The sequence below is a fragment of the Camelus bactrianus genome, chromosome 27 (assembly GCF_048773025.1).
Source record: "Camelus bactrianus isolate YW-2024 breed Bactrian camel chromosome 27, ASM4877302v1, whole genome shotgun sequence".
Taxonomy (NCBI): Eukaryota; Metazoa; Chordata; class Mammalia; order Artiodactyla; family Camelidae; genus Camelus; species Camelus bactrianus.
In genome coordinates this window covers 22,974,766-24,128,198 of record NC_133565.1, presented here as the reverse complement: position 1 = coordinate 24,128,198, position 1,153,433 = coordinate 22,974,766, and the positions used below count along the sequence as shown (strand labels likewise).

Genomic DNA, 1,153,433 nt, shown 5'->3' with positions numbered 1-1,153,433 from the left:
TTATCTAGTCAGTGACTTAGGGGAACGACTGAACTGAAAAAAAAAATTGTACATGTACAATAATAGAATTATATATATAATTATATATATATTACCTTCTTCCTATAATATATATTATATATGGTTATATATAATATATAATTATATAAAATATATTTCTAATATATTTATAAGATACATAGATATCTTTATAATATCTATATATAGCCCCTATATATAACTATAGATATAGATAGATAGATCTTTAGGTTTATCTTGTCTATTACCCCTCACTGAATTGTAAACTGTCCAGCTCACAAATAATGGTTTCTGCTTAAGGGCCTCACCAAGATACTTTGAGACTGAAAATGGATATTATGAATAATTTTTCTGAGATGATGAGTGTCAGTGGGGACTGTCCCAGACAACCAGGAAATAACGGTCATCCTATTTTTAGTTGTTTTTCCTCTGCTTCCCCTGACACCTAGTTTTCCCATCAGGCACCATGGGAACTTGGAAAATGTTAACTAAATTTGCAAAGTCTGCTCTCCCCGCCATTTTTAGGCAATTACAAAGAAGCACATTATGGGGAGAGATGTGTAGATTTTAGGTTCTATGTGCAAATCCTAACTACCAATCGCTCATGTGATGTTGGACAAGTTGTTCAGCCATCCTAGGATGTGGATGTCGCTTTTGGTCTTTGTAAAATAAAGGCTCATGGTGAGGGTAAAGATGATACTAGCATAGCTTGCACTTTCAAGAATGGGAACCCCTCCTTCTATTAAAAGCACTCAATCAAAGAGGGCCATCAGGGTCCTGGAAAGCATTATCTTTCCTGCCTTCCTCCCTTCCTGCCTTCCATCATTCATTTGTTGGCCATCCATCCATCCCTGTGGAAACCCATTGTCAAGGAACAGGCCATGCAGGTGACTAAACTATACCAATGTGGGCCCCAGTACTACCTTTTCCCCCAAAACATTTTTCTGTAGGTAAAATCTGATTACTGTAAATATCAAAGGTAATAGCAGACTTTGGATTCGCCTGACATTGCTTAACAGGATGATTACACTGTAGTTATATTGTATCGTATTTATTAGACACAAATATAATGACATCTAAATAATTAAATCCATCACTGGCACCAGTAAATGTATTCCACCTGACTTCTGCAGTTTATCTTCCTCTGGCGTCTTGGGAGAAAACTGACCATATCACTCACTCTCAGGTGAAGGCCAGTCCCTCCTTACTGTCCCTTTCTTCCTTCTTTTTCCTTCCTTTTCTTCATATTGTTTAATATATTTATGTCATTTTATAGTTTGCAGAGGATTTTCCATATTCGAACTTATTTCATAACAAATGCATAGGTGTATTTGTTTATAGTACTTAGTAGATATTGAATCAGAGATCAGAGAGGTTAATTAACTTGCTCAAACATGCTCAGCTAGTAAGTGACATTTTAGCCCAGGAATTCAGTCTGTATTATTTTGAGGATATATTTATCCTTAGGTTGTTTTTCATCATGTACAATCCAGGGGAAAAAATCTACTTCTTTCAATAGTCGCCTCTTTTGAAAAATTTCCTGCCTCTCTCTGGGTTCTCCAGATTGAGCCTGATTTTGTTGGAATACGATAACAGTTTCCACAACCCAGGAAGGATGCTCAGACACCCAAAGTGCCAAAAGATTATGTCCAGGACCCCCCCACCCCCACCATGTGCAATTTGAAGTATCTAAACACAAAACCAGCATGGTTGCTGAAGTTAAAGTAGCCTGAAGTTTCTCTTACAGCAGGATTCTGGGTAAGCTCACTGAAGCTGAATTTGTCTCATTTATTTTGCTGTTATCATTTATTTATCTGTGTGATGCCCTCTTTGCTGATCCTCTCAGCACACACTTGCTCGGTTCCTGGAAACCAGCTCTGACGTTCTCTCTGGGCCTCATCAGATCAGAGTTGGACCAGATTTCTTCCAGTTGCCTCTGAGCTCTCACCTGCTACGACTTCGCCATGACCCCATGCAGCCTCTGCGGGGAGCGGCTGCGGAGAAGCTGACTTTGGTCTGAAGCTGTGGGAGGGTAGGTTCCTGGCCACGTCAAGGGCTCTCAATTCTGGAGTTTCCCAGCATAAGAGGCACAAAACCCCTTTTCCGCTCAGAGACCTTTATAACCCACTCACCCCTGGAGGAGCTGGCGTCAGGTCACCCATTCTGTCAGTGGTGTGGACTGTCGGATAAGGCAATCCAGCACTCTCAGTGCGTCCCCCTTGCCAAGGAGCCCCTGGCGACCACAGAGTGAGTATTTGCAGCTTTGGGATTCCTGGCTCTATGACCAACACCACCTGAGCTCCTTGAGGTCTGCCCCGCTCACCACGTTAGCTTTTCTTTTGTTTACTTACATTGAGTTGTATTTTGAGGAAAAGTGAGAGACAGAGACAACTCAAGCCTAAGGGGGAACTGTAAATAAACGTCCCTTTCAGCATCAGCGAGGCTTCACTGTGTGACGTTTAACAGCTAGAGAATTGCCCCAGTGGCAGCCCCTTCTTCTCTCCACATCCACCTTATCTGGACAAGAGACGACAGGTCCACACTGTCCTGCTCCACCTGCCCCACGTGGCTTCCTCCCTGAGGGCTCAGACAGTCTCTACCCACCCAGGGTCCCACGGCTGCCACCTCCTATACCTGGTTCCCAAACCTGGTTCTCATACCTGGAGGATTAAAGAGATGTTTCAAGGTACCTCTGTCTCTCCTCCACTCCTGGTTAGAGAAGGCCTCTGTCGCACTGTGTAAGGTGGCTCACCCCTCTGCTGGGTGATGGTCTCTCCTCTGCTCTCTGCCACCTAGGCCCTCTCCTCCCAGGCAGTCTGGGTCTTTAAGATGGAAATTGTGAGATCTTATTTCTCCTCTGACCCAATCCCAGCCCTAGGAGTACAGGGTCTCCCAGCCCACCTCACCGCCTTTGGGGCTGCAGGTGGAGGTACGTAATGGGCTGGAGCTGGGTGTCAGCCTGCAGCCAGCAGCCCCACCCTCTCCCTGGCACAGACGCTCTGACTCACCTTTTGGAACCACTGGATGAAAGAAATTTCTACATCCTCATCTTAATCGGCTGAAAAGGGAGAACCCAGGTCTCTACCTCCAAGGAGCCTCTGGGCTGTGTGGTTTTGCCTCACCCTTGACTTAATCACTTTTTCTTCCTTTTTCCAAACATTTATAGAGTCACTGGGGTGGTCCAGGTAATTTTCTAGGTAATGATGTGTCAGACGGTGGTTCCTGTGCTTCTGTGTAGCACACTTTCCAGTAGAGAAGAAAATATTTAAAATAGCCCATCAGCTAATTGCTCCAAGAGATACACGATACATGCTCTAGGAGGGAATTATCCAAGAGCTCTGAACAGTGGCGGGGGGTGTGTGTGAAGGAAAATGGTCCCTGAGACAGATAACTTTTGAGCTGCCTCTAGAACAGGGGTTAAGAAGACAAGCTTCAGAGGGCTATGTCCTTCCTCTGCCGCTCCTAACCTATATGGCCTTGTGCCAGTAATTGAACCTCCCCCAGCCCCAGACTCTGCCTCTGAAAAGGGGGAAAAGAATGCCTACTTCATGGGGATCGTAGCGAACGTGAATGAGATAAAGCATTTAACAAGATGCTTGATATAAAGTAAGTTTAGCTATTTTTGATATTCATGTTGTTTTCATTGTCAGCAAAGGACAGATGAGTGGTCAGGAAGGGGAAGGGAGCGAATTCAGAAGACGGCACCAGCACAACATATACCGGGGCATGGGGATGCCCTTTGCCCTCGTGCTAACTTCTCAGACTCGCAGAGCTGCCAAATGTAAGACCTGGCCCTGGTCTGGGGAAGGTGGAACTTGACAGGGAGGGCATTTGGGGGTTTAGAGAGCAGCAGACTTATCATATATGTCCTCCAGGCCCTATTTCCAGAGGCCTGACATCAGCCAGCTTGCAGTCCCCCCCCACCCCATCCCAGGAGACTGCCCTGTTCTCTTCCAAGGACTAAGCCTCGCTCCGATCCAACACTTTCATCAGACGACAAACAAACGGATCATCTGATTGATATCTCAGTATTAGGAAATCATTATCAGAACCCAGAGAATGATTTTCTGTTACAGAGCTGGGCTTATTTATTTATTTGTGTGCCAAGGAATCTATTTTTCACTCAATGGAGATTTTCAATTTTTGGCCCACAGCAATATCCGGAGAGAGAGAGGGAGAGAGAGATTCCTGTAGAATGAGGGACAAGGCTGCCATAACATGCAGTAATAAAAAGATAAAATCAAACACAACTTAACGCTGCCGAGCATGGAGCACCGTTGGCGAGGCTGATACCAGCGTAGCCGTGGGCACTTTGGAAGGATCCAGGGATGTTTAACACACGGGGGAAGTATTGCTGTGAGCTCCAAGTGTTATGCTGCGGTAGATGGCTGGGGTAACAGGGGCAATGGAGAGAGGAGAATGTGTTCCTCTGTCCACAGTTAAGCACGAGAGGAGCTCCTGGCTAAGAGGGATGGGGCGGAATAGAGCCATCCATCTGGGTACCATCTCTCCTCCCATTCCTTGCCTCCACCAGGGCTGAGTGTGTGAAGGCTGCTGAGGACAGGCAGTGGATTAAAATCAAGTGGGTGAGATGCCTTCCACAGAGCATTCAAGAGAGGTTTGCAACAGCTAAAAGGCCAACATGGACTTGGACCTGAAAATGTTAATGTGTTCAGCTGGAAGTCAGGCAAACTCAAGTTTTTGCAATTTAACAGAGCTCCTGAGGCCATTCCAGCACCTGGGGGAAGATTTGGGTTAATCCACTTCAATTTTATTTAATTCTGGGTTTTTTTGTTTGTTTGTTTTTTGTTTTTTTTTTGGTTTTGTTTTTACATGAGTTCCATTCCTCCTTGGTAGAGAAACTCTTGCTGTATTGAATGTCCTCTTTGGGCTTTAGAACTTCATTAATTAGCATCTTTTAAATGGTTGGGTAATATTCTTTTCTCCCTTTTCCGAGCCATTTCCCCAAGCCCTAATTTTAATAAAGCTGGTGTTCATGAACATTTGAATTTTAAAGCCCTTGGTTATAAGAAAGACAGAGGATGCATTTTAAAAGAGAACCAATCAAGGGTGACTCAGATGGTGAGGACTTCTCTGCTTTTAAGAATCTACTTTTAAAGATCCAATATTATCTTAAGGCAATTTTTTTTTCCCTCAGATACAGCAGAGAGCAAGATAAAAAAAAATCTAAAGGCTTGATTAGGGGGAGCAGAGACCCCAGAGAGAATTAGAAGAGTAACTCTGACATACTTTAGTGTGAGTGGCAATTTCATTTAAAATAGAGCAATAATAAACCTGTTTTTATTTTTATTTTTTTCATAGATAAGCCCTGTATTTCAGGTGGTAAAGGTGAACCATTTAAGAGCTTTTTAAAAAGGGAACACGTGACTAACACTCTTTAAGATCCCTAATTATTCACAGAATTTATGCAGAGATGAATGCATTTGCCAGTATAGACCGTTAAAGGCGAAATGGTTGGAAATCGACTCCACAGTTATCCACCGGCCTGGTGCAAGGTTGTGCGTTTCCCCAGCAACGGGGATAACATCATAACCACTTACAGCGCCACTGAGCTGGCAGCCCCCTGGCTGGCTTCAGGTGGTAGTGATGCTGTCAGCTGTTGCCAGGGCAACACACAGCCTTGACCTTCTGAGACTTGCCAGGCAAGGAGTGGAGAAATACAGCTTCTGAGTCCTGCTTGGAGGTCTGTTTGTGAAGAAAGGGGTATGATTCTGTATCTGTCTGCCACTGGATACTTATTAAATCTACATACCTGTGTGCATAAATAGATGCTACGTATGCATGCATGCTTGCTTGCAAGTGGTCTCTCATCTGGTTGGTAGAGGGTGCATTTGCAAGTGGGAAATGCCTTTATCTCCTCTGTGGAATCTGCTACTTGACTGGTGGCGGTGGGGTTCTTCCCCTGGGCTTCCCAACCTCACCAGCTCCCCAAGTTTCAGTCTCTCCTGCACCCAGAACCTGGAGAGTGGCTTGAAGAGATCACTGCAGTTCTTCTTAGAACATTTTACATGTAGGAGAGCTGAGCTCCAGGGGCAGGGAGGGGATTTGCCCAAGGTCACACAGATTTGGGGGATGGAGAATGGAGCAGCCCTTCTCTTACTTGTGTCTTATTTCATCTTAATCCATACTGGCTGCCTTGCCCTTTGTGAGTTTAATACACATCACCCTTCAGTTTTCCCTTCCAGCAAATATTTCCTCGGCTTGTAAGACACCATCTTTTCTGAAATCTTCCTACACTCTTTTGGACCAAAGCATCATTGTCTTCTCTCCTAAGTGTTTTGGGAAGGGAAGCCTTGGGACATCTGACTGTGCCCTGACTGGCTTCTGACAATCTTGACCACCTCTACTCTGGGACTGAGGGGAAGAGATCCTATTCACTCTTCAAAGCGTATTGAGTCCCTTGTCATTAAAGGGCTTCAGGACATGTCACCCCAAAATATACCACTTTGGCTTATTGATTATTTTGAGCTGAAGACACTTGAGAAACAGCCGACACTGGAACAGCTTTCTGATCTCCACCTTTCTACCTAAAATCAGGTCATAAAATTCCCCAGGAGGAAGGTCACCTCCCTGTACCAGGAAGAGAACATTCTTATCACTGGAATGTTGGAGTCAATGCTGAAATGTGTCTGTACAAACCAACCTACTAAAATAACCCTTGTCTTCTGTTCCTTTCCCCCGCATATTTCCTCGTCATTGTCCCACAATTTACTGCCCCTAGCCCAAGCCCCTTTGTCTTGTCACAATTTATTGTTCTTTGTATAAAAAGCTTTGGGTCTAATGGCTTCTTTGGGTCTTGTTCCTATGAAGACTCCCGTGCACATAAAAATATGAAATACAACTTACATGCTTTTCTCCTATTAATCTGCCTTATGTTAGTTTAATTTTCAGACGCAGTCACGGAACCTAAAAGGGTAGAAGGAAGTTTTTCCTCCCCTACATCATCATGGACAGTTTCCCAGGAAGAGCAGCCTCAGGTCCCTTTGGTATCCTGCATAGTGGGGAACCAATGGGGGACACTCCGCCATTTAAACCATGCCAGTGCTATAGGGAGAAGTCAACTGGCTGATGAACAGTTTAAAGGACATACAATGCAGACATTATAAATCTACTTTTTAGGCAGGTACAGTTAGTCTTCCTTTCCTTGTCAGTAAAACGGGAGCAGTATTTTCTACCTATCTGTAAATGTGTGAAGTATATTGAACAAAATGCTTGGAGTTTTATTGATCACTGCATACTCCTCCCCCTCCAAGTTTAAGGTATTTTGGTGGTTCTCAATGACTAATTCTGATTCACTTGGGTTATTTTTACAATGGCAACAACGCCCTTAGTAATGTGTGGGGAGGAGAAAAGGATTCTGAAAAGCTCACTCTTCTGAAAAAAATGAATATTGGTCCTGTTTATTTACAGTCACTCTACCTTGGTGCTGGCACAACAGGTTGTGTGATCGCCCAGGAGAGAGGAATAAGATGCTATTGTAGACGCAAATGATAAAGCCATCTTGCACGCAGCGAGTGTATCATGGGGAGGAGCCAACCATTACTGGGCAGCAAGACAAGATACACCACGCTCTGAGCATCGGTCCATGATGAAGGGTCCTTTTCATGATTCCCTTCCTCACAAAAGAGAGTAAATCGTTTTTCTTCCCTTCCGGTAATTGTATTTCTGGACACAATTGCCTGTTATCTCTCGGCATCCCACAGGTGGGGAGATTGGATTCCCTTGGAAATTTGATGTAGCAGCTCAGCTCTTGGCTTCTTTGTGGCGCTAAATGCCATTTTGCTGAGTAGTCAGCGTGTCTTCTGAACGGATGTGGTATGCCATCTGCAATTTGTTTCCTTAGCTTCATGAGCTCCGTCCCTTCAAAGGTGAAGAGCAGAGCTTTTAAGCAGAGATTTGAAATGAGTTCTTTACAGAACCTTGCTTGTTACTTACAGAGGCAGAGACTATTAAAATCCAAAGAACTTGGGGAAAAAAAGAACTCAGTTACTTTGGATCAGTGATGATCATTCTTGAATCAATGTAATTTACTTAAATTGCTAAGAAGAACTTAAGAGTTCTGGATTTCACATTTAGCTTGTAACTACTTTTATTTTTGTGGCACTGTGACTCTCTCCAGAGCTACTGTTTGGCTTTCTAAGGTGGGTTCAAGAAAGCCTGATAGATGAAAATCCATATTTTCAAAACAGATCAATTAGTGGGCCAGTAGTCCAAGCACAGAGAAAATTCACCGCGTGGCTCCCTAAATAAAATAATGCTTCCCGGTGAGTCTGAAATAGGATTTGATTTTCTCCATTGCACAAGTGAAGAAACTGAGATTAGAACTGTCTTCCCAGCATAAAAATTTGATTCAAACACAACCTTTTAGGAACACATGTATTATGTAAAAGACAATGTGCTTGCATTGCAGAGAATGATGCCAGTGACACCAATTCTCAGTGTGAAAACTGTCCTGAGATTTGAGATCCAGTTAAGAAATCCTGGAGTCTCCCAAAATTATTGTAGCTCCACTAATAGACCTTTCACTTATAACCACAGACTGTGTCTCCAGTTTCTCCAGGTACCACCAAACTCAGAAGAGCCAAGCTGGCATCTTCTGGAAATATCCAAGCGTTTATCCACAAGCAGAAACCCAGCCAGGACAAAAGAGTCAGGAAAGAGCAAGTATATGAGTAACTATACTTCTTGTCACGGCCCAGAGTAGCCTTGTTGGTGTGTTCATTCTCTTGGCCACAGTGAATTGGCTTAGGGGTGGGTCTAGCCAAGTCTATGTTCACTTTATCAAATTTGAATTAAATGACAGAGACATCAAGTCAGTGTGTTGGTGTGGGTGTGGGAGCCAGAAGGTTATGGGAACTTGGGCATTGTAATTGTTCTCAATGATGTGAATAGTGATAAGGAAACAGAGAAAGTTGATGTGCAGAAAGTTAGGAGAGGTGCCCAGAGAGAAGCAGCATCGAGAATCCACGTGGCTAAGAGAGTTTCTGCTTGAAAACTTTATTGTCTTGTGAAATCCTGACCCTTTCCTTCATCCTAATAAGCATGTCTGTATTGTGAACTTTTTATCGGAGCCAGTTCTGAATGAGTTTGACCTCCCTTGCACCTTAAGGAGCCCTGAGCATCTGGTGGTGCCTTGTTCTTTGAGAACTAGCCTTTAGGAGGAGAGTTTAGTTTCATCGTTGACATTTTCTGGATGCGGTCACTACATTTAAAAATCATACCATTAATGATTTTCAGCGAGGTCCTTGTGGACCCTAAAAATTTGTCTATTTGGCGAATCCTTCAAACCATCATTTGGGAACCACCCCGTCTCTCTCTCTGTATTTTCTGTTGGTGTGTAGGGTTTACATTCCCCAAGGCCCTTTATACCCTGACCTTCCCTGTCTGTATATACTACTTTTTCTACCCATAGATGCAAACCTCAGCCTTTTACACTTTTCAAAGATAATGCAGTCATATGAAGTTCTTATCAAGTGAATTTACACAAGAACTGAGGGCCATGGAGGGGTCTCTTCCTATGCACTGCATAACAAAACAGAAACAGAAAACTCAAAATCTTTCAAAACAACATAAAATCTTGGGTATTATTATTCTCCAGGCTCCCTTTCAGACACTCTGTCACCAGGATTTTATTTAAACAAAAAAATTTTTTTTTTTTTTGCATATTGCATCACCTTTCATAACCTCCATCATTCTCTTTTCTCACTGCCCTTTCCCTCCTGAAAGAAACAGCAATCCCTCCTCATTTTACAGGCAGATCAGGTTAATCCTCTTCTCTGAAAACTTGGCAACAATCAGAGCTTAAGCCTTGGAGATCACACCCTCTCACGAAGGACTTAAGTATTTTCTCAAAACCCCTGTCCTCCCGAAACAGAATTCAAGTGCCAGCCGGTAATAACAGTGGCAGTGATGGTGCTGGTTATGGTCATTCTGCCTAACACCCTGGTGTGTCAGTGATGGCATTTGGGCTTGATTGCATCAGTGCGTTTTCAACCAGTCTTTCTGAGTGTGGAGGTTACAGAAATGCCTCAGGGACCACCTAGCAGGAGAAAGGGCAGTGAGCAGGGGAGGGGCCTGGACCCTCTGGGTTCATCTAAACCAGAGCAGCCAAGTGTACCTGCTCCACACAGTGGGGTTCTGTGTAAGAAATGCTTTTTAAAAGAAAGGTCACACTGCTAAAAAATAGCTTATAACATCCTGAAGAAGGAAGTGAGGAACTGCAGAGGAATTTTAAGCAGAGGAGTGACTCCACTGTGACTGGCGTGAGGAGAAAGGCTTTGGGGTCAGGAAGCCCAGTTAGGAGGTTAACACAGGAGTCCAGCAAGATGATGAGAGCCTGCCCCTGAGATGGCAGCCGTCAGAAAAGAGCTGTTTCTGAGGAAGAGTCGCTGGACGTTTGGCTTGGGGAATCTAAGGCAGAGAAAGGAGTTGTGTCTGTAAAGTTTCTAACCTGGCGACTAGGTGAACGTTGACACCATCATTGAAAGGAGGGAATACGGCAGAGGAACTTGGTTTTGGAGGATAGGTGGGAATCTAGGTTCAACTTTTAATATTTTGAAATCATTATGCTTTCTGGATGTGCATCTGGGGATGTCTAGTAGCTGGGTCGACATGTGTACCTATCGCTCATGAGAGAGGTTGAGTTGGGAGTCGTCCGTGATAAAGAGTCACTGCAAGACATGCAGTAGGGATGATATGGAATGAGAAGCAAAGACTTTTGAGCATGAGATTCTGGAAACATGCATATTGAGTGTCAGCTGAAAGGAAGCTGAGGGGCCTGGGAAGGAAGATTCAGAGAGGCAAGAACCATCTGGAAGATTCTGGAAGCTAAGAGAAGAGAAGGTTGGAGTGGACACCTGGGTCAAATACCAGCATGCAGTTATGTAGGCTGCAGCCCGGATCTGATGCTTAGAATGATGTTGATGAGATCTCAGAGGGTGATGGCTGCAGACAACAGGTGAGCAGAGGTGTGACAAGGAGGTGACAAAAGGAAGAAGGGAAGAGGGGAGGAGAGTGGTGAGAACGGTCATTCTGAGATCAGTTGTAGGCAAAGGGGAGGGAGTGAGGGGAAGAGATGTAGCGGTCAGAGAGAAAGACAGCTTGTTTGATGGACAGAGGATTCGAAGGACGTTAGAATAAAAGGGATTATGAGCATCAGGGGAGAAGCTCACCAGGGATGGGAGTACATGTCTCCCAGAAAATTAAGACAGAGACAAGTTGGAAGGTTGTTTGGAATATTAACCTTTTTTTTTTTTTCATTTTTAACTTAAAAAGTGCATTGCATCAATCTATTTCTGAAAGTCTGTTACCTCCCTGAGGTTCACATCACAATGGTGCAAAAGGAGAAACTGAGGGAGAGAGAGAGAGAATCTCCAATCTGCCTCATCATTTCCTTGCAATCGGGGTGCTTCAGAACCGCGGTGGGATTTCACTCACACAGTGGACACAGTTTCAACGGCATCAGCCAGGTGACTGAAGGGAGCCTGAGGTTATCAGGCAGTTTGGCACATGGTTGCCCTCCTGGCAGAAATAAGTGAATTGACTTTAAACGGAAAAAAAAAAATTGGTCAAATTTTTGGAATCCTTCAGAGAGTCTCAGGCACTGTAACTCAGTTGGAACAAATGAGGAATAATCGTTTGCCTCTTTCCTCAACACAGAAGCAGCCATCTGAAAAGTAAGAAATACAAATAAAATGAGATGTTAAAAAAATAAGCTATTTACGTGATACACACAGTGCTACGGAGGGACATCTGACATTTGTTTTTCTGCAAAGTCAAAGTGTAAGCCCGATACGTACTGTGCAGACGTGGCCAAAACCAAATATGCACAAGGGCAGTTTGTTTTCATGACTCTCAATCTGGAATGCAGACACCCAGAAGTGGGTGTTCTTTCTGTTGGGAGGGTGGGGGGAGGTGGATGGGGCTGTAGACGGGGCGGGTGCGGGGCTTACTGGGTGGAACAGGATGCTGTGATGGTGCAGCTTCAGTGGAGGTTTGGTTTCCTGATGACAGTAGCACAGTCAAGAGTCCCCTACGTAATTTAATTCAAGCAGCAACGCGGTGACTCATGGGGATTTGGTGATGACTTCATAATCTTACACGGCTAGGCTTCCCCCCGCCCCAGGCAGGCTAGCCAGCAAACATTGGCAGGCTTTCTCACTTGATCGTCTCCTTTTATAACCAGAACAGACCATCTTATTAAAAAAGCTAAGCACAGCAACAGTCACAAGCCATAAGTGTTTAAAGAATATAACTATAAATAGAGAATAAGATTTTAAAGAATTAAATAGTTAGGTGTAATTGGCTTTTTTTTTTTAAGTTTACATTAGTTTTTATTAAAAAAAAAAAAACAAACCCACAACTGGAATGATCAGCTACAAAGTGTAATAATGCCCTCGTGGGAAATACTGGTCAGAAATGATCATTTGTGTACACTTTACATCTACCTGGACCTTTTAGTTGCAGCCCAACCCCAGTTACTGTCAGTGAACGATCCAAATGCCTCATCCAGCCTTGTCACCAATGGATCTTATACCAGCATATGCTATCTCCTGAGAATAAAGGTTCCTACCCTCTTAGGAAAAGTCTGATAGTTCCGGGAGCAAAGCAAAAGTAACTATCTAAATGAGTTTTAATTACCTAATGGAAAACAACGTAAGTTTCTTATCTCACAGCTTTTGTGGGTCACGGGTCCAGGCACAGCTCAGGTGGGGTCTCTGCTCAGGCTTCATGAGGCTGTAGTCAATACGCTGGCCACACTACGGTTCTCAGGTGGAGCTTGGGGTTCTCTTCCAACCTCCTCTTGGCTGTTGGCAGAATTCAGTTACTTGTGTTTGTAGGACTGAGACCCTCAGCTCCCAGATGCTTCTCTAGACACAGCTTTGTTTGCTTCCTTCCTTGACACCAGGAGAATAATCTCTCTGAGTTTCAATTTTTTTTTTCCCCTTTACCTTTAGAATAGATTCGGATCAATGAAAAAGTCACAAGATGACACAGAGAATTTCCATATATTCCACACCTGTTTTCTCCTATCGTTAACATACATTAGTATGGTACGTTTATCATAATCAAAACTGGTTTAAACATGCTTAATCCATGCAGCTTAAACAATCAAACTTCTGAAAACTAGCCCATCAGAGACAGCCTCCTGTGTCTGAAATCAGCCAGCTGGCAACACCCTCACTCCAGTGCCACCTTTTTGAAAGTCAGCCAATCACAACTAGCCTCACTTGAGTGACCAAGCTTCCCCCTCTTAACGCCAACCAGTCTCCAAATGCTGCTGCTTCTGAATGGCTTCCAGCCTAGGAACCCCATCTTTTCCCAATCTTACAGAAACTCAGCTCTCTGCCTTGCCCCCTGTGTTAGTCCAGGGGGGCTGCTCTAATGAATTCTGTAGCCTGGGTTGCTGATAAACAACAGAAACTTACCTCCCACAGTTTTGGGAGGCTGGAAGTCCCAGGTCAGGAAGCCAGCAGGGTCAGGTGAGGGCACTTTTCCAGGCTGTAGACTTCTCCTTGTATCCCCACATGGTGGAAGGGGTAGGAAGCTCTCTGAAGCCTCTTTTGTAGGGCACTAATTCCATTCACAGGGATTCCACCCTCATGACCTGTGCACCTCCCTAAGGTCCCATTTGTAAATAATTTCACTTTTAGGAGTTGGGGTTTTGACATACGCATTTGTAGGGGACACAAACACTTAGACCATAGCATTCCCTGACTCTGCACCTTGTATACACAATTCTGTCTTGCACACAGAAGCAATAATTTGGCATTTGTTTTAAATGTTTATAGGCAGCTGCCCTCTTCAGGGCTCTTAATCTCACCAATAAAAGAGAACCAGGCGTAGCCATCATTGACAGCTCTGGGCTGAGGTGCCAGATACCTGGGCATTTCAGTTACTTTTCAGTGGTACCTTTCTCAGCTGACTCCTGCAGCACCCTGGTCTTTCCCTCCGGTCTGCCTCAGTTTCTCCAGTCTTCTGACCCTGCAGTGTACCACCAACTTACCCTCTAATGTAGGACATTTTGATAAGGATAAGAAGGCATTTGGCAGCTGGCATGGGCAGGAGATTATATTCCCCATTAATAAAATGCTGATACTGAAATTACTGTCTTGTCCCAGGTGAAATTAAGTAAGATACGCAAAGCATCTCACTTAGTGCCTGGGATATAAGCTCAGTTCAGTAATGATGGTCTTACTTCTCCTAGGGATCTTTGAACTCCTGGTGGTTCGACATTCCCTCTGCAGTACCTTAAACTTTCAGAGGTATTTTTGAGTCTCTGGAACAGTGAATCTCAGGTGTGGCTAAGACTCGCAATACCTGTTCATCTAAAAACAAGAAGTGATGCAGGTTTAGTAGGTTTGGAGTGGGACTTAAGCATTTGTATTTTTCAGATGCCTTGTGGGTGATTCTGATGTTTATCAAGGCTCAAGAAAAGATGAGTACCGGCTTGAGGCTCAGAGGAAAGACGAGGACAATTGTGTGTTTTCTCAGTGGTCCGATGCCGTTCACTGGGGCAGGAGCGCTGAGCTGTGGTGAGGAACGCATGGCTAGGGAGACAGGGATAAGAGTAAATGCTCTTTCTGGTGCCTGTAGTATAATACTTTCCACCTACTAGGGTTAAATAAAAGTTGGTTGGAGTCCAGAAATAAAAATCTGCTCTCTTTGGATGAATCTCTTGGGGCTGTAAATAGTGAGACCTGCATACCTAGCCTAGACCTCTCTCCTGAGATCCAGATCTGAGGGGCCCTCCCACAAGGACATGCTGCAGACTCAACTCCCATCTGTGATGCAGAATCAGACCCCCTGGTTTTGATTCTGGCTCTATACAACTGTGTGTCTTTAGTTTTTTTGCTCTATGTCATAGGATCAGTGTGATGATCCCATGAGATTAATATTCGGATATATATAATCACCAGCAAAGAGATAAGCATCAATAAATGTGATTATTATTAAATTATTATGTAATTTATTAATCTTTTGCCCATACCCGCTATCCTCAGTACCACTCATCTTGGTGACAAAAATGGAACACCTGGGAGTCATCTTGACTTCCTCCTCCAAGTCATCCTCCAGGTCTAATGTGTCTTTTACTACTTACAATTGACCACGTTTTTTTTTCTTACTGTCACCCTGCTTAGGCCACATTTGACGTTTCCCTGGATTCCTACAATGGTCTCCTGTTCGATGTCTTGTCTTCAGGCTAATGACTGCCTGCCCAGAGTGCAGCTTTCCTCCAGACTCATCTTTCCCAACTGCAGAGAGGGTTAGGTCATTGTCCTGCATAAAATCCTTCAGTGAATTCCATTTGTTCTTGGGCTACTAGTCTGAATTGCTTCACATATTGAATGTATTCCTCTGGCCTCTGTTTACCTCTCCAAGTCTCAGCTCGTTGACACCCTCCACTGATCTGGATCTCTTTTCAGTTCTTCAGTTGTGTCCTGCTCCTCTGAGCGCTGTCTAATGACACGCTGTCCATTTTGGAACCCTCGCACTAGGAGTACAGAATCAAATGTATGAGATGCAGGAGCGTTGGAACCCAAAGGAGTTGTTGATTATCTTAAGATGCCCTCTTGTTCTAAATTCTCACATTCTGTGATGAAAGTATTTGCCTCCTGGGTTGGTGAAGATGACGCTGATGATTCATGGTCTTGATCCTTTCATCTCATCAGCAAGCTCCAGCTGCTGATAAGATAGAAAATCCCCCACCCCATTTATGCTCTGTTCTGGTGCTCATGGAAATTCTCCCCCAAATCTCCACTCCATAACTTCCTAACCTCTTATTTGGATCTCATGGCCACACCACTTTGCCTCTGTAAAGCCTTCTTTGATTTTTTGTCTCTGATTCCTGGATTTAACACGGATTTTTTTCAACCCTTCATTTAGACCTCAGCAATTCACAGTGAACTTTGGATTGTTCTTGGCAACTAGAGTAGTATTCAGTAGGAATCCTCTACTCCTACTGTAGCCCCATAAAACCCAACCCAGAGGAAGACCCTGGCAAACAGGTCAGGGCCTGCTTTGACTCCCCTTGGAGTTGGAAAAGTAAGACATTCATCATTGATTTCCAAGTGGTAATTCCAGAATATGACCAGCAGGCTCAAAGTTGAACTTAATTTCCTTAACAGCAAATACAAAATATGTCCAAGTTGTAAGAAGTATGTGTGTGTGTGTGTGCTTGTAAACATCTTTACAAGAAGAACAAGCAATATGAACCTCATTGTAGCACTAATAATGAAGGGAATCTTGCCAGACAAATTTCAACTTCATTATTGGCTTTAATTAGTAAATGAGAGGACAAATAGAATACAGTGAATGTCCCTGGTCTTGACTTTATTAAAACATTGCACAGAGCATTTCACACAATGATAGCCCATCAGGGCATTTAAATGAGCATGGAGGTGAGCAATTGCAGCAGCCCAGAGCTGGCTAGCTGCATAAAAATGACAGCCTTTTGGAAAGACAGCGACATGGACCCTGTCTGATTCAGCATCTTTCCTAATGATGTGGAAGGAAAAGCACACAGTGTGTTAATCACACTTGACAAGGATGCTGATTGGGTTAGCAGAGTGAACTCGGAAGGTTTAGAAACATAGTGAGGAAATATGAAGAAAAGAAAATACACTATGGAAAAATGCAAATGGTACATTTTGAGAGAAATAAGCCATTAGAAAAATATTCAGGCATCCCCAAACAAGAACTAGGACGCGTTTAGGAAAGTAGAGATGGGAAGGTCACACTGGTTTTCTTTCCCCAAGGAGGCCAGGGAGCATCACTCCTTAGGTGCCCCCTAAGGCTAAACACTGTACCACTTAATAAGACATCAGCAAAAGAATTTTCTTACTGAGATTCATACCTTGTAATTGGTGGTTTCTGTATATCTCACTCCCATTCTAGTGCTTGACGAATCATGTGTCAACTTTCTATATCATTGATGGCTTCCTTTTATCTTAGGGACAAAAGACATCTCTTTAGGGGCAAAATCTTCCTTCATCAGCCTTCTTCATCTCTATTCAGCCAAGAGTTTCCCATCAGAGTTTGGAGCTGCCTTTGGATAGGGATTAATTTCTACCTTCTGAAGGACCTTAAAGAAGTTTCTAAAATAATCAAAACCTTACTTGCATTTTACCTAATAGTATTCCTTCTCCTGGCTTTTTATAATGACCCTTCAAAGGCTACCCAGACTGGGAATGTCATAATAAACTTCGGCTTGTTTCTTTCTTATGCATATCATCTGGCAAACATGAAATGATTCTCTTAGTCTGTCCTCTTCTGTGACCCCGTAGATCCATTTTTGTCCAGGCATTATCCACCTTTGCTTGGCCTGATGGCTGTCTCACATGTACAACAATGTTAAAAGTGTTTGGTTCTAGTATTAGTTTTGTGTTATGCCAGTTCCCTAACCATGACCTTAAGGAATGAGGAATTCTCTAACCAGGGACCAATTTCTCCTCGAGGTGAGTGTTAGAGTGTGGCCCATGGGGTAGAGTAACTTCTGCAAAATAGGCAGTGCATTCTGCTCCTGCGTCCCGGCTGTGAAGGTGATGGCTTGCAATGAACAGCTCAGTGTTACGAGGGCTCTTCTATAGGGCTTTCAGCTGACAGCTGGTAAAGCTGTTCTTCCCTCCCTGTAACTCTGGGTGTATTTTCATCTCCTGCCCCACAGAAAAGCTTTGGGAACAGATCCTGAAGACCTCAAGCCCTGGCACTGTATGCCTTTAAGCGCTGTCAGATGCCACTTTTCCTTCTTGTGATTTCAGCCCAGCAACTGCCCTCAGCCCTCCAGATGGGCACCTAAGCGGTGCTCAACAGTGTGTCAGGTATGGCCCCAAATGCCATTTGCATTCGAGGTCTCCCTGAAATTCTGCATGTGTGGAAGGCAAAAATAAGTATCTCAGGTCTCTTGATTTCAGAACAAAACAAGCTGTAAGATCAGTGCTTGGCTTGTTGATTTAGTACACGTGTTAATTTTGTAGTTGTTCAGTTTTCAGCAGCACTCAGTTTAATCTATCAATTTCTTCATTTGCATAATGGGCATGAACACACTTGCCATAGAAAGTTGTTATGAGGATTAAATGAAACAATGAGTTAAAACCCCTTGGTGCAAAAAGTCCCCCCCCCCCCATTAAATGCTGTCAGCGTGCCATCAACTGCCACTGACCTTTCCTGAGCTTCGGAGATCTCATTTTCAAAAGGCAACTGAAAATAATAATAATATCTTCTTGTCTATTTCCTATCTATCTGATGGAGTTTTAGTGAGAATTTAATGACCATTAATGAACTTGGCAAGGACAGAATTGCACTGCAGAAATCTCAGGCGGTCAGTTACTTTTGCCAAGCTCAAGGTAACTGAGTTATACATCTGGAGTTCACTCTCTCCATTGGATTCAAAACAAGCAAAACAAACAAACAAACAAAACAAAATGTGTCCTGGGCTAAGTAGGAGTAGACACAGCTGTATTTTTCCAACCCCTTTAACCTTTAGGGTTTGTATTAAGGCTGACCGCTAGAATGAGTCCCCCATCCTCTGGCACTGGGTTTGGCAAACTTGTCCTGCAAAGAAGCAGTTAGTAAATATTGTAGGCTTTGCAGTTCATCCAGTCTCAGCTGCGACTACTCACCAGGACCAGAGCTGCTACAGACAATCTGCAAACAAATGAGTGTGTTCTGATAAAACTTCACTTACAAAACCAGGCAGGGGGCTGGATTTGCCCTCTAGCCGAGGACACCAGCTCTGAGATAGTACTGATATGATGATATTCTACAAGTGTCAGAATGCTGTGTAGTTGATCCAGGAAGTTATGAATTTCACCCTCTAACCCACAACCCCTGATCCCAGGGGTGAACTCTGAAAAGGGAACTAGTCGGCAAACATCTGAATTATTTCAGTAGTAGATAAATGGGCACATTGAAGAACTTAAGACTACCAAACCTGGTTTGAATTCTTAGTTGTTCTAAATCACATTAACTAAAGGGTTATCCCAACCCACCGGCTTAAGAGTTCTGCAGACGAACTCATGGGTCTTAGCTTAGGATGAGCAAATCATCATCGTCGGCTTGTTCTTTAAGCTGGCTCCTTCCCCTTTCACCGAAAGAGCACACTTCAGGAAATTTGAGAAGGCTTAGAACAAAGCAAGGGAATGATTAAGTATCTGGAGAATGAGACATGTGAAGAGTGCTCACAGTAATTGAGACTGTTCAGCATGAACAAGACAAAATGACATCTTGAAACGTGATGGGTTTTCTATGGGCCTAATGTCTTCTGAGATGCTTTCTCTTGAATGTTCTGTACCCTTCCCGCCTTACTCTTCCTTTTTCTTTCCAACCCACTTCCAGAAAGGAATCTAGTCAACCTAATGGGATGGGGGCAGTTCAGATGTCCATAAGAAAATAATTTGTATCTTTAGAAAAATCACTAGATATGAGTGGGCACTCAGGGGAAACCCATTTTATTCCATAGAGGAGGAAACTGAAACCCACAGAGGCCAAATAACTCATTTAAAACACACAGCTATGTAGCAACAGAGCTGGAATCAGAAGCTGAGGTCCAGCTCCAAGGCCAGTTGTCACTGTGATATGTCTCAGGGACTCCCTAAATCTTTCCATTAAATAGTGATTTGCAACTTACAGAGTATTCCCTGTATTTGATATCTTTCTTGATTCTCACATCAGTTCTGTAAGGTTGGTGGCCTTGTGTGCTGGACTTTAGTCAATATTTCACCACTATCTAGCTTAAGGCTTATTTTTATTTTATTTTATTTTTTATAGAATTATAGTTGATTTACAATGTTGTGTTAATTTCTAGTGTACAGCAAAGTAATTCAGTTATGTGTGTGTGTGTATATATATATTCTTTTTCATTATAGGTTATTACATGATATTGAATGTAGTTTCCTGTGCTATATAGGAGAACCTTGTTGTTTGTTTATTTTATATATAGTAGTTTGTATCTGCTAATCCCAAACTCCTAATTTATCTTTACCACCTCTTTCCCCTTTGGTAACCATAAATTTCTTTTCTATGTCTGTGAGTCTGTTTCTGTTTTATAAATAATTTCATTTGTATTATATTTTAGATTTCACATATAAATGATATCATATGATATTTATCTTTTTCCACCTGTCTTGCTTCACTTAGTATGACAATCTCCAGGTCCATCCATGTTGCTACAGATGGCTTCACTTCATTCCTTTTTATGGCTGAGTAGTATTCCATTGTATATCTATATCACATCTTCTTTATCCAGTCATCTGTTGATGGATATTTACATTACTTCCATGTTTTGGCTACTGTAAATAGTGCCATTATGGACATTGGGGCATATATATATATCTTTTCAGATTACAGTTTTCTCTGGACTTATGCCCAAAAGTGGGATTGCTGGATCATATGGTAACTCTGTTTTCACACCACTAACTAGCTTTAAAAGGCAACAATGAACTGCTCTGAGCTTCCATTTCCATTAGTGAGCACAGTGATACTTACTTTGTTACAAGAAGCAGAAGCAACAGGCAGGCAAGCATACTGTAAGGAACTAGAAAGTGTCGTCCAAAGCAGGGTTATTATTGCTGTTTTACAGAACATTCTGAATCTCACAGAAATGTGGAGACATATCCTGGGTCAGGAGGATAATGATTGATGGGACAGGAACCTGCCTCCACCTGCCCTCCTTCACCTGCCCTCCTTCACTGCCATCACCAGTTACCTCCTTCCTGCATGCAAATCTGGGACAGATAACCCTAGAGTTAAGGTTAGGGTTCTGTAGACTGTTACATGTGAAATGTCCCTAATCTGGACTCCATATTCCATAGTTATTGCAAATCTTCACACTAATTCTATTTACTTGAGTGCTCACTTATCCTTAAAAAATGAAAGAACATGAAAAAAGAAGGAAAAGAAAGAAAGAAGGAAAAGAAAGAAAGAAAGAAAAAGAAAGAAAGAAAGAAAGAAAGAAAGAAAGAAAGAAAGAAAGAAAGAAAGAAAGAAAGAAAGAAAGAAAGAAAGAAAGGAAGGAAGGAAGGAAGGAAGGAAGGGAGGAAGAAAGAGATGGAAGGAAGAAAGAGATGGAAGGAAGAAAGAAAGAGAGAGAGAGAAAGAGTCTGAAGACATGAAACTCTTACACGTGGTACCAAGCTATGAGGGGCATCCATTGATAAACCTGCAGAGAGGTTAGGCTGGAGGTACCCAGAGGCCAGGAAGTCTTCTGGCTAATTCAACCCAGAAATTCATAGCTCCCACAAAGAGGAACAGTGCACAAGAGCCCTCAGCAATTCACTTTTACTTCTTCACTTTGCTAAAGATCTGCTGAAGATACAGAGAGTGCATTAAAATGATTGTTCTGAGCCTTGGGCTGGACTTGTTGCTTCTTGAGAGGCAGCATGAGGGATTCAGAGTTAGACAGGCCAGATTAGTTCATTACTGCTTTGTCATTATCTGTGTGACATGGGACATCAGTTTCTGCCTCTAGATGTGATGAACATGAGCACTTCACCAGATTATGGGGAGGAGGGGATGAGATGATGTCTATAAATTGCCAAACGCTGTGCCAAAACGTAATAAACATGATGTTAACACATTAGTGAGTACTTATTAGGTGCTAGACATTGCTTCAAGTGCTTCACATGTTCAACAAATTTAATGCCCATAATAACCCTATTAGATAGGCTAATATTTTTTCCCCTTTCATGATCAAGGAAACAGAAATACAGAAGAAGGGTAAATTGCCAGCATCACACATCTCAGGAGTGTTGAAGACAAGCTATCAACCCAAAAAGTCTGACTCCAGATCTCTGCTTATTATTTTTGTTTTGTTTTGTTTTGTTTTAATTGAGACTTAATGACTATTCAGGAAAATGTCTTTAAAGTATGCAGTTTGCTAAGTTTTGACATACGTACAAATGAACGAAAACGTCGCCACAATTAAATTAATGAATTTATATCCATTAGCCCCCAGATTTCCTTGTGCCCCTGTGCAGTCCTTCCCACCTGCCCTTCTCCATCTGTTCCTCATCCCTTTGTTACATCCCCAGGCAACCACCAATCTGCTTTCTGACTCTATAGATGTGTTTGCATTTTCTAGAATTTCATATAAATGGAATCATAATAAATACTCTTTTTGGGGGAGGGGTCTGGCTTCTTTCACTTAGCATAATTATTTTGAGATTCGTTTATGTAGTTGTGTGTCTCAACAGTTAATTCATTTTCGTTCCTGAGTGGTAGCTCATTATATAAATATAGCTACAACTTGTTTATCCATCCACCTGTTGATGGACATTTGGATGTTTCCAGATTTTGGCTAGTATACATTAAGTTGCTGTGAATATTAGTAACAAATATTTATGGCTATTTGTTTTCCCTGCTTTTAAGCACAAGACCTCCATGAGGAGAACTAAAAAATTGTGGGGCCTAGCATGAAATTCCTTTCTTGAAATTGCATATTATCCAGGAAAGAACTCTGTAGCTGCATGGTCTTGCCTCTTTCCTAGAGTAACAGCAGAAGAAAAAGAGCCCCTTGCATACCGCATGTTCACATGTGGAATTCTTTCTGGGGTAGAGGGAAAAAATTAAAAAAAAAAAAAGCCAAATGTACTGGATTACAGAAATCTGCTTTACTGGAAAGCAGAACCCAATCCACTTGTCAAAATTTTCAACCTGATGTGTTTTCAGTGCAGTTATTGGTGATGAATGACTGGGCTCAACCTCGTTACCTGCCAAAACTTAACGTGAAGGCTCCAGCGACTTAGGCAGGAAATGAGATCCCCGGATGTTCCCAGAGTCAGTAAGACAATTTATCTGATTTACATGCATTGCATTTCAGAGAACTAAAATTTCATCTGCTGCTTCTAAGCATTCATTTGGGTGAAACCACATTACTAACTGAAACCCATCAGTCAAGCTGTCTATAAAATACACAGTGGCTAACAAGGATGGAAAGCCAACAGAAGAACTCAGAGATCGCAGATGATGCCCAGGCAGGAGAATGCACTAGACAGGACTGCAGACATGTGGAATACAGAAACGCATCACTGGGGTTAAAACTGCCCAACAGAGAACACAGGGACTTGATAGGTTTCTAAGAACCAAGTGATAAACTAAAAAGTCCAGATGGCAGGAAGAGACAAGAGGTTGCTCTCAGAGCAGGAAATGAAATATTGTTGGAGACTGAAAGGAAAAAAGCAGGGATCTTATGGCAGGTTTTTTTTTTTTTTTTTTTTTTTTTTTTTTTTTGAGCTGTCCTCTCTTGTAGGATTTGCAGATACTAAGATGACACAAATAAGATGGAAGCGATGTCTAGCAGGAAAACAGAAAATTAACTGTGGCTACAAAACTCACATCTCATAGAAGGGCTGAGAGAGCAGCCTGCAAAGAATTTGCCTGTGAAGAGCCTGTCATGTTGATTCCAGGATGCAGCTGAGCAGGTGTATGGTGGCCATTCTCATTGCTTAGGGGGCCAATGGTTCTAGGTGATCTTGAGACAGTATTTCCAATATTTCTGGTCTGGAGACTTTTCAAAATCCATAGGCAATCATTTCTTAATGCAGAGTTATCTTGAAGTCTGCTTCTTAAGGCACTGTTAACTGTTATCTATGGTTGTAACCACAGATTTCAAGTCAATTTGGGGAAGAAAATTTGGATATTTCTCAGCAGTAGATGAGCCATTTTTACGACACTTGATTTTTCTTAATATAAGTTTCACTGGTGACACTGAAAGATGAAAAAGGCCAAGATTCCAGTAGTCATCTACAAGTATTTATAGCAAGTTGGAGTCATGGTCACTCTGAATAATGTCCATGCTCTGGCTGATCTTTTTCTATATAAAATCCTAAGTAACCTTCATTCCAAACTCTTCCATATTAACAGACCTTTATGGAGAACCTACTACGTGTTGGCAATACAATGAAAGGCACTGACAAATGAACAGGGTCCAGAGGTAGGTTCTATGTGGGATATCACATGAGTTACGGTTCTGGTAGGAAGCAGAATTCTGTTTGAATGAAAAGATTTTAATAATAATTAAAAAAAAAAACTACTTACAGAGGAATTGTCAGAGTTAAGAATGCAAATAGGGACAATGAGGCACACAGAGACATAGCACAGTGGGGAGCTGTTAACACTCTGGAGGAGAAGAGGAAACAGGGAGGAAATCCTGATACAGGAGCCGGACTGAGGAAGAGGAGTGGCCTGGCAAAAAGCCTGTAGTGATGGGAGGACACAGAATCTGCCACAGATACTGAACTAGAGCAGGGGCAGGGACAGATAGCCCAGGCTCTCTGCCGTCCATCTATTTCTTCTCCTAGCCTTCAGTCACTTGCTGATGTCTCACGTTGGATAAACCCAACCTGAAGCCAGCAGCAAGGCGTTTGCAGGCGTCAGCTTCCTGTGGGGAGCACAGTGCAGGGCGGAAAAAGAAGAATAGTCTTGAGGAGTCTGGTGAGGTGGGGTGAAAGGGGAATAACCGGCCCAGTCTACCCTTCTGACCACTCAGCATCCCTTCTTACTTTTCATTCCATAAAGAAGCACTCACTCCCTATAGAGAAGAGAGAAAAATCCCCATTAGCACCACATTATCAGAAGATGGTGTGAGTTCAGTACCATATCTACCTGGAATTTAAATTACAATGTTAGCCACTTCTCGGACTCTTTACAGTAGAAGGGAAGGTGGGAAAAATCAGATAACATAAAATGTGCCTCGTTGTTATAATTATCACCACTGTAACTAGTCACAGACCTAATTATCATAGCTTCCCTCTTCTATTACCCATTTTTCCCCCTTATATTCTGTCATCAGCTCAAAGTTCTTTACTTCATAGAATAACCCATAACCTCATGACTGAAGGATTCAAGTCCTCAGTTGTTCAGTATTTATTGAGTTGCCATAGTTTTCTATTTATTATTGGATGTGGGAGTACCAAGACTGAATCCAGTGATAAGCCTGGGTTCCACGTCTAGTCTTCCTTGCCGTGTGTGTGTAGCTGTCATTGTGGTCTTTTTATTGACCTAATAGACCTGGAAGCTTCCTGAAAGCAAGCCTTAGTGATGCAATCTGCAAGTGTCAACCTCCTGAAAAACAGAGCATAAAATGAGGAAGAGAATGTTAAACATCCAAACCAAATGACTTCAATGTTGAGATAACATTGGCCTGGATCATAATTTTGCACAAGGGAAGTGTGGGTTCAGATTTGGACAGGAAAGTCTAAGGGTCTATCTGGTGCTGAACGAAGTGTCAGTCTGGATAAGGGCACAAGTGTTTACTAGCTCCTGCTATGTTGTGTTCATGCTGCTGACTCTCAGTTCCTCAGGAAGCATTGCTGGGCCATGATAGCAAGTTAACATTGTCTCACAAAATAACCAATCATTATAATAATAGCTTTACTTATCAAACATCTTATTACTATAATTAATAATAGTAATGGTCATATATTAAGTGAGCAATATTTTCCATATTTTTATATATATCCTGTAAATTAATGTTAAAAACAAACCTACCAAGTAGATGATTGTTTGCTCAACTTTTCAGATAATAAATTGAGACTTAAAGAAATTAAGTAACTTGTCCTAAAGCAGAAAGCCTTTTGCTCTAAAATCAGGAACAAGACAAGGATGTCCACTCTTGTCACTTCTATTTAGCATAGTATTGGAAGTCCTAGCCCCATCAATCAGTCAAGAAAAAAGAAATAAAAGGCACCCAAATTGGAAAAGAAGAAGTAAAACTGTCATTACTTGCATGACATATTATATATAGAAAACCCTCAAGCCACCATCATAAAACTATTAGAATTATTAAACAAATTCAGTAAAGCTGCAGGATAGAAGAGTAATATACAGAAATCTGTTGCCTTTCCACACACTAATGATGAACTATTAGAAAGAGAAAGCAAGAAACCTATCCTATTTAAAACCACATCAAAATGAGTAAGATATTAAGGAATAAACGTAACCAAGGAAGTGAAAGACTTATATGCTAAAAACTATAAAACATTGATGAAGGAATTGAAGAATGATACAAAGAAATCCTGTGTCATTGGATTGTAAGAATTAATATTGCTAAAATACTCATACCACCCAAAGCAATCTACAGATTTAATGCAATTTCAATCAAAATACCTATGACATTTTTCACAGAATTAGAACAAATAATCCCTAAATTTATATGAAACCATAAAAGACTCTAAATTGCCAAGACAATCTTGAGAAAAAAGAACAAAGCTTGAAGTTTCACACTTCATGACTTCATATGACAATACAAAACTACAGTCATCAAAACATCATGCTACTGGTACAAAAACAGACACATAAATCAATGGAAGAGAACAGAGAGCCCAGAAATAAACCTATTAACTTATGGTCAATTAATCTACAACACAGGAGGTAGAAATATGCAATGAAGAAAAAGACAGCCTCTTCAGTAAGTGGTGCTCAGGAAACTGGACAGCTACATTTAAAAGAATGAAATTAGAACATTTCCTCATACCATATACAAAAAATAAAGCCAAAATGGATTAAAGACCTGAATGTAAGACCTGAAATTGTACAGCTCCTGGAAGAAAACATAGAACACACTTTGATAGAAATTGGAGTAGTATTTTTTGATTCTGTCTCCTAAGACAAAAGAAATAAAAGCAAAAATAAACAAATGGGGCCTAGTTAAATGTAAAAGCTTTTGTACAGCAAAGGAAACCATCAACAACAACAAAAGACTACAGAATGGGAGAAAATGTTTGCAAATGATATGACCATAATATCCAAAATATATAAACAGCTCATACAAATCAATATCATAAAACCAAAAACCTGATTAAAAATGGGCAGAAGACCTGAATAGACATTTTTCCAAAGAAGATATATGGATGGCCAACAGGCACATGAAAAGATTCTCAACCTTGCTGACTTTCAGAGAAATGCAAATCAAAACCACGATGAAATATCACCTCACACTCATCAGAATGGTGATCATCAAAAAGACAACAAATAACAAATGTTAGAGAGGATGTGGAGAAAAGGGAACCCTCTTACACTCTTGGTGGGGATGTAAATTGGTGCAGCCACTATGGAAAATAATATGAAGGCTCTGCAAAAAAACAAAAAAATAGATCTACCGTATGATCTAGCAATTATAGTCTTGGGTACATAGCTGAAGAAAATTAAAAAACTAATTTGAAAAGATACATGCACCCCAATGTTCACAGCGGTATTGTTTGCCACAGCTAAAATATGGAAGCAACCTAAGTGCCCATTAACAGATGAATGGATAAAGAAGATGTGATCTATATAAATATATATACATATATATAATGGAATATTACTCAACCATAAAAATAAATGAAAGTCTGCTATTTACAACCAAGTGAATGGACCTAGAAAGTACAATGCATAGTGAAATAAGTCAGACAGAAAGACAAATACTCTGTTTCACTTATATGTGGAATCTAAAAAGTAAAACAAATATATATATATAGAAATGTAAATATCTATATATATAAATATATAAATATATATAGATATATATAGAGAATTTATATCTATATATAAATATATATAGATATCTATATATAGAATTTATATATATATATATAAAAGAACACAGAAACAGACTCACAGGTATAGAACTATTGTTTACAAGTGGGGAGAGGGAAGGGGGGCAAATTGGCATATGAGATTAAGGGGTACGCGATACTGTGTTTAAAACAGATAAGCAACAAGGATATATTGTATAGCATAGAAAAAGATAGTTATTATTTTGTAGTAACTTTCAATAGAGTATAATCTATAAAAATATTGGATCACTATGTTGTACATCTGAAACTAATGTAATATTAAGCAACTTATCCTAAAAGTGAGTAAAAAGAAAAAAAGATTCAGAGCCAAACAATGCGATGCAAAACTATGCTCTTAACTCCAACTTAATGCTACATTCTTTAAGCTTCACTAAAAAATTTTTTTTTTCCTGCAAGGGAATTTTTTTTTCCCTTTTTATGGGCAAAGAAACAGATTGTGAGAAGTCTAGTAACTTTTAAAACACACACAGCTAGTGAAAAGAAGAAACTAGAGATGGAACCCAGAACTGCTTCACTTCAAAACTCATTTTCTTTCTATTCTATAGAATGTAAGATTATGTCACAGAGCAAGCTAAGAAGGGAGGGATTGAAAAGTAAGTGAACTTTTAGGCAGGAGCCACTGGCAGTGGACCTTCAGTACCAATTTCATGTCAAAGATAGTATACACAGTACAGATGGGCTGGGATGAGCCAGAGGCAGGTGCTGGAGAGGACAGATGAGCTGGGGATGGCGAACAGAAGTAGTGGGAGGTTTTGCACCCAGATGTGGCTCATATTTCATTTGCCGTAAACATAGTCTTTCTTGAATTCTGAATTCAGTTGCAGATTTTTTTGAAAAGAGAACTAAAAAGAAAAAATAAATCTAATCTCTTTTTATCCAAGCCTTTGCCCCCACTCTCCCCATACTTAGGAAAAGAGAAATAGAACAGTTCAGTTCCTGTTGGTACATTACCATGGAGACGGCTTCCATGTGATCTTCAGTCATGACTCACCCCTGCAGGAGTCTCCAAACTTAATTATTTATTAATAGGCTTTTACCAGGGCAGTCTCCAGGGGTGGAACATCTTGTTTTCAAAGCTGAGACAGTGGAGAGAAACAGAGGCAGACAATACTATGCAGTTACAAAGAATTAATTAGAGCCTCTGTAAATGCACTGACAAACATGCCTTAGGGCAACCTGCAGTGGGATTTGAGGGTACTCGGGTGTCTGGGAAAAAAAGGAAAATTTAACAGTAAGTCTCCAATAACCCTTTCTCCGTGACACTGAGAGAGTCTTCCACGTTGTTCCTTCCATGAACTAGTTGTTCAAGATGGATTAGTAGGCTACAAATTCCAGAAAAACAACTCTGGAATTCACCCTAAAAAAATTATAAACTCATACATATGAATATATATGTACATAGTGTTTCAATCTTTGGACACCCTTCTAAGCATATTATAATTAGACTGACGAAGCTAAACTAATTGATTAATTAATGGGGAATGCTTAGACATGATAGCAGTGATAGATCCTGCAAGGAAACGTAACCAATTCCTGGGGTACCTATTTACATGACTGCACATGAATTATTTCTTTTTACATGTATAAGCCTAATGGATGGAAATGGAATGGGGAAATCTCAAAGGTAGTTAATGACTTATTAATTAACTTACTAGTTCATCCATTCATTTATCTATTCATTCACTCAACTGTACTTGCTAAGAATTAGTTACTGGTTTGGATAGCATATGGTACTTGGCCCAAGAGACATGAAACATGTACATAGTCACTAAATTCATGGTAAAAGATTGTTAGTCACCTTAAAAGATACACTGATGAGAGGTTGTGATAAATGGCACAATGAACTAGGTCACAATGAAGTCACAGAATGAAGAGTGATGCTTTGCGTCTGAGATTCAGTTAGTTACTTGCTGATATTCCTTCCAACTCTAAGATCTGTCAGAATCTCCATGGATCAGTAAACTACTATTTTTTTATTGTAGTATAGTCAGTTTACAATGTTGTATCAGTTTCTGGTGTACAGCATAGTAGTCTGGTCGTACATATACATACGTATATTCATTTTCATATACTTTTTCTTTATAGGTTACTAGAAGATATTGAATATAGTTCCCTGAGCTATACAGTATAAACTTGTTTTTTATCTATTTTTACATAGTAGTTAGTATCTGCAAATCTCGAACTCCCAATTTATCCCTTCCTATCCCCTTCCCCACCTGGTAACCATTAGTTTGTTTTCTATGTCTGTGAGTTTGTTTCTGAATCAAAACAGCATGGTATTGTACAAAAACAGACATATGGATCAATGGAACAGAATAGAGAGCCCAGAAATAAACCCACAGACTTTTGGTTAATTAATCTTTGACAAAGGAGGCAAGAATATACAATGGAACAAAGATAGTCTCTTCAGCAAATCGTGTTGGGAAAACTGGACAGTTGCATGTAAATCAATGAAGTTAGGATACTCCTTCATACCATACACAAAAATAAACTCAAAATGGCTTAAAGACTTAAACATGAGACGAGACGCTATAAACCTCTTAGAAGAAAACATAGGTAAAACATTATCTGACATAAATCTTAACAGTGTTCTCCTAGGGCCGTCTATCCACCCCAGGCAATAGAAATAAAAGCAAAAAGAAACAAATGGGATCTAATTAAACTTACAAGCTTTTGGACAGCAAAGAAACCATAAGCAAAATAAAAAGACAACCTATGAAATGGGAGAAAATATTTGCAAAAGATGAGACTGACAAGGGCTTAATTTCCAGAATATATAAACAGCTCTTACTACTTAATAAGAAAAAAAACAAACAGCGCAGTCCAAAAATGGGCAGCAGACCTAAACAAGCAATTCTCCAGTGATAACATACAAGCTCTAATCCTTAAAACCTACAAGGTAAATATAATTAGTCAGCGTTTTTTTATCCATGAGGAATTTAGGCTTGGAAATAATGATTAACAGTTCCAATATCCTTGAGCTGGTTAGGAAAGTTGAAAAAAAGCCCGTTTATGTCTAACCCCAAAGACAGAAAAGATTTGACTGGACTTTGTGATCCAGTCTAGCTTCAATTCCCTTGTTCTTTAGATAGAAAGGATAAGACTTAGAAATTTGAGAAAATTCATATTCATTCTTGATCAAAAGGTCTTATTGAAACAGGATGAATTTGATCAAGAACATTATCTAAAATTTATAGCAAGCATCATAATGAACAGTAAGACTTTAAAATAATTTTCATTGAAGTCAGGAATGCTACAAGGATTCATGCAAACACTACTATTATTTAACATTGATCTGAAATTTTAGTGATGAAAATAAGGTGGGGAAACTAGAGAGAGTTACAAGAAACAGAAGAGAGAAGGAAAAGTTTATAATTGATCTCTTGATAAAACCAAATGAGACAACTAAAAATTCTAAGAAAGCAAATGATAGAATTTGGAATATTGGCTGGTTTCAAACTCCATATTCAAAAGCAGAAGCTAGGGAAATTCAAGGGACCCAGACTAGTTAAAACTATTTTTAACAGAAGAACAATTAAGAGCTCTCAAACTTCCTAACTTCAAAATTTGTTACACAACTTCAGCAAATAAGACAAAGCAATACTGACCCAAAGGTAGACATATAGATCAAAATAATAGAATTGATAGTCTGAAAATAAACTCTTATATTTATAGACAAATGACTTTGACAAAGGTGCCGAAACAATTCCTTGGGGGGAAAGACTAGTCTTTCCAATTAATGATGCTAGGATAACTGAATATGCATATGCAAAAGTATAAAAATGGAGCCCTTCCTTGTACCACACACAATAATTAACTCAAAAATGAATCATAGACATAAAATTTAGAGCCTATAAGACTATAAAACTATAAAACTCTTAGAGGAATGATAGCAATAAAACTCCTTGGTCTTGAATTGGGCAAACCCTTCTTAAATATGACACCAAAACATATGGGACACAAAAACAGATACACTGGACTTCATAAAAATTAAAAATGTGTGTGTTGCAAATAATACCTTCAAGAAAGTGAAAAGACAACCCACAGGATGAGAGAAAACATTTATAAATTAATGTCTAATAAGGAACTGGCATCTAGAATATATAAAGGACTCTTACAAATCAATAATTAAAAAGGTAAATAAAAGCACAAAGGAATTTGAAATGACATTTCTCCAGAGAAGATAAACAAGTAGCCACAAAGCACATGAAAAGATGCTTAATATAATTTACCATTAGGGAAATTCATACCCAAACCGTAATGTGATACCATTTCAATTCCACGAAGATGGTTATAATCAAAAGGCAGCTATTAACAAGAGTTAGCAAGGATGTGGCAATATCATGACCCTTACACATTGCTGATAGAAATTAAAACAGTGTAGACACTTTGGAAAATAGTTTAGCAGTTCTTTGAAATGTCAAATACAGAGTTACTTTACATGACTCAGCAATTCCACTCATAGGTATATACCCAAGAGAATTGAAAACATATCTAAAAAACTTAGACATGAATGTTTCTGGAAACATTCATAATAATCAAAGACTGAAAACTCTCCAAATGTCCATTAACTGTTGGATGGATAAGTCAGTATGGTGCATCTATACAACAGAAGATTTATTTGGCAATGAATACTGATATATACTACAACATGGGTGGACCCTGAAAACCTTATGTGAAGTGAAAGAAGCCAGTCATAAAGGACCACATAGTGTATGATTCCATTTATAAGGAATGTCTAGAATAGGCAAATCTATAGAACAGAAAGTAGATTATTGGTTTTGGGGGGGACTAACAGGGAGTGGCTGCCAGTAGGAATGAGTTTTCTCTTTTGGGTGATGAAAGTGTTCCAAGTAGGTCATGGTGATGGTTGCACAATTCTGTAAATGCACTAAAGTCATTGAACTGTATAGTTTACATAGATGACTTATTGAATATGAAGTATGCCTCAGATAAAGATGTCTTTAAAAAAGCAACAGGTTATATGTGTATTTATATACATATGCAATGATGTGAGAGCATAATAAAAATCTCTTATTAAAAGCAGAACACAATGTAAACGCTCATATTTATACAAAAAGAAATGCATGTGTCTATTTATTCATTCTTTCTTTTATCAAATATTTATTGAGCACCTGTTCTGTGCCAGGCATGGATCAATGGCCTTGATGTGCACTAGTGAACAAAGAACCCTATCTTACATGAAGAAAACCACAAAACTTCACTAAAGAATATGGAAAGACAGAAACATGCCTCTTCCCCTCCCTAAAATTTATATATATTGGCAGTTTCAATACAATTTTTTTGGAACATGACAAAATGTTAAAAAAAAATTTTAATGAGTCAAAACTATTCACCTTAAAAAAAACCCCACAAAATATTAACTTATGCACAATCCTTAACAGGATGAAATATATATATCCCAGCCCCAAATCCCACAGTATTTTTAACGGGGAAATAGAAAGACATTCTCTGTAACATTGGCTAAAAGATAAAGGTGCACGCTGTGCTCAGAACTATTCATTGTTGTGTGAGAGGTATCAGCAATATGCATTAGACAGGAGTGTGACTAGAACCTTAAAAATTGAAAAGGAAGAAGCAAAATTATATTTATTTGATAATAAAATCATTAATTATCTGGAAAGCCTAAATTAATCCACAGACGTCCTACTATCAAAAATAAGCAAAATTTAAAAAAAAAAGCAAAATTAAATAAATTTGCAGCTTGGATATCTATACATAAAAGCTAAAAACTTCAAACATACCAACAAAGCTATCTGGAAGATGTATTAAAGAAGAAGACTCCATTTATAATGGTAAAAGAAAAATGTGTAAAAATTACATGAGAAAAATTATAAAACGCTCCTGAGAGAGAGAAAAGTAGACCTGAACAAATGGAAAGATATACCATGTTCTTGGAAGGAATGTTCAACACCATTAAAAAGTGGTATTCATAAATTAATATATGAGTAAAATAGGACCTCAATGATTTAAAAAAATTTTTTTTTCTGGAGCCAGACAAGGTAATTATAAAGTTAATTTGCAAGAACAAAAAGCAAAACTAGCCAAAGACTCTATAATTAAACCATTGTGAACAGAACCAGAAATAGACCCACTGTCATCTGAAAATGTAATACACAAATACCATAGCATCTCATAACAGTGAGGAAGAGCTTCCTGCTGAATGGAAATAGAATATATGGATACCAGATTGAAAATAAAAAACTGGCCTATTCCTCGTACTGAATACAGAAAGAAAATTCAAAATGAATGAGAGATTTAAATGTGAAAAATACAAGTTTACATAAACTGGAAGAAAATAAGAATTAGTTATGTGATAAACTGGAAATGGAGACAATTTACGTAACAATAATTCAAAAATCCAGAGTTATAGGGGAAAGCTAGCTATCCATCTATCTTTATATGTTATGTATTTTATTAGGGTCCGTTTGTTTAAAAAACTGAGAAAAAGTGACTGCACTCTTGGATAATAAAAAACATTACAGAACCAAAACATTTAAACCACGCAGTAGTGCTATAATAATAATAAATAATAAATAAGTAGTAAATGACAGTAACATAAGTAATGACAGTAACAGACAGAACCACGAAATAAAATACATATCCAAGTATGACTATTTCCCACATGATAAAGGTGACATTATAAATTGTTGGCAAAATGCTGGATTATTTGATAAATAGTACATGGGTGATTTTTTAACAATTTGAGGACCTAACTTGCATTTTACCTTACATCATAACTCAGCATTAATTCCAAATAGACCAAAGAGAATAGAGGACATAGAGAAGGAGAAAAGCCAGGCAAAGAGGGACAAGAGAAAGGAAAAAAAGGAAGTGGAGACTCAGGCAAAGAGAGGGAGTGTCAGGAAAGGGAAATTGTCTGATATTAAAGTGGGTCAGGCCTTTCGAGGCAAAAACCTCAAAGAAAATTTAGAAAACGTAAGACTTGACCGAGTGGGCTCTGGAGTCAGACCGTCTGGCTTTGAAGACCAGCTCTGCTGCTTGTTAGTTGGTGTGTGATCTTGGCCCTGAGGCTGAGCCTCCCTGTCCCTCAGTTTCCTCAATCTGAACATAATACTTACCGTATGCACTTTTGAGGTGATTTATAGATTAAATAAAATGGCATGCGTTAATAATTTAGTACAATCTGGAACACACAGTGAAACTAAGTAAATGTGGGCTATCATTGAACATAATTTAAAATTTTGTGTATAATGACAACTTTGTAAACACAATTCAAATGTAAATGACGAATGGAGAAAGTATTTGCTACATAAAAACATATATTAGACAAAGAGCCAATAGAATTATAATCTAGAAATAAATATGTTAATGAGAAACATGAGACAAATAACTTATAAAATAAGAAGTGTCAATGACAAATTAAAAAATAAACTAATTGCAAATCAAAGCAAAGAAATTAAAATTAAATATTTATTGTCTATCTTTTTGAAAAAAAATTAAAGGCAATATTCAGTATTGGTGAGATCATACCAAAATTGCCCATGTCTTGCACTGCTGCAGCAAATATGTGGTTAACTCTCGAGAGGATAATTCAGGGTATGTTTCAAGATTTAAAAAAAACTGTATCTTTTTTACTTTAAATTAAACTTTCCATAATTTAAACTAAGAAAACACAATTAATATATACAAAACAGCCCTCATACTATTACTTATAATAGTAAAAACTTAGACCCAAGCGATGTGTCCACAGTTATGTGATTGATCAAGTATGTTTTGATAGGACCAATAATAAGACTTGCCAATGTCATGTGTATGTTCTGTTACACAGTTTTAAAAAGCAGGTCACAAAGCGTTCTTGCAACCTGATCCCAATTTTATACACAACTGGGTCTCTCTCTGCATGGTGATTTTATCGCTTTATTTATTTTTTTACATTTGTGTATTTTCCAAGTTTTTCCACTGACTATACATTTATTTTGCAATTTTAAAAAAATAAAGAGAAACCCTTCTCCAGGCTTGAAAAATTAGCTACTCAGACTATACTAACTTGCCATGAGGCAGTCATGATATTTTTCTTGCAAGTAAAGAAAACAGTGCTCACAGCAGTGATCCCTGGAGTCACTCAGGGAATATAATGAGGACAAAGAACAGCCTGGCTGGCAGATTCCAAGGAGTTTTTCTTGACCATGCGGTGCCTCGCATATGACATCTTAAGCTGAGCTAAAAAGGAATAAACTTTGAGAAAGGGTTACATGGATTAAGCTTTTTTAAACATTGTAATACCTTTCCCAGTCCCCATTTCAGATTAGCAAACACCCATCACCGTCAAAACTAACATCCCGTAATAAGCACAGTGATGACTTTTTTCAGGGAAATGAAGGTAATGGACCTGTTAATGCTAAAATGATCCCCAATTCAGACTTATTCAAGCTCAGTTTCTATCTACTAATCTCTTCTGTTTATGGGGTCTTGGTATTTAAATATATACACTTTCTACTCATGAGTAATACAAAAATGCACCAGATTTTACATGCTCTCCCAACACCTTGTTGTTGGGGATATTGCTTGTATCCATAGGCCTTCCAATATTCAACATCCAAATATCATGTGATAAAATATCATAAATGCATAAATCTTGTACGTCAAGTAGAGGGTAAACAAAAGAACTTGAATCCATTTAACTATATGCACTAACACCAAAAGGAAATTGTAACATATTCCAAAACAAGAAAGGATGAAGTCTATCATATTTAGACTCTCCATTAGTAAGGGAAAAAAAAAAGGATTTTGGAGAGGAATACAAGCCAAGGGAAATTTGAAATATCTTCCCCATGAAGCTAACTGACCAATATCACCTACTATTAGTCACTCTGCAGTAAGTTTTGTTATGGGCTGGAAGCTGGCTTAGTGACACCAAGTCAAGAGTACAAACCAATTATTTTTTGTCTTCTGATTAGACAAGTTGAAATATCATGGCTCTCTACATTGCTTTTTCTTTCAACAAATATTTACCGAGTACCTACTGTATGGCGGTCGCTGTGATCAGTCTATGGGACACACCACAGAACTTGGAGATTAGCACCTCACTCATGATCTTTGGGGATGAGTGAAAGAGAAATTTCTAAATTTCAGAAAACTACAGCTTGCAAGTCAAATCTAGCCCACTGCCTGTACTTAGAAAAAGCATTTTATCGGACTACAGCCATGCTCATTAATTTATGTATTACCTATGGGTGTTTACATGCTCAATGGTAGTTTAATTATGACAGAGACGAGGTGGACTGCAAACTCTAAAATATTTACTATCTGGTCCTTTGTAGAAGTTTTCTGACACCTGGTTTAGATGGCACTAACAGTTTCTGTTTCTGTACGGATACCTGTGACCCAAACACCCCCCAATCTATTCTTCAAACAGCACCCGGAATCATCCTTTGTACTTGAAAGTTGGGTCATTTTACTCTCATCTTAGTCCATGACAATGGCTTTTCATTGCTTTTACAATGAAGACTGTCTTCTTACACAACCTCCAAAGCCCAGCTTGCTTCAGCTGTGGTGGCCTTCTTCAGCTGTGGTGGCCTTCTTCCAATGCCTTGAATAGATCACTCTCATTATAAACTTTCCTTCTGTCTGAAACGATGTTCCACTTATATCTTGCACTGGTCAACTCATCTTTCATCCTTAGTTTAAATTTCACTTCCCAAGGATGTTATTGGGAGCCATGCTATTTACGGTAATCACTACACTGCTACTTTGACCTGTTACTTTCTCTCATGATAATCTTTTATATTCTTTTATGGTATGCCTTAAATTTTGTTTTCATATATTTGTTTCCAGGTTTCTATGTTGCCTGTCTATACCATTAGACTATAAGCTTAGTGAAGGTAATAATTAGGTCATCTTTTTAAGACTCAGTGCTCTGTGCCAATCTCCAGATTTCCTGGACCATAGTAGATATGTCAGAAATTTATTCATCCATTTTTCTTTCATTTTTGAATGAAAATTGTAGGAGTATTTTGATGCCAATTGGGTTGACTTGAACTCTTTAACAGAGGCAGGAAATTGGCAGATAAGTTTGAATTTCTTGAATAAAACAAAAGATAAATCAGGTTCTAAAACCATCTACATATTCTATATCATGATTTCTGAAGTTAAAAAAAAAAAGTAAATGAATTGATTGAGAGGATAGTCAGATAGTCACTGCTGAGACCCAAATCCATTACCTGGAATACCAGGTAAAAAGACATATCCCAAATGACTCAGAGTTGGGAAAATATGAGATAACAGATAAGAGAATTGGATAATAAATCTCAGAGACCAAGAGTGCAAATAAAGAGATTTCAGGAGGAGATAAAGGAACAATAGAGGACATAATCATTGGCCAATAAGAAGGTAAAATTTCCCTGAAGAGTGTGGGTGAAGGATGCAGCTGCAAATTAAAATAACACAAATTCTAGTTAGGGTTGATGAGAAAAGTCACATTGAGATCCATCCTCATGAAATTCTAGAGCTCTGATGCTAACAAGAAACCTAACAAACATTCAGGTAAAAAGAAGAAGGTCCTTGCATTAGTGTGCTTGGGCTGCCATAGAGGAACACCACTGCTTGGGTGCCTTAAACAACAGAAAGTTATTTCCTTACAGTTCTAGGGGCTGGAAATCCAAGGTCAAAGTGCCAGCAGAGTTGGTTTCTGATGAGGCTTCTCCTTCTGGCTTGCAGACACCTGCTTCTCATATGTCTTCATATGGCCTTTCCTCTGTGTGTATGTGGAGAGAAAGAGATCCCTGGTGCATCTTCTTTGTCTTATAAGAACACTAGTTTTATCAGATTACGGACTACCCTTATGACCTCTTTAACCTGAACAACCCCCTAAACCCCCAATCTCCAAACATAATCACATAGGTGTTAGAGATTCAACTTATGAATGTGAGGAGGGTTACAATTTAGTCCATGATACTACCTGAAAAGGAAAAAGAACCAGACAGCCACTGCTCTTGTGGTCTACAAGGCTGGAGGCTGAATCATAGTGACATAACATTACAGACAGTTGAGACGGAGGACTGCAACTTAATTATCCAATGCTTAGTCTAGTCATGATCCATCTGTCAGGACTCAAAGGAATATAGTTGCAAAGACATTAGGGTATGGAGAGTAGGTCACTCACTTACTCTATCAGAGAAAAATGCTCAAAGACCAACTCCAACAAACAGTTCCATCAGAATAGAGATTTCAAAGTAAGAGAAATGGAGAAAGAGAGGAACACGTCGGGAGCAATAAACCTTAGTTTACACGTACGTATCTAAATGGATGATGACAGACTATCTGGTGAAATGTAATAGAGCATTGATGTGGGTTATTAAAATAGAAGGAGCACCTGTAAGGAAATTTATAATAGCTTACCTGTGCACATAATTAGCTCTGTGAAAGCAGATTTGGGTGGAAGTTGGGAGAGAGAGGGAAAATGAAGCATTCTAAAGACGTCACCTAGGTGGGGGTTAGACAGTGGTAAGGAAGAAGGGAGAAATTTGGAGGGTGAACGGTTTCTAAGATCTCGTCTCATAGAAGGGCAAGGAAATAGGGTTAAAACATTTGGTATGAAAGAAGTTGGTACCATTTTAGGAAATAAATAGTCTGATTGCATCTTTGGAAAGGGGAAGTGACCAGTCAGAATACAGAAAAGTGTACGAGAACTTCCAAATAAAAGATCCAAGACATGAAACCAAACTGGGGGAAAATGAAAGGGGAAAAAAAAAATCACCAAAGACACTAAATAAAACATAGAGATGAAAAGAATAAAATTACTATATATATTTGAGAATGAATTAAATTCTTCCATTAGAAACAAGAGATTGACAGAGTTAAAACTGGGTTAAATCATGCTATTTATTTTTCTGAGTAAATTTTAAAGTATTTTTAAAAGTTAGGAAATAAGTAAAAGAGATTCTAGGCAATTAAGAACAAAACTAATAATAGAGGTGGCACTATTAATTTAATCAAAATGACTTTAAGATTAAAAATTACAAGCAACAAAGGGACATAGTATAATGTTAATAAATACAAGTGATATAGAAGTTATACCATCATAAGCCTGTATGTACTAAATAACATGAGAGCTCAATACAGAAATCTATTAGCAAATCAAGAAAAAATTTGGTAAGCATCCAATATAGTAGATTTCAGTACACTTATTTTAAAATTAGATGGATTTTGTACAAAAAAATAAGTAAGGAATGAACTTAAAAACACAATTAAATAATTTTACTTAATAATATAGATTCATATACTCCTAAGAGAAATGAAATACATTTTTTAAGTCCACAGAGCATTGATTTTGATTTTGATCGAGCATTCACATAAATTGGTTTTGATGAGATTACAAAGACAATTTGATAATCCACATGATCTGATTAAACTTCAGTAAAATTAAATGTAATATTAAAGATGACCAGAATTAGTGCACCCACTTTGATACTGAGAAATAAGCTGATGGGTATCCCTGGAGTGAAAGAATAAACCAAACTTGACAATGCAGACTATCCAGGAAACAATGAAAATGGTACTTAATAACAACAACAACAACAACAGAACTCCCACAAAACTTAGCATAATGTATAATCCATACATGGATGAATTGTAAATAAAGATAATAGAAACTAAAATAGAAGATACTATTCACCTCTGATTTTAGAAAAACAGTATCAGCAAAACAACAACCAAAAAAAAAAAAAAAAAAAAAAAAAGGCTAGGAAGAAAATTGAAAAAATGAAAACCTGAAATTAATGAAAATTAATACTAAAAGTAGCAAAAAGGTTACAGAAATTTAAAAAGTTATTGCTTGAAAATATCATTAACTATCTCATAAACCTGGTAAAAAATCTAAAAGAAGAAGGAGCAGAAGGCACAGGAGGAGGAGGAGGAAAATACAGAAGAAATAAAACATAGAGCTAAGGATTAGAAAGGACATATTTTCTTACTAGTGTACTGGTAAATGACAGATATAAAAGGATACATGCTAAATACTTGAAATCCTAGAAAAAAAAATGGATTATTTCCTAGCAAAATCTAAATTACTAAAATTGATCCAAGAAGTAGAAACTTAAATTGATCAATATAAAAAAATGTAAAAACAATTATATAGCTGACCCTGAAAAAGGCATTGATTCTATCTAATCTCTAAGAAAAAGGTTTCCAATATTACAAAACTATTACACACCACTGAAAAGATATAATTATTCCGAATGATTCAAAAATTTCTTAATTTTCATTCCAGAGCTCAAATGTATACATTTTAAAAAGGAGACAGATTCAGAAATAGGAAGGAATGAAATAGTGGTACAGGCTACAAAATGTATGAATCTCAAAAACAAAATGTCAAATGAAAAAAATTAGCCACAGACACTACATATTGTATGATTCCTTTATATAAAATGTTTATTTAAAAAGTCTATAGACACAGGAAAACAGAAGAGTAGTTGCCTGAGTTTGGGGCTGGGAACTGGCATTGACTGCACAGAGGCATAAAGGATCCTCTTGAGGTGATTCAAGTCGTCCAAACTGGATTGTGGTGATGGTTGCACAGCTCTGTTCATTCAAGTCATTGAATTGTATCCTTGAAATGGGTGAATGTTATAGTTTATAAATTATAACTCAAGAACGCTCTTTTTTTTAAAAAAAGTAAATAAATAGTAGCTAAGGCAAATCAAGACTATCATTTAAACATTAAATAATTGATTTCTTGAAGTAATATACATATGCCAAGACTGAATAGCACTTCGTCCAGAAAAGCAAGAGTGGCTCTGTATTAGATTCTCAATGGACAGAATTCAGTCCTTTGAGGTATTAAAGGGGAAGAAACATTCGAGCATATTAACAGGTAATGAAAAGTCACATAATCAATGTCCTTAGCCATTACTAATAAAGCCAAAGTAGGAATAAAAACTTATTATGTAAACTTACCAACAGTCAACAGCAAATATTATTTTCTGTCACAGATCACTAAAACCATTTCAATTTAAATCAAGGACTGGATAAGGATGTGTTTTGTCAGTCAATATAGTCTTGAAGGTTCTACAAATACAATAAGAAAACAAGTATAAATAAGGATATAAATAAAAGAAGAAAACTGATAAACCTGTCTCTTTTAGGTAACAAAATTATTTTATACCTAGAAAACACAAAAGCCCATAGTTAAAAATGAAAACAACAAAGTTCTCCAACTGATAAGAGAAATTGGTAAGGAGATTTGATGCATGGCAAAATTGTAAAAAGAAAAGTTGTTTCTCTGATGTAGCTATAAGCACTTAGAAATTGACGTGGAACTAAGCATATTCATAATGGTATGAAGAAGAACAATATAATCTTAGGAATAAATGTAACAGGAAAATAACAGAAACTTTTATAAATAAAATGTCTACAAAATGGTATCAAAGGATATAAACCAAGATCTGAACAAACAGTAAGACATCAATGGTTGCCAGAGAAAGTGCCAGTTCTTCTGAAACTGATATATAGTTTCATATTATTCTAATTATAATCTTAAAATATCTTTCTTTTGAAATTGGATAGAATTATCCTAAGAGTTTATATGAATGAAGAAATGCCACTGAATAATCAAGACAAGCATTCAAAAGAAAACCAGAAAAGCTAATTACCTCCCACACCAAAATAAATAAATAAATAAATAACAGAAAAGAAGCTGATGTACATAAAATATCATTTGAAATATCCATGCAAGTCAGTTCATCATAGTATTGGCATATAAACAGATATAGACTAGTAAAACAGATGGACTAACCTAGAACTATATCTGAGGGTAAATGAGAATTGAATACTCAATGACAGTAATAATTGTGTAAGAAACCTGGATTAATTATAAGTGGTACTGACTGCCCATTAATTATAACTAGCCATCTCTCCAGAAGAAACTGAAATTAATCCCTATTTTACCCAAGACACAAAATAATTCTAGAAGGGTTAAAGATTAAATGAGGAAAGAATAAGGTAACAAAATACCAGAAAATGAATACTTAGTCCACTTCATGTATGATATAGGAATAGAATAAAACAAAACTAGATGAACATAGACCATACAAAATTTTAAAACCTTTATATGGGAAAAGATTCCATAAATAAAGTGCACAGAGAACAATAATGGATGTTGGGGGGAAATGTTAATGCAAATAATACGAGTTAACATCCATTTTATATAAATAGCTCTTTCAAACATCCCAACAGAAAAATTAGCAAAGACCAGGACGAAGCAATGCACAAAAGGCCATTCCAAATGGCCAACGGACATTAAGATGCTCAACCTTACCAATCGTCAGTGAATGCAAATTAAAGTAATGAGATATCCCTTTATGCCCATCAGACTGGCAAGCGCTAAGCAGAGCAGTAACTCCTATTGCTGGTGGGGATACAGAGAAAAGGGCACTTTAATACGTTGCTGGTGGAAATGTGCTTTATTATAGCTTTTTTGGAAAGCAATCTGGCAATATCTATTAAATTAAAAATATACTTTGATCCAGACATCCCACTGTGGGAAACTATCCCAGAAAAACAAATGCATTGGTAGGTAAGGATACATGCACACGGATTTTTTATGTCATCATTGTTTGTTGTGCCAAAAAAGTGAAAATTTAATGAATTCCTATTAGTAGCGGGATGGTTGAGTATTGTGAATATTACAGAACATAGCAGAACATGACTTAGAACTATGTCCTAGAACTAGACTTGAAGAAATTTCCAGCACGTATTGCTACATAGGAAAAGCACACTATAAAAAGGTGGGTGTAATGTGATCACATTTTTAAATTAAAAAAATAAACACACACACATGCATATAGGTATGTGCATATATGTGTGTGTCTATATATCTATGTGCATCTAAGTCTGTTTATATGTCTGTCTATGTATCTGTCTGCATCTTTATCTGACTGAAGAAAAATAGGAGATTATACAAATCAGGTTGTTGCAATGGATTACTTGAAAGTAGGGATGGGGAAATAATGTAGGTGGAAAGCCAGGGGAAAGTGATGGGTTCAGGGGGAAGCATAGCAAAAAAAAAAAAAAAAAAAAAAAAAAAAAGAGGGGAAATAGAATTAAAACCCAGCATGTGTGATTTGACCCCATTTGTGACAGACACCACTGAGATGTCCTCAAATTATCCCCTTCCTCCAGTATTCATGTCTGCGTAGTCTCTTCTCTTTAGTGTAGGACCCATGACTTGCTTCTAACCAACAGAATATGGCAAAGGGTGTCACCTTCTATGATCATGTTACTTCCACCTTGTTACTTCTAGCCCTGCAGAAGACCCTTTCTATTGACTCTTGCCTTGCTGGCCTGAAGGAAGTAATCTTTTCTGAAAGGCCCAGATGACAAGGAACCGAGAGAAGCTTCCAGATGGCAGACAGCAAAGAGCTGAAACCCCCCCACCAACCGCAGGAGCTTGGCAGTGAGTTTTTCCCCAGTTGGGCCTTCAGATAAGACCCATGCCTGGCCAACCCCTTGAGGGCAGATAACCTAGCTAAGCTGTGCCTGGACCCTTGACCCCCAGACACTGTGGGATCATAGATGAATATTGCTTTAAGTTGCTGGGTTTCTGACATTTTTGTATGCAGCAGTAGATAACTTATTTAAGCATGTATATAAAATCATATATGTGTGTGCATTTTTAATTAGAAAAAAATGAATCATGGCTATTTGATTTACTGAAAATTAATTATCCTCCAGAAACTCTACTTCCATGATCTCAAGGCCTCATTAAAAGCTCTGAAGTATGTATCGTCCTCATCTCCCAGGAGAGGAGTTCAACTATTGGAAGTTAACTTGCCAGCTCATGTAGCTGTGTTTTACCAAGTGACTTAGACCTCTGAATGCCCAACTCCAAAGCCCCTTTCCTTTGTGGATGTGCTTAAGTACTTTTCACCCAACCCATTGGGAGTCCAGGCAGGCTAAATACTGGGATTGTCCCTGGTCCACTTCTCAGAGAATCTGCTATAAGCCTATAAACCTCTGGGCACTTAAAGACCAAACGATACACACTGTATGTGACAGGTGACCTCCCATCTGTGCCCGAGCAACCTTCTGGCCTATATTTGCTTCTAAAACCAGCAGGACAGCTCAGAGGGTGGGACTTCTGGGCTGTGCACTTCTGGTCGCTAAGAAAACTCCGCATGCCCAGAAGCCAAAGAGCAGAAGCAGAAAATGTGGAAATCAGACTTAGGGAGGTGTGCAGAAAGGGTGTCAGTACTTGCAGGAAGAAACTTTAAGTAAGAGTTTTCTAAAAGGGGAGTGAAGTTGTTAAATGAGTGTTTTGTGGAAAAAAAGACCATACGATCAATGGTTAACTAATTCACGTAATGCTGAATTAGAATTAAACAAATGTCTTTAGTGCAAGGCTTTTCAGAGACTTTAATAAGTTAATGCACAGTGAACATTAAGTTAATGTTCATTTTAAGTTCAATGTGTTTGAATGCAGCAAACTGACTTGGTTGCAAATTTGGTACATTCATGTTAATTTTCAAAAAATAAAAAGTGGGAAATGCTCCTTTACTCTTTCCACCCACTTCGACACATTCCTCTGTCTCTACAAAGTCAGTCTGATATTACACTGCCTCCCTCTCTGCATAAACTTGTGAGTGTCATTCAAATGTGATGCATTACTCTGGGAATAGAAATCCTGATAACCATTTTATTATATTCTCTAAATATTCACTAAGTGGGTCAAAACTTACACTGGAATTAAACAAATACATAATCTTTCTAAATATAAAACCTAGAATATCTGGCATTCTTCAAAAACTGTTAAAAAGAGATTAGTTCTATAGGAAATCTGGAGATGAGTAAGTAAATGAATTAAGAATATTTTGAAACTACTTATTAATCATAATAATAATATTTACATATACGTGCCTTTTGAATAGAATGGTCACAACCATCATGTCAGTTAATATGCACAATGACTCAATGAGATTTAAGTTACCTATTAGTAACTCTAATCTTAGAGTTAAAAAGAGACCACTAGAGGTTATTTATATGCCCAAGGTCATAATTCTATTAAGCAAGAGAATTGGGATTGGAAGTAGATTTATATTTTGATAAAATTTTTGAGGAGAATGTTCTACATTCTAGGTGATCTTCTCAGATCAAACAATTCATTAAATATCTCTTCAGCTGTATCTAATCTGCCATTCAAACTGACCGCAGAAATTTTGCTTTATTTTGTTTTTAATGTCTGTGTTTTTCTTATGTAGAAATTCTATTTGATTCTTACAGTAATTTTCTTGTTTTTGCTTTCTGATTTTGTTTCCCTCCTCCCCCATTATAATGTCAATTTGAATGTTCTGATTATGCTTATAAAAAGCCCTTTCATACTGATCCTCCATCTCAGATTTGGAGTGCACCTTCTCTTTTTTCTCTGCTGACACTTCCTCATGTTAGTTGCTTTACTTATAAGCTCTGAAAACTCTTAATGTAAACTCAATTGTAGCTTTTTTCTATGGCAGTCTCCTACATCCTTGGGGGATGAAGGAAGAGCAGAAAGAAGCTAATGGATATCCAAGTCCTGAGATAATTTTTATGCTCATTTACCTGCCTATGATTTATTATGGATAGCATAGGTTTAAAACTCAAAGCCATGTATGATGTAATCCTCAACTCCTTATTTCTTGCAGTTAATTCTTTTTATACTCACAGTTCCTGCAAGATGATACAGTCCCTTACCTCTTAAGTCACTAACTAACTAGTTTTTTTCTTAATCCTGTTTCTGGTACGGTCCTTTGTAAAGACCAGTAATTTCTGCTCCCTATAGGCATGGGTTCTACTGTTTAATCCCCCAAACCTAATAAGAAATTCATTGCAAACAGAGGACTCAATTTTAACTGCTGCTTATTGCCCAAACTCTAATTTCCTCTAGGTTTGTTTCACTAGGCACTTGAGGATTTCCATTTCTTGATTTCTGGCTCAGCTGTCTGTGTTTCTAACTTTTTTATTTATTTGTTTATTCATTTATTTATTTATTCATTCATTCAGTCAGTCATTCAATTAATAAGTCTGTTACCCAGTTGTTTATGGTTTAAACTAGGAAGGGGAATTCATTCTTAGTCAGCCATATTAAATGGTTATCTATCCCCTAGGTCCTAAATCACATCACTACTCAATATTAACCTCCACTTGGAAATCCATAAGATAATTGATATTATGGAAACAGTAATTATGGCTTGTTCATAAAATCTCAGAAGAATAGAATTAAGAAGTAGATGATGAAATCAAAAGAGCAATTTAAGAATGAATGAAAGCGAGGAGGTGTGGCTAAGATGACAGCGTTGGAAGTCCCTGAGCCCACCTCCTCCCACAGCACACCAAAATTACATTCACAGAGCACCTGATTATGAGAACGACTTGAAGACTAGCAGAAGTGACTTTCCACAGCTAAATATATTAAAAAAGGAACCACAACAAGACAAGTAGGCGGGTAGAGATGCAGTGTAGTCAAGACCCACACCCCTGGGCAGGCAACACACAAACAGGGGGATAATAACAATTGCAAAGGTCTCCATGAGGAGTGAGGGGTTGAAGTCCAATACTGGACAGGCAGTATTTTAAAAAAGTAAATCCCAAATGCATCTCTCCACTAATTAAGTCTTAAGTGGCTTCTTATGTGGTACTTAGGAAAAAAATCCAAAGTTGTCCTGCGAGCTTTTTACCCCAGTTTATAAGGCCGTTCGTGTCTGCTGCCGCTCTTCCATCCTCTTTGCATCCTGTGTTCCTCTTTTGTTTGCTCCCTCTGATCTAGCCAAATTAACATTTTTCCTGTGCCCTCACTATATCAAGCTCCTCTTGCCTTGTATGTTTTTCAACCCATATAATCTTCTTGGCAAGCCGTTCTTCCCAGCTTTTATGTGATCACCTTCTTCAGATTTTAATTGAAATGAACACTCAATGTAAAGTAGCCACCAGGTCACATTCTACATAATGCCACATGATTTTTGTCTGCATATCTTTCTGAAGACTTAGCATGATTCCCCAGGGTGGCGGCCCTGGGAATGCACATCTCAGATCTCAGACTGCGGGGAGCTGAGGGCTTCAGCTGGTGTTCTCTGAAATCTGTGGCTCCTGGGGCTGCTCTCAGCTAATGACTGATGGTGGCAGGGATCCTAACACAGAGGCATCCCTGGGATGTGTGGGACTCTTCTGGGGGAGGGGGTGGCGTGCAGTGGTTTTAGGACTCCCCAGTAACCTTGCCAAACTTTCCATAGAGCTGAAGAAATGTAGGCTGTAAGCATCAATGATGATTTTAAGAATATTTATACAAAGGAAAGGAGGGAAAGTAGCAACACAAGGAGGAGATGGATATTGAGGGAAGGTTTTTGGGCTTTGTTTTGTTGGTTTGTTGGTGGGTTTGTTTACAGGATGGGAGAGATTAGAGCATGTTTCATGGTTTATGGGAAGGATCCAGTAATGGTAGAAACTGAAGATAGCAGAGAGAGGATAACCAAAGGAGTAAAATCCTCCAGGTTAATGGAATGGGCAGGATCCAGAACACAGCTGGGCTTCGGACATTAGATCTTCTCTGTCGCAGAAATAAAGGAGGAACAGTAGGTGTGGGTACAGGTAGCTGTTGAGTTGGGAAGTTAAACATCTTGTCCGATGGATTCTTTCTCTCTCTCACGCTCAGTCTCTCTCCCCCTGAAACAAAAGCCAAAGCCATGTGTAGAATGAAAGGGAGGAGAGAACGGGAGTCTTCAGGAAAGCGGGCAGCTTTCAAATAATTTTGTCAGGAATGGAAGAGCAAGTTGACATATGCCAGCTGTTACTGATGACATTTATAAATGCCTATCTGTTTAATTATGCATTTTCTCCAGCAGTACACAGCTGCTTATGTATCAGGGTGGATGGATATTCAGGGCACCTGTGTTCATCCACATAAAGGCTTTTGCCAGACTTCTGCTATGGAAAGACCCGAGGAACAAGAGAGCTTAAGAAATTGGTAAGAGTGGTGAAGTGTTGAACTTTAGAATTTTAGCAAAATAGGAAGCAGAAGGAAGAAACAAAAGGTATTCCCAAGGAGGAGAGGTCAAAGAAGTGGAAATCTTAGTGAATTAAAACATAATAATTTGGAAAGTAATTGGAAGCACCTGAATGAAAGAAGACAGGATAAATTTGGGTGTCTAAATTTAATTTTCAAAACATGGAGGTATTTCAAAGGATGGGTAACAGCTAAAATGAATACATGAGAATTGGTGACCAGCATGGAATGGAAAAGAAAAATATGGGAGATGAAGAGATCAAAGATTGGAGACATCAAGGAAACTGGAAGGGCCATCCAAATGGATGTTGAAATCACCCAATATAATGGCATGGTAATGGCACGAAGGAGGAAGGTGAGAGAGGACTCAGTGCCTTAAAAAATAAGGTGGATTGCAGTGATAAGAAGGTACCATAGTTGACCGAGACAAATAATGTAAACTTCAGAACAAAATAGACACATAGGGATTTTACAGAAGAGAAAAGGATGCCTTTCTGGAAGTGAAATGTATAAAATACACCTATGTTTGGGGCCCATGATTCAGTGGTTTCAGGCAGAATGTGTGTTCTGCTACAGGATTTAGAGAATATCCAGGTGATCTGGGCTCTGTTCTTTACCATACGGCTATCATGACCGTGTTTTCCCGGATGGGGCAAGTGTGTGATTGTGTGTAAGACCTTGTGAAAGAACATCTGTAGCTGGGCCTGACGAAGGAAATAGGAGGCATATGGTCACCATCATTAGGGTAGAGCTCACCGTCCAGTTTGACAGTAACTGTGGTGTAAGAATAGGGTCCCTCTCCCAAACATTTACGTCCCTGCTTCCGTGTTCTCTTCTGTGGCACGACTCTTATATTGCCTAGTCGAAGGCTAGGATAGGTGCAAAAAAGGAACAGGAAATTAAGTAAAGGCTCCTTGGACAACCGAACTATGACTTTGAATTAAAGTGTGCGATCAGATGAGGACTAGGCACGTGAATATCAGTGTTTTTACATTCTGTTGTTGTGGCTGCTGCTGTTTTCATCTTCGTTCAGCTGATACCCTTTTCTGTCGAAGCTCCGTTAGGCGCTAAGTTACATACTGGGAATCAGTGATGGGCAAGACGTGGTCCCTGTGTCCGTGGGGCTCACAGTAAAAGAAAGATAAATACTAAAAATAACCCTACAACCCCCCCCACAAAACCTATAATACAGTGCACTAATTCCACAGGGACATAATAAGCAGCGCTTTAAAAGTACAAAAAAGGAGAATGATTTACTATACCTTAAATTTTGCTTCAGTATAATAAGAGCTACCATTTACGGAACCTCCCACCCTCTGCCAGGCTCTGTGCTGAACACTTCGTTTATATCCATGACCTCAATGAATCTGAACATCAATGAAACATTGGTATTTTCCGAATTATTAGTTAGCATGTGAGTGCACTGAGTGGCACAGAGGCTGAAGAAGTTATCTAAAATCTCACAGCAGAGAAGTCATCGAAATGGGAAATGAACTCAAGGCCATCTGCTGAAAAAGACCCTTGAGTTATTCTCATGCCTCAAATACGAGATGTTTAAGCTTAACCTTATTTTGGACCCTTAACCAGATTTGAGATTCAAAATGACCACGATCACTGAAATGTTTCTGAGCACTTGAAAAACTACCCAAATGTCTGCATTTTTTGTTAGTTTGTTTTTGTTGTTGTTCCTCAAATACTCTTCTAAATCACAGCACTGGTTCTAAAGCTTTTATCTCCTGAGTCCAAGGCAGACATTGCTAATCAATCACGGCGCCAGTTTGCAATGAGCTGAATGATCACCATGCTCTTCCACTTGATACTCCAAGTAGACATGATTAATTGATCAAAGTCCACAGGAAAATTGAACATAGTATTTGCTGTCTCTGTTCTAAAAAGTAAATGGTTGTGGTTAATACAAATTTAAGAGGGAGATGGACTTTTAAAGGAAGATAAGGTAGAGGAGTCCCATGGAAAATATCACAATGAAGATTTAGTGCATAGTAGGTGCTTCTGAGTTTAGTAGACTTTTGATATAGTATTATCGGTTGAATACATTTTAGAGAGACGATTGCTTCCTTTCTTTCCTTTTCTCTGTATTATTCAATCTCTTCAGTTTTTGTGATATGTCAGGAGGGCTTGTAAGCTGACTCTCCATCCCACTGTTGAGAATATAGAGACTTCAACAGAACCTGCTCTAGGATGAGCAAGAGAAGGGAATCTGAAACTGCTGTCTTACAGGCTCCACGGTGCCTGTTTCTGAACACTGACAGATGGCTGCGTGAGGGCGGAGGGTAATTATGTTGGTCAGCTGGCGGGCTTTCTCAAGTCCTGTAATCTGTCACCCCTTGGTGCCTGCGTTCCCCTAGAAGGTGACAGATGATGCATTGAGCCACAGTGGTAATGTAAACCTCTGTGTGTTCCAGAATCCCATGTCTGCTCTTCTTATGACAAGCACTTCTTTTATGTGCAATTTATTTCTCTCTGGAAAGCTCTGTCTAGACACAGCCTTAATTTCCAGAGTATTTCTTATCGTAATGCATTCTTCCCAAATTGAGAAATGAGATGCAGGATAGGCAATGAGTCTTTCCAGAGGTCTGAGTTAGAATCTGTTCAGAATTGGAACTATTGTCCACTCTAATTATAAGCTTCTTATGCTTTATACTAGGATCCGTGAATCTTAAAAAACCCCATATTCCTACCTTGCAAGTTTGTTTTACTATACTGGTGACATCCTAAGATAACACTTTTATATCCTTTCCTTAACTTACATTAAATGGGTTGTATTCCATCAACATATGAAATATATTCTATTTCCAAATCTATAAAATTTCTCCTTCTCCCATCTCTCTGGGTTTGTTATCCCCTTACCTAGCCTTTTCTTTTCTTTTTTAACTCAATGAGCATGAAAAATATCCTTCTGTTTCCCTTTGTAGAATCCATCCATTTCTAGTCAAAACCTGAGTTTGAAGCAACTGCAGGGAAAGAAGTAACTTTAGGTAGAATCAGAGTCTGTCTTACGCACCAGACGTGGCGAGTGAGCAGATTCCTGACTGGACTCAGAGTTTCTCTCTGCCTACGACACCATTTCATGGATGTCTCTCCATTGCTGGCAGGATAAAGGATTAAGGTTCTTCTTAATCCATGTAGATAAAGGCTAGACATAGACACTGTGTAACTGGGGAAGGAATAAGAGCTTTGGAGTCACACAGAGTTAGTTTTGAGCTCTAGTTCTGGCACCTGTTAGTTACTGGTTCTCAAGCAAATAAGTCTCTAAGAAAATAATGGTGCCTACCCAGTAGGAAAGTGAGACTCACTTATTTGCTAAACCAAATGTAAAGTGGACATGAATTGCATGCCTAAAGCAATGATCAGATTCAGGCTACTATGGAGGACAAAATAAATATAAGGTCCTGCCTTCAGAAGGTCACCACCTCACTCCACGAGGTGACTCTAGCTTTCCCCTTTTCTTCTTCTTCTTTTTTTCCTCCCCTTTTCTAGATATCTGCCACTGCTGACATGACAGCCCCATACCCAACCTCACCACAACCAATGTCCTTCCCAACATATTTCAAATTTACAGGGTCATGTCATTGTTACTTCCAAGAATCCAGTTAATATAGATGGGAAATTAACTCTTCTGTTTTACTAAGCTACTGTCATGGCAGGAGGATGGAGACTAACACCAGAGTTCTCTCTCCAGGAACTTTCAGGTGACCAGTACTTCCTAAAGTGCAGGTGACCTAAGCTAGGATATGAAAATTGATTTTACATTGTATGTGAACAATCCTTTTAGTTTTACTTGTTGTATGTTTTACTTTATTTACTATAAAAAACAACTTAAGCCCATCAAAATCATGATTGATTTTATTTATGTTTGTTTTCACTTATGTAGGAAAAGTGGATTGAATTAAAAATGTTAAGTAATTATACAGGTGTTGTGCAGAGATGGTAAAAACCAGTGAGGGTAGAGTTTAACTAGTTGAGATTTGGAAATTCCACTTGAAGAATTCCCTCTGTCATTTTCTTATGTATCAAAGGAGTAGTTCTTGAGACAAGAATTTCCAATTCACCAAAAATTAAAAGTCGATAAGATTATATAAATGTAAATATATATACATTGATAATTTTCAAAGCCATTTCATATATATGATCTTAATTGATTTTATAATAGTTCTGTGAAGTAACAAGAGGGAGATAGAAACAGACAGGGTAAGAGACAGTGCTTGACTAGAATGTTAGAATATTTGGGCTAAGAATTACTATAAACCCCTGCAAATCATAATATAAAATAAGAATATCACAGAAGGATGGCTGAAATTTGTGGTTGTTCTGAAAGTTTTATTGTATGAAAATTTATTGACAGACCATTGATTTAGAGAAAAGATAATTAAAGGAAACATGGAAATTTTTCTTTTTTTAATATTAAAGGCTATTTTGTGGAAGAAGAAACAGATTTATTCTGCATTGATCGAGAGAGAAGAACTAGGATTAATGGTTGAAAGTCTCAAGAAAGCAGCTTTTTAATCAATGTAAGCCTGACCTTTCTAATAATTAGAATTGTCTACACTCAGCTCCTGATCAGACTCCCTAGGCTGCTTCTATTCCTTCTTGCTGAATTCATGGTTTTTCTAAAAATTTCAGGTTCCCTTTCAACTGTCCCCCATGCCAAAGTCACTAATGCAAGATTCCTTTTCCTTCCTACTTCCTCTGCATAAACTTTAACTGAAATACTCTATTTAGAACACAATCAAATGTAAATATTTAGCCTCTGTTAATTGTGGGCCTATACTTGAAATGTACCAATGATTTTCTTTGAAGGTAGCTTTTCCCTATGTTGGAAAAAGTCTATAATGTTTTCCCAAAAGACTTCTTTTTCATCCACATAATTTTGAACTTCTCTTATCTAGAGCTGCATAGCTAGCTCAGAAAGAAAAAAAAAAGTCTGAAAATATAGCCCAGCTTTGCCCACGTGACCTTGAAGAGAACATTTCCCCTTTCTGGGTTTCAGTGCCCTTATTTTCTAAAATTAATCATTCTGATTGGATGATCTCTAGGGTTTCTTCCAGCTCTAATTTTCCATGATTCCATTAATCAACTTTCCTCACAGTGGAGTAGGCAAACTCTTAATTATCCAATGCAACTTTGATAGATTCTCTGTAAATAGTTGTAATTCGTTCTTTGTGTTGTATTCACTTAGGCTCCCCCTTAAATAAATAATCAGCTGCCTAATTTGGAATTACATCTTTAGTCTGCTTAGCAAATGCATGCAGACCTGAGTGACACACAAAAAAATGGAATGCTTTATGCACACTGAGCTCACAAATGTGAGCTTTATTCATAGTGTTGGACTTGAAAACCAACAGGAAAATGTCTTCAAAGTTCTACATCTGGTGAGAAGTACAATCCTTTCCATGTCTAAGTGAAAATAGGACTGTTGTTCTTTCCTAAGAAATTGATAATCTCATGTCTCTCCTAGATATTCAAGTACAGATCAGAGAGAAAATTTGTGTAGGGTTAATTTATATAATTTTAAGTGACATTTTTGTTGGGCCAGGATGTGCATACCATACAACGTCCTGATTTTAAATATACAGTTCTGAGGTTTTTAGTATATTCACAGAGTTCAGCAACCATCACCGCGGTGAGTTTTAGAACATTTCGCTACCTGGAAAGAAACTCCATACGCATTAGTAGTTCCTGCCCGTCCTCTCTCTGCCTCTCCCAGCTGCTAGGCAACCAGTAATTTATGTTTTCTTGGGAGATCTGCCTATCCCGAACATTTTGTATAAATGGAATCAAACACTATATGCTTTTTTTGTGACTGGTTTCTTACACTTGGCATCAGGTTTCAAGGTCCATCTACGTGGTACCATGTATCAGTACCTCATTCCTTTTTTATGGCTGAATAACATTCAAATGCATGGATTTTTACCGCATTTTATGTATCTATTCATCAATTGATGGACAATGTAGGCTGTTTTTACCCTTTGGCTATTATGAATAATGCTGCTAGGAGCATTTATGTGTATGTTTGGTGTGCACATATGTTTTAATTTCTCTTTGAGTGTTCACCTAGGAGTGGCATTGCTAGGTCAAATGAAAATTTTATGTTTAAGTTTTTGAGGAACTGCCAGACTCGTTTCCAAAATATCTACACTGTTTTACATTTACGCCAGCAATGTATGAGGGTTCCAATTTCTCCATATCCTAGCCAACATTTGCTATTATGGTCTTTTGAACTATAGCCATCCTAATGAGTATGAAGTAGTATCTCATTCTCGTTTTGTTTGCATTTCCATGATGACTAATGACATTGAGCAGCTTTTAACGTGTCGATTGGTCATTTGTATACTGTCTTTGGACAAATGTTTATCAAGTTCCTTTGCCCATTTTTTAAATTGGATTCTTTGTCTTTTTACCATTGAGTTGTGAGTGTTCCTTATACATTCTTTATACCAGTTCCTTATCAGATATGATTTTATTTGCAAATCGTTTCTTCCATTCTCTGGGTTATTTTTTACTTTCTTGATGGTGTCCTTCGAAGCAAAAAAAAAAAAAATTTAATTTGAAGACATTCAATTTATCTATTTTTTCTTTTTAATTTTTTTGGATGCTCTTTTGGCTTCATAACTAAGAACCTAGTGCCAAATAAAAAGTCATGAAAATTTACCCTTATGTTTTCTTCCAAGAATTTTATAGCTTTAGCTTTTACATTTAGGCTTTTGACTCATTTTGAGATAATATTTATATACAAGATAAAGGAGCGGGTAAAATGTCATTCTTCTCCATGTGCACATCCAGTTGTCCCAGCACCGTTTTTTGAACAGACCATCTTCCTCTGTTGAATAGCCTCGGCACCATTATTGAAAATCCATTGACCATAGGTACTATGGCTTTATTTCTGAATTCTCAGTTCTACCCCATTGATCTGTATGTCTAGCCTTGTGGTACACCCTTAGAGGGCGTGGAAGCTCTGCACAGGATATTGCCCTGTCCCCCAGAATTTTCCCCGTGCACCTCTTTCATCTGGTTGTTTCTGAGTTGTGTGCTTTGTAATAAATTGGTGGGCATGAGTAAAGTGTTTCCCTGAGTCTGTGATCCACTCTAGCAAATTAGTGAACCTTAGGAGGGGGTTGTGGGAACCTATGGTTTTTATTGCCAGTTGGTTCAAAGTCCCAGGGGCTCCAGGATTTGCAACTGGCATCTGAAATAAGAGCAGTGTTGTAGGACTGAGCCTTTAACCTGTAGGATCTGTGCTGACCCCAAGTAGTTCGTGTCAGAATTGAATTGGCATGTAGGTTACTCACTTGATATGCACAGAGAATCAGTTTTCTATATTGGAAAAAAAAAACTCAGAGCAGTGTATAGAACACAAGCACAAAACCTAGTTTGGGTGTATTGATCCTGTAATCTTGCTGAGATTAGTTTGCTCTTCTTTTCCTAGTATTGTAAGCTGGAAAGTTAGGTTATTGTTTCAAGAGCTTCCTTTTTTCATTGGTGGTTAACAAATACAGCGTTTTCTTCTGAACACTATCTTTAGTACATCCTGTAAGTTTTGGTATATTGTATTTATGTTTCATTCATCTCAACGTACGTTCTGATTTTCATCATGATTTATTCTTATTTCCACTGGTTATTTAGGAGTACACCGTTTAATTTCCACATATTTGTGAGTTTCCCAAATTTATGTTATTTCAGCTTGAAGAACCTCCTTTACTGTTTCTTGCGAGGCTGACTTACCAGCAACAAATTTTCTCAGGTTCTGTTTATCTGGGAATGTCTTTATTTTATTTTCTTTTATGAAGGATACACTGCCAGGAAGTGCGTGATGCAGTGCGGAGCGGAGTCCTGCATGTCTCCGAGGGTCTGCTCACTTTTCTTCCTTCCTTTTCCTTTCCGTTCTTCAGACTGCATAACCTCTATCAATCTAGCTTCAAGTTAATGAATTCTTTTTTTCTGCCAAGTCAAACTTGCTGTTGATCCTCTCTAGCGAATTTTTGATCTCAGTTATTGTGTTTTTAAACTCCAGGATTTCCAATTTAAAAAAAAATCCCCTTATCAATGTACTTTGTTTGATAAGACATTGTCATTGCGTCACTGTTTAATTCTTTAATCATGGCTTCCATTAGTTCTTTGAACATATTTATAATGAATACTTCGAAGTATTTATCTGTTAAATGGTATATCTACTCACTGCACTTTTCTTATTTGTTCTTTTTTCTTATGTATGGGTCAGACTTTTGTGTTTCTTAACTTTTTGTTGGAAACTGGATATTTTAGATAATGCATTGTACCAGCCCCAACTCCTGGCTCCCCATTCCCTCTGGGCCTTATTATTGTTACTTCCATCTTTATTTTTTAGTGACTGACTGAATTATTTTAGTGAAGTCTGTTTCCCCTGCAGTGAGTTAAATTATGAATGTTCATATCTAATTATGTCCAAGATAGATTTTTAGTGAAATTGTGAAAACAGAGTAGACAGAGCATGCTCCCAATTATATAGGTGGAAACCAGTGGTCCATCTGTGCTTGCATGTGCATGGTTGATTTCTAGAAAGAGGCATGAGAAACTGGTAGCTGCCTCTGGGAAAGAGGACTGAGATAGGGTGAGCTATTATGAAGAATAAGTCACTTTTCCTTAGTTACTATTTATATATATATGTGTGTGTATGTGTGTGTGGGTGTGTATTTTTTTTTTTTTTTTTGCCATTTGTATGCAATTCTTCATAAACTTACCAGGGTATAACAACTGAGTGTCTTTTTATTAGAAAAAGAATCTTAGCTATCTCCTCATACTAATTTTATGAAGCTTATTTTAAATAGAAATCAAATTACTTTATTTAGAAATTCTGTTTTGAGTGGAGATTGATGAATTATAATGAATTATATACACAACATATTATACATTTTTAGTAATGTATAATGTTATGTACATACATATATAATATCAAAGTGGATTATCCCAAATTTACTTTATATTTTTCAAAAACAAACTGATCATCGACTAGTGTTTCATATGGTAAAATCATTAATAAAATCGGAAGGTTTCACAACAAATATCCAACTTTTATAACTGAAATGTTAATTTGGAGGAAATGTACATATTTGTTCAGTGTTTTCCTTTCTTGCTCTGTTATAAGCCTTCGGTGCTGGTTGTCAGCACAGCCCTTGTGTTCACTTCCATTCCGCTGGGGTCTCCCCTTACACGGCTGCTTCTCCTTGCTTAATGAGAGTTCCAAGACCTTTCATGGGGTTTCTTTATTTCTCCATAACTGCAGGCAACTCCTTCTCCAACCTCGTTGTCTGAGTTCCGCTCCCCAAGAGGAGTTCATGCCTTCTCCCTTTAGAGCATGGCTCCTCTCTGATCAGGTTCACCGCAGCAAGATTAACCTGTCATTAAAAAGATATAATTGTACTTCAGTTTTCTCCTGTTTCTTAAATGAATGCCAAACATAGCTCCCAAGCCCCTTGCCAGAAAGCGGCTGAAAAGCCGTTGGCAACAGAAAGCTGATTATTTGCAAAACTGGGACTCCTAATTGGAAAATGTGATGGAATGAAAATAGTGAGTCCCCAGTAATCTCCTTCTAAGATGATAATGTGTTCCACTTAATGAATATTAATGTGTCGTATTCATGAGCCTGGAAAATTTGAACCTGTGAGATAAGAATTTGTTCTACCTCAGAACCGACATGCTCACTCATTCAGACGTGCCCCATTCACATAGACAAACTGCCAATCTGGACAGGACCCCGCTCACAGACAGCAATTAGCAGGTATGCAGACCTCTAATCGGTTGTGAATTAAAAAAAAATTTTTTTCTCTTCCTAGGAATAATTGTGCATGCTTCCATACTCTTTACTCTGTTCCGTTATAAATTCCTAACAGCAAATGGCCACGCGTTTTACCTCTGCCACCGGAAGGGTGCAACATATGAGATTAAGAAATAAAACGGAAACGGCACATCCAAATATGCATTCTGTGTCTGTCAAGACTTAGTTGAGTCTCTATTTATCCCAATAATATAGTTTGTACTTAAAATATATTTGGAAATCCACTTTGGGACCTGGTCAATTTTCCCAGTAAAAAATGAATTGAAGGTATGGACTATAGTTAGCTGAGTAGAGTCAAAAGTAATTCATTACTTCTAAGACACAATATTTATATAATAATCAAGGCTAGACACAGCTAGGGACCCAGCATTATTAAAGCCCATCCTTGAGATAATTTCACTTTTCAAAACTTTGGACTTAAAAAAAAAATTTTATTGAGATATAATTCATATACCTGACAGTCACCCATTTAAAGTATGCATTTTTTCATACACTTTAACATACTAAAGTGTAGCTTTTAGTATATTCAAAAGTTGTGCAACTACCACCACAATCGATTTTTATCACTTTTATCATTTTTATCATTTTTATCACTCCAGAAAAAAATTCTGGAAATGCTAGCAGTCATTTTCCCCCTCTACTAACCACGAATCTTCTCTCTTACCTATTCTGGACATTACCTTTAATAGGAAATAATACAATCTGTGGTCCTTTGTGACTAGCCCAGTGTTTCACATCAGCATAATGTTTACAAGGTTCATCCATGTTGTGGCATGTATCAGTGCTTCATTCCTTTTTTTCTTAAATTTTAAAACTTGGGACTTTTAAAGAGAAATATCAGGTACTGTGGAAGACCTGTGCACACAGAATTTATTTTTCAGTCGGTCGAACATATGTAAGTGAATACTTGTTAGATATATAAATACTGACCAGACCAAATGCATTTTGTAGCAAGGAAAAATTAGATTCTGCCTGACCGTTTTCTAAGGAGAATGGAATCAGATAGTGTAGGGGGATCTTCTCTTTCATTTTGAGCTCAAAGCCAACCTGTGTGTAATGGCTTTTTCTTAGAGCTGAAACATTGGCTCTGCATAAGAAATGAGAAGACATGGTGGAGAGGAGACATTTCTGAAGGACAGGAAAAGGTAGGAGCTGCCTAGTGGAAGTGGGTTTCCAGGCAGATGAGAGACCTAAAAAGAGTGAGAGAGAAGAAATTGGGAAGGAAGAGACAGGTTTGAGGGACGATTTATTTAAAAGTAAAATGCTGTGTCTTAGGTTACTGTGGATTGAATTGTGTCTGTCCAACATTTGTATTTTGAAGCCCTTACCTCTAATGTGATGGGGTTTAGAGATGGTGCCTTTGGCACATAATTAGGTTTTGCTGAAGTCATAAAGGTTGAGCCCCCGTGATGAGATTAGCACCCTTATAAGAAGAGGAAGAGACTCCAGAGCTCTCCTCTCTGTAGTTTGGCCATGTGAGGACACAGCAAGAAGGCAGTCATCTGTGAGTCAGGAAGATCACTCTCACCAGGAGCTGGATCAGCCAGCACCTTGGTATTGGACTTCTCAGCCTGGTCCAGAACAGGGAGAAATAAATGTCTTTTGTTTAAGCGGCCCAGGATATGGAATTTTGTTACAGCAGCCTGAGCGGACTAATACATCAGTATTATCAAAAAATCTAAACGGATACAAAACCCTCAGTGAAAGCTCAGTTTCATTTTGTGCCGATGGGGATAAATGCTCAGGGCTCTTCTGAGGGTTGTGCGTGAGGATCGCAGGAGACTCCATCCCCACAGAGTTATGTCCTACTTCGGTGCAAGCCCATGGTAATACATGACCAGATGGGGTCATGGGCTTCCTGTGCTTCCTCCAGCTCCCAGCATCCGCCCCTGGGGCCCCTCGCAGCCGGTTGCCAGCCAAGTGAATCACTTCCTTTCCTATCAGTGCTGACACGTTAACTTTGGGGAAATCTCAGTGCAGCGATCCCTAGCCAAATCTTAAGAAACACCACAGTTGGCAAAAATGCAGCTGATAAAATCAGTTTCATAACAAATGTGGGATTAGGGGCAAATCAATAAATGTGGCATTGGATGTATGTGTTCCTGTAAAAAATAAATAAATAAAAGTTGTACAGCATCCATTCCCCAAAACAAAACAAATTTCTCATCACTCAGAATCGGCTCGGGTAGGTAAATGTTTACCTGCTTAAGTCTTCTGCGATTCAGGGTCCACTTTGTTGGACATTGAGGGGCGAGAAAGACCACCGCATTGCAAACCAATCCTCACATGCCTGAAATCAAGCATCTTTTCAACTTGCATTCTGTCTGGTTTCATTTCTTTGCATTGGGCTGAGAAGCTGTTGGGTAGCAGTTAAGTGCCCAGACCCTGACGTTTGAAGACTGAGTCTGAGATTGACCTAACCTCTATGTTTCTCATTTGTAGGCACAGATGAGAGTTATCATGAGGATTCAATGACTCGATGTAAGTAAAAGGCACATAGAAAGCATATGGGTGCCTTTATTGTATTTTATTTCCTTTTTCAGAAGATAGATAGGATTTGGTGCAATCATCAGCTCTTTGCAAGTTACCTCATAGGTTTACAGTTATCTGGGGGCATCTGAGGTCCTGGGTAACTGGCTGGAAGGACTGAGTGTAAAGAGATTGCTCTTGGTGCTACTCAAGGCCTGGACCAGTGGCTCCCCACAAACTACTCTTTAAATAGACAGGGTTCAGAGGAAGCCCAGCCTCTGAGAATCAGGCTTGGCAAATTCTGAGCTGTGATTCCCATCTTTAACTTTCATAATTACTTATCCACCGACAGTGCCCTCTCTGGAAGCTGAGAGCAGGACCTGTGGCTTTATAGTAGGAGAGACTTTCAGCACCCAGAGTAGTAATAATCCAGAATTAACATGGCACGATGATGAATGATTTCCTAATGTAAATGGTGGCAATCTGTACATTTAGAAGTAGTTTTCTATTTTCTTCTACTTTTACTGTAATAAATAACAGTGTAGTTGATGGAGAAGAATGAAGAAGATACACACCAGGGCTGTCAATGTTTTTAAACTTTTTGGAGGAGACATCTAAAAGGAGAAAGGAAATGAGATAAAACATGCACAGACAACTCAGAAATGATAATTTCCTAATTAATTTAGGAAAACATGAATGATATTCTTTCATATTTCAATACTTTCTTTAAATATTTTCTTTGTACGTATATTCACAGGGATGGGTTTTTACCAAACATGCAAAAAATAAACTTAAGATACATATTATTTTATGCAATCTTCTGTTGTCTTTTTTACTTACTCTCTTTCTGAACTTCAACCAATAAAACTCCCTTAATCCTGTTGTTTCTTTCTTTTTGTTTTTTTTCCATTAATTTTTCCTTTTTTTTTTTTCTGTTGTCTCTTTTGCTAAATCCATACTGATTTGATTACAGTATTTTTAGAATAGTCTGCATCCTCGCATGGCCAGTACATCCTCGCCATTCTTCCTTCCCATTTAAAAAAATTAGCTAATATCGGAAAGTTATTTTTCATGTAAACTTTAAGAGCATTTTATATAATAATAAAAAGGACTTTCAGCCTCTAACTGAAATGTTATTATATTTATTAATGTAGAAAGATTTTACATTTTGTAATCTTGAGTCTTCTATCTGAGGGGATAGCCTGTCTTTCTATTTGTTTTAATACTGTTTTGTATCTTCCAAGAGATTGTATAGCTGCATCATCTATGTCTAACGCCACTTCTGTTACATTTATTTCTAAGTCTTTTATCATTTATTTTTGCTTTTATAATTGGATTTTTTTTTTTGCCACTTCTATGTATAGGTGTCTATTGCTAACTTATAAATCTTGTTTTAAATTCTAATTTTTTCATTCTTTTGGAATTTCTGAGTAAGAAACGTGATCATTAGAAAACAGTGTTAATTCTTCTTTTCTGATGTTTATGTGTATTTAAGTCAAGTTAATGTTAAATTATGATGGTGATGGAAGGTGTCCCTGTCTGACTTCTTATTTTAATTTAAATATCACCCATTTAAGATAATAGTTTCTGCTATGTTTGGTAGTTTATATTTTGTTTCCCTCCTTCATGTTTTACTTAACATTTTATTTTAAAGATTGTTAAATTTCATTAAACATTACTACAGCATTGATATGTGTGCACATGTTTTGGCCTTTATTTTTCTGACATAATGTGTTATGTAGACAGATTTCTTGATATCAACCATCTTAGTTTCCTGGAATAAACCTTCCTTGGTCATAATGGAGTATTCTTTTAATAATTTTGCAGGCTCAATTTTCTCATATTCTATTTAAATTGAGATTATACAGTATTTTTTCTCTTCTGTAGCATGTTTATTATGTTTTGGAATTATAGTTAAATGAGATACACGAATGAATTGGATGAATGTCTATATTTTTGTCTACAGCTGGTTTAAATGATATTGGAATTATCTATTATTTAAAGATTAGATAAAATCAGCTGAAAATTCACCTAATCCTGTTGACTTTTGTTATTCCTTTTCTGCTAATTAGTATTCACATTTTTCACTTCTTAATGGGTCAGTTTTGGTAAGTGATAGGTTGCTTGGAAATCATTTATTTTGTTCAGATTTCCAAGTTTATTGCTAGAGAGTTGCATGCTCGACAAAATGTTAATGGACAATGTAGAAAAACAGAATTCCATCCATAATGTTACTCAATGTAAATAGGTAAATTTAAATGTAAAATAGGATATGAACATGGTCACATATTGGATGGTATGAGTGAAAAACTGATTGGATTTGAGGATAGCTGGCTGGGTAATTATTTTCCCCCTGGGTTCCTGCTCTTTTAATAAGATATCAGCAATATTATTTTAAAAAGACAAAACATTGTACTATAGTGGAAAAATGTAGGTACTGAATTTGGGTAGACGTGTACTTAAATCCTGGGTCTATCAGATGGTCCCTTTATGAGGTGAGCCAGTTACTAGGAGCCTCCTGACTTCAGTTTCCTCATTTGTAAAATAGAGACAATAATAGTGCCCCTTTCCCAGAGCTGATAGAGGACCAAACGTTTTAATGCAAAAGAGCTCAGCACAGTGTCTGATACATTCTTAAGCCCTAGCTAATTGTTGGCTATTGTCATCAAAAACCCAGACTGTAAAAGAGTCTAATGGCTGCAGTTTGACTTTCATCTGAATTGATACCACTTATGATTTCATTTAGTCTTCCCAGCCTTAAGGGATGGGATGGCCAAAACGAATGATCTTCTGGTCTGGCTGCTTTGTTATTATTTAACTTACAGACCCTGGTGAGTCAAGGGTTCAGTGAAATTCAAGTTGATATGCAGATGGCAGAAAGGCCTCCAGGCAGAGGTATCAGAGTGACATAGCGCAACACAAAAGAGAATAAATAGGCCAAGTGAGGAAAAGCTGGATGAATTTAGGAAGAGGAAGCAGAGTGTTATTGACGGGGATGCAAACAGTTTCAGCTGTCAGGGTTTAAATCTTGTTTCCCCTACTTACTGTCTGTGTCTTTGAGACTTAGGGTTTTCACCTTTAAAAGTACTTGGCACATAGTAGGCACTCAATAAATGTTTCATAGTAAGAGGTGGTCAGAGCAGAGCAAATAGATGTGATAAATTACAGAGTGGAGGATGTAACTTCCAGGATGGTCTCATAAAGTGCACCTGCAGTCAGCAGGAGAGATGATGGAGCAGGAATTTTTAAGGAACCTGATTTCTAAATGAAAAAGATAATGGGGAAAACGATATACCATCATTTTCTCTACCCCTTCCTTAAACTTATAGCTAAGTTGGGAAGAAGTTCGTGTTGGTCAGAGACATGGTATTCAAAACCCAATTGGATTTTCCAGATGTTAATTAATAGTTACGGCAATATAGGTAACAAGAAGTGGTGGTAAGTGTGCAGATGTGCATTTAGAAATGACCCTTTGTGGGGAAGTAGAGAATCTTTTCTGGGGGGATAGTAATGTTGTGGAGGAAAGCAGCATTGACAAAAACAGATGTTGGCAGAATTGATAAGAACAGATGTTGGGGAAAGGCTAGGTTGGGGGAAAAAAGGTGACAAGATGCTTGACATAACATCATGAAAATCTTAGAGGTTGAGAGTTCTAATGTAATTTTAAAAAATTATTATTTATTCTCAAAGTTTTTGTTGTTTTGTCATTGTCTTTTAAGCTGGTTGTTGTCAAGGGAGCTGATTCTGATGAGAAAAGAAAGGGTTTTACTGCAGAGAAAGACTGAGGGAAACAGCTAGAGTGACTAGAGGATGGGGTTTCTTCTCCTGGATGCAAGGAGAACAATTCTGATTGAAAACTGAAGGATGTACTTAGACCAGTTAGAAAAGAACCTGCTTCCCCAAAGACCAAGAGTATGTAAAAAAGTAGGTCTTAGAGAATACATAGAAAAAGAGGACCAGCCAGATAAGTGTGCAAAAAAGTAGAGGGGGAAGGAGAAATAAATGTGGGCGTGAATGCTGAAATTCCCTCTCTACTCTTAGTTGCTTGAAGTTTGTACCCTTATGTTCTATTTGCAACAGTGAAGTAGCCTGAGCACTTTGGAAGGATGGCTGAGCATGCGGTGCTGGAACAGAGCAGGTAGACAAAGAAAGAAAATCCTAAGTTAGTGATAAGGAAAGAGCCCCCAGGTGTGCTGTCTTTGGATGTGAAGCCCTGCTGGAATGGAAGGCAGAAATATATTAAAAGAAGAGCAAAGAACTGGTCCATCACCAGGGCTATGTTTTTTTTTTTGTTTGTTTGTTTGTTTTTGTTTTTTTTTAACATAGATGATGTCTCTGAATTCCTAGTCAAAGAGAGGATTATGTCAAGGGGCCTGAGAAAGGAATGGGGAAAATACTCAGAAGAATGAGCTGGGAATGCAAATTAAAACAAAGAGATGTCGTGTATCAACCACCAAGTTGGCAAAGACTTAAAAAGAATGATAATACCTCGTCTTACGCAGGATGAGTGGAGAATGGGACCCTGATCTACACATTAGTGGTGGGAATATTCATCAGCACGGCTTTTCTTGGCTCAAATTTGGCACTGTGTACAGAGAGCCTTAAAGATGTGCAAACTTTCAAAGCCATTGTTTTAGCTAGGATTAGTTCAGCTATATATGATAGAAAACCAACTTGCAAAGTGGCTCAAACAGGATAAAAGTGTATTTCTCCATCATCCTGGAGGTGGGTTGTCCGGGGCCAGTATGGCACTGTAGATGGTGCCCGTGGACCTGGAAGAAACTTGTCTTGCTGTTTGACCAGCCTCAGCAAAGGCTTCTTCTCATGTCCTTGGAGCTCCTTCAGCTTCAGCCATCCCATTAGCACTCTGGCAGAAGGAAGACGGAAAGAAGACTTTACCTTTAAACAATACTTTGCAGAAGCCACACACTGCCCTTCCTCTTAGATCGCAGTGCCTAGAGCTTCTGGGTGAAAATGTGGCTGACAGATGTAACTTTTATTGTAGACGTCTATGTGTACACCAAAAATTCAGGGTTCAACTACTTAAAAAAAAAAAAAAACAGGGAATGACTACTGGGGATAGCTTAGCAACTATCTCTGGCCCATTTCATTTTTATTAATTTATCTCAAGAAATAATCAGAAAAAAATATTCAAAATACACACACACACACGCAGACTTTTATCTTAACACTACCATAATCTGGGAAAATTAGAAATTATCTAAGACTTCCCATAGGGGACTGATTCAATCAATATAATACATTGGACACTCTCCAGTCATTAACATGGTACATAGAAATAAATTTCCATACATAGAAAAATAATTGTGAAGCATTACCAATTGAGAAGAACAGTACATAAAGTGGTATGGTTGGTATTGTCAACTGAAATAAATGTACAGCCTAAAAGTTGAGAAGTTATGTTCTATTTAGCGGACATTTCTGAGGACTGGAGCCTGGGATGACAGCCTCTCAGATGCTCTGAGGGACTGCGCCAAAGGGGTAGGGGAAGAGCCAGGATATATACTTTTTACAACAAAGACCAGGTAGTCGGAACATTAAAAGATTACTTGTTAACTGAAGAGAACCAGACATCTCAAGTTAAAGAATTTGGCGCTTTTCTACGTATGGGAGAGAGCAAACATTTGGGCTCATTGAATTCATTCCTTTGACAAGCACTTAGCTTCTAGGGCCAGCATCCTGTCCTTTCTTATTCTGCGTCCCCTCAGGCCTGCCTGCTTGTCTTCACTGTGGGGGGTGGAGACTTGGCTGTTGATGACTTGATGGCTTCAGCATTCTTTGCTTACAGGTATGGTTTGCAGTATTTTTCGTTCAGAGTTATCATCTAAATTTATAAGAGAAAGTTTAAGTAAGTATATAAAAGAGTGGATATGCCAAAAAATGTCAGTCTTCACTGTTGATTGGTGGACTTATTGCCTGTTTTAATTTTTTTCTTTGCACTTTGTATTTTCTGAATTTCTCTCCAATGAGTACATATGCATAAATTTAAAAAAAAGAAAAATCTCCCACCAGGATTCCATACCTCATTTGCACCATCGCTGTTACTCACCTCTTTGAAATCTTGCTATTGCTCAGATCATCACAGTGATCTGCTGACTCTCCCACTTTTGACTTTTTCTATGTCAATCCTTCATAAATAAAACCAGTACATTAGTTTCCTTGTAAGAACAACTCTTACACTATTTCTCTGTTACTCTTAAATGTTCTGCAGTTGCTTCTTGAATTGTAATAAATAAAAATCCTTTCCTTGAACTTCAGTGTCCTCTGCTCGATGTTCCAAGCCCACTTTGCTCACCTTGTCACACCAAGGACATCCGCCCTGCCAAATATGCTGTTTGCTGGTCTCAAACATCTAGCCTTTTTCTGCTGCTCTGCCTATAGTCAAGCTGTTAACTGTTTCAGAAATTCTTTATCTTTGGCTGTTGAAATCCATCTTCCATAATCCTTAAAGTTCTTTTGAGATGCTATCTCTTCCCTGAAGCAATTCCAGGAGGTGTGATCTCCACTAACTTTTTAAATAGCAACGGTTATCTTGTACAATAGCTATTTGGGGGCTTCTCTTTTCCCTTTTGTTAGAATCTTGCAAATTCCCTAAAGCCCAGTCCTCCATGCTATTCATCTTTGCCCCCACTCTGCCCTCTGCATTATACCTGCAGAAGTTAAGTGTAATGGGAACTCAGCCAATGTTCATTAAACTAAATTTAATTGAATAAAAATTTACATGACAAGAAGATCACCCCTGCCCACAGAGAAAGGGAAGAGGAAGAGCAGGAATGGTAAAGTGATGCTGAGAGGATGACTCAGAACTGTGAAAGGAAAGCGGCATAGTGAGATGAAGTAAGAAGAGTTTCCAAAGAATAAAATGTCACTGAAATTTAATCTGATAAAATACATAAGATTTAGTGAAATTGAAAGGAAAAAAAAGCCGTAACCAAAGTCTTTGTCATTATGCATAGGGTACCTCCATAAAATTGACACTTAGTCTTATCTTGAACGTCTCTATTGACAAGGAACTTATTACTCCACATGGTAGCTTATTTCTTTAGATGACAATTCTAACTGATGGACATCTCTCTCTCTTTTTTTTTTTTTTTTTGTATTGAGACAAAATAAGCCTTTATCTTGTTTCATGCCTCCCATCTCACCTCAAATCTTCCTTGACTATGAGATCCCTTCGTATGTTTGCCCAAAGGCATCATGTCCTCTCCAAGTGTTTTCTCTCTTAAGCTAAGGGCTTTATTCCTCATCCCTCATTTGAGGGCACTCACAAAGGAGCCTGTTTTTCCAACAGGTTAACGTCATATCACTGCTGTTATCAGATGTGATGCACACTCTGTCCTTTTTCAACATGCAGTGTAGGGGGTGTGCTCGCCCAGAAGCCTATCGCCACTTCTCCCACTCTCCCCAATGATCTCTAAGCAATTTTTTCATTTTATGAAATGTGAAGTAAAGCAGCTTTAATACATAGCTATTCGTGTTGACAATTTTATCTGATTCTCAACACAAATTCCTAACGCTTCTGTTCCGAACAGATCATCATTTTGAAGCTATTTTCCTTAGAAATCGTTGAAGCACCACTGTATATGTGTAAGAAAGAGAAAGCCCAGAACAGGTGTGTAAAGCTGAAGGTTATCCCATGCCTGCCTCAGAGGCACCAATGTATGAAGTCAACAATGGGCACACAAGACATTGCTCACAAAATGAAGCAAGCTTTAGATGGGCAATTTCAAATCCTGCCTTCTTCTTATTATTTTTCTGTTAATCTCATCTCAGCCAGGAAGTTATATTGCCATAAGTCTGGAAATTAGAAATGGAACATGGTTTAATTCACAACTCCCTAGAGGGGAAGGACATCTTGGATTTGTAATCTACTTTCAGGTCACAGATAAATGCTAAGCTCTTGTCTATGAAATGCAGTGCCAGATACACAGGAAACAGGAAGTGAGTGAGTGAGTGAATGAATGAATGAATTGTATGCAGCACAGAGTTTATGAGACCATGTGAAGAATCCCTTTAGAGACAAGGAGTTGTCTTTGTCAAGGAAGGATGGTGGGTGTCACCTAGAAACAAATAAAAATACCAAAGAAAGTTGCTTTGAACCAAAGAGGCACCAAGCACATCTTTATATGGATAAGGAAAAACCTGGAAGTCAAGCATGTTGTGCAAGATTATATCTCTAGTGAGTTGAATAATTGGGATGAAAACCTAGGTGCCTTTGTCTTCCAATTCAGCATTCTTTCTGTCACAAAAAGTAAGGGGAAATTCTCTCTTTCTTTCATCCTTTCTTCTTTCTTTCTTTCTTTTTTTTTTCGGGGGGCTTACAATTTCAAGCAAAATGTGGTGACTAGGATAAAGTGAAAAGGATAAAGAGACAGAAGTGGGGAGCCAGGGAAGAGCAACGTTACACACTGTTAGACAGAAGGCAGGAGGCAGAGGCAAGAAAAGATGACTCGGACATTTGTGCCACCAGCCTGCTGCCTGCAAGAGGGGGAATCCAACAACTTTAGCAAATAGAATGAGAGACAAAAAAAAAAAAAACAAATTAGATTTTTTTTAGGCCTTTATTAGACTGATGTGGGAGAAAGAAGAGTTGGAAATATATGATTTTCATCTCAATAGTGGATTCCTAATTTGAATGGTGTTAATTTCATTGATTGATTTAACACTGATTGAGTAATTAAGGGAAATGAAGGGATAATCCCGAATCCTCAACGGATACAGAGCAGCTGCTCCTGACAGTATCAAGCCGGGCTCATTAACTGCTGTTTGTAACCCTTGAAAAAGGCCCCACTGGGCCAAACTCTGTGGATTAGTTGTGTTAAATAACTAAATTTCAACTGAGTAAATTCAAAGACTAAATTGGCTTTATTAAACAACTCATGAATCGAGTAGCATCCGAACTAGCTAATAGAAAGGAGCTTTGTCAAGCTATAGAATAGGGAAAGTTTTTAAAGGTGGAAAGGGGGCAAAAAGAGGAAACTATTAGCAAAGAATGTGGTGTTCCAAGGAAGGTCACCCTCCTAAGGGGAACAGAAGGATTTCATAGGGTGAATTGCCTCACTAATGCTGACAGCATAATTCCAGACTGACTGGTTAAAGGTGACAGTCCTGAGAAAAGCTGAAACTGCAATTAGGTTTGGTATTAAGTCTCAATCTGGTGATGTGGGCTTAGCACAGGTGACTCCATTTTGGGCCTGTTGGCTCTTTTAAGCGATTTCCCCCTTTTGATCAAACTCTTAGCTTAACAAAGAGATACGATCGAAAGTTAAAGCGTTAGTACCGCCCTCAGCTATTGCTCTGTAGTTTTTGTACCTCTTGTTAATCCTTTGTGTGGCATTTACAGTTCATGACTTTTTTTTTTTTTTTTTTTTTGCCTAATGTCTGTGACACTAACAGGCCATGATTTCAGCTTCACAATTTTTAAGTTGGCCATTCTCTTCATTTCTTTTCTAATGTTCCAGTCCTAGGGAGATTATTTGCTTGGTGGTTAGCAGCTGTGAACACAGATTTAAAGCTTTTGAGAGAATACAGCTCACCAGGGAGATTACTCTGATTATTCTAAGCAGGATAATTCCCAATGTTTGGAGTGCACTTTATCGCCATGGTCCCCAAAACCCAAACTAATCAAAATCAAATAAGTCAAAGAAAGACCCCATGGAAGGACCTGCCTTTTTAAGCCAAGTTATCCGCCTTCCCAGAAGTGTTAATCCAGGTACAGTGGGTTGTGCTGCCCACAGCACAGACACTTCCTTGCCCACCTAAAAGATAATTAAGGGCTATCCTATTATCAAGAACATGTTTATCCAGAGAGTCAAAGGATTTTTGTTCCCAGCAAAAGTCTTAGCAGATTCCACAACATTCTCAATAGTTAAGGAGACATTTCTGATCACATTGTCTTATACATTTACTCTTAACCAGGGAAGCATAGCCCTGCCAAAAGAAGTGATTCCTGAGTCAAGAATTCCTTTCTAATTAAACTGTGAAGTAAAGGGAGTTGATCAATGAGGTGCCTCTGTCTGTGAACGGTCTGCAGTACAGTCCCGTAAGCTAATAACATTGCCAGGTTATGCAGCAGGCATCAAGGCATGCATAAGGTGGAGGAGAATGATAACACCACAGTCAAAAATTAATCCTCTTGAGCACAAACCTCTTCCACTAAGATGGCACTGTTCATGAATTCATTTGCAGGAATTTTTACATTTGCCCATTTGAGCCAGGGGTCAATTAGATTTTCTCCTCGCCTGTAATAAAAAATTGTTCTAAATTTTAGAGGTTACCAGCCTTAGCAATGCCTTGGGAAATGTGGGTAATGGTGTTCGCTTTCCAAGCCAGTGTCAGAGTAAAGGGGAAAAAAAGGTGAGGGGAAGGAAAAAAACAATTTTATGTTAAAGTATGAAGTCTTATTCTGGCACCTTGGGAGGAAGCAAAGCCACTTCTCTTCTTAGTGCATTTTATTTGGAGGTCTCCATCAGTTGCATAGGGCCAAATGTCAGGTAGAGCCTCCTTCAGCTGTGAGATGCATACCAAGGTTCAAGTCGCTGTAGTTTGGCTGTCATCCGGGTAGTGAAGAGGATCTGGCTCGTCCCTTTCAAAGAAATTTAAGGGCAAACTTTGCTTTGATTTCAAATCTGTGGGTGGGAGAAAATTGGAAACATTAGTTTCAGGAGTCAAGTTAGACATTTGAGGAAACTTGAAGAATTCAGGATTCAGTCCAATTACAGGTATATAACGAAGCCCCAAAGGTAATTAACAGGACTAGAATTGAATATAGACAAAAATGCAACATAATTTTTCTCTCTATAATTGTTCCTCCTTCCTTTTTCCAAGGATGATCACAGTAAAACTAATTTGTCTGCATTAAATTTGGCTTGATTATTAACATGAGTGCAGGAAGAATAGTGAATAACAACATAAGCTCTTTCTAAGAGGGCTTTGCTGGAACCTTGCAAGTAAGGTACCAGGTTGATTTTTTCCAAGGGTTTTTACTTGCTCTGTAAAGTCAGCCTTAGTTCCTTAAAACTGTCTGGTCATATCTGCATCTAAGAACATGTCTCTCAAATATACATTCCAGACAAAGCTTTGGTAAGATAGTCAATGTTTCTAATTGTGTCCTATTACAAGGAGAACAGATTCTTTTTTTATTGACTGATTTTTTAAAATCAAAGTATAGTAGATGCATAATAGTATATAAGTTACAGATGTACAATATAGTGATTCACAGTTTTAAAGGTCATACTATTTTTGTAATTATCATGAAATATTGGCTATATTCCCCGTGTTGTACAATATACTCTTGTAGCTCAGTTTATACCTAATGGTTTGTACCTCTTATTCCTCTACCCCTATATTGCCCCTCCCTCCTTCCCTCTCCCCACTAAAAACCACTAGTTTGCTCTCTATATCTGTGAGTCTGCTTTTTTTTTGAAGGAGAATAGATTTTCATTGAAATTACCTAGATAAATAACAACTTTTCCATGAAAAGAATACTCAAGGGTTTTCAGATTCTTGAGGAATCATGTAGGGAGAAAAAAGAAAAAAACTGTTTCATCTTTCTTTGCAAAGGTATACTTTACCAAATTGTTGTATGTCATAGATAGCTTAAGATAAAAGGTTTTCTTATTAAGGAAACACTCATGTTTCAAACAAAAAGTTATTAAAATTATAATCATTCTTCTGAGTTCATTCAGACCCATGTAAATAATACTTGGTCTGCATGAGTTCAGTTTTTTCATTAGTTCCATACATTCTTATCCAGTTCAGTTTTATGATCTTAAAATTATCAGGAACCTATGTTTGTCCAAGTCCTTTCCATGAATCTCCTCAAAGATAAAACATTTTTGCAGAAATATTTGTGTAAAAGCATGAGAGTAAAACAATAACCATGAAAAGATTTAGAGGTGCTTACTGTTAGAGAGCTGATGAGAGTTTATTGTAATAGAATTGACGAGGAAATTTGGTTATTTCTGTAACATGTAACATTTTAAGACAACGAGAATTAGATATGATAATGTATACCAGGACATACTAGATTTCCTGGAATTACACAGAATTTCTAGAACACTTATAACCTACACCTATACAAATGTAACACAAAGGATGTTTAATATTACTTCTTATTTGACAGTGCTTCCCATGTAATTCAATGTATCAAGTAAGTCTAATGAGTGTAACACGTCTCTTTTTAAAAGAGAGAGAATACATTTTTTTTTCAGATGTTCCAGGACCCCTCTGGAAAATCCCAAAGTTAAGTTCTAGGTCAAAAAGACTTCATCTAGAATTTGATTTGGGGGAAGTTTGTCAAAAGTATCCAAAGGTTTTAAAACACTTGGTATGTGTATGTAGTCACACATAAGCATACAGACAGATGCACACAGAGACATTATAGCTCCTGTTTTTAAAGTTACTGACCCGAATCAGGTACACAAAACTCACTAGTTATAAAAGAATTGGTATCTCAGTTCTTTCTTCAAAAGTTTCAAAGTACTTTTCCAATTTTGATTTGTTTGGTTTGGTTTTCTTTTCTTTTTGATGTGAGTTACCTCCCTGAAGTCTGTACTTTTAGATCTCAGAGGCACACGGAGGGACTGCAGTCACAAGCCTTTCTTAAGATAAATATGTGAGGTTTGGGGGTAGATTTCAAAAAATAGCTGAACTTTGAACAGCCTCTAAAGCTGCATTTCTAGTTTTGTAGAGGTTTGTAAGGACAGTTGCTCTCTATTTCTCAAAGGACTGGGTTGCAGCCTAAATGACATCATAGTTTGATCCAACCTCCCAATGACATTACCCTTAATTATTTGCTATATATATATGAGCTATATTTGCTATATCTTATATAATATGATATAATATTAATATTATAATATAATATATAATATAACATAACATAATATAATATAATATAATATAATATAATATAATATAATATATATATTAGGGAGAAGATTTCTAACTAAGATGGAAATCAAAAGATTTCTTTGTTCTGGATTTAGAGCTGTTTGCCTTTGGAATGATTTTTTAGTAAATCCTTTCACAAAGGCTTCAGAAGATTTTTCTTTCCCTCTGGGGATGTAGTTTTATTTTAGCTTAAGGGAGGAGACCTAAAAAAAAAAAAATTCTTTTAGGCTCTGAATATCAGCTTCCAATCTGGCCAATTTCCCATCACAGAGCTACTTAAACATTCTTTTAAATATCTTGTCAGTTTTCAGCAGAGACATCCAGAAAATATTCCTGGCAGTATTGTATCAGGACGTGTAAGGGAGGGTCTTTCAAAAGGGTGTAAAATATATTTTATTTTCCTCTCTCTATTGTGTATTATAGACAGAAATCCAAGAGGTCTGATCCTAGTAAGCATTTTTAACCTTAGCCAGCTTCTGCCAGTGTTTCCAAGATCCATCTACAGTCTCCAACTGAGGTTTAAAGTAGAGGATGTAACTCTAATATCCAAAATTTGGCATTTTTTTCATTAATTTTAATTTTAGTTTTCCTTAGCTGTTTAAGGGAACAATCTAGCAATTTACCAGAAAACCCTTCAGAGTCTCCTCAACTCTAGGAGGGGCCCATTTGAAGGGGGAGATATGAGGGCATTTGAGTTGATGTTAAAATTTTTGCATAGGCCCTTTGAGGACACTCTCTTTTCGAGTGTTCCAGCCAATTACAACTGAGACATTGATTCCTGGGCCAGCATTTTAATGACGAACCCCTAGGAAAGTGCAGTGTGGAGAGCCCAGGTGTCATTTTTGGTGCCTGATCTTGGAGTTGTTGTAGCTGCAATGTTAATGGGTTGGCAGACTGTTGTTTACACCTTTGTTTCTTTAAATTTTCATTATCCTTTTGCAACACATTTTTTAATGAAGCCATTTTAGAATCTTGAAGCTTTGGGGAAGCATCCACATACCAATTAAACTAGGTTTCCCATTCTGCTTGTTTGATATGGGAACTCTTACCTTCAAGAGCACTTCTTAAGTAAACAATCTTGGCTAATTGGAACGTTCCCCATAACAGCCATTGTGATTCTAAGTCATCTTTAGCAAGATTTTACTGGGGTTTTTTTTTTCTTTTTTATTAGATATTTACAGCTTTGGGGACTACAGTTCTTAGACATAAAAGAAGCAGATGTGCCAGAAGGTGGCATGTTTAATTCTTTGGATTTTGAGGATTCCATTTTATGGGTTTATTTATTTGTTTGCCTAAGACTTTGGGTCTCTTGGAGCCAAACTTCTACCTAAAGAGGATGTGCTATGGAGTTGTATGGAGTTGGGAATTATGTGATGTTTCTATTACACAAACGTGTGTGCCTTTTTGCATGGAAATTTTCTTGATATGAGTGGGTGATCCAGTGTCAGTCTCTCCCATTCCCTGACAAACATCGTAACACAGGTGTCCTAGGGTTAGGTGGCAATGGCTCTAACAACTCTTAAATGCTTGATCCATGCTCACTGGTTTTTGTGGCTTTTTTCCCACTTCTGAGTTCCCCATTAGCAATAGCCTTTATCTGCACAAAACATGACAAGTAGACATGTGAGTCGTAACACACCAGTGGTAACCAAGAGAAGTTGCTACAGACTGACTGAGATGATCATTTACTCCATCAACAACACCGGGCAGAGACTGAATCAGCAGACCCCAGTAAATGGGGACTGTGGCCTAGACCTGGGGCAAGGGATTCCAAGCAACTGGCGAATTGCAGAAGGAACCAAAGTTCTAGGATCTTCGGTACTGGATCGAACTGTCTGCCAGCTCAAGCTGACTTGCTAAGCCCTCGTCTGAAATGTCAGTGAGACTGGGAACTCAATGCAAAGCATATGGAGGTCAAAACTGAGAAAAAATACCCATGGCCCTAGGAAGTGGTGAGAAAGACAGTGAACTCAAAGGGTTTGTGCGATCCGTGCCTGTGTTTCTCATCATCCCTGACGCTGGTGAAAGGTTGCCTTCAGTCCCATTGCTGCCACCAAATCTATTAATAAGAATTCAACTGAGTGAGTTTAAAGGCTAAATTAGCTTTATTAACAATTCATGAATTGGGCAGCATCCCATCTAGCAAATGGAAAAGATCTCAGCTGAGCTACACAAATGGAAAGATTTTTAAAGGTAGAAAAGGGGCAGAGAAAGGAAACTATTAGCAAGGACTGCATTGTTTCAGGGAAGGTCATCCTCATAAAGGGAGCACAAGGGTTCTATCAAGCGAGTTAGCTCATTAGTGCTGTCCAGCTAGTTCCAGACTGGCTGGTTAAAGCTTACCTTCCTGGGAGAAGCTGATCTTGCAATTAAGTTAGGTGCTGTCTCACTTTCATGATACGGGCTTAGCACAGGTGGCTCCATTTTGGGCCTGTTGTGTCTTTTTTAATGGTTAGTATTTTTCTGTTTTCTATAGAGTATTAATTTCTTAAAAAATACTATCAGCCTATCTCAGAAACAATATACAGCCGAAGGCCCTTGCCCCCTTTCAAGTTGTTTGTCTTCTTTTGGATCGCAACATTGTTCAGGGTGGGGCCTGGGGTGTCCTCTTTTCCTCAACTCACTACACACTCTGCAAAGCCGTGGCCAGGGCCAGGGCCAGGGCCAGGGTCAAGGCCTGGGAAGTGGGGGGATGTTGTTAACATCTGTTGATAGTGATGGTCTGCACTGATGTTTTGTATTCTTCTTTGTCCTCTTTAGGAACTGGCCATGCTAAACATAACAGCAACAAAAAGAATCTTCTTTCTTTCCTTCTTTCTCTGTAACACTGTTCCAGAATGGAATTAATTAGACCATTTGCGAAAGTGGCATGTAGTTCAGGGAAACACACATCTTGGATTTTCTAGGATAGTGCCAATTTCAAATATATACTCTTAATGTTTCTGTAAGTCCATGGTATGTGCTGGAAATGTAATGTTCGGGGGTCCGTCCTATATTTTCCATGTTGCCTTTCGTACAAAACATGTTTCTCATGCTTTTTGGTTTGAGAATTATGAGCATTCTATGCACAGGGCTGTAAGACAGTGCTACTCAAAGTGTGGCCCCCAAACCAGGAGCGGTATCACTGGGGAGCTTGTTAGAAATGCCAGTTCCTCATCCCCACGTCTAGAACTGGTATTTTAACATGCTCTCCCGGTAATTCTTTGCATGTTTGCAGATTGAGAAGCACTCGTGTAGGATAGAGTTCCCATAATGACTGATTTTTGCTACAGTACTTATGCAAACTAAACCTTTTGACATAGCATGGGAATCCCAGGCACCTATATGACTCCAAAAATGCAAGATAAGATTTATGAGGTCATCTGAGATTGTAATTGCACTTCCTCAACAGTCCTGCTTCTCCAGCAAAGAGGTATTTATAAAGTCCTGTGATGGCCTTTATGCCCCATAAACCACTGTAACTATACTGTCTTCTGTGAAAGTGTGGGCATTGGCAGGAGATGCCAACTTGGTAAAGATTAGTTCCCAGCCTTTCTGGAAGGGAATGCCTCCTACAGCTCTGACTACCTAAGAAATATGTCCAAGAAAATGGAGTGCTGGGAAGGAGAAATCCCTGGCCTGCCACGTTATTTTTTGTTTTTTCTTCCCAAATGCAATAATTCTACTCAGGTGTTCTGTTCATTGACAGTAGATGGACATCCATTTACATTACAAGTAATTAAAGATATTCAAGATGAGACCTGTACTGAATGTTTTCTATAGAGTATGAAGGCTTTGTACCATGCTACCGGCACATAGGAAGAATTACAATATATCAGATATGCTAAGTGGGATATGTCAAGGCTAATAAGATACTCTATTGAATTCCAAGTGGATTACTGATATATATATTTTCAATTCCTCCAAGTCTTCCCTGGCCAGTGTCTCTAAAGTAAAAACCTCTTCATCGTTCACTGTCACCTTCCCTTGCTTTGTTTCTCAAGCTCTTATCACAACCTGACATATGTTTGTTAGTCTATTTTTCACTATTTATTTCTCCCATTGAAGCAGAAGCTCCAAGAGAGCAAAAACTTGGCTCTGGTTACAGCTTTACAACCAGTATCCAGAACAATATTTGGCTCAGAGTAGGTACTTAATGAGAGACTGAAAATACGAATAGACGATGGCTACACTCTATATAAAAATAGAACTCGGACACACGACCTACTCAGGAAACCAACACCTTATCTGTGATAAACAACCCAGGAAGCCAACCTGCTATAAGTCAGAGAAACAGAGAATGTGATCTCTAGGGACAACCCAGGAAGCTAAAGAATAAACTCTACAGTGACCAGCCCCAAAGACCAGGGATTAATTAGGAGCTGACAGCTGCCCCAGGTTTTGTTCCCACTTCCAATTTGGGACCAATGAGAGACAGCCAGATATGCACTCCTAATCTGTCATATGCATGTCCTGCTTCCATTTAGACTACCTGCAGCTTCCCCACGTCAACAGCTTCCAATCAGGGCATATCTGAAGCCTTCTCTTTTCTCACTCTGAAGCTTTTCACTCCTCGGCCTGTCTTTGAGTTTCTGCCAAAATGTCAAGTGATGGGAAGTGATGGGCAAGTGATGGTGGCTGACTCTCTTGGTACAGGAAGCTCAGAATAAATAGCGTTTGCTTTTCCCATGTGCTTTAGTTACTGTTTATTTCCACATCCATAAAGAAATAGGAATAACACGGGTTGGAGACATAATATCCTGTCTATGTAATAAACATAGTGTATGTCTGTGTGTCTCTGTGTGTGTAGAGAAAGTGGGAGGGAAAAAAGGCAAAAAAAAAAAAAAATAGATAGTTTAAGTGAGACTCACAAAATGGCCCTGAGGGACATGAAGAAACACTCACAGTTTTTGTGGCTCTGTCGAAATCCTAATATTGGATCCTAGGAGAGAAGGTAATTACCAAATTTTCCCAAGAGAAATTTCAATAGTGAGCCAGAATGAGAACTTAAAAAATCAGTAAATGGAAAGTAGGATCTGCCTTCCAGGTGTAGCATTAGGGGTCAACCCCCCCACCCCAATATTCCATTGGCTAAAGATAAAGGTCAATACAGAGAGCAGGGCTCAGGAAGAATTAGTCCCTGAATATTACCAACTCCTATACAAATGGAAGCAGCATTTATGACTAGGTCAAAGTCCGGCGATGGGAGAGGTGAACATGTGTGTCCTCGTTCAACAAGACTGGCCAGAAGTTGGTCCAAGTGTCCCAGTAGATTCCAGGGAGCATCTCATTGTGTGGCTCAAGAGTTTTACCTAAAATGTGTGTACTGCTGCTTTTTTCGCATCTTAGACTGGAAATTAGAGACTCATGTCTCGTCCAGCTACACTTTTCTGGTTGGTCCAGTTCACAGAAGCCTGTGTGTGGGCAATTTTGTATGCACGCCTGCTGATGTCCAGGACACATCTCAGTGTTGGGTCAGGCCGTACACAAGGGTATTCTTGACCTTTATTATGCGTAATATGTGTGCCTCAGTCTCGACAGAACAGAATGTGATTAAGATGGATAAATTAAAGGGAAAAAGTGAAATCCAGTTATTTTCAAAGCAACTGTAATAGAGCAGATCAATAACTTGCAACTTGTTTTTACACCAGTCTTTATTGTTTTTGACAGATCCCTCACTGCATTATGTGTTGTCTGTTATCTGGGCACCCTCCGACGGGTCAGCTGGTTTCTCTGGGATTATTTCATCCTGGGTTGAAGCGTAATGGTTCATTCTGGGCAAGCTGAAAGGCAGGATTTGTAGCAATGTGTGAGGCCTGTGATTCACTGGTGAGATTGTGATGATGAATTGCTTGCCTGAGGGGCAGACACAAAATGCTTTGAGATAAACCAAGGCCATTATCCAGGCATTCTTTGGTGTGTCTGGGTCGTTTTCAGCTGTGGATGATGCTTTTTTTGTCAAAGATGGGATGGAGAGGAGTCTCTTGCTGGTAAAATGCTGGAGGGACAAAGATGAACATGTTTTTATTCTAGAATTATGAGGCAGAAACAAATCTCATGACATAATTTTAATCAAATTTCAGGCCTCTGGCAGAACTTCATTTAAACTATCGTTAAGAAGATGCTTTGAATACATTTGGTACAATAGAGTATAATGTTATTATTGATAACTGACCTCTCAAATTTTTTTTTAAAATTGTTCTTAAAGGGAAAAATTCAGAGTTGCCCATTGAGAGAATAATTTCCAGGTCTCAGATTAATTAAAATCAGTTTGTCTTTTCTAATATCTTAATTGCTCTATATTTTGTCCAGTTCTTTTGTTTATTTAAATTTGGGGGGGTAATTAGTCTTATATATTTATTTATTTAACGGAGGTACTGGGGATTGAACCCAGGACCTCATGCATGCTAAGTACGCACTTTACCACTGAGCTATACCCTCTCCCCTTGTCTTGATCTTCTTTAATGGTAGCAGAAAAGCAGTACTGTTTATGCTGAATCTTACACTCAGAGCCAACTTCAGAGTATCCAAAATCATGAATAATTCTGTAACAGTTAAGATAAACTAATCCTCTTTGTTGCCACAGAGAAATTCCAAAACCTCCGTGCCTTCATACAGATAAAGTTAATTTCTTGCCACAAGCAAAGATTACCCTACATTAGGTGACCTTTCTCCATCGTGGGGTGATGCTACTTTGAAACTGTGGTTTCCAAGATTGTCATGGCAGCTAAATGAGGGCTAAAGATACGAGTCATTTGGAAGGTGCTTGGCATCGCTTTCTCTCATATCCCATTAGCCAGTCATGTGGTCTCAATGGGAAACAGAGAGTAGTGATTTGATGTTCCTTGGATATTGGATGAACACTAAGTTTCCACCACGTCGGTTCATTGCAATCCTGTCTTCTCTAGGCAGATCCCCTGGGATTTGTTTGTTTGTTTGTTTTTAATTCTTTATTGCCTGAAATGGATTCCCCACCATTGAACATTTTATTCCTCTCATTTACTCAATTGCCTAAGACAACAGAGGAGGATTGTTATCAGCCTAAAAGACTGGTTTGTATTATCTGGGATTCTTGAATCCAAATCAAGACCCAAAGTAAATACTCAGTCTCAGTTATCTAAGCTGACTGCTGACACTGTTCATTTCAAACTTGAACTTCACTGGAAACTGTAGGCTTTTTCCCAACTAGGAGTTTTTATCTATCTGTCTGTCTGTCTATCTATCTACCTATCTCTCCATTCATTTATTCATTTATTTATTTATTCATTTATCTATGTATCTGTTTATTTATTTATTTATTTTTAATCTCATGAAATCACCTCAAATGCTTACACACAATCCACATTTCTGTCTCTCCCACCCCACCCCCACCGTGTGGATGCACATTAACGCCTTAGGTACCAATGTGCCTGATGAAAAGGTGATTCCACTGTGAGCCAGTTCCTACCAAGTCGTCTAGAACAAGAACAGTGCAACTTCTCACTCAGACTTTTTTTTTTTTTTCCCTCTTGAGTAAAGTATGTGCCCTCTGAGATTGATTCACATTAGGAGGCAGGTATCAAGTTAAGTGCCCCCTTTAAAATGCATATGAAATGAAACAGCAGAAGATTCAAAGAATCTCTATTTTAAAATACAAAATACGTGGCCATTTTGCAAGGAGAAGCAAACAGGTAATAAAGCATGGCAGCTTGGCAAGAGACAGGAGTTGGCCTTCGTCCATCCCCCCATCACCTCCTGAGATCCCCTTTGTACGAAGGCCCACCATGCTTCCTCAGCTCTTCACTTAGGAAACTGAAACCTGTGTTCGACATTCTTTTAAAATTAGTTGGCGCTCTTGTGAATAGAACACTGCGCGCCCAGCTGTCCTTCTGAAAAGTGCACGAGTGAGACCATTTGCATTTCTCTCCATCCTGGAAAAAGCCCATCTTAACCAGCAGAATATCTCCTCTTGGGGCTGATAGACCCATGGCTCCCTTGAACCACCAACTTGGGCACTTCAGCTTCACTTAACCATCCAGTCTGTTGGCTAGAACATTGCTGTCCTTGGAGGGTGGAACTTTTTCAGGGATGAAGTCTCAAGTGGAGGATCACAGAACTTCTTTTAAAGTTGCATCATCTATGGTGAACTCTGGACACTGGCAACTCATTGCAGTGTCCCCTGTAGGAAAGGGGGCCACTTTCCTTATCAGAAAAATGGGTGCTGATTAATTACCTCAACTGTAGGATATTTCTGGGTATTAACTAGAACTACATGGGAATTAACCTGGTACACAGCAGGGGCACAATCACTGATAACTCACATTCCCTTTTATTTCAGATTCTTTTGGTGGGTTACTTGTTTTGGGTTTACTGGTCCAGCTACCTCTCATTTGGCACGGCCTGGCACTGCTTATGTTAATTTCACTTCAAAACACAGATAAGAAACAGAAAGCCACTTTGTCAAAATGCCTTGCCTATGGGCATAAAGTTATTGAATCACCCAGAGCCGAGGCATTAAATCCTGGTTTATTAAAAAGCATGCAAATCTAGAGGCATGTTCTTTTTTTCTTTTTGAGTTGGAAGGAGCCTTGGATATCACCTAATCCCCACAGGTGGCCTAAAGGGGCTTTTTGACAGGGATGGATATTTGGGAATATTATTCCTTTTAAGCTGCCAGGGATCTTTGCCTATTACTTCGTTTCCATTAGTCCTGCAGGGTGAAGGGCACTTCCTATCAGCAAATTTGAAAATCAGTCTAAGGTAGCACCTGTTAGAGTTTCTAGTTCATGTATCACGAGGTTTTGCTTTTTCCTCATCTTAGGGATATCCTTTAAGGGAAAACATGATGAAACCAGGAAAATACCATGAGCTAAGTTAAAAAAGAAAAAAGAGAGAGAAATTTAAGTGGAAAGTTACTCTTGTTATGATTTTATGTTAGAAGCGACAGTCCACACAGATTGGGAATCAGGATCATTGGATCAATTGTAAAATCTTGTTTTTAATTCACAAAATGTATTGCCTGCCTCCTCTGTACTTAGCACTGTTACTTTAACTGGTGAGCGGGAGCAAGATGGGCTGGTATCCCCGCCCTCATGTTCCGTAAAATACTGCAGAGACAAAAATTTACAAACATGGGTGACTTATAGTACTGGCATCACAAAATTAATTAATTGCCACTGTTTCTGTTCCAAGTAAGACGTATAGAAGATAAAGCAGGATGAGGTGCCAAACCCTGATGAAATAGCTGGGGAGTTTGTTTTAGGGGAAAGATAAAGCATTTTTATCTATATTATATGAAGTGTTCAGATAGCAAGTGGAGAAGTTCAGCAGAATCAAAGGACAGATGACATCATACACAGACATGGAAGTATGTTTGGTCATGATGATGGACGTGAGAGAAATACATTTGCAGGGTGGTTTTCAAACAATTTGTAAACAGATGCAGGAGTTGTACAAATATTTCTTATTTTTAAATATTTGTATATTTTTAAAAAACATACACTCTGATATTTTATTAACTATTTTAGAGATATTAAAATCAAATAAAAATTAAAAACAAACCATCAAATATGTTCTATACCAAATGTCAACATACAAAAGCATGCTTATGCTCTAAGTATTTTGCTAGTATAATTCATTTTGTGAAGATATTAGATTAAGTATGTTTTGTTTCTGTGTGTACATTCAATCCTTTTGTACAGGAGGCATGGATTTATATTTTTTCCTTCTAAATGCAGGCATTTACTGTCCAATCAGGGGAACTAGTACAAGCGAATTCAATCACACAGCCCATAGTGCTAGGATTATGTTGTAACTAGTTCAAATGCTTCTTGGTTGCTTTGTGTGATATTGTAAGAGTTTCATCTGTGAAACAAAATGTCCAAGTACACTTAATACTCAGAAGAAAAAAAACACTTTAAAAGTACAAAAACTAAAGCAATTACTGTGTTACTGTTTGCAACAATTTATCTGTGAGAATCAGGATTGTCTAGATATGGTGAAACCAATAAAACAAAACGCAGAAATAAATTATGCTATGTCTAATGTAACAGCTCCTCCCCGAATCCAGCCCCAGATCTCATCTGGTAAACATTTTAAATTCTTGAAGCTTTTCTTATTGTTCCATTAGTTTATTTCTAAGCAGTGATTGTTATAATGTACAGTTTAAAAGTATACCTATACTGAACATATAATCTTTTTCAAATATATATTGAAAATCTGCATTCTATTTTTTTTTTTATAAAAAGGTTTATGATTAAAATATGTTTGTTAACTACTGACCTAGAGGCAGAAAAGCTGAGGTTTGGGTTCTGAATCTTGTGATGTGCCTTGAAAAAAATGTAAGGAGAAGTAGAGGCGCAGAGGACACAAAGAACAGAATTAGCAAATAACAGAATTCATTGGCCTTACATTTCAACAGCTTTGATTTTCTATGGTTATCCTTTGGATGAAGCATTAAGAGAACTAGAGTGCCCCAAAATTGGATAATTAATCCCTTTATAATTGCTAGATGACTAACGCTTTAGTGTAAAACAAAAGCTTTTCTCAAAGTTAGTATGTGTGTCTGGGAGTAGCCCCAGTCTGGCTGTGGTCAGAGGCACTGCAGTACGTCTAAACGTGGATGTTCTGGTTGACAGCTACTTCCGTCTGAGAAGAGTCCATGTCTCAGAGATGTGGAAGGGTCTGAGCCACAAGCCTATAAGAGACAGGGTAGAGGTGACTCAGTAGAGGCTTCTGAGTGATGCTGAAGAGCTAGCTGCAGTGAGAACAAACAATTCTAAAAAAAAAAAAAACCCAAAAAACAGTTTCTCATTTCCAGTTACTCAGAGGAGGGAAATCCACATGAAAGGCTGTTCATAGAGTGAGGTCAAGTAGACTCCACTAAGAAGACTGTCCAGATGGACAAAATTCATTGCATCCTAGTGGCTCATCTATAACCAAGCAGATGTGCTGAAATAACTGTGTCTTGTGTGAAAGGGCTAGGAAGAAGGGACTCTCCACCAGCTCGCTGAGAATCAGAGCTGGAGGGGGAGCCAGATCACTGGAGGGATTTGCAACTCCATGGACCACCTCTGTTGGTAGGCACTCACCAAGCCTTATCGGTCCAGGCTTGAGACTAGTTCCTGCAGCTACAAAAATGAAAACACAGCCTTCGTCCTCTAGAAGCTTGCAAATGCGAGGGGACGTGATGGAGAAGCAATGGGAAAACAGTGTGGTGGGAGCTCAGCTAAAGTTTAGCACAAGACGGGAGAAAAGCCAAAAGAATATCCAGGGTAGGTTGGTCAGGTCTTTAAAGATTACATACAAAGAGGGATGTAATAGAAGAACAATTTTAGACAAGAGACAGTGCATGAGAAGGCAGGAAGGGAGGGAGGAAGGTGTACGTGGAGAACAGCAAAAGGGGAAACTTGTTGGAGAACTGGGGAGATGAAACTGGAGAGACAGAACAGGCAGTACATGAATGAACAAGGTCCCGGACCTTAAGCAACATGTATTCTACTAGTGGAAACACAAAGTCAAAACACACACACACACACACACACACACACACACACACACACACACACACGTGTATATATACATTTACATATGCAATGTAGTTGGCTTTTCTATTGCGGGAACCCATAGGCAAATTCAGGAGGGTTAAGTGGGGATTTGAGAGGTAATTTCATCTGTATGCCTGCGTGTGAGCAGATTTGAATAAACAACATCACAGAACTCCTTAATGAATTGCATACATTGGGAATGAGCAAGGCTTTCTTTGATCATAAGGAAAACATGTAGTGTTGTAAGTACAATAATAAATACTGAGAAACTGACATGATAGGGGAAGAGAGAGTAACTTTGGAGGAGAGGAGGAAAAACAATCTTCCTGGAGGAGGTGAGATCCCCTTGTGTTTTTAAGGATGAAGGGATGTTTATTAAGAAATCAAGGAGGGTTAAGGGTCTTCTAGCAACAGAAAGCACCAGCCCGGGTGAAGTCAGAGAAATGAGAAGCAGCAATGGAAAGCAGAAGAATGAAAGTCAAGCTGGGAACCTTTGGTTAGGAGACTAGAAAATGCATGTGCTTGCAGAAAGGGTGCACGATAAAGAGGATAGATCTTGCTTTGTCAGTGTTGGGGAGCCCCTGAAGGATTTTCAACTGGGAAAGGATAAGAAATAGAGTTTCAGGAAGAGCTTAATCAGTTCTTGAAGCTAAAAAAAGTTAATTAGGAAATGTAAGAAAATTGCCTCTATAATTTCCTTAGCCTGTACGTAGTTGATGTTTGAAATTTTGTTGAAATGTAGTTTTATATATTCTCTCTCTTTGAAAGGATAAATGGCATCTTCAAAGCCCAGTGCATCTGGTTGGGTGAGTTGCCTGATTAGTTACAGGAACTGTCCTGATCCAAGAAACACGTCATAGCGGTTGCCTCCAAGGAAAGGAAGGGAGCGTAGAGGAGACAGAGGTGGCAGGGAGATTTCCATCCTGAAGATGTACCCCTTTGCCACTTTCTGATATTGCAATGTGTGCATATATTATCTGCCACCATGTTACTTACTTAATTACATTCTTACAGAAAAAAATTTCCTTGTGTCTATCTTCATATAGTTTTATGACACACAGACTTCATTTTCTAATAAGCATAGACTGTTACAAGAACAAATTTAGCAAGAAGTCTACAATAACCAAGGAAATGCAATGCATAGAACCCTAGTCCTTATGTCATTAAGACTGAAGTTGAGAATGAGTTGAAACATGCAGAGATACTCAACACCACATAAAAGGCCTTTGAAGATTTGTTTATAGCACAAGGCTTCAAGCCCATTCCTTGGCTGGTGATGTAATTTTAACAGGTGTTAGGGGGAAGAGAGAAGTATTCCTAATTTATTTTGCTGTGAGATTCTTAGCAAGTGAACTAGGCTTTAAAGTGGTAAGGGCAGAAGGGAAAAAGAAAATGTGAAAATGCAATGACAACTCAGGATGGATAAGGAGGAAGCAAGTGCTTACCTGCTTAAAGAAGTTTAGATCCTCAGCCCAGATGGCTTCTATTGCAGGGTGAAAAATGAACATGCCAATGTAATCTTAGAACCACTAACCAGAATCTTTGAGGATTCCTGGCAATCAGAAGATTAAAGATAGAAAAAGGGAAATTCAGAGTTATGAAATTGGATAGGGAAGTTGAATCCTAGGCTTTGTAGATATTGACATAGAATTGTCTCTCAGCTGAAAATTGACAGCCATGTGGTTCCAGATCAGCAATTCTCCCCAGAGGCTATGTGAAGCCTAGGTTATCTTAAGTTTATACAATCTTTGTGGAGAAAGACCATAGACTTAAAATGTAAAATAAGGACCTGTTATTTCTAAGCACTGTTATCTCCAGGAAGGGAGCAAGGGACTGCCAGGCAGCCCTGAGCTGGGTGTGCCTCCCCTTGGTTCCTTTGCACATTAGAATCACATGCTCTTGTTTGTGTTTAAAACAACCTAATGCCCCCTCTGGAAACTACACTGCGATCAGCAGGGGAGGAGAGTCCTTATAAGTGATTGAAGGGAAGATATTTATCACGAGGTTTGACACGGAGAGGAAACAAGTATCTTGGTGGCATGAGTCTGCTAACTTCAAAAAGGCTAATTGAAAGGAAGAGTAATGGAAAGGCATGGGGGTTTGCAGCGTGTCACCGGCTTTGTCCAGTACAGCATGGAGATTTGTATCTAAAATGGACATATGTTTGTCTAAGAGACTACAGTGCTAAGGGTCTCTTCCTTAAATGGAATTCCAACTTTTGGAAACAATTTGAAGTTCTGTGGATTATGGAAGGCTGATTTAATTATTGCAACATACAGAAAGGATGATATGGTGTTGCTTTATAGAAAGAAAAGTCCTCTTTTCTTCCCTTCCTCCTCCTCCATCTCCCTCATGTCCTACCTTCAGTATTTCTGCACTGTCTCCTCTGTGTCAGGCTCCGTGCTTGATGCAAACACAAGCTCTCTTAACCCCTGGCACTCACAGGCCTGTGGGGAGCCCCTGAGAGGTAAACTAACATCATATAGTGTCATAGAGCTAGACAAGAGACGGCTCCAAGGATGTGTAGAGAGAGCAGGGAGGAGGCTCAGAGAGGACTCATTAACCTTGTGATATCTCTAAGTGTTTGCAGGCTGAGAAGGGAAGGTGGGATGTTTCAAACATCAAGTGTAGCACGTGCAAAGGCACTGCGTCGAGACAGACGTCAGGACATTCCAGATGTCTACAAAGTTGATGTCACAGGAGGCCAGCCTGAAGAGACAGGAAAAGTGTCTTGACTTACAGGATAAGACAGCCGTTAGAACTGGTGCCCATCGGGAAGAGTGAAGAAAGGCCTTCTTGTGTGTGGGGGGGCCCAGGTAGACCGGCTTGCCCTCTGGTCACTAAAACTTTGACTTGTTTTTCAGTTTATTGACACTCAGCCCAAATAGTAATAATGATATGTGACAGTATCTGCAGTGTCTCTTCTTTCTTTCTTCTTCTTCTTCTTTTTTTTGGGTATACTTACTTGTTTATTTATTTTTAATTGGAATACAGTCAGTTACAATGTGTCAGCTTCAGGTGCACAGCACAGAGCCCCAGTCATGCTTGTATTGACATACATATATTCATTTTCATATTCTTTTTCATTAAAGGTTATTATATCTTCTTTCCTTCTTTCCTTTCTTCCTTTTTATTTTCCTTTTATTTCTTTATCTCTTCTTCTTCCTTTCTATTAGGAGTTTGTAGAGAATGACAGGTAAAAATAGTTAAACCAGGATAGGAGAACAAATGATTGTAAGGCACAGTTCACTTAAATGAGAAATCTCTTTATTTAATAGGCTACAAATATCCATGACTGTTTTTTTCATCCATTTACTGAACATGTACTGAGCACCAGCTTCCTCAGCCCTCTCCAGGCCCCAGAGAAAACAGGAGTGAATGAGACAAAAGTCTTCTATCTCCTGCTCTTTTACCCTATGGGAGGGAGGCAGGCATTAGGTAAGTCTGCAAATACATGAATAATTTCAGAGAGTGCTAAGTTGCAAGGCAACCTGATCATGTTGGGATCATTTGCTTGTTTGCTGTGGGGACCCTTTAAAGCCTCTCTCTGCTCTGTTATATGTTGAAAGTGCCTTGGGGAGGGGCACTGGGATCAGGTAAACTGTGTTTCCTGACTCCTGCCAGAAGGCTTCCTGTGAGGGTCCCCCTAAGGGAAGCACTGATGGAAATTTGGAGGCAGAAAGAAGGTCCTGATTGCTCCCTCTTTCAGTCCCACCCACAGACTCCAGGTCCTGTAATCTGTTCTGTTTTCTTTTGTGTGATGATAAATCAGGTGCTGTCTTGAGCGAAAACACAGGAGAGAGGCTCAGGAAAATAAAACTTTATTATACTCGCAGGGCCCAGAGACAGAAGGCGCGGTGCACCACGCAGGGCTCCATGAGTAAGCTTCAGGGCGGTCAGGAGGTAGAATTCAGGAGTGAGGGAGAGTCTGGGCCCAGGAAGGCCCTCATTAGGGTTTCTTTGGGAAGGGCAAGACAGGGCATGGTAAACAGTTTAGGACTGGTTAACTGGAGTGATTTCTGTAGTCTCTAACCTATAGGGTCAGTCTCTAGTTGCCTGGTGCCTGGCCCCGGGATGATTGCCTCCTGGGATGTGCAAGCTGATAGAGGAGGTGTGTCTTTGGACTGTTTAGTTTGAGTATCAAAGACATGCTCCAGGCTGTTCTGTTTGCTGTGTCTCAAAACTGGCCAGCCTTGAGAGGGCCACCTCTCCCCAGACAGAAAGGGTTCCGAGACGTCAAACGTCAGACTATACCGAAAATCAGAAAGACGAACTATACACAACCTCACTGCTGAGCCATGGCCCACCCCGAGCCACACCCACTAACTTGTTTGACCCCTGCTTCAAGTTTCAGCCCAGGCTGTTGTGTGTGCGAGAAGGGGTTCTTGGCCATCTGGTGACACCTCCTCTGGTGACATTTGCTCTTCTCTGTTGGAATTCATTCACTGCCAATGTCATCAATGTGGTGACTAAGACCCACTGTGAACCTTGGTGTCCTTTCTCATGGATAGACTGAGCTCTGTCTTTCAATTTACTCTTTTTCAGAAAGTGTTGTCCAAGTTCATTATGCAAGTTAATTACACAGTTGGGGAGCGCTAGCCTCAACCACTTTGCCAGGAGAAGGTGGTGCGTTAGGACCTGTGGGTCACCTTTTATCAGAAGATGGTCATGTGAGTGTCTATTGTTTGCAGACAGGTACCTGTAATCTAGAAAGCTTTTTTTCTATTTGATTTGGGGGATTTAAAAAAAATGATACCTCAGGTAAGCTATGTCAGTTAGATCAGCTTAGTGATACTGCAACCCAAAATATTTTTACACAAAAAGAGATGCATGGTGAACATAACTTTGATCTTTGTCTAGCGTGGTTGATGGACCAAAAGTTTGTCCTGGACAGAGTTTAGCAAAAAGTAGATCTTGGCACGGAAAGTATGGTCTGCTAACATAGAGCCAGTCGTTCATTCTGCATGCTCTTTGTGGACTTTACAAACCAGAAGATCAAAGGCAGTGTTGAATTCTTACCTCTGGCCATAAAGAGGTTTCCGAGAGGGCAGAAGCCTGGATGGGACCACATTCATTTTTGTACTTTTAACGACAGAGTCTGTGGCTGGAAAACCCTACAGGGCAGTTGCTTTGGGGCTCTTGACTGATTTCACCAAGTTTATTTTGGTTAGTCCTAACCCCAGTGCTGTTTCTCTAAGAAAATGATGAATTTTCCTCTTGAGACCATAAGAAGAACCGCATTTGGTTGTAGATTATGGCTGGAATGCCCTTTCTGTTATTCTGCATTACAATCAAATCCTCCTTTCACCAAAAGAATGTCCCGGGGAACTCCAGCACACCCGGATCGCCTGTCTCCTGAAGTCAGATCTCTGTTGGCCCCACTTTATTACAATCGGCACACATAGCCATAGGGCATTTTCAAGCGCATGCTCAATGTCTTATTATTTTTTTTTTATCAGTTTTACTTTTTTATTTCCATGTCACTACTTAAGAATTTCTAACTTATCCCTCTAACTTAAACTTCCTTCTTTCTTTCTGTTAGGAATTTGTAAATAAAATAATTGGTAAGACTAGCTAAACCAACAGAGGGGGAAGAAACAGTTTAATGTAGAGTCAGTCTAAGGGGAAAGCAGTTAGTTTTCCTTAATAAGCATGATATTTGCTGTAGGCTTCTTCGTAGATAACCTTTATTACCCTGAGGAAGTTCCCTTCCACTCCTCGTTTGCTGAGAGTATTTATCATGAACGAATGTCAAATTTTGTTAAAGGCTTTTTCTGCATCTGTTAGACGATTGTGTGATTTTACGTCTGTCTATTAATATGGTGAATTACACTAATTGATTTTCTAGTTTTGAAACAGATTTGCCTTTCTTGTTGGTCATGTTGTGTTATCTTCTTAAGATCTTGCTGGACTCAATTTCCTAATGGTTTTTGAGGATTTTTGTCCCTGTGTTTGTAATAGATATTGCTCTGCAGATTTCTGTTTGTGTAATGTTTTTGTTTCGATCTCAGGGTTAATTCGGGCTTTATAACATGTGCTGGGAAATGCTTCTTCTGCTCTTGCTTTCTGGAAAAACTTGGGTAGAAATGGTGTTCTTTCTTTCTTAACTCTTCAGTAGAATTCCCCAGTGAAGACATATGGGTCTGATGTTTCCTTGGTGGGAAAGATTTTAGCCACAATCTATTTCTTTAATAGATAAATAACTAATCAGGTTATCCATTTCTTCTTCAGGGAGCTTGGTAGTTGGTGTCTTCCAAGAGATTTGTTTATTTCACTTAATTTGTCAAATTTGTGACATAAAGTTTTTTTTTTTTGCTTTGTCTGTTATCCTTTTAGCATCTATATGATCTGTAATTAAATCCCCTATTTCAAAATTTCTGATGTTAAAAATGTACTTATTATTTTTTTCTTCATCAGCTGGGTGAGAACAGGATAGACGTTGGTAAACTTTTTGTATAATGGGCTACATAGTAAATATTTTTGTCTGTGCAGGTCACTTCGTCTCTGTTGCCTCCATCGTCTTTCCTGTCTCCCAGATATGTTACTCTTTTTGCTTGTTGCCTTAGCTTGCCAGAATAATATTATTGACTGAAGAGGGTCTACTTCGACCTCATCAAAGTAGGCTCTTCGCTTAGGTAGGTTCTATGTACCTGGACTTAAAGGTGGAGGGTCTTAGTATGTCCCCCATCTTCTGCGGGTCAGGTGGCAAACGCTGTCTTGGATCTGTGATGGGTCTTGTGTGGAAGAGTTTCCTGCTGCACCCCTCGTGGTAGGAAACCTCCATTAGTACTGATCAGGATTCTAGGCTCAGAAGAGCTTGTGCCTGTCCTGAAGGGATACACGCCCTTTTCTTTCCTATCACCCCCAATAACAATGGCCTTTACCTGTGCGCTGGGGATGACAGCGTGGCTGCTCTTTCCTCTCTGGCTTAAGGCTTTTAGCTCACATGACAGTAGACAGAAATTCTGAGCAGCAGCACAGGCTCTTCGCCTTTCCAGCCGTGGCAGCCTGTTCTCTCCTCATGTCAGCACTGTTTTGATAAGTTCTCTCCAGTTTCCTACCATGCCCCCAAACTTCCTTACTGTATACAGTGGCGGCCCACAGGAGAAGAGCTTGGGAGTGGATGCACACCTCTGCCCGCAGCTCCCAGGAATGCGGGACTCATGGGCTCGCCTGCACTTGGCCTTTGGAAATTCATTCACAGCTCAACTCATTCCTTCTTCCCGCTTGCATTGCAGACCCATCCTTCTCCCATGAGTGTACATTCCGTCCCTCCTTAGGTGGTGAGCGGAGAGATCCCCTTCCAGGGATTTGAGTTCCCATGGTTGCCCTGAGACCTCAGCAATCCGATGAGTTTAGACAGTGTTGTAGTCTTATACTTTAGCTGACTTTTTCTTGTTGTTTTAGTGGGGTGATGCTCTCTGCAGTTATCCACATCCTAGATTTCTTCCTGTAGCGTCTCATTCTTTATAATATAATATCACATCAAAAAATGAACTATGTATGTAATAACAGAAAAGAAAAAGAAAAGATTCTGCTACATGTTTTCTACACATCACTCAGTCTGCCTAATGGAGTTTAGAAAATAAAAGAGCAAGTGCGGAAGGAGGGAGACCGTTCTGACACATTCCAGCAGTGTGATGTTGCTGACATGGACTAGGGTGGAAGCGGTGGTGATGATGAGACATGGTTGGTTTTAGGTTGCATTTTAAGGGCGTGCTGGTGGTGCCTGTTGATGGTCAACACGTGAGTGAGAGAAATAAAAGAATCAGGATCCTTGTCAGATCTTGAACCTGAACTACTGGGTAATTAAGCTGATAACCAGAGTTATTTTACAAGAGTATGGATACAGATTTGTCTTACCCAGAAAATTAATTTTCTGTGCATGCGCACACACACACACACACACACACACACACACTTGCGCACACGTGTTGTCCAGATTGGCTGAGACAATATAAAATCAGAAAAAAATGAAAAATCAGAAGAGGGGACACATGTAATGCACAAGGGAGTCATTGTCAACTCTTTAGTAAGTCATTGCATTAGCTTAACTAAGAAGCTGTTACATTGTAAAGAAGAAGAATGCTAAGTAAACTCAAAAGTGATTTATGAGGAACATTTGTGTAGGCTTTGTTTTTTTATTAAACACCAGTTGATTTAGAACTTAACGTATTATAACGTATTTATAACGTATTATAAATTGTTTTCATTAACTCTTGTGCATCCCTTAGCATTTGCATAAAATGCTCTCTTCTGTTGCATCTCATTTTTTATAATAAAATGTCTGGCCTTAAAAAAAAAGAATCATGTACATAAGAATAGAAAGAAAAAAAAATCAGAGGAATATAAACGACTTTAACAGACACACTATTAATACTTACCATAATTGCTGCTTATGCTGGAAGCATTCACAAATCTCACGCCCTTTCCAAATATTGCTCTTAATTTTCCCCGCAATGATACGAGGGCATAAGGGGAGGGAGGAGGGGCAGATGTGGTAGGGTTAGTGGTTCTTCGCTTGAAAATCACCACTTTGAGGCTGGAGAAAGGAAGTCACTTTGAGGCATCTATTCCGGTCTTACTCCTGCAGGATCTAATCCTCTCACATCCTCCATCCTGACACGGGGGAGGGGAAGGAGGAGGTGTTACTGGGCTTGATGGAAGAGGGTGCAGATTGTTAAATGGGCGGGATATGGAGTGGGACATGTACTGAGGACTCTGTCTTAGGAAAGCCACCCTTAGCGAGGGCCTGATGTATTCCAAGGTGGCCAAGCGTGACCACACCAGCACCCTCCTCCTTGGATTGATTAGATAAATAACACTTACATACGTGGAGGCTATGAACATTGACAAAGTGTGTTCTGACTTAGACTTCCCAGGAACTTAGCAGCGTAATTGTACAAAAACGAATCCTCATTTACTTATTAAATTGATATTTACTATGGAGAAGGCATTAGGAACTCAGCATTTTAAGAGAGATGAAATTTCATCTCAAATCAATCGAGTACAAAATGATGCAAGAATTCTCCGAAATAAGACTGGATCTGGCTTTCAGCCTTTTTCTTCTTGCTTACGCAGGAATTCCCAGGGGGCGCCCTCTCCTCACACTTAGGTTGCCCCTTACTCGCAGCAGGACTTTCTAAAATGGCCTGGTGGTCTTCGGGCCAGACTGGTGAGGTCTGATGTGCTTGGTGCCCAGGCCAGTAGGGGAGGCTCCGAGTTTCTGAGGACACTTGGCAGAAGGTCCGAGTCCCCACCTAGCCTCCTCGGGGGGAGGGCACAGGCTCCGTGCTCTTTCCAGGCCCCTGGGGAAGCAGGCGCGTTTCCTCTGTAAGTTCTCATCTGCCCCCAACGTCTCTAGACCAGTCATTGGACAGCACTTTTCCCTCTCTGCTCTCTGTGCCTGGTCCTCACCCTCCTCCAAATCTCTCTCCTCCTTTTCCTCTTTCTACAATCATCCTCTCCAAATCTATCTTTTGGTTTGATAACAACAGGCTGGGAGGGTATTTTTTTTTCTTGCAAGTTTGAATTTCGTTTTTGGATCATAAACAGTGCAAGGAGGAGAATGCCTGGTTTGAGTTGTTCTGGCTAATGTGGAGACGAAGGGCATTTCAAGAAGAGGAAACGGCTTCTGTAAATTCTTAGACGCGTGAGAGAGCATGCTGCTATAAGGGGACAAGTGATAGAATTAAACAGAGTGGACAGTACATTTGGGACTGGACTTTAGATGAGGCTGATCACCCACGATGCCACATCCCAAGTTATTTTTGGTCTGGAGTATTTCTTTTCTTTTAATTAGAAGATGCCATTTCTGATGAAGAGAGCAAACTAATGAGGAAAAGTAAGGTGTAAATTTGAAGAATTTCCCTTGAAAACTTGAATTGTGGTTATGATGAACCTCTCATTTATTGCTTTAGCTCCACGGTAAAATCTATCCCTTTTTCTAAACTGCCGGTAGGATTCAAGTATTCCTCATTTTTTTCCCTAAAATTGCATTTTTTTCCCCATAACAGTATGAGCTATATTGACTGAAAGTCACCGATTACTAATCATTTTGATGACCTAGTAAAACATGAATTTCACTTTAAGAATAAGTAAGCCATGACCCAGAAAGGCTCAGAAACATGCCCAGATGCTGTGCAAAGGTCACATGACATCCCAGCCCACCCTTCTGTCTCTCCAACTTACTGGTATCTCCCCTGTCATGGGTGATGGGGCAGCCAGTGGGACAGGTGTTGTGTTGACCAGGACACTCATTATCATCCTGGAGTCAGCGCTGTGGGTCCATCAGATGACTTGCTATAAGTGTGCACTGGGAGCATTGCACGGCTGTGATATAATGCAAGACTGGGATCTGGTTTTTATTCCCCAAGTGCCAGCAGCATTGTATGACCATAGCATTTCATCCCCAGAATCTCTGCTTCTGAAACAAGATTAATTTTAGGTAGCCCCGGATTGGGGCTGTGTGAGAATGAACACCAATAATGGACCTGTGCATGAAACATGACTTTGAACATAATATATTAATAGAATTCACAATAAGCTATGGCTGCACCATGAGCTTGGCAGGAGCAAGGCACTAGGTAAATAGAAGGCGATGCTATTTTTACAATAATCTGATGTTGCTGGTGTTCCAGCCCTCATATAACACTTAACCTTACTCTGTTTTCCAAATTGTGCGGGTGATGACTGGCCTAGGTGATGTGTGTCATATCACGTGTGTTCATAGACAATGTCGTTTGCTTGCTAAAATTCTCAATTGCTGAGCAGTGAGATGGGGAAAATTTAGTACAATGTCTCTGCTTACCTTTGCAAGATCTGGCCCTGGACCATTTTCTCTGGTCACTTCTCAAGGATCCTGAAAGAGTGGTTAAAATAATAAGCCCTTTGCAATTACACATCCAACTATTGATTTGTGTATTTTTGCTTAGACTAGATTGTGAATATTACTTGGATAGCGGCACACAGACATTTATGGCAAATTATGTTAGAGGAAAACAAGCTGTAATTTGAATTGGATTTTTCATGGATACAATAAGAGCTTGGAATTATATTCCTGGTCATTGGGCAGAATGCCCAAATCTACTGCATTATTTCACAAGAAAAGCGAGGACGAACATGTTACTTACTAACCTGAAAGTGAATTTTTATTTCCATAAAGCCAAATAAAAAGCTGTAAATTATACTGGGTCTCCGTTGTCTTTGTATTTTACTCTGATGACAAACAAGAAGGTGAAGGGACACTTCCACCAGGTTCTGAGGGTTTTCTCCAAGAGGAGCCTTTTTAGGAGGCATTAGCCTCATTTGATGGCTTTGCAAAAAAAAAAAAAAAAAAAAAAGACCTGAGATGCGTCTTTCACTGCTATTTGTTTTAGCTCATTCCATGTGTTCTGGCTCCTTCTAATGGTCCTTTCTGGTTTCTTGGGTCCTTTCTCCTCGGTTATCCCCTGCAGTGTCTTCTGCCACAGAAATCATCTGTGCCTTTAGAGTTTGACACCAGCCCTGATTTGCTCCAAGTTCATCAGCCTTCCATCTTTCACTCTGTGGTTATGTCAAAATATCAAATCCATCATCACCTTGACTTGAACGGTGGCCCAACTTCAAAGCAGCCGTCCATGAGTCTTCTTCCACAGCCATGCAGTCCCAAATCCCTTGCACCCCAGCCACAACATGCTCCTTGACTAACGATCATGAACCAAAATTTCAGCTGCTTAACTTCTTTGTCTCCTTTTATCAGACACATAGCATGATTGAACATACTGTGTCACTAAAGACAGAAAGATTCATTGTTACTATTAGAGTTTGTTGAACAAATCCTTCAACAGTTTTGCATCAAAATGACTCGCAAGCAAGTTCATCTCTTTCGTGGGCTATGGTCCTATCCCAGCAACACTCGATATTCCCACAGATGTCTCAGCGCCTCTCTTTTTATGTTGCTTTCTAAATTGATTCACTAAACCCAGGAGGAAATGACTAATTTTCAGGTAGAGATGCTCTCACGCACGATCTTCTGTGCCTTTTCTCCCCTGCTCCTATGCCTTGCTTCACTCAGGGCATCCTTCCCAATAGTCAGCCATGGACCAAGTTCTCTGGGGGCGAGTGGGAGAGCTTTTGGAGCCATCGGTCTTCACTGTGAGAAGTCAAAGCAAAGGCCTGCATCCCATGAAACAGGAATCGTTGCTCTTCTTCTGTGACTTGGCCTCCAACTCCTCAAGGGCTTGCGAGTGATAGAGATACATACAGACTGGTTTATCTCTGTGCCCATTCAGTGAGGCTCTTTGTAGTGTCAGGACATTCATAGTGGACTTTGGGGACAGAAACATGGCCATTAGCTTAGCGCTTGGGGGATGTCTTCTAACTTCTAGGTAACTCAGTTTCCTCATCTGTAAAATGGGGATAAAAACAGGACCTAGCTTACAATATTCTTGAGATTCTTGTACCAACTCAGTGTGTGCATTTTGGAAGTGCTTCATACTTGGCAATTTCTGTTATAGTTAAGCCCTTTTGAGGCACTGTCACGTATTTTCAGGAAGGTTCCTAGGTGTTTGCAGAGTGTGTTCTGTATTCACGAATTGCTTTATCATTGGTGCCTGGTATAGTCTGAAGTACGTAATAATTGCCCAGAATATGATATATTTTTTTAAAGTATCTGTCTATCTTTTTTAATTTATTTGGGGGTGGGGGAGAATTAAGTTTATTTTTTTATTTTTTAATTTTTTTAAAGGAGGTGCCAGAGATTGAACCCAGGACCTCATGCATGCTAGCGTGCACTCTACCAGTGACCTATAGCTTTCCTCCAGAAAATGATTATTTTAATATAAAGAAAAATATCATAGGGATCTAGACCACAAACTTGAGATCTGAATTATCTAAGGTATCAATTTAACTACAGTAATAGAGGGAAACTCAAACTCACAGTGACGGGAAGGAGGAAGAATTTATTTCCCCGCCACATGAAGTTCTGGGGAGATTAGTGGGCCAGCGTCGAGCACTCAGGCTGCCTCTATCTTGTTGCCCTAGCACTCCTGTCCTGGAGCTGCCGCTCACAGTCGGTCGATCCTAGAGTTGCTTTAGCTGCATTTCAGCCCGCAGGATGAGGGAGAGAAGGGGGAGGGTCATTCTACTTCCCTGTAAGGTACAGACTCAAAGTTGTTTAGTTTGGTTTTTGTAACCCACTCATCTTGCCAGCCTCATTGGTAAAGCAGGTTGGAAAGTGTGCTTTTTTAGCTGGGTGGCTGCTATTCTATGAGAAAGGCAGAATCTATTTTATATGTAGGTGGCTGGCTAAATGCCACGGCATCTTCCCGAGGGTCCTGAAATGCCACATCGAGCTGCACAGAGCTGCTGTGTCCAGAAAATAGATCTGGTGTATGGTTACAAAAAACCACCCATGCTCAGCCATTGCCCTGGAGGAAGAGATCCTAATTCATCTCTTTCAGTTAACGGCATGATTTATCTTCCAATCGCCCAGACTGGCCTCCTTGGACTCTTGTCTCTCCCTCGACAAAAAAATCCAGTAAGTTGCTTTGTCTCCTCTAATGCCTCTTACACACAGCTCCTCTCCTCAGCTCACACTTACACCCCAATTTAGACCTAATTATGTGCCACCCAGACAATTGCAATTACATCCAAATTGGTCTCCCTTCCCCCAGTTTCTTTGCTTTCCAATTCATTCTACAGTTCAACTGCCAAATGTATCTTCCCTGAACACAGCGCTGATCACCTCTGCCCTGCCTGCAGCCTCGCAATGGCTCCCCACTGCCTATTTCACAAAAGCCAAATGCCTCCATCCAGGCACCCCACATCCTGACTCGGGTCTACCATTTAGCTTTATTTATCCTTCTTCCACAGATCTCATGCTCCGTGGATTTCTCCATTTTTTCCCAGGTCTACTCATCCTGCAAAGGAATATTTTGCTCACCATGCAATGCATCCTCCCCTTTCTGTGGGTTGAAACCGTTCCCATCGTTAGAGTTCAGTGCAAACATCATCCCGGGAGACTGCTTCCTGCAGATAAGAGAGGGCACCCTCCCATGACTGGCTTCAGAGTTTATTTTAACTCTGTATTGTGAAATGTCTTCTATGCAGTTTTAATGAAACAATTCATATGTATTCCACGCAATAGGTTTTCATAAGATAAATGCCCCTCAAGTAACCAGTGAACAAAGAAAGAAAGAAAGCGTTAGCAATGCCTAAGTGTCCTCTGATACGTCCCTCTGCTTATAACCTTTTTATACCCACTCAGAGGGGTATACCCAGCCCAACTTGCAGCATCACAAATTAGGGTTTTTTGTGTGTGTGTCTTAAATACGTAGACTCACACAGTCACTAATCTTTTCTTCCTGTGTCTTCCTGATTCAACATTATGATTTTGAAATGCAACCATAAGGTTGCGGGCTGTGGATCACTTACTCTCTTGGCTATATAATATTCCATTGCATGAAAATCCCACCATCTATTTTCCCCAGTGTATTCCTGAAAGGTATTTGGGCATAGTTTCCAATTTGGAACCATTACAAGCAGTGCATCTTGGAACATTCTAGTTCCTGTCTTTTGGTAAATACAGGTGTGCATAGGAAATGTTAAGTCACGAGGCGTCTTCTTTTTCAGCTGATACTGCCTGACAGTCTTCCAAGATGGTTTTAGCAATCAACACCCTTACTCGCAGTGAATTAAAGTTTCGGTGGTTCCACGTTCTTGCCAACACTTAGTAATTTCTGGCTTTTTGATTTTAGCCATTCTAAAATGGATGTCTAATGGTATCAGATTGTAGTTTTAACTTGAGGTTTTCAGATGATTGATGGAGTTGAAGATCTGTTTCTAGATTTATTACTTGTTTGAATATACTCTCTTACAAAGTGTCTTTTTACATAGTTTGCCCATTTTTCTACTGGATTTTTTTATCTTTTCCTTATAGTTCTTATAGTTCTTATAACCTAGGTGTGATTCCCTTATTAGTTATATGTGTTGTATATTCTTACATATATTTAGAAACATGTAAGCTTAATTAAGTGGGGAAGTACCTTTCTCCCCAGACCTTTCCATTCTGTCTGCAGTGTCTGGCAGAGTGCTTGGCATGTAGCAGGCTCTCTGCAAAGCAGTGGCAAAATGAATGAATGATTCACTAACTACCTTATCATGCCTGGTTATCATTAAAGCAAGGATCCCCTTTCATGAATTCCTTGTCCTCATCCAGTGGGGCACTCACAGTGGTTCATCTTTGTCCAGTGAATGACTGGACAGCTTCCAGCAACTAGAAACCAACCGTTGTGTGAAAAGATCATCAGTGTGGCTCTCACGGTTGTGACCCAATGGGGACTCAGCAGGCTGTTTCCCTTGCGTTGTTGGTGTGAAGTCTTCCAAAATACCTGGCTTACACTTGAAAAGAAAGGCTCAGGTTTTTCAGCCCATGGATAACTCCAGAAGTAGGATTTGAAACGTGCAAAAATGCCCGTATGTTCATTTTGCGCTGAGAAGTGGTCTCGTGAGTAATTAAAAACAGTTACAAAAGCAATGGAGTTGTAGCAATTGAAATACCACACACATGTGTGTGCACCGAATTGGAAAACCCTGTGATACTCGGTCAACTGACTGTTTCTGTGACTGTGGGGTTTGTGACACCAGGCGAGCATCCTTAGTCAATGCTTACAACCGAAAATTCAATCACACCCCAGAGATTTCACCATTTTTTCTAGAGCTTGCTTCTGTTTGTAAGCTGTGTACTCTGCTTCAGTTAAAGGGCTTCAGGCCAGTGATTGTGGCTTTATGTGTTTCATTGTCGCTGGTACTAAACCACCTAATAACAGCAATGCAATCAGCATTTCATCATGTAGCCTCTCTCTTTCCTCATGCAGGTGTGTAAGTTATTAAAGATTTCTTTCTTTTCCCCCTTTTTTTGATTTTTTTCCACCACTGCATTTAAAATGGACATATATAATGTACAGGCTGATTTCTGAATCACATGAATTTAATTCTTCCATTTCATTCTGCTAGTGATTTTCCCAACCCAATGAGGACTTGGGAGGTAGGTGACCACAAAAGAGAGGTAAAGGTCTGGTTACATACATTGCCTGAGGTGTCTTCCAGAGTTAGGAGCTAGATATTATGGTGGAAAAGCACAAGCTGTTGCTCTAAAATAGGGATGAACACGCCTTTTCTGTAAAGGCCAAGCGGGCCGTGCAACTCTGTTGCAACAACTCAATTCTGCTGTTGTAGTGTGTGCAAAGGCAGGCACAGACATATACACAGATGTGAAAAAAAATGAGCGTGGGTTTGTTCCAATCAAAATTTATTTATTTCCGAAAACAGGCAGCAAGGCAGATTTGGCCTGTAGGCTGTGGTTTACTGATTCCTTACCCAGAAGATTTGGGTTTCAGTTCTGCTACTTATTAGGCTGTGGTCCTCCCTTCCCCACAGCCTCATCTGTGAGATGAGCTGATGATCCCAGTGGTCCCTGCTCACAGGGAGTGAGGATGGCCTGAGATATTGTGAAAAGCCTTTACAATATCTTAAACTCTATAGTGCTGGGTACATGGTAGGTATTGAAACCACACAATTTTAGAATCAGAAAGAACCTCAGTATTTGTATTTCCCAACATCTTTATTTTTAAAATAATAACATCAAGATTCAGAGAGCTTAAGACAGATGCTAAAGGTCACCTAGTTCGTTTGACAGCGGATTCAGAACAAAAATGCCATTGTAATGGGTGAGATCCATAGGGAAGAGACAGTGGCTCACGTGACTCCCGTTGTAAATCGTGCATCTTCACGTCCTGTCGTTTGCAACATGACAATAAATGTCAGCTCTTTCCTCCCCTACTTCGAAGGTATCCCTGAAAGCAGCGAGCCCAGTTTTCTCCCCAGGGAGGCACCTGGCGTCTGGGCCTGAAGATGCAGTGTGGACCTGAGACTGGCTCTGCCTGCTCTGGGAACAGGCAGAGGTAGGGGAGAACGCCCGCCTAGGAGACTGGCCATTTGCTCTTGGTTTTTCCCGGCCCGCCCTTTGCACTTCACACAGCAATCTGAGTGCAAGGAGAGACAGAGCAGTGGTGTCTATGGGAAATTGTGCCCGGAATTTACACACCCTCTGAATTCATCCAAACTGTTTATTGGAAGTTGTCTAGCCTTGGAGGTATCCCAGGGGACCCGAGCGCCAGCTACCATAGAGCTGGTTTCCTTTGGAGGCAGGCACGGTGTTCGCTTCTCCTGAGCCTCTTTTCTGGACTTGAATACAAGAGAGGGATGGTTTGCCCTTCTTTCGTCACTGCATGCCCTCCTGTGAACAAACCGAGGGAACGCAGTCATTTCTAAGATGATTCTGTATTAAAAGAACCTGTGACATGTAAGCCTCATATTCTAGTGGGGAAAAAAAAAAAACAGTAGAAATAAGAAAACCTGAGTCTAGTCCTGGCTCTCCCATCGGACAAATGTTACATCTTATGCCTGTCTCTTCCCATCCCTGGACTTCAGTTTCCCCAATTATACAACAAAATGATACATAAGGTCTTCTCTCAACAATTTTTTTTAATTCTTCTACAAACCTATGATTCAATTCTGTTGATAACATTTCTCTTTATTGATGAACTGTTTTTTTATTGAGCACATACTCTGTCTATAGAGCATTTTCCAAAAAGTTTAAGTCACTGACACTATGGAAATGCCTAAAACTCACTTGGGAAGATAAGCAGGATATGATGATACTGGATGAATGGCAAAGCAGTAGACGTTAAGGGTGAGTCAGAAAACACGGTAGCCTGGAATGGTCAGGGGATGTTTCTTAAGAAAGGTCAGACTTCATCCAGTGTAGGATTTGATCTCAGGATTAAGCGACAAAGTAAGAAGATGCTGCACATTTAAAAGTCGGTAGAACTTGAATATACCGGGAGTGAGGCAGGGTGGAAAACTAAACGCCAGCAGACCTTCCATTTGGGGGAAGTCCAGTTGGAAAAGGGTGCTTGAGGAGAATCAAGGAACGTTAACTAGTTTGGCACATGAAGAAGAACATTCTTGAGTGCCAAAATAAGAAACTCGGACTTTTTTTTCTAGAAGGAGTAACAGGTAGTTGAATTAAATGATCACAGCCGTATGTGTTGATTACTTGACAGCAGCACATTGAGTAGATTGGAAACAAGTAAATTACATAGAACAAAGGGTATGTGGGAAGCTATGGGAACAATCCAGGTAGGAGGCAGTAAGATGCTGTTAGTTGTAAGAACAGACGATTGCAAGAAACATCACTGATGAAGAATTGACAGAACTTGACTATCTTACTAGGTCTGGAACTTAGCCCAAGAAAGACAATTATTCTAGGGTTTTGTGATCACAATAACTCAATTGTCCGGCTTTTGTTTTTTTCTTAATTTTTTGATATGGGTAGACTGTTAGTGTATAATCCTAGGTGTTAATGTTGTGTGACAAGACATTTATTTTATCCGTAGGGTTCACCACATAATACCACCCAGAAGAGAGGGGTTCTGGCAGGATTTATTTCTCTATAAAGATTTAAGGGCTATATTGATTTCTAATTTGAAACGTGTGCTGAACCGCACCTATTTCTCAGGTTATTAATTTTGAGATCATTCTTTCTCCATCTTTACCAATATCCCACTAATGTCTCATGACTCTCCCTCATGATGAGGTGACTTGATCTGTGTCATTTGTTCTGTTAATTCTTTTAAAGCCACAATCTCCAATTTTTTTCTGTACAACTCCGTGACTACATTCAGTTTTAGTATATTCATGCAGTTGAATAACCATCACCACAATTAATTTTGGAACATTTTCATCGCCTTTATAAAAACCGCATACCTATTCTTAGTCACTTGCCCCAACCCCCATAGCCCTAGGCAAACCCTTACCCAATAACTCTTGTCTCCACGGGTTTGCCTATTCTAAGTATTTCATACAAATACAGAATTATACACTACGTGATCCTTTATGACTTGCTTTTTTCACCTAGCATCACTTTTTCAAGGTTCACCCATGTTGTAGCATGTATCAGTGCTTCATTTATGTTTTCCCTGGCTGAATAATATGCATTGTATTACTACGCAACATTCCTTTAGTCACCCATCAGTTGATTGTCACTTTGGCTGTTATCTCTCTCCTCTGTTTTTTTTTTTTTTTTTAACTATTATGAATAGATCGTCTCTAAAAATTTGTGTGCAAAGTTTGTTGTGTACGTCTGTTTCGTATTTTTCATGGGTATATACTTAGAAATATTGGGGCTTAAGGCAACTCTCTGTTTAACCTCCGAGGAATTGCCAGACTGTTTTCCAAAGGAGATGTACCATTTTACAGTCTCACCAACACCATATAAGGGTCCCAATTTCTCCATTTTCTCCCCAACATTTGTTGTTATCTGTCTTTTTGATTATAGCCATTCTCATGGGTGTGAAAGGGTGTCTCAGTGCGGTTTTTGTTTGCGTTTCCCTAATGGCTAATGATGTTAAGAATGTTTCCATTAGTTTAGTGTCCCTTTGAATATCTTCTTTGGAAAATTATCTATTCATATCCTTTATCCATTTTTAATTGTGTTATTTTTTCATTATTGAATTGTAAAATTTCTTTATATATTTTAGATACAGCTACATTTGCAATTTTTTTTCCCTTTTGGTGAGTTGGTTTTTTTTCACTGTTTTGATGGTATTCTTGGAAACACAAAATACTTTATTTCTGATTAAAATTAAAATTAAATTCTGATCAAGTTATAATTCCAGATCATCCATTTTTTTTCTTCTTTCATTGCTTATCTTTTTGGTGTCATATCGAATAAGGCTTTGACTAAACCTAGGTCCTAAAGTCTACTCTTAGATTTCTTTTTAAGAGTTTTATCATTTTAGTTCTTATGCATATATCTAGATCCATTTTGAATTGATTTTTAGTATATGGTGTGAAGTATGAGTCCAACTTTACTCTTCTACACGTGGATGTGTAGTTGTCCCAACACCATTTGTTGAAAAGATCCTCATTGTGTCATCTTGGTACCCTTATCAAATGTCAATTAACTGCAAATGTGATTTATTCTGCTTTTAGTTTTTAACATATGGCGTCTTAGGAATCTAGGAAATTGCTGGTGACAAAACTCAGTCAAACAGAGACAGAGTGTCAGACGAAGGCTTCCTGGAGCTGCCTGTGTCTCAGAGCCATGTCCTGCACAGCTGGCCTCTAGTTAACCAGCCTCCTTTCATGTCCCAGGCACCTAATGAAGTGGAGAGTTAGCGTCAAGAGAAGCAATGATGCTAATGATAAAGACAATAGTAATAATAACTGTCAGTATTGACTGCCTACTATGCACCACGGACTGTTGTAAGCATTGTCCCATATAATGCATGCAGCCACCTTTCCCAAGCAGGTAATGTTGAAGAAAGAGAAAAATGAAAAAAATATGGTGCAGAGAAATTAAGGAAGTTGCTCAAGACCTACAGAGGTCGTCTTCCCAATCACTATTCTAGACTTCTCCCAAGTAGTAAAAAAGATCACCAGTTTCCCAAAGTAGTTGATTTGGGTTTATTTTTCCTTCGTGTATACAAACGTTTTCTCTGTTTTCACACCACTATGTGACTCAGATGAAGAGGAGACTAAGTGTTTACCTAAATCATTTCATATTAACCAAGGAAAAACCATTCAATCTGATGAAAGTATTTGGAGTTTGACTACTGGGTGTCAAAGTGAAAACTGTGATTTCATCTTCACAGGGTTCATGAAATCAGTGAATGGGAGTGCCCGCAGCAGTGCTGTGTATGGGACAGCTGGGTCTGGAGATGTACTCTGGAAAGATCATGGCTTTTGGAGTCAAATAGTCATGACTCTGGTATACCGCATGTGCTAGGACCTTAACCTTGATCAACTCCCATCAGTGAAATGGAAATAATAAAACACTCAGGATTGTTATGAGAATTCACAGATAATATAACTGCCTGGCACAATGCCTACCACACAGAACAAATTCAATAAGAGCTATTTTTGCTTTTATTATGATGGTGGTTATTTTTTTCCCTATGGGAAATGGGTTCTAAAACATGGCTAAGAACATGTTTAAAAGTCACACATGGATTGGCAAACAGGAGCACTATTGTTTACCTTTCAGTAAAGTTAGGGAAAATACACTACTTTCTGGAAACTCAACCCTACTTTCCATCTACATTATCTCCTGACTTGAATGGTTGGGTGCCCACAGCCTTTTTGCATTAAATTTTACATTGATTTTATGACCCTGTTATTATATGTAATATCTGAGTATTCCAACTTTCTCGTCTCTTTCTGTCTCCTTCCCTGGTGTGGTATGAAGTCAAGTTGACAACAGCATTATAATAAACAGTCGGCCAGAATTCAGAAGTGGGGGTTACCATGTAATTATCTGGAGGAGATTCCAAAAATGTGTATTTTTTACATCCTTATATAAAAATTGCATTAAATTTAGGGTAAGCCAAAACATGTCCCAGCTTGAGTTTCCAGAGCCCATGGCTTCATAATACTGTCTCTGTTTCCCCCCTCTTCACTTGAAAAACAAATGATAAACAGAGCCAGAGGAACTGGGGTCTTGGTCCTAAAGAAAGATGGAGCTCTTTCCTTTCTATTTTCTTTTGCTTTGTTTTGACTTTCCCCCCAGAGAACAAGGGATGCTCTTCTCTGAAATGGGTGCTTGTCTTAACAGACTGCCTCCAGGACCCACGTTTGTGTCCCATTATGATCCAATCTTTAATTCATCTGTTTTAATTATAAACCCTTGGGAGCTTTTTAATGCTGACCTTTAATATGAGCTCAGCTTAACATTAGGAAAGCCGATTCAACTAGCTTTTGCTTCTAGAAATTTCTACGACTATCTGCTAATCTGTTTTTCATCTTCAGGGACCTCCCTCCCATGTACATGACCATGTGGGCTGAGCACGTGTAATTGAGAGGTTCTTGGGGATACTGGATTCCCTGGATGTAGGGAGCTAGTCATTCTTCAGTTGAAGGAAACCTGGGTACCAACTTCATCTGTATTTCTCAGCCAGAGATGCTTCCACACTCAGTGAAACCCAGGGACAGTCTATGGATACAGAAACTTTTCAAATTTCCTAAGAATTACATTTTCCATAATTCTTATGCCCACCAGCAAATATGATAGCTAATTCCTGCCACTCTTGTCTGTCAACAGTTAACAGAGTGGTGACCTCATATATGACCTCTTTTTAACTTGCTTCCTTTGTATACCTCCAGAGTCCTTGGTGTTTGCTATTCTACTCCTGCTGGTGTCTCCTTCCCAGCTGATTCTTTTGCCAGTTTCTCTATCTTTAAGCAGAATTAATTGGTCCAAGTGTTGCTGCGAAGAGGTACGGGCCGGCAAGTACACCAGCCCTGGGGAGTCAGGGGCCCTGCGTGATGGGTGTCTGGGAAGGCTGGAAGGATACAGTGATTAAACAAATGCCTGGCATTAGATTGTATCCTTGCCTTTTATTGTGCTATAAAATGGTTCATTTGGGGGGGAAATGTGAATTTAAACTTTTCTGCTGCGATCAGAACAGTTGTCCTCGTGGTTTTCAACATAATTCAGTTGCTCCTTCTCCTTCCTACCCTCTTGCCCTCCATCCCTAGATTGACTGGTCTGACTTCTTTCTCCCTTCCTTTCTTCCTTTCTGGCTTGACTTTAAACCTACTAGTTCTGCCATTACTAATTACGTGACTTTTTGACGAACTTATTAAATCTGAGGCTCATTTTTTTGGATCTCTGAAACAGGGCTAATAATATCCATCTCATAGGCTGTTGAGAGTTTCAAGTGAAACACAGCATGTAAAAGACATAGTCTTGCGTTTTCCCTAGGCTTCACAGGCACTCAGTTTCCGTGAATTATTTTTCCCTTCTCCCTTCCAAAGAGTTAACACTGCAGATTGCAGATGGGGGTGTCTATGGCCTGATGTTTCAACTCTTGTGGGGCAGGAATCAGCGTGACCAAATGACAATTGTCCATATGCTCAGATGCTCCCATTGTCCCCCGAAAGACTTCCCTGGACAGGGGCTGGGGTGCTGAGGATGACAGTGACAGAAAAAAATTAGCTTCAGCACATTGATAGCTACCACAGGTAGGGCCGAATTGCATCCCCTGCAAATGCACACACGTTGGAGCCCCAAGCCCCAGTATCCCAGCCTGTGGCTGTATTTGGAGATGGGCCTTTAAAGAGGTAATTAACTTAAAATGACGTCACTAGGTTGGGTTCTAATCCAATGTAACTTGGCGTCCTTATAAGAAGAGGAGATTAGGACACAGAAGCACAGAGGAAGACCACGTGAAGATGCAGGGAGAGGACAGCCGGCTACCAGTCAAGGAGAGAGGCCTCAAAAGAAATGACATTTGTGAGGAATTGTGAGAGGCTTCTAGAACTGGGAGAAAATAATTTTTTTGTTGTTGTTTAAGCCTCTCGGTCTCTGGTAGTTTGTTCAACAGTCCTAGCCGACTAACCAAACCCAGGACCCTACGTGTGTTATTTCTGTAGCTGTAAACTTAAGGTCAGCTGTAAGAGGAGAAAGCAGAAATATTTAGGTTATGAAGTGTCTAGAGTTTAGAAACACACAGGAGTTTCTTGGACAAAATAACGCGTTCACTGACCAATGAACGGTCTAACTGGCTGTAGAATGTAGGCTAAACAATGGAAGAAAAGGCAATGCTTTGACTCAAAGCCGACAGGCTGGTATCAGTCACGCCTCTGCATAATGCCTTTTCAGCAGCTGCTAAGAATTATCTCTGCCTTTTAATCCTCTCATTTCAGATGTTGTTTCAGGCAGATTATTCCTAAAAACCTCATGTAATTAATATCAATTATTTAGATTGGCTGCTTTAGTAAGTGTCAGATTTTCCAGCACAGGACAAGATGTTATTACTATTATTACAATTAATTACTGTGTTGAAGAGCACGTATGGCAATTGGTCTTAAAACTGGGCGGGGGGGGCAGGGATGGAGGTTTAATTATGGCAAAAGTTTATGAGCAGGGAAACTTGGGAATGGAATCGCCATTCTTTATCAGAAGGTTGCCTTCTGGTAGTTTCTTGGGCTAAAGTATGTGCAGTTTGGAGATAAACTACCTGGTACCACTCACAGCTTTGCCCCCTATTAGCGATGTGCCCTTGGCCCTGCCATGCTCTCTGTGTGTCTCTTTTGGCTGCTAAGGTGAGGGTCTACTCCATGAGGTTGCTGTGAAGTTTAAACAATACATGGAAAGCCCCCAGAACCAGCCCGGCACATAGTCATTTCCAAACACGTGAGAGAGTTCGTGATTAATATTGTTATTATTACATTCAGGAAAGTATCCCAAGGAGCAACAGTGTAGTGTGGTAGACAAGGATTCAGGCCAACGGAGACCTGAATCCCAGCTCCGTCACTCCCAAGTGACCAGACAAAGAATTTGAGTTCTTTGAGCAGACGTTCCTTCGTTCTCCACCCCGCTGGGGGACCAGGAGTGTGATGAATGCTAATTGCTGACATTTACTGAGTGCTTATGGCTTCCCAGCTACCATGCTGATAACTTTATTGCAGCTACTAAGTTAACACTCTCTTCAGATTTATGTCATCGATACTCTCATTGATTTCATTTCCTAGACAAAGGAAATAAGAATTGGAGAAGGTGGGCAGTTGGCTTGGGGGTCACTCAACTTCTCCCTGGCAGGGTCACATGGTCTGACTCCAAACCTAAACATTGTGCCCCATAGCACCTGGCATGGCATGAGCCTTGTAGGAGGTGGTTAATAACTGTATTTTATTTTGGTTTTAAACAAAAGGCAAGTCACCCACATCCTTGAGACGGCATCCTGCAGGAGCAAGGTGCTTTATTTTACAGCGGAAGCATTGATACAAATGAAAATTGGCATAGCCTATTGATATCAATAATGGCTCTTGATCTGATCAATAATTATCCAGCCCTCTCCGACTCTCATCAGCCTCTTATCTGGTTTCTAGCTCTTGAACCCTGCTCCTTTGGAACTGAAACTTACTTATACTTTCCTAAAACCTCTTGCAAACGTTCGCTTGAATGAATGACATTTCACCCACTTCTTTATATACGTGCTGATCACAGCTGGGAAAAATAGGCTTTCGTAATAACATCCATTTTAAATCACCAATGGAAGCCCATGTCTTTAGCACGCCTTGTGCTACGTGGACCTCCTGAGTGAATGATCTGTTCGCTTTGGAAGTACACTGCTCTCTGCTAATGCGGTCACCCACTCTTTCACGGAAGAAGTATTTATTGAATGGGTGCTGCGTATCAGAGGCTGTTGTGGGTTCTGAGAGCACAGCAGTGACAAAAACATTAAAACATCCCTGCTCTAATAAAGCTAACCTTCTAGACGAGGGAGACGGACAGTAAGTAAGTGAATGATTAAAATGTATACAGCAGGCCAGAAAGTTATAAATACTTTGGAAAGGCAGCACATTGGAATGGCTGGGTGCAGACTCTGGAGCCAGACTCCTAGATTTCAGTCTCAGCTCTGTCTCTTGCCAGTTGTATGACCTTGGGCAAGTTATTAACTTCTCAGGGCCGCCATGTTTCCATCTGTAGAATGGGGGTGATGATATTAGCATCGATCTCACAGAGGCACAGGAAACTGAAATGAGTTCATCTCTAACGGTGCTTTAAAGAATATATGCATGTAGTCCATATGAATGTTTGATAAATACGGGGAACCATGAACCAGGGAAGGACATAGACGTAGTTGACACAGGAAAAAAAATGTGGGGTGGGAGAGGATGGCTGTGTCCCAGGTCTCAGGCGAGTCCCTGGGGCGTGCTCCATCAAATGAGTGTCCTTGTCTTCGTGGAGGAAAGAATTCAACAGTGAGACACAGCTGAGTGAAAGCAGATTTATTCAGTGAGATGCACACTCCATAGACAGAGCGCGGACCATCTCAAAAGGCAAGAGAGGCCTAGGAGGTAAACATTCCACAGGCAGAGTGCAGGCCATCTTAACCAGAAGGGAGGGCTGTGGCCTCACAGCATGGGGTCGGCTAGCAAAAATGAGATCAGCCCGCGGGCTGGGGGCTGTTGGTTTTTATGGGCTCGGTCATTTCATATGCTAACAGTGGGAAGATTATTCCAACTACTTTGCGGAAGGGGCTGTGATTCTCAGCAACTGAGCCATCACCCACCCTTTGAGCTTTTATGATCAGCCTTGAAACTGTCCTGGCACCTGTGGGAGAACCATTCAGCAGCTGTTGTATTAAAACGAGCGTATATTGAAGGTCCAGGTCTACTGGGAGTTGAATCTTGCACCACCTTGGTGCTAATGGCTGGTCATTGTTTAATGGCTGTGCCCTGCCCCCTTCCCTCCTGGCTCATAGTGAGTTTTAGAGGAGGTGTCATCCATACAGTTTGTAACAGGGAAGTCAAGAGGAAGGTACTGAGCAGTGAAGGCACCTTGGGGGAAAAAACTTTCTAAGCAGAGGGAACTAGACAAGCCAAGACTCTAACATGGAAATCTGCTGGATTTGTTTGAATCATAGCACGGGCATGGGATGTGAGAGAAAAGGAAGCATTAAAGACGGCTGCGAGGATTTTGGCATCAAGAGGAAGGAATGAGTTGAGGAAACTGGGGTGTCGCAGGTATAAGATGGGGGACAAGAGGAACACACATTAAGCATGAGGTGGGTTGGAAATCTTCAGTGGAGACATTGAAAGTTGGCTGCAGGGGTTTGGAGTTCAGGAGAGAAGCTCAGGTTGGAAATAGAAATTTTGGAGTCATTGGCCATAGATGGTGTTTAAAGCTGTGAGACGGAGAGAACCAAGAAAGATAAAGAGGAGGAACAAGAGTGGAGTCCTGAGTCACTCAAACGAAGAGAGTGAGGAAGAGAGGAGACCTGAGCCAAGGCCACTGGGAAATGGCCAGCATCACGGCAAGAAAACCAGGAAAGCAGTGTCTTGGATGTAAAGTGAAAGGGGAAAAAGTGTAAGAATTGAGAGAATGATCAACTTCCCTATGTGGTGCTGACAAGTCTAAGTAAAACTGAGGCTGAGAACTGGCCTTTGGAATGACTGACATAAAAGTTATCAGTGGCCTTGAGAAGCATGGCTTTGACAAGGGTGATGGGGGCAGATACTTCACTGAATTTAAGAAACCTATTTTAAGAGACACTGGGAGAGAGGAATTAGAAACAATGAGCCTCAGAGTGTTGCTGCTCTAGGAAGAGATGGGGAGGCAGGGTGCAAATGCTGAAGAAGGGGTACATAACGGGGGTGGGGAAGTTCTCTCACGATTGCACACCTTTTCTCCATGAAGTAGGGATTAAGAACATAAGCTGAGAGTAAGGGTTGGTGAGGAGACGTCAGAGGCTTGAAGAAAAGGGTGAATGTATAAAATTGTTCTGCTGGAAAATGAGACAGTGAGTGGACTGAGGATTTGGCCTTGGATTCTGGACATTTGATGTTCATGTCTATGTATTTCAAGTGACATGAGTCAGAGTGCTTGTGTGTTTTCCAGCCGTAATGTCCTATAGTTAGGGTATGTGCCTGAGGTCGGCAGAGAGTTGGACTTAACGAGGATTCTGGTTTTGTGAATTGTGTGTGATGAAGGGAAAGATGAACCAGGAAATTAAGGATGTACATAAGGAGCGATTTTTAATGAAAGACAACGGAATTTAACTGGGATGGAGAAAAGAAAGAACAACAGGGTGAGAGGCAGTGAAAAATTACGGTACATTTTTTTTTTGAATGAAACTACATGAAGGAATTATCTGGAATGGCAGGAAGCGGTGATCAGAGAGTAGGGTGCAAAGATTCTGATTGTGGAAGGGTCATGGCTGTTGGTAATGACTAGGTCTAGACTATGAACATGGAAGTGGGTGGTGGAGGGAGAGTGGAGGATGTAATCGAAGGGGAAAAGACTCGCTGAGTTGAGATGTGGTGTTGGAAAGGTCATGACAAGTGTAGAACAATTATCGTGTTGTAGACAAGGACAGTCTGATGGGAAAAAAAAGTCTTCCAGAAACTAAGGGATGTGACACAGGATTCAGGAAATTACTGAAACAAGGAGATGTCCTTGATAGAATCTGCTGGCCAGGGATTCAAGTCTGAAGGTTTTAGAGGGCGCAGGGAGGGACGGATTGATGATGGTCTGGAAGGGCAGACAGGACTCAGGGGGACACCTTGCCGCCTGTAGACCCAGCAGTTGTAGCACCATAGGAGTAACTCAGCCAGCACAGGGGAGGACTTCAAAGAAAGCAGTTCTCGGGGGACTCTGGTTTCAGTTAGAGTGAGAAGTTTTTCACAAGAAATTTTGAACAGTTAGCAGCTGGAGGAATTGGAGCTACAAGGGACTGAGAATTCTAAAGGGTGAGTTGGGGAGCAATAGAAGCGGGGAGCAGAAGAGAGGGCATGCAGAACCTGATGGGGATTGCAGTGGGGTGGGTGAGGGTGACCTGTCACTGACTTGTAATAGGCAGGAATATGGGGCAATGAGAGATTAATCATAATGGACTCAAGGTAGACGATAATGAATATTGGCGGTAGGTTTGGAGGCTGGAATGCCTAGATCTCTGTGGATGGGGACCCAGCGGTGCTTAGCTTGTCAGCACCTAAATCAGTCTTGATCCTTGATGGGAGGGGTGGCTTTACTCAGTGTGCAGGGCTCCCCTCTGAGAACTGTGAATAGAACCAAGGAGGTAAGGGGGACCCGAGCATCACTTCCTGCACACAGTCCTCTCTTAATACACATCAATGGAATGTGAATAAATTCATGCAAAGCTGCAGTGACTAATGGAGCTGGGCACCCATTGACATACCTGCTGGGACTTCGGGGGCTGAAAGTTTTCACACTGTGGTTAAATAGACTTCACAGCTGGCTGTGTTGTATTGAGAACCCTTTATGGAGGAGAAGTGCCACTGGCAATCAATCAAAAGCAGAAGTCTGTAGTTCCAGGGATGTGTTTAAACAGATCCCTTGGGCAATGGCTGCAGGAAAATAAAAACCTTTCTTGCAGGGAAACACCACAGGCTTGAGGTTTTCACATATGCCCTGGGGCCTAAACACCTCTGGTCTCCCCAAACCCCAGCTTCAGGAGACATGAAAATCCCATTCGTTTTGGTGTTTCTCCTTGGTGTGTCTTTTTGGATTCCGTCTGCAGGTAGCAAATAGCTGAATCTGAGGAAGTCCCAGGGCCCCGTGTTTACTATTCGTGCTAATTTGGCGCTGCTGCAGAAGTGTCAGCGATTCTTGGCGCTCTGCAGGACAGAAATGCACAGGTGGATGGACAGGGAGATGACAAGTGGAAACACCAGGCAGGCTCTGCTGTCGCGCTGTGAGGGGGAGGGGCGCCGGTGGAGATCACTGACAGGAAGCGCAGAAAGAAAAGTGACAGAGAATGAATTCCCCACGGGACAATTAGCACACCGTGGAAACGTCCCCAAGTGAAGCGGCAGCTCTGAGTTCCAAAGACAGTTCTCAATTAAGTCCTCAGATGGTTTGCTGCTAAGAGCTGACGGATTGTTCTATTCCCCGTTGCTGTCCGCAAAGTACCTTCAAACACCCACGTCTCCATCTGTTTCATTAATAAATGAACTTAAATCCATAAACTCAGCAAAGAAACAGAGCAACCGGTCTGTGATAACTGACCGGAATTCATTCCTGTCGTGGCTTTTATGGGAGACTCTACAGGGATAGAAACTCAAAAATAAAGGTATTTCAAGGAAAAATTGCTTTGCATTTCCATTTTTTTTCCCCAGGACATAAAATTTAAGTAAAAGACCAGGATTAGAGGAAAAAATAAGTAGATTGCATTGTCTTTCCTTGTCATACTCCAAAAGTAACCACCAGGACCCCAATAGGACACTGGCCTAAAGCAGCTTTGTACTGGAAGACATCATTTCAAGTGGAAATCTTTACAAAATATCTACAGGCCAGTTTCTCTTTCTAAAGTCATGACGGAGTGCAGATTAAGACTGAGCAGCATGTACTGTGCTGTGGTCTGGGCCCTGTGAGCAAGGGAATTTGGATGAGTCAAAGCCAAGAGTAATGGGCATTGTTGAGGGACCGTGGTCCTTTGCCTTTTCACAGGAAGGGAATTTTGTCCCCCTCACCAGTACGGAAGAGTGGTTGATTTTGTTGGCCCTGCCAACTGGAATTAAATGAAAAAGGAGACATGATCGCAGAATTTGCCCAAACAGAGCTCTTCGGTGATGTTTGCAAGAGAAAATTTGATGGCGTGCTAGGGACTGAAGTCAGATGAGAGGGCACTGAAAAGTATGAGGAAGGAAGAATGGGAGGCAGCCTGTGTAAACCAGCCTGGAGAAGTCTGGCTGTTAAAAAAGAGAAGAGATGAAGCAATAGCTTGGAGGGGACCAATGAAGGTTCTTGGACGAGGCACATTTATGCTGGAAAACTGGAGGTTGGTTTTTGTAGGCTGATGGGAGTCATCCAGAAGGCAGACAGGAGAACATAATATGGGACAGAAGGGGAAAAAAATGATGGAGGAAATATTTGAGAAGGTGAGAGGAGAGGGAACCCCTTCAATAAGAGGAGGGACTCTTAACGCCAAAGGTTAGAAAGTGATGAAACTTAGCCATCCCGGATAACCACCAACTAAGACAGTGCAGAGCTGTTGAGAAACTGTGGCTGACATTTACACACAGACAGATAGGTGTTGTTGGTCTGAGCTGGGTGCGTGCTTAATTCTGAGCATCTCTCATATTTGCAAACCTTCCATTTGTTACCCCAATTTTGATTTTTTGAAAATGGGGGAGGGGGTGGAAGAAGAATGCCCTTGTGATAAACTGTTTATTATAAACTCATCATTTCTTAGGGAAAAAAAAATATGTTGCGTTTTGCATTTTCTAAGAGCGTATCAACAGAATAGGGCAGCGAGAATATTATCTCTAAAAGCTTATGCATCATCCTCTTAAAATGTTAATGTCCCACTTCCAGCTGCACAAATAAACCTCGACTACTTGGATGCAACTAGTTTTAATGAATGTGAGTGCCAGGCTAGAAAATAAAGAACCCACTTTTGACGGCAGAAAGCATCTTTCACACGGAGGAAAAAAAATTAAGTCATTATTTAAAAATTGCTCCATTAATGCACCGTGAACAAAGGACAGGGAGCTTGAAAAGACCAAACAGCTTTTATTTTTGAGCACTTTATTTTCAACGGGATTCTAAACAAGATCCTCATGAAACTCTTCAAACAGACGGAACACCAGGATGAAACATTGCGCTGAGGTGGTCCACACATTGCCTACCAGAGCCAGTTTTGTTTTGCTTCCTTAATGCCTTTTCAAGTTGTTTTCTTGTTGTAGTGGTGGTGGTTGTTGTTGAGTTGGGGGAGAATGCAGGGGGCATATGGACTCTGTTCTCTTCTATAGTTTACAATGGAAAGGAGAGTTAGAGCAACTAGGGGGACTGACTAAACCAAGAGAATCTTGAAGGTGTTTCATCTGGGACAACAGCAAGGAGACCCATTTGAGCGTTATTATGTCAGAAAGTGACTTGGAAGATGATTCAGACATTAAACTGGCAGTGAAGGTAAGCTTGCATCTCTTTTCTGGGCCATTCTGTTTCCCAAATTTGACTGAAGTAGACACAGCAAATGTAAGCTATTTTATATTTTCAGAGAACATGTGTAATCATACCTACAAACCCCCACACACGTACATATTCACAGAAATGACACTGAGAGTGATCTCTTCCTGAAAAGATCTGTAGCCTAATATTAAGACCTGTGGTTTGGAAATGATTGGGAAGAATTTTCCCATTATTATGATGGAGCCAGGCCAGTCTGAGGCCAGACACTCAATCATAATTTGTAAGTGCACTGGTGGCTAAGAGGAACATACAGCATTGTTTAGCTCAACCTCTGAGCAGGAGAAATATATGCTCTCTACCCTTGGGATGAATAACTAGTTCTTAGGGTGAAATGATACCCTTCTCCCAAATCACTGCTGTATGTCCATCAAGGGACACCCAAGTATCTGAATACGAACCCCCTCCACCTGCGTGCGCGCACGCACACACACGCACACACACACACACAGAGCCTTCTCACTTCTCTCTTCTATACTATTCACTCCATTTTGGTTCATGCCCCTTCCGTAGTAAGCTCCTGCTCCAAGTGAAAAGGACATGTTGGTCATCTTCCAGTGTTTCATTGGGTTTAGGAAATGTGTTTTCAGGATATACGAACACAGATGTGCAGTTCACCTGACACTTTAAAAGTCACAAGGCTGGCAAAAATACTTCCTGCTTGGGAATGGAACTGCCCGCTATGTTCCTTATGCCAGTTGTTTTTACACGAGCCAAGGAAGATAAGCTTTCTTGCTGTGTCTACAGTCGTAATACAACCAATAGATCTATTGTCCAATTCAGTACAATACATTGTTAGTTCAATTACAAAATAAAACTAAGTTCGGAGAATTAGTTAGTTGTCCTAACGTATCCTCTAAAATCTTACTAAAAAAACTTAAAATAAATTACCCCAAATCTACCAGAATGGCTATCATCAAGAAGATAAGAGTTAACAAGTGTTGGTGAGGATGTGGAAAAAAGGGAAAACTTTGGTTTTCCAAAGTTGCACTGTTGGTAGGAATGTAAATTGATGCAGCCACTACGGAAAACAGTGTGGAGGTTACACGAACAATTATAAATAGATCTACCATTTGATCCAGCAATCCCACTTCTGGATATTCCAAAGGAATGAAAACAGAATATCGAAAAGATACGTGCACTCTCATGTTTATCGTTTAGGATGGAGACAGACACTGTAAGTTGAAAAGCACTTGACAGTAGACTGATCAATGTCATTAGCATATCTAAAGAAAGAATGTACCAACTAGGACCTAAACACACACACACACACACACACACACACAGACACCCCATTCCACAGAGATCCCTGAAGGATGAAAGTCCACTCACCTCCCAGCAGGGTCCCAGGAAGGAGTATTATACGAAGTACCATGGCAATGAGCACCTTTGAGAAAGGCTGGATTAACTTTCCCTTCAACCACCCACCTCCCCAGACCCCACACCTCCATCTCTTCCTCTTCAAGGTAAAACCCCTTGTCTTGATCACCTGTGCCTGAAACAAGAGTCAGGCTGGGCTTACCCATCCCTCTTATGCTTTGTTTCTAGAATTCATCAATTTCTGTTGATGCCTACTTCCAAACCTGTTTCTGTTTCTGGCTTTTCTGTGCTCTGCTGCCTGAACCTCCTCTCACACACTTACTGCATTTTCCAGGCTCTCCTGTCAATTGGCTCCAGACTGGGCTAGCCCTTGGGCAGGTTGGAAAGCCTGGGAGACTCGAGTAGGAGGAAGGGGGAAGCCAGGGCATTGTGGTCCCTGCTCTGCTCCTGAGAAGCCCCTTTAGCAGTGGCCACCTCTTCTCCAGCCTCCCAGGGATTCAAGTATCCTCCTGCCAAGCTCCATGCTGGGTGACCCCAGCTGCTAGGTCAGAAATACACCTCCTCCCTTTGCTCTTCCAGCCAGGGGTGGCATCACTTCCTGTCTGTCACTATTCTGGGTTGCCCCCAGACCTCTGTTGGCTTTGCAGCATTTCCATCTCCCATGTGGCCAATTTCCTTCAGTAAGTTTCCCTCTGATTTAGATATACATGTGTTTTATTTATTTATTTATTTATTCATTCATTCATTCATTCATTTAAAATTTTGAGTTTAGACCCTGACGTACTAGGTTGTCATCAAGTATCATTTATTTTAACCCTTACTGCCACTCTTATTATCCCAGAGCCCCATAATATGAATCCTTTTCTAAGAAAGTAGCCTTCCAAAGAATAACAGGGCCAGGAGTACAGTTCTTTCCCATGTTCTTCCTTTATCTTTTGCTTAAGAACCCGAAGTCATCAACACCTAACATGTTACTCTATGATCCAGCAATCCCACTCCTGGATATATATCTGGAGAAAACTCTAATTTCAAAGGACACCAATGCACTCCAATGTTCATAGCAGCACTACTTACAATAACCAAGACATGGAAGCAACCTAAATGTCCATGAACAGATGACTGGTTAAAGAAGTTGTGGTATATATCTACAATGGAATACTATTCAGCCATAAAAAAGAATGAAATAATGCCATTTGCAGCAAACAAAAAGAAGCAACCACAGTGGTGAGCTTCGTGTCACCACTTCAAAACTCAGGCTGTAGGATCAGCAGATAAACAAACAAACAAACAAACAAATAAAGCAATCAAGACGTAACTGGCATTTGCTGAATGCTTTCTTAAAAGTGTCATTCATCGTGCTCCCACACTAAGGGAATCACAAATGTGATCGCCTTTAATCCTCACAGCAAGCCTGAGAGGAAGACACAATTATCGCTGCCTTTTCCAGATGTGCAGAGGAAGCAGTTCTGTCCCGCTCCCAGACGGGCGTGTATTTCCACTATTCTATTAACAAGTCATGCATGTTGAACACCTGTTCCTTCCCATACCATTTTCCTTTCTTTCTGAAGCATCCTCCTTGGCTCTAATTTCACTCAAATCAAGCCTCTTTCTTTAGAAGTCCTTTTCTCTGTGAAGCTTCTTACCTCAGAGTCCTCTGACTCTGAACTTCAAAAGCCCAGGTCCCTAAACTCACTTTACCAGAAATTACATTCAATTTGACAGCTTCCTGGAAGTGTCCACCAATGAAGGTATTCTTCTGCTTAAAGAGGCTATTACCCCACTCTCCCTGGTGGGGGTTGTTTTGGCATCCAAGGTCTGTGTAGAGCAGGGTTGGAAAGTCACCTTTTAAGACCAAAAATCCTCTGGGTCAGAGGTTTATCCTCAAGGACTTGTGAGGTGAGACCAATTAGGTTTCAAGTATCATTTGAATATGATGTTCTCTGCCACGCTTTAAAAAACAAAACAAAAAAAAAACAAAAAAATTTTGATAAATTAGACCAGATGTGGAGGTTTATGCCTTGCATATGTTTTTGTTTTATTTTGCAGAGTCAAAGGCCATGTCCTGCTTTTGTCACGTCATCACCCCTGCCCCTCAACTGCCAGCGCTCAGTGTAGCAGGTGCTTACTAAGTACCCACTGCTTTGCTGCAAAAGGACAGGTAGAGTCTTGGGGTTGAGTTGGACACTTGTTGCTTTTGCATGCCCAGCTTTTATCCCCTTTGCTTGGTAACAGCAGACACTCATCCCTTTGAGAGATGTTTTTTATTTCTCTTGTGTTGGGTCTTGGTGGGATAGCAATTCAGGGCTTTCCACTCAGTCCTAGCCAAGAAATACTCTGATCTCTAATCTAAGCCAGGCTAACCTGCCACTCTCCAGCAGAGCAACCACTCTAGGCTAGAAGAATGGGGCACTTACAATACTTACCAAGTACCTTCCTGATTCCTGTCCCTTTCTGTCCTCCACCTTTTTTTTTCCCTGATTCACCAAGTTTTCAGTTCTCTGTGTTCATTGTTACGATTCTATTCTCTCATTTCCTTTTTCCCTAAGTTATGACCAGACACTATTCCTGCTGCTTTCAACCAAAGAACCCTGACACTGAATGCAACTACCTGATATGTTCCAGCGTTAGGTGCCCCATCAGAGGTACATCTTTTCACAAAGTGGGAAGGGAAAATAAATCCCAGAATCCAGCTTGCTATAATCCAGCTGCTTTGATATTCCCATCCCGAGATATTTGCTGAGGGAGTTGGAACATTGGACAACCAAGTTTCAGCAGTGTACAACCTGCACAACCACACGTGACTGCCTGGAAAGTCCCCTCCATTGCTGAGGGCAGCTTGGAGTGAATGAAATTCAGCGGTGCAGACGAAGGAGTGAGCAGACCGGGAGAAGGTACAAAAGAGATAGGTTCAAAATATGTGACCCCAGTTGGTAGCAAATTATTTGGCTGAGCTTTGGAGCATAACTTGTCCAAAGAGTACTTCGAGTAGGAAATTCTAAAGCTAGAGGATTATAACTGTTCTTGCTGTAAGAGCACAGGGGAGGGGAACTGGGCCCTGGGACCCTCCATCAGCAATGTGGCAGTGATGGATTTTCCTTCTTGAGCCCCATTCCCTTATTCAACCTACGTGATTAGTATACATGGTTGGATCTGATGACTTGGCACACTGGGGAGTGTCTTGGGAGACTGAATTAATGGACAAGCAAGTTCCTCCAAAAGATTATTTTGTTGGCCTGCAAAGCACACCCAGTGATGGCTGTTAGTTAACATGAGCACCAGAAATCTGTTCCACTTTAGTCCACTAATGAGGTCATAGCCCAGAAGAGCCCATCCTGCGAGAGCATTTGTCCCAGGACTGGCATTTCCCATTAAGGAAGAGGAGGGACGGAGTTTTTCTGTGTGACTCGAGGAAGCACCTGGCCTATAGGACATTCACCTCTCTGTGCAACTGTAAGCCACAAGGTTTAGGTCCTAACCTCGGGCAAGGTCTTCCGGAAGGTTCTACCGCCCTTTCTGAGACTCCTGAAGACACTTGTCTGGAAGTGGCCTCGAGGTCGGTCATGAACTTGGCCCGTTCTCTCTGATGGCGCCCTTTTTATGCCATTAAGTCTGCAAATAATGTCTCTGAGTCTATTTCCACTCAGACAGGATTATCCATTCGTGTGGTCATCGTGTCTTGTTTCAGGCTGAGCTTCTCATGTGTGAAATGCATTGTCTTTCCCTTTAAGGAGTTTACTGCCTCGGTGACCTTTATATCTGACAGAAAGGCTTTTTAATCCACCACACTGCTGCTTTCCTAAGTGGTTCCTCCTCCTCCGGCTGGCATTGTTGAATGGACTTTCCCAGTTGACGGGCGCTATTAAGACATGCTGTCTTTTGTATCGAATCAAAGCTGTGCTCTTTTATTCGCCTTTATTTTATTTTTCTAAGTTTGCATGAAGTGACAGTGTGTGCACTTACCCAGGATAATGATCACATCAATATACATCAAGCGTGACCACAGGATGTTAACATTAGAGGCAGAATTCTCTTCATTTCTCTTATTGTTCTCGGATCCCAGATGGGACTGGTTTGGGGTTAAAAGGTAGTAAGAGGAAACCCCAACACTCCTCTCATGAGTCTGAGGACTGGGATTGGATGATGTATTATTTGGCTCTGAGATTATTCAAGTGTTTCGATGGGTGGGTGTTTGTGTTGAGGCCTTTGTTCCAAGCTCTTGTTTAACATAAAGAGGTTTGTTCTCAGATCCCCAAGGAGAACAGAGAAAACACCGGTGGACACTAAAGGCGGTCGTGCTTTCTGCCTGTGGTCTGTTACCATGGGCAACCCGCACTCTGTTCGGGGGCCGTGCGTTGAAGAGGGTGCTCATGTCTTTTAAAAATCAGTTTAGTGCAAACAATTAGGGTTTGTGGCCTGGCTCTACCATTCACTCTTTGGGACAAGTTACTTCATTTCTCCAAAGATGACATTATCTCATCCGCTAGCAGGAAGTTCAAGTAATGTCACACACATGTAAAAGATGACTGTAGATTTTAAAGATCTAAGAATGGGTTGTTTTAAATACTGTCATTTAGACCCTATGTTAGTTACGAGGAAATAGATTCATTCTCTCTCAAACGGGCCTCTCTTTCCTAATGTTAGTTGGCAGCCTCCTTAAAGCCAGGCCCTATGCTAGGCATTCGATGCTTGATAATCATTTTCTTCCTGACGACTGATGAGCTAGACACTAGGATCTCTAGTTTCCTAATTTTTTAAAATTCTAATTGAAGTATAGTCGATGTACAATGCTGTGTCAATTTCTTGTGTACATCGTAGTGATTCATTTATATGTATGCATATATATATATTCCTTTTCACATTCTATTTCATTATACGTTACTACAAGATATTGAATATAGTTCTTTCTGCTATACGGTAGGACCTCATTGTTTATCTATTTTATATATAGTAGTTGATATCTGCAAATCCCAAGCTCCTAACTTATCCCTCCCCACCTCCTTTCTCATCTGGTAACCGTAAGTTTATTTTCTATGTCTGTGAGTCTGCCATCTGTCTCTGTTTTGTAAATAACTTCATGTGTGTCCTTTTTTTTTTTTTTTTTTTGGATTCCACATGTAAGTGCTATCATATGGTATTTTTCTCCTTCTGGCTTACTTCACTTAGAATGACAGTCTCCAGGTCCACCCATAGTGCTGCAAGTGGCATTATTTTACTCTTTTTTATGACTGAGTAGTATTCCATTGTATAAATATACCACAACTTCTTTATCCAGTCATCTGTCAATGGACATTGAGGTTGGTTCCGTGTCTTGGCTACTGTAAATGGTGCTGCTATGAACTTGGGGGTGCATGTTATCTTTTTGAATTAGAGTTCCCTCTGGATATATGCCCAGGAGTGGGATTGCTGGATCATACGGTAAGTCTGTTTTTAGTTGTTTAAGGAAACTCCTTACTGTTCTCCATAACGGCTGCACCAAACCCCATTCCCACAACAGTGCAGCAGGGCTAGGCCTGGGATCCTACCACTGTTGGTCAGAGCATCTCTGTTTTTAAATCATTGAATCTTACCGTCTGAGAGGGAAAGCGGGTCATCCCTGGTCACACAGCTTGTAAGGGACAGGGCTGACACTTAACACAGGCCTCTCTGACCCTAAAGTCTAAGGTTTTCATTTATTTATTTATTTTTCACTTCCCTTCTTCAATTTTTTTTTTTAACATAAAAACCATGTAATCCAGATGTGGAAACAGTTGTCTCCTGCATTCCATGGCAGGCATCCTGTGAACTTTCTGGATTTGATCTGCAGTGCTTGGGGGAGACTTAGCTCCTTATTTCATGAGCTCAGAGAAGGAAAAACACCCCCACATGACAGTCTTAAGGATAATGCTGCCACGATAATGAAGGCAACACGATCAAAAGCAACCATGTTATCAAAAAAAGAAAAAAAATTACCACTTTTAACAACGGATTGCGACTAATTAGACTTTGAATAGGAACTCAAACGAAAAGGCATGAAGGCTCAATTTTCCATAGAGCTGACAGTCTGACCTTTTTAGGAGTGGGAATGAAATTATTTTTAATTAACACGACTAATCATTTGCTGTCATTTTGAGGCAGTTGGCTTTGTCTTCAAAGAGGGGTTGCGGGATGCACTCCCCTCTCCGTGGCCAGTGGCTGCTGGCACAGCCAGCCGCACGGAGCCCGGATTCCCCAGCTCAGAACCATCACCGGTAGGGGCTCATGGTCCCATTTGGGTCTTTTTGTTTCTTCTGGCTGTGCTGATTTCTAAGGCTAAATGAAACTATTTATTTCTAGTTTTACGAACATCCAATTCCAAGGCTGCTTGATCATCATGAAACCACAGCCTTTGGTGTGTAGACAGATTACAAAACAGCACCTGCTCCTTCTCCTTCCTCCGCTTGTCACAGCACTGTCTTCCCGGACGTGTGTGCAGACTGCCCTGTTCTCTTCCAGTCGGTTCCTTTATTCTTCAAGAACCGAGGAGGGGCCAGTCTGTAGGTAACCCTCACTCTGAGTGCCAACAAGGATGGGCAGCGATGTGCTCTGCTCCGTGCCCAAGAGTACAATCGTGTGGGACCTGTGAAACTACAGTCTGGGGGTCTCTCTTTGATCTAAACACTCTCTACCCCAGTCCGGAACTATCATCCTTTACTGGGGACCAAGCTGGGGCCGCCTGCTTCTCCCTCGTTTCCTCTTCTCTCAGGTCTTGGGGTAATTCTGAAGAGTGATGTGACCTCTGAACAACTATGGTTCTTTTCCCCTAATATCAACCCACTATCCAAGTATGACTTGGATGCATTCTCTGAATCAAAGATTCTCCCCCCACTGCCACCAAGAGAATAGGAATGAATGAAATGGGTCAATGGACCAAAAAGCACCGTTCTATCCCAACTGAGTTTCCTACCTGATTCGGGAAAGCCTTCAGCCTGGAGCAAGGTTTCGGGAGCTTGCCGCGGTCTCCCCTGGGTTTCACTCTTGATTCTGAGATAATTCATTAACAAGACACTCTCACTTTCTCAGTCCAGAGCTTAAGAGCTGTGACTCCCACTTTGCTTTTTCTGATTTTATAACCTTTGACTTTTTTTCTTTTGTTTAAATGTTTATTTATTTTCAATTAGACAAGCAGGATATGAATATATGTCCTTATTAAAAATTCAATTATTTTCAGGCAAGTCAGCTTTATCTAATGACAGAAAATTCTCTTTGTCCTCAACTCATAACCCCTTCCAAGTTAACCATGATTTTCAATTTGGTGCGTATTCTTCTATACTTTTTGCTATGCCGGTATGTATATATTTATATTTAGAAGTATGGGATTTTGCATATTTCTGTTTGCTTATGGAAATGTAGGTATTGTTCTGGAATTTGACTTGTTCAAATTTCACAATACATCTGAAAGACTTTCCCACATCAGCACTCAAATCTAACTCATTTTTAAACGGCTGCAAAATATTCAGCCACAATTTTGATTTACCTATTTCCCCTGTTTGGATATTTTGCTGGCATCTTTGTGCATCAGAGCACATCTTTGTGCAAATATTTCTTGGGCATATGCCAAAAAGTGGATTGATGAATTAAGATTATTTACATTTAAAAGTTTAATGGATTTTGCCAGACAGTTCTCCAAAACAGCTGAACGGGTTGATACTCCTACAAGCAGTGTACGAGATTATCCACATCCTCACACTCTTATTAACACTTGATATTGTCAAACATTTAAAAATTTTTGTCAATCTAGTAGGTGAGAAGTGTGTCACACTGATTTCATTTTCCTTATGACTAATAAGTTTGAGCATTTTCATAGCTCCTTGGCCATTTCGATTTGTCTATGAACTACCTTTATCCTTTGTTCATATTTCTATGAATACCTTCTGATTTCTGATACCTGTTTCAAGAGGTATCTGGCTGGCTCTAATCTCTAATTGACAGCACGTATAAGGGCATGGGATTTGAAGTCAGCCGTACATAGATTCAAATCCCAGTTGTGCGCCTGCCTAGGTGTGTGACTGTAGCAAGTGACACACCTACACTGGTTTTCTGCTTTCCTGTCTATAACGTGGGGACAATAATGCCAAGTGTGTTTGTGTCTGTGTGCACACGTGTGCTAAGAGGAAGATACATGTGGAATGGCCAGCAGGCCATTATGATCTCCCCAATGGAACGGACAGTTCTGCTCAGTTTTATATCACATTCTTGCCAGGTTCCAAGCTTGGGCTGTTAACTCCTTGATTTGGTGTCTACCCTACTCCCAGCAACGAGGCAGCCGTCCCACATATTTTAAGTAAATCTCGGGTATAAAGCTGATACAGTTTGGTCTCTGGGTATTCACATAATTTTTCTGCTTCGATTCTGAAGCTGGGGTCTGGTTGACCCGCGACCCTCTAAAGTCACCATATCTGCATCCAAATGCACCCCCCCGCAACCTTGTGCTCTTCTGCTGTCATGTGAAGTAGTCGACTGTCATCTCAGCCTGACTCCCCACCCTTCCCCTTCTCCATCGTTCTTTCACTGACAGAGCCAAGACTTGACCCTGCAGCTTCAGATTCCGAAGTCCACGCTCTCAGCCAGTGCTAATAGCTCTACAAATTATCACTGCTGGGTCTCTGACTTAATCCCTCTGAGCCACAGCTTTCTTATCTGTCCACAGAAATAACAATGCCAAATTCACACTACTGTTGGGGGGATTCAGATGTGACAGTAAACTTAGCCCAATGTCACATTCAGCCCAGCTCCACTTCTTGTCTGACTCACAAACCGTCACCAAAATAGCTTTTACTCTTGTGTGTTTGGTTTATTGCCATCCTTTTGTATAGTGGATCTTTAGTGCACAGTGGGTTTTATTAGGATGCAGTGGGCATTTGGTGGGCCTCCTTGTAAGAAACACAGCCAGAGGTAAAATGTTAAAATGATGATGAGTTATTATGATGAAAGCTGAAGTAATGTTTACTAACCACAGTTTCACATTATGGCTTTGGCTAAATGCGAAATGACCTGTTAAACATTAAAAATTAGTTACTGGGATTTGAGGAATGAGGTTTTATAGAGATTATTAATTTTCCAGAGAGACGTATTCCTGGGTTAGATGAGAAATGTCCCTGGCCATGCAGGCTGGCCTTTTACATGTCATTGCAATTTACCCATAAAAAGGGTAGTGCATGGGCCATGGAAAGCGAGTTTTGGCTTCAAAATATTTTTTAAAATGGAGGCTCCAAAGAAGTGGGTAAAATCTAACAAAAATGTGACCTGATATCCAGGAGCCAAGAGAGGTTGGCACCATTGTTTTATATAAAGGAACTGATGGCACCATATCTAACAGGAGGGAGGGTGACCACTGTGGCAGATCAGATCTTCAGGAAAGGTGGCAGGCGGGATGGGATAGGACACTGCACGTGTCTCTACGGGAATGCTTCCAAATACTTCACCTTCTATTCTGTGCCTTTTCGGACAGGTTTGCCATCTTAGGAAAATTGAGGCAGCTTAACAAGCTCTCAACCAAATAGCTTGTTTGACTTTTTTAAACAAAATTAATATTGCCTTTTTTGTACTGAATTTTCCAGTTACCTTGATGGCTTCTCAACCAGTACAAAAATGGTGAAAGGAAGGTAAGGAAAAAGAATGAATTTTGAGAAGTCTTACTTTGGTCAACTTTACTCTAGAGGATAAAGACCTTCCTTTTTCACTCCAACAAGACTTTTTTAATTTTAATTTTTCTTTCTGAATTACATTGGTCCTGGAGTTCCATGCCAGCTAAATATTTGTCGATGACGTGTGAGCTTGGAAATGAGCCCCGTTGGATCTCTAGTCCTCAGGACTCACGTTTTCCCCTTGTCATCCCGTCTCGTTCTCAGGCTCTCCTAAAAAGTTTCATCTCGTGTGTGTGTGTGTGTGTGTGTGTGTGTGTGTGTGTGTGTGTGTGTGTGTTTTCTTAATTGCAGTTTCTTTCCAGCTGGAATCCAGCCTTTCCTTTCACTCGGTGAAAAGCATCCACACATATGTTGTAGAGGATGTGCTAATTAATGGATGTCCAAACATCTGGGGGAGAAAAACAGGCAAAGTTACAGTTAACACACAGTAAACAAATGCTGAGTTTGAGCACATCAAAGAGACTGCTTGCAGGAACGGACTGTCTAGTCTCCCTGCACCTGTTTACTAGCACGGTTCCATTTGGAAGGGAAGACGAGTTTGTTGCACTCTCTGTGTGTCCCTACTTAATGCCTGAGACTGTAAACATAAGCCGTTCTGTGTTCAACAGGGAGGGTCTCTCAGGAAGCAGAGGAACGATCATTCTGTAGGCAAGCCACAGACACCCGGGAGCTTTCCAGAACGACCCCTTCTCTGTTCCTCACGTGCGTGTGTGCCCACACACGGATGAAAATGTTGTTTCAGCCCTCACCTTTCAGCCCGCCTGAAATGATCCATTCTCATTCCCAATTCTCCCTGCCCTAATTAGGTCCTCAGCCCATGCACCAGCCACTCTACAAAAGCAGCACAACAATGAAAAAATAATAAGCGCTAACATGTATTGAGTGCCTGCTGACTACCAGACCAGCTTCTGACCGCTTTATCTGCCTCATTCCATTGACACCTCACAGCATCCTTATGAGCCTGGCGTGGTTCTTCTCCACATTTTCTGAAGAAGATAAACTAAGGGGCACAGAGGTTGTGTAACTTGCTCCATGTCAGACAGCTATTTGTGGCATGGCTGCGATTCATAGTTCTTTCCTAAGCTTTCTTCATTAATTGATAACTGTTCTGCTTTTTATCCACTGTGTTTCCTGACCCCAGACTCCTTCTCTTGTTTTGATCTTGTTTATGCCACTTCTGACTTTTTATCATGTGATCTATCCAGCTCTTGACCCTGGGTCCCTCTCAAGGACCCTGGCTTATGCTCACCAGAGCCATTCTTCCCATCATGGGCTGCTCTGGTCGTTTATCTGGGCAAGCGGGTCTTCACAATGAAGACTGAACTCCAGCCCTCGAACCTATCCTTCTCTGAGTCTTCTCCATTCTCTAGAAGGAGGAAGGACTTCCACCTGGTATGACTTTATGTATTTCAGTAATTACAAAGTTGAGTTCACCAAGGGTGCAAAATCTCAATTACCATTGATTGATTCCCAAAGCATGATTTTCAGAGATAATACAGGTGAATAAGGTATCTCGTAGGGGCTTAAATTTTTAGTAATTTTTTTTTTGCTACCTTGAGTATAGCTCTCAGATTCCTTAGCATGCATGTAAGATTGTGCTGGCTCATAGCTCCAGCTTCATTAAGCTGTAGTTCCTTGCACTGTAGTTCCTAATTTCTAACCCTTCTTCATGGCTGGCAGTTCCTTGATGCTCCTCCCTGGCTTTCCCTCCATTTCCGTTGATCTTCTAAATTTGAGACTACCCTCAGATGCATTCCGTGGTCTCAATCCATCCATTTCTATGACTTAAATGATAATTTGTTTTTAATAACTCCCAAATGTACCCCTCTAGTCCTACTCTTGCCTGGAAACCAAACTTTATTTTCCAGTTTTATTAATTTTTTTTGTCCCAGTCAGTAGTCTAAAACCATTGTGTTGTGCACAGAATTGTTCAGTAGAGGGTGTTAAAAGGATGAACACCCAGCCTGAGTTCCGATGGATAAGCTCTATGCCCAGCGTGGGGTTACATCTGAAGAAAGAACGGGTACCACTTCTTCCATCAAAAGGTGCTGACGTCCTACCAAATTGTGTACTCGTGAGACTGTGTACTCCAATACGGGGGCATCATTTTTAATACTCACAAAGGCACGTTAGCCTACAGCTTCTTCTAATTTTAAGGAAGGTTCCATGAGAGCAGGGTGCTCATGGACCTGGAGATTCTTGGAGGTAAGTTCACACAAGCCTGGAGCCCTTTAAAGGCAGCAACATGAGGGGTTCTTACTCTCAAGTTCGGCCACATTCGCCCTCCAAGAGTTCATCAAAATGACCGTTTAAGTGTTTATGCCAATTTATGACTCCAGAGGTTTCTCTTCTATGAAAGTCGTTCTTGGCTGTGACTCTTTGAAGCCACCTCTCTCTCCAAATTTCAGACTGGTGGTTTGCCCGACAAATAAATTTCTCCGATGAGTCCAAGAAAGTCATTGGTTTTCAGCTCCCTCAGCTTTTTCTCACAAGGATGAGGGTGATGGCTTTACGGTTACATGACCAAAAATGGAACCCTGAGTGTTTCCTTTTGAAGCTATGAGGGCCCCACATCCTTCCACTCTCTTAGGGAGGGCTTAAGAGTGATGATCATCATTTTAAAGAACTGAACCATCAGGGACAATATAGGAAGGTTTCTTACCTGGGCTGTGTCATCCTTCCATGCCTGTTGTAGGAGAATCATAGCAGTAACTTTCCCTCACTTGGTTTTGCTCTGGAGAGATCGCCTTTGAATCAGATGCTTGAGAACAGAAGAGGGTAGGTGTCTCCATGGATGGGCTCTATTTAAGGATGTCACCATTCTGTTTGCATTTTATAATTGTTTCTCCAAAGGGTGCTAAGAGCTGATTCATAGCTGAGCCATTCCTCCTCCCTGCTCTCGTCTCTATCCTTCTAGTGCTGAGGTAAAGAATGTTAACTAACTTCATGTCTACTCTTCAAAGAAATTCTTGGATACCTGCAGCCATAGCTTGTTTCCTTAGCTAAAATACCAAACCATTGCCCTCCTCCAAGATCCTGGGTTCCCATGAGCCCAGTGAAGTACCATGAAAAAAATTGTCAGGAAGCAGAGGCGGGTTCAGGGTAATAATTCTCAACAATTTCCTCCACCCTACCTCTTCCTATTAAAAAAAAAAAAAAAAAAAAAGGATAAAGGGCTGTCCAGAATTTTAAAAATCCTGAAGGGATTCTAAATGTTCACTATTCCAGCACATGCATTTATACACAAAGAAATTTGAAGGTTTTCTGATTTCAATTAAGATTATTATCTCGTCTGAGTGATGGTTTCTCTTTTTTTTTTTCCCCCCTCCAGAAATCCCTTTGGCTGACATATTTTAAAACAGCATTAGCTAAGGATAACTAGGCTTACCTTTATTGAGTCTACTTTTCCTCCAGGTCTCTTTGTCTTAAATTCTGAAGTCTCTTCCCCTATCCTGCTAAAGGTTAGCAGCTTGAAATCAAGGACATGAGTCATTGTCACTCTTCATGTGAAAGATAAGCTCTGTGGCTTTTACAGCAAAAAATATATATATATATAAGATTCCAGAAATAAGGTGGAAGTCAGAAAGATAATTTGGGTCTGTGAAAAGTCCTTTATTATCGAACACAGAAGACCAAGGACACTCTCCTATCATGCCTATTATTATCACAAAATATTTGTTCATACTTAGATATCACAGCCTCTCCACCACACACACACACACACACACACACACACACACACACACACATTGGAAAACTGAGCTCCAGAATGGTCCATGGACTTGACTGAAGTTACACATCCTATTGCTGACTTGGGACTCAGATGTCTAAACTTTCTAAAACCTCATCTGTTTCCTTCACATTGAATTATTTGGATTTCCAAGTTCTAACTGCTATCTCAGAAGGGAAAAATGCATGGCTTGCTTCCCTATCCAACTGATTAAAATACTGAGTGAGCTATGGGACATGTTCCGCGTTCTGACTGGAAGACCTCTCAGTCTGCTACTCCTTTAGGATGAAGAATGTAAAATCTGTCTCCTCCATTCTCCTAAATTGTCCACTGCAACCCAGTGGGAAGATTTAAGGTGGGATCTTATGGTTTCTGAAGACCACTTTTTTTTTAAATTGAGCTATAATTTTCAAAAATATATTGTATTGTTAAGATCTTAAGCTTGATGAGTTTTGACAAAATACCTGTGCTACCCAAATCAGGATATAGAATATTTCCTCCTTCCCAGAAAGATTCTTCATGACAGTTTCCAGTCAATCTCCGTCCTAAACCCTAAAGAGGCAATTACCTTCTGATGGTATATATTCTTTAGTGTCTAATTTCTTTTGTATATGTAGACTATATTTTTGCGATTTATCCGCAGTGTTGTATGTATCAGTAGTTTATTCATTTTGTTGTTGAGGACTACGCTATTGCATTAATATGCCACCTTGCATATTGATGGCTGCATTCAGTTTTGAGGATTTTGTGATCAAGGCTGCTTTAAACTTTCTTGCAGAAGTCTTGTGTAGAAACACGTTGTGACTTCTCTTGGGTACATACGTGGGATTGGAATTCTTGAGGTATAGGCTACATTTATGCGTAACTTAATTAAAAAAATTTACCACAGAGTTTTGAAAAGTGATTTCTACAAGCAGTGTATGATCTGGTTACTTTATTTCCTTTACAACATTTGACATTATCAGTTTTTTGATGCTAACTATTCCAGAAGATGTTAATTTTTTTTAATGTGGGCTTTAATTAGCATTTTCCTGAGAACTAATTAAGTGTCTTATCACCATTTTATTCACACATTTTCTTTGTAATTTATCTGTTCAAGTCTTTTGCCCATTTAAAAAGTTGGGTTGCTTGTATTTTGGTTATTGATTTGTAGAAATTCTTTATATATTCTGGATAGAATTTCCTGGTCCAATATTGTATATTGCAAACTTCTTCTTGTCTGCGTCTTGCCAGTTTATTTTCTTAGTGGTGCTTTTTGATAAGTGTACATTTTTCATTTTGATGAAGTCCTATCAATCATATTATTTTATGGTTAGTGATTTTCATGTTCTGTTTAGGAAATTTTTGCCTAACCCAGCTTTGTAAAGATATTTCCCTATATATTCTTCCAGAAGCTTTATGGTTCTAACTTTTACAGTTAGGTCTCTATACCATTTAAAATTATCTTTTGTGTCAGGAGTTTGAGGTCCAGAATTATATTGTTTATTTGGACATTGATTGTTCTAGCACTGTTTGTTGCAAAGAATATCTTTACTCCATTTTTTTTCTTTTTTTTTTTTGACTTGGCACTTGAATACCTCTTCTTAAGCACTGGGAAATGTTATTACATACATGCCGGTATTCCACATATTTTCAGAGGCATGTGATTGATCACATGCATACTTCAAATATTATGGAGCATCTCACCTTTGCATGTGCATCATTATTTTAGGTACTACCCAAAACACAGCTTAATAGAGTTAGAAACCTTCTTTGATTTTCCCATATGGTTTGGCTAAATTCCTCTTTTGGGGTGTCATAAATGCATTTCTCTTTCAAAAAACTTATCTTCCTGCATGCTAATTTTCTCTTTATTTGACTGTCTCCACAATAAGATAGTGATTTACTTGAAGACAGGGTTGTCTTTTTCATCTCTGTATTCACAGTACTTAGTACTGTGACAGGTTAAAAGGTAGTCACTCAAGTCACAGTTTTAATTGAATTCCTCCTGGATATTCCACAGAAGCAGTCAAATGTCATAGGCTTTACAGCGAGGTGATTTTGATTTCAAATCTCATTTCTGCCGCTCGCTAGCTGTTTGAATTTGAGCAAGTCATTTACTCACTAAATTTCAGTTTATTATTTTGTGACATACAATGTTTAGAAGTACTTTCAGGATATTTATATGCAAGAAAGGATGTCCAGTACCTAGTAGCTACTAACTAAATGGCAACTACCATATTATTCTTTTACTATTAAAAGGGCAAAGGACTTACCATATGAACCAGAAATCCCACTCCTGGACATATATCTGGAAAAAAACTGTAATTTGAAAAGACATGTGCACCCCAATGTTCATAGCAGCACTATTTACAATAGCCAAGACATAGAAACAACCTAAATGTCCATCAACAGATGATGGGATAAAGAAGACATGGTAGATATATCTATCTATCTATCTATCTATCTATCTATCTATCTATCTATCTATGTATCTATATATACAATAGAATATTACTCAACCAAAAAAAGAATGAAATGATGCCTTTTGCTGCAACAATGGATGGACCTAGGGATTATCACATTAAGTGAAGTAAGTCAGAGAAAAACAAATATCATATATCACTTATATGTGAACCTAAAAATATGATAAAAATTCTATTTAAAAACAAAAAACAGATTCACAGACATAGAAAACAAACTATGGTTACCAAAAGGGAGAGGGCAGGGGAGAGAGAAATTAGGTGATGGGATTAACAGACACACACTGCTATATATAAGACAGATAAACAACAAGGACCTACTGTGTAGCACAGGGAACTATATTCAATTTCTTGTAATAACATATAATAGAAAAGAATCTAAAAAATATACATATATATGCATATGTATAAGTGAATCACTTTGCTATGTACCTGAAACTAACATTGTAAACCAACTACACTTCAATAAAAATAAAATTTTTAAAAGGGCAAAGGAAGGGTTTATGTCCTGGCTTTTCTACTTACCTACTCTAATATCCGGGGACTTTTGACTTAATAGTTTGGTAGAAAATGTTACGCTGTCATCTGTTCATTAACACAGAGTCACAATTTGGATGCTGCATCCAAGATACAGTTTCAAAATGGTAACTGATTTTTAAATCTATTCTGTATCTATCAAATCACACCTAAAATATGGAAACCAAGCTGAAATCAAATCTTGGAATCGTGATATTACATCGTGATGGAACTTACTCAGAAAAAAATCTATTCCAAATTACAAAACAGTAATTCTGTGTATATGTCCCAGGGACATAATACCTAAAAGAGTGAAACGTGTCAGTGGACCCCATGAGATATGGTTAAGGCCCTAATTCCTATGACTTCCAGGGAGGGCACTTCAGCCATTAGGCAGGTATGTCAGAAAGTCATATTCCGAGGTCTACTCCTGGGAACTTCTCCCTACTAACTACCCTCTCCTCAGGTTATGTCGTTGACTCACATCTGTCCCTCTTAGAGGCACTTGAGAGGCTTACAGAATTGCAGTATTTTCCCTCTGAATTGCTTTTAAGTAGCATTTTAAGTACACTATTTCCCAACATCACTCCCACATATGACGCCCTACAGCACGGCGTGTACAAATCACTTCCTTGCTCGTTGGCTTTCATGCATGCTAAATGATTTTCTAAATTGACCTGATACCTATTAAACCTGAAGTGGACTTTCAAGATCTGAAGAACATTTAATCAATGGGGCATTAGATTGAATAAATCATAGCTGAGAGGAATTCCTTAAATTGATACAATCTTTAATGAGCATTGCACTTGATTTAATAATCTATTTATTAAATACATTTTAAAAATTGGTAAATTGAACACTTGCCTCAGAGTGAGCAATTAGGGCTATTTTCATTCCATATTTATTTTCCTGAGATGAGACAATATCTGTTAGGTCTTAAGCATATTGAATAAATCTTTGAATCATCTTTTTTTTTAAATATTCTAAATATGAAATCTCAGTGTTGGTTACACCCACTCTCTGTTAAATTATGGAGAGTACTAACAAGCATAAAGGAAGATTTACTAATTCCACAATTACTAATATTGAAACCTCTAGTGAGTTTATAAAATCTGCATAATATTTTGTAAATCTGGGTTAGGATTGGTTAAATCTCTTTAACCTCTATTAAACCCAATGAGAAATGTTAAAGAGACTCTGTCGTATTGAAGCAAACTTTAAAAGAATATCATATTTTTTCCCCAAATCTCATTAAACTGACATATGCAGTTTTTGGATTTCCTTTATTTCCTTTAAAATTATTACTAGTTATTACTTACATATTTATGTGTATAAGGTAGCTTTCTTGCTCCTAAATCCCTTCTCCCTCTGGGCTGATTGAGTTTCTGTAGTCCTCATACAAGCCCTGGGAAATTGCACTGCATTCTCCCAGTTGGTCCTTAGATAAATCTGAATGTTCCCAGTTTGAGGTTCTGCTCTTTGTTTCCAAATCCTTGATGAAAATGAACAATTCATCCTATTCTGATGTATAAATCTCTTATTCCAGTACATCAAGATAAAGGTCACAGACTACATTAATAATGATTCCTTACTTGTGTTACTAATAGCATCTTGCATTGTTAACCCTGAAACTATTCTAAAAATCTAATTTACTTTTCTCTATGGATGCCAGGCCAGATACTCATCTTATATAACTCAGTGGGATAATTCATCTTCACTCATTTCTGGGAGGAGAAGCCAGCCTGAGATGGCAGTTTATTTTCTGTATTTGCCTGAATAATGAAACCAGACTAGACAATTCCAATCAATCAATGCATATTTATTAAGCTCCTACTAAGTGTTTAATTTTTTTTCTTATATGAAAGAGTCTATTTTCAAAGCTCTACAATCTGATTAGAAAAAAATCCATTCAATTCAACAAATATTTCTTGAGTGCCTATTGAGCATGGCTTAACACCAGGTAAGTGATACAAAGATAAGAAAGATAGGACTACTTCCCTCTGAAACACTGTTATCTACTTACATGGGGCAGGGAGGTGAAAAGAGTGTTAGAAACTGCATTTATCCTTGGGAAAATGCAGAGCATATGGCTTTGAGTCGTGAAGAACACAGGGGGAAATATGCTGAGATCAGATTTAATTTAATTTATTTATTTTCCAACTTGGTTGAAGTATAAGTGACAAAACTGTAATACATTTAAAGGGTACAAAACGATTTTATGCACATATACATTGTAAAAGAATTCATCCCGTGGCGTTATTGTCAAACATATTCACATATTTAACTTCTTTCTTTTCCTTTTTTCTTTTTTGGTGAGAACATTTAAGTTCTTTTAGTGAATTTCGGTTACCGACTACAGTGCTATCAACTATATTCTCCACATCCTAGGCTAGATCCTCAGAACTTACTGATCTTGTAACTGAAAGTGTGTACTCTTTAACCAACCAACCTCTCCCTATTTCCCCCCATCTTAGCCCCTGGCAACCACTTTTCCACTATCTACTTCTATGAGTTTTGACTTTTTAAAAACTTAATTATTTTTAGAATTTCATATATAAGTGATACTATGCAGTATTTGTCTTTTCTTTCCCCTAGCTTACCTCACTTAACATAATGCCTTCCAGCTTCGTCCATGTTGTCTCAAATACAAAGTTTCCTGCTATGATTATGCCTGACGTGTGTGAAAATCTACATATATATATTGATAAAAAGATAAATTTATGGACAGCTATATAGGTAAGCCAAGGCTGCTTGAACTAAGTGAGTTTTTGAAGGCCCTTTTTTCTCCCCCATCACTGTCTTTCATCTAGAGGCATAGTGTTTAGCCAAATATGGCTATTAGCACTTTCCTAAACATCCCTCCGGTAGATTGATTGCAAAATGACCCAATTAGATCTCTGAATCCTTGTCCCTTGTAATCTGACTTTGCAGCTCTTCCCCTAACTCTGGGTTTCCCTGTGACTTGCTTGGCTGAATAAGATATAATGGAAGTGGTGATCTGACAGGTCTCAGCCTAGACCTCATGGGGCCTTGCAGGTTTCCACTTTCCCCATTGCTGCTCTGCCTTTGTCATGAGATTTTGTCTGGGGTAGCCTGTTGGAGAATGAGACCCATGGAGCAGAGCCACATCAAATCAGCTGTTCCAGCAAGGGTCCTCCAACTGTAACAGAGCCCATCTGAGATCTGCCAAACCACCAGCTGACCTTCCGTTGACCACAGGTGCATGCATGAGCCCACTGAGTTAGCTCAGATGGGAAGAATTGCTCAGCCAGCTCATGGCCTGGCGAGATTATTATTTTAAGCCTATTATTATTATTAAATTTATTGTCATATTAAGTTTTGAGGTTGTTTGTTAAGTAGCAATAGCTAACTTATACAGTGTCCCAAGTTTTTTGGTTTTTGTTGTTCTTTGCGTTGTTATTGTTTTGTTTTGTTTTGTTTTTTCCTCTCTCTGTTCTTGTGTTTCTGATATCCTCCTGCCTGGGGTTACTGTATGATTTTTCATGTGAAGGTAGCCTGAGTGCTTTTCTTTGTCCTGGGAGCAGAGTCATTCTGCTTCAGCTTGTTAGATTTTCCCACTCTGGCTTTTTTTCATCTTTAAGATCCTGAGAAGGTTGGCTTTGGGTGAACCCACCTTACCTATTCCTGTTCAGTGATACTCAGCTAGAAATACATAAGCAAGAGCTCTTCAAGCATTGTATTGGCAAAAACAGTGGGAAAGAGCATTCACTTAGGATTTTTTTTAAAAAATCATAGCTTGAAAGGTTAGACGTAGCCAGACTATGTGTGATGTATATGAATGTGTAAGGAGTATTGTGTCCTTCTTTTGCTGACCAAACATGCATTAAAAGGGCAATAAACAGAGACATGGGCAATGAAGTCAACAGTGATTCTTGAGGATCGAATGATTCCTTTTTTCTTGAGGTCTGCCTAGCCCATATCTCATCAAATATAACTTGTAAAGGTTTGCTTTGGAATAATGCAGAGGAACCTAAATAAATACATCAAGTAGCATCATGTTTCAGAAGCGTCTGCAGAAAGCAAAAGGCTTATTGTGAGTGTGACTCCGATCACAGAGGAGTCGGCAAAACACACGATCCTGAGGTTTTTCTCTATTTATTCTCTACGGCATCCGGAACACATTTTCTCAGCATCTAACTCCTTGATGAATTCTGTAACCGCCAGGCTGGAGGACTCTCTTCAGGTTTGAGTACTCCGCTATGACTTTGTTTTCTCTGGAGCCATCCCTGGTAATGGCAGTGCTACAGCAGTGGCTCCACCAAAGCTTGGCTTACTGATGCTCTCAGGCCAGCAGCCAGTCCCTGGTTGCGTTAGTTGGCGACACTGATGAACTGAAATGGAGCAGGGTCACGAGCTCCAGAAGGGTGGGGATGATCTTGAGATGTATTAGAAAGCACTGCTTTGATGAAATTGTTCTGAGCCAAAACTATATTTAAAAGGTCTGTGCCCCTAACCATTGTTCTCGGGGACAACGAAATGAGGTTTGTGAACAAGCTTTTGGAAATTAAACCCATCCAAACTCCCCATCGGTGGGAGGATTTGCTCCGCCTACTGATCTTCTGACTTGTAATGCTGTTTCCCCTGACCTCCTTAAGAAGCACATTTCAGCACATGCAATGTGTCATTGTCTTTTACAGTCAGTCTTTTCAAAGTCAGAATTTGTGATTTACCTCTAGTGACCCCTTATTTTATGAGTATGGTTACATATAATTAAAGATTTAGAAAAAATATTTCTCTTTTTATTAATTGTAAAAAAAAAAAAGTATAGAAATTTGCTTTATCATATCTGTAGTATTCCTACTAAAACATTTGATTAGTCATGACAGAAGATCTAGAAACAGCCAAGTGGAAGACACTTTTCAAATGAAGACTCAATGTTCCACTGTATGATCCTGGATTAGATCCTAAACACTAAGGAAAAACAAAAATAGTTATAAAAACATCATTGGAACATTTGGCAGAATTTGATTTTGGATTTTGGATTAAGTAATAGTAAAAGGCAATTTCAGTTTTTCTGATTTTGGTCATTTTCTGTGGCTGTATAAGAGGCATTCTTTTTCTAGGGAAATTCTAAAATATTTTCAGTAGACAAGCAAACTGTCTCTAATTTATCCTCAAATGGTCTAAGTGAAACAATTTATGGATGTTTTCTTATGGACAGGGTAAAATGAAATTCCTAGATTTAAGCTTTAATACATGTAGGAGTATGTATAATTGCTATAGATTTATAAAAACACCATTTGAACAGTTAACAATTTAAATTTCTTTTACACTTAACTAGTTTTGTGAATTTTAATCATGAGATTCTAATTACATTTTATTTCAGTCAATATTTACCATATTTAGTCAGAAGAACAGAAAAGTACGCAAATAAATTTGATATGTGAAAATTAACATAATTTGTTAGTTTAAAATATCAGTAAAATTGAAAGTCAAACAAACAAAAAATGAAGCAGCAACAATAATAAAGACTTCTGAAAAAAATGTCACTAACAACTTCACCTAGCACTGTGACTATTTCTGCTTTTGTATATTACCATCTGTCTGATCTGCATAGTTATATTTTATTTAATTAAAATTATAAAACATAGTATATTACTTGATATAATGCTTTTTAATTAACACTACATTTATAGTATTTTGGTTTTTAATATTGTCTTAATTATTAGATTTTTAACGTCTACCTAATTATCCTACTTAGCTGTTCTACATTTGGACATTTGGATGGCTTTTAATAGCTTTTAAATAATTAGCAATGAATATTTTATAAATGCTGTATTTGTTTTTTTGTTTGTTTTCACATCTGCTGAATTATTTTTTTTTTAGAATAAGTTCCCAGGAATGCTATTTCTGAGACAAAGTGTATAAACAACTTCATAGGTCTGAACGTTATACCAATTTGTATGTGCGCTAGCAGAATTTTTGTCTCAACAGCACATAACCACAGAAAATACGCTAATTAAGTTTTGGCTCATATGATGTATTTGTTATTCTAGCACAAGCAATAAGTAAATTTAGACCTATGAGATGGGAAAGAGTTGGATTAAAGCAATGCAAGAGAAAAGGCTGTATGTGACTAGGAGTTTTACTGCGCTAATGAGAGTTCCTTGAAAGCATAAGAAATACATTCATGGACTGAAGACAGAAGGGCAGTCACAAACAGGTGTAGGCAAAATATAAATCGTAAAACAAAAACAAAAACAAAACTGGGGAAAAAAAACAGTATCAATTAACATTAACTTTCATTTTAGTAAACATGGTGTCAATCTTAGATGGAGAATGATGCCTGGAAGCCAAAGAAGGCTCCGTCTTCAACAGGAAACCTGGATTATGGTTTGAAAAGAAATGGTCCAATGTTAGCTGCACTGGCCCATGACAGCTGAGTACCCAGGGCCCTGCTAATAGCCCACGTTTCCTCCAGAAACCCAAGCTCGTTAAAACCTAAAATATCTATCGGTACCCTTACAACACAGATAAATCTCTGTGAACGAATCTCCCAGCCCTTTGAAATGCAGTTTACAGGCACAAAGAGTATATTCTTCAAAAGACAAATAGGTGACTTAGGGGAAACCTGGAAACACCAGACTACTCTTATCACAGCCAGTCTCCCCAGCCAGTTAATCCTATGGTCCTACCAGTTGCCAAAGTCTTTTTAAATTTAAAGTGAGAGGGTCGGGGTAGTTAGTGTCACCAAGGTCATTGATCTTAAAGGGGATATGCATGCTCAAGTGCTTTCACTCATCTTATACAATTTGAAAAAAAAAAATTCCAAACATCTTATCTTCTCCCTTATCCTTAGCTCCTAATAGGAGTGCGTTAAGGTTAATATTAATCAGGTTTTGCAGAAATGGCTTTCACACTGAATTAAACTTGAAAGAAAACCACTTCCATGAGAAATAAATCTATATGTTTGGGATTTTCCTTATGTTATTTGCCACATTTACTACACACACACACACATACAGTATCTAAAGAAAAAACTAGTAACAGTAATATGGTCTCAGTGAGGCATCAACACAGTGAGGCTGTTTCCTGTCCTCAGTTCAGTAAAACAAACCTTATTGTCATCATACAATCTGGTCATCAAAGATGAGCCCAATTAGAATTAAGTCAAAAGACTTTTCCACTCAGAAGAAGAGAAGGACAGATGTGTTGCAATTTAATTGTACTCATTCTTTCTGAAGGTTTGTGCTTTGTTAATGTGCATTCCCCATTTGTTCTCACTCCTCTAGGCTCAGCTAACTTTTCCAGCTTAGGACATCTTCACATCTTAGACCAATAACCAGACAGGCAATTACATCATAAACACCTTCAAGATGTCTTTCACTGATTCTTTGGATAGTACCCTGGGCAAGTAAATGAAAAATGTTTAACCTACTAGAGCGACTACATTTTCAAAAAGAATATAGTAGGATGTCACCAGAGAAGAAACCTAAATCCATTCTCAATTGGTTTTAAAAATCCAGTTTTGTGATCATTAAAGACTCCTTGCTTTTTCTTCTTTTGAGCTTCTTGCCAAAGACTTGCCTATCTTGTCAATATTTTTCATGAACACGGAGGTGAAGAGGGGAAACAAAATTGTCTGTTTAAGCTTAGCAGATTCTCTTCTAATTTTGATAGCCTTAGCACTAACCCTGGAGATCCAAGAGGTGTTTACATGTATTTGGTTTGTCAAATTTTTGAAGTTCTCTTTACACAGTCAATTTTGTTTCTAAGTTCCTTTTCTGTACAGTGCACCCCTATAGTCCACATTCATTTCTCCTATATTGTGTATTTTACCTCTCAGTTGTGATAAAAACTATAAAGTCTAGAGTGTGGACAAGATCAGCAGAGACATTGAATTTTGGACTTCTTGGCTTGGAGTTCAGTGTATCACCTTATGGCTTAAGACCATCAGAAACCCCCCCAAGTTAAAAAAGAGGTATTCCAGTAGGTTGCCCTCAGTACTTCCATGAACTGAGGGGTGTACGAAGATACTTATGAGTCAGATGTTGACTGTGGAGAACAGGAGTCCACATGAACAACTTGAAGATGTGACGGATGAAGATATTCTAGGATGACAGAGAAGATTGCCTTTTTCTTGATCATATGGTATTAAAGCTTATGTCCTATTCAGACGCTTCCCCTTTCACTTGAAATGAACAGAGGAAGATAAAAGACAGAGCCCAAATCCAACAGATTTTGCAAACAGATTCTGTTTTGCTTTAAGACACAAAATCATTGCAGATGTGAAAAACCAGGCGGGATTCATCATTTGCCTTTCATAAGACCAGTAAAGAATTTACAATATACCAGCTTTGGAATCACATTTGTTTAAAAAGGTGTCCCTTGAGGTGTTGACAGTTTATATACTGAACATAATAACCTATGTTAACCTATTTCTTGTGATGCACTGAGTGAGGGATAGCAGCAGGGAAGGTGATGTTGACTGGCTGGGCTGCTCCGGGGTCATGATGCACAATTTCTCTGCAGCCCGTCAGTAAATCACAATAAACACTTCTGTACAGCTCACTTTACAAAAATTAGTAGAATTATTGAATAGCCTCTCAGCTTCTGAAACACCCTCTTTAACCAGAATGATGCTCTCAAGAAACATCTAATGTGGCTTTACAAAGGGCTGCTCCTTTGTCTGCAGGCCAAGTGGAAATCAGTAACAGGAAGAGGGAAACAAAGATGCAATGAAAGTGATGACTGCATAGTGGTGAGAGCCTCCCTCTATAAATAGAAATCGGAGGGGACAAAAAAAAAAAAAAAAATAAAGACTGAGTTAGGATTCTTAATGAAACATGGAATGTGATGGTGGGACACCAAGATAGATAATCGATCCAGTTTTGGGGAAAACAAAGCAAAACCCCCAAAATTTCAAGATATGCTGATCTGGTTGAAATGATGAACTCTTTGAAATCAAATTTTTTGCAATTTAAGAAATACAGTAGATTGATTAGAAGGTAATTGTGAGCTTTTTCTTTTTAGAAAAAGAGGGTCCTTTTTGTAAGAGGCAGTAAAGAATAACTGATTTTTACGTGAACGTGAGTTGGTTGATCTGACCAAATGTTGTGCCATTGGAGGTTTTAAAGTAGCTAGACATTACATTGGTAATTACAGAGAATTAGGAGAAGACCAGAAGGAGATATATATATATATGTGTGTGTGTGTGTTTGTGTATATGTATACGTGTGTATATATATATATATTTTTTTTCTCATCTTCCAAAGAAGGGAAAGGAATAATCCTAGAAATTAAAAGTGTTTCACAGTAACTGTCATTAATAGAGTCAAACAAAAGAAACTTCTCATGGGTAATGTCCTATTCTCCTTTTGAACAAACGAACGTATCTTTTAGAGAAAAAAATGTATTATTGAGTGAATGAAAAGCCTTTTTCATATAAAATCAGTGAAAGAATTGCTAGTCTTCAGAATTTCATTTTTTTTCCATTGACCATGAATAAAATTAATTCATTCTTCCAACAAGTAGTTATTGAATTTCAACTCCATTTTAAATACCATATGAAATGTCACAGAGTTAATAAACAAGGATGCAGACATTGTCTTCCTTCAAGAACCTTAAAGTCTTGAATGTGTATGTGTTTATGTCTATTCATATTGTTACGGAAACTACAGGCCAGCCAAGAAACAAGCACCACTCGGAGGGTTGGAGTACTCAGATGTATTACGCCGGCGGGCTCAGAGGGGCTTCTGCTCTGAAGCTCTGAGCACCTTCAAGATGTGCGCATGAGGTTTTATAGGATAAAGTACAAGCTTGGGGTATTCGGCCAATAGGCATGGAACAGCTTTAGCAGCATGATCATCACAAAAGTGGAGGCGGGGAGGCAGCAAACCAACATTCCAAAGCCAGATATGTATCTTTGAAAACCCAGCTGGCTAGCAAAAAACATGAACAGCAAACCAACACTAATTAACTTAGATTTACAAGTTAGTCCAGCAGAACTCAGATCAGTATTCGGATACTTAGACTTGTGAGTTATCTTGTTAGCCCAGCCTCTCCTTCACATTCCTAGACTTGTGAGTTATCTTGTTAGACCAGCCCAGCTTTTCCTTCACAATATCATCTATATCTAGCTACATAATTTTATTTATAAATAAGTATTTTTATTCATATAAAATGTTAACAATGAAGAAAAATATATAATACACACACTATTCTAGATCATTCATTCCTCGGATAGTCTATGAATAACTTCTTAAGATAAACACTTAGATCATTTATTTTGAGGTTTTCTTCTTTTCTTATGTAAGTACCCAAAGTTATAAATATCCCACCATGCATCGTTTGTGTGGAACGCATGTTGCCATGTGATATATTTTTTCATCGAAATGTGATTACGAATATACTTACATTTTTATTTTTAATTTCTGCTTCGGTACACCCATACATTCAAAAATGTTTAAGTAAGTGGGTGAAACAGGAGGGAAGAGGGCAGGGCACAGCCACTCAAGGAATGACAGCAACCAAAATGGTGGAAGATTCACCTCCTAGATGGCCTTGAGGATTAAGAGGTCCACTTCTAGTAGACCTTGAGCTTCATTATAGGCGTGTGAAGCTACTGAGCCATAAAACCAGGCAACACCACGCCTAGTGGCTCTTTTCACTCCATCCTCTTTGGAGACGCCCGCACTCTCTATGGAGTGTGTACCTGCTTTTACTTTAATCTGAGCACTCAGTTCCCACACCCCTTTCCTTGCCTTTCTCTTGCCTTACACTCTATGCAGTGTGTATCTCTCTAAATAAATCTATCTGTACTCAACGGTGGCTCGCACTTGAATTCTTTCCTGCACGAAGCCAAGGACCCACACTTGGTGGGGCTCGTCCCAGGGGCTCAGCCGAGACCTGCGACACTCCCTCCCCACGCCCCACATCCACTTTCCTGCAACATGAGGATTCTAAAAAAAACTTTTTTTTTGTTATTAACATTTAGCCTAATTGTGTTTTGGTTAGAAATTATGATCTGAAGATATTTATTTTATGAAATGTGTTGAGGTTTTTGTTATGGTTTTGTACATAACCCATATTTAAATGTGTGTTTGGGAAAAAAAAAAGCGTATTCTCCAGTTGCATGCAGAACTCTAAAATGTGGTCATTAAGCTGAGCTGGCTGATTATGTTTTCCAGATCCCCTATGTCCTCACTTAATTATTTTTCACTGTTTGGCTTATTAATAATCAAGACAGGTGTTTTGAGTTTTTCTACTAAGGTAGAGGAATTGTCCATTTTTTTCCTGTAGTTCCATTGCTATTCTGACTTTACATATTTTAAAGCAATTTTATTAAATGCTTGCATCTTTAGAATTGTTATATTTTTATTGCCAAATTAAATTTTTTTCTATTTGTGATCCAATGAATCTCTAATAAAATTTCTTTTAATCACTTTTACTTGACATTAATATACTCATTTGATATTCATAACTCATGTTAGCTTTCTTTTAGTTAAGCATTTGACTGATATTATTTTTCTATCCTATAAGTTTTATTGTTTAGTGTCTGTGGCAATTTAACAAATATGTCTTCAAATTCTTTAATATTCCTCCCGTCATAAGATTGAGCTTGATTCCTGGCCCCTTGACTGTGGGCTGGTCTTAGTTACTCACTTCTGATGAAAACAATTCAGCAGAAATGACAGTTTGTCCCCAAACAATTCCTCAGGCCAGAGCTTCACTCTCCGCTGTGCTGGGAAGAGCCACCTGGGGAGGGGACTGATCTCAGTCTTGGGCATTTGAAAGGGAACAGTGTGGGATTCATTGCCTAAGATTAGTTAGTACAATGCTTCTCAAACTTCTGGAGGGCATGGTAAACAATCGATTCTTTGCCACATCCCCACAGTTTCTGATTTAGTCCTTCTGAGGTGGGGCTGAGAATATGCATTTCTTACAAGCTCTCAGCTGATTGCTTCCGTTTGGAAAACCATGCTTTGACTAGCGCTGAGTTAGTATTCACTTATTTTTCCCATTTCTTCATAATCACTGTGCTTTTGAGCTATCCTGATTTTACTCTAAAAGATACCTGGGCCAAAATTCTGACTATTTTTGGTATAGATTAGGGTTGCCGAATAACATGCAGGATTTGCAATTAAATCTGAATTTCAGTAGAATATTTACGCTTCAAAAAGTATTGTTTGTCTGGACTTCAAACTTAACTGGGTGTACTGTAATTTTCATTTCCTAAACCTGACAGCTCTAGGTTGGTTACATACAGGCATCGTTTATCCCAGAGTTTCTTGGAGGACTTGTTAAAATACAGATTTATGAGCTCCACTCTGATGGAGTTTGTCAGAGAGGCCTCAGGAATTTGAACGTCTCACAGTTTCCAGGTGATGCCGCTGCTGCTGGTCTGGAGCCAGGCTTTGAGAACCTTCTGTTCATCCTAAAGCAACGGTCAGGGGGAAGCAAGAGAACTCTTGCTTTTTATGTTCCAACAAAACCACTACACGACACAAACCAGTGTGCACCCTAGAGATTTTTTTCATTGGTTTTGGTGTATCTTGGTTTTCCTTCTGTATGCCTTTTGGGATCACTCCTGGGAGAGACAGCGAGAAGCAGTGTTAGTTCAGCCTCCCAGTAAGAACTGGAACCATGGGGCAGTGATTTTGTTTGAACCGGTGCTGAGAAAATTTGCCCCAGAGCTGCAACAAAAATTCTCCTAAAACTAGTTATATCATTTTATACCAAGACACATCAATAACTTTTGTAAAATTATATATATGATATAAATAAAATATTTTTGTTCACCAACAACAATTTTAGAAATATCAGGATTCAGATGAAGAATCTTAACGTACCTGGAATCGATTTTGTGTTTGGTATGCGTTAGCCGTCTCTGTTGGGTATCTTATACCTGTGCCTCCAGATCAATCTTCCTCCTTTCTGAACCTGCTCCCTGCTCAGAAATACTCATATGTGTCTTGTACAACAGAGATTCCCTTGATCGCTGGCTTCTGGTCTGTTTCAGGCTTTGAGGAATCAAAAGAAATTAGAGGGAAGGAGAAAGGCGAGGTGGGGTATTTATGGTTACTTCCGTCTTTAAGTATCCCAGCTTCTTCCCTGAAGGGGCTGGCTGTGCTTCTAGACGACAAGCTGGTCTTCCTCCTCACACAACAGCTCGACTTTCAGGTTCCAGTAACCCTTTCTTACCCCTTTCCTCCTGGGGTTTACAGGTAGTAACAGTCCTGCTGTTTCTAGCCTGGGATAGGACATCGTTTGTGGTTTCCCTATTTCCTGCCTGCATCTCTGTAAATAGTCCTTTTATTAAATCTTCTCTAAAGTATCCTAACATGCATGTGCCATCTAGTTCCTGCTGGGACCTAAACGACACCTTTTGAAAATTTTTACCCATATGGAAAATCAATGATTCTAGCACCATTAAGTGAATATTTCATCATTTCCCAATGATTAAAAAAAAAAGTCGTTTCTATCCTGTATCACATTTTCATCCATTTATGGGTCTGTCTGTATGCTCTTTAGTTTTCATTTCATTTCATTTAGATTTGTAAGAACCTCCATAATACCCAAGAATCTAGATTTTAAAAAAAAATTCTGTAGGGAATTACTGGCACACTAGATTTTGAGAACAGCTTAGTTTTGTTTTTTTTTTTTTTTTTTTTTTTTTTTTTTACTAATTCAGTAAGACTGGCAAGTTGATAGCAGAGAGGTAATTCTCAAGAAAACTGTCCTTACTTTGGAGGAAAAAAAACTATAGAATTTTATAATTAGCCCAAGAAAGACATTTAGCCTTATTTTCTCTGCTTTTTTTTTTTTTAATGAACAATTTTGGAAGTATGGGAAGGTAGATAATTCTATTTTGACAGATCTGTTTCAGAGAGTTTACAGCTATTGTACATTATGTACAGAAATTGAGATTCTTGATTACCCAGAATTTAAGTGAAAGATGGCCAAAATAATATATAAAAGTTTGGTTATGTAGGAATTTTCATCATTTCAATGCAACTTAGCTAGAAAACACTTGATTTGTTCTAGGTTATCTGCGTTTATTTGGAAGTTGCTAATTATTTTAACTTAAACATGTCTTGCAAAGATTAATAATTAGTGATGAATAATCACTCTATTTTCAAAAAGAATTAAGTTTACAGGAAATTATATATTAGAAATACATACTAGATTCAGCTAATTCCCATTTTGGAAGCTTTGACAGCTGGCTTATGTAAACGCCTTAGGACTAGTCACCTGGGGTGACCACCCATAATTTAGACAAAAAAACAAACAAACAAAAAAACCCAAAAACCAACAAGTAACTAATATCTATTCTCTAGCCCTGCAGCCTCCAGAGTGGGGTGCCTGCACTAGGGGTACAAAATATGATCCTAGTGGGGGGATTCAGGAAGAAGATACCAGAACTTCTATTTACATTTATTTGAAATATTATCATTTGCAATTTTCTATTTTTGGTTGCATGGTATAATATAATATCCACAATATCGGTAACAGTTGGTAGCAAATATATTATTTTATACATTAATAATTGCCATATATTTAGGGTCTACAATCTTGCATTTTTTTAACTGAGCATAGTACAAGTTCAAGAAAGATTAGAGGTCACTGCTCCAAAGCCTGGCTGCTCTAAATAGGGTCTGCCAACCACCAGCGACAGCATCCTCTCAGCGATTGTTTGAAATGCAGAATGCCAGGCTCAAATCCAGTTGCTGAGTCAGAATTGCGTTTTCATTAAATCCTCAGGAGATTTCTTTGCCTTGGTTAAATCTGAGAAGCACAGAGGGCTGGCCTTGTAAATCTTTTCAAATTTGAGTCACAGGAATCCTGTGAAGAAAAGAGCAGGTAAAAACTCTCCTCTCAGTTTTAGCTCAGAAGAGCCAAAGGTGGAGATTTTTTTTTTCTCATTCTATTTTTCTTTTTTTAAATGCTATTATGGTTTTTCCTCTGGGTTATATTATTTCTTTAAAAGACGATTCCCTGTGGACCAATACCTCTACTCAAGACTATTTGGCAGAGCAGAAACTGAAGAGAAGTCTGCTTGATTCCCTGAGATCTGCTTTGACTCCTGCCTTCAATATCAAAATAGCCTTCTCGCTGATAACTCTTATTTTCCTCCAATATGCCCTCTGTAACATAATGTTACCTTTCTAAAACTAGATTTTCAGATAATTATTTTATTTAAAAACAAAATGGTTGTTTCTAATTTTGTAAAGCATCCCATCATTAAACATTATTGAATATGGAATTCTTCAAATGTTTATATGTCTATTTTATGTTACTATAGATAAAGTGTAATCACAGATTACAATATAAAACTATCATTAGCATACTACTGTATTTCATAATAATATGTTATGTAAAAGCATGAGAACGGGATGAAATAAATAGTATTTAACCATCTTATTAATCACTCTGAATTTACACTATTATTAGCTTATAGCTTAGAAGAAAATACACACCTAGGACAAAGTTCATTCTTAACAGTAGCAGCTGTAAATATTTCAAAGAATTTTCTTGATAATTTCAAGCATTTTTAGCTGATGCCTCATAGAGCTGATTACATTGTCATTATTTTTGCTTCGTCACGTGGCTGATGAATAGCAACTACAAGGTTACAGGGAAGTGTCAGCTTTGCCGTTTTCGAGTTCCTCACTTGTTCTTGCATTATTAGTATCATCTCCAGTCTGCAGCTCTTGGGGAAAAAGTCTTATTTAAGCCACTTGTCCATTTTATGATGGTTTAATTAAAACCAGAGAATTTAATACACAACTCCACTCAAACTACAGCATGTGGCGATGTACTGAAAGCAAGCAAACAAGAAAGGGTGGGACTGTTAATCCTCGTCTCGGGGGACTGGACGAGGACTGGGACCACCTTACATATGAGGCAGCAAAGACTGATGACAATCAGCTTGGTAATGTGAGTAAGGCTTGTTTTCTTTATTTCTAGTTTAATATTATAAATAGAAATTCTAATCATTTCTTTTTGCATCCCAGTGGGTTGTTTTGCACCTGATGAAGATCACTGGTCTTAATAATAAAATTCAAATTCCCAGCGCAATGTATATTAGACTACTTAGGAGTACACAAACTCTCTAGAGCAGGGCCAGATTTTCTCACTTCCTTATCCACAAACCTTTATCCAGAGCTTACTTTTTGCCCAACGGTAATAATTCAATGATGTCACTTTATTTTTGTCAAAGAGTCTAAAGTCTTTTTATTGATTTTAAGGATCTTTGAACCACATTAATGTCCTTCATTCAAGCATTAGTCACATATTTCTTTGTGCATTGTTAGATTACGCAGCAGAGGAGAGATGCTCAGTGGAGAATTCAGTGACCTTTTACTCATTCACTGCTATTTAATAATCTACAGACTCTTCCCAGAATTACAACATTATGGAGCTTTGGGGTTCCTTCTTCCCATAATACCAATTGCTTACTTATTTTCTCCCTTATTTCCAATACAAAATTTTCTGATCTTCAGAAAAAAAAAATTGAGTGGATATGAGATCATGCAGAATCCCACCATACTCTCTCTGACCTTCTGCCAAATGTTCTTGCAATTTCTCTGATAAATGGGTGGTAAGTGAGTGAAATTGTGACACACAGACAGACTAATTCTTACAGTCTTCCTTTGGAAGGAAACTAAGCTAAGAAAGGGATTGTTAATAGCTCTTTGGAGCATCCATAACTTTGGCTTTTAATACTGTGGTTGGAAAAGGAAATACTATACTCCAGGCTGAAGGGATCTACTTTTGAATAGTAGATGGATAAAGATTTGACTCAACTCTTCTAGGAATTGGGTGTGTGGTTTCCTGCGGACTGCACATGCTATGCCTCATGTTTCGATTCCTAAACCAGACCTTCAGGCAGATTCCACTGCCTAAGTGTTCTCACAGTGCCGAGGACCTGCCTGGTCTTATTTTTTCTTATTTCTCCAAGAAAACCTTTTTCTTTCCTTCTGTCTCTCTTTCTCTTTCTCTCCCTTCTTTCTTTCTTTCTTCCTTTCTTTCTTTCTTTCTTTCTTTCTTTCTTTCTTTCTTTCTTTCTTTCTTTCTTTTCTTTTCTTTCTTTCTTTCTTTTTTCTTTCTTTTCTCTTCTTTTCTTTCTTTCTTTCTTTCTTTCTTCCTTTCTTTCTTCCTTCCTTCCTTCCTTCCTTCCTTCCTTCCTTCCTTTCTTCCTTTCTTTCCTTCTCTTCCTTTTCTTTTCTTTTCTTTTTTCTTTTTCTTTTTCTTCCTTCCTTCTTTTTGTTTCTTTTCTTTTTTTCCTCCCTTCCTACCTTCCTTCCTTCCTTCCCACCCTCCACCTCACCATCTTCTCTCCTTTCTCCTCCTCCTCCACCTCTTTCTCCTTTTAACATTTTAGGTCTTAGTTGCTCTCAGAAATCTGCTCTCTTTCCTTAGGGTGTTCCCATGAGACAGCCTGAACTGTCATAGAGAAAAGGCAAATCTTGGTTCTTGTGAAGATAGGTCGATTACTAGATAGACTGCATCAGTCTTAATAAACAAAAAAGAAAACATTGTATAATAAAACCTATACAGTTAAGTCAGACCATCTCCATATGGTTGTTCTCCACAAGGTTTATCACGAGCTGGGGTTCTCTCACACAGAAGGAAGAACTGAGCCTGATTGTTGAAAGGAAGCTCACTCTCCATCTCACCTTCCTTTTAGGTTGAATGCAACTTTTTATTTCTTTGAAGTAAAACATGTTTATCAATTCTGTGTTTAAGGCAGGAAGCAATTGCTGCAGTGGATGAGAACCATGGGTGTGCCAGACGAGGGTACTAGAGACGGGCACTGAAAACGCCAGTATGGCCCTACTAGGTCTTTGCATTTGGTTTGGTTTGGTTTGGAGAGAGACAGACAGACAGACAGACAGAAAGAGAGAGAGAGGCATCCACTTCATCAAGCAAAGGACGTATTGAAACTGCTCTAAAGTTGGAGAAATGTAGTAACCCAGGGGCTCATTGTATTATTTTGCCTTCACTGTTCAGTGTCTGTCTTTTGGGGGGAAGTGCTGAGTCCAATGAGATTACTTCTTCGGCCACAGACTACCTCTCATGGCCTAACACAGCTTATCACTAAAACCATGGCCGTTTTTATCAGGGCGCCAAGCTTGAGACTGACTTCTCAGTCCACTAGGATGTCGCTTATCCTAAAGGCATGTCTTTCCTTGTGTTGTCCTGTAGGAAGTACAAGGAATGGGCAGAGCATCTACTCAAGTTCTCCTGGACTAGCAGCATCATACTGTGCTTTACCAGGGAATATGAAGGAACGTGACATTTAGAGCTGGCAGACACTTAGTAGGTGACAACTTTAAGCTCCTCTTTATATAGATAATAAAATCAAGGATTCAGAGGTGACGTGAAAGATGCAAGGACACCCAAAGAATTAATGATGCAGTTGAGACTGGGGTGGCAATGTCCTGCCTCCCAAATCTGTGTGTGTTCTGCAGTACCACACCTGTCCCTCTGCTTAAGTTGAAGGAAAGAGGAGCAGCTGGGCAAAACCATGGGACTCATTGAGTGTGGGGCCTTCCCAGAGTTAATGGAACCCCTTTGACTAGCAATACTCTTGATAATATTTATGTTTTTTGCACATTATAACTATCAAAGCCCATTCATCTGCTTTTCCTTATACAGCAAAATGGGTGAGTGGGAGGTGTGGGGAGGTGAGAGCTAAGCAGTAAGCAAGGCTAGACCACGTAGGACCTTGTAGTCCCTGCTAAAGATTTTCAATTTCATTTAAAAATTGAATGGGTGGTGGGAAGTCATTGGCACATTTTGAGCAGGGGAGTGATGCAGTCTGATTTTCTGGCTGAAAAGGATCCCTCTGCCTGCTTGCTGTGCATGGACGAAACATTGTAAAGGGCACGGGACAGTGCAGCAAGCCTGGAAGCTGGAGACTCAGCACTCTTTGCGGTGGTCTAGGGCAGAAATTACTGAGGTGGCTCTAAGTGTGAGAAGTAGGTTAGGCAAGAATTGATCAAGTTCGTGCTGTAATTGTAACATAGTAGTGACAGGACTTGTTGAAGGATGGTATAAAGGATATCAGAGAAAAGAGGAAACAAGGATGATGCCTTAGACTTCGGATGAAGTACCTGGATGAAAGTTGATGCCGTTTAATCAGATGGAGAAACCTTTGTGAGGAATGGATTCGAGAAGGACTTTATAGAGTCTGGACATGTTTGGTTTCAGAAGTTTCCAATACATCTATGTGTGGTCTGCAGTTGCATGAATGAGTCTGAACTTCAAGGGAGAGGTTCCATCTGAAAAATACAAATCTGAGACTCATCAGGGTAGGGAGGTGATGACAGCTCAAGGCTGAGCATCAGGGAGTTAAGGTGTTGAGGTGCATGCGTTGCTTCCATCCTTTTAGGGACACATGGTGGCTTTGCCAAGTCTAGCATTGGCTCAGCTGTGTGCTGAGCGACCTTGGATACAGTGAAGTCCTCAGCTCACACACAACATAGCAGTCCAAGATCTGAGAAAAGGGAGAATGGATAACCTAGTTTTTTGTTTGAATCATTGACTCCTCCTCTTCTCATTGTCCTGTAGCCTGCCTTTTGAATATTGTTGTTTCTTTGAGTGGAAAGAGGTCAACGCTCATCTGTGGAGGTGCCCAAAGACTCCACATGTTTGCATTGGGAAGACTGCCCTGGCCACCCACACCCTCGGGTACACGAGCCAGAGTCTGTTTTCAGTTCATTACATGTATATTACAAAAGCCATGTAGGAAACGTTTAGTTTGGAAAGCAGTGAAATGGCAGGAAGATTGCAGAGGAAAATCAGATACCTGTTTTTGGCTTCTGGAGAAGCTGTATTGTTTGGAAATTTGAACATATGATGTAGAAATTTTTCCTTATGATCAAATGGGAGTTTACTGAAATAGTTCTGCATGGATACGGGGAAGCCTGCCTGAACAGGGTGCTCAGTTCAAATTGAGCTGCGTTTGGTGACGTCTGTACCCACAGAACCATGCACACAGACTGGACAATTGTCTACTTTGTAAATCTTGGCGGGCATCCAATCACCCCCAGCCAGATATAAAGGGAGACAGGCAGTGGGAAATGAAGATAAACATTCTGACATTCTTAGGACAGGTAGGAGTCTCTCACCTAATGTTCCTCTAGTCTACACAGATCAAGTATGTGCATCTAAAACCACAAACACTGAGGGTCAGTGTGTTTGTAGAATAAGGCTGAGTAGGGACTCTGAGGTAGATTTAATCACAGTGGCTCATTGTATAGATCGGGAATATGAGGCATGTCATGCTGGGCAAGTGGAAATGTTTCAGATGATCGTGGCAAAGAGAGATTGTCTGTTTGGGGTCTTAGAGCTTTTAAAGAGAAATGACCAGGGATCGTCATGGTGTCAACCAGCCCAAAATAAACCCTTTAAAACCCCATCACTCAAGTCCAAAGACAATTGTGTTTGGGATGTCAGACACATGTAATAGTTTTAAGGGAACAAAACCCTCTAAAGCAAATTTCTTTATAACCAGATTTGCTGGCTTGTGTGTCCCTGTTTTAGTTTATACCTAAATGGGTTAAGACTGCCCTGAAGCAAACGCAGAAAGAATTCATTTTATAGAGGCATTTGTGGGATTTGTGTTTGAGGAACCCCATTATCCCAGTGTTCTTTGGGGCACATTAGCATTTGCTTGCCCTCCTGAGAAGAGTACTGAAAATGGCATTTCCCTGCTTAAAAATCTTTGCTATTGCATACACTCGAAATATTTAAGCACACCATTTGAGAACATCGATTATAATAATGAAAACTAATATTTCTATAGAACTTTACAATAAAATCATACACTTTAGAAACAAGATACCATTTCCATTTCCTCTGATTCCCTCTCTGCCAGTCTAATTTTGCCAACTAACCATTCTTTGACTTTTTGCCTTACCAATTCCTCAGCCAGTTTCCTTCCACTAAATTTTCACATGCTTCCTCCCATTGGTAGTTTTTTTCCTTCTGAACGAGAACACCTTTTGTGCATCTAACCCATTTCTTGACACATAGAATATTCTCAGTAATATTATGATGAATGAATAGACAACTACATAGAAAACTCTTTACTGGTTCTCTTCATTCCTACTTATAGAAATTCTCTTTGCCTTTCAAAGCCCACATGAGAAAGATATCCCATGAAACTTCTCCTAATTGCATTATTCAGATTAAGTTTGTTCCCATGTATTTTTTTCCTACTAAAGTTCTTTGTAGCTTAATCCTAGCACTTGCTTCCCTATTAATTATATTTAAGAGTCACATATCTCTGCACTGGTTTATAAACTCCTTGGGGGCCAAAGTCATATTTTCTTCATTTTATAAGATCAGTGGTGATTACCACAATGTTTTTGATCTAGTAGTCTAATAGCCATGTGTTACTTGAAAATAGATATTGTCTCTTGAATTTTATACATAGGGTGACTTTAATTCTCCAAGGGCTTGGCCCGGCGTGAACTCTTCTTTCTAAATTGATCTGCATTTCTGCAATAAAAATTTCTCTTGTTATTTAAGTATGGTAAGTGGTAGGAAATACAAGAAGAAACTCATTCAAGAAGAAGAAGGGAGTCACTATGTATGTTTCGTTGTGATGTGAAACAGAGTAAAATCACACAAAATTTTAAAAATTAAGAAAAGAAAAAAAAATCACACCTGTAAGGAAAGTGGGGCTTCCGTTTAAAATTACATGGAAATGCAGGTCAAACCTGCAAGGAGATAGCACCTCACAGCTGCCAGAATAGCTACCATCAAAAAGACCACAGACGACGTTGGGGAGGATGTGGGGAAAATGGGACCATTGTACACCGTTGGTGGGCATGTAAATTGATGCAGTCACTATGGAAAACAGTATGGAGGTTCCTCCAAAAACTAAAAATAGAACTACCATATGATATAGCAATTCCACTTCTGGGTATATATCCAAAGAAATTCATTCTAAAGATACTTGGTTTACTTTTTGTGAAATGGAAATGTATTGGTGGATTTTGAGCAGAGTCAGAACTCAATTTAACTTATGTTTTGAAAAGGCTGTACTACTTGCTATGTTGGAAATTGACTATAGATGAGCAAGCAGGAGGTAACTCATGTGAGATGGTGGTGGTTTGACCAAGGGGGTGATGGCAGAGGTACTAGCAAGTGCTGGATTCTGGTTATGTTTTATAGGATTTGCTGGTGGTTTGGGTGTGTGGTATGGAAGACAGATTGAGGAATCAAGGATGAACCCAAAGTTTTGAGCCTGAGTGAACAGAAATACAGAGTTACCCTAAGAAGAGGTGAAGAAAATTATAGGACAACCAGGTTAGAGGAAATATCGGGAACTTTATTTTGGACATGGTAAGTTTCAAGTCTGTATTAGTTATTCGTGCAGAGATATTAAGTAGGTGGTTGGACATCAGACCCTGGACGTCAGGGAGCTATTTAGCCCAAGATATAAATCTAATAGCTGTCAGCATGGAAATGAAATTTAAAGACATGTGATTAGATGATGTCATCTCAGGGGTGATTAAGTGGAAAGAAGAGCTCAAGCCCTGAGACCCAGGAGAAAAGGAGGATCCATCACTTTAGATCCAGGGGGAGTGCCGGTGCAGTGGGCTGAAAACCAGATGATTGCAGTACTCCAGTGACCAAGAGAAGAAAGTGTTTCCAAGTTCAGATCTCTCAGTGTTTTCGGCTTGCTTTTAAAACCCTCTCTCTCTTCCTTTTGGTTTGGTAGACAACTGGGTGAGTCTGTAACGTACTGTGATGGGTGTTTAACAAACTGAGCATTCCAATATAATCTTATTCTCTTCAAGCCAATTCCCTTGGGAGGACAGTTCCTTCCCCAAATAATGCTGCTGTTGCTCAAGTCATTGGCAGAACTATTTTGGAGAATTGCCATCATTTCCCCTAAGATACACACTGATAGCACACAATTACGTTCTGAAAGGTCATTTTGTTGGAGGATTAGGGTTCTCCCCACCTCCAAGTCTCTAGTCTGGTGAATAAGGGTTGTTAAGCCAGACATCGTTATTCTTGGTCAACATCAAAATAATCAGTGTAAAGGATTAAGATAGATTTGCATCCTCTTTTGTTTTTTAGTATATTTTCTTTTTGTTTCAAAATTCATATATGCTCACTAATTTTAAACTCGTAATTAGAATCCACAGATAAAAATAAAAGAAAGGAAAAAAGTATCCACAACCTTACCTTTATTGTTTGTGTTTTGCATCATTTTCTCATTCTTCTGCTTGCTTTTTATTTTTCTCTTTTGGAGGCTGAAGAGCTTATAAACCTCCCAGAAGTGGCCTTTAAGTTGTCTTTCAAACTAAGAGCTGTAAGTGATTTCAGAAGGGCATTCAGAGCTACCACTTGGAAGTGTGCAGTATGAACGTGAATGCACAACTTCTAATTTTTAACTTGTGACTTATCTTCTTTACCTTCTTTTCTCTCTCTCCCTATCCCAGTTCCCTCTCCCATCTTCCAGTTGGCCAACTGGTGAGAAAAAGAGTCAGGCAGACTTGGACTTAAATTGCTGTTCTGTGACTGTGAAGGGAAGTTCACATAATTAAGGGAGCACGTATAATGTATAATGTATTTAGCGCAGCCTAGATGCTCATCAAAATTTAACATAATTGGGAACACACGGGTGTTCTAGCCTGAAAAATCATGCTTCATCTTTCTTCTCCTCTGAACATAATGAGTGATGTACTTTCCTTATGGGTTTGTTGTGACGATCAAATGAAATCATGCATAGAACATGCAACAGGGAGGCTGGGATATAGTAGGTGGCCAGCAAACCTTTGTTGAAGACATGGATGTATTACAAGTTTCGTGTTTTCTTTCTGTTCTGATGCTTTGCACATAGTAGGATTCCAAAGACTTTTTAAAAATTAAAATGAATTTTATTTGTTTATAGTTCCATGCTTGTCCTCACACTCCTCCAGTGAAGGATGTCAGGCTATTTTGCTTGAAAATACACAGGAAATGCATGGGGTGCTGTTTGCAGTAGGAGGTAGGTTAGTGAAATAAATAAGTAAACACACTCTCCTCACATGAAAAATACACATTAATTAGAAAGAAAAATTCAAAACATTGAGGAAAACAAAGCAACACAGAAACCTAAAAATATGACTGAGGACCCTGCGATTCTTTTCTAATTGTACTTTCCCTAATTGCAGAGGGCACAAAACAGCATTCATTGGTTCAGAAAGCTTCAAAACCCAAGTTCAAATGGAAACCCAAGTTCAGATGGAAACCCAAGTCTTGCAGATTTCACCCTGGTTTCCATAGAGTCGTTCACTGAGCATTAGTGTAAACTCGATGTTCGTTTCTGCTCCTTGCATCAGTTCCGCACACTTGGCTCTTGACACAGCTTAAGTACATCTTCCTCTGCTTTGCCCACGCCCAGCGCTGCACAGCTGCACGTCAGCTTTCTTTCATCCCGCCCCTTCCTTTAACTCTAGTGGAAATGTTTAACAGCACGTTTGAATGTTGTGAAATTTTTATTTCAAATACTTCATTCCATCGCAACAGGCTTTTATTCTGTAATACCTATTTGGAGTAAAATGTCCTCTTAGAGAACAAAATTTGTGGCAAAGGGTTTATTATATATCCTCTCTCTCTCTCTCTCTCTCTCTCTCTCTCTCTCTCTCTCTCTCTCCCTCTCTTTCTCTGTCCCCACCATACACACGTAGTCCCTACATTATGTTAAAACAAATTCTCTGTTAATTTGGTCACAAAGTTATGGCAATTTATTGAAAAACTCAGTCATTACACATTAAAATACCTCAGATAGATAGTGATTTAACATACTCCCTTTATATGGACAGTGTAATAGTGTTTCTTTTAATTTAGATAATCTCCCTCGTACAGTCCCACTTTCTCTTGAACACCAGCACCCACACACATTCTCACGCGTATATTCACTCTTTTACACTCACACTCTCCCTTATTTTCCAACCTCCTATCATCAAAAAGAACTCTTAGGTGGCAGAAACCCCCACCTAATTGGTGTAACTCACATAACCTCAATGTACCATGGTCAGGGTTGACTTCTGGAAAGATCTGGTGCATCAGCAATGCTTGATCAATAATTTTTGACTGAATATCAATTTTCAATTAATTCAGTCTGCATAGATACAAATGGGCTACAGCTGGCAAGTATTTTCTTCTCTCCAAATCAGAAGTAACGTACTCTGTTATCTAGATCTATGGTTTTCAGCCTTATTGGAATATTTTAAAATATTAAAATCATCCCAAAACTCTAAACAATCCCATGCTCAGCCTTCAACTCAAGAAATTTGAATTCCATTAATTGGGGTGAGACCCTCAGCACTGGTTTGCTTAAAAATCTCAGGTGATTCTAAGATTCCTTAGTACAGAGCCACTGATTCACCTGTCCTTTTGAGTTGCCTTCCCCAGGGGACTGATGGCCATTTCATCCTAAAATGCTAAAGCTAGAGACTTTCACAGAGGGCTCTAGAGAGCAGAGATATAAACCCCAAAATCTTAGAGAACATAGAAAAATCAAACTGTAAAAAGGAAAATGATCCATTTAAAGAAAAGTCCAGAGAGAAGACAGCTTAGCATAGAAGGTAAAGTCAAAAAGCAGGAAGTTGATGGACCCTAAATGAAAGCTAGTTGGGGGAAACAAAGTAAATAAGATCATAGATGGCGTCCAAGACTGGAATATTTACATGTCAGTGTCTAGTTCAAGTTATAAAGGCACCTGGTCTGGTCAGACAATCTCCACTGACTTCGTCCACACTGGACTCCATCTGCATTCATAAATGCTCTTGTATTAGCTAAGAGCTCCCAGCTATACTTTTCAAAATAATTGAACACATATATCAACAATGCAATCAGCATGACTACACCATGGTTTCTCTATTGATGGGGAAAAGCAGACCCTGCAGGCCTCTATCTGAGGCTAGGCTGAAAGCGATTAACCGGCAGTGACAGTTGTCAGATTCCACATTGATTGCACCAAAGTCCATCCCAAACTTTGCGAGTAGTATGGTTTGTCCTCAAGGGAGACTGTGGCAAATAACTCTCATGCTCGCATAATCACTGGCACCCAGAGCCAGAAAATTTCTGCCACTGAATGAAGATCTTTACAATGAATAATTACAAATGAGGCAGGCAATCATTTGCGTCATGGTTCATCGGCCCCGTCAGAATGAAACAAAGACATTTTTCACTCTCTTCCCTCTACCATATGCACTATTAAAATGCCTTTGTAGATTACTGTAAATAATTCAAATGTTTATTAAAAACTCTGTTGGAAGATCAAGGAATCATAGATAATAGGAGAGAATACCATCCAATTTATTTTTATATGGCATGCGCCATCCATCATATCGCAAAGTGTTTCAAGGGGAAGCACAAAGGGAGGCAGGTTTTTCAGGCAAGGGGAGGGCGCTGAAAATGATCTGAGAAGAAGTGTTAAGAAAGTGATGTTTTGCTTCTCGGGGTCCCAGTTATTTTGCTGGGTCAGGTCATTAATTTAAACTCTGACATTTACTTAGTTTCATCACTATTCCAGTTGATGAGCTTGGCTTACAGTAAAAAGGAGGAGTGGGTTTATTTTCTAGCATGTGCAAGCAGCCCACCTGCTTTTTCCGTCTGTTTTTGTGAGAAAGTGTGAACTCTGTCTAGTTCCCTCTGAGGCAGGAGCTTTGTGACTCAACAGCATCGCCGTCGTGCATGTGACTGCCGTGTTGGCTCACTGTGAGATGAAATCGGAGAGGCCTCACCTAAGCTGTGATGTCCTTGGCTGAGCATGATCACCTGCCCCCAGCCCACCCTTGTAGTTTTGGATAGGAAGGTAATACTATCTGCCATTCATTAGGCTCCTGACCTCTACCAGGTTCTGTATTTGGCAGATTTGACACAATAAGGATAGTGTTGTCTCATGGTGATCATGTCGTTGGCTTAGGGGTCAGATTGCAGAGTTTGGGGTCTTGGCTTCAAACATACTAGTTCAATGACTTGAACACATTATTTAACCTTTCTAAATTGCAAGTTCTTCATCTATAAAATGTATATGACGATGAAACCTGCTTCACAGGGTTGTGGATTGTACAGTGCTCCACGAAGACACGCTAGCCATGACTGGCGCTGCTAATGCTCCAGAAATGTTAGCAATTATTATTAATCTCACTTCGTACTTGATCACTAATACACTACTATAGTGAGTATAGTTTAATACTATGGCAATATTATCATCCCCATTTTATAGAGAAGGCTAGTGAGACTCAGTGACATTTAACAGCTTGTGTGTGACCCAACTAACATTTGAATTCAGGCTTATTTGATTCCATAGCATGCTTCAAATGTGGTTATCAAAATGGTTTACCCTTATTCACTCTTTGAATTGAATTTTAAGGTCATTATATCGCCTTTAGAAAAAGAATAATGGCCCTTTTACAGGAAGTAATGGCTATCTGAGTACTTCCGAGCTATTTCTCCCTTACCTTCGTTCTCTGGCTTCCATAAGCATCTGTTCCTTGAAGGTGTGTTACTCCTCTTATCATACCGTGAATCAGTCTGACGATACTCCAGGCCCACACAAAGTTGCTATTTACAGACCTAGAGCTAGTACCATTCCCACCATATCAGTCAGGATGCTGTCGACAATTCTAAGTATTTTCAACACACAGGATTTCATTCAGATAATTGAACAGAGTAGAAAGGGCTTGTAAGAGTGAAAGGAAGATAGGAAAATGGCTAGAGGAACAAGGTAAAAAATAGGTACTACTCAAAAATTAGAAGCTGCTAATGTTCTGGGTAGACCTACAGGCCAGCACTGGTCTGCATCTATGGATGCATTGCTCGGTGTGCAATTGTGGTCACTTCCGGCAGATTGTGTCACCATGGCAAGGGCTGGAGTAGGTGACACATAGGCTCTGCCTGGGCTGCTGGAATCTGAAATCACCCTATCATGTTGCCTCTACATCAACTGCCACACTGTCAGGTGCAGAAGCAGAAAATGTCTCTTGCCTCCTAATTTCCCAACGGTATCTCCTACTGGTGGAACGCAAAAGAAAGCCAGGTAGACCAGGAGTCTGAAAAGTATCATTTGCGAACTCCTGCCAGGAGTACAGTGTATAGTGTAGGGGTGGGGGTATGTATAGCTGAAAGGCAATAGGCAAATACTTGGTAAGATAAGTGACAACCAACAGAACCCTAACCTTTTAGCTAAAACTCTACCATCAGTCCACAGGATCGTGGCTTTGCCTATCCCAACAAATCACTAGATCTACTTTGTAGTAAAAGAGAACACCAGCCTTTCCTTTAATAAGAATGGCACGTAAGAAGAAGTTATTCCCTCGTAAGAGTTAAAAAGGACAGAAGTGTGAGGTCCCAATTCTGGAACTTACCCATAGCTGAATGAAAGAGAATAGTCCCCTAATAAATTGGGATATTCAGGGAGCCGACCCCACATAATTAAAAGACTTCCACTCCCCAAAGTCTTTCATTATTTCTCTTAGAAATTTCAGTTTGCCTTGGATTTTCTAGATTTAATATGCAGCTATGCACATTGGCAGAGGCCCCCTATGACAATATGGCAGGAAGAAATTTCCTATCCAAAACACATGGATCAGTGGCCTCTTTCTGTCTGACCGAGCCAGCAGTGATAGCAGCAGATACCTGCCGACGCTTAGCTTGGCTGATGTGTGTAAAGTACATTTCAATCTCCCATCCCTTGCAGCTGGCCAGGGTCATGTGACAAGTCTAGCCAGGTGGACTGTGGAGGGAAGAGACATCACTTCCAGGTCCAGGCTGTGAAAATTCCCTGCAGAATTGTCTTTTTCCCTCTGGTGAGAGTGGAGGCTATGTTTTAAGATTGTGATGACACAAGGTGGGAAAATTCTGAGTCTATGGATAGGAGCAGGTGGGGTTCCTCTTAGTGAAGATTTATGATCAGGCAAAAATCTCTCTGAAACCCCCTCCCATTGGATCCCTTATTTCTGCCAATGAGATCATCGTTACTTGTTACTCACCCTTGAAGCTTTGTAATCACTTTTTTTCTCTGTTTTATTTCCCCCCCTAGTTATCACATACTTTCAGTTCTGTTTCCAAAGAGTCTCTCCAAAATAGTTTTCTTGTCTACTGCTGTACCTACTACCTTGATTCTGTGAGCTGGTCAAAAAGTCCCTGGACTATTTTCACAGCCCTCTAAATGAGCCCCTTCACTCAGACTTTCCCTGTTTCAGTTCTTTAGCTGGGACACTCGAACACCACATCAGTCTCCCTAAACGAAGCTTTGATTGATCTGATCTCCTACATTGTCACCCTTGAGGGCTGCCCAGTGCCTGGAGAATGAAGTTGAAATTTATTAAGCTGGCTGTCTTGGGTTCAGCATGCTCTGGCCAACCCCATTAGCTCCTTCCTCAACCTTATGTTCATATCGTATTGGGAAGGCATTGGGGAAATTAAAATGTCCAGAAATGTTAGCTATTATTTTTTTTTTTCAATTCTAGCTACACACATTTCTCTGGGCAGGGAGACTCATGAAGTCAAATGGTAAACATGCCTATTTCATTGGGTAGGGCTAGGCTTCTGCTGTGATGGCAAATAAACCCAAGATCTCAGTGGAGTGTTATAGAGACTATTCCTTAAATGCCGAGGGTCTGCTCTGTGTTGTGCTCTCTCCAGACCTATCTAGCTGATTCTGGCTCAGTGACATGGTGGTCCAATCTGTTTCAGTCACGTGACTTCATCATGTGACCACATCACTTCCACACTCATCACCAGCGGGGAAGGCATGGTTGGAAGGTTATTAGGAGGATTTTATTATGTGAACTAGGAGTGAGATACATCATTTCTGCTCATAATCTACCAAGACAGTAGCCATTTGGTCCTGACTACTGCAAAGGACTAGGAAGGGAAATACAGCCTTTTCACTGCCCACAGAAGTGAGGTGACCCAAATAGGAGTATCTCTAACAATGTCCACTTCACACATCTCATGCAATAATTAATTCTGCTGCTCCCTGGTAAGAAATTGCAGTTGATGTTTTTATAATAAAACTGGCATATCATACAAGAATGTGCTTTCATTAATATTGAAACTAATAAGATTTGAAAGAAATTCTGCACTTCTGGCAATTGCTTTAGATTATGTCCTCAAAACCTGGCAAATTAATTGTTTCATTTGTGGTTCTTTGTTAAAAAAGATTGGAGAAGCACTGAATAGATACATGATTATCTCTTCTTGATGAATTACTAGTAATTTTATTAATAACATAACTCCCTACTTACATTTCTATTATTATTTTATATTGGTGACGAGAATTTCTTACCTTAACCAATTGATACAGGATTTTGCCTAACTTTTTACAAAGATAGGTTATTTTAAAAAGTTTCTACAACTCTTTAACATAGAAAAAAATTTCCCAATAATTTGTAGAACTTATTATGATAAGATTTCTGCTTTTGTGAATCAAGAATTCAAGCCTCTGTCTTAACACAAGCAATGATACATCTTCAAAGCCAGTAAGAGTGCAGGCGTCCCTCAGTGATGTTGCAGGCTTGGTCCAGACCACAGCAATAAAGAGATTATTGCAATAGAATCACACAGATTTTCTGGTTTCTCACTGCATATACTTTACTGTAATCTATTCAGTGTGCAATGGCATTATGTAAAGAAAAAATAAACAGTGTTTAAACCTCAATTTAGAAATATTATATTACTAAAAAAAATCAAAACAATTACAATAGTAACATAAAAGATTACTGATCACAGATTGCTATAAGAAATACAATAATAATAACAATGTTTGAAATATTACAAGAATTACCAGAATATGAGCAAATACTGTCAGAAAAACAATGCCGATACTCTTGCTCTATGCACGATTGCCACAACCTTCAATTTGTAAGAAACACAGTAACTGTAAAGCACCGTAAAGAGAAGCATGATCAAGCAAAGTGTGCCTTTTAAGGCAGGTGTCCAGGGAAAGTTGATAGAGCCGTCCTGAGGCTCTAAGTTTCAAGTTTGGTAACTAAGATGAGCTCTAAGTTGTGAGGTCTTCCTAATTTTATCTTAAGGAGTTCTTCTTTCAGGATAGTGATATTCTCCATTTAATATGACAATAGCAGAAATGTATTAGCCGAATAAGTGGGCTAATTTTTTTTAAAACTAAAGAAAGTTTCCTGGTAACTGACAAGATGCCCCTTGAGTCTCTTCCATGACTATTTTGCTGCTGTGAATATCTGTCAAATGTTGATAACTCTGATTTGTGAAAGCAGCAGTTAAGAGGACAGATGAGAAGAACAAACCATTTATACATCATATATTCCTTTTTAAGAAATGACCTATGAATGGATTATTGATGAATGAGTGAACTAATGACTATTTCTTGAACCAAAAATCTTAAATAGAGCAGTGAAAAATCAAATATAGGGTACACCTTCGTCAAATGCTTTTTTTGTTTGTTTTCAACCTTCTAACTGATTTTACTTCCTATGGATTATATTCACAGAAACGAAATCCTCCTCAATGTGCCTTTCAAGATGCAGATTCAGTGCAGCCTCTGTTTATCAAATTTGTTAGAAAGAGTCTGTTGAGAATTGGTAGTACTTCCATTCTGTGAGTTTGAACCAGAAAGTTTGGTCACAGATCCTATGATTTGTTCATTTCAGTATTTACGGAGAAAGCAAATATACAGACCATTTGAAACATGTGATTCTCTATCCATATTGATTTTCCGAGCCATCATGACAAATTACCACAAACTGGGTGCCTTAAAAAGAACCCAGAAATGTATTCTTTCATGGGGGGGGGGGGGGAGTCTGTTATCAAGGTGCTGGCAGGGCTGTGCTCTGTTTGAAAGCTGTACAGGAGAATCTGTTCTGTGCCTCTCCCTGAGCCTCTGGTCTTGTCAGCAATCCCTGGCATCGCCTGTCCTGTAAATTCATCCCTGCCAACCTTCCCTCCTCCTCAGCCAGTCTTCTCTCCTGTGTCTCAGTCTCTGTGTATCTGCTCCTTTCCTTATGAGGACACTGGCCATGTTAGGTGGGGACCCTAATGACCTCATCTTGACTACCTCTGCAAAGACTCTGTTTCCAAATAAGGCATCGGTAGGTTCTGGGGCTTAGGACTTCAACATGTCTTTCTGGGGATACCCGTCAATCATAACGTCACTTTTAGCTAAGGTGAACAAGGAGCTTCAACGGTCAAACTTGAAAGCAGTTGTCTAAAAACCGTTAGTACTTTCCAACCTACAACTTTTTCCCTAATGCATCTTTTTCCTCAACCATCCATCTAGAAACATATTTGTTATGTTCATGAGTTTAATTCAGAATCATGCAATTTAGCTTCTTCTCTGGGCAGAATATCAGGTCTGCTACTACAGAGTTGAATTAAATGTTAATTCTCTCTTAAATAGGTAGATTTTACCCTTCATCTCCACCCCAAATTGAGGAACATTTGCCTGAGCCTCTTCTTCACAAACGCATCTGACGTCGTCTGGATTCCTAGAATATGAATCCAGGAAACGTATCAACTTAATCAACAGGGACGTTGGGAATGGAAAGAGAAAATTGGAAATTCAAACTCAGCTCCATAAATCCTTGAGAATGTTTCATTTGACAATATTCACCTGTTAATTAGGATCAAAGGAGAAAATTCATATAATAAAGCTCATAAAAGCACACTGGATGAATATTAATGAATTCAGTGATGGGCTTCTGTTTCCAGGCAACCGGATATTCCCTGAGAGTATTAATGTCGGTCATAAAACAACAACAGCTCAGGCAGGAGTGCTTGTGGCTCTGTGGGATGAAGGCTTTGGATCCTCTAGGCCACTCGCCACTCTTCCTGGGTCACAGATTGCAACGATGGCTTCAGAGATAACTGCTTTCTTTGTCTTTATCACGTCTGTCACCTTCGCGAGCTACACACTCAAAATTGAATGGGGAGCTGGTGAAAAATTGCTTTTGACACCAACAAGTGAAACGGGGTGTCCACAGTGTCAAGGAATATGAAGCAGGGGTTTTGCATCTTAATCCTCATTCTGTTGCTAATGGATTGGTTCCGGTAACTTCTGTTTCCTCACCTGTCCACAAAAGGAAAGAAGGAAAGAAGGAAGAAAGGAAGAGAGGAAAGGAGAAAGGGAGGAAGGGAGGAAGAGAAGAAGGGAAGGAAGGAAAAAGGGAAGGAGGGAAGGAAGGAAGGAAGGAGGAAAGGAGGGAAGGAGGGAAGGGAGGGAAGAAAGGAGAAATTTACTAGATTAGCTGAACTACAAAATCATCTCCCGTTCTGACAGTCTGTGATGGCTCCTGTTAGTCGTGATCAAGAGAATGAAAAATACTACTCAAATGTTGAATGGAGGTGCTTGGAAACAAGCCACCACACTGGAAGGCAACATTTGGGGTCCAAAGCCAAGACTGGATAAACCCGCAGGTCCAGTTTCAGAGAAAACAACTTCTGGTCTCATTTTGATGCACAGAATATCTAATTACCTCTACCTCTCATCTAGCTCAGTGTCTGCCCCCTCCCCACCCCACGCCGCACCCCCAGTCACAGCCTCTCTTAATCTCCCTCCTGAAGGAGTGAGAATAAACAAGTGATGTGGAGTATACCTTGTGTTCTCACCGGCATTAACCTGCTTCTCATCAAATCTACCGGGTGCAGCAATCGAGAGAGAGGAGCTAGCCCAGGGCCAGCTGCCATGACTCCTTCTCATGCCCCTTGTCAGTGCCTGGCTAGCCTAGTCCATCCGTTTGAAAACAAGGGTTCCATTCATGGCCTGTGAACAGGGACATGGCCACCTGGTGGGGTTTCACACTGAGCCTATGCAGCCAGCACCCGGGGGAGGGGGATGTATGGCTTTGCTCTCCCCTCAGAGCAGCCTCCAGCCAATGACAGGGTTGTCTCCATCCTACACGCCTGGGCTTCATAAAATTCATGCACTGGTCAGAGCAGATCTTCATTTGCAACACTGTTTTCAGGCAGCCACCGGCTCGTAATTTATTCTGACTTTATATCTTACACTGCTCCCTTCTCATTAACAACATATTTCATATTTTACAGCTGAAACTGGAAACAATATCTATTTCCCTGAATCTAACCTAGTCATTGACATGATTTCCCAGAAGAGAGACTAGCTAAGAAAAGAGAAAATATCCTTGTGGCTTCGAGTCAGGCAGACCTATGTTTCCATGGCAGCTTTGTTTCTTTTAGGAACTGTGAACCCAGGGCAGGTTACCTGGCCTCTCTGAGTTTCTATTCACTCATCTTTAAGATATCTGCAGCACAAGGTTGTTGTGACAATTAAATTAGTGTGTTTTAAAATGTCTTGTACTGGGTCTAGCAATTTCAATTACTCAATAAATAGCAGATGTTATGATGATGATATTATTCTTTTTTAAATTGAAGTTTAGTTGGTTTACAATGTTGCATTAATTTCTGATGTCCAGCAGATTGATTTATTTATACATATACAATATATCCCTTTTCATATTCTTTTTTATTATAGATTATTACAAGATATTGAATATAGTTCCGTGTGCTCTACAGCTGAACCTTGTTGTTTATCTATTTTGTATATATATAGAAGTTAGTATCTACAAATTCCAAACTCTCAATTATGGTAATTGTTATTATTATTATTATTATCATCACTATGGAAATATGCAAAGAGCAAAATTTCTCAAACTGAGAGGGTTAAAACTAATTCCAGGGAAAAAAATATATAAAAGAGGTGAAAATTGGCCATTGAAAATTGACATTCATGTTATGGAAAATGGACAGGATTTGGGAAAAAAAAAAAAACCAAACCTGGATATTCATCTGCATTTGACACTCTAGCAATTGCTTTCTTGGAGGGGCAAGAGCGAGGATAAGTCACTTACAATGTCCAGTTCTTAACTATCCTCGTGTGTAACACAGGGATGGTAATGACCATGGCATTCAGCTGCTGGTACTGAAAGGCATAAAGGAAATAAGAGGGTGAGAGCCTTTTGATATATTATGAAATGTTGTATGTCGTAAGATGATTATGCCTTTGAATATTGGCCTCTTTTGACCTCCTCCTTTTCCTTCACTGCTCTCTTGTCACCATGCTATTCTTTTTGAGTGCGTTGTAGGCGCGCTGTAGGTGAAATCCCGTTCAGACCACTCCCGCTGCAACACTTAGTCACTGGCGTTCTCTCAGGTGCTTTCACCCCTCTACCTCAACCACAGTTAAAGGTTGCGGCACCTAAATTAAGGCTTTCATGATGGATTCAGTACTTCTTCCAAATAAAATAGAAATTTCTGTATTCTGTGACTGGAATTGTTTTGTAGGCAGTGCTTCTTGGATTTGGGTAGCTGTGTATTCGTGGATCCCCCATTCTAATTAAGCAGATTTCAGGCATCATCCTTTTTAAACAAACTTTCCAGATAACTGTGGGAAATTCTAGAGATGGGAATTTCAGTATTAAGACTGGACCTGGAAGGGAAGAATGTTCTTAATATCACAAGCTAGAAAGCTGCCTAGTTTCCCAGTGGGTAAACCTACACATCTTTCTGCCTCATCCTGGCATTAGACTGTACCTGCCTCCACTCTCCTCTGCAAAGAGCCACACAACACATCATTCTGATGCGGTCATTTCTGGTAAGACTGTTTTCAAACCAAGTTTGGTCCCATGTCAGTTGGCCCATTTCAGGCACCTGTCTTCCCTTCGCCCAGTTCTCTGTGCCTTGATGAATACTCCTGGGCTGCTTACTGTATTTTCTTTGTTTTTGCTTGTCTTTCTCACACCCTTCAATCCTACCTCACATAGCCAACATTTAATATCTGGTTCAGGTATCATCTCTACCAGGAAACCTATCCTGAGACCCTCCAGGCAAAGCTTAAGACCTTTCTCTGGCATCTCACAGCACTTACAGAAGCGAGTTGAGATAATTGGTTTGCATCCTTTTTTCTCTCCATTTGACTGTGAATTCCTGGAAGATAGTAAGGCTATTTGACTCATTTCCTTACCTCCCACCCCCCCTGCCCAGAGCTTCACCCAGATATATAAATAGATGACATTCTGTTCTCGGTATTCTTTGCTCAACAATTTATCTCTTCTTTCCTCAATGGAAACACACAGGAAAAAAAAAAAAAAAGATCTCCCCTCCTGTGTCTCCTCTGCCTCTTTGCTATTCCTCACTCACCTCTTTTTCTTTTCTATCCTGGAGTGCACTGTGACCCCTGGGGCTCAAAATCAAGGCTGCAGGCGCTGGGACAGTGGAACGAAAAACATAGGAGTGGCTGTGTTCAGCTGTTTTATTACTATTCACTGGGGCTGCTGGAATGAGAAGGCTGATGTTTCCTTTTTAAAGGATTACCATTTCTGCCAGCATCAAGGAGTTTATAAAAATTAAAACACACGGGGATCACAGATGTCAAATATGGTTCATGTCTGAAGCAAAAGGGAAGAAAAGAACTCCATTTTCTTTCTGAGTGACAACGGGAGTCACCTTTAAATGAATTACTGATTAACTCCCGAGGAAGACTCCATACCCCGTGAGGTTCTGTTTATTTATGTTTGCAGACTAGAGGCCAACTCCTTCCCCTGTCCTGTTTGCCTAGGAGGGAACCCCAAATCCCTTCTTAGCATTCTGTTATGACTACTGACAAAATACTGCAATCCTCTCCCCGGATGTACGTAGCTGATTTCAGGACCTCAGGGAAAGGGTTTGTGGTTCTGATTTACTGGTGCTAATGAGGCAAGACAGCACTCTTCCACAGGTGAGAGAGAAGGGGAAAGCCAAGTTCAATCGCATGCATGCCTTTTCTGGGAGACTCAGTGTAAGAGAGAGAGCATTACTTTCAAATCTGGTTGTCACAAGCCTCTGTGCCCAAGGGTGGGTGTCTGGCTTGTAATTCTTTCTGAAATAAGAACAGGGCTTACTTTAGATTCCTGGCTTCAGCTTGATGGATGGACCAAATGTATAGTCCACACTTGTCCACAGAAGGGAACTTCCCTATTATGTATTAATAATGAGCCATAGGCACCAAGACGTTTTCTTGCAGCAATTTGGTATGTGCTTTTCATTCACGCTTGTTTATAATATGATAAGCATGCATGGATGCTCCTTAGGATCTTTAGAAATCTGGCTTGGACCTGAAACCAGATGGCCAGATGCTTATCAGAATCTTTTGTGAACCATCCAAACTTCTTGCATGTCAGGAACTGAAGGGAGCTGCTTTCCTCATGAGCTCTCAGGCATTTCCAGGAAGATCCCGACTAATGTGAGAACAGGATTTTCTGAGTTTTGGCCTTTCATCAAAACTTTGTAACACCTCCTTGTGAGGATGCCTTCCATAATTGTGTGCAGTTGATCTCCTTGGGCCATTTGAAAGGCTGAGTTGAGAATCTCCAAGTTCAGATAGAGATGCTGACCATCCAAGGAAAAGACAGAAGCATTACCTGTGATGTGGTTAGTGAATGAAGTGATGTCTTACTTCTGTGTCTCTCTTATGTTTGTCCTTCTCAATAAATAGAGATTCCACACTTTGAACTTTGGTTGTGAAATCAAATACATTTTATTTTGCATTTTTAAATCCTTTCAAAAAATTAAGTTGATACTTTCCATAAATATTTAGTCTCCTGGAGATTTGAATTTATTCAGCAATTCAGTTAGCTTTGGCTAAGTGAAGAATTGTACCTCAATTAAATGACAAGATTCTTCAATAACAGGATGGCAGGCATGTCATGAAGAATCTAGAATCATTAGACAGAGAATAACTGAGTGAAAGTGCATATGATGACTTTCTATACTTTATTCACTACAATAGTAGCCATTGATTAATGATCAGTTCACAAGTAGTAAAAAATGCCACTTAGAGCAAAACATAAAGACATGGAATTAGTTCATAAGAATGTCATTTTTTGGTTTTTTTTTATCATGCAACTTTTATTGTAAACTTTCACTGTTTCATCAAATCCTTTCATTAATAAATTTCAATTTTTTTTGAGAAACATTTTTTCAAATTGTTTAATCTTTTGTTTTTAAGTTTAGGAGAAGAAGGTTCAGAAACTACTTACAGGGGAGTACCAAAATGAAAATCATTCACTGGCAAAAAAAAATCAGTTTTTTATTTCATGGTCACAGTATTGAATTAAGGCTTCTAGATCCAAACTTACCAATTTTTTTGTCCAGAAATCTTTTCTTTTCAATATTTTTAATGAATTTTTAAATTTTTTTAAATTTTTAAAAATCTTTATTTTTTTAATTGAAGTATAGTCAACTTACAATGTGTCATTTTCTGGTGTACAGCATAATGTTTCAGTCATACATATACATACATATATTTGTTTTCATATTCTTTTTGAATATCGGTTACTACACGACATTGAATATCGTTCCCTGTGTTAGACAGAAGAAACTTGTTGTTTATCTACTTTATATATAGTAGTTAGTATTTGCAGATCTTGAACTCCCAATTTATCCCTTCCCACTGCCTTCCTCCCTGGTAACCATAAGTTTGTTTACTATGTGAGTCTGTTTCTGTTTTGTAGATAAGTTCATTAGTGTTTTTTTTTTCTTTTTTCAGATTGCACATAAGAGTGATGAACTTTTAACATTAGAACAGTTTTAGACTTAGAGCATTATCGTGAGGATAGTAGTTCCCATATACATACACACACCAGTTTCTGCTACTATTAGCATCTTGCCTTAGTATGGTACATTTGCTATGATTAAGTAACCAATCATGACACATTGTTATTAACAAAAGTCTATGCTTTATTTAGATTTCCTTACTTTTTCCCCCCGAACGTCCTTTTTCTGTTCCAGGATCCCATTCAAGATACCACATTACATTTGCAGTCATGTCTTCTTAGGCTCTTCCTAATTGTGACAGTTTGTTCGTTTACTGTGACAAATATTCACCACACTTGTGATTGTCTTAGATGTTATCTGAGTAAGAGGTGCCAGTTAGGTTTTACTGCATCTGCCACTTCAGTTTGATTGGAGAGCAGCGCTGAAGCTGCTCTGAGAATGACTCTTGAGTCTGCATCTGATTTAGTAGGAATGTGCGGCACGAGCAACGTCAGTCAAATGAGAAAGAGAGAGGATGGTAACACACGCGCCTGATGGTGGTTTCGCCCAAGCTGTTTGAAATATAAATGAAATAGAAATAATCACCCTTTACATTTACAAGTTTACAAAGCATTGATGAGGCTACAGTCATGCATGCACAAAACCTCAGCCATCATCCGCTCCATCTCTCTCGTTCTTCTGAAATCCATTGAGCAGATCATGTGCTGGGCTCTGGGCATATGATGGAGAACAGAGATAAACTAGTCACGGATACTCACTGTACCTTTAACTGGTATCAACGTGTTAAGTCTGGACAGTCGTATCTATAGGAAAAGACGTTCTATAGAAAAGGTGGAATTGATCAGAGAAAATGCATGAGTTTTGTTTTTGTTGTGCGTTTTAAAGTAGGACTGGAGTTAATAGCTTTTTTTTTTTTTAAGGATAAAATTTAAAAAAGGGCTTCTCCAAGCTTTCATGTGTATACCGGGGATGAGAATGGGGGAAGGGTGCAGAAACTTTTTTTTTTCCCCCCAATGAATCTGATTTCTAGGGAACAAAAGGTCAAGGCAGTTTTATTTGCCAAGAAGCCACTTAACTAGGGCTTTCCTTACCCTCTCAGACCATTACTTCACTACACACATCCCATTATTCTAGAGGTGGCCAATGTATAGGTTTTCAGAACTCAAAAAAAAAAAAAAAAAAACAAAGTTTACTCTCAGCCCAACAACTGGATAATAGGATGGGTAGAATCAGGATGCTCAGCTTTAATTTCCTAGAGACTTCTGTCTGCTCCAGTATTGAGGCTGATCTGTGAGCGCAACTTGTAGGATCAGATATAAAATTTCAAAGTCACACTGTGGTGTTTCCTCTGGGAATGTCAAGTGCAAGAAATGGGAGGGAGGAAATTAATGTGTCCTGAGGACTGACTCTGTGCCTGGCTCTGAGCTAGCTGCTTTTTAAGCATATCTTCCTGTCTTTATAATGATTTGGAAAATCATGCTGCAAACTTGAAATATGACTAGAGAAAAAATCGTGCAGATTTTGGGGGCTCTCTCCTAGAAATTCCACCAGGATATAGAGAGTTAGGTGTTCCAGCTGTCTGACTGCCCCAACTGGCGTCTGAGCTAGATATAACAGTGCCCTTCAAAGATGTCCATACCCTAACCCCTTGATCTTCTAAATAGGTTACTTTATAAGGCAAAAGGGATCCCTGCAGATAATATTCAGATTACTGACCTTAAAATAAAGAGATTATTCCAGATTTAATGGTTGGGTAAATCTAATCACATGGGCCTTTAAAAGCAAAGAATCTTTGATTGCAAGCAGAAGAGAGGTGCAGCAGAAGAGGGACCATTAAAAAAAAAAAAAAGACAGTGATCTCAGAGAGATTCAAAGAATGAGAAGGATTTGAGTGGCCATTTCTGGCTTAGAAGATGAAAGAGGTCATAAACCAGGGCATCAGGAAGTCTCTAGAAACTGAGAATTACTCCCAGCCAACAGCCAGCCACAAAACGTGGACCTTAGTCCTACACCTTCATAGAATCAAATATGACCAACAACCTGAGTGAGTCAGGAAACAGATTTGTCCCCAGACTCTCCAGTAAGGAACGCAATCTTGTTGACACCTTGGTTTTGGCCCAGTGAGACATGGTTTTGTCCCCTAATATAGAACTGTGAGATAACAAGAGGGTGTTGGTTTAAACCATTAAGTTCATGGTGATGTGTTAGGGAAGCCACGGAGAGATAACACAGAGGCCCGTGTCACCAACTTAAACGGGGCGTGTGGTAGAGCAGGGGCACCTGGCTCTGGCTGGGGGCCATGGAATAAACGAGGAGTGATGACATCGTCTAAGGACAGAAGCAGGTGTGAACGCCTGGGAATGAATAGCAGAGTCGAGACCAAGTTCCAGATCCAAAGGCAACTAACCAAATGCAGAGCCAAGAGGGAGCCCCCGATACTCAGAAAAGAACTATTGCAGCAGGACCATGAGTTTTGTCCATGAAAGGAAAAAGGAGGAAACTAGTAAAGAGCAGGGCTGGGCTGCTTATGAGCAATGCCAGGAGCATCACCTCCTCCCACTCTGCAGCCAAGCCGGGGTTCACAGTAGGCCGGTCAAGGACGCTTTAGCTGCGAATATCCCTGCGGTATCTGGCTCTTGTATTACTTCACCCTATAGAGGGTATATTTAGGCACTTTGCCCTGTGATTAGGAAGAAACAAACCCAAGTCCCTGTTTTTTCCTTTCACAGATGCAGGGATAGTCTGCAGAAGCCCATGATGCTATGGGAAAACAAAGCTCCCAGTCTACGTGATAAATTCCTTGTCGTGTGAAGGATGAGGTGCAGTCATCACTGGATGTCCTGGGGCAATAAAAGAGATAGACCTCAAGGAAAACTCTGTCTCCCCAGTATTTAAGTGGCCACTTCTGCTCATCCTCAGGGCTCAGTTTAGTCTGAACGTCCACTATAACCCTCCCTCACTCCCCCACCCCAGAATGGGTGAACCTCCTGCTCCTTACTTAGTACACTGCAGAAAAATCACATGTTTCTACACTCTACATAGTGGATTCAGAGTGGCCACTGGCTATGACTGTATCCTCAGCCCCTCAGCCCCTCAGCCCCTCAGCCAATGCCTGGGACACAGTAAACTCTCCTATTTGTTTTATGGTAGAGATTACATTACCTTGGATTTCTCTCCCTTTATGTTATGAGCTTGATCCTAAGATACCTGGTGACTTATGTCAATAGATTTTTGGTAGAGCGACCATACGTGCATTCTAGGATTTGGTAAATTTTTCAGGGGCTGTTTTGCTTAGTCTGGTTTTGGTACTTTGGTTAAAGTGACTAGGTTGGTTTGGAATTAGGGTGAATATCATTACTGTCATACCAAATAAAAATCTAAACTTTTGCATCCGTGGTTACTCAAAAACAAGTCAAAACCTTTGAGTATAAAGTTCTTGTGGCAGCTCACAATGAAAAAAAATGTGACAATGAATACATGTATGTTCATGTATAACTGAAAAATTGTGCTCTACCCTGGAATTTGACACAACATTGTAAAATGACTATAATTCAATAAAAAATGTTTAAAAAGAAAGCCACGAGTATAGGGATTAAGCCAGGACATGTTGATCTATACGCACTATTTACACGTTACTTGCTTATCTGCATTTACCCTGCAGATTTGCATCTGCCTGAATGGTGGAGGACACCTAAGCACCTTCCACTCGTAGCTGTCGTTCATACGTCACCTGTCTGGCAATGATGCACTCAAGGCCTTAACTGTTAGATCTGCCATCAGAAATCCATCAGCATTCTTGGAAACTGGGCACGTCTGTCTCCCTGGCATGGTTGCCAGCTTTGTGTTAATTGTTCCCTCTGAATAGAGACCATATGGACTTTAAATGCCGAGGTTTGAAATATTTTTTTTCCTTTCATTTTGAAAGGCTTTCAGTTGAAATGTGAAAGGTTCTAAACATTGCTTTGTTTCTTAAGTGAAAAAAAGGGGAAGAAAAAAAGTCTTCTGCAAAATGCTGTGAGAACGAGAGAGAAGAAAAACACTTTTCCAATGCGATGTTTTAACTATCTACTCATTTATAGGCACAGCTAGGGAAGTGCTGGCTCTAATGGACGCAGAAGAAAAACAGATTTCAGTTTATTTTCTAAATAGGGGCGGGGGGAATCCATCTTCCCACTGATTGTAGCAGAAAAATGGACCAATTAGTCGAGGCAAAAGGAGGAGAGGGGCAAAGAAATATTCATTGTTTTCTCTTTCAAAGCCCCAGCTTGACAATAAGTGTTCTTCTTACCAGGCTCTGGGATGGTAATTAGCGTAACTCAGGGCCGAGCTGTGTGCTAAAACATCAGGCCTGTCTGCTTTCTCCAGCATCGCTCACCGAGCGGCAAGGGAGACGCACAAAGGGAGGTCACCTCGGTCTCCGTATCAGGTTGAAGCCGTAATGGATACAAATGAGCCCTGGGCTTATTTACCACCACAACAGGCTCCACGAAACCCCTGTATACCAATGTGAAATGGCCGGTGCATTGGAAGAGGTTTTTTTTTTTTTCCTGGACGAATGGATTAAAAATAACGCCTCTATTTTGATACTTAAGGGAGCGTAAGACTTAAAGATGGGGAAAGAAAGCGATTAGAAGCATCTCTGGGTGGCTGCGTACACTCTGGTACAGCCTCCGGGTCATGTACCGTCAACTCGGACGTCCTGGGCAAAGCCACTGGCTTCTGTGCTGAGATCCCGGAAGATCATGAAGTACCACCATGTGCCAAAAGCTGTCCTGGAGTTTACAAAAATTTCCTCTTGAGTTGCATTCTTACAAAACTCTTGCCCCTTTAAAATAACAAAACGAAACCTGGTAAAAATCAATGACTTGTGAAAGTTTTCTCTGAGGTTGGACCTTTTGTGTTCCCAATTATCTTTCATTGCTCCATAGGCAGGAATTCTGTTCTTGACAATGTCTGTGTTCGCATCACTGTGAGGTCGGTAAATCGGACCCTTATCTGGCTGGACTGTCCACTACAACCATCTTTGGATGAGTATGGATTGGAGGGACAGAAATGCTCAGAGCTTCTTTCCTCAAACTTAGCTGGAAGGACTGTACAAACTGAAGAGCCCCCCAGTTAACTTGTGACCATCCACAAAATACCCATCACGCTTGCTGGATGTACCTTTTTATTCATTCATTCTTCCATACATTAATACATCTCATACATGTATATATGATTTTAATAGATATAATTACATAAAGCATATCTTGGTGCCAGATCCTGTGCTGAGCAGTGGGGATACATCAGTCAACAGGACAGCCATGGTCATGGAGCTTATAAACTAGTGTGGATGATGACAGTTATTCGACAAGAGGATCTGATAAAGTATGTACTGTGAGAGACTGTTCCGGAGGGTTCATCCAGGTCTAGGTATATGGAAATTTCTCTCTAGGAAGAAATTAAATTTAAGCAATGGATACTTTGGACTTGGCCAGCAGAAAGGTGTTAAGACAGAGGAAGAAAGTGTTCCAGGATGAGAGAGGGCTGGAAATATGGAAAGGCTGGAAACTAGGAAAAGTGCTCTGTTATAAAAACAATCCAGATAAAGTCTGATGCCGTCCTCTGAAAGCGAGAAGCCTTGGCTTGTAATAACTCTCCAACTTACTACACAATTCTTGAGACCAGCAGACACTTAATAAATAAATATGTGTTGAATGATGCAGCACATTAGTTATCTATTGCTGTGTAACAAATTACCACCACCTCCCCAAATGTAGTGGCTTAAAATAGCAGCTCTTCATTATCTCACACAGTTCCTGAGGGTGAGGAATCCAGGATTGGCTCAGCTGGGTGGTTCTGGCTCAGAGTCTCTCATGAAATTGCAGACAGGATGTTGGCTGGGGCTGCCGCATTGAATGCTTGCCTGCCCTGGAGGGTCTTCTCCTAAACTCACTCATGTTGCTGTTGGCAAGAGACCTGGGTTTATCTCAAGATATTGGCTGAAGTCCCCAGTTCCTCATGACCTAGGCGTCTCCATAGAGTAGCTCATGACATGGCTGGTGGTCTGAAGTGAATCACACACACACACACACACACACACACACACACGGGGAGAGAGGCAAAAGCCACACAATCTTTTATACCATCACTTCTGTCATAGTCTTTTGGTCAAACAGATCACATTTGATACAGTATGGAAGAGTACATACAGGGGCATGAATACTGGGAGTCAGAGATCACTGGGGACCATTTTAGCCGTTGACTATCATAAGGGATGAGTAATAAAAACTATTTGAATAATTGCAGTAGAAATAATATAAACTAGAAAGGTAATGCTCATGCATTTTTGGAGGGAAGTGATCTTAGAACATCCCTAGTCCCCAGCTTTCAATCATTAAGTATTACCAGCCAAATATCAGGCCATCTTCAGAAGCTCATCTTCAACACTCTGTTCCCAGCCATCTTTCTACCCCATCTTGCACTTCTCCCACGTAAACCAGATGGGCCAGGTTGCGCCCAGTCTCCAGATTCCTGACTTTGATATTTTACCCAGATAGACCTCTCTTCCTGGAGGGCCCACTTCCTCTCTCTACTACCTTGAATTCATAGCAGGGGCAAAGATGTTGGTAAATTCGAAGCCTGGACACTAGTAGGGGTATGTTGGATTATGCAGATCTTGGTTCAAATCGTATCTTTCACACTTGGCAGCAATGGGCCATCCTTGCTGTAAAGTGAGGATAATAATACACGTCTCTTCACTGGGTTGTTTAACACAGTTGATGAAATAACTTATATAAAGTACTTAGGCTGGTACAGGCATTCTCTAGAGACACTGTAGGTTTGGTTCCAGACCACAGTAATAAAGAGAATATTGCAATAACGCGAGTCACTTGAATTTGTTGGTTTCCCAGTGCATATGAATGCTATGTTTACAATATAATGTAGTCTATTCGGCGTGCAACGGCATTATGTCTAACAATGTCCATACCTTAATTAAAAATACGTTATTGTTAAAAACTGTTAACCATCATCTGAGCTTTCAACAAGTTGTTATCTTTTTTTTGCAACAGTAACATCAAAGACCACTTATCACTGTTCACAGAACAAATATAATAATAATGGAAAAGTTGGAAATACTAAGAGAATTACCAAAATGTGACAAACAGATATAAAGTAAGCAAATGTTGTAGGAACATGGCATCGATAGAATTTCAGTGTTTCAATCCGTATAAAAAAAATGCAACATCTGGGAAGCATAATAAAATGAAGCACCGTAACGTGAAGTCTGCCTATACTTGGCACATGCAAGGTGCCTGGCGAGTACTGGTTCCTCATCTACTTTCCCCATTCCTTTGTAAGTATCCTTGGTGTCCTCAAGAACAAATTTGAGTCCTCTGGAGAAAAAGCATAGGAAAGTGCCAGAAATGCGATTGATCAGAAGGTCAGGTATTTTCTGACCGTGAGTCAACCTCTGTGCTCTTCCAAGAATTACAGGTGCCCCTGTGTCTACAACCAGAAACCAAAATGTCAAAAATAATAACATCTGGCCAGTGGCCCTGGTGGGGCTGAAGGAGAGACAGCCCCCTTCTCCTGTCACGTTCTGTGAATGTCTTTGTTCTATTTCTGTGTCCAGGACACTGAAAGGAAGAGATGGAATAGGTAATCTGGTGAGCCTTTGGCCCCGTGGGGAAGTGGTCTGTAGGTTGTTTGTGGGTCATTCTCCTTTAGAACCACATATGCCTTTGGCTGGGAGACAAAGGTGACATGTTAGGACCAGCATCCTCCCTCCCCACGCAAAGGACGCATGCACGAATGCTCCGGCTCTCTTCCCACACCCGCTAGACAGTGCAGGCCCCAGCAGAGCACTGTTCTCATTAGCTACTCTCCTACCACTGGCTTTTAGTGCAAATGCAAAACACAAACTGCATCCCAAAGGGCTGATTCTAAAAAGCTAACAATGTAGAAATAGGCCTAGTACTGAAGATACATGCAGAAAAATAGCAAGGCTTGTGGCATGATTTTTCTAATACTATCTAATTTTCATACAAAGACGTGAGTAGAAATAAGATAGGGTAGTTAGGGATGGGCTGCAGTGAAGGAATCCACTAGGGAGGCAGGGCCGAGAGCATTCCCCTATACTTGAGATGGAGCACAGAGGCATCTGGCCTAGGACAGCTAGAATCCAGGAGAGCTGGGTAGGGAGGAAGGGAGGGCAGAGCTCTGGCCCAGAGGTGGGACTCCTTCAACATTTTTACAGTTCTTAAAGCTTGGTCCTAGATGATCAAAGCCAGATGTGTTGTGACCCTGATTGTGTGACCCTGTTGTGACCTTCTCTCTCTTTCATATATATATATGTAAATTTATGTGAATTATATAAAACACACACATATATAAAAATAAATTTACTTATAAATTATAAATAAATATATATAAATTTATATGAAACACATATATATATAAACACACATATATAGAAATTTATATGAAATTGGGTTATTTGGGGGAACAAAATAAGTCTTATCAATAAAGTACATATTGCAAATACATAAATATGTTTAATATTAAGACATTTCATTTTAAATATCTTATTTAATAAGATGGAAATTTAATTCTCTTTCACACAGAATGGTTCTGGAGGTGGGAAGTCAAGGCCCAGTATGGAGGCTCCTTAGTTACCATGGCTCCAGGCTCTTTTCACTTTTCAGTTCTTCATTTACATAGATGGGACCCTTATTCTCATGACCCAAGATGGCTGCAGAGCTCCAGCCATCATGCCTATGTCCTAGGTGATAGGATAAAGAAAAGAATACTAAAGGGTGTACCCTTTCTTTTAATGAGAATTGACAGAAATTTCACATATATCTACTTAGTTTCTGTTTTAGCTCAGGATACCCCAGAATCAAACTCAGACCAGGGTTCCAGTGCTGCTATAGTCTATTTGGGAAGTGTCGGGAATAAAAGTAGAGAAAAGAGAAGTGATATATAGAAGAGAAGGTAGCCAAATATAGTTTACCATTGAGCCAGCCATCAGAGTGGACAACTATAGCACAACGGGCAAACAAATTCTGGGCAATTGTATAAAATACACAACTTTAAATTCTCACATCCAAAGGGTGAGAAAGCTGGAGTATGTGTACACCAGTTCCCTGGGGGCATGGATTGAGGGCTGTTCTTGACTGTATTGACCTAGACTTCCGGTGCGCCACACGTAAGCAGTGACTTGCCGTAGCCCTGAGAAGCGATGCAGCAGACACAGAGCACAGGCTAGGCACCTTGTAGTCTCTGTCAAGCTCACTTAGCAAACTGTGCCTCAACTGAAATCCCTAAAGACCTCTAGCGAATGAGCTAGATTTGCATTTCAAAGTGTGTTGATTTGTCGAGATATACTTCTTACATCTGGCACTGAAATGATCCTGCCTTTCCTCTTCCTTCTGATCAAGGAACACACTAGGTATTCCTTCAATACGTGTTAATCCCTTGATTTGAAGTTTAACCTAAATATTTTAATTTTTAGCATTCTATTTCTAGCTCTAAAATATACTTTGGAGGCACAAACTACTGTTACCGTGATTTCTGAATTCTCGATATATCAGGATCCAGGACTTAATGTTCATCCCTTTTTGGGAAGAAGTCAGAGGATAGATCCCTTTTAAAAAAATCATCAGTTATAAAGAGGCAAGAATGATCTCTTCTGGCTGTGACTGCTGAACTACTCCTGGGAGTAATGTCGAACATCTTGTGTAATATGGTGCAAACTGACTCAAGCAGATCTTGAGAAAGTAAGAACCAACTAAGAGTACTGTAGGGGAAGAGGCATGTGGGTGGGAGGAACTAGTGGGAAGCTTCTAGAGAGAGTGCAGCGGCTCACACCACCATGTCTCTGGAAGTAAAGTTATGAATTATATTGCAGTCTAGACCAGAACTGACACCTAAGAGCTTTTTTTCTGGAGGCAGAGGACAAATTGTGATAATGGGGTAATCACAGATCAAGAAGGATCATGAGCCTGTAAAGGTGATATGTACCCCTTTCTATCACCAGTGCCTTACACAGGACTTAGCACAGAGATCACTAACTATTCAGCAAAAAACTAATGAATGAGTAATGAATTCCCAGGTCTCCCATGTGGTTCAAGGCAAGTCTGCTTCAGAAAGTGGCCAGATGAAGGCTGACAGAAGCTAAGTGATTCACCTGTGCTTCCTCTTCTTATAGTTGCTGATTCTGAAATGATCTGCTATAAAACTATACATTTAAAAAGTCCTTTGGCATTTTTCCCTTTGTGATAGTCATCAGTTTCATTCACCGCAAAATCCCAGCCCTCCACCTGCCAGGCACCTCGAGAGGAAGGCTCTTTCTGGAGTTCCTGGGGACAGAAGGGATCACGTGGTTAGTTCCAGCCAATAAGCTGTGGGCAGAAGGGAAGTGTGACTTCTGGGCTGAAAGGCTGGTTCTCCAGAACTTTCATTTCCTTTCTGCTACATCTACACACAGAGGTCCAGAGAGTGGCTGTGTTGTCAGCCTTGGTCTGAAGCTAGAGTGGTGCAGGGCAGAACCCCCAACCAACACTCAGTCATTCTGCAGTGTAATAGGAAATAAAAATATTGTTTTAAGCCATATTTTGGAGTTATTTGTTACCATAGCATAATTTAACCTATTTTGACTGATTCCACTCTGGGGATAGTTTATCAAACTTTCAACACATGCTGTCTGTAGTGCCCTGAAAATTCTATTTCTTTCTCCCACAACCTTTTCCTTTGTTCACTCCTCTTTTGCAGGGGGAAGGGAGGATCCATTTATTTCCCTAAGGAAACCCTGTGTTTGAATATGAAAACTTATTTTTTTCCCCCTGGCAATGACACAGGAAGAAAATCTCCCCCAGGAAACTGGTCCTCTTTCTTTACAAGTTCCTGGGTTCAGAGCAAAGAAATCATGTTTCAGAGAGAGAACAAAGTACCTGTGAGAATGTCCCCTTGCTACTCTTCCTGACCCCTGACTACTTGATTGATTAAGGGCAGGCAGGAATTTCATCTGAACACGAAAACCTATTCCTGTCTGTGCACGCAGATCACACACACTCTGGTCCCTAGGAGTCCACAAAATTATCTGTTACAGTATATGCTACCGTGCGACATGAGGACCACCTCCCTTGCCCTCAAGCCAGGAACACAGTGGGGTTGACTATTACAAATATAACAACAACAAAAAATTATCACACAGGAAATGGTGTAATACTGACTAATGTAGCACTGGGTTTCAAAAGATGAGAGATGAATCTCCTTTTAGCCAAGGCTACAGAAAAGAAATGGACATATTAATACCGGCTAAAGTTAAGATGGTAATAGAAACATAACTGCGTGGAATAAGACAGATGGATACTGCACAAGCTGCTTCAAATCCTGACTTGCACCATGAGATCCTGATAGCCTGATATGCCAGTTGTTGTAAAGGGCTGTGAGTGATGGAAGGACAGGGATTCCTGCTTTTCCAGTAGATTCTTCCAAAATTGCTTCATGAGCACTTGGCACTGCTCCCAGCTCAGCTCTGAGCACTGCAAGAGACAGCTTTTCCTGGTGGAAACCTCATTTGCAGCTTTAGTTTAATTCTATTTCAATGCCGGTGGCCGTATGCTTATCAGAGAAGAAAAGGGAGGCGAGGAGAAGAAGCTGGCTGTCCCCAAACCGCTGTGAAATCTCTGCTCTCCGTGGCTGGCTCCTCCCTGCCTCCATTCTTCTACCCTCTTGTGCAATGGTATTCTTCATGTTAAATCCTCACGAACACCCTGAACCGATATTACCTGGGAATGTTTTCCTCTCTCCATCGTATTATTCTCAGTATTGTTGGGATTACGTTTATTTCTGCTTGTTGATATTTTCCTAACTTCATTTTTGAGAGTTGCATTTATTTTTTTTAACTCCAACGTGGTCCCTGGGAGAGAAGGAAATGGTATTGCCAGAAAAATGGATGGGTTTGAGGAGGAGGTTGCCATGGAAACCACTTAGGTTTTGATGATGGAGGATGATGGCGTATCTTCTGGAAAGAACTTGAAACTATAAGGATCCTTGATCCTTTTTGTGGCAGGGATAGCAAAGGGCCTAGAACTGAGTTTTTGTCTAGTTCAGGGCGGGGGCCAGTCTTTTACATTTCTCCTTTACAACCCCCCCCCACACACACACACCTTTTTAATTTAATTTTATTTTTGTAAACATTTTTTATTGAGTTATAGTTATTTTACAATGTTGTGTCAAATTCTAGTGTAGAGCACAATTTTTCAGTTATACATGAACATGCATATATTCTGTCACATTTTTTTTCAACGTGAGCCACCACAAGATCTTGTACACACTTCCCTGTGCTACACAGTATGACCTTGTTTATCTATTCTGCATATACCTGTCAGTATCTACAAATTTTGAAATCCCAGTCTGTCCCTTCCCACTCCCTGCCCCCTTGGCAACCACAAGTTTGTACTCTACGTCTATGAGTCTGTTTCTGTTTTGTATTTATGTTCTTTTTTTTTTTAAGATTCCACATATGAGCGATCTCACATGGTATTTTTCTTTCTCTTTCTGGCTTACTTCACTTAGAATGACACTCTCCAGTTCTCCAGTTCTCCAGCGACATCCATGTTGCTGCAAATGGCATTATGTTGTCAGTTTTTATGGCTGAATAGTATTCCATTGTATAAATATACCACATCTTCTTTATCCAGTCATCTGTTGATGGGCATTTGGGCTGTTTCCGTGTCTTGGCTGTTGTAAATAGTGCTGCTACGAACTCACACCTTTTTTAAAAATAAGCAATGACTCTGATCTTTATGACATAGAAGTCTAGTACTTGGAAACACTTGGAACGTTAGAAGAAGGAAATGAAATACTTCAGAACCTGCTTCTTCCAGGGTAAGATTTGAACCAGGTTAGGAGGTCGAGAATGAGATTGTAAACAGGGTGAGTTTACAGGATAGATGCCAGTTGTTTTGTTCCTCATTCTCTCAACCTGTTAGGATGCACCTAGCTTCTTATTCATTTCAGGTGGAAATAGGAAGGGACATAATGAAAGACTGAAGAAATGATGGAATTAATTAATCTTGAGATATTTTTGTGAATGAATATGGGAACTTCACGCTTTCTTCTGGCTCCTGTGGAGGACACCTGGAGAAAAACAGGCTAGTCTCATGCAAAACAGCTTGAGGTTTCGTAAGATTTCCAAATTGTATATGGCTGTCACATACCGAAAGTTGTTAGCGTCTGAGTTCTTTTCTTCCCTCTGGTACTAAATTACTGCTTGATCTTGTACAAAACATTCTACCTGCTGGACTTCATGACCCTGTGAGTGGGTTGGACTGAAATCAAGGGCATTTTTCAAATGATAGAGGTTATAAAATAAAGCCCAGCTTTGCAATTTCTGCTTATAACTAGTGTATATCTTTTTTATCAAACCACATTCTTGGGTTACTTTTTCCCTCTACAGTTGCCTCTGGCCAAGAAGCAGTATCTGGTGCTTTTCCCCAAAGACTAGCTTCTTTTGGACTGTGCAAAGGCAACCATGCAGAAAAACAATCAATAAGAAGCACTAATTGTCTGAGGGCAAAACAAACAAAGAAATAAACAAAACGCTCATCAGAGTGAGACACTGTCTAAAAGATTTACAAAGAGATTTATACAAGCGAGGCCATGGAAAATGAGAAATTGACTCCTAGGATTGAAGTATAAATCCCAAAGATAGTTTGGTTTCATAGTGTTTGTTCTTTGAGAAAGTGAGACACACCGATGAAGTATTTTGCTGTTGCTGACTTTGAGGAAGGCTGCTGCTACAGGTGACCTGTTGAGTTGCCTGTGACTACCCAGGTTCATGCTCAGAGTGACATTATCTCCCCGTAAGTACAGCAGTCCAGCCAGTCTGCTCGTCAAGGAGACTGACATATGTTTGGCATGGGCTGCCACACAGCCAGCTGGTACAGTTTCATTGCCATTATTCCTATAGAGAGTCACTTATTTTGAAAATGTGAATTTGTTCTAGTGCAATTGGAATATAAACAAACCGTTTGATCATACGGTGAAGTTTTGCACTTGCATGATTTTGTTCTATGAGAAACACGAGGTGAACACAGAAAAATGCATTGAGTCACGTAAGAATATACAAAATGCACACACGTGCACACCTGAAACATCTACCAGCGAACTCATTTCACCCACCACATGTTGGGAGCCACACCCACCCACGTGTGGTTTTAAACTTTCTGTCCAGTTTCAGTTAACCCTCCCTCCATCACTTCACAAGAATGCATGAGCTACAAACTTTAGGATGCCTAATTCCAGAAACAAACTTTAGATCTTTCTTTTTTTTTTTAACATTTTTCATTGATTTATAATCATTTTACAATGTTGTGTCAAATTCCAGTTTAGAGCACAATTTTTCAGTTATACATGAACATATATATAATCATTGTCACATTTTTTCTCTGTGAGCTACCACAAGATCTTGTATATATTTCCCTGTGCTATACAGTATAATCTTGTTTATCTATTCTACATTTTGAAATCCCAATCTGTCCCTTACCACCCCCCACCCCTTTGGCAACCACAAGTTTGTATTCTATGTCTGTGAGTTTGTTTCTGATTATCATTTTTAAGGAAAGGTACCATATTTATTATAGTATCTATGCATTTGTTAACCATTTCACATATGTAAAACTGTGCTATCATTTTTACTAGACTTCTACCTTTTTAAGGGTTATTTGGCATATGTTTGTCAAGTTTTTGAGTGTTTTACCCTTGACCCCTGTGTTTTTCCTTGCACAATTTTTCATAGCATGGTGTATTAGCTTTCTATTGTTGCCATAATAAATAAGCTCAAACATGGCTGCTTAAAACAATACAAATTTATTATCTCAAGGTCTCTAAGATTCAAATCTCCATGCATAGCATGGATCAACTTGGTTCTCTACTTAAGTTCTCATAAAGCTAAAATCTAGGTGTTGATCAAGTTGGAAGTTGGGCTCTTTATCTAGAGGCTTTTGGGTGGGCTGGGGGGGTGTAGAAATCCAGTTATAGGCTTATTAAAGTTGTTGGAAGAATTCAGTTCTGAGCAATTGTAGGCCTGAAATTCTTACTTCCTTAATGGCTAATGGCCATGGACAGTTCTCAGCTTGGCTTATGATCCCTTCCATCTTCAAAGCCAACAACAATGCGTGAAATCCCTTTTTTGCTTCAGATCTCTCTGTCCTCCCCTTCTGTTGTATTCCCTGACCTCCTCTTCTGCCCTCAGCTAGGAGAAAAGCTCTGCATTAAGGGCTAGCTATATAAGTACATTCAATCCCCCTATTTTCAGTTCAACTGATTAGTAACCTTAATTACATCTGCAAAGTAACTTTGGTCATATATAACATGACACATTCAAACTAGAGTACAGAGGTCACAGAGTCCAAATGTCTGCCTACCATTAAGTGACTTTGAGGAACACATACATCAATTAGAGCAGAAATGACTCTATTTATGAATCATCTTTTTGTCTTCATAGCTTTCCCACTCTTTTTCCCACCTCCCTACTATTGAGATCCCTCAACATGCATTCTTTACTGTTGTCTCTTTGCACTCTCTGAAACTAGTACTGATCTTTGAGTGACAGACATTGGAGAATACAATAAAAGCTGCAGTCCATCCCCTCAGACAAATGCAAATACACATAAAATTCCACTGACCCTCCTGCAGCCCATGCATGGAACTCCTGTAATGTAATATTGCCTTCTGCTGTCTTATGCTGAAGGATAACTTTGATGTAACTAATTCTTGCAAAGTGGCAGTGCAAGATGTAATATATTTTCTGTTTACTGTCTTATTTAACCCTCACAGCAAAGCCATGGGGATGGCATTGTCCTCTCATTGAACCCGAGGCTTTAAAAATGTTTAGTGTTTTATTAAATTACATGTCTAGTAGGTGAGGGACCACACATTCAAATCCAAGTTTGTCTATCCCAAATTCCTGTGATGAAAAACACCTGACTTAAGCTATTATGTCATTACAGATGATGCAGACATGTTCATCTTTACCCCTGATACCTTTCAACCTTCTAGCCCAAGTAGCACCCCACCCTCAGCAGCACCCAACTCTTCCAGCCATTTCTTCTGCTGCCTTGACTAGATGTTTTACCATTGTCCCCATTGTACCCTCATCCCTTAGGAAAACTCACAAACTTACCTTACCCTACTCCCATGGCCAACTTCTACTTATTCTTAAAGAAACAGATAACATGGCACCACCTCTGGAAGTTTCTCCAACTCTACCATGTAGAAGCGTTGCACACTCTCATATTTTAAAAATACTGCTAGTAAATTATTATTAAAATACTTCCACTATGTCATCCACCTTTACTATAGTGTAATTAATTACTTGTATCTGTCACAAAATGGATACAAAGTGGGTCTTCCCACAAGCAAGATGTCAATCTCTTGATTGTCATTGTACCATTTTTTTTTTAGCACATTGTCTGGAATACAGTGTGAGCTTAGCAAGTATGTGTTTAGGGGAACTGGCTTGAATTAAATACAGGTAGAAACAGCAGAGGTATGAGTTTTAAGTGAGAATAGTCTGACTTTTGTCTTAAGATATCATCCCAGTTAAAAGAATGAGACAAAATGTTTGATGGATTTCATTTACTTTGAGGAGTATTTTTGTTCCAAATGAAGAGTTTTTGAACTAATAGCTTACGACTTGAGCCCTCCTAGGAGGGGTGCTTTCTTATATAGAATCCTCTGTGCTCCTTGTTCAGCTGAGCTAGCCTCCTTTATCTTTACTGATATTCCACAAAAACTAGGGTTGAGGAATATGGGTATATGGAATCAGTCGATCAAGCAGTAAAGTACTGAGTACCTTTTTTAATGGTTCTAATCCTGTATCAGTGAATGCAGCATAATAGCTGGTTTTGAGAGAAGCTTTGATTTCCCTTATCCTCACCTCACAAACATGATTTAAGTTGAAATTTTGAATTGGGCCCTACCAATTCATCCTTTACAAGTAGAAAATTTGGACACCAGCACATACTACAGTGACTTATAGGATATTTGTCATGAACAGGCTCAAAGGATGACTCAGGCCACATACCTCCCTACGACCAATGCATATGTGAGATATAACTTCAGGAAGAAAAGTTTTTGAAATATGACTCTGTGCCTGGCCCAGTAGTGAGTGCTTTCATCCACTGTACTGTACTTAATTCTCAGAGCAGTACAAAAAAGAGTAGATTTTCTTATGTTCCATTTTTTAGAGGAGGAAACTAAGCTGATGATGATTAAGTAACTTCCCTAAGTTTCCACTACTAGAAAATTTGAATGTAGGTCTATCTGATGCCAACGTTTGGTTTGTGCTGACTTGGTTTGTGTTCAAGGCTGAACAAGGTAAGCTATTAGAATTCTTAAGCCAGGAAACTGTGCTAGTGAGCCCAGGGTCTGTCTGATTCATGTCCCCTATAACTTCTCTGGAAGCAGCCTTGTATCTGAGGGTTGAATGGTCCATCTGGGACTCTGGAAGTGCAGTAATCTTCCCCAGTGAACTGAGACTTGAGCAGCTAGCGATTTCTATGCCTCTGCTACAGGTGATTGCACTGACAAGGTTCCTTCAAGAGCCTTGCCAAGTCGGTCGCCAGGCCCTACCATATGTAGAACTCCAGCCCTTCAGCTTGATGCTCATTAACTTCTCCAAAGAGCCATTTGGAGGATAAACCAGTGGGAGGACATGGAGCCGGACTGAATGCACTGCAGTTACAGATTTGTCTTCCACCTGTCAGTTTGCATTCAGACAAGGAGATAATCTGATTAGGTGAATTGGGAATTATCAAGATTCACTCACTCCACATATTTCCACAAAACAGACAGATCTAGAGATTGCTGGTAACCAGCAAAGCATGTGTAGAGTGGCCGATTAAATTCCCCAGGCTCCATTTTACTTCTCAAATTGAAAATCTAATCCCCAATTTCTCCTCACTGGTTAAATCAGCATAAATCTTTCTTGGCATGCAACCTACTCTGACCTAGGAAAAGCTCCTTCAAATCCCCTATTATTCACATTGATCTTGCATTATCCAAGGTTTTTCATTAATTTTCAGGGTCTCAGATGTAAGTCACTCAGTCCCTAAGAACACCATCTGGGGTATGGAAGAAAAGCAAGGGGATATCAGGGATATTTAGACAAGAAAACCTAAACTTTTGAGGTTGAAAAAGAGGGAACATCTCTCGCTTTCACATCAATGACCCTCAGGGCTGCCAGAGCATAATACACTCTATGATTTAACCTAGCATGACATTCGATCCATGACAATGGCACTGAAGTTGAAGATTACTGCATACACGTTTAAGCGGTCATACTGAGACAGAAGGGGAGGGGGCAGGGCACAGCCACTGAAGGAATGACACAGCAATTGAGGACAGGACAAACTGGTTAGAACCAAGACGGCAGAAGATTCGACTTCTAGTAGACCTTGAGCCTCATGGCACACCCGCAGGCGCCATGACAGTTCTTAGACTCAGCATGAAAGGTCCAAAAGTGGGCTGGGGCCTAGTTTCCAGAAATTCCTACCCCTTCCCCAAAATAGTTGGAATAATCCTCCCACTCATTAGCATATGAAATTACTGAGCCCATAAAAGCCAACAACCCTGCACCTCGTGGTCTCTCTCTTGCCTTCTGAGATGGCCCACACCCTGTCTATGGCCCATATTCTGCCTATGGAATGTCTGTTTTCTAAGCTGCTCTCTCTTCTGAGCGAGAGGACTGCACTCTGTCTATAGAGTGTGTATCTCCCTGAATAAACTTGCTTTCGCTTTACTGTGTCTTGCTCTTGAATTTTCTCGTGCGTGAGGCAAGAACCTGATCTCCAGCAACAATACTGCCCACTCGGTGGAGGCCATCAGAGCATCACAGATGTTGACTTTCACAGTGTAATTACTCAGGGTTTCTCCTGAGTCCTTGTAACAGAGCACAAATGGGTGTTTCTTATTTCTGCTGTGTCAAAATGGCCCAAGAACTGCAAATTAGAGGCTCCACAGTCTCCCAGAGCCCCCAGATCATATGCTGTATCAGCAGGAGTAAATTTTTAATGAATTGTAAGCTTCAGGGTCCTTCTCTTGCATGGGCTTCTTCCAAGACTCTGAGAGGAGACCTGGAATGTTTTGCTTTGGTTATATTTTTTTTTTTTTGTAAAATTTGCAAAAGTAAGCTATTCTAACCACAATGCATTAAGACTCATCTCATTCCACTCTGATGCCCAGTGCCCCTATACCTTTCCTCAAGTTGGGGAGCATTGGACTGGCTGCAGGCATTGTTGGGATTCAGCTAAGATGAAGTTAGGTTTAGTGAGATATTTTTAGGTGATTTGTGATCATGTCTATAGTTAGGTGACTGCTGGCCAGCTCAGCACAAGAATTGCTTCCAGAAACCCCCACTCCTCTTCACCATGTTAACTCACCCAGTATTGTGTTACAAAGTTGTGAGTTTAAGGATCACATTGTAAAATGATTAAAGATGGTCAACACTAAAATAGTTAGGAGAGAAGGAGAAACAAAATTTGGTGTAAATGGAGCCAGAAGCTAGTATGGGGAAAATTATTCTAATTATCAGAAATGTAAAGCTGTCATTGGAAGATGAGTTTCTCTTCTACACCTAGTCAAAACAAAATTTCTTTTTTGTCAAGAATATACCAATGACACAGTACATACATTTACAAACTCGTCAAAAACAGGTCCCAGGATTGCTTGATAATCCAGTTAATGAAGAGAAGTGAGTCATATGGACACACTGGAAAATAATTAAACATATTATTCTTGTTATTGTGACATGAAACATTAACATGGACAGAGATGACCGAAAACTCACATTATATTATTGTAACTAAAACATTGACAATAATTCGAACAAAATGGATACTGAGTGGCAGCAATTCAAAGAATATTCAAAAGGAGTTACTGTATAAGATAACTTGAAATTCTCAGAAATATTTCCGTTTATATGTCAAAGAATCTTGATAGAAGTTTTCCCAAACTTTATAATAACTCACATTTTTACAATAATGTCTTGAGTAATAACGGACTGTATATCTGAAAAAAAAAATCTGAACTGTTAAATTTTTAAAACAACAAATTTTGATTGGCCATCAGAGGAAATGTGAATTCTAGTCTGTCTTTAGAAAAATGACAGCAAAAAAAGTTGTCTCCTAACAAGGAAAATAAAAAGTATTTAGCCAAAAAAGAAAAAACAGAGAAAAGAACAAAAAAGAAAATTAACTGTTAATTAACAAAAAATATTTATTTGGGGATCTTGTAAAGTTTGGGATATTTGTTAGGCCTTTAAAATTTATATTTGTCATGACTTCTTTTCACATTCTCAATAAATAATCACTTTCCATCTTACTTTCTTTTTATAGTATTGTACTCTTTTCTTAAAGAAGGTGACCCAAATTATATCTAAAGTCTAGTCTACATGAAACCCGAATTTCACCTTGAGATGAAAATGATAGAAAAGATTACACAACTTAGACAAAAAGAATAAAATATGAAAGGAAAATATGGCTGGACCCAGGGTCTCAAATCATGCTGTTGGGACTCAGTCTCATACTTTCAAGACCTTAGCTCTCTCTGTCTCTCTTTTTTTTTTTTTTTTAATTTTTCTCTGCCTTCTGTACTAATTCCATTCTTGGTCCAGTCTCGTAGTAGCAACATGGCGGCCAACAGTGACAGACTTCTACCTTATCCTCACAGCAGTTTCAACACTTCTGCCAGGAGTCCTGTACTGAATCTCTTTGGCCTGGGCTAGCTAATGAGCTCATCCATGAACAAAGCCAGAGAACTGTGAGTCTCTAGTTGTCCAGACTGGGTTATGTGCCAACCTCTTGTCCACTTCATGAACAACCTGGAATGAAAAAGTGAGGAGATAATTCCCTGAAGAAAGTCAGGAAACTGACATTAACAAAGGGAGAAATGGATACTGGTTTAGCAAAAAGAGAAGAGCTCAAAGACACATATTTATTTTCTTCTTTTTTTTTTTTTTTTTTCTTTTTGGGACCTGGTTAAGCCCAGGTGGCCTATGACCATAAAAAGAGGCATATATCTTACCAAAGACTGGGAGTGAGGAGAGAAAGACCGGGGGCTTCTCATTAGGATGAATCCTTATACTTCTTAAAATTAACCATATTTTTTAATCATCCATCAGTTTAAAGTATAATTTTGTGACTAAATACAGCTGCTAGATCTGGAAGGGAAAAAATAGGACCAGAGCTCCGTCATGAACACTGACGTATAAAAAGATTCCAGGTTCATTTAGTCATACCATGAGTGACTGCTATTAGGTGTCTGACTTGTGCCAGGCATGGTGCTAGATGATTAACTTATTCATTTCTAATCCTTACAGTCACTAAGAATGTATTTTTATGCATATTTTAAGGGTGAAGAATGTGACCCTCAAACAGATTAACAAAATCACCCAAGATCACACAGTTCATATGTGGAAAAGCCAGTATTCAAACTTCCAAGCTGGTGCTTTGTATCATATTACGCTACCTCTAAAACATTTTGCCACACTTCAAGCCTAGGGCATTTTATTTATGCCTGTATGTAATTGTACATTAGAGAAAAAAATCTTGCTAAAATATACCAGACCACAGTCCTATTTTTTTTTTTTTTAGCATATAAATTCTCCCCTTGCAACTCCAATATTGTGCAAACATGGGATACATCCTAGCTCCCAATAAGTAGTGGTCTTGCTAGATCAGTTTCATTAAAGTACCTGGTGTTGGCAGAAGGCACCATATCAAGTTAATATAAGAGAAATGCTGCCTTTGTCAGCTTTGATATGGTAGAAAGAGGGGCCAGTGCATTCTGAAAGTTACCAGGACGTGTTTAGTCTCTGTGCTGCAGCCTTCTTTCTGAGCAGATGCTTGTGCAAGTTTAATCTGCTTTAGAAGGTCTTATTAGAATTGCTGTGTGGTCTGATGGTTGCTTTCCATTTTGTGAAGCAGGTTCATGTAAATCAGCATTGAAAGAGATTTCAACAGAAGGATGGGAGGTCAAGGAGAGATTCAGCTCCTCTATTCCCCAGGAAATCTAGCCAGGTAGGAATTGGAACAAATATGAGTGAACTTGGAGAAGTCATAGGACCTTTAGGTCCTGCAAACAGAATCATCCTTTCTGGTGCCCAGCACAGGAAATGGGAAGCATTTATTATGGCAGAGTATTACAAGAAGGAAGGAACCAACTCTGCAGCATACGACATTCCTTTTCCAAAATGGCAGCATAATTAGCAGAGTCAACACTCAACCCTTCTAAATGGAGTTCTGTACCATCCATGGAGCTGTCAAGGAGAAGACCTAAGAGTCACAGTGCCCACAAAAGAAGGGACAACCTGGGCAGAGGTATTGATGGGCAGTGCTGTTTCCAGGAGCTTTGAAGGACATACAGAACAGCTCTTAAAATAATGGATTTTTTTAATGAAGGAAACTTGAAATTGTCTTCTGGCAAATGGCTATTTGGTATGACTCCAGTAAAATGTGTGAGGCCTAAGTGTTCCAAGAAAGGAGTGTTTAAATTGGAAGAGGGGCAGAAAACTCTGTAGTTATCCTCCAGTCTCCTCATCTTTTCCCGTTCCCATAGGCAAACCTCACCCAAACTGATAACTTACAGCTTAACTAAGGTTTGCAGGAGTTTTTCAATAAATGAATGACTGCTGTTTCTAAGAAGAATAATAAATTCAATTAATCTGTGAATATGATATTAAGGCGAATACTCATAAAATTGAGAAAAAGGAGAAGTCCAGCACACTCCATGAGAAAGAGATGACCTCATATACTAATGAGTTGTAGTGACTATTGAGAGAGAAATTTTCTATGCTTGGATATTATACTTAATCAAGCCTCTTAATGCACTTTTATTGCCACTTAAATCTGTTTTCCTCCACAGTGATGCTATTCAGAATGATCTGGGGACTGTTTAAAGAATTTCTCATGGACAATAGTGAGAAAGAGTGTAACTACAGTCGAGGAGACTTCATGGTACCTTTGTCTTTGCTTTCTTCACATAATGAGCCTTTCCCTTCTTGTCATGAATATAATGGAATAGGAGCCTAGAATGGCCCATGGCCATCAAGAATGCATTTTAAAAATATGTAAAATGGCCACATATTGTATTATAAATATGATTTTAATAATTAATATATATACAAAAGTCTTAAACACAATAAAAATGGCTATTAAAAACAAAGCTATAAACAGTAAAATATACTCAACTAGTTTAAACTTATTTTCTTAAAAATACATAGACCATCCAGACTTCCAACTAGTAAATATTAAGAGTATAGCAATTATGGAATAATTACATGTCAGAATTTATAGAATTCAGTTAAAGCTGTAGGCAGAGATAAACCAATAGCCTTGAAGGTTGTCATCACTACAAAAGAAGAAGTGAATCAAATCAAATCAATCCTGCATTGAAAAGAATAAAATACCCAGGGATGAATTTAACGAAGGAGGATACATCAGTGTACATCAGTGTATACTGGACAGTACAAGACATTGATGAAAGAAATTGAAGAATACACATTGGAAACGGAATTTCCATTGGAAAGATATTCTGTGTTTATAGGTTGAAAACATTAATATTGTTAAAATGTCTATAGTATGCAAAGCAATCTATAGATTCAGTGCAATTCTGATGTTACTTTTCACAGAAATAGAACAAATAATCCGAAAATTTGTGTTGAACCACAAAAGACCAAAGCAATCTTGAGTAAGAACAAATCACACTTCTTGATTTCAAACTGTACTACAATGCTATAGTAATCAAAACAGTATGGTATTCGTATAAAAAACAGACACACAGATCAATGAAACATAAGAGAGCTCAGACATAAACTCATATATATACAGCCAATTAATTTACAACATAGAGGCCAGTAATATACAATGGGAAAAGGATAGTCTCTTCAACAAATGGTGATGGGAAACCTGGACAGCCACATACAAAAGAATGAAACTGGAGCATTATATTATACCATACGTAAAAAGCAACTCAAAATAGTTTAAAGACTTGAATGTAAAACCTGAAACCATAGACTCCTAGAAGAAAACACATGGTTAAGCTCCAATACATCTATTTTGACAATGATGTTTTGTATTTGACACCATAACAAAAAGGAAACCTATGGAATGGGAGAAAATATTTGCATTTCATGTACCTGAGAAGGGGTTAATAACCAAAATATTTAAAGAACTCATACAACGCAATAGAAAAAAAAAAGATGCTTGACATCACTGATCACTGGGGAAATGCAAACCAAACCACAAAAAGATATTACTTCAAATTTACAAGAATGGCTATTATCAAAAAGACAAGAGATAATAAGTGTTGGCTACAATGTAGAGAAAAGGGAATCCTTCTGCACTGTTGGTAGGAATGTAAATTGGTTCAGTCACTATGGAAAAAAGTATGCAGCTTCCTTTAAAAATTATAAATAGATCTGCCATATGACCCAGCAATCCCCCTTCTAGATTTTTATCTGAAGAAACAAAAATTACTATCTCAAAAAGATATTGGTACCTTCATGTTTACTGCAACATTACTTAAGCTGGCCAAGACATGGAAACAACTTAAGTGCCCAATAAGAGATGAATGGAGAAAGAGCATGTGAGGAATACACATGCATATAAAATTCAGTCATAAAAAGGGGAATCCTGCCATTTGCAACAACAGGAATGGACCTTGAGGGTGTAATGCTAAATGAAATAAGTCAAATAGAGAAGGACAAATACTGTATGATCAGACTTACATGTGGAATCTAAAACAAAGAAACAAATTCAATAGTTGCAGAGAACAAACTGGTGGTTGCCAAGCGGGGTAGGGAGGTGGGTGAGAGATAAAATATAAGAAGAAATGATGTGAATCTAACATATTCAAAAAGAAGTAAGAAAAACATCAAAATATGCTAAAGACGTTGATTAAGAATCTCATGAATATAAAAGTGGAAATTGGTGATTTAAAAAAAAGAAAAAAAAATAATGAAAAAACTCCATCATAAGTTTTTATTTTTGATTAATCTCACAGCTGGCTGATGTAGCCTGAGAGCAATTTTTTTTTAAACAGATAAAACGTTTTCTGGGCCAATATGCATCTGAAAAATGTTCTTCTCATAATCCTGCATAAGAATAAAATGTTACCTGAGGTCAAATTTGTTGGGTAATAGCAATTCCTCACTAAAATGTAATACGTATTTATCAGCTGACAATGCTATAAACCAGGTCTGATGTTAGCATTATTCCTTTTCTTAAAAAATTTTTTTCTGTGCTTTATCATTGTGAGAATTTCTTTTTAGTGCTTTACATTTTTCTTTTTTGTTTGTCAGTAACTTCGGATTATGAAAGAGTGGTCCTTTTTTTTTTCAGTTTAAGTATGTTTTCTTCTGTTAAGTGCTTGATGATTATTTTTGTTTGCTCTGGATCCTTCCTGAAGATGTAATTTATTAACACATGAGTATTTTCTATCATTCTTAAAATTTCCTTTAAAAAAAGAATTAGCAAGTGACTCATACGTACTAAAGAGATAACAATGAACAATATATAAATGGTCCTTAACTTTTGGGATTTACAGTCTAAGATAATAAATAATATTCTGTTTAGTTGTATATCCATTTAGTTCTTTTATCCCTTTTTTATTTTTTGTTATATCCCCTTGCATTCATAGAGATCCAGTTTATCATTTACATACTGCCTTAATTTCCTACTCTGTTAATTTTATTTTTTTTTAATTTTTAATACAAATTCTGTCCCTTTACATTTTAAAATATTTCCCTATTTGAAATCTTTCTGTAAACTTCTTTTTCATTGCAGATTGTATCTCATCCAAATTCATCTCCACTCCGTTATCATAGAATTCATGAATTTTGTTCTTTATTGGCACACCTCCCAGCTCACTGGCCTTGTGGCCATTTAAATGGATGGAGCATGAGCAGTAATTTTTGAACTAATTTGGTTTCTGGAACCATAGACAGAAATAACTTCTCCCATATTTGGACAATTTCTGATGCACAGTCTTAGCCCCTGAGGATTTTACAATATATATTTTTTTAAAAATCATATTGATTTTAAAGGGAAGATAGAAAGAGGCAAACACTGCCATCATTACCATATAAATGTTCTTTTTTTTCTTTTCTTTCTTTCTTTCTTTTTTTTTTTTTTCTGTCCTGTGTTCCATTCTCAAAGTAATGTTGCATCTTTTCTTCTCATCCTGACAGGTTCTTCAGGTTTCCCTGAACTTGGGGTGACAGTCTGGGCAGTCTTCTCCAGGTTCATGTTCCCAGTCCAATGGCGGCCAAGTCATCATGTCAACCAAATGCAACAGGCAATTTGCCAAAAGACATTGGAAAACCAAAGAGAATCAAAAAATAAGTGAGGCGTTGTCAAGAGTGGTAACTTCATATATGCAGATACATTTTTAGAACACAGGTTCTCAAAGGATGGTTCTGGGACCAGGGGCATCAGCATTCCCAGGGAATTTGTTAGAAAAGCAAAATCTTGGGTTCTACCCCAGATAAATTGAATCAGAGAGTCTGGGGCTGGAGTCCAGAAATCTGTGCTTTAACAAGCCCTTCAGGTTATTCTGATACATGCTGAAGTTTGAGAACAACTATCTTAGTGACTAAAGCTTACAATATACAGGTTCACAGTGAGATTGGGTTCCAGGCTCATGATGTATCCTATCATCCCAGCAACTCAGTTGAGAACAAATGAAAATAAAAATAATAACTGATTACACTGTTTATTTATTCATTCAACTTGTGTGTCCAGCTATGCACTCAGTGCTGAAAATACAGGGAGGATTTCCCAGGATGATGATAGATGAAAACTTATGCAAACTGCTAAATTAAAAAGTACTTTGGTCAGCAAGGACTTTGAAACAGAGTGCCATGAGAACACTTCAGTTGATCTGGAGGAATAGGAAAGGCCTCACAGAGAACTGAATATTTGAGCTGGAACTTGTTGGAGTTTGCCACAGAAAGAAGGTGATTTGTAGAAAAAGGTCAAGGATAATGCAAGTTAATATAATGTCAGAGGCATATGGGGTGATGAGAAATTCCCAGGAGAGTAAGTTAAGAAAATTTTGTATCAAAGCCAGGAAAGAACACATTACTAAGAACAATGGACCCTAGACTCAAAGAAAGTTTGTACTGAGTTGGCTCCAAAGTTAAGGATAAGTGTCATGACCTCTAGACAAAATGAAAAGGAGAGAAAGCCAGGTGAGCAGTCCCTGCAGGTTGTTTCATTTGGCACAGTCAGAGCCCACCTTACGTGTTCTTCCAGCGTTAGTGGTGACATATTGGATATGACATCTCACTGGAATATGAGATGAGTGTGAGGTCTATTGGATGCACCCTTGCCCAACCCAGCTCACCAGTAGGTGAAATCTTCTCTAGGAATGAAGGAGTTGTGAAAAGTTGCAGCCTGTCAGGGGATTTGGCAGTAGGACCTGGAATCCTATATTTGACATACAGGGTCACCATATATCCTAATGTCTAAAATTGGGGATCAAGCTATTTTGGATGTAGGGTTCTAGCAAAGCTTGCAATAGAATTAAAGTCTTTAAACCAAGTTTCTTGGAGCTTTTTCAGCAATAAACTGGAACTTGCCAGATGCATTGGGATTTTTTTTTTTTTTAAATAGACTTGCTTAACTGGAAAGTTACATAGCAATCGAAATGGCAGAATGGCTAATGTCATTGTCAAGGGGACAGTGACTATGGTAGAAGCTGGATTCCAGGATTTTGACATACGGGTTTTAAGGAATTGGAGAAAAGAAAGCTCAGTATCAGAAGTTTTGACCCGGAGAATGTTTGCAGGTGTCTTTGGCTCTGGAGAACCAAATATAACAGTTCTGGAAGATATCAGAAGAGAAAGATATGGTTTGAATGCCAGGCATTATGCGAGAAATTTTCTCATCTGCCAGCCCATTTAATTCTCACACAATGAGGCTGGAGGCAAGAATGAGCATCACCATATTCAGATGAGAAAATGTGTGTTCAAAAACATTTCATCTTTTACCCCAAATCTCACGTAGCTAAAAGGTGGCAAAACCAGGATTCAAACCCAAGCCAGCAGAATGCCCATAGCTTCGTCTTACTCAGTCTCCAACCTCTTTTGGTAGTTGCCGCCAGCCTTCTGCTGTGAGCTCCAGCCTACTCATGGGGCCCTGCGCATCTCTCCTGATGGCTTAGGAGCCAGGGGAGCTGTCTTTAAGAGTTTCACAAAAATACACCTGAATCAGGTTTCAGTGATTCAAGTAGAATGAGGCCAGATTTATAGAGTTCAGAAACATTAAATCCTCCCTTCCCTGGGGTTGAGGGGCCTTCTTGCTGCCAACCAAGAAACAAAGTGGTTTCTTATTCTCCAAGGCAGCATTTGGAAGTTCGGGCTTCCAAGATACAGGAAACAAAGATGAGCAGTTTCAAAGTTCTCACAACACGGAGAGAGCAGACTCAGCAGTCATCCAGGGTCCAACTCACTCTGAATGGGCAAGTTTCCCAGGCCCCGAAGTGACATCTGGAATTGGACATAGAGGCTCAGGTAAGAGGGTCATCTGAGGAGGGGGCATTCGTTCAATCCTGCGTTTGTTCATTCAAACGATATTTATGTTGGCAGGTAAATAAAGGATTGCTAAAAACAGCCAAAGTCATCATTCTACTGGATGGGGCCTAATATCATCATACTGAAGGCTAGGGCTGAGGGAAGTGGAAAGTGGGGCAGTAGGAAGCAGGTATGTCCAGGAAGGGGCCAGATTCACAACCTGGTTGGGTAGCCAAGGAGAACTGGGGATTCAAGCAAGATGCGATGGCCAGGGGCAGGGGCAGGGGCAAGACACCCCGAGTAAGGGGCTTATAGCACAGAGGTAAGATGGAGATGAAGCCTGAGCTGGAGACCTTGTGAGTTTCAAAGGCTGGCTTCTTACAAATTTCTCTTCTAGGACCTGCATAGTTCTTAGCACATATGCAAAGCGGGTCCTCTAATAGCAGAAAAATACCATCCGTAAAAGGTCAGATGGGGAAGAGGAGATAAAGGGGCAGTGAGCCAGGCAGTTTTAGCAGCTCTGAAGGCAGTCTGGGCTCTGGAAGGTGCAAACTCATTGCTCTCTTCCACAGTGAAATGCAGACGCACCATCCCCCAGCATCCAGACTGACACCCCAGGGTTTTGTGAAATCTGATCTAAAACATACCAGGGGTGCAGAAAGATGAACAGGTCTCTGTGGCACAAAGTCAGTGATGCTGGAAAAGCATGCCTGCTAAAACATCCTTGACCTCACCAGTGCCCGTGTAGAGCAGCTTTATTTTGAAAAGTCGGAACAAAACAAAACAAAACAAAAAACACTGTTAATTTTCTCAAGTGGCAATACAGAGAGATTTAAAAACTACCTCAGAGATTTATTTCTAAATTTTATCAGGCCAGATAGAATTACTTTTTACCCACTCTGCTTATCCTAGATTGGAAAATTAGGAGGTTTTTTTTTTTTTTTGTATAGTTTACCATTTAAAAATTTCACCATGTTCTAGGAATTGCAAAGACGTTAGAGCTCAAGTCTTATTAACACAAGTAAGTGACTGCAAGCAAATATTCCCTCAGGGTGGGAGCTGCTCCTGTAACTGCCATGCATCTGACCAGTTGTCGGTCAAATGGACTACGTGCTCAGGAAGATCTGAGTTGGCATCTCAAATCCACCAAGCATTAAGTACCCACCAGTGAGTCTGATCCATGGTAGGTACACACTAAGTACCACCTTGAACTTCCTCACTTCTTTTGGTTTTCCTTCCCTCCATCTCTCCCTCCAAGAAGGATGCTCTGAAAGCCATATACCCATTCATGTTTACATGTGATATTTTTCTTCTCCCAGCCACCCCCTCCACCCCTAGCCTTTTCTATCTTACAGTGCACACTTGGAGGCAGTGCTCAAGAAATTGTTAAGAAACTGAGTTAGAGAAGTCAGGCTTCAAGGCTCAGTGGGGACCCTGAGTCTTGCGATATATAGCACCTCCAGAAGCCAGTGTGTCCAGGGCACACTCACAGACAATGAAACCTGACAGGATGATGCCCCACATAACAGCCATCACTTTTCCTCCTCTTCTCTTCCACCTTTCCAAAACCACTTAGATTGTCCCGCCAGGCATCTCTGCGTTGGAGCTTTCTCAGGGCCCTCCCTCTGGAAAGCAGTTCAGTAGACCAGAACCAGATTCTGTCTCATCACAAAGCACCAGAACCGGTGGCTGCTTTCCGCCTTCGGCTGGCCTAGCCAGGCAGTTAGGAGAACGCAGATTGCTGGGTCACCTCGTAAATTGTTTCAAATGAGTTTTTCTTTCCTGTGAACATCCCACAGCAGGAGGCAGTGGCCAGGGGAAGGATGTTGAGCAAAGAGAGACAAGGCTGAGAGGAAAGGGCTCGAGGGAGCTGGAGAGAGGGAGGTTGAAGGGAGAGGATTTAGCTGCCTGCTCGGGTATGGCAATCAATTTCAGCCATAATAATAAAATAACATGGAGGGAGAAAAGCAAACGTGACAGAAGTGACGAATTGGAAATGAAGCCTCATTACCTCGCTGAAGAGAGGGCCACAGCTGCTGCTACTGTTCCATCCTTAGGCAAGGGGGCATTTCGTCCCAGTGCTTATGACAGGGGTCTGGGCAAAGAAGGGGTGAAGAGAAAAGTGTGCACCACGCCGTTTCGCTGCGGAGCCGCGAGCTTGGCCACGCAGTGACTGGGCATCTCACAGACGCCCTGGGATTCACCTTTATCCCCTCTCTGCTCAATCCCCAAGCTCCTGTCCTCGGGCTGTGGGGAAGAATGCCTTGGCCACCCCACCAAATAACTGAATACAGGCACTCAGAGCTTTATTTGGCTTCTAATTCTCCAACAAGAGGCACGCATAATCTCCAAAAGCACGAGTGTGCTCGGGCTGCAGGCAACGGAGCTGGGGGCTGTGAATGCATCTGCGCAGTTAAGCTGGTGTCTGGAGCTGGTGGTGGCAGCAGGGGAGTACGTGACTCATTGTCAAGACAACCTGGAAGACTCGGTGTCTCACAGCCCATACCCTTCAGCAGGATTCAGCGAAGGATGGATTTTGCCTTTAGCCCCAGAAACCATTTCACTTGTGATTCAAATACTCTCCATGAATTGGTCCCAAACCATTGCTTCATTTCTTTCAGCCTTGCCAGAGCCTAGTTTTCTTTGAGACCCACCATTCCTAGAACATGTCTTGTTCCCTCCCACGTGGGCTTGCATACCCTTCTCTGTCCCTTGTGTCTTTTTTCATAGCTTTAATCATCCAAATCCTATCCTTACAGACCCGGCTCCCATGGTTGGAATGACTTCTCCCTTTTGTCAATCTCCTTTATAGCTTATCTTTATCATTTTATTAATTATTTTACTTTTTATCTCAGACCCTGGTTACTTGTACAGGCATCCCTTACTAAACCATGAGACTTTTAGAGACAAACATTCTATTGACATAGTGTCTAGTATGGTAACAAAGCTCGTAGGTAGCTCAATATATTTTTTGTTTGTTTTGTTTTTAATGAGTGAATGAGGAGAGGAAGGAGGAAAGTGAATGCCTGTTCCCTGGAGCCAGCTGCTGGGATTTCTTTCCATCCAGTTCCCAGCCCTCTGTGGATCCTTGGAATGTCAGCTGTTGCTGATTCCAGACTTGATGACAGACCCAGCCTGAGGCCTTTCCAGTTGTAGCCGGTGCTCCCCTCCAGGATCTCCGGGATGGAGCATGTGCTGGCTGGAAGCATTAGTGTCCTGACACCCATTACCATATCTTAAGTTGGACAACAGGCTCCGATTGCATGTATATTTCAACGGGCCTCCTTCCTGGCCGACCCTGACCCCTCCGACACATTCTTATCATTGTGCTTGGCTTCTCCCCTCCCCACCCTAACACCTTCTCAACCTTTGATCAGGGCCACCTCCTATGTGAATCTGGGTCAAATGTGGAATAAAATCTGTGTCTAATAACCATTCCTACCTTTAGGGGGTATGCCATACAGAATATATATCCAACAACTGTCAATCAAAATCTCTTGGGATGAAGACATGACAGTGACAGTTTTATCTCGGAGTAGAACTTGGATGAGGGGAAAGGCACGGAAGGTCATTTTCCCGGGTGCTCTGAAGCACCGCGTGTCTTTCTGAACATGTGGCTCATGTCCAGCTGGCAGTGCTTTCGTTCTCAAGGGGTGCCTAGGTGAGAAATTAAACCCGATGAATCATGTGGAAAAAATTATTGCCCTTTTAATAGCCTTTAATCCTTCTGACTATACCAAAGAGAAAGGCAGTTTAGCGCTTGTCTTTAACCACCCTCGAACGATTACTAATATTGCCTTTTAACAAGAGGAGAGTAAGCCCGAGGACTTAGAAGAGCACCACATGGCCAGAATTTCATAATAATGGCTCATTTTCCTAGTATTGACTTGTATTACCTTTGGTTTACAGAAGGTGACTTGGGGTGTTAAACTAAGTACTAATGATAGCTATAGCTAATAGTTCTTGAATACTTAATCCACCCAGCACACCATTGGGTTACCATGTTTTGATCTAATCTTCATGGCAAACCTATGAGATGGACGTTAGTATTACTTCCTTTTACAGATGAGAAACTGAGGAAGAGCAGCGATAAAGTAAGTTACCTGAGGTCATACGACTGAATAAGTGATGGAGATGGGGTTTGAAGCAGTGTGTGCTCTTTGAATCTTCACACTAGCTTATTTAAGTGGTCGAGCCTCAGCTTTTACTATCTGGTTGCCTTTATGGTGGGATTTTTCCTTTCCTCTAGATATTTGCTCCTTGGTATAGCCTTTTCTTCCCACTTAAAGAAGATCTTTTAACATTTCTTTTAGGATCGGTTTATTATTGCTGAACTCTTTTAGTTTTTGCTTGTGTTAGAAGTTCTTTATCGCTTCTTCAATTCCAAGTGGTAATCTTGCTGGGCAGAGTGGCCGAAGTTGCAGATTTTCTTCCCTGTCAGCACTTTAAATACATCACACCACTCCCTTCTGGCCTGCAAAGTTTCTAAGAGAAATCAGCTGATAGCTGTATGAAGTGGGGTGTCACCTTTTAACTGACTCTTTGCTTTTCTCTTGCTGCCTTTAGGATCCTCTCTTTGTCTTTAACTTTTGCCCTTTTAATTATGAAATGTCTTGGTGTGGGTCTGTTTGGGTTCATCTTGTTTGGGATGAACTCATCTTGGGCTTCCTGGACTTGGGTATCTGTTTCCTTCTTTAGGCTTTGGATGTTTTCAGCCATGACTTCATTAAATCCATTTTCAACCCCCTTCACTCTCTCTCCTCCTTCTGGGACCCCTATAACATGAAAGTTGGTATGCTTGGTGTTATCCCAAAGATCTTTAAACTTGATTCAAGAGTCTCCAGTATGTGCTCTTAATCACCATTCTATTACTGCTCCTAGTAATAATATAAAATGCCTTTTTGGAACAAATTTATTTTGGTAAAAATAAAAGTTAAAGCAATTAAAATAATAAATAAATATGAAATCATAATACACAATCCTGAAGTGGAGCATAAATGCCCGGAGTTTGGGAAGCTCAGAATTAGACTTGCTCAGTTATAGTCTGCCTACGGCTTCTTCCCTGATGTGTAACAACCCAAAGAAGGGGATTGAGCAAGGGTGGGTTGACAAGTTGTCCAGGCCTCTTCATGAAGCAGACTGGGATAAATGGCCTTTCTGAACTTTGTGTGGAGTGGCACAAACTTGTAGGCTCTGAAGTAAGCCAGACTTGATTATAAACCTTAATTTTCTTCTGATGGACTTTGTGCCATTTTCTTGATCTTTCTTGATTTTAATTTTCAAATCTGCAGGCATGAAGAATATCCTATCTCAGAGGGTTGTTGTGGTGGAATGAGGTGATGTATACAAAACCACAATCCTAGATTTCTAACAACGATCCATTCCTTCTAACCCCATGATTTTTGACTGTGACAAATGCCAGGATATGCAAAGGGTTACTGGTATGACCAGACTCACAGTGTGAGGACTCTTTCTGAACTGGGGATGTATGTGATACTGCTATTACAGTGTGAACTTCTAATAGGGCCCTGGGTTCGGCCCAACCTCCAGCCCATTTCCAATGGTAGACTCTAAATATATTTGGCAGGGAATTTGGTTGGAAGACTGTATGCTGAACATATGCAGAATCCACATTCCTTGCAGGAAAACACCAGCAATGACGAACTTTTTCCCCTTGCAAGGAAGAATGATAGGGAATACTCAAAGACCACCTCTGGCAAAATGTGAAAAGTATTTTCTTTCACTATCTCAAGAGGTTCCTTTTCATTCTCTTTCTCTTCCAACAAAGACAATTCATAAGAATTGATCTGGTATTGTTTCAGCAAATATTGAACAATACATATTAAATGTTTTATTGCTGGGAAAACAGAGAGTCTGTGTCCTCCAGGAACTTGGTTTATTTGGGAGAAAAAGAAAAGCAAACATGTAATGTGTCAATTTGGTAGAAAAACCTATCAGGCCTAGCACTGTGCCTGGTGTATAGCAGAAACTCAATATTTGCTGAGAGGCTGAGGGAATGAAAGAATGAATCCTGAGGTCGGAAAATGTACTTGTTCCTGGGATGTACACATTGACTTGCTTTTTTCAGTAAAACTTCCCCGGGCACCCCCATCCTTTATGCCCTCTCAGTGCCCTGTACCTTACCCCTCTTTCATTGACACGTTTTCCTTCATTACACAGAGGGTCCCTTGATAGGAAATATGTTTTTGATGCCTGTCTGTTCCAGAGCCTGGCATGGAGTATGCACTTACCAAAAGTTTATTGAATTCATTTTTATATGAACTTCATTTCCTGGGATGACTTTCTTCTAACTCTGGTACCTCGTGCATTAGCAACGGGGTGGTAGTTCCCTTGTGTTTATGGATTCTACAAAAATGACTATTTATCCAGCATGGGTATGAGATAAAATGACTGAGGTCATTTTAATAAAACTTCAGTTTTGCCCTCTAGTTATTTTGCAACCAGCTCTATATGGTTATATCATCCTTTATCAGTTTATAAATCAGTTTCAGTAAGTTCATAAATTTTGTATTATGTGTCACAAGAATTTGGCCCTGACTTGAAAACACTGGCTGTGTTGATTAAAATCCAGGCCAGGGCTCATACCCAAGCCAGTTCTGAGTCTGTCTTTCTCATAATGACAAGCTTAGTTTTGTGTATTTTTTTTTTAATTTTGTTTTCAACAATGCTCCTTATGAATGGCTTATGGATTTACACCCAACTAAATTTGTAACTGAGGAACAAAATGTGGCATTCTGATCTCATCCAGTGGGAAGATTCTCAAGAGAGAGGAGGATGGGAAGAGATGAATGTCGACCAGAGAGAATTATCCTCAAGTATGTGTAAGGTCCTCTGCTGGGGTTTTTACATATGTTGAAGTTTATTCTAATCGCTGCAACACTGAGACCTGTGTTATCAGTCCCCTTCCCATATGGGAAAGCTGTATTTCAGGGAGAGATTTTTGATAAGCCAGAGGTTATGCAAAAATGACAGAGTTTAGGATTTAAGACCCCTGCAGAATGTTTAACTCTAAAGGTCTTCTTTCCACTGGGAAGTGAGAGAGGACAGGCAGGCAGGGGAAAACGAAACTGATTTAGATGTCTCTGTAAAAAATGGATTATGAAGAGACCGTCTTCCATGAATATCCATGGAAATAACTTATTATTTGAGGAACCCATTTAGTATGTCAATCTTCATTAGCATATTAATGGTGATATCAGAGGGTCTGAGGATGGTCCAGAATGAGGAAGATTAGGGCTGATTGTGATGAGTGTTTAGGATATAAGTATTTTGAAAAGGGTGTTATTTAATTGTTTTTTTGTTTGTTTGGTTGGTTTGGTTTGGTTTGGGAAATTTGGTATGAGACATAAAGATTAACTGAAAAGGAAAGCATGAATTAACATTGCAGAGAACACACGTGCACATACACACACACTCTTACCTACACACAGACACATGCTTTAAAATGTTTCAATGTTTCCTTTTGTCCTTAGGAAAAAGTATAAATACGTTTCATGGCTTAGAAGGACAGTTCACTTTCTGCCCCAGTTCCCTTCCAACACTTACAATTTCGCAGCCCATAATCATGTCTGTGCCCCCGCCATGCTGAACGGCTTGATTTATGTTGCATCTCATTCTGTCTCTTTCTCTCTTTAAACAGCTTTATTAAGCTATAATTGACATACAATAACGTATACTTGTTTAAAGTGTAAACTTGATAAGTTTTGACATATGTATACCCCTGTGAAGCCACCTCTGCAATCAAGATAGTAAACATAGAATTATCCTGAAAACTTTTCTCCGTCTCCTTAGAATTGCCTCCCTGTACCTCTCCCCACACTGAGCAGTCACTGATCTGCGTGCTGTCACTGTAGATTAGCATGAATTTTCTAGAGATTTATATAAAGGGAATCACGTAGCTTACAGTTCTTTGTCTGGCCCTTTCACTCAGCTTAATCATTTTGGATGCATTATTTTTGGATCCACATCATCGTGTGTGTTGATTTTTCATTCCTTTTTACTGCTGGCAGTAGTCCATTGTATGGACACACCACTGTTGGCTCATCCATTTTCCAGTTGCTTCCAGTTTGGGGATATTTCTTATAAGGCAGCTGTGAACATTTGTTTACGAGCTTTGTATGGCCATACATTGTCACTTCTCTTGGTTAAGCACCTTGGTTAAGGGCTGGATCCTATAGTAGGTGCCTATAGGTTTACGTTCAACTTTTAAAGAAATTGCCAAGTTGTTTTCCAAAGTGTTTGTACTGCTTTATACTCTATTCAGCCGTCCGTGAGATTTCTAATTCCTCCACATCCTTGCCAAGTTAACAGTTGATATGGTCAATCTTTTTAATTTTTGCCATTCTAATAGAAATATGTTAGTTTCTCATGGTGGATTTCATTTCCTAATTACAAGCATTTACAAGCAAAACAAAAATATACCTATTGTCATATGTAATGTTGAGTAGGAAGGGTGAGAGCAAATATTCTGGTCTTGTTCTTGACGTTTGGGGAGAGCATTCAACCTTTCACCATTACATATGACATTAGTTGTATTTTTTGTTTTGCTTATAAATGCCCAATATCATATTGAGGAAGTTCTTTTCTATCTCTGGTTTTCTGAGAGTTTTTCTCAAAATAGGATGTTAAATTTTCTCAATTGCTTTCCCCACCCCCCTGCTTTTATTGAGACAATCATGTTGTTTTTCTTTTTTAGTTTATTAATATGGCAGATTGCTTTGACTGATTTTCGAATGTTAAAACAACTTCGTATTTCTGGCATATTTTCTGCTTGGTCAGGACACATTATCATTTTTATATATCGTTGGATTTGATTTACTAAAATTTTTTAGAATTTTTATCTGCATATATGAGAAATATTAATATGCACTTTTATTGTAATGTCTTTGTCTTATTTAAGTATCAGCACAATATTGGCCTCAGAGAATAAGCTTAGGAGAGTCCCTCCTCTCAGTTTTCCAGAAGAGCTGGTGGAGAATTGGTGTCACTTCTTCCTTAAATATTTGGTAGAACTTACCAGTAACACCATCTGAGCTTAAAGTATTAGTTTGGGAGAGGTAGGGAGAAAGGAGAGTAGAGATTTATTTACCTACAGATTCAATTTCTTTAATCAATATGGAGCCATTTGTGTCATCTATTTCTTCTTGAGTATGCTTTGATAGTTTGTGCCTTTTAAGGAATTTGCCCATGCCATGTAAGTTGTCAAATCAATGCATAAAATTATAAAAATATTCCCTTATTATCCTTCTAACATCTGTTGAGTCTGTAGCAATGCCACCATGCTCACTCATGATACTGTTAATTCTCATCAGCTCTCTTTTTTTTCCTTATCAGTCTGGTTAGAGTAGTAGTCATTTGTTAATTATATATACATATATGTATTATATATGTATTTATATATATATATACACATATAAAAATCTATCTTTTGGTTAGTACATTGATTTTCTCCATTGTTTTACTGTTTTCTGTCTTTCACTCATTTTTCTTCAAATAGTCCCCAACCTCATTTCTTTAGGTGACTCCAACTACCTATATATATTAGGCCATTTAAAGTGGTCCCAGGGTACAATAATCTTTTCTTTTGCAATGTCTTACCTTTTATCTGCTACTAATCTTATCTAGTATATTTTAAATTTTATGCATTGTAGTTTTCATCTCTGGAAGTTTGGTTATATGAAATGCAGTTACTAATAACTGTATGTTATTTTAATACTTGTCTCAGTTTTGCATTAGTTTTGATGAATTTTTTCCTTTCACTAAGGGTCTTACATTTTTCTACATTATGTTTGGTAATATTTAATAGGATGCAAGACATTGTGAATTTTACATTTTTAAGTGCTGGATATTTTTGTATTCTTATAAATATTATTTAACTTTTTTCTAAGATGAATTAAATTACTTAGAAACAATTTGATCCTTTCAGATCTTGCTTTAAAAAGTGTTTAGAAGTGTCCAGACCAGGACTGGTTCTACAGCTAATTATTTTCCATTGCTCATGCAAGACCTTACCTGATGTACTGTTAATTATGTGGATTTCCAGTCTGGCTTTTGGGAACAGATATCATTCATGGCCTTGTGTGAGCACCAGGTACTGTTTCCTCTAATATGTTTGGGTCATTTTTTTTTTTTTCTGACTTTGTCTAGGTTTTCGTAAGCAGGTGCTGACTGGTAATTTGCTGAATACTTAAGGAGACCTTTCTGCATGTCTTGAGAGTTCTCTCTCCGGCCACGTCTCTCCTCTTGGTTCACATTCCTTTAAGCTCAAGCCATATTGCTCATTCTTGATTTTTAGCTGTATTTCATCAATCTAGAGTCCACTGGTTTCTGCCTGGTTCCTTCCCCCTTTGCCACAGCCTGAAAATTCTTTCAGGGCCATAAACTGAGGCAATTATAGGGCTTTTCTCATTTTTTTCTTATCCTTCAAGGATCACTACCTTTTGTTGCTTGAAGTCCAGTGCTTGAAAAATCATAGCTTCATATACTTTTTGGTTGTTTTAGTTAGGAAGGTAAATCCAGCATCTGACCAGAAACAGAATTCCCCTCTGATTCATTTTTGTTCCTGACTTTTTCAAAAGTCTGTTGAATTTACCTGAAATAGTACTTCCTCTCGTTTCACAATCCTTTAGACATATTTCAGGTCTTCTTCAGAGTGACCTTCCCACTGCCTTTCCTTAGTACTTCTGGAACATCTCAGGCTTAACCTTCCTCAACAGTGATAACATTGACCATAATTGTTAGTTCTCATTGTATTCTAGTCTAGTAGACTAGAAGGCATCATGGGAACAAGAATGACTTTCTTTTTACCATTACACCCCCTGGTCCTTACACTGAGCTTTACACATATTCTTCCGTATTTTCCAAAGGGCGAATTAATAAATGGGCCAGATCTTGGCTGATTTCAACACAACTGGTTGAAAATAAAAGAGGAAGAAAAGCTGGAGAAAAAAAAAAAAGAGGTACATCAGCTAAGGATATTTTACTTTTACATATTTGACCAAATATTGGAATATTGGCATTCCGGCCACCATAGTTGCATTCTCTGGCATGTCCTCAGACCTGCCAGTTTTGTACTCACGTACAAGGATCAATGTATGTCCGGGAGATTGCCTCCTGTATTCTCAAAAGTAATAGCACTGCAAGAGCTCTGCAGAGAGCTTGTTTGAAGAATGGGCTGGTCTAGTGACGGCCGTGGAACTTGCATAGCCACAGAAGTCAGCGGATCAGAAGCCCAAGCATGTCATTTTTCAATGGCTGTGCAGAGAGCTCTGCCGGTTTGCCCTTACTTCACTCAGTGACAGGACTACAAAGGCAGTGAGAGATACGGGAAGAGACAGTCTTCCCAAGGATCAAGACAGCATCAGCCTCTCATTTGCATCAATCATGATAAGCAAAACAGTTTCTGCTGAGAGTTCAGGCAATAAGGGCTGATGTCACCGCACTGACATCAAGAAAAGTTCATGAGGGCCAGGGTTTACAACTTGGCTTCCAAGCAAGGTGGAGGTTTGGGATTCGTGTCTCTGGAAAGCCAACACGTAAACCTCCATAGCTTACCACCTGTCTAATACAGGTCTCTTCAAACGTATCTATAAAGAATGACCAACTGTCTAGTGATGTGGCCCCAACTAAGGAGCGACATATGGACTCAAAAAGGAGTAGAGTCCAAATCTGAGAAGATTTAGTTATACAGAGCAAAAAACACTATTCCTGTGCAATTTCCACCTGCTGGTATTTGTGCCGTCCTTCTGGAACTGCACAAGTGTGTTTGCTGTGGTCTTCATAAGCTTACTTTTCAGCCCTGTGCTGGAGTTGCTCTTATGACCTGTATGTGAGACAATCTTCTCAATGCTGTGCTCAGTGACCTCACATCAGATGCTTGAAATTAGCCAGGATAGGGTTATTCGTATCATGGAAATGAGCAGCAGACTAGCATTTCCCTCCAGAGGGTCCGTTGTCAAACATTTACCAGTACGCCACTGATTGCACTTTGAATTTTTATTTACAGAGACTGCATTAATAATAATAAACGGTTCTAATTGATTGCCCACTGAGTTCTGTATGACAGGGCAGCTGACCCCCTTAGGCTGTTTCCCAGGCTCCGCGTCAGCAGACATCTGTCTGGGTTTGGCCATTCCCAGGCACTGATGGGAGACTGGAGACTGGCTGGTGGAGGGAAGCCAGGCTATTCCTCACCTTCTGTTTCTGCCCCAGGGCTTCTGTAGTGGCTACGTTTCTTCTTGGGTTTCAGCTTCTGACACAGAGACCTTCCGTGAGGCCAGCTTCTATAAGGTGCTCCTGGTCTTTGAGTACAGCACTGGCATTCTCTCCCTCTTCTCCCTGTGGTCTTAGGGAGTGGTGGCTTCCTGCTATTACTAACGTCTGGATTGCCTGACTGTCCTCTGTTAGATTTCTGTGCTTTCTCGTTACCTGGGCATCTCCTGAATCAAATTCCTTCTGCTTCAATATTCAGATAGTATTTCAATTCCAGCTAGGTCTTGACTGCTATAGTGCTTAAGCAATTGGCCAAAGTTCACATACAAATTAGCTCAGCTTGGATTTGAATCCTGATCTGTCTAACTATATAAATTGCTGTATCCAATACCCTGCCACTTCCTTCAAGTCTTATCCTGGCTTTCAGATCCTCTGTTCAAGCTGTCCTTCATGGCCTGCTTAGAATGAATAATCAGAACTCCAGGCAGCTCCAGGTAAGGCCACCATGGAGAAATCCTGGAGAAATGCCTTTATTGGAGTTGGAATGGAAATCTTCCAACCATTCATCTTGCTTGGAGTTGGAAAGTGAAGGGGACCGCATGAGCTTTCCAAGGCTCTTTTGCTGTACATGATCCTGCTGTGTCTAGAAATGGTGCTAGGTTACATTTTTGGCCCAAAATGGAGACTTAAAATAATGTGATATAACAATAAGCATAATAATATGCCTGACCCGTTATAAGCCCACCCTCAGCTGAATTTGTTGTTGAATTTGAAATATGTCGCACAGTTACACCGGGAATAGGAAACAATTAAAGAGCACATGCACCTGGTCATCATTACCCTGCTTTTCTGGTCCCCTGTGGCTCATCATTCTTAGCTTTCTTTGGACAAAATCTGACCCAGCTTTCCTGTCGAGGCGGCTCACAAGTGTGGATTCTATCACTGTGCCTGGTTATTCTAAATCCCTGGAAGTTGTCATCATTTACTTGGTTTTGCCCTGTCTGGTGCTCTGGTGATGGACCTAAAGGTAATCCCCTATGAGGGCAGGGCTGGGTTCAAATTCCTGCTGTGGGACCCCTGTGTTTATCACTGTGACTGGTTTGTTTTGTCCTGCTTCTCTTCCTTGTATCTGTGGGTTTCCTGGGTTTGGGATGGTGGAGTTGTTGCCGAGGCAGTGAGAGGAAAGCAACCGTATCTTATTGTCCTTGAGCAAGGACACATTTAGAGGTCACATGCCTGCTTGCACCCCATCCCGGCCTTGGGGGATTTCATAGAAGAGCAAGACTGCAGTCATTTCACAAGGCATTCCGTTCATGTTCCTAACACGAGTCACTAATGTAGTTTGTTTATTCATTTATCATTTATCGTTTCTCTCCCTCTGCACCTTTAACTCACGAGGGCGGAGTTTGTTTTCTCCGTCTCTGTGGGTGAGATGATGTAGTCAGGATTGTAGGAAGGCCAGAGACATGTGTTACTTGAAACAATGTGAGCGACTGAGTGGGATGGACAGATGGATGCAGGTCAAACATCACACAGCACCCAAGCCCTTCTCTCTGTGCACTTCTGAAGCCTCCATCCTTTCCATGGGCAGGAATGAGCAGCCCAGGCAGGCCCAGGTGGTTCTCAGCCTCAGACTGATCTCTGCCATGTTAAGCCTGGTGCTCTGAGTTTCCTTTTGGTTCATTTTGGTTCATGATGTCTAGATGGAAAGAAATCTGGAAAAAAAGATGTCTACATTTTAAAGGTAGACTAAATCAAAATATCCTGTATTTGCAACAAATAATACCATGACCCTCACTTTAAATCAATCCTTTGTCTCTTATAAGTTGTGTTATTTAAGACAAGACATTTAGCTTCTCTGACTTTCAGTATTGTGCTCTTATGTAAAATGTCAGTAACAATTGTACCTTCTTTTACTAATTTATTCATTGCTGAGGAATTTAAAAGAGAGTTCCCTAGGCGATGTTCTTATTCCTAAGTGACCCCTTTTTGTTTCTCACCTATTTCTCTTTTCTCACAAAAATTCTGGTTCTTCAATGCGCAGCTCTCATCCAACTTCCAGGAAGGCTTTCAAGTATCATCAACGACTGATAATTGATCCATGCCCCTCCCAGGGAAATTTTTAGTAATGGTCTTGATTTGGCCAAAGTGATACCATCCCCTAATAGGAGAACTTCAAGCTCTGTTATAAGCTCATTGGTAAGCTATTTAGGTCCAGGAGGAACTCTTAAGCTCTCTTAAAATGAAATCACAAATAACTTCCTCTTATCAATGCCTCAGACCAGGTCTGCCAGGCTGATCAATTCTGGACATGGACACAACACGCACCAAGGCTGCTGTTGGCATGCTGTGGTATACATTGCAAAGGCTTCCTAAATTGGTGAAGTACAGGGCATGTACTATCAGCCCTCAGTTAATGGTAACTCGTGCCCTTCACGGGGCAAGATGGCCCCATGGTCCAGTCTAGCTGCTCAGAAAGTGGACTTGAAGAAAGTTGCGAGCAGTGAGGAGAACAGAATAATCTAGCATTGGAGGATGGGCCTCAGATGACTGTTGAGGGCAGCGCTCCAGTCCCAGGAAAGATTATTCATAGATTAATCAATCTATGATAGATTCATTATAACTTTAGAAATTAATTTATTAATTATACACAAGTATACAGTTGTCATCTGAGATCATTTATTCAAGTTTATAGAATTTAAGGTCCAGAAAGCACTTGATTTATTTTATTGGTCAGAATAGTCTAGATTTTTCTGTGGTATCCCATTTACCCCTTTAATTCCAGTGCCTTAAGTGTATTTATTTCTTGCTCTGCTGTAAACCTAGTGTGAGTTGGCAGGGCCTCTGCTCCATACAATCTCTCAGAGAGCCAGAGAGACATATTCGAAATGCACACCTTTACATTAGAACTGACACACCTGACAGAATTAGTTACCCAGCCTTGTCTAACTACAAGGGGGATGAGAAAGGCAGTCTTTCTTACATATATTTGGAAGGAGAGTTGAGCCAGCCATTGATTACAATATGTATTGTAAATATCAACTACCTTATTCAGATCATGACCTCATCAAATGACTGATAAAAAGTAGGAATCAGCTACCCAGAAAAGTTTAGATGGCTATATACACATTTTTCATTCTTTTTTTTTTTTTTTAACTATACAGATTGCAGTAATCCTCAATCAAGAGGTCACTGCCAGAAGTGTGTGGAGCTGATTTGTAGTGGTTTACAGGAGCCAACTGTAAACTTTCTAGGAATTTTGCAAGCCAGCCGATGTTGCATTGTTGCCTCAAAATGGCTGCAGTCGGAGTGGTCATACCATGGAAACTGGATAACGCTACCCATCAGTACCCACCCCTCCAGTTTTTCTGAAGAGCAGATTTCGTAGCACACCAGTGCCACTAGCAACCCCTTGTTTCTGTTGAAGCAACTCCTCCTATAGATCACAGGTCTCAAAATATGTTGCAGCCCACGTGTCTATTCTGTTTAACTAGCAAGAAATTTCTTGCCGCGCTATTTTGAGAAGGAATGTCAGGTATGAAAGAGTGCCAGCATCAAACAGTACTATCTGACGTGGTGCTAGAACCCAGCGTGGCAGCAAAAGTGAGCCCCTGCTTTTCTGAAACAATGGCCTCGTTGTACAGGCAGGGACACTAAGACCCAATGGGATTAAATGACCTACTTAAGATTATTTAATGTTGTCAACAACCCCAGGACACAGATCTCTGGATTCCTACACTGTGTGCAGCCGTGTCTCTGAACCAGCACTGAAACAGCTCAACAGCCTGACGTGACCCTGGGTCACCCAGGAGACAGTGATTCAGGATGGTCATGGCTCCTCTGCTGATCTGATTATCTTGGCCTTTGAAGGGCATAACTTTCTCTGTGGGTGTGTACTTTCTCTAGTACCATCCAGCCTACAGGCTTCGAGGCAGTTCTTCTTCCTAGGAGAGGAGATTGTGCTTAATATAACCTGGGGCATCTGAGATCTCCATCTCAACTGGGGATTGGATTTGGGGATTAAACAGCTGGGCCAGATCATCCTTTAAGTCACTAAGCACCTGCTGGCATGACAACCTTGGTGCCAGCCCCCAAATTAGGGGCTATTTCTCGTTTTATCACCTTTAAAAGTTAAATCTGTTAAATACATTAATCTTGAGTGTTTGCGTTTTTATCGTACACAATTTTTAAAAATATGCACAAAGTTTGAAGGAAAAGGAAAAGGAGCTAGAGACCTGGTGGAATCAACACCTGGTGCACGGCTCCCATGTGGTCTAACATGAACTGTGCTGGGCGTTTCCACTGTGCGCCACCATTATTTCAAAAGGAGTGAACGTACCACCAGGACTGACCCCTTCAAACACTGGGGTACACCTGTGCCAGCCATTTTGGATGCCCAACCAAGAGTACACTAAACCAAACTCCCCCCACTCTCCATCAGCCGTGCTCCTAATTGACCAGTGACCTCCAGAGCATGGAAGAAAGAGCTCTAAAAGTGTTGTCGCAACAGTTAATGAGGAATATTAATGGGGTGTCGAGGCACTGCTGCTTTGGACAACACAGAACCCAGGGCCAACCCTCCAGCAGCTCATGATCTGTGGATGATGGGTTTTATTTCACATGCAAAGGGATGAGGGACTCATGCTCTGAGTTGATGCTCAGAATTCCCAGAGCCTGCCTGAAACAGATGGCTCACGTCCCAGACGAAGAGGGTCGTGCTTCCCCTTGTATTTTACACCCTGGAAGTAGCAAGACTGGGAAAGTTTAAAGGATGGCATTGCGACACCTTCATCCTCTGAAAAAACTAGACCCACACAGGGGAACTGATCTGCCCAAGGATGCACAATTACTTTATTTTAAAGTCCACGTAAAGACCCAGTATTCTAACTTCCCGTCCAGTGTGCTAATCAGTGGCATTTTAAATAGAATTGAAATTATCTAAAATTTTACTGAAAAAGTGGCGTAATTATGCCAAGTTCTATGCTCCTCATTTACAATCAAATAATCATTTTGTTTACAAGAAGTGAGATTTTTTCCCCCCTGATTATTTCTAGTTGCTTTTTTTTTTTTTTTTTTTTTGATTTGACTGCTTTGGATTTCTGTTTTTGACTTTAGCTCTCTTCTTCCTTAATATTCAGGTTTCTGCTAGTCATTACCATGAGAGAAATTAGGACAGAGACTGAAGAATAATTAACAGCAAGCACACATTCATGCATATAGTACTTTTTAATCTGCCAAAGAATTTTCCATTCTCAGTTCATTTTCAAGCAACTTTGTGAGGTAGACCAATTATTATGATCTGACCCATTTTATTGTTGATCTAACTGGGCACAGGGCAGTTACGTAACATTCAGAGCATCAACAGATATTTTGTAACAAAGTAATGACTTAGGACTGGTTTCTATGATTTGACGTTCAGTGTTCTTTCTACGATATCAATGTGTTGCAACTGCTTATACTTACCAGCCTGGCACTAAAACTTAGGTCACAGTGGGTGCTTAACGTACACTCATGGGAAAATGGCCAATGAACAGGTGGCTGCATTAAGGTTATTTTTCTCATGAAGTTTCTTTTTCTTTTTCTTAGATTTTATTTTTTAGAGCAGCTTTAGGTACACAGAACAATTGAAAGAAAGGTACAAAGATTTCCCATATCCCCCCTACACTCACATATGCATAGCTTCCCCCATTATCAACATCCCTCACCAGTGCGATACATTTTTACAACTGATGATCCTACGTTGACATTTCGTGATCGCCCAAAGTTCACAGTTTACATCAGGGTTCACTCTAGTCGTTGGATGGTCTATGGGTTTGGACAAATGGATAATGACATGTATCCACCATTGATAGTATCATGCAAAGTAGTTACGCTGCCTTAAAAGTCCTCTGTGCTCCACCTACTCAACTTTTACTTCCTCATGACCTCTTGTGACCACCGATCTTTTTACCATATACACACTTCTGCCTTTTTCAGAATGTCATATTGTTGGAATCATACAGTATATAGCCTTCTCAGACTGGCTTCTTTCACTTATCAATATGCATTTAAATTTCTTCCATGTCTTCTCATGGCACGATAGCTCATTATTTTGTTTTCTGAGCTGAATAGTATTTCCTTGTCTGGATGTACCAGAGTTTATTCATCCACTCACCTACAAAGGGCATCCAGATTGCTTCTAAGTTTGGGCAATTATGAATTAAGCTGCTATAAACATCCATGTGCAGGTTTTTCTGTGAACATTACGTTTTCACTCTTTTGGGTAAACACCAAGGAGCACAACTGCTGGATCACGTGGTAAGAGTATTAATTTTGTTAGAAATCGCAGAACTGTCTTCCGAAGTGGCCGTACCATATGCATTCCCAACAGCAGTGCATGAAAGTTCCTCTTACCCCAACATCTTCACCAGCATTTGGCATTGTCAGTGTTCTGGATTTTGGCCATTCTTAATAGGTGTGAAGCCATCTCTTGCTTTAATTTGCATTTCCCTGGTGACATATGATGTGGGCATCTTTTTATATGCTTATTTGACATGTGTATGTCTTCTTTGGTGAGGTGTCTGTTAAGATCTTTGGCCCATTTTTTAATCGAGTTGCTTTCTTATTGTTGATTTCTAAGCGTTCTTTGTATATTTTGGGTTAGAGTCCTTTATCAGGTGTGTCTTTTGTGAATGTTTCCTCCCAAACTGTGGCTTTCCAATTAAATTTTAAATGTTTAAAATGAACGTTTTCAGAGTATGAGACTTTGTGCCTGGGTTTCTCAGTTAATGATGTCTGTATCATAGCGGGATAGATGCTAGTAGAGTCACAGACAGTGAAAAGACTGTCACAGGTTGTAAGACGCCACTGCTGTGAGAAGTCCCATTTTAGAAAGACAGAAATAACTCATCTGTTTTAGGAAGTTCTGGTAACTTCAGTGACATGCATTGACACCTCCTGTCTTAAGTGACTGTTCTTTGTACTTTACCACATATGTACGGGTCTTTGATGGGGACAGCAGAAGAGACAGGATCCCATCTGGTTTGGGCATAAGAACTCATCTTAAGAGCTCACATCACCTGTCTGAACAAGGAGGGAAGAACAGGTTGTCAGAAGTCAGCTCTGGTAACCTAAAGAACTATCTAACACTGAAAGCTGAGCTATGGCTCTCCTGGGATCTTCTGGTACCTAGTAGTATAGGAAAAGACGTCCAGAATTTGAATCCCATCTCCGGTCTTATTTCCATTTTTAGTTATTCTCAATGCAGAAGCCAAAGTCACTCCTTTGCTTATAATCCTCCAGGAGCTTCCATCTCACTCATTAAATCCAGGTAGCTTCCATGCCTCCATGGCCCCATGGAATTGCCCCAACCCCATGTCTTCTGAATCATGTATTCTATACACAGTGAAGACTCAGTGTGTAGTCAAACATGCTCACTCCTGCTTAGGGCACCTGAGCCAGCCAGCACCTCTGCCAAGGCCAGTCCCCTCCCTAAGAGCTGCCCCCCTCTGCTAAAAAGCCCCCCTTTCAGGGAGGGGACCTATTGCTCTGACACTCTCCTAAGATAGTACTTCACTGTTACTTTATAGCCTCTTACTTGTCTTTTTTTTTTTTTTAACCACCTAGTGCTTATGATCACTTGTCATCTATTTATTCATTCACTGGTTATCTGTTTGCTTCCTAGACCGGAGGCTAGTGAGGACAGCAGGACCTTGGCTGTGTTTTTTCAGCTGATACATCCCCACCACCTGTGACAGCAGCTGACACATAGTAGGTACTCAATAAACAGTCTTTCAATATATTGCTGAATTATGTGACTTGGGACATGTTTGCTAATAAAACTGAATGGTCTCTGTTCGTCCAACTTCATTAGTTTGGTATAATTCTAATGGAATTTTTAAAAATCTACAACACTATAATGAATGTAAAAATATTATTATTTCACCAGCAATAACTTGCATTTAAGTATAACCTGGGTGACACCTGAGTGGAGAACACCAGCACCCCGACTCTGTCTGGGCTACTCTGAGGAAAGAAAATTGGGCCCATCAGCATGGGTTCAGTCACTCTTCATGGCTGGAAACACACCCATTCACTCTAGGACAGTCAACATCAGCTCTCTGACTCACTGTTCTCGCTGTAATAATGCTGCTAGAGGGTGCTGTTTCTATCAAACCTCAAGGATAGTATTCCATTGAGACACCAGCCTTTTGTAGTTTCTTGGAGACCATTCTCAGACATGACTGTCATTTTATCTCTATCTCCAACAAATCCCTCCTCTCTGCTGCTGACCCCATCTTATTGCACTGATGCTCTGCAGAGAGGGGTTTGTCACCTCAGAGCATCCATTAATGCTCCTGCTCCTGACTCTCCACTTTCTTCCTTCTCAGGCCAAAACTTCATCCTGTTCTCTTACACAGCCCAGGGACTAATACACACATTGGAACTATTGATTTCTGTGCATTTTTGTTTGAAATGCTCAAAAGAGAGCTTAAGAAGAGGCAAGAGATCAAGACGAGATATGCTCACCATTCTACTTCCTACCACATACTAATCGTGTGACGTTGGCCAAGCCACTTAACCTTTCTGGACTTCATACAGAGGGAGAAAAACTTCACTTCCTCGGGGTCAAGAGGCCGACACTTATCTTCCTGAGGGCTTTTCTCGTTCTCATTTCCATTGTGTATTTGTACTTGACCCCTAGACCAACTATTTAACCCACCTTGGTGAAGTCATTCTCAGGAAGTGATCTAGAGTGAAGCACCGTCACTGACTTGCTCTGGGAAACAGGTAAGAACGTATCTTGATTTCTTCTCTGGGTCCCTCTATTCGTTCACATGGCTGATGGGTAGAAGAAAACTGCTTCTTTCCGTGGTCTAAGGTGACGAGCAGATGCATGACAATGAAAAGGCTTGAGATCTTTAGAGAATGACATGCACACAGACTGACTGAGAAGACACATAACCAGAGGATCACTTTGTATCACTTCTGCCTCATCTTGAATCTTCACACAGATGCCCCTGCCCCTTTCCTTAGGGTCCAAAATGATTTACAATCCTGCCTTCAGCTTAGATGTAAATCTAATTCTGATGGATCAAGTTCCATTCAGTTGAAGAGGATGAATCTGATTTTTCAGTTCTTTTCCAAATAGGTCCCAGGGAGGATGTTTTTCATAGCCTGAACAGTGCGGAAGGAAGAGCAGCACACTATGCCTCTGGAAGACTTGGTTACCTGGAGCTGAGAGACAAAACAGGAAATTGAACTTCCTCCCCCAACATGACACGTGAGCTCTTTCTTCACTGGGAACTGAGTAGGTTGACTCATTTGAAGTAATATTTTTGTAAGGCATCGGCTGATACCTACACCATCATGGTAGATACCTATGACATGGAATTAATCTTTCTATGACTTGGTGTTATGTTCCTCCAATTTCTTTGCAGTAGAAAATTTTAGGCTAATTCTATCTAGTCCCACCTCGGTTTTGAGAAAAAAGTGTGGGTTTTCATTAATGTTACCACCTCCAAAAAAGATATTCAAGACCCATTTTATTTTTTTTCTTTGTGGATTGGTGGGGATTTACATTTGTCCAGACCATCACACTTTTGGTTATTCATGGAAGAAGAATTGGTTGAGATAAACAGCTGGGGGCACAGATGGACATCATTTTAAAGTGGACATTTAGTGAGTAACTGGCTGATGACTGCTGGTCCGTGGGCTCCCCTGGTGGATAACAGGATGATTCATCTACAGTGAAGCAGCCTCCTTTTCTCTCAAAGATGAATGTTTATCTTACCCTTACAATCCTGTCTCTCCTGTCCCTCTGCTTCTACACTTTTCCTTTTTCTCACCTCTGTCATTTATCAGTGTCTGCAAAAGGAGATCTGGATCTTCTTATCTAAAGCAGTTTATAGAGTATTTGTCAATTTCTCCACAGTGAGTCACTATCTACTGTGTATTTGGAGAAGAAAGAAGGAATTGGCCCTTGGGGTACAATTGAAATAATTTGTGGAGGTGGGGGACAAGCTGTTTCATTCTGGAAAATACATCCTTCCTCATATAGATATTTTTAGTGATGGAAGATAGCTTCTTGTTCTTGCTCAAAACTAAGGTGACGTTGAAGGCTCTAAGGAACCTAACAAAGTTACATTATCTAGAAGCCCTGTCCAGTGCAGCTGAGTTTTGCATAGTGCTGAGTACACAGGAAGTTTGCAACAGACATGCACTGGATTAAGTTGAAGGCATCATGCCTCATGCTCAGGTGGAGAGAGTACCACCTGAAGAATCACTGTCCTCATGTAGACTTGTAGTCCCTTATCCTTGAGACTCCAGGCTCAGGCAAGGCTTTGCATCTATTAGAGCTGCTTTGCAGGAAGTAAGGAGGGGAATGCTTGGTGGCCCAGCACTAGGTTTCACCCCAACACTGAAGACTACTCCTGCCTAATATTTAAGACGTCATTATTACAGGTCATCTTTTAAAATACATCAAAGTAACCTATAGCGACTTCCAATCATTGCCTGTGATGACCAAGAAAGGAGGGGCCTTATGACACAGTAGGCAGGTGGGAGGAAAAACTCTCCACGTTGAAGGAGAAGATAAACCTTATCATATTTAGCCAATTTCAGAGCCTTTCTAAAAAGGATGCTGCTAACATAGATTCTGCTTTCGAATGTTATAGTATTTGTCAAGTAAAACATTTAGGACATACAAATGGGTAGGTGTTAGAAATCTCTTTTGAAAAATAAAACAAAAGTGAAATGAAGTTCTGTTAGTGATAGAAGGCTGCTTTCTTCATTATTCATTGTTTCAATCCTATTGAAAGGAGAGAAGAGGGGAGAAAAACCATCACCCTTTCAGCCCCAAGGGGAATACCCTTCTTTCTCTCCATGGCTTCTGGTCTTTGCTACTGACGAGGCTGTATTTTGACATTGGTTCTTGAGACTTCTGATGGAAGTTGTGAAGTTAATAGCAGTTTTAGTCTAGATTTTGGAGGACCCCAAACGTTCTATTAAGGGCGTCCAATGTTGTTTGACAAGACCTTAGGAACTATCACAGATACAAGAGTTAAATAATCAAAGATGCCTTTAAGGATGACAGTTGTAGTAGTGTTGAAAAGAATGAGTTGAACGATAAATTGGAAGAGATTGAAGATGGAAGCCATGTTAGAAGGATGTGGTCCAGGTGAGACAATAAGTCATTAGCTGTGCTGGGGACATTACAATGAAAAGGAGAGCATAGGAACAGTCACAGGGCCTCTGGATTTACAGCAACCCTAACATGCAGTGCTAGAAATAGACACCAGCCCCTCTGCACAGCTAACATTATTAATACTCTTATTTGTTATAAAAAATCATAATATAGCTAGTAATGACTGGTTGCTTTTATTATATATCAAGAACTTTATTCAATGCTTGATATACATTAACTCCTGTACTATCCCCCACCACTGCCCCAGGCAGGCCTATTATTTTCCTGTTTTTGTAGGTGAGAACATTGACGCCTAATGAATCTAACTAACTTGCCCAAGTTCTCACAACAGGTGAGCAGCAGAGCTGGAATTTGAACCTCTGTCTGTGTGACTTTATAGGCCACCCCCTACATGATACACTGTCCTTCTTCTCTACCATCTAAAGTGGACATCTGCTATGCTCATGGGATATGATAAGAAGTGTGCTTCTTATAATATTTTGATAATTTCTACTTATTGTGCCCAAGAAGAAATATTCTAGGGGAAATATACCTATATGCGCAAAAAGAAGGTAAATTGAAGGGAGGAGCATCTTCTGATTGACTGATTTTTGTCTCTCACATTCTTGAGCACGTCCTTTCTGATGGGACTGTAGCAGGCAGACCGGGTGGTTGAGGTTTTGAAGTCTCTTGTGTTGGATGTCTCTGATAACAACCGAGAGACTGATATCAGATACAAATGACTTATCAACTAATTGGGGATGGAGGATGCTGGAAACTGGTGCCTTGAGGTAGACCTTCATGTTCTGAAATTCTTGGGTAAGAATGAAAGCACCATTGACTGATTTTAATGCTCAGTAGGAGGAATTAGTGTAGAGTTACTTGGAGAAATATTTGAGAGTGCTTTAGAAGCACCCCAAAACCAGGTTCTTATCCAAATAGAGCAGTAACTAGCTGAGACCAGTCCAAGTTGATGGCTCCAATTGGTGAGATCTGTTATGCGGGTGTTGGGAGTCATTGGAAGATGGAAATATAGAGTCCTCAGAGAGCTTTCTAAGGAAATGTCTTATGCTCAATGCACACTTGAGAGGCTCACCTTCCCCTGGGAGAGATTTTTGCAGTGTTCGTGGCTTCCATTTAGGAATAAGAAATTATTTACCAAAAGTTTGTCGCTTCTTGTTCTTGCTCTAACAAGAGTTTTGATTATATAGAGAAGGTTTGTCCTTTTTTTGTGATAAAAATGCTCATTGTGGTGCATTAAATTAGATGCAAGACATCCTCATTTACACAGCCAATCTGGTAAATAATGTCTTAGGGAAATTGTTTTATTAATTAATAATTAGGGTCTTTGCTCAATGGAGTGTTAGAGTCCTGGTCTCATAAATGAGACTCCCCTCCCTACCCTGTTCTTTTTTTTTTTTTTTCCCCTCCTGTATGCTTGTGAAACTAGTAACATAAGAGAATAATAAAAATAAATCTCACATGCAAATCGAGCTCTGCTCGGGTCTAAGCTTTGCTCTAAGCTCTTTTCCACAGCTGGAGTTCCTCCTTGGTTCAATGACAGAACAAAGCAAAAGCTTCTCTGGGACTTTACTGGTGTTACAGGTGTAGGAACGCTGCCAACCAACGATGGCTTTAGGCATCATTCAGTTCAGCCTCCCACTTACACAGGGCTGTGTTGTGCAATTTCTTCAACGTACTATTCAACTATGCAGTTTCTGGTTGTTTACCTACCATGTGACTCTCACGACTTTATGCTGCTTACACTGTAGTCAGACCAGTCAAATTAGCAGGAAGCTCCTCTTAATTTTGAGCCAAAAAATGAAAATCCTTATTCTCTACTTACTGATCCTAGGTGTGTCCTTGGGGTAAAGTCTACTCCACAGGTCTCTTTATTCTCCGTGATGGTGCTGCCTGTATTTGCAGCCGGCTCTGCTCTAGTCCTTTGGTCCAGTTTAAATGTAGCAGAATCTTTACGTGATTCATTTTCAAACAAATTCACGTGGAGCACTTCTCTGTGGTAGCCTAGGGAAAGGCAAGATAACCAAAACTCTGCCCTCGTCCTTCCTAGTGGGAATTAGAAATTCTTAAATGTCAAACACCTAACTAAATAAAGAAGTTAACTTTGGAGTGGTAAATGTAAAAATGAAGAAAATAAAATAGGGTAATATGACAGAGAGTGACTATTGAGGGGTGGTAGGTAGGTGGCTAATTTTTGATAATAGGAAGTTATTATCATTATTATTATAAAAGGAAGTGCTGAGGAACTTGCATTTATGTTTAAAACCTAGATGCCAAAATGGATCCAGCTGTATAAAATTCAGGAGGCAGAATATTGCAATTAAAAGGAGTCGAGGTATATAGGCACAAAACAGAAATGGCATTAAGATAATTGAATGGCTGTGGTCAAAGCAACTCTCCTCTGGACTAATTCTACGTCATTTTCCACGTTGCTCTTAAAGGGAGGGGCTCAGAACTGAGCACGATGGAGTGACTGGTCTCCAATCAGTGCAGACTATGGAAGCCCCGCCAGTCAGCATTTCATTTGGGAACCTTCTGGCACAGTTGACTTGTTTAAGCTGCTGACAACTTTGACTCCCAGAACTCACATGAACTGCCCTCAAGCAAGCCGACCTCTCTGCATCTGCATTTGTAAAATCAATCATTTTAAGGTAAATCTGAGAATTCTCACTTTCAATGTTATTTTTATTACCTTGGTTTACACAGGGCACAACAGCCTAAGACATTTTAATTATTCTGTCACCATTGTAGTCCACCCAGCTAATAGTGGTTAAACATTACCCGAAACCCATTTTACATGATTCTGTGTAACTCTTGGATGAAAGTGTTCAACAAAACGGAGCTGGAGGTTGAGTCCCACAGCTCTGCTCCAGTTTCCAGAGCCATCAACATGCTTTAGCATGAATACTTAACCACTGAAATTGCCACTTAAATATCATAACATCTTAGCCTCAACTTTGTTTTTTGCAAGTATGTCATGAGAGATTATGTCCAACGCACTCATGAAGCTAAGAGAAAGCAGATTAGCATTTGAAATTTTTCAACAAAGTAACTAAACTGAAATTAAAAAAAGAAACTTGAAAAGAAAAAATTAATAAAAATAAGAATGAATGTTCAACAGCAGCACCATTTACAACAGCCAAGACATGGAAGCAACCTGAATGTCCATTGACAGATGACTGGATAAAGAAGATGTGGTATGTGTATGTATATATATATGTGTGTGCATATATATATATAATGGAATATTACTCAGACATAAATAAGATTGAAATAATGACATTTGCAGTAATTTGGATGGACCTAGAGATTATCATAATAAGTGAAGTAAGTCAGACAAAGACAAGTATTATATGATATCCCTTATATGTGGAACCTAAAAAAAAAATGATACAAATGAACTTATTTACAAACCAGAAGTAGACTCACAGACATAGAAAACAAACTATGGTTACCAAAGGGGAAAGAAGGGAGAGGGATAAATTAGGAGTTTGGGATTAACAGATACACATCACTATACATAAAATAGATAAACAACAAGGATCTACTGTAGAGCACAGGGAACTATATTCAATATCTTATAATAACCTATGATGGAAAAGAATTTGAAAAAAATGTGGGTGTGTATATATGTGTGTGGAGGGGGCGGTTATAACTGAATCCCTTTCCCGTATACCTGAAACTAACACAACATTGCAAATCAACTATACTTCAATAAAAATTTTTTTTTAAATACGAATGAATGAATGAAGGTAGGGACAAAAGAAAAAAGGAAAGAAGGAACTGATTTAGAATATCTCACTCTCTGGACACCCATGCGGTTTTATACCATCTTTTTTAAAATGCCCTGAAGCTACCTGCATCACAACGCACTGTGGAATTTTGATGCAGCCGATCTTGCCTTGCGTGTTTTGCGGCAGAACAGCATGGTGTTCATGTTCTTCTCCCTGTTCTTTGCGTGGCTGGCTCATTCTCATCCTTCAGCTTTCGACTTTGATCTCACCACCTCCAAGAGGACACATGTGATCCTTCTTTCTAAAGTAAATTCCCTTTACAACACCTTTTATTCTTCATCATAACATCCTATTTGCTTCCTTTATAGAATTTGCCATAATTATCTATATGCATATTTATTAAATTATACATCATAACGTATACATGTATAATTTACCAGGATGACTTATATTTACACATGTAACTTTGGCTCTCTCTCCTACCAGACTGTAAGCTCTGGGGGAGCTGGGTAGCACCTGCCTAGTTTACTGCTCTAACCCCATTGCCTGGCCCTGGTGAAGGGACGACGGAAGGCATACATAAATGTACAGATCAAATGTTAATGGAAATTCATGGGTGTTACAGGTAGAGGGACCCGAGTTAAGATTCTAGCTCAGCCACTTGCTAGCTGTGTTCCTTTAGGCAAGTCACACAGTCTTATTGATCCTTAGGTTCCTCCTACTAAAATTAGATTGTTCTGAAATCAAGAATGTGAACGTGCCTGCCGTGCAGTGGGTTCTTGGGTTCTTACTGAATACTAGTGTTCTTCCCTGTCACCTACATGCCTTTTGACGTAGCCTCTATTGTCCCTGAGTTCTCACAGATTGTCTACTTTGTCCCCGACACACCTGAAGGCTTTTTTTTATCAGTAGCACTGGGGCTTCTTTTTTTTTTTTTTTTAATTAATTAATTTATTTTTTTGCCCTTGAGTTTTGACTTCCCCATATGACTATTTCACTATCTCCTCTTTCAAGGATATTAGCTTCCAATTTTCTAGTTGTAGACCCATTTTCTCTCTAGAAACAATCTTCACATCCCCGACTTGCACCATGACTTGTGAGGTAAGTGATTTAGATACCCAGGTCTATTTGTATGCTGGATGACAAGGATATATTTGTTTAATAGTGAATTGATGTATCAAGTCTTTGATTACATTTGGCATATATGTCATATCCAGATGCCTCTCTCAAAAGAGAAAATCCAAGACAAAGAAGAGAAGGGGAGGGTATAGCTCAAGTGGTGGAGCATATGCGCAGCATGCACGAGGTCCTGGGTTCAATCCCCAGTACCTCCTCTAAAAACAGATAAATAAATTAAACCTAATTACTCCTCCCCTCCCCCCCAAAAAGCAAAAGATTTAACAGAGACCACAAAGAACTATTTTTCTATTACATGGAAGCATCTTTGATTTTGATGAACTCAAAATCTTAGAATTAAAAGGAATATTTGAGATCATCTAATCCAACCTCCTTCACTTTCTGTTTAAAAGGCAAAGAAACCCAATGAAAAAGGGTTAGTAACCTTACCTAGTACATTAAAAAATAATCAAGAGTATATCCCAGAGAGCCAGATTTTAGGCCAGTTCTCCATCTTTGAAAATTAAGGGCTAACGTTTGATGGACCACTACCATGTGTCAATTAACTAACTCATTTAATCTTCACAATTGGGCATAAAACATTATTATCCCCATTTTACTTATGTGGACACTGAGGCTAAGAGCAGTTTAATTTGTTCAAGTTCTCCTTGCAGAGCCTTAAACTTGCAACTGACTTCAGTCACCTGTCTGTCTAACCATGAGCTTGTGCTGCTCCCCTTAGTCCACCCTAATAACAGGGAAAGGATGAGGTCAAGAAAATTTAATCTGCATTGAATGACTTCTCCCTTACTGGGTCCTAAGAAGTAGGAATTGGTAATGGATTTGGAGAATCCCTGAAGAGTAAATCTGCAGGTGAGAGTAGTCTACACCTCCACGTTCCCAGAATACTTTAACTGTGGCAAAATTGAAATGATTGACAGAAATTAGAGAAGTTGCTGATGCCCGTGAAGTTCACTTGCACAGTCATGTTTTTCACTGGAGGTTTTGGTAAAGCTGCCTGATAATAATTTGGCCTTTATGTGTTGTGCCCTCCAAAGATCTGAGGGGTTCTTAAGACGAAGGGGTCTGCTGGCAAACTCGCAGATTTCAAAATTGTAGAATAGATAAACAAGATTACAATGTATAGCACAGGGAAATATACACAAAATGTTATGATAACTCACAGAGAAAAAAATGTGCCAATGAGTGTGTATATGTCCATGAATGACTGAAAAATTGTGCTGAACACTGGAATTTGACACAACATTGTAAAATGATTATAAATCAATAAAAATGTTAAAAAAAAAAAAAAACCACTCTCAGTCCTCATAAAACCATTCTGCCATGCTGTCAGAAAGCCATGGCTCAGATGGTCTGATATTCTCTTTAATATAAAAGTACCATGGAATGCTGAAGATGGTCCAATTGCACAAGGTAGTGTATGTTAGTTCAGTCTATGATGGCTGTCATTTTTTGCAACAAAGGCTGTGTGCCAGGTGTATTGAACACTTCATAGATACTGCCTTTATATAGCACTCCGCGGGGGGCTTATTATTCCCATTTTGCAAATGCTGAAAGTGGCTCAGAGAAATACATTGTCTTTGCCAAGACCACACAGCACAAAGCCAAGATCCAGGGTAACTGACTCCAGAGTTCCTTCCACTCTGCCATTCTATTTCTTTTTCTTATTCCTAGTATCAGAGTTAATGTTAGCAAGATCTTTAAAGCCAAAAACTAATTAGATCCCTGAGAGGAAATATATACTGCCTCAGGGGGCTGTGATTGAGGGGCCCAGAGCACCGAGAAGGCGGTACAGAAAGTTGTAGAGGAGACTGCAAGGAAGTAGAAAGGTGGGGAAAATGGAAGGCTTCTAAGATCAGTTTGGTCCTCCAGGCTTCCTCACCCTGTGCAGTGTCTCCTATGAGGCTTAAGGTAGCAGGCATGCAGCAGCCAGGGATCGCTGTGAACATGAAAAGGAATAGTATCACCTCTTCTGAACACAGTGGCTAAAACAGAATCACTGACTAAAATTCAAAGTGATAAGCACGCAGACCTGGGCAATGCCTTTGAGATTCGCCTTTCATCTTCCGATGCCAGAGCTAGACATTACCTACTTCCAGGGCTTTTCCAACTGTTTCCTCTGGCTCTCAGGAGACCATGGAGGACAAAAATGGGAGACGGAGGGACTGTGCTTTAGCCATAGCACCACCTAACCATCAACCAGAACAAGTCTAAATTTATACTTCTATATGAAAAAATAATTTGGAAAAATAATTCTACTCTTTAGGAAAAATATTTGCATTCTTGCAGGAGAGCATGACTGCTCAGAGAAAATATAAATCTTTGAAGATTATGTAGTTGGTTTTAATATCAAAGTGAAGTTTAGACTACAGTTCTCCTGACTCCCAAACCAGTGCTAATTCCAAATTCCACGAAAGTTTATTTTTTGGTATTTAGATCTTGCTTGAAATATTATAATCGGCCTTCTGAACAGCAGCACTTTATGTCATAACTGCAAATCTACAGAGACCATCATTGACCAATTAAAGTTGGCTTCTTGGAAAAGACCTGAAATCTTAAAGTATTTTGATGGTAACTGATTGAGGCCTGTCTGGCTGCTGAATGAGTATGCTCAGTCCTCTGACTTTCAGGGGAAATAATACAGAAATCCTTCTATTAGCCATTGTTTTTAGCATGGCGTATGCTAATTCGATTGATGCTCTTCCAAGCCAAAGGACCCACTGATGTTTCTGCCTAGGCTGTTCTGGTTGGTGGCTTTGGAGCATCATAACGAACACCCTAAGGACTAATTCAGATCATGGCATGTTTGACTTAACCCAACAGGTCATTTTGTTGCATTTAGTTATTATGTTCATTAAGGTATAATTGTAATAATAGCACACGGCAAAGCCACAAATTTAAGTGTACCGCTCAGTGAATATGTACTTATCAGTGCAGTCAGGGAATCTCAACCGAGGTCAACGTAGCATCATCTCCAGCACCTTGGAAGCCCCCCGGGGCTGCTTCGAAGTCCACAACTGCCCTCTGCCAAGGGATAACCAACATTAAAGAGTTCTACCTCCATAAATTTGTTTTGCCGATTCTTAAATGTCATATTAATGGAATCAACAGTCTGTACGCTGCCGTGTCTTTTTTCCCTCATCATTTTGTCTGTGAGAGTCACCCCTGCTACTGCACGGATCGAGAGTTTGCCTCTTTCTGTTGCTAGCTGGGGGACATTCCACTGAAAGAGTAAAACACAATTTGTTTTCACGTCTTCCTGTTGATGGGCATTTGAGTTGCTTCCAGACTTGGGCTATAATGAATAAAGTTGCCTTGAACATTCTCCAGCAGGCCTCTTGGTAGATTTATGCACTCATCTTTATTTCTCAATACCCCTACGAGTAGAATGAACAGCTCATAGGGTAAGCAACTGCTTGATTTTAATAAATACCAACCATTCATTTTCCAAACTATTTTAACAATTCACAATGCGTGATAGTTCCAGAAGCTCCACATCCTCTTCCATGGTATCTTCATTCCTCAGTGTAGCTTTGATGTTCACTTCCTGAATGACTAATGGTTTGAGCTGGTTTACGTAGCCTTCTTGGCTGTTTAGTATCTTCCTTTGATAATTGTTAAATTATTTTCTTCATTTATTAATTGGGCATTTTGTCTTTTTCTCATGACTTGTAGTTCTTTATATATATATTTATTATATATATTATTCATTAATTTTCCCAGCTTTATTGAGATATACTTGATACGTAACATTGTATAAGTCTAAGGTGTACAACATGATGATTTGATACATATATGTATTATGAAATAATGACCACAGTAAGATTATTTATCACAGTTTTATCCTTATGATTTTGGTTAAGACAAGGTCATACTGGTTTCTGAGAAGGAATGCATATCTCTCTCTCTTCTCAGGTGACAAATTTTCCAGGTGTCAACAGAAACAGAAGCTTGAAGAAGTGAAGGAGATGGCTGGCGATAGCCCATACTTCTGAGGCCTGTGAGTTATCTGTTCTGTGGAGAGGAAGAAGAATTTGCAACACCAGGGCTCTCTGATGAGCACTCCAGCCAAAAGACAGTGCCATCTGACATGATGCAAAAGTGCTCCGTCTGTCCAGGGTTCAGGTGAGCATGAGCGGGAGAGGACACAGAGGAAGTGATCTCTGACGTAAGGGATGGCTGAGTGTCCTGGCCGTCATCCCTGAACTGTAGAGCTGCTGCCACAGAGCTAGCCTGGTTGATTGATTTCAAAGTTTGCTTTGCACAAGCCTTTCCCAAGCCACACTATCTCATTTTCAAAGCTGTATTTAAGGAGAGAGGATGAGAGAAACAGGAGAAGAAAGGGAGACCCTAAGGGCCCAGCGAAAATTAGAAATAGTAACACTTTCAGGGTAGTTCTAAATAAGCATTATAATCAACCTCTGAAAAAAAGAAATGCTGGGCCTGCAGATGCCAATCCAGACTCTCCTTACAGCCCGAGGATACTCTCGCTTCCACAAGGAAATGGGCGGAATTGCCCTGCAATGTGCAGCCCGATCAATATTTCATTATCAATCTTGTTATTGTTTGCAGGAATTTCTACTTCAGACTCCTAACAGCTGTCAGTAAATCTTGCTGATCGGTGCAGTCTCCTGAATAAAGGCCATTTTTCACCAATCATCTTTCTCAGATTTGGTAAAATGGGCAGCAATTCATGTAACTTCTCAGGTTCTCAGCCTGCCAAGTAAGAAGCCTCCTTTTGATTATCACAGATCACTACCTTTAAGCCTTTCACATAAATCCCATGAAATCTGAAGTCTGGACACTGCCCCAGCAGCCCTCTCTTAGGGAGAAAAGTTAAATAGTACCTGGTGCATAGGGTTGTCAAGAAATCTGAGAACAGGGTATTTCAGATCATGTGATATATTGCTTAAACTCATCCGCTCATTAAATGAGTTGGCAAATAACCATTGAATTTCTCCTAGGCGTCAGGCACTGTGCGTGACACTGGGGACTCAGTAGCAAATAGGAGAGAAAATTTACGTGGGCGATTTTGATAAAAAGAAATGGAGTCAGGGTATTGGTAGTGACTGGGGCATGTAGTAGACAGACACTTCAGTCAGGAAATCACTTTCTCAAAAGAGACCACAATTAAGTGGAGATCTGCATAAAACATTGAGGTCAATCATGTGTGTGTGTGCGTGTGTGTGGTGGGGGGAAACTAGGGAAATATTCCAAAGAGAGGGAAATACAAACCCAAAAGCTCAAAGTCAAGAAAGAGCTTGGTTTTGTTAAAGACACGAAGTCAGTGTAGCTTAGAGACATTTATTCCATGAAGAGTCTGGTTTGTATTGATAATAGAAAAAAAAAAGGAATTATTATTATTATTATTATTATTATTATTATTATTATTATTATTATTATTATTATTTATTTTTACCAGGGAATGCAATAGAAACTAAGGATGTTCTAAACAAAAGGCTGCTTTGAGGCAAGAAGCTATTATTCCAAACATTTTGGAGGGCTGTGACCCGTGGGAGTGAGATGGTCAGAGTAACCTCCACACTCTGGGAGCAGCTGCCCTCCGGGCTGATCTCCGTGTGTCCACCTGGAAAGTCCCATCAAAGTGATGGACCCCACAAAGGCGAGGTGGGTGCATTTTTTAAATTCTGCGCTAATCAGGGAAAGGCATCAATGCATCTTCTCGCTACTCATTCCAAAAACACTGATTAGACATTGACCATGTGCGAGAGCCTGTTAAGTCTTGAGGATATCGTGATGAATGAAAAAGGTCAGGGCCATATGGAATTCATTTCAGTTGAGTCCATCTAATCCATACTATGGATGATTTTTGAAAAGGAGGGGAAAAAAAAAAGTCTTTATTTTTGTGGATATTCCTAGAGTTCTGGGGGCATAGGAAAGGCCTAAACAAGGTGGGGTCTGGGATTGTCCAGAAGTCATTACCTGCTGGAACACTAGTTGGGAGAGGATGCTGGCAAGACTGGGTCCACATATCACAGATAACAGTTTCCATGGCTGGAGATGCTCCTGCTGCTGGTTTTGCAAGGCCAGTGGTGGACACCCAGTCTTCTACCACAGAAAAATAAGGCCAGCAGGTCTACGTGGCCAACCCCAAACGGAATGAGTCAAGGAAATATGACACCTTTCACTTGTCAACACTTCCAGGGCCCTTCTCTGGACCACCAAGCCCTGATGTACTAGATTAGTCCATAATAAACTGCACCTGTATTAAATGTTCTTTGTGACACTTTTCCAGAAAAGAGGATTCAGGAAAACTTAATGGTCTGCTGATGGCAATGAAATAGAAGAAAGGAAAAGAGAAACAGGATACCTCCCTCTCACAAAGTTATATTTACTGCTGAGTGAAAGCCACTTTTGATAAAATGCACAGAACTGGCATTGTAAATATGTAGTTCAGATGGCCGTGGCGGTTTGTAATATGCTTGACAATTTTTGTGGTGCTTGTTTATTTTTCATGATGTTTTCACAAGCGGCAGGCGTGAAAGCTGTTTGTCCTTCTGGAAGTTTCTATATTAGGGTCAATCAGAAATGCATCTGCCTTTTCCTTGGTCAGACATTCATGGGAACAAGAATCCTCTTGTTTTTAGTCTTGAATCATTTACGCATGGCGTGGTATGGTCAGAGAATGAAAAATAGATGGCTGCGGCAGGAATGAGTGAGTCCACGGACGCGTGGGTAGATGGCTGAGAACGCACGTGGCAACCAGGCTGTAAAATGTGCGGGGGACTGACTAGAACTGGCAGTGAGGGAGGCTTTGTATTGTGTTCCACAGCTTTTAATTTTCAGTAAGTTCTTCAAAGATTCTTACTAAAAGGTCAAAAAGAAACTCAGGAAAAGAGATGGGAGCTTAAATCACATGTTATATTTCTTTCAGGCCACATGCTTTTAAGTCCCATGCTTCTATTTCAAAGCACCAAGCATATTTTTAAAATTTATTTTTTTCAGTTTCATTGAGTATAAGTTTAAGATGTGTAACACAATGATTTAATATGTGTATATACATGAAAAATTGTTACCACTATAGGTTTAGCTAACATCCATCGCCTCACGTGGTTACAACTTTTTTTCCTTGTGATGAGCACCAAGCACATTTCAGCTTCCTAGGTCCTTAGAAATAGGAAGGGGACAGGTGGAAATGCAGATCAACCCACGGCTTCTTTCTAAAGGAAACTGGCCTTTGATGGGCACATTGTTTCAGTCCTCTGATTAGCAAATTCTAAACACTGCCTGAAATAGCAGCTCAGACTAAGCCTAACTCTGACCGGCAGCCTGGTCAAGGTAGCCCTTGAACCAGACACCCCTGCTGCCGTGCACAGAACCATGTGGAATGGAGAGGGAGTGAGAGCCAAGCCTGTAATCGCCCAGCTGTACAAAGAGGAAACTTCATTGGAAACATGCATTGCTTCCTGTGGGCCAGCTATTTATTCCTTTTGTTTATCCAAACAAATCAAAAAGAATTAAGGGGATTAAAAAGCAAAAAAACTCAATGACTTCATATGTCAAAATGGCGGCAGGGTTGAATGAAATTTCTGGGAAGTCACTGCACGTGATAAGACTCTGAAAGGCAGCTCAAGGAGAAGAAATACCTCAAGCTTGTCCCCTCCACCTACTCTTAACCAGCAAACAACTGAAAACCAGGTACATTGCAGGATAAAAGTCGAGAAAAGACACAAGTCAGACCCACGTGGATTTTAACGTGTGCAGATTCTCGCTGCTGCAGAGGGTGTTGGGAGACGCATTGCTGGCAGGCCTGCAACCTGGTACAGCCCTTCGGAAAGCATTTTTGAAAATATGAGTCAAGAGCCTTAAAACTCTTTTGATCCATTAATTCCTCTTCTGGAAAGCAATCCTCAAGAATTAGCCCATAATATGTATATAAATCTTACGTACATGAATAAGATAAAACTTACGCATAACACAGAAATTAGAACATAATCTAATTACTCAACTTAGGAAACATCTAGAAGGTTTGCTGGAATATTATACACCTCTTAGGATTAGATTTGCATAAAATTGGGTAGTGTGACGTGAACCATGCACAACAGAAAAGTATATGTGAAATTCAGGATGGGCTAGTAAACTTTGATTTGTTCATTAAGTCATAGAGACATGCACTCCCTGTAATGGAAAACTTCAGGTACCTTGATATGAAATGGACGTTTGGGTGGCTTACTGAATGCTACTTTGTCGATGTTAAATTCAAAGTAGTTGAACTCTTCAGTTACTTGGGAGTTGCTCTGTCCTGACGTGCGGCCAGGAAATGTGCAAGAGAGTAGAACCTTTAATATTGGGCATAGGTAGAGTCAAAAAGAAGATAAGCATTTTAAGCTATTTCCCACTGTGTATGTGTGTGTGTATGTTTATGTCTGTCTCAGTGTGTACTTTATCTGAATGCGTTAAATAAAATTAAACACATTTCGATAAACATTTTAAAAAGCCTATATACTCCTAATAGCTGTGACTATTTCTTTCTGCCTTACGGTAATGTGTTAACGTGGGCAGCTGAAGTAGTGAGCCAGCAAGGCATTATGCCAATCACTAGAAGACTAAATTATTCCACTTTCTGGGAAATGTTGAGATAAAACATTTACGTGATTTTTAAGCCTCAGTTTCCCACTAGAAAAATAATGGCTCATAATACTTGTGTTTTATAACTTGTTAGTTGATAATGGGGACCCAAGGAGATAATATGTGGAAGAAACTCATAAACTTAATAGTCCTAAGGCTGCATTTAAGAAACACTATTTGGCATTCAAGTGCCAGAAAACAGAACCTGAAAAAAAGTAAGCAAATACCAGTATTCCATAAAAAATTCTTTATGTCAACCCCTCAAATATATAGTGTTCCTCGGTTGTTCCACAACTTACTTTACTTGGCTTGTGAATTAATATATAAACAATGTCTACATATTATATTTGATTGATATGACTCTAGTTTCTTTTAATGTGCAAAAATTTCCTCTCTCAGCCTTCTTTCTCTTTTTTTCTTTCTCATTTTTTGGGGGGGGGGGAAGTCCTTTTTTCTGTCATGTTTCTCATAATCTGGATCTGATCATGTGGGGTCATTTAACATGTCCTTCTTTCCCCTGTAAATGTTGAGCCCCCGTCAAGATTTGATTAGTGTCATGCCAAACCATCCTGAGAAAGAAGAACAAAGCTGGAGGTATCATGATCTGTGATATCAAACTAAACTACAAAGCGATAGTAATCAAAACAGTTTGGCACTGGCACAAAAGCAGACACATAAATCAAGGGAACAAAATAGACCACCCAGAAATAAATCCCACACTTCTTCCATCAATTAATCTATGACAGCGGAGGCAAGCATGTACAATAAGGGAAAAAAAAATCTCTTCAATAAGTGGTGTTAGGAAATCGGACAGCTACATGCAAGAAAACAAAACTAGAACACTTTCTTACACCAAATACAAAAGTAAACTCAAATACGTTAAAGTTTTAAACGTCAGACCTGAAATCAAATCTCCTACAAGAAAACATAGGCAGTAAGCTCTTGACATCAGTCTTAGCAATATTTTTTTGATCTATCTCCTCAGGCAAGGGCAATGAAAGCAAAAATAAATAAACTGGACCATATCAAACCAAAAAGCTCTTGTACACTGATGAAAACTATCAAGAAAATGAAAAGGCAACCTACTGAATGGGGGAAGATATTTGCAAATTATGCATCTGATAAAGGGCTAATATCAAAAATACATGAAGAGCTCATATAACTCAACACAAAAACACAACCAATATGATCCAAAAGTGGTCAGAGGACCTGAATAGACATTTTTCCCAAAGAAGACATACAAATGGCCAACAAGCACTTGAAAAATGTTCAGCATCACTCAGCATCAGGGAAATGCAAGTTAAAACCACAATGAGATGTCACCTCACACATGTCAGAACAACCACCATCAAAAAGACAAGAAATATCAAAAGTAGGCAAGGATGTGGAGAAACGGAAACCCTTGTGCACTGTTGATGAGAATGTAAATTGGTGCAACCACTATGGAAAACAGTATAGAGGTTTACCAAAAAGTTAAAAACAGACCTATCACACGATCCAACAATTTTATGTCTGGGTATTGAACTGGAGACACTAATTTGAAAATATATATGTACTCCAATGTTCACTGCAGCATCATTAACATATGCAATAGCTAAGCTATGGAAGCAATCTAAGTGGCCATCGACAGGTGAATGGATAAAGAAGTTATAACCTATGTCATTAGGAATATTATACATCAATTTAAAACATACTTTAAAGCTTTTCATAAACTTTTAATATGCATACAAAATTAAATTGAATAATAAGAAGGCACAATTATATGGAATGAATTAAATGAAATCCCAACTTTCTTAAACTCAAACAGCTATGTGTATTTGTGTATGTTTAGTGCATTACGCACATAAAACAAAGCTGACCTATATCTTCACAAATACGTAAATGAGAATGTCATAGAGGTGAAATCATAGTTGGTCTTTATTTCCCCATTTTTGCTTTCTATATTTTGCATATCAACTATGTATTGCTGTAATCTTTATAAGCATTAACCTTTGAAGTCATTTTATTAAAAAAGTTTTAAGTAACTTTTAAGTAAAGTATTAAGTAACTTTTAAGTACATTTTAAGAGATTAGTGGCATAGGTTGGGGCAGGGAAAGAATGATGAGATAATGTCCAACTTCCTTACAAAGGTGTAAAAAAGATTTTGGACTCTACCTGGTGGTCTGGACAAGTGTGACTTTTGTGTCATGGACAGGTTATCATCTTGACCTCCATCTCTACTCTTCCTGATGGTGGCACCAGGGAACCTTCTTTTGGAGTATCCTGAGTCTATAAAAATGATGGCCGTTTAAAACAGGACCAATAAAAGGAAAAGTGAAGACTACAAGTTGTATCTTTTCTGCTTTAGCCCAAACTGAGCATTTGCTTCTCTTAGCCCTGTGATAGCCAACAGACCTTGTCCCTGTAAGAGGCAAAAGCTATCCTTTGAGACTAGATGTGAAAAACAGAGTGTGCGTTATGTTCTGGCAAGATGTGGACAGGCTTCGTAATATTAGAGAAAGAAAGAGGGAGAGAGGGAGAGGAGGAGAGAAAACGAATCATATGATTCAAAATGAATTCAAGACTTTAGCAAACAAATATTTGAACAAACAATTTCAGTTAAAAAAAAAAAAAGAGTCCAGAGACGTAATGCACATTACACATTTGCCAGGGAATTAGCCAAGGTGAATCCTTAGCAGGGACAACTGAGCAGCCAGTTCTCACAGTCAGAGAGATACAGGTTTGAGTTGTAGCCCCTCTGCTTACCGTGTGACTTTGGACAAGTTACTTAGATGCATTTCTCTATGCCTCAGTTTCTACACAACACTTATGTTGCATACTCGCTGTATGCAACTTACCAACAGACAAGTATTTAATCACCGTCATCGTTTTACCATAGGGCTTTTATCTTCATCCAAACTTGACTGTTTAATGCTTAGGACTGGATTTTGCTGGACATAGGAAATAGTGACATTTTGTTACTCATCAGATTTTACAACTTCAAACCCATGTTACCAAGAGCTCTGTTGGGCTTTTGAGAAACTTTGGATCTCTGAGTTTATAGGAAGTTGTCTGAAGCACATGCAGTTGACCCAGTCCTCTAGTTACTGAAAATACATCCTTGGGGTAAGCTGGACAATCTAAGAAACATTATGACTCTCCCTCTTCCCCACTCCTTCTTTTCCACCATCCATCATTACTAGAATGCTTTTAAATGAAGGGCTAGTTGGCATCATATCCAATGCTTCCTTTGAGAAATAATAAAGGAGCATTCTAACAAAAGTTGTATTTTTTTTTGTAAATAGTATGTTGAAAACTGTGTCTGCATCAATCCATGGTACTCTCTGTATTTCTCTCTGGGCTCAGCACCAAAAGTAGTCACACTTTTCCTGATTAATTTTTTTTAATCTTGTGGACATGCTGAAATGTGTAGTTCCTCATCTTTCTCCCTTTCCTTGCTATTACAAAACACAGTGAAATACTCTAGAAAGAGCAGTGGACGTTTGCTACACATTTCCTGTATTTGCTTCTATCCCGGGCCCATCTGATTTTTTCTTTTGCCTTAATTTATTTCTGTATGTAAACTTCCCTTTTCCTCTGCACCTTTCTGTAAGCCATCGTAAAGAAGTTTTTGAGGAAATATAGAAAAGAAAGAGAGGGAGGGCAGAAGTAAGAACAGAAGCAAGCAAAGAACATGGACTATTTTGATAAATGTTCTGTGTCATTTCACTTATGTTTTTGGCAGAGCTGCCATGAAAACTTTTGATTATAATAAATTGAGAATTAGGAAATAGATGTTCAAGAAAGACATAAAATTAATGTATGTAGAATGTATGGGTCATCGCTTTGGAAATGGATTCCCCACAAGGTTACTAGTCTTTCCTAAGTGAGTGAATAGCAACACAAAAACCAGAGCGTGGACCTTTTAATAGTTAAGTGTTAACACAGTTCAGGATCAGCAAAAACAAATCCTAGTATTGTAGTCTCTTGTAGCACCATTGCTTGTGAGCACCCCATCTTTTTCTTCAACCTAAAGCAGGTACAGAGGGCAAGGACTAGGTTGTTGTGATCGTCTGCAGGGTCTTCTGCCAGTCTTAAAGCCTGCAAAGGTTCTGATGCTCCAACAGAGGGGGAAAAGCCAGCACACAGGCAAGTAAATAAAAGATACTAGATCAAAAAGATCTGTTTAAAGACAGTACATACACCAGCCCCAGGGTATTTCAAATATTTATAATTCTCTACATATTTAATCTCTAAGAGTTCTTGAGATGCTATGTTCAGAATGCGATGCTAACATACCCGGCTCAGTGCTGATACTATCAAAGTCACTGAAGAAACATCGACGGCAAGAGATGAAGGAAATATATGAAAGAGATAAAATAATCAGAACTCCTAAGGCAGCCCATAGGACTGATTCACAGAATGGCAGAATTAAAGTGGACCTTGGAAATCACAACCCTGCATTTCACAAAGAGAATACTAAGACATAGTAAGATTTCCCAGCATGTCCGCATTACTCAGAACTGCTTATCTTTGGAGTCAAATCTTGGTTCCTTTCAAATGAGATGAACAGTGATTTGCCAAAATCACAGACTACTGTCAAATGACACAAGACAATCATGATCTAGGTTGGAGTAGCACATAGCTTTAAACTCTGAAGGGGACATATTCATGACATATATTAATAATGTCAGCTGTCAACCAGCACATTATTGTCATGAGTTCATCTTGGTGCCACAATAGAAAGAATGAGGAAGAAAGTAGAAACATTTCATAAGGGCACCATCCCTGGCTTCAGAGAGCTTCCATTTTAAATGGGAAGACAAAGAAAATCACTGAAAAATGTAACAAATGATACATGATTGTCCGACCATGTGTCATTTGTATGAACTATGACATTGTAACACTCACGGACATGCTATAGTGCATCTTGTCCAACTCTGATTTATTGAAGGCACAAATCTCCTCAAAAAGCCCTACAAGTGATTATCCACGATCTGCTTAATATGTTGACTGACAACTCACTTTTCTCAATCCTTCACATTCTACTTAAGAACATTCTAAATTGTAAAAACATCCCCTTTATATTGATTCCAGACATTCTTCTATTTCTCATGTATACAATTGCATAGAAAACCTTTGTGTCTCCTATGTGGCCGTCTTTTGGCTATTTTAAGATGCTCATCTTGGCTCTCTTCCATCCTGACCATGAATGCCTTTCATCATTCCCCAGATAATGTGGAACCAGACTCCTCCACTACGTGAGTGCTCCCCAGAATCCAGTCCAGCACTCCAGGTGTGGTTTCATTGGCTCAGAACAGAGTGGGATGATGGCCTCTTGTTCTGAAAAGTTGATTCTAATTTCTGTTCTTGTTGCCTAAGATTCATTAGTATTTTGGCAACTACATCATACAGTTGACTCGTATTGAGCTTACAGTCAATTAAAACGCCTGTGTCTTTTTCACATGTGTTATTGATAAATTCCTCCCACTTATGTGTGTGATTGTTGGTGGTTTTCATTTTTAAATTTAACTTGTGCCTGTTACATTTCATCATGTTAGGATGTTCAGTCTATTGTTGAAATGTTGGGAACATATTTTTTTGGATCCCTTTTTAGCTCTCCTTTTCGGCTCTGTGTCACGCACAGGTTGATTTAGCCATATGTGTCCTCATCTAAGGACAAAAAAATGTTGATTAGGTATAGAGTCCAAAGTCAGGATTAAAGAGTGATGCTTTTTTAAGGTAAAACCCATACATTCATTACCAGTCTGGGTGCTGTCCTAATCAAGGCAGACTTGAATATGAAGCATCCTGAGACTGGACAGTAGCGACTGAAAAAGAAAAGTTGCTCAGAATTTTCAGTAATATTGGAACCAAGTAGACCTATGTCATGAACCTGATAAAAGTGTTTACTTAAAATAGGGTCATCCAGTGGTAACTTAGAGCTTGCTGGGGAATGGTAACTGGAAAGAATGATAAGGATTTAGCAAATTAGAGTTACTAAAAAACTCCAGTTATTAATGGAGATCAGTTCAAATAAACAGAGATCTTACAAAGAAAGGCATATAGATTAAAGCCTATGTGTGCTGTGCTGTTTACAAACACTCAAAACTAATCTCTGGCCCAGTGACTCATGAGTCTAGAAGGCAGCAGGGTGCAAATTACCAACAGAAATTGACACAACATTGTAAACTGACTATACTTCAATTAAAAAAAAAAGTTAAAAAAAATTACCAACAGATGATATGGCTGAATATATCTCTTGTACCTAAGGATGAAGGTGCATTTAGATCTACAGTTGGGACCCATTAGATCCCAAGGTGAACCGCCATCAAAAAGATAGCTCAATCAGGAACAAATCCTCTGAGCTTAACTAATATGTGAGCCCATATTTTGTATAAATTTTAGTAGTATAGTTTCATAATTTATTTAGTAGTATAAATTCATTAAGTACTTTTTTAAAATTTGGGCTGCTGTAACAAAATGCCCTGGACTAAGTGGCTTATGAACAACGCAGATTTATTTCTCACAGTTCTGGAAGCTGTAAGTTGGAGATCAGGGTGGCAGCATGGTCAGGTTCTGGTGAGGGCCCTCTTCCTGACTGCAGACTGCCAACATCTCATTGCATTACCAAATGGCAGAAAGAGAGACGGCCAGCTCTCTGGTCTCCTTTATAAGGGCACTTATCCCATTCATGGAGGCTTCACCCTGATGATCTAATCACCCCAAAGGCTCCACCTCCAAATGCCATCACATTGGGGATTAGACGTCAACACATGAATTTGGAGGGGACACAAACATCCAGTCCATAATAATAAATACATAGTAAAACCCATATATATTACATCAGATCAGCATAGGTCTGATCTACAAACTCAGCAATTCAATTAAGGAGAGAAAACAGGGTCGCATGAAGTTGGGCTTACCTTTCTTATTTATCTATTTTTTTATTGAAGTATAGTTGATTTACTATATTGTGTTAGTTTCAGGTGTACAGCAAAGTGATTCAGATATATATTTTTTTCAGATTATTTTCCATTATCAGATCACAAGGTATAGAATACAGTTCCCTGTGCTACACAGTAAAGCCGTGTCACTTGTCTATTTTACGTACAGTAGTTTGTATCTGTTTATCCCATACTCCTAATTTATTCCTTCCCCTCTTTCCCTTTGGGTAACCGTAAGTTTGTTCTCTATGTCTGTGAGCCTGTTTCTGTTTTGTAAATAAGTTCACTTTTTAAGATTCCACATATAAGTGATATCATATGGTATTTATCTTTCTCTTTCTGGCTTCCTTCACTCAGTGTGATGATCTCCAGGTCCATCCATGTGGCTGCTGCCTTACTTATATTAATGAACTTTGTGGTCTAAAACAAACAACTTAATCTCTCTGAACCTTCATTTTTCTATCTGCTAAGTGGGCCTAAAATTATCTACTTGGCAGAAATGAGTAAAGATGAAAATGACAAATAACCATCCCCTGGCACATCACAGACACTCAACTCACACTAGTTCTTACCAAAAAAGGGCAAAAAAATAAATAAATAAAATAAAAAAGAAGTCAAAGACCACTGTGATGTCAAACCTAAGAATGGATAAAATATTATATAAGGAAAGTGTTTTCAAAAACCCTCCTGTAGCCAAATTTTCACTGGTCTTCAATATATAAACAGGAAACTTCTTTAAAAAAAATGATATTTACCAGGTGCCCCACAGGCCTCCTCTTGAGCAACACTTCATTAGCTATAATTGGATGTTAAAAGAGGTATGGGTAGATTTCTTTAAGAATATTCCGAATTTGGGCTTTCCACTCATCTGCACTCACCTTCACCCCTTCTTTTCAAATCAGTGAGGCTTGGCTACATTTCACGTGCCCTGTGCTCAGCTTTCACTTTGCACAATAGAAGGAGGGAGGTGTTAACGCAGCCCCCAGGGGTCCCAGGGAAGAAAGGAGGCGGTGGCCAGGTGAGGCGCTCTTAGGTGGTTCCCAGATCATTTTTCATCTCCTCTTGCAGTATCCTGAGATCCGCGTGAGAAAAGATGAAGTCTGTGCGGCTCGCACCATTGCTACCTTCCTGGTGATTAATAGCTTGGTGTAGATTAATATTTAAAAGTGCACCAGTAATTCGTGAGATCAGAGGAAGTCCGCCTCCTTCCTGCCACGCGCCTCTCAAAACGCTGTCCAGAGCTCAGTTGTGTAAATGAAGACAAAAAGAAGAAAGAAAAAAAAAAGGAAAGAAGGCTATTCTAGTATATTAAAATTGAGTTGCTGCCCAGGCACTGGCGGGTTTTCCTGCCCCAATTATTTCATCCAGTGTCTTTCTCTATTAGGCAGGAGCAAGGCCACGCCCTCTCCCCTCCTGCTCTACACTTTTCTTTCTTTCTTTTTATTTTTTCATTCTCATTCTGTATTTTTAAAAACTTTTTTCATTGAAGTGTAGTTGATTTACAACATTAGTTTCAGATGTACAGCAAAGTGATTCAGTTATACAGATACATACATATACTTTCTTTTCAGATTCTTTTCCATTATATCCTGTTATAAGAAATTGAATATAGTTCCCTGTGCTCTACAGTAGGTACTTGTTGCTTATCTATTTTATATACAGCAATCTTACCCCCAACCCCTAGTTTATCCCTTTTACTGACACCCAAGTCTACTGGTTTTAAAATGGAATTGGGGAACTCTACACCAATAGCCCCCGTATTGCATTTTCAGGACTTGGCCCTCCTTGGGATGTTGTTGAATGTTCATGCTAATTTGTCACAAAATCGCAGAAATTAGTGAAGATTTCCTGCTCCTCGTGCTCCTGTGGTGGGTGGGAGTTGCCTTGATGCCCGGCTTGTCAACCTGGAGGAGGAAAGGGTTCTAAGTACTCTGCTGCCTTCCTGCCCCAGCATCCTTCCATCAGCCTGGAATTATAATTTGCCAGGCAGGAGTTGCTGCCTGATAAATTCATCTGAGCGTCAGGATTGTGGGCAACATTCCCCTTGAAATAGGCCTGAAAGGAATGGGCTTGGCTTTGCAGGGAAAGAAGGCATCCAGGAGCAGGCGGAGTCCTTTCCAGGGTTGGAAGGATCAGGCTGCTGTTTGGGGAAGCACTACCAGGGCAAGAGGGGCACAGTGTGGGGCCCGAGCTGGGGCCGCAGCTCTGCCTTCCCTGAGCTGGGTCCCTGTGCCGTCCTGAGGAGCGCTGGCCACTGAAGAGAAAACCCACCAGCAGGCTTCCCTTGGAGCGCCGGGGGCAGCAGCAGCCCATGAGCCACATTTCCCACTCACTCTGTGCCAGTGCTCAGCGAGGCAGCCAAATGGGGCCACCCGCTTGCCGTACCCACTCATCTGACTTATTAGCAAGATGATAATTATGCTGGGGAGGGATGAAGGGTAATGAGGGGGAGGTGATGGAAGCAATTTGTCGGAGATGGGATGACAGCCCAGCACCTCCGCATCAGTGCCTTGGAGACAGGGCGGGGAGGAGGAGGAGGAGAACGGTGGATGGCGATCTGAAATCACGACTGCACATCTTATGTGCCTTTTTAGCAACTTGTTTACAGGGATTGGCCTCTATAATCAGGCCATCCACCCACTGTCCTTATGAAACAACTACCCACAGCCGGGCCCAAAAGGGGGCCTTTCAATAGGGAGCGTGTACTTGCTGATGGGTGTGTTTTGGCGACAGTTATAGCTGCCTGTTCTCCTTCACCAGCTTCCTGATGTCTCTTTCAAGAGAGTTAAAACTAAGTTCATGCTAACTTTAGACAAGCTAGTGTGATGTTTCGCCCAGCAGCTGGGGTATTCAAAATGAGAAGCATCCTTTATATGGTTATTCAATAAATAATTGTTGAGGACATACCATGTATTGAGAACAGGTCTACATGCTGGGGACATAGTCACGGATCAGGCCAACATTAGCTTGGTTGCTTACATGCCTCTAGAGTTTACATTTCTGTAAGGGGGGGCAGAAAATCAATAAAGCATCAGATAAATGCTGTTATGTAGTACGACATGTGATAGTAAGTGCAGGAGCTTTTTTGATTGAGTGAGTGGTTCTGTGAGTAGGTGACATTTTTGCTAAGAACCAGTTGGACAGAAATCTGGGGGAAAATAGTGTTCCTGGCAGAAGGCAAAGCAATGTCAAGGGCATAAGGAAGGCCGAGGTGAGCTGGTGTTCTGAGGAACAGCAACGAGACGGGGAGAGCTGGGAGCAACGTGAGCAAAAGGTGTCAAGGTCGGGGATGAGGCTGGAGGTGCAGGCAGGGGAGTCAATCACAGACCATGAAGAGCTATTTCAATGTCATTTTAAGAAAATGGGAAACTGTTGAAGGGTTTTCATCGGACAGGTGGCACGATCGAGTTCCGGTTTTCAAAACATCTCTCTAATTGCCGAATGGAGAATCAATCAGATGAGAGCAAGAGAGAAACTAGGGGAAAGAGGGGGTCTGTTGAGCCAGACGACAAATTATAAAAATGCCGGCACTCAAAGGAAACAAGTGGATTCCATAGGAGACGTGTTGCAGCCCCTAAGAAGGGAAGCACTAGAATTAAGCAGCTATCTTGTGGGCCTATTTTACCTAGTCCCTTGGCCTGACACTCTGACATTGGATTTTCCCTGTTGCCTATTGCACTTCTGGGCAGTCAGGACCCCCATTTAAAGGATGGAAACTTAGAGACTTCAGGTGACCTGTCCTTCATCCCACCTAATAGTAGGTGGTAGAAACAGAATCTGAACCCAGAGCCACATCTGAAGTTTGTGTGGTCCCCGTTATACTACGCTGCCGTGACCAGGCACCAGAGTGGATCTCAAGCACAGGGCTCTAGTCTGGGTTACTTTTCTATCCCCCAGTACCTAGGACAGCACCTGACAAACAGAAGGTGCTAAGAAATGCATAAATGAATGACTGAATAAACTGATAAAGGAGCATCCTGGTATTAAATTAGACTGAAGTCTTTCTGCCTGGAGTAAAGATGGGTCCTACATACCAGGTTGTTTGAGATGGAGGACGAGCTGTACCAGATGTACAAGGAGGTGGGGAGCAGAGATGGGGAAGTCAGGGAGATGACTTGCCTCAGGTCACAGCATAGAGTAAATCAGTGCTGAGTGGTCTCAGAGCTCACATCCCACTCGCAACCCAGAGAGGCTGCGTGGGCCCTGGGAAGAAATTGAAGGACCTGGGTATACATCCCAGAGATGATTGTCCATGGACCTCAGCATCCTCCTTAGAAAAAGGGGAATGATACTCTCCACCCTTCAGTAGTGTGGTGAGAGATAAACTAATAAATCGAGAATGCCTAAAAACAAATCCTGTCCAAATAAAAATTCTGATGAGTTCATCAAGCATCAACCTTATTTGTGATACACTCTGATCATATACTTTTGAATATTAGTAGTCAATCCATGTATAATATTAGAAATTACTCAAATTTCTTAATCTGCTAAAAACACATGCACCACTGAGAAATATATCTTGGGTAATTTTTTTGGAAAATCTGCTATTCATCAATCCACAGAAATTCATAATGTGCTTATTAATTCGACCAATATATTTTTTAAACTCTAACAATACAAGATGATTGATATTTTGGCCCACAACTGGGGAAACAAAATAGCACTGAGGATTCCACAGGGCTCTTCTATATCATGGAGTATAGTGGGAGAGAGAGAAGAAAAATATGTGGGTTGAAAGAGAAAACTGTCACAAGTAGTCCAGAAATCTGGGAAATCTGCATCTTTTGGTGGTTTTTTTTTTTTTTTAAGCTTGCAGTGATTACTGCCCAAAGTTTAAGTGTCAATACCTTATTTCACACTTTCTAGAAAGTTCTCTGGGTATCGGAGAGACAATGGTCAGGTGGCCCTGCTAAGGATGAATGCTGCTGCCTCGTTCAGAGTTCCCTCATTATCTTTGTATCTATGTGACTGTCTCCCCAAGGTGACTATGAGTTCTGTAGTAAAAGGACCTCATATATTTATTCTTAATGATGGTTATCAGGGTTAAATCTTTGCTGACAACTTAAATGTCATCCAGGGTGCTTCCTCATACCTAAAAGTCTAATGAGATTGGCTTGCAACCCCTTTTATGCATTTTTTGGAAGCTCACAACCTCTCCATCCCATGATTTTTTTAAATCCCTGGAAGACTTATACTGGATCCTGTTTGCTTTTTTTGCCCTGTGATAGCTTCAGTCCTACCTGTTCTTTCAATAAGGAAACTCCATCCCTTTCCTTTCCTTTCCAAAAGAAGATCGAACCAATCTTAAAAATATACAAGATTGCAGAAGACTTTATGAAGGAGCTGAAAGGAGACTTCGGGGAAGAGTAGGGGACCAGGAGGGAAAAATAGCTCCCCGTGGAAAAGAAACAAAGCAACTGCGTGTTACAGCAGGCTTTCTCTCCCAGAGTCCTTTCTGCACTATCTCATACGTGGAGCTTCTCTCTTTGCCCTTTGTCCTGAAGTCCCCTATTCTTCCATCCCCTCATCCCTCTGCCTCCTTCCTCCCTGTTCTCTGCTCTTCCACACCCTTGCCAGGGTGAGGAATATACTTCTGCTCCGTATTTTACTTAAAGTAGCTTTGTCTGCGTCTCTGAGATTGGCCACATCTGACATACAGAACCTTGTAGTCTGTTTCTATACTAAACGTTAATCGAGATACAGCTTTAACCAAAGATGGTTCATCTTCCTGATAGGAATTGAGGTGTTAGTTGCTGAAGTACCTGTTGGACGTCAGCAGAGTTGGGCTCTTGAGGAGATGCTTCAACCACTCTGTCTCTCGGCATCTCAGGTATTCCTGCTCCTCTCTGTTCCAGCCAGGATGAATTCTTCTTAGTCAGAGCCTGTGGGCACTTCAATATTTTTGCATATTCTGGTTCCAAACCCTGGGAAAATCAACATCCACTTTGCATGAATACATCCTACCTAAATTTTAAATCAGCTTAAAAGTAGCCCTGCTTTAAGAAGAATTCCCTATCACTGATCATTGTCACCACCTCTCCCCTAAAATGTGGGTACTCCAGTCACATCTGTTAACTTCTACAATTGGTCTTGTCATTCATATTTTAACAGCCTGCTCACTGTCTTCTCACTTCCTTTACTCTCTAAGTGAAAACAAAAGTACTTTCATTTCTGTGTCATCTCCACGCATCACGTGTAATTTATAAAATATATTAAGTAGCTGCTGAATGAATGAAAGAATAAACAAATGACATGACAGCTGACTTTGAATTCCCTATTTTTCTTGGATGGCTCCGCTAGAAGGATATTTCAGTTTAAAAATCAACAGGCATATCATGCAGAATGTATAACTTCATGGGCCTGAAACACACACATACACTCACACATACACACGCAGACATACACACGAAGCAAGACTGGAAGGAATTACACCTAAATGCAAGTTGTGCTTGTGTTGACTGGGAGGAGTGGATTTGTGTGCGGGTTTATTTGCTCTGTATTTTAAATAAAATAATGGCCCAAGAAGGGAGACAACTGAGTCAGCATCTTTTAAAAAAGATCAACAAGTAAATGCACAGCCCTCGAACTATTATTTCATTGAATTACAAAGTTTAATTATCAAGAACAAAGGAAAGCACTTCCTGAAATGGTTCTTCTCCAGGGTGAGATTTAACGTTTAACAGCAACAACAACAAGAATGAAGGAAGGGACAGGTGAGTCAATGAATGATGCTCTTTATGGCTGTTCCCAGCACTGTCTCTTTAATAACAATGCCTCAGTTTTAAAGAGAAGTGGAAAAGGAAAACACAACAACTCTCACATTCGTTGTGTTTCTTCTCTATTTCTTAAATTGCCACAGCTTTGGCAGCAACTGGATCAGTTGGTTGCAAACACGATGATGTGTTTTGGCCCTTGAATCCTATACATTATGACATATGAAAGAAAAAAGTTATAATTTCAAGATGATAATTTGAGTGGAAACAGATGGGATTTCAGTAGCGATGCGCATAGCTTCTTGCATCTTGCAGGTCATGTCCCCTCCCCCTTCCCTTGGGAAGATAGTACGTTTGCCATATTTCTTTCCCTACCTCCCCATCCCCACCCCTCTGGCCATATGTTTCATAATGAGGGCACTTAAAATATCCTGGAATTGGCCTATCTTCACGATATTTAAAATATGAGATGTGATAATATATTAAACAGATTTCAAACACATGGGCGACACAGGAGGAGAAAAAAAAAGCACTGGGAAAAGTTCACACCATGTTATTTTGAGGGGAGGTCGGCAAGGAAGTAGGGGGCATCTTGTAAAGGATCTTAGATCGCAGAGAAACAGGCTCCTCGGGCATGAGGCACGAAAGATGGTGTTTGGCGAATGTGTGATCGATGTTTTTGAGAAACAGACCATCGGTCTGAAAATGTGCATTTGAATTTATAGAAGCAAAGATCCGGGGCCACCCGGAGGGTTTGGCTGGCTGTTCTCTAGTCTAGAGAGCAGGAGATGAAAGGTCACCCATCTGGTTCCCTGAGTGTGATGACTGCTTTGCCGGGCTCATGTGCCTGTGGGTCCGCCGTAGGGGGAAGTTTGGCTGGGCTTTGCTGTGTTGGCAGCAGGTGAAATACCAAATAGGAAGATGATAAATAATCAGTGGGCCCATTTTTCATATTTGGATGGAGGGAAAAGTTAATGGAGTTAGGGGAACTTTGGCTCCCTCATTCCAAATGGCTAGGCTTTGATTATTTCAAGATTGACCATTCAATCTCCAAAGGCCTGGGATGGTATTTCTCTCTGCCAGACTGTGAAGAAGAGCTGACCATATTGGAGGGTCTGCGTGCCTCAGTTCCTTTGAGAGGTTCAGCATGTACAAGTCCATCTGGCTTTTGAATTCCCACTTGTCCTTAGGATGAGCTTGGTACATGTGAGAACTACCCTCTTCCTACACTGCTTGCTTCTGAAAAATTATTTTTCTCTTTATACTTATTATACAGGGGTATGAGTACCCCCCAGAGGGCATAGGGGACTGCAGTAAGCACTCAAAGCCATTGAGTTAGCATGGGACCTCTTCCAGCAGCATAAATTTTACTCCGATAATGAGAAAGAACACATCAATTTTATATCAAAGTAAACACACATATGAAACCAAATAGAAGACAACAGTCCATAATAGTAGAAATAAAACAAACATAAAGTTAAAACATAAAGCATAATAATGGTTAGTGGAGTGCTTTGAATACAGCACATGCTCAATAGACATATGTTGAGTGAATGATTGAATTTTAATTTCCTAAGTAAGATAAGACAACTTCAACTTTTAAGACGTTTATGAATATCCCAAGCACCACGCTGTCACTTGCAGAATGAGTTGTTGGCTTTTAAATGCTGCCTGGAAAAGAGATTAATTGCTCTGTGGAAATTAACCTGCATGACACAAAGGTGAGGCTTTGGACGCAGGATGGAAAACGTTTAGATTCAGAGATTAAAAATTCTGAAAAAGCACTCTGCTTTCTATAAGAGATACACCAGGTTACAGCCAGTTTCAAGCCCAGTTCAAAATTCTACCTATTTGTTAAGAATAAGTTTGTTTTCACCAGACAGCTATAGAAGCCGGTCATCAGGTTGGAGTGAGTTCTGGTTTCCATGGGGGCATCGAATCGAGTTATACTGATAGATTTCAACTGGCAGCCTGATGGGGCTTGGTTTTTCTTGAATGGCAACTGGTGTTAGAGAAAGGCACTCAAAAGTGAGACCAGACTGTGTCACCTCCAAGACAGCAGAAGAGGGGTGGCTGAGGTTAATTCCCAGCTGAAGATGCAACTAAATAAAAATGCATAGCTATAATTCATGACTACTGGGTAAAAGCAGATTTTTTTTTTAGGAATTAACTAAAGTTCATCTTTATTCCCACCAGTGTTTACCCAATGCCCTACTTACGTCCATCCAGGTTGTCATTTGTCTGTAGACTCTTGACTGTGATAGTTGCTTAGACGTTTTTTGTTTTTGACAACGACGATTTTAAGGCTTAATGGTCAGATATTTTGTAGAATGAACCTCTTTTGCAATTTGTCTGACTTTTTTTTTTTTAGACTGGGATGATGTGTTTGGGGGGAAAAGACCACAGAGGTAAAATACCACATTCATCTTATCATGTCAAGACAAGGGTCTTCAGGATGACCTCACCCTCCAGCTTATCCATACTCAGCCTCCTGCTATTCATTAAATTTTCTACCTAAGTATTGTTGGGGGGGGTCCCCAAGACTACCTCCAGGTTCAATAATTTGGTAGAAAGACTCGCAGGATTCAGAATATTATTCTACGGCCATGATGATTACAGTAAAGCAATACCAAGCAAAATCATCAAAGGAAAAGCATATATGGGTGAAATTTAGAGGAAGCCAGGCACACACTTCCCAGAGCCCTGTCCCAGAGGAGACACGCAGGCTGCTCTCAATTCTACAGCTCTGAGTTGTGACAATACAGATTAAATGTTGCCTATCAGGGAAGCTTATTAGAAACTCAGTGCCCAAGGTCTTTATTGGGGTCACCTTCTGCCTGGCACATGGAAAATTCCATTCTCCCCGATAGAAAACAGATGTCAGCATAAACACGTGGTCTGTCTGTATAAACAGTCTGGGCAAAGTAAGCACTGTTCTGTGAACGGTGAGAACCCTCCTAAAATCCAGGTTCCCAGATGCCAACCAAGGGCCCACCCTGCAAGCAGACCTGTCCAAGGACAGCAGTTTCAGACCTGCTGTGTTAAACTTTTCTGCACAGTGTTCCTACCAGTTTGTGACTCCAATGGCTTCTGCTTCAAGCAGGCAGATCTCAGTGGCTATATCTCTTTGGATGTGCCTGTCTCTCTAGATTTCAGGGTAGTGGATTACCCTGCAACGTCAGTTCTCTGAGAGGTCTAAGAAAAGTCATTGCTTCACAGTTTCCCCAGCTTTTTTTAATTTTTTTGGAAGAATGCGGATGATGACTTTTAAGCTCTTTACATGTCCAAGCTGAAACCAGAAGTCCCAACAAGCAGTTTTCATATCATAAATTCTCCCTCAGAAAAATTCTTACCTAAAGCTAGTGTTGTAGCTAACAACAGGCAGGAGAAAAAAGGAAACAAAAAAAGAGACAAAAATACAGAAAAGGATGTCCAAAGGATACATATGTGCCCATGGATGGCCAAATAGCAACACTTACCAATTCTCAGTAAACTTTTGAGGGTCTGGAACAATAATTCTCACCGTCTACATATTAAAATCTCATGAGGTTATTCCTAGACAATACTATTGTTTCAGCCCCATTCAAAACCAATTAAATAAAAATTTGGGGGGCTGGGACTCAGGCATTTTTAAAAAATAATCTTCACCTTAGAAAATATGCAGTCAGATTAAAAACAGTAACAACAATAATCTGTCATGGCCATGTTTCTTAAGATGTGATCCAAATTTTACTGCTTCCAAAGAACTGATTAAAATGACAGTTCTGGATATCTTTTTAGATGACTAAACCATAAATTTGGGAGTAAGGATGAAAAGCCGAATTGAAGAACCCTCGCTCCCCCAGGATACCACCATGTTCAAGTTTGAGAACCATTGATCTAGGTAGAAAAAAATTTGTGAGTGACCCATCTGTTACCTCCTCTGTAGTTTGTTTAAAAAAAAAAATTTAACCAGTTTACCAAGGTTTTCAGGAAACCACTCACACTCTATGAAGCAGGAGACATCCAAGAATAGTCACAATAGCCAACAAAGTAAAGAATCAGGGAAGCCAAATTTTAGTAAGAAGGGGAAGAAAACTTCTCAAGAATGAAACCACTGGTCTGACCGATCGCCTTCTCCCAGCTCAGGTTGGACTAGGAGCTAGCAAGGCCGGCCAGTTCAGCAAGGCTTGGGGAGGGCATGCTGGCAATGTCTTCTCCCCCAAGGCCACCTGGCTTGGTGCAGAAAGGCAAATATCAAGTATATGTCCCAGGTAATAGTGTTGATGTTAATCAGAGAAGAAAAGTAAGATAATCTGAGATCATTAATCAGGAGAGGACAGATGGTACCAACCAGCAGATAAAGAATAGGGAAACAGGGATCATCAGTTCTGAGATGGCCTGAATCAACTACTTGGAGAGCAGTTGAAGTGTACAGCGGATATGCCTAAAGCATGTCATGTGGGCAGATTCAGTACCTGCGTATCAATAATGAATTATATTGTCCAGCCTCCCTTTCATGAAATCGTCTTAAAGAAACAACATTTCAAGATCTGTTTATCTATCTCTCAAGTTACATATATTGGAATGTTAATTTTAATTGTGGTAGTGTGCACTATTTCCCAAATTCTCTACCTCTTTCAGCTTCCATGTTTTGTTTTGTTTTTTTCCTTCCCCATGTTTTATTGTAGTTTCTCTTAACAAAGGTGAAATGAATTTTGAGCTTTGATCTTGGCTATGTAATTTGCTTTGAACAATTGTTCATAAGCAGATGTAATGTCAACAAAGGTTTGGAATAGGCTTGCAAAGTGGGGCTTGTCTCTGCTCATGCCATGGAAATTGCACGCCCTCGGTTAGCCTGATGATTCAAGGAAGATGAGACTCACATGGAAAAGATGCTAAAATGCAGATTTGCAAAGGGAACCAGAGCTGCTGCCATGGCCAACCAATAGATCTATGACTATTATTATATTATATTATTATAATATTATAATTAAATTATTTTTATTTATTTATTATATTATTATAGCATATTATATTATTTTAAGCCACTGAGTTTTGTAGTGGTTTGTTACCCAGCATTATTTTAACAATTGCTGACTGATATAATAGTATAATTTATAATAGAAAAAATTCAGAATCAAATTAAATGTTCAACATAGAATTGTCTAAGTAAAATATGATATATTCATGCAAAGGATATGCTGCTACTAAAAATAATATTATAGAAAAATATTCATTGACATATAAAATGCTCATAATAGACTTGCTAAGTAAATATGTGGCTATAAAATCCTGTGCAAAGTATTTTCTGGTAGAAAATATGTGTAAATTTCTATCTGTATGTAGCTGTGCATTTTTATATATAAATTTAATTTTTTCACAAGAAAGATTAAAAAGACAAACATACTAAAAGCGTTCTTTCAGAATGCTGAAATAATAGGTTTTTTCCCTACCTTTCTATTTTCCTATGTTTTCCAAATTTCAGAATTGCAAATAAGGGGCAGGGGGAGATTTTAAATAACTAAATATTCCATACAGACAGCTGTAGATTTGTCTTCAGTGTTGGAGATTTTGAGTTGGTCCCTCTGCATACTAATACTGATTGGAAACATCTGAGAGTGTCTGCACATCTCAGAATTTGTAAAATCTGAATGACTGAACATCTGAGCAAGAATGAACAGTTTATTGGTGTCAGTAAGTGTTTTCGTCAGCACAGTGTGTCATTTGTAATTTGTATCAACTCTTCTTTCTTAACTCAGGGTGGAACTTTCTGCAAAACAGAATTGTTGCCACAATAGGCACTTAGTGTCTGGTAATTGGATGAGCATGTGGTTGAAAGGCTGAGCCGCTGACGGAACGAATGTCAGATGGGTCAGAGATTAGCAAGCAAAACAATGGCTTTTGTCCAATCCCACTAGTCTGCAAGGGAACCAGGCAGGATGCTGGCCCAGATAAAGTAGACTTGGATCCATGTTCCTAGGTACAAGGGATGGCTCTATACAGTGTATCATGTGAGTGTTGCCATGATACTGTTCCTGTTCAGCAGCAATAGTCTCTTTTAGAAACTTGTTAAGCCTGTGTTTCAATAATACATCCACATGGGTAAATGACTTGAATAATACATTGGCAAGATCCTCTAAATCTTTGCGCCACCAGAAAACACGTGCCTTCTTTAAACAGCTGCCGGAGCATGAAAAGGTTTGGGAAAATATTTGGAATTGGATCAATATTATGTGTCATATAAAATAAACCAAATAACCTGTGAACTGACAACAGAATCTTCCTATCTCCCAAAGATTTGCCCACAGACTTTACAAGCGTGACCTAAGTTTGAACTGCATGCTGAGTTCGATTCTGGACTTCAAAACAAGCACAATGCGATGGCCTTCTCCAGTAATGAGTACACCAGCTAATGCTAACAAAAGAAGCGACTTCACTGCAGCAAGGATTTGAGGTAAAGAGAGTATTTAGATTTTTTTTTGTATATACTTAAGTCCCAAACAATATCTGCTCCTCCTCGCTGTGTGACGTGTGAAGGGTGACTAAACTCTCTGAGCTTTCCTCTGGGCAGGGCTGTGGGAAGCACTGAAGGAGATGAAGCCGGAAGAGCCTCCTTGTGCTCCGGAAGTGACAGAACACATGCGTCACTCCTGGCAAGTCAGCCAGCTCATGGAAGCACTTCTCTAACAGTGGAGTAACAGTACCCGGCAACCGTGGAAATGAGCCAGGTTAGTCGCATTAAGTGCCTGTCAGGGAAGTCTGTTACACAGCAAACACTAAATACATATTAGCGTCCTCCAGGCTTTTTTTCTCTTTTAATCTTATTTCTGTCGCTACCCTGTGCCTCCCTATTCTCTCCTTATTTCTTTCACCTCATATACTAGGAATTACAGACTCGGAGCAGGTGTTTGGTAAGGGACACTCACGTGTCTGATGCCCGGGATCCACCTGAGCCACCACAGGAGAAGAGGAACTTGAGGAACTGTTATTGCAAGTGGCTTGAATAGATGCTGAGATGCTTAGATGAATACATGTAACTTCCACATCATTTCATTTTATGACCGGCCTCAGAACCTTCCATTCTTGTCACGGTAGACACGGGACAACATGGGGCTGTGAGTGAAAACAGTGTTAGGTACAAACCAGGCGGGAAGTGCCCATTATATATTTCATATGTACTGATTCAGGGATTCAGGCTGTAAATAATGGGAGGGAAGAATGTTTAAGTTGATGGAAAATAAGCCCATCATAAAATAAAGGTAGAGAGTAGGGGAGTCAGGAGAGAAGAGAAAAAGAAATGATTAATTCAGGTACCAAAAGCCTTGAGTTTTACTGAAATGCAAGCCAGTCCCACATGAGTCAGAGCCAGTCTACCCTACAGCTATTCTCAGAAGTGTCCACTGTCTTCACACAGAAGTCTGGTGGTTGGTGGGGACAATGTCTGTGACTAACTGAGCACAATATCCAGCAGAGGGCACATCCTCAAGAACTCAGGGTGTTCAGTACCTACTCTGGGTCAAGTAGCTATGATGCGAAAGACACATGCACCCCAGTGTTCACGGCAGCACTATTTACAATAGTCAAGGCATGGAAGCAACCTCAATGTCCATCAACAGATGACTGGATAAAGAAGCTGTGGTGTATACACACAACGGAATACTACTCAGCCATCAAAAAGAATGAAATGATGCCATTTGCGGCAACATGGATGGACCTGGAGATTGTCATCTTAAGTGAAGTAAGTCAGACAGAGAAAGACATATATCATATGATATCACTTATATGTGGAATCTAAAAAAAATTATACAAATTTTATTTATAAACCAAAAAAGACTCATGGACATAGAAAAGAAACTATGGCTACTAAAGGGGAAAGGGTGGATAAGGATACCTAAGGAGTTTGGGGTTAACAGATAACACACTATTACATATAAAATACATAAACAACAAGGACTTACTGTGTAGCACAGGGAACTATATTCAACTTCTTATAATCACATATAATGGAAAAGAATCTGAAACAATATATATGTATGTATTTGTGTAACTGAATTGCATTGCTCTATGCCTGAAACCAAGACTATAAATCAACTAGACTTCAATAAAAACAAAATTTTAAAAATAAACAAAGACAAAATTTTTAGAAAGAAAAAAAATAAAAGAGAGACATGATGCCTCAGGCTTTGGTGCCAAGCAGTGCAGAATTAGAATCCCGGGTCTGCCACTTAGCGTGCATTCAGTTTCTGACAAGCTTCTTGACCTTCTTCTGTCGCATTCTCTTTTCTCTGAAATGTGACTCATAGATGCCAGCATGGCACCTGTGGCATCCTGATGGTTCAAACACTGTTAGTTGTTGAAGATGTTCTGTCATTATTTTCAAAGTATTACCGCACAGCCCTTGTGGTCCACGGAGCGCATAGCTTACCAGGGGTGAGAAGCCCATGGACCAACAGTCACCAGAGAGCGTGCCGGCAGCCCTGGTGAACACAGGCGTGAGCTCTGGGGACAGGATGCTTTTCTCCCACCCATGGCTTTGAGATCCTCCCTCCTCATTTTCAGGAAGCTGCACTTGGGGTATCAACCAGGCTGAGGTGACAATTCAGCCACCTCAGCAAAGCCTGAGGAATCACAGAAAGTTTCCACTGGAAAATTCAAACTTGGCTCTTAACAATATCGGGGAGAACACAGCAAGGTTGCACAGTATGTTTAAATATAAATTTCATCAGAAGCCTGGGAAATAATGTTGAAGTTCACCATTCTGGCTGCATACCTGAAAACAAACCTTTGTCAAACTGAGAACTCTCTGACAAAGCGGTTCTCATTATTTGGTATTCATTTGTCACACAGTAATTATCCTATTAATCCAAATTAGACCCTTATCTTAAGCTCTTCATCCAAAGTGTGAATATAACAATTACTGGGACTGGGTGGGTTAAAAGGAGGGTGATTTCAGAAACATGCCTTGTCATGAAAGCAGACACCATATTTTGGCAGCAAGAAAGAAATACAATTTTAATATATCATATATTTAATATATATGTAACTATAAATATATATAATATATAAATAAGTATATAATATATAAATATTTAATATAAATATATATATTTATAAATATATATAATTTTAATATATTATATATAATTAATACAATGTATATGAATATATATGAATATTATACATTATATACTTGCTATATATAATATTAATATATATATGAACTAAGATGCATGAGTGTATCTAAGAAATATGATTAATTATAGGTTTTTAAAGATCTTCAAAGTTCTTATAGTGGTCTTTAGGGAGATTCTAAACAGGCAAGCAGACTCAGTTACGGGGTATACCAGGCCCTCTGGTATCTCATTCCAGAGGCTTCTGTTTAATTAAGTAAAGACTTCTACAGAAGACCTTCATTTAATACAGGATCCCATGAGACAGACCCGAAGGGCAATGGCGGTGACATCCTTGTGTGTGGGACTTCCCAAGTGACACTGAGGAGCCTGGAGTGGCTGCCTGGTAAGAAGACCCCGGGGCACCTAGTAAGGGGAACTCCCGAGTCCCACCCTAGAGGGTTCTATTCAGTAGGTCTGGAGTGTGGCTCTAAGATCTGCAGGCTTTACACAGCTCTACAGAGGATTCTGAGAGCTAAGAGTAGAGACTACTGCCAAATGCCAAATGCAAATCTTGCCTGATGATGAAAATCACCTGGGCTATTAGTGGAAAATGCAGATTTCCAGGCCACGCTGCAGACTCACTGTACCCGGATCTCTGAGTCCTGGGCCCAGGTACCATATTTAACTGCCCACAGGTCAGTCTCAGCTTCCGGCCTGGTGTGAACTGATGCATCAATGCTTTGATGTTTATAAATCAGTTTTCTAATGTGACTGGTCCGTTCATTAGTGGAGACACTTCTGAGTTTTAATTCCGATTCTTGACCTACTGGACTTGTAACTCTGGACAGTTCCTTCAGCACACAAATTCTCAGGTGACTCATTTGTGAAATAATCACAGGTTATTGCAAATATTAACGTAGCACGTGTATAATTCCTAGTAAACTGGCAGATAGTGAGTATTGAATATTCATTTCTCCCTGTCATGACTTTATTTTCCTTTTAATGTGGATATAAATTCATAAACTAAAGGAGATATAAAATAGAACATTTTGATCAAAGAAATGTAATCAAAACAAAAATGAGGTCACCATTTCATTTTTAGTAAAAAATTAAAAATGAAAAATAATGCTAACACCAATTTCAGATGAGGCTGAAATGAAAGTGTACTTTCATACATTTCTCCAAGCCATGCAAATTGGCCAGTTCTTTTGAAGATTTGATATGCTCTTAAAAGTATAAAAATACTCATTGTTTTTTTTTTAACTTGGCCATTTCTGATGGAAAGTAATCCTAAGGATGGAAAACACTATTTTCATAAAGATACCCATTTCAGCATGATTCAAAATAGCAGAGACTTTTAGAACAGCCTGAATGTCCAACAATTCTTGACAAGGTACATCCATTTTCTGTAATACTATGAAGCCACTAAAAGTAATAATCAAGATTGCAGAGCAGTAAGGAAAAGTGCCTACTCCATGATGTGAGAAAAGCAGAGTAAAGCTATATTTCTTCTGTGATTACAAGTGTAAAATATTTATATCTAGAAGACATGGAAATTAATAATTAAGTTGCTATGGGATGGAGAAGTTGAGATTTTTTTTTCTTTTTTTTAATACTGCTATTACTATTACAATACTGCTGTCTTGTCCATGATTACTTTAAAACATTGGCCGTCCTTCCTATTATTCAGAAGAAAAAAGACAGCTCATGAGCATTGTTACATCCACAGAGGCTCCTGATATAAAACCACTTTGATGATCTCTGACAATTAAAGAAGAATCTAATTCATATTACAGGGCCTCCCTGGTTAGTCTCCTGGTGAGTCCCTCAGCAAGAGATCAGGATCCAGGGACAGGAAGCCACACAGGGCAATGTGACAAGGGCCATTCCAAGCTGGATGCAAGAAAACGAGGCAAGTCCAGGATGGATGTCCAAATGAAGGATGGGAAGAGGGTGTGGTTTCTAAGACGGCTGCACCTGGAAAGACTCAGAGCTATGAATGGTCTTTCGTAGATTTGTTAGTTTACGCAGCATGAAGAGATTCATTTGGGTCAAGGGTCCAGGAGTGGAGTCACAGAAGTACAATTTCATATATATTTTAAAAAGTGTCTGAGTTGAGAGTTGACCCATGCACTAGCCGGGCTGCCTTAGAGAAGAGACTGATTCTCTTTCGCTGTGCTCATGGCCTCCTCCCTATTCCTAACATCCTCCAGAATCATGCCTGATTCCATGGGCATCATTTTGATGGCATTAAGTAGCTGCTGTATGAATTTGCTAGGGCCGCCATGACAACATACCACAGACTGGATGGCTTAAGCAACAGGAACATTTTCCCCTGTTCTGGAGGCTAGAAGTCCATGGTCAAGAGTTGGCAGGGTTGGTTTCTTCTAAGGTCCCCCTTCTTGGCTTGTAGATGGCTGTCTCCTCACTGTATTCTCAAATAGTTTCCTCTGTCTTTGCGTGAGTCCAAATTTCCTCTTCTTACAAGGACGCCAATCATATTGAGTTAGGGCCCACTCCCAAGGACTTCCTTTTGATTTAATCTCTCCTTTACAGCCCTTATCTCCAAACACAGTCACATTTCGAGGTACTAGGGATTGGGACCTCCTCATATGAATTTTATGGGGATGTAACTCAGCTCATAGCAATGGTCATGCTTTAGCCCAGAGTGTGGAGAGGGTCACTTGGAAGCCAAGTGGCAAGGGGTGTGACCCAACATAGACATGGACCGAGTCTGTGGGTTTGTTAGAACCTTGGAGATTACTGACCTAATTCCTCACTTTATAGAACAAGGTGAGGCTTAGGTGGGTTAGGTGGGCTTCCTAAGGCAAGTTCACATCCAATCTTTTGAGTCTCATGGACCGAGACACCAGGTAAGTCATCACTTCTGTCTTCCCTCCTTCTCACCCCTAGACTTTCACTCCTTCTCTTAAAGCCATCCTACCTAATTGTACTCCAGACAGGCATTCACACAGGAATAATCCTCAGTACAGAAAGATCCTGAGGGAGGCTCAGAGGCCACGTGAGTCTCACTCCCCCCACCTGAGGTGTGACTCTATCAAACCCCACTGCAGGACAATGTGAAGACTCCACCATGTCCCAGCTAAGGTCTTTCGTCTACAGGATCCTGGGGCAGGGAGAGTGAGAAGTGTGGTTCTCAGCAGAGAAGTCTAGTCCCTAAGGAAGAGCATTACCTACCCCTGATCCTGGGGAGGGGTCTCTCTGTGTCTCTGCTTTCTGACCTCATCCCCCACCCTCTCCCCCAGCTCACCCAGCTCCAGCCACACTGGCCTCCTTGCTAACCCTTGAAGCATCTCATGTCAGGCATCCTTCTTCTGTCTGAGGACTTCTGCACTGTGCTATGGTCTGAATATTCCAAATTCATCTGTTGGAAGCTAAACCCCCAAAGGCATTAGAAGGTGGGGCCTTTGTGAGATGACGAGGTCATCGGGGTGGAGCCCTCACAGGTAGGATTGGTGCCCTTATTTTTAAAAGAGGCTCAGAAGGATCTCTGTCCCTGCCTGCAACGTGGGGACACAGTGAGAAGTCTGCAGCCTGCAAGAGGGCCCTCGCCTGACCAGGCTGGCAGCCTGACCTTGAATTTCTAGCCTCCAGAATCGTGAAAGGTAAATCTCTGTTGTTTATGATCTAACCAGTTCGATATTCTGTCCCAGCAGCCCAAGCAGACTAAGGCCCAGTGGCCACTCCCCTGCCCAGGACACTCTTCCTTCAGATAACCGCATGGCAGACTCCTCAGGCTCCTTCAGCCCTCTCAGAGACGCCTACCCTAACCGTCCCATTTTAGATTGTAAGCCATTGCACACCCCCCGCCCCACCAATCCTACACCTCTAATCGTCTGTACATTTTTTTCTGTTTTTCTACAGCAATTATCCATTCAAATGTATTATAAGTTATTTACTTACAGGGTTTTGAGGTATTGTCTGTCACCCTCCACTAAAACAGACACAAGACAGTATGTTTTTATGCATCCCAAACTCCAAGAACAAAGTAGGCCCTCAAGAAATATCTGCTGAATGAATGAATGAATGAATGAATGAATTGGTATCTCCCAGGCCAAAGTCTGAGGCAACTTTAGTTTAGTTTCCCAAGAAGCAAGAATCAAAGAGAGAGACGGAGGGAGAGACAGACAGAGAGAGAAGGATGTTGGCTGGGTCTCTGTGTATTGGTTTGCAAAAGCTTAAAGTTTCAACTCTAATTACACAATAATGGAGGAAGGAGCTTAAATTTGCCAAAACTCTGTTTGACCCCAGTCGATTCCACATGTTACTTCATACAGCAACTCCGTTTTACAAATCTGAAAACTCAAGTTCAGAAAAAAATCAGGTTACTGGCTCAAGGGCTGAAGGTCACATAGCGAGTAAGAGGAATCAAATTGGTCACCAAATCCTGATCAATCTGGATCCCACATTCCAATGCTTTCACTGCACCACTGTCAGAGTCCTTTATCTGATGACATACCAGGGCACTAACTCTCTATTTTCCTTATCTTCCTAGAGGGCAGGCAGCATTCTGAGTTGGGAAAAATGAACTCTCTAAAGATGCTGGGAGAGACATTGCCTGGCCCCAGCTTTACAGCCTTCTGAACACCAAGTCAATGTCTCCTCGTCAATGTCTCCTCTAGCCCGTTTCCCGGTTACAGTGCATCCATATGTTGACTGGTTTGGGGCTGTGCCCTCCAGTGTTTGTTACCGATAAGAGTTAAGGGACTGCCTTATGTAACTGAAGGAATTTTATAAAGTGGAGAGGATCTGTCATTATCTTTATATTAGCATCACTAGGATTTCTTTGTTTTTCTATGTTCTTTCTTAAGTGGGGGAAAAAAAATGAATGGAGTTACAATTAGCTTACCCCAAATTGCTGAATAAACCAAGGGAACGAGCCACCAGGTGAATGATGATCATCACCTGGGTCTGCTCAGCTAGAGGGTGGATCATAGGAGATCTGCGTGCAGGGCTGGCGCTGGTTCTGTTCTTCAGTCACAAGTGCCTGCAGTGGGTATGAACATTCGCATCACATACTCGGAGTGGGAGAGAGAGTACCTTTTTTTTTTTTTTCCTAAAGTAGAATTTAGGATCTATTTTAAGTCCCCATTTTGACAGACACCAATGTTTGATCTCAGTAGGTTTAGGGACATCTTTGTCAGCTGGGTTGTGTCTCCCTTACGTCGGGGAGCAGTCATCAGATGCCAAGGTTAGCTGGGGATGGAGGTGGAAGAGGTTTTCTTTCATCAGTCTCAGTGGAGTTGCTTCTCCTTCTGGAAACTGGCAGCAAAGTGACTTCATGTTCACTGCCGTCCTCATCCATGTGGTCATCATCTCTTCTTGGAATCCCCGAGACCATCCTACAGCTCCTATGGGCTCACAGACACCAAGAACTCTCCCTTCCCATGAGGAGTGCCAGGATCTGAGGCAGCCCAGGGGGCAAAGCCCAGGTCCTCTCTCTCAAACCTCTGGGGTTCCTAAGACTCAGTTTATAATCCAGGCTACACAGTGCCACATCGAGGGCTCACAGGCAGCTGAGTTCCCCCTTTGGTCTCCTGACGGTCTCTTCTGCACCCAGCCCAAAAACTTTCTGCCTAATTTGGGAGCAAGTTCGCTTGGGTCTTTGTCTCTCCACCATAGCCTGAGGTCTGTGCCCCCAATTCTTTGTGGGTTAGGATTTTGAAGATAAAACGTTTTCCAATTTCCAATGCATCCTCCTTCAAAATCCATCTTTAAAACTGAAAAGCCTAGAATTCACTTCTTTATTTGCTGGGCTCTGCTTGTGACAACTCCAACCCAAGGCAGTGGCTCCTTCAGAGTCTATTTTGAATGGAGAAGAGCCATGAGGTTAAAAAAGAAATGATAGAAATGAAAACATACCATCAAAATAACACCCCTGCTAGATACCTTAACCAATGCGGAAAATATTCGGTCAGACTCATCTCAAACCTGACAACCTTGCTAACTGTGAGCTCTTAGGCCTGACCTCTACTGCAGAGAACAGAGAAATAACAAGAGTCTTGAGGATCTTCAGATGCGATTCAATTGCTCAGCCTCTCCCTTCCTGGCAGGGCTGTGTCTGTCAAAGGCTGGAAGCTCTATTTTTATTTTTATTATTATTATTTTTCCAACTAACTTGTCAGCTATTGTCCGCCCTAGCCCAGTGCTTCTTAAACTCTAACACGCACGCAAGTCACCTGGAGAGCTTGTCAAAATGCAGATTTCGATTCAGCAGGTCTGCGGTAAAGCCTGAGATCCTGTATTTCTAAAGAGCTCCCAGGGGCTGTTGATGGTACCCAGACTTCTGGGTACAAGGGGGTAGCCTTATTTCATTTGCAGCTTCTCCTGACGCACCTTACACCCCAAGCATGCAAAACACTTGCTATTTGTACTTCTTATGTCTTGTGCATAATGTGTGTCCCGTGTCTGGAAGCACTACCCAGATTCACTGCTTGATTAGATGTTTGTGTTCTTCCATCCTCGGGTCCAGCTCCCCTGCTCCCTTGCGTCGTCCATCTCCTCTCAAGGGCGTTCTGATACCACTGCCTTGTCATAATGCATCACAGGGAACCCTAGTTTTAGCTCATTTTTAGTTTCATTTCATTTTTCTCTTACATCGTATTAGGAGCTCTTTACAGACATCCTTTGCGTCCTTTCTCATCAGCTGATACAGTGTGTGGTCTGAGTCAGAGAGCAGTGACCACTTCAATGAATGAGTGACTCCCAAGTTCAAATCAAGACAAGAACAGAGCAAGGATGGGTGTAGGTTCTTAGACCCGGGTCAGAAGAGGGGTCAGAGATGACCATGAAACTGGGCTTTGTCACTAATGAGGTGAGTTAAGCTCTAGGACTACGTGCGGAAAATGAGGCACTTTGTTACCTCCAGCACTCGGAGCCTGGGGCGACCAGAAAGCGGTGAAGACAGAGACATTCCTGCCCCCCCAAGGCTCCAGGGCAAACTCACTGCAGAGTGCAGATCACGAGGGGAGGCCCAGGGCGATTATTATGTTCTGAAGATGGTGGATTCATTTCTGCAGAAGCCAATTCCAGGTTTGTTCCCATTAATCCCTTGCTTGATGAGAACGGCGGGGTGTACAGCTAATGGTTTCTGGTTGCTTGTGGGCTGATGTGAAATGCATGTGATAATTAGCTAACTAAATTAGTTCTGTTCTCATTATTTCTTATATAAAACCGTTTTGTAAGGATGGCTTTTTTTACAATGATTTCTGGTCTAATTTCTCATTATCACCATTGGTTAAAAAAAAAAAAAAAAAAAAACAAAGATAACATTTTCTCCCCGTTCTCTAGGATCTCTCTCCCACTCTCCATCCTTGACACCTTCCAAACCTGCCCCTGCATGATCTGTTGCATGTGCTAAGCACTAAATTCTAGGGAGGCCTCCTTCTTCTGCCTTCTCTCTTGGATCACTGCACTCCTATCACTGTCGGATGTCCTCTTGAATATTCACAGATCAGTGCAGATTTTTTTTCGTGGCTCTAAGTGATCAGAGAAACACAAGAGATTTACCCAGAGCTTTCCGCTCCTCTAAGCACGAGGACTTTCCACCCCAACGTGTTAACATCCCAGATGTTTGACATCAGTCACTCTCTGGGACTTAGCCCAACTGTTCTAAGTCTCGGCCACCTGGTGATTATGCAGAAAGAGCAGGATACAGCCTTTGTGTTGGCAGGACCCTTAGATTTTAGGGCTGTACAGATCCCTGCACGTCCAGCCTCCTCCGCAGAGCTCCCCACGGGGTTTTCATAGTGCTCTGTGTTGAGTTGTTTTAAATGAGTTGAATTTGGCACCTCCTTTCTAGAGGTGGTTTCTTATTTGTGAACAGATCAATACTGGGCAGCCTTCTATGTGGCCAAGTTCCTAGATCATGCGGTGAATTTGATTACATGACTTCACCTGTCTGTATTCAGCGACTTTATCAGCAAAATAAAGCATTCTCTTGGGTTCAGTTACCTGAAATGTGATGAAATGGAGGCTGCCCTATGGTCTATCAAGATTCAATTCTCATACTAACTGAGTTACCACGGTATAACTTTTTAAAACATGGCCTGAGATCCTGGGCTCCCCATAAGGGGGGAGGGGTCTGTCTAATTCCCTGTCCTTTCATCTGAGCTGGGCTCAGTGACCTATTTTACCTTAAGAAGTGGCATCGTGAGGCTTCTGAGGGCAGGACACGAAACCTCGCAGCTCAGGTCTCTTGGCCTACTCACTGCCTTGCGTGGAGGGTGCCAAATAAAGAGTCTGGCAAGACCATCATGTGTTTGAGGAATTCCACGCTCACCGTGTGGAAGGTCACATGGAGAGAAAGAGAGAGATGCTCAGCCAGGCCCCTGAGGATCAAGCCATCTCAGCTCAGACACCAGACACGTGACTAAAGCTGGGCCATCATGGACATTCAGCTCAGTGGAGTTTTCAGATGCCTTCAGGTCCAGCTAAGCATCAGAAAGCCCAAGGAAGAACCATCCACAAAGCCATGGGGAATCATAGCAGAGGACTGCTTTAAGCTACCAAGTTTCAGATACTTTGTTCAGCACCAATAGCTAGCGAGAATATTTTAGCAAACAGCTCCATCTACTCATCTATAGAAAACAGAAATGCACATGCCTGTCTCCTGAGAATATTGATAGGATTTGGGTATAAACTTTAGCACATTACCTGGCAAGAAGAAATCCTTAATAATCATCACCTTCCCTTCTCTTCCAGCTCTAACCATTTATAAATTTGTGATTAATTTGTTGTAGGTCTTGTGTTTGGTTTCCTAAGGTCACCTGTCTAAAACATCCTCAGAAAAGGGAGGCACATAACATTATCTACTTATTCCATCACTGACTACTTTCAGTAACAGCTAAATCTTACCCATCCAGAAACACCAAAGAATGCATAGTCTAGATATGTTTGCAAAGAGTTCAGTGTGCATCTTTGTAATTTTCAATTAAAAAAAAAAACTCTTTCTAATTTAGAAGTGAGTTCTCGTAACGTCTATTTTTTCCTGCTTTTGAGGCACGATATACTGAATATAAAGTAAATGTGTACTGATCACACAGTTGTTATAAAAACTAGCTATTGTATTTCATTGTCATATAGTTATTATACCTCCATTCGCCTGTAAACTACAGGCCCCTGCTTGATTTTTTTTTTTTTTCATTTTTTTCATGTTGCGTGAATTCAAAGCCCCACCCATGTAGACACGTCAGCTGTCGCAATTAGAACTGACAGTCTAATTGTTTCTGAGAAACTTCTCTGGAACTACCTGGGCCACTTGCCAGGCTGTAGATGTCTGCCTTTAGGTCAAATGCCCGTCACCTGGTCTTGTGAGCTGTGGCAGGTTTGGGTGGCAAAACTTAAGACCTAATGGCCTATCGGGGAGGAATTCTACAGAAGTAGTAAGACTGTCACCTGAATGCCCAGGGACACTCACACGAATATCTAGACCACCTGAGGGCTAGTTGAAGTCCACTTAACATCTAGTAAGCTGCTGCTGTCCCCACTGGCATTACTCCTCCCATCCCCACATTAACCCAGATTGTAGAACTTAATCTCCTGATTTGCTATCTGCTTCTTCTGATGGGATGGGAGCTCTTCCTGGAACCTCAAACCATTTGACTGGGGCCATGTAAGCATTTCAAAGCCTGCCAATCCCAGTTCCTTCCCTCTGGAGTCTGGACTTTGTCCCACCAGCCGCTGTCTGGGGCCTCAATTCACGTAAGAAACAGTGGCTAGAAACAAAACATCACTAACGTTAAGTTTTATCACTCCCTATAGACTAATGAGGAAAAAGGAACAAAACCGAATCTTGTATATCAGTGCAATTCAGAGTGAGCCAAAGGTCGTCTCCCGCAGGCAGCACTGCACACTTATTAGCAGTACCCCAATAATTCTAATTATGACTTCTAGTGTTCAGAGAATAACTCAACACGTTCTACGCACATCTTAATCTTATGAGCCGCATTCTACTGTTACGCATGTTGCGTACAGAAGAAATGGGCGGCAGAAGCTGAGAGAATTTCCCAAAGATACACAGTGAGTGAGGAGAGTCAGGATTCCAACCCAGGCAGGCTGGTGACAGTTTGCTCCCTTAACCGCTGGACCACAGAGCCTCCCAAAGTGCTAGCCCCACTCCTGGCCCTGCCAGCCTTCCTTCTGTTTCTTTTGCCGTTCAGTGATGATGGCTTAAATGCATCACGGCCCAGGCTGTGTGTGATGTCACAGTGTCTCATATCCATTCTGGAGCTGTCTTCAGCTCCTGCGTCAACATAATGAGATAAGAAGTGAAGACACTCAACAAATTAGCAACTCTGACCCCCCCAAAATGAGATCCCTTAAATTCTTCCTGCCCAACAGTGATTGTTGACAGAATTTTAATCTTTCATATTCCTTAAAGTTTTACATTCTTGGGAACATACCTCAAAAAATTCCACGTTGTCTGTATTTTTCCAGTTCCGCCCTACTTTTAAGTTTAATTCCTGAAGGGAAATAGTGTAAGTATTGGGGATAATTACTAGGAAACGTAGCATTGTTTCTTTTTTCTCATCTGTAATCATTCTTAGTTTCATTCTGCTTAAAATTAAGTGGAAATGATTGGATAGATTAGAAAATTCCATAAATATTAGACACTTTTTATAGTTAACAATTTCTGCTTAATTTTCCCTTACCTAATTTTTTAACAACAGCTCTTTGCCAAGACCTTAAATGAAGCTTTAATTGTTCAAATGTCTGTATTTTTCTCTTTATTAATAGAGGATTTAAAAATTCTCCTAACCATTTTATTTTTAGCATCTTTCACTTCAGTAATGAACTAACCTGTATTTCTAGCCTTCATTCCTTGAAGTTGTAGGTAACTTAGCCTCTCAGGGGAATCAGATGGATCCCCTGGAAAATTCAGTTTGGCTTTCTGCTGTACATATGGTGTTCTTAGAAACCCTGATCCAGTAAATTTATTATACGAAATGAAAACAGAAAGATCAAAATGTAGATGCCCTTAGCAGTTTGAGTTTAGTGCTAAGGGTCTTCTAATTTTGTTTTATCCTGTGATTTCTAAAAATGACAAATAGTGGAAGAATTGTGTTGAACTTCAGAGACTCTAATTAAGATGATTTTAAAATTGCCCTTGTAACAGCAAATTCTGCCCCAAGGCTGCTACAGGGGTCAGTGTCAAAAGAAGAGCCAAAGTTTTTCAAAAGATGTCATGTTTTTCTTTACTTATGCTTCCTTTACCCAGAGAAAAACAATAAATAGAAAGTAACATAAGAAAAGAGGATGTGGAGAGAGAGAGAACAAATAAAATGATTTAAAACAAACACACAAACTAAAAAAACTCTTTTGGCTCCAGTAATAAGAGGCTCAGTGGAGACTGTGGCAAACAGAAGTTGCTTCTAGGACGCAAATTCAGGCAAGGATATTTCTCATCAAATCCTTCCGTGGCCATAGTCAGAAAAGCAGTCCATCCTGAAGTGGGTGTAAGCAGGATTTTTAATCCTCTCATTTGGATGTAGTCGGAACCATTCATCTCAGCGGCTGCATCCTCATCGACCAGAACCTGTTCTTGCCCTATATCTGTGTGGTTTCACAGTACTTTGGTACCCCCAGTTGGAGATGGTTTTACTTAACATTATTATCTATAATATAGACAGCCACTCAAGGCTAGGCTGCACCCTCCCCTCCCCAATTAGCTGCATCCTAACTGACTGCTACCTTGGAATCAGTTCCAAGGACACCCTCTTTAGCATCATCTAATAGTTTTTTCTCTAGTTCCTCCACTGGAGAGGTGTAGCCTGGTTCCTTCCATTTCTTTCTGCCTCCTCCGTTATATTCTATACACGTGTGTAGCACTCAGTAGCACTCCAGGTTGATTACGTTTGACCACTGCATCAGCCATGAAAACCGCCAGCCATTCTTTACTTTCACCCTCAGTGTTTCCTGTGTCCCCAGTGTTTGGTCTGCATCAGCTGGGTCAGCTTGGGGGAAGAAAGGCTAGTGGATTTCAGAACAACCCCTCTCCGTGGGCCCACCTTTCCAGGAGGGGTTTAGCACATTTAAAACATGCGGTATCTTGGGAGTGACGAGTGAAGAGCTGGCGAAGAGAATATTATAGGAAGCCAGAGGAGGGCAGAACAATCCACAGATAAAAGTGGTTTTCTCAAAGGAGCATCACGAGACAGAGATGGTACTGAATTAGGGCCATGACCATCTATATCCATGTACATAAAGAAGCATGGGATTCTGTTCTTCGAAAGGCAAATTGGGACTCTGGTGGGTATTTGCTAATAAGACACAGCAGGCTGAATAAAGCCTTGCTCCCAACTCAGACCATGAGGCCAGTATTACCCAGAAACCAGAAACAGCCCAAGACTTCACAAGAAAATAAAACAAGAGATCAATATCTCTTAGGAACAGGGAACCAAAAATCCTCAACAAAATGCTAGCAAAATAAATCCAGCAACATATTAAAAAGATTATATACCATGACCATGTAGTATTCATCTGAGGATTGTAAGGTTGGTTTAATACATGAAAATCAATTAAAGTAATACTCTATGTTAATAATAAGGGACAAAAACTACATGACTATTTCAATACTTGGTGAAAAAATCATTTGGCAAAATCTTGTATCCTTTCATGATAAAAACAGTCAACAAACTAGAAATCGTAGGGAAATGCCTCAAACTGATAAAGGCCAACTATGTAAAACCCACAGCTAACATGATACTTAATAGTAAGAAACTGTTTTCCACCTAAGATTGGGAGCAAGGCAAAGAAATTACTTCTCATGGCTTCAATTAACATTGTATTAGAGTTTCTTGCCGGAGAATTAGACAAGCAAAATAAATAAAAGTCTTCTAGATTGGAAAGACTGGAATAAAACGATCACTATTCAGAGATGACAAGATCTTGCATATTAAAAACTCCACAGAAACAGAATTAGAAGAATAAGTAAGTTCAGCAAGGTTAAAGAATGAACTATTGATATACAAAATTTCTATGCCTTAGCAATAAACAACCTGAAAATGAAATTTAAAGACAATTATATTTATAATAGTATCAAAAATAATAAAATATTTAAGATTTAAATTATAAGAACTGTACGCTGAAAATTATAAAATACTGTTAAAAAATTAAAGGTCTAAATAAATGGAAAGATACTCCTTGCCATAGATCAGAAGACTTGATTATTAAGTGGCACTTATACCCAAATTCATCTACAGCATCAATGAAATTTGTATCAAAATTCCGCTGCCTGTTTTTCTTTTTCCTGGCATTGACAAACTGGTCATAAAATTCCTATGGAAATGAAAGGGACCCAAAAGAGACAAATCAATCTCAAAATAGAAGAACAAACTTGGAAGACTCCAATTATCTATTTCAAAACTCACTGCAAAGCTAAGATAATCATTATAGTAATCATCATACTGGCCCAAGGATTGACTTACAGATTAATAAATATAATCGAAAGTCCTGTTATATACATGATCAATTAGTTTTCAACAATTATGCCACGATAATTAAATGAGGGAGAGAATGGTCTTTCCAACAAATGTTGCTGACACATCTGGACACCCACATGCAAAAGAATGAATTTAGACCTCTTTCTCATGCCATACAAAATTTAACTCAAAATAGATTAAAGACCTAAATGTAAAAGCTAAAACACAAAATGTTATGATAACTCACAGAGAAAAAAATGTGACAATGAGTGTGTATATGTCCATGAATGACTGAAAAATTGTGCTGAACACTGGAATTTGACACAACATTGTAAAATGATTATAAATCAATAAAAAATGTTAAAAAAAATAAATAAAAGCTAAAACTGTGAAAATCTTAGAAGAAAACATAAGGGTAAATCTCATAATTTTGAATGAGGAAACAGTTTCTTTAGAAATAAATCCGAAATCACAAGTGACAAAAGAAACAAATAGATAAATAGAATTTCCTCAAAATTAAAAGCTTTTGTGATTCAAGGCCATCATCAAAAAGAGACAGTTCACAAAATGGGAGAAAGTACTTGAAAATGACATAACCAATAAGGGATTATGTATACAGAACACATAAAAGCTCTTATAACTAACCAATAAGGAAAAGGACAAAGGATCTGAATAGATGTATCTCCAGAGAAGTTATAAAAATGACCCATGATATTGATCTCCCATAAAACTGACGAGGTATATGTGTGGGGCCCCAGACCTACAGCCACAAGGTACTGACTTCTGCGGACAATATGAATAAGCATAGACATAAATTCTCCCCTAAGGCTTCAGCGAGGAGCCTTGACCGGCTGACACCTTGATTTCAGCCTTGTGGGAGCCTCAGCAGAGAATCCGGCTGAGCCTCCCCTGACCTCCGCCTTACAGAACTGTCTCACAACAGCTAGGAGTTGCTGTTTTCAGTGGCTACATTTATGGTAGTTTGTTAATTAGCAATAAAAAACTAATGTGAGTTCCTTACATTAACAACAAACGCTTCCTGAGACCACACATCCTCCTTAATCCAACAGTCATCCATCTCTCTGTTACAGGAAACATTCTCAAAAGAACTATTATCCTTATTTCTTTATCTCCTGCTCACTCCTCAACACTGCCTAACCTGGCTTCTGACCTTAACCCTCCATTAAAAAAGTCTATCTAGTCTCACCAAAGAGCCCTCCATGGCTAATTCCAGCCAGCGTTTCAAAGCACTCATGTTTCCTGATGTATTAGTAGCCCTTGACCCGGTTGATGCTTCTCTTCTTCTTAAAACTCTTGCCTTGGGTTCTGTGACAGCCCGGAACTTCTCTGGCTGCTCCCCTCCCTGCCTGTTTGCATGTTTAGCCTCTCCCCAGGAATTCAGTGCCCAAGATTTGAGCTGAAGGCCCCTCCTCTTCTCGCTCTAACCTTTAAAAGAGTTCGTAAACGTGTGGCTTCCCTGTTGTTTTCAGTACTTAGCTAATTCACTCATTTCATATCCACCGTAACCCAATGAGAGAGCACAAACAAAACCAAGACCACACGTCAGTACTGAGCAGGGCAGGGCTTCTAATCTGGGCAGTCCAGAGGCTGGTGGAGCCACTGTAAGACACGAGCCCTAGGCAATCTTTTCTACGTCACTTAGGACTTCACATCCTATCTGTAGGCTGATAACTCCCAGGGTTTTATCTCCATCTCTGACCTTTCCTCTGAACTTGAAAACTCCATGCTCAGTGGCCTTTTCAACAAACCAACTTGTCACCTGTTACATCCTCTGGCTTCCCTACCAGCGAATGGCCGTGGAATTGTGCGAGAAATCCAGTTAAAATCTTTCAGGTCTTCTGTCCCTTACCCTGAATATCTCACAGGCAGCTCAAACCTGTCACCAAAGCCTTCCTTATCCCCCAAACCTTCCATCGTAGTTATCTTGGGGGCACAACAAACCACTCAAAGTTAGTCTCCAACAGAAATGTATTGTTTCTCACGGATATGCAGATAGATTGACAGGTTTCTCTTCTGGTTGACTGGCGGGAGTCAGCTGGAGGGCCAGAGGTCTGCAAGGGTCCAGGGGGTGTTTGTATAAGTGGAGCCGTGCCCAGGGCCTTTGCCCACGCCACGTCTCCCACGGGAAGGGGTGCTTATCGCCTCTCTCTCACTTGGCTAACCACTAGCCATGTCTCAGACTCCATCTGAAATGTCACGTCTTAGCAGAGTCGTTCCCTGACTCCCGGACGAGGTGAAGTCCTGTTCTGTTCTCTCATGTCACCGGGAGCTTATCCTTCACGACACTTAGGGGAGTTGTTACTTTCCAAGTACAGTTTTACTCATTTGATTAATAGCTCTCCCCCCGTCTCCAATGGTAAATTCCATAAAGGCAGAGTCCATGCAGGGCTTTATCTCTCAAGCCTAGAGCAGTGTCTGGGACAAGGGAGGCAGGCAGTACTCATTTGTTAAATGGGTGAACGCTGCAGGAGTCGCTGGAGTCACACAGACCTCTGTTTTATCCTTGCTCTCCGCTTCCCAGCAGTGCAATTTCAAGTAAGTAATTTACTCTCCCAGCCTAGAATTTATCTGTGAAAAAAAAAAAAGAAAGAAAATAATAAGGGTAATATAATTTCTAACCACACAGTTTTTCTGTAAGGGTTAAAGGAGATAATATAAATTGCTTCTAGCATGTGCCTGGAGCACAGTAAATGCTCAGTGTCCTGGCATCATATAGTGTGAGGGCTTCATCTTAGAAGGAAAAATCTAAAGAACAGGATTTTTTTTCCTTCACGGAGGCAGCAGGGATTGAGCCCAGGACCTTGTGCACGCCAAGAACACGCTCTACCACTGAGCTGCACTCCCACCCGCAAGAATGGGGTTTGCCCAGCATCACGCAGCATAAGGCAGAGCCCTCACTGCATTTTTCCCATATCAGACCTTTCTTTTCTTTATGGCTTATCTAAGCGACATACTCTGATTTCCATCTTGACAAGATTACTCTGACTGCAGTGTGTGCGTGTGTGTGCGCGCGTGCGCACGTGTGTGTGTGTGTGTGTGTGTGTGTGTGTGTGTGTGTGTTGTGTGGTGGGCGCAGCTCCCTTCCCTTTCTCAAACCACACCTTCAACAACCCTATCTTATGTTAGTGGAATCTGATGTCCAGCAATCCCCCAACCCACAAGCGGAAGGCAGGGAAACAGGACACAGTTCACATCTCTTTATTTGTAAAGTTGGGGGCTGGGAGGTCATTCTCATCCTAACTCGCTGTGTTGTTGCTCCGTAAGTCAAGTTGGATGATGCAGGTGAGCTTGCTTTCACAGATAACAAAACACTATCTATGTGCTCTTATTATTCTGCCAAGAGAGGCAAGCCTGATTGTGCCATGTAAATGCTTAGGGTGCAGGCTCTTTTGTAAAGGCACTGCTTCTGCACCGACACCTGGGTGCAGTGGTTTCATCACCTCTGTGTTTTCTCTCCCTTCACTACAATGGCTCCTGAACTCGCGGTTGTTTTACAGGAATCTGAAATATTCAGAAAGCAACAAGAGAGAGGTCCAACGAGGGCAGGTTTGGCTGGGAGGCAGGGAGTGTGTAATTCCCAGTTCCCAGTTCCTGTGACACAAGTAACCACCTGACAGACAGCCTTGAGTGGGGAGCCTTTTTCAAGCTTGCCCCCTAGGCTTCACCTGTCTCCATTTACTTCTGTCCTCCACCTGTAACAGAAGGGAGGAGGGTATCTGCAGAAGGGGTTTGGGAACGCTTTCCCCCCCAGTGCTGAGAGCTGCCCACCATTACACTTACCCATCAGGGACTCCTCTTGACCAAGCCAGAGAGTCAGTTTTAATGTCTTGCCCCAAGTAGGAGTTTCTCTCCCTGGTCTGGCTTAGCCTCTCTTACTCTGTTTTTAAAGAGTGAAACAAAACAAAGCGAAACAAAACACACCACCAACAAAACTGTTGCCTAATTAACTCAAGGGTCAGTGTCACGGACTGCGTGTTTGTGGACCTCAATTCATCTGGTGCAGCCCTAGCTTCCAAAGCAGCAGTATTTGGAGTTGGAGCTTTGGGGAGTTAATTGATGGCCTGGCTGTCAAGCTGCTCTTGATTTAAAGCCCCCCTTGGCCTTCTTAATGACATCAGACTCCAGCAGGGGCTAGCACAGCCTAGCATTGATTTTTGCCATTTCTAACCTCCTGTGGGTGGTAATAACTTTTGTTATTGTTAATATCAATTTCCATGTCATTCAGATCACTCTGGGAGTGGACGCTGAGGCTTGAGGACAAATACGGACTGACTATTCCTTAGTTCCTTGTGGTTAAGTCTTGAGTCCTTCCTTAGACTCAGCTCTCCAAGAGGATGGGACCCACTGGAGCTACAAGCCCCTCAGCGTACACTTCGGGGCTTTTTTTCCCCACCAGAAATGATTAGAGTTGGATTTTCTCTTATTTGTACCCCAAAGCATTCTGACTAATAGTGACATTAGAGGGTCCAATTAAGATGCACAACAGTGGCTTACAGCAAGGGGTGAGGGATTTGGGAATAAAGACAAATGAAGAGTCTCTCCATATTTGAAAATAAGAAACTATAGGGTTTAATTTTGAGTGGGAAAAGTGGTAGACTATTACAGGAGTCGGAAACAGAAATAAACCTCAGATCTTTTGATTTGGGGAGACTTCACTGCTGTTGCCCCTCTCCCAGCCCCCCTCCTGTATATTGCCCCCCTGCCACACTTTTCATCTCTACTGGAATTCTCTCTCTTAATTTGCCTTTAGTCCTTTCTTCCTATCTCAACCTCATCTCTTATCCATTTCCAACCCACAATTTTTGCTGCCCTTCTTCGATTTACTCCCATCTCATCTTCCATTAAAACCAGTCAAGGAAATACATATAAATATAATAAAACCCAGAAAATCTAAACTTAACCAAGAATTGAAAGACTATCCCTTCTGTTAATTTATTAATACAAAAATAAATTATTTTTAATCACAGCATATGACTGAAGTATGGAGTATAATGAAATAAGAAAGAGATGAGCTTGTCCTCAATATTTTTATGGTCAAGAACAAGTGTTTACAAATTTTGCCTCTAAAGGCTCAGATGGTAAATGTGTTCAGCTCTGTGGGCCATGCAGTCTCTGTTCCAACTACTCAGCTCTGCCACTGCAGCGTGAAAGCAGCCATAGAATATATGGAAATAAGTGGGTGTGGCTGTGTCCCAATAAAACTTTATTTATAAAAACAGACAGCAGGCCAGATTTGACTCATGGGCCATAGTGGGCTGACCCCTGATCTAGACAGACAGCTAATAAGAAAATGACAATGCGGTATAGTGGAGACATCAAGCATTTTCAACATGAACATTGCTCAAGGGCACAGTTTATAAGCTTAGGAAATATTTTCACATTTACTCTTTGCTGGCCTCACCCACAGACATGCTCTAAGTTAAGGTCAGGTCCTTCTGGAACCCCTGTCCTTCTACAGGGCTGCCTCAGAAGCCAAACTTGTTAAGGACTTCCTGAGGAATGGGCCTACCTAACCATTCAGAAAGTATAAATTAAAAAGAATATATAAGAAAGTAATTTCACTATTTCTTACGACATATCTGTAGGAGAAGAGTGGAAGCTAATCTTTATCTTCATTCCAGATGGGGTCTTCCCCTTCCCTCTTGTCCTGGGAGCCCAGGACCTCTTTGCTGCCCTTGAGATACCCAAATTTTATCATGAATTTATAGGTACATTTAGAAAGAGTTGAACTCTTCACAAAATAGAATTTCCCAATTCTTCTTTATGCCTCTCAGTAGAGTTTTATCAGTTTCTTCCAACAGACACAGATTGTTTATCTTTTGTTGCTCTTGCAAATGGAATCTTTCCTGAATTTGATTTTTAACTTTATTGTCTGTGACTAAGAAGCAATTGATTTTTGTATATTAATTTTTCTAGCCAGACAATTTATAAAAACTCTTACTGTTAAAATGGTTTTTCAGTTGATTCTCTTCCCAAATATGCAATCATATCATGTCAAATATTAATACATTTGCCTCGATTTTTTAACACTCAATACTTTAACTTTGCTTCCTTTCTTATTGTATTGATTCAGACTTTCAAAATAATACATGTAAAAGTGGTTTGTTTCCTTATTTTAATGGTAACGCTTCTTGTATTTCATTGATCAGTCATGATGTTTAACTTTGATTTAATGTATATTTATCAGATTAAAAATTTATAAATACATTTCTAATTTATTGGTTTTTTGGTAAAATTAATAAACAATCCAGAAGTAGATCCTTGTTTATAACTAAATTAATAAAGAAACATTTATTTGTCAAATCAATGGAAAATAATGGATTATTTAATAAGTGGTACCAGTGGAATATTATTCATCACCAGAAAATATACTTGGACTGCTATACCATTTCCCAGAGGAATTTCCAGTGAAATGAACATTCCAATGTAAATAGAATACAATATTGAGAGTAAAATATGCCATCAATGAAGTTAATATATGATAAAAATAGGTTTTTTACTGAATTTTTTTATTGCTACCAGCAAGAGCAGATAAAGAGTTCACATCTGTAATGTCCAAAGAACATTTACAAATTGAAGAGAAAAACACCTAGAATCCAATAAAAAATGAGCAAAAACTGTTAAAAAAAAATTCACAAAAGAACATATGTAAACGGCCAACACACATGAGAGATTCAAATTGACTAGCAGAGAAGGAAGTATGAAATTAAATCATAAGATATATTTTTATAATTATCTGATAATGAAACTTAAGAGAAGTAGCAAAATCAAGCATGGGATAAACATCCTTATGTTCATGGTACAGATGTGAATTGTTACCGCTTAGGAGGAGAGCACTCTGGAGCATCTCTTAAATTTTAAAACATATGTATTCTTCCAACCAGCCATCTTAATCCTGGAAATCAGATTTCTGGAAATAAAGCACCAGTATTGTAGTGGACACTATAGTACATTGCAGGATCTCTTTGAGACTGATTCACTCATTCCTCTCTGGCCACCAGGAGTACTATGTCAGTGTTCAGTCAGTGAAACAGATCTGCTATGCGTGATACAGAATAAGGAGTGCGTAACAGGGATTAGACATAATGCAACTGCAGGACGTAGTGAAGACGTCTGGTGCCCTGCAACTGGAGTTGGATCTAAAGTCACCATAGGTCAGCCAGACCAGTAGGCAGAGAAGAAAGCCAGGCATGGACAAAGGGAAGGACATGGGGACTCAGGGGACTGGCTGCAGTGCATGCAGACACACTGGAGCTCAGGTCTCTCACCACCTCCAACCTCAGGGCTGAGGGACCTGCAGGAGAAGCTGGTGCCCTTCATCGTGGACCAGCACACTCGCTTGCTCGGCACGCTCCTCCCCTCATAACCCTTCCATGTTTCCCATTTTCTTCATCTTATAAGCCATGATTCTTGGTATTACGTTCAAGTCTTCCCATGTGTTTGTCCCTTCCTGCTTGTCCAGCTTCATCCCCCACCCCCCACCACTTCTTGCCTCGAAGTTTCCATTGTGTTTGTGGAGCTGCTATAGTTTACATATTTATCATACTTTTTTATGCTCCTGGACCTGCGCTCACATTGCCAAGTGCTTGACTCTCCTTGCCTTATTTTCTGCTAAATCTAATTTGTTTGAAAAAACTCAGGTCAGAATTCATACTCCAAGGACATGTTCATTAAAATATAACTAACATATAGAAAACAACAAATATTGAGTGTACAACTTGATAAATTTTCACTTATAGATTCCCCCCCAAAAAAAACCCCACATAATCGGGGGGGGGGTGTAGCTCAATGGTTAAAGTACATGCTTAGCATGCACGAGGTCTTAGGTTCAATCTCCAGTACCTCCATGAAAATAACTAAATGAATAAACCTGATTAGCAACCCCCGACAAAAAACCAAACCAAACCAAAACACATAGTCAAGTAATTCATTATCTAGATAAGCTAGAAATGGATCTGCATGCCAGACCTCCCCTTTCTGCACCCTTAGTCTCTATCACCCTCCAGAAAGGTAACCACTCTTCTGACTTGTCACCACTTTTTTGCAAGTTTATACTATTTAAATGCATTTTTGCAAGGTTATACCATTTATAGGCAAGAAAGATACTGTATGTGTACTTGTGTTGGACTCCACAGGCCTTGCCGTCGTGGTCACGTCCCCAGCAGCCCCTCGGTCCCTCCCAGCCCCGGCTGCCCCCTCGGCCCTGTCTGCCGATTCAGGGCTAGCGCCCACACCCCGCAGCCCAGGCCAACTCCTCAGCCTTGAGGGGCTCCCCACGCAGGACTGGCTGGTCCTGCTTATCTTGGGGAAGAGGGAGAAAAACAAAAGAAACAAGGAAGACGAGGAAAGGGATGGGTATAGAATCACTTTTTTTTAAAGGAAGACAAAAGGAAAGGCAGAAAAGGGAAGAAGGGAAAAAGCCCATGTGTAGTATTCTTGTTTCAGGCACTGAGATTTGCGGCTGGAATTTGTTGTCTAGAATGCAGTATATACGTCAGCTTGTCAACTGTTGTCCATCTTGTCATTTACTTGGCAACATGTTTAAAGTCCACGTCTGCCAACGTCAATAACTGCGTCAACTCTGGTATGTTTATATTGTCTGTTTCTTCTCTTGGTCCTTTTTCTTGGAAAACCTAATAATTTTTAGAAGACTCATGGAGGCCACATGTGCAAAGATGCCATATATTTTGTATACAGAATCTCTGGATGACACTCTTATTTCAGAGATTGTTTTTCTTCAGGTTATGGTTTCTTTTGAGGGTAGTAGCAGACCACCGATTTGGGACTGAGCAAATCTGAGGCTGATTCCTAGGTGTTGGAAGACGGAGTCCAGTTGACTCTCCTAGCCTTGAAGGGGCGTCTGTTTCAAGTCAGGGGGTGTTTACCAGCGCCCCTTCACCTGGAGCGCCCTGAACTGTAAGATCCATCTCTCTTGTGCCGTCAAGCTGCTCCTAGCTCTGCCCAGACCCTCAGTGCCCTAACGTCTACTTTCTACTTGGCTTTTCCAGCTTGCAGCCAACACAAATTACACACGAGACAGTGTGTGAAGGGGAAAAGTTGTCGTCGCCTCTCTCCTCTCCCCTTCTATAGTGGGCTCTTGGGCACTCGAGAAATAAGATCCATGAACTCTCACTTCGTCCTCTTATCCCTGTGAGACAGCTAAAAGCTCTGCCCGTCCTCTCTGCCTCTCTTGTTTTTAACTGGGTTCTCAGACTCTCCACGTATCTTGTAGAGGAACCAGTAAATTACTGGGGTGAAAAGGTACAGTAGATTCACTTCAACACCTTTCCTTTGGGGCTCTGGCATCTTGTATCCTGGCTGCCTTGCTGTATATTTAAGGCCCTCGTATAATTAAAAAAATACACATTATCCAGCTTTTCTAGTCGTTCTCATGGGGAGAGCTGGTCTGCTATGTGCTAGTCCATCACAGCCATAAGCAGAATTCAGGACTGGGTTTTTAAGCAAGACAACTACCAACCCACTTTGCACATCACTCAGATTTCACATTGAAATAACAAAATGTAAATTTACGTGCCATAGAGTGGAACGCTACAAATGTCCTTTGTTCTCATATCTGAGATTTTCACGTTGCTAAATGCAGTATAGTTGGGGCTGGGTGGAAAGAAAGGCTTACCTCACGTGTCCTCTTGCACAAGAGCAGAGTTCCCAAGTCTGAAGTAAGAAGTTGTGCAGTGTGTGATCACAAATCTCTGTGGAAATCCATTACTCTCGGTGGTAAGAGTATTATTTGAAGGTGGTCTGTGATGAAAACAAGGTACACATTTTGGATCCTACCAACACTCCAGTACAACAAAATTACATTGTTGCATGTCTGAGTCCCCCACTAGAGTGTCCGTTTCCTATGGGCACAAAGTGCATCTTTTTTCTCTGAAGCCATATTTTTAAGTATGTGCTGGTTAAATTGTGTGCCTGAAGGACTTCTTCAGTGCCGAATTGGGAATTTATTTTGTCAATTTATTCATCCCCCACCCCCTCCAGTAACCTAATACGGCTGCTCTGCTCTAAGGAAACTGGGAACGAAGCAGGTAGATCACAGGCTCCCAGGGGACTTACTGTCTGATAGCGTTTTCACTCAAATACTGTTTGTTCTGACACTGTGGCCTCTCTCCCTTAATTATAAAGACCATATGCTTAAATACAGAAAAATAAGAAACTACAGAGGGAGAAAATGAAGATTAAAATCATCTATCTTTTCACCCGGATTGAGTCAACGTATTATCTCCTGCCACATTCCTTCATTCCTTCTACTGCAGTTGTAACTACTTACTCATAGATATGTATCCATATGTAAAAGAAATTGGTTTCTTTTAATCCTACTGGTATATTATTATTATTGTTGTTGTTGTTGTTGTTGTTGTTGTTGTTGTTGTTGTTGTTGTTTTTAATGGAGGTACTGGGGATTGAACCCAGGACCTCCTGCCTGCTAAGCATGTGCTCTACAACTGAGCTGTTCCCCTTCCCCCTATACTTTGAATAACTTTGTTTTTTAACATCTGCTTCGTATGCATTTTGAAGTAGTACAGACATATAAAATGGTACATGGAGTAATAAAACAAACACATTTGCAACCATCACAAAGTTTAAAAAATTTCTTAGAATTTTAATCTAATGACCATCTATTTCTCCCCATATGTTCCCCTGCCTGTCTCTTCTTCCTGCACCTCTGATCCTTACCAAAGATAGTCATTATCCTGATTTTCATAATGTCTTTGCATCTTTCTACACTCACTAAATATTTCTGTGTCCTTAATAATATATTGTACAATTGTGTGTATTTGTAAATGTTACAGAAAATCATATTTCTGAGGCTTGCTTTCCCTCCTTGAAATTACAGTTTGAGAATTTATCTATAGATAAGTACGTAAATCTTGTTCACATTTTAACTTCTATACAATATTACACTCTATAGTGTAATATGATATATTTATCAATTTTTAAAATAAACATGTAGGATTTTTTCCTAATCTTTTACAGTTACTCATGAAATTGAAATAAACATTTTAATCCCTGTTTTCGCAAATACATGTGAGAGTTTCTCTAATGTAGAGGCCTGAGGTAGGATTGCTGGTTAAAGAGTATATGGAATTTCAGATTTACTAAATGTTGCCAGAATCTCTCCAAAGTAGTTGTACCACTTTATGGAAGCTCCTCAACAAATTAAAAATAGAATTACCATATGATCTAGTTAATCCACTTCTGGGTAGTTATCTGAAGAAAATGAAAACACTAATTCAAAAAAATATATAGGCCCCCGCTATGTTCACTGCAGCATTATAGAAGCAGCTTGTGTCCACTGGTGACTGAATGGAGAAAGATGTGAAGTACACACACACAGGCACAATGGAGGACATGTACACATGCACACGCACGCACACACACACACACACACAGTGGCACAATGGAATACTGTTCAGCCACGAAAAAGAAGGAAACTCTGCCATTTGAGACAACATGGATGGACCTGGAAGCTGTTATGCTACATGAAATAAGTCAGACAAAGACAAATATATGACATCACTTATATGTGGAATCTAAAAATTAAAACAAAAAAGTGAATGAACAGAATAGAAAAAAAACTTCTAGATACAGAAAACAGATTGGTGGTTATCAGAGGGGAAGGGGGTTGGGAGGTGGGAGAAATGGGTGAAGAAGGTCAACTGCACGGTGATGAGTAGCTACTAGACTTATTGTGCTGATCACGTTGCAGTGTACATGGTGACCGAATTACTATGTTGTACACTTAAAACTAATATAACATTATATACCAATTTTACCTCAATTAAAACTATGCTAAGAAAAATATACACAAAGGATTAAAAATTAGAAAAGAAAGCAACTTAACATTATATATCCAGTAATGCCAGCTATGCAGTACCTGTTCAATATATGCTTAGTGGATTTTTTTTTAATGTGGAATCATACATGCACAAGGGGGAGAAAAAGGGAACTAGAGTAACATTAATGAAAACTTGCCCTACTAGATTTTTAAATGTATTTTACAAGAGTATTATTCAGTTTGACATATGTATATTAATAGATTCTTCTATTCAAAGAACTCTATCAACTTTTCCAAATCATTCTACATCTGTTTTCCTAGTGAGCAATTTACAGTGTATTTATTGAGAGTTTTCCTGTAGATGTTTTGTTCTGGATCCTTTTTTTTTTTTTTTTTTTTTTTTTGAGTTCTTGCACATTCGAACATGTGTCACATTTGTATTCACATTTGACTTATATTTTTGATACACGTAGAATTCTGAGGCTTGCAACATTATTTTCCCTCAAAGCTTTGAAAGCATTCCTTCATTGTTTTGGGGGATAGAGTGTTGCTGAAGAGAAGGTTAAAGTCTGTGACTTTTTTTTTTTTCCCTTTGCTGAGAACGGTATTTGTTTTGTTTTGCTTTCTGTTCATTTGTTTGTTTTATTACTTTCTGACTCTTTGGAAGCATTCTTTTCTCCATTTCTGCCATAGCTGTTGTTTCTTTAATTCACATGATTTGGCACTTGCAGGGTTCTTGAAAATTAAAAACTCCTTTCTGTCTTAAATTCTGGTAATATTTATTCCTTTAGTTTATTTATCATGTCCTCCATTCATGTTTCTTCATTTTCTTTCTTATAAACTCCTATTATGTCAATGTTGTGTTCCTGGTTAATTCTCACTCTTACCTTTTTTTCCTGAAATATCTCATTTTTTTTTCTCTTGCCAAACAATCTAGACTTAAAAACTTTTACTCATCTTCCCAAATAACTTTTAGCCTAAATGATATATTTTTATTTTACTCTGATTATTATTTTTTGTGACAATGTTAAATCACATCTTTATATAATTTCTTCTTTAATCTCTCTAATGAAAAAATTCTTTAAAGATCCTTTCTGTTAACTGTATAATTTATTTTCCTTCAGGTTCAAATAGTCTGTTTTTAATGAGAATGTGTGCGTGTATGTGTGTAATGTTAGTTTTCTTTAAGTGTCTGTTGATCTGACTTGTTACTGTTGTTATATAGGAAAACTACTTTCATAGATTTACTTTTTAAAATTTTTATTGAATTATAGTCAGTTTACAGTGTTATGTCAATTTCTGGTGCACAGCATAATACTTCATACAGGATCATATATATATTCTTTTTAACCATAAGTTACTACAAGATATTGAAATATAGTTCCCTGTGCTATGCAATATAAATTTGTTTATCCATTTTATGTATAGTATTAGCATCTGCAAATCTTAAACTCCCAATTTATCTCTTCCCACCCCTTTCCCCTAGTAACTTCGCATGTAACTCAATTACTAAATTGTCATAGTTGTTTTTAATCTTCCCTTTTAAAAATATTATTTATTCTTTTTTTTATAGTATTGGTTGGAACTTTCAGGAAAATTTTAAATATATTATGATAAGTTTAAAGATACATGTTATATACAGAATATATATAATCAAATATTATATATTGTAGCATACGTATGATAAAATTATCTATTGTTTAGTCATATTGATATTATTTATTAGTTTTGAAGTTATCATGTAACATTAGTATTTGTTAATTTAGTTTGCTCAAAGCTTTTTTTATGATCTTGAACTAAAGAAATAATATAAAATATCTTCAAATTATTTTTAACATCTATTAATATCTTCTTTTCTTCACTTATTTAAGTATACCCTAATATATTAATATATATCATAATTTGGACAAGCCTCACATTCCTGTATAAACTTTATTTAAATGCATGTTATTATTTTAACATGCTAGTTTATATTAATGTTTTATTGATACATTTCTATTCTTAAAAAATTAGTCTGTAGATTTTTTTGAGTTATTGCCATGATTTATTATGAGAATTATACTTGATTTGTAAATGCAACTGAGAAGAAATATATGGCTTCCACAACACAGAAAAATTTAAATAGCATATGCACTATTTCTTCTTTGTCTTTTAGGACTTAAAACTCTCTGGATCTAGCATTTTGGAGAATGTCTTTAATAACCTGTTCAATTTCTTCCTTTTTAATAAATGTATTACATCACCTCTTCTAGTCTGAGATAAAACACAGACAATTGCCTACTTCATGTAGATTATGTTATTCATACAATTATATAGTATTATTCTTTTAAGTCTTTAATCTCTCCCATATTTGTGGCCCCTGGCTAAATTTCTTCTTTTTAATATCCTGAAATTTGCTTGATTATTACAAAATTTATTTGTAATTTGATTGATTTACAAGTTTGACTATTATGAGATTTACTTAAAACACTGTTTCTTACATTTATTTGTCTTTTTAATTTTTTACATTTTCTTATATATTAATTCAGATTTTATTCTTGTAATTTACCATATTCTCTCCAAGGATTTTTGGGTTTTTTCATTTTTTTTTATTTGACGGGGATGAGAAGTAAGTTATCACTTGAAGAGTTAATTCTCACTTTCCTAATTCAATAATTAATGAGTGTGCTTCTAAAAGCAGATTTTTCTGCCTTTTTAAGTTTTTATGGGTGTTCTTTATTCTAATTGGCAGTAAAATTGAAGACTTTAACTGGACATAATGCATTGTCTGATCCTAGAGCTGTTTAATGGACTGTTTTAATCTTCTTTATTTTCAATTTCAAAGTAGGTGCATATTTTGTAAACATTCTATAATGACTGTATTTTTATTATTGAAGTACTTGCGTATCGTTTTTCAATAATATTTCATCTGCTCCTTTGCTATTATTAGACCTACAGCTTTTATCCAGCTACTGTTATGATGTTTAATAGTCAGTCATGTCCTCAGTCCTAAACATTATTTCTAACACGATATAATCTGGGAAGTCAGCTATTCAACCTACTGTATTAATATTTACACCAAGAAACATAGGAGGAGATTTAGAGTTTTTAATCAGTTTCTAAATTTGTGAGTTAAGTCTAAATAATATCGCATAAGGTATCATTTTTTTAAAAACAAACTTTTGTTTCCCTTAGTGCAAAAATAAACCATAATTCAAACAGCTTTTAAAAATCAAAGCACTTGGGCCAGAATTACTAATATGGTATCATACGATAAATTAGTTTTGACAAGAGCTGTGTCCTTTAGTCCTTCGAAATAACTAAATAATCAAAGGGGGGAAATGAAGCTTAGCAGAAGCTGCTAGGGAAATCTTCAGCACATCACAAATCCAGGGAACAGTCTACACTGTTTCAGGTTACTCTCCGTATTGATTCCTCTTTGGACCTTTCAGTAAGAGGGGGCTCATGTTCACCACGATGCGCTCGGGACTCGGAATAGGGTGTCCATGACAGCTGCTGTCAGGAATCCTGTGTGTGTGTCAAGATATCCAGTTTCCTTTGAAACGATGCATTAGAAAGAGAAGCTGCTGCTGCTTTTGATATTTAAAAATACAAGTGCAAAATGGTCCATACTTCCTGAAGCCTCCCTGGTGTGGGAAGGCATGTCTGTGGGATGAGCTGCAGATCATGACTTTGCTACAGAATGCTACTTTAGCCTTCACAGTTAATCACGGAGAAGCTGGACCCCAAATTCTTTGCATGCCAAGAATCTCTATATTGTCTTCTATCTGTTCCCCAACAGCCATAGCTGACCCTTCTCATCTTTTGCCGAATAGTCTTGTTTTCTGCTTCCCACGACTTACATTTTGGCACCCGGTCCCTATGTGAACATCACTTTTTTGACATATGAATGCATCTCCTCACATCTAGTTAATGTCAGTTTTGCTCTTATCTCTGTCTCATAATAATAAGTTTCCATGAGCAGCTACTTCTTCATTTTGCAAAAGCAGAGGGTGTGTTCAGCTATTCAGAATCACAGAAACATTCCATTTGTCTTTTTTGTTTGTTTGTTTGTTTGGGGGCGGGTAGGTAATTAGGTTTATTTATTTGTTTATTATTAATGAAAGGACTGGGGATTGAACCCAGGACCTTGTGCATGTTAAGCACACACTCTACCACTGAGCGATACCTTCTCCCTCTCCTCATTCCATTCCAAGAAACCATTACTTTGTCCATCTTCTAAGTGCAAAGTAGGAGCATGGCACTCCTAAGTTTACACACAGCTGGTCTCCATGAGATGTAGGGCTTGAATCTATTTTTCCTGAATTTAGTCCTGTGAGCTTTCTTCTCTACCACTCATTTTCTATCTCTGCAAAGCACCCAGAGTACTTTGAATGATATATTTGATTGAGTCAAAGTATATAAAACTCATTGAAGAGGGCTCAATTAAAATAAATGCTGGAAAACTAGACTCTGTTCAACCTCCTCACATCTACTCCTTCAGCAGGGCCTGAAGCAAGCAGGCAAACATAGCATTGGAAAATGAGTGCTGCAGAAAAAAATATTAAACAACAGAAAGGGCAGTCTGGAGTGCCAGAGGCCCAAGACCCAGGGGATAGGATAGGGACATGGCGAGAAAGTTGCGGTTTTAAATAGGGTGCTCAAGACAAACCTCACTGAGAAGGTGACAGCTGAGCAATGTTTGAAAGCAGGTGGGGAGCGGTCCATGTGGACATCCGGCAGAAGAACGTTCCTGGTAGAGGAAACAATCTCTGCAAACTCCCTAGCTTGTCCAAAGCGCGGTGAGAAGGCACGTTTGGAAATATGAGAGAAGAAGGTTCAGTCTTCTAGCCATCCAGGTCAAATCGCAGAGTCCTGGTGCTACTGTAGCAACAGATGTTGCAGCTACAAGACATTTCATATCATCTTCATTGATGATGAAGCACTCCCAGCCCTGTCATTGGAACAAGGCTTATCCAACCTTACTTTCTTTAAGTGCGTGTGTGTGTGTGTTTCTGTATAAATCTATTAACAGGGAGCTTGTTGATGGGTTTGTTCTAGATGATAGTACTTAACTGCTACTGTTTTTAGACACCTCTTTATGTGCTTGGGCATCTATCAAATCAAAACATGGAGCAACCCAGCCAAAATTATTACACGCATTTGAGATGTGCCATAGTCACATCTAGGCATGTAGCCTCCAAAGATGCTGCTTCCACAGTGGGGTGAGTTGTTCTTTTTGAGTCCGAGAAGTTGTGACCAGATATTCAAGGAGGCCTTTCCCAAGCACTGAGTTTAATCAAAATATCTGGTATTCCCCAAAACACCGCATCCCACTCCAAACTCCCGGCGTTCCTTGGCCACCCTATTCCTTTTCCCATAGGGTGTGCCCTGCCCAGAATGCTTTTCCTCTGACCTTCCCTCCTTCATCACCCACTCGACCTGGGAAGTTCCCGGTCTTCCTCCGAGATCCAGTTCATTCATCACCTCTCTGTGGCCGGCAGAGTGAGTGGCTCTCTTCTCTGTGCTCTCTCAGCATTCTGCTCCTGCCTCCTTTACCGTGCAAGTTGCATTCTGTCATTGCTGTAGAAACGTGCATGTCTTTGTCTTGTATCAGATGGTGGGCTCCTTGAGGATGCATGCTGACAACTGATTCACTTCTGCATCCACAGGCTGAGCCCATCTGAGGCACAGTAGGCCCTTGAAAAATGTATAGCTAACAAATGTGTGAATGAGCCAGGCTAGTTCAATCCTATTATGCAGGTACCTGCCGAGTAAACTAACAGTTTGTACATCCGTGGAGAAAATTTCTCTGTTGAAAATCGAAAACTGGAATCTCCTGGTATCACGAGTCATTGGGTTTATATAAAAAAGCAGACCTCCTTGGGGCTCACCCAATGTGAACTAGATTTGCATGGAACCATTTTTGATGATATAAGTTATAGGTCTTGGAACCCAGAATAGTCATACTCATTCAGGAAATGAGATTTATGTATCAGAGGAATAAAATGCTTTACCAGAGATGCATTCATTTATTTCTTTATTCCATGCACACTCACTGAGCTACAGGCACCGTGCTAGACACCTGAGTACAACAGTGGGAAAACAACAAAATAACACAACAACAACAACAAACAACAGACCAAGACCTCTGCTCTGATGGAACTTGCACTTCATCTGCAGTTAACAGAAATAATTCAATGATTTCTTTTTAAGTGGAGCAAAACAAGGGGGATCACTGAATGCAAGGGGTTAGGGAGCTGGTTTCAGTATTAATAAAGCAGTAGACCTAATTAAGAAAGGTGACCTCTGAACGGAGTTTTAAAGGAATAGAGGCTTATCCCATAAGAAATTTCAGCTCAGCAGGGTTTTCTATGGACTGGAATCTCCTGTAACAAGGAGCCCAGAGGAACAAGCCAAATAGCTGGGCAAACCCAGCAAACATTCCTGGCACCATTTGCTACGTTCTCCAAGTACCAGTAGCCTGCAGAAATGGCATCTATAAAATATTCTAATAGCACAGCCATCTCCAAGATGAATCCGGTCTATGCATTTTAAAGATAGAAAAATGTTTCCATCACTGCAGCGCTTTGCAAATATCTTCAAAGATCAAGGAAATTGGCCAATTTGGAGCTGTTTAAAATGGAACATTTTTACGTCACCTCATATATTACCCATCCCTTAACAATGATACATTTTGTGAAGTCTGCATGAGGGGTACAGTTGTGCCCCGCCACCACTCCCACCTCGTGGGATGGATGTGCTGAATAAATAGTGTTGGTAAGAGGCCCCGTAATGACAGATTCGTGACAAGTTCCCTGGCAGTCGCTGTGCCTCTCGTAGGCTGATGTCCCTTCACTTTGTGAGCTCCCATCAGATTTTGCCACTTGGAGAAAACTGACTTGGGCAGAGCTCTCATTACTATTACTATTATTTTATTCTTGCCAGAAACTGCCATTTCAAAGTGTGTTCCTTCCTGGATTGAAAAACAAAATAATGAGCCCGTATTTTTGTTTCCTGGGAGGCCACGCTCATTTACATTCGCTTCGTGTTTGGACTCTGCAGGTCTGTAATTTGCACAATGCTTCTAGAGCCAGGATTACAAGCGCAGCGAGCAAGTTCCCAAAGCCTGGATGCTGCAAGATGCTCACGCAGTGCTTACGTTAGCTCAGGGGTCCTAGTGCCGTCAGCGCCATTGCCATACGGAGGTGTGCTGAGGCCTCTGATGCAGAGCAGTTGGGGTCCTCGCGTGTTTCACCAAGTCTCTGATGGGTCCATGCCTGTCTGCTCATAAGCCGGTCTTCCTGGGCCAGCCACTGCAGAGCTCTCTGCTGGATGAAATCTATCAGGGCCCTGACCTGTCAGGGTTCTGTTTTGTTTTGTTTTGTCACAGGTTAATAACACTAACTTAGAATTCTAACACGCTGTCCGATGAATAGTCTCTTTGTGCCAGACTAAACCAAATTGGCGATAAGAAGTGACAGCATAACATATAATATTTCCAGCCTTTCTCTGACCCCTCGCCTACGCTGAGTATCCAGGCCTCCAGCCCGTCACCCTCCGGGATCTACAAGGGATCGCCTCAGGGCGAGTTTTTAGTACTGTTGCTGTTTTTGTTGTCTTTGTCTAGTTGAGTCAACAAGGCACCCACAGATATTGATCGCTACATAACAAAGGACCCCCAAAACACAGTGGATTCCAACAACAGCGCTGTAGTTTCTCGTAATTCTGTGGGTTGATCGTTTGCACAGAGTTCAGTGTGGCAGTTCCGCTGCTCCGTATGGCTTTGGCTTGGGCCATTCACTTAGCCGCCTTCAGCCAATGGGTCGGCTGGCTTGCAGATACAAGAAGCCTCCACTCACAGGCTCAGCTCTCGTTCTCCTTCCTGTGGCCCCATTCTCTCTTCTTGTGGATAGACTCGGGCTTCCTTGCAGCATGGTGGTTAGTCATGCTTTTTGCATAATAGCTGTTTTCAAAGACAGAGCATTCGAGAAGGGAGAGTAAAAGCCGCCTGGATTTTGAGCCTCCATCTGGGACTGACTTCTGTGGCACGTCATTAGTAAATTAGCACAGAAAGTCGTGGGTCCCGCCAGATTCAAAGGAGAGAGTAACCCGAGAGGAAACAAGGTAATAGATTTCATATGTATTATCACAGGTTCCCTCCAGATTCGGCCTTTTTCTCTGTAGTTGGAGAAGGTGGCTATTTTCTCTCTGATCAGTCTGCTGGGTCCGCTCCAACATTCAGCATGTTCCAATATGTTCCAGCTATCACCTTGATTAGAAGATAAATCATCTTCCCTTGGGTATTCCTCTGTCACACGGGCTACAAAATCTCCTACAAAGCAATTTGAAGGTCCTACAGAGGTGTTACCGCATCAGTTCTCTGATTTGTTTAATTGCAGCCCAGTTTTTGTTTGTTTTGATCTCCTGTCCCCACGTCTTATGAGTCCATGAGAGCCGGGTTTCGCTGATTTGAGCAAAAGAAAATTTGCTTTTTTTCAAACTTCCTACATGTCTAGTTTATCCTTATATCTTTTAATCAACTTCACTGAAGTGTGCTTTTCATACAGTGAAATTGTGTATGTATAGTTCGATGAGGTTTGACAACTATATACATGGAATGAACCACCAACACAATTAAGATAAAGAATATTTCCGTCACTTCTTCATAAAACGTTCCCCTCTGCCCTCTCCCAGTCCTCCTCGTCCCCACAAGTCCGAGCTGCAGGTAACTACTGACTTTTATACCCTTTACAGATTAGTGTTGCCTGTAAGAGACTTTCTTATTATTTCATACAAATTGTATTTGTATGTTCTCTGCTGTGTCTGGATTCTTTGACAGCATAGTTGCTTGAGATTCATCCGTGCATCGACAGTCAATTTCTCTTTATTGTCAAGTAGCATTCCATTGTATGAATACACAAACATTTGTTTCTTTATACACCTGTTGATGTACACTTCAGTTGTTTCTCTTTTTTTTGGCCGTTGTGAATAAAGTTGCTATGAATATTCATGTGCAAGTCTTTTTAGGATCATGTTTTCTTTCTTTTGGGTAAATACAAAGAAGTTGAAGAACTGCTTAGTTGTAGGGTAACTGTTGCTTAAATATATACATATATGTTTAAAAAGAATCCTGCCAAACTGTTTTCCTAAGGGATTATAATATTTTCATTTCCACCAGCAGTGCTTGAGATTTACAGTTGCTCTATGTCCTTGCCAAAAATTCCTATGCTCCGTCTTTCAAATTTTAGCCATTCTAGTGGGTGTGAGTGGTAAACCATTATAGTTTTAATTTGCATGCTTATAATGATTAATCATGTACATATTAGCCATTTTTATCTCTTCTTTACTGAAGTATCTGTTCAAATTGCCCATTGATTATTTTTTGTCTTTTTATTAATGAGTTTTAGTTGAGTTTTAAGACTTATTTTGTGCATTTTGCATACAAGTCCTTTGTCAGACATAGATATTACAAATGTTTCTTTCCCATTCTATGGCTTATTTTTTCCTAATTGGCATATTAAAAAAAAATTGGGGGGGTAATTAGGTTAATTTAATTTTTAGAGGAAGTACTGGGGACTGAGCCCAGGACCCCGTGCATGCTAAGCACCCACTCTGCCACTTGACCTATACCCTCCCCACTAACTGACATATTTTAAAGAAAAGGTTTTGTTCAGAGGAGATCCAATTTATCAATGTTGGTTTTCTGGTTTTTTTTTTATTTTAGTTTATCTTAATCGATTTCTAGCTAAGACGTTTCTGCCTGCCCCAAGTTTACAGTGGTTTTTCTTTTATGTTTCTTGTAAATTTTACAGTTTAGCCTTTGACTTTTGGGTCTATGATTCACTGTGTGTGCGTACTCACATGTGCATGTGTATGTGTATGTAAGGTTTAAAGGATTTTTTTTTCTTATTTGGATAGCCAATTTTTCCAGAATCATTTTTTGAAAAGATTTCCTATCTCCATTAAATTGTTTTGGCACCTTGATCAAAAATCAACTGGCCATTTACATGTACATGGATCTGGACTTACCCTTCTGTCCTACTGCTCTTATTTTTTTTCCAATACATTGAAAGTTCCCTCTCATAAGCCAAATATCTGTGCCTTCTAAGGGAGAGGCTTTTTTTTTTTTTGTAAATTTCTTCCATGAAGAGACACATTTTCTTGTGTCTTTGCATATTTTATAATATTTTGCTAAAAACGGGACACTTTGAATAGTAGAACATGGTAACCCTAGAAGTCAGACTCTTCCCCCACCTCTGATTTGTGCTGGTTGCTTCCTGTCGGCTGTGGCTGTTCGCTTCGTGACTCTGCTGAACTAATTTTGTAAAAGGTGCCTCCTTTTTCATGTGTGGTTTCTGAAATCTCCGTTCCTTTTGCTCGTGTTCAACTAGTATTTTGACAGAGATTTCCTAGAATGCCAAACTCTCGGTCCCCACACAAAAGAGAAAAGAATGTGAAAAGGAAGAAACATGATGGTGACGCCTCTGCTGATACTGAAAATAAAAACAACAAAAATGAGGCTCTCTGTCTTCACAGATTGGCAATGTGCTGGGCCACGTCTCCAACACTTAGGCCATTCACAACTCTGCATTAGCCTTCACTTCCTGCTTGCTCTGAGCCTTAGGAGTAGCCAGAGATGACAGCTGAAGAAGTTCTCAGGTCTTGTCGACCATTCATCCTGCCCTGGCCATTTCCATGGTCTCTGAATTTACCAGTATATACAGGTGCCCTTGAGTGAGCTAATTTCCCGAAGAATCTCTCTTCCAAGATTGTGTTCCCAGGCTTTGGGTTCTCTGTTGTATATGTGTCAACCATCATCTTTGCGCCGGGTGACTTCTGTGTGTTTATTTGCTTTACAATGTTGCTGAGGAATTCCTGCTGCTTTTCCACCTTCCCTGACTTCTGGGTGAGATGAAACAAAGGCAAGTGTCAGGGCTTCAGGCAGCCCCCAGGCAGATTAGAACAGACAAAAACAATTGTTTGCAAATAAGGTCTATTCTGCTCCCTCCAGAATCAGTGACTAGGGTCCCACACTGAGAAAAGAAACTACTGTCTTCAAGACTTCTGCCATGTTTGCTGACATCACCTCTATGATTATTTATTTGTTCATTTTTCTAAAATGTCACTAGTAGACATCAAGAAAGAAACAGAAATGTAACAGAGAGAGAAACCTCTGCTGCATGACTGTCTTACGGAATTCACTTTGAAATGGGAGTCAAGCCGGACTTTACAGACTCAGTGGGGAAAGGCAGGTAGAGGCATCCTGAAGGGACGTGTGGCCAAGCTGTCACTCTCTCTGGGTCCTTTTTAGAGATCTTCATTATTGCATTCAACATTTTCACAATCATTGTGTCGATCTTAGCAGCAGAAAGGATACTAAAAAAATAACTTTTCCCCTGCAGTATTGCAGTGTTCTCATTTTTTTTTCTTGGTTTGGGGTCCTTAGATAATTTTGGCAGCATATATTCATTGTTCATTCAGCAAATATGGAAGAAGCCCCTAATACATGTCATACATGGTTTGAGTACACACCAATGTACATATCAGTGTTGTAGAGCAATACAAAATACCCCTGACCTCATGGAATTTATATTTTTGTGGTGGAAGAATAGGGAAAAAAAGTAAACAAAATAAATGCACACCTTATATAATACATTAGTAGAAAATTACAGTAAGGTACAGTAAAGGGATTTGGGTAGTGATTCCAGTGATAGAGGGTTATCATTTTAAGAGAATGGTCAGGGTAGATCTAATTGAGAAGGTGGCATTTGAGGAATGTGTTAAAGATGGTGAGGGGAGAAGTAAGAGTGGTCCAGGAACAGGGTCCAGCTAGTGCCAAGACCCCAGGGTCGAAGCACACTTAACGCACATGAGCTTCAGCAAAGGGTCCAGTGTGGAATAAGCAATGGGAAGGGTAGCAGAAAATGAGGCCAGAGACGTAGTAAGAGGCCAGAATCTGTAGGGCTTTGTGGACTGTTATAAAGACTGCTTTTTACGCTGGGTGATGCTGGAAACCATCTGAATATTTTTAAGAGTGGAGTGACATGATCTAAATTAAATTTTAAAGACTCTTTCTGGCTTCTGTGTTGGGGGAAAAAATCTTTAGGGCAACAATGGTATTAAAGCAGATTTTCTTTATCTTCTTCCACCTAGATGAACCTGTTTCTTTGTCCTGCTGCACTTTTCTGGGGTCTCCAAGGAAATAGTATACACAGTGATATCACATCATTGCTTCTGGTACCCAGGACCCCTAAAGCCTGCCCGATCAGTGAGGTCTGTTGGTCTTAGTCTCCAGACCATGAACATCAACATCACTCCATGGTCTGTTGGTGTCCCAGTCCAGCATGGCCAAAATTCATGGCCCTGTCCCCTGACTCAGTTAAATTCACAATGTCTCTGCACTTAAGGTACCACTTCTCATTACCAGCTGAGATTCCCCAGGTTGCCAGTAACTTGATAGAGAGAAAGGATTTCTTTAAGTTTACAGTCACATTTCAACCAACCTAAGGGCAAAAAGGAAGCCAATCTTGGGTGGTCCTGGAATCAGGATCCAGAAATCCATCGGATATGCAGGTAATCCTCAAGAAAGTGAGTGGAATTGGGCCAGGTTGGGTCAAATAATCAGGATCTTAAAACAACTATGTCCAGTTGGATAGTTGAGCTGTATAAAGGTAGCTGTAGGGCGCCCCCTTGTGGAAGGAGGTAGGGTATTTTCAGAAAAGGGAAAATGATTCAAGAACTGTACCATTCTTCTTACAGTAGAGTATATTAAGGATAGTATATTATAGAAACAACTTATTTCAAGTTTGACATATTTTCTCTGACTGTACCACTCAGTAAGAGCCCAAAAGATCAGCTCAAGAAACCAGCTAGATCTGTGTTATCCAAAACATTAGCATTTAGCCACAAGTGGCTATTCAACACTTGAAACGAGATGAGTCCAAAATAAGATGTACAGTAAGTACAACATATACGTTGGGTTTTGAAGACCAAGTACAAAAATGGAACGTAAAATACCTCATGGATATTTTTATTAATTGCATGTCTGGAAATACTGCATAAAAAAATATGTTCTGTATTGAAATTAATTTTATCTATTTTGTTTTACTTTCTTTAATGGGAATATTAGAAAATCATAAATTATATGTTTAGCTCACATATTTCTATTAGGCAACACTGGTCTAGATTCATAATACATTTTGACACTGAATGAACAGCATTCAACACAGGTGCAAACCTTTCCAGGAGGACACATGGCTTAGCAAACACTGTCACTGCTCCTCCAAGGTCCCCTCAGATCTCTGAATTTGTCCCCACTTCCTGTGCACTTGGCTTCAAGTGGTCTGCACCTGAAATTTTCTTTACATAAATGTCTTCTGGCTATTCTAGTCACCTCCCCCTTCACCCCTGGGAGCTTACATCCCTCCAGGGCAGCGTGTAACCAATGGCTGACTCTTATAGGATTAAGAAAGCCCAGCTCTTGGGGTTTGAGTTTTGACAACTGTGAGCTGCAAACTGCACTCCAGAGCTCACCCCAGGATCAAGCTGAGATTAACCTGCCTGAAATCACACCCCGGACATTCTTCCCCTCCCTTGTCCTGCTTCCCCCAATCTTTTCTCAGTTTATCTTGGGAGCAGTACCTTCATAAATCATTTGCAAGCGACACCCCAGCTCAGGCTCTGCAGCTGATGAGTTTAACCAGAGACACAGGGTGATTTTCTTTAAGCGGCAGTGGGCAGAATTTAGTAATAAGGGTGTGGTTCCTGATGAGCCACGTCATTTCCTATGCTGCGGAGAGTATTTTGCTTAGAGACATGAAGTCTACAGGCTTCTACACTGCAGGATCTTTGATATCTCTGTTCTCAAATGACAGACAAGCAGTGAGTGTGCATAACACTAAGGGTGATGTCTCTGTGAAACGCCTTTTCTTTGGCTACTGAGGAAAGCAACTTCATTCTAAAGAAGCCCAAATTGATCTGAAAGACAATCTTTCTGTCTTAGAGAAAAGTGTATTTGGAAAAATTCCTCTTCAAATATCATGTGTAGACCTGGGCAGGGCACCCGTGGCAGGCGACGGGGCATCCTCGACTGATGAGATAAGCGACCCAGGACTTGCCAAGACTGTTTGTCAGATTAAACATGGATCAGTTCCCAAGTTCAACTCAGGCAAGAACAAAAGAAAGCAACAAAACAATCATAGCAGTAACACTAACACATAAAATCAAAACAGTGTAATAAACTATGCTAAAGTAGGTACAGTAACATGGAAGGAATTGAAAAAGAGAAGCATTTTAGTAAATTTCCTGAGCGGCAAGAAACATAGTAAATAATAAAAATCCATTTATTTGCCCGCGTTAAAAAAAATTGTTGTGATTTGAAATAAAGGTCTAGTTTTTTTTATTTGCTTTTAAGGCTGTTCTGTTGCCTTAATATAAGAGGTGAGCAATGCATTCCTGTTCGGCGCAAATGTATGTTTTCTGTAAGAACTCTCTCTTTATCCCATGAATACATCTTCTTTCCTCCAATATTCTCACTGACTAAAATCCCTCACTTTGCAATTACAGTTATATCAGGGCACCACAGATGTTGGTTAAAAAATACACTGAGAAGCAAATGAGGCAAACTATCAGCAATATCAGGAAATGTTTGGAAAAGTTGCTTCCCCTAATACACAAAGCTGACACATAGAAAGATAAGGAAAGGTTGAATTTGCTCTGGCTCACAGAAAACCCAAGGTGTTGTAGTGGGAGCCAAAGAAGTAGGCAAATATGTTTGCCTGAAAATGAAAAACCCTTTTTAAAATAACACCAAATATTTGCCTTCGGTTGAGAGCAGATCAGTGTCACTCTCCCGGGAAGCGCAGGCTGTATGGAAAAATGGGACCCTATCATGCCCCCCTCTGCCCTTCCCCGTCTCTGCAGGAAATACACCATATGGGAGGGATGCTTCTAACTGTGGGAGATGTTTGCATGGGGGTGAGAGGCTGTGACCGGGGGCAAGGACAATGAAAGAGGGCAAGGACACTGAGTATTGGAAATATGTATATAAATACCTGTGAAGGAATTGGGAGGTTTTCCCAGGGGGAAAAAAGTAAATTTTATTCATGAGGAGATAGCAAATTGGTGAGTTAGCGATGCCCTTACACAGATACATTTATTTAGAATAAGTAGAAATTAAGATGCTCAAAGCAGCTTGGTTTATATCTGTCTGTAAACCACCAGGAAACAATTGTGCTGAGCTTACCTGTCACAGTATTGCTTTTTCTGCTCTTTCCTCGGGTGTTTGCCTTGACGGCAAAACTGGCTTTGATTATCCTTACAGGGCCAAGCATCGGTGATCTTGCTAGCGGTCTACTCTGTATCCACGCGCAGACTTTTAAATACGATGAAGAACAAGGAAGAACATCTCCCTGTTTTACTAATTCTCGGTAAGAAATACTTCTGTGCTCAAGATGTTTCAGTGAAAATAAAAATAGCATCCAGGCATTTGGTTCTTAAAACCAGTAAGTATTTGGACATTGATACTCATAGTTGAATTTGGTGCAGTCTTAATGATAGAATCAGCTATTTTTGAAATTATTTCTATCTATTCAAATGGTTAACCGTGTAGTCATTTACCCAGCATAAGACTTCTGAATCCTGGTGAATTGTGCCAGAAGTGACATGGATATACAGTAGATGAGAAAGGCAATACTGGTAATATTAACGTCAGCTACAGCTACAAATCAGCTCTTCAATAAAAGCACATTTTTTCCAGAATCCTAGCGTTTAGTCCATTTTAAGTACCCACACTTTTAAAATAATTTGTTTAGACATATCTTGAAAACGCAATATATCTTCCTTTTACCCTTAGGAAAAAGAACTCAATGGAATTTCACTTCTACTACTTCATTTTTCAGAATTATCTCTGTATTTCTTGATTAATGCCCTATCCTAGGAGCCACGGAGGGTAGAGGGTTGTTTGTCACTAGACTAAAATGTCCAGATCTGCTGTGTGTTTGTGTTCTGAATTCCCTCTCCTTCTCTCTCCCTCTCTCTCTCCCTCTCCCTGTTTTATTTCTGCCTCTCTCCATTTATTAGTTAATGTGGGTTAGGAAATCAGGTAATTAGGGGCAAAGATTATATTTTAGAGACAGATATACATATAAGGCATTAAAATTTTTGTTTAACTACTGATTACCTTTTTGGCTTAAAAAAATTCATGACACTCTGTAAACCCAAGTTTCTTTATTATAAAGTGGCCATAATAATTATACGTACCTTGTAGTCTTCGTGGGAAGATGGCATAGGAGGATGTGATAATGGGCTCACGAAGGGGTGGCTGCCCTGCCTATTCTTGTTACCGTTGCGATAATGAGTGTTGTCTTTGCTGTTGTCACTGTTGCTATTGTACAGCTCCTTTGAAGGAAGATCTAAGAGCAATAAAAAGAGTAAAGTATTAGCACCTCAGAGCATGCACGGACTTGGCACTTCTCTTTTGGCTACTCAGGTTGACCTTCTTCTGGGTTCTTAATTTTGGTCTATGTTTCAGTTAGTGGACACTCTAAGAAAGTGATCTACAGTTATGTGAATTGTTTCTCTACTGTGTAAAGGACTTTAGGTCTTGATGTTATGAAAACCACTCATATTCATCGACAGATGACTGGATAAAGAAGCTGTGGTATACTACTCACCCATAAAAAAAGAATAAAATAATGCCATTTTCAGCAACATGGGTGGACCTGGAGAGGGTCACACTAAGTGAAGGAAGCCAGAAAGAGAAAGACAAATACCATATGAGATCACACATACATGGAATCTTAAAAAAAGACACAAATGAACTTATTTACAAAACAGAAACAGACTCACAGACATAGAAAACAAACTTACGTTTACCAGGGGGGTAAGAAGGGTGGGAAGGGATAAACTGGGAGTTTGAGATTTACAGATACTAATTACTACATATAAAATAGATAAACAACAAGTTTATACTGTATAGTACAAAGAACTATAGTTTATATTTTGTAGTAACCTATAATGGAAAAGAATATGAAAAGGAATATATATATATGTGTGTATACATATATATATATATGTATGACTGAAGGGTTATGCTATACACCAGAAATTGACACATTGTAAACTGACTATACTTCAATTAAAAAGACAAATATAAAAACAAACTAACAAAAAAAAAATCATGTTGTATTTGTTTTTGTAGTTATAAGACCTTGCACAGAAGGTACTCAATGTTTGCAGAATGGATGTTGCATGAAACACATAGCCAGGGTCTGAGCTGGTGGACCTGAATGTTCTGACGTCCGTATCATAGCTCTCACCTGTGCACTGATAAAAGGAAGCTCCGTCTAAGACGTGATACAAGGGAAGTAGGAAGGTAGAAATGATGCTCAGGGCAGGCCTCCTTGTTCGGCTATTTCTCCACTGAACCTGGCAATACAAGTGATAAAGTAACTTCTCCACCTAAAATGTTCAGGAATGAGACACATTGAAATATCAGGGTACTTTTCTGTACCTCTCCCTTCTCCTGATTCTGCTTTTGTAATGGACTTTATAATCACATATCCGTTAATCCAAACGCTTCTTAAGAGGTAATCATAATAACTCGCCTAGATCTAATGTTGTAGAGAAACATTTTATGGCCCTAGGATACATTTTCATCCAAGTTATTAAAGTCCAATTACATCATGTTTTCTTCCAAGGAATGCCAAGTACTTGAGGGACAATATTGCAGTCACTCTTATTCGTCTCTTGGAAATAATTTACACAGATACAGCCTTGATATTACAGAGAAAGCACTCTGCTCCTCCTCGCCAAAGAGATGGAGAAATGCACTTGCTTGCCGAAGACCACACAATAGAATCAGACAGGGAAAACTGGAATGAGAATGCACATTCCCTTTTTCATTAGCTAATACATGTAGCCTTCCTTGAGAAAAACATCAGATCTGTAGATTGTGTTTTTGTTGAAAAAGAATCTACCACAATGAGTGGTCAGGTAAATTTCAAGTTAAGGGAATAAAACCTCAGCTTTTCTAAACATCATTTCTATCAGCCAGCCTCAAACCAAGCAGCCTGTTGGAAAGAATAATGAGAGAAATAATGACAATACTATTTATTATTTATTATTATCTCTTATATTTTGAGTAGATTAAAGGTATTTTTTTTTAAGACTGACAATAATCCCTGTAAAGTTGACTTTATTCTTCTCTTTAGAGACCTGCAGCTCAGATGCTGTTACTAAATGGAAGGTCACACAGCTAGTGAGGGGTAGGTCCAAAATTCAAATCGAGCATCCAGAGCCCGGGACCTCTTTGCCACTCCCTGCTGCTCGAGAATACTTGAGCCCGGAATTCAACAGAGCTTGTTTTGTTGCATTTGAACAAGTCACGTCATATCTCGTTGAGCGAAATTCCTCAACAAAAGACAACATCGTCCCCTCCAAATCCTACAGGTGGGCAACTTCATGGAATTCCTCTCGAAGGGGAGCACTCCTGGAATGAGGGGCAAGCCCTTGTTATCCCTCCCCCGGACCCAGATAAAGCGTGTGATCATTGTCACCAAACAACGCACGTGTCTTAGGATCCTGCCTACCTAGTTCTTCAATCAGAATAATTCCTTAGAAACCATGTGGAAAATTCCTTCAACACAAAAGAAAAATCAGCCTACTCTTTTGCTGTAACTGCATTAAGTATTTTTAATGTTGGTGAGAGATTCAGGCCACCGCTTAACAACAGCAATTTCTGCTATAGTTGTTGCAAATAAAGCAGGACCCCAGTGAGCACAGAGCAGGAAACTCCATAAAGCCTTTGACTTAGGACGCACGCAATGCCAATGAAAATGCCGTTAACAAAGGGTGAAGAGAGTATGTAGTTGGCTTGCTTTCCCCCAGCCTCTCCATCTTGCCATAACTTTCAGATAATAGAAAGTGCATATCTAAATTTGAGAGGATTTTTTTTTAAAAAAAATGATTATTTAATAAAATGAGGATGAAGTCAGCAAATAACTGTTGAGAACTAACATTTAATTTCCAAGAGTGCCCTGGGAGACGTATCATGGAGTGAAGCCATTGCAATTACATTGAAATTCATTGTCAGAAACATTACACTAATTCAGGCTACAGGAAAGTACCCAACAGTATCATGAAGAAGGTCGAAGTGGCCCTGGTCAGAAAATAAACAGCATAGAAACAGCATCCAGGACTGAGGTTAAAGATTAGAAACTCCAAAATCAAAGGCAAAATATTCAGCCAATTATCCTCCAGCTCAGAATCTTATGGCATCAAAGAGCAAGGCTGGAAAGAGATTTGAGATGCCCTCAAGGGTAATTGGCTCCCTCTAGGTAAGAATATATTTCAGCCATACTGAACGGTTGGATGTTGACGTGTTTTTAAATTCAGGTTTCACTTTTTATTTGGTTTCTAGCTTCCCATCTGGTCTGCTCTCCTGCTCCAAATGCCAAAAATAATTTTTTTTCATTGGCCACACTAGACATGTTTGGGATGAGATTTAAAAGTGGCTCCTCCCCGTTTTAACACCAATATCGTAACAGAGGAAATGGCAGGGTCCAGCCCCAGCTCACATTCGGCGTTGCTTCCCTAACTTCTGAAGCCTGCATCCTTCCCTATTGCATCATTGGTACATGAATCTTCCTTACCGGCTGACTCTCAGCAATTACCTTCAAGTTAAGTCATTATGTCTTATTCAAAGTTGTATCTCTACCTTCTAACCCACTAAGTATACATTCAGTGGTGAATACATTTCACCAAACATTTTTTCACCTGTTTAATCATTTCTATCCCCTGCCTTCCATTGGGGGAAAATGTACTCCAGAAAAATAGTTGATATGGAAATGAGAAAAATCAAGAAATTAGCTTTATATTACTACATTCTAGTTGGATTTTTTTTAACCTTGCTTAAACTGAATACTGATACAGTTATAGAAGTGTTTATATATATATACATGTACACACACACACACACACACACAAGCATTGTAAGAAACTAATATACAGGGTGACCTTGATTTAAAACAGCATTTCTGAGCCTATTCTCCTTTCCGGCAATTATATTTCTAAATAGAGCTATCGCTGTAAAATTTAGAGATAGTAGCCTCTATTGGGTCTTTTATAAACCTCAACAGAAGAAAATTAAATTGGCTATTTTTTTTTAAGTTTCATGGTGAGATAGCTCTATGGAAAGTAAATGGAATATGTACCAAGTTTGTTCTCATCTTGAAAACTTTGATGACTCTTTTATAGATTTTCTGCCAAGTAATTAAAGTCCAATTAATTGGAAAATACACACAATGGGTATTCGGAATATTATGTCTCCAATAAAAGCAACTTTTGTTACCTTAAATGAGTGGCTAAGCCAATGTTGCAAGTTTAAATTCTGAGCTCCTAAGCAAATATCCCAGATATTTGCACTTTGTTGGCTCCAAAATAAACTCCCTTCCAATGGAGAGATGACTCACCTCCTTTGGGGGATCCATAACAGTGGAGTCAAGCCAGGCAGCACGCGGGTACCCCTTTCATATCTAATGGTTGTACACACAAAATTATGCTGAAAACATAATCATTATAAATGGGCAGGAGAATTTGGCCACTGACAGAAATATAAGGGGAATATTTCTATGATGCAAAGAATTAGCAAGTCTTTTTCTGTTCTCTAAGTCTAGATTTTCACTTCCTAAACCTACATAAAGGTCAGCTTTTGGTTACATAATGCTCCCATTTTGCTCCCATACAGGTTCTATTTGTAAATAATGCAAGCTACGGTTACAATTTAGGATTCTCAATGGATTAACACAGGAAAGCTCTCTTTGTCATTCATGTCCAATCCAATAGAGGTAGTCTGCGAGTGGGCCTCTGTGCCATGCAATCATTCAGGAACTCAGGCTTCTACTATGTGATGGCTCGTCTTCAATGCACATTTCAGGGTTGCCCCCAGCATACTCCAGCTGGCAGGCAGGAGGGAGGGAAGGCACATGTATGTATAACTTCTACCACTTAGCTATGAACAGCAAATTACTTCCACTCACTCTCCATTGGCAAGAACTGCTCACATGGCCTCTCTTATGCGCAAGGGAGCCAGACAACTTCATCTCTCCGCATTTGCAGGAAGAGGAAATGGGTTTCATAGGCATCTAGCCAGCCTTTGCGACATTTTGTAGGCTTTGCCTCTGTGTGACCTTTTCTTCCTCCCTTCCTGGCTCTCCTTCCTTTGCCAAATAGATCTATCATGGGGAGGTGATCATCTAAATTTTCCTCTTTATGACTTCCATTCTTCCCCCTTATGAAGGTAACACATTCAGTTTCAGATTCAACAGAGATCATTCAGAGTCTACTGCGTGGCAAGCACGATGCAAGGAGTTACCATCTGTGTTAGGCCATTTGATATAGAAACAAGCATTATAATTTACTTTAAGATGAGAAATCTGAAGCCCAGGAATTGACTAAGCAGACATAAGAAGTAATCTGTCGCGTCAGCTTTCCGATTTGCTCCTGGGATGTATTTATTTATACATCTAACTGAGCTGATTCTTTTACCAGCATGCATTTTACCTTTTTTTTTTTTTTTTTTTTTTTTGTATCCAGTAATTTTCTTAATTCTTTGTCGTTTGTATGCACCTTTCCGACTTCTTATCTGGTTATTTCTAAACAAAAACATCTCACTCTCTGTGTCCCTATTCATGTCTATTATGAACAAGATTAGCACCAGCAATATATTTGTATCAAGAAAAGTAAGTTGTTTCACCAAGAAGTTAGAAATAACAGTATAGAGCTTGTAGTATCCATTTTTAAGGCTCTTACAAAAGTCCAGAATCCTCATAAATTTTCCATTAAAACTGATTTTTTTGAGGAAATAATTTAGTTAAGGAATTTATTTTTCTACCTTCGTGGAGTTCATTCGTCTGTTGTTGTCTAATACGCTATTTCTAGAGTCTGGCATTCTGTATTTTCATTACAAACATGTAGTGTTTCAGCTGCATTATCATTATATATATATATATATTTCTAGCTAGCCTTAGAACCTGGTACCAATGTAGAACATTGCTTTCCTGGAAAAATCTGCTACACGTTTCAAATGACTACCAAAAACATTTCCTGCATTAGGTTTTTCTAAAAAATGGGCATCATATCCATGGCTCTTTTTTGGAAATACCCCTTTTGTAACTTCATTTGTTAACTGATTCTTAACCTAATTCAAGAGAATTTAAACTAATTTTTTACCTTCCCTAGGTTTTTATTTATATAGACCATGACTTAGTACTTCTTTGTTTCATTTTCTCTTGTATTTTGGGGCCACCAACAACTACTCTATGTAAAGCTCAATCCCCTATCTCATTCCTGACCCATGAAATCAAGATTCATTATGTAGTAGCTCTGTTCTTTCTTTTTTTTCCCCATTCCCATTCTTCACAAGATCTAGTCTGGATTTTCAAATTTTGGTTCTCTGTGATCTTGGGCAGGTTGGGTTAATTTCTTGGAACTTTTTTTTTCTATAATTTTGCAATTCGGGGTCATGCCTATGTATCACCCAGCAATATACCTTGCAAAATTGTTGTTAAGACCAAATGAGGTTCTTTGCATCAGATTCCTCTCTTCCAATGTCCAGTACAGAGTTGGCACTCTAACTTCACAGATGTGACCTTCCTGTATTAATTAATCTATTGCTTCATAACAAAATATAACAAAAAATGGCTTAAATTAAGACAGATTTATTATCCTACAGTTTCTGTGAATCAAAATCTGACCAGAGCTTAATTGGATCCTCGATTTCAGAGTCTCTAGGAGGCTATAATTATGGTGCCAGTCAAGGCTGGAATCTCATCTAAAGGCACAACTGGGGAAGGATCCATTTCCATCTGATGTTGTTATTGGCAGAATTCAGTTCTTCAAGTGCTGTTAGACTGATAGCCTTAGTTTCTAGATAGCTGTTAGAGGCTGCCTTCAACTCGTTGTCTTCTCAAGATGACAATTTGTATATCAAAGCTAGCACGGGACACAGTCAATCAAGAGAATCTGCTAGAAATGTGGAGGTTGCCATCTCCTGTAACAAATCACCAAGTCAACACCCCATCATCTTTGCTATATTATATTTCTAAAAAGCAAGTCACTAGACTAGCCCATCCTCCAGGGGAGAAGATAACACCAAGTATGAATATCAAGAGGTAGAAATCTCTGGGGACCAGCATAGAAGCTGCCTGACACACTTCCAATCACGATTTCTCCTAAATGAGAGTAAAAGGTCTATACTGAGATTCTACCATGTCTTGGCCAATATATTGAGTATTCTGTACATAAAGAGATATTAAATCTATTTCCTTGTCATTAAAGAACTCACAGTCCAGGGATTTAAATTAGTTTTTTTTTTTCCATTAAGCCACTTTTACAAAAGGAACAGAGATATTAAGACTATGGTTTTACAAACATGCTCAGTGGCTCTCTTGTGTAATTTAATAATCAGGTATTGAGAACCCATGAGAAAAAAAAATCCATCAAGTCAATCAATCATAAAATCATGGACTCCAGGGCTGAAAGAGACAGTCTATTAACTGATCAATCAATATCTACTGTGTGCTTTCTGTTTTCAAAGCCTTTGCTAGTTGCCAAAGTCCAGATTCTGAAGCGGGGAAGAAGCTTGATAAATTGAAGCTGAGAATTAATTTACCTTTCAATTATTTTGATATATAAACAAATGTTGAAGCAGACTCAGGGATAGGGGAAATTGAAGGAGAGGATATTTTAGGGAGAGAGGAAAAAAATACAAAACTGAGAGAATGGAGGGACGAGAGAGCATTGCCAGGAGGTCTCCAGGACCCTGTGACTTTAATTAGGGAAGCTGGCCATGCATTTGGTTATCTCAGAGATACAATGTATGGAAATGAGAGACAGGTATGCGCAGTTGGACTCTGGAGGGCCATGGGACCAGGAAATATGATTAGACAACATATAAACTATTTAAGTTCAGAAGAAGGGTTAGTGGATGAGGGACTAGGTTCACTCAGAGATGCATAATTGAACAAATATGAATCAAAACAGCCAGCAAAAAATTGGCTATGGAATTCCTTTTTCTCTCTTTTTATTTTTGTTTTCAGTTGAAGCTTTATAGAGATGATAAGATCAGGATTTTAGAAAAACAGGTTTAATAATGGATATTTTCTGTACATGACTTTCTTAAATAATGTTGAAAGCTGAATGTACTTTGAAGTATTAGGAGGGAATAAAAAGAAATATTCAGTGTTTACAAGTTTTGGGTTTTTAAAAATAGTGTTGAACTCAAAGTTCCCTCATTCTGGTTTATGTAAATTCAAAAAAGTGCGAATAATATCATTAGTATTGGACTGTAAATGATTCCAACCAGTCAAAATCATGCGTTAGGCTTTCAAGTAAAAGATGGCAGACTGATCCAATGCATTTATTTTTTCTTCTATTCTAAAATCTATTGAAATGACAGAAGTTCTTTAATAGTAAAAGAAATCAAAACCAGCAATTGTACTCCCACGTATACGCCTAACAAAAATGCATACATATATTCCCAGGAAGTTCACGCCAGTCTTATTTATAAGCATTCAAAACTGGACACTATCCAAATGTCCAGCAGCAATAGAAAGTATAGATCAACAGGGTAATAATCGCATCTTGATATTATATGCACCAGTGAGAACAAAGAATGTGTAAACATTAAAAAAAAAAAAATGGGTGAATTTCCAAACACAAGGTTGAATGAAAGAAATCAAACACAAAACTAAAAAGTTGATTATATAAAGCACAAAAGCAGGCAAAACTAACAGGATGCTGGTGGTCAGGATAGTTGATTGTCTTTGGGAGGGGGCTCAGTGATGGGAAGGGTACAGAAGGTGGGTTACTGAGATACTTAATCAGTATGGATTTCTAGATCTGGGTGCTTTTTATACACGTGTACTCTTTCTAAAATAACGATCAAGTTATATCTTTATGATATGTGACCTCTTCTGTATGCATATGCTTCAATAAAACAATTGGGAATGTGAACAAATGAATAAATAAATAATCAATAGCAGGGCTGGAAAGTTGGGGTGCGCAGCCCATGTGATCATTGTAGAGTTTGTAAAAGGTGTACAGCTGGTGGCAAAAGTTTAAAAGATGATAGAATACAATGAAGCTGAGAAAACTGCAAACACATGCAGATGAAGAGGATCTCTGAATTTGTTTTTCCTATTAGAGTTCAGAATAATCTCAAGATAATAAACAGTGGCGTTGTAAGATCAGAACCTGGGGGCTGAAGAAAATGCACTCCTGCTACCAAGAATGATAATGCAGATTCTTATTTACACTTACGAAAAGTTGCTTAAGAATCCTCAAACATGTGAAGCAGTCCCCCTCTGTGAGAGAAAGCATAGAACCAAACACACAACATTCAAACCCAAGAGGAAAAAAATGGTTAAATTTTAAAGAGGAAAACTTCCTATAGCAAAGTACTGCTAATATACTCAGAGACAGTACTGGCAACATGCCATCTTTCAGGTCAAGGGAAATTTCTTGTCTTCGAATATTATCTCCTCTCTTCTCTGTTCTCTCCTTGTGGAAATAATATTTAGAACTTTTTGAAGTTGTAAACATATCTCTTTGTCTCCTATAATTCTCCCACCTTAAGAAGTTTCTCTGTAATAGGATTGGATCTGTTTCTGAGTTGCGGGCTCTTCAACTTTAGCAGACATGTTACCTTCTATATGCCTGAGTATCTTTATTTTTAACACAAAATGTAGTATCTATTTCACAGGGTTGTTGTACAGGTTAAAGGAAATGATATAATAAAATCTTTATCATAGTGCCTGGCCAAACAAACATAAAACCACCTTACCACCAAAATATTTAGTCTTGTGCTTGGTAAACACCAGGTTTGAAAAAAATAGTACATCATAGTTTTCTCTTGTGTGTATAGGTCACAGATTTTTTCTTTTTCCATCTGGCAAAATCAATTGCTTCTTACCATCATAAGGATGAGAAATAAAGTTAAATTTTACATGACCATTGTGTTGTAAAGTCAACTTATAAGATGAGTAATTAGAATAGTTGAAGTTCTCATCGGAAAATCCTTTTGATGGTTTATAACATATAGAACGTATACCTGATACTTCAATACAACTTTGTCAACAACTTTTCTTTAATCATTTTTCTTTTTGAGCCTCATTTAATTTTCCAAGCTCTTCTGTGATGGAGAAGCAAACTGATACAGTTGTCTAGTAATAAATGTTTTACTTTTTCAGTACCTGGGAACTATTTAAAGTCATTAGCCTGTTCTCGATGACCACTGAGCATCTCAGACTTGGCTGTCTCCATGCTTGAGACAGAGGAGGATGGCAGACAGCATTTTAATTCTTTTATCTTTTTTTTTTCTTTCTCTTTTCTGACAATTTATAGTTGAATTTTAATTACATGCATATTTATTGTAACTTCTTTATTGTTTCGGTCTTTCAACATAGTTCAAGGAAAATTCAATGCCCTAATTCCTGAAGGTCATCTTAGTTCTAAGGATGGGCCACACCAGTAAGCAATCTAATCCACTATTTTGCATATAGAGGACACGTTTCAGTTTCCCATACAAAACTCACTTCTGGTTACTTTCTTTCACACAGTGAGCATCCTCATTTGGTGGTCTCTGTTGGCCTGAACTATAGTTCTTACTCAGAACCCATACTATAAAACCTTTGATGAAAATGGTAGATTGTGTCTTGATAGATTGGAAAGGAACTGAATGTAGAGCTGATGTTTGGATCAATATCTCTAAAATCTCCTCTTACAGAGGAAATCTGGCTTCTCAATAAAGAAGGTGCTAAATACAATGGAATACTACTCATCCATAAAAAAGAATGAAATAATGCCATTTGCGTCAACATGGACCTAGAGGTTGTCATACTAACTGAAGTCAGACAGAGAAAGGCAAAGATCATATATCACCTATATGTGGAATCTAAAAAAAAAGTGACATAAATGAATTTATTCACAAAACAGAAACAGACTCACTGTTACAGAAAACAAACTTATGGTCACCAAGGGGGAAAGAGATGGGAGGGATAAATTAGGAGCTTGGGATTAGCAGATACAAACTTCTATATATAACATAGATAAACAACAAGGTCCTATTCTACAGCACAGGGAATTATATTCAATAGCCCGTAACCTGTAATGAAAAAGAATATGAATGATAATAATATATATATATGTAACTGAATCACCATGCTGTACACCAGAAACTAACACAACATTGTAAATCAAGTACACTTCAACAAAAAAAGAAGGCTCAAAGAGTTACCTTTGAAAGGCAGACCCAGTGCTAATAAAATAATAAAAAGTGTACTGAGAAGAAGATCTGATATTTGGAGTGGAGATGAGATTCATTGAGAGTCTTGCTTCAGGCAAAGGAAACTATTTTAGATTCAGATAGATGTGTTTTTTATTCCCCCAAGTTTTCACTGAAGAATAACATACATAGACAAAAGTGTGCTTAGCACATGTCATGATTGCAAAGCTCCCCAAAGTTTCACAAACTGAGCATATGCAGATAACCAGCACCCAGATAAAAAAAAAAACAGATCACCAATGCTGTCTCTTGATCTGTACTCTCATGCTGCCTTCAACTGACTACATCAACCCAATGTGCAACAGCTCGCCTGCTCACTACAGAAGTAACAGGCAGGCTTGCTTTTGAAATCTTGTTTTGTTACATTCCAACAATTAGGCTTAGGAAAATTTGCTTAACTTGCTGGTTTCCTCATCTGCCATGTGGGGGAGTTTAGTATCTATGTTGTTGCCCAGTGTAGTTCCTGGTACCTAGCTGGTACCCAATGACAATTTGGAATGAACATTTAAAAGGACAACACGAGCTGATAAACAAAACATCTTGGGAATACACTGTGATTCGGAGGAGAGAAAATCGAGACCAGGCTACTTAAGACAGTTTGTATTCAGTGAACTGCGTCTGATCATTTACATTTCTAATGAATACCAGTTTAATACACTTCTGCTTTATAATACAGTTAGGACGTAATGTTGATATTTGGAAATGAGCTGTGTCAGATAATCAAGAAGATATAACAAACATTTATCATTAAAAATGGATGTTTATTCTCACTGGGTTGAGGACCGCTGTTCTGTTTAAACCACTCTAGCTACTCACCTTGCTTGGAGTCACTTTTTGGAATGTTCATGCTTCTTTGCATAAGCCATTAATTCCATTTGGAATGGTCAGGAAGGAAACTGTGACTCAGGAGAAACGTATTTGAAAAAGCCAAGCCAGGAGCGGAAGTTGTCCTGAAACGTGTCTCAGACAGCCGTTGTGCAATATTTAGCAACTTAGGCATGCATCAGGCTATCGTTAATATCGGAAAGGCTCAGAATTGGGGATGGCAAAGAAAAATTACTACACAGAGCACAAAAGGAGGCAAGCCTGGCTGGCAATGAATGTTCAAACTGGGACAGGAAGTAGCCCTTGTCCCCATGGTGATTTGGCCATTCACGGCAGATCCTAGATGAATGAGGTTACACTTAAGCTAAGTGCAGTGCTCATAGCTGCCCAACAGGCTGGGATTTAGTAAAAGACTGTTTCCAGCAGGTCATTGTTCAGTGAGAAATTAATATATCCAGGTCTGTGTTCAACACAATAGGTCAAACTGTAGTTTGCTGGGAGATGGGGCGTGGAATTCAAAAGATTTAAAGTTAAATAGGAGTCTATTCACACATTAACCAAGCAGTTGCTAAGTATCTAATATGTACATAGTCTAGCAAAGATGCAGGGAAAAAGAAAGTTGATAATCTTGGCCCATATATACCCAGCCAGTAAGATTTTTTTTTTCAGTTGAGAGTTGATTCCAAGCCCCTGGAGCAAGTAAAGCTGAATTTGATATTCTGGATCCCCTTGATAATTGTGGAGGGCTTGCTGTTGACCAGAATGTACAGGAGAACTGTCAGCAGACAACGTCGTGAGCTAAGGGCAGAGAGCCAACGTAGATCTAAACAGAGATGCACTCTCATTCCTCTCCGCAAATGTGTATAAAGCACATACAGGCTTCACATTCAAATTCAAAGCTTAGTTGTTCCTCAAAGTCTTCCCTGGTCTTACGGTCCAAAGTCATTTTTCCATCGTCTAAAATCATGTCTCGTTACCTATGAAAATGCCTCGCATACCTTATGGAACATGTGCTAGATTGCCTCCACCTGCCACTGTATCTTGCTTACTTTACTTATCTTGCTAACATGACTGTAAATTCCTACAAATCAGGGGCCATTTATTACAACACCTCTCCCCACAGCATGTAACATAGTTCTCCACCCATAGCAGGTGATCCATATATATTTGTACATTTGTTAATCTGATGCCCTATTGCCTGGGCTTGCCTGTTCCACATTCTGACTTAGTCCTTTCCGACCATTTAGACTTGATTTTCCAGGCTACCAACCAGATCTAAGTCTCACAAATCATAATTACACACTAAGACTCAGAGATGTCACTATTTAATATATGTTCTTCAGGTCTTTGAAAAATGTTCACCCTTCATATATATTATATATTGCATCATATGCTAGATTACATATCATCACTTACAATATATAATAATGTATATAATTATATGTATTTTAAATATATACCATCATATAACATAAATATATTACATTATATAAATGTATGCATGTGTATATGCTTGTATGTATACACAGTATACTTCTAGTTATGTATGGCATTTGCACATCTTTATATGTATACATATATGCAAATATATGTATACACAAACAATATTTTCATTCACATGTACATTCATTTTACACGCATGTACATTTCACATGCATGCAATATTTTCTTCTATACTTCTTATTCTCTCTTATTCTCTCCTAAACTTTGGTTTCTTAAGAATTTTGAAAACCGTTTTTTAAAAACTAACAAAAGATACATGTGAGATGAACAAAAAGTACCTAAGGGGCCTGCAGGATTTCACTCTGGGGAAAGGATGGAAATGACCAAGCATGCGCAAGCAGCGAGGATGCTGAGGGACTCTCCAAGGCATGTGATTGACAGTGTTCTGCAAGGAATAATAACATGGTCTTCTGTGCCATCACATTAACAATGCACAGAGCTTTATTTAAAAAAAAAAAAAAAGAAAAGAAAAAGAGGAAAAGGACTTTTTTATCATTCAGCTAAGAACATCCAGATTCAGCTCTTGAGAATTAAGGGGTGGCCACTTAATGTCAGCAGGACAGGAGAATACAGCAAGAATCCTAGACCTTCTACTGCTTTGCCCTTTTGGGTGTTAACAGAAGAGTTCACTGTGGCTCTCAGACTCAGGGAAACTATGTATCTCTTTTCAAATGCATTAGTAACAGTAACAGACAATGCTGTCTAACTCTTCCGCTGCACTGGCTTCAATAAGGGAGTCCCCTTGTATCCTTCCCAAGAACGGAGAGTTCTATCCAAAGCAGCCCATCCTAGAATCATAGACAGTTACATTGTCTCTGGCTCTTTCCAGAGGGGTCTCAGGAAGCCTGTAAACCTCCCTCTACTGAGTTACCATGTCAAGGAACCTATCTGCTCTCATTCCTGGTCGCCTTGGAAACCTTTCTAGTGCCCTCTGTAGAGTCAGACTTTGTTGTTTCAGGTCCCCCAATCTATCCCTTGACCCTTTTGAAACATGCGCAGCTATCTCACCTCTCTGTACCTCAGTTACTTCATGTGAAATGGAAGTAATAATAATAGTTATCTTCTGAGGTTCTTATAAGTGAATGAAATAAGTGCATATTTACACATCCCTGAGAGTGCCCAACAAACAGTAAGAGTCATAAATAATAGTGTTTGTTGTCACCATGGATGTTCAGTGTATGGACAGAACCATACCATTTCTCACTCCCTCAAGCCACCACCCTCTCTCATCTGCAGCTTTGCATCAGCCTTCTAACTGCCTGCTTGCTTTTACCTTTGCCCTTTTGCATTCTTTCTATCTTCCACAAAGAAGCTAGATTATTCTATTTAAAAGGAAGTCACGCTCAAAATCCCCGGTGTTTTATCTACTTTAGAATAAAAGCCAAGTTCTGGTTATGGTCACCAAGACCCCATAATGAAGCAGCTGATTGTTTAGAACCTACATCATCCAACATGCTGCTGCCTCACTGTCTTTATTTACTACTTAATTTACACTGCTGCTTGCTGCTCCCCAGTCACACTGACCTCCTAGTTCTCAGTGTTTCAGCTGTGTACTTGCCTTTTCTGTTGCCTAGAAAGTTTTTCCTGCATGTATCTACACAGTTCTCTTTCTTACTCCCTGTAAGTCTCTGCTTAAATGTTATTTTTTACCAGATAGGAGGTTCTTAAACATCTTCTTTAAGATGGGGAGTCAGGGGTGAAATGTTATGGTCTGAATGTCTGTGTCCCTCCAAAACTCATATGTTGAAATCCCAGCTCCCAAATATGATAGTATTAGGAGGTGGGGCCTTTGGGAGGTGCTGGCAACTTGAGCTTGAACTTCTCAGCCTCCGGAACAGTGAGAAATAAAATTTCTGTTGTTTATAAGCTTATTTTTATCAGCCATCATTTTTGTTTCTGATTTTAAAAGCAGTCCAAGAGTGTCTATCATTGTCAGAAATATATCTCACCACACTTACAGAAGAAAAGAGGGGGGAAATATGATCGTATCAATAAATGCAGAGGAAGCATTTGATAAATTTTAACACTCATTTATGATGAAATCTGTCAACAAACTAGAAAAAACTTTTTTAAGATTTTAAAGAAGGAACTTACTTAACCTGATAAAAGGCAGTGATGAAAGACTAACCAAATCCTACAACTTCTACTTAACAATCTATAAAGAGAACTTAACAAGTGTAGTAAGTCAAGAAACAAATTAAAAGGTATACAAGTTGGAAAATGTAAAACTATCTTATTTGGAGATAATAAAATCATGAATATAAAAGAATCCTAAGGAATGTACAAAAATTTACTAGAAGCAAATTTTTCTGAGTGTTTAAGATACAAAAGTAATATACAAAAATCAATTGCATTTTATATACAAGCAACAATAATTGTAAGTGTAATATAAGTTATACTATTGACAATGGCATCAATAAAACAAAACTTTTAAGGATAAACTTGTTATAAAGTAATCAAGAATGTATGGTATTAGTAAAAGTATAGATATATAGATCAATGGGACAGAATGGAGAGTCCAGAAATAGATCCAACTGATTCTCACAAAACGTACCTAGGTAAACAGAGAAAATGAAAGTTTTGTTGTTTTTTTTTAAGTGAATGGTGCTGGAACATCTAATATACATGTGAAAAAAATTGAACCTCAACACTTACCTTTCATACAGAAATAAACTGGAAATGAAACATATGACTAAATGGAAAAGCTAAAATTATAAAACTCTAGATATAAACATAAGAGGAAAATTTTACAGCCTACATACATCAACAGTGTTAACCATAAAAGAAAAAGTTGTCAGACTTCATTTAAACTAAAACCTTTCCTCTTTGAAGGACACAACTTGAAAAACTAAAACTCAAGCCATAGAGTCAGAGAAAATACAGACAAAAGATGTATCTGACAAAGAATTATATCCAGAATAAACAGAAAAATATTTGTAAACCAAAAATGAGAACACAAACAGCCATATAAATTGGGCAGAATCTTGAAAAGACACATCACTAGAGAAGTTTTAGAGATGGCAAATAAGCATGTGGAAAGACGCTTAGGAGCATTAATCATCAGGGAAAGGCAAATTCAAACCATAATAAGACGTCACAGTATATATATTAGCATGCTAAAATTTAAAAAGCCGATTATGCCAAATGCTGGTGAGATGTGGAGCAACTTAAATTCTCACATATATTGTTGGTAGGAGTGTAAAATGATACAGTTATTAGAAAATCATTAGGCAGTTTCTGGGCTAAACATAAACGACCATAAGGACCAGTCACTGCATCCCTAGATATTTACTGAAGAGGAATGGAAATAGTTGCTCACACAAAAAACCTGTACATGTATGTTCGTAACGGCTTTATTCACAATAAACCAAAACCCGATGCAATCCAAACGTCCATCAGCAAGAGGATGGGTAACCATGACGAAGCCTATCTATGCAATGGGATACTACTTCACAACAAAAAGCAGTAAACTACTTAAACGTGTAACTGTTGGGTGGATCTCCGTGGATAAATCATGATGCTGAGTGAAAGCGGTCAGATAGAAAAACTGTATGTTTCTATTTACATAAAACGAGAAAATGCAAACTAACCTATTTTGACAGAAGGTGGATCAGCAATGGTCTGTGATCAGCCAGGAGTGGAGGCAGGGATGGACTGCTGAGGGGAAGAGAAAATATTTTGGGGTGAGGTAAGTGTTCTGTATTTTTACCATGGTATGCATCTTCAAGTGGATGCTGTTTATTGTATATAAATTATATTGTACAAATATTGACAGAAACGACATCATTAAGAAAATGGAAAGGCACGTTACTGACTGGCAAGAATATTTCATATATATACATATGTAATACATATGTATTATAGCAATGATATATCATATATCATACACAAAATTCTTGTATCCAAAATACACGAAGGACACTTTTAACTCAATAATAAAAGACAACATAATTTTTTAAAAAAAGGACAAAAGATGTCAACCAACATGTTACAAAGGAATGACCAGTAAGCATAAGAAAAGATACTCCATACCATTAGTCTTAAGGAATACATATTAAAATCACAGTAGCTAGAATTAAGGCAAAACAAACAAAAAACAAAACCACTAAACTAAACTAAACCTACCTAGTGGATGTGGGTTAACTAAAACATTCATGAATTTCTGGTGTGACTGTAACGTAGTGTGGACACTTTAGAAATGTTAAGAAGTTAAACACAGACTTACACGTAACAATTATATACAACAATCTTCATATACAACCCAATGATTTTTCATTTACATATATACCCAAGAGAAATAACAATAGATGTCCACACAAATTATATGCCCATACCTGTGCATAAATATTTATAGTAGCTATATTAATAACTAAATACAATAGAAAACAAAGCAATGGTCCCCCAATAGGAGAGTGGGTATGCACATTCTGGTATACAACAGAATACTGCTCAGAACCAAAAAGTAACCTCCTGCTTACACAGGCCACAACATAGATAAATCTCAACACTACTGCTGTTCAGAAAAAGCCAGAGACACCAAGTACACATGTATAATGTAAGATTATAAATGATATAAAGTTCAAGAACACTCAAGATTAATCTTTAGTGATGACTTACGTTGGTTATTTGGGGCATGGGGTTAGGAGAGGGGCTACTGATTGCAGAAGAGCACAGGAGAACACTTTGGAGGTAATGAACATGATCTGTGTCTTGATTACAGGCATATATACTTGTTGAAGACTATCAAACTGTACACTTAAAATGTGTGCATTTTATTGCTTGTAACTATAGTTCAGTAATGTTGAGTTTAAACATGTCAAAAAGGGGTTAATGTAGGAAAGAGCAAAGGGCACCCAGAGGACTTCAAAGGCACTGGTGATATTTTTATTACCAAGTAATATGGTGTGTGTTTGGTACAAGGGTTTGTGTTTTACTATATTTGAAGGCTTCTATATGTACATTATATCCATCCTTTGTATGGATGAAATACTTTATAATAAAAAATACATTAGCCATGGTCTGGGGGATGATAGTGTCCATGCATATAGCTGACAAATATTGATATACCAACTATATTAAAAATCCCTGCAAATCAATACGAAAAGATAAACAGCCCAATAAAATTTGGGCAAGATGTAGTGAGTAGGCAATTCAAGAGGAGAAATTATAAAGGTCAACATACATATAAAAAGAAGCTTCATTCAATAATAAAAATGGAGATACAAATTAAAACCGTAAAACATTGATTATCACAACCAGAGCATTAGTTATAAAACAGGTGAGATAATAGTAAATTCTGATAGGTAATGTGAATTTAAATTAGTGGAACCACCGTGAAAAGCAAAGCCCAAGTCCAGCTGAAAAAGAGAAACACCCTAGATCAGAGCGATGTGTTTACATGCTCCTATTAGCAGTGTTTATAATAGCAAAAAAGGAAAATCAGTGTGAATTTGCAAGCAAGAACGCGTTAGCTTATTTCTGTCAGCCTTCTGCCTTAATTCTCCACCTCTCATGGGTTCCCCCTTCTTGGGCCCACTGATCTTTCTAAGTTTAGATTTGTTGGCAAGGAGAAAACAGTTTGAAGACTGGATGATGTCCCTGCTAGCTTGAGAGGCCAAATTAGTATAACTATTTCAGATGATCAGCAGAGACCCAGAGCTAATTCTGAATCCTTCCTGATGCCTGAGTGTCAGCTTGATCCTAAATGTGTTATTGTCCAATCCTCCTGGGATCCATTCTTGGCACTCAGCTTCTGCTCTGTCCAGAATTTGGTTCAGTAACTTTTCTGAGTCACCCCTGCTCCTTTAAGGAGTGCTTCTTCCTCTGTGACCTTGCTCTGGGGACTGGACCTGGTCCTTAAACGCTCAGCCTAGAAGATGAGGATCTGCAGCTCATAGCCACCTCCCAGAAGCTGTCTGTCTGAATCCCTCATTGCTAAGTTTGGCCTGTTTCCTGTGTTCAGGACGTGCTGATGTTGACAGCCACCATTGCTATGGGTGCCACAACTGAAACTTACAACCCCCTTTTTTATTTCTGTCTGGTCAATTATTTTAACACTACTTATCCCATCCTAGGGAGACCTACCTCAGTTCTCGGATCCCCAGCCCCTTTGACGAGTCTTGCTACAAGTTTGCCTATGTCATTCCAGATGTGAAAATGTCCATCTAAGTGTCAGCCTTGTATGTAAGGCAAATAGCCAAAAGTGGTCTGCTGATAGCCTATAAATGTGGCTAATGTAGATATTCACAGACGTTCTTCCTAAATCAGAAAATCTAATTTTTTCTTTCATAGTACTTTGTTTTTAGAAAAATTGTTTTATAAAAGGAAACTACATGATAGTCTTAGAAACAGAGAAACTAATTTTGATAGGCTGTAACATCTATTTCTAATTTTATTCTATGTTTTTAGTAAATCAGGAATACGATGATGCTTCTACATCATGATAAAAATACACACGTGAGGATCCAAACCAAACTTAGCAGAGAAGCATAAGAGGAATCTCCCCTAAATTTGAAGACTGAGATATATTTTCTCACTTAATAATCAAGGTTGAACAGAGAGTTCTAAAGCAAAAAAGAAGTAATCATAGAAAAAACAGCTTACCAATTCGTAATCTATTTGCAATAAAACAAAATCTAGTAAATTAAGTAACTATTTACACAGTAAATTCATAAAAGCAAACAACTGTCCTATCTTTGTGTAAGCAGTTAGAGAAATGTAATGATATGAAAAAAATCTCATTCATAATCACAACAACATTTAATGCTTAGGGGTGAACTTGACAAACAATGTGTGGGGAATAAGAAGGAAAATGAAAACCTCTTTTGAAAGATATAGAAGAAAATATAAACAAAGGAACAATGATAATCTCTAATTTTAAAATGTTAATGATAATCCCCATGAAAAGGAGAGAAATTCTCCTTTATTAGCTCTAAAAGGAAATCTATCACAGTAACAGTTTTAAGAAAATCTCTAATAAAGAAGTGATAAAGAGAACTTACCACATATTACAACACATTATAAAATTACATGATAAAAGTAATTTTCTGGCATTGGAATGGCAGACCATTAAAATTGCATAGAAAATCCAATGCCAATCAAATACAGATCAAAATTGGTATGCGTTAAGAATGGCATATCAAGAAAAGAATGAATTTTTGTGTCAACTGGAAATTTATTTGGAAAAAATAAGGCAAAAACTTAACCTCATAATTTATGGAAATAGAAATATGAAGATAAATTTCTTTTTTAACATATAAAAGGCACACACGTATGTGCACACATACAGAATAAATACTTGAAGAAAACAATAAAAGAAGATGGAACTTTCAATATATTCAAATGTGTCACTGCATAGCAAACCATAGTGCAAAATTTAAAAGGATCAACCAACTGTGAAAGTATAAAATGTCGCAAATGTAGTATAGGCATCTTGAAAAAAATATATTTATGCATCTCTGAGAAAAAAGATAAACATCTTGAGTGTGAAAAGCAACAGATATGTACAAAATATGAGCAAAATAAGATATTTAGAAAATGCTAAACAGATGTATGTGTGTATGTATAAATTCAATGGATGCTTATAAAATGAATAAGATATGTTTATAAATGTTAAATATGCATATATGTATTTGTATACATGTGTTTATGAATAAATTCACTCATATTTGTAATCAAAGAGATACGCATTAAAATAAAATACAAATTTTGTCTTTCAATTTGAAAGAGCTTAAAAGGAGAATAGAAATAATATTGTTGAGATGAGTCTGACTAGACAGTCTCACATCTCACCAGTGTAAGAGAGCTTTCTAGTCAATTTCCGTTTAAAACAATTTGGCAGTTTGCATCAAAATATTAGACTAAATAATTTCATATTTAGAAACTTATCCTAGAAAAAGGCCTGAGAAAATTAGCAAAACAACTATTTATTTATAATAAAATAAATAATTTATAATAAAATAAAATAATCTAAATGCCAGTGATAAGCTATTAGTTAAATAAACTAATTGACACAGTGTTACCTAGCTACGAAAAATGATTTTGGTAAAGAATGTTTAATGATTTTGAAAATTTTTATGGTATTGCTAAATTATGAAAACAGGCTTATAAATAATTTATGCCCACTAATCCCAAATTTTATACACATACATGCACACTTACTTATTACATATATACATTCATATTTAACTGGAAGGAATTATAATAACTTAAGTAATATGCTTTATTAAAACATTAATAAATGAAAAGTAAAATAATAAATGAATAGTAATAAACTATCAGTCTTATGTGATAGAAAATATTTTGTCTTTATACTTTTACATTTAAAAATTTTCTACATTGAATACATGTAAATAATATAATAATAAAATATATTCTATAATCTTAAACTGTGCAGTTCCTTTCTTCATTCACTCAGTTATTCATTAACACATTTAGCAATTATTATTAAATAGTTGCAAATCTTTTATTAGGTACAAAAATCATAGGGTAAAATTCCCTCTTCTGTGGGGCTTGCAGCCCAGTGGGGAGCCAGGCCCAGTAACCATGCAGAAATGTCCATGATTTCACCCTGACGATACAGGGAAAGAACTGGGTGGATGCCCTTGAGAACTTGTAACAGGGATCTGAGTTAGTCTGGAGACTCAGGGGATGTTTTCCTGAGGCTGGAGGTTAGACGCTGAGGGTGGGCTAACCAAGCAAAGAGATAAAGAAAGATGGTCTTAGACAGAGAAACCATCATTTGCAACAGCCTCCTGGGGCCGGAGGGAGCCTGGCCCATTAGAAAAATTTTGAAAATTTTGCTGTTGAGGCTGAAGAATGGAGAGCAATGGATGTATTTGCAGATGGAGTCGCAAGTTATAAAGCAAGATAGACTGAGTCTGTATCTTAAGAGCAAAGGGAAGCCACTGGGGAGTTTTGTCTTATTGCTCCTGTCAAAGGTTCCTCGGGAGGGGAGGGCAGTATATACCTGGTCCTGCCTCTGGAGCCTCAGAGCTGATGAGAAATGAGTATCTGGACTCTTCCAAGAACCACTTCTTCTAGACACCTCTTATTTCCTTGCCAAAACTCCTTAACATCATGTAAAGACCCGATTTTCCCATAAACATTCTCCTCTTGCAAATCCCCGCTCAGTTAACACAAAACAACTACCCAGAAGTACAGCTTCTCAGTTTTCAGCTCACTGCAGCATTACGGCTAGCAACACGGGGTCATTTCCACCCAAATGCTCAACCAACTTGCTTGAGAGTCTCTTTTTGCTCTGGTCCAGGGTGGAAATTAAAAAAAATGATACCTCGAATTATCAACTATGGCCCATCTCCTCTCTGTTCTGATCAGTTTGTGATTATTATTATTTCCTCTTGTAGAAAAAGCACTGTATAAATACTCATAGCGCATCGCAGACACTTTCAAAGCGCGAAGAACCCTGAGAGGTAGGTGGATTTCATAATTCCTCTCTTCAGTGCGGAAACAGATTCAGAGAGATGCACAGTGAACTGCAGAGGGACAAATCTGGAAAACGTAGGTCTCTTGACGCTTGAGTGAATGCTCCTTCCAGTCCAACATACCCCTTCTCATTACATGCAAAGACCCTCTCTCATTCTCTCTGGGGAAGTGCTTTGTTCAATGCAGAGTACGAAATTGCCGGGGCTATGTCTGTGTGATTCGCTTTGCACGGTAGTTGGCACAGCATTATTCTCTTTCAGGTGTCTAAGAAACCTGGATGATTGATAGCCAACCTGTGATTTTTTTTTCCCCCAGATCGTGGTGGGCCAACCTGACATGAGAAATCTTGGGAGGAACTAGCTCCCTGAAGAGCAGATAGGCTTTCTGACACTGAGTGACTTAGAAATGACATGAAGTCATTTGAAATTGCTACCATAGTTAAAAATGTCCTTTTAAGTAATTATGTGTAAAATAGATTTCTCACCATCCAGAAGCTTCGACTGTTGATGTTATAACAACTAACAATAGTTGATTGAGTCATAGAAGTAAGTTCAGGTCTCATAGGTACAAAATTATTAGGGAACGGATGCTGTTCACTTGTCACCATGTTCTCCATGTCATCATTTAATGCCACTGGAGTAACAAAAAAAGGAATAAGGACAATAGATAATGTACACTGAGCACTAACTAATGGTGCTGCCAAGTACACCTCTTCATCACTTTATGTAATCTTTGCAAGAAGCTTACAGCACTAATAAATATTATTATGACTGTTTCACAAGCACAAAACCATCTTAGAAATGTTTTGAAGTTCACCAAAGGTCACACAACCAGAAAGTAGCAAACTCTAATTTGATTCAAATTCTTTGCTTAACCACTTGGCTATACTGTTTACGCCTAGATTATAATGAAAAAGAAAAAAGATGACTACTTCAGAAAGTTGGTTCTGGGTAGATTTTTATGAGACACTGTGTCTATCATTATCAGGAAAAAAAAAAAAAAAGGAAGCAGGGAAATTACTTGTAGGGCTGTGCAAAACGAAGTTTTAAGGGACTTAAAAGAATTAGAATTGCAACATATCCGAGTAGAATACAAGTAAGAAGCCGAGCTTTTGTAAATCAGAATACTTACATTAGCATGAACAGGGCATTCTTTTTCCCTACAGGGAAAGGGGAAGCAAACAGATATGCAAATGTTTGGTGATCATGGAAACAGAGAAATGCAAATGAGTTATATAATTCAAATACGTAATGGCATGTGGCCAAAAGCTTCCTGTCTCCACATCTAAAATGAAGATAGCCTGGACGGTACACTACCTGGTAAAAATACAGCGGACAAACGCCTTATTTCAAATCAGAGATCATATATTTAATAAATGTAAGTAAATAAAAATGCTTTATTTTTATAAATAAATACATTTATATTTATTTTTGTCTTTAGTTTGAAGTTTATTTTGAAGTTTTTATCTTTATTTTGAAATATCTTTATTTTTGATAGACCGTGAATCATCTAAATCTGGTTAGACTCTAAGTCTTCATCTGGAACTACACCAAAAGATGTCACCACTCTGTAGGAACCACAATTTTACCTCTTCAACATATAGGCCAACTCAGCCTGTTTCAGCGATGCCAACTATTGTACCTGTGAAACTTCTTCTCTCCTCAACATGACAGAATTGATAAGTAGGGCACACACAGTGATAATTGTCTATCAATAGTAGCTTTATGACACACTGTGTTAAGAAGGATTCTGAGGTCTTATCCAAAGTGAATAGAAAAATACTATGATTGGTTTAGTGCAGTTGGCCAGAGTGCAAAGGCGGGGGGGGGGAGGTGCTGGCATGTCTCCAGATACTGGTCATCTCTGAGATAAGATGGAAGTTTAATAACCTAAGGAATTTAAGTTAGGCAGATAAGAAGAAAGACCATATATTTTACTTTCTTAGTAACACTGGATGCTGGGATGCCAGCAATTTTTTTCTTTTTTCTTTATTTTTTTAACTTTTACCTTTTTTATGGTAAAAGGATTTTTCTTTTTTTTTTTTTGGCTTGGTTCAGTTAAAAAGCACAGCTCCCTCCCCAACTTCCACACACCTGGATTAGTAGGAACAGTGTAAGTGAGGCAGGATTTAGAATATATGTCATCTGGTGAACTTACGAACATGCTTTCTCCTATTATGAGTCTGTCACTTGATTGCAGGTGACCTTGGAAACAATCTGCCCGAGGAAATCTTTTCCTTGTTATTATGCTGCCTTGTATGGAAAAGCCATTCTCCGCAGGTCAGTATTCATAGGATCCCAATGGTGGGTCTCATGAGAAGAATCCAGTTCATACCAGACGGGGTCCAGAAGGGCACCCCGGATGGATGTGCTGAGATGAAGAGCACAACCTCTTTCCTTTCAAAACATCTCCAGCCAAACTCAGATGGCCCTGTGTTTCCAGCACAGGGCTCGGTTGCTGGGATTCTGGGGAATGGCAATTTTAATTTGATCTTTGGTGTCTTTTAGGAAGAGAGCAGTAAGGGGGCCTTTAGTATTCAGAGAGATGAAGAATAGGAGGGTGTTGTGGAGCATAAAGAGCAAACAGATGGGGCTGAGAGGTCCGGAGAAGCATGTTCACTTTTCAAGAACAAAATTCCATTATGGTTCCCTGGGCTGGCTTCACAGATGATGGGCGATTCCTTTTTTTTTTTTTTTTTTTTGCTTCTTCTGTCTCCTCCTTCTCCTTTCTCTCATCTTTGTCTTTCTCCTCATCCTTTCTATTCCTCTTCATCTTCCCTTTTTCGTCCCCCACGGTAAGTTCCCTGACTCAGACATCCCACCAGCTTAATTGCTTGCAAAGATGCATTTCTCTTCTTAAATCATGCCAATGCTTTACCCCCACCAATCACTCATAGTTCTTTCTCCAATCTCTTATACCTGACTTTACAGGTAAGAACTCTGGTCCCAGTCCTGGACTATGTGGTGCCTCCCAGCTTCCACTGGGACGCTACCACCTTCAGAGAACCATTATTCAGAAAAATCATTGAACACTAAGTAGTTCAATGAAGAAGGTGGTAAGTCAAAAAGGACTAACAGAGACTTGGCAGAAAGAGAACCTTACTCCACCTTCTAATTGACACACTACACTAATTCTTCACTAGCTCTGAGTGACATGAGGATGCACAGAGAAATAATGACACAGCGGTTTTCCAAATCTTTAATCCTACTCTGGTTCCTAATATTTAGAAACATGTATGTTTCTAAATCATGGAACTCCTTGCTATACCTTTGAAAACACAGCATGTATGTTTTTAAAGTAGTGGATTGTTTATAATTCATTTAATACCTGATCATGTGCCCTTCTATAGGGAAGTTAGTGTCTTACTGATCTCAGGGTAGTGTTAGATCCAAAAAGCACACTTGTAAAATGAGTCAATGAACCAGTGAATGAGTACATGGATAAATAATAAGATAGATATTGCCAAATAATTAAAATATTTCTAAACTTGATATTCGGTCCTCTTAGAAGGACTGTAAATGAAATAAGGGTTCTGCACATAGTGTGTCAAGATGATCAAGTGCATGTGTGCAATTAAATGCCTTCCCTTCTCACAAGTAAATAGTTTCAAGTCCCAAACAGGTGAGTTTTGAGGCTCTGCTCAGATTTTGCCATGTCCTCTTGTCTTTCTCCTGCTTTCATGATATACACTGTCCCAGTTATTTTGAACCAGACCCAATGCTGATATGTATTCATTCAAATGGGTCATCTATTCAAGGTTTACGTGACAATTTAATATATTTTCTTTCTCTTTAAAAATTGGTCCATGCTCAAATTTTAAAACATAAATGTCATTAACTTTAATTATGTAATTCTAGTTTATATTTTCCAATCTTTATGCAGAAATGAGTAAAATTCATGTATTTCAGAAATTATGTCTCCTAAAATAGTCTTTGTCAAACTTTTTGTGCACAGGAATCACCAGCGGTTTCTGCAAAAGGTGTAAGATTCTGATTCAGTAGCTCTGGGGCAGGACCAGGGTTCTGCTGGTCACGTTGCTGGTCTAAGAGCCACACTCCGAATAGCAAGGTCCTGCATGGACCTGCCTCAAAATATGTCTTGTAAGTGTCTGTGGCTTTTCATGGGAAGAGATTATCTTGAGACGTGAGTCTTGTCTTAGCGGTAGGTTCTCCACAATTTGAAGTATGACTATTCTGCGTCACTGTTTCCCAGAGTGAGCTGTGTGAAGCAGAAGTGCTGAGAACTCTTAACAAGAATTCTTAAGAAAAGTGTTTTGTGGTCAAACAAATATGGGGAGTGCTAAGTAAACAATGTAAAAAGAGATTGAATTATTTTTGGAACCTTAGAAATGTCGATACGCTTTATGAATTTGTAGGGATGGGATGCTTTATGCAGTGTTTCCCAAGCTTAATTCGCCATTAAAGAAGTGTCCGTTATAGAAGATCATTTTGGAATATTGTCCCAGAGATCACACAGATCCAGGAGTCTGTCTTATGTCTGACCACCCAAAAATCCTCTCCCCATCTCCTACCCCCGTCCAGAGCTGGAAATTGTCCATTTTCAATTTTGCCGAGGGTTATGTTAACCAGTTTTGTACCTATGTGTGTATGTATAAGCCTGAGTACTCCTTGTCTTTCTTTTCAAACACTGCTAAGCTTATTGGTTGGCTGTCTCTGGAATAACTGAATTTGGAAATCGAATGTGTAATTTCTAATAGAAAGTGGTAACATCACCTGACTGACTGCAAATAAGGACTCACCAACACATCAGAAGAGGCTTGTTCAGTGTTTTATGGGGAGGAATGAAGCAAAGGATGATCTATCCTCCCATCCAGGCTTTTGGGACATTCCAGTATAAGGCTGGCCTCAGATCTTCCCCAGGGGTCTTGGCTCCTCTACTGCCTCTGTTGCCATCTCTGGGAACACTGAGGGGGGACCTTGGTCTCCATAGTGATGGATAATCTGCTCATCAGGAATCCTATAGGAGAGCTGCAGTGTGGACCCTCATTGGCTCCTTTTTGCTTCTGAGAGAGACAAAGGGAACTCAAGCTCTGGGTGGATTTATAAGTATTCTCACAGAGGCCACGGCAATGACAGTCTCATTCTCAAACCTGACTTGACCTGATCTGTACCCTGTGGAAACAAAGCACCTGTCTTTTCCTATGAGAGTGGTGAATTTGGTTCATTTCCATCAGATAATTCATACTTGTAAATTATATGGAATTATCTACTATTTATGGATTGAGTGGGTGGGTCGTATAAGGAAAGAGAAACTCTGAAACTAAGAGTAATAACAAATTGAGTGGAAGTAAAATTTAGAAGAGAGCCCTGAACAGAAACACACACACACACACACACACACACACACACAAACACACACAAAACATCAGCTTGAGTCCTATGTCTGCATCTGCTTAATGAGAAAGGAGGTACTGAGTGAGACTCTGTAGAGAACAAGATAAATAGTACTCTGTATTTTTTTTATTTTGTTTTACTTGTTTTCTTTTGTCTTCAGTTAGAAAGGCTAAAGAAGTAGGAAATCTCCTGTTGAATTATTTCAAAATTAAAAAAATACTATCCACTATGGATTTCCCTGAAACTTTAGAAGAGTTCTCTTGTATCTTTAGAGATGACACAATTAAAGTAGAACTAATCTTCTGAATAAGACCAATGAGCAGAGCAATAAAGATCCAATGTGGCAGCGCAAACACCTAATTAATGACCCACTGGTTAAGCTAAATCTGTTTTGGAAATAGAGACGTGGGGAGAGATCCAGATAAGAATAATGTGCATCATTATTTTGGCTTTGGAAGGAAAAGATAAGGCTGGTGGAAGGACATTAAAGCAAATGAGAACAGAGATGAATGTGCTGAAGTGAGAAAAAGAAGGAAAGAGTGAGGAGAAAGGGAAGAGAGGGGGAGCTCCCTGATAAACAGGGAAGAAAAACAGTGTTGACTCACCACTTCTCTGTCATGTAGAACTTATACTTTCATTCATTCCTGCTGAAAAGTCATGAAATAACAACAACACAAAAGGCTTTGGGTGCATATGTTGTAATAGGATCTCATAAGCACATCTCTTCAAAGCAAGAAAGAGAATATTCATACTTCAAGTCAGTCCACATGAAGAAAGGGGGAAACTCTACTGGTAAAACCAGAGGACATCCTGCTCCACGGAAGGACCCTTTTATAGGGGAAAAGTAGAGGTGGAAAGACACATTTGGGTTCATGAATGGCCTTTGAACTACTCATTTTAACTGCATTTTTATATTTATAGGTAGATTGAATTTTGTCCTTTGACATTAAAAATATCTTAATCAATGGGACAGATGTAACCAAGAATGCCTTATATTTTTATTAACAGCACATTTTCATGTGTAGAAATAAATAGGAAATATATTTTTATGTTTGATGATCAAGTACCAACACATATTAAAATGCTGCCATATTTTCTTCAGAACTTGTTTTTTAGTTACAGATTTACATAAACCTGTAATTAAAATCCCACATCATCCCATTGCCCTCCCTCCTTCCCTTCTCCAAAGGGTAAGAAATCTCCCTGATGGGGTTCTATATATTTATTACATTTGTAGGCAACTATAAGCAATATATATTATTGTTCTGAGTGTTTTAACATTTTAAATATATAATATCTTACTGTAAGTATCACTTTGCAACTTACTTTCTGTTCTCGGTATTATACTTTTGAGGTTTATTTATGTTGATATTTTTAGATGCAGTTAGTTCATTTTAACAGATACATAGTATTGAATTAAACATAAAGTGTATTTCTCTTAATGATGGATAGCAAATTGTTTGCATATTTGTGCTGTTATAAACTGTGCCAATATGAGTATCTTTTAAAATATCTTTTTGAATATACATTTGAAGTTTTTCTAGGATCACTTTATAGCAATGAAGATGCTGGTAAAAGTTTATGTACTGCTTTAATTTTGCATTCAGATCTTCACATTTAGTTTTTTAATCAATTGGAGATTTATTTTTGTGGATAAGGTAGAAATCTATGTGATTTATCACTTGCTATAAATGGCTAATTGCTGCAGAATTCTCTACTAAATTTTCCCCCCTTAATTTGTAATAGCACATCTATATATGCCAAATTCCCAAGCATGGGTCTGATTCTTGTTTCTTTCTTTTTTGTAATTAATTTACTTGTCCACACCTGTACTAACATCAAATAGTTTTAATTATTTAAATTCAGTGGTCCTCAACTAGGGGTGATTTTCCCCAGACGGGACATTTGGCAATATCTGGAGACATTTTTTGGTTACCATAACTGCAGAATTAGAAGCCAAGGATGCTGCTAAACTTCCCACAGTGCACAAGACAGTTGCCCACAACAAAGAGTTATCTGGTCTAAAACATCAGTCGTACCAGTGTTGAAAAGCCGTGACATCACCTGATAAGATGAGAGACTGAGCATCACACATACTTGAAATCTTAAGCATCCCTCACTCCACTGCCTTTTAACAGTTTTTTTTTTTCCAGAAGTATATTGAATGTGCTTGTTTTTTTTTATTCCTTTGTCTAAATTTTAGGATTAGGTTCTTAAATTCTAAGAAAAAATCATTTTAAGATTGAACATAAATTAAATTTGCATTTAACTTGTGGAACAATATGGCAAGAATTGACAGTTTTATTACATTGATTCTTCCATTTTACTATGGTAGGGCTCTATGCTTATTTTGTTTTTCTAAAAGCTCTTTAATTCGTAGTTTTGTTAGATGTGTTACAAGATTGCTACCTGATTTCTTTTTGCTGCCTCGTATGAAAGGAAAGATCGCTTTGTGCATATGTGTGTGTACATGTATATATATATGTATAGACGGATAGAGTTTGGAGGGCACCCGTTTTTATAGGTGCTCACACACCTGGATGTTATGAGGTTGTAGATAGCGTGAACACTTTGTAATGCTGATTGATCAAATGTAAGACAATTCAAAAATTTATATATATATACATATACACACATTATATATAATTTAAGTACATGTGTACTTAATTTTATTCTATAACGCTACATTGTTTTCTAAACCCATGGCTTCCAGGTCTCATTTCCACCAGCAATACCTGAAGGTACCTGTTTCTCCACAGCCACAATAACATATGTATTATTGAATTTTTAATTTTTTATATTTTTTGTGCAGTGGGGAGGCCTGGGATGCCATTTCAATATATTAAAAAATAATCCAATGGTTTTTAAAATTTTTCTCTTCAAAATCTAGTGCCTAATATATTTTGAGAAATTAATTCATTTGACACAATTTTATTCATTTAATTCTGTATATTTCACAGTACCCTTTCAAGACTTTAAAAATATCTGTTAATTTTGTCATTATATCTACTTTACATTCAGCATTCATTTTCGTCTTTCCTTTTCTTAATCATACTTGTCAGAGTTTTGCCTTCATTGTCCTTTGAGAAACTAGCCTTTAGTTTTGTTTTCAAATACTTTTTTCAATACTTTTTTCCCCCTCATTATGTTTACCATTTATTTCTCTTTCTTTCTTTGTGTTTACTCATTTCTATTCCTCACTCCTTGAATTGAATTCTCAGTTCCTTTGTTTCTAACTAGTCGTTTGTTTTGTGTACATGTAGTTAAAGTTGCAGCTTTCCCTTTAAATGCTGCTTTGTTAGCAACCCATTTGTTTCCATTGTAAGGTTTTCATTTTATTCTGTGATTCCATTTTAAGTATTTGATCTTGTCTTATGTTTAAGTCTTTGATCCATTTTGAGTTGATTTTTGTGTATGGTGTAAGGGAATGTTCTAGCTTCATTGTTTTACATGCTGCTGTCCAGTTTTCCCAACACCATTTGCTGAAGAGACTGTCTTTATTCCATTGTATATTCTTGCCTCCTTTGTTGAAGATTAGTTGACCAAAAGTTTGTGGGTTCATTTCTGGGATCTCTATTCTGTTCCATTGGTCTATATGTCTGTTTTTGTACCAATACCATGCTGTCTTGATGACTGCAGCTCTAAACATAAGACAAGATACAATAAACCTCCTAGAGGAAAATATAGGCAAAACATTATCTGACAAACATCTCAAAAATATTCTCCTAGAAGAAATAAAAGCAAGAATAAACAAATGGGACCTAATGAAACTTATAAGCTTCTGCACAGCAAAGGAAACCATAAGTAAAACAAAAAGACAACCTATGGAATGGGAGAAAATTTTTGCAAATGAAACCGACAAAGGCTTGATCTCCAGAATATATAAGCAGCTCATATGACTCAATAAGAAGAAAATAAACAACCCAATCCAAAAATGGGCAGAAGACCTAAACAAGCAATTCTCCAAGGAAACATACAAATGATCAATAGACATGTGAAAAAATGTTCAATATATCACTAATTATCAGAGAAATGCAAATCAAAACTACAATGAGGTATCACCTCACACCAGTCAGAATGGCCACCATTCAAAAGTCCACAAATGACAAATGCTGGAGAGGCTGTGGAGAAAAGGGAACCCTCCTACACTGCTGGTGGGAATGCAGTTTGGTGCAGCCACTGTGGAAAACAGTATGGAGATTCCTCAAAAGACTAGGAATAGACTTACCATATGTCCCAGGAATCCCGCTCCTGGGCTTATATCCAGAAGGAATCTTACTTCAGGATGACACCTGCACCCCAATGTTCATAGCAGCACTATTTACAATAGCCAAGACATGGAAATAACCTAAATGTCCATCAACAGATGACTGGATAAAGAAGAGGTGGTATATTTACACAATGGAATACTAGTCAGCCATAAAAACCGACAACATAATGCCATTTGCAGCAACATGGATGCTCCTGGAGAATGTCATTCTAAGTGAAGTAAGCCAGAAAGAGAAAGAAAAATACCATATGAGATCGCTCATATGTGGAATCTAAAACAAAAATAAAAACAAAAACAAAAACAAACAAAGCATAAATACAGAATAGACTCATAGACATAGAATACAGACTTGTGGTTGCCAAGGGGGTTGGGGGTGGGAAGAGATAGACTGGGATTTCAAAATTGTAGAATAGATAAACAAGATTATACTGTATAGCACAGGGAAATATATACAAGATCTTATGGTAGCTCACAGAGAAAGGAATGTGACAATGAATATATATATATGTTCATGTATAATTGAAAAATTGTGCTCTACACTGGAATTTGACACAACATTGTAAAATGATTAAAAATCAATAAAAAATGTTAAAAAAATAAGTATTTGATCATTTTTCTTAGAATTTTAAAATATTTTAACCACAATGGATATTTAATAGAATTGATTTTAACTGTAGATATATGTGACATTAAAACTTTCTCTCAATTTTAGTAAACTTTTTACTGAAATAAATATATTTATAAAATTTGCACAAATCTTAAAGCAAAAATAATAACAGAATTGTGGGGGGTTATAAAATATATAGCAGTAAAATGTATGACAGCAATAGCATAATGACCAGGAGATGAAAAATTGTATATTTTTGTAAGATTCTAATATTATATGAGAAGTTATATAGTAGAGTTTAGACTCTGATAAGTTAAAGTCATATACATAAAGCAGAATAAACCCTAACCAGCCAGTAAATTACTAACACCAATAAGTACCATGTTGTATTAGTTAAATTAAGTAGTAAGTTAAACAATAAGATACAATAAAAACATAAAATAATATTCAATTAAGCCAAAAAAGTGAAAAAAGGGGAAAAGTAAAATAAAGAACAAAAGAGACAAATAGAAAAAGAACAGCAAATGGTGATATTAAACACAATCATGTTAATGATCACATTAAGGGTGAATCATTTAAAAATTCAATTAAGCAGAAGTTGTTAGATTGAGTAAAAATGTATCAAGACTATAAGACTCTATATGCTGCTTGCAAGAAACTATATTCTTTAACTATAGAGAAGAAGATGGGTTAAAAGTAAGACAATGGAAAAAGACATATCTTGCTAATAACAACCAAAAGAAATCAAGAATGCCTTTTTTAATATCAAAGGAAATTTCCAAGCAAAGAGTGTTACCATAGATAATCGAGTGTCATTTCATTATGATTACAGGCCATAAAGAGGACATACCAATCCGAAGCTCTTATGCACCTAATAACTGAATTTCAAACATAAGAAGCCAGAACCCAATAGACCTGCAAGGAGCAATAATCAAAAATTGCCTCAGTGATAAGTGTGTAGCTGACAAAACGTTCACAATGTTCAGAATCTTCGGGTCAAGGGATATGACTTCCCTGGCATTCCAGAAGTTCCTTTTGTGCCTCTTTTCAATAAACCCTCTTCCCAAAGCAGTAACCACTTTTCTGACTGCTCATCCCATAGCTGAGTGGTGCCTTCTTTTATAATTATTATAAATCAAAAAATATGATCCGCTGTGTTTGCTGGCTTTCACTCAACACTATGTATGTGACATTAATTCTACACACGATGCCACGTAGAGTTGTACTTTGTTCACTTTCATTGTTATGTACTATTCCATTGAAGTATCAGATGAAAGTGTATTTGCATATTCTTCTTTTGAGGGACATTATAGAATTGTTTTCTTTGGTGGGTGCAATTAGGAATCGTGATGTCGTCCGCATTCCCATATTGACATTTGAGAAACACATGTATTCCTTCGTTTGGAGTAGAGCGGCTATGTCATAAGGTACTTGGATATACATCTTTAGCAAATATGCCAAAAAGTTTATCAAGGTGATTGTGCCAATTAATACTTCCGTTAGCTCCTTTCCTCACCCACACACAACATCAGGGCTACAGGTGGGTGAAGACAGCTAGGGTAGAAAACTTAAGACAGTGCTCACTCCTACTGAGTTCTGTACTGTGGTCTCTTGCATAAACCTGGGAGGATTTCTCCTTAAGATTGAGGTGCCTGGAGAACAAAATGGAAGGAGGCACTCACTTACCGATTTGTGCAGAACTGTGCACTCAGTCAAATTTCAGAGTAAGCACCTTCTTTAAGTTTGCACCTTAGACACCTCCCTCACCCCACTCTGCTCTCAACCCTGCCTGATATAGTCATTATTCTTCATTTCTTTAGTGGATGTGTCATGCTGTTTTATTTGCATTTCCCTGATGATTAATGATGTTGAGTACATTTTCATATGTTTATCGACCATTTTGATGTACTCTTTTGTGAACTGTCTGCTCAAATCTTCTGTTCAATTTTAATTGAATTAGCTATGTCTCCTGTTGTTATGTGAAGTTATTTTTATATATTTTGCATGGATCTTTTGTTTGCTTTTCCTGTTGCAACGATCTTCTCTTACTCTGACTTTCCCTTTTACTCTTGAATGTTTCTTTGAATAAATACAGTTTCTTAACTTTAATTGAGATGAATTTATTAATATTTTTCCTCCTTGGTTGCTGCTTTTTGCTCCTACTGCAAGGTTACTAATTCAATCTTCCTTTTTAAAAACTTTACTGTTTTGCCTTTTACATTTAGAGCTACAATTTACTTGAAATTGATGTTAGTGCCTAAAGGGAGGTAAGGTCAGTATTACCTTTTTTATATATGGGTATCAGGTAACTCAGCATCATTTATTAAAATTATCATCCTCTCCCTAGTTTACTATAGGGTCATCTTGTCTCATACGAGAGGAACTTATGACTATGATCTCTCTAATCTGTTCCATTGGTCTGTTTTTAAAAGCTCTATATTAACTTCTATGGCATTATAGTAAGTCTTGCTTTCTGGTTTTGCAATTTCTGTAACTCAGTTTTTCCTTAAGATTATTGTAAATATTCTTGTCCTCTTTCATTTCCATATAAATTTTAAAATCAATATGCAAACTTTCCTCACTCTCCTACCCCTCCCCACAACACACACACACACACACACACATACAATCTTCTGGTATTCTGATTGGAAATGTATTTAATCTACAGATCAATTGGAGGAGAACTGATATGTATACAATATTCATTATGACAATTTATAAACATAATACATGACTAATTATTCTTTAATTTTTTTCAATAACTTTTTGTAGATTTCAGAGTAGGAGTCGAGTGCTTTTATTAGAATCCTTACTAACTGTTTGATTTTTTTTTGCTATCATAAAATGTATTATTAAAATTTTACTTCCTTTTTATTTGTTACTGGTCTACAGAAATACAATTGAAGTTTTATAATAGCCTTGTACCAAGCAACCTTGTTACCTTTACTTATTAACTTTAATATTTTATGGATTTTTGAAGATTATATAAACAGTTATGCCAACTGGAAATAAAATTTGTGTTTCTACCTCCATTCCCTGTGCCTGAATTCCTTTTCCTTGCCTTATTGCATTGGCATGCAGCCATATTTGCAATGATAGTAGGTCTCCTTTTCTGACTCTCAGTCTCTCTGGGAAGCTTTTAAGCTTTCACCATTAAGTAAACTTGCTACAGGTTCCTTTTTGATATTACTTATCAGATGACGGCATTTACTGTCTAACCGTGGATTACTAAAAGGAATTTTTTGTTGTCATTGCTAGGTTATTGGTTTTTAAGGATTTCTTTTTTTAAGTTTATTCATTTAAAGTTATTTCTCCTCTAAATAGAGATTTAACATCATTACACATGTCTTGATACACCATATTTTTATTATTACTTAGTTCAAATTATTTTCTAATTTCTAGGGCAATCTCTTTGACCCCTGGCTTATTTGGAAGTATATCTTATTTCCCCAAAAAGCTGAAAACATGCATTTTGTTTTTGATTTCTAACTTGACTCCACCATGATCAGAGAACATACTCTGAGTACACTCAATCCTTTGAAATTTGCTCAACTTGCTTTAAGATGCAGCATATGGTTACTTTTGATAAACATGCCTTTTGCTGTCATTCGGTATAGGGTTCTGTATGTGTCAATTGACTCAAGTTTGTACATCTTGTTGTTTTGATTGGCTGTATCTTTGCTGTTTTGTTTGTTTGTTTGTTTGTTCTATCAGTTAGCCAATTAAATGTATGAATAATCTCACACTACAACTGTGTAACTCTCTATTTCTCCTTTTAGTTCTTACAACTTTATGTATTTCAAAACACTATTATTATATACATAAAATGTAGTTTTATATGATCTTGGTGGATTAGCCCTTTTATTATTGTGTAAGCTTCCTCTTTTTCTCTAGCAATACTTTTTCCTTAGAATCTAATTTATTAATATATTCAAACCAGCTTCTTTTGGTTATTGCCTGGCATAATGTTTTTCATCCATTAAACAGCAAATTTTTTTGTGTGTTCTCACATTTACAAAGCATCTCTTGTAAGCAGCATGTGTTTCTTTTTTCCTTTAATCCAGTTTTATTATTTTTGTATTTTAATTGGAGTATTTGGACCATTTAATGCACTATAATTATAACTATAATCTGATGTAAGCTACTATATTATTTCTTTTTATTTTTGTCTCTTCCGTTTGGTATTTCTTGCTTGTTTCCTTTTGTAATTTGATGTTAAATGCTAGACATCATGTATAACAAATTTGAGAGCTTCTGCCTGGTCTATCTTTCTCCAGTGTTGGCTTCTCTCCTGCTAAGCAGATTGAGTAGCAGCATATAAAATCATTTCAATCAGAGAGGGAGCTTATTTAATTCTGGGTTGCAAGTATCATAAGACTCTGTTTACTGTTATGTTTCACCCCCTGCCCCCATCTGGTGTTTAGCCTTCCAGGTCTTGGGGTGTTTATAAGCCTTTCCCTCTGCCTTTTGTTTGTTTATTTGCTTGTTTTTGTTTTCAGTCTAGCTGCTTAACCTTCTGCATTTGCAATGCCAATACCTCAGGAGAAAAACCAGCAAACTGTCGGAGTTACTACCCTGAGCCTACTTTCTCAGCAGGATTGTGGCCCCCCAGGTCCTGTTTTGACTGCTTGAAACACCTATACTTGCCTCTCTACTCTCATGAGCTCCAAAATGTTTGCTAGTTTCTTTGTGTCTTAACAGTGGCCTCCTGCCTGAATTGCCACCAAAAATTTGCACATTCCTTGAAAGTTGAAGCTGTTACAGAATATGGGCTTACGTCACTACAATTCCCCTCCTTCTGTGATTTTAGCCCTTTGAGTATTGCTTTCTTGGCAGCTCTCTAAGCCTTCGAAACATGGAGTTTACTTACTCAGCGTTCATTCCCTTTTGACTATTGCATCCACATTTCCCTGCTTCATGTTGTAAAACAAAGTCTAATTTTATTTGTTTACTTTCTGCAAATGAAAAGACAACAAAATATCAGAAATAATTAAACAAACCAATAGAAAAAACTTCCCTGGAATTAGCTCACCAAGTCCTCCCCATTTCTACCCAAACACACGGTATTATTTTAAATTATTTTAAATTTCTGCAAATTATCTGCAAGTTACTAAGTCTCAGAACAACATACACTATGAAGCATACGACATAAAGTCTACTGAAAATAATTTATGAAATCCACGATATAAATTTTAAAAGAATATTAAATATTAAACATCAACAATATAAATTGAGGCCAGGTCTGAAAACAAGGTTGTCAGATCTCAGGACTAGGAATTATGCAGATGGGAGTGGCTGTCCTTCAGTTCTGTGGTCATTCAAAGCAATTATTTAAATATGAAATTAAGTGGTGGCTCAAACCCAAGAATATACATAGTCAACAGGACCAGGCAGCTTTCCAGTCATTAGAATAAGCAACGGGAAACGTGTATTAGGGATTTATCCCATGAGTCTCACATCACCCTTTGCTAATTTAGCACTTAACTTTTAAAGACACAGCAATGGCAGATCTTCGTGTTTCTTGGCGATTAATTTAGTACTCCCTGGCTAGAGTTGAGCCCTGACAGGAAGTCCTTCCTCAGGAAGTCCCTGAAAGAATTTCAAGCCCAAATGAGAAGATGCACACTGGTTTCTGAGTCATAAGCAGAGGGCATGCAAAGGCTGAATGAATGCTTAACGCCCTTCAACTATCCCCATAATCATTGTTAACATCCCCGAAGATACATTAATAATGACCGCAAGTCTATTAATCAGTGAACAGAGGGCTTATGGTGTAGTGTCTATATTTGTGGGAAAAAGAAACTAAGTAAATGCTTTAAACTATATAAAATTGCACTGGAATAAATTTCACCATGAAGAAAAATAAAATCCTAAGTGTTCTATCCTTAAAATTGTCAAGTCTTCAGAACATATGAATGGAGTCTGAATTTTTACGAACTTCAGTGTTTGAATTTTCTGGTGATCAGGGAAGGCCCAATCTGCTAAATATATCACTTGTGCACATGAAGTTTCAAGACACATTTTCCAGAGACCTCTTCTAACCAAACAGCAGCCTCTTAGCACACCGTCTGTCATGAAATTTGGGGTCACGACTGGTGACCCAGGAGGACCCCAAGAAGCACCCCTTGAAAAAAACTTGAACTCAGAGCTGAGACATGTGAGGTATATTCCGACTTCATCTCAAAATATCTGTTTGACTCTGGGCGATTACGTTAATCTTTCAGAAATTTTAATTCTGAAACTGTAAAACGAGAATTATAATACCTGTCTACTGCTGAGCAGATCAAATCAGATAATGCCCAGGAACGCGCTTTCAGGTTAAAGTGCTGTACATTTGGGAAGAATGATTATTCTTTGAATCCGAGCTGCCCTTCAGCTGAATCCACTAGTCGAAAACCTTAGTGAAGTCCAACAGTTACTTTTTAAAGTACAGACTCCCTAGACTGCTCACTAGTAAGAATGAATCAAGCTAGATAATATGGTAAGCAAAGAAAAGATACACACACACACACACACACACACTGTTCTGCCATCCAGCCAAACAATTTTAATAAAGCATAGAAGTTTTCACTATGGTTTCCCCCATGCTAAAAATGGAAATTAATTTTTAACCTGTTTTTTTCACATCTTGATATATTGTGAACTCTTTCCATGGTATCAAATATTTTATTTATAACATCAATTTATCAGCTGCTTATTAGGTCATCATTTTATGAGAATTATAATACCTGTCTGTTTGTTTATTAATAGCATGTGTTTATTTATTTTTACTTTGTAAATAATAATTGACACATTTCATGATACTTAGATATAAATTTCATAACACCATACATCCCTGTTTGTCCAGGAGAGGATCAGTTAACGCCTGTTGTCCTACTGTAATTATTTATAGCATACGCTTTCACTCACAAAAGCGTCCCAGTCTGGTCAATACATTACACCTTCACTCTATCTTGGTGATCCATAATTACTGCCCTTAGAAAATTTCCTGAAAGTGAAATTGCTCAGTGAAAGATAATGGTGAATGAAACCTGTTTGTTAAGTAATATGAGACTTATATTCATAAATAAAGGAATTAAAATATTCTGGTTCCATATGGAGGCACTACGTATTCCTGGAAGTTTTCAAATGCTGTATCTCTATCCCTTTCTATTCCATTCTGACCATAAATTACATACGTCCTAAGTCTAAGGAAGGAGGAAGAGATACAGGCAGCCACATCCATTTTTCTTTAAGCAGGAAAGCAAACATTTTTATAGGTAACCTCTTTCTACCCACTTCCCAGCAGACCTTCACTTCAATTCTATTGACCAGATATGGGTTGCAGGTCTTCCCATAGATTCTGGGAAATTGAGAATCAGGCTGATCAGGGTTGTCTTTGAGTAACCATGCCTTGGATTGGGCACACTGCTGCACCACTCTGCCTCCAAAGGTTGGATTTCTCAGAGCAACGGACACTGGGAGACTAAATGCTGAACGGACAGTTGACTGACTTGGCCACACCTCCTGATTAATTTGATTCATGGGACCCTACTCTGTTTCCCTTAGCTCTGTTGTCTCCCGTCTTGCCATTGATCTCGAAGCCCCTTTGGCTTTGTGTCCAGGGACCAGGCTGTAGAAGGAATGACCCCTCCCCCTCCATGGAGCGGTGGCTTGTGATAATTTACAGTCTGAAAGAAGAATGTTAATAATCTTGCTAATATTCCTCCTATACTTCTGTGAAAGTGGTGGCACTGAGCCTTGTGTGCGGTATGGTGCTGAGTCTGAATTCCTTGGACTTCAGATCAGAGGACTTGACAGAATGCACCAGATACAGGCCAGCCGGCCACAGGAATAAAGATGTCTGGAATTTCCGCAGCCTAACACAGGGCCAAGCACACAGGGAGCTCTTCGCTGCTGCTTCCTCTTTTCTCTATTTTCTCTTCTTCCTTCCTTCCTTCCTTCCTTCCTTCCTTCCTTCCTTCCTTCCTTCCTTCCTTCCTTCCTTCCTTCCTTCCTTCCTTCCTTCCTTCCTTCCTTCCTTCCTTCCTTTTCTTTTTCATTCTTTAAAACAAATTGCTTTGTTTACAGACTGGAAAGTCCTGTGTCGTCCTTTCAGGAGCACTTGTTGACCGAGCTGGGCTACAGTGAGGGTGGCTGAGATGCTCTGGACCCGTCAGCGCAGCGGCAGGAACCTGCGGCAGGAACACCTGCTCATCTGGAGCTGCTGCCGCGGGTCAGATGCACGCGTCACCGCCTCCCCCTCCGCCTGCTCAGCCGGCTTCCCACCGCCTTCCGCCAGCCCGTGGCCGCGGCTCTTCAAACGCGAAAAGGACAGGACTTGATGCTGCTTTCAAGTCTCCTTCTGCGCTTCCCACAGCTGCAGTTGGGGCTCTTTTGTTTGCATTTGCAAGCTAAGTGGATGTGACAAGGAAGTCACCAAGGGGGAATACATCTGGAACACTGAAATGCCGTTTTCCACAGTCACAGCTCTAATCATAACTGCCCTTTAAAACCCACATAAAATCATCGCCGTAAGCTCTGCTTTCTGGGCTCTGTGAGGCTCTCTGCAGTCCCGCAGCATGACAGGAACAAGGTTTCTTTTTCGTTCAGACCTGACACCGGCTCAACACTAATACGCACTCTTTGTGTTTCCATAAACTCTCTCTTTACAGAGCTGTCAGTGGAGCGCTGGCAACTGAGAAGCCCGTTCCAGCTGGAGATCCCTGTGCTGCTGCCCGGCTGGAGCGGTGAGTTCACAGCGCTTTCAAAGAGCAAAGCAGAGGCATGGAACTGAGGCGGTGCACCCCAGCCCGCCCCTGGACTGCAGGTCTCCGCTGCCTCCCTCAAAGCGGCAGCTGGGAAGTTTCTCCCATCAGTAGTGTGCCTCCAGGCAAGAATGTCCCTGCCTTCTCTGCCTTCTCCTGAACGTCCCTTTCTCTGAGCAGATCTGTTGTCAGACAGCACAGCCAATGGATTCAAGCATACAATTAATTTTAACGTCCCACCTACAACCACATTCCCCTCCTTGCCCCGAGGTAACTCACAGCACTCCTCTTAGTGTCTACAAAAGTCACTTGTGAGACACAGAAAGACCCTCTAATTCTTCTCTGGTGTTGCACAGGACATGGGAAGCGGGCTCCAAGGACGAAAGGGTAAGATGCAGGGGTCTGGAAAGTGGGAAGGGAGAGGCGTCTGGGAGAAAACCAGCTGAGTTCATTTTCACACCCATAATAGAAAGAAATCTTTTTCAGCGTGGAGGATTAGAGAGTAAGACAAGACCAATGTGACCCAGGCTGTGGGGCAGATGTATTCCACGCTTTTACATTTTAACTTAAACCCTATGTTTGCCCAATTTATTACAATACAAGCTTGGGAAATGTGGTGGGATGGATACAAAGGAAGAACCGTCCAGAGTATTGGAGTCTGTTTTATTCTCCTACCTACAATTTTCTCAAACACAGTGTTTTAAAAAATATTTCTTAATGCACATAGGTTTGACCTCGGTTGTCTATGAAAGCGCAAATCTTATGATTTCCCTCACCTTGTGTCTAGTACCCAGCAAGTACCAACAACTACTAGTAACACTATTAAAGTAAACGTTTATTGTGAGCCACCTGTGAGGCATGCACTGCTTTAAGAACTGTATTAACTGGTTCCAGGAGCTGCAATCTTATCCACTGCTCTATGCTAACCTTCTAACGTATAAATGTAACATAGTAGGCACTCAACATATACTTAGTTTAGCTATGCATGACTGGAGGGAGCAAATCTCAGGAGCTCCTGGAGGCAGTTAGCTTCTTCTGTTACTTCCTTTTTACCAACTATAGTTCAATATGGAGAAACAAAGTAACAAAAGGGCAGAAAACTCAACACAGGCACAGAAAACATCAGCTGCTTCCGCCTGCCTTTTCCTTGGTCCAGTGTGAGGATACACACACTCTGGTCCATTGTCCCAAATGGATGACCCCAAAGACTCACTTGTTCTTGGCCAGAAGGGAGCTGTTAGAATTGTTTCTTGTAACAGTTTTTGAGACACTTAAAGAAAGAAAGATAATGAAGAAAAAGAAGGTCATGTGATGCCTCCACTTTGCCACTTTGGCACAGCCAGCCTGCGGGCACATCCTGCAGGTTCACCTGGACATCAGTCTCCTTGGAGAAGTGAATTCACTTCTTCCTCTCACTAGCTCACAGCAGCTTTTAGTTGCAAGTTTCGTATTTCCGAACTTGAAGCACCAATTTGAAAAGATAATGGACGAAAAACACTCTATTAAAAAGACAGAGCAGGAGAATAGCGCTGTCTGATGACTGTATTATTTTGTGTTTGTGATCGAGATTCATCACAGAATCTATAAACAAAGGACATTGGAAATGAGCCTGCCCAACTTGCTCAATTTTTTTTAGATCAAGAGACTTCTATGAGGCCATAGAACTTGTTTTGACAGCTAAAAGTGAGACCTCCTGATTTCAGAACCAGAGTTCTTTCCAATGTATTGGTTCCTGGGGCAAGGGAGTCTATGTTATATGAATTGCATAAAATAATAGGGATTAAAATAAGACAGAATTAAGGAAAGAACTCAGGAGCAGCTGAAAGAGAGCTGCTCTTTAAAGGAACCAGACATACAGATACAGTGAGAGAAAACAACTGCCCAGCTAGAACATCTTGACCGAGGAAAGGTCATCCTTAAGGTCAAGTTTAGAGACCAACTCGAAGGCCCGCTACAAGCCGGTCTGTGGAGAGTCTCAAATACCAGAATTAAAGGTAATCCTGTATTGTTGATGATTCTATTATTATTCATTCAATTGCATTCATAAATTATGCCTCAATATTTAGGAGACTGATTCAAACTTAGACTTACAAAAATCACCATGGAGACCACAGCGGACTAATAATTTCCTTTCCACCAGGAAGTCTCTCATAGACAGTCAAGCCCAGAGCACTAAAATACTGGCAAAAAAAAAAAAAAAAAAAAAAAAATTCTTCCCATCAGAAAGAAAATCAGTCTGGATTCATGTAACTAGACTTAATGGAAGGAAATTTCTCCAAAAGGTTAATCTGTGCCTTCAGCAAAACCTTCATAATGGGCCATTATATGGTAAACAGTGGAACAGAACAATGAGGAATGCGCCATAGCTGATGTCATTGCAAAGCAATTTTGGAAGAAAACACAACATTCAGGTCCAGCCTCTGAATAGCAATCCTACTCTTGCCACATGGGGTAGATTATATATGACCTAATTGATTGTTTTTCTCTGAAGTCTTGTGATTTGATTTATTCTCAGGAATTCTCTTTCCTAATGCTTCTCTGGCTTCTGCCCCCGTGCAAGTCTACATAGCAAGAAGGAAAGAGACGAGTTTCCCTACACCCTTTTCACATAGGCTCTATGTACTGCTGTCTAATAAGCTCTTGGTGCACACAGCCACGCATTTCAGAACCTGAGAGATCTGGATTATTGGCATTAATCAGATGATTTGACAATGGCTGGATATCCCCTATGCACACTGAGAGGTGTTGACGGAGCCTAAAGTTAAAGGTCTGTTCTTGTTGTAACACCGTGTTTAGAAAAGGACTTGGTTGTTTATAGGCATGTTAGGGAAACTGACATGATACATTAGCAATAGTGGATATAAAGAGCTCTTAAGGGGGGTGTCCTGGAAGGAGCTTTGAGAAACCTGAGTGTGAGTCCTACTTCTTGCTAGCTGAGTGACCTCAGGACGCAGCTTTTTAACCTCACTTTCTCCTTCAGTGAAATGAATGAGCCAGATAAGGCACATTTTAAATTCCTTCCAGATTTATAATTCTATGATTCGACAATTACATTCATCTTGTCCTCTCGAATACCAAACACAACCACAAATAGGAATTTAATAAACATCACTAGATACCATCACATATGACATTTTTTTAACTTGTATGTCTTCCCCCAAACCATTCCGTATTTTTAAAGTAGTCAGCTGAAGATTCTGCGAATTGTACATTTCATTTCATTTATATATTTAGGCCACCATGATGCTTTCAGGATTATGATTATAAATGATGGCATTGACTTGTTTTAAGACGCAAATAATTCCAGGAAAATGTGCCCCAATAAAACTCAAAGTGTTTCCACCCAAAGTCCTCCCCCTCAATCACACACATGCATAATTTAAAGTTTCAAAATATGTAAAAAAAAAAAAAAGTCATGTTGGTATGGAGAGAATACAACAAAACAACCACATCAAAAAACATTGTCATTTTGTTGATAGAGTTTTTCGATTCAATAACTGAACACTTTTTATGTGGATGCCTATGGAAATAATTGTCATGTTACAATGGGTATTCCCTTTGTTAGCATTTTACTTCCTGGATTCCAACATCCTGAAATGCAAAGCCAACACCAGTTTGATGCCATGGCTGATACATGTGTTTCCTTTCACTCAGATGCCAAAAATTATACTGTGACAATTGCTTATTTTTTGAAGAGATGTATCTACAAGAGAAAATATTTATTAAACAAAGGGGTCAAACTGAATTGATTATTACCTCCAAGTAAACATTTCAGAGGCCTCCCTTGCTTTTTGGCAAGTATAAACCATGGTTAACACTGTGCCCCCCGTGCAATGGGCCTCTCCTCTCACTGTGAGCTATGAGCTTCACTCTCCTCCTCTATTCCTGGCTCATCCCTTAATATTTAAATAATAGGACTAAGTTATGTTGCCACATGAATTGTCTCATCTGTTCAGGGTTGTCCTAAGTGAAAGGCAAAGCCAGGGCTTTTATTTTCCCTCTAGAGGGTTTTTCAGAGATTAAATTACTTGCCTAAAGTCACTCTCAGCAATTAAATGGGAACAAGAAACCACGTCCCCTAATTCACATCCCAGCAGTGCTTGCGCTGGATTCTGTGGGATGGAAAGGAGTGAGCCATTGATTATATTAGTCTTTGTCATTTATTTGTGATCTTTTTATTAGAATTTAGGGCAAGACAAATATGAGGTTGATGGAATGGTTCTTCGCAAGCACGACAGAGAGGTGGAAAGGGGGGTGCTTCATAGATTGCTCAGATTCAAGGCAGCCAAATTACACATACCTTTGCATATGTGTTTACCAAAGTATCATCCAGCTAAAGGTTGTTTATAACATTGAGGAGAGGCATGTAGGTGATCTCAAGGCAGAGGCATCTCCTGGTTTACACAGTCCAGAGATCATGCTCTGTTTATCTGTAAATATGATAAATAAGGATTTCAGCTGGACACCAGAGATGAATGTCAATGAGCATAAGGATGGCAATTATTGGGAGTTTGCCAGTTTTACTTAAAGCTGAAACACTGGCTCTCTGGAAAGCCTGGATTCCTTCGAAGATCACCAGGCTGACTGGTAATACAGAGCAGTTCAGAGATTTCAGAAACTCCCAAGGACTGAGCTGGTTATCTGGAAGGAGCCTCTGGACTCTGCTCTCATATAACTTTGTGACTTTTTAGACTGGGAGTCTCGTCACTCCTGAGTGTTGGTGCTACTCAGATGCTTGTCCCTGGGATGGGAGACATGCAGGCCAAGGTGGTGGGAACTCAACGATGGAGTTACGTCTGAGTTGGCATTTGAGGAATGTGATCAGCTGCTGGGGTTATGACACTCAACTCTCCCACTATGCGTTTTGTCCAGGAGCCTGTGTGAAGATGGCACGAAATTCCTTCCTTGATCACGATGCTGATATTCTTTTTGTCCAGAAACACGAAGAGCAGAACTTGAGTGTCTCAACCTGTTGTCTTTCCCACTCAAAAAATGCTAAAGCATGCTTTCCTACTATTGACATCTGATACTTTCTTAGAAAGGAAATGGTTCAAGATTTGATCTGGAAAGTCTGAACAGTGATAAATGAAAACAAAATAAGAAAGAATGTAAGTGAATGGTGGAATGGGGGGAGGCAATGGCACACATCAGAAAAAAAAAGTGTAAGTAACTCATAAATGAATACAGCTTAAATTAACATCCAGTAACTTCTCATATAAAAATAAACAGTAAATGTAAGTGAAAACTTTCAGTTCATTTATTCCAATGAAATACTTTATTGCCAGAAGCTTTGTGGTTAGAAGAGTCTGGGATAGAAAAGACAGAGGAGCATATTCTAAATTGTGCAAAAAAAAAAAAAAAAGCCTATAAATTCACACACACAAGCCCACAACATCATGGTATGTGAAAGAAAAGACGGAGCGATTGAGCACGCTGGTCGTTAAGACCCATGCCTTCTTCCACATTGATAAAGGCTGCAGAAGACACTACCAGGTCCCGGAAAAACCAAAAGCAGTGGATCAAGCCAGCCTGGATTCAAATACCTACTCTACTCCGGGTTCATTGGACAATCTCAGGCAAGTGGCTTGACATCTCTGAATCTCAAGGAAAACCAGATTTATTGTCAGGGTTGATATGGACTACAACTGGGCCAGAAAAATCTTTCTACAAACAAGACCCATCTCTTGGACCAGGTCCTCTCCCATCCTCCTACACAGCTGTGTGCTTTCTCTGTCTTTGCTTCTCCTGGTCCCTCTGCTCCACCTCTCTTTCCTCTGCACCGCAGAGTCTGCCAACACAGGGGCTCAACATCCCTTCACCTTCAGTTTGCGTATCATCCCTGCTGGCCTCAATTTTGCCTTGTGACTTTTCAAAACTGCTATTCCTTGAGCTAATTAAATCAGTATGTTCATACTCTTAGTTTAAATGGCCTACACAGGGATTTGATTGGTCTAGCTCTTTTTTTTTTTTTTTTTGTAAGGTTTATTTTTATTTTGTGAGCTATAATTTGCATACATGCATACACACATATGTATATATGTCTGCTGCTTTTGAAGTAGTCGCTCACCTTTGGTCTAACGATGCCAATGGGAGGCCTCAAGCGAGGCCATGTAATACCCAATTAATTCTGTCCTTCCATCAGTGGCTTTGAAAGGAGCAATTGACCTAGAGGTCTGTCATAGGCAGACAGACACAATGACTGAAATTTCTAGTACACTGGTCCTTTGAAATATTTTTTTTCCCCACTGGCTGCCACCGATCCTGATTATCAATCCTGGATTCTATTGTTGATGGCTCATCTATTTATTATAAACTTCTGCCGAGATCTTAGTTTAGAGTAACTTTTCCTATTGTTTGTAAATTAGGCTTCTTTGAGTCATAAGGAACAGAAATTCTTAGTTTATCTCAAACAGGTCATTATAATAGTACACAACCAGGCTTCCTGGAGCTAGAAACTTCATTCAAGTCATGGCAGTCGTTCAGAAAGTGCACCTGCTGTTCTGATGATGCATAGAAATTCTAGTGGTTGCCCCATGACATTCTATCCTTCAGACTATTGCTTTGATATCTTGGCAATTCTTTACTTCAACTTCTATTGTTAGAACTGCTTTTGTACGGTTATTGTGTGTGTGTCTCAAAGTCAAATTCTTTGACAAAGAAAGATCTGTCTGCCTTGTGAAGTCACCATTCAGCAGAGGGCACTCTTGTTGGCGATGGATAGAGCTCTCACACCAAGTCGCTTCACGAGTCTAAGGAATGCCTGTGAACAGGCTCCTTCTGGGTCAGGAGTCAAATCCATTGTATTCAGGGTCATGACGTCACTGGGCACAAATATAGCAATCTATGCATATCAAGGCTCTTAGAAAGAGGTTGTGTACATGGCAGGTGCACTAAGCTGTTCAGAAAAGGTCATTATAACTGTCAAGCATCTTTCTTGGCCTGGAAAGCCCAAAGCCTAAACAAGTTTCTAGGTTCAGAGCTAATGGTATTCATTATGTCCAGAAAAATATTTACGTACTGAGGCTAATGTGAGAGGAGATAAAGTCACGGAGATGGAAGTTGGCTGGCAGGTCACAATGAACGCATCCACACTAACTTCTGTAGGAGAAAGAGGAGGATGATAGAGAAAGACTCACAAACCTTCTAAAGGGAAGAGAGTGAAACCTTCCAAACAGAAGAGAAACATGAGAAGAAAGGGGGGGTAGAGGGAAAGTAGAGGAAAAGACCAATAGAAGGAAAAGACAGGAGTGTTTTCCTTCCCTTACAGGTTAGAGTTCTTCTGTTCTCCCTGGTCCAGTGACAACTGACTCTTCCTGCAAGAAGAAAAGCTCCCATCTGTGACAGCAAGCCTGTCAGCACCTCTTTAGTGGACAGCAACTTAGACTTTATAAGAACAAGGCATGAGATAGCAAGAACACGTATCATACAGAGAACGTCTCTGCCTGCTCTGAGATAAGAGAGACAACCTTGAAGTTGGAGTAGAGAAAATATTTAGATTTGGTGCTAGGAAAAATTTCCTAAATATTATCATTATAATACCTTTTTTGATGTTCCTACGATCACCTGGTGCGTCCTGTGATGACATACTACGTCTGTTAAGACAGTGGTTCTCAAAACATGTTCCCTGGACCAGCAGGATCAACATCACCTGGGAACTTGTTAGAAATGCAAATTATTGGGACCCACCATGTACCTACTGAATCAGGGTCTCCAGAATAAGAGCCCAGCACTCTGTGCCTCCACAAGCCATCCAGGTGACTTTAATGTGGCTGAAGTGTGAGAGCCACACAAGAAGGAAATGTTATGATTTTTTATTATGCGTATGGTGAATAATTTGGTGCCAAGAGGTGAATTCAAGCCTCCAGGGAGCCTTTGAACAATCAGGCTCTGGTTTCTTCCCCTCCACAGTTCCGTCTGTGTTTGCCAGGCTTCTTTCATTTCTGAAAGCTAATAGGTTTCAGAGGCGTTATGTCTCTCTCTCCTCAACAGGGAACAAACCAGGAACCTGAAAATACAACCAGCCTGCTCGGCACGCTTTCCTTTCATTAGACTTTCTGGGATCATGGTTAGCAGATGTACTGACCCAGAGGTTTTCTATAGAGGAGCCCTTCAAGGCTAATTCACAACAAACAGGTCTCTACTTCAAAGTAATATGCTAACCACAGACCTATTCAATATGCTCTGAGAACCCTTGCAATAAAATTGAGCCTGGAAGTATCCTGCTAAAATTACATACCTTTCTGCCTTAAATGGGATTAAAAGTTTTCCACTTCATTGCCAATGAAGACCAGTCACTGAACCACTGGGACAACAATGCCCTTTCAGGCAGACCTGTGTGTGACACTATCATGGTGCAAACATCTGTGCATTTGTGTACGTTCATGTAGCTGTATGCACATGTGTGTGCCGTGTGTATGTGCATGTGAACAGACATTCTGTCTAGGCATTCTATTTAACCTGAAGATTCTATACTCCTGTTATAATCATACTAATTGCATTCAAATCACATACAATAACAAAAACATATTTATGGAAACCCTGTTTTGTATGTGTAAATGTTATGAGTATTTTATTTTGAGGCATTATCTGGAGTGATGGCTCCAGGAAGCTATAATGATATCATGGCTTTGTTGGGGAAAGTAGATTTTTACCCAACTCACATTTCAAATTTTGATTTGGCCACTTATTAGCTGCATGATGTAGGGTAGGTTTTTTGAACTTCTGTAAGTGTCAGTGATCTAGTCTGTCCAATGAGGGACGTAATATTTAACCTTAAGTTTTATAGTGAGATAATATTGATAAACAAGTTGAAACCGGAGGGTGTTAAATAATGAATGATGTTATAAAAAGATGTGGCCTGGCTCTCAAGAACCAAATAGTGTACTTGCAGAGAAATGACAGACACATGTGAGGCATCAAACCGCGATCAAAGAGATAAATGGCCGATCAGCAGAGCGTGAAGGGAATATGGCTAATTGCATAATAAATGCTTTAAGGGGTCATAGATGGAGGAACAGAGCGAGCAGGAGTTATAGGAGAAGATATTCAGATCAGGGGCAATTTGAACTGGGCCTTCAAGGGAGGGAGGAAGAGCAAACTAGGGGAACAGGTGATCACACGTGGGGTAAACATAGGAGACGGAGGCTCGCCCACTTTGGCTGCAAAGCTGGCTCTGGGGACCTGGGTATTTGAAGATAAGCCTAGAAAGGCAGGCTGGGGTGGGCTAAATGGTAGAGGCCTTTGAATGTCAAGCTCATGCATCACATGGACAAGTGAAGGAGACTGTCTTTCCAATTCATTTTAATCTATCCTAAACCCACATAATTCAACAGATCTAGTTAGCCCTTCTACCCATCTATCATGTTTTCAAAGTTGCCTTGTGTACGAGGGAAACAAGAAGCGAGACGTAAGATGCGGGTGCATCATCTGATGTCTGATGTCTGGCTCTGGTGACAGCATCCCTTTGTTCATCACCCCTCAGGCCTTCAGCCTCTGGCCCCTTCCTGCTGCAGTGCTGGGGCGGGAACCCTTCTGCAGGTTGTCTTTTGATTTTTCACATGCTTTGGTCAAGTTTCTCTAGACAGCTTAGAAAGTCTCCTCCTTTTCCTCCAGGCCTCCTGTCACGGCTCTGATGATCAACTGATTAATATTTCTCGCAATTCCCGAAACCGTTCCCCCATCTCAATTGTTTATTCCAAACTTCAGCTTTTACATTTATAATTCTCCTCATTGGTAATGGCTCCCTGGAAATCTTTACTCATTACCTCCTTTCCACTCTAGATTGTTTCATAACGAATCTTTTTATTTACTTTTGTGTAATGAATGAAACATAGTTTTAGACTCCCTTTCTGATCATAGCTGATACTCTGTTGTCACTTAGTAGTATAATTTATAGTATTTGCATTTATAACTACAATTATTAAATGTCAGCCTGCTTTCTGTTCCGTATTTTTTCTTAATTTCTGGGGTCTGCTTTCTTGTTACACTTTTGCTATATGAACTATATTCTTTCACTGCGATTTTATGGGTGGATTTCCAATGTTAATTCTATCACTTATTATATTAAGGCCTTCCAAAATGAAATACTATTATTAAAATCAATCTCATTTCATATGTATTAATTTTTGTCCTTACTAATTGCTGATGATAAACTAATTGCATCTTTAAGGATATGTCTCATCTCCTATCTAAGCCAAAATAATGTAACCCAGTCAGTGGACGATTGAAAACTTATAAAATTACCTCCGTTCCCCCTTGTGACTGAGCACAGATGATTTCAAATAAGCCCACTCGGAGCAAGCACAAGTTTATTAAGTTGCTTTTCCATGTAGACCTGAACTCTCCTGTGCGGGAACTGTCATGCCCTAGAAACAAATTTTGCAGATTTCCTGCTCTCACTGAATTCTCCTTGACAACCTCTACCCATAATCTTTTTATCGAAAATGAACCATCATATCTTCTGTTTACTCAAAATATTGCTGTTTGGGATGGTAAACTTTTACTAAAGATTTGAGGGCATAGGGATGGGGTGAAATTAGACTCCCACAGAATATGAAACGAGTTAAAATTAAACACTAGAGGTCGCTTTTTAAAAAAATTTTTAAAATGAGTCAGGATTTCTCACAAGCCCTCTTTTCTCCATGGATTTGGGTCTCTGGCCATGTTGGGAAGTCCTCTCCCTCCCTCTTCTCTTTCCTTTTCTGCCAGCACAGATGCCCCAAATCTCTGTTAGTATCTAAAACACAGAGAAACAGGTCTCCATCCTTCACCCCTATAAGGCTCACATTTGCACATCCCCCCCCAAATCATTAAACTGCCTCCTTAGATAAAGGTGCCTTCTGCTCTGGGTCTCTCCCCTTAGCAACTGTGAGAAACAAGAGCAGCCCAACAGGGTCTGCCAGGCGGTTCTCCCGTGCTGACGTGCCTGTAGTTATTCTGAGATCCCTCACCTAACCCTCTTGCGTGCTGCAGGAACACACCTTGCTCAGTGGCTGGGACATGAGACGGACTTAGTAAGTATCTGCACCCTTTCCCCACCTGACCCTCTTGCACGTATCTCGCCTCGAATTACCAGATCTGAAAGCCATTTTGATTGAAATCCTGAATGCATGCAAAGAGGAAGCTGGGCCCCAAAGGCTGAGAGACAAGGTCGATGGGGGCAGCTGGCCCCGGCCCAGGCAGAGGTCCAGTGACAGGAGAAGGACTGTCAGAGAGCTCTCTCTTTGAACAGCCCACAAAGAGTCGGGGACGAGTGGGCAGATCAACCGTGCAGCAGAGAGGAAATGAGCCTGAGAAAGGAGTCACACCTCTGCTCCATCGCACACATCCTCTCCCAGGGGGCATCGCCCAACTCCCATTCTCAAGAGCACTCTCACCTCGGGAGCCTCGAGCCGGCCAATCACTGCAGAGGGGAACAAATTAGGTTCTTCCCCTCGCTGTCCCCTGGTTTGCTGACTCAATTCGTCCCCCCATTTTTAGGTCTTCCTGTTTATGTTGTCACTTTGTTTCATTGTTTATTTTTAGCCCCGATTTCGGAAGCTTTTCTTCTGCTGGGCACTGGCAGGATATCAACAGCATCGGCCTCGTCTCTGAAAAGATCATTGTGCAAGCCTGGCCCTGGGCCCTCCAGGGACAGAGTGCCAGTGTGAGCCGCCTCACGCTGCCTCTTCACCCTCCTGGCCAGCCCGGGGTCCGCTGGCATTCCCCATGGGCCGGCCAGCACAGGGTCAGCGTATATTAGAGATAGACGTGACCTTAGATTTCTGCTAGCCCAGCCCCTCACTCCCCAAAGGAGACACTGAGACCCAGAGAACTGAGGGATCACCCCCCAAATCATACATTAAAGTGACAGAGCCAGACCCCAAACCACGGACCCCCAAAAGTGGTCTCTTCCCAGTCTAATGCTCTTTCCTACACACAAGGGAAGGAACTTACGGGTCAAAATCAGTGGTTCTTAAATGTTATTAGCAACCAGAGTGCCTTCTCCACTTTTAGTATTAATATATGTATTTTTCTGGACTCTGAATGCACTTACAGTCATAAACAAAATAGCACAAGGCTAGAACAGCAGTGGGAGCTCCTCTCATTGTACCCACACGCCCTTCTATTTGTTATTGTTTTGCTTTACTAAATAGAAAAACACTTATTATTATTTTTTTTTGCCGTGAGCCGGCAGCAGCAAGCTGGTACGGCCTGCCTCCTCGGACGGGCTGCTGCAACAATGAAGAACGGACACGCTTCAGTTCCCGGGACAATGGTCTCTTTGACTGGGAATATACCGAACCAGAATTACAAGTGTGCAAGAATAAACAAGGCTGGAGTCAATCTAAAGTTGTCTTACACTCTGTTTTATTAAAGTCAATGCACTTCCGTTCCTGTGTGCAGCGCCTAGGTTTGCTTAATTATAGACACCCGGGGTGAATGCTAATGGGGACAGAGGACGGGCTGGGATGGGAAAGCAAGGCCCTTTTCTGACCTCTACAGGCCATTTGGGGAAAAAAAAAAGGAAGCTGCTTCTGGAAAATGATGGAGCAGGAGGCCCCGCAGGCCAGGGGCTAAGGGAGATTTTTCCTGGACGCATCCTTGCCGCTGCTCGGAGTGTGCCGGACACACGTGTGTGTCCCACTTTCCTGCAGCTCTGCTACCCGTGTTTAATAGGTTACTGAGGCAAAGGGGAGGAGGTCATTCTCCAGGGACTTCTGGAATGGCAATGAAGATGTCAGTCATTCGACATGTATTTAATGAAGGCCCACCCTGTCTTGGGCACGGTGCTAGGCCCTAAGCATCCAGCAGTGAACAAAATTAGCTTTGTTCTCCAAGAACCTACAGTCTGATGGAGGGACAGAAAAGTCCACAGGCAGTCCTTGCAACACAAACTGATAAGGTCTCAACAAGGCGCTATGGGAACTCAGAGTCAGATCATGGAAGACTTCCTGGAGGAGAACGCATTTCAGCTCCTAGTGATTGAAATTTGGCCAACAGGTGGAAGCAGAGGGAGTAAAAGGGTAAAGTGCTTTCTGGAAACTGGCAGTGATGTTTTAGGACCTCAGCAGGGCCTTGTGTTAAGAGAGGAAAGCAGACAGTGAGCCTGTGGCTGGGTCAGGAAGGGTTCAGGTGCCAGTTTCCATCTGTGTTTTATCCTTAGGACAATGGGGAGGTCACTGAAAGGCTGTATGCAGCAAAAATAGAAAAGATTTTCATTGCAAATATCGTCTGTCTACATGAGAAGCAAGGCCGGAGAGGCGGCAAAGCCAAAGCTGAGGAGGAGTGTGGTGAGGAAACCAGTGCTCAAATCCAGGTGAAAATGGACCAGGAGGAGAGAGAAGTGGACAGATTCTGAGCAAAGCTAAGAGGAGGCTCGACAAGACTGGTGGCTTCTTCTGTTTCGTGAAGCCCTGAGTGCCTGCCTTGGTCAGACACTGGGCCGTGCACACGAAGAAACAGAGATCATCTGATGAGATGGTCAAGTTTAGGAACTCGGGCTTAGATTCTTTGCTGGGAGGAGGTAAGGAGGCTCTGACGCTCAGCCCTTTGAGTTTGAGGCAGAGTGGGATCTTACACAAGGTTGTCCAGGATGCGCTGTTTATGGACGAGTCAAGGACTGGGAACAACAGTATCACGTCTGCCTAGAGACAGAGCCACTCCGTGGTCTCTGAAATGCCCTCCGGGGCCTTTGAAGAGACTCTTTTCCTTGGAGTGCGGGCTCAGGGGTGAGACTGCCTGGGTTAAAGTCACGAGCCTGCCGCTTACTGGCTATAAATCGGAGGCAAGTCCTGCCCTTCTTTTTGCCTCAGCACCCTCACCTACAGAACGAGCTTAAGAAGAGGGCTTGCCTTCTAGGGCTGGGTTGCGAGGCTTAACCACGATGACAGATGCGACGGACTCAGACTCGCGCATGTGGCAGGCAGCCCCGCACAGCCGTGTTAGCTCTGCCTGGCCGTTGCTACGCGCTGCTGACGCCCACCCTCCCCAAGGAGGTGAACGGAGCAATGGGTTCGAAAGTTAGATGTCTCCGGGAACAGATTCCAGCTCCATCACTTACTACAAGTGCGCTTTAATGTAGAGCTGAACTTTTTTTTTTTTTTTTTTTTTTGAAAATAGCACTAAGAATGCCCATCTCCCACACAGAGTGGTTGTAAGTTTAAATGAGTGACTGTGAGCAGAGTAGAAACTCAGGCAGGTTTTTCCCCACGGTACCTTCTAAAATAACTTTTTCAGTGCTGCTTTTTGGGTTTTGTTTGTGTTTTTGTTTTGGAAGGCAGAGGTAATTAGGTTTTATTTATTTGATGGAGGTACGGGGGGTTGATCCCAGGACCTTGTGCATGCTAAGCACGCGCTCTACCCCTGAGCTGTCTCCTCCCTCCCCCCCTCCACAAATAGCTTCATCTTCAGAATGAAATGTGGGTGGGGCCTGGGTGATACTGTTCTGTCCAAGAACATCCATCCATTTGGCCTCCATGTCCTGGAGGTCAGGACTGCCAGCCTCTTGGCTTGCTCACTCTGCTGCACAGCCAGTACGGAAGTGACCTCAGTGTCCCTTCTTCCCCGGTCCTCCAACGACCCGGGTCGCTCTCAGGCATCTCAACTGAACTGCGTCAAAGAATTGTACTTAATTATTATTATTATTTTGTCAGAAAGAAGGTCATAATATACGACCGGTACTAAGAAATTGGTTTCACCCTGTTCAGCCCTACAAACGATGACAGAAAGATCACGAAAAGCGCCTGATCAGAATGACCAGTTTGCGCCTGTCATCTTAACAGTCCATCGCTCTGCTCTGTGTGACTACTTGTCGTAAGAAAGCTGGGAATGTGATTAAAGTGGTGATTTTCTCACAAATACGCATCCTCTTCCAAAGAGAACTGGATCTATTTTTCTTCATGCCCTGAACGGGCTCAAAATAGCCACATGCTGGAAGGCCAGTCTCTGTCATCAGCTGATGAGAAGGATCTCAGTTTCTACCCAAAGGGCCTGCACTTCAAGTTTCGTGGGAAAACACGGCATAAAATCATCACCTAACTACCCCCGGCCTTTAGACACATGTGCCTGATGAGAAACCTTTCTTCACTTGCTTTTTTTATTTTCTGCAAGCCCTGGATCTATATTGTGTGTGTGTGTGTGTGTGTGCGCGCATGTGCATGTGTGTGTGTGTGTGTGTGTGTCTGGTGTGTTAGGGACTCAAGCTCAGTTTCCACTCTATTGTATTGGAATGTGTGTCGTAGGTAATTTTAAGTTGTACACAACTGGGTCTTTTTTATGATTAGGCACAGAGAGGCTGTAAGAGAACCCATTTTTATCTAAAATTTTCCATTTAGCAGTTCCTTTTTTCCTAAACAGCACTTTTTATCAAGAATCAGCCGGGCACGCAGCGCGCATGAAGCCAAACTACAACACAAACACAAGAGGACATCTGCTGGGAAGACAGCAGCAGACTCCAGGCCTTATGATTTTTTTTTTTTTTTTTTGTCCAAAAAAGCTTGCATGGTTAGTACCCAGGCCACATACACTGTCGTCGTGTCTTTCCAAGACTAGAGCCTTTAGGGGGCAGGGGCGGTTTGGACCAACAGGGCCAAATGAATCCATCACTCTGATGACTATGCATTTGTCCAGATCTACCAGGCAGGCCTCTGTCCTGAGTCCTAACAAGGATGACTCATGCCAGGCATTTCATGGAAGCCCCTTTGCTTGGCAGAGGCCAGAGGCTCCCTTTGGAATACGAAGCTGACCCGATAGCTCAGGGGTTCAGGCTGAACAATGGAAGCTTTGGGTGAGAACTGCCTCCCTTGGGGGTGTAATGTGACCTTACTTATTTGGCAACATTCAACGTGAGCTTGTAACTCAAGGATCAGGTTATGTTCAAATGTTCTTTGTGGCTCAGAATCCTTTTACTGGAAACCCAGAAGAAAGTGGAGCCAACGAATGGGATTGAAAGATGCGCCCCGGCAGCCAAGTTGGCACAGTGCACTTGGAACCACATGCCAGTTCTCCACAAAGTGAACCTGTGTTCCAGAGCACCTTGATGAATGCTGCAGCTGGGGACTCCTGGAGATTCTGCTCCTCTGTGATTACTGCTCTGTCTAAACATTTTCACGCTCTAGGTAAGGGCCAGGCCACCCTGCTCCTTGCGAAGCTCGCTTCACACGGGGAACGGTTTTCCATGGCAACGACCAGCCTGAGAGGCTGGGCTGTCTTAGTGCTAGATGCCATGTTAGTGAAACCAGTTTCCCTTTCTATGACACAGACTCTGATCTGAGATGGAAAATGGAGGAATTTAGGGGAACTATGTGAAATTTTATTGAGACGGGATGTCCAGGTTTGAGGCTGGGCCAGGGGAAGATATATTTTTGAGAAACTTTAGTGTATCAAGAAGGATGCCAGGTGCAGGGAGAAATAGAAAGGGGAGAGCAGGTCTGTACATCTTGCAATTCTCTATCCACTGGGCAGTGGGCATGGGGCTGTAAAAAACACATAAATGAAGTCGCAAATGGCAAGCATGCTGTAAAAGGAATGCATAAACAGTGCGATAGGGGAACAGAAAAGAAATGATGTGACTTGACTTGGGGAGATTAGGAAAGGTTTTACAAAAGAAAAAGTTGTTTTCGGACTGGGTCTTGTGGCCCTCAAGTGAGGTCACGAGAGATGCTTATCAGCGACAGAGGGAAAATATGAAAAGGTTTAAGAATATCAAAGAGGGCATTTGCGTAGCTTGTGGCTCAAAAAGTGGTGTATGTGTGCGTGTATGTTTGTGTGTGTTCATGTACGTGCATAAATACGATGAGATCAAATGAGGCTGCATCCCAGGCAAACTGAAGAGATGAGGGGATGGCAGAACTTGAGTCTATAAAGGAGTCAGAAAAGCTCTCGTCACAGGGAAGTGTCGTGAAGAGATAGCAGATTCCACGTAGGGTGGATCATGGAAGCGCAATCGTTAGGGGATCACAAGACGCTTTGTGCTTCTCCACCCATGATGGGACTATCCGGGGGATGGAAAAGACCCCCGTTCTAGCCCTGCCACGCAGAACCTCAGACAGCACCTGTCACAGGACAGCAGTGCCTGTGGCCTGGACCGCACATCACTTCTCTAGATGCATTTCCTGTGCACATTTTGAAGCACATCTGCTTCCCATTAGCGCTTCCAACTCCCTGAGATTCTTGAGTAATCTCATTTGGCTCCAAGTTCCGTAGAATGTTTTTTTAACAACAATTTACCATAGCGGTTTGGCTAGTGAGACATGTCTGGCCCGGCTGGAAGAGCCACTCCCATGACTATCTACAGTTAACTTGTGAATGCGCCTTCCCCACCCCAGACTGAAGATGAGTGAGGTGTGACACACAATGGCCATCTGTCCTAGCAGGAAGGGAGGGGAGTCTGGTCTCTCCCCAACTCTCCTGTTCCCTCCAAGCAAAATCCTTCCCAGCTGATTGGCACCTGACCTCGGTGGCCCAGGACTTCCTCCCAGGTCCCCAAGCTCACTGGGTATAGCTCATCTTCTACTGCTTTTCCTGATGTACTTCTGGCTTCTAGGAGTCCTTTCCAACTGGACATCTCATAGACCCCAGTATTCAACATGGCCCCAAACTGTACTCATTATTTTTCACCTCACCAGAAACCTGCTGCTCTTCAAATATGAGAAAGTCACGCCTAGTGTACTTCTCAGACCACTGCACAACCAGCATAGCAAGGGTGTCCAGCAATCAGCCATAAACAAGTGGTGGAGTAGGACCAACACATCTATGCTGACATCAGTCCTGGACACGCGTCTGTTGAAAATTCTTTGTCTCCACCCCAGCACATTCCAAAAAAGTTCAACCTTTCCATCAAGGCATAACAAATGTTGCTTGATCTGACTGATGTCTATCTTTTCAATTTTATCTCCTTCTTCTCTCCTCCTTTCCCCACATACAAGCACATCTTAAATCATCACACTAAACATTTTATTCCAAATTCTAACCCCACCACAGGGCCCTTGCACAAGCTCTTCCCACTTCTTAGCATGCCTTTCCTCTTCTTTTAATCAGGAATCACTTAAATGATCATCTTCTTTGGGTAGACATCTCCCCCCCGCCGCTGCCTCCATTAGATGAGGTGCTTCTGACCCATCCTCTGCATGGCCCCTTCATGCCATGTGCTGCTGTATTAAAGTAAAATGTTAGTTGTCCATCTCTCCTGCTGAGCTTCGAGCAACTTGAGGACACAGAGTGTCTTTTTTCTCTGCATCTTTAGAACTTAGTAAAGAGAATGACACAGAGCAGGTACTTAATAGCTCTTCGTTACATAGATCAATCAGTAAATTGTTCATGTTCCTGGCTTTTCCTGAACATATCACATAAAATTTACCTTTCCTCATCAATTTCTCAGAAACATGCTAGACAAACAATTTTCAGCTAAGGAGCTAAATGGTGATGATGTGTTAGTATTATTTCTGTTCCTCCCTATTATTTACATTTTCAACAATGTTATCTTCTTGACCCTCAAAGCAATAAAAACAAAACAAAACAAAACAAAAAACCAGAAGCATTATTCTAGCCTTCGTTTAAGAGTGGAAATATTGCATATTGGAGAAGCTGAGATGCTTTCAGCTTGGATTTGAATTCAGTGCCTCTGTTATTTCCCTCAAACCTCTCATGTATGTATGGAAATCTGAATGTCTGAATACAAAGAATGGACTGTGATTTCTGAACGATAGTAAAGAAAATTGACAACAAATTAGAAAAACTAGGGACTATTCATAATAACAGTAACAATAATAATAATATCAACTTCCCAAATCACAGCACACATAACTTTCTTGTATGCGTTGGAGCTAAATTACGGTAAAATTTTGTTCTGCTTGTCTAGGCATGTGGACTGTGAATTTTCTCAGAAGTTATTCTGTTTCCAAAATCTCTTGGTGGTGGTAGGTACATCAGGAAGTGTCTTGGGCATGTATTTGATCCCCAGTATGTATAGTTTCCTTACTCTTATTATTAAAATTTCAAAATTTTAGCCCTGCCTACCTCAAATTAACATGATGTTTTCTAAGCTCCCTGGCAGCCGCCTGTGGTCATAGGACCACTTTCTGGGTGGTGGGATTAACCAGAAGCATTATGTGTAGTTTTGGAAATAGAGAGAACATGTTCTTCTTTTTCTGTCCTTCTTACTGCTGACTGGGATGTAGATGCAAAGCCTGATGCTTCAGCAGCTATCTTAGGCCAAGAGGAGAAGGAACGCACAGTGGTGCTAGAAAACTGCTGAAAGTAGTTATACAAGCCAAAAATCCCATCAACCATGCTAAAAGAAAATCTGAATTATTTCCCTTTTCTCTATATGCGAAAATCTATTACAAAATTGTCATAGGAGGAGGCTAACAAAGACTATGATGTTTCATCTGAATCTTTAAATCAGCTTTAAAAAAAAAAAACAGAAAACTGCTGAAGCTGTGTGCCCAACACCGTGCACTCATGATACCAGCTCTGCACTGCGTATATCTGGAATTCCACATGAACGATAAACAGACCTCTATCTTACAAAAAGCTACTGCTGTCTTGGATTTGCCATCTCTCACAGCCAAATGTAATCCATCCTAAATACACATGGCATCTAGACAAACATAAATTTGATCTAACATACCTTCTCCATTTTATCTTCCATTCTAATCTCCTCTTCTCCTTTCTGCGTGAGCCTTGTACATCCCATCACTCAAATGTTTAAACTGTTTCCATCCATATGTTGAAGGTCGTCCGTTTTTTCACTTGTTCTAAGCTATGCCAACCTCCTAGTTTCTGCTCCTACGTAACTTCCTTCCCTGATTCCCCACCAGGAGGGAGAGTATTTCCCCAACCACGTGACTCTATAGAATGTTTTTTTCTATTTTTTAACTGTGAGAATACTTCCATAGAATGCTCTGCCTGTGTGACAGAGGAAAAATAAGTCGATATTATCGAGTGTCTACCACACGCCAGACTGTGTACTTTTATATATTATCTCATTTCGTCTTCACAATGACGTTATGATATAGATATTCTCATCTCCATTAAACTGTGGTTTAGGGAGATTTAATTACTTGCCTAAGTTCTCATAACAAGTAACTGACAGATCTAGGATAGGAACCACATCTATCTGAGTCTGAAATGAATGAATTTTCTGCTATGCCTTGCTGCCTCCTAGGATTGTGGTTAGTGGTATGAATTTCATAGGATTTTAAAATTTGTAAAGACCAGTAGCCATGACTTATTCCCTACTGTACCCCTTCCCTTAGAATCTAGGGCAGCTCCTGTCCTATCCTGGATTTGCAAAATAGACACTGTTAAAGCAGACCAAGGATGACGGCTCGGTGGTACAGTCTTTCACGTTCAACCACCCAGCAACGGAAGAGCCTGCCAGGAGCCTCAGCGTGTTACCGGGGCTCAGCGTCAGGGCTGAGATGCTCAGAGGCAACAGGAGGTGAGAACATTCATCTATAGAACAACTTAGACAACCACTCAGAATTCTTGCTGAGAAGACACGAAGAAGGTCCAACCCTTACTACTTCCAAGTCTGCCCCTGTTTCAAGCACAGGAATGGAGAAGAGCTCAGAACAGTCTTCAGAGGATCCCTAATAGTCCCCAAGGTCTCGCCTTCCAGCACAGTGACAGCTGGCAGAGGTCTCTAAAGCCACCCAACTATATATGTAAAGTGGTATAATTAGTAAGTAGCCACCCCGCATGCACAGTGGAACAAGAGCAGAATCTGGGTGTCAGGTTGCTGACCTCACCCGGGCTGGTATTTTGCACCGACAGTGTGTGTGTGTGTGTGTGTGTGTGTGTGTGTGTGTGTATGTGTGTCTGATGGTAAAGAAACAACGTAACAGCTAATCCAGCGGTTAGAGGCACAGGACTTTCTCTGAACCTCAGGGTTAGGGGCTGGCTTTTCTTCCCTGACCCGGCCCCTCCTCTTCTTCCTCTCCCTCGTCCTTGTGGAAAGCGCACTCCTGGATCTGCCGGTCCAGCTCAGAGAAGCCCCCTTCCTGGTCCGAGCTGCTGTCGGTACCATAATCGATCTCCTCCAGGCAGGGGGGTTCGTCATCCAGGTCTGAAGTGACGCTGCTGCTCTGGCTGCTGCACCTGCCGCGAGTTCCCAGAAAACATGGAGAAGAAAGAAAGGAGAGGGAAAAAGGGAAGGAAAAAGGAAAACAAAACAAAAAAAAAAAAAAAAAAGAAAGAAAAAAGAAGGGAAGGGAAACAGAAACAGGGAGATGGAGAGAAAGGAGAGGGAGATGAAAAGAGAAGTTACCCAAAGAAAGAAACATTTACAGTCAGTTGGAAAAGGAGGGTGGAGATTATCTTCTCTGCGTTTTCATCTCAAAAGCCCCCGCTCCTTAAAATGTATTGCATACACAGTACCCCGTGTTCTTAACTACTATCTTGAAGATGGAGGAAGAAAAATCTATAAAATCTGTGGGCTCCCTTCTTCCTGGACCAACAGAGACTGCATTTCTGCCTCTAATCAGAAGATTTCCAATCACAGGATATGGCCATCTTCAGGGTCCTTTAGGCTCAAAGTGAACAATCAGAGAAGGCAGTCATTGAGTATCTGATTATATCCGGTCAGTTACACCCAGGAGAGAGTGGGATTGGAATCCAGGTGGATTCCCAGTCCCTAATGCTTCCCACTGAGTAACAGCACTGTAAGTCATATTACATCGCTCCCCTCCATCATGATGAGTGGCTTATTGGAATTACAAAATTAAAGCAGGTTGAGATTAGAGGAGAGAGTAAGTGGGGAAGCAGCACTCTTTCAACTGAGTTTGTGCTTCCTCATCACCTTGCATACCTCCCTCCAGTTTATTCACAAGTGGAAGATCACAGGGTTGACCAGCAAGAGACAGAAGGGGACAACAGGAATGAACAACCACCCTGGATCATATATTGTGAGCAGGAGAAATTTCCTCCCAAGGAACTGTATATCTTCCTCATTTGCATGAGGTGTCTTCTTTCCTGAAGACTTTCTAATCACTCCCTACTTAGGACTTCACCAATTAGGATGAGCAGCGTGCTGGTTTCTACTCTGTGATTTATGGAAGGCGAGCACTTCATAAATCAGGCAGAGCTGTTCATCCACCTGCCTCGCCATAAACAATGAAAATGGGTAATCAGCAGCATGGTTACGTTTCAGTTCAGGAAATGAATCAGAGGCCAGTTTCTTAATTGTTCACTGACTCTTAGAAACGGCTCTGTGCTCTCCAGGCTCTCAGTACCCTAAGCTGAAGGTCTGGTGGGACATTGCCTGGATGGAGAGGAAAGGGAAGAAATACAATCTTGCTTCCACAGCACCGCAGCATTAAATTATTATCGTATTTTACAGGCTGACTTACAGGCGATAAAGCAGTTGAATAAATAAAGGACGGTAAGAACTGCCCAGTCATGATAGGAGCTCAGTCAGCAAGCACACTTAGTGCCTGTGACTCAGCTGTCACCATGGTAGGTCCTGAAGTGACAAAGCTGTACAATGTCTATAGCTTGAGTTTTAATCCTGGCTATGTGACCTTGGGAAAACGCCTTTACCTCCCAGAATGGCCATAGTAATACCTCAAGAGTTGTTGTGAATACTAAATAAGAAAACACATGGATGCAATATAGCAGGGTGCCTTGTAAAATAAAAGCAATCAACACATTTTAATTCCACTTTCTGCCGTGGACCCTAAAAAAAGATGGTGAAACACGATATTGAAGGACAGCACACACTGAGATCCGTTGCTTCAGACCTGGGTGACCGTAATAACTACTGCAAAACCATCCACATTGGCACTGCTCACAGTTTTGCTAAAACATAATTTTTATTATGCCATTTCAAAGTCAGTGACTTGCTGTAACTCGCCTTTGCTTATTAATGCCATGCATCCATGGACGGGGCATTCTTAAAGGGTCCAGTTGGCAAGAGTCCACGAGTAAACAGCAGGGTCAGTTTTCCCCCAACAAGGCCTTCGCTCCACTGTGGAGTCTGCTCCAGTCTCTCCCAGACATGGATCCTTCCCACTACAGCCACGTTGTCAGGCTGCTTGTCTTGTGATTGTTCAAACATACTGCTCCCAATGTTTTTTTCCAGGTCTTTATTCATACAACCCATTTCCTGTATCTAAAATAATCTTCCAACTCCTCATCATCCAACCAAATAAGATAGATCGTTTTTCAAAGCTCATCTGAAGTTCTGCCAAATGACTGTTTTGGTAACTCCGTCTCTTACTGAAATTTCCTCCTCTACAGATAAATCTTCACATATTCCCTTAATTTGTTTTGACCCTTACTAATATTTATAGCCTTTATATTGTGAATAAGGCCTATGCCTCTGAATAGTTCATATTTATGTCATTCTATAGAACACCTAGATTATGCTGAGAACATAGTAGAAATAAATGAATGAATAGTTGCCACATTGAATGGATAACAGGTATATTTGTAGAAAAAGTATCTATGTATTGAACTACCTTTGGACAATTACTTTTTTACCTTTGGGTATCTTTTTTCAAAGCGCTTTTTTAACTCGTAACTTTTTATAAAATTGAGGAATAATTGACAGATAATACTGTATCAGTTTCCGGTGTACAGTAGTGATTTGATATTTGTATCCATGGCAAAACAATCACCAGGATAAGTCTAGTTACAATCTGTCACTTTAGAAAGTTAATACAATATTACTGACTATGTTCCCCAGACTGTACTTTACACCCCCATGGCTTATTTATTTTATTACTGAAAATTTTTGCTTCTAGATCCCCTTCACCTATTTAACGCCCCCTACCCACCCTCCCATCTGACAACCACCAATGTGCTCTCTGCATCTGTGAGTCTGGGTTTGGTTTGGTTTTGTTTTGTTTGTTTCTTTGCTTTGGTTTTTACATTCCACATATATCATACAGTATTTATCTTTCCCTGTGACTTATTTCACTTAGCATTATACACTCAAGGTCCATCCATGTTGTCCCAAATAGCAGGATTTCATTCTTTTTATCATTGGGTAATATTACATTATATATATGTGTGTGTGTAGCATATATTTTTTTATCTATTCATTCATCATTGGGTACTTAGGTTGCTTTCATACCTTGACTATTGAAAATAATGCTACAATGAACAAAGTCATGCATATCTTTTAAAACTAGTGTTTTCATTTTCTTAGGATAAACACACAGTAGTGGAATTGATGGATCATATGGCATGTCTATTTTTAAATTTTTGAGTACTTTCTATACTGTTTTTCATAGTGATTACAACAATTACATTCCCATCAACAATGCACAAAGGTTCCATCTTCTTCACACCCTTGTCAACACTTCTTGTTTCTTGTCTTTTTGACAACAGCCATTCTGACAGGTGTAAGGTGATATCTCTTTCCGGTTTTGATTTGTATTTCCCTGTTGATTAGAGATGTTGAATATCCTTTCATGTGTCTGCTGGTCATCTGTATGTCTTTGGGAAAATGTCTGTTCATATACTCTGTTCATTTTTTAACTGAATTGTCTATTTTTTGTTATTGAGATGTATGAGTTCTTTATACATTTTGGATATTGACCTCCTCCTTGAATATATGATCTGCAAATGTCTTTTCCTATATCAGTAGGTTGCCTTTTGTTTTGTTGATTATTTTCTTCACTGTGCTTTAGTTTGATGTAGTCCCGTTTGTTTATTTTTGCTTTTGTTTCCCTTGCCTTTGGAGTTAGAGCACAAAAAAAAAAAATTGCTAAGCCTGTTGTCAAAGAGCTTACCACCTGTTTTGTTTTAGGAGTTTTATGACTTCAGGTCTTACATTGAAGTTTGTAATCCATTTTGAGTTAATTTTTGTATGTAGTATAAGAAAGTAATCCAGGTTGATTCTTTTCCATGTGCTGTCCAGTTTTCCCAACACCATTTATTGAAGAGACTGTCCTTTCCCCATTGTATGCTCTTGACCACTTTGTAATCAATTAATTGACCAATTAAGTATAGGTTTACTTTTGGGCCCTCTATTATGTTACATTGATCTATGTGTCTGTTTTTATGTCAATACAACACTGCTTTGATTACCGTACCTTTGTAGTATAATTTGAAATCAGGGAACATGATACCTCCAGCTTTGTTCTTCTTTCTCAAGATAGCTATGGCAATTTGAGCTCTTCTGTGGTTTCATACAAATTTTAGAATTATTTATTCTAATTCTGTGAAAAATGCCATTGGAATTTTAATAGAGATTGTATTGAAGCTGTAGATTGCTTTGGGTAGTATGGACATTTTCACAATGTTAAATCTTCCTATCTGTGAATATGGAATATATTTCAACTTATTTGTGTCTTCTTCCATTTCTTTCATTAATATCTTGTAATTTTCAGTGTCCAGGTCTTTCACCTCATTGGTTAAATTTTATTCCTTGGTATTTTATTCTCTTTGATATGATTGTAAATGGGATTATTTTCTTGTTTTCTCTTTCTGATAGTTTCTTATTAGTGCATAGAGACACAGCAGATGTGTGTACCTTGATTTTGTATCCTGCAATTTTACTGAACTCATTTATTAGTTCTAACATTTATTTTTTTGGTGGATTCTTCAAGGCTTTCTATGTATAGTATTATGTCATCTACGAATAGTGATACTTTTCTTTCTTTCTTTCTTTCCAATTTGGATAACTTTTATTTATTCTTCTTCCCCAATTGCTGTGGGTAGGACTTTCAATTCTATGTTAAATGAAAGTGGGGAGAGTGCACATTCTTGTCTTGTTCCTGAGATTAGAGGAAAAGCTTTCAGCTTTTCAGCATTAAGTATTATATCCACTGTGGGTTTGTCATATATGGTCTTTTTTATGTTGAGTTCCTTCCCTTTATACATACCTTGTTGAGACTTTTTATTGTAAATGGAAGTTGAATTTTGTCAAATGCTTTTTATGTTTCTATTGACATGATTGTATGATTTTTATCATTCATCTTGTTAATATGATGTACCACATTGATTGAAGTGTGGATGTTAAACCATCCTTGCAATCCAGGAATAATTCCCTTTGATCATGGTTTATAATTCTTTTAATGTACTGTTGATTTTGTTTTTCTAATATTTTGCTGATGATTTTTGCATCTATGTTCATCAGTGATATTGGCCTGTAATTTTTTTTTTTCTTGTGGTGTCCTTGTCTGCTTTTGATATCAGGGAAATACTTATCTCATGAAAGGACCTTGGAAGAGTTTTCTCCTCTATTTTTTTTGGAAAAAGTTTGAAAAGGACTGGAATTAATTGTTTGAATGTTCAGTGAATTCACTTGTGAAGATGTCTGGTCCTGGAATTTGTTTGTTGGGAGGTTGTTGACTCAATTTCCTTACTAGTATCCAGTCTAGTCAGATTTTCTATTTCTTCACGATTCAGTCTTGGAAGATTGAAAGTTTCCAGGAATTTATCCATTTCTTCTAGGTTGTCCAAATAGTCAGTGTACAGTTGTTCACAATATCTCTCATAATCCTTGTTATTTCTGTGGCATCATTTGTAATTTCTCCTCTTTTATTTCTGATTTTATTTGTTTGGGGCTTCTCTTATTTTTTTTATCTTGGTGAGTTCAGCTAAATATTTGTCGATTTTGTTATATTTTCAAAGAATGTCCTCACACTTTCATTTGTCTTTATCATTGTCTTTTTAGTTGCTATTTATTTCTGCTCTGATCTTTACCATTTCCTTCCTTCTACTAACTGGGCCTTGTTTGCTGTTTTCTTTATAGTTATTTTAGGTATAAAGTTAGACTGTTTCATATTTGTCTTGTTTATAGAGGTAAGCTTGTATTGCTATAAACTTTCTCTTAGAACTGCTTTTGCTGTATCACAAATATTTTGGAATGTTGTATTTCCATTTTCACTTGTCTCAAAGTTTTTTTTTTTTTTTTTTTTTTGATTTCCCTTTTGATTTCTTTGTTAGCCCATTCACTATTGAGTAGCATGTTGTTTAATCTCCATTTATTCTGTGGTTTTTTTTTTCAGTTTTTTTTTCCTTGTAATTAATTGAGTTCTCGTTTCACACCACTATAGTCGGAAAGGATGCTAGATATGATTTTAATCTTCTTGCATTTACTGAGACTTGTTTTTTAGGCTAACATGTTATCTGTTCTAGAGAATGTTTTATGTACACTTGAGAAGAATGTGTATTCTGCATTTGAATGGAATCTTCTGTATGTGTGTGCATGTGTATGTATGTGTATATATATATATATAATAAGTCTATCTGATTTAATGTGTTCTTCAAGGCAGATGTTTTCTTATTGATTTTCTGTCTAGGTGATCTATCATTGATGTAAGTGGGGTCTTAAAGTCTCCTAATATTATATTTCTATCAATTTCTCCTTTAGATCTGTTAATATCTGCTTTATATATTTTAGTGCTCCTATGTTGGATGCATGTATATTTATGAATGTTACATATTCTTGCTGGATCAAGGTGTCATTGTTGTTCATTATAATGCACTTTATAAGCAGTGCCTAGTCCACTACCTTTGCTATATATTTACCTTTTCCACTGAGATTTTTACTTTCATATGTTTTCTTGTTATTAATTAGTGCTACTTCTTTTCTGCGTAAGGAAGGCCCTTTAACATTTCTCGTAAGGATGGTTTAGTAGTGATGAGCTCCTTTAGCTTTTGCTTGTCTGGAAAATTCTTTTATCTCTCTTTCAATTATGAATGATAACCTTGCCTGGTATTCTTGGATAAATGTTTCTTTCAGCATGTTGAATATGTCATGCCACTCCCTCTGGCCTGCAGAGTTTTGCTGAGAAATCTGCTAATAGCCTTATTGCGTTTCCCTTTGTCTCTTTTCCTTTGGGGACCCCCTATAATGTGAATTTTATTCTGCTTGATATCATCCCGTAGGTCCCTGAAGTTATTTTCATTTGTTTCTTTTTGTTGCTCTGAATTCCTTTGTTTTGTCTTCCAGCTCACTGATTTTATTCTTCTGTTTTATCCAATCTGATGAAAAAACCCCTCTCACTTTTTTTTTTTTTTAAGTTCAGTTATTGTATACTTTAGCTCTGTGACTTCTGTTTGGTACTTTCTTACATGTTTATCTCTGTTGAAGTTCTCACTGAGGTAGTGCGTTCTTTCTCCAAATTCCATTAGCATCTCTATGATCATTACCTTGAACTTTTTATCAAGTAAATTACTTATATCAGTACCATGAATACCTCTTTCTGAGGTTTTGTCTTGTTCTTTCATTTGGAACATATTTCTGTTTCCTCATTTTGCTTGACTCTCTATTTGTTTCTATGCATTAGGCAAAAAAAAGCTACCTCTCCCAGACTTGAAGGAGTGGCCTGGTGTAGGTGACGAACCTTCTTATTCCACCTGGACCTAGCTCTTGGTTGTCTCTCAAACTTGTGTGATTGTCTAAACCAACTGATTTATTCTCGCTATGTCTCCTATTGAGGGTCTGCCAAGACCTTCCAGTGTTCCAAGGGGAGAAATCTCATTTAGCACCTAGTTTCAGGCTAATTGGAAGCCAGACTCTTGGGAAGCATCTTAAAATATGCAAATATATACAGTCTTGTGTCATAATCCCTTCTGGTCTTCAGTCTAGGAGATCTGGTGGTGTCTCCTGAGCAACATTTACATCAGTGGGGTGCTGCAACACTAGACAAGCATAAAAACTCCTTTCTGCAATGTCCCTTTGAGCTGTAGCAAGGACCAAAGGAACATCCAGGGATGGTGTCTCACTGTTTACATTTCCTGGAAGTGCTCCTTAGTGCCTAGATGTGTGGGAAATCTGAAGCCTGTCCCTCAGGCTGAAGCTCCAGGCTAAGTAAATAGGGTTTTTCATGGTAGGACTGAGGTTGTGTTTCAGTCTATAATCTGTGCAGTGCCTTGGGAGTGGTGGCCTGCCAAGAATGATCTTTCCAATTGTTGCAGCCCCATGGAGCTCAGTAAACCCATGTCCTTTGCTGCTTAATCAACAGGGCCAGGTGATTAAGGACTGTTCTCTGTGTGAATTGTATATACCCACTGGCTTTGGCAAGGCAGCTGGAGAGTGTAGGAAGTGGTGCACACTCACTGGCTTTAGAAAGGCGGCAGAAAATGTCTTGACTGTGTATGCCCATGAGTTTCAGCAATGTAGTGGGAGAGTGTGCTGACATTAGGCTGGGTGTGGGAGAATGCTGTGACCACTCTCACATGCCAGCTCAGCCAGGGAACAAGGGAATGTTGCAACTGTCTGTGTTCTCTTGCTTCACCGAGGCAATGAGATAGTGCCATGACCACTTGCCCCTGTCTGTCTCAGCAAGGCAGCAGGAGGGTGCTGCTTCTAAGCTTATCTGCCTGTGCCAGCAGGCTACGTGGAGAGAGCAATAATGGCGTCTGCCAGCACCTCCGTCCCTGAGGAGAGTTTCAACTGACCTCTGCCCTTCCAGCAAATGCTTTTAGATTAGCAAATGAGTCTCTTTCATATATACTCTAGGCACTGTTCAAACTGCTGTTTTTTTTTCTCTGGGTCTCAGAGTGGGTAAGACCACATGTGAACCCTTTAAAAGGGGAGTCTCAGTTTCCTATAGCACTTTGAGTCCCTTGGACATCAGCCCTATTGGTTTCCTAAGCTAGATATTTTAAAGGCTCATCCCTCTGATGTGGATCCCAGGCAGGTGCTGAATGTGGGGCACCAACCCCTCACTCCTCTGGTAGAAGCACTGGACTGATGAGATCTCTCCCCATCATGTGTTGTCACACTGGCAGTGGGGAGGAGTTCTCACCAAGACTCTGTCTCAAACTTTCCTACCCTGCCCCATGTGGTTCCTTGAACCTTTGTTATGGAGAAGTAGATCATCTAATTTTCAGATTTTTTTCAGAAGGAAATGATCCATATCTAGCTGTGGATTTGGTGTGTCCATGAGAGGAGATGAGGTCGGGATCTTCCTATACTGCCGTCTTGGTCCCCCATTCAAAAGTTTTATATATGATTAAACCATAATTATCATGTCTGTACATTTTAGTAATTTTAAACAAATATGGTTTTGTCATTCATATTTATAAATAAATATAATATATAATATAATTATAATACATACTTAGTATATAATATACAATGTATAAGATTATATATTATACATATTTACATATGACATATATTTATATGGTATATACATTTATATGTGTTATTTATATATTCATAAATTAAGACAGCTTACAATAGCCAGTTATGCCTCTCACTTTTTTGCCCAAATGCAGTGTAAGTATTCTGATGAGTTAGAGAATTAAAATGAATATTCAGGGACTTCCATTTCTGGACAGATAGAGAACTATTTCTCCTTTTGCCTCTTCATCACTCTCCCTGGATATTATATAGAAAAGAAATATAATGAAACTCTGAAATATGGAGAGAAGAAGAAGACCAGATTGGGACTTACAGGCCAGTATGGTGGTGTGTTACCTGGGTTTTCATTTGGCCTCATACAATCTAGTCTTGGAGTTGGAGAAGCTGACAGTCTGGAAAAGCCAACAAGTGCAGACAAAGAGCCCCAGCAAGAGCTTATTCTCTTTAGCCAAATGATGAGAAAAGGAGTCATCTAGCAAAAAAACATAAGTTTTAAATTATAATAGCTCCATTCCAGCCAAACCCCACAGAAGAAAAGTTGTCCTACCCTCATCTTGCCAACAGAAGTGTGGCAAACCTGTATTTCTACTCTCATCAGACTGCACTGAGGTGTCCCAAATCCTCTTCTTTCCCCTACGCTAAGGAAACATCCAAGAAGGCAGAATAAAGCCAGAACTTTCATCTCCAATGTACAATAATGAGGTCTCCTACCCCTCAATACCAGTGGAAACCATGTAGGGAGCCTGGACTTGCACACACAACTATTGGTAACAACACCGTCCCCTACCAGTATCAATAGAGACCAGTAACAAGGTACTCCTGTCCCTTTCACCCAGAGTAGTGTTAGTGAAGGCCTAGTGGGGAGCTGAAACTCTCACCGATGCCCAGCAGTAACAAGAAGCCCTCAGCACTCTGGGCATGAATGGAGCCCAATGGGGACCCCAGACTTTCACCCCCACCTGGTGATAATAAAACCCCTTCTTCTCCTGTCTGAGTGATGTCATAGGAGCCCGGTTCAATCAGAAGATTTTAGTAAGACCCATAGTCTCATTGCAGACCTAAAATGTTTAGATTGCAATAAAAAATTACTCATCAAACCAAGAAACAAGACAATCAATAGATGCCAACACCAAAAGGACACAGATATTAGAATTATCTGACAAGGATTTGAAAGCAGACATCTTATAAGTGTTCCACTGAGTAACTATGGACATACATTAAAAAAAAAAACTAATTAAATGTCTCAATAAGGAAACAGAAAATCAACAAAAAATATAAGAAGTATAAAACACTCAAATGAAATTGCAGAAGTGAGAAATACAGTAAAAGAAATATAAAACTTGGCAAAGAAACAGAGAGTCTCAGCAAGGAAATAGAACTTATAAAGAAAAACCAAATGGAAAGTTTAGAACTAAAAAATACAAAAAATGAAAAAAAATCGAATGGATGGGCTCAACAGCAGAAGGGAAGGAGCATGGGAAAGAATCAGCGAACTTGAAAACAGAACAACAGAATTATTCAATCTGAATAACAGAGTAAAAATACACTAAAACAATGAAGACACGATCCAGACCCTGTGAGCTACAACAAAAGATCAAATATTCATTTCATCAGAATTCCAAAAGAAAATAAGCTGGAAAAGTATTCAGAGAAGTAGTGGCTGAAAACTTCTTAAACTCTGCAAAAGATGTAAACCTACAAATACAGAAAGCTGGGCAAATCCCAAACAGATAAACCCAAAGACATCTACCAAGACAGATCATAGTTTTCTGAAAACTAAAGACAAATTAAAAATCTTGAAGCCAGTGAAATAGAAACTTTAGGATAACAGCACTATAGTGGAAAGGTAACTCCAATGGCAGCAGAGGTCTCCTCAGAAACCACAGGGGCCATAATAAAATGGAAAACCATTTCTCAAGCATTGAAAAAAAAAACAAAAACAACTACCAACCTAGAACTCTAAAACCAGAAAAAATAGCCTTCAAGAATGAAAGCAAAATAGACATTCTAACAGGAAGTACGAGTGTCAGGATCTGTTGCCACCAGATCTAACTTAAAAAGATGGCTAAAGGGAATCCTCTAAACAGAAATGAAGCAATAAAATAAGGAATGCTGGAACATAAGAAAGGGAGAAGGAACAACAGGGGAGTAAAAATATAGATACAGACAATAGATTTTTCTTTTCCTTTTGAATTATTAAAATTATGTTTGACAGTTGGAGCCAACTTATACAATTGCATGATATTGTTCATATAAATATTTAAGATACTTATATTATAAATGAGATGGTAAGGGGATGTATAGGGAGTTAACTTTTTTATACTTTGCTTGAACTGGTAAAAATATGGCACCAGGAGATTATAAGTTATGCGTATATAAGGTAATATCTACAGCACTAAAAATATATACATAGAGATACACTCAAGATCTTATAGAGAAATAAAAATAGAATTCTAAAAATTATCCACTAACAAGGAGATACGTAAAACAAAACAGAGATTTAAAAAAGGGAGAGAGAACAAAGGGAAAAACAATAAAATGGAAGTCAGCCCTAACTTATCAATAACATTAAATGTTATATAATTGTCTATTTATGCTAATTAAAAGAAGAATTGTCAGAGTGGGTTTAAAAATGTTCTGAATAAGTAACTCACCTAAAAATATAATGAAATAGTTGTATATAAAGTTAAGAGATGGAAAAGGTATACCATGCAAACAATAAACAAAAGAGAGAGAGCAGCAATGTCCATACTAATATCAGATAAAGCAGTCATCAGAGCAAAGCAAATAAGCAGGGACGTAGAGGGATATGATGATAAAAATGCGAGTACCTCCAAAAGTCATAGCACTCTCGTACGCATATGCACCAAACAACAGAGCTGCAACTCATGTGAAGGAAAAACTGACAGATCTGAAAGGACAATCAGACAAAACTATAATTATAATTTAAGACTTGAACACTCCTTTCTCAACAGTTGATAACAACTAGGCAGGCAATCAGCCAAGACATAACATAGAAGAGTTCAACAACATACAATGAACCAACAACATGTAACTGACATTTACAGGACACTCCCCATCCAATAACCCAGCAAAACACATATTATTTTTCAATGCTGACAAAATATATAACAACACAGACCATACCTTGAAGCATAAATAAATCTCAGCAACTTTAAAAGAACTGAAACAATGCAGAGTGTGTCCTTTGACCAAAATGGAATCAAGTTGGACATCAAAGTCAAAAAGATGAAAAGAACATTTCCAACCACTTAGAAAGTAAATAAAAACACTTCTAACTAATTCTGGAAGTCAAAGAAGATGTTTTAAGGGAAAGAGAAAATACATTGAACTTAATGAAGATGAAATATAACATACCAAAATTTGTGGCACGCAGATAGAACCATGGTGAGAGGAAAATTTATAGCAGTAAATGCTTAGCTTAGAAAAATCTGAAATCATAAATCTAAACTACACCTCAAGAAAATAGGAAAATAAGAGCAAAATGATCCCAAAGCTTGTAAAAGAAAGAGAATAATAAAGATAAAGGCAGAGAACAATATAACTGAAACAGAAAAACGATAGAGAAAATCAATGAAACAAAGAGCTGACTGTTTGAAAAAATCTATACAATTGACCAAACCCTAAGTAGCCTAAAAACCCTAAAAAAGAAAAAAGGAAGGAAGGCACTAATTACCGGTATCAGGAATAAAGAGGGGCTCTTACTACAGACTGTGTAAATATCAGAAGGATAAGGCCATGCCACCAAAAGCCCTGCACACAAAAGTATGACAACTTATATGATATGGACCAATTCCTCAAAGAGCAAAAACTACAATTCAGCCAATATTAAATAGATCATTTGAATACCTGTGTAACTAAGAAGAAAATTAAATTCATAGTTTAAAACAGCTTGAAACAGAGTTTTCCAAACCCAGATATTTTCACTGGAGAATTCTACATAATGATTAAAGAAGAACTGACATCAATTCTACATGCTCTCTTTCAGAAAATAAAAGAGAAAAAAAGACTTTCCATTTATTTTATGAGCCAAGTATTATTCTAATACTAAAACCAGACAAAGATAGTAAAAAGAGAAGAAGATAACTACAGACCAGTATCTCTCAGTAAATGTAACATTCTTAACAAACTGTTAGCACGTTGAATTCAGCATTCTGTAGAAAGAGTTGTACACCCTGACCAAATGGAGTTAATTCCAGGAATGTTAAGACTGGTTCGATATTCAAAAATTAATCAGTATAATCCACTATATTTATAAGCTAATGAGAAAAAATCACATGACCAGATAAATTTATACAAAAATGTACTTCACAAAATTTAACACCCATTAAAGAACTCTCAGACAAAATAGTAATAAAAGGGGACTTCCTCTTCTATATATATGAAATAAAGCAGCAAAAATAGACACCCAGAAACTTGAAAGCATATGACAATCTGGAAAAGACTATAGGATAAGTATGTTTAAAATGATTAAGAAATTAGAATAAGTTCTGGAAACATAATGAAAGAAAAAGGTACTTTTGATAAAGAAAACATGAACTTGAAAATTAAACAGATTCTCTCCAAAAGAAAAAAAGACACAATAAGCAGCTCAGTGGAATAGTTAAATAGCACAGAAGACACAGTTAAACAGAAAATTAATAAACAATAAGAAGGATGTCGAGAAGTAGATTTTAAAGTAAATTCGTAAGAGGTGATATTCAAAAAGATAATGGTTGAAAGGTGATAGTCCTCAAATTGAAGAAATACCCTGGAAAGCAGGAATATAAGAAAAAAAATAAAGTCCATAATTAGACACTTCAGGATGGACACCAATAAAGAAGGAGAAATCGTAGAGAAATTGAGAGAGAAAAGACAGACTACCCTTCCATGAAAGACATTTAAATAAACAGGTTTCCCATTGGAAAAAAAAAAAAACATAGGGTAAACTAGATGGAGGGAACGCTGTGTGACATCTCTTCAACATTTCTATAAATATAAAAGTATTCCAAATTGAAATTTTAATTTTAAGATATTTAAAAAGTAATAAAATGTTGAAGCTAGTCAGAAGAAAAAAAAAAAGAATGAATGTCTTGAGATGCTAAGAGAAAATAAATCTCAAACTAGAATTACATACTAAAACAAAAACAAAAACTTTCTTTCCCTTGAATGAGGGTGCAGTGAATATGTTTTCCCACACGTGAATCATGACTGAAGAACTACTCAAGTGTATACTTCTGTGAGAAAAACACTAAACTCGTAAGGAAGTAACAAGATCACAAGAAACGATTTTGTAAAAAAAAAAAAAAAAAGTGCTAAACATGATGGATAACTTGGAAAACATACTCCTTCAGTCTGACAGGAATCATATATAAACAATGAGAACAGAGTGATTTAATATATTCTCTGACCAAGAGAATGTGGGCAGAGGTGATATTCACCACTTTTCTGCCTGGTCCAGAAGTGCCCTGAGCCATCCTCCACGGATTCTTTAAAAATATATACATATTTGACCCACAAACAGATTTTTTATTTTATTTAATAGAAGTCCTTTTTGTAAAAAAAAAAAAAAAAAAAAAAAAAAGGAAAAGAAAATTAAAATACACACATATGTATCATATACATCATTATTATATATAGTATGTAATATATAAGTAAATGTCTATGCCATAAAATAATTATTTTAGTGGGAAAATCATATTAAAATGTTTTAAATCTAAAGTGATAAAAGTTGGGAGGACAAAAGAAGGAAAAAAAGAAAAGAAAGAAAAAAAGAAAGAAGCAGAGAGGGTGGAAGGAAGGAAAGGAGGAAGAAGGAAGAAAAGGGAATGGATACAAAAGATAAACTGCTGGTGATAGATGTCCCTGGCAAGGGGTCAGCGTTGCTATATATATTCTGCCACCATTCGGTCCATTATCTTATTTTCTTTGAACAAAATTGCTCAAGTCTAGCAAAATACAATCAAATTATCTTTGACATCCCTGTCAATCTATTGCATCTTTGCAGGCAGAGCTTTCATCCCACCACCTCTTTGAAATCTTCCCTGAGAACAGTAGCAAGCCACCCTCCTTTCTGTCCCTTGTTCAAGTACTTAGTTTGATCACGCTTTTTGACATTTTACTTAAATTGTTGTCTAATATTATTGTCAGAGTAATAAGCAATTCCATGTGTGTTGACCTTCTGTGAGTGGTAAGACTGCTGGTTGCACTGCCCTTGTGCCCGGGGCAGTGAGGAATGCCTAATAAGGTACCAGCCTGGCCTCATCTCAGGAGCTGTTGGATCATTCCAGGCAACTCCCCAACCTCATAAAGAACCTCACCCTAATCTTAGCCCAGCGGGCCGGAATGGCAAATACAGCCCTGGCAAATATAGACCCCCAGCATTCTACGTGACAGAGGGCAGGCTCAAGTTTCTGAAACAAAGTTGGCAATATCACTAGGAGATGCTCTCTTGGTAGCTGACAGATTCAGCTCCCACAGGAGAGTAACAGTAATGTCAGCAATATTATGGAGTCCCTGATTCTCCCTTTTGGTCCCTCTCTCTTATTATTCAAAGATGATAAATTCAATAAGAAGATATCACCATATGCAAATTAAATTAAATGTAAATAGAAGGAAACAGCATTATGCAGAAGTCAAAGAGTGCTTCCTTTGATAGAACGGTCCTTAATATTCAGATGTGAAAAAAAAGTATGGAGGGAACAACAAAAAAAAAAAACAGGAGGAACCGACACTGGGGGGAGGGGGTGTATGTGAGCTAACTGTACTATTTTTGCAATGCTTCTGTAAATCTAAAAGTATACACGCTTTTTTTTAAGTTAAAAATAAAAAAAAATTAATGGAGTAAACTCTAAAAGAATGTATGGAGAAATCTGAAAATCGATTTAATTTCCTCCAGAATGCTCTGATACCCTATAAAAGCACATTAAAAAGTCACCTTGGGTAGTGTTGGAGAATCATGTGATGCAGTGAGAAAAACGGAAATCGGAAACAAAACATAAACTTAGACAAGTCATTGAGGGTGTGAATCCTGGCTTCAAAGATCAATTGAGAAATAGGAATTTACCTTCTCTGAGCTTTATTGTCTTAGTCTGTAAAATGGGTATCTTATTACCTTTTCCCTTTAAAGGATACAAAGGAAGAAAATTTCATAGCAAAAAGCCTGACACATTGTTACTCATCCGAATTTGTATTCCCCTAACTCTCCAGACTGTTGGAAGAAAGGCATGAAAATATTTTGATTCTGGCAAGTTCATCATCTTCATCCTCAAATACAAATCCATAAATGCAGCTTTCAAACACAGTTTCTAAGCAAAGCCATTAAGGAGACGCTCTCCCTTGCAACTCTTCCAAGCCAGCCGGTACAGCAATTTGCTACTTTATGATGTGATAAATAGAATTTCTTTGTTTTGATTTTTCATTTGCATGTTTATTGAGATATGACGATCATAATTAGTTCTGTTTTTGTGTGTGTGTGTTTGTTTGTTTTCTTGGTTGGGAAAAAACAGCTTTCTATAGTGCAAAATAATTCTGCATGCTAACAGGGTGAACGGAACGCCACCTGTGGCGTTACTTGATGTTGATGCTGCTTGAAAACGCAGCTTTGTGGATACTCTTTTCACTTGTTTTCTCTTTAAATGCTGAGGTAATGCTCCAGACTTGGGGGAATGCCAGGCCTCAAGAGGCAGCCACCTCCTGAGAAGTAATAGAACACTCTTTAAATTCCAGACACTCAGACTCATCCAGCATGTTCCCCCCAGCCTACTCATCACCTATCTCCCTTCTGAAAAAACTGAGCCCCACCAAATGTCTCTTCCCAATGAAAAGCAGGCCTGCTGCATCCTGGCGTTTATAGGAGACAAAGAGCAAGTCTGAATTCCCTGGTTAGTTGCATCCCAGCGGGGTATTTGGACATGTTGTTCACAGCATGCTCGCCCTCTCTGACCTTCCGGAGCAGAGCTGTGTGAATGCTGCGGCCCACTGAAGAGGTACCAGCCGCTTAGGAAACAACTCATAAACGTCAAGAGACATACAAATTATTCTCGCTATGAATATCTCGCCATCATCACCCAAAACAATTAGCGTGGTTCCCTAGTGTTTCCTATTTGCTGAGTTCTTCACATCATCACAAAGTCTGCCACTGATTCAACACTTTTAAGAGGAAGGACATAGTTTATTATTTCCTTGTGTTTTTTCAATCCTGTTTTTACTTAACTCCAGTAACAGAGCGTTTCCTGTGTACACAGAAGAGCACTAGGCATTATTGGTAAAAAGAAAAAAATAAATAACATTGTTTACCACCTACTCTGGCAGGTGTTTTGTATTTGCTCTCATTTCATTTAAAATGTAAATCAACAAATATATATTTTATATATATATAATAGATATAATCATTCCTGTTTTACAGCTGGGAAAAGAGAGACCTTTGGTATTTAAGTAATTTTCTCACTCTTTAAAAATTATACATGGCATAGATGATGTAATCAGATAAGACCAAGAAGAGCTCCTGTGTCCTGAATGAATTAAATGATTCAATTCATTTAATGAATATTGATATAAAGTCTACTTTTCCTGAGGAATAAACTAGAATGAAATATTAATTCAGCCAAAATCAAAGTCATGAACTTGGTCATGTGATTCAGAGGTCTAGGAAAAGTCCAATGCCATTCTCGCTCAAAAAGACATGGGAATAAATGTCCCACTTCTTACTGAACAAGTGACTCCATGATGGTGTGAAGGATGTGGTCCAAACTCTTCATGGAAATAGAAAGAACCGTAGAATAAAAGAGGGTGAGAGTGGAAGGGAGGGAGTTAGCAGGAGAAGAATGAGAACAAAAAAGATGGAGAGGGAGAAAGAGAGAGAAATAGAGAGGGAGAGAGAAGATTTTAGCGAAACTTGCCCAACCAATTTGTCAACAAGAGCTTTACCCTTAAGTTCTCATAAGTCATATGATAAATGAGTTGACTTAAGTGGCTTGAAGGAAAAGTTACATAAGATGCTGGTTCATTGTGGAGGACAGTCAATGAATACAAAAAAATGGCAACTGTATGAGAGAAGATCTCTTGAGTGGTCTGCTACTGTTTCAGACATGAACTGTGAATTATTTATCAAGCAGAGTTGATGAAACATCACTAAGCCAAATCACAGCCATCTGCTCAGTTCTCTTTAGAAACTCACCAGGTGGTAAAAACAGAGTTGGGGTCTGGGGTACATAGTTAGCTGGGAGAAGTTAACTAATTCATACGGATATCCAAATAAAGACCATGATGACCTTCTCGATGCTGATTGACTAGACAAGGTGTCTGTGGGCGAGTCAGTTTGTCACTGTAGAAATGAATGATGATGGTGTTGCTCGGGTTATTAGTGTTACAGTGTCCAGAAGCTGTACACTGCTATGTCCACTTCCCACCATTCTCACCATGTTTTCTCAGTGAATGGTTCCAATGTTTCATTGAAATTCCACTCTATTCAGTATCTGTGGGTCATTGCTCCAGCATAACTGGGGACAGCTAAAATACTTTTACAGTAAAATACTTTTACTTTTTGTAATTTCATAAGTTCCTTTGAACAGTGAAACACGTGGTACAATGTAAATTTCAACGGATCAAAAACACAAATAGAAACACTTTACAGCGACACCAAACAAATTGTGTTTGTGTCTCACTCAACTACACTGCTGTAAAACTCATCATCATCTCCAAAAAATTTGCAAAAGAACATCTTCTCATTGTCTGCAGAGAAATCAGAGCATCAGAGAGAAGAACATTATTTGTTAAAAGCACTTTAGATTTTTGGTTAACTTTTGTTCCACCTTTCCACGCTAAGTGGGATCACCACTCCAATTTTATATTAAAAGGACTTTCCTTTCTTCTATTATTCAAAGTCACGAAAAAATAAACTTGGCTACTGCACATAAAGTAAGCCAAATAAAGATGAACAATGCGATGGGAAAGATCAGGAGTGATTTCTCAGCGACAGCAAAACAAATTAAGTGACAGCAAAACAAATTAAGAACGTAGGACATAGGACATAGGAATTGATCCTTTGAAAAGTTAAAAAGATAATTAATCCATGCATTTATTTTTTGACTCACAAAGACATATCTCCTTAAGAATCACTCTGTATTTATATGTTATAGAACTCTTAATGTTATAAATGTGTATATATTAGTCTCGCACCAGAAATGAAAACCATCTATTGCTCAGCCAATGAATGTAGCATAACATTCTCTGCTTTCTTTATTTCAAAAAGTACTCATTTTAAAACTCCTCCACAGTTTTCTCTTTCTGACATGATTTTACATTCTGGTGAACAGTTTTGACTCTTAACGGCTCACAAAGACATGCAAATAATAGTGCTGGAGGTACAGATAGTGAACGTTAGTTCTAAAGCAGCTTGAGGCCATGAGCACACTGAAGCAAGAGAAGGGTAAGGAAACACGGTAAATGTCCAAAACCAAATGGTGTCCCCATAGTGGTCACTGGGCAAATTTCCTGTTACTAGGATTGAGAACCACCCTACTCCCTCCCATCCCTAGAAAATTCCATGTTGTATCTAGATTTTCTTTGGTTTCCATCTTCTCTCCTCAAATTATTGACATCTATCAGCTGATGAAACTGACAAAGAACCAACAGTCTGAATTTCAGCATTAATGTTATCTTGAAAATGTAAATATAGGATTAATTTTTAGCTGTATATTTTAGATGGGTTGGTGAGTTTATATTTTGTTTTGTTTGTTTGTTTGTTTTCATTTTTCCAGAGAGTTTCAATCCCCTGAATATTTAGTCTGCACTGGACAGCCCAGTCCCTTTTTATGCAGTAGCCCCACAGTGACTGGCCCCGGCCAGGTCACTTCTAATACAACCAGACATGTCTACCTGGCTTGTTAGAATCGGGGCACTGAGGATGTCTCTCCAGTAAAATCTGAGGCAATACAATGGGACTTGGTCTGTGTTGCTCCCTTCCCCATGATGGTCCCAGGGACTGTACCTCTTTGAGCCCAAAGGAAAATAATCTAGCTTTTCTAAACCTGGAGGCTCTCATGAGGATGTGCTGCCTCTTTGGCATTTAGAGGCAGTGGGAATGGTGAAAATTGCAACCCTAAACTTCTCTTCTTTATTATATTTTCTCCCTATCCTTCCTCAGAGGTTTTAGAGTAAATGAGAGGAAAATGAAAGCTTGCTGGGGTTTATATACATTATTGTGAAGTTGTGTCTCTCTGTTGAGATCCCTTTATCCAGAGGGGATGAATGTTTTCTTTTTTGTTTGGTTTCTTTCTTTTTTTTTTTTTTTCCAATCATGCTAACTCAATTGGAGATTTGTAGAAGTCCTTTGATATTATAAAGAGCTTCATCAAACTCACTATATCTTGGGAGGTACCTATTCAAAATTGTGTGATCTGTAGCTAGAAGAATCTGGAGTGGTTGCCTGGACAATGTCAGGGAATGAGTAGTAAAGGAAACAGCAGTTGTAAAGTACAGTGTCAGGGACTCATCTCCACAGGGACTGTGTTTGGAGGACTTGCATAATGTGACTCAGGTTGCATTTTCATTTCCATAAACATTTCCTATTCCCTAAACTCAGAAATCCTGGACAGACTAGGAGCTAAAAATCTAATATGAAGACACAGCAGAATACAGCTTGAGGGAGATGCTTAAAGGACTATGAGAGGAGCAAGTCTTAAAGGAACCAAAGATTCAGTGAAGGTGAAGTTTGAGGTCAGGCAGGTGGCTTTGAGTGGTTAGGCAGGGCAGTGTTAACGGAGGTGTTTCAATCGTATTACAATAGAGCAATGTATCCAGTTAGCATACTGTACATCTTACGTTTGCACAACGTCAGATGTCAAAGACAGTTCAATACAAAAGCTGAGACTGCTGGTTCAAATAATGGAAATATTTAAAAGTAAGGACCAAAGTAAGAACCAAGATGGATAGACAGATGGACAAACATATAGACATATATACCTTTCCATAGATGTAACTTATGATTTCTCTTTATTTTAATAAATTACTTTAATGCAGCAGGATCTTCACACAAACAGTTTGATTTAAATTTACTTAGTATGTTAAACACAAATTGTAAGCAAAGCCTCTTCACAATGGAAATTTTATGAGCATCAAGAAACCTGGGTTGCCTCCCCCTTCCCTTAACTTAACAGAGTTATGGTCTATAACGTCTTTTTTTTTTTTTTTTTTTTTAATGGCGGTACTGGGAATTGAACCCAGGACCTTGTGCAAGCTAAGCATGTGCTCTACCACTGAGCTCTACCCACCCCAGGTCCATATCATCTTCTATTACAAAGACTTAATATTACATACCTGGGGAGATAAAGGAGCTTCCACAATCTGATCCCTACTTATTTTTTCATCTGATTTTTCAAACTATATTCTCCTCCATGATCCCCCCCCCCACCCCTTTAAAGCTAACTTGGTCTTTCGCCTCTTCTCAAATTCACTTGGGGCTTTGCTGTTTCTATGACTTGGTTCATGCTGACTCTTCTTACAACGCAATCTTTCTAACTGCTGGTAACTGAAATACCACCCCCCCAACACACACACACACACACACACACACACACACATCTTAAGATCAAGCCCACATGTTATTTCTTTCATAAGAAATGTCCATGATTATGCAAGCTAGAAATGATTACTTGGCTGATTTTAATGCATTTATTCACTGTATTTCCCCTTACAGGTCAGAGACACGTTTCAGATTAACTTGTAACTTTCATAGTTTTTAGCCCTTGCTTTACACATGGAAAACACTCAAAACATACACTAGTTAAGAAATGGCAGAAAAACTCGCTTTTTTTTTTTTTAACACAAGCAAAATACCTTCTGCCTCCAGATTAGGGATACCCCTATGTCTCTCCTGATTTCTACTTGCCACACACAGAAATTGAAGAGGTGAGCTGTTCAAGTGAATTCATCCTTTAAAATTTGAAACTACAGAAGTGACAGTGATAGAACGGGCCATTTCTTTACAAGACCATTTGCTGAACCTTCAGGTTAATCAGTGTTCTTATGTGCAATTCCAGTTTGCTTGCCATAGGCAGATATTTGTGTTGTCTGTCTTAGGAAAATAAAAAAGTACTAGAATGAGATGTTCACAGCTAAAAAGAAAAGGGCAGAAATGGATAGACATCCAAAATTTGCAGGATGAGAGGCAAGAAGCTCGAGAACCTATATGAAAGATCAAAACCAGGACTGCTATTTAAAGACTCTATTTTGTTATCTTGGGAACTGTCTCCCAAATTCTATGTTTCTATCAGGCTCTCAGGTTTCAGATAAAAGGATTTTGTGTTGCTATTGTTACAGACTAAAAGAATTCTTTACACAGGCCTTTTTGTTGTAAGAACAAAATCAAATCTCCTTGCCTTCTGAAACACCCAGGGATTCCAAGGAGTTCACAGAGCAATGAATTCTGATCTCAGTTGTGAGAAGAAAACCAGATGGTTCTTGGTTTCAGAACATAGATCCATATACACAATCACCTACCATTAAATTTGGTACAAAACTTACCATTTTTTGGATGCCTGGTTCTATTTTGGTTAAAAGTAACCCATTTAATCTATGGATTATCACTTTTATCACACACGTTTTTCCTGACAATGAAGACATGATAGTGCAGGCAGACTGGCCACTATTCGAGGACTATCAACATTACTGGGAAAAACCACTGAATAAGTGGAAGAAGAATGAAGTAGGTATGTTGATCAGACATTATATGTTGTAGAGAGTGGTGATCCTTTTTCCCTTTAAGTAGATAAATCAGCAACAGGTGACATTTGAAGAGATGTGAAGTGTTGAGGACAGACTCCCATGCCGTACCAGCAGACGGCTAAGAATCAGGTGTGTGATCACAAAAAGCGTGTGAGAGAAAGCCGTCAGTACCTTCCGAGAGAGAGAGAGGTTACCCCAACCCCAACAAGCCAATTTTAACTTATCCCACATTCAGTTCCAAGGGAACTTAATTAATAGGGTATTAACAGACAGAATCAATGTTACTATAAACATGACTGTTGACCTTCAGGGAAGTATTTTGATTTGAGCAGTTAACTAAGTACAGCTTGAGTTGGGTTAATGAAAAAAAGTTCTAATTGTAAGTGATGATTATGGCCTTTTTAAAATATCAAAATTTGAACTCAATAAAGACAGGCTCTGAGGATCATAACTGTGACAGGAGGTAAGAGACTATGAGTATCCTGTCAGAAGCAGGTCAGAGATAGTCTGTCACAGGGAGACAAAAAATAAATACCCCTCCAGATCCGGCAAGCCCACTTCTGGGCATACATCAGGAGGGAACTCTAATTCGAAAAGACACATGCACCCCAATGTTCATAGAAGCACTATATACAATAGCCAAGACATGGAAGCAACCTAAATGTCCATTGACAGATGACTGGATAAAGAAGCTGTGGTATATTTATACGATGGAATACTACTCAGCCATAAAAAAGAATAAAATAATGCCATTTGCAGCAACAAAATAATGCCATCTGCAGCAACATGGATGGACCTAGACATTGTCATTCTAAGTGAAGTAAGCCAGAAAGAGAAAGAATATCATATGACATCACTCATATGCAGAATATAAAAAAAAGAAGAAAGAAAAAGAAAAAAAAAGGATACTATGAACTTATCTACAAAACAGAAACAGACTTACTGACATAGTAAATAATCTTACGGTTACTGGGAAAAGGGGGTGAGAAGGGCTACATTTGGGAGTTTAAGACTTATAAATGCTCACTACTATATATAAAAATAGATTTTAAGAAGTTTCTTCTGTATAGCACAGGGAACTATGTTCAATATCTTGTAATACCCTTTAGTGAAAAAGAATATGAAAACAAATATATGTACATAAATGCATGACTGGGACATTGTGCTGTACATCAGAAACTGACACATTGTAACTGACTGCACTTCAATAAAAAATAAATAAGTAAAACATTAAAAAAAGAATTGTAACAAAGGGCAGATTGTCTATATACATAAAATTATTTTACATATTATGTATAATTAAACTATGTCTGTATTATTATAATTTATTTCAGAAGGGTCTTTATTTGAAAGCTTACTGAGAAGCATTCTGCTAGATACTTTAAATGTTACCTAATCTAACTCTATGGTATTGCTTTATACTTTGTTTTTATCTTTTGATTTCAGAATATAAATATTCCATTCCTGCTTTGTTTTTCTATGTGCCTAGGCCATACAAATCCTAAACTCAGTAAAATTACTCAATCATTTAATCCATTCACTCATGAGATAACCCTGTACTGACTGACTACAGATTTTCTTTTCTTCATTTAAGAAAATTTATCTATTTGTGAATTTAGGGGGAAAAAAGGAAAGAACAACCACCTTTCATCCACCTGCCATATGCTGGGGGCTACTGGAAGGGAACACAGAAAAGCGGGGTGTGGAGTGGAGGGACAGATGTACTCAGAGATCAGCTGCAGTGTTGTTCAGTGTTGTTCAGTGAATGTTCCAGCAGAGCAGCAAGCAGTGCACCCTGGGAGCTCCGTGGATAAAACAAGTAACTCAGAGGTGGCAGGGAAGGTGTCTTCAAATGGCAAACATAGGAGCTTTGATTTGGGCAAAGGCTGGAGGGAAGGACATCCCAGGATGACGACTGACAGGTACAAAATCCCGGCATCCTGGGAAAATGCAGTTCACACAGCATCCACGAGCCTTTTGGGGAGCTGGAAGCATAAACTGTGTGTGGTTAGTGGTGGGGCATGAAACTGAAGGGCTGGTTACCCAAGGGAAAGAAACCAGACAGTTCTATAGGTGACTTCATTTTGTGTTTGTAAAGAAGATGTTGAAGAGCACTCTCTACCCCATTAGCATTCGATATAATTATTTCAACATAACTTGTTAGAGATTAGCTGCTTAATTTAAAAGAAAACATAATTAATTGGAGCAATGCATTAAATAATAATATTTGACATCATTAATGAGGGTATAATTACATGTGCTATTTTAAAACACCAGTATTTTCTCATAAAATGAAGCAAAAATTAACTACAAAGCACTTTAGCTACTTGACTAAATTCGTTTTGGAACTCACATTTCTGGCAATAATCACTCAAATGTAGAAAACCTATTTAAAATGTCTCCATTACCAACTCAAGGAAGTATAAGAAAAGTGGAGGAATATTTTCATAAGGAACAGGTAAAAGAGGGGGGGAAGATTCCCACTCGGTCCATATAAATTAAAAAAAAAACCCAAAAAACACTTCTCCCTCCTCTCAGACTTCAGGACATTTAGAGAAAATGCCCCCAGAGAGCTGGCATTTAGCTGTAGGGTCCACAAGGGACCAAGAGATGCCCTATGTGAAAAGAGTTGGCCTTGCCTTGATCCAGAGGAGACACGATGGACCGACATCATGGCGCACTTAGTAGGCGCTAGTCCTTAACGCGGTCTGCAAAGTATTCATTTAATTCTCAGAAAAGCCCAACGGGTTAAGTGCTATTAATACGCCTAATTTTTATAGGAGAAAAGTGCAAAGGTTAGGGCACTTGCCCAAGGTCATTCAACTACTCATTAGTAATGTCAGAACAAGCGCTGAAGTTTTGCTGACAATTCTGTGCTGGGAGACATTGCACACGGCCAACAGAAAGGCCAGGAGTTCAGTCGATAATACAGGAAGTCATTAAATGCGGACATAGACAGAATTTATTATTTGGTTTGAACGTCGCATTTTGATATATATGGCTGTTCTCTGCCGTCTGCTATCTGGCAAACAGCATCCATGGGAAATGAGGTTCTGGGACACCGCTCTGGCTTATTTAATTTTGGGAGAGTGACTAGGAAACAGAGTACAGCAAGTTCCTCTCAAAAAACTGTTGTTCCCAGATGCCACCACCGACTGGCGACCTAGATGATGGTATCTGATTGGACAGTATTAAACTGCTACTTTTTGCAGGTCAAGAGAGGTCCAATATCAGCCATTTCCTATATGTGAACTTAATATTACTAGATCTTTCCATTGAAAGGTCACCTCAGCAAGGTGTGTAGAGTGGAGTGGGTGAGATGGAACAGGAAGACAAGTTGGAATGTTCTACCACCGACACAAGTCAGGAAAAATGACTGTTTTTATAAAAGCAATGTCTAAGGAAGAGGTGAGTAGGCGCCTGGATTGTCTGCAAACTAAGCTAGGAGACAACCAGGTGGACAATGAGGAAGAGAGAGGGAGAACCATCAGGACAACTCTGAGACTTTTAGGAAAAGAAGCTGGGAACATTGTATGAGGTAAGACTTCTCCCACCACAAAGAATTACTTTGAAAGAGACTGTCTTCCAGTTTCTAGAGTTTATTCTATAAGGTTGAGTGTGTGCTAATTCAAGAAACACACTCCTGGTTTCAAAGTAAACATGCAAAGAGAAAGTGACAAAACCCAGACTCCCAAAGTTGCAAAATTGAATCGAGCGCTTCTGGTGAGTGGGGGGTACGGTGAGCCTGCCCGCCACACACACTCAGCATCCCCGGCCAGCAGCTCTGGGTGCACTTCTTCCACTCAGGAGATGTTTAATCAGCTCCCACCAGGAGCCAGGCTCAGGGCCAGGTGCTGGGGGTGGGGCGAAGCACACGCCGTCTCTGTCCCTCCTTAGGCGAGAACATCAGTTCACTGTGCAAATACGGTGAGAAGGATGCAGGCGGTGACAGGCAAGGGAGGGGGTGCAGGCGGGGGAACAGTAAGAGGGTCTTATCTGATTTCGTGTGTGTCAGTGTCCTGTATACGCACACATGCACACAGGCACATGGACACTACACGTATGCAGACACCCATACCCACTACACATATACAAAGGCACACACAGTCACCCACACATGCACACTCATACACACGTGCACACACACTCATGTCCACATACACTCAGACCTACACCCACGCCCCCACATACACACATGCACGCAATTCAAATGTACACACACACATACAGCCACACACACGCCACACTTGTGGACACAGAGACACACACGACCAACCATCGCCCCTAGCGCACCCCAAACAGGAACCTTCTCACTACTGTTCAGAGTGAAGCCGCCCCTGGTCCTCTTGCCACATAAAAATCATTCCTAAATTTCTCCATCCTCTGACTCCACGCTTGGAACGGTTACAGCTCTGCTTCCCTGTTTCTCTTTCTGTCCTGATAATTATATTAACAGTTAGGAACAACAGTTCCCATGAATGGCAGTTCCAGGTGAAGGGTCTTCAACTGGGAGGGTGTGAGTCCTGTGAATGGGCTGATTTCCTATTTTTATCATTGATATAGAGTTTGCTTTCCAATTTCACTTCAGTAAGGAAAGCCTTTACTGGTACCTGAAGCTGAGATTTAGCAAACTCTGAGATTCCATTGCCTTTGTTACTGGGGAAAAAAAGAAAAACCAATTTCTGTTTTGAGTGTCTTGCGACAGGCTTCCTTGCTGAAGGAGGCTCTGACTACGGCCGGGGCCAAGAGAATGTGTTGTTCCGCCTTCCTTTCTAGAGTCCACCTGCATCTGCTGTTTGCTCTCTGTTGCCTGCTCCCCAGATTTTTCCCAAATAAATTGAAGTTTTGTGGAAGGACAGTACAGGGCTCATGGACAACCTGGTAACTTCCCCCTAAGTGCAAAAGGCGATGTGGCTGTCGCCCAGAGCCACTCCTAGGTTCACCACTGATAAAACACGTGAAAACACACAGTGCAGCCAAATAAAGAGCATCTTCACGATTGCCCCAGGCAGGGCTGAGAAAAACTCCTTTTCTGCATCATTGGGAAAGAGTTTTCTGGAACAGAAAGCCAAAGGAAAGGGGTAATTTATTATGGGGATTGCATATTAATTAGTTTTCTGGAGCTCCTGGGGTAATGACAGCCTGCAACGTTTGTAATTGATTTGACCAGATTAAAAATGGATGCTTTGGTGCATCAGTGAAATTAGCAAGAGGCCAGGGAGAAGTGGGAGGAGGAAGTGTGTTACCTAAGAGATGAGAAGCAGGTTGGCCTCAGGCCAAGCCCCAGACGACACCTTCCCTGGCGCCAAAATTGCAGCAGGCATCTAAGACTGTACACTCAGCAGGTTAAGTTCTTTCCCCCAAAAGACCATGTGGGGTGGGTGACCAAATGTCTCCTGAGCAGCTCTGTAACGATTAGAGGAGCCACTCCCCCAAGGTCTTGCGAAGTCAGACCCCTGCCTCAATCCCCCCACCACTGGATACCGGTCAGGCCAACAGGATCAGCATAATTAAAAATCATCCATTTTGCAAAACGAGAGGAGGGAGCCCTTCTCCAGGGAGGGCTGACGGGCAGAGACAGGATGAAAGCGAGGAGGATGTAGAGAGGAAGCTGCCTCCTGCCAGACATACTCTCTGGCTGAACGTCCCCCTGCTGAGCCCTGCAGAGGGCCTCCTGTTCTTCAGGACCCTGGACAAAAGACTCCTGCTTTCTCTGTCTCACTCATGTCTCTACCAGGACTCCTGTGCTCACCTGTTGCCCCCAGTGGGACTGCTGTGAACTGGACCAGTACAATGACTCCTCGGGCAGGGGCTGGCAGCTAAGAGGTCCTGGGACTCAGACATCCCATCTCAGAGGCTGCCCACCATGCTGAGAGACCCATCCTTGGAGGTGGTAAGACGCTTCGTATAAACAGGAGGTTGTGGGTGGAAGATCTGGTCTGGAGATTCAGGGGAAGAATGAGTAAGATACCCCAATTCAAAGAGCTTATTAGTTAACATTTATCAGGCACTTTCCATGTATTAGGCGTTGCCGGTGGCTGTTTTTGTGTGACAACAGCAGAGTTCGACAGTTCCAAAAGAATGTATGCAAAGCTGAAATTATTTACTTGACTCTTTACAGAAGTTTGCCAAGCCCTGCTCTAGAACGAAACCCTAATCACAAAAGCATTTCCTATTCACAAGAGCACATGTGCGTTCTTTCTGCAGAGTTTCTTGAAAACGATGCTCTGTGGGCTGAGCTACTGAGCTCCGTGTTGAAATCAACCCTACCGGGGGGATGTTTTCTGCTTGCCTCAGGAGAGAGACAGTTTACCCTTTCCAGTGCTCTTTGTTTTTCCCCATCAACATGGAGTGGAGGTGGAAAGGGGGCTCAGCATAATGGGGTTGGCTCTGTTTTAAAATATAGATGCCTGTCATTAGAAATGTCACCATTTTTAGCTTTGACCTTGGGGAAAAGAATATGAGAAGAGAGATGCAAGTTGGTAAGCACACTGCACACAATGGAAGGGGGTAGGTACTGTGGGAGAAATATGTCTTAATAAGTGTGCCAGAGAAGTGGCCACAGGAAAGACACTCAACTATGGAACACTACGTGGTCCTCAGGCTCTCTGCCTGGGTATGTCTCTAATAGCTGACAGTTACAGAATGTAGATAAATGCTTACCGTCTTCCGGGTTCAGAGCATATGGCCGCCCAGGAAGGATGACACGTGTCTAACTGGACTGGGAGATGCACAGACGTGTGTGGGGTTCGTGCCTTATCATCACTTTCTACTTGTCCCTCCTCCAACACTGACAGGAGGGAGAGTTTCCAAGTATCTTTTCACAAGAAGATCTGTCACCAGAAGTCACTGATTTCATCCCCCACCCCCAAGAAGAACACTGCTGAATTTCCTACAGAAGAGATGGTTGTCTGCCTAGTCTCTTCTTTGTGAAAGAACAGCCAGCCAGGTCTGTGCCATACTTTCTGGCAATCTCTTTAGTTAAGCATCGGCACCTGTCATGCTGTCTACTTAGAAAATGATGCAGAGCTGGGCACCTGCCTCCTCCTTTCCTCCTGGAGCTTTGACTCAGGTTTTTCTTAGTCCACTGCTGGGAGACAACCAGGATGACTGAAGCACAGTGAGCACGGGGAGGTGGGGGTAGAGATTGGCCATGGACTTTCATATGTTTGAACAGATGAAAGTTTGGAATTCGGTAATTGACCCCTCTCTACCCTATCTCCTATGAACCCGGGAAGATTTTCTTAAGCCCAGTGAGCGAGATAAGTGGATAGAATCAGACCTTACATGCTTCTTCCTATTCCAGAAACTGAAAATTAATATTCATAATGACAACAAACAGTGTATCCCGACTGCCATGGTCACCATTGCGCCTGGCTCTACGCCACGTGATTAGCAAGCAACTACTCATTCAAACCTCTCAACAGCCCTAGAGCCCTAGAGGGAAGAGGTATCATTACATTGTAGAAATGAGGACGGTAGCTCAGGGAGCCCAAAGCAAGCTCGTATGAAGTAGCAGGTGAAGCCTGGTCGGCCACAGACAACGCCTCTTTGGCTCAGCACCAACAGCAACCACTCCCAAGAGGGGCTCTCTCCCACAAGAAGGGAGGCCCCAGGAGGAGTCAGTGCTCTTACATCTGGAGCAACATAATCTGAACGTAGTTCTGGGAGCCCACAGCATCGTCGTCTCTACCCCTGGTGTCCAAGACCCACTCTGATCCCCTGTTTCGCCTGGACTCCTGCCTTGAATCGTGGCCCAGGTTACTAGCTGCAATCTTTCCACCTGTCCCCCTGGGTGCCCTCCCTTGGGATTGGGCCCTGCCTCCCTCATGGTTCTCATCTGCTTGGACGGACCTGCTGAGTTATGACTTGGATCCAGGATGGCAGCTCCCTGCAAGCTGAATCTACAGGTTCCACTTTCCAAGGTCTTGAGTGTAAATGCTGTCCTGAATCAAACTGGAGTTCGCTACACTCTCTTCTACTTGGTGACAGAAGGGCCCCCAGCATTGATGGCAAGTAAACTTCTGTATTCTGTCTGAGAAAGCTGCTAGGATGACTCAGTAGAGCCAAGGGGTCACTTTTGTTTTCTTCTTTACCAATTGCCTGGTGGTCCATGTGAATTACCTGATGGTGGAGGATGAGCGATGAGGAGGAAGTCAGGTCTCCTGTCGAGGTAAGGTGACATCTCAGCCCTGATCTCCACCCAGCTCTTAATGGTCATCCCCTCAGGAGCTCCTTTCTAACCTCTCCCTTAATCCAGCCTTTGAACACAGAGGCCAGAAAGTTGGAGGAAAGCCAGGGGTTCAATATCCTATGTGATCATTAATTTCTTTCTCATGGAAAACAAATCTGTATGTCAGTGCTGTGCTAACATTGCATCTTTAACATCATGGCAGTAGCTTCAGGCCAGCAAGCATTAATAAAACACACTGACTTGCACAGATGCGAGTCAGACACTGAAGAGAAAGCCCTGAGGCTCAGTGCTAATCCCAACCACTAATTCATTCCCTCCTCTTCTGTGGAATCTTCTATTTAAAAATAAATAAAATAATAAACTCCCATCAAATCGTGCCAAAGGACACACTGTGTGTCTCAGGGAAACTGGCACATCTGCCAGCCACGCTCTGGATACAGAGATGTGATTTGGCTCTGGGCTCGTCCCATTAAGGAGGCACGCTTGTGAGACCTAGATCTTATCGATGGTGACAGTGGCAGAGCCTGATGAAGTGCGTGCCCTGAGCAAAGAGTGGGGAGGCCCAAGATTGAGTTTATTCTTTTATTGCTATTAAAAGATTTTTAGCATTTAGGCTGAATGAAATTGTGGGACTTTTTTCTTTGGGAGTCAGGAACAAAAAATTCAAGACAGAAAAAAGCCATATATATATATATATACACTTTTTTTCTGCTTTGTATTTTTTATCTCATGTAAATTCACAGTCCTGATTATGATTTCTTAGTTTTCTGATTTGCAAAACACTAACAGTTGGCTTTGTTATTTGTCAGATAGAGCCATCTAAAGGAGTGACAAATACAGTTGTGGCGTTAGAGGTCGTTACTTGGAGTCACTCTAAAAAGCATTCGTAAGTTGTTGGATTGCTACCAATTAGGATGTCATAAGAGCTTATTTCTAAAGACCATAGGATGAATAGACCGGAGAGGAGCATATGTCGCTACTAAAAGTAAAAGTAGGGATTCCTTCATTAAATTTTGTCTGTGATTGTATGCATGTATGTTTGTGCATTCTCGGTCATTGCATAAAATGAACTACACGATGTGGGTCGCATTAAAAAAAAGAAAAAAGAACAATTATGTCCTAAAAGTTAACTTTAGTCTGTGAAGGGGGCAAAGGGCCTCACTTCTTCTCCCCGCGGCTCCTCCCACACAGGGGGAGTGTCCTGATCCTGAGTTATTCAGCCCTTAACTGTCCCCCAGCTTCTCTCACTGGGGCCCGTTCATCCACTCTGACTCCCCCTCAGTAAGAACCAGGAACTTTTCTCAAATCAGGAGGAACAGACCGGACTCAATGACCCGCACAGGGGAAAGGAACTAGCCTTAATTTAGTCCTTATTATGTGCTGGTTACTGGTCCCAAAGCATTAATAACTATAAACTTCACAGCAACCCTAAGGTAGGTATTTTACTTCCTGTTGCACATAAGGAAACTGAAGTTGAGAGACACAGAGCCAGGAGTTTTCCAAAAGACCTTACTGTCTGAATTATAGTTCATTGAGGGCATTATGCTAAGTGAAATAAGTCAGATAGAGAAAGACAAATATTGTGTGATATCACTTATATGTGGGAGCTAAAAAAATACAACAAGCTGTAACAAAAATATAACAAAGAAGCAGCAGACTCACAGATACAGAGAACAAACTAGGGGTCACCAGTGGGGAGGCGGGGATTGGCCACGTAGGGGTGGAGGAGAGAAGGTACAAACTACGGAGCATAAGACAGGCTCAGGGATGCATCGTACAACACGGGGCACATAGCCAGTATTTTGCAAGAACTGTAAATGGAAAGTAACCTTTAAAAATTATATAAAAATAAGAAACAAATATTTTAAATTATTATTTTTTCCTTATATTTAAATAACTCCTGAGACTGTTACCAAGCCTTCTGAAAAGGACTGGGAAATATCGGCGAAGTTGTGGCTCTCTGAAGGCACTTTACATCGTTCTATAGGAAATAATGCATGTAGGTACATCAGGCTTCACAGTGAACAAAGCACTTCTGGAGTCTTATTGACTTGACCCTCATCACATATCTGCCAGATGGGTAGGGGAAGTACTATTCCCATTGTAGAGATTGGGAAACTGAGAACAGAGAGGGTAAATGATTCACAAGTTAAATAAGAGAAGAGACAAATCTTGAACGTAGGTCTTGCTTCCAAGTCCACTGTTCTTGGAACCATAACTACCATTGTTATGAGATCATAAAGACCCTTGTGTCTTGAGTTGCATTCTACACTTTTCATTAGGTTGGAGGCAATAAATAAATAACTAAATAACCAAATAAATAAATAACATCACAAAGAGAGGGAGGATAACCGGACATTATTAAAACTATGGAGTGGAGATTATTTAAAACATCTTTAAATGCATTGAACGCAAGTGGATTTTTTAAAAATGTTTTTTTCTCATTATGAATATCTTCCGACACTCAGTGAAAAATAACTAGATTACTAAACCCTTTACAGAATACGAAGAATTTTGTTCTGAAATCAACTCATCTGACTCAGCAGGAAAACAGGAAAGACCAACGTGTCTTTGCCCCTACATTACATCCGCCAAGTTCTTAGAATGAAAAGCAAAAGATAAGGCTTTTCTCTGTCATTTTAAACACAGGGAAAATTAATTGCTCCTGCAGAGCTGAAAACTTTACATTTGAAAGGGAACCAGTGCAAAATGCTTTTTTCTTCTGTTCCCACCTGCGGAGACCTAGAGCTTGGCAGCAAATTGGAGCTTACACACAACGGTCACAAAGACGAATACCAGATCCCTTCCTAATTAGGGAGCAGAATGTCTGTTAGACACCATGGTCAAAGGCTGAGCATAGGTAGAAGGGAAATGAGATGAAGTATATGATATTTGCATGTTTGAGAATGATTATCTTCACATGGTCTGCATATATATAACTAGGTCTACCTATTGACCTGCTAAGTGAGTATTGAAAATTAAATAAACAGGATGTGCTGATCATATGTCTATGGGTTTGTAACTGGCGTGGGAAGTGCTTCCACGTATATTCCTATCTTGTCTGCAATCACAGTAGGCAAGCTCACTATACCATAAGTAGCAGAATCCGATCCATGAATTCATGACTGAGGAAAAGCTGGCCTAGGGGTTACTGTTGACCTAGGGTTCAGGCCTTGGGGCTTCCATTTTCAGATCTACAGTTGAGTCATTTCAATCAGATCAGTTTATCAGTCTGTTGCTCAGTTTTCCCCAACTGAAAAGAAGTGGGAAATGGGAATGCTTTCCTCTTTGAGTTCAGAAAGTCTATTAAAAAGGGACATGCCAGGGGACCTTGTAGGAATTCAGAGGTGCTCTTTGTGATTCAAACAAGCAACACTTCTGTCCGAGCTGTAATGTAATTACTGCAGTTGTCCTGACAGAGAGTCTGAGTTTTGGGCTGCACGACAGCTTTGGAGTCTACTTGTTCAGTTCTAGATATGCCTCTGTTGATCAGTATTAATTTGAGAAATCCGTTTCAATATCACTTAAGCCATTTTCTCATCTGAATGAGGACACAGGGATGTGAGTTTCACAGGGCTGTTGGCAGCATCAGATGTGAAAAGTGTGTACCAAAGCACTTACTAGCTGCAGTTGTGAGGTTTTTTTTTTTTTTTTAAAGCTAAATGTATCATGCGGCAATTATTCAAATAAATAATCTGACCCGTCATTTTTCCATAGAAAGTCTTTCCATAGAAAGACAAAGTACAGGTGTTCCAACTCTTTTTGGACATAAGGGAGGGGTGGGGTCCCAGAGCTCAAATTGGGGAGTGCGTTCTGTGAGCTAGGACCTTAGGCTTGGAAGGAGGTCAGAGCTGGTGGTTATTCCAAAGAACATGAAGATGAAGAAGATCCAACAGTCCTAGGAGTGACAACCTGGAGACGGACCAAAGAATTAACCACCAGAAGAGGCCAAGCTGCCCCAAGTGTGATCACTGACGCAGTTAGAGACTCCATGGTTTAGTAAATAGGAGGGGAAGTAAAAGGTTGGAGAGAAGGAAAGGGGTCCCAGAGGAGCCAGACCACAGGCATGGCAACCTCTTTCCAAGCAGCCCTGTGGGGAGGAGAAAAAAGTGTGGGGAGTCAGTTTGTTCAGTTACAGAGAGTTAGTAATACCACTAGCTACAAGCCAGGGGGTTCAAGAAGGCGTGTTTTATGAATGTGCAACATTCCCAAAGCAGGACTTCCTATCAGAACCGTTGCCACGTTGACAGGTTGAGGTGAGGCTTGGTGCTTTTGAGTTTCTCAGCAGATAGATACTCTTTCGTGGCTCTGACCACAGAGCTGAGTGATGGGTGTCCTTAGGGATCATGGACACTGGGGACACTTCATTGTCTTTCCCCAATTCCTATTCAAAGGTCATTAAAAAAAAAAAATGACAGTGGCTTTCCTTGGTTTCATTTCTTGAGCTGACTTCCTGGTTAAGGCAGTCGAGGAAGTTTGTCCGATTTCATGGAAAGGTTCCAACAGCAAGCAAAACATCACCTGGGTTGCTGGGTGTAGCAAGATATGAATCAGTACACCTAGCCAACTAGCTGCTGGTTTCCGCAAGCAACTCATCCCATCTCTCTGTCAAAGCACTAAGAATATTCATATTTTAATATTCAACTGAGCACAAAACTTTGTTTGGAAACTTCCAGTGTTATTTCTGCAGCCACCTGGCCAGATTGAAGGATCAGCACCGATATTATCTTTGATGAAACAGTCATCTCTGTCCATCTGATACAGTCCCTATAGACAGGCAGGACCAGCATGCTCCTTTACCCCAGAGGGAATTGTGCTCCCAGTACTGTGCATCTTCAGTCTTCACGGTTTCTCCCACTCGCTTATTCATCAGATGCTTTTTTATTTTGCTTCCTCTCCGTTCTTGCTTTCAATATATCCATTTGAAATATGTCTGAAATAAATCTCATGGCTCCTAAGAATATGTCTGCTCATGTGCACGTGTGTACAATTCCCATCCTCAGGATTTCACACAAGCAATGCTTAAATGCCAAAGAGAAAGAGGACCTCCATTGTGTTTGGTTGTCTGCCTTTTTGGGCAGATATGATTTGCCTTTTTTCTCACCACAGTCAGATGCAGGCTGGGGATTCTCCTTCCGATGTCCTTTCTGAGGCAGAAAGAAGGTAATGGAAAAGCTTAAATCCTGCCTCTGCCTATTTGACCTGCAACATGTGACTTAAATTCTATAAGCCTCCGATTTCATCCTTGTAAACTGAGGATGAAAAATAAGATAGAGCAAGAGGATTGCATTCAGTCCATAAAAAGCACTGGATGTAAGAGGCTATAAATTGATTCCGTTTCCCTTCCTTTTCTGACTGGGCTCTTTGAAGACTATTTAAGCTCTTGTTGTTCAATTACAACCATGCATCTCTTAATAATCAAAGATTGCTGTCTTGTTAGAACAGGGAGTCTCCAAAGCACTGGAGTCTGAACAGGAAGGAGTGGGTGAACACCATGGAAAGAAGAGGGGAGATGTTGTTTTGCTGCCATTGTTCCAAAGCAGGAACTTGCAGGCAGCGGGATGGCCTGTTTTCCTGGGTTATTAGCCCAGACAAGCCGGCAGGGGCTGCCAAGGCAAAAAATGATGCTGGTCTCTTCTTTATGAATTCCCTGAGAAAGTGGGACAAACTTAGCATGGGTCTAGCGCTGCAAGGATCTCAAGAGATGATGGAGCTTAGACTTTGGCCAGTTGAGAGAAGGTATGCGGAGTGCTTGGTGCACAGCAATTGCGGTCAGCATCTGGGACAGCTGAGGTAGAAGAGGAGAAGGCTGTCGTTGTAACTGTTGTTAGAAGTTATTTGTCTGGAATTAAATCACGGCAAGGTTTGGTAGCATTTTTTTTTCCTGTCTCCAGGCTCTCCCTACACATCAGATCTAGAAAATCTAAACAGATATCTTAAGAAGTGTGTCTCTCGTGATTTTTGGACTGTGCCCCCAATTTCTTCTCTAAAATTGCTGAACATTAAGTCATCTAGAGCATCTCATTCAGCTTCGTCATCTCATCTCTTAGACGGAAATGTCTACAAATTCCTTTCTAAAAGAAGGAAGCTGAGGCTCAGAAAATGACCCTGATTGCTGATCAACGGCGTTCAGAGGCTCTGAAGCAGGAGGAGAAGAGGCTTGATTCTGGAATCTCCACACGGAGCAGCTGCAGCATCGCTGCCATGGCTTCAGGGACCAGCATCACCACGGCCACTGGGAAGATGCAGGCGGTGGCTTTTTGATGACTGTGCCCTGACCCCTACTTCTTCTGCTTTCTTCTTCTAGCACACCTCTCTGACTTCTCCAGGAGGAAGTCTGGGGAACTGACTATTAGAAAGTCCAAGAGTTGTTCAAGTACAGTTTCATAGAGTTCAGTCTGCTAAGCTCAAATTCAGGAGCATTTATCACCTTGCCACCAAGGCGGCTGACAGCCAGGATACAAATGCTCCAAAAAAATCTTTTAAAATGATGCTTGCTCCTTGAAACTGTGTGATTTTAAAAGCCTTGCATCTGGAGCATTCTAAACTGTGGGCCATGGTGGGCATGCCACTTTCTTTCATTATCTTCTGTTAAAAGCACAGGCCACTTCATTAAAAAGTATTTTAACTTTTCTGTTCTTCTTTCTTTCTGAGATGGCCTCTTATGTTCTCCACATCTATTTCCTGTCACCATGCCATTAACTTGTGTCACCCCACCCGTCTCAACTCAGTTCACTGACCCTGCTTTTTAGCAGTTTTGTTGGCTACAAGCTTAGCTACAAACCAGGCAGTGTGATGCCACAGAATGAAGATTTTCTCTTTTTAATGAACTCCCAGGGTGAGCGGAAATCAACTTAATGCGGTTTTAGATAGTCATATTTCTTTACAACATCCTCTCTACGGTTCCTTTACACACCTGTATTTCTTAAGCGTTAACGCTCACTAGATCTTAAGGCACTTAGAATTCTGTTGAAGCTGAATGTGTATCGTATATAATACACTTTTGGGAAATTGGACTCTTCTTCCATGATTTCTAGCTACTAATCTGAAAGAATCCCCTTGGCTCAGTGCTATGAAGAAAAGTTATAAAGGGTTTGCTAATTGCTTTACAAACAAGACTTCTCATCTGGAAAGGCCCAAGAGGGTGCAGTCTTGTGTGGCTTGGTTGGCTGTATGAGAATCTTGCACCATGAAGTTGGTGGCAGCTGTAGATGCCCTCAGTGACCCTGCTGTGCTTTAACTTTCTCTTATGACTATTGAACAAAGCCACCTGCACTCTGCTTCTGCCCCTGTCCCTCTGCTTCCTGATTGCGTGTGCATGTATTTATTTTTTCAGCCTCACCAGATGCCTGGTGTTCTTTAACCTCATCTGGTGTCACATCCCGACTTCCCTCTCTGATCGTGTACTAGACGAGCCAAATCGACACTTCAGCATCCTGACAAACTGTGAGACGTACAGCATCTTACGTCCCTTGGATAACGCCCTCACAGCACGATCTAGATCTAGACACTATGAAACGCCAAGATACGTGCTTACGTTTCTGTGATGACTGCGATTTTGTTTTTCCCTATTATAACAGGCTCTAGACTCACTGGAATCTGCCCTTCTGGCATTCACAACAGAGGTAAGAAATTTGCATCTAAGCGCTAGATCAGTGCCTCAAATCTTTAAATTCAATCCTATCCATTTCCTCTGCTTTTAAGTACATCGGCTAATTTATTTTCCCTCTGCTTTTGTACCAATGTGTATCCTGTTTCTTCTGAATGCCTATTTGTCTTTGTTTGACATCACAGATGAGAAAACTGAAGCTAAAATCCCTGGCACCGAAGCCCCACCTAGCCCTCACACATTTTGCCATTTTATCGCTCTCCTGGTTTTTCAGAGTCTGGCCTCCCCTCATCGGTTTACTCACGTGAAAAGGGCCCATCCCAAGTAAAATCCCTTCACTAAAATATCAAAGATCGTTACTGAAAAGAAAATGAAAATTATCAACTGTAAGCTGGCATCTTTTATTTTTAACCTTTTTTTTTAAAACTCTTGTTTCTACTGCTGCCGCATACAGAATCCCTCACTCCTGGGGTGGCCACTAAGTTGAAATGCTTACTATAAAATTCAGAAGGTTATTCTCACCCACCTAGCAGGAGAGTTGACTTGTAAAAGGCAGAGTTAGCAGACTGCCAGCTCTGGGTGAGAGGGAGACTGAAGTGCCAGCGCTTTCAACCTAGCCTTGAAACACGTGCTACGCCAGTGTTATTCAGACTATGACCAATGTGGGCAAAGAGAAATTGAGGGCTGAGTAAAACTTCAATTAGTTCTAAAATTTTGATGACCATTTGTGATTATGAAACAGAATTTGCCCACTCCTAAGAAATGGCTAAAACCTAAATCCTTACTGCATGAGACGGAAGTGTTTTTGTTGCAAGACTGTTCTCTCAACGCGTCACTCCTCCCAGTCCCAGTGCCAAACTCCACATCACAGCCACACTCATACAGTCGACGTCTCCCATGTGTGCTTTGCTCTCTAGCTTCAAGCCTTTGCATATTTAGGTGTTCGTGTATTTGTACATCATGAGTATATGTTCATATATGTAGATGTTTTTCATCAAACAGTAGCTCCGTCCTCTATCTTGCCTAACTTTTATTCATCCTTCCAAATTCTCTTCTGATGTCCCTTCTCTGAGAAGCTGTCATGATTCTGCAGCCCAAGCCTCATGGGGACATATTGGAACAAGCATAACTCTGTTATAAAAATTTTGCCTTATGTAATGCTCTGAATGTCTTTTCTCTGCAGTACAATCTTTCTCAATGAGTGCCTTGATATAGCATCCAATTTATTGTTGATTCATCAGTGCATAGCACAATGCCTTCCTTGGCAAACAGTCAGTGCTCAATAACTGTTTGCTGGAAGACTCATGAAAGAAGTGGACGACTATTGGATTAACCACCACTTCCCCTACCTGGTTTTGCTTGCAGAAACAGGAGCCCGATTTATACACCTCCTTTAAGGGCGTAATCAATGCCATATTGACATAAAGTAAGCATTTCTCGGGCCATCAGGGGACGGCATTTGGGACTTAGGTTCAACAAACAATTCAGAAACAGTAAGTGAGAAAGTGATAGATAGGCATTGATCATTGTCACTATAAAAAAAAAAATCTATTGTCCTTCATTTGACAAGATGACTCTTCTAACCCGTTCAGTGGAGTGTGTATTTTGAGCCATATTCTGGCTATGAGAAGGTAAATGGTCTCCTTCATATGTTTAGAGCTATAATGAAAGGAAATTGTGGTTTAAAAGTGTAGAAGGAAGGTAAGGAGAAGGGCAGAGGAGGAAGAGAAGTTTCAGTGCAATCCTGGGGGAGGGAAAGATGGCTGAGGCAAGGTCATCTGGAGGTCAGGACAGTAACCATGAAAATAAAAATGGTAACTGCTGAGAGATAGCAAACACTTGGTTACATGCCAGGCCTAGAAGTAAGCACTTCATGTATAGTAACTAATTTAATCTTCTCAACCATGGGAAGGGTTATAGCATAGGGAGGTAACCCACCCCAAAGTAACTCAATTAACCCAAGTAACCCAAAGTAACCCACAGCTGCACAGGAAGAAAGAGGCAGAGCTATAGGGTTTGAACGTGGGCAGGACAACCATCACCTCCAATTACTGCACATGAGGGACGGGGGAAAGGGAGGTGCAGACGGACACAGAGCAGAGCCCTCTGATGAGGACGACAGGCAGTGACATAAGGTTTTAGTGGAAGAAGCTGAAGTTTGCTTTGGGAAAGAAATGCAATAATTAGCTCTGAGTACATGGGATTTTCCCCTTAGTTATATTGAGTAAAGAAAATTAAATACTATTTATCTAACCTTGGTCATCCACCTCAACCCTTTGCACTCTACATTTCCTCCTCAGTTCCTTCTCATGGAGCCAAGAAGGTAGAAGTTGATTTCATTTGCCTACATTCACTTCTCTGGCCAATTGTATCAAATGCCTATTGGAGAAACACTCAGTTTAGTTAAGTGTTACCTCCAAAAATGCTATCGTAGGTTCATTTGCAATGTGGCATAATAAAGTGTGGAGCTCTGAGTCAAAGGAGTTGGAGTATCACATGTTGTATGACTTTGGGTCATTCAAACAACCCTTCTGACTCTTTGATTTCGCTTCTATAAAATGAGAAGTGCGATTTCGGCTCTCTCCTGGGGCTGTTGGTGAATATCACGTGGACTATTATATCAGCGAACATCCCCTAAACTTTGAGGAGATGATGTAAAGTGTTACACCAGGGCCTGTCACTGGTGTGTTCATTCACTATTCACTCAACAGCCATTTAAGTGACTCCCACAGTGCACCAACTCATTACATGTGCTGGGGATTGCACAGTGAACAACTTAACAAGTCCTCTGCTCTGAGGAGAACAAATATTCACACAAGGTGGTGAAGGGGAGAATGACAATAAACAGGTAAAAATGCAATCATTTGAGAGCCTAATCAGTGCCATAAAAATCAAAATACGGAGACATTTTTAGTTGTTTTTGCTATACCATATGCCAACCCCTAGCACTGACTGATCGTGGAATAGTTAGACAAATAAATTGTCCTTTCTAGGCATCCTTATCACAGTGGTATAAAATCTGGGGGGAGGTGCTGCACTGTTGAGAGCCCACTGTAACCCCCACTCCTGGCACCTGGGAGGCACCTTGAACACATGCTTACTGAATGCTCCACTAAGTGGATAGCAGTGACTGATTGTTTCCTGATGTCCTCTTGCCCTGAAATATTTACAAGGGAGTTACGCCACTTGGAATTAAAAGGTAAAATACAGCTTCCATGAGTCCAATCTCTTGATTTCAGTGGAGGTAGTTCAGTGCGTTAGCATGAGGGGAAACTGAGTAAGACGGCCCAGGACTTAGTCTCAGCTCATACCAATTACCATAGCCAAGTTACTTAAACTCTTTGCACATCTAGTTTCCCATCTATAACACAAGGGTAGTAAAAGTACCTTAACTCATGGGATTGCGATAGTGTGATAGGAACTAATGCAAAAAGCACTTAGAATAGTTCCCGAGCACACTGAACCTTCAACACGTGTTGGCTATTATAGATTTTCTTCCTTCCGCCATTCGTCCCTCCCTTCCTCCCTTCCTTGCTTTCTTTTGTAGATGGGAAAACTGAAGGTCTCTAGTTCCTTTGCCAAATATCATAGCAAGTCAGTGGAAAAACAGCTAGAAATCAATATGCTGTTTGGTTTTTCCTTCTACTGCAACCTACAGCCATAAGTTCGGGTGCCCCTCTGGGCTTGGAATATTTATTTATTTTTCAAATGGATCAATCTGGAGAGCAAGTAGCCCTTCTTTCCCACATACAACTCAAAACGAAAGAACCTCTGAACCTCGGGCAGCTGTCCACCTCACGGTTATTTTGGTTTCTGTCTTCATGCAAATCTGTGTCACCCAACGAGTGAGAAATGCTCTGCGCATCAAGGTGCCCGCATCGGGGACACACAGGTAGGAGTCTGTTGTTCTGATTACTGGGAATAATCTTAAAAATTACCTCTTGTTAAAACTCTACCATACAGCAGGCCCTAGGCCAAGTAGTTTATACGTAACATTTAATTCTCATAACAAATACATGAAATAGTTATCACTCACATTTTAAGTTTGAAGAAAAGCAGTTATGTAAGTTGTCTAAGCATCACTCAGCGAGTTTCAGGTCCACCGTGCCACCTAAACATTGGCGCTTGCCGTCTACCTCTACAAGGATTTCATCACGAGCTGCTGCAGCCACTGACCTTCAACACATCCTGAAAGGCGTTCAGGGTGGAGATCAGGAATGGGGCACTCTGTGCCCTGGGAAAAAGTGGTGGAACAAGCCTTCAGATAGTTAGATATTTTCAGGAGATTTTCTGAGCCCAAATTTTTGCATCTCCTCATATCTAGAAAAGCACTAAAATCATTAATGGTGACATCTGATCCTCATGACTAGCAGCAAGCTTCTGCCAAAATGTGTGCTTGGCTGCACATTAAAATCATATATAATGCTGAGTTCCCCCGCCTCTTCAGAGTAGTTCCTCAGAGCTATATGAGACGCTGTCTCCCGGGCTCTAGTCCTCATTTCGCCCCAAGTAAATCTTCACTCACAACTTTCACATTGCGCATTTTTTTCCAGTGGACAATCAGGTCTCAAAGCCCGTGTGTTTTCCTCTAGAAAGCACTGCACAGACATAATCACATTCCTAAGATAATTATTGTGCCATCCTCATGATCCATAGAGAGCTTTCTAAACATTTATTTTTAATTTATTTTATTTATATTTTGGGGGGGCGGGGGGGAGTAGTTAGGTTTGGTTATCTATTTATTTTTCACAGAGGTACTGGGGACTGAACCTAGGACCTCGTGCCTGCTAAGCATGCCCTGGACCACTGAGCCATTAGAGGTTTCTAAAATTTAAAATATGCAAATCTTGCCACTCGGAGGGCATTATGGCTAATATAAAATATGAATACTTCCCAGCCCCTACACACACCAAACCCTTTGCCTTGAGGAGGGGATGGTGACTTCCCTTACTTGTCACACGGAGGGAAAATCAGGACTCTTGTTCAGTAATAGGCAGTGGTGGTGAGCTCTCCCCAGCAGTAACTCCCATGGCTTCCTGGCCATGTCACAAAGGAGATATCTGGTATTACCCCAAGAGCTGGGTGCTTGAGCTGGAGTCATGGTGGCAGCAACTAGCGCGGTGTAAACATTTAAAGCTCTAATCAGACATCCAGTCATTGGCTTTAGAGTTGCTTTTCCTCTTGATGAGGAAATATGCAATTCCTTAGGGGTGGATGTCAAACGTTTATAAATAGAAAAGCATCTGAAATATCTGTGAGCAATACTTATTTATAGGAATCATTTATCCAGAGTCTCGATGCGCCTTCCCAGCCCCAGTATTTATCTGCGGCATTCTCTCTCACCGCCTAGCACCCATACATCCACGCGGTCTTCCTATTTATATGCACGGAGCCTGTCTCTCTAATTGTTCTCAAATCTCTAACTAGTGGGTACAGTCATGCACCTCCTGCCAGATGGCAGCACGTGTGTCTCCACGGCTTCTGACCCTACCCGCAGTAAACCTATCAGCACATCATTTGTCTGCTCATTCATGGTTCCTCCCCGCACCAGTCAGCAATTACACTTGCTTCCGTCTACAGTCTCCAGCCACATCAGTGTGGGGTTCTCTCCTTATGCAGTGAGTTTTCCACATCCACCTTTTCGCTTGCTTCTGACCCTTTCGTGAATGTCTGCGTGTATGCACGTCCTCAGCACAACTGACTGTTGTTACCTAAGGCTTGTGGCCAGATTGGCGAAGAGAACGTGTGCTTTGGAGTGCGGAGATGTGAGCTCAGACCGAGCACTCAATTTTATGACTGTGCCGCTTTAGGCTAATTTTGTAAACTATTTAAGCCTCTTCATCTGTAGGACCTGATTAGTAGTACTAATCTTAACAATCTTTCTTTCTTTCTTTTTTTTTTTTTTGGAGGCTACGTTATAAGTTACACTATTTGCCTATAAATATGCAATAGACCTTCGTAAGAACTGATTTACATAAATAACATTTTCTAAGCACTTACTCTGTGCAGGAACTATGGTTTGTATTTTTCAACTCACTTAATCTTCACATGACTCTAAGAGGTAGTTACTGTTGTTATTCCAATTTCATAAAATGAGGATAAAACAGAACGCCATAGAGGCTGGCAACTTGTACAAGAACACACAACTAGGAGAAGGAAGCAAAATCATAAACCTCGTTTTTCCGAACCGAAAGTGCCAAAAAGGACTCTTAATTGCTGTATCCTCAGCGTCTAGGACAGTGTGTGGCTCTGAAGCTTTGATCTGACATCTGTGAGCCACTGCTATGTCTGGAGTTCCATCATATTTATCCTTTGTCATAATTAATGACCATATACTTGGTTTGACCCTGTGGCCAAACCTGACAGTTAACTCATACGTGCAAATGAATGCTCTAGAATTAACCATTTCAAACACATCCATCTCTTCTCAGAAACATTGATGGCATATTGAGGACACTGATAAAGCTAATATAGTAAAAAAAAAAAAAAAAAAAAGGTAATGTTTTTGTTATGCTTGCTATAAGAGAACACACAATATTAATAACTTAATATATATCATTGTATTTGACTTTTACAACAACCCTATGAGGTAGGTAACAGTGTCACCTCAATTATATAAATGGGGAAACTAAGAAACAGAGAAGTTTAAGTAATTTTCCCCAAACCACAGGGATAGTAACTGCTTAAGTCAAGATTTGAAACCTGGTATCCTGTCTCCAAAACTTCCTTACAGTTGAGCTTGTCACTAAACATCTTTAAGCTTCATTTCAGGTTATCAGCATAATGGGATAATAATGTTGGCTAACTCTCCGCGTTATGAGAATCTGATGAGATACCGTGCTCTTGAGACAGTCCTTGGCACTTAGAAGAGTGACTTCTGCATAGATCAGGCATCATCATTTGTAGCTGCTAGAGTCAGTTCAAGCTTCCTGAGTACAGACATCATAGCGAGTTCGTTTTCATGTCCCCTGCAGCACCCAGTGTGTTGCTGTCTACGGCTGATGCATAGTAAATGCCTTTGAATGAAACTGAACAGAGAACGGGAGGTGATCAATGGGGATTAGATCCCCTGGGAGGAATTTAAGGGCAGTGGCCTTCAGGAGTATCTGGGGGCTTGGGAGAAAGGTAGTGTTCCTTTATAAGTCCCTCTCCATCCATGCAATAAAGTCAATGAACTTCCAAAGCCTTCTTAAGAATCTCCATCACTTGCAATTCCACTGACTTCCCTGATGATAGGAGCAAGACTTGACACAGCTTCCTAATCCCCACTCCCCCGACAGATGGGCTGGCTGGAGGGGTGAGAGCAGCCAATGCCGGGGAACAGGTAATCAAAGAGCCCCTTAATGAACCCATTCTGCCCACGGGAGACACAGGAAGCGCAGAGATTTACCTGTGGCAGGCGACAGGCCTGTTAGCATGCTCAGAAGCACAAGAGAGGATGTTCATCTGGACACGTGGGTATCTACATATGCATAAATGACCACACACTCGCAGAGGAAAAGAACCGTCAGTGATGGTGGAGACTGCCCCAGATCGAGCTCCCTGAGTTTGGTTGTTGAACAGCAAGCTCTGCTGCAGAACAAGGTACAAAAGCATAATTTGTGGTCATGCAGTGCCAACATCCCTGGATGACAGCATAAAACATCCATAAATCAGACCCTAAGGAACAGCCTCTGTGCTTTACAGCTGGGTCTAACTCTTCCTCACTTCTCCGCTGGTAGGAAACAGGAATACATTAAAAATACACGATCAAGAAAGAGGAAAACCGTTTTCTTAACAATTTCCCTTGCAGAAAGGGAATGAAGAGAGAGGGGCTGTCTGCTGTAGTTGTGATATTAGTAACAATGATGCCTACAATGCACTGAGAACTCACCGTGTTCTAGGTGGGGAGCTCAGAGCTGTGTATACGCCATCTATACTTCTAAAATACGGCCCTGTGTAGACTTCACTGCTTTCCCTTTAAGGATGGCGAACTGAAGTTCAGAGAGGCTTAGTAATCCACCCAGAGTTCACAGTTGATCTGTAAACCTCTGGGCTCTCCAGCCCCCACATTGATGATCAAGGTGCAGCCAAAAGACCAGACTGAGGCAAAACTCAGAAGCAGACACATGATCATGTACCACTAGTTTCAACTCTGGATTTAATTGCCTCTCTAACAGTCCTGGATGCAAGGTCTCATCATCTTACTTTACAGAGAGCAAACCTGAGCTCAGAGAGTGTCTGTAACTCATCCAAGGTGACGTTTGCTAAATGCTGGAGTGGAATTTGGAATCGAGAGTGTTTGACTCCAAGGACTTATCAGCCCTAGAACTTCAAGAGGATGAAGGTGTAAGCCAGCATTCTTCCACACGTGCACCCACGCCTTCAAATGCTCCCCACCACCCGTGCACCCTTCTGGTACATTTCTGCCAGCTGTCCTGTCCCTTCATAGCTTCTAAGCTGACTTTCTCCAAACCTGGTATGGTTGGTCGAGCCTCCCAGGACAATGCCTATGCCTTAGCCCCCTCCCAGGATCGAAACTGTCTAGATGTCAGAGTATTTTACCAAACCCAAAAAGCATTGCTGGTAGCAATGTTTGAACCCAAAGGACTGCATCTCAAGTAGTATGAATTTTGACACAGCAGCTGTTCATGGGAGATGGATTTGGGGGGAAGGAGCTAAAGGTCCTTTTTACCCTAATACCACTTTGGTGTGAGGACAACTCTCTTTTATAGAAAGAGAGATCTGACTTTAACGCAGACTTCCTGCCCTGTTCATTTTTGTACCCCAGTATCTGGACCACTAATGCTCAATTAGAGCCCATGAACTTTCTTTGTATGGGGGAAATGTCTGGGCCACCACTGCCTGTAAAGGACCCTGCCTTGGGTGTGACCAGAGCTGCTCCAGGCATCCAAGGTGACTGGCAGTGCTAGAAACATCTATTCATGGATTTGTCAAAGCTGGGCCAGGTATCAGCTCTGCTGAGAAACATTCTCCAGTGCAATCGTTAGGGTTAACTCCTCCCTACTCCACACCTTGGAACTCGCCCGCGCTAATGAGTGACACAGCACAGCAGAACGGGAAAACGGCAGGCCCTGGCAGCAGTGGGGCTTGCTCTGGAGTCTGTTCTACCACTTGGAAGCTGTGTGACTTTAGGGAAGATAACTAACCTCTCTGAGGTGCTGAGTCTTCTCTGAGAAATGGAGAGATAACATTATTTAGGGACACACACACACACACACACTCTCCATCCCAGGCACTCAGAATCCCCCTGCCCTATTCCCATTCCCCCGTTCTCCATGGCGCTTGCCCCTCCCTACATCCCACAGACTTGACTTACATTTGTTACGTAGTCTGTCCCTGTCATGCCCACTCCTGCCTAAGCACGTAAGCTCTCAGAGCACAGGAGGCTTTGTCTCTGTGTTTACTGTTGTATCCAAGGGCCTAGAACAGTGTCCCGGACATAGTAGGTTCTCAGTGAATGTTTGGTGAATGACTGAATGAGTGAGTGGTAGTTACCACACTGTAGTTTAGTCCGCCTCCTCACGCACACACGTACATGCACACACACATGCACACACTTACTTCCCTGAACCTGCACACCTGCAGGCTTTGACCTCAGAACTCCTTGAGGTTAGAATCTGTTTTGTGTTTCTCTCTGGCCCCAGGGTTCAAAACAGTGCCTGGCACAGCCTTAAGGAAACACTGGTTTGGGCTGGGAGACTGTCTCCCAGGGCTGTTCTCCAGGGCGCCATCCCCACCGAGGTTTAACAGGCTCTGTTAAACCTGATTTTTCAGTGCTTTGCTTCACTCTAGTATTTCCTTTTGAGCAATTATGTCTCCACTTTCATTCTGAGTTTTTGCCTTTTTTCCTTGTTATACCCTCATCTCCCACTAAACCACATGCCTCCCTCCTGGAGATCTGTGTTGAAATCTGTGCTACGGGCATTGTGTCACCAGCATGGGCTTCCGTGATACTTGCCAGAGTGGTGTCGGGGGAGCCCAGCCTCTGTATAGTGACGAGAAGGTGTTACTTGGGCAAAATGAACAGGGGGAACTGGAAAGATTATCCTGGAAGGATGGGAAAATTCTGGCTAGGGCTCATAGTCAAGGCAAGAACCTAAGATTACAGTGCCAAAAATATATATATATATATACACATATGAAAGAAGAGACTCAGCTGTGGGATGTGGCAAAGAAGTTGTGGAATAAAGAGCAAGCCAGATAGAAATAAAGAAATAGATTCTAGATTAAACTGAGTACATTCAGTCTTTATTTCAACTGTTCCTTTTGAGTATCTTCTAGGTACCTGCTGCCATACTGGGTGCCAGGGACATCCCGAGAGATGGACATAGTCCCTGCCCTGTTACATCTTAGCCCCTAGTGGGGAGCTAGGTGTGGATGGAATAGTCACAAAGGTATACAGTGAATAGTTGATGAGCACTGCGAGTGTGTGAGAGAGGTTCTGATCGATCTGGAAAGGTCAGGAAAGGCTTCCCTAGAAACAGGGAACTAGAGGCCATTTTTGGGTTGACATTCAAAGATGGGAAACAGTTAACTAGGCAAAGCCAGGTGAGGAGAGTTGAAAGAAATACAAAGTGGTGGGGATAATACGTGCTGAGGTTCTGTTTCAGGGAAAGAACATGCAAGAGGAAGTGAAAAGAGACCAAATAGTCAGAGCAAAGAGGTGAGGAGGTCAGCCTGAGAAGAGACCAGAGAGATGGTTCGGAGTCCCGTATCAAAGAGAAACAAAGGCCATAGATGGGATTACGACCTTTATCATAAGAAGGATGGGAAGCCACTAGAGGCATTTAAGCCAAAGAGTGATAGGACCATACTTGCATTTTTCAAGCTGACATGGAAGCAACTAAATGCCCATCGACAGATGACTGGATAAAGAAGTTGTGGTGTATTGATACATACGATGGAATACTACTCAGCCATAAAAAAGAATGAACTAATGCCATCTGTAGCAACATGGATTGACCTAGAATTGTCAGACTAAGTGAAGTAATCCAGAAAGAGAAAGAAAAATACCATATGATATCACTCTTATGTGGAATCTTAAAAAGAAAAAAGACAAAAATGATCTTATTTACAAAAGAAGCAGACTCACAGACATAAAAAACAAACTTATGGTTAACAAGGGTGAAGGGGGTGGGAAGGGATAAATTGGGAGTTCAGGATTTACAGATACTAGCTAATATATATAAAAATAGGTAAACAAGAAATTCATACTGTATAGCACAGGGAACTATAGTCAATATCTCATAGTAACTGATGGTGAAAAAGAATATAAAACAAATATATATATGTTCGTGTATGACTGAAGCATTGTGCTGTACGCCAGAAATTGACACAACATAAACCAACTCTACTTTAATAAAAAAAATAAAATAAAATATAGACTCAGTCAATTAACCTCTTTTCTCAACTGTGGGACAGAAATAATAACGGTGGCTACCCTGCACTTTGCATAAATAGTGCCTGTTACAGAATGGATGCTCCATACACGTTACTCATTAATACTAAGTTTCCGGAAATGTATCTGCTTTCTGTTTGGTTGGAAAAGTGAGAAATAAGCACATGAAGGAAAAAATTAGCCAAAATTAAGACATTTGTCTGTTTGCGTTAGTGTCTGTCCTTGTTATTGTTAACGTCTTTTGGAACCAGACCTTCACTTTCCAATTGGTAAAATGGAGTTGAAGTTTTCTCCACTTCCCCTCCCAGTTGCCATGGGTCATTGCAAAAAGGACCCCAGGCAAGTGGGGATGTTTGTACTGCAAAGGATGCAACAGATCACTGCTTTTCAGCACACTCACAATAAGACGGCATTCTCCTTCAGAAAACTTAAAGATAGGATCTCAGCCTCCAGGCAGCCAGGGACAGAAAAGCCAAGAGATAATGAAAGAGAGAGGGAGGTGGACAAAGACATAGCCTGGAGCTAACTGTGAAAGGCAGCCTGCCTGCCTACTGTCCACCTCTCTGCAGCACTGTCAAGTCAGGGGCCATCAACGCTGATGAGAAATCAGATACAGGGACTGCGAGAGGGTACATTCCAAGGAGTAATTCATCTCTGGAGGCTGAACCTCTGTAATGTCCTTACTAATCTTGGGCTCCCAGGTTATGAAGTCTGCCATCAGGGATGAGTTATGTTTTCAATAAGTCATTCTAGCTAATCAGACCCTCTCATCGTGAGCTGCTAAAGAAGAGACAAGATGAACAGCTCTGCAGCTTCTGAGCAGGGGTCCCAGATGAGGGGAGAATACTCCGCAAGGGCCTCTGGCCCCCAGCGGGTGATGCCACCGCCCCTCCCACTGGCAGTTGGCACAGAGGGGAACACAGACTGCACCAGCCCAGGAAGATGACGAGATCTGTGTTTGATAAGGTTATGATTAAATCAAGGCTTTTGCTCTAATTACACTGCATTTAAATAAATGCAGTCTAGTAATTGTAATTGATGTGCAATTAAACATGTATTTATATCACCATTGCCTTGCCCCGTGCAGCTGTCTGTTCCTGCTTCTCATTGTGGCTGGGGACACTGAAATCTGCCTGATGCTCAGGAGGAGGAAGCCCCACTCCTCCCACATGGGCACCTGGTGTAGCGGGAGCTCTGGGGCACTCTTAGAAATGCCACAGCATGCTGGGGCCTGAATGACACATGAATGTCTTCTCCATTGGCCTTTCCAGAAGAGTAAGGGGGCTAAGAGTCCCAAATATCACTCCTTCTTGTCCCAGAAGGTTCTTACCGTCTCTGTGTGCTGGATGGGCCATTAAATACAGACACAGTTTGGGAGGTGGGTGGAAAATCACAACTACGTAAAAATATCATGAGAGTCACCAAAAAGCAGTGATGGAGATCTCTGAGATGCTAGGTGAAAAAGCCTGTGAATGTCTAGGTGTTTTAGCTATAAGGAAGATAAGATCCAAATATTGCCAGGTGGAGAAAAAGGAACAGGTAAGAAACTGCATGGAGAGTCAAGCTCTACTTACATTTCAGTGAATATTTATCAATGCTTGTAGGGAGAATGTATCATAAGGTTAAGGAAGATATGCTCTCAGGACATTCATTCTCTGAGCTATATGGAAGCAAGAAAACAGCTCAGGCAAAGAATTAAAACAATGTAAATAAAAGAAGGTTGGGCGCATTAATGCTGAGCTCAATGGTGGCTGCTTATTTGGGACTTAGATGAATATCATAAACCTTTAGCCTCACTCCCTAACAGTCGTGATGGAACACATCTCAGTTGGGTCTCTCTTCACCCATCAGAGTGCTAATTAAGGGGCCAGAGAAATACCACCGTCCACCTCATCTGTTTTTGTTCTCCTGCTAAAAGGACACCATGCATCTCCCTGACAGCTAGTCATTACAGGAGCATATGAGCACCCCAGGCTTCGGCCAGGGACAGCTAAGCCCCTCTAAAGACCCCAAACGGAGCTCTGAGCCACACTGGCGCTCAGGAGGGGTGCACACTGTCACCTGCTATGATGGCCGGTGCAGGTTTTAGATTCCCAGAGGAGGGTAGTGAGGCAAACCGCAGTGGCGTGACAGTGTGGGTAAAGGCAATGGGGAAGAGGGAAAAACAGCTGACTTTGTGTGACTGCAATTCTCTGAGGTCAATTTCAGAGCTAAGACGCTTGGATGGAGCAAAACGGTTTTCAGCATTTTTTTTTTTAATGCAGTGCTTTCCACTTTCTTAGCTCTTCATAGTTACCAAGCATGGCTCTGTGCAACATTTAATTGACCTTCATCCTGTGGCGGGGATTATGAACCCTAAGTGACTAATTTAAACAATGGAGACCCAGAGAGGTTAAGGAATTCTTCAAGGTCAGAGGACCATGTACATGATCGGGTCGCTGGTAAACCCCAGGTATTCACAGTTCTCGCCTGATGTTCTTTAAAAGTCAAAAGTAAATGGGCACAAAGGATCATTGGAAACAGTTTAAAACTGGAAGTGGTGATGGTTGCACAACTCTGTTAAATTTCCTAGAAATCATGGTACACGTAAAATAGGTGAACTTTTTGATGCGTAAATTATATTTCAATCAGCTCTTAAAAAAGAAAGGCAGCTGAGTACAGTAAGCAGGGCCTGGTCTGTAATGTCCATGGCTCAGAGCCTGATTTCAGCTCTTAAGCCCTGGGCAACCTTGGACACATTCTTTAATTTCTTTACACATCCACTTCTTTATCTCTACAAATGGAATAACATTACCTACTTCTCAAGATTGCTGTGAGCATCTGGCACTAAGGGAGTAATAACTAATTTTATTCCTATTATTTCTGATGCCCAGAAATCATGATATTAAAAAAATAAAGCAATTAACTCTATTAAACCACTGATTCTTATTCATACCAAGTCTGACCCTTGTATGAGCATCAGGCATATGATATTGTACTTTTCCTTGGCACTCGACAAGTAACAGTGGGTCAGCAAACCAAGGGCATTTACACCCCCACCTTCTCCTAAACTGTGGGCTCGCAAATGTGACTGCTCATTGGGGTAATCCGGGGAGCTGTAAGAATGTGGATGCCCAGGCCCCACCCCAGGGATTCTGACTTAAATCTGGTGTGGAGTGTGGCCTGGGCTTTGGGATTTTTGAAATCTCCCGATGTGAATGTAATTGCAGCAAAGCTACAGAACCACAACTCATTGGTTTTCAGTTCTGACCACAATATGATCCTCTGGGGGAGTTTAAAAAAAAAAAAAACCCAAGCCTGAGCCTCACACGCTGAGATTCTGATGTAAGTGACCCAGGGTTGGGTGGGGGTCCTGGTAAAAGTCCCCCAGGTGATTCTAATGTGCAGCTCAGACTGAGAACCGCTGCATCCATCCTTGATAAGCGGGATGCCGTATGGGTGGGGATCCACTCCAAAGCCCCTCACCTCATTCTTCTCTCTCGTTTCCCTTTGGTTCACAGGATGGTATGATGGACACTGCCTATCGCCTGTTAGGCAGTGGCCTCAGATCTTGGGCCCTGCTGCAGCGAAGCAAGCCCTGGGGTATTTAGAACTCCTAGGAAGGTAGGAAGGCTATTATCAAGGGGGACAGCCAATGCCAGATCAAAGGGGGCATTGGGAGAGTAGCTAAGTGTTCTTCAAGTCACATGGTCCACACAGTGCAAGAAGATCAGAGGTGGGTCGGAACAGAGTTTCCAGGAAGTGTAAGAGGTCAGGAGGTGCTTTAGGAGACTCTCGGGAAAAGATCCACCATCCATTCATCCGTTCAACAAATGTGCATGGAGTTGCTCCAGGATAGTAAGTGCCGATACAGTGGTGAGCAAGAGAGGCCTGGCAGCCTTTTAACAACTTAACAATAAAAATTAAAACCTGCTTCTGCAGCAGTCAAACCATGCGCTAAAATGAGCCTGAGCTTACCACCATCTCTTTCTTCTTGTACTGAACCCAGATCTCGGTTGGTCACCCAGTCACTCTCCCCCAATGGCCCCCTCATCCTTTGTTCCCTACGCCACGACTCACTATGCTCATGCCTTCCTGATTCAGGCTCAGGCTGAAGCCTTGCCCTTCTTTCCAGCGACTGCCCCTATCCAAACCAGATTCTTTCCTTATCAAGCCAGTTACCACCCCAGAAACTGAGGAGGGGAGAATTGGGGGGTTCTGTGAGTCAGGTAGAACCAAGACTGGCAGATTTGGTGAGAAACATTTGCTCTTATAAAGGAGTTTTCAGAAAAACCTGGAAAGACAGAAAGTCTTACTCACTGAACAGGTTCCATATGTATTTTATCACTTCAACCATATTTCCAGTTCTCAAGGATTAGGGCAGAGTAGCGATGTCTTGTCCTTGACTGGGTGATGGACCTTTCTGTCTTCACTGTTTGCCCCCGTTAGAGTCATTTGCAGCCCCTGACGATGGGGTCAGGTGGGCAGAGTCAGCTGGTTCTGGTAGACTCAGCTTCAAGATAGGATCAGCCTCTGCCCCAAATCCTGGTGATTTGCATTTTTAGGAAAAAGACAACCCACAGATTCAGCTCCCAATTTTTTCTCCGGGCTTTATATCTGCACTTCTTTCTTTCACTTCTTACCCTCTTTCCCAAAATAGTAGATGAGGGTGATGCTATCAGGAAAGCACTTAGACGGGATAAGAGTGGGGGATCCTTCCACCCCTGTGATTTGTGGCGTCACTCACCCTTAATCAGATGGTCTAAAGCACCTTATAAATCCAGTCCACTCAACAATTGATCAAAAAGCCCCTCCAAACACATTTTAGAGGTGATGTCAGAGAACTATTATCGATTTCCTGAAGTCCAGTACCCTTACCAATAAAATGGACCTGGCAATAATTAACGCGATAAGGTGCTTCACATGGTATCTAATTTGCAAAGGTTACCAATTATTTATGTTGTTGGTGACCAGAAGAAAAATTTTTTGATAATTTTTGAAAAGTTGTTGGAATGATCACATGATAGGAAGAATAATGAATGCGTGTTGGACATGTGCTATGTGTTGTTGTAAAGCCCTACTTGCCATCTCACTGCAGACTTACAGTAATACATCGAATAGGTACTCTCATCCTTCCCACTTATTAGTGGAGAGAAATGACCACAGCGAATTTTAGGAGCTACATCAATAGATACCCTCTGAGTTAATAAAAGTGTTTGGAAGACTCCAGAGGAAATCCGAGAGAGGAAAAACATGGGTTTGATGGAGAAAGTATAATATGAAACAGAGGAAACAAAACAGAAAGAGGCAATATGGCAGGTGGGGCACCTTTGTTATGAGGGCAATTGGGTACCTGGTTCTTTAGTAAAGTTCAGTTAAGTTCTATTCACAAGAATGACATGTCATAAGTGTCGCAGGATATGAGTAAAAATTAGGATTGGGGAGAGAGTGGAGCTGACAGAAATAGCTTGGGGAAGTCAAGTAAGACAATGAATGCGTCCTCGGCGTATTGGTAATTCCTTAGACATTTAATCCATGCCATGTACAGACACTATTTAATAAAATTATAGATGAAAGAATGAATAAGTAACGTCCATAGCCTCAGGCAGCAAGTATGATGACATCTGGCTACTCGCCAAGCCTTGAAATTGACTGTCCTTTTGAATCCAGTTATCAGTGCATTTCAGCCTGTGCTAAGTGGGTGTTTTACACTTGGTGTAGAGAAAAACAAAGTCTTATCCTTCCCACTGGGCTCAGCTGGGTTGAGAGAGATTGAGCATCACACCACCATGCAGGTGGATGCGTTTATGCTCTGAAAACCACAAAGAAATATCACTGAAGGCTCCCAGGTCAAAAATGATTGGCTGGAGAAGCAATGGGAAGAGAAACAAATCCTTCTTTATTCTCAAAACTGTAAAAAAAAGATCAAAAAGAGCAGCTCCTTCTCTGACCTCTCATTAACATCCAAGCGTATTGTCGACAGGGACCCTCCTCACTCCACTTCCAGGGCAAGATAAGGCGGGAGAGGCGTTGCTTTCCTACAGTGAGGATTTGGCCTCACTGTTAATGGAAATGGCCCCAGCAGGTCCTAGAGGCTAAGCCTGACATAACCTGTGCCCTTTCTGCCACCTCTGGAACCTGGGGATAAAACTGGCCAGAGCCACAGCTTCCTCTGTTTCAGACGTGAGTCTATGTTCATCTGTTATAAGGTTGATCAGGATTTCAGCAACGTTATTTTCATGTGACTTGCTATTCTGATTCTTCCCTTGCAGTTTGCATAAGACTCGCCAAAAAAAATAAATAAATAAATAAGAAAATCTTTGGAAAGTACCACCTTATTTTCAGAATCCCTTGTACCATGTATTGAATGCCCTCAGATTCAGTGACTGCCAGCAATTGTGATTTGCATTCCCCAGTCCCATCCTGATTTGTGTGCAACTGTTCTAGAAGAAGGGCTGGCTACTTATGATGCAGACTGTACTCCTGATGTGCATGGCAGCCTGGATGCTACAGCAGTCAGGGGGCCGGCTTCTTAGCGACTTTTCCTAGGGACATGTGATTTTTTTTTGAGGCAAAGTGGAGAAATTTCCATAAAATGGGAACTTGCAACATTAAAATGTATTGTAAGTTGGACTCCTTTAAAATTTTACACAGTAAAATTTACAGCAACCTCTCAATCTCCTTCAGAATTGGCAATGGCAAAGCAAGGTGTTCCCAGATTAGCTTCTGATGAGAAAGCTCCCCTCCCTGGGCAGTGAGCAGCATCGAATACTCAGTAAGTGCCCAACTCCGGACCCCGAGTATCCACACACAAAGTCCACTAGCCCTGGGGTTTCAGCCAGGCTCATTACTCCAGTTGATTTCAGCTTCCTCATCAGTAGCGTTGCAGAGATTAAAAAAGTAATAACCTATAAAACACCTAAAATCATACCTAGAACACAAAAAGTTCTCAAGAAATGTTGGCTTTTTAAATGTTCCTTTTCCCCCGTGGATATTCCTATTGCTGCAACTGAAGACTGAAGATGGTGACATTATCAACCCCAAACTGCTCCTATGGAAACTTATTCTAATGGGTAACTACTTCCCCATTGTGGATCCTTCGCCTGAGCCCAAAGTCTATTGAAAAGATTAGCTTTTATTGTTTCTGGTTTAACACTATCAAATGATAGCGTCTCAGTGACTTCATTCTATACAGGTTTTAAGTCACAACCACCGAATGAGTGAGACCAGGCATGCACTATTGCATCCAGTTCTGGGGACTGCATGTGAAAAGGGGTGTTAGTAATCCAAAATATGAATTAAGATGATGAGAGGACTTGATATCATATAATAAAAAGGATGAGCATGGGATATTATGTCTTAAGGTTTTTTAACATGAGGTCTATGATAGCTACATTCTCATAGATTGATTTCATTTATTCCTTCTTTCAAAAATAACTTTTAGAGACCAGACTTCCAATGTGGATTGACAGATGACTGGACAAAGAAGATGTGATGTGATATATATGATATTTTATATATATATATACACATATATATGTGTATATACACAATGGAATATTACTCAGCCTTAAAAAAGAATAAAATAATGCCATTTGCAGCAACATGGCTGGTCCTAGAGCTTATCATATTAAGTGAAGTAAGTCAGACAGAGAAAGATAAATATCATATGATATCACTTATATGTGGAATCTAAAAAAAATGATACACATATTATTTACAAACCAAAAGTAGATTCATGGACATAGAATACAAACTATGGTTACCAAAGGGGAAAGGGTGGGGGAGGGATAAATTGGGAGTTTTGGATTAACAGATACACATTACTATATATAAAGTGGATAAACAACAAAGACCTACTGTATAGCACGTGGAACTATATTCAATAACTTATAATAATAATATATAAGGGAAAAGAATCTGGAAAAATACATGTGTGTATATATATGTATAACTAAATCACTTTGCTGTACACCTAAAACTAACACTATAAATCAACTATGCTCCAATAAAAAACAAAATTAAAAAGAAAAGACTTCCAATATGGCAAATCTTCTCAGGAAATCTTCTTCCCCCAAATCAGCTATAAAACTGGACAAAACTGTAAAACACACACACATTTCAGGGTTTTGGAAATTAACCAAATGCATACACCAAGTTGAAAAGCAATGATTTATGGGAAAAATACTGACAACTTTTGGGTAAGACAATTGAAAATCTGTGCCATTTTTGCCTTGGGCTTCTCCTACCCACCGCCCCCACTCAAGTGACATGATAGTTCTACTAGAGTGGGCCAGTTCATAAAAACCAGAAGTCTCACTGAAGAAGAAGGTTAACTTTATTTGCAGCAAGCAGCAAAAAAATACCCTATGCTAACAGCATTGTCAGTAAGGTTAGCTACCTCTGTCACAAAGAAAGAACACCTGCTCAGTTCTTCAGGGGTGTGGACCTAGTTGGGCAAATAAAAGAGTGGCAGAGTAGCCAGAAACTTAGCAGAGAAATCTGAGAAATGACACAGTTTTGTAAGGGGGTTGATAACTTCCCCATTTATCCTTAGCTGGCTAGAAAGCTGTGCACGTACATGAAGAAGACCAAAGGGAATGCAAGTTGTCCTTACGTTGGTGTCTAACTCTGTCTTCACACATGTGTAATAGGACCTGCAGAAAGTAAAGGCTGGAGCTGGCTTAAAACCTGCATGAATCTCAATGTGTTCCCCAACATACATGGATCCACTGGCAGAGCACAGAGACTTAACTGAATTGAGTTTCTTAGCATAGGCTTTCAAACATTGTTTCTTGATCACTAAGTTATGCAGAATAGTGTGACCCCTAGGAACTCATGCAGGAAATAAAAACATTTTTTTAAAAAAAATTTGAGTAGAAACAGTAGTAGTCACGTACCACAGGGGAAATAGATTTTATAGATTTATTCATAGTAAGTTACTTAAAAAACACAAACTTAAAAAAAAAGACTAAAAAATAAAAAATCTCTGCATTAAATACGACATATCAGAATTCAGAGTTACTGTCATTTGTTATCAAAAATTTCCACTTACAACAAAAATTCTAAGATATGCAAAAAAAGCAGGAAAATGTAACACATACGCAGAAACACTGTTAACGCAAGCCAATGGAAGCTGCTTTTGAGTGGGCTCAATGTTGGAGTTACAAGACAAAGACTTCAAAGTAGCTATTATAAGAGTGTTCAGAGGACTAAAGAAAACGGTGTTTAAAGAATTAAGGGAAAGTACGATGACAGAGAATCAACGAATGCAGAATCTCAACAAAGAAGTAGCAATTATGAAAAAGAGCAAAATGTTAATTCTGGAGTTGAAAAATATGACAATGACCCATGTGGCACGGGGATGGGGATGGCCCCTAGGGACTGTAGATCTGAGGGTGGAAGCATTATATGTCATATCATCGCACTGGAAACAATTTCAATGCCTATCGCCTGGCGAATGGGTAAACAAAGTGCGGGATATCCATACAACAGAAGACTATTCCACCATAAGAAAAGAACAAGCTTCTGATACGTGTTATAAGATGAATGAACCTCAAAACCACTAGCTAAGTGAAATAAGCCTGATGTAGAGGATTACATATTACATGACACTATTTATATGAACTGTCCAGAGGAAAAAAAGGTCTATAAAAAGGATTAGTGACTGCCTAGACTAGGGCAAGGAGGAGTGGTGGGGAGATTGATTCTAGGTGGACATAAGGAAGTTTGGGATGATGGTAATATTCCAAAGCTAGATTGTGGTGATGATAGCACAACCGTATACTTGTATTAAAAATCAGTGAATCTTACACTCACCATGAATGAAATTCACGGGATGTAAATTATATCTCTATGAAGCTGTTTTTTAAAAAAAAGACAATAAAAACCTCTTATAGAGTTTAGTTAGAAGATTTTAATTCAGTCCAGCAAGTAGAGTTAAAAAGCAAAAGCTAAACGTGTCATCATTCTGGGTTGCCTGATTCCTCTGCCTGGAGGACAGTGTTTCAGGTACCTCTTTACCAGCTAAGCTTTTCTGTGGCTGACTTCATAAAAGGGAACGCGCAAACAAAAACCCTAGTGGGCTGGTTAATGTGCATTTTGGTTTAGTTAATTTCCCAGTGTTCAATGCTCATCAAATATTCTCACCATGAAAACTCTTCTAATCCAGCTCCTGCCTCTTATTCACACACCCACCCTTGCCTCTTTTGCCTTAGGATTCTGAACCTTCACCGTTTGCAACTGGATGTTAAAAAAAAGAAAGGACAAAAAGAAAAAAAAAAAAAAAAAAAAAAACCCAAAACCCATGTTGCCTGCATTTAAAGTACACTGCTCATGCTGTGGCAACATCTGTCACTCTCTCCACAGCAGGGCCATCAAACTGTCAGGGCTAAGTGAAGTTTTGCTGATCCAATGTACTCCTCCTCCGGGGAGCCCTGTCAGAAGCATTGGGCTGTGATGGATACAGATGTACGCTCTTTGGGTGACTTGCATTTTTTTGTTATTGCCCATTAAGGATGCGGTAATTATTTACTCGTCTGTAGCATGGAGTCAGAGGCACACAGACAACACCTGTTGCTCTTTGCTTGGGAAACTGCCTCCAAATGCACTCTCCTTACTTCCCTTCCAATCATGGTGCCCTCTCCACACCTGAGGTGTGACCTCTGACCTGCTGGCCGGAGCCCTAAACCCTACCTTGGGTACAATTACATGTGCTAGGGGACTTGCAGGCACTTTCCAGATGGGTTTCACTGTGCAGTGAGGTCACTAAGGAAGCCAGGGAGACGGAGTGCAGCTCCTCTTTAATCAGAGAAACTGACGGGCAATTGCACGCTGGCAAAGTAGGCCACCCCTCCAGCAGAACTGCAGGCAGCAGCGTTAATCTGGGAGCACTGATCACCAGACCTCATAGCAGAGAGGAATTCTGTGCTTCCATTTGGAAGGACAGAATGCATTCTCCCACTGAGTACTTGGATAACTGGAAGGATTAAGGAATAAATACATGATTCTATTTGGATCCAGTACTAATTGGAATGAGCCAAATAATCAGCTCACCAGTGAAGCACAACCCCGTACCTTCCTGCTGCAGAGAGGAGGATTTCCCTACATAAGGAGCCCCCAAGGCCCCTGCATCAACAGCGAGAGTGCCCGCTCCTGTCAAGTCCCCCGTGGGATGCTCCTGTGCCATGTCTTCTGCCAGCCGTTTTCCGATTCAGAAGAAGAAAGCCTTGTGATTATGTTGAAATAGAAACGGAAGACCAGTGTCACCGTGAAGCTGGGCTCTGGCTACCGACCTCAGGCAGAGGTGCCTGCAATTATCACAGAGCAAGTTTCAAGGGTTTGATGATTCATTAGAGAGAAATCAATCTATCTGAGGAGCTCAGAGTCCAGAACAAAGTTCTTAGGCAATCCCGGTGCCACCACTTCAGTCAAAGCCTTCCACGTCCTAAGAGCAAAAACACTCAAGGCAGGTGAAGTTGCGCTTTCTTCGATATTGATAGCTGAGTTCTCATGCCCTTGCTGGAGAATGAATACTTCATTTTTTTCCTCAGTGTCAATGAGAGCTAACAAAACAAAGCTGTTCCCTTTATGTAAGAATTCAGATTATGTTTTTCCTTCTGATAGATTCACAGTTGCAGATTCTTCCACCCACCCACCCACTCATATTTCTATTCATCCATCTTCCTTGGCTTTACTGGGTATCCAATACAAGCCAGGCCCTCTGTTAATTGTTCCACTTTATAGATGAGGAAATGCAGTTTCAGAATAATTAAAGAACTTATTCAAGTTCCATATCTAATAAGTGGTGGAGCTGGTATTTAAAAACCTGATTTTTCAGACTCTAAGATCCCAAGTCCTGACGTGGATGGGAGAAATAGTAAGTTTCAAAGTCAGATCGATTAAAAATAAATTTTAAAATAGTAAATTAAAAAATACACCCCCCCAAAAAAGCATTCATAAGCCCTTCAAAATGCTACCAATCACAGTAAAAACATTCTCAGAAATTCTCACCTGAATTCAGCGTGTGTCTACAGGGTTTGCATTTTTACACACTGAATTCTCCACCTACTGCATTAGTTTCCTTTTCTGCCCTAACTCCTTAGAGCCCTTCCCTTCTCTCATTTTTTGCTAACAAAATCTTAACAGCAAGGATTCTGTTAACTCAAAATGAACTGACATATGTCTCAGCAATAATTATATTTTATCCAGCCAATTGCCCCCTTCCTTCTTGTACAAAGGGAACTGTCATAGAAATGCAGAATTGCTCCTAAGGGTTTAATGCAGACAAATACCATCTCCCATCCAGGTTGCTCAATTCTCCCCAAGTATAAGCATCACTGGGCTTGTTTTAGGACCTTTTAATTGGTAGGAAAATTTTTATTATTTCTAGAAAAAAGGATATCGCAGTCTTATTTTCAGAGGGTAGGTTTTTTGCTGAAGGGCTTTTGGCTGCTGTTGGCAGAGTGCTGTGAAAATAATGTACACCTTCTGTTGGGGAGACATCTCTTTTTTAGAACTATGAGGGTTGGGGCATAGTCTAGACGAAAAGAAAAAAAGGCAAGGACACAGATGACTCCAGTAAGATGGAGGGGAGAATGGGACGTATCTTTTAGGAACCTAAGATTGGTGAACCACGGACACTAGCACAAGCCAAATAAATAGTTCTTTAATGGTGGGGATAGAGTTCCAATAAATTGATTGATGAGGTATTCTTCATGCTCTAAGATGACACCACTTGGCAGTCGCGCCAGAAAACGTTAAGGTCCTGATCCCAACCCAATGTACTCCATGCTCATAACAGATACAGCCGTAGACTGATCATGGGCAGGAGAGACGTATTTAAATGTATTATAACAGCACAAGCAGGTGTAGTTAAGAGGCAGGGGAGGAGGAGACTTACATGTAACATATAAATAACCATATCTATTTTGCTTGAAGTAGAAATTCCAATATATCTTCTATGCACATGGGTGGAAGTGTGAAATGAAAAGGACAAAATCATACCACTTGTTGTCAGAAAGCCTGAGTTCGAATCCCTCACTGACTCTTGTTTGGAGGCACACCAGCTCACTTCTCTGAGATGCATTTTCCTGATTTAAAAGTATTCAAAAGTGAAGTTGTTGGAGTAGAAGTTCTCGTCTACCTCAAGCTCTGTGACCCAGCTTTCTAACAAAAGGAAATGAAAATGCACCTGAGTTAGGTTTCTGAGTTGAATCAGCTGTGGTTTTTATAGACACTGTACAGATCTCACATTTTAAAATACTATTCTCTCCTAATAAAAATATGATAATCTGTATAAATGAGGAAAATTCTTTACTTAGATACTATAAACTTTCTGCAGAAGAAGAAAATGAGCAAATTGTGACTTGCCTGGAAAGATAGTTAAACATAGTAATTTCATGGAGAGAAGCCTGAGTTAGGGTTTGCTCTTTATGAACACCTTGATTACGGTAAGGAGGCCCTCAGAGGAATAAAGTAAGATGGCGAACTGTATGAGGCTGGAATCCGGCTTGACTGGCTTGAATGTTTTTGCCCCAGATTATTGAAAAGAATTAGGAGCAAAATTCTTTTCCTTTCATCTATCTATCCTGCATGCCAGGGGTTCTCAGCGGAGCGATTTGGACCCCAAGAGACATTTAACAATGTCTCAGGACATTTTTGGTTGTCACAATGGAGGAAGGTGGCTTGCAACTGACAGTTAGTGAGTAGAGAGGACAGGGGTGTGGCTAAACATCCTATAAGGTGCAGAATAGCCCCTCATAACAAAATACCACCCAGCCTAAAATGTCAGTAGTGCCAAAGTGGGGAGACCCTGCTATACACTGACAGTATAAAGAGACCACAGTGAGTTATTCCTGAACTCTGTGGGTCAAATTGATAAATGTAACATGCAATGGATCAAAAAAGAAATACAAAGACATCACCATCGGAGGATGAGCATCCCCATGGCAGAAAGCAGAAAGAGCAGGTCTTAATAAAGTAACTGACAATAAGCACAGCAAGAATATTTCAATAGAACGTGGGCAGAACACCAGCTTTCCAGAGGCCATTACCAGAGGTATCCATCCAGGACTTTTCAGAGGATACTGTGGTTTTCTTGTTCTTTAATGGTGCAGCTCATAAATGGCAGATGGGTGCAGTGGGGTATCCATCACCAACCATGTAATCTAACCAGCATCTCTCCTCCCTCTGCTTGAACCTTACACTCACCAGACAATCTGATTATTGTCTGGCTTCTCATGTAGCACCTCCTAAAGGAGGATAATGTGCTGACCAAAGAGATAAAATTGGCTCTTTGGCTGTTTCTCCTCACCTATCATAGCTCCGATACTGATTTGATGAAATGGCATTTTGATTTATGAGATGAAACCTGGGGAATTATGGTATGAGTCAGTCCTGTGGGAGGCACCCAAACACCTGAGTCCCTACCATAGACCACCGTGAACTTGTTAGATAACACCGTCGTGGATGGTCAGCCAAACGTTATCCCGGGGAAGCGTCACGTTCATAGCCTAAAACTGCAGCACCAGGAAGAGCAATGGGTTAAAAGGAAATCATGTAACATACAAAGTCTTCCTCATATTTTTTTTCTAATAGAGATAGAGACAGGCTATGGGAAATAATAAGGGTTAACTTTGCAACGACCTGTAGCCTCTTGGATAAGAAGCTCAGTGTATACTACTCGACTTGCAGGCTAGTGATATGTCTCTTCTCTATGAAGAGTATCTTGCTCAAAATGGGAGAAAAAAATGTTTCAAAGGGGAAATATGAAACTAATTTTTTTAACGTTAGAATGGGGAAATTAGGGCTAAGTTGGTCAATCAGCCAAAAAAATTCCCAAATGTCAAGGTAAGATCTTCTGGGACTGCCTTGAGGTAAAGCCAATTCAATTAGTTTCTGCAGCATAACTGTCAGGACCCAAAAACTAGGTGGAATAATGAACTGATTAAAACCTGTAATTGCAATTCAATGGGGGAAACCATTCATCACGAAGATGGCAATGTTCCCTACATTCCAGATTGCACAGAGCAGAGCAGACGCTAACAAAGACAAGAATCAGGGGGGCTGATGCAAGTCAGAGGAGGAGGAATGCCACATCGCTCAATAAGAGAACGCAGGGCTAGCCGGAGTACAGGGCTCGGTCTCCATCCAGCAGAGTTCTGCTTTCTGACCTAACAACTGAAATGCAGGCTTCTCTCTCCCGCTGTCCTCCAGGACCACGCCGAGGGTACACTTCTAGTGTGATGACTAGCAAATTTCCTGGATCTGACCCAAAGCAAACACTAGTCAGCGCTCTGGGTTTTCCCCTGATGTTTTGCAGGTCTTTTTCTCTTACATTTTCTATCTTTGAACTCATATTGCTTTATATCAAGGACCGGCCAGCTGTTTCTCTGAAGGACCAGATAGCTACTATTTTGAGCTTTGGTAGTGGGGGATTGGGTGGGGGGTGTCACACTGCCTCTACTGCAGCCTTTCAAGTCTGCCGTTGTGTCTCAAGCACAGCCACAGAAAATGTATTAACAAACGAGTGTGGCTGTACTCCATCCAGTAAAACTTTATTTATAAAAAGTAGGTGGTGGGTCAGGTTTGGTCTGGGGGTTGGAGATTGCTGACCCTCGCTCAGGATACACCACAGTGACTAAAAGAACAAGTAAAGCAAAGTAATAATCAAAATAAATGAACAGCATATAAAAACTTCCTTCATTTCTTGAAAGACATGGCGGTCATTTTGCATTAAATGGCATTTTCCTCTGAGAGCTAAGAGCTCTGGACCAGCCAGTAATAAAAAGCTGTAATGAGAGTAGGAATGCTGGGAGTAGAGAGCCTGGGAAAGGCATGAAGCATACGTCGTGTCATTCATCCGTCCGTTCATTCACTCAACAATATTTGTGTGGCTCTCTGTCCCAAACACTTTTCTAGGTTCTAGGAATGACAAGGAACAAGATCAAAACGGTCCTTGGTCTCTGGGATATCACACTCTGACAGTAAGAGGCAGACAATGAACAGGTAAAATACATAAGCAAGAGAATTTCCGATAATGAAAGCTAATATAAAGGAAACAAAGCAAAGATGCTATATGGACCGGATGTAAGTGGAAGAGCTACTACTATACTTTGGGAAGTTGGGGAAGACCCTTCCAAGATGGTCCTTTCAGGTGAGACCTAATGGTGCTAAGTCTCCTGCAAAAGGATTTAAGGAAAGAAATAACAGAAGACACAGTGGTGGTTAGAGCATACGGTTGGCATGAAGGAGACAGTATCAAATATGAGGTGAGAGAGGTAAGCTTGAACCAAGCCAGGCCTTGGGATCAGGTTTAAGAGCTTGAGTGTTATTTCTAACGTGAGGGGAAGGAACTGTCTGGTTTGAAGGAGGAGATCCATAACCTAACTAGGACAGCTCTTCCTGGGGTACGCGGGTGGACTAATGGAGGGGTTGAGAGAACGGGGAACGGGGAAGTAAATCAGGAAGCTCTTGCATGATGGTGGCTTGGTTTGAAGAGGTGCTTTTTGTTTTTTTTCTTTAATTACTACTGTGTTAATTTATTTATAATTGAGATCTTGGTATTTTAAGCTCTATTACCTTTAAAGAAGTGACTTCTACCAAAAGAACCAAGGTCTGGTCCATTTGTTGTCTTAACTCTTAAATCACTAATGTTCTACACAAACCCCCTTCATTTCATCAGTTTCTAATTTAAGGATCAGTTATAGGACTTACCGGACAAATTAGCTGTTGGGTTTCAGAACACAATCTCCAATATTTTAGTCAGGGAATATGCTTTTATTCCAGTACCATTCTACAGCATTTAAAAACTGTTTTTTTTTTTTACTTTTCTTTTTTTTTTTCCCTTTTTTTGGGGGGGGTAGTTAATTACGTTTATTTATTTATCTTTAGTGGAGGTGCTGGGGATTGAACCCAGGACCATTGTGTATGCTAAGCATGCTCTCTACAACTTGAGCCATAGCCTCCCCTCTAAACATTTTTTTTTTTTATTAACAGACAAGTTCTGCTTAGTGGCATTCAAAGGTATGAGTTGTTTCCTCTGTAAGACAGCAAAATAAAATGAGTACAGTTTAGCTAAGAAATAAACTAAAAGCAGCATGTTTCGCTCAATAGCAGATTCAAAGATAGCTGTTTCTCCTTCACTTTGTGGGTGGGATCTCACAGACCTCTATGAATAAGACCCCTCAGTCCTACTGGCTACTACACAGAGAGATTTTCCTCTCTGTCCTGTAGACGAGTGTGCCCATTTCTGACTTTCATAACGTCTCTTTGTTTAATTCCACTGGAATAATTTTTTATGGCTTTGACTAACATCTAACACTCATCTTCCTGCCCTACCTTCTTACCATGCACCTGTCCGACACTTCTGGCTGAAAATGGTAACTACTCACCAGCACTTGAAATATTTGCATCCTGCCCCTGCTACCACCTCACACTATGAGGCTCTAAAACATAAAAAGCAATTTTTCTTTTTTTTGCTTCCTCACCCTTCCCTCCACTGAAGCATCTTTTATGGAAAGTCTTCATTGCTACAGATGATCCTTTAGCCTCAAATCTCTGGAATCATCTTTGACTACTCCTTGCTTGTCTCTTCAGATCTTTCCCAGAGCTTTGAGGTTTGTTAGTTCCTCCTCCATCCACAAACTGAACCCACCAAAACCTGAATCCTAACACATACCCTGGGGGACTGACTTTCCTCTTTGCTTCAAAAGCACAATTAGGTGCCTCCCTGCTTCAGTAACTCCCGATAACTTGCAGATTTCATCAATGTGTGATCTTGAGTGACTCCTTCAGTTTTTCCCATGACTCTGTAAACATGAACACTTTGCCAGAAATGACTGGTTTCTTTAATCTCTCTTACAACAGACTCTTTTCTCGAAATTCTTGCAGTCAGAAGGGATATCTTATAATTTTTTTTGCAAAAAAAGAATACCAATACCATGTTAGAAATTGAGAGTGAGCCCTATTAATTCCTGTCCACTGATCTCATCCAGCTTACCTAATACTTGCCAACTCATTTACTTAAATATGCCCAACTCTAAATACCACAGAGTGAAAATTGCAAAGTTCTCCTAAACCATTCAATCAATAAAAAATGTTTGAGTCTTTGCTGAGTGCAAGGTATTTAGATCATTTTTGTGTGGAGATTAAAGTATAAAGCAGTTGCTCAGTCAATTACTTCACAAATAAATGCTGGTTATTTACCAATATACAAAGTATCATATTTACTGTCCTATAATTCTTTCCCTGGAGATGCACTGGTGGTCAACGGTCATATAACAACCTGATTTTCAAACTATTCTACATAAATTATGCAGGAAGATGAGCAGGTTAAAAAGAGAAGCCAGCATTTGTTTGCAAATTACTACGACTAAGAGGTAGGCAATCTGTTAGGGGCTTTAGTGTATTTTAACAGGAAATCTTCACAAGAACAAGGTCAGTATTTTCCACTTCCATCAGAGGAGAAAAATAAAATTCAAAGACATAAAAATCCCCAAGAATTAACTTCTAAAATAAGTCAACAAATTGATGGAGTGTTTTCTGGGATGGGTGTTGGGATATCAGGACAATCAAGACGGACACAGCCTTTGCCCTGGTGGGATACAGATATTACCGCTGATGACAGAATCAGACTTGAATCAGATCATCCAGACACCGGAGTCCTAACCCCTTCTCTAAGTGAGGGTTCCTTCTCTTCCACTCCTCTTTCACCTCCTGGAATATGAGGAACTACCTCCTCCAAGCTCCAGGGAACACCATCTGTGGCCAGGACCCTTCTTGGGTGAGCGTCTGTGTCTGTCTGTAGCACATGAACAGTCCAGCTTCATTTTGATCTTCCTGTGTGGGTTCAGTCCCCACCTGGTCACCGCATCCCTTCCATCAGTCTACAGCCTCAGTCTTTCCAGGCCTTGAGCCAAGGCAAGCTACAGGAGCTGGCAGGTCAGACAGGGACCTGGGCTCAATTCCACAGTCCAGTGCCTGGTTGCAGCCATTTGCAGTCGGGGCTCAATGCCAATCCCAGCTGGGAAAAGAGGCTGTTTCTCCCTATCTCTTACAGCAGGTGCACGATTCATAGGGTTGGGTTGGCCACATCCGTATCTCAACCTGGATGATCAGTTTTCTCTGAAACAGGAGCTCAGTCTTGAGCTTCATAGGGTTTGACTAACCCTGAAACCTCTTCCTACCGATTACAAGTCCCCTCTCTTTCTCTGGAATGTTGCTCCTTGTCCAATAACTGGTTGAGACCCTGTTTTAATCTCAGCAGATCTCCTCAGAACAAAGATGCTGTCACCCACAAGAAATGAGAGCTGGGTGACGATCCCAGAGGCCTTGTGTGTTGGGGTGGAGGGAACTGAGGATGGAGGGGTCATTAGGATAAAACTCTTCAGTGCTACTCTGCTTTGGAAGACAGCAGAGAAATGGACAGAGGTTCCAAAAAACACTTGTGACTCTTACAGAAAGGAGATGGACGATAGAACCATTTTCATCAGAATATCTCTTCCGATTCAGAAATGGTATTGGGGATATCTCATTAGTTGAGTTTCTATCATTAGAACAATTAGAATGGAGAGCCATGCTGTGTTTTGAGAATAGCAGAGTAGAGCTTCATAGCAAAGCATCCCTGGGCCTTTTTGACAGGCCCCTGCAGGCCTCTCCATCCTCACCCACGGAGGCCTCCCACCTCCTCAGACTTTACTCACCACCAATTCTCTCTCTCTGAAGATCCCACCTGTTCAAGGCTGTTTGGGACTCCCTCCACATGCTCCCTCCTCTTTCAAGAATATCACCCTCCCTTCTCTCCTCTCCTACCAGCTCCCTGCGCTCTGTTTCATTAGAAAATTCTCACTTAGCCTTCAAATCCTGCCCAAAGTTTGCCTCCCCTGTAAAGCCTTTCCTTTCCTGTTCTCTCCAACAAAACACTCCCCGCTCGTTAACACTTCTGGACTTTCACGTGTGTATGTCACTGCAAACAGCACACTGTGATTAGTTTACCCCCTCGGGGCCAGGCATACTCCCAGAATGCCCCCTGGGCAGTGATGGTGTTCATTCATCTGTGTACCCAGCAGTGCCTGGACTCGTGCAGTAAATGGATCAGAACGCGTTTGCAGGCTGTCCGGTTCCAACAGTGCAGCTAGGAGTGGCTGGGAGGCACAAGGGGAGTCAGGAGGTATGTGATGTGAGATGAATTGTGAGCGACGAATGCATAAGTCTGAGACTTCGGGAACCCGCTGTCTGACTGAAGCGCACATCAGAATCACCTCCGGCTGTTTAACTAAATCCATGCCTTTGGGTTCAATCACTCAGGGAAATTCAGGACATCCTGATTTCAGAAGTCCTTGATGGGGCTGCGACACCAAAACTTAAAAAAAAACAACAAAATCTCCATGGGTGATTCTAATGCCAAAGCCAAGTTAAGAATTCTATTAGTCATTTTAAGCAAGCCGCTTAACAACCCCTTTTTCTCTTTGCAGATTCTTCTAAGGTAAATGACTGCCCACTGCCTGAGTGAATTATTCTAAGTACCAAATAAGAGTGATTAGAATTAGGAGTATGTGTGTCTGGTGTGTGTGTGTGTGAGTGTGTGTGTGTCTGGTGTGTGTGTGTCCGGGTGTGTGTGTGTGTGTGTGTCTGGTGTGTGTGTATATGTGCATTTTATACGACAAGTTAGTCTGCTGTGAGAAAAGAAAGCATCTGGAATAATTCTTTCAGAAATGAGTGAGGTAGACAGAGAAAACTAATTAAACATAAAAGAGAACAGATTGTCATATGGTTAGGCTAGAAGTCAGTAGACCCAAGTTTTCATCTTGACTCTGTCACTAGTTAGCTATTTGCCCTTCGACATTATAATCCAAGCCGTTTACTCCGAGAGTACATTAAAGTTTACAAAGTGTTCTCCCATATGTTGATTGACCTGAGAAGCAAGCAGGAGAGTTATTTCCCCCTGCTTCTACAGTTGAAAAATAACGAGCCTCAGAGTGGATAAGGAGCTTGAACATGGGTAAAGCCAATTCCTATGAATTAATATACATGCTAGAGATGAAACTGAGTCCAAACCAGAAACTTCATCTCTGTCCTCTGTAACTCCTTCCAAGCTCATTGGCAGGTATGATTGTGTTAATTTAAAAAGACTCACTTAAAACAGTTACCACACCTTATACAGACCTATAACTTTCTTTTTGCTATTATGCCTCCAACAGATATGTGCAACGTCATGGAATTTGGAACCAAACTCACTAAAATCATAGAGGACTAAGATTATCCCATGATTATTGACTGACAGAAGCGCCATGCATTTAAATATTCAAGTATATTTAAATAAAATGAAAGAGAAATTTGAAGAGCTTTTTTCTTTTTTTTTTAATAAAGGGCCTAAAAAGGGCACAGAAAGCCCATTAGAACACAATGAATATACTTGTCCATCATGGAGAGTTGATTTTACCTTCAGATGAAAGGAAAATGTTACAGGACAGGGAGAGAGAAATGTATCTGCAGGAAGAATCAGTCACGTCTACAGCCCCAGGGCCCACGGCTCCAGTTATCTGAAATCTAAACTTTCCGGTAGCCTCATGACAGTTCTCTCCTTCTTTCATCCCCCCTCCCCCCGGGTCCCACACTTTTATTCTACCAGAGTGGTTTTGAAAAACTCACATCTGCAAAAACATTTTCCCTTGTCCCCTACTACGCACAGGACGAAGACCAAGCTCCTGGATGTAGCACTGATGACATTTCTTTACTTAACTGCTCCCGAGGCTCATCCTTCTCCACACCCCATCTGACCCTCACACTCTGGAAAAACTAGACTATTCTGCTTTAATTAATGCTCCTAGAATTATCTGCAGATGTGCACACAGTATCTTCCCCTTTGCTTATAATAACCTTCCGTGGTCCATCTGCTTGGCAAACCATAACCAATCCCTGAAGATCTGGTTTACCCATTGCTTTCCCAGGGACTGCAGGTGAAGTTAAGCAGTTCCTCCTCTGTGTGTCCAAAAGGCTTCATTCTGCTCAATTTCCCTTTTAAGACTGAGAGCCTGGGATGAGGTCCAGGTATCACTCAACTTGGTCCTCACCAGCCCCACGTACCGTGTCTAGCATATATCATCAGTATAATCATATTTGTTGATCCAATGAACATTTTAGAGACGAGCTGGAGTTGATGAGTAAAGACACTCCTCCAGCAAAAAAAAAAAAAAAAAAAAAGAATTCCAGTGAGGGAAAGAAAAAAAAAAAAACTGCTCTGAGCTAGCTATTCACAAGCTTCAGTACAAAGAAATCTAGGCTCTTGAGAATTCTGAGAAATGGGGCTAATTAATCAAAGCAACACTGGAGAGTGAGATGACTTTAGGTCATTTAGTCCTGCCAGGACTATAACATTCCCCACAGTATATTTCCTAGTGTATTATCCTGTCACACTTTAAATATTCTCGGTAATGGGGCCTTTCAAAGGTGCTGATTAATAGAGTTGAAAAAAAAAGAACGCAAGAGGTAACTGCACGACAGGGGGAGAGAGACGGGCAATCTGATATCTCTGAGTCTAGAAGATGAAACTATCACTCCCTCTAGGCCGTGTGTGCTGGAGACAGGCAAGAAAACCTTTGCTTCTATTGTAGCTAAAAGACAGATGAAAAAAACCCTGCTCACTCCAACGGAATAGCTCTGAGTCAAACACCCAAGAAGATTGTATTACATGTAGCGTGGACTTCTCTCTTTTTCTTACTTGCTGCAGCAGAACTGAAAATGCACTTAGTCCTAAAGAAAGGAGAACTGGTGTGTTTTTACAAAACCTTCCTGCTTTTGAACTCATTTGAGACGTACCCAGCAGGGCTGCCAAATCTCTCGCTTCAAGATGGAGTGAACCCAGAGCTGAATGAATGTCGTGTTTACATGGGCTTAAAACAAACAAGCAAACAAACAAAAAAACGAAAACCTAGAACCCAAAGTTTCCGTTCCAAGTATTTTTTGTTGTTGTTGTTAGAGGTAATTATTCTTTCAACTTGTTAAAAGTTTACTGCTAAAACAGAGACTTTATCCATCACATCACACAACAAAATCATACCAAGGAAACACAAAGCTAGATTCGTAATTATTCATCCTCTTAGAAATTCCCCAATTATTACTGGGTGGCCTGAATTTCAATAGTATGTTGAGAATTTGTGGTTTACCAAATGGCTGTAGATTACTGGGCCTGTTAAGTACTATTAGTTTAAGTCAAGTAGACCTAAGTGACCCAGAATGACTAGAAGTCCTTCAAGTCCACATGTTCTTTTCTTAGTTCCCAGGGACTGCCTGACTTTCTCAGCCACTACTTTTGTAGCTTAAGGCAATGCCCCCAGAATATTCTAGCCAGCATGAAATAGCACTGATGGCTGTTCACAAACTTAGCACACAGGGTCCGAGTATCAGATTCGCTAGTTTCAGAGTAAGAATATAAGGGAACGGGACAAACACCAAACGCAGTCTGATAGAAAAAGGAAAAAAAAGAGTCCTGGTTATGCAGTGGCTCAGAGCATGTGTAGATCGGGAAGGGGTGAGTTCTCAAGGTGTTAACCTTTGGCATGATGAGAGCAGGGACTGTTTGGGGAAGAAGGAATCATCGAAGTAAAACTCTCTCAATCTCGTATTTTGTCCAGAGAAGACCTTAATAGTAAAAGCTTTCAAGTTGCCAGTCCTAAAAGGAGAAAAATGAGAAGACCGACATGAATTATTTCACACACACCCACATTAGAATGAACCATTACGCTTTAGAGAAACTGATCTTGGATTGAATCATGACTCTATTACTTTCTAGCTGGTGACCTTAGGCAAGTTAATATTTTCCCTAATCCTTACATGGATGAGAATGAAATGAGACAATGCATGTATAAGCCTCTCTTTCTCTGTGTATTCATATATAATGTTTTTGAGTAGAAAAGAGTGATTCACTAAAGAAACTTAAGGTTACACCTTTGTTGGCCTCATCAGGATCTCTCATTGTATCTGGCCCAACTGGAAACGATCCATAAATATTCATTGAGTATATTTTTGAGTGAATTATCCATAGAAAAAAAGAGAAGATTCTTCCATGATTGCTGACGATAAAAAATGATAGAGACAACTAAAGCTGAAGTCAAAAAGAATTAAGAGAGGTAAAGAAATTATGATTTCAGCTGAGAATTTAAGCAACTAAAGAAACAATGGGAAAGTTGGAAAGAAGGAAGGAAGGAAAAAAAAAGAAGGAAGGAGAAATCATGAAACTGAACTTAAACAATTAGTTTTTCATCTTAGCACATGTGGAATAGGTTTATAGCTGTATTTATATTCCTCATTCAGTTCCTATGGGGCATTATTAAGGATGAAGGAAGACCAGTGGGATTTAGAAACAAGAATTTGTCTGCTACACCAAGTCTGTGCCTTGCTGTTAAAAATCCTGGCCAGCTCCTCAGTGCTTCTGAGAGCTGTTCTGTGGAGCCTCGAGCAGGTACTTCTCAGAGCACACAGTCTTCTCCACGGGAAGGGCACGGGTGGCCCGGAGAAGCAGCACGTCTGGAATTCTCCCAACCAAGAAAGGCAGGTAACACCATGGGTCACCCAGTGTTTGGAAGCCTTATTTCTGAAGACGGTCATTCTGTACAAAATTCATGGATTGAAAATCCACTGACAGAAAGAAAAGAATTGAGGAAGAGAAGAAGGGAGATATCACCTAATGGTCATCTCCTTGGAATATTTTTTCACTAAATTCCCCACTAACCAATCAAGGTCAGTATTATTTTTATTGTTCTAGAGATGATGAAATTGAGGCTCTAAAATGCCTATGTTCACGCAGATTCGCGCAGCTTCTCACAGCGACCGAGGACGAGGGTCTGTTTTCACGCTCCGATGTCTCTCTCTGGAGGGCGGAAGGTGTGGAGCAGAACAGGTGCTTTTCTGTTCGTCTTACTTCTGCTCTATTACACATATTTTATATACAGTTTCTTGTTTGATAACAGATAGCACCTCTTATTAGATAGGGTTTCTTATTAGATAGTCCTGCCAGCCAGGTTTTATTTTCCCCACGTGACAATAAGAAAAAGTGATTCAGAACGTCTATGTAGGATTCACCCTGAAACACTGAAAGTTCTACATCCTGGGAATGTTCTCATGCTAGACAAACTGGGACAGCTGGTCACCCCACTGTCCATGGCCCCATGGTCAATGTACTTTTCACAATACTCCGGACTTCCCAGGGAGGTAGACAACACTGGTGGACTGTGTGGCCTCTTGGCTTGAAATAGTAAAATTATAGGAGGCTCCAAATCCACTCTTAAAAGAAACAAATAACTACAGCAAACATAGTTGTCCTTCCTCTTCTCCTCCTCCTCCTGTCACCATGGCCATTAGCAGAAGCACAAGAGTTAACAGTTTGGGTACATCTACTATGTACCATGCCTGGTACTCAGTGCTTCACATGCAACATCTTAGTTCTCCCCAGTTGGTTTTCGATTATGAACTCAGAGAAAATGATAATATTTGTAGGGCACATGGAGACAGAAGGACACTTGTCAGAAACAACCTGCCAGTGCTGTAATTGTCCCAGACTCTGGTGCCCATTGGCAAGGCTAAAGCTTTCACTATTGGACCCAGTTGTTAACTGCGTGAGCACGCTGGCCGGTCCACTCTATTTTGGTTAAATTCTCACCCAACCCTATTTTCAACTTCAAGAACTGGGACTTAGGAAGAATTACCAAGGTTCCACAGCTAGTAACTGTCAGAGCTAGTTTTGACCCAGATTATGTGGAATCTTTCTCAGAAAAAATAGAAAGCAATGACAAATTTTGAGAAAAAAAGAGGGCATAAATGTATCCTCAGAGATGCAATGCAGAGATAGACACCAATAATGAACAGTATATAATACATGGTATATAGTATATAATATTATAATATAATCTATGGTAATATATCATAATTATCAATTAACACACCTCATAAATTACAGATTATAATTCACATAATTAAATCTATAAATTATATGCTATATAAATAATGTAAAGTATAATAAATAGAGAATAATAACAATAGAACAATAATGCACTGATGTATTAGTTTCCATGCATCGGCAGATCAGTTATATGTGCTTTTAAATATAATTTAACTCAGTTTGTCCTCACAGCCATCCTCCAAGAGAGATGCTGTTATTCCCATTTTACAGATAGGGATGGAAAGGCACAGAAAGGTTAGGTAACTTGCTTAAGTTCCCACATCCAGCAAATAGCAGAGAGGATTCGGATACAGCCAGCTCTGGGGTCCTTATCTTCGTCACACCATCATGGCATGAGGTGCCCCTCTTGGGATCTGCTGGCCCAGGACACCTATTTCATGTGGTCTTAACAACTTGATTCTTCTTTTGGGAGCTTCAGTTTTTCTCGGCCACTTCTTCAGTGAGATGCCTCCCTAAATTTCCTCTCCCAGGTCATGTTTCCTCTTCTTGTTTAGAGTGTTGCTCCCCCCCGCCCTACCCCAACTGGCCTGCTTAAGATCGATCTGGTCAGGTCCATCTGAGGTGGTCAGGATGGCTCCAGGTTTCAGTTTGACCCTCACTGACCTAGACCATGACTACATTCTCATCATCGGAGTCATGGAATACCAAATGGTACCACAATGTATGGTCCTGGAGGAAGATACGGTTCCAAGTCTCTGAAATACAGCTTCATGTTTCCAGAGGCTGCCCACCCTTCCCTCCAATCCCTAATCCCCAACAGGCCCGAGTCAGTAGAGCCAGGGTATAAATATGCTGAGCCTTGAGCTCTGATGAGTTCTTGGCAGGAAGAAATCTCTGGGGAAGGAGACTCTAAGGTCAATGTAGACCTTAGTAGTGGTGTTTCCAGAGTTTGGGATGTTGCCAAACCCTAACTCCACCATTATGGGCTGTTTTGATTTTCCCAGCTGAAGTGCCTGTCAAGAACTAATTAGGACAAGCAGGGTGTGAATGGACTTGGGGGCATTGCAAATGGGTTATAAAGGGTTCAACGCTATTGTTGGTTATGGAAAACCTTTTAATGCCTTTCCTCTGCATTTAGAGCAAAATTAGCATTTCACGTAGAAGCATTTCTTTCCTTTGAAATAGAGCAAGTGGAGTGTGCGCATGTGTGAGGGGTGGGGTGGGGGACAGGCGCTTCAGGAACTGTGAGAGGACCAATGAGCTGGTCCCACCAACCCCAAGGGGCCATATTAGGTTCTTCATGTCTTTGTAAGAGCTAAAAATTATTCCAAGCGATTCCTAATTTTGTCTTCTATGAAATACATTTCCAGCCTGCTTCCTAGTGAGCACGTGTCCACATTAGAGTCCTACCCATTTCAACCAGCTCATTGGCAGTTTCAGCAAAGAAGATCACATGCTGAGTGGCCCTCAGACCGAGAAACTCTCTTCTCATGCCCGTGGTGTTGTGCAGGGGCTGAGGTAAGCAGAAAGACTGGGGTCTTGAAGTTAAGTCTTGAGGGATGCTGGCAGAATTCACAGAGGCAGTGCATGGTCCCCTCTTTGCTCAGTGAAGTCACTATCCTGTGAGTTAATAAAAAACTTCAGCCTCTGGGATCTATTTGTCTGGTGCTCCTTACAGACATAAAATTCATTTTGAGAAGGGGGGGGCTTTCTTTTTCCTTCTTTTTGGTAAAAATAATGGATTGTTATAGTTTGTCATTGGCCCAGGGGTAAGACAGCTCTGTGCAGTTCACCAATTATCTCCTGGGGCCAGAAAACACCACTGGAGTCTTTGCCATCATTCTGTCTACTGTGCTCAAGAAGCTTGGCACTGGGAGCCCCTCAGCCCCTTCCCATGGGACCCCGCTCCCTCGCCAGTGGCTCTGTCTTCAACAGCATTCCCCTTGCTGGCTAATCGAAATTTTTGCTGCTTTAGCTTTGAGCCCTTCCGTATACATGGTTTCTGGCTGCCAGAGCTTCTTTTCTCTGTGGAGAGTGAGCTTGGAAAATAATCCTTTCAAAGTGGGCTTGGAAATAAATTAAAAAACCTAACTACCTCCCCTCCAAAGTGGCTTTAGTACCTAGATGCCAAGATCCTCTAGGACTTTGCTTCCATGCAGGCATAGGAGCCCAGGATCTGGCCCTCCACCCCACTCTTCCACGTCCCCCTCCTGTTCCCATGATGCCTTCCGCAGGAACAGTGATGGAGCTGTTTCCCTGCAAGAGAGAACAGCGTGACCCAGGTCTGAGGTGTGTCTTGGGCCGGAGCCTAGAGAACGGCATTGCTGTGTTCCAGTTTAAGATCCCATTAAGCTGCCATCAGGACACAGGCACAGCGTTCGCATTTGGCCTGGCTTCCCTTCGTTCTGCATCTTTCCCGAGGCCAGATTTGTTGCTGTTGTTCTTGTATTCGTTATTACGTTTCATTTGGGTTTTTTCTTGTGTCCCTGCCTCCACCCTTCGCTTGACGCAGGAAACCAGCAAAAGGGGAAACATGGTGAGTTGGAAATGGGTTAGAATGTTCGGCATGAAATTCTGACTCTGCCATTTACCAGTTGTGTGTTTGTGAAGCTAGTTTTGAAATGGTAGATAATGCCGTGGACCAGAAGGTGTTTATTTTATGCTAATGAACAAGAGATATACATAAAGCTTGTCACAGAACATGTGCTTAACAGATGGCGACCTGTCTCCTTGCCCCTTTCTCAGATTCACTAATATGTAAATGACTCATTTTTAGAAATTATGGTGACTCTTTTCAGTCCTTTAATATTTCGTATGAATTTTATATACACAAAAAATTAAGTAAAACTTGATAGTGCTCAATTTTCTGTCCCCTCCCTTTGTCTAAGCCTCTTGGTCCTCTAGCCCACAGTTGACATTACTTTCTCAGGAGTAGCTTTATTTCTCTTTCCCTGAGATGCCCTCAAGAAACCATTAGGTGACAGATGTTACAAACACTAGACCACATTCGCTTTCCCTGTGCCCATGGTCCTCAACTGTAGCACTATTGACGAGCTGGGTCAGACAGTTCTTTTCTGTGGGCTGTCCTGTGTGTTATAAGATGTTTAGCAGCATCCCTGACTCGACCCACTCGATGCCAGCAGCACCAGCCTCCCCCCCCAGCTGTGGCAACCCAGAATGTTCCTACGCATTGCCAAATGTCTCTTGGAGGGCACAATCTCCCCTGGCTGAGAACGCTTCTCATTCTCCATCCTTCAAGAATTTAAAAATAAATCTGCCCCTTACCAAGAAGTGGAAGCAATACTGCCATCTTGTTTAGTGAATCCCAAATAGCTAAAAGATGGGGGAAAACTCAAAAGAAAGATGCCAATGGCCTTTCACAGTTCAAATGAATCGCCCATGAGATGCCGGAGTTGCCTCTAAACTTTTCTGAAATGACGCAGGATAAATATTAACTGATGGACATATTAGTGCTATATAGGATGCTTATTATGTTAAACAAATCTAAATTCCTTGCCAGCGTATTGCCCCTTCATCTGGCTGGGGTTTCCTACAAAGCAAATGCAAAAGAAAATTCACTTCCCTAGGGAAACTTTCCCTGATTTTGGAGTAACAGTTAACAATAATCCAAACAATCTGTCAAATATAATGAAAAACACCTTATATATCTTGTATCACCAAAACCTTATGACAGCCCTGTGTTAAGTGCTTTATTATATCCTTTTTACAGATGAGGAATTCAGAGCACAGACAGGTTAAGGGACAACAAAACGTATCATTGTTAGTGAGTGACTGAGCTGCAGTTTAAACCCAGGCCTGTCTTGCTACAAATGCTTACGCTTAATCCTCACCAAGCCTGTGTCTGATAGCTCCATGAATTACATTTATAGCACAATATTGAGATAATCTGCTTATATTTCTATCCCTCTCATCAGACTGTGAGCAACTTGAGGCCAGGAACAACGATCTGTATGTTCCCAGTTCCTACCTTAGATAAGCAAACTGAATCTCGATTTGTTTTCATGTGCTGAGTTGATACATTTAGTGCTAAGGGCACGTTAGACTTAAGATAAAGCAGGTAGAATTATATCTCTAGGTTGGGTTCTCTAACACTGGAACATGGTTTTACTTTGTGATTTAAGGAATAGATGCTACAGATGTGTGGCTGAACCTGGATATTTACCCACTGAAGGCACATCAGGCAAGAGAAATTACTGAGACCCTGCCAAGTGCCAGGCTCCATGCTAGGAACCGGGATACCAGGATGAATTAATAGATGTAGCCTCTGCCATCATGAATTTCTGCCTATTGAATATTGAAAGATTTGAAAAGCTCATTCAAAAAGCATCTGATTAATTTGAGAATAGGAATAGTAGTCCCAAGCCAAAGGAAAAAAAAAGAAATCAAGGTTGAGAGCTGGTGAACTGAACCTGAAAAAGCAAAAAACAAAAGGGAACAAGCAAACAAATCAACATGCGGCCCACTGGTTCTGTCTAGGGAACCATCCCAGGGGACTTGTAAACTTAGTGGTGTTAGTGTCCCTCAACAGGCACAAAAAAGGACACAACAATTTTAAATCCCTCTCTATCATCAAAAATGTTTTCAGGATTTATTCCTACCATCTAGGGAGCTGTTTAATCTCCAAAGGAAATAAAGCTTAATTCTTCCAAAGCTTAATCCCGTCCATGCCTTGTCGGCAGGCAGGGCTTAAACATTTCTCGTCTTTAGCATAAACGGACCAGATTTCGAGTCTCATTCCCTTTAAGCCTCTAGGATTTTCAGGTTCCTCTGTGGCTCTCCCCAGAGCCACACAGAATAACAACCGCAATGATCTTTCTATTTATTGGTTCTTCTTTTTGTTTTTCGTGGAGCACTTCAACTGCTTTAAGCATAAAGCCATCAACTCATCATCTGACCTGCACTGGTGGAGACTTGAAATTTCTGCTGTGATGAGAAACCTCCATGATGAAGATTTTTAAAAAATATGGATAGACAGATAAAAAGATAGATAGATACATAGATAAAAAGATGATAGATAGATAGATAGATAGATAGATAGATAGATAGATAGATAGATAGAAACAATAAAAAGATAGATGTAGAAAGAGATACAGCTGTATTACAGGTATATGCAGGAAACGGTCTTGAGAATGTAGTGTCTTCCGTTGTGAGGGGTGTAGGAAGAGGAAAGTATCTTTCAGTGGAAGACAAAGCATGGCATGATATTCATGGGTACCAGTGTCTGCAGGCAGAGCAAATAAACTAGAAATGGCTCGTCAAGAAGCGACACGGTAGCCGTTCAGAATAGCAGGATATGAGTTAATTTGTGACGGTTTATAAAAGGCGTCTGTCTATGCTTATGTAACTAAGGGGAAATAATTAATGGCTTTAAGCTAAGGGGGGAGGAAAAAATGCTTATTTCTTTTCCTTTCTGCTTCTTCCAAGATTTTTCCAAGGAAGAGTTTTGCTCCCAGGTAGAACTTAGAAAAGGAACTTAACAGGACTAAGAGACCCAGGATGGTTGTTACCACAGGAAGAAGCAACCTTTGAAGCTGGGAGACGGTGAACATGAGGGTCACTTTGAGGATGGGCCCCAAAGAATCATTACACATAAAAATTCTAGTTCTTTTGCCTGGAGACAAGCACATTCCAGGAAGAGACATCACACTCAATGGCCCTTTGTTGGAGAAGTTTGCTTTAAAAAAAGCTCCCGATACTAATCTTTAGATGGCATTTGGCTTGCCATGCCCCTTGAAACGTCACCTCTATAACCTAATTCAGCAACGGCTGCTTCTGATAAAAAGTTATTGTCTTCCATCAGATCCTTCAGTTCTCTCCTTCTGACCAGCCTTCCTGCCCCAATTCCCTTACATTCCATTTCTCTCTTTGTAAGTGACCTTTTTTTTATACAATCAGCCAGGTAACTGTAGAGCAAATATTTTCAAATGGGGTGGACAGCATGCCAAATGTGTTCTGAGAGCAGCTTGCCAGGTGGTGGTAGCTAGCATATGGCTCCTGCTTGAACCTGCCACAGCTTGCCAAATTCACTTTTTACATTATGTCTCACTTCTTGAAAATCCCCTAAAAATGTAAGAGGCCAGTTTTCTAAGCCAGACTTTTAAACTGGTTAAGCGGACGGAGAATGGGGTAGTCTAATATCTGAGGGAAAGTTTTGAATGCCGAATACACGTATGGAAGGGATGTTCCCAGGGTCCGGACTTCAGGTGTTTCTCTGCCCTAGAAGTTCTTAGAGGAAATAAATACTGACCCTATCTAATCGCTCATCTTCAAGAGTGCACTATTTGCAAAGATATAGAAAGGATAGTAAGATAAAACAAAAATGAGTTTAAAAATCCTTGGTTCAAACGGTACGCCAATAGACTCAAAGGTCTCTACAAGGTTTCAAAGATTTTGTAGTTCTTTGGCACACTTTTTTGCTACTGAAGGCCCATGAAAAATGTCCCAAAATAATATGTATAAATAACACGTGCCTATTAATTGCCAGAATCCATGATGAAAACAACCATATTTTATCAAATGACATCATTTGAATTATTTCGTGATGGTGCAGATGTTTGCTAAAGAGAAACGGCCCATCAGAGGCATATTTAGTAAATAAGCATGATGTTGGTTACTATGTGATGAGAAATAAGAATAATGAAAAATTACTTGATGTTCTCAAAAGGAATCTGCTATTTTAAGTAGCCCATGTACCTGAATGTATTAAGCTGCATTCTGTACCCGGGTAAATATGTAAATATTTTTTCTGTTCTTCACTGGAACCTTAATTTCCTGTTCTAAACACTGCCAGTTACATGGTAATTAATCTTTGAGCTTTTTGATGACTTCAAGTATTATTAAGCACTAACTTGCAGAACCATTTCATTATAAGGTAATGATTAGTTTTATATGCAATTGCCTTGCACTTTTTCAGCTAAGAAGTTCAAAATTGCTTACAGATTCAAGATGAAGATACTGGGGCTTCATTTTTTTTTTTCAGTCCAAAGTCAACAAAAAATAGAATGAAGGTCAAAGTGCTTATTCCACTTCTCCAACAGCCTTGCGCCTACAGGATTCCCCAAGAGCAAGAATTCTAGAACTTAGCTAATTTAATTACAACCTCTGAGGACATTTTTTTTTTAATCGGATGAGAGCTACTCTGAAAACAAGAGTGGTAAGAAATCAGTGTTTGTGGAATGACTGTGAGTACATGAACTATTCCGTTGTAAAGAGAGGAGTGTTCCCTTTCGTGCAATGGCTTAGCCTGGATTACTCTCTTAACATTCACCCTCTGGACTGGCCATTTCCAAGTGCCCATGTATTTTTAAAGTTAGCAGAGTCAGCTTTATTCAATACGGAAGGAAAAAAAAAACTGTCTAAGGATTTCTATCCATAACAAGAGGCCCTAGAAAGTTCTAATTGCATTCAGATGCAAACAAAAGGAACCAGAGATGATATTTAAACTAGACAGGACTCTGAATCCACAGTTTGGCTTCTACCCAGACACCGAGTGCTAGTGATGAGCCCTAGGGTACAAGACAGATTTCCCAAAAGGAAGACTCACCTCAGATAAATACATTTATTTTTTTTGTTTTACTTTTCCCCAAGGCCCCAAATGAAGATTGCCAAGCAAATGAGCTTCATCCCCAACTCCTCATAAACTCTTCAAAAAGTCTCCCCATTCAGGAGGTTTACTTCAAACAGCAACAATTGAAAAAAAGAACAAAATAACAGACAAAAAATCACCACCAAGAACGACGGACTGTTGGTCTCCTAACTGCTGTTTCTTTCAACCCTCCAATACATACGAAGCTCTCGGCTTCACAGCCTAGCGCTCTAAGTGCACACCTTGGATATCCAGACATATTACCGAGCAAACCTGTGGCGTAAACAGGACATGTTACTTAAATTGTCTAGCCTTCCATCTTCCAACAGCTCAGTTGGTATAAATAATACGTATGACCTGTGCCTGTTACAGCACTGAAGTATGGCATGTGTATCAGTGTTGTTACAGAGTAGTGGTCCATCCAATGGGTGGTAACTAATCGTCCTAACAAAAGGAAGCAGGGTCTTCTTGATTCAAATTTCTAAGAATGTCCAGGGATTACAAATTCTCCGGGGATTAAGAAAAAGACTGATTGAGCATCCCATGCAATTTTTTAATGCAATCTTTAATGTAATTCAGGCTTTACAGACATGATAGATTGACTCACAGACTCTATTCCAACTCCCATGTAGCAGGCACGCCAATTTACCTAATGCTGGGAAGCCAAGGTCTAAATTTCCCTGACTCCCTTGCAGTTAGGATGCTTGGCTTCCATCAAGCAAAGACTCTGAAGGACTCAGGACTTTGAAGGCAGAAGGAGGCGCGGTGAGGCAGTGGCCTTCTGGCTCTTCTGACAAGCATGTGGTTGAGACGGTTGTTTTTTTTTTCTGTAGAAATATTGAACGTTCAATTTTCTTGTTGGCAGTCTGATGGCTTCCAAAGGACTGCAGTGACAGTCTTAGGATTCCAACTGGGACAGGCTCACCGAGAGGTTGGCCGTTTCTCCTGACTGCAGTGCTTATGGCTGGGTAGCACCCAAGCTTAGCGATGTGAACCTCCAAGAAATTCTGTGTAAGAACTGACTTCCCCTAATAAATCTCTTCCTGCTTAAATTAAACCCTGACTGATCCATAGCAGAGTATCTTTTGACATAAGTTCTTATCAAAAAAAAAAAAAAAAGAAGCCTTGTTTCTCACATCCAACTTCTGACTCTATCCTGGGCCCTTCATCGCCACGGGCTACTTTCTTCCCATTACGGGTTGGTTCAGGTTTTGCCCCAATCCATTTTGCCGATAAATCTTTCCCCTTCTTTTGCTTAAATGTGATGTGAAATTTTAACCTGAAGGTCTTTGCCTCTAAAAATGCAACTGGACTGATTTTGTGTGCGTGGAGGTGTGTGTGTGTGTGTGTGTGTGCGTGTGTTTCCTGCACACAGACACTCTGCCATTCTGCCCTAGAAATATTTAAACAGGGTCCCTTTGTCCTGGCCCAGCTCAGTCGTAATTGGCTAGAAGGGCCACGCAGTAACCTGAGATGGTCCAGCCAAAGAGAGAGATCAATAGGGAGGGAGCGATCAGCAACTAGCAATTGCCTGGTACATTTTTTATTCATCACAGTGGGCAAGTTGAGACGCCTGCAGGGTAACAGGTCTCTGGCACATGAAAGACGAAGGAAGGAAAGGGGAGAAGAGATGGTTCTGCTACTTTTTTTGACATGACTCTGCTTTAGCATTCCATTCTTAGAGCTTCAAGGCACTCAGCCTCCATCATTATCAGGCCACGCATCATTGAGATGTAAAAAGCAACCTGCCACCTGGAACAACCCAGAGATAGCAGGGGCTAATGTGCGTGGCTTCAAAATGCCAGTTTAGCCGAAGCCTTTGTGAAGTGGAGGTACAATCTTTTGAGAGTCATATCAGACCATTTAATGAGGCACTTGTGCCTTGCACTAGGCTAGGTTCTACAGATGTCCCAATCTAATCTCCAAACAATCTACAAGGTAAGAATTATTATGTGCACTTCACAGATGAGCAAATTCAGTAGTTGAGTGACTTCCCCAAGAGTGCAGTCAAAAAGTTGTTTCAGTTTGAACTCAGGGTTTTCTGATTTCCAGAGTCCATGTTTCGGACCACTGCCCTGCCTCTCAGAGGCATCACAGCTAGCTCAGCCCTGAACAATTCACTTCCATCGACACCAGGAATTACACGTTGCAGCGAGAAAGTACTAGAATGCCCTCCCTCCTGAACCATAAAACAGGGTTTGCAAACTTTTCCCTGTAAAAGGCCAAGTACTAAATATTTTAGGCTTGGTGGACCACACAGTCTCTGATGCAACTACTCAGCTCAGCTTTGCAGCATAAGCAGCTACAGACAACCTGTAAATGAATGGGCATGGTTGTGTTCCAATAAAACTTTATTTACAAAAATGCGGTCAAAGGACTGGATTTTGCCCTTGACCCGTAGTGTGCTGACCTCTGCTCTAAAAACAAACAAAGCCTTTCAGGGTTGCACGAGCTGCTAAGTGGTCGGAAGCAAATGACTTTATAGCTCTGAAGCCATAGCTACATCCTTGGCCTCTTCTTAAAGAGTCTTACCGTGTCCTGGGCATGAGCTGCAGGTGGTGGGAGGCATTTTGGACGGTGGTGCACAAGAGGCAAGCAGTATGATTTTTATCTCTGACCCTGACACTTCTTTGATGCCAAAGGATAGATTGAGACCAATTGCTTGAGGTTTCAGAGGGTTCACATGTGTGCTTTGGGGGCTTAGAGACAATCCTTTATGACAGAAATGAAAGGACAGAGTGTTTCATGTTCAGAGTCCAGTGACATTAACTTTTCTGGCAGACTGAATGTCCAGTCAGCCAACCTGCCCCTTCCCTTTTCCCAATGTGAGGTACAACAAATGTGGCCTTTCGAATCAGAAAAAAAATGAGAATTCTAGTTCCAGCTGTTAGTTTTTTTATTTTTTTATGACCAGTAATTTTATTCTTCTGAGCTGGACCATATGTATCTTAACTTGGAAATGATAAAAAACCAGCGGGCATCTCATGAAGCTGTTATGAAAACTGAGTTAGTTGACACATTTAAGAAGAATACTGCGCCATTCTGGGCACTTGGTGGACACAGGACATTTTCTTACTCCCATGAAAGAGAGGGGCCGTGTCTTCAGGAAAGGAGTCTACTGTTTCCTTTCTGTGTACCACTGAGCATCCCTTTGGGGCTGTAAGACTAAGAAGGAAGCAGGCTGCTTGCCCTGCTGGGGCACGGATGGAGGGAGACCATGACCTTCAGATGGGAAAGATGAGCTCCCACACATCGCATCAGAGCTACATCTCCCATAAGCAATTGCAGAGTCATGGTCCCCATCCAGGTAATGGGAGCCCCAGGGAATGTTTAGGAAGCCTTTATTTCAAGGAGGAACATCTCTGAGTGCGTCACAAAATTCCAGTCCCTCTCCTAAAGCCCAGAAGGCTTTATAAAAGACGGGCTGTCAGGTATCACAACAGGGCTCCGCCAATCAACCTTCTTCTGAGCCATGACTTGTCTCCCCCTGTTTTTCCTTTTCACCACCCAGGGATCCAGGCAAGAGCAGGTAGTCAACGGGAATTGATGATCTGACAAATAAAGCTGAGGATTTCAACTGCAGCAGAAATGTTAGAGCTGGACCCTGCAGCCGTCAGAGCTAAGAAGACTGAATTTCACATTTTGGTAGCAGTCTTCTTCAGCTGCCTTTTAGCAGATGGCTCTCAGCATCAGGACCCAAAACTGATTAATGGATTGCCCCCAGGCTGTGGAGTCTACCATTTTTTTTCCCCATGACAATTTTCTTGCTTTTTGGCAGGTGCTGGTCCACAGGTAGCCCTCTAATTAGGACCTTTCTGTGAAGTGATGACACAGTTCCTCGTGTCCAACTTGGGACTCTCTCTCTACAAAACTAGCAAAACTACAAAACTCCCTGTTCACTGCTCACATACAGCCCTGTGTTCAGGACTGAAAGACTGCCGTTACCCCATGCAGCTGCTCAGGGGATAAGCAAAACATTTCTTCTATATGGAAAGTCACCAGGTCTATAGCTAAAGGGCTTTCCAGTTTGAGAAAAATCACTGACTACAGAGCTGGGGGAAATGGCACTGATACGGAAGTAGGAAACATGAGATGGTTTTTTTTTCCATTGAGATAAAATTCATATAACATAAAATTCATCCTTTTAATCATTTTAAAGTATACAATTTAATGGCTTTTGGTATATTCATAATGCTGTGCAACCAACCAGACTGTATAATTCCAGAACATCACCTCCAACAGAAACCCCATACTCACTAAGCAGTCACGCCCCATCCCCTCTTCCCCTGGCAGTCACTAACCTGCTTTCTGTCTTTATGCATTTGCCTATTCTGAACATCACATAAAAACAGAATCATACAATATGTGGTCTTTTGTAACTGGTTTCTATCACTTAGCATGATGTTTCAAAGGTTTACCCATGTTGGAGCTTCTATCAGCCCTGTATTCCTCTTTATGGCTGAATACTATTCCATTGTATGGATGTACTACACTTTATCTGTTATTAGTTAATGGACAATTGTGATGATTTCAGCATTGTGCTTTGAACATTCATGTACATGTTTTGGTTTGGACACGTGTTTTTAATTCTTTAGTTGTACATCTCCTAGAATTTCCATGCCATATGGTGATTTCATTTTTAGGTGTTTGAGGAGCCTGCAAACTTCCTTCTATGGTGAATATACCATTTTATGTTCCCACCAACAATATGCAAAGGTTCTAATTTCTCCATTACTTCACTAACACTTGTTACCTTCAGTGTTTTTGATCACAGATATCTTAGTGGCTGTAAAATCTCTTTGTAATTTTTATTTGCATTTATCTAATGACTGATGACTTTGAGCATCTTTTCCTGTACTTGTTGGCTATTATTATATCTTCTAATATACCAACATATGCATATTAGTATATCAGAGATAAGTATATATATGTCAGTATAAGAGAGATGTCTATTCCTGTCTTTTACCATTTAAACAAATTGGGTTGTTTGTCTTTTTCCTTGTTGAGTTGTTACATATTCTGGATACTGGACCATTATCAGCTATATGATAGGCAAATATTTTTTTCCATTCTGTGGGTTTTTTTTTTTCTTTCTTGATAGTATCCTTTATTTAAAGCACAAAATCTCTTCATTCTTATCAAGTCTAATTTATGTATCTGTTCTTTTGTTACTTGTGCTTTTGGTGCCATATTTAAGAAATCGTTGTCAAATCTACATTTTCTTCTATGACGTTTATAATTTTAGCTCTTACATTTACAGCTTTGATCCATTCTGTATTAATGTTTGTATAAGATACGAGGTAGGAGTCACATTTCACTCTTTTGTGTGTAGATTTCCAGTTGTCTCAACATCATTTCTTGAAAAGACTCTTCTTTTCCCACTGAAAAGTCTTGGTACTATTTCAAAAATCAACTGACCATAAATGTGTGGGTTATTATCTGCATTTTCAATTCTACTTCATTGATCTATTTGTCTAAGCTTATGCCAACTGCCCCCTGCCACCTCAATGTTCTTTTAGTAAAGTTATTCCATTCTTTGAGTCTCAGATTTCTCATCTCTAAAGTGTGTGTACTGGGGAAGGCAGGAGCATAAATAACATTCAACAGTGCTTCTCCAATACCCAGAATAAATGTTTTATTATGAACATTTTATTACTATTAAAATTATATAAAGAATGGGAAGTATTATAGACTACTTTCAATTCCTTTGGAGATGGAGTGAAATGAAATATTAAGTATAGTAACTGATTTAATTTATTTTTTAGAATATAAAGTGACACAAAACTACAGAGTGGCACTCTAATTTTAAAACACATAAGAAATGGTGCTAGTTTGGGGATGAAAGGGATGAATATCCGTATTTTTGATGATAACACGACTAGGACTATCTCTGACTTTTCTAAATTTCTCTCAATCTTTGGATGTTGTTAACTTTTATGAGAATTATTTCAAAGAGCCAGGCCAGACAGATCTAGGCATGGTAGGTAATGATTACAAAGCCTGTTTAACTGCGTCACTCTGTCCAATAAATTTCGTCATAAATGTGGACCTCTGTGAAACACACAACTTATGTGGCACTCCCAATAAAAATCTTATCAGCCACTCTTGATAATCCCAACCCTGAACAGACCCTGTGCATTCCTGGCCTGGCATCTTCATTCATAGTATTTCTCCAACCTCCTGGACAATTTTCAACCTAGAATGATGCTGCTTAAGTACTTGCCAGTGGACAGGTTACAACAGAATCACCTGGCTGCTCCTTGTGGATAAACAGAGTATTCCAAAAATCTATTCAGATCAATCAAATCAGGAAATGAAAAGGGGAAGAGGACTGGGGAGGGAAAGAACTGAACAGACATGTAATTCTGATGCAGGGCAAAGGGAAAGGGTCCTCTGGTCTAGCAGCCAGGGGACTGGTGGTAAATATAGCTAGTACTCAAAGTCAGGACAGGCTTATTTCAGAATAGGTACAGGCGCTGGAGTTAGATGTAGACACATGGAATGTGAGCCATGTGAAATAAGACATGGATGGGGGCAAGGAATTGTGTCAGAAACTGTATGAAACTAGGAAAGATGGGTTTGGAATGCAGCCAACATTATAGCAAAGATCAGAGGAAAAATTCATTGATTGCTGGTAGGATTAAAGATTCAGGTTGAGAGATGGAGACGCCCAGGACCTGTCAGTGACAGCAGCTCTGTGGGAAAGCGATACAAAGGCAGAGAACGTTTCTCATGCAGAGTTCCAGCTGACTTTCCTCCTCTAAGGAAGACGGAGCTTAACAATAGCCAAGGCTGTCGTGACCAGCCTTCCTGTCTCAGAACGCAAGCTAGCATTTAGTGAGCACTGGCTATGGATGAGGTGCTGAGCAGGAATGATGGTAAGTTCTGTAGTAATTGTATGAATTGAAAGCATCCCTAACTGGCAAAAGTGGCAAGTTAGGGAGTTTACTTATCCCAAATCATACAAACAATAAATGGAAGGATGGAGATTCGTACACTGTCCACATCTGGTACTAACCTACTCAGAAATTTTAGCTTCAAGCCTTGTCAGGACTCCACCCTGAGACCTCAGTGGTTCACCTGAGTGACCAGTCACCCAGTCAAATGGCAGCTGATTGGAGGGGTTCATCCTCAGCAGAAGTTCGCTTTGGGTTCATGTGTTTTCCAGATGAGGGTGATGACCTCAGTCTAAGGGCTGGGTCTTGGTACATTTTCAAATATTCCCTATATTCTGTTGCTGCCTCTGTCTTGATGGTTACTGATCATCTGAAAATTCTGATGGAGATTGATCTTTCTCCCTCTTACTACCTTGCAACATGGATTATTTAGTTATTTTGTCTATGGGTTTTGCCTGTTTCTCTGTATTTTTTTTAACACTTGGGACTTATTACAACTCCTTTCATGAAACTGCTTCCTGTGAGTTACAGAAGCCATACGGTATGTTACAGGAGCTGCTACCGCATGGAAGAGTTCTGCATTGCCTAAATACGTGTTGAATTAAATTGAAAGCACGTTGGATCTATACAGCAAGAGAGACTTCTAGCTGTTTAAGATTATGAGGGAGCAATCCTGAAAATGAATTGCTAAATTCCTAGGTTCTGTCATGTATTTCTTGCTGCCGTCTCCCCAGCAGCATTCCAATGACATCCATTTCTCAAAGCCATACGATAAACATAACAGGATCCAAAAAAAAAAAAAAAAAAAAGTAAGAGTCCAAATAGTCATTTTTTATGACTTGACATTCTAGAAAAAAAGGCAAATTTGCCCCAAGGCATTAGCTTGCAGAACTTGTAGCTGTTCACCAAGCCCTGAGAAAGATTCAGAGAGCAGAGGCTGAAGAAATGCAGAGATTCGCAGACACCTTTGCACAATACAGCTCTCTCCCCACCCACCTGCACCCCGCTCCCTTTCTGGGGAAAGGGGTTCCCTTTCCATTCAGCTGCTGAAATCAGTACACCACGTAAGCTCCTTTCCTAGGTTGACAGTGTTACCCAAATGCACTGATACGATAACACGGACAACATCTTTCTTCCAGAGAAACGCAGTGTCCCCCGGCCCCCAGTGAAGTTTCTGTGAGCTTTGTGGTGAGAAAATAATCATCAAGCACCCACTGCAGGTCTCTGTGCCTTCTCCGGAATGCTTTGCATTCCCTGAGATGAGAATTAAGTAACAGGAGTGCATCAGTATGGACTGCAAATAACAATAGCACCCATATTTTTAACTAACGTCTAACTTTCAGAAATCAGATAAAGGAGGAAGTGAAGACGGTGCAAATCAGGAATGGTTCCGATGAAAAGGTGTGGTGTCTCTGAGTCCCCCAGTGACTACTTTTATCGCCCGAGACTATTCAAGTGATTGGAGCCATTTAAGCAGGACAAAGAGCCATAGAGACAGATCTGAGAAGATTTTCCAGAGCTGTCTCCGGGCGAGGATGCCAACTCCTACGTGTCCTGTCACCAGGCAGCGTTTACTTGGTCAAGTGAATATTTCTATTCTTTCAAAGGCAAAGAAGGGTATCTAAATCCTGGAGAGACTGCTAAAACTTGCGTGTGCTTTAAAACTACCCCCTGCAGTGAGTGGCGCTGAGAGTCACTGAGTTGGGCACGGTGGAAATTCAGGTGGTAGGCACTGGCTTAGTTTTGTGTAGACCTGGATCATTGGCCGGGAGGTGTAATTTAAAGGCTCATTGCTTGCTCCTCCCTGGCTTTCTGGGAGGATGGAGTCGGGTCCATTCGTACTCAGCTATTCGCCCCAAACAATGGGATCATCTATAAACCTACATACACTGTCTGGCAAAGAAAATTTAAAGAACCCAGCAGCAACGACCAAGGCCAAAGTAGGTTTCAGTGATGGGAATCTGCCTGAAACCTGCCTTAGATGATCCCTACCTAACCCTCTTACCCCTCGTTAAAAGATGAAAATCTGAATTCTGTTACATTTACATACCTACGAGAAAAAAAAAATCACCCTTTGCTGGATCACTTGATGGTTTTTGCCTAAAGATGGAGCCCATGGGCGTTCCAGGGTGTTAGATTAGGAGACACACGTGTGCAGGCAGTTGGGCTGAGCCTGAGCGCTAGGAAGAGCTGCCTGTCGGACCCTGTGTTAATGGCTTTTGATGCTGACGCTCGGGCCTTGCACAGCATATTTACTCCCCTAATCCCTGTGCACGTTCTTTCCTCCGGCCAGAATGTTCTTTATCTTATTCCCTGTCCTTCCAGACTCTACCAAATAGGACCTCCTCTGCAAAACTTGCCTACAACCTCAAAGCCAACCCCCACTGTCTGCCAGCAGCTTCCATGACTCCCTTTTCTGTGATTTCTGTGTCTTTGTGAGCCCCAAGTTTATTCTTGCCTTGCAGACGAGCACTGGCTGTGGACTGTGTCCCCCCAGATTTCCTATGACCACCCCCTGCTCATCACACACATCTCAGCTCAGATGTTTCTTCTCTGGCCACCCCAGTTGAGGCAGACCCACGCTTCAACACTTTTCATCATGTTATCCTTTGAAAAAGATGCTCAGCACAATGTGTCATTGCCTGAATTTTCTTGCTTATGAACTTATTGATTTAATGATGTCCTATGTAGGGCACTGATTGGTTGATTATGTGCACACTGCTGACTGATCATCTCACACCTTTAAATTACAGGCTTGCAGAGATCTTGCCTCCCTTGTGCTCTGCTGTATCTCTGGTCCCCATAGTAGATGCTCAAGAAATGCTTCACAGATGAATGCAGAAATCCATGGCTCCCGTACTAAGCTCTGTTACGGCTCTTGTCACATTGTCACGTGATGGCTTCTTTAGAAGTGTGTCCCTCTGACAATTCTGAGAGCTCCTGAAGGTCAAGGTCTGTGTGATCTTGACACACTGTACATAGTGTGTGTCTATCACTAGGAACCTGGTGCACAGCCTGGCACACCGCGTGAGTTCATTAAGCGTTTGCTGAATAAAATAACTGGGTTATTTATTTATCCCTTGATTCACACTTGGTTCTGTGATGACAGGGCTGCTTGAGCCCATGGCAAGAGACCGAAAAAAAAAATCCAGGTTCTTTCAAAACGTCAGCCTCATGTGAGGTTCAGCCAGAGCCACTGTCTCTGACATCGTAACTGGTGCATCCTGCTCCCTTCCTTCCAGTCTTAGCAACTCATGCCCACACCTCCTATTTTCCAAAATGTGGTACATGCTTCCTTGTTCCTCTACTTGACCTTTTACTTTCAAAAAGGTGACCCCGCCCCCCAAATATGCCACAGTCTGAGGGGAATATTTAATGCATTTAAACATCAGAATTAATGTCCAGAAAATGTAAAGGACTCCTTGAAATCAACATTTTAAAAAGTGGAAAAACTCAAAGGAAAAGTAAGTATAGAAAATGGATAAGAAAGTCTCAGAAGAGAAAACCTGTGTGGTCCAAGCTCAGTAGTAATCAAGAAAATTAAAACCATCATCAGATAACACCAGTCAAACACTCGATGGGTAGAAATGAAAAAGACAAACAATACCAAGTATTGACAAAGAGGTGGAGCACTGAGAACTCTCAGACACCGTCGGTGGGTGTGCAAATGGATGCAACTCTTGAAGACCAATTTAGCGACGTCTAGAAGATGCACATGCATCCTGACCCATCAATCTCCATCTCTGGAGAAACAATTGTATGAGGATGCAGGGATATACACAAGAATGCTAAACGCAGCGCAGTGTTTAATACCGAAGGATACATTGTGATGTGTTTGTACTACAAGAAAAATTCAATTGAAGGGCTTCCTCTACATATGTGAACACGCATAAGTCTCAAAAATATATGGTGAATTAAAAAAAGTAAAGTAGGAGAGGGATCCTACAGGTTTATACAAATAGAAATAGAAACAAATATTTAAATCATGACAATCAAAACAATATTTAAAGCATGACAACAATTACATAAAAGCTAAAATGTGATTTAAAATCATATAAATATAGTCTGTGGATACACGCCAAAGTAGTAAAGGTATAAGACAGGCCTTGGAATGGTGAAAGTTAAATTCAGAACCCTGGTTACCTTAGATTGTAAAGAGGAAGATGCCTTATGTGTTATAACCTGTGTTAGGGGTAGAGAGAGCTTCCCTTTTATTTGCGATGTTTTACTGTTTGAGCTTGCGAGTGAGTTCATGTGTGTGTCGCGTTGTTCTATATATGTCTATGTGACTTAAATATTTTACTAACAGTTGTTGTACCTGCTGTCCTTTGCATCCGCTGTCCACTGGTACAGTGGTTCTGCCTAGGAGACTGCGGGACTCTGACGTCTGCCTGGCCCTAAGCTTTCCCCAGCACCAGTGCGGAGACGCTGCCTCCCTCACGAAAATATGCCCAGAAGAGGGCAAGTCTGTGGGATGACTTGATACCAACCATCTCCTTCCTGCTATACTCTCTTCCTACAACTCAGAGCACCTGGCAGCCATGAGCTTCCAGAACCAAGGCTCTGGCCCAGAAGTAAGTCCCAGCAGAACCAGTGATAACCTTCCGAGAAAATCCAGAGAAGTGCATAGTATCTGAAAAGAAACCAAACCCACCCACAACTATTCACCCAGTGGTGTTCGGGCACCAACTGCCTACACTCCCCTCTAGCTTAGCGTGGCGCCAGCCCTGGCCTAGAACACTCACATCATCGCCTACCTCCAGTCACAGGGACGATCCTGCCCCTGTCGTAGTCCTGGCCCTTCTGTCTCAGTGTCTGCAGAGAGGCACCCGCTCCCACCGTCTGAGCTCCCCTGGGAAGGCTCTCTGAGCACTCAGTTGCCCATCGCTTAGGGCCCCTGGAATCCAGCTACCTGAACGCACAACTTGTGGTTTCCTTCTGGCCTCTGATTCTTTACTGATATCTATGCTTCCTAAACTCGGCCAGCCATCATAATCACTACGGACCCTTTAACATCCACACATTCCCGTGCCTTGTCCTAGAGCTTCTGAATCAGACAGTTTCCTAAGGGATTCTGCGGGTCAGCCTGCAAACACTGACCCGGATCGTACTTCCTCCTCATTCTCTCCTTCCACCTCCCACCCAGCCAGCTAACCCCTTGCTAAGAGCAGCCTGTGTGTGCTTCTCTATAGATGGCCCTGGCTCTCCATCTCCTCTGTGTGGTCCTCAGGAATGAGAAAGGGACCCTTAGGAAAGGAGGTTCCATCCAGAGCAGCCCCAGCCCCTTTGTATTGTGGGACCGTGCTTGAAAAAGCACAGCTAACCTCTAAATGTAAGACAATAATTATTGCTGTTACTTGTAATGCTGGGATTGCTTGCCTAGCTAGTATGCCAACGACTATTACCCAAATTAATGGTTTTGAGTTAATCAGACTGTAGAGGAAAAAAAAAATTCCTAAACTGAAGCAAAATCGTCCCCAAAATGTGATGTGGGGAATGGGAAGAGAAGGGGGGCCTGTTACCCCGATTATGTCCCCTAACACAAATTCCTTGCTGGAAACCATCTAAGGTTTTTGGTGTTAACTTCCTCCTCCTCCTCCTCGGACAGCACAGAAGTAATTTCAACTTCATAATGTCTTTGCTATACAAACCCAAGAGAAGTAAAACCTGACTCCAACACTCCACCAAGTGCCCCAAAAAGCACTGGGGGGAAAAAAGAAGAACTCATAAAGCTAAATTTTTAAATGAATGTTTTCTTTTGGAGTAACATCAGACTTAGAGAAAAATGGAAGAGCCCCTATTCCAATGGTGTCGAATTCATTTGGACAATGAGTTTTAAACTAGAAGAATTCTAATGCCTTGAAGGAACTCAAGCTAGATCTACTTAAGACTATGTATTCCAGAATATTCCTCAGGCCAAGGCAGGCTGACTAACCTGACTCCAAGGATAATTCTATCCAACGCCAGAAGCCACAGTTTCGTTTGAAAGTAGGCTCAGGTAACCACAGGCAAATGTACAAGAAAGTGAACTTTACTGAGGACAATAATTAGCCTGACTCAAGTCCAGTGTAGCAGACTTCAATGTATAGTCAATGGAAGCATCTAGGTTACTTCCTAAAAGCAGACTCCTGAACATAACGGCAACTCAACTAAAACCTCTAAGGATGGAACCTGGGCTCCTGCATTCGCAACACGCTTCCCCAGGGATTTTTTATTCACAGTAAGATTTGAAAACCATCGGGGCAGTGAATACGCTCTGGCAAGCTGAAAGAAATGTCAGCTATTATTTCTGGAATTTGCATAACCACATCTCCTGTTTGCAGTCAACCAGTTCACAGAGCGAATTAACTTTCCAGCTATATTTTTCCTGAATTCCATCAGTAGGTTGCCTCTGTGGGGAACAGCACTCTCTCTCTGCTCCAGCATTATCAACATCATTATTAATATTTAACATGGCATATAGGAGCTTAATGTGCCAGCCCTGTCCCAAACGCTTTATATAAGTTACCGCATTTAAAATTACCGCATTTAAAATTAACAACACCTCTTTATGAAAATGGTATTACTATTCACAAGTCACAGATGGAGAAATAAGGTACGAGGTACAAAGGCGCACACAGCAAGCAAGCATTGCCTCGGGTATTTCAACTCATGTCACTCAGACCTCAAAATCTGCACTCTTACCTCTAGTTCAACACTGTCCCTGCCGCAATTAGAAGTGTAACTTTCTCAGTGAATGGGCCAGAGCCCCACAGAACCTCACAGCCATTCCTCTAATGTGATTTTTTCAGCTTAAAGAAAGCTTTAATGAAGTATAACTAACAAATAAAATTTGTATATATTGAAGGTATACAATGTCGTTTTGACATACACAGACACTGTGAAGTGATGACCACAGTCAAGCCAATTAACATAATCATTACCTCACATGGTTAGGATTTTTTTTTCATGTGATAAGAACACTTAAAAGGTAGACTCTTTTAGCACATTTCAAGTAGACAATGCAGTATTATTGACTATAGTCCCTGTGCTGAACGTGAGACCTTCAGAACTTGTTCACCTTGCGTAACTGAAATGTCGTGCCCTCTGGCCAACATCTCCCCATAACCTCTCTGTGTAATTTAAAACCAGAGATGCTAAGAAATTAACAGGGAGTCATGCACCTTGGAGACAGGACCAGGCTGCCGTGGCTGAAGACACTCTCAGGCACATACATGACACGCTCTGCCTGTTTGCGTGCCCTGCAGGGAAGCAAGCCCATTCCTGCTCCAAAAGGGAAAGAGAAGGTAAAAAATAAATAGAAACCTTTGTTTCAAATGACAGAATTCATTTCCAGATAGCTCTAGTCAGCTCTAGAGAATTCCCTAGTAGCTGATCAACCGGAACCCAAAGCACACCTTTGAAAATGATGAGAAAGGAAACAGAATAGAGAACCAGAACCGAGTCTTTGGACACACAGCAGGAGAACAGACACGCATTCAAACAGATTAACAAAAAGGGAAGGTAGCAGTGAGGATGTGGCGGGGGGCAGGGGGTGTAACAATTAAAGTAATGATTTCTTTCAGTGGAAAACTTGCTTAAAACAACTGGAAAGCATAAGCAATTGGGAAAGAATGAAGCAATTTCATGGGTGTGGATTCCCCTGAGATCCAGCTGTTTTTCTCAGCCTTTTAGCTAATTATGCATGCCTTCGGAGAGATGGAGTGTCGCTTAAAAGAAACGAGCAAGCAAAAGGTGGCCACAGAGTTTGGTTACTGTAAGTTGAAACTAATTTCACTTCAATCAAAAGCAGACGTGGCAGACGTGGAAAGTAGTTAGCTTGGGGGCTTTGAGCAAATTTACCAAAGATATGTCCCCACTCTTAAAACATTTCACTGCTGACCTTCAAGAGAAGTAAATGCCTGCTTTACTGTTGTGAGGCAAAGGTCCAGGTGATCTCAACATTTAAAAAAATGTTTTCTAGGACTTAAAAGTTGGCTTTTCCCCCTTCCCCACTGCCTGGTCTCCCTCTCTTGGTCAACCCTTAATTTGCTTGATATACTCAAACCGTAACGTCAACTTGAAGCAGAGATGAACTCCAGTGTTGACGTATGATCCAAGATCAGCTTCACTCACAAATGACTTTCTCACCACCAGTCTCATCCCATCTTTCCAAAGCCCACACCAAAGTAGGAGACAGTTGCTTCTGGACCTTGCTTCCAGTTCCTCAAACAAGATCAGAATGGACTGCGTAGTAATTCAAACACATTTTTAAACAATGGGAAGCGGTAAAGAAATCCTACTGTCTCTCATAAAGTTTACACCTGAATTTTCCTGTCTGCCTTTGTAGAAAAAATATATATTTTGGACTGAGAGATCCTATCTAGCACTTAGCACTGGGTCCAATAATGAGTCAGACATTACATCCAAAAGGTACATAATTGTTATTGTCCAATAATTATCAAATAAAATAAATGACAATGAATCTTTGGAATGGGTGGAGGCCTTTTGATAGATGTATTTCCAGATTATGTCAGGACTGGTATCTGAATGAACAGCGTTCTGAGATGGTGACTTTAGAGTCAGAAGCTTTGCAGGGTACAAAGTCCCTGAAGCCCAAGATCTAGAACTGGGCTGGGAGCCAGAAGACCCACGATGAGATGGGGGCCACGATGAGTGGGGAGAAGCCCTTTAGCGGGAATGAAAAAGCACAACTCTGTTCATTAACAGAAGCATCCTAATCAAAACTTTATTTTCCTTAGGACAGAGGCCCTTTGTGCCTGTTCCGCCCAGTAGATGATCACAGTGTCAGTATCTATGTTTCACAAGCCACGTTGAGGCTGGATGGGAAAAGGGTGTGTCAGCGTCTAGTCTCACATAAGCCTCAAGTTGAGACGTCACTACCCAGCATCGTACCGTCTTTGGGAGCCATTCTGTGTTGAGCCAGCTCCCACGCTTTTAGTGACTCAATTTTGTTCTTGTGATAAAACAACTCAGATAGCAAAGTCCTTTACTTACTATAGGTTTAATGTCCAGTCCTAGGAAGATAGAGAGAGAGAGAACAGAGAGATACATACAAGAGAGGAAATGAGGGAAGATGACGATTTTTGTATCTTGATACTATTTCTAAGAGCCACAAAATACTCATAATGATAATTACCATTTTTGGAGCACATACCATGGGCCGTGCACTCTGAATACATTGCCTCATTACTGCCACTAAATCCTCATACCAACTCCTACAAAAGAGGCATTATGTTGAAATATTAAGGCAAGCCAATAAAAGAACAAAAGCATAATGTGCACCTTCCAAAACAGTAAAGAAGAAGCTAGGAATAAAATTAATCAGTCCTACGGGAGGCAGAAAATATAGAGATAAAACTAAAGACAAACCTTATAAATTCATGAAAATTCAAAATAGATGAGAGAAAAATAAATTAACACATAATGTAAGTGGACTGAACTTGTCAGTAACTACAGAAATGGTCGGCTTGAACAAATCAGGTTTACGTTATTTTAAAAAGATATGAAACATAATAAAGCAATAACAAATAAATATATTTTAAAGGATATTGTTTATCATAAAACAATATTAAACATATTGTTTAATATTGTTTAATATCTATGATTAAATCAATGAAAGTTGTGCAAGACTTCTAAGATGAGAAATTTTTTAAAGTATTGAGAAAAGCTTAAAAAGAACCAATTAATTAGAAGGGGATTCTCTGGTCATAGAATAAAAGATTTCATGTTGTCAGGTTGCAAACATACTCTCTGTGGAACTTTGTAAGCTGAGTCTAAATTTCTATATGAAAATGCAAATGTCCAAGAATAGGCCAGGTAATCTTGAGGAAGCAAAACAAAATTGCAGGACATACCCACCAAGAAAGCAGGGCCTATTTTAAAACTATAATAATTAAGACAGTGTGATTGTGGTCTAATGGTAGACAAATAGATCAGTGGAACAGATCGGAGTTCAGAAATGGTTTCTGACGTACACGGCTGCCTGATTTTGACAAAAATGACACTGCGGTGCAGTGAGGGCAGGGATGGTCATTTCAATAAATGGTATTGCGTCAACTGGATACCTTCATTTGGGATACTTCCCACACTTCAGATGGGAAGTAAGTGTATCTTGATCCCTACATCAATCTGTCTACAAAAATTAAATGTGGATCTCAGACCAACACGTGAAAGGCAAAATGATAAAGCTTTAAGAAGAACACAGAACAGAACAGAATAGCCTTGAAGTAGGCAAAGATTTCTTGAACAGGACACAAACACTAGCTAGAAAGGAAAAAAATGTCATATTCATTAGATTAAGAATACCTACTCTCCAAAATACCCTTGTAATGAAGTGAAAAGTGTACTGTGCCCATTTGTGTCTAAATCAACCACAAAAACACGACCAATTCAATAGAACAATGAGCAAAAATTTAAACAGCCTCCTCACAAATGAGCATCCTCAAATGGTTTGTGAAATATAAAAATTAGAGGCTCCATTTCATTAGTTGGAAAAAAAAAGCAAATTAAACCAAAACTGGATATCACTATTCTCCATTAGAATGAATCAATGATAAAAGCAATACCAATAAATAGTAATGTGGAGCATCAGAATGCTTCATAAGTGCTGACAAACTTCTTGTCAGTATCTACTACCAGCTAAATATATGTGTGCCCTATGACTCAATAAGCCCACACTTAAATCTATATCCAAAGAATTACACACATGTATTCACAGAAAAACAGACACAATAGTGTTCATAGCAACAGTATTTGCAATGGCTCCCCACTAGAAACTACCTAAATGCCCATCAAGGATTCAGTGGAAAAATAAATGCAACGGATAAATAGTATTCACACAACGGAATATTATGCGGCAATGAATAGGCTACATCTTTATGCAGCAATATGGATAAATTTTACAAACCCCATGTTGAGTAAAAATGTCACCCCCAAGAGAATGCATAGTATATGATTCCTTTTATATAATATTTTTTTAGAAGGCAAAACTATGAGAAGAAATTCTGTAAAGCTCTTTGAAGAAAACATAGAAAAAAATAGCTTTATTGTGAGGTTAGGAAACAATTTCTTAAACAGTAAACATAAATCCAAAAGGAAAAAAAATCATGCACATATTTCAAAACATGTTAAGTAAAACACACAAACAAAAAACAAAACAAAACAAAACAAATTTCCATGAAGGAAATTAGAGCGGCAGAAAAATGAAAAGACAAAGCCACAGACTGGGTTAAAATCATTTTAACCCCTGGACTGAACTAAGGACCAAGTAGTCAGGATATAAAATAAATGTCTCCAAATCAACAAGGAAGAAAGGAGAATAGTAAAAAGAGAAACAGCAAATAGAAAAATGGACAAAGCACATGGGTGACTCATAGCAGGAGGAACTCAGATTGCTAATAAGCTATGGGAGGAAGAGCTCCACTTACCTAAGAATTAAAAATGGATATTAAAACAATAATGAGATACGATTTTACTTCCAGACTGTCATAAAGTAACTGCAGGGTTCACCAAGTGTTGAAGAGGATGCAGCCCAGCAATTCTGATTCTCAACAGCCAACATAGAGAAATGTAACGCACACAAGTGGAAGCATAGAAAGTTACTATCTCTTGGTAAAGGAAACAGATCCGCACACTGACTATCAATGCAATGGGATGTATACTGTCATTAGAATGAATGAACTGAATCCACTTTTATCAATGGAGAAAAATCTCAAGAGCAACGTTTTGAATGAAGAAGACAAGATAGAAAATGATCAAGTATGACACAACTGCTGTAAGATTTTTAAATAAACTGTGCGCTGTTTGTGGATACCTACGTGTCAAGTGAATGTAGAAGCGTACGGAATGACATCCACCAGCTTGCAGCGATGGTTTCCTCCGGTACGTTCCGGATGATGAAGAGATAGCAATCACGATGTAATGATATCTTAACTGTTTAAGAAAGATCCCCGAAGCAAATATGATACAAAGCTAACTTTTTAAGAAATACTAGTGATAGCTATGTAGGTGTCTGTTATATCATTTTCTGCACGTTTTTCTGTGTTTGAAATATTCATAATTCAATATTTAATTTAAAATATAGCACTATCTTGGGGAAAAAAATTTCCCGCTATGAGTTAAAAATAGAAGAAAAATCTGCAACTGCAGGAGCTCTGGCCCGTGAAAGGGCCCAGATATGAAATTTTAAATAGACTTCTGCATTTTAACCTGCACTAATCCTTTTTCCCGTCAGCTGCCCAGAAACCGGCTATGCCCAGTGATCTTCTGCTGAGGGTGTGAGATATTGACAGCTCGCTCCAAATAGCAGTGCAGCCTTGGATGTGTAAGTCATCTCTCACTACTGCAGGATTTACTTCTAAGATGCACAAATGGATCTGCAAAATTTGAGTGGGTTCCTTTTGCTGAACAGACTGAGCCCTTTTATCAAGTCATTGCATCAAGAGACATTTATGGTCACCAGGAGATCCCAGTTGCCTCCTGCATTCTTCTTCATCTATTCAGGCACAGTGTCTTATGGCCTCTACTTCTATATGATTTCTGGAATCAATCCTTTCCTCCCAAGTCCACTCTCTGCCTTGGTGTAAACCACCGCCATCTTCCGTCAGGTTTCCTGTCACCGGACTCTAAGTTGCCTCCCTGCCTCGAACCTCTACCTCTTCATGTCTTATATGGACATCCCATCAACCCTTTAAATCATTCATATAAGGTCTGTCCCACAAGTATTTTGCAAGGGCAGGGATCATGACTGCTTTACTCACCACTGACATCCCAGTGCTCAGCACAGAGCCTGGCATAAACAGAGGCTTTGTAAGCATTTCCTCAATATGAATAAACTAGTGACTAGTGAATGTTTTCCAAAGTGCAAACAAGAGTCTGTCTCTTTTCAGTTAAAACTGTTCTATGACTCCCTAAAGGCTAACACGTTACCTCCTTAGCATGGCATTTGCAACCCCACATGATCTCGGCCCAGCTTACCTCTCCATCCCAATTCTTTTTTTTTTCTGATGCCTAATTCTTTTTCTCTATTGAAGTATAGTTGACTTACAATATTATATTAGTTTCAGGTGTGCAACATAGTTATTCAAAAACTCCATCTCAATTCTTATACTTCAGTCTTAGCCCTCCAAATCCCAAGCCATTAGTCAATCGACAAATATGCCCTGTTCATGTCTCCCCCCTTGATACGTATTGTTAGCATTTCACAGAACACCCTCCTGTCCTTTTCCCTCAACATGAACCTTAATTCTCCTTACATGTTAACTCTCCTATTAGCCTTCCATGACTCTTTAAAGATCGGGTCGCCTACCTCTTTCCAGGACTCCTTGCACGAAGAGCTCCCTACACGTAAGGCTCCCTCCTGTAGCATGATCTCACTGCACTGAAATGACTTTGTTAATCTCCTCCCACAGGTTTTAGGTTTTTGAGCACAGGTATTGTTTTGTTCAATATTGTGCCCCCCATCTATGAAAAATGCTAAATAAATATTTGTTCAATGAGTGCACAAATGGAATGAAAGAAATACCAAATCAAGAATGTATGAAAATTTTGCTCCACTGCATCTGTTCTCTGTCTCGATCATTCTGCAACGACCCTCAAACATTGTTTTAATATCCTTATTTGAAACCATCTATCACTGGTATTCATGTACCAGAGGAAAAGGCCACACAGACTTCTAAGTTTGTTGCGGGGGTCCGGAGGGGAGTGATTCTGTCTTGGGGAACTACTGGGCTGTCAGAAACTACTCAACTGGGTGAAGCGAAAATAGGGGCACAGTCAGAGCACTGGGCTTAGGTTCAGAGACTTTTCTTGCTACTGTACATGCCACCCCGATTTCTCACACTGAAGTTCTTTCCCAGGACTGAAGTTGCAGACGCTCTCGCTTGCAGTTGCTAGGCAGAGCTTTCTGGGATGGAACCACCTGCCCTAATTAATAGACAAATTTTTCTGAATGTGGGTCATTGGGTCCTGCCAACACCCACATCTCTGAGAACAGATTTTTTCCGTGACTGTGTGGTCCGTCTCAGAGCCAAACTATTCATTTTCCATGGCTTGTTAAATAGGTTCCCATCTGTCAGAGGCTTCCCTGTGGAGCTGGTATATTTCATTCTGAAACCCCATGGAGATAAGAAGTCTAGGAGAGACTCTTTTCAATACACACCTAACAGCTCTGCCTTTTTCTTTTTCAGTGGATACAGAGCCAACTAGTGGTGGTTAGGCCACGTGATGAGTGTAAATAAGGTGATGTCTGGCTTTCTGTGCATTTTTTTCCATCGGGTGCATGAAGGCTAATTTTATTGACGTCTATACTTAATGGATTGGATCCATGTATGGAACAGTTATATTTCTGCATAAATAAACTTAAACCCCACATATCCTTCAAGACTTGTTTCAGCTCTCACATCCTTCAGGAGGCCTTCCCCTCAGGAGTATCTCCTCTGTATGCCTTCAGTGCATTACCATGTTGAATTGGACCACTGTCTTTGCAAGTCTGTCTCCCCATCTAAGTGATCGCTCTTCAAAGCCAAGAACTGAGTCTTGTTCAGCTTAGTAACCCAGAGCCTAACACAGGGTATATTCTTAATAAATGTTGACTGAACGTAAATAAACCAAATGGGCAAAGAGTCAAGCATACATGCGCTCTTGATTCTGAAAGATCTAGGCAAATCTAACCCCAAATATCGATTTGGCAGGCATGTATTTAGTGGCTGGTAAGTTCATTTTTTGCAGGTGAAGGGCTTACTGCCTTGAAAGTGTTATTTATGATAACCTATCTCCATTTCCTCACTCCTCATTCACTCCTCAACCCACTCCATCTGACTGTTATTCAGATCACACTACTGAAACAGCTCCTAAGGTTGCCAGTGGCATACATGTTGCTAAATCTGATTAATACTTTCTCAGTTCTCAGCTTATCAGACCTGTCAGCAGCAGCCAGCAATGGCTGATGGCAAGATCCTCAAACACTTTTGTCCTGCCTTAGGTGACACAACGGCCTCCTTGATTTCCTCCTATCTCTCTGTTTGCCTTTCTCTATCTTCATTTGCAGATTCATTCGTTTCTATTTAGCTATTAAATATTGGGCCCAATATACCCTTAAGGTCCAGCTACAGGCCTTTTCTCTACTCACTCTTTTTTTTTTAAACCATTGGATTTTATGCCATTTTTTTTAATTTACTTTTTTATTGTAGTATAGTCAGTTTACAATGGTGTGTCAATTTCTGGTGTACAGCACATTTCAGTCATATATATACATACATATGTTCCTTCTCATATTCTTTTTCATTATCATTTACTACAGGATATTGAATATGGCTCCCTGTGCTCTACAGTAGAAACTTGTTTATCTATCTTATGTTTAGTAGTTAGTATGTGAACAGCTTGAACTCCCAATTTATCCCTTCCCACCCCTTTAGCCCCTGGTAACCATAAGTTTGTTTTCTATGTCTGTGAGTCTGTTTCTGTTGTGTAAATGAGTTCATTTGTGTCTTTTTTTTTTTTTTTAGATTCCACCTATAAGTGATATCATATGGTATTTTTCTTTCTCTTTCTGGCTTACTTCACTTAGAATGATGGTCTCCAGCTCTATCCATGTTGCTTCAAATGGCATTATTTTACTATTTTTTTTGGCTGAGTAGTATTCCATTGTATAAATACAGCAAAACTTCTTTATCCAGTCATCTGTCAATGGACATTTAGGTGTTTCTATGTCTTGGCTACTGTAAATAATGCTGCTGTGAACAATGGGGTGCATGCCACTGTTAACCTCTGATCTTACATGTGCCCATGAATTCAATTACCATCAATTCACAGATGACTTGCAAATGAACATCTCCTGTCTTGAGCTCTTCTCTGAAATTCGGGTCCAACTTTCTAGCCACAAAAATGAAATTTCCACTCCTAATTGACAAAGACACCACAAGCACAGTACATTAAAAAGTGAACTCATGATCCTCACACCCCTTCTACACTTGTGATTTTTACAGGTTTCTCTATTTTCCCTTGAGCAACTCTCTAATTTAACTACTTTTTCCAAGCCAGAAACTTAGGAGTGATGTTGAATAATTCTCTCTTTCTTAATTTCCACCCTTAATTCATTAATACCTTAATTCCATTTTGTACCCTATATATCTCTCTAACGTGTTATTTTCTCCATCCTGAGCTCTGCTACTCAACTCCATGCTACCCACCTCTCTTGTCTACACTACCCCAATCTGCCACTCACATCATTCCTGGCCCTTGGGGCTCTGCTGTCCACAGTGCAGTCAGTGTGATGCCTTTGAAACGCAAACTTGGGCATGTCTCTTGCTTAAACCTTTCAATAACTTCTCCTTGTTGTTGGGGAAAGGGTTCAAATCCTTATCTTGGCCTAGAAGAACATGCCCTGTATGTATTTCTTTAGATTGTACATGAGAACAGTCCAACTCAAACTAACTTAGACAAAACAAGGAAATTCAGTGCCCCTAAAACTGAAACCTGAAAGCATTTGGTTGATTTCATTTACAACTGTATCTAGGGCTGAATGTTATTTTCTGAGTGTGTTTTACTTTTTTTTTTTTTTTTTCAGATCATCTAATATTGCTTTCTTCCATGGGCTGCATTCTTAGGCTCTCCTTAAGGAAAACTCCTGAGACCTCAAGGTTAATTAGATATGCCTAGAATCAGAGAGAACTTTCCCATGACAGCACCAGAGCAGCCGAGGGACAACTCCTACTGGTGCTGCTTAGGTAACCTGGCTATTCCTGCAGCAAGCAGTGTGGCTGGGGACAGAGGCGGGAGATGGGGACAGAAATAAACAACTGGTCAAGTCTGGGTCAGTTGCCCAATCTAGAAAGTAGAAGGTGGCCCTTAGCCCCAACTAAATTTCAAGGACTAAGAATGGAGGAGTGGTAGTTTCCCAAAGATGCTGGACAGACTGAAAACCCAAGGCCATATGTGTTTCCCTAGCCTCGTTTCTTACACTCTGAGACCCAGCTCTGCTGGTCTTCTTTTTGTTTTTCAGATGTGTCACATCAGAGATGTAAAGGGTGCCCCTCTCATGCCCTGACCTCACCCCTGTCCACATAAAAGCTCCCCAGATTTCCCAGAGCTGGCTCACGTAAACACCCGTTTCCTTTATGACTCTGATTCCTTGTAACTCCTCCTTCCAGCAGCCTTGAGGACCCATAAACTCTCTTACTCGGAAATGAAATGAGACTTCCAGCAGCTGAGAGAGGCAGAAGGTCCTCTGCTTTGTATACATTCTCAGTTCATTGGAAAAAATTAAAATAAGGAAATTTACAAGCAACCCTGTCCGTGAAAGTTTTGTTTTCATCCATCTGTGAGTGTCTCACAAACAAGGTACCATGAACACAAGGGCAGTTTCTGTTTACCAATCGTGCTGCCGCTTGTACTGGGTCAAATATTTTAGGCGATAAGAATGCTGCATCGGCAGACTAACACCAGGCATGGAAACTTGAAAGAAAGCCTGTTTGTTCCCGCTCCAAACCAGAAGACATAGGAAGGATGAAAATCTTTGTAGAGAAGTAACCCAGAGTCATTCAAAACTAGTTGTTGTAGCGGGAAAGTGCACAGCTATTTAGCATATTGGAAAGACCATGCATTTCATTCCTAATTATCTCCACTTGCTATCTTCTGTCACTTAACCACTTTGAGCCTTTTTTGCTATGTTTAAGATATGGGTAATAACACCTGTAGTGCAAGGTCATTGAAAGGATCAGGGATAATGAAACTAAAGCACTTAGCACTGTCGACACTAATTTTGGTAGCTCTTCTTGCTGTAACAGATCAACCTTGAAATCCCAGTGGCTTATGACCATAAAAACTGAGCTTTTGCCCAAGTTAAGTCCAGCACAAGATCTTTCACACAGGGATTCAGAATCTAGCCTCCTTCCGTCTTGTGAGAACTCCATCCTTGGGGCCTTACAGTCCTTTGCTTCCAAGCAGCCGATGGAGAAAGGGAGTGAAATCACACGTGGGAGGCCTTATGAGAAGGGCCTGGAGGTGGAGACCTCACTCCTCATGTCCACACCCGGTCCCATGGCTGCATCTACCCGAGTGCGTAGCTGACACAGGAAATCTAGTTGTGTCCCCAAGATGAAAGAGAACAGATTTGAGAAGAGCTGGCCAGGCTGCCCCCTTGACCCTAACACAGAGAAGATGTTTGAACATGGTAGGTATGTCGTGGCTCTGTGCAAACATATACCCACAGTAGACTTTAGACCAAGTGCTTTCAAAAGCTTCAAGAGAGGACAGATCCCCATCCTTCACCTGGCGACTTCCTGTATCCTACCACAGTGAGGTCCCCAGTACCTCTGGGGATTGAGAAGTTCTGTGAAGGAAAACAGTCGCCATATATCCAGACTTGGAGAGAACCTGTTCCTATGATGTCCATCACATCTACCGGGAAAAGCCCTCTTTATCTTTATAATTCAGCTCAAAGCCCAGTTCTGCAGTCAAGGCTTCCCTGACCAACCCTGCCCTCCTTCAGTGAGTTACTAACCCGCCGTATGTGTAATCACTGTGTCTTCCTTACTTCCGATGCAGCACGGTTAACCTATTGTAGGGTTTCTAAATCTCAGCCCTATTGACATTCTGGAATGGATAATTCTCTGTTGTGGAAGAGAGTCTAGTAAATTATAGAATGTTTAGCAGCATCCCTGGTCTCTATCCAGTAGATGCTGGTAGAAATTCCACCCTCCCTCAGTCATGACAATCAGAAGGATGTCTAGACATTGCCAGATGTCTCCTGCGGGGACAAAATCAACCCCGTTGAAGAACCACTGTCTTGTTATAATTATCTCACTGATTTAGACAGGCCACATGTGACCACCTGTCGAGATTGACCTCTGTCCCAAATCAAGTCACTCTCTACCGCAGTGCACTATTAGCTTTTCTTCACCAAAGTTATCACCAGATAAAAAAAAATGGCTGTTTAATCTGTTTACTTGTTTATTGTTTATCCAGCCCCTGGAATGTAAGCCTCGCCCAGTCAGGGGCGCTTCTGTGTAATTCACTGCTGTGCCCTAAGGGCTTAGAGGAAACTCTTGTTCCGAGTAGGTGCCCTTTTTAAAATCTGTTGGATGAGTGAACGACTGAAGAGATGAAATATTGAAAACATGGTGCCGTGTCAGACATTGTGAAGGGTCTGGGATCGTAACCTGCTTGCCAGATAACATGAGACCTCCAGGTCAGACATAGAGACAGCTCACTACTCACAGCAGAAGCAGCTGTCAGAGGAATACTCAGTGTCACCTCCAGATTCAGGGAGAGCTTGAGGGGTCCCACGTGCACAGTGGGTGTATCACAGGCGGGTACCCAGAGAGCAGAGCTGCGGGCGGGCTGCCCATCCTCCCCTCCAGAGAGAGACAGGGAGGTGGGGGTGGGGGTAAGGTGAGAAATCCTGTTTCACTCTATAGAATATGAGCTAGTATTCTCTGGTGAGGAGGAGGAGAGGTCTGTATTATTACTACCCTTGGGTTGAGTTCTGCAAAACATCACATTTGAGTAGATTACAAGTTTGCCTGACTTTTCAACTTTGGCATCTTGTTTCATCTTACATCGAGACAGTGCCGTGTTTTACAGAACACTACTGGGAGGCTATCAAGAAAAGGAAATAAGCACTGGTTGTGACATCAGAAAATGTGACTAAAACCTCTGTTTCTGGGGAGGGTATAGCTCAGTGGTAGAGTGTGTGCTTAGCATGCACAGAGTCCTGGGTTCAATCCCTAGTACCTCCATTTAAAATCAACAAGAAAGCAAAACCAAAAAAAGCTCTCTAAAAACCTCTGTCCCTACTCTGATGGACTCTGTGATCTTGAGAAAAAAAAACCGTCAGAAGCAAGGCTCAACTTTCCCAACTATAAAATGGGAACATTAATAAATTCGTAACAAGTTGTTGAGAGCTGTTAAGTCAGCTGAGATAACAAAAAAACTGCTTGGAGCTCAACAAATGCTGTATTATTTCCTTTAGCTCAAGACAGGGATTCTGGAGTATCTTCTGAACCTAAAACCATGTCAGTAACAAGTTAGCAGTTTTCCAAGTAGATGCATTTATCATTGAGGAATCTAATAACAACAAAAGCATGTTAAAAGTTTTTATAATAAGTGTAATATGAATAAGAAAGAGGGGAATAAGAAGCTATCTTTCTCCAGCTAAACTTTACTTAGTTTAAAAAAATTGAAAGTCACATGAGACGAAGGCTCATTACTCCACCTGCCTGCTTTCACAGCTGCGTCCCGAGAATGCCCGCGTTGCTGCCACGCTCGACGACCCAAGGTGAATGGGAAGGTATCTGTTTCCCTAGATTTTCAAGATCTATCTCTTTGCAGTAATTCACTCTTTAAAAATATACTTAACAATCTAAACTCCACGTATTGCTAATTATGTTTTTAAAAGAGTGATGCTTTAAACAATAGTTCAAGGGAAGGAAGCATTAGACACAGCTGGATGCTTTGTCATTAAGTCTTAAACACGAGCATTATTTAATAAAACATAAATTTGCTACTTAAATTTTAATAGGACCCTTTTTACTAACTTACCCTAAGTCGTTATGTGAGGGATCTAGTGTCTTCCTCTACGCCACCCAGCCAGGTTTTAAAAAAGGATTCTGTAGATTGTATGGTAGATTCTCAGAGCAGAGTTGTGTGTGTATGTGTGTGTGTGTGTGTGTGATTATTTTGCCAAGAATTTTCTTTTAAAAAAAAAGATTTTTTATTTAAACATTTTTATCATCTCTGATCATTTGATTTCTTGGCTTCACTAAGTAAAAAAGAACCTCTGTTGTCTAGGTTTTGTGATTCCTGTTGTCCTGTCTCTCCCGTCACAGACAGCAGCAGAAATTGGAATTTGATTAGGCCCAGTTGACTGAGAGTTAATCTCGGACAGTTAGGACTGTGTCTTTTCAACTTTATATTCTTAGTATATGAGCAGCATCCTGCAGATAGTTAGCTCTCAATAAATATTTGACAAATGAATGGATGGATGGGTGAATAAGGGAATCTCCCCACCGAACTATAAATCACTCTGACTCGTTCTTCTACATTAGAAACAATTTTTATGTGACCATCCATCTTTTCATATAAATTTTGTATCTCTTATAATTGATGGGTCTAGAATGAAATAAAAATGTTAAATGAAATAATTTCATTATCAATGCATTTAATGATGACATCAATTATTAACTTGTCTGGGACACAGAGTTAGATGTACAAATTATCGGGTTATAGCTTTCTCAGAAGACCAGGGTCTGATCTAGAGAAAACCTATGCTGAATAGCATGCAAACAATCAAACAAGCAAAACGAGTGGAATGGCTTTGTAAATGGAAACCTAAAAAGGTTTTACTGTAGGAGGTGGGATAGCATGGGAATGAGAATCAAGTCTCTGGGGCCAGACTGCCTGGATGTGACCCACTCATCGGCTGGCTGTGTGATCCGGGGAAGACTACTTTACCTCTCTGGGCTTTACCTGTTAAATGAGAGAAGAAGCACAACCTATTGCATTGGGTTGTTGAGACAGTTAATTGGGGGAATGCACATGAACTCTTAGAACAATGCGAGGCACATAGAAAGAATTCAGTAAGTTGTTGGTTGTTGCTGGTATAAATAATGATTTATTACTAGTATGAGATATTACAACAGACCTGGGTGTTCAAGAGCTTTTTAAAGCAAATAATTGCTCACTAAGCTAGGTTCAGTGCTTCCTTTCTTAACAAACAGCCAGAGACTATATCTAGTTCAGAATACTGGAAACACTGAGGAGCCAGAGGGTCACATTAGATCCTATAATTTTGTACTTTCATTTACTTTTTTACCTCTCTTTTTTTTATCCCTCGGCTATAAATTATTTCCCAGCCACAGATATACTTTTGTCTTCAGACTCATTATTCAGTAAGCTAGCATTTACACTGCTATGACAGGGATTTTATTTTTAAAACAGAAGTCTAGTCACTACCACCTCAAAAGACTTCGACATCATGCCACGGCTATAGTCTGTACCCAGATATTTCCTACCATACCTCAGCGCCTCACAGCTCCAGGGATTTGAAAGCACTGCTCCTGCTACGTGAAATATGCTCCCGGTGATGGTTAATTTTGTAAGTCAACTTGACTCAGCTAAGGGATGCTCAGATAGCTGGTAAAACATCACTTCTGGGTGTGTCTATGAGGGTTTTTTGGGGGGGAGGTTAGCATTTGAATGGGTAGACCAAGTAGAGATTATCCTCACCTGCACAAGTGGGCGTCATCCAATCCTTTGAGGTCTTGGAGACAACAAAAAGGGGGAGAAAGGGAGAATCTGCTCTTTTTGCTTGAGCTGGGACATTGTCTGGTCCTGCCCTCTGGCATCAGCACTCCTGATGCTCAGGCCTTTGGACTCGGACTGAATTCTACCACTGGCTTTCCTGGGTCTCCAGCTCGCCTGAGACAGATGTTGGGATTTCTTGGCCCCCATAACAGAAAGACCCAATTCCTACAAAGCATCTCCTTTTATATAGATCTCGTGATATATCCTGTTGGTTCAGATTTCTGGAGAACCCTGACTGACACACTCCCTCGTCTTCTTCATTCAGCCAATAGCCATCCCTCCACGGGTGCTACATTCTCCAGGATGGTTCCTCTGACCCACCAGGTGGTGCCTGGGTGCCCCCGCTGCTGGGCTCTAGGACGCTGAGTGTCATTAACAGCAGAGCTCACCAGCGGGGGTCGCAGTTGTCTGTAACTTGCTTCTCATTCTCACTAGACGGTGAGAGCTCTGATGAAAGTGTCTGAATTGACTGTGTCTTGATGTCAAGTGTCTGTCACAGTGCATGCTATTTACTAGGAACACAATTATTATTATTTTTTAAATGATTTATTGCAAGGAGACTCAGGCAAGGGAACTAGAGACAAGAGAATCCCAACTGTCAGAAAAACACAAGTCCGATGCTTCCCTGCTTCTGGATCTACAATCCTTGCCAAACATGGAAAACCATATGTGCAGTCCTAACGGGGGCCTGCATCACGGTAGGGGGTAGACCAGATTAAAGTCCGTTCCAATCATAAGATACACCCTGTGGCGCTTGCCAAGTTTCTTGTGCCTCTGACTTCTAAGAACACAAGCCCGCCATCTTCCCCTCTTCCCACCTGTAATGGAAACACCTCTCTTGGGGAATCAAAGGCTTCCTGGAGCAACTGATTACACAGGTTCCACGCTCTGTATCATTGTCTGGAAATAGGTTCATTAGCGTGGGGATGATTAATCAGGCGTTTTCTGTATAATCTACATCTCCCCAGCTCAAAGGTGGCCCAAATTAACATTAAAAAGACACTTTAATGTTCACCTGCAAGATCCTAAAAAAACTTCAAGGTCAAAATGGGTTAGACATTTCATCTCTTAGTGACCTCAGCAATGAGGGTAAAGTGACCTTAACAAATTTACGTGAGAAAATGAAGCCTTTGTAGAGTAGATTATCAAATCTATAACATTATTATCAGTATTTCTGTTGACTATTAAAAAATGTATTTATTTTAATTTTTTTAAATTTATATCCTAAAAACCTTAAATAGACAAAAGAGTATGGAAGATTTAAAACAGGCATCCATGAGACAAACGAAGTTATTTACAAAACAGAAACAGAGTCACAGACATAGAAAACAAACTTATGGTTACTCCTGGGGGAGGGGGGAGGGGGGAGGGGGTGGGAAGGGATAAGCTGGGAATTTGAGATTTGCAGATACTAATATATAAAAAATAGATAAACAAGCTTATTCTGTATGGCGCTGGGAACTATATTCAATATCTTGTAGTAACTCATGGTGAAAAAGAATATGAAAACGAATATATGTCTGTACATGTATGACTGAAACATTATGCTGTACACCAGAAATTGACACATTGTAAAATGACTATACTTCAATAAATAAATACATATATATACTAAAAAAAAAGGCACCCAAAAAAGGTACCCATGTACACATTTTATAGATTTAACCCATTAATATTTTGCATATCTGTCTCAGATCCTTCCTAAACACACACACACAGCATTATACCCACTCAGTTAAATGCTTCAGCCAATGCCCACATCCTCTCCCTCTCTTGCCTCCCTGAAACTTGCTCTGATGAGAGCAAGTTTCTATTTTGTTGATGTTTTTAAACTTTGCTATATATGACTGTATCCATATACAGCTCGTGTGTCATCATCCTGCACTTAATTACTCACACAGCTGCCTGTACGACCTTGCTTCTTTCTGCCTTTGTCTCCATTCTAATCCTTGGCTTGTTTCCGGAAGCCAGTCTATTGCAGGGCTCAGCAGTCCCACGCAGCGGCAGTTGGACTAACTTTCTAATCCAGCCCCCTTTCTTGCTCCTCAGAGGGCTCATACAAGCTCGCCAGCTTCTCTTTTTCTCTCTGCCTCTCCCCATCAGACATGTTTTTTCTCATGTTCTCACAATCACATTTCATCACCCCCAACTTTTCTGTCTGCTCATTTCCTCTTCATGGTAAATGTCTGTCCCTCACTTCATTTCATTTTTGATCCATTTCCTGACAAGTGACAATAATCCTGGTCAATAAAGATAAGAGTTAGGCATTTATCTCCATCAACAACAAAAAAAGAACCTTATATAGGCTTAGAAAAATATAATGCAAAGAAGCAGGGACCACAATCTTTAAAGTCTTCTAGACCTCCTAGAAACTGATCTTAGAATTCTAGTAGCTTTATCTATTTCCACATCCTCTTAAAATGTAAGTGTTTTTCCATTAAAATGAACACAATTATATACATTTAAAAAATTTTTTCTGATTGGTTGAGCACAAATTATCAACATTTGCATCATTTCCTGCTGCTATTTATTGAGGATAAGAAATTCTCAGCCACTCTGTGGGTTAAATCATTCTCTAGTGACATATCCTGAGAATCTGCAAATAATCCAGGATATTTTTCTTATGGGAAAATATTTGGGAGATTTGCCACCTCCTAAGTATTCAAACACATGAAACACACATCTCACAGTGAATCAATTTCTGTAGAGTTACATTATTGTAGTTGTCTTTGCTGCTGGTATTATCAGTGGAAGGCAGGCAAGGGAGCGTGATACAGGACAAAAATGTACCCACACTGATGCAGACTCCAACACGATGTGATCAGTTATTACTCCCACCTTCTGTTACACAGTAACCTAGCTTTTTCATTTACACACAATTATGCAACACTGGCTTCTACGTGATTAGGTATTGGACCCTGTTTTTAGCACTGTGGCATTTTTCATTGGACTCTGTTTCTCTCTCTGCCCATCCTAACCAAAATAACCTCTACCCTCTCTCTCCACTTCTGCCCTTGACCTGGATGCTTCCTCTTTAAAAGATGCTCAACTCTGCCATAAACATTCAACAAGAAGGAACACCAAAGAAATGTGGGAGTTAATACGCTCTGAGTCAGAATCACAGACTTTCAAAGCTACAGTAACACTCTGGTTTCACAGATGAAGAAAACAAACTTAGCTTCCCTAAAGTACCAGGACTAGTACCAGGTACCAGACCCAGCGGCCAGTACTAGAACCCAGGCCTCCTGATTCATTTCTATGATTTCTCAATGGACTCAGCGCTCTGGTAGAGTTGTCCAGGGTCCGCCAGTCATGGCTTCCTCTCTCAGAGCTTTATGACAACCAGTAATGATTGCTGAGCCAGAGGGACAGCTCCAGGATTCACTTTTCACCCTCCCCTAACCTTTCCAAAATCTCTCCCGCCCCCTCAAAGATATTGGGATATTCAAATCATTCTTTACTGTCTCACACTTGGATTCACTCGATTAGGGAACTCATCTGTTCCACACACAGACGGTCACAGCGTCTGAGAGCTCAGGTGGACCTGTGTCAGATCAGCCTCTTCCACCAGCGCTGGCTGGAAGCAGACCCACCCTGGGGCTAATGAAGCTGCAGCCACAGCATCCTCTCCTGCATCACTCTACCTAAATTTGCAGTCATTTTTTTTCCCCCGAAAGGGTTTGTCACATAGCGTAATTTTCAGACCCCAAAGAACTTGGATCTTCCCTGCCTTAGCTGCACAAACTTAGGAAAATCATTATCATTAACATCAAGTTTTCCACCCACACAATGAGGATAATAATTTATACAGTTGTGCAAATCAACTCTGTTAATGTATGCCCATTTACTTATTCTAGTGCTTGGCATATAGTAAGTCCTCAGTGAACGTGTTCTTGTTATACTGAATGTCTGGTCTTGCCTGGAAGATGGTAAAAGGCATCTGAGAGCTTCTGGGATCCACAAACAAAATTATTTAGGAAAACAATCAGAAGCAAAGACCTGGGGTACTTGTCTCAGGAAAAGGCTCCTAAAATCACTTATGTGTGTACATGCATTAGCATCAAAAAGTGCATTCCAGGAGGCGAAGACAAGGCTACTGTTTTCAGTATATTGTTTCCTCCTGAAAGTTCCTGAACAGAGATGTCTCTCTATGCATCACTATTGAGTCATTCTTTTAAGGGTATTCACCAATCCTTCAGCCGATGAGCCAGTTCAGTTTTACTGAACTTCCCACTACACTATTTGCAGACCCTACAGAATCTTCATCTGTGGCTTTCCCGCCCTAGGAATGGGGAAGCAAATTGGGGAGGATCTAATTAATTTCCCAAAGCTGGCATTCCTCCATGACCCACTCAACCTCTTCACTTTCCTTGTCCATGAGGCTACGATAAGGAAGGAAAGACAGAGCTGCCTTACACATCGCCAAAGGAGAGGTACCTGGTTATTTATTTGTACTGAGGGAAGAGAACAGGAGGCAGAATCTTCTTTAGCGCTCGTGGCAGCATCTGGCTGGCTGCGGAATCGATCATTTTGCTCTTACATTGGTCCATTTACATTCACGGAGCAGGAGGCAAGCGGCAGGGACATCTCTCAGTTGTGTGTTTCTATAATGCGCCCCACACCCCCCACCATCCTTCACCCACTTCTGCGGTTTTTCTCTGCATTTAGAAAGTCATTGAGAAATGTTAATGGTCTAGGGGAAAAACTAGCGATTGGGGAATGACGAATGGGCAAGTAGCGGAATGAGGGTGTGCAGCTAATGATTTCCTACAAGTGATGATTAAACATCGTCCCTCCATCTCTCAGCACCTAATTCTCCCCAAGGCTGATTTATGGAAGACACCCTAACGTACAGCTCCTGCAGTCTTATTAGCAGGAACAATTTAGCCATGAGAGGTAGCCTGCCCCTGCTTTCTCATTTTCTTCCAGCCCAAGAAGGAAGAAATGATAAAATGTAAAGAACAACCAGGGCCTCATTCTCTTAATACTAAGAAGACAAAATAGCATAATACAAAGACGACTAAAGACGTAGGTAATCATCAGCGGGACAGAGTTTATGATGGCAAAGGCATTACTCCACAGAAGTCATTACCTCGTCCCAGATGGAAGGGAAGGTTCTACAGTTCCTACAAATGGGACCCTGCCGCTGCTATTTCAATCAGCCTAAAAATAACTGCACACCTCATTTTTCCAAATGTCAGAGTGCCCACCTTCACTCCTTTAGGAAAGGTTAGAAGGTGACCGTCAGTTCCTAGACGCAATGTGGGAATGTGTGTGATTTTTTAAAAGTGATGACAAAAAAATATTGCCATTGTGGGCAAAGAGAAATCAGAAGCATGTGAGGATCATCGAAAAGAACGCGGAGTCATCACGCTTGTGCTCGCCCTAAAAGAACCTACTTGCTTGTTTTCTGTCAAAGACTGTAACGTCGTTCCAGATTCTGTACTGATATTTTCAGTGAAGGTCTCGATCTCATCTCATCACTTCCTAATGGGGGTGATGCAAAAGGAGACAAGGTCTGTGATTTTAGAAAGAAAGCCAAAGCAAATGAATTAAAATGTATTAATTCCTTAATAATTTAATAATATGTATCAATCCCTTAATTATATGAGCGCTAACATTTGCCAGACCCCTACTGGATGCCCAGTACTATGCTATTAGTTTGCAAATACAATTTTGTTTTATCCTCATCAATCTTCCTTTTGCAGGTAAGGAAACTAAATAATTTGCACAAGGTCACAGACAACTATGCAGTATTTGGTCTGAAGAAATCTGATGGTAGAACCTGGGGTTTTGGCCACTGTAGTTACAAATTCCCTGTATGCCTTCTCCTGTAACATTCACTTTCCACTGGCCAACTAACTTTAATGAACATAAATTAATCCCATAGCATTCAGGAGTCCTGAGCTAAACATGAATCCGGCAATATTTTGGATGAACTACAGAGTTCTACACTGACCTGAATAGGAACAGCGTTCCCTACGAAGGTACAATTCAAAACTCCTTCAAATCCCAGAAATCTGTATCAAAGTTGATCACACTCCCTAGCCTCACATGGTATTCGTTTAAATTCTAACAAAAGTGGATCCTGGACACCAGAATCAGAACAATTCAAAAGGCAACTGAATCACCCACAGTAGACTCCAGAGCACCCATTCAAACTTTCAACAGACACCACTGAGCCCCTAACTGCCAGTTACTGAGATTACAATGGCGCATAAAAGGAGGCTGGGTCTCCATCCTGAGGTGTATAATCCAGCGACTGAGATAGACATCAGTCAATGCATCACAGTACAAAAGGCAAATAACTACAATTACTACGACCACTGTTACAAAGAAATACAGACACTATGAAAGCATGTAGCAATCTGAGCTCTTCTAGAGGCTAGGAAATGCCTCCTTGAAGAGGTTGTCCTTGATTGAGATAGGAATGAGTTGATGTTAACAAGAGGTTAAGAGGTTTCCAGGCAAAGAGGGACCATGCAAAAACCTTTTAGCAGGAGGGACCTTGGAGTGTTTGAGAAATTAAAAGACAGCCCATAGGAATGAAGCCCGAGAAGCAAAGGGTTTTATGATACCACAGGAGGCAGGGGGAGGTACGGGGGTGTGGACCATGATGGGCCTTGAAGGCCATGGCACAGTTTTGGGTTTTAATCATAAGATCACTGGGAAACCAAGGGGATACTAACTTGGAGTCAAAGTAAATAACCGGGATAGCACTTCAGAAGCTCTGAGATTGTCTTAAGATCTCCCCTCATTTTAAGTAAGGAGGAGGAACGCTAACCCCCGTGCCAGAGATGGGGCCGTGAAAGCCTCCACAAAGTGGGATGAAATGCCCAGAATCACTCGTCTTACATTTCACGATCAGAGTCTGGAAGAGGATCTGGGTTTCTGAAATTCAGATCTGCATTTATCTGCTGCTACACTGCAGTAAAAGGGCAAAGAGCCACTGGCGGCAGAAGCACCCATGGTTCAAGACGCGAAACTACAAACGGGCTCAGAGAGGCATAAGGGGCCAGATAAGAGGACCGGAGGGAGAGAAGGAAGATGGAAAGCCTGAGGGACCAGGAAGACATGGCCAAGACAGCTTCTGGGAATGGAGAACATGACCCAGGAAAGTGTGGAGAGACAGGACCATTTGTCACTGAAACCCAGCACATCCATTTCCTTTTCTGTCCTCCAGGGGTAATTCCAGAGTTAGGTGAACGCTGGACAAGTCACTTAACCCCACTGAGCCTTGGTTTTCTCCTGTGTAAAATCAGAGTTGATAAATCCTTCCCAACCGTGTCATTGAGGGGATCGGAAAAAAAGGCAACGGAAAGTGCTTTTCACTTTAGCAGTTGCTCAGTAAAAATGAGGTCGCTCTCCTAGCTCACAGCCGGCACTGGAGTTGACAGCTAAGGAAGCGACCCACGGCCTCATCCGTGAGAACTGGAGGACCAACACCAACACTGCTCGTCTCACCTGCTGTGCTACGAGATTGGAATGAGAGAATGTGGAGGGAGGCTGGTCGCTGAGCATCAGGATCACACAAGAAATCTACAAAGAGGACCCCATGCTTCCTCTGCGCGGCTTCAGAAGGCACGTCTGAGTTTAATCATGAGTAAACTGGCCTAGACACCCAGAGAGGATGTGAATTTATAAACGCAGGGCAAATCTTACACTATTAATAGTTACCAATAAATTATCTGCCTAATGAACAAATGTCAAAACCCAAGATGACGCACGGCACCCTGGGAAGCTGCTATCGCATAGTTACTTACAAGCAGAGTGCGTGGAGGACGTGGAGAAAAAAAAGATATGCGAACTGGATTCAAATGTGCTCCATGCACCTTGGACCAAACTACCGACGGAGGGAGTATCAGAATTGCCAATTTTCTTGCTTAAAACCCTTAAGTGACTTCCAATTACCCTCTTGTTAAAGTCTAAACTCTTTTTTACCATTATTTATAAGGTGGGTTCTGCCTATCTGTCCAGTCTCAACAGCTCCCTTACCTTCTTCTGTCTGCATTCCTGGATCCAGCCATACTGAACAGCTCTTCTTGACTGCATCTTGAGATCAGTCACCCCCAGGTTTTCACATGTGCTGTTCCCTTTGCATCCTCCAGAGCTCTTCCACACGGAGGTACCACTGATGCAGGAAAAATGGGGCATGCGAGGATGGTCACGTCCCAGGTCTTGGGCAAGCCCCTGGGACGCGCCCCACCAAGCTCCAAGCAGGAAAGAATTCAAGAGTGAAACGTAGTTGAGTAAAGGTATGTCTATTCAGAGAGATACACACTCCAAAGGCAAAGTGAAGGCTGTCTCAAATGGCAAGAGAGAGCAACCACGAGGTGTGGGGATTGCTCATTTTTATGGGCTCAGTAACTTCATATGCTAACAAGTGGACTATTCCAACCACTTTGGGGAAGGGGCTGGGATTCCCAGGAATTGGGCCATCACCCACTTTTTGACCTTTTATGGTCAGCCTAGGAACTGTGCTGGCGCCTGTGGGAGTGCCATTGTAATACAGTTATTGTATTACAATGAGCGTGTAATGAAGCTCAGGGTCTACTGGGAATTGAATCTTGCACCATCTTGGTGCTAAATGCTGTGTTATTCTTTTAATGGCTGTGCCCTGCCCCCTCCCCTCCTGTCTCAGCACCCTGTGCCCTCTCTCTCACCCCCAGAACTCCTGCTCATCCTCACCTCTTCATTTAGGAAGTGCTTCTTCAGGAAAACCTTTCCTGGCCACCCTAATCCAGGTCAAATCCTTGCCATTCCTTCCCCCAGGACCCTGGACGTCCCTTCTTACAACACTCATAACACTGAGCCGCAATGTCTCTGCCTCGTTCACATGTCTCCCCCGGACCTGAGCCTAAAAGGGCAGGGGGCTTTATCCACCTTACTAACAAGCACATCCCCAGGGCTCAGTGCATAGTGGTTCCTCTAGAAGATCCGTGCATGAATAAATGGGCTCTAGAAAAGAGATTGGAAGGTTTCAGAGCAAACCTTACCTGGAGCCTGAGAATTTTGTGAGAAAATGGCTATGTAGTCTTGTTTCTTGTGTGTGTGTGTGTGTGTGTGTGTGTGTGTGTGTGTGTGTTCAAGGGGGCACTAATGTAATTTTGTGAGTGACATACCTCATTGCTTGAGCCTTTTTCTGCATACCTCAGAGTGTTTGTCACCCCTAGCCCCTGGCATGAAATGCTAATATTCTCCATTCCTTCCTCTAATCTACTACAATGGACCCCACCACCACCCATTTCCAGATGCCCTCGGGGGATGTGCTGCTCCCAATGACCAAACAAGAACAGCGTATCCAAGGTGCATGGACTCTAAGCTAAACGGTGTGGAAAAACCCCAGCCCCAGGCCGCCATCCTTCATTGTCACTTTAACAGATACCTTTTTGTAGGGGCCATCTCTCGCTGCCTCCCCCTTCCTTAGTCAGGGGGAAGCAAGAAGTTCCGCACTGGAGAAAAGCCAGTTCAACAGGGAGTCAAGCAGTCGCTGGGAGGAGATGGGAGCTAAGAAGCTAAAGTCAAAGCGCACGTGGGAAAGCATGTAAAGAGACACAGGCACAGGAAGTAAGATGAGGGGCCAGGAAGCACCTCAGTGTGCTTAGGGCTGGGCAGTCAATCAGGGAAGAGTATCTGGAAGAAGGGAATTTGGGGGCCAATCTAGAACAAATGGTATTTTACCTCTGGAAAAAAAAAAAAAGATCTTTGAGAAATGGCTATGATGCCCATTGTCCCTTGAAGAAGGCAGGCAACCCTATTTGTTTTGAGGTTGCAAGCTTTTTTTTTGTGCCATTTTTCTATATTTTTTGCTCGTTCTAAACCCAAAAGGCCCGCTTTCTCAGGGACTCTTGGATACCCGTTTCTCTGCTGCTCAGCTGTCATGATAACCTGGGCTTGAAATGAAATATAGGAGAGAATTTTCTGCATTTCTCATCTGATAGTTCATTGAATGTTTCATTCTGTTTTGAACGGGGACAGGAGAGACCGGCTTCTGTATTTCCTGGAGAGGTAAACAGAAGCCTTAGGTACCCATCCACACTTGTATTCGCCTTCCTTTATCTTTCTTCCTCTTTTCCTTTTTCACTTTTGTCTTTTTCTTACAGCAGACACAAGTCCTTAAAAGTCCATCAATACATAAGTATTTTCTCCATCTGTTGCCTCCTCCTCAGACACACTGATGATGCAATTTCCCATGCCATCATTCCGCAGTGAAAGCTTTCTGATAAATCTCAAACTTAGTGTCATGCATTCGCTTGTTCTTTTTGGCTTCCAAATGAGCTCCAGGGAAGAAAATAAAACCAAAAACTAAAGGAGTAAAAGGAAGATAGGAGGGAGAAGGGAGAGAGGGAGAGGAATGGGGGAGAGCCACCACTGCCAGGTAAAATGAAGGCTGGATTTGGTTCTTCTCTGGAGCTTGGTGAAGTGGGCAAGCTGAAAGGTCAGCTCTGCTGGAAGGGTGAAAGGATGCGAACAAAGCAACCACTTTATGCAGAGATCCTGGTGCTCTCAGCAGCAGTACAGCTGCGCAGCCACAACTGAACATCAGGATGGAAGATGACACTGGGGAGAGGCCGGTGGATGCCCTCAGGATGTGAGGGGCACTCATCCAGTTGGGAGGGGCGTGGACATCAACGCCCCACACGGAGCTCCAGGAGGGGCCCTTTGCACGCAAGAAGGGACACAGCAGAGTTGAAATAGGTGCCCTCTTCCTGCTATTCGTTACCCAGCTCCCTCCACCTTTGAACAACTACAGAGTAAAGAGAAACCCAGACACCAGCACACAACTGGAGACGGTACCATGAACCAATCAATGCCACGTTGCCATCACTTAAATTCCTGGACACCCTGGGATTTCAAACCCACATGATTCCTGGGATCTGCCTCCAAGAATCTTGTAATCTAGCTAGGCACACACACAAGCCATACAAGCATTAAAAAAAAAAAAAAAAGTGACAATATTCATTAAGGCTGTTTCTCAAACCTGAAATGAGCACAAATCCCCTTCAAAGATAAACGTTCTCTTCAAGCTGTTGATTTAATTTTAAAAATAATAATGTTGAAATCTACACAAACACGATAGCATGTTTAGAGCAATGACACTATAAAACTAGTACAATTTGAAGGCATCATGATCATTTAGTGTGATAGCTGTTGTTCTGTTAACACTGCATTCGTGATACAGTTTCCCTTGTCTTGAAGGGAACAGCAATAGTCCCAGCACAGCGTGATTAGTAAAATTCTCAACATGATTTTAGTGACAGCTTGCAGTTTAGAGCACAGGAGAGGTAGAAAGACAGGAGTCCTTGCTGTCAAGTTGTATATGCCTCCCCAGAGAGAGCAGGGGAGCCCCCGCCCCGACAAGACCAAGATGCAGGGAGACCCGCACCCACGCGAGGGACAGACCCGCGCTCCAGGCGTGCGGCGTTTCGTGTTCTGACACTGAGGTTGACACGGATGAGTGTTGTCAGGGAGGCAAAGGGGGCATCGTTCCCCTCGCTTCTCAGTATAGTCTCAACAGATATGATCTACAATTAGAAAGAAAGCCTTTATTCCTGCCTTGGATTACGCTTTTGTGTCCCTAAGCAAGTTTGTAGAAAATGAAACGCTTTGGAACTGATCTGAACATTTATCTGATGCCTCGGCTTTGGTCAGAGTCCTTGGCAAGCACGGCTAGACTGGAGATTGAGTAGGAGGAGTCCTGCTCCGGGGCTACCCAGGGCGGCATGGAGACCATATAATAAAATAAGAGACAGGCTATATTATTATCCACATAATATAGATATGCATTCTCTAAATGCGTTTAGTCTCTGCTCTTAACAGATACAGAGAGAAAGACAGCAAGTTCACGGAACAGTGTGACTTTGAAAGGAAGGCGCTGTCTGGCAGGAGCAGATCGGACAGTCTCTTATACATGGTGCCTTGATTTTGGGAGGACTGAAGGGAAAGGGGGGAAGGAAGAAGAGAGGAGGGGAGCAGGGAGAAAGGAAAGAGAGATAGCTTGGTTATTCTGCACTTAGGAGATTTCGTATGTGAATACCACCAAATTTTGTATGTGAATATTGCAATATTCTGGTCCTTGAATTCTGCTAATTCACTGTCCCTTGTCTAATCTGATGTTTGGTTGAGAAATGCACTCACTGGAAAAGAACAGCCCCAATATAACCGCTCCTCATGAAACACAAAAGGGTTGGGCCACAGAAAGTTTGGCTTCATCTCGTTTCCCTTCTCCCCAAATATAGCTCTGGATGCATCTATTTCTGTGAGGGTGGGTTAAGGCTGTCATCCCTCATGGCAGTCTGAAAACACACAGAATGGTAAAGAAGGCATAAGGACCATTTCCACCTGGTCTCTGACCCCTGGAAATGGGATGGGATTGGGTGGAGGTGAGGTGACTGAGGTGCTGAGCTCTGACCTTCTCCTCAGAGCGTGGGATCTCCTCAGAGCGTGGTGACAAGAGCGTAATCTGTCTACCTCTCCTATCATCACATCATTTGAATCAAACTCATTCCCTGGGGGAGTGCCTGGAGATCCCTTTTATGCCAGATACAAGATGAATGGCCTTGTGCTAAAAACCTAGGTGGATTAAGACATATTTCAGAAACACATCTGGTTTGCTTCAGCACCCAGAACGCCACAAACCCATAGGCTACAAATGCTGGTTCCAATGAGACTGGAAAGACAGATAAGCAGAAAACCAGGAAAATTGGAATAGATAAGGTGATGGGGGCAGAGCAAAGAGCTAATGGAATGACTGCTACAAAATCTGAAGGCTTCATTTAGCTTTCTGGTCTCCATCATGACAACGCTGTGCACAGAGATTAGTGGCGATTCGAGAATGTTCGCCTATGATACATTAACTCCTCAGGGAGACGGGCCATGGGGACGGGAGTGTGAATCACAGAACAGCTTAAGGTGAAAGTTAATTTATTGCATATATATAGCAAATTGAAGGACGCTAATAGGAAAGATAAATGGACAAATACAGATAAACATGTGAGGGTGGTTTGTGAATAGAGTATGATTAGTCCTTTAATCTCAAATCAGCATTTCCAAAATTTTAGGACTTGTGATTAAAACATGTTTTTCTTTGAAAGTGTCTGTGTGATCACTTAAAAAAAAAAGTAGGAGAGGGATAGATTAGGAGTTTGGGATTAATGGATACACCTATTCACTAAGCACAGTGACTGGCATAAAGGACACTGAAGAGAAGGGAAGGTTTGTTCACAGAGCATCCATTAAGCATGCCCTCATTTAACAAATATTCATTTGGTACCTGCTTTGTGCCAGGCCTGGTACTAAGCAGGGAGGACACGATGATGGAGCAGATAAGCATGGTTCCCGGCGTCCTGGGGCCCCCGGTCCGTAGATGGAGACGGATGCGCACATTCAGAGACTTGTAACACAGGGACTAAGTGCCATGGCTGGGGTGCATGCCAGCTGTGTTCTGAGCACATCATGGGGGGGAGTGTGAGCTCCTCGAGAAGTGATGCTTCCAGTGAGGCCCCACGAATGAGCAGTTACAGAGAAGGTTTAGACAGTGGGAATGGCACGTTTAAAGGCTCAGACACAAGAGAGACTACAGCATATTTGAGAAAATAAAACCATTGCCATATGGATGGGGTTTATAGAGCAAGGAGGGACGTATCTTGCTGTGTCCTGCATAAGTCCTGCTTAAAAGAATGGACTTTGGGTCAACAGCCCCGAGTAAAATATGCTTCACTTAATATCATCCACACTTGTGTGACCCAGAGCAGGCCACTCACACTCACAGAGCCTCTGTATCACCATGTGTAAAATGGGCCTAAGGACAGACCTTTTTAAGGGCTGATGAACTAGAGATGTGGCACAATGCCCAACACATAGATATCAGTGAACAGCCCTTATTGTCAGCTTAATAACAAAACAAACAAACAAACAAAAAAGTCCAAAAATGGGCAGAAGACCTAAACAGACATTTCTCCAATGAAGACATACAAATGGCCAATAGACACATGAAAAAATGCTCAGTATCGCTAATTATCAGAGAAACACAAATCGAAACTACAATGAGGTATCACCTCACACCAGTCAGAATAACGATCATTCAAAAGTCCACAAATGATAAATGCTGGAGAAGCTGTGGGGAAAAGGGAGCCCTCCTACACTGCTGGTGGGAATGCAGTTTGGTGCAGCCGTTATGGAAAACAGTATAGAAATGCCTCAAAAAACCAAAAATAGACTCACCCTATGATCCAGCAATCCCGCTCCTGGACATATACCCAGAGAGAACTCTAAATTTAAAAAAATACATGCACCCCAATGTTCACAGCAGCACTATTTATAATAGCAAAGACCTGGAAGCAACCTAAATGTCCATCGACAGATGACTGGATAAAGAAGTTGTGGTGTATATACACAATGGAATACTACTCGGCCATACAAAAGAATAAAATAATGTCATTTACAGTAACCTGGAGATAGACATTGTAAGTGAAGTAAGCCATAAAGAGAAAGAAAAAGAAAAAAGAAAAAAGAAGACACTAATGGACTCATTTACAAGACAGAAATAGACTTGCAAACATGGTAAACAACCTTATGGTTACCGGGGTAAAGGGGGTGGGAAGGGTAAATACGGGAGTTTGAGATTTGCAAATATTAACTACTATATATAAAAACATATAAAAAACAATTTTTTTCTGCATAGCACAGGGAAATATATTCAATATCTTGCAATAACCTCTAATGAAAAAAAATATGAAAATGAATGCATGTATGTATATATATGGCTGGGGCATTGTGCTGTACACCAGAAATTGACACTTTATAACTGACTATACTTCAATTAAAAAAAAAAAAAGCAGGACAGAAAACAAACTATGGTTACCAAAGGTGAAAGGGTGTTGGGGGGGATAAATTAGGGGTTGGGGATTAACAGACAGATGTTAATACTATATATTAAAATCGATGTGCAAGGACCTACTGTACAGCACAGGAAACTATATTCAGTTTCTTGTAATAACATATAATGGAAAAGAATCTGAAAAGAAAATACGTATGTATGTACATGCATAACTGAATCACTTTGCTGTACACCTGAAACCAACATTGTAAATCAAGTACACGCCAATAAAAAATTAAAAAATAAACTATGAAGGTGGGGGGAAAAATGGCAGTTGTTGTTGTCAAAATTATCTATGTGCTGATTCTGAATGTATCAGACATCGTTCCTAAGTTAAACACACGCCGCCTCTTTGTTCTCCTTGGCGTGTTGCTTTACTGCACGGTAACAAGCGGGTCACGTGATAGCAGTAGGTCTAGGGCAGAGATGCCCCACGAACTTGTCTTCACCCAGTGGTCTGCCAGGCCCTTAAAGCCTGCTGGCTCCACTTTTAGCCCCCGTCCCTAATACGTGCCTCTACAGAGAGACCAGCAGTCGCAGATGAAGATGAGGAGCAGGGCAGAGCTGCTCTGCAGATCAACAGAAGCCTTCAAAATGACACCGATCTGGCACCTGTGCCCAGCAATGAATTCACGGCCAAAAAAAAAAAATTTTTTTTTAAATAAGCTAAAGACAGAGAGCCCCTCTCTCAAAACTGTGTATTAGCTCAATCGGCAGAAAAGAAGAGCCAGGGACACATCCTGGGAAGGTGTGATTTTCTCCCAGATTAGTTCCAGAACTCAGAGCAAGTCCGGGGTGAGTGAGGCGGAGGGGGACGCGGATCTATTTTTAACCACCCCCCACCCCCGCTCTGGGGAGTGGGAAATCTCTCTCATCTTGTCTTAGTCTAACATTGATCTATAGGGAAAGGTGCCTCTGCCCTTTGCTTTTGGAATTGATGGTCTTGGACTCCACTGCTATTGCCCCGCTTCCCTGAAAGGTCCCTTGATTTATTCCCTTTATATTACAAAACCATACCTGCTCATTATCTGGGAAGGTCACTGGAAGGGAGATATTTCTTCCAGCTTCAATAGCAGATCACTTGGCCTTTTTTTCGTATCTCTCTTGGCACAGAAGGGGCTCTGTGAGAATAGGGGAGGCCGGGACGAATGATAAAGGCGCATTTATTCCTGAGCAGAAAGCACAATGCAAATTCCTGGCGGGATATCTAACTACGCAGAGCAGGTTCGTCAGCTAGTGTCCTCCGTTTCTGTTTCAACGGTTATTTCGAAAGCTAATTATTCCTGTCGATAGGAAGTCCTGCCTTCACTAAGGTAGCTGGAGACCGTTAGTCACTGGAAATGTTTCTGTATTTTAGACTAGGCTTGAATTTCCTATTCCATTCATTTCCCAGCAGGGACCTAGGCTCAGCTAACATTTTCAAGATATATTTAAAAACAAGCTATGGCCTTGTTCTAAAAAAGATTATTTTCATAAGAAAATTGTACGTATTTACCTTCTAAGTTGCTTTTCTTTTTGTATCCATATTAGCTTACTTTTTCTTTTGTGCAGGTGTGTCTTTCATTAGAAGCAGTAGAAGGGCCACTTTAGGCTGATAAAACTAGAACTTCTCAGACCAATGAGGTCAACATTTCCAGCCTGTAATCATTTCGATGTTGCTGTAAGTTCATTCAGAGTCTCCCAGAATAGTGTCTGGGACCACCCAACACCAGAATCCCCATGGAAGCTTGTCTACAATACAGTTTCCTTGGGCCCCCCACCAGCCCTCCGAGAACCAGGCATTTTAGAGGTGGAACCCAGGAATCTGCACTTCAGACACTCCTGATGTCGAGATCCGCTAGGCTGTTCAGGTAAGAACTCTCAGGTGCGTCTGGAGGTACAGGGCTGCACACCATGGCTATAGCCATCCTTTCATTCCACAGCCTGACAGTAGGGGGAGCTCTCCTGCCGGGAGCCCAGGCTTCTAAGAGGAAAAAACAGCCCAGTGGGTTCTGAGACCAAGTGGCTTTGAAAAAAGCACTGCTCCGGGATCCTAGGGGATTGCAGTTTTAATGATAACCTTTAACCTCCTTAAATTCCTCGATAGATTTAATCAGCGAAGTGCTCTTCCTCCCTTTCAGAATAGCAAAATTTGGGTCAAGAATAGAAGTATCACTTAAATGGGTGAATTTTACGATGTGTGAATTATACCTCCTCAAAGCTGTTAAAATAATTAAATAGAACTTTTTAAAGCATTTTTTTTTTAAAAAGAACGTAACTTGAGTGTGAGTGTCTTCAGGAGCTGAAGTGTTCAAGCCTTTAGTATTTCCAGAGCAAAATTCATCGGGGCTCTTCAAATGCATCTGTTCATCCAGCTAAGAATTCCTGAGTCCTGCTTTGGGCACAGTTTAAGACTAGGTGCTAGGAAATAAAATTTACAAATCTTTGAATAAATCGTAGATGCTAACTATCGCCCCCAGAGCTTCCATGGAATGTGTACACAGAACAGGCACTGAAGTATGTAGATTTTTAGTTTGATTTCCTCATTATTTTCTGAAACAAGCTACCTGTAGGCCTCTGACTCTTTCCAATGTAGCATTTAATTTGGTGACTAACAGACCAAAGCAGAGAGAGCAGAGGGGACCATTTAATCTGCATCAGGAGACTTTTATTTAGCAGGACTCTGTCAAGCAGAGGAAAACAAGGAGCCCTGCAGGGAGGGCTTCTTTCCTATGACACTGATGGTATGGTTTTCAGGATCTAGCTCCCTCTCTGCGACAAGTGGGGCCAATCCCTGGGAAAGAGAGCTCCGAGAGTGACCTGGACTTGGACAGGCAGGGGCCACTGGTGGCACCCAGGGATAAGCAGAAGTTGAGGGTAGGTGGTTCCCCTTCCTTCCCTGCGTCCCATGAGCGCATGATCTTCCAAGCCCAGTGGGCACAAGGCAAAGAAAACACATCATTGGCAAATAAGCATAAGGTCGGATTTCCAGAGTAACAACTTCAGGCTCTTGCAAAAGTTTAAGTAAAGAAGGGTCTAGTCACTTCTGCCATTTCTCCCCTTACAAAGGGACTCCACAAAAGCAGAGGGCATGGTTTCATTTGCAACTAATTTTTATCAGTTTTCCCTTTTGAAGGGTCTAGAAAAGCCGCGCATCCTGATTCCATTTGCAGGGGCTCATAAGGAGAGCAAAACAGAAACTTCTCCAGGAAAGGAACTCCGACACAATCGGGGCTGTGTGGTCTGGGGCACTTCTCTTTACTTCAACCCAATAATAAGAGTACAGGTGTTAGCAGTGAGCATGGATGGCTCGATGCCTCACTGCTGGTTCTAAGCCATCACCAGCCTCTCAGCCATCCTCTCCGTTCAAAGAGCCTTAACCTTCCCTCTCATCATGTTTAGACTGACATGAGTCTTGAACCACCCACAGTTTTTTAAAAAAGTTCCCAGTAGATAAGGAGAATTAATATGGACCTGGATCTAAAGAAGATTAGGAGGAGAAAGGGAATTAACATTTATAAAACATCTACCGCATGCTGGGTACTACACACATGGCATGAACCCTCAAAACAAATCTTCGATGTAAGCACTGCCCCTCTGTTCTAACAGACTGAATAACTAAAGCAAGAAGTTAAATAAAATGCTTTCTAGCCAACGTTAAAGCCGAATTTGAAACTTGAGGCCTGGGCCCCTTTTTCCATCAGGCTGTGGTGTTAGAAAATTTCCACAAAGAACCAAATTCTTTTCTTGAAGGTTAACTAGCACAATATATAAAGTTTCTTCTGCATTTCTGCTTGACTGCCTGCTGATCTAAAATTTAAGAAGCTCCGTCCACATGCAGACCTGTGATGTTTCATCACACCTGAAGACCTGAACATTCTCCCCAGCGTTAACGGCCAACATTTTATTATCCTATTTCTTTTGCATTTTCAGTGCTTATTTTCTTTCTCATCATTTTCTTGAATTTCAAAGTCCTGCCTACTCTCGTTGAATTCTTCTTTTTTAGGAAGAATTTCCCTTAGACCACTGTCCACTCCAGCCAAGCAATTTCCTTCACATTCTCAATGTTTCTGTCCTTCATTTTCCTCAACCTGGCATGATGTGTTACATTAGCTGTGTCCTTTGTCTTCCTTGTCAGGGAACATCTTCCTGCTGATCATATAAATAGTCCCTGCCTCCAGCCCCTGGAACAAAAAGTTCTCTCTACTACGTGACCCTGGGCATGGGTGTCTAAGACCGTCATAGGCCCTTAACTCAGGAGGAAGCAATCAATAGGCTGGCTGGTGGCAAGTGATGTGTAAGAAAGGAGCTTTGCCAATGGAAAGCGGAAGCTGTATTTGGGTGAAGCCACAGGCAAAATAAAGAATAAACGGTCTGTCCTCCAAGGGGAAAGACTGGGCAGGCATTCTTGAGGATCTATAAATAGACCTCCGAGCGTCCTCTGAGGACCAGAGAGAGTGTCACCTCTGGATCCTAAAGCATTTTATTAATTTCTATTCATGTAAAATGTGGCTGAATTTCCTTTCCTAGCCGGAATTTGCAGACTTACCTTATCCTTGTATTGACTGTGTTCTTTACCTGGGATACCTTAAGTCAATTCCTTTTTCCTTGCAAATCAAAGAATTTGATTTTAGAATACGTTGCTTTTCTTGGCCTATCCAACACTCACCCATCTGTCTACCCACTTCCCCATGAAGCTATTCATGAGCTAATGTAATATCTTTGCCTATTAATCTCCCACAAGCACTTGTAACAAGCGATCCATAATTACCGCTCAACTTCACGCTGACGGACTGTTTTCTATTTTAGTCCTATGTCCCCAGGTAGAGAGCCACCTCTTAAAATTCAGGGATATTTTTGGCTCAACTTGAATGTTAGCAGAACCCCCACTCTCATTCCTTCCGTCAGATCCTCAGAGTAAAAGAAAGCAATAGTGTGGATTAAAGCTAGAAGCAGTTTGACAGGGACTCACAGAACTTCCTGGGTGGGCAGGCTGCATTGAGAAATACAATAACCTCCTGAATTTGCAAATGAGGAAGCTCAGATCCGTTCATGGTCAATCAGCTAATAAGATTGAGCATCAGCTCTCCAGTCTGGAAGGTCTAGGGTAGTCCAAATATAAAGGATCCAGGCAGAGAGTTTTATTCTTCATACTTTATAATGAAATAGACAAAATAACCAGCTTTCTATGGATAGACGACTGTCTAGACCAAAGTGAAACACACCAACAGGGCTTCTAAGTCTCTAAATCACTAAGACTCTAGCCAGGACACTTTTATTTTCTTTAAAAAAAATAGCATTGCCTTTATAAAGCTAGGTTATTTTTATGGCAATAGAACTCCTGGAAGAGTAAACAGGAGGTGAATGGATCAGGCTTAAAGGTGAAAGGGGTTATTTAAGAGTGTTATCAGAACTAGCCAGCTGCAAACACACACAATATCAGAAAACCAGAAACCTCTTCCTTCCAAGCAGGGCTCAGTTACTCATGAGACCACCCTGCTGCAGGGGGAGGGTCTTTGTAAACTGTCATACAAGCCTTGAGGAATCCAGCCCTCTGGACATCCTGCTGTAGAGATGGCTGGTTTAAGGAGTGAAAATTAAGTCTGCATCTTTCCTTATCCCAGGTGCACTAGGTTTTTGAAAGCGATGATGATAAAGACAATAATGGTAATTGCCATTTGCTGCCACTTCCCAAGGGCAGGGTGAGTCTGTTAGCCTAAGGCTGGATACGTTACTTACGGAAATGACACAGCGAGTTCATGGCAGAGCTGGGATTTGAACCTAGGTCTTTTGAAGCCCGCAAACCATGATGTTAACCTGATACTCTGACTTTTCTAATCGCTCCTCCCCAAGGAACGCTACCTCTTGATTGATTCTATAGGATATTCTTACTAAAGGTAGGGAAAGGGGACTTTATGGTCAAATTACTTGCCCACAACCCCCACCTTTCGGAGCCCGCTGGCACAGCAGAGGATCTGGGAACGTCTGCCGCAGCGATGCTTGCTTTTCCTATGTAGCTCAGATTTCCCAAATTCATTTGATTTCAGAACCCCATTTCACATCATTGTATTGCCAGAGACACATCTTAGACAAGGATGCATGCCAAATACAGCCTTGGTGAGCAGAGCTAGCACACCCCATATGGTTAAAAATGAGATTATACTTTTATTGAGAAATACAAAGGGGACAGAGAGATATATAATATATTATATAAAAATATATATTATATTGCTATGTATTTTCAGTACAGATATGTGTTTTCCTTAAGTTTGCTCACCCAGTATTAAATATTTTTTTAAGTCATGTGTGAAACGTCTTTATAATCATAAGCCAAGGAACGTCTTGATTTCATATTGAATGTGACGACTGTAACAGAGCAAAGCATGAGCACAAAAGAGACAGGAAACCTGGGTGGAAATACATCCTGGGCCTGAGAGGGGGGCACTTACTTGTCTGAGTTTTCGGCTCACCCCCCTGGAGTTCAGTCTTCATTAGCTCACTCGCAGGACAATAGCAAAAGTGGGAGGGAAGTCTGACTTTGGTCTTCATTTTTGTTTTTCTACAGAGGACCATTTAAGAACAACAGACAGCCAAGGAAGCAGCGAGTGGGAAGGAACCGTCCAGCCCCATCAGGGAGAGAACCATTTCAATCTCTGCCCTGTTTTTCCTGAGGTGAGTTCACTGCTTTGTGCAACAGATAAGCTAAGAGACCAATAGTGACATTGACTGCTCACCACGGAAGGGGCTGCCTGTGGCTCCGGGCAGGCAGGAGAGCTGGTAACAAGGTGTTGCTTTTGCAAACCAACAACATTCATTTTTACATAGCTTTCCTTCCATCCTCCAGTGCCCATGCCCTATGGGTCTGAGACATGGTCCATACCTCCCTTTATCTACTTAAATTATCTTACTCATCACCTCTTGTCCTAAACAGTTCCTAGTCCCTGCATCTTTTCCAACCACAGATGTCCTTGTCACTCCCCACTATAAACTGCCCGAAACCCATCAGGTCATGCTTCTCCCTACAAGTTGAATTATGACTTCATTACCACTCAAGGCATCTTTCTCATTGGAGAACCTTGCTCATGATCATATTACATCAGAAACACATACTTTGAAGTCATACAAGCCTGGTTTTCAATCCTAACCATACTTCTAGATAACTGAGTAACCTTGAGCAAGTTTCTTAACCTCTGAGAAGCTAAGTTCCTTGGACCAAAAATGAATATAACTGTCTGTCCCAGAGTTGCTTTTAGCCTAAGGATTTGAAATAAGAAAAACAAATTATATGCAAACTGCTTAGAACAATGTCTTGCACAAAGTCTGGCTTCATTTTTTAACTTTTTAATTAAAAAAATTTTTTTATTAAAGTATAACTGATTTACAATGTTATGTTAGTTTCCAGTGTATAGCGTAGTGATTCAATCATATTTTATATATATATATATATATATATATATATATATATATATATGTAATTTTTCACATTTGTTTTCACTATTGTTATTACAAGATATTGAATTCAGTTTCCTGTGCTATATCATGGGGCCTCATTGTTTATTTTCCATATAGTAGTTTGTATCTGCTAATCCCAAACTCTTATTTTATCCCTTCCCCTTCCCTTTCCCCTTTGGTAACCATACATTTGTTTTCTATGTCTGTGACTCTTTTTCTGTTTTGTAAATTAGTTTATTGGCCTCATTTTTAAAGATTCTACATATAAATGATATCTTTGATATTTGTCCTTCTCTGTCTGATTTACTTCACTTAGTATGATCATCTCTAGGTCCACTCATGTTGCTGCAAATGGCATTATTTCATTCTTTTTTATGGCTGAGTAGTATTCCATTGTGTGTATGTATACATGTATGTATGTGTGTGTGTATATATGTGTGTATATATATCTCACAACTTCTTTATCCAAAAATCTGTTGATGGACATTTAGGTTGCTTCCAAGTCTTGGCTATTGTAAATAGTGCTGCCAAAAACATTGGGGTTCATGTATCTTTTCTAATTAGAGTTTTCTCTGGATATATGCCCAGGAGTGGGATGGCTGAATCATATGGTAACTCTATTTGTAGTTTTTTAAGGAATCTAGATACTGTTTTCCACTGTGGCCTCACCAAAGGCCTGGCTTCAGTAAAGGTCACCTCCCTTCTTACCATGATATCAAAGAGGATCAAACTCAGTCCATGTAAGGGGTCACTGGAGATGTCACAGACCTAAGGTAGGTGGGAGGAGTTGCTACAGACGGTGAGAAGGAGCGCTTATTCCTGTTACCAGTAAGTGTGTGAACAGGGAGGGCTCTAGATATATGTATGTAGCCCATGCACATGACCTCTTCCCTCCCAAAGGAGCTGGCACAGACATGGAGGATAGACCCTTGCAATCAGATACAGACAAAGCAGGTAAAAATATTAAACTTGCCAGTTGCTGGTTGTGTGATTGTAGAAAAGAGCTTTGGTCTGTCTAAGCATCAGTTTCTTCACCTGTAAATTTTGCTAATGACAGCCCTCTGCCAGACTGTGGCGAACTCACGTAGCATGACTAGCATCCTGCCTTTCACATGGTAAGCAGGCAATACATGTTAGTTATATCTCCAGAAAATTTATAGGCTTTAAATAATAGTAGTTAAGGCTTGTATTTTAAGTACTCTGTATCTGGCAGTATCCTAAGTGTGATTGAATTTCTCATCTAATGCTTGCAGAAAAACATATAAGGTGTACAGCTGACCTTTGAACAATATGGTTTGAACTGTGCAAATTCTTATTTGCAAATTCTTTTCAGTAGTAAGTACAGCAGGGCTACACAATCCAAGGCTGGTTGAATCTGCGGGTGGGAAGGAACCACGTACAGGGAGAAATTCCATGAATGAAGAACCATTCATTCAGAGGGTCAATTCTAAGTTAGATGTGGATTTTAAACCCCCCCCCCATTGACACAGACACAGCCCCTGACTTTCCTAAGGCACACGGCTAACACGTGGCAAAATCTGGACTCCAACCCTCAATTCCAAGCAGTCTAGCCTCAGAGTCTGTTCTAGTAAGGATTTCACTATACTGTTGAAAATATTTAGAAAAATGAACTCCTTGCCACCTACCCTGTATCTGAGAACGCCATTTTCAAAAGAGCAGTACGTTTCATAATCTCTGTCATACTTCACATCAATCATTGTTTTTAAGTGCAAGGAACTGAAGCCAAATCAGTCCGATTTAGGAATACATAGAAAAAAATATTGAGGAGTTCCCAGCACGAACAGGAATGTTAGAGAACCAGGGTCAGAAAAGCAGTGCTGACAATAGTTCCTACACAGTTAAACACCCTTGAAAACCACGTCACATGAAATTTCTATCTCCAGCTCTGATGCAGTAGATTGTAACAGACCAACATCTTACTGAGAACAACTATAAACATGGATAAAATTACACACACACACACATCATATATTTCAGGAAACAAGCTTAAATACGTAGACTCTGTAGCCCCACTGCCTGCATCCAAACTTGACTCCACCATATTCTGGCTGCATGGTCTTGAATGAGGCGATTCACCTTGTTGTACCTCAGGAGCTACATCTGTAAAATGGGGATAATAATAAGACTTGCCTCAGAAGACTGTTCTGCAAATCTTCCTCTCAATCTCTATATGATAACCAGGCAAAGCAGAGTGGCTGCAAACCAACGCCCTTGAGGAATGCCACCTGGGTCAACGTGGAAAGGGAGAATGGGCAGGAAATAAGATGGTCATGGGCTGGAAATTTTCCTTCTTCATTCCCAGTGGCTAAGCTAGCGCCTTACACACTTTTCTAACCCTCCTACCCACCAAGGCATCCCCAGGTCCCTGGCTTCTGAACCTGCTGCCTTACCCACAAGCAATCTTTACTTCAGAAGCATCCAGAAAAAGTCTGGCTACTCTAGGTAGCCTCAGGCCAATGCCTTACTCTGCCAGTCCAAAGTCAGTCTGGTTGGGGGCATATTTTGTATGTGACATTGACAACTTCCTCCTCCATCTCTTTGCTTGCCTTCAAGTTCATCTTCCAGCCTGACAGAAGAGGGGAAGAAAACCAACACAATTTCCTTCCCGTCAGCCCCGCAGGATCTGGGAGAACCCCAGAAGAACAAAGCAGGAGACTTTGCTGCTTGGTGAATCATCACCTGGGCCGTCAGCACAAATCTCTCTGCAGAATATTTATTGCTGGTGAAAATGTAAGAGGCAGAAAGATCACAGCATGATTTGGGGTTCCCTGGTGGCATCTGATGCTTTCAGCAATGGAGGGGAGATCTCCAGTCTTAGGGTCTGAGAAAGCTGAATGTGGATGTCAGGGTGAGAGAATCAGACAGCACCCCACCCCATGCCTTCTCCCCCAAGAAGTGATACCTTAGACACAAAAATCTTCTTTCTAGGTCAGTCAGTTGTAGGAAACAAAAGCCCAGTATTAGCCCAGAAAGGCCATGAGCACAACTCAACAATCTGGGGCATATAATCATGTCTTTCCTCTGTTTGTATATGAGTACAATTTTGTTTTTACACAAGTACAAATCCAAAGATTTTTGCTTTTGCAAAGGAGGAGTAATTACACGTTCTTAAATTTGCATTATCTTTACAGCTTATTAAGCCCACTTCTATGCATCCTCATTTAATCCTTACCAAACTGTTGGTGATAACTTTTTATTATTGCCAGATGATGAATGAAGAATTTTATGTCCAGAAACATGGGGGAAACATGGCGAGGCTACCAAATGAGCAAGTGACTGCTTGTGAGCTGCCCTGTAGTTAAAAACGAGCATTACTAGGGAACTGTTTTAAAATCACCTTTGTCCTCATGATCTACTTAGAATACTCCAGTGGCCAGCCAAGACAGAGAGCTCAATTCTCAGAGAACGGCCAAAACTTGGTTATGGGCCAACAAGACTCTGTTGGAGGGAACTTACATAAAATATTAGCAGACGATAATCACTAAGAACTGTAGAGTTTTACTGAATTTACTTATCTGATCAGCAAATATTAACCGTGGTCCTACCTTTTGCTAAGTGCTCTATCACGCTTTGTGGGTATATCAAAGAACAAAACACCCCAAACTCCTGCCTGCAGGGAACTTACATTCTATGACTGCATGAGTCTATTTCTGAAGGCAAACTGAATCTGAAATGTGCAGGTTAGAGTCCTCCGGAAAATGGGCAGATTCTACCAATCTTTACCTTCATTTTGACACAGGGAGCCCAAAGGCTACAGTAAATCAAGGGAAGTGTGGAATTCTATCCAATCTAAAATCGGAGGCACAAAATGTAAGAAAACTCCGTAATCAAGACAAGTAATATCCAATGCAGTATTTTAAAAATAAAAATCAATGCTTAAAAAAAATTCCATAATGACCAGAGTGTCAAAGGTTTAAATAAGGGCAAGGTTTTTTTCTTTAGCGTCCTTATGGCTCGACAGGGCTCTGAAAAGGGACAAAGCAGCTGAAAAGAGGCTAGAGGTGAGAAGGTGGGCTCCGCCAATGCTTATGCGGAGCCTTAACGCAGGGGAACTAAACTGAAATTCAAAACATTTCTTAAAATGACATCTTCCCAAGTCACCTCCCGCAGAGCAACGTGGTCTTCGCCAGCCCGTGTGATGCTGCTTGACCCCTCAGCTGACACTTCTGAATTCACACAATCAGCCAGTCTCAGGGCCACGCGAGTCTGCCTAGGTCTTAATTTCAGTGTCATCGCTGTGGTGTGGAAGGTCTCTGAGCGTGGCAGGATGTCTCACACTCCCCCAGTGTTCTCGCTTGGTAAACACCTGAATAGTGCAGTCAAACTCCCTCTCAGGTCATTGTTTCATCAGTTTTGCACCTTTTGACTTAGTGTCATTATCACTAGTGCCCCCATCATTCCGAGTCCTGCCTGACTCGTCTCTTCTTTCTCTTTGACTCAACTCAATCTAGAAGGGAGAGAAACCATGGTCCACATTTTCATATCCTTTTTCTCCTCAAGTACATTCTTAATTGTGCCAAAGTATAGAAAGTAAAAGTGCCCCATGTCCATCCAACCAATGAGAAGATAAAATGCATTCCCACCATTCATTGTTGCAAACCCCTGCCTCAAATTAACTGCCACCTAAGAGAGTGCACTTACTGATAATAATAATATGTAGTTCCTACCAATTTTGAGTTCCTGCATTTGCCTAGCACTATACATGTTACCTTGCCTGATCCTAACTTAAAGCTTCATGCATTGGTTGTCATTGTCCTCTTGATGCAGAAGGAGGAACTGATCCTCGCAGAAGTGTGCTATCTTGCCCAAGGTCACACAACTCAAGTAACCAGAGCTGACATTTAGACCTCGAGGTCCACTCTCCTCCAACTGTCCCGTATTGGGAACCCAACTCTCTGATGCAGCCAAACTTAGCCCTGGCTTTCTTGTTGCTAAATCACAATGCCTTTCCCAGATCCTGCATCTAGCGCTGACCAATGGATCAGAAAACCAGAGATCTAGTCCTAGCTCCTCTAAGTATTATATTGTGGCCTTGGCTATCTCATTTATTAATGGAGAGACTGCTTTTTGCCATGTAAAGCAGAAGTTGATAAGCGTGCCGTATAACTCGGTGCACTGATAATGGATCCAATATGTCAATGTATGTTGAAATGCCTGAAAATTTACAAGGCACAATGTACTTTTAAGCTGATACTATTATATCCCATTACAGTATTGATGGATGATTTCTTCCTCATATTTCTCAGCTCTTTGACTTCATTGGTGAAGGTTAGATGAAATACCGTCAGGTGGTTTTACACTCCATGCTCTTTGCCAGACACCGCGCTAGGCGTAGGTGCAGGGAACACAGTGATGAGTAAGATGTGGGTCAGCCCCTCAAGGGCTCATAGTCCAGTGGATTGTTCCTCCAACCACAGCTCTACTTAGAAGGTCTTTAGCGAAATCTGCAAGCATGTATGTGTGTTCTTTTGTTCATCCAAACGCACGCATGTGGTATATACCTACTGGTGGCACCAGAGCACAATTCAGCATGTCACCTTGGTCTTCGACTCAGTGGTAGCACACACCATGCCTTGCCAGGAAGGGAAGAACTCACTTTACAAAGAACATGTCTGAAAGAGTGTATCGGTATTAGAAGAGAAAGAATGCCACAGGGAAAAAAAAAAAAATCGCCACATATGCTCACACAGGCACATATGCAGATACGCACATATGAAGAAAATGCACACCAGTGACCTAGAGGCTCACCCCGTGCCTTTGTCTTTTAATAAGACATTGGTGAAGAGGCAGGCACAACTCTTAGGCTGTCCCTAGTACTATGTGATGCCCTCATGCCTCCTGGACTTCTCCCAGGCTGTTTCCTCTGCTAAACTAAACTCCCAGCAGACACTTTCTTGTCCTTGAACCATCCCTATCTCTAAGAAACCTCTGACCTGTCACAGGGCTCTGCATCACCCTGGAAGAGTTACTTGATCCCATTTGTGTTCTCACAACACCTAGAACATGTCTCTATGCATGTCTCTGCTCCTGTGAACTCCTTGAATGAAATCATTTATTTTGTTCCCCCTTTATCCCATCATAGAGCAGCAACTTGAAAGAATAATAATAACTACTCTGCATTCATTCATTTATTCACCCCACATTTAACTTTCTGCTCTATTGGCTGTCCTTCAAGGATACTACCTCCGGTGCAGCATTCTCAAATTCTGGCTGGTTTTTCTCTCTCACATCCCATATACCACTACACCTAAGAGTGGGGTAAATGTCCTCCTTGCTCCTGGTTTTTCACCTGTTCCTTCTTCTTCCTTAAACTCCACCCCACCTCCAGCCCCTGTGACGTCTGTGCCGAAAGCCTGTGATTTCAGTATTGATATCCTTCCACACACACAGTCACCTACGTGCTTCCGGTCCCTTCCCTTCCTTCCTTGGATACTTCAGCACTGAACTGAGCCCAGACCTGCTGTACTTCTTGAGGACTTTAGCATCTACATGGATGATCCCTCCAGCATCCTGGTCCCTTAATTCCTTGGTTTCTTTGCCTCCAACGGCCTTGTCCTGGGTCTCATCTATTTACCCCCAAAGGTCATATTCGAGACATTTTTTTATTGAATCATCTCATCCTTCCATAATCTCATTTTCAAGCATCTGTTATCTTTCTAGCACCCACCATCGAGAACCTTGACTCCAGTAATTCTCAACTCTGCCGGAACCTCCATTCAACGGCTCGTGCCCCTCATCATTTTCATGTCCCCACTTCCCTTCTTACCCAGCTGATATTTCATAGTCTATCATTCTAATCACCCCTGAGATTTACTGTCAACAACTTTGCTGTCTTTCCCACTATTGTTCTTGTCTGGAAAAAACCCATAAACTATCACCCACTGCGGGCCTGATCAGAGCCATGACACACAGCGGAGGATCCAGTCACATTTCACACTCATGACCACATACTGAAAATAAGACCTTGAGCAGGAAAGTCAACTCGTCTCATCGGACGCCTCACAAGTTCCAGGGCAAAGAATACACATATTCAATCTTTGCTAGAAGAAGGAGAGAATGAACACTTGGAAACAGCAATACAATCTACAGCAGTAGCAGTAAAACTAAAATAAAGAAGTTTACTTCAAATATATTTTGAACATAGAAACAACAGACAGGAAGCAGAAAGGAAGAGAAGGGATCAAAAATAACCCCCAGGTTTTGAGTCTGATAATTGGGTAGATATCGGTGTTGGTTATCCAGCTAAGAAAACTAAGGAGGAATTAGTATAGCCTTGGGAGGCGGACAAAAAGGACTTGGTCACCGCTGCTTAGGCTAAGTCTGGATTATCCAAGGGAAGCTGTCACAGAGGTGGCTGGCTGTGTAAGAATGGGGCTCTGGGGAGAAGTCAGGGCTAGAGACAGTAATTTGACCGTCATCTGTGTATCTTTGTTATTTGAACATAATAGGATCCCTTAAGGATAGGACATAACTAAGCAAAAGCTGAGGGCTAAGAATTAAGCCACAAGGCAGCCCAACATTTAGCAGTTGGATGAGAAAGTAAAGAAATCAGCAATTTGAGAATCAGTGATCAGAGAAGCTGGGAAGGGTGTCATGGAAACCAAGAGGACATCAGTGTGTGCCAGGCATTGGACGCACACTTTCCTGACCCCCACACCTTGCTGGACAGTATGTCCATCTAACAGGGGAATATATCAAGAACTAGAAATACTGGTGGCCACATCTAAGTTCACACAAATATTATATCTTAGCTTTGGAACTCAGACTGAAGCCTGCTAACTTCAAAATTCCTGTGCCTTCCATAACACCTTATTATTGTCATTGAAGATATAAAAAAAGAATAAAGGGAAGAAGGAAGGAAGGAAAGAAAGGAGAAAAGGATGGAATGGGAAGGGAGGGTTTGGGAGGGGTGAGTGAATGAATGAATCCTAACTCAGGGGAAAAGGGTTCAGGATGGGGTCTGGCTTTACTGTGAAACTCATCCATTTCTACAAGCATCGGAAAGAAGGAAAAGAAGGCATCACTCCTCCTGATGAATTTCAACCACCACTGTGAGGATGCTCTGCATTTTTTTTAAGATCGGTGGATTTTTCCCTACCCCATCTTTAGCACCTATGCCTACTCAGGGCTGATACCAGTTAACTTCATATTTGTAAAGTGCTCAAGGGAAGCAGAGAACTGGGACCATATAGGTCTAAAAAAGGTTTTTTTTGTTTGTTTGCTAGCTAATTGCTGCTGACTTTCCCACACCACTTTTCCTGCCATCTGATTGAGTGAAGAAGAGACTGTCGTGTGTCGCGCATGACTTCTGCCTTCCAGACCCGCAGTTTGACTTGCTGATCATTATGTGTCTGTTCTTTAATGCTGACAGATTTTTTTCTCATTATATTTGTTCCACTACTTACTAAACATCAATGTTAAGTTTCCCAGCAATTCATTCCATTAATTTTTTTTTTCTCTTCGGAGAGAAGAGGGAGACTACTGGTCGGGCGAGGGAATATTGCGGGGTGATTGTTTATTTCATTAGTCAGTTAGCCTAGAAGCCAAGTCTTTTAAGGGTACCAGGTGCAGGGATTCTAGTGCTATTTTTTCAGAAATAAATTAGATTTAAGGGGATCAGGGCTAATGGTTATTTTTGTGTGATCATCCTGTTTCCCTTGTTTTCCCCCCAAAGTTTTACTTCATTTATTTCCCTGTTCAAAAGGCAGATTTACAAAATACAAATTTACAAAGGGAAAAAAAAAAAAATCCCTCATTTCCTGGCCTCCTGCAGTGCCATGGCTCCCTGCCCCTTCTCCAGCCATTAACATCACCGCAGATTTTTCGAGCTCTGTTTTCCCTTCACGACTCCAGCTAGCCAAAACCTTTCTCATCTTTTTCATCTTCCCTTGATTTTCAGGGCAGTTTGTTCTTCTGAGTGTCCTTCGTTAAGCCACGTGATTTGCCTGCCTCTGCATGATCACAGGATGGTCTCTAGCCGAACTTTTATCAGCCTTCCTTCAGCGACAGGGTCTCTGCCCACACTGTTCACACACAGACAACTGAGTATTCCTTCTCGTGCTCCTATAATGAGTCCGGTTTTTAATTCTCCCAAAGAATGAATTGATGCTGTAACCCCATTTCTCGGGGTGAGGATGGAGGTATCAGTCTGAAAGAGGAACAAGATCCCTGAAGCACAGATTGATGAGAAGGAGTTCAGAGAGGCTTCTCGAGGAGCCAAGTCTTGGTTTTCCAAGGTGGCTGAGGTCACCTCTGTTCTCCAGGGCAGGGAGTCAGTTAATGAGATTAGGAAGGTTTCTGGGGAAAGTCTACAATGCAGTGTGAGAACCTCAAAACGAGGGGATACATAAGGATTGTTACTGAGGGACTACATGTGTTCATTATGTTTACAACGACCATAAAACCATAGCTTCTGGTCTTGCTGGCGGCCCTTCTAGTTAGATCTTATGGTGCCCTTTTCCTTAGCCCTGCCAAATCCCTTTGATAGTGCATTCTCCCCTGGGGTTAGCAGGTAAAACAGACGAATTTAGCCTATTGCTTTGGCCTTGATATATTAACTTGCATAAATGGAGTTTATGAAAGAGAAACTCGTATTTCTCATTATGAAGTGTTATCTCACTCCCACTGCTCCTCTGTTCTCCTCACATTTCATCTTAAATTCTTTTTGCCCTGTTTCCCCTTCCTTTGTGATTTCTTCAGTCATCCCCTCTGAGCAGTTCTGTCAGGCATTTTTTCATCTTGCCTTAATACTAATAATTAATATTTGAGCATTTACCATAGGCAAAGAAATTGCCTAAAGTATTCACATGGGTTACTTCACAAAACATTTCTTGAGTTAGGTTATATTATTATCTCTGTCTTACAGGTCAAAACAAAACAAAACAAAACCCCCTGAAGAGCAGAACGATAAAACTTGTCCCAAATCGCATGCCTCGTAAATCGCGTAACTAGAATTCCAGCGCCGGCCTTCCGACTCTGAGTCTGAGTTCCCAACCTACCTAGTTAAATTGGATTCCCATTCTCTCCAGGAGGTCTTGATGTTTTATCTAAAACTTCACCATTTGTAGACAAAAAATGGATTTGGTTTATGCATCTACTCCAAACACTAGCCATAATGTTTGGGGGATGGTTGACCTCTAGGCTATGAACATCACAATCAGATTTCTTGCTTCCTTTAGGTCTGGGAGTTCCTCCTACTCTTGTATCTGAAAGTTGTCGATTTTCTGGGGGTATCCATGGACATTTATTTCTACCCCTTTTCCAATCTGCTCACCCTTGTCCAAGTCTCTTTATTTAATAAAAGCTTTATTGAGGAAGAATTGAAATATAAAAAAACTGCACGTATTTAATGTGTATAGTTTGATGGGCTTGGACATCTCCATATGCCCATGAAACCATCCCCGCAGTCATGGTAATAAACATGTTCACCAGCTCTAAAAGTTTCTTTGTGCCTTTTGTTTTTGTTTCTTTGTTCGTAGTAAGAGCACTTGCCATGAGATCTACCATCTCAACACCTTCGCTTAAGTGAGCAACACAGGACTCTCTTAACTATAGTCCCCGTGTTGTACAGCCGGTTTCAAGGGCATATTCATCTTGCAAAACTGAAACTTTTCCTTGTCTTGACTAGTTGTTTATTTATTTTTAATCTCTGTCTAGGATCTTCCAAGCTGCAGAAAGTATAAGCAATGATTTTCAATGATGCATTCAGCTCAACTATAGATCAGCCCCAGGCAGGAAGTCACAGGAAATGGAGGTGACATGAACTCTACCCAGTCCCAGGAGAGATGTTTATCAACACACCACAAACCGAATGGGCCCCTTCAAGCCCTCAAGTCCCCCCTGAACAACCCTTCAAGTCCCTGCTCCGCAGCGATGCTAACTAAAAAAGTGGGCTGGGCTATGTGTTTGGCAATCCTTATAATGACTTCAGTTCTGTCCTCTTGAGAAAGATCTGGACTGGTAATGGTAGGGAGGTTCCAGAAATGGAGGGGGAATCCTTGGCAGATCTGTAGAGAGGAAATATCACTGTTTGTCCCGTTAATGCCATAGCAGGTGTAGAATAGCTCTTATGGGCATGATGTTTTTGGACATCACCACTGGAGAAAATGTTTTTAAGAGTGTATCTCAGAAGACTAGGGGAAATTTTTTTTTAAATTACTCTTAAATTTTATGTTAAGCAGCAAATGCCTCCAAGCATAGATTATTATTACTACCAACAGGCTGGCAGGCTAGGATGCAACAGAGAAAATCACTGATAACTTTCCTATTTAAAGAACCACAAACTGATCATTTAAAACTTACCAGATATCCTTCTTCCTGTGCTTTACTTTCCTCTTCCTTTCTGTTCTCTTAAATGTTTATGACCATGTGTCGTAAAATACAATCTTGCAAATAAAGCAACAGATCCACCCAGCCATCCTCCTTCCCAAAAGATTTCAGAGAATAAGATGAATAGAGTTTTCATTCCTGATAATCAGGTTCTCATCGACCAGTAACTGTTCTGGTTGCTGAAGACCCAAAGAAGGATAAAGTGCAGACAAATCCTGAAGAAAATGGTATCAATTCAACTGTGAGTTAGAGAACTCTTCGTTCCCATTCCTCGGTATTAAACAGGTTTAAACCCTCCTCCTCTGAGGAGCCCCAGATGGGAGCCGTGAGGCGTACAAGCTGCCAAGACTGGTCCATCAGAGCTGGCTTCCCCACGGCTTCTCTGCAGTGTGTGCGATAAGGCTGAGTGCTTTTATGGGAAGAGTAAAAGCAACAATGGCAGGTGCATAGGTCTCTGCCCTTACTTCACTGGGCAGGATTTAGATTACTCTCCCCCATTCTCTGACTTCGGAACAGGCGGGACAACTCCATTCTGAGCATTGAGCTTTTCAGGCTTAAGTCAGACCAATTTCAGGGTCAGGTCAATTCCCTGTGTCTCCTTCTCTAAAAGCAAATAAAGCTCACAACTCTGGACCAGCAGACGTGCTGTGGGGAGTGTGGTGCATGCTAGGATCTGGAGGCAAGGCCATAGGGAAGATCATTAGAATACTCAACGTTACTTGAGCAACCCTAAATTAAAAAAATATTTTTTGAATTGGAGTTATAGTCAGTTACATGTCAATCTCTGGTGTACAGCATAATGTCCCAGTCATATATATACATACCTATATTCGTTTCCACATTCTCTGAAGGGATAAATTGGGAGTGCCCCTAAATTTCAATAATCCCAAAGCCTCCAGTGGTGAACACACAGCTTAAAACACTTGGCATGCAGGCTGATGGTGTGTCTGCTGGGAGACATCGGACTAGGAGGCTCCCACACAGGAAGGATGCTGAGGGGTCCCCACACTCAAAGGTTCCTGCTTCTTTCCCTGGAGAGGATCCCGCATGTCTTGGTCGATGGGAAGGCAAGAAACCCCAGACATGTCAGTTGGTAAGACACCTTTTCCCTTTTTGTAATCTGCACTGATTTTCAGAGGGTCCTTGACAGCAAGGTCACGACCTGGTCCACGGCAGAGGACTTTGAAAGCTGAACCACACCTGCTCTGAGGGTTAAAATGGGTATTTGGGATCTGCACGCTGTGGCTTTTGCACATTTGAATTTTAGTAGTTTTAGTTTCTTACAGACTCTGCCATTCCCTACTGTCTCCAACGAATCTAGGGCAGCATGTGTGAACTTTCAGGTCCCTGGTTATCTATACATACGGATGGCTTTTGTAAGGCTGCATTGCCCCAAATTCCCCAGGGCTTAAACTGCTTCCACTTTTCTCTTCCAGTATAATCTCCCACGTATAACTTATTTGTATTAATGAGTTTGCCTCTGCTTTGGGCTTCCCATCCTGTCTTCTACTTACACTGTTTCTCCCCCGTCCTGTCAGCCCACTGGCATCCAACTACACTTCAGGGTCTGATTCAAAGATCACCAAGTTTTGAATTCCTTTATCCCTGTCACCAATGAAATGTGTCTTTACCCTCCTCTGAAACTCAGTGGAACATGCGTCGTATTTCTTGGGCCCTTTACCGCTGCCTCATTATTAATACGATGTTTGCATACCCTCTCCCCTAACACTATATGTGCCTCTGAAGAGGTCAGAGCAATATTTATAAATCCTGCGCCTTCAAACCAGCATTTGATATAAGTTTTGTGACTAGAAAGAGTAAGAATTCAGCTACTGGCGTAGGTTATTCTGCTCCCCTGTTGCTCACGCCTCCAGCTTTTGTGCATGGGCTCCAGGAAAGACACAGGTGTCCGTACACTGCATAATTTGCTCTGACAATGGCGCGCTAAACTGGGGCAAATGCTAATTCATGAGTCAACTCGCCACTAATCTGTGTCTGCTTTATAGCTCTTTCAAGGTTAATTTAACTCTAGTGGATTTCTTTAGCCGTTTCATGCAAAGGAAGGAAGAAAAGAAAGAAAGGACGCAAGAAAAAGAAAAATTCACTCTCTACCCTGTTCTCAGTAGCGTTTGCCTTGCTACAGGGCTGGATAAGCTTCAGGATTGTGTCCTAGCGAGTTATGCGCCTGCCCTGAAGGGGCAGTGCCTGACGCATCCACCACTAATTTATTATCCTGACCTAAAACACTTGAAAGGGTGAGTATTGGAGCCCAATTCTACCTCCTATCAGATCTCCCTGCAGCTAACATCACTCCTTCTCTCCCTCTGTCACTTGTTTATTCAAAACATTCTTTAATCTCCACAATTTGTCTATTTTCAGGAACTAGCAATGACTTCCAAGAGTTTGAAGACTGTTTGGTCTTACCGGGCACTGAAGATATCAGTGTAATGCCTATAATTCTAATAATCCATCCAGTCCAGAGCAAGAGTGGGATTATATTTAAAGAAACGCAGTCCAACAGCCATAATTAAGTAAAAAGCAACTTAACCTATGTGTTTATATATGTGAGACATTATGAAGGCCCCATTCATAATCCACTGCAATCTTTTATCACATCCACTTTTCTCTCATTCCAGCGCCCTCTTCCACTCCTCCCCGAACATGTTTTCCCCAATAAAAATTCTCTGTAAACATGCTGCCTGAATTTGCTATCTTCGTCCTTCCCCAAAGTCTTTCATAATTAATGATGCAGCTATACTTAGCCTCCCTCCCTCCCAAAGAGAAAGAAAAGGAGAAAGCAAAGGGCAAAAATAAGACTCTGTGCAGCAGGAAGGGAAGTGTGGGGTCCAGTAATACACAAGAAAATAAGATAGAGACCTGGACCTCAACAAGCTGATGTTCTAATGGACAGAGGCACATTCAAGCATCCTTGTACCACTGTAGGATGGATGATATACACCACTATTACACTGGAAGGTAGCATCTGTTAGAATCCTGCAGATGTGACTGGACACATCTGATGAGTGCAGGGCTGAACATGGAGTGAGGCTGGAAAGGGCAGGGGACCCTCATCCCACTGGGTCTTTAGGGCTTTTGTCCAGGAAGCTCACCTGCTCTGGCCCTTGCTACTATCTTCACTACCAAACAGTCTTCAAACTCTTGGAAGTCATTGCTAGTTCCTGAAAATAGACTTCCCATCTCTTTTGTTCCCTAATGAGTCCAGAATTAGACCAGATGCCCCGGTGTGTTCTAATCAGTGCCTCACAAAAGGCCCGCCATCCCGGGACTAATAGCATAGCCCTCTGAACACAAGCTGACATGAGCATTAGCTCTCTCCATTGCTGCTGCACACTGAACCCAAAATGCAAACGTTCCTTCTGTGAGTACACACTGATCTTTTTTCTCTGCCATATTAACTAATTAAGCACCATTTAAATTGTACTTAGCCTGGGCATTATTTCTACCCAAGTGCATCACTTAGCCACATTAAATTTCATATTCCACTTTGAAGCCCATTTGCCTAATCTCTCAGAGTTTATCCTGTGAAATGGTTCTATCCTGGTTTCTTAACATTCCCTCTATTTTAAGTCAGTAGGAAGTGTAAAAGATGTGCATATCACCTCTATAATTCTTCCCATTAAAAACAAGCAAACCAAGAAAGAAAGGAACATGATAAAGAGAAAAGGAAGATTTATGGCAACCAAATTTACAAAACTAGGCAGGGACACTTTTATTTTTATTAATTTTTGTTTTCTTCGTATTTTTTTAAAAAATCATTTCTACCCTAAACCCATGAAAGCAAAGGAAATGGAGACACTGAAAATGTAAATGGCTTTCCCATGGTCATTTAAAATGCCCATGGTTAAAATGTGAGTAGCTCAGCACAGTATAAAGATCAAAGGCTTTGGAGGCAGGCAGGTTGAGGCTGGGGAGGCGTGAATCGGAGCTCAGACGCTGTTGAGTTCCATTACCTTTTGGCTGTGACTTCTCTGAGTGCCAGTTTCCTCCTTTCCAAGATAGAGGAAGTAAGAACAAACTTGCAAAGACTGTTTAGAGACTAAATAAAGGCACCTAAAATGTCAAGTCCAATAAAACATTCTTGAGAGCTGTGATGATATCATATTGTTGATTCCTACCCTCTAAACCAGGTGTGGACCACCTTTTTCTCAAAAGTTCCAGAAATTTAGACATTGTGGGTCACCAGACCACACGTTCTGCCGCTACAGCAAGAAAGGAGACATGGGCGACATGTAAACGAATATATAGCTGTGTTTTCTGCAGGCTGTTCAAAGCAGGTGGCTAGCTGGATTTGATGGTGGGCCATAGTTTGCTGATTCCTATGCTTACCATCAACTATTAATTCATTCAAAAAATATTTACTTGGGTGCCTGCAATGGATTAGCAAGTGTGATTAGCAAGCCCAGCAACTCTAAGGACTTATAATTCATGCAACAGAGTAAAAAGAGGTTAGAAAAAAATGTTATTTTCATCTGGTCTACCTACGTTCCTGGACGAGGAGGCAATGAACAAGCAAGAACACACAGGAAGTAATGAGAAAAGCTTCCGACAGTATGTAGACTGTGCAGGAATTATTAACAAAAGAGAGTGGCAGGATGGATACAGGGGGCTTCTTGCCACATCTCACCACGGAGCTTAAAGTACTAAGGCCATTTCTAAAAGGCTTCCATTGATCTTGTTCAAGCTTTTATCTTAGGATTCTTGCAAAGATTTCTAAGTTTCTTGAGTTTCTTATTTCCAAAGAGCTAAGCTGGGCTTTGCAGTACCAATCTCTTGAACAGGTGGTTATAGAGAAGGAACTACTTGAAATATACATAAGGTACCAAGTGATCAAGGACACGGTAGGGCTCGGACCCTAATATTGCCCAGAATTTTGACTGGATAGGGAAGCTGTCTCCTACCTAAACTTCCTAGAGTTCTGTGTGATTAGGTGAAGCCATGGTGGCATCAAGGGTCTAGAAGTAGGTGGGAAATGTCACATGAATGCCTGCTATTTGCCAGACCCTGAGCTTAGTTCTTTAAAAAACCAACTAATTTGCTCTTCTCAATAGCCCTGGAAGGTAACCATTATAATTTTTATTTACAGATGAAAAAATTAAAGTGCAGAAAGGTTGTGACTTGTCACAAAGCCAGTAATTGTTAGTACCAATATTTGACCTCAAGCCTATCTGCCTCTGAAGCCCTCTACTTCTGGCATTTTTGTGCTTTTTCAGCCATTTCAAAGAATAGCTATGTTTCTTTCTAGATCTTCAATCCCAGTGCCCATTGTCTATTACCACTTGACTATTTATTCAATAAACTTATCTGAAACTAATTTGGATGTGGAACACTGATAAGGAATATTGCCAGGTGGCTTTTTAAAAAATTTAGTTGTATGCAATTTACTTGTTTCCTCTTCTATCTAGTCCAACAGCAATTTAATTTTAAAAAGTAATCAAATGTGTTTGACATGACTTATCTTCACAAATGCCTCATACTGCCTCATATCAGTCAAATCGCGCTTTTCCAATGTAATGCTGACAGAGCCTTAAGTATCAGCTCAAATTATCCTCCCATTGGAAATAACTACCTTTGTGCCCAGTCATTCATTCTTTATTAAAACATAATGGGATGCTGTTTTCAGTTTGATGATCATTTGTTCTATCTTCTGATTCATTTCTAAAAACAGGTGTAGAGGTGTTACTAACTGAAACGACGTGTTCTTTAATCAGGTGCGTCACCCCAAGACATAATCCACTGATACCAAGGGTTTGTCTAAGTGTATCCTTTCAAAAGTATTGTAATCCGTCTGTAGATTGGCTGGCTCATGTTTTATTTTTACGTTGAGCACCCATATTGCTTCCTGTAAGGGAAGGTGAGTGTGATGAGAAGTGATTGTACACAACCATTTCTCTTCATTAATACCTTTGCTATAGTACGTCTCCTCTAAATATTTCTTCTCTTTGCCCCATTCAAAGTCATGCCCGGATCTGGCTATGTTTTAGATCTAATCACGTATGTTTCTCATCTTTAAAACAAAGAAAAAGATGAACCAGCAATAGACGTAGAAAGAGTATGGATGAAGGAATTACAAAGTTCTCCCCACGGTGATTTTCAGTGGCCACAGATAGCAACTAGGAGATCCCTTAGCATTTACTGTGAGCCAGGTTCTGTGACGGGAGCTTTATATAAGGAAAGTATGGCTGAGAAAAGTTAAGTAACTTCCTTGGGAATGAAAGGAGGAAGTGGATGGAGATAAGATCCAAACTCAGTTCTGTACAAAATCCATACGGCTTCCCTCACACCATGCTGTCTTTCTATGCATTAAACAGCTACTCCATTCATGATCCCTTGTCAGTATTATTGGTGAGCAAAGATGAGATTGTGTTGGCTATTCTCTGAGTTTTTGAGCACATAGCAGTAAAACCATCACTCGTTCAATAAACTGGTCTACCATTTACTAGGTGTCTTTGGACCATTGGGCTTAGCTATGAAATACACTAGAGGAAGAGTATTTTCTTATACAATTGTCATTTTGGTTTTTACAAAACTTAGATCATAGTAAGCACTTCTTGGTTAGTAGAATTTTTGTTGGTCCGCTGGAAATTTGAACTATGCATTTAAGGAATCTCCTTTTTTCTTTATTTTTTAAAAAAATTCTCATACACATAAAAGAATGATGGAAGACTACATAACCAAATAGAGAAGAAAAAAAAAAAGAAAAATACATTGCAAAGCACACACACACACACACATGCACACAAAACTGGAAGAATTCCAAGTAGGGGAATCAATATAGACTGACAAGAAAAATTATGCAAGTAGTCAGATTGAGTTTAGCCTCACATGAGTAGAATATTTATATGTAGGTGGAAGAGGAAACTGTTTTCCAGGAGAGGGAATGCCATAGATAATAAGACCATAAAAACAAAGTAGAATGTGGCGTATTCCAGTACAGTAGGGTGGATCCGAGATTAGACACATGAGCTTGAAAGCGGGGACACATTTTAATTAAGTGGGCTCAGATTTTCCACACACCTTAGAAGACCAATTAAGGATCTGGGGCTTGTCCTGGCAACTCTTAGAGGTGAGTTAAACGAGAACAAGCTGGTAAAGGTGGAGTAACAAAATGAATGCTTTTGGCTTGATAAGTACACACCATTAACAAGGGTGCTGGATAGGTCTGGATGCTACTGGAAACCTGAACAAGGAAGGGCTGGCCCAGGGTAATGATCCTGGTGCCAGCGTGGAAGAAACACTTTCAAAATTAAACAGGGCTCCAATCGTGCTTGGTCATCTCTAGCTCTGTTTACTGGGGGGAAATAATTTAACCTCTTAGAAAATTGAAGTGCTCACCTGTAATAAAACCTCATTCATAAGGTGTCTGTAAGGATATATTTAAATCTGGGACAGTACATAATAGCACTGATCCTGGAATACTGTAGTCAGTCTATGTCTTGGCTCGGGCTGCCATGACACATGCTATAAACTAAATGGCTTAAGCAACAGAAATGTATTTTCTCATAGTTCTGGAGATGGGAAAGTTTAGGACTGACGTGTCACAATGCTCAGCTCCTTTCTGTTGAGGGCTTTCTTTCTGGTTTGCAGACATCTTCCTTCTTGTTGTGCCCTCACATTGCCTTTCCTAGGTGCATGTGTGTGAGAGAGAATCAAGTCTCTGGTGTCTCTTCTTACAAGGACACTAACTCTATCAAATCAGGACACACCCCCTCCCCCACTTACGCATCATATCTCACCTTAGTTACGTTCATAAAGTCCCTGTCTCCAAATAAAATCACACTGGGGGACAGGGCTTCAATACTATGAATTTTGGAGGGACGCAATTCATTCCCTAGCAGCCAGTATGAGTTAGCGCTCTTGACATTGAAAGGATTGGCATAGGAAATGTTAAGAATGGAAATTGGCCAGATGTAGCTACTAACCAGAGAAGGAAAGTGAAGTAAGGGGACGAACTAAATGGAATGTCAAAGTTTTGAACCCCAGTGGCTAGAGGAATTGTGGTCCATGTTGGAACAACGCTTCCTACTTCTGTCTATTAACCCTCCTCTTCTAACTTCAATTTCTAAAGGAACAGTCATTCGCGGTCTCATCAAATATGACCCTTTAAAAATTGATCACACATATCTAGCTCTTCATTTCCATTAAAAAAGAAAACTCAATTTTGGCTTCAACTTCCAGGGAAATCCTCCAAGGATCCTATCATATTCTTCCAGGTAATAGTCTTTTGTCATGAAAGAAATTTGACATGCTTCTTATTTTCTTATTCAATATTTCCTTGACATTTTATACAAAAGGTCCAGAAAAGAGACTTTCACTGACCTCTTGGGACTATCTTTTCTTTAGTAAGGTTCTTGTGAATTCTATTCATTTGGTTTTGTATCGCTTCCAAATTTTGAAACAGTTATGGGAGGAAGGCATGTAATATCCTATTACATTTCTACAGTGTGTTATGTTTATAACTGGTGATGGGCGTGCGTGGTGTGTGTGTGTGCGCACACATGTTCTGTTTAATGATTCCTCTATACAGAGCAGGTGGAGAAAAAGAGCAGAAATATGTGATTTCACAAACATAGTCTTTCCTCTTGGCCTAACTGGGAAGTCATACTTTTAGAGATATTTCCAACTGATAAAGAAGGAATCATTTCCACAACACAATCAAGAAAAAACTTACTGTACATCTGTATGAATTTTTATTCTCTTTTTAAATTTATTGGTGGGAGTGAATCTTTGTTCCCTATTACAGCATTGTGCACAGATGTAAAGGTGATACGGTGCTGCGAGCGGGAAGATGGAGCTGGGGAAGGAGAAAGAGGACCTCCCATATGTTTATGTTAGGTACCTACTGTGTGAATTGCCCTGCTAGGCTCTAGGGAAGCTAGAGAGATGGGCAGATGGAGAGATTTAAAGCTCAAGGACAAACAATTGAGTTAAACATATTTCTTGCTTCGTGGTATATTATCATCATTGCTGTGTACGAAGTCCCTCTATCTTGTGTACTCATTTATCCCCTTCACCACATTTTCCACTCTTATTGCTTTTTTTCTCTCCATAGGAAACTAGATGATTTTATAGATTAAGTAACCGAGGTTAAGAAAAGTTGAGTAAGTCAAGTAGGTTTTTCTAATATCCCACAACACATTAGTACAAGTGCCTGGATTTAATTTGGGGCCAGTTGAAATGTATATTCCACTGAATATGCTTCTTCTGTGAAATCCTCAAAAACAGATTATAACAATGTATTCCAGAGAATTTTGGAACAAACAATGCGATGTGTTTGTCCAGAAGGAGAAAAGCAAGGTGTTGGGATGCTGGTAAGGAGGGGGTAAGTGTGTTAAACTGCTTATGTGAACCACATGTTAAAGTTTTAAGACCCTTTATAAACTATAGAATAAATTATGAGTATTAAGGAGTTGTGAGTATTAGCATGCAATCATAAGCATTACATAACAAACTTCAGGTTCTCCTGAAGAGTATGTTCTCTAGCAGATGAACAAGGGATGGAGGGAGAGGGTGAGTGGTGATTTTCATAATTAAGTGCTATAATCAAACTCATAATGTTTATATTCTAATTTCCCCCCAAGTTAACAGACCAAGAATCTGAGTTTTTCCTCTACAACTACTGCTTAAATAGAGCTTTCCCCCAGCTATTTTTTCCTCATGCACTCACTTCATAATCAATTTTGCAAGAACTCAAGATTTTTTTCAAAATATTGTGGCAATAAAAAAAATGGATTGAGGCAAAAATAGCATTTTATATTTGATCAGTGATGTATGATCTGCTATAAGATAAAGTTAATTTATCTTAGCCTTTAAGAATATTCACAAACCATATAGACAAATTATACTTTCCCATTTAATAACTGACATGGGTTATTTAATGTTTGATTTTAGATTGAAATGAAGCCATGAAATTAAACACTGATTTTTGGGCTTAATGTGTGGAATTATTGCATTTCATACTGTGAAAACAATTTGTTTATTTATTTTTAAATTTGTCTCCAAGAGAAATGAGCTAGGAGAGGTGGTTTCCGTTTTCCAATTGCAAACACTTCTCCACAGGTAACATGTTGTGTGTGAGGATAGTGTTTATTTTCCCAAGGTGAAAATCAAATCGGATATAATCATCACTAAATTTTCTCTTTTTAACATTGTCTTTCAAAGCACTGGAGACACACTGATGTGCTCTGTGAGGATTTTGATCAAATGGTTCTTAAAGATCCTACAAGGCTGCACGCACATCAGGGCTCCTTCTGCTCCCTGTCTTCAACCAACAGCACTTTATGAGCACAAATTAGACAATATATGACTTAGAATAAAACAATTTAAAGCTGTGTAATGCTTACATCCCCATAACTAGCAGTGCTCAAGTGAGGGATAAACTGGGTGGCTGGGTCATTTAATTTATAGCAAATGATGAACATATTGAACAGTGATTCCATCAACATGGATGGAGAGCTTACTTTACAGAACACTTTACATGAATAATCTAGTTTGATTTCCACCACAATTCTATGAGTTTGGAACTATTTCTTATGCCCATTCAACAAACAAGGAAGCTCATAGAACAATAGTCACTGAGTGCCTCCTGCACGAATCTTCCAAACTCTTTAATATAGTTTCTCATTTAATCCTTAGAGCACCCTGATGAAAGAGAGATGGTAATACTATTCCCACTTTACTAATAAGGAGATGGAGAGTGTGCTCATCTAAAATCACACCATCTGTTCATAAAAAAGAGCCAAAGTCAGGTCATCTGACTTCAGAGTCCAGGTTCTCACCGCCATGCTATGCTCATAGAAGGCAGAATCGGTATTTAAACCAAGGTTTATCCAAACCTTTGTTTACTTGATAACTAAATTTACTTATGCATTAGAGAAAAAAAATAACAAATTAAAAAAATGCTATCACCACCTATACGAGTGTGAACTTACCGGAACCCTACACCCATAGTTGGTAACATTGTCACTGCTCTACTCAGTTGGTAAGAGCCTCAATGTTCCTTCTTAAACGATAACTTCTCTTGGTTTCTAGGACACTGAAATCACCTGATTTTCCTCCAAAACCTCTGGCCAAAAATTCTCACTCTTCTTTGGTTCCTCATTTCCCTGCCTTTTAAAAGTCAGCGAGTCCCTGGACTCAGTCTTTGGATTGCATTTCTTTCCTACACTCACGTCTGCAAAGGTTTCGTTTGTTTGTTTAAGCATGGCGATCATAGTTCATGTCACAGAGCTTGATATGATCACTTTAGAAGAATAGGCAGAAAAAAGCAAAGAAAAAGCAGCTGAAGAACTCCTGGGAAAACCAGCAGATGAGGAAGACCAAATGATGTGTGTGTGCGTGCGCGCACGCACACGCAAAAAGAACCCCTGAAATATGTGTAAGGAGGTGTGTTTCTTAGCTTGACTATAATAATCCTTTCACTATGTATACATATATCAAATCATCATGGTGTGCACCTTCAATATCTACAACTCTTACTTAAAAACTAAAATAAAAAAGAGGACCAAATGATTGATATTTCTGACTATTCGGACTGTAGGAGGAAAGTCAGAGGACAGGCAAAAAAAAAAAAAAAAAAGTAAAATTTGGGAGAAAAGTAAAGGGAGAAGAGAGTTTAAAACGAGAGGAAACAATGAGCTACTGCACTAGATGCAAAGCAGAAAATGCAGTGCAGACTCAAAGGGGGAAAGTGGATTTGGCAGCAGCGTGTTATCCCTGTTAAAAGAAGTTCCAACAAAGTGATACCAGAGTGAGTTAAGGAGGAAGTGGAGTCCACTATAATTTTGCAAAAGGGAGGAGAGAGGAATAAATGATGTAAATAAAAGATGTAAATATGTCCTTTTATCTATCCATTTGGTATTTATTGAACATCTACTGTATGTCTAGAATTATTCAAGGAACTGGGTCCACAACAGTGGACAAAACAAAACGATAAGCTCTATCTGATGGACTTGATAAATGTAAACATTTCTATTATCTATGTAGGATATTATACATAAAATACATAATGGCTTGTTTGTTCCTTCTTCTGTTTTACTAGTTTTATATTTTCCTTAGCTTATGTACTATAATTTAAGTGCCTAAAATTTTTTAAAAATCTATTTTATGCATTTCTGTACCTCTTTCTGATACACTTTGATATTTGAATTTAATATAAAATATGTATTGGAAGAAGAAATAATAAGATTTGTTGATTGTTTGTTGTGGTAGATCACAAAGGAAAAGAAAAAGGAATGAGAAGGAAAGGGGAAAGGGAAAAGAAGAAACTTGTGCTTGATTATTCTATCTGCTTCTCTTCACCTGCTTTCTTCCCCCCATCTCTTCTTTGGACCATTTATGAGACCACATAAATTTCAACCATTGAGTCTAAGCCTCTGTTGTTTCAATTCTTTAGCAGAAGAATTACAAGAAAGTGGAAATTACCAGTTGCCACCAAGGGCAAGATGAAAGGGAAGTTGCACGACTAGTGGGAATGTACATTTGTACAACTACTTCAGAGAATGCTGGGAGTGTATAATAAAGCTGAAGTATGACACCCTGCAACCCAGCAATCGATTGCTAAATGTAATCCATATGTCAATAGGAATGTTTTTCAAACTGCAGGTCAGATCAATTTAAATTAATTTATTGGGTCCTAACCAGCATTTTTTTTTTAAAGAAAAGAATAATATTAGAAAACACTATCATGTGGTTTCATTAAGTATGTGTATAAATCATTGGGGGAGATTTTTTTAAATTTGTAAGTACCTGCTCTAGAGATTAAGATATACACATGGAAGGACAGTGTTCTGATTAGTTTTATGTGTCAACTTGGCACAGGTTACAGCACCCAGGCATTTAATCAAACACTAATCCAGGTGCTGCTGTGAAGGTCTTTAGTAGTTGTGGTTAACATCTACTTCAGTTGACTCAGAAAAGAAGATTATTCTCCATAGTGTGGGTGGGTCACATCTAATAAAGTGAAAGGCCTTAAGAGCAAAACTTGAAATTTCCCAGAAGAAATCATGCCTCAAGACTAAAACCTCATTTAAATCAATGGAACTAGAACACTCCCTCACACTATACACAAAAATAAACTCCGAATGGCTTAAAGACTTAAACATAGGATAGGACATCATAAATCTCCTAGAAGAAAACATAGGCAAAACATTCTCTGACATAAATCATAGCAATGTTTTCCTAGGTCGGTCTACCAAGGTAATAGAAATAAAAGCAAAAATAAACAAATGGGACCTAATTAAGCTTAGAAGCTTTTGCACAGCAAAGCAAATCATAAACAAAATGAAAAGACAACCTACAGACTGGGAGAAAACATTTGCAAATGATGCAGCTGACAAGGGCTGCCCTCCCAGAATATATAAACAACTCACACAATTCAATAACAAAAAATAAACAACCCAATCCAAAAATGGGCAGAAGACCTAAACAGGCATTTCTCCAATAAAGACATACAGATGGCCAATAGGCACTTGAAAAGATGCTCAATATCACTAATTATCAGAGAAATACAAATCAAAACTACAATGAGCTATCACCTCACAGTGGTCAGAATGACCATCATTAAAAAGTCCACAAATGATAAATGCTGGAGAAAGTGTGGAGAAAAGGGAACCTTCCTACACTGTTGGTGGGAATGTAATTTGGTGCAGCCACTATGGAAAGCAGTATGGAGATTCTTTAAAAAACTAAAAACAGATTTATCATATGATCCAGCATCCCCACTCCTTGGCATATATCTAGAGATAACTCCAATTGAAAAAGATGTATGTACCCCAATGCTTATAGCAGCACTGTTTACAGTAGCCAAGACATGGAAGCAACTGAAATGTCCGTCGACAGATGATTGTATAAAGAAGCCATGGTATATATATACAATGGAATACTATTCAGCCATAAGAAAGAATGAACTAATAGCACTTGCAGCAACATAGGTGGACCTAGAGATGATCATAGTAAGTGAAGTAAGTCAGATAAAGACAAACATAACACTTATATGTGGAATCTAAAAAAAAATGACACAAATGAACTTATTTACAAAACAGAAAGAGACTCACAGACATAGAAAACAAACTTATGCTTACCAAAAGGAATGGGGGAAGAGATAAATTGGGAGTTTGGGATTAGCAGATACAAACTACTATATACAGAATAGATAAACAAGGTCCTACTGTAAAGCACAGGGAACTATATTCAATAACTTGTAACAACCTATAATAAAAAAGAATATATATATGTATAACTGAATCAGTATTCTGTATACCAGAAACTAACACGATATTGTAAATCAACTATACTTCAATTAAGAAAAAAAGGAAAACGAAACAACAACAAAAATTTCAACCCTTGTGCTTAAGCCTCTTGTTGTTTCATGATCTAATCTTGGTTGACCCAGGATTCTGATGACATATATCTTAGCACCCACTCAGCATGATTCTGCTTGGCCATTTTTAACAACAAATTGGATTTCCTCCTCTTTAGAAGGATTTTCAGAATTACTGACAACTCTCGGTTCAGTATGATTAGTACAGGGAATCAGAATCACTGTTTCCCCTCCCTCCACCTCTTCTCCCCAGTACAACCTCCCAACACACTCACACTCACACTCACACACACACACACCCCACACACACAACACACACACACCACACACACACAACACACACACAACACACACACACCACATTCTCTAAAAACACCAAATGTGAAAAACATATTCTCTTTTCCCCTTCTCAGTGATCATTATTCCACTTCCTTACTTTATAAAGAGCACAGTGGCTGACATTTTCCCAGCAGAATGTCATCATTTGCTTTTCAAAGCAGGCACCAAATTAAAAAGCATTGTGGGTAATGGAATGCAAATGACGCCAGGCTGACGCCTTCTTAACACAGTTAAACTGTTAATATGCACCTGGAATTCATCTGGGGAACGAGCATGGGACCCAGCTATGGAGCGGCTCTTCCAGCACCTTATTCCTTTGGCGGGGGTCGAAGGATGCTTAGAATCACAGTCCTCCACGTGACCCCTAAGCCTGCTGACTCTGACGTCTCTTGGGACTTTATGCAGAGGCTGATAAACGCTGTCTCAAACGCTAATGTTTTCACTTGGAAAAATTCATTAAACCTATACCTAAATAGGAAGTTTGTTGACACCAAGTGACATCAAGTTTCTTGGTGCTGAATAGACCTCAGGTAAAAATTTATCTGAAAACAATGGATCAGGAGAGAAGGAAAGTTAGGCATACTTGAGAGAGTATGAAATATGAAGGCAGCAAAACCCCTCGCCTATACCCAGGGTGTCATATATTTTTTCTTGGTGCTGAATTCTCCCAGCGGAAAGTTGCCAGTTCTGATTATAACTCAAAGAGTGTTAATGCCAAATGTCTACGCCTTTCTTGAAGGGAGGCTCTATACTGTTGTTTAAACTATTCTTTTTCAGCAGAAAGACTACTTTAAGAAAGATATGTGTGTGTGCACATTTGTGTCTGTATTAGTTCAGCCTGGTAAAAAAAATAATAGGCACACATGACCCTTAGATCTTAGTTTCTAAATACCATCTTCAAATAGGATCAGGTCTCTTTGGGAAAAAAAGGATGATTCCAGAGATAAATCAGGGGCAATAAGATGAACTTAGAACACACAGCTGTGTCCAAAATTAAGAATAATGGGGATATACAAGATATATGAAGGAATATCCACTACCCAAATTAAGGACAAGGGCATCAAAATAAATAATGATGGTAATTAATTATAACTCATTGAAAAAGTAGTCAATGACTCTATAGAGAGGCGAATCAATCAACCAGAAAGAATCGTTCCTCCTTATAATGGAATGCCAACTGATAAATGTAGAAGACATAACAGAGTTGGGAAATAATCATGTGGCTTCCACATTAATAATACCTGTTCCAGGCAGAAAAAAAATTCATCAATGGATGCTAAAACTGACAGGTGAATGCTTGATGAAAAATGGGAGAGATAGTCTCAGGGCTTGTTCCCACTAAATACTTCTGACTGTAAAGGAAAAATAGTGGCTTTATCGTGGGGAAACTTGGCAGACACCACCTTAAACAAGTGATCAAAGTGTAGCATCACCAGTAATGGGACAAGTACATATTATGTGGTTCTTAAAATGAAGCGCTGAGAAAGAAAAAAAAAACAAACAAACCACCATTTCTCTGGTACTCTTGCCAAAAGTACATAACCTAAATTTAATCATGAGAAGCCCAGGCAAACTTAAATTGAGACACATTCTCCAAAATAACTGGCCTGGATTCTTTTTTTAATGTAGAAGTCATGAAATGTAAAGCAAGATCAAGGAATTGTCCCAGATTAAATGAGACTCAAGAGATTTGACAACGAAATGAAACATTATTGTGAATTGGATCCTCCAGTCAAGATTCTTGCCTTTTGCTATAAACAGGCATTTACTGATACAAATAAACAATTGTGAATAAGGTCTCTAGATTATTTTTTACAGTATCAATTATCATTGACTTTTATGATTGTACTGTGGTTATACACAGTAATATCCTTGTTATTAGGAAATGTACAACTGAGATGCTTAGAGGTCAGGTTGCATTATGTCTGCAACTTAATCTCCAACAACTCAGAAAAATAATTAATAGCGTGTGTCTGTGTGCATGTGTGTGTGAAAGAGGGAGGGAGGGAGAGAGGGAGCAAATGTGCAGAATATTAACCTTTGAGGAATCTCAGTGCAAGTATATGGATAGTTTTGCAACTCTTTTATAAGGCTGAAATTACTTAAAGATTAAAGGTTAAATATATAAAAGTAAGTATGTATACGAAAGGCACATCACCTGAGATTGGCAATGCTGCATCTTCCTAGTTTTAAAGATGCCATTATTTGACCTCCCCAACTTTGTTATTTTAAAAGTTTTACTGTCTTAAAAACTGAGATTCTGTCTCATCTTACTAACAGGGGTCCTCACGCAGTCTCAGTTACACATGCAACAAAACAAACACGTTAAATAAATCTATCATTCATCGGCAGTAATCTGTCTTCAAACTTTACAATGTGCCTTTGAGATCCATTTTACTAATGGCCACAAGTTCCCAGAACGGCATTTCAGGGCTTGCCCAGAACACTTGGCTCAAATTTCCCTTGCCTGTTTCAGGCATCCCAGAGAAACTGCAGCCAATAGACAAAGGGCAGAATGGAGAACAGCAGGATTGAGATTCTTTACCTGAGAAATTCTGATCAGTTACTTCTGTTAATCCTGCTGGTCTCTTTGGAAAACAAGGATCAGCCTTAATACATAGCAGAATTCCAATAAGGGGGAGCGGTGATGCAGCATCTGTTTTTCTCCTTTTGTGGATTATCTACCCCAAAGATTATCTCTGGAAACAAAGGGCAAAAAGCAGCATGGTGTGGGGGAAAGACATTGAAGAGTTTGAAGTCAGAACGATCCTTATTCAAACTTGGGAAAATTACTGAAGCCCTTTAATCTTGTATACTTATCTATGAAAACATGGAAACTAATCATTATCAGGCATATTTCCAAGAATAAATGAGCTAAAATGTGGAATGTGCTGTCTGTTCTCCATTCCCACTCCAGGTCTTCTCTTCATCTTTCTCCATCCTGCTCTGTGTCCTCGGGACACAGACCTCAAGGACTAGTTTAACCAAGCTCCCTTGTCTTGCTTGGGTTTGGACAAACTGTGGCATGATTAGGAGATCAGGAGTTCATAAGAGAAAGAGGTGTGGCATTTGTTCCCCCTTCTCCCTCCCTGTGAAGACACTGTTTGGCAGTGGCTGCCATATTCTTCCCTGTTGGACAGCTCTCACCCTGCAGATACAGCTCTCACAGGTTGGGGCACCTCTTCCTTGGTTCGACCCCTCTGCCTCACTAAGGTGGTGCTGCCTTCCTACTCTTGCTCTTCCCAGAGTGCCTCACCATCCTTGGATCATCCCCTTAATATTGCCTTTGTTAAGTGACCCCTTCATTGATCTGTCCTCAGTTACCCCTTTGCCATGTTCCAGCTGTTTGCTGCTAGGACGTGGACGGATTCGAGAACAACCCTGACATTCCAAGGAGGCCAGCTTTACAACCCTTACTCCATTGTGGCTCTGCTAAAATCAAGTTTTAAGAAACCTCATACCAAGGGAGGGACAGGCTCTCCATTTGCTCTTTGAACTTAGAAGAAGACTCTTGTTATGATGCTTCAATGTTTTAATGACAAAATCTTATCAGGCGCCACCTTAACCAACTTTAAATGAAAGGCAAATCTGATGACTGGGTATGCAGTCAGGCCCCTTAAAAAAAAAGAAACCTCCAGTCTAGATTTCTAGGTTTTGTTCACCGGCAGTCCTGTGGCCCCTGTGGGGACCAGATAAGGTGGTTCATGTTTAATGTACTATTTATTAAGGATTAGCAAAAATGTTCCTTAATATTTTCTACAATAGCCTCAGGCAAAAGGGGAAAAAGGAAAGAAGAAAATGGGTTTAATATAGTAAAACGCTATGATTACTGAACTTCCAGAGGGATTTCATGTCTCTGATCTTATTTGTTTTCTGAGCTTTCACTTCAATAGATTGCACAATATCTGAAACCTGCCACAATTTGCTCCTTGTTCTTGGCATTTCCCCTCTCTTGCATCAAACATCTGGGAGCATTTTATAAGGCCTTCCTATAATCTGGCAAGCTATGCACACGTGTCTTTCAGGAGTCCAATTTTCTCCACCCAGTAATTGGCCAATGTAGAGAAAGAAAGTATCATTTTATTTTACGTAATGGCACTATGTAAAATGATTCACTAATTCAGTGCTGAAAAATAATAATCACAAGTTGGAAGATTTAAAAACACATGTGAGAAGATCGCACACAGGGAAATCTAGGTTCTTAGTGCTTACACAAGCTCACTCTTGCCCCCTGCAGTTTGCCGAGAGACAGAAGGATATTCTGTAATTAGCCTTGTGTTTTGCTTGCAAACTTTAGCTGAAATATTAATTTGCCTTATAAGGAGCTGTCGGTCCCTGCAGGAATACACCACACAACAGTATTATTTAGAAACAGTTTTGCTTTCACATCATGTAACAAATATGTCTTTGTTTTTCCCTTTGTCTCCTCTTCTTGTTAATGGAGAAAATTGTCCAGGAAAAAAATTGTCCAGGAAAAAACGCAACCTACAACTTAACATGGATTACTATGTTTTGTACTTCTCACAATTTGAAATAAATGTCTGCGTCAAGGAAAGATACAGGAATAGCTAATTCTTTTCCCTGGGTAATAATACAGGTTTGAAAAACAGAATGCCTAAGTGAATAAATTGCACAAGCTTATCTCATTGCCTGCAGTTTCATTTTACTAATGAGATTGCTGAGAAAATTTCCCCTCAATAGCCCAACAATTCAGCACCCATGCCGCTGGACAGTACCATCCCAGCAAGTGCCTACACAAAACCACCCAACTGAAAGGAAATTGAGGAACAAAAAATGATTTTCTGTGGTGAATAAGACCTCAAAAATCAAAGTCTTCAATATCCCCTCCCTACTCCCTATTAAAAACCGCTCTTCTCTGGTTTAAGAAAAATGCAAAAACAAAACAAACACTTTTTTGTCCCCTAATAGTTGCAAGATAAAATTTCAAACAGGAGTGCCAAGCAGCCACTCTTCAAACTTAACCTCTGCAGTGAGTTATTCATATCAATAAGGAATTTAGGAAAGAATTCATGGTTTCATCAATTTTTAAAAAGTGAATGGACCACATCTCATACCAAATAAATTAAATGAGAATGAACAGCTTTCTTTATTAATATTATAAAACATTTTAATTTATAGGTCAGAACTGGTACAGATTCTAATTGTGCTATCATCCAAGTCACAACTCACAATCTTAAGTCTGTCTTGCAAAGCCTTTTTCAAGAGCTGTAAGTGCCTGAAGTCACTCTATCTGTGGGCATCTCTGACTGTGCAAACCAGCAGTAACAGATGTTAATAGAGACTCATCCACTGTTTCATGTCACACCCAAGACTAGACTTAATTTCTTTTCATTAGGGAAATAGCTGAGGATAGATAAAAAAAATAAGCACTTCCCATTTCTTCTACCATTCGGCATATTCACTACTCTTTTATTAGTCTTCTCATTGTTATGAATGCAATCTGTTGAACCCATGTCCATTTTTGTGGTTCAGGAGCAAACCATAATGCTCTAGGTTTTGTGTTGGCAAGAGCAAAGCAGAAGGAAACATGCCAGTCCAATTCCATATTTTATAAATACCAAAGCCACTGAGTTGTCATTAGAATTTTGGCAGGTTTAGCCTACTAAGCCTTATTAAGCTCACTGACTATTACAGCCCCAACCAGACAACTGTGTACTCTTCCAAGGGGGTGTATCCTTGGTTGGGAGCAGAATTTATCCTTACCTAGTTTCATCTTTTCAGTACCACCCATCATCTCCACCTGTAAATACTTTTGAGAATATCAATTACATTATTATTATGCGTTGTAGCTTCACATTATACAGAAATAACCATTGCTTCTACAGTTAAAGTTAAGTGCTTTATTTTTTTAATGTATAAAAATTGTGGCATAGGACAGGACTTAAGGCAAAGCCATGAATAGAAGCCCTCATTCAGACTGAAAAGTATCCATTAATCAGCCTACTTAGAATGTATGACTTCAATTAATAACAATTGCATTCAAATACGCCATTATTCAGCCCATAGGTCAACACAATTTCCCATAACCGTAAGATGAAAGGCTTGGCAAAGATTTATTTGTTCATTTATTTATTGATTACCTCCTATGCATCAGCCATTGTTTTAGGTGCGAGGAATACAGCTTTAAACAAGAGAGATAAAGTTCCTTCTCTCCTGGGTTGTGCATGCTAGATGGGAGAGACAGATGATACTAAATTAAAGGTGTCATCGTAGTGGTAGTGACTAGGAATGCTACTTCAGGCAAGATGGTCATGAAAAATCTTGCTGAGATGGTGAAACTTAAGCTGAGATTATGACATTTAAGCTGAGACTTGAATGTCAAGAAGGAGCCAGCTATGAGTAGGAATGCATACCAGGCTGAGGTAACAACCAATGAAAAATATTTTAAGGTAGGACTGATCTGTCCCAGACTGTTAGAGACACAGAATGTGTGGCTGAAATCCAGGTAAACAATTTCTTCTACATTTATTTGATCTACTAATAATTATATAAAGTAAAATGTAATCAGATTAGAACATGGATAAATCTCAAAATAATTATGCTGAGTGAAAAAGTCAAAGGTGGGAGGAAGGATACATACTATAGGATTTCATTTATGTACAATTCTAACACTACAGACTAAAATTAAGGGACAGAAAGCAAATTAATGGTAGTCTGGGTGAGAAATGTATTCCCAAGGGGCTCAAGGATATTTTGGGGGGATCATGGGAATAACTGCAATTTGCATTGTGATGATGGCTTCATGAGTTATGTATATAAGCCCAAACCAATGAAATTGTGTATTTTAAATACTTTCAGTTTACTGTACATCAATTATACCTCAATTAAGCTATAAGATAATCAGATTTGTTTGAGTGTTTTCTTTTACAGAGAATATTTGGTGGTTTCCAGTCATGCCCAGTTTATTTTCTAAGTAATAAAACCTCCCTCAATAATTCAACCTGTGCTTCCCTGGCATCTACATCACACTCATTTGCCTAAATTGGAGAGACTAGACCTCCTTCTCAGTTTTGGAGAGTAAAAGTATATTTTCCAAACTTCAGTTTGCAAACATGCCTCCTCAAAGATCTTGGACAAGAGTTAGACAATATAATACACATAGTATTTCAGAACCGCGTTTTAATAAGCCAATCCAGAAACCCCGAACTCGTTTAGAGTATCCTTGTAAGTTTCCTACCCCACCTTGGACATCTGTTCCTTCTTGGCAAGTTTTATTCTATTTTCCTTTGCCTCTCTTCCTCCTTCTCCTCCTCCTCTCCCTCCTTCTCCTCTTCCTCTGTCTCAATCTGAGTATCATCCTTGACGCAGTGAAGACAAACATGCCATGAAGACCAAATATGCTGTGGATCAAAGATCTGCCTCCTCAAGCATTACTCATCTGCAACATCAGGGGTGTGCCTTTCTTTAGCTGCCTTTATTTATTTTTTTAAATTGAACTATAGTCAGTTACAATGTGTCGATTTCTGGTGTGCAGCATGATGCCCCTTTAGCTGCATTCTTGCATGAACTGTAACTAGATATGTTTTTGTTTCTCCTTTGGTTGTAGAAATCCCAACTTCTTTAGGAAATTTAATGTTCCTGACCCTGTGCTTAGTTCTGCTGCTAACAAAAATGGGGGCTTTAGGGAAGACACAAAGGCTGTGTTGCTGATGGAACTAGTGACAATCATCCCACTGAATGTAAGAGAGCTCTGTCTAGAATATCTGCTACAAATCCCAAGAGGTGATTTTGCAGACCTGGCTGCCTAGGTGCATGCATCTCCCACACTCTCGCCATTCACAGTTTCCATCTAAGGACTTTCAGAGTTGTTATAAACATAAATGGATAACATAGCGAAGAATTTTGCAAGTTAAAATGATTGTAAGCACTCTATACACATTGGGAACTTAACAAAAAATGTTCAGGTGTAAGAATTACCATCATTCTATCCCATGAGAACTTGTGAAACCAACTTAACTTATGCTTAATTCTGATGGCACTCATACCTCTTCTTTGAAGTCATAGGTTTGTAAGTTTGCAAACCACAATTTTTCAAAATCACTCAAGACTTTATTAAAAATATTATGTAGTATTCAGTGATATAATAATTCTATCATTTCACTCTGGTTCAAGGTTCTAGGTTAGATTCTACCAATCAGATTTGAAAGCAAAAGGGGACAGACCATTATTTCTGGGTGGGTGTTTGTGGTAGATGAGTTGGGGCGGGGGGCAATAGACATGACGGTTTCATCAGCATTCAGGCAAGACTGAGCCAGACACCTTCTTTGTGGCTATAGATTGCAAAAGGAGGTGAGGGTAGCTCCTTTAGGAGCATCCAACAGAGCCTGCAGATGGAGGGGGTGTCCCGGAAGATCTTGAGATTCAAAGCAGCTTCTGGGTGGGCTCTTAAAAACTGCTAACTTTGGCATCAAACGTTAATTAGCCACAGAATCCCTGCCTTTACTCCCACAACCTTTCCAATGGTTTAATGAGCCTCTCATTCCCTTTAGACAAGACTCAGATCTGGAATTCCTAACGAGCAGTTTGCTTCCCTGACAAGGTAAACAAGTACAGACAGAGAGACAAACCAGTTGGAAAGAAGAGATTTGTGGTTTTAAAAACAACTACTGCTGCTCCAGCTGGTAGAGTGGTTAAACATGCTGGTCCTGGAGTCGACTTCCGGGGTTCAAATTCCTGCTCCATTACTTAGGAGTAACTTTAGGCGAATGATTTAAACCGCCTGTGCCTCAGTTTCACCTCTGTAAAATGGGGGCAAAAATATTTTGTACCTCTTAGGATTATATGTGGGAATTTTAAAAGCTTATATGAATTAAAAACTTAGAACAGTGTTTGGCACTCGCTCAGCAATCAATAAACACTGGTTATGATCATCAGTGGTGCCATTAACTCCTGCTTTTCTGATGAGCAGATACTCAATTCCCTGGTGTCTATTTTCCCACTTATACTAATGGCTGAATGGTTAACCTACAGCTCAGACTAGAATGTAGATTATCTCTATGTCCTCCATGCTTCACTGAGAGGAGACAGTCAATTCAACTTCTTCAGGCTCTCTTTCCAAAAGTTAGATCAATCCTTTCTATGGCAAACCTTCAACAACCGATCTAGATAGACCTACAAGTTAATTGCACCTCATTTGATTAGAATGAGGAGGAGAGGTTCCTTTGACTTTTTGCATGTTCCCCTCAAGTAATAAATAAATGAACAACAAGAACAATAAGAGAGTTAGTTAGCTGGTTTTGCTTCTTTTTAAAGAATTATTTGCAATGCATTTCAGGAAAAAAAAGAGAAATTTGGAATTAGTGATCTGTGTTTGAATTGTGCATCAACCACAGAGGAGTGGCTTGGTTTTTATCACACATTTAGCATCCTGAACCTCCATTTATTTGTCTATAAGATAACAATTAATAATAATAATAATAATAATAATAATAATAATAATAATAACAATAAAGACTACCTAGGACTTACTTTATATAAGATAATACATATCAAATCTTTATCACATTTCCAGGCCAATTATCTATCACCATTCTACTCTTCATTGTATTTATTTTATCACACACAGGGAACTAGTCAGCTTCCCTGATTCAAAGCCACATACCAAATTGATGACTATCCAAGTCTTCATAAACATAATGGTTCTAATTTAGTTTCCATTTCTCATTGTACTTAAACAATATTGGCTTATGCTGACTAAGTTATCTCCACTTTTCCAGCAGACTCATCTCCCACCACAAATGGAATCAGGAAGTCTAGAAAGAGCTATCACAGGACTGAAGATATTTTTTTTATCTTACTAGGGCATACTTAAGGTCTGAGTTGGGCAAAGTCATCTAAAGAAATTAAGATAACCAAGCAGAAGTGAATCACAACTCCTTTTTCCCAAAGCCTCCACCTCTAGAAACAGAATATGCTACATACGGAGATTCTGGTTAAGAATAAGATATCGTAGTAACTTATGGTGAAAAAGAATATGAAAATGAATCTATACATGTTCATGTATGACTGAAGCATTATGTTGTACACCAGAAATTGACACAACATTGCAAACTGACTATACTCCAATTAAAAAAAAAATATATATATATATATATACACTAAAAAAAAAAGAAAAACAGAATATTAAGATCCCTTTGAAAGGATCATCTTGAAACAGATTCCACTTTTAATGCTGGATGGTTGGTTTGACATCCCCAGCATGTTATTGCCCCCAAACGTGTGACATCCACTTTTGAGCTCTCCCCTTTTCTCATTTATTTATAATTCCTTTCTATTACCTGTGTGCAGTAAGCTTCTGTCCCTTTATTATCTACTCAGTAGGCATGGAGATAAAATTTAATTTCCATTCAGCCAAATATAAACTCTGTGCCACTTAGCAGAATTCAACTGCCTGGCCTTTTACATCTTGAATGCAGGGTGGCAACCTTGGAATGGGAGAATGTTAACAGCTACAGCCTTGAGAATAAACACAGGCTGAGATGAGAGGAATTTAAAGATCTTTAATTGTAAAGCTAAAAAATCTGAGAGTAAACAAGTTAAGCCCCTTCCCTGAAGTCACAGAGCCAGCTGTCAGCAGGAATATTCTCAACCAGAACTGAGCTCCCGTGACACTAAGCCACACGTCCTTGACAAAAACTATGCTAGGTACTAAAGGGAGGGCTTCGTGGAAATGTGTGGGACAGCAAAAACCATGATAGATTGTTTCATCTTGGAGACGGCAGATGTGTCTGGATGTCTTTACTCGATTCTCTTCTAAAAGCAGAGAATTCGACAACTGGCCAGGATAAAGGAAAAGGCTGAAACGTGGAAACAGAAAGTTAAAAAAAAACAGTGTTTTTCTTCAACATCAGAGACATCTCAATTCAGGATCTTACAAACCCAAAATGTAAACTTTCCATGATTCTTTTTATCCTTCATAAGGATATTCTGTTGAATATTGTGACCTTGGTTTCTTCTTTTGTGGAATAGCTTTCCTTCCTCCCTCCCTTCCTCCCCTCCTTCCTTTTTCCTTTTGCCTTTGTCGTCCTATCCATAGTTTTGCTTTCCTCTGTTCATCTGGTAAACTAACTCTTACAGGTAAAATGGCTTGAAATCTAACACGAAGGGTTAGGTCTTTGTAAGAGCCACAAGGGGTCATGGGGTTACTTAATAAAGAGAAAACCAACATTAAGAAATAAAGAGAAAAAGGTACTGCTCTAAAAATTAATGAAAAGCTATTGAGTTAACTTAGACCACCTAGACCAAGCTACCTGAAGCCTTCCTACATAAAGACAGTGTCTCCTGTTTGGGACAACATTGAAGATTTTGTTTGTCTTCCATGTTGAGAATTAGTAACAACAAAAGACAAGGCTGCAAAAGGCTGCCCTTGCTGTGGAGAGCGAGAAGAGCGTGGTTCTGGATTGAAATCCTTTTCCAGGGGCTGGTAGCCTAGTCTGTTTTCAGGTATTTATGGATTCATAGGCAGAGACCAGCCTTTCATTTGGTTGAGCCTGCGAGGCAGAAGTCAACGAGGACCCCCCCCTCCCCCGGTGTTGACTGGCAATGGTTAAATCACTTAACTACACCCAGCGAGTCACTTTGCTTCCCTGAGCTCCCATGGAATCACTTGTAAAATAGGAATTCTTTCAGGTTAACTCTCATGGTTGTTATGAGGTGGTAATGTTTTGCAAATAGTAAATGCAATATGAAGAAAATTCACTTTAACCCCTCCCTGTCTGCAATCTCTGTCACCGTTCTCTTTTGATTCTTATCTCCATGGTTTGCAGTGCAGTCAACCTATAGTGACATGTGTTCCCCCTATGGTGATACACATTCATCTTCCCTGAACAGTATTAAAATAATCAAGGGCTATTTCTGGGCCCAAAGTCCAAGACATTAAGATTTTAAAATTTACACATAAACACACTCAAACACACATTCACGCAACACATACTTCTAGGAACTGTATGGAGAAAAAAAAACTAATAAAATTAAATTTGTTTTAGGTTATATATTTAATGGCCCTCAGCTCTGTCAACTAGCTTACATGTTGCTGAAGTCACAATCAGCATGTGTTTACCATTAGTTATCTTGCTTTTTTTCCCATTTACTGTTTGAAAGTCTGAATATCATAAAGAGTAAGAACTTGGGCCTTGCAATTAAACAGAATTGGATTCAAAAGCCAGCAGTCTTTTACAAGACTCACAGCATTTGGCAAGCTTCTTAACCTCCGTAAAACTTAATTTCCTTGTTTGTAACAGGGGATGCTAATAACAGCACTGATCATACAGGATCATTTATATAATAAGGTGTGATAATACTAATAAAATGCGTAGCATAGCGTCTAGTTCATGGTAAAATTCTAATAAATGTTTGTTCTAATTATCATCTTGTATATGCATTGACACACTCATTATTTTCATAGTTTCATGGTATTCTAGAAAATTAATCAACAAGATTCTTTTTTCTTTCTTTTCGCTGCTGCTAGGAATTTGGGTTAAGTTTATTTGGGGATATTCAGTTGCACGGCTGTACCTATCTACATACTAAATATTGTTTTCTGATAAGTTTATTTTCTTGAGGGATATTCAAGCTGGAAACAGGATGAAATGGGAGGTTTTTAATGGATCTTCTTGAAAATTGCCAAATTCTTTTCCAGAGGAAAGTAAACCAATTTACAGATTGATGTGATACTACTAAATCTCTTTCTCCACAGTCGCAGGAACATTGGGTTTTCATTATTTTTATTCGCTTACCATAGAAGAATCAGTACAGAATCATACCAAAAGTATCTGAGTTAGCCTTTCTTTAACTACTCACGGAGCCGGAGTGTTTTGTTATTGTTTCTCCACACTAAGATAATACTTCTTCCTGGCTAATAAGTTCACTTTCCTTGACCCATTAGGGAGTTATTTAATGTTTTAGAGCAACACATGATAACCCACAGTCTCAAAAGATCCCCAGGCTAAGCTCCATCCCAACATTTCCCTTCTTGTACCACTGGGCATTTCTTTGCCTGCAGGTATGAAATGAAGCTAGGAATATTGTCAAATATTCTCAAGTAGGCCATTTTTTAAAAATTTAAATAAAATTAGGATGACAGAAGACAAGACCAAAGAAATACTATCATAATTGCCATGTAGCAACACTTGGAATTGATGGAAATAGAATGTAATTTGCAAGGGGAAGCATTGAGCTCCCATCTTTTGTTTTGATACCTTTATGGGAACCATACTCCTCATTCCGATATGTCCCATTTTGGCCCATGAAGCTTGTACTCCACTTTCTACCCTCATTCACTTCTTCCTACAGGAGGAAGAGTGCAAGAAGTTGATGATTTAGGGGGAGATGCTGAGTGAGTACTAGCCACTGGTGGCCCCCTGTGTTCATTCTCTCCCTGAATTCAAGATTGCTCCTCTGCATGGTAAGCTTAGCAAGGAAGCCTCTACCCCTACAATTCTAGAGAAGGAAGTTTAATTCTGGTGGGGCCATGCTTTCTAATTTTGTATTCCAGCAATAATCAGATGATGTTTTATTTCAGCCTACATAGCTCCTGTGCTCTATTTCTTATTTGGCTTGGAATTCACGGGAGAAGAAAAAAGTGTCATGCATTGGTCATCTCAAACCACACACAACTTAGTACTTGTAGTCATTAAGCATCAAGGATACAGAGAGTCATACTGCCTGGATCCCATCTGATTCTTACTAGTCTGTGAAAGACTAGTTACATGGCTTCCCTGAGCCCCAGTTTCTTCATCTGTATAAGGGAAGTAATAATCGTACACACCTCAAAGAATTGTTTACAGCAAAGAGTTGGCAAGCTACGGCTCACTGGGACAAATCCAGTCCACTGTTTAGTTTTGTAAATAAAATTTTATTGAAATGTAGCTGCACTCATATATTTACATATTGGCCGTGCTACAACAGTGGAGTTAAGTAGTTGCAAAAGAGATCATGTGGCCCACAGGGCTTAAAATATTTTCTATCTGTCCTTTTATACAAAAAGTCTGTCAACCTCTGGTTTAAAAGATACAACAAGAAGTGAGGTATGCGTACAAAATGCATAGCGACATGAAAAAAGACTAAATGCTTATTATGTGTTAGTTATTATTATCATTCCTATTATTATCTATTAAGAGCCAGTGCATCACAGTCATTAAGGGTACTGATTCTTTAGCAAAACTGTCTAGGTTCAAATCTCAGCTGTACAACTTATCAACTCTGATCTTAGGCAGCCACATATTTTTTTCTGAATAGTAATGTATTCATGTGTAATATGAAGAGGATAACACCTAGTGCATAGGGTTTTTGAGAGGCTTCAATGGGATTATATAGATAAATTACTTAGGATATTACATGTCACTAATGTAAGTATTTGCTGTCACCACTGTTGTCATCATCATCGGAACTATCATTAATTTCCTTCTACAGGATTCTAAAATATAAACTTATTTTGAATACAAGTTCACTGATAATATTAAATCTCATTTGATTTATATTCTTTCAGCAAATATTAACTGACCATCTTAAGAGAGTCAGAGTCTCCAGAAATACAGATCTAACTTTTCATGTCCTTTCTCCTAAACTTCCCCCATGCAATCACCCCAAACCAACACTTTTAGGTAAAAGCCAAAATACTATGAATTCTTGAAGGGAAAGCACCACCTAGATCAAGTTATTTCCCACTAAGACAGGAGGAGCTATCTGCATCCAACTGGACTACACAAGGGTTTAAAGAACATCCAAACCCTAGAAGGCAATGAGCCTTCACAGAGCTCTCATGATTCAAAGATGAATCACCAAAAAATGATGAAATAGAAGTTGAAAGAGAAGAAGGGAAAAATCATCACAACCCACAGGGTGAAACATTCTGCAATGTACAAGGCAATGAACACCTTACTCAACCTACAGAGCAGCAGTACACTCTGGAATACCATTAGCCACAGGAAACAGAAGCCAGCATTCGGTGGGTCCTGTTCAGATCTTAGGAAAATTCCAGAAAAAAATCCATGAAACATTAAATGAAAAGCTAACAGAGCCAAATGGAAAGAAAGCTGGCTACATTGCAAGCACAAATAAAAGAAAACCTGAAGAGAGATAAATAAACAGGGGCAATGAAATCTAAATGTAAAATAGCTGAAATTAAAAGGCATCAGCAAAGAGGAGAGTCCATGCTGCAGAAAACGGAACCTACGGGGACCAGTGTAGATAGGCTTCCAGAACTTGGTGTTCGGAGTTACGAGGTAAAAGTGTTCAGAGTTACGAGAGGACAGACACAGAAGTTAGAAAGCAGATGTTAAACTGATTTCCAGAGAAAGAAAATGAAGACTTAGAATTGAAACACTGCTACCTTATCATTGAAAGACAAGTCAGAAAAGGATTGGGTGCTCGAATTCAAAAAAGTTCCTAAAGAGAAAAACCTAAAACCTCAAAAAAAAAAAAGAATTGATGGAGTACAAAAAGAATATTTTTGTGTTGATGAACAAGGAAAAACTATTAAGGCAGAAATAAACAAGGTACATACAAAGAAAGAAAAATCAGGCTGACTACTACAGGATTAAGTATCAGAGTAAACTGTCTGTATTGTTTTAATGAAATCTCTAGGTAGGTATAGTGGAACTTCCAGATAAAGGAAAAAGGAAGATATTCACATAAACACCAATATGCCAAAAGTGTGTCATTGATTTAGTTTACCAACAACAACAAAAAAATTAAGGCGTTTTCTAGCAAAAATGTGAGATGAATCAACATAGAAACAAGAATGAGGATATGATTGCACAGAATGGATAGAGATGAGCAATACAAGCAATTAAACAAAAAACTGAATTTTAAAATGATGTGAACATGACTATAAAACAACCCAAATGCCATAGATTGGTCTTATATGAGAAAATAAGAAGTGGAAAAATTATACTTTTGTATCAAATAAATGAGACACAGATGGTTGGGTAGGAAATATGTGTATGTTCACAAGGTATATATGTTCAAGGAAAAATCCAAGGGAATTTGAAGTGTTTCCGATGATTGAACAATACAGATCAACCTACTCTCTACTCACTCACAAATATAGGCCCAAAACTCTTCAGTTCACAGTATATAACATCATATCTACAATAGAATAATATTTAATATCATAGCAAATACATTTTCCTTTGGTTTTTCAAGGATGTTGAATATTAGAAAATCTATTAACTTTTAAAACTTTGTTAACTCAAAGTAGTAGTCATTTTACTAGATACTAAAAAAAATAGATAAAATTCATCAACCAATCCTGATTTTTAATTAATAAGCTAAGAAAAAAGAAAAATTAATAAAGAAGACATTGAACATTAATATTAAGCCAACAGACATTTTACTTAATTCTTCAATGCTGAAAGCCATTCTCATTTTGAAGTGAGGTTCACAGCGAGTATGCCCATGGAGTCATCATCTTACTAAACTATGTTCTCAAAACTCTAGGCACAGTTATAGACAAGAATAAAAAGTGACCAAAGTTAACTGTCCAAATTTATAAATGATACTATGATTTATCTGGGAAAACAGAAAAATCTAGGGCAACACTTTTAGGTATAACTACAGAATTCAGTGAAATTACAAGAAAGTATATGAATGATCAAGAATTTTCCTTTATAACTAACACAACCACTTACAAAAGTACTATGAAAAACCATTTTTAGAGTGACAAGAAAATTTAAAATATTAAGATTAAAAGATTATGATAATATATTTAGGAAGTGATACAGAAAAAGGATACAGAAAGAACCCTACGATACTTTGTGAAAAATTGGAACAAAACATTAGATTATGAAAAAGCAATATAGGTAAATAGTCAATAGACCAAAAAAATCTATTTTATTGCAACTTATGTTAAAATACCAGTGGTTTTACTTTTGGTAGTTAACAGCTCATTATAGAGTTCATCAGTGAAAATAAAAATGGGAAAACAGCCAAGCACATTTTTAAACAAATACACCCATAAACACACAACTGGCAAATACAAGCATATGTAAATGTGCATGTCTGTTAAATATTGAGGTGATGCAATATTGTCATAGCATGTATCACATAATGATAATAGTATAAACATTTATCGCATGTGTAAATTACATAGCTACAACATTAAAACTATGTGTTCCTGACAGCTGGACTAATGGAATGGAATATAAAACAAACAAACAAACAAAAAAACCCAAAAAACACCAGGTACCTGTACATGTAAACACTATATAATAAGCTGACATTATTAACCCATGTTAAAGGATGGATTATTGAGTAATTGCTAGGGCAAATGGTTAATTTAGAAATACAGAATTATTCAACAGTAAAAGAAAAGGGGGAAAGAAATTATAATATGTAAATATACTCTTTATAAACTTACCCACCTCGGCTTAACAACAGATAAATTAACACATTCTTACAGTGCATGTGAATTACTTATTATTAGACTGAGGCAGATACATTTCTCAAATATAAAAGAAACAGAGAAAAAAACTGAGAGACATACTCATGTATGTTTCAAATACATCCAAAATCAATAAACTACATAAAAAACTGAAAGATAACTTGGAATATATTTGCAATATCCATGACAAACAGAAGCTGAATATCTTTAATACAGAAACTGAAATTACATTTAAATATAAATTTTTTAAAAATAAAGAACAAAAGATATTCCCAGGAAATTTATTTTGAAAAGGAATACTTCTGATATAATAGCATATGATCTATATCAGAAAAGATCAAATTATAAATTAAAACAGCACCCCATTTTCACCGAGAAGTTGCAAACATTTTAATGCAAAAACAACCAGTATATCAAGAAGATGAGGTAGGAGAAAATCTAGATGACCTTGGTTTCGGCAAATTTTTTTAGCTACAACCCCAAAGGCACAATCCATGAAGGAAAGAATTGTTAAGCTGGACTTCATTAAAATTAGAGATTTCTGCTCTGTGAAAGCTATTGTGAAGAGAATGAAAAAGACAAGCCACAGACCAGGAGAAATATTTGCAAAAGACACATCTGATAAAGGACTATTATCCAAAATATACAAAGAACTCTTAAAACTCCAAATAAGAAAACAACTTGATTAAAAAATGGATCAACAACCTTAAAAGACTCATTAAAGAAGATATACAGATGGCAAAGGAAGCATATGAAAAGGTGCCCCACCTTCTACGTCATCAGGGAAAGCAAACTAAAACAACAAGATACTATGACACACCTAGGAGAATGGCCAAAATCCAGAACACTGACAACACCAAATGCGGGTGAGCAACAGGAACTCCTGTTGCTGGTGGGAATGCAAAATAGTACTTCCACTCTGGAAGCCAGTTTGGCATTTTCTTACAAAACTAAACATATTGTTACATACAATCCAGCAATCATACTCTTGGTATTTACTGAAATAAGCTGAACACTTATGTCCATACAAAAACCTGCACGTAGACATTTACAGCAGGTTTATTCATGATTGCCCAAACTTGGAAGCAACCAAGATGTCCTTCAGTAGGTGGATGGATAAAATAAATGATGGTGCACCCAGACAATGGAGTGCTAAAAAGAAATGAGTTACCAAGCTAGGAAAAGACATGGAAGAAACTAAAATATATATTTCTAAGAGAAAAACACCAATCTGTGAAGACTACATACACACTGTATGATTCCAACTACACGGCATTCTGGAAAAGGCAAAACCATGGAGACAGCAAAAAGATCAGCGGCTGACAGAGGTTAGCAGGGAGGAAGGGATGAAAAGAGGGGACACAGTGGATTTTTTAGGGCAGTGGGAACTACTCTGCACAATACTGCAGTGATGGATACACATCATTTTACATTTGTCCAAACCCATCAGGTGTATAATACCATGAGTGAACCCTGATGTAAACCCTGGACTTTGGGTGATATGATGCATCAGTGTTAGCTTATCAGTTGTCACAAATTCACCACTCTGGTGGAGGATGTCGATTATGCGGAGGTTATGCATCTGTGGGGAACAGGTGCATATGGGAAATATCTGTACCTTCCTCTCAATCTTGCTGTAAACTAAAACTCCTCTAAAAAGTAAAACCTGTTCTTAAAAAAAAAAAGCAGAATTTATAAAGTTGCAAGGAAAGGAACTCCTATATATTGTCGTTAGCGGGGTTTTTTGGTATCTATTTACTCATAAGTGAAAAAATAATCTATTGTCACCAAAATGTTGACAATGGTTATCTGCAGGTAGTTGGATTATGGGTGACTCAAGACAAGAATAGGGTTTTTGTTTTTGTGGGGTTTTTTTCACTTGTTCGTTTTCCAAATTATATTTTCTCATTCAGAACGAAACTATTCAGAAAGACAAAGCTGTATGTTTTTTTTTTTGAAAAAAATGAAGATCGTGTCTCTTTTATGATTAAAAATATAATTAGGTTTTCTGAAGTCTACAAAAGATTTTTATTTTTTCAGTGTCGTCTCTCTCATCAAACTAAAGTGAGGACTAAACTAAGTGATCTCGATGCTCAGGGGAGGCACAGTTAATGCGAGGGGGCTGTAATTTGGAGGAATAAGGGAGGTCTTGAGCTACTGCGAAGGCTCAGCTCAGAAACTCTGAGCCTCTGTCATTATTAATGGGGGGGCACTGGAGAGAGGATTGCTCAGCTAAGAGCAAGAGGCAGTGGAGGGATACAAATCGAGATGAGCAGCAGCTGACTCGGCAAAACTGCTCAATGACTTTGCAAAAGACCCGTCACAACGGATAAACGGCCCCCCCTGAAGAGGCAGCTTAGCATTCCTGCAGTGCACACAATTATTTCCAGGGACGAGATTGAGAGGGAGGAGAAAGAAAGAGGAAAGAAGATCAAAAGACGCCTTTAATGACTCTGCAGACATTTCTTAAACGAGCGATTGGGAAGAAGAGAGCCGTAAAAGAAAAACCAAAACAAGGAATGCAGGCACTTCATTTTAAGCTCTGGCCACTGGGCGAGCATCCACCACGCTGCCCTTTTCCTGCTCATGAAAAATGGTGAGTTGCTCTGTGGCTGTTGACTACACTCTAATTGCTTTGGGGGTAAATGAGGTATGAAACCTATTGTCAAAAAACATGGTGTCCACAGCTACCGCCATGCTTTTATCTTCCCAGTACATCACCCCCAGGGGTCCAGGCTGCCTGAGGGACCTAAGAGCCTTAAAGTACCAACAGCCCACATTTCTTGAAGGCAGACTTTCAGGTAAGAGCCCCTTTTTTCTCTAGCATATTCTTCTGTGCAGTCTCCCTGAAGCATATAACCAGCGCTGTTATCACAAGTGAAGGCAGCACACCCCAGGAAAAGAAGTAGGAGTCAGAGGGAGGGTAGCAGAGGTCTCCTCTTTAAAGCACATGGAGAATTGTATTGACAAACACTCGTTACACCTTCGCAGTATAATAAGGACCCTGTTGCTAACACAATTCCTAGGATTCACTCTGCTGATTATCACACCCCATGATTTGGTCCTATTCATCACAAAGGAATCAAAGTGACTCAGACAGCTTGCTGCCAGTTTCACACCAATAAATACTATTTTATTTTTTATTAAGTTTCCCTCTGCCATCCTTTAATGAATAAACCCTTACTGGCAGGAGTATTTTCTGGGTTAAGACATTTTCTGAGTAGTTTCCTTCTCAGCCATGTTGTTTTCAGGTCCTTTGGGCAAGAACCTTTTTTTTTTTTTTTTTTTTGATTAATTGTTTCCATGAATAGAAAAATATATTATGATGCAAATGTTTGGGCAAAATAGGTAGTGTTCATCCTCCTGCTCTCCACCAAACCCCATGCCTCTCAAATTTAACTGAAATCTTTTCAAAACACACATATTTATCACATGCTATGTGTAGGGATCCCGTTCTTAAGAAGCTGCACCAGTTTAAGAAAGGTCAGAGGTCATAGGAGGATTTCAACCTCCAGTCTCCTTGGACTGGTTGCAACTGAAAAATTACTAGTCAGTTGTGTGGGATGGCATGGAGGGCAGGTAACGCTATGTTCTCATAATCACCCACACAGCAGACATTGTATTTGGAGCCTGACACCAAATTCTTTAGACTCGAATTAGAAAAGGCACTTCTTTGATAGATTTCTTCTTGTTCCAGTTTACAGGCAACTAATCCTCACTGCATCGGCTCCAACAGACGGGCACAATCAATTCAGGGAGAGCAAGCAACGCCAGGTCTGCTCAATCTTCTCTCAACGAGCAGCAGAGGAGAGGCGGTGGGGGGGGGGGGGAGACGGAAAGAAAGACAGAGAATGCAGACATCCCTGCTCCCAAGATAGCTTAGCAGAGGCAAAGACGAAAAGACAAGTTGAAATACATATCCTGGCAGATGGGAGCGTTTGCTGTCGGAGGGAGAGGCTGAAACACCACGAAGACACCGAGCGCACCCAGCCTCCGGGCGCTGAGGAGTGTCTAAGGGAGCCAGGCAGACGGAAAAGGGTGTATGTCGAAACAAAGGAACTGGGCACAGCACCTCTAGGGAGGAAAGAGGTCTGGATTTGCTGAGGTCTCCACCGTCTATGATCTATAGCATAGCGTGAAGAGCGAGTTAATTACTGCGCTTAGGTAATTACGTCTCAGAGAAACCAGTGCCTTCCAGAGCAGCATTAATTTACACTGCTAGATCTTTCTAGGCTTGACTGGCCATATGGGGAGAAGTCACACTGGAACAGTGGCTTAACAGCGGCAGGAAGAAAATAAATGAAAATGAGCTAGAAATAAGAGGCCCTGGAATTGACAGTGTTCTCGGTTTTCTATTTTTGGACGCAAAGGGCAGGACGAGATGCTTCCTTCATTTACCAGCAGCGCTTCATCCCCCAACAGCTCAGGCCCCCCTCCATCCCCTTGCTCCAAGCGTGGGCAATAACTTAATGTGCTTTGACTCCTCTGACTTTCCTTGGCACTCGCTTCTCTCCCATGGCCACTACATCTTCCCTTCTGAGCCCCTGAATAATGTATTTGTCTACAGTGGAGGGCATCAAAAGGGCTTGTGTGGATAACAGTTGTCCCTCTCCTGATTCATTAAAGACCCTCCCTGTTCTCCGAGATCCATCTTCTCCCTGCCACAGTTGTGAGACAGGTTCTCTGGGCCAAGGAACTCATCATCCATCGTTAGGCTGTTCCTCTCCTCTTCTGAGAAGGAATGCTACTATTTAAGAATGGGAAGATGAAAGCATTTCTTGTCCCCAAGTGCCTAGATATTAGCCATGAGATTGCCTTTTTTTTTTTCTTTTGGCTGACTAATGACTTCAAAATATCTGTACACATATAAACACATAACTGGCAAACATAAACAAATGTGCGCGTGTGTCCCTAAGCAGCATCTCTCTTTTTTTTTTTTTGCCATAAGCAAAACTTAGTAAAAATACATATTTATAAATGTGTAGCTTTATATTTGCACTTATGTGTACAAGGAAGCCACATCCTCCTTGTCTTCAGCAAGAAGTGAGGATGTCCCGATTCTGGCTCCGGTAAGTAATCACTACTGTCCTACCTTCATTTGGCAGCTCCACCACATCTTCCATTTGTCAAAGACCCATAGGTCCATTTGACTTTCAGTTCCGAGTTATTCTCCAATGGAAACACAAAGGTCCAAATTTCCCCCACCTCCCCTCCGTGAGCATCTTACCTCTGGAGGTGATGGTCCAGAGCCTCTTCCTCAGCGTTCAGGAGAGATGCTGCGTGGCTCAGGAATCGATGGCTGCAGCTTATAGATTTGAGTTCCAAGATGAGGAGGCCCAAGCAGAACATGGCTCCCATCTCCTCCAGTTCGCTGGTACCAAACTGTAGACCCTGTCAGTTAAACAAAGCAGTCAACCGTGAGTATAGGATGGAAACAGAGTGAAGATGATCTGAGGTTGGGAGGAAGGACTCCTGCACACAGGCCTGTCACAGAAATTAAGAATGAATAGTGTTTATCACTCACTGTCCAATGTGTTTCGTTGTGTGCTTTGTGGATAAGTGGCTCTCAGTCTGCCTTACATCAACCTTCAGGGTTTCCTGGAAGGACCCCCAAGACAATAATGAGCAGCTTGGGGTACTAAAGGGCAGGAGGGTACTAAAGGGAGATCCAGGAGTCACCTCCCCCCACCCCAGATACAGCAGCAGTGCTTCCACCTGTATTTTTAAAAAGGGTTTCACAGCTGGAAAAAAAAAAAGTTTGTAAACCATCTTACTAAGAGATACCATTTCTCTCCCATAAATTTACCAACCAATGGAAAAGAATGAGGACAATCCTTCATGTACAAACACTAAAACTTAAAAAAGCAAACAAAAAAAAAACACCCACCATTTATTTAGAACCACCTATTCAGTTGTATTGAGATAACACATGAAGGCGAAGCCATGACCTGTACCCTTTGTCCTTACCCACGAAGTAACAGATAATAATAACAATTAACAAGCAACTGTATTGAGCATTTATTATGTGCCAGTACTGTTCTGACCTCTTTTACAGGCAGTAACTCAGTGACTCTTTACCAGAGTCCTGGGAGATAGGTGTTGTCATTGTAGCCATCCCACAGAGAAGGGGATTTAGACGCACAGAATGGATACTTTATCCACAGCCTCCCAGCTAGTTAGCAATAGAGACTCATAGGTTGATTCTGACTTAACTGCTCAACAAACTGCTACGTGAAGACTAGGAGGAACATGCTTAGGCAAAAAATGCATGGTTTTTGAAGTTGGATAAAGATTGGATTCGAATCCTGATTTTACTGTTTTCTGATCATGTGAATGGCATATGAACTCTATTAGCCTTGAATTTCTCATCCATAAAAGGGAATATAATTCTTCCTGCCATATACTTAAGACATGTAGTGATAAGGAATATTTCAAATCCCCAGAATATTGATCAATATGAGCTCAATTTCTCTTTCTTCTTCTTATTAAAGATGTTTAGTATGACAGAATTCAACGTGGTTGTGAAGTCTTCATGTTTATACAGTACATTTCATTTAAATGAAAAAGATCAATAGTTGGATATTATATTTAAAAAAATAGATTTTCCATCAAAAGAATAGTGATATGGAAGACAGGAATGTGACAGCAAAAAAAAAAAAAAAAAAGATTGGCCATCAGTGTCCCACGGAAAAACAAAGTTTTAAGTTGGGAAATTGTAAGTGTCACAAAAGATTTCTAGATAAAAGGATAAAGAAATGTGTAAGGGCTTCAAGTTTATTTCAGCTCTTTAAAAATGAGAATTGCTGCATGTTTGGACACCTGTTTTCCTAAAGAAAGGAGACATTACTTCAGAGTTAAGGGAAGTCTGTTCCTCTGTAAACAACAGCCGTGGGAGGGGAAAGACAGATGTTTAACAAGTCATTTTCCTCGAGAGTCAATTGAAAAGATCCCTTTTTACGGAGAGAACAATCTCAGTCTCTTTCCGTGTGCTGCAGTGCTGAGACCGGATACTTTTTCCTCCACGTGTCTTCCTGGCTGCTTTTCTTCGTTCTAGAATGGATGGCCTGGTCGTGGGGCATGAAGTGGACATCACACCCTCCTCCTCAGTCAGCTGCCTCGCTGGCAGCAAGAAGAATATGAAGAAGAAACCAGCCACTAGGAATGGGGCAGCACACCTGATACACGTGTGTTACCCCAGCATCCAGCAGAGCACATAACAGGTCAAAAGAAGGTAGAGTCCTGGGGAAAATAAATCTCATAGCCCACACCATGTTGATAGGTCAGAGGCAATCCTTTCATACCAGTCAACTTCTATACAACAACATGCAAAATAGTAGCATTTTTATAATGCAGAAATAGTTCCATATCTCAGCTATTTATTTCCGCCAGTGGTTGGTATCATAAAATGACTGGTCCAGAAGACCTCAGATAAAGGAACTTCTACCATTTACTGGCTGTGGGGTCTTGGGTAATACTTATTCCATTTTGCCGTCTTCTGTGAATCTCACGTTAGTACCCTATGCTTTGTATTCTCACACAGTATCAAAAATATTTGTGTATTCCAATGGCCTCCTCTTACTTCCCACACTCAGCCTGGAAGTGAAATCCTCAAAGTCAGGGACTGAGCATATCTGTTTCTTTACAAGCCTGGCATGGAACACACAGCCTGTCAGATGGCATGTTCTCAATATATTATAAATGGATAAGAAATGGTTATAAATGGGTGGACATGGAGAGGCATGGATGTAGCATCTCCTGAATACTTACTGTAAATGCTAAATGGAATTTCACTTCTCTGGGTAGTGAGTATAGGAATGCTTTAAATTATGTTCTTCAATTGGTAAATGTCATAAATATTTTAAAAATCTTTTTTACTTTTGCTCCAGGAGATGCCTTCACTCTTTGGATATGATCTGGGGAAAAGGGAAATAAAATTTAGAAATCCTGTTATCTACTTTGGCCAGTTACCATGGACTCACAGCAGCAAGTTTATAAATAAATCTGGCTTTGGGATAGTTTAAAAGTGTGTCTTAATAAAACAGAGACCCAATTTTTCTCTCCTCCCAGCTTAGATGTGTTAAATAGGATTCTTTCCCCACAGCCAAGAACAGAAACCCTGATTATAGTTGCTTAAACATAATTGGAGTTTTATTTTTTGCATATCATAAGTTTGGGGTGGGTAGGAAGTTCATTGTTCAAGGTATTGTTTCAATGTCTTAACAAAATCAGGGTCACTTTATCTGTCATTCTCCTAGTTTTCTCATCAGGATTGCAAAGTGGCTGCTGTAGCTCCAGCCAGTGCAAAATAATTCACGGAAGGAGAAAGGGAAAGTGGAGGGCAGAGATGTCTGTATAGTCTTGCTTATATTTTATTGGCAAGAACTATGTAATAAAGCCTACTCCAGTTTTACAATGATCTGGTAACTGAATATTTTAGCTTGTTCATCCTTTTTAAAAGAGACATATAAGACAGAAGAGTGTTAGAAACAAGTGTCTGGTGAGCCAACAAACAATGTCTGTCACACCGATATCCAGATACTAATGCTATTAGAAAGTACAGGTTCCTAGCTTTTCATCACACTGATAAGCAAAACTCCTGGCACAATTCTTCACAGGTTTTTTTTTTTTTAAACTTTTCTTGATAATCTATCCCCAAATAAATCAAATCCATAAGTACATTTAATCTCCAAAACTGGCTATTACCTTCCTCCTTACATAATTTTGAAACATCAATATGGGAAGAGTATTTGTGTTATTACAGAAAATTACGTATTTTAATATTTGTTATTGCAGAAAACTATGTATTGGTAAGAGAAACATAGGATCCACAAAAGATAAGTTTATAAAGCATAAGCAGTGATAATTGGTGAGCAAAAGAGGAAAAATAATTGATAAACAAACATGGGAAATATTTTATTTTATTACTTAAAAAAATGCCTTGTTTATAAGACTTAGTGCTGGCACTTACAATAAGAGCTGGCACGTATCAAAACACAATGATACTTTGACATGATAGCATCACTTTTGGGGACTTTTTCTAAGGAGCTGATTCTAAATAAAAGTGAAGCCATGTGCATAAAATGTATATTATGTCAATGTTTTATATAATAATTAAAATTTGAGAGAAATAAAATTCAAAATATTGAAATAACTGGTTAAGAAAAAAATTCTAAATATCTAATTGGGAAAAAAGGCTAAAGAAATTATAGTAGAATAATTATGAGATATAATGAAGTCATTAAAATGGTAATTATAACAACAATTTAACAATATGGAAAAGGTTTATGATTTAATGATTAGGTGGGAAAAGCAAAATACACAGCACATAATGATGTGATTTCTAGTGAAGACTTAGAAATGAAAACCTGTCACATATACTTTCAGACACATTGCTGTGATTTGCTAATAATACACAAACATTGGGAGGGAAGGGCTCTATAATATTATCAAGAAAACATCCACAGGGAACTCTAATTAAAAAGATACATGCACCCCAATATCCACAGCAGCACTATTTACAACAGCCAAGACATGGAAACCACCTAAATGTCCATCGACTGATGACTGGATAAAGAAGTTGTGGTATATATATACAATGGAACACTACTCAGCCATACAAAAGAATAAAATAATGCCATTTGCAGAAACATGGATGGACCTGAAGATTATCATACTAAGTAAGCCAGAAAGAGAATGAAAAAGACCATATGATATCACTTATATGTAGAATTAAAAAAAAAAAGACACAAATGAGCTTATTTACAAAACAGAAACAGACTCAAAGACATACAAAATAAATTTATGGTTACCAAGGGGAAAAGAGGTGGAATAAATTGGGAGTTTGAGATTTGTACTAACTACTATATATAAAATAGATAAATAACAAGTTTATACTGTGTAGCACAGGGAACTATATTAAATACCTTATAGTAACTTATGGTGAAAAAGAATATAAAAATGGGTATATGTATGTTCCTATATGACTGAAGTATTGTGCTGTACACCTATACGACAGAAATTGATACAACACTAAACTGACTAGACTTCAATTGAAAAAAGTGCACATACAAAATGCTTTTAAAAATTACTACTTTTTAGAAAAATGTTTTAAAAAGCTACATATAGTGTGCCAATAAATTAGTATAACTTCAGTTAGCAGTTTGCAAGCTCTTCTATCTTTTATATTCTGAAGCACACTTAGATTTATTTTATTTCTTTTATGTGTAACTTACTGAAGATTGGTGTCTTTCATTAGTTCTAGAAACATGTCACCCATTATCTCTTGGAATTATTTCTCTCCCAATCCCTGTCAATGAAATCAGAGATGAGTCCAACATTACCATTAAACACTTATTTCACTCTGTCTTCCATATTTCTTAACTTTACTTTTTTATTTTTTACTTTTTTCTATCATTGTGATTCTGAATATTCTTCATTATCAATATTCTATTTTAATAACTCTCTCGCCAGCTTTACTGAATCTCCTATTGATCTCATCCATCTCAAAAATTGTCTCCAAAACACTATGAACACAGTTATTTTATATTCTCTACCTGATTATTCCTGCATATAGTCTTTGTGTACATCATTCATTCATTCATTTGATTTTTCTGTTTAAGGTCTAATGCAGGCTTGCTTGCTCAATATTTTATGATTTTTAAAAATTCTAACTTGATTTTTCTTTTAATTCAAAGAAAGTCTTTTTAGATTGTTTTCAACGCTCTTGTCTCCAGAAAGAACTTGTGTTTTCTCTCCTGGGCACTTGGGGACAACCCACCAGGGACCACTACAGGCTGAAGCTTTGGCTTGAGGCCTTCTGGGCTATATTGCGTAACTGAATTATGACCCTAAATCTGCTAGAAGGACAGCTTGTGTTGAGAAATTATGAATAAAGCCTTTTCCATTTTTCCTGCTCTACCCAAAGCCAGGGCCAAGAAAGTCATACAAACTCACTTTCTTGCTTCACAGACTGTGGTTTCACTAGTTGACCGACTGTAGTGGTCATCACTGGAGGTCCTGGCTTTGTGTAGTTAAGTCTTCACTCTGTCCTCAAGTCTTTCTTGAACCTCTGCTTGTGTCCCAAAACCCAAGTATAAGTGGATAGAGATTATATCTGCTCCCAAAGGCCTACAACAACTCCTGGCAAAGCCTATCTTTTTTATAAAACTAGGCATCATTGAACACCCTGTATAAACAAAGGGAAGATGTTACACATATGAAGAAATATCGCAGTTAAAAGAAGGGTGGCACTCTGAAGACACCAAACAAATATCATTTTTGGAAACAGATTTCCTGCCAGAAATGAGAAAAATCATGGAGATTTCTTGTTCATATCCTCAGAAAGAATCAAGAGTATATCACACTGGTGAAAATACAGAAAAAGGTATGATGAGAGAATAAGAGCTCGGAAGAAGCTGTACTATCGAGATTGAAAATATAATTTCTAAGTTAAAAGCCAAATAGAAAGAATTCACAGATGGCTTGATGCAGAAAATAAAATTCATTTTGTATAAAACCACCTCGAGAAATTTTCCATTATCTCAAGGGAAAATAGATAAAAAATGATGGGTTAAATATGTAAATAAGAATTGGAGAACAGATTTAGGAAAAGTGATATTGGCATTTCAGACTCAGACATGGTAGTCATAACAGATGCCAAGAAAAGGAAATAAAGGGAAAAGAGGATGAGGAAAAGGAAGAGAGAACACCCCTGTACGAAAAAAATTTAAAAACCTGAGTCTACAGATCAAACATGCTCACCAAATACATGGGATCTAATTAATGAAAAGAAACAGAGAAACAAAAAGTATCAAGATCCCTATAAATAATCAAAATGAAATATCCTAAAATGGGCTCATGCCACTCAGTACCAAAGACCATGACACAACAGTGGACAGGATGGAGGAGACAATAGTGTGACTCAAAACGTTTATGTGTGACGGCCTCAGGAAGATGAACTCAAAAAAGGGGAAGAATTGAACACAAACCACACACTGATAATGAAAAGTTTCAGAATTTCTTTTAAAACATTAATATAACTCTATTATTTACAATAACCAATACATACATGGTAACAACCTAAGTAGCCATCAGTGAATGAATGGATAAAGAAAATGTTTTATGTATATCTGTATCTATGTATAAATGTATCTTATCTCTATATATAAATATCAGACTACTAGTTAACCATAAAATAGAAAGAAATTCTGCCATTTGCAACAACATGGATGGACCTTGAGAGCATTACGCTAAGTGAAATAAGTCAGAGAAAGACAAATATTGTATGATCTCACTTATATGTGGAACTTTAAAAAGAAACTAACAAACTCACAGATACAGAGAACAGATTGGTTGTTACCAGAGGCAGCAGGTGGAGGGTGGGCAAACTGGGTAAAGGTGGTCCAAAGTTACAAAATTCCAATTCCAAAATAAATAAGTCCTGGGGATGTAATGCACTGCGTGGTAACAATACTTCATAATACTGTATTGTATTTTTGAAAGTTGCTAAGAAACTAAATCTTCAAAGTTCTCATCACACACAAAACATTATAACTATGTGTGGTGATGAATATTAACAAGACATTATGGTGATCATTTTGCAATATATACATATATCAAATCATTATGTTGTACAGCTGAAAGTAATAGAATGTTATATGTCAATTAGAACACAATAAAAAAATGAGAAAAATATTAGCATAACCCTAGTACCAAAAACTGATCATTACAGCACATAAATAAAGCATCCAGCCAAACAATTATACGGCATGACCTAGAGAGTGTTTTTCTAAGAATGGCATGGGTCTGGTGTCATTAGGGAAATCTACTCACATAAATCTACTCACATACCTAGAGATCAAAAGGCAGAGGAGAAAAAAGAACAAGAATTTCTGGATGTAGGCATCCATTTCTGATACATGTCTTGGTATATGAACCCACCAGGGCACTTTCTAAACCTGAAAGGGCAGCATGGCATGGTGTGTGCAAACACAGGCCCTGGCCCAGACTGCTAGCCTCTTAATCCCTGGGCTGCCATGTAGTGACTGTGTGGTCACGGGGCAAATCACTGATCTGAGTGACTCAATTTTCTTATCCGTAGAATGGGAATGGTAAAAATCATAATAACACTGTCTATCTGCTGAGAGAATTCAGTGGGTTAAGATACATAAAAATTTAGATTACTACTTGGCTCATTTCATATTATACAAGCATTTATGATTATCAGTAATAATAGCAAATGCTTACATAAAACCAATAGTCAAAATCAGACTTGGCATACACAGTCCTGTTTAAAAATATGGCTCAAACGATGGCCTAACCTCACTACTGTTATTTACGATCATTTGACAAGTTCCAAACAATTCAGTAAGGTAAGAAAGACAAGAGCCATACAAACTAGAAAGGAAGGAATCTCAGTATCATTATTTGAGGACTGATTATGTACTAAAACAAACCAAGGGAATCAGCTGGAACAGAAAATCCATTAGATATAAGGCAAGAATTGAGTAAGTAGACAGGAAACAAATTAAATATAAAAAATCAATTTTCTTTCTATAAACCAGCAAAATAAATTATTAAGTATAATAAAAATTTAATTCACAATAGCAAGAAAACTATAAAATATCTAGGAATGGAATTAATAATAAATACTCCAAGGGTTGCATGATAAATCCCAGGACTTTATCAAGAGATAACAAAGAAAATTTAAATAAATGAAGAAATATGTTGAATTCTGGGAAAGTGTGCCCAATAGCATGCAATATTGATTCTCCTCATATTAGTCTATAAAAGCACAGAAAATCAAAACAGCAATAGGGAGTTTCAGAATTGGAAGTCTAATTTCACTTTAGAAGAATACATGGCAAAAATATCCAAGAATAATTCTGGAATAAAGAGTGAAAAATAATAATGAAGGTTTTCCTTTACAGATAGGCAAAAGATCTTACACAAGTACCATAATTTAATGTCCTATTATTTACACAAAATATGGCAATAGATCAAGGGAAGAACACAGAAAGTACCAAAACGTTAGAATATGTGAAAGTTTGCATATGATAAAGGTGCCTTTCAAATCACCAGAAATGGATTACATTGGAGTTAAAACAAAAACAACTGGTTAATATTTATGGCAAAATTCTTACCAATATGTAAACTTATTTCATTTTAATTAAAGGGTTAAATGTTCAAAAGTTGAATGGTAATAAAGAATAAAATATAGGTTTATGTGTTTTATCATCTCCAAACCAGGCATTCTTTCAATGCAAATTCTCAAAAAAGAAACCATAAAGGAAAACATTAGTGATTGAATAAATAAAAATGAGATATATCTAAATAGGCTGAAATATTACAAATGAAACAACAAAGTAAACATAACTTCAATAAAGGAAAAAAAACTTCACTTGATATAAAATGCAAATTAATTTAACAGTAAAATAGCATGATTTGCTTCTCAGTTCAGGTTTACCCTTGATTCCTAAATCCTAACGATCTACTGGTACAGGGCTATAAACAGACACTATCACTATAAACAGTTCCTCATCAGGGGAAGTACATACAGTAGCGGTATTTCCAAAGGACAATTTGAAAATATATTTCAAAAGCCTGAAGACTGTTTAAGCTCTTGGAATTAGTTCAAATTCCAGAAACCAATCTTAAAATCATCATAAGATGAACAACGACAAATCCTAAATGCACACCCAGTATATTCCTCATAAATAAGCTTGAACGTACGCACATCATGTAGCATTAATATTATGACGCGTTTTGACTAGGCAACACCATGGGGATATTTTTACAATATAGTTTTAAAAGCAATACGCAAACAGTGTAGTAATATTCATTGAGATCCCAATTTTATTCAAAAAAAATTTTAATGATTTATAGGTACTAAAATATTTGAAGTAGTTAGAAATGCATGATGAGGGGGGTACGTGCTTTAATTTTTTTTCTCTGTTTTCCTCACTTTATTCTTAATCATGAAAAATAAGTAATTGCTTTATCACTTACACTTCCTTAAGCAATGCCTGTTGGTCTGGAAGGAGTTGTCTATCTGAATTAGTATGTTACTTTATGTAATGTGTGATTTAAAATGTATAAGTAAAATTAAATTTAAAATTCATTTTAATAAACCATTAGTTACATTCAAATTAACTATTTTAACAAAAGGCAGAGGAAAAGGCTGGTTAGGCATGCTGACTTTCTTGAGTAGCTGCTTCTTCCTTCATATGCATCACCTGGTACCCTCCACGTTAGCCTGAGTTCCTTCGGGTCACTGGGCCTGTGTCTATTTTCCTTCTAGGGTAGACATCCTTCAGCTTAAGGTCTAGAAAAGCTATAGCAACAAGAAATCTATTCCCTTGGCATGGGTCCCTAGAAACCTTCTCAGAATCTTTACAAAGAGGCCGTGTGAGTTAAGAGACAGAGACTTTAAGAGTTTTAGATGAGTTTGGAGAGGCTGTGAGCTGAATTAAGTTTGTACAGCCTTTGTCTCGACATGCACCCAACAGAGAAGTTAAAACTGAGCCAGTCCAGCCATGCAGATCCGTGAACTCTTAATAGGTGCAGAGAAGAAAGCGAGAGGGCCAGTGGAGGGGCTCCTCGGCTTCTTTGCCTATCGACCCCATCAAATGGACTCTAATGCTTTCACACTGAGGACCGAATCAATCGCAAAGCATGTTGGTGTCTCTGCCAGACTCCATCTGATAGACTTCTCTGTACAAAGCCCCTCTGTGTCCGTCCTTTCAGCCCAGGCTTCCTAATCCATCACTGACAATCGTTTCCTTAGTAACAGCAAAAAGGCCCTATATTCACAGAAACAGCAGGGCTGAAGGTGTGGGCTGGACTTCAACTGTGTCCTTTCTGACAATGCCGGACCTTCCCTGGATCTTTCATTGGTGAATTTGTGCTTAAGCCACGAATGACACAGCATTCAGCCAAGTCCTCTGTGATAGCCTTTCAGTGTCATTCTACACCACGCATATGAAAGTAAACCCGAATCAGAGACTGTATCTTAGACAGCTAGAATTTGAGCAGAGAGGACTCTTAGCAAGCTTAACTCTCCATTTTATAGATGCATAAACTGACAATGCCTTATACAAGGTTATGTAGCGAAGAATCAGTAGAATCAGGGTGCCCTGACGCTAATCAAATGTCTGTGTCAATACACAAGGCTTTAAACTTCACATACCTGTTTAATGAAAGCTTTTGGAGATTTGGAGTTCATCTTTTCCTATATAGGTTATGTGCCCCCATAAGTCCTACCTTGCCAAATTCTCTTATTTCCTTTTTCACCAAGAAACCAAAAGGCTCACCAAGTGTGGTAGCAGGGACATGCACAAGCCCAGTCTTAGGCAACTAGGTTGTCACCTTCCTTCATTATTTCCACCCACTGTCCCCAGCACTCATCTACCGTGGCCCTTTGATCCCTTAGCTCTGCCCCTGGTTCCTGAAACCTGCCCTAGCCCACCTTGTATGATGACAAGCCAGGGCACCTCTCCATCCCTGGAGGATGGATATTCCACCAGTGTGCACCAGTATGGCCACGCCGATTGTTAGTGAACTGAAATACTTTCACGCCTCTGCCCATGAATTATAGACCATATTTTGAGAAACTCACCTGAAAAAGACAATGACTTATGAGAACAGATCCTGATCCCAGCAATGGAGCAGAGTTCCACTTTGCCAGATTTGTACCCTGTGGTTTTTGAATCTCGATATGGTCCTAGAGGATCATGCAAGAGGAGTGAGGGAGGGCAGGATAGTGAAGGGGCAGGTAGGGGTTTCACGTGGAGGGCATAAGCAGTGGCTGTTAACCCACAGGCGTGAGAGTATTTCAGATGAGGGGGATGGGACACAAACCAAAATTCTTTTCAAAAGGCGGAATAATGTTACGTGACACTGCAGCTCCCAACTTTCCTATACGTGAGGTGTCTCCCAGGAGATGAGCCCACCAGACATGGCTTCATGGATCACGCTGGATGGCCAATGGTTTTGGGAGGGTAAGGGCACCATGACACTGTTCAAGCCCAGTGTTTTCAAAGCATGGTCCCCACATTAGTGTTTGCCTGTGAAATGTTTGTGAACACTTACCTGTGATGAAAGAAGAGGCAAGAGCCTGAACATGTCAGTCATGAAACCAAGCACACGTGTTTAGTCCACCTGATTCTTTTTCAAGGAAGGGACCACTCTGATTGTGCTTATAAATCTGATACGAGCACCTTATATCTTTGCAGCAACAGATGGATCAATGTTCATGGACCAGATAGTGTGAGCAGCATTGCTCCAGAACATACTCCCCAACAAGTCGTCTATTTGAGCAGCGCAGAGAGGATATTCTGGGAGTCAGCTCTCTGGGATGTGAATCTTAGCTCTGCCACTTCCTATCCCAATGCTTGTGTTCGAGTTACATGACCTCTTTGAACTCAGTGTCTTCTTCCTTAACATGGGGAAATATTACCTGTCACTTAAATGTGCTTTATGAAGATTAAATGAAATATAAGTTGCACACGTTTTGTGCAGATGCACAGAGTAGATGCTCCATAAATGGGAACTTCAGGCATTTTTTTCCACGTGCACAATTACACACAAGAGCACAGCTGTATTTGTACAGAGCACAAATATACACATATAACACACACATATGCATATACACATGCATACAGAAATGCCACTCATCTTTGATCCATTTTCATTCTTTCTTCTTTATTTTCCTCTGATTTAAACTGGTCGACTTGATGTGGATAAAACACAGAGAGGCAAAGTGCTAAGCACCAACATGCAAGGGAAGCCTGAGCTTTTATTCATCTATATGCGTAAAGTTTCGAATGAGGTGAGAGAAAAAGTCACATTCCTGGTAGAGAGACCTGCCTCGTAGATACTGTGGGTCCAGTTCCAGTCTCTAAAGTGAATATCAAGATAAAGTAACTTGTACAAGGTTTTGGTTTCTCAGCACATATAGAAGTTATGTCCACACTACGCTGTAGTCTATTCAGTGTTTGCGGGGAGGGGAAATTTCCTCCTTACCCTTCTTGAGTTCTCTTGGTTTCTCTAGTAATTAAAGTGACACAGGACAGATTAACAGGGAAAAAAAACAGTTTGTACACAGGGAGGTCTCATAGAAATGGGACCCCTGAAGTGACCAAAGAAGGCTGTTTATATAGCATTTTTAGGCAAAGAAGCAATTATTTGTGAAGATTTAACAAAACAAAGGGGCTTGTGCTTGGGGTATCGGGCTAACCGAGAAGTAACAAAGCTTGCCTATACAGCTTTTTTAGCCTTGAATCCCTAACCCTGTTGGTAAGGATGCTTCCTATCCTCTGAGTGCAGGGGGAGTCCCTTCACACGGGAGATGCATTTCCTGCTTTTAGTGGGAGGGGTGTCAGAGTGTTTTTTAATATATTCCCCCACCACACACACACACAGGCTGTTTCTCAGGTTATTTTAATTCAAAATAATCAATATGCTGTTGAGTCGTATTTTGGGGTGGCCCTCCTTGGGCCCCGACAGAGTGCAAATAGCATTATGTCCCCCCAAAAAAAACCAATGTGCATATCTTGATTTTAAAAACTTTCTGCTAAAATTGCTAACCATCATCTGAGCCTTCAGTGAGTCATAATCTTTTTGCAACAGTGACATCAAAGATCTCTGATCAGAGCGATCACAAATATAATAATGAAAACGTTTGAAATATTTTGAGAATTACCGAAATGTGACATAGAGACACAAATTGAGTAAATGCCGTTGGGCAAAGGGTGCCCACAGACTCACTCAACACAGGGTCGCTGCAAACCTTCAATTTGTAAACCACACAATATCAACAAAGTGCAGTAAAATAAGGTAGGCTTGTATATAATTCTTATAGAAGGTGGAAGTGGAAGAAAGAAAATTCAGTGCTTGGGCAGAAAAAAAGAGAGAAATCATCCCAAAAGAAAGCTTCCTTTGACTAATCCAGCAAGTTGATCAGAAAGTGAGCTGAAACAACATGACAGTTCAGGGGGACCAGAGTGACTTCCTGGGGAGCCTTCACTCTGATAAGACCATCACACCATCACTGTTCCTAGCATCATCCCCCAGAACCTGAGACCACAGTTTACGTGGGGACCATCTGCTTTTTCCAGCCAAGAGGTTTCTAACTGGGTTTCACTGAACAACAGGGATCAATGGACAGTTTCCCTCTTCCCCTCAGTTTGCGTGCAAGTTTGTGTGTGTGTGTTGGGGGATCTTTTAGGAAGAAGAGGTGTCACTGGCTTCATGAAGGATTATAGGTTTTTCGGAAGGCTGGCAACTGGGCTCGGTCCACACTCATCACCAGTAAAGAATTAGGAGAGTTGACTGTCCACTCACTCGTGTAATGGAAATTTATTTAGCTCTCATTGTGTATGCGATGCTGTGTTAGGAGCTGGGAAGCAAGAAGTATGGTCCCAGCTCTCAAAGGTGACTTAGTGCCTGCCACCTCCCAGAGACCACTTCCATCTCTGGACCTCCAGCAGAGAGGATGGCCCCGGCATAATTTCAGACTGCAGGGTGGGCATGCAGATGCCATCAGAAGAGTTAAGAGAAGATGTCAACTCTCGAGGATCTTACAGCCTATGAGGAAAGGCAGGATTTACAGTAAAATGAGAAACATTTTGCATGTTGAGAGGAAAAGTAACTGCTCTGGCTTTGGCTGGACTTCAAAACTTGTGTACCTATTGACAGATTTGGTTCAGCCATGGTCCTCGCACCCCTGCACAGTGTTTGCAAGGTGGTCTAACAGAGCAAGTGTAGCAACAAAAGCAGCTTAATACAGAGTTTATGCTTTCCCAGCCCCATGGATTTATGTTACCTGCTTGGCCCCTGTTCTAGCACTCACACTTCTTCTTTGCTGTTTTTATTATTTCCCTTCAAGCTTTGCTTAGCTGAATACTTTGGAGAGGGGCAGAGTCGGGAGAAAAACCAATGTAAACAGGAAGAGGGGTTAATATCCACTAGGGCCTGAAGATATATGAGTGGCTAGGTGTTGACGTTATGATCCAAAAGATAACGTCTGACCAAAAGTAATAGAACAACATTATATTCAGTTCAGCAAATGAGCTCTGACCAAATGCAGAGAAAAATCATCATTCAGGGCTTCAAAGCAATGAGATTGCTGCTTACAAGTCTTATGTTGAGTTGATAAGTAAATTAAGAAATAATGGTGAATTTAAAAACATTTGAACTAAAACATCAGTAAGAAAATGGTATTGACAGCACTGGATTATTGATACAATTAACCTTAAAGGAAAAAAAGAAGGTTATGTCTTAATCCTTCTAAAACTTTGCTCTGTTTTGCAGCAAATGACACTACCCAATTACAAAAAGATTTGAAAAGTTGATATGTAAAGGAATATATATGCTGTACACCAGAAATTAACACAACATTGTAAACCGACTATCCTTCAATTAAAAAAAAAGTTGATATGTGTAAATGTTGCATTTTAAAACATGCATACAATGAGAATGCAAGGAGAGATTTGTTCATTTGGTAAATTTACTCAAGAAAATTCTTTTTTTTTTTTTTTTTTTTTTTTTGCTATGTGCAAAGCACTGACAGAATCCATCACCCAGAGCTTCAAGTCCAGGCCTCAGAAAGTTTGGCCTTGAATACGCCTCTTGGCCCAGGGGCAGGCAGGAGGCCCCTGGCCCAGTGACACATGTAAATCTTTTAAGATGAAAATGAAGAGGCCCCTCTCCTGTCCTGCTCTCTGCCTAGAGTAGAGGGACATTTTCTGCAGAGAATCCTCTCTTGCCAGTGGGTGTAAGTCTAAACATCTCTGGTTCTGCTCACCAGATAAAGGGAAGATGTTAAATCCACATCAATCCAAGAGCTACCGAGCAGTGACTGCAAACAGTGTACCTGTGGCTTTGTGATTCCCCAGGGTTCGCGTCTGTGTAGAGAGGCCTTCAGAATCCATGAGCGGAGGAGTAATAAAAACAGTCACAGAGCTGAGTGCGGTCAGGCTGTAATTGCTCTGGCACCAGAGCAAACAGCCCTACTGTTGGCCCATGCGGCTTTGATACCCAACTGCTCAGGAGGGAACAGCTGGAAACCCCAGCAAGCAGGATACCTGTTAGCAGACTTTGTTCACTTCAAAACAGGGAGAAATGTTTTATTTTTTAATGGAGCCCTTCCCAATCGGTCCTGTCTTCCTCCTTCCTGCCTCCAACCTCCTGCAGCCCTCTGGCTCTCACAGAAGGGGGAGTATTCAGGTTACAGCCTGTTGATGGCGGAAGAACTGAGACGTGCTGTCAGTGAGAGAGACTTAGAAGTTCAAGATGTAGCCGCAGGTAGCAGGAGATAGGAGAGTGCTGCAGAAATTCCACAAAGAAGGTGGCCACACACAGGAGAGAGGGAGCCCAGGGAGTGAGAGTGCAGATGAGAAGGTACCAGATCCACCTGCAGGACTGGATCACAGCATCTTTGCTTTCAGATCCCTGGACTTTGGCAGGGTCTTATTTTAAGAAAATTAAAAGTCTCCCTGCTTCAAATCATCTCCTCCATCAATCTGACAATTACCCAGATGCCTCATTAATAACTTTAAAATAAAATCCATTAATAAACAAAATAACATCAATTCTTATATTGCTTTTTAATGCATCACTGCTACCTGGCCATTCAGTGGAGGTTTGGGGCTGAAAAGAATGAGACACATACCAAGGAAATTCTGGGGGAAAAAAATCTGAAATCTTGAAGTCTTCAGGCTTTCTCTGACCCTCTTCAGGGCAGGGACAGGGATGAGCAATTGAAAATAAAGAAGGCAGGGCATTTTCTTAATTTAAAAAATCCCGTCTTCCTTCTATCTTTTTAAGGATTCCCCTTTGCTTTCTGTGTAGGACGAACAGCCAATCAACACATCTCCTGCTCGTACAAAAGAAATGTTACTGTAACCCATTTGACTGAGTCCACACAATACCTAGGATTATATCCCAAACACCTTTCTTCCAGGTTTATTCACTGGTGGTAACGAACTAGGCAGATGGCGTGACTTCTAGCTCACATGTGATAGACGTTCAAATCAGAAATATGCTGTGAAACATGTAAACAGATATTTTAATCTTTATTCAATGGCAAGGCTTCCTCTAGTCGAGGTTGTAGTGCACTGGGAACTTGAATGAGGCTGGGATTTGGAGAGGGAAGTATGAGGTGTCACTTCCTTCCAACTTATTTACTGCTATTTTGGGTGCGTCCAATGTTAGACCCAAGGGGAGGTCATAGGGGGAAAAGACCCCGCCCCTTAGGACGGTTGCAGTTACCCTCTGATGTGGAGGCCATCTAGGGGCAGCTGGACGATTGCTGCTCTTCGGAATTTCCTGTCAAGGGGGTTTCTCACTTTCTTGGCATGGGCAGGTAGATTTCTGTTCCAGGTGGGTTGCCTGAGCACCTGCTACACGGTCCCTGGAGAGCATTTCCTCTCCCAAATGTGGCTGGTGTTTCTTCACCACTCCTGATGGCTCAGGATGCAGCCTGAGATGGCCCTCTGCTGCCTCCCTCCTGCACAAGCCACTCACCGCTGGCCTGTAGGGAACTCATATACGTCTTTGCCTGGAGAACTGATCCCAACCTAACTGGGTCTCTGACTCACCATCAGTGCAACTTTCAGCATATTGCTTTTCTTCCAGATTATCTGGTGGGAATCCAACCCCCCTCCACTATGGCGCCCAGATTCCAGAGGTCACATATCAGACTATACCAGTGGTCCCACTGAAGCAGCTCCTCCAGGCTTAAGGCAGGGAAGAGGAAATGGGGTGGCATCCACAACATGATTTTGTCCTTATCAACCCTCTTTCTACATTCTTGATCAGGCTAAAGCAGTCAAAAGTCACATTACTATATACAAGATAGATAAACAAGGACCTACTGTACAGCACAGGGAACTATATTCAGTACCCTGTAATAACATAAAATGGAAACAAATCTGAAAAGAAAAAAATACACATGTATACATGTATAACAGGATCACTTTGCTGTACATCTGAAACTGATGTTGTAAATCAACTACACTTCAATAAAAATTTTTTTAAATGAATAAAAATTATTTTTTAAAAAGTCATGGATTTGATGGTAAATATTTCCTTTCAAAATTGTAGAACAGATAAACAAGATTATACTGATTAGCATGGGGAAATATACACAAAATGTTATGGTAGCTCACAGAGAAAAAAAAATGTGACAATGAGTGTGTATATGTCCATGTATGACTGAAAAATTGTGCTGAACACTGGAATTTGACACAACATTGTAAAATGATTATAAATCAATAAAAAATGTTAAAAAAAAAAAAAGAAAATCCCTAGGTTTTTTTTCCAGCAACTCCTTTTAGTATACAGCAATATACATATTGAAAGAGATATATATATGCCTGGAAACTTCAGTGGTAATTTTCACACCCAATGATACTGTGGACCCACTCTAACTCTCTGTATTTTCTATACAAGAGTTAACGGCTTTTCACTGATTTTCCCAGTCTCTTGCACAAACTTATTTATTAAAAAATGTAGTAACTGATTGTACTGAGGACCACAGTCTCTGATCAAACAGGAGCAATATTCTAACTGATTTTCAGGATGACTGGACTAACACTTGCTTATCTCTGTTCCTCTGGCCGTTGAGTAAATCATTGTGCTGACAATCCACTGTCCACAAAAGTGCTTGTCGATGTAGCCCATTTTGATTCTCTTTTTACTCTTTTTGTCTCACATAATAAAGGACTGAGTTCCCCTTTTTAAACAATGTTAATTATACGGACAAATATATGTGTAAATGTTACATTTTAAAAGCTGGTACTCAGTGACAATGCAGTACATTCTCATCCCCACCCCCCCATCACCCAAGAGGGAAGCCTTATTAATCATTCCTTTGGTTTCCAAACTAAGTTCCTTAGGTAGGACCAGCTTTTCCTTTCTTTACTCAGATAAACTGAGACCTTTTTGAGGAAAAGGGCTTTGCCCTACAAATTTGTCTATGCCTGGCCCCTCACTCAGACTCTCGGACTGATTGGACATCGATCCATGTTTGCTGAATAAATAGTGAGGCTTCTGCTGAACATCTCCTACCAGGTGCTTGGCTGAGCACCTCCTAGGCCTTATCTCCAATTCTCATCACAGACCTATAAAGGTTGATGTTAACATCTCCATTTTACTACCAAGAAGACTAGAGCATGGCGCAATCACACATCTAGCCAAAGATCACACAGTTGGTAGCAGCAGACCGGGGATTCGAACCCATCCTTGTCTGGCTCTGAAGTCAGGTAGCGTAATAACATCAACAATTCAGGGACCTTCTATGGTCAAGTATTAGGTTCTTCACTGATGTAAACACTGTAGGATGCGTTCCCGTTAGGATTCATTCATCCCTCATTCAGGCATTGTTCATTCCTTTAGCTCGTCCACATACTAGGAGTGAGCACTATGGCAGATAATTTAGGGTCCAATCCCACATAATAAAGGCTTTTGTTGTCAGCTTGGGAATAGTCTTGGAATCTCACTCACTGGAACGTCTGTAGCCCTGAAGCACCCCCTTCCCAGCTAGACACCGCGAAACTAAGAAGAAAAAACGCTGTCAAATAGGCAGAGCTCCCCAACGTACACTTCAGATTAGACAGTTCTGGATGAGGTCAAGACTTATGTCTCAAGGTAAAGGTTAAGTCTACAAATGAGAAACACTGGCTGGAACCAGATTCCAGGAGGCCTCAAGAGTTACAGTTATGCAACGGGACTCAGCATCTCATTTAGTGAGGCAGCTGTTAAAAAAAACAAACTCAAATGAGATAACGATAATTAGTCATATAAGCATCTGGGGTATTAATGAATCATATTAGTTAGTCCAAGATCAAAACAGACCCGTAGAGATGTCGGTGTCCAACAGCCTCATACACACACACACACACACACACACACACACACTAATAGGGCTCATGCACACTCAGCCTTAACACGAAGATTTAATAGTCTTGCATTCAAAAATATATAGTAAATTCCTTCCCAGTGCCAGACATTGTTACATTGTCCTCAGGCTGAGGACACAACCCTTCTTCCCTCATGGAACCTAGTGTATAGAAAAGTTACGTTTATAGTTGCTTTCTTGTAGTTCCAAAAGTGCTGTGACCAAAAACTGCAGAAAGCTATGGGAATACATAAAAGGAACTCCAACTTGACTCGGATAATTATTCTGATCATGTTCTCTCTCTCTCTCTCTCTCTATATATATATATACACACACACACACATAGAGACATATATGCTATTTACATTTATAAACTGGATAGATACAGATGACAGAGACAGAGATAGAGATGAGACAGAGATATAGTTTAATGCTAAGCAGTCTCAAAGAGGAGGTTGAGAGGAAAGTAAGATTATCTCTGAACCCACAATCAGCTGGTCCCCTGATTCCACGCCCGGGGGCTCCCCACCAGGACACCATACTTGCTAGCCCATCAGAGGTCTTTGCTCCCTGCTTCCCTCTGTGATATGCCCCAGGCCCGCTGGCCCATTTTATAATCCCAGAAGTAGGAGATTCAACAAAGATGTGGCTTTTTCCTATGATGTGAAGTCCGGGTCGCCACCTTAAGTTGGGCAGAACAAGTCCACACACACATGATACTGTGATTACCCATTTAGAAGACAGCATTTCTGGAGGAAACTGTGAACCATGAATTTGAAAAAGTGACCCCCATTTAGCAATAACACCAAGTCTTTCTTTGGCATTTTTATATCCTACTGTGAGTCACTTTTCCAACCCACAGGGCAATGGATTTCCACTCTAAACGTCACCTCTAGTCAATATGTATACATATATATATATACACACACACACACACACACTATTTTATGCATCTCAATAGCTTTATGCAGCCATAGTGCTTCTGCCCTGAGGCTGGATATAAATAAACTGACAGTCCAGTTTCCCACGAATGCCATCAGAGAATTCTCTTGTTGAATACTAATCAGAAAGTCTCATGAAATGAGGAAAGCTTGTGTCAAGAAGCAGGAGGAGACCAGTACTTACTGAAGACAGAAAACCAACTGGCCAGAAGGAACCCAGTTGGCCTCTAAGGTTTGTGCAGTTGGCTATGTCCTAGCTTGGTCTCCCCTTCTCGAAATACTTCTGGGGACCAGAGAAAAGGCTGTCTAGGCCTTAGTGGAAGGGCTAGGATGGATAATGGAGCATATGAGCAAAAAAAAAAAAAAAAAAAAAAAAATCAAAGTGATAAATGAGGAGGGTGAGGGTCTCAGAAGCAGCCACAGTTGGTACGAGAGGAACCAGGTGATCTTCAAACGAAATAAGCTAAGGGTCAGGGAACCAACAAAGGCAACAGAGAAACACTCAAACTCATCAAACAAAAACCTCCATGATTTGATCTATTACACTGAGAGTGCAGCAAAGGGCCAGGCATCATGCTTCATGCTGCATACATAATTCTAATTCCATCATTTATCTTAATTATATTTATAATATATAGCATGATATGTGTGATATATATTATGTAATGTGTAAATAATAATATATCATGTAATATATAGTATTTATAGTATATATGTAGTATATATAATATTTATAGCAGTTCAAGATGGGTAAGCATTATTATCCCCATTTTACAGATGTTCAGAAGGTGAACCAACTTGCCCAGTAATTTCATTTGTGCTGCCGGTCTTTCTGCAACATCACACTCAGTATCTACAGGAACCTGCTGCTCCAGCCACCCCACACCTAAGCCCACGGCCAGATCTTCTGCATAATGTTTACCCCAACTCCCTACTCAGTTACCTCTCCTCCTAACTGTCCAGACTGTACACCTTCTTGAAGGACTTCCTGACCACTACAGGGTAACGATGACTTCCCCTCTCCTCGGGAACAGTAATGGCAGTTAACAGTAGCAGCACGAACAATATTTACTAAATGTCTAATAATACAAGTGCCATTTCTAATTTTCCAAATTTTGTATGTTCTTTTGTGTGTGTGTGTGTGTGTGTGTGTGTGTGAACACATATGGCCTTGATGGTAAGAGAGCGTCTCCTAGAATTGAGATATGTCTGGAATAGTACATAATAGAAGACACTTAACAAATATTTGGGAAAGAAAAAACAAACTTACTTACAAAACAGCAATAGACTCAAAGACATTGTAAACAAATTTATGGTTACCAGGGGGAAAGGGGTGGGAAGGGTTAAGTTGGGAGTTCGAGATTTGCAGACACTAATATATATACATAATAGATAAACAACAAGTTTATACTGTATAGCAGAGGGAACTATATTCAATACCTTGCAGTAACTTACGGTGAAAAAGAATATGAAAACGAATATATGTATGCCTACAGGACTGAAGCATTGTGCTGCACACCAGAAATTGACACAACATTGTAAACTGACTATACTTAAATAAAAAAAAATTTTTAAATATTTGGGGAAGAGGAGGGAAAAGAGGGGGAAAAAGGAGAAAATAAAGGGAAAATACTGATTATTGACCTCTCAATGCTAGATTGGAGAAACTTCAACCTTCTTTATTTATATGTCTGTGTATTTTCCACTGAATACTTACTAGTGACAATATAATTGCATATATCAGCACTTCAACAGCATCTAGTCAGTTCACTGGTCCAGTTTCCATCTTCCAACTGTGTACTCGGTTATGTTCCAACTCTGGGAAACAGTGGGAGGCAAGTTGCTAATAGGTGTTCACAATTCGACAAAGTATGCGAGGAAGGTTTGCTGGCATTCCCTGAACACCTGTACCTCCTTGTTAATAATTCTTCCAGGGAAGGATGCATTCCAGAGCCTGGGATCAGCCCCAGATGTGCCCCACCGGAGGCACTGGGAATGACTGTGCCCATTGATTCAATAAGCCCGCCCCTCACCGCTCGTCCTGCTGCCTTCCTCACGGATGAAGCCACTGCCTTTCCTGGCAGGCTGTTGGTGTGCGTTGTGGTTGACACCAGCCGTCCTCGCCTGCTTTACTGGAGCGCTGCTCTGAAAAGTAGAAGCTGTTGAGAAGACGTTACATTCCCACAGAGCAAAAGCAGATGGAAGAGGTTCCAGAGTGGCACTCTCTTGGTGCCTGTGGCTATATGCAGCTCCTGTCTGATTTTGATGCTTACTGGCATCTTTAGTCAAGGGGAGGCTGTGTGTAATCTTTGTTTCTCCATGGCTGGCTGACTTGGCAGGGCCAGGTCATCGCAAAAGCCTTACCGTGAAGGGGAAGGGGAGGTCAAAGAACCCCAGGCCCTCCCCAAAGGGGAGCTGCAGTGACACCTAGAGGAGAAGGCTTGAAATGAGAGGGGTCACCAAAAAATTACCCTGACACCTGCCATCTGCTATCCTCTAGAAATGCATGTGGGTCCTACTGTGAAAGTTAAAAAAACAAAACAAAACAAACAAAAAAACACTACGATGCGCTCTATAAAGCCTTGATCAGGGTCCTGGGACTAATGCACATCAAGCATCATAAGATTTTTCTTTTCAAGGAGAAAGCATTGAACACAAGATCCTGGGAATGATGAGGCCCAGCCTGGCAGCCCACAGCTGGATCCAGCCCACAAATACATGTTTTCATTAGTTTTTTGGCCCACACATTTTGTTTTTCCTAAATGCAATTACTCACGCATGTAATAAAAATTTGAAGATTTGACATTAAAATAAATATTTATCTTCTATATTTGAAAAACGGGAAGATCTGAGAACACATGTCTGCTTGCCAGCAACTGGGGAGAACTGCTGGCAGAGGGATGAAGTCTGCTAGAAAGGGCCTACATCTAGATGACTGAAGACCCCCTCCACGGCATTTCCCCATATCCCCTCCTTTTCACTCATTCCTGTCATCTACTTGGCCCCCAAAGACATCTGGGCCATGGTGCAGAATAAAATATCGGCGTCTTGATTATCAGCAAAACCCTGCAGTCACTCTGCTGAAGATAAAGTTTTCCCTATGAAAGGACTAGCATTCTAACTGTGGTTTCCTCCTACTCCGCTTTGGGGCAAGCTTTTTATCAAACAACTCACATTTATCAGCTCTAATCTGTATAGCACAGACTAATTGCACCTCCCTCATAAAGTAAGAGTTGGGAAATGCAGCTGGGGAAAAAAAAATGAGCTCCAGGATTTAGTTTGGTTGTGCGTTCTGTCTCTGGGAGTGTGAGACATCGGCTAGTTACAGCCCAGGGTAAGGGCACGTGTTTGTCTACAGCTGATGGACACCAAGAGGGGAAGCCATCAGATCAGTTTCTCCTCCCTCAGTCTCCGTACTCCAGCTTGCATCTCCTTCCTCTGGGAGCCGTGATGGCCTGTGGTCACTAGGGGAGTAACCCAGGTAGGGTGAGTCAACCCATTAGGAACAATAAGGATAAAGCCTTGGCGCTTTTATGAGCTTTGATTTGTGTTGCTTTCAGGGCTCAAGTGCAGGGTTTATAAAAAAGCAGCGAGCAGTTATAGATTGTGCACAGCTCCTCGCTATGGTTTATATCCGATGTCTGTAAAGGTTTTATTGGATTATTGGTAGCGTCTTTACTTGCCTGAACACAAAAAGTCCTGCTGGCCTTGAGGATAATATAGAGAGAAGCGGATTTGTGGTGTTACAGAACTGGGGAACAAGGGGGTGGCAGCGAGCGCCCTGGGTGGCGGGGGTGGAGGCGGGGGTGGAAATGAGCCACCCTAGAGAGCACTGTGTATGGACCGTAATTTTAGATGAGGTCACTGAACAGACGTGGAGGGAGCCCGCCCAGCCAGAGCTAACTATTCCATATTTGTGAATCATGACCCCCTGGGATATTTGTGCTGATTTAACTCATTTTGGTTTGCAATTGAGGGGATTATGGGAGGACCGTGCGAAAAGGCTACTTGGCGAGATTCCAGTTGGTTGAAGGGTGAGCTAGCTTTTTGTGAAAATGAAATGAAAATACATTCTCAGGGTGAAACTCTTTGCAGGCTCTACACCAAGGATTCTCTACCTCAGCGCTTTGACATCTACCTAGTTACAACAACCCCAAATGTCTCTAGATATGGCCAAATGTCCTTGGCACTGGGGAGTCAGGGTGAGGGGCAAAATTTCCCCCCCGTTTAAACTTCAGCTTTACACAAACTAAAGTGTGTGTGTGTGTGTGTGTGTGTATCTGCACGCATGTTGGGGAGATTTAAGGAACTTATTGATAAAATTCAGAGAAAAAAACTCCAATCACAATAATTATAATTAACTTAATTCCATCAAAATAAGTCTCAGAATGGGGTCCCAGAAATTACATTTGGGAGGTTCTTAAGAAAGGAAAGCAAAGAAGTAGTCAATATAGCACCAGTTTTAGGGAAGTCTTACCCCGATGAAGGCTTCCGTCCACAGCCTAAGCTGTGAAATATGAAGCACTTATACTGCATCCCAGTGTGTTTATATTGATCCTGGGACAATGCCCTTCTAGTAGTCCTAAGCCAAGAAGGATAAAAACCTCCAGCAGCCAGAAAAAGTTTTTTGTTTTTGTTTTTTTAAATTCTCATTCTGCCTTCCAACATTAAAGCTTAGTTCTTATCTTTAGATCAGCAACAATAACAACAAAATTAAGAGGCAGAGATCCTTGTGCTTCTCTGCTTCTCTGTGAGAAACCACAGAGATGGGCATTGATTTTGTCCCCTTTTTCCCACTAAGTGGGAGTCACATCACAGCTACAAAGTCTCCACGTTGCTTGAGTTGGACAAGAGACGTCGGGAGAGTGGTCTCCTGTAAATATCTACCACCAATCTTCTGATCCGCAAATAACATTTAGATTGGGAGTGCACTTGGGTTTGAGCACGGATGTCCAAGCTACTTTTAAGGCAGAGGTTTCTCTTTTATCATATTGGGGCGAAAATGGGGAAAGATGGTGAAGATCATCCATTTGTCAGATTCTCTCACACAATGAGACTGTTCTAAGCAATTTGAGTACAGCTGAATCAGAGAATGTCAATTTCCATGAAAGGCTCTGGGAAATTTCTCAAAATGTGGTCCGTGCTGTGCCCATACCAGGGCCAGGGGATGACACTGGTTAAAAAAATGAATAATCCCGGGCCCCACCACCAGATGCACCAAATTAGGAACCCCGAGGCTGTGGTCTGATGAGATGCATTTTTATCATGATGATTGTATGCTCATCAAAGTTTGAGAGCAACTGAACTGGGTTGTATGTTGGAGGGACACAGGAAAGACAGGAAGGAAGTCTTAGAGACACCTGAGTGAGCAATATCAGAGTTTCTTTCTCAGAAGCAAGCCGATTTGAGGATTTGAACCAAGGAGTGCTACGGGATTCACTGACTACAAGGGTTTTCAAGAATCACTGCTCTGCCAATGAACTGTGCAGTCAATGAAATCCCCAAATCAGACTTATTTGGGATTTGTCCTTGGCAGAGAGTAGTATGGATAAGACTCGCTGTAGGCTACAGAAAATTATATGACACCTGTATTTGGAATCCATAGGTCTTAAAGGTGAGGGACCTTGGGAAAGAAGACTCCAGAAAGTGGGCTGATCTGTATGCCTGCCAATCTGGGAGTCAGTGTCACTCATGGGTGGGCCACAATTCTGCACTTTACAGGCATCTTGCCTTAGAGTTTACAAATTCAGGTACTTTTTTTCTTTGCCCCTTTTTTAATGTAATACTTTTTAATTTGGTTTTTATCTTCAGATAATCTCATGTGGAATAAAGAGAAACAAAAAATAGAATGTTCAACCTAGAAAAAAGGTATGTTGCCCTTTCGTCCTCTGGGGAGGCTGCAACCCATCTGAGTCCCCCAGTATCTTACGATGACATAGGCTTATAAAAGTTAATTCTCTTTCATAATTGTTCTAGCTAAAGGTATTATCTCCATGGTGTCAGAGACCCAGGTTCTTGAGAACATAATGTATATCACGTCCATTGTCAAGGTTATGGTCCCAGATGATTGACACATGTCATGCACTTTCATTGGCTTGTCCAAAGATGGTCACATGGCCATACCTAACTACAAGGAAGCTGGCAAACAGTCTGTTTCTGTAGCTATGTACCAAGCTAAAAATGGGGAAGGGGATTCTATTACTATTAAAAAATGGGAGGATATTTGAGGAAAAGTAGCAGTCTTTTTCACAAAACTAAATTCCCCTCCCCCAAAGAGAAAATAGATACCTATTCTCTAGCCTACTGGGAAACCACTGTATGTTAAAATGCCCATTAAAAAAAGCACTGAAAAAACACAATCCAGAATAATTGTTATAACTTTAAAAAAATCCAACATATTCTGTGCATTAAAAATATATAAGGAAATGTAACAAAGGATTAATTCTGAATATATCTATTTTTCCTTAACCTGGTCTAAATTCTATAATCAACCATTATAATCACTCATCTGCAAGGGGTTTCTCCTCTCCTTTCCTTACCACCCATTCCACACCTGCTTCCTTCCACGTATCTGAATGTAGGAAGGGAAAACACATTCCTCTTCTGACTGGTATCACTTTAAACTCACAACCAAAAATTTCTAGTGGACCCTGAATGCTGCCAAAGGATTATAATGTGTTCACCTTGCCCATGTATTCTTTCAAATTCTTATTGAACCATTTCTTCCTTTTTCCTTTCTCCTGGAACTGCCAACAATTCTTCCTGCTGATAACCTTTCTACCAATTCCACTGACAAAACTGAAGCCCTCAAAGGTGACCTTCTAAAAATTCTCGAACTCCCTTCTATCCAGCTTTCAGAATCTCATTTCATACACGCTGCCTTCCTCGTGTTGCTCTGAATACTCTCTGCGACCCATGTATGCGTTAGATTCCCTGTCCTTGGCCCTGCCTTTCTCTTCTGCATCTTTAGTTTTTTCTCTTTACTAGATCATCCCTATCAGCGTAAAAAATAATATGATTACTCCATCTTAAAAAAACTAAAAGGTGGCTTGATGTCACCTTAAAAAAAAAAAGGCTCCCAACTATGGTCCACCTTTGCAACAAAACTCCAGTTCCTGTTTTACCCTTATCAGTCCCATTACACTCCCCCAACCCCTCCAGTCACACTGGCCGCCTTGACCTTCCTCAGAAATCCCAGACATGCTCCCACCATTGCACCGACTCTTCTTCTTTCTGGAAAGTTCTTCCATCACCAATCTGCATGGCTCACTATCTCAAGTCTTCAAATCACTGCCCAAGTGGCACGTTCTCAATGATACCCTCCACCTAATTCACCCCAGACAATCCCAAACCCACTTTCCATTCAAGTATTCTAATAACATTTATCACCTTCTTATAATTTATATGATACATACACGTATTCAAGTATACAATGTAAATTGTATATTGAAAATTATACAAGTTACAATGTCAGCTGCATGAGAGTAAGGATTTTTGTCCACTTTCTCTTTGATGCAGTTTTGTCCCTTAAAACAATGGTTGGCATAGAGTAGGTGATCAACGTATATTTAGAGAATTAACAAATATGAGACATGAGTGATAATTTTTGCAATGTTTTATATTTTAAATATTTTCTACTTTACAATTTATCTTTAATGCATCACGTTGTTATCTATATAGCAAAAAAACCCTGACATAGTAAAATTCAGATTTTTAAACTCAGTTTTAGTCCTAGCTTAAATACTAGATTTTTAATAGTAGATAAATCAATTAACTTATTGCACTTAGCTTTTATCTTTAAAAATGCTAGTTTTAATTATCTGAGCTGAAGAAAGAGAAGGCAACGAAGCAATGTGTTCACATATGTAAACTGTACCAGCATAAGGAATTATCATGACACTTTGTTTTTAAACGAAACAACAAAATATCCAACTGCTTCCGGATAACTGAGTTGATTTTTAAAATACAGAATTTAGAATATATTTTTATATTTTAAGAATAAATAAGTAAAACCTAATTTCTCACCACCTATCAAGCACACATTATGGTAGAATCTTTTCACTGCTTCAGTGTTACTTATTTAGAGATGAAAAATGATATGACCTAGTGCTGATTAATCACAAAACTGACATGGTGAGGCCCTGATTTCCCAGTCCAGAGCTTTTTCCATAACATCACACAGGATTCTATGGGGGAAATCTCTCTTCAGTGAGATCAGGTATACTTTTGTGGAAGGTCTTTCTTTAACTTAAGAAAAAAAGGGCTCAGAGTCTGAGTGTGGGAAGGGAACGCTAGAAACATCTCTTTCCTCTCAGAGAAGGCTGGGGGCCAAGGAAAAGTAAACAGAAAGATGTGGATAATGGAAACAAGTTGAAAACAAAATCTTTTGTATGAGAAGAGGATAAACAAGACTGTGCGCACTCTCAAGTTCAAGAGGACTGTCACGGGTCCAATATACCTATTTCCAAGAAGTCTGCTAATAGCCACTAAACTGAAATTAACAAACCAGACAGAAGGAAACCTTTTGTTTAGAGTTTTTACTGCTGCCAGGCAAGTCCACATGGCTCTCGGCAGAACTATTTACATGGAATTACCCAAAATGCTTGACACCCTGATAATTCCCTTCTGCCCGGATGCATGCTCTACTGACAGCACTGAAACTCTGTCAAAGGAGGAAAGTAAGTGATTCAGCAACTGCTGATTTAAGACAGGGAAATAAACATCCAGAAATTCTGCTAGGTGCCAAGACACACTCCCAACCTGGCCAGGGAAGGAAGGCAAGAATCTTACACATTCAGAGGAGTTATATAAAATGTTCCTAACTTAAGCAATAAACAAATGCCTGATTGACATGTGGTCAGATGTCAACTATAAACCTGAAATGCGAATGGAGGAATTTGAGGGTTTTCTTATTTATTTTTAACTTTGTTGTCTTAATGTCTTGTGGCCCAGAATGCTTCCTCCAAAAGCTTTCAGATTTTTGGTGATTCAGTGAAAATAATATTGACCTAAAAATCAGAAAACTAAGGTTGTAATGCAGGCTCTGACATCCCTTGTTCACTGTGTGAACCTGCTCCCTCTTGACATCATTTCTAAGATTAGAGTCTCTGATTAGCTAGGTCCGTATCTACTATAAAATCCCAGGATGTTTTGTAGCTTTTACCTTTCTGAACTGTCAGTCTACAGTATCCTCGTGGCTTTCACGGAAGGAGCATACTCTAGGCAATTTACCAAACTTCTCTGAGCCTCAGTTTCCTTATATGTGAAATGGAATCACAACAACATGTATTTCCCAGATTTTCAAAGTTAAGATTAAATCAAAATGCATGCTTATTCTTCACATTTTTTTTAGTTTTAAAAAATTCAACTCTAGAAAAGTTGAAAGGATAATGACAGTAAAGTGTTCTTCACTAATGTTTAACATTTTACCACATGTTCCTGCTGTTTTTCTACACACCACACACACACACAAATATATGTATATGTCTATTATTTTTACAGAGCGATTTTAAAGTACCTTGCAGATCCTCTAATATTTGACTCTTAAATATATCGTCGTGGCATCTCCCAAGAGCAAGGAGACGTTCTTCTATAGAACCACAAGACCATTTCACACTCAAAAAGTTTAACACCAAAAAAACGGTATTAACAGGTGTAGAGTGCATATTTACAGTTCTCCAACTTAATCATACATTGGGTCACCATAGCTGCTTGTTCTCTCTTACCCTAAAATAATCCTTCAGATCTGTGTTTGTTTGCTTCTCTGGTGCCTCATGATATTGACTTCTTTTTTTTAGCTTTCAAGCCAATGGTTTTATAGAACACGCCACACAAGAAAATTGAAACAACTCTCACAAATACAGTGTTGAGTGAAAGATGCCAGACAGGAGACATTCCAAAAACAGACAAAGCTTATCTCCTCTGTTAGCATTAAGGATAGTGGTTACCTGTTGGGGTTAGTGACAGAAAGGGAACATGAGGCTGAGTTACCGACATTCAATTTCTCGACCCAGGTACTAATTATGTAAGTGCGTGTTCACATAGTACTTGGGTAATCAATTATGTAATTAAGCAATTATTTGTCCAAAAAAAGTTAATTAAGAAATTGAAAGAAATATAATGGAGTTGCTTTAATTCCCTATCTTCACTGTATAATGAATGAAGTTGTTAAAAATATATATATATGACTGGTGATGATTGGATTAACATAATTAACAGAAGTGTGTGAATAGACATATATTTAATTGTATACACCACAAATTGAAAAACTATTTTTTCTTTTTAAACCTCAAAGGAATGGCTTTGAAAAATTGTGTCTATTGGAACACAAACCTGCAAGAAGTTCCCCAAATTAAACATTGTACAAACCAACATTATTTGTCCAAGATTCAGTGAGAGTAGAAATTTCAAAAATAACTTTACAAAATCCTAACCATAGAAATTGAAAGCTGCTATTCTATGAGTCTACTGAGTCAAAGATTAAATGCATATAAAAATACTAAACTATTTAGAAGCTATCTTAAATGAGACTATTACAAATCCACACAATAAATACAAGCATACATAAATCTGGATCCATAATACTTTGTTATTAAATAATGAAAAATAACATTTTTAATTATCAAGAATTTAGGAAAAGAATATAAAAGCAGCCTTAAGGAAAATAGGAGGAAATGATAAAACGCAGCAAGAATTAATTATTGAAAAACGTGAGAACCAGCTTATGAAAAACATAAGCAAATCTAAGAGCTAATTTTTTTAAAAAAGATAAAAAAGAAAAATTGCAACAAGTCTTATAAATCTAATAAAGAAAAAGAGAGCAATTAGAAATAAGATAATAGATGTAAAACACCTTAGTACCTAAGCCAAATTAAGTTCTTAACACTATTTTATTATTATTATTATTATTATTATTATTATTATCATTATCATCATCATCATTATCATTATCATTATCATTATCATCATTATTAAAAGAGAAAACCAAGGCAATAGTAATAGATATAGGGGCACATAGGAGATTAAAAATAGGACACCATACAAAATGTTGGCTCACATATTTTTAAATAGGATAAGATGAACGATGCCCTTGGGATAGATATAAATTATAAAAACGACTCACTAAGACATTGGAGACCATAATAGATCCATAGAAAAACAGGAAAAAGATGTCCAAAACATTGTGGAAGCCTAAATGGTTTTAAATACTTCAATTATTAAAGGATTTCTTTTTAGCGAATATTGAGATTGTCTCTCCAACATCTTATCTGTCCCTCTGTAACTATCAATAGCCCTGAGAAGTGGCCCCACCAGTATATCCTGGGAGGGAGCTGGTTGTTTTAACTAATCAACGCAAGAGAGCCTTTATTATCCTGATTGGATCAGGTAACCCATCTCTAAGTCCATCAGTTTATGACATTTGGCTGGAGAGAAAGTACTCAATTCAAGACAATGAATACAAAGCAGAAGTTTTTCTAGAAGAAACCTCCATCGGATGAGAGCTTAGAGGAACCAGCCCTCTCTCTTCTGAACAATGTGCTGTAACGATATAATGCCTCAAATGGCTGCAGCCGCTTTGCATGCAGGGAGCCACCTTGAAAAGTCTGTCACCCCAGAATGCAGAGTGCAGAAGTCATTGATGTCAGATGATCACTGAATCAAACCAACCTCAAAACCCACCCAACCTCTTTACCAACCTGGGATATAAGCACATAAAGACACTTATTAAAATAAAATAAAACAAACTTGCAAGTTTTCCTGTTGTGTGTAATCTAAAAAATAAAATAAAACCCATTCTCCCAGAGCACAGAGGAAGATGGTAGCTACTCAGCACTTCTGGTGAAGGAAGCACAGCCCTAAGTATAAAACTGAATGGAGACGACAAATTGAAATTGCTAATGTAGAATGCAAAATCCTAAATAAAGTATTAGCAAAAAGAATTCAATATGGGGTAAAGGATAATTCACTAAGGCCAAATAGGATCTATGCTGAGTACAAAGATGGTGTAATTTTAATAATATATTAATATACTATTTCATGACCGTAAGAAAAAATTTTAAAAATCACCACCATAATTTTAAAGACAGGAAAATGAACGCTGGTTAAATCTCTTAGTTGGTGAATCCATCCACATGCCAGGAGGATGGCGCACCCTAGCTCCACGGGGACAGGACCCTTCTGGACCTCACCATATGCATCTCTTCGTGTGGCTATTCATTCACTTTTATCTTGTATCATATACTTTATTCTGTAATAAACTAGCAAATATAAGTATTTTTCCTGAGATGTGTGTGCCATCAAACCCAAGGAAGGGGTGGTGGGAACCCCCAGTTTACAGCTGGTCAATTCTGGAGGCCCAGACTTACCACTGGCATCCGAAGTTGGGAGCAGTCTCGTGAGACTGAGCCCTTAACGTGTGGGGTCTGATGTTAATTCCAGGTAGAGAGTGTCGGAATTGAATTGAACTGTAAGATACCCAGCTGGTGTCAGAGAATCAGTCGGTGTGAAAAAACAAAAAACAAAAAAAGCACGTGTCAGAAGTGAAGTATTCAATATGTAGAAGAAGTTAAGAGTTTTTCCTTTCAGAAGGTAATGGAAGATTTTTAAAAAATAAAACACAAAAGAAAGGATCATAAAGACAAAGACTGTTAAGCCAGCCTATGTAAAATTAAGAACTTCAGCTCATCAATCCAAACACATCGTCAAGAGAGTGAAAAGTCATGCTATAAATAGGAAGAATCTATTTGCAACACGTACAATGACAAAAAAATTAGAATGAAAAGAGAGCACCTGTGATTCAATTAGAGCTTTTCTTAAAAAGAGAAAATTTAGCAAAGAACTTCAACATTTCTCAGAAAACATGAATAACCCCTAAACCTGGGCAAAGTGCTTTGCCTCACCTCATAATGAGCAAAATTATAATTAAAATCACATTGAAATAATATTTTATATTCACCATGTAAGTAAAACTTAAAAAGTCCAAAGCCCTAAGTGTTGTCCAAGAAAAGAAGTGAGAAACTTTGTTCATTGCTGGAGGGAAGGAAAGCTAGAATAACTGCTTTGGGAAACATTTTGGTGTTTATCCAGTAAAACTGAACAATTCACATCCCAGGACTCAACAACTTGACTCCCCAGTGTTTTCCCTAGAGACATTTTTGAAAGTTTTCACGAGGAGACATGTCAAGTACAAGAATGTTCAAAGCACTGTTGTCTGTAATTGCAAAATAACAACAAAAACCCTGGAAACAACCCAAATAGCCACTAAGAATATAATGAACAGGTAAAGTATGGAACAGTCACTATGCTTTAGAGAAAAAGAATTACGACACGCATCAACATGCCATTACAATTTAAAACCACATATTGCTGAATGAAAGAAAGGTGACAAAAAAATCGTAGTGTGGTTTTACGTTTATATAAAGCTCAAATACGAGAGAAAGGTATTGACTAAGAATACACACATATTTGCAAACTTGCAAAGAAGTGGAAGGAAATGATCATCACAAGAGCCAGGAGTGTGGCTCCCATGGGGAATGGGGGAAAGCTGTGTGACTGGGGAGGGCACACACACAGGCGGCCGAGTACTGGTGTTGGGTCTTTTTCTTAAACTGAGTGGTGGAAACTAGAGTGTTTATCATTATTCTTTCAACAGTTCACATAACATTTTACACATTCTTTGTGTGTACATTTTATATATTCTTATGTGCACAGAAAATATTTAAAGCAAAAATAAATAAGTGACATGATTAATAATTTTGAAAAAAAATCGTTGAATAGGGCACATTAGCTCTACAGAAGGAAAACAAATGTATTTAAATGCCAAAAATATCATACGCAAACTCTTAACAATAAACAATGGCTTAAAAATGATTGCAATATGAGAGTCAAAAGCTTAAAATTAGCTATCAAATAGACTTTATCAATCAAGAAGGAAAACATTAAGACCCATCCAAACTCAAGTGGGCAAAAGTCATGAATAAATCATCCATGGACAAATAAAAAAACAAACATGGGGAAAAAAATCAACCTCAGTAATAGAAACATACAATTAAAGCAAAGTTCAAGTATATGTCTGTTAACTCAGCAGAACTTTTTAAATGATATTGTTTGATGCAGTTGAGGGTGGAAATGTTCGAGACTCCTGGAGGAATGTAAACTGGCAAATTCTCTCCAGAAGAATGCTTTGCCAAATTTACAAAAATATTTTAAAAAGTCATGCCACTGACCCAGCAGTGCAACTTTTAAGACTCCAAAGGAAAACAACCAGAGTTGTAGACAATGGCTTATTATTACCAACTATTAACTGGAACATTATTCATATTAGGGAAGGAAATTAAATCTCTGAAAAGCGGAGAAATGGGTAAACATGTTATTACCTATATTTGGATGAAATAATATGTAACTAATAAATTAATAAGCATATTTAATAATATAATAAATTACTCATAGTAGACTATAAATTCAACAAGATATAAAATCTGCATGTGTGTATATATATATATATACACATAAAGCTATGCACACACATATCTGGGCATGCATATATATTACATATATATATGACTGTACATATATACACATTTTTATATAAAATGATGAAAAGAAATGTGGTAAAATGCTAACAGCAGCATCTTCTATCTTATGCTCTCATTTTACTTCTAAATTCTAAACAATAAACCTGGTTTCTTTTATAATCAAAAAACTATAATATTTAAAAACCTGATTGGCATTATATGTCATATTCTCATTCTACCATATTTATAATCCTGAATTGTAAAGCAAAGAATGGATGCACAAATGTATCTTTTTGAAGGGATTTGTTTATTCTGCTGAGCTCAAATTCTCATGGTCAAGATGGAACATCTATCCAAGAGAGGGTCTGTGTTTGCAGATGGTGCATAAAAGATGAGCTGGAGGATGATGAAGACGGTGATGTTAGTAACAAGAACCGTGACATGTGTCTAGAGTGTTACAATTTACATAGCACTTCCAGGCACATGATCTCTTTTACTCACTCAGTCTAATAGAAAAATTGTCACAGCCTAGCACACACGCCGTTCGTTTATCCCACCCCAGCCCAACATTTGCTATGGGGGAATACAAAGAAGTAGAAGATAAGAACATGCTTTCAAGGAGCCTGCCATCTGGTTAAAGTGATAAAAACCTGCATCCAATAAATGCTATGTGATGAAACTGAAAATATTAACGTATGTGGGTTTTCCAGCTTTTCTCCTCCCCTCCCTGCTAAAGAGACCTTGCTCTGCCTGCTCTGTTTATTTCCCTTCTCCACTGTCCAGAGGGGGTTCAACGATTGCCAGACCATTTCCATAGGGTAGCTGGACCTTTTCTTTGGACATCTGTGATCTAGAATTGGAAGAAAGGATAAACCATCAGGGGGGTTGTCTGGGGAGACAGGAAGAGGGCAAGTGTAGCGCAACCATAGTGTAGTGTTTCAGTCAAGTGGGTGGGAGGGAAAAATGGGATTTTTCAGAGGAGATGGTATCGTGTGAAAGATGCTTGTCCTCTGGGATGTTTGAAAACAGTCACAAATAACTTGAGTCAAGGAGAAGTCACTTTTGGCTACCACACTTTTTCTGACCACCACGTTAATCTGAGCCTAGATCTGACTAGCACCTTGGAGTCCTTTCTATGGAGAGGGAAGGTACTCACCAAAGAAACTCATTCTGTTCTTTCTCTGTGCCATGACAGTTTCAACGTTCGCAATCAGATCTTATTCAAGGTCAGAGGGGTAAGGTCAGACTTCTAAGATGACACCCATAGATCTTCATCTCCTGTATTTGTGCCCTAATATGATACCCTCTCCTTGAGTGTAAGCTGGAACTAGTGACTTGCTTCTTATCAACAGAATACAGCAAAGGTGATGAGATAACGATTCTATGATTAGGTTACAAAAGACCGTGACGCCTACCTTGTTTGCATCCTCTCTATCGCCTTCTGTCTTACACAGATGGATGAAGCCAGCTGCAGCATGAATAAAGCAAGAGACCCACATGGCAAGCCAGTAGCAGTGAGGAACTAAATCCTGCCCACAACCACCGGGTGAGCTCGGAAGTGTCTTCTTACCCAGTTGAGCCTTGAGATGGCTAGAGACTGGCTGACTCCATGAGTGCAGCCTGTGAGAGACCCCTGAAGCCCTGGACCCAGTCAGCCATGTCAAAACTCTGACCCATAGAAATGAAGGTAATACATGTCTGTTGTTTTAAGCCCTAAATTGGGTGGTCATTTGTAACTCAGCACTAGACTTATCCAGTCATATATTTACCTCTCCCTTCATTTTGTTCTTTCTCTTAGACATTTCTCATCTCTCCTCCAAATCAAATCTCCTCCACATGCTAACCTTCTTTCTACATGTTTCCCATTCAGATTGCTTAGACACCGAAGCTGAATGCCAAGAACAACACATGGGTCTCCCAGGTGGAGGACAGGGCTGCTTTGGTCATGATCATCCACTGAGTCCATTGAATCCATCAGAGCAACTGCTTGGCCCTCAGAGATCATTACCCACACCTGCTTCCCTACAAGCTGGAAGAAACAAAATGACAGCAGCTCTCTTGCGACCCTGCTAATCCAGGACAGGCCAGGAGATGCAGATGGCCACGAAAATCCAAAGCATCCCTTCCTATGAGGACCATTACAAAGTGCCAGACTCCCACGCTATTTTCATTGACGTATTCATGGAAATAATCAAGACGCATATAAGGACATTTTAAAATCATGCTCATCTTGTAACAGGACAGATGTTGCCTGCTCCATCACATTTCTTCATCTCAGCTGGGCTACCAGCTGCTCTCATGTTAGCCCTTGTAGGGTGCCCGCCCCAGCAGGACTGATCCAAAAGAGCAGGGATAGCTATGTGTCTCTAGCCTGGGCTCAGCTGAAGGAGGATGGTAAGCAGCCCTGATGTGTGAAATATGAAGGATATGTTTTCCTCATCAGGAGGCAAATACAGAGTAATGGAAAGAAGATAAACCCTCAGGAACAGAAGGCTGGGGAAACTAGATCCTCTCTCCAGTACAACAAAACTGCAAATCAGTATTTCTTTACGCTATAATCTTAATGTTGAAGAGAGCACAAATCAAGCAGGGAACATGCCTGCTGCCTCAAAGAGCTTACAGTCTTGTCACAAAGTTAAGATTATAATATAAAAACAAGTAGTCTCGCACGGTCCTTCCCTTTCACTCTCCCTGCCCAATCCATAGCCAAGTCTTGACAACTGCACTTGCCAAATCTGATTACTTCTCACCCTCCATCTTCATTGCTTCTGCACTAGACCAAATCACCATGGTTTCTCTCCTGAATGACTTCAGTAACCTCTTGCCTGTTTCCAATCCACATTCCCCATCACACAAGCGTTTTGTTTTGCTTTTTTAATATCTCAAGGGAGTCTCATGGCACAGAATTGTTAGCATGCCTACAAGGCCCTTATTTAGCTTCTACCCTTCCTCTCTGAACCACCTCATGCCATCACCCACTCACTATAATCCAGCCACACTCACCTTTTTCCAGTTCCTTAAACAAACCACACTCATCCCCTGCCTTAGAAACATTCACATTTGCTCACCTCTCTTCCTAAAACATCCTACCCCACCTACCTAAGTCACTTATATTCAGTACTCAGCTCTCCCTATGTGTTACCTTCTCAGATTTTATGACCCTCCAATCTTAATCAGGGTCCTCTCTCACTGCTTACCAAATCTGTTTTTTCATAGCACATCGCAACCTACAATTGTATATTCATGTGTGTGTAGAGTTATTTAACGCATGTGTTCCCCACTAGATTGTAAACTCTACAAGGGCAGGCACTAAATATATTCTGTCTACTCCTCTGTCTTCAAATAAATGGATGATGCCCTCCCTCTTAGGAATTTTCCACAGTTTTTTTTATATCTACCTGCTACCCAGCATTTTTATTATAGTTACCTGAACACATGCCTTGTTCTACCTTAAAAAAAAAAAAATTATGAGCTCCTTGAGGACAGGGTCTGTGTCTTACAAATCTCTAAATTCACCTTAGTGCTAACGAAGCCCCACATGTAACTGACACTGCTATATATGTATTAAAAGGATAAAACAACTGTATCGCCTTATCATTACAGATGACTGTACAGTGTTCTGGTTAAATATATTAAAGAATGTGATCTTTTCCTGTCTGTTTAGATATGTAATAGTGATGGTTCCATGGGATGCTGTAAGCCAGTATGTTAAGATTTATATTTGCTGATCATAATGACTCAGTAATCCAATAGTACTCCCACAGTGAGGGCATTACAATGAACTTATGAGTTTTTTAAAATGTATTTTATGAGGCAAAAAAAAAAGTTTTCTCTTCAGTAATGCTTTGGCAATTCTAGGTCTTTGATGGGCTGGAGGAATAACTCTCCCAGACTTCAGACAATACTATAGAGCTACAGTCATCAAGACAGCATGGTATTGGTACCAAAACAGACATATAGACCAATGGAACAGAATAGAGAGCCCAGAAATGAACCCACAAACTTTTGGTCAACTCATCTTTGACAAAGGAGGCAAAAATATACAATGGAATAAAGACAGTCTCTTCAGCAAATGGTGTTGGGAAAACTGGACAGCAGCATGTAAAACAATGAAGCTAGAACACTCCCTTACACCATATACAAAAATCAACTCAAAATGGATTAAAGACTTAAACATAAGACAAGATACAATAAACCTCCTAGAGGAAAACATAGGCAAAACATTATCTGATATACATTTCAAAAATTTTCTCCTAGAAGAAATAAAAGCAAGAATAAACAAATGGGACCTGATGAAACTTACAAGCTTCTGCACAGCAAAGGAAACCAGAAGTAAAACAAGAAGAAAACCTACGGAATGGGAGAAAATTTTTGCAAGTGAAACCGACAAAGGCTTGATCTCCAGAATATATAAGCAGCTCATACGACTCAATAGGAAAAAAATAAACAACCCAATCCAAAAATGGGCAGAAGACCTAAACAAGCAATTCTCCAAGGAAGACATACAAATGATCAAAAAGCACATGAAAAAATGCTCAATGTCACTAATTATCAGAGAAATGCAAATCAAAACTACAAAGAGGTATTACCTCACACCAGTCAGAATGGCCGTCATTCAAAAATCCACAAATGACAAATGCTGAAGAGGCTGTGGGGAAAGGGGAATCCTCCTACACTGCTGGTGGGAATGCAGTTTGGTGCAGCCACTATGGAAAACAGTGTGGAGATTCCTCAAAAGACTAGGAATAGACTTACCATATGACCCAGGAATCCCACTCCTGGGCTTGTATCCAGAAGGAAATCTACTTCAGGATGACACCTGCACCCCCAATGTTCATAGCAGCACTATTTACAATAGCCAAAACATGGAAACAGCCTAAATGTCCATCAACAGGTGACTGGATAAAGAAGATGTGGTATATTTATACAATGGAATACTACTCAGCCATAAAAACTGACAACATTATGCCATTTGCAGCAACATGGATGCTCCTGGAGAATGTCATTCTAAGTGAAGTAAGCCAGAAAGAGAAAGAAAAATACCATATGAGATCGCTCATATGTGGAATCTAAAAAACAAAAACAAAAACAAAAACAAAAACAAACAAACAAAAACAAAGCATAAATATAGGACAGAAACAGACTCACAGACAGAGAATACAGACTTGTGGTTACCAGGGGGGTGGAGGGTGGGAAGGGATAGACTGGGATTTCAAAATTGTAGAATAGATAAACAAGATTACACTGTATAGCACAGGGAAATATACACAAAATGTTATGATAACTCACAGAGAAAAAAATGTGCCAATGAGTGTGTATATGTCCATGAATGACTGAAAAATTGTGCTGAACACTGGAATTTGACACAACATTGCAAAATGATTATAAATCAATAAAAAATGTTAAAAAAAAGTTTTCATCTCTATACTACAAGTGGGAAGTATTCTAGGACAAGATATCTTGATAAATTAAAGCATACTTGTCTCACGCTGCCTCTTCTGTGTTTCCTCTGTTTTAAACTGCAATGTTTCATAGTGTTCTATGAATTTGTTATTCCTATGAAATTGCCCAGATGAAATGGGGAAAACAGATTTATTTAAATGGATATCTGTAAGATGTCTCTGAAAAGAAGTCAGCAGAGACATATTTACCATGAAGAAGCTTAGGTGACAAGACCCCTCATAACAGAGCCCTTCCACAGCCCTATTGTTGTAAATTTTACAGCAGTGGGAATTTTTGTAGCAATGAGTTAACCCTGCCCTCTCTCTCCTCTCTGATAATGCCACTTTCCCACTCCCCTCTATTCCATCTCCCCTCATGTGGTGGGGTAAGGTAGTACCCATGGCATTTGGGACATCACACTCATGAGGGGTTGAGTTGGGAAATATTTAGTTTCTGGTGCATGGTACCCATTTGGAAGGTTCATAGTGAATCCCATGTATGGTTAAGTCATTGCTACCATCCCAGTGTCAACAGAGCTTCCAATAACTCTGCCACTTCCAACTGTGCTGACTCACCCAAGGATGTGACATGAAAGTCGGGACCAGGAATTCTACTCTGTCCCAAATACATCCTACAGCACCTGGCACTGAGGGAAGGGAAGGAGGGAAGAGACACAATGTCTGAGTAATTTTTTTTTTTAGATTTCATGCTGGTGGGGTTTGGCAGCATTTTACCTATGTGATTTGTCACTCTAAACAAACATTTGCTTTTATAGCTATTTTTATATTTATAATTTGTAATCTTTCTTATAGAGGCCCAAATTCAAGGGAAGTCCCCACAAAAGCTGGATTTGCTCCCAGCACTAGAACACCTATTAGAACTACTTTTCCCAGAGCAAGAACTCAGGGTACCTGTCATACACATCAGGGTCCTTAAATAATCTCTCTGGAAAGAACACTGGATATTAGGCCTGATCCATTAGATTAGCTTCCAACCAGTGAGCTAAAACAGTGCCATCTACCTGCTGCTCCTGTAAGTCACTTACACAACAAGCTGAACAATAATTCAATCCAATAGACTTTGCCCTTGATATTTACTCTGAAATGTGGGGTGGGGGAAGGGGGGCGGGGGGATAGTGGAGTGAATTCTCTGCCATTCAATAGAGCAAGAAGTAAAATTATGGGTAAACTCTGAGTCTTTCAGGCTTAAATAGATGAAAGTATGAAGAACTCATTCTTCTCTCTTGTCCACAGTCCCTCAAATGAGAACAAATTATAAATTTAATAAGGTTGTTTTTCTTCTAATTCATAGAAGAATTTTATGTGGCATGTCCCAATTCCTCAATATACATCCAGTGTAGTCCCTCTTAGACCACTGTGAAAATACACAAAATGGATCATGACATCTCTTGTTAAATCAATGCTTACAGGAATAATTTTAAGAAAAACATCATTTAGAGATTGTGCTATTTAAAAAGAGGGGGGGGGAATGTGGCAATTTAATGTCAATAGAATGGAACACTTTTACGCTTATGGTCTTCTAAGGTATAAGGGCTTCAACCAGTTTATCTACAGCAGCAGTTTTCAAACACATATTTTCTTTCCTTTTTTCTTAAACCCAAACTGGCTTTCATTTTTTCACAGAGATGTACAACCCTCACCATTATCTAATGTCGGAACACTTTTATCTCCCCGAAAAGAAACTTCATGCCATTAGCAATCACTACCCACTTTCCATTCCCCACAGCTCCAGGCTACCAGTGATCCACCTTCTGTCTCTATGGAGTTGGCTGTTCTGGATATAATCAATACATGGAATCGCAAAATATGTGACCTTTGGTGTCTGGCTTCTTTCATTTAGCAGAGTGTTTTCAAGGTTTCTCTCTGTTGTAGCCTGTTGTAGCTTCATTCCTCGTCATGACAGCCACTGTATGAATGGATATACCACATTTTGGTTCTTCTTTCAACAGTTGCTGGTCTTTTAGGTTGTTTCTACTTTTTGGGCTCTTATGAATAGAGCTGCTATGAATATCCATCACAAATTTTTGTATGGACATACATTTTAATTTTTTTTTACATACATCCCCAGGGATGGAGTCATTGGGTCATATGGTAACTCTGTTTTTAACCATTTAAAGAAGTATCTGGCTGTCTTCCAAAGTGACTCTACCATTTTACATTCTCATTGACAGTACGTGAAGGCGTCAATTTCTCCATCGCCAACATTTGCTCGTCTGTCTTTTTTGTTTTAGTCATCTTAATGAGTGAAGTGGTGTATCTTGGTGGTGTTGATTTGCACTCCTATTAGCATTTGAGCTTTTACCTATTTTATGTTATTTATAAAGTCTTAAACATATAGTACAGTACAAATGTAGGATATATTGTATAAAACATGAACTAAAAATGTTTTAAATACAAGCAAGAAGTTCAAAGACTTTCTTCCAAGATGTCTCAGAATGGTTCTTTTTACTCTTCTGGAGTTAATACATCCCACTTGGAAACTATCTAAAAGACCAAGGAAATTTAAAATAAGAAGCCTGCTAGAGATCAACGATTCTAATATTCTTTCAGCAGCATTGATCTATTGAGAGCTCACTACATGTGAGGCATTCTGCTAGGTACCTTCTAGTATATAAAGTACACAAGAGAATGTCCATGATATCAGATGTCACACTTTGTATCATAACAAGGTCTTCTTGATAAATGTTTTTTCTTTTAAATTTGGAGCATGTGGCCAGATGACATAAACAATAATTCATGGTGTAATCAAACACAGCAAAACTAATCTGGCACATCTTAAAAATATAGACAATAATTAATTTGTGTGTAGAAAGCCATGCAGCGTAATGATTCATCCAAGAATCATCAACTTAGTGTTACACAACCCAGCTTTCCTTGTTTATATATTTACTTTTTCTTTATAAGTATTAACTGGTGCTTGCTCTCTTTTCTGTTTAGTTGACCTCAAGATATTTTTGTTCTCTTAATTGTACCGATTTTTTACTACAATGGGTAGTAAAGTGCAGATTTATTTTTACTTATTGTGTGAAGAATTGATTATGTCTACCTACTGCTAAGTTTCACATTGTTTATCAAGTCTAGAAAGCTCTCATCCATTTTGCCTTCACATATAGCTTTTGGGTTTTGGGTACACATTTTGGTTAAAAATTGAATAATGCAAGTGAGTAAAGAATGGTTAGTCTGAAGCAAAAAAAAATCTCCATAATGACAAGAAGGATAAGAAAGCAATCGATAATAGCATTAGCAAAAAAAATAAAAATAAAATAAATTCAAAGTAACTGAAAATAAAATGATGCTGCCAGGAAACACCCCCAATATTATGCACACATCTGAACAGCAGTGGTAATTAGCACACTTGTTCGGATTCCTTCCAGGCAACATCACCTAAGTAATAGCACATGCGAGCTGAGCTCACAGTGAAGGCAGTCCTTGTGCAAACAAGCATGATGAGGTTTAGTTATTGTTACAGTTGTGAGGACAGACGTGGGGGAATCTCGACATCCAGGAGCAAGATCTGAGCGATTTGAACAGTTTGTACGTCCACAGAAATTCCTCCCTTTGTCATGAGTGGCAACTATGTATTTCAATCGGACCCAATTAACTTTTAAAACTACTAGAAAAGCAGGGAACCCAATGGCAATGAGGGAAGACGGCTGGTTTCTGGAAATCCTCAGCACAAGAAGGCGCAAGAATGGGTGGAGGCAGAGGCAGCAGATCTGTGGAAGGACAGCAGTTCAGAAAGGAAGAGATCCAGGACCTGGGGGCAGCTGGGAGAAGCCACTTGACCCCCTAGCTTCCCTAAGAGCCTTTTTGTACCTCTTCCTGGGCCTCCGGTGAGACGAGGAAACGTCCCATCATCCAATGAGGGGTGTGCATTTGTCCTTCCAGGAAGCTTTGGTACTCAGGCTGCCACATGTATCTCATGAGAAATGATGCAAGATAAATAAAAGATACTAGTAGGCCTCAAATCAAACTACAGGTCTAAAGAATGAGTGAGTCAGAAGCAGTATTTTTTATAAATAAAGGAACATTGGGCTATAGGTCTTCCTAGTAACTTGGCTCTGGGCAAGTCGCTCAGTCTCTCTGAATCCCCCAAGCCCCTCTGAGTTCCTTTACCTTTGATATATAACATTACCGACCCGTTAAGGCTGTTGCTAAGATTAAAACCTGAAATGTTTGTTGAGATTAGCACAAAGAGCCCTGATAAATGTGACTTTTTTTCTTCTCCAAAACCCATGTCTCCCTCTGCTTCCTTTCAGGAATCTGTGACATAAGGACACCATTCCTAAAAATTAATAACTAGGGTTCAAATGAAAAATGAGGCCAACTCCACTGTTATTGCTACACGATTCTTAACTGTTTCACACTCTTCACTTGCTTCTATCCCTTGAGGGGGGGAAAATCAAGAGGTTTTCCTTATATGATCCCAAGTCTGTTGATTAATTTTCCTTTACTTTGAAAGAAGAATGGCATGGGCCATTATCTGGAGTTATCTGAGCAAAACTCTAGTTGTCTTTGGCACAGAAGACAGAGGGCAAAATTGAAGAAGCTGAAATCCATCACTGGCCAGGGTGACTCAAAGTGTGGTTCAGGGACTGAGAGCATCCCATCTATGGGAAACTGTGGAATCAGATCTGCTTTTTAACAAGATCCCAAGGGTGTGCGGGTGAATGTGTGAGAAGCACAGCACACCCCCTTCTGCCTTGGCACCTCGGCCCCCAAGTTCCCTCCTCTAAGTCTGGGATGGAGTGTGGGGAGCTTTTGTTTCGCGCTCAGTGTCTCCATTTCAATCCATCGCAGATGGAAGAGTCTGCAGCCCATCAGGGTTTGGGCCACCATCTCGCCAATAACCAAGAGAAAAATAAGTTAATAGCGTGAAGGGTCTGGATTCATTCATGATGCCCAAGACACACAAGCAAGTACAGTGTATTCTTCACACCCAAAGGCAGCTGGACAGACATATAGCCACTGCCTCTCACCCAATGACCCACATCCTGACCACGTAGAAGGAGGATCCATCTAAAGAGAGCCTTTTAGCCTCTTAAAAGCACTAACTTAAAAAAATTAAAGATGCTGAAATTAGCAAGCAAATGGCAGCGACGTATCTGTAAATCACAGCCAGCTTTGGCGGTAGCACCGTCCAGTCCTGTCTGTATTAACGCGATGCTAATTCCTTCTGCTAATGAGAGTTTTAACTGGAGGGTAGTGACCAGAAGCCCCACACAGATCATTCTTCATCTGTTTTCTTTGCTCTTTCTCTCTGTCTCCCCCTTTTTTTCTTCTTTTTTTTTCCTTTTAGCAATGAATAGATTAGGGCCTGAAATGAAGGAAATGCAGTATCTGTCAACTCACTATAAATATGGACGGGAAATTCTGAGAGGGTTTTTTTTTCTGTTTCTTTGGCGTTTGTTTCAGTGCTGCATGGATTTATTCAGAAATGAGCTGGGAAGTCAGTACCATAAAAATGACTAAACACCAGCATAAAAAAAATTAAACCTTTGTACCTTGGACCAAGCTGATGGCTATCTGGCTCCAGCCTCATCTCCATTTTTATTGGAAGCAAATTACACATCTATGTATGATTCAAAGGGTGCTTCCTTTCCTCCTTCCCCTTCCGAATGTGTGTAGCTTGGGTGCTTTAGGTAACTTTGTACAGCAAAAATGATAAAGCTTTCCTCCAGCCTTCCACATCCTGCTCACACAGACAGACAGACTGACAGAGATACACAAGATTCCTGCCAGCCCCGAACTCATCTCCTATTTCACAGAGATCAGTTGATTCAGCCCACAAACGTGCACAGATCTCTCCATTTCTTACATAAGCATCATAAAGATATTTATGCTGCCTTCTTAAGCTCCAGCCAGTCTCTGTCTTATTAAAAAAGTGTTATTTGAGTTCAGCAAATCTGTTTTGAGCACAGACTGTAAGATGGATCTCACTTAGCGTTCCTATCAGCCTTGTGTTGCAGGTAAGATCCTCATTTTGCAGCAGAGGAAATCAGCACAGAGAGGTGTCTAACATCAAACAGCAAATAAGAGAAAGCGCTGGGATCACACTAGGTCTTCTAACTAAATATCTAGGGATCTTTTCAGTAGCCCGGTGCTTCTTAAAGTGGGGTCGCTGGACGGTAGCATCAACACCACCCCAGAATTTGTTAGAATGAACACTGGGGGGGACTCGTCCCAGACCTACTGAATCAGAAACTCTGGAGGTGGGACCCAGCAGTCCGTAGAACAACCCAACAGGCAGTTCATGGTCAAGTTTGAGAAGGACTGTGCTAGTTCCAGCTGCCTTCTGTCTCTCCCTTCATAACTACTTGGAAAGACAGAGGATGCCCTTTGCCCCCTCTTACTCAGAAGCCACTCCCTCTTTCTTGAACAACGTGGTTTCCAAGCCTACAGCCTTCTTACACAGCACTGTGTTTGTGTGCTTCCCTTTCTCCATTCAGTGAACATTCATTGGACGCATTAGATGGGAGGGAGGCTGTGTTGGATGCTATGAATGTAAAAGTGCAGACGAACAGAGCTTCTCTGTGTTCAGAGAAAATGACAGTGGTGCTAGAATAACACCCATCAAAGGCCATCGTGATTTTCTCATGAGCACAACCAGGGGCTTCGCCTCACTCAGTCCTGCGTAATCCCCAAGGCACCTGACACTACTGACCTTGCTTCTTTTCAGGAACTGTCTTCTTTTGTACCTCTGTGCCTCAGCTGGTGGTTCTCTGTCTTTTCCCTTAGCTTTACTGTCTCACTTCCACTCCATGATATAAGTCCTTCCCAGTGTTTCATTTGTATCCGTCTTCTCTTCTCTATATATACATCCTCTGTTAGTTTTCTCAAAGCTTCCCACCCCTCCTGATTTTTCTGCCTGTCTTAATAGTATGCTCATTTTCCACAGAGGCTCGAAACCTCAGCCCCTCTTTAGCCTTTCTCCAATACCCCAACCTGTATTTAATCAGAGGCCAAGTCCTCAAGTTCATACCTTGGTTCTCTAACATCTTGTTTTCACTCCCACTGCCGCGAAGATAATTCAAGCTCTCATTATCTCTAACAAAGATTATTTCACTAAACATGGATCTGGCCTCCTCATCCCCTGCCTCCAGAATCCATCCAGTATGGTACAATGGACAAAGAAGTCTTTATAGAAATTGCATCACTAGCTTGCTTCAAAACTCTGATTGGTTCCTCCTTGCCCACCAAGCTCAAAATTGCCTTTTAAGAAGGCTCTCCATGATATGATTCCAAATTAACTTTTCTAGGTCTGTCTCCCCTATGTGCTCCATAATGTCAGTAAAACAGACCATCAGTAAGACTTTTCCAAGTGCAACCTTTTTTTTTTTTAAATTCTGTTGGTATATTTCTCTCTTTCAGTTTACCAATCGTGTGTACCTGCTGTTTCCTACTCTTCAAGATCCAACCAACATAATGCCCTCTCCATGGTGCTGACCTGGTTCCGCCAGTGGGATAGGGTTTCCCTTTCCACTGACTCCCCACAGCGCCTTGCCTGTTCTCCCCACCCCTTTGTTACTCTCTTTTGCATTTGGATATTGGCGTGGCTAGGTTATCAATTGCCCTCGAGAGTTGCATGCCTTTTGTCGCTCTAACCAGTAACTTTCTCAGGAGAGAAACTCATTAAATATTGGTTGAATGTGAGAGAAATGAGTTTTCTTTCTTCCTTTTCTCCTTTGCATATCATTGATGTATGATCCTGTTTCATTCTTAACATTTAATTCACAAGTCATATTTAGCTTCCATCCCAAAGATCCAAACCTTACCTTTCACAGAGACTAATTCAAATATATTCTCTGTGCCTCTTATCTCATCATGTCTCAGATTTGGTTCCCAAAACTCGTAAGAGGCTTGGGTATGGCTTGTCAATTAACATCTTAATTATGGTGGAAATAACCCGGGCGGGTCTGGATGAAACGTCTCCCCTGTACGACCTTTCCCTAGTCTCTCAGAAACTCAGTTTCTGTGTCTCTAAGAAGGGGCTGGGCTAATCCTTCCTACCTGGGAGGCTGTCAGGGCCAAATAAGACAATGACGTTGAAATGTCTATCAGCATCACCAGATCATCCTCTAATGTCTTGAAGCTGAAAAGATTTGCTTTCATTTTACAGATAAAGAAGCCAAGGTGCTGCCCTGTGGTCACCAGTTTGAAGGAAGCAGAGTCCACACCAAAATCATTGTCTTCTGATCCCTTGCCAGATCCTTCTTCAGGTAAATGATGCAAAGCCCTCTGGTGGTAACCTGGGTCTGACTCACTGAAGTCCTATGAAGGAGCCGGTCCTAAGCAGGCTAAGGGCCACTTCCAACCCCTCCTCCCACCGCGGGGGCTGCCAGCATTTAGATCCCCTCCTCTTGTTATACAGGGAGCCTCTCAGGGCCCGGGGAGTGATTCTGGAGCCATCCAGGCAGGGCCCCGGCAGCAAGGACACTCTGGGTGATTTCTGCAGCAGCTGGCTGGTGCAGGGCTGACTCACGCAGCCATGTAGGCAGGAGTGGGGGCTACAGGCAGCTGGTGCCTGACCTTTCAGACCTTCTCTCCTGAGTGTGTCTGGGAGTCCCTGGGGCAGCTGTGACACCCTGTGGCCAGGTTGGCTCATCACAGCCAGAGCACATGGGAACAGCTGCAGGGGCAGGGAGAGCTGCTTGTCTGTGTCTGTGGAGCGGTCAGCCTTTGCCTTGAGCTCATGTTCACTGTCCCTCCACCGCCCAGCCCCCCTTCTACCCCCATTAGATGTACCTGTAGTCTTTTTTGGTTTTGGTGAATCCAGACCAACCCCAAGGGAGACAAAGTAAAAACAACCAGAGGTAAAGACCACAGGAAATGACTGAGAATCAGCACTGAATGCCCCAGAGGACAGGGACCATGCCTTTCTCGCTGTAGCTCCCCAACCCCCGCCCATCACGCTCACTGTATAACTGTAGGCACTCTATCAATTTGCTTTTTAGTCTGTAAAATAAGATCACATCTGTTGTCAAAAGTGTCATACCACAGGAGTAACTGGAACTTTGGAAAAGGTAATTAACATTTACTGATCACTTACTATGTGCCTAGTATAATGCTGGGCGGTTTCCTCCAATCATTTTGTGATTTAGTTCCCTCAGCAACTATGCTAGTGCAGTATTAGCCCTATTTGATAGATGAGGAAACAGGCTCATGGAGAATTAAAAAGCTTGACTAAGGTTATAGTGGGTTGAAGAGTGTCCACCGAGTTCTGACCACAGGTACCTATGCAGGTAATCTTATTTGGAAATAGATGTACTTAAGTTAATCTCAAGATGATATCATGCCAGATTTAGGGTGGGTCCTAAATCCAGTGACTGATGTTCTCATAAGAAGAAGAGAGGACACAAAAACACACAGAGGAGACGATAGCCACGAAAAGACGAAGGCGGAGATAAGAGTGATCTGTCAGCAAGCCAAGGAAAGCCAAGGGTGGCTGGTAACCTCCAGAAGCTGGCAGAGATTTCCCCTCCCAGACTCCAGCAGGAACCACCCCTTGACGTTGGACTTCTAGCCTCGAGAACTATGAGAGAATACATTGCTGTTGTTTTAAAGCCACCCAGTTTGTCGTCAGGTGTAACCTATTTAACTAATACAAAAATCCTTGGTGGCAGGTGGCTGAGCAAGGATTTGAACCTGAGTCTATTGAATGCAAACCCTGCACTTTTCCTATCATCCCAGCTGACGCCCCTGAATTCTGCAGCAGGGAAGCCATCCTTGCTCAACAGAGGATAACAATATAGAAAGATTTAAAAGCAGAGCCCCATAACCAAATAAAACCTGTAAGCATGATTGTTACCTTTGGTAGCATGATCATCTATATGCATGCCCGATGTGTGCAAGAAGACCTCACAGGAAGGAAATTCTCAGCTGATTCCGAACGGAAAGGGTTGCAAATGCCAGGAAAGAAAGAAGAGACAGGCAGGGGAACTTAGCAGCAATAGCATCGAGAGAGCAGAAAAATAATAAAGGAGACTTAACTGGAGGGAAAGAGCAACCGCTCCCTTTGAAGAGAAATATTCAAAGCACAGAGCAAACTTGAAAAGGAGTCGTGAAAGAGACACGCGGGCAGCGGGTGGGATTTAGATCGGTCATGCAATGCGGTAGCAGGGGGAAAAAAGGAGCTAATATTTCGAAGTTCGGCTTCAGAGGTGGAAAAATCACACAGCTGGCATGTTGCAAAGTCCCTTTTTACGAGCCTCTAATGAAAGGATAGATTATTTTCTCGAGTCATTTCGACCTCGGAAGGGGAAATGCACCAGCACGAGGTGGGAAACTGGTGAAAGGGTTCAACGAAGGGGATGTGTGCAGAGGATGGATTGATTCCTGGGGACAGATTAAAAGCAATAAATATGTCCACTTGACGAGGTGATAATTAAGGTCACTGGGGAAGCCCTGGGAGCTGCCTGGGAGGAAATGAGGAGGCCAGGGTGGAGGCAAGGGTGGAAGAATGTAGAGAATCGCACGCGGGCAAGCGGATAAGTGGGAGGAAACCTCGGAGGAGCCTCCGTGCAAACTTCCTGACAGAGCGAAGTTTATTGCATCTCCGTGTAACTCAAATTTCCAGTGACCTTTCCCTGTTCCACGAGTGAAGTCATTTCCTTTGAGGGAAGGTGCTGTACAAGTGTAAACATGCAAGTCTGCGGCAGAGAGAGTGCTAGGAAGTAAATACATCCCAGAATCGTCCCGCCCTGACCCTCGGGAGGCAGCCTGGATGTGACCTCATGGATCTTTCTTTTCACCCTCTACCGATGGAAACTGCTTGACACCGCCAATTGGGTGTCCCCTTTCCACCAGGGAAATTCGCAAATAAGTGATATTACTGAAGACCACACCGTTTTAATAAAAACACTCTAAGGTCAGTGCTCTCCCAGCTTGTCTGGAAGAACAGTTATGCGGCTAATACCAGGGAGTCTGGAAAACCCTTGATCAGGAACGACTGGGTTCTGACTGCATGAATGTGGCTTAACTCTGTACGGACCTACCCAGGAGTAGACCCTTATAGAAATCAAGAGTTTGCCCATTTTCTCTACATGTGCATCTACATCTTAGTTCCTTTGCACATGTGGCATTGTTACCAAAGGCAAGTTCGTGTGACCAACACACAGTGAGGCCAAACAAACCGAAACATTGGAGTTTGGGGCAGAGAAAGGTTTATTGCAGGGCCGAGCAAAGAGGACAGGGTGGCTCGTGCCTAAGAAAACCCCAAACTCCCAGAAGGGTTTCAGCAAAGCATATTTTAAGGCCAGGTGAGGGGTGGGGTGTCACAGGGTGCATGATTGGCTCATGCACAATTCTCTGATTGGCTGATGTTGAGGTAAGAGGGCAGTGAATACTATCGACCCCTAGGCGCCAGAAGGTCTAGGGGCCATGCGCTCTCCATCATAAAGCAGTTAACTTCTTCCCTTTGGTAGTGGTTTTTAGCATCTGAAAATCTCAGGAAATGTGCATTAGATACTATTATTAGAGAGGAGCTGCAGCAGAGGTTATGGGGGAGGGGTCCATCCCAGGAAGGCCCCACAGGGTCCTGCTCGGTTACAGCATCCGCCACCTGAAAGGTCCTCTTTTGCTCCATTTGTCAACGACCTGATCATATACAGTATGAGGCTTAATCCAGATGTCACCTCCCCGAGAAGCCTTCCCTGGTTCTCAGATCAGCAGTGAGCCCTCTCTCCTCTGGGTGCTATTTCAATGCTTGACATATTCTGATTTCACCCTCCTCCTGGGTCTGGGAATCAGGATGTGGGAATCAGAGGTCAAAAGGATGAGAGCCATACTCCACCTCTGTTCACCCCCACAGCACAGCCCAACCCACAGGACTGTGCTTCCCAGCAGAGTCTAATTACCTATAAATAGGAAAGACGCTAACGATGATTTTCTCCCGGCTGCGAATTAACTAAAAAGGTCACCCAAAAATGTGACTTTTCTCCCCAAGGAACAGTGATATCAAAAGCTAATGAAATCTGAACTTTATCATTTCCCACTGAACTTTTCATTTTGTTTTAGGATATTAAAAGAGAGGAGCACGAAGAAAGGGAAAAATCAGAAGTCAGGAGTTGGATGTTAAGAAGCTCTTCCTTTCAGAGGTGATCTTTGCTATTAGCTTGGAAACAAAGTCTACTTGAGTCTCTATAAATTGAAGACCTTGTAGGTTTGGTGAAGATAGAAGTCACATCTATTTTTAAAAGAAATAGTGAGTGCCTATTATGTGCTTGACACTATAACTGATAATAAATATCTCTTGGCCCTACCGCGGTGCCTTGCTCATGGTAGCATTCAATATATATTAGCTTTTAAATGAATGAATGAATGAATGGAGAGATCTGAACCAGATCAGTGCTTCCCTTGGCCACAGATACCTGGGGCCCTAATAACAAAAGGGTTCACAACAGTTTTTGATGCTGAAAGCCATGTTTTTTTAATCTTTTAGAACCTAAATGGTTTCTAATGAAATTTCCTGCTTGCATTTGTTCTCATTCCTGAGGGGGAGGAGCAATTATAAAGTAAGGGCAGTATGGTGCCCAAGGGGAAGGGCTCACGTCGGAGGTCCAGCAAAATAGAGAAGCGCAGGATGCCGCTGGATCAGCAGAGAGCAAAATAAGAAGCTCTTAGCATAAACTCCAAAGTCTTTGCCAGAGATTACAATAGATCAAGGGTATGATCCACGTCCCCATTTTCTGATCAAGGATGGGTGCTCAGCATCGAAATATACCTGAACGTATTCTTTATCCTACACTTCCTGGATTAGTGCTGCTCCAATGTAAAGTATCTAAGAACTATTAGTAGTATTCATATTACAGTGTTAACATTCATTTATGCAGCACTAATTCAATGCCAGGCTTTGGGAAGAGAGAGTTAAAATACAGATTCCCTGACTCTATCCCTAAGGATTCCCATTCGGTAGTTCTGTAGCTGGAGCCCAGAAATCTATGTTTTTAATAAAAGACCCAGGTGACTCTGATGAGGGTGGTCCTGGAACCAAACCTGGAGAAAGATGTTTTAGCTCCATTTGCTTCCTTAACTTGATAGATCTGCCTGTGTCATCTTAAATTTAACGAGCCATATCGAGAGTGGGGAAGGGTCGTTTAAATCACCTTAACCTAATCCTAATGGTTTACAAATGAGAAAACCATGCTACAAAGACATTTGTAGTTCTTAACCAAAATTGCAGTTATTTACAAGACTGTGCAAACATGCTTTTTTTTTTTCTAACCACTTGCTTCTTTATTTAAATTCTTCTCTCTGGGATCAGTCTTAGCCTCCTGCACAACTTGGAATTAAAGAATAATTCTGTGGTTCATAATTTGCTCCCTCTTTTGAACATTCCAACAAGACTTCAGTTTCCAAGCTATGCATGAAGGATGGTAGGGCTTCAGTGGACACATACTGTAGGGTGAGTGCTGCTTAATCAAGTTTTAGCCATATGATGCTTGTTCCCTCTCTTGGTGCTTCAGAAGAAGGGTTCAAAAGGCTCACTTCACAGAAATGTTATGATTAAATAAGATGCTTAAAATATTTGACCCATAGGAAGTCCTCAATAAATATTAGTTCCACTAATACTGTATAATCATTGATCCAAAAGCAATATCATATTTCGTTTTCTAGATGACAAAACACTTTACTATCAAAGTTCTGTTGCCAAGTACCGGCATTTTGAGATGAAAGTTAATTTCACCCACAGTCTCTTTCTCTCCCCGGCCCTTGGCCGGCAGGTGTGTGATGCAAACTTGAACCATATACAGCTGATGTTATCAGCCGTTTTCAATCTATGAAAAGAGTAATTTCATAGAGTTTCACTTGACACACAAAATACATCTATGGTGATGCTTCTGATGACACCATATTCTCTTCAACCAAACTAAAATTTTACAATTCTAGCTAGAGCTCCGATGGTCAGACATCATCGTAGATTACAGGGTACCAACACTTAACACAATTAGTAGACTAGAATTTCATACAACTTCTCATCCTCAACTGAATTCCAAAGAGTTTTAGATTTTGAACAAAAGCCCTTCCTACTTTCATCAGAGGCATCATTTTTCCAACTGTCAAAGTCAGTTTGGGCATTTCTTTCAAATCTCCTGTGTCTGGTCCTTAAAGCCAAAAAAAAAAAAAAAAAAAAACAGCTCTGAAAGGTCACAGGAATACTGTTCTCTGCTATCGACTCTGAAATCCACACAGCTGTCAGATGGCAGGGAACATCAATTCTGGTAAATGACACTCACCCAAATTCCTGTCAAAGGGTCAGTAAGTTGTGGAAAGGCAAGACCCCTTATGAAATACAATTAGAAATCACAGATTGAAGGGCAGGGCAGACCAAAAGTAGCTTGCCAAGGCCAGGAAGGGACAGAGATAATTCTCACATTTGGGCAGAGGGAGATTAAAAGAGGCAAGGCTTAAACTGGAAAGTGATTATAATGTTTATTAACAGTAAAGTATTACAACACAAATCCTTTCCTACCAGGGACCAATTGTCCCTGGTGACAGAAGACAGAAGAGAGAGTCCTTTTCTACGATACCTACTAAGAGCTAAAGATACATGACTAGCCGTTTAGATTTCTTTCTATCTTTTTCTCCTTAAACCAACTTCATTTAAGCATAATTCACAAAAAGATGGGAAAATTAGGGTAGAGGTAGACAATGTAGATGTCTAAAATGTGATGGACTTATGAGTGAATGGTAAAAATTCATCCATTGACTGAATATTTTTGCCTATATAAAGTCATGTATGATAATATTCTGAAATCTATGAATCTGGGGAAATACTGAATGACTCGGCATACGGAAACATAGGGTATAACGTTGCCAGGGCCACCAGCCAGTCAAATCAATAACAAAATGAGACGAGAGGTATGGAATTCCGAATTCACCCATTGGTAAGGCACTTTTCAGACAATGTCCTCTACTATTACTTGCTCATTCCTGCCTCATTTTCCATTTATTACTCAACCCTCTGCATTGTGTGCCTTCCCAGGCTCCACAAAAGCAGCTTATAATGATCACCAATTCAATCCAACAACTAGTTTTCCTCTTCCTCTTACTGTATTTTAGTAATTGATGCTCCAATCAATGCAATCGCCCTGTTCCCACCTCCTGAAATTCTTCTGTAGTTTACCGTCCACATCCCTGGGATGTGTCAACTACACATCTCAGCTCTAGGAGGAAATTAAGCAATGGAACTCGACAGACAAGTCCCTGCCCGGATGAGGAGACAAACAGGAAACAGACACAACATGTTATCCAAAACTATTATGTGTTAAGAAGAAAAATAAAGCTAGCAGAGGGGTGGAGTTGTTTTAAGTCAGATGGAGAAAGACAAATACTGTATGATTTCACTCATGTGGCATAATATAAGCAAACAGACAGACAAAAACAAAATAAGTGGACAAAGCAAACCAAACGAAAGCAAACATGTAGCGATGAAGAAGGGAGTTGTGGTTCCTGCAGAGGTCTTCCCTCTGGAGCGGGCAGGAGGGAGGGCACAATGGGTAATGGGGATCTACTGCATGGTGACAGGTGGAGACTAAATTTTTGGTGGTGAGCACGCTGTAGGGTGTATAAAAGTTGAGCCATAATTTTGTACACAGGAAACTTACATAATGTTATAAACCTCAACGTTATGACCTCAGTAAGAAATAAGCTTCAGAAAGAGAGGGGTAGATTGTGGAGGAGGAGAATGCTCTTTGAAGTCAGAAGATCTGAGAAGACCTCCTGGGGAGGGATGTTTGGAGAGAGACTGGAACCAAGAATATTTCAGCTCCTTCTCTCAGACTCAGTTCTAGAGACTTCCATTTGCATATTCAAAGATTATCCACGCAGGTGATTCTGGTCTCCTTCTGGCCAAGATAGAACATTTTCAGAGTCCCTCCCTTCTTCTCCCCTGACACAACTTTCCAAGAGGTAAAAAAAAAAAAAAAAAAACGATGACGATTTTATTCCCAGCAGACGGTGATTGTTCCCTCCCTCCCACTCAGTAGGCAGAGCAGCAAGAGTCTAATTTGGGTTTTAATTTGGGAGTTTACTTGGTAAGTTCCTTTAAAGAACAAGGCTCACAACAGAACACAATACGCCAGGTATGTACTCACTCCTGCACAGGAGAGCACCATCACCCTGCCCCTCATTTTAATTGCTAGCTGCTTAGGACCAGCACAAGATCAAATCAGACTTCCTGGCAATCTTGTCGTTTAGTTGACTCACCCCAAGTTTACAGTAAACTCCCGCTTCTGAGCCTTTTTTTTTTTTTTTTTTCGTTCATGTATCTGTTGCTTTCAGAGTGTCTTACAAATGGGCTTGCTCTCTTAATAAGAACCACTTCTTCGGCCACTGTAGCCTGCTGAATGCTGTAATTTAAAAATAATGTAATGATAAATAAGAACCCCACAGAAATGTAAATTGGCTGCTTTTTTATTAGATTATGGGGTAGAGGGGAGAAAACCCCTTGGCAGAAGGACCTGCAGCAAATCTGCAGAGATTTCCCCATTCCCTTGCATCACTGGTATCTCGTGGCATCTGAGATTAGCTCTTTGCCCCCCATCTATCCCTCTTTTGATTTTCACTTGGGTTCAGATTCTCTGCCCAAGAAAAACTGAGTGCTTTCCAAATGGATAAAAATATCAGATATGTGTTTTGTACCCTCTGTATTGAAAACTCCTCAGGAGGGAGTTAGGATGTTCTCCTGGTTCGGTGTGACAGATAAGAAATGGCTGCGTGCCTGCTAATTTAGGAGGGACCACACACTGCAAACACGTGAACGTGGAGATGGCGATCTTTGGACAATAAAAAGAGAGTGAACTGAAAGTGTTCTAGAAGTTCTTCCAAAATATCAATTTTGATTTTTGTCATTCCTTCTTTCTCCCGCACGCTCCGTGCGCACCTGGATTATTTAATTTATCATGTACCATTTATTTCCATGCTGTTCCCATCACCAAATTGTGAGCCACCAAGGGCAGATGCCAGTCCCATTCAATTCTGTAGCCTAGACAAGCAGTTGTTCTCAGATCTGAGTGCGTATCAGCACCACCTGAGGGCTTGTTAGAACGCAGACTTCTGGGCCCCACCCCTGAGTTTCTGACTCACCTCCGAGCATCTGAATTTCTAACAAGGTCCCAGGGCTGTTCCAGGGGTTACACTGGGAGAAGCACTGGTCTCGAGCACAGCACGGTGTCTATTTTATCTCACGACCTCTACAAATATTTCATGAAAGGCAAGAAGCAAGAGAATGCAGGAAAGAGAAGGAAGAAGAAAAATGAAAAAATGTGCTTATGGAAATGAGGTAAGAACTGATTTGGGAGGCCTCTTGGAATGTCTCAAAAGAGTGTGAAATGGAGCTTTATAGTCAAAGTCTAAATCAGAGATCCTTCTCTTTCTCTCACAGATTTGCTGGAAATGGTTTAGGAACCACATTCCAGTGTTTCCCATTTTAAACACTGACTGACAGCAGTGGGAAGGGGAGGGGGCCTGGGGCGGGGGGAGTCCAGAATTCACTCTGAGAGGCAGAAGTTTTCAAGAACTGCATTAGTTAGTCTAGGGAACTTTGCTAGTTTGTCTGTTTCTCTCTGGGGCAGAGCAAGCTAATTTTCTTGGCTATCACCAGGCTAGATGCCTCATTCCTGTCCAAGAAAGTGTCTCTTCCCGACTAAGGACCCAAGATAGACACTTCAAACCCACCTGCCACACATTGAACAATTTGTTTTTCTTTAAGCATTCAGTGTTGCTTGATCTTAAACTTTCGTGTAGTATCACATGGACCAAAGAACCAGTTGGCGGACAGAGTTTTCCTCTTTCCAGTAGTTGTGCTGGGCTGTTTTTCACATAGCATCCACCCAACAGCGTGGCCCTGGTGAAACCCGGTTACCCACACTTTCAACAACTTCTGTCGTGGCCAAAGAGATGCAACGTCTGTCTTCAGTTAAATGACTGTGCCTTAGAAAGGAGAGATCGCCTGGTTATTAAACCAGTAGCTCATGTTCCTAATAGAAAAAATAAATCTGCACCCCCAAAGGGACATTCAAGGTTTGGTGTGCCACTGGAGGGGGTGGGCACACATGGTCTTTTCTGATTTATAGCTCAGCTACTTATTTGCTCCGTGAACTTGTGCAAGTGACGTGCTCACTGATACTTGGCCTCATCTGTAAAATGGGTATAGTCAAAGTTAAGATGAAATTTTGAGATAGGGGTTGTTAAACGGAACACAAACCCCAGCATACCATCGGCACTTAATAAGTTGTTGGGGGAAATCTGCATGCGTTGTTATGGTCTCCACTAAATGCCTGGGTAGTTGTTTTGTTTTGCTTTGTTTTGTTTTGTTTTGTTTTCCTACAAAAGTAGGTCACATAAAAATCCTCTTGCTACTGTCTTGCTAAGAGAATATGATTTGTTCACATGGCTACGGTGTTGAAGATTTCACGTGAGCCCTGTTTACTCTGCCAAGTCATCTTTTAGAAGGCATGGATTTTTTAAATAAGAAGCTTTGCATGAGAATGAGCTGTTTGGAGGAGACAGTACAACATGCTCCATGATCGAATTCTGTAACCGGGTCCACGAGGCAGTGTGAAGTCCAAGCATGCATAAATAAATACAAATCAACTCCTAGGACTGCACGTACCAGCCCCGTACGTACACATACTCCCTGCCGCAGCGACTCACATACAGATGAAGCCTGTGTGAGCCCAGGTACCAGGCTTCTCTGGCCAGGGAGTGTTTCTCAGGTGGCCACCGTCATCTTCCACAGAGCTTCGGAGATCTATTAACATCATTTGATGGCTAACCTTTGGGTCCTCTGCAACCAGCAGCTCCACTTCCTGGGGTTTCTGTTCTGAGTCCCTCCTCCATCCTGCTCTCTTTGTAATCATTCTCCTTTTGTCTGTGCCTGCTGCGTGAAGCCTGAGATCTAATAACCCACAAAAGGAAGGCCAGTTTTATACTCCTTACCTAGGTAAAGACGGCAACCCCTTCAAGAATGGATCTCTCCGTGTGGGTGTGTGTTGGATCGGGCAGCATGCACAAAGGGAGTGTTACATTACAGGCTCACAAGAGCCCACCAAGATGTTTTGGCATGAATATGTTTGAAAATCAGGAAGTAATGTGCTTACGGTATTAAACCAAGGATGTTTCCTGGGTATTTTTTGCAAACAGCCACCTTGTATTTGTCAAAGTGCAATTTCTCATCAGCAAATCACCCGCAAAGTGAGCGCACACAGAGCAGAAGTCACCAGCTGGAAGCCCTGTGGTAGGCCAGATCTCATTCACAGATATATTTTATTAAGGTCACAGGGCTTTACAAAAACGATATGAATTCACTGCCAATATTTAAAAATTAGATTTCACATTAAAATCAGATTCGCGGCTTCCCTTTGGACTTAAGTCCACGTTCCGGCATGAAAGGACTGAGCTGCCCTTTCCAAGGGGCAATGCTCTCCAGCCTGTACCATCAGCTGCTTGGGTCCCTGCCAGATCCCTGCTGGGCATCCTGCAGGTCAGTCTCATGTCATATGTCATGGACTCTCAGGGAAGGCAGCTGAAGGTCCTCTTTGCTCTTCTCCACCTCCTTTGCCTTTTACTTCCCAATGAGAAGTTACAAGACCACTGAGTTTGAGCCACATTTCTAGGTAGTCTTGTCCATGGGAAAAAAGACAAGGCTGTGTTTGGACAAACACTTTTCCTTGATCTTGTCTCCCCCAGATTAAAAAATCTGAGATCGAGACGTGAATTTGAGGGAAAAGACCAGGAGCTGGCCCCCTCGCCTGCCCAAGCCTGTCTCTCACCAAGGCAAAGAAAGTCTTCCTCGAGCACTGTAGAAACTTGTAGTTTGGGATCAAAGACATGTAGTGATGTTTCTGACGTTCCTCATTAGTGAATAAAGGAATGAAACTCTTCTGGATTCCAAATAATATATCCACAGATTAGCGGGAGTCTATTGACCTTGGTTTCAAAGGTAGTGCATTAAAAATGAATTATGTCACTGTTGTGTCACTGGGTTAAAGCAATTGTAAATGCCAGTGGAAACGCAGGTACCAAATATGGATGACAGTACTTGGTTATAAATTGCTCCTCCAGCTTATCCAGTGCTTGCTTCTCTTTACAGACATAATCTCAACTAACGTAATAATGTGTAAACCTCTGGCAATACATCCATGTACTGCCTAGATTTTGCTTACCTCAGTTAAGGAAACAAAATTTGCCTCATAGCAACTATTTCTCTCTAGGACTTTCCTTTTGAGACATCAGAAATCAAAAGCAAACGCATCTTAAAACTCATCGATAAGAAAACAATTTAAAAAATAAAGGGAGGGGCAAAAGATCTAAACAGACACCTCCTCAAAGAAGATATACAGATGGCAAGTAAGCATATGAAAAGATGCTCCATGTCCTATGTCATTAGGGAGTTGCAACTAAAACAATGAGATACTATTCCTCACCTACAAAAATGGCCAAAATTCCAAGCACTGACAATACCAAATGCTACCAAGGATGTGGAACAACATGAACTCTCATTCATTGTTGGTAGGAATGTAAAATGGTGCCACCAATTTGGAAGACAGTTCGGCGATGTCTTATAAAATTAAACAGTCTCACTATACAATCCAGCTATCACACTCTTGGTATTTACCCAAAGGAATTGAACCCTTATGTCCACACAAGAACCTGCATATGGATGTTTATAGCAGCTATGTTCATAATTGCCAAGACTTGGAAGCAACCAAGATGTCCTTCAGTAGGTGAATGAATAATAAACGGTGGTAAATCCAGACAATGGAATATTATTCAGTGCTAAAAAGAAATGAGCTCTCGAGCCATGACAAGACATGGAGGAAACTTAAATGCATATTTCTTAGTGAAAGCAGCCGCCCTGAAAAGAATACACACTGTATAATTCCAACTACATAGCATTCTGAAAAGAGGCAAAACTCTGGAAACAGTAAAAAGATCAGTGGTTGCCAGGAGAGGGATGGATACAGCACAGAGGATTTTTAGGGCAGTGAAACGATGCTCTCTGTTAATGTAATGCTGCACACATTAGTCCAAACCCATGGAATGTACAACACAAAGAATGAACTCTGATAAACTATGGACCTTAGTTCATAGTGGTGTATCAATATTGGCTCATCAGTTGGTACAAATGAACCACACAATGCAAGATATTAATAATAGGGGAATCTAGAGTGGAAGGTGAGAGAGTTGGAACTCTACTTCCTGCTTAATTTTTAAATAAACCTAAACTGCTCAAAAATGTATTGTTAAAAAAAATACAAAGCAGGGTAATTTCAAGGAGATGAGAGAAGAGTCAAGGGCTGGTTCTGAGTCTTGTCTCCAAACCCCGCTTTACTCTCCCTTTATTCTCAACAAGAGTTGAGGACACAGCCAGATAAATGCTATTTAAAAGTGAGTCGTTCCACAATTATTAGCTGTCTAATGTGTGTCAGACACTAGTAAACAGCCTTTCCGTCCCCCTTTCCCCAAGTCTTAATCAGATGGAGATAATTTTGACCACGTCTTTACTGAACACTTTACTGAAACTCACCCATACAGAAAACCCAGTATTGGTTGGATTCCATTGTCAAATCCACCATAGCTCTGTTTCTAAGGAGGTGCTAGAAAGAAGGGTGCCACTCTCCCAAATACACCATTTTACTTAAGCAAGACCACAGCAATCAAATCTTGACCTTAGTCTTTAGACTTTAGGGTGACTAATTCAGTAATTAGAAAAATCTTCTCACCCAGACTTCTTCTCTCTTATTCTTCCCTTCATGCTCTCTCCCTAATCCCAGCCATCACACATGTAACCTCTGAGCCCAGCTCAGTACAATATGAATTATTTGACACATGCTGAAAAATTAAAATCTGAGCTTCAACTACAGACTAAGACTGGACAAGCAAAACCAATGTCTTCACTTCTACGGGCAATGTCTATATTCCATGTGATTTAAGAAAGGATCAGATACATCAAAGATTTAAAAAGAAAAAAGGACTTGACATAGAAAGTCCACTACCTTCCAGTCCCCAGGTGTACCATCACCCTCCATACAAATTTCTCTCTAACGGAGAAGATAATGCTTAATGCCTGTGTTGTATAAAAGGATGATTTTTAGCTGCTACACATATTTGTGCAATAAATCCACAAAGAAAAATATTTATAAGAAAGAGACATAAGAAAATCAAAAAGCAAGTCATGCTGATTTCACAGAAAACAGAAAGAAAGCTGTGAGATTTTCTCTGGCTCTTTAAAGGGTTACCAACTAGACAGAAACTCTACAATATCCCATTTGTAATGAAAAGGACTTTCCTTCATAAGCAAAGACTTCCTGCTAAGAGCTGAGAGAGCTTTAGTTTTATTTCTTTCAAGCAATGCTGTTTACTATCTTCAATCTCCAAATTTGTTCTTTGAAATAAACGTATTCTCTACACGTCACCAGTTTTGACTGCTTGATACGAAAGCGAGAAAGTAACGATCATTGCGATTCACTGATTATTTTTACATGATTTAAATTACTTGATGCAATTACCTACCCCCGACCTACTAACAAGTAGCAGAGAGAATTCTGCTTCCTCTTCCTTTGGATTGGTAAACGTCAATTGAAGGGTGCAGGTATTGTTGAAAAGTAAAACACACAAAAACCATGCCACAGGGAGAGGAAATCAAGTGTAGACAATCTACAAGCTTGATCAGCTTTTGCCTAATTAAGACTTCACGGAGGCCTAACCACCTGGTCCTGCGATCAGAAGACATGAATTGAAATGTCAGCCCTGTTCCTTCTTACTTGGGTGACTTTGGCCAATTTCCTTTTCTTCATGGGAAATGTAGCTTTCTTTGCATCTATTAAGTGAAAATATTAGCTTCCTTCACAGGGTTGTTGTGAGTAATAATTATAACACACATGAAAGTGTGTAGGCTTGACATATGGTAAACACTTGATCACTGTGGTTAATGAGAATGCTGCCATCTAATTGCCTACACTTTCATATTACAATTTTCTAATGTTTGTATTTGTGTTGTTGAAGGTTTTTTGTTGTCCCCCCAAACACACACACAAAATTAAAAACCACCTCTTTTAATATCTGCTGAAGTGGACCCCGATGGGACAGTTAGAGATGGATGTAATTTTAATACCCCTTGTATGGGTGGGTGCTGGACATGACGAGCTAATGGTGTAAGTCAGCGCTCACCTGAAGTTTCAGGTTGTGTGGGTCCTAATGCAGAAGTGTCTGAGGATGGCTCATCGGTTCTGTCTCCCGTGGCAGAATCCGAAACACCCTTCTGAAGTCTCTAAGGGACAATCTGTCCTCTTTCTGCTTGGAAAGGAAAAGTGGAAATTTGCTACTCGGGGGCTAAAGGCAAAAAGAGAAAAAAAAAAAAAAAAAAAACAAATGGCAAACAGACTGCTGCAAATGTCCATAGGGCCCTCTGGGTTCCTTCCATGGAAGGATAAGCTTTCACATTTTTTTTTGGCACTTTGAGGAGAAGTAATTAAACTTTGGCAACTTCCAAATCTCTCTGTTTCTCTTCTCTTCCAGATGGAGGGGACGGGAAGAGAGGGAAGGGGTCAGGCTCCCCTTCTGAGAGCTTTGATTCAATGCTTCTCTGTGAAAGCACCAGCTCCTTGTCCAGTAGGTCCTGTGCCAGCCTGATCCGCTTCTTAGGCAGAGTGCCCATCCTGGAAGCAAAATCGTTGGGCATGAGAAAGTAGGGGGCCAAGCAGAGAGGAAGCGTGCATCACTGCAATATTACACTGAGCCTTTCGCCAAGTGACCAGATTCCGGAGGCGGGGGGAAATGACAACACTAAGAGAAATCTTAAGTGGGTTTTATACACTTATTCTTAAGTTAGCTTCCAACTATTTCTTAAATAAGTTAATTAACATACAGAAGTGGGATGTTAAAATGTACATCAGATGTTGGGTCTCTTGGGGGGGGGCTGGGTTATGCTGTAACTTAGGAAACCTGTATTTGGAAGGAAATAATCACAAGAAATAAAAGAAATAACGTCTATAATGCAACGTGGAGAGATGGATGCCAGGGATGCTCAAGCACTGAGGAGCGAGACACCTTTCAGTTCTCAGAATCAGCTGAAACCAGCTCCGTCTGACGGAGACATGCCAGCAATTGCTGCACATTCACAATGGATGCTGATCTCTCCTGCATTCACCCTGCCACTGCTTTTGACTGAACTGTAATGGAACCCTTTGGCGCGGGGCTTCATATCCAATTGCTCAGCCAGTCCACACCCGGCAATGTGTCAGCAGCCAGGGTGGGAGGCCTGATTTAAGATGTGTCCCTGCTGTGAGTCAGGCCGCCATTGGTCCACGGCTGGAGAAGCAGAGATGCTAGAATTCCTCTTAGAAGGAACACTTTGATGTTGATGTCAAGAGACCAAAACCATGATTCCAGTCTCCCTCCCCCTCAGGACCTTATTTCTTCTTCTTACTAATGCATTTAACTTCAGCATTCTCACTTTGAAACTCTGAAGACCTTTCTCCAGTCAAAGCCTGGTCTTTAAATAACTTCCCACCTTGTTGACAAAATAGAGGCTACCCATTCCAGTCAGCCTTGATGATGATTCCACAAACATTGCTAAGTGCATCCTTCATGCTTTCCCCAATAGCTGTGCATTCTCTCAACCCATTACAAATCTTTTCACGTGTAAGGAAGATATGAGCATTGACTGGGGTCCTGGCCAATAGAGGCCCTAAACCAACTGATGAAATCCCTGGGTTTGTTCTCCAATCAGTGCTGTATGTTCTGTGACTCTATGCCCATTCTTTGAAGTAAGGATGGATTTTCGTCTCTTAAAAATTTCAATTTCAACGTTGTTTGGTGAACACAACAACACAGCAGCAATAGCTACCATTTATTGAGTACACACATCCACAATGTGCTAGACGTCACGCTAATGATCAAGTTGAATCCTCAGAATGATTCTATAAAGGAGTCATTTTTATAGCAACCCCACTCCCACTGTACCTCATGTGATGAATTAAGAATGTAAAGCTCAGGGTTACCACTGGTAAGTATGAGTTGGCAAGTTTCGTATTTAGAGCCAAATATTTATTTTTATATAGATTTAGAATTTAAAGCTCCTGCTAAGTAGCCATGCTACCATACAGAAGGAGAAAGGAGAGATGGAAAGGTTTTCTAAGTCCTAAGGCAAAGAGGTTGCTAATGTCTACTGATTCCATGGTATCAAGAAAAAAAGAGAATCAGAAAGCAAAAGGGAGGGAAGGGATAGGAAACAGCGGAGGAGAAGAAGGAAGAAAGGATGGAAGGAAGGAAGGAAAGAAAGAAAAGAAGAATATTAGTAACCTATAATGAAAAAGAATATGAAAACGAATATATGTGTGTATATGTATGACTGAACCATTATGCTCTGCACCACAAACTGACATAACATTGTAAACTGACCAGACTTCAATAAGAAAAAAAAAATACAGTTAGCCATTGGTGCCTTAAATTAGCTGGAGATCACTTGTCAATTTTGAGTGGCAAGGTGATCTAGTGGAAAGAGTTTGTGTCGAAGCTAAGAGGCCTGTGCTCTGGCTCCAATCCATTTATTAACCAGCTGTGTAATTTTCAGCACATGACTTACCCTGCTTATTTCTATTTCTTCATCTATTGAATGGGATAATAACGATAATCTGCCTAAATCACCCCAAAATAAAATGAGACGGTAAACGCAGGGGGCTTGGAGAAATTAAAACTGCTATTAAGTGGAGTATGTTATTACTGATGATTCTGCATAAAACACAAGTTAAAATGCCCCTGTTTCTTTCCTTTTGTTCCCATAACACCCCATTCATGCCTTCTTCTTAATTGGCCTGGCAAAAATTTTCTATCTTTCCAGAGACAGAAATCATCTTAATCATGTTTATTCCAAAAAAAAAAAAAAAAGTCATCATTCATTTGTTCTTTTGTTGAATTAATTAACCCACTTGTGCCCAACTAAAGCATGACTGGTGCTTAACTTTACAGCCAAATTTTGGTCCCATGTACTTCATGCTTTCAGTGCCTGAATTCTCATTTAGGAAATGCAAATGTAAAGAAATGCAAATGAACTGTATTATTCACATAAGTGATGCACAATGGGAAAGGTAAATATACCAAAAACAAAAGCAAATAGTGTATTGCCCAGCTATCTACACAATATCTGGCTTAAGGATTTGATAGCCCTGAGCTGAGTGCTGGCTGTCTGTGGAAGAATCTGTTGATTCTTAATCAAATTTGCGTAAACTCTCCTTTAACCAAATGACTGTCAGGGATCAGACCTGGTCCACATATTTATTATCTCCTTTGACAGTGGTCCTTCCTGCTGGGCTGTTTGCTCCGTGGGTCTGTCTGAAGGTTAACTCAAATAAGCAGATGGGAAAAAATGGTTTCAATTACCAGCAATCCTAGGGCATTTTAATATCCAGTAGAGTTTCACTAAAGGAGAAGTCTACAGAAATTACAAATGAAGTCAAGCAGGCTCTGGACCCTTGGAGAGTGTCAGAGCTTGCAGGGAATAATGTTAGACTTCCTCTTCTGCCCTGATTAAATTAGCATCAGCTTTCTCTGCCCTACTACAGGAGTGTCCAGAACATTTAAGATGTAAAATTTCTTGGGACTTTGCCACTGAAAGGGTAAGGCAACATAATTTGTCTCTCTTTCACGCTCTCTCATTATGATACAGCTTCGTGATAAAAGCAGATTCAGGAGTTACTTGAGGGGTGAAGGTGAAGGTAGGAGAAGCAGTGCTCCCCACCAAGGCTCTTTCGGACTCAGCTTCATGTCCTAGGAACCAATTCCCAGGCTGCAGGCATCTCTCCCAATCTATCCATCTAAGGTGCCTTCAGTAGGAAAAGTAAAAGCAAACAGAGTGACAGATAAAATCCACTCCAGTACTGTTGGGGGTGACATTCCCCAGAGCTCTGTCTAGGAGGTTTGTACAGAGAGGTCTTGGCAGATAGGTTTTCACGTGGCAGTAAGCAGAAAACCACATCATTAGCCCTTTATAAGATCTTGTAGAATCTTTTGGGTACTTCACGAGGTCCATTTTGGTACAGTGAACATACGCCACACGTATGGGTGTATTTGTATTTCTGGAAGGCTTCATTTATGTACAAAGCTTAGTAAACAGTGGACAAATTCAACTCTGATACCTGAAAGAAGCAGCGGTATCAGTTTAGAGTAATCACTTTTCCATGTTAAGTGCTCACAGTTCCAGCAGTGATACATGACATGCTTTCAAAACCCCTCACCCACTTGTTAACTTCCTCTGAGCCCACTTCAGTTTTTTGGTGTCCTCTAAAGATGCGGCCCAGAACTAAACACAGACCTGCTCAGATCAGTATTAACTGGAGATTAGCAATCACTTTCTACTACTATAGGAGTAATTCAAAGTTCATTCTAACAAAGATGGTAGATCAAGTGCACCACCATTTTGGGACTCAAAATATGGCCATTTAAAATAGCTTATTATAATTCAGATGGTATTTTTTAAGTTTTACTTTCAGCATGGGATTTATACTGCGAGACCTCTTCTCATATATATCTAGCAAACCCTAGAACACTGTCAGCCAAGCTGCTATTAGCCAATTGGATCCTATTGTTTGTCACCACTATTCCAAATGAGTATTGGATTAGGGCTTATGGCTATCAAAATGGGAACCTACTGGGGAAAAAGATACTTGGATATTGGGTAATGGAGGTAATTACTGGCAATCATAGTGACTGATAGCTTACTCCATCATCCTGGTACATGATGACATCACTACTTACTGGCACTCACCAGAGGGAACACCGATTTGCCAAGTCATTATACTTACATCCACTTATCCAGTCACTCATCCATCTTCCATCTCATTCTGCAAAGGAGTTAAGGTACTTAGAAGGATGCATAATGTGCGTAAATACCAAACATAAAAATAAAGAGCCAACACAATGTCATTTAGCATAGGAGATTGAGACCAGGAAGAAAAACCATAAATACAGAGGCAATCTGAACCTACACAGTTAAAATGTTTAACTGAACATTTGCCCCTGGGTTTCATGACACTAAATAAAAATGGGAACATCTTTAGTTACACCATTCGCATAGCCTTTAAGGAGAAAATACACCCAATTATTAGGGGAAGAACATATGACTGTAGAATTCTCTGCGTGGCAGATGAAACAACATAAGGCGAATAAATCTCCCTTTGTAATTCTGGCTCAGAAACTAAGCAAAACTCAGCTCAGTGCGAAACCAATCTCTATCTCCTCCATGTGATTACCCTAAAATCAGTCATTCTCTTTTTCGTATAGTAGTTAGTCATTAATCAGCACCTCTCAAGAATCATTCTGAGTCACAGACTCTTAGCACTGAAAGAGACATTAAAGTTAATCTATTTCAACCTCCCATTCAAAGCTAGAACTACTGCTTGAAAGCATTAAATTAGCAAGAAGTCCACTCCATTTCAAGGCAGCCTGCTCCGTTTTCACACTTCCCATTAATACCAAATTCATCCTTACATTGACTTTCAACAATAGACTGCCGTTTAACTGCCAAAAGAGCAACAAAATCTAAGTCGAATTTTTATATTTAAATACCGTTAACATGTTTAAATAAGTTATCCCAATACAATATCCTTAGACTAGATGCTGCCATGTTTTAAACAGACTCATTGTTAATGAGAACAGTCAGAACATTATTCCAAACAGTGGAAATAAAAACTGTAAAAAAAAAAAAAACAAAAACAAACTTATCACTGGCTCTGGTAGAAGTTATTGAGGATGCTACTTCTGCCTTAGATGAAATATTGATCATTCTCACTCATTGACATGAACAGCGATGCACAGTCACCTTGCTCTGCATTTCCCATGAGCTAGTCACGGTGGCATCTGTGTCAATGTTAATACTTTTTGTACTTGGATCAAACAGGCAAGGTAGGACAGGCCATGCCCTGCATGATGGAAAAGGCTACTTGAATCTACAAGGTTGATCCCCGTAACTCCTGAGATTTGTACTCTGGGCATTTGGAGTTCTTGAGTCCAAAGCATCTTACAGGAACCATTCATTGTTCTTGTTACAGTGGTAATAGCATTGGTCCAGTGCATTTGATCCAGAGTTTTAAATGCTTCTGCAAAGATGCTCTCTCACCAAGTGATCACCACCATGATACAACAACAGCAAGGTCAAGAAGATCTCACAACACAGTTGACAGTAGTGACAATCACTGAGAAAGGAAGCTCTGGAACGTGAGCTTTCCCTGATGGGTCCATCTCTCACAAGCAAGAGAACGACCAAAACAGGGACCAGAGAGACTGAATATACAAACAGACCATGGCCAGACCATATATGACAATAGGACTCTGATCCACGTAAGAAGCCCAGAAAACCAAACTGCAGCCTTTGCAACAATCAGCCAGAATGGTCAGGACTGGGTCAACGATGACCAGCTTCCCAGTCGTTGCCCCTCTCTCTCATCCAACTCTGGACAAAATAGAGGAAAACAAATATATTCCTCTCAAACCAATCACATAAGGGCTGTCTATCCACTTTCCCCCAAGCCAACAACCTCCAACCCGAAGCTTTCCCCTTTTCTCACTACCTGATTGCCACTGACTCTGCCAAACACGAGTGATGGCGCCTGGTTCCCCTGCTACGGCAATCTCTGAATAAAGAGCCTCTCTGTTCCCATGTGGATACCCCTCACTTACTTCCACAAAATACAAGTACTGCAAGAGTCCGGTTTAAGTGTCACGTTGGTTTCTATCGCATACTACATTTAAGAAGCATAGGCTTAGGAATTTAACAGCTTGATGGCACGTAAGTCTTACACTTCCAATGACACAACATTTCCAGGAGTGCACCCTGCACCACTCAACCTCTACGCCTTTGCTTATGCTGTTTTGTTTTGTTTTGTTTTTTTCTTCCTAGAAAGCCGTCACCCAGTTTCTGCCTATAAAAGTAGCCCATTTCCCCAAGCCTCAGCTGACACCGCCTGCTCCGTGAAGCCTTCTTGGACGTCCCCTTTCACGTAGTCAAATGTCATACCTTCCTCCCCTGAACAAGGAGAGTATGCCCCTCTGTGTGGGACTCTGATGACATCCACCTCCCCGTGCAGTTGTTTTAGTACAAGTGCTGTGGCCCCTCCAGAGGAGGCGCAGAGCGTGGAGGCAGGGGCCAACACAGAGCTGTCCAGCTGGGTGTGAATCCCTTCCTTTCTATGTGACTTTTGATGAACAGTTGAACCTCTCTGTACCTCGGTTTCCTCATCGGTTGGAAAAAAGAGAAAAATAATACCTGCTCATAAGGCAGGTGGTTAGGGGGAAGTAAGACCATGCCATAGCATGCTCAGTGAAGTGGTGTTAGGGCACAGAGCAAAGGGTGAGTCTGACTGGGTTCATATCCCAGCTCTCTCCACTTCCCCTGTGTGACTGTGGACATGTTACCTAACTGCTCTCTGCTCAGACTTCCTTATCCGAAGAGGTAGATGAAAAAAACAGCAACCACCTTAAAGGTTCACAGTGACAGTTAATCTAGCACATGCAAACATAAGAGCACCCAGTGAGCTTTAACAAGGATTATGATGTATTACGAGGCCAAGGCCAAGCCAGGTTTCGAGTTCATGGCAAGCACTTCAATAACCTTCCTCATCACAATTCACAGTCACGCGTGCTTACTGTATGACTGGGAAAGTCGCCCTGCCTGGGTAACTTAGAAGGGCAGGGTTAGGAGAGAAAAAGAGAAGCCAAGCGAAAGAGATTTAATAGCCCTTCTCCGTCTCCTTTCTGATTGAATTTTGTCAAGCGTCATCTCTCCGATGAGAATGTTCTTGCCCATGAAGCTGGACTCCAATCCATTGGTTCTATTTGGCGCATGGGGGCGTGCTGACAGGCAGCATGCCTGTGTGTCCAAGTAGACACCGAGCATCACAGAAGCCCTTTCCATGGGGATGGCAGCGGAGTGTGGTGCGTGGCTTGCTGTTCTTAATCACCTCCTTTCCGCTCCACCCTCACAGCCATCCTAGAACTTCTGAGCTTCTATTTCCCACCAGTGTTCTGCATTTACCAAGCATTCCTTTCAATCTACCCTGAAAGCAATTCGTGGATTTCACACCTAGTCTCTGGTCTTTGTGAAACTTATGTAGCCGAGTGATAAAAGAGTAAGTCTTCTGATGGAAACGTGCTCTTAGGAAATCAGTTCCTGGATTCCTTGAACCTTTTTTCTCTTATCATCTGATTATTTTATGTCTAAAAGAAGTGAGGTGTGTATTTTCAGACCTGAAATCTATTGGTTTTGCCTTCACTCCTATTTTATTCTTAGACTTAGCCCCTTCTCCCCTACCTTCCAGTTCCATCATACTCCAGCTTGTTTTCAGTCTCAAAACTTTAGGACATTAGCATAAATAAAATTTCTAGTTCTGGTCTCCAAAGTGATTTTTTTTCTTTAGAGAAAATAGTAGCCTATCTTGTTTACATTCCCCGACTGCCAACACCATGGTTATCACTTTCAAAACATTGTGGCAAATTTTAAACTTCAGGAATCACAAAAGTCTAGGGTTTGAAAGATCCTATAGAGAGTAAATCTGTTTTCTGACTCTGGCATGTTTACACACATCTAGAGTTGGAGGATAACTGGAAATCACCCAGTTCAGTCTTCTGGTTTTTCAGATAAGGAATCCGAGACTCAAAGAGGGGACCTGGGACACTACACAATGGCAGGTAAACAACAGTTCTCAAAAATGGGTGGTTTTGACCCACAAAGGGACAACTGGCAAGGTCTGGAGACATTTACGGTTGTGACAACTACCGTCTGTTACTGGCATCTAGTGGTAAAGGCCAAGGATGCACAGGACAGCCCCCTCAACAAAGAAATACCCAGCCCAAAATGTCAGTAGTGACGAGGCTGAGAACTCTGGGCTAGAGAGAGCATCCTTGCTTCAGTAATCTATTTAATGTCTATGGCCAGCAAATACCCTTAGTCATTGCATAGGAGCCTCACAATCCAAATTAAACGTCTATCCCCTGCCCCTGAAGAAGAGACATCTACTGGCTTCCATTTCACCACTTTCCCTGGTCATCTTTTTAATGTTTTCTGACTGAGAGTACGAATGGCCTTGTTTCTGTGCCAATGTGGAGCCAGTGAGGAAGTATCAGTAGCAGGGAGATTTGCGGGGGCAGGGAAATTTTATTTCTAGGTTATACTTTGGGGTTGATCACGAGCAGCTGTACTCAGCCCATTCGTGGGTGACTGAGGAGAGCCCGAGGAGTGTTAGGGCACAAAAATTGATTTGTTATGGTAACTGGCAGTGATTTTCACTGGTAAATGAGACTTCAGATGAATGATAAAATGATGATCCAATTTGGAAGTCAACCTGATGGTTGTTTCAATGGCCTCTTTCAGGATATCATTTCACAAGAGCTAAAAAATAAATTGACAAACAAACTCATGAATTCCTTTCTACAACAATATATCTGAGTGAGAAAATATAAGGAATGTTGCCACTAGATCTTGCCATTAGCTGATCTGGAGGGGAATAAGTAAGCAAGAACCTATCAAAATCATGAGATGCCAGAATTTAAGAAAAAAAATTAATAAATGTGGCCATTCTATGCTGAGCTGATCATTTATTCAGCTTAAATGTGTTCCACATATGGTTAAATTAAAAAGCCGAAGTGGAAATATAAATTCTCACACTGACCGTGAGCAAGGGGTCAAGGCCAAGCCAGGATTTAATTTGGTAAATGATACTGTGTAATATCAAGTTCCATAATGCTTTTTAAAAAACATTTTGACCTAGAAATTCCCCTTTGGAAGTCTAAACTATTAGTTGAAAATAATGAGGTAAATGAGTGGTAAATGAGCAAAAGTTTATAAATTAGGATCTTCCTAGAGTTGCATAAAACAGCCAAAAGTTGGAGAAGCAACCTAAATGTCTAACCATTTTAAGTAAATAGTAGTGCAATAAATGTAATGTTGGAGGAAAAAAATGCAATTGCTAGAAGCATGAGGTCTTCAAACAAATGTGGGAAATTCTTACAATACAATGTTAATTTATAATAAATAATTCACAAATATACACGTATATCCATTTGATAACAAGCCTGTAAATGTGTGCATATGATCAAAGTCTAAAAATAAACATCAAAATGACAAAAGCAGTGGTAGACACAGACATAGGGTCATACGTTTACGAGCCATGCTGCTTTTCTTATTTTGTTCCCCTAAACTTTTCTATAATATGATTAGGGGGGAAAAGTACATATGTATAGTTAAACTTGATCCAGGACCTTTTCTTCAGTCAAAGTAATACCCAACATATAGATCTGCATTAGGAAGTCAGTAGCTGTAAGGAAACCTGTAATGAGAATTTGGGAGTATATGGAAGAATAAGCATTAGAATTTAAACTAAGCTGCAATGAGGATCGGGTCAGTTGTGTTGAACAGGAATGAGTGCGTGTTAGAAAGTCCCTCATAAGGTTAATGCAGCAATTTCACATTCTCTTCCGTTTAAAGGTCTGATCACAAAAATCAAGAGTTTCATGGAGGGAACTGGCTATAGAGTTTAATCGTCAAGCCAGACCCTGTTTCTGTAGTTTCTTCTGTGGTATCCAAGCTGGTAGTTCGTTTCCTTGCCTTTGCTTTACTGCCTGATGCCTTTGATCATCTTCCCCTCCCACACATGCCCATAACATGATTTCCCTTCTCACAGTTCCTACCCTGAATCCGGTCCAGGAACCAGGGAGTCATTGGAGATGCTTCCCACTTCCTCACCCCTCCCTACCTCATTCAGTCCATCATCATCTCCAGTCAATTCCATCTCCCGAATATCTCCTGAATTTGTCTCTCCTGTTTGTTTCTAGGACGGGAGCCCTCCTTCCAGCCATGGACAATAGCCTGACTAGTCTCCCTGTCCCCAGCTCCCTTCAGCCCACAACCGTTAAGACACAGATACAATCCCATTCATTCTCTTCTTAAATCATATTGATGGACAACTATTACCTTTGAAAGTAAACGCCATCTTCCTTAGGGTAGCTCAAAAGGCTCTTTTTACCTGACCACTGCATACTTCTACTACAATTCTCCCTTAAGTGCCTGAAAATTGAGTCATCATCCTGAATGAAACACATTTTTCTCAGTGCAATTAGACTGAGTTGGAGAAAGCGGAAATACCGGCTTTCTCATTCTAAGCATTATGGTCATTTTAATATAATCTAATATCATATTCACATTTTTAGCAGTCATGGTTCACGTTTTAATTATATTACATTAGCAGTAAGTACAATCCCTGAATATTTTTTATAAACCTTCTCTTACTAGAGTGATTTCTTTTTGTTTCAGCAAAATGCAGGACTTCCCAATTATCCATATTAAGTTCCTCTCCTGATATTTTGCCCAGGATTCTGTTTTCCCAAGATCATTTTAGACACAAACGTTGCCATGTAATGTGATAACTGCTTGGCCCAGATTTGTGACACCTGAAAATTTCATCATGAGACAACCTGGTATAATTGAGGAACACAGGATTTAGTGCATTTTAACTCTAATGAGAACACAGTTTAAATTCTAATCCACCACTGACAAGTTATCATTTGGAACACCACTTATAAGTTTTCTTCATCTTGATTTTCATGTCAGTAGGTTGAGTCTAATAACAGATAAAGAAGATGACAGGAGGAGGAGGGTGGTGACAATAAATATTAGTACTTTGTGCCTACTAAGAGCCTTATATACAAATATGTTGACAAAGGTACACTCATTAGCCCCTTTTTTCTGATGAGTACACTAAAGGTTATAAAGAATAAATTAATTTACCCCAAGTACAGTTAATATACGATGGGTTTAGAAATGCTAAAGGCAATGCGACTGGAATTATCTTCTTCCTTCTTCCTGTCTGAGCCATCCGTGGCTAAACAGATGATTGTTTACTTCACCGGTCCTCTACTGATGGGAACTTCCTTCAGTGCTGCAGCTACAGAGCCAGGCCAACCAGCCTCACGCCCCGACTTTCTGGCTTCTCCCAGCATTTCTGCACAGGGGGCCAGACAGCTCAACTCTCCAGGGACACACTTTGACTAATGGGAAACAGGAAGGGGAGCTGTGTGCAGCAGGCAGATAAGCCTCCCCTTCTTCCTTCTCTGCAACTGCTGGGAAATGGTTCCGCACAGAGCCTGGCCAGACACACCTCACGTAGCTGAGCAAACCTACCTGCCTGCTTTGACCCGCCCAGAAATGCAACCCTCTGCATTACCTTCCACCTCATCCCTGACTCACTTTTCCTCGTCTCTCACTTTCATTTTCTCTCACACTTGGTCTATGGTGGTTTGCCGGCTCATCTGAGATAACATAGTTTATGAAAGTGTTTTATAATTTATGAGCCACTGCACAAAGGGAAGGTATATATATTGCTGTGATTTTTTGGTTGCTTTCAGAAACATTTGAGGGGTGGGTAGAAATTCATTTCATAAAATAATCAAGATTGCCCTTATTTCCATTTCATCATTCATTATCAGTCTAAAAAGGATTGTGAGACATTGTTGGTCTTGTCTTTTGGTCCTTCTGATTTGACATTTGCCTTCCGGGAGGTGTAGTTAAGTGTGAGCTCCATAGAAACCCCTGCAGTATATTCCAGTGTGCTCCTAAGGAGGGCATGCTGGAGCAGGATACTGGACTTGAACGCTCCAGCATATCCAGACTCAGCATAAATAATGCACACTCTCCGTATGGAATTCCATGGTCAGGTTTAGAAATATGAAATGAGACAAAAGCAGCATTAAAGGAAACTAGGATGAAAGAAAAATCAGGAACTCCCTGCCCCTAACCTACTTTCAAACAATTACCTTCTACCTTGTCAGAGAAGTTACCTTCCCCAATTTTCCAAAAAAAAAAAGTCATTTGTGAATAATTCATATTCAACTCAGCCAACATTTAAGGAAGGCCTAAATTATCTCCCTCTGTGTCCTCTTACAGCACCCAGTTGGTTTTATATTACTCTCTGTTGTTCTTGCTTACTTAATTAACTTCCTTTCTGGCTGGACTATCAACTCCGGGAGAGTAGGAAGCTGTCAATTCCACTCTGTCATATTCTTGGCACCTAACATACTGTCTGGACTTTTTAAAAATGTTTATTGAATGATGAATGAAAGGAATAATGAATGAAGAATAAAGATGAATTGCCCATATATCTGGCCTTTGCTAGGTGTTTTCAGTTATATATATATATCCCCAAGTCACCAACTTCAGCTTAAAACAAAGTAGAAACCTAATCAGTACTGAGACAGGAAGGAAGGGGGCAGGGCACAGCCATTAAAAGAATGACACAGCAATTAGCACCAAGATGGTGGAAGATTCAACACCAGTAGACTTTGAGCTTCACTGTAATATATTAGCATGCTCAATGACACTCCCACAGGCGCCGGGACAGTTTTAAGGCTGACCATAAAAGGTCAAAAAGTGGGTGATGTCCCAATTCCTGGGAATCACAGCCCCTTCCCCAAAGTGGTTGGAATAAGCCTCCCACTCATTAGCGCATGAAGTTACGGAGCCCATAAAAACCAACCCACACCTCGTGGCTTCTCTCGTGCCTTTTGAGGTGGCCCGCGTTCTGCCTATGGACTGTGTATCTCCTAGACCTCCTGGTCTCTCTGGCCTGCTGAGACGGCCTGCACTCTGTCTACGGAGTGCACATCTCTCTGAATAAATCTACTTTTACTCAACTATGGCTCGCTCTTGAATTCTTTCCTGTGCAAAGCCAAGGACCCTGACTTGATGGGGCGCATCCCAGGGACTCACCCGAGACCTGGGACATGGCCCTCCTCTCACACCCCATATTTTGCCTGTATCAGTATATGTTAACTAATTGATGAAACAATTATAAACGTATACAAAAATATCTAATGCCTACCTTCTAACAACAGGGTTCAAAGTATTGTAAAACGTTCTCATTTGCATTCAGGAAATGCAGGCATGGAAAGAGAATTACTGCTTAGTTTTAAAAATAGAAATCTCTGAGGCTGCTCCATTGGAGTAAAGACATGGCAGAGAATACTGAAAAAACTGGCTGGAGGGATGGAACCCCCACCTGTCCCTCCTAGTCAAGGAGGGTATTGGGGCCTGGGGTCCACTCCATTCATAGAGAGAGAACTGGATAACCCTGGATAACTCTTCCATAAACTGAACCCTGCCTTTCTCAGCATGTTTGCAAGGAAACGTTACTCCAAGGAACTCAGTCAAGCACCAAGAACCAAAGAAATGCATCTCAAAAAAAAAAACAAAAACACCTAAATTAAACCAACCCTTTCTTTGGTTTTATATCTACTCCCTCAGGGTATCTGGCTTATTGCATCTGCATTAATCACGTGGGGAGAGTAAGATTTACAGAGATAAACTATCTTTTCTTTCTTCTTGGTCCTTTGAAGCCGAATTATTTTTAATGGATCAGAGGTCACTGGAGGCTCATTGGATTATCCCATGTGCCAGATTCTGTCCTTATTTTTGAAACAATGAAACATTTTCCACAATGGGCATTTAAAATTCACAGCTCCCAGGGCTTTAGAAATCCCAGGAAAGGCCCCTGCTGGCAACCTTATTAGCATCTCTGCCTCTTGATTTTTATTTAATTCCTTTTACTATTCTATCATAATGGTGGTAGACATTATGGAATGGAGGGCTCCAGAAAGAAGACAATAGTTCACTACATTATTAAGCCTGAGTTGATAAATGGCTCATAATGTGCTTTGAGATCATATACAAAGAGGTTAAAAAACAAAAGCAAAAACAGAACACTAAGGCAACACTTGTCCAATTACAGTTAATAAAGAAAAGAAAGGGGATTGACATGAACGATTCAAATAGAGGTTCATACACAAATGACAGATTATCACCCAGATTTCATAATTGTCTCCACAAAGGAATGGAGTGGCATTCCAATGGCAAGGCGGGCATTTGGAAAATGGAACTCTTTTTTAAGCCCCAGAATAGGGCAGGATGTTAGAGAATAGAGGTATGGGGCGGGGGGTGGGGGGGAGGGACCATCAACCTGTCTAGCATTAAAATGTTAGCACCAACGAAAGGCCTCATATCGGGGATTATGTTCACCTTTTCAATCACATTCACATATAGCATCTCATTGTAGCTCACAAAAACCCTGCAAACAATGTCCTTGCCCTAACGGAAGTTAGAGCTCTCCAACTTCCCTTTCTTCACCCCTAAGCCTTTCTCACCTCCCCACAGCCCAAGGATGCTCTAGATCAGTGCTTTCCTGGGAACACGGATCGCCTGGGGACCTTATTAAAATGCAGATCCTGAAGCAGCAGGTGGAGCCTGAGACCCTGCATTACGGACAGGTCCCCGGTGAAGCTGAGGCCGCTACACCCCTGTTTAAATGATCACCTGTGAGAAGCAGCATCTTGAAAGGATTAGTGTCCTGTGTCATCACAGAAGATTTAGACTGAAGCTACTCTGATACACACTTAATGAGATGCATCATTGTTCCTGTGCTAATTGATAAGTAGGCAGAAATAGTTTGCGATTTACAGACACCATTTGATTTTCACAAAAGTCAAGTCAAGCACTTCTAGATCTGATTTAAAAGCAGACACTGGAAAACTGTGGTGGGCCCTCTAGAGATTTTGGATTCAATAAACTGAAGCATGAGCTCTTCACCTTTTAGGGGGGGTTCCCCACTCTTTTAAAAATATCTTAAAAACTGGAGACATTCTCCCTAGAAAAATGTACACATAGGCACAAACAATTATATAATTATTTCGGTTCCTATACACTTGTTCTACAGGCAATTTAAGAAACTTTTACCTGGTGGTGTCCCTAGAACTGGAAAAACAAACAAAAATAAAAACGTTCTTAAACTCTCACTGGAATATTAGACAGTTGTTAAATACAACTTCTCTGGAAGAACTAAGCCAGTTACCTTAAAAAGCAGATGAAATACACACACCCATACAAACACACACACACACACACACACACACACAAACCCCCACCCGCCCCCCAAAAAATTTGAGACTTTATAACAAAAGCCATGGAAGAGTCTCCATAGCCCAGAATGAATCAGGGGAAAGCGAACAAAAACAGAAACTAGAAAACCCAGTTTCAAAACCATCTTGCCTTTTACCTCTGCCTCATCTCTCAGTGACTGAGAATCTGACGCTCCAGGGGTGCGTCATATAATGCAGAGTCCTGGGCCACACCCCAGAACAAACGAAGACATGGTTCAGAAATCTGCATCCTGTAAGATCGCTAGGTAATTCTTATGCACACCTAAGTTTTGAGAAATACCATTCCTCAGATTACATTAATGAAATTAACATACCTCCCAACTCCCATTCAAAGCTCAGAAAGAGTTATATCCCATTATGAGGCTGCTGGAGAACGGGGAAAAGATTTCCAAGAGAATAGTGATCCAAAATATACTCCTGAGCTGTGCTCATGATTATAGAATAGGCTTTTTTTTTTTCTAATTGAAGTACAGCCTGTTACAATGTGTCAATTTCTGGTGTCCAGTACAATGTCCCAGTCATGCATATACATATGTATATTCATTTTTATATAGAATAGGCTTTTAAACTTGGCAATTGTGGAGGAATTTAAATCTGTTTCCTGTCCTCCCCTCCCCTCCTCACTCCTTCCTTAGTCTTCTTCCCCTAGAAGCAGGCTCACAAATCCCCCCTTTATTTGACACTCACTGTATATAGTTTGGCTACTATCTAGATTAGACTGCATACAAAGTTTGATAGAATAAATGGTAGATTATATATACCCTAGAATAGAGGGAATTCTAGCCAGTACATACAGATGTTGTTTTGATATAAGTAAATCTATAAATACAGATGTATGGATACCAGCCTCACAAAACCAAAAAAATCTATGGTTCTGAAACCCAGCTTTATACTAAAGTTAATAAAAATCACAGATACCTAATCTCCAACCCCAAAGGTTCTAATTAAGAAGATCTGAATAAGATAATTACAGATAAAAGTTGGAATCTAAGCCTCTTGATTTAAAATTGAAAAAAAGAAAACCACCATTAAAAATTACTATATATCATCAATTATAATACGAATGATTAACATGTATTCAGTGTTTATTATGAAATAATAATAAATGTTTTACAGACAGTCGCTCATTCCATCTTAACGGCATCTCCAGTAGAAACTGTGAGGAACACCACTTTTACAATGAAAACTCCTAGAGGTCAGGTAACTGTCTCAAGGTCATGACTGCAGAGCTCTCCCTCGAACTCTGTGTCTGACACAGACACCCACACTAAACAGCAAGCTATACTTCCTGCATGAATCTAAGGAGAACCACTGGTCTGTGTGTATGTTTGTGCACAGCTGTGCGATACACACACATAAATGTGCATGTGGTAGAGAGAAAGAATGTGTGTGTGTACCCTGGAAGAAGGAAAATGCTGCAGCTTGGGACACTTGGGGAAGAGAGGTATCCTCGAATAAAGACTGGTCAAGTCCAAAGAGCTGTGTGAGGACAGCAGCTCTCTAATGGGATGTCAGTCACCACACATATGTGACACTCATTCTATACTAAAGAAGGCATTGCATATAAAAAGAAAAAAAAAATGAGATTGTAAAAGGTCTTACATGTCCTCAAGAGGAGGTGAATTTTCTGAGCCATAATGAAGGGTTATAGGAAGTACTGTGACTTAAATAGGTTTGGGTTACTGAAAGATCCCTCCATTGGTGGTAGAGAGGATGGATTTCTGCAGGGTCTACAATACAAGAGAAGCAGTTTGCAGGCAGGGAATATAAACACCCAGTTGAGTCACTCTTCAAACCTCAGCTGAGCCACCCATCTTCTGTCCTTCCTCTGCCTAATACTCTGCAAACGGCCCACGAGTCAGCAGCGCTGCCAAGGAGCCTGTCAACAGCCTGCTTGGGTGGGCGCCTCACAGCATTGTCCTGAGCTGCAAGCGGCCCACGGGGCCCAGTCACATGCCTTTGAACTTGCAAATGCACCATGCACGTGACTCTAGGTCACAGCCACTCAGTGTGAAGCACACAGCTGTCCACACAGACTGGAAGATGCTAAAAAAAAAAAAAATGAGTCCCCAAAGGATGCATCACTCGGTTTTGGCTTTTCCCTTCAACAGCCTTAACAGCTTTGGGCGAGTCCCTAATAGGTAAAGTCAGTCTCTCAGTGGGTGGGACTTCTACATTAAATACAAATTATGGATCTAAGCCTATAACCTAGCAATGGAAACTATATCTCAGAGAAACAAAAGCAAGAGAATTTTTTTTTTAATTAGCCAACTAGAGACTGGAAAAAAGAAGAGAAACTATCATATTAATAATAATTATTTGAAGGTAATAGCATATATTCTTTAATGCAGTTCCAACATAAATGTCACTGTAAGAAATGATATTTCATTTCCGTACTAACAAATCAGGCACTTAGCGTGCTGGGGGAGAAATGATTGGAACTACTTTAAAGCCGTGTTAACCAGAGAAACTGCAAAAATATTTATATTCTTATGAAGGAAGGAAGGAATGTCCCTCGTGGGTGTATTTAAATGTCCTCCATCTTTTGGATAAATGGTAATGCTAAACAAAAAATGGAAAGATGACCTTAGAATAATAACCTCAGGACCCAACTGGGACTCAGCCTCTCAATGTACAAAAATCATCTGCAATATGTTCAGAATGGAAATTTCTATACTGCTTTAGAGCCCATTGACTTCTTTATATACCTCAAACAAAAATCACCAAGACACCCAACTCGGAACTGGCTTCCTTCCCCCAGGGTGGACCCCTCCTATGTAAAATTACTCACCATCCTTTTGCTTACTGTCTGTAATTCTGCTCAGTTCCTCAACAGTGTTTGTAAGGACAGAAAGACAAAGGGAAGGAGAAAACCAGTCCATTCGGGGAGGTGTTTCATATAGAAAATGGGATTTTGAAGGCAAAATCAGGTCTGGCACTGTTAGGGCTTTTTCTAGCCAGTTCCTTCTCCATTCTTTCCTATAGAGACCCCACGCAAAGGCCATGTGGGAAATTGCACAGGGAAAATGCCAGGCTGGTATCTGAAAGCTACCCCACTGGGCAGCCTCTTTCATCGTTTGCCATTTCCAACAGCCACTAGGTACATGGCACAGAAGATGGAGAGTTGGTGAGGGCCTGGACCTATGAGCCATTTAGTTTTCAAACTAAATCCCCTAAGGACTTTGAGTGTCCAGTTGATTCATTGTGAGCGGCACTGATACTTATGCGGCTAGAAGCTGTTCGCTGAATTGGCGCTTGGAGAAACAAAGGCAATGAAAGCCACCAATCCAGTAAATCTGGGAAGCATGCACGGAGTTGTATTCTAAACAAGTGACTGGCCCATTTCCATCAAGAAGCATACAGCCAGAAAAGCACAAGTCTAAATCCAGAAGGTCTGAGAGTCGCAACAGTCCAGGCTTATTTTTTTCCCAATCCTATGGGTTCTGAATGTCAAGAGAGTGAACAGATTCCTGGATCATATATACATAGTATGTATGTATTTTCTTTTGGCCATTACAAAAATGTTGTGCAGGAGGAAGGAGAGGAATCCTTATAAGTATCTGCATTTGATATATGAAACATACACGTTCATAGAGGTCGGCAGCTGACAGAACTGCTGGTGAGTAACAGAGTGAGGTCTTTGGATGCCCAATTCCAAGCCTCTCCAACAAGCTCACTCTTCTTCTTATTCTGCATTAGATTCATGTGGGTAAGTAAGGATTAATTCAGTTGCATAGTTTATTAATTCAGTAATAAAAACAATTCTTTTAAGCTACTGTTTTGACTAATAGGCTATTTAACAGAATTAATAGGTCAGAATGGATGGTTCAGTAGCCCTGTGTCAAAATACCTCTTTGACCAAGTGGGAAGTTCGATATTCATCACCTGTCACTCCCTGGACTTCCTTTGAGAGCTGACAGATTTCTACAAGCACCAGATTGTGTAGATGCCAAGTGTTTCCTGGCTGTTCCAGGAGAGTATCAAAGCCAACACAATGAGCTTCAATGCTGGTGAGGTCCAGATAGTCTTGGGGTTGAATAGAAGTCACCAAGGAGTAGGCTGTCAGCTTGCCTAACAAATGTAAAAGAGTCTATTACCCCAGCACTGTCACCATGTCCCTTATTTATGCTCCTCTAGCCAGAGAGTGGGAAAAGCCTGCTGGAACAGCTATCCAGCTGCTCACACAGTTAATATAGCTGTAGAGAGAATATGATTTATAAGAGCCCTTCCCCTCGACATTAGAACATGACTCTCAGGCACACTCATCTTGGGGAGACCCACGTCATCCACACACTTCTGTTTGCTCTGGTGACAGTAGGATAACAGAGAGCTGAGGAAGATAAAGCACAGAAGACAGAGAAACGCAACACACACACCTCTTGGCAATATCTATGCACCGATCTATGCCCTTTATGATGCATAGGGGACTGGTCCACTTGTAAAAGGAAAGAAAATGTTCTCATGTTTAAAACAGCCAGGCAGAGGTTCCATAAAAGTTGGGCATGCATGTCTGGGGGAGGCTCCCTGCCACTTGCTAATGAGGGCAGAAACCAAACCAGCAGGCATGCACAAATTACTTCCAGGATCAACACAGATCGTGCTGCCAGTGAAGACAGTCATTGAACTAGTCCTTCTGCAAGATCAGGGAGCTACTTGGAGACTTTCTCCTCTTTCAGATTAGAAGGCAGGAATAAGGGGCATGTGATAGCTCCCCATTCCAGTGTGTTACTGCTGGACAGAAAGCACGGGTATCCCGCAGCCTCACATACCTGGTAGGGGCCCTGGTTGCAGCCGCAGTAGCTGCTCTCCATCGTGTAGCTTCTGGACACGCCCATCTCTCTCCACACCACCACCCGGGCTGTGGAGGCTCGAGACTTCTCCACCAGGAAGCTGCAGCTGCTCATCGTGAATGCCGGCGCCAGCTTATCAAGGATTTTGGGAAGAGTCTACAATAAAAAAAAAAAAATCAAATTATGATATGATATGCAGGTGATTGCAGTTAAAAATAAATTCTCAATATTTATTCATCATCTCAATATACCAAACACTTAATACTGCTACTACAAATCTTGTATCAGTCCTAAGTAATGATAAAAATCATTTTAAAGATGAGAAGATGGAGGCTTAGAAAAGTTAGAAGAAATAGCTTAAGTCCAACCACAAAGGGGCTGGAATGGGATCCAAATGCCAACGTGGCCAGCTCCAAAGACTATGCTCTCTCCACTCCATCTTTCTGCATCTCGGTGGACCGAGGTTGCAGCACACATTCAGCTTCACACATTGCTGGGGTGAGACCCAAGGAAAGCCACAGACTTCACAGGGACCTGAACTTTGGAAAGTGACTCCACCCAGCCTCGCTGTTTTCTAGCTGGATTTCACTGATCTCAGACACACAGCCGTTGATGATTCTCAAGCAGGATCACATATAAAGTTCACGTGTTTCCTGAGAGAGTGTAATTGCCAGAATGAACTTTTCAGCTCATCCTCTGATCCATAAATCTCAAGCTGGACCAATTATAAAGCTTCTAAAAATCCATACTCCCTGGATTCACATATACCATCCTTTCCTAGGGTAGAAAAGCTTTATGTGGACCACTTGATCTCCACTTAGAAGGCATGAGTAGACCCTTGGCACTCTCTGATGGACAGAAAGGGGACTTCTAGTCAAGGATGACGTCTCAGAGTTGATAGTACACCACATCTTTGGGACAGCCAAAATACTACACTTAGCCCGGAACTTCTGTGACATGAACAAGAAGGGTTCTCTCACTTCAGCAGTGACAGAATCTCCACACACTAGCACATGATATAAAATTATATACATTAGATAACAAATAGTGAAATGGCAGGCCTTTGGACAAATTGCAGGGAAAAGGTAGAGAAACAAAACACATTGACGAGAATGTCAATTAAGGAATTATTTTTAAAGAAATGCAGTTTTGTTCATTTCTAGAACACTGAGAAAATATAAGAGATTTATTAAGAATAAATCTCTGATTCTTATTGCCCTCATGTATAACATAACTGTTAATTATATTAATATAAAGATTAATATAACTATTAATTATATTATAAATTACATGTAAGTATATATTAATGTAATGATGAATATAATTTGCTATGATCTCTAAGTCCCTAAATAGACTCCAGACCTATAGTGTCATATTTTAAGGGAAATAAAAAATGCTAATGTTATCCTCATCTAGTTTCTCCAATTGCTTTGATTGATTTCACCTCCCCACACTCGTCCCTCACTCTCTGTGATTCCCTCGCCCCATTTTCCTCCTTCAAAGCGTTCATCACAGTTACAGTTAAATTACTGCATAGGTAATTAGTCATTTAACTTCTGCCTCCTCTGCAGCCCAGAAGTTCCATGAGGGCAGGTCTGTGCTTTGTCCATAGGAAAATCTCTGCACATGAAGCCATGCTGCTCGCAGAGGGTACTTCATAACTATTTGCTGAAATTAGTAGAATCTGCTAGTCCAGGCCCTTAGGGGACTGCCTAAATAGACATAATTAGAATATATATGTATATAATATATATAAAATATACAGAATATATATACATACATGATTAGAATATATATATGGCAACTAAAGTGATCGAGAATACTTGAGTATAGTTTTAATTTCAGTGTTTTTACCTTGTTGCAAAAAGTTTAATCTGACATCGTCTAAATGACCGCTCCTTTCTCACTTAAGTGAACCTTGCTTTCTTAGCTGGTTCAGCCCCTCTCCAAATGACCACACGGTCAAATGAATGGCATGTGTCTGGGAGAGCTCGATAAGCTGTGATCTGTCCCCTCACGGGAGCCTGGAGGATGCAAGATTTACAATGTGCAGTCGGAGAACCCTCTTCCATCTCCACAGGGACAGTTTATCCATTCTTTAGTAACAGACTCCAAACTATCCTATTTACACTAAAGTTTTCTCATTTCTTTCCCTCTTAATTTAACAGAAATTGATGTCAGAGTAAGAAATGAAGGTGATGATAGTGATGATAAGTGGAGGTTGTTTGTTATGTTTCGTTTTGTAAATGAATAGGAAATTGATGAACCCTACACATGAACTGACTGACTGGAGTCTTGCTTCAATGTTTCCTGGGCTCCCCCTCCCCAGCTTGGGTGAGGAGAGATGGCTTGGGACATTCACCTCTTCCCCTGCCACTTGCTCTGTGCCCTTAAACTTAATCTCAGTTTCCAGAACACTAAAATGATAATAGATAACTTTTCACTGAATACTTACTATGTATTTCACGTGGGTTAATTCATTTACTCATCACAGGTCTTTGAGGTAACTTTTGTTATTATCTCATAATATACAGGGCAGCCAAGTTATCTTTTCAGTGGTCAAAAAGCTAGCAAGAACAAATCCAGAATTTCAGCCCAGATGTTCTAATTCTGGTCATATGAGTTTAACCACTGCAAACACTGCTTCTTCAATGAGGTATTACTATCCCACAAGAGTATAAAAAGGTTTAACTAAGATGCAATATATCCAATATATGAGGATCCAATATATTATATTATTTATGATTTGTTATAAATGTACTCAAAAAAAAAAACACACCTCACTTCTTTTTGTTGCTCTCTCTCATCTTCTAAAAGTAGGCTTCAGAATGCATATTAAAGACTTCTTGCAGAAAGAGATGTTACTGCAACTCAAAACCCCATCTGGATACTGAATACCAAGCATCATAGAACATGGTTTACGGGCAGGAAGGGCAGAGCCAGACAGACCAGGGCTAAGAGTCCACTTCCCCTATGTACTTCCTGAGTGACTTCAGGTAAGTTATTCAGCCTCTCTGAGGCTTAGGTCTCTCATCTGCAAAATGGGAGCATGAACTTCTTGCTATTAAAATGGTGACAAGGAATAAACGAGATAATGTACACACAGGGCATGGCATGGGAGCTGACACTAGCATAGTCTCAACGTAGACCTGGGGGTGCTTAGAGATGAGACCAGAAGAGGCCCTGAGAACGAATCTTCTGTGTCCTCCCAGACACTGAATCCCATCTGTCCAGGAGCAGTTGGGCCAGGTGTAGCCTTAACTGATGGAGGAAGGGATGATTCTGATTTAATCATTCTGGTTTCCAGGCACACCGTGGAAGCCTGAGTTGCATTTTAATTTATCTGCTTTCTGTCGACACTTCTCAGCCCTGTCTGGTTTCCCAAATTCAAGGAAGATGTAACTGTCAAAGATACGCTGACTATGATCTTGCCAGACAGCTCCTAGCTCAGAGCTCATTTCCAGGGTGAGCCCTCTCTGGGGCTCCAAGGTGCTTATGGTCAACCCTACAGAACTCAGATGGCATCTCTTTTCTCTGGATTAAGCATGTGGCAAGGGCATGGTTGGGGGTGAATTCTGGATTCACACTACAGAATTTGACTTCAAGCAGGTCATGTAACTTGTCTGGCCATCGGTTTCATCATCATAAAGAGGAGAAAGGTAGTAATAGTGGCTACCTGGAGTGAGGTAATAAAGCACTGAGAACCCTCAATAAATGTGTCATTATTATTATTGCTAGTATTGCACTGTTCAGAGTGAAAAGTGCTCATGTGTGAAAATTTGGAAGAGAGGGAAGTCACTCGGCTCACATATTCTATCTTCCATGTCTAAAAGAATTAAAGCCTCTTTTTATATTTTAGTCTCCCTCTTGTAAACCAGATAACTCCCTGTTTTCCAAGTGCCAAACAAAGACTGGTTCTTTGAGTGCCTTTCATTCTAAAGTGTTGAGCACTTTGACTCATGGTTGTGCTTCTGTCTGATACAGCACTATTTTTCTAAGATCACTGAGGTCAGAATCGAAAAATAGGGATGCTGGTTCTGAACCACCTGGGTCCCAGTCGCAGCTCTTGCTGACTCTGTGACTCTTCAAACAACTTGTTTCATCTCTGTGTCTCCCTTCCCTGTGTGAAAGAGGATGTTATTAAAAGTACCTACTTATTCCACAAACATTTGTCAAGCATCTTCATTGGCTGCACATTATTCTAGAATGTAGTCAGTTAGGAAGATTAAACAAAGTAATACATACAGAGTGCCTACAACAGTGCCTGGCACGTGCTTGGCAATTTATGAGTTGCATCCACAATCATTTTCCTTGCAACTCCTCGCCAATTGGAAATTTACGAAGATCAACACCGGGAAACGTCACAAACAAGACAGGCAATGGTGCAGAAGACCTGATTTCAATTTACTTCCCCTCAAACTGCAAATCGCTGTTATCTACACATGCAAACGCAGGTTCTTTAAGGTTCAAGCTTCAGTCATTGCGGAATTCGTGTCTTTCTACTTCAGATTTTTCTCAAAATAAAACTTGAATTGAAAATCACTCATGATACATGTTTCTCTTCATGGAACATCCTTCTGACCTCATTTTTAACGTTGGACTTTTTCAGAAACTTCATTTACATTAAACCATAGTTTTTTGTGTGTGCTTCAGACTTCTTTATAAGTTCATCTAGGTTGTTGCATGTATCAGCAGTCTGTCCCTTTTTATTTCTGAATACGCTTCCATTGTGTGGATATAACACATGTGAATATACAGATGGTATAAATATACTGTTTATAAAGCTATATTCTCTCCATCCATTCACAAGTTGCGAAGTTTTATCATTCCCAAGTTGGCGGACATACCTGGATTATCTCCAGTTTGGGAATAGCGTGTATAATTTTGCTATGAACATTTACATGCAAGTATTTATGTGGATAAAATTTTCATTTCTCTTAATATTTTTCTTGTCTTATTATACTATCTAGCATATCCAGTAACATGCTGAATAGAAATGATGAACGCAAACATTCTTGCCTTGTTCCTGATCTCATGAGGAAAGCATTTAGTCTTTTACCATTAAGCAGAATAGTGACTAGAAGATTCTTTTTTTTTTTTTTAAGATGCTCAAATTCAGGTCAAACAATTATCTTTCTATTCCTAGTTGGTTATGAGAGTTTAATTTTTTTTCAAATGCTTTTTCTGCGTCTGTCGAGATAATGATGTAGTTTTTGCCATTTGTTTATTTACAAGGAGTAGAACAGTATTTTGTATGTTAAACCAATCTTGCATTCGTGATTTAAACCCCACTTTGTCACAGTGAATAATGATTTTTATATGTTGCTGAGTTTGAGTTCTCAATACTTTGTAAAGGATTTTTAGATATTGTTGGGTTTATATCTGCCATTTTGCTATTTGTTTTCTGTATGCCTCTTTTTTCCTCTTTCCTCCTTAACTGCCTTTTTTTCTGCCATTATTTTTTCAAATATTTCTTCCATATATTCCATTTCCCTCTCTTTTTCGTTCTCTTGTTACATGTAAGTTGATATGCTTGATACTCTCCCACAGGTCTCTTAAGGCTGTTTACTTTTCTTCAGTTTCTTTCTCTGTGATTTCTGTTCAGTAATTTTGAATAGATCTTCAAGTTTAATTTATTCTCCTGCCATCTCAAATCTCCTAATTATTTAATCTAGTGAAAATTTAACTGTGGTTATGGTACTTTTCAACACTAAAGCTATCTTTCTTTCTTCCTTTCTCCCTTCCATCCTTCCTTCCTTCCTTTCTCTTTCTCTCTTTCTCATTTTGTATCAAAATTCCCTATAGGTTGAGTCATTGGCATCATATTTTTTCTTTTTTTTTCTAACATTTTTTATTGATTTATAATAATTTTACAATGTTGTGTCAAATTCCAGTGTAGAGCACAATTTTTCAGTTATGCATGAACATATATATATATATATATTCATTGTCGTATTTTTTTCTCTGTGAGCTACCATAAGATCTTGTATATATTTCCCTGTGCTATACAGTATAATCTTGTTTATCTAGTCTACATTTTGAAATCCCAGTCTGTCCGTTCCCATTCCCCGCCTGCTTGGCAACCACAAGTTTGTATTCTATGTCTATGAGTCTGTTTCTGTCCTGTATTTATGTTTTGTTTGTTTGTTTGCATCATATTTTTCATTAATTTTAGAGCATTGATTTCTTTAATTATTTGGACATATATTAATAGTTGCTTTGAAATCATTAGCTGATAAATTCAAAACCTTGGCCCACTCAGAGTCAGTCACTACTGACTTTTCTTTTCCTAAGTATGAACCATACCTTCTAGATTTTTGATACACTTTGTAAGTTTGGGTTGAAAATTAGACATCATAGATTATATTTTCTGGGTTCTGTTTTCTTTTTCTAAGTATTTTTTTTTTAATTTCTAAACACTTTCTTGGATTAATTTGCAGAATTTTTTCCCCTGTCTTCTTCAGAAGCATATGCCACTGGGGTTCTGCACAGTTTTTTAAAAATTCTTATTTATTTTGTTTTCAGTTTGACCCATGTGTTTATTTAGCTTAGTAACCATCTAATGATTTGGGCAGAAGTTGTAGTCAAACATCTTGAGCCCTGAGGCTCCCTCTCTCTGTTGACCAATCTGCACATGCTTTGGGAACACATTCAAAATTGTGGCCAGTTCTCAAGTTTCTTTGGACTTTAGTTTTTGCTAGGCTGCACAGACACGTATTTTCTCATAATCCAAGAACATATGTAGAATTTACCTCAGCCCTTCCATGATTCTCTCATTTCTAGTATCACCATTATAAATTTATGGCTTTGTGCGTGTGTGTGTATATGGGGGAAAATTCTTGCACTGATAAAACTGCATTTCTTGACAGAACCAGAGAGGATTGAGGAGCAGCCCCAGTCAAGGTCATAGACTCCTGCCTTCTTCCATGAAACTCTATCAATTTTCAAGAATAAATGCTTCTCAATTTGTTGTCTGCATTTGGTAATTTCCAGAGTCCTGAAAATGGTCGCTTTTGACAACTTTGTCCTGTTTTACACTTGTGTTTTGCAGAGAGGATTCACCGATCTCTTTATACTATGATAATTGCAAGTAGTTTTATTAATGTTGATTAATGAAATTGAGTTAATGTAGAGTGAACATGAAATAGAATAGATGATATAATTGCCTCTTTAATACCAATGCTAGAGGACAAAAAAACTCTCTGATAAGCTGGACATATTTTGAATTGTTTCATTTTTATATGAATATATGAATCAGCCTCTTACTTACTGAATCCTGGTAGATATCATGACTATAACATTAAATTCTCGTACATAGACACTCTTTTCTACATCTCAGTTTCGCTATCTGCATCTCAGTTTCCCTATCCTTTAGTTTCCCTTCAATTCTAACAAGACTCATTTACACAAAAAGCATCTTAGGTAGAACACCAGTATGACAGCTAATTTTATGCATCAGTTGTCTACACAAAGTGTCCAGATATTTGGCTAAACATTATTCCTGGACATGCCTATGAGGGTGTTTCTAGATCAAATTAGTATTTAGTATTAGTATTTAGTAGGTGGACTCAGGAAAGCAGATTGCCCTCCCCAATTTGGGTGGGCTTCATCCAATCTGGGAGCCTAAACAGAACAAAAGGTAGAGAAAGGGAGAATTCACCCCGTCTCTGCTCAACTGGATGAGCGAGGGTATCAGTCTTCCCACGCACTTAGACTTGGATATGCATGTTCAGCTCCCCTGGGTCTCAGGCCTTCAGATTCAGGTTGAACTACATTGGTGGCTTTCCTGAGTCTCCAACTTGCAAATGGCTGATCTTGAGATTTCTCAGCCTCTATTAATCACAGAAGCCAATTATATCCAAAAGCAAGGCTGTCTGGGTTGAAAGTGAGGGATTGGGGCCAAAACCTTACCCACTTTGCTACTTCTCACAGTAGCCTATGAATCACCACTGAAGAGCCCTAGAGCATCAACAAATTATATTTAATGAACTTAGGTCAGATTTAAATTTCTTTATTTCACAAGGGAGAGAATTGAGACTCAGACTAACTGACTTACCCAAAACTAACAGGCCAAACAGATGAATATCAGTTTCTGGATGGATTCATCTTTCCAATAGCACTGCTATTAAATATTTCTGAGCTTATTCTCAAAGGCAGAGAATGTGGCATATCCACCTCTGTACTGTTCATGACTTTCACCTTACCTGACACTAAACCAAACCTCAAAATATTTGTTGAATTTATTAATTAAACAACATGAGTCATACGCTAAAACTGAGATACAGAACATAAAATTCCCCTATGATACCTGAGCTCTGATCTACTCCATGTCAGCTTCACACAAGGGATTTGCTAAGGTTCTGTTTCTTATTATCTCTGCCTGTACATAGGGAATTATCTCTCAATATTATTAGCTTTCTCTTGAAAAAAGAGAGATAAAAGTCATGCTGACTCTATATTTAAGATCAGACAATGCAGATTCTTTTAGTTTAAGATGCACCATGCACAAGAGATAATTTTGTGTAGATCAGCATGACCTGCCCAGATGAATGTTTTCATTTACTCAACTAGTTTCCTACGTAAGATTAAGCAGTTAAGCTTCTCAAGACTTATCACCAGCTCTCTGGTTGAGCCTTAGAGTAAATAGGACACTGAGGACAAGCTATTGGTTCTGCTTTAATAGCGTTGGGGAATTCTACTGATTAGTCATGCCTCTGACGGACATGAATGAAGAGGGTGAAGAAAAACTCAGGAAACAGGGGACACATTTCCAGGTAAAACAGTAGTTTGGTGGATTTTTACCTCTTTTAATACTTACTAACACTGTACATGAGGGTATTATGCATACAGTAAACTGACATATTCAGAATAATAAGAGATTCAGAAAGGGTTGGTACCATCATAATTGTGATGTTGTGATTTGTAATAAATAAATAAATAAATAAATAAATAAATAAATAAATAAATAAATAAATAAATATATATATATATATATATATGTTCTTCATCCCCAGCTCTGACACAAGATTCCTAAAACACTTGTAAATTCCTATGTGATAAGAGCACATGGAGCATCTTTTGTTCTAACAGGGTGACTCTGGGGGAGCTCCTGGATCAGGGCTGATGGCCACTTCTCTAGGAAAGAGAGAGAGGCTGGAAATGGAGTGAGGAAGACTCCATAAAATCCAAATAGTGTGGTTTCAGGGAGCCTCCAGGTTGATGACGACATCCATATACACCTCCCCCAGCTCCACAGGGACAGAAGCTCAAGACGCTCCCAGACCTCACTCTACATTTCTCTATCTGGCTGTTCATCTGTATCCTTTATCATATCCTTTGATAAACTGGTAAATGTAAGTTAGTGTTTCCTTGTGAGCTGTTCTGGCAAATGATCGAACCCAACAGGGAGGAGACCATGGGAACCTCTGATTCATAGCCAAGTCAGACAGAAGTTGTGGGCAACTCGGGGGCATAATACTTGTGATTGGCATCTGAAGTGGGGCTGAAGTCTCTTGGGACTGAGCCCTTAACCAGAGGGATTTAATACTATTTCCAGGTAGATAGCGTCAGAACTGAGCTAAATTGTAGGACACCCAGCAGGTGTCACAGAATTGCTTGATGCGAGGCAGGGGAATCCACACATTTCGTCTGCAGAAGGGTCAGAAAAGAAGTGTTCTGTGCAAAAGGAGAAAGATGCAGGAGGAGAGCTGGAGGTTTTTCCAACACAATGATTTTTCTCCTTTTCCTGTATAAATTTGAAACAAAGGCCAGTTTTTATTTTGTTTGGATAACTTGGTCTCTTCTACCCCTTCCCAATTTCCAGGAGGCAATAACCTGTTTACTTGACTCTGACAGGAAGAAATCCTTCCTTCTTTGCCCCTTCTTAACCTGCTCTTTGTTTCAGTGGAGGAATAGTTAAGCTGTAACCACTGGAACCCAGAAAAAGTAGAATGATGTTCAGCAGACTACTGCCCTCCTTTTTATAGCAGGCTCACGCAGAGGGACATGGATGGTCTAATGCCTTAAATTTGTTCATTTCTTCATATTTATTTAAGATCCTTTCAAATTCAGTATCATTTTGTTCCTTCCATAAATGCATAACCGAGGCAGTATTTTCACTACCATTTTACAGGTAACAGAATGACAGTTTAGAGATGTGATGTTAATGAGTCAGAGTCACACAGTTAATACTTGTAAAGCCAGGTATTGAAATGAGGTCTTCAATTCTCATGTCCTGTGCACTGTATCATATCACAGAAAAAAAACAAATTCAGAGCAACCAAGGAGGAAGCCATTATTCACCAAAAATGCGGAGAGGTTACACATGCGTTCGACCTGCTTGTACTATAATCCTATAATTAAAATAATCAAAATACTTATTTTGGAAAATAACAGTGGGGCCATATATCAAAGGCAAGCATGTGGACACAAAATGCCTGGTGTCATTCTCCCTAATGACTTACCCTGTAGCTGACATCTTCTGAGAGATTCGATGTGCCCACAGCGGACTCTGCTTGCCACAAAGTCTCCTTGATGCTGCAACCATACAGGAACACATTCTTCTTTTGGGAGTGACCATGGAAATCACAGAAGACCTACAATGGCCAAGCAAAGGAGAAAGTCAGTCCAGGTCAGGTCCATGGGTTTCTTAAATGTTTAAAATGTCAGCTTTCTTAGATACTATGCAGAACCAGGCATGGGGGGATCACTGGTGACTTTGGTGGTAGAGTTTTCAGAAACGAAGATAGCTTGGAAAGGGCTTAAGATTGAACAGGACGTAAGGAAATATGAGCCACGTGCAGCTCTTTTGAGAAATTTACTTGCGACAGGGGAGGAAACAGGGTTAAAACTGAGAGAAGAAATAGGAAATAGACTTAAAAAATGAGAGTTTCATATAATTTTGAAAGTCATTGTGAAATGTCCACTTAAAAGGAATAGATTGAATATAAAAAAAAGAGGAGCTAATAAATCACCATCATTTATTCTGTAGCGTCTGATGTAGTAATAAATAAATAAATAAATAAATGACCGCTAAACTCAATAGCTTAGCAAATGGAGGTTTATTTTTCAGCATGTCTTTTTTGTTTTAGGATCCAAGCTAAAGAAGAAGCCACAATTTGAGGCATGCTAGTATCGTGGTAAAATTTGCAAGGAGTAAATAAAGTTGTCTTTATTTTCCTACATAAAAATTGTAAAATGGAAAATGCCAAAAATCTACACACACAAATTATTACACAATTACAAGTTAGAATGTCAACGTATAAAAAATCAAGTGCATTTATATGTACTACCAATATTCAAACAAAAGTCTGAATTTAAAAACAGTATTTAAAATAGTATGAAAGTATTAAACTCGTAAGAATAACTTTAAAGACGTACAAGACACATTACTGAGAAAAATGAAAAAATTAAATTCTTAGTAAATTTATCTACATAAGTTCAATGCATGTCATTCAAAATCCACAGAGAGTGTTTTGTTTTGTTCTTCATTTTGTGGAAACTTGCACGTTGATCCTACACCTAAGAACATTTATTCTTGTTACGTGTTTAAAGGTTTTTATGTGGACTGGAGACCTTAACATGGATGATAAAACAATAAAGCTATCTGAGGGTAACATGGGCTCCTATGTATGACCTTGGAGTTGGAAAAGGGTTCTTAAAGAGGACACAAGTGAGAACTAAACATAAAAGAAAATATTTTTCAATTAGATATATTCCATTAAGCTCTTCTGTGGATCTAAAGACACCATGAAGAATGTGAAAAGGCAAGCCAGAGAGTGAAATAACATATTTGCCACTCATATATACAACCAATGATTCCTATAGAGAATGCGTGTGTGTGCGTGTGTATCAATAAGAAAAAAAGAACCAACCTCAATTTTTAAATGGGAAAAAAAACTTGAATTGACATTTCACAAAAGAGAATGTCCAGATGGCAAATGAAAAGCAAATAAAAATGTAGTCAACCTCATTAATATCAAGGAAATACAATTTGAACCCCACAATGGGATCCCACTGCATCTAATGGGTTATTAGGACTGCTAGCATCATGAAGAGATCACACACCAAAGGCTGACCGGGATACAGGGCAAGTGGAGCCCAGATTGTGGGACTACAACGCTACACTGTGACTGTGGGAAACAATTTGAGAGTGTCCTTTTAAAGTGAGTTATACACATATTCTAGAACCCGCCCAACGGAAATGCATACATCGGGGCACCAGAAGATATCAAGAATGTGTACAGCACCACTATTTTTAGGAGGCTAAATGTGTAAGCTGTAAAATGGGTTAATAAACTGTGAGATCATCGTTCAACACGATACTCTCCGGTGTTGAGGATGAAAGAACAAACTAGATACAAGAGAATATCCAGACAATCTCCTTTATACGACATTCAAAACCAGACAAAACTAACACAGTGATAGAATGAGGGTAGTGCATGCAGGACATTGTATGACCGATGTCTCTGGGTTGCAGGTGGTGCTCCGTTTCTCTGGTTGGTTGGTGGTTACATGGTGTGTTCGTTTTATGAGACTTGATCAAGCTGTAGCAGTGTGATCTGTGTACATAAACTTAACATATGATAGCTACACATCTGTGGGCTTCAAAGGGACAGACGGCCTCGTATTTTAATGTGGTATTTCTTCACATTTGTTCCTTGGTCTCTAGAAGCGTAGGTTTCATGTAGTAAGTTAAGGAAACAGAGTAGGTAGCGGAAGGTGTTTATCAAATTGCTAATGATACAGAATCAAGAACAACCGACAGCAGAGGAAATAAAAGCGGGAATTACAAGTGCAAAAAGAGCAGAATCAGCAGAAATAGAAACACTTAAAACAAACGCAGCTCCTACAATTAGATTCAAACAGTGGCACAAGTGAAAGAGACGTTTCTCTAAGAAGTAGGTTCTGAACGAGAGATGTAGAAGTTTTAGATGACGGTTTGCTCAGAATGAATCAGCAGCCACGAACGGCAAAATTTAATCTCATCAGAAATTGCTTTTGGAGAAGTATATGGTCATACATTAGGAGAACAATCAGGCCAATGTACCTCATGCTGGTCAATTTGCATTTAACACAGTGTTTTTCAACTCTGAGTGGATCCTTTTAAAACAAGCTAGGATACCTCAGTAGAGAGGAATCAGAAAGCCAAGGGAAACAGGAATGTCTGTAAACAGAAATGTCTGAACAGAATAGCTGAAGATACCGGCAATGCTTACTCTAGAAGAAAAGGCAGCTTAATGGGGTCTTGATAAGCAGTTCCCCAAATTTACAAACTCTCCCACCTGAAACATGAATACATTACTTGCTATCATCTCAAAGAGCAGAGAAAGGTGAAAGGAAGGGAAATACGGACACAGATTCCAGCTCCATATTAAATTCAGTTGTTGAATATTTATTACCGACTGGCAAGAAATAACTTTCTATGGTTATAGCTGTCCTGCAATGCTGTGTTATGCTTTTAAAAATGTCTGTTCTCCGGAAGTATCTCAGCAAAAGCCAAATATATTGCTGTCAACTATGTTGCTTGTTGAGAAATTAGACAAGATGATGACTGAGCCTACTTGCTGGAATGTGATCAAGTCCTGTAGTTCATTGTTTGAATAGGAAGCTGTTGGCAGCAGGAATGGCCCAGGACACGCCGGGCAGATGCATGAAGCCATAAATACGCATGAGCCAGAAAAATAAAAGGACAAACAGGTGGATGGTCCGCCCAGTCATCACAGGAGAAGACGAAGACTAACTCTCAGATGGCAAGTTAGCACTGGCAAGGTGTATGGCTTTGCTGGTGGGCTGGAAAGGCAGGGAAGAATTCAGGGATGTCAGGACTGACTTCTGGAATCCAGGTTGTTGTCAGACAAGGAACACTGACTTGATCAGGAGGTGGCAGGTTAGACAGATCAAATATCGGCGAGATGAGAGTTTTAAGAACTAAAGGACTTGAAGTTCTTCTCCACAGTTACCTTCTTTTCCTCCTCCCTCTTTTTATTGTCAGTAATAGAAAGTGACTATTCGGTGGGAAGGGGGTTAATTACAATGTAAATTCCCTATTAGCAGAATAGGATTTTTTTGTCTTTTTTTTTTTACCCCTCAACAGTGTTTTGGATTTGTTTTTTTTAATTTATTTATTTTAATTGAAGTACAGTCAATTACAATGTGTCAATTTCTGGTGTACAACACAATGTTCCAGTCATGCATATACATACATATATTCGTTTTCATATTTTTTTCATTAAAGGTTATTTCAAGATATTGGACAAAGTTCCCTGTGCTATACGGGAGAAACTTCTTTTTAATCTATTTTTATATATAGTAGCCAACATTTGTAAATCTCAAACTCCCAAGTTTTATCCCTTCCTACCCCCTTTCCCCAGTAACCATAAGATTGTTTACTATCTCTGAGAGTCTGTTTCTGTTTTGTAGATGAGTTTAGAGTTTCCTTTTTTTTTTTTTAGCTTCTGCATATAAATGATATCATATGGTATTTTTCTTTCTCTTTCTGGCTTACTTCACTTAGAACAACAATCTCCAGGTCCATCCTAGCAGGAAAGTATTTTTAAGTATTTTTTTTCCTCTTCAAAAAAAGAATCTAATTTTTAGTAGGATCTTTAATTCATAGTTTCAGGTTAAAGTCTTATGAGAAAATAAATGTCCACAGCTTCTAGATTATCAGCAAGCTGTGGGCATCAGAGCAGAAGTTCATGCAGATTTGGGAGGAGGGAGCTGATCCAATAACAAGACAAATAACGAAAGAGCAGAGCAGAAGCAGTGAGTGAGCAGAGTACGTTGTTCTGCAAAAGGTGAGGTAATTAAGCAAATGTGCAGAGAAAGGCAGAAAACAGACAACAGTGTGACCACAGAAGGAGGAAACTGAGAGACGGAAAGCAGAACTGTCTGGGGTTTGGGTGCTTTCCAGCCCTGGTTAGACCTTATCAGACTTTTTTTCCTTCACAACTGACACTTTGGGTTACTTTAGTGGGTTTCAGTTATTTGCAACAAAAATATTATCCCCTAGGCCAGTGCTTCTCCATCCATCCATGCATTAGAATCTCCGGAGGAGATTTTAAAAATATCAGTGCCTGGAGCCCACCTCCAGAGATTCTGATTTAATTGGTCTGCAGTGATTCCAGGGAGATGGGATTTTGAAAAGTTTTCCAGGTGATTTTAACCGTGCAGCCAGCGTGGAGACCCACTGCACGGGTCTAGAGTCCAGAGCAGTGGACCTTGCATGTTACCCAGCATCAGAATAACCTGGAGGACTTGTTACAGTAAAGACTCTGGGCCACTCCCCAGCGATTCTGAGATTCAAGGAAGTCGGGGTGAGGCCCAAGAACATGCATTTCTAACAGTCCCCAAGCAATGCCGATGCCCCGGGACCTTGCTGTGAAAGCCTCTAGTCTAAAGGAACCAATCAAACAATTGTTTGAGTTTTAAATCTCTACCCTTCTGAATTTTCCACCAACCTTTACCTCTTACACCTCAGTTTCTCTCTGTGGATAAACACCCACCATTCTTATGAGAAGTGTGCAAACAAATTAAGACGGTGTCTTAGCAACAGATTTCTCAAAAAAGCCAGAAGCTACGCCGACGTGGTGACAGGCGCTCCTTAAACTGCTGAATTCAACTGGAGAAAAGAGTTTTATTTATTTTCTTTTTCCCTGATCCTTACAGACTTTGAAAGCTGAGGTAAATGACAAATTACAGAACTCTTCGCCTGTAGGAAGGAGCCCTGCTCAGCCCTGGGGGTTCTACTGGCCTCTGAAGGTTCAGAATAAAGGAGATGGAGATACTGTCTACATGTTACTCAGATGACATCCCTAAAAATAAATGTCTGCTAATTATAAGAAACATGTGTTCCTCTAAATCGCAGGGGGCAATTACAAGACAAATTATCAACTTATTTCAGTTGAGGAAGCTTTTTCTTTCCTATTGGAAGACTGAACATTCAGATGGTTCCTTCCAGTAAAATTCTGTAACAGGTAAGTGGGAAGTGTGCCCAGCAGCGGCACTCCAGTATCCACCGGTTGGCCAGTGGCCCTGTCTTGCTTATTCGTCAGTTGATTCAACAAATATTTACTGGGTGCCTGCTGTGTGGCAGGAGAAATTAAAATTTTAATATAAGGCAGTAGTGCCCTCCGTAACAATGACAAGAACAACAGTAGTTAATTTACTGGAGACATGGTACTTCAGAGACTGTGCCAGACACTTATTACAGATGATCTCATGATAAAGTAGGCACTATCATTATCCCCTGTTTTGCAGCTGAGGAAACTTAATTGTAGGAAAAAAATAAGTAACTTGCCTAGACTTGCTCCAGTTTGCACTGCTATTAAGGATGTGAGCAAATAATTGAATCCTCATTTGCTCTAGTCCAGGATCCATGTTTTATAACACTTTTCAGGTCTATATTGCCTCTTCTAGGAGCTAGTTTGTTGGGACCACCCCACAAGTGAGCAGGTGATCGTATTGAGGTGAGAGGAGAGAAAAGAGAGAGAGAGAGACACAGGGTTCTCTGGGAACCCAAATAAGAGCACGCAGCACAACTCACAGGGCACCACTCACACCTCACCCCAAAGAATGACACTCCTGCAAGTGTGTGATGTGGTGGTCCTGGGATTCCCTAGGGAGGTGATACCAAGATGGGTCCTGCTTAGTGAGAGCTATGCAGGCAAATGAAAAATGAGGGGGAAAGGACTATGGGTATGAAGAATTGCTATCATTTGGAATAAGACTATAGACTAAAGGAGCATGGATCTCAGGTATATGCAGAGGTGGGCAGTGGGCGCATCATCGATGTGCTTGCATATCATTCGAGGCTGTCTGGACATTTTCATGAAGGTGGTGAAGGAGCCATCAAAGTACTGGAGCAAAGAGGAGCAGCTGGATCCGATCACTAGAACGTGAGTGTTAAGGATGGATGGCAGGAATTTGGGATTAGCAGATACCAACTACTACATATAACATAGATATACAGCAAGGCCCTACTGTACAGCACAGGGAACTACATTCAATATCCTGTAATAACCTATAATGAAAAAGAATCTGAAAAAGAATATAGAGAGGTGTATAACTGAATCACTATGTTGCACACCAGAAACTAACACAACATTGTAAAGCAACTATACTTCCACTGGGGAAAAAAAAAAAAAAAAGAACGGATGGCCGGGACCGAGACCAGGCATGAGAGATGATGACGAGGTCCTGGTTTAAGGCAGCAGGTATGTAAATAGGAGAGAAAAAAAAAAAAAATTGGTGAGTCAGGAAGTAAAAATCGATCAGAATTGGACACTAAATTGATTTAGGGGCTCAGTGAGGAAGAGGTTAAGAATACTACCCAGATTTCCGGATTAAGTGAATAGGCAATGTGATCGTGCTTTTTCTCCAAGGAAAGAAACATAGGAAGAGATGCAGATTTGAAGGCTTCATTTAGTGCAGTTCTGTTTTGTTTGAGCCGGACTGGTTGGTTTCGAACGTGTTCACCCTGCGCTAAACTGATTCTCCTGGGTCTCCCTTTCTTCATCAGCTAAGTGTCTAGTGTGGATTGGATTACAATTTTGAAATCAGGCTCTCTCGTGCATCTCCCTAGTACTTTTTCCAATGAATTCCCATCTGAGCTAAACTGCAAGGTTAATTTAATTCATGCAAACGTGAGTTCCATCATTTCTTGCTCAGCAAAAAGGCTGCTCAGGGCCACATCATCGAGTACCAGGCTGCTCCATCTTTCCCCTCCATTCCTTGGCCCCATCCCCGTTCCTCTGCAAGCTAGTTGGGCCTCTTGTTCAAGAGGCTACCCCCCCCACTTCTCAAACACACCTCCCTTAGCCATTCCGCCTCTCCCTACGGCTCACCCACCCCCGATTATGTTTGCTGCTTTGCTTTGCCAGCTTTAAGCTGCTGTGTTTTCCATTCCTGACATCTGGGTCTTGTTCCTGCCTCCCAGCAGCAAGACCTCTGCATTATTTATACCATTGCCACGAGAAAATGAAGGCGAGGCTGGAGCGAGAAGGAGGCTAATTCTGGGGAAGGTGATGGAAACCCAAATAGCGGTGTTTCCAATTGCCAACCAAGGCTCACTAAAGCCCGAGAGACTCCAGCTGGTGCACGGCATTTTGCAGACGGCATTCAGCCCAAGCTCCTGACTGGAATAAACCTCTCTGTGACGGAAATGCTCTTGGTGGCACATTCCATCATCCAAGAGCTCCGTTTGCAAGACCGCATTCCTCAGCCCTTTTACGGACAGCCGTGCTCTCTTCTTAGTAAGCGTTTCATCTTGAGTCATCAGCAACAAGAGTCATGGCGCAGGTGCACCGTAGGGGGCATGTGTAGAATTTATCCCCATAACTACCTGAAAGGGGAATTTATGCTCCTTTCCCTTTCCTAAAGTGAGAGACTTTCGCCTAAATTGGGCCATTATAGGTCAGAGTTCCAACATGGTCTTAGAAAAACAGCCTTTACTTACAAATCAGTTTTGACCCCCTCCAATGGCCAATGTGGGGTGAATTTGTTCACATTAAACTCAGCTGAACGTATCAATAACTAACTGGTTATGAGATTTCCCACAGGGGACCCTTTATTACCTGTAGTAAAATGCTAGAGGAGGTTTCCTGCCATCCCAGTGGTGTGTATTCTAATGGCCCTCTTTCCAGAGTATTTGTTACATCGAGAGAACCCATGTAAATGAACGCAAAGGCACACAGCTCAGTACGTGGCTTTGTTTTGTATACAGTGCCCTTCTGGTAAGTAATAACCATCTTAATCTCTGCTATTGATTTAAATGCTTGATCTGTGCCAGTCACGCTGCTAAGGTTTTACACACATGTACGATCAGTCTAAAATTCCTGACAGGAGGCTATCACTCAAATTTACAGATGAGGTTCAAATTCTACTAAGGTTAAAGGAGGTTAAGCGACTTGCATATGACCACCCATTGAAAACCACTCATTAATAAAATGTGCTTTCTTTCCAACTCTGATCAGTCTGGCTCCAAAGATTTTCCAAAACAAAAGATCTCACATTAGATTTATCGATGATGAAAAGCCTGTCAATCAGCAAAAATAAAAGACTGGACGACCAGGCTGACCCTGAGGTCTTGCCTAAGCTGATTTCTCCTCCCCATCTCTGGCCAGTGGTCCCTCCATGAGCAGTGAGTTTAACACCCAGAGAGGCACTTATGCAGGGAGTCCTTGGTAGGCTCCCCAGCAGTTAAAACTGCTCTTTTCCCTCCAGTTTTAGACATTGAAAGGAAAGAAGCAGCAGCCTGGCTGCCAGCTTTGGACACAGTCCCTGCGACCTTTCAGCCCAGGTGAGGCCTCTGCCACCTGACTCACTCAGTCGCAGGTACTAAAGCTCTCAAGGTAGAAGTGTTCACCTACCCACCTACCCATGCCTCCCAGTCCGTGAGAGGAGGCTTGTCCCCATTCCCTGGTTTGCGTTCCTATCTTGGAGGACTGTTGGTTGTCTTGGACCATAGGCTGGAATGTGCTTTGGCAAGCTCTGCTTTCTGGGACTAGAACTTTGTACTGTGTGTCCAAAGCCATTGGCCATGATCATCCCTGCCCTGCTCCGCTCACGAGATCAGTCTTTCCCAGACACGTGCATTGAGCAGACGAAGCACAGGTCTCCTCGTGTCCTCCTGCGAAGCCTGTTTTGACTCGCAGCCCTCTACCACAGAGAATAGCGTTAGAGCCAAACTAGCCTACCTGGCCCCGTCTCCGCAAATTTCTTCCCTTTTTCCCCATTTCCACCAGCTCTGGGCAGAGGCATCTTCAAAGGGGCTGAAAGGAAACACTGATCCAAGCAATTCCCTTCCTATTTCCCCTCCACTCTGACTCCTAACCTCACTCCATTTCGCAAAAAATGAAAAATAAGGAATCTGCTCAGAGTTCTCTGAAAAATCTGACTGATCCTCCCTGTAGCATATGGAGGACATCAGATTTCCAAGCCCTGTGATACACAGAAGGTTCACTGGAGATACCAGCGAGGAAGGGAGAGGAAACATCTTCTTTGCTTTCTGACGTAAGTTTATCCAAGACACTTTAGCAATGCACTTAAGTGTGGAGTATTTATGTCCCTGAAAGCACCTATAAACATGGTTTCTCGTATGCTAAAGAAGCACTGTTTAATCATTATTCTGATAGCATGGGAACAAATTTAAATTTTAAAAAATGCAATTAAATAATAATAATAATAATATTATTATTATTATTATTATTATTTTATCCAGGACCTCCATGGGGTTTTTTCATTTGTTTTGTTTTTTGGTTTTCGGATTTTTTTCCCCCTACTATATATATATCGTCAAATACAAAAAGAGGAAAATTCTAGATTCAGTACCTTAGCCTGAGTCAGTAAAAATAAGCAACAATAACATTTGTTCTTCTGCAACTTCTGAGGAATAAAGTCGCGATAAAATAGTGTATATAGAGCATCTTGAGATCCTCGGAGACAAGGCTTTAGGAAGAGACATGCCATTTCTTTTTGCCCTCTCCTTTCATGCCTTTTTTGAAAAAGAAGCTGATTAACTAAAAACATATGCCAGAGGGACAGAATAAGACCAGGAAAATCGTTTAAGTAGCTGAAAGTTCTGTTCCATCAGGCCCCGGAGAAAGATAAAACCCAAATATGCCCTCCCCGTCCCCAGGCAGCAGGCGGCCTGGTCTGTGTGAGCGGTAAACGGAAATCAATGAGCTGCTCAAAGCGCGCTCAGTCCCTTTTCACCAACTCGCACTCACAGAGCAAGAGCCGAGGGGATGGGGATCGATGCCTCTCCTGATTCCGCAGCCCAGATCCTCTGCAGCAGCACAGGGGCCAGGCAGCTACAACAGCCCAGCTCAGAAGAGGCCACGGGCCTGGCTTCCCGGGAAGCGCCTGAGAGCTTTCCTCCACGCCCCAAGCCCCGCCCTACTGCCCCGGGGCCACATACCTCCTGGCCCTGGTGGGGAGCGCCGCAAAGAGGAACTCTTCAGCGCCTCCCACTGGTTGATTGTCAAGCCTGTCTGCTTCTCTGGGCTTCTCTGCGTCCACGCCTTTTCTCTGGCTGGAGCTTTCTGACTTCTAATGGATCTTCTTCTCAGCCTTTCTACTCTGTTCTGGCAAAGATATCTCCCTTGGCTGGACTTGCATGCCTCTATGCTGGCCAGTTTTATGCTGCATTTCAAAGCTGTGTGACTTAGCTTTGATTTCTTTATCTTTAATTCTAAATAAAGTTAAATATGTCCATGCACAGATCTCGAATGAGTTTTGAGTCAGTGGGTTTTGCTGTAACTAACTCCTCAATCAAAATATAGAACATTTCCACTAACCTAGAAAGTTCCTTCCTGCCCCTATCCTATTATTTAATCCCCTGCTAGAGGCAACCACTGTTCTGATTTACTGAGCTTCAACTTTGCATAAATGGAAACGTAGAATATCTGTTTCTTAGCATCTAGCTTATTCCACTCAATGTGTTTCTGAAATTCATCCATATCGCTGAGTCTATCTGTAGTTCATTGCTGATGCCTTTAGCATTTTATTGCTGAATAGTATTCCAATGTATGAATATGCCAATTTTGTGTGTGTTTCTGGGCTTTTGGAATGTACTGGATCTGGAGATTTCCTGATCTTCTAACAAACAAGAGATACAGAAAATGGAAGTTCAAGAAAATGGGAAAGGGTCCATAAGATCAATGTAATGTGAGCTGAATCTATGCCATCAGTTAATAAAAAGTGTCCTTTCTTTTGGTCTGCAAGGTGACCCCCGAGCATAGAAAACTCACCAGGTCCTCAATTTCACAAGGTAGAAGAGCTAAGAGTTCATAATCAGGCCTGTAGACCTCCAAAGAAAGACTATTTCTCTAATTTACTACCAGGAAAACCAAGAAAAACCTTTACTCATCGTTCAACTCCAGCTCATATGGCATCTCCACTCTCCAGCTTTTCCATAACCTTGAGGGAAGGCGGTTCAATCTCTCATCTGTGTTCCTACAACTCACATGAGCCTTGGTTACAATTTTTATCATTTTTTAACTACATTGGTTTCTTTGCAGACCTGACTCCACTTTCTACCAAAGAAACATGGACTCCTCAAAGAAAAGGACAATCTTTTTTTTTTTTTTTTTTTTAATAGCTTTGTACCTTCTGGCTCCCAGCACAATGATTACATACACAGTGTAAATGAGTGGACAAATGGATAGCTGCCCAGATGAATGGATGGATGGATGGATGGATGGATGGATGGATGGATGGATGGATGGACGGATAGATGGGTGGATATTTGGATGGATGGATGGATGGATAGGTGGATGGATGGATGGGTGGATGGATGGATGGATGGAGGATAGGTGGATGGATAAAACAATATGTCAAAAGTGCCATATTGCTCATAGACTTAATGAACTGCCAGGTCTTTGGCAACCCCCAGAAGTATCATGGTAGTACTTTCTCTCACTGTCTTGCATTCTCATTGGTCCTGAGAATTCATGTTATTCTACCTGCCCATAGGTAAATGCCTCAATACCATCTAGAACCAGAATGTGGCTTCCTGATGCTGAAGAAATATTTTCATTAGAATCAGAGATGGGGCGAAGTCACACTTAACCTGCCACCATGGAGCCCAAGAGGCAATCTTGACTCTGGCAATCTTCCCGGTACAGGACAAGCCTGAGAACTGAATGAGTGATGGTGCTTCTGCTGTCAGCAGGAGGCTGGTTAATTATAGCCTCATAGATAACTAAAAGGTGATGTGGAGCCTACTAGAGAGCTTTGTGACACTGTGAATTGTGTTTAGTGCTCAGCTGTTTCTCACCCACCTCTCAGATGGTCCCAGCAGGAAACAGGTCTGTGGCTGTCATGTTTACAGTTAATTAATGTTTATTTATATTTTTAAACAAGACTTTCACCTGTCACGCTTTAAAATAAATGTTCCGCTCTTCAATTAGAGGTTGTCAGAGCGGAGAGGAATCCTGTTTGTTACGGGTTGAATGTGTGTATGCTTAAATGTGTATCAGATTGGAACCTCTTTTTCTGTAAGTCTCTCTCTCTCCTCCCAGAGGCTAAAGCTTCCTACTCAGAGAGACATATTTTTCAAGATCTTGACCCTGAGACAGGTGATCTGCTACGCAGGCCATGAACTTGCTTCTGGAGGGTAGACAGCATAGATTATAGTGTCTCTTTGGATGGGGCGTGGGGGTTGGCAGGAAAACATTGTGCATTTTGACCAACAAGCATTCTTAAAGGAAAAGGATGTGCTTGGTTCTCTTTGCAATAAAGCATTGACTCAGCAAGTATGAAGTGTTCAAACCCTGTACCTGCCAAAGAAAGGCCTGGCCCTTGACTGGCTCCTGGGAGATCACCTTGACATCTTAGGAATATTCAGTTAGGTAAGAGTGTCTTTCTCAACCTGGGGCCTTGGACCTTGTGAGGTTGGTGCTGACAATGTGATATATGCTGGGTGGGGCTCTTGTGCCACAAAGTGTCAGTCTGACCTCTGAAGGACTTACAGACTGAGTAACTAAGACTGGTCATGTGGGGTACCACGGCTACAAAATAACCCCTGATAAAAGGACCTCGACTCCTAGGCGTCAAGGCTCAGGGGAGCTTCCCTGGTTGGAAACACTCTGCACGTTATCACACGTCATTGCTGGAGAATTCAGCAGTGTTCAAACAACTCGACTGGGAGCAGACACCTGGACTTACACCTGTCTCTCCTGGACTCTGCCCTAGTGCTTTTTATCTTTGCTAATTTTAATCTGTATCCTTTCACTGTAATAAACTGTAACCATGAGCCTAAGAACTATTCTGGGTTCTGTGAGTCTTACCAGGGAATCACTGAACCTGAAGATAGTCTCAGGGACACCCTAACACATCCTCTCAAAGAGTAGGTGATGAGGAGACATGGGGTTGCAGCGTAGAAAAACAGGTGAGAACAGAATCTCAACTCTACCATATGCCTCCTGGGGATCTCAAGGAAATCACTTGACCTCTTAATCTTTTTGAGATTTAAATATGATTCTATATAAGATATTCATCCATTGTTTCACTAGCTGCTCATTGAATGTGCCACTGTCTTGATTACATAGTATACAATCAAAACGTGGTTAATGGTAGGGGTGATTGTTTGAAGTTTGGCCATCTGTGAGCTTCTCCACATGATTTTAAGTCCCTTAGGTTAGATGAGCACTCTAAATTTGGACATATGCCCCTCTGCATTTTTGCAGACAGATATGTTCACAATTTGTAGTCAATAAATGATCATTTTTTACAGTTACTTGGTTAGCTTTGCCTCCTAACTTACCTTGGCCCTAAGCCTCTGGATTCAAAAAGTCTGTTTTTCATCAATTGCACAGTTACTGTAGGCTTGGGAGAAAAGGTTACCCATGAAAGTGTGTAGAATGGTGCCAGTATCATCTTGGGAATGTAAAAAGTACCAGCTGAATGTGAATCTAAACACCTAGAGGATTGTTTTCTTTCCAAATGCTATTTCGTAGATGTATATACATTTTTTCCTTGACCAGTAACTGAAAAAAACAGAAAAATAAAGACCCAGGAAATGGGATGAAATACAATTTTTTGCCCAGTTTTCACCAATGAGTATTGAACTAATGGTTTGTCCAGGAACCAATGGTTCCTGTTGTGCATTAAATTGTTTCACAAATAGATATGTTGAAGCTCTCATCCCCAGTACCTATGAATGTGACCTTATTTGGAAATAGCCTCTGTGGATGTGATTAAGATGAGACCATACTGAAGCAGGATGGGCCCTATAAGAAGAGAGAAATTTATACCCAGACACACACAGAGCAAAGATGGCAGAGACTGGAGTTGTGCTCCCACTAGCCAAGGGATGCTAAGGGTTGCTGGCAATCACCAGAAGCTAGAAAGAGGCAATGAAGGGTTCTTTCTCAGAGGCTTCAGAGAGATCAGAGCCTGCTGACACCTTAATTTCCAGACAGCTAGACTCCAGAATTGTGAAATAATACGTTGCTGTTGTTTTAAGCCACCCCATTGGGGGTACTTTGCTATGGCGGCCTTGGGAAATGAACATGCACCCCTCCCCTCCATCCCCATTAGAGCTTGTCATACACAGGTCTTTTGCTTGTGTCTGGTTTCCTTGCCTGGACAGAAGGTCTACTACCTCCTGGAAGGCGGGAGGAAAGGGCCAGGAGTGTGGAAGCAGAGGGAAGTAACTCACCACGGGCCTCCGGCCGACGCTGCCCAGGTAGTGGAGGAGCCCTTTGGCGTGGTAAATCGTGGGCTGGAGATGCGCACTGGGAGACAGCCATTGTCTGTTCAAATCCTCCCCTCTCAGGGAGCATCTGTGACTGCAGGAACAAACCACAAGCCAACAAATACACATTTAGAGGAAAGTAACTCGAGAAAATAAAGCTTGACAAGACAAACAATTAAAGTAATGAATCCAACTTCCCTCTGACTTCTGCTCAATTGGCATCAATTGACGATGTCCAAAAATCCACAGATCTGTCCTCTAAACTCCCAATATGTCATGATTATTCACAGCCCCCAAAAGAACTGGGAACCATACTTAACTTGATTTTGGGTTACCACTGTTTTAAGGCAAAGTTTAGGAAATGTAGTTCCCTGCTATGTGCATCCACAGAGAACAAATTCAGTCCATTTCTCTAGGCTCTGGGACCTTCAGTTGGACAAATGATTGAGCTGAGCTCAATCTATATTGTTGGATTTGTTACAAAGATATTTCTAGCTGGCCCAATAACTCTGCCAGGTGGATATGACTGCACTCCAGTGAAGAGACTGACGCTTAGAAATGGTTAAATAAATGGCCCAAGATCACATAACTTAGATCTAGGCTTCACACCCAGCTCTGTTTGCCTCTGAAAAAAAAGCATAAGGCTGTTTCTACCATCACTACTGCTTCCTCCCTGTCCATGCAGATGACACAGGAAGCTTGACATTTACCCAGAGAGCCAGAGTATCTTTTTCAAAGACATCATCATGGAATATTAGCACTAGAAATGAGCTCAAAATCGTACATCTCCTCATTTGGGAAAAGGAGAGGCTCACATCTGAAAGTATCAAGTCCTTTGACAAAGATAACACAACTGGTTAGTGTGAGCACTGACTGCAATTCAGAGGGAAGGAAACTGAGACGCTGAGTGGCAGGTAAGGGCATCCTAAAAGCCCAGGACCACCAGAGATTCCCAAGTGCAGCCCATTCTCCGGGGAGGCTCCCGGAAGCCCTGCTAAGATGTTATTTACCCAATAGGGCTAACAAGTGAGGTGCCACAGAATAGAAGGAAGCAGTGCAGCATCTCCATCACCTGGTCCTCCCAACCCCCTAGTCAGATCCCTACCGCCACCTCCTGCTGCCCTTGTCCTTCTATGCGTCAACTTGCTCAGATTGCGCACAGCTCCCTCTGAATAATTGTGCCTGTTTGCCTCCTTGCCACAACCCCCCTCCCCAAGCTCCATCCCTTCCAACCAACTCAACTTTCAGGCATCAGCACTGCAGGGAAACTTTCTTTGATCCCCAGGCCATTACATTCTGCCCCTATTTGTTTTAACAGCATCTTTAATTAGAGTTTTTATAAAACCTTTTTGAATTTTCAAAAATTTTTAATTTATTGTTATTTCCTTTGCCTTTGCAGTTAGATTGTAAGCCTCCTGGGGGCAGAAATAGTTTCATTGTTACCATCAGGACCCTAATACAGAAACTGTGTCAGAGTTGGTATTCAGGAAGTAATTTGGAACCAAAAAAATACACAAGCATTTAAATATAGAATCAGATACGTTTTCCATTTAAAGAAGAAAAAAGCACTATATTCAATAAATCTTGGAGGTGGGAAGGAAAAAGGTTCAGCCTCCTCCTTTCACCACTTTTCAACTCATGTTTCTGAAATTATCTTTAAATATTAGTTTCCTGCTGCATGTCAGCCCCCTTAACAGCTCACTGGAAACTGAAAATCTTTAGATTAATCATTTATCCCTATTTCACCATTAAAATATTTTGACTTAAGAAATGGTAGGGTTTTTGCATTTTCCTCTCTGACTTTTTTGTTCTTTTCTTGATTTTTTTTCTCCATCTTCTTTCTAATAGCAATGACATCTTGAAATAGGGTTTCTGCCTGGCGACCAAGGATAAAGGGAAAATTTGAATGGAAAGAAGCCAGTGTCCCAGACTTGCTCCTGTGTTTAAATGAATTTCTTTTCTCACATCAAGGTACTTGCAGGCACAACAGCCCAGAACCTCAGGATTTTCTTTAACTGCTCTGTGAGTCTCCCTGCCTTGACCTGGATTCTTATCAACACTGGGGACTTGTTTTTCCCTCATAACGTCAAAAGTAATAAAATCAGTGGCAGCCCCTTAAAAGCATTCCTGTTTGTATAAATGAAAATGCAGGCATTATACGTGTCTAGCAGCCAGCAATTCCACACAACTTCCTCTACCTCTTCATTCCATATGCTCCATGGAGACCAAGTTCAAGGGCAAGGTCCACATGGAAAAGACTCAGAGGTTGCCACACAGCAGAAAGATCAGTGTAGATTACAATTCCAAAAAAAAAAAAAAAAAAGTTTTGTGTTGCAATTAGAATAAGTCTGAGCGTTGGTTAAGAAGATCAAGTCCCAGCTCTCAGCTCTGTCACCAGATACGGGATTTGGGAACTCTTTGAGAGTCAATATTCTCACATGCAGTACAAGATAGGTATGTCTAGCTTACCTCCCAGGCTTATTTTGAGGGGCGAATGAAGTACCTGTTTTACATATCTCCATGGAGAAATACCTATGGAACTCTGACTCCACCATTGTCATGTCCATGTCATGTCTACACCTATATCCACATGCACATCTCCATCTCTATCTGTGTCTGCATCTCCATCCACACCTATAATGCTCAGGGATGCAGAGCAACACTTGGACTATGCTCATTAGTTCCTTGTCTCATCCTAATATTCTTCCTTAGGAAGAATAATCAGCAAGCTATACGCAGGTTGATTGGAAAGGAAGAGAATCTTGGCTAAGAACCTCAGACAAGAGGCTGTGGTTAGTTTTAAGTTCAAGCTGACTTGAGCACACTTAAGGATGGAAGCCATGAGACTGAAGAGAAAAGAATTTATCTAAGGGAAAAAATGCAAGGAAATAACAATGTGAATTGCTGGACAGACTGGGAGCCATTAAACAGTACAAAGGGGAGAATGACATGGAAGATTGTCTAAGTACATGGATTTGGAGAGAAACTGGGCCAGTGTGAGACTTAGGCAAGCTGTTAGTTTGGGATAAATTTTGTTTCTTTTGCAGGGGTCGAGGCAATGATGCATGCCTTTGGCATACGAAGGTTGTGTGAACTTGGGAAACCCATCTGTGTGCACTTGCACTCGGCGTTCTGTGTGTGGCTATGATTTTGAGAGTATCCATGTGTGTGCCCATGGCTTCAGCAGTTCCTACATCTTTGCAATTGCAGATTATTACAATATGTACTACACCTAACTCGAGTGCTTTTCCTTTTAAAGCAAATCCATTTTCTCCCAATCTCCAAATCCATTTGGCATTTTGTGTTAATAATATCAGAGACTCGTGCAGTCAGAGGAGCCGCTTCCACTCTTCCCAGAGATTTGTTTAAAGCATCTGAAGATGAAATGCGCCCCATCTGATTATCTACTGTAGCGTTTCTGAAATGACAGCTGCTCCCTCTATGTGCAGAGAATTAGCAGATGGACAGCTATGACCGGCTGGCAATGAATTCAGTGCCTCTAATTTCTGAAAAGGGGTCATCCCTCAAATAGAGTTTGAAGTCCTGCTTTGCTCATGAGGAGAGTAAAATGGTAGCATTGCTATACGCCACCCCCACTATTGAAAATCACACACTTACAGAGGGGGAAGAAAATACTTCCTTTTGGTTTCCGCAGGGGAAATCATTTGATCCAAATAGCCCTCCTTATTTTTTTTTTTTTAAAGAAAACACTTGGGTTTAAGTACAGTCTAGTTTAAGATAAAGCCTTGGTGCACAAAATGTGTTAGATCTAGGGTGACCAACCATCCAGTTTGCCCTGGAATGTTGTGGTTTTAGTCTTGAAATTTCTACATCCCAAGAAACACTTCAGTCCCTGGTAAACTGAGACAACTGGTCACCCTGACGCTAGCTTCAAATTCTAGGGGGTGTTTCAAAAGTAGGGCCCCAGATCAGAATTGGGTCTGACTGTTAACATTGACTTTGAATGCTCTAGCTGGGGTGCACCCTGCTGCCTGCCTCAGGCACCTTCACTCCCTAGTTTTATCTACGAGCGCCTTTCATGCATATTAGGAGTCTGCTCTGTTCTAGGTATTTGCAGCCGGTGTCCAGGATGTCTCTCTAACCATCAAACCTGCAGTTTTTGGTAGGACAAATTCCTTCTCTTAAGAAAAAAAAAAAGGTTTTTGATCTCCTGAAAAATATGGCCATTTTATGACCAAGCAAAAACATCTCAGCCAAAAGGATCAAAAAATGAATCAGGTCCACTAGACACTGACACAACATTGTAAACTGACTATACTTCAATCAAAAACCAAAATGAATCAGTAGGGCCAGTCCTAAGAGGTCACTGAATAAAAGCCACCAACTTCATAGTATCCTAAGTAAAGGACAGCTTTAAAGACTAGACAGACTAAGGGAAATAAGTCACTAGAAGCCACTTTTTTTAAAACATTAATTGTGGATTTTACGTATCTGCTAAGAATAGGGCTTACTGTGACAGGAGAATGGGAAATAAGTAATACAAACAAGGGCCTTGAAAAGTAAACCCTGAGCTACAGCTACCCTGAAGCAAAGAAAAGACCACAAGTCAGAGGAAGAAAGAGGAAAAGTGAGCCGCTTCCTGAAAGAGAATCTATAAAGCTGCAGTCAGACAATAAAATGATTCGAAAGTCCCCCATCCACCCGTGACTGATAAAAGGAGAGACGGGGCCCATCAGACCGAATGAGTGATGCCAGGCTTGATAATATTAGCACCCGCGGCACAGCAAGCTCTGAACTCTAAAGAGAGGCAGCGTGTTTGAGATTTAGCAAGCGCTTCACCATTCACTGCACAGCCTAGAAACAGGAGGCAGAATGGCTGCAGGAGGAGAATATTTATCAAGGTAAAGAGATGCAGGGGGGCTTCAGGACACGACAGAACAGCATGGGGCTCTCTGGGCCAGACACTGCACCTAGAGCTTTCCGAATGAAGTTCATCGCTTGGATGGGGAAAGGGAGGAAAGAGGGAAAAACAAAAGGCAGCTTCATCATAAGGCCACAATTGTTGTACAGCTCAAACCATCAGGGCTGCCACGGACATATGATTATGTTCAAGATATTTTCATCGTGCAGAATGCTCAGAGAGGCAAGGATCTAGAGAGAAGGGGAATAGAAGAGATCAAACCCAGGTGTCTCTCAACACCTCCAAGAACCCAGCAGTGTGGCACCAGCAGCCTGATCACCCCAGAACCGAGGTATAGGAAAGCCAAGGTCTTTAAGAGATGGGCCAGAAGCACTGACCAAGGTTCAGGTGCCAGCTTTGTTAAATAAATGACCCAGTGTTGACACGTGAACCTAGGTGTGTCCAAATCGAAACTGGTTGTCTCTAGGCCCTTGTTCCTTAGAGTATGGCCACCAGGCCACAGCATCAGGGTCAAGTGGGGGCTTGTCAGATACGTAGAAACCTGAGTCCCAGCCCAGAATTTGCATTTTGACAAGATCCCCGGGGAGTCTGTATGCAAATTTAGTGCGAGCAGCAGTGCCTAATACTATTCCTTCAGGAAAGAAAGAAAATTAACACTGACAAGGGAACTATGAACTTAAAGACTTCATTGCCACCACACTTCCAGGAACCTAGAACATAAGCTATTTAAAAGGTCTAGCATCTCACCGAGAGCAAGCACCAGCTCCAAACGTTTAGAGAGGCCTCCTCCCCTCCTTCCCACCCCATGTCCCCACTATTGTATTAGCCTCTTGCATGTCTTAATCGGAAAACCAACATAGAGTTAAGATGAAAATGTGTTTTTATTTCTTAAGTTATTTTGACAAGTCTAATTTCATAATATCACACAAGCATCCGATGGAACAATTCAAAAGATGATAAGATTAAGACAAGCTTAGGTCAGGTCAGACTAGATTAAGGAGTGAGCAAATATAGGTGAACCCTAGAATATCGCTTGTATAAATCAAGTATATGCAACTAGTGAATTCACCTTTCTGCATAGCATTTGATCTCATATGCAACTGACTCAATAAAAATAGTTACCCCTGCCCTGAAATAGTTAATACTCTAAGTTTTCTTAAGCTATGTTTTGAGACCTACGGATATCTGTGAAGAATTTGCCAAACAAATACAAGTCAACAGTCAAACCTTAGTCTGTGCCACCAATTCTGGGACCAGCCAGGCAATAATCACTTGAAGTCAACTGTTGCAACTGGCTGACATTTTGGACCACGTAGTAGCGTTTACCAGATACGAGTAAGAATAAGAATAAGTTCTGAACTTTTAAATCCATTAATAATCTTTGCAAAAAGTTGTCAGAATGGGAAATTGAAAAAGAACATTTTCAAAAATCAAGAACTCCATAACGTCAAAAAATTGAAAAAACAATCTTTTGAAAAATTTCAACACTCATTCATGACAAAGGCAATCAAGAAAATAAGAATTGGTGGAAACTTTCTGAGTCACATATATGTGTTATATATATATACACACACACACACACACACACACACATATATACACATATATATATGTATATATATGAGATTAAAGCCAGAAATCATGAAAGCCTTAAAGGAAGAACCCTTCTCTTTGTTATTTCCTGTAGTATTTATTTTTTAATTGAAATATAGTCAGTTACAATGTGTCATTTTCAGGTGTACAGCATAATGTCCCAGTCATGCATATATATACACATATTCATTTTCATATTCTTCTCCATTAAAGGTTATTAAAGATATTGAATATAGTTCCCTGTGCTAGACAGAAGAAATCTGGTTTTGATCTATTTTTATATATCGTAGTTAACATTTGCTAATCTCAAAATCTTATTTATTGGAGAAATTTCCACCAAGATCAGGTGCAAAGTAATGAAGACCACTATTACCATAATTATTCAACATATAACTAGAAGTACTATGCAATGAACTTAGACAAGAAAAATCAATTAAAAGCACACTAATTGGTAAAGAAGATGTGAAACCATATTGATTTGTCAGTGGTATTGCCAGCAATATGACCTAGAAAACCAATGATTAACTCAAGCAAAAATATAATTCAGTAACATAAAGGATATATACACCCATACAAAAGTAAATGCTTACGTAAGAGAGTGCTTGAATAACCTGATGCATTTTTTTAAAAAATGGAGTATTGTGCAACTGGTAAAAAAAAAAAAGGAAGGTATCTATGAACTCATACAGAATGGTGATTTTCAGGATATATAGTTAAGTGATAAAAAGATACATAAAATATAAAAAGCATATTTAAGAAGGAAGGAGACATAAGACAATACATATACATCTATTCATGTGAAAAAAAAATTATGAGATAAATCAGAAACTAGTAAGATTGATTACTTACAGAGGCAGATGGATACAGGATATAAAGCATGGATGAATGGGAATAGGGTAGGAGGAATAAAGGGTAAGTAACACTTCTCTGACTATCCCCCTCTATATTGTTCCAACTTTTAGAACCACATTAATGTTTCATATACTCACATGAATAAATAAATATAATCAACCATTAAATAAACATGCATAGATGTCCAAATGGATTACAGTTACAAATGAACTTAAACTCTACAGCAAATAAATCCCAGTCATGGACGTTAAGAAGGAAATAACTGACCTAAGTAACTTTAGATAAAAAATTTTGCTATAGACTCTAAAGCTAAAGACCAAAGGAACAGAACACAAATGTGTTTTTCACAGCACTGTGCAATTCTGAGCTAGCAATTCTAAGACTACTTTGGATATATTCTAGAATTGAGTAAATAAGTCAGTCAGCTATGAGCAACAACAACCAGGTTTCTCATAGTCGCAGAAAGGAGTTACAAACAAAGAATTAATTCTGTGATGTTGTATTGGAATCAGAAGTATCAGCATGAACTCATGGTTTCGTACAGAGAGACAAATAGATAAAGAAATAGATACAAATACATGTGTATTGTGTATGGTTGTATGTGTGTATTCATACCTTTATTTTCTAGCTCTGTCTACAGGAAGGACCTCGAAAGAATAACACCCCAGTAGGAATAACACCCACATAAAATGCCCAGATCACAGTTTCTAAGAACCATTATTTAATCAAAGGAATTAGGGCTTCTTAAAAAATGCCTGGCTTCAGAGGTGGGGCTGGGATTAAAAAAGGATGTCAGTCTAGAACATATTTGGTGCCAGAAAGTAAAAAAGTACTCAGAAGTAATGGGGACATGTTAAAATGACAGAGGAATCCATTTTAAGGGAGTCCCAATGACCAAACATAGTAAGAACTGAACAATAAAATAAATAAAGTAATATATTATTATCCATAAATAAATATTCATGTTTGTACTTATACAGAGAAAGAGAAAGGAAGGAATGAAGCAAGGAAGGAAGGAAGGAAACGGCTCTTCATTTCAGTAGAATTCCAATTAGCAAATACAGAAGGAGTGAAGGAAAATAGTTATCTTTTGTGAAATATCACATTAGTAATTGTTGCAAGCAAGAATCATCAATGGATGCTAAAATTAGTGGGTGAAAGAAAATATGAGGAATAACAGAATATGTACATGAACTCAGAGTATCTCTCCACAAGATGCTTATTCTTTTAAAGACAAAAAATAGTGACTTTATGGTGAAGAAACCTAACAGACACCCCCTTAACCAACTGATCGAAGGGAACATCACCATCAGTGATACGTGGCAACATCAAACACCCAATGACACAGTGACAGGAGACACTAAGAAGGCCACAGCACCACCTATGTGATGCTCTTGCCAAAAATACAAAATACGAGTCTAATCACCAGACAAACCTGAATTAAGATGTATTCTCCAAGTAACACAACAGCACTCCTCAAACATCCAGATCAAGAAAAACAAAGAAAAGACTGAGAAACTATTTTAGATTGGAGGAGATTAAGAAGACACAACTATTAATTGCCTTGTTGTGATCCTGGAGAAAGAACATTACTGGCATGATGGGTGAAATCTGACGAATGTCTGTAGAGTAATTAAAACGAGTGGCTTGATGTTAATTTCCTGAGTCCCGTCATTATACTGTGGATAAGTGAGATGATAGCATTTGAGGAAGATGGATAAAAGATATAAAGGGGTTTTTTGTACAGTTATTACAACTTGCCTGACAGGTGTCCATTATTTCATAATAAACACTTGAAAGATTTTCAAAAGTTGTAATTTGAAAAGAAAGAAATTATCTAATTCATGAAAAAAACAATATGTGTAAGAACTAGAAAAACTCAGAAGTGATGTAACAACTCAATAAATGGTTAGAAAAAGAAAATATAATTTTGTAAATGAAACCTGGAGTAGAAAAAATATGAGTGACTAAACCTGACAAATAATGCCTTATGAGAAAAACGTGAAAAGAAAAACATTTTTTAATCCTAAGGAAACAAAGAGAGAGATTGAAAGGATTGAAAATGACACATGATGACATACACTGAAGACAGGCGAACAGGGACCCACACAATAAGAGCGTCTAAGAAAGAAATCAAAGCCAAGGATCGAAACAAGTACTGAAAGCTTATATTGAGAAAACTCACATGAAATAATCCAAAAAAATTAAAATCCATATTGAAATAGCTTATCATGTATCTGAGAATATTGATCCAGAACAATCGACATCAAGACATCATCTAGCAATATTACTGGATTTTAAAGAAAAAGAAAACTCATTGAGGACCTAGGCAATAAAGGCAGGTGACTTAAAAAGCGAAAATTAGGTTATCCTTTTCTGACAGCAAGGCTTCGGAAGAAAACTGAGAAGTGATATTCAAAGAATTAAGTAACACATTTAAGGAAAGAACATGTGAGACAAAGACGTTTTGCCTTCAACCACAATGATCTTCAAATACAAAAAAAAAAAATATATACTGTCACCAACATTCAAGAACTCAGGGAATATTATTCCCATGAGAATATTCTGTCCTTAGAAACATACTAGACAACAAACTCAGAAAAGCAAAACAGCCAGAGAGATATGGACATTTTCAATTTTTTATAAAAGTAACCTGTGGATACCAATGCAGCAGAATTTGTTTTACGTTATTAATAATAGCTCCTTCCACCAGAAGTTCAGTCCTTTGAAGATAAGGTTGGGTCTTGTCACATCTCTGAGTCTCCAGAGCCTAGAAGAGCACTTGGCCCACAGAAATTATTTAATAAATGTATAGGAACATAAACAAAATGGCATTTAATTTAAATGTTCTAATTTAAATGTCCTAAATGTAGTGTGTTTAGTAAACGCTTATTACAGCAAAATCACTTGCAAAGAAAAATAGTTTTCAAGACCTTCAGATGCTTCCAGACACCGCAAAAGCAAATACATACTGTCCCCAGTGTTTATTTTTATCTTAGTTGTTGTGCCTTTGATGTAAAATAAAACGAACACTTATAGTTTACATAATATCAAAAGATCGCAACACGTGAAAAACAAATTAGGTCCACCTCATCTTTTTGTGTCAGGCCAGATGATTATAAAAGCTGTTTTTCTCCTCATCACCATCATAATTAACATTCACTGAGTGCTTCTTTTGTACCAGTCTTCTGTTAACCACTTATATGTATTATCTCCACTGATCTTCCCAGTAACTCTACAGACACTTGTTATTATAATTGCCACTTTGCAGATGAGGGAATAGAGGTTTAGAGAGGTTAAGAAATTGTCTAAAATCAACACAACTAGATAGCTTCTGAATCCAGAGTATACTGCATAATACAGGAGCAGGTTACTTATAAGATGCCTGAAGTCTGAACTGTCATAGCAGCACATCTACCAGATGTTTTCAAGGGATAAAATGTGGGGAAGAAACCTACAAAAATGGACAGTCTTGCCTCCACACAGGAACCAGTGTGTCTCAGGTTCTATCTGATTTGCCCATTGAACTTTAGAGTCAAACTTTGTTTGAAGAAGAGATTACAATGCTTAACATATTAGTAATTGATGGCTTGTGAGTCCAATGCCATTACTCGATCTAGCCTTACAAGTCTTTTGACGTCTTAATCTCCAGTTTTCTCATATGTAACATTAATACTCCCCTTCACACTTGACAAGTTGGTGTAAGGTATGAAATTATATCCAAAAGACAAAAGCATTGCATAAAAACATGTTATTCATTAATTCACCAAATATTTATTGTTACAACATCTACTATGTGTCAGCTATTATTCTTATCCTGAGAAATACAACAGTGAAGAAGCCTTATTAAGAATTTACATTCTGAAGATTATCATCAAGTGGTAATTCAAGACATACTTATTATGTCCATCTTGTTTTGGTAATTTCTCAGCACAGTGACCAGCACATGGCAGGCAACTAATTCCTCATTATCTAGGGAACTCTCCCAATTCTACTGCTGTCAGAATATTTCTCTGGGCAGCCAACATCTAAATTAAAATTACAACTTTTTTATTACTGTTAATTCAACAGATTTAATGGTGGGATATTGATTTTTTCCTGATCATCTCTATCTTGGCAGGGGTCTCTGTACTGCTCTTACCTACTTTGGATTAAAAATCTCTGTATTTTCCTTGTTAGAAAGGAATCCTTGGTGAAAAAATTCCATGCAAAGCTCAAAATCATTAACACTGAGAAAAATAAAAAGTGTTTTTCATAGAATTGCAATGGGCATTTCATTCTCTTATCCTTAATGTAAGAATTGATAAAGAAGTTTACAGCTGAGATCTCCCAAAGAAGTCCATAAATTAGGACCCTTTATTGGACCATAAGACTAAATAACACCCCATATTTCTCCTCCTGAATCGAAAAAAATTCATAGTTCTTCACTTGTTCTCTTTCTCTATGCCTCAGAGGCTTCTTTCGTATTAAGGTAATTTTTCCTTATGGACCAGAAAGAATACCGGCCATTTACAACTCCCTGATGAGTTGTAAGCCAAAAGGTGTCTCCAGAGAGTGACTCTTCCCTCTCCAACTAACTAGTAGAAGCAGCAAGGAAGGTGATTCTCTGGAGGATGTCAGTGTGTTTAACTCTGGTGTATAATAAAATCCAGATGAGTCTCTTAGGGAAAGTAACAGAGATGTAGAAAAATCATTTCTGCTGATTGGGGGTTTCAGTAGCCAGGAAACATTCACCTCCTCCCCAAAAGCCATACTGATTGCCAATCCCACCCTAGACAAAGGAAGGGAGAGAATCCTTCAGGAAGTCTGGTGCTCCTTCTTCTTAAAGTCCTGGCAGGAGAAAGAATAGGGGTGATATCACTTACAATGCTGAAGAGAAAGTCAGAAAAGAAACTGTTTTAGTTTGGCTTTGACACTTGCTTCCCGGTGATCTTCGATGAGTTCCTTAATTTTGCTTGAATCAGAGTTGTCATTTGTTTAAAAAAAAATTAGGACACATGAACGCTAGCCAACGTAACTCTTTTTAAAAAAATCCATTATTCTAAGTAAAGACCTCTAAAGGAAAAGATAAAGGGAGACAAAGAGAGCCACAGGGGAGAGGAGAATAGAGAGGGGGGCTATATATATGGTTTTACTTTTTGAAACACAGATTCATAAGGAGAAAAACTGTCCAAAATTGATGACCTCATACCTGAATTTCAGCAATTGCCTCCTCCTTGGCTTTCTCATATTCCATTTCTCATAACATTTCTCTCCCAATGTGACATAAATCCAAACTGATATTCAGATTCTTCCAGTGACTCACCGTTACCCAAAGGAGGGGGTGTAACCACATGACTGGCATTCAAGGTCTTCTACAGACTGGTCCCATCACCAACCCAACTCCTGGTGAGCCCGCACATTGGCATCACCAGCAAATACTGTCCTGAATTTTCACTTAACTGAACCACATACTTAGATTATAAATTATTGGAGGATAAACTATATTTTGTATGTTTTTTGAATTTACTCCAGTTCTTACTCTCGGTAATCTCTTATTACCGCCCAACACAAACCCAGTGCTATAAGCGAGACGGAGTTCCTTGTTTTTACCAAAACTGTTCTCTCCCAACTATCAAATCCTCTCCGCATGCCTGAAATCTGATCCTTTTCTCTCTCTCTTTTTCTTCATCTACCCACCTTTCAGGAAACTTCTCAAACCCGGCCCCTTTCTTGAGACTTTCTTTGACTGCTCCGATGTAGAGCATCTTCTCCAACCTCTGAACTCCCTTAGGAAAACAAAACCGTGAAAAGTTTATGTTATGTAGTCCACAGAGTCAGATCTGCAACTTGCTATGTAAAATTGTCTAAATTATTTAATCTTCATAAATTTGACTCCTCAATATCAGATGAGGAATATCCCTGTCTAAAAAAAAAAAAATTAGTCTCTAACTCACAGATTTTTGTTTGTTTCTTAGAATTAAGCAACATTCTGAAGACACTTAGCAAAGTGCTTAGTACAGTATCAGTGGCAAACAATAACTGTTTGGATTTTTTAAGCAATTATGTATAGCATTCACGTTTGCGTCACTCTCAAATACTGTCCTGAACTTTCACTTAACGAAACTATATGCGCTTGTGCTTAGATTATAAATCACTGGATGATAAACTATATTTGTGTATTTATGTGTGTATTTTGTGTAGTCTGCTTCAATTATTACTATCACATCCTGCATTGAATGGATCTCAATAACTACTTGTTACATAAAAAAATCAGACACAAATTAGACCATAAATATAGGACTGTTTTCCTTTCTTTTTCTTTGAGATTTTCAGGAAAGCATGAGAAGAAAATAAAGATAAAAGGCTGGAAAACGATATTTTTCACTGACTCCTCAGAACGGTCTCTGTTTCATATCCGAAGAAACTGCAGTTCAGAAAGTTTACATAACTATCCATAATCCCACATTTCAAACTAGAATTTGAACCCAGGTTTTTCACCAAACTGAAAATAGGTGGCCTGAAAGTAGTCTGGAAATGTATGTACTAAAACACAATCTTCTAATATCCTTAGAGCTAGGTTCATGGACCAGAAAAAAAAAGTTATCTTTGATCTACTGTATATTTTAAACTAAAATATACACTTCAAGCTAGATAGTTAATATAACTCTTACATCTCTTTAATAAAAAGAATAATCATCAAAATTATATTTAATAGGAAAAATTCTCCTATACAGAAGAATATCTATTTTCCTTCTTCATCACTCCTCCTCCAAGATAAGATCTCAAATAAAACTTAAATAAATAAAAACATACACATTTATTCATTCAATGCCAATCTTTTTAGCTTGAGGCAGAAGCAGTCCTTTAGATAATACTGCATCTCTTCCCCAGGATCCAGATTGGGTCATCACAATCATCAAGAAGGTGTTGCTGTCTCCTCACATTCTTTCATCTGTTTTTAATTTACATTTTACTGGCCTCTGACAAGGACAGTGTAGCAGATGGCAAGTGAAATCTAATTACTGATGTCTTGCAAGTTGTGTCAAGACTCTTCAGTAAGGTTGTTTTGTCGGAAAGCTATTGGATGAGTGTTGGTTCTGTTTCCTGATGATAGGTAAAAGGAGTAAGTAGCAATGGTCTTTATTTTACCTAACTCAGAGCTTGCCAAGCAGAAACAGCCTTTTTCCCCAGGGCATTTTTCAAAAACAATCAGAGGCAATTGCTAAACATCATGGCTATCTGAGGCAGTGGACAGCAATTGTGCAAACAATGGGCTAACTACAAATTTTAAATCTAAAAGCCGAGGAAAGAAATGTCTGTAGGGGGATTTGACAATATCTCCAACCTAGTCCTGGGAATATAAGTGCCGGGGATTATGTGCATGCCTGTGTGCATGCTTGTTCGCATGCCCAGAGAAGACCTGAAAAGGCCCTGGGTTCTCACCTATGACTAACTGTGAGGTTCTACAACAGGCAGTAAGACTCAAGCAGAGTTGTCAGCTACCTGAGTATTGATGGCATGCCCCATCATGCCTACCAGCACCCCCGCAGAGGCTATGGGACTTACTAGTTTCAATTATTCACAAATTTTTCCAAAACATAAAGTACTTCCCACTCATTCTATGAGTCTGCATTACCCTGATACCAAAACCAAAGATATTACAGAAAAAACTAAATATCAATATATCTTAAAAATGTATATATCTAAAAATTCACCACAAAATTCTATCAAACCAAATGAAACAATGTATAAAAATGAATACACATGTTGTTCACAAACAAGTGGGATTTATTCCAGGATCCGGAGGTTTGTGCAACATGAAATCAATGCTAAAATCAATCAATGTAATGCACCATATTAATAAAATATAGGACAAAAAACACACGTTATTATCTCAGTAGATGCATAAAATCATTTTACAAAATCCAGTGCCCTTTCATGATAGAAAACACTCAGAAAACTAGGAAAAAGAAGGGAAATTCTTCAACATAACAAAGGGTAGCTATGAAAAACCCACAGTTGTAACACTTTATCACTGAAAGAATGAAGTCTTCCCTCTAAGATCTGGAATGAACCAAGAATGTCTGCTCTCACCACGTGCTCTCAACATTGTATTGGAAATGCTAGCCAGAGAAATTAAGCAAGAAGATGAAATCAAAAGCATTCAGATTGGAAAAGGAGTAAAATTATCCTTATTGGCAGATGAAATAATCCTATATAGAGAATCTCAAGAATCTACAGGAAAAAAAAATAAAGCTAATAAATAAGTTCAGCAAGGATACAGGTTGCTAGATTAATGTGCAACTATCAACTGTATTTCTATACACTAGCCATGAATGATCTGAAAATAAAATTTTAAAACAATATAATGGAATAGCATCAAAAAGAATAAAATACTTAGGAACAAATTTAACCAAAGAAGTGCAAGTCTTATGCACTGAAAACCACAAAACACTATTGAAAGAAATGAAAGAACACCTAAATAAATGGAATGATAGCCTCTGTTCATGAATTTGCAGACTTAATATTGTCAAAACGGCAATACTTGTCAGATTGATCCAAAGATTTAATACAATCTCTACCAAAATTCCAGCTGATCTGTTTTTTTCAGCATTTGACAACCTGAACTTAAAATTCATATGCAAATACAAGGGACACAGACTAGAGTAAACAATCTTAAAAGAGCAGAAGAACCAAGCTGAAAGGTTCACACTTCCCAAATTCAAAATCTACTACAAATGAGAAAAGAATAATCTTTTAAGAAATAGTGCTAGGAAAACTGAATACCTAAATGCAAAAAAAAAAAAAAAAAAAAGGCTTTTGGACCCTCTGTATCACTTCATATACAAAAATTAACTCACAGTGCATCATAGGCCTAAATAGTAGAACTGAATACTGGACTTAGGTTAGGCAATGGTTTCACAGATACATTATCAAAAGCAAAAGTAACAAAAGAAAGAGGGAGATAAATTGGATTCCATCAAAATTGAAGATTCTCAAGTATCAAAGGACACCATCAAGAAAGTAAAAAAACCCCCACAGAATGGAAGGAAATAGTCACAGATCATATATATCTGATAAGACAAAACCAAATTAAAAGCTGGGCAAAGTGTTTGAATAGACATTTCCCTAAAGCAGATATACAAATGACCAATGGGTACATGAAAAGATATTCACCATCATTAGTCATTAGCTAAATGCAATTCAAAAACACAATAAGATACCATTTCACACACTAATTTAAGAAGGATGGCTAAATACACAGTTTATAATGTTAGAGAATGTGTATAAATTGAAACTGTTATACATTCTACTGGAATAATTTTTTTTTCTATTTTGGAGTAGTTCTGAAGTTACTTAAAATGTCAAACATAGATTCCTCATAAGACCCAGCAGTTTCACTCTTAGGTATATACCCAAGGGAACGGAAAAAATATCTCTACATAAAACTTTGCACATGGATGTTCATAGCAGAATTATTAATAGCAGCCAGAAAATGGGAACAAGCCAAATGTCCATCGATGAATGAATGGATACACAAGTGTGGTCTATCCCTACAATGGAATAATTTTGAGCCATTAAAAAGAATGAAGTTTTAAAAGGGAATGAATGAATAAGACTTGACAACATAATGTTAAGTGAAAGAAGCCATATATAAAAGACCACACATATGACACTATTTTCCTGAAATGTCTAGAACAGGCAAATTTATAGAGACAGACAGCACATTAGTAATTTCCAGATACTACAGGGGAGCAACTGCTAATGGGTTCAGGGTTTCTACTGGGGTAATGAAAATGTACTGGAATAAGATAGTGGTGATGGTTGCACCACTTTGTGAATATATGAAAAAACCACTTAACTGAACACTTGAAATGGATGAATTGTATGATATGTGAACACAAATATAAAAACTGTGAAAAAATACACTACATAGTCTAGACACTCCATTAATTAGTTCCTTAATTACTGAGGTTTTACTCTATCAGCATATGTCATGTTTATATAGTAGAACTTGGAATAACCTGTCCTTAACTTTTTAAATTTATTAATAATCTATTTGAAAATAAAAGGCACTTTATGACTAATGTTAGAAATTCTTAACTACAGCTTGCTTTCCAAATTTCCCCATATATATCAAGGACATGGTAACGATGCATTTAAATACATCTAACATACTGAATGCAGTTATTTTAAGAACTACATCAATTTTGTATGTCTTGTCTCTACTTGTTTATTAAAGATTGAGCTTTAATTATATCAGGTGTTCCCACTTGTCCTCAACTTTCCTGCTTGTTGTATGAAATCTCCAACTCTCACTTTCAGTGGGTCTATCACAACTGGTGGGTAGGTTTTCTGAAAACTAATGACCATCAGGAAGCCATGAGACAAAGACAGCCCCCTCCCTCCACAAGCCTATGCATCATAATAGGAAGGTCCATCAGCTGGTTCCATAAAGCTCTCAAGTCCCACCTCTGTGATGGATGTTTATCTGTTTATTCTTCAGGAGAAGAAAATAGTGGCATTGTCTTCAGTTGTCCATTTTGTCTGGCGAGTCTGTGTGGCCACAGATGCCTTAATTATCCAGCTTTCTCACAGCTAGCAATAAAAACAGCTCAGACCAACGACTGACAAGCACTTTGGACAACCAAGGGAGTTACATCTGAAGAGCTGCTAGGTGTTAGCAGACGGCGTCCCTGGTGTTATGACAGGTTGTTAATTAATTTGAACCCTCTGAAGAGGAAGGAACATTCCCCTGTTCCCCGCCATTTACATAACAATTGAATGTTTCAGCTGCTGACTTGAAACTTGAGTCTCCTGACTGCTAACCAGGCCACTACTTTCACTGAACACTTTGTTGTCAGTTTAAGATGGCAGAGTGATTTATTTACAATTTTGGCTTCCTTCAATGTATTTAAAGATGCACACTTCCTTTTAGTTAAATCCAAGCTCAACACCTCATTCTATAGGACTAGTCAAGAAATGAACTGTAATGCCAATGAGTAGAGGTTTGACATTTCACAATCAGTGAGTTCCATTCAATGTACTCTCCTTCTTTTTGTCTGAATCAGTACTCTTTAAAGCTTCTACTCAGAAATCTTGCTCTGGAAACTTCTGTTCAATCTTTAAAACATTCCCTTGTCTAATCTCAGCTTCCCTGTTTCCATTTCACTCTGTTCTAAGTTGTATAGCGACAGAGCCCAACCCTACTCAAATTCATACCATCCTTCTCTCCTGGAATCCCAGCCCACCCGAAATCCCCAGACCTCCTGCTTCTTCTAGGATAAGATTAGACAATTCTCAGAACTAACAACGGCAAGTCTTTCTACTCCAGGCAAAAAATGATCATTACAATAGCTGTCAGCTATTCTGTGGGCAAGAATTTCTAGGATGTCTGCAATTGCATCTAGCCATTCATGCTAAATAAGAACTTTGTTTCCTATGTATAAAAAATAAATGATGGTCCCTTTACCTTCTCCATTTAAAAAAAAATTAGAGAAGATAAGCTCAAAGTTGGAGTCCTCTTCTGGTGGGAGTGATGGGCTTGGGTGAAGAGGTGTGTCTGTGTGGGGCTCTAGAAGACAGGCCATTTCTCAGGATGGAGGCATGCTGGCCAAGTCCTTTCCTATTTCCATTCAAAAAACAGAGGGTGCAAACTGCTTCATGGTGGTGTGGTGAAAGGAAAATTAAAATGGAGACAGGATTGCTAAGGGAGCTCTCTAAAATGGGGCCAGGAGGCCACTGAGGAAGTGTGGCTTAGGCACATCTCAGCCCAGATGGAATCTGACCTTCTGGCCAGTTACTGCCTTAATGCAGGCATCCAGAACATCTACCCAATTTTCCAGAAACCCCAGATACTTATCAGGCCCTTTTGCTAAAATAACTTGTGACAGCCTATCCCTAAAGGGCAAATATTCCTTTTCTTATGTCAGACTAGAATCTGGTGTCTTTACTAGCCCTTGACTCTTTCTCTTCCCTGGAATACACTTCCAGTTTTACCTCAGTCTGTGTCTCTTAAATTGCATTTCTTAAGACCCCAAATACAGCTCCTTGTTCTTTGCAGCCTTTGTACTGATTACTGTTCAGCAGGGCTCCTTAGTGGCAAAGCAAAATGGAAAAAGCACAGGTTTATACTTTGGCAATTGGCATTGGATCCGTGTTTTATGGTCCTTTTTAAGAAGCTCTTCCTGGGTTCCTGCCTTTATTTCTTATAGTTTTATAGAAAACAGTAAGAGACTAAGCTTAGATTTTCCCAAATTGTTGATGATTATCCCCACCAGTATCTTGTATTCTTTGAATGAATAAATAAAAACAAAATAAAATACACCTTGCAATTCTTTAATGTTCCAGGGGATTAGAAAAATATGTATGGGTATGGAAACACCTTAAACAATAAACACATTATATAAACATAAAATAATACTGTTATTTTATCATTACTTGGAAGTTTTAATCTCCTCACCATGCCAGCTTCTAAGCCTAATAATCAATCAAACCATGGGACGAATCTGGGAGAAAAGTCTGGGAACACCTGGTTCAAATTTCTCGCCAACGGATGAGAAACACTCTTGTCACAGCTGAAAGGTTTTGTGTTAATTCTGATTCTGAATTATTCAATGTTATTGAAAAAGCACTTATGAAGCAGACTCTTTGCACCAAGCACTGTGATAGGTACTAATGATACACACACGCAAAAATGCCTCACACATAATCCCAGCTACTTCACAGTCTAGTTATTGAGGGCTGCCTACCAAAACCCGTAAATATGTGAAGGAGATAAAACAGGGATATGGAAGCAATTAATTCTGAATCAGGGGTCAATTATAAAGAGGAAAGCATAACAGCCATTTATAATTATAAGTTAATGTGCTGTGTCTCCCTGGGATATTTCTAATTATCAAATGAAGGACTCTGTCTTCCGTTAGTAGAATTTCTGATGTCTGTAAAATCTTAATGGAAAGGATTTTTGTTTAAACACAGAAGATTGAATATATGGCCTCGTCTATTATATCTCTAGGAACCCTCCCCCTCCAAAACTGCTGTAAAGAATTTAAAAATATTTATAAATCTTCAAACATACAGAAAATAGAAGAGGAGATGGCAACAGACAAGAAATATCTAAATATTGAGAAATGGAAAGCAGATGGTCTAGTGGTAGATCAGAGATCCCTCAGACTCATATGCCAAAAGGAAGCAAGCCAATTTACAAGAGAAAAAAAAAATCAGAAATTGGGTGCAAAAAGTGTCTCTGACTCTGAGACCATACAGAAAATGGCCAAACACAGTACTGGTTGAACATCTTTATGAAAAGCAATCAGACCCTCAGACCCATGCCCCAGGTTATAAGACTAAGTGGTCTTGCCTCCTCCTTGATGTCTGAAGACTACAGACTTATTCTCAGATGATTAAACCACTCAGGCCTCAAACACGGGGACATCGGCATGGCTAGAGGTATGCTGAGATGCCATAGTAAAACCTGTAGGATATACTACAGTGAAAATAAAGAGAAATGTTCTTGAAACTATCAAATGGAAAAGACAAATTTCCTTCAAAGGAATGGTAATACTATGAGGAAATTTAACATTAATAATAATAATAATAATAATAATAAACTGAAGGCAACAGAGAAAAAATTTCAAAATGCTGAGGGAAAACAACTGTCAAATTAGAATTTTATATCTAGATAAAGTATATTCAAGTGGAGATGAAATGATGACATTTTCACACTTAAAATGGAGTTTAGAGTTCACTTCTCATAAATCAGTACTGAAAGAACTACCAAAGGATATATTTCCCTATGAAACAAACAAACAAGCACAGGAAAAAGGTAGGAAGTGAGATGCAATTGGAAACTTTATATAACTTCCATATATAAAATAGCTGACTTTCTCTGTCTCAAATAAGTAAAATCAAAGTTAAAACAACATCAAGAAAGGTAGGAAAGAGTGTTGAATGACTAGTTAAGTTTGCTAGTGTCCTCATCTCATTTGAGAAAGTACAGAGATATTGCATAATTTTAGCTAATTTAAGAAACTTAATTAACTTCAAAGATTTATTTTTAAAATGTATTAATGCTTTGTCCTTCTGAAATCTTGGAAATGTTTTATTTCTTGTATGGCAATTACATGACTGTTAATTTTGTGATAAGTTCATTTTTATTTTGTGCAATATTCTGTATTATTATAGTACTTCAATATTTGTTAATTAGGAGAAAATTACAAAAACAATAGAAATATAATTAGTAGTTTCCAGACTGGCGAAGGGGAAAAACAAAGGAATATTTTAAAATTTATAAGTGAACAGAGGTAGGAAAGGTGGGATTTAAAAAAAGAAAGCAAAGAAAAAATGTTTAATAAATAGCACAAAATAGGATGGAAGGAATTAAACTAAATTGATCAGTGCTCACATTAAATACAAAATTAAGTCCTCTATTAAGACAGTACTATATATTGAATTTTCTAAAAACAAACAACCAAAAAAAGCTATATAATCCTTAGAAGAACACTTAAAACAAATTACCAGAGAAAGATTAAAAAGAAAACTTTAGTGAAAAAATTACTAAGCATATTTTTATTTGATTTAGCAATACTAATATTAGGCAGGAAGTAGAATTTAAGGCAGAAACAGTGGACAAGATAAAATAGTTCCACAGACAATTAATATTGGGATATTTTTAATAAACTTCTTTTAAAAACTGTTAAATAGAAGAAAAGAGAAAGTTGGATAAAAGTTTAAATAGCATGATCAAAAAGCTTGATTTTAAATAATTTTGTTCCCAAAAAAGAATAAGCCCATCTTTATACCATATATTGAATATCATTAAAGATTTGCCAGGGACTATGTCATAAAGAAGACTCAATAAAAATTAAAGAAATACTACCATGGAAGACAGGTTTCCTGATCACAATGGACTTGAGTCACAATGGAACAGAAATCAAGCATCAACTTAAACTTTATATCAACAGTTATTTCAATAGTAATAACCACCTCTACCACCACTAAACACAGAATCTAATCAATGCAAGGGCTAAAGAAATAGTGATGTAAATTATGAACTATATACAAGTATAAGAAAAGGATGCTTATCAAATATCTATTGTAAAGTTATATTTTTAAAAAACAAGGTAGAGTTAAAAAGAGTTTTGTTGAAATCAAGGATCAAGGAAGTAGGGAAAGAATGGAATAAATCCAAAGAAAGGAGATGAAAGGAACACACACACACACACACACAAAGAATAAAAAATAATGAAATGGGGATTAAAAAAAAAAGAAAAATGATCAGCAAATCCAAAATAAGATAGGAAAAATGACTAATAAAATTAGACAAATCCCTATCAATTACTACTACATGAAAAAAAAATTCATGGCAAAATTATTAATCAGAATGAAGAGAAACACAATATATAATCCTTCAAGAAACACTGCCCTAAGAAATTCTCATAACCATGAAAGTGTATACCCTTAACAACATCAGTTCAAAATACAAAAGCAAAAATAATTAAAAGCAGAAATTGACACAATCACAATCATAATAGTTTTTTTTTTTAAACAAACATTTCACAAAAGCTATAGCTCAACCTGAAAAAAACTTACATTAGAGGTTTCTTAACAAGGCTCACAAGGCCCTTCATGTCCTGTTTCCTAAATGTAGCTCCAGTCACACACACTGCCACTAATGTTCTTTCTGTGATCAAATACTGCCAAGCCTCTTGAAGATTTCCACATAAATAAGGTTGTTATGTTTCCCCCATTGCTGCTTTCTCTCATGCTGTATTTTCATCATCTAAAAACCCTTCTTTTCTCCCTTAGCTTGATGACAATAATTCAATCATGCCCAGGCATCAAGTGCCAGAGGAAGTTTTCCTGGACACTCAGACTGAGAACAATATCCCTATGATCTATAGCAAATTATATTGAAACCATTCTTGTATGTGTCTGACTCCCCTGTACACTGTAAGCTCTTAAGAAGAGAAGATTATAGTTTTGTATTACCACAGTGCTAGGCAAAGAGCCTAGAAAGAGTAAATGATCAAAAAGATGCTGTCAAATTGAATGAATTGGAGGTAAATTTAGTGTGAAACATGATACTGTGATCACTCAGATCTCATAGAAGAGGAAACCGAGGTTCAGAGAAGTTACAGAGCAAATCAGCTACAATCGTGAAGCTTGTAAGTGATGGAGTTGTGGTTAGAACCCAGGTCCTCTTCTTCCAAAGTCTATGCTATTTTAATATAGCAGATGCCTCTGAGAAACAGGGTATTTCTATATTTGCAGGATTTCACCCTAATTTGGAAGTCACTTAATCACTTTGCAGTCAGTTTTTTTTATCTATCAGTGATTGGAAAAAAAAAAAAAAAAGCCAGCAAGGCTAAATGATAGCTGCCAAGATAAAAGAAGTAAATTGCAAATTCTTACGTTGGACTTGTTCTAGAATATTGGTGTTGTCATGCAGATAAACAAAAAGTCTCTGCCTGTAGAAAAATTCATCGTGATTTATCCAAGTAAAAACAAATCATCCAAATGCAAAATTTTCCCCACAGCTAGCCAGAGCTCATGACTTCCCTGCAAGGAGCAAAATCTTTCAGAGGCTGCAAAAAAAAAAAAAAAAAAAAAAAAAAGAAGAAGAAGAGGAACCCTTTGGTGTACCTGAGCAGAGAGTTACAAGTGGATTCATCAAAGGAAATTGCTAAAACGCCTAGAGGGGTGAGAGGTCCCATATGTTCAGTCTACTCAGGAATCCACGGGGGGGAAAAACATGCCGTTCTCTGAGCGAAGGCAGCCTGCACCCACTCCGAAGACACTGACAGTGGCAGGGGAGGCACACACACCTATCACGTTACTTCCAGCAGAGCTGTCCCGGGAGTGACTTCTCAAGTGTAAAGGCAAAAAGAAAGTGTGAGATCAGAAGGGCAGTGGGGATGGCTCAGTGGGATATCGCAGCCTCCCAGTGGAACAGTGGGCCCTCAGACATGCCGGACACTGAGCTTTTTTAGAGATCCCAACAACCTTGAGTGAAATGACCTGGGTATTCCAGAGTGCCTTGACCCATATGTTGGCTGATGAGGATGATTCCATGCTGTTCCTTCTCTATTTTCCCATGCTTACTCTCTGATCTTTCTTTTTAAGTCTATTCCTTAGCTCTTAGATCAGAAGATACCAGCAAATGATCAAATGGGGTTCCAAAGGCAGATAGAATTCCCCTACCTTCTTCAACATCCTTTAAAGTGACTTGAGCACCCTGCTGTTATTAACATCTAGACCAGAGGTCAACACACTTTTTTCTATCAAGTCCTGGAAAATAAATATCTTAGGCCTTGAGAGCCTGACCATCTGTTGCCCTACCCAACCTTACCGTATAGGGAGAAAGCGGCCACAGACATTAGGTAATGAGTGCACATGGCTGTGGTTCTGATAAAACCTTATTTACAAAAATGGTCCACAAGCCAGATTTGGCTCACAGGCTGTGGCTTGCTGACCCCTGATCTAGACCCCAAGGCTAGATAGGAGGTAACCTATCCGATCCTCTACGCCATGGCTTCTTCTAGTTAAATTTTCAGCTTCAAAATTGGTTGCTTATCTGTATGCTTTCTGACTCATTCACGGAAGTGCAGAAAAAAGTGACAACTTGCTAATAGCCCCATCAAGGATAATGATATATGTGGAAACACTTTGGAAAATCTTAGAAATGTAGGGCATTGCTATTAGCACAAACAGATCCAGCCAGATTTGACCGGAGTTCGTTCATTCACTGTTCAATTCACAAGCATTTTTTGTTAAGTGTATGTCAAGATGCCAGCTACTATGTGAGACCCCGAAGACACAAGGACAAATAGAAGTCCCCCCTTTTTTAAAGAGCTTTTGTTCTAGTACAAAAAAAAAAAAAAAAAAAAAAAGGCAGGACAGTGTAGCATCATGGGCCCAATAAGATAGCAAGATAATATTTTAGAGTGTCCCAGATGTACTTTCCTTTCTTAGCCTCTTTGTCACACATCCTTCCCCTGCCCTCCACCTCCTGCCCTGCCGCCTTTCTGCTGTTAAGACTAGTTAGTCCAACAGGCTGAAGAGCAGAACTCCAGGGAGTGAAAGAACAAAGAAATGGCTCCGCTTTTTAAATCCACTGTGAAATAACCATCTAGAAATCCAAATTTTAAGCTGAAGAAAACTTATTATAAAAGTTTGGTTCTTTTTTTCCCCAAAATCAAGAACAAATACTTAGGAGATTAGAGATGGAAGGATGAATATTTGACAGAAGGGAATGTTTGCCCTCTCCATGCTTGGAGGGAAGTTCAAGTAAGATGAATGTTCCCCCATCACTGGAATTGGCCTGATGGAGAAGGGTGATGAGTTATAGCAGCTGTTTGGGAAAAAAAAAAAAAAAAAAAAAGGAGGGCATGTATGTGGAGACCAGGGGTGAGGGGGGAAAAGAGGAGCAGAGGAGAGGAGGGAAGGGGATGTGACAGAAAGGGAAAGAGAGGAATTAAGAGGCTGTGCTCTGAATCTTTTTCATGGTGTTTGTTGCAGGTATGCTGGATTGTGGGGCTACCTTCGTGAACCCCGTAGATCTCATCATAAGCCTGCATCTGAGTCTTATTTTCTGGCATTACCTTATCATCATATCCCCCTCGAATTTCAACTGATCTATCTCCCTGGCTCAATCCTTGGCTGGATTTACAAGCCTGGAGCTGGGTCAGCTCCTTCATAAGAAATGAACATCGTTTGCAAGCTGGAACAAGACTTCACATTTTGGCTGCAATCTTGGGGGCGGGGAGGGAGGGAAGTGCTTTTTGGTTGAGGTGGAGTGCATGATTGCTGGATTACGGCACAGAGTATATATCTTCTGGTGACTTCCCAGCTGCAGGCTCCTGGCTGCAATTAGAGACCTACATGTCTAGTCATTTTATCATTTTTATACATTTAGGAGCTCAAGAGTTTGCTCTAGCAGGCTGCAGCTGGCTTGCTGTCAACTCCCAGCTGTTGTTTAGCTGAAACACCACAGCTAAAATTGTGGGCCAATATGACCGGAAACCAAATTGGGAGCTGAATGAAAATGCTCAGAATTAGTTAACGATGTTTAGGACTGTCATTCTTCGCTTCGACCAGGTGAAACCCACTCATTTAAAAAGAAAGCAGAGGAGGGGGACTTGAAACCCATCCAGACACTTTTGAGAATCCTTTACGTGAAACAGACTCGCCCTGCACACCAGTGTTCTCTCAGTGATCACTCCAGTCCAACACGTGCCATCTCAGTAGGCAGGTTTCTGTTTTCCCTCTAGCTTTCTTGGGGTTAGCAGTGCAGATACTTAACTCCAAATAAATAAGTTTGGTTGCTTAGAGAAAGAATGAACTCCATATTCAACATTTAGAGTAGTGTGGTTGGATGAGTCCTTGGACAAGTGCAGGAAAAAAATCATATTAATCCTACAACTGGGTCCCGTATCGATGAGGTGGAAGGGCCACCTAAGTGCATCAGCTTTGCTCTCTGGTGTGGGTCTGGGTCTCCTTGTCAACTGAGCCCTCATCTCCCTTTAGATAAAAGCCACTTTCCTTCAGAAAAGAACATGGGGCCTTTCTTCCAAAATTTTAGCTTATGTCCTTACCAAGGGCACCTAGGTTTCTGGGACCCATATTCTTCATCAATCCAGCTCAGTCCAAAATGTCCCTGATGTGTCCCTAATGTCACATCATTTATTAATGATTATTTCCACCATCATTCTGTTCACTGGCCATGGTGCCAACAGCACTGTCTGGACGGAGGCTTCATTTCAGCTTTCATGAGGCTGAGGAGACGCTACCCTTGGACGGAGGAAGATTGCTTTCCAAGCAAAGAGCTACAATAGGAAGTGAGATGGTTTCAAGTAGAGTAAATGTGTTTCTGGATAAATATTGCACCTTGCTGCCATCTCCTTGTGGCATGACCTTTTTGCCCTGTCATTTTTTATTATAGAATGCCCTCTGGTGCAAGTTCTAGAAGGTCAGAGAGGACTGCACATCAGAGCAAGAAAGAGCAGTTGGATCCAAGGGCTAACGGAGTGGTTAAAACTTCAGAGCACTGGGCGCCTGCAGACCTGGCCAAGTCCATGCAAGGGGTGTGCAGTATGATTTGAGTCCTATGGGCTGAAGTAAAATGAAGATAAACATCTAGCAAGTTATGTAAAGGGGAAATACGGGAAGCTACAAAGATAGGCTTTCAAGACTTGGGCTGGGAATTTGGCCACCCAGTAAAGGTACTGCCAAAGGCCATCAGCATTCAGCGTGCAGAGATTCAAGTTCAATAAAAGTGCACAGGCAGCAGGAGGGTCAAAGAGACAGGCAGAGCTGAAACCCAAGTATCCACAAAGAGGGAGGAAGTGTGTTTGAATCCCAAAAGACACATGGAGATTAATTGTATTAACCAATATCTCACTTACAGGCATGAGGTTGAGAAAAAATATATATAATAAAGATTTTAAATAATATAAAAAATGTATTTACATAGCTCTCCTCCAGTTCTTCACTCAAAACAGCTATATTTGCCATATATTAATCACCTTCATTCATGCAACCAACAGTTGCTGCCTGCCAGCTCTGTGTGTGCCAGGCAGCTGGGTTAAGAAGCTGAATGAGGCAGAGTTCATGTGCAAGGGTCTCACCATCCTGCTAGTGAGGCAAACATACATGTGACCATAAAGAAAAGTGACAACAATTATGATGACGATATTAACAAAGCACAAGTGGGAACAATGACTGTTACCTAAGCAGGGGATTGGATAGGGTAGGAAAGATTTTAGAAAGGGAGTAACGTATAACCTGCGCCTAGAAGGGCACAGAAATTGGAGGGGGAAAATGAAGAGAAGGCAAGCTGATCAGAAGAAACAGTATAAACAAAAATACAGAGGTCCAGATCTACCACGTGGATCAGGAGGGGCAAATAATAATAAACGCTCTTACGGAGGCTGTATGACGCGCAGCGCGTTATATGAAGAACTCTGCATTATTTATTTCCCATTTGGCACAGAGCTGGCAGGCAGCAGGTACATAATTATCTCTGAATTAAAGATGAGGAGGCTGAGGTGTACAGAGAGTAAGCACCCTCCTGGCTCGCCTACCTAGCAAATAGAAGAACCCAGATTTGAACCAGGTAAGCGTGGTGGTCTCAGCTGCTTAGCTGCTAGGCTGTTCTGTCTTCCTGCGGGTCTAATGTGTTGGGCAGGGAAAGGGGAAGGAGGAGATGAAGTCATGGCTTGTAAAGAGCTTTGGGCGTGACTCTGAAAGTTCAGACGTTCAGGCCAGGGCTGCTCAAGGGTGGTTCCTTAGACCACCGGCCTCACTTGGGGAAGGGGTTACTATGCAGATCCCCAGGCCTCCCTCAAAGCCCCTCAATCACACCTACGGAAAGAAGCCTGGGAATTTACATTTGAAGAAACAAGTCTGAGGGGAAGTTTAGGAAACACTGGGCTAGGTCAGCACTTCCCCAATCTGAGGATGCACGGAATCGCCTAGGAACCTTGTTAAACACACAGAGTCCTGGGATCTGGACTCTTTCGCTAGGTCTGGGTTGGGCTCATGAATATTCACATTAAACCTGTGGGTTGATGACCACTAAACAGGGAAGTGATGGATTCACATCTGTGTTTTACGATCAAAGGAAAATAATTTCTGGTGGATAGACCGAATGGAAAACTAGTGGCAAAAAAAAACCCAGTTGATTAACGGACTGATATTAAAATTTAAGTAAGATACAGTGAAAATTTAAACCATGGAAGAGTGAAATGAAAGAAAGGATATTAAAGAGGTAAAATCACTAAGACTTGATTACTAATTAAAACAGGGGTAATGGAGAGGAGGAGCTGAAAATGACCCTAAGGTTTCCAACTTGGATTCATGGATATATATGGCTAATGCCATCAGGAGAGGGGAACATATTCAGCAGTGGCCAGGTGGCATTAGGAATTCTGCAAATGCTATCTTATATTTAATAGACGTTTATTATGGACCAGGAATTATATAAGCCCTTGAGAGTACAAAGGTGAATAGCTCCTACTCTCCTTGCTTGAGAGGGCAGATAGACTGATGAACAGGTAAGATCGATGTCTTTGGTACAACTGGGAGCTCAGAAGAGGAGACCGAACAGCCTGGATGTTCTGGGACATTTCTAGAGGAAAAGGTCCTTAATATTATATTATTAATATATTAATTATTATTCTGAGGTGAGGAAATCTGCTCTGCCATACGTAGGGTTAGCAGGCAGTATCAGACTCACAGATCCTGACCAGGAGATTCTGGTTCCTAACACTCCCTTGGGGAAAACATTATTATCATCGCGTCACAGATAAGGAAACAGAAACAGAGATACGTGCATGAGACTTACTCATGTCAGCTGAGTTAGATGGACTGATTTCTGTCTCCAAAGCCACACTCTCTCAGGGAGAAACAGATTTGCATTTTAGATATTTTGAGATAGGTAAAAGACAACTAGGTTGAGGTGGAACAACAGTTGGGCATATGTAACTGGTACTTAAGATAAAGCTTATGGCTCAAGCAAGACCTTTTGGTATCATCTTCATGGGTGTTCAATCCGAATAGACAAGCACTAATTGGGTATGTAGGTGCCAGACTCTGCAGAGGTGTGATACAAGTATAGAGATAAGATCCAGTCCCTGCCCGTGTCACTACCAGTCAGGCATGCTTAACTTGAGGTTCAGAGACCCTCCATGCTGGGTAATGGGCTCTGGAAGTTTTGTGTACAAAAATGTTTGTGTATATGAATTTTTCTGGGGTGAGACCATTGATTTTATCAGATACTCAAAGAGATCCACAATCCAAACAATATTAAAGAGCACAGATTTAAGACCGGGCAGTGTAAAAAATAACAACGTATGTTTCTTGTTAATAAGTTGTATTAGATTATAAAAATGGTACACATATTTTTGAGTTGTTTGTGCCATCGTGTATGGAAATGAATGTCAAATATTAAAAGGCAAAATGTGTGACTTCAGCAAGGTTACGGAAGGAGGACCATATCATCTTGATTGCTACTCAAAGACATACTCTAAAAGTTTTGGTCTAACTTAACAGTTACAGCTTCACTCAAAATAGCAAATTATAAACTCTCTTTGGCAAGGCAGTAAAGAAGAGGCAAGTGAAACAGAGAACCAAAACAGAGCTACACAGAAAAGACGGGAAAATAGAAAGACGATTCTGTAAAGAATGTGATGGACATTTTACAAGAGCAGATTGAAGGACAGAAAAAATTGTCCTTGGATGTAAAATCAAGACTTTAAACTTAAAAATCAGCTTTTTTTTTTTTTAGCAATTGCAAATTAAGGGCGCAAGAATGATTATTTTTTTTGAGTGTTAATTGTTCAAATGCAGTAATAGTTCACAATAATAGAGTACTTCTTATGTTCCTGCCACTACTGTTGACATGGATTTTTCTCTTTAAATCCTCACAACTACACTTGAAGATAAGAGCTTAATTTTTTTAAGCATTCTCAAAGAGATGAGGCACAGATGGTTTAAAGAGTGTGCCCAAAGAGCTGGGAGGTAATACAATTAGGATTTGTACCCAGAATTATGACTCTAGAGCCTACGTTTGCTCAACCACACCACTGTGCTGCAAGCCCTAGGGCAAAAACTGCACAGACCAAAGCAGCATCAGTCCACGAACGATGTAGATGATAACAGGATAAAAGGGCACAGAGTGACCTCAAAGCTATCGCCACTCAGAGTGTAGTCTGTGGGCCAGTAGCATCAGCATCGCCTAGAGTTTGTTATAAATGCACAACCCCAGGTCTCACCCCAGACCTGCTGAATTCAAATCTGCATTTTAACAAAATCCCCAGTCATCTTTATGCAAAGCTTCAAGAGTGCGACTCAAAGCCACATCTGAAACAGAAAAGACATTAACAACAATAGCAAAACATTCAATGTATGATTGACTACTTATATGTAAAAATTGTGTTTTTTCCATATATGTCAGGAGCTAAACAAACTCTGTCAAGAACCAGATGGTAAATATTTTAAGCTTTGAGGGCCACACAATCTTCTGTTACAACTATTCAGCTCCACTATTGCACAAAAGCCCTCACAAACAATATCTAAACCAATGGGTGTGGCTATATTCCAATAAAACTGGCTTTATGAACATTAAAATTTTAATTGCACATAATTTTCACCTATCAGAAAATATTCCTCTTCTTCTAATGTTTTTTCAACCCTGTAAAAACGTAAAAACTATTCTCAGCTTGTGCTACACAAAAGCAGATTAAGGCTCAGATTTCGCCCTTGAACCATAGTTTGTCAACTCTACCTTATATAACTGTATGCTACCTCAAAAGACGTATTTAACTTTCATTCTATATGCAGATTCATTCATTTCAAATTAATTCTTGCTCTGCCTTTACAGTGGAGAATTCAATAACCCCTTCAGGTAGCTTTATAGAACACACATGACATAAACCACATAAACTGAGAATTGCAGAGAGATTCCTTTATCCAGAATAGACAAGTATGTAGACTTTCCCAAAGGAGCCTATACCTCAACTACTTTTTTCCAAGTGAGTCACTTGTTATTTTTGCTCTGTGACAGAAAAGAGGGGGTGATCTTTACCTTGCTATACAGCCTAGCCTTCTTTGCCTGCGGCTAAAATATCCTTTCTCCCAAAATACTTCACCACCACCACCCAAAAGCTGATCTAAACTTCAAAGGACCCGAAGAAATCAAGCAATACAGACAGATCTTAGAATTTGGATGAGGAGAAGGAATGCTTTCAGAGGTTTGAGCATGACATCACTCTTCCTCCCCTGGAGCTCTGTCCTCCTGTGTGCTTGATAATTTGTTGCCAGAGAAGATAGCCTTCTCTAGTGCCCGCAGGTTAGAGGTGCAATTTCCTAGCGTCTTCTCATTGCTAAACAGACACACACACACACACACACACACACACACACACACATTGAAGAAAAACTGTGGATGCTCCATAGCTTCTGTTATAATAAATCTTATTGAGTAAATATGCATTGGTAGGATGATTTTACATTTAAGACTCAAACAGACCTGGAAGTGAGTCCTTAACTATGTAACCTTGGCAAATATAACACTTACAAGGCCTAATATTCTATTCTATAAGTGGGGATATAATGCTATCCCCTCTTTTCCTTATGTTTTTATCTGTTGTGTATCAATATCAAAGGAGAACACACTGAAAAGCCATATTGACTCATTAAAAGCCTGCTTAAACTCTGTTTAGTGTCCTTCCACTGACCTTTAAAATAAAGCCCAGACTTCTTCCCATGACCCACAAGCTGCTACGTGGCAGCCCTTGACCCCACTCCAACCTCAGATCATGCTCTCTTCTCTTTCCCCTGCTGTAGTGCATCCTGGGACACTTCACCCAGATTCCTCTTTCAGCACTGAGGCCATCATGTCCCTAGTTGATAAAGGTCTTGGTGGCTGACAGCCCTCAGTTGAGTTATTCTCTGGGAATTACTTTCCACTCCAAAAATCTAACCTACCCAAGGTCATGTCTCTTTCCTGGGGGCAAACTACAAGATCGGTCTATGCAGGAGTATAAAGATTTGGCCCCCTACCCTCAGGGCTCTGAATAGTATCTCAGCTGCAGAACAGTATAAGGAACTAGCTGTTGCAAGGGCTTCACAGTTCACTCAACTCCTGCCTCTGCCCAGTCCTGCTGCCTTTACTCCCCACCAGGTGTTGATCCTGACAACATTCACCAGTAAATTTCCTGCTGATAAAGCTGTCCTGGCGTTCGCTTCTCAGGGAACCCAACCTAAGACACCTGCTACTTGAAGGCCACTCTTGTCTTCTTTAGTTTTTCAAAGATGCCACATTCTCTTCCCACCTCGGGGCCTTTGAACATGCTGTTCTAGCTGACAGGATGGCCCCTGTCCCATCACTGTCTCCTTCTCACCCTCTACACGTCAGTTCACATATCCCCTCCTGGGAGGGAAGTTATTCTCCATCAGAAACCATTGCTATTAACTTCGGAACACTCATTCTATTTTGCATGAAGACCATGTCGGCCTTGTTCACCATTACAACCTCGATTCATACCAAAGTCCCTGGCATTTAGTAAACATTTGTTGGACACTTGGATCTAGCACTGCCTCTAATCACCACATTAAAAACAATGTACCATGAAATGCTAAACTGCAATCTCAATTTTCTAGAATAGTATTATGTTCTTGTGCTTGTCCTGTGCATGCTGCCATCAAGCCTGACTAAGAGTCTGGCAGGATCGTCAATATATTAGCCACAACCTTGCTCAGGTTGCTTTGACGGTGGTGCTCAGCACAGTCCGCTTTGCCTGCTACTCTGCACTTGGCCTCGCCCTGTGCTCTGCTGTTTGCCGGGAGCTCTCAGAGATCGCTGGGGTTCAAAGCGAGTTGCCCAAGAGCTTGACAAGCCATGAGCAGGTGGAAACTCACAAACACAGTGGTTCTAAGTAAAGGGTGGGTGTGGAGGAGGGAAAGATTAGAACAATCTGAGAAACTTCTCAAACTTTTTCAATTACTCTTTTAGCAATTCTTATCTGGTCTCATGTAAAGCTTTGAAAATGTTCTCAGAGCACACATTTTGATTGAGTAGCACAGTCATAGAGTTTGGAGGAAATAGATACCAAAAGAGGGGAGAAAAGCTTTGGAAGTTCTTGACAAGATATGAAACATGATAATAGGTGGTCCTTTCAGCGCACCTCCTGCCCAGGCCATAGCAGCTCAGTGGGCCACATGGAGTGAGCTTGCAGGGAAATGTAGACACAATGTAGTTTCTATCTTAACTTGCCACATGCCTCCTTGAGAACAAACCTGGGCTCAGAGGAGACTGAGTCATAGAATCGAAACCATGCCCCCCAGATTCATAAATGAGCCTTTGCATTTTCAGTATGGGAAAATATTCAGTTTCCTTTTGTCTAATCAAACAACAGCACGGGCATCTTCGGACACATGTTAACTATAACCTCTGTACAGATGCACAGACGAAAACGAACTGTCACTCTCCCCTGTGTGGTTCTTTCCACCTCGGACTCCCTTAGAAGTTACACTGAGGCTGGTTCTGCTCCCTCTGTCTCCTCTCTCCTCTTACCCTCATGGCTTCTACAAAGTTTGTGCTTTCTTGCAATTACAGGTTCTCAATTACACGCACTTGCTACTTGCTCGAGGGGACAGAGAGTGTGCTTCCTCTCTTAGCAGCTGCTCAAGCCAGATGTTACACTGGCCGGCTCTGATTGGCTGGCAGATAAAGGAGAATGGCTCTTCATGGATAGATAAGTGGAAAGATGTAAACAAAACAAACCCATCTCAGCACTGAGTCAGCAGGTCCTCGTTAACCTGACTGGAAGTGTCCTTCAAACATCTACTGGAAAACAGGGAGGACATTATCACGAGGCCATTCAGCCGAATACCGACGGCTCCCTCTCTGGCTTACATAGCCAAAGGCTTCATCTGGAGACATCCTCACAGCATTCAGGATGAGGAGGGATTCATTTAAGCTGCATCTGCCTTGGCAAGCAGTACTTGTAGGGACGCAGAAATTTGTTCATTTTAACAGCTAAATGTTTGTATCTGGAAAACCAAGGAAACTTCTCTGTAATCGCTTTTGAAATGCACTTGAACCCTTCCATCTGCCCAAATCTTTCCATTGTGTTTCTCAGTCAATGACAATAGACAGTGATTAAGGCAGAATTGCTCAGCCACCAACTTTTCCCCGCGCTGCCTTGGGGCCACCGTGAAACACAGGAAACCTATTTTGCCTTGGCTGCTGAAGCTTCATGGAATGGCTAAAACTATTTAAAATAAGGTCATTGATTAAAAAATTCTGGTCAAGACGGACCTAGTGCTGATGTTCTGGGTGGCAAGATCTGGCCCATATGACACAAGGTAGACAAAATATTCCACAGATAAAGCAAAACTTATTTCCCCCTTTCTCCTCTTCTCATATTACACAGGTAATACAAATCCGTGAAGTTTCTTTGCGCTGCTACCCAATATAAAACACGAAGGGATAAATTTTAGAGTTTAAGATTTGCAAATCTTAGCTACTATAGATAAAAACAGACTAAAAAAACAAATTTCTTCTGTCTAGCACAGGGAACTATATTCAATATCTTGTAATAACCTTCAATGAAAAAGAATATGAAAATGAATATATGTATTATATTCATGGCTGGGACACTGTGCTGTACACCAGAAACTGACACATTGTAACTGACTGTACATCAATAAAAAATAAATAAATAAATAGAATTTTTTTTAATTAAAAAAAAAAACCATAAAGGGTCCAGCCAGGGTTTCAGTGTAGATTGTTATCACTATAAATACCAAGAGTCTCTAGATGAAATAGGAGAGAGGGAAGCGATTCATTCAGAATAGATTATGGAGAATCATTACATTTTTAATCCAATGTAGAATTAATCCTTCTAAGGGATTAGACATTTATTGTGCAGTGGACTGACATCTGCAGCTACACTCCTGGGAATAAAACATGGCAGAGACCATCCATCTCCATGACTCTGGACAGGAGTCGACAATAATAATAATTAATAACCGCTTGTGCTCTCTAGCTCCCTTCAACTGGGATATCAGAATATTTTACTAACACAAATTCATTAAGCTTCAAATCACACCTGGGCATTCAGGAAGTGCTTGAAGGTTAGCTGTGTTATTATTTTATATTCATATTGCATCTCTCCTCCAAGGAGCTCAAAAGGATTATAAATATATTACCAAAGTAGGTTAACTCATCACAGTTATGGGTCAGGAATTTGTCTCTTCTTTCTTGTTAGCTCAGGAGTTCCTATGCTGTGAAAGGCGGTAAGGCTGAAAACAACACAACACACCGTTGGATGTATCTCAAGCAGCATCAATCCATTACTTTCTCTATTCAACGTTTAACCTTTCTGGAAGTAAACATGACTTTCCCTCTTTCATTCCCCTTCTCAACTATATTAAATGAGTCATTCAGTGAAGTTTCGAAGCAGAACATATCTATCTGAGATGCCAAATGGGGATTTCAGTAGCGTGGACAATGAACCAGATGACCACTGAAGTTCAGTCTGCAGGTGGTGCCCAACTTATGCTGGTTCGCCTCACGATTTTTTGACTTTACAAAAGTATGAGAGCGATATACATTCAGTAGAAAGGGTGTTTCAGATTTTGAATTGTGATCATTTCCTGAGCCAGCAATACGCCGTACTCTCTTGTGATGCTGAGTCGTGGCAATGAGCTCTGAGTCAGCCATGCAATCACGAGAGTAAGCAACAGATATGCTTACAACCTTTCTGAACCCAGACAACCATGCTGTTTTTCACTTTCAGTACAATATTCAATAAATTACAGGAGAGATTCATCACTTTGTTATAAAATAGTTCTTGTGTTAGATGATTTTGCCCAACTGTAGGTTAAGGAAAGTGTCCTGAGCACCTTCAAGGTAGGCTAGGCTAAGCTCTGATGCTCAGGAGGTTAGGTGTATTAAGTGCATTTTCAACTTAACTATATTTTCAACTAAGATATTTGACAGGATGTAACCCCAGTATTAAGATCGGTAGTTCTAAGATGATGGTTTGGCAGAATCTGCAGAAAATAATGTGAAAACAGGTAACTCTGCTGGACATTCATTGCATGTGTTAACCCAAATCCTCTATGCTCTGGGGCACAGAGATGTGAGTTAATAAGAGAACCAAGAGAGTCCTGCCCGTGAAAGTCTACATATTCGGTGTGGAGCAGTAGTGAGAGCATGGGATCTGGAAGCAACCAATGCACGTTGTTATCCCCAGTCCTATAATTTACAAACTGGGTGACCTTAGACAAGGCATGTGACCTTGCTAGAATTTGGCTTCCTTATCCATAAATGTGGTTCAAAATAGCTACCGGAATTGTTGTGGGCATTCAATAAATGGCTAAAATTGTACCTAATGGCAGATAAAAAGTGCTCGATAAATGATGGTTATCATTACTGTCATCAAAACCATCAAGACATTCTCAACATGTATCAAAGGACCAAGATAGGGGAATGGCTTTTTCTTTGTTCTCTTGGTTCTTCAGCTGTTATGTCCAAGTTCCATTTCACCAAAAACATTATACTCTTTCCTCTTCCTCTTCCTCTTCCTCTTTCATCATATGCCTCCCTTTGGACTGATAAAACCTACCCACTGAAAATAGCCTCCAGCCTCCAGGAAAAACAAACCAGGAAAACCCAGATGGTCTTTCTGCCATTAGAACAAGTTTCAAAGTTCTTAACATGCTGGTCAAACCCCTTCACATTCTTTCTAGGCTCCAACCAGACTAGGCTGCTCACCATTACTCAAATATTCCTAGCTTTTCTGACCATGCGTCCTTTGTTCATGATGTTCTGATGGCCTTCTAATCTCCTTCTTCTAAAATGCTGCCTTGCCTTGGTGGCTTATCACAGCCGTCTCCGCCTTCTGCACATCATTTAGCCAAATTAGACTCAAGGAGGGGAGACAAAAAAGTCTGCTCCCATTCAGTCCCAAGACTGATAACTCACCTTTTGCAACCCCCCCACCTCATCCCTCTCACATATCTATTGTTCACAACTCTTTTAATAACCATGGTCCCTGAATTATTAGGTAAAGAATTTACAAACTGTGCTGATTATTCCTTGATGATGGAAGGAACCGCCATAAACATGAACCTACAGTTTGGAAGAAATAAGCACAGGAGTCTTACCGGTGAGAGTTTCAGCCCAATTCAGATCCCATCAGAACGGAAGAGCCAAGACTAAAGGGCCAGAAAGGGCCAAGCGTGAGAGGACTCTTTACCAGGCACAGGAAATGACTCTCTCCTCAGGAGAGAAACAAACAAGCAGACTTGCAGTGATGTCCCTACAGAGGTTGTCAAGCCCCGCTGTGGGGACCATGACCCACCCCGGGAATTAACCTGAGCCAAAGCAGGGAAGCTGAGTGCCTGGAGCGCAGATTCGGGCAGTGGAGTCTGAGAAACTACACCCTCCGCTTAACGGGGCTGCTCACTCTCCAGAGCGAATCGGCCATTACAGCTTCAGGATGCCAACATTTTCGCAATGAACAGAGTTTCTAATTTTCCATTGAAAAGCCAGAACTAGCAAGGTGTGTGTAAAGGTCCAACTTAGGACCAGTGAGGAAAAGGCAGCTAAGGTCCTGACTGCCTTGTCTGATGCTTCCTTCCTACACAACAAGGGAAGAAGCTCCCATGCAGTTTTATCAAAGGACCTCAGGGTGCAACAGCCAAATATTTGTAGGTAGCAAGTTGTCTGCCCGTCCCCCGTACTCTCATGATGTACTTGTGTGTCTGGCAAAAGGGATACAATGATTGAAGTCACATCCTTACCCTCAAGAGTTTACTATGTAGGGGGCAGAGAAATGTTAGCAAATAAAATAAATTTGGGGGGGCATACAGCTAAGTGGTAGAGTGTGTGCTTAGCATGCACAAGGTCCTGGGTTCAATCTCCAGGACCTCCATTACATAAATACATAAATGTGCCCCTCCCCGCCCCCCAAAAATAGGAAAGTAAGAAATAAAGAAATGTTCATAAAGGGGTTGTAAGCAAGTTAGAAATGATACAGTAGGGAAACAAGTCATAAAGTCTCCTTGCAGGAGTCAGAAATGATCTTAAAAAAGAGGAAAAGCTTGGGCTGAAACTTGAAGGCTTGGCAGAATCGATGATGATAATATAAGAACGTCGCCATTTATTGATCACCTATCATGCACCAGACACACCGCACTCTGCACAGTGCATGGTTACCTCAACTCATCCTCACAACGACCCACCGGGAGAGGCTCAGAACGGCCGTGTACTTAGAAAATGGTAGATGTGTCTGACCCCTAATTGTATATTCCCAACTCAGACTTGGCCAGCAATCAACTAGAGAACTGGAACACCGGATGAAAAAGACTCTGCATGGACCCAGTAAGACTGGGAGGGACTGGGCGGGAGACGGCAAGCAATGGATGCTGCAAGCATCTAATCGCTATGAAACAACTACCACCAGAAGCGCGTGGGAAATTAGCAGCCACGGCGCGCGAGCTACCCAGAAGTGCAGCCGTGGGAATTTCAGTAATAAAGAGAGATGAAAATCCCTGCAAAGGAGAGGGCAAGAAAAAAACGGGGCACGAAGATTAAAAGATGGCTTTGAAAAGAAATGTTGATAAATGCAAGCACACTGGTCGGGGGGGCTGTGTTTTATATATGCCATATCTATTTCACGTGTTTTATATCCACACATACACACATGGAGGCACGGCTGTGAATAGGATGTAAATATGAAGTTAAAAAATCATACGGCACATATATATATTTTTATATATATATATATATTTAAATCATGCTTTCAACATTTATATATTGGTATGATACTCCCATGAAATCTTAAATAAAAAAATCTGCGAGGATTAATGAGATCTTAAAACAAATCTGCACGGTTATGTGTGCTCCAGGGAGACGAGGGCTATATAAAGACCAGATATTGTAACAAGTTCTCAGATAGGGCTTGGGGAGGAATGTGGCTGGGCCCAGAAGGGGTTCATTGCAAATTCTTCTCTCCCAGAAAGGAGAGTTTGGGCGAGTAATATGCTACTTTGGTTGATTCCTTCAGAGGTTTCTATCCTGAAAGCAAAGCTGGTCGTAAGCCCCATTCCGCTCTCCTGTGGAGCAGGGCAGTGATTGCAGACTTCCGAGAGCAGTGGGTTTCCACTCTGGGGGCACATTAAAGGCACCTGTGACCTTTAAAAAGGGCAGAGGTGTGATCTGTAAAGCTCTCCAGGGAACCCCATTTAAGATTGAGGCCTACTGACCTAGAATACATTTTACTCAGCAGATTTGTCCAAAAACAAACAAGAAAATAAGATCATATCATCCTTTAATCTCTTGGGCTGGAAATGGTTTTGGGGGGCACCAAACTACCAGATCTCTCACTTGAGTCACAATGACAGAAATAAAACTCAGGGTTAATCATAGAAACAGCAAAAGGCTGTGATGTAAGAGACAGGACGGTGAGCAGGCAAGAGCCCGGGAAGATGCTGGGAGCCCGGGGAAGACAGTGCTGAGCTGACGTCAGCGATGCAGAACTAGCATTAAGGACCCAGGAAATCCAAGGAAAGTGGCAAAGAAAAGTCCAGTTAATTCTGCCAGGCCACATCTTTCTTCCCTCAGCAGAGTATCTCAAATTTCTCTTACAGCCTGCTGGGGTGTTTGTTAGAAAACATATTACTTCCCAAATGCCATCTCAGACCCCTTGAGTCCCAGTCTCCAGGGGACGTACCCAGGAAGCTTTAAGCTCAACAAACACCCACTTATATTTTTAATGCACAACCTTTCCCTTCACGTCTGAGCAGCTGCAACTGAAACCCAAGACCGGGAGACCAGTTTGAACTCAGTGTCTAGTCAACACCCCTCTGTCTCTGAGACTATCTGGCCTGGCCTTGACACAAAAAGTGTCCAGCTTTTGGGCTCTTTACCTTCTTCAGGAGCAGGAATCTTTTGTCATTAATTTCTACTCATGTCTTGACGCTCAATTCTTTCTTCACTGTGCAATCCTCCGGGGTTTTAAACATGTAGCAAGTCGCTAAGCCCTGTAGCTACGTAGGCTGATTCCAATATAAGGACTGCTTTCCAAGGAAGCAAACAAAATTCTAGAATAAAATCAAGGCTTAAATTGATCAGAATTTCATAGGATTTCAAATTTATACCCCCACATCATTCTTCGCACCTCAACTAGGTAAAAGAATGGGAACTGAGAACCTTATTTTCAAGGTCTGATACAAGCATAGTGAACGAAGATTTCATTGCTACATATTTTTAGGCACGCTGAGACTGCGGAGGGCAGACCTCGGGACAAATGAACACTTGCACCCACTTCAGTGGTTTCAGTGATGCTCGTGTATTTGAGTGCATGCTCCCTGGTCAAGATGAAATGAGACTGGAGGGAAATCAGAAGAGATGAAGTGCAATTTCGATTCACCTTCCCAAATCAGCAGGAAGCTCCAAAAACGTGAACTTTCAGTGAAAATAACAGTAATAGGACATCTGTTTTCCTTAAGAACACCTCCATGAGGCAGGCGCCTGAGAGGGTGTCTACTATGCTCACCTGTTTATGGTACATACGTAGGTTAAGAAAACAAAGCCATATACCAAAATAAATGAGCTTTTCATAAAGGTTTTGACTGAGCCATGCTCAACCGGACCCTGTGTGTATCCGCCTCTAACCACAAAGCAACGGCAATTTGCCATCTATTTTCTTACCAACCTCATTTTCATAATGCTCATAATGCTTAACTACCTATGACAGCCTACTATCAACCTCAAAATTCTCCCCGGGATCTTCAACCTGCATCAGGACTTGGTGTTGGTGTGCCCTTGGGTGGGTGAGTTCTATAACCTCTCTCCACTTCAGTGTTTCCATTCCTTAAGTGGCACTATGAGACTGTTGTTCACATGCAGTTACTGAGACAGATGGCAAACTGATGCAAAACGAATAGTTCAGTGCCCGTCACCTAAATGCAATGTAGCATCACACGGCAGAGTATGGAATATTGGGCATGACATAATATATTACTTACAATATTGTGTTTCATAGGACAAAGGTAATTATACTTATTTTTATTCTGTCACCTACTTCTCAAAGTTTTAATTTTTTAGAGCAACTCATCCACCAGATGCTGGGGGACACTGGCTTGAATGTCACATTTCTTCAGATGGGTATCTAGTCACACTAGATGTCATTTCAGCGGGGCTTCTGAGCCTTGTTACTGGGCATACTATTAACTCATCTTTTAAAGTGGCAATATAAGGGGGCAGTAAATTTGCTTTCCAACAAGACAAGCAGGACTACTTTTTCTATTGTTCATCCCTCATTCTTTCCATTTTTATTCCATCAGTGCTCCCTTTACACCAGATGACTCACGTGGTTGAAGGCACTGACAGTTGAGATAGACCAAGGACCTTACGTGGAAGAATCTGGGTTCCCCACTCATCCCAGGTCCAGAGAAGTCTCATGAGGACTGTAGCATGTGTTTCCAGCATTATCATCTTTTCTACTCGAATGGCAGAAAATAAGACTTTATTGTGAACTTTATGAAAGAGGATAACTTACATAATCCTTTGATACCCTTTAAGCCAACAGACCTTCATAATCCTGCAGAATATGACACGAGGCAGACATATCCTACAGGTGGTCCCCAGAAGGCTGCTAATCTTGTTTGGTTTCAAGATTGGTCTTCAATCTTTCCATGAGATGTGAAGTTTGAAGCATAGTAGAGACCCTTTGCCCTAGACATGATACCCTAATCATACATTCCTGACCCTAGAATTCCCCTGAATGAGCTAAGACAGATCTTTGCAATGATTCCCCTTTATGTTCAGTATGCCCTGGGTCTCCTGTCCACTTCAGAAAACAAAGATTTCAGCTGCTGGAACTGTTCCTGGAAGAACCTTAAGGAAGGAGACTGCCACAAACCTGCTGAGTCACCCTCCTCTTCCCCTGATGCACTCAAAAATCTGCTGTGTCACCTACAGCCCCATTACAAGGTCAAAATTCCTTGCATATCTAACAGACCAAATAGTTATTCTGGTTTTTAGCCTTAAAGGAGGAAGTTACTTTTGTAATGGAAAAAATTTAATAATTTTTAACTTGAGTAAAAAAATAATAATAATAGAGATAGAGCTATAGAGAGATATTTCATTCTATCCCCTTGCAAAGCTTTCCAGAAGGAAAAAGAAAAAAAAAAGAGAATTTTGGCCAGGCACCACAATGAAAGGGATTTTGTCCACTTAGTTTACAAACTAGACAAAACACAACGTGTGCCCCCCCCCTCTCTGTTTATGTATATATGCTTTAAATGAATCAGTAATGAATAACTAATAAATATGTCCATCTACAGAGCACAGGCAGTCCTTCTTTTTCTTGAAATGTTTGAATGTGGGCCATACCACCTTAGTCAACACAATAGCAAAAGTTACAGACTGAACATGAAAGCATTATAGATATAGTCTGTTTTATAAAACCAATCACGTAAAACGGACCTTCCATTTTAAAATGTGACAACTGCTTTCTTAAATTGAAGCATCAAAAGTGTCATGAGATTGATTAAATTTTATTTGCTTCAGAGGCATGGTTCATCACAGTTCCCTCACGAAAACATCCTACTCAAGCTGTGGCTTTGACCAGATCTCCTCTGAACTTACTCTTATCCAGGACTCTTGTCGCAAATGTGAGAGAAAGCCTGTACCTATGGATGCCAAACTGCAGAATAAACCACTCAGGTCCTATGAGAGCTTCTCCTATAAACATCACGCTGGTCAGAGTTCTTTCTTCTCAGCTGCTCGGGAAGGCACCATCACCTACGGTGCCCAGCGCTGTACCATCCTTGGGAAGAGCGCTAATGAACTGCCAGGCATGAGCCCTTTAACCATTCAGTTGAAGAGTCAAAATTTGGCCATCCGGTGCCAGACCTGGCCAACATTACAAATGCCAGGCATTTCAAGCAATCAAAAAATACTCATTATCTTCATTGCCTTTATCATTAGTTGCTGTTCCTGAGGTCTCAGAGGAAGAGGCTAGCAGAACCAGATCTTGAATTTGGGGTTTGATTTTTATAATAACTTAATGAAATGTTCTAGAAGTCCCCTAAGGGGTAAATGGCCAGTAGGTTTTTAGGGAGGCAAGAGTTCTTTTGGGACAAGAGGGCTTGTGGCAGGTGAAGGATGTGGTTGAGAACAGCCTTTAAACATGCGTTTATTTTGTTTTAATTTTATTTTGCCCTTATTTTAAACCAACAAAATGCATCCACCTGAAGGGAACAGTTCGATGCATTTTCACAAGTGTCTACATCCACAGAATCACCACCTCAGTCGAGATATAGAATATTTTCATCACCTAAAACTGATGAAACGGGCATGCCTGTTGCCATCAATAGCCCCACCACTGTCCCCAGGCAACTATCAATCTACTTTCTTTCCCTTTAAATTAGTTTTGTCTGTTCAATCATTTCATAAAATAGAAAAACACAGTATGCCATCTTTTTTGTATCTGGATCCTTTTACTAAGCACCATGTTTTTGAGATTCACCCACGTTACAGTATATATCAGATTCTTTCCCTTTTTGTTGCTGAACAGTATTCCATTGTATGGCTATGCCTCATTTTGTTTCTCTGTTCATCTTTTGATGAACATTTGGATGATTTTCAGTCCGGGGTGTAGGGCTGCTATGAGCACCATGTGGACATGTGCTTTCATTTATCTTGGGTCAATACTAGGAGTGGGGTCACTGAATCACAGAAGTGTGTTTTTTTAACTTAAAGAAACTTTAAAAATGTTCTCACCAGACGTGTGGGAGAGTTCCAATTCCTCTACATCCTTGCCCACACTTGGGTTCACGTTTCATGAGCAGAATTGTCAGTGAGAAGGCTGAACGGATCTCCACGGGCCCAGGCTCCGGACGCTCAGAAGTCCTCCCCATCCTTTGTCTGCATGCACATGTATGGGAACTTTTCTAAGCTTTTCCCCATAGACTCAGAAATCCCAAAGAACCTTCAGCACTGAGTGAAGCTAGCAAGCAAATGACACATAGGCAGGTGGAAGAAACTGAGGAAAAGAAGGAAGAATCAAAGATAAACTATCCTTAAAAAGACCATTTGTATCTATCAAGTGCCAACATGGGGCTGAGGCAGAAAGCAAAGCTCCACGAGATTCACACAATTATTTTCATTAACTGTCTATCCACAAAACAATAAGATGTAACAAAAAAAATACTAGATAATAAATCTTTTTCCAGTGGGCTCCCCTGGGAGGTGTTTGCTGCTGTTATTCCCAGGTTTTGCTCAGACATCTAGGGCTTGGCTGCAGCTGCCAAGGGCCCTTCATTAGTTTCCCACTAAGAGTGTAAACACTGAGATCAGTTATTTTAGGGTCAGGCGCCGGAAAAGATTCTAATAAAATAAATTGACCAGCTTCCCACGGATGAGAAAACTCTAAAACCTGACGGCTTTTTGCTGGTAACGGCAGCAGTAAATTCCGGCAATCCGGGCTAAATGTCAGGCTGCTTTCTGGGATAAAATGCCTCTATCAAGCTACCAAAATATTATTAAGATAGGTATGGGATCGCTGTAGGGAGAAACGCTCAGGCTCTCTCCTCTCCCAACCTCCTTCACAAAGCGATGCCAGACATGATGCATTTTGTATTATTAATACCATCGTGCCTGTATTGGATTTGAAGATTCAGGAACATGCATCTATATTTAATTTAGGTGTCTGTCTGTTGGTGTGGAGAGGAGAATATGGATGGCTGGTGGGAACAGCTCCCTCTGTTTGATCATACCGCACACAATCATTTTACATGCCTTGTGCTCCCTTCGTCCTTCCATGCCTTTAGCACAGATTCACTCATTTAGCAAACAGTAACTGAGTGCCTAGGTACCCTTCCAGAAGCTAGAGATAGAGAGTGGATGAGTCAAAGTCGTCCCTATCCTTATGGAACTGCCAAATAGAGGGGGAGGCATGTAATAAACACATCATTGAACATGCCATGCCCAATGGTGCTACATGTTGCAGAAACAATTAAGAAGGGTACAGCAGACAGATAGCATCACGTGGGGCATGTTTTATGATATCAATTGGTCAGGGAAGCCCTCTCTAATCAGGTGACGTTTGAGCAGAAGAAGCCATGTATCTACTGGGAGGAAGAGCACTGCAGGCAGAGGGAACAGCCAGTGCAAAGGGAATGAGTCTGGGATATGCTTGTTGTGTCCTAGAAGGATCCAAGAGGCCAGCATGGCAGAAGTAGCGTGGAGGGTTAGGGAGAGTATGAAGGACTGAGGTCAGAAAGGTAGCAGGAGTCACGTCTTGTCTTGTTTCATTCAGTAAAAGCACTGGGGTTACTGCGATGTAGGTGGAGCCATTGAATAATTGATTTACTGAGTGGCTACATGTACCTCCTTTTTTCTACACACTAGAATGTGTCAAAGGATGGTCAACAGGCACATAGAAAGATGCTCAATGTCACTAATTATTAGAGAAATGCAGATCAAAACTACAATGAGATCTCACCTCACACCAGTCAGAATGGCCATCATTCAAAAGTCTACAAATTATACATGCTGGAGAGGATGTGGAGAGAAGGGTGCCCTCCTACACTGCTGGTGGGAATGTAAATTGGTGCAGCCACTATGGAGAACAGTACGGAGGTTCCTCAAAAAACTAAAAATAGAGTTACCGTATGATCCAGCAATCCTATTCTTGGGCACATATTCAGAGAAAACTATAGTTCAGAATGACACATACACCCCAATGTTCACAGCAGCACTATTTACAATAGCCAAGACATGGAAACAACCTAAATGTTCGTCGACAGATGAATGGATAAAGAAGATGTTGTGTGTGTGTGTGTGTGTGTGTGTGTGTGTGTGTGTGTGTGTACAATGGAATATTACTCAGCCACAAAAAGAATGAAATAATACCATTTGCAGCAACATGGATGGACCTAGAGATTATCATATTAAGTGAAGTAAGTCAGACAGAGAAAGACAAATATTATATGATATCACTTGTATGTGGAATCTAAAAAAAGATAAAAATTGTATGTGCAAACTAGAAATAGACTCACAGACATAGAAGACAAATTACGGTTACCCAAGGGGAGAGGGAAGGGGGAGGAGGGACAAATTAGGAGTTTGGGATTAACAGATACACACTCCTATATATAAAACAGATATACAATAAAGACTTACTGTAGAGCACAGGGAACTATATTCAGTTTCTTATAATAAGCTATAATTGAAAAGAATCTGAAAATATATGTGTATGTATATGTATAATTGAATCACCTTGCTGTACACCTGGAACTAACACTATAAGTCAACTACACTGCAATAAAAAATAAAATTAAAAAAAATAGAATGTGTCAAAGGGGACGCATGACACTTCCAACAGGACAGGTGAGGTTCACTCATCCCTGAACTTCTACACCAGGGAAGTGCGTCCCAGGTGTAGGAGGCAAAAATCTGATAGGTCTGATTCTGCCAAGAAAGAGTTCCTGGCGTAGCTGGGGAGACAGGAAATGCAAATGGATATTTACACTACAAGGTCGTAAGGGAATGCACTGGGCATCACGGGGTTACAAAGGAGAGGCACCTCCCAATCGCCAGGACAGGTCAGGAGAGTTTCCCAGAGGCAGCTGTGCCGATGACTGTGGTCACCTGGGAAGAGACCGGACAAGGACACTCTAGGATGGGAGCAGAAGGAAAAAAGTCTTGTAACTTGGCCAGACTAGAGATGTACAAGTAAGATATTAGCATGTTGGGTGTACAGGGTGGGGATGGAGGGTGGAGAATTCCAGGAGTGGTGGATGAGCCTGGAGCTTATGCTCAGCTCATCCCTAAGAAATCTACTCAATCCATATGATGTGCTCAGGCAAAGCTACCCTGGCTGGGAGAAGGGCTCCTTTACCAGTAAGTAGAGGCCTTCTTCAGGATAAAAGAGCTAATTCATTGGGAAGCTAGTTCAGGTAGAAATGTCTAAATAATAAAATCATAAATATCAGTAAGACGCAGATTTTGTAAGGCCTTGAATGTCAGGCAGAGGAGTTCAAACTTTATCCAGTGAGGATTAGATGTCATTGGAGGTTTCAGTGTCGGGTAGATGTGTTTAATCTTACAGACGTGTGCAAAACGTATTAAGACTGGGAGCAAGCAGTAGCTAGGAAGTTCCATTAGAACAAAGACCAAGGCCTAAGTAAAACGGGAAACATGGAGGACATGAAGGAGGCAGCCCTTGATAAATAATGGGAGGTGAAGAGGGGACGTGGCTAATTTCACCTCCACCACCACATCTGGATTCTCCTCCGCTGCCTGGCGTGCAACCTTAATTCAATTCTTAGTCACTGTTTCAAGCCCTCCCTGGCCAAAGGTGGACAGATAACCACATGGGTGACCAGGGATGAACTAATTAAAGATTCAGAAACCTAGGAAGGCTGTTTTTCAAGAGATTTTGGCAAAAGGAAAGCCTAACACGATTTCGGTTCAACGAGTATTTTTTTTAAACAAGTATTATGGCAACAAGACCCTGAAAAACTGCTGAGAAAGACACACATCACAAAAGTTTGGAGGGTAGGAAGGAAAACATCCAGCCAGTTGAGTTGTAGCAGAAACACAATCTCAAAACAGATAAAAAATATTCAGTGATGAACCTCGACATATAGTAAGGCAGTCAGTGGCTGTGAGGATGTCTGTGCACACGTGCACACATCTATGAATGGATATTTTCAAGGAAATGATGGCTATTCATGAAAACAGGTTCTAGAAAACTTTACTATTTTCTGACAAGTCGCAGGTGGAAAATACCGATTTGAATTTACAAATATTTGGGCTGTGATGACGATGATGTGATAAGATTAGCTACTGATTAATTGGTAACTAATAAAGATAATTAAAGTTATTGATAATCACAGCTATTGTTTAAAGTGCATTCCATGTCCAGGTTCTGAGCTGGGGAAGTCGCATGCAATGTCTTCTTTAAATCTGACCTGTGAAGTGAGCATCACCTGTGTTTTACAGATGAGGTTCAGAGAGGTGACCTAATGTCCGCAAAGTCAGTTAGTGCACAGCTGCACTGAAATCTGAACCCAGGTGCCCCTAGCCCAAAACCTGTCACTTCGACTCTATTCTCAAATAATTATAATCAAAACGTTTAAGTTCTGGATAAGCAAGGAGTCACCCTTCCAGTCTGAATAAACAAAACAAATTATGTTTAAAATTCATGTTGGTTTAATCTAGGAGAGAGGAAACATGGGGCCCCAAATAGTTCATTCCAAAACAAACAACCAGGGGGAAAAAAATCCAGTTCGACTTTTCAAAGATTTCTCTCCTTTAATTTGTGACTTTACCGCAGAACCACCCAGGGAGCTTTGTAACAATGCACATGACCCAACCCCATCCCTAGACATTCAAATACACTGGGCATAGGGGAGGAAATTAACAAAAAGGAAAAAGGAAGGAATTTAAAAAAAAAATCAGGGAAAGTCTCCTGGACAAAGATGAACACTACTGACTTAGACGATTATCAAATCCATGATGAAAATGGGGCCCCTGCATCAGGAGGTGGCTGAACCAAGGGGCTGTCCTGCCGCAAGGCTTTCGTCTAGCCATGGAGAAGAGATGACTTTCATCAAGCCTGAGTTCATGGAGCGAGAGGTGCACTAGGGATCCATGGCCACAGGATTCGTGAGCTGCTGGATTAAGCTGACACAGAGGATCACGGGCAGGTGACTAGATGGTGCCCAAACAGGCACCGAGAACACCACATTTCCTCTGCTGATTTTTGGAACAGGCTAGTGAACAAGAGAGCAGTGAGCCTGTGGGGATAGGTAAACGTCTTAGCCTGCTTGGGCTGCTGTAACAAAACACATAGACTGGGTGGCTTAAACAACGGACGTTTATTTATCACAGTTCTGCAGGCTGGAAAGTCCAAGGTCAAGGTGTTAGGAAGTCCAAAATCTGGTTCCTGGCAAGGGCCCTCACATTTGGTCATTTATCTTCTTACCTTCCCCCTATAGTCTCTTCATTGGGCTTTAAATCTACTCCCACAGTTTTAATTTTGTATGTTACTCCAAAAACTGCATTTATAGCCTCAACGTCCCTTTGCTGTAAGACCCGCCTTGTTCCCCACCTACCTGCCAGAAATATCACCACACAAACGATGTGTCAGCCAATAAATTCAAAATATTTGAAACGGAAAGTATTCTATTCCTCCAAAAGTCAGCTTCTCCCAACTTTTGTGTTTAATTTTGAGTTCAGTTTTAAACAGTAAGTCCCCTAGTTATTCAGGTTAAAAACTGCACAATCACATCTGGCTCCCTCCTCCCCCTTTACCTGCCACAACCAGCCAATAGGTAAGGACTCTTGCGTCTACTTGGCCTCCAGTCCCTCCCTACCAATCTGATTGCTCCCACATTTAATCAGAGAGGGAGGCGATGCTAGCCTAGATACTTGATGGACCTTCCTTTCTTCCAATTCACCTTTGATACACCATTGACACAACTGCCATTCTTATTCCCAGGTACACCAGGGCGTCACTCCACGGTTAAATATTCTCAGTGTTGCTCCGTAATGGCCAAAGCGTGGGAAGTCCGGCGTTTAAATTCAGGAATGCGGGTGAGTAACTAACTTAGCCTCATCCTGGTACCAGTTACCTACCCGTGGCCGTGCCCTCAGTTGTGTTAGCTCGCTTAACTCCAGAGTGGTAGTGCTTGCTTAAATGGAGGTGATCTCTGCCTTACCCTCTCTTTGGTCATAGAGTTACCCAAGTGTGGTCGAGAAAAAAGACAGAAGCCCTCTTTAGTAAACAATGATGGCTGAACAGTCCTTGGGGGTCAAGAAAAACAAGTTCAAATGGTACCTCCTATGCGTAGCTTGGATCTCACTAGTTCACAGAGAGCTCTTCCTCCTTGGACATCCTTATACTGATCAATTTCATTTCTCTTTTGACACTTTGAAGTTCCCTTATATTATCCTTTCTTTCTTAAGGTGTATCCCCCTCTCTTTCCTTCAGTCACCCCCTTGAAGATAAGAGCTCAGCTTCACCACTCAATATTCCATCCCTTGCTTTGTGTGTGTGGTGCTTGGCCCCGGCAGGTACTCAATGAGTGACAATAGAATCAAGTGTGTGGTCAATGCTAATTTTGGATTCTCTACCTATTTGGAAGGAGATTTAGAGCAGGTTTTCCTAAATTTGGCAATTTGAATCAGGTAGACCTATTTTGGTTCTGAGTGATTTAAAACCCTATTTATATTGGATTAAACACTTTGGCTGATGTTACAGAAACATCTAGACATAGATTTCAAGTCAGACAGGCCTGATCAAGAAACTCAATCGATTGAACAAGCCTCTCTCCGTCTCTTCACCTGCTTTCCAGTGTCAGCTTCATTCTCAGGCTGTACACAGTAGCCCCCAATCGCTTGAGGCTTTCCCTATCTAGAGCAAACAAATGTCCACTGCAGTTCCGGGGCTCACATCTTCATCCACTGCCACAGAGGAAAAGAGTCTTTTGTAATAGCTCTAGGTCTTGGGGTTTACTCTCTCCCATTGGCCTGAATGGTAAAAGGGCAGGTCTATCTCACAAAATACTGCATGATGGAGAAGTGGCTGGGATAAATACACAGAGGGAAATCTGGGTACAAGTAACAGGAAAAGGGGAAAATTTAGATTGCAATCAATTCATTCACTGTACTGATCATCAGAATCAACTGGATAAATTTTTTAAATCAGTTTTATAGACCTTATCTAAAAACTTCCAAACCAGAATCTTGTTCTCGAGTCTGGGAAATGCATTTTATGAAACCTCCTCAGGTGATCCCAGGTGAGGAGATCAAAGCATCTTATTCCTGTCTGTGTCTTTCTTTACTTCTATCACCCAGGAAAGTAATCCTGATATCTATTAAAAAGATATAAAATAATACTTAGGAAGAAATATGAACACCAAGGAGAGTGACTCTGTAAATATGAAAGCATAATTACTTTCAATAAGTATTTTCTGCCTCCAATCTCATCTAAAATAAAAGCAGATGAGCTCCAAGGATGTCTGGTTCCGATCTATCCGACTCACTAACACAGATTTATTCTCTTAGATAATATGGCGAGCAGTCGCATCTTTGAAGAGAGTGAGAAGCCCATTTATCCTCCTGGGTGCCCCTGGCTCCATCCTGGAAAAATTGCATACATAATATCACAGAGAGAAATCCAAAACAAATAGAAGTTTTCTCCCCTGACACAAAATAGTCAGAAATTTTGCATCCAGATAGGGAAGACAGGCATTTGCATTACTAGGATGGGAATGTTAGAAGGATGAAATGCTAAGAAATCCAGAATGAAAGTTCCCTCCTGGCGCAAAACCTGCTCTCAAACACAGGCTTCAGAGCATTCACGTGGACGGCTGTAATGTGGCTTGTCATGCCAATGAAGTTGCAGAATGCTCCACTGAGTCTGTCTGGCCCCAGAGATCCAACACACCTCCAGAGCAGTTGTCCAGAGAACAGAACGGAACGGTGCAGCCAGCTCCAATCCCTCACCTGCCTGCATGATGGTTTAATACACTCAACCCGCCACCGATTAAATTTTTAAAAAATAAAATAAAGGGAAAGGAGATGAAAGGAGCTGGGAGAGCAGCGGGTTGCCAGAGGGACTCACTGGCTAGCTCATTTTCCTGAATCACTTTTGCTCTCCTAAGGGGAGGGGGCTTGCATCCTATCTTCTCCCAGCTATAGAGTCCCCACTTCCTCTTAATTCACCCACCTCTCAGCCCTCTCCCCGTCTGCCCCCCTCCCTCTCTATCCGAGTGTTCCGAAGAAGCCGGCATGATGGATAACAGATGTTCTTTGACATATTGTGTCATTTATCACACAACAGCCCCAATCCTGCCAGCAGGGCCTTTCCCATATGTCACTGTCGGCTTTTGCGTGGCCCCAATGCATCAAGAAGAAATGGTTTAATACAATGTGCTGTGATTCCTGAGTCACAGCTCAATGGAAAGCTTCGGGATGCTGAGTTCCCTCTCCTTCCCACCTTATTCATTTGTTTCAGCTGCCTCCTGTTCCTGATAAGTAGATGAGTGAACTCCTCAGAGGCCAAGTGGAGGAGAAAACTGACCACAGAACTGTGCGTCAGGTTGGAAGAAAAAGGGAAGGTCGGTGTAGAGGGGTTGGCAGAAAATGCAGCCTGTAGTATGTGACCTCACTCCCTGGCAAGCCCTTGCTGACTTTGTCTGGAGCAGGTTGCCTGCCACGCTCGGCGATGAGGAGCGTTTAGCGGTAACGATCTATAAATCCAAATTGACACGGGAGTGCCCTGCTGTGTCCCCAAAGGGAAGAGAATTTACTACACCAGCCAGAAGAGAAGCTCCTCTGACAAACCCTCCACTAATGGCTGCTTCCGCTTTGGCTAAGCAAAAGGGTTTGGAGCGCTCTCCTGTGATAACCCGTTCATCTCAGAAGCATCGTCATAGCAACAAGTCACATCTCTGCAAGCACCAAAGGCTTTCACAAGTTCACACACTTTATGGATTTCTTTCTCTCCAGATGCCCATTGTGGACTTCCTACTCTGTTGGCTTTCTAGGGGGTCCTGTCTCCCCAGAGTGATGGGCTTCGAATCAGGCAGCGCACCAGTGACCATCCCTGCTCTCCCAGGACTTTGATTCACACCCACTCCCGCGGGAAGCAGACAGGATGTTGCCCACAGTAACAGTAACACAGAGTCACAAACTTGTTCACCCTCCAGCTCAGACATGCCAAGACGACTCGGCCTCTTCCTTTGCTCCTAAAAAGACACCCCTGCCTCGCCCTGCCATCCCACTGAATAAGGAAAATCTTACATTTTCAATTTAGGGCATCTCAGTTTTGTTCTGGTTTAAATTGTCTTTTGGGGAGTTAAAAACGACTCTGTTGGAGGAAAAAACTCAAGTCAATTCAGAATTTAACTCTCTGCTAGAGTTCCTTCTTTCCCCTCTCCTTTCTCCAAGATGGCATCTGCTGGGAGGGGGGCCACAAAGTCCTAGGGAGCAGGGGGACCCTGGTCTCATTTCAGTCCTCGGGCTGCAGAGGGCTGGCTGGAGCCATAGGTGTGGCTCTGCTGCTGGCCGAGTCTGCTCCTGCCCATTCCAGGATGGAATTTTTTCCCTGACCTAACCATGCGCTTTTAAATCCAGCTAGGTATTAAACACCACATAGATGGTACCCGGTGAAAATCAGGCGCAGCTTCCTGGCTCCATGCAAACAGTTGTCTTCAACCAGGTTTTGTTCCCTCCTGCCTTTGTCTTTGTCCCCTTCTCAGCTCTTGAGGCCACTGGGCTCCTAATGTTCCAAACTTCATCTGTTGTGTTACCATCTGCCCTGCTCCTATGGATTTGACTGTTTTCTTTGTGATGCTCAGAGCTCTTCAGAGTATAACCTGAAATTTTCCTTAACCTCTTCTGATCCTGCCTTCTCCAAGGACTGATCTCACCACCACCATCCCTGCCATCTGCTGGACACTGGGCTGCGGGGGTGGTGTCTGGCTGGGTGTGTCTCTCTGGTGGTTCATGGCTGTCACCACAGTCAGAAGAGGCTGGCTTAACTCCCCCAGCCAATTCCACCATGATTACGTTCAACCCCGTAAGCTGACCCTCTAGTTGGACAACGGCTGGGCTTATATTCCGGGAAAGGGAAGCTGCCCAAACTCTTCCAGTGACAGAGATACAATGCCCCTCTGCACCAGTATGAGCCCTGCTGTGTGGCCATTTAGTCCCTTGGGGGGTTATGGCAGGGCCACGGGCCTGTCGGCACAGCTACCTGGATGGCCTCCTAGAAGCATAACTGTAACATTGGCACACCTGCCCTCCTATCATCGTCTGTGATTCTCAAAGCCATTAATTAAACAGAATTAGCCATTGGAAGAAGTCTACTCTTTGTGCTAGTCTCTGCTCCAAAGGCCATAAACCCCGTTGGGGCAGGAATTGGAGAGAGCTGCTGGAATTTTTTTTTCCTTCCTATAGCATAAGGTGGTGAAGATTTTAGTTCCAAAGATGAAATACTAGGTCAATACGACAAAAAAAAAAAAAGTCAGATTTGGGCTTCAGTTGTTTAAAGAGTTCTTCTCTGATCGGGGATAGTCATAGCCAGATATCCCAATGTGCTATATAGACAGCCATCAGTCTCAAGGCTACTCAGTGCAGACATCACATGGCACAACGACCCCACTGATAGCTCTTGACAAATCAAGTCCATGCCAGCAAGCCTCCATCTGCCAGACTTGAGCACGTCATCTTTCTTGAGTTCACAAGTCAGACGGTTGCTGTCCTTGGTCATCCACTACAGCTCTAATCATAAAGATTATGGCTTTACTCCATCTGTTCCTGACCCTCGCTCTAATGTATGACTCTGACTCGGTGGTTGATTTCCGTCACTGCATTTGATCATGATGTTTCTTGAGTTTGTTTCCCGTACGCGATTCTGACTTTAATGACTGTTCCACTTAACTCTTGGCATCTCATGTCCTGATGAGAGGTACTTGAAAATGCCTTGGTTACACTCTCACTTATGAGCGTGTTTTGGAGGTTGGTCGCCGCTCCCTGGCTCCGTTCCTGCGGCATCCGCGCTGCGGTGTTATAGCAAGAGGCCATGTTTAATGCATGGTGAGCAAGTGCTCCACCTTGGGTTACAATATCAACAGTGCTGGTCACTGGTTATGTGCCCTGGGGCAAAAGACTGGACCCATTTCCTCATCTAGTGAGAAACCCAATCTTACAGGGTGGTCATGAGGAGTAAATGAGTTCGTGTCCGTAAAATGCTTCACCCAGTGACTGAAATAAAGTAAATGGTTAACTCTAATTCACTATCCTGAGTCCTGTGATCATTCTCCATCCCACGGCAGGGGCAGGACAATCAATTCAGCCCTTGAAGACGGGTTACTGGCCATAATCTCAACCTCTCCTTTCTTGATGCTCAAGAAGACTTTTACAAAGACATCTACTTTTGCACATAACCAAATAATATATGAACCAATCATGAGTGTATTATGTGCTTCTTAGCATTTCCCCAGTTGGAAAAATTCCCTTATTATTTTTTTAAATTACTCTATGCATCCTCCATGAAAACAGTATTAAATTTCCTCACCCAAAATGCCTCAGATCCCAATGAATGATTTTCCAAGTATCTTTTGCTCTTTTACTGCCATTATTATGCAGCCTATGAACACAGTGTTTCCATTTCATAAAAATATAATATGGAATCATAGACAAATTATGGTGGAAAATTAGTCAATAAACTTTTATTGTACCAATTCTTAATGCTTTTATTAATATTGAGGAACTTAAAATTAAGTTCTTTCTGGAGCAAGATTTACTGCCGAAACTCCAGAGAGAAAGCTGGCTAGGGCTTCTACTGGAGGCCCCTTCAGTGTCCTGTAGGCTCTGCTCACCTGGGCTGCATGCATTGATGTAAAAATCCTCCCTAAGTAAACTGGGTGTGTTTCTATTTATACAACCTCTCTGTCATGGCTGCTTGAGTGAGTAAGATGTGAGGAATGCAGAGAGGAGGAATTCACTCATTCCATGATGCCTGAAAAGAACACGCATACGAAGGAAAGCCTGGTTATAGTTTGAAAATCTGTGGATTCCTGTGCTTTGCTCAGCGTTGCCCTCTTTTTTAGTTCCTATTCCTGGCCCTGTTGATAATCTTAGATGAATCTGGCTAAACTGAAATTTACTTACTCATTTGCATACTCATTCATTCAGTCACTCATTCTTTCAATTGATAACTCATGAAATACTAAGCCCTGGAGAAGCAAAGATGAACAGCGTCCCTATTACCTGCAAGTCGATCGTCTTCTTGGAAAAATCCACCACACAAGGCCATGAACACTGAGCCATCAGAATGCAGCCACCCATGGAGTGCAACTGGCAGAGACTCCATCTATTGGGCGGGTTACCAGAGAAAGTCTACGTGGAGGAAACAACACGTAATTATCCTGGCCAGGGTTTTCAAATGTGTGACCCGTGGATAATTATTAAAACATTTAACTAATTCCAGTATTTAAATAATGGCGGATCACACATAACTCTTTTAAGAATTTTTTTTTCAACTACTCTTGGAAGTTATGAACAGCTAGAAACATGCGCTCCACATTCGCACATGGAAATAACTTGCTCGAGGTGAGATGCCACTGCCCGACATGGGCTTTCCAGTTAAACATCCTCACCAAGCCCCTTGCGCCTGTCAGCATTCCCAGCCTGGCCACTGCAGACATTTCAGTATGCCGCTCTCCACTAACACATAGGACTCCACAGGCAAAAGGGGGTGAGGGAGGAAAAGAGCTGCTGGACAAATTACCAACTCTTAGTTAAATTTGACTTGGAGATAAACAGATAAAAAATTTAGAAGGTGTGTATTGCATTAACTAGTGCATGGAAAATATCCTAAAAAAAAATGATCTGTTGCTTTTCTGAAATTCACATTTAACTGGGCACCCTGAGTTTTCACTTGCTGTATTTGGTAACCCTGGATGACTTGGGTGGAGTGAGGGGGTGGTGGGGAGGACATTCTTGATCAAGTGAATGGTCTAAAAATTAGGGAAAGGGACAAAGCAAGTTCCAGGGTGAGGAAGTGCTCTCATCTGCTCAGAACACGTGACTAGGAAGCACGGGGAGATAACGAAGTAATGAAAATAAAGACCTTAGTTATGTTGAGCATTTTGTGCTAGATCTCACGCAAAAGTTTCCCTGGATTCGCTTACTTTCTTCTCACAATCTATCTATTACTTTCCCCGTTTTATAAGTGAGGAAACTGAGACTTGGCTGGATTATATACTTTGTCCAGTGACACTTGGTGACTGGGAGAGGCCAGATTTGACCACTGATGTCTCAAGTTCATACTCTTAATCTCCACGCTGCATAGCCATCCAGTGGAAGAATGGAAGAGTAGAGGAGACTATGGAGAGCCTGGACGTTCTTAAGAGCAGGAGCTGCACTTACGAGTAAGGAGTTGCACTTTTTTCAACTTTTCATCACCTGACACGGAAGCTCCAGCCCACCAGCATTCAGTTAGCATTAGCTGAAGGTATTACTGATGTTCTTATAAAACGAGCAGCCAGGACTGGGACCATCTAAGCTTCTGCCAGAGTAGGCAGCAGGATGCAGCTAAGTTAGGGGAATTACGTGAATAGTGGGACAAAAAGGAATTGAAAGGACAGGATAAGGTGGTTCCATGAAGGCACAGGACTGTGGGGAAGGGATGACATCTCACTTTGTTTCTTGGAATTAGGTGCTCAATAAATGTCTCGTTGTGATAACCCAATGAGGCCCTGGAGCAGGAGCAAGGATGGCGCGCTCTGATTTACTGTCCTGTCTCCTGTCTTTGCTGGAAAAAGGAAGTAGCAGATCACCGGGCTAGTGCTCCACAAAAAGCCAATATTATTTCTATAAATACCAGGCCTTGGAGAGGAGAGCTTAGGTCAAAACACCAAGGGACTTGGAATTCTATACTTGACTACGATATCTATATTTTAATGTTTCTCATGTAGACTTTCTGGAACATACCTTAATACACATACTCAGTGTCCTCAAACTGAGCTAATTTATAAAATTATGAAAAAAATAATCCACTCAGAATCCCCCTGTCTGATGACAGGAACTAGAAAAAAAAAAGGCTGTTTTCGAGAATGTTTCTATGGAAAATCCCTAAGTAGTCCAGAGTTATTTGATGCAAACCGATTAAAAACAAAAACTTGCTCAGATCTCTCTGCAGGATGATGGCTTCTCAAGATTTGGCAAGGCCAGACTGTTTTATTTTGGTGGAGTTGCAGAGTCTTGAAAAAGATTTGGAGAAGTCCTAACTTTGGTGATTCCTTGTTCTTTATTCCTCCTTTGCTATTTTCTAGAACCATAAGCAGGTCCTCAAGCCCTCTCTCTGAAAGTTAGAAAATCATTCATACCTTTCTTCCTCAGTCTTTAGATGGTTCATTAAAAATAATTAACTTTGGGTGCCTACTCCTTATTAACAGTGGCTGATCTGCTTTATTTGTAAAATAATCATTTTGAGATCATGGTTGTCAACTAATATTAATTTACTAATATAATTCTTCCTATTAACTTAGTGTAACTGCCATTGCAGCAAAGGCCATGCCTCTGGCATTTGTCACTCTATACAAGGCTTAGCATAGTGTTTGTCACTTAGTGGGAACATGTTAATTATCAACCAAATGAACGGAAAACAGCTAGAATTTCCTGGCTTCCAAACTCTTCTTGTGCAGGAAGCCAATCCTGGACAAGACCACCTTTCTCAACAAGAAACTTGCTCCCAGAAACCCAATGGGCACATTTGTCCCATCTTACATCTACTTTTTCCCTTAATTGTATGGTTCTCCACATTTACCTCTTTTGTTACTTGACTCTCTTCTTTGATTTGTCATATGTTGCTGCCTTCCCCTTCCTCCTCCACACCATCCAAGTTTAGTGATGCATTGTTTGGGGAACTTCTCAGGGCAACTTCCACCAAGCTTAGTCACAACAGGATCACACTAGACTCTCCCCCAACACTCTTCCTACCACCACAGGGAGGGGTGAGTCAATATTAATTGTCTCTTCGCCTGCAAGGCTCAGAACTGAGTTCAGTAAGAAATGTGCCAGCGCAAAGGGGAAGAGGAAAGAACCAGAAGAAAAAAGTAAGAAGTTTTCACTGCAGTCACCCCAGGGATATGCTCAAAATACCATCCTAGGGAAAGAAACTAAATTTAAATATTTCCTTAGACTCTGATGAACTGAAATGAGAATAAATTTTAGCTAAAATAAGAAACCAATATAGTTGTTAATAATTAATATTGTATTTCTATGAAATGGATAATTAACTATGAGAACAAGAGCTCAGGATTTATTGAGCATTTATTATTTGCCAGGGAGCAGGTTAAGCACTTTATTTGATTATCCCATTTAATTGATATGTTCTACTATCTCCCTGACTTTACTGGTAAGGGATGTGAGCCTCAGAGAGGTTAGCCATCTCCCCAGCTAGGCTGGGAATTTCAGAATTCTGGCTCCAAAGCCAGACGCTTTACCTCTGGTCTACACTAGGCTAGTGACCAACCTAAATATTAACTTCAGATGTTCCCAATTCCAAAGAAACCCACTGAGTCCTAATAAAATAACACAGGGCCATAAATCTGTAGTTTGGTTTAAACTTCTGATTCACATGGAAATGGTTATTGAAAATTTAGCTGAAATGGAGTGTCTTTCATGGCTTAAAACATAAGCGTTCTTTAAAACATGAAGTTTCCAGGTCTGACTAAAGTAAAAGTAATAGTTCTTAACTGGTGATATCAGCTTCATCTATCAAGATTAAGCCTCCCCATCATACTTAGAGAAAAACCTTCTGAGATCAGTTCCCTGCCACCCCAACCTGGTCTTGATCAGCCCCAACTGCTTTCAGTATATTCAGCATAACCTCCATTCAGAGCTGAAATGGGGGGGGGGTGTCAAGAACATAAATAGAAAAAAAGGATACAAATTTTAATATGGATATATTTTTAATGTTGGACTCATCTGTGCTTAGATAGAGATTTACTTGGGTAGTTTAATGAATGAATGAATTTTCTGCCCTTTCTATTCCTCTTCTCTGAAAACTTATGAGATGAACCCTCTGAATTGGCCAATCAGTCTTTCTATCTGTCCTTCCTATGTTTCAGCTGAATGGATTTACAGGGGCTCAAGGATCTTTCAGCACAGTATATCCCATCGAGAAAATTTACTATGGGGCACACACCCTGATTTGTAAGCTTCAGTAATTGTGGCTGTGTGAGCAAAACAGATCCAAAACCCTGAATGTTATGTGTTCATTTCTTCTGTGTCAGTTACAGCTGGACTATAAACCACTTCTGGGAAGAAGCTGTGTCCATTTAATCAAGCTTCGCATACTACGTTGCATGAACCCAGAAACACATCAGGTATTAATTGTCACAGTGGTAACAATATAGTCCCCCTGATCAATTCCGACATTCCCTAGTGCCAGATATTTTGGCAACAGGTAGAAAAGTAGAGGAGAGGGGAACTGACTAATGGATTTTATTTCAGCACATTTGATGAAAATGTTGACTGGCCCATGACTGATTTTATTCTTAGCACTTAAATTTTAGTTAGTCAGTCAATTTGAATGTTAATTAGCCATCGTGACAAGGAGTGTCTCTTTTTATGATCCTCTTAAAATGTATCCAGGGGCTAATGAGCAATGGGTGCATCCCATAAATATAATAAGTAAATAAATTAGCATCAGTTAATTTAAACGTAAGCAAATGGCACCACGAGGTCTCTCCTGGGCTCCTATTGCACTTGGGTTATTTTCCTCTCAGCATCTCTTCTCCTCGCCTCACCAATTTCATGATCCAAACAATACACTCTATAGCTGAGGAGCAAGGTCAGACACTGAGTTCAGTGTAAAGCAAGAGGACCTTTTTTCACTTTTTAGACACATGTTGTCAGATCACTGGGCAGTTAGAATAAAGGTCAACGGACATAAGACTCATAAAGCCATGCTTGCGTGGACAACTGGTTTCACAGTGGTGATTCACCCAGATGGTTAGCACAGTCATCAAAAAGGTGAATTTGGGCCGTTAACTACGTATTCCCCATTTTGTTTAAAAGCTGAAATGACTAGGTGAGTGAAGGATCGAATGTTTAAGCTGCAATAAAAGGATTGGCTGGATGTGCAGACAGGTCTCAAGATGACTGTGGATTCTTCCACTGTCTGGATCAACTAGAATTCTTTGCACTTGCCCCGTTTTGGAGGCTGGAATAGTCAGGGAAATCTTACAAACTGGGTTCCCCAGCTTAGGTTTCAGTAAAGCATCGTCTCTCAGGGGAAGGTGCTGCAGAGATAAAATTGAGGTAGCAGAAAGGGAAGGAAGAGAGTGATCCAGGAAAGATGCTCTGTGTACCTCACCCCCTCCTTCCTTCCTCCCTCACTCAATATTGGCTTCTGGACTGTCCTGGTACATCATTAGTGAATTCATCAAGTCTCACAGAGAAAGGCTGAAGCTCAGAGACTGAGTGGCGGTTGTTCCTGGCACCTTGGGCTTAAGGATGCCTTCCTGGAGGTGCCAACAGCCAGACAACACATACCAGAGTTTCCACAGGACAGACCCACACAAACAGCAGAACTTCTCCCTCCAGGAAACGTGCCTCACACTCGAAGTTGCTGATCTGTGTGTCAGGGGTGAGGATTCTGGAGTCACTGGTTTCCTCAGATCACCGCATTCCATATAATGTTTCCCCGAGACTCCCTCACACTATAAACACTGACTTAACTTCCACGGAACACCCCTGAACAGGATCTGCCACCTTCCCCTTCTGCCACCGCATACAGTTCCCTGTGCTATGCAGTAGATCCATGTTGTTTATCTATGCTACACATAATAGTTTGGATCAGCCAACAGCCGGTCCCAAACACCTTCCCCTTCCGGAAGGAGCTAAACAAGCTCAGTTAGAATGATGCCATCTATGCCGACCCGGTCAAAAGCTCCTCTGCCCATCCATTAAATTTGTGGTCAGTGGCCAAAAGGAAAGTTCAAAGACTTTCATCTTCTCTCAAGGAATTCACTCAGAATCCTCAACTCTCCAGGGCCAGATGGGTCACTCCTCCTCTGCGCTACCAGGCTGCTGACCTTAGGCGTTAGCGGGTGCTTGTCAGACTTCCCCTGGCTTGAGCCACAGCTGAGCCACCCTTGGCCACTTTGTTCTCAGCACCTCGTCAAGGTGAAAGTCAGTCTTGATGCAGCCACCAGGACGGACCTCTGGCACAGCCCCGGGTGGCCCTGCAGCGTTGCCTTCCGCCAGCACCCTGTGGGAACACGGGGGAGGGGGTCACTCCCATCAGTGGGGCCTGTCCCTGTGCCAACATGCTGCCATACAGCCACCTGCCAGGGGGCCACTCCTCACTGTTCTCAAAGAAAATTCTGTCCACTTTACCTGCCACTGGACCCAGGAAAAAAGTTATACCCCAAACAGAAGGGCCTCAGGCTTTAGATCTCCTGACCTTCAGGCTTTTATCTAAGCTCCTCTTTATCTCTGCAATTCTTGATGGTGACCTGATGTTATTTAAGTGAAAAAACGTTGACCAGAAAGAGTACAGTATAGAACTGGGAGGAAAAAAGAGTAACTCTAGAGTGGAGAAACCTGACAATCACCAGCTCAGCCCGGTCAGCATCAATAGCGGAAAGCCGTGTTAATGGAATTGCCTTCTGCTATGATGCGATGAAAATGACTCTTTAGCTCTGCGATAAATAAAACCCACAACCCCAATCTAATCGTGAGAAAAACACCAATTAAAGGATATTCTACAAAATACCTGACCAGTGCTCCTTAAAACCATCAAGGTCATCAGAAACAAAGAAAGTCTGAGAAACTCACAGCCAAGAGGAGCCTAAGGAGATATGACAACTAAATGTCATGAGATTTCACAGATGGTGTCCTGGGACCAGAAAAGAAAGTACATTAAAAGGTATATGAATAGAGTAGGTTTTAGATAATAATAATGTATTAATATGAGTTATATTAATTGCAGTTTGGTGCATGAATGGTTGTTGCTCATGAGGCTGGATGCAAGGACAAGCTGCACCCAAGCTCCCGAGCTGGGTCTTGGACAAGCAGAATCCTGAGCCACAAGCTGAAGCTCAGTCCTGGGAGCGGAGCAGCACAGAAGACTGTAACTCAGGGGAAGGTGGGGAGAATAAGAGGTGAGTCCCTGGCCTCTAGGGCTGGATGATGGCAAAGGAAGTTCAGGACTCTTGTGGATTTCAGCGCACAGTCCTAGAGCCGCAGGATATACAGGTCTGCTGGGGGCGGGGGGGGGGAGCATTTGAGATTATTTTAAAACTGCCTGCCTCATGTCAGGGCGACCAGAAGTCTCAGCTGAGGGCATCATAGAAGGTAGGCTCTGGGAAGTCAAAGAGGCAGATCACACCTGCCAGCACCATAGTAGGTAGGGTTCTAATGTAATTATTACTATTCAGTCCACAAGCTGATACAGTCTATTAAGTAAGCAGTAACATTTTTAAATGCATGTGGAAAATGCATTGGAAAGAAGTAAAACTGTCACTATTTGCAGATGACATGACATTATATATAGAAAACCTTAAAGACTCCATCAAAAAACTGTTTTAACTGATAAACAAATTCAGTAAAGTTGCAGGATACAAATCAGTACACAGTCTGCTGTGTTTCTTTAACTAGCAACAAACGATCAGAAAGAGAAATTAAGAAAACAAATCCATTTACAACTGCACCAAAAAAATAAAATAAAATACCTAGGAATCAATGTAATCAAGGAGGCAAAAGATTTGTATATTGAAACTGCAAGACATTAAACGAAAGAAACTGAAGGACACAAATAAATGGAAAGATAATCCACAATCATTGATTAGAAGTATTAATATTGTTAAAATGTCAATACTACCCAAAGAAATATACAGATTCAATGTAATCCCTATCAAAATTCCCATGGCATTTTTCATAGAAATACAATAAACAATCTTAAAATTTGTATGGAAACACAAAAGCAATCTTGAGAAAGACAAACAAAGCTAGAGGCATCAAGCTCCCAGATCTCAAATTGTATTACAAAGCTTTGATAATTAAAACAATATTGTATTGGCATAAAAACAGGCAAATAGATCAATGGAACAGAATAGAGAGTCCAGAAATAAATTCATACATATATGGTCAGTTAATTTATGACAAAGGAGCCAAGAATATACAATGGGGAAAGAATAGTCTCTTCAATAAATGGTGTTGAAAAAATTGGCCACAAACAAAAGAATGAAACTGGATCACTATCTTACATCATACACAAAAATGAACCCAAAATGGATTAAAGAGTTGAATGTAAAACCTTAAACAACAAAACTCCTAGAACATATAGCAGTAAGCCCCTTGACAAATGTCTTGGCAATGACTTTTTGAATTTGACACGAAAAATAAAGGGAACAAAACCAAAAATAAACAAGTGGGACTACATAAAACAAAGAAGCTTCTGTACAGTAAAGAAAACCATCAACAAAACGAAAACGCAGCCTACTGAATAGGAGAAAAGAATTGCAAATCATATATCTGATAATGGGCTAATAACCAAAAAATATATAGAACTGATACAACTTATCAGGAAACAAGCAAACAAACAAAAATCTGATTTAAAAATGGGCAGAAGATCTGGATATACATTTGTCCAAAAGAGACATACTGATGTCCAACAGGTACATTAAAAGACGCTCAACATCATAAATCATCAGAGAAATGCAAATCAAAATCACAGTGAGAACACCTCACTCCTGTTAGAATGACTATCATCAAAAAGATAACAAATAACAAGTGTCGATAAAGATTACAGGAAAAAAAGGGACTCTCGTACACTGTTGGTGGGAAGGTAAATTGGTGCAGCCACTATGGAAAACAGCATGGAAGTTCATCAAAAAGTTAACAATAGAGCTAGCAGACGACCCATTAATCCCACTTCTCCATATTTATTTGAAGAAAATGAAAATACTAATTCTAAAAGGTATATGCACCCCCATATTCATTGAATCATTATTTGCAACAGCCAAAATATGGAAACAACCTAAGTGTGTCCATTGATGGATGAATGAATAAAGAGATTATATCATGGAATATTACTCTGCCATAAAAAAGAATGAAATCTTGCCATTTGCAGCAACATAGATGGACCTCAAGGGCATTATGCTAAATGAAATAAGTCAGATAGAGAAAAAAAATTCTCTCTCTTGTATATAGAATTTAAAAAAAACAAAAAACAAAACAAACAAAAAAGATGACAACCAAGCTCACAGACCCAGAGAAAAAACATGGTTGCAAGAGGCGAGGGGGTAGGGAGGTGGGAGAAATGAGTGAATTGAGGTTTTTTTTCTTTTCTTAGTTTAAATACATTGAATAAAAAATAAAATAAAATGAAATGCAGATGGATTCCTATGGCTTTTCAGACACCACATAAACACCCAGGATTAGTAATAAAGTAAAACAAAATCTTATTGACTGATATTAATTAGGATGAAGGTCAGTCTGAGCTACAGAAAACTTTTACATGTAATTGTTTTACTTTCTAGTACTGAGAAAAAAGCAAACTTTGAGCATGGCTTTAGTGCAAAGATTGGGAGAGTTTGAACTGCTAGATTACAAATTACTCATAAATTTATATGATAACCCATACCTTCACGAATTTCTTATTACATGCCAGGCACATACATGTGTCATTTCCTTGAATCCTACCAACTACTGCACAATGGAGGAATCATTATATTCATTTTACAAATGAAGAGGCAGGGCTATCTGATTTTATGTAACTTTTCCAAGATCACTTGAGTAGCAAAGCTGACACTGAAACTGAGGGTCTCAGATTCCAAGTCAGGCACTACACTGTCCCGACACTGTGTCAGGCCCATTTCTGGAAACAAGTTCATAGTGGGGTCTCACAGTATATAAGCAAATAGGTTCCATTAAAATACTGATAATTTAACATGTTGAGTGAAATAACTCTGTCTTCATTGCAGAGCTGACATTATGCACTGAGACTCTGGAGTCAGACCAGGTTCAAATCCCAGCTTCACTACTTGGGGGCTGTGTGACCTTGGGTAAGTTACTTAACCTCTCTGGGTCTCGGTTTCCTTACCTGCATAAGACGTTAATGTTATCTCTCCCATAGGGTCTTCACAAGAATTAAATAGGCTTTTATAATATTAAGTGCCTAGCACTGTTCCTGTCACATAAGAAACACCAACTTTAAGAATCCTTTTTTGAAAGTAGATAATTCAGAGTTAAACTATAATCCAAACTGACTTCCTCACAAGTCCTGTAAAGTCCTTATTCTTTCAAAGTCCAGCTTAAAATACTAACTACCATATACAAAATAGATAAACAAGTTTATACTGTATAACACAGGAACTATATTCCATATCTTGTAGTAACCTATAATGAAAAAGAATATGAAAATGAATATATGTATGTTATATATGGAAAAAATACTAACTACTGCTTATAAACTGATATTTCTGTTATTCTTCTAAAGAAAAATTAATTGTGTGTGCCCATTCTTTGCTTCCACAACAGCTTATTGACGTATTCATTAAAATACGTATGTGTGGTTATGAGTGATTGAGTAGCTATTTTGGGTCTATCTCTCAAGCTTGAGTGTGTGTTTTTTAGGACAATATTATGTCTCTACTTTCTAAGACCTAAAACAGTGTCTCAAACTTAGCAAAAAAAAAAAATATATATATATATATATTTAAATGTATTTATTATTTATCATATATATTTTTTTTCTTCAGTTTCTAAATTCTGCCTTGGAGACCTGAGCAAATCCTGAGTCAAGAAAATCCAAAATATCACAACTAAAACCTATGCACTAAAATAATGACTTGCGTTTGTAAGTACTCTCCCCATATACAGTAACATTAATATTATGCTTAAGTTTGCAGTGTCTTAGAAATTCCAAGATAGATACATCAAAGTGGATACTCTATTCCCCCCCCCCCCCAAAAAAAGCTGGAATGAAAAGAGGCTAGATTTCATCACACTCATGTCCCAGAAGAGCAGCCCCAGCCTCGGTCACTGAAGGCTGAAGAGCTGACTGAACTCCAGGCCAGCATGAGCAAGAGTAAAGAATATTCATCAAAGTCAACAGGCTGTTGCTATTTGTTGCAACATGGGTTTCCTTTTTATTTATGTCTCCAGCTATCTTGGCATTATTTGCAGCAAAGCTCAAAGGCAATGATAAGAAGGATGCCTGATTGTGCAAACAACATGTCCTGTGAGGAATTCACTTGCCTGAAATAAAATGAAAAATGTAGACATGGTTCAAGGTTGTATTCCCCCACATGGTGAGAACAGAGCCTGAAATTACAGGGCTGTGAGTATCCGGGAGGGTAGACCTTGCATGCTGATTCCTCAGAGATGAATTGAAGTTATGATCCCAGACAGCACTGGTGCAAACTTGGCTGTTACCCTATCTGTCAAATTTACATTGTAAGTCTGCTGGGTCCAGCGATAATTTCCAGTTTGATAGTGTGCTTGACAGTCTATTATGCTCAATGCATTTTTTTTAAACTTTTACTTTCAAAGAAAAATCACAGCTTTCTTATTCTTTTCTCTTCATCATGCCTGTGTTCCAAAGGTGGCGTTTTAGAGTTCTCTGCACAATCAATGGGATAAAATAGACCCACCTCATATAGCTCTGCCACAGGGCTGGCCTTGCTGGAAGGCAAAGGCAAATCTCCCACATCCGAACTGTTCTAAGCCAGTGCTAGAGTGCATGTGTGTTTTCCCATGGCCCTGGAGTAAGACAGAATTCTCCCAAGACAGAGACCACCCTGCTTTCAATTCCAGACCTAAGGTTCTCAGGACCTAGTGGCCCGGGGAGTGGGTACCCTTGGCAATGTCCTTGCGAGGGGCCACAGTGAAGCAAAAGAACACTTAACCTTCTGTGAAGTCAGCAGCTATAGTTCCCCTCCCAGGTCTGTCCTGTTTCTCAGTCTTCACTTGTCCTTGGCTTTGTTCTCTGAGACTGCCTCCTCTAGAACATACTAAGAAATCAGGAACTCCTGGCAGATAAGCCTTTCAATTCTGTTTTTTTCTTTCAGTGATTACTGAGAACATGAGCCTCCAAATGGGCAAAGTCGTTCCATCTCAAGGCAAGAAAGGACTTCATGCAGCTCTCTGCTTTTTGGAAGACTTAGTTCATCCCTAACTCATCCCGGGCAGGTAGGAATCCAAAGTACTGTTAAAGACCTCCAGGTGTTATTCCATCAACTCTGCTCTGAATCCATCCTCAGGACTGGCAATGCCCATGGTGAATACATGAGTCTTCAGTTCTAGTCGTCAACTTCCCCGTTTCAGATTTTCTCTTGCTTGGTTTTCTCAGAGGAGAGGTAGAACTCAAATCAACTCATATAATAACCATTTAAGCACATACTAAAAACACAAAGTGTATCTTCTACTCGATATTGTCCCTGAACAGGACACTAAGAAATAGAATATTCTTTCTTTTGAAGTATAGTCACTTTACAATATTGTGTCAATTTCTGATGTACAGCTTAATGTTTCAGTCATACATATACATATGCTTATTTTTCATATTTGCATTATAGATTGCAAGATATTGAATAGAGTTCCTTGTGCTATACAAAAAAACTTGTTTATCTATTTCATATATAGTAATTATTATCTGCAAATCTTGAACTCCCAATTTATCCCTTCCACCTCCTCTCCCCACTGATAACCATGAGTTTGTTTTCTATGTCTGTAAGTCTGTTTCTGTTTTGTAAATATGTTCATTTATGTCTTTTTTTTTCTTTTAGATTCTGCTTATAAGTGACATCACATGGTATTTCTTTCCAGCTTACTTCACTTAGAATGACAATCTCCAGGTCCATCCATGTTGCTGCAAATGGCATTATTTTTTATGGCTGAGTAGTATTCCATTGCATAAGTACACCACAAGGAAGTAGAATATTCTTACTATAGCATCTTCTTATTAGAGCAGTTAAAGGAATCAGTGTAAATAGAAAAAAAGATGGGAAGGAAAATGGAAGATGTCAAAAGGAAGATTTGGATCTGACATTCCCTAGAGTATTTGTCTTTAACATATTTCTCCTACTTCGGGATACTTAGATATGGTTTCTCAAGCCAAGGTACTGCTGTTGGCACCTAAGAACACCAGGATCTCCGACTTGACCTACTCTTTGTTTTACAACTTTCTCCCCGAAGCTGCCCTTGATGAAGGTTCCAAATGCCCAGCGTCTTATTTGGATTTGTGGACAATTCTACTTTCATGTTGGCTCAGTTTTTCAGATCCCCCCCTTTTAGTGAGTTTATTTAGGACACTCTTTTATGCTGATAGCACTGAAAAGCATGCTGGTCTAGGGGACAAGCCATCCACTGGTGACAGGCAACACTGAATCCCTGTTTCATCATCTATAAAATGGAAGACGGAGGTCCCTGGAGTGTTTCAGATCCCTTCTGTTTTATTTTACTTCCCTCTATAAGGTCAGGAACAAGAGAGGAAAAAAGAGAAGGTCTTTGTCTTTATGCTTTGCCAGCTTCTATTATTATGTTCACCACGTTTGGATTCCAAGAAAAATTTGGGAACGTGAGTTCCAATTCTTGGAGAAGACACAGTTGGGAAGACTAGGTCCAATCATGTCCAGAAATTGCTAACACTAAAGTCTAGTAAGCTGTGACTCTATTAACCCCTTTTAGGTGGCCACAAAATACATCATCCACCCTTTTGAGAATAGAAGGGTAAACTACTGAATAATCACACTGGGAAACCAGCTATAAACTGGGATGGCCCTGGAAAACTGGTATAAATTGTCGAAACTAAATGAATAGTCACTCTTATAAATGCCCATGGGGGTTTTCTTAAAACCATGCACAAAAATTGCAGAGAATACTGTATCATAAATTATGGGTCTAAATGCTTAAAATGTACTGGAAAAAAATAAAACAACATAAAAGACCTTGAATGGCAATATAAAGCTGGAAATGTCATTTAGGACTCTGGAGATGTCCTAGTTTCAAACTCATAGAAATATTGCCTAATTAATGGCATCCAGTACGTACTAAAGTATCTTATGCAAGACACTAATATTCATCCCTCTGCAATTTCTGTTTCTTGGTTATGGATATTACAGAAAGGTCTAGCACATCTGTCATCACCCTTACGAGATGAAGCTTTTATAATTTCACTCCATGAACTGTTCCTCTTTTTCCTTCTTCCCATGAGAAATATTCCTTTGCAGGGTCTACCCCAGGAAGGATTTATCATTTCATTCAAAAACAGAGTAATACAGGGACAAAGAAAACAGGTACTAACTTTCTTTCTTTAAATGATCACCATTTGACCTGAAGTACATAAAATAAACACAAAGTACATGGCGAAACAGAAAAATACATAACTGAGTAGCCCCACCACGGGCAGCTTGAGTACAGGATCCATAGAGGATTTCAAGGGATGTGTGCAGGTCTGCTGTATTGCAGGCTCAGAGCAGAACCGGCCTCCTTTATGCTGCGGGGTCATTGCTCATTTCCTTGCTCGCTCTGGCCACCATATCTGAGGCTTCCGTCGTCTGCTGGTCTTGCTGGCTGAGGTTAAAATTACCTGAAGGAAGCCTTTTAATTGGGATCAATTTACTTTGGGGTTTACTGAAGCAAATGGCTGATTTCATACATATATATATATATGTATGAAATAAGAAATATATACATAAAATATAAGGGGGAGGATATAGCTCAGTGGTAGAGGGTGTGCTTAGGGGTCCTGAGTTTAATCCCCAGTACTCCTATTTAAAAATAAATTAAAATAAATTAAATAAATAAACCTAATTACTCCCCCCCTCCAAAAAAACAAACCCCCCAAAATTAAAATATATCAGCCAAAAATTGCCTAAGATATACAGGACATATTTTTCATATCATGTCACTATTACAACCTATGATGTGATATATAAAAACATACATTCTTTAAATATACATATATATATATATATAATGATATAATTCTCAAGTTAAGATGAGCTTCCATATTGTTTCACAAAGGAAGAGGTAAGATCTTTTGACAGATCTGGCTAAGGAGATTCTTTTTTTGTCCTGAATCTTTCAGAATTCCCTTCTTTGGTGAAGTTGAAGTTGGCCCTACGCTGGCCCCTAAACTGTTTCGTAACCCATGCTGATTTGTTCCCCATCTGCCTGTGGCAAAACTGCTATTCCCTTATATAAGGTCTTTGACACTGATTTCAGAGACTTCTCCGTCTGTGTTTACAAATCTTCAATGTCCAAGCTCTAAGTACAGAGTCTTAGCTTTATCTCTATTTTGGTTCCTACCTTCTAAGGCGTGTGTTCTGCTACGTATGCTCTACTGGACAGCAGAGACGTGGCCAAACTCACCTCTCATGGATGCTTTGAAAAAGATGTTTGCTGTCTCTCACATGGAGATGGCTTCTTCCTGTTTCTTTTGGTGAATTCTCTTTTTATACATTATTTTTATGTTTCCCTACCACCACCCCATACACATACATACATAGATGCCTATACTTATAACCTCTCTCCATAATCTTCTGACAGTATGACTGTCAGAAAGATTACATAAACAGGTAACATATGGTTGGCCTAATTTCAGAATTATCTACTGTATTACAAACACAGACTCCTAGGCCCCACTTCTCCCTCCTGAATTCAGAATCAGAAACTCTAAGGAGGTGATCCTGGACTCAGTGCCTTCAAAAAGTTCCTCAAAGCATTCTGATGATCAACCATATTTGAAAAATCACTGATATAAATTACCAGAATTTTAATTAGAGAAGAAAACATTATTTGTAGAAAATGTCTTCCATACTATGACTTTGATCAATGATTTTAAGTCCCTTCCCAAGTTATAATAATGGTCTGGAATTTTGCTATTTAACTCTCTCAAGCTCACTTCATGTGGACATTTTCACATTACAAAGTGCCTAAGGGTAGGAGGGTATAGCTCAGTGGTAGAGCACATGCTTAGCATGCACGAGGTCCTGGGTTCAATCCCCAGTACCTCCATTAAAATAATAAATAAATAAACCTAATTACTTCCCCCCTAAAAGTAAAAAGTAAATAAATAAAAATTAAATTAAATTTTTTTAAAATGTGCCTAAGATATGCAGGACATGTATTTCATAACATGTATTTTCATAACTAAAAATGTCCAGACAATCTTTACAATATGTGATCTAATCATATCCAAAAAGGAGCATTAAGTCACTAGAATTAAAATAAAGAATTTTCTAGATGAAAATACCTGAAGCCACAATGATTTTGACCCATGTGTAGCATATCAGTCCAGTGACCCAAGGTCAAGAGGATTACAGTTCTCATGCCCCTAGACTAACTCATCCTGACAAGCACAGTGGATGGTCTGTTCTGGGGACAGGGAAGATAAAGAAATGCAAGCTCCCAATTACGAGAGGACTCTCTAGGAACTTTGAGTTGCCCTAAGTTAGGAGCTGACATCTCCTCTTCACTTTCCAAAGACTCTGGATGAGCCAGCCTTCAGCCTGAGACAATGTCACTGCTCCGTGGAGAATTATGAGCAAAACTGAAGATGGACAAGTACCCCTCCATTTCTGAAAAGGAGACAATGGCAGGTGAAATCAGTGAGCTTTGCCTGATCGTCAGCAAAATTCTGGAACATATTAACAGGGAAGTTTGGGACTGCTTAGAAAAGGAAGCAGAAATCATAGAATCCAGCACCTATCACCAAGAACAACTTGGTGAATTACTCCAGCTGTGCCAGCCCAGCTTCATTTCGCACTTTGACAGGTTATTAGATAAGGAGACAGAGTTTAACAGGCACTCAGTGAGGAATCTGCAAGAGTCTCTCAAGATATCCTTGCACGTTATATAAAGAAAGATAGGGTCAATGGCAGCACTGAAATAGATTAGAGGGTGGTTGAATGAGCATAACTGAACGGATTGATGTTTTGGGTGATATGTACTATAGTACATTGTCCTTGACTCGCTCAAGTTCAACAAATGTATCAAAGACACGGTAAAAAGATAAAAGAAATTCTTGTCACCACTGAAGGCTCCATGTAAATGAGGAGCTAGTCAAATGAAATGGGTGGCAAGTTCAAAATCCAAAGTGGTCTCGTAAGAATGGAATCTAATCGGATGACATTGGAATACATACAACTTCGAGCACTTGGTCCATCCAGATCAACTACATATTGATGTAGCTGGAAACATTCATGCTAATGGCAATTAGTGTAAAAAAAGGATTTGGGGACTTTACTTGACTCTAAATTGAAAATGAGTGAGCAATATGATTGGGCCATGCAAAGATCTTAAGGCTTCAGGCTTCAGCCTTTGGACTTCATCAACAGCAGTTGGTTTTTTCAGAATAATGGTGGCCACCTGGGAATCCTGCCATAATAGAGACCTAGATATTCCTGGACTCCTAGGCATCCTGGCTTCTCCCGTACAAAGCTCTTACACCTCCCTGCCTCTACTGTTCCACACATGCTTTGTTCCTGGCTAACTCTTTCTTCAGCTCTCAATGTAGATGCCAAAGGAAGTTTTACCTGATCCCGAGATTAAATTAGGCACCCTTCCTCTGGGCATCTGTACAGATCACAGCTATCAGACCTCTTTCACACTGAATTATACTGTATTTAATTGTTTCTTTTTCCACCTCTGTACTGTGAGCAACTTAATCTATTCACTGTTACATCCACAGGTTTACCAGATGTTTAATAAACTTTTATTGGATTAGTGAGTGAGGTAATTTAGAGAGTAATCCGGATAGTGGAAGAATCAAAAACACAACGCAGGAGAAGCAGAAGTAACTAGAGATGCTTACCCTGGAGAAAGAGAGCCTCAAGGGAGTGACGCAGGGCAGCCTTTAATTATGTAAAAGTCCAGAGAGGATTGATTCACCTTATTCTACATGGCATCAAGGATAGAAGTCTCAAGAAGACATATTCTAGCATAGTTCAAGAGATGACATCATTGCTAACAATGAAATAAATTCTCGCAAGGTAAGTTCATATGCTATGGACATGCTAAAGCAGAGAATGATTGGCTCCATGGCAGAAATCCCATAAAGACATACCAAGTACAGGATGGGAAGTTGGACTAAATGCTAAACTAAGTTCCTTAAGATCCCATGGTTGAATGATTAAGTCACAGAAATTATTCATCTGTAATTCACACTGTCTTCCTCTGTGTAATCATCCATTAGGAATAAAACATTTGTTTTATTACCTTCATGGAAACAATCAGTAGAATGGAAGGGTTCAGTATCTTTTGATTTGTTCTTATCTATGCCGGGGAACAGGGCAAACTTTTATAAGCAGCATCAAATCTCCAGGCATATCTCTTTATCTGTACAATGAAATGCGGGGTTGAACCAAATAATTCTGAATACTCTTCCAGATATATATATTTTGCCATGCAATGCTTTTAAATGACCTACACAAGAAGAATAAGTTGTTTTTCTCAGAGAATATCCATTATATGACATGCATTATATGCTAAGTCTCTCACTGGCCAAATCCACTGAGTTAGAACATCCAATAACTCAGTGTCAAGATGGCTAGATTTATAGCTAGATGTTGAATTTCATTTTTTAAAAAAAGTCTGCCCCACATTAGATCAGATGGACTTCAATGGCCTTGATTACCACTGAAAGGAGTCTTGGTGTTTGAATTTCCAGAATTATTACTGCAAATGATGGGCATTAATGTGCTGCAGTCTTCTTCTGGACAGAGGCCCAGCCCAATCAGAACTTCAAACACTGGATTTCTTTGCCTTGACATTAAAAGGTACAGCCCGAGCTTTGGACGTTTTCACTTAACAGTGCACTTAGAAAAAGATCTCAGCTTATCTAGTATCAAATCTCTGGAAACTGTTTTAGGACAGGACATCTCTTCCATGAATATAGTTCCTTTTAGATCAGGTCAACATCACAATCAGCTTTCTAGGCACTAGTCAATATCTAGAAAATCTCTATCAAACTAACATCTTGACTTGGATCGAATTTTGGTTTTGGTTTTGTTTTGTTGTTTTTTTAACCTAATACTAAGGGGATGCCTTCTAAAGGAGTAGACTGCTTTCATCATAAAAACCTACATTATTGGAAAGAACACACCAGAAGATACAGTAAGAGTCTCTTTGTCCCAACCTAAGAAAGCTATAAAGCAGCTCACTGGTGTGAATATATGATAACATAGAGGAACTAAAATTGTTTTTAATTCACTTGGAGTAAAAAATATACCCCCTATGTTCTTTCAGTATTTATTGGCTTCAGTCTATGAATTCCATGATGAGCAACTGGTATGTATCTTAAGCACTATGTTTATCTTAATTATTTTAACACTAGTAAATATTGGGCACATTATACAATAACTTGTTTATCTCATAATGACATTATTAAGAAGGTACTACTGTTATGCCCATTTTACAGATGGGAAAAGTGAAGCATAGCAGATGCTGCAGTGTGTCCCTCAGAGTACCCCTTTAGGACTGAAGAACTCATCCCTCAGCTGCTATTGGTGACTGAGGCTCATGGCTGAGTACCTCCTCTAGGAATTGTCCTCAACCAAAGGGATCTTCCTGGCCCAAGGTTGCACTCCCTCCCCAGAGGCAGCCCACATTTAATGATAGGTCATTAGTCAGGTGTCCAAAGGAAAGACTCAGTCCACTTGCTTTAACTCAGGATATTCTAGGGCTATCCCAGTTGCAGTTTCCCATTCATCAGCTGAGGCCTCTGTAATAAGTGCATCACAATTCAATTCTACTCCACTCCAGATCCAACTGCCCCATTCCCTCACAGGTGTTATTCCCAAGGAAATGCTACAATAAACTTCCTACAGCTAATCTTCATCTCAGAATATGTTTCTCACATAATCCAACCTATGACAAGTTTATTGTCCGTGGTCACACGTCACACAGCTAAGAAGTGGCAAACGCAGGCAATGCAGCTCCAGAAACAATGTTCTCAGCCACTATGTTAATATATATATATATTTCATTTGATGTCTGCATCTCAGTTAAAGGCCTGGAGCCACACTTCTCAAGTTGAGGGATCACCAATATTCCTCTAGGTCTTCTGGATACACATCAGCAAAGGTGACCCTATTCAAGCAAGTTTGGTGAATGCCAAGTATTTCAGCCCTTACTGGAGAATCTCCATGCACATTAATAGAACTTGTAAGTTCTGCAATTTAAAAAAAAAAATCTTTTTACATGAAATTTGAAATATGTTTTCCAACCATAGCGCCCTATTTCATGAGCCATCTATTAGCACCAGCCTGCTAGTGTCCTTTAGACTCAGTCTGGGAAAGGCCGGCCTAAGAGAGCTCCACTTTTCTTCCAAGAACCTTCTGCTCCTCCTTTTGACACTCCCTCTGATGTCTCACCATTTCTGGGATGCCATCTTAGACGCACTGAAGGGTTTCGAACATTTTGTCCTTTTCTGTACAAAACGCTCTGCATTCTCTGCCTTAAGTAAGTCCTTAGCTTTGCTTTGCATGTGTAAATGTCACAAGATTATACCTAAGTTTATTCGTAAATATCTGCATAGGTTGCAAATATGTTACCCTTGCATGCAATGGCCATTCAGTGAGGGAATTTTCAGGCCTGGCCTCTAAACTCAGCTCCAAAATGGTGAGGATTTAAAAACCTACTATACTTTCCTAGGCATCTTCTTTCCCTTCTATGAAGAGAGAGCGAGGCTAGATTTTTTGAAATGCAAGAGCCCTTCCAACGCTATTACAGGATTCGACTGACTTTCTGTTTTAAATGAAGGAGAGTCAGTTTACCACGCTGTGTCAGTTTCTGGTGTACAGCATGTTTCAGTCATACGTGTACAGACAGACACTTGTTTTCATATTCTTTTTCACTATAGGTTACTACAAGATACTGAATAAGGCTCCCTGTGCTATACAGTATAAACTTGTTTATCTATTTTGTATATAGCAGTTAATATTAGCTTTTGATTTCATGTATAACGTAGTGGTAGGTGGGCAGGTTTCTGAATCTCTCTCTCACACACACACACACACACACACACACACACACACACTCGTATACAAACCTAGATGCAGTACCCTCTTCGCTCGATTACTATCTCTGTTCCATATGCCCTTAGACACTTATTTTGCTCCTAAAATATTGGTTTCCTGATGATTAAGTCCTATTAGTAGCACTTACCACAGAGGGTTATTGTGAAGATGAGAAGAGATAATGTGTGAACAATGTATAGCATTGTCAAGCACACGTTAAACGCTTAATTAGTATTTGCATCTTTCTTGTCATTGATATTGGCTGTGTTTGTGAAGATGGTGGTAGTAGTGATGGCGGCGGGAAGAAGTGATGTAATTTGTGGTGAAACCGTACATTTGTCTTGGATTTCAAACGTGTGGACGACTCAGGCCCATCAGGCAGCGTGAGTCAGAAGATCCCAGGCCCACGTGATGAATTCGTAACTGTGCCTGGTGCCGCGATGCTGATGTGGAAGAGTGATGCTCCGAGGCACGAGAGAGCTGCTCTGCCGTGCCTAAGCCACCTTCCACCCCCGAGAGTGACGGGGAGAAGATTAAGGACACCAAACAGTGGCAATTACATTATAGTTAAAAAAAAATACTAAATGCAGACCATACCATGATTTAGGTTAAAGACGAGCAGTGACTCAAATACCAAAAGGACTTGGAAAGATGGCTATCATAAATGGAATAATAGTCCAAATTAATGAAGAAAAATAACTTCCCCATTTTCACTCTGGACCATACAAGAACAAATGGACGTAAATTGCTTTCAGATAAAGTTAGATTGGCTACAAGGAAAAACCACTGTAACTCTAATAACTGGTCTGCACTGGCACATTTTACTAAGGGATGCACTGTGACCTCTACTCAGAAATTCACAAATGACAGAGCGAATATTCATCTATTCGGATGATTAAGGAGGAGATTATCAGTCAGAGGGAAGGATGCCATGCAATTCTTTGCAGTTCCCAAGCTTTGAAGATTACACAACTTAGCTTGCTAAATGCTGCAGTCCCCAACACGGGGCTGCTGACAAGGAAATTTCTCAAGAGATTCCTTGCACCAGATTTCCCCTTTCAAGACCCAAGATACTACAAGTCAGCTAGGGGCGGGTGCATTCAAAGAGCAATAACAACACTCTCTAATTAGACACGTTCTCCTAAACGAGTCATCTACAGAGCAGAGAGCCTGGTGCTAGTAAATTAAATTTTTAAAATCCTGTTGCAATCACTCCCCTGACATGCCCCCTTCCTTCAGCTCCATTCTAGGTTATTTTTTATTTATTGTAATTACTTTAGTAACAAGATTTGTTTTCTTGTTATTATATATATTACTGTGCAGAGTAAGAAAAAAAACAATAGCCAAAAAGAGTTATGTTTCTTATTTATCTCCTTGGCTGTTATTGGGCCAGGGGGAGGGGCAAGGAGCAGGGAGAAGCTGTAAATAGGAAAGAGTTTCCTGCGCAGTGAAGATGTATAGGAGCATATTTGCAAGAAGGAAGCAGGGCAATAAAGGAATAAGGCTAATAATTCAAAAGGGCTAGGTGGCTCAGAGAGATAAATAACTTCTTCCAAGGAAAAGGAAACCTGGAAGTCGGGGCGGGGAGGGTGGATCCGCATTGCCCAGCCTATGTGCTGCCTTTGACTTTCCTGTTTATAAACTCTGGCCGGCCAGGCAGACAGGACCCAGAATTTGAAAGCATAAACCTCCCAGGCAGTTCCCCAATGCTAGACTCAGAGGTGAAATTCCTTCTGAGTCCTGATGGGGCGCACTTTCCTAGGCGCCCAGGCTTCTGTGAGTGGTGGGCCAATGATGCTGTGATTCTGGGACTGGGGCCACGGGGGAGGGAGTCCCTAGACTGCAGAAGACAGATTCCACTAACCACAGACACTGCTCATTCCAGGTGCCCTAAAACACTCCTGGAGATGCCCTGATGGAGGATGAAGCTGATTATAGGCTGGCTTCTAAAAGACAAGGAGCCAGGTTTTTGTTCATTCCAATGGGACAAATATATCTATTTAAAGGGTAAGCATAAGGAGAAAAAAAGGCATTAGCTGAATTCCTCCAGTTCCAAGCTTTCTCCACTGCTGTAAATTTTACACAATGTATTCAACCCTACACCCACTACATAATTTTTAAATCACAATCACGAGGACAACCAAAGCTCTTATGAAGCAGGTTGTGTGTATACATATATATATAAAATACACACACATTTTATATATGTATGTACACACACACACACATTATATATATACATGTATACATATAGCAAGATATATATAAAGGGAGCCTTCCTCACCTTTGACTTTGTTCCTTCCTCTGCAGGATAGCTACCTCTGCCAAATCTTATCCTGGATTTCTTTGAGAAACTGAGAAATGGAAGCAGGAAAAAGCCTGCTTGGCTTGGTCATTGCATTGCCCACCATCAAAATCCAGGCAACAGAAAACAATCAGTGGAGGTCCAGATCAAGATGTGGCAGTAGGAAGACCCTGAGCTGACCTCCTCTCACAGATGCACCAAAACTATAATTACATATGAGCAACTCTGTCTAAAATGACCTGAAGATGAGCATAACAAATCTTTTACAACTAAGGATATAGAGACAACCACATCAAGACAGGATGGAAAGGGCAGAGACGCCGCCTAGTCAGAGCCCACACCTTCCATGCAGTGACCCACAAACAGGCGGGGTATCACAACCATGGAGAGCCCCCTGAGAAGGGAGGGATCCAAGCCCAGTGCCACTCTTGCCAGCCCACAGGATCTGCTCCAGGAATATGAGCCCCGACGATGTCTGCCTTTGAAAACCAGGGCTGCTGGCATCTGTGACAGCCAGAGGACTGTGGGAAACTAAGACTCCACTCTTGAGGGGCTTGTGTGCAAACTCACCCACTCCGAGTCCCAGAGCAGAGGCAGCAGCTTGAAAGTGCCTTGGTCATACAAGAAGATTCACTGATTTCCTCTAGGGTGTGTGTAGAAGGACTGGGATCTAGTGGAACTTTCTGTAGGGACAAGAGTGTTCATGCGCGCCATTTTTTGAACTCTCTTTCCATCTAGCTGGCCCAGCGGTGTGGTGAGTACCATTTCTGTCACTCTCCATCAACTTAGCTAACACTGTGCACTCCACAACCCTGGCATTTCCCTGAGGACCCTGCACAATTGATCCACCCACCCAGGCCACCCCCTCTAAAGGGGCTCCCACTCTGGGGACCAGCCCTGCATACCAGCACACCTGCAACAGTCTCAGCCATGCCCCAGAGACCAGGGTGCCCACAAAAGTCACAGCCTGGCCTTGCAGACAGTGGGCGGCTGGGCGCCTGACCTGCCCACCTGTGTGCTTGGTGTCCAACCAAGACAGGAGGGCACACACTACCCACCCAGGGACAGTCCTGGAGCACCTGGCTCTGGTGACCACTTCTATGTCAGGTCACTCTTTCAAGACCAGGAGACATAGTTGACATACCTAACACACTGAAACAAACACAGAGAGTCAGGCAAAGTGAGGAAATACAGCAATACCTTCCAAACGAAACAATAAAACAAAACCTCATAAAAGAACTAAACAAAAAAAAAGATAAGCAATTTACCAGATGAAGAATTTAAAGAAAGAGTCATAAAGATGCACACAAACTCAGGAGAAGAACGGATGAGCTCAGTAAGAACTTCGACAAGGAGTAAGGTAGAAAATATGAAAAAGAACCAATCAGAACTGAAGACTACAAGAACCAAAACGAATAATACACTAAAGGGGATCAACAGCAGACTGGAGGATGCAGAGCGGGTCAGTGACCTGAAAGACAGGGTACTGTAAGTTATCCAACTGGAACAGCAAAAAGAATTTCGAAAAATCAGAATAGTTTATGGAACCTCTGAGGCAACATCAAGCACAATAACATTCACATTAAAGGAATCGCGGAAAGAGAAATGAGAGAAACAGAGACAGAGAGCATATTTTGAAAAATAATGGCTGAAAACATCCCTAACCTGGTGAAGGGGACAGACATCCAAGTTCAGGAAGCACAGAGAGCCCCAAACAAGATGAACCCCGAGAGACGCACACCAAGACACGTTATAATGAAAGTGCCAAACGTTAAAGGCAAAGAAAGCAAGCAGAAAAGAGAAAAACAACTAGTTGCATATAGAAAAGCCCCCAGAAGATAATCAGCTGATTTTCCAGCAGAAACCTTACAGGTCAGAAGGCACTGGCACAATATATTCAAAGTGCTGACAGGAAAAAAACTTAAAACAAGAATACTGCACCTCAGCCAAGTTATCATTCAGAATTGGAGGAGAGAGAGAGTTTCCCAGACAAGCAAAAGCTCAGTTCATCACCACTAAATCAGCCTTATAAGAAGTGTTAAGGGGACTTCTTTAAATGGAAAAGAAAAGGCCAAAACTAGAAAAAACAAAATGAGGAAAGAAAAAAAAAAAAATCTCACTGGTAAAGGCAAACCTATAGTAAAGGTAATGGATCAACTACCTAGAAAGCGAGCAAGAAAATTAAAACACACAGTAGGAAAATCACCTGCCTCTAAAATAATTAGTCAAGCAATACACGAAGTAAAAAGATGTAAAGCATGATGTCAAAAACATAAAACACACTGGAATTTGACACAACATTGTAAAACGATTATAAATCAATAAAAAATGTTATAAATAAGTAAAATAAATAAATAAATAAATAAATAAATAAATAAATAAATAAAAAAAAATTGGGGGAAAAAAATCAAACATTGTGGGGGGAGTAAAAATGTAGGGTCTCGTGGCAACCACAAAGGAAAAATATGTGCACTTTATTGGTGGAATCTAAAAAGCAAAACAAATGAAACAGAAACAGACTCAAAGATAACAGAGAACAAGCAAAGAGGAGAAGGGGTTCTTGGGTGCTGGTGAAGATTAGGGGGACAGACTTTCAGTTATCAAATAAGTAAGTCGCTGGGATGCAATGCACAGCATAGGGAATAAGTCGATGACACTGCAGTAACTTAGCACGGGGACTGACGGTTCTTAGACTCACCATGGTGATCAGTCAGTAACATACGTAAATGTCAAATCACTAATTGCACACCTGCAACTAGTAGAATACTGTAAGTCAACTATTCTTCAATAAAAAAGTTGAAAAATAAAAATATTCCTTCCTTTAGTTTAAAAAAAAAAAGGACACATCAGAGGAACCCTTACTTACAAACTTCTGTATAGTGCTTCACAGTTTCAAAATACTCTGGTATTTGATCCTGATACTAATCAGGTGAGGGTGCAGTGCTTAGGGTTTACTAGCCCCTTAATATGCTGAAGAAACGGGAGTGGAGAGACGATGTAACTTGTCCACAGCCACATGGCTGGAAAGGATACAACTCTGACCTAACCCAGTCTTCTGATCGCCTGGTGGGAATTCTTTGTACTCCATCACCATCCCAGTCATCCCAGATGGGAAAAAAAGAAAACCAGGGAGAAGGCAGGAAAAGTACAAACAGTTTGCTTTGAGAAAGGCAATGAGCTCTTATTATAGTTCTGATAACAAGGGGCCAGGCTCCCCCTCTTCCTTCATAAAAGCAGAGCCTCCCTGAGGGTAAACGGAAAAAGGAAAAACACCCTCAGTATTGGCAGGGGCTGGTCAGGGCTGTGTTTCCTATTTTCCAGATACAGACTTTCCTGTATTTTAGGAAGCCTTGTGACATACATCACTAAACACATGGTAGATATGGTGGGAATTGAGAAATAACACATGTATATTATTCTCAAGGGTTTGCTTTATAAAGACGTTGAAATCTACATTAAAAGAAGGTGTTAGAAGCAGGAATGCTAAAGAGAGCCATCTCTAAGGGGGAGATCAAGAAACGAATGGAGACCCATCTGCCTCCCTCCTGGCCTGCATCCCTGCCCCCATTTCTTCCTCCTATGGGGGAAGGAACAGAGGAAAACTGGAGGGCAGATAGACAGCAGAAGTTTCTCAGCCAATGAGGGAGAAAAGCATTTAACAAAACAAGAGCATTTCCCCCAGAGCCTCAGCTCCAACTTGATCAATGATTCTGCAACATTGAATCATTTTTAATTTAATGCTTCTGGGAAGAGAGGAGGGGAACCCATCAAACACAGGCACAGTTGGCAAGAGCTGGGTATTAGCATTTGGCAGCATTTATTACTGCTGTTTATGATGGCATAAATTAGGTTTATGCTGATATAATTAATAACCCTAAATTTAGGAATAATAAATAGTAATATTTATTCAGAACTGCAATGTCTGAGAAAGGCAAATGGAACAGTCAAGCTCCTGACTCCCTCTCTCCCTGTGCAGGCTCTGGTAGGAATGGGGTGAGCAAGGAAGCCCTTGGGAAAAGGCTCCCAGAACTCTCAACCCAGCACCATGCATCACTGAACACTATGCAAATGACTTAGCAGCAGGACCTTAAGAGTTCCCAGAGCAAATAATTTTCATTTTGATCTCTAAGAACAAGTTCATCAGCAAGATTGAGTGTGTCGAATTCCCCTCTAGGACCAAGACCCTCAAATGTTCCCTTAGTTCATACTATTCCTATGGTGTTTGCACAGAGGTTTGGAGGGCTGCACCAAATGCTACATTCTTCAAGGATCTCTTTATCCCCTTCCAACTCAGAAGGAAAACCACGGATGCCCCACGAAACCTCTGTAGCTCATGATCTGAGTATTACTAGCAGACATGTGCAAGGAAAGAACTTAATGCAGAAAACAGTTATGTTTGCATCTTTTAAAACACTAAAATGTGTCGTTTGTCTTTCATTTTGTAAAGGTATTTTTAAAAATCTGTGAGATTAAAATAGCCCTGTGAATGTTCCCTTGTCGTGTCTAGGAGACTCTCTTAGCATTCAAAATGGACTGAGACTTTCATTTCTCCTTTTTTCCTGTGAGGGCAGGAGGTAAATGGAGAAAATTAGAGTTCCTCCGACCAAATTATCCCTTCTGGATCAGAATAACATTTTCCCCCATTTTCAAATACAAGGAAAGTAGAGCAGAGAGAATGATTAAATACCCTTTGCCCGCCTCGTCCCAGAGCCCCTTAACACAGAGACCAGCAAATAGGGTTCAACCAGACTCACACTGACATTTCCATCCAAAGAGCCAACCTTCTCTCCATGTCCAAAAAAATTAAAAATTTTCTAAAACCAAATAAAGCAAAAATATCTATCCACTGATAAGTCTGTTCCAAAGAGTACAAAAGAGCATAACAATCTAAATTTTAAAAGTATATGATTGCAGGTTTAAGTTCCTTTGTCAGCTCCCAGGACGAGCAGTTGGCTCCTGTGTTAAAGAAACAGATGACTGGTGTAGGCTAAGTTAACTGCGAAGAAATGTGATCTTTGGCGAGCGAACATTCCCCGGGCAGATTCCAGAGCCAGAGCTTTCGATTCCCCTGGCCTTGCTGAAAGGAGAATTTGGAGTTGAAGCTTTGGAATGAGAGTTCAAAGGAAACTATTATTTTCATGTCATGTCATGTCACCATGACCGTCAGCATCCTTTTTACAGACAACACCAACTCACTCAGTCATCTTCCCGAAGGCCACAGAGCGTGTAGAACGTTCTCCTGATAGGCCCTTTAGGTGGGATCGCTTGGGAATCCAGACAGGGGGCACCGTGCCTTTCTGAGTGAGAGCAAGAACAAGAGACCTACGGGGAGGCTGACCATCTGATACCCAGTAACCCTCTGTCTTTACTGGTCTCCCCTGCTTTTTCCTGCTCCTCCTTCTCCCTCCTACAGAGGAGTGTGGTCCACTACCCTGGCTTTCTGGGGAGTACTGCAGAACCCACACTCACAGGCACGCAGAAAATCTGTGCTTCAGAAGCCAAATGTGGATGGTGAGTCTGCGGAGAAGCCAGCCACCCACCTCCGTGATGATCTAGCAGGAGTCTTCACGGCACAAATCTTCCCATCTTGGGAGGATCCACAGGCCCCACACTTATTAAGCCCTAGCCTGCTAGAGACTGCCCAGACATAAAGCCAGGCTCCCTGATGTGTCCTCTGTTGTTCTCCAAAGAATGGAGGTGACTAAATGGAGGAGAAGGATAAGTAATTATCATGCCCTCAGGTTCAAATGGGTAGGATCCACATTTTCCCATCCAACCTAACCTGCAGTAAACACCAATACTTAAGTGCTAATATTTAACTGAATATGTATCCAACCGTTCATTTCTGATGGAGGTAACTCAGAAGTCCTTTAGAGCCCCTGTTCTGGTCTAGAATGACCTATCTGGAGGGCCACACGGTGAGAGAGAGACGTTAGAAAGGTCAGGTGCACTCCGAGTGTGACTCAACAGATATGTACTAGGCACTTGCTACCTCCCAAGTTCTAGGCTAAAACACTCAAAAGGAGAGTCACCAGATGACTGTCCAGAAATTACAAAAAATTAAAATTAAAATCATATTTTCACCCTGTCACATTGACAAAGAATAAAAAGATTGACAACGTTCAGTGTTAACAAGGTAAAAAGGGCAACCAGGAGGAACACATATCTGAGTGTCTTCTATGCTATGCTATGTGGCAAATATAAAATACGCATAACGTTTGCCTCAACAGACTACTTTTAGGAATGTATCTAAAGGAAATGACTGGAGAAATTTCAGCAAGAAGCTAACAAGAGTGCTCATCTGTCTGTTGTTTATAATGGAGAATTGTTTAATTATGGCCCATCGATACTATGAGATTGCTACTTTAAAAAACTAATCATGCCATGTGTATTCTTTGTCATAGGAAGACGCTGTTAGTTTATAAACTATACTACAAAATATATTGCCTTATGGAGCTTAAAATAGGCATGGATATGGAAATATATTTAAAGAAACAGCTGATACACCTGAAGCTGTGGCTTTACACACAAATGCTTAATGAGTCTACTTCGACTTGCTAATAATGTTTATCTGTGGGCAGCCTGATTCAGGGAGGTCCTCCATGTTACAGAATTCTATGAGCACTATGTAATTATCACAGTTTATAAATGTGAGCAATGCCCCTCGGAGTAATGCAATGCAGTAGCCCCGAATCGGGTGCTTTTTAATTTATTCTTTAAGCTTTTCTCTCTGCACTGGGATTTTCTACATTTTTTTTTTCCATTGGAAACAATAAAACCATTTTATTTTTTTGAAAACAAAGAAGTCATATATACACAGTAATAAGCCCGATGCGAGTGTGTGTTGGATACTCGGTCAACAGACGCTTTGTGTTTGTTTTTCACCAGTTGTCTCTGAGTGCTCGGCCCACACGTCGAGCCTCTGCTCTGTCACACTGCAGCTAAAACTCTGCAAATCACGATGCTCAGAGTCCCTTGCCATTTGGCTTGCTGCTGGTTCAGCCAACAGGGGGCACTAGAGGGAGCTAGCCAGGCAGGAGGAGGAAGAAAGGACACCCCCTCTGTTTCCCCGGTCTAGGGAATGAGACTAGAGCAGCAGCGGGTGGTTGGCACAATCCCAGCATCGCTGCACCCTCTCACAGGCGCCAGCAGCAGGTGGGATGCGTCCCCTCGCCGTTCGGATACCCTACGCCGCTTGGCCCACTGAAGCCCTTGTCAAGCCAGACTCCCTTCTCAGAGGTCCAAACATCCGCATCACGGAGCCTCTCAGCCCCTGGGTTCTCGTAACTCCACCTCTTCCCTTGGCTTCCCCTTCCTTGCAGGCAGTGCCTGCCTCTGCCGATATTAATCTCTCGGTTTCTTCTGCATCCCCTTTTTGAACTTCCAGACTTCTACCACCTGTGTGAATCAAGTCTCATCTTTTGAAAGCCCCATTATCTTGACTGTATCATTTATCACTGTTATGGTTAGAAAACAATAAAGCAATTTTTTTTTAACGTCCTAATTTTACTGACCATGGCTGTTAAAACATATTAACCATTGTACTTAATATTCACTGTTCCCTTAGGGATTTCTCTAAGTCTGACTGCCACTTATCCCCCTCACCAATTGGAGGCATAGACATTTCCTTTCCATCTCAATAGCACCACTGAAACAAGACGGAAAGGCTTATTAACATTTCGCTAAGCATAAATGATATAACAGTTGATGACTACTCACAAAAAAAATGTAAAACTGATCATTGGTATGGCTGTTCTCATTCTCACGTGGCCCCTTGAGGGACTGTCTCTTCTGGCCTCCTCCATATAACCTAGGGGGACCCTCTGGTTAGACCAGAGTTTCTCCAAATCCAAGCTCAGGACAATTAACTCTTCCCACTAAAGGTCCATTTTTCAGATATCTTTTCTTGTTCCAGGATCTGCTCCTTTCCAGAAAGACTGACAATGGGGATAACCAATCCATTCGGTGACTACGCTGCTCTCCACCCACAGGGACGTCTGTGTGACCAGTAGCACCATGTATCATAACATGAATAGCAAGTGTGCTCACTGCCACGATCTAAAGATCCAGCAGCACAAGCCCCTGAGTTACCTGTATGATTGAATGGAGGAGGGGAGGCAGCCTGAAAAACATCTAATGTTGAATTAGATGTTGAACTAGTCGGCTGTTGGGAGCTCAGAGAGCATCTAAAACTTTTACCATTTTTTTCAAATGTAACTGATCTGTGAAATCCGAAACTCTGAGAGTCACTGCTCCACGTTATTATTTGAAGAGATTTGAAAAAAGTTAGCGCTGAGGTCGCATCAGAGGGAAGCCCTGGACATATTAAAACAGGAGGGAAGGTGAAGTGAGCCCAATAGGGATCATTGTAAGCGCTTGGCGATCCTGAATAGTTACTTGAGTAAAAATGTACTGTGGAATGGGAGCCCCGTGACCGAAACTATTCAAAGTCAGCTGGGTGCTGTTTACAGCCAAAAGTTGGCAGCAACAGGAAGGACGTGTCTTCTCCAATGGAGAAAGCTGGCAGGAAACGGCAGAGTGTCGAGGCCCAAGCCACGGTGGGAATTCAAATTCCATGAAGGAAGAAGGAGGAGGAGCTAATTCATGCATCCTGGGCCAAAACTGCCGAGGGCTGGGAAGGTATGGCTTGGTCCATCCCAGACACACTGGATGTGAAGGTCCAGGTCAACAAGACTGACCTCAGAGACCATCTGCTGATGGGGCTGAGGCTTTGCTTGTATCTCCATCCAAGTTTGGGAAGAGCTGATAGGCTGAAATGAACATGGGGTCCGGAGGTAGACAGACCGGGTCCAAATCTCAGCTCCGTCACAAGCTAGCTATACAACCCTGGGCATGGGTGTGTGTGTGGGTGTGAGAGAGAGAGTGTTTTAATTATCTAGACACTTGTTCATGCCATTTCTGCCTTGAACTAGGCTATGTGACCTTGAGTAACTCATGTTACCTCTTTAGTCTCGATTTTCTTATTTGAAGGACTGGGACTAAATAATACACAAGAACTCTCCCAGCTAGAACATTTTAAGGTTCTTTTATTCTAATGTCCTTAAATCTCCATAGGCAAGTAATGTAGGATGGACAGAAGTTCTAGTCCTGGCTCTGTAACACCAGCTGTTTAAATTTCACCCAAGAGTTCCTCTCCGTACAGATACTAGTGCTTTTGTATCTAGAAATTACGCAGAAGATATACTTTGGTTGGGCCATAGTTACTAGATAAGAAAATACATGTAAAAAGCCAAGGTTCTTTCCTGGCCCATAAAAGGTACTAAATATTTTTTACATAAAGTCTGTGAGTGTTCCTATGGTAGTAAAATAAAGCCTTCACAACACACTGAGTAAAAGACTATCGATACTAAATTTAAAGGGTCCCGGATAGTTAAAACTGTCAAGATTTTTATCTGAGTTTTATAGTTTCATTTGTTTCCCCCAGAACATTCAGCTATTACTTCTTAATACTTTGGCGTGTTTACTCCTAGTATGCCCTTTGATCTTGTTGTTTACTTCTGTTCCGCAATGGCCTTGGAAGACAGCAGTCAAGTTTATAGAGTTGTGTATCTACTAAGAATAAATATACTCTGATTCTGCTGGGAATAAAATGTTGGCCTCTGCATTGCTTTTGTAAAAATTATTTTGTCACTGCCATCCTCCCAACAACCAAAGCCCCAAAATTGGGAATCGTGCTCCATTTCCTCTCTCTCTCACTTACAGGTCATATAGCGCTTTTAAGCAGTTCTGGAATCGCCTGCCTTCTCCCCACTCCACACTCTAATCAAGCCACCATTGTCATTTCTGCTCTCACCCAGCTGGTTGTCTCCTTGTTCTTGTATCCCATGTTGGAAAGAATTATGAGTCAAGGGAACACTGCATCAGTCCTCCTGGATTACTTACAAATCAGCCCAGTTCCATAAAACCTACCAAGCCAACAAGTTGGTAGATTATTTCTTTTGGAAACCATCTTTGTATTTTGTTTTCCTGTTACAGACGTATGTTGCTAAGAGATCTTTGGCTTGGCAAGACCCAGTATATTTTTACTGAAAATCCTGGCTTTGTCTCCCTGACCACTGCTATCAAAACCTCCCAGCCAACCTCAGAGGCTCCATTACCATCACTGCACAAAGAAGCTACCCCACCTTTACACAGTTTTGCAAACTCCATGGGGGGCCCATGATTTTTTATGAAGGAAAAGCACAGTGTAGTAGGTTAAGTGCCAAGTTCAGGTTTCAGCTCTCTAATCTTTAGGCAAAGCTTGCCTCTTTGCTGGTCAGACCACACACAGGGCAGTCCTGTTGACTTGAAGAAGCCTATTAACAGGAACGTGTCCAAAGAAAATCAATGAGCATCAAAAACAGTACCACACAAGCAATGTTTAGGTGAACTGCGTCAGACTCGGAGAGGGCTTCACATGGGGGAGTTAAGGCAAGTAAAACGTTGGGATTGGGTCTTATCCTCACTGTTACACATTTTAGGCAAAATGTGTAAAATTCACAAGGCAAGGATCAAAACACAGAAAAACACATCCACTTAATTATACACTATGGAATGGGGCTGGCCTGAGGTGGAAGGTCAAGGGAGAGTTCAAGTGCAAGTTAGATAAGCCATATGTTAGGTATGCTCTAAGAAGGGCTCATGAGCTGAGACTTCTAAGCCCTCTTATTGTGAGATGTTACGATTCCGCGGCAGTCTCGAGTCCTTTGGTAATGATGTGCTGTGACCTGGGGATTTTCCTTTCGGAAGAATGATGCTATGATTTCCAAATCCCTTTCAGCCAGAATTGTTTGGGTGAGCCAAGTAACCTACCAAGTGCCGTGGGCTCCATGATGAACGATGCTATATAAATAAAAAGGGTAATTTAGTCATAATAAATAACGGTAATGATGATGAATGGCAGTGTCACAGAGAAGAAGCTGGCCTGACATTAGGGAGCCCAAAGCAACCAGCTGTGAGCTAGAAATAATGTGTGTGCAGGCCAGGAGGATGTTCAGGGACCGAGACCACATTAACCTTTCAACCAAAGACCTGGATCAGCCTCTGATTCAGAGGTGCGAGCCTCTGAGATGGAAGAAACTACAGTATTTATCCCAGAGCTTGAATATTACCTTGGGCTTATAAGACCTTTACCCAGACAGGTCAACAGGGAGCTTCCTCTTCCAACAGGAGAGAAAACGGAGTAGGTCAGGGAAAGAGCCAGAATTCCAAACTAGAGTTATGACTCTGAACCCAGTGTTCTTTCCATTCTCTACCAGACTCCAGACAATTCAGTGGAATGTGTAACTCCAGAAAAGAGCCAACTTGGATGAGAAAATGTTGAAACGGGATCGTGTCCATCAAGATGGCTTGCATAGCTGTTTTCCATTCATTTAAGGCTAAGTAAGCTTGCTAGTAAAATCCTCAGCTCCTCAAACAGGGAGGGGTCATTCACAGATGCCCAGGAGCTGATCTCCAGAACCAAAGGAATGTGTGGTAGGGGGCCAGCTGAGTTCTGTTGGACCAGGAAAGAACACTGCTTTAGGGCTTCGTTCAACTTGAGATCTAAGAAGACTGATTGCTGCCAGAGGCCTGATTGATGTCATCTGCTGAAGGACTTGGCCTCCCACTCCACATATGAGCTTGAAGACCAACCAGTCACCATATGCAAAGAGCAAGGACCCAGCTCTCTGCCTACCCAAAACTTCCACCCAAAAAACCAAAAAACAAAGGAAGTCTGGGAGCTACAAAGCCAGGACTCTTGTAAGGAACACACCAATGCCTTCCTTACCTACTTATCTTCTTTTCCATTTTTTATCTATTAAAATTTTATTTTTACAGTCTTTAGCTTTGACTTGCTTGCATTTTGACATAACTTAAAATATTTCATCATTTGGAATTTGTTCTGATCTTCTTCCTATGTTTTATCATCTTTATATCTTTAACCTTTTAAACTTACCAGTATTTTTTTGAGCTTATCCTTTGAAGCTAATCTATTCTCAGCCATTTAACATTTATTTAGTATTTTTTCCTGAAAAAAAATTACTATTTTGTATTTCTTAAAACATTTCCTTATTTACTTTAAGTCATTTTAACTTTATCTCTGAAATATTTGTTTTCTTTTTTTATTTCTTTATGATTCTCATTTTATCTCTTCTGTTTCACCTTTTCAATATTGCTCTACTTTCTCAGGTTTCTAAATGTGTGCTTTTGCCTCGTTAATACTAATACTTTAAATTGTAACTTCTTTTTCATTTTTAGCTTTTGAAATTAGTGTTCCTTTCAATTTTTCTGTTTATCTTGTATTCTGTTTTTTTTCCATTGGATACCAATGTCCAATCCTATAGTAAAAAGAATCATTTATTACCATCAGAAGGGGCTTTAGTCCTTTCCCACAGTTTGAGGCGGGTATTTGTGAACGTTAACCCTGACCCCCACTGGGAGGTAGGTCAGAAGCACTACCCTAGCCTTCTCTTGTTTGGCCAACCATTTTTTCAATCATTCCATTTTTAGTCATTCCACAGCCATTTTTTCAACCATTTGAGCCATTCCATTTAGATAAAGTGACACTCGTATTATAGCTGTAACCGAAACTCAGTAAAATGCAACTGAGAATAAAGATTTATCTGCCATAAATATAAGTAAGCAAATAAAAGCATTGATCTTCACTTCAAGGAAATCTCAGTTTGAGCCTTGACTTTGCCACTAATTCTCCAAGTAACTTGGGGGAGTCTTTTGATTATCATGGACACCAGTTCCCTCCTTTTTAAAAGGAGAGTGTTAGATTAGATTATTTCTAAAGAGTCCTCTGTTATTAATTACCTGTGAGTCTTTCTATTCAAAGTCTCATAAGACTGACATCAGTATGAACGGAGAAGACGTTGTTATTTGTACCAGGTACCAGAACCCAAGAGAATTTATTCCTGCCAGAGTACCAAGACCTCTCCAATCAAACCCTCTGGGCAAAACAACGATGTGCTACGATGGTAACATAAATGCAGGCTAGGTTGGGCCAAGTGCCAGACATACTTGCCATTGATGACACCATCTGGATTGAGCATGGGGATGATCTTGAAAATGAAGTTTTCCCTCAAGAGCCTAGCCACAGGGTCACTGCTGACCAGGAACTCCAAGGTCCCCTTCATCACCCAGCTGGCATTGCTCTCTCCTGGGTGAACTCGAGCAGTGAGCACCTGGTACGGGCGCTGCCCTGCAGAGAAAGAGACACAAGAAAATTAAGCCTAAATACACTTTCCATGTCCATCAAAATAATCTCCAGGAAGCCAGAATTACACCTGACTGGCAGGAAGTCTGAAATTGGTTGACTGTTTCTAATACATATCTAATGTGCATTTATCCATTTTCCATCTGCCTCTATGGTTTGCAAGCCTCAAGAGAGTATAAAGTTAAAGCTCAAGCCTGTTATCAAAAGCATAAGCACTTAGTGGCATAAAAAGAAGCCAAGAATCAGATATTAGCAAGGCCACCAAGGAGGCAATTTACTCTTCAGAGTCCAATAGCATGATGGTGGATGTCCCAGATCTAAGGCTGAATCTTATCTTTGTCATTTACCAGTCGTAAGATCTCAGCCAAATGACTTAATTTCTCCAAGGCTGCTTTCTCATCTGTAAAATGAGGACAATGATTCTGACCTTGCATGGTTGTTATAAAAAACAAAAGGACATAATTATAAAGCACTTGGCATATTGCTTTCCATTCAGTATGTATGTGTTATTTCCCTCCCTTCTCAATTATAAAGTCCATGGTTAGGATGGTCCCTCTCATTTCCCAGTAAAAATAGGAGTCAAGTGCAGAAACTGTATTGGGGACTTTGTGACGGACTTTATGACACTGAACCCAATCCTGGGGAGATTTCACACAAAAGGGAGGCACTAGGAAGCTCATTCTCAGTCTTGCAATACTTCCTTCCCTTTGCAAAAGAAATCAGGAAAACACTCTCTGCCAATCTCAGGGAGTGTATTGACATGAACAGATTTATCAAGAATTCATTCATGAAAGACTTATTCTTTCTTTGCTGATAGAAGACACATGAAGCATCGTAGTGTTACGACCTATTCTGGGACCTCTTCTGGGCTCTGGTGGAAAATGTCTTTTGGTTGATTAGTGATGTCTATCCCTATACACTTGGGAATAAGGAGGGAACACGTGGTATCACACAAGCAATTCCCCAAGTCTGCTCTAACCCCTCGTTCCATTCTGTGTGGGTTTTTGACTCTCTTTTGCTTCTGTATCCTCAATTCCTTATTGCTGCGAAACCCACTCTACTGACGAGAACTAAACATTTGCAAACTAGAAATACCTTAGCCACTAAGCAGCCTAAGAGTTACACTAGTCATTTTGTTCCCAGTCATTCAAATCACTATGAGTTAAATACAGCTTTTCTTCTCTTAAACAGTACTCTTTCTGATGGAATAAACTGTGCCCCTAATTCTATACAAAGAAAGACAAAACTGAATTACTCTCAATAACAGTTAAAGAACAAGTAAGAAAATACAGAGAAATTTTTAATTACCAAATTATATTACTGTTATCATCAATTAAAACAAAACAAACCCTTATCTGTCAACAGCCAATGGGATGTAGGTTTAAGGGGCATATATCCATTCATTTTTACTCACTATGTGAGAGCAGGTTACTTTATATATATATATACTTTATATATATATATATATATATATGTGTGTGTGTGTGTGTAGATCTTTATATGTTGGGAACAATATTCAGCTATGTTTTTTCTTAAGCAGGTGTCTTGAACATATTCTAGGAACAGCAGGAGGCACTGGGTAGAAAAAAAGTTGAATCTATTACAGTCCTTATTCTGTAAGAGGCCAAAGCATTTGTCAGTAGTGACAAACACACAAGCAAATAATGACAAGTGAGCTAGTGTAGGTGTATATAAAGCACCAAAAATACATCCAATGGAGAGAGGGAAGGACATTTCCAGAAATGTGATGCTATTTAGACTGGGCCCTACAGAATAAGTGTCATCTAACTAGAGAGAGAAGGTGAGAAAGGGTCTTCTAGGCAAAGAACACACAAAGAACACAGAGGAATAAAAACTGGCACATTCAAGAATAAAGAAAAACGATGAATGGCAGAAGCACAGGACAGGAGGTGGTAGCTCATGAATTTAGGAAAGTAGGCTGGTGTCAAACTGGGAAGATCCCTACTTATACTTTGTTTAAGGATTTGGATTTCATTCTGTAGATCAGAGGTTCTCAACCACGTAGTCAGTATCTCACTGGTATGCTACGATCTGTGAGGAGATCTATGGCAGAATCACTGGTTACTAATAAAAGTGTAAATGTTTACTTGTTATACATACATATGTGTATATATATAACATATTTATAGTGTATATTTTATAAACATTATATATATATACATACATAGACATATACACACATATATACCTACACATATTACATAAAATGATGGTTTCCTGCCCAGTAGCCTTTCTCCCTTTCTTTCCTACTACCAGATCCCTGATTTGGCAGGGGGTGGGGGAATGCCTAGATGAAAACACCCAGTGTTGTGGATCATCTTGTAGGCAGACGTGGCCATGTGACAGAGCTGTGGCCAATGAGATATAAATGGTAGCAGGGGATAAGTTTTTCTGGAAAACTGAGTAAAGAGCACAGTTTCACCTGGCAAATGCCTTATTGGTGTTTGTTTCTTATCCTTCCCCTTCTCTTCTTCGTTCCTTGAACACAGGTATGATCCTTTCAGGTGAGAAAGCCAACTTGAGACTCAACGTCGCATGATAGGATGGTAGAAAGAGTCTGGGTTCTTGAAAAATTCCTGAAGTGGCTACCCTGCATCTTCACTAGCTTCTTCAGTGTTTCTGGATATTTGAGCCCAATAAATCACTAATTGGCTAGGTAAATGTAATCATATTTCTGCTACATCTCATTAAACTCTAGTCTGACTTACATGAATATAAGATCAGGTTTAAAGTCAATCTTATAATTTTATCCAGAACAGCACGCATCCAAGAGTGCTTTCTGGACTGGGGAGAAAAGAGTGAGAAAGTTGTAATGAAAATATTTTTTTATGTGTGTCCCAGAGAAAATAGTTAAGAAATAGAGAGCAAATGATGGCTTTTCAATAGGAGAAAGGCATGCCAAAGACTGTGCTTCAAAAAATAACTCTGACATTGTAGATAATACATTTGCTTATTCAGAGACAGAATAGCCTAGTGGAGTAGAGAACAACTCTTAGAGCCGTATTTCCAAAGTTCAAATTCCAGCCCCACCATTTCCTATCTGAGATGAATGATGTAAGTTTCTAAAGAAATTGAGTATTGGATTGGGTGTTCTGCATGTAAAACTAATGATTTGCTAACTGGAACTCACTAAATAAGCATCTTGGGCAGGACAGTGGGGGAGATACACAGTCAGCTAGCTGAGCACAGTTGAAGTTAGCTGAAGGTCAACTTTCCCACTATATCATTTGCTCACAATCACTTTTCACTCCTTCCAAAGCAAGCTGTATTGGCACACCAATAAAAACCTTCTGAGAAATAAAGAGGCTTGATGAATTTGTACCCAATCAGCTGCCTATTTTCAGTCCTATAATTCCATATCACTCTCTTTGTGGTTTTTGAACTGTGTTCATTTACAGCATATTGAACAACAACAGTAAATGCTCCCAGCCCAGCAAGAAGACATTTTTAAAAAAAATAGCTTAAGCTCTTGTAAATTTTCAACACCAACTGAACATTCTCATTGTCTGGGCCAGTTGAGTCCCATTGCCTGATACTCAGTATAATGCTGTGCATTAGTCAATAAGCCAAATGCAGCCCTTGCAAAGAAATGTCAATGATATGCTTCTTCCCTATGGAGAGTCAGGTTGATAATCTGCTGTATTGTTAATTCACCACGAGACCTAGCAGGCTGTTCTGAGCTTCCTGAAGAAGCAATAGGGAAAACCTTGTTCTCACGAAGACATAAGCATAAGCAGCATTTTAGCCCTTGCTAGTTGATTTTTCCTCTCTTCCTCTCTGTGATTGAAGGCAATTTTGCAGTCGTCTTGGTGAGTTAAACTTATGGGACCATTCAGCTGCAGCAGCAAATGGTGCTCCAGAGAACCCATGATAGAGCACAGCTGGATGTAGCATGCAATGCCCATACTATGTGTTTTTTTTTATCATTGACAGTTTAAATTTTAATAACTCATCTCATCTCTGTTTAGGGTAGGGCCAAGAGTGTCAGGTATCTGCCTTTTTCTTTACTCTGCAATTTATAAAATCTATTCTGGAGGCCATCAAAATCTATGGAGGAGTCATGGTTGGCAATTTTCTAATTCGTAAAGCTACATATTGAATATATGTCAGTGGTAATGACATCTGTTAGAAACAAGTAGGGGGTTGTATCATGCCTGAGAGATATCAGACTCAAGGCCAGTGAAAAACTGAGTGAGAACTGAAGACATGTGATGATACACATGTGCACCCAACTATATAAACATCCATTCATTTATTACCTCTTTCTTTCTTTCAGCAATATATATTGGGCTCCTACTGATGCTCTGTAAGGTTCTGGAGATTCTAAAAGAAGTCATGATTTTTGTAGCCAGGGAACTAATAATAGTCTGGTGAGAAGGACAAGCACACAGATAATTATGATCCAATGTGATCAGGGACATTTGTCAAGACATTTCCAAAGCACAGTGGAAATACTCATTGTGACATTATTGACAGTAATGCGAGTAACTAGAAATGACTTGAATGTGCATCCACAGGAAATTAGTTAAGGAAATGATTCATAAAACAGAATACTATGCAATCATTAACAATGGCACATAGATTTCTTTCTGGTGACACTGGAAGATATCTGCTCCATAATGATGAGTGAAAAAAAATGTAGGAAAGAAGGTTGTATCATAATGGATGCCATTCGTGTGTAATTGCAGATACTCAAAGCTGTCTATACACAGAGACACATCTGTGAGGGGAGGCCATCTGGGTAAATTTCATGTCCTTTTTATCCCAATCTAGAATGTTCGTCTCTTCAGAAAATCATAATCATATGTCAATTTTCATAAAGGGAAAATATGCTCCAATAGTAGTCAACCACAAAAGAGAAAGAGAAAATAAATGAATGTTCACAGAAGAGGTGACATTGGCTCTGGTTCGTCCAGTTTGAGTGAGAGTTTGCCAGATGAAGAAGAGAAAGGAGGGAGGTGATGGAAAGGGGCTAAGTAGGCGTCTTTGCAAAATAATGAGGTCACAGAGCACAAGTGTGTGAAGAAGAAGGATGTGAATTTATGTGCCTGAAGCACTAGCTATATGGTGGGAAGAAGCAGGGAGATGCTATGAAGCTAAGTCTGTGCCTGTTTCTCTTACACAGACCTTTTAGCCCACGCTAAGCAGTTTGGAAACAATCCTAGAAGCTGCGGAAGGAAGCACCATGGAAGATCCTTCTGCAAGGGTGTGATCAGATGGGAGTTCTTGCTGGAGCTGAAGACCGTAGGAGAAATGGCCAAAAGAGCAGGCTGTGATTTCAAGGTCAAGGTCAAGGTCAAGACTTGCTGAGTGAAGGAAGTCAGACAGAGAAAGAAAAATACCATATGTTATCACTTATAAGTGGAGTCTAAAAAAATGACATGAATAAACTTACTTACAAAACAGAAAGAGACTCACAGACATAGAAACCAAACTTATGGTTACCAGCGGGGAAAGGGGAAGGGAGGGATAAATTGGGAGTCCAGGATTGGCTGATGCAAACTACTATGTACAGAATAGATAAATAACAAGGTCCTACTGTACAGCACAGGGAACTATATTCAATTGCTGGTAGTAACCTGTAATGAAAAAGAATATATATACATATATATATACACACACATATATGTGTGTGTGTGTGTGTGTGTGTGTATGACTGATTCACTACACTACACATTCAGAAACTAATACAACATTGTAAATCAACTACATTTCAACTTAAAAAAAAGTTTAATGTTGAAAAAAAAAAAAGTCAAGTCAGCCAACTAGACCTTAACACTGAAAGAGAATGGATAAAAATGACCAAACTGAAGGGCAAGAGGTTGAGGAAAGAGACCAGGAAACAGAAATGGAAAAGAAAATGCCAGTGAAAGAAGATTCTGAGAAAGAGAAAATTTGCAAAGAGGTGTGGTGGGAACAATTTTATCCATTATATAATACACATCATATTAATGTTTCCCATCAAAAGTAGCACGCTATGAACGTTTTCTGCACTGTGTGTTTTTCATTTACTAATACATTTTGGAGGTCTTTCCACATCGATATATAAAGATTCTTGCATCTCTCTTTTTTAATTAGCTGTATTTATGGTATAATTCACACACGCAATAAATTTAACCAATTTTAATTTTACACTTTAGTGAATTTTGACAAATGCTGTAAAACCACTACAATCATGCTATAGAATATTATTATCACAGAAATCCCCCTCCTTCACCTTTGCAGGCAATCATCTCACCACACCACAACTCTCTGCCAACCACAAATCTACTTTTCGTCTCTAAAGGGTTGTCTTCTCTGGAATGTCATAATAATTGATTCATACAGCATGTCTTTCTGCCTGGCTTCTTTCTCTTAGCATAATGCTTTTGAGAGTCATCCATGTTGTTGCCTATAGCAATAATTTGTTCCTTTTAGCCGCTGACGTATATTCCAGTGTACCACACAGCAATGGATACGCCACAATTTGCTTGTCCCCTCACCTGTCGATAAGCGTTTGTGTTATTTCCAGTTTAGGACCATTGGCCCCAGTGTGTGATGGAATTTTATGAATGTTACCCATGTGTTTAAAAGAATGCTGTTGAGTGCGATGTTCCATATACACCAATTAGATCAGATCTGTTAGTTAAATTGTTCATATTTTCTATATTCTTCCTTGATATTATGTCTCCTTATACTGTGAGTTACAAAAAGAGGTAAAAGTCTCCAAAGATGATTTTAGATCTCCCTATTTCTCCTTATATTGTCAATTATTTCTTTATTTTAAAGCTATGCTTTAACTGAAGACACATTTACCATCATTACGTTGTTCTAACTGGACAGGTTACTGATAAAAGGTATGTCTCTGTTTCTGCTAACGCATTTCTCCTTAGCTTCTCCTCTGTCTCTCTTAATGTTAGATTCCTTTTGATTAGTATTTACAATATGTATCATTTCTCATCCCTTTCCTTTCAACCTTTCCATCACTTCTCAGTAGATACCTATTCCTTGGAAGTATCATATAGTTGAATATTGCATTTTACTCAGCCTAGCAATCTTTTATTTCTTTTAAATGGAACATTTAGTCAATTTGCATTTGCAACTAATGATAAATGTGGGTTTAAAGCTATCATTGTATTGTTTGCTCTCCATTCATCTTAACTTTTATAGAATCTATTTTCTTTCCTATCTGGTGTTCCTTTGGACTGATTGGGTATTTTTTTTTCCTGGTCCTTTTTCCTGCTCTATTAGTTTGGCAGTTATACATCCTTTTATTCTTCTTTAATTAGTTACTTGAGAGATTACAGTAAGCACTTTTGACTTACCATCATGCAATATAACCTACCATGTTTTAATTCCCACTATAAATCTTAAAACTCACAAAACATTTGTTTTTTGTTTGTTTGTTTACCATTTTTTTAAATTGAGTTATAGTCAGTTTACAATGTTGTGTCAATTTCCGCGTAGAGCACAATTTATTGTGTTATAAAGTCAATGTTGATTTAAATTAAATTAAATTGTATATTTACCCTTTTAATTATTCTTCATCCCTTACTGCACCTACAAGCGTCTATCAAGTTTCATTTTCCTTGTGCCTAAAGAATCGCCCTTCAGTATTTCCTGTGACATGGGTCTGGCTGTCAGTGAACACTCTCCCTTTCTGTGTCTTCTTCATTTGTCTGAAAATGAATTCATCCCATCATCAGGTTTGAAAAATATCTTTGCTGCATATTGGATCATATCACTCCTGGTACTGACCTCTCTGTTTTCCATTTCTTTTGCATGTTCCTTCCACACAGATTCTGCAAGAACTTGGCTACCTTTAACACCCCTTACAAGTACTTAGAACTCTGTCTCCTCATTTTGCAGAAATAGGAATATGTGTTTTCTATTATACATGTTCTTTTTACACGGTTTCCAAAAGAAGGGAGAATTTTTTTACTGGAATTTCCAAGTTCCTGAGATTTCTTATACTCTTTTTTTTTTTTTAACTTTTCTGTTGATTAGATCGAAATTTCCAGGTAGACAGTCCTAACATTTGCAAAAACAATGAAACATTTTTCTCCAAAGGTTATATCGCTTATTTTTCATACATTTCTGATTTCTTAGAATTTCTGCAATAATGTGAAATATTATCAGTTGTGGTAACATTTAAATCGATTCAATGTTATCACAACTGGTGGATCTCTGACAGACTAACCAATCATTCAGGCCAGCTTTGTTACAACGTGTGAGATTATATGTAAACAGATTCATGACATTTCTAGCACAACTTGTAGCTGAGAAGATTCGTTCACCTTCATTATCCCTTCAGTTCTCAGAGTAAAAGGTGAAGTAAGCAAGACAAGGATTATTCTCTTCTCACTCAGAACGCTAGGAAGGAGAGAAGGCATGAGAAAAAAAATTCGGTGTTCTGAATCAAAATCCAGTGTTCTTTCCATTTGACGGTGTGTTATTCTGTGTGTATACTTCAGAGGAAAGCCGAAATGAATCCTCCTGAGATAAAACATGATGATATATCGAGGGGCAAACGAGCACCATGTAAATTTTGCATCAGGCAAGCTGGGTTTGAGGCCCAATTCTGCCTCATACTAATTGAATGGATTTGGGGAAATTAAACTCTTTTGAAATCTCAGTTCCTGACCTGTAAAATAAGGCTCTCTCAGATCTTCACAGCACTAAATTCAATGATTATCAATGGCCATGTGAAATGTGGTAGATAAAAATAAAACTTTTTAGCCAGTAGTTTCAATTCCGTTTGATTCTATTATATTCTTCTGTATTCTTTTCATAGAGCTCCTAACAAGAAGCAAAATTACATGCAGCTTCATTTCTTTTTTTTTTTTTTCTTTTCTCTTTTTCCAATATTCAGATGCAAGTGCTAATGAGAAGCGAAGTCAAAAGTCAGGTAGCAGCAGAAGGAAACAGTGCAGGTGATCACTGCTAATAGCTTCTGAACAGTCAAGCATGGGCCAGAGCTCTCCTGCTGCGGCTGACCACTGGGGCACAATTCCTTCCCAGACGGGCAGGGTCTTCTGAACACATGCCCTCTTTTATAAACTCTGAAGCTATGATCTTTCTGGCCCATATGCCCCGAGAATAAGAAACTGACCAGCTTGCAGTGTCCAAACTATTTCCACTTGGGGTTGCTCCAAATGGGAAGGTAAAATCCTCAGTTCACCCTAAATGCCTCATGTTCACCCCCACCCTATTCCAGGGGCAAGAAGTGGCCTCAGATCTTGCCCCCGCTCTGCCTTTTCTCAAAGCCTGAGGAATGACCTCTGTACCCCCAGATGAGTGACATACAGCCTGAGAAGCTCTGACTTCTTTCTGTGAAGAGATTTCTTCCTTTTCTCCAGAGGTATAGGGGCTCTTGCACTGACAGAGGGAGGAGAGAGGATGCTCATGGTCCCCGCTTGCCTTGCTGAGGATTCCTGGGGGCAGCAGGGAGACGGCCATGGAGCAAAGGCTGACCTCAGGCCCTGAGTGGCTGATGAGCTACAGAAATTGACTGGAAGACCATGATCTTGTCACGGCGGCACAGGAATCGTTTTCTTAGCTCTTTTAAACTTCTTCACAAAGAAATACACACAGCAGGGAAGAAAAGTTCAAAGTAAAATGTCCAGGACCAGCAAAGTCCCGCCCTCTCTAATTCCTCCTCTCTCTCTCCATCATGCATCCCTCTTGCTTCTTCACCGCACACATCCAACCTCTTCCTCACCATCTGGTCCAGCCACATGGCATCCCAAGAGATCCAAAACCAAACAGAAAAATCCCGAATCTGACTGCATCCCCTTTCACATGATAAACTCCAGTAGAATCTACACTTCTTACAGAGTTCTCACTGCACGTTCCACCAGCCGGCCTCGGTCAGACTGTCTGGTCTCAGTTCCCAAATAGTCTACTGTTCCCAAAACACAGCCTGTCCTTTCCCCTCCATGGCTCTGTGCTGTTGCCCACGCCCTTCCCTCTATGTAGAAGTCCTTCCCTGCTTCTCTGCCTGGCAAATTCTCATTGCCTTCACCCTGAAGCTTTTCTCAACCCCTCCCCTTGCCCCAGGAAGAAACAGTCCCCATCTCTTAAGTTCTATGACACGTGTGGGTTTCTGGCATTATCCTGATGTACACCATCCATGCATCTGTAAATAACTCTCCAAGGAACCTTCTCATCCACTTTCTTGTTTGGTATCTTCCACTGTCCTGCCTGCTCCCTGTACCTTATTTCTCTGTTCCTAAAGCTGTGTACGTTGGGGGTTTTTGGGAAATGTTTGCTGAGTAGATGGGTGTAATTAGCTCCTGTAAATTAACAGCTCCATGCCCAGTTGTGTCACAACAAACAAATTCACTATTTTTTTTTTTCAAAATCCACTCACTCACTTGTTCATTCATTCAACAAGTATTTACTGAGCTCTTAAGATGCATCGGGCACTGTAATAGGGACTGGAGCTATCACAGTGGAAGAGTCAAAGTCCCACCATCAGGGGCTTGCCTCCCAGTGCAGAAGGCAAACAATAGCATCATGGAAGTACCACGAAGGAAAATAACGCCGAGGGAAGTGACAGAGAATTCAGAGGCAGGGTGGAGCTCATCATCTTGGGAAAGATGCTGAAGACAGGGCTTTTCGAGGAGTTGACATCTAAGCAGAGACCTCCGTGCACTGAGGACATTTAGCCAGTTGAAGACATAAAGTTGTGTAGGGCTGGAGCAGAGGGTGTGATGTGGACCAGACCAGATTCAGTGAGTCTTACAGAGAAAGACTGGGTTGTGATGGGAAATCATGGAGGTTTCAGCAGGGCAGCACCATGACCTAATTTGGACTTTTGCTCCATTTCAGATAATTTCCCATGTCACAGTCAGAATAATGTTTTCAAAGTCTAGACAGGGAGGCCAGTCAGCTTCCTCACGTATGATAACAGCACATTGTTCTGTGTTTCTGACACCAAAACAACCACGTTAAACTATTTGCCCTCAACAGTGGTCACCCATCAGATTTTTTTCACTTTACGTGAGTAAGTGAATAAGTGAAAAATTGTATCCATGACGTGGTTGACAAGATTATGCGCTCGTTCATTTATTCAGCACTTACTGAGTATCTTCTGTGTGCCAAGGACACATCAAATACGGAGAGTAACCAAGGAGTTTTAGGCAGAGTCCCTGTCCTCAAGGAACTCCCAGTTTCCCCATGGAAAGTAGGTAAATTGAGAATGAAAGAATTTTGGCCCTTCAGAAGCTTCTCTCATCTAGAGCGGTGTTTCTCAAACTGTGCTGTGCATGTGACGCCTCCAGGGACCTTGTGAAAATGCAGATTCCATTTCAGTGACTCTGAGGGGAGCCTGACACCCTGCATTTCTACCCATTTCCCAAGTGATGCCAAGATTGCTCATCAAAGGTCACCCTCTGAGCAGCAAAGCTTTCCCTGTCCCGCAGAAATAGAATGCAAGGCACAGAAATATTATGCAAAATGTATTTTTTTCTAATAGTCACATTTTTTAATTTAAAAAATGAAATTAGTTTTCATGTTAAGTTGTATGTAGCCCAAGAGATTCAAAATATTACCATTTCAGTAAGTAATCAATACAAAAAAAATGCTTGGTGAGATATTTTACATTTTTTTTTACTAAGTTAACAGAAGTCTCTTTCAGGACATCTCAGTTCGGACTACTCTCTTTTAATTGCTCAGTGGTCCCATGTGACTCGTGAATACTAAATTGAAAAATACAGCCTTGACCCTCTTCTAACTCTCTAACTGCAACCCTTTACCGTATTTAATGGTTAGTTATTATACCCCAATGAAACATAGTTGAGACATTAGAAAATGAATAAAAGAAGAAGGCCCCCCCACACACACAAAGAAAACATCGTTTTACTGTCTTCTTTCTCATGAAACCATCCAATTTTGCAGTATCACAAACTCGTATTTCTTTGCAAAGGGCGATCTCGCCTTCTTATTTTGTGCCTTTCTATCCCTGACTAAGAGAGAGTGGGCTTGGATAATGGGTATAAATGAAGAGAAAATCAGGAAATCTATTCCTGGGCACTTCTCAGATCACCAAGAGGAAGTAGTGTAATCGAGGCGGAGGTAACAGTTTTTAGACGCTGCATAAACATATGAATTCATCTGCATCTCCTCATCTGCGTCAAACTGCATGAACTTCTCTGGAGATTTTGTTATATTGTAATATGCTGGAAACAAAAAGAATGTATCTGTGCTATAATGATACATAATATAGACAGTATTATAATACAGCATTTGGATTGGGTTTTAGGAATTTACTACACATCAGGAAAACTGCAGACAGATGCTGCTGCACCTCCTCTGACCCCCCACCAACCCATCAGCTTATCTCAGGGATGCTTTGCAATTGTGCCTGGGATCCGCTGGCTCACTGGTACCCCAGGGCACTAGCTCCTTTGCCCCTGGCCTCCCTAGTAGAATTAATTCTGCCCACAGGAGCATGAACTAATTCCCTCAAGCTCTAAAAGGTCCCAGGAGGGCATTGTCACCTGCAGACCACCTAGAGAGGGGCCAAATCACTACCAGCTATTTCTGAAAGCATGTCTTGTAAAGACACAGCCAAGGCTTAAGCAATCTCCTGTCGGAGCTCCTGGCCTGAGCACTATCACGACAAAGTCCGGCATCACACTAACCTGGAGAAGTATCAAGCACCAAAATGAGTTGGTAAGGAGACCTTTGCATGCTCCACCCCAGCACATCCCGCGTTGTTACGCTATGTTACGTTTCACCAGGTTTAGGCGTCGTATAAAGCACAGAAAGATACAGATACGAATCTCGAAGAGAAAGATTAAAGAGCTATCGGCTTTGCTCAGAAAACTTTGAAATATCCTAGTGGGTAATTCTGCTCCCAGATCACATCCAGCGGGTCTCTCTGGCTTTGCTCTTTCCTATATTATTTGCCTGAAAGTATGTGAACGAGAAAAAAAGTTCAAATTCCCTGAGGGCACAGGCTCTGGGTTCTAAAGACAGAGTTTCCTCCAGAAGCAAAGTGCTGGCCATCGTGTTACAGTGGGCTAATGGGCAGCCTTACTGCAGAGTATCATCAGGCATAGCCGGGAAGAAGGGAAGGAAAGTGATGAGACGAGCAAGGGGAAAATGTGACTTCCTGTGAAATGGACATTTTTAAATAGGCAACTATGATGATTCCCGTTTAAAATCATACATTCCTAACTGAAAGCACGCTCTCTTCACTGCAGGACCTTGCAGGAACCTCAGACTTCCCCCAAACCCTTTCCAGTTCCAGCTATTTAAGACAGCAGAAAAACCACTGAGTGAACACCACACGATGCAAAAATTACAGGCCTGAGTCATAAGGACCAATAAGGCAGGCGGAGAAAATTTAAAAGTCTTAAGCCCAAAACATATGTCATCACCCGACACCTGAGCAGCGCAGTTTAAAACTGAAATCGTGCCAGGAAATTTCAATAGCTGCGTTACTTGCAGTGAGATGTGGAAACTTTTACTCTTACAAGGGTCGGTGTGGTAGAGGCTGTTTCAGGAACCCGGAGGTGTTTAAGGAAAGGGGGGAGGTTGGCGATAGGAAAAGTAACCTTGCTGCTTAGCTACTCCACACATAGAACCCAGGGCTGTTCCGGGTGCACGTTGGCTGGAATAGAGCAATTACATTTTATTTTATTTTTTGATTATATTTTAAAATTAAGACTTAGCTGCTGATTTACGGTAAGAGATGAAAGGAGGGAGCGAGAGAAGAAACAAGAGAAGAAGAAAGAGAAAGAGGGTGATTATTGCCGCCGTTCCAATCCAAGCAACGACAGTGGTGACCTGCCAGCTCCTCACTTACATAACCTGACAAGGGTATTATGGTTTCCCAGTTGCTTGGCAACCTGCCTTTTATGTTTAAGCCATTTAAATGTATTCACCTTCTGAATTAGGTATATTCATAGATGACTGGGCAACAAGAAAGAGTCCCCGGCAGGCCAAGAGCTCCTAGGATGTGTGGAATCAACAGAGTAATGTGGGGAGTGGGTCCGGTCAGAGGGCCTCCCAGAGAGCATTAGTGACACATTTAGGCCTGAATAACGAGAAATTGAGATCAGCCTACAAAACCTCTTGCTGCTTCCCAACTGGGTTTCTATCAGGATCAAAGACTTATTTCTGGCCCCTTTTTTTGGTGTTTTCTTCTACCTTTCTGACACCCTCCTGCTGGTTCTTGTGGCCTGGGCAGCAGCTGCCTGAGGCAACCACACACACACAGTTCCTGCACAAGAGCCTTTAAGCTCAGCTGTCCCCGTGCTGTGATGCCCTGTGTGGCCTGACGTGGTGAAGACACAGGGCATCACTGTCCCTCCAGTCAACTCAACAGGAAACCAGGCGGTGTCACCAGACACCCACATCGCCCAGAGTTACCCCACATGTAGAGAGTTACCAAGTCCTGCCATTTCTGCCTTCAAAACACCTTTTGGGGGTATTCTCCATCCTCCCCATCCCTGTTCATTCAAAATATTCAATGCCCCCTCCCCATTGCCCTTAGGATAAAATTAAGACTTCTTCAACAACAAAGATTTACTGTACAGCGCAGGGAACAATATTCAGTATCTTTTAATAACCTACAATGGAAAAGAATTGAAAAAAAGAAAATATAGGTACACACACACACACATATATATATGTATAACCAAATCACTTTGCTGTACACCTGAAACTTACTACAGTATTATAAATCAACCACACTTCAAATAAATAAAGAGCCAAACTAAAATATATATAGAGATATTGAGACTTCGTATTAGGGCCCAGGGTCTTTCATGTTGGGCCTTCCCAGTGGAGGGACGCTGATCCCATGCCACACCTGCACTGGCACCCCGCGCACACCCACAGAGCACAATGCGTGGCCTCCTGGCTCAGTAGGCTCTATGCTGCACCATCACTTTGCCCAGGCTCTGTCTGCTAATGGAATGCCCTCTCTCACCCTCTCCCCTCGACCAGCTCCACTGGACTTCAAGTTCAGCTCAAGTATCACTCATCTCAGGATAACTCCCTTCTTACCTCCTTTAGAGCGTGAATTAAACACTCCAGAGCCTGAGCTCCCCTGCCATCTGGCTCAGATTTCTACCTGTGCATGGATCCTTTGAGTCCACCCTGCCTCACCCTTCTTGCTTTTCTTCTCAGTTTCTAGGTGGAACACACTTCAAGGCATTGTGGACATGCAGAATCCTTAATTGTGGCCCCCACCACAGAGCCTTGGAGTGGACAGGCTTTGTATAACTCAGAAAAGTGTTTGAGGCCTGAAACAATGAATGTATGGACAAGAAATTATTAAATGGAAATAAATGTTTAATTGCCCCCAAAGTAGAATAGTATGTCAACTTCATTAATGGTTAAATTTACTATTCATAAAAACTTTATTAGCTTTGAAAATAATTGGTAGGTAAGATTTCTGCACTTCGCAGGAATTCCCGATTACACGCAATGATAGCGAAAAAGTCACAGCCAACCATAAGTTATCACCCATAGGCAAATAATTGCAAAAGTAAACGTGAATTATTTCAGAGTCAATTAAAAGAAAAGATAATGTGGGATTTGAAGACATTTTTATTATGTTTATATGATATAATTATGATGAGGCCCCAAACTCTGAAAGGGCCTCAGGCCTAAAAAGATCTTTAAACAGCCCTGAGTATGTCTATTTTATTTAATTTTGTTTCCCCAGAAAGTAGGAATCAGCACAGTGACTTGGACGCACACACGCACGTGTGCATGTGTTCACACCCGTACTTTATAAAAATATGGATTAGAAGAACAAAGCGTAGTGAGAAGGCCACCACCCTGCCTGAGAATCATGCAAGCACTAAAAGCAAGAATTTTTAAAGTTCTTCTGCACATCCTTTGAGATATGGCTTCCAAGTAGAATCATATGAGGACAGTAGCCTTAAAAGGGATCGGTCTGAAAGCCAAGGCTTATAAAATAGATTACTAAACCACACAGATGCATGGATGGCCTTGTAAATTAAGAGGAAGGTTAAAGAAATACTTTCGGGGTTTAGAGACAGAAAGACAGACAAATACTCAAAGAAACAGAGATAAAGGTACAGACAGGTGGATAGGAGGGAGAGAGGGGAACTGTGTGCCCACAATATAAAGATTCCATCATGTGAGAGTCTTTGCTTATCAGTTATTTCTGAGCGGTCTATAGATTTAAAGTTCCCCCGAAAGCCATTTAATATGAGCCAAACGACATCCCACTAGCTCTTTGCTTTAAAACAATCCCCTAGGCCATGCCAGGGAATTGTGTCAGAGGTGGGCCCTGCAGATTGCATGGAAATGGATATTTTAAAAATCAAGTCGTCATTTAAATTTACTTGGAGAGCTCTCGATTTTGAAGCCCCCTGCTATGAATTTTTCTGAAAAGTTAGAATTCCTGCAGTTATTTTTTGAAATAAGTTACACGGATAAGCTTGCACTCCTGTAAGCACTTGAAGACAGCCCTGAGCCTCTGTGGATCTGGGCTGATAAACTCTGCTCCCTTATGTCCTGAGTCAGCTAGGGCTCTGACCTCAGACGTGGATTAGCATTCCCAGCTTTGCATGCTCTTCATGGGTAGTCACTCAAGTTCTCTGAGGCCTTATTTGCAGAACTAGGGGGAGAAAACAGTCCTGCATGATGGAAGTGTTAAGTAACCTCACTGTGGCAGTCATTTTGCAACACGTATTAAGTCATCACGTACATCTTAAACTTACACAATGTTATATGTCAATTATACCTCGATAAAGCTAGAAAAAAATAGTACCTATCTCTAGGACGATTGTCCAGAGTAAATAGGATAATGCCCTTGGAGCATGTTTGCCAAGTAAAAGACACACATGAATTGCTCAATGAATGTAATCAATTAAGTTGTATAATTATTAATAGAGGAGGGTTATATTATTATTTAGCCTATAGTAAATCAAACGAATGAATGAATCACTATAGCAGCCACATCTGGCTCGAATGAAAACCATTCAGATTTGACTTTAAAAACTTTTGTCTAAAACAGTATAAAAAGATGAGAATAGAGAAGAGTATCGTCATATTAATTCATGTGATATTATTATATTATTTTCTGTTACATGCAGGTGAGGCAGTGTCCACCCATAATGGTTAAGAGGAACAGCTTTCAGCCAGTTAGATGGACTGGGATCTAAACTAGGGTGACTAACCATCCTGATATGCCCAGGACGGTCCCAGTTTTAGGACTGAAAGTCCCATGTCCTGTGGAATCCCTCAGTCCCAGGCAAACCAGGACAACTGGTCACCCTGAATTCTAGTCTTGCCACTTTACTTGCAACTTAAGCTTGTGTAAGTTATTTGCAGTTATTTTTTCAGTTATCAAATAAGGAAAATCATAACCCCACCTCATTATGTTGTTGGGAGAGTTTAAAGGAGGTGACATAAACAGCTTAGCCCGAGCCAGACCCCTAGTAAGTCCTTGATAAATGCTAACTATTTGTAAGCCCCTGTGAAGTCAGCATTTTTCTCCAGGAAGCCCAGCTGGAAGCTGCTCACAGCTTATGAGAAACCCAGCACTGGGTCACCAGGTTGCGTTGTCCTCTGTTCTGGAGAAGCAAAGGGGTCCCTAGGACACTGCCCCCCTGGAGATAGACCCCTCCTAAAAAGAACAAGGCAAGAGGAGGAGGCTGATGGGAAAAGAGAATTTCCACTGACACAGAAGTATCTTCCATGGCAATCAGCACTGACGGGAAAAGGAAGTAAGGGGAATTTATGTGACAGTTTAATGGGGTTTTGTGAAATACGATATTATTTTAAAGTTTGCCTGAGTGAGGCAGACAGCACATTAAGGTGACTCCGGCTCTAAAAATATGACAGTACCGTATTTTAAACTCTGAAATTTGCCCTACTGTTTCTTTGCTGTATTACGAAGAGCGTTATGTGTTTATATTATACATACATATGTACACACTGTGGCGTGAGCCCCATTTAGATGCGAAATCTGCCCGTAGGTGAAGTGAAGCTTGAAGCCTAGGTACGTAAAAGCCTGCATGTTACGTGAGAACTTGAAATTCCCACTCACAAATCACAACCTGTTTTTTTCTTACCATTATTATTTTTTTCACGGTCTCTTTTCTACCAAAGGAAGGAGGAGAGGGGTTTTGAGCCTGAGTTTCTCCCCCAGGCAGTTACACAAAGCACCCACCTGCCAGCGTATTCAAGGAAGATGAGGCCGGAGGGTTCAAAGTTGGAGCCCGAATACCAAGTCCTGGGACCTGGGGTTCGGGGAGAGTAGGTCCTTGGAACTAGGGAGCATGGCAGCCCCCCACTGGATGAAAGGCAGTACTAACACACTTCGCACGGTGATTTAGAACTGGCTCATCAGTGAGGTGAACATGCCAGGAACCAGTTACACTGAAATGTCACTTATATAAAATAAGCTTGTAAATTGTAATATAAAATAATGTAATGAGAGAGCCCCTTGGGACCTGATCAGAAATAATGAAAATGGAGACCTGGAAATTCAGGACTTGTCAGCACCGGCCACGAGAGATGGCGCTCCCATTTTAGGAGTCTGGTACAGTTATTTAGACCGAAAAACGCTGCTGGAGAGGAGAAAGCCAGTCCGTCAGGCAGTATCTTTAAAGCCTACCTCTCTTTGCTCCAATTCTGTGCTGACCACGCTGTCTTCTAGGGTGTATTTTGGTGTCCTGAGTGGATGGCTCCCCAGCCCTTGGACCCCCTGATGGGGGAAGGTCTCTTCTGATTCTTAGTAAAAGTGTGCATACCCATGTGAGGGTATGTATTTCACTATAAATGAATAAATTCGATACTGATTTTTAAAATTCGTTTCTTGAGACTTTGGTCCATATGATCCAATCCACCTGGAAGAATGGATAAAGTCACGTTTCTCAGACTCCAAAACAAAGGCTAGGGCTGGACCCCACGGTAGTTCTGGCCCCATTAGGCTCAACCAGAAAAACCTGGCCAGCATAACTCATATAACATATGTAATTATGATTCTTGCTCTGAGGACCAGGCCCACCCTGTCTGGCTTTCCCATTCTGCGAAGTTTGGAAGTTAGTACAGTCTAGTTCTGCGTCGTCTATAATCTGCTCCTGTCCTTTTGACAGCGTCCACATAGCGATTTTGGAAAAGCGCAACTCAAGACTTAATAACTATGAAGCGAAGAATTAACTTTGCCCAAAGAGAAGTCTTTTCCCTTGACTACATGGAGGTCATCCCTAGGCTCCTGGAACGTCCTTCCTGATAACAGTGCCTTTGCTTCCCTGGGGATTTTGCCTTTCGAACAGTCTAACAATGTGATTTCTGATGGGGGCCAGGCTGTTCACTTCCAACTTTCCGAGGAACTGAGATTGTGGGTCAGTTATATGTACGGTAAGTGATCAAATCCCAGAAAAAGTCCAGACACGGAAGTCTTGAGTGGGCATCCCTGGTGGCCAATGCTTCCTGGGTACTGTCACACATCTCAGTGGGGAGGCACTGCCGTCCGTGACCCCACAGGGAGAAGACAAGCAGGTCTCTGCCCTTGGACCCCCTCCTGGACTCTGCCCTGTGTGTCTCCTCCTTCGGTGGTTCCAGCTTGTATCCTTTCCCTGTAATAAACTATCATAGGAAGTATAATAACTTTCAGTGAGTTCTTTCAGTCCTCCAGCAAACTATCAAAACTGAGCGTGGTTTTGGGAGATCCCCCAAACTTGCAGTGTCAGAAGTGAGAGCAGCTTTGTGGGGACTGTTCCCTCAGACTGGGAATTTCATACCCACCAAGCACTGGCCCACTTCTCGCCCTGCTTTTAATCCTCCTTGATCCTGACATCCATCCCCCTCTCCCCTTACCTCACTGAGTTCTTAGCTCAGCATCCAAGTTGAAAACACATCCCATATCCTCAGCTAAAACCTTGGCACCCCTCCTGCATAATTCTCACCTACATCTGCTCATACAGCCATTGGTCGTCTTAGGTGAGAACCTGCTCAGATCCAACCTGATGCAGGACCCACCACCTTGTCCCAGTCAGTGTGGCCACCTGATGTGATCAGACTCTGAAAATGTGAATGAGTCCTTCTCTGAACAGACAAGACTCCGCCCTTCTGTTCCCAGCATGCACCTGGCCTTGCCATTGGCAAGGGCCCAAACTACAGTGTTCCTTCACTTCCCCTGCACCCATGACCCCCCAGGTTAAGTCTTCTACCCTTTCCTGTCACAGAGTAAGCTATAAAATAGGGCAGTAACACACAGGATAACACACAGAATAAACTGTCTTCAGACCAGCTCAGGGCTTCACAAGAGATTGCATTTCTTCACTAAAGAGTGACACATACGTACTCATTCACATGGTCAGCACATAATCACATACTCACAGAGCACTCTCCCTGCATCACCCGCTGTGCAGGGCCCTGCAGACAGATTAGTGAAAAGGCTGACATGACCTGGGAATGCAGAGGAACGCAACATGATGCTTCAAGTCATCATGGCAAGTTTGAGAACATTCAAAGTAAATCCTTGCCCAACTTTGATCTCAACAGAAGTCAGACAGGCTGCCTTGGACTTGGCCCAAAGACAAGGGTAAAGGTTGAATCCCCAGTGTCCAAGAAGCAGCAGGGTATGGCTGATTCCAAGACTGGAAGCTAAGAATCAGGGGCTTCAGAACCAGATAACATAAGAGATTAAGGAGCATTTACTATGCATCCACAATTGACTATGCACTTTGCTTATTTTTACATACATTTTCCTCAGAAGACGGCTCATCCTGAAGGCGCCATTGTCATCACCATTCCACAGATCAGGACAGTTAAGTGACTGGCCCAAGGTCATTCAGAGAGCAAGGAATAGAGAGTGGACTTCAACTCAGGCAGACTGGCACCCAAGCCCACATTCTTAACTAAACTCTGCTCCATTCTAGGTGAATGTAGGTTCCAAACAAATAGCCTCACGAGAGGAATAGCCTTGATTGGGGGTATACTGACATAGAAGCCAGGCAAGAATTGAAAGGAGGGTCAAGGACTCCGAAGGTCTCCTCTTTGACCAGATGGATGCACGAGGCAACTGATGGTGACCGGTGACTCCAATTCACAGGTTTAAGACAGCCCAGCCCGCTCCATTCCACAGTCAGATTGTTCTCGAACTCCAGTCACGACTGTCATTGCCAGAGGGACAAGGATGGAGAGGCGGATAAGTCAGAACAATCCCCCACCACCAGTGTATGAACAAGACAAGCCCCATGCCCTGAAGTAGGGGCTGCCTCGATCACATTGTCTCCCTCATATGTTCTTACTATTACTTTTAGGATATTTACATAAATGCAAGCATTAAAGTCCAATATTCAGGCCCCTAGAGCGTTCATAAAAATGTATCCATGAACATAAAATTACATTTATCTTCATGGGCTTTGTAATAAATCAACAAAAGTTTCCTCGCCAAGATACAAATCTTATTTCATCCCAAATTCCAACTGATGTCAATCAGTATTTACACACTTAACTGGAGATGCCTGTGGGTTAGAATTTAGAAGAGCTGAGTTATAGTCCTGCCTGGCTTTGCTTTTCACAAGTCGAGTAACGACCCTGGACTGTGGTCTCTGGCCTAACCTGAAATCAAGTCAAGCTCGGGTAGGAGACCTGTAAGGACTCCGGTGCAAACCCCTGATGGAGAGCCAAGTTCCTCTCCTACAGTGCGTGCCAGGGGCCCTCATCAGGGGCGGGAGGGAGGTCACTTTCTGCAACTCACAGCTTCTCTGCAGCAAGCCCTGTACTTAGCCCTTTGCACACAGAATTTCATTTAATTCTCACCATAACAGAGCAAAAGGGTTTTATTGGCTCCACTTTCAGTAAAATAAATGGCTGACAGATGTTAATTATGCTCATGGACAGACTTCTTGTAAATAGCGCAACAAGAACTTAAACCCAGGCCTGACTGTGAGATCTGGCAGCCTCTGGTCTTTCGGCAGCATGCTGGGCCTTGCCCATGGCTTCTCCTCTGTTATCAGCATGTTGCACGAAAGGCTCCTGACCTGGTGATGCCCAGAATCTCCACCTGGGTCTTGAATTTTTGTGCCTGGACTTCTGGCCTGAAATCCCATTCTGCTCACTGCAACCCCTAGGCTACCACCCACCTGCCTGCCAGCAGCCCCTTCTCCTTGTCGGCACCGCTAAGTAGCTTATATTTCATTTCTGACACACAGGACTTCCCAACATCCCCACCCATACAGCCAAACCATGGGTCCTGGCCTTCTGGGGCAAGCCCACTACCATCCCCGCCCATACCCCAACTCTGGGCCATTTCTGCTGTCACTGCTCACGCCCCAGTATGTCAAGGTTATTTTCTCTGCCCATGGGAGCAGAGGTCCCAAATGTTGGAAGGGTGCCAAGGCCTCTCTGGGGGAAGTAATTAATCACATTATGAGGCACACACACTCTCAAAGCAGATTGCACATGAAAATTCAGCCCTGAGAATTTCAAGCCAGAATATCACCAAACTTTTCTCAGGATGTGTGGGTTAAACCACACTGAGTTAATCAGATGAGGGTTGATGGGGTATATTTATAAAGGTAATGACCCTTTAGGCTGCATGCTATTTGAAAAGGATGTGGGACCAGTTTCAAAACTTCATATTACTTGGACTATTAAATTACATGCCAGAGACTCGAGAAGAAGAAAGAAAGCATGAAAGAGAAGAAAGAAAGAGAAGAAAGAGAAAAAGAAAGAAAGAAGGAAGGAAGAAAAGAAAAGAGAAAAGTAAAGGAAGGTTAGAAGGGTTGGGTCAGTTATGCCATTATTTTGTCCAAAATCTACTCTTCTGGCCTCTCAGCCTCACTCTCACCACCCAGTACAACTGGATTCCTGGGTGGGGGAACTGGGGATAGGCAGGACCTCTCTCACCATGACTACCTTGCTACCCTCTGCTCAGAACCCCATGGGCCCTAGCCCTTAGCTTTTTAACTTCTCCAGAGAAGCCTCTGCAGCATCTAGAATCCAGCCAGTCTGAGGGAGATGCACAGAGAGCAGCCGTCCCCGTGGAGACAGGCTCGAAGATATGGTCTCAGCTGACACTGCAGGGGTAGCCAGGAAAATTACAATTATGAGAGAAAGAGTCAAAAGTCCTCACTTCCAAACCCAAGTGAACTCCTTATGCATATATTTGCATTTATAACACATGAAAAAGAGGAGAAATGGGTAGCAGATGAGTGAGAGAGGGAAAGAGACAGGGAAAGAGATTAAAAGGGACACTCAAAGAAAGAAAAGATAGAGAGAGAGAAATGGATGGAGAGAATGAAGGAGGGCGAGAGGGAAGGAGGGAAAGAAGGAAAAAGAAAATCCACACCTGCCCTTAGCTTATGTTACATCTGGGGCCAAGAAGCAGGCGGGTGCCGCTCTCCACTGACCTGATTGGGATGCTGGCCTTCAAACCCTGAAAAAGCACAACGCAGAGCACGTACAGAGCCCACATTCACACAGTGCCCAGGCAAGGGCTGAAGATGAGGAACCCCCGCCACGGCCAGCCCTGCCCTGACCCCAGGCCACAGCAGACCAGAGAGGACAGCGCCATGCAGCCGAGAAGCCCAGCAGCTACGAGTCCCCTAGCACTGCGTTCTCGTGGGAAGTGGTGCGAGGTGCACCTCACACCTCAGTACAAGTACTGTCAGAAGGATGCTTGGGACCCTTTCTCTTAACGGAAGGGGTCACTGCTGGGCACGCAGACAGGTGACGCTGACAAAGAGGCTCTGCGCCCCCGTCCCCTCGCCACCCCGCATACACTCAGCCCCGTCTGCTTCTCCAGCGCACCCAACCGAGGTTGTGCTAAATCGGGTGGCTACGCTGGAGCCAGGGAAGGGTGGAAAGGGGCAGCAGCCTCTGCTCAACCCCTCCTCCCTTCCCCATCACCTCCCTTCCGTGTCCCCTGCCTGGAATGGCATTGCCTGCACAAAAAGCTTTTCTACTGTTGGACAAAAGATAACACACCGCAGAGCAGAGGACTCCACACCCTGCTGGAACCTGGGACGCAAAGGGAAAAAAATAGTCCTTGACCCAAATTTTCAGATTCCTGGCAAGGATGATGTGTGGGAGTTAAATACATAAATAATTATGATGCAATGTGATAAGTGTTATAGTAATGATTTATATATATTATACACACACACACACACACACACACGTGTGTATGGTATACATTGTATATATCATATATGCAATGTAATAAAGATTTTACATATGCACATAGATGTTTTATATATATATATATACAAAATACAAATATTTTACATAGAAAGTACATACAGAGGATGGGCTCCTGTGAGCCAGGTCTTGAGGGCAGAGGAAAAGGCATGCCAGGTCAAGGGGACCACGCAGAAGCCATGCATAAAGCTCACTCCAATCTAGTGTCCTGCTCCACCACTTCCTGAACACTGACCTTGCTAAGGTCCCCAGTGACACCTACTGTTTTCGCTCCAGGGGAATCCTTTTATGCCTCGTTGTTCTTTACCTACCAGCTGCATCTGGCCCGATCCACCCCTCCTTACAACACCCTCTTCTCCAGTTTGCAGACACCACCTCCTCATTTTCCACCTGCCTCTCTGGCCGCTCCTGTTCAGCCCTCCTTGCCAGCCCGCCCCCTAATCCCCACTGCACCATATGCTATTTCTCGGGCTTTCTCCTCTGCCCACACTAATCGATGCCAAAATGATCTTATCCCAGCCCCAGGCTTTTCATACCATCTGAATGCTGATGACTCAAGATCTTGTCTCCAGCCTTGACCTCTACCCTGAATTCCAGATCAACAGACCCAACAGCCTCTGTTAGAGGGACAATGCATATACGCCTTCCATGATTAATTTGGTACTCAGCCCAAGTCTGTGAACCCTACTATCTGTACACCACCATGTGCAAGTCCCTGATATGGGTGGGGGGTAGGTAAAGATCTCTTTCTCCAAGAACCTCACAGATAGTGGAGAGAGAAGAGTCAGGTCAAGCAAGGTCACTGATTACTCTACACTAAGGCTGACTGAGATGTGCCGTGAAAGCGGAGACGCAGAGACAGAGGAGGATAAACCAGCTCAGTTTGGGGACCCGTTGTCATCTATCCTGGCCTTAAAGGATGGAGATGGTGGAAGGATGAGGAGCAGCCTGGGAACTGGAATGAATCAGATTCATGAGCCCTACCAAGTAAGTGCAGAGTGCCTCTCCATCCCAGGCTACAGGGGAATGTCACCCACGGTGTTCAATACCAGCTTAATGGGCAGAAAAATTATTCTCATTACCACGTTAGATACACCCCATATGTTTCGATATGTCATATTTTCTTTCTTCTTCGGTTCAAGACATTTTGAAATTCCAGGGTGATTTTCTTAATGAAGAATTAAGTTTCTAAATATTCTTATGATTGATATGCAATTAAATTGCCCTCCGCTCATAAAACCTGGTCTGTTGGTAATGGATTCTTTGAAATTGCCTGAGAATTCTTCTTCTGTGACCTAGAGCATGGTTAGATTTTTGTAAATCCACTTGTTGGGGGTGGAATTGTACACATACACCGAGATATTATTTGTTGAAATCACTGACTATACAGGTTGGTCCATGTCTCTGTGTAATTGTCTGGTTTTTTCTCTGTTGGTAGAGACACAGTAGTATATAATAGTTATATTTATGTACTAAATATAAAGAGGTAGCCCTCTTTACTCCTATTAATAAATTTTCTTTAAATTCTCCCTCATTTGATCTTGATATTATCACTCAAGCTTGCTTTTGGTTTATGTTCTCAGACTTTCTCTGAGGCTCATTTTAAATATGTCTTCTATTAGCAAGATGAAAATCAACTTTCCTTTTATCAATCTGATCATTGTGGTCAAAAATACCTAACTTTAATCCAATCATATTTATTGCTTTACTGATATGTGTGTACACTCATTGTAGCCCCCTTATTTTGTGTTCACATTCTGTTTTTCTTCTTCACTGCTTTTCTCCTCTACTTTCTGGACTCCGCTTAGCTTGATGAAGTTTAATATACTCTTCTCTCTTTTCTTTCTCTATTTGTTTCAAAATTGTAGATTTGCATGTTTGTGTTTTTCGTGCTTCTCTCTATGTTATAAATCTTCTGGACAAAATTTAGTTATTCACAATGTAGTCCCCCCTAGCATGACACGCATTTTAGTATATTTTAAGTACCCATTAAATACGGTCTTCCTTCTCATTATTGCTGCCTAGAGTTTATTTTATCATATTAAAAAATAAATCGGTTATTGTGGCCAATCTTCATGGTAGTTTTCTTATAAAATGTATCCATTTATATCATCTACTTCATTTCTCACACACCATGCCTCCCATCTCTTGCTTACCATTCTTACTGAAGTAGATTTGTTCACTATCCTCTTAACAAGGGTCTTGTTGGTAAAATCTTTTCATCTTTTATGATTTAAAATATTTGTATTTATTTCATTCTCTTTTAAAAAATGTGACTTGTTGCCGATCAGTTTATTTCAGTCTAATTATTGCCTGTTAGAAAGTCATCTGCCTTTTTAACTTGGATAGTTTTTTTTTTTTTATTCCTTTTTTCCCAGCTGTTCTGCTGTTTAAACACGGTGTTGCTAGGCATTAGTTTATCTTTGTTTCTCCTCTTTGGTATTCAGAATGCACTTTTGAAGGACTCAATATTTCTTCTATTCTGCAAAATTTTAAGGTATTATTTCTTCAAATATTATTTCTTCACCATCCCTTCCATTCTCTTTTTATAGTCCTGTTAGATGTACATTTGGGTCCCACAATACATCCTCTATGTCTCTACCTATTCTTTAAAGAAGATACTTTACATCTTTCTCTCTTTGTACTGCTCTCTGAGTGAATTTCTTCCAATTCATTAATTCTCTCTTGATCTGTGTTTAGGATTGGATTAATCCCATTCACATTTTTTAATAAACTGTGCTTTTTTTCATGTACAAGATTTCTAATTTGTTATTTATCATATCCACCTCTTCTTGTTTCATGTCTGCCGATTTTTGTTTCATGGGTTCTTGCTCTTCTTAACCAGCATTACTCCTTCATTTATCATTTTATGCGTGCTAAATGTAGCAACTTTAAAATCAACATGAAATTTTCATATATTTCCTATCACCTAAACTGAATTTGTAGTTTTATTATTGATTTTGTTGGCAATCCTTCTTAGCACACATTTTGGAATTTTGACTTGTAGGCTCATTTTAAGAGTGTTTTGTTGCTGTTGTTTGTATCTTTCTCTTTCTCCTTCCTTCTATACTCACCATATCTACCTAGTGGTGCTTCCCTCCAGCACAGAAGCACTTGGGAGTTCTTTGCCCACGGTCACATAAGGACTATCACATCTCGGTGCTATTTCTGGTTGCATCTTGATCCTTCCATCTCCCTAAGCTCGCAGAAGCCCAGAAAGCCAAGTCCCCAAGCACTGGGTCAGCAGCTGTGTCTTTCAGTATTCTTTCCTTTGTGGGAGGTGGGCAGGGCCCAGCTTCAGCATCTGACATCAAGCATAACCTGGGCTCTCGTTCCCCAATTCACGTGGGACAATTTTAGCAGAAATAGTCTGGGAGTATATGCTGACTGTGCTGACCCCTTCCATCCTCAAAACCCAGCAGACCACTGCCCAATGCTTTGAATTTCTGATCCTTTTGGGGTCCACGCTTACCTCATTTTCTAGCCTGTGATTTTCGTTTTGTTTTGTTTCTAGTCAATCAATATCACATGTTTGGAGAATGAAGAAAGGATCCTAAAATTCTTTTTCTTAGATAGTGTCTGTAAATATGGGGGGAAAGGGCTTGGCGTCACATCCCACCGATGACGTGTCTTGCTTTTTGTCCTCCTGCTCTGTCCTCTGTTAACAGAAACGTGATTTTCTTTGGGAACCATTGCTTTCCCAGTTCCAGGCCACATGGTACAGGTGAGTATGACTGGAGCCCTGGGTTGCAGGCACAGGAAACTTGCACATTCTTTCATCACCCCTCCTCTCCAGCGTGACTGGATAAACACTGGCACCTGAATCCGTCCACCGAGAAGTAGCCCTAGGACTTGCACTTCACCTACTGACAGGGACACTCTCTCTGGGCACTGGGATTGCTAATTATTGGAATGTAAGCCAGGTGCTCCAGTTGTGAAGGAAGACCACCACGCAGAAACAGCCTGCCTGAAACAAATCCCCTGCAGAGAGCAGCACAGCCGGGGACTGAGGCAAAAGACCAAATCCCGATGACACGGTCCAGTCTTTCAATAAAACCATGCCTGAGATTCCTTGCCCTGGACTTCTGAATGGCGTGCACCCAGACATCTTCTATTTTGCTAAAGCCAGTTTGCATTGAGTTTTGTCACTTGGTTCCCAAAGAGCCCTTAATTAATGCTCAGATTTTCCAGACAATGAGATGTTTAAGAGGCATGTAGTCACACATATATGTAATTTATCTGTATATAATTTCAAGGCAGTCACAGATGGAGGAAGCCTAATGATGGGCCCCTCTGGTCTAAAATCTCCAAGCATAAGGACCCTTAGGTCTATGAGAATGTGACATAGTAATCAGAAATGAGAAGTCATGGGACTTAAGAACACATCTTCTCTTCATAGGTCTTACTCCAGATGCTAAAGCCCATTAATACAAAGTTATCTGGGTGGAGATTCCTCAGAAAATGCCACCAAGGGGCATAGCATTGACTGTAAGCTATGAGCCTCAGACCTGCATGGTTCTCACACAATAGGCACTTTGTTAAGCACCTATTCAAGGTGCTGTTTCAAGGCCATGCTTCATATCATGTATTGTTTCCAAAGTAGGAAATAAAAAAAAAAAGTTATTAGTGGCTTCCCCCAAAAGACTTCTGAGTCTCACACTAATTTGGTCTCTGATGACTGCACAAGGCGTTTATCTTTTTGTCCTCATGGAATACATTATCATATATGCTTATACATCATAACAGAGGCTGTCAAAAGAGCATAAGGAACAGCTAAATAGGCCAGAGAACCAGAGCAGTCAGTGTATTAACACTAACAGGTGCTACAGAGCAGACTTGGGGAAAGTTCTTAATCTGACTCCAGCCCCTAGAAGATAGACCCTGAATGTGAGATGGATTTCTAAGCGTAGTCCACACAGCCTGGGTACCCCAAAGAACATGGGTCAAGTTGAGGATGCTAACTCTTTACAGCTAGGACAGAAGCAATTATGTAGCCCGGTCCCACCTGATTTTACAGATGGATGAGCCAGAAGGGTCGCTGTTTTCCCCAGGACCATAGAGTCAGTTTCTGACAGAACTGAGACTGCATCTCTCAGGAAGAAGTTATTCTAGGATTTGGGAATCCAGATATGTCCTGAACGCTTCTGGCATAGTTTAGAGAACGTGAGGGAATACGGTTTGCAACATTCTTCTAAAGAATAGTCCAGAGACTCACCAAAGAACTGGAAAAGTGTCTATGAGAGACAGAGGATGCCAGGGAAGATACAAAGCAAACTGAACAATTTAATATGGTGGCAACAGAGGAAAGTGATGAAGAGCTTTGATCCTGGCAGTCTGCCGCATCTGAATCCTGGCTCCGCCATCTGCAACTAACTAGTCATGTTAATTCATTTGCCTGTGCCTCTGTTTCCCCATCTGTAAAATGGGTCTAAAAAATCAATCGACAGCATACGGTTGTTATGACCAATAAATGAATTAATATTTAAAGAGCCCTTGTAATGCTGTCTGGCTGAGACATATGAGTGTTTGCTACAAAAAAACGTATTTGTCCCACTCTAGCCTTAAGCAATTCCTAATGAGTTAACTGGAAAGGACAGTTCTCATCCCTAATCTCTGAGTTCTCTAGTCCCCTTGAATTTATGAAATGGGGCTGGATGAAGAAAGAGGCGGAGGCTTGTGTCCCTGCCATGGCTAGATAAATTTCTTGAGAAGAACCAGAGATGAAACCTGAAAGCAACACATTAAATCAAGAACTTGAGCAACTTTATGGAAATATGTGCCGCCAGGCTAGGGGACACAAGGGCTGAAGGAATATAAGGTGACTTTCTTCACAATGTGCATGGAATCCGCTCTGCTTTGATTCAAGGTTCTCTGGGGAGAAGGAAAAAGGTTTATTTTTTTTTTTTTTGAAAATTATGAAAAGGCACTGCAATCAGAGTCTTCCATTATCACAGGGCTAAAACATCAATTTTTGTCAGGATAAAACGAAGCACAGATTGGCCCTGATAGGGAAAATTAAATTTCTGGCCTCCACTTGATTTGATATTTATCACTCCTTTACTCCCGAAATCTTGTCACAAAACATTTTTTTAATGTATTCATCACAGACCAAACAAACTTAAAAGCTCTTAGAAAGCAGAACTGACAAATAACAGGTGTGACTGAGAAAACCAAAGGGTTGAATGAGAAAAAGGAGGTAAAGAAAAAAAAATCAGAAATACGAATAATCTCAGGCAGCCCTCATAGAGAAAAATGGGTGCAGAGAGAGACCACAAGGATGAGTCACACATAAGAGGCCAGAATTCCATCACCCGCTCCCTAAAACAGGGCTACCCAAAGGGTCAATGTCAATTCATTCTTGCAGACAGTTGCTGAAACAATTGCGTCCTTCCATCCTGGGTAACTGAGACCCAGGTCCACAGCAAGCACCAAGTGTTCATCACATCCTCCTTGTCAGTTTTCCCCCCTCAAGGAGATTAGAAGGGTTCAGAGAACTCAAAGTCAGTTCCTCAAAATGAACTCCTCTGTCAAAAAATTTCAGACCTTTCTTTACATGCTGGCTTGAATAGATGAATCTCTTCTGCCTGATGTGGGAGATCAAAATTAGGCTATGAATTCTAATTAATCAATGTTTAAAAAAAAAATTCCACTCATTTGGACATTGATCACAGCCCTTGTTTCAGGTATTATCACTGGTCTCTTGCAGAAATGAGACTTCTCTTTCCCTCACTTAGAAGGGCAGTTCCTGAAGTGCGAGTAAATCAATGCTATATATATCAGTGACATATGAATCAATGAGGCTACTTCAGGTTGTCTAAACACCAGTGCTGGCAGTAATAATCATAAAAGCATGAAGGGGGCACTGCACTGGATTTGGACAAGATCTTATACCCAGTTAATGTGCTACAGGTCAATTCAATTGAAATGAAGACCCTACTATGTTGCAGGGAAGGTGCTCCACTAAGTAACGGTAAAGAATAAAAAAGGCAATTGACAATTGGTCCCTGTCTCTAAGGAGACGATAAAGAACAGAGCTGAGAAGCTAGGGATACACATTACTATAAAAAATTTTAATGAAGTTGTATATAAAAGTACAAAGTAAATACTGTGAGATTTCAGTAGGGGTCGGAAATCAGTCAAGAGTCCTTAGGAGAATAGATAGTTTCTGAAACAAAACATGTAGAAAAACATTCCAGTCAGAGGGAGATGGGGCAGATGCATTAAAATTTCAGATTACAGCTGTATATGGTACAAGTAGACAATAAGTCAACAGGACATCAGAATGGTTAAAGGTTCTAGAACTGGCCCCGCCCCTGCCAGGCTCAAACGCTTACTAACTCTGTAACCACTAGCAAATTACTTAAATTATAATATCAGTACCTACTTCATAGGGTTATTAAAATCACTTAACACAACACCTAATCCAGAGTAAGTACTCATACACGTTAACTAACATAATGGCTAAGATAAATAGAATTGGGTCTACCATAGTGGAAAAACTTGAATTTCAAACTGGCTTTTAATTTTGTCAGTGCAAGGAAGCTAATAATGGTGTTTGAAGAGGAGAATGATCATTTCAGAGTACGTAGGGTATGACTGGAAAGACTAGAGACTGTAGGTGTGGAGATTATGGGTTAAGATGTTGCAAAGTTTCCGAAGAGAGATAATAAACTCCACACCAAAGTACCTCTCTAGGAAGGATGGTGGGCATAGAAAGGGAGGGTACTCATTTGATTGAAATCATAGGTTGGATATATAGGCTGGGCACTGATTATGGAGTGAGAGAAAGAAGAATCAACTCTGATTACAAAATTTTGGACCTGAGTAGCTTGGATGATGGTGGTATCAGAAAGAGCAATGAAGGAGTATGTATGAGGAGCTAATTAGGGGGCAGGGAGAAGGTTATCAATTTGATTTTCACTACGCTGGCTCTGAGGTACTTATAGGAACCAGGGAGAGCTCTCTAGAGGGCATTTGGAAAAACGAGTCATTAATTTGGAAGAGAAGACAGAGCTTCAGTTAATGAATTTGAGAGCCATCTGCATGCAAGTCTTCGGCTGAACCTGAGCGAGGTGCATGATAAAGCTGAGGGGAGAAATACAAAGAGAGAGAGAAAATGGGTGAAGACTGTTCCCTGGGGAGTCTGCAGTTCGGACAGGGGGACAGTAATAGAAAGGGGATCAGCATCATCCTGCCACCAAAGTCAAGAGCAGAGAGGGCTTCTAGAAGGTGAAGGATGCATTCTCAGTGCCAAAGGGTCGTAAAGAACTCGAGGCGGACAAAGATTGAGAAGATGCTCCCAGATTTGGCAATTAGAAGGTCCAGGGGAAACTTTTTATTATTTTTATTTAAGAAAAAAACCAAGAAGTTAAAAAAGAACATTGGGACAATCACCTCCATACCCATCACAATGCAGAACAAGACAAGAGCCGTATAGCCAGCGTTCCTGAGCACGAATCAGGAAGTAGAGGCACCAGGTATAAACAAATGATTGTTTCATGGAAAGATGCAGAATAGAAATGTGAGGGGTAGCATAGTTTAGGGAATACTGTCCAGGGTAAAGAGGTATGTGGTATATTAAGGCAACAAATGCCACTGGCAAAGAAGACAGACAACTGAAGCAGAGAAATGGGTAAATTGATGAGTGCATCGGGAAGGAAATGGGAGAAGAGAGGAATGAGCTCAGAAGGATGAGATGGACTTGGCTATGTGGGAACAAAGGTTCAGATGAAGAGTAGAAGTCACGAGTGAATTTAAGTGGAATAGAATCTTTAAAAATTGTATATCACTATATTGTACACCTGAAACACATATAATATTGTACACCAGCTATACTGCAATAATAATAAAAATTAAAAAAAATAAAAAAGAGTAAATTTGAAACGTAGGGAAAGGAAGGTAAAGAAGTTCAGGTAGAGTAATTTTAATTTTGATGGAAACACTGAATTTCAAGAGTAGAGTTATCAAGCACAAGCCTACTCCACTCTCATGTTCTCCAATTTTCTGTACAGCATCCCTGGCAAACATTCAGCTTTGACTTAATTACCTCAGGAGATGGAGAACTCATTATCACACAAATTAGTTCATTCCATTTTTGAACAGTTCAAATCGGAAGGAAGCTCTTCTTTAGCCTTGATTGAAATCTGCTTTCTTGTAACTATTACACCTCACGCCTGCATCCGCCTTCTGGGACTGCAGGGGTCTAGATAAATCCCTTTTTACATGACTCCCTGACAAATATCTGAAGACAACAATCACACCCCAACTGAGTTACTTGGTTCTACCTAAAATGTTTCCTGAGTCCTCACACGTCCTCTCAGCCATGATTAAGCTCTACGCTAAGAGTCAGTCTCAATGTTTGTTTGCAGAAAAACAGGAAACAAGGTTATCCTCATGGAAAATTGTAGTAGAAATAAGCTTTAGGACTCAAGAAAAATTAGGAGTATTTGGATGAGTTGGTGTGGATGGTACTGTGTGATGTTGGGCTGTCATAGTACCCATCAGGGACTCAGCTGCCTCAAATGTAAAGTGAGAATCTGCAACGTCTTACTTCTCCGTCATGCTCCACAAAAGAGGTTGCAAAACAAAATGCCAGAGATATCGACAAAAGGAAGACCTCCTCCTGTGACCTTGGGCAAAGTCAGCCCCAGCTCTTGCTCCAACTGAAAGCCTTGCCCATGGGAGCTGCAGCCCTGCTTCTCACCTCCTCCCAGTGAAGCTCTCGGGGCAAAAAGTATCTGAGAGCATCAGAATCACAGGACACAGTGCAGGACCTGTGCTGAGTTCATCTGATTCACCCGACTAGATAACTGCGTACAGCTTCTGAGTCCCACCTGGATTCTAGCCCAGAGCCGGCAAACTGGCTTCTTACTGCCGCTCACCTTCAGAAAAACAAAGGCTAACCTTATTATTTCTGAAGACATAAACCCAAGGTTTGGACACTAATTGAGCTTTCAGGAAGGTATGTGACTCCCTGAACTAATTTTTTTTTCCTTTTCCCTATTTTCTAAGAAAAATATGCTATTTTCCTAGATATAAATCTACATGGCTTTTTGCAAGTTATTCTATCCAAGCCTTTCAATGGCTTAACTCCAAAAATTCTGTTTTAACCTCTTTGTTTTTATTCCCAATCAGGCTCTGTATTTTCCACTCCCATTCCCTTTCCCCTTTCCCAGCCTCACCAAACGGCTTCTCCCTCTGCTGCTGAGCTTGCTGTCAATCCAGCTCTCGCTTATCACACATTAGCATTTTTCAGTATCCACACTTAGACTTAAAACACAGAGGACAGCTCTGTTGACTGTGTGAGAAGCGCACACAAACTGCAGTCTCCTAGGGAAGCTGTCCATCCCAGGCTGGTGCTGAAAAGGAGACAGGCAAGCAGACTAGTGACTCCAGTAAGAGTTCCATTAAATTCTTATAATCAAGGTGTTTGAGGAGAAAGAAACAGGAGACATTTCCTCTGCATAAACTTATGCATGAGCTTTCAAAACACAGGGAATCACAATAAGGGAATCTTGCAAGAGGTGTCAGGGTGAGAAACGGACAGGTTGTTGATAGAAACCATATCTTCCCGTCCTCCTTCACTGGCTCTGCCCCAGTCCACGGGGAATCAAAAGCTACATGATTTAGCAGAGCTGATCTCCAGTTCTTTTCTTCACACATTAGAAAACTGTTTGTGAAAAGAGAGTTATATATCCACATATACATAACAGACACATACACCACACACACAAATACACACACTCATACATATTGTGTGTGTGTTTGTATATTGGCTGGAAATGTTATCAAATTTGGCAAAGGTGTGGGGAAAGGCTGAGTTTGAGCTTCTGACAATTTTTGTGAACCAGCAGCTCTCAAAATCAGGTAGTACAATAATCTCACACATAGAGTCTCTCACTTTGATTAATCATTGAAGAAGTTAAACATAGTCCAAGTAGAACATGCTCCCCAGCCCAGCTCTGAGTGGTGAGTGCCAGAAGCACTGACCATAAGGCTGCATATTCCCGTGAATTCTATTTATTCCAGTACGCTGCATACTGCATGGTACTCTTCCTCAGAAACGGTGTGTATCCACATTAAAGTAATAATATATACATCTTTGTAAGCATAGATGTGAGACTGTATAACAACTTGCCACAAACTCAGAGGCTCAAAACAAAACCAATTTATCTCACAGATCCACAGGTTAGAAACCCAACACAAGTCTCACCAGGCAAAAATCATGGTGTCATCTGTCCAGGGCTCTTATTTGGAGGATCAAGGAGAGAATCTCCTTCCAGGATTATTCAAGTTGTCAGCAGAAGTCAGCTCCTTGCTGTTTTAGGACAGAGGCCCCTATCCCTTTGCTGGCTGTCATCTAGGACAGCTTCTTGCCTCCATCTTCAAAATCAGCAATAATACATCAAGGTCCTTTCATGCTTCCAGTCTTTCTGATTTTCCCTCCTGCCACAACTTTTCTGCCCCCTTTTCCACCACATCTGTTTCCAGCCACAGAAAGTTCTCCTTTTTTAAGGGTTCATGTGAATAGATTGGGCTCACCTTAATAATCCAGGATAATCTCCCTATTTTAAGGTCTATAACCTTCATTATGTCTGCAGGGCTCCTTTGCCATGGAAAGTAACCTATTCACAGGATTAAGGGATTAGGGCAAGACGTAATCTTGCCCTAATCCCACCACACTGAATATATCATTTAACTTCTTATTTATACTAAACTTCAACTGACATTTCAGCAATACTAGCTGATTGTCCAGGGCTATCCACATCACTCAAAAATGTCTCTCTTCTTTGTTATCACCTTTTGTGTTTGTAAATCCACTTAACCTGTGTATCCATTGGTTATCCCACCTACTGATGACTTCCCCTCAGTCCCATCCAATTCTTGAACCATTTCTGACAATGGCAAAGACGGCAGACCAGTGCCAGTCTAACCAATTTGAGTGGGCTCTAGCCATTGGTCTGCCTCACATCCAGGACACTGAAAACGGATCCTTATACCTCATCCACCATGAAGGCTCCAATCACAAATTATCCAATGCCTCAGAATGAACATACTGTCCATCAGATGGCCATATCAGCCCTCCCCTGGGCACTCCTCATATTTTTCCAGATCACCAAATGAACCTCCTTCTAACTTATGCTTACCTGAACCACACCTTAGAGGAATTTTACCTTAACTCTCAGTCTACTTGGATGGCCCTCAGGGACCAGCTTCTGGGATAAGGGACAGATTTTGCTGTTCCACATGCTGGGTCTGGGCATACCCGCTACTCAAGCATATGGAAGTCATGACAGCCATCCGTTTAGCATCTGCCTCTATGGAGAAGTTAAGCGTAGATCATCTGCCTCATTAGAGTCCTCCACAGAGCTACACTGTCTGGAATTAAAGTATCAGTCTGTGATATAATCAGTATACTCTGTCTTGAGCCATGCATGCATGAAAGAAAAAAAAAGCAGCTGTTTTGTCAAGGGGGCAACAAGTTTATTACAGCAACTACCATTACTACAGCATCTCATCACCCAGTACAGCTTCATGGTCTGGTTCTCATATGACTCTCATCTTTCAGGTGTGCGTTGGGGCATCTGGTCCATTGTTTCTAATTTTACTTCCAAACTGCCCTAAAAATCTGGTCTCCGTTGTTGGATATTCTATCAAATCTTTCCTCTGTGGCTGTTTATGTATTTCTTCCTCCACTCAAAATTGAATTCCAATGGCTTTCATCCAGATGATTTGTCTTGTCGCTTCCAAGACAAACCTCTCTTAAACCTGCACTTCTCTGCCACATGCATTATTTCACTTATCCTTCAAATGATTTTATCATAAAATCACATACACTGCAAAATAATTGGCAAAGCTTGCTAAATGTGAAGAAATAAGAGTGACATTTATTTCATTCTGCTGGCAAGGCAGGGCCTTCCACTTTAGAACCAGGAAGGGCTTCATTAACGTTCTCCACCGTCCTCTTTTTCTTTCATTAGTAAATGAAGCTTGACCTAGAGCTGACCTCCATGGCAGCCCACTAGATATGTCCTCACAGTGAAAAACATTGCTTTGTATTGATGGTCTTTGTTTAGAGGCATGTAACCAGACTGAAGCCGCAAGACTGTCCTAATCCTGGCCAATTTAATTTCACAAATAGGGTTTTGTGAAACTCCATTTTACTCTTTTGCTGGCAACAGCCTGAATATTTTCAAATAGCCCACAGCCAAGCCAACTGATTTTTCCCGCTCAGTTCTTCTGCAAAGCATGGTAAAAGTGCTACAACAGATAACATATTGTTGGACCAAGGAGCAATAACTGAAAAACCATATATGAACTTTTTGGCCAACCATCTCTCCATCTCCCTGCGTTTCTTTTAACTGGCATAGACTGCAACAGATGCTCCATGAAAAGAAAGACACACTCCCCAAGAGATTTTTAACATCTCTTTTTTTTAATAATTAAAATAAAAACTGCATTTTTTCTGACATATTTTTAGAACAGAGTTCAATGTATGTGTTCTTATGACTATTAAATCACTTCCTCTCCGATGTATGATGTGTGTCTTAGTCTGAAGTCTAGAAAACAGAGCCTTAGATAAAAATTAAAGTTCTTTTCATAGGCAAAGATGTGAAACATTGAGAATATTGCATTACCATTGTATTAGTCTGCTTGGGTGACCATAACAAAATGCCAAAGATTGGGTAGATCAAACAATAGACATTCATTTTCTTACTATTCTGAAAGCTAGAAGTCCCTGGTCAAGGTGCCTACAAATTCATTTTGAAGGAGGGCTCTCTTCCTTGCTTGTAGATGGCCACCCCCTCTCTGTGTCTCCATATGACCTTTCCTCTGATCTCATGCAAATACATACGCACACACACAGATAGAGAGAGAGAGAGAGAGAGAGAGAGAGAGATTTCTGATCTCTTTCTCCTCTAATAAGGACAGCAATCCTACTGGATTAGAGCCCCACCCTTATGCTCTCACTGAGGCTTAACAACTTCCCTAAAGGACCTAGTGCCAATCGCAGTCACAATGACAATTAGGGCTTCAACATATGAATGGTCATTCAGCACGTGAGCTATCTACAGACAAGCCACAAAGAGAAACGCTATATCCAAGTAGTCAATGAAAGGGAGGAACTGGGGGTAACTTGTCTGACCACCTCCCTCCTGTCTTCTGTTTCCAGTTGGTGAGAATTCACCTCACAGGACAGTAGACCTTCCTTCATATCTTGGTTGCTTTGGTGGCTTGAGATGCCACAACTCAAGCCTTCATTGTGAATTTTCATCCAAGTCCAGAAATTGCTGGAAGAACTAGAAAGTCCAGGCTTAATGTTGGTCAACCTAACTGCTCAGGAGCAATGTAATAGGGAGGACTCAGTCTTCCCAGAGCCAGTGACTGGTCAGCCCCTGGTGGCTGCTGTGTTGGACAGGAGAAGGGCAGTCCCTCCCATAGAAGAAACCAGAACGTCTAAGACCTAAAAGTCATGTGTCTAATACAACGGGATTTACTTCCAAGATGAGTTAAAAGACCCAAGGAACAGTATTTGTGTGCACTTTGTCAAAACCAGATGAATCAGAAAGAAAGAAAGTTCATAAAAATATTTCTGACATCACCATTCATATAGAAGTCAACAGCCTCAGCTTGGATAGAAGGTAGAAAAAGTGTAACAAAGAAATGGAGAAGAATCCAAAACCCACTTATCTCTACTGGAAGTACATTTAGAAATATATGTTTTATATTTTTTACCCTTTGGGATATAAACTTATAAAAATCCAGAAAGGTGAAAATTTGGGAGTAAGGCCTCAAAGGCTAAATTAATTTGCTAACAAGGTAGTGGGAAGTTAACCCTTTTTTCTCCAACAGTCAAGTATCTGCTCTTGTAGCACCTCAGCAAGAGAAAAACACTATTATAAACCCTCAGTGATGGTTCCCATAAAATGAGCCCATTCCTCGTCAGCCCTTTAAAAAGTGTGCAAGTATAATCCTCAATATCCACACGTGATCAGATTTACAGATGCCACGTGAACTGAGTGATGAAAGCTGGGTCTACCAAAAGCAAGGTTTGTGGCACCACATGAGTCCAGAGTGACCGTCACCCAGTGGTGTTACTGGCACTCGGTCACTGGTAGAGGAAGCCCACGTTTCCCATCCACGTGGGCTTCCAAAGCAAATTTCTTGGATAGCAGAGCTGGAAAAACTATGCAGAACACGCTTAACTCAGATAAGTGAAGTGTAACTTGCCTCGATTCTGGTCTCATATACAAAAATTATTCACTTAGATATCACTTAAATGCACTTGTGTAATTCATACATTTAATGCATTTAATCATGTTTTTTTCTTTGAACTGTTCTGCTGAAAACTTGCCCATGGATCTGTGTATTTTTCCATCAGGACACAGCCCACTGGGACATTTTCACAGAGAAGTTGCCAGGGTATAAATTCCTTAACATGAGCCTAACTAGAAGGTTTGGAATCTTCTTCCAGATCGCCACATCACACCCAGTATCTTTTCCCAGACCTTTAACCTTGTCATGTTCTAGCTCTGATGGTCATACTTCTGAGACCAACCAACTCAGCAGAGCGCCCTGTGGGGCACCTGGGGCCACGGCCCATCACTTTCTCCGTATTCCATGGCCGTGGACAGCATGATTAACCTTCACCTGTCATGTTGCAGGAACGTGCTGGAGAAGAAGCAGCGGTCAGCACTGACTAACTAGAGGAAAAGAGCCCAGATATGCAGCAAGGCAAGAGTGAGCCAGGAACACTGTCTCTGCACAGAGATGAGCCCTACAGACATGTGCTCACTTCATATTACTTCTGTGTGATCTCTTCTGTTCCAGCGCTCCACGGGCTCATCGCCTCTCTTTGACTTACCAAACAACCACCCAGGACCTTTCATATAAGCTCGGCAGGCAGAAAATGCAGTTGAAATATCTCGGGCTTCACATCAAATCTGAGTCTGACCCTACTGACTTCAGCTCTTTGTGGCTTTCACTTCCCTCACTCCGAACGGAGAATAGCAGTTGCTACCTCCTAGGGCTGTCCTAAGAATTAAACGAGAAAGCGTGAAAATGCCTGGCACACAGGCGGTACCCAGTGCTAAGCATTCCTCTCTCTTCTCTGTTTTCTGCTTCTCAGGCAACACTCCCAGCCCCATCGCACATGTATTTTTATCTCCTGGTTGTGCCACTTTCCCAAAACAGGAAAAGATGCTTGTCCCATTTTCACATGAATAAAATATCTTAGTACCTTGGTCAGGCTCTTTATGTTTTAACCCATTTGATTCTCACAACAATTCTCTACGCCAGGTATCACTACTCCCATTTCATAGGTGGGGAAATGTAGGTTCAGGGAGAACACATGAGACGCACAAGAGTTGGAAATTGAACCCCTCTCCTGTCTTCCAATCTGGAGCTCTTTCCAAAAGACCATCTTCCCTTTACATCTCAACCATATCATCACACCCTGGGAAAAACCAACCTCAAGACCTCAGAATAGGTTCCACTGACATGATTGGCGACGGGTGCCACTGTAACTGGATCACAGGCTGATAACCTTTGTTCATTTATTCAACAAGCATTGGTTGAGCTTCTGCTATAAGCATATCAATTAACTGTAAAGAAATCAAAGAAGAAAACCCATGCCCCCAGTCATCAAAGGGTTAACTCAGTTGATATGCTGACACACAAAGGCATGAAAGGTTAAATAACATATAAGGCTCAGATTAAAAAAAAAAAACATCGTATGCATAGAAATAGCCTTAAAGCATATGGAATAAAGTGTTCAATCAGAGTTACAGACTTCAGATGCTAGGCAGTCTCTCATTCTTGACGCTATCAACACTCGGACCTCATAGTTCATTGTTGTGGTGCATTGTTCTGTGTGTTGCAGGATGTTTAGCAGCATTTCTAGGGCTTCTGTCACAAAGTGCTGCAAACTGGGTGGCTTAAAGCAACAGAAATTTCCTATCTCACAGTTCTGGATGTTAAAATTCTGAAAGCAAGGTGTTATCAGGCCATGTTCCCTCCAAAGTTTCTAGGGAAGTATTCTTCCTTCCTCCCCCATTTTCTGGTGGTTCCCAGCAATCTTGGCTTTGCTTGGCATGTGGCAACATAACTTCAATCTCTGCCTCCATCCTCCCACGGCTGTCTTTCCTCCGTGTCTGTGACTCTGTCCCAACTTCCCTCTTCTTATAAGGATACCAATCATCGGAAAAAGGCCAAGTCTAATCCAGTATGACCTCATCTTAACTCAGTTACACCTGCAAAGGTCTTCTTTCCAATAAGGTCACATTTACAGTTTCCAGGTGAGCATGAATTTTGAAGACTAGGACTCAGCACAGCACACCTATACTCTACCCACTTCATTCCTCCCCTCTCTCCCGCCAACCACAAGTTATGGCAATTGAAAATGTCTCCAGACATGGCCAAATGTCCTCTTGGGTGTGTGTAGTGGGGGGGCTGGATTATCACCTGTTGTGGAGAACTACTGCTCTACAGAGATCAGAAAAGGAAATAATTAATGTCAGCTGAGTACTCAATAAAGGTTTGAAGAGAACAGGCAGGGGTCAAGGGAGCCCTGTCTCTCCGGCTTTTCAGAGCTGTTCCTCGCTCTTGATTTCTCTTCTACCTTCATTGCTATTTCTTTCTTCCTCTTTCTTTTCTCCTTTCATTTTCTTGCCTCCTATGCCTCTCCTTTTCTCCCTTCCCCCTCCTTTCTCCCCTTCCCTGGACCCTCTTTTCCCCTCCTTTAAGGGACTCTGTAGGCTGGCGTCAGGAGGAAAGATGCCATGGAAAGCATCCAAGGCCAGCTGGTGAGGGAAAGACAGGTAAAGGCGACTTGGAAATAAAGGGGAAGCAACAGGCCCGCTTCCCCCGTCACCTTGTGAAGAATGGCTCTTCCTCGGTCTTTTCTCTTTCAGGAGTTTATTAAATTCATTCAGTGAGAAAAAGAAGAAATGTAAAAGGAATTATGAAGTCTTGAGGAAAATTACTTTTTTTAAGGTTAAGTAGCATGACAATGGCAGCTGATCGAGCAAATTAAATTCTAACTGCACCAGTGATTTGATAGATATCGTTTTGCTAAGTGTTACTGAGAAAATGCCTTCTTGGGGATACGGAGCTCAAATTCAGAATGAGTGCTTGTCAGTCGTGGCATCTGATTCGATTAGGTGAAATTCATTAATAGAAAGAGGAAAAGGGTCAGATGGAAAATTGAAATTTGTTAAGACAGACCCAGAGCATTTTTAAAGAAAACATACATGCAACATCTTTAGGAAAGTACCTATTTATTTAATGCAGGGTCTAAAAGGAAAGAAAATATTTCACCTTCCCATCAGCGAGCAGTCATAGTTGTAGCTTGAAGTGGTTCATTTCTTACGACATTTGAGAAACATGCACAAACTATGCTTTGTCTTTGGGAACCCAGTATAAAGCTTTCCAGTAACCTACTCATCCCAGGAAAGCACTCTCAGTCACTTGGGTATGGCTCTGTCATCATGAGTAGCAAGATAAAGCCAGTAATGACAGCAATTATTCTGTGCCAATCCTGCACATCAAAAATTTTGAACACCAAAGGCAACCACCAACTGGGACTTTCCAGTAACCACCTAGTTATCCTTAAAAAAAATATTAGTAAAATGGGTGCTGTAAAATGTTCTCCATGAAATATTTATCATCCATTTAGTAGATCACGTCTCCTAAGGCATTCATGTAGGGTTTGCTAAGAGAGTTTTAAAATCTTATTTTGCCTAGATGCAAGCAAGTCTGTCTCATTAGTGATCAATTACCAAGCAGGTCCACCCTAATAAGTCATTAATATATACCTTGTACTGTCAAATCCTGTAATTGGGCACCACGTGTCCAATAAACCATCTGATCCTGTTATTAATAAAGCCCTCAGAGCTCCACCAGGATCCATATTGTGTAAACGAGGTACCAAATAGGGTAATTTTTCATTGCCTTCTAACTTGGCGTACCATAGATCAACACAGACCAGCCAGTGCTCGGACCCAAAGGCAGAGCTTCCCAGTACGGCCCATTGTGAGCACTGATTCTCAAAGCTTCCCCTAGCAGTGTCACTTACACGTCCTTTATCTTGTCGGCCGGTGAGCCGTGACTAACTTAAGGAGGTCCATTTTTCAGAAGTTCCTGCTTTCTCCTCTTCAACATGCGAGATCGCCAGGTCAGTGAGGTCGCTATTCACTGGATGGTAAAGAATGAGATCACGTCCTGCATCGAGTAAGTGCTTTTTAAAAGGAGGAGCTATTCACGTCCAGTGTAAAGGGAAGGGTGGGTTGAAGAGACATATTATAGCAGTTAAAAAGTAGCAAGAAGGCCAAGGAGTAAAAGTGGGTAACTTCCTCCTCTCAGCCTATTAAGATTCCAATGACCGTAATCCAGAGAATCTTTTAGGCTTTTCCACTGTGAGATTTTATTCATTCATGCAGTCATTTATTCAGTGACTTACCCCTCCAGGGATTCTGTCATTTGACAAATTCTTATTGAGCAACCAAATCTCCAGGCTCCATGACAGAGCCTTGGATGGGGAGAGACCACCTTGAAAAATAGCCCTCCCTCTTTATTCTCTTAGGATTCTTTTTCTCCCTCTACCTGCCCTTCATCAGCTACTCAGAGCCATCCTAGTCTCAGATGAAACGCCACTTCCTCAGAGAAGCCCCCCCTGACTGCTCCCTCCCGGCTCTAAGTGCCATAGCCCTCTGTATTTTGTACATTTGCTGTAACTTAGGTAACTACCTTCAAACTCGGTATTCTTTCCTAAACTGTCCCTTTCTGATGTGTTCACCACGGTATTCCCTACGCCTAGCACACTGCCAGGTGCATAGCAGGAATGCAGTTCATCGTGGCAGACTGATTGACTGCTGGTGCCACAAACTGTAGGAGGCAACCGCCAAGGGGCTGGCTTGTCAGCGGCAGGATTCTGAAAGGCAGCAGAGTTCAGGCCTCTGACCAACAGTTCTAGCTTTACTGCCCATTAAAAGTCTTCTCCTGGTGTCGCTCCCCCCTTCCTCCTCCTCCTCCTCTTTCCTCTTCCCCCTAACCCCTCTCCCTCCCTCTTTCTCTCCTATCACCGCTCCCTGCAGGTAACATGAGAGCAGAGTCAGTGGAGACAGTTAGTAAGATGCCGAGGCGGGCAAGTAGAAGCTGTGTCAAGGGCTTTGGACGTGACATATTTATTGTCTTCTCTGTTCACCGCTGCTCCCCAGAGCTGGGAAAGAGGAGCCGTTCAATTAATTTACCTCGAATAAATGAATGAATAGTTGATTAAATCATTGATTGACTGTGGGGAAGTTATGTTTCTCTCTCGCCAGTGACAGTACGGGATGGAGAGAAGAAAAGGAGTCACGCAGGAACTAAGGATGCTGAACGGGGATGGCAGGTTAGGTTCCCCTCTGCATCCTCCCGTTAATCATAATCATTTCTTGCCATATTGGGATCAGGGCTCCCACTAAGGGTCTATATTTTAAATAATAAGAGCAGTAATGACTAACATTTAGAAATTGCTTATCGCGCTGAGCAAAGTGCCTTACTGGCATTATCTGATTTCATAATCAAAACCACCCAGGGAGGTGTGGTTATTACCACGATTTTTAAAGTGAAGACCCTGAGGCTCAGAAAACATAAAAGACACGTTACAGACCATGCAGCCAGCAAGTAAAAGATCTGGGCTTCCTTCCATCCACGGACATAGCCGCCGGACCACTGCTGCCTCCTTCTAGACTCAGGGTGTTACAAACCCAGAGCCACCCTGCACGGATGCACAGCCTACAGGCTGCACAACACAAAGCCAGGGTGCCCCATTCGCATGGAAGACAACGTGAACGGAGCCCTCTGGGTCTGTGCCACACAACAGCAGCGCTCACGCTTGAGGGGACACGGCCCCGGGACACCAAGCTATCAGCTCAGCCCTTAGCAGAAGCTCAACACTTGCTTCCCCAAGGAAGCTTCGGCAACAGCACCCCCACCATTGTCTCATCACACTATTCCAGCGACCACTCAGCGCGACAACAGCAGCGGTTCTAAGGCCCGTGGTACAATTCTGCTTTTTTGTCCAAATCACTCTGGCACCAGAGCCACGTCCCCCGGCCCATGCTATGCCCATCAATACACATTTACAATAGATTTCATTCAACTCCAATGGTCCTCTGGTTAATTTACACAGTGCCAAACTGACCTTTCCAAATATGTCCCACAGCACTGGGAGAGAGAGAGGAAAATTTACTGCCAGGAACCAAAAATATGCTACTTTGTGAAATATGGGTTTTTTCATGGCTTGATTTGAACTTTATATCAGAAACTGTGGAGCAGCTCAATGATTATTCACCATTTGAGGAAGGGAAAAGGCAGCTCGGAGGCCTTCAGGGGGTATATTTCACAGCCCTATCAGACATGCACACAGGTGATTAAAAGCCCTGCAAGCAATAGCAACTGCAGGGCCTGCCGGTCACATTCTAGAGAAAGAGATGAATTTCTCTGAAAGGGAAGAAACTTAAGAACCCACAGGCGCTGGAAAAGTTGGTACAAATTTCCCCAGTGAATGCACTTCAGAAGAAAAAGTTCTCCAACTTTCCCTTCCTCTTCCAATCTTTTGTTCTTCCATGAAAATCTATTACAGCCCCTTTTAATCCATGCATTTCTGAGCTCGGCTATGACTTTGATAGTATTTGGATGTGTCCACCGTGAGGCATCTCTCCTGCAAGGAGGTGCAGAAGCAAGAATAATTTCTGAGAAGGCTGGGGTATCGGGACCTTGGCGAGAATCTGGGGGGGAATTAGCAAGGCGCGGTCCGGGGTCCTGGGACTAGCTGTGACCACGCCTAGGCCTGCAGGCACAAGGGGAAAGAGCCATTATTGGTACCTGGAAGGCGCAGTGGGACAGAGAGGGGAGTCCATCAGGAGTGGTGACCTTCAGAGCAGGGATGTGGCCAACCCACAGCCAAAGAGGAAGTTGGGGAAATAGTTTGATCTAACTCTTCTCCTTTGCCCAGCCTTTGGTATTGTCCCCCATTGGCCAAGATGAACCAAAGCCGTTCCATCAAAGGGCCCCATTGGTATAGACCATAAAGATCAGCCCCGCCCAATTCACAAGCTCACTCTCCAGGCCTAGAGAGTAGGTGTGGGGTGCTGGGGAGCTAACTTGAAAATGCCCAGCACACCAAGAAAATTCTTCAAACCCACCTTGATCCTCGACCCCCAGTTCTTCCCCTAACTCAGTGAAGACCGTTGTCGACCGGTGTGCAAATAGTGCACTGAATTTAAGTCCTTCACCCGTTGCCAATTTAAAGTGAGCTTTCTCCTTTGAATTCCCAAAATGCTACTCTCATGGCAAATTCTAAAACTGCTCTAATGTCTTTGAGTATAGGCTTCTCTATTCTAATATAAACTCCTTTGAGGCAGAAAGGCATGATTTATTAATAACCAACATAAACTGAATACCTACTTACACAGGTAGCTGGTACATCTGCTGTTTCATTTAATCATCAAAATAAACACATAGACAAGGAAATCAAAGCTCAGAGAAAGTAAGTTTCACAAAGTGAGGTGGCCGGTATGGGGCAGATCAGAGATCTAAACTCGATACTTAACTGACTCTGAAGTTCAAGTTCTTAACTACCATGTCACTCTGTCTCAATAAAAGAGAGACACACCTTATCTAAAGGAAAAAAATATTTTGAATGATAGTGGATCTCTTATTTAAAAAAAACAAAACAAAGAAGCCAAAAGGAAGTAGCACAAATGTTTTCCAAGTGCCAAACCGCTGTCAACTAGACTCCTATAGGTGGGTGGTAGGGTAATTCTTACTTAGTTTGTGGGTTTGCACAAATTATGTGTCAGAATAGGAGCATTTCTCGGGCCCCCTTCATCTGTCTCTCTCTGAAGGCAGAGGCCAGTCTGATGTTTGCTTTCAGAACTATGGAAAGTCCTCACTAAGTCTCTGCCCCTTAAGGGACTTAAGGATGTAGATTTTCACCGTCTGCAAGAGCAGAGTCTTGCCTGCTGTTCCCATTTTGGTATAAATCATGGATCGGAGCTGGAGCAGGTCCAGCCAATCCGGCAATCCCATACTAACTAAACACCCCTAACTTCTCTTCATGCTGAAGCCAGACCACTGGCTAATAAAAGCACAATCAAATGCCAACTCGCACGCAACAGTTGTTATTCCAGACAAGTACCCTGTTCCAGTCAGCCTAAGAAGTGGGAAAGATTATTCATTTGCTTCTAAATGCAATTTGTTTTCTGAACTTGTTTCAGTTGGATTCTCTCGTGTTTTATGCTCCATAATAAGTTTATATTCTGTTCTACTTGAGTCAGTGAAACCTCAGGGGCGTCTCTTGCAAGTTCCAGAGAGTGATGATCAGCAACTCAAAACCGGAGGCATGTTCAAGACTTCCAGAAACAGAAGGGCAAAATGCAGCTCTGAGAAAAGAGACTGGAGCAGACGAAGCAAGAGTCTCAGGAGTAAGAGATCACTGGGACATCTCTGCTCTGCACAAAATACTCCTTTGCTGATCCCAAAGCTTCAGTCATCCCTAACATCTGGGGTGCTCTGAAGCAGCAGGTGGAGGCTAGATTTTTTACCTTTCTTGGCTCCTGGATTTCTCTACCCTTCCTCCTCCCCATACAGGAAGCTGACTTCAGGCTTTCCCGCCTCTCTGTGTCAACACACTCATGACACAGGCACACTGGGCTCGGTGGTGGAAAACAACAATCACTGTGCAAAGTGAGTTGATGCTGATGGTTGAGCCTTGTTGAAACAAAAACAAACACAGAAAATGTTCCATGCATGGTCTTAATAAGAGACGTTAGGGAACTTAGCTAAATTCTCAGTGACAGACCCAGAATAGGGCCTCCTGAATCTATGTCTTGGATCACCCTCTTTTTAATACCCTTGTAGCTGTTCCTTTTTTCTTTTTCTTACATTTTTTTTTCTCTCTCTCTTTTTTTTTTGTCCTTTTCCTCATAGTTTTCTCCAACTTTCTCAATATAACACCTTATCTTACTTTTGAATTTTAAAAAACAATTATCAAAAATAATCATCAAGCACTATATTATTTTATGTATTTTTTCCATTGGTTGCTTTTAAGAATTTCCTTTGATATTTAGTGTTCTGCAATTTCATTTTAGTGTGTCCAAGTATGAAGTTATTCTCATCCTCAATTTAAAGATTCATTTCTTCCATGATTCTGGAAGATTATCAACCACTATGTTTAGAATATTGTCTCTTTCAACTCTCTGTTTGCTTTCTGGAGCTGCTTAGACCTTTTCATTTTATCTTCCATGTCTCTCAGCCCCTCTTTTGTGGTGTCCACCTCCTTCTCTACATCATGTGTCCCAGGTTATGTCCTCAAGTGTGTTTTCAGTTTTTTCAAATTCATCAACTGTGTTTAAAACTGCTGCTTAATTTGTCAATTGTGGTTTTCATTTCAATGGATATGCTTTCTTTGTGATTTCTAAAAGATGCATTTGCTTTCTTTTCTTACATATGCCTGTTGAATTTCATAGTTTCCTATTCTATTTTCATGATTTCTATCCTTTCTATCATTTTGTTGGTCATTTGAAAGGTGCACAATTTGAAGCATCTTTCCTATTGCTCTATCATCTCAAAATCTTTATGGGCTAATAGCCCTGATTATTGTAATTTTTGTTCCTTTCACAGCACATCATTGCCTTCTGTGGGGTGTATATGTTACCAGAAGCAACACAAGCCCAGTGTGCCTGGGTTACGAAAGTATCGCTAAAGAGTGTTTCTGCACTGCCTCCGTGTGGGTAGAAAATGAGTTTCACCGGGACCTGTCTTTCAATTAGTTTATCCACTTCCTTCACACCAAGCTGATATCACACATTTGTGGCAGAAATCTGGGTCTTCAGTATCTCTCAGGAGACTTTTTTCCTTCCCAACTAAGCTCTAGAAGAGAGAGTCTTCCTTTTTGCTTCTCTAAGCTGGAGGGTGGTCCTTTTACTCATATCAATGAAGGAATCATTCCTACCAGCCACACGTCCTGCTTACACACAAGCCCCTGCCTGCAACCCTTTAATCCTCTTCCCCATACGCCACCCTACCTCACCCCTTATTATCAAATGGCAAATTCTTGTTGTTAGGGCATTGGCTTAAGTGTTGTCTCTTCAAAGAGGCCATCCTTAGTTAAATGACTTACCACCACCACTCCACCTTATTTGTTACCACTACAATCCACTTGCTTTCCTTACAGCTAGCATCACATTGTGTGCCCGTTCACCTGTTTCCTGATTGACTGACTGTCTCCCCTTAGTCTGAAAACTCCAAAAGCTCAGAGACCCCATCGATATATTTAATAGCTGATACAGTCCTTGGCACCTAGCAGATGACCAATACAAATTGGTTGAGGGAATGATGAATTAATTAATGTGTGAGTGCAGACTGTGAGATGCTCACAGCTCTCTCGCACCAGTGGAATTTTGCTGCTCTGACCCCTCATCCTAGAGAAGGCCCTTCGCTCACTGCAGCCTCCTGAGGAACACCCACACTGCACCCACGCCTTCGTACTAGCGTCGCTAGCTCTTTCAAGTTTTATCTGACTTCTTGCCTTCCTTCCCCGGTATGGTTTTCAAGTCCATTTTTTTATACCTTACCTCAAATTGCATATTCTATCATAGTGTCTGTAACAATTAAATGTACCATTTGTTCGTTCCTTTTAAGAAAATTCATTAATTTTTTAAGGATAGGGACTATGCTTTAATCAGCATTGCATATTTAATACCGAGCCCAGTGCCTGACACTAAATAAGCTCTCTAGTCATTATTTTTGAATTAGAAATGAATGACAGACTGAGACATGCTATAATTCTATTTCTTTTTTTTAAACACAAGAAATGGCCCACTGTAGAAGTTATCAGACGATCTTCTCTGGGCACTATCCATTCCCCGGAGTGATAAGGTATACAACAGTGCAACATACAGGTTAATACCTAGTAAATTATATCCCTTCCCAAAAGCAAGATCTGTCAGACCGTGCAGAGAAAAGGAGGAACACCATGAAGAGAGGTCAGTAGTAAGTCCATTAAGTTTGCAAAATACTGTGCAAAATTTGAGCACCAATGGTCCCTGACCCTAGTCAAGTAAAAGAAATAATTCCAGAGGTCACACTGAACGTGTTGAATATAGAGACTGCGAACAAGATAGAGTCAGAGGCATTAGCCTTTTTAGAGATTAATTCTACACCTAGATAAGGAATATCGCTATTAAACCCAGAGACCAAATACATTTAGCACAAAGGTCGAAGCAGGATTTTGCACTGACAGTTATTTAACTTCCAACCCCTTGCCTTTAGTCAGATTACCCTTAGCATCATCTGCCAGTAAAATGATTCTCTTTTCTGACAGTGGGTGGAGCTTTATCATATGGCTCTTGTAACGTAACTATAGTCAATACCAAGCCTCATACAACTACCTTACAATGAAGTGAATTGATCTGGTTGTTGTTTTTTTTTCCAGGCATGAAGTCTACCTTACATGTTTTACATCAATTGCTCATATTGTTCAGTGTTACCTAACTATGGAAAAACAATTTTGTTGTTTCTAAAGCTATTTGGCACACATTATTTTCTTGATCCCTACAACCATCTAAGTCATGACAAATATTTGTCAAACATACTTCCATTTCTGGCAGCATGATAGATGGGATACACATCTTCATTCAACTTCCCCACAGAAGCAACTGAAATGGTGGATTTGGAAAAAAATTTTTTTAAGGTGGCTAAAAGTACAAAGCATCACCATGCTGGCCTGAGAAAGGACATGTGCTATGCTCCAAAGCAAAGTAAAGCCAGAAAAGCTTGAGAATAAGTAAAGCCATCTTAGACTCTCAAAGTTTCCTGCCAACCCCTAAAGAACTTGAGTTTCTACTTTGAAAACTGCACAGGACCCAGGAGACAGAAGAAGCCTAAGGTCTGGCCAAGACAGGGAATTTAACAGGAGACCACTACAAAAAGGTACGCAAAAGAGCTACCCACGTAGTACAACAGTGAACCAGAAAAAAAATTCGTTTGCAAAGGAGACAGCAAGAAAAATTATCTGACTTGATTCTGGTGCTACTCTGGGAAAGTATCCACAAAGAGCTGGTTTTCAGTTCAGCTTCACACTACCTGTGTGGTTTGAAAGCTGTCAAGCCAAGGATTTAACTTAAAGTGGACCCATGCTGAGAGTGCCGCTGGGTGACTGGCAGGAGAAGCTCTCTCAAGAGGAACCTCAACCCAAATTACAAAGTGCTCCGCCCAGTGCAGTTCCAAGTAAGAGGTCATCTTACAATCAGTATTCATAAAGCATACTAGAAATGAGATGCTATAGACAAAAACCAGCAGAAGCAACTGACTTAAAAAAAAAAAGACGCAAATTCATACACCAGTCAAATAGATATTTCAGTCAAATATGAATCGGAAGAAAATTTAAATAAGAATATTAATATCAAACAAAATTCTCTGTAAGGAACCTGAGATAAGAAAGATCACTGCATAATGACCAATGTTTCAACTAATTAGGAAGATACAATGTAATTCTAAATTTATATGCAGCTAACAACATACACTCAAAATAGGTAAAGCAAAATTTGTTAATGAAACAAGGAAAACTCACTGTAATAGGAAAACCCAGTGCAATTCTCTCAAATATTCACAGATCAAGCAGTCAAAACAGGAGTTATTAAAGACATAGGTGATTCAAACAAAACAAAAAACATGTTTTATCTAAAGCCTATGTATAGAATAGTGCACCCAATAGTTGAAGAAAACACATTTCTTTCATGCAGATATTTACAAAACTCATCCATACCCCAGGCCATAAAATCGCCCCAAGAATGATCAAAGCATGAATAACAAGCAGATGACATTCTCTGTTCATGATAAAGTTAATACCAGTATCAAATAGATAGCTTAGACAAACTTCATATGTTTGAAAAATTTTTTAAAACTACTAAAAATTCATGAATCAAAAGTGAATCATAGTGGATATTAGAAAAAATTTAGTACTAAGAGAAAATGAAAATATGATATAGAAATGCCAGTGGTATAGAGCTAAAGTGGTATTTAAGGAGAAAATGGGTTGCTTTAAATGCTTATACCAGAAAAGAGTAAGGTAGAAACAATTTCAGCAATGAAAATAAAGACCCAACTACACAAGCTGAAAGTTTTTGATGGATTAGTGAAAGGACATACAATGACAGTGATGCCAGCCATTTTTTAAACTCAGGTTAAACAGACACATTACAGAGTTTTTTTTTTTAAATATATAAAAAGCTTACCAAAGTCGTCTCAAAAAGAAACAGGGAAACCAAAAACATCATTGAATCCACAAAGAAACTGAATCAGTAGGTTAAAAACTTCTCACAAGAAAGTGCCAGACTCTGAGAAATCTAGGAGAAAATTCTCCAAACATTTAAGAAAGAGATCATTCTAATATTTTACGTTGGGGAAGGTATAGCTTAAGTAGTGGAGTGCACGCTTAGCGTGCAGGAGATCCTGGGTTCAATCCCTGGTACCTCCATTATAAATCAATAAATAACCTCCCCCCCAAAAAAAAAACTAAAAAAAATGAATAAATAATGTTATACAAACTCTTCCAAAGAATAGGAAAAGAAAACAAATTTTAAAACAAACAAACAAAAAAAGGAATATGTCCTCATCTCATTTTAAGGAATAAGCACAGCCTTGATACCAAAAGCAAAGACGGTAAAAGAGAGGAAAATTACAAGTTTCTAACAACCACAGACGTACATGCAAACTGTCAATAAAATAAGAGCAAATTTAATCAGGCAATGAATACAAAAAGGTAATATATTATGACAAATGAGTTTATCCCAGGACTGCAAGTCTAGTTTAATAATAGAAAATCAATTAATGTGATTTATCTCAATAACAGATTAAAAGGGAAAAATTATCTGATAATCATCATAGATGTGGAAAGAAGCATCTAATATAATTCAACATCTATTCGTATCAACAATCTTTTAGCAAATGGGGGATAAAAGTCACTTCTTTAACCTCATAAATGAAATACCACAAACATGAGCGCACACACACATACGCACACACAACACCCTTCAGTAAATGTCATACTTAATGGGGAAATGCTGAAAGCATTTCTTTTAAGATCAAGAACAATAGAAAGATATTTATGATCACTATCTATACTAACATTGTTCTGAAAGGCCAAGTCAATGTATTCAAAATAAGAGAAAATAAATTAAAAATACAATACTTAGAAATGAAGGGAAAAACATCCTATCATTTGCAAATGATATGATTATCCATACAGAAAACTCCAAACAATGCGTGGGGAAATTATTAAAATTTGAGAAGAATTCCATTTTCTAAATACAAAAATGATGTATGAAAGTCCATTTCATCTCTTTTTACCAGTAGCATTTTTAAAAGGAATCTTTAGAGGATATATCACTTACAATAGCCCACAAGTATATAAAGTACTCAAAAGTAAAATTATAATGCATAAGCAAGCTCGTTAGACCAAAAACACAAAGCTTCATGAAAATTGCTGAAGAACCTTACATAAATGGAGAAATACATGTTCTTGGAAACTTTTTGGAGAGCAGCATTAGCTATCACTTTTTATATAATTTTTCTGTGATAGGTATATATAGTTTCAAAAAAAATTCCAACACAAACCCAGTAAGTGTTTTTATATTTTTGGTTTTAAAATTAGACAATCTCATACTAAAATACATTTAGAAGTGAAGAAGGCCCAGAATAGTTAAATATTCTTGAAGAAGCAAAACAAAGTGCAGGACTTCCCTATTAGATTTCAAGATTTATTTACAGCAGGATTCCATATAGACCATGGGAGAAAGACAAATTGATACCACAACTGGGGGAGAAGCTGACAAACACTCGACAAAAGATGAAAGCCTGAGGGCCTAAGGAACATTTGAAAAGATGTTTAACCTTGTGTATAAGCAAGGAAATACCAGTTAAAACTACAATGAGCTATCATTACATATTCATCACACTGGCAAAAATCAGGAAGTTTGACAACTCCAAGTGTTAGCCAGGATGTGTGGCGACAGTAACTCTCATCTGGCAGGAAGAGAACGGGGTAACCACTTCAGAAAGCTTTGCCTTTGCTACTACAGTTAAGTACCTATGCAGGGATGCATCCAATGATTCCGCCTCCAGGTATATACCCAGTCTCGGGGAAACTTTTATACACACCAAGAATGTTCACTGCAGCACCGCTTGTAACAGCAAACACCCAGGAACTGTCCAAATGTATCAACAGTAGAATGGATGAGTAAATGTGGGTATGTTCATTCAACAGAGTATTACACAGCAACAAAAGTAAACTATAGTGATAACGTTCTCTAATGCCTTCTCTGGCATCAAGGCTGTGAGGGGAAAACTGATCATTTGGAAACCACAACTTGCAGAGTGCAGAGTGCACCCAGACTCAGAAGAAAGATAAACTCTGCCCCGCTGAGTCACAAAACGCATCACAGATCACATAAGCTCAAACTCTTTTAATACCAGTTTATCCAGATCCATATATTCCAAGATAAAACCACAGACAAACTGACCTAACAGAATCACTCCATGAACTCATATGTTCTAAAGATACAATCACTGACTGTTCCCGAAACACGGTTTACAAATTCTGACCAATCCCTGCCAAGATAATCTATGACCAACTCTCGCCACCAAAACCTATAAATACCCTCCCATAACTCCCCTTTTGAAATGGCCAGTGATTTTGCATTCTTCCCCGCTGCAGCAAGTTCATAAATCTAACATCGTTGACTGCAGGTCTGGCTCTAGCAGTCTTCGAGTCCCTGGTTTTATCAATAGCTACACACATCAGTGTGGATGAATCACAAAAAACACTCTTAATTTAAAAATGCATGTCAAAGGAGAATACTACGGTATGATTCCAATAAATTAAAAATCAAAGGGGCAAAAAAATTAGGCTATACAATTTTAAATGAAACATACACATGTGGCCAAACTATAAGGAAAATCAAGGAAATAATTAGAACAACATTCTGATGGAAAGAGAAGCATAACGAGACTTGGAAAAGACATAGAAAACTTCTTAGGTCCTGAAAACTTCCTATTTTTTTTTTTATCATAGCTGATGGGCAAATAGATTTTTTTTTTATACTCCACATATACATATTACAGATTGCACAATATATATAATACGGCTCATGATTTTAAAAAATCAGATTTCCAAATGAGAAAACTGGGGCTGATGTTGGTTAAGTGGTTTGCCCAAGCTAGCACAGCTCATTAGAACATAAAAACTTTTGATGACAGAGATGTGTGCACTGCTGTATTCCCAAAGCCCAGAACAGAATATTTCATGCAGCAGATCCACAACAAATGTTTGTTGGATAAATGGAGAAGCTGGGACCCACCTATTCAGCACCCATCTATACTTCCTATTCATGATACTGTATGCATAAGCCAGCAAGTCCCAGGAGCATGTCTGGTGTCAATACGACCAACAAGGACCTTTCCATATAAAAAAGGCATTTATATTCTATAATCCACTATTTCAAGAATTTCTTGGGCCAAATCCAGCCTAAGAATCCTATTTTTATAAATAAATCTTTACTGGAACACAGCCACGCCCATTTGTTTATGTATTGGCTATGACTGCTTTTACATCACAAAGTCAGAGTTGAGTAGTTGAGAGAAACCACTGGCTTACAGATTCTGAGATATTCAGCGCCTGCTCCTTTACAGAAAATGTGTGCCTAACCCAGCTCTACCTCATGAATACCAACTGAACCCTCCACTCAAAGCTTGTCCCCGACGAGCTTCACAGCCCCCTGGCCAGTGCCTTAACCTCTCAAAGCTTTCATTTCATCTTGCATGTAGGTCATCGTCCCAGGGGAGTTGTGCAGCGTCCTCATTCACAATGTCTTAAAGGGAAACAGACACTCCTCACAAATGTTGCTAATTTCCATCCCTAATTTCTCTGACGCTATTTAGAAATGGTGCTTCTCTCTCGTTGCTTCTTGATTTATCTCTCCCTTGTTCTTTATTACCAAGGAAAACTCTCTGTGAAGACGATATTGTTTTCCTTTTCTTTTTTCCAAAAGCCTGTCTGCCCTCTTGCCACCCAATTCACCCCTCAAGTTATCACTTTTGTTTGTGACATCATGATCAGCTGCTATGGAAACAGATGAGCCAGAAACTGGGTTGATTTAAGTGTTTTAGGGGCACTTTAAGTATTGAGAGCCTTAATTCATGCGTACTTCCTTGGCAAGAACGAATTGAGAGAAAGGAGAAGCAGGAAGCAGATGAGAGGCAGGAGGTGCCAAATTGCATGTTTATAAATGTTGTGAACAAATATGGCAACAGTGAAGGCTGCCAGACTGGCAGGCGTTGAGGCTGACATTTTCTGCTTGTCCGTAGGACAGCTCATAGCCCTGAAAGTCCCAGCATAAACTTCTGCCGTCATCCTACACGAGAGAGCTGCTTCTCTCAGGACTGCATCATCCTAGCAAGGTTCAGGTGCTCCCTCCAAGGGAAGAAGGTAAAGCCAGAGGTCAGGACCCAAACCCAGCTGAGATCAGAGAAGACACAGTAGCTTGGCCAAATCGAGATGCATGAAGTAGAGCTCAGAGTGCTGCTATCAGCACAGAAAATGGAGACAAGAATCAGGATAAGATGGAAAATGTGACATCATCTCTATATCCTCTGATCTGCTACCTCCTTTCCAAGAACAGGCTCCCAACTTCACAGATATGATTCCTATCTAGTCAGATAGGAAGAGCATATTGACCTGCATAAAGTCAAGGGATCCACCGATTCCCACGTCCTCTGACAGGTGCTGAAATTACAAAGTGGTAAAGCTGGTGTGAGAACCAGGGCAGTCATTTTCCTCCTTGTGCCTGTGCACCTGCAAAACGGATAGGTGTGGTTATTTAGTAAAACCTGTGTGAGAGGGAAAGAGGGGAAATTCAACCAGAATGAATCAAGCAAGTCAAAAAGAAAGTTCTAGGGAATTACCTGGGGTCTCTGGAGGAGCACTTCACTCCAAGAGGAACTGGAATTTATTTCATGCAGAAACAGCAGGTGGATCTAGTAAGAGATCGCTTCCATGCAATCTTAGTACTCTCAGGACACGTCTCCCCTGTAATTTTGTCTAAATTCTTTACACCAACATAATGGGACTATTTCAGGCACTCTCCACGGGTCCCCCCATGGTAGACAAGCTACGTATAAAGAAAAGGGTGAGAGATAGATGGAAATTAACTATCTATGCTAAAATTGGATACCTTTGGGTTCATTCGGAAAACACGAACAACATAGTGCTTCAATCTGTGCCAAAAGGTGTCTTTAATTTGATGTATCAAAAATAGACAGGGTTCCCCCCAGATCCGGGGAGCTTTAGGTTGTTTGAAACAGGATGTTTTATAACGCTTCCTGCTTCCTGCCCGCTGGTATTGTCTGAGATTACAAACTGAAAAGGTTATATTCTCTTCGACCAATGCCACTTTGGAGATAAACACTAGATCTAGTAATGCCCATATGAATGGGTAGGGGGGTTGGAGCACTAATTTTTACCTACTGTATGCCTGCCACTGTGCTTTGTATACACTGTTTCTTTTCAACTGTACCACAGTCATCTGAAAAAAATATTACTAGTGTCATTTTACAGATGAAGAAACTGAGGCTGGTTCAATTCTGAGATTGCCCAACAGTCAATGCTTTGACAGCCATGTACCTAGCTCCCACGGGGGAAGGCTCAGAGTTGAGTGCAGATCAGAATGGCTGATAAACCTGTGCCTGGGCTACAGCTCTTGACACATTCGGGCATCTGGGTAGCTTGTCTTTCTACCTGAGTCTCCCTCCATGTCCCTTAATTCAGAAGGCTGTGGGTTAAACTGAGTGCCCAAATGACATCAAATAAAATGGGTGATGCCACTTCAGCTTACAATAGTCAAGGATGGCAGAGGGAGAGAATATGTATGTGAGCGTTTAGCGAGCGCCCTCTCTTGGACATTGTGTTGGGAAAACATAGCTTACTGCATTCATTCTCATCACCCTTAGGAGGATGATAATACCATCCCCCTTTTACAGACAAGGAAACTGAAGTTCAGAGAATTTAAGCCACTTCCCCAAATTCATGCAAAAAATCCAGGATGCCAACCCAGGCCTGATCATGAAGCTATGTCTTGCTACTCTATTAAAATCTTCTTTCCTGGAAAATATACACTGGAAAACCTGCAGCTTTTAAAGGAATTCACAAAAAGGAAAAATACTCTTTGAGCCTGAAGAGTAGATCTTATTTCTTACTCTGCTGGTTTCTGGACCAGGTCTTGGAGATCCAAGGGTCACTGCACTGGGAAAGCAGCATCTCAGGAGAGACAGCTGCTGTTCTGAGTGAAAGCCCCCGTTCATCCTGGAGGGAAGGACTCCCGCAGAGCTAAGAACCAGAGGTGGCAATGGTGATGCCTCCCTGGATGTCTTCACTAAAATCAAGCCCAGGTCCTTCAAGGAAGGCTGTGGAGAGAGACCCACAATGTAGGAAGAGGCCATGGGATTTCCCCAAATTGAGTCTTGCCTCTCCCACATTTCACTTTCCCCTTGAGCATGAATTATGCTTGGCCTCATGCATGAACTCATTCCCAACTCCGGCCTTGACTCCCCTGGCAGAGCTGAGACCAGACTGGGGCTCCAAAGCAAGATTTTGCTAACCAGCTACCCCCCACCAAAAAAAACAAAACACAGAGCTAGAAGTAGAGAGAAGCAGATGCAAAGGACTGCCATGGCGTAGGTGGGATAACTCTTCCCTTCAGCTCAAGGCCCCTCTAAAAGGCATTTCCCTGAATAGCTTTCGTGCTTCCTGTTTCTAGCCAGGGAAGATCCAGACCTGCCTCTAGAATCCCCAGATGCCCCTGGGCATAGTCAAACTTCAAAGACAGAAACAGTAACCTCCAGGAAGATAGGAATGATGTCCATATATCCAGTGCCTATTTCAGTTAGTGGCATATAATAGGTGTCTTTTTTTTTTTTTTTGGAATAATTTTTTTGGTATGATTTCAGCTGAAGAAGAAGATCATCCCCAGGGTCAGTTGACATTGACTAATAAATTTCCTTGATGTTAGAAGTTCCAAAACGTTCCTCTCCCAGCATCTAAGGACCATCCTTTACGTTGCCAGTTCTATTTTCCTCTTTGAGGTCCTATATTTTCCCCCAGATGACTGACACTGGGGATCCACTTCCTACTGGGAAAGGCAAGGTCTTGCTCAATAAGCAGACTCCACTGGCTTATGAGGCTGACATCACCCACCTCATTTAGTAGGACTCACCATCCAACTCGGTCATGAAGCCTTCCAACTCTGTCTTTTAATTCTTAGAGCCTTGGCTCTTAAAAAGTCAAATGCCTGCTCCCTTTTATTAAACAACACGGGGTTGAGAAAGGCTAGCTCTGAACTACAGATAATCATACTTCATTAAAAAACCCCATCAGCTTTATCTCTCAAGTTATTCCAAGAAAAATGCTTGAGCATTTCATAATTAACATGTGGCAGCAGGTGCAGTGAACAAAGCAGGCATGATTATAATAACTTGAAGTCAATAATTCATAAACGATAATGTATTATTAATCAATTATTGGGGCCTGAACAGCATTTAATGAGATTAAGCTGATTGCCAGGCCGAACTGTTGGGTACATATTGATTTAATCAAAGTGCTTAATTAAACTGTGTAAGTTGCCCACCAAATCATTACATCACAGCTTCCTTCAAAGCAGGACAGTTTCTATTCCACTCCTCTTCCTTCTGAGTTAGGAAATGTTATTGACTGAGAAGAAATTAAGATAAGGATCCTCGCTTTGCACAACAGCTTAAGAAACTACCGTATGATCTGGCTATATTTCTTTTCAATTATAAGAATAAAGGTTGTTTGCACAAGTGTACTCAGAGTGCAATATGGTATGTAGGATTCCTTCTTCCCCAAAGAGTTCAGAATCTTAATAAACAGGGCTACATTATACACCTAAACAAAGAAGATAGTTGCTTACAACCTCCAATTTAAAGACAAAAAAACAGAGCTTCAGAGAAATGAAAAGGCCCTACAACATACTGAGATGAATTGTGATTCAAATTCAAGTACCCCCACCAACCCCTTTCCCAGCCTGAAGTGTTTCCAAACCCTCGAATTAAGCTTCAGTCTGCTGAAGACCCAAGGAGCATACCCATTTTCCTCTACAAGTTTCCGACAGCATCTTTCAGAAGCTGGAAGCTACTTCCCCATCAGCTACAAGTTTTGAGAATCACTCATCACAACTGCAATGCACCAATCCTTGTCTTTTGATACGCAGGTCCTCCTTTCACTTGTCACGTTGCTAATGATGGGAGTTTTTTATGTTGAATATTGAACAAAATGCTTTTTGCTCAGTGTTTCAGCCCAGTGATCCTGCCTGAGGGGAGACAGTGACAGCTCTGTTGAAACATCCCGGGGTTATAGGGAGCCTGCTGGTCTTTCTAATTAGGGTTTTATCCTGTCAGTTTCACGAACAGCCACTTCCAACCCAGATGCGCATCAGTACACGTTGAGGATGCCCCTGCCCTATAAAATTCTGGGACGTCAAAACCCATACCTGCTACCTGGACTCAATATTCAATGAGCCACAGAAAATCAGCTACAGGGAGGTGCCCATAGAACACCAGGGCATCACCAGCTGCTTCAGAGTTGCGTCACGCGAGCTCTTAACGCATTCATCTGTTGCTGGGGAAAGGCAGCACCATACATACCAGCTTGAGGGCAGAACTCCATCAAGAGATCATTACCAAGGTGGCTCTGGACATGCATTTCAATTACCGCATTTCAGGTAGTTAATATGCCCAGTGACTCAGCCGGAGTCTGTGTTCCTGAATCTCTCTTGCAACTGGAATCAGTGGAGTGATCGCCCAGCTGTGGCCTCGGGAGGCTCTTGTTTACAAAAGCCTGTCTAGACGGCCAAACTACGTCTCTTTTTCCAACTTTGTTTGGGAGAATGGGTGTAGGAAATCACAAGTTGGATAATGCCCCATCATTCGCATCAGTTTTCCTCCAATAATTCAATCCCTTCTTTCAAGAAGAAGAAGAAAAGGAGTATTGTAACACAGTCTTGGCATTCTGTAAGTCAGGCTTGCAGTGTGACTGTGTGTGTTTTGTTTTGGGGTGGGAGAAAAGCTGTGCTGTCACCATCACTCCTCACTCCGCTCTAACGGAGTGGAAGGAAGGATCCCGGTAGGTCCATGAACACTAGTTTTGAAAAAACAGCTAGGATCCATCTCCAGGTTCTACTGTATCACTGTATCCAGGGTTTTTGAGAGCCTGGGGGACACGGATCGGCTATGCTGAGAATCATTCCTGGCCCCAACTACACTAAGTCTACCTGCCCTATAAACTGCAATTTAGAAACTGCACTTTGGGGACGAAGGGACTGTCTACCAGCTGTAAGGGAACGAGGAGTTCCTCCCACAGCTGGAGCCACCCCAGGCAAACTTCACAGAGCAGAACAGCTGGGATGGATTAAATAACCTGACTTTTGGAAGTTGATGTTGGAAATGGGTGACTGAAATCAGAAAGAGGAGGTGCCTCTAGGTGAATCAGTCATTTTAAAGGCAAAGAATAAAATAAAACCAAATGAAAATCTCTCTTCTGCTGATATTCATGACATCAAAAAATAAATAAATAAATAAGCAGGAGGCCCTGGAGCAAACCTGGTCCTTAGTTGGATTCTTAATTTAAAATTTTCAAAATGCCGCTTCCCTAAAATCCTTATTTTATGCTACCGGGGGGGAAAAGGTGTCCCAAGAATCAGAAAAGAAAGAGTATTCTTTCAGCCAGACTAGTGTCAATTCTAAATATAGCAGAGCCGAGATACAATTTCAGATTCACAAACAGACTTTCAAATTCATATTATCCATTAGAGTAAACAAAAAATAGACTTCCATTCCCCTTTCTAATGGAAAGAAGTAGCATGAAAAGTGGAAAGATCAGGGAGTGAAAACCTCCATTTCCAGCAGAATAACAGACTAAGTATTCCAAACAATCCCCCAAATGAAACGACCAAAGTGCTAAAATAAACTATGTTTTCGAAAATCATTTTCAATGCACTGTTGAGCCCATCTGGAAAAGAAGAAATCTGCAGATGCCGAAAACAAAGTGAGACCCAAGAAATCTGGAAGGTTAGCAAGCATCAAAGCACACTTTTCACCTGAGGGTTTCTACCAAGCCTGGGAGACCCTGAGCTTCTGCCTTGAAGGCTGCAGGAGACCCAGGGAAGTGAAGCATGGGGCTCACCCGCGGTGGGGCATTCAATAGGAGATTTTTGCATAAAGCTGAGACCCCCCAAAGGTCTTCATTCTCAATTCACAGAAAGGGAAAGCAAGAACAACTTTTTATTTCAATTTCTCCCCAGGAGTGTTTAACTATAAGCCAATTTTTCCATACATGTGAATTCACAATCCATATGGGGTCCCCCAAATTTAAGGCAGGTAATATAGTCATCCCAATTTGCTAGCATCCTCAGGTGGCTAGCCGAAGTAAATACAAATGCTTTCTTAAATAAAGCAGCCTCAGTTCGGACCTCAAGGATTTCCCAGAGATATAATCCTAAGTAAAAACAGTGACTTCGTGTCAAAATTTACAGAACACACCAGGAAACGAGGCCTCGTGAGTGGGAGGCAGAAGAAATTGAAGAGATGAGCAAGGAATGAGACTCTAAAAGCAAAATGCTGACGTGAAAAGAACCAAGTAAATTTCCGGAAGTGAAAAATCTAATAATTGAAACTAAAAAGTCAATCGAGAAAGGGATGTTAATGGAGAGCTCAAGGAGTGAGAACTCCCATTAACAGAAGAATAAGAGACCACATACTTTTAAGACTTTTAACAGCCTTCTCAAAGGAACCCATGTAAAAAGCCACTGGGGAATGTTGCCCTCATCCTAATCAAAGAAAAACAAAAAAAGCTGAATAATCTATCCATCATAACTTTTCTTGAACCAATCAGAGGTTAACGTCCCAAAGCAGCCAAGTGAACTAAATTCCAAAGACTGATAAGAAGTCCCAAAGGAGAAACACACAAACTTTGCTCCTTCGGTAGACGACGAGAGGAAGAAGTGGCTTCTATAGAGGCAGGTGACGTTGGTAACTTTTTGTCATATTTTCCTTAGAATTCTTTTCCTTTAAGAAATACAAATCCTCCAGTAGATTTAAGACATTTCCCTTTCCCTTTCTGCTCCTCCATCTTCAGATGAAATCACTATTTTGAACCTGGTACTATCTTTTTTTTTTTTTTTTAAAGCATGATTTGATACTTTTTCTATACACGTTAGTATCCATAAACAACAAATTCTATTGTCCTGTTATACAAAAACAATAGGGAATTTTAAAAACAAATTTCATGGTCATATTGTGAGGCTTCTTTGAAATAAATGAATCCGAGTATCATCTGGTTAGCACAGCCTGGCGGTCTGAGTTTGATTACTTTTGGAACTGACACACTGATGGTGACCCACTCTTGACAGCACATGTTGAGAGTCAGGGAAGGCTTTGCATTTGGGGCTTAAAGACAAATGAGGAGTCTGGGTTAGGCTTTTATGTCTTAGGTGCAGGGACCCTGAGAGAGAAAAACGTCTGGACGATGGAGACATGGGTTGCCATCTGGTCCCTGCCCCACCTGTGAAGAAGGAGTTGTTTTCATGGGAAACTCAGGGAGACTGGCATCAAGCATCACTGAGGTGTGGTACCGAGTTCTGGGGAGTGCTAGTCCCCTCATATTTACGTGGAATCCAGCAACTCTGAAAACCCAGCCGTGGCAGTGGCAAGAGTCCTTTTAGTCGCTGCAAGGGCAGCAGACAACCACCAAGAGAAGCCCAAAGGTCAGGAAAGAAAGGAGTGGTCCATAGGGGTGAGTGTGGCCAGTGGCCACTTTATGAGAACATCTGAGGCTACCCGTGATTACCCCAAGAAATACCTAGGAAAGAAACAACTTTTCAAGAGAAGTTAAAGGTCCTGCATTGTGGGAAGGAGCAAGAACAGATGCGAGGATCTCATTTGTTCAATAAATACTGAGTGTGCACTGGTTTTGTGCAGGAAGGGTTCTTAGAGAGGCAAGAGTGAAAAAATACTGCTCTCATGGTGCTCAGTAATAGGGGATATGAAGGAAACAGAACAAGGTCACGTGATAATGAGGTTCTGAGCAGAGGAACTTACATATGGTGACCGGGAAGGCGTCCTCAACCTGAGCTAGGATAAGAAATCGACCACGCCAAGCTTTGGAGAAAAAGTGTTCCACTCAAGGGAACAGCAGATGCAGAGGCCAGGGGAGGTAGTTAACTTGCTGTGGTCAAGGACTAGAAAGATTCATGTGGATCCCTCACTGATAGAAGGGTAAGATACAGGCGAGAAGGGCATCCAGGGTCCTGCAGAGGGACCAGAATTTAGATTTTACTAAAATCACAAGGTTTACTCATGTTAACATGACCACATATGCATTCACGCGTTGGAGAAGCCTAGCATATGTTACTTGTAATATAAACAAATATTTTCACTGATGGGGGTAGTATCTTGAAAATAAAGGATTTCTCTCATTATTGCACAGCTGAGAGAAGTCGTAGAGTGGGGGTGGTGGTTATGAAGCTTAAGATTCAGAGAGTTTGGGGATAAATCTGAGCTCTAACTCTTACTAATCATAGGACTTTCTTAGGGCCTCAATTTTACCATCTAAAGAGGGAGGTCATAAATGTAATTCTTTTTTTCTTTACCTCTCAGAGCTGTTGTGTGGAACAATTAATCATATGTAAACACTCTGTAAACAGTTAATTACTTTAAAAGATATAAATTGCTATAGCTCGTGAACATATTTATAGGACAGGAGAGTTCTGGGATTGATTCTGCTGAAATATATTACATGTTTCTGCTACAGTAACCACATATAGTCAACTTTCAGTATCCTTGCTAATTGAGAAAATTACTCAGGTAACGCAAAATTTGTTTTATTTCCCTCTGAAATAGATTATATTTTATAGCATATTGGCTTTATAATTATGTGTAGCCTGAGTTCTTATATAATTTGCAGGCCTCTGGAAATGAACATTTTCCAAGACTGAACTCAATATCCATCCACAACAGTCTTACTCTCTCATTTCCTCCTTTGTTGGCCCTAAACTGCACACCCATCACCCAAAGTAAAACTATTTCAACTCCTTCTCCTTTATCCCTACTCTGAATCAATCACCAAGATCTCGCACTTCTTTATTTTAAATTTTTTTTTTTGAAATTTATTTTTTAACATTTTGTTATGGTATGATTCTTATAAACTACACATATTTCAGATGTACAATTTGATGAATTGTGATAGGTGTATGTACCCATGAAACCACAACCACAATCAAGACAGCTAACATTTCCAATACTCCCCAAGAGGTGCAAATTTCAAACTCCCAATTTATCCTTTCTCACCGACCTTTACCCCTTGGTAACCATAAATTTGTTCTCTATGTCTGTGAGCCTGTTTCTGTTTTGTAGATAAGTTCATTTGTGTCTCTTTTTTTTAAGATCCCATATATAAGACCTTTCACTTCTAACTTAGACGTGTCCCCAAATTTAGACCCTTCCCCCCCATTTCCATAGACTTATCTTCCTTGGGAACCTCATCATGCAGGTGAATGATGACAACTGTTGTTACTTCTTGAATGCTCGTTATGTGTCACGCACCGTTCTAAGCCCTTTACCATCTTCAGATTGACCCATGAAGGCAGTACTATTGTTACCTGCAGTTTATAAATGGGGGAACCTAGTCACGGAGAGTTGAAGCATCTTTTCCAAGGTCACAAAGCTGATAAATGGCAGAGCCAAGATCAGAACCCCACTGAGTCTGAACCTAGGGTCCAAATGCTCAAGAACTCCTCCAGGCTGGGCAACATGTCTCCCCTGCTATCCTTACTCTGGACTTCTCCCACTTCACTGCCACAAAATCTTCCCCCAAAATGAATCTGATCTTGTCATTTCTCAGCTTTTCATAACATCCTATTGGCTCACCATTACCTTCAGGAGAAACTAACATGAAAAATAAGGTTCTTTACCACTCAGCCCAACTAACTTTTCCCTCCTTATTGCCTGACTCCATCATCAGTCCACCATCCTATCGTCCTGGCTCCCTGAGATGCTCACAGCATCATTCCCAGGGTTCCTTGTCTCTGCAAATGCTATTTTCCTGCGTGGAGAGACACTCCTCCATGTCTCTGCATGTAGCAGTCTGACTTCAGGACACAGATCCAATGGTACTGGCACTGAATCTCAGCTTTATTATCATAAAAATGGGCGTTAATACTTATTTTCTTCCTCAACTCACAAGGGAACTATAAGGACAAAATAATATATTACATAAAAACTGTGTAAGAGTAAAATATGTGATCAGGTATCAGCAAAACTACTCAACCGTAAGGCTTTACTGTTTTTCCCATTCCCCCCAACCAGCCTTGGAAGGAGGAAAAATTCTTAGCCTTCCTCTTCTTGGAGTGACCAGACTGAAACGGGAAACAGAAAGGGGATATTCCATCAGACTCAATGTCATCCAGTGTGAGGGTTTGTACTGAGAAATGGTGGGATTATTGGGAACCACTATTTGTGTGTGCCGATTGATAACAGTAAGAAAGACGAGGAAAAACAAATTTACGGTGGCTTGGATGTGTTTTATGTAACCCCCCTTTCATGTCTTCTCAAGAAAGATTCAAACAGTTCAAATAATTTTTGGATTCCCACCTGAGGTTTCTTGGAAAGCAAAGCTGTGTCAATATAGGGGCCGTTGTGCACATGAGATTTAGACAGCTTCCCCTTGAGGGTTCCAGTCCCTCTTTGATTCCACCATGAAGATAAATGCTCTGTTTTCTGTGCTTCCACTGAGCTTTGTTCTGGTCTAATTGTTCTGGTATAACTTGCTGTATCATAATGACCTGTTCACGTGACTTTCACACACATACACACACACACACAATGTGGATTATGAGTGCCTCAATGACAAAGATTACTTTCAGTATCTTGTAATAACCTTTAATGAAAAAGAATATGAAAACGAATATATGCATGTATACGCATGGCTGGGACATGGTGCTGGACACCAGAAATTGACACATTGTAACTGATTGTACTTCAACTAAAATATTTTAAAATTTTCTTAAAAATTACATAATATATTCCTAATATCTACCGTGGCTCCAAGCCCTGGTTGCCTGAAGAGATGGAAATCCTAAGACAGGAAGAGGGTACAATTTAGTTTAATCCTAACTCTTTTTATTAAAAACTTCCATAGAGAGAAGTCTCTTTATACTCTTGTAGTTCATTTTTGTTTTTTTAGTTCTAATATTTGTCAGAAGCAGTGCTTTACAAAAAAAGAAAAGCACTGAATTTCACCAGGAGACGAGGGGTCTGAGGTCTCAAGCCCCCTCTGCATCGACCTGCCAGGTGACCGAGACAGCTTGTCCACACTTCTGAGCTTCAATCCCTCACCAGCAACTGGGAAACCTAAACCCACAGTTTCTATGGATGTTTAAGCTCTAAAATTCAGTGATCCCTTAGTAATACTTGGCCCCACATGCCTCTGGGGGGGTGCAAAAAACCCCAGAAATTTCCAGGAGTGAGAGGTTCTACTTCACCAGAGTTTCTGTTTTCCTTGGACCAGCATTGTCGCTTCCCGCTCTCCCCGCTGGAAAGCTCTGCTCTTCCTACCTGATCAGGTGTCTTGGAAAGAGACAAAGGCCAGAGAGGATGGAAAATGATTTGCAAAGAAGCCAAAAGGGGAATTCTGTAGCTGTGTATTTTTCCACTCTGTGCTCATTTAAAACCACTTACAAGTGACAACTCCCGAGCCCAGGCAGGTGCCGCGTGGTAGCTCATTACACCCTCGGGACCCTGAGTAAATCTTTTTTTCTGAGAATAGCTATTGTCTTCCAAGGAAAAGCTTTTAGCATAATGGCAGGCTGAACAGAACATTGCTTTGGTAAGAAGACTCTTAAGGAAAAGAACTAGGGAAAGGCACTCTTCAGCAAAGGCAAATGCAGCCTCTGGCTTCTCCCCCCTCAGGCCCCCTGGAAAGAACAGCGTGTTAACCAGAGGAGGCGGTGGCAGCCGAGCGAGATTACCTCACCGCCAGAGACACACAAAGGTTACACTCTGCTCTTTTAGCTTATAATAAATGCAGGGAGAAGGTGTCTCCGAGGGCAAAAATAGCAGATCCGCCCTCTCCCATCCACCTTTGCTGTTTCCTGGCTTCTCACCAGTCGTCGGTGAGTCAGTCAGCAACCAGGCGCTGGGAGAATGAGAGTTTCTGAGAAGAGAATGACATTTTCCCTCAGAAAATCCCCACAAATTCGTCCCCCCTCTCAGGTAGGTCTTGAGGATGGTCAAGACCACACCGTTCTAGGGTCTGGATCTCTAGATGTCCAAAGGGGAAAAACAAAAATCAGCAAGAAAGTTCCTGGGGAAAATGAAGAGACGTAGGTCCCCAAACCCAAAAAGGAACTCAACTCTCCCTGGACTGAAATGGTCATGAAAATATGAGGGGGGAATGTGGAGATAACGGAAAAGTTAACAAAATGAGGATGGTCTTTAATAAGCAGAGCATTTGGTTTGTGTGCATTTCTGGGGAATTTCCCGGTGAGGGCAGACCCTGAGAAGGGGGATGTTCTGGAACTCCGGGACAGAGATGTGGGGTCTCCTCCCTGAGCACCACTTCCTATGGGTGGGGCCTCAGGCTGGTTCTTTGCTTTCCATGAGGCTTCACTTGGCCATCTGCAAAATGGCGTTAACGACAAGTACAGGAAAGCCCACGACAGCCAAGGCAGTGCCTCTGCCAGAAGCAGAAAGGAGACATGGGTTGGGGGATGGCTGAGCCTTGGAAAAGGCAGAAGTGTCAGAAAAGGCAGGGAGCTAAATATGAGCAGAGAAAGGGGGACGCAGACCAAATGGCAGGAACTGGGAAGAAAAGAGGGGCACAGGCCAAATGGAGGAAACCACACATCACATAAGCACCAGGGGCCCCAGGGCAGAGAAAGAAAGGCAGAAACTTTTGGGCTGATAAGTGGTCACACCCTTTGGGGTGATGAGTGGCCTGAAGACCGACAGAGAAAGGTGAGAAAATGCAGGAATCTCCAGTGTCTGAATGTAACCTTTTGCTCATTATGCCCTCATTTTTAATAAAATTAGCCTTGCAGATCAGAAGTACCCACCATGCACCGGCGCCATGACACTTCCGATCCAGACTAAATAAGGACAAAAATCCCTCCTCCCTTTGGGAAGGTGGAGTTGGGATGATAATCAGGGAATACGACCCCAAGCTCTTCCCTCCCCAGTGAATATTCCGCCTATTCATTTTTACACCCTGTGTAACTAACTTGCCAAAGAAACACAGGGCAGCTGCTCACCTGAGCCTGCCCACTCTCCCCTGAGAGTGTACTATCCATCCTTTAATAAATCTTCACTTTACTTTTTTAACCACTACGTCTTGTCTCTGAATTCTTTCTGGGACAAGAACCTGGAACACCGGTTGCAGTTGCATCCACTGGCAACAGAACTCCTCTCCTCTCTGGCTTTCTCATCCACTAGGATTTGAGGAAACAATGCCCTGCCTCCCCCAAGACTTTACCCTCTCAACTGCTCTCTAGTTCTGCTTAAATGCACTACCTCCTCTCAGATCAAACCCCAAATACACACAGACAGACAGACAGACAGACAGACAGACACACACACACACACACACACCCTGGTCCTGAGAGTACACAAACTAAAGAAAATATGACTTCTCAGCTCTTTACTTAGGTGTCGCATATTCAAAGGGTCTACCAACCAGAGTACCTACTAACATACAGTGCATGAAAGACTCTAACTAGGCCGAGTGCAGCTCTGCCAGAACACCTTTAACCAGGGGAGCGTAGTCTCAGAAAGCTCTAGAATCAATGTCCTGGATTGATCTTGCCTACAGGAACCTGCTCCCCAGATCTGCTGATTGGATGACCTGTTGAGGCCTTTATCCCATCCTCTTGGATTCTATTCTTTCCTCATTCACTCTCCACTCAGCAAACCCCAAACCTCCAGGGCTCCCGTGACCCCTGGAATCCTATTAGTTGAGTGCCTGGACTTACTAATTCTCCGATGCCTCATCCATGAAGAGTCTCTGATGCTCCAATTGAGTCATTTATCCTTTTGTAATGGTTCCCTTTTTATTATGTGTTTCTCTTCAAGCCTGTCTCTACTATGAAGACTTCAATGACAATGTCTCAGAGAACTTCCCTGTGTTCACTGTCCCACTGAAAAGGGCAGAGAGTGACTCTGCTCTCGGAGATCTGCCAACATCTCGGCTCTGAGGGCTCAAATCTCAAGGTGTAAAGTAAATCTTCTTTCTTGGGACCATTGTGAGAAGGCACTCATCCTTGGTTCTCCAGAGAGCAATAAAGCATACACCAGGCAAATCTGGCTATTATGGAATTAAAAATATATTTATCAAGAAAATACAGTTAATATTTCCAGGAAAATAGCTTTTTATAAAAATGCTTTTGAAAAATAAATCAAACCAAATTAAGGCTTCCAGGAGACTCTCTGGAGCCCAGACCCTAGGAAGGACTAAAAGTAATCAATAAATTGTTCTCAATAATCTCCAGGTCCAGGACTTCAGGCCAGACCACCAGGGAACCAGTCTCCAGTGGGGACTTTCTCCCTCAGCCCCATAGCCATGCTCTTATTTCTTGGGTTGCTAAAATAAGACTGAAGTGATAATCCTGCACAGTGGAAAGAAAGGCTTTCAGTGCACAAATACCTCCTCCTGAGGGGTGAGTGGCCGCCACTGAACGGGAAACTAGCCAGATCACAGCTAAATACAGCTGCAGCCTGAAGGCCTAGTCCCCAGGAGGAGGAAGCAGGTAAGACAACTGAGGATCCCCTGGAGGGAAGCCTGGAGGCAGGAGAGTCTTGAGCTGCCAGCTCACTTGCTGTGTTCTTGTCCTACAGCAGTGAAGCGCTGTTTGTGGTTCAAGGAAAGCCACATGGTTTTATTTCTGGTTTACGGCCATGGTTACTTGCATGCTGGGGGGTGGATAGTGTTCATATCGCGCTTTTTCTTCTCACTGGCACTGGCTTGTGTTCGTGTATACATTGCAACCTGCTGAGCTAATGTTGGAATCTGCAGCTTACTCAGGACTTAAGTTCCCAGCACTGAGGCCCAGGCCATGCAATCTCAGCCCTGTGCTGGGGTCTGAAGGGCCTGGAAGGAGGGTCTGAATCTTCTCTCCCTCTCTCCTTCTGACACAGGAGGGGAGGAGGCAGGGCACAGCCATTAAAAGAATGACACAGCCATGGGCACCAAGATGGCAGAAGACCTGACTTCCAGTAGACCTGGAGGCTCACTATACACTCATTGTGATACGTGGCATGGCAAATGGCACTCCCACAGGTGCCATGACAGTTCCAAGGCTGACCATAAAAGGTCAAAAAGTGGGCGGTGGCCCAATTCCTGGGAATCCCTGCCCCTCCCCCAGAGTAGTTGGAATAACCCTCCCACTTGTTAGCATGAGAAGCTACTGAGCCCATAAAAACTAACAGCCTGCACCTCGCGGTTGCTCTCTCTGGCCTTCGGAGACTGCCTACGATCTGCCTATGCAGTGTGCCTCTCTCTGAATAAATCTACTTTTAGTCAACCATGGCTCGCTCTTGAATTCTTTCCTGTGTAAATCCAAGGACCCTCCCTTGGCGGAGTGCGTCCCAGGGACTCATCTGGGGCCTGGGACACAGCTGTCCTCCCATGCCCCATTTTCCCTGTATCACTTCCTGCCGTGGTGTCTGAAACGCCCACCATGAAGATGCTCCCACTGGGTAAGGAAAAGAAAAGAAAATTTGTTATGAGCAGGAAGAGGGTAACAAATGGACTTGGAACATTTCGGTATGAGGGGCTTTAACAACTAAGCTAGCTTCTGATAAGGTGAGGACATAGAGGAGGGGAAGTTCTGGCTCACAAAGCGGAGCCTGAATGGTGATGCTCAGCACCTGTTCTGGTGACTGTATCAGTACATTTGTTGTGCATATGGACCCTGGAATCAGAATAAGAAAATCGGAAACAGGCACCACCCCTGACCATGGTGTTTAATCTCACTAAGTTCCACTTACCTCCTCTGTAAAAATAGAGGGTCCTGAATTCAGCCCCACGATGAAAGATACCAATCAACTACATAACACATACGTGTAAGACCTTCAGTGGACTCGCAAAGCTACTTGCATCCTTGGAAGAAGAGGATGGTAACATGGGAAGGGCACTAGCCTTGGTCACTTTTTAGCCACATGACCTTAGATTAGTCCCAGAACTGACTACACAATGCTAGGGACCCTTGCAAAATGAAAAGGCAAAGCCCCTCGTTCGAAACTTTTTTAAGACTTTCAAGATGGTGCTAGAAGAGCATTAAACAAAGTTGAAGGCCCTTCCAAGCATGGGGCCTGTGCAGCTGTATGGCTGGCACACCTGTGAAGACAGCGCCCATGAGTCCTTTCCCCTCGGGATGCAGCTCAGTGATGGTCACTTGCAAGTCTATTACGCCAAAAGGAAAACGGACAGCATTCAGCTCACCGCTCTCTGGGCCCTCTCCACGTGTGCCCAGGATGCCGCTGACACGGACAACAGCTGACGTACTAGCACAGGTTTAAGGGAGACACTGTAGTGACACATGAGAGTACGTGTGTATTATTACTACTCTTAGAGCGCAAGCAGAAACCGGCCTCCTTTGATTGCTAGGAAGGTGTGCTAAGAGATCTTTGCGCTCTCTCTTTTTCTTTTTAACTGAACTATTTCAGAGTGCCAAATTACTCAAGGGCCTTTCTGTGTTTTAAGTCCTCTCCTTAAAGTAAGAATGATCTCTGTGGTTAGAATATCACCAAGAGCACCATTGTTGGCATAAATAAAAATGCAAAAGCACAGGCAGCTGCATGTGATCATCAGACACTGGGCACTGCGCAGCTGCTACTTAGAAACGGAACCTGCAAAATACAGACATGTGTAGATCCACTTTCCTAAGTAAGTAATTAATTGTTGGATGAAGTTTGCACTGGAAGGATTACTGTCTCTAACTTCCCAGAAGTGCTCATCTGCAAGGGAAGGACTCTGACTGTTACAGAAATTGCTCTCAGATGCATAAACCACATAAGAGAATTTTTGGAAAATCCCTTATTATTCATCAAAGTGTTTTAAGGCCTTATTAATTCAGATGGGATAATGGCTTGTTGATTAGCCAGACTGTTAAGCCTCCACTGTCAGATGCTGATGGGGTGTGAGAAATTCCGTCTCTGACCCGCCAAAGATTCACCTGAATGCAGTTAGCACTTCATCAGGTAAGGCTGCATGTTTGGGGGATAAATTAGCTGGATCTTTAACTCCCCGGTCTTTTCTTTCATCTTCCCAACTTTTCCGTATTGAAAAGCATTCCCCATCCCATTTGTTTTTTCCTGCCTTATCTCAGGTCTCAGTCTATGTCAGGAGCCAACTTTAAAAGCTGGTTGGTTACCAGTAAACCACAGTGGTGCTCAGGGCTCCACCATTAAATGAGCATGCGTGAGCCTGTGTCTGTGTCTGTGTCTGTGCGTGTCTATGTGTGGGTGCCTGTATGTTTTGGTTTGGTTTTACAGTTCTTGGCTAGAGCCTCCTCCACACCATCAGCTCTTCGAATCCAAGTTATATTCAGGTCATCAAGGGAACCCTTCAGCCAGGGCTCCAGGACTCAACTTCCTTCCTTTCCAAACTTGACAGAGGCAGGAGTTTAATGGCAGTGAGCATGGGGGGAAAAGTCCCTGGATTAGAGGTTGGAAAAGGCGATTCATTTTCCAGTCCTGGTTCTGTTTTAGGAGAAGTAACTGCTCCTTGTAAGCTGCTCTCAATTCCGACAAGTCATTTCATCTCTCTGACAGTTTGTGATTTATTTTTCCTCCCTTTGATATCAAAGCAACATTAACCTTTACCCTTGACATCCCATCCAGAAGAGTTGGGAGTATATTTCTCTAAAGGTAGACCAGTCCCCAACCCTTTATAGAGCATCTGACCTCAAAGGACAGAGTGCTTCCAAGACTGAGGACCAAGCCCCCATCACCCAATCTTCAAAGAATAAGGTCCTTGTTTTACTCACGGAACCGCTCCAGATGCTCAGCACTGTTGGACTCAGGCATGGCGGTGATGGTCACCAATGGACATGAATTTCCTCCGAGCGTCTGGCAGAGAACCTCCTGCCGGAAGTAGACCTGCCTGGGGTTCACGCTTTTTTCCAGCATGTCCAGGTGAGTCTGGAGAGGAGATGAAATAGACGTGCATGTTAATATTTTTGACAATAACAATTGTAGAAAGCAGCAACAAAGCTTACATTCATCGAGCTCCTTACAGTTTAGAAGTATTTTTGCTAACTTAATCTGCCTGACACTGGGCATTGTGATGAAAAGAGGGGGCTACTCCTACTGCCGGGGAGAAGGTCAGTGAGGCAGAACAGGAGGCCTCGTCCCTGCACGTGTCTGCACAACAGAATGTCCATTTTCATGCTGCCCTGAATGCAAGAGGGTCGGGGCGTATGACATTCTTCCCCCGACAGTGACATGTAAAGAATGCAGTTATCATGACGATGGGGCACACGCAGGGCACTCAGGAACCTGAGACAGAGCTCCAGCAGTGCAGAGCACTTGAGAATCAAGCAACGTGAGGAGAGCTGTGAGCATGTTGAAGGGAAATAGAAAGCAATTAACCCCAGGAGAATGCTAAGTGCAGGGAACAACTGACTAGTAGCAAATAATTTTTCCTGCCCTAACTTCCCATTTACACACTCATTTAAAACACAGAGAGAGACAAAAATGGGGCCACCATGGACACCAGGGCTCTTGGTCAACAATCTTTAAGACCTCCAAAGGTATGTTCACTGACCCAGTGAGAGCGATACTGGCCTTCTCCAACACAAGAACGTCAGTGCACAAAAAGCATGCTTCCAACTGAAGATCAAACAGGTATTAACACAGATAGGCACAGAGAAGGCCAAGGAAACGCTGCCCACCTTGTTTTTGGACAAATAACAAGCCTACTAGACAAATGAAACAAACACAAATCCTATGAAAATATTTTAAAGTATGTATAATACATTTTATGTAAAAGGGAGTAGTGCCCTCAAAAGGTAGAGGAAGGGTTTACACGTGGAAAGGACTTACTATAGAGGTGGCAGGCAGGGTAACAACTCCCCTCAGGATGCCCATGCCCTAATCTTCAGACCCCGACAATGTGTTACCTTACGTGGCAAAAGGGACCTTGCAGACATGTTTAGGATGAAAGTCTATCTGAGATGGGAGAGTATCCTGCATTTTCCAGTTGGGACCAATCTAATCACAAGTGCTGAAAAGCACCGAACTTAGCCCAGCTGCAGAGAACCAGCCCAGATGCAAAGGACTCAGCCTACCACTGCCGGCTTGGAAGGTGGAGGAAAGGGGTCAAAAGCTGAGGGATGTGGTGTCCTCTAAGAGCTGGAAAGGCAAGAAAACGGATTCTCCTCCACGATCCTCCAGAAGAAACAAAGCCCCCACACCTTGACTTTGCCCAGTGACTTTTATCCGTGTTGAACTTCTCACCTAAAGAGCTGTAAGATTTTTTTCTTACTGTTTAAGCTACCAAATTTGTGATAATTTGTTACAGCAGCGATATAAAACTAATACACGAGGAAATACGAAAAAGAATTTCCTAAACTAAGTAAAAATCATACCATCCGGGTAGGCATAGACTAAAATCTACTTGTATTCTATTGAAACATTTGACTTAGAGGGGAAAAAAAAAAAAGGGAAAATGTCCCAAGGAAAAAAGAGATTGCCAGATGATTCTTTCCTGCAGCCTCAGGGATATCTGAAAATTTGACTGAATTATATCCTTTTTATAATTGAGACCCCAAACCATCTGCCTCCACATAGCCCACTGCCTACATTAATATGACTTTATTGTTCCCTGTCTCTATCCACATAAGTTTACTGTTCTAGGAAACTCTTGCCCAAGAAAATAGAAATTACAAATAAATGTATGTTTCATAAATGTATTATTTTTCAAGAACATCTCACCAACTCTTTCATAGAAAGGATCAACTGACTCTTTGATCCAAGACCTTTTGGACACTTCTCCTCAAGATTCTTGCCTTGTAGTGTCCACCAATCTAAAACCATTATGTCATGATCTTTACCCAATGCTAATTGAGCCCCTACATTAAAATACCCGACTTTAAACAAAACTTTAAAGTCTTAATAAGTAGCCTGGTTTTGCCCTTCCCTCTTTGAGAGACTATCGAGCCTCCGTCCTGTTCTCCCTTGTCAAGTATATTAGTTTCCCATCATTTCTGTCACAAGTTGCCATAAATGTAGTGAATGAAGACAACCCAAATTTAATGTAGTACAGCTCCAGAGGTCAAAATTCCAAAATGGTTTTTATTGGGCAAAAATCAAGGTGTTGGCAGGACAGTGCTCCTTCTAGAGGCTCTAGAGGGTAAGTCATTTCCTTGCCTTTTCCAGCTCCTGGAGGTCACCTGCATTCCTTGTCCCATGGCTCCTTCCTCCACATTCAGAGCCAGCAGTTACATCATTCCACCTTGGCTTCCATGGTCAAATCTCCCTCTCAGACCCTGACTGTTCTGTCTCATTCATTCATGGTTAAGGATCCTTGTGATGACACTGGACCCAGTCTGATAATCCAGCATCATCGCCTCATCTCAAGAGCCTTAACTTCACATCTGCAAAGTCCCTTGTGCCATATAAAGCAACATCTTCACAGGTTCCAGGGGTTAGAATACAGACACCTTTGGAGGGAGGCAGGTAGGCATTAGTCTGTCTGTCCCACCAAAGTAAGCAATAAACTCAGGTCTGTCCTAGAAACAGGTAGTTCTGGTGATATTTCTGGGAGCCAGCATTTGAAACAACACTAAGAAAAGGAACTCTAAGGAGGATGGCTGTCTCAGATTTGAGATGAGAATTCAGCTAAGGCCCATGTGTCTGGCCAAATGTTAGTATTCATTCTTCTGATTGTTTGTCAGGTGATTACCAGGCATACGTGTGATGCACCTGCGCTGGAGATTGGGAGCGAGTCTCATACCCTTGCAGAGACAAGGAGACTAACTAATTGTACATCCACAAACACAAAGGCCCTCCCTAACTAGCCAAGCGTGAAGGCTGAAGAAACCCCAGGGCTGATGAAAGCTTTTCCAGGCTGAGCTCAGCTTCATCCCTCATGACCACATACTTCCTCAGTGAAGAGTGATCAGGACCAAGGAGGCTGTGCCTAGGAGTCCAGAGACCTTCACAAAGCCATTCTAGGATGCTTGCTCTGTATCCTTTACCAAGGATGAGTTCATGTGGTTCTGGGTAAAGCGTCATCTTATGTGTTTGATTGTCCATCTAAACTCAACACTACTGCTCCTTGTTGAGCAGAATGGGGGTTGCACAGTACAATTAAAGTTAGAGAGAGAGAGAGAGTGTGTGTGTGTGTGTGTGTAGGTAAACCTACATAGGTACACATACACATATGCAAAAAGGCATTCTTGGGTCATACTCCCTTCTGCAACACTAAATGTCAGAGGAAATGCAGTACTGCTTAGAGTTTGAAAATACAAAGGATTATAATCAGTAAACCTATAACCAGCCAAGTTTTTCCTCATGAGTTTTGCTCAAAGATGCTCAGTTATGCAAGAGCTCAGAAAACATATCACCTCATCTTTATTGACAATAATAACTTGAAGGCGAACTTCAGCTGCCCCCAAATCAAACTAAAGAATAATATAAAAGGACAGTCCAGTTAAACAAGGTTTGTCTAAATGACTCTTGGAAAACATGGTTACTACCTAATACAAACATAAAATATAAATCTTTAGGGAGAAAATATGTATTATCAAATGTTAATCTCATGATCTGGTTCTAAAATGAAATTTTTAAAAATGTGTAAGTGAGGAATAAAGTAAAACAAAATATTAACTGTCCAACTTACATGGACATAATATTATTTAATTCGTGAAAACAGAAAGGCAGTCTAGCAAGATGACTAAGAGGGCAGGCCCCTGAGTCAAACCGCTTGGGTTCAAATTGTAGCTGTGGATTCTAGAAAAGTGGTGTAAATTCTGTCCTTAACCTCTTTGTGACTCTGTTTTCTCATCTTTAAAATGTATATAAAATAGCATTCCCTAGTTGCTAATATAGTTATTCAGTGGTTGCTATAATTTAGCCATATATTGTATGTGAGAAGTGCCTGTCAGATAGGAAACACTCAGTTTTAGCTGTTACTATTGATGGAGAAATGTAGGTTCAAATGATGTTTTTAAGATCTAAAAGGGAAACACTGTTGGAAAAAAATCAAAGAAAATATGGTCACTCTATGTTACATGAAAAAGGAAGAAAGAGAGAAAGGAAGGAAGGAAGAGGGACGGACAGATGGACAGAGAAAGGGGGAGAGAGAGAAAGAAAAGCAATGAAACATGGAAAACAGCACAAAGCCGAAATGACAGAAGTAACACCAGAAACTGTTTTAAGTATAAACAGGTTAAATAGCCTTATGAAATGACAAAAACTTTCAGATTCGTTTTTAAAAATCCCACTGCCTGTTGTATATAAAAGGTAATTTTAAAGAGAAGAAAAAAAAAAGACCCATGATGTGTATGAAAAACACACCTAAATTATCTTTTTATTTTATTTGCCTCTACTAAAACATTTTAAAAGAGAAATATTGAAACTAAATGGATAAGCAAACATAAATTAAAGTGGGCATGGCAGTACTAATATATGAAGAAGTCATATTCAAGACCAAATGCATTAAACGGGCTTAAAAATCTTATTTTGATAAAGGGCACACTTCACAATGAACATATAAAACTCATAAATCTTAAGAATCAAATAACACAGAATTGAAATATACAACACAGAAACAGCAGAAGGGGAAAAAATGTTCCTAGGACTGAAAGACTTTAAAACAGTACCTCGGTCTTGAATAAATCAATTGCAAAAAAATGATATGGAGTATTTGAACGATACTGTTTTTTATAGATATATGTCAAACTGTCTTTGCAGAGAATATCCATTATTCTTTTTCTTGAGCATCCATGGAACTGTAATAAAAAATTCACCATATGCAGGACTATTAAAAAATTCACTAAATTTTTTTTTAAAAAAGTAGAAATTGTACAAACCACATCTTCTGACAACAATTAGATGAAATTAGACTGACGTAAAAGTGGTTTTTAAAACAGCAAAAAATAAAACCACTTGGGAACAGGAAAGTGTCCTCCTAAAAGAAGCTCATGAAAGAAATTCATATTAAAAAGAAGATCAATATTAAATCAGTATAATTAAAGCCCTGCTAGGGAAGCGTTCTTCTGGTGTCCCAGGAGAGACGGCGCAGGATAGGAACGAAAAAGGCCCCATCGGCCTGTCAGCCATGTCTCAGCCACGCTGGAGAAGGGGAAGTCCAGCACCATCAGAAAGAGTCAAGATTTCCCTGGACACAGACGATACTCTCTGTGATCACAAGCAACTTCGTTTAATCATTCTCATAAATTTCCAGGTGAAAGCTGGTCCCAACACTAATTATTGAAATCCAGATTAAGTAGACTCTGCCTGACAATTACTATCAAGATTCCAGGCCTCCAAACTGGGAAACTGAGATCTTTTGCTGCGGCATTTCCCAGAATGTAATCTGCAGGATGTTACTGAGTGCCGGGGTGTGGGCAGGGAGGTGGAGATGCAGGAGCTTCATAGTCAGAAGCACCTGGGACAGGGTGAAATAAAGGAAATGAAAATGAGGACGTTTTCATGGCTGCAGAACCAGTCAGGTTCTTTAACGTGCTCACATGCACTGTGAACTCCTAGAAGAAAAACTAACAAACAGTGTTTCATGAATTTACATGACCCTGAAACCCTTTTTCTCTAAACATCTTGGGACCCTGGTGTGCTGTGGAATACACTTTGGGAAACGCTGTCTGCTGAACTGTTTCTATGAAGGCTTTTGCTTCATTTTGTTTTGTTCATTTGTTTTGTTTTGTTTTTGACACCAAAGCTATTTGTTCCACACTGAGGTATGGCTACAAGGATTCTTAAGGTGGGGTGAGGTGGGTGGGGATGGAGGAGAGGGTGAGGCCCTTCTCCAGGAAAGTACTGGCCATCATTCTTTGATGTTTACAAAGTTACAAATAGGCCATAGCCCTTCTTGCTAAGTCTTAAAAAAAATAAAATCTAGATTTTAGAAATCAGATATGGGAAGCAGGTTTGAAACAGGTTTGTCTATAGAAGTCACCAAACACAATTAGCTACAAGAGAAAAAAGTCAAAAAACAAACAAAAAAAAGCACCTTGTGCCCACACCCATTGTCCTTCAAAACAGTGTCACCTTAAGGGGCTCCTTCAGGGTATATGCTGGAGAAAGCAAAGTTTGAAAGCTTTCTTCTCCTAGGAGTTCTTTGTTAATTTTTTTTAATATTCCACTTTTCACGATTACTATTGCAACTCAACACATGCCTAATATTTTTAGTTTAAGCTCACTTTCTGTGGTTGTTCATGCAGCCATCTCCCTGCGCCCCTCACTGAAATCTCTGTCCCATCCCACCTGCCACTGAATATGCAACATCTCTGCTCTTGGTGCATTATTCTGGCCCCAGAAGTTAACCAATTATAAACTTCTGTTGGATTGCCTTTTGCCAAAACAGCTTTGTACTGTTCTCCTGAAAATGATTTTTAGGTGAATGCTCCCGTCTCGGGTCCAGCCGGGCCATGTCTAATTGGATATTGTTGGCAACACTGATGAGAGAGGTAGGGTTTCTGAATGAATGTGCCAGCCGCCAACTGTAATAACAGCCCTGCGGAAGTCACAGGGGTGGGTTTCTTTATAACAATGGGAATGAGTTCATGGCAATTATGGAAACTCCCAGAGAGGCTGTGTCTTAAAAGAAAATAGTATCTACCGGTGAAACACACCAGGCTGATAACTGAGGCTGCATCTTCACTGGTGCCTCTCTGCAGGGGTCTTCTGCCCCTCTGCTTTATCAGCTACTCCCTTAAAACTTCCATGAAAGACTTCACTTGACCTCAGCAGGTTACCCTGGTGATGCCCACCGATAAAATGAGAAGCCCTCTGCGCTCCAAGATCGTTCCTTTCTTATTGTGATCCCCTAACTGCTGCACTCCCTGTTCCCCTAATTCAGAAGGACGCTGAACCCCTAAGGAGATGGCCTGTTTTATTTGTGTACTGCCTAGTTCTCGGCTGTCACTTAAATACACCCATCAGAGAATCGAAGGCTTCTCATGGCAAGAGAAGAACAAATGACACCTTTCAGCTAAATAAAAGCAACGGAACATGCTATAAGCAGGTTCTAATGAGCATCCTCAAACTGCCCCAGTCTGCCAATACCATGCTCCCTAAGTTAAAAAGATTTACTTTGAGACTGAGAGAAGTGTTTAGTCTCTAGGAGTAAGCTCACAGGTTTGCCCATTAGAAAAAGATGATTTTAGTATCATTTTCCATTAAAAATGAACAAAGTTATGTTGCTGATGATTTGGAGAAGAGAGCCAAGGAAAAACAATCATAATCAATCACCGTAAGAAAACTGTCAGTAGCTTTTATATTTCTTTCTTTTTGGTCCTCTACTGGGAATTTTTTTCACATAATTTTAGTTTTGTTATAAATTGTGGAATGGGTGTCTTCCGATCAGCCCCAGAGAAAATGATCACACAAACTCAAAAAAAAAAAAAAAAAAGAGTAAATGCTCTAATGGTCACCATCTAATATTGTTTACTAGACAGAAGGACTTGGCCAACACTTTCCATGTGTCAAGTCATTTCATCTTGATAATCCACAGAGTAACCCTTTCTACGGTTCCAATTTTAAAGATGTAAAAACTGAGGCTGAGGGAAGTTAAAAAGCTTTCCCATGGCTACCCTACAAGAAAACACAGAGCTTAGACCCCAACCCTGGCCTTCTGACTCCAGAACTTGTTCTTACATTGTGCTCAAAACCCTGGAATTCAGGAATTGTCCCTGTGGTCAATGACTTCACCACCCATGCACACCTCAGCTCCTCCAGAATGGCTTTTCGTGTCCAACTCCTCAACATCAGGACCCTTCATTGGTGCCTGTCCTTTGTTTTGGCCCATTCAAAGACAGGTGCCTGTCTATTGATTACCTGACAACACTGATTTATGACTTCCCCATTGCATCTTTGATCTACCACATGTAGGTCAATAGTTCCCATTTGACACGTTTTAAACTTCATTTATTCTGAGCCCTTTTGAAGAGATTGTGAATATGGCATTCTCATTCTCAGTTCTTCCTGTCTCTCTCCCTCTTTGCCCTTACCCTCTCTCCCCCTTTCTCTCCCCACACTACACTCCATTTCATCTCTAAAGATAATGCTGGTAGCATCTATCACAGTGGGTATATGTGTCCAGTGGAAAAACTCTGCTCTGCACTCTAAAAGCCTTAAGCTCTCGCAACACGTAAATCCTACTCATGAGCACTCTTCCTGTCTCTTGCCAACTCATACAGTTGTAAGTTTTCAGTGAGATCCCATTTTCTTACTCTCAAAAATGTCCATCAGAAACTCTCTTGGGGCACCATTTTCAACCAATCCTACTGGCTACCCAGCGGCAATCCATAACATAATCCAAATACTTTAACAAGTATTGCTAACAACACTTTAACAGTCATTGCAATTATTGATAACTTGAGATGGATGATTAAATGGAATTCCTTTTGCTTGCTTCATAATTACAGTAATATTGTATTTCTTTCTTTTAGCTTTCCTTTAATACTGTAATTTGGACAATTATCCAACAGAGTTCCTGGCAAGCATCTGGAAGATATCAATTTGAAAGAACCAAATATTAATTCTCTCATTATAAGAGAAGAATACATTTTTTAAAGTTGCAAAATTATAGTCATGTTGAAAAACCCTCCAACATACATGTCCTCTGCTATAAAAATGTCTGTAATTATTAAACGTAATCCACATTATAAGAGATTTACAAATTATGAACTCCACATAGAAATGTATTTTCCACCCCTCAGCATAACCCCCGAGTAACATACAGTTAATTCTGCCCTTGGGGTATCATTCACATTTAATTTATCACTGATCTGTGGGAAGAAAATTGCTTCTCCTTAGGACATGTCCAAAAATAAAAATGACTAGTGTGCATTCCAGAATATACTCATTCTGTCCATGATGGGAGGAAGGGGTTTTGTTTTGTTTTTTGTTTTTTAAGAGAAGTCACAGAGTCAATTGTTGTCTTAAACCCGGAGAGGACAAAGCCCATGCATTATTGGAAATGTAAAACCTAAAATCGAGTATATACATTTTTCTCTTCACGTAACAAATTGTCCTTCTTACTCTGTTCTACTCATTTAAAAGGAATGAAAAACTCCCTTTTCCTGTCTCTCTTTCTCATTAACTCTCATCAAACTTACCCTGGTGGGAAGAGATTCCATCAATAGGTTAAGTAATAAGCCAATAGACATCAATGAACAAGGCCTCTCTCTTCCTCTCATGGAGACCAAGTGATGGAGGGGTCCTCTTTTCTTGAGGTTTTGTACCCCTCAAGATGAAATTACCCCCAATTTGACCTCAGTGGCTCCTAATCTATTTGTTGACTGTGAACTTCAGACCCCGTGCTTTGGTCTGACAAGAGGAGTGAGTGGTCCCAGAAGCACAAGCTATGGCACACAGTAACTTCTACAACAGCAGTCCACGCTTCTGGGCACTTGTCACCATCAAGGTGTGTGATCATGTAACCTCCAATGGCTGCATTCAAGTTCTCAGCCCACAAGTTCTATCTATAAGGCTGAGTGCTACAGATGTGGTCCAGCTGAGGATAGCATTGTCCCAAAAAATGACCCCATTTTTATTCCAAGATGCTTTGATGGGTCCTTGTTAAGTGCCTACAAGCTGATTCAAAGTCTGAAATTCACAGGAAGAAGCCAGGCGCGGCCCAGGCCAGCTGAAGGAGTTTCAGACCTTCTATTCAGACAGGAATAGATGTCAAAGGCCAGCACTCAGTTCCCTGCTTGGCCACTAGCTAAGTATGGGATTTCTAGGTCTCAGTTTTTGCATCTGTAAATGACAAAGGTGAATGAGACAATTTCCCAAACCCCTTTGAATTCTAAAGTTTTATGCCACTGAGAATCTCCGCCGGGTCAAAGATGTTCTAACAAGTAAAAGGGAAAAGAACAGTGTCTTGGACCCACGGACCACTCCCCCGACTGAAAAGGCAAATGCACCTTGAGAAAGGAATCTCCATCCCCAGCAGGCTTTTCTCGTGCCGTGACAACACAGACAATACAATAAAAACAGCTGTTGAAGGGGACCATGAATCTTGCCTGTTCTGAGTCCCTAAAGGCAACAAGCATGTTTTAAAACAAACATGCCTTGTTACGGCAAAGCTTGAGCTGCACATTTCTTGGATGAATGTCTTGAGATCTCTAAGTGTGATACACAAATAATACTAGTTGTGTATCTTTTGCAATCTGGGAAACAGTAAAAATCTCTCTTTAGGCAAGACAACATATGGAGAGAAGGGCAGATGTACTTTTACGAAGCAGTTAGCCAAGTCGTTGAAGGTACGCCTTCTCAATGGAGAAAAAAACTTTATTTAGACCTGAACCTTCCTTCGGAGGGGAAAGACAGTCTCGGTTATTATCTTTTCCAACATCTTATCACAGACTTGAAATGAAAATGCTCCTCCTTCAGGCTAAGTGATATATACATTCGCATATGCACGTAGTATTATAGATATGCTAATAACATTTTGCATTAACACAGAGGATGAAAGTACTTTACAGGAGATACTTTAGCTCATTAATCCTCGGGACATCCATGAAACAGCTAGGGGAAAGGGACGGTTTGCCAATTTCTTCAAATGACAGGAAACTGCATGGTTTAAACAGATTGCTAGGACTGGTCTCCTGAGCCTGATATGGGACCTGACAGGACATAAGAGGGCTAACTTCGAGTTTGGACACGACGCTCCTCTCGTAAAAAGATTGTGGCCCCATTTGCAGTGATTCAGTGTTCTTTCTCCCTTCTTGTCCACCCTGAATCCTTCTAGAGCCTCCAGCCCCTGCCCGTGGGGACCACTGGAAAAGGGGCGTGGCTGCAAAGTGAACTCAGGGAGTTTTTCTGAGCCTTGCCTCCCTGCCCTCTGGGCCTCTCCTCTCAATGAGTCGATGTCCTTTCAGTTTGCATCTCAGTTTACATGGCTTTACCCCCATTTCAATTTAATAATCTCGTTCCAATCTCACTACTCTGTGCTGAATTTGAGGGCGTTTTAAAAACAGAGCCCCTAAGAAATGCCCCCCACCTCCCCACATGCCCCTCGGGTCTCCAGAATGTCACTGGTCATGACCTCAGCCTCCTGCTCTGTCCGATGAAGGAAACGGGACAAAGATCAAGCCACCAAGTTAGCGACCACATCCTGGCTCCTTTGGAAGGCAGTAGGTCCCCACCAGGGTGTCAGGGTCTCCTGAGTGTTTCCAGGACAACCTCACAGAGCCCCGTCAGCGCCGCCAGGGTAAGGCTGTAAAGAGGAAGTTACCGTGAGGGCGCTGTAGGTGTAGGGGTAGTGGTAGGCCAGGTAGCAGACGTCGCCATCGTGCGGGAAGGTGACGGCCCAGGTGAGGGTGTAGTAACACTTCCCGGACGCTCCCCCCGTGACGGCTGCGCTCTGGCGGTAATGATTTCTACAAGAGAAGGGAGAAGGGAGGAGAGTGAGGGGAAGGTGAGGAAAACACTCACTGAGGGGTCTGGATGTCATAAACCTCCTGTTACATCCTGGCAAAACGTTCTTTGCTCGAAACACTTTGTGAGCGAAATGTAGAAAACAGAGAAGTACATCCGTGCACGTACTGCCACGCCGTGAGCGTGGTCACGAGCCACCCCAGCAACATCCAGGCCAGCCCGTCTGTCTCCTCACTGTGGCACTGATGTCGTGGGCCTTTCCCTGCTGTGTCTGAAAACGAAGCCTATAGTTACAGGGTTGAGCTAGAATACAGAGGAAAATGTGAATAATTTGGTTTTTCTTGGGATTCTATTATAGACATACACTTTATTACCCAAATTTGGGTTTCCCCAACCCCTACCTCTTCCCAGATCACACATTGTCCAGCTCTGCCTTTCCCTCCCACCTGCCAAGCAGGTTATTAGCAGTCACTACTCTATAGTGTTCCAACCTGACACGGAACATACAGCATCTCATTTATCACTGCCATAACCCACTGTGTGCACAAAGAAACAAAATCTTAGCAAAATTCATCTGTCAAAGGTCACGAGGCTAGTGAACGGCCGATACATGACTCAAACCCAGATCTGCCTGCAAAGCCTTTGTTCTTTCCACGACACCGTTCTTTCTTCCCAAAGGAATACATTTGTCACCCCGAATGTGGCTCAGCTTCTTACAGCTTGAGAGTGCACATTTTCCTTCGTCAAAGATGAAGAACCAGTTCCGATACTTCAGAGAACAGTATCAAAGTAAATTGCACCCAGAAGTACGTTCCGAGCAGTATTTTCCCCACGCGCTGCCAGTTATACTCCCTCCTTGCCTGCTGGTGCTGAGACAGCTGTGCAGGCTTTCCTGAGAAATGTTATCATCAAGGCTGCATTCTAATGCAAAATACACCCGGACACCAAAGGATGTAATTCCACCTTTGAACATTTACAACGTTGGCTTACTTGTCCATTGTGCTTTGGGGTTTTATTGGGGGAAAGGGGAGGGGAGAGGGGAGAAATAGCAGATAATGATTCTGTGTGTTCTGGCAAATATAAAAAATACAGACTAGTCTTTTCTGCCTTTTTTGCTACCTTCAGGACACCTCTCACCAAAGCCAAAAAAAAAAAAAAAAAAAGGCAAGGAAGAAATAGAAAATCTACTGTCTTGTTTCTTGTGGCTTTTGTGGTTTTTCAATATTTACAAAACTAGGAATGGGAGTGAAAGAAGTTGGTAGTCCCGTGGGATGAAACACATCAGGCTGTAAGTTGCTCTTGTCTTAGCTTCTGCCAACATGGTACCCTGGATCCTTGGTCATTCTAGAGAAAACAGGAGACCTCCAATGATGTAAGCCTTAAGAGACTATCCCACCCAGCTCTTCAGCATCCTATTAATAGGACACATTTCCCCTCTGTGACTACAGGGCTAGAAACTTCAAAAAGGCATCTTCACCCCTGGTGCCATCTGGACCTTGATACCTAATTGGGTCTACTTTCTCCAGATTTCCCTTAATGTTCTGTAGTTTCTCCAGGGCAAAGGCTCAGATTATTAGCAAGGATGTAAAGAAGCAGATGGTTACTCAGGAAGCATGCAAACCACATATGCTCTACATTTTATTCTCTCTCTGATTTCAGTCGTAAAAGCTCCGCCACAAACACACATTCACTTTACACCTGGCTGAACCTGGTCAGTCACACCCCTCCCCCAGGTGAAGTGAGCCAGCCAGAGTGGTCAGCATTCTGACAACCAATTAACGTGGAAGCGAGGGCTTCACCTGTCAGCATACATGCATGGGTGTGCAAACACACACACACACACACGCACATATTCACGAAGGTAATGGCAGGCGGAAACACACATCTAGTGCCTCACCATCCCCAAGTTCTTCACCTACACACAGTGGAGACAGAGCTTCCGTCTTTCCTCGGGATGAGTGCCCCGGAGGCCACTGGGGGTTTTCATCTGGTATGAGCTTTGCTTCTTTAGGTCTCCCCCTGTACTATTAAGTGCACTGAAGCCACATTACAGGCATATTCACCCTAAGCAAACTCAATCCTGCCCCACTGGCCACTGGAGAGAGAGAGAGAAAATAAGACCATGAAATTTCCAGCCCCCAGGCTTTCTACCTCTCAAGACAAAACTGGACTTCAGGCCAGGAACAGCTGGAAATGGAAAGGGAAATAAAATAGAATAATGTTTAGCCTTTGAGCTTCTGTGGGCCCAGGTTCTAGTGATTTAAGGGAAGTTTAAGGAATTCGAATGGTAGTCGGGGCTATAAAATCTACCTCTCACCCCCCTCTCACACACACACACACACACACACACACACCCCCACACCCCTGCTGTAGCTTGGTGTGCAAGATTCTCATGGGCAAGGCTAAAAGCTCCCCACTGACAAGCCAACCCTCTCCAGAATGGTCGCTGATGGCTGAAATTTAAGAAAAATGAGTATCGCCTCGTGTAGGATGAGTTTCAGCTGAAGGAGATTCAGTTGCAACCCTAATCCAGGGTGGATGCTTTGGCTGAAACTAAAGCAAAGGCCAGAGTCCCCACTTCCCCACTGGAGTCTCCAGGTGGCCACGTTGTAGCAGGAGGGCCCAGGAGATGACTCCACCTCTAGCAAAACTTTCCTCTTCAGAAACCTTTAAACTTTCCCAAAATTACCCTTCTTCAAAATGAAATGTGCAATGAATCTCTAAAGTACAACACTGGGCTTGCTACAATTAGATTTGTCCATGACAACGTGAGTTCCCATCAACAAGTTATTTTTTTGTTGTTGTTGTTTCCCCAATTATGACGTGAGCGCATTGAGGGATGCTTGCAAGGCAGTAACGTGCATTCTTTCAAATGGGTCCCATGTTCCTCCTTTGTATGGAAAACCCTTTCCTTCCTCAATCAGCCAGCTCCGCTCATTCCTTCAAGACTCAAATCAAGTGTTTCCTGTCTCAGGAAGCCTTCCTTGACATCCCTTACCACAGGGTGCCTCTCCCTCACTGCCAACACTTTACAGCAGGGGTTACGCTTGCCCGTCCGTGCTTGGCGCAGTACCTGGTCTTAGCATCTGCTAACGTTTGTAGAATAAATGAACCTAAGACTCCAGGAGTAATCATTAGAATGCTTGGCATATTTTATCTCTAATCCTAATGCTATCCTTTCAAGGTAAGTACCATTACGCACACCCTACAGATGGGGAAGTTGAGGATCGTAGATGTTACGTGTCGTGAGCTAGCCCACACAACAAGCAGAGCAAACAGGGCTCAACCCCAGGTGTGGGCTTACTCCAAAACCAAGATTATATTTTTCATTATAGCAACTGTCTTATAAAAATGGATAAAAGGACAGGAGGTCTTTTGGTCCAATTCAGCAAGGACGAATTTGAAGTTTTGGTCTTCATCAGTCAGTCAGGGCTGCCTATAAACTTAGGGTCTCAAATGACAGAAGGAATGTAAATTAATCCAGATCAGAGCTGTGGAAATGACTCATGCCGCTATGATTCTTTATGTCATTGGCATTTGATGCCAGCAAGATGTTTCTACTTATTATTAATAATCACTAACATCCACTGAACACCTCCTATGCACCAGACACTTTGGTAAGCTTTGCATGTGCTTTATCTCATTCCACTTCATCTTCAGAATATATCTATCAAGTAGATACCATTATTATCCCCTTTATCGAGTGAGAAATCTGAAGATGAGAGAGGCTGAAATAATTTGCCCAAGGTCACATCATTCATGACTGGTGGAAGTTTGATTCCAAGAACTTTCTCTCCTTGATCTTCTGCTTTTCAAGGTGGAGAAGAAGCCTGGTGAAAATCAAGTGTGCTCTCAAGTTTGCCAGATCCTAGACGGGTCATCCTGGGTCATAGATGATATGGACAGATCAGTCATCCCACTGTTAAAAGGCTCCCCTCTGCTTTTCCATCCCCTGAACCATTTATCTTCAGAAGGAGCTGCATTTTTATAATCATAAAGCTTTCAATGAGCAAGGAGCAAAGTACATAAATGCATAGTTATGAACTCAATCTATTCCCATTTGTACTTAAAAATATGCTGGGAAGTCTTTTTTTTTTCCCCCTGCATGTGCACCAAAGAAGCAAATGCCAACATAGAGAGTGAATTAGATAATTTTATAATGACGATGGCTCTGTTTAACGTGGGTGCATCATTTCATTTAAAGGGATCTCACAGGGCAGGGCAGCCAAGTCACCAGGCTGCTCTGGGTCTGCGGCATTGCTAATATTCTGTATAACACCAAATCTCTCTCCTGAGATCCCTGGGAAGGATGCACGATGGCAAAGCGCTTGTATGACATTCATCTTCATGAGTGAGCTGTTCCATCTCCTCTCGCGAGCAGAGATAAATGTCAGAAGAGATCAGCTGTTGTGTATTACATGGCCACTCTGAGCATGCTGCTTCCCTCCCTCTGCCCTACAGAGCCAAGATTACTTTAGACCAGGAGCTGGGAGAGAATTCAAAAAGGTACAAGGAGGCCATGTACATGAGAGGGAGAAACAGACCACAGGGAAGTAAATAAAGCAGAAACTAAAACTGTCCTTGCTTACTATTATGAGAGGCATGGAAAAATGAGTCTGCCCATTTCTGTTCTTCCCTCTGGAGGATCCATTTTGATTTGCTGGCTTAGTGGTTGGCATGGTGGGTGGGCGAGGGGATGGGATGGAGTGGGAAGAGGAAGCATAGGGAGAAGATATTACAATTTCTCTTTAATTTTTTTTTAAAACAGTTTTTTTGGGGGGAGCAGAGGTAATTAGGTTTATTTACTTATTTATTTTAATGGAGGTACTGGCATGGAGCCCAGGACCTCGTGCATGCTGGGCATGCACTCCACCACTGAGCTAGACCCCCCACCTCCCCAGAACTTCTCTTTACATTTATTATGAGCTAGGTAATAAGAAAGGAATAAAGTTGTCTAAGGTTTAATATGGGGATTGACACCACTGCCCTCATGCAATCCATCTCAACCTACTGTGATGGATAATTATAAACAAGCCAGACTACAGTACAGCACTCTTCTCCATTCTTCTCTGTGGTTCTCCAGGGCTGGAGGAAGAAAAACACATTTCATTTTCTATCTATGGTTTTCATATGTTAGATAGTTAAGTACTGATTGCTGTACAGGAGGCTTTGGTTGGGAGGGGGAAATAGCTCACCATCTCTCTCCTTCTTTTGATCTTTGCTTCTGGCAAGGTACTTAAGTCTACAGGAGACTTCTAGCGGATTTACAGATTTTACTATCTAATTAAACTAAACCCTACACTACAGACAACTCATTATTTTTATCTCTGCTTAGAATCCAGAAATTGATAATAATGTTATATTTGAAGCACAAATGACCAAGAAAATGGAAGAACAGACCTGGCCTGCCTCTATCTCTTAACACTAGCTCTTTCTCAAGAATTCTTATTTGTGCAAAAATAATCTAATTGGATCTGGGAAGTTAACCAAAATTTTTCAAAAGTATCCTAAAGACAATCTACAACTATATTTTTCATGGTAAACCTTAAGGATATGGTGTGCCCCATGTTACTAATAGTATAAAAAATAACAATCGTATACATAAAATTTAAAGATTTAAATTTAAAATTATGTTTTTATCTTTTCCTCATCATTAAAAATTCTTAACTTTTTGCATGCTTTCTAATGCACATAAGACAGTAGTATAGTAAGGTGTATATAATTGATTTTTTAAATTATGAACAAATCCATATTAAATGTACATGCATAAATATATCTTATCAAAATAGTTTGGAGACCACAAGTGATGATGCTCTGACCCACAAAGCAGTCAGACCACCTCCTTAACTGATTATCATTGCTGTCACTTCTTAAAGGAAATGAATATCCCATTCCTTCTCAATGTCCTTTTTCCTTTCACCTTTCCACGTATGTATATATATATATATACACTCAGGTGCCGTGGCTCATGGTTCTCTCTACAGTAAGCATCCTGGCACCCCTTTAGAACATGGTACTAAATATGAGAATGGAACAGCACAACAGAAATAGAACTTCTGAGTTCCTGATGACATACTGGGGACAAAGAAATAAGGAGGAAAAGTTGCCCCAAATTAATACATTAGAAAGCATAAAGGCAGGGATGAAGCAAAAAAAAACCTTCTAAAGCAGATCAGCTCAAAGATTGTGATGGGCCCAAGGGAGAGATACATTATATAACCTAAGACATTGTACGGTAGGGAAAGATACTCTGATATGCAGTGGAATAGAGAGACGTATCTATCCTGTTGTTAGATCACGTTATTGGAAATATGTTCATACAACGTGGGGAGTAATTGTAAAACAAACTCCATTACAATGTAGCAATCTTATCCATTCATCTCTGTTGTATTCATGGCTGGAAGATGAGAAATGAATTGCATTACACATTCATGGTTTTCATGTTACCCCTCTGTTGCTCTTTAATCACATAACAATTGTCTTGTTAATGAATCTACAAGCTATTAACATTTAGTCGGCATTCTTTAGGCCAAGACTAGGCTTTGGGATGTTTGATTTTTCCTTCTTCTTTTGTCAGGTGCTGAGTCCCCTGAAGCCGCTCCTCATCCTCCACCTCCAAGAGAGCCGCCTCCAGGGGGCGCTCTCCCTCACTGGGACAGGATGCTGAGTGTTCTCTTTGCCCAATCTCACTACGCTCCAGACCCAAGCCCGCTGCAAGCTGGGTCTTTCAGGTTTATTTAGGATGACTATTTCTAGAGGACACGGAAAGTTATTCTTAACACACCAATGTCCAAATTTATGCTTTCATTATTTTTCCCCACAGTTGTGGCTTCTATCACCTTGAGGTGATTTCAGCCTAATCTCTTCGGACCATAAAAAGATCCTAAGAGTCTGCAGATAGGAGATCCAGAAAGCAATTGCCATATAGGTGAATGGAAAACCAACAAAATGGTATTGTTTTGCTATTGTTCTAAAGAATATAATGAAAGTACTACCCACGTCCATATCCTAATACATCAAAGACTGAAAATTGCCGAGTCTTTTATTACAAACTGTTAGTCAGCCCAGCTCTGTGCTTTATAGACTATCTTACCTCTATGGTGATGTTTGCCCTTGTCTCTGACAGAGTAACAAGATTCTTGACCTTTCTATCCATCAATGCTCCTGTCCTCAAAAGCCCAGAGGCATAAGCATATATATTACACTCTTTCTTTTGGATATTTGTAACAATCCTAAACTCTAGAATGCCTGATAATATTTTTAGGGGCCTCTTGTAATCTCAGAAAAAAAAAAGAGATACAACTTACTTTATCCCAGAAAATAAGCACTAGCCTACCAGTTTTTATAAGAAACTAGCAACAAGCTAATAATTCATTACATATTCCTACCTATCCACAATTTCTATTCTCTTTTTTTATCTTATGCATTCGTTATTTTATTTTCTATACAAAGAAATGCACAAATAAGCAATTCATGGTTCTGGAATGTGTTCCTTTTATCAAAAGATGTGGATAATTCAAATTTCATTACAACTTTACAGGATAAATGAGACCAGCTACTGATCAAGGGTTGAAGATGAATTCTGAAAACACCTCCTTCTTTTATTTATTTATTTTTTTTTTGCAAAAGTTACCTTGCTGTGGAGAAAGAGTTACTGCAGTGTATTTGTCACAGATTCACGCTCATCTGCTTTGAAAAACGGAAGCATGGGATGGATAAGAATAGGCCAGGAAACCCTCAGACTTTTTGTTCACTGGGGCAAATGAAAACAGGAAAAGAACTGAAGCTTGATGCACTAGTCACAGGTTGGGTCTGTAACACTTCTAACATTCAACAACAAGGTCTAAAGATTTTTTAATGTGTTTAAATAAGAGTAGATGGCTTTTCAGAAACTCAGAGTATACTTCTTGTGGTCTACTGTGGGTGCCACTTAACATGCATGGGAATTTGAAGGGCAGGGCACTTGCCATTGGGAGAGCAGGTAAAGCTGACAAGCACAGGTTGTTCAGGTTGATAAGATTCACGCGGAAAGGCAGGAAATTGAGGGAGAACAAAAGAAGTGACCACACTCTAACTTACTTGTAGTAACAGATGTCATAGCCCGTCCGTACCCAGGTGGGTCGGCCAAGAAGAGCCTCCTTCACAGAATACAGAGTTGGCTGCATCCCTACACAAAATGAAGGCAGAATTAATTCTAAGAAGGAAAAAGGTAAAAAAGAAAGGAGAGTTGTGGTAGGCTGAACAGTGGCCCTCCAAGATACCGGGTCCTAATCCTGTGAATGCTAACCGTATATGACAAAAGAGCCTTTGTAGATATGACTAGATTACGTATCTTGAGATGGGGAGGTGACCCCGGTGGGCTCTAAATTCAATCACAAATGTCCTTATAATAGAGCAGCAGAGGGAGGCATGACTACAGAGGAGAAGCCACGTGGATCTGAAGATGGAAGAGGGGGCCATGAGCCAAGGTGAGGAGGAACCCAGCCCTAGAAGCTGGAGAAGGAAAGGAGACAGCGAATCCCCTAGGATCTCCAGCGGAAGTGTGGCCTTTCCAACATCTTGACTTAAGCCGGTGAAACTGATTCGGCCTTGTGGACTCCAGAACTGCAAGAGGATACACTCGTCTTGTTTTCAGCCCCAAAGTTTGTGACAATTTCTTCCAGCAGCTGCACCAAGCGAATACAAGAGTCAAGGCTCACCTTTTCTCTTTCTCTACCAGCAAGAGTCTATTTAGTCAGTACAAAACTTGTGCTCAGACCTGGAGCTATGGGTAGATCTTTTCCTTACTCAAAGCCACTCCATAAATTAGCAGATGAGCCAGCAATAAAGTGTAGCATTTCCCACTCCTAGAAATGCTCCAAATAAATACAGGCTACTCATCAGTCTTTGTCCCCTGAAGGTCTTCTCTAAAACTGCCACAGGTATTCAGGAGAATTTAAACTTTCTTCTGAGTTTTCTTAGCCTATAAATCAGTGTTGTCCACCTGAAGTGTGCTGTTTGCCTGTCTGTGGCAAATAGATCAATACATTTGCTCCTGAGGGATTTAGGGGGTGGAGAGAAGGAATAAATGAGAGGGCTCAGTGACCTCAAAAAAGCTCAAGGTGGGGCAAGGGAGTCAGGAGGTGTAAGGTGTGTAAGGTGTAAGCTGAGGTATTAACACGCCACGGCAGAGCGAGGGTCTCCGGCTCCCCCCTCCCATGGTGGCAACTGATCATCAATTGGCAGTTGTCTTGCTACACCTGGCAACCAAAATGTGTCAGCCCAACCTCAGACCCTTTGGGAAGCCAAGCAGGGGCTCCTGATAACCATTCAAGTGCTCACAACGTGACATCTCTCCCAGTGTGACCCACAGAATGTCTAATCCCGAAGGGCTCGTACCGTAATTGAACTGGCTGTTGAGCTTCTCACAGTTGACGATGTTGAAGCGGTAAGGGACGGCAGCCCGCATCCCGCTCACCTTGAAGTAGAACCACTGCTGGTGCTGCGTGCTGTTCACATCAGGGTTGACCAGTAAGTCGTACTCGAACCTGTGAAGTCAGAAGCAAGGTTGGAAGGTTAAAAGTCTTCAAGAGAACTTCCAGCACTGAGAACTCTACACATGCCAGGTTCTGGATGACAGATCAAAGACCCAGGATCTCAGCTGGCTGGTAAGTTACCGTTATCATATTTTTATCTTCCAGTGTTGGACACAGACTCTGGAGATTCAGGGAGGGAGTAACAGTTTCTTAACATGAGAAGAGTCAGTTCCACAACTGTAGCATATCTTTTTATCAAATTGTAATAAAATTCCTATCCAGCTAGAAAAATGCAAGTTTGCTATATCCTGGAGAAAACGTGGTCACATCTGGTTGGCTCTGCCATTTCTGTTTGATGCTAGACGTTATTTTTGAGCCTCAGCCTCCTCCTATTAAATATAGAAATAGTGTCTAAACTTGCAGTACTGTTTGTAAAGATTAAGTAGTACAGTTTATGTAAATCCCCAGCAAGGAAACAAACATGAATTAGACTAGCAATGAAGGATTTGTCTGTTTGTTTTTCCCCTTTTAATTGATTTCCCAGTAAAGTACACAAATCTTAAATGTACAACTCAATGAGTTTAAACAAATTTATCTGGATACACCTGTTTGACAATTACCTAGATCAATACATAGGACAGTTCCAGCACCCTAGAAAGTCATGCCAATCACTGTGTCTCAAAAAAAAAAAAAATTACTTTTTTGAGCTTCGGCAACAGAATTGCAATGCAGTTTTGACTTAAACATTATCATCTGGATATTTCATTTTCAAAAATATTCTTACCCCACCCCCTTGGTATGCTCTTTGACTTGCTCTTCTAGAAAAGGTAATGGTTTTGCCCTGATTCATTCATACTCTCCTACGTTGGACACCTGGTAAGTGGCAGTGTGTAGTGAGATTTGTGGAAGTCCAGGGCTTTATATAAGACATAGCAAAGCAGAGAAGAGCTAATTGTTGGAGTCCCACCCCTCACATCATCACTATAAACACCACACTAACCACTGAGCTCACCACACAACCAACAAAGCAAACCCACTGAGAGGCCCTCCTGAAAACAATTCTGGAAAGTCTGTGACCCTCAAATTGTCTGCTATGCCCATGATGCTCTCTCCAAATGATCATAACAAATGCCATGTATGTTTGTCTTTTGTCCTTTGACTCTGTTACCTGGACCACAACGGTTTGGTTTAGGATTCTATACTCCAGCCAAAGGCATCAAGAGAGAGACCTGAGTGAGGCTAGGAGCTCAGCACATCCTGGACTGCTCCTTCTCCCACTAGAGGATTCCTGTTTGGGTCTTCTCTCCTGGATCTTTGGAACATGATAAATGGAGAGAAGGAATAATAAAACCAGGGGCCATGGGAGGAAGTAGAAGCTGAGCTAACAGTCAAGAAAGAGAAGAGGGCTGAGAAGGTTTCAGCATGATTGCCTTTCTCTTCTTCAGTTCAAATAGCTCAACATATATTTGTTTTATATATTGGGCTTCCCTGAAATATTTCATGTACCAAAAAAAAAAAATTACTGCTCACCTCTTCCCGCCCCCAAAAAAGAAAACTTCTCAAATGAATCCTCAGTGGATATAAAACAGGGCTGAGCTATATTAAGTTCTGGGCTCTCGCCGTGGTGAATACACATCCCTGATAAGAGCTAACGTTGGCCGAGTGCTAACTACATGGCGGGTAGTGTTCTGAGAGCTCGGCGTGTGTCATTTAACTCTCAAAATCCCTATGACAAGGGTGCTGTTACTGTCCCCATTTTGTGCATGAGGAAATCAAGGCATGGACTTAGGTAACTTGTTCCAAGTCTCATGATTAGAAAGGCATGGAGTTGCCCTGATTCCAACGTCTGTGACCATCACACCATTAACTGCTCTGGACTGTGGTTTTCCAAAGGTCACCCGCAGAAGGTGGATTTGGGTGTATGGCAAATACAGTCCAAGGTGTTACCGTAGAAGGAATTACAACACAGCAAGAAGAGCAGTCTCTTCTGCCACTGGAAAAAGAGTTAGAATTCACTTTTGACTATTTCCCTCCTTTTAGTTTGCTGCAGCCCTAAACTTTCTTTGCCTACGAAACCCTTTTCTATTAACAAGCACTCTTTGGTCAGTGCTGGCAGAGAGGTCTGGCACTGTGCCTTCCCTTGAAGGAAGGATGGTCACCATTCGCCCCTCTATGGGGCGCCCAAGGTTTTTGCTACCTAAGTGCACAGCTACGGGAGGTACAGACATGGAAAAGCACAGGAATGGGGAATCCCGTGTACCCCTCCATGTCAACAGAATCAGCCCTGGCATCAACATAAGTATAAACTTCCCAAAGTGCTCGCACACCCAAAGACCGACCCATTATTTGGAACATAAGGCATATTCATAACAGTTCACCCCCTTCCTTAGTCTCTACTTTGCTGGGACATCAGCTAGTGAGTCCCCTGGTAGCGTGCTGGTAAATGTTGAACAACTGACTTGGGAAAAACCTTCATTGGCTGTGTTTGCCAGTTCCTGGTGTAAACACTCCCACCGTGGCGGATTTCAAACTATCAATGTGAGGCTGCTGAAAACAGAGCAGGGGAAAGACAGGCACAAAGTGCTCGCTCAGGCTGCCAGGAGCTACCTCCTGCAGCTTTCCTTACTTACTCACGCACTTGGATGGCTTTGCGAAGATTTCCTGACTCAAACATGGAGAAAAACCTTAAGCAGTCAGGAGCAGTGTCTTGCAAAGGCCTGGAATGAAATCGGGAACGTGTGACATGAGTTATTGCTATTCTTAGGCACAGTTTGACATTTCTTAGAGATAAGCCTTCTCTTAGAGATCTTTAACCCGAATTTTCACTGTGTTGTTTTTAGGAGAAGGAATGGGATACTAACATAAAGCATTCTTATTCTCATGCGATTAAAAGGATATTCCATACTCCCTCCCGCCCCCCTCTATTCCACTGATGCTCAAGGCCACCTACCAAGTCTCATCTAAACTGAAGACAACTTTATTTATAACATCACTTGGCTGGATGAGCCTCCGGACATCCTCAAATATCTTGATCCTGGAAAGGAAAATTGGAAACATTTTAAGGATTGGCCCTCACTCCTTACCCTATTCATCCTATGGTCATGTGAGAAGGGCCTTGGGAGCCATCAGAGAAATATGAAAGGAAAATTTAATAATGCCCAATCTTGAGCTGGAAGAGCACAAAACACCCCCCCCCCTTCCTTTTCTTCTTTACCAAAACATATGACACTGAGCAGCAGGAACGTAGGAACGCCACATTTTAGCTTTAGGATTGTTGACTTGAAGGAGAGTTTGTCGAGAGCATTTGGGCAGAGGGACTCTGAAGGCTTCTGGTTGTGTGAACAAAAAGGTCCTTTGCACTGGGACAGTTTTGAAGGAGACATTAGGATTGCTGGCTCTTAGCATCCTCAACGTCTGGGAGGCTCCAATGAGCCTTCCAACTCTTGTGTCATTTACACTCTTTGGTTCTGTTTGCTCCAGAAGATGAGAGCCAATCTTACGTCTGAGAAACACCAATATCTGGGAGGTTTAATTAAGAGGGAGGAAGGATACTCAAGGAGTCTTTCAGTTTCCCTCCTTGAACTTCCAGTCCAGGTCTCTGGGGTGTGGAGGGGTGGGAGAAGGGAGAGGCCTGGACTCGAGGGGAAAATGTCCTGTCCAGGGGGAGCTACTGCTAGTGCGTGTCTCTCAGGAACTTGAGCATGGAGATACGGTCTGAGGGGTGAGGTCAGAGGTGTTAGCTGGGAGCCAATGTGGGAGCAGTTCTTGGGATCCACCACCAGTTTGCTGATGAAATGGAAATAAGTTAATAAAACTTACTGCCATACCCACTTTGTTCCACTGACTTAGTATATGCACACTTAATTTTTTTCAGGGAACATAGTTTTTTCTTTGATTTTAGCAATCATCTTTTTAATCTCACTATGCCCATCCAAAGACAAAGCTCCCCCTTTCATGCATCCTAGGAATAATCCATCACCCAATGCTTCTTCCCTGGAGGATGCATTTTCTCCCTCACAATCCTCAGCGATGCAGAAAAACTATTCCCCAAGCCAAGGCAGGTTCTAGAAGGTTGGGATGGTGGGATGGAGGTACACCACCTCCTCTCATTCATAAGAAATCAGATTCCAATTTGCAGTGAGAAAGACAAGAGATCCATACCTGTGTTTGCCTGAGAACCTTCCCTTAAGGGAAGTGTTTGGAGAAACTGGATTATCTTTCCACTTTGTAGTGATTTGCAATGGATATGGGGTAAGAAGTTGCATTAGAATCATAAAAGGAATTCTTTTTGTGGAAACAGATGTCTACCGCCACCCTACACTTGGTTCTCAAATGTCCTTGTAGAGGGGAAAAGCTTGCATCTTTGGCAAACGTCTCCTTAAGGATTTTAACATGCTCCTGGCTATTGTTCATTTTCCTGAAGAAAGCAGAACTATCTGTACAAACCATTCCACCTGTAAAAATATTAAAGAAAAAAACGTATCTATAGCTCCCAAGTCAGTAGCACCATCACCTTTGGATTCCACATTTACGTTCCAACATGGACTGAGCAGAGGGAGGTGGACAGTGTCCCCAGAGATCAGGAAACGCCATCATCGTGAAGTCAGCCACAGATCTGGTTCCTCTGGCTTTGGCCATATAAAGTTGGGGATCGTGGAAGGCGATGTGCTTGGGATGTGTCTGCAGAAGCTTATCTGTTAATTCAGCAGTTTCTCTAGGCCTACTGGAATTGACAAAGGAGGCACTCATCCTTGGGCAGGAAATCGCATCTATGTCCCAAGCATCCTCCTTGAGAGATGCCTGAATGTCTGGGATTTCACTTCCAGAAGAACCTATCCCAAGACCATTGAACTGTGCATTTTGGTATGGGTTCATGCCAGCTCCTTTTTTGGAGGCTAGGTGTATACTGGACCTCCCCATCTTCACCCTGCTCAGAAGGGAGGTCTGAACTGGGGATTCTCTTTCTTGCCCCCAGGAGATTTGGTCCTTGTTCAAGCAATGCTCCTTTGGGGAGGCAGCAATTGGAATGTGGTGGTGATTGGCAGACTGAGTCTCATCAAATTTCAAATCATCTCCAGGTTTGGACTCCAGTTCCTTCAGGTTAAAAGTGGAAAAGAATATGTCAGTGTTTCCTTCCAGATAGAGAATACAGTCAGATCCCTGTCACTCTCTGGACACAGTGCTAAGCATAACTCCTGTGCATTGGAAAGCTTTTTGCAATGTCAGCCACGAAAAGACTAAGCTTCAAGAGTCAAAGAAACGGCAAAATCATAGAAATTTACATTTGGAAAGGGGATCTAGTACAATTCTGTGGAGTACAGGAACACCTTCCACAACATCTCCAAAAATTTACAGCCTGGTTGAATAACACATTTACAGAAACTTCACTGCACCCCAAGGCAGTGACTTTTATTTGAGGATCATTCTGATTGTTAAAACAAATGTCTTTTTTACACTGAATTAAAATTTCCTTCCCCAAAACCTTTATCCACCAATCCCTTCTGCTTTCTAGAGTGAAATACAGTATGTTAACTCCCTTCTATAAATGACTTAGCTGGCACCCTTAGATGTGACCAAATTCATGATTTATTAAGAATCATAGGAAAATAATAAAGGTCCAAAAGCAGGTCTAAAATTACGGTGGGAGCAACAGCTGCAACTAGCCACTGGGTTAACATCACCAGGTGTCAGGTTCTCAATTTGTTTCTCCTAACAGAGAAACCCTAGACTCAGGCTGGTCCCCTTCAGATAGTTGTCTAATACAACCTGCCCACTGTGACAAGGGAACCAGCAAAGCAACAAGAATTTTCACTTGCTTTTCCAATGCACAGGGGTAGGGTACCCTGCCCACCAGACAATAGGCAGTGATGTGAGCCTTCACCCTGCTTCCTTCCCAGGTGTCAGGTGTCAGACTGTAGGACCTTTCCATGCATCCCAGTTCTGCCACATTTTTCCCACTTTTGCTTAGCCTTCTGCTTCTCTCTCAGAAGGATCCCAGGAGCACATTGCTAAAGATGAGCAATGCTTTCCATCTGGAAACCTGTTTGGTCTTCCAGGGTCTGCAAAGAACCCATCAAGCATCACCAAGGAGCCGAACCACGGCATATGTCCCACCTCAAAGCTGCAGGAGAGCTCAAGACACATCGCTTTATATTGCGTTAGTTCCTCTTCAGGTCGGTCAAGACCAGGTTTGGTGCTCAGCTTGTTTACGTCTGTTTCCAAGTCATCATACTACAAGGGGATGTTCAAAAAAACATATTACAATCAGGAGAGCCATCCTGAGGGATAGCGAGACAAGCTACAGACGTGATTCTTCAGAATCCTGGGACACAGTTTCCTTACCTCCAAATTATCGTGCTAGCCTAGTCCAAGGATAATTTCATATGTCAGATCGTATTTATAAAAAAAATAGAAAAGAAGATTATAACCTTTCTCAGCTATTTATATCAGTATTTATCAGCCCTCATCATAAATAAATAATTTATATAAAATGAGGTGAACTATGTAAACAATGAAGCACGATATAAAAGAGCTATTTATCTCATCATCACCTTCTTCAACATAATCGTAATTGTCATCCCAAAGCATCTCTCTGCCTATTTAGGTCCATCACTCTTCTCACATAGTTTAATGAGTACCTACTATGAGCAGGTGCTCTTCCAGGTACTGAAGACCCAGTAATAATGGGACAGACCAAGGTCCATGCTTCCATAAAATTTGCCTTCGAGTGAAAGAAGGAAGACAACAAGTAAGAAAGCAAACAAATGAGTAAGGTAACCTCAAACAGTGATAAATGCCACGGAAACAATGAGAGGAGGGCAAAGTGACTGTGAGTGAGGCTTGGGTATGAGAAACTGAGGAAGTTACATTTTTAACTCGACCTAAATCATAATAACGACCAACTATGCCAAGACCTGGGGAAAGGAATTAGTAACAAGAAGAAAAACAAAAAGCTTAAATTTGTTTACAGAAACTAGGTGGCTGGAGCACACAGAGTAAGAGGAAAGTAGTAGGGGCCAAGACTTCAGAAGCAGGTATGACACTGAACTCTCCAGGCTCTGGGAAAGAGGCTGTAACCTCCCACTATACCCTTATCCCTTTGTACATTTAAAAGTTTACGGAATCACCACCAGCCTTTGCTTCATTGGGCTGAATAATCCTATCCCCCCCCCTTTTTTTTAAACTTTTTTTTTTATTGAATTATAGTCATTTTACAATGTTGTGTCAAATTCCAGTGTAGAGCACAATTTTTCAGTTATACATGAACATACATATATTCATTGTCACATTTTTTTTCGCTGTGAGCTATCACAAGATCTTGTATATATTTCCCTGTGCTATGCAGTATAATCTTGTTTATCTATTCTGCATATGCTTGTCAGTATCTTCAAATTTTGAACTCCCAGTCTGTCCCTTCCCACACCTCTCCCCCTTGGCAACCACAAGTTTGTTGAATAACCGCATTCTTTTATTTTTCCTTCTACATCATTTCATAATAATTTAACAATGATGGTGACTCTCCTCCAAACCTTTTCCAAAATTTATAGAATCGTATAGAGAAAGGACACCAGGAGTTGTATGGTCCAGTCTCTGCATCTTTCCATACATCTTCTAGATCAAGTTTCCCTAATAAAATGGGGAATGGGGGAAACCTACCCTATACTTTAGGAGTATATTTTGTCAGTTAAGGAAAAATCTGGTAATTCTGAAAACCTGACTTATTCTTCCCTAAATCGAATAAATGTGGAAAATAAATGTTTAGATTCCTGATTTGAGAGGGGGAGTGGAATGCAATACAATATTTCATTTATCTGCAATTTTCCTCCAAACGTTAAAAGAAACATAGATCCCATGAGGTTGATGTCATGATATTTTCACAGACAGAGTATATTAGGCCCAAACTCCTTAGCCTAGAATTGGAGACCCCAAGACTCTTACCCTTTCCAGCGTTCTCTCAGTCCCTCCTTGCTTTCACCCTCTCTGCCACAGCCTCAGCCACGCCCCAAGGTGGTGCCAGTGGAAATGCAACATGGTAGCCATTGGGAAGCACCTTCGCACAAGCAAGTAAGGGTGGTACGTCTGGAGTGAGGAGTGTGTTGGGTAACCCACGAGCTTCAGCCTAACTAGGTGACCTACTCAGCCCTAGAGCAGGGGTTAGCAAACCACAGCCCACTGCCTCTTTTTGTAAATACGTTTTCTTGGAAAACAACCATGCCCATCCATTTATGTGTTGTCTATGATTGCTTTCTCAACACAACAGTAGCTGTAGCAGAGACCGTCTCTGGTCTTCAAAGTTTGAATTTTGGTCTCCAAATCTCTAGGCACTCAGGCAAGTTCCCACCTCCTTTTGTATGCTTATAAACCCCATTTATGCTTATTTAGCGATGGGCTAGCTTCTGTGAACTCACAGCAACCCAAACAAACAAGTTTCATCACCTACAATTCTGGTACCCATCCAATCCAGATAACACCCTCCCTGCTTAGATTGGACCCTTCCAATATTGACTTTTCACAGCCTTAGACTTGAGTTCAGGTGGTGACTTGAACTCTGGTAGAGAAAATCCCCAAGTTTACTAGACTGTGAATTCTTTGAAGATAAAAACTATGTCTTATTTGCTTTTGTCTCATATCACCATCCCTAAGAACTCAGCACACCGCCTCACACATGGACCATATCCAAGAAGGTACCTGAAGTAAGTAAAAAGTTTTAAGAGGAAAGAAAGGAGGGAAGAAAGGAGGAAGAGCTTGAATTCATTCTGTATGCCTTCCTCGTCTTCAGAGTCTGTCCAAATCTAACGTTTGTGTTCATGAAGGAAAAACATGGCCAACATGCAGTCTGTCTATATTTGCTGTAAGTTTCTCTTCTCTTACGATGACATTAAGAGTTACCAGAGGACAGCACCCGACTCTCCACTCACAAGACCCTTCACAGGTATAAGTTCCTTTTAATCATTCTTTCTAAGAGGTTGCTCCCAATTATTAATGAAGATTTTCCAATGAAAAGGCCACAAGTTAAAGGCCTGAGTCAGTTCTCTGACCAGAAACAAATGCTCCTGGCTCCTTGCCCACGTTTCTTGCAGCAAATGCTGCCAGGTTCAGCAGGGAGAACCCACTTTGCCGGGGCACCAGTTCCCTGGCTCCTGCAGCTCCCCAGCATCAAGCCCTTACTCCGATGCTCCTGTTTCTCTACAACGCATGCTCATGTGCTAACTTCTCATCTTCTCCTCGGCTTGAAGGCTTTTGATGAATCGTTTCCAGGCCCTCACCCATTTGTCTTGTGCTTCCTTCCCGGCTGGATTTGCTTACTTGTTTGGGTTCCACTTCACCCCAGCCCACCATCACCTGCAGAGCAGGGAGAGGGAGACGGTCTGAAAGCTCTCCCCCAGCCCACACTGTGTGAAGTCAGGCACCGGCCCTCAGCCTGTCCCTTCACATCAGATACAAGAGGCGACTGACTCCACATCCAAAACTCAGTTATCAGAGAGCAAGCGAGAGGGGAGGGAATGTGGCATTGATGAATGGCTGCAGCAGCGCAGTGTTATTCACATCATTCAGCAAGCTCTCTGTAGGCCTGCACTGCCGAGCCACCGCAGAGAGCCAGTTTACCACGGGTGACTTCAGAAATGATTATGTTTATCAACAAAACCCCGAGAACACCAGAGTAGCAATAGCAACCTTAACCCAGACACCTGGTTAAGGGGTAGTCCTTCTATGTCTGCTACTACCATTGGCAAGGTGAGTGAGTAATGTGATAGAGAACGAGGGAGGGAAGGATGAGGATGGATGAATGGATGCACAGTAGACAGACAGATAGACAGATGGATAGATCAACAGATTAACAGATCGATAGATCGACAGATAGATAGGTGGGTGGATGGATGGATGGATGGATGGATGGATAGATGGACAGACAGACAGATGGATAGATAGATGGATGGATGGACAGATGGATAGATAGATAAATAGAGTGATAGGTAGGTAGGTAGGTAGATAGATCGATCGATCGATAGATAACAGTCAGATGGATGGATGGATAGATAGAAAGATGGATGAATGAATGGATGGATGGATGGATAGATAGATAGATAGATAGATTTCTTAAAATTCATTTCATCTCCAGGAATATCATAAAAGGTAACATCTGCCTCTCAGTCTTATTTTGCAGATGACAAAGTTAAGCAACTTGAAGGGGCTTATCTAAGTCCACGTCCCCCAAGAGAAATGGAGATGGAATTGTAACTCATAGTTAAATTATCATTATTCAAGAGTACTGGTTCTCAATCAGGTATGATTTTGCACCACCCCCCTCAATTCAGGGATATTTGTCAAGTACTAGAGACATTTTTGGTTCATGACTAGGGAGGCAGGGCAAGGGGGTAGATGCCATCAGCATCTTGTGGATTGAGGTCAGGGATGCTGCTAAACACCTGCGATGCACAAGATAACCGCCCACGACCAAGAACTGTCCAGCCGAAATGCCAGCAGCGCCCAGGTTGAGAAGCCCTTTTCTAGAAATGCCGTCAGCAAACTATGTCGCACTGGCTGTTCTTTGTAAATAAAGTCGTGTGCACACAGTCATGCCCTGTTGTTTACACATGGTCTGTGGCTGCTTTTGTGCTACCACAGCGAAGCTGAGCAGTTGTGATACAGACTGTGGGGTCCACCGAGCCCAGAGTCGTTACTGTCTGACCTTTCAGAGAAAGTTTGCTGACTTCTGTTCCATAGCACAGGTCATTCTGAGACAGAGACCAACAGGCACCAGGGCGAGCACCACACCACCCAATGGAGCAGAGTTCATGGTGACTCCAAGGTAAACGGAGGTGTAGACCCAGTGGTCCTGTGCAGGATGGGTAGATAAGAAAAGTGACTTCCAAAGATAGGGGAGACATACCAGAAAAAGTTTCCCAGAAAATCTTTCCATGGTCTCTTGCCTGAATACCATTCACACTTATGAATATACCAGCTCTAAGCACTGAGTGTCTACTTCAGGCTCATCCTAATGGAACACCAGTGCCTTGATAACAGATAGCCTCTGACTTGGCAATGAGATGGGACAGGACCTACGATGAAAATGACAGCTTGGAAATCAGTAACAGTGGCCGCCATTTGCTGAGCATCAGTATCCACCAGGCACCGGAGTGGAAGAACAAAAGCAGGTCCTTAAAATGTACACTGCGCATAGCTGAACACCAGAAGCGGCACTTTCCTTTGTAAACCTGTGAATGTGGAGGTCACCGGAAGCAAGGGCTAGTGTACCTACTTCCTCTTTCCCATCTTCAGAATCCGAGTCTTTGTTTTCCTCTTCATCGCCATCATCTTCAAAATCTTCTGATTGGGGGGGGAAAAAAAAGAAGTGAAATGGATGAGGCTTCCCCTTTGCCTTGGACTGCGATTCTCACCACACAACGGTGAGTACTTCTTCCTCTCACAATATTAAGTGTGCAATATCCCAACGCTCTCGTGCTTAGTGCTGGAATTCGTGCACACACAGGCAGTGAGAGCTCTGGACCATGAAGTGTAAACTGCTGTCCCCCACTGAACGCACAACGAGTGCAGGATAAAATGACACATGAGTACCATTCTGGCTTCCTCCACCCGATGCACAAGAATTTATGTATCTAACGTTGCCAGAGTTTAGGGGTCCCATACGTGCCAAAGCTGTTGTAACTTAAACAGCAACTTGATTGATTCCCTAATTTTGATGTGACGGAACTTATTTAAAACAGAAGTCCCTAGAAGGCATCCAGTGTCATTGTGACAAGATGATGCCAATGGGAAACCTGTTCCCTGGAAGGAGGACAGGGTTGAAAAGCCCTAGAATCTTCTGACAGCAAGATCTTCTTGGAGATGGGATAATCATACTTTCAAGTGTTCTAATATGGCCAGCTGGGGGTGGTAAACAGCAAAAGTTTGATTTCAGTTTCATCCTTGGGGCAAATTAATTCCAGAACCAGTCGTACAGTGGAGGGACTCCATCAAGGGACTGGGAATAGATTTTTTAAAATCAGCTGAGATGATGGCACAGGCATTCAGCAGCTACCAAGCCAAGTGGCAACAGTGAATAATTAAAGCCAGAATTAATGAGCCTGGTATTTGCTCACCCTATACATGAAAAACTTGCTTTTTCATACATATCCCCAATTAGCTTATTAGATAATCACGGTTGATCTGTAAAAGAACTGATTCTACTTTCATCTGCACTCCTCTGAGATATTATCAAATGCGGACATTCACCATAAAGCTCATGACTGTGATGAGCACAGAGTAACTACCCACATACTTTACCTTCAGTTAGAGCATGGGGAGGCTCAGAGGCAAGGCTCCCAGGCACTGGGAAGGAATAGGCACTGCTGGCTGTGACCAAGGGAAGCAGACTCTTAGGGAAGCACTGCCTCAGGATCTGGAGCACAATGGAGATGACCGGTTCCAGACTTCTGTCATCCAGGCAGCTCTGAACAAAAGGAGGATCGCGTCAGACACTGACACCTTGGGTAGAGTCCTTTTGCTATAACAGAATTTCCGGTAATGGATTGCACACATCCTAGGTGGACGGTAAGCACCCTTAATGTCGAACATCTAATCTGAACACTCTAATGGAGAATTATGTCTCACGTAGCGTCTGCTTTGGTCCAGTGTATAATCTGCATTTTTATTTCTCTTTTACAGCTCATAGATTACTGGAATGAATTTAGTCTGAAAATAGACTTGAAAGACTTTCAAGGGATGCTGCACCTAAGGTAAGACATTGTCCAGAACAGCTGAGGGAAGAGGAGGTAATGGCATCTTCCTTCAACCATCCATATGTCATTGTGAATTATTGCCTAAATTAGAGACTGAGTAGCTGAACTGATGGAAGTCCTACTTCTCTCTTTCAGCTATTATCTGAAGAGAAAGATATAAAGGAGAAAGATAAAATATGAAATCAGAAGAAAAGACTAAGAGAATCCCAGGTACCTAAATTAAATAATACGCTCCTTCTCGAAGCCCACAGTGTGGATCCCTCCTGGTACCCATACAAAAGCAAAGGAAAATTGGGTTTGCAGCTGTAACATTTTGATACTGATGGAACATGACAAGACCCTTCTTTTAGGACACTGTGAAAATTTTAAGAACAAGCTGACTAAATTGAGAGAAAGGGAGAGAGTTGAGAGTAGTCAGTATCTCTTTGGCAAAAACTGGTCATCTTCTTCCATCTCTTAGTAAGTGTTTTGCCTACTGACTTGGTACAGAAAGTTGACTGGTGTAAACCTCTAGTTTGGTCTTCCTATCTGAGCATGGGATGATACCAGCCAAGTGTCCTGAACCAATAGCACGAAACACTCTCCATGGGAAAACAAGTTCGTAGAGGCTATTTCATTACTGGGACTGATCAAATGTGAAAAGTATTAGTAAAAAGAGAAAAAAGAGAGAATCAAGCCTGGAAGATGAAAAGAGGTGAGGCAGATGGCTGATCAGAGGTGATGCTCCGAGCTTCAGCCTTAAGAGGTATAGGGCCAAGTCCAAGCCAGGGAGCTCGGTCAAAACTGCCAGCATCTCGGAAGCCAGGTGTGTCTGTGACTGTCACTGGCAGTATTGCTACTGATGGTAATGATGACGATGTTTCCCGTGGAGTGGAACGGTGCAGGTGGAAAGCAAGTGAAGAAAGGGTGTCAAGTCCAAGTGTCCTTGCTGGACTGGGCCACATCACAAACTGAATGTGGAGAATCGAGGGAGTGTGAAAATCTACAGAAACCCAGGCATGAGGGATAACGCTGTATTTGGTGCCTGCTATACTCTGGGGAAAACATTTATGAATTTAAAGATGATCCCTGAGTCCAAGGTAATAGAAATGTCTAGATGTATCTGCCAACACTTCCCTACTATTAATGAATCTGCGCAGGCAGGGCCAGGGCTAAGGTCAGGCAAGGAGGTGCTCTGGACAGAAAACGCAAGGAGGCAGGCACTCTCAGGCTCCTGCAAGTGCAAGGTGGTCCAGAACAGATGTGGTGTAGCATCAATTTAGGAATGACTTACATGGAAATGCCTTTGGTTTGGGACCTTCTGGTTCATTCTTTTTTTTTTTTTTAATTGAGGTATAGTCAGTTTACAATGTTGTGTCAATTTCTGGTGTACAGCACAATGTCATACATGGATATACATATATTCATTTTCATATTCTTTTTCACTGTAAGCTGCTACAAGATATTAAATATTTTTCCCTGTGCAACACATTCTTGCTCAGTCTTTCCTTCTGCCTGACTCTCCAAAATGTCTTAGTGGTCCCACTAGTTGGACACTGCTTTTCTCTCCTGTCAGTACCTCCTGGCTAGCTCCTTGCACCTCCCTGGACAGACCAAGTTGTTTCTCTCTGGATTTTCAAGCTGTTCTCCTGGCTTGGCTCAAATGTCACCAACTCCCGTCTAGAAGCCTCCTTCCTCGGCATGACTCTGCCAGTTCCTCTCTGGCATCCTACCCACAGCCTACACAGCACTTACCCTGAGTTCCCCTGTAGGACAGGGAGTTTCCCTGAGGACGATGGGGACTCTCATCACCTTCTTCTCTAAGCTCCCTATCTGACCTAACCCCAGCACCTTTCACAAAGCAGGAGCTCAGGAAACAGTTATTGAATAAACAGTAAATGATCTCAGATCAACCTGACCTCCAGAGTATCTCGCTCCTGATCCCAAGTGGGTACCATTCCCTTTAGGATTCAACCCTTCCTTCCACAGACCCACAATGTGGGGTAATCAGTCCTGCGGACACAAGGGGTCCTGAGGAGTCCAGGCTTGTCTTGCCACTCTTTCTCAGCACACGGCAGTAGCTGCAACTTCTAAAAAGGCTACCCCAGCACATGCCAGTGGTTCTCAAAGTGATGGTCCCAGACCATGGTGTTAACATCACTTGAGAACTTGTTAGAAATGCAGACTCTTGTACCTCAACACAGATCTAATGATTAGAAACTCTGGGAGTGGGGTCCAGCAATCTGTGTATTAAACCCTCTGGGGGTTGTGACATGCCATCAAGTTTGAAAACCACCAATCTTAGTAATGTTCTAGGTCTCTGAAGCTGTTCTAGGTCCAGAGAGTGGCCCCTTTACCTGATTATCTCACACGAGTTTCTCCAAATTGATCTCATGCAAACTTCTCCAAACTGATAACTATCTCAAGCTATTTCAGGGCATCCTTGCTGGGGCTCTTTTTCAACCTCACATCTAAATTGTCATCCTTCTTCCTCCTTCTCATACAAAGCTCCAACAAGGTCCCAGCCCATTACACAGCAGCTTCACTGCATTACAGACAATCTGACCCTCTGAATGTTTAAAGGATGCTCGGAGGATCTGTGCAGGAATGCAGGACCCGGGAAACAAAGAGGCAGGGTCATTGAGAGAGAAATATGAGGAGCAGTGGCCTCAGGAGAAAGGCAAAGAACTGTATGATGGGCAAAGGCTGCAGGAAGAACTCAAAAACAGTTCTTTCTCAGTCACTCGCATGCTCAGTAGGCTTGTAAATTACATCATAAACACCAATAAAAACAGGAGAGGACAGGGGTTTTCAAAGTGTAACCCCCAGTCCAGCAGCACCAGCACCACTGAGGAACTTGTTAGAAATGCAAATTCGCAGCCTCCACCCTAGACCTGCTGAATCAGAAGCTTTGAGGACGGGGCCCTGGCAGCCATCGAGGTGGCTCTCATCACATTCAACTCCTTTTCAAATCCTTTACAACGCTGAAATCAGAGAGCCTGCATCAGCGGCTAAGCCAGCCCTGCACCGTGATAAGCGCTCACTACAAATCTCATCTCCTCCTCCTCCTCTTTCATTTTTATCCTCTTCTTCTCCTTCATCGTCACTGTCATCACCATCAGCAGCTGAATTTGCAACTGCTACTGACATGACATCACGAACCCACGGTTCGCAAGGTGGCCACCCTGTGACTTGCGAGCCTCCTCTGGCAGCGGCGGGTGGCGGGGGGAGAGGACGGTGGGCAGCTCGAACTCCAGCACAGCTGCAGTGGCGTCTGTGCGCAGAGCACTCAGCTCAGGTGCCAGGGGCGCCCTTCGGGCTAGGGAAACCCGGCCACAAAGTGCAGGGCCCGCCTCCACTCACATCCTGCTTCCACTCCCGACAGTGATTAGAAGCCGGGAGCTCGCCGTAAATTTGCTCAATTGAGCAGTCGAGGTCTTCACTGACCGGCTGAGGAGCTGCGTCTAACAGCCCGCTTCTAGGCTCATGGCCCCTTCCTCGCCTGGGCTTCACTTGGCATCTTCTCCACCCTCCTCTTATCACAGACATGTACCTCTGGGATCACTGTCTTCTCCCTTTATTGCTCTTTTAGTTTTTTTTTTTTCTTCTTCTTCTTTTTTTAAAACTCAGAGCAGAGAAAGAGGCAATGATGTGGAAGGCAGGGGGCGAGGAGCTGGCTGAAGCACACAGCCAGGGTGGAGGGTGGGGGGTGGCCAATAGGCATCAGTAAGGCAGGGGGTGCTTCATGAGGGCTGGGAGAGGTCAGAGACTTGGCGGACACAAGCTTGCAAAGTATGGTGAAGCTTAGAAAAATTCAAAGCCCTCCCTCAGCCAGAGGAACAGAATGGAAAACGAAGCTATTTCATGACTGAGAAGCTCTGAAAGCTGTAATGATAGAGAGAAACCCAGAGGAGATAGCAGACAGAAAATTAGATATTGGTTTGCAGTGCAGTGTTATGTTATTGTTTAGAGGAGGGGAAAAGGCTATTTTTTTTTTAAATGGGAAGTGTCTACAGATACTGTGGTTGGAAAACCGCACTCTCGTCGACTGCTTCATTACCTCGGACGACTCGGGTAGAGAGAAAAATGGGAGGGTGTCCAGAGAGGAGCACCAAGACCAGTGAAGGGAGTGCAGAGACAGACCGATGTGAGGACAGCAAGGAGCAGGCTGTGTGTGGAACTCGGCTGCCTTGGCCCCAGGAGAAGGCGGCGGAGCAGATGACGGGACTGGTGAGATGCTCACGTCATTCGTGGAGAGGACAGAGGTAGCCTCGCGCAATGGTATTTAACTTAGCCCTAATCAAGTGAAATTAAGGAACTTGTGACTTAGGTTGAAATCCAGGAAACCCTAGCCACGCACTCCCTGCAGATGAGGGACAGCCCTAGCAGGTGCAAGTCCCTTTGCCCAGGTGCCCTTCCTTGCAAACTTGGCATGACCACCTCCTTCAACAAGGCAAGTCTCAGCTTAGGTGTCACCTGCTCAGAGAAGACTTGAGCTTTCTCTAAGGAACACCTTCTTTCTGGTCACTCTCTCTCTTGCCTTCTGGGACAGCCCGCACTCTGTCTGTGGAGTGTGCATCTACTTTTACTTTAAACTAAATAACCTCCACACTCCTTGGTCTCTCTCCCTGTTACCTTTCCGAGATGGCCCACATTCTGCCCATGGAGCGTGTATCTCCTAAGCCGTTTTCCCTTCTGAGTGAGGCAGACTGAACTCTGTCTATGGAGTGTGTCTCTCTCTAAATAAACTTGCTTTCACTTTAAAAAAAAAAAAAAAAACACGTTTCTGCACCTATGGGAGTCACTGCAGACCTAGGCCCTTACTCTGCTGATTTCACAGAGGCATACGAAATTATCTTCTTCGTTGAATTCTTTGCTTCCTGAGTGTCTGACTCCCTGCTGGAATGTTTGCCCCCAAAGATCAGGGGTCTTATCTGTCACATTTGCCACCACTAGGTCCCAATAACTAATTATTATTCCAATAACCCCTCACACTCATGAAGCAGTTAAGTTATGGTATGTACCCTGCTAAGCACAAGACATTTCCATGTCAACTTGTTCAGGCCAAGCAAAAACCTAGATTCTTGTCATATCCATTTTTTTTGAAGAAGAAACACGAGGCCCAGAGAAGCTGAGTGACTTCCCCAAAGGCTCACAGCTATAGTTGCCAGGGCTGGGATCTGAACCCAGGTTCTCTGGCTTTAAAGTCAACACTCTTAAGCACCGCACCACCCAGTGTGTACCCAACAGGAAACGTGTATGGGATAAATGAACCGATCAACACACGAGTGAGTGAATGAATGAGGACTTGAATCCAGAACAGCTTCCCACAGAAGGCAGCTGAGGTTCCCCCGCTCTGTTGAGGGTGAGTCCTGAATGATGGCCTTCAGGACTCATCTAGATGTCATCCAACTGCACAGGGAAGCCCCATGCTGATTACCTGTGTGGAGCTGAAGAGGATCTCCATGCCCTGAGCTGCCAGGAAGGCCTCCCTGCCAGACCGGAGGTTGGCAATATGCCTGAGGCAGAGCAGAAGCCCCCGGCGGATCATCACGTAGGAATTGGCAGTGTCGTGGCTGTGCCAGTCCTGATGCAGCCTGAGCAAGCTGGTGACGTAGCCTCTGTTCACGGCCCTGCGGCTGTTGGACTCTGAAACCAACAGGAAGGGGCAATGTCAATTACAGGCTCTCCTGGCCACGCCCACCTGACAATGTCCCAGTGTCCCTCACACGAGATACTAATTAATTATAAAGGGAATAATAACTTCCCAGTGGAGAAAACTGGTGGATGTCACCTTAATCAAGTGATGAAAGTCAATAAGATGTAGCATCACTTCAGTATCACTTCACATCACTTCAGCATCACTTCTATAGTATTCCTGCCCCAAATGCGTAACTTGAACGTAGCCATAAGGAAAATCAGCAAACCCAAAATGAGGGACATGCTGCAGAATATCTGATCTATACTTCCCAAAACTGTCAAGGTTGTGAAAGGAAAAAAAAAAAAAAAAAAAAACCTGAGGAATTGAGCTAACAGAGACTAAAAAGACATGGCACTTAAGTACAATATATAATTATAATTTAGATCCTGGGCTGGAAAACATTTTTTTCCTTTGCTACAAAAGGCATTAGTGAGGCAATTGGTAAAATCTGAATAAGGTCTGTAGATGAACCAACAGTATTGTATCAATGTTTATTGTTAGATTTTGATAAACTGTATTTATGGAGGTGAATAGCCTTGATTTCAGCAAATTCACAGTTGGACTATGTGAATGTCTGTAACTTATTCTCAAATAGTTCAGCAAAAAAAGGATAATAGTGTGTAGAGAGAGAAAGAAGGAGACAGAGAGGGATGTCCACTAGATTTCCATCCTCCTTTCCTAAACCTCAGTGGACTTGAGATATTGTCATTTGAGTTAAGAAACTATAAGGCTTAGGGTGGGAAGGAGAGGACCCTGAGTGAGACACAGCATCTGGAAGGCTGTCCTATGTAACTGATGTGTTGAGTATTTTCCCTCAAGAGAATGAAAGCCAGTTTGTGCATCACCAAGGGCTTGGCTCCATCCAGGAAAGGAACTCCTCAGAGTCAAGACTACCCAACCAGAGCTGGAATCTACGCGGTAGTGAGCAACCCGGCACTGACGTTATCTAGACAGAGGTTGGAAGTCCACCCCGCAGGGATGTGCAGGTGGGGCTTCCTCAAATCTGACAGGGCGCGGTAACAGTGTGCTCTCAGAGTTCCCGTCACCTCTTCAACACCGTACCTTCTCTCTGTTAGATGAATGACCCTGATGAGGCCGCCTGTGAAACCCATCTGATGGGATGGGTGGATGATTTCTTTCTTTTTCCCAAGATATAATTTAAGTACTCTTTGAAAAAGCAAAGGGGGAAGAATAATCCAAGAGACCTCTCTCAACAGTCAACACATGCCACGTTTCATGTCAAACCCCTCCGGCTGCAGGGCTGGCGGACAGGTGTGTACCAGGTCAGATCCACCCAGAGGATGGCTGGTCCTCTCCGCTCCTGAGGTCTAGGGGCACCTGCAGAACTCTAACCTGCTGGCTCTCAGACACAAATGCCCTCTGCCCTCTCACAACTGCATTTCCCTATTATCCAAACTGTTCACTCTGGTTTATCAGACAATCTATGCTTCTGGCTGACTGTATGAGAGAGACCCCCCCTGAGCTACAACTGGATAAACACAATTTCAGCCCAAGTCAGATTTTCCCCTAAAATCATTCCAGTGCACATGAGTTTAAAAAAAAAAAAAAAAATTTAGTGCTTTATTCCCCAAGGGTTTTCTCATAATATTAATGGAATTCTTTTTTTTTCTACTTGTTTGTCAAATTCTAAATGGTCAGGCTTGACTAAGCCCCACTGAGATTTTTGACCTCTTTGTGCAGTTACTTTTTTGTTTTTTGGTTTTTTGGTTTTTTGGGGTTTTTTTTACTTTTTACAACATTTCATTCAGCCATGATCCTGAACAGAGAGTGATGAGCTTTATTCATTCAGTGATGTGTTTGTGGAAGGTTTAAATCGCCTTCATTACCTCCTTTAATGCATTATTCTTTTGTACCAAAAATATTTCTCTCCTCATCTGGTCCCAGCCACAAAGCACTGGAGTTCTTTTCTGCCTGAATGAGGTTCCAGCCTATCTAATATCTGATGTTTAAAAGAAAATTGAGGATCAAGTAGGAGGTATTAAAGAAAAGTATTGCCTGCTGAAAAGAGGAAAAAATGGCAAAAAAAAAAAAAAAAAAGTGCTCAGAGGCCCCAGGGGCAGTGGGAGGTTAAGGACTTTTGTCTTTTATCTATTTTAAGGGTATGAGACTAATAATGTGTTATCCCCATGACCTTCATCCCTGACTTTTTGGGAGGGGAAGGGGGATAAAAGGGAAAAAAAATCTTAAATGTCTGAGAGAAAAATCCCTTATCAAATCAAACTGATTTTATTCATGATTTCCTGTTAATCTTCAACAAGCTATCATGTTTACTAATGTCTAAAACAGCTACCCTCCTCCCTGCCTGCATCCTAAATCAGTCAGTCTTTCTCTGAGAATGGCTTGGGAGTTTTGCAAAAGTCAATAAGCATCTAAAATCTGATAAGAGGATATCCATCAAGGTGAGCAAATGTAGAGAGGAGATGAGGGTCCCTGGGGTCAGCAACTTGCAGGAGTCAGAGAAGATTTGAGAGGATGACCCTGCTTCTCCAGGGAGGCCCAATAGAGAGGACAAAACATGGGGTTTGTTTCCAACACTGTTTTGGGTGAGCTCAGGGTTTGGGGGTGGGAGAGGGCTCCCGGTCCCCAGCCCTCTTCCACATAGACCAGCAACAGGAAAGGTATAGCTCAGTAGGAGCGTGCTTGCCTAGCATGCACAAAGTCCTGGGTTTAATCCCCGGTACCTCCATTAAAAATAAACACATAAACCTAATTACCTCCCCTGCCCAAAAAAAAAACAAACAAAACCGAGCAGCAGCACCCTAGTCTGTTTATATAAACGGCTTCCTCCTAAGATTTTCTTTGGAAAAAAGTTCCTGTTCCTTAATTTTTTATTTTTAATTTCCTAAGTAGATTGATTTATCTTAAACTGGTTGGAAGATGAGTAGAATGGACAGAGAGGAGTCCAGAAAGCCTTTCATTTAATGCCTCACCCCCAACCAACCTCTACCCCATCTGAAAGTGCTCTCAGTGCCCCACCACCACCACCACCACCCCTCTGTCTCCACAAGCCCCTCCCTGGTGGCCTCCTGCTGAAAGTCTTATCTGACCAGTTTACCTGTGACAAATCCACAAACACACCCTTGCCCTCACCTCGAATTAACCCTCTTATGTCCTACAGTATTCTAAATTACATCCTCCTGAAGACATATGTGTAGCTAATTCTCTAAAATGTGATCCAGCAATACCCTTTTTACCCCAGGTCTTTCTTCACGGAGGTTAAAATGATTTTCTTTAGTGCAGCCCCCACTAATGCAGCAGATTTTCACACTCGGGGGGAAAAGGACAAAAAAAGGAAGGACATATGCCAAGATATCAATAGTACTTATGAGGGAGGAAAATATTTATGGTTCTATTCACTTTGGACTTTTTTAACTCGATTTTGACTTCTCTGTAGTTTTTTTCCCCACATAGTCTACAATGAACTTTGACCATGAGGAGGAAAAAGATAGGTTCCCCCTTGACAGGAAGTCCACAGGCTGCAAATGCTTGTGGGCAGGATAAGCTGTCCCCAGGTTGCCATAGCAACCAGCTCACTTTTTTTTTTTGTCTTACCCCATCCCTTTCAAAAGTGAATTACCTGCTCCACCCCTGAAGGCATTTGAGATCATGCTCATCTCTATAAAGATGTGGGTCCTTTAACAGGAAAGCCTAGACATCTTCCAGAATCTGAGATTGGATTTCTCATGGGGAATTTTCAGCCCCGCACCAGGCTGGTGGAGAAATGTTTGGTGACCCAGATTATTGTATCCCAGAGCATCCCAATGCTCTCTGCTACTGTTATTTGTCGAAACCAGAGAACATTTCCATTGCTGCTCTTTGCTTCCCACATCTGAGGAGCTCATCACCTCTTTTAGGGTAAACTGAGGACTTTAAAGCAGAGGAAACGTGGGAACGGACAGCAGAGTCATGAGCAGGATGCTTTAACAACCACAGCCCTGGGAACGAGGCACCCAAATTAGTGCAGACCTCCAAATGAGGCACCCTGCACTGCCTTGCTGGGCAGACCCTTCAGCGGTCTTCCTGGAGTCCCTGCACATGGCCATGAGCTTCCACTGCTTTCTAGCTGTGTGACCTTGAGCATGTTACTTCACAGTTCTTATCACTAAGCCTTCATATGAGAAAAAAAACCCCAAACTAATACGAATCACTTCCTCCTGTAACCGTTGAGAATATTAGAGAGAATGCATATAAAGTAGATAGCTCAATGCCTGGTTCATGATAAGCGCTCGATACCAGTTGCCTGTTGCAGTGGTCATGATACGCGTCATCTATGTATTACCCCAGCTCCCCCTCTGTCATTCTGGACAATAAGGCGCCAAATGCTCAGGACCTGAACACGCTCCTCTGGACGGCCTCAGGCAAGAACAGGGGCTCCAGGGTCGCGTGGCTGCTCACTTGCACTTTAGCTCTACCATTTATCAGCTGTGTTACCTCGGTTACGTTACTTAGCCATGCTGGACTGTTATTTCCATCATGTGCAGATATGAAAGCCAGCTTTTAATAAGATAATTACATCATCAGCCTTACAAGTCCACGACAATGTTACGGAAACGACAGGCCAGTCAAGAAACAAGCACCACTCGGAGGGTTGGAGTATTCAGATGTATTACGCCGGCAGGCTCAGAGGGGCTTCTGCTCCGAAGCTCTGAGCACCTCCAAGACGTGTGCGTGTGGTTTTATAGGGTAAAGTACAAGCTTGGGGTATTCGGCCAAAAGGCATGGAACAGCTTTAGCAGCATGATCATCACAAAAGTGGAGGCAGGGAGGCAGAAAACCAACATTCCAAAGCCAGATATGAATCTTCGAAAACCCAGCTGGCTAGCAAAAAACATGAACAGCAAACCAACACTAACTTAGATTTACAAGTTAGTCCACCAGAACTCAGATCAGTATTCCGATAGTTAGATTTGTGAGTTATCTTGTTAGACCAGCCCGGCTTTTCCTTCACAACAACACAGCCCAGCACCTGGCACCAAATATGTACTCAAGAAACGGCAATCCCCTTCCCATGAGGATGACACTCAAATTTCACGTACATTTCATCAGTGAGAACAGCTCAAGGAAAAGTTTCAAAATTAGTAAAATTTACAACCAGAGCCCTTCAATCCCCATGTAATGTAACTGACGTCTCACCCCCAAATGCCCACCCATTTTATGTGGTTGCCTACCTGTCCTTAGATACCCCAAAACATACATACTGATGATCATGCCCTGTGTTGTCCCAGGCGCCCTTATAGATGACGCCCATATGTAGACCTTTATAGTTTCGCTCTCTGGCAAAATTTACTTCAACTGGGTCCCATTACACTAAAGCTGTCTTAAGAAGACTGCTTACTGCTCCAAGATTCTCTTGACTGACAATGGCTAAGTGCATAAGGGCCCACCTTTGCTTTCGATAAGCATATATGATAAAAATAAATACAAGGATTCTAATACCCCGTTCTTCTAGAGAACAGAAATCTTCCCCAGCCACACAGCATATTATGACATCACTATTCCAAGAAATCCTGGCCCGGGGAGATTAAACAGCTTTATGAAATGTCTTTATTTCCCTTTTTTGTTTCAGGAACTTGACGAACATTCGCCCATATGAACTTACTGACAGTTCAGCTAGCCCTTTTCAGGACAGTGGCCCCCTTCTCAGAACAGAAGACCACTCAGCTGGGCTTATTAAACTCCGGTTGACTCCCCAAGGTTTGCTTCCAAACCCTCTCCTCACTGGGTCCCCCAGTGCTGAGCAATAACATCACAGACATTGCCTGATCTCAATCAGGACCTCACACTGAAAGACCCACGTGGAGCCCCAGCATTCACACTCTCATCTGCCACCCTAGAATTCCCTCTTTGGAGACATTACTACAACCCAAGGCAATGGTGACCTTACCTACAGCAAACAACCATCTTGCCTTTTCAACAGATTCTTTCCATGGTCTGTTCAGGGAGTCAATTTAGAAGATGTTTCTGGACAAAGTAGGCTTTTACCAAGACTTCTAAATCATATTGCATGAACAACAAGCTGCCATTCTTTGCCACTGTAACACCAGTTACAATTATGGAGTATTTATTTACTGAACGTTTCCTATGCGCTCAGCACGGGGCTAATCGTTTGGCATGATCGTCTCATTTATCTCATGGAAATGCTTGGAGATACGCATTATTTGCCTCCTCTTACAAATGAAGACACAGAGGCTGAGAGAAGTTAAACAACTTATTTAAGTCCCGAGAGCTTATAAATGGCATATCAAGAATTCAGATGGAATCCCCCATCTGCCTCCAAAGCTGACATCCCATATTGTTATCCCCAAAGCTCTTCAGGCTGCTTTGTCTAGATTACGCTGTTTTGCATCCAGATAAAGACCTTTAACGGTTACCAGGAGAACCAGCTTCTGGAGGTTTCTGAAAGGCTAAAGGGCAGAAAACTAGCCAGCGGAACACCCGAGGTGCTTGAGGGGAGTGGCTTTCAGCCAAATCTAACTTGGCTCAGCCCCTCCTCCCAACTCCCTCTTCCATCTTCTCTGCTCCCTCCAGGTCCCTAAATTGTGGTGACAGGTGATTTTTTTAATAGGAAACTCAAGAAGGTTTAGAGATCCAAATAAACAGCCAGTGGTTCTCCGAGTCACTGAAGGAGATGTCTGGGAGCCTTCCTGACACCCGGCAGTGACTCCCCAAGGCCAGCCGGGAGGTCAGGCTCACCCTGGGAGTGCAGGGAGAAGGAGCCAGGTCTCAGCCGTTTCCTCCCCTGGCATCTGCAGTAGAGGCTCCTCTCAAAGGAGAGTATGTACTGAAACATAACTAATCTTAATGTCAGCAGTAATGGAAATTATACTCCATTATCATTAGCTCAAATAAGAATAATGATATTGAATTCACTTGCAGGTATTTTTCTCTTTGTAAAATAGATACATTTCAGTAAACGTGGCTATAAAGTCAATTTGGGTTTTAAGCGAATCTTGTTTTCCCTTTGACTGCCTCTTTAAAATTAAAGATGCTCTTCCCAAGCTCCAGGAGGAGCGGCTGAGAAGGGTGAGGGACCATCGATCCTTCATAGCATTGTTTTACATCTAGACTGGCCTACTGCTTATTGCTTTTTTAAAAAAAATCACCAGCTCCTTCCAACACCTTCCCACAAACACATTCCCAAGCCACAGACATTTCTCCACTCTCCGGAAAGCCTCAGAAGCCACCCCTGCCTCATCCTCCACACACCCAGCTCCTCCTCTGGTCCTTGGAGTGTTCGATGTCTAAGGAAGGGTGTTAGACGGCAATGCTACAAGAGAAGGGGCCACTAACAGGGCCCTGCGCCAGACTCCAGGATCCCCCACTTCAGTACGCGGCATCCCATGTGATGAATCAATCTCATCTTGTACTTGATCCATTCTAAGGCACAGGGTTTTTTTTTTCACATTTTAGCATTTCCAAAATTAAGGTGCTTCTTACCAATGATGGTGTTTCAGTTATAACTGGCAGCATTTTTTCACTCTCAGTGGCATATAAAAAGTGGTGCATCTGACAGTCAGTGACATCTTAGATGTGAAGAAATAAGATTAATTTTTCAATATTTGGTTAGAAAAATTCTCCAAAATGAGCTGGTTCCCAGCAAGAGGTGATCACCCCAGAGGTTTGCTCAGCATACGCGAATAACCAGAGACAGCTGTCCTGAAAGCCAGATCTTGTGGTGGCTGGGCACATAGTAAATGATCCACTAAAAATGCACTCATACACCACAAACCCAAAGCACCACCATTTATTCATTCAACAAACACATTCAATTACTATGTGCCAGTATGTGCCAGGCACTATTGTAGGCACCAGGGGATCACAGCAGGAAATGAGGTGGACAAAGTCTCTGCTTTTAGGGGCTTGCATTCCCAAGGGGGAGTTGGAGGGACTCCTGGATGCAAATAGGCATGCGTGCACACACACACACACACACACACACACACACACACACACACACACACACTAGGTAACTTCCGATAATGACAAGTGTTACAGTGAAAATAAAATAATGATGCTAGAGTGATTAGGTGGGGCGTGTACTTTAGGGGGTGGTCAGGGAAGACTCTGAGAAGAGGGCATTAGTGCTGAGAACTGAATACAGGGAGGAATCAAGGCATGAGAGATATGGGGGACAGAAAATTCTAGAAATCTTAAGAACACAACAAATGGAAAAGCCCAAATTCGGTGAGTGCAAATAACAAAAAGTCCGCACACTCAAGCCAGGTGCAGAAAGTGAGGCGAGAGCAGCAGATGACTGAAAAGGAGGCAGGGACCCCCACCACTCTGACATCTATCACAGCAGATTGTGCCAAATCGCACGCGGGGCGGGGGTGGGTAGATATGTCAGTCTCAGATGTTCTCACTCTCCTTTTTGTTGCTTGTTTTTGACCTCTCTGTGAGAAAGCCCTCAGGAATGATCGTCTTTCTAAAGGTACTCTCAGTGCCCCCCGCCCCCGCACCCATCTCCTCAGGAGTTCTCCATCCAGAGTTTTCTTTTGCGTCTAGATTCTTGGTAGGGAGAGAAGCACTTGCTGGGCCCCAGAACATGCCACTGTCCTTTCTGGGTCATAGACAACCTTCCTTCTGGTCTTGCTTTGCCATTTCCACTGTCAGCTCATCAGAAGGTGATGCGTGAAGAAGGAAGCCAGGATTTACGCCAGGAGGGAGGGAAACACAGCATTTCCTCCCCTGCCTCCCTCTGTCAGTGGATGTGTGAGACACGTGTCTGTCGGTGGCCTTGACTGCTTCCGGCTGGAGTACAAACAATGCAGGCTGCGGGAAAACGAATCTGCACCGCGGTGCCAAACTGGTTCCCGCAGCATTGTGCCTCCAGGACCTGAGTGTGCGCAGAGGAAGGCAAAGAGGGCACACCTCTGTGCTCCTGGCTGGCTGCCCTTTGACCCGACATCATCACTATAAAACCCCAGGAGCAGGGGTGAGCCTTGCACTTTCTCATCTTAACTCGACTCCTATCACCCACGACCCAGTCCTCTCTCCCAACCCCTGAAATGTGCCACGAGCAGCCTCCTATTGGCCCCTCTGCCTCCAGCTCCCCTCCACTGCCCAGCACATCTCACTAACACGCACAACTCAATGCTGTCATCCTCTACTCAAAAAAAAAAAAAAAAAAAAAGGTGATGGCTCCAGGGAAATCCAGAAGGTCTGTGATTCTCTGGGTCTCCTTGTATGGGGGGTAGTAGTCACCACGTGGTCCATGTGCCCCTGGGACTAGCAGGGCAGGCTAAGGACGAGGCTGAGCGGGGTCTCTCAGCCCCATTGCCACCAGAGCAGCCCCACCGTCACCTGTTTACATGCAGTGGCTCTGCAGAGGATTTCCTTTAAAAAACAAACCGTTTTATTTCTTACAAATAAAAATAAAAGATTTGAAACCCTCTGGTAGTGAAATGAAGGGATGGATTTGAGTCCCAAGGTGCCCAGTACGCATCACACAATCTTGGGCCAGTCAGCCAAGCTCTCTGAACCTCAGTGATTTCTATGCGGAACAGTCTCCCAGCCTCGTACTATTGACATTTGGGGCTGGGTATTCTTTCTTGGGGTGGGGGTGGGAGGGAGCTGCCCTGTGCAGTGTAGGATGTTTTGCAGCACCCTGGCCTCCACCCACATGAGCCAGGAGCACCCCCACTCCCTGCAGATGTAGCAACCAAAACTGCCTCCAGACCCCGCTAAATGTTCCCTGGGGACAAAATCGCTCATGTTGAGGACCACTGCTCTAGATGAGTTAAATATTTACCTGTCTCGCAGGACTACAGTGAAGATTAAATGAGATGATACATGAAAAGGTGCTTTGTAAGCTGCTATTAGCAGAAGTCTGTAGGAAGCACCTGACTTACATCTTGACATAAACAAATAATTGAACAGTCAATCCTGAATGTGAGAGGAAACTCTTGCCCCCCTTCAGAGCCCCGGAATGTTTATCTTTTTGTCTCTCTCTTTAAATCTTGGTGATACTTTGTCTCTGTCAATCCATAGCCAGTCATTCATTATGCCAGGGTGATAGGAATTCTAAAATCCAGAACATTTTAAAGCTCAGCAATGCTGGATGTTAACCTCTGATTCCCCAGAATGAAAAAAACTATGTAAGTGCGTGTGGACCAACTCAGTGGGCTGAATCCACTGCATTCGTCTGTTTACTTTCTCCCTCTACTGAAAAAAACTTCGAGGGAAGGCAGACACTGAAAACAATGATGTATCATTCAATGTTCAGGGAGATATTGGAAGATGGAATTACACTGCATTAGGCTTTATGCCCTTATATGGCCAAGTCCTGAAACTCCCCGTATTTTCCAAGAAGTGATGCTAGTAAAATGAGAGTTGATCTTTATGGAGATTTACTAAGACCTGGCACCATGCGCCCACTACAGGGACATCACTTTGCTTAAATGTTACTAATGATCCTCGGACGGTGTCATCTTTGCTTTACCCATGGGGAAACTATAGCACGGCATCTTTAAGGAACACGCCCAGTGTGGCCACGATTTGAATCCACAAGAGCCAGCATTTGTGACCCCTGTGCAAACACTATTCTCTCCCATATCTCATCCTTCCAGAGACTAAGAGGTTTGAACTTAAAGCAAACACACACTACCTTCCTATGTGACCCTGAGCCTCCTTGAACAAACTGCACTGTTGTCAAAGCAACATGGCAGCCCAAACCTACAGGCAGAGAATCAGGCCAGAGGGAAAGCCCTGGAGACAGTTCTACCAAGTCTTAGAATGATGCCAGAGAACAGGATTAGAAACACAGAGTCCTGCCTGGGTGTGAGAGCCAGGATTGTCTGCAGTCTTGTTACAACAATATTATATGCAGACGACAGTTTTATGTCAAGCAGGGAAGATACACCACCACTGCTGACAGGTCTGTTAGACCCCATGTGGGTGCCCGGGGACAACCTGGCCATCTCGGGAAGGGGACTCACCATTCTGCCCATACTAACAACCACGGTCGTTTACACCAGCAGCTGACCCTCCTCATTTAATTAGGTTCAGCTTAATTGTTTAATGAGACCTCTTAGTCCCAAGACACTCAAAAGTTGCTTGACTAGGGATCAAGGATGAATACAACATTTTGGTTTCTTTCTGAGTCAAACGTCACAAACTCTTCCTTGGGAGACCATCACATAGTAAAAATGAGCACACTTCCCCAACCTAAACGATGCACCTGCCCCATCTCTAAACTGTAGTCTCTGACAACTCACTGAGCTCTGAAAGTGTCCCCTGAGAATGCTTCAGAGGGCTTCAAACTTGATTGCTCTGAGACCCAAGGAACGTCTGTGGACATTCCTCAGTGTCAGTCAAGAGTCAGGGAGAGGAGAGTTGACAAGAGGAAGACCAGGCTGGGATCCACTGGGCTCTCCCACTTCTGTTCCAGTTCTATCCATTTCAGGTGTTGTCATCTCCTCAGCAGATTTCTTTTAAAAAAAAAAATTCCTTCTTCTAAAGCATTCTCGAACTACTCACCTTGTATAGACTGCCCATTTGGGGAAAACCGAGCTGAAATCAAGCACAATATCAAAGAACTAACTTAAGGTCACACGCCCATCCAGAGAGTCCAGGTTTCACGAACTCCGCGTGGAAGGTGGGAATCATCTTTGAAATGTGAAGATTTCCTGCTTTGGAGACCGTTACAACTGAGTTCAAATTTTAGCTTTCCACTCACCATTTGTGGGACCTTGGGAAAAAATCATTAACCTTCCCTGACTACAACTTCCTCGGATGTAAAATAGGAATAAAAAGTACCCAGCAAAAGACATGGAAACAACCTAAATGTCCATCGACAGATGACTGGATAGAGAAGTCATGGATTACTAGTCAGCCACTAAAAAAAGAAGATGTGGTATATTTATACAATGGAATACTACTCGGCCATAAAAAATAATAAAATAATGCCATTTGCAACAACATGGATGGACCTGAAGATTGTCATACTAAGTGAAGTAAGCCAGAAAGAGAAAGGAAAGTACCATATGAGATCATTTATATGTGGAATATATATATAAAAAAAAGGAAGACACAAATGAACTTACTTACAAAACAGAAACAGACTCACAGACATAGAAAACAAACTTATGGTTATGAGGGGGGAAAGTGAGTGGGAAGGGCTAAACTGGGAGTTCAAGATTTGCAGATACCAACTACTATATATAAAATAGGTAAACAACAAGCTTCTACTGTATAGTGCTGGGAACTATATTCAACATCTTGTAGTAACCTATAATGAAAAAAAGTATGAAAAGGAATATATGTATGTATATGTATGACTGAGACGTTATGCTGTTCACCAGAAATTGACACAACATTGTTAACTGACTAGACATCAATAAAAATAGTAATAATAATAAAGTACCTGGCAAGTGCCAGTGCTCTGTAATTAATAGTTATGATTGTTATTCATTCAAGGTACTCTAATCAGCAGTAATTTTCTTCCCACTCCCCACCTTCCTGCCCTCTTCCTTCAGGGCTCACAATGAACAGTTCATGAAACATTATCAGATGGGATGCGGGATGTCTGTGGACCATGGGAAGGCAGACGGGCATCTCCGTTAAGTCACGTCTTTGGCCTTGGCAGCGAAGGGGAGGAAGATATAGGTCATCACAAGGGTTCAAGGGAGTTGGGGAAAGGTGGCTGCAGGATTTCCTGCTGTTTACCAGAGGCAGCCCTCAATAAGCTGCCAGAGATGCTCCCTGCCCTCAGCAAGTCCCTCTCAATGATGCTAACCTCACCGGGAATGCAACAAATTCCAGCAGCTTTTTCAACCCCAGGGCTCTGCTCACCCTGCCTTCCTCCCAGTTCCCTTAAATAACAGCTGAGCAAAAGCCTCCGGGACCATCTTCAGCTAATTTCCTTCAAGACATGCAAGCTGCTAACGCTGGGAAGCACAGATAGTGTGGAACAGCAAGTATGGCCAAAATTAGATTAAAATAACCTCCTGATAAACAAATTACGCACCAAAAATAAATATTGGACTAGCGAGGCCAAGATAACTAAAAGAACAGCACCACCACATGGCAGGAAGAGGAACTACATGTGCTGCTGTCGGGGCCAGTCCCAATCAGCCCCCAGGAATTGAGCCTGACAAAGCTGGCAGGGAGGGGAGATAAGTAGTGTCCTATAACTTAAACTTAAAATGTATATTTTTTTAATGTAGCTATTGCAAAAGACAAAAATATTTGGCAGAGAGGCAGAACTCTGAGATAATAACAATAATAATAATATGCCAAGTTGAAAGTGGCATGACAAGAGGAGTCTTGTAGTCCTCCCGTCCCTGCTCCCTTCCTCTCACTCACCCCATCACCCCATCATTCAGCAGCCTCTCCTGAAGCTCAGCCTCACTGAGACTCTGGTCCCTCGCACAGCCATGCTGGTGTGCTGGCCCCCACCCACTGGGTCCCACTCAGATGCTTATATGGGATGGACGGTGTAATGCTTTTTTCTAAACTAAATGATAGATGCTCCCCCCCACACACACACATACAAAAATCCTTCCAATAGTTAGAAAGTATTTAGCTTCCTTTCCGTTTTTGATCTTATCTTCTTTAGGCTAAATAAACCTACCCTCGTTAATTGCTCCTCAGTACACACAGGGCTCAGGTCCCAGGGAGCTACCGTAGGTTAAGCTCTGCAGCCCACAAGCTGTGTAAGTTACTCAAGCTTTCCAAGCCTCAGTTGCGACACCTGTGAAATGGGGACAATGCTACCTCTTTGATAGGCTACAGGTATACGTGGTGGCTGACACACTAAGCGCTCTATAAATGCTAGATATCCGTGTTGTCGCTTCAGTCCCACAGTGGGATGGATGTGGCTGGAGAGTCTGCATTCATCTGAAGTCGCTCACAGCAGCAGCGTGACAAACGCAAAAATCTACCAGTATTATTTGAAGCAGATTTCTGGATCATCACAGAAATGTGTGGTCTGCTTCTCCAGAAGCTATGGTGAAAGAGTAGACATTGGGTCTGTAACCACACCACAGTTTGATTCTTTCCGGGACGGGAATTGGGCTAGCCTCTTCGTTAAGGTTTATTGAAAGCAAATGTAGGAGGCTTAAGTCAGGAAACTGGAATCTTTGCCTAGTTAACACTAGTGTGTGAAAACCCCTCTGGGCATAGCTCTTTGCAAGGTGTGGGGGCTATGGTAGGGACCCCAGCCCCCGTGGAGGTATACCTGGTAGGAAAAAGTATGTAAGGGCATATTCAAAAATGCATACATATATGCACATACGCAAAAATACAGGAATCATTGATCACAGTTTAGTTCGTTCTTAGGAGTATAAGTATAGGATTCTGGAAAAAGTTTTAACTGGAAATCTAACCCTGGGCAGAGACATTTGTGCTGAAACAAAGGAAGGAACCAGTGTGAGCTGGACAGGGAACCAACCACGTCTCAGAGATCTGGCTGGGTCACTCCCTCCCTCTGGTCCTCAGTTTCCCCGTGTAAAAATGAGGAGGGGGCTGTATAAGATCAAAAGTTTTCTGGGATCTAGACAAGAGTATTGGATTATAATCATCAAACTTGCTAAGAGACTAGATCTTAATTATTCCAACCACTAAAAAGAAATGATAATTACGTGACGGGACAGAGGTGCAAATTATTGCTACAATGGCAATCAGATTACAATCTATAGATGTAGCAAATCAGCATGTGTTACACTTACACAGTGTTAAGTGTCAAATATGTTTCAATTTAAACAAAGATAACAAAGATGAACAGTTTTCTGAGGGAAAATCATTGGGAGATGGACAGACAGGGCTCTGAATTCTCTATTCAAAAAAGTTAAAAAAAAAAAAAAAAAAAAAAGATTGAACATCACTGAACTAAGCAACCTGAAGGCCTTTTCCAGCTCTAAGAGTCTGACTTCATGGCCCTCAGCTGGAAACTAATGGGGAAACACCCTCTGTGGGCTGAGCCCTGGGGCACCAGGCTTGTCCAGGAAGGTCAGAGCCCCCGAAGCCAGGAGGAAAGAGTCCAGGCCCCGTGGGAACACAGGTTGTACACATGAGCCCCGTGGAGGCTGGGCTGACCTGTGGCTACTGGCATCTGTCACAAGTTCAAAGGAATCACAATGCCAACCATCCTAAACATCAGTTGGCATTCTGAGAACTCCTGGGAGCTCCTAGAATGCCCACAAAGGCCTCAACGGGGGCATTTCAAACACGGTCCATTCTCTGACATCCTGCAGTAGAGCACCTCTCTGGCTGTCATGCCCTCCCGTCTCTGCATTGCTGATTGCCAGGCCACCGCTGAGAGCACCAGGGTGTCCGTCCATGATCAGGACTCCCTCCCTCCTCTACTTCCAGAGCAACAGGCTGACAGCGGCGTCCCTGTGAGCCAGCCAGGCAGAGCTTAACCAGGAAAGTCACAGGGAATCTCGTCTTCCTGCCAAACGTCCCATTAGCTCTCCTGCATCTCTCCCCACCTCCCTTCTTCTCTATCTCCCTCCCTTTACTAACTCTCCTAGTCCCAACACCCTCCCCGTTGCCCCAACTTCTGCAAAATTCCAGACTCCGCCAAACACTAGTGCTTAAGTTGGAGAGTGGGCTGAATTAGACCCATCTGCCTCTTATTAAATTTTAGAGCCTGAACCAGAAAGTGTGTAGGTGTTTCCTTGCTGGACAGCGAGGTGAAGACCAAGGCATCATGTGAAGATTCATCACTAGAGTGAGTACCAATCAGGCAGAATCCCGACCCAAGCTCGTGCAAATGCCGCTCCCAAGGTCGCAATTTCTCCAAGGGACAAGGGGTGCTAGGGAGCAAAAGGAAAGGGGAAGAGATGGAGGGGCCAATAAGGAAAGAAGATGAAGGGGAAAAGAAAAAGAGACAGAGGTCCAGGTAGAGACACAGATGGGAGAGAGAAAGGCAGAGTGGAGGCAGACAGCAAAAAGGGACAGGGACAAAGGACAGTGTGTTGTTTTGATTTATTAGAAGAAAAAAATTGCCTGCAACTAGAAGCAGTTTTGTTTGTTTGTTTGTTTGTTTGTTTGTTTTGGGGTGGGTAGGTAATTTAGGTTTATTTGTTAATTTTTTAATAGAGGTACTGGGGACTGAACCCAGGACCTCGTGCATGCTAAGCACACGCTCTACCACTGAGTTATGCCCTCCCCCTAAAAGCAGTTTCTTAATCAAAGCTTTATTAAATTTTGGTAAAAAAAAGCTAAATGGTTTTGCAAAGGATAAAACATCAAAGGGCAGAACTTTCAAAACAGGAAAATGTAAGTCGCACTGGTGCATGCATGAGTGGAGCCGGCGGAGCTGAGACAGTGAAGGTATGGAACCTGGATGAGACTGTTCAAGCCCGTGTACGTACAAAAAGGACACTTGAATGAGCCATGACTTTTAATTTTTAGGATCCTAAGTCTCTGAAACAACTGGGAAAGAGGCTTAGGGCTTTCAAGCTTATGTTGCCTGCTGTTGCTCAGAAAGGGAAAGAGATGAGAGATATCTTTTGGTTCGTTGCTCTCTGTCTACCATCGACCTGTCCTGCACTAGCTTCTCAGGTGGTAGCTACCTGATGGGAGAGAGAGCAGAGGAAAAATAACAAAATTGTCCTAATGCAACTGGATGCTCTTTTCCTTTCTTTCTGTTGTGACGGGGGCTGCGCGCCGAGCCTCCCAGATCCCTCAGCCCCTGTTACTGGTGGGGATCGCCTCCCGCCACCCACTACTTGATAGGTCCTTGTTGACCTCAGATTCCCAAGCCCACCCACGTTCACTGTCACAGGAACACAGACTGTTCCCAAGGCAGTGGATATGTACGTCCTTCTGGCTCTGTTTTGACTGGGGAATGTTCTCCTTTTGTGACGTAACTATAGAGATATACTAAAATGGCCAAGGCTTTTATCCTGATAAACAAGAACCAAGGCCAGAATAATCACCAGCCAAGAAGAGTGTGCTTTCAGGAGATAAAGGTTCACATCAACATTCCCGGATATCAGTGCCAGGTGGTGAGGGTTTGAATTTTAGGTTTAGCTGACACTCATCTGGAATCCAAAATGACAGACATTTCCATGTCAAGTCTTAACTACGCATGCAGACATTAGAGAGTAATGAGAGAATTCCATGGCTCTCACCTCCCCTGCAGCAAGCTCAGCCTAAATGGGGTGGTACCACCCATACCCAGACCTTCCCTCCACGCTGGTTAGGCTGTTAGAACAAAGATGACAATTACTCTGCCCTAAATCCATGACAGACTTTGCTATTTAAACACAGCCCTCTTGAACCCTCACACACTGCTGGTGGGAAGGTAAATTGGTGCAGCCACTGTGGAAAGCAGTATGAAGTTGTCTCAAAAAAACTAAAAATAGAACTACCATATGACCCAGCAATTCCACTCCTGGGTATATATCCCCCCAAAAAACCCTACCAATTCAAAAAAATACATGCACCCCCAATTTTCATAGCAGCGTTATTTACAGTTGACAAAATAGGGAAGCAACCTAAGTGTCCATCAACAGATGAAGGAGAAAGAAGATGTGGTAAAGAAGATATATAAAATGGAATACTACTCAGCCATTAAAAAGAACAAATCTTTGCCATTTGTAGCAACACAGGTGGGCTTGGAGGGCATTAGGCTAAGTGAAATAAGTCAGAGAAAAATAAATACTGTATGATATCACTTATATGTGGAATCTAAGAAAGACAACAAGCTAGAGAATATTAAAAAAAGGAGGACTCACAGATAGAAAACAAATGAGTAGTTACCAGTAGGAAGAGGGAATGGGGGAGGGGCAATATAGGGATAAGGGATTAAGGGATACAAACTATTAGGTATAAAATAAACTACAAGGAGAGATTGTACAACATGGGGAATATAGCCATATTTTATAATAACCATAAATGGAGTATAACTTTTAAAAATTGTGAATCACTATATTGTACACCTGTAACTTGTATAATATTGTACATCAACTAGACTTCAATAATAATGATTTTTTTTTAAAAAACAGCCCCCTTTCCTGCTGAGCTCAAACATGATCTCAGATCCCTTCTACCCACACATGGGAGTTAGTACTTATAACAGAACTTTTTGACCTCCTGTCCTAAGATCCTCTAGCTCTCTAGAATCTGCTCTCTCCCAAGGAAATTCTGCATGTTTATAATGACTTTTTGCCATTGGTATTCTTACTTCATTTGAACCCACAGGAATGATGCCAATGCTTGGGAATTTAGGACCAATTATGCAAGAATGGCATTTCTGTGAAATACCAATAAAGGTCTTTGGGCTGAATCATTTGAAACATTGAACGAGCTTCAGCTCATGTGTGTGGCCAAATATACATCAGTGATTCTCAAAAGGAGGCAATTTTGACATCCCAGGGGACATGGGCAGTGTCTAGAGACAATTTTGTACATTACAATCAGGAGTGCTACTGGCATCTGGGGAGTCAAAGCCAGGGATGCTGCTAAACATTCCCAAATACACAGGACAGGGTTCAACAACCAAGAACCATCCAGTTCAAAATGCAAGGGTGTCAAGGTTGTGAAACCCTGATACACATTAAGGCTGAGTGTTTAGTGGTAGAAAGAACGTTAGAGACGCACTCACCCAGCTCTCTCGTGTTAGGGATGAGCCTAAGACTCAGATACAAGACCGTGCGGACAGCTCAGGAGAATTAGCAAATAACCCTGTACGTCCTTCTAATGGGACAGAAAAGCCTGTTTTCTGTGTGGAGAAAAGCAGCTTTCAGTTCCCTGACGGTCTATTGGTATGATAAATAGAAACTGGAACTACTACGAAGGCTGAGATCTTCGGTTTTATGCATGGGTTGTTGGATTCAGGTTGGGGGTGGATATTGCCAGTTTATACATGTCAGTATTAGAAATCATCAGTTCATCTGAAAGTTTAGCCCACAAATATTTATTTTAGGGTTTTTATTGTGCTGATGCAAGTAATGCAATGATCAACACGACGGCCCTTGCCCTCAGAAGTCGGCAGTCAGCTGGGAGGGACGAACAACAGCAGATCCAATACGGTGCGATCGATGCTGAGTTGGGAGATCCTACGGGGGCACAGAGGAGGGGCATCCAACCTTGTCTTGGGAGTCAGGGAAAGTGTTTGCAGGGGGACCCGTGTCTGAGCTGAGCTCTGAAGGGAGAGCAGATGCCAGAAACTCTAAAAGCTGGGCCCCTCGCACAGCCCACCTCATTTGCTAAGCATGGCCGGTGTGTTGAAAACCCGGTTAATGCTCCAAGCCTGAGTCAGTCAGCGTGTATCCTGGCTGTGGGTTTCTCCTGGGCACATGCATCGTGTTTATATGGAAATAGTTAACAACCGGCATGTGAGGACGTTCAGATGTTTACACATGGTTGAGTACGCTGTCCACTCGAAGCTTCAGGTGTGCGCGCGTGTGCGTGTGTACGCGCGCGCGCGTCTGTGTGCGCGCGCGCGCAGAAAGGTAAGTCAGCCTTTCCTGGCTATCAGGGCTTGCCTCCCACGAAACATCAAGGCTGCTGGGCTCGGGGGGATACAGGAGAAAGCCACCTTCCTGACCCAGCCACTCTTGGCACCTCCACTCCCTGCAGTCCAAGAACTTCCTCACCTTCCTTCCTCAAACACCTGGTGTTATAATCAGGTAAGCAGACGGAGTGAGCAGGGAAATAATGAGAACCCAGATGCCCGGCCTGAGGCAAGTTCAGTCCGAACAATGAACCATCCTCTTCCCACAACCCGCAGGTAACGCTTTCTCATCCCCTCCTATCTCGAGGGCTTCATAACCTCTCACTTTTCTGTCCCTCAATCTGCTCTACCCACCTTCACTCCCCCTGCATGTCAGGAAGCTGTGGATAGACTCCTGTATTATATCAAGTTCCAATAAACCAAATGAATTCAATCTTCAGGGTTTTTTTCAGTCTACGGAGGGGGAAGGAAGCACCGCGTGATAGGATCCTTCCTCTGCACTTAGAGTTGACAGAGATGTAGGGTTGGGGGGAGAAAAGGTGTTTTGATTTTTATTTATTTATTTATAAGTTTTATTAAAGTTCAACTATTACCCACATGCCACGGGCTCCCTACAGAGAGACAAATATCACAATTGCAGCAGTTAGTTTCCAAGGTGCCAAATTAAAATAGATGAAGATATAAAGAGGGGGAAAAAAATAAAAAAAATTCAGCTAAGACCTCTCCACTCCCAAGTGCATGGTGCCTTCTACGATATTGCACATGTGAAATTGACTCCCAATGTAATTAGATCAGGGCTACTGGGCAGGAAAAAAAAGAAAAGAAGAAGAAAGAAATCTAAAATTATTCAGACCCCCAAAGCTATTCTTTTGCAATCACTCAAGTACCTGAGTAAAGAGCCAACTTTTTAATATAAATTTGTTAGCATCTACACTGTCCAAGCGATTCCAACACCCCATCTGCCCAAGAATACAGTCGCTAGCTGAGTTGTGAATCAAATGCAAGAATCCCGCTTCCCACCCACTGTCTTAAACTTCTCTTCCATAAGACAATCCCACTGGAGCCTGCAGTTTATTCCAACAGTCCTTGAGGGCTGCTGGTCCCATTAAAAGGAGCTGGAGAGTTCCTTGGGTCTGCAGTAGACAATACACTCCCTTTACAGCCAACTGCGTTGGCAGCGTTAAGTACGAGCACGTCCACAGAGAGAGAGATTAACTCTCTCTTTGCAGCCCTGTGCTTGGAACAGTGACAACAGTCTCCATTCTCACCCCAAAGATCCAGGAATGGCTCTATTGCCTTCCAGGTTGAAAATGAGCCATTGAGACAGAACAGCATCTTTCTCTGAACTCAGAGGGGGAAGAACCACGTTTCAAAAGAGGTACTTACTGGATTTCAGCAATGCTGCCAGAACGTCAGCGGCTGCCCTGGGGAAAGACAAAGAAAAGTGGAAAAGTCAACTTTCAATGGTCTTTCTGTCAGCCCATGGATCCCATAGCCAGCCAGCTCATTGCTGCCATCTAACTGCCCCATTACTAACCAGCTAGCAGGCAGGCATTCTATTGATTCTACTGCTGACCTTTAAAGGGGCTGGAATGTAGGAATCGCGCTGACTGAAGTGTCTGTCTTGCAAATGGGTCTCGAGAGTCCCTTCCACTGCTGAAAGTCTCTTCCCCTCCCCCTCTTGCCTCCCACTTTCCACCAACTTCCCTCGCACTGTGCTCCTCCCAGCCAGAGCTCTTGCAGTCCCTTGATTTATACCTGGAAACCCTGGGGACTCTGGAGAAGGGGCTGGGAGGGGGTGAGAGACTTGGAGGCTGAGTGAGTACAGCAGTGCCCTGCAAACTTCTTGAAACACTCACGGCCCTGGGGACACACTAGAAAACCTTCACACATTGGAAAGGGAAGCTGACTCCTTAGGGTGGAAAATGGTTATATGGCATTTTTCTTTCCGTTTCATTGTTTTCCTCCATGGAGGAATTTGACAGCCTTTGCAGAGATGGGAGGCAGGTAAGAATGAAAATGCCTTTGGCCCATGTCTCAGCGACCCTTCAGCCTGCTCCCTGAGCCGGGGAAGGTCACACAAAGACCAGCTCACAGGGCAGAGGAAAGCTTCACGGCACTTCGGACACTGTGGTATGATGCTGGGAGGGAGAGTTTACACGCATTTTTTTTTTTTTAAGAATAGAAACATTCTGCACAGCCCTACAAACTCACCTTTAAGGTCGGTTAAACCCAGCAGCCTTCTGAGGACTGGAGGAACAGGTCAAAGAGGCTGGATCACCCTTCCAAGATTACATGACATGTGAGCAGAACTGGGACCCCAAACCCAGCAATCACACTTCCCATCTTTGCTTCCTCCCCCCATCCCTTGTTCTCCAGAATCTGTCTCACACTGGCTTTGCTCTGGCCTCTGCCCAGCAGATGAGAGACAATTCTCTCTGCGATATATTATCTACCATTGAGCAATAGAGCCAGCACTAAAATAAAATTTTAAAAAATAGTAATAACAAGTGAATGAATAAAAACAAGTCAAACTAAAATAGAAATTAGGCACCTGAGACGTTACAGCTTCCCAAAACCTACAAGAAAATCCTGCAATCGCAGTGGCTTGAAACTCACAGATGCAAACCCACGGCTGGGATGGCCCCTGGCTCAGAGAGACCGACACAATGGCAGGGCAGTCCTAAAGCAGGTGAGGCTAGTTTTCACAGATGGATGATTTGATTTATCCTTCCCAGCCACATCTTCTCTATCGACTTTCAGCTTCCTCAGCCACCCCCTTCTGTAACCCCACATAGTGGGCAACGATGGATTTGAGAAAGGACACTCTGAAGGTGTTGCTGGGGGCCCAAGCCAGTGTAGAAAATCTACGAGCCACAATGCAGAGGGCCTGGCTTGGGCTGGGGCAAAAGGAAAGGCAAGATTTGGGAGAAAAGCAGAGCAGCCACAGTAAGTTCATCAAAGGAGGTTAGTGGAGAAGAAGGAAACTGTGGAAACACGAAAAGGAAGAATGGGATGTCCCAAATCAAATGCCTCACCCGGCCGTAGATCACAAGCCAGGTCTTAGGGTAGCCCTAAGCCTTTCTGGTTTGCATGGCACATTTGTTGGGGCTGGGGGTTCACCATGGAGGTGATGATTCATTAGGTAACAGTTTTTCTGAAAACTTTAGTATTCAGATAACAGGGTCATAAAAGTCTCCTCGCCAAGACATGACCCTCTGCAGTCTTCCCCTTCCCAGAGAATGCAACCACTACTTTCTTAGAAACTCAGCCTGCGTCTTTCTCATCTGTTCACCCTGGCCACCCAGATCTCACCACACACTCAAACAACCCCATTTTAACTTCTACAGTGCTCTTAAGTTGCCCATTCCTTTGGACTTCTGCTGTTTCTAACCCTAGTCCAAGCACATGGGAGCCTGGTACTTCACTGAGAAATGTAATTTCTAGAGTTATGGGTCCTTGGTTGAAATTTACATTTTAGTTCCTATATAATAAAGGTATACGCACTGCATAATCCTTTTAGATACATTAGAAAATACAGTTAAACATAAATAAATGGAATAAATTAAAGTCACCCAAATATCTCTCACCTAACTATGGTAATAACCCCAGAACGAATCTATGCATATCAGCTCTAGGTCCTCTTCAAATTGTTCTTCAAGCTGCAACTAGAGTGATCTTCTCAAGAACATCTGATTAGGGCACCCTCACCTTGCTACCCCCATGCCCACTTTTGCTCTTGGATAAGAATCCAAATCTGAAACATGGCCCAAGAGACCCTACCAAGTATTGCTGCTGCCACCCGCTCCAGCCCAGCCTCACACCACCCTCTCTTACTCTGTACTTCTGTCCCTCTGGCCTTTTGCCAAGCTTTGGAACATGTTCTCATAACTTGCTCTCTGTCTTTGCTAATGGCGCAGCCCAACATGCTCTAGGCTCTCCCCTCCTCCTTCACATCCTAACCTAGGTGTCACTTCCTTAGGAAAGACTTCCTCGACCCCTAGCCTAAGTCCAGGTCCCTTATTGGTGTGTATGTCCTTCCCCCCAACCCTTCTCATTGCACAATTCAGTTTGTAGTCATTCACTCAGTTTATAATACTTGACGCCTGTCTCCTCCTCCAGTTGGCCAACTCCAGAAAACAGGAAACATTTTGTTCTGCATTATTCTACTTCCACCAGTTAATAGTATTTGAATATAGAAGAACATCACCCAATACTTGTTGAGCCTTTTCTGAAAAATCAGGCCCTGTTCTTGGAGCTTTATGCGTATTACCCATTCATTTAACAAATATTTATCGAGCACTTGCTATGTGCTGGGATAAACCAAAGATTCTTGCATTCAAAAGGGTTAGGGTTAGGGTGAAGGAAATAGTTAACAGACAAGTATTTTTGAAGAATATGTTAAATTAGTATTTCAAAATATGATAAATGCTTTGGGGGAAAAAAAGAAAAAGTAAGACCAGGGTAAAGAGATCATGTGCATAGGGTTGCATTGCAAGGTTTGCAAATTTGGCTAGAGTGGGCCTCACGGACAAGGCAACATCTAAGCAAAGTGATGGAAGTTGTCATCTGAATATCAGACGGAAGCATGTGCAGACCCTCTAAAATGACAATAGGCCTGATCTGTTCAAGAAACAGGAGTTGGATCGGGCTGCCAGAGCCAAAACAGACAAGGGGAGAGGAGCAGAGCTGAGGGGAGGCGTGACAGTGAACTATTCGTGTTCCAGGGCCTGGTGAGCACCATAAGGGCTTTCAGTTCACTCCAAGCGAAGGATTCACTGCAGGATTTTGATCAGTGATCTCACATGTTTTAAGAAGATTTCTCTGGCTACTCAATTTTAAAAAAGAAAAAGTACTCTAGGGAATCAAGAGTAGAAACCAGAGGCAGGCCCGAGCAGAAACCAGTAGAGAGCTATGTGGAGCAAAGCAAATACAGTAACAAATAAGAAGGACTATATACAATGGTCAAGTGCGATCTCTCCCAGGAAGGCAGGGTTAGTTAAATACCTGAAAAATCAACCAATGTAATAATCCACCATAATAACAGAAAAAAGGATAAAAACCACACGGCCATGTTAATAGACATAGAAAAAGCATTTGATAAAATCCATTACACTTTCATGGCCAAAATACTCCACACATTAGGAATACAAGATAACTTTCTCCACCTGACAAAGGGATCTACTTAAAGCCCCAGACTCACATGATACTTAATGGAGAAAAATGACTGAATGCTCTCCCCCTACCATCAGAGAGAAGATAAGGAAATCTATTCTCCCACCTCTGTTCAACTTTCTACTGGAGGCTCTAGCCAGAGCATTTAGGAAGGAAGGGAGGGAGGGAGGAAAGAAGGAAGGAAGGAAGAAAGGAAGGGAGGAAGAAAGGTAGAAAGGAAGGAAGGAACGCAGATTGGAAAAGAGGAAGTTAAACTATCTTATTTATAGATGGCTTGGTCTTGTATGTAGAAAGTTAATGAATCCACTAAAAACCTATCAGGACTAATAAGCAAGTTGTCCTATGTGGCCATGATAAAAGATCAATATTCAAAAATCAATTTGTATTTCTGTAAACTAGCCATGAATAGTTCAATAATGAAATTTAAAATAGCAATCTCACTTGGCAGCAGAAAGAATAAAATTTTGGGTAATAAATTTAATAAAAGAAACCCAAGGCTTTTGCACTGAAAACTAGAAAACACTGTTTAAAAAATATTAAAGAAGATCTAAATAAATAGAAATCACCTAAGTGTCATCTGTCACCTAACTACCCCTATAGCCCCAGAACTAATGCGCCCATATTCACTCTAGGTCCCCTTCAAACTGTTTTTCATAGCACAACTAGAGTGATCTTCTCAAGAAGAACGTGGATATGTTCTGAATTTGGAGCTAACAGGATTTCTCATAGACAACGTGCTATGAGAAGTAACATTAGCTCACTTATTTCTCATAACAATCCCTGTTTTACAGATGAAGGGATGATTCAAGGTAAGTTAACCCCCCCCAAAATAACATTAGAAAGCAACAGAGCTGGAACATGGCCTTGTATCTGTCTGAACCCAACATCTGGCACACGCCCCAGCCACCCAGCAGCACACGGAGCACTGGGGCCAGCGAGGTTCCTCGTTCATTATTCATTTACAGAAAGACGATTGATTTTTGAATACAGATCTTTTATCCTGGCCACACAGCAGAACTTGTTTATTAGTTCTGACAGTTTTTTTAGTGGATTCATTAAGACTTTCTACAAACAAGACCAAATCAAGATCGTTTTCAGGAAGAAAGACGTGGGTAAGCCTAGAATTCAACCCTAGATCCCCTCTAGAGTTGACCATGGGATGCGGGGGTGTAGCAGTGGAAAGTGGGGGGAAAGGAGTTATTTAAATAACAGGTGGATAAAGCAGGAGACCTTTATAGGGGATAGAACACATTGCCTGCAGAGCACAGGCGCCCAGAACGCCATCTGGTACCATCCAAGCCTCCTGCCTGGCTGGAGAGGGACTAATAGGATGGGTAAAAGTACACACACACACACATACACACTCACACACTCTCACACACACACACACACACACACACACACACACACACACACAGGGCTGGTTACCAAGGAAAATGGATGACAAATGGATCTGGCTAATCACTATTTTCCAGGGAGAGACGGAAAAACAGAAATGGAAACAGAGGTGGCTCCTACACGATGAAAGAAAAGAAAAACTGTGAACATATGGTGCAAAGGTTGAACCAGATCCTGTGCCCAGCATGGAACTTGTCCAATTTTTTCTTGGGGGGGAAGAAAAGAAAGAAAAAGCACTCCCTCCCCAACTCTATCCAGATGCTGTCAAGGACAGTTTGTGGGAGCCACCATCATCCATCCCGGGAAATTTTTACAAGAGAAATCAAAACCCAGACCTCGGACCAGTTTTAATAGTAACACTCGGCAGGGAGTGTGACAGAGGGGTGGCTTCTGCCTGAGCCAGGGAACAGGGAACACAGCACTGCGGCCAAAGCTGGGAGGACCCCCACCCACCTGGCTTGTCACAGGCAGCAACTCCGCGAAGGGGAAATGATTTTGAAGTGCTTCCAAATCCACGGGCAATGGCATCAGGACCAAGGGTTCAGACAACAGCTTCTAAGTATCCCCAAGACCAGGACCAGAAAGGATGTGAGGGAGTGGGGAGCAGAGTGGGGATCCCAACAAGCTCTCACAAATGGGAGAGTCTCTTTCCACATAGGGCCATGGCTCTCGGGTTAAAACTTAAAGTGAAAGTTATCCTAGAGTTTCCTTAAATGATCGATAAAGTACAATACACATGGACGAGGGACTGCAATCCTGTACTGAGATACGCATATAAATGCAGAGTAAAATGTTACAGAACATTTGCAGGATTACTGTGGTAGAAGAATTGCTGTATTTAGTTGAATTATTCTAAGTTAAACGCATGTATGATACAATCCACTCTTGAATATAGCTGGAAGCACAGAAGGAAAGATGTGATACCCTGTCTCACTGCACAGCACAGAGCAGGCACCAGCGGATGTTTGCTGACTCAGTGAACGATTAGAAATGTATCTGATTTTTTTCCAGCTGAAGGGCAGAGCAAAGACAAGCCTGACCATTGTTGGGCTGAGGTGTAACAGAGCATCACACTTGGTCCCAAGGCTTAGAGCTCCCAGCACTAAGGCAACCAGCGCTTCCAAAGGCTGTCATTCACAAAAAGACGAATATTGTAGGATTCTTCCCACTTATGTGAGATGCCTAAAAACAGGCAAATTCAATGAGATATAAGTGGATTAGAAGTAAGGAGGGGCTGAAGGGATGGGGAATGGGGAGTTATTGCTTAATTATTATAGAGTTTTGTTTAAAGTAGTGAAAAAGTTTTGGGAATAAAAAGTAGTAATGGTTGCACAACAATGGGAATGTAATTGATGCCACTGAAATGCATGCATAAGATGGTTAAAATGGTCAATTTTATGTTATGTGTATTTTCCTACCAAAAAAATAAACCGTCATTAGATCTGATGATGAGTGATCTCTTTTCCCTCCCAAAAGTGCTTAGGTCTGTAGGAAAGGAGGGTAGAGTGAAAAAGGCTTCAGATGCCCTCCTTACTTGGAAAGAAACAGGAATAGCACCAGAAAGTTCACCACCAACAATCCAAACTGGTCTGAATCCCCCTAGGGTGCTCATTAAAACCCAGAGTGCCGGGCCCACCCCCAGACCTCCTGAGTCAGTAGGTGTGAGTTGGGACCTCAGAAATTTCACTTGTAACAACTTCTCAGATGCTGCTGATACCACTGGTCTACGAATCACACTTGGAAAACACAGACCTAGACAGCATGTGCTCAGGAGGTTTGGCTGAGGGACTTTTTCAGTAAGAGGTATGGGGAATACTCCTAAGCCATTCTTCTTTCAGGCCAAATGCTCAAGACCCTCACTGATGCCTCCCCATCGTGCCAGGATCGCTGGGCCTCCAAGCAAAGATTTCCTAAACATCCCTCACCCTTAACTAAAATTAAGACCTAAAAAGAGACCCATGAGAGTTCAAGATGAATACTGTAGGATTTTTTCCAAACCAGAGCCTGAGGCTCTAGACAGTAGAACAGTCATTCTTTCTGTCCATCTCCAAGCCTCACAGTGAGTTGGTGCTCACTCCTTGATTGACAGGATGTATGTCTGTGATTCCCAGCATCCATGGGGAGTTTACCTCTTTGAGAAATCTGGGTCTCTTCATTAAAACTCAGATGAGAGGGGAGACTTGGGGAAAATGCTAATCCCACTTCTTTAAGGGATTGGATTTATTACCAATAAAATCCAGCACTGGCCATAATCTCCCAGAGACTACCAGGCACATAATGCTACTTGAAATTCCCCTCCACACATCCTGGTCTTGAATTTCTTTACAGGCTGGAACAAGCAGTTTCTAGAAAGCCTTTCATCCCTGTGTCTTTTTCTATCTATCAGACCCTTATCTACCTTCCAACATCCAGCTCAAATTCCAGTTCCCCTATTACCTGAGTTCCAGCCTCCATATAGGTCTTCCTCTGAGTTCTCATCACACTTTCCACTTCCCCTTTTTATGTCATTTTCACAGTAACATGGACATTACCTATTTGTAGATCTAATTCTGCATTAGGCTAGATGCTTCTTGAGGACAGAAACGGTACCATGATCTTTGAAGTCTGAGCACTTATCACAGGACCTGCTCCATAGTAATTTTGAAATACATTTCATGGGTGAGTAAATTAATAGGTTACAACAGCCTTCTGCTAAACTTAAATAGACCTCAATCTTAACCCCACACCACCTCAAAGTTAAGTACAAAAAACCATAAAGTAAGTATCACAAAAAAAGAGAGCTCTTTTTAAGAGTAACAGGAGTAAGTTGGACTGGTGGGAGACAGGGCAAGCAGGCCAGGGAGGTACTGGGAGGGTCAGGGAGCATGGTGCTGGGCAAGCTGCTCAGCCCCACCGAGAATGGGGCAGAGAATAAGGATTACTCCAGGCAGGTAGACAAGCCTGTAGTAAATAAAGTTTGCATGCAGTAAGGCTGCCAGAGCCACTACCAGGAGAGTCCACCTACTTTTTTCAGGTCTTTTATAGAGACCTCAGCTATTTCCCCAGACCTGTCACCCACTTATGACTCTCATCCTTTAATCTTCATCCAGAAGTGCCATGAAAAGGTTGATGGCTTGCCTAGATTGCAAGGTGAAGACATTGTTCTTCTGTTTGCACAGTTTTGTTTCTTCCCCATTTGGAATTACTGAATCACTCATATCTTTTGTATCCTAAGCAAGTCTTTGCCAATAGGATGGATGGACGGGTGGGTGGGTGGATGGACAGAAAGGAAGCATGGGAGATACAAAGTAAACTAATTAATCTCATTCAAAGTAAACTAATAACATGAATTCACTTTGCTTTTTCCCAAAACTCTACAGATTTCATTGTGGAAATCCAAAGCCAAATAATTTCATAATAGTGGAGGTAACAGGAAGGGGACATCACCAGACAACCAAACGTTTTGGGAAGACAAGAAATGAGGCAGTCCATTGACAAATGAAACAGTGAAAGAAGCCACAGCCCAGAAACAGCTGTAATCAGGTAGCAAAGGATGCCTGAAGCACATGCAGAGGTCAACCTGTTGATAAGAAACCCAGAAAGGCTGCAGGTCAAAATTCTACCCAATCATTCACCCTTATCTGAAACAGGACAGTTCCTTATTCTTGATTAATATATGAATAACGTAGAAAGGAAAACAACATTCAGAATGCCAGTTTCAGAAACAATAACGTAAAAAACTCGTTTCAACTATGAGTTATCACTTAAAAGACAAGTCATGTCTCCTTTACTAGGGTTCTCAGAAATATGGTCGGGACTAAGGATACTGAAACTTTGCTACTTCAAGGACCATAAAATGTTACCCAAACATAATATAAGGTTCTTCCCTGTTTTGAAAGTAGATTGGTAGCAAACAGAACACACTGAGTATTCGCAGTGTGACGTGCTCTGTGCCAAACCCTTATTCACTCATTTCAAAATTCTTACAACCGATTTGAGATTGTCCCTGTTTTACTATGAAGAAAGTGAAATTGGCAACATTGACTAAGTTTCTCAGAGCAGATATTTAAACCCAGGTCTTCTGATTCCAAGTATGATGCTGGTTCTACAACACAGTGACTTTCTTCTAAGAAATCAGTTCACAAAGAAAAATAGAGAAAAGGAAGAGGTGAGGAAACGGGGTCATGTGTAAGTGCCCCTTCCTCCTAACCTAACAAAGGGTTTAGTCTTTGTTGCATTTGGAATTGAGTTAAATCAATAGACTCAAATCAGCCTTCTTTGTCTGCCAGCATCTGCCGCTATAGGTACCCGGACCGACCTGTCTTTGTGTGAGTTGCCTATAAATGCTCTTAGAGGAGAAGGAGCTTCTATTTTGGAATCATTCAGCCTACTGTTGTAGCAGTTGGACAGATTCAAAGTTACTGAAGTTCTGCATAAATGACTTTGGTGATGGAAAGGATAGCCAAGACTCCCAAGGGGGCCTGAGGGTTGCACACCTTCTGCGTTTGCAGATAGGAATCTTGATATTCTCCAAGGCTGCACTTTTTCATTGCTTTTACCTCTCTTCCCTCAGCCACGAGGTTTATTTGGTAGTACCCAATGTACACCACGGGGGTAGAGATGAACCCTAGCTGACATCACTTAACCCCTGGGAACAAAGTATCCTTAGTGAAGACAGCCAACATGGAGTGCATATTGAGGAGGCAAGGATCTGTCAACCTGCTGAGTCATGATGTTCTGTGCTACCATCATCTTTGTAGACCGAAAGATTTCTAAAAGGCACTGTCCATTGAAAGCACTGTCCATCTGTGGTCAAATATCTCAGACACAGACAGGCTGCAGGAGACTGTCTGTGCTTGTTAGTTACATCCAGATTAAAAGAGTGGAATGATAAAAATCAAATGACATCTTTAGTCAACACTCTACTAACATAGCCTTCCTGGATATGACAGCACAAGAAATTCTTCCTCTGCTTAAGGCTGCAGAGACAGAGAAGATTTGAAAAATGTCAGAATATCCTACATAGAATTTCCCCAATATCTTCCCTGGTCTTGGCTGACCTATAGACAACTCTATAGTAGTTCGAGAGCACCTGTAAACTGGACGAGGCCTGTGTACTACTGATGTTAACCAAGTAGAGTGTGATTTATCTTTATCATATTCGTGTGTGTGCCATTTATAACTGAATGTGTGCTTCAGTACACTTCTGATTATTTGTAGTAGTCAAGTATACTTCTTACACGATTATTATATGCAATGCACTTTTGAAATATGAAAGTGTTTGTATGAAATTTTGAACAAGAATACGATGTTTTTTTCCAATTTAAAGAATCGATGATCTTTTTGAGGCAACGCCATGATGGAAACTAATGAAACAATTGGTGGCTATTACTCTAGAAAAATAATATAATGAAACTAAAAAGTGCTATAAAATAAACACCTTTAAACAATGAAGCTTGGGGAATATCTCAGCCTCCACAGTCTGAAATCTGGGTAATTTGTAAGTCACCCTTGCCTAGAAAGACACCACAGATGACATAATTGAGGTGCTAAAGATTAATCGGATTTGGAAAAGATATTTTTTCTTATAATCCTTTTGAAATCAAGAAAGAAAGTTCATCAAAAATAATTTAAGTCTCTGATCCATCAATTTAATGATCCTAGTTCTTTTCCTTTTCCTCTACTTATATGTGCTGTCACCTAAAATAAATCCAAGCCAAAATGAAGCTTTAAAAATGAAGAAGTGAAAAATTAAATTGTTAGACAAACCTTCCAATAGGCTGCATCTGGACCTTCAAACAACTGAGTCAACAAACAGAGATACGTGTATAACAATTACCAACATCCGTACGGGAATTAGGTTTACAGAATAATCTTTCTGTTGGAAATCAATCCAATCCCCAAGTGAAGGTCATCTTTTGTCTATGATAAACACAATAATTTCTTGGCTTTTGCAAACAGGGCAGTTGTGTAAACTCCCAGTCATGTTAGAATCACCCATGTTTATTTTAACAACCCCACTGATAGGATTAAATGGGTTTAAAGATTAAATGACTTTACTAAGGGTGGGTTTCCTACATTCACAGAGAGTTTGTTGATCACTAAAATTAGATTCAAATAACATACATAAAGAGAAATAATTTTCCTCATAAACATTAGACAAAGTTTTCAAACTTTTCCAGGGAGGCCAGAATCTGCTATGTTGCCAAAATCCTGTCTGCAAATGTATTGGTTAGATTTACTCTTTTCTAGCCACATAGCTTGAAGGAGAGTTCACCCAAGATAGAATAAGTCAGCGGTTGGGTAATGTCACGATTTCCATAAGGGTGTGGTGTTATTCATTATATATTATTCCTCCTTGTGATGGGTTAGTTTAGGAATAAGACTAAGACCCAATTCCAGCCAAAGATATGTGACAGATAGTCTACTGGGGGATTCTGGAACCAGTCTTTTCTCTCTAAGAATAAAGCCCTAAGAAGAAATGGTCACTCCTCTTCTTAAGGAAGCTGCCACTGTAATTTGAGGCCTGGACCTGCTGCAGCCATCCGGCTGCTAGTCTGAGTATAAAGTCAACACTGAGGATGGCAGAAGCAAAGAGGGGAAAACAATCTGAGCCCTTGGTGTCAACACTGAGCCATGGAATCAACCATCCTACAAAATGATCAAATTGTTGTTGCTCAAATCATTGTAAGTCAGAGATTGTGCTATGTGCAGCCAAAGTCATCATAAATGCTGCAGTTTCTGAGACATAGTTAAAATAGATCTTGTTAAAGACTTTTGAAAATTACTCTCTTAGCAATTTACAACCTATATCAGCGCATTAAAGACTCTGGGTTAAAAAAAAAATTCCTACTGTATTTAAACCAGAGCTCCCCAAAATTATTTGATAACAGGATCCTTTTATTTTCTCTTCAGTCAGTCCTATTGTCCTCAACAAAGAAGACAGTTGTTGAAAGACACCCCCAGGGCATAGCTGGGATAGACTTAGCAATATGAGAAAATGACAGAGGCCGAGCTAAAGACAAAAAGCAGCGAAAAAAATCTCTAGGGAAGGAAATGCTTGAGGGACTTTTAAAATCTGGAATGTCCAATATCAATTTTTTTTTCCTGCTATGTTGCCTTGTGGCTTAATGACCATTGCAATCATCTTTTGCCCCAAGTCTTCAGTAAACCTTGCCAGGTGAACATTTACTGGTGAACCCTGGGAATAAAGGGATGCTGTATTTCCCACCAGATCTGGAGTCAAATTTCGCTTTAATATGAAGAACATGTGATCTTGGCAAGCCAGATGATTTTCAGAACTTCAAGATAGTTCGATATTTTTAAAATTTTTCTAGGCATCATTTTGGTGAGGAAATTACATTTGGAGACTTTTCATCTGATGAATCTGATGAACTAAGCAATGCTAAATATGTATGAAGTACAAATAAAACATGATCAAATCTTCTGAAAAATAGACCATGCAACATGACCTCCCCTCCAGAGCTGTCACAGGGAAGGGTATGTTTGTACATGTGTGTCTCACTTGGTCCAGGATGACCACAAGCAAATTCAACCAATCAGAACTCTGAAACACCCTACCCACATGCTCTTCACAGAGATACCCTTCAACTACTGGTTATCATTACCGTGATTTTACAAGTATTTGTGAGATATTATGATTAACATCTGTCTTTCCCTATTAATGTATGAAACTCATCAGGACAGAGGCCACATCTATTTCCACTCACCATCCCATCCCCGGCACCTACATGGTACTCAGTCTTTAGGAAGCTCCCAATAAACGTGTGAAGAAAGGATGACTCTATCAGTGAATTAGAGACTTAAAAACTCTCATAGGTCAGTGGAAAAAGTGACTCCTTCGTACTTAGTGACTCTTATACAGAATAAGTTCACGCCCATCATGCAATAACGTCTACAAGTGGAAGAGAACATGTCAAAGCCAGCATATTTGTATCAGGTTCTGCAGAAAAACTTCAATGACAAATTACAGAAATATATACCTTTCCTCATATATGTCTCTTGCCTAAGACCTTGCTAGCTTGTTCCTTTCATGCCTATTTTGACAGAGTTGGGACCAGGATTAAATTGCCGTAGAATAAACGATCAGGCTCCGGCACGCCTGTTGTAACAGGGGGCTGCCTGCTCTGTGCCCGACAACTGGCACGTCTTCCCCTCCTACTAACTAACCACCCAACATCCTTCTATAATTCATCTTTGTCTTCGGGGGTATCACCAAGGTTATCGCAGGTTAATTAGTTGTAAAACTGGTTAGCGCTTCAGGAAGTTAGATTTTCCGGCACACAGGGACATAAACAGAGAGCCTCAATTTCCAGGACGCTCTATCTCCCAAAGCATCTTCGCAGAAATCCAAAAGCACTGGAAATGGAACGATCTTCTTTTTCAGATACGGGAAACAACACTATCATCTGGCAGGGCAAACGGGGAGCAGAAGGGAGAACGTGGGAGAGCCCAAAACTACAGCCAAGGAGGCATCGCATCCTATTCGCATGTATCACTTCTTCTTTTTCTGCAAATGCCGAAGCACAGACCTAGACAGTTTGACAAATGAGTAGGATCACGGAGAACACTGAGGAGGAGGATTAAGGGACCGGAATAATTGATATATGAGGAGAGAGGCTTTTGAAAAATCCAGTTATGAAGCGCCCCAGCCAAACGATGAGTTTGCTGAGGAAGTGCAGATGTACTTCAGGTTTGCACTTAGAAGCAAACCCCAGAGCAGGTTAGGAACAAAATGAGTTTTTCCAACAGGATGTAAGTAGGAGTGAAAGGAAGAAATTAAAAAAAAAAAAAAATGGGGAAGTCGAGACCCAAGTCAGGATGAAATCCCTCACAGGAGTATGTGTTACTCTGTAAAGATCTTCCCCCACCCCCAACAGTCTCATCTCCAGATAGAAGACTTGGAAGCAGACCCCAGCTACTCCCTCCTATGGCCTTCCCTTGGCCCAGTGGGCCACCCAGAAGGGCCCCGTCATTGCCAATTAGTGTGGCTGTTTCATGCAAACAGCTTTTGTGTTTGTGAAAGGGGCGTTAGAATAAACAGAGAAAATATTCCAAAATTAATAGATCTTGAACAACTGTCAAAATCTGGCTGAAAGGGTGGCTTTTACCCTTAAGACAGTGTCTCAGGCATCATTCTTGACACACTAGTCTTCCCACTGTGTTAAGAAACACAGTCCCTTATTCTGACGTCCAGCTCCTTCTCCTGGTTGCCAAGCTTTTCCAGCCCCCAAAAGATAGACTCGCGGACCCCATCACCCTCTCTGTGCCGGTACGCAGGTCTTGAGCCTCTAAACATTGCCACTCAACAAAAGCTGCTCAGAATGGAGCAGTGGCCCCATCTCAAGTGAGCTGTGGGTCAAGATCGCAAAAAGGCAGAGAGACCAGGGCGACGCCTTTAGGTTGCCACGTTCTAACGTGGAAACGTGGTACAACGGCTCTGCTGCATCATTCTGAACTCCGGTGAAGTGACGGAATCTTCCGCTACGAGACCACAATATCCCATGTCTGTGATTGTGCTCTTTGGTCTCCATTTCTGTGCCTGCACTCTATCAAGTCCGTTAGTCATTCATTTGGTCACTTCCTCTCGGTCGGAAGAGAAATATTTTGAGGAAGCTGGGCAAGAATAAGGGATAAATCCACCTTCCTCTCAGTGACATCTCTGACTCGAACCAGGGAAAGTATTACCACCTGGGGTGAAACGGGTTTCCAAAGATCCCCTGACATAGTAGCCAGGGTGATCAAATTTTCAAATAAATCATGTGATAAAATTAAAGGGCTTACGTGACAACAGCAATACAGCACCACACTTCTCTCTCTGTTTAAGTCTTGCTGCCTGAAGCAAGCTCTTCTAACGTTTTTGCTGTTTATTCTAGTATTTACCACCAAGCTTGTAAAGTCTATGCTGATACTGCTACTTACTGAGTTACTGAATTTGGATAATGCCTGTGGACTTACTGTGTTGGTAACTGTCCTTGGACTGCTTTCCCAAAAGCCATAGTCAACCCTTGTCTTGCCTTCCTCAACTAGAGAAAACTAGAGTACTTTCCTAGATTCCCGCGAAGCTGGATGATGTAGTCACATGACACAGTTTTAGCCAATCAGATGTGGTCAGAGGTCCCTGGGAGAGCCTGTGCCTTCTTAAATAAGAAAACAAACTCTCACTGGTAGAAACAACTTGCCCCACGGACTTCACCCTTCCTGTCTGGAATGTGGAGCAGTGGGTGACGGTACAGCAGCCACACACTAAAGATCGGGGAACAGAAGGATAGAAAGAGCCTGATTTCTGATGAGATGGGGCTGTCACTCTACCAGTCCCAGTCTGCCTGGCTCAGGATTTCTGAGGTCGCTCCAGTAGAGTTTTCTGTCCTTCACAACAGTTCTATTTGTTTCGCTTTCTACTTCACGAAGACTAATTAGTCTTAGTTTAGAACATCGTCTCTTACTTTTTATCTATTACTGTCATTCTAATTCCATGAACCGCTTTGATTTTTTTCTTTCTGCATTCCAGATTATCATTACAAGCCTTTGCTCTGTCATGAGTTCACTTTTCTGCTGTCTTTTCTACTCCTATTCTGTTTCTTTCACTTAAAAGAGAATTTGTACCCGTAGTTTTTTTCTCCTTCCTCCATAATCTTCCTTTACAACTCATTCTTTTGTTGTAGCAACGTATCTTTGAGCTCCTGAGTCATTGAACTCATGTTTACTTTCAATTCTACACTGCAAAGGACTTGTGGGAAATTTTTATGTTTCTTGAGTCATGTTTTCTTGAGCTTAGATTTTTCTGGTTCTGTTTTCATCGCCTGCTTCCTCGCATCTTTTAGAGGGCTTTCCCTCTACGCTACTTTCCATATTAACTAGGACAGTCCTTTTTTATATATTTTACTTGCTCCATAAAGATGAGGTTGAATTATCCATTAGTCTGTCCCCACATTATCTGATATCTGATTACCTTCCTTTCAGAGTTCCCATTGGCAGTCTAAATGCTTTGTTTTCACACAGCATCGGTAAGTTAAACCCGCTATCGTGCATCCTGCAGGAAGAGGAAGAGGAACGGGGACCGGAGCTGGCTGTAGCGCATTTATCTAGGTAGGATTAGCAGTTGCTTAGAAAGCCAAAACCAGGACACTGCCATACCAAACAAACAAACAAGAATCATACTAATATAATAAACAAATAATTATACACATATGGGTTATTCCTGAAAATAAAAATATGAAAAGTAGATATTTATTTTAAATAATTATTTTATAAAAATGCTAATATTTAAACAAAAAATGAGACAAAGTGGCAATTAGTAGCACTTAATAGTAGGTCCAAACAAATAATATGTGTGAGAAATGTGTAATATTTTTCTATTTTTGGGGGGGGGTTAGTAGTTAGGTTCATCTATATATTTTTAGAGGAAGTACTGGAGATTGAACTCAGGGCCTCGAGCATGCTAAGCATGCACTCTACCACTGGAGCTATACCCTCCCCCCTGTAACATTTTTATATTTCTTTCTGCATTCATTTAAATCTTTTAAAACTCTCTATTGTATATAACAGTTATGCTAATTATACAATATTAAAATGTATTCTTAAGATACATGTATATAATGCTTTTTGAAAAGAAAATATAAACATAAGAGGGCTAATTAAACAGATATTAGCCACATTTAATAAAAAATAACAGCAATATGGTTTTTTTGGCTCTGTGACACAATAGGATAGTTGTAATCCTTCTAAATCCTTTTCTAATAATACTTCTCTAAACTGCCTGCAACTTCTAGGACATGCTTCTCTTTTTTAAATGCAGGGATGATACTGAAAACAGTCAAAACCAGAATTCATCTTGTCCTGCAGCTCTGCTTTCGTCAGACCCTTTTTACAGTGGTTTCTGGTTTTGAGGATGTCAAGCTAAACGTCCTCTCCACAAAGCATCTGAGCACAGAGTATGTAAGGTTTTACTTTCTAGGAACACCAGGGTTTTAGACAGGTAGGAATTAGTTTCCGGTTCTCTAAAAATGTCCATCCACGTCATATCTATCAGCTTGCTCTGGTAGATCAGTTGTCTGTCTATCAGGACCTTTGCATCTTTAAATTTGTCAAATAGATTTTTTATGTCTATGCTGTCCATAATTTTGAAAAAAAATTCCAAAGTTAGATATCTTTCACAGGAAATGGTTTTAAAGCAAAGAAAGTCTGAACTTGTGAAATCAACATTGGACTCCAAGTAAGTCACAGTTTTAGTAAAGAAATCGAGAAAGTTCTGTTTAATTTGGCTGCCCTCTCTGTAGACATTTTTATGAATTCTGAAGCAGTCTTATTCCCTTCTCCCCCCCAAAAATGAGTCTTCTCTTTTTCCATAAACATGTTGGTCACAACCTAAAACAGTTCAATGCAGTCACTTCAACCTTAACTAGGACTCCTTAATTTCTCTTCAAAGATCACCAAAAAGCTTTGAAGAAACATTACATAAATCTCTGTTTTAAAGCAATCCTTTTTCCCATTTTTATCCTCAAGGTATTTCCAAATTAGAGAAGGAGATTCTTCTTATCTCACATTGGAAAACATTTTATAGTAAGCCAACATTTTAAAACATTTTTATGGCCAACAACAATGTACCAGGATGTCCCATGCCCACAGGATACTATTGCCTTTCATCTCTATAAACTAAAAATCTTATTAATTGCTTCTGTATGTTTTGAGGAAACTTGAAGTTGACCAAAAAAAAAAAAAACTGTTTTGAAAATCCCACTAACACAGGTAAGCAAATCACACCCCTTCTTGGCAATACTGTGTACAAGATGTACAGGACATCTAACAGGTAAGATCTTTCCATTTCCTTTGGTTAAAAGTTTATAGACTGAATGGAATTCGTCAAAATTTATATTTGCACTGTCTGTCAAATATCCAGATAGATGAGCAAAGTCTAGTTTGCATGTGAACAAGATTATAACAATCTTTTATTTTCTATTTTCTACAATTTCATTTAGAATCTTTGGAAATCAAGAATCTGGTTTGATATTTCATTTTTTTCAAAGCAAAGTATCTAAAAGCCAAGGAGAACTTGCTTACTGCTGTTATTTCTCTTCTTAATATTAGAGGAAACATAATCATTAATAAGAGCTAACAGAATCAGCAGTACAGTGTGAAGGGCCAACAGATTAACTATCGAATTTCCCCTTTTGTTCAAGTACAGAATATTTTCATTGTTACATCTGAATCAGGAGATGTAACTTTACTCAGTTTCACAGAACATTCAAGAAAACAATACAATAATGTGTATTCATTCGTATGGTATTTAAGCCAATTCAGAGGCCACTGTCTTCTCTGAGTATTGGTGCCTTCGGGGAGATGAAAAACCTTTAAGTTGACTCAGAAGTACTTGACTGTCTCATTACAGACCTGTAAGATTCAGCCTCCATCTGTGCCTTCACATCCCTTCTCCAGCATGCACCATCCCCAGTTTTTGTCTGCATGTTGTGCAGTGTGTTTGGCTCAGTTTTTTACCCCTCTGATCCAGTTGTACATGTCCTTCCATCTGTCATTAAACCTACACAGTCATTTAACTTTCTTCTTCAGCGATATATGGGCCATGTTGACATTGGTACTGAGATCATTCTCATTTTGTTATCCGAACTGGTCACAAAGTTCACAATGTGTAAAATTAAACTGACAAACATAGATTGTCAGCATTCACAATTACAGTACACTTAGGTTCACACTTAAGTCTCATCACCCAGAATGGTGCAATATGGATAGTTCTTTATTGTGAACCACAGAGCATGAGTGATCAGAGGAACATCACTGATCAGAGGAAACAACAGTGACCACAGAGGATGTCCATTTATCCATTATCCTTTACACCATATCCACTTGCCGTTAAAAACAATATTACTTTCAGGCCCTATCTGGAGGGTTAGCATATGAATTTTGTACTTTTCCCTCAACTTTCCACACTCATCACCAGAAACTAAGACCTTTCATATCTCACCTAGAGTTTTCCCATGCAAAAATTTTCAATGCAAAAAATTGACACTGTCAGAGTCAAATTAGGATGGTTGATTACCTTTTCTTTGGAAGTTAATTAAAAATCTGGTGACAGAGTTCATTTCACTTGACTAAGAGCACATACAGAGAAAGACTTTAAAGGTTTTGAGAACGAGCAAGGAAGGGTACTATTCTTTACTGAAGCTTGTTATGTTCTGGGCCCTTATGTCTATTATCCCATTTAATTCTCTCTGCAGCCTCGTGAGATAAAGCACTATTATACCCATTCTTAAAGTCTGCAAACTGAGACTCAACCAAGTTGAGCAACTTGCTTAAGGTCATTATAAACGGGGGGAGCCAACTCTTGAATCCTAATCCATGACTGTTGACCTGATATTATTTTCAATCATTTGGAGGGGTTTAAATATATGTTCTTTCGAGCCCTGTAATCCTAAGAATGTGATGAGGAAGAGAAGTTTAGGGTACAAAGAAAAGGCAGAACTCCACATTTTCAACCACTTCCAAGAGGGTAGCTCTCATCTGTATTATATTTTTAACTTCCATGTAATAATTCATTTGGAAAAGGGGACAGCAATCTTCTACTTAAAGAAAGGAAAATCTTGTAAAGAAATCAGACTTTAAACAATGTAAAACACAGTGTTTCCTTTCCCCATACTCTTTCTTATAACGGATCTTACGTAAGACCTTGACAACTAATTTGTGGATGTGGGTATGAATCGGTTTTCACAGGGACGTGTGAGTTGGCAGCCCAGTTTAGATGTTTGCTTAGAAGCAAAAGGTAAATGCAAATGCAAGTGCTTTAGCTTTGTTTGATACAGTGTTAGTATCAATAGTAGCCTAGGGATCCTCAAATTACAGATGGAAATAAGCAGAGCCTGGGGCTTGAAGGATTGAAAAGGCAGTATGCGCTATATGATGCAAACAGTTTGGGATTTAAAGCCTGATGCTCTGACTTGAGTCTTTATTCTGGTATGACCTTGGACATGCTGCCAAACATCTCTCAGACACTGTTTCTTCATTTGTAAAATGGAGGCCAAAATGCCAACTTAACGGTGATTTTCTCAAAATCAAGTAAAACAATGTACATGAAAACATGTGACCCATCTCAGGTTCCCAGTTAATGCTCCATTTCTAGTCATACTAATGATTCAAATTCTTGAAAGCCTGTAGTAATGATACCCTCACCCAAAGTGAGATTTACTTTGGAGAGGCCTTTGTGGAGGCCACAGGGTTCCACATCAGATTGGCTCTTGAGATTAAAATTCTGCTCCACTGCAAACATCCTGACAAGTCCACACAGCAGGTTTGCCCTCACATTTTAGCCCTACATTTGAAGTGGTGGGTTAGAAGCCTTGGAATGCCCACAGCAAAAAAAAAAAAAAAAAAAAAAAAAAACAGTCTTTATACTGTCTTTCATTTCTCCATTTTTCCCTTTTAGTGATCATGATGTGAGGTTGAGATTCCTGATGGAATGCATAGTTTCAGATCCATCTTGAGATGTGTCAAATGTACTATCCGAGATCTGAGTAAATTTGATTGTCCAAGCCTTGGACAGCCATAAATCACTTGTAGCTAAAAAGTCCCACCCTACAAGAACTCTTTAACGAGTGATCTTCAGGGATAGAAGCTGCCCCTGAGAGTGAGAAAACATTTTTATTTTATAAACTCTTTTTTAAGAAACCAAAAATTATTTTAGAACTCCTTTTTAAGCTGTTTGCCCTTTTGAAGCCAAAAAAAAAAAATCAAAAATAGAATATGTACAAAATTCCCTGAAAATCAAAAACCTTTCAACAATGGTTCCCAAAATACACTCTTATACTTCTGCTTTGAAAAACAGACTCATATTGATCCAACAACTAGCTGTTCGACGAACTCGTTTCAGCCTTCACTAGCAACTCTGATCAGAAAAAAATACCAACAGATTACTACTTGGAGTGAACGTTTAACCTCATCACAGACAAAATTCAGGAAGGCAATGTTTAGGCTTTCCAAACAGCAGAAAAAAAAATGAAATCATGAATTGAATTTCTCAAAAGCTATTTTCTTTGAATGCCTTGGAAATAACATCTCTGTAAGTGTGAAGTCATTTCATTTTAACACTTTATGTCCCCAGTATCTTAAGTCTTAAGAAATGCATGCCAGCATTTCTTAAGATGAGGCGATTTGGAGCTGTAATACCCATGGTGACCAAGAGATGGCAGTGGGCTGAACATGCCCTCAGGATTGGTGGGCTGCTGACATCAGGAACTGCCTTTCCTGCTTCTCTGCCTCATTGACAGTAATCTTGTTACAGAAACATTGGTTTCCTCCATTGTTCCCGCCTTCTCTCTTACCCTTCATTATCATAACTCTGCCACTGTATTATTTAACTCCATAAGGGCATCCTTTCATAGGGGGACCTTGATATTAACTCTGAAAAGCAGTCTGGGGGGATTCATTTGGCCTGAAACATGCCCCATAAAATGGGATTTTATTATGCATAGTGATGATTACTATGATTAGGGTCGGCCATTTTCAAAGACAAATTATTTCAGCCACAAGGAAACGGAGACCTGAGGCTGCCTCTTTCCCTTTCAAAGCTCTCAAGCTCTAGTAAAACTGTCCCCTGCACATGTTTTATTTATTTTTTTCTAGTCATTTAGTCACATCTACTTTTAAATATTGAGGAAAAAAGTCATCACGCCCCCAGCATGGCAGAGTGATAATAGACCTGGATATTCTTATTCTTATCGGAAATTTTCATCTTATCTCTTCTACACACTACCTGTGTAAATTACAGGAGATCACCTATTTGGGACTCAGTCTCCATTTATCAAGCAGGGGTATTGGCATGAGTACCCTCTACTTTGCCTTCTACATGAAACATTTAAAGATTCTGTGGAAACTAAAAACATTGCTGTCACAGCATCTGAAATTGTTTTACCCCTTTAAAAAATTTTGTCAAAATATTTAGATTGCAAAAATTTTAGCAGTTCTAAGAAGCAGGAATGAGAATCTCCCAAAGTAAAACAGAAAAATCTCTGATAGCTGCACCAGAAGAAAATGGACAGAGATCCTAGTAAACTCTTGGAGAAAGCCCCCATCCCAGAGAAGTGAGAACTCAAGGTGAAGGCAGCATGGGAACCTTTTGGACAAGTACAAGTGTGGTCACCTTCCTCCAAGCACCCGCTGCGTGAGAAGCCCTCAGGGTTTGCCCTTGATCAAACACACTGGAGAGTTAGCCATGATGGAGAGCATCCTCTTAGAGATACTGAAATAAAACAGCAAAACCTGTTGCTATGGCTGTGGGGCTGCTCCACTACATTCTTTCTCGAGGTTGCTGGATCTTTAAACTGGCAAAATTGTAACTACCAGGGTTTCTTTCTCTCCTTCTGCTTCCCTCCCTTCCGTTCTCTTTTCTATCTTCCTTTCTTTCTTTCCTTCTTTTTCTTTAATCTGACCCTGAAGATCCTGCTATGAAGTATTTGAGTAGAGATCTATACCCGATTCCAACCTAGTCCAGCTCAACTGTTACTGATTACAAACTAATACTGAGAGAGAATAAAAGTGTCTCTGTAAGAATGAAACCACAAAGAAAACTATTCTTCACTTCAAAAGGAGAAGATAACATTTTCTTAATAGGCTCCCTCCCTGGGATGCAGAGAAAATGTAAGTTAGAAAAGGGAAATGAATTCTAAAATACCCCTTTCTGTTCTTAAAAATATTCTAGAGGGCATTTGTGTCTATAATCCTAGAGGAAACTGTCATGAGGTCATAAATCTAAGAACACAAAGAATTTGATACATATATTGAACACATGGTTATGAACTTGAAACTTTGTTGGAGGCAGTGAACAGCAGACAGGATAGAGCAGAAAACTGAATTATTCAGATTGAAAACAAACACAAAGAATTTCCCTAAAATGCGAAGAAAAAAAAAAAAGAGAAAGGGAAGGGGAAGGGACAGTGGGGGAGGGTAAGAGAGCAGACAAGATACAGAGAAAAGATGGTACATTGGTTCATATCCTCCTTTGCCATTACTACCTACCTCAAACTTTACCTGTATTACTATCCATCTAATTGTTCACCCTGCCCAAACCAGTCTGTTTATTTTTTCATATGCATTCTCTAATGTTTTTCTTTCTACCCAGAAAAACATCTTCTGCTTTGTTCCCTCTATACTCCACCCCCAATACTGATGGGCTAAATCCTCCTCATCAGTCAAAACTCCTCTTCAGTTCCTTTTTGGGTGAACAAATAAATGAACAATCTAATGATCAATAATGGTGGCGTTAGTTTCAATGCATGTATCTGTAGCCAGACAATCAAATAAAATATTTTGCAGACTCGACATTACTGCAACTATTCTCACCTAGCTTTAATTTTCATAACTATCAACATAATACCTAATAATTATAGAAAACATTTTAAAGTTAATTTATAGTCCCACTGCTCAGAAATAACTACTTATTGGTATTCTTCTTTAAAGATTTTGTTGTGCATAATTTTATGCAGAGAACATTTTTTGTTTTTAATTGATACATCAAGATATAATTGGCTTCTTTCACTCTATATAATTATTTTTGATTTATTCATATTGTAGTGTGTATCAATAGCTCATCCTTTTCATTGCTGAGTAATATTCAACTGTGTGGAAATACTACAGTTTATCTCTCTTTTTTCTCTGTACTTTATTTTGGAAACTTTATTTTGCTATGTCTTCAAGTTCACTTATCTTTTTTTCTGCAATGCCCAGCTTTCCTTAATTCAATCCAGTGTATTTACCTCTTTTACATTGTAACCTTCATCTCTAGAAGTTCGAGTCTTTTAAAATATCTTCTGCATTTTTACTTAACTTTTAAACATATTCCACAGTTAGAGTAATTTTTCAATAATCTTGCCTGATAATTATAACATTGACCTCAGTTCTAATTTAATGATTTATCTCCTCACTATGGGTAGCATGCCTGATAATTTTTTCTTGCTGAATTCTAGATATTGTGATCTTTACCGTGTTGAATGCTGAATATTTTTGTATTCCTATAAATATTCTGAAGCTCTGTCCTGAGATGCAGTTAAGTTTCTTGAAAACAGTTTTATCCTTCCAGGTTCTTTTTTAATATCTGATAGGTAGGGCCAGAGCAGTGTTCAGCTGAGAGCTAACTACTCCCCAGTACTGAGGTAAGACTCTTCTGTGCACTCTACTCAGCGCCCCACAAATCATGAGGTTCCTCAGTCTGCGTTGTATAACCAATTATACAGCCCTGCTTGAGCACCAGGCATCGTTTCCTCCATTCCTTTCAGGTAATCTTTCCCTGGCTTTGGGCAGTTTCCCAACAAGTGAACACTGATCACTATGCAGCTGAATACTTGAAAGAGAATCTCTGAAGATCTCCAAAGCTCTTTCTCTTTGTACTCTGCCCTATGATTCTAGGCACTTTTGTCTTTCTGAACTCCCAGCCCTGGCTCCTCAACTCAGGCCATCCAGCAGGTGGTATCTGGGGTCTCCTCACCTGCACCACAAAACCAGAAACTCTCTTAAAACATTAAGGGAACACTTAAACATCAGGGAATCACTGTTTTTCATAGCCTGCTGTCTAGTATCTTTTAAAATGGTTTAAATATACTCTATCTGTAGTTTTTTTTCAGGTAGGAAGATAAATTTGATCCCAGTTCTTCCATCTTGGCCCGAAGTGGAAGGTGTATGCATATTTTTCACATGGTTGAAATCATTCTGAATTTTGAATCCTATTTCTTCTAGTCAATATTCTATTATAAGCTATTACCATTGGCAAACATCATGCCTAATAAATTTTTTATTTTACTATATAATATTGTGATGTACAAATATGTCCCTTTTACTATGCATCCCATGTTATTAGACTTTTTCTGGTTATACTGTTTCTAATTATAAATAATACCATGATTGATATTTTGTACACAAATCTTCATCCACCTCTCTCAATGATTCTTTTGGGCAGATTTTAAGAAATGAAAAAATTGGGTTAAGGAATGGAAACTTAAAAAAAAATTTTTGATGGACATCACCCCATTGTTTTCATGAAGGTTTTATCCACCTACATTCCTAGCGGCATACACGAGTGTCCATCTTACTGAATCCTCACCAACATTATTTTTCAAAATCTTTGCTACTCTGGTTTCTGAAACTGGCATCGTGATTTCATTGTGTTTCTCTGACTGTTGGCAAGTTGAATATTTTCATGCGATTATTGGTTTTTCTTTTTCCTCTTTGTGAATTATGTGCTCCCATTCTTTTATTGTCTTTCAAGATATTAAAGTTTTCCAAATCAATCTGAGTGCACTCCCTGCCCTTATTCTCTCGCGATACATTCCAGCCACATGTGAACCCACTGTTTTTTTCTTGTCTTCGCACTTGCTTCTATCTCTGCCTGGAAGGTTCTTCTTTTATAATCTTAACATCTGAAAATCCTTTCCTATTTCAAACCAAAAGCTGCCTTTTTAGTGAATTCCTCCTTGCCAGTTCCTGAGTAGACTAAGATCCTCCTCCTTTGAACATCCTGCCGTTACAGTATTTATCTTATTGGTTTACATGTCAATGTGTGCATGTATCTGTAAGCTCCTCTATAAGGAGGGGCAAGGACTATATATTTTAATCTCAAAGCCCACACAACTCTGCCCAAAGACACATATTGAATGAATAAATGGTTAAAAGAATGCATTTCAGACCAACTAAAAGTGTTCATTCATTCAGCTGGCATTTATTGAATACCTACTACATACCAACTGAAAGCAACCCAAACCTAATTTATAATAATTTCACTTCTTTTAAATGGCAGGCTGTTGTTCTCTAGCCATTTTTCTCATTGGCTCGTCTGACTGTAATTAATGATCACATGTGGTCTAATATTACAATAGCACTGTAATTGAACTTAGACAGAAAGCCACCAATCTGTTCCCATCCTGCAGTCTCTGTCTAAACTCTTTAAAGAAGCTAGCTTTAGATGGCTATACATCTGCTTAATGGCTTTCTTTTGACCTTTTTCTTTCCAACTAATTGAGTCGTCTTGTCTGTGCTAAATAAGCCCATCCCCAGACACAGCACCCACCCACAATCCCACGGGAAAAGCGGAGTGTGCTTCCTTCACCCACGAGCTTCATAATTTGTGGTGTCTGAGTGTGGAATCCACCCCTGAAGAATTTGGTAATGGCCCATTAGAAGCATCTCTTCACTCAAAGCAAAGGGTGAAGGTTATGAGTTTCTACTGATGAGGGCCTTTCTGTACCTCCACTCAGTTCTTCAAATCCCCGTCGCCCACATGTCTGTGGGCAGTTTACAGTATTGTGAGGAGAGTATGATTTACGGGAAGATACAACATTTTGCAAAAGCTCCTTGCTGAGTTAGGCTGGGGCCAGATTAACTTCTATAGGATGTGGAAGTCCCTAAGAGCCTGCCTCCAGGCCACAGAGGGAAAACCAGGGCAGATCCACGAAGAGGGACGGGCGAAACAGGCTTCCGCAGATGAGGACAGGAATGGAGCGTCTGCAGAGAAACGTCCGCAGGGCAAAGGGGTGCGTGTAGGGCTGTCCCAGGACACGCAGGCCCAGGAAGTCTGTTTTGCTTTGGAGACTCCATCTATACAAACAATATGACACCCCCCAAATCAGCACGTCAGCAACATGCTATCTGCCGCATCTCACGTCATGCTGAGGCTGAAATGCCATGCCAGACAGCGGGAGTGATCGTTGGCCAGATCCTCCTCCTTGAATCAAGGACTGGCCACAGAATCTCGGGACAACCCCATGTGCACGTGTTCCAGAGCCTCTCCTCCTCAAGGTATCTGGTCCACTTCACTCAGGTGTCAGGGCATCAAGAGCAGCCCAAAGCAGGAGAAACAGACGGAGCCCTGTGGATGGCACTGCCGACCCAAGCCCATCTCAGAACCAAAGGAACACTCTACACATTTCCAGGAAGTGTCTCCAAAGTCTGGAGCCTCCTAAGGCACAGGGCCTACAACAGAGGCCAGCAGGCCTCTAAGGGTGTTTAGGGATAAAGGCATTATGAGGTCATTTCCTCAGAACAGGAAGCCAGTCCATTTCCCAAGCCCAGCACTCGGCAGAAAGTTCCTCCTGCACTGCACTGTTATTGTGGCCATAGATTGTCAGCAACTTGAAGACAGCGTCTGCCTTCTGCTGTTTTCAAACCCACATGCCTAGCACCAAGACAGACACATAGAATGTAATCAAATAAATGTTAAAAGTCCTAGTTTGGGGCAAGTTTGATTTGCTCTGTGCAGCAGAGCATCTGAAAGAAACGGACAGTGTCTTGAAATTAGGACGGAAGGCTTAGTTCGACCTCTCTGAGTTGCGGTCATCTCATCTTAAAGTGAGATCCTTAAGGATCTTCCAACTTTAGATCCTGTGACTTGAATATCTATGACTGGCCCCTGATCAGGGAGAGATCACTGGCTTCCCAAAAAGACGAAAGGGATTTAAACCAACAAACCCAGCTGCCAAGGTTTAATACGTGTAGGAAACTATTCATCCCACCACCAGCTGCGGGCTCAGGGTCAGGCAGCAAACGCACTCATCACTCTGTCAGTAAGCTGAGCCCGTGTCGTGCTCTCCCAGCAGCAGCACTCGTGGGGCTGGGGTGGAATTTTTTTGTTCCCTTTCCAAGGTGCTTGAGTCCAAGTCATCCGGAGCACACGGCTTCTGAAACCCCAATGTGAGTCCGCACCCTGGAGACCACACAGGCTAATTACACTGAACCGAGAGCAGCAGAAGTCACAAAGCCACTGATGAGAGGGACAAGGAGGAGATGAACTCCCAGGGAGAGATTCAGTAGCTATTTTGAGCAACAGCAAAATCTGCTTCTTTGTCTCAGTGACCAAGTAGCTGAGTCACCCAACTGCTCATGATCTCAGGGAAGCCATTAGCTCTAGTTGACTCTCCACATATCCGTCAGCTCCTATGATCAGATAAAGTGGAATGGTATGATGGTTGGAGAAATCCCAGAAGGCCTGGCTCTGAAAAAATCATAGGAATTTGGGGGAGGGAAGATAGGGAGGAAGGGGACATTTTTTATAGTTCATAAATTAAAGATGAAATCACCACAAAGAGCTGCCAGTGAAGCAATGCCTGGTAATCCTGCACTCAGGCACAGCTCAAATGCCAGAGACACCCGAGATCAGGCCTTTGGAAGGAGAAAATCACCTAAAACTATTCTAAGCACAGACAAGAGACTAAGCTGAAGAATTTGCTTGTGACACTTCACTGAAGACCCAACACATCCATCTTCTCCTCTGGCCGGGTGTCTGAGCCCAGGTGAAGCACACAGCCTCTGAACATCATGGCCCCATAGAAACCCAGGCCCCCAGGAACTCTGGAGTCTGAAGAGGATAAATCACAGCGTGAGAACCCTGCTGAAAGCCTGAGAGGACATCGAGGGGGTGGGGATATGGGAGACGCTGTCCTCTGTGAGGGTGAGACTAGCAGGGACCTGAACAACACATTTCCCAACTTCCCGTCTTCTTAAGAAAGCTCCAGAGAAATGGCAAGTAAAGGATGAAGGAGCCATCTCGGCTTGTGGGTGTCCTGAGTCCCCTTTTCCAAAGTGTGGCTCAAGGGTCAGGGAATACCACGGAGCTTAAGCACCAACCTCTGCTGGGAAGACGCAACCCATTCCTGATTGACTCTGATGCTTCTGAGGCAAGACACGCCAATAGAGTTTATTGGTGGGAGATACACTGATGATAACAGCTGATAATTCGGCTTCAAAAGTTGGGTTAAATATCACCACGTGCAAACGTGGCCATGCTGTGGAAATAATCAAATGGACAGACAGTGGAAACTGCCATTATTTTTACCAAATTCCTTCAGCCCACCCTGGACATGAGGGAACAAAGGTAGAGAAGGTGTTGAGACATGGAGCAAACACAAGCTTTCCTAAGGTCACAAGATGAGTCGGTCACAGACAAGCAATCCATCTTTGCCTCAATAAATTTCCTACCTAGTGAATCTGGAAGGCTCCATGGCAGCTTTGGTGCAGATAAACAAACTTGTTCACAGCAGAGCAGATGAGCGAGAGCTCACTCGCCCTGGCCCTGGGTCATTTCTCCCTCCCCAATTCTATAAAAAGCTCCTCTATAAATTCTAAAGGCCCATAAATTCCAGCTGAATGGATTATCAAACCAGAGAGTCAGCAAAGCTTGAACTGCGCACCGCCCCCCACGTCCCCTCAAACTCAGATCTTTCTCTTCCGCTCATCTCTGCCTGTTCCCCAGACAACTCTAAGTAAGAGACAAAAGACTCCAAGTTTCTCCTTCCCTCTAGTTAGTGAGACTTTGTTCTCTTTCAAGCCGATGGTTGCTGCCTCTCGCTGTCTTAGAATGAATTCCCTCCCAGACGGCACCTCCGCACCTCCTGCGAAGAGAGTTCCAGGCAGGGCTGCCGCATCGTTTCCCAGGCACGTTTAGACATGATGGAGCCCCAGATGGGGAGTCAGCTTGGGATCATGGACTAACAAGTTAATAAATATGAAGTGCCTACTACGGCACCCATTCAGTGAATGTTGGCTTGTATTCATCATTAGGTAGGTTCTTCACAAAAACACACTTTTTTAATTGAAGAATTTCTTCCAAATTGAATTAAGAGCCTACCATAGTCAAGGTACCTGGGTAAGGCCAATGGAGAACAGCAAGATAAATATAATTTGATTTCTACCTTCAGGAAGTTTAGAATTTAGAGTGGAGGAAAGACACACAGATCAACATAGTACAGAGTTCAATCTGCTATCTGTTAAAAGAAAACATAAATCAAGCGCTGGAGGAGGGAAAAGTCCTTCTGTCTGCTGAGGTGAAGCGAGTACCTTAAGGTGGGGCCTGATGAATGAGGGCAGCGTCTAGCATTCAATAGGGCAGCGACGCCCTTCCAGGGGGAGGGACGCACACGAGCAAAGGCCTGGAGCAGGACAGGCAGCCCACATGCAGGGACAGCTGGCTGGACAGCTAGAGGTAAGAGGGGGAACAAAAGGTAAGGATGGAGATGGAGACTGGGACACAGTCTGAATGGCTCTGAGGTCAGGGCAGACCAGTCCAAGGGCTGCAGGAGCTGTCTAGGTCAGACAGAAACTGCTCAGACTTAAGCGATGGTCATGAGGGAACAGGTGCAAGCCAACACAGATCCATGACAGCCACAGCGTGCCAGCATGGTGGGTATCTGGGAAGTGAGGGAGGCCTGGGAGAGCCGCCTCCCCTGGGAACGAGGGCTGGCCCAAGGCCCCGGAGGGTGAGTGACATTGCTCTGCAGGCCCCTTTTTCTCTAGAAGGTGTGCAGTTCGTGCCTCTGTCATAAATCTTGCCCTGAGTACTATCTGGAGACAGGTTTTTATTGGAGGACAGCTGCACAACTAATTTTAGGTTTGTGCTAGAGAAGTAGGGCAGGGTGAACCTCCAGGGCGAGGAGGAGTCGTGGTGACACAACGCCGGGCATCTGCTCCAACCGAGGCCCCAGAATAGCTCTCCCAGAGCTTGCTGGCATCTGGAGGATGATGCTCAGGAGGGCTATTCAAGTTCCCTGACTTGTTACCCCGTCCCCTTCCTGAAAGACCCCCGCAAAGCCACAGCTCCTGGCATCCAAGTGGAGCTGCGTGGGACTCAGCGGGGAACATCCACGTTACTGTTTGGGAGATGGAGTGCTTGGGAGAAGGTGAGCAGTGGCAGAAACTCCCCATCTGTATGTTTTCCTCTGGCTTTGCTGCCTGACTGGAAGCAGGCGGCCAAGGGTCCAACAGCATTTATATTAATAATCATGGAGAATATCAGAGCCCATCAAAGCTTCCAAGAATTTTGCACATGATTCCTTAATGTCCACAACAAACCTAGGAGGTAGGACTTGAGATTCACACACTTTCAGTTCGGGCAAGAAAAAAATAAACGACTCGCCAAGGAATGAGCTAGAAAGAGGACTACAGGGCAGGTCTTCTGATTTTAGCACCTTTGTTCTAGTCATGCTGCTGGAGGCTGGGGGTCGGGCAGCTCTGGGAAAGAATTCAAACGCAGAGGGAACCGACACTTACTTAGGCCTTGAGAGGAAATGGCCATTCGATGGAGGAGAAGGACTCCCCTCTCATTAAGCAAATTGGTCCATGAGTATGTGCGTTTGGACCGTAACCGAAATTTAAACAAACTTTAACTGCTTATGATTGTTTTACATACGGTGGTTGAGAAATAAAACGCTGGGAAGAGACTGTGTAAGGCACTCCAGTGGTAGTTTAAGAGCTGAGGCTCACGTACCAGACAGGGTTTAAACCCCAGCTCTTTCGCTTAAGTCCCAGCATGCTCCTTAACTTCTCTCAGCTTCAAGTTTTGTCCCCTGTAAAACCGGGGACAGTAATAGCACCTGCCTCGCAGAGGAGAGGAGAGGATCAAACGAGATAATGCATGCTTGGAGCTTAGCACGGGGCAGAGCGCATAATAAACGCCACGGCAATGACAGCTATATTGAAACGAGTGCTGAAAAAGCCTCTCCTCCACGGGGGTTTGGTTTTAATTTGGCATTTGGAACAAGAAGGGGAATCATCTTGCCTAACTTTTACAGAACAGACCAGAAAAGCAGAAAGAGGCCTGAGGTCCTTTTGTCATTGGAAACATCCACCCCTGTTGATCCCTGGCGTTACTTCCCCATTTTCCCGTAACACCTTGATCAGATCCGTGCATGAATTTTACCCCTTTTGCAGGAGAAAAAGAGCAGCAGAGACGACCGATGGAAGGAGGCCTCTGTGCTTGGTTGCTTACTACCCCCATTTCGACCTGAAAAGGGGAGACAATAAAAGTTATCAGGACCCCAGGAAGGAAGAGCCTAGTGCCAAGGTAAGCTGGGAAGGTCTTGCCTCTAGAAGCCTCCAAACAGCATGGTGCCCGAGCGAGTATTGAGTGAGCCTGGTATGTGGGTGGGCCCCAGACATGTCGCTAGATTCTCACGTGATATAGGGGAAGCGACCACATATTCCAAAGAGATCAACTGAAACAGCCACCGATTAGAAGAAGTCCCGTGACTAGGGCAAGAAGATACAGTTCATGGATTGCTGACCAAAGGACTTAAAACTACAGATGTCGGCAGCGAAGGCCTACACACAATGATTAAAAACCAGAAATATCCAAATCAAACATATTCAACTAGAATAATGGAAGTTGAAGAGGGAAATAAAGTATAATTACAGAAAAATCAGGAAAGTCCAATTTTTTGTCACTGAGTTTGTGCCTCTGAAGTTTTATACTTGCTAGATGAGGGTCCCTTGCTAGAATTTAGTTGAATCCCATTTTGTGATATGTTTGCACTTCAGAGAAGGGAGTCTCCAAAGAAACACAGTTCCCCTAGCCAAATAGGGTTTGGAAAAGGGCATACATTGCATACCCATCTTGAGATCCTGAACATGTGTTGGCTTTACAAAGGCTCTGAGAAGTCTTACAGTAAAGAAATGTACCCAACTTTGTTTAACCCAGTACTTCTCAATTTATTTGATGAGGATTTTTTTTTTTAACTGAGATATAATGTTTTTCACTCTGGGAAATGCTGGTGTAGAGAGCTGCAGGTGAGAATGGATGAGAATGGCATTACTGCGGGGACCCAAGAGAAAAATAATCAGGTGGAACCGGAGCCTAAGATTGATGCTGGGATGCGGAAAATATCATGGCTGGGCATGGAAATGCTACTTTGCCAAACGACCCCATATATCTTGGAAATTGGCTGAATTTTTTCCAATATTCTTTCAAGGTCCTCGCTGAGTCACTCCCATAAATGATGGATCTTAATGGTTCCAAATATCTCCAAAGCCTTCGTGTCTAACCACCTCCCTTTTTAAGTTTGTGATTCACCTGCACTCCAGTAGGCAGCACCGGAGATGATGGGCTGAGGTTTCACTTTCCAATCATAAAAAATACATCTCAACCCTAGCACACAATCAGAATTTCCTATCAGAAATGTAACTGACTGACTCTTCAGAGACCCTGAGAATATCGCTTTTCCCTGTCATTTCCGGACTGTCTTTTATGGACAAAACTCACTATAGTAGAGTCGCTGTGATTAAAAAAGATAGCTGAAGGCTTCAGGCAAAAACAAACAAACCAACGTGGGCTTTTGAGTCAGACAGATCTGGATTTAAATCCCAGCTCTGCCTTTTCCTGGCATTGTGATGTTGAATAAGATCCTCTCCACATTTTAGTTTCCTCATCTGAAAATAAGGGTGATATGACACCTTTTGGGGGCGGCTGTGAAGACCAGGGGAAATGATGGATGGGTGGGGAGGGATGCGAGCTGAGGTAGAATGTAGTCATTACACCCTATCAGCAAGGGGGAAGTCGTCACTAAGTGAACCGGAAGCACCAGGAGAATACCTATGAGGCCATCTCCATCTCCGTACCTATTACAAACAGGGCAAAAGTACTAAAAAAGTGCTGTGTACCTGATTATTTGGGTGCGCTTCTGGGTGTAAGGGGTGATGACCTTGAGAAGCAGTTCCATCGCTCCGTTAATTCCCAGCATGGCTCCCGTGGTGACTAAGAAAGACAGAAGCACAGTAGTAACTGTCCCATCTGAACCAAGCATTGTTTTCAGCCTTTCAGAGGGAGCCTAAAAGACAGGGGAGGCCCAGCAGTGTCCTTGCCAAAGGCAATGTAAAAGCAGAGAATCTCTATGGTCTTTTATCCCTGGCTTGGAAGTAAAGATCGTTTGAAAAGTACACATTATCTTCTTATGTTTTGCATTTTTCTGATGGCCCATTGCCTTACTCCATTGTATTTTTAATCAGATAGTCAGGGCAACTGCCAAGCAGAAGATATTTCTGTAAGTAGATCTTTGGGTTTCTGGCAATGACTTCAATTCAAGGAGTTTCACCCACCGCGAACATTCCATATGATACATATGTGCATACAGGCAGACATGCATGTACGCACAGACACAAAGACACACACACACACACATACACACACCAGTATTTACTTGCCAGTATCTTAAAAAAAATGAAAAATAAAAAACTTTCTTAGGCATATTGTGCTGTTTGGAGACTTCACAATGAAGAAAGTCGTAAGTGGATGGGTTAAGGATCAATACAACTCGGATTGACTGCTTTAAAACTTCAAGGGGCAACCTAATAAAGATGATAGTGCCCTTTCCAGTCCACCCTGGTTCCAAGTTTCCCTACAACTTTTGCACTTGGATCTCCCATCACTGAGGCTAAGACTTGACTATGCATTCATCTGGTAGAATGGCAAAGGAAGAATCAGTTAGTCCTGCTCAGAGGTAACTAGCAGAAATTTTTACCTTTTCTGCCCAATTGGATGGTTATGAAAACACAGCAATAGATCTGAATGACAGAAAGAGACTCCCAGGGGTGTCTGGTCAGCCCCAGTGACTTCGGGTATTTCAGGCACAAAACCTCTGGGTGTCACTCTCATCTTCAATGATGCCCAAGCCTCTCTGCAGTGTCCCCAGTACCTGACTCCACTCAGCTCACTTTAGGAAGAGCTCTGGTCATGTCCAAAAAATAAATAAATAAATAAATAAATAAATAAATAAATAAATAAATAAATAAATAAATAAATAGGAATCCACAGGATACAAAATAGAATCAGTTTGGCCAGAGGTAAAACTTTCAGTGGGAGACAGAAAAAAGGTTATCTTCCAAGGTGTGACTCTTTTCTTTCTTTCTGTGCTCTACTGTGGTAAAACAGAGACCTGGGAATGCCTTGTGCTTTGGGACAGCTTTGTTCCAGGAAATACGAGTGGGAACAAGGGGGTCATGGAGAAGCAAAGAGAGAGAAACAAGGGAGGCTTGGCGGATAAACGGAAAACTGAAGTCTCTTATATAGTTGGTCCCAGTCCAGTCCACCAGAGAGAGACTGAGGCTGATGTCTTTGCAATCACATGGAGCGCGTGTTCCTGGAAAACCCTCTCTGCATACGTCCCTCCTGAGGCTAGTATAGGCAGTAATTGCCTGGATCAAAATTCAGGGATTTGGCATCCTAGTCCTGCCCATCAATCTTCCCCTCTCACGGCTACTAACTCAGTCCTTACTTCTAAATTAGGAAAACATGCTGGAGCAAACTCCTGGCAAATAATTCTAGTATTAAGTAGAGTTAGGGAGGAAATAGTTTTAAGAGCACGAAGTCTAGCATGGAAGACTTCATTCAGGCTCATATTTGAGAGAAGATGACAATAAAAGAAAATTTAAATTCTTCCATGCTGGATGCCTGCCCAAGGTTAGACCTCTGGCAGCTTTCTAAACATCCCCATTGGCCATCAGAGTGCTGCCGAAGGGTTCACTGGCCATCACAGACCCGTTATGGTTCCAGCCAACTCCTTCTGCAGATGGGAGCTGTTTAGAAAACTTGCTGGAACAGTCAACAGTGGCTACCAGTTCACCATAGAGACAGAAATCCATGCGCTTTGTGAACTCCTCTTGTCTCTCATCAGTAAAGTCAATGTATAGAGAGCAATAGTATATATATTTTTAATATCTTATGAAATAGTTGGTACAATAAATAGAGTCTTAAAATATGAGACAAATGGCCACATCTTTATACCCACAGACAAATCTCAGCATTTTCCGGAGCTCCCTGCTAAAGGAATTCTTCAAGATCTCTATAACCAATGTATATAATAAGGAGGGTAAGTTATTCAGCTTAATTATTCTCAAGGAAACCAAAATAAAATACTTCAAATCTCGTGCTGCTGGCAAGCTCCCAGTGGGGGTGACACACTTCCTGGCTACTCATTAATGAGCACTGTCCTTTACACAAAGCCAAAGCTTCTCACTTAGATTTTCCTCTATTAGAGCTGAGTTTGGACACAGTTTCAGCCTCTCTCAAATATTCTCTGATTTTCTGGTCAACATATATGAGTGTGGGTGGAGGTTCCATCTGTGAAGATGGAGTTAAGCCTCTTGTTTCATTATTCCCTAGAGATATTTTCTTTTTCTGGGTCCTCCATGATTGTTAATGGAATTAACCAGTAAAATATGTCCCTGCTAACTATTTTGGTAGTTCTGAGGATAGTTAGGGGGAAAGGTTACCTATCTATGCCCTTTATGTGTGCCCTTCCTATTACTTCAAAGGACTATGGGAAAAGAGGAGAGGAGAGGAGAGACGCTAACAATTATTGACCATCTACTACATGACAAGTTTACCCATGAACATTATCTTACTTATCCCATCCACCAAGTCTGCAAGCTCTCATTACAACTATAATTTTACCAAGGAAGAAACTGAGGTTAAACAGGTTAAGAGCCCATGTCATATGACTCTAAAGAAATGAAGTCAGAGTGAAGCCCAGGTCTTCTTGGCTCTAGGTTCATGTTCTTTCCTCTAGAGAGCATTACATCTAAGTAACTGCCACTTTCATTCTGCAGGAAAGGGCCTCAGAAAGGAGAAATAAAAGGCTGTGCTCATTATATGTGAAATAGGTGGTATTGAATCTAATCTATTAGTAAGAATCATCTCCATAAGGAGAGTGGAATAAACACGAGTTTTGCAGTTAGAAACTCAGCCCTCATGACTTATCTGTATGATTCAAGCAATTACTTTACTCTTCTAAGCTTCATTTTCTTTTTCTTAGCTAGGAAATGGTCAGTCTAAATACAGGATTGTTATGATAATCAGAAATAATCCAAATCAGGAGATGGCAAATAACATCAGCCCACGTGCTATGAGCTATCTAATTACCTGAAGGACTACATTGAGAAGTCCTGCGAGATAAATTTCGTAAAGGATGTTGTGATCCATGAGCGACTTCAGGGACACAGTGGGGAGATTTGTGATGTGAGGGTCACTCTCGACAGGTGTAACACATCACACTGCGCTTTGAATATAAGGACTGAATAAAGTCTGCCCTCCTGCCATAGGTCTTTTAGAGTCCTATAATGCGTAACACGGAACTCTAACTTCAGGAACAGGCTCAAGAGTTCTGCATGGCGGAAGAGGAGATAAAAAATGACATCTCACCTCCACAGCGTCTAGAACACGAGGCTCTTCATGGTTTATTTATCTTGTTGGGACTATGTTGGTCTTCCACCCATGCCCTCCTTCCAACCATGACCCCAAATGGTTTCCAAGTGTCCCAGCCCAGGTCTGGAATTCACCCCAGAGAGGCACAAGTGAGTTGCTTACCACTAGAGGCAAACACACGCAGAACCCAGAGACAGTGGAGGAGGTTCTGGCTGTGGGACACGTTTTTCCTGGCCAGAATCAATGTCACATCAAGTGCTTCCAATTCCAGTGCCTTCTGTCCAAACTTTTTATCTGTGAACACAAATCAATCCATCTTAGTTGTGTTTCACTTTAATTCTGAAGGCTGTATGATGTGCGGGGGAGAGGAAGGCAAAGATGATGGAGGGCAGAGGATATTAGAGCCAATGAGACTTTTCAGATCTACTAGAAAGTACTACTAAGAATGTTCCCATTGGAACCAGATGGCTGAGAAGAGCTAATTCAGGGTATACATATGGTCCACTATTCTGCAAGTAATATTTACATGAAGCCTTGTGGCTTGTATGACTTGCATCCCCCATATGTAAGGATGTTTCTGGTCGTCCTCAAACATGAGCTACAGTTTAGTTGGGTATAATTTTTTCCCTTTAAAACAGTTCTAGACTTAGGACACTTAAGTTACATAACATTCAAATACAACGTGTGGACTTCGATTGGATCCTTCTCTGAATATATTTACAAAAGACATGATGGGAAAATTTGACTATATGTTATGCATGCATTTTTGTGTGTCTGTGTTTTGTTTGTTTTTTAGGACTGAATTTTTTTTTTATTGAGTTATAGTCAGTTTACAATGTTGCATCAATTTCCAGTGCAAAGCACAATTTTTCAGTTATATATTTGAACATGCTTATGTTCTTTGTCACATTCTATGCATGCATTGTTAATTTTGTTAGGTTTGTAATCATGGCATTGTGATTACATAGGAAAATGTCTCTTTTCACAGGAATGCATTCAGAAGTATTTAGGAGCAAAATGCTACCTGTAATTTTCCTTAGACTATTTCAAATAAAAATAAATAGGTGAAGGAAATGTGGTAAAATGTTAGTAATGGTTAAATCTAAGCGATAGGTATATAAGAGGTCATCTTTCTATATGTAGAGAACTTTCTAATAAAAAGTGAAAACATAATTTAAGGAAATAAAATTTTCTCTCTAAATATCTCTAAATTATTGATCCAAATAACCTGATATTCAGTGCTGTAGGTAAGTCATTATTATTTTAATAATTAGTAAATAAGCATAAAAAATAAAGAGAAAGTACCTTTTATTCTATGTTCCTGGCTCCCACTAGGATAACAGGTGACTATGCCACCTGTCACATTTGTTTGTGTCCTTTCCAAAGCACAATGCCCAAATCGTAATGTTTGTGTTTGCAGGAATTCAACCACTGTCAGATTCATCACGGGTGGAAATGACTGAATCAGAGACAATGCCCTAAACCTGGTTTGCTAATGTTTACCTCTGGGCCAAAGGACACCAGCAAAGAGATTGTGACTAACTCACATGACCCATTCCCTTTATCAGAAAAAAAAAAGAGAGAGAGAGAGAGAGAGAGGTATCTATCTGGCTCCACTCATGAACACCCAGTCTCGTTTGTGTTCTCTTCAGGTCAGCCCCTGACAGCTTGAATGCCAACATCAAGAATGACAATCTTTGATGGCAGAAGCTGCGGCGACATAATTATGTCAACAGTAATATCAAGGCCCATGGCTTGGAAATCACTGCGCCGGTTCATCACTCATCTCTTTTGTGAAACCTTGTCTGCCAGGCCACTGGCCCCACTGCTCAGCGGTTAACATACAACCTTGCTGTATCCTCGCAGCAACTCGAGAATTAAGTGCTGAGACCTGCATTTTGTAGCTGAGAGCCCAGTGGTAACTTGCCCAAGGTCACACTGCTAGTAAGTGTCAGAGCCAGGCCTGAAACCCAGACCTGACCTCCCAGCTTGTGCCACTAACAATCGGGATGTATATCATGTCTCTTGCATCTTTTCCTGGAGTTCACACAACCCACTCTTTGCTTTGCTGACTTCTTCCCATCCTTCAGGTTTGGGCTCAAATGTCACCTCTCTCTGACCACATCATCTTAGAGGAACATCACCCTTTCTTTTCCTTCCAGCTGCCATCTAGTTAATTACTATTGTTTGCTATCACCTAGTTAATTGTCTACTTCCTGCCCTTCCCCTCTTGCGTGTAAGTTCCTTAAGACCAGACCTCCTTATCTGTCCTGGTCACCATGATGTTCCCAGTGCCTAGAACAGCACACAACCCTGGGAGACGTGTGGTAAATATCTGTTGAACATCCAATGAATGGATTCTATTGGTTTTGTCTGGAAAGTGCTGACTGATGCCTGGGTTTCAGTTATTGTTTGTGAATGCTGAATGGACTCAAAGCAGAGATCCGAACATTGCGAGGAAAGAGGCCCCCAGAGCCCTCTGCCCTTGGTTGCTGCTGCCTGCGCTGAATAGCAAGGATCCACTTTTTGGAGGACGTGAGTTTCTTGACTGTGACCTCTGTAAGACTGCACACAATTGGGGCTTAACTGTTATGACTACTTTGCAATGTTTACAAGCATCCTGAGTGCCCAGACTTTTTCAACTGTGCTCCAAGACATTCTAGTGTTTTAGGGAGGTGTTTCAGGACCTTCTATGACCAAAGAGAAATGAGTATGGAGCTTAAGTGGAAAGAATTCCCCCCAGTCCCCTATATGCCTCAGGCCCCCCATAGTCCATGCCTGCTCTGGGTCCTGTCCTGAGCACCTCGGTAACTTGGATTTCTGGCATCTACGTACCTCTTCTTGGAGCTGGTCCTGTCATCACCACCAAGGTGTCTAGACCTCCCTGCTGCTTCCTCCCTGTTCCTCCCAAATTGCTCTCATGGTAACAACCCCCTTTTCACTCATCTTCAGGTCTAGGGGCGTGGGTACCTCGCAGGCCAACTTTGGCCAGCAGCCGGAAGAGGGGCAGGAGGATGTCATAGTCGGGAGAAGCCGTCCTCGCTGTGTCCACCAGGGTCTGCAGGAGGGCTTCGCTGCCTCCCTTGCTGATCATGTAGCGAATCCTCCGGTCTGTGCCTGAGAGGGGAAGCAGGGGAGCGATGAGCCTCAAATAACCACCCTCATTTCCTTGGAGCAGGAAGGAGACCTCACACCTAGAGATAGAGCAGGGATTGGCTCATTTCACCCCAGAAACCAAAATTGTGGAGTTCTTGAAGCAACTTTTATAAAGCTGTGCTCTTAAACAGACTCACAGACATAGAGAACAAACTTATGGTTACCAGGGGTTAAAGGGGGTGGGAAGGGATAAATTGGGAATTTGAAATTTGCACCTCTTGGGGAATGATAGAAATGTTACCCATCTTGATTGTGGTAATGGTTTCATTGGTGTATATATATCTATCAAAATTCATCAAATTGTACATCTGAAATATGTGTAGTTTACTGTACAGGAATCAGACCACAATAAAGGTGCTAAAAAAAATTAAATAAAATAAGGTTGTGCTCTTAGGTAAGGATCCAAGGTTGGAGGAGAAGGCATGAAATGGAGAATAATGGAATATTTAAGAACTTTCAGCAGCTGTAATAAACAGAGCCTAGGATTTGCTTTCCTTAGAACCTGTTGGGTCTCCATGTATGTGTGTACTTGTGTGTGCATGTACAGAAATATGCATACAGGCTTACATGTAATCATATACCTAGCTGAAGAGGGCTAAGTTTGAATCATCTGTAACAGGGGTGAGGTGATGGCTTACCTGGAATAATTTTATGGATGGTATTAACAGTAATTTGATGTTGGCCTTCAGTAACTGATTGGAGGAAAATATGGAGACAACCAGAGTAATGCCTTGACAAGCAGACATCTAATCATGTATCTAGGGAGTCTTGAAGAGGGTCTGGGGTTGGGATAAAGTATATTAGTCTTTCTACCTAAGAATAGTTTTAAACAGGGACCTCTTCCATCCTCCCCCAGGACAAGCTCAAAAGCAGTGATTACATTTCAACTTGGAAAGGGGCCCCAGGTGATTCTCTGTGCACTAGGCATGGTTAACCCAACCAAGATGGCCAACCGGGTGGGAGATTATCAGCAAAGAAGAGCCTCTATTTTTCATACTCTACTAAAGGAGCAATGATCAGTACCTCTATCAGAAGGGGAACCCGAGGGTTTCATTCTAGGAGTTCCAGACACTACTGGACAAAGTGAAGGTGGGACTATCTCAGAAGACAAGTGGGCACCTCACTCAGAAGAGTGAGTCACCTGGCATTGGAGGGCAGCACAACCTATGGAACAACCTCAGTATGAAGGGCCCCTTCCTCCTGAAACTGTCACCTGAGGCTCTGTGGCTTTGCGGTGACATTCATTTTGATATTGTCTGTTTGGTGCTAGTATGTCTAAGGCAATGTGGCTGGCTACATAGAAACGAAAACTCTGAGTGGATGTTGGAATGTCCAAGAAGCTGTGTTCTGCAAGACCCTCACATGGAAATGAGCAAATAGAGGCATGCGAACTCAGTTGATGCCAATGTAGTCAACTCTGTCGTCTTATCTCTGAAAACTTAATGGCTTACCACACTGCTAAGTCTAGCTCCTGCCTCATATTCCTGTCTCCACTTGACGTATGTAAGGGAGCTGCCAATACCTGGCTCTGTGCATAGGCCACGATGGGGGAAGAAGGGGAGGTCAGAGTAGAACCATGGAGGGCTGGAGGTCCTTAGCCTCAGACATGAGGTATCGTAGAACAGCCACCCAGAGTCTAATTCCCTCCTAAGTTTGGGTCACTGTCAGGTGGGTGACAAGACTGAAGAGCCCAAAGTACAAATGTCCCGTGGTGATTCTGCCTCTCATAGAAAACTTGAGCTGAAGCAAACCCCCAGGCCACATAGGCTCCTGGCAGACCCCACAGCTCCGGGCCGCCACATCCACAACAGGAGGGATGAGGGCGTGCTCTACTCACCAACAGAAAGCAGATCTCCGAGGACCTGGAGGATGGTCAGGATGGACTCTCTGTCGGAGCAGCTCTGCAATGAAAACAGAGGCAGCCGTCTTTAAGAAGGAAGGCAAGAGAAGGGAGGCGGCGTGGTCAGGGATGCCCACGGAAATGGCAGGACTGTGCTTCCTTCCACTGAGAAAGGCTTCCTGCGATGAGAAACGGTTGCAGGACTGCTCCTCAAATAATGACAGTGAGGGGCCCCACTGAGTTAAGGGTCCCAGGGCTTCTGCCTCCATATTTAACCCTCAGGATTCCTCTTTCAGGACCCCTTTTTACAGTAACATCAGCAAGATGCGTAAAAGGCTAAACAGTGATAATTTATGGGGAAACATCAAATGTAAAGGGGCTTCATGGGCCAGGGTAGCACTGTTCTTGCTTATTTCAGTAGGCTTGGATTATTTTTAAATCCAGGGCAGAGAGCAGAAGCAGAAACCCACCAAAGTGTTCTGATGGGAAGACTTCCCTGACTGACAAGGATGAATTCTGATTGTCTCGAGAGAGACCTAGGGTGGTCCCAGATCTCATTATATGGATGCTGTATGGGATCCTTACAATGCTTGACACTCTACCCTTGGACACACAGAAGAGAACACCGGGATTCAGAGGGAGGGGGGATTTGTTCAAGTGCTCTGTGCTGCTGACCCACAGAGCAAAGCCCCAAGTACAGCCCAGGCCAAGTTCCCAAAAATCGGCCAGTGATCTTTGCACTGTGATACGCTAATTTTTTTTAACTCTCAAGAACTTATTTATTTATCTACTAGTTGTAAGTTTGTACCCTTAAACACCATCTCCCAAATCCCCCACTCTCCGGCCCCTGGCAACCATCATTCTACACTGTTTTTGCATGTTCAGCTTTTTTCGAATTTACATCTCGGTGATATGATACAGTATTCATCTTTCTCTGTTTGACTTATTTCACTTCACAGAATGCCTTCAAGGTCCATCTGTGTTACTGCAAATGGCAGGATGTTCTTTTTCTCATGGCTGAATAATACTCCATTGCAGGTATATCCATCCTCTTTATCCATTCATCTGTTGACGGACACTTAGGTCACTTCCATAACTTGGCTGTTATGAAAAATGCTGCAGTGAACATGGGTGTGCTGATACCTCTTCAAGATACCGATTTCAATTCCTTTGGATATATAGCCAGGGGTCCTATCTTACATCACTCACAAAAATTAACTCAAAGTAGATCAAACATCTAAGTGTAAGACCTGAAACCATAAAACTCCTAGAAGAAACCATAGGGAAAAAAAAACTCCCTGACATTAGTCTCGGCAATGATTTCTTTGGTAAGATACTAAAAGCAAAGGCAAAACAAAATAAAATAAACAAGGGGGACTACATTACACTGAAGAGCTTTTGCACAGCAAGGGAAGCAATCAACAAATTGAAAAGGCAACAGAATGGGAGGAAATAGTCACAAACCATACATCTGATAAGGGACTAATAATATCCAAAATAGATTAAGAATTCATACAACACAATAACAAAAAAGCAAATAACCCAATTAAAAATGGGCAACAGACCTAAATAGACATTTTCCAAAGATATGCAAATGGCCAATAGGTGGATGAAAAGATGCTCAACATCACTAATCACCAGGGAAACACAAATCAAAACCACAATGAGATACGACCTAACATCTGCTACAATGGCTTTTATCAAAAAAACAAGGGAATATAGTACAGGGAACTATATTCAACATCTTGTAGTAACTTATGGTGAAAAAGAATATGGAAACAAATCTATGTGTTCATGTATGACTGAAGCATTGTGCTGTACACCAGAAATTGAACATTATAAACTGACTGTACTTCAATAAATATATATATACATACAAAACATTTTAAAAATAAAAATTTTTTTTAAAAGATAAATGCTGGCAAAGATGTGGAGAAAAGAGAACCTTGAAATGCTATTTTTCAGGTATGTTATTTGAGGCATAGCTTTAATCTTCCCGAAAGTCAGTCTCATATTCCTTATGTGCCTCAAAGACCTCAATAACTCACTGTTACATATAGGATAAGGTCATGGCTCACTAATAGGGCTTCCAAAGCTCCCCAAGATCTTGCCCTGCTTATCTCTCCAGCTTCATTATTCATTACAATACTGCTGCCCAAATGCATGCTTCAGCAACAGAGAGCTACTTATAACTTCCTGCTCAAACCATGTAATTTCTTGCCTCCGTACTTTTGATCATACTCTTCCCCCTTCCTAAAGCTTGATCAATGCCATCTCATCCTTCAAGTGCACTGTGGCTCCCACAAAATTCCCTGCCGGTTTGTGGTCTCCTCTGTCTTCATATCACTCTGTGCTCAGCTCTGACAGCATCCAGACCACATGGTATTGGCCTCAGGGTGCAACCTTGCCTCCCACTTCACCCCCACTAGATATTAATCCTTAAAGAAGGGACCAAGTTTTGTATATAAAAGTATTCCCAGCACCTGGGACAGGGGCTGTTCCAGGAAAGTGTGCAATAAATGTTTTTCAGAATGTAATCAAACCTAACCATAAAGAACTCCAAGGGAGCCATGAAGTCCAATACCACACCACCAAGGCAGAGTGGTGCTTACACTTTCCTCAATATCCAGGAAGTCACACTCTAAACTCCGAGCCAGGGCCAGGACTAGGGTGAGACCAGGGAGGCAACAGCTTGGGCAAAAATTTTAAAATTTAAAATGCAGTAATTAGGATAATATTTTCATGCTGTATTTTTACACATCAAGCAATCCAAACAAACAAACAAAAAAATCCATGATGAACAAATTACCAAAATTTAACACTTTAACTCCTCTTCCAGGTGTGATGAGACATCTGGGGATCCTTAGGCATTTGACATCTGCGCTTCCCCAGGAAAAGACTTGGGTTTGCTCTGAGATCTTCTCCACTGGGAGATCTGACCTAACAAGGGCAGGTTCAGTATGCATTTTACTGACGCCTCTCATCAGAGCTGCACTGGAAGTTAACAGAAGGCGTAACTCAAAGGGTTCTTCAAGTCCCCAGGTCTGAGCCATCCTCCAGCAAATGTCATTTGTATGTGTGCACCATGTCAGGGCTTCCTGTCCCTCCTTAGTCTCCCAAAACCTGGGGCATAGGAACCAAGGAGCAATGCAGCAACTGATCTATCATCCTGGGGAGTTCATTAGTCTTAGGTTCCAGTGTAGGGGAGGTTCCCCCACATCAACAAACAACACTCTGGACACCAGCTGGGTGTCCTACAAAGTCAACTCAGTACTCACGCTGACTACCCAGAGGGAACATCAGATTCCACAGGTTAAGGGTTCAGTCCTGCAAGATTGCCCTCCCCCACTTCAGATTCTACTGGCAAGTCCACACTGCTACCTGTACTTCTGACCAACTAACTAGTTATAAATCAGAGGTTCCAACAAGTCCCTCTAGCTCAGGATGCTAATCACAAGTCCAGGTCAAATTACCTGTGCTTCCAATCGACTGGCTGTAAATGAAAGGTTCCCACGACCTCCTCCTCCTTGGGTTTGTTAAATCAGCCGATGGAACTCAGAGAAACACTTCACTTTCTAGATTGCAGGTTTATTATAAAATTATATAATTCAGGAACAGCCAGATGTAAAAGATGCACAGGGCAAGGGATGGGGAAAGGGCACAGAGCTTCCTTGCCCCCTCCGGGAGCATCACTCTTCCGGCATCTCCACATGTTCACTAACCTGGAAGCTCTCTGAACCCCATCCTTTCAGTTTTTATAGAGGTTTCTTTACATAGTCAATAGAGCCAACTTTGGGGTCTTCTACCTTCCCCAGAGGTGGGGGTGATTTGTAGGGTACTGGGGAGCCAGAACAACAGACTCAAAGTTCCAATCTTCTAATCACATGATTAATTCTCATGGCAACTGGCCTGCACCCTTAGTGGGTGTCCAAAGTCAACTCATTAACATATCAAAAGACAACCTTATTGCTTTCATCACTTAGGACATTCCAAGGCTTTTAGGAGCTCTGTGCCAGAAATGGGAGGAAGACCAAATATATATCCAAATATATGTTTCTTACTATAAATCACAATACCACAGCAGGACTCCAGGCCTTTGAAAGTGGACCCAAAGGTAGCTCACAGTAGCAAAGTCCCTGCAAAGGTGTCTCCGGTCAACACTGATGTTTCTGGATCCACCTGCAGGACCTCCCATAACTGCTCTTCTTTCTGAGAAGAGGGATGGGGATAAATGTTTAACAGCAAGGCTGTGCGATACATGTAACTTGTAAAATGTAAGACTCATTAGCTAATTGTGAATAATGAGGAAGGAAGAGGAGATGAAGAGATGAGAAAAAGAGGAAAGAGAAAAAGAAGAGAGGAAAACTGATAAAGTAGAAACTGATTGAAGAGGAATAAAAGATCCAAATTTAATTTTCTTTCATGCAATTATTCATGCACTCATCCCGCAAACATTCACCGGAGATCATCTCTGTTCCAGTCACCAGGCTGGGACACAAGTTGATGGAAACACCATCTGCTTCCTGGGGCTCCAGGCCTAGCAGAGGTGAGCAGCTGGCAGAGAGTTAAGACCCCAGGATGGGCAGGACTGTGATGAAGGTAAGCATCGATGCTAGAAGAATTCAGGGAAGGAGCATTTAACCCAGCCAGGTCCATGAGTGATAAATCTGAGAAACCTGGCAAAAAGGGAGCAGGGGGAGTGTTCCAGCCATGTTGTAGCCCTGCGTGCTCAGAGGAAAACATAATGAAACATGGCGATGCTGGGGGATGAGACTGCCTCCAGGATGAAGCAGATGGTGAAGGGAATTGCGAACGTCTGTAGGCAAGAGCTAGGTCTTCCTCATCTCTACATTCCTGTCTCCTAAGATCTGATAGCTCATCAATATAGTTTATTGAATTAATTTCTCAAGCTAAGGCATTGCCTGCTTTTAGTACAATGCCCACTAACACACCCCAAGAACAAGCATTGTCTTTTATGCTTCTGTTGTACCCGCCAGCAGGGATATAGATCTGGGCATATGGAATGTACTAAATCATCACCCCTAAATTGGTTTGACCCATGGCCAACACAATTGGCTGCACACACATGAGCTGTTTCTCTGTAATTGCTTCCAAGAAAACCGCATTTGTTTCCAGCATGGGGCAGCGGTGTGCTGACGGAGGACACACATCCTACTCTGCCCTGCTTGGGGAATGAGCAGTTCATCTGCTCTAAGTCTTTCTCCTTCTCCTACAACTGGTTTAGAAATGAGTGTGAGCCCAGATCTGGATAAGGAAACCTGAGTAGAAGTCTGCTAAGAGATTCCAGGAAGACTTTTCTCCAGGATTTTTTTTTTAAAAAAAAGAAAACATGAAAAGCAAAAACCCTCTCTTTCCTGTTTTTGGTCATTGTTGCATGAGGACAAGCCTCTAGGTCATCGATGACGTTAAGTCATCCAACCAACTCTGTGAAACTAACTACCTGTAGACTTTCAGATGCATGAAATAATAAATATTCTCACTTATAAAAGCCACTTTTGGTTGGGTAGTTTGTCATGAAGATGGACAATAGAACATGGTACACTTCCACATGCCTTCTTCCCAAGCGTTAGTCTTAATAAATAGGAAAGAAATTGATTTCACCAACTCTAAGGCCAGTCCACCAAGAGAACCCTGCCCTTCCACAGACACTAGAGAGACACTGTTGTCATACAGATGTTGAGTTCATAATGCTCTCACTCAGCTCTGAGTCATGATGGATCAGCACAAAATGTTTTTCTTTAAGTAAAAATGACGGCTAACAGTGGAGGAAAAAAAATGCTTCACAACATCTTGATTGGCATTAATTTATGCACTGCCGTATTTACCAATAAATATTTTACACTATTTAGAAGAATAACACAAAGCCGTTATCTCCCCCACAGTAATAATAAGTGAGCAATCAAAGAAGGCAGGACACGATGTGCCTCGATTTTCCTTTAATGATCCTTTTAAATGAATCATCCCCTGTTGTTTAAGACTTTCCTATATCAAATGGATCTGCCAAGCTTTCAGGGAGAGGTAGGCAGTTGGAAGAACAAACAGTGTCTTTCATAGCCTTTGGGGTTTTGAACTGCAATTTTCTCAAATACCGTTTTGAATTCGATGCTCCTTTGCTTTTAAATCTTCTATGTGTCCCTGTTGCCTTCCTCCTCCTGACTCCTCATGAAGGTGTGTAAATAAGACCCTTCACATCACTGAGCCATTGGAAGCTCATCTCCAGCCACTCCCTGCACCCCGGTACCAAGCACGCCGATCACACAAGACCAGTCATCAGGCTCCAAGCCCATCATGGGTTCCTGTGCCTTCAGAGTTTTCTCACGTTGCTTCACACTGCTGGAGAATTACTCCTCCTCCCTCTTCCTTAGTCCATGAAACTTACTTATACTTCAATTTCAAGCTCAAGTTCCCTTGCTATGCGGTTTTCCCAGCTAACGCACCATTCTGGCACCCATTACCCAAAAGTGCTACATGTCTGCATACACTGGGCACTGCACAACTCCAGGGGGTACCAGGGGTGCCATTCACAAAGACTACGACATAATCAGTGCCCCCTAAAGTGTTCAATGCCTGGCCTCTCCAAGAACAGAAAGATTTGCTCTAAACATTTGTATTTCCACAACCCACTTTGCACAAACCTTTATCAGAATGCTTACTAGATCCTGGTTATTTCCTTACCTCCCTGTCCTGGCTGTCTACGTAGGGGTAACAAACCATCCTAACACTTAATTACTTAAAACGATAGCCTTTTTATTTTATCTCTTGATTTTGTGGATGGGGAATTTGGGCAGGGCTTGGCTGGGAGATTCTTCTACTTTCCATGGTGTCAACTAAGGACACTGGGTGACACTCAGATGACAAATGGGATGGCTGGTCTGGAGGGTCTGTGACGGTTTGCATATCTGACACCTTGGCAGGCTGAAGGAATGGGCTCACTCTGTTCCCATAGACTGAAAGAACAAGCCCATGAAATTCTAGTTCTTGATCTCTAAAGAATAAGACAGAATCTCTTCCAAACTCATGAGCTAAGAGCATAGGACACAGCTCATAGCCCAAGGAAACCATGGTGCCAAAAATAAATTTGTTCTTCTAGTCATGCAGTCTGAACACTCACTAGAAATGGTCCACTGGCTAAAGAAAATACACTTAAATTTGGAGTCGGTAATGAGTGACGGACGAAAGGGAGTACTAATTAGCACCTTCAGTTACTAAAAATGGTTATAATAACAAAAACGGTGACCGACAGTCTCTGCCTTCACACAGGAGGAAACAGGCAGAGGCTGCCTCATTAGAAACGTAGTTTAGGTAGAAAGAAACACTTCCTGTCAGGGTTGAAAAGGATTCAAAAGAGAGGGGTGTTTTAAAAGGGTATGGATTGAAATATCCATGAATGAAATGAAATAAGATTTCTTTCAATACAACAGAGGTTGGGCTGGAAATACTGGGGCCTATGAAAAATCACAGAAATTGGGTGATGTCATTTTATAACACCACAAAATAAAATAAACATTACAAAATAAAATGGTCTGTAACGTTTTCTGGCTGGAATGTCTTAGATGGAACCTTGCAAATGAACAATTCCACTAGGATCTCTCCTCCTAGTTCTTGGGCCTCACAATTTGACAGATGTCCCCAGTCATATATTGGGTCTTACATATTGAATTGTTAAGAATACTGATGCTCTTCCTCCTGGGTGAAAGGGTATTCATGGTCCAGTGTGGGGCTGTTAGAATGTGGTCCTTGTTCATTCATTTGGCAAATACTATTGAGTACTTATTATGTACCAGGCTCTGTGTTAGGTACCAGGAACACCATGGGTAGCATAAATGTACCCTGTCCCTGTCCTCATGAAACTTCCAGGCTAGCTAGAGATGCAGGTATTATCTAAATTGTCACCCAGAGAAATGTGAAATTGCAACTGGGGACAAGTGCCTGGGTTTGTTGCACCACATGACCGCAAAATAAGGTTATTTGACATGAATCAGAAAAGGATTCCCTTAAGAAGTAACACCTAAGCTGAGGCTGAAGAGTAAGTGAGAGTTAACTAGGAGAAGAAGGCTCCGGACAAAGCAGGGCAAAAGGAGAGCAGAGTCGAGTCCTGGGCTGGTAGAAACACAGCAAAGGTGAGGAGCAGAAAGAAGGCCAGTGAGAGGAGGGTAGAGAAGGGGGGGTATGTTTAAAGGATGTACTTTTAATTCAGGTAGACCTTGGTTACCATAACCTCTGCACGACTTAATTTCTTCTCCCACATTATTGGACCAATCATTGTACCTCATTCATGGGTATAATTGGGCTGGAAATACCATAGTGGACATAAAACACTTAGCTCTCTGCCTACATCACAATAAAAGTTCAATAGACTGCTGGTAAATAAATATTGCCGTGACCACACCTAACAAAAGGTGAAAAATCTAAAAATAGATCTGAAGAGCCTTAGATGTGTATCTTCCTGGATCAATTTTCCACCCAGACTGTGATGTTCCCAATGTAGCAGAATACTCTTAAGGAGGAGGGAACAATAAATGAAACATATGAAAAGGGTGAGGTTGGGTCCTCAAGTGCAGAAATAATTTGGAATCCTGTGCTTTGCCCACGCCCAGCACATTTATTGCCACTTGGGGTAAATGGTAAATTCTCCAAGTCATAACAATAATGATGGCAGTCAATAGCATCCCATCCCTGAAATGCTCTCTGATTTCTTTTAAATGACACTCAATGGAAAGCGGACTCTGTCACTATTTCTAGGAAGGCTGTGAAGTCTCTCCAAAGCACAGCTGACAAATTACAGCACAAAACTTGCAGGTTAGAATTAAGGATTACTGCAAAGAAGTGCCAAACAGTTTTCAGCTTTTCTGATTGAATTCTAAACACAGCAAGTAAATAACACTTCCAGGGCCCTGCCACCCAAGGCTCAGTACTGATGTTGAGGAAGTGAGTTGGGGCCTTCTCATTCAACCAGCAGCTGCCACTCCCTGCCCTGATCCTCTCTGAATCTATCAACCTCAAAACACATATGGAAGATTAAAAGCACCGGAGAGGGAGGCTCAGCCTTGCCTCTGCCAGGCCACTGAACCAAGCAGTCTCCAAGCACTGAGAAGATGCTCTTTTCCAGGTCATCCCCCCAGATAATTCTTAGCCAGCTGGTCTAAGGCACAATCATGAAGCAAGAAAAGTTTGACTCTGGTGTCCTCACGTCTCTCATTTCAGGGACCCCATTATCTCTCGGCCTTGCTTCACCACTTGGGTCCTCCCCAGCCTAGTAAGTCCTGGCCTTCCCCGACCCACTCTGAAAAATCACTTTACGGAGATATTCTGTACAGTTTGAGAGTTAAAAACTAGGCATCAGATTATGACTTCGCATCCTAAGCACATAAGACTGTGAATATTACCACTGAGTGTCCACTTTGTTTCTGATGTCACTTACCACTTAATCCTCAAAACCATCTTGCAATTTCAATATCATTATTCCTACTGTACTGATGAGGGGACTGAGGGCAAAAGAAGTTGAATAATTTGCTCAAGGGCAAGGGTAACCTGTCTTCACATTTTCTGAATTGAGTTTCAAAAGCTAGTAAGTTTGATCAAAAAAATTTTAGGACAAGTAACTCAAGGAAGGTTTCTTTAGTGGAAACTTTTTGATTCTAGAAACCAAACTGTGACAGTTTTAAAATATGTCTGCAAATGCTTTCATACCTACCACCAAGAGGTGGAAACTTTGGACCATATTCTTAAATCTTGGCCAAGGGACTCTCTTATTACCAAATAGACTGTAGCAGAAGTAACACTGCTTCACTTTCAAGGCTAAGCCATAAAAAGTGATGCAGGTCTACCTAAGCGACTGGTATCTTGGAATCTGGAGCCCTGACCCAGCATGTGAGAGACTGACTACCCTAAGTCTGCCATGATGTAAGGAAGCCCAGACCACGAGGAAGGACTCACATGGTGCTCTAACAGACAGACTCAATTAAGCTCTCAGCTCAATTGGGATCACTCAGCATCAGCTGTGAAGCATAAATGTGAGCTATCTTGAATGTACGCAACTGAACCTTCAGATAATTGCAACCCCAGTCAACTTCCAATGCAACACACAAGAGACACCAAGCAAGAGCTATTCTGCTGAGTCCTTTCCAAATGGTGAGAAAAATAAAAAGTTCATTTTTAAGCCACTAGATTGGAGCAATTTGTTACACAGCAATAGCAACTGAAATGCAAACCAATCTCAAAAGCAGATCAGTTAAAAGCATTGAAAATTTGATTTCTAAAAACTGAATTTAGAATGCATGACAGTAAAAAGAAAAGGAAAAACAAGGATCAAGACCAACCATTTAAACTGCAAAATATCAGAGATTTTACAAGCTTCTTTCATTGATTTTTGCAAAAGACTATATGATACAGAGTAGAGAAAACAGACTTGGAAGCAGTAAACCTAGTTCTAACCCAATTTTTCCATTATGACTTTAGATAAATCATTTACCTTCTCTGGCCTTTACTAGCTTTCCTCTTGCTTCAACTAAAAGAATAAGAGAGATGGTCTCTCAGGTCCCTTCCAACTTTATGACCCTGTGGCATTCAGTGATGTCAGACTGAAGCAAATAGAAGATCCTCATGCAAAGAGGTCAACTTTCTAATTTTGGTATTGTGGTCCAAGAGTGTCTGCTTAAAGGTGGATCAGACTCTGAAAATGAGGGATGAGAGAGAGAGATGGAATCTGTTCATTTGCTGGCAATACACCCGAGATGTGGTGTATGCCCTTGAAGATCTAAGGTAGGGTCTGATACTCTTCTAAATACATCCCTTAGGATCCAGAATAAACAGAGTGGCATGTAAGAGAGGCGAGTGTTAGCTTCAGGGCAGTGATCTCTGCTCTTGCCCCCACCACATGACCTCTCCTGACCTTTGTTAACTTAAGACAGCACTTTGCCATTTTTTTTTTTAGAAGTTCTACATTTGGCATTTTTCCCAGGAAGGAATAATTTTTTTCCTTTTCAGCTCACAGATGTTGACCAGTAACCTCTGGGGCATGAAGATATCCAAGTATTCCTCTTCCAACTTCACAATTTTTTATTAATGCCTTTCTGTTCCCCCTGCCCACTCTCTCTTAAAACCTTCCACTCTGCCAACTATCTTCTCAAAAGGACCTGTCAATGAAATAGTTAATACTAAGGCAGGGTTTCTCAACCTCAGTACTATGGATACTTGGGGCCAGATCATTATTTGTTGAGGTGGGCTGGGAGTGCTGTCTGGTATATTACAGGATGTTAAGCAGTAGCCCTGATTTCCATCCAATGGATGTAAGTGACAGCCCACCCTACCCCATAGTTGTGACAACCAAAAATGTCTACATTTTCAAAATTCAAAATTGACACAGGGCAAGAACCACTTTACTAATTAACTAATTAATATGACTAATTCCTATATTACATGGTGCATCTAATGAAAATAATGACATAAATCAAAGGAATAAAGGTTTCCTATTTCAGGGATCAGTGAAAAGTCAAGTCAGAGAGATATTTTAGGGTCTGAATCCTTTTGGTCATCCCACAAATTACTTCTCCCAGATAACTGTCTACTTTCTTCTTTCATTCAAAGCCAGCACTAAATTTCTGGATCAGACATATGGTCAATCAGATTCATACACATACACACACACACACACACACACACACACATGCACACACACACAGTTAAATAGCAAACTAGTTAAATATAGCAAATTTCATTCTGTGGTTAATTCCACCAACTGCTCAACTGCTTGAAAATAAATCAACACCCAAGAATTAAAATAAGGGTGTGGCTTGTGGTCTAGCATGGGACGTTACATCTATTTTTGAATGATTATTAATTATCCTGCTTCTAGAGTAATTGGTCCTGTTATATTGAAAGAAAGCATCCAGTGCATTCTAGAAGGTAAAGAGTAAGATGTCTTCTTTGCTTTATTTCCAATATTCTCCCTGATTTGCCCATGATTGGCTCAGATACTGGGAGCATTAAGTTAATACAACCAGCAGATATGTATCATATGGCCCTCCATGTTTGGGTGCAGCTGTAAACAAGCCAGTAAGGCCTCAGGTGTCAGAGCTCTCAGTCTAGGAGGTGTCTGCTTAACTACAGTTTCGGTAACGGTGAGATTAGTAGACATAGTGGTTATATGCCCCAGTTCCTTTCATTCTGCTGTCTTAAGTAAAACTGCTTCCCCAGCTCCAGTAAATGAGCTCTTTTGGCTTAAAAAGAGAGAGATAAGAAAAAGGCATATGGATGAGTCAGCATAAACTATATAGAAACTCCCTGCCTCCATTTGTAAAATAAGGCCAAAACACCGTGAAACTGGGCTGTGGGGAAGGGTTGGGAGATCACCACAGAGAAAGGGGCGACTGCAGCTCAGAGATTAATTCTCTAATCGTGCGTATTCACTTTCCTTCCAAGCTGCTCAGACAGTAAATTACAGAACCAGTACAGAAACTTGGCACATGACTCCAGCTGTTGTGTTAAAAGAAGAGGAAACAGATATGGTAGATGGCGAGCCTGACTCTGACATAGCATAGTTCCCTCATCTTCCACTTGGGGCTTCCCAGGAGGTATGATTTCCCACCTGCCCGTGGTTGGCCTCCTGCTGGTGGATGCCATCTTTTCTTTGCCAGCTAGGGTCACCCCACATTACATCTAGACCCTCTTAACTATAGGCTAAAGTAAGCAAGATCAGATGACACTGGACTTACCATCCTGCCATCTAAGGTAATTTTCTAATTCTTATTTCCTGTATGAGGACCCGTGTCATTCATGAAAGATTTACTCTGCAATCAAATTCACCTTTCATGAAGAAGCAAAACTTCAAGCTTAACAATAAGCACATTATTATATAAGAAATGACACAAACAGTAACAAGAAAGAGTCAGTATATCACACTACCTACGGCCAAGGTTGAAAACAGAAAGCCCTTACACTTCTGGGTGAGTCACCTCATATAAAATAGTTATCAACAGCTAGGGGCAAAAATATCAAGGAATAAACATTAAGAATTCCAGTAGTTCTTTCCTTATTTGAAGGCCAGAGTGCTAGTGAGCATCTTAGAAAAATACTCGTCAATACTCGGCTTTAAGTTTCTATGAAAAGCAATCACTCATCCTGTCTGAACAGCATGCCCTCTTCATCTCATGAGGCATATCTCAGAAGTATTTCAAGCCATGTCATGAGCCAGTTGGACCAGCTGGCCCATGCCAAACACCTCTGAGGAACCTCAACTGTGATTTCCATCCCAGTAATTCTCATCTTCAAAGCAAAATGCTTCCAAGCAAATATATCCAGGAATCTCAGTGCTATGTAGGCAGCTGCACTGGGAATTTGTTACAAGATTTATTATATTAATTATAGCCACAATGCAACTGCTCAACAAAAAGCAGTTTGGAAATAAATTAGTCATCCTACTGATCTTTCCAAATACTCTCTAACTTCATTTCCAGAACACCCAAAGACCAACACTTAGCTGATAACATATTTTTCATCTGTATCTCTATTACAGATCCTGTGGATCTCTTCTTTGGTGAATGAAGGTGTTCAAAATTTAATCATCATTAGGTAGCATGTACAAGTGAGAGTATTTTGTAAACTATTCTCCCAGAGAAGGCTTATTCCTCACCAAATAGGAACTTCTGTTTAATGAAATTCATGTAGACTCTACCATCTGATTATGAGTATCCTGGGTGCCCCTTTGGAAATGTGAAATCCCACACTGGAGCCATAAAGACCCACTGATGTCACCCTGGAACTCCACCAGGGACACTGTGCCTCCTTGACACTCATTCCTCTTCTTTGTTGATAATTTCACACCAGGTTCTTCAAGTAGTCAGACTATATTTCATGAAATAGGGGGAGTAGATGAGAGATAGAGAGAGTTAGATGAAGGTGTTGAATACGACCTGATGATATTTTGTTTTTTCACAGCTCATGTCCAAGAAACCAGAAGATTCCAGAAAAACAATGTTATCAGGCTGGGTTATAAAACTGATGAGAATTGAGAGGTTAAATAAATGGAAAAGATAATAGGAAAAAAAGAGTTTCAAAGTGTAGAGGTGGTAGTCCTACTATGGATCAAGGTTTAAGGGGCAGCAATTGTAACGGGACAGGGGGAAATAGTCTATCAAAAGATTCGGCAACCAAGCCCTGAAGGTTTGGTCATTAGCCAGTTAAGTCACAATTTTAACAGCCCAGGAGAGTGTCTGCAGCTGTGTAGGATCACATAACCCATAAAGAGGACAACAGGCAACTCTCCTCTAATTGCCAGGGCTGAATTCCAAAACCTAAGGAGATACTCAGTAAGCTCTTAGTTAAATGCTCCCACTTAAGGAGCACAAATTTGTTTCAGTACGTCTTTCTGGAATTCATCTTTGTGTTGAATTATCAAATAAATATCACAGTAATGGAAGTTGCCTTTGACTGTGATCCTGTCAATGAATCTGAGAGACATGGCTGACACCAACACTCAGAGATGCAGTGGCATCTCCCTGCCTAGGCTGAAGAGGATGAAATGAAAATTATTGGTTGAAAGTCAGCCAGGAGTACAGTCACAGAGAGTCATGGGCAATAACTTGACAAAACACCCATTTATCTGTCCTTGCATCCATCCAATCAATTGTTTATTAAAACTATTTGATACACACTAATACAGTAAGCCATGGATGAGGATTCAAAGGATGCCACCAGTATGAGAGTTCTCAATCTCACTGCAAAACCAGCCAAAAATGATACAAAAATACTGATATGTTAGCCAAGTCCATGCTGAATGTTATGTATGAGAATGATTAACAGGAGTTCAGGAAAAGGTATGGAAGAAGAGGGGAAAATCTAATTGTGAAAAGCTTCATTATAGAACTAAACCGAACAGAGATGTACAGTGAGGAAGTAGGAAGTTCCTTCTAAACAGAGGCAGCAAGTTATGTTGGCTAGCCATGACTATCCCAGTTTCAGGGGTGGTTACCTCTCCTAAAAACCTTATGAATTATTTCTGACTCTGTCTTAAGTCTGGGCTTTCATCTTCTCAAAGGAGAGTCAACCAATCATGTAAATAAAGCACCAGATTTGCCAAGATTGAAAATCAAAGTTCTTCTCTCTCACCAGGCAGATGTGAATCAGCTGGATAAGCAAAGTCAGAGAGCCTTCAATCAGTCAGGGTTTCTGTAATGGCATGATTACACTTTGGAGGGATGTTTGATCAAATTACTTCTAAAGCCTCTTTTATTCATTTATCCACAAAATAAAGTCGACCATTTTAACATCAACCAGTTTTATGCCCATTGACCAAGAGTAATTATAACTGTGTCACACCATTCTACAGACTGTTGTGAGTTAATACATAATTAGGTTAAGCATTATGACTCTCTTCTGTTTCTCAGAGGCCCCATGGTCAATCGTCAAGCATTTGATGATGAATGACCACTCTAATCTTTTACTCTTAAGAAATTCAATTCAAAAATCTGGTGTTTGAGCCATAAGATTGGAAATGCAGACACCCTATGTGAGGAATATACTGATTCCCTTAAAACCATCTAATGGGTCATTATCAAAGGCATGGACAAAGTCCACTAATAAAATGGAAGAGAAATCTGCACAGAGGAAAAAAATCCTTGGAAATTTTTAATAAAATTTTTTTAATTTAGAGTAATTTTAGACTGACAGAAAAGTTGCAGAGATATCTGTCACCCTCTTCCCCCATTGCTAACATCTTATAATAGCATGGCATATTTTTCAAAACTAAGTCACTGACATTGCTACATTATTATTAACTAAACTCTAGACTTTCTTGGATTTTGCCAGTTTTTCCATGAATGTCTTCATTCTGTTCCAAGTTCCCACCCAGGCTACAACATCGTATTTAGTTGTCATATCTCCCTAGTTTCCTCTGGTCTGTGACAGTTACTCAGGCTTTCCTTTTTTCCCATGATCTTGACAGACTGGAGGACTACTGAAAAGGTTTCCTGTAGAATGGCCCACAATCTGGGTTTGTTTAATGTTTTCTCATCATTAGGCCAGGTTTGCGAGTCTTCAGAGAGGACATACCCTTCCCATCACACATCCGGGGTGTGTGATACCCACATGACATCATGGATGATGTCATCACTTGAGTCAACATTTGTATAAAGTGGCATTTGCCAGTTTTCCCCAATGGGAAGTTCCTATTTTCCCTTTCTATACTCTGTTGGAAGCAAGTCACTAAGTCTAGCCTGGGCTGGAGCAGAAGGGGCGCAGTCAAGCTCCATCTCTTGGAAGGGGGAATATCTACAAAAATTCTTTGAATCTTTGACACTGAAGGAGAAATACATTCAGTGTGTTCAGTGTTCATGGGAGTATCTGCATTCTCTTCCATCCTATTTTTCATGATCACATGCCTGTTACTTCGCTTGGAGCAGGACTTTCTACAACACTCAATCTGTCAGTACCTCCCGCGACCGTGTCAGGAAACGGACAATATCACATTGCTCCAATGATTGTTTTGCCATCAGCAGTGGATTCTGCCTGCTGAAAGGTGAAGTGTAAGGAACTTGGAGACAGTTCCTTGGGGGGAGAGCTCACATTCAAATGTAAATATGCATAGTCATGGGCTGCGATTTTCCTACTTCTTTTTGCAAAGTAAATTGCTTTTTGAGTTGAAACATTCTCTGGCTTTCTTTCCCTCAAGTTGGACCTTGTATGAAAGTCCTCCTTTTCAAAAAGCCAAATTTGTTTCATTTTTAGCCTATAACTAATTTAACGCTAATTGCACTATGACTACATTAGACATCACTGGACACATTGTGGAACGAAAACTCATCTGTCACCCTGGAAAGTGTCAGTAAGCCTAAGAATGTGCTCAAAGATTAACCTCTGAGACGATGCCTTTGAGCTTTATGCTGGTTGAGACAGGGCTGCAGAACACTCCCCTTCCCAGCTCTCAACACTCAGACACTTTTAGAAACGTGGGTTCCTCTTGGAATCCGTAAGAATTCTCCTTAAGGGATCAGAATCTGACTTCAGAAGTTCTCTAATCTGACTATTGTCAAATGCATGAATCACCCCTACACCATGCAAATGAGACATTTTCTCATCTTTTTTTAATACATCCAGAGACAGGGAACTCAGCACCTCCCAAAGCAGCTTACATCACTGTTTGTAGCTCTAATTTTAAAGAAGGTCGTCCTCAGGCTTGGGGTATTTCTTTGCAATTTACACATTTATGTATCTCTCTAATCCCTATTTTAAAGAAATGATTAAATTTCTTTTAAAAAGTATCCCATACAATGTCTAAGTTTTTGCATAGAAAAATATCTGGGGAAGCAGATGTTAATGATTGCAATTTCTGAGTAGTAGGATGACAAATTATTTTTGCTCATCCAATTTGCTAATTTTTCTAAACTGACCACAGATTTCTTTCATATTTAAAAAAAATGCCAAAAGTAAATGAGGACATGGAGAGGGAAGTAGGCAGTGAGAAAAATACATGGGTCCAAAAGCTTCTAATACCCTTGGGGCAGGGACCACAACTATATTGAAGAGATATCGCTACAGCACTTAACGTTCTTGCCTTATAGCCACGCCTGTCCTATACTTTACTCATTTTGCATTGATTCAACACACATTTATGGAGAACCTACAAGGTGCCAAGCATTCTGCTGGGCACTAGGGACGTGCCATTAGTGAGATATAATTTGTGCGCACGGCACGAGGGTGAAGACAGACATGCAAGCTGATGGATTCAGGCTGTTCCTTCCATAGTGAAGGTGGTTTGTGGCCACTGCATCCAGTCCTGAAGTTTGTGCTCTGCTCAGTGGCTCCAGGTCTAACGGGCATGTCTACACCACAATCCGCTCAGATTTGCATACTCACTACAACCATCTTCCAGCACTCGACAGTAAAGTGTCTCCAGGAAGGGACAACTTTTTTCCTCATGGGCACACAGGTACTCCACAGGTTAGGGGCAGTCCTGAAGACAAGCCCGCTAAGTATTATGGGAACATCACTTAGCTTTGCTTTAGGGGTAAGAGAGGGTCTTGAAGACAAGAAGTTAGGGAGATAATGCTAGAATTTTGCCTTGAAGCCAAGTGATGTTCATTTATCATGTAAACAAGGCAAAAGGGCATTGCACCTTGTACCAGAGCTCCAAGGACATGTGGGGGCAAGTCAGAGATGATCTCTGAAAGGAGGCCTTGGCTTATCAATAGCTAATGAATGTTTAGAATTGATGCTGAGAACAGATAATGAACAAATTCCTCCCTTCCCTGACTTTTCTCCAACCACCACGCAAATCCTTCCACTCTTATCCCTTGCAGGAAGCCATCCTCAGGGGCAGAATTAAAAGGGATAGTGAGGCAAACTGTGCCTCCACCAGGACCCCCATGACGGGAAGACATCTACAATCTGCACAGATGTACCAGATGACTTTTGTCTGCTTGGTTTCTACAGAGACATACAAGCAATGTGCACACAATACACACACACACACACACACACACACACACACACACACACCCCCTACAGTTCTCTGAGATATGCTCTACTCTAATCCAATTTTCTATGGAATTCCTGGCCACTAGCCACTGTGGGTTCAGCCACATTTATACAACTAAACCTTCCCACTGGCCCAGCTGAACCCATCAATCCATTTCTCTGGGCTGCTGAAGTTGGTATCTCTCCCTGGTGCCATGACCATGTCACGTTAAACTCAGGAACTGCTGGCAGCAGGTTGCAGCATGTGGGGACAGTCGGCAGAAAGAACCTGGAGAAGCCCATCGACAGCAAGAAGGCAGAGTAACCTCCAACAAGGAGCGGTTAGCTGCATAAGCTTTCATGGAAGTTATCACATCCTCAAAACTACTCCTCTTCTTTAATAAAAATGTTTCCAGTAAAAAAAAAAAAAAAAAGAAGAAGAAGAAGAAGAAGGCAGAGTAAAGTGGGGCGTACAGGAAAACAAAAACGAGGACGTCGCGACTACCGCTGGGAGTTAAGCCCTGGTTCATTCCAGAGACGCAGAACCCCTTTAGTGCCTGGTTACACAGAAACCTCTGTGTCTCTACAATGAATTCCCATTTACGTGAAAACTGGAGTCGAGCTTAAATTAATTTTATTGAACTCAGCATGTGGTTCAATTTGGCTTTGATGGAATCCAGACCTGGACGTCAGTTCCTTGCAAACAAATGAGCCCTAATCAAGCCAGTAGTGAAGGGCCACCTAGAGAAAACAGCAAAAGACTTCAGCCCCTGTGGACTTAGATCTTGGTTCTGCCACTTACGGGCTGTGCACCCCTCTGTGTGGCCTCTCAGAGACTCCGCATCACAGAATACTCTCCTCACAGTCTTGTTGTGGGAACTAGAAATCAAGACAATATAGTATCTGGTATCCTGCCTGCAAATAGTGGATGCTATAAATGGGAGTTATTATTATGCCAACCGTAGGAGACCCTTCTAACACAATTGCTTAACTCTCTGAGTGCATGAGAAATTGAGAGGCTCATGATTGGTTATTAACACAGATTTGCTTTCTGGCTCCACCTCAACCCTCAAAAACGTTTAGATGGTCTTTCTCATCCTTGCTTTACTGTACTGTGAACAGAACCCAAGAGAATAGGGATTCTCATGTCCCATCCCGTTGACACCAAGTTCCCCTGTAACCAAGATCCTCTACTGAGTTAATGATTAGCCTCTCTGCCCAAAACCTTATTCCCTTTCTTGTTCAACACCTGTTCCCCTCAGGATTGAGAAATATCAAAGACAGTGGGATTGAAATCAAGCAGCACACTCTGAGGTCCTCCTGGGTATAAAAGCCCCTCTGAGTCCCCTGATTCTTGTTTGGAGAAGACTTTTCATCTCCTAGGCCTTCTCTGAGTTCCAAAGAGCAGATTTAAGCAGTTACTAATTAGGGAAGTGAGTGAAGAGATGTAGAAACAAAGGAAAAAGAGTTAAGAAACAATAGTTCAGCTCGTTCAGCATAAAACAGAGTCCTAGTTCCTCATCAAGGGAGACGCATAATAATCTGACACATATCTTTGAGCTGTTCTGCAGGAACTAAAGATCCTTTACTAGGTGGAGGATGCTGAGCAGAAGCACTAGACCCCAGACTGGTTGGAGCCAGAAAGTTGTTGATAAAGATTCCTGAAACATCACCCTGTTAACTTGTTCTCTCACCACCGACCAATCAGAAGAAAGTCATGCCCTCTGTAAACCTCACCCCAAATATTGCCTTTAAAAGGCCTTCCCTGGAAGCCATCGCAGAGTTTGGGTCTGACCATCAGCTGCCTATTCTCCTTGCTGGGTCCTGCAATGAATGCTATTCTTTCTTTCCCCACATTCCAGTGTCAGTAAATTGGCTTTGCTGCGCAGCAGGCAAGCAGATCCAGGTTGGATTTGGTAACACCATCTCCTCCCTTAATATTCAAGCCTCGGGGAAAGCATCCCAGTTGCAATGGATATGACAGAAAGCGAAGCACTGGGTTCTAGATTTTGCTGAGCATATTTTAAATCTCTGCACCTGCTCTCCAGCACTGAACTTACACAGGCCCCCCTGGAGCAACCGAATAAAGGATATTTAAAATGCAGTTTCTCACTGCCTTTGTTTTTGAAGTGTAATTACAATGTTGTCATCGGTGCTGATTTGCAGAGGGCCAACAGTGTACGTGACACCGCCGAGTTCTCGCAAAGACAGCCTTTTGTCAGCCTAAACAGAGGGGAGATACGCCTTGAATATTATTTTTTTCTCTGAAATCCAATCTGCCAATTTGGAGTGTTTATGCTTTTCTTCTCATCCTCCCCTGTCAGCCTTAACCACGGAGAGAAGCAAAGGGGGAAGGGCAAGATGAACTAGGGGTCCCCAGCACCCCTAAAGGAGAGCAGCTCTTACAGCCTAGGCAGCGCCTGTAAATATAGACATGAGCCCCACTCCACCCCACCGCCCGGAAAAGGGGAGTGCCTTCCGAAAGCGAATTCCTGAGGATGAATCTGAGAAGAAAGATTACATTGGCACTCTGCAGGAGGGTGGTAGCAATGTCAGTGTGACAAGAAATTTAGAGATGTCTGTTTAATATGACAGCACAAACATTGGAAGAGGCAAAGACTTTTCTCTCCAAGAAGATACCAAATTAAGACCAGCAAGGCATTTCCAGAAAGTTGTCCTTCTTGTGCCAGAGCTCACCCATGGAGATACACGTCAGCTTTTTAAACTACAGATGTCACAAGCCCATGCAGACCTGCTACATCAGAAGTCCCTAGTGGTGAATTTTTGTAGAGCCATATGACATTCTCCTCTCATCTCTGATCACAGTAAGCATGGGGTTTTTTCCTCAGAAAACCTTGATAACTTGAAAGCATGAAGGAGGAAGGGTCCTATTTGAAAGTGAAGAGGGAAACTCTGGACGAAACGAAGATAAATAAGAGTTTTGAATTCCCCTGTGTGCCACGTGGAAAGCTGATCATCACACAGTGATCGTTGTTTGATAAGCATTGACACATTCTGAGCCACGGTTTTCTCATCTGTACAACAATTTCTACTTGGGGGCTTTAGTAAGAATTAAATGAGATGCTGGTGTCAGGTACCTCACTGACAGAAGTCACACAACTTGCCTAATTAGCAAAGTTAGTCCCAGGGAAATCTGGAAATTATAGCCAGGTCAATCTGATGCCGAATCAACTTTATTCCACACTTTATTTTTTATACACTCAGACTCCCATTGGGGAAAAAAAAAAATCCCAAATAGTGGAAAATAACAGAAAACCAAGTTAGTCACCATAGCAGCGTCTTCTGGCTCCTCCCCTTCCTTAGTCACAGAGCCAATGTTTGGAGGGCTTCCCTGCAGCCATCTTGGAGCAGAGGATGATCTCAAGGAACCACGCATTGCAACATTAGGGCAGAAAGAAAGCCAGAGACATGATGAGACAGGAGCCCCGTTACAGCCCAGGGCTACTTACCTCCAGACTTCTTTATGTGAGAAAGAATAAAACGGCGACTTTTAGCTTTTATTATCCAGAGTCAAATCTAATCTTAATCAATACAGTCGCTCAGAGGAAATCTTCAACAAGACTGTAATGATATCAGTTGATAAATCACTAGGCAAATGGCCAAAGTAATACAAAAACCCCTAAGAAAGGATTCCAGAGGCCAGATGAAGAACGATGACTAGTTGCCAACAAACCAACTGGAAAAAACAAACAGGTAATCCTTGGGCTTGAGTGCTAGAGAGGACTGAGATTTGAATCCAGCTTTAACGCTTACTAGCTGGGTGGGGTGAAGCAAGTTATTTTTGTCTTTCTGAGCCACCCTTTCCTTTTTTTTTTGTTCGTTTTCTTGTTTGATTTTGCTTTCTTTTAGCTGGAATAAACTAGAATAATACCCACAAAAATAGAGATGAGATGAAGCTTAAATTAAATGAGAGAATAAATGCAAATAATTTAGCACAACGCTGCTCAATAAATTCTAGGTTCTCTGCGTGTTTTAGTGGCATAGTAAATTCTATTTTTGTTCCCATTTATTTACTTCCCTCCTTGTAAGAGGATTTTAGGCAAGAAAGTCACATGATTTTATATAAGCGCCAAACTGATTACCATATGGAGAATGGATTTTAAGATCTATCCAAGTTTAGAGATGTTTGTGGGTGGACTAGAATTATAGTGGAGGAGATAGAGTTGGGTAAATCTGGACGGCATTTTGAATGTAGAGTCTACAGAGTTCATTGACCAATTGGATCAGAAAAATTAAATAATCAAGGAACAGTCCTAGATAACTGGCTTAAACAACTGGTAGATTTTGATTCTATTAACTGGGAAGAAATAAGGGAACTGGATAGAAATTTAAGAGTTCAGTTTCAGATACAGTAATTAGGATGCCTATAAAATATTCAAGATGTCAAATTAGCAGCAACATGTGGATGACACAAATGGTACCTTTTGAGAAAGAAATGGGGTGTTAATGATAATTATTTCAGGATAACAAGTACAAACCGGTACTGCCCCAGAAAGCTGGCATGTTTGTCATCCTGGATATATGAGTCTGGAGTTTTGTGGAAAGATTGGGACTAGACATAGAGCTTGGGGCATCACTTGATGCACAGATGGTACATCACTGAGGAAGATAATCTAGGAGAGGATACAGAGAAAAGAAGGTGGAGGAACCCAAGATAGAGCCTTGAGCTTTCCAGTGCTGACAAGTCAGGTAGAAAATGGGGAGCTGGCAGGAAAACTGAGGAGAAGCAGTGGTCCTCACCCCAGAGCACCAGATATTGGAAAGTGGCTAAGTAGTGTATCCAGGCAGGCATGAAGGTAAATAATTCTGAGCATCTCACTATCTCAGACCTTTACACACAACAGAGTCACTCAAAGGTCCTTCATTTCAAAGAACAGTGATCACAATGATGTTTCTGATTTGTTCTTCCAAGCCATGAAGAAAAGAAGAAATTTTTTTTTTTTAATGAAAGAATAAAGAAAATAGCCAATGAAGCGAAGATTTACCAGGAAATGCACATTGGTGCTATGTTTATACTCTAGCACAACCTAGTGGCAGTGTGCTTAACAGGCAGGTCTAGCCTAGAACAGAGTGGATGCCACTGTTCAAATTCCAGCTTTACAGGGGCAGAGTATAGTTCAGTGGTGGAGTGCATGCTTAGCATGTATGAGGTCCTGAGTTCAATCCCCAGTACCTTTATTTAAACAAACAAACAAGCCTAATTCCCTCACCAAAAAAAATTTTTTTAATTTCAACTTTACAGTGTCAGTCCACCGCTGTGACCTCACAGTGCTCATCAGGACAGTGGGACTGGCAATAAGAGAGATGTCACAACACCACCTAGAGAAAGGCTGAAGGAGTCTTCAAGAAAGATATTTTCAGGAAAGCAAAAGTCACCTCACTCTGTCATCCTGAGATAGCGGTAGCTATTTTTCAGAAGTCAAAACATTATCTCAGGTCCTCCTCATTCCCCTCATTCCACATATGGTTTATCCAGAACACACTGGTGAACACTGAGCAGAAAAGCGGCTGCAATTTTTCCCACCCTTTCCACATTAGAGATTATCATGCAGCTTAATAAAAAAAGAACCAAATTCATGGAAAGCTCTGGCCACTCCTATTCGATTCCAAGTGAATTCACTGAGAAGGGAACTTCTTGGAGGACCTCAGCATTGCACGGATGACAGAATAAGCTGTCACTCAGACACTTAATTCTGAAGTGAGCAAGCAAGACATGCGTTCTCATTTGCACCCAACTCAGCTAGCACAGTTGTCTTACCTGGCCACGTTCCAGCACGTGGAATCCCTAAACCAGCAAGGTCTGCAGATTTGACAGGATTCAGATGCATGAAGCTGACTAAGACATCAGTGATGAGGACAGACCCTTTCTGGAACCTTCCGACCTTCCCTTTGTATCAGAGGTCAAAGTCATGTAAAGGAATTCTCAGCACGAAAGTAAGATATCTATGCTGTAATGGGGTCAAGTCAACATTTGGGCGATAAGGGGGCTGAGTTTCTATGACTTTTCACAAAAGCAGGGCTCCAGGAATCCCACTCATTCATCAACAGGGAGAGCCTCCTGCAGACCAAGCACGCACAAGCAGCCTAGGGTAGAGGGTGGAGGCTGCTTCCCACAGGCTGAATTGTAAATGGTGCCTCTGAGCTCCATCTTTTGGACTGGAAGAAATACAAATGGCCAAGACAAAGTAAATAATTTGTAAATAAACACCCCCCCACTTCCTCCTGACCCCGCTGAGTCCAAGTCTGAAAAGACCAAACCACTGTCAAAAAAACACCTTCAGATTTGAAACATAACATCATCATAATATTTCAAATGGAGAAATGGCACACATGTTATATATGAAGAGTTCCTTAATTGGATTGTTCAACAAGACTAGAAATAGTATTGGATTCCCATTTTAGCCAAGTTTATAAATAATTTCAATTTGTCAAGGCTCAGTTATTAGCAAATATAGTCCTTGAAATGTCAGTGTTAACTCACACATTTTATTTCAAGTGTAGTTAATGACTTCTGTGTAGAATTCTCTTAATTGTTTTTTCAGCACTTTAGTAATTCTCAGCATTTTCAAAGCACCAGTGTAACACACAAAATCTTATGAACAAATACTACCAGTCTTTCCTCTGGGGCATGGAGAATGAGAAGCACTATAAAGTAGGGTCATTTTTCTAAGACTGCCTAGCAAGTTTGAAGAAGGACCAGGAAATTCAAAATCTGCTAGAATTAACATGGCGTTATTAGGAGGTGGCATTATTTATTTATTCATCCCACATTAGAGAGCACCTGTTATGGACAAGCCACTGTGTTACATGTGGCAGGACATTAAAAGATGAAGAATAAACTTTCCTTGCCTTTAGGAGCTCAAAACCTAGAATAAGGCAGGGTAATGCTTCATCTATTATCAGCTTGATAATTCATATAATATAACAACATAATATAAACTACATAATAAACTATACTATATAATACAGTATAATATATACTATATTTGATATAGATACACAAATACCTGGAGTATAAGACAGCCTTTTGTCACCCTCTAAAAGAGATGTAAGGGACTATATAGTGTCGACTGAAATAAATGCACAGCCTAAAAGTTGAGAGTTATGTTTTATTTGGCGGGAGGATTCAAGCCAGGATGACAGCCTCTCAGATCGCTCTGAGGGACTGCTCTGAAGAGGAAGGGGAGAAGCTAGGATATATAGGAGCTTTACAAGAAAGACCAGGTAGTTGGAACAGTAAAAGATTGCTTGTTATCTAAAGAAAACCAGGAATCTCAAGTTAAAGAATTTAGTGCTTTTCTATGTATGGGAGGGAGCAAACACTTGGGCTCGAATACATTCCTTTGGCAAGCACCTAGCTATCTAGGGCCAGCATTCTGTCCTTTTTTATTCTGAGTCACCTCAGAGTGCACCATTGTGAGTGGCTGCAGAGGCTGGGCTACAGGCTTGCCTTCACTGGGGAGGTGGCGGCAGCTGCTGATGACTTGATGGTTTCAGCATTCTTTGTTTACTGATATGGTTTCAGCATTTTTCATTCACAATAGCCATGAACAGAAATCAACTGACTTGAGAAGTAACTTTGAGGCAAGAGCTAAGAGTTGAGTCAAGAAGCCTAAATTCTGCCCCTGATCCCACTGCTGCACTCATCACTCAGTAACAGGGACACCATTTCCTCCTTTAGACTATCTCTTCCTTTTTCCAATAGGAGGCAGGTTTTTGAAGAGTGAGAACAAAAGACAGTGTCTTATAAATCTGACCCTAGTATCTTAGGAAGAATTTCCTGAAGGAAAAGATTCTCTTGCCCAAAAGAAATAAACCAGCAATTTACAAAAGCAGATATGCAAATGGCTAATAAGCTTATTTTTAAAAACTCCTCAATCACATTAGTAATCAAAGAAATGCAAATTCAAACAAATTACCATCTTTCCCCTCTCAAATGGGCAGAGATTTAAAAGCGTGATAAAATCTCGCCCTAGTGAGGGAGGGCGAGAGGAAATGGGCATTCTTCTCCAGTGCTGAAGAGATCTTAAATTGCTGCAACTTTTCTGGACGGGCAATTTAGAAATACTTAATCAAAAGCCTTTAAAACGTACAGACCCTTTGACCCAACAATTCTACTGCGATTATTCCTAAGGGATGGAGACAAACATCTATTTGCAAGGATCTTCATCACTTCATCAATGTTGCTAATCGTGAAAAGCTGAAAACACTCTGAATGTCTAACCTTAAATGAATTGCCATAATACAATGGAATAATATTCAATCGCTGATAATGATGTTGTTGTAGGACATTTTTATTAATTCAAAAAGATATTCACGTTAAATTAATAAAAGGACAAAATACGTTTGCAGCATGTCTGTTTTTTTGTTTAAACATGCATATATATGGATTAATGCACAGAACAAAATCTGGAATGATATAAACACCTACACACTGTTCTAAGCCTTCTCATTCATGGATAGTCTATTTGCCCACAACAATTCAACACATGCCGTTTGCCCTTCTGCAGTGCCTCCTCCAACTTGATCTCCTAGGAAACGTCCACTGAGTCTTCAACATGTAACTTGTGAAAGACAACAGGCCCAAAATGGAGTTGCTTATGCTAAGCCTCATGTCACAAAACCAAGACCTAACTTAATTATAATTTCAGCTCTTCCAGAAACGGAATCTCACACCAGGCAGTCAGGAATCACCTGACCGGCCCTGGTGAGCTCACCTGCCTGAAAGACCCCTGCCGTCCCCTAAAGGGAAGTCACTTTACAACAACCAGCCTGCCTTTGGCTTAGAAGAGCTTCCTTATTCTGGCTCCCTTCTGCCTGTGGAAGTCTTTTGTTGGTACAGCTCCTCCGAGCTCCTTTCTGTCCGCTAGATTGGATGCTGTCCAATGTGAAGAGATTTGGGTTTGAATAAACTCATTTTTAATGTGCCTCAGTTCATCCTTTAACCGTTTAGGTGTCAGAAGAGGGGACTGAAGCAGTGCCCCATAGCATCCGGGAGCATAAAGGAATCAGGTGTGGGTTCGGGAACCAGATGGAGGTAGGTAAGTGCTGAGCACTGCTTTCTCGCTGCCTCTGGAGGGGATGGGTGAGTCCCCCTCGGATCCTAGCTCCGCAGCTGTTGTGTTCTGAGCCTTCTGACTTTATGTGAACACTTCTTTTTCCAGGCTGGGTCCAGAAACCGGCTAGAGTTGGGCTGGGTCTGGCTTAGAAACTGACGGGATCAAATCAGCCTGGGTCTGGGTGGAACAAGGTTTGACTAACACTGAACTGGGATGATTGTGAGGCCTCAGGGGGATACAAGTTTGTTTTAAGGCTGAGTAAGCAGGTTTACCTTCCAAAGATAATCTTGAGTGACAGTGGCCACAGTGGGGAACTTTTAACCCAGACAAGCTTATCCATTTATGAGGTGCCCGAGATAAAAAGGGTTCTCGGCCAAGCCCTCCCCATGAAGGATAGAGGGAAAATGATTCTTCCTCCTCTACACTGTCTGGTGACCAGGATGAGACCCACTGGGACACCCCCACTTGCTCCAGAGCTTGTGAACGGCACGCTGGGAAAACCAGCAGAAGGCGGCAAAGGGTAAGAATCCTTACCAAAGTCGGATTTCTATCTGTGGCGCCTGGTAGAAAGACGGAGATAAAATTTTATATTGTCCTCTCCTTTCTAAGTTCAGATTGGCAGACGGGAAAATGTGCATAAGAATTAGGTCTTTCAATTGCTGCCTGTGGATTTGTTTTTGGGTACCCGTTCATTGTCAATCCTTTCTCTCCCAGGGACAGCTGTTGCCTTCTAGAATGTCTCATTTTGTGTCCTTGACTTGGCAACTATCAGGTCGGGGCCCCCAGAATATGGCCAGACTGAATTGTGGGTTGCATCCCATTTGCAACTATCTAGGCCTGTTACGGAAACGACAGGCCAGTCAAGAAACAAGCACCACTCGGAGGGTTGGAGTACTCAGATGTATTACGCCGGCGGGCTCAGAGGGGCTTCTGCTCCGAAGCTCTGAGCACCTTCAAGATGTGCATATGAGGTTTTATAGGGTAAAGTACAAGCTTGGGGTATTCGGCCAATAGGCATGGAACAGCTTTAGCAGCAGCATCATCACAAAAGTGGAGGCAGGGAGGCAGCAAACCAACATTCCAAAGCCAGATATGTATCTTTGAAAATCCAGCTGGCTAGCAAAAAAACATGAACAGCAAACCAACACTAATTAACCTAGATTTACAAGTTAGTCCAGCAGAACTCAGATCAGTATTCCAATACTTAGACTTGTTAGCCCAGCCCAGCCTCTCCTTCACATTCCTAGACTTATGAGTTATCTTGTCAGACCAGCCCGGTTTTTCCTTCACAGGCCTACCAACTGCTGCCAGCTCTCCGGGGAGTCACCTTTCTTTCTTTCAGTTATCCTTGGGAGTGGCTCTGGATCTTGAGATGGTAATATCTCTTGCATCCTCTTTAGGGATGCCTCTTGTGTCCAGAGGGTTTTTTCAGTACCACCAAAAGTATTTACTCTTTGTCCTGACCAAAACCTGACAAGATATTTAAGTAGCTCCATGGTCAGGGGTTTGCCAGATTGGAAGCTGATAATTAGAGCCAGATAGAAACTTTTTTTTTAGGCCTCCCCTCCCCACAAGCTAAAATGAACCTAGGTACCCAAAGGGAATGAAAAATATTCTGAAGGCTCTGTAAAAGGATTTATTAAAACGTTCCAAAGATACACAATTCTAAATCTAGAACGTAAAAATTTATTTCCATCTTGGAAGATCTTCTCTCTGAAATTAAAAAGCAAACTGAAGAAAACACAGTTGAATGGGCGCATCGGCTTCTTGGTATCATTCAAGAATTGCAACCCAATTCTTTGAGAAATTTGAAACAACTATACTTGTCTACAGATCGAGGTTTCACAAGAACAGAAATGCCGCTCTAGAAAAATTCAAAGCCCACCTGTATCCTTTTTACCAATCCCAAAACCTCCCTCTCTTTCTGTCAAAAGGCTTGCAGATATTATAAAAGATCCGGACTCAGGGAATAAAAATCCTTCTTGGTAGAACATGTCCTCTTGCTCTGTGCCTTCTGAGATGCAAGTATCTACCTGGTCTCCCCCTTTGAGATGCAAGTATCTATCCGGTCTTCTCTAGGAACTAAAGTCATTCTCATCAGAAGGAGGGGGAGGAAAGTAAGCCTGTTTTGAAAACCAGTCCTGTGAAAAAGTCTTAAAAGCTTCTTTCACAAATATTAGTAAAATGCTTTAGTCATCTGAGTAGGTAACCTTAAATTATACCATCTGCCAGAAACACAGTTTGGATCCAAATGTTCTTTTATAAACTGGTGAGTTTTGTATTATCATACATGTCTCACAGCTAAAATGTCAAAAGGAAAACTACAAGATCTCCATTTGCACCTGTCTGAATGTTTATGTATGTCTATGTATGTGTGTCACAGATGTGTGATTTTGTTTCTATCTCTGGATTGTATTGCCAAAATTAATTTGTAAAGAGCTCTATTTAACTGGCTTAAAGAGAAATAAGCAGTATATAAATCAAGTGTACTCTCAGAACTATAGAAACTAACCCAAATGTTTTTTCAAGTTCACGTGATCTAGGATAATCTCTGGTAAATAAAAGCTAGTTTAAGTTTGTTGGTTTAATTAAAACAGACATGTCTTTAGAATTATCCTCATTGAGTATAAAACTTTTGTTCTACCTAGGTCTCCTAGAAGTCAAACAAGCTCATGTTTTCTGTGCTAAAGAATTTGTCATCAAGGAAGATAATTTCAGCTGATGATTAGCTGTTTCATGTCTTATGAAAGTTTTATAAATAATCTAAACATAATTGTTAAGAACAAGTAAGTGTTAAGAACATGTAGGTTTGATAAAAGTGTACAGGTTAACTTTTCAATAATAATTATGCTTTTTGGAACATCTATTTCAAAAATTACCTTTAAGTTATACTGATATAAGTTAAATAATGGGTGTTTATCGACTCCCTAGTTCATTCCCAAATAAGAGAAGATACTGAAACATTAATTACTGACAGTGGTTTAGGCGCTTTTGGCTTCTTTTCACAGAGGAACAGAAGATATTGGGCCTTTCAGTAAACATGTTTTGTGCCACATCAAAAAATTTACTATGAGGAAGAATATCCCTGTAGAAATTATGAAATATGTTTATAAACTTGCTAATTCACAGAATGCTAGTGTAACAGACAGCTCACAATTGCTTACTCCTTAATTTTCACTAAGAATGAAGGATTCTAAGGGTGAGGAAGTTTAATCAATATATATAATTAAAACTACTGAGAAAAATAAGGGTGAAAGGAAAAAACTGTGGACAAAACATAAGTAAAATGACTGGTTGTTTCAGAATGAGAAAAAGAGAAAAACCACAGGACAAAAACTAAATGGATATCAAAAAGTTGTAGGTTTGTGGAAAAGGAATCTTGGGGGAAAAATTTTTATGTATGTTCAAGCTGGCTAAGACTGGAATGGATTTTGTTTTGTTGTTTTGTTTTACATGAGCAGTTTGTTGAGTATTTTAAAATTTTGTATTGAAGTGTAGTTGATTCACAATGTTAGTTTCAGGTGTATAGCAAAGTGATTCAGTTGTATATATACATACATATATATTTTTTCTTTTCAGATCCTTTTCCATTATGGAATGGATTTAAGTTTTTTAAAAATGTTTTTACAAAAGTACAAAGTATACATTGTCCAGGGAAGACTAGTCACCACCCACTTTTCTCCCATTCCCAGTTCATCCATCAAAGGAGAAAAATTCAAGGTCAAGAGGTGAAGAGAGAAGGCACTGGAACCCTCCCAAACTTACAGTCTGATCTGATTCCTAGGTCCCCTCAAAAACAAGAATTGCTCAAGACCACCCAGGGAATTGGCCTGAGCCCTGCTGCCTCCAAGACAATTCTCCTCCTGCCCTGATGACTTTCAAAAGAGGAATGCCTGGGTAAGTCATTCAAACAGCTCAGTTCACTCCTTATGTCTCGCTCCCAGGAAAAGAAAAACAGGCTTGTCACAGCTAGTAATTGTAGCAAAACTCAGTAGTACAGAGTTTTCATAGCTCTGCTGTGCTGGGAAAACCCAGGATTCGTTTGCTAAGCAAACCTCTGCTGGAAGAGAGAGGGAGGGAGGGATGGTCTTAATGCAGTGACTACTTACTCTTTCCCAACGTCCCCGGCCCTCCTAGGCTTGCTCAGAAACAGTACTCAGAGTCACCTAATTCTGTGGGTATCAGGAATCTTACATATCGCTATGTTCACTTTAAAAATGGGAAAGAAAGGGGGGAGGGTATAGCTCGGTGGTAGAGTGCATGCTTAGCATGCACATGGTCCTGGGTTCAATCCCTAGTACCTCCATTACAAAAATAACAAAAAACAAAAAACAAAATCAAATAAATAAACAAATAAGCCTAATTACCCACCCCCAAAAGACAAAACAAAACACACACAAAAAAATGGGAAAGATGGTCCATAAAAAATGAAATGATTTACCCAAGGTCACACAGCTAGTTCCCAAGCAAACTGGTGGCCCAAGTCTACTCATTCCTTCTCAGAGATATTTAGTGTCACTAGGGGTCAACTGACCATGAATCTTCCAGGGCTTAAGCCTCAGGGTCCCTTACTTGCATATGATTCTTTCAAGACCTGAGAAGTGTCCTTACTTACATGGTCATATGTTTTTGTATATTTGCAGAAGGAAGGTATTTTAACCACAAGTAGGACCCCTATTTCTTTCCTCTTCAACTTCCTACAAGTACTTTGCCCATGTTTTGAGTGATGTTGGAGTTGTGTTGAGAATTTAGTGAACCCGGATTGATTTCTATGATTTACAGTAACTCCTGTGTATAGCTGTGTTACTGTTAGCTATCCTGGCACAGCAATGGCTTCCAGGAATGTTCCTACCTAGGCAGGCTCACCAGCATCATGACAGGAAGGTCCCATCATTCTGGGAACGTTGCTTACAGCATCCAGCCCTGGATGTGGCTAATGCAGGAGAAGCAAGGAAGGCATACCAAGTCCAGAGCCAAATATCCTTTCAAAACTTACAGCTCTTTCAAAAGAAACTCAACAGAGGTTTTCTCCAACTTGACAATAATCCTAAAAGTTTACCTGATATGAGCAAAAAACAAGTTGTGACACTGAGAAATTTTTCATTATCAATAGTAAAAAATAAATTATGATTGACCATGCTGGAAAGAGGCTGAATTGGCCTTATTCTCTACAGAAAATGGTATTATAAAATGTCATGTGAATAGGGCCATCAGCAAAAAAAGTTATGATAAAAAGGATTATAAAGAAATGCCCAGAAGTCAATTAAAAATACATTATTTTTATGGATTTTGTGATTCTTGTCGTAATTGTCAACTTTTTCAAAATCATTACTTTGTAAAGATTTCTTATTCTAAACAAATATTCCCTTTCCTATTTAATTTTATATTCGTAATTTTGTATTCTTTTTCTTAACGAGGGATCCCGAAGTTATGTAAGTTTCAGGCCCTACAAAACCTGGGTCCACTCCTGATTATCACATTATAATACTTTATATTAATAGCAACATTTAATGAGTACCAACTAAGCACAGCCAGGCGCTGTCATGGGTACACTATCCCTCTTCACTTTAGTTCATCCTCATTTTATTTCATTTTATTTCATCATATATATAGGGGAAATTCTGAAATTTCCCATCCCCTTTTTTAAAAGAAGACACACAAAACTGTTTTATCTTGGTGAGGATGCATGCTCATTATCATGAAAATTAATTACTATGGTCAGTGTGTGAATTTAAGTCTCTGCTCAGACGTAGAGATACCGCTTCTTGTTTTTGTCAAAGGAGCCATCTTTAGTCTCTTCCCCTTTAATCTTTAATATACTGGTCCCAGTGAGATAATTGACTTGAAAATTAGATCAAAAGATGTGTTTAATTGCTTGTAAAATAAGAGTAAGGCAACTCTGATTACGGTAGCATGGGGCTCTCCTAATACTGTGTATGGATTTATAGCATGACATCAGTTTGGGTTCTTCCCATTCATTAATTGGTTATTGTCTTGGTTCTCAATTATTTTCAAAAGATCTGATCTTCCTGGAGAATTGAGTAATAAAAAGTGATGTGTTACTATACGAGCCGCCGGAATTGGAGTCCACAGAGATGCGTGAGGCTCGGAAAAACACTGAGAGGGCAAAACAGCAGCCAGTCCATTCCTAGGGCTTCTTGTTTTGTAACCCAAGGAGGAGACTTGAACCGAGTGCTTGCCACCCTCCTTCCTCCCACGTCTCCCCTTCCTGCCCCACCAGTGATAGAAGAAGAGAGAATGCTGGTTCAATGTGAATAGTAAAGCAATGATGATATCACTCATGTGGAATCTTAAAAAAAAAAAAAAGACACTACGAATTCATCCACAAAACAGAAACAGACTCACAGACTTAGTAAACAATCTTACCGTTACTGGGGAAAGGGGGTGGGAAGGGATACATCTAGGAGTTTGAGATTTACAAATGTGAGCCACTATATATAAAAATAGATTTTTTTTAAGTTTCTTCTGTATAGCACAGGGAACTATGTTCAATATCTTGCAATAACCTCTAATAAAAAATATGCAAATGAATATATGCACATATATGCATGACTGGGATATTGTGCTGTACACCAGAGATTGACACATTGTAACTGACTGCACTTCAATTAAAATAAATAAATAAATAGAAAAAATAGTAAAGCAATGGAGGTAAGCCGCCATCCTCCTGTGTTCACTGAGGAATCCTAGAGCGTGCCTTTCACTCTGAAGCACATCCAAAATGCTTCCCAGAAGGAACTTCTGAGAAGCTCAATATTTTCATAGGATGGGCGGCTTGACATTGCTTCAGCTGCAAGGGGCAGGGTGGGGGAAGACAGGTGAAAATTCATCAAGCATCTACACATCTTCCTTAACTCACAATGGGGTTACATTCTGATAAACTCATTCTAATTTGAAAATATTATGTCAAAAATGCACTGAATACACCTAACCCGCCGAACAACATAGCTCAGCCTAGTCTACCTTTGGCATGCTCAGAACACTTACATGAGCCTCCAGCTGGGCAAGATCATCTAAAGCCCATTTTATAATGAAGTATTGAACGTCTCATGTAACTTACTGAATATTGTACTGCAATTGAAAACAGCACAGTTGTCTGGGTACAGAATGGTGGTACGTGGACTAGCTGTTTACCTTCATGATGGAGTAGCTGGCTGGGAGCTTAGGTTCACTGATGCTGCCCAGTATTAAGAGAGAATATCATACCATATATCACCAGCCAGGAAAAGATCCAAATTCAAAACTCAAACTAGGGCTTCTACTAAGTGCCTGTTGATTTCACACCATCATAGGTAGAAAAGTCATTGTCAGTGGGGGACATTAGTCGTGTGTGCTAGCACGTTCACCAGGATATTGCCTTTCATCTTCACAACAGGTAGATATCATTTTCCCCATTATATAGAGGAAGAAACTGAGGTTTCAGAAGCTAGATAACTTGCTTAGGAGCACACAGTTTGTAGGCAGTAGAACTAGGGTTGAAATTCAGCACTCTCTGGAGCTAAACCCAATGTCTGGCCACTACAGATCAAAATTAAGCTCTGTAATCTTTAACCTTCTGCAGAAGTCATCAAAACAAGGATGAAAACCATGGAGAGCCATGGTTGTTTGTAAAACCCTTCTATTTTACCTTCTCCTGTGGTCTCTCATGCACTTGTAAACCTCTGGTCGCCATGGCCATCTTCATTTTGGCATGCCTGGATCTTGGCGTCCATACAATTGCTTGCTGAATGATTTTGGACCCCAAATGTTTCCCACAGTGTGTTCTGTCTTTAATCAACTCTAATTGGTCTCCTTCTCCCATCTGTGAATTAAAATACACTTTGCCTCCAGGCATGTGTCACTCACATAGTTCAACAATTCCTCTAGCCTCAGGAATACATCAAAGCCAATTGCACTCATCACTGCCAATTGGTTCTCAGGGCTCAAAAGCACACTGCCAGTGGGAGTGAGGAGGAGGTGGCTCTGGAGGAAAACGTCTGTCCTGAGATTCACTAGCCTGATTCTTCTATGAGCAAATCCGAGAATGAGCAAGGGCAGGATTACTGTCTTTCTCAGAGAAAATATTTGGACCAAATCACCCTGTGCTATCTGGTATGGTGCCATCTTAAATTTCAGCCTCAATTAGTAAAATGAATAAAGGGCTGATTGACTAGAGCAGGGCCCTAACCTTGGCACTGATGACATTTTAGACTAGGTAATTCTTTGGGGGGGGGGTGGTTCTGGGCATTGTAGCATATTTAGCTTTTAGCAGCATTAGGATGCTAACCATTACAGGATGTTTAGCCAGTAGCATCTCCCACAACTGTGACAATCAAAATTGTCTCCAGACATTGCAAAATGTCCCATGGGGTGGGGCAAAATGATCCCTAGTTGACAATCACTGGAATTAACTGAAAAGATGTGTATTATCCCAAAATTAAATGGAGGTTTTGAGCTCTGATTAGGGCTCAAGATAGGTCCAGAGGTCTTCCACATCCGATCAGTCCTCTGTCTTCATGCACCCCTAACATATCATGCATGAAAACTGCTTTCACCACGGGTACCTTGGAGTGCATCCAAATGCACTTATGTCCTGAAAAATGGGGAATCAGCTTTCATGAAAACAATTCTATGAACCAAATCATACCAAGACCAAGTACATATAACTTAAGTATCAGATTCACTGAATATTGAATCTTCGTGTTCTCTCTGTATATCCAAGCAGCACTTGACAAGTACAACAGAACACTAGGTTACAATACACCAGAGAAATTATCCATACATCGGACTGAACACACATTTATTTGCACATTATTGTTCCTATAAATTTTGTTCCCGTGGCATTTTCAGAATTAAATGACAGCATGGGGAGCAAGACATTTGGAAGCAAAAAGAAAAGTGATTCTCAGATGAGAATTGAAGAGATGGAACGCTGAGTTGGCAGGTCACTCTGTAAATACTAGCATAACTTCACATACTCCATGTGGCTTGTAAGTCACACCAAATAAAACTCTCTATATAAAACTCACTCACTTTCACAGACCTCATTGAACTGGGTCTGAGGACTGACTGTCTACCAAGAAGAGATAGAAAAAGCTGTAAAGAGTCATGATTGGGTTGGTCCAGAAGAGAATAAGACACACTAGTTTGTTCAATTGCATTGAAGCTCTAAAACTTGAGGGATCAATTCATCACATGGGGGTCACTGTATTCAAAGGCTCTGGGCCCTGCCCCTGTGAAAGGCGGAGCATATGGCGGGTACTGGTTTGGGCTCAATATGGGTCTCTCCTCTCTGCTTCTCTCCTCTTCACACACCTTCTCCTCTTTTCCGTCACCTTCTTCCTCCTCTGTTACTAGGATGATAATTGTCATCATCATCAACATTTATATATTGACATAAATTAGTTTTATGATAGAAGCAAAGAGTCCTCATGGTCTTAATCCCTAGGGAATATTCGTAATACAGAACTAACTGAATGAGGGTTGGTGGCCCCAGTAAGGTGAGTGCCTTTCCTAGCCTCAAGGAAGATAATTTACCTGATTTATTTATGGAAGAAAGGGGCACTGACATAGAATCCCAGTCATCCTCTGGTTGGTCAGTGCAGGTGAATTGCCAAATCCTAGCATCAGAGGATGAAAGGATGCCAAGACTAGGATGAAATATTTATTACCATAGCTGAATAAAGAATCGGAAACAGTAACCCTAGTTAAGCTTAGAATACAGCTGAAATTCTAGAGAAGACTCAGAGCTTTACTCCTAATTGTGATCAACACGTACAGAGGTGACAGAACTCTGAAAGCAGGCTAGTCAGGTGCAATCTGCACTGGGCAATCCTGCACAGGGTCTGATATCTGCACAGGGAGAACATCATGGGAAGGAGAATTTTCTAGGCCCCTCTTATTAATGCCTAAATGTCTTGGAATAAATTGGCTAACTCCTGGTCAGCATGGAAATGGCATGTGAATAAGAAACAGGTGGTCTCAGGATGAGAAAACCACGCATTTTGCTACCTCAGATCAGCCACTCCTGAGGACAGAAAGCTAGGGCATAGGGTGGAGCTGCGCTAGGCTACTCAAGGAAGGAGTATCTACCTTCTATGAGAGGCTCTTTCTTCCATGGGTATTCAGAGAATCGAAGGGTTGGATTCTCATTGCTAATCATCATGGCTACATTTCATACAGGGTGTGCTCATAATATTAAGAACCCTATCCAATAAATTTAATTCCTCAAGCCTCTGGCTGGTACTCCATCTAATAGATGTATGACCTTTAAAAAAGTATAACTCATAAATATCTCCTCTCTACTATGCCTCTCATACAAGGAGGAAATCATGGAATAATATAAATTTACCCTAAAGACTTACCTAATCCAGTATTTTCTTGAAAGGTCAGAAATCTCCTACTGAGAGTATCTGGATTTAGGCATCACAGGAGATATAGCATTAAATTTCACTGAATCATACAGAGAAAAATGTTTATTCTCAGTAAAACGCTTATTCTTCTTCGGGGAAATGTCTTAGTTATTAGTACATTTCCAACTCTTCAGTAGCTGCTAATCTTTTTAGAAAGCAGAGAACAGGCCTCAGGCTCAGAGACTCCACAGGCAACAGTGTCTAGCTGGACTTTAAGAGCACTGCTTTGTTTACAGCAAATTTACCTTTGTGGTTGTTTCCTATTTTTGCTAAGTACTATGGCTATACTTATGGTTGTAGGTAAAGTGCCACCTGAAGTAAAATTAAAATGAATATATTTGCTGAATATTGAAATAAATCATGTTAAGTAAACAATAGTATCACTGATCCAAAATATTTTTTTAAAAAATCATAAAAGTAGCATGCAAATGACTAAAGTTGAGGGGAAATGATCTCATTCTTATTCCTTTTCTTAAAGATGAGGAAACTGTGACCCCAGGGGTTATATGGTTTGTCCAAGATCACACAGTCAATTAGTAGCAAAGGCAGGATTTGAACCTAGGCCTCTGATGCCCAGTCTAACAGTTACCACCTGTGGCAAACACTGCAGGTGTGCCTCTTAGGTCTCTCCAGACTCAGGCCTTCATCCCTCCCAGCCAAAGGGAGTATTAGTAACTGACAGCTCTCACCTTGATCCCTCTCTGGGATTTGCTGCCAGGTGGAGGGGGTCTCCAAGGTCACACCCCCTGTCTGGAAGCAGCCTAGAACCGATGACTGGCCAATGGTGCAGGAGAGGAGGTATGAAGGTTCAACACCCTGGCCCCAGGACAAGACAACTGCTAAAGGACCATCCAAGTTCCAGAACTCCCGGCGGGACCAGCTGGAGCCTTTGCTGTAACTGCACGGCAGTTCGACTCCTCCTGCTGCCCGACCCTCTTCCTTCCTTCCCCCTGTGTGGACTCCAGGCACTCCTCGGTCCACTTCCTGCATGCAAATCTTTCTCTCAAACTCTGTTTCCCAGGGAACCTACAAAACATCATCTTTCCTCTCTGTTTTGAAGAGAAAAACGAAGTTACTTATCCTAATATCATATCATTAAAAGGAACAGAGGAAAAGCAAGTAAATATAATATCCTAATTAGTTGTGACCAAATTAGAATTGTATAACTCATTGCCAAAGGTGGCTATAAAACTTAAAAAGCAAGAAAAGAAATGGCGTATAATCATGGGTAGCTTATCTGAGTTTGAGGGGATTTTTTTTTTTTTTTGGTCAAAAATGAAATGCAATGAATTTTGACAGATGTGTACACCTATGAAACCATTAGCAAAATCAAGACTGCTAACATTTCCATCGCTCCCCAAGAGGTGCAAATTTCAAACTCCTGATTTATCCGTTCCCATCCCCTTTACCCTCTGGCAACCATAAGTTTGCTCTCTATGTCTATGAGTCTGTTTCTATTTTGTAGATAAGTTCGTTTGTGTCTTTTTTTTTAATCCACATATAAGTGATATCATATAATAGTTTTCTTTCTGTCTCTGGCTTACTTCACTTAGAATGACAATTTCCAAGTCCATCCATGTTGCTTGCTACAAATGGCATTATTTTATTCTTTTTCATGGTTGAATAGTATTCCATTATATATGTATACACACACACACACACACACACACACACACACACACACACACACACATAACTTCTTTATCCAATTTTGTTTCCATGTCTTGGATATCGTAAATAATGTTGCTGTGAACACTGGGGTGCATCTCTTTTCCAATTATATTTTTCTCCAGATACATGTAGATATATTATTTTAAAAGAACTTCCCTTGGTTTTAATCTCTTTGAACATAGTAGCCAAAGCTTTCTTACATTCTGTGCCTGGTAATTCCAGTTCCTGGAGTACTGGTAGGTCTAATTCTGTCATCTGTTATTTCTGCTGGTGATACTCATATTGACTTATCTCCCCTTGTTCCTGGTTTTCAAATTATTTGCAGAATTAATGTAAGCCCTAGTATGAAATTTTCTTCCACTGATGGAGATTTTAGTTTGCTACTACCAGCCACCTCGGATCTCTAGGAATCTGAGACCACCTGTTCAAGTCTTAGGATTTTTCTAGGCCACTCAAGTGAAATAAAGAAAGGCTCAACGTGAAGATTAGTTTATATATGATTCACCTTTTCTTCCAAGGAGCATCCCTTCAGGTCTCAGTCCAAAAGCAGAGTTTCCCAGGGTCCCCATTCTTGGCAAGCCCTGAATTCTAACTCCTGTTCTCCTAGACATGCAAGGCTACAGAACACACAATCCAATCTTTCCAGCCCACACCTTCCAAAACAGTAAATGCCTCCAAGACAGAAGTGCCAGAGTTTTGCTCATCTCTCTGGGTTTCCCACCCCTCCGGACCTCACTTCATCAAATGCTCATCATCTCATTAGGGTATTGAGGCTTTTTAGAAAAAAAGTATTTATATTTTACCCATATTTTTAATTGTCTCCAACTCAAGGCTTGGTCTTAATTACATAATCAATCAATTACTCAGAAAGAGAAGTTCATGGAAGGTTGGAGATTGAGAATCCCCTTCTTCCAAGAATACACTGTGCATGATGTTATCTCTTCATTAAAAATAATACTTTATAATTACTTGATCATCTGTCAACCCCAGCAATCCCATGGCATAGCTTCTCATTAAAACAGTAGGCAAATCTAAGGTTTAAATTCTTAGTTAGAGTGTATATGTATGATTATCTAGGGAGAGGGTCTGCAACTTTCAGGAGACTCTCAAATGTATAGCTGATTCCTCTGGAAACAGTGAACTCTGAGAGAACAAGGACCATGACATGTTTACTTTAGAATTCTCAATACCCAATAAAGGTTTGTTGAAAAATGAATAACAACTATAACAAAGCAAAGCATAGATGATTTTAGAGAGAGGTGTAAAAAAGCTAAAGATCTAATCTGTTCTTAGAAATAATAATCAGTACATATTTATAAACTTAAAATGTGCAGTATACTGTATATATGTGTTTACATGCAATATAATGTGTATGTAGAATCTAACTGTAATAAAAAAAGAGAGAGTTATAAATGCTTGGATGCTATTTCAGAAGAGAGAGAAAAATGTCATTTGCATAATTTATCAAAAGAGGCCTTTTTTGAAAAGAAACATTACAGTTGATCCCTCAAAAGTACTGATAATTTCCACAAGTACAGACCAGGTATGAAAGATGTTCAGGAGAAAGTTGGGAAGTGAAAGTAAAAAGAATACTGTGCCCAGTTCAGAGGTGTGAAGGATCTATCACAGTTGGACGGAATTGTGGGGTTTCCCTTACGTGATTAGAATTTCCCCTACTATTCCAACTTTAAAGAGCTCCATTCCAAGAAACAAAACCCAAGTAAATACCTTGAGAGAGTGAAAACGTGTGGCGTGGCTTATTGTGGCCCTGAAATTTCTCACAAAATTTTGTGTAAGCATTTATCTGGGGAAAGTGTCTTTAGCTTTCAATGGCATCAAAAAGGGATCTGTGACACCCTACTCCCTGGAAGAAAAAAAAAAAAAAAAAGAATGAAAAGATTAAGAATCACTGACTCGGAGTTTAAAAAAAAAACAAAACCACATATGAATGAACATAAGTCCACAGGCGTAGCTGCACACATTACAGCTGCTGAGTAATCGGATCTTCCCCCGGGGGCTTAGAGCAATGATAATACTGTGCTCTCCACCAGTCACCACAGAATAAAATGGTCCATGGGGCAAAGGAGGGCAGGTGTGACTGCACTGCAGCATTTGGATCTCTTTCTTCCTGACATTAGTCATTAACATTTGGAAGAATTTCAGTAGGAAAGTGTCTGACTAATATCACTCTTGAACCTTGTCACCCACTACCTAGCACAGCCTCTGGCCCAGGGAAGCATTCAATAAATGAAGGAACCATAACGGGAGAGTCATAATAAACCAAGGAAACAGATGATACTGCTGGGAAGATCTCCTAGCACTGAAGTGAAAACCATCAAACCATACAGGATGCCACCCCAGGGGATTCAAGTCAAACAGAAAGACAATGGCAGCGTCCAAAATCAACTCGAGCTGCCCGAAGCCCAGCCAAGAAACCTTTATATGTTCATTTTAACTAAACATTTAAGTCAAATGTAAAATTTCCAAATATTATCAAGCAGAGCTCTATTAGATATTACAGAACTGGGATCTTCCAGTAAAAGAAATTTTAAGGATATAGATTTGTTTACTGTTGCCACATACTAGTGAAGTGTGGTATGGCAGAAGCTCTGTGAAAGCACCAAGATTTAAGAAAAAGAGAATGGTATGGAGTTAAATTCAAGCATCAGTAAGTACTAGAGTTAGATCATGAGAGAAGTGTCTCCTGGCCAAAAATAACTCATGAAAGAAAGGTTTGATAAAGTTGACTATTAAAATGTAACACATAAAACATCAACAATTGAAAACAAGACAACACAAACCAAGTCAAATCTAAGTGAAACACTAGAAGAAAATGTACTTCTATTTATTTCAGTTATAGTACCTCCACATACTAAACTACTATGTAACAATCACAAAAGATTGAACTGGGTCCATCTGTGTTGGTTTGAAGGTGTACAATTATACTGATATGTAGAAAAAGCAAATTGAATAATATTGTGTTAAAATGATTACACACATAGACATAGATATATATAGTTATAGAAATACACATATTGCTATATGTATGTAAACATATAAAAGAATATACATCAGACACTTGTGTGGTTGCCTTAGGGAGTAGGATTTAATGGGAGATTTTTGCTCGCTAAAATTTATATCGATATTTTAATTAAAATTTTATAATTATGAGATTGTATTATGTCTTTAATCAGGAAAAAATGTTTAATAGTGAAAAGGACAGGTTTAAAAAATAAAAAAAAAAGAGAGAGAGACTGTAGCCTGATGAGTAACAGCAATGAGTAATAAGCAAGCTAGAGTCAGAGCGTGCCTGAGTTCAAATTGTGACTCTGCTACTTAAAGGCTCTGTGGCCTTGAGCAAATGCCTTGTGTTCCTCATCTGTCAAATAGAGACAACAGTTGTACCTACTTCATTGGACTGTTGTGAGGATTACATGAGATAACACATGTAAAATGCTTAGAATACTTCCCAGCACTTAGTAAGTGCTACAAATGTGAACAGCTCATGGCAAAAACACTTCTTGAATTTTCATATCCATTTTCAGATAACACCCATCTGAATATTATCATTGTAGTCTCTTCCTTAGTCTAAAAATCTAACAGTCATTTGCGAAGTTTTTTCCCCTTTAGGACATATGATACATAATGAATAATGAAAGTCAAGGAGAAAATGAGGTTTTCTTATAGCCTCTTATTAATCCACCTATTGTGAAAAGTAAAAGAAATATGCACTGTCACAGGATTTCTTGGATTAATTCGAGTTTTAAGAGGGATGGAATAAGGATGCCTATGGGTCAAAAACGGAGGACACTGGGCTGTACTGAGTGGTGGGATGCAGAGAGGAGAGATGTTAACACACATTGGGTTTCAGGATTTTTTTAAGGGTCGGGAGAACTCATTACTGACCATTTATTGAAGAAGCTGCCTTCTGTCCAAGTTCCCTAGGGAAAGTTTCATCAGATACCCTGCCTGTGAAATCTGACCCTGTCTTTCATCTGAAATCTGAGGCTTACGCTGTCCTTGTCACCATCTGTCCTCCTGATCCGAAGCAGAATGGCTCTCTTGAGCCTCTAGGAAGAGCCTTTTTCTAAACCTCCACATCTGTCACTTATATTCTTTCTCCCAACCAAGTAAGGATTAGAATTCATGTCAACTCAAGGCCTACAGATAGGTTGTAGAGTCATCAGCGAGTGGAATTCACCAACTGAAGGAACGACCCCAAGTCTCCAACAGAACTAACTTTTCATTAGTTCAGATTAGAAACATTTCAACATGCTCGAGGTCAGTTTCCAGACCAGGAAAAATTCAGCCCTCATGGACCAGCAGTCTTTAACATGGCATTGATCTACAAACATTGTTTCCCAAATATGCTCCATGGATTCCTAATGTCCTGTGGGATACTAGTGGGATTTTGTTATTAAAAAAAGATCTCATCTCCAAGATGCTTTGGAAATGCTGTATATTATACCCCAGCTTGATAATATACCATGCATATTCATTTTATTAGTCAATCAACAAATATTTATTGAGCACCTAATACTACATAGTGCTTTAGGTAGTAGGGATAAAGGTGAACAAGAAAGATAAGATCTTTACCCTGGTTGGGGAAGGAAGGGAAAACACACACAAGTATCAGGAAATGGCAAGTTCTATGCAGAGAGTCAAACTAAAGAGACAGGACTTCGGGTGACTGGGTTGTAAGAGCAGTCCTCTCTGAATAAAAGACATCTAAACTGAGACCTATAAGCCAAAATACTTGAAAAGATGTTAAAAGACTGATGATCTTTCAGTAAAGAAATCTAGTAAATTTATTCACCCTGACATCTTAGATCCATCTGTCACCAAGACCCACTGTGAGTGGAAAACTCACTGGTGTTCCATGGAACCCAGTTTGAGAAGTGCTGAACTGAGCATGTCTTGGGCTGGTAGTGCTGTTGAATGCAGGCAATATCTGCAGGACAGTCACCTAGTACACTGCGACTGAAATGACCTGAAAGCTCAGCTTGGAGGCCAATAGACATAATCACTGCCTTCAGTGACACCTAGAAAAGTGGAGGCGGCAGCAGCAGGGAATGGCATTGTGAACAGTGGGATTTCATGATCTGTAAGACTTGCCCCCAGGAGAACCCAGAGCATCATATGAGGTGCTGCGTTTGCAAGAAGAGCAGCCTGGGTGTTGAGGACACCCATGGCAGGTGAGGGAAGTCCCCACTTGGCAGCTGGCAGCCCCAGCAGGCCCCTGCTGTTCCATCACTCTCTTTCTGTGCCATCTCCCACCCCTACACCCTGCTTGAGCCTGAAGGCCTCCAGCCAGTGGGTCAGCAAATCACGGCCTATTGGCCCAATCCAGTCTATCACCTGTTTTGGGATGTGAATTTTACTAGAATGTAGCCATGCCCCCTCATTTGCAAATTGTCTACAACTACAGTGGCAGGGCTGAAGGCAAAGACCCTGTGACCCACAAAGCTTAAAAATTCTAATTTTAGGCCCTTAGAGTTTGCTGACCACTGCCGTAGGCACTGTTCTCTGCCTCCTGACCAGTCCTCCCAGTCTCATGGGAACAGCTGCTGCCCTCCCCAGATGTGCCCCATGGGAGTCTCCATTCTCCTTGGCAGACACCTACCACCTGGGAAAATCTGTTCAGAATCTTCTCAGTGCCCCTCCTTGGCCTCAGAGGGTTAATACACCTGGCGAGAGCACGTCCACAGGGCTGAATTCCCTCTGCCCCAATCCCAGCTATGCCACTCACTCTTTTTATGACCGTGAGAAATTTGTTAACCTCTCCAACCTTCCATCTGAGCACGTTGTGATGAGGATAACAACACTACCCGCCTCCTGGGGTTGTTGCGAGGATTAGATGAGACGGTGCACCTGAAGGAATCTGCACAGGTCCCGACCTGCAGAAACTGCTTAATAAGTGTTACTTATTATTTTGACCACTATTATGAACGGGACCGACTACAGAGAATTCGACACACAAAACACGAGTCTGACAAAGTCCCTCCATGCAAAGCATCTCAAGTCACTCTCAACTAACAAATATGAATTAAGGGAGTTTGGGCAAGGGTGTGGAGCATACAGAACTTTCATAAACTAATGGTATTTACATGGTTAATAGGTGTATATCTTGCAGTAACCATTCTTGAAAATCTCAAAAAAAAAAAAAAAAAAAAAAACAAACTCAGAAAGCCTCAAATTTCACCAAACAGAGAAATCCTGTTTAGAAGTTCTACACAATGTTTGCCAGCTAAAAGAAAAATTCTTCTCTTGATTTTTCCAAGCCCTTCTGTTTATATCCGAGGGGACAGCTCAGTTTCCACTCCACCTGGCCCCATGGATGTGCACTAGATGGATATTTCTGCATCCTCCATGGAGAATTCTAGAAAGGAAATTTTTAAACGCATGTTTTGGAAACAAAACTCCCAAGTGCTATGAATGAACCGTATCAGGCATCATTTTCCCGCCCATCCCCTCGCTGGAGCCCAGGAGCTGAAATCACCTGTTGTCTTGGAAATAATCCTTGGAGGAACAAGTCCAAGGGGGGAAGTGGAGTTGTCGTCCCACCCAGGTTTTCTATTATCTAAGCTCAATGCGAACTCAAGACAGGAAGCCCCACATCCTGCAGCCTCATTCACAATCCATAATAGATGATGTTCCTGGAGCCCAAGTCGCAAAAAAGGAGTTCACTATGCACATTTTGGCCAAGATACAGTCCTGGGATTCAGTTTGAGCAGCTATAACATAAAATAATAAAGTACAAATGCAAACAGCAAGCATGTGCCCATATCACAGCTCAGAGTGTGCCACAAGCTGACCAAATAACTATACATTTTTCATGTGTCAGTACGGTACTTAATTGGCATTTTGTGGGAAGCCGCTGGGGGAGGGCTCCCGGCATCAGGGCTGGCGTGGAGTCCACATCCTGCTACCCCAGCAGCTCCTCATCTTCCCCATTAACTCAAACTACATGGGGAAACGAGAGGAGGGCGAATGAGACACCTTCCCTTTTTTTTCCAAGTGTACTGGAGTCTACCCAGGAAAAAAGCAGGGCAGGTTGATGAAAAGCCTAGGGAAGTGTTCCCAGCCTCTCCACTGTGTACCCAACTGGGGAAAGTGTAAAAACCAGAGTCATTTGAACAGCCATTTAAAACAGTCATTTGAGAATCTGTTTTTTCAAATGGATTCTCTTAATCCTCGCACAAAGAGCTGAGCAAAGTATTTTTATTGTCCCCCTTTTACAGATATGGAAATGAAGGCTCAGAGAGGTTTTGGGGCTTGCCTAAGGATCTACAGCTGGTAAGGGCCAGAGAGCGGGGTGCGCATCTGGTTCTTTCCGTCTCTCGCACCTGTGCTCTGGGCTGTCTTCTTTTTCACTCAGGCCCTCGTGAGTCAGTCTGATTTTCTGCCTCAACCTCAAACGGTAAAAGTCAGGGACTTGGAAAAATGTCTGGGTAGAATTCTGATTCTCACACTTTGAGGACAGAGCTAAGGCTGCGTTGAAATTGAGGTAGGAAAAATCACTAACCCCCTCCCTGTCTGTACAGGCAGAGGTAATAGGCAGAACACTGATATTCCTTAATGATCCAGTTGGTTTTGTCACGGGGCCCCAAACAGGCAGAAGTGGTGATGCCCTGGGATGCGGGTTTCTGCTATCACATGGTGGGGATGCTGTCCCCCTCTGCTTGCTCTTTCTGGTCATCTGTTTTCTCTCTCCCTTTCCCAGGCAATGGTCTGGGGTCCTCCTGAAAGGCATGGGGAACTCATGTTGTGAGCTCACATTCCATTCAGACATAACCACTGTCTACCCCAGAGGTTTGGGAAGCAATACAAAGCCTTCTGTCTCTCACTTTTGTGCACGAAGGAAGGAGGACTGCCTTGAGTCCCTAGGACCTTTGGGATCCCCAATCAAAAGCATTTTAGCTAATCGCTTCCCAGAAATTCTGTGGGCTCTCCTGGTCCCACGGGGAATGGGGATGAAACATCCTTCCACAGAATATCTGCCCTGGGTTCTTTTCTCCTGGGTCAGTAGAGTTCTGACTTCTACTGTCAAGACAGAAACCAGGCTTAGGGAGGCCCCTGAAGAAGGCTGACTCAGGGCTTGGCCAGAAACCCAAGTCGTTTCCACCACCAGATTCTGATCAACTAGAGGACACAGCGGAAGCGTGTTCCGGTTATTTTCGTGTTCTGGTTAATTGGGAACTAAGTAGGGTATATTGAACATAATTAAATCTTTCTCTGATGATTGAGAATCTTGCGGTGCTCTGGAACGATTATTCTAAACATCAATTAGAAATCCCCACTGGTGGGAAGACAGGAGATGGAGCTCATCCTGCAGTGACTTCCAGGCCAACTGCAAATTTATTCTGAGGTTCACTCCCACCCTCAACACTCCCAGCCCAGATGCATTTGTGCCTTTGATGTGTCAGACAGTATGAGTCAAAGACACTAGGGTCACCGGATATTGAAGTTCTTTGGTGCTAGTCCCAGTTCCCCTATTAAGTAGTTACACGACCTCAGGGAAGTTACTTCACTTCTGAGACTCAGTTTCCTTAGCTGTACACTGGAAGGCTGGATTTATTGGTACTTAAACTTTTTAGGGATTCAGATTTCCTTAAGAATCCAAGGAAACTAAGCTTTCCAAAGCAGGGAAGAATGAACATAAGCACAAACCATTTACATTCTGAATTAGGGGGTGGGGGTCATGGAGTCCCTGAAGCCCACTCTCCTATGATGCCCATCCGCGGGCTTCAGGTTTAAAATCCTGGAGCAGAAGATCTCTTAGGCCCCTTTGAGCCATGCATTCCCTGCATCCGGTTAGGTGCAGGCATCTACCCAAGTCTGTACAGCAGTGCTTCTTGGCCTTAGCTGTACATTGAGACCACCTGGGAAGTTTCCAAAACTCCAGTGCCCAGGGTGCTCCACAGACCAATTAAATCGGAATTTTGCTGGGTGGGTCCCAGGCATCAGTATTTTTTAACATCTTCCAAGAGTTTCTAGGGTGCAGACAGGTTCGCAAACCGGTGCTCTAGGACAAGAATTCTCAGAATTAGGAATGAATAGAATCACGCTGGGGGCAAGGCAGGTCCCCAGGCCCCTGCCCCCCCCCCCCCGGGGATGGTGATTTCTTTTGGCCAGATCCCACCTAAGAAGATGTGTGGTAAATAGGCATCCTAGGCAATTCGGATGCAGATCCCTCTTTGGGAACCTGGTAACAGCCATTCATCAGAAGCCCAGGGGAGTCCTCTGTCCTGCCGCACTCCCCGCCCAGGCAGATCTGCGAAATCCCCGCAGGTCTCCTGCCTGGCTCAGGGAGAACTTGCAACAGGTCTGCATTTGCCAAACAGCTTTTTCTCCACCTTGCCTATCTCTAGCAAACCTGGATTCTTTAGCCTCAGCCTCTAATCCCACCAGGTTCAATAATTTAAGCAGAGCGCTCATAACTTCGTCAGGTTTAATATTTAAACACTATAGCATCACTTAGGTCAGCCTCAAGGTGAGAGCTGCTGCTGACGCCAGGGTTATTGCTGGTTAGCAAACCCGGCCACTGGTGCCAGAGGGGACTCTGCGGGAGCTCGGCTCCAGGGCAGGCCCGGCCCTGAGACCCAGCCGCCCTGCAGCCCCTGCCTCTTCCTACCTGGAGCGTGCGCAGCAGGACCTGCAGCCCACTGGCTTCCTGTTCGGCCATCACTTCCTCGGGTCCCGGGGAGTCGGCTGCCTGCGGCCAGATCGGGGTTGGAGAGGCGGCGGCTGCCAAGCTGCCCGCTGCCCGCCTCGCGGGGACTGCTGAGGGAGGCCTCAGCTGCACATGCTGCTGAGTGTGAAGTCACCGCGCTGCAACCCTAGACCTCGGCACGGGCGTGAGTGCCCCCCGACTCCCACTGTGGGGATTAGATGAGCCCCAGCCTGGGGAGGGCTGAGCATTTGGGCGCGGGGGTGGAGAGGGCACCGGCGTGAGTCACTCACCCACCTCCAGGCCCACGCAGGAGCCACCCTGGATGGCTGACAGGCATTCCCAGCTGACCTGGTCAGACTCCCTGCAGAGGCTCGCTCGGCCCTCCCCGCTGGTTCCCCCCCACCCCCGCCTTTATTTTGGTCTGTTGCCGGCTCCCGGGTAACAGGAGACCCAAGAGTGCTTGCACAACCGTGGCCATGCAGGGCACAGAAGCCCAGGGCCCCCTGAGGTCCCAGGCTTAGGGACCGAAGCTCTGGCTGAGAAGGAAAATAAATGCTCCAGACAGTTTCTACCAACAGGCTCCCTTATATAATCTTTTAACTTTTACAATAACACTGTAGAGGTAGTGATAGCATTACCACCCCTACCCAGACCCCCTTTCCACAAATGAGAAACCAAGGCACAGTGACATTAGGACACAGGAATGGAGCTTAGGAGCATACGCCAGGCCTCCGACAAGCAAACCGGCATCAAAGCCCACGCACGGACCGTTACACCATCCTGCCTCTTGCTGCTGCAAACGCATTGATCTGGGAGCCCTGTCCCCCACCTCCCTGGCTCATTTCCTCCAGACGATGCAGGATCCATCATCCCTTTCTCTGTCTTCTGCTTAGAATGTGCCAGAAGAGCTTTAGTGGATAAGTAGCCATCCAACCCTGCTCCGCATGTCACCACCTGCGTATCTTACAGGCCTTTTAGATGCTGGCTTCTCAGGGTGTAGCTGGGGTCTCACCTAGCAGTTTGCTAGGCTCCAGCCCCAGAGCTCCTGAATCAGAATCTGTATTTTCACAAGACCCCCAGGGGACACATAGCTGGTTAACAAAATTACTAGAGGACTAAACTTTGGGACATCCCAGTGTGGACCACATTGATGACAGGGCTGTGAACCTATGTGTTCAATGTCTGATGATTCTTGTCCCCATCACTAGCACACAACAAGCTCAAAAGAAAGCACAATGTTCATGTGTGAAATTGGAGAGTGAGCTCATTGAAGTTCACGACCGACCTAGAGCACAGCTAGGCAGAAGGGCCTGGGCTCACGGCCAGCACCCCCGTGCAGAGTTTGGGGGAGCTTTCGTGAGCGTCAGAGCATCCAGCTGGCAGCTACCCAAGCATGCTGTGGTGACTGAGGAAAGGGAGTTTGCATTTCCTGGTCCTACTTGGCCGAATGTTCCTAACTCAGGAGACAGACAGCATCTCAGTTATTCCCTCTCAATGCCAGGACTGACCAAGACCTCAAATTCAAGGACAAAAATTCATGTGGTGCCTGCCCTCCAGAAACTTCCACTCTTAATGGCTTTAAATATGAAGACCTTCCATGCAAGGAATGGACTATAATACTCACATTTATGGAGTGTCGTGGGTGGGGGAAAGTTGATCCCTACACTTCCCAACACCTCTAATGACAGGAGGGAAGAAATGAAGTCCCTCCCTCCAAGGACTTCCACCCTCTGTGAGAGGTGGAGCTTTTCAGGGCACACATTCTATGATCCTCTAAGATCCAGGGGTGCAGGGAGGACTGAACTGTCCCATGTCACTATCTTAAGGGCAGAGATCCATGCCCCTTAACTGCAGAATAAAGAAAAGAGAGAGAGGGAAGGAAACATAAAACCTCCCTCCCAACATATACCTAAAAAAATAATTTAAAGAAAAAAGCCTTTGCAGTAATAATTCCCAAAAACAACCTCTGAGAACATAACTAAAGGTATTTCTGTGGTCACAGTCTGGTCTGTTAGCACTGATGTAAAACTGGCTGCACCTGAACAGGTTATCTTGGTTCAGCTCCCTGGAACTGCATAGGGCAGAGGCGAGGTAAAAAGCTTACACATAAAGGGATCACTCTCTTTTACTCAGTGACTCCTTTCCCCTGCAGCACTATGAACCTTATTCTCAGTAAGAAATAAGGCAAGGAGTAGCTTCCCTCTTTCTTTAATCTTTCTTTAGCAGCATGCCTGTTTCACATGCCCAGCTTGGATGCACTTCCCCATCACTCCTGACAAAGCTCCATCCTCTGGGGAGTCATCATCTCCTTGCCCATATGGATACACATGGATGCCAGACAAGGGATGAAGTGCTGATTTCGCCCTCTGATTTTCTAACACAATTAGGGCTTGCCTCTAGCTTATTTCAGCTCTCCATCGCACCTTTGGCATTCCTCTCTTGCTCCCCCAACACTTACACCTCAACACTACCCCATGGAGACCCCAGCAACCCTGCTCCCCTCTCCCAACACAATTCTCTTTACTCTCAAGCTCTGGGAAAACCCCAGCAGTGCCCCCATCCAAACCTCCCTCTCCTGGATTCCATCTTAATGAGACGCCAGCTCTATGAGTGAACTAATTAACTTCGGCTGGAGTCTAAATGGGTGATGGTAGCTTAGCATATGCACTTTCCTATTAGTATTTGAATCTCAACAGGGGCTTTCCTAAAAGGCAGGCGCTGATACTCAAGCTCAGAATCCTCCCAGGACATACAGTATCCAGAGCAGATTGAAATGAGTGCTCATCAAACCACATGGGGCAGCCAGCAGGGGAAAGTCAGACCCTGAGGAAGGCCAGGGAGGAGGCTGCTTTGGGCAGAAGAGAAAGACCTTCCTACTTTCTTCACCTCATACCCTGTGAAGGAGGCATTTAGGGAAGCCCAAATAGAACTCAGGCCTTTGACTTCAAAGAAAGATACACTTAATGTGGTCCAGAGATTCCTTTTGCAGTTCAGGGGCCCCCAAGACCACCCTCAGGTTCAATCATTCACTAGAAGGACCCCCAGAACTCAGCAAAGCTGTTACACTCACAGTTACGGTTTGTTACAGCAGAAGGATACAGACCAAAACCAGTTAAGGGAAGAGGCGCACAGGGCAGGGCCCCAGACAGACCAGGCACGCGCGGCCAGCTACGCTCCCCCAGGGAGTCGTGCGGACAACACGGGTTACAACACGCACAGAGTACTGCCAACCAGGGAAGCCCACCCGAGCCAGGCTGTCCAGGGATTTCTTTAAGGGTTGGTCATGAAGCCGTGGCTGACCACCCACATGGCTGACCTTAGTCTCCAGCCCCTCCAGAGGTCAAGCTGACACCATGTGGCCCAAGGTCCCCACCTAAATCATATTGTTTACATAGTCTATCTAGCATGGCCCAAGGTCCCCAGGCAAACAGATACTCTTAATCTATTCCAAGGACTTAAAGATCACCTCTCAGGAGCTGTGCAAGAGCCAGAATCTTATTGGGACGAGGTTAATCCTTTACTGCACACCTGCCCTTTTATCCCATAATCTCAGGCCCAAGAATCTCATAATATCACATGTCTAAGCTAAAGAAATAAGCACAGGCCTGTACAATCAGGAGAACCCAACAGACAGTAAAATGTCAGTTCTAACAGAGTGGTGATTAACAAAGTGAGGCTGATGTAGCGGGAGTTTCCTTATAACATCCAGAGAATTCACTTCCCTGGCTCTTCCTTTTCAACATTTTTATCAATGACTTGGATGAAAATAAAGACTGCAAACTTATCAGATTTTCTGATGACACCCAATTGAGAAAGATACAAATATGTCAGATGACATAGTTGGGATCCAAAAATATTTCAGAAGCCTTGAGTGATGGACCAGATCCTACGTGATGAAATATAACAGAGCCAGGTGGAAGCTCTTTCCCCTGGATCCTCAACACCAGCTGTGCAAAAACAAGGTAAGAGACTTGGCTAAACAGTGTTGAAGGTGGGAAAAGGCTTGGGCATTTAGCCAGAAGGGAGAACCACCAGAGGGTCAGCATGGCCCCATATCCCAAAGTGTCTTTTTAATCTAATGCCATCACTTTTAAACGCTGTATCTGCACCAGGATGGCAGTGAGGCTGCACTGAGGTTCCACCTTTGCAGGAGCTCAGCATGGGGCCTGACACAGAGGAGGTGCCCATCAATGAGAGCCATGTATTATTATTATGGACATCGCCCATGGAAGAGTGGTAACCACAACAGAGGAGACCCCAGTCCTGCTCAACGCTGCCGGGCCTCTAGATGCATGACAGCTTTTATCAAGGCTGGAAAGGATGTGGAGGAGGGATGGGTTCTGAAAGCAAGAAACGGAAGTAAAGGGTGGAGCTACCAGGAGCCCGATCTGGGGCAGGTGCAGAACTGTCCTGAGCTGGTTCCGGCCAATGCAAGGGGCTGCTTCCCTCCCCAGCAGGGACTGGAAGACCATTTGGTCAGAAGGTTCTGGAGGAAATTCCAGCACTGGGCGACTTTGACAGGCCCTACAGTCAATGACTTGATGGGGTGAGGAGAAAGACTTAGAGAGCTCCCTGGCTCCAGGTCACACAGCCAGCAGACAGCAACGCTGGAACTAACTCTCCCTCCTAATCTGCTATCTAGGGCGTATCCCACTTTCCCAGGAGGCACATGAGAGATGTGGGTGGAACTTAGATAAACAATTTTCATTTCAATAGACAGGTTGTATCTCAACCTATATTAGAAAAAAAAAATCTAATTAGCACAATAAAACCATGATTTGTTAGGTATTAATTCTCATGATAAAGGTTAAAGTTTAGAAGTGAGTCAATGTTAAGAAAAACATTAAGGGAATAATAGTACACGTGGCTCCCAGACACGGCAAAAATCTAGAGGAAGTTAGTAGCTAAAATTATGGAAGGGTCACAGTGCTCCACGTTTCCTAATACTCAGCTCAGATTATCTTTTCCCTAATCTTTCAGTGAGACCAAAACTCAAATAATAGCTAACACTCTCTTTGCTCAGATACATTTTAAGCTGTTTAGTATAAAGATTTACCCAAGCACATGCATGTGACCAGTCTATCACAGTGACTATTTACATACAATGTTACTATCTTTAAACTTTCCATTTCATGCTCTGGTTTTCTTCATTTTTACTTTCCTGATTTTTTTTCCTGCCCCACCTCCAGCACACACATGTGCACACACACGTGCACACACACTGGTGCCTGCACACACAGATACACACCTTCTCTGCAACCTTCTGCCAGTCAGAACAAGGCTGCCTTGACAAAATGATATCAGAGTTGATAGGCTGCCCCTACTGTCCCTCAGAAGATTTCCTTCACCTTCTCCTAATGCACGAAATTCCTAAGGAGGGGAAAGTGTGGGATGCAAAAGTCATGCTAGGGGATAGGCTTTTCCACAGTGAAGGGGGTTTCAGTGGCAGCTGATTTATCCTCCTTCTCTTAATATTGTTCATTCTGCCCCTACCCCAACCAGACATCACCACCACTCAAGTCCCCACCCGTTTGCCGTTCAGTGTGGAGTAATAAGGATTATAATTACAATTAGGATGTGCTAACTCAGGAAGGTGGCTATTAGCGTTGTGTGTCCACAAGGAGTTTCTTATGAACTAGGTAAGCCTTGCTTTACAATGTTACCTTTTTAGACAGGCTCGGGGATATTGTTGCTTGTCTTTATGTAGATTTGTGTTTTCTGTTAGAAAAGAATAAGTGTTTTTCAAATCTTCCAAAGTTTTGTCGGACAAATTTTTCTTAAGTTATTCCAGAACCCCCTTGCTATTGCCACAGAAAGGATCAGTGGTCCCAGTAGCAAATATATATTAGGGCAATTCAATTATTTCTATTAGATAGTGTTAGAAGGACAATTAGCTCTGTAATAGTCCCTATTTTTTTTTACTTCATTAATTTATACTCTTTATAATGTTCTTCACTCTGCTTACATTGCTTGTATTTTTCTAGTTTCTTAAGGGAAAAACTCAGATCACTGATTTTAAATCTTTCTTCTTTGTTAATATCAGCATATAAAGCTATAAATCTCCCTCTATGTACTGCTTTGGCTGCATCCCACAAATTTCCATGTGTTGGTTCATTATCATTCAGTTAAAAATATTGCTAATACTTGACATATGAGTTGTTTAATATACAAATATTGGGACTTGACCAGAGTTTCTATCATTATAAATTTAATTTCTGGTTAATTCCATTACAGACAGAGAATGTACTCAAAGTCTTCAGTCTTTTCAAATTTATTAACACTTAATTTTTGACCCAGCATTCAGTCTATCTTGAACAAAATTCTATGTGTTTATAAAAGAATGTATATTCTGTAGTTGTGTATAGCATACTATAAATATCAATTAGATCAAGGTACAGTATTGTTTAGATCTTCTATATCCTATGATTTGAGATTCCTCTATCTCAACCTTTAGTTCTCTAAATTTTGGCTATATATATTTTTAAGTTCTGATATTAGGAAGATACACATTTATGATTGCTATGTCATTCTGGTAAATGGGCCCATTTATCATAATGAAATGTCCCTCATTATCTTTGGAAATACTCTGTCTTAAAGTCTATTTTGTCTGATAATAATATTGTCACTCCAGCTTTTTCATGCTATGGTTTACTTGGCATATCTTTTTTCATCCTTTACTTTCAATCTATCTGTATTTTACACCTAATATCATTTCTTGTACAAGAATATAGTGGTGTTTTGCTTTTTTTAATCCATTCTAATAATCTCCACCTTTTAATTGGAGCACTCCATTTATTTACATTTAATGTAATTATTGATATGGTAGGTTCTATCATTATGCCACAGGTTTTTTGTTTTTTGTTTTTTGTTTTTTGTTTTTTGTTTTGTCTCATCCATCTTCACCTTATCCTCTTCTCCACCTTTTCTGCCTTCTTTTTTGTTAGTCAAATATTTTTTGGTATTCCATTTTAACTAAGTGATTGGCTTTTCAGCTCGATCTCTATGCATTATATTTTAGTGCTTGCTCAAAGGACTACTTTATGCATCCTTGACCTATCACAGTCTGGTTGGAGTTTATATAGTATTCCTTCATATAAAATATGATAACCATATAACAGAATAGCTCTGTTTGCCTTCCACTGCCTATCCTTTCGATATTGTTGTCATAAATAGTACCTCTATATTTGTTATAAACCCAACACAATATTTATTATGCTTATGACAGTCATATGTCTATTAAAGAAACTCTGAAAAGAAAAAAATATATATTCTTTTATATTTATCCACACACTTACTATGGCCAGTGCTTTTTATTCCTTCCTATAGATATGATTTTCTTTCAGGAGTCATTTTCCTTCAGTTTGAAAAAATTTCTTCAGCATTTTTGAAGTTGTAATCTGCTAGTAACAAATATTCTCAGTATTTGTTTATTGAAAAATGCATTTATTTTGCTATCATTTTTAAAGAGTATAGAATTCTAGGATACTGGACTGATAGTTTTTTTTTTTCTTTCAGCACCTTAAAGACATCATTCTGTCTTCTTGCCTCCACTCTTTTTAAAGAGAAGTTAGCCCTCATATTTATCAATGTTCCCATTGTTTGATGTGTCACTTTTCTTTGGCTGCTTTCAAGAATGCATCTTTCTTTTTGACTTTTGGCAAATTTACGATGTAATACCTAAATGTGGATTCCTTTATATACATCTTGCTTGATTTTTCTGAGCTCCTTGGATTTGGAGGTTTGCATTTTTCACCAAATTTTGGACATTTTTAGCATTATTTTTTTCAAATATTGTTTCTTTCTCCCCTTCTTTCTACTCTCCTTCTTGGACTCCAATTAAATATATGTTAGATCACTTGATTGGTACAACTGGTTCCTGAGGCTCTATTTATTTTTTCAAGCCTTTTTTCTGTCCTTCAGATTGAATGGATTCTATTAATTTTCCAACTCACTTACCTGTCATCATTTTTAAATTTCAAGTAGTTTAATTTAAAACTTTTAAGAAATCATCAGATTCTTTTTTACTTTTCATTTCTCTGTTATTAGCCATCTGTTTATTCATTATGACCATGTTTTTCTTTAGTTTCTTGAGCATACTTAAAACAGATGCTTAAAGTCCTCATCCACTCATTCCAGCATCTCAGAGTTAGTCTCTATTAACTGCTTTTCCCTTGGCTATGGAATACATTTTTCAGTTTCTATACATGATTTAAGACACTGTCATTGAGATGTTGTGAAGATTGTAGATTCTGCTATTATAAGGGTACTTGGATAACATGTAGTCCATTTTTCTGCATTTATAAATTATGAAAGGGAGTCCCTGGTGAAAAAGGATTTGCCCAATGCACACAGATGTTTGGGGCTAAATGAAACTACAGCCAAATCCCTTGAGCTGAGGCTCAGTGTCTTTCCAGTTTTTCAACTTGAAAATGTACTTCATTTTCAATACTTTTTCTAAATTTATCCCTTGGGAATAACATTTCTCCTCTTAGAGGTGTGCTAAGCCCTTTCTTGATTTCTGTACCTGAAGATCACTCACCCATTTTTCTAGATCTAGGGATGTTTTGCTGTTGCTGCTGGTAATGATATTTGATATCCTTAAGCACCTACCATTTGTCAAGTACTGGGCTTACATGACTGTGTGCCAGCTGCTGTGCAGGAGTTTTACTTTATTTCACACTAAAACCTCTCATTTTTTTTGGCAGTTTAACCTACCACTCTGTCTGCTGGCAAAATTAAATACTCCCTTTTCTGTGTCTCCAAAGTACATACATATAGAACATAGTACTGATGATAATATGTTACAGCAATTAGTTTATGTGGACCCCTGTGCCATTAGGCTTAAAGTCTTTCAGTGGCCAGGGAAGACCTCCATGTCCACAATGCCCAGCACAGTGCCAAGCACATAGTAGTTAGCAGAAACTACTGCGTTCCAGTGGCCTCCAGTGAAGGGGAGAACCCACCTTTGGGCTAGCTATATACCAGTATTCCAGCCTTGTCAGCAGTGGCAGCTCAAAAGTCACCGTATCTTTGACTCTAAGGCGGAGGGCCAACTCTCTGCTCAGCATCCATTTGAGGCTTTGTTGCCATGGACACCAACAAAGTTCTTCAGGGAGGACCAAGATAATCCCCACCCTCCTGCCCAGTTTGGTCCCATCAGTGGCCAGACCTGGAGTGCTGACAGGTATGGAATGTTCATCAGGCACTTGCTGCTGGGCCAGCCCAGAAGCTTGTGGTTTCTGGACCCCAAAGCTGAAGTATCAGATCACAAACAAGCTGGAACCAAGGGCTCCTAAGGTCAGGCTGCCCTGAGTGGGGCAGGGGAGAAATAGAGATATCAACCATCGAGGCCACCAGTCCAGATACTTCCCTCTGCTTCAGTGAAGGCTGGGGAGACTGCAAGCCAGGACTACAGGAACCAAATGCCAAACCGGACAGGGGCATAGCTTCACTGGGGAGGGGCTATGAGGATGAGGCCTCGTTCCAGCTTGTGACACATTCATTCAGTAATTCACTCCGCAAACATGTATTCATCATAGTTCTATAGTAAGCAGTATACCGTCACATAAGAGCTAAGAAAAAAAATCTCTGGAATCAGACAATTTAGATTCACATGCAAGTTCTGTCAAGTCTAGTTGCGTTTAACAAGTTAGATAAATTTTCTGTGCCTCAGTCTCCCATCATGAAAACAGTGATAGTAACACAAACGGTTGTGAAGACTAAATGAGCAACGCATTTAAAATTTGCAGGTCAGTGTCTGACATAGAGGAAACGCTTAATACATGTTAGTAGTTAACAGGTTCGGGATGGCATCAAAGAGATTCAGCTGAAAAACTCTCTTAAAGATTCTTAAGTTGCTCCCCTCGAAGAGCTCTCGGGGTAGTGGGAGAGACTGATCTGTATATGACCTTTTCCAATGTGATTTGACAATGCAACTGCCAAACAAAAGCCCCAAGAAGAAAGTAACTTCTCCTGCCGGCAAAGTTGGGGAGAGTTTCCCAAAGAATATGGTCCTAGTATCGGACCTCAGAGGGCTTCCAGGCTGGAGAGAGCAGAGAGACATTCTAGGCAGAACAGTGTGTGAAAGGCGTACCTGTGTAAGAGAGTTTAGGATACCTGATATCATGAGAGGTCGGTGTACAAGTGCTAGAGCACGTACAATGGAGCTGTAGAGGCAGCCGGGGCCAAATACAATAGCTTTGTTTCCCATAACGTGGGATGGGATCCCATGAAAGTTTGTAAGCAGGGAAGGGACATGAGGTTAAGTTTCTTTTCATGTTTAAATTTCTTCTCCCTCCATGGAAATGTGACCTTTCTTCTGTTCCACATGCAGTGAAGGATATGGCAAATTCACTTTCCTCTTTCCTCATTCATACTAAGCTGTGAATGACTGATAATGCATAATGCAATGCTTCACTAGGAGAATGTACAGTTTACTAAAGGGCAGTTAAAGGCTAGGGCATCTTCTAGGAGATGAAGGAAGCCTCTTGAGATTCAGGGGACCCTCCCTCTCTCATCCTTACAGACTGGTGTCTAATATGTTCATTACAATGAAAGGTTCTCTATATAAGTTGAATAATTGATTAACAACTTCTGATAAAGCTATCTTGGGATACCCATTACTTTGTGAATACATCAGAGACTCTGGATTTCCCTTCTGGGACATTACGACCAATGCTTTCGCTGAGCCATCTGCACTTGCGATAGTTCAGATCTGAAACACCATTACTTACAGCCTAGCTGTCTATAAGTAGGGAGCAAGAGCTGTAGGGGACAAGTCCCTTGTCCTCCTTCTTAGTTTATACCCCATCCCTCATCCAGTGGGAACTTTTCTCTAACCCATCTCCACTCCCATGTAAATAAATGATGATCTGATGTTAGCCGTGATGACCATGGTGATGAGTTGGGATAACTAACCTCAGGGAAGCATCTGAAATGTAATCTATCTTCTATCAGCTTATAGCAACAGCTCATTTGGGAGAATTATTAAACACCGGAAATATTTAAAAGGTAAGGAGGACCACCCCTCAGTAATCTTGGTATTACTCCAGATGTCCTTCCAAGATGCCCGGGAAGTTGATGTTGCTTAATTAATCCTTTTAGAATCCTTGGGAATAGAATTCACAAGGAAATGAATGGGCAGACTAAGGTGCCCCACCCCACTTTGCTCCAAGATCCTCACCTCCTGACATTCACGCGGTTGTGTAACAAAGCCCCTTCCCTTGAACACGGGCAGGACCTAGGACTTGCTTCTAAAAGAACATGACAAAGGTGGTGAGATGGCGCTCCCACAGTCACATTACATTACATGACTCCATCCTCCTGGCGAACTAGCCGTGGGGACTCTCCTTGCCGGCTTGATGAAGTAAGTGGCCAAGGTGGAAAAGCCTGTGTGACAAGGAACTGTGGGCGGCCTCCAGCAGACAGCCAGCAAGAAGCCAGAGCCCTCTGTCACACAGCCACAAGGCTGACTGCAGCCCCCGCACTCTTCCCCTTTACGCTCTCTAGCAGCCTGAGGAGGATTAAACCGAAGCCTTGCAGAGGAAGCCATGGCCTCGAACAGACCATCCAGCTCAGCTGGCCTCCCATCTGTCCTTCAGCCCCGCCCCGCCAGCAGTCTTCTCCCTCGGCACAGGAATCCCAGGGGAATCACAAGCCTGCACATCACTCACACCGAAACGAGGAAGCAAGAAGAGGAAAAAACTGCAAAATCTGATCTGGCTGGCTGAAACCAATTCTCATTATGGTGATTTACATGAATAAGAGCTCAAATTTGCATACCATTAAGTGTTTAAGATTAACTTGTACAAGTTTTTATTTGATTTCAGCCTGCAATTCTTCAGGGAAGCTGAGTCTCCACGGTTTTCTCCCCCCAAGTAATAGAGGTTTAAAACAAAAATTGTAAGACCTGCCACATTCAACGGATTTCTTTAAGTTTGCTAACTTTGGGGAAGGGGGCCGCCCAGCTACAATAGGGCTGCTCCCTTAACACGAGAATGTCCACATCGATACTCCCATAGACGGTTATTTGAATAAGAAATAGAATTTTAATGGTAAGCTCTGCAGATCCCAGGACAAGAGTCTGCATAATACCTGTACCCCTTGCCAGGACGGGCAGGATGCTGGTTTTGGAAGCTGCCATTTTCCACAAGCAGAAAGAATGTAATGTGCTCTTCAAGATGGAAAGAAAGCCTGCCTCTGGGATTAGGCCACACCTGTCCACCGGACTCTGAGTGCCAGAACCTGGATGGGTGTGTTCCCTCAGCTGGCCCCTACAAAATCTAGTAACAGGACTTTACCTAAGGACCAAGAGCAGCACAGAATAGCTCCTCACTCTGGAAAATGATTGGGAGAAACAGGTTTTATGAGGTGCGCTAGCACACCGGGTCTTGGTGTGATTAATCCATCTCAGGAAAGTGACTTTAAGAGCCAATTAAAGGCAGCTTAGAGGAGCTATTTTGCATTGTCTCTTTATTCCGTTTCTGGCAACGACTGTACCTGTCAGGAAAGCTGTGAGCGACTATCAATTTCTGCAGCGTGAATTTTCAGAGGAAAATCAGAACTGCCGCCCTGGGAGAGGCTGTCCCTTTCACAGTGCAAATCCCCACTGTGAAATGGAGATCTTTGGGTCTGTGTGGCTTCCAGCTCCAGGTGATGAGTTCCTGGGTCCTCCTTCCCGCCCCCTCCCCTCCCAGTGACCTTCTGCTCAGGAACATGGGAACATAAAAGCTACCACCTCTCAGTGCCGATGAAGCAAATACTTTCCATCTGGAGGAAAATCTTATCACAAGGAAGAATGCAGAGGAGGAAGAGGAGGAGAAGGAGAAATGCTTCCTACATATGAAATAAAATTCACTTTCTGGTTTCAAATGGCAAACACTTGGAGGCAAATGAGCAGAATGGGGGGTTTGCTTCAAGGCAGTGAGTGTATCTCGCTACCATCAACTCTTGTATCCAAGTAGGTAACAAAGTATTTGTAAAAGGAAAACCCAAATCCATTAACCCTCCCACTTAATGCTTCCCCCCAAAACAGGGACGGCTCTGGTATAAATCACTGGGGAAAGAGATACTTAAGCTGGGGAAAAAGAACCGCTCCCAGGGGCCATCCCTGAGGCAGGTCATTTGTCAGCAGAGGAAAGTAAACACTTGGACCAGGTGGATGGTCCTGATTCCTTGCGTTACTACTACTTAGCGGTGAGCCAGGGGCTCGGGTGTCATACAAAAGGGAAAGGGCTGGCTCAGCCGGGGGGTTAAGGTTCTGTCACTCCAGCCTGGGTAGGGTTACAAGTTTGTTGTGATGCCCATTGACCTTTGGTGGGGACACACACCATCAGTTCACCTCTCCAAGAGCTCAAAGCTATGCAGGGTGGCCAAGACCAGACAGAGGCAAAGCTGAGATTCTGAGAGACTTCCATAGCCCCTCAAATTGTCCTGCTGGGGATGACAGGCATTTTCCAAACCAGATACGGTTCCATGGTCTGGTTCAGGATTCCAGGGACCCGTGCAGCCCCACCTGGGCTAGCCAGGCTGAGAGATTAACCGATGCCCACACAGCCCCACCGCCTTCCCTGGGAAATCTGAACCATCGAATTGGGCCTTAAGAAGGTAATGTCTTAACCCTAGCTCTTCCTGAAAAGCCTCTGGGCTCAGCAGACAGGCCTGTGCTCATTTCCCCCAATCCCTTGCTCAAAGCTTCAGCACAAATGCCCCACCCCATTTGCACACACACAAGCCCAGACACACATACTCTATCTCCTCTGCTTTTGCAAAGTTTTATCAGAAACCAGCCCCAGACCCAGCTCCTGCATGAAGCAGTCCCAGAGGCCTCCTCTGGGAAAAAAATATCTGCATTTCCCCTCTGAAGCTTCAGAAGTGTGCCTCATCTCCCACACGACACTGTCCCATGCTTAGCATCCCAGAGCAGATCACACTCATTTGTGTATCTCCAGTGTCCAACTCAGGACCTGGAACAACTGAGATGCTCAGGAAATGTATACAGAAGAAAGGAAGCAAGGATGGAAGGCGAGAGGGAGGTAGGAAGACTTACTTTTACATGAGGGTTAGCTGGCTTTCTTGGGTTGCCAGATACAGAAAGGGAGAAGTAAAAAAAGGAACCAACATTTATTAAACACATGTGTGTACCTGGCATTACTCTAAGCACTTTATTTTATTTCCCTCATTATATTTTATGTATTAAAAAAAAAACTGAGGCTCAGAGTAGCGAAGTAACTTTCCCAAGGGCACACAGTTAGTAAGACTCAGAGCTATAATTCTGAATCCAGCCCATCTGTGGAATTGCGAATTGTGTACTCTTTTTCTCTTACAATATTGTCTTCTTAGGCTCATAACATGTTAGGATCAAAATCAACCTTAGAGATAATTCAGTCTGAACTATCTAAGGCCCAGAGAGGGTGTCATTTGCCACAAGTCACTCAGCTGGTCTGTGGCAGAGCCAAGAACTCGCTTCTCCTAACTCCCATTCCAGTGCTCTGACATCACCCCCAGCCTCTCAGAAGAGCTATAATAATGTGTGATATTATTCTAGCAAATCAAGTCATTAAGAAATAGTACAAAATATTTGGGAAACAAGGTTATTAGCACATTTTGTCTTCTGAGAGCAGCCCCGGCTGCATAAATACACTCAGGAACCACACAAAGGAGGCAGCCAGCTCCCAGCTGCACCTGACATCCTCTGCAGGAGGTCAGTACCCAGAGGAGCAGGAATGCTTGGGAGAGTTTCTATGAAGCCTGTCAAAACCTGCCCTCCAGATGGGAGGATTAAATGATGTTAGTGATGGTGTTGTTATTGCCTTTCTTGTGAAATTATTCATCTGATGACTCTGATGCGTGGGTCTTCACACCTCAGTAGCTTTACTGCTCATTACCATCTCTCCGTCGCCCTGTGAGGTGGGCTGTTTGGCTGTCAGCATCTTCAGCATGGGCTAATAGACACTCTGAGAAGATAAGATACTTGCCTAGTTAACAACAGCACTTCACCAGCCATGCAGGGGCCACCATCACAAACTCCAAGCCAATGGGCTTGACCAAGACTGGGTTGCTTGAATCATGTCTTTCTACTGGACGGATTTTCCTTTGTCTTCTCTTCATATTTGTCTTGGTTACTCCTTCCTCTACCATGTATTCCCTCCTGCAATCTTCTCCCGGCTTATGGAGCTCCTTCTAACCATGAGGCCTTCCCAAGCTCACTCTCTCTCTCCCACCATGATCCTCCCAAGAGAAGGCATCTAGGTCAAATGAGAAGTGCATTTGGCCCAGGCTTAGGAGAACCAGCACCCTGTACCATCTTGGCCAGCCCTTTGCTGTGGCTTGAGGTCTCTGCACTTCCCTTGTCCTCTCTGGAAAGTGAGGGTGACATTCAAGGTCTCCCTCAACTGTGACATATTGTGGTTTACTTCAGGCCATTCTGATTTGTCTACTTTCTGACCTCCAGCTCTTTATAGCATTGCTGTGCAATTTAGGAATCCATTACACACAGTCACCTTACCTAATAGTTGTTTCCCATACCCAGTCTCATCTTCCTAATAAATGTGGGACTTCTTAAAGGCAATGCACAAAGCTAATGTTTCTGGTCTCTTCTCCATGGTGCTTCACCTAATGATGAACAAACACTGGGTGCTCAGAGATGTCTGCTGATTAATTAGTTGGTTGTGTTGAGGAAGGTCTTGCTTCAGTGGTCCCTACCACAACTACCTTGTGGGACAGAAGAATAAGGCATGTGGAAAAGAAAAAAAATCAAATTAGCCCTTCCAGAATCTGACCAGAAAAGAACCAGGTTAGGCTCCACAAGGGAAGCACATACCCACGTGTCCAGGGCGCAAGGGCTATGCCTGGGGTGTGGACACAGGGGAGGGTCAAGGCAGCTAACACCCAGAAAATGATACAGAAAGGTTGAGAGGGTCCACGAAGCAGTGGGAAAGGGAGCTGGAAGCAGCGTAACCACAGGTGCCTCCAGTCTGTGCATCATGGGTGAAAAGCAGTTCAAGCCTTAACTCTGAAAACATAGCCCACCGGCCAGATCATCCCCACTTCAGGCAGCAAGTTCTGCTTAGAGGGATCAGAAGCTGGTTCTATGAGAGGGATCAAGGCTGAGTTCTTCTTTCTCCGACCCTGCACTTTTCTATCCCACCAGTTGCCCTGATTCCAGCCCTTCAGGGAAGGTTAGCCCGATGATCTAACTTTCCCCTCTATCGTCATTGGTTTCCTTAAAGAGTGGGCTCTGAAGCCAGGTGACCTGAGTTCAACCCTGGCTCTCCACTTACTAGCCTGACTAGCTGTGTGACCTTGAACAAGAGGCTGCACGTCTCTGAGACCTGGTTTCCCCACCTGTAGAGCTGGCATGACACTAACACCCTCCCCTGCAGGATGGCTGTGAGGATTAAATGAGTCAATAGATTTAAAGTCCTTAGGATGGTTCCTGACATGTAGGTATTATTGCTATCTTTGTCAGTTTTAGCAAAATACTCCCTCCGTGCAGGAGGGTAGAGGCTGGTAAATGAACAGGAGAGGGCCCTTGGGTGCCCTGAAATTGAATCTGGAGTTGAAGGCTTCTGCTATATGGTGGTCCCCATGAAAACGTGGGGTCTCAGGGAAAGACCAAGAGAGAGAATGCCTTGATCTTAAGTAAAATTCTCTCTCCCTAAAGTCTGATACTCCACACTTCTCAACCTTCCTCCATGCTCAGGGCTGTTCTGAGCCTCTTAGCAGAAGCAACACAGCCTGGTGGAAAGAAATCGAGAGTAGAAGACATAATAGGCTCATCAAAAAAGAATGCCATTTGCAGCAACATGGATAGACCTAGGGGTCACCATTCTAAGTGAAATAAGCCAGAAAGAGAAATAAAAGTACCATATGATATCAGTCATATGTGGAATCTTAAAAAAAAAAGAGAAAAAGAGGACACTAATGAACTCATCTACAAAACAGAATCAGACTCACAGACATAGTAAACAATCTTATGGTTACCGGGGGAAAGAGGGTGGGAAGGGATAAATTTGGGAGTTTGAGATTTGCAAATGTTAGCCACTATATATAAAAATAGATTAAAAAAACAAATTTCTTCTGTATAGCACAGAGAACTATATTCAGTATCTTTTAATAACCTTTAATGAAAAAGAATATGAAAATGAATATATGTATGTATATGCAGGACTGGGACATTGGGCTGTACACCAGAAACTGACACATTGTAACTGACTATACTCCAATTAAAAAAAAGAGAATATTAAAAAAATAATAATAAGCTCACCAGTGACTATTCTCCCTTAATGCACATATGGGAAATCACACTTTCCTGCACTTTGCAGTTGGAGGAGGCCCCAGTGAGACTAGTGTGGACAAGGAGATGGGAATAGAAGTAACATGGAATCCTCAAGGATTATGCAGAGAAAAAGCTATGTGTAATTCCCTATTCCCCTGCCAGTGAACACGGAGGTTTCAAAATAAGATGGAAAAGATATAGATCAAAGCAGCCTGACTTGATAAGACACCACATGAATGGCACTGCCCTAAAGAGTCACCCAGACCACAGAGGATTGAGTATGAATGAGAAATAAACCTTTATTGTGCTAAGTCTCTGAGATTTTAGAGTAGGTTATTACTGCAGCATAACCTAGCCTAGCCTGACTAATCAGCCAGGCTTTGGGTCTGACAGACCAGGCTCAAAGCCTTGCTTCATCCCTTACTAGCTGTGTGGTCTTAGACAAGTTGCTTTACCTCTCTGAGTCTTATTACCCTCGTTTAGTCAGGATAGCCCAGGTGCAGCTACAGTAATAAACAAACCTCATACTCAGTTTGTTAAATCACAAGGGTTTGTTTAATCACACTACATATTTTTACCCAACAGTAAACATTTAATACAGGGTGGTTATTTTATGATTTTACAATTTGTTTTATTTAAAGAAGTCCTTTAAAACTATGCTGACCTCAAAAAGTAGAGACTTCTCAGTGGAGAAATCTGTTAAGTACTATCTTAATCAAGTGGTTACAGTTAACATCACCAGTGATGTCACATGGTTATCAGACACCCCTGATACGATGCGACAAGAAAGGGATTTCACCTCTGTAATACTCCTCTCAAAAATTCATAATCCCAGGCTAATCATGAGAAAAACGTAAGAAGAAAGCAAAGAGAGAGACATATTACAAAGTATTTGATTCCTCAAGACTGTCATGAAAAACAAAGACCGAAAAACTGTCGCAGATCAGAGAAAATTAGGTAGCTATGACAACTAAATGCACTACAGTACCTTGGACTGGATCCTGGAACATAAAGAGGACGTTAGCGGAAAAGTTGGTGAAATCTATACTAAGTTAATAACAACGTATGTGCTTTTTCCAAACAACAACCAATTCTCCAACACTAGCTAGGTGTCTTATAACTCAATTCACTTCTGACACTACCCAGAGTTAGCACAGACCCCATAGGTTAAAGACTTAGCCCTACAAGACAGTCCCCACTATATTGTTCAGATGCCAGCTGCAAACAGAGTCCCCAGGCCACCTACATTTTATCCAACCAAATATAAATTCAAGGCATCCAGAAGACCTCCCTTCAGGTTTGACAGTTCACTAGAACGACTCATAGAATTCAGGAAAGCACTAGTGGGGGAGGGTATAGCCCAAGGCGTAGAGTGCATGCATAGCACACACAAGGTCCTGGGCTCAATCCCCAGTACCTCCTCTAAAAATAAATAAATAAGTAAACCTAATTACTACCACCACCCCCCCAAAAAAACTCAGGAAAGCACTTTACTTACAAATACTAGTTTACTATAAAGGATAGAACTCAGGAACAGTCAGACGAAAGAGCTGCATAGGACAAAGTACTGTGGTAGGGAGGGCAGGGAGCATTGCATTGGGGGTAGGGGAGCATAGCGCAGAGCTTCCGTGCCCTCACCAGACAAGCCACTCTCCCAGCACATCATTGCTTTTCATCAATCCAGAGAAGCTATCCTAATCTTCTTGTTCAAGACTTTTTATCCAAGTTTTTTAATGTAAGCATGACTGATTAAATCACTGGCAATTGGTGATTGGACTCAATTTCTAGCCCCCTTCCTCCCCAGGGGTGGGGGTGGGGAGGATGGAAAGTTCCAACCCTCAAATCATGTGCTTAGTTCCTCTGGCAACCAGGCCCCATCCTGAAGCTACCAACCCCCAGCACTTCTGTCACCAAGAGCCACTTCATTAGCATAAACTTAGGTTTGGTCCTAAAGGGACTTGTTACGAATTATAAAAGACACTACAACTCAAGAAATTCTAAACGTTTTAGGAGCTCTGTGCCAGGAACTGAAGACAAAAACCAAACTTTTTTTTATTATATCACAATAATTTATCGATACAATTTTCTTAGATTTGACAAACATATCATGGTGACATAAGATATTAACATTATGGGAAAACTGGAGAAACACACACAAAACAATGAAATTGGGCCCCTATCTCATACCACTCACAAAAGTTAATTCAAAATGGATAAATATTTAAACCTAAAACCTGATACCATCAAACTCCTAGAGGAAGACACAGGGAAGCAGCTCACCAATATCAGTCTTGGAAATGACTTTTTTGGACATGACACCAAAAGCAGAAACAACAAAAGCAAAAATCAACAAACAGAGCTATATCAAACTCAAAAGCTTCTGCATGGCAAAAGAAACAATTAAAATGAAGTGACAGCTTACAGAAGGGGACTATATTTTTGCAAACCATATATCAGATGAGGGGTTAATATGCAAAATGCATAAAGAATTAACACAAACTAATGACAAAAAAAAGCAAACAATCCAATTTTTTAAATGGGCAGGAAAGCTAAATAGACATTTTTCCAAAGAGGACATCAAAATGTCCAACAGACACATGAAAAGATGCTTAACATCACTAATCTTCACAGAAATGCAAATTAAAACCACAATGAGATATCACTCCACATCTGTTAGAACAGTTATCATCAAGAAGACAAGAGACAGCAGGTGCTGGCAAGGATCTGGTGACAGGGAACTTTTATACACTGTTGGTGGGAAGGTGAATTGGTCCAACCACTATGAAAACAACACAGAGGTTTTTCAAAAAATTAAAAAATAGAACTACCATACCATCCAGCAATTCCACTCCTGGGTATATATACCCAAAGGAAATGAAAAACAAACTTTATGCACATCAATGTTTATCACAGCATTATTCACAATAGCCAAGATACAGAAACAAGCCAAATGCCCATCAGATGAATGAATAAAAAAGATGTGGTATGTATGCACAATAGAATATTACACAACCATAAGACAGGAGGATATCCTGCCATCTGCAACAACATGGATGGACCTTGAGCATATTTTGCTAAGTGAGATGAGGCAGCCAGAGAAGGACAAATACTGCATAATATCACTTATACCTAGAACCTAAAAAGTCCAACCTATAAAAACAAACAAACAAACAAACTTGTAATGAGCAGTAAATTAGCTATTGAGATCTAATGCACACTTTAATGAACACAGACAATATTGTACTATGATGTTGTAATGGGGTAATATTGATTCCATGGCAATCACACTACAATATATGAATGTGTTAAAGTACACTTTAAATTTCCAAAATGTGACATGTCAAATTTACCAAGTAAGGAAATGAAAATAAAAATAAAATGTTAGAAAAAGATATTAAAGGAAAGTGGATGCAGGTATATGGGAACTCTCTGTACTATCCTTGTAACATTTCTGTAAATCTAAAATTCCTCCAAAATAAAAAGTTGTTTATACATCCATATCTGCCCTATGGATGTATAAAGCCAAAGCCCATGTATCAAAGCCCTTGTATCAAAGCAAGTGATACCTTCACTTCCCTGAACGTGGTGAATTCCAGGCATTCAAGAATTATACATTGACCCTCTATATCACACTCATCTTCCCATTGTCACTTTTCTTCAGTGCGTGAAGTTTTGGATTCTTCTTCCCTTTCCCCAACTCCTGATAGGCCTGGAGCTGAAGGATCTAAAGTAGAGATCAGCAAACTATAGCCTATGGGCAAAATCTGGCCTACAGCCTGCATTTATAAATAAAGTTTTATTGGAACACAGCCATGCTCATTCACTGACACACTGTCTATGGCTGCTTTCACACTACGATGGCAGACTTGAGTAGTTGCAACAGGGAATGTAAGGCTTGCAAAGCCTAAAATATTTAGTAGCTGGTCCTTTAAACAAGAAATTTGCAAATCTCTACGCTAGTAAGTTGGGTCCTCCCTCCTCAGCCAGGCACTACTCCAGGAAGCTGAGCTGCGTGGTTTCCTCTGGCTGCAGGTGACAGAGGGCTGCCCTAGGAAGATTCTCCCCCAATTCTCTCTCTCATATGCACACACATTGCTGTAGACTGAATGTTTGTGTCACCAAAATTCCTGTGTTGAAAACTAACCCCAATGTGAAGGTATTAGGAGATGGGGCCTTTAGGAGGAGATTAGGCCATGGGGGTGGAGTCCTCATGAATGGGATCAGTGCCCTTAAAAAGAGACCCCAGAGAGCTCCCACCCCCTTCAACCATGTGAGGACAACGTGAAAAGACAGCTGTCTATGCACCAGGAAGTGGGCTCTCACCAGACACCGAATCTGCTGGCACCTTGATCTTCCCAGCCTCCAGAACTGTGAGAGGTTAAGTGTCTGCTGTTTACAAGCCACCCAGTCTCTCATATTCTGTGAGAGCAGCCCGAGTCGACTAAAGACACATGTATACACAGTCCTCTGTAAAGAGAGCCAATCAGTCTGATCTTCCCGAGCACCCACTTAGCATCAAGCGAGGCTTCTGAGCTGCAGGAGAGCTCTCACCGGTGGTCACAGTTGGAAAATGCCCTGATGAAAGGAGCTTTTAACCGTGCCCCTGTGGAGCGCTTCCTTGCAGGGGTGCCTGGCCCGACCCCGTCGGATGCTCCCTTTCATGTCATGCAGGTGCCTGTCAGCCACCAGGTTATTTGTTTTCTTATGTGTTAGGCATCGTGAGGGCTGCTGGGGTTTTTTCAGTGCAGCTTTCCTTAAAAAAGTGCAGTTTCCCCTAAAAAAGTGCAGTTTTCCCACCAGTTTTAGTTGCTGTCTGAACAGAGACAAAGCACAGAACTGCTTTCGGCCAAAAACCAAAGAGTGTAGTTTGTTCTTTGAATCGCTAGAGTTGTTGTAATAATTGAAAAAGAGAGAGTTGTTGCTCAGTACAAATTTGTTCATTGAATTGGACTGAATTGAGATGAATTACTGAATTGCATTTCACATCCAGTGTAACCCTTTTGATTAGCTTCAGGGACTGATATGGCTACTTCTACTTTCCCAGTTAATGCTATAAGGTCTGACTCCAGTCGGCCTAGATTTGAAGGCTTATGTAAAAACATACCAGCTGTGTGACCTTGGGTGAGTTACTTAACCTCTCTGTACCTCCAATTCCTCATCTGTTAAATAGGAATTATGATGGTACCTCCCTTAAAGAATTGTGATAAGAATCACATGTAAAGTATCTGGAATCATGTCTGGCAAATACTAACAAGAAAATCTACCTCTTAACACCACCTATGCCACAGCTCATGAAACATCTAAGAAACTACAGGTGTAGTCAGTCCGGAGAGTTTAGTCCGTCCTTGTTCCAAATGTCAGGTGGAGGGACGTAGGTATTATCACTGGTCAATTCACTAGAAGGTGTCAATTTTGAGTGGCCTTTTTTCCTACGGTTTCTGAACAGTGTCACTGTTGAAAACTGGTTCTCTCCAGGAAGATATGTTCTTATCCACTGTTGTAACAATGTCCTTGGGTCGTTCCAGGGACTCTGTCACAGTCCTAGACTTGCATATCTAGATTACAGCTTTTTTACTAACATGCTCAAAACAATATCACTCCATCAGGGTGGCTAAGTCCAGAAGAGCTTCAGGCTTCAGTGACCCACCCTTCTGGAATAAATGTCTAAGCACTGGTATTGACCCTTGCCCCCATGATAGGTTGCACTATGGGGACCCTGAGTGTTTTCCTTCCAATAATCTCAGGAGAAACTTTCTCAAACCAGTAGAGAAGTTCTAGGATTGCAGAACGTCCAGGAAAAGAGTCACACATCATGTTCCCTTTTCTCCCTAGAGGACCCCCATGGTTCCTACACACACATGACCATCCCACTCCAGGACTGGCTCTGCTTACTGAAGGTTCTGGAAGGGGTAGCCTTTATCAGACCATGAATGGTCCCATCTGCCTGCCTAACAGGGATATCATGGGAGCCAGGAGAACCACCTAATTTGAGAAGTGGCTTAAACCGTTCCTATGGGGTATCTGCTTCTTAAATTTAAATTATTTTTCATTCAGCCTCACTGGTCACTGCCTACCCTTATTTTTCTCCTGAAAACCAATGCATGATTTGTGGACCTATGAGATTTCTCCCACCTATAAGATCTATTCATCATGCTCCTTTGTGTGAAGTTCTGAAGGGGCATAAAAGGCATGTTATCTTGACCTGCATATTTCAAACTCTTAGTATCCTGCACCCCACTTGAACGAAAATTTTGTCCACTCTCCCCAAGTGTTTCTGGGTTGACATAAGGTTCTATTCTTGAAATGCCTAAGAACATCTCAGATTTCTTTTGAGGATTTTGTACTATCTATTATATTCAGGAATATATGCAATTATGGTTAGACCCCTGATAGACATACATTCATTTTCTGCTTCTTGGGAAACTTTCATTCATTCACTTAACGTTTGTTGAGTGTCAGCAGTAAACAGGACGAGCACAGACACTGTCATCAAGGAGCTCACAATTCTAGTGGGCAAAGAGAGATCAAGACATAGTAATAATAAAAATAATTACAATAATGGGTCATAAGAGATATAGAAGAACAAAATCTGAACAGTGTGTCCTGAAGGTATGTGGAAGGAGAAGTAGTTCTGCTAAAGAGTAGCAAGTAGTAAGGGCAAGAAAGTGGATTCAAAGACGGTAGAAATTGAGCTGCATCTTGAGGGTAAGGATTTAGCCAAAGAGAAGAAGGAGGGTATTGGAGACAGAGGCTACAGTATGTGCAGGCATATGCAAAACACTCAGTGTGCAAAGCGGCCTGCAAGGAGTGTGAAATAGCCAGTGTAGAGCCGGGGTCAGGGCAGTTGGGGCTGCAGAGCTAGGAAAGGGCTTCACCTGTCGTGATAAAGCCAGACTTTGTCTGCAGAGCACAAGTTGAAAATTGATGACCCATAGCTTTATGGGTTTTAGTTTTCACCATGCTTCCAAAATATTTTCTTTATTTAGTAAATGCATCAGTCAGTGTATGTACAGTAACAAATGACCCATAATCTCAGTGGCTTTCAACAACACTGTACTTTCTTTCTTGCTCATGTTCACATCTGTTGAAGGTTGACCCCAGCTTTACTGCACAATCTGTTCATTCTGACACAAAGGCTGAGGGAGCGGGGCCTGTCTGAGATGTGTATTCTTATAGCAGAGGAAAAAGAATGATGGTAGAGCCAGGCAATGGCTCTTAAAGCTTCTGCCCAGCCACAGCACACATCAATTTCACTCTCATTTCATTGGCCAAAACATGGCAAGTAATAAAGCCCCATGTCAATGGGCTGGTTAATGTAGTTCCTCCTGCAAATTGGGCCTGGTAAGAAGGGATGAGAGAATCAGATCTACTTTTCAGACAGCTGAGTTTGAGAGTCTGAAGTTGAGGGAGACCTCAGAACACAGCCAAGAACACCAGTTAGGAGGTTACTGCAATAAACCCTAATCTAGCCTAAACATGTAGTTTAAAAAAATAGAAACCAAAGGCTCTACCCACTATTATATACCTGCGAGAGGCAGCACTCTGCTCCAAGTGAGACAGGAGGAAAAGGGGCAGGGCACGACCACTGAAGGAATGACACAGCAATTGAGGACAGGACAAACTGCTTAGAACCAAGAGGGCGGAAGGTTTGACTCCCAGTAGACCTGGAGCTTCATTAGACTCTCATTGTAATATATTAGCATGGTAAGTGACACTCCCACAGGTGCCGTGACAGTTCTGATGCTGGCCATAAAAGGCCAAAAAGTGGGTGATGGCCCAATTTCTGGGACTCTCAGCCCCTTCCCCAAAGTAGATGGAATAATCTTCCCACTTGCTAGCATATGAAGTTACTGAGCCCATAAAGACTAACAAGCTCCACACCTTATGGCCAATCTCACTTTCCTAGACAACCCCACGCTCTGGGGCCACCTCTCATGTCTGTCTCTCTCTCCTTCCCTCTCTCCCTTGCCTTCTGAGAAAGCCTGTATTCTGTCTATTGAGTGTGTTATCCCCATGCATAAATCTACTTGTACTCTGCTGAGGCTCACTCTTGAATTCTTTCCTGTGCGAAACCAAGGACCCTCACTTGATGGAGCACATCCCAGGGGCTGACCTAGGACCTGGGACCTGGCCATCACTTGCACCCCATTTTCTTGCAACAGAAACAGCCAAAAAGAGCCAACAGAGGGACAATTCTACTAGTTGCATTGAGGCAACTGAAGCATCCTGAAGCCAGAATACAAATTTCCGTTTGGAAAGCTTGGGTTGAAAGAGTATCTCCCTACTCTACTCTCCCTCCACTCCCCACAAAAATCTACCTGCTTCTCAGGGGACTCAAGCTGGACTCCCAGTAGTGCCTTCCTCAAGGCTGGCGGGAAGGCCCCGGGAGACATTCTAACAGGTACAATCAAAGAGCCACTTCCCTCCCCTATTCTCTCCCCCAACACACCCCTCCCCAGCTGTCCTCCCTCCTGCAACCCACTATTGGCCTAAATTAAGTTTTCAAAAGGCTGAGAGGCTCTGTGCTGCTTTTTGCTGAAGAGCATTGAATTCAATAAAACATAATTATTGATTTAATTAAAACAGTTGCTCGGTGAGAAGTGAAGCTTTTTTAATAGCCAGCAGAGATGGAAGAGCCCTCATTCATTTCTAGTGTAGCTTCTGAAACAAATTGGACTGCTTTTTTTTAAGAGGCAAATTTTAAGTGCGGCTTTGAAATGGATCCCCTAGCCATTCATATGCAGTCATTCAACCTCTGAATAAGGTGCCTTTCTCATTGGCTGCCTTTCAGGACGGAAAAAGGAGGCGCTGGGAGCCCAGACTATGAGATGCATAATTCATGATCCTTCTTCTGGGGCCCCTCTGTGCTCCTTTCTGCTTCCTTGTACTTACATTTGAAAGGAAACGTGGGGCTGGGGACTGTCACACTGTGGGGCTTCCACATCCTCTATCTAGTTGGAGAGGAGATGCCCCCTCCAGAGGCGGCTGGACCCTGGCTCCCCACCTCGGGGCAAGGTCAGACCCTTCCGGGAAAGAAACGGAACCAGGAGAGCAGAGGGGATGTTTGTCCTCCTGGGCACAATGGAGCAGAATCTATAAGGGCAAGAGGAAGGAACCCCCCTCTTCCGCAGGCCCCTCCTTCCGCACCTGCAGCCACAGGCAGGCGGGCTGCTGTGTGGGCGGCCAGGCACATCACATCTCTTAGCGAAAGAGAATAATGATGAACAATGATGCATCCTCAGAGAAGATATTAATGAGGTGATGACACATTTTTAATTAAATGCCTTTGTAAATTATTAATCCATTCCTCCTGGAAAGATAGACAGTGGCACATTATAAACATGAGACGAGCCTGTACATCCGAATGAACACACGCACTCCCTCTCACTGGGCCCTGGGAAGGCTCTTTGGCATCAGCTGCAGCCCTGGATGGGAGTTAAAGCTGCCTCTGTTACAGCCTGAGAGCTGGTCTCAAAATCTGTGCTGGCTCTGGCCTCAAGCCTATGTCCAGGGCCAATGGGACTTGTGAACATGCTCTTGGCACCTACAGGCTCACATTTCCACCTGGAACCATGTGGAGGTCGGTGATCAGCTATGGTTTTAAGAAGACTCTGGGCCACAGGTGTCGCACACAAGGCAGCCTATTTGCAGACGGTCTGGCAACACCTTCCCCAGAAACTGCTCATCTCCCGTAGCCACTGCCCTGCCCCTTCCTCTCCGGGCATCCTTGTCTCTGTTCTCCCCAGTGGCCACAGTAACTCTTCTATTTAACTGAGGTTAGTGGTGCCTCCTCTACTGGGCTCCCAGGGTCTTATAATAACCTGGTGTCAAATTGGATGCCACCACCATGCTCTTGGGTTTTTTAAAAAATTAAACTAAAACAACAATTATATTGATCATTAAATAAAATTACTATTTGTTGAGTGCTCATACACAGGCACTATCCCAAGTACACAGTGTCTATTATCTTTATCAATCCTCACCCCAAGTCCTGTGGAATAGATGATACTGTTACTATTATTATTATTAATATAGCCATTTTATGGATCAAATGCGTTCAAGGTCAGAAAATTACTCACCAGCAAAGATAACATTCAAATTCCAGGCTGCCTGCTTCATCACGCTGCTGGTTTAGGAGTTTCTAATACTAAACTTACTCTTACGGTTATTTTGCAAATAAGGAAGTTACGGCACAGAGAGGGTAAAAGTGTACTGAAGAGCCTAACAGGGAAGTAGAGGATGGAATTTGAAACCGAACCATCAGGGTCCATGGTCCACACACATACTCACCTCGCTAATGTGGGGGCAAGAAGTCAGGTACTTACATTCCATCCATGCCGCTGGACAGGACAAGAAGGCCACATGTTTTCACCGTGGAAATAAGAGTGGCTGCAGCAGGAAAAATCAGGCTCCCAGCAGGGAAACGGTGGCATGTTTTTCCTGCAGAGTCATCGTGAGACCCAAGCAGATTCCATTCCCCTCCATCACCTAAATGTTATTCTGGGCTCTCTGCCTCTCATCCCAAGTCTCCTGGGGAAACAAGGACAGGTTCTGCTTTCTTACAAAGAGTCACCAATGATCACAGGGAACAGGAACACAAGAACCCAAAGGAATAACGTGATTTTCTGCTCCATAAAAGGCAACTCACCTACCCAATGCTACACTTCACAGGAAGTGACCAAGGAAGGGGAAGACCGCTCTCCGACCATTCTGGAAATGTAACTGGGGCCAAAAGAAGTGTGCCAAGGCCGAGGGAAGGAGGTGCCATGGAGATATTTACCCCAGATCATATCAACTGTGCACATGCTAAATGCACAATTACTGCATACAGGAAGCCATACGCAATGACATTTCAAGAGCTAGTATTATTGCTTCCATAAAACGAACTACATCAACAGTTCTAAATGGTTTCGGGCCTTTCCTCCTTAAGCCAAGTTGTCAACATGTGGGAAGAAATCCCTCTAACTGGTCCTCCACTAGGGCCACAAGGTAGTAAAAAAGGCACCTCCCACAGGGATGGCATTGGAAGCACTGATAACTGATAAGCCCACCGAAGCCATGACAGGTATTTATAAAAGGTGTTTGAAGATGTAGCTTCAGAAAGAATCACTTCGTGTTTCCCTCACCGCCTGCCTGGCCACGTCCTCTGAGGCAGCTTACAAAATTGGTCCTCACCTTACGTAGGTCATATATGAGATATTAAAAATCAATGGCGCGGCCATCTTCCTTTCTAAAACATTGAGCCTCTGCCTAGACTTCTTGAACTTGTGCCTCCAAAGGAAATGTTTTCAAAGTGACAAAATAATTCTTGCAAAATTAGACTGCAAACATTTGCCTCCGTTTGCCCCCTCTTCCTCTTCTTTCCCTGTAATTTTTAAAACATCTAATAATGTTTCTTCTGGGACTTTAGAGAAAGGAGGGTTCACAACTGTCTGGAATTTAGAATGTATCTCAGACAGGAAGCAGAAAGGTATGGGGGGGAACAGAATTCGATCCCTAAACTCGTGCTCCCCTCCAGGTTCTTCTGCTGGGAGTGTTGAGTTTTCAGGGAACTGAAAAGGTTATCTTTGTTCCCTGCTCAGGTTCAGAACCAACAGGATCAGACACCAGACAGAGGAAGAGCAAACATTCACCTTATTGTGGAGAAAGGCCATTGCCAGGGATCACTTGCTGGCAGTCTTCCTAAGAGCTGTGTGACCTTGGGCAAGTCCCTCAGTAACTGTACCTCCCTCCTCTGGCTTATTGTGAGGATGAAATGAGAAAATATCTGTAACACGCTTTGCACAGTCGCTGGCACACAGGAGGCCCCGAACACTTGTTAGTTCTTGTTATCTTCCTGCAAACAGAGCTAGTGCAGCTGGTCCCCAGTAACGGTAGAATTCTGCACACACCCCGCCAAAAAGTAACATGGATTTTGAAAGCACTGAAATTTTAATTTAGGAGCACAGAGATAACCATACCCCTTGCCAAGGCAAAAAACAAAAGAAAAAAGAGAAAAACGCCAATCCATAATTGTTTTATGACGTTAATTTCACTTTTTATAGGCATGTTGTGAGTTCTCCTTTTCAGAGTCTGGTATTGATTGTTCTTGTATTGTTAACTCATTACCAGACCATATTTGAGCGCATAAACTTTAAGAGAGATAATAAAGTAGAGACACACTCTCGCATGAGGCCCTTGTTTCTCCTGGTTGAGGAGGATACTTAAACACTTAAGAGATCTGTGAGGTTATGTGGTGACCAAACATTAAACCAGGATTGCGGTGCTTTGCAAGTCACTGAGCTTCAGTGAAACTATGCTGCACTGATCAGCTCACATCCAAATTACCTTAACAAGTTCCTGAACCATTTTTAAGAGCAGTAATACCGAACGGGAATCCATCCAGGTAAGCGGACCCAATGTATGATTCTGAATCCGATGCCAACAAACAGAGATTTTTTTTCCACACCATCAAGCAATTCTCCAAAGCCAGCTGGGTATCCAACAATTAACTCAATTCTGACATTATCTACCTGGAGAGAGTATTAGATCCTGCAGGGCTCAGTCCCACAAGACGGCCCCCACTCCAGATGCCAATCACAAGTCCAGGTTGTTACCTGTGCTTCTGACCAACTGGCAATAAAACAGAGGTTCCAACAACCCCCTCCTTGGGTTCAATCTGTTTGCTAGAGTAGCTCACAGAATTCAGAGAAATATTTTGCTGTACTTAGTAGATTGGCTTATGTAAAAAGGAACACCCAAATGGAAGAGATGCAGAGGGCAAGGTACAGGGAAAGGTGGGGAGCTTCTATGCTCTCTGAGTGTCCCACTCTTCTCCAATCTCCACGTGTTCACCGACCGAGAAGCTCTCTGAACCCTGGTTTTTTAGAGGCTTCATTACATAGTCATGGTTGACTACATCATCGTCCATTGGAAACCTCCAGCCTTCATTCCTCCCCAGAAAGTTCCAACCCCCTAATCACATGGTTGGTTCTCCTGGCAACTGGCCCCTTAGGTGTGGTCTAAAAGTCACCTCCTTAATATAACCAAAGACATCTTTATTGCTTTCAGCACTAGGACATTCCAAGGGTTTGAGAAACTCTGTGCCAGAAAGCAGATGAAAACCACATATATATTGCTTATAATAAATCATAATATTACATACATACAGCTAATAAGGAACAATAGAGGAGTTGGGGAGCTTAACTCGGGAAAAGAAGGTACAGAGGGTAGGTGTCTAGGAATAGCTAAGAAGTTGTCAATGTAAGGTAGATTTTCAACTTGTGCTGTGATTCAGAAACAGGGCAAAGGTAAAAATTAAAAAAAAACAGATGGCATGGTATACTAAAACATACCAAAGTTAGCATGCCGGAGGCTGAATCCTGTTTCTACCACTTATAAGTGAGATGTCCTGAATTCAAATTGTCTCCTGAGCCCAGCTAGGTGACTTAAATGTGTGAAGTGATCCATTCAAAGCATGAGGAGTGGTGTCAACAATGGCATAATGAACAAGACAAGTCATCCAAACTCAGTTTTTTAAAACATGCATTAGCTCCCTCTCCCCCACAAAAAATCATCAGTGGGCCAGTTTGGTGACATAGGTCTCTAATTTCAATCTCTTAAGTAATCTTGGGCAAGTTGCTTAATTTCTTTGATTGTCCTGGAGTTGTTCTTCTGTAAAATGGGAATATTAATAAGATTTGCCTTAGCAAGATTTTGTAGGGCTCAGGAGAAATAAGACACGCAGAAATACTTTATAAAGAGCTACATAAATGCTGAAGATTATTTTTTAGAGCTTTCTAATTATTAGAACTGACTGCAAAAAAGTTTGGGTCTTATAGAAGGTGGAGAGAGTTCCTTGCCTCATGAGGCCTGGAGGTTTGGTTTACTCTATTGAAAAGATGATTCAAATATTAAATAGGAGAAGTCCTGGGGAAGAAAATGATTCTGAGATTCTGAGATTTCCATGCAAAAGCCTTGTTGGAAGTGCTCTAGAGAACAGTACTGTTAAGGAAAAAATTATTCATGACACTTGCTGCAGAACAGTAAGACAGACTTTATGTAAGGGGGGGGGTGCTATGACAATGGGGTTTTATAGAGGAGGAGAGAGATGGGGCTCAGCTCCTAATACAACCAGGAAAAGTGGGAGTAGTAAGGAGCAGGGTAGAAGGCAGTGGATGGAAAATTACTCAGAGGAAACATGAGGGTTGAGTAGGGATTCTGGCTGAACCAATCTCACAGGATTCTTGCTGAAGGCAGACCAGGATGTCTGGACATCACTTGGGGGATGGTGGAGGGTAAGAAGCCTGGTCAGATATCAAAGGTGATCAGATATTAGGGATGGGGGACTCTGGCTAAACTGATTTAGCAGGATTCTTGCCAGAATTGGACAACACAGAAACGAACACGGAGTCTAAAAGTCAAGGTTTACTTGGGGAGAGGATTCAGAAGAGCTAGACTAGAGTTTAGTCCAGGAAAGAATCTTTATACCTGTGGCCAAGGACTGTCAGAACCTCTGGACACCAGGTTGGGAGAAACTCACGAGAACAGAAAGGGGCACTCTATTCTCAAGCTGCCTGGGGAACGAAAGCCAGAGGCTGCACCCAAGGAGAATGTATCTTCTGTTTATCACTGTCACTACCTCCGAGCAACTGCCTAAGGGGGGAGAAATCTTAACCTCTCACCTCCTTCATGGCAATAGAATTATGCTGACCTCCTAAGACCTGGGTCTCTAAATATGAAGGAAGCAATCACCAGGCCTATCCAGATCTGTTCTGCCGCAGCTAAAGTCTACTTGCATCTTCCATGACAGAACCTTGAATGTAAATCATGGAGGCTGCCAAGGAGACAGGGAGGAGGGAGATAAGAGCTCATTTAGGACAGAAGCATTTCTATACTCCTTGGCCCAGGTGACCTGTAGGATCGGAGTAGTTAGTGCTCCCTTTTCCCCTCATTTCCTGCATCCCTACCACAGCCTATTATGGATTTAGTAGAAAAAGCATCAATTTTTGAAGGAAGGACCCCTGGTTTCAATGCTGGCTCAGCTGTGTGACCTTGACCTGTTTCTTAATGTCTCTGGGCTTCATTTTTCACACCTATAAATGAGAATAACAAGAGCAACATCTGTAAAAGCGCCTGGTTTAGAAAGGCCATCACTCAAAAGTCCACAGATGACAAATGCTGGAGAGGCTGTGGAGAAAAGGGAACCCTCCTACACTGCTGGTGGGAATGCAGTTTGGTGCAGCCACTGTGGAAAACAGGATGGAGATTCCTCAAAAGACTAGGAATAGACTTACCATATGACCCAGGAATCCTGCTCCTGGGCATATATCCAGAAGGAACCCTACTTCAAAAAGACACCTGCACCCCAATGTTCATAGCAGCACTGTATATACAATAGCAAGACACGGAAACAGCCTAAATGTCCATCAACAGATGACTGGATAAAGAAGATGTGGTAAATTTATACAATGGAATACTATTCGGCCATAAAAATGACAATATAACACCATTTGCAGCAACATGGATGTTCCTGGAGAACGTCATTCTAAGTGAAGCAAGCCAGAAAGAGAAAGAAAAATACCATACGAGATTGTTCATATGTGGAATCTAAAGGAAAAAAAAAACATAAACACAAAACAGAAACAGACTCATAGACATAGAATGCAAACTTGTGGCTGCCAAGGGGGCGGGGGTGGGAAGGGACAGACTGGGATTTCAAAATGTCAAATAGATAAACAAGATTATACTGTATAGCACAGGGAAATATATACAAGGTCTTGTGGTAGCTCACAGTGCAAAAATAATGTGACAATGAATATATGTATGTGTATAACTGAAAAATTGTGCTGTACACTGGAATTTGACACAACATTATAAAATGATTATAACTCAATAAAAAGTGTTTTAAAAAATAGATATAAAATAAGGGCCTTCAGAGTTAGGGGTTAGAGATGGGGGAGCAATTTGGAAACAAGACAAATATTATGCTAATAATTAGGAAGGGAAAACCTTCCCTATCTCCCTAGAAATATATTTACTTTATAAAATGTAATAATATTTTAAAGCTGTGCTGCATGTTTTCAGCAAGATTTTAAGGCATTCTTTCAAACAAGCTAAGTATAAAATAAGAAAAGATTCTTATAATAAAATCACAATAGCCAAAATAAAAGGTATGATAAGCAAAAAAAAAAAAAAAAAAAAAGTGCCTGGTAAAGCGGGCTGCCTTCCAGTAGGCACTCCAAAACAAACCGAAACAAATGAAATAGAAAACCTGAGTCGTCTACCTCTGTTCCCTTCTCCATTTCATTCAACTAATAAAATCTAGGTACAATCAGCACAGAAAAGAAGAGGAAAGATTTCAACACAAACCAAGACAAAGAGCAGAGAAAATATATTTAATATGCTATCCAAGCTGTATTCTATCAAGCAGCCCTTTCTGATTTTAGCTAAGGCCCTGGGAATTTTTTTTTAATGGAGGTACTAGGGATTGGACCCAGGACCTAGTGCATGCTAAGCATGTGCTCTACCACTGAGCTATACCCTCCCCCTGGAGTTTTTTCATTTTATTCCAACAATTATCTACTAGGCATCTCTTACACAATAAGTGGCTTTGTGAGGCAAAGGTGAAAAAGACATCAGCCCAGCCCTCAAGATGCTCACATGAGAACCAATACTTAGGATTCTGTCCCTTTTGGTCATTTGATGGAACTCAGAAAGCATGAAAAGCCTTCATGTCACCCCCCAGAGTGCTGCGTACGGTCATCTTCTTACTGTTCATTGAAACCAAGCTACAGTAATCAGAGTAACATTTTTGGATCCTCCTGCCCGTATAATATTTGTATTTTCCAAACAGCCACCCTGTCATGGATGCCTAACTATTGGAGAAAAATGCAGTTGTCAATGGTTCAGTTAAAGAGTCTCTCTCAGGATTGGATTCGATACTTCAGCAGGCATCTGGGGAGTTTCCCTGTGCCCCTTGTTTGTGTCAACAGAGATCTGGGTTTTGTCCTATAAGGTCCTTTCACGTGTAGTCTGGCTGAAGCAAAATTCAACGGTTATTCTAACCAGAGGTCCTACTGAGAATTTGAGGAAATTATGTTCTTGTGGTCCCCAAATGAGGGAAAACCAATTAAAGCACAAGTCATTATTACATTCTAAATATGGGCCAAGCTGGGTCCCCTGAAACCCATTAACCTATTAACTACGTGTGTTAGAAACTTGCTTTCACATGGTCTCTTAGGATGGTTCGTCTGGACCGGAAGTGTGGTGGCCAAGGCAGCTCAGCAAGGCCAAGGTGAGACTCCTGTGCGTGGGGAGGGGTCTGAGTTCTCACAGATGGAGTGAAGCAAAGGAAGGCACCTCCTTACATAGTCGTGCAAGCCCCTCGCTGTGAAAAAACATGGAATAGGAAGAAAAAGAAGAAAAGGACAAAGTAGAAGGGAAAAGGAGGAGGAAAGAGGAGAAGTGGAAGAGGGGTACATTCTGAGTTCCTACTAAACACCAGGCATGACCCCAATGCCTCATAAATGTGACCTCATCTGCGTCATTTTGCCCATTTTACCAAAAAGGGAATCCAAGGAAGTTAGTTAACTTCCCAAGGTCTCATAAACCAGGAAGCAGCTGGACTCCAAAGCCTCCTTAATTTTAAATTTGACCACTCAGGGGCAGAGCTCATTAAAGGTCGTGTTTACAGAACGTGTAGTGAGTGCCTTTAGTTTGACTCTAAGATGGGGCTGGTCTTTCGACATCACTGCCTTACCCACACCCCAAGTCAATTGTTCTTTAAATCTAAAAACCCAGTAGAAGATGGAAGATGCCTCTTCGGGATTCACTGATGTGAAGGAGAATGCATTGTCAGGTTGCCCCCCAGAGGCAACAAAGCTTCTCGCCCTAGAGGCTGAACCGCAGGAGGCACCGGGAGCAGCCACTGGTTTACTACAAGAAGGGCAGTGCCCTCGTGGAACCTACAACCAAGTGGAGGTAAATGACAATGTAACTACAGTGAGTATAAGTGCAGCCAACAGCAGAGAGGGTGACAGGCTAGAAAGGAACTGGTGGGAGGGTAGTGTGAACTGCTTGAGACAGATTAAGGAGACCTGGGCGAAAAGATTCCAGGCAGAGGGAACAGCAAATGGAAAGAGGGAATTTGCTTGGCACCAAGAAAATCCAGAAAGCTGGTGTGTCTGGGCACCATGAGTAAGAGGCAGAGTGTTTGGACATGAATTTGAGATCTTACGTGTCTCTCCAAACTGGCTACGTGAGCACCAAACTCATTTCCTTTGGGCACACAGCTAAACCGTGTATCCCAGCCTCTCCTGCAGTCAGATGTGGCCACGTGACAGGCTTGTAGGCTGTGGAATGGGAGCCAAAGCGGTGTGTACTTGTCCCTCCCTTTCACTCCCATCCCCCATCCCCCACCACCTAGCAAACCTCCAGGTTCTTTCCCATCTGTCAGCTAGGTGATGTCAAGTCCAGCAACCTTGGAAGCCAGGTGTTAAAAATGACAGAGCCACTTATTTCTTTGATAACTATGTAAGTTTAAAAAGCTAAAGCTCTAATCTGTTCTTAGAAACAATGATCAGTAAACATATGCAAAGTAAAAAAAAAAGTGCAGTATATTGTATATATGTATTTATATGCAGTATGATATAATGTATATGTACAGTCAAACTGTAATAATTCTACCTAATAAAACTGAAAAAGGGTGGAAAGTCTTAGTGGAAGTTAGAGCCCAGTGCTCATTTCTCACTGTAGAGGTTGAAAAAAAAATTAACTAATTAAATTTTTTTAAAATGATGAAGCCACAAGACAAGAGGAACTTGGCTAACAGAGGCCCATCACTTTGAGCAATAAGGTCCTTTTAAGGTTCTTAACTGAATAGCACTTCCGACAGAATGACCAGCACATTTCCTCCAAATTCTACCATACCTAGTTAGCTACATTTGACATTATCCTATATTTGTTACCAAATTCATACGAAAGAAATACTTTTGCACTTGCCATGTGCAAGGCAAAGAGAGAGGCATTGAAGTTGCAAAAATCTGCATAACCGAGTGCCTGCCCTTAAATTTCTCACTGTGGAAATCACAGAAATGAAGGCAAGGGATTTTACTCAGAGTGTGTGTGACAATCTCAGCAATTGGAAAATGGAAAAATAGTGTGGGAGCACAAAAGATGTAGTCACAGGCTGTGCCTGGGGGCTCAAGGAAGTCTTTGTAGAGGAGGGTCCATTTGGGTTGGGTCTTAAAGGATAAGTAGGAGTTTTCTATGTGAAGAAGAAAAGGTAGGGCAATTCCAGTAAAGGAAATAGCACATGGAATGAATTAGAAATCCATATCCTTTAAACATTAGGGAGCCAGAGAAGAACTGTATCATGGATATAATTAATGTTTAATCTCCATATTAATATGTTAAGCCCTGGAAAGCAAGAGATGCCTTTAATTTCTTTTGTATACCTCAAGCTCTGTGCACACAGTAAGAGGGAAGAGAGGAAGTGAGGGAGTAAAAAAGGGAAAGAGAGATGGAAGGAGGTGGGGTGAATGACAGCACAATTGGCTACAGGCCATACACTCAACCCTAGTTACTCAGGGCTGGTCTCACTGCCGAGAAAGAACATTCAGAGTTCCTTTGAGTTTTGCTTAACAGTGTTATCTATGTTCATCTCACACCATCTGACAGCTGTTTTAGGCCATTTCATTCGCCATTGGAAGCACGATCAAGCCCGAAATGCCAGTTGTAAATAGTGCACGTCGCATAGTAAAGTTGGATTTAACGCATAGTATGTTTTATTAATATTGCAGCCTTTACTGTGTATTTAGAGTTGTCATTGATTTTTATTAAAAAGGGCACTTTTATTACAAGTACATAATGCCAGCAAAATAAAACCCTCCCCCTGCCAAAGCAAATTCAGGTTAATTTGCTGTAAGTGCTCGTGAAAAGCCTAGCTAAATTTGGCTGGTTTGCATTATCTCTCCCCAGTGATACCTCATCCACACACCTCCGCATGAAGGGCTGGAAGGGGAGATGGATAGCATCCTCACCTGGACCAGGATGGGTGCCAAAGAAACAGAGAGCATTTATGGTACTTTATTTCATTTTGACCATAAAACTAACGAATAAATGGTTCCAGCTCCAAGTCAGTTAATATGTCAAGGATATGTGAGACAATCTGTGAGATGCTCTAATTTTATTTCTTCTCCACCAAGTCTGCACTTACAGTGAACAGCTCAAACCTAGGGTTTCCCTGTAGAAGTTCCTGCTACTACAGTTGTCTTCAAAACTACCACTGGGCATAGCAAATATTCTTCCCTTTAATTTCTCCCGCATTTTTTCCTGGACCCACAAAACCATTCCTTGTGATTTGGAGATAATAGGGTACACTGTCCAATATGATCATTACTAGTCATATGAGGCTATTTAAATCTAATTATACATTTTTTTAATTAAAAATTCAGTTCCTCAGTCACTTTAGACACATCTCAAGTGCTCAACAGCCACATATGCCAATGGATACCATATTAAACAATAGGATGTTTCTATCCTTATAGAAAGTTCTATTGGACAGCCCTGCTCTGCATCATAGGTCCCCTCTCAAGACCATAGAAATAAGAGCCCACCTTTCTTGCATAACAGGTCCTACATTCATCCATCTTTCTCCCTTCCCACAGCCATTTTCTATAACTCACACTCCAGCCTTTTGGAGGTTTGAGTTTTGAGGTCCTCTGGCCTCTTCTCCTGACTCTAGCCCCTTCCAGCTTCCAATTTTCAACCTTCGACTCCAACCCCACTCCTGCCTACACTTGCAGACACTTTTCTTCACATTCATTCATTTGTTTAAGATTTATTGAGGAGCAGGTAAGTACATGGCACTTGTTTGTACGATGTGAGGGACACAAAAGCAAAGAATGCTTCATTCCTTATCCTCAAGGACATCCCAATCAAGAAGAAAGCACTAATTATAACCCTCAGTTGTTGAACAAGACTTCACAAATCAAATCCCATTATTTCCCTGCTTACACACCTTCAATAGCTCACCATCGACCAAAGGAACTGTTACAAATATTTGCTGTAAACTCTTCAATCTGTTTACACGCTTTCTGGGACTAACCTTTCACACACTTCATGCACAAGGAGTAGAAAAATATCTCTGACACATTTTCCCTTTCCATTGGGGATGATATCATTTCTTTCAATTTCTTCCAAGTTGACACTTTTGAGAAACGTATTGACTTTCTGATACACAACTGGATACCAAGAGACATAACCTGGAAGGAAGATGCATGAGATTCTTTCCAGGAAGGTCTCAGGGGCACCAGGAATGGCCAATGGTTGGGCCACTCCCAAAGGTGGTTTGAGTAAGCTGAGCCCCAGGGGGCATGTCAGGCTGTGAGGGCTCTGTCATCAGTTTATACCCCACTGGGCTGCCCTCACTTGGTGCCACAGCTGTGCTGCCAGGCTCTGTTGGTTCCAGCTCCGCTCAGCAATCTGCAGTATTGTCCAAACCCTGGGAGGGCCAACCACTTCCTGTATCCTTCCAGCCCACAGGAGCTAGATCTCCAACTGGATGCTTCCTCTCAATCAGAGAACAAGATCTGGAACTAATCTGCAGGATGAACGGGTGGCACGCCAGGCTCTGGCCAAGGTTTTAGGGAGTTTTTGTTTGTTTGCTTGCTTGCTTGTTTGCTTGCTTTTTAACTATCAGCATAAAAAATTTTATTTATTCTTCTCCCAAACACAACCTGACTTCCATCTCCAATTATTTTTTAAGATAAGTAGCAGGAAGTCATCTGAGGAACAGCTGTGGCCTTGAGCTGTGGAACGTTATTATGCTGTAACACACCCACTGAGAAATGCAGAGCTCGTGGGACTGGCTTCACTGGCTGCAGCAGGGAATGGATGCAGGCCACCTGGACGGAGGCCTGGCACCTCACTGGCTGCCATCCAGACCGTCCCTCCATGGGTTGTGACACGCTTCCACTACCCCTTTGCATCAACTCAGACCTCTCAGATGTTCCTATTCTATATTCACTTTCTAACTAACCCGGCAACCACCTAGAAGCCTTTTTCCTCCACCCTGTTGCAGAGACAGGATGCCTAGGAGACTGAAGCCAGCCAGCAATGGACCACGGAAACAGTTAACTGCATAGTGGCTAAGAGTCTGCCCTCTGACGGCAGGTGGCTTGGGTCCACTACTCACTGGCTTAGAATATCAGACAAGTTAATCCTCCTTCTCTCCAATCTTCCACTCTGTCATCAGTAAAGTGGGGACATTTATAGTGCCTTGTCCATAAAGTGGTAGGAAGGATTCAATGAGATAATCTGGCTAACAACAGGACACTCAGTGCAGTGACTCCTCGTATGTACTCAGTAATTTTTTTTTTTTTTTGGATTTTTTGTTTAGTGGGGAGGTAATTACGTTGTTTTTCTTGTTTTTTTTTTTTTTTTAAATGGAGGTACTCAGGATTGAATCCAGGACCTTATGCATGCTAGGCATGCACTCTGCCAATGAGCATACCCTCCCACCCTGTACTCAGTAAATGTTAACTACTTCTTTTATTAGAATTTCTCACTGTGTTGGACATGGAAATATTGACATCTGGCCCCTGTAAGGCAGGGACCTTTTATTTCTTTAAGTCTCCCCAATTTCTGCCTTCCACAGGAGGACATGGTGACAAGTTGGCCCACCACCTGGAAATAACTCAAAGCCCTGCCTAAGAGTTCAGGAGAACCTCCAGCAGAATGAGTCAGAAGGAGAAGACAGAGGTGGTACGGAGCTCCCTGTCTATTTGCAGCTGTGTCTTAAACTTGAAGGCTCTCACTCCTCCCAAGATATAACCTGAGCAGAGTTTCTTCACGGTGAGACCTGAGGCATAGCCCGAGGGGCAGCACTTCTAAAACCAAGACCTTTCCTTAAATGAGTATCCTCATTATTACCCTATGGAGAGGTCCAGGAGTTCCGACTCTTTCGTCTCCACTCTTTGGGGATGCTAGGAAGCCTGGCGTGGACTGACGTCACCTCTCTGAAGCTAATCACTCCTCTCTGTAATTTAAAGTTTGGGTATCTCTAATACATCACAACATGGAATGGCTAGGAAATACTGTGACAAAAGCATAACGAAATATTCCTAGCCATGATCTGTCCCTGTCATTTGCCCCACATACTGCCCTTTAGACAGGTTAAAAGTTCTCAGTGGGTAACAGTCAAAACCTGAAATCCTTCCCTGGGAAATGACTCCTTCCTCAATAACTCATTAGAGCAGAGTGACTTTCCATTGAAGCTGCTCCCAAGAAATCAGGGACCCTCTGAGTCAGAATTAATTCTCCTACCACCTTTCTAATTTTTTTAATGCAACTTAGGGTTGTTTGGGTTTTTTTTTTTTTTTAATTTGTTTTTTTATTTTTATTGGGGGGTGGTTATTAGATTTATGTATTTTTTTTTTAATGGAGGTACTAGGGATTGAATCCAGGACCTCATAACATGCTAAGCATGTGCTCTACCACTGAGCAATACCTTCCCCATTTTTTTTTAATCATTTTTGGATGGTGAATCCTTAAAACTTGATGAAGGAAGTGGCTCCTCACCAAAAAAGTACCCACATCACACATAATTATCCAAGTTTTAGAGCAGTCAGGGATCTCCTGTGCTCATCTGTGAACCAATTCCACATTCCTCCTCTTGTTTTCTTTCCATCACTTGCTATCAATAACATCTGCGCCAGACAGTATATGCTGGAGGATCGGGTCTACCCCCCACCCCCAACCACCACCACCCATGTCCCGGCCGCAAATCTGCTTTGCAAAATTTGTGGCTACCGAATCAAATTGGTGACAGGGTAGGTGAGGGGACGGGGGTGAGCCGAGTTTGGCTTTGGGTGAGACAGGAAATGTCTCCTGGCCCACCTGCCCCTTGGATAGTTCTTCCTTCACACTCAGAAACCCTTCTGAGCTATTTCAATTCACAACACTTCTGATACCAAATGTGAGGAGTTTTTGTCTCACATCAAGCAATCCTCCAGCTCTCTGGACATCGACTGGATGTTCTATACTCAGTCCAGTTCTGACACTAACTACCTGGAGTTGGCATAGACCCCACAGGTTTAGGGGCTCCATCCCCTGAGACAGCCCCCATTTCAGGTGTTAGTTGTAAGTCCCGGGTCCTCCGGTGAACCACACTTCTGTCTGACTTGGCTACAAAGTCAGGAGGTTCTTACAACCCCTTTTTCAGGCTTGATAATTTCCTAGAATGGTTCATAAAACTCTCGAAAACACTTACCTGTTGATTTTTAAGGATGCGAACGAACGGCCAGATGCAGAGGTACGTAGCGCGAGGTCCGGAGTTTCCCAAACACAGGAGCTTCTGCCTTCCTGGAGTTGGGGTGGGCTACCCTCCCAGTATGCAGATGTGTTCTCCAACTTCGAAGCTCTGCAAACCTACTAAATAAACAATAGGGGGGTTTACGCGTATTTAATTAAGTAGGCATGGTTGGTTAAATTACTGGCCATTGGTAATTTACTTACCTCCAACTCCTCTCCTCTTCTAGGAGGTCAGGAGGTGGGGCTGAAACTTCCAAGCTTCTAATCGAGGCTTAGAATTCCTGACTAAACATTCTGAAGCTTTCTAAGGTCTTGATACTTCTGTTAGAACAAAAAGCATTCCTATCACCCTTCATTCAAGAAACTCCAAAGATTTGAGAAGCTCAGTGCCAGCAACTGGAGACAAAGACGAACTATCGTTCTTAATATAACACACCTGTTCCCTGCCTTCCAAGTGTAACATTACCCCGGGGTCTCCTAGACTGATTGAAAACTGCTCATATCAGAAGAGGAGTGAGAACTGATACCCACTTACCTGTGGGTTTGAAAACTTTGGAAAGCTGCAGAGGACTGTATAAAAGTACGATGACTCTCATGATGGAAACTGAGAAGGAACTTAGCGATGGCTGCATTATTGTATTCCTTCAGGGCCCAGATGGTTGCCCGTCTAATCCAGGCTCACTGCATCGAACACTGCACATTCTCTGTGCCCTTTCCCCCTGCCCAGGAATGTGTCTTCCCCACTGGGATTTCAAGTTCCATCTCCTTTTGGCTCAAAGCCACTGAGTAATCTAGCCATCTTTTAGGGTACCCAAAACTATTTTGCTAGAAAGAAGGAAGAAGTGAGTGGAGGCTGAGAAAGTACTTCCATCTCCCATCTGGACCACCCTTCCACCAGGGCTTGGATCCTGTCCACCTACACAGATGAAGCAGCAGAATTAACCCTCCGAGGGAGGAAGGGATTTGCTCTCTTGTTTCCAATGCTTTGCTGGTTGTGTTTATTGGTCCATTAATTATCTGTCTGTGTCTTTTAACAGTATCAGCCCTGGGAAAAAAAGCTGCAGACAATGATGCCAATGTGACTTTTCAGGGTGATGGAAATTACCAAGTTGTCCAGCCCTGGAGAGCTTCAGGCAGTGTAACAAGGTTCTAATGTAAAGCACAGAGCAATTAGCAGGGAGATTTACCTCCCTGTCTTAAAAGCATTTTTATTACTTAATCAATCACAAGCAATTTCTAAACAAGGCTGGGGTTTTACAAGGAGTCATAAATCTTTCCCATTTGCTTCCAGAAGAAAGAACAGAAGAAACAGACATGGTATTCCAGGAGAGACATTGTATCAATTAAAACAAAGTGCAACCCGAGCCACCTGGGAAACAGAAAGTGAGCAGGAGACAGCTGCAGGGTCACCGAGGGTCCAGGGACAGAAGGGGTCGGTCAAGGGCAGGTGTGTAGGCCTGACCACAGGTTCACCTTCAATTCTGTCTCTCCTGTATTCGGAGGAAGGAGGAGCTAGGAACGCAAGTGAAAGAGCGCCCGGAGTTAGCAGAGGAGATTTTCTGCACTTCCGTTTCTCGGCATGTGGCTTCCTATCGCGAGACTTTCTCTGGGCCTCTGCTTCCTCGAAGGCAGACGAGGAGAATTCAGGCCGGATTATGTCCGAGTGAGGCTTCAGTCCTGACGGCATTTCAGAATCGCTGGGGGAACGCTTTATAAACACCAGTACCAGGCTCCTTCCCAAACCGCTGAAACCAGACTATCTGAGGCTGAGCTGAACAGCCTTTAATCTCATCTAGTTCTGGTTGGAACTTCCAAGCAGAGAATCTTAATTTGTAAATGAAATGCTTCCAATCTGCACAGCAGCGAGCTCAGCAGTTCATGACACCGCCGTTCAGCTGTGTTCGCAGATTCGTTCTCTCCTTCCTTCGACAGACCCTTCCTCAGCTCTTCTCCGGACTACATCCCTGGCGGACCTGTGTGTCATCACCCGCCATGGTGCTCAGTGGGAAATGTCCCTTTAGCTCTCATTTAGACCAGAGAGGTGGTTCCGGGAGGCCGCGGATAACAGGTGGTGGAGGTTGGGAACCGCAAACTGTATAAACACCTCAGCGCTGTGGACCCTGGTTCTCAAGTGCCCTCTGGAGAGTGGAGCAGAGGAACAATTCTTCCTTCACAAGGTTGGACTGGGCAGAGGGGGCCCCCAGAACCCAGCCCTGGCTCTTCGACTGGCTCCACAATCAGCAAACGTAGCAGAGAGCAGATGACTATGAGCACCAGGAGAAGGAACCCGACTGAAGTAATGCTGGATCTGCCTGGAACATTTTCTTCCACCCAGATGCACCTGTTCCTAAAGTCGCCACTTAAGGCAGAAACAGGTGGGTCCCTCCAGAGAGGAGGCCTGTAGCAGAATGTGTACTCGGCCTACCCCTTACGGAGCCCAAAGGCAACCTCTTTTCTTCAGGTAGGTAAAAATTGTCAGTTACCTCCCAAACTTTGACCCAATGTGACACCTTTTTCCTGCTCATTTTACCTGAGACCTCGGATTTGAAGGAAAAACATATTTTCTTAGTCATTTGGAATTAAGATCCAGTTCAAATGCTCCAATCATATAAGGTTTCCCTTTTTCCTTCTGAACTCCTCTAGCGTTTATCTACCTCTTATACCTCTTACATGGAATATATCTCATCCTGACTTTATGATGTTTACACCATAGCATCTGTCCACATAAATAATAAATAATCAATAATAAGAATATGGACAAATTTTATTTGAGCCAAACTGAGGACTAGCCCAGAAGCCCGCCTCCCAGATGACTCTAAGGCGCTGCTCTGGAGAAGCAGGGTTTCCGGAACAGTTTTATATCTTGTCAGAACAAAGAAACATTAACAAGTCAAAGAAACATTTCTTCAAAGTTTCAAAAAAAAGAACAGACCACCTTGTACATAGTGAGTCATTATGGCCTTGGCACCTGGGAAGGGAGTCTTATTATCATAGAAATACCAGCCTCGGCATCCCAGGAGGAGGGGCATTTAATCTTTGTTTTTAACATGGACATTTTGTACTTCTGGTCAGTGTGCCCTTTTCTTTAATAATTAAAGCAGATATACAATGTATGTTTGATAGGCCACAAACAGGCTATTTTAGTTAGCAGAAAGTTCAGGTTAACTCATAAATAAGATAGAATGACTTCCCTGTATCTCAATATGTGAAAGTTTCTTTTATCACGTCTATTCTGCTGGATTATTGATTCTCTAGTGCAATATACTGAAAGAACAAGCTTTTGGAGTAGATCAAATCCCAGCTCCAGTCCTTACACGGCTGTGTGGCTTTATGAAAATTATTTGACCTTTCTGAGCCTCAGTGTCTGAATCTATAAAGTGAAGATGGTAAGACAGCGTTGGTGTCAAGATGAAAGGACCTAGCACACATTGAGTCTCTAAGGTTACCAGCGCCCAGCTTAAAGTGTCGTACTCAGAACCTACCAAGTACCCTTGCTCTGGTCCATGGGTGGGAGAACACCTGGTGGCTGTGGTTAACAGCATCAAGGAGAGGAACCAGATTTCACATAGGCAGTGGGAGGAGTGCAGGAGGACGCTATGTTCCAGCATCCGGAGTGGGGTGGAGGCAGTGGGGCTCTCCACTGGGAAGGGTCAGGGCAAGCAGGGAGGGCTGGTACTGCTGGTTGTTGTGTGAGTAGGCACCTTGAAAAGGCTCCTGCCTAGGCTGACCTTCTTTATATATTTCCCACAGCAGGCTTTCACACTGCTAGCCCTGACAGCTGTCAACAATGCCCAGCTACAGTCCTGCCATAAGTCCTATTAAAAATGCAGAAAACTTTCTAAACTGCTCATGGAGATTGACCACTCCCCTGGTCCTCTGGCTACACACACATATACACATATACATATATACATACATATATATGCACATATGTGTATACATTTACATGCATACCCATACACATGGTACACATACAGATGGATAGCCAAATTAAGGCACACACATGCTCTTACACACACACATACATAAAACCGTGTATTTAAGCAGCTGCAACTCTATCGAGCCCTTTCATTTGGTGCAGGTAAAGTCATGCTGACTGCCTCCTTGCCCAGTATCCACCAAGGTAGTAGGAGAAATAAATTAGACTGTCATCCTTCACTAAGCACAGTGCCACCAACACAGAGGGTGCAGGACAGAGTGCAGATTCGTGCCCAGGCCTTTCTTACTCCAAAGGGGAAGAGGTTGGAAAACTTTCTATAAAGAGTCACCGAATGAATATCTACAGTCTTGTGGGCCAGTTGGTCTCTGCCATCCTCCTCAACTCTGCCGATGTGGTTCAAAGGCAGTGATAGATGATACATAAACAAAAGGGCAGAGTTGTGTTCCAGTAAAACGTTATTTACAGAAACAAACTAGGCAGGCATTTGCAGAGTCCTGGTCTAAAGTCTTGGTTCTTAGTGGGGAGGGTATAGCTTGGTTGTAGAGCAAATGTTTAGCATGCACGAAGTCCTGGATTCAATCCCCATTACCTCTTAAAAATAAACAAACAAACCTAATTACCTCTCCCCCCTCAAAAAAAACCCAAAATAAATAAAGTTTTAGTTCTTAATCACTAGACTACAGGGCTTGGATTTGTTTTTCTTAATTCGAAACATGGTTCCTTCAACTTACTAACATGGCAAATGTGTTAAATATCTCTACACCTCTCGACCTAGGTAATTTAGCTTAATAAAGACCAACAGTTACTGATCATTTTAAATTCAGAATCTGCTTCATCTTGCCAGGAAGAGATGAGATGAGTCATATTTTTGTCTCCATTTTGCAGATGAGGAAACTGAGGCACAAAGCTGCTAAGTGATTTTCCCCCAGATACACAGCTGGTGAGTGATAAAGCTGGCCTCTGTACTGAGGCAGTGATTTCTAACTCTTCAACAAGTATGCAAAATAGGACATAAGCAGAAAAATCCCTGGTTTTTTGGCAACTAGGTTCATAACAGCATAAAAGGAAATAATCTAAATATCGAGTTTGAACAATGGGTAAAAATTGTGGTACAACAGGATAAAAAGCAGTGTTTTCGGTTGATAGGGAAGAACGTTGACTCTGTTTGCCAAAAGGGCTCAGCAGTTCCTCTCATCCCTAGATGCATGTTCCTTTGCAGTGTCATGTTGCTGGCAGCTTCCATCAAAGTTAGAGCCTGTTTCCTGTCTGTTGAATGTGAGCTGGCCCTGTGACTTGCTTGACCAATAGAATGAGGAGGAAGTGATGTTATATGATGTGCAATCCTAGGTCTTAAAAGGTCTTGCAGCTTCCATCTTTGCCCTTTTGAGATGCTGCCCAAAGAGTTTTAACACAATTGTCTCAAATATCGCGTGGTCATACTTATACTGCAGAAGTACTCATTGTGTATCTGAAGTTCCTGTGTAACTGGGTGGCTCATATTTTTATTTGCTAAATCCAACAGCCCTACAGGTAAGTTTAGCAGAAGAACTCAGCCTCAATTGCTGATCTAAAGGACGGTGACAAATGATGAATCATTGCTTTGAGTTATCAAGTTTTGCAGAGGCTTGTTGCACAGTTAACAGTAACAGAGACACCTTCCTTTCTATTGACATGGAAAATGTCTACTGTAGAAAATGTTTACTGCAGAGAGGAGGGAGGGCATTCAGATGGGGAAAGCATTGTGGATAAAGAGAAGAGTCATGACCATGCTTAGAAAACAATGAGTACAGCACTGTGACAGGAGTGGAAAATATTCATTGGGGACAATGGGACATGACGTTAGAAAGCTGATTGGGTCCAGGCTGCAGATGATTTTGAATGCCAAGCTAGTATTTCTGAACTTCCTTCTCTAAAGGGGAATTGTCAAAGAGAATTGGGCAGAGAAATGGCACAATGGAAACAGTAAAATATATATATGTATGTGGTCTCTGTGTTCAAATTAAATATTTAGTTTTTAAGAATGTGTTTTGAGGATGTGTACTGATGTGCATAAATGTCAAATACATATTGGGAGGGGAAAATCTAAAATGTCTAAGTTTGGATTCCAAGATTTCATCTTTGAGATATTTTTTATGATGACTTACTAGTGAAATCTCCACTTAGGACCTAATGCTGTGCAGATGTTTTTTAAGGAAATATAATTTGCTGATGATCTACTGGTTGATTTCAAAATATGGTTATTAAAGAGCACACACACGATCCCATTTTGGTATATGCGCACTTACACACACATACCTGGAATTGACAGTTTTGTGGTAGGGAGTGAATACAGGTGGTTTCTGTCTTCCTTTTACTCGTACTTGCACTTTCTGATTTTCCTGCAGTGTGCACTTCTCTCCTGCGACTGTCTGTGTGTGTGTTTACTATGGTCTTTAATCCCCCAACCTTGCACCAGTCAGTAAGTATTTATAGAGTTCTTGGTCTTTCCCCGGCACTGTTCATGAAATCGTGTACTATGAGCAGTAAAAAGCAAATAAAGGACAAATTCCACTTCTTTGGCCCAGATGAGAGTGAAATAAGAGAAGATCCAGGTAGTTATTTAAAGTATGTGGTACTTGGGGATTTACTGCATCTAAAATGAGGCCAGAAAAAGTGAGGCTGTGTCTGTGGACTTGTTGGTAAGCTGTTAAGTGCTATTAAGTGTGGTAGCTCTTAGCCCCTTTGGAGATATGTATGAGCATTTCTTAGAAAAATTTTTTTAAAAATTCCCATACCTGAGCTCCACCCCTGGAAGTTACAATTCAATAGATGTGGACGGGGCCCCAGGTATCTGCATTTTATAAAGCTCTTCAATTGAAAATCACTGATCCACTGTTTCTCCTGGTTATTTCTCTTCCATTGTGATTGGGAGTGATCGGAAGGATCAAAGAAATCTTCTTGGTTGAGGTCTGAGGGGTGATAGACTGGATGAGCATCTCTAGTCTTTATGGTAGATTGATTGTTACATTCACTGCCCAGTACTGCAAACAGATGGCTTTCCAGCGTGCTCTCCACCATGGCCCACCTGCCCTCCTGCATCCTGGAACTGGTCTGGCTGTCACCCAGCGTGGGGCAAGTCCACTCACCAGTCTAGCCTTTGCCCACATCGATGCCCCTACTCCAGACTTTGGCCTTAGCTTTGCATCTTGTCCCCCTGATTCTTCTCAGCCCTCGGGCTTCTCAAGTGCTCCTTCTCAGCATCCCACAGGATGCAGAGCCCTCCAAGGTCAGATTCTGAAGGACCCTGCCCCAACCTGTTCCAGTCATCAGTACCCCAGCCCCACCTCCAAATCAAACTTTCAGGAAGAAGCAGCAGGGGATTAGAAGAGACCTTCTTGGTTTCCAGTGCAGCTGTGCTGTCAGTTCATCCCGTGGCCTTGAGCGAGGCCCTGAATCTGGTGGCCCTGACCCACCCCCCAACCCAACCCCAGCATAAGATCTTAACTCCTCAGGGTGGCAGCCACGTGGAAAACCAGAGGTACAGAGTCACAGGCTGTGAGGTGGGCTCTCCATTGCTGCAGTCACGGGGCATGTGCAAGGGGAGTGGGCCCCACCCCTCGAGAGAAAGCACAGAAACAAGGGCAGGGGGAGCAGGGACCCACTCTGACGGTGCAGAACCCTTGGCCCGGCGTGGAGGTCATGGCCTGGGCCCAGGAGAAAGCTCTCTACTGGTCCGAGATGACTTGGAACAGGAGGAACAGGAAATGCCAGTTTTCTGCAGAATCCTGGGACTGTTGCAGGGCTGTGGAGAGAATGGAACCAGGGAGGAGAAAATAAATTCTTGAATGAGGTGATGGTTTTGAGGAGAGTAGCTTCAGGGGTGAAACACAGGCCTATTTGAGCCAGTCCTGTCTCATTTTCCTTTGACAGATGCCACCTCCTTAATCCCCATCCTTAAATACCAGCACACAGAGGCCAGGAGGCCAGTCCCACCCCAGAGCGAAATCAGCAAGAGGCAGAGATTGCCCGCTGCTCTGGGCATGTGGTGGCAGAGACAGGGCTGGAACCTGCACCCTCTGATCCCTGGGTGGTGGGGGAGGGGGGGGTGCTCCTGGTTGGAGTGCTCCTACTGTACCACACTGATTCCAGGATTCTTCTGTGGAAAAGTTCTCTGCCTAGGGGCCTGTGGCCTTTGTCAGCTACTAGAAAGAGCCTGCTCTGTACCCCTGGGCTGAAATGCAAATGTCAGCACCAGGGCAACCTTAGAGGGCAAAATACATGAGATGGCCTGCCTGTCCAACCTAAATGTAAGAAAGATCAGTGGCTACTTAACAAGCCAGCCTGACTCACTCTCCATCACCCAGCTTCCAGCTGAGAAGCGAGGGCCCTTGTCTTCCTGACAGACTCACACAGCTGCTGTCCTCAGCTAGATTTGGCTTCAGCAGCCTGGGTAGATCAGGAATGGAGTGTGACCCACTATGCCAACATCTTTGATTCTGTCCTAGCCATGTAGCCCAAAGCATCAATGACATTAATAATGACACAGCACCAATGCTTTATAAAATCATCTCTCTAGTGGGGTCACATTCAGTGCCAGCTTTCAATTATCCACACAAGAAAGGAGAAAGGAACTAGTTAGGGCCAGAAAGAGAGCAAATTCAAGACAATAAATAAAAACTGGCCTGCAGATAATAGGCTAGGAGGATCATCTGTATTTAGATAATTGAGCTATGACCATAAGCAAGCCATTTACTCAACAAACGTTGTATGTATGAACCAGGGCTCTCATTTATTTAATTGACTGCTAGAAATGAATGCACTGTCATGCTGCCCAGACGTTCACATCTGTCTGATGGAACGTGCATTTGTTCCATCAGTGGCAGCTACTGGGGAAGTCAAATTATCAAAAGGTTGCTTGGTGAGCGTGGAATCCATACGAGAGAAGCTTACTTTGTCATTTAAATTCAGCAAAAATTTATTGAGCTTTATATGTCAGGATTGTGCTGGGTAATGAAGACACAAAGACATGATGCCCAGCTTTGAAGTTTGCAGCCAAACAGAGGAGTGTGGTTAGATGGTAACTTAACGCGATTGACATCGCGGCAGGGATATTAGGTGTATGGGCAGTGGAACGGAGGCCTGGAAAAGTGTTGCCTTTCTGCTGAGGCTTAAAGGATTAATAGGACTTTGCCAACTGGGAATGTGTATGTATGGTGGAGTGGATTTCAGGCAGATAAAAGACTGCCTGCAAAAATACCAAGAGAGGAAGTTGTGAAACGTCCTTGTGTCTAGACAGGATGTGAAATGGTGAAAGATGTCAGATTGTGACAGTGTTTGGATGCTAAGACAGTTGGATCTTACTACCAAGCCAATGGTACACAACTTTAGTTACATCAGACTTATCAGGGGCACATTTTAAGGACTGTGAAACTCAGTGCCCACCCTGAGTCTTCAGACCCAGGATCTCAGGAGAAGGGGCTCAGGCATTCATATTATTGAAAGTCTACAAAGCTGATTCTGAGACGCAGCCTGGGAAGAGACTAACACAGGAGGTGATGGAGCATATTTTCAACAACTCTTAATAGACTTAAGAGAGATATTATCTTATACCCATTTTACAGATGAGGAAACTGACAATACAGTGGGAAGAAAACAATCCCAGTGTGGGGTGGGGAAACAGGGCTGGTCTGTTACTCAGAAGGGTTCTCCAGAGAAACAGAACCAATGGGAAATATATAGATACAGATTAGATATATAGATACAGATTAGATATATAAAGAGAAAAAGAGATATTAAGGAACTGGCTCATGAGACTGTGGGGGCTAGCAAGTCTGAAATCTCTAGAGCAGGCTGGAAATTCAGGTACGAGTTGATGTTGCAGTAGATGAACGCTTTGGGCAGGTTTCTATACTGCAGTTTTGAGAATTCCTTCCTTTTTAGGAAACTTCGGTCTTTGCTCTTAAAACCTTCCAATGGTTGGATGAGGCCCGTCCATATCATAGAGGGCAATCTGCTTTACTCAAAGTCTACTGATTTAAATGTCAAATCACACCTTAAAAATACCCTCACAGCAACATCTAGACTAGTGTTTGACCAAACAACTGGGAACCAGTAGCCAAGTTGACACAGAAAAGTAACCATCACAGCTGGAATCCCCTTTCTGGTTGAGGGGAGGATTTGGGCAGGAGGAAAAGTTTCTCCTGAAATCAAGGCTGCCAACTCCTCTGGCTCCCTCTCTCCCTGAAACAAGGGTGTTGAATCCACAGCCTGGGAGATAGTGCCTTAATCCAGAGAGAAAGGAACTAAACAAAGAGCCCGAAATCTTGATACACCACCAAGTGGGCCAGGCTGTGCCGCCTTCTTTAAGGAAACTTTGTGAAGTTGTTTTTCCACTTTAATGGGGCTGATACAATGACAATCACTGGTTTCTGCCATTTCAATGTGTAATAAGAAGAAATGTGGTGCACAGTTCACCAATTTAACCACGCTGAGGATTTTGATAAATGGCTCCTTTACATTTTCGTTTCATCGGCTTTTACATCACCCAAAGAAGAACAGGAATGTGCTGCTTCCTAGTGCCAAACTGGCCAGCCAAGGAGAATTCCTCCCCCAGGTACGGGGAGCTCGGGCCTAGCTGCCGGCTTCCTCTCCTGCCCGGCTCCCCTGAGTCCCAGCCCTGCCGGAGGGGAAGGCGGGAGGCTGCTGCTGCTGCCGCCAGCTTCCTGGAGCGAGAAGAAAGCATATTGTGTTTTTTTATTAGCTTGATCTAAATCAGTAACTGTGGTCCCATTGAAATCATATTTTATTCGACTCATTTGATGGCAAAAATAAAAACTCAAAAAAGTAAATACATAAACATTGAACTATCACATTGTTTCAAAGGATGTTTAATCTAGAAGGGACCTTTCAAACCCACTCACAATACTGTGAATTCTCTAGGGATCAGGAATGGAAAACGATTTGCCTGAAGTCACTGGCCAGTTCTAAAACCAGAGCATCCAGATTCCTAATCTGTTGGTCAGCCTTCCTTTTCCTTCCTTCCTTCCTTCCTTCCTTCTTTCCTTTTTTCCTTCTTTCCTTCTTTCCTTCTTTCCTTCCTTCCTTCCTTCCTTCCTTCCACTTTTTTCAGTGCAAAGCACAGTGTGCCAGTCATGATTTTTAGTTGCAAACAAGAGTCCACTTTGGCGGATTTAAACAGGAAAATGAGTGTTGATTAAATTAAAGGATGTTAGCTCACAGGAAGGTAAGCAGACTAGAAGCTAAGTGTCCAGAAGTATACTGAGCATATGCAAAATGTGCGTGCAGGTCTGACCTGGTGTGCATACAGCCTGCTGTCCCTGAGCACTGAGTCCAGTAATTAGCAAGAACTTGACCTTGTTGCCCACCTGCCATGATCCTGAGCAGAAACTCAGTTCTGCAGCCTGTGCAATCCAGATGCCACAGTAACCACCAATAGCCAACCAGTCCTGCTTTCCTCACATTGCTCACTTTAGCTTGAAATCCCACATGCCTGCATCCTAGCTGCAAGGGAGGCAAGGAGTGTGTGCTCTGAATTCTACACTTAGATTTTGTGACACTGCAAATCCAGGCATTTGAGTTGGGGGCTGGGTTCAGCAGCAGATGAGAGGCTGTGCTGGTTCTCCATGCCTCTGTCTCCTGTGTGATTCTGTGTCTCTGATTGTGAGTTTATTACGGGTGCTCAGAATGAGATTTGAACAGTTAGGGTACTTGGAGAACTGAAATGCTTTGGGGCCCACTATAGAATTTCTTCTTTCTTCCTGGAGGAAACCTAATTCTCAAGAGACATGAACACTAATGCTCTCAAGTCTAAGTTCTGCTTTGCCAGCTTCTCTAACTTAGACCCTCAACTCTCTTTCCCACCACGCCAGGAGGTCTGCATCCATGGCGCAGAAGCTGACGACACAGCAGAGGGCAAGCAATACAATATTTTCTAGCTAAGTGTTCTGTCTTTGGGGAGCCCTAGAATCACTTAAAAAAAAAAAAAGACCACCACTTTGTTTTTTAACTCAAGAGATCTGGAGAAAACTTTTTAATGAGTTAATCCCAGACAACACCTTAATAGTAGAAGTAAAAGCAGCTGGATGAACTTTCAGAGCAAAATAGAGCCCTGGATCTTGTTTGGGGAGAGGCTTGAATGAAGCACAAAGGTTGTTACTGAATGTCTTTGAAAACTATGGCCAGCTAGACACCCAAACACCACCTCCAACCTGTTCTCTTCACTTCCTTGGTCTCTTTCCTCCCATGGGCCCTGCATGCTGAGAAGGTGTTATGAATTGAACTGCGTCCCCCAAGAGTTCCTATGTTGAAGTCCTAATCCCTAGAACCCCAGAAGTGACCTTATTTGTAATTAGGGTTATTAAATATGTAATTAGCTAAACTGAGGTCATTATGATGGGTCCTAATCCAGGGTCACTGATGTTCTTATAAAAGGGACTATCTGAGAACAGGCACAGGGGCTAGGTAATAGCTCAGTGGTAGAGTGCATGCTTAGCATACACAAAGTCCTGGATTCAATCCCCAGTACCTCCCTTTAAAAAAAAAAAAAAAAAAAGGAGAGGAAAGGAAGGAAGGAAGAAAGGAAGGAAGAAAACAGACACACACAGAAGGAACACTACTTGAGGATGGAAAGAGAGATGGAGGTGATGCTTCTACGAGCCAAGGAAAGTCAAAGATTGCCAGACAATCACCAGAAGCCGGGGGAGAAGCCCGGAAGAGATTCCTCAGAAGGAAGCCCCCCCTGTCAATACACTTACCTCAGACTTCTCATTTCCGGAACTGTGAGGCAGGAAGAATGCCACTGGGTTTGCAGTGCTTTGTTACAACAATACAAACTGTTATAGGAGGCTACAGCCTGGGGAAAGAAACCCCACAGTTACTTAAGCAGGAAACGGGGGAGATGGCTGGGTAGCCAGGGAGATCTCTAGTTTGGCTAGAATGACTGTGGGAATAAATCCAGATGCCCCAATGTGGCCTCCAAAATTCTGCTCACCTCCTCCAACATGGCCTCCCAGAACTCTTCATCAGGCCCTTGAACTTCTCATGCGTCCCCAACACGCCAGCCTCAGAGATAATGCTTTGCCCTTTCACATGCTAGTGCTTCGCAGGAGTACCCTTTCCTGTTTGGTAATCCTTCCCATTGTGCCTCAAATATACTCACCCATAAAAACACACACAGGTGTGGTCTCTTCTATGCAAACACCCCAATACCCTCAGTCAAAGCAGATTATTCCCCTCCAGACACTCCCATCACAGGGTGATTTCTGTCACTCCTATCACACCTTCCCACCCACCATATAACTGATCCTTCTGCTTGTCTGCCTCCCCTTACACATTAGGAGCATCTGGGAGACAGAGACCAGGGAAGTCATCTTCGACACCCCCACAGTGCTGGAGACATGGCCAGAAAATCATCCCCTCTGTAACTTTAGACCTTTGAGTCACCTATTCGGAAAAGTTACAGAATGTCTCATCCAGTAAATAGATCCTGAATGTCACGTTTTGTTCCCCTGGACAAACATGGTGACTCCTCTCTAGGCTGTCTTTGCACAAATACTGTAAGCTGTTGTGATCCTAAATATTTGATGGGACAAATATGGTGGCCTCTTTCCAATCCATGTTGTCAGTACCCCTTCCAAATATTCTTTCTGAAGTTCAGCTCCTGACCCCCAGGTCCTCCTTCTCCTTCTACCATGGGTTGCGTCTTCACATTCCATCTTCCATGCCCAATTATTGTGGGATTCCGTTTTCCCAGGGATTATAAGGCAAATCTTTTAAGGGGTCTTGAGCTTTTCTCAATAAAAGAAAGCCTGACCTTTCAATGTGTGATGGAGCAGGCTGGTAAGCACACTGCCCCTCCTTTCCAAAAATGCAGTTCTCACAAATGGCAGTCTTGTTTCTGAATTCTAAGTCTACGAGCCTTTTTCCTGCAACATGTGCACTAAATGCAGTAAAGTCTAGCGAGAAAAATGCTGAACGAATAAATGAATGAATGAGCAAACTAAAGATAGCTAAAAAGAAGAATGCATTTGAAAACACAAAATTTAATAATAAATTAATAACATAATCAGTCTCTTTTTCTTTTCTTCAAAAGTGTTGTTTTTTCCAAGTAACCATAGTTTCCTTTCCTCCAAGCCTGCCTACTTTCTCCCCGTTTTTCTCTGATCTGCCCACTCTGTATAATGGAAAGTAAATACTGGCACAGTCCTCCTGTCTGCCCAGGTGAGGGAACTCAGTGATGCTGACATGAGGAAGTGCTAATTCAACTTAGCAGCTATCAAACCTGATGACATTTTGGAGGTATCTGAATAAAGATAATTATTGTGTGAAGGTAAATTTGCCCGGGGAAAGAAAAATAACAGAGGCAAAATGATTGAATGTTTCAACTGGAAAACTCTGTTCACCGTGAGCTACTACAGAAGCAAAGACCTACACAACCTGACCTGCCAGTGTGCAGGGATTTTGCCCTGAGAAAGGCCAGCCTCATCAGGATTAATGTCTTCCCTCTGTTTCCCACGTATCTACCTCCTTGGGGAGCCAATGGCACAATGAAGCCATCCTAGCTCCTTGTACAGATGCTGAAGTATAACTTTCATCTTTACAGCTCCTTCTCTTTCTGTGCCTTTACTGATCTCCCTTGACTTCTTTGTTCAAAAGCTAAAAGCTCCTTTGGCAGTCCTTGCCCCTGTGTGACAGGTATTCTGCTGAATGCGGGGATATCAACATGAAATACACCAGTGCACACAAACACACACATAAAAACCCAGCTGCACAATGACACACACAGACACGCACACACACAGGCATGTGTACATACACAAACACACACATACACACGATTACAATACCCCCCTCAACTCTTGAGAAGTCTGCAATCTAAGAGGACTGTTAGAATTCACCAAAATAATTGCTAACCTGTAATTATCACCAGAGTAAAGCGGGGACACAGGAGAGGGACAGGGCTAAGGGCTAGTTTGCTAGGGAAAGTCAGGGGCTCCGCAGGGGAGCTAGGGGCTGAGTTGATATTTAAAGGGTGAGGAGGAGGGCCGACAGCGGAGAAGAGAGGACTTTGGTGAAAGGGACGAGCACAATGAGAGGGCTGAAGGCCCTGGGAGCCTGGCACATTCAGGAGACTGGTGAGTTCAGGACTCGCAGAGAATACGACCATCTGGCTTCTGTGAACTTGGGCCATGGCTAGTGCAGCCCCGGGCACTGTCTCTTGGTCACTGGGGCTGGAGGAAAAGGAAGTAAATACTGTTCCCCTGTATATTTGGAGATCCAGAGTCCTGGGAGGGAAGCAACAGAAAAAATAAACACGTGTGTTTCTACCCCAGCCCCTCCTTGGTGAAGATGTGTCCCTCTCCCTGTGGTCTAAGTCATTCCCGTGATTATATGAATGCACACGCCAAGAACAGCCCCAAATTAGTCTCTCTCAGTAAACAAGCAAGTAGGCATTTGTCTGACCATTCGACTGTGAGCTTTGTGAGAGCAGAGACTAAGCTGATTTCTCTTAAATCTAAGTCACTTTTTTTTTATTAAAATGTATTCAGTTTACAATGTCGTGTCAATTTCTGGTGTACAGAATGTTTCAATCATACATAGACATACATATATTCCCTTTTATATTCTTTTTCATTATAGCCAATAAGCACATGAAAAAATGCTCAGTATCGCTAATTATCAGAGAAATGCTAATCAAAACTACAATGAGGTGTCACCTCACACCAGTCAGAATGGCCATCATTAAAATGACCACAAACGATAAATGCTGGAGAGGGTTGCAGAAAAGGGAATCCTCCTACACTGCTGGTGGGAATGTAGTTTGATGCAGACGTTATGGAAAACAGTATGGAGATTCCTCAAAAAAACTTAAAATAGACTTACCATATGATCCAGCAATCCCACTCCTGGGCGTATATCCGGAGGGAACTCTGATTTGAAAAGACACATGCACCCCAGTGTTCATAGCAGCACTATATACAATAGCCAAGACATGGAAACAACCTAAATATCCATCAATAGATGCATGGATAAAGAAATTGTGGTTTATTTATACAACGGAATACTACTCAGCCATAAAAAGTCTAAGTCTGATTCTTCCCTGTCTCTCAAGAGACACATCCAGTACATCTGAAGTTGTGACACCAAAAACACACCCCAAACCTCTTCTCCAGGGCCACTGCCCCTCGCCCAAGCCGGCCCTCACCTGGGTGGCTGCTGCAGCCTCCTGCCTGTTCTCCCCACTCCTCCTCTTGCTCCTCTACCATCTACCCCAGCCAGAGAGACCTTAGAAAAATGTAAGGCAGACATGTCATCTATATTTTAAACCTCCTGGTGGCTTCCTTTTCCTAATAGTGGCTGAGAGTACAGTTCTGCAGCCAAGTCCTGGGTTCCCTTTGAGTCCAAATCTTAACCCCCCTGTGCCTCTCTTTCCTGCTCTGTGAAATGAGGTTCATGCTTGTACTTACATCATGCTATGTTCATGAGGATTAAATGAGTCACTGTATGTCAAGTGGCCTCAAGTAAACATTCACTGGCATTAGGTTTCATTAAAATAAAATGCAATCTGGTTACTGTGACCCCTGACCACATCTCAGTCCTAATTTTGATCCACTGTGCCCCTCATTCGCGAGGTGATAACCACACTGACCTTCTTGGTCTTTAAACACGCCAGGTTCACTTTGAGCTCAGGGCTTTTGCCTTTGCTGTTGTCTCGTCCAGGATGGCTCCCTCTCACTGTTCAGACATGGCAGAAATGTCACGACCTAGTTCTCACTACCTTCCCCACATCCACCTCCTACACACACTCAAACACACTCATGAACACCCTGTTGGTTATCTTCATAGTGTTTATTATTATCTGTGTTCATAGTATTTATTTACTGGCCTACTTATTAATTACTCACCTTCCTCCAACTAGAAGGAAAGCTTCATGGAGTGAAAACACATAGAATAGTGTCTGGCACAGAGAAGGAACTGAGACTACAGGTTCAGGATGGATCAGTCAATCAATGTAGTTAGCACCTTGCAAGTGTTTCCTGAACACACTGAAGTAAGCTCTAACCACTCCCAGAATAGAAACAAACCAAAGTTTAAGGAAACTTAGTTCCTGCCATGTGTGATTGCTCATGTGGCAGGTGTGAAACTTATGCCATGTGATCCAATTAGCATCGCTCTCGAAAGGGCATTATTCTTGGATATGATTACACCATCTGTCCTAAAAGCTTTCATGATTTATGATCAGATAAGCATCGAACCCCATTTGGCAGGTCTTATAAAGTGACTCTCTTCTTGGCTGAGTTCTGGCCATGTGTGGGCAGTATTTTGACATTTTCCAATGAAATACGGGCTCGAATGAAAAACACATCAAGTAGTGAACAGTGAGATGGTACGAGCTGGGGAAGAATGTTGCACTCTGCAAATTCTCAGGGTATAACCAGGAGGTGGAATGGTTTAAATTTAAGTCTAGAAGAATGTGGAGAAACTTTGTTAAACTCTGGTTTCATCTCCCTGAAGGAATTGCTGGAAGTCCTGGAACACATAGCTGGACAAAGACTCAAAGAACACACCTCGTGCATATCGTGGAGGGTCCTAGGGGCGTAGATGATCATAGAAGGGGAGTGGGAGGGAACTTTGAACCAAGGGAAGAGAGGAGGACCCGTATTTTACAGGTGAGAAAAAGGGACTGAGTAGCTGTTCCTGTCCAGCCACCATTTCCCTTTCTGCTGATAGGAGAAACTCTACTTTCCTTCAAGGAACCACGTCATTCCCTACTCCTGGTTCTTGTGGTTTGGGTGGAGCCCACACCTAATTCCAGGGATTCGTGCACAAATCCGAGTGTGCTGCTCTGGCTGTGTGATTAGCTCAGGGGTAACGTATGTGTAGTCTCTGCCAGACAAAAGAGAGAAATTCTTAAGATTGTCTTTTCTGAAATAATTGGGGGAGAAAAGCCTTCTGTCTGTGAAAGTCGCTAAGCTCTAAGAAGACAGGTGTCAGGCTTTCAGCAGTCAGTTTTCTTTCCCTTGCAGAGCCTGCCCACGAACATAGTCAGCGCATAGGTAGGCTGAGGCTGAGAAGTGGAGGGAGACGAACTCCAAAACCAGTCACGCCTCTAGCTAGAACGAGCAATGGATATTTCAGTTACATCAGCCAAAAATTCCTGAAACCCCTAATCGTAATTAAATCCATGGTATAAGTGACTTTTGTTATCCAGACTGAGCCCCTTGCGGCCACACCTGACTTCATGCTAATGGCGTGACTTAGAATAGGTCATCTAGATGACCTCAGGATGGGACTGGTCACCAGAAAGACCGAGTGATTAGAGGGTTGGAACTTCCAGCCCCTGCCACTGACCTTCAGGGAGAAAGGAATGGCTAGAGAAGAAAAGAAGGAAGGAATGAAGAAAGGGAAAAAAGGAGAAAGGAGTGGAGAGGAGGGGACAGGGAGGCGAGGGGAGGGGAGGGAAGAGAAGTTTTGAGCCACAAGATTTAGGGAGCTTCTGGGATAGTGAACACATCAGTTGCTGAGAGGGTGACACACTTGGAGAGGGCATGGAATTTCTACTCACCCATAACACACACACACACACACACACACACACACACACACACTGCATCTATTTCATTTGACTATTCCTGAGTTGTATCCCTTTATATTAAACCAGGATCAGTATGTAAAGTGCTTTCCTGAGTTCTGTGACTCATTCCAGCAAATTATCAAACCTGAGTTGGAGAGAGTTGTGGGTATTTATAGCCGGTTGGTCAGAAGTACAGGTAGCCCCTGGGACTTATGACTGGCGTCTGAAGTGGCATATCAGTTTTGTGGGACTGAGTTCTTAACCTGTGGGGTCTGCACTAACTCTGAATAGTTAGTATCAGAATTGAACTGAATTAAATTATCGGATTCGCATTTGGTGTCAGAGAATCGGAGAATTGATTGTTGGTCGGAAAAAAGCCACACACTTTGTGTCAGAAGAAAACACCTCGCAAACCCGTTCCACTGGGATTTTCTGTCACTTGCAACCAAGAATCAAGAACTCCAGATTTAGAAAGTTTTAGTAACTCATCCACGGTCACAGAGTTAATAAGCGATGGAACTGGGACCTGGACCAGATCCATGTAACTCCAAAGCCCATAGTTCTACCTTTGGAAACCCAGTTTCCTTGGGAGGGTTGCCCTGGAGGGGATTTCACCCTTAAGTGGGAGGCTACACCAGGTGACTCTTGAAGCTCAAGTTTCTATCACTGTAAATATCTCCCCACAGATGATTGGAAGAGAGCCTACCCACTAAACTCCAAAGAAGCAGGATCGTCCAGTCACAGCAAACCCAGCCCCCTCTTGTGCTGACATTCTGAGTACCAAACACAATTCATCTGTGAGTGTTCACTCTCAACACAGCCCATGACATGCCAGTCAACTGTTTTCCTGAGCAAAGCTCAACAGCAGGGCTGGGGGAGATCATCTCTTTAGCTTGGAGTCAAATGCATGAAAGAAACTTTAATAAACGGTCTAAAATGTTGGCAGTTTGCTCTTTCTATTTTCTTTCTAATTTCCTCTTATCTCCCCAAAATAAATTATAACATTCTTCTGGCAAGGACCACGTCTTAGACATTTTAGTGTCTCCCTCCACCTCCAACACTACGCCTTAAGCATAAGACATGTTGACTGGCTGGCTAATTCAGGACCTTTTCCTTGTCCTGGTTTGATTCCGTTATCTCTGTCTCCTTCCAGATTCAATGCTTCCAAGCCTGATATTACGAAGTCCTTTCCTGAGTCTTATTTAACTTTCCCAAGATGCTTGTTTTCACAGATGTTTGTCACATGTGTTGTGCTGATTGGCTGTGAAATTAACCTTGTTTAATATTAGCTCACCAATTATTGCAAATAAAATGGTAGCCAGAAGGAAAGTCAATGAATGGGGAAAAAGGCATAAAAAGAGCCAGGAATAGAGATTGGGGGCATCTGACAGAGAGGAGGCAGTACTGGGAGGGGAGAGACATCCGTGGGGCTGGGTATTACCTGAATTTAATGAAAGAAGGTGACAAAGGATTGAAGTGAAATTAGAGAGAGCTTAGTACCATAAAGGCCGAGTGGGGAGGGGTGCGGGATACCTGGAACAGACAGTGGGGTGAGGGGAGGGGGACACTCATTGATCAACAGCTTACATGGACAAAACCTGGAAGGTTCCATGCACAGACTTCAGGGAGGCAGATGGGGAGAACAGAACATGATCCAGCCGCTCTGGTCTTCTTTCCAAAGTGCCCCGTGCCTTCTGTAGACCTTTATGCACGCTCTTCTCTCTGCTAGCAATGTGTTTCTTCCTCTTTCCCATTTTCTTGGCTAGTTCTAATCTTCCCTTAGATGTGACCTCCTCCAGGGAGCTGTTTCTACAAACCACACACAGCTCCCCCTCACTGTCACACACTGGATGCTTCGGCGTGAAGCATTTGCTCTGCCAGGAAATCAGGCTTTCTTGCATTATTGCACCTTCGCTTTTTATAAAGTGTCTCCACTCAGTTATTCCAGTTTCCAGCAGCCCTGAGAGATCACTGTGTGATGTCTCATCGACCCCGTACAACAAACTGATAGACACTGAAGCTTGGAGAAGTTGAGAGATTGACACAAGGGCCAGGCTAATGATGCCTGTGACCTAACTAACTCTGACCCAGGTCATCTGGTACCAGTCCAAGGCCTTCCTTCAACAGGCTGCCCATATGATGAGCTGGAAGGAGATGTGGACAGCTGGGAGCTCTGTGTGCACATGGGCATGGAGTTCTGCAGGTTTCTTTGTCTTTGGAGAAGAAAATTGGGCTTCCTGGTACCAGTGGTTATTCTAGATAGAAAAGTTACTTTTACTCTATTTCTTTCTCCCTGGGGCCAACTTACAAAATGGACATGTGCTGGACTTTGTGGGTAACACCCTTACACTCCTGAAGGCAAAGGAAGACAAGGGTCTGCAGGTAGTGGATCCTAAAACTGTTTCCTGTAGACCACTTGCCAGTCCTGCCTTGACTCACACAGAACGGGAAGGGGCAGGATCTAGATACCTAACAGACATGCGCAGCCACCCTGCTCCAGAGGCGGTGAGGAGGAGACATCCACTTACTCGACAGACGCCCAGAGTAAACAAGATGAGACCCTGTCGTCTACAGCAAGGTCCTACTGTACAGCTTAGGGAACTATGTTCAATATCTTGTAGTAACCTATAATGAAAAAGAATATGAAAATGAATATATGTATGTTTATGTATGACTGAACTATAATGCTGTATACCAGACACTAACACAACATTGTAAACTGACTATACGTCAATTAAAAAAAAAAAAAGATGAGACTCTCTCAAAGTGTTCAAATCTCATGGGAAAAAAATAGAAAATCCTGTTCATTTATTATGATTCTCTTCTTTCTGTTACTCCTTATTTTTCTTGCTTATTATTTCAAACTTACTTTTTCACAGGGTTGGGGTTTTTTTTTTTCCCATCTTATTCTATCATTTTTATCTCTTAGGGAACTAATTTTTGTTTGTTGTTTCAGCATTTCTCCCCTTAGTCGTTGGTTTTCTTGTGTGGCTGTCTCTTTTTTTTTTTGGTTATTGTTAGCTCTTTTTCAGCAAGTGTGGCAGACCCTCTAGGATTTTGATGTGTCCTGAGTTGTGAAACATCATTGCAGAGGAGCTTGAGGTTTGCTTTTTTAGGCTACTGGAGCTTCAGTGTTCTGGACCACATTTGTATTAATCCCTGGCCTTTCAGCGCATTTGGACCCCACACCCAGTTTGAATGTAGATCTGAAGTTTTGATTTTCCTTCAATGACCTTTATGCCTGTGGGCAGAGCTTTCCGGTCCCCAAGACCAAGGGCCTCTTTGAAACTCTGGGCTTTAGAGGGGGTGGTTCTGCTCCTGGCTATTCATTTCCTGCTTTCACAGGCCCCAGCCAGATCTTTCATCACTGAATAGGAAATAAAATCTCTGACTCTAGGACACAGAGCCTCTGTCTAGTCTAAAACCCCAACCAGCCACCAGCAGTAAAATCTTTTCACCACTCTGACTCCAACTGCCTTTTGCCTTATGGTACCTGGGGGTTTCCTTTCCTTTCTTTCAAGCTCAGTCACTTTTTATTATCTTATTTTGTACAGAGTATCTGTGTCTTACAGCAAACAAACTGGTACCATGTTGCTGGAAACTCCAAACAGAGACTTTAAAACCATAATAAATCATTTTGATTTATTCATGTTCATAGCATATTCATGTTCACGATAGCTGGAAACGACCACTTGTCCATTGATGGACCAATGGATCAACAGAATGGGGTATGTACATACACTGGAATGCTATTCAGCCTTTAAAAAGGAAAGAAATTCTGATACACACCACAATCCAAGCATGGATGAACCTTGAAAACAATCAGCCAAATGAAGTAAGCTAGGCACAGGACAAACATTACATGTTCCCATTGATGTGAAGTACCTCAAGCAGTCAAAGTCATAGAATGTAAAATATAGTTTTGCCAGAGGCTAAGGTGGGGCAGTGAGGGGGAGGGAGTGGGGCTTTTAATGGGTGCAGAGTTCCAGCTTGGAATGATAAAAAGTCCCGGAGATGGGTAATGGTGATGGTGGCTTGACAGTGTGAATGTCATTCATGGCACTGAACTGTACACTTAGAAATGACTAAGATGGTAAATTTTATATAATGTATATTTTACCACCATAAAAAAGAAGCAAACATTTTTTTAAAAATAGGTATTTGGACCTTATTTCCAAAAGGCTTTAAAAAAGCATGGTATCTTAATCCTCACAGGAGCCATATAAGGTGACTACCACATTTGGTTTATGGAGACATAAACTAACCTACTCAGCCAATGCCTTTAGTGTCACCCAATGTGACCGACTCTGCTAGCCAGTGCTTGCTTCACCACAGCAAGTCCTAGCCAGACTACCCCCACCCAAATCACAACACGAAACAGCAAGCACTTGCCACACTCTGCCGGAGACCAGAAGACACAAGCTCCAGTGGACATTGCCAAAAAAAGGGAAAATCCTCCCGTGGCTCCATGGGCCTTCAGGGGTTGGGAAATCCAGTTCAGAGGACCCCTTTCTTCATTAAGAGCTCACCGTCCTACCCTATTTTTGGCTCAGTTGCACCATCAGCTACTGCTCTTCTTCCCTGGTGGTGGAGAGAAGGCAACGCCAGCCCCCGACGTGTTTAGTTTGAGCTTCAGCTTTGATGATGGGAGACATTGGAGGGGTTAATATCTAGTCACTTACTTCTCCCTCCACCCCCAACCAGATTCTCAAGCGGCTTCTGCCAACCTGGAATGATGTTCCTGTCCCCTTCCTCCTGTTCTGCCTGCCTTTCCTCCTGCCCCTCCCCGAACCCCCACCCCCAACACACAGGTGGGAGTTAAAGTTCAGGTGGGACAACGCTGGAAGTCCTGTGTTAAAGTTGGAAATAAACTGAAACAAGCAAGCTGCAGCACCATGACGGGGCCTCCTGCCCGAGGCCTGATAAGCCGTCCACACCAGTTCCCTCTGCTCCCGACAGTGTGTTATGATTGCATCACCGAGTCACCTGCACCAAATGATGGTAATTCAGCTCAATCATGGCAAAGATAAAATATGAGCAGCCATCTGGCCACAGGCTTACTCACCTATTAGGACCACCCATTGATGTACTGTTAGCAAGAAGGTCATGGAAGGTGGGTGGGTAACGAGGAGGTCGTGGGTGGAGGGATGGCATTAAATGGCTTTAGACCATGGGTCTATGACTTGGCCTCTGTCCAGTCTTTTTGAAATAAGCCTAGAAGTTGAAGGCAGATGGTCAGAATCGAAGTTCAGACAGAAATCTCCCTTCATTTTTTTCTCTCTAGTCATTGATGCAGATCTTTACACTGTGACACGAACTTAGCCTGACCCTTCCATTTTCCTCCAGGGCACCTGGAAGGATAAAAGCAAAGTAAAAAGCAATATTCATTGATGACAATTTTTGCAGTGAGACCTGAACTTTCATAGATTGCTACTTAGAGGATAAATTAGCACAATTTGGGGAAAGCCTTTTGGCATTAGTGTATTGAGATTTTTTTTTTTAACTGCTCAAACCCTTTGACCCTCTTCTAAGTCTGTATCCTAAGGAAATAATCAGAGATAAGCACAAAAATTAATGTGGGTACAAGAATGTTGTATCAGCATTATTTATAATAGCAACAAAAGGAGAGAGAGAGAAGAAGAAAAGAAGGAAGAAAGGGCGGAAGGAAGGAAAAAAGGAGAAAAAATTCAGATATCCTGCAATGAAATAAATGGTGAAAGAAAATATGGCCACACATCCAATTTACTAAAAGACAGCCTTTAAAAGCTATGCCTTCAAAGAAAATTTAATGACATAGGGAAATTTTTATAACAGTATATGCAGAGTAGGCCATAAACTTTATATACAATATGTAATGTATTATGTTGAATTGTATATAAAATTCTTTTTTTATAGGTCAAAGTAGTTGAATGTCATCAATTTCATATGACACAAGTCAAAAGAGAAAAAAATACCATAAATGAAAAAATTAAAATTTTAAGTTGTAGTTTACTTTGTTGACTTTTCTTTTTCTTGTTTTCCTTTTCTCTCTCTTTTTAAATCTCTCTTTCTTTCAGTGTTCAACAACAGGTCTTTTGCAATTATAGAAAAAACGTGTAATTTAAAAAGAAGGAAAAGTAAAAATTTCAAGAGGCTACCCTCAGCAGACTCCAGCCCAGCTCAGTCCAGGGGAGCCATGTATTAGAACCGGATCTCAAGAGTATATTAGGTGCTTTACCCAACTCTTCATTCAATAACATCACCTTGGCAGCTTGAAACTAACCATAGTGGCAGTATTTACACTAAGGAATTTGGTAAATGCTGCAAAGTGAGGCCTTTCTCCCCCCAGCTGTTTACCAGTATACCACTGGTCCAGAGGTTTTTTTGGTCCAATCACAGGACGCTTCCAGTCTCGGGGTATCCCTGAATCTTTGCTGTGGGACCAAATGGGCCAAGCAACTCCTGGTCATCTAACCCCGTGCCTAAATTCCAGGTTCTGAGTTCATGCACGCCAAGCAAACTTCTGATTCAAACAGCTTTACCTGGATCTTTCCTATAGGGATGCTCCATGTGATGGACAAGACCACTGGGGGAGAGATAGAAGGAGGGTTACATTTCTCACTGTAATTCGACAAATTAAAGCTACTCAGTGTGGGGAGGGGATTGCTCCTGAGACAAATTCAGGTCCCACATGCTGTTGAGTCACCTTTCAAAGTCTGTGATTCAAAAGTCAGGTCATGGGCTGTGCTGCATCCCTGGCTCTAGGTGGCTTCTTGGTTGACAGTCAGTCTCTGCTCTTATAGCCACATTTACTGTGTGCGTCTTCTCGACATTTCCACACCTGTAGTTAACAGTCCATAGTACTAATAACTAGCATTTCCTGCTCCCTTACTGTGCCAGGCACCACACCCAGTGCTTGCCATATGGTGTGTTATTTAGTCCTTGCAAGAAGCTGGTGAACTACTTTAGAGGGATATTCGTCATGCTTCTGGCATCCAATGGCTTTCTTTTTTTTATTTTTGTTTTGGAAGTATAGTTGATTTACAGTGTTGTGTTAGTTTCTGGTGTATAGCATACTGATTCAGTTATATATATATACATACACATACATATAATACTCTTTTTTCATATTCTTTCTCATTACAGTTTACTATGAGCCATTGAATATAGTTCCCTGTGCTATATAGTAGGACTTTGTTTTCTGTCTATTCTGTACATAGTAGTTTGTGTCTGCCAATCCCAAACTCCCAGTTTATTCCTCCCTCCTCCCTTTTCCCCCTGATAACCATAAGTTTGTTTTCTGTGTCTGTGAATCTATTTCTGTTTTGTAAATAAGTTTATTTGTGTCATTTTGTTTAGATTCCACATATAAGTGATAAGATGTAATATTTGTCTTTCTCTGTCTGACTTACTTCACTTAGTATGGTAATCTCTAGGTCCATCCATGTTGCTGCAAATGGCAGTATTTCATTCCTTTTTATGGCTAAGTAGTATTCCATTGTGTGGCATCAGGGGAACACACACACACACACACACACACACCCCATCTTCTTTATCCAGTCATCTGTCAATGAACATTTACGTTGTTTCTATGTCTTGGCTGTTGTAAATAGTGTTTCTGTGAACACTGGGGTGCATGTATCTGTTCAAATTAGAGTTTTCTCAGATACATGGCATCCAGTAACTTTGAACATCTTACCTTTGTTCAGGGACTTCCCCACCTTTTAAGAACTCTTCTCCCCAAGCCAGAGCCCTGGACCTCACTTTCCCAGCATCCCGTGCACCTAGGATGAAGGCATGTGACCCCATCTCTACAAGTCAGGTGTACCCAAAAGAGTTCCTTCAGGAAGCTGGTGGCCCAAGGCATCAGGGACAGTAGGAAAGCCACGTGGCAAGGGTGGCATCAGGGGGACATCCACATCCACATCCACATCCACAACATGCAGGGATGCAGGTGATGGTGCCGAGGACCAGCCTGGCAAGGCAAGCTGCAGTGCCCAGCCTAGCGGTGGTGGCAAGGACGTCTCTAGGAGAGGAGGTCTTCAGTGTCAGGCAGGCTGCACTGGAGGCCATATGCCTTCCAAACCTGGCTCTCCAGCCCTCCTGAGAAAGCCAGTTGCTACTGAACATCCTTTAACAAACTCCTCTTAGGCTTAACCTCCAGGATACATTCCTGTGATTCCAAGACCTTTAACAACCCTGACAGTTATGCAGGAGAAATTATTACTATATATAATATATTATTAATATCCTTATTTTGTAAACAAGGACACAGAATCTCAGAGGAATTAGATTATTTGCCTGGGACCACATAATGATCAGGGTTAGCCCTAGGTCCCTCACCTCAGAATACCAGCTCTTGTTTTAAAACACTGCTGCAGTTTCCCACACCACTACCCTCCAGGTCAGTAGTATTGCCTCCTTTTACAGATGCCTCTGAGCTTCTGAGAAAGTTAACCATTTTGTCAAGGGCACACAAGTGTGGGTGATTAGTGGAGCCAGCATTCAACCCAGGGCCACCCCATCACCCCACCAGTCTTTCCTTCAAGACCCAACTTGGAGCTCCACACTCACGTTACCTCAGCCCCATCCCTCCCTACCATGAGCTTGACTGGCCCCCCCACGCTTCCCCGTGGGAGTGATGGCCTGGCCCTCCATCACCTCCTTCCTCAGCCTCTTCCCTGCCCAAGAATGCTCCTCTTCTCCCCACTTTTCCAAATTCTACCATCTTTCTGAGATCCACAAATTAAACGTCACCTCCTCCATGAGGCCTCTCTCACTGCACCGACTGGCACAGTGACCCAATTGTCTAGACTCCCATGTTATACCTTCTGTCTGAACCATGGTTTGAAAAGTTATCCCACACTACCCAATGTGCTTCCTCATTCTGTCTTGTCTTCCCTATCAGAATGACAGCTCTCAGCAGGCAGAGTCCTGCCTCACACGACACTTACTAAGCACCAAGCCCATTGCTGTGCATACAGTAGGCACTAGAGTAATATTGCTAAACAAATAACTGGATATGTTAGTAGTCAACTTGCCCTGATCTGTGTGAGTTATTCTCTAATACTGTTTGTTTAGCTCTGCCCCATTTCCCTAGTAATGTAGGTGTTTAAGATGGAAATTGATGGAAGCTTTATCTCTCTACTCAGTGTGACAATTCAGTGGGAACCCAGCCACCATGCCCACAGGCTAGGCAGTCTCAATCAATCTCTTCAAACAAGGAGGTGCCAGAATCCCAGGACTGCGTGCACTGGGGCCAGGGAAGACTATGCCGGGGCCCTCTGACCCAGCACCATGGCCCATCCACACGTGTCTCCTCTCCTCCCACCAACACACAGCAGAGAGTAATCCTGCTTCCTTCTCTGCCCCAAAGAGCACCGCAAAGTCATCTGGCTCCTGCTCTGCCATCTACTCTACCCTCAACTCTTACCAACTTCTTTCTTAATTATTCGTCACATATTTCTATCTTCTCTTCTGCTAATCTCCCCCCTCACATATACACATCTGTCAGAATCTCTGCCTTGTGCAGGCATCACTGTTTATTCCAACCCTCATCCACAATCTTTTCCTTGGGTGCCTTGCAGCTGGGGCTGGCCTGTGACAGTTCTGGTCAATAAGACATAGTCACAAGACTGCTGAGAAGGGCTTCTCTTCCAGAATTTAAAAAAAAAAAAAATCTTCTTGAAGAGAAGGCCTTTTTCTCCCCTTCACCCCTCCTACTACCTTCTAACTGCTCTGGAATGTGGATGTGAGACCTGGAGATGAAGCAACCATTTTGCAACCCTGAGGCAGCAAGCATAGCACTAAGGCCTTCACACAAAGGGTGGTGAAGTACAAAAGGTAGAATGAGCCTGTGCCTGCCCTGGACTGCCTACCCCAGACCTCTCACGGCATGAGATGACTCCAGCCTATCCACTTAAGTTAGTCCGAGGGCTTGCTGGGTTTGGGAGCTACTCATCCCTGTCTAACACAACAGCTTTCCAGGCCCCCGTCCCACAGTCCCCTGAAAATGAGAGATGGCAAAGTTGCGTGGCTTATGCTTCTCCCTTATGACTTTATCATGACACTATGAAATGTACTGATTTGTGCACTTTTCTCATTACAGCTTATAAGAGCTTCAAGTTTTCTGGGGACAAAACCTCTCTCCCTCACCTTAGTCTCCCTCAATACTTAGCCAAGGATGTCAAAGTAGGAACTCTGTGTGTATCTGCTGATTTGAGGTGAAGTGTGTCTTTCTTTCTGGTTCCATCTTTTAGCCAATGTCTCATAATTAAAGGGAGGAGCCTACCAGCTCTTCAGTCTCTGTGTACGGAAGGAAGTCACATCTTCCAAGCAATCATCAGAATACCACGTATATTTTTCCCTGCTGCAAATGAGTTATTTACATATTAAAGTGGTTATTAAAGGAGAGAATTCAGTGATGCAAATTTGACATTCAGATGTCAGCCACTCCATAAATAAGGTCAACTCTGATGAGGACACATGTTAGTCTCCAATTAGAATCTCTTAATGTCTAAATAATGCTAATGCAAGGCATCTGCCAGCCCCATCTAGACTCATAAACAAAGACACTGACGAGAGTCAACCTAGTCCAGTGTTTCTCCCATTGCCATTTCACGGCTCTCAGCTCCCAGGAAATGAGCGCTCTCCATCTGGGAAGAGTTCCGGTCCATTAGTGGACACAATGGACAAGTCCTAGCAACGTAAATCCCTCAGCTCTGTGGACCTCCGGAGCCAACAGCTGCAGGGAGTCATTCTTCTTGCTGCCCCACCCCAACTTTCCTGTGGAACATGGAGTCACAAAGCCTCTGTGCGCATGGAGAGTATTTAACCAATGGAAAAAAAACAGCTAGTTATATGTTTTAGCTGATGATAATTTAAAGAATTATTTGATATTAAAAAAAAGACATGGATATGAAACGCAAAATTCAAAAAAAAAATTTATGAAATGCTATGCCTGGGGCTCAGTGCATTGTGTTCTTCCCAGTATATGGATGGTACCTTTGATGGAAACGTCTGAGAAATGCTGATTTAGGGACAGTAATGCCAAGGTCAGGGCTGCCATCTTTCTGCCACATCCTTTAAGAATTGTATGCAAATCAACGTGAGAGGAAAGACTTTCTGGAGGTCATGCCCACTGCGCTCATAAGAAAGCCATCTCTAGGTCCTTCCACATTGCTGTAAATGGCAATATTTTGGTATTTCATTTTCTTATGGCTAAGTAATATTTCATTGTCTACATATACCACATCTTCTTAGTCCAGTAGTCTTACAAATATAGAAAACAAACTTGTGGGGACTGCCTCTCTCTCTCTCCCTCTCTTGCCTTTGGAGATGGCCTACACTCTGTCTCTGGAGTGTGTATCTCCCTGAATAAATCTACTTTCACTCTTAAAAAAAGAAAAAAGAAAACAAACTTGTGGTTACTGAAGGGGAGAGAGAATTAGGTACAAATTAGGGGTATGGGATCAACAGATACTAACTATATATATATAATAGATAAGCAACAAGGATAGACTGTTAGAGCCCAAGAAATTATATCCATTATCTTGTCATAACCTGTAGTACAGTATAATCTGCAAAAATGCTGACTCACTCTTCTACACACCTGAAACTAACACAGTGTTATAAATCAACTATACTTTAATTAAACAAAAAGAAAGCAAGCCCCCTCTCTCAGGGAATTGCAGTGCCTTTCTTTAGCATAACTGGCATGTGCTCCAAAGTCAATACAGTTTCCCTGTTGTCTCATGACTCCCCAGGAATAACCCTGGTTTCCTCTTCACAGCAAGTCTGGACTTTAATTCCCATTCATTAAAGTCCAGATCTCCCCTCCCTGGTTTGGACAACCAGGTCAAACTTGGGTGTCCTCTCTGGAGCGTGACTTTCCATACTGCAGTTCTGGCTGGGAACCCTGGGAAAGTAAGCAACATAATGTCCCATCACACGTGGTCTGTCTCATGGGACCTGACAAGTCCTGGCCTTCCCTTTGCCCTGCCTCTCCCATCAAAAGAAGGACACCATGTGAAATCCATGAAAATGTCTAAAAAAGCAAAACAGTCCTTCCAATCAAGATACGTAACATATTTTTAAAACACTGGTAGCAGTTATTCCCCTGCCAACCTTATTCTCCCAGGCTTGATTCCCTTGCCCAAACGGTACTTTAGTGAATCAAGTTCAAGCTCTTTAACCTGACATTTGAAGCAAAGGCTCAGAAAGAAATAGCAGTGACCCTCTGTTCCAAAGGGACCTTTCAAGCTCTGCTACTGTCCAGCATGCCTATCTTGTACTCCACTCAGATTTGATCCTTCCTGTAAATTCTTTCTGTCTCTGTCTCTCTCTGTCTCTGTCTCTACTCATCCTCCCCACCCCCACCCCTTCTTTCTGCTATTAAATGCCCTCCACATCCATTCTAGGACCTGATACTTATGTTTTCACTCAGTTGACATCTGTTTACTGAGAGTCAGCCATGAGCTGGGACTGTCCTAAGTATGGTATACAAGACAAACCAGGTGCTGTCCTCATGGGGCAGTCATCCTAGCAGGAGGTAGGGAAAGAAGATATCCAGAGATGCTGTGTGCAGGGAAGAAAACAAAACATGGTCCAGACTACAGAGTATATCTGGGAAGCTCACGTGGCCCAGAAAGGCCTCTCTGAGAGGAGACTTTCAGCTGATATCTCCAAGGAGACAACCTCCTACTATTCTGAAGGAAAAGCATTTCAAGGAAAGAAAACACGGTGAGCAAAGGCTGAGGAACTGGACAAGCCTGGGGCTCCGAGAAACTATGAGGATGTGAGGGCGGCTGGAGCATGTCCAGCTAGAGGGAGGTGAGGCAGGTGAGGTTTGTACAGGATACAGGAGCCAGCCCACCAGACATAGGGACGTAGGTCTGTGACAGCCTGCCACTGTTGAAAAAAAGAAGAAACAAATACTAATACCAAACCAGTGCCGTTCGTGGAGTCCTTGCTGTGTTCCTGTAACTGCACCAGCACTTTGATTTATTTTTGTATTTTATTTATTTAAGAATCTTTTCACCCTCCTGACAGTTCTTGGAGAGGGTAAGCACTTGGCCACAGCTGGTGAGCAGAGCAGCTGAGGGTCCAACACAGACCAGCCTGACTCCCAAGCCCTGACTCCAAACTGGGGTGAGCTTGGGTGCCTCCTTTACCAACTGAACTGCAGTCTTTGCCCAGCCCTGCCTTTTACACTTTCTGTCACATCTGTGTGCCTGGGCTTCTGCCCATCTCCTGATTAGCTCATTTCAAACCAGTGTCTGGAGCCATACCTAGAGGCTAGAAAACTGAACATCCCTGCCTACCTTTTGAAAATCCCTCTTCCTAGGAGACTGGACCCTGTCTCTCAGGCCGTGCCTTTGAGAGTGAAGCCTGCAGGTGACACTGTCTCTCTGAGTGATGCTAGCTCCTGAGTCAGTCTTGAGTACACTTGGGGATGGTGGGTCAGTTTCCCGTGCCCACCTCTGCCATACAGAACTCTCTTCCCTTCCATTACCATCGAGACACTAAGATTCTAACCAAGCCTCAGGACTTCCGGGACCAAAACTGAGACACCCTTTAGGCCACAACAAAAAGCATGAGGCCACTAGCCTCATCTGTAGTTTTGAATGTTGCCTGCACACCACATAGACTATTGTAAATTGATTTTTAGGGTTTCCTAATTCTCCTGCCTTGTGCATCATTTTTTGGATGGCCAGATATTAAGACAGAAATGTGAATAGAATATCATCTTTATTATCAAATAAAACAAGTTTACTGTCAAGAACTTGCAGACTTGTCAGGGAAACATGGAAAATTAAACAACAACCAATGGCTTACCAAACCAGTTAATAGAGAGATAGAAAATACCTGAGAACATGGTCCTGGGACTGAATGAATGCCTGTGTCTGTGGGCTTGTGGGATTTTTCTCTATCCTAGAAATTTACCAGGAATTTTCTCAGATTATGCGGAAGTCGGTTTCAGTTCCACAGTCTTGTCTGGAGCTGGGCAAAAACTCTTGATTTGAAGATTCAAAGAATTTACTTTCGTTTAAGCCATGTTTTATTTCTGTAGTATTTGCTTTATTTCCAGCTCTCCTCCTTCAGTTTCTCTTTCGTTTTGTGAAACTGACGTCAGGGCTCCTGGATCCATCCTCCAAGTCTCATATTATCCCATGAGATTGCCTGCTCTTTGCATGTTTGCTGTTTACGTGATTTCTTCCTCTTGGTCTCCCAGGCCACTAATTCAGCCCTCATCTTCTCGTGCAGTTTATCTCTTGAATTTCTTAGTTGGCAAACTATCCTTTTTTAGGGCCAAGAAGTCTTTTTCTGCTATACCTAAATTTCCCTTCAGAGTATAGTGGGTTGAACAGTGTCCCCCAAAATTTATGTCCACCCAGATTCTGGGCATGTGACCTGATTTGGAAATAGGGTCTTTGCAGATATAATTAGTTTGGGTGAGTCATACTGGATTAGGATGGGCCCTAATCCAAAGACTGATGTCCTCATTTAAAAAAAAAAAAGAGAGAGAGAACACAGAGAGACAGGCCATGTGACAATGGAGGAAGAGATTGGAGTTACAAATCCACAAGACAAAAAACACCAAAGATTGCCAGGAGCCACCAGGAGCTGAAGAGGCAAAGATGGATTCTCCTTTAGATTCTTCAGGGGGAGCACGGCCCTGCTGACACCTTGATTTTAAACTTCAGAGCTCTGAGAGAATGAATTTCTAGTATTTTAAGCCACCACGTTTGCAGTGATACGTGCCTTCAGCCGTCAAAAACTAATACACATGGTTGTCATTTTTGCTGAAACCGTCTTTCCCAGCCTCTCTTTTTCAGGCACCTTCTGTTTGTTCTGCAGACCCCTCCTTTCCCACTCCTGAGTTCCTTGGCATGAGCTTTGATTTCCTCTCCTCTGCTCACTGGGGCGAAGTCGGAGCTGTGGAGCCCTGAACAGAGGCAGCCCGGAGAGTGAGGGAGGCCTCAGCCCCGCACTCCAGAGTGGACGCTGGTGCGCTTGCCAGCAGGTGTCTGACAAAGCAGGCCAGGACCAACATACATTCAACTTCAAGGGTGGAGAGGACTTGTTATACCTGTGACCTGACCAGGAGCAGAGAGACCTGTCAGTCTCCATGCAGGCAGGAGCCATCACCACCCCAGGACCCAGTTCTCTGCAGACCAGTTCCCTCCAGAATCCACCATGCTCATGGTGGTTCTGACTCCAGGGTCCTTATCTCTCATTCCAGTCAGTCCAACAACCTGGAAAAGAAGATCCTGGAAAGTAAAAGCTCTTTCGAGAGAGCTTGAGTCTCCTCCCCCAGAACTTCCTGGGGATCTCAAAGATGTCAGAAGAGCCATCAGTGCCACCCACATCCCCGCACACATGCTAACTGCCTTGGAGGTCTTCCTCGGGGTCTTGCTTCCTTGAGGTGGGAGAAATCCAGCCAGAAAGAGGAAAGAGGAATCTTTTCTAACTTGATTATTCTAATATTGTAGGCTTAAGTGTGGTGAATTTCCCAGGCATGGCTTTATTTTCCTGGGATAACACGGAGCAGGCGTGAGCCTGCAGATCAGCCCCAGGAAGGTGACTATAAGAGCAGAAACCTGTGCTGTATAAATCCCTCCTGTACCCATGGAGTTTGTTTCCTTCTGATTGTCCTCTAAAGCCTGTCTTTAAAGATCCAAGCTACTTGACTGGGCCGTAGGGAACCAGAGAGGACTTTGTCCATGCTGGGGTCTGAGTATGAAAGGAGGCTTGAGGCCTCTTGGGACCTAGGATGGAGGCCACAGCACCTGTCAGGAGGGTGTCCCAAAGTGGAGGGTCAGGATGCCATGGACTTCCATCCCCACTAGCAGATTCTACTTGAAAAGCTTTGAAAAGTCTTGGGTTTGACTTCACTAAGGAAGCAGCATTCCCTTCTTTCCCTTAGTCTCTTTGTCGGGAGATGAGAATAGAACCCCTACGATTAGGGTTTGCAAGACTTGATTGGTTGGTTGGTTGGGTTTTATTTTCTGAGATGAGTTTCACATAACATAAAATTAACCATTTTAAAGTGACCAATTCTGTGGCCTTTAGTATATTTGCCATGTTGTGCAACCGCCACCTCCATCTAGTTCCAAAATATTTGTACCACCCTACAAGGCACTCTGAACTCAGTAAGCAGTCCCTCCCCATCCTCCCTTCTCCTCCCAGCCCTGAGCAGCCACCAACCTGTGCTCTGTCTCTGGGATTTGCCTGTTCTGGACATTTCATAGAAATGGAATTATTCAGAATGTGATCTTTTACGTCTAGCTTCTTTGACTTAGCGTGATGTTTTTGAGGTTCATCCACATGGTAGCATGTATTAGAACTTCATTCCTTTTTATGGCTGAATAATAATTCCATGATATAGATAGACTGCATTTTGTTTTGCCATTCATCCATTGATGGGTTTTGGTTTGTTTCCACCGTTTGACTGTTGTGAGTAGTGGCGCTTTGAACACGGGTGTATATGTATGTGTTTGAGTACCAGTTTTTCAGGTGTATCCCCAGAAGTGGAATTATGAGACTTTCCATTTTAAAATGGGGAAAGTCTCAAGCAAACCAGGAGCAGAGAGTGTGTGGGGAAGGGAAGGATCTGGTCAGGAAAATCCTTCTTAGAAGAATGAAACTCAGTCCTGCCCTCAAGGGTTGACAGGTGGGTTGGGAAGATGCTCAGACAATTAGCGATTAATAAACGCTAAAACTGAGATAAGCGCTTGGTTCTAGAGGAGCATGGAGGTAGAAAGCAGGGAGCACTGGAGGGCAGGTAGGTTTATAGAGCAGGGGACACCTGGGCTGATTTTGAAGGACAAACAGGAGTCAGTCTGATGCAGACTGGAGGAGGGAATTGCAGACAGAGTGAATGACAGACTCAGAGTCACAGAGGCCAGATAGGAGAAGTCTTCCCTTGTGCGTTTCAGGGAAATGAATGTCCCACTCCCGAGGATTTAAGCAAAAGACCTTGCAGTTTTAATGTGATGCCAGAAACCACGACTTCACCCACAAATTACAGAGTGCCATCGAAATGCAAAGGTTCCCTGGCAAGGAGTTGTGGAAAATGTGCTAATAAATGGATGGGATGCAAAGTTGGGTTTTAGCCTAAACTAAACAGATTCCAAAAAGATCACTGGCCTGAGCCAAGATGTAGTTTTCTGCTGGCAGAATCCTATCTGATAAAATTTTGTCTAATCTGTAAGTTTTTTTTAAAAGCCCATTGCTTATTCTAATATTATAATTACTTTGGACACCAGCTCCTAAGCTGGGGCCCCATAACTATCATGAAGGACTCTCTGGCAGTAATAATAAAAATGGCCTTCAGTATGGGCTGCTCTTTGACTGACTGGTCAGAGGATTGTCCTTTGTGGAAATAGACCTGATATTTATCTCCATCTGCGGCATCTCAGGATGTAATTACCTTTGGGGGTCTGAGGCAACAAGGTAAGACTTAGAACAGAGGCTTCATAGGTAGCAGGGAATATTGCTCATTCCAGGGAGGGGAAGAGTAAACTTCCAAACCCCCTCGCTCACTGGCTTCCAGGACGTCACCCAGCCTCCATGCCAACCAGAAGAGGCAGCTCCTCTCTTTCCAACTTGCTGAAGAGACATAGACAAAGCTTTGAGAGGTGGGGGGGGGGGGCATGGGAGAAGGGTCACTTTTCAGTGGGCACTTCATTGCCTTGCCTTTGCAACACTCAAGAACAGAATTGTATTTCACTGGAGAGAAGGGAATTCGTGTGGTCTTCTCCTAACCAGCCTCCCCATCATTAGCCCTGAACGTTTCTAGTTTAGATCTGTTGTTGGAACCAGTCTTCTCATCCACCATTCCCACCAGGAGGCAGCACAGTGCAAAATCCTCCTCTTTGTTCTCAAGCAGGAGACGTGTCAAGGAGCTTCACTTAAAAGAACACCCCAGTTTTTCCCCACTTCACTCTCTTTCTTGCCTCAACCACCCCACATCCTCACCAATGCTCCCATGCTCTCGACTATGGATGAAATGTTTGTGTCTCCCTGAAATTCATATATTGAAACCCTACCCTATGGGGGAGAAAAGTTGGAGCAGTATCAGGTGTGATCACTACTTCTAATGTCTCACATGTATCCATTTCAAACATATCTCTATTTAGCAAGATAACTTTTGATCCTAAAACATGCATTGCTTTCTCGGTCAAAAATATACACACGAGGCAGAACTGCTAAGTGAGACGGCACTTTGGAATTTGCAGCCTCGCAGAAGCATTATTATTAAGCTATATCTGCTGCATCTTGCTTGGATCAGACTTTGCTACAAGGGAATTACTCTTGGCCTGCACAAACCTGGATACTCTCATTCCCTAGATGTGTGCACATGAACCTGAAATTCCAAATAGTTCCGAATGTCCAAATACTTGTCACCTCACACCTGGACAAAAGACTGGATTTTTCCTGACTCCACCATTTATAAACTGTGAGATCTTGGAGAAGTCTGAAATTCTCTGTTCTTCAGTTTACCCATCTATAAAATGGGTATAATAATTGCACATCCCCCATAAAATTGTCACAAACAATGAAAGAGCTAAAATTGAAAATGCTTATATAGTGCTTTGCTCATTAAAAAAGTTGTATGGAAGGGTTAGTCAGTGGTGGTGGTAGTTTTGTTGTTGTTATCACTATTATTTGCAAGTAAATACAAATGGCTTGAGTCACCATGATGGGAATCAGACGTTTTGAAGCATGCTTTTCTGTGCAGTTCAGGATATGCACTATAATAAAATGATTAATGCAGATGCAAACAGCACACTCATGTTGTCATGAGAAGAACACTGAATGTTCAAAAACCTCTTTTTGTCACTCAACTCTGCCTCATGTCAGGTGTAATCACATCTCCTTCTAACAACATTACAAGGTGAAGACTGTTCTGCCCATTTTTCAGAGGAGAAAACTGAGGTTCAGAGATATGAATAGGAAACTTTCCATAGGTCACATGCTAGTAAGTGGTAGAGGCAAGAGTCATTCCTCCAAATCTCTGCTCCAAAGCCAGGCGTTGTACTGTGTACACATTCATACAACGTTCAGGGCACATGGACAACAGTGTGAATCAAGACCCATAGGTTAAGTTTGAGGTTTGGTGGACACAAAACTTGGACTCCGGAGAAAGGAGTGTGAAAGAGGGGAGAAGGGGCCTGAATGTCAGGCTGTAGATTGATGGCTTGATCTTCTAAAATAGCGTCTCCAAATTCCTGGCATTTTACCCCTTCATCAGTTTTCAAAAATTAAGTATGCTCAATATATTACTTATTTATTTTCTTCATTTATGAGTTTATTAATATATTATGAATTTTATAAAGCAGATACAAAAAGTAAAAATTTTCAAGTTGGAGAGAGGACAGAGATCTAACTCAAAGTCCTGTTATTTCCTTCTTTCACACTGAAGGGTTGCCTTACCAAACACTGCTTCACATGCACCCAACCCATATCCTATCATCTGAGACTCAGCACTTTCCCTTCCTTTAAAAGCTGGGGGTGATCTCTGATGTGCGAATAAACTCCATGCCAGCTGAAGTCAGGAGCCAGGACTTTGGAAGTGGGTTTCTTTTGCCTTCCCTGTCTGGTCTCACCCTCCCCTCCTTCAGGGACCCCTCCTGGGCCAAGTCCTACATCAGCCCTGCCACCAAGGGCCCCTCACTCTTCCTGCAGCCAGGAGGGATGCTCGCAAGCGGTGACTTGCTCCAAAGTCAGATCACATCATCCCGTTGCCGCAGAAATGAGAAAGTCAGTGATTGTTTTCTTCCACTAGCAACCCTGTAAACAGTAACAGAACAGCCTGGCCTGTCCCAAGGCCCATCTGTAAAGGGCACAGCCTACCCTTGATGGACAGGAGGTGGGAATCAGGGCCCGTTCGCTGCCCCCATATCATGTTAGCAGTGCCTGGATTAGGTCCGATAATCCTGACGTCGTCACATAGCAGGTGGGTTTGTTTATTGAGAGTCCTGTCCTGACCAAGGGGGAATTTAAAACAGCGGCTCCCCGCTGTTCTGGAGCCTGCATGAAATACACCCGCCATGAGGCTGAAGAGCCACCAAATGGCCAGAACGGGACCTGGGCTTCCAGGCGCTTCTCCCATTTCTGAGTCATGGAGGATGGAAGGGCGCAGCTGTAAGGAAGGCCTTGACCTCTGAGTCCACTGAAATTTCATGAGCGGGAGTCACCGAGTGACAGATCTGAGTGAGCCTGGGGTTTAAATTCAGACTGTCTTAGGCTGGATTTCTGGCTTGGCCACTTACTAGTTCTTCTGTTAGTTTCCTAGGGCTGTTACAGCAAAGTCCCACAGACAGCAGAAATCTATTGTCTCACAGTCCTAGAGGCTAGAGGTCTGAAATCGAGGTATTGGCACACCACACTCCCTTCAAAGACTCCAGGGGAGGATCCTTCCATGCCTTTTCAGGCTTCTGGTAGCCAAAGCGTTCTTTGACCTATGGCAGCACAATTCCTACCTCTGCCTCCATCTTCACATGGCCATCTTCCCTCTCGGTCTGGATCCAAATCTCCCTCTTCTTATCAGGACCACAGCCATACTGGATTGAGGTCCAACTCCATTTCCGTATGGCCTCATCTTAACCTAATTATATCTGCCACGACCATGTTTCCAAACAGAATGACATTCTGAGGTACTGGGTCAGGGGAGTGGACCTAGGGCTTCAGCATATGTTTTTGAGGGGATACAATTCAACTCATAACACTAGCAAGTGACTTGAGTAAACCTGATAAACCTCTCTGACCCTCAGTTTCCTCAGCCAAAGGAAACAGTGCCTACTTCATGTTGTCAGGCTCTGATGAGATTCATGGGGAAGCTTCCAGAGGATGCTCAGTCAACATTAGTTACCTCTTCCTCCTCCCCTCAGGCCTTCCCACCCTCACCCCCCCCCCCCCCCGCCCGACCTGTCTCTTTCCCAGTTTGGGGAAATTTTGCCCCCTATTCAGGTATCAGTTGTCAGCCTGCTGAGCCATGGTTCCAGCCAGAGGCATACTGCAATCCCAGCTGAAAAAGAAGAGAGGGAGGGACGTGACCTGCATGTGAATCTCATCTAGGAGTGCATGGGCTTGGTGCTGACAGCACTGAAAGTCATAAGATTCAGGGGACAGTTTGGCAACATTTCAATTAAAAGCTAAAATGCCTATACTCTTTGGGCAGTAATTCTATTTCTCGATATTCACTCTAAACATTTGTTCTATGTGAAAAGGATATTCACAGCAGCCCTGTTTATCACAGCAAAAGATTGAAACAGCTTATACTGGAAGGTATATCCATGTAATGAAATATTGTTCTCTGCAGTCTTTAAAAATAATGTGGCAGCTCGTTGGATGCTGGTATGGAATGATCCCCTAAGATAAAGTTTTAAGTTAAAAAGCATGGTTCAGGGAAGAAGGGGTGCATAAGCAGGACACAGAGGATTTTTAGGGCAGTGAAAATACTCCGTATGCTACCATAATAATGATACATGTCATTAAACATTTGTCCAAACCTGCAGAATGTTCAACACCCAGAGTGACCCCTAGTGTGAACCATGGACTTTGGATGATAATGACGTGTCAGTGTAGGCTCATCAGCTGTAACAAATGTACCGTCTGGTGCAAGAGGTTGATCGTGAGGAAGGCTGTGCGTGTGTAGGTACAGACAGGATGTGGGAAATCTCTGTCCCTTCCTCTCAATTTTGCTGTGAACCAAAAACTACTCTAAAAAGTAAAGTCTATTTTTAAATGAATGAATGAATAAATTAAAATCTAAGAAAAAGGCAAGGTCAGAACAGTGTTCTTTTCTGGTGAGGAAGAGAGAAAGTGACATACACACGTGTATATTTGTATGCCCATCTGTACACACATACATGCTTTCAGTAGTTCCAGAGGATATATGAAAAAGTAATAATAGTGGTTGCCTCAAAAAAAAAAAACGAAATTGGGCAACTGGGGCAGAAGACATCATTTTACTGTATATTCTCTGTGCCTTTTGGTTTATGTGCTATATAAACAGATTACCTAGTTGATGTGTTTTATTTCAAATTTTTAAAAAATAACAAGTTTCAAAGGCTTGTGAGCAGTTTGGCTCCACCTAGACTACGGAGGAGCTCAGGGAAGATTCCAGTCTTGGGCGGGTGGTGGGGAGCATGGATGGAGCTAGTAATATGCAGCCAGGCAGGGACCTCTGCGTGGGGGTCTCAGACGCTGAGCAGAGCTGGGAGTACGGACATAGGGGCTGACCCTCAAAGAGAGAGAATGGTGAAAGCTACTTAGGTGGTTGTTGGTGCAGCTGTGGGAGCTGAAAGCAGAAAGAGAGACAGAGGCTCCAGGAAGGAATGGGGGACAGGAGAATGGACTGCAGGCCCAGCTCACCATGGAGGCCCAGCAAGAGTACGGGGGCCTAGGGAAGATGGCTAAGGCCCCTGGGCATGGAGGGACAGCCAGCCTCCACGAGCACATACACCTTAGCACCTGCTGGAGAGGACAGGGCTGTGGAGAGAGCACACATCCCCCAAAAAGGCCAGGAAGAGAGGAAGGCTGAGGAGCTGGCAACTGAGACATCCCCCAGTCCACACACATGGACTGTCCCACTCCCTCAGGTTCTTGCCAGGTGACTGGCTAATTTGATCAGCTAATTGAGACATACAATCAGGCATCATTTCATGAACACCTCATGGGGGCACATAGGATGTTTCCTCTTGAATCAACTTGACATCGTAGTATTAATAGCTGTTAATTGTTTAATCTGTTCATCCTTCCCAGGGGCAACTGCCTTTTAACTGGCACTTCAGACACTCGAAGGAGAGCGTGTCTACGGGAAGTTATTTCAGGACTGTGACAGGATAATAGAGGAGTGCTATTTGGGCCAGGTGACCTTCTCTGTACCCTCCCATAAAGGGAATTACCCGATTCACCCATCTTTCATCCCAGGTTGTCCCTGCAGTAAGACTGAAGACCACTTTCAGGGAACAAAAGCAACTTGGAGGGGAGCCTGCTAGTGCCTACTCTGTACTCCAGGACTAAACAAAGGGCCGGTGTCACCTGAATGAGTCAAAAGAGCACAGTTGACTTAAGGTCTGTCCACCAGACATGTTCCACTGGCGGCATAGTCTAGCTACCACAATATGTCAGGTCTGTAAAGAAATAGTTGCGGCATCCTAAGAGAGTCCACAGTTAACACAAGGCACTGCAAGGGCCCAGGAGTGTCCCTTCCTTCCCCTGACTATGAAACTGCAGGAACTTCTCCAACCCAACACACAAAAAGAACAATTAGCAGCTTTTTAAGGACAAAGACCCTTCCTTTGTTTTGCTACAGACAGTGAAGAACTCTGCCTGCCTCATGCAGTTTACCACTATTGCCAAACATTCGGTAGGGCTCTCCAGCCCTCCCAGTGACTGGCTTCTTTTCGTATTCAAAGTACAGAAATGCCACATGCCTCTCAGTTGCCCTGGTACGATTACTGTATTGATTTGATGCTGCATTAGCTCTATGTTTAAGGTGGTTTAAGTATTTTAATTTGCAATTAAATCAAATGATGCCGCTTTGCGAAGATGGCTGACACTTGTTTTTACTCTGCAGCAAGCAATGAAGGCAACTTTTATTTAGCATCATAAAACGTGCAAGGTGGGAAGCTTGAAATTCTCAAGCAACTCAATTTCTTGCCTGGCGCTTCAGCCTAGTAAAAAAATCAAACTACATACCCATTCGTTGTAAAAATGGTATAAGCGATAATTAGTGCTCTACAGTGATAATCTAATGAAGTCACCAAGCAAGCAACATTGGAAGGAGAATGTTATGGGATGAATGTTTGAGCCCCTCTCCAAATTCATATGTTAAAGCCCTCACCCCCAATATGGTAGCCTTTGGGGGGTAATCAAAATTAGATGAGGTCATGAGGGTGAGCCCTCTTGATGGGCTTAGAGAATAGGAAGAGAAGGAGAGCTCTCTCCATGCTCACACACAAAGGAAACGTCATGTGGACATCCAGCAAGAAGGCGGCTGTCTGCAAGCCAAGAAGAGAGCCCTCACGAAGGACAGAATCTGCCAGCACCTTGATCTTGGGCGTCCCAGCCTCCAGGACTGTGAGAAAATAAATGTCTGTTGTTTAAGCCTCACTGTCTATATTATTTTGTTATATCAGCCCAGGCAGACTAAGGCAGGTGAAAAACTAGAAGAGCAGCAAAAATAATTGGTGATTTTGCCACAGCTTCCTTTCTGGTTGATCTCCAAGCACTTGACCCACTCAGTTTCTTTCCAGCCTCTGATAGGGCTCTGATATATATACAGTCAATTGTTAATTAACTATGCAGGCAATCAGGGACCAGGAAAAGTCAGGGCAATTAAATTTGTTTTAATTTTTAAAATGATATTAACACAACATTCTCTCCCTACCAAGTGACCACTAGAAAAATGATCAAGAAAAGATCAAAGGAAAAATGGAAAGGAAGGGAAATACTATGCTATGGGTTAAATTGTGTCCCCTGAAAAAAAGGCATGTTGACATCCTAATCCTCAGGACCTCAGAATGTGCCCTGATGTGGAAACGGGGTCTTTGCAGTAGTAGTCAAGATGAGGTGATGAGGGTGGGTCCTCATCCCAAAAGACTGGTGTGCTTAGGAAAGTTGGACATACACAGAAGGAGACAGTGTGAAGTTAGGGGGAGAAGACAGCCATGTGACTGGAGGGATACTTCTACCAGCCAAAAAATGCCAAGGATTTCCAGAAAATGCCAAAAGCTGAAAGAACCTAGAAGGGATTCATCTCCCAGAGCCATCAGAGAGCACGGCCCTGCCAACACCTTGATTTTGGACTTTTAGCCTCCAGAACTGTGAGACAATACATTTCTGTGGTTTTGAGCCACCCAGTTTTGGATACTTTTTTATGGCAGCCCTAGGAAGTAAATACAGTATCATAGTAAATATGTGCATTAATTGTAGGTCCTACCCCAATTTCTGAAAAATTAAAGTTGAAAGGAAGTTCCATTTCATGAATGAACAACCACAGAATATAGATCAAAAAATGGTATGTTTCCCTACTGTACAGCACAGGGAACTGTATTCAATATCTTATAATAACTTATAATGGAAAAGAATAGATAGATAGGTAGATAGATAGATATCTAACTGAATTACTTTGCTGTACATCTGAAACATTGTAAATCAACTATACTTCAATATTTTTTTTAAAAAATATTTGTCTGGTGAGGCAATTGTGGGAACGTTAAGAACAGAAGAGAATCCGGAAGTAAAGTTACAAACAAACATGTTAAGATTCTTTATGGTTTGCTAAGGGATGTAAATTTTGTTCTGAGCTTCCTAGTGACCAATTTAAAGAAAGAAACTCAATCAGTTACATAACATAATTTCCAGATGGATAGAAGGAAAAAGAGTCAGGAGAAACAATGCTGTTTCTGATACTAAAGCCTACAAGAAAGTTAATTAAGAGACTTGTCTGATGACTGCATTTATAGCCTTAGGAATAGCCTTCATCCCATAAATAACACTGTTTAGTTCTGAATTACATAAGGCTATATTTTATAACATCCTTGATTTTTAACCAATGACTACGTAGGATGGTAAAAGCTGTGATTTTCAAAGCTAAAAGGATGTCAGTTGGTTTACAGGTCTCTACTGATGAAACTTAATCCAGAGATTAAATCTACAATATTTTAGGCAGTGGCTCCCAAATGGTAGTCCACAGACTAGATGCATCAAGACCACCTGGGGATCACCTTTAAAAAGATACAGATGCCTGGGCCCAACCCCTGGGAATCTGATTGACTGAACAATTTTGGTGCTGAGCCAAGGTTCAAAACTGCTCATCTAGAGGATGATAAGGGACATATCCTTGGGCAAGCCTCCTTATAGATTAGCATTACTTCTCTCAGTAGAGATTAAAAAAAAAAACAACACACCTTTATTGTGGTGTAATTCCTGTACTCCTGGGCATATATCCAGAGAAAAATATAATTTGAAAAGACGTGTGCACCTCAGTGTTCACAGCAGCACTGTTTCCAATAGCCCAGACATGGAAACAACCTAAATGTCCATTGACAGATGACTGGATAAAGAAGTTGTGGTGTATTTATACAATAGAATACTATTCAGCCATAAAAAAGAATAAAATAATGCCATTTGCAGCAACACGGATGGATCTGGAGATTGTCATTCTAAGTGAAGTAAGCCAGAAAGAGAAAGAGAAATACCATATGATATCACTTATGTGTGGAGTAGTCTTTAAAAGAGGACACAAGTAAACGTATCTACAAAGCATAAATGGGCCCTCAATACAGAGTTTGATAACTCTTGAAAGAGAAGTCGAGGTGAGACTCCCAGCCAATTATTGGTTTCCTCAGTGTGCAAATGTAGACAACCACTTAACCCATTGCCCCAAAAAGATTGTGTTTGGAAGCTAAAATGACTCATCACCCACCCCTCCATGTGTCCAGTGGACTGGAATCATGTGAGGCTCAGGAATTGGTCTGAATCCCTACCCCTCCCTTTATTAGCCACGTGGCTCTTAGAAGGATTTGGGACCTCTTTAGGTTTCATGTGACCTAGAGAAGTGGGGATAAAAAGGTCAGTCTCATAAATTTGTTGTGATGATTAAATAAGAAAGTATATGTGAAACTCTTAGCCAAATTTCTGCATGTAGAAAAACCCAATAAAGGAAGCTTTTCATTGCTTACTTTTTATTTTAGGAAAATACTCTTTTTCTATGACTATGCCCCAAGGTATCACCATCCCTAATAGCAAGATGAATCATTGAGATGCCAGACCTCAGATCAGAATTGACCACAAAGGTGCCCGAGGGAAGCACCCGCTGGCCACCACTAGCCCTTGGTAATGGCATCTTCCACATGGCCCAGTGGGGAGACAGCGGGCAAGAATGCAGAACACCACGTGTAACCGAGCAGAGAGTGTTGTTACAAGAATGAAAAGGACTATGGGAACAAATGATTCAAAACCTATGAAAATAAACCTGACTTCACTTGCAGCACTTAAATGCAGTGAGGACTCAGGAGGCCTCCTGGAGAGTGGTTCTTGTTATTTTTATTTAGTGAGTGTCTTTTAAATTCTTGATTGGTTAGTCCTCCTATTGGCTAGATAACTCCTTCTTGTAGGATCATAAAGCTACGTGCGATCTCTTACAGGCTATTTAGGGGCCTTATTCTCCGCCTCCAAGCACTTGTTTGTCTAAACTAGAGTGTCCAAGGTAACCAAAGCGTGGATGCAGGGTAGCTGATTTCTGTGCCTTCTAAAACCGTGAGCTCATGGCACGGGTGGGGAAAGAAAGTAGCTGAGGAAGAGAACTGTGCAGTTAGCAGCAAGCTCGCTAAGCAACACTGGGGAGACGAGGCAGCTGCCGACATCAGTTTTGTCTCTGCCACATCTATTTGATGGTCTGTGATGCAGCCATTTACCAACAGCGACAGAGAGTTCTAAATAACGTGAGGGTGGCTTATTCCATGCTGCCCTGTGTGTTCAGTACAGAAGTAACAGCCACACTTGACTCAGCACAGACTCCCACTCCTTGTTTCATATGCATCATCTTCGTAGACCAGCACCCTACGGTGTAAGTTTTATCTTACCAAACTGAAAGACAGGGAAAGTGGGGTTTAGAAAAGTCTCTTGCCCAGTGACTGAGTAGTGGCACCAGGTTTTAAACCCCTGCTCGTCTGACCCCAAAACTTGCACTCTCATCCTTCCCACTGTGCAGCCCAGCTAGCTCTGGGTGGCACAAATTGTCAGAAGGAAATAGATGAATGTGATTATATTTGAATTCTGGAAGTTTGGACATTTCTTTTAAACCATTTTGTATTTGTCTGGAAGGATCGTAAACTTCTCTCATCATGATAAACAGTATACCTGTTTTTGTAAATTCCCTTCCCACATGGCGTTCCAGCAAACATAGGAGGCCTCAGACGGATCTAGTGCCAGGCCCTGATTCCCACCGGCATCTCTAGTGGGCCCACCCTCGTGGGGGCTCTCAAGACAAGACTTGAGTTATTCAGACTTCTCTCTTCTCTCGGGCTGTTCTCCAGCTCCAACCAGACCAGCACTTGGAAGAAGGAACGACCCAATGCTGGCGAGGCCAGGAGCTGCTGCCGCCCCACAGCCCCTCAGAGACCGGACTCGTCTCCTGTGGCTGCTGAAACAGTTGACCAAACTGGGTGGCTTTAAAAACCAGAAATTTGTTCTCTCACAGTTCTAGAAGTCTGAACTCTGAATTCCAGGAGTCACCAGGGCCATGGTCTCTCCAGAGGCTCTAGAGGAGATCCCATTCCTTATGTCTTCCAGCCTCAGGCAGCTCCAGGCATCTCTTGGCTTGGGGCTGCATCACTCCAGCCTCTGCCTCTGTGCTCACGTGGCCCTTTCCTCTCTGGTCTGTGCCTCTTCTTCTGTCCCCTATAAGGACACTTGTCATTGGATGTAGGGCCCACCTGGATAATCCTGGACGATCTCATCTTTAATTAAAACCTGTAACTTAACTACGTTGACAAAGGTGCTTTCCAAAGAGGTTCCCATTCACAGGATCCAGGCATGAAAATGAGGACCTATCTTTTGAGGGAGTTACCATTTAGCCTACAACAGAGACCATCCCTTTTTCTAGGCTAGGGCTCATGACGAGAGGCCATGGAGGTAGGTATCGGATTCACATCTTGCAATATCATTTGTCCTGAGTTTCAGCATCAAGTGTTGAATCACCCACATCAAACGAAGAAAATTTTGCTGCCAACTAGAAAAGGTGGAATTTTAAGTGCCCCTCTCTCCACCTCCTCCCTAGTCAAGCAATATCTCTCGCACAACAGGTGATGATTGATTTTAAAGGCAGCAGTGTCCCTTTAAGTTTCTGAGGCCCCAAATCTTGAGATCTCTCTTTAATTGTATGGTAACTGTTAGGGGCTCTGTCAGGGAAGGATGACAGGAGTAATCACCCGAGAACAGATTTCTAGGTAATTTATGCTTAGTCAATCCAAACCTAATTCCTAAGTGACCTATGCTGTGCCTAAGGAGGCTGAAATAATCATGTATTTACCCTTTACCCTGAAATTAGATGGTACTCACTATGCAATTACCTAGCCACTAAGTGACAATTACCATGTAATTAAGTGGTCAGTGGTTACCATATTATTAAATAGCATTGACATGATGTTCGTTCCGCGGAACCTTGCACTGTCACCACAGAATTAAACTCCCCACCAAGAAATTACAGCCATTCCTGGGAAGTTCTGCTCTTTGCTTGGATGGCTTTCAAGTTGGCAGAAACTCCCAGCTCTGTGTGGCTCCAAGGGAGCCAAGAAACGGCCAAAGCTGGGCACAGATGTAACATGGCCTACTGGGCCTGGGCCTCTTGTCAGCCTGGGGCAGCACCTCTGCAGCCCAGCTCCAGTCCAGCACTAGGACATCTGGGCACATTCCTCTATCCTTCTACAAGAACACCCTGCAGAGGAACTCCAGACATCACATTCTTTCTCCCCCAAACCTGGTACCTACCTGGGGGCACAGCATGCTGGGAGAACTTGAAGCCCTCAGGAAAGCAAGTGTTCTGTTCAACCTGGGAGAGACCGTCCCTAAATCATCAGTATAAGCCCAAGCTACCTCGTAAATTCCATGAGAACAGGATCTTTTATCTGTCTGCCTTATTTATTGCCTTATGGCCTGCATTATTCCTGGTCCACTGTAGATGCCCAGTAAATACTTGGATGTATTTATTCATTCATCCATGATTAACTGATTGGTTGATTGGTGTGGATCTACTTCATGCCAGCCACTAGGCACTGAAACCTTTTAAGGACACTGTGAGGTTTGAGGGAGTCTCAGAGAGGATGAGTCACTTGCCCAAGTTCATTCTACAACCAGTCAATGGTAGATGCAAGACTGAACTCAGGTCTGTCTGACTCCAGAAGCTGTGCTCTTCCTACAGCACCACATCTTGGCCACATCCAGCCTCAAAGCACCCTGGATGCGAAGAAGAACTTGGGAAAGCTAACGACTTCCCAGGGATGAATCACTTTGTAGTCTAAGCCTTCTTGACAAGAGTTTCTGCAAACTGTTGTTCACATTTAGTAGGTGAAGAAAATGAAGCTCAGGGAAATTAAGGGTCTTGTCCAAAGTCACATGGCTGGTAAGTTGCTTAGGGTTGCACGTGGACTCAGAAGCCATTCATCTGCCTGGTGTAACTGGAGAGAAACCAACTGCCTGCCTCAGGCTTCACATTTTTACCGTGAAAATGTTATGTCTTTGGGTCAGCATTGTTTCCAGGTGTTCTTGCTAAAATGTACCATCTCACTAGAACTCTCTAACACCCTATATCAAATTACCTAGCCTCCAAAGACAAATTCAGGGGAAAATAAATGAGACCAGAGGAAGCCACTGAGTTTGAAGTTGTATAGAGGAAAAGACTCAGGTGATGAATAACAAATAGGTCTCATCTTCACAGTGAGCTCTAATCAATTGACAGCAGCAGCCTGGAGCACTATTTTGTGAAGCCTTCTGAGGCTGCATTAGGGCTCAGCAGGATGAAGCATCATGATCAATTAGTGATGCCTACCACCCACCTTGCTGAGGAAGTGACTGCACATGGGCCAGGTATTTACTATCCCTGATGTGAATTGTGGTCAGGTTTGGAAATTGTTGGGGCAGTGAGTGAGGCCAGAAGACAACTAACAAAGTAAGAAGCCAAAGGTGTCCTTTCCCTCACATGCATGTGCTCAAAAGACAAAATGAAAAATACAGTCGCAGTAAAATGAAAACTACAATTCAGGAAATCTTGCTCCTAGACTCAGCTCTGCTGTAAATTAACTGCAAGACTTTGACCCGGTCACTGCCCCCCTCTTCGAAAATGTCCTCTAAAGGTAGCTTCTTTCTAACATGCAGTTATCATTTGGAGGGTTAAATCTTTAAACCCATGTAAACTTGTTTTAAATTAGTTTATATCATCAATTGCATATATGATAGGAAGAACTCAAAAAATCATGAGCGCTTCAGTCACCAGGGAACTTATAGAGAGCCTCAGAGGAAAGAGTTATGCAAGGGAGGAAGAGGCATCAGGGAGGGACACCCAGCTTCCCAGTGTGGGCAAGTCAGAGAAGCAGGCAACTCCAGCAGAGCTTCTGCCATGTGTCTAGCATAGTATTCCAGGCTTTGCCATAAATGTCTCATCTGTCAACTCTCATGAGGTCAGTGATGCTATTTTCATTTTAGAAATGAAGAAAATACAGTTCAAAGAGGCTGGGTTATCAGAAGTGGATGCAGAGATGTCTGCAGCACCTGCAGACTCACTGAGAACACGGAGAGCCTTGGCCCCTTCTTGATTGCCCTTTTCTAAGCAGTGAGAGGAGACAAGTGGGATCACCTCCATCATCCCTGGGCTGTGCCGTTCTAAGCCACAGGCTCCACAGGCTCCACAGGCTGTATGAAACTAACACAGCGCGGCGTTCAGGAAAATCCCAGCAGCAGCAGCAGCAGTCTCCCAGACCTGGAATATTAGCACTGCATTGATTTCTGCTCTCATTCTCGGAGGCTGGGCACACCCTCCAAGTCCACCTTCCCTGCAGATGGTGGATGGCTAAGCTGGGGGGCTATGCACAAATGCTCCTTCCTGTGAACTCAGCTAACAGCCAGCAACCTCAGACACCCACCACAGCCCTTCAGTCACCTCGTCCTGTGGCTTCGTCCTGTGGCGCTGCAGAGCCGGCCTTGTGAGAGCTGGTATAAATTTAGTTCCCCTGGGGCAGCCAGCCAGAGCCCCGGCAGCCAGCATCCTGTTACCAGCCCACTCTTCACAGGCTACTTGGTTTCACTGCTTGGAGCTGCTCCGCCACTCTGGGCTCAGTCCTCAAGGGCTCTGGGAAGCAGGGCCAGCTTGCATTTTTATAGTTTACTTCCATCCACCTTGGCACTGCAGACAGCATCTCTAAGGATCTCCTCCTTTGTGAGGAGTGCTACAAAATGCTACAAAAATGTATCCAGATCTTTCCTTAGCCTTGTGGTGCATGCTTTGGGCTTCTTTGAGGCTGCCTCAGCGCCCCCTGGCCTGAGATACATACGCCTGAAGCTGGAATCCTAAGAAAATACACTTTTTTTTTTTTTTGATAGAAGTATAGTCAGTTTACAATGTTGTGTCAATTTTGAAAATACACTTTTTTAAAACATTTTTTCATTGAGTTATAGTCATTTTACAATGTTGTGTCAAACTCCAGTGCAGAGCACAATTTTTCAGTTACACATGAACATACATATATTCATTGTCACATTATTTTTTCACTGTGAGCTACCACAAGATCTTGTATATATTTCCCTGTGCTATACAGTATAATCTTGTTTATCTATTCTACATATGCCTGTCAGTATCTACAAATTTTGAACTCCCAGTCTATCCCTTCCCACCCTCTTCCCCCTTGGCAACCACAAGTTTGTAGAAAATACACTTTTTGAATGCTTCTCTGGTGTCTTTTTCCATGAAAAAAATGGGATTTAAAGTAAAAACAAAAAAAGATGATACAAAAAGATCCATTTTATTTTTATATTAAAAATGCTTAAACTTTTAAAAATATGAAAACGAATATATGTATATGCAAGATTGGGACATTGTGCTGTACACCAGAAATTGATACATTGTAATTGACTGTACTTCAATAAAATTAATTAACTAATTAATAATTAAAATGCTTATATTTTTTATTTTCTAAGCTATTTTTATTGAAGTATAGTCGATTTATAATGTTAACTTCTGGTGTACAGCATAGTGATTCATTTATACATACATATTCCTTTACATATTCTTTTTCATTATAGGCCATTACAAGATATTGAATATAGTTCCCTGTGCTGTACAGTAGGACCTTGTTGTTTATCTATTTAATATATAGTAATTAGTATCTGCAAATCCCAAACTCCCAATTTATCCCTTCACACCTCTCCCTCCTGGTAAAAATGAAAGCAATTTAAGGGACCTAAAGGATAATATAAAGTGTGCCAGTCTATGCATAATAGGGGTACCAGAAGGCAAACAAAGAGAAAAGGGTGTTGAAAACATATTTGAAGAAACTATGACTGAAAACTTACCAAAACCCAAATTTTCTAAGTACCACTTCCTTACCTGCTCTCTTTTGAGTCACTTTGTGGTTCCCCATGCTGTGCAGGCTCCCTTGCTGCAGCAAGTAATAAATCTAACTACAGCTGTGTTCCTGCTATGAGCTATAGTTGGTGGGAATTGACAGTCCTAAATTCAAGACAGCATCTTCTCCTGCCTGAGCCATTGCAACAGCCTCCTACCTATGTCCCCCGTTCTGCTTACTACTGCTGCATAACAAATCATCCCAACATGCAGCAGCTAAAAGCAACCACTTAAATTTGCTCACAATTCTGATGATCAAGAGTTTGGAAAGGGCACGGCAAGAACACCCATTTCTGCTCTCTGATGTCTGGGGTGCAGACATCTTGACAGCTGGAAGATAAAATCATCTAAAACCTTGTTCACTCATAAGTCTGGCCCTTAGACTGGAAAAACTCAAAGACTGGGGCTGCCAACTGGAGCACCTCCATGGAGCCTCTCGTGTGTTTTGGCTTCCTCACACCGTGGCCACCTGGTAGGGAAGGGGAGTCAGACCTCTTCTGCAGCATTCTACTGATTACAAACAAATCAAATCCTGCCTGGGTTCCAGCAAAGGATAGTTAGACTTCATCTCCTGATGGAACTTTTGAAGGTTCTAGAAGAACATGTGAGATGGAAGTTACTGTATGCGGCCATATTTGGAAAACATGATCTGTCCTGCCCCCATTTAGTTTTGTTTCCCTACAGGCCATCTTTCATTCAGTAGGCAAAGCTATATTTCTAAAAGTAACCAAGCCATGTCCATGCTTGCTGACAGTCCTTCAGTGGCTTCTCATCACACCAGGGGGAAAATCCAGGCATTTTACTAGAGCCTAGAAAGCCCCGCGTAGTCTAGTTCCTGTCCACATATCTTCCACTGGCCTGCTTACTCCCATCCCTCCAGCTCCTCCCTGGCTCTTCACAAGGCTGGCTCCTTCTCATCCTTCAAGATTCAACTTAAATGTAACATCCTCAGAGACACCCCCTCTTAATGATGCCCTGTAAAGTAGCCCCTAGAACCCAAAGATAATTTAAGTGATTGACTGGTTGGTTGATGGAAGGCAATATGAATAGCAGAATTCAAAATTCTCTAACCCACTCCTAAAATTTGTTCTGTGAAACGTTAGTTTAGCCAGGTATTTAATAGACATCATTTTAAATATGAATCCATGGCACATATCCTTATGAAAACCTGAGTTAAAACAGGGTTGCAGAGTTTTCTCTCTAGCATGACCATTCCAGGTCCATAATGTGCTCATTGTATGCGGGGTCTCCGTGAGAAGGATGCAATAGATAGCCGTCCTCTACTTATACAGCCACAAAACACTTTTTCCCAGTAGTATCTCCCAGCTCCACTTTCAAAATCCTTCTCCAAAGAGTTAGAGGTCTCTGGGTTTACAAAGCAAAAGAAATGAGAGTCCCCAGCTGGTTGTTCTACCTATGTCCCTGACCCATGTCCTCCAAGTGAATTACAAATAACAGGAAACCTGTGGAAGGTCCAGGTCTTCTGAGAACAGTCTGATTGGCTGGGATTGAAGTCATACTTTTGGCTAATGATCCTGATTGGCTGTCAGTTACACTCCACTCATTACAACAGTGGCCAGCAAATATATGAGCCTCTCATCTAGTTACATGAATTATGTCCATCAGAGCAGTGAGTCATGGAGGCCAGGCTCTGCTGAGGATTGCATTCTTTTTATTGGGCCAAGAACCTCCAGCCTGGCTCCAGGCCTGCTTCCATATAATAGAAGCAGGTCTGCAGCTTCCCAGAAGCAGGCTGGCTGACCCTGGGGATGGGGGAATGGGTTCACCAGCAGGCTATAACCTACAGAGCTCAAAGGAGATGATTTGTCTCTGATGTCCCAACATCCAGTTCCCAGAATACATCTCTGAAACCATCAGGGGGGAAAAGAAGGTTGCATTTTTAGTAACTGCCAGTCTCGGATAATGCTTGCTGGAAATTCCGAAATTAGCAGAAAATTAAAACAGAATAAACGAAATGTTATTATAGCTTAACTCAAGTTGACCCTTTCTCCCATCCAGTCACAGTATAATTCCCCAAGGAACTTATGTTTGTTAAAAATCCTCAGTCCTAACGATCAAATCGGCACATCTTCGTAGTAGCAGTAATAACTAACACACAGCCCTTGCTACGTGTCAGGCACTGTGGAAAGCACTTCACAGGTAGCTTCTCTTCAAAGCTGTCCTGTGAGACAGGTGTACATATATTATTCCCATTTTATAGGCGAGGAAACCGAAATGCCAAGTGGTTACTGACTTGCCCAGTACCTCACAGCTAATAAGTAGTAGAGGAGTAAGATTTTGAATCCAGGTATAGTTGACCTCAAAACCTGCAGTTTTCACCACTTTACGGCTTTTAACTGATGTAACAGCCCAGCAAAGCTGTTGGACAGTCACATCTCCTAGAAACACAGGATCTGACATGTTTCTCAACCTTTACTGTTCCTGCGCACTACCTGAGGATCTCATTAAAATGCAGTTTCTGATTCAATCTGGGATGGGACCTGAGATTCTACATTTTTAACAAGTTCCGTGTGATGCTAGGGGCTGGCTGACTGGCCACACTTTGAGACTCTAAGACAACAGTTCTCAATTTTACTGCACGTTACAGTCACCCGGAGAGATTTCAAGAATCCTGACACACCGTCCTCATGCAACACCAAATAAATGAGGCTCTCCAGGGGTGCACCCCAGGTATCCGTAGTCCTTTAAGCTCCTAGGTGATTCCAGTCTGCAGCCGAGGCTGAGAACACTGCTCTGAGGGTCATGAGAGGTCCTGAGAACAGTGAGGAGCAGGAAGCCAGGTCTTGATTTGCTGCTGGGATGGTGAATTTCATAATGATGCTGTCCTTGCTATCCCCCAAATCATCACACTCCCTAATAGCCCATTAGTTCCTACAGAGTCATGATGGCCTGGCCTCCTTACTTGGAGAAAGCCATTCCCACCATGGCCCACCCCCACCCCCAGATCACAAAGGCTCAGAACACGGAGCTGCTTTCCTGAACACCCATTCCCCTCGTCAGATGGAATGTGTGAACATAAACAGCCTGGTGTTACTGAAGCAATGAAGGGTGTACCAGCTGTCTGTTTCTCTTGAGTCAAACCAAAATACTTACAACTGACACATGTAAGGAAAAGGGAGAGGAAGTGTGTCAAAGTTAAAGGCTTAAAAAAAAAGAAAGAAAAAAGAAAGAATTAGGGCAAAGAAAGGACAGCAGAGCAGCCAGATGATACAAATCTGGGCTCTGTCTCCCAAAGGCCTCCTCCTTCCACGTGTTTGCTTCAGCCCGCTCCCAGGTTCCCTGTGCACACGCATCTGCTCATCAGAAGGACTTGATCTCACTTCCTCTCACTCCCCTTCCCCCAGCTGTTTTTCTCTCCACACCCACTTTTCCCCTGGAAGACAAGGAAAATAAATTAAGGAATTTTTTTTTTATTTTTTATTTTTATTTATTTTTTATTATCTCTGAGGCATAAATAGGTGTTCCTCTCAGTAAAGGCCTGGAGATCAGTGAAGATAAAGTCAGAAATGCTGGCTGGCACAGAGCAGGGGCACGACGGGCAACAGTCTATTCATAACAGAGAAAAATGACAGGTATTCTTGTTTAGAAATGGCCAGCGAGGCGTCTCATCAGCAGAAACAATACTACCACAGGCAGAAATCACCAAGGAGACAAACTGACGCATTCCAGAACATGGAGTCCATAAACAAATCAAAACTGTTTTAAGGATGAGACATAAGTTTCTCTGGAAAATCGGGGCGAGTCCATGCTTTGCATCAAAGCACTTCCCACACCCACAAGTGGGGACCCATTGAGGCCAAGTGACCTGTCCCATCACCCTGGAATTGACTAGGCTGTAAGAGTCCCTTAGGGTGACCAGTTTGTCCCAGTTTGCCTGAGACTTCCCTGGTTTTAACCCTGAAAGTCTTTTTTTCTTTTTCATTGAAGTATAGTTGATTTACAATGTTAGTTTCAGGTGTACATATATAGATATTATTTTTTTCTTTTCAGACTCTTTCCATTATATTATTACAAGAAATTGAATATAGAAAGACTATGACGTTGACTATGCTTGAATCAAAGAAATCATCTTGCATCCAACCTCCTTCAGGGAGCGTATCAAAAGTCTACATGTGAAATTATTTGTAACAATGACCAGGGCCAAATAGCCCCCTGCCTTCTCCATCCTCTACTCCCTCAGGGGTCTCTCTCAGTCTGCGAGATGCACTTTGGGTTTCACTACTCCTGGGCTGGCATTCATACTCCAGTGCCACCCTGCCTCTCCCCAGGGAACAGATGGCCCCAGGAGATTTCAGATGTGCAGAAAAGAGAAGACAGAGTCTGGAAGCCATGGGAGACAGCAGTGGGAGAGGGGACTGCTGCAGGGATACTGGCCTCTCAAGATTAGTTTGGAACAAAAACCAGGAGACAGCCAATACTGAACAACTGAAGAGAAACACAGTGTACTCAAGGTCACCTGACTGTGGCCATCCAGCCGGGATCTGAAAGGCAACAGTGTCATACCAAGTGCAGATCCCTTCTGCCCCACATGACCCAGAAAAAGCAGAAGCACGTGAGGTGTGTTTTCATAGATGCCTCCTCCAGAATGAGAGGCTATTGTTCCTCAAAGTCACAGCTGCTGGGAGCTCAGGGGCTCAAGGGGATCTCCGTTCGGAGCCCTTAAGGGATGTACGTGCCATCCCCAGCATTGCTGCTAATACTACAGAAAACAGTGTGGCCCCAGACTCTGTCACCACCATAAAACCATTAAAAAGCGGAATGTTACCCGGGGCGGGGAATAGCTCAGTGGCAGAGCACATGCTTAGCACGAGGCCCTAGATTAAATTCCCAGTACTTCCATTAAAAAAGAATAAAACTTAAAAAAAAATATATAAGGCAGAGTATTACCCTAGCTGCTCTGAATTTCTCCAGCAACATTTCTAATCCCAACCCCTCACTCACTCTTTGCTCCGACCACAATGAACTGAACTCCCCACGTGTGCCCTGCTCACGCATGCGCCTGAGCACGTTGTGGTTGATAAAAGTACTCGTCATAACTTCCGGTACTCACCAAGCTGGGGTCTGGACCAGGCCTCTCTGACTGGTGAGCTACATCTGTGTCTTCTCTCCAGTTTCCCAGTCAGCTAGCTAACTTGATGTCAGTTCCCAGGAATGCCCTCTGACCCCTCAGAGTCTAGGAGCAGCTCCCTGACCCTCCACAGTTCCTCCCCTTAGCACCCTTCCCTAAATGGTACTTATTCTTCTCCAGGCCCTTGTCATGCTGCAGTGACATCAGAGGTTAACTCATCTGTCCCTCCCTCAGAACCCCCACATAGTGAGGGCATAAGGAGGCTGGAACTTGCTTTGATCATTTTCATGTGCCCAGAGGCAACAAGTGCCCAGGACATCATAGATTCTCCTTCGTGTGAGGACGGGGGCTATGCCTGCATCAGTCACCCCTGCATACCACGTGCAGCAGGCACAGCACATAGTAGGTGCTCACTAAATATTTGTCTGGTGACTGCTTGTTGATTGATTAAATGAATGTGAGCATTCAGTTCAATTTGGGACTTTGTTATTCATAACCCAAATACTCTTATTAATTATTGAAACACATCTTAAAGTTTATTTTACTTCTCTCTTCTCTCTGTTTTTTTCTTTTTTCAAAAAGGATTAAGTCCAAACTTTGACTGTGACAAAACAGACTCATTTCGTGATACTGTCTAAATTGCCCCAAGAATCTGAGTCCCCATCCTAATTTGGCCACCCCTTAAGATAATGCAAATTCAGATGCACTGCATGGTCTAGCCTTCCTGAGTCATTACATTGTGTGTTTTCATCGCCTGGGGCAAACTATTCAACTAAATAGATGTGTTGTAATCACCTGCTATGAACAGAACAATGTACAGGGTCACCTGCAAAAAGTGAATAAGATCAATAGCCACTTTCAAGGAGTTTATAACTAGAGGACAAGACCCGTTACTAATAACCATGGCACACGGAAACAGGATCTCTAATGAGAGGACAGGGTGCTGTGGGAGGACCCAAACACATGAGAGGCTGCTTTGGCCTGGGCAGAGGTGCACTTGGATGGTGGCAGCTCTTAGGCTGGACCACCTGCTGAATGAATAGGATTTTGACAGACAGGGTGGGAGGAAGACATTCATTCCAGGAGACAACAACAGAGTAATTACAAAGAGAACAGAAGTGGGGTGCAGGACACTTCTGCAGACACTGTGTGTGCAGTTGAGAGAGCTTGCAGGGTACAGGTGAGTCAAACACTGAAGAATTGGAGGCCAGGCTGGGAAGGCGTTCCGATCACCCACAGGTGGTGTAGGGACACTGAATGTGTGGAGAACTTGTAGGGAGGTTTGCACAAAGCGGGGAAATATCTTGCTCTTTTCCTGTGGCGACCCAGCTCAGTGACAACCCTGACATGAGAAAGTCTCTCTTATACTTTCCGAGGTTCTCATGTGCCTGGCCTGGAGGACCAACAGAATTTGAGACTTGGTGCTGTTCTGCAGTGGGCACCCAGAAAGAGAAGGGTGGCCTTGAAGTGCCTGCAAATCTTTTAATTTTGTTTCCTCTCCTTTCTCCACTTCCCTTCCTCCTATCTGGGATCGTTCCCACACAGCACTTGAGCATCTCTGAAGGGGAAGTAAACAGCATCATAACAGAGCCCGGCGGAGTGTGCCCTTCAGATCAGCTCCCACGTCGGCCTGCAGCACACGAGCTCCAGCTCCGGTACCCGCAGCTGCTCTCTGCCAGTTCAACACCTGCGTTGTTGCTCTTTGCTCAATAAAGCTTTTAAGCGCACTTAGAAAGGATGAAATGGAAAAACAAGTGTGACTGTGAGAGGGACTCAGCTTGAACGGAAGCTGTGTTTACTAGGCTTCAAATAGAACTTGGGGGCTCTGACGAGCAGCGGAGGCAGCATCTCCTGGGATATAGAAGGAGCGGGGGAACCTCTTGGGGGCCTCGCCCTCGGAGAAGAGAGTGAACAGGCACACAGGCTTGAAAGAGCAAACAAAGGGACCTGGTAGGAACTATTCCTCAGACTTGATCTCTCAGAAGGTACCAGCCCAGCCCCTTCCTGGAGGCCTGAGTGCTTGAACACGGAGCTGCTGTAAAGGAGTGTGTACAGAGCGAGAATGGCTTTTTCTGTCTCTGAGAAACAGCAACAGAGAGGCCTCTTTTACCGTGAGAGGTGACAAGTGCCTCATCAGGAGAGGAAAATGCTAGAAACCTCAGGGAATCAAGCAAACCACTTCTTGGGGCCCATGTGGACACCCCGAGGACCCATTTGACTACCTGGAAGGAAACTGAGAGGGGATGAATTTCCCACATAGCAGAGGAAAGCAGATTCAGAGAAATACTGTTTTATGGCAAAATTGTGACCCCATTTTTAACTCTGGACTGAGGTTCTCCGGGAAGAATTCTGTGCAGCTAGTATTTGATCCCATATTTTTCAGCAAGCACACCCCTCTCTCCCATCTTGTTCAGCCCCTCCTCTCCCTGACCCCATTCATCTTGAATGGCACCCCACAAAAAATCCGAAAGGAGGCTTAGTTCTTATATAAACTTTAAAGAATGTGCTTAACGTCTTCTTTAGCATGATAAGCCCCAGCAGAAAGAAGAATATCTGAAGCAAAAGGCTCAATTAAAGTCATTTGCTTTAGCGCTCAAAGTCTTTTTCTCCCTGACTCCTAATTCTCTCTCTTAGAGACTTCTGAAGATAATCTTTCCTTTTCTCTAAGCAACGGTATTATTTGGTGTCCTTTTGGCTTTTCCTATCTCTTGTCCCTAAAACTTTCCAACAATTTTATGCTCCTTTTGATGAGTGATGATTAAAGAGGAGAATTTTAACAAATATGAATAACCTGGCCCATTTGGGTTTGAGGCCTAGAATCCTGGGAAGAGTTTTTTCTGATTACGACCAGGGATAATGCAGACAGTCACTATCATCTGTGGCTTCTGCCCGTCCCCAGAGAGCACAAGTATCATCCTAGTAATTTACTACAATAGTATAAGAGAGGGACCACACAGCGCACAGAGTGGGAGACAGATGATGCCACCACAGGGATACACAGGTCCCTTCTCGGTGGTGTCTGAGAATATCTGTGGCATCGGTGCAGTAAATGTGTCAGCTTCTCAGATACTATTATTCCAGGAACATCAAGGAGATTAAAAAGTGCAAGCCCCTCTCCACGTGAACAGCTCATCCCTTCCTTGTGTCTTGCTCACTTCTGTAGAGTATTTGTTTTTCTGTGTCTGCCGTACACTTAGTTCCTTGGGTCCAGAAAAAGGAAGTCGTTTGGCCAAGATCACACAGCCCCCAGGGACAGAGCCTGGAGGAAAACGCACCTCCTGCCAAGTGCTCCTGCATCCCTGTTCCTGCCCTAGCCTGCAAGCTCCTGGAGGGTGTGTAAGCACCTTCTCTGGACCGGACGCCATGGGGGATTCCAGGACCACAAGAGAGAGCGGCACAGACAGAGCCCTGCTTTCACGGAGAGGACATTATAGTGGAGGATTCGGACCCGAAAAAAAAGTGTATAAATAATTTTAAAACATGGTGCTCTGGTGGAAATAATCTAAGGGATTAGAAGAAGGACCATGAGGGGTCGGGCCTTCTATTGAGAGGAGAAGAGGTGACAGTTAAGCTGAGATTTGCACTATGAGGAACAACCCATTTGATGAACTGACAAAAGAGCCTTCCAGAAGGGGGAGAAGATGTGAGCTGGGAACGGATCTGGGTGTTGTGTTCCCAAGCTGGGAGCACAGTCAGTGTGGCCAGAGCATAGGGAGCAGAGGCAAGGATGACAGGGAGAGGCAGATTAGGACCAGCTCGTGCAGGCTGTGCTCAGTGATTTTAATTTTATTGTAAATACAATGGGAAGTCATTGAAAACTTTTAGTAGAAGAGTGACATGATCATATATACCTAATTAAAAGTAGGTCATTGCTGTGTTAAATATGGACCATAAGAGGGTGGGAGTGGACATGAGCAGAGTAGTGGCTTTGCAGGTTCCTCCTAAGAAACTTTTCCTGGACCAAGGGAGTAGGGGTGGGAATGAGGCAGAATGGATGGGAATGAGCCATTGACAAACTCGGGAGGTGGACTGTAATAGGGAGAAAAGAGGATGAACCACAGCATCCCGCATATTTGTGATTCCAATTACTGGATGGTTGGCAGTGCCACTGACAGAGTTAAGGCCAGAGGATATGGGGAAAGGCTTTAAAGAAACCAAGATGTAGACAGGTTTGAAATATGAGGTATGAGATACCTGTGTGACATCTTGGGCAGTTTGAGATGCAAGTCTAGAGCTCAGAGGAAAGATCTGACTGGAGATACACTTTTGAGAATCTTCATCTGAAAGGTGATGTTTAAATCTAGAGGAAGGGAGAGTGATACCACCCAAGGAAAGAGTGAAGAGAGAGAAGACAGGAGACCCAGGACCTAACCTCGAGAAATTCCCAAACTCTGGAGGTCAGATAGTAAAGAGTCAAGGAGACAGAGGAGAAGCAGGCAGTGAGTTAGAAGGAAACCAAAGTAGTCCCAAACCAGGAGAACAGAATGTTTCAAGGAGAGTGTGAATGGTGAGCCACATGGGATGCTGCAGGAGGCCACCCACCATGAGGATGTATGGGAGACCAGAGACTCAAAGAGGAGAAGTCTTGGGAGAGGAGAGGGTAAAGGCAGAAAAACTGAGTAGAGCTGTGGATGAGTAAAGACAGCATGAGTAGAGAAGCTTTTCAAAAAGTCTGGTTATGCTGGGAGCAGACATGGAGCACAGCAGGAGAACTTGGCTCCAGGGAAGCTATTTTAAGTTGGGGGATCCTTGAGCATGTATGCGTGTTGGGGAGAATGGTTGTGCAGAGAGAGGCTGATGGTGGAGGATAGCAAGGGGCCAACAGAAGTGAGGTCCTTGACGGGGAGGGAGGGAAAGAGGCCCAGAGCCCTGATGGGGGGATGTCTTGAGGTAGAAGGAGGTATGCTTCCTTACTGTAACCATCTGCAAGAGTGAGCGGGTTGGTCCAAGCCCAGGTGGGTACTTGGGTGAGCAGTGAAGAGAGGGTAGTCCGCATCTGAGTCTCTGTGTCCTCAGGGACTTACGAGGTAGGAACATCTGGGGAGATTGACAGTGGAGGAGGGAGTGTGGACAGTCCAAGAAGAAAGAGGACAGACTGTAGAGAAACCGTTTTAAGATACTGTATTTAAGTGAATCCAGGCAGCGCTGCAGTATGTCTTCCTCTGGCCTTGCTCAGCAGCCCAGCATGGGGACTATAGTGGTTAATTTTATGTATCAACTTGGCTGGGGCACGGTGTCCAGATATCTGGTCAAACATTATTCTGAATGTTTCTGGGAGTGTGGGTTTTTTTTTTTTTTTTCAGATGAGATTAACATTTAAATTAGTGGGTTTTGAGTAAAGCACAATGCCATCCATAATGTGGGTGGGCCTGACCCAATCAGTTGAAGTGCTTAATAGAACAAAGACTGACCTCCCCTGAGAAAGAAGGAATTCTGCAGGAGACAGTCTTTGGGCTTGACTGCAACATTAGCTCTTCCATGAGTCTGCAGTCTGATACCTTGCAGATTTTGGTCTTGACAGCTTCCATAATCATGTCAGCCAATTTCTTAAAATCAATCTCTCTCTTTCCCTCCCTCCCTCCTCATATGAATGTATATAAAGGCCTCCTATTGATTCTATTTCTCTGGAGAACCCTGACTAACTCAGGCACCAAGAGGCTCATGGAGTCCAATCCAGAATTGGGAAGGAAGGACAGGGAGTTGAGGAGAATTTCAAGCAGATGGTTAGAGTAGACACTCCCTTGTTCATGAGATACACTCTGGATTCACAAGGACCATGACTTGCTGGAAAAGTAAAGCCAGTTTGGAATCACATCCTAGTATTGAGTGGAGAATGGACCAATTTCTCTCCACCAACCTTGTTCCTTTTACCATAAAGTCCTTTCTTCTCTCTCCTCAGGATAAGTCTTCCCAGCCTCTGGCTAATCCTGATCTAGAGGTTTTGTGGATCTCTGGAAAGGGCAAGGGTACAAAATGGTTAAGGACAACCCCTTCTCAGTATCATTTGAATGAGTCCCCTATTCTAGAAGCCCACAAAGTATACCTTTTAACCTTATCTGCAAGTGGGGCCGTGCACAGCTTCACAAAAAGGATTGGAGAAAGATGACCAGTGAGGATGTTAACCTTAAAATCCTGTTACCAAATCGTGAAATCTGCTATGTACTTGTTCTGAGCACCTCCCATTCACCTCACTGGTGAAGGAGGGATCCCTAGCCCTAAATAAACACATGGCACATGACACATGGCACATGACACATGACACCTGACACTGGACAGATGAGACTGGCAGCAGTTTATTAGTCCCAGATCCTCACAGCCCAGGGGAGAAAGTCACTGGGCCTTGCAGGGCTACCACAGATTGCACTCAGGAACAGAGTGAACAACCAGGAGCTGCCAGAGGCAAGCTTTGTAGTGACAAGAGGGTGAGGTGACCATTGGTTCCTGTGGGAGGATGTGATTGGTTTGTTTGAATAACTCCTTGGGTTTGGAGGGAGGTGAGACCATGAGGTTGAGGACCCCGTGAGATACAGCTGATCCAACCAGTAGGGGAAATAACTGGGTGGAGAACCTCTCCCTGCTGTGGGCACATCTGGTGAGGCATTTGGGTCCTTGTGAGGCTCAGAGATGTCAAAGCAGTGGCAACACTTGAAGTTTGATGTCTTCCAATACAGAACTCTGAATTCTTTTTTTTTATGTTAGGATTATCTTGCTAACAGCATATTTATAATCAAATATTTTTATATGTATTAAAGGAATTACTATGAGAAATGTAAATATTTTAAATATTCCATAATTTTTAAAAAATTTTATCCATATGTCTTAGCTCAGGCTGCCATAAAAAGAATTCATAGACTGGATGGCTTGAAAGACAGAAGTTTTTTTTCCTCACAGTTCTGGAGGCCAGAAATTTGAGATCAGGTTGTCAGCATGGTTGAGTCCTGACAAGGGCTTTCTTCCTGCCGGGCATCAGATGGCCCCCTTCTCACTATGTCCACATGTGGCTGAGACAGGGAGAGAAAGAGAGAGAGAGCATTCTGGTGCCTCTTCTTATAAGGGCACTAATCCCATCATGAGGGCCCCACCCTCACGGCTTCGTTTTAACCTAACTCTCCCAGTGACTCCATCTCCACACAGTGTCACATTGTGTGGGTTAGAACTTCAACATACACATTTGGGGAGGACACAGTTCAGTTTCTAGCACCACACAATGGATATCCCTCAATAGGAAAGAACAAACTACCACACAACCATGTGGTTGAATCTCAAAAGCTAAGTGAAAGAAGCAGGACAGAAGACTATATACTTTGTGATTCCATTTATATAACATTCCACAAAAGGCAAAACTACAGGGACAGAAAGCCACTGAGTCATTGCCAAAGGTTGGGTGTCAGGAAACGGGATTTACTGCAAAGGAGCAGGAGGGAATTTTTTGGGCGTGATGGAACTGTTCTATATCTTGAACATATCTATATCTATAGTCATGGCTACACTACTGAAAGCATTTATCAAAACTTACCTAACTAAATACAGTTTAAAAGGGTAGATATTATTGCATGTGAATTATTACTCAGTAAACCTGAGTCGCCCCCAAAAAATCACCTTCCACTTGGATAATGCTTTATAGTTAACCATGCCCTTTCACATCCATTACTTCGTTGATTTTCCCAACTTGGTAAAGTAGGCAAAGTGGTATTATTATCTCCATAGGCATGGGGAGGTTGGGGACTTCTGAACTCACTCAGCCCTCAAGAGAATTGAATCTTCTGAGTCCTGAACAAGAGCGCTTCCCTCTCTGTCAGAAAATCTGCTCGGGCCGCAATGCCAGTGGCAAGCTCCATCACCTACTCTGGGCTGTGCTCTGTGATACGTGCTTCCCATTCATTCTTCTTTCTTCTCACAGATAAGCTCTAGGGGAAGTGTCATTATCGTACCGACAGGTTAGGGGAGAAAAGGGTAAATTAATTGGTCTGAGCGAGGCAAGAGAGTATCATGATTTGAACCCACATCCGAATGGTTGGGTAGACCTGTGTTTGTCAACACTAAGCCCCATGCTTCTCAAAACAAATTTAGTTCCAAATAAGAACCCAAAAACCAAAGATCTGGAACCATCACAGGGAAATAATTATGAGCACCTTCAGGTGGGGAAGGCCAGCAAGACAGGGCTAAGCTGTCTTCTGAGTATTTAGACATGTGCTAAGCAGTCTTTTAGGTGTTTTTTCAGTCCATCATCTAAATGTTTTCAATGTGTCCAGACATTTACTAAAAGACTTGGAATCCAGCAAATTAGCCACCTGTCTTAATGTCCCGTCCACCTCATCTAGACTTTCTCTTCTGCTCAAAGCACACTCCTGAGTTGACTGCAAGTTGATCAGCAAAACTTGAGAGTGCAGGTCAGGACCAAGAGGCGCTTAGCAACGGCACAGTAGACTCACAGCTCCTGCCCCTGTTTCAGATCACCCCAGGGGCCAAGATGCAGCCTCTCACTGCCCCTCCCAACAGGCGCCATCTGTAAGCACCCTTCCACTGGAAGAAGCAGGTCATGATTTGAGAACAGACCAGACCTCTTCTTTGCTCTTGTCATCAGGGCAACTGCAAGCTTTACAAACGTCCGCACAGCACCCCAAGAACCCGAACATGAAGCTAGCAGATTCAGCTTTTCAGACAGAGGATCTAGGGCAGGAGAGAAAGAACCTCCTGCCTGGTTCCTTGCAGCAGGAGGGGAAAAAAACCTTTTTGAGTGTTTTTTTATGTGCCAGGAACCATGCTATGAATTTCATGTGCCATACTATTAATAGTTCACATCTATGGAACACTTCCTACATGTCAGGAACACTTTCTGTGTATTTGCGTAGCTCTGGAGCACTTTCTGTGCATCACTTTCATATACATTATCTCATTTAATCCACTCAATAACCGATTTGATAAGCACTTTTACCACCTCCACAACTGAAGTTTGTGAGAGTCTAGCAACCTGCTTAAGGTCGCACAGCTACCACATGACAGAGCAATTTCAGACCCGAGGATGCTAGCTAACCCCAGAGTCCCAGTTCTTTACATTACACCACCTCACCCAAAGTGCCTGACCAGCTGGTCCAGTGTTTCTATTTCCTGAACCCCATCTAAAGCCAGAGCAGAGGTGGGTGTTTTAAAGGAATTAGTATTTTTTGCTACTCTTCTCCATTTCACATGTTCTGAGCTTCAACTACATCCCAGGCATTGTGCTAAATCCTTCCACATCATGTTACCTGAGAGATGACTGAAGTTGAGGAACAACCAATGCATGACCCCACACTTAGCAAACATTCCTAATTAATCACAACAGCTCTTTCCAGGTGAGTCTAAATGCAAGAACTTCAAGAAACTGCTGAAGCCAACCAGCATTACACAGTAGATGAAGCCTATTGCTTCTTCCTGCTGCAAAATTCCACAGGGAGAAATGACAGTGACATGGCCACAAGGAGTAATGGACTGGAATATTTTGAGCCGAAGTTCTAAGGTCAAAGTCTTGTTTTCCTTCTCACTAACTGTGCACCAGCAAATAAATTAAACTCTCTGAGCTTAATTATCTTCTTCGTCCAAAATGGAGATAATAACAAAATCTCATCTATGTCCCAGGACTGTCAGATGCAGAATTGCTTGTGAGAGTGAGAAGGAAGAGGCCATAAGACCAAAAACCTGGAGAAAGGGTACTGACGAGACAAGAAAATGAGAGAACAAGGAAGATAGGTTTTTGCATGGAAAATCACTTAGGATTTTCTACAAAGGGGTTGTGTTGGGGATGGGGTGATTTCAAAGCCTTACTGCCCTGTGTTACACCACAGCGTTCATTATGGGGAATGGTGGTGGCTTCACAAGCAAGTGATGGGGCTATGCCATGGCCCTAGAGCTACCCCGGCAGGACAACATGGCAGAAACAGACAGGCTGAGGAGCCTGGTGTGATCATACACCAGCTGTGTGATCTTGGACAAGTTCTTTGACCTCTCTGAAGATCAGCTCCATCATCTGAGAAATGAGGAAAAGGATCTGCTTCATGGTAAAGAGTAAACAAGCTAGTTCCAGACAGATAGGGGGCAACTTTCCATCGTGGCCCAAGGAGGAGCTGACGGCAGGCTCCACATGCGTCTTGTTCACGGACATAAGCCAACCCGGCAGCTGGCACAGAGTAGGTGCTCATCAGTATTTATGGTTTAGTGGTTTGGTTGATTGGGTACCACTTAGGAAGTCACTGAAAGTCTTTAAGCAGAGGAAGAACGTGATAGGATTTAAATTTTGAGAACACTGCTCTATCTGCTTTGCAGAGAGGAGAGTAGAGGGACAGGCGTGGGAGCAAGAAGGTTGCCCTCTTCCAGGACTGAGACCCTGTGGACGGGAGGTCCTGATACAGTGGAAGGACCATGGCAGTAGGGGCCCTGAGCAAGTGGAAGGGTTGGAGACTGGGATGTTCAGAATTAAGATTGCTGATGAGGTGCTTTTTCTGGTGGTGACAAGATGCGAGACTTAAGCAAGGCGGGGGTGGCTAAGATGCTAGGTGATAAAAGGCTGGTGGTGATTGGAAGGTGGAGAAACTGAGAAGCCGGGATGTGGACGTGTTACCCTTCACAGGCAGTGTCATATTTCCTTCTCGAAGCAAAGCTGCTGCGTCGGCACAATATCCCTCCTTTAACACATGATGAAGGAGAGTCTTGGAGGTTAAGTGGCAGGCCAAGGACAGCAAAGTCAGAGAGCTGGGCTCCGACCCAGAGAGATCCCTTTACAGGGACGGTGGCCTTTCTCCTGTTTGCCTGCTGCCCACTGACGTAGCTGTGATCTGCACCCCGTCAAACCTCGCTGTGCCCAGATAACATCTCACGTCTTGCCTTCCTCCAATTTTCTGCTGCAGTGGCTGCACTAAGGATGCCTCCTGGGCTGGAAGGAAAGGAGGGGAAGCTGCAGAATTACAAAGATGTGAAGTCACAAGAAAAGCAAGTGAGGGCTACAGCCCAGGAGGCTTTTGCCCTTGGCCACTCGGAGAGGAGAGCTACCCTGCCCCTCCCAAATGCAAGGGTGTGCCCTCTCGACATATCATCAGCTCCTGCAAAGTAAAGCAGTGGGTGTTGCCAAAGCATCAATCATTCCCCAAATAAAGCACTAAATGGTGTATCTGGGCCATAAATACTGTCTAAGCACTCTGCAAACGAGTCCATTTTTGTCACTGTTTCATTCCTTTTATACATCATTACCTATTCTGACCACTGAGAGCAAACTGTTCGAGAATAGAAGCACAGCCCACAGCTAACTTCTGTTTCTTAGAAGATTTGCAGGGTGACCATGGAAAGATGGGGGTAGATCTTAATCATCCTCAGATCTGCTCACACTTGGGCCAGTCCATCCTGCCCGGTCAGCTTGTGCCCAAATGGACTAAACGGGCTTCATTTGAGCCTCGCTGTGGCCATCAGGCACCTTGCTATGAACCAGGGATGTAAAGCATTATGATAGATGAAGACGCGATTACTCTCCCAGATGGCCAGCTCCGCCTGGAGACTGCGTTGTGAAACTCATCCAACTTTGCTGGCTAGACAGCGCAGCACCAGAGAAACTGCCCATTATTCACCATGTGGAGAAGGCTGGCTATCCCGAGCTCCATCACCGAACTGCCTACCCTTGTGACCTAGCTGAAAGGCAAGAGGCTTCAGAGGTTCAGCCTGCGTCAGTGAAGAGCCTGGGGGAGGGGGCCAATTTCTCAGATGACTCAGTTAGCATCGAAATTCCAGGTTTGGTTTTTTTACATCCTAATGTAGGGAAGTTCTTCTGGCAAAGTTGGATTAGTCCCCGAAACAATTAGAGGAACAGAAGATATTTAAAATACCTGTCTGAATGCATCCAAGAGCTACCAAGGAAGCAGGGACGTGAGGGGCCAAGAAGCCCCTTCTCCCATTATGGCGTTTGCCAGTTCCTGGGCGGTGACTGGCAGCCAAAAAGCTGAATAAAATGCAGGCATCTTAAGGGCTTCAAAGGAGTGAATTTGGAGTCCAGAACCCACCAAGCAGCAAGGGCTTGGGAAAGCAGCCTTTCTTTTTTTTCTGCTTTTTTAAAATTATTATTGAAGTATAGTTGATTTACGATGTTGTGTTAGTTTTCAGAGTACGGCATAGTGAATCAGTCACACATATATGTATACACATATTCACATATACACATATTCAAGAATTGAATATACAGGTATTTAATGTAGTTCCCTGCGCTATATACCATAGGACCTTGTTGTTTACCTATTTTATCTATAGTAGTTTGTATCTGTTAATCCCAAACTCCTAATTTATCTCCACCCCCCTGCACCCACTTCCCTCTTTGGGAACTATAAGTTTGTTTTCTGTGTCTGTGAGTCTGTTTCTGTTTTGTAAATAAGTTCATTTGTGTCATTTTTTAAGATTCCGTATATAAGTGATATGATATTTGTCTTTCCCTGTCTGATTTACCTCACTTAGTATTATAATCTCTAGGTCCATCCATGTTGCTGTAAATGGTATGATTTCATTCTTTTTTATAGCTAAGCAGTATTCCATTGTGTGTGTGTGTGTGTGTGTGTGTGTGTGTGTGTGTGTGTGTGTGTGTGTGTATAACAACTTCTTTATCCAATCATCTGCTTCTATGTCTTGGCTATTGTAAATAGTTCTGCTGTGAGCATTGGGCTACACGTATCCTTTCAGATTGGAGTTTTCTCCAGATACATGCCCAGGAATGGGATTGCTAGATCATATGGTAACTCTGTTTTTAGTTTTTTTTTAAAAATCTCCATACTGTTTTCTGTAAGGACAAAAGCAAGCCTTTCAGTTGAGAATTCCAAAGGGCTCCCCACTAGGATTCAGATGAATAGGATACAGACCAGAGTCCCAGGGATTAAAGGCCACTTGTGAATCAGCCCAGACCCCAGGCACTCCACGCAGTCACTCCCAGCCAGCTGGGGTGGAGGCTTACGTGTTCTATGAAAAGCTCAGACTTTGGAATTAGAAAGACCTGGAAGCTCTGTCACAGGCCATGGTATGACTAGGTCCCTTAACGATTCTGCCTTTCAATATCCTCCTCTTAAAATAGAGGCAGACTGAGTTAACACAGGGGAAGTACCTCACCAAGCTCGTACTCAGTGCTTGGGAAACAGAAGCAGCTGGCCAGTGGGGCGGAGCAGTGCACTGAGATGAGACAGGCTCCCCAGGACAGTCCCAGCCCTCTACTGCTTAGCTGTGTAATGTTGGGCAAATCACTTGGCATCTCTGGATCTCAGTTTTCTAATTCATTAATTGGGAGGTCAAATTACAACTTCATGGATCACTTGTGACTTTAAATTCTCTGTTTCATCTTGCAAAGTCTGAGAGAGAGAACAGATAGCTATACAGATAGATATAGAGATAGTTATACGCATATATATACACACAGACATACATACAAATAAATACAAATATATAAAGGCAAAACTTTGAATATACTTTGTATATATGTGCATTTTTTTTAAGTTTTATGTCTCCTCTAAAATACTTTCATTAAGGACTTCTCTTGTCCAAGGACCTCCGGCAGGCGTCACACAGCATGGGGGTGCAGGGAGACATATCTCCCAGGTACAAAGCTCAGGACCCTCCCAGATCATCCCACTCCAGGTACAGCATCTTCCCCCTACACCAGAGCTGTCTCCTAGCTCAGGCTACCGAGGGCTCAGAGCCAGTGGAGGTGGAGAAAGTGTTGATAAAAAGACCCTCAGAGTCTCCCCTGACTTTCCACCAAAAAGCATTACACTTGAACCTGTAGCTTCTCTGCTAAGAAACCAGCATTCCCAGGGGCTCTTTCTGAGGCTGGACTTGCAGGATGGAGGGGCTGTGAGAAAGCGGCTGGGGCTTGTGCTAAGTTCTCCAGGCACCCGAGTCTGGAGTTGGCCGGACGGAGGGATGACAGCATCCCCGGCACAGCCCTTCAGGAAAACACGCTGAGAGAATGTGGGAGGTGTTGCCAAGTGAAGGGCGAGTCAGGGATTCAGGGCACTGCTTCCGAGAGAAGAGTGGGGCCGGGATGAGCTCACCCAGGATCCCAGCTGCCTTCCTGGAGTTCTGGCAGAGAAACTGAACATTTTCCTCTAGAGAACTGTGTAACAGCTTCATGGATGCTAGAAGATTCAGCATCAGTGTATTGATTAAAAGTGGGAACTATTGGGAGGAGGGTATAGCTCAAGTGGTAGAATGCGTGCTTAGCATGCATGAGGTCCTGGGTTCAATCCTCAGTACCTCCTCTAAAAAATCAATAAACCTAGTTACCTCCCCCCCCAAAAAATAAGTAATTCAATAATAAATAAATAAAATATTTTTTAAAAAAATAAAATAAATAGACTAAAAGGGAGTCTTGAGCCAGACTGCCTGAATTTGAATCCCAGCTCTGTCACTCTCAACCTGTGTGACCTTGGGCAAGTCAGCTGACCTCTCTGTGCCTCAGTTTCTTCATCTGTAAAGTGGAGATGAAAATAGTATCCTCTTGATAGAGTTGTTGAGGATTAAACCAGCACTTAGAACACTTGGCACGTAGGAATCATTACTATGAGGGTCCTGCTTAAAGTTGCTCCAGTGTCCTGGATGTCAGCAAATGCATCTCTTCTGGCTGATCACTTATAATTTCTCCCTCGACTCCTGGGCACCCCTTGGTGTATCTTCAGCCTTTTTCTTCTGGGATCTTCTCACTTCTCTGGGTGACAGCCCCTTATCAGTTTTCTCTTCCTATGATCCACAGGAAATAACTCAGATTTGCCCTCAGTCACTGGGGTAGAATTGCTTCCCAAAGGCAGCCTCCTGTTCACTGAGCCACCTGCAGACGGCTCCAGCCTTTTGCCGTGTAGATTCCCCAGTTTGAGATAGACGTCAGTCCACTGCGGCTTTCAAGAAGCAGGGGGTGTGATGCATGCAAAGACCTTTGAGAATTCCCCTTAGCATCGCCCCCAAAAGATCTGGGGTCAGAAAGAAAGCATCCCCTGCTCCTCTGCCTTGAAGGGTAAGAATCACTGCATCGTTCTTTCCGAAGAAATTTAATTCTCCAATTTCCAATCGCCCCTCTCCACCTTTCCAACTTTTCATGTCCTGTCTTTCTGCCCCTTTTTTACACCCTCCAGTGAGCAAGGGTTTAAGGTTCTAAAATCAATTTCCAACCATCTTTGTAAGTCCTCTACTGTCTCGCTTTGCAATATGGGAATCGTTGGCCTTCATTGTCTTAACTGAACTCCAGCTGAAACAGAGTCGAGTCCCATTTTAATATCTTTTTGAGAGAAAGAGTGTTCATGAGCAAAAAGCACCTGCTTAGTATAAATACTTAAAGGAAAATAGCCCGGGAACCTGGCTGGGTGGGTCTAATTACCCCCAGGGTTCAGGGTTGAAGGAAGACGGCTGTTTCTTCCTTTGCATGAGGCCATTCTCTCGCCAGCAGAGGCAGGTGACAAGGGGCATTAATGTTGAAGCTAAATCAGCCCAGGAATATTTTCCTCCGGCTGCCTGCTAACTTCCCTTAGATTCCGAGTTCATTAGCCTCTTAAAAGCCTGTTTTCTCACGCAGAGGAGACTGGCAGGCCCGAGAGTCTGCGGTTCCTCAGTCACAGCCCATTGCTTTTCACAAGAACTTACTTCCACAGACCACTGCTCAAGCCCAAGGCAACTCCCACCCTGGTGTGGGGCGAACACGTGGCTGTTCTCAGTTCTCCTGGGGTCCAGCTGCCTCTCCAGAGGGATCTGACTGTCAGACATCCTAGGTTCAAATTCTAGCCTTCTAGCCTTCCCACTCAGCAGCACTGAGACCCACCGAGAAGTGGTGTAGCTTCCACAGACCTGAGTTTCCTACCCTGTAAGATGGGAGTCACAGCTCCTTCCTTGGAGGCGTGAGTGTGCCTGCGATGTGGTGTTGCACATAAAGCACAGAGCAGAGTGCATGACGCGTAGCTGGGGCTCAGACACCGAGTTTCTCTTTACTCTATAAATGAGGACACCCAGGAGGCAGAGAAGATACACGGTTTAGTCCGAAGAGGCACTTAATTGAAGATCTGGCCCAGAAGTCAGGAGACACAGACAGCATCAGCATTACTGGGAGAACCAGACGAGGTTTAACTGACTCCTCTTCCCTTCCACCCCAGGCTGCCTGGGACGCTCACTGGCAGTAGGCACGCAAGGCTGTCCTCCAGGCTAAAGAAAGGCGCATATTTGGAAGAAACTTGGCAGAGGGATCTCAAATTTGTCAACAACTGTAAACACGTATGTGATGTTACCAATAAAGAGCTGCAAAGCTGAAAGGAATGCTTCTAAGTTCTCAATAATAAAAAGCCAACTTGAGCAACCATACTAGAAGGAAGACTAAGTCATCTTTACGTATGATTTTTAAAATCTCTCTATAAAAATATTACAAAATCATTGTCACATGATAAAGAAATCAAAGAATCCACGGCTGAAAACTTGTAGGGGAAGAAAGTATGACAGAGTGGGTGCAGGTGGCTAATTAAGTTTTAAAAAGTCATGTTCCCTTTCTACATTGTGTGATGTCTGAGCGATTTGGCAGGTTTTGTTTTTTTTAATTAATAGATCTCCCCTTTCTTTGATTTTAGGTCCAAAGAAAAAATTGAGCAGAGAGCGCAAAGAGCACCCTCTCACACACACTCCCACCTCCAGTTTACCTGACAGCCATTTAAAATTTGTAATCTGTTGTGATTTCGCATCCTAAAGAAAAATTCACTTTGTACCTCATTTTATGATTTGTCATTCTGTGTTCTTTTTCTTTAAGGGCACCTGCAGAATCTCACAAGCTTCAGGTCCCACAAAACCCAGACTCCCTCCTGTCCCCTCTCTAGTTTGCTTTATTTTTCCCTGCAATGTCACAGGGTAGGCGTGTCAGCCACACTGCAAGCTGAACTACAGGCAGGGCAAGCAACGTGCCTGGAGGCACAGAGTGAATCACTGGTGCCCAGAAGTAGCACCCAGATCCTTCTAGTCAGCGCTCTGCCATCAATCCCCTCCACTGCAGGACCGCCCCGGGGCAGAGCTCTGGGCCTCCCGCAGAGGGCCGAGCCCAGTTCTCTGCAGGCAGGTGTGTGACTTCACCTTCTCCACTGGAAACAGGGATGATAATAACAACAGGCCTGAAATTCAAGAAGTTCCAAACATTGAAAGTTTTTCAAAACCCAGCAGCAGCAGAATCAGACCTGAATGGATCAGAGGTTACGGCTTCTCTTTATTGACCCAATTTGTGTGGATATGTGTGCTGTTTGATTTCAAATGCTGCCCCAGACCCCGCAAAGGCTGTTATGTCCGACACAGGACGTGCACTGTAGTTGCTTTTCTCAACTGAATTCTGAAATACTTCTGGCCCCACGGGCTTTGATAAAGGGTGATAAACCTGAACCTACCCCCACAGGGTAGTGGTAAAGATGAAAACTGGTAAACAAGTTTGGAGAATTACATAAATCTCGCCAGATGTAGGTGGTGCTGGTTGTAATCATGATCAAACAAGATCCAACAAGTAAGAAGAAAGGAAAAGCCTCATTTCAACCTGAGTAGCATGTCCACTTGAAACGTCACCTGAGAGCCAGGCTCACCACCTGGATACTGATACCAACTCTGCCTGTTTGGAGTTCATTCACTCCCAGCTCTCAGAGCTACTCCACACAGCTCGATTCTGATGGAGCTCAGTGCCTGCAAGGGTAGCAGCCATCTGAGGTCCATTCCCCATCCCCCACTGATTAACCAGACCACCCCAAAGCTCTCTGGGCCCCCACTTGCCTTCTCAAAGGATGGGGAATGATAGCTGATTGTGGTCTGTGTGATAAGCTGAATTTTGTCCCCCACCACAGATTCATATGTTGAAGTCCTAATGTTCATTCTCTCAGAATTGGATCCTATTTGGACATAGGATCCTTATGGAAGTGATCATGTTAAAATGAGGTCTTGTGGGTGGAACTAACCTAATATGATAGATGTCCTTATAATGAGGGGAAATTTGGACACAAAGACAGGATGTGAAGAGACACAGGGAGAACATGGCCATCTAAAGGCCAAAGAGAGACCAAGAACAGATCCTACCCTCACAACTTCTCAAGGAACCAATCCTGACCATACCTTGGTTTGGACTCCTGGCCTCTGGGACTGTGAGACAATAAATATCTACTGTTTAAGCCACCCCGTCCATGTACCTTGTTGTGGCAGTCCCAGCAAACGAATACAGTCTGTGTAAAAATTAGGTCTACATGTACACACGTTAGTTAGTCTATGATTGCTGTTACTGGTGATGCAAGTCACGTGGATGTCATAATGTATATGATCAGCTCAGCAAATCGTGCTCCGGGTTCAGCCTGCTGCTGACACGCAGCAAATTTCGTAATTCTCCACGTCCTCCTGAGAAATCAGCTTTGTGTAAGCACTCCCACCTGCAGCAGAACAGAAGCGGTGTTAGGATGTCTCTGCTCTGTCTATTATCTAGTTTGGCATCTTCTCTACTAGTGAGTCAATGGGTTGAAATTTCACCTTCCATCTCTGCACATCTGTCAAGTCAACACATTTCACATGAATTACAAGAGTGGATACAGAGTTGCTCGAAGCACAGCGACCATAATAGCTACCACGTCTTGAGACCTAGTCTAGGCCAGGCACTGGGCTGTGCACTTAGGGACGCCGTGTGTCTGAAGGCTCACAGGATGGGAAAGAAAGTAGCTCTATCTCCATTCTATAGCTGAGGGAACTCATCTGAACCACTGAGACAGGCACAGGGAGCCGTGCCAAACAGGGACTCTAGTCTCTACTCAAGATTTAGCAATCTTGTTGCTGGTGCACTTTAAATATGCAAAACAAGTAGAGAATTACATGATTGGATGCACGTGACACGTTGTAAAACTGAATATAAATGAGCATTAACCCTACAACATCATGAGCTCCTGAACGTACATTGCTGACCATGTCATATTCGATTTTGTAGCCTTATGATTGTCAAAGTTCTTGGCATTCAGAAGAGACTTATGGAAGCCAGAGGGGGGAGGGAGGGAGGGAGAGAGGAAGGAAGGAAGGAAGGAGGGAAGATGTTGTTTCCCCCAAAAATAAGGGCCACAGTTCTATCTTGGCCTCAAAGTAAAATGGTAGAATTGGAACTATCAGGGCAAAGACAAGAGTAACAAATCCAGAAATGGGGGAAAGGGGCAAAGGACAAACATCAGAAAGACCAGATAAATTCTAGATCGCAGAGAAAGAGTGAAGGATACACAACAGGAGGGGGGCACATGTCTGATCCACAGTCAAGGACTCTTCTGCCAAAGCCTTCTGCTAGAGGGGCTCACAAAACACAGTTTGAAAGTACATCCCATTATCAGGATCTCTGGGGGTGGCAGGGTGAGAAGGCAAATGCACCCAGGTGCATCTCTCTGAGCACGTTCTTCCACAGGTCTTAAAAACACCACGCACACACCCATGTCCTAACCTCCCTGCTCACCAGGGGAAGGAAAGATCAAGTTCTCTCTCTCTCTCTCTCTCTCTCTCTCTCTCTCTCTCTCTCTCTCACACACACACACACACACACACTCACACACACACACACACACTTTTTTAGAGTAGATATGACTTACTGGGTCTTGATAGATTCAAGTGTCTTTGGTTGGTGGGGAGGTAGGTTTGCTTATAAGCAGTAAAGTCTAAAAGGCTAGAAACTGTAAAATCCTCAAGCTGGCTCATCTCTGACTTCACAGGAGTCACCTGGAATGAACTGGAAGATCACTTCCTCCCAAACTCCCAGAAAAGAACTTAGTCTCTCAAATGTCCCCACTGGTTCTCAGTGCAAACTCTCGGTGCCTAGGGTAGCCATTCATTCGTTCAGAGGTAATGCATAGAAAAACTTACTAAATCCTCTTAGAAGAGGAAATTAACTTTTTTTTTTTAAGATGATGCCTTTGCTTCCCAAGAGTCTCATCTGCATCGGAGCTTCCTCTTCCTGGACGCTAAGGTTCAGCCTGTCAGTGGCTGAAGCACACGTCTGAACTTCTGAGAGTCCCCCCACCTTCCCCTGTGACAAGGACAGAGAGGGAGATATTAGATACCATTATCTAGATTTATTTATGTAAAAAGCCTAGAAAATCATCACCCACCCTGGGCCAATGAATAAAGCCTGCCAGCAAAGTAGGATATACTAATTGGCAGCCCTGGATGGGTTCATCCCTGCCTTTCGTCAGATTTGTCTGCCTGAGCTCCGCTTCCCAGCCTGGGACGCCAGCCTCTCCAGTGAACATTTGAAGGTTTCTTTTCCATTAAGCAAAGATCAAAGAACAAAGATTACTCATGGCAAGAAATTCCCAGGGCACACACTAATGTCAGCGCTCTGCACACCCAGCACGTTGGCGGGACCTGTAATCCTGCTCCAGGTGCTCAGAGCTGCCCTGGCCCCAAAGGCACAGCTCACTGGATTCGCTTCCTGGACCATGTAATAGGCTCTGTGATTCCAACATCCCTGCACTCATCTTTGGGGATCCTCTGGATGCCCGCCAGGCCATTTAGTCTCTGTTCTTGATTTCAAAGGTGGCTCCAAGTCACCTATTCCAGCTAAAATAGGAGAGGGAATGTCAGAAGCTTCCCACACCACATACTTTCAGACCAGCTGAGGCGGAGTTCTGTCCCTCACCCTGCAGGGTGCATAGTGACAGATTCCCAAAGAGACCTCGCCCAACGCCAAGTTGGATGAGAGTTGGGCTGGCCCCATGGTGTTCTTTACCTGAGCCCACATTTGCTAAGGAAGACATTTCCCCATAGCCAAGTGTCCACTTGGCTGAGGGAAGATGCCATGACAGGCCAGGTGCCCATTAGTCAAGGTAAACAGTCTACCGGACACAGGTCTCCTGGGGTAAAGGAGTCTGTGGCAATTAGCTGTTTACAACTGAGACACATAAGGACTCAGCTATTCCTCCCTGTCGTGTTGGATGGTCCCCTGAGAAGCAGAAGGAACAAAGCAACACCGCCGGTGCTAACAGATAGGCGCTGAACGAGTGGAAGACCTTTTAGCTTAAGTAGCCAGCACTCCATGGTTCCCTGCTGACTATACAAGTGTAGGGCCTGCTGCCCCATTTCATGCAGAATTTAGCCGAAAGCAGGCCCTATGACATGAAGCTCCTATGCTGTAGTGGAAGGTTTAAGGTAGTCACTAAGGTCTAGTTTGCCTTCACTGCCCTCAGTGCTACAGAGCAGCCCCTCCTTCTGCGGGTCAACCCCCACTCCCTGCCTCGCCCTCTGAACCACCCCACCTCGTGCACATCTTAGAACAGTTGTGATGGCTCTGTGCCTGCTCAGTTAGGCTGAACTACATTTCCCAGAATTCCCTTTTCTTGTGTGTTTTCCGTTAGCATGGGCTCCGAGAGAAGGCGGGGGAGAGAGAGAGAAAGAGAGAGTGTCTCTCAGGAGAGTTGGAAGGCCGAAGGGAGGCGGCAGCTATTTTGTGGCCCAGAGGTTTTTGCTGATCTGCTGACTCACCTCTTTGACGGAAAGCACCAGCTGGTCTTGTAATTGCTCTCTTCTCCTGAATCTTCCTTCCATTTCTCTGACTCCTGGGCCAAGTATGTGTCTGTTCAGCTCCATGAAGGACTCTGCCTCCTGCAGGATATCCTCATCACCAAGGTCAGAGGCAACAAGAACAGGCATGGAGTTCAATTCATCTTTATGGGATTCCAGCTTGTGCACACAGGGTTCCAGTCTGCTTGTGATCTTCCCTTCCTGACCAGCTGCCCGGGGACTCTAGCACTGAATGAAGACACAGCCTTGCAGAGACTCTTATCCAGTGTCCATAACTGCATAAGCCAATTCCCTGTAGCAAATGAATTGTATATCTATTCCGATTCTTTGGGTGAACCCTGTTGAATACAACAAGTAGGGGATTCTAGAGACAAAATTCCTTAAAAAAAGGATAGATGGAGAGGACCACACAAGACATGAAAGCTCCCAGCACAGATGATGGCAAATAGTCAAAGCTCAGTAAACATCAGTCAGTTATAAATGGATAGGGTTTTTGTGAAGATGAAAGAAATAATGTTTGTGAAAATGTTTTGAGAACTATGAAATACTGTTCAAATGCCAGCTTTCATTATTTCTACATTAGGGATATTACTTATACTAGCAGTAATACAGACAAAGACTATTGATGTATCTGAGGAGACAAGTTCTAATTCTTTCAGATTAGTAACATGTCATTTATTATATATATATATATATGCACATATATAATTTTTTTTTAACCAAACACCACCTATGTCAACCCCTCCTGTGTGCTCTCTTCTGCTTATGCTAGCTGATCAGAACCCCTTCCCCTAGAGGCTCACACGTGTTCCCAGGCCAATGGAGAGGTGTGCGTGGATTGCCTCCTTTCTACCTCTCCCACCCAGTGGGACCTGAAGTCATGTTTCCATGACTGGGGTCCAATGGCCAGATCCCGCTATTGGGCTTCTACCCTACAAGCTAAATACTCTTGTTTCCAAACGTGCTCGATAACTAGTGTTCCAGGAGAGCGGTGGGACCAGCCATGCTCTGTCTTCTCTGGGACATGGGATGAACCCACTGTTTCTAATCCAGTTCCTCCTGTTTCAGTCTTTCCCTGCTGTTCTACTTCCTACAGATACTCCTAATAGGGCTGGGGTGCTGGAACCAACCTCCTCCCCCCACGAGACCTGACGTTTTGCTGCTTTCTTATGGTGACTCTCCTGGAATGCCTGGTGTTTCCCACCAGGCTCTAAAGGATTCCACTGCTGCCTTTGCAGCCACAGGATGGCATGACCTGGCACAGTCCACTTCCAGAATTAGGAATGGGATCGCCCTGCCCCCTGGGGATTGTGGCTTGTCAATTCAGGTGCCCTCCTCCAACCCAGCCCAAGAGGCCATGTGAGCCCTCCCTGGTTAACTCCCCCTCCGGTTGACCCCAACTAGCAGATGGGCCGTAATGCCTCAGAGCCCAAGTTTACCTTAGTTACCTTGGTTCTAATCTCACAACATAGAAAGACACCTGGGGTATGGGTGCTTCAGGAAGAGCATTTAGTAGTTGGATACTGATTCAAACCTACCAACCCCAAAGGACACCCTTAAAACAATGAGAGAAATTTTCATGTGGGCAGCGTATTAGATGATACTAAGGGAACTACTATTGTTTTGGGTATGATAATTGCAAGGTGGTTTTTCAAAAGTCCTTAACAGTCAGAGACGTGTATTGAACTACTTACAGGTGAAATGATAGGGGATTTATTTTAAAATAATGCAGAAAAACAGTAAATGGAGGAAAGAGATAAAACAAGATGGACAAATGGTGCTGATGGTTGGATCTGGGTAAAGGTGTGTAGGAGTTCCTAAAACTATTCTATCTACATTCTGTACTGATCAAAATTTTCCATGTTAAATTTCTTTTTTAATTTGTGAAAACCATACATGGACTTTCTACACACAGCTGAGTTTCTAGCCTGTCACTCCTAGTGAGGATCTCAACCATAGTCAGGAAATAGGAGTTCAACATGGACAGAGAAAATCTGGGTTCTCCCCACCCAACAAGATGGCATTGTTGGGGGGTGGGGGGATAGCTCAAGTTGTAGAGCACATGCTTAGCATGCATGAGGTCCTGGGTTCAATCCCTAGTACCTCCTCCAAGAATAAATAAACCTAATTATCTCCCTCCACCAAAAAAAAAAAAAGAAAAGAAAAGAAAAAACACAGATGGCATTAGGAGAGAATGAACTCAGAATCCTGGGGTTCCCTTTTAAAGTTTATACTCCCCTGGATTCTGAAAGCTGCAATTTATTGATCAATTTTCAGTGGCTATGTCCAAGACTGTCAGACTCAAAGTGGATGTAAGGTTAAAAATAAGAATTCATAAAGCTGTTTGGAATTTTTTTTTACAAATTTGCTTTTATTATGTCTTAAAGTATATGTGTAATATCGTAAATGTGTTTAAAGTGAAAGAGTAGTTACTGTTTGAGGAAGCAGTAAAATAAGCTATCAAGTTCAAATCACACTCCAATGTTAATAAACACATAGACAACAAAAACCACTATCCATATTAGATTTGACTATTAATATAAAATAAAACCACCATCTGCAGTGTCAAACAGAAAATTTTTCACTCTTTCAGATTATATCATTCCCCAATAAAAATAATAGTACATTTTGAGTCCTAATGGAGTTTTCTAGGGCTCTAAGCCAAAGGTAAGATTTCCAAGGGAAAAATCATCCTGAAAAAATTGTATCTTTTTTAGTAGATAACCAACTTCAACTTTCTCACAGTATCAGAAACTCACCCTGTGCAGTGGATTGTGTATATATAGAGAAATTCTCATCTCTCTTCCTGTAAAATTACTGTCCCATTAAGATACCATCAGCCCCACTCGCCCAGTGGTCAGTGAGTCACTGGATCAGCAAATAGGTATTGAATTGCTACAATGTTTCAAGCACTTCCAGAGGCAAAAGCTTGAAGGAAATGGGCTTATTTGGTGACACAGTAATGAAAGATAACGGTTGAAGAGCATTTTTGCAGTTAACAAAGTACAAAGAACAGAACTCTCTTACTGTCGGAGCAAGTCTCTGAATCACAGTTTCCTCATTTGAAAAGGAAGGTTAATATTGTCATCCAGATGAACGGTTTGGAGTTTGGGTTTTTGTTGGTTGTTGATGTTGTTGTTGTTGCTTTTATTCACAAAAAAATTTTGTTGAGCAACCGCTTTGCACCAGGGGCTGTGTTTCTCTTGCTATCACAGACAGTCGCTGTAATGATCCAGTGAACGTGACAGCGCCTAGCATCCAGCTCGGCAGGGGGCAAGCTCCTTAAATGTCCATTCCCTTCCGATTCACTTACTTTGTTGGATCTTTCCCAAGACCCCCTCTTAGCCCACTTTCCCAGCCCGCCTCTTTGGCAGTGATTCAGTCTCCCTTCTGCCACTCGGCCTCCGGCCTCGAAGCTCGGTCCACCGTGGGAAGCATTCAGTGTCAGCACAGCACCCTGATGGGCAGGGCCCCCACCAGCCCTGCCAACGTGACCAGATGCGGTGGAGGGCCGGGGGGCCGGCGACAGGAGGAACCAGTCAGGTCTACTGCACTGAATTAGATAGACTAAAACTTTTCACAGCTTCTGCTGCTGCATTCTTGGGAACCACTTGAATAAGCAGTGCTTTGTGTTTTCTCGTTCCTGGTCAGGCTGACCCACAAAGAGAGCTCCATCAGAGCCTAAGGAAGACGAGGGAGGGAGACGAGGGCCTCTGAATGGCTAGGCAGCCTTTCCCATTGGAAACCAGCCTTCCCACTCCTCAGCCATTAGTAACACCAATTCCCTTTTTCCCTGTCACATTGTCTTAGTTCTCACTTCTGACCAAGGAACGCCATTCATTTTCGGTGATGAACACTCCAAATGACATCACCTCGGTTCTTTGAAATTCAAAGAGCTGGATTAATGAGCCACGGACTTCAAGCAAATTGGCTGTGTAATCTATCACATCTGACCGCAGCTTTACCGCTGCCTCGAATTCCAAAGAATGGCAGACATTTCCCAGGCTGCTTCTGAAAAGGAACACAGGAGCCTGAAACAGCAGCCTTCTAGAAACATTATGTGTCTTCTGTGTGCTGGAAATTAAAGTCTCATTCTCCACAGGGTATTTTATTGTTACAAACCTAACCTGTTCAAATGTTATATTAAATTCCAGTCTTTTCCAGAATAATCTACATTTAATTCCTCATTCCATCAATCTATTGAAAATATCCCTCTTGGCAGCCTTTCAGGAAAAGCTATATGAATTGCAAACTCTTTTAGATTCTGTTGAAGTATTAAGAACACTTCTTAGTCCCTTATTCAACTGAGGCCCTTTTATTCCGTTCCATTTCCCCAAACTCCTTTCATATAATGTCAGAGCCGCAAAAACCAGGAACAGTGACTGGGCACAGCCATTCACCTTTCCTTCAGTGGAGAAAATGGCATTAACATCCACAAATGAAAAAATATATATCAAACTAATTACCTCCTTTTCTTTCAAAGCAAAAGATAATCTAACACCATTCTTTTGGATATAATGCCATTTATTTCACATAAGGGGGTTTTTGTGTGCTCAAAAGAGGTGGTGTTTAGTATGTGTGAATCAAGACCCAAATTAGCTAATTAACAGTTGTGTCTGAGAATGAAATGAATCAATATGCTGCAAAAATTGTCAAAAGCACAGAAGAAATGTCATGTCAGGTGAGACTAGTTCGGAATTTCTCTGCCGATGAAACAAAAGTTGCTTTTTTCCGAAAGCACAATAGCATAAAACTTTGGTTAGCTGGAATGGTCAGAAAATGAATCCTTTGGTGAATTGCTAAGTTTTGCAGAAAGCTGAAGGTAAAAGTTCTTTAACTTCTATTTCCCCAAAATGCAAAAAATTTTTTGTTTATCTTAACCATTTCCCCATTAAACATGGCTTGCTCATTCAAAATCCTCACTATGGACACCAAAAATTATTTGATGGCCTAGCGACTCGATGATTGTGCATGGTTATATTTCCCTTCATTAAGTTGCCCCCAGTGGTGCTGGATGTGTCAGATGGTGACCTTGAACTTGAGTTCTCTGTTTTCCTGACTCTCTGGTGGGCTCCAGGAGCCTGAGTCTCAAATAGGTAGCATGACGCCAGGGTCACTTCCAAGGTGTTATTTTTGATGATGAAGCATTTACCTTCCCCAGATTCCTAACCTTCAGTAAGAATTGGTTAAGACATTCACCATGCAGAATGCATCCAATCTAAGGGTTCCAATCATGTTCTCTTTTGCAAGAAGAGACAAATGCAGAGATCACTTCCTGAATAGCCACTGTCATTTATAGGGTGTGATGGGGAAACACAGTCCTAACTGATCCAATCTTGAGTTACTGAGGAGGAAAAAAAAATTAGATGCTCAAGTAGAGCTTGCTGGCTCTGGCAGTCAATTGCCTCACTGAAAATTCTAGAAAAACCACAGGAAAAGTCCAAGCTGACAGAGAAAATAGGCAACATTAATATCACAGGAAAGTTCCCAGGTAGCTTTAAGAGAAACCAATCCATTAATTTAACTACTGCGATCACATCTTTGTGCTTCTGGTTTGTAAAATTTTTTGAAGTACCAAGTTCTAAACATTTATACCCATACTTCCATGTATTTAAATTTTCCAGAAATGTGAAGCTGAATAAAATGATTGCAAACTTTTTATTTTTCCCCATTTTGTGGGGAAGTCAGTACATTTCAAAACACATCATGTGGTTTCTGGCCCTCTTCACCGAGAGATGCCAGGCCTCCATTTTTCTTCTCGCAGTGTCACAGGTGTGCCTGTGCACACCTGTACGGAGCAATGAGACCATGTTCCTTGGGATTTCCTTCCCAGCAGGGTGATTTTAGGAACATTTCTTAATGTATTTTCATCTCTGCAATTCGTAATATGATAGTACCTACCTCAGAAGGTTGATGTGACAATTAAAATAGATCATGCAGGTACACAGAGAAGTATGGTGTTCCCACTACAAGGAGGAGGTTTCTTGGCCTCTGTATCAGTTAATCCTGGATCCTGTGCCTTCTCTAGTTCTTGTCTTTGCTTCTAATTTTTCTTCTGGTTTTTGCTTGATCACATAGCTGTCATTCATCCCTTTTCATGTTTCTGGACCATATGTTCCTTTTAATTTTCCATTTCATATTTACTGTGGGTTGCCAAAATAAAATGAAGCTTCCTAGAATTGTGTGTAAAGCAAGAGAAAAGAGGTCCTGAATTGGGGCCTCCCTTCTGCCCTAAAATCCTTCCTGAGAGACTTTGTGGCAGTTGTGTCCAGTGTCCAGGAGCCCACTTCCCTGTCCCAGAGTGGTATCCTGGACGGCTGGGATTTCCAGGAGTCTGACCCTTCATGCGTGGTAAAGGACCAGATCTCCATGTTGTTTTCTCAAAACATTCCTTACATTATCAGTTTTGTCCAAGAATTAGGACCTGGACTAAAGGCATATTTATGAGACAGAATTTTTTCAAACTATGGTAGGTTAAAAAAAATGTGAAAAATTTTATCTATGCAGTTTTTTTTTTTTTAAATCCTGCAAGAGCTATAAAAGTGGGACCCACCAAATGCAATGTGAAGACATTGTTTGAAATCTGATTTGAAGAATTGAAACACAAGAATCGAACCATTTTGAGACAGTCATGGAACATTAAACACGAAAGAGGTATTCTGTGATATGAAGGAATGATTATTATTTTTATTGATGACGATATTGTAGTTGTGTATATGTAATTCTAATCCTTATCTATTGAAGCTGCATACAGATATATTCACAGGTGAGTGATATATTTGGAATTTCCTGCATAGCACTGCAGCCAAAAAAGAAAGTATGTGTATGTATGTGCAAAAAGGGATAGATAAACAGCAATAACAGAATATTGACAAGTATCGAAGCTGGGGAAGGATACCTGGGGATTTGTTATTGTAGTCTCTTTACCCTTTGTAAGTCTGAAATTTTTCCAGATGAGTCTTTGACTGTATAGGCTGATGCATTTTGAGGATGCCGTCTTAGCTAACACACTAAAGCACCGTGCTCCCTGGGATGGAAAGCCAGCTGAGAACTGGATCAATCCAGCCATCTAGCATCACTCATTTAGCACCTCCTGTGCCCCCCGCCAGACAGCTCTGAGAGGTCGAGCTCATTAGCAGCCATTCCTAATGTAGCCTTTGACACTTGAATGCATTTGTTTTTATCTAATCAATTTTGCAAAATGATGATCACAAGGAGATTCTTACGTGAGGTTAGCACAATTTGAGAGACAATTTAACGTGTCATTTTTGACCTTGTATCAAATCTCAAGTATTTTTTAATTAATATATAGACACACATAAATGCAGTGTCAATTATTATTAACCAAGTTAATGAAAATTTATACAATGAAACAGCTCACCTATCTCAATCTTCTTTGGCCTCAGTTCCTCCGTCTATCCAATTTGTTAAGCACGGCTAAGGCTATTTTTGGAATCCCTCATTATTTCCAAATAAAGAGTCTCAGTTCTTTAATACTCTGAGTCTAGCAAAAACAGCATGTACCTGAGAATCGGGAGATAGAAACTCATGCCCCAGACTCTACCAGCGTGTGATGTGTGACTTGAGAAAGTCACTTTTCTGCTCTGAGTCTTGGTCTCTGAATGTAGGAGTAAGGCTAATTGTACCTGTCGCACATTTTATAGGAATTATACAAAATTATACCAACCCGCATATTATAATGATTGTGCAAAAATATACAAGACATGTGAAAAATAATGTTTAATCTCTTGAGCGGCAGGAACTGACACCTCAAGATGCCTGTGAGCTCAGTTTAAGCCTTCCTAGTCTGAAAGCAAAAATATGTCCTGATGGAAATCCTTGCTGGGGCCACAATCGTGTTCATTTGGATGCTGATGTCTATTCACTCTTGTGTCTCTGAGAACACCATGAGAAATGGATACAGTGGCAGGATATCCTAGAGGCCCCTGGGGTGATGCATGGCTGGCCTTGTGCCCAGTTACCCCCAGATGTGATTAAACAGTACTTCCCACCATGTTCTTTACCTCATCCCCCAGGGGGGGTGTCTAGCTTACAGCAGTTCAACTCAGTGAGGACACACCAGAGTCTCCAGGGGTGTCCTTGTCTAAAGCCCCTGATAGCACTTCCCTAAGACTTCCTTTGTGGTATGGTGCCAGTACAGATGCTGCAAAATATTGAAGGACAGCCCACGCCAAGTAAACGACAGTCGTGTGTTCAAGAAACAGACACACTCATTCTCCACGGACAAGGAAAGCCGCGGACCTAGCTCGGCGTGGGGAGGCAGGAAAGGAATGTCTCATCTACCAGGATCACTGAAACCTTGAAAGTGGCACCTTGGAGGACTGGAAGGTTGCTAAGGATGAACAGAACATGGTAGAAAGATGGATGGTGACTGTCCCCACACCGTTGAGCTAATGTAGTGACCAAGAGCCACCTCTGATAACTTCCCCTGGAAAACTCAGCCTTCTGATCCAAGCCCTAATGGGGCATGGGTAGGCAGGTGGCCTCAGACCTTGCAGTTGATGAGTCTAGAATGAGTGTCAGTGTCTCAGAGCCCACATCTATTAGTAACACGGGTCTTGAGCCAGCTCTAGTTTGCCCACCCACAGGCTACCCCACTGCCCCAGCACCGCCGGGCTTTACACAGTCTCCCAGCTTCTTCATCCCCCTTTCGCAGCCTGATGGGGTGAGACCACTATGATCTGAAAACATTCCTTCCACACACATGGTTCTGAATTTCCATTCTTCTAGTAACCAGGAGCAAATCTCTGCCTGCTCAGCCTGCCTCTTCCCATTCTCAGTCTGAATTAGAACATCACAAAGCTGGAGGGGTCTCTAAAAGACCAAATACTCTGTTTGTGTCCCTTGGTTGTGTTCTGCTCAGATCCTGAGCACAGTCTCGCCACCCCCACCTCAAATGTGAAAACTCCATGTGGGTTCTGGTTGCTCTCCAAAGGTTTCTGTACAGCTTCTCCCCGCACCACCCCACCCTGGATTTCGGGTACGCCCTGAGCAGTGTTGAAAATACCCCATGACGGCTGCGATCTGGGCATTTGGAGAACTCTGGGTTCCACATGGCAAGATGGGGTGATGGACGGGCCCCGAAAATAGAGCCCATCTGATGAGCTGGAATGAAACTCACACACACTTCAGCCTCCTGGGTACAGAGGAACTGTGCAGTCGGAGAACCACATCCGAGTGGGAGGAAGCCTCCTGCTCTGACAAGCCTGGGGTCGACTTCCACCCAGACATCCAAATACAGATCACATGGAAGAGACCCACTGTGAGATTCTGATCTGTAGGCAGACACCAATGAGGGGGCTTATCTGATGCAAAGAAAATGTGGAGGATAGACAGGCGCTGCAGAACACAGTCCAGAGCCTCCCCTCCTGTTCCAGACACCTGAGCACTCACCTCGCCCACCCTCTCCCTTTAGTATGAGAACAGCGGCTGGCAGAGTTAATTACAGACATGGCTGCTCCTGCCGCGGCCTCTTCCCTGTCCTTTCCACACACCGGGAGGGGGTAAAGGGTGCTGTCTTCTGGCATCAGTCCCAAAATAGATACTTTCTTTACAATATTTTTTAGAATTTTTATCAAAGCAGGTATAATACAACTTTTCAACCTTGCAGGTGATTTTGAGGTTTTTCTCCAAAGATAAAAGTCTGTGGGGAAAGATCTCCCCATCTTGTGCTGAAGGCAGTGGAAGTGCCCATGGTCACACCCTCACGTAGCCATGCTGAACGATGCAGCAATAAGCTCACAGACGACACTGCAAAGTCACGTTCCCCCAGCTTGTCTGAGGATAGCGTCTCCATCCCTGAGCCTCTGGGTGGCCATTCCCAAACTCACCGTGGAAGGATGCAGACATCTGGCCCTGAGAGAGAGCCTGGGGTGACTCGGTGCAGGCAGCCAATTCAAGAGGCACCAAACCCCAAATCTGAAGGTTCCTCAGGTGTCAGAGAACGTCTGCCAGGATAAAGTGTTCACCCACAAGGTACAGCCTGGGAAGGGCAATTTCACCACTCCTTTGGTGATGGCTGGGAGGAATGCCATAGCGTCGTCTAATTAATGTTAGCATTACATCGCTCCAGAAATATTATTGGGCAAGTCTCTTGTCTGGTTTCCTTTAGAAGACAAAAGAAACAGAAGCAGGGTTCACCACTGAAGGAGTTCGCATTTGGCCGGCCAGGAAACAGGACCCAGGACTGAGTGAAACCAATGTCAAACCATGTAGTAATCCCTGTAAGGTCACCAGGCAGTCAGTGGACCGGACCAGAAAAAGCTACATGAGTAAGAGAAGGCTTGAGCTGGACCTTATTCAGAGCTAAGAGTTATTACCATGTGCTGGGCCAGGTGGTAAATTCCTCACCGGGCTTTGAGAAAGGTACTGTGATTTCCTCCATTTTACAAATGAGTAAAAGACACTTGGAAATGTTGTCACCAATGGTCAGCTAGGACACAATGAAATCAGGCATCACCCAGATCTCTGATATTATTATTATTATTATTATTATTATTATTATTATTATTATTATTATTATTATTATAGTAGAGTCAGTTTACAATGCTGTGTTAATTTCTGGTGTACAGCATAGTGATTCAGAGATAGATAGATAGATAGATAGATAGATAGATAGATAGATAGATAGATATTCCTTTTCAAATTCTTTTTCATTATAGGCCATTACAAGGTATTGAATATAGTTCCTTGTGCTTTACAGTAGGACCTTGTTTATCTATTTTATATATAGTAGTTAGTATCTATAAATCCTAAATGCCCAATTTATCCCTCTCCACCTCCTTTCCCCCTGGTAACCATAAGTTTGTTTTCTGTCTGTGAGTCTGTCTCTGTTTGGTAAATAAGTTCATTTGTGTCCTTTTTTTTAGATTCCACATATAAGTGATATCATAGTATTTGTCTTTCTCTTTCTGGTTTACTTCACTTAGTATGACAATCTCCAAGTCCGTCCTTGTTGCTGCAAATGGCATTATTTTATTCTTTTCTATGGCTGAGTAGTATTCCATTATAAATATCCCACATCTTTATCCAGTCATCTGTTGATGGACATTTAGGTTACTTCCATCAGACCTCTCTGATTCTAATGCCTGTTTTTCTAATCACCATATTGATATTACTCAGCCTCCTGTAATGTTACCCTCTGCCAAGAGACACAGAGTAGAGGGCCAAAGGGGACAGAAGAAGGGCTAAAGATGTAGTTGTAGGCAGAAGACAGGGAGAGAGATGCACAAAGAGATATTGTCCCGTCCTAGTTGAAAAGCAAGCATTTCCTTCCTAACTAAAATGACCTTCATTTTTTCCCCTGTGCTCATCTACATTTCCAGAATTTGTTTGATGAACTCATAAACGTGTTTAATAAATAGCAAGCAATATTGTATTGCAGTTGTCAGTGGAGGCAGATTCAGAGAGCTTTTTAAGCAGACAAATCAAGGTTCATAATGTTCTGCTAACAACATCACTTTATGTCACCAAAGAGGAAGCTGAGGCATCAAAGAGTAGACACCTTGCTTGGGGACACAACACGATGAAGACAAAGGGGTGAGAAATCAGGGATATGCCTGGTGGATGCCCTCTCCATCTCACCATGTTCTGATGAATTTTGCCAACAAGGGAAGCGTCAGGAAGCCAGTGATGGTTTAGGAAGACTAGTGGGGGTGGCAGAGTGGAGGGCAAGAAGGAGTTGGGAGCAGGTGCCAGGAGAGAAATTACTGTAAGGAAAGGCAAGGCCAGGCTCAGGACTTAGCCCCAACCGGAAGGCTTCAAGGCAAGGAGCAGCAAAGAGAACATTTCAGACTGTCGGGAAGGGAGGCGTGATGGAATGGAAACCAGGTGTGCCCAGAGAATGAAGGAGTTAAAGGGATGAGAGGTGTATGTTCTGGAAGAAAAGGTAAGGGTGCAGCTGTTGACCTTCCTGACTGTCTGTGGCCCAGATATCAACCAACGTTGAACTCCAAAATCCTGAAAGCCAAGAGTGGAAGCATTGCTCCCCACCCTCTCCCAATCCGCCTCCAGGACATGAACTCCTGCCACAGTTCAGGATGCTAAGTTGGCAGTTCCCAACCTTTCTTCCTTCAGCAACACACCTGACGTTTGTTATTTATGTATAAACACACCCCTCAAATTTTGATGAAACCCATAAAAACAATTTTTGTGGAAGTAAAATGCTACGCAATATTTTATTGTTGCAGCTCTTAGAAGGAATTTCATTGTAGGAAGTGGCCTGTGTAAGACAGTCCCCGTGGTTCCTGGTGTGTTATCTGTACCCCTGACCATTCTCCTGTTTGAGAATGTACATCAGACACAGGTCAGTAAGTGCTCGTAGAGACCTAATCTTGAATCTCCTTCAATTTATTGAAAAATGTGTAAGCACTGATCCTTTCACTACTGTTACAGTGAATTACTTGTGAGACCCACTCTACAGCATCAAGACTCTGTGTCTCTGGATAGCCTGTTGGGACTCCTTAACCCCCAGCCACGCTCTGACCTCCTGACCACAAGGGGGCAGAAGCTTAGGCACTTTCCTAACCTGGACACTGCTCTGACCTAAGTCATTTTCTGACTTCCCACCTACTGAAAGACAAATACCTGACAGGGTTTTCCTGACCCACCCCCAAAATTCTGATCCATGGAGCCACCTTCTTTTTTTTAAATTGAAGTATAGTTGATTTACATTGTTGTGTTAGTTTCTGGTGTCCAGCATAGTGATTCAGTCTTTTTTTGTATTCTGTCATTATAGGTTATTGCAAGATGTTGAATAGTTCCCTGTGCTATACAGTAGGACCTTGTTGTTTATCTCTTTTATATATAGTCATTAGTATCTGCAAATCCCAAACTCCTAATTTATCCCTCTACCCACCTTTCTCCTTTGGTATCTATAAGTTTGTTTTCTATGTCCATGAGTCTGTTTCTATTTTGTAAATAAGTTCATTTGTGTCATTTTTTTAGATTCCACATATAAGCGATATTTGTCTTGGACTTACTTCACTTAGTATGCCGATCTCCAGGTCCATCCATGTTGCTGCAAATGGCATTATTTCATTCTTTTTTATGGCTGAGTAGTATTCCATTGTATATATATATCTACCACATCTGCTTTGCTCATTCATCTGTCAATGAATATTTAGATTGCTTCCGTGTCTTGGCTATTATAAACAGTGCTGCTGTGAACATTGGGGTGCATGTATTTTTTCAAATTAGAGTTTTCTTCCTATATATGCCCAAGAGTGGGATTGCTGGATCCACCCTCTTGGTTAAAATCATTGGCTTTCTTCAATCAACTCATTTGCCTCAACCTTTTCACTCATTCCACCTTGGGCAGGGATTGTACGATGTCATATCGATTATTCAATATCCTCCATGACATAGTCATTAATAAGATGGTAAGGGGAGATACTGAGTGGTAAAAGAAAGATACAGTCACAAAAGAGTAAACACATAGATAGACTGTAGGCTCCTGCCCCTTCTACCTTCTCAAGGGTCATCCCCACATATTACACCCATGCTCTTCCCATGACAGTTTCTCATTTGACCCCTGGTCCACCATGTTACTCTATTCCAAACAGCTGCACCTTGCTTTACTTCCCTGACAGAAATAGCTGAGTGAACAATGCATAGCTCAATTCCTTTTGTCCAAGCACACCTTAACGACTTTCACCTGGCTTCACCCTAACCAACAGGCCAATTCTCCCCCAGTGCTACTCACCACTCAGTAGGCCCACTCTCATATAGAAGCAACACAAAAAGAAATAGGATCCCAAGTGAGAGAAATCTGTTCTCCAGGAAAAGTATAACTTTGGGGCTTGGAGTAATTGATGGCCTTCAAGTAGAGATATTTCCAGTAGGAAACTGGAAAGATGCTTAGAGGAGGAATATAAGAAGTCCCCAGACATTGTTAATATCATATTTATTTTATTCATGTAGGCAAGATAAACCTGGTATGAATTTATCAAAACTTTCCAGGACCCGTTCATGCAATGGCCATATTATCCCAATTGAACTGACCATTCAATATACTTCTGTGAGCAAGAGGACAGAATATTTGAATTCAAGAAGGGTCTTGGGGGTGAAAAAGTTAAAGTATGTAACTACTGCACCTGTTGTCTGAGCACATTTTTCCAGCTATTATACAGGGAGAAATTTCCTGGCATAGTCATTATTGTCATTTCCTTCAACTGTTAGATTAACACTTCAGATTTCCACCTTCCACATTCTTTAAAAGAGGAAGCCATGTGTACTCATCCCCTGAATTGTATAATTTGTAGCTAGAAGTCAGTCTTATGTCCTTTTCTTTTATTGATTTTCATGTCCAAGCAGATTTTCCAGACACGCTTTAAGTTGAATCTGAATCATATGGAGTCTGAGAGATCCAACCAGGGGCTGAAAGCGGGAGAGAGCCCCACACGAGATTACAAAGCTTTTCCCTTGTATTCTGTGCCATCAGCAATAGCTCACATCCACTTCGAAAGAGGGTGAACGTTTAGCTGACCTAAGGAACAAACTAAAGTGAGAAAAACATTCTTTAATGAGGGAAGAGTTCTCTCTTGCAAAGTACCCCTCAAATCACTGTAACTTGAGGTGTTTGCTTAATTATGAGACACATGTAAATGAACTGGAGGGAGACTGAGTCCATGACTGGACCTTAGAAATAAGAGCATCACTGTCATTTTACAAATAAGTAAAATGATGTCAAGGAAGGAAGACAGGATGTTTGTGTGAGTCAAGGACCCATGGTTATGTGACATCCCATCCGGGCTGGTTTGTGCTGCCCATCCCGTAAGAACATCACCTATTCATCCTTCATTCAGTCAGTGTTTATTAAGCATCTGTTAGACACTAGGCTCTGTTGTGGTTGCTACTGAGGAAATTGTTGGACTAATGAGGGAGAGAAACACAAAACTGCCAGCCCTGTGAGGACGATGGGTTTGAGCCCAGCCTACCTCAGCAGGGAACCCAGCTGGAAGGCTTTCGCGGAGACCTCTGGGAGCAGTGACGAGGGCCCAACCTCTGAGCTGATTATTACCGCAGAGAGGAAGGGATGAGCTCAAGTCAGCAGAATTGCTGATTGATGGGATAAGTGAAGTAATACTAAGGGTGATTCCCCCTCCCAGATGGTTTTTGTCTTGAGTTTCTCATCACCTAAATGAGAAATAGGGTGTGGTCAGGAAAATGGGCAGGTTATCCAGAATGTGAGTTGGAATAGGATCAGTAAGAGGGAGCCAGACATAAATGCCTTGAAAGGGGAAAGGAAGGAGAGATTCACTCCAACTGGAGGAACCAGGAAGGCTTCCTGACAGAAGTGACATCTGAATTGAGCCCTGAAAACAGAGGGGTTTGAAGAGGCAAGGAAGGGAGGGCAAGGCATTCTGGGTAAAGGTCTTGAGTGGGCAAAGCAAGAAGAGGAGTGTTTGGGGAATGGAGTGGAGCCCAACGTGGCTAAAACAGAGGATGGGGAGGGGTGGACTGCGGGATGGTCACTGGCTAGGCAGCCTGCTTTCTGTATAGGGTCTCAAATGCCAATGGGGAGGGTTTGGATTGTCCTCTATGGCAGCAGGGAGAGTAAAGGGCTTTGAGCAGGAGGGTGACAAGATCAAAGCAGAGCTTAAGAGGATACTTCCCCCATTTTTTCAGAGTTAGTGAGACATATCATCCTCCTGAGCCTAATCCAAAAGCAGAGGAGTCAATTCCCCTGCTCTGGAGGCTTGAAAACGAATAGAAATGAAATGAAATAAAATCCCTTCCACATTCCTCCAGTTGGCCTCTCTCCAAGAAGGGCAGATGGAAAGAGGGGGCAGGATAAAGTTTGCCCTTTTACACTGCACAGTGGTCAAGCTGCCCCATGGAGCTTCCTAGATGGGCCTTGGATCAACAGAGGGGCACCAAAGAACGCCTGGCCCATGCCCAGAGGAAAGGGAGAGCTGCCTGGGGAAACTGGGGTGAGAAGCCCGCCCTCAGGAGTCCTCTGACAAAGGGGACTTGCAGGTGAAGGGAGGGGTGGGACGGAGAAAGGCACCGTCTTGCTCCTGGCAGGCCTGGCTCCATTCTGGGAAGGAGCTGGCCAGCAGACAGGTACCCCAAGAGCTAACTAAGCAGCCTGTCTCCATTGCACACAGCATCCTCACGGCACTCAGTGGGGTCCAGCCAGTTGGCACTGATTTGTGCAAGTGACACACAGAATTCCAAAGGAAGGAAATGAAGCCCAGGGAGTGAGAAAAGCCCTAGGAATTCTACAGAACAGAATACCATAAGTGCCTCAGCCCCTCCCCTCATGTCCTGGCACAGGCTGCACCCCAAATCCAGGGTCTGGCATCCTCAAGGTCACAGGCCAGATGGGACTGACCCACCCACCTGTCAATCTCTCTTCCTCAATCTGGGACTCCCTGGTGGAAAGGGCAGACTGGTTCCTGGACTCCATCTTCGTGTCAGAACCTCACACTGCACCTGATATATAGCAGAATAGACTACGGACAAACTGGCTGACTCAGACCGCAGGGAGGAGGGAGCTGGGCAGGAGAGTGAGAGCCTCAAATTATGCCAACAGATCAGTGTCTGTTAGTGATAGACATGTAGAACGAGCGTATAGTATAGAACGGACCATGTCTATACAAAATATTCTACTCTAATCCTAGGTATGTGTGTGCATCTATATGTATAATTTATGTACATACACATATATATGACAAATGATTAAATTGCCCCATTTCTCACCTTTTTTTGTCCAAATCTTAATTGCTATTTTGGAGCAGTTTCTTTATTGGGCTTTATAATTTTTATAGGAGTAGATGTTGCGGATCCTGTAGTAGAGATTTGGAATTTTTGCACACCCGCTGCATCGCCTCTTTGTACTCCCGGCATCTGTGACCCAGTTTCCGTTTATGAGCATCAACTTGCTCTAATTTGCTTGGCAGAGCCGTAAACCAGAATGACATCCTCTCCCCTAGCTGAAGGGTCGGGGCCATCACCAAGGCCAGACAAATTAAACTAACTCCCTCTCTCTTAGGGGACTTGGTGTCAAGCCGAGTGATACAAGGCAAGGCATTATTAGAATTGTATTTAAAATAATACCTACTTTATAATTTTCACGCAAAATAATGCATAATGTTTAAAAAAAAAAAAAGTGATGCCACATCAGTCCTGAACCAGCAGGGGACTTGTTAGGTCTGTGATAGCAAAATCACGGGCGAGGAGTGAGGGGGCCCCCAGTGACTCAAGTGCTGTAGCTCAGTTCAGTCCCTTGGAGAGATCTGCGGGCCGGGAATATGGTCACCCTTCTCTTCTTTCACCTTCCTTCTGCCTTAAACCTTTTGACATAAGCCAACATAGACTTAGTCATTGATGGTTATACGTGGAGGTGAGGAAAGTCATAGAAAGAATATAAAAGTTATAATCCTCGTCTTTTTGATATTCTTTGCTACCACATCAGGCGTGATGAATGTGTTATACAATTTAATATAGCAAGCGCACTATATAGGATTATGCCCATTTCAGAATATAATTGAGGAGCTAAGACACAGGAGACCACAGTGCCCTAGTCGGATTCTAGCATAAGTGTAGCACATCATGGAAATAATTCTGTCGGTGGATCGGGTTGTTTGGCCAATGCAATCCCCTGAGGTTATCAGACAGTACATAGGTGGTTCTTTGTAGATGCACTGTGCTAAGTAAGAATTTATTCATAAAATCCAAACATATTGGGCATAAAACAACTAAACAATGCCAGGTGTAATAGGAAATTAACCACCTGGTACTCAGAGATTAATACTGAAGGCAACACCACCCATTGGACTGAATATTGAGTTTATGACTCACATGAATGTCCTTATGTCTCTTATGTATAGTAAGGAATAGTGGCAGAGAGTAACTGCTGGGCATGGGACTAATACATGGGTTCGCACTCAGATATGACAATGTCCCCTTGTCAGCTGCCGATGTCAGAGTCCTGGGGTGACGGGGGTCATATTTGGATGCTTGAGGCAGTGGCACCTTCAGAAATGCCAGGCCTGTTTAAGTGGTAAGAAGTATTCAGAACTTTGATTCCTCAGAACAGATGCATCCCTATGGAACTGACTGTCCGTTAAGTCCTGGGTTCCTGTTCACTAACCTGACTCTCCAGCCTTCCCATTGCACTTGTGAATTAGCCAGACTCAGTTTCTGTTGCCTGCAGCCAAACGCCTGCTTCCTGGGGGCCCAAACTAGAACTAGAGAAGTAGACCATCAGGCTGTGAATGGATGCCACAGTCACTGCAATCTTGAGAGGGCGGAACCTTTAAGTGTCTGGAACATCCTTCTTTCTGTCAGGAGCCATTGAGCAAGCCCTTACTCAGTCCAGCATCCCATGACAACCATTTTCAGAGAAAGAGACGATAAAAAACCATTTTGTCCTGTACTACCTGCCCTCTTCTGACACATTTCCCTCGGGTTACAGGGCCTGCAGGAGCGGCTGGTACCGGTTACATTCAGTCAGTTTTCCTGCAATTTAGTATTAAATCATTCGCTAAAATGCTAAGTAGGGCAACATGCTGCTTTGATTGTCGTTGCCTTCTTGTTCCAAGATTTTGGAACATATTTTCTCGGAGGCTGAGTTGAGCAAACACAGACTACCTAAGGGGTTAGTGTGGGAAGCACAGAACTGAAGTGTTTCAAGGAGAGGGGAAAGTAACACACTTTTGAGCATTTCTGTCTGACAAAATGGAGTCCAAAGAAAAGGTACAGGCTTTTAACATTTTCAGTGACTGTCATAATATTAGCCTCTGTTACATGAGTGCCTACTCACTATGTGCCTGCAGCTCTTTTAGGTTCTTTTTATTTGTCATTTTATTTAACCCTCACTGGTGAAGAAGCAGCTCACAGTGGCTGAGATGCATCCAGTCCTCCCAGATGTCAACTAGGACAAGCAGGGATTTAAATTCAGGTCTTTCCAATTCCAAAGCCTAGGGCTTCCCCAGCCTCCCTGGGTAATCCTTCTAATAATAAGAGACTTTTACAATCTGTGGTACCTCAACATTGGTTTCACTCAGCCTTTTCTTTTTATAAATGAGAACAGTGAGGCCAGGGGATTCTTGACTAGCGTTAGAATAAGGACCAGAACTCAGGTCTCCTGCATCCCAAACCATCTCCCTCCCCACTGCCTCACCCGAAAAGAAAGCCTCCCTAAGTCCATCATGGTGCCTATTAGGTTGATATCCTTTTTATCCCAATCCGGCAAATAACGAATCTCACAGGAGGCGTGTATTAACTCCCGCTCCCCTTTCCTTCTGCGCCGTGTTTCTAGCTTTTCAGCTTCTCCTTATGTGAGCCACCTCCCAGGCCCTCTTGCCCTTTCACCAGAGCGGCCGCTGGCCCGGCTGTAGCAGGCCCGTTTTGGAGCATGGGGTAATCCAGGAGTGGCCAGGGACAGCAGGGAAGACAGGAGGGAAGGTTTCAAGGGCAAAGGAACAGCTGGCACTTGAGGCGGCCACCGCCGGCCTGGCGAGGGCAGAGCAGGCCCTGGGGAGCAAGAGGGCACAGACGTCTGGCCACAGCTCTGCAGCAGCCAGCAAGGCTGGAGCCTGACAAGGCTTAACTGTCCCTCTTGCACCACGGTTGGGATGAGCAAGGGTTCCCGCAGCTGATTGGGCAGCTCAGCTCTGAGCAGGGACATGGGGTGGAGTCCATGGGGCAGGGGATGGAGGTATTTATTCCTAGGCGGACAGGGACACTTGACCTTCAGCCAGTCAGAGGCTAAAAGCAGCATGCGGGGGGCAGTGCTGCTCACAGAGGGGCCCTTCCCTGAACAGCATCAGTATCCCCCGGGAGTTGGTCGGGATGCACGTTCTCGGGCACCATCCCAGAACTACTGAATCAGAACCTGCGTTTTAACAAGCTTTCCAGATGATTCCATGCACTTTCAGGTTTGAGAACTGCTGGCCAAGGACAGCAGTTCTCAAAGTGGGAGTCCCAGACCAGCAGCAGCAGCATCTGAGAATTTGTGAGAAATGCAAATTGTCCACTCCCAGATCTGAGGTTGGGGCTCAGCAAACCATTTTAGTGAGCCATTCAGGTAGCTCTGAGGTGCATTAAAAATTGAGCAGCACTGATTCAGGGTATAGCTTATGCATTTTGGAATGAGACAGTTTGGAGGAATCTCAAGAAAGCCATCCTGATCACAGCTGGAAGAAAGACCCAAGACCTTGGCTCTAGCCAGCTGTATCTCCTGCTGTTCCTGGCTCCTGACACACTTACCCACAGAGATCAAATCCAAAATTTGGGCTTCCCCTACTAACCCCAAGATTCCCAAGTTTCACATCTGAGCTGGTCGGAGCTCACTGCACCCAGTAGTCATCATTCCAAATTCGTGTACCATATTCAGGCAAGATGGACCCCAAATAAAAACAGAAAAGCCAAGATAGGTAATCCAGCAACCAGCTGGGGTCTCCCTGCCCTTAAGGATATGACCAGCTAGAACTTCAGTCCTTCACCTGTAGAAATCCAGCATCTTCCCCACGAGATTTCTGGATGTTCCTGAGAAGTATATCATCACAGGGTCCCTTCCAGTTTCAAGTTCCTGTAGCTGACTCAGGTCAGCAGATGGATAACCTCGCTTATCCTTGCATGCAGCCCTCCACCCCCTACAGCATCAGCCAGAGCAAGGGACCCAGCACATTGGTGGTTTTTGTGGATTAAAAACAAACAAACAAACAAACAAACAAACAAGGACTTCCCATTGGAAGTAACAGACTTTCCATAGGTGTTGGGAAAGGGGGCGCATGTCACAGAAATACAAATCATTTCCAATTAACATCATCTCCAATCTTAAAAGCCTGAGAACCTACCAGAATGCCCCGATCCTCCTATCTCTTCTCACCTCTCTCCTCTCCTCTCGTTTCTCTGTTCCTCTCTTCTCCCCCATGGCCTCCCCCATCACCAAATTGCTATTTATTTATAATGCAGAGAAATGTGTCTCTTGACTCTTGCTGAAGTATGCCCTCATTCTCTCATCTTCTATACCAAGCAAGATGTTTTCCTAATGAAATATTTTCTTTCCTAAGAGTAAGTCCAGTGTCAACTAAAACAGACAGATAAATAGTGTGCTCCACTGACGCACATAGCCCCTCCGCCTTTCCATTCCCTCTTTTGAAGAGTCATCATCATCCCTCCTTGTCCCATTTTCTTAATCTAAGTCTGAGATCGCTTCTTTCATTTATAATAATTCAGGTTATTTTCTCTACTTCCTTTCTCTGAGGCCAAAACCTCTTTCCTAGGAGTTCAGTTTCATACAAGACTAGCCATTACCCACATCATAGCCTGGAATTATACAGCTCTCATCTGTGAATCCTCTCCAAGGCAGCTGGCAGCTTTATACAAAAGCCAAAATCTGGGTGCCCTTAGTGTAAAGGCTAGGGCTCCCTTCTAACATCTAGGGGCTTAGGAATCCCAGAGGGAGAGGGACTCTGCATCAGCAGCTCTGCTCTCCTTTTCATTGCCAGCACCAGCATCCTAGCTTAGCACTGGCACTATCCTTTCCTTGGCTATTACCCTAGCATCATGAATGATGTCCAATTCTGTCCCTTCATACCCACCCCATCCCACCACCTCCAGGTCTTCCATTCCCCGTTGACAGAGTCAACCTCACACCCACAAATCTTCAGTGGCTCCCAGTTGCTTATAAAACAACACCAGCCTCCCCCCAGGTCAAGTATCCTACTAAAACAAGGATGGAGTAGTGGAAGGAAGATGGGGAAAATGGAAAACTGGGCAGAGGAAGACAGCAGTGATGCTCAGTGCGGAGGGAGGAAGAGGCAGAGCTGGCATCCATACAGGACAGTAGAACTTGAGGTGCTCACCCTGGAGGTTACCCACTGGAGAAGGGCTGGAGATACTGGGGGCCACCTGGGCTGTCACTGAGAGCACGGGAATGAGACCTCTGTGCCCTCTTACTATGGAAAAAGCTGGGAGGAGAAAACCAGTAGGAGTAGATGTCAGACATGGGGTGTGTGGAAAAATAAGCCAGATAGAAGGTCAGTTTGCAAATGGAATTAAATCTGTGCTCTCTAATGAAACATCTTTGCTTTGTCTTGTTATACTTCCCTCAAACAAGAAGCTATATGAATGGCCAGCTTTGGGATCTTATTTCCAGAATAAACTCCACTGAGTTCACCTGAACACGGTGTAAAGGTTTTATTTACCAAGTGCATTTGTACATCTTTCTTTTGGTTGCCCACCTGTGTCCTGTATTTCAGGACCCATGCTGCCCCAGATAGAAGGCTCTCCAAGGTCAGGTGCTCCACTGTATGGGTTAAATTGCTGTGTGTGGCCCTGTTTCAGCACATGAGCTGTACAGCATCATTTAGATTTTGCTAATAAAGGGCCGAGAGCAGCCAAAGGAACCATCTGAGGAGCTGGGAAGATGCTAGTTAAGAATGTCCTTTGGCCACCTGCTGTGAGAAATCATTATTTTTCCTGTATTTAAGCCCAAATCTAACTCCAGAAGAAATCTGGGGAGTAGAATATTGAAAAGCAAAGATGAGATGGAGAGAAAGTCACAGCCGTTTGTCCAGAAGAAGATGCAGCCATGCTGTGGCTGTTTCAATGACTGAAGGAAGAAAGAAAAACATTGTCTGGGGAGCCTGGTCAGGAGGACAGGTGTTCTGTACATGGGAGCAAGCATGGGCCAGGTTTGGATTCAGAAAGACTTGGATTTGAATCCCTGCTCTTGTTATTTTTCCAGATTATTGGCTAGCTCCACTTACGTGATCTCAGCTTCCTCCTGTGTGAAATGGGAATCCAAGTAGCCGCCCCAAAGGTTTGTGGGAGGAACAAAATGGGGTAATCGACATGAAGGTGTCAAATATCTGGTCCGTGCTCAAAAAGTGCTGTTTCCTTTCATCCCTCCCTCTTTTCTTCCTCATCCCCTTCCTGCATTCCAAAAAGCCAGCTCCTAGAAGCACAACGCCTCCTCCAGAAGCACCTCGCCAATGATCTCTGACAAAGATTTGAGGACTTGCAAATAATCCTATAGGAACTATACGGGGTGAAAGAGAAATCACCGAGAAACCAATTTCATTCTCAGCTTCTGAGGGATTATTACGAGCAATGGTGAGGAACAAGTATATAAAGATGACTGACATTACAATAGCCCCACTCATCCGCCAGCTTTTTAAAAGTCTCTCAGAAGTTTTTCCCAAACCACATTTCATCCCTCAAGAAACACGCCTTTTGCTCATCTGTGAAATGACGTCTCCACCATTCCCCTCATGAGAAACACAGCCTCCACTTAGCTGCCTCAGAGACACCGCAGGAACTGCATTCACAGGAATTCGGAGCAGGTCAGAAGAGGTGGGACATGGTGGCTTGCCTAGGATCTAGTCAGGATGTCAGAAGTGGCAGTTCAAAGTCTCGGCAACAGCTGTAGTGGTACACGCGGCAAGTCCCCAGACAGGGCACCCTGCAAGGTGCCTCCATCTTCCAACTTCCAGATGCTTCTCTCCCACAGGGCTGAGCTGTGATGTGAGCCTTAAGTGCTGTCATGTGGACCATTTGCTTCAGTTCACTCTTCTGTGGGCATCTACACTAGAGCAGCCCATTGGTGACCCATGGAGGCAGGGAAACAACGTCGCTGACAGGAAAAACACAATGTCTGCATCTGGCAAGACACGGACTCCCACAGGGCACTCCACGGAGCTCCTCCAGGACTCAGAGAGGAGAACGTCACCTCCTGAGTCACCAGTGCTGCCTCAGCCGGCTGGCTCTGTCTCTCTCCAAAATCTCCTCCCTGGACCCTGACAAGCTCTTCAGTGAGACAGCCACCAGCAGCCACCGGGAGATGCTGAGTCAGTGTTGACAGCCTAGTTCTGACCAGCCTAGTTCAGTGCAGTGACTGAGGCATTTGGCAGCTAACCTATATTCCTTTTTGTCGGCATAATCCATTTAGATTAAGAAACCCATCCAGAGCAGGCTTGAAATTGCCGTACTGGGTCCTCTAGAAAACAGAGTCATTTTGACAAAAAATAAAAAGTGGACGGAGGGGGCCACTAGTCTGTGTGCCTTCTTGTCTGACTGCTCCAGACAGAACAGGGTGTGACTGAGGGTCTAACACAGCCCAGATGGTTAGACTCTGAACAATACCAGGATGTGGGAATGACAGAGAACCAGGATAAGTACACAATGGAAACCACAGACAGACGGAAATTCAGTTCCATAAAAGATGTCCTCGGCTCAATTACTTTAACTTTCAGCTGGACTAGTGGCTTTTTATTTATTAACCCACATGCAACATTTATTTATTGAGTGCCAAGAAACACCAGGCAGAGAGACCATGGCATGCCGGAAAGACAGCAAGCTTTGGAACATGGATCTGGCCCCAATCTCCCTCAGTCTTCCCATCAGCAGAGGGGAAGGATACCATATCTAGCATGTAGAGTTGCTGTCAGGATTAAACACTATTGTGAATTGCATCATTGGCTTCAGTCTCCATTTCTCCCTCATGCTTTGCCATGTGAGTTTGAAGCCCACCACTCCTTCTGCATCCCTTGACTTTGGGTTTGGCCATGTCACTTGATTTGACAGATTGAATGAGGTGAACAGGACAGTTCCTAGCATAGGCCATGGAGGTCTTGTGTGTTTCCACTTGGTCCCTGGTCCCTCTGTCATAGCCAAGAGAAGAGCACACCTTAGCTAGACTCTTGGTCCTAGGAGGATGAGATACACATGGAGCAGAGCCACCCCAATGACTAGAGCCTGAAACAGAGCTGCCCTGATTAACTCATGGACCTACAATTAGAAGAACCACCTAACCAAGCCCAGCCCCATTCAACTTAGATCAACCAAACCCTGGACAATATGAAGAATAATAAGCAATTGATTCTTTTTTAAGCTACTGAGCTTTGGGATGGTTTGTTACACAGCATTACTGTTGTAATAGCTAACCAGTGCACTTATATCTATAAACACATGCTCATAAAGCATAGAGCCAAGTATATAGTAGATGCTCAATAAAATAGTAATCTCCTTCCTGCTCCCTGCTACATTTCAAACACTGGACTATTTCCTACATGCTGGAAATACAGATATAAATAAACCTCAGACCCTTGAGAAACTTCCAGATTGGTGGAGTAAAAACTAGAAGACATCAGTTCAGGTCCTGGGCCCCTTATAGAAAACTAACAGAAGCCACAGAAAAGAAAAGAAAAGCAATGAGCAAATACCTTCTCTTCCTCAGTGTTTCCGTAAAATACTATAAAATAGATGATCTCCCAAAACAGAGATTTCTGTTCCCTGAGACCACATCCATCAGATACTTTTCTGAGTCTAGAAAGAAAGACTCCTTAGAGATGAGGAGAGCTTTCAGGGTTGTGTCCGTTCTTTGCCTTATATTAAGTTTCTGTTCAAGACTCTTCGGGAACCAGCCAGGTTTGTGTGGGGGTCAGAGAACGTGCCAAATCCAGCTAACTTGAGCTCGAAGCAGAAAAGGACTTCAAGGGAGATAAAGGAGCTTTCTTCTTTATCAATGTTGAAGAAAGTCTTTCAAAAATGGGCCTATTTTTCTGAAGACAAAAGTGAACTCTCTGCCACTGCCTACCCTCATGAAAGGAAACAGTGCCCGACAGGGATTTTGTCTGCAGTGGAAGAATCAAATCCGCTAGGAGGTAAAGCACGAAGGTATTAGGGATTTTATCTCTAACCATGTAATACCTGTCACTGAATGTTCATCCAGTAATGGGACAGCCCAATAATACCCTTCTGTGCTCTTAAATCCCTCCTGTCAGGGGAGCTGTAAGGACCGTTCCTATTCTTTACCCCTTTGAAATGACCATTCAGTGCTTTGCTGAGAGAATAGCCTTGGCCTGACGGAGAATTACTGGCTTTTTACTTGTCAGCTCAGAGGAAACATCTGTGTGATGCCACTGGCAGCCGAGGCAGCTGGCGAACAAAAGGGCACTGACATGTGAAGCTTGGAGGGTGACACACGGTGACAACGGTGTTGTCCAGAAGACACTCACGCCTCCGCTCCAGTGAGAGCAGGTCACCTCCAAGAGAGGGACCTGGCTTCGGAGAAAGGACTCGAAGATGTGTCTGCATGACCAGGCTCAGTTCAGGGGAAACTGGCGGCCTGGACAGCATTCCCCTCCCACTCTGATGAGCAGAGAGTTCCCTTCCCGCCACGTGGTTCTGCCGGCATCGCCCTTCCTTCACTCTGGGCTGCAGAGGATCTCACCTACGTGAGTTCACGTAAGCCTTACTGCTTCCACTACCCCCGTGGGATTTACCACCTCGTACATTAGACCCCATGGAGTCGCAGCTACTTGACTCTTTTCCATCGACAGAAACTACAACTTCAAGAAAAGTGTTCATTTTTTGTTAGGTTTTTTTTTTATACACAGTAGAATTCAAACTTTTTCAAATATAGTTCTATGAATTTTGGCAAATGCACACCGTCAACAACCACCCCCTGTAATCCAGATATGGAACACTGCCATAACCCCACAAAGTTCCCTCATGCTTCTCTGTGGTCAGTCCCCTCCCTTCACGCCCAGTGCCTGGCAACCACTGATCCATTTGCTGCACCTGTAGTTGTACCTGCTCTAGAACGCCGCAGACATGGACTCACACAGTGTGTACATAGCCTTTTGTGACTGGCTTCTTTCACTGAGCAGCGTACACCGGAGACGTATTCATGTTGTTGCATGGACCAGCAGTTTGTTCATATTCACTGATGAGCAGAATTCCATTGTATCGATTCACTGCATTTCTTTCAGTCCTTCACCAGTGGATAGACAATTGGGTCGTTTCCAGTGTGGGATGGTTATTTACTAAAGTTACTATAAACATTTGCAAAGAGATTTTTGCGTGGGTGAATATTTTCATTTCTCTTGGATAAATACCTAGCTGGGTTGTAAAAACAAGTGTATTTAACTTTGTAAGAAATTGCCGAACTAGTTTCCAAAGTGATTATTCCACTTCACGTTCCCAAGAGAAGCTTATGAGCACCAGTTCCACATCGTTGCCAACACTGGTCAGATTGGCTGGGACTAGGGGTGGTCAGCCATTCTAATAGGTATGGAGTGGCATCTGATTGTGATTTTAATTTGCATTTTCCTAGTAACCACTAATGCTGAACATAATTTCATGTGCTCATTTTCTATCTGTATGTTTTCTTTGGTGAAATTATCTGCTCAAATCTTTTTGCCCAGTTTTTAAAAACTGGGTTATTTGCTTTCTTATTTTGAATTATGAGAGTTCTTTATTCCAGTTCTTTATTCACAAAGTTAATACCAGAATCCTAGTCCTTTATCAGACATGTGTTTGCAAGTATTTTCTCCAAGCCTGTCTTGTCTTTTCACTTACATAAAAAAGAATATCTTTTGAAGAGCATAAGTTTTAAATTCTGATGGAATCTAATTTATCAATTTCTTCTTCTATGGTTCATGCTTTTTATGTCCCATATAAAAAGTCTTTGCCTAACCCGAGGTCACAAAGATTTTCTCCTATGTTTTCATCTATAAATTTTATAGTTTCAGGTTTTACATTTAGGTCTATGGTTAATTTTGAGTTAATTTCTGCATATGGTTCAGTTTATTTTTTTGGCATATAGATACCCAGTTTTTCCTGTATAATTTGTTGAAAAGACTATCTTTTCTCCATAGAACTGTCTTGACATGTTTGTCAAAAGCAATTGACCATATCTGTGTGGTCTGTTTCTGGAGTGTATTCTATTCCGTTGATCTATGTGTCTATCCTTTTTCCAATACCACATGGTCCTGATTACTCTGGTTTTATAGTATGTCTCAAAATCAGGTGGTGGGAGTCCTCCAAATTTCTTTTTGAGTGTTTTGTTTTTCAAAATTGTCTTGGCTATTCCAGGCCCTTTGCTTTTCCATGTGCATTTTAGAATCAGCTTGTTGATTTCCTGTAAGTAAGCCTGACGAGAGAGTGACTTACCCAAGGTCACAAAGTTAACATGCATCAGAGTCAGCTCAGTCTCCAGTCATTATTTTGGATCCAAGTTCACAGTCTGAATGTGGGCCCCACACAGAAGACGGAGTGTGAGCTTGATTATGGCGGAGTATCTGAGGCAGGTCCTGCAGAGCTAGCCAAAGGTCAGGAATCCTGGCTGACATACATTGGGAAGAAAACCAACCCTGTCTTCAGCCACTTAGCCCCTGCCTGGCTTTATCAGGGCAGGGGGGTATAATTGGACATCATCTGGAACAAATCATACAGTCATAGACCCATTGTCTAGGGAGCCAAGGTGGAGGCCTGGCATTTCATGGAGCCAGGATTTCCAGCTTTAATAAGCCCTGTCCTGTTGACAAGTCTATTCAAGCAAGTTTCTCTCTTGGTTTCCTGATTAGCATTCCCAGTCCCCACTGGGAAGGAATCCCAGATCTGAACTCGATTAGCTGGTGCTCAGACACCCTTCCTTCCCCATTCTATTCCTCTCCACTGACTCCATTGCCCCATCATTGGCTGGGGCCCCAGCATAATGAATGCTCAGGACAGAGCCCAGCCCCCTGTGCCTGTGTCCATGTCTATGGCTGGCCCCATCCTCCAGGCTCTTTCTCTTATCTCTGTCCCCGTCCCAAACCAAGCTAAGCCCAGCTTTGTTCTTCCCCACTGGACGGCTTCTAAGAAGTTTCTTTTCATGCAACCCAATACCCCACAGCCAGGAGGCAGACTAGGATAGCGGTTAGTTCCAAAGCCAGGAATTAGGTCTGTATTTGGGGGCAAGATACTTAATTTTCTGAGTCTTTGTTTCCTTCTTTGTAAGATGCCCCACAGGGTTGCCAGGAAAGCATACAAAAGAAAGCATTTAACACAACTGCAGGCACAAATCTGGTAGTAATCAGCACTATGGTGGCCCCTCTACTCCAGATCCCCTTCCAGGCCTGCCCCCTTTCCCCACCAGCCCATACCACTGAGAAGCGGGCCCTCCAACAGAACCCTGCGTCGTATTACCAGCTGCAGCTTCTTCTCCAGCCACTTGTGTGGCAATAACCTTGGAAATATTCAGCTGCAGAAAATTCTGCAAATCCTCCATCACGAGAGCAGCAACTCTCTCCCTCGTAGGTCCCTTGTGCTGACTTGATTGAAGAGAAACAGGCATTTATTTTTCATGACCCAGAAAAAAAAATTTTTTTAACACTTAGAGAAGGGGACTCAAGCCTAATATCTGACTCTGCTGATAGCCTTATTCACTTTTAATGGTGAATGACCAGGGAGAGAGTCTGTCTCCATCACTGGAGGACCTTAGTGAGAGCTTTGGTTCTCATTTTCTGACGACTTACAGCAGAGCCAAGTAAGAAGCTACCCTTCTTTCCCAATGACGGTACCACTGACTTAGGAACAGAGACGCTTGAGATTGTTTTCCATGCTGGTGATGGCTAGTCCTGGTCCGCCTGCTCTCTGGGCTCTCCGACGGCCAGAAGTAGGCACTGATGAGAAGATGGCCTGGGTGGTGGATGGAAGCTGAGACCAGGGACGCAGCATTGCACACCACACACACAGGGGTGTCATGCCTGCCATCTTGGTGTGTTCCCACTGATCTGTGACCACGTGATGACAAGCAGCCAGCAAGGGTACCCTCAGGGCCTTGGAAGGGATTGGTCATTGGAAGACCTCAGATGTTAGAAACAAAACTGAATCCAGAAGCCACAGCAGGACAAAGCAAAAGTCTCAGACACATACACAGCATGAAGGCGAGCACAGCCCCAGCCTCACAGGTGTGCCAAGGGGCAGGTGGGGCACGTTTGCAGACATAGGTCTGGACTCATCCCTCTCTGTGCACCTGCTTCCAGCCCTCCATCCACATCTGCCTGCTCTCCTCCCCACCCCTCTAGCTGACATGCTGTCCACCCTGTTCACCCCTGTCTTATATTTCCTGATTCATCTTCCAAATGTTGATCAGCCTCCTCCCTGCTTACCAGAAATCTCATGTGCCACGTCTAAGGGGCCACCGCCTATCAGCCCCAGCAGAGGACGCACTGACCTCACACACCCTGCACCTTTATTCCCAGCACATCCTAAGAAGGGCTAACTCCACCACTGGGAGGGTGCAGATGGGATCCCAAACCCTGGTCCAGGGATAGCAAATATCTCCTAGGTATGCCTCAACCCTCCCAGACTTTACCTGAGACAGACAAGGCATTCTTCCCCGATAGGCCAAAGAGGGTGTTGTTCAGCCTGAGTCCCTGATCAGAGACTGGGTGAGAGTGTCAGTTTGCCTGAGTGTCCAGGTTCAGAAGTGAAAGTCTCGAATCCCAGGAAACCCCTCAGTCCCAGCCACACCAGGACAGCTGGTCACCTTAGCAGATGCCAGCAAGTCAGGCAATAAAGGCTTATTCCTTGCTCACATGACAAATTAGTGGGGGCTGCCAGGGGACCCTGCTCCACATTCAGGGATGTGGGCCCCTTCTGTGGAGTGGCTTGGCACACCTTAGGGCAGAATCCCCCCGGGTCCTCTGTGCTCACCCACAGACAGAGGAGGGGAGAGGCGGAGAGAGCTGTGCCAGGCCTGGAAATGGGCTTCGTCACCAGCTGGAGCCAAACCACAGGGCTAAATCTAACCTCGGAGAGGCAGGGAAATAAAGTTGTGTGCCAGCGTGAAACAGGAAATGGATATTTGCTGGCAGTGTGGCTTTCCTCTGCATACAGAACTCTCTAGCCATAAAAGCAGCCCTCGATGGTCAGAGGGTCCAAATGCCCCCTTATACCCCATGCCCTTTAAGTACTGGGGCTACAACGTGAGAATACTGTGGGGGGGCAGAGAAAGAAAGGGAAAGAACCTGAGCATTCCACTCCTGGGTATATACCCAAGAGAAATGAAAATGTGTTCACACTCCATGAGTGTTCATAGCAGCATTATTCCCAAGAGCCAAAAAGCAGAAACAACCCAAATGGTCATCAGTGGATGAATGGATAAACAAAGTATGGTATACCCATACAAGGGAATATTATTCAACCCTAAAAAAGAAATAAGATACTGAACATGCTACAATATGGGTGAAATCTAGAAACATCATGCCAAGTGAAAGAGGCCAGGCACAGAAAGGCAAATATTACATGATTCCACATGTATGAAATGCCCAGAATAGGGAAATCCATGGAGGGGTGCATGGGAATGGAGAGTGACTGCTAACAGGTACAGGGTTTCTGTTTGGGGTGATGAAAATGTTCTGGAATTAAGTTATGGTGATGGTTTCCTCACTTTTGAACACACTAAAAACTATTGAACTGTACACTTTAAAAGAGTGGATTTTATACTGTGTGAATTAAGTCTCCATAAAAATAGAAAAAGAGAGAGAGAGAAGTTGCCACTCCATTCCCCACCCAGGCCCTCCCACACCTGCCCCAGACCTCCCTGCCATCCCCATTAGCCATATCCATAGGCCCCCAGCACCCCCTTGACGCTGGACCTGGAATTTGGGTCTTCTTCCCCAACCCCCAGAAGTTGCCGTGGTGACATGTGACAGATTCAAGCCTTGTTTCTGCTCCTTGTCTCTGAAGCAGGTGGGCAGCCGTGCCCGGGGCAGGCAGGGGCTGCAGAGGTGAGGGCACCAGATGCATTCATTGCACGTGGCATCATTGGTCTTCATTTCTGCAGGGCACGGGTTTGCTAACTGAACCATGGAGCTTCTGGAAACGGTAACCTAAAAGGTTTCTCTGCCATCTGGTCTTTAATGACTAAAATGCTAGTTTTTCTCCCTGGGGCAGTGGTGGAAAGAAAATTCTGAAGACTCAGACGATCTGAGATTCCTTTATTTCAGGAGAACTGCCCCTGAGTAAGAGCAGCCCCTTATTTGGGGTTCATCATGCCCTCACTCCTCACAGCAATTATTTGAGGCAAGTGTTTTCAGTCCCATTTTAAAGCTGAGGCAAGTGAGGCCTAAAAGGGAAGAGGTCTACTTAGGGGCAGCTGCTCACAAAGAGTAGAACTTGGTCTCAGATAATATTGGAGCCAAAGGGACCTACACATTCCCAAGTACAAACCCCTTTACAAGGGCGAGAACACAGGCCCAGGGGGTTACGTGTCTGGTCGGCAGTCACACAGCTGGACCCGGAATTTGGATCTTGTGCTCCCAGGACCCTGCTCCAGTGGGTCCCCCCTCAGTACCCTCAGGGAAAATCTGTGTCACAAGCACACCAGTGAGCTCTGCAGTCACTACTCTTGGAAACCTTCCCTCCCTCAGAGGATAATCAGCCACCCTCTTCTCTGTACACCTAGAGCACACAGCACTGACCAGATGGCACTCAGCTGCCTTTTTTTTTAATTGAAGTATAGTTGGTTTACAGTGTTGTGTTTTTCTGGTGTACAGCATAGTGATTCAGTTATGTGTGTGTGTGTGTGTGTGTGTGTATTCCTTTTCATAGTCTTTTTCATTATAGGTTATTACAAGATATTGACTATAGCTCCCAGTAGGCCTTTGCTATTTATCTGTTTTATATTTAGTAGTGTGTATCTGCAAGTCCCAAACTCCCAATTTATCCTTCCACCCTCCCCTTTCCCCTTTGGTAACCATAAGTTTGTTCTGTATGTCTGTGAGTCTGTTTCTGTTTTGTAAATATGTTCATTTGTGTCATTTTTAAGATTCCACATGTGAATGATATCATATGGTATTTTTTTTCTCTTTCTGGCTTACTTCACTTAGTATGACAAACTCCAGGTCCATCCATGTTGCTGCAAAAGGCATTATTTTATTCTTTTTTATGGCTGAGTAGTAGTCCATTGTATATATACATATACCACAACTTCTGTATCCAATCGTCTATCGATGGACATTTAGGTTGCTTCCACGTCTTGGCTATTGTAAATAGTTCCAGCTGTCTTTTTAAATGTAAGTTGTCTGCACCAAACCAGGAGCCACCTGTAGGCAGAAACTGTATCTTCTTTTATTACCATCTCAGAATCTAAAACCATGCCCCAACATGGCATCAAGTTGACCTCTTTCATTCATTCATTCACACACATTAACTGAGCACTTACTATGCACCAAGCTTTATTCTGTGGTGGCAAGGCTGTGGTGAACAAAACAACCCAGATGTTGGCCTTCATGGGGCTTGTGTGTCTGGAGGATGGAACAAACAATAAACTAGTCAGTGAATGAATAAATAAAGAGATAATTTCAGATGGTAGTCAGTGCTTCATAGACAAAAAGAAGGAGAAAAATAAGATAGGTATGGAAATGTGATATCTGAACTGAAACCTGAGTGACAAGGAGCCAGCCCTGCCAGAGCACCTAGGGCAGAGGGAACCAAGGGTGCACAGATGCAGAAAGACGGCCAGGCAGCTGGAGCACAGTGAGCAAGGAGGAGAGTGGTGCAAAACCAGGTCAGAAGGTAGGCAGGGGCCAGGTCGTGCTGGGTTATGAAGGTCATGGCAAGAAGTCTGGAATTTACTCTGGCCGTGCTGGGAAGCCGTGGGGCGAAGGGTAAGCAAAGGAAGGTCCTGATGTGACTGACAACATCAGAACATCACCCGACACTGTGGGAGAGAGCAGACTGTAGAAAGTCAGTCTGCAGCTCAGGGCTGCCGGAGTCACAGGAAGGGTGCTGTGCACACAGTGTGGTACCTTTGCCAGGAGTTCAGCTTAGGATTGCCATTAACAGGACGACATGATACCATGTACGGGCTGCAGTGATGCAACAGGAGGGACACCAAATCACCCAGCATTCTTGCCAAAATATTGAACTTGAATCTAATCGTATAGAAACAACCAGACAGATCCAGAGTGATGGGCATTCTGCAAAACAAGCAAACTCGACTGTTTTTTGTTTATTTGTTTTTTAAGTCAAAATCCTTATAAGAAGTCCTCCCCCAAAGAGGGAGGATAGCTCTAGGGGAAAAAAAAAAGTTACTGAAGAGACCGAAAAATGCAAAGCAAGACTCAAATGGATTCTGGAGGGGGATTGAAAATCCCTACAAAGAACATACTTGGGACTAAAGGGAATAGTTAAATATGGACTGTATATTACATAATGTTAATGTGTCAGTGTTAAACTTTTTGAGGGTAATAATGACGTGCTTATGTAGAAAGGCATCTTCATGATTAGGAGACGCAAGTTGAATTGCTGGGAGGTGAAGCGTCAGCATGTCTGCAACTTACTTTCAAATGTTTAAACCAGAAAAGGGAGAAAGAAAGAAATGAGATAAATGTACCTACGTGTTAATAATTAACAGATTGGAGTGAGTAGCAAACAGGTTGCTTGTGGACAGGTTTGAATTTATTTCAAATCAAAAATCGGGAGAAAAAAAAATCAGGGGGATGGGAAATAAGTAAGTAAATTAATCCATTGATTAAACAAAAGAGATTTGAGGGGCTCCGTTCCCTAGCAGCTTTATGAACAGTGTGCTCACGTTGATTCCGACGTGGACAGTTCTGGAAGGACAGGGGCAGGACTAGAATAGATGATCTCTCAGGATCTTCTCCAGATTGCAGATAATTTTTTTAACTTGGAAATTCCAAAAGCAGCAGGGACAATGTGTGTCATACTTTAGCGGCTGCTGCCACCTTGTGGATCTCGGAGTCTCCGGGAGGGTAGAAGCCAGACCTTCAGGGTCACCTTATGCTAATGAACTGCCCTCCTCCTGGTGGCTAACATGCTGGAGGTTAAAGGTTTAAGCACTTCTGTTAACTTCCTTCCAGAGTGAGCAACAGGGAAACACAGCCTCCATCCTGCAGCCCGCTCGCTCCCCGATGCCCAGCATCTTTTGCCTTTAAAATGACGGTCTAACAGAACTGTCATTGATTTTCCCTTACAAAACTGGAGCCCAGGAGCCAGTTAGTGGGCCTTTACTGCTATTTGCACACTAGATTGACTCATTGGCACTGTTTCTTATTCGCAAAGGCAACTAAAAAGTTACACTGGGCACTTACTTTTTAGTTAAATTATAGTCGGTTTACAATGTTGTGTTAATTTCTTGTGTGTAGCATAGTGATTCAGTTATACATATATACATATATATATTCCTTTTCATATTCTTTTTCATTATAAGCTATCGCAAGGTACTGAGTATAGCCCCCTGTGCTATACAGTTGGACCTTCTTGTTTATTTATTTTATATATAGTAGTTAGTATCTACAAACCCCAAATTCCCAATTTATCCCTCACACCTCCTTTCCCCCCGCTAACCATAAGTTTGTTTTCTATGTCAGTGAGTCTGTTTCTGTTTTGTAAATAAGTTCATTGGCATCATTTTTTTTAGACTTCACATAATACTGATATCATATGATATTTTCCTTTCTCTTTCTGACTTTTCTTTTAATGGAGGTGCTGGGGATTGAACATAGGACCCCGTGCATGCTAAGCATGCACTCTACCTCTAAGCTATTACCTTCCCCCGATGCTGGGCACTTTTGAAATCACCTCTTCAAACCTGTAACTAGTTCGCAAACAAAACTCAGAAAGCAAGTCTGGAAAGGTTCCCCTTGATTGGGAGACAGTGTGTCAAGAGTGGGAAGGGGCGGACTTCCTTGCCAGAAAGAGAGGGTATTAGGAGCAGCTGGAAATAAAAACAGAGTCTGGATTTTCTTTGCAAGCAGGCTGGATGTGGGGCAGATGGCACACTCTGAGGGGTTTGAGGCTGGGCTGACCTGGGTGTGCATTTCAGCTTTGCGAGGCCACTTCCCACGTGGGAAAGCTGAGTCATGTCTTCTTCCTGAGGGTTCTTCATCAATATGGTGATAACACTTAGGGTTGTTTTAAGGATCCAGGATGTTTTCAGGCAGTGCTTCTCAAGCTTGAAGACTCAGAGGGTTAAACCACAGAGCTCTGGGCCCACCCCAGCTGTTTCTGATTCACCAGGTTTCAGGTGGCCTGAAAATGTGCATTTCTAACAAGTTCCCAGGTGATCCTGATGCTACTGGTCTTGGTACCATACTTTGGGAACCAATGTGTTAAGGATTAATTGCCATAAATATCAGGTAAGCACCTCGCAGGTAGTTGATAGGCAATCAAATGTCTGCCTGACATCTCCCCCGACTCCACCCTACACACCACGGGCTCCAGCCTTAGAGTTGACACAAGCATCTCTGAGACCATGGCCATCTCTACAAGCATGCAGCAAAGTTCTTCCTAAAGGCACTTCACCGCCTGTAGTGGGTGGATTAGTGCCCCTCCCCAAAATGCACGTCCACGTGGAATCTCAGAACGTGACCTTATTTGGAAACAGGGTCTTTGCCAATGTAATTCAGGTAAGAGTCAAGAAGAGACAATATGGGTTAGAGTAGGTCCCAAATCCAATGAGAGTCTCCTTAGGAGAGAAAAGGATACACAGGGAGACATGGAGGGAGCACAGCCATGTGAAGACAAAGGCAAAAGTTGGGGTGATGCTTCTGCAAAACAAGGAACCCCAGAAGCCACCAGAAAAGGGAAGGAACAGGGAAGAACTCTCCCCCAGAGCCTTCAGAGGGAGCGTGGCCCTACCAATACCTTGATTTCTGCCTTCTGGCCACCAGAACTGTGAGACAATGAATTTCTACTGTTGGTAGCTACTAAGTTTGTGATCATTTGTTATAGCAGCTGAAGCAAACTCATACATAACCTCTTAGGAGACATACTTATTGCCACAAGGGAAAGAACCCAGCTGGAGTGGGTAGAATTCCCAGCCTGTGCAAGTTGGAGCCACTCCCCCCAAGCAAGAAACACTTCCTCAAGGATCCCAGAATGGGAGCATCACCCAGACCTACTCATCCAGATGACTTGTTTCCACACCTTTAACCCATACTAGTATTTTCACCTCCATCCAAAGCAAGTGACTGTGTGCTCATGCACAAAGATGGGCGGCATGTACCACCTTCTAGGAGCTCATCACCAACACTGGCAAATCTGGAGAAACCAGAATCAGCCTGTCAGGGACTGAGAAAGGACAGCCACCAAGAGAACGTGGGTGCAGAAGTGCTCCATAATGATGGCGGTGGAGGGGGCCCAACTGGAGATTTTAGGTTTTATATGCAGAACTATGTCAGAGGGTTTACAGTTTGGCCCCTCTAAGTCATAACCATGGTGATAACATGAGGCATCTCACATCAGGTAACTGATCTACTCTTAAAGCTTCTGTGTATCCAGCCTCACTTCCAGTGTGCTAGGAGGGTTCCACGTGTACATGGTAACCACCCATTGCCTCACTGTTCTGTACATTTCCCTTCTTGTCATTTGTGCCCGAAGTTCTTACCAACTGTCAGCCTCCAGGTTTCATCCCTGGTCCCATAGTCAGAACCCTTTTAGTTGGTTGGGGAGGGAGGGGCTTCCTATCAAAGCCAAGTTCATGTCAAACCTCTCACTACAGTTTTCTTTTCGTGCTTGTGCTACTTAAGATAACTTTGGCAGATCCATCTCCTTGATGGAAGCATGACTTTAAGACAAAGCAAAACAGCCTTCTGGGATCCCTGTTCTTTGTGCTTTTTCTAGTTTCCTACACATTAAGGCCCAAAGGAGAGGTGTGCTTCTGGTTTCAGTCTTAGCTGAAAATGAACATAGGGGAATGGTGTCATTGAGAAATGTGGTTCATGTTGACAGATCTTTCTGTCCATCCCTATGACAGAACATACAAGCATATCCTCCACCTACAGGAAACAGAGCTGCCAGCCAAGGGGCATGAAAATCAGGGCTTAAATTCTTGTACAGGCTGATTCCACGAGGGAGTGAAGCTGGGGGGTTGAGGGAGGAAGGAAACTGGAGGTTTCTGGCAGAATCTGTTGCCAAGGCTGCTTCCAGGAGGTTTTATAAAAGGAGATGGCAGCCTACCTCGAATTAGCCAAGAACTTACCCACCGTCTTCATGATTCCTCATCTCCACCTTGACCTCCGGCTCAAGATGTCCCTCCCTTGGGTTCTTTCTGGTTGGACATATTTTGGACTCATGTGTTGGTTTTGCCCAAGCCTTTCTATCACGTGTGTGATACCCGAGTCCTAGAGTCCAGATGGAGTCAGCCTACCACATATCCAAATATCTAAAAGTTAGAAATCAAGCCAGCAAACCACCAGATAACACATTCTAGCCCCTGCCTTAGCAAATCCACCTTCACATTGACCTGAAAAGCCAGATTTGATTTTCACATCTCAGATCTCATTAGTATTCTGTTCTGGAATGTGGCAGCCTGGGGAGAGCTAGCTCCCGGCCCTGCACATCAGTGCCTCGGCTGCCAGCACCCAGCCTGCCCTGCTCAGCCTAGCCCCACCCCACACCTCAAAGGGCCTCACACGTGCATGCAAGTGGACACCCCAGCCCACAGGCTCAGGGTACACACGCTGGAGGTGCAGGAGTCAGGCCCAGGGAAGAGACGCACGTGGGCCCCAAAGGTGGGCTGGGCTCAGTGTGGTACGGCACAGGCGTGGATGGGCACCATCCCTTGGCCTCCACCCTGTGGGACATCCCGCCCTGAAGCAGGACTAGGAAGGGCCCCCTAAAGCACAGGGCCTGGACTATGGGTCTGAGGGCAGCACTCTTCTGCCTCCCCAACACCCTGCCCCCATCTTTGGGGAACAGCATCTCAATTTCCCTTTGGGGAGCCCCTCTTTCCCCACCCCCAGTCCACGTGGCTCATGTGGGCCTCACTCCTGCCATGTGGGGTTGAACAGTTCATGCCCCGCACAGAGGTGTGTGGTCCAGGGAGTGAGTGGACCTGAGACCTAGCCGGGCTCTGCTGGCCAGGCACGCGCGGCTTAAGCCCAGTGGAACAGTCGCGTTTGTTTTATCCGCCTGCCCTAAAGGGCCACCCCAGCAGCTCTCCGGGACCCAGGCTCCTGCATCCCTGGTCACAACCATCAGGATGATCACCAGCAAGAGCACCTGGCAGAGGAGACCGTTTCACAGCAGTGTACGTGGAAGAGACCCGAGGGCTCAGTTCTTTCAGAAGCCCAGTGAATCAGCCACTGATGGACACAGCTGCCAAAAACAAGCTTTTTTAAAGCAAGATGGTTTTCAGCCACCTTTATGGAAGTCTAGCCTTTGGATCAAAGGGAGATACAGACCCAGTGTGGTTTACATGGATCAGGCCACACTCGAAAACTTAGATCTACTAAACAGACAGTAATCAAACCAGCCTCCAAATGCAGGTGATGAGTAAATTCCATGTGTTCTTTAAAGGTTTCACATGAAGGTTCTCAACTGTGGCTTCACATTAGATTCAACTGGGGAGTTTTTTAAAATATTAGTGCCAGAGCCTACCCACCCCTCCAACCCCGGAGATTCTGATTTAATTGGTCTGGGGTGGGGCCCAGGTAAAGTATTTTTTTAAAAGCTCCCCCAGTGATCATAATGTGTAGTCAGGAATAAAAACCACTGTTTTAATATCAGGCAGATACTTCAGGAAATGTGCGCATTAGCTAAATAATACAAACGTCATCTAACCCAGGAGTTCCCAAGCCGGAAAAATCATCGGAAACACCTGAGGCTGTTTCTTCAAATTCAGATCCCTGGCCTGGTTCTTAGTCTGCTGAATCAGAATCTTCTTCAGTGAGGCCCAGAACTCAGAATTTTTTTCAGAGTTGCCTGCTTCATTGCAGTAGTCAGCCAGTGACCTACAACAACGTTGTTCTGTTGAGATTACACGTCAGCCTCCTCTGGGGCTCAACCCAGGTGTACTAAGTCAGTATGGAGGATGCAAATCTGCATTCTAGAAGTTCTCCTTCTCTGTGATTTAGTTGTGCTCCCGGCTAACATCATTAACCTGGGTTAGGACAATTAAAATAATAAACATACTGTAATGGTGACTGTGTCAGTTATCTACCGCTGCATAACAAATTATCCCCAAATGTACTGCCTTAAAAACATTTGCTGTCTCACATTTTCTGGGGGTCAGAAATCCACCTGTGGCTTAGCTGGATCCTCTGGGTCTGGGTCTCTCCCAGGCTTCAGTGAAGGTGTCAGCTGGGACTGCACTCGTCTGTAGCTTGGCCGAAGAGTGGACCTGATTCCATGCTCACTCGAGTGACTGGTGGTAGGATTCAGTTCCTCTCAAGCTGCTGGACTAAAGGCCTCAGTTCCTTGTTGACTGTTGCCTGGAGACCATCCCCCTGTTCCTTGCCACATGGACCTCTCTGGGGCAGCTCACAACATGGCAGCTGGTGAACAGAGCGATCAAGCAGAGGGCCAGAGAGAGAGAGAGCTAACGAGATGAGAATCACAGTTTCTTGTAACCTAGTCCCAAAAGGGGCACTCCATCACCATGGTGGTGTTCTATTTATTAAATCAAGTCACCAGAAGAACACGAGATACCATTACACACCTATTAGAATGGCTAAAATCCAGAATACTGACAACGCCACATGCTGGTGAGGATGTGGAGCAACAAGAACTCTTGTTCATTGCTGGTGGGAATGCAAAATGGTGCAGCCACTTTGGAAGACACTTTGGAGATTTCTTACAAAAATAAACATACTCTTGCTGTACAGTCCAGCATTCACACTCCTTGGCTTTCATCCAGAGAAACTGAACACTTATGTCCACACAAAAACCTGCACACCGATGTTTATAGCAGCTTTATTCATAATTGTCAAAACTTGGAAACAACTAAGATATCCTTCAGTAGGCGAATGTATTAAAAAAAAACTGTGATGTATCCAGTCGATGAAATATTACTCAATGCCAAAAAGAAATGAGCTATCAAGATACGAAAAGACATGGAGGAAGCTTAAACTCATATTACTAAGAGAAAGAAGCCAATCTGAAAGTCTACGTACTGTGTAATTTCAACTATGACATTCTGGGAAAAGGCAAAACTATGGAGACAGTGAAAAGACCCACTGAAGGGGTTGTGAGGGGTTAGGAGGAAGGGAAGGATGAATAGGTGGAGCACAGAGGATTTTTAGGGCAGTGAACCTACCCCATATGCTACTACAGTGATGGATGCATGCCATTATACGTTTGTCCAGACCCACAGAATGTACACCACCAAGAGTGAACTCTGTGGACTCTGGATGATAATGACGTGTCAGTGTAGGTTCATCGTTGTAACAAATACACCCCTCTGGTGTGGGATGTTGATAGTCAGGGAGGCTGTACATGTGGTGGGGGTGGGGATGTCTATGGAAATTCTGCACCTTCCTCTCAGTTTTGCTATGAACTTAAAATTGCTCTTACCAAAAAAATATTTTTAAAATGTTTTAAAGCAAGTCAGTAGCCTCGGGCACACTCACTGGGAGGGGATTGCACATGGGTGTGAATACCAGGAGGCGGAATCAGGGGGGACTCTCTTAGGAGTCGTGGCGACAAAGCTGCCGTGTCCTGAGCACTCCTTTCTAGGAACTCTGCACCTGCTCACTCACTCAGTGCTTAGAACATTGTGATGAATCAGGAAACTAAAGCCAATGGGGAGATAACATCTTGAAGCCAGCCCCCCGATCCACTGCCGTTGACCCACTGCCACTGATTCCTTGTCCAGCCACACCCCCACACAGATCCTGCTTCTGCCCATGCGTGAGCGGCTGTAGGAGGGAGCACAAGGGACAGACTGGTGTGTGTCCTAGGGGGCCATGATCCAACTGTCCAGACGGGTGAGGACACCCTAGGATGTGACCAACACAGCAGACTGTGGCTTGGGGCCAGGCACAACTCTTCAGCCTCCAAAGGGAATTTTGAACCCTCTGCCTCCTGCTGCCTCTTCCCGACAGAGGCCTGAGACACATTTCTAATTAGCATGAAGTATGTTCCTGGGCTGTTCCTGCCGCCCGAGCATTTCTGGGCAGCCTTGAATAAGCTGGATTAATACACTGTCTTTCCTGCGCCATCCTTTGGCATGAATTTTGCATTCGGCGGAACTCAGGTTCAGGCTGACACCATTCCCTCTAAGACAACGCTTTCCACTTGTGGGCATGTGGGTGTTTACAAGAGGATGCTCCAGGTGGTAGAGGGGCTCCTGGCACATCCTGAGAGCGTTTTATGGACACTTGGGCCTTCAGTGCTTAGGCGTTAAGTCTGAAGATGGAACCACTCTTGGATTTATGCTGTTAATAAAGCAGCTTCTTTCTCTTTGCATCAGGGGAAACGACCAGACTTTCAGCTGAGTGTCTGGCTTGACTCAGCACTGTGGAAGACTGCCCCCTTAGAAGACAGGGTCAGCCAGAGAATGAAGGGTCAGAGGTGACCTTGTGAATGGGGGAGAGGGCACAGAGAGGGCACAGACACGGTGCCCTCAGTGCCATGAGCTCCACTGGGTTTCAGTGACCTCCACGTGGGCCTAAGTCAGCCCAGGAGTCTTTAGGGGGCCCTTGGGGGTTTATCGTACAGTGAATCTGACCCCTGGGCTCAGACCCTGGCACTGCCCACCTGGGGGTCCCTGCATCTATCACTGAGTGCCCAGGAAGGGGGCCCTGGGACCACTGACACACAAGCCTTGGTTGATGACCGTTCACCCGCAGCAGGGGTGGCAATCCCTGGGAAGAGCCAGCATGGTGAGTGCAGACTTCTCCATAGGCTGCACTTTGAAGCCAACTCAGAAGCCGTGAAATGATGAAGCGATCGGCCACTCGTGTGGGTGGCGGGGACGCAGGCACGGCTCTGCTAGGGTGCCCAGGGCACCAGCCACTGTGCCCTCCTGCCCTGAGGACAGCGTCCATTTCTGAGCAGACAGGGAAACCAAGAAGAAGGAGCACAGACGGTGCCACGAGGCTCCCGTTCCCGTCCTGGTCCCTCCACCATCAGCTCAGCGACAAAAGTCCCGGCTGCCTCAACAGGCTGGGGAACGCCTAACGGGAACAGACATCCGAGAGGGTTTTGAAAATCACAAACAGTACACAATGCAAGGCCAAGGAACCACGACCCAGCTCAGAGGTGTAGGACAACGTGCTGCGCCCAGCACCCTCGCCGGCCCCCGTTCTCATTAGCAGCTGCCCAGGCCCCTCGGGCGTCAGGCACCATCAGTGACCCGGCGAAGCCCACATGCTTGCCTCAGAGCTGCGGTCATCTCCAGGGGGAGAGGCTTTCGCAAAGGATGCCAGGTCGCCTCCTGGGCCTTCAAATCCTAACTGCTACGTTTGACCGCTCTTTTCATTCTTCAGCCGCTGAAGAGGTCATGGGGAAAGTATGTCCTTTTCAAATTGTGGGCAACGAGGCAAATAGTAATTAGCACTGTCTCTGGTGGAGAAGGAAACAGAGGGTGAGGAATAAAGGTGAGGAGTGAGGCAGGCCGGGAGGGCCACGGATTTAGGAATACCTGGGTGTTCCCAGGAATACCAGGCACACAGCAGGCCTGGGTCTCGCGGTTTCTGCATCCCAGTCCTGCCACCATCACCCCATCGTCAGCAAATACACACTGAGACCTTGTTTGGACTTAGTGCCAAGCTAATTACTGTCTGGCCGGTTGAGGGGGGCTGCTGGCTGGCAGAGATGGTGATCAAAGAGAAATGAAAATGCATTCCTTCCCTGCAGAAACGTAAACTAAACGTAGAGGTAAGTATCCTAAAAAGAAAAACCGCAATAAATGCCAGAGTAAGCCGAGTGCCAGGCAAGATTTCTAGGTGCTCAGCGCTCAGAAGTCCTGTGAAGGAGGGGCCCCCGGGCTCAGGCGGAGGAAGGCATTTCTGACCTGTGGGGGAAGCAGGGAAACATTAACCACGGCAGTGGCAGTGGCAGTGATCACAGCTGTTGTCCTGTGGCTCTGAGCTTCAACACACCGCGCCCCGTGTGTTCAGCCCTGGGGGCCTGGGCCACGTGGGACAAGGTGGCCAGAAGAGTCAGGCAGTACTGCCCCCTAGAGGTCAACTGAGGATTGTCACTGAATATTGGAGACAAAGCCCAGGTGCAGCCACTACCTTGATGCTCAGAGTTCTGGGGACCCTGCGGAAAAGATTTGAACCTGTCTCACATTTGGTGTTCAGACCCTACATACCTGCTGAGTCAGGGGGTCCCCCTAGATGAGGCTGACCTCAGGGCCCAAGGCAAAAATGAGCCCAGGTGCCCCAGATGTCAGGCTGAAAGCAGTGCCAGGATGTTGGAGTGGGCAAGAGCTGGCCTCAGTGTCTGACAGCCTCAGGGGAAGACAACTGGCTTCCAAGGGAAGGACTCAACCACTAGGGGGACGGACACACACTCACCTGTGCGCACACATGTCCTGCTGGGAATTCTAGGAAGGAGCTGGCCTAAGAAACAAGCTCTTTCTCCACCTGCCAGTGAGCCTACTTCAGCAGGAAGGAGGCTGGACAGAGCCCGTGGTGCGGCTAAGAGGTCTGTGGGCAGAGGACAGGTGATCGGCCCTTGGGGACTCTGTCTGCTCAAGCCAAGGACGCATCTGCCACACGTGTATCAACTCATATCCTAAAGTGATATCGAAGGGTACCCTCCTTCTTACAAATGAGAAAGCCCGATGATCAGAAAGACTGTCAGTTTCCCAGGACCACTCATTTAATTAGTCGCAAAGCCAAAACCCACAGTTACAGTGGCTCCATCTCTTCCCATAGCAGAGCAAGCAGCATCTGAACTAGAATTCAGGAGTGAAAACTAATGAAGAAAATAAATTACACCATTAGAATCCTGATGAGAAAAAAAAAAGTATAGCTTAAACATGCCTGAGGTTTGAATGGGTAGCAAACTAGAGTCAAATTACTTTCCTGCAGATCAACTCAGGGCATCCTGAAAATTGCAAATTTGAAGTGTTCAGGGAAGTTCTAATGCAAATCAGCTCCCAGCCCGCTGCCCTGTTTCTACATTTATTTCTGTTATGCGCTGCCTTGGCTGTGCTGGAAGTTAAACGGCCGTAGGAGAAGCTGTTGCATTCTCATCCCAGAGCAGAGAAGGGCAGAAGCCTTCCCCCGACAGCCAAGTGCAAAGCGATCTCCCACTTCCCTAATGAAAATACGTTATTTTTATAAGTTGACGGGTCAACGTGAACATGCAAACTGTCTAGGGATGTGGAAGGAAGAGTCAATGTGTACTTATAAGTCGTTCATTTATTTATTCACTTGGATGCTGAACATCAGCTCCTTCAGGGCCCCATGTCCACTTGCCCATCACAGCTTCCTCCATAGCCACTATGTCAGGGTTGATGGTGTCTTTCTTAGGTCCTGTACCTGAAGGAAGTGCAAAGTGTAAGTGCAAAAAGAAAAGGCAAAACCTGAGATAGATTCGTGGAATTTGCCAAACAACTCTTCCTGGTTTTGTTTTTCTTAATTTTACAGCATCAGCAATTTTCAGAAACATCATGCCTCCACCTCACCTATTGTTAGCCATGTCATTCCAGAATTTTTCATCAATTGTTGGGAAACTTTCCTATTTCAGCATCTGGTTTCTTGAGACTTGTTTTTACTTTTAATTTTCTCACTCTTTGAAAATAATAAAATCTTAGAATTTCTAATTTTGAAAAGGTTTTCAAGAACTTTTTTCTCAAGTATTGCACAGACACAGAGCTGTCTGACTGACTACTTTCTGGGCTGGAGAAGCTCGTGTGCCCTCATGTGTGGCCAAATGAAGTAAACTCAAGTAAACTAAGCTCTAGAAAGAAAGCTACAGAGAGTGGTGCATCATGCCATGCAGTGCTCCTCAGCGATGAGCAAGGAACAACTACTTCTAGGTGCAACAGGCGTCTCCGGAGAATTGTGCTGAGTGGTCTGCTGTAATCCCAAAAAGGTTATCATGCTGTATGACTCCACTTACATAAGATTTTTGAAATGACATACTATAGAAATGGAGAATAGATTCGTGGTTGACAGGGGTTAAGGAGGGGATGGGAGAGGGAAGGAAGTGGGCGTGGTTCTAAAAAAACGCAACCGGAGGGATCCTCGTAGTGAGGGAAACGTTCTGCATCTCAACTGCATCAGTGTCTGTATCCTGGCTGAGGTATTGTACCAGCGTCTTGTGAGATGTTACCAGCAGGGGAGCGTGGTACACAAATTCTCTCTGTATTATGTCTTACAACTGCATGCGAATCTGCAACTATTTCAAAATCAAAACTGTATTTTAAAAAAAGCTATGGTGATCTTTTGGATGTTTTCAACGGTTGTAAAAGTTGAGGAAATGCACAGTGTTTAAAAGTTTACTTAAACTACTTTGTGGTTTAAATCTAAGAAAATGAAAATACATCTTCAAATATTTTGGATATTCTTGAATATTTTTAATATAAAAGAATTCCCTCTGAGAATGCGGGAAATTGCACACACAGCTTGCCCCACCAGGCCCTGTGGTGGGTAAGTCTTTATTGGACGTTATCGATCTCAGTTATCCTCATACTGACTTTCCAAGACTCAGATGAGCATCTACATTTTATAGAGGAAATCATTGCTTAAAGAAGTAAAGCACTGTCCCCCAGGCCACACAGCTAGGAACTGGCAGGTTTGGGATCTGAACCCAGGCTTGTGTAAATGTGTATGTTTTCCATCACCAGACCTGCCAGCCATTTAAGAAACAATCATGATTCCCGGAAGTGGAAAAGCTTTCAGCTGCCAGCTACTGCCTCACAATAGCAAGAAAAGGGGGAAAAGGCAAATCAGACCAAAGGCCACTATCAAGTAAAAGGCGACTTTAAAAAAAGTTTTTTAAATGCATAACAGAGGAGAGGGTATAGGTTAGTGGTAGAGTGTGTGCTTAGCATGCACGGGGTCCTGGGTTCAATCCCTGGGATCTCCATTAAAAATAATAATAATAAATAAATCTAATTATCGCCCCTCAAAAAAATTTTTAATAAGAAAATAAAAATGCATGACAACTAAATGCAATATGTGATCCTAGATTGGCTTCTGAGCTATAAAAAAAAAGTTTCCTTATGACATGAAAGTCACTAATAGAACAACTGATAAAATTTGAACAGAACCCATTGATTAAATAATAGAATTGTATTGATGTTAATTTCTGGATTTCGATAATTGTCCTGTGGTTATGTGAGAGAATGTCCTTGTTTTTAGGAAATAATGAGGTAAAAAGACATCATATTTGTAACCTACCCTTACAAGTATTAAAAAATGCATTAGATCTCTATTTCATGATGGAAGGTAAAATTGGGACACTGTCGGGGAAGGATACATGGCAATTCTTTGTACTGTTTTCGTAACTTTTCTCTAACTCTGAAGTTACCTCAAAATATTTACCATTTAAAAAATATTCTAAGACATATCCCGAGCAGCTATCCATGTAGAATCCAGTGATGAGTAAATTCTTGCAAAGCTCTGCAAGAATACTGCTCCGGTCCTATTTTTTCATTTTCTCTTTCCCTTCTGTCTATGAAAACTAGACTTTTAAATAATGATTTAGCTCCACTCAATAGGCCGGTATTGCTGACAGACAAACAACACAAATTTCACACTGAGACAAGCCCTCTGCAGGTACAACCTGTTCTCCTGGAGGGACACCAGTTAGGACCCACACAGGAGGTGTCTCCACAAGGCTCCCTCGCCACCGAGAAACTGGACTTGGGACAGGTGATTTTCCTCCAGGGCGACATTTCCTCACCGTCAGCTTACAAGGCACCTCTTATCCCTGCAGGTGTGAGAGCCGCCCTCCATCTTGGTCCAGAATCCAAGAAGTCAGGACAGCCTGAGTGAATATGGAGCGCCCAGCACCGGGGCCCTGTGATGAGAAAGTTACGAGAGAGAGAAAGTTGTGGGGCTGGGCTTTTGATCAAAGAAGAGGGGCGTCCAGGGCTAGCAGAGCCCCATTCCGGGAACACATTTTATACAGAGAGCGTGGGATACCCACACTGGAAGGAGAGCGACCATCAATGTCTAGACGTAAAATAACAAGCCAAACTGGATGCCTTATGTAATATTTTACGTAATAGAACATCCTAGAATACCCACAATTCAAGCAACCCCAGTGCCCCCCAGGTTGAGCTGCTGCAGTGCTATATTGCACAAAAGCAAATCCAGCCTGCAGCCCACCCCCAGGCTCCCAGCATGCCTCGATACCTGCTTCCAAGCTGCAGGCATTAAAGAGCATTGGAGTCCGAGCCATCAGGAAAGGTAGTTTGCGACTATTTTGGAAGGAGCAATTTCTCCACTCTCATGTTCCTTCTTGCTTTGCACAGTATGGTAATTTTTCCTTGATTCTCCCTATCTCTTTGACAGCTACATATCAACAGTCCCTACTGCACAGAGCTGACTTTTCTGAACACTCGAAACTGCTTCATACACACAGGCACACACCCAGAGGACAAGGCCAATTCTCTCCGTAATTTTGTAGACTTGTTACCATAGAAACTGGCTCTGGATACTCCAAATGTGGATCAGCAGTGCCACCTAGTGACATATTAGGTATCCTGCATTCCCCTAGCCACACAATATTGGATGAGAAGGGATTTCCCCCCCCACCCCTTTTTTCTTTTTTAGCTATCTGGTGTTCTCCTTGAAAATTTCTAGGGATCTGTCCACCAATATCTACTTAAACCAAAGTTGTTTTTCTTCCACTTTCATTGCAATATAATTAACATATAGGTACAGCACTGCATAATTTCAAGGTGGTAACTCACAAACATCATGAAATGATTACCACAATAAGTTTACTGATCATCCATCATCTCATATAGGTACAAAAGGAAAGAAAAAGAAAAAAATGTTTTCCCTTGTATTAAGAACTCTCAGGACTGACTGACTTAACTTTCATGTATAACATACATCGGTGTTAAGTTATATTTATCATGATGTACCGTACATCCCTAGCACTTACCTTATAACTTTGTACCTGCTGAGCACCTTCATCTAATCCTCCTTCCCTCCACCCCCATCTCTGGTAACCGCAAAGCTGATCTCTTTCTCTAGGAGTTTGTTTGTTTGCTCAACCAAGTTTTTTGAAACTGTTCTCTTCCCACATGCAGAAATAGAGCCCGACGTCAGGTTTGGCCCTAGCGCGTCATCTCATTTTCTGGATGTTCTGCCCAACTATGCCCTACCTAGCTCCAAATAAGTCAGGAGCTGCTGTGGAGGTCCCTTGGATGTCACAGAGAATGACAAAAATAAACCAACAACTGACTTATAGGAGAATAGGACTCTTCAGGGATTTAAAATAAATGATAAAATCCTCCTTTATCACTTTATTCACTTGTTCAGCCAGGGTGGATTCTACTCCGCAAGCAAGGATACTCAAGAAGTAGGTTTTCTTTGTTTTTCTATAAATGAACGTACTCATTCCATCTGGGAGCAGAAAGTTGATAGCAGTAAATTTGGGGTCTCCTGCCCTCACTTTATTTTTTTTCTTTTTTTTTAATTGAAATGTAGTCAGTTTACAACGTTGTGTCAATTTCTAGGGTACAGCATGTTTCAGGCATACGTATACATGCATATATTCCTTCTCATATTCTTTTTCACTGTAGGTTACTACAAGATATTGAATATAGTTCCTTATGCTATACAGAAGAAACTTGTATCTATTTTATGTATAGTAGTTAGCATCTGCAAATCTCAAACTCCCAGTTTATCCCTTCCCACCCCCTTCCCACCCCCCCGTAACCATAATTGTTTTCTATGTCTGTGATTCTGTTTCTGTTTTGTAAATAAGTTCATTTCTGTCTTTTTCTTTTTTAGATTCCACATATGAGTGACATCATATGGTATTTTTCTTTCTCTTTCTGGCTGGCTTCACTTAGAATGACGATCTCCAGGTCCATCTATGTTGCTGCGAATCTGACCTCACTTTATTCAAGTTCCTGAGGATTTGTGTGGAGGTGAGTCTGGGGCAGGCTGGGGGTGGGTCCTGCTCATCTCAGGCTGTGACCACCCCACCACCACCAGGGCAGACTGTGCTATGTCCACCTGGTCCAGCCGTACGGCATCTCATGGCAAAAGCCATCCCCTACAGCTCTGCCCTGTCATCCTCCCCAGTGGTCAGGGCTATCTCCAATTAATAATCTGTCCACCAGTATTTATCATGTTTACAGGCATGACCCATTTGAGGGTCCTGGTATATAAAGATGGAACTAGACTCCTTCTCTTAAGCTCATGGGCTCCTGGGGAGACTTTTCAACAAAATACAGGGATGCTCAGGGCAGTTACTACAGGGAAGACTCAGGGCCACGATCCCTTCATCAAAATGCTTGGGCCAGAGGGGTTTGGAATTCTGAATTTGTTGGATTTTAGGAAAGTAACCAGTCTATATATTGTATATTCCCTGCTATCTCCATCAGAGTCTGGGACATCACCTGTGATCAACCTCCTGTAGCAAAACTAAGGAGGAGCAAAGTGAAATAAAGATGATGATCAGAAACCTCCTGGCCCCTCAGGCAGGATGTCCCACCAAATGAGGTTTAGCACCAAAAAGGAAAAAATTTTGTGTCTCATCATTTTTGTTAGAGGTGAGGCCGGGAAGTAAGCTGGCCGGGCAGCCAGGTGGCAGCCTTGCAAATGGAGGGAGGCCAGCCACCAGGACCCAGGTGAGGGCAGCCCCGCGGGTCAGGGAAGCCACAAGGGGTCAGTGTGCTGGGAGTACCAAGCTAGGTCCTTCCTTCTCAGACACCTCAGCTTTGCCTCAGAACTCCCCCTTTGCAGGAAGCCTTCCCTGACCCTCCCCTACGTAAGTCTCACTGACATTCCAAAAAAGTTCCATGTTCCCTCTCAGATCCGTAGATGTGAAATTCCTTAAGTGCAAACAATCTTCTCTCCAATACCACCTGCTGACACCCACTCAAGGTGTTTCAGTCACAGCCACTCACACCCGTACAACTACAACCACATCTGGAACTGCACAAATCATGGCAACACATCCAGGAAGAATCTGGGGGGAGGGCTGAGGGGGTGACATTAATCCTGGGCGTGAAAAGGAAGGCAGAGGGGACGGAATCCCTCTGGGGTGAACTGTGCTTGTGTTTTCTCTTCTTGTCCTCAACTCTTGGGACAAAAAGTTGTCTCCTCCTCTGTCCAGGAGACAGAACCGTCTTCTGTACATTAATTCTTGGTGAATCAGTGAAACTTCCAGAGCATCAGTGTAGATATTCATGCAGTAAACATGAGGAGCCAGATGGAGGGGTCTTCACAGTTATTTTTGCTTCTCTGTCAAAATATTTAGCTGATACGTAAATCTTTTAAAACACATTAATTTGGCATTGCATGCAAACATTTCCATGAACAGTAATCACCCCTCCGTCGCTAAATGTGACTTCCACGTCAGCATTTGTTATGCGTTTCCCAGGAAGACTGGATCCAAAACCCAGCGTGTAAGACCCAGAAGGACTTGCCTGGACTAAAGGGCGGGCCCCCCTCGGGCGACCCCAGCTCCTGCCTCCCAGCCTGCTGAGACATTGGCAAGCAGAGCCCCCCGCTGTATTGTAAACAGTTACTGAGGCAGTTCGGAGAGCCAGAGGGAGGGCCAGCAGAATGGGGATACTTCTGGACTGTGTCTATTCTCTGGGGCCGGAGAAATCACCCTGAGTTGCTCAGAACTCTTATTTCCTGCAAACTGTGGGAACGTAAAACCGTATGACTGGTTCAGAGTTGTGCAGCGTGGGATTGTCCTCAGGTTTTGAAGACATGCACAGCACAAAAGCAAATGTATTTTTAACACACTGGAAACATGCAGTGGATTTTAATGAAAGTGATTAGACCTAAGGAAAGAAACTGAGGTGATGTGGAGGAAGTCAGTCAGCCTGCCATGCTCCCCGCCCCCCATCACCCCAACCGGGAAGGATTCTGTGACAGCATCTATTCAAGTTCAGAGGGACTGGGCTGTGGCCTACAGAGGCTCCCAGGGCTGACCCCTGGCACTAATAGCAAAGGTTTGGGGGTAGGGGCAGGGGTGATTGGGTATAGCTCAGTGGTAGGGTGTCTGCTTACCATGCATGAGGTCCTGGGTTCAATCCCCAGCACCCTCTCCAAAAATAAATAAGTAAACCTAATTACCTCCCCCCACCAAAAAAAAAAACTTAAGTTTTTGATATTTTGTTCATCAGGACTTTTTTGCATTGATTTTAGTTTTTTTTTTTTAACTGCATTAAAATATTACTTATCCAGATCACTAAGCTTTTTGGTGCCCCCTCAAATTTTACACCCATGCCAGTGCCTCACTCTCCCACCCTAGTCCCAGCCCTGCCCCTACATTCTAGACTACCTGCAGAGTGATTCCACCCTCAATGGCCAATGTGAGACGGGCCAGAGATTCAGTGATTTCCTTACGGTGGGAGAGGATTTTTTAAACGAAACTTGAAGGAGTAGAAGGGAGAGTTTGACATGTGTGCCCCGGTAATTGGGGGTACAGAGACCACAGCCTCCCGCCCGCCTGGCTGTCGCAGCCCAGCAAGGAAGGGCTGAGAGGGGCCGCAGAGGAGCCCATTCCTCTGCCAACACTCGGAGACGGGACTGCGTGGGTTCCCCCGGGCTAGCTGGAGGCTGGAGGAGCCGGGTCAGAGCAGGGCTGAAGGGACCCTGCTCAGATAAGCTGCCTGCCGCGGGGAGTGGTCCCCAGCGGAGGAGGCAGTGGGAAGTACCACTAGGGGGCAGGATCTGGGGAGAGTCAAGGTGAATCACCTACATCAGGAAATGGTGTGGTCCAGGGCTCCCATGGGGTGCCCCATAGAAGCCGTGTGATCCTCAGAGGGCACTCAACAGCCACGGGAGACGTGGGAACAAAAGCTCAGCTAAGTGAAAAGACCTCTGAGCAGGCTCCCACTCATCTTTCTTCCGGGATCCATCCTGGGAAGGCCCACCAGGAGAGGATGTGACACAGAACAGGAGAAAGAACAGTTGTGCACCCACTTCCCCCACGGCTGATGAGGCTGAGTCACGAGGGGAAGGAAGAGTATTTGAACAGCCTGAGGGGTTGATGTCTTTGTTTCAGATTAGATTGGACCTTTTAATACCTGGAAATGAGCTAATTGGGCACCAAAGTGGCTAAAGAAAACAGACTCTGCCCAAGATCAGTTGGAGTGTAACTGAAAATAGCGACGAGGGGAAAGCAAACCAGTCTCCTCATTGCTTCCTAGAGAGTTCAGTCCACTTAGTAAAACAGTCGTGCGGGTTGTTCTCCATCCCTTCTCTACTCCGCCCAGGCGCTGTCTTTCCCTGCCCTGCTCAGGGTTCCCGGAGGCTGAACTGGGTGACGGCAGTGTATGAGCTCTAAGAGGCCACTGTGATGATTTAGTTTTATGTGGCCACTTGACTGGGCCAGGGGGTGCCCAGATATCCAGTTAAACATTATTCTGGGTGTGTCTGGGAGGGTGTTTGGGGATGACATTAACATTTGAATTAACAGACTGAGTAAAGCAGCTTGGCCTCCCCAATGTGGTGGGTCTCATCCAATCAGTTGAAAGCCTGAATAGAACCAAAAGGCTGAATAAGAGGGAACTTCTCCAGCCTGACTGCTCGAGCTGGGACAGCAGTCTTCTCCTACATTTAAAACTAAAACTTCCACCATCAGCTTTGCTGGGTCTCCAGTTTGCCAGCTACGAATCTTGGGACTTCTCAGCCTCCGTCATTGTATGAACCAATTCCTTATAAATAAATAAATATTCTGTTCCTCTGGAGAACCCTGACTAATACAGCTGCCTTCCAGTTGGGTTCTGCCAATGGCAGTCAAGACCTGCCGCTGCCCCACTCTTCTGGTAGCACCTCTGTCCCTCCATGACCATCACCCCTCCCACAACTCCAGATCTCAGAGGGTCTGGTAGCAAGATTTTCTCCCCTGGTGTCCTCAAACCTAGGGTAGTAATGACTTTCATTATTGCTATCTCTGGGTGTCTCCATATCTTTTGTTTGTTCCTTTAAACCCCGTCCACAAACACCCTCTGTAATTAGACCCTCAGTTGAAAGCCGCCTCATTTAAACCATCTGATGAACACCACTTCCTGTCTGACCCTGACTGATACATCCAGGAGGAGGGATCCCCCATCTACTTTGACTGGAGAGAAAGAGGCAAGAATGAGTGGTAAATGCGATATGTCTTAGATGGAGGTGACAGTGACAGGAAGTCAGGGGAGGTCACGCTGTGGCTTGCATTTCCTTTATGAAGAAAGACGGAAGATTCAGTGCTAAAATGGAATCAAGGCAGTGAACCTTTGAAGCCGGGGCAGAAGGAGGAGAGGAGCCACTGTTAGTTTTCAGAGGCACAGCTCTGCACCTTTGGATGAATCTCTTTGTCAGCGGGGCAGCTAAGTCAGGTCACGTGCATCTTCATAGCTTTGCACTATTCCGCTTAAGAAACGGCAACTACAGATAATCAAAACGATGTTCAGGGCAGTGTGAGTTCATAGACTGCATAGGGCTCATTGTATTTGTCACCAAGGGATTAACAGTGCTGGGCACATCAGTGAAGATCAAATGCACACATACTGCAAAGTGAGGGCCCTACACACTCATATCTTATCTTGAAATATTTCAGGGCTTGAATTGCCAGACAGGAGTGAATTCATCAAAGGCCAGGTCACCTGACTTGTGTAATCGACAGACTTGCAAACTCCCACTTGACCACTTTGAGACAGCCTGGTGTGGTGGAAAGACCAAGGAGTCTGGATAACTCGATGCTTACTGGGTGAGTTTCGGCAAATCACTTAAATTCACTGACTTTCTGTTTTCTCCTCTGTAAAACGAGGATAATGCCATCTTACCAATTTGAGTTGAAGCTGGCCCTGAACTCAACAAAAGGGAGCTATTCTTTTTTTTTTTAATCATAGTAAGAGTTTTACTGAGTTTAATAATTTAATTTGTACCATTTGCAACATACTTCACTTACATCATGAAAATTTGCCCTGTGTGCATTTGATATATGCCAATAAATAAGAAATTTGCCAAGGTAGACGTTAGGTTTGAACGGTCATTGTGACAACAGGCGAGTCTCCAAAAGGGAGCTATTCTTGAAGTCTGCGTTAACATGGCAGTAATGGTAGAGTCTACACAATCCCAAAGGGTCTGGGTGGAAAAGGAATAATCGCGGTAACCCTGATCGTTCTTTGGCCACCATGATATTAATTATGCCCATTTGGAAATAGTCCATAGATCCTATTATAGCTACTGCAAATGACTTTGAATAAGACTCAAAAAGGCCATGGAAGAGACAGGTACCCCTCAGACAGCAGTGCCGTGGACGATAAAGAATGGAACACAAGACACCTGCAGAGTCACTTTCCAGGGACTGCACGTTTAAGAAAAGACGTCCAAGACGGAACAGCTGAGGGGACATTCTGAGGTTAACGCGCACCCACCACAGGGAAACTCCAAAGCATTTTGCAAAAAAAAAGTGTTGGGCACTCGGACTCTCCTTTTGTTTCCCACCTTTTTAAACTCTCCGGTACCAGGCAGCCGGCTTCTCACGTGGGAGATTCTCTCTGAACTTTTACTTTTCCCTGCTAGCACTTTCCCACATGACCTCGGTAGCTGAGGCGTCTGCGTCTGGTGGGGGTAGGAAGGGCACAGATGGAGAAAGAGAAACACGGAGCAAAAAGAGGGCAGAATAGAGTGCACAAGTGTTAGAATAAACTTGTTCTTTGCAGTTGCTCTGAGGAGCTGGTCCTCTGAATTTCCAGTAACCTTAGCAATTAGTTTCCATGATCGATCACCCTGAGCAGTTTTATTAAAACAGCCACAATGCTTTCCACAGTCACACTAATGATGATGTGAACGCACAGAAAGATAAGGAGATGGGTAGGGGTTTTGAGGCAGAAAAGTACCTCTCTGGGAGAAATAGAGGCCGTTATCCAGCACAGTAACCTTCATAGATTTCCCACGGCTAGAAGTTACAAGACGTCAGGTCTGCGTATAGAGAGAGATGGAATGTCCCATTTTATAGTCCAATGAGCCTTAGGAAAACATGTCTTATTTAATATGGTGTGTGGACGTGATTGATTCCATTATGAATAATTAGTATTCCTCACCAGTGCTGGGAAAAAAAACAGAAAAGTCTGGGGCTGGAAACTGGAGGATCAGGCCAGTTCAGTCTCCCTTTGTTCCCAAGTCAGTGATAAGTAAATTATCAAGTGTCCTCAGGGACTGAGACAGGCAGACTGGACAACAGGGATTTATTTCAAATCCAGCTTCTACGTCCACTCATCTCTCTGATCAAAAGAACCTATCCCGAGGTGATTTTCTGTG

At 41.5% G+C, this 1,153,433-nt stretch overlaps 1 protein-coding gene and 2 long non-coding RNA genes across 5 annotated transcripts; 1 reads left to right on the top strand and 2 right to left on the bottom strand.

The window, feature by feature from the left end:
- Positions 1-272,453: 272,453 nt before the first annotated feature.
- On the bottom strand, positions 272,454-303,181 carry LOC141575216 (uncharacterized). Its single transcript, XR_012502631.1, has 3 exons — positions 302,742-303,181; positions 284,337-284,461; positions 272,454-277,270 (listed from the first exon to the last, which is right to left on the bottom strand). It is a non-coding gene; the product is annotated as an uncharacterized LOC141575216 (long non-coding RNA).
- Positions 303,182-359,849: 56,668 nt separating this feature from the next.
- On the bottom strand, positions 359,850-978,061 carry AGBL1 (AGBL carboxypeptidase 1). Of its 3 annotated transcripts, none has more exons than XM_045522553.2 (23): positions 977,675-978,061; positions 928,404-928,467; positions 926,381-926,527; positions 923,573-923,704; positions 919,873-919,966; positions 886,270-886,307; positions 865,194-865,402; positions 859,320-859,485; positions 858,295-858,359; positions 853,149-853,265; positions 851,548-852,128; positions 849,985-850,068; positions 849,665-849,751; positions 846,898-847,046; positions 845,599-845,686; positions 837,377-837,521; positions 825,939-826,092; positions 751,446-751,626; positions 658,699-658,828; positions 643,997-644,128; positions 633,513-633,689; positions 549,181-549,344; positions 359,850-365,655 (listed from the first exon to the last, which is right to left on the bottom strand). In XM_045522553.2, exons 1-23 carry the CDS (start codon positions 977,723-977,725, stop codon positions 365,448-365,450), a joined length of 3,363 nt encoding a protein of 1,120 aa, XP_045378509.2. In that variant the 5' UTR covers positions 977,726-978,061; the 3' UTR covers positions 359,850-365,447. The 3 variants fall into 3 exon arrangements, with proteins under 3 accessions (XP_045378509.2, XP_045378508.2, XP_074210046.1); XM_045522552.2 differs by having other exon boundaries at positions 858,295-858,362; positions 977,675-978,060; XM_074353945.1 differs by lacking the exon at positions 359,850-365,655 and adding an exon at positions 486,168-486,348 and having other exon boundaries at positions 858,295-858,362.
- Positions 916,908-926,906, top strand: LOC141575213 (uncharacterized). Its single transcript, XR_012502613.1, has 3 exons — positions 916,908-917,117; positions 918,148-918,280; positions 925,063-926,906. It is a non-coding gene; the product is annotated as an uncharacterized LOC141575213 (long non-coding RNA).
- Positions 978,062-1,153,433: the final 175,372 nt, after the last annotated feature.

Excerpts from the sequence above, each read along its gene's own strand:
- AGBL1 (XM_045522552.2), bottom strand. The coding sequence starts at position 977,725 with ATGGCCGAACAGGAAGCCAGTGGGCTGCAGGTCCTGCTGCGCACGCTC. Across the intron at positions 847,047-849,664 it reads AAAGCCATCCAAGTGCGTGA|GTTCGAGTACGACTTACTGG; the intron begins GTAAGTAAGGAA and ends CTGACTTCACAG. Across the intron at positions 549,345-633,512 it reads GCAACCAGGGCCCCTACCAG|GGTCTACAGTTTGGTACCAG; the intron begins GTATGTGAGGCT and ends TTTAACTGACAG.